The sequence below is a fragment of the Ochotona princeps genome, chromosome 13, assembly GCF_030435755.1.
Source record: "Ochotona princeps isolate mOchPri1 chromosome 13, mOchPri1.hap1, whole genome shotgun sequence".
Lineage (NCBI taxonomy): Eukaryota > Metazoa > Chordata > Mammalia > Lagomorpha > Ochotonidae > Ochotona > Ochotona princeps.
In genome coordinates, this window is record NC_080844.1 from 36,948,516 (window position 1) to 38,064,892 (window position 1,116,377).

General features: G+C 45.9%; 2 protein-coding genes, 3 long non-coding RNA genes, 1 other non-coding gene and 1 pseudogene across 17 annotated transcripts; 5 read left to right on the forward strand and 2 right to left on the reverse strand.

The window, feature by feature from the left end:
• Positions 1-44,042: 44,042 nt before the first annotated feature.
• LOC131481779 (uncharacterized) lies at positions 44,043-46,056 on the forward strand. Its single transcript, XR_009246551.1, has 2 exons — positions 44,043-44,115; positions 45,918-46,056. It is a non-coding gene; the product is annotated as an uncharacterized LOC131481779 (long non-coding RNA).
• Positions 46,057-89,780: 43,724 nt separating this feature from the next.
• LOC118758931 (U6 spliceosomal RNA) lies at positions 89,781-89,887 on the forward strand. Its single transcript, XR_004995880.2, has one exon. It is a non-coding gene; the product is annotated as a U6 spliceosomal RNA (small nuclear RNA).
• Positions 89,888-220,285: 130,398 nt separating this feature from the next.
• Positions 220,286-886,146, reverse strand: KCNMA1 (potassium calcium-activated channel subfamily M alpha 1). 9 transcript variants are annotated; one of them, XM_058671049.1, is made up of 30 exons: positions 885,490-886,146; positions 690,744-690,905; positions 548,848-548,909; positions 488,485-488,578; positions 487,572-487,683; positions 449,176-449,251; positions 441,885-441,960; positions 439,978-440,148; positions 438,439-438,530; positions 421,529-421,639; positions 417,984-418,089; positions 416,265-416,347; positions 412,128-412,197; positions 405,629-405,784; positions 376,450-376,559; positions 366,584-366,652; positions 357,549-357,635; positions 349,044-349,120; positions 311,373-311,466; positions 295,890-296,013; positions 291,637-291,861; positions 288,285-288,477; positions 259,273-259,386; positions 258,392-258,472; positions 254,029-254,159; positions 237,716-237,910; positions 235,483-235,601; positions 231,728-231,952; positions 229,425-229,453; positions 220,286-222,625 (listed from the first exon to the last, which is right to left on the reverse strand). In XM_058671049.1, exons 1-30 carry the CDS (start codon positions 885,865-885,867, stop codon positions 222,474-222,476), a joined length of 3,774 nt encoding a protein of 1,257 aa, XP_058527032.1. In that variant the 5' UTR covers positions 885,868-886,146; the 3' UTR covers positions 220,286-222,473. The 9 variants fall into 9 exon arrangements, with proteins under 9 accessions (XP_058527032.1, XP_058527031.1, XP_058527027.1 ...); XM_058671048.1 differs by lacking the exon at positions 258,392-258,472 and having other exon boundaries at positions 220,287-222,625; XM_058671044.1 differs by lacking the exons at positions 229,425-229,453; positions 258,392-258,472 and adding an exon at positions 339,289-339,462 and having other exon boundaries at positions 220,287-222,625.
• LOC131481624 (uncharacterized) lies at positions 867,906-868,972 on the forward strand. The gene is made up of 2 exons (XR_009246457.1): positions 867,906-868,124; positions 868,688-868,972. It is a non-coding gene; the product is annotated as an uncharacterized LOC131481624 (long non-coding RNA).
• A 45,731-nt stretch (positions 886,147-931,877) lies between the features above and the next one.
• On the forward strand, positions 931,878-932,271 carry LOC101533403 (small ribosomal subunit protein eS12-like; annotated as a pseudogene).
• A 56,511-nt stretch (positions 932,272-988,782) lies between these two features.
• On the forward strand, positions 988,783-989,917 carry LOC131481707 (uncharacterized). Its single transcript, XR_009246528.1, has 2 exons — positions 988,783-989,109; positions 989,682-989,917. It is a non-coding gene; the product is annotated as an uncharacterized LOC131481707 (long non-coding RNA).
• Positions 989,918-990,824: 907 nt separating this feature from the next.
• DLG5 (discs large MAGUK scaffold protein 5) lies at positions 990,825-1,092,724 on the reverse strand. Of its 4 annotated transcripts, none has more exons than XM_058671678.1 (32): positions 1,092,129-1,092,716; positions 1,047,599-1,047,667; positions 1,038,152-1,038,314; positions 1,036,224-1,036,367; positions 1,035,456-1,035,639; positions 1,025,994-1,026,253; positions 1,024,391-1,024,703; positions 1,020,089-1,020,273; positions 1,018,621-1,018,746; positions 1,016,871-1,017,003; positions 1,016,357-1,016,484; positions 1,015,632-1,015,807; positions 1,015,353-1,015,456; positions 1,013,076-1,013,168; positions 1,010,877-1,011,461; positions 1,010,142-1,010,265; positions 1,009,521-1,009,665; positions 1,007,885-1,007,997; positions 1,007,642-1,007,731; positions 1,007,285-1,007,435; positions 1,003,880-1,004,042; positions 1,003,632-1,003,765; positions 1,002,916-1,003,062; positions 1,001,688-1,001,871; positions 1,001,095-1,001,243; positions 1,000,433-1,000,603; positions 999,969-1,000,165; positions 994,632-994,775; positions 994,361-994,488; positions 993,376-993,485; positions 992,704-992,813; positions 990,825-991,536 (listed from the first exon to the last, which is right to left on the reverse strand). In XM_058671678.1, exons 1-32 carry the CDS (start codon positions 1,092,430-1,092,432, stop codon positions 991,433-991,435), a joined length of 5,331 nt encoding a protein of 1,776 aa, XP_058527661.1. In that variant the 5' UTR covers positions 1,092,433-1,092,716; the 3' UTR covers positions 990,825-991,432. The 4 variants fall into 4 exon arrangements, with proteins under 4 accessions (XP_058527661.1, XP_004583573.2, XP_058527660.1 ...); XM_004583516.2 differs by having other exon boundaries at positions 1,010,436-1,011,461; XM_058671677.1 differs by lacking the exon at positions 1,092,129-1,092,716 and adding an exon at positions 1,049,015-1,049,035 and having other exon boundaries at positions 1,010,436-1,011,461.
• Positions 1,092,725-1,116,377: the final 23,653 nt, after the last annotated feature.

The following is a 1,116,377-nucleotide window of genomic DNA, read 5'->3' on the forward strand; positions in this document are numbered from 1 at the left end:
CAATCAAACTTGTTAAATGCACATTGGCAAGGTCAAAAGCAGAGGAACAGGACTGCACTCCAGGTATTCTGACATGCGATGCAGCTCTAAGAGCCGTCCTACCCCCTGTGCTGAATGCTGTTCTTTTTTTTTTTTTTTTTTTTTAAAGATTTATTTTATTTTTATTACAAAGTCAGATATACTGAGAGGAGGAGAGACAGAGAGGATGTGGAGCTGCCGGGATTAGAACCAGCAGCCATATGGGATCAAGGTGAGGACCTTAGCCACTAGGCCACACTGCCGAGCCCTGAATGCTGTTCTTATTCCTGCTTTCTTACTTTTTTCTCCATTAAAAAAAATATTTTCCATGTGATTTTATAGGTATAAGCACTCCCCCCTTTACAGCCCTTCCTCCCTCCTCATTCTCCCTACCCCCACCTACTTTCGCCTATATTATTACATAGTATACTCCTTCAAGTCGCAAGACCAACATTCTCTTTAAGTGTAACATGATACTGTAGATATAGGCAGTGGTCGAAAATATTGTGAAGACCTTAATTTCTTACTTTCAAGTTCAATTAAGTATGTGGTTATGCATTTGTGTGTGTCTATGGGTGTCGATGTGGTTCAGTATTGGAAAATGTTTGTTGAGAGTTTCTGTCATGAACTGTACAAATTCTTATACGCCTACATTCTTAAAAATAATTTAAAGACAAATAATCGCTAAATGGCTTAGGGATAAATATGACATGAGATTCATTCAACAGTAAACAAATCAGAAAAAATGCCAAGGGAAACTTATGATATTTAAAAACAGAGGAAAAATTTTCAGTTAATACCTTCATAGAGTTTTACCCAACATTGTATCCTCAGCTTTACAAGGTACTATCAAAAGCAAAAGTGAGAGAACAAGAAAACTTGATGACCAAAGTATTATTACTAAAACTAAATATTTTGTAGAACTGATTGAAGGACTGAAAGAAAAAAATCAAATCACATGATGGAAAATATTTAAAAACATGAAATATTTTTAAAGAGATGAAGAAAGTAAAATGTTCAATATGATAAATCAAAATTTGTTGTGCATTTAAGAACATTAAATAATTAAAATGCAGATGCTAAAAGTCAGATCAAATAATCATAGCTCTATAAGATGGAAATGTTATCCTTTATAATGGATGCTCAGTGATAGTAATGAAATGTTTTCAATGTTTTGATGTAAATGGCTTTCAATTTGGAATTCTATATTTTTCAAAGTGTGAGATAAAAGATTTTTTAAAAATATTTTTATGATTTTTATTGGAAAAGCAGATATATGGAGAGGAGCTATATAAAGAAAGATCTTCCATCTGTTGCTTCACTCCTCAAATGGCCACAATGGCCAGAGCTGAGCCGATCCAAGGCCAGGAGCCTAGAGCCTCTTCTGGTTCTCTCATGTGGGTGCAGGGTCCTAAGGCTTTGAACTTTCCTCAACTTTCCCAAGCCACAAGCAGGGAGCTGGATGGAAAGTGAAGCAGTTGGGACACGACCTGGCAACCATATGATATCCAGTGCATGCAAAGCGAGGATTTAGCCACTAAGCCATTATGCTGGGTCCTAGATAAAAGATTTTTGAGGCTGGTACTCTGGTGCAGCAGGTAAAGCTGCCAACCATAGCACTGTCTTCCCATGTGGATGTGGGTTCGTGTCCCAGCTATTCCACTTCTGATTCAGCTCCCTGTTGATGCACCTAGGAAAGCAATGGAGGATGGCCAAAGTCTTTGGGATCTTTATCCCCACATGGGAGGCCAGGAAGCTCCAGGGTTTGGCCCATCTCTGGCCATTGTGGCCATTTGTGTGAGCCAATGGTTGGAAGACTTTTGTTTTCTCCTCCTCTCAAGTAAAATACTTCTTTTGGTTTTTTTTTTATAGACTTTCATGTAAACACAAATATTTTCTGTGTTGATTCAGCTTTTTTATTTCTCAGTAACATAAAGCTGTTTTTATTTAGATACCTTTCATCTGGCTGTAAATTACATTTTACTGCCTCCCTTGCAGCTAGACCATATCCTGGCCAATGATTTGTAAATGCATTATAAACCAGATTGGAGGAGGGATTTTTAAAGGGGAGTGAAGGAGTTGGAGCAGGATGGCAGCTGTGTAAGTCTGGCAATTATGCTCCCATAAAGATCGGCTTGAACAACTGCTCATGCACCAAATCACCTTCCACTAGAGCAAAGTAATCCCAAAGAGGCCACAGTACCTTTAAGAAAACTGTAACTATAAGAAAACAGTTACCAAAGTCACCCTTCCCACAACTGCAAGTGGCACAGTATACTGCCAGATGCTTTACCTCCAGCCTGGGAGAGGGAGAAATGATTAAGTTCAGGACCTTACACTTGAACCCAAATTCAAGGACTGTATTGGTTTAAAAAAAAAAAAAGCACTGGATGGAACCTAGGATGCTTTCCTGTGTGTCACCCTTAACCCCACATTGATGTGTCATGTAACACTGAGACTACATGATGCCTGGTGACCATGAGACCTACGTAGTACCCAGCATAGTGCCAGCCTCTGTACACAAGGGCTGCTTTTTCACCCTTCCCTCGATCTCTATCAGACCAAGAACCACATGACTACAACTTGAGACTAAGTACCCTGATAAAGCCAAACACTTAAGTGACTTCAATTCACATAGGGTGGTATTGGCATACATTCACACATGCCTTTAAACAAACACTGATGCGAGACCTTGGTATCCACACTCAGAATAGGGAACGAGACCTCTCTGTCATTTACATGAACAAAATCAACTCAAAACAGGTTAAAGACCTAAATGTAGGGTTTGAAACTATGAAACTATTAAAAAAAAACATAGGGGAAAAGCTTCAGGATCTTGTAATGGGCAAGGATGGCTTGGATAAGACCCTAGAAGTACAGGGAACAAAAGGAAAAAAATAGACAAGTAGGTTTTTAATCCAATTAAAGAGCTTCTGTGAATAGTGAAGGAAATAGTCAATAGAATGAAGAGATAATAATATGCGAGAAAATATTCTTAAGCTATTGATTTTACAAGAAGATAAAGAGTAGAGTGCAAAAGTAAATCAAATAATTCAATAGCAAACAATTCAACATGATTGTAATCAATGATTATTTTAAATAGGTATATAAAGTACTCCATGATCCCACTCCAATATGCAGTTCAAAAATGTATATCCTGTAGATGTTTAGAACAAAGGGGGGAAGGAAGAGATTGGGAAAACTGATTAAAGATTATTTATCAAGTACTACCCTTAAAATAGAAGGAGTTCTGATGCTCTGTTGCACAGTAGGACAACTTAGGAAACAGAAACCTATTCGATTTTCAAGAAATTAAAAATGTTGAGTGCTTTCATCATAAATGATAAATGAAAAAATGTATCCTGGTTGGATTTAAACATGGTATTTCAGAATTATACATGATTTTTATGTATATATTTTGTGTCACTTAAAATTTTGATTAACTTCAGGAAGGGCATTTTCTTATTATAGTCCTTTTAATTTCCAGGAGTAGAGACACAGTAGTGAGACAGACACTCTCATTGGTCCATGGTTACCTGGAGGATGAAAGCAGAGAATGATGGAAAGAAACAGATGGGAGACCACTGAGTTTATGAAGTCTACTATCAGGACTCTGCTCCTGCAAGTTATTCTTCATGACAAAAAATATAAATATACTAGCATTCATTTTTAACTTATCTTATAGGCAATTAAGCCCAATCCAAACTGATCAAGAAAGCTATTTGAGGCTGTATGTTAATTTATTATTTGTTTGTATTCAACTGGCCATATAGCCATAGTCTGGACAATGCTTTGAGGTTGAATATTATGAAGGGATTTTCAAGAGAGTTGATTTAACTTAAGGAATTCACAAAGCAAAATCACAAAGCTATCTGTGTAACATGCTAACAGTGGTTAAAAATCATACTTTGAGAGTAAGATGAAGCAACTATAAACTTTATTTTTATATATTTTCTTCTTTCATGAACAAGGGTTACAACATCAAAATCATTTCAGCAATAATAAGGGTCTTTAGAGGGGAAGGCATTCTCCAGAAATCATTTCTATTTTCTTCTTCCAAATTGTTGTTCAAACTAGGACAATGACTAAGAAAAGAAATTTCTTCTGAATTTACTTAAAACTTGGTCTGTCTTTATGATTTACCTAATATTTAATGGGCCCCTTATATTCATCTTTGCGTTTTTTCTTTCTATACATCCCAAAGGTTCTTTCAATTTCTTCAAGGACACCTATTAAAGCATCTTGGAAATATTTTAATATTACTGGTGACTATTCTATTTGTCTAATATTTCTCATTAGAGTGTGCCACATTCATTGCACCAACATTCTTTCACTCCTGTATTCTTAGAATTTAGTCTGGCTTTGGGCACATCATAAGCACTCAGAATAAATGAATGCAAGGAAGTTTCATCTAAATCCAGAAACCTGTTCTCGTTTGCCATTTCGTTAAGAGAGACCATGTACAAAGGAGATAAACAATGAAAGAAGACATGATTATTGAAGAGGAAAGGAGAAAACTGAACACATTTAATAGAGGTCCCTTCTCCTAAGCAGTTAACCAGCAGCAAACATACCCTGGGAGCATGTCCGATGTTATTTCAGGGCCTGGTTTTACAGATTACCTTGCGGTCTCAGGTCACAAGGTGAGAGCTGCCAGCAGTTCTGGTATTAAGCCACTACTCCCACTTCCAGTCCCCCTTTCAGTGAGGTGTCTCACAGTGGACTAGCCTAGGGTCACTGTGCCAAACTCCAGTTGCCCTGTCCCTGTCTTCCTGCCAAACAGATTCAGACTTGAAGCAAGTAGTTTCACAAGCCTGGGAGCAACAGATATTTATCAAGACAAGTTATGTCATGGTCATGTTCACAAAGCATCACGTCAACTTGGCATCGAGGCAAACGGGCGTTGTCTCCTCCGTGAACAGTCAGAACTGCTGAGCGCACAATTCCGGGAACAGAGACATGGGGCTCAAAGCATAGCTAGGTCTGGCCAACTTGACCATGGGGAAGCCCCCAACTTTCCTTCTCTTCACAGCGTGGTGCCTTTGTGGGTGGCACTGGCTACATGGAACACAGATGCTGTGATGTGTACTAAGGGATCTTGTCCTTGGCTTGGGCTTTGCTAGTTGTTGGCTCCGTGACCTTGAATATGCTGTTTCCTATCTCTAGAGTCTTGATTGTCTCACGGAATCGTTTTCAAAATTACAGAAAGGCAATGGGTGTGAGGTTCTGACGCGAAATCTTAAAATGTGAAGTTCTTGTTCATTCTTGGAGATGCCTCCAGGCTGTTCCGTATATTGGTTTCAACTTTTAAGTTAAAAATTGTTAATGAGAAATACTGCCAAGTAAGAAAATGCCACTCATGTGAGTATACACTATTAAAGCAAATGTTGGCAACAGTTAACAACCTTCTTTATTAATCCACAAGCTTTAACATTACTGAGAATATCATCACCACCATCTGAAATATGAGTGTATACTCCTCAGTTATTCAGTAAACATCTACCAAGTACTTAACTACAAGGTCGTTGGTTATCCCTGATGAGTGATGCAGCAAATAAGAGAATCCATATTTAGCATTAGAGTGTCAGAGCGACTCATGGCTATTTAGAACACAGTTTGTATGAGTCACATCTAGAATCACAGAATATCAATCCTAGATACCTAGAGGATACTTCATTCATTTGTTGCCTAGTGCAGAGATCCTACTCATCACACAGGAGGACCAAGGCCAGAATTCTGTTTCAACTAAATGTAACTGCTAAAGGGGTCACTACTGTGGTGAAGTGAGAGCATGCAATGCCAGCGTCTCACATGAGTCCTGGCTGCTCCACTTCCGATCCTGCTCACTGCTCAGGTGCTGGGAAGGCTGAGGATGGCCCACAAGCTTGGAGTCTCACTGTACTTGTAGTTACATTCCCACACTGTGTAATTTTCTGCTTGTCTTGTAGACGTTCACAACTTTATATTTACTAATTTTAGTTTTCACATGGTTGTTTAAGCTCCCGCTTTTAATACCACATGTCACCTTTAATACAGTCCAACCCTCTCCAGGGGCCTGGTGAGAATGGGTGCACAATCAAGGCACAGTTTATAGCCCACACATTGTCTGAGAGATCATCTATGATTCACTTTCATTTACCTCCCACAGTTCTCTATGATAGCAGTGGTTAACAGCTTAAAGATTCTTATCTGTAACATTCATCAAGATTCTAAATATTTTTTCTCTCTAGGAGTCCATTAAAAATGTGGAAAAGTTAGGTGCATTTTTTTCAAAATCACCATTATAAAAAGAGTATGCCTTACTTTTTTTTTCAAATTAAAAGAACCAACCTTTTAATTCCATTTTCCACAAAATTTTAAAAGTCAACAAATACTGTTACATTCATCTTATTTTTTAAAAAAGTTATTTTCCATTATAAGCTTTTGTAGGTATAGGGATTCCCCTCTACTTCCCTCTCCCTCCCCATTTCCTCCTATATTTTGTAATAACATAATCCTTCAGCTGCAATTGTGGTTGCAACATTCTGTTATTTACATGCATACATGTGTAGGTATGTATAGGCAATGGTAGGAAACAGTATCTTGTTGTCAAGGTATGTTTAACAGTTTCATTGTGTGGGGGGAGAAAATCCTTCTTTTACATGGGCATATCGATGCATACTGCAATGTTTCTTTAGTTCCTAGTACTATCAGCTCCATTAAACCACTCATCAATCATCCATTTTATTGTTGAAAAATTAAACATAAGGACATACTGTGGCTCCAGTATCCAAAATGAAAACTGTTACCAGTGTTACAGGGGATGGACTCTGCTCTACTGTAAGCTTAGGATCCCCTTGGCAACCAGAGCAAAACATAAAATGAGTGCTGTCCAGATAGCCAGGTAGGCAATACAGAGTTGGGGTGCGCAGGCTAGGGTGCTATGTCCCAGGTCTGCTACTCCTTGGGTTGGGTAGAGGCACTGCTCTGCAGAGTGGCCATCTCTACTGCATGTGGCAAGGAGGAACCCAGGAAAGGGTGGTGGTCTCACTTCTCCTCAACACAGATAGCAACCAAGCCCTGTTTCCTTGGTCAGATGCAGGAGCAGGCTGGCTTGCGCAGGTGGCAGGTCCCTGTCCATGCCCTTTGTCAGTGCTCTTTTATGCCAAAGGAGCCTGTTACACAGCTTTTAACTCCAGGAGCTGCTCACATCTTTCCTGGCATGTCATTTCCTGTCCACAGACTCTTGGTACATGCAGAGGCTATGATGGAACTTGAAGCCAGACCCCTGACATGGAAGGAGCTGTTGGTATTTTGTTTCTATCTCTGGGAATCCCTTGTTTTCAAAGGTCTGATGCCCTGGGGTGTGAACAGGGAGGAGCAAACTGACCATTACTGGTGACATGACGCTTCTATAGTACTGCTACCTGGGAGAGGGCCTTTTAGAGACCCACTCATATTCCCATGGTCTCTCCATTTGCTTTTTTACCCTCAAGTAGACTGTTGAAGAAACTGTTCCATATTCGCCATTGCCCATTATGATTGTCTAAGCTTCTCATTTTCAGGTATGAACACTTCTGTTTCACATAATCTTGTGATAACTTTTAGTGATCTCCCATCCCAGCCTGAAACACTGGGAGTGTGCCCAACCACTGTTTTCTTCCTCATTTTACCCATGTGTTGCCACTCATCCTTCATCTGCCATGGCTTGACTGGCAGCCCTCCATCTGCTACTCAGGTGTGGTCATGTGCTGGCATTGGCATCATAGGCATTGGCTTGATACCCTGGGCCATGATGCTGGCCTCCAGTCGATGAAGAAAATCTGTGTCCCAAGAACCTTCTGGAATAGTCCTTTAGTTTCCTCAGGGATCATCCCAAGAGTTTTGCAGATACCAAAACTCTTGGATGTACTCAAGTTCCTTAAAAGAATGTCATAGTGGTACATAATCTCCCTTGTAATTTAAATTGTCTCTAGAGAACATGTGTTACCCAGCTCTGTGTAAATGCCATGTAGATAGTCATTATTATTCCCGAAGAAATGTGATATAAGAAAAAAATGTCTCCACATGTTTAGTACTGACAGTATTTTCTCAGATATTTTTGACCCAGGGTTGAGCGAATCCACAGAATCCAAGCACTCAGGTAAGGAGGGCTGATTGCACTTAAAACAACAAGTTTATACGAACAATTTGACCACTCCTTTTTGAAACTAATACCTTTTTTGTCAAAGTAATTTCATAACCATCATTTCAATTGGCCTTAAAACAAAATCCCATGAGAAGGCAATTATAGTTCCTACTCCCATTTTATATACAGGCATAGATGCAAAACGTTCTTATATCATATGTTTGGGGTTTAGAAGGAAATTGGGGGCATGGCTGGGCATGTAAAACTGCACAACCAGGGCACCTGCGTCTGCATTTGCCTGCCCAAAGCCCCCAGGACAGCTGAGCCACCACCAGGGCCCTGCTGTGACTGGATGGGTGCTGTCCCACAAGAGCCAGACAATACAGCCTTCGAGTACCTTATTATGGTACTTAAAGGCTTCTTTTTAAAAAGATATTGATTTATTTTTATTGCAAAGACAGATATACAGAGAGATCTTCTGTCTGCTGGCTCACTCCCCAAGTGGCCACAACACCCAGAGCTAAGCTGATCCGAAGCCAGGAACCAGGAGCTTCTTCCAGGTCTCCCACGCGGGTACAGGGTCCCAAGGTTTTGGGCCGTCCTCCACTACTTTCCCAGGTCACAAGCAGGGAGCTGGATGGAAAGTGGAACATTCAGGACACAAACCAGCACCTATGGGATCCTGACACAAGCAAGGCAAGGATTTAACTACTAGGCTACTGCATTAGGTCCTGTGGGCTTCTTGAGAAGGGATAAATCCTCAGAAAATGAGAGAATTACTAATTGGTTAACAGGAGGGTCACACACATACATATACATGCCAGTAACACAAAAAGTTGGGATAGCATTGTGATGGCCAGAGCCAATCTTTAATCCTATTGGAAATTGAAGGGAATGAATTGTTGAGTGACACGGTTTAACCCAAGAAACCTTCTTGCAATCTTGTTATAGCTCAGAGACTAAAGGATGAAAAAAATCATTCACTCTGGATCAACACAGGCCAGCAAAGAAACCATACTGCCACCTACCCAAGTTAGTAGGAACAATTTGGATGGGCCAGAAGCATAATTTCTTCATCAACATATTTGTCCAAATTATGCTAATGAGCATGGTGAATTTCAGACCTGGGCCTGTACAGAGCTCACAAGGCTGTGGAAGTGCAGCTCTGAGACCTGCTACATGTTTGCCACTAATGCTGTATGAAAAGTGTAAGAAATCTTAAAAAAAGAAAAAGCCAAAGGACGCACAAACAAAACCTTCTATGCCGCAAAGCTCTGTTGTGTTGGGAAACTCATATGCCGCATAATTCCACTTTTGAATGCAAAAGGATGAATTCATGTGTGTAGAGGGCCCACGTGCAGCCACCCACATCTCCAGGCAGCATGCTTCCAAAGGGCAAAGACAGCCCTGTGCCACGCTCTTCTGTTTGTTTAATTTCCCTGTGATGCATCATTCTCAAAGGAGACTGCTCAAGTTTTCCCTCCCACGTTATTTTCAAACCTGGTTACCACAGCATGCCTTACTAAATGACAAGACAGCTCAGTCCAACTCTTGATATGTGGAGAGAAAACCTGAACTGACAGTTGAAGGAGGCAGGCAGAGGAGGATGCTGCCCAATCCTCCCTCATCCAAAATGTCATCCGTCACCCCCTTGCCCAGGCTGCGCGGGCAATCCTGATGAAGAAATGAGCAGACACTTGAAAGTTTCTGACAGGTGTCATGGGTGCAGCCCTCGAGTGGCCACGAGGGATGGAGTTTGACATGACAGCGGCAGAGCCATCGAGGCTGGCTCCAGGACATGTAGAGTTTGGTGTGTGTCAGTTTCAATCCTTGTCATGTCCTAACTCCAGAATGATGTCTGCAAATGGACAGAGCCAGCAAGAAGTGTTCAGAAGACTTGAAACATCCATTTCTGCCCCAAGCAATGTTTCCAACCCAGCCAACGTGGACCAGTTCCAGCAGAGCAGGGTCAGGGGGTGTGTTGGGCAGGGCAAGCTGTTTGATTACTCTTTACTCTGCACACTATGCTCCGAGTTAAGGCTTTCAGCTGCCAGTTCTTTCCCAACTTCCTGTATGGAGTACATGTGCTGCCAGCTTTTTCTCTGACCAATAACTTCTGATAATTCTTATTCTTTCACTATAATGATCTCAACTGCAGATCCTCCAGGATCTAAATATTTGGCAAATCTGCCCTTGCTGACCTGGTGGGAGAGTGATTTATCACAGTAGAGGAGAGTTAACTTCTTGGGAATGCTGTGCACAGAGTTTCATAAATATCACTCTGTTGCATTATTTTGAAATATTACTTCTTTTAACATGTCTGCCAAAGTCAAATATTTCTGCTAAATAAAAAAATCTATGGGCAGGGCACTCACCCAGTCAGAGTAACAGGTGGAAAACCAAGCACACCTATGGGGGAGAGCCCAGCTTGATGAGCTAACTGGCACTGAAACATGAGGGATGACAGCAGATGTGTCTACAATCTATAATTCAGCTGTTCAGCCTACTACCTGTGGGTGGGATGGGGAAAGGATGTTTCTATTCAATGGTTCTTACTTCAGTACATTGGCTCTTAGTTAACTCTTTTCAAGTAACATAAGGACTCATTAAGTGCATCCATTTATTTAAAAAAGATTAAACAAAATATTATTTGATAAAAAGTTAAGTCAGAGGTACGTTTAGGCACTTGGGCAAGTTACCATAGAATTGTCCTCAGAACACTGGGCAGGGTGATGTTTTAGCTCGTGTTGAGCTCCCAATGCCAAATGTCATGGGTCAATGCCCACGTGGAATCAGAATTCGGGCAGCACAGTGACCCAAAGTAGAGCCCAAAAATTGAGAATGGCACAGGTCCACAATTTTTTTTTCTTATAAGTTGCCCTGTGGAATTCTTAGATGAGTGTACACCACAAGTGTTGTGACATTCTTAGCTCCTGCCACTTCCTGCTCTGGTTTTGTGCTTAGGCACAAAGGATGACCCCGAGCAGCTCTGTAAGTCTGTCCAGTGACTGTGCTCGAAGGACATGATGGTGTCATCATGTGTCAGGACCCGTCACTCCAGAACCTCATGTTTTTTTTTTGCAATTCCAGCACACATTTTGATAGCACTGCCTTATTTATTTATTTATTATTTTTAATTCATTAATTACATTGTATTATGTGACACAGTTTCATAGGTACTTGGATTCTCCCCACCCCTCCCCAAACCCTCCCACCATGGTGGATTCCTCCACCTTGTGATAGCACTGCCTTCTAAATATGTCTTTTTGCCCAGCACTCTCTTCCAGGAACTAACCTGTGTCTACATTGATGCTGTTCCCTCAAATGTGAGTGCTCCTGGGCTTGTTCCCCACGCTCTGCCCACTGCAGTGTTCTCCATTTGGCTCCTGGCCAGTCCATTCTTTCTGGGGCTCTGTCTGGAAATCTCCGCATGACCTTGAATTCTCTTCTCGCTTTGTTCCCCACCATCAACCACACATGTAGCCTTATTCTTAACAAAAACCTCTCATATCTGTCCTTCTACTTTTCCAATACACCAAGGCTTGCAGAAGAATATACAACCAGAGAATAAAAATCAAAGGCAATTTGTAAAATCACACAGCTCTTAGGTAATTCATAACAAAACAAGATATGCTTCTAGAGTGATCTATATGTCCACAGAGGAATGCACAGACACATAGGATGATCTTGCAAATGTGTCATTATGCTATTTTAGATTAACAGAATCATTAAATGTTGTTTTATTTTAATAGGAAAAATAAAGCAAAAAATACAAACTTCCAACTTAAGAAGATGACAGATGCCTTAAGATATTTTTAAATCACATGTCACTAGTGATTGAATTCACACACATACAGGTATGGAGGGAGCCCTTGCACCTGACTGAAGAGGGCCCTACCCCACATCTCTTCACTTCATCAAGAGTTACAGCCTTTGCTGCCTACTATCTCCAGCTGCAGAGTCAATCCTAAGTCCAATGCATTGCTCATTACCAGTTAAATCTCTGGAACTTCCTTTCTGCATGTTTTGCTTTGGCTCCTCCTTCTGAGATAGATCTGATCTTGGAGTCCTGTTTTCAAGAAAGAATTGCAAGGGCCCGGTGGCGTGGCCTAGTGGCTAAAGTCCTCGCCTTGAACCCCCCCGGGATCCCATATGGGCGCCGGTTCTAATCCCGGCAGCTCCACTTCCCATCCAGCTCCCTGCTTGTGGCCTGGGAAGGCAGTCGAGGACGGCCCAAAGCTTTGGGACCCTGCATCCATGTGGGAGACCTGGAAGAGGTTCCTGGTTTCCGGCATCGGATCGGCGTGCATTGGCCCGTTGTGGCTCACTTGGGGAGTGAAACATCGGAGGGAAGATCTTCCTCTCTGTCTCTCCTCCTCTCTGTATATCTGACTTTGTAATAAAAATAAATCTTTAAAAAAAAAAAGAACTGCAAGGAGGTGGAGCAAAATGGTGGCAGAGATCTACACTATAGAGACTGTCTACGGACACCAATTTCAACAGCTAGCCACAAACTAAACTGTCCAGACAGAGCCAAGGAAGTTGGTGGAGAGATCTTGATTCCTGATTTGAGAATAAGAAAGGAAACATTGAAGTAAGCAGAGAGGAACAAGTTGACCACATTAAATTTTTCTTGGCTCCAAGTAGCACCGTGTGCAGAGAAACACCTCAGCTCCTGCACAGGGAAGGGGCTTTAGAGTTGAAACCAATGAGAGATCCACTCTGGTGAAACCTAGAGCCAGACAGAACCCCACAGAGCTACTGCCCACAAACTGGTGTGTGTGATCAGTGTCAATGTGGATGGCCAAGAGACTGCTTCAATAAACCCTCCCCAACTTATGGAAGACACTAATTAGACTACAGCAAAAGTGAGAGGGCAATGAGGAACCAAAGTGAACACAGGAACTTCGTACTAATCTCTTAAAACCCAAGAATGAAAATTGCTCATGGTCAGTGCCTGTAGACAGGGCACTAGTCTCAAGTGGAAGTTCCAACGTCCCAGTGAACTGTTCTTTTATTGGTGGAGGGTTACGGATCCCTCAGGCTGCAGATCCTCTCAGCAGTCTATCAGCCCATAGCAGTGTTATCCATGGCACTATGAACATGCTGTGCTGACCTTGGCTGATGAGGAATGCTTGGTAAGATCCGCTGTTGCTCATTTAGGATGGATAATTTTGTTTCCACCCTCACACCAACCAACATGGAGTGGATAATTTTCTACTTGTGGAGGAAGAGGTAAGTGGGCAATATGAATGACATGGAAAACTAGGACTGGCACAATGGGAACCCACACACCTCCATTGGATTTGGGCAGAGCAAATCCATGAATTTTCAGGTCATATCTTCACAACCCCAGCCAACAAAGTCAAATGACTCATGCTCACACAACATCCAAAGTCAACTCTTCCATCTACAGCTAAGACCCAACTAGTACTGCAGAGACTGCAGGGACTGAGAGAAGCACCTTTTGCCTCTGCTGCTGACACCATTTGTTCTACAATGGGAGGTGATGCAGGGAGTTAAACTACAACACTCAGCTGGAATTAAAGCCACAATAGCCTCCCACATCACAAATTCCTAAGTAATCCAAGAAAGCCACTTAGTAGAGATGATGGACAGAAGCAATTCAGAAAATGTACAAATATTACGGGGACATAAGAAGTATGTAAAGCAAGGCTATACCATGCCCCCCATGCAGTTCAATATACTTTAGAGGGCTTACAATGAAAGGAAATGTGATGAAATGTCTGTTAAAGAATTCAAAAGGATTATAATGACGCTCAAAGAGAGGACAGAATACCGAAAGTTGTATGACACTAGGAAAACCACACATGATATGTATGAGAAATTCAGAAAAGAGCTAGACATCTTCAAAGAACAATGCTGGAAATGAAGAACTCAGTCCGTCAAATAAAAAAACATAATTGGAATGTTCAAGAGCAAACTAGATCCAGCAGAAGACAGAGGATCTGAACTAAAGACAGATCTTTTGAAATTCCATAGTCAGACCAAAAACAAGGAAACATTTTTTTAAAAGTGGAAACATCCTTCATGAATCTAAGACCTTTATGGTGTCATTACATGAACAATATTCAAAACCTGGGGAATTCATGAAGGACATGCAAGGACTAAAAGCATTAAAAAACCCCGTTCATGTAATAAAAGTGGCAAATATCTCCAATCTGGAGAATAATACAAACATTCAAAGGTAGGAGTCTGATTAGATTCTAAAAGGAAATGATCAGAAAAGATTTTCACTGCAATACAGACAACCAGATTCTCAACACAAAGAAGTCAACACAAAGAAAATTCTACAACTTTAAGGCACAAGTTCCTAATCACCTTTAAGGGAGCCCCATTAGATCAACAGCAAGTTTTCAAGAAGAAATGTTATAGGCCTTTCATAAATGGAAGGATATTTCAAGCTTTCAAAGAAAAAAATTAATATTTTAGTGACCAATGCTGTGCTTCATAAACTAAGAAATAAATACCTCCCAAGACAAGGGAACCCATCATCATGAGACTGGCTTTACAAAGGATGCTTAAGAGAACTGAGAAACATAACTACTTAAGAGACATAACTACTACCATGAAAACAAGTTGACATACAAAACATGGTAAAACAGCAAAAGCGTAAAGAAATGTAAAAAAAATCAAACTCTAGGCAAACAAGGGAAAAAAGATTAATAGTAAGAGTAAGGAAAGCACAAAGAATATTCAAAACAAATACCAGATTTCTTTAAAAATGTGTCCTTTATCAATTTTAAATTTAAAATGTCACTTTAATTTTTAAATCATTCTTTATCAATAGTAAGCTTGAATGTAAATATACCAATTTTATTTGTGATGATGTTTACATAGTTGGTCATGGTGGGAAGGGTCAAGGATGAAGAGAAAGTGAGTGAGACCATCTTTTCTAATTTTTCTTTGTCTTCTTCCTGTGTCTGGGAGTAGGAAGAGAAGAGGGTAAGCTGCACCTACCTCCCAACCACCTCAGTACCTGGGGATAGGGAACAGCTACCCAGTGACATCCCAGGGCCCCTGATGAGGAGTATGCTCCCAGGGGTTCTGCTCAAAGGGTTTTGATAATTTTGAAATGCTGCTGATCTTGCCGATTCAAGTATGAATAAATTCTTCCAAGGTCCATTGGCTGACATAATCCACCTTAGAGTCTTCATTCACCCATATAATTGTAATACTTGGCTTGGGAAGTTAACCAATTTGTTTTGTCTTTTCTGCTATGGTACCAGATGTCCTCTGCAGACTCCAAACGGACTGCCATCTCCTCCACGTGCATCTGGTATGCCATCCACTGCCCTGTCTAAGCCTCTGAGGAGACCTAGTTTTGACACATGTATTCTACAGTCAGGCCACAGATACTGCAACACTTCCCATGGTTGGAGTTTTAAGTCCAGTGGTTCAGTTGGGGGATCTCCAAATAAACCTCTTCTGAAGTGATCTCAGACCTGATTTTTGTGTGTGCTTGCCAGTACCAGATCTGACTCTATACATCACCCACATAAGCCTATGCATACACTGGTAGGTGCAATTGCTGGGTCAGTTCTGTCTCCATCCCTGTCTCTTACATAAACCAATGGATGCTGAGGCCCAGCCCAACCCTGCCCCCCACACACTCTACCCTCATGTCCACCAGCAGGAATATTAGCACCCAATAACCCCCACCAGGCCCGTCCCCAACTCTGGTTCCCGTTGTCAGTATGTGCAGTAAATTGGCCCAGTCTGTCATACATCCCATTCAGCTCTTGTACAATGTTGTGTGCCTTTGACATACAATATCAATGGACATTGAAGACTAGATCAACCCAACCAACTCCACTATTCAGCACATACTCGTGCTGGTGGTTACCACTGCCTGTGTAGCCAGGCCTACCCCCAGCCCTGGATTTCATACTCACAATTGGCAATTGCAGCCCATCAGAGAGGCGCCCAGAGTTTCCCTACTGGGCCCACTCCCAGTCCTGGTCTTGCATTCTCCAGGTGGTACTGCAATCTAGCCTAACAGGATCTACCACCAGTCCTAGCACTTGCCAGCTGATGCCATGGCAAAGTTTATCCAATCTACACTTACTCTGGCTCTTGCATGCACCAATGGGTACAGCTGGTTAGCCCAGCCTGGATTTCCCCTAACCCTGCTCACATGCAGGCTAACAGATATTATATCCAAGTCCAGCCTGGTTTGCCCCTGGTCCCAGCACACATGTTCACCAGTGGTAGCAGTGGCCTGGGAGGGGAGCACCCCACAGCCCTCCTAATAAGTTTGCTGCACCCCCATCTCATGTGTGCTGGTGGGTGCTGGTGGGTGCTGTGACCTAGTGTGGCATGTGGCATGGCCTACCTCACTTTGGCATTTGCTGGAGGGTGTTGTAGCCTGGCCTGGCCTGGCCTGGCCTGTCCCCTGTTCCAGCTCATGCTGGTGGGTTCTGACTTCTAGCGCAGCCAAGCCAACTCCTAGTCCTAGCCCTAATTTAAACTGGCTGGTGTTGCACTCTGACCCAGTCTATCCTCCACCATGTCCTGGTTCTCAGATCTGTCAGTGGGTGTTATGAACTGGTCCAGCCTGGCCTGCCCCCAGGCCTGGTTCACATGTATATTGGCAGGTACTTTAACCTGGCCTGGTCTGGACTGCTCCAAGTCTTGGTTCTTGCACTCACCTGTTGGGACTGCATGCTGAAAAAGGAGTCCCCCAAGCTTCTCTATCAGGTCTCCTCCCAGTGGCAGATCTCATGCACACCAATGGATCCTTGGCCCAGACTGACTTAGTCTACTTCTTGTGCTGGCAGGAACAGTGGGCCTTGCCCAACTGGCCTACACCCATGCCAGTTCTTACTATTGGATGCTACAGTTCATCCATAGCTCTCACGTCATTTTGAGACATAGCCCAATCTGTCATAAACCCTCCCTGGCTCTCACAAGCATCAGCAGGTGTTGGAGTCTAGCCCAGTCTGGCACAACCCAGACCCAGTCCAAACCCATGCTAGAGATACTGCCGTCATGTCCAGCCCAGATTGCTGACCCAGTTTTGGCTATTGCACTCACCAGTGGGAACCACAACCCAGCTGGGCATCTCCTTAGCTTTCCAATCAGGCCTGTTCCCAGCCACGGATTTTTGTGCATGTCAGTGGTTGTGCTGACCCAGTTTTGCATAGCTTATCCCCCCTCTTGGCTTTTGCCATCAGATGCTGTAGCCTGGCCTGACCTGGCCCATCCCTAGTTCTAACTCTCACTGGTGGGTGATGCACACCAGCCCTGCCAGTCAGCTCCCATCCCTAGCTCATGCAAACTTATAGATGTGATAGCCTATTCTGGCATGACCTACATTGTAGCCTGGCTCCTCCACATGCCAGTGGGCTCATGTTGGTCCAACCTTACCCCATCCACTCCCTCCAGAACCAACCCACACACATTTGCAACAGGTGGAGCTACCTTGGCCAGCCTGACCAATATCCAGGCCTGAATCACATGCTCACCAGCAGGAGCTACAGTCTACCAGGAAAGTTTCCCAAGTTCCTTCACCAGGCTCACCCCCGGACCCAGAACTCACATGTACTAGCAGGTCTAGGTCCCCATCATACACAGTCTACCCCTTTCATCCCAGTCTTTGTATGAGCTAATGGAAGTTGCGGCCTGACCCACCCAATACCCCATTCTTGGGTGCACCTTTGGGTACTGCAGCCTGGACCAGCCTGGTTGTTCCCAATCTCAGTACCTATGAGTGTTGCAAGATTCCATGGTCATGCTTAGTTCAGCCTGTCACTGTCTCCAGCTTTTAAGTAAACCAGTGGAAATTGCAGTTCCACAGGGATGAGCCCACATATCTTCCACAGAATCAGCCTCAGACTTGGTTTTCTCAAGTTTCATGGCCCAGCCCAACATTACCTGCCCTTTGTTATGACTCTCACTGGTGGGTACTGTGACCTAGCCCTACCAGGTAGGCCCCCAGTCCTAGCTTTAGTGTGAGTTGGTAAGTGGTGGTCGGTGGTGACCCATGTTAACTAGTGCAACTCAGGTCTCCCACATGGGCTGGTGCATCTGTTTGACCCAAAAAGGTCTTCCAGCTCCCCTCATCTAAACTGCTTGATTTCAGCCCCCTTTGCTTACTTGCAAGTACAGTGGCCTCATCAATGGAAGTCTCTCAGAAGTCACTCCTCATCTGCAACACTCTCCCTCAGTGGTCCTCCCTCCCACACATCCCCTTGCTCCTTCCCCTGACCAATCTACAGTCCCTAAACCCAGGAGTGCTTCCGTTCCCCAGCCCAGCCCTCTAAAGCCCAATCTTCCAGTGGCCTAGAGCTCCATCCACCCAACCAGCATCACAAGTTCCTGACACAAGTGCTGGCCTGGGACCCTACTCCTCCATATACCTATGCCCAGACCCAATCAAAGTTCCCCAAACCCAGTCCACCAGCACACCAGGCCAGCATGCTAGCCTAGGTTTCTTCCCTCCATTCCCCTCACCAGGGACTAAGGAATTGGGGAAATCTCCACTCTTGCTTCCCCTGCCTGGGTGTGAGCCCCCAGGTCCCTGCACACCCTCACTGACTCCATCCCCCAGGCAACTCACAAGCCTGCACCACCAGATACCCAGGGGACCGCCACCCTTCATGCACATGAAAAGACAGCAGGACCTGAGAATTTTCTCTTAACACCTGGAAATAACAAGAGTGTCTCATGGTTCTTATTGAAAATTGTAGTAGAAGTTTTAACCAGAGAATTTATGAAAGAGAAATAAAAGACACACAAAACAGCAAACCAAATTTATCTCTTTATAGAGATGACATGAGTCAATATGTATGAAAATTTAGACTCTGTCAAGACTATTAGAACTGAAGAGCAGATTTAAAAAACATCAAAACACAAAAATCAGTAGGATCTTATACACTGATAATGAACTCACTGAGAAAGAAATCATAAGAGCAATTCCATTCACAAGAACTACAGAAGAAAACAACCTTGGATTTACACAACCAAGGGTATGAGTCACCTCTACAGCGATAACTACCAAATACTGATACAAGTGACTTTAAAAGACACAAAAATAGGAACACATCTCCTGTTCATGGATTGCAAAGATTCAAATGATTAAAATGTACCTACCATTCAAAGAAACCTATGGATTCAATGGGCTCTATATGAAGATACCAGTGGCATTCTTTATAGAACTATAGAAAACAATCACAAAAGACCTGTGGAATCACAGAAGCCTTCAAATAGACAAAACTGTCTCGAGCAAGGAGGACAAAGCCACTGGCCTCACAGTCCCTGATTTCAAGACACATCGCAAAGCTCCTGTAAGAGAAACAGCACAATCCTGGCATAAAATCATCAGATGTGTCAGTGAGACAGAACAGATTCCACCTGTTTCCTAGCAAAGGTGTCAGACACACATTTTGGGAAAAAGTGCATGCATAGTGCTGGGAAAACTGGTTATCTGTATGCTGTAAACTTCAGACTCTAATACCTCATCCTGTACAAAAGTCAACTCAGAATAGATCAAAGACCAAATGCAATATGTGAGATTATGAAACATTTAAGAAGAAAACACAAGGGAGACACTTCAAAACATCAGCATAGGAGGTGCTTTTGGGAGGGGGTGGATAAAATCCCTAATACAGAAAGAAAACCTCAGGAAATGTACCAAGATTAACAAGCAACTTCAACCTAGAAGCCACTGCTGAAATTAGAGAAAATAAGTGTTCAACTAACACACGATTAACATTGAGAATTAATTGCTTAAATCTGATCTGCAACAACAAAATCCATTTAAGAAATGGGAATATTTGAATAGACAGCTCTTAAAAGAAATGTAAAAAAACAACACATACATGAATCAATATTCAATATGATTGGTCATCAAGGAAATGCAAGTCAATTAATGATGAATCATCTCACTCCAGTTACAATGACTAATACCAAGAAGTTAAAAAAAAAAAAAACAGTGGATGATAGATATGTTGCTCTGGCAATAAGGCAACTTCGGGAATAACAAATTAAACACAATCATTATTGAGAAAAGTATGAAAGTTTCTCACAACACAAAGACATACTTTCCATATGGCCCAGATATTCCACGTCTGATTAGATAGCCAAGAAGAACAGTAATCAGCATGTACAAGTGCTATTTACATCTCCTGTTCACTGACGTCCTATTCACAATGTCCACGATATCGACCTGCATGTTGAGAAACAAGTAAATCAAGAAAGAAGTGGCCTCAGTGCTCAATGGACTACTAGTCAACCATAGAAAAAGAATCCTTGCCATTTGCAGCCAAATGGACAACTGAACATCACTTTATTATGTGAAATAAGCCAGACACTGCAGGCTGTCACATGTAAATGTTTAAAAACATCAATCTGAACTCAGAATAATTATCACTGGAGGCTGAGAAGGGTGGAGGGATATTGGGGTACGAGGGGTGGGGGATTAGTGACGTTACAACAGGTCTCAAGATACAGCTAGAGATGCACTCGATTAGCTTTAGTGTCCCACAGCTGACTGCAGCACCTGCAGCTCGCAACTGTGTATAGTATAATATGGAAATATAGTATAATATGAATACATAAAAGAAACAGGAATGCTAATTACTTGATTTAGTCACGTATTGCATATGTATGCTAAGGAATTGCACTGTATATCATAAAAGTATTCATATAGCATTCTTTAATTTAGAGTTTTAGAAGTAGGTGTTTTTGGTCCGGCACAGTAGTCCAGCAGCTAGTCCTTTCTTTGCAAGTACTGCGATCCCACGTGTGTGCCGGTTCTAATCCCAGTGGCCCAGTTCCCTTCCAGCTCCCTGCTTGTTGTGGCCTGGGAAAGCAGTCAAGGACAGCTCAAAGCCTTGGGACTCTGCACCCACGTTGGGAGACCTGGAGGACGTTCTTGGCTCCTGACTTTAGATCAGCTCAGCTCCGGCCGTTGTGGCCACTTGGGGGAATGAATCATAGGACAGATCTTCCTCTCTGTCTCTTCTACCAATAGGACTAATAAGAACTATAATTTTAAATCCAATCACTTTGAATGCGTCTTTAATGTATCTCGTCTACTGTAATAACAACTTGACTTGTGCTTACATTTTGAACTTATGTTTTCCCATTACAGTTAGAGAATGTTATTACTACTGAATTACAATTACACAGTAATCCCCAGCAGTTACAAGGTAACTATGCATTGTAATCTTGAGCATAATAAAGTGTATTTTTAAGAGAGTTTGACTTGAATTCAATATTACATGCTACAGAATTTGCTAATCTCACTTCTGATACATGTTTGATTTTGCCTCTTTGTATTTCAATTCTTATGAGTCATTTTAAATGTTTAATAGCTAGAATACAGGATTACATTTTGTTTTCATTCTCCTCTTCCAGTATTTTTGTCAATTATTAAAATTTTCAATCACCCAGGTCGAGAGACTTTTATGGTGAATATCCATGGATTTTGCATTTAATTCCAATCTGAACCTGTATTTTTTATAGGATGAGTTACTTGATTTGAAAATATTGGTATGTTTGCTTTTAATGATGATACTCTGTGGCACACAGCTTTGTGTCGCTTAATAGGTGCTCTTTTACTTTTGTGATTCCCATGAAATTAGACCCTGTATTATTCTCCCTAAGCATATTCCCCTATTGATAACCATGTTCTATACATCTTACCATGTCTTTTTAAAAGAAATTATTGTAGTTTCTGTGATGGTCAACTTTAGGTGTTAACACAGTCTGCTATCCCACAGTGCTAATTAGCTAACCTAGGTGTTGCCATGAAGGTATCGAGTAGATAAGATAAACATGTACAGTCTGTTGACTTTATCTTAAGATTATTCCACTTGAGCACATATCTCAGAGCATGCCCCACATCCGGGACTTGGGGTGGGCGGGAAACCAGGTGGGGCTTCTCCCTCAATATCCCCTTTTACCTCAGATACATGATGGAAACAATATGGACATAATAGCATTGCCCACCTCCCTATCCCCCTGAACCTTTTTTTTTTTTTTTTTTTCTTCTCTTTCTTGATTTTCCTTCAACTATAGTTAACTATGTAAAGATTGTCAACAACAATACAATAAAATGGTATATAAAAAAAAAAAAAAAAAAGATTATCCTTGATAATCGGGATATCTCTGACTCCATCTGTTGAAAGCTCTTAAACAGCAAGAAATTGAAGGTTTTGGCGGCAAAGAAGAAATTATACCTATGGATTACAGTGGCAGCACCTGTCCAAGAGTTTTCTCTGTCCTGAGGATTGTGAACTTCTCTACTTGGTCCGAAAAACACATAAACCAATTCTCTGCAAGGATTCAACTCATGCATCCAACCACTGGTTCTGATGCTCTCGTGGAAACCTGACTATTGCTGTTCTAAGAGAGGTGGCAAATTACTCAGTTTATTTCTTCCCTTTCATCTTCCTTGTATGCTGGCTCTATTCAAGGATGTATTCTTAAGTGTGTGTGTGTGTGTGTGTGTGTGTGTACACTGAGGAAGAAAACTTCATGTATTGTCTCCATCAAAAGCCATGGTAACATCTAACTGCCATCATCCCAAGGTGGTGGGGTCTTGAAGACACATTTGAGTCATGGTCCTTATAGAAGGATTCATATAGATCCTGGGAGAGGGTTTACTTTCAGAGTGGGTTCCTACAAAGTACCAAGCCTCCTTTATTCCCCTCCCTTTTCTGCTCCAGCCTGTTTTTTTTTTTTTTGCATTTTTGTCATGCTAAAGATGCAGCATGAAGCTCTTTACAGATATGCCTGCCTAATTTGTACAATTACCTCAAAAACATGACGTTTTTAGAAAAACAGGGCTAAAATGGGACACTTAAAATGTCATTGTGACTAACAGAGTAACACTGTACTAACAAAAATATTTGTAGAATCTAGGAAATGAAATCTTTAATGAATAAAGGAACCAACAATGAGTATAGCATTTAAAAACTAGACATAGTTTGATGGGGGAATATATAAACGAGGACCTCTGTTGACTTTTGGAAATAGAATCTAACTGCCCAATGATGGGAGGAAGGGATCATGTGCACGGGGCCCTTCAGAGATAACAGATGCACAACATGAGTCAAAAAGGAAGGCTATGGAGTCACTAAGCATTAGAGAAAGTCCTTTCTTCCCCTATGGCTTGCTAAATTCACCTGCTATTTCTTAGTGGCTTTAAATTTTAGCATACTTAAAAATATCATGCATGAATCACTATTCCAGGATCTCGCTACGAATCTCAGATCAAATATTCCATTAACAGATGTACAATGCATAGACAGTACTGGAATTTTAGCTTTCGTCTCCAACTGTTAGGAAAGAAGCAACAAGCATACATGTCTGCCCGCATCTTTTCCCCTTCATTGCTTAGTGCTTGCATTTACAATTGAAGTATGCATTTTCATGCACTACTGTCACCAGTAATCAATTTTATGTTTATTCCTAATTTTATGTCTCAATCTTTACTGTGGATTTAGTGCTTAGAATTAGTACTGGAGGAGTTAGAATGTGTAATAGCAAGTTAGCAAAGGCTCCTATGGGATAAAGAACCCAGTGTTTGTATAAAACCTGACATCAACTGGTTAGACAGAAAGCATTACCCTAAGAAAACGAAAAGGCTGATAATTAGGGAACATAATGTCTCCCATACCCATAAGTAACCAAAGGAGAATCCAGGCTCTGGCATCCTACCAGAACACACTATAAGAAGCATGTCTCATGTACTTAGCAACTGATCAGGTAGGCATAACCTGCCTTAAATGTTCAGATCAGTGACATTTGTCAACTGTCACATCTCTCAAGTGGTTAACATAGTAATGTTTTTAATTGGTCAAGAACCATGACTGTTACTAAGAGACACAGAGGACAACAAAGTAGACCCCTGACAAACAAAAATCAATTGATACACACTCCCTAAATAAGCTCACTATCCTCAACTTTGATGAATTCGTCACTTGGGAACCCCCACACTGCCCCCGGCAAGCAAGAATCTGTGTTTCAACATAAAATCTACTTTTACTTGCTTTGCCCATCACAGACAACAGCAATGTCAGACTAAAGGTACTTGTCTTTGGCTCCTTTTGAGAAGTCTGTATTCTTGTTTTCTTCTCACTATGTCTATCACAGACTGGGTATGTTCCCATCCAACTCATATAATAGTAATTGAAGGTGAGGTCACAGTGAAGTAATGACACAATCAGAATACTGTGATGTACTAAGCAGGCAGTCATCTACAAGACAGAAGACAAATCTGCAAAACACCTGTTGTTGGACTTCACAAGCCCAGAACTAAGAGAAACCAAATTAAAGGACACCATCTGTGGTATTTTGTCCTAACAACATGAGCTGAGAAAGACAGTACCTCTCCTTACAGGACTAAGAATCTATAAACATGAGGAACGTTGCCTGCATGCTTGAATACAAGTACTCCTAAGTCAACTACAAAGACCCTGGTGTTGGCCAAATGACCCTGGTGTTGGCAATGCAAAGCACTCTCAATTCACTCCTAGAGATTTAAAGTAGCATATGCAAAGACATACTACCTTCAAAAGGACTAATTAACCTCCCCATTTCCAAGAGAAATAATAGTACCTCACAAGCTAGTGGACATGTTTAAGTTCTGAAACAAAGAAAAAAGTCCACAACTGCCACATCATAATTCTATACCCAGCTGAAAATACCCTTTAAAAATGAACATAAAAATTCCATTTCCAGACACACTGAAAGAAAAAGTATACAAAATAAATACGAATGCTCACTCCTGGGGTGGAAGCTTGGCACAGTGGTTTAAGGCTCCATTTGAAATTCTGACATCCCATATCCCAGTGTCTGGTTCCAGTCCCATTTTCTTTGCTATTCAACCAGTTTCCTACTAGTGTGCATACCTGGAGGCAGCAGGTGATGGCTTAAGCACTCAAGGCATGTCCCTGGGACAGACTTCCAGATGGAGATTCCAGGCTCATTGCCTCAGCCTGCCGCAGCTCTTGAGTGTTGCAGGCATTTGGGGAATGAACCAGTAAATAAAAGATGTCAAGCTACCTTTTGAAGTTAAATGAAAATAAATACACAAATTTTAAGTGGTCTGGCAGAAGCAAAAGTATCCCAAAAGGAAGCAATTGAGTATAGTTAGGAAAAAAAGAACACAATGAGATGATAAACAGATGGATAGCCTTAAGGTTCTATTGACTTACAGTATATTCATCAGTTCATTAACGAACAGCAAGATTTTGTGTGGCATTTTGTTCACATTTTCTTTTTTTAAAAAAATATTTTTTTTGTTGGAAAGTCAGACTTACACAGAGAAGGACAGACAGAAAGATCTTCCATGCACTGGTTCACTCCCCAAGTGGCCACAATGACCAGAGCTGAGCTGATCTGAAGCCGGGATCCAGGAGCTTCCTCTGGGTTTCCCATGTGACAGCAGAGTCCCAAGGCCTTGGGCTGCTTGACTGCTTTCCCAGGCTGGAATGGAAGTTGAGCAGCCAGGACACAAACTGGCACCCATGTGGGATCCCAGCACAAGCAAAGGGAGGAGCTTAGACACTAGGCTACTGTGCTGGGCCCATAAGTTTTCTTTTAAATGTGAAAATGTTGAAAAAAAAAAACACTAAGAAAATTGGCATAATATTAGGGTAAAAGTGAAGCATTACTATAAATAATCTCCTGATGATACACAAATGCTTTATTTCTGGAAACTTAGATGATCTATGAACAAAACATTATTTAAAAATATGTAATCCCATAATTGGCTAAAGAGAAATAAATGAATTCTTAAGAAAAATGGAAACATTTAGCATCTCTTAATAATTTACCAAACAAGAGCACAATCCAGGTTCAAGGAATTTCAAGGCCTCCCTTGCTTCGCAGCCTTTGCTTTAGGCATACTCAGTTTGCTGCTTTTGGGACCCACGAGGTCTACTACCCACACAGTCCCATGCAACCTTCCTAGGCGCGAAGAGAAATTAGAGCTCAGAAGTAGCTGCTCCCCTCGATGAGGCACCCACTGGTCAGTCCTTCCAGTGGACTTAGAATGTTTACCTCCACTTCTGACACGCTAGGGCACCACATGAATTACAGTTCATTTTAAATTCCTCATCCTTGGCACAGCTGACACTTTGGGTGAGATGATTTTGTTGTTGTACAGGTGCACCTTGTACGGCATGCGCTGTCAAGCAGCATCCTTGACCGCTGGCCATGCGATGCCAGGATCAGCTCCTCTCTTGCACTTCTGACAACTAGAGACATCTGCAAATATTGCCAAATGTCCTGAGTGGAGAAGGGGGAGATTCTCAACTTTTGGTATATTCTCTTCAAGTGGCTTAATGAATAATAAATGGCTTCTAAAAGCTCCCACACAGTGTGCAATAAGGAATTCAATTACATGTGATCCACAAGGCAAAGAAGCAATCACAATGGAGATTACACAATATTTAAATGGAATTATTAGAAAATAAAGGCAGCCAAAGCTGGTGCAATGGAGCCTAAGCTCTTTGTTGAAGAAAACACACTGAAGTTGATGCTTGCATTAAACAGAAGGATAATTTGTCATGTGCACCAGGGTTAAGACATGACCAAGTGATTCATAAACCCTGTCACACAAATGTGACCATAAAGTTAAATGAAACAAAATTATGATCTACCTATCATTCTAGAATTCTACCAAAGCTATCACTCTAGAATCCTGCCAAGGCCATTGTGATAACTGCTGATTTGAGGACAAGAACAAGGGGAGTTTGGAGTATTCAGGGCTGGGTCCAGGACTACTTCCATTATTCTAACTTGCCAACAGCCAGTGTGGGAATTCAGCTAGGATGGTGATAGCCAGAGGGATCCAAATCTTCTCTACAAAGCTGAAGAGGCCCACTCTATGGGAACAAATAGGTAATGCCCATGTTCAATGAATATAACTTCTAAGACAAGAAAATGAGAAGGTCAGTGGCTCCACTACTCATACCCAAGACTGTGACCCTCACTGATGCAAGAATATAGCAGGCTGGTTCCACACATATCCACAGCAGACAGAGAACTTGCAAGCTATTCTGAGAACCCTGGCTTACCCACTGACTGTGTAAGGACTACCCTTAGTCCTGATACAGGGCTAAAAAGGAGCCTGCAGGCACTCATACCCATGGCAAACTGAAAATACCCTGGGTTGTAAACGCTTTGTGTTTAGGATATATAGATACTTTGGCTTAATCAGAGGGTGTGATTAAAATATGAGTACATGTGAATACTTTGAGTATCTATAAAATGATTTAGTAAACAAAAATATTAACACAATTAAGAGAAATAGAAATTAAAATCATTATATCAATACATATGCACTGGGATGGTTATTGTTAAAAAAGACAGCCTCAAGCATTGGTAAAAATATGAGGAAAGTTCAATACTGTGCAATGATGAAAGAATAGTGCAGAGGCCTTGTAAAACTGGCCATTTCTTTCAAAATGTACAGTTTTCTGTATGACCCAGTATTACTTTAAAACATCTTTAATTTTATGTGTCAAGAATAATCTCAACACAAAAACACAACAAAGACACTATGGGAACAGAAAGCTGTAGACTGGTCTCTTCGTTTAAATTACGACAATTCTAAACAAAGACAAAGGAGATTAGAGATATTTTAAAAACATAATCTACATAAATAAGTTGGGTATATACAACGAATGCAAATTTGGATGCACATTCAAAACACCAATTCAGTTAGGGAAAGGGAAATGCATTAGTACAATGGGAACTGGCAACAATGTAACAGTCAACAATAAACTCTGCAAACCTCCTCACAAGTTCAGGAGCAAGACGTAGCTTATAGATTACAGTCAACACTATCCTCATTAGCCATGTAGGAATATTTGTGCCGAACTTAGTAACAGGTTAATAGAAAGAGAAGTTTGGGAAGGTGGGGCCTGCATGGTGGCATAACAGGCTAATCCTCAACCTGCAGTACTGGCATCTCACACAGGCACCAGTTCAAGTCCTGACTGATCCAATTCCAATCCAGCTCCTAGCTTATGACCTGGGAAGGTAGTGGATGATAGCCACAGCCCTTGGGACCCTGCACCCATATTGGACCTGGAAGAAGCTGCGGGCTCCTGGCTTTGGATCGGCACAGCTCTGGCCATTGTGGCCATTTGGAGAGCAAATCAATGGATGGAAGACTTTTCTGTCTCTCCATCTCCCTCTGTATAATCTGCCTTTCAAATAAAAATTATGAATCTTAAAGACAAATGTGGGAATTCAAGGAAAAGTGTGCTATATGCTGATGACAATGATTGTTTTATAGTTGTTTTAAAGATCATAAAACCATTAATAAAGAAATAGTGCAAGATACATGCTTGACATTAAGCAAGCAACTATATTACTAACTACCAGAAATAAACAGATGTGAAAAATTGAAGCGCCATATCTAAACAGTGTGAAAAAACCGTCAAATTCTGGGAAATGAGGCTAAGTTCTAAACAAGCTCTCACACTGGAAAGTACAATGAAATGCTTAGAGAACAATTTTAAAGGAGTGAAATAAGGTAGTCATGTGTTGAAGGATATATTGTAAAATGTTGGTTTTCTTCAAATTTATAAATTTTATAGTCTGTATATGCAGGACCCAGTTGCATGTTACACAGAGCAAACTCACTGTATAATGTCACTCCCACTGAATAACTATAAATATGCATGAAGAGGAATGGGAATGACAAATACCTGAGTGAATACAGCAGTGCGATTTTTCTATTGAATTTTTAAAACTGTGTTTGTCCATTGAAGTAAAATTAAAACCTTCCCAAGTGATTTTCTATGTGTATTGCTATAATATCTGAAACTACTCCAACCCTAACAGGAAAAGGTACATATTTTACCTTCCACATGACATGGTAAAATATTGGATCTCAGGTAGATTCTTTTCTGAAAACACAGTCAAAATGTTTATTCTTAGGTTTTAGCTCTTTCACTAATAATTTTTCTTTTTAAATTTTTTCCTTTCTATTTTATTTTTAATTTTAATCTACAATTCCCTAGGCTCTGGGGTTTCCCTTTCCCTCTTCCCCAACTGACTTTCCCTATATTATTGCAATAGCATAAGTCCTGCATAAGTAGTCATAACTGCATCACTTTGCTATTTATGTGTATCCTGACATTGCAGATACGGACAATGACAGACAGTCCAACATCCTATTTCCAACATAAAGCCAACAGTTTCATTGGGATCCCATCTTTGATTTGGAAGTAGAGATGCAAACTGCATTGTAGCTTCACATCTGGACATAATAGTTACACAGTTACTAAACATTCCCTTAAATGAAAAGCCATCAAACAAAATCAACAACAGGAATACATTTTTTAAAAAAAATTACAGCACCATGCCATGAAGTTAAATAAGACGCTACTAATAACCGAAGTGTTAATGAAGAAAAAGGAAACAGAAAACCTTCTTGGAGGAAATGATACTATTGTGTGATCTATGAGCCAGCGAAGGATTTAATAAGAGAAAAGAAGAAAAGGTAGATTCTTTAAGGATTTTTTTCTGTAACCCATGGAAAAACCAAGAATGGGGAATCAAGATGGCAGAATAGGGTAAGCACACGTTTAATTGGACGGATTAAAATTTAATTAGGATGGGGCCCGGCGGCGTGGCCTAGCAGCTAAAGTCCTTGCCTTGAAAGCCCCGGGATCCCATATGGGCGCCGGTTCTAATCCCGGCAGCTCCACTTCCCATCCAGCTCCCTGTTTGTGGCCTGGAAAAGCAGTGGAGGATGGCCCAATGCCTTGGGACCCTGCACCCATGTGGGAGACCTGGAAGAGGTTCCTGGTTCCCGGCTTCGGATTGGCGCGCACCTGCCATTGTGGCTCACTTGGGGAGTGAATCATCGGACGGAAGATCTTCCTCTCTGTCTCTCCTCCTCTGTGTATATCTGGCTGTAACAAAATAAATAAATCTTTAAAAAAAACTAATTAGGATGAAGCAGAGAGGACACATTTCAGGAAATAGGAAAGGACAGAACAACAGCAGAGGGGTACCTGGAGACTGACAGACACGGGAAAGCAGCGGACACAATGGTGTGGTGTTGCAGTGGCTGATACTCTAGCGGCATTCAGCTAACGGCAATCTGAACTCCACCAGCAGCCAGAATTCCACCAGCAATCAGGTGTGAAGGGACTTTCACTGAGAGCTTGGGAGGTGAACCCAAAGAACTGTCTATCCCGGTGGTCTGTTTGATTTGACCAGGAGCAGAGACAGAGCAGCAGATCCCAGACGGGCAGTGCGAGAACAGGGTGGATTTCACAGCCCAGTCAGCCCCCTAGAGCTGAACTGGCCACCATTTTGCGTAAGGAGGCAAAGGCAAGCGGAAGGACTGAGCATACGCTGAGCTGGGAGTGAACTCATTTCTGACTCAGTGAACTGCAGCAAGACAGGTCTGGGTAGCCCTCAGATCTGATGGCCATCAGATCAAGAACTCAAGTAGTGGTATGTCAGGCACCATTTTATACACCGTGGCAATAGCTTTAGGACTGCAGGGGACAACAGTGAACTGCGCATGTACCGAGCTTGTGAGAACTCATTGAGTTCCATGGATTGCACTGGTCCTGCCGGAAAATAATACTGACTGTGGCATCATATGGGTCCGTGTGGCACCCAGACCTAAAGTCCAACATGTTGTGACAAGATCAGCATCACCAACAACCTAACTATATAGACACCTGGCATCTCTAATCCTGGGACCTGCTCCAACCGGAAGTGGGAAAAAGGTTGCAGAGACAACAGTGCAGCCTCAACATGGTATCATAGGAGGTGGAGAGTGGTGAGCCAGGAGCGGGGGCTATGGAGACCATGGTGAGAACCTAACATAAGAACCCAGATCTGGAACTCGCTGGAGGTTGTGGCACAAGTGACTGCCAGCAAAAAGTTGTGTGTAGCAACTGCAACAAGTAAAACCTCATTGTAGACCTAGGGTGACACAGCTTAGAAACCTGCCCCAAGGAGAAGACTCTGCTAACCAGAAGTACAATGACCAATAGCAAAAGAAGAGACAAAGGCACAATGAATATTACCGAAAACTCCCCTGCAAAGGAGCAAAACCCTATGCCAACCTCAGAGTTAACTGAGGAAGACATCGAGAAAATGGGGCACACAGAATTCACAAAACTCATAAAGCTTCTGATCAAAAATGAGAAGCACATACAAGAGTTCAAAGAATTTAAGGAAGCAATAAAGCAAATCAAGGCTGATATATCAGAAATTAAGAACATAGTAGAGCAAATTAAAAGTACAGTGGAGAGTCTCCAAAATAGAATGAAGCAAGCAGAAGAAAGAATCTCAAAATTGGAAGATGCTTCCCCCTGATGAGAGGAAATAAACAAAAAGCTGGAAGCAGAGCTGGATCAGGCCAAAAAAAAGTATTCAAGAATTGAAAGACACTATTAAGAGGCCAAATATAAGAGTTATGGGAGTCCCAGAAGGTGCAGAAAGAGAAGCTGGTTTTACAAATGTCTTTAATGAAATAATAAAGGAAAATTTCCCTAATCTAGAGGAAGAATTGAGAAACAAGATCCAGGAGGGGGCACAGAACTCCCAACAGGCTTGATTAAAAGTGATCTTCACCAAGACACATGATCATCAAGCTCTCTTCAATTGAACATAAGGAAAAGATCCTTAAATGTGCACATGAAAAAAATCAGTTGACATATAAAGGAATGCCAATTAAACTCACAGGAGATCTCTCACAGGAAATTCTACAGGCAAGAAGAGAATGGAGTGACATATTCCACATTCTAAAAGAAAAAAATTGTCAGCCTAGGATAACATATCCAGCAAAGCTTTCTTTTGTCTTTGAAAATGAAATAAAATTCTTCCACAGTAAAGAAGTTAAAAGAATTTGCCTCTTCCAAACCTGCCCTACAAATGATACTTCAAGATGTTCTCTTGACAGAGAAGAGGAATAGCACCAAACAAAACCAAAGGGAAACAGGAACAACATCCCAGTAAAATGACAACAGAAGACTAAACCAATGAACAGCCCATTCCTAAAATGACAGCAGCAAAGTACCATCCATACATATTAACCCTGAATGTAAATGGCTTAAGCTCAATCAAACATCATAGATAAGTAGACTGGATTAAAAACCAAAACCCATCTGGTTATTGTCTTGAAGAGACACTCCAACAAAAATCACTCCAACAAAAAAAGACTGTATCACATGAGTCTTGTTGTTTTCTGTTAGTTTCATCTCTTCAAAACACTTTCTTCTGATTAAATCATTCAACAACTCGTAGATCATACAGTAGCATAATTTTCTGCAAGAAGGTTCTTGATTTTCATTTCTTCAGCTACATGTTAGTCATTTAGTAGCATGTTATTTAACTTCATGGTGTTAATGTTGATTTTGTTTTGTGGCTTTTCATTTAAGGGGAGGTATAGTAGCTGTGTAATGGAGACTGTCATATCTAGTAACATGTCATTTAACTTCATGGCATTGTAAATTTCTATTTTCTTTCTATTGTTGATGTTGTATTATGACTTTTCATTTAAGGGGATGTACAGTAGCTGTGAAATGGAGACTAACATCCAAACGTGAGGATACAATGTAGTATGCATTTCTACTTCCAGACTAAGATGGACTTATAATGGAACTGTTCACTGTATCTTGAAAATAGGATGCTGGACTCTTTGCCATTGTCCATGCCCACGATGATGGACATGTGACTGTGTATGAAGAACTATATGTTAGCAACGATATAGCGGAACTAGGTGGGGAGAGGGAATTGCGGAGTAGATAAGGGAAATGCCAGGAGCCTATTGAACTGTATCATCATCATCATCATCATAAAATGTAAAAAAAAAAAAGAAAAAGAAAAACCAAGAACAACAACAACAGAATGATAGAGATGGTGTTTTCAAAAAACCATGGTAGATAAAATCAAATATAAAAAACAAAATCCACCATGGGGGGAGGATTAGGGGAGGGGTGGGGGGGAATCCCAGTACCTATAAAACTGTGTCACATAATACAATGTAATTAATAAATAAAATTTTAAAAAAGAAAATACAAAATGCCCAACTAACCCAAAAGATATTAAAAAGCGAATATAATCAAAGACAATAAAGTGACAGAATACACATCAACTTCACAAAATGTTAACAGTTTAAACATACAAATTAAAAGATAATTAGAACTGATAGAAACCTGCCATAAGTGTAAGAAGCTGTAGTGGCCAATCTTAGGTCACCCTGATCAAGAAAGCTGGAAAAGCATGATCAAGAAAGCTGGAAAAGCATCATTTTGGGTAGATCAGGATCCAGGAGCACATTTCCAAGAAACATCAGCATGAGACTCTGTGTGAATGAGGTGGTAGCACCCCATTTCACTATGAGAGGGCCCCAGCCTTGGTTACAAGTCTCCTTAAAATGAAAAGGTGGGTCACGGGTTTGCTTATTCTCTCCAGGGAGAATGTCCTGCTAGCTTCTTAATTGTGCATATCCAACTGCAAGAGTGCAGCTTTCCATTGTGGTAAGCCTGCGGACATCTGTTATAGTCCTTGTGAGTTAATACCACATCAGAACCAAAAGGACAGAAAAGGAAAACCAAATTTGTTGTGTTGGGAATACATACAGCATTCCTCAGTAATCAGTAGAACTAATAGAAAGCTAGTAACAACCTAGCCAGCCTCAATAACATTATTGACTGACCCAATTTAATTGACACAGAACATTTGAAACACCAGTAGTATTTACATTGTTTTCAGGGGTACATGGAACATTCAGTAAGACAAACTTCAGTTGATGTCACTAAACAAACCTTATTACAGAAATAATACAACATGTCTTCAAGTCATAATGGAATCACACTAGAAGTGATTAAGAGAACAACATTAGGGAATAACTGGTTATTTGGAAACTTCAGTAATATTATTGCTAAACCTATAGCCAGAATTATCAAAATAAAAAGAGGAGAAAAAATCTAATCTAGGAAGGAATGAGACAAATTACTAACATTTGCAAAGAAAGGCTATCTCTTAAGATTTCACAGACATTCAAGTGCTAAGAATAGTCTACATACAAATTCACACCTAGGAAATTCTACAACTTAAATGAAATGTGTTAATTCCTCAAGACACAGCAAATACCAAAATTCTCAAGTAAAAAATGGTAACACGAACAGCACTTTATCTTTTAAAATAGTCTGTCTTAAAGCCCTTAAAGGAGGAACAGAAATAGTGAAAAGATAAAGTATATCCTGATAATTTTACTAATGAATTCTCCTAACAGATAATTTAGAAGTAATACAAGTCATAGTAAATCTCTAGAGCACAGGTATAGGGGCCAGCTTTGTTGAGAAGCAGATTAAATTGTCATTTGGAACATTGGCATTCCATATGAGTGTTGGTTCATGTCCCATTTGGTTCACTTTGGATCCAGCTCCTCACTGATGCACCTCAGAAAGCCAGTGAAGACATCCCAAACACTTGGACCACTGCCACACATCATTTTAATAAGATCAGAAGACTCAAAATGTGTGTCAATAATAGATAAATAACTTGTAGCAAAATGCTTTCATCGAAACCAGTGAGACTAAACAAGCTATTAATAGATTTTAACAATGTGATTGAATCTCTGTGAGCAAATCAAGCCAGGCAAAAAGAGGTACAAGTCTGTACTTATTTCACTTATATGAAGTTCACAAACAGGAGACTTGTGTGGCAGTGGTCACTCTACTGGCCACCTTGGGAGGGGCAGGATCTGTGTGATGCTGGGGTTCTATGACTGAGTCACAGTTTTTCTCTAGTCCACGTGTGTAGTACTCTGCATGCATTTACGTTCCAGCATCGGCTTTTACTTAAGCTTCCTATACATAAAGAAAAGAAAAAAAAGATCCGTTCAATGTGACAAGGCCTACCTCATACAATCCTTTCGGAATGACTAATGGGAACGCTTAGAATCAATTTTGGCTTCCAGTAATGGACTTCAAACGAATACAGATAGATTAATTCAATAGCTAGGTAAACAGATGAATGGACGTCAAATGAGTACAATGGAATCATATGCCTAAAAGTTTGCTTTACTGTACCTACAACACTACTGTACCTACAACACTACTGTACCTACAACACTACTGTACCTACAAACATCATGGCAAAGGCACATTGTTGAAGAAAAATAAAACCATGCATGTGCTTCAAATTTTTTGCACCAAGATAAACTTCACCCTTTGATTCTATTGTTGCACACATGCTTTGAAGTATGTCAATTTTGCAACCATACCTTCACAATGAGAGGAACACAGGTGGTTTGAGGACTACTAGGTCTACAGGTAGAAGAAACAAACACAGGGAGGGAGGAGGGAGAATGAAAGTAAACACACACACAGTTGCTGAGCAAAAAACGGAACACATCAAGAGTTTCATAGGGCAACTAACCTAGCATACTGGAAGGATCACAGCTTTCAGAGGCTGATCTTAAGTTCAAATACTATATGATCCTGAGTATATTATTTGAAGTATCTAGGTCATAAACCTCATCAACATGGAAGGTTACTAAAACCACCCTCAGTTGTATGGATACATGCATGCACATATAGATACAGATATATAATGCCACATTCTGACTTTCATAATGACGATAGATTAACATGACTCTTATCAGTGCCATCTCACAACTTGGCCTAAAATAGGCACTATCAAGGGGCATGCTTCTCCTAAGAACACATTTTAGAAAATAAAATTTGTCCAGTTTATCTTTCAAAGTAGCCACAGAGAGGTGCACAGCATATGTGTCTTGCTTTACAGAAAAACAAAGTAACAAATAAATGGATTTCAAAGTGAGCACCTAAGGAGACGCACTGCAACTCAGTGAATTGTTAGAACCATGTAGGACAGGGAGAGCTGAGACAGTAGCACGGAAAGAGGCATGGTGTCTGCCCGCTGCTGTGACCTCAGCCACAGAGTTGGGGGAGTCCCCACTGCAGGGGAAATGGAAAACCAGAGATTCCATTTGCATAAACATCTTACACGGGCAATCCTAGCTACAGAAAGCCTCCACATTTATTACCAACATCCAAGAAAGGGGTGACACTTGGAATATTCTTGGTAGCTTGTTTCTGAAGAGGAGTTCATTATTGTCACACCCCAACTCCCATGGAGTTACTGCGTGCTGGCAACTTGATAGAGGAGTCCCTTTTGGAATCCATACTACCCTAGGAGACAGGGTGTCTACATTCATGTCCTTGATGCCCCCACGGACATTCCAACATGCTAGTAAAAATGATGCAAGCTGCATAAATCCAACCAGATTCCCCAGAGTGATGGTGACTCAAGCACTCCAGTGTATACAAGCCACTGTGATTTACAAGGATTGGGTGTGTAGGATTGTGTGAAGGTCTGTCCCCCCACCAAGGAAGGGACAACTGCCCCCCTCACCCACCCTAGGGCATTGCTCATGACTATAATAATCCATGTAAACAGGAATCTCAACCAAGAATCTCACAGCCCTGGCCTGCACAGCAGCAGGGCTCAGGACTGCATGATACACCTGGTCTCCTGGGGTCACTTGCACTTGATTCTAAATTTCCAGGCAGCATCTGGGGTTTAAATGCCAAATGGTATCAGATCTGAACAAATGTACTGAATTGCAAGAGCACCTAGACATTGCTTCTAATACTGTGGGTTAAAGCCTAAGTAGGTAGAATCTTCAAAATATGATTGGAACTAAAGGCAATGTAGCCTACTAAGCTGACACCTGAAGACCCATTTTTAGCAAAGAACTTTCCCTATAAAACTCAGCATTCAAAGCAACTGAGACAACTCATGCTCCAGATGTGCAAACATCACTGTACACAGAAGTGGACAAAACCGAGGCCAGATGATGCTTCCACAAGAAAACAACAGGACTCTAAAGAAAAGAAGGGTGACAAAAATTCCTGGTAAAAAAACTCAAAAAAATAAACTTTAAACATGCTCATAGAATCAGTATAGACAATAATCAGAAAATGCACTATGAATGAGAAATCCAACGGAGAGAAAATACCTTGGAGAGCCATAGAATCCAAAAGAGCCATGACCAAAAAGTGTTCCCCGTGACACAATATAGTCAAACTATTAAAAACACAGTGCAAATAGAATTTTAAAGTATGCAAGAGCAAATACTAAATTACATTTAAGGAGACTCCATGAAACTAACTTTTTTTTTTCCACTAGAAATCTCTCAGACCAGGAAGAGAATACACCAATATAGCTCAAGTTCTTAAAGGGGAAAAAATTACTGCTAAGAATTCTGTATCCAAACAAAGCTATCCTTTGTAAATGAAGGAAAAAATAAGGCTTGTGGAGGGGAGGGTAATCCCACAGCCTATGGAACTGAATCATAAAATGATAAATTTAAAAATATATACATAGACACAAAAGCTTCATAAAATACTGCCACATCAAAATAAGCAGCACATTAAATCATTTGCTATTATCTAGTAAGGTTTTTCCTTTGTATATATACAATGATGGTTCAATATCCACAACTGTAAAACTTCAACAAAAACAAATAGGATGATCATCCCAATAGAAAAATAATATGGTGAAATTCAACATCCATCTATTATTCATATCCTAATCAATTCAGATACACAAGAATTCTACTGATCAAGGGCTGTACTCCACAAACAGCTAAAATCACAATAAATGGGAAAAACAAGAAAGCAAGTCCTCCAAGATCTAAAGCTAGACAAGGGAATCTGCTTTCATAACTTTTATTCATTACTGCATTGGCAGTGTTAGGCAAAGGCATTAGGACTCAGAAAAAAAAACCACAAAGAGATCCACATGCTCTTTTGCTCAATGGAGCACTATTTCCAACAGGTAAACTATTGAACAAGCAGCTATTCATGGACAAGCAGATAAGAAAAAGTGGTTTATTTGTATACACACAATGGGGTGTTATGCAACTCCAAGAAATAATGAAATACATTTCCAGCAATATGAATGGAATTGGGGATCATTTTGTGAGACAAGCCAGATAGAGACATAGACTGCATGTTCTATCTCATATATTGAGACTAAAAAGAAAAAAAAAAGTTGATCTGAACTCAGGAGAGTGATTATTAGAGACCGGGAAGGGTAGAGGAAGGAAAGTAGCAGGAGGTTAGGTAAAGAGTACAAAGCAATTAGACAGGACTAATAGGTTCCAGTGTTCCACGCCACAGGAGGGCAACTGTACTTCATAATACTGTATGACAATGGGTGAGAGGGTCATTGAATTATTTGTTTATGATCCTTGCCCATATTCCTGCTGACTAGGGTCTTTCTGCTGAATTCTCTCTGGTGCAACATTAAACCTGTGATGTTAATGTAAATGAAAAGTGTTTTTTCAAACGCATACACACATGTATGTACCTGTGCACGCACACACACACACACACACACACACACACACACACAGAAAAGTCGGGAGGTGGCAAGGGAAAGAGAAAAAGAATTCCACTATGTTCCTAGAATCATTTTTACAGGAAAAAAATAAGCTAAAATTTCTCAAAATAAATAAAACTGAGCAGGCAAAACAGGCAGGCTCTGAATGTGATGGGCGGAGAGGCAGGTCACCTGACTTTATCAGGTTATTCCCTGTACCTGTGTTGAAATACTGCAGTGTGTTCCATGAAGACATACAAATGCAATGTATTACACAAAAATTAAGGACTAACACTAACACAGAGCCCAGTGACCCTTAGCCTCCTGTACTCCGGTCAGCTCATGGTGCTGCACACTGTCTGTAATTGTGTTTCCCTAATAAAATAACTGCTCTTCAGAGAATTCCCTCTGGAAACCTACTGTGCACTTGACCCTGGGGACATGCCAGTGAAGCAGACCAATGTGGCTCACAACCACTCAGGGAAGAGATAGGGAACAAAGACCATGCACTGTGACAGAGCATAGAGGAGACTCTCGATGTAGTCAGGGCATAGGCTGTAGTCCAGATGGGTCAGGAGAGCCTTCCAGGAAAGGGATCAGTCAGACAATGTCCTGTCAGAAGCTCTGCTGATTCTCCTTGCCCAGAGTATTCTCTTTAATCAGCCCCTGCAGTCTTTTCACGTGGCCAGTTGCTTTCTCATCTTGGGAGTGGACTTTCTATATTTCCCAGTTTCCCTACAACGCATCAACACATTCACGCATCTTGCTCCCCAACACTGATGTCAGAAAACCTGGGATGCTGGAGACCTAGAGGGCCCTAGTAAGAGCAATCAGGACATGGCATTTGAGTCACTTGACTGGCCTGTAAGCAGGTTGCGGGAGACTCATCTCAATTTTACAGTTTGATCTCTTAGTGTCTAGCCAATTTGATGAAACAAGCAAGGTACTTGGAAAAACAGGAAAACGAAATTAAGTGTATTTTGGTGCCAAAATAGTTAAAATCAACACATAGTGCTTTCTTTTTTCTCAAAATATACATGTTCCACAAACTTCTTACAGATCCTCTATATGCCACACGTGGAGCTCACACTCCAGGTCATAAGGAGGCTCCTGACTGCCTTTCTCTTCTTACAGTGGCTCCCCTGACTCGGTGATTTCTGCCTCAAAGAATGCTCAGGGACTGGGGCGGGAGCCACCTAAGTATCTTAGAAGCAACCCTCTCAACTTTTACTCCTCTACCCGCTACATCCTTAGCTCTGTACGTTGTTCACAGAGAGGGATCCCACTTTCTTGCTTCCATCTTCCTTTCTCAACTCCCACCTACCATTAAAAAACAGGGTCCTAGACCCAATGAGGCCATGACTCCTCTAGCCAGTGCTGACAGCTGACAGAGAGAGCTCTTGTATTATGAAGATCCTCCAGTCCTTGCTGTACCATTGTTTTTTGCATTCTGAGAGTCTGGTATTTGTGATGAATGACTAGTTTTATTCCATAGGGACATAGAACATAGGAAACGAATTATCACCCCAACTTTTGAGTGTGGATCTAGGCAGTGGAGGTAGTAAAAACTCCATTGCTGATTCCAGGGCAGAAACAGGCTTCTCAACACAGTATCACTGTTCTCATATTATAAAATGATAGAGTACAACATAGTTAAATACATCACCGATTTGCCAATAATGGGCACTGGTGTATAAGTCTAACTGGCGGTACAGCCGCCTGGGGTATTGATTTTACTGTCTAATGGTTGAGAGAGATGTTATCTTGATTAATTACAAGTCAAAAACAAATGCATCTTCTATTAGATCTCTTGTGGCATTCACCTAAAAAAAAAGATACTATACTACATGTGTCTCGAAAATGTTAGAAACCTAAAAGGACAGGGTGAAGTGGGAGCAAACCACCCCTTCCATCACCTGTCCAGAGTTAAGATACCATCTGAATACGGGGCAAGCTGATGTGAACTTATTGACAAAGGAGGAGGTTTCCATTTTTTTCCCTTCCTCTCAACTGCAGCCTTAAATTCAGAAATTAGGGAAAGAACCACTGAGTATAAAGCTTTCCCTTGAGTTCAGCTTTTCTGTTTTTGGCTGGGTATAAAGGTCTGTTCATCACACCTTTCCAAAACCTGCAAGAAGGGGTTAGCTGTGAGATTTCCTTGGAGAGAAATAGCACACTGGTACAGTACTAAATAATACTAATCTTGAAAGCAAATGATAAGTGTTAATATTTGGAGTCTGTAAGAATCTCAAATTTAATAGGAAAAATCCACAAAATAATCTGATTTTTTAAAAAGGGCAAAAGGACTGCATAGATAGTTTACCAAGAATGACATGCAACCAGCCAACAGGTATTTGAAAAAAAAAATCTCAGCATTACTAACTGGTAGGAAAGTATAATGAAAGCTACAAGGAAACTATTACCTCAAGAAAAAACTAACAAATGCTGGCGAGTATATGGGGAAAAAAATGGAAACAAACAGCCAATGCTGCCCATCAGTGAGACTGTAAACTCAAATACCACTCTGGAAAACAGTTGAGTTTCTTCAAAAATCAAAAATACAGCTACCACATAATCTAGCCATCTCATTACTAATTTTAGATAACTAAAGGGAATGAAATGAGTATGTTGAAGAGACATCTGAACCCCCTGTTTATTCAAATACAATTCACAATAACCAAGGCAGAGTGTCAATCTAAATGCTCACGGATGTGTGAATAAACAAATTGCAATACACACTCACACACACATAATGGCATAGCATTTATCTGGAAAAAGGAGGGAATTACAAGGCACAGAAAGACAAGTATTGTGGGATCTCCCTCATTTGAGGAATCCTCACAAGGTGATTGCAAAGACTTTCAGAGCATAACACTGGATACAAGTGGATGGGGAAGATGGGACAAAGGAGTGAGGAGAGGCGGATCAATGGATAAATCACAGCTAGACAGAAGACATGCATCGGGTACTTACTGGAGTACGACTATGGCCAATAACATCACATTGCATAATCCACACAGCTAAGAACATATTTTGAGTGTTCTCACAACAAACAGAGGATATGTATTAAAGGTGATTATGTGTTAATTACACATACTTTATCATCATACATTTGCATTAGTCAACTATACATTGTTGTAATGAAATAACTGGGACAAGCTAAACTTGCCAAGAAAAGAGGCTTACGAGCTCACATTTCACAGATTCCATGCCCAGTATTGGACAGGACAGATTTTCCCTCTGATTAGGACATCACAGAAGATTATAATAGCTCGTGGGGAGGAAGGGATCGCAAAATAAAGTGGGAAACAGAGAGGGATTTAGTAGACTCAGGCTGATAAAATAGCACATGTTTGTGATGAGTCACTCCAGGAAACCACCACTGCCTTCCAGTGGCAGTAACCCAGTGACAAAAAGACCTCCCAGGTAGTCCCCATCCTCTAAAGCTCCCATCAGCTCCCATATCACCACACTGGGGGCCAAGTCCTCAACACCTGGAACTTTAGAAGTCACTAAAGCCAAATCCAAACCCCCACGCCATGTACGTATTCTCAAAACCTTACATGCTACCTCTTAGTTGGAATAATTGCATGAATACACTTCAAAATTATGTACATATATGTAATAAAATTTGTTATATGTCCTATAGCCTCGTGTGTGTGTATTATTAAGATATTTACTGAAGTTAGGAAATGTAATTATAGGCATTAAAAAAACTTCGACTTGTCCATAATGATGGGCAAAGGGCTTTGGGCATCTATGAGCTACTTAAAAAAAATAAGGTATCATTCCCATTTGTGTTACAATTGCTGGGCGATTTCTGCCTTCATCAGAGCTAATCTTGAACCATCTTCTGCCATGCCATGCTTATTTGAGAGTTTAACTGACACATTTGGAGAACTATTTGCTAAGTTCACTCTCTTCTCTGAACAGGTATTTTTCCAGCTAGGAGAAAACTTCACCTGCAGAGCTCAGTTAGAAGAGCCAGTGGGTGAAGGTCACCTTGCTGAGGACCCCAGGAGGCAGCCCACGTCCACAGCTTGACTCAGAGCCTATTTTTCTTGTCCAAGGGTCTATTTTTCTCTCCAAGAGTCAGGATGCTGTGTTTTCCCTAAATGCTTCCCCAATCTTCTTGCTGTTCCTCAATGTCCACATTAGCTAGAGCCTGTCAGACCAGATCTTGACTGGAAGGGTACTTTACCCAGTGACAGGACATTTTCCAAATTCCCACTTTGGACTAGGTTCTGTGGTATGTGCAGACTTTATCTCCTGTCCTGGGACTCACGGTTTAGGCCAAAATCTCTAAAGAAGTCCCCGTCTTCCTCTTTTCTGGACATTTTGAGCAAAAAGCACAGAAAGTGAACCGACAGCTGGACTAAGGGGAAAGAATGGCTGAGGAGAGCTGCCCTAAGCATCACACTGTTTTTAGGCAGGCAGAGATTTAAAGAAACCAACTTTTAAAGCTTCATGTTTAAATTTATGTGGGTTTTTCCAAATAGTTTAAACCAGGAGAAAAAAAATACATGAAGTGTAAAATGTCCACAGGTTAACTATTCAATTATCTCTTTCCTCCTAGTGGCAAACAGGTTATAGAGTGGAAAATTCTTGTGAGCTACTGAAATCATTCACTGAAATGAACGTGGAAGGAGGGCACACTCTACCCACAAAACTAAACCATGCAACAGATGCATACCCAGATGCACACTTCACAGCCCTAGCAACCACATCTGAAGTCTATTCAGTTATGCGTCATTGACTAGAGCACCAATGGCTTTCTCTCCAGTCTTTGGAAGGCTTGTGTGCCATAGGTAATACTAAGTGCTCTCAGTTTCTCACACGTTCAAAGTCTTGAACATGTTCAATCACAACACAACTCTTCCATAGGGCTCACTCCAATGAAGCTGTTCATTTCACAGAAGAGGCAATCGGGCCCAAGAATGTCCCTAACATCAGAAAGGTTTATGCTGATTTGATCAAACAGATTTGTACAGAGAAAAACTGATAAATATATGACTACCAGCACTTTTTATAAATGTAAATACAGTTGTCTGCTTCTATTCATAGGGGGGGTGGGGTGGGGAGGAAATTGGCTCCACAACCTTTTGTTGTTATCAAAATACATGAACCTTCTAATGTTTTCTCCAAAATGTCATTTGTATTCACATGCTACCTATACACATCCTTCAGGTTATACCTTAAATCCTCTAGATAACTTCTAATACCTAATAAAACACACATGCTGTTAGTAGCAGTACTACATTAGGTTGTGCACATTCAGTAAAGGCACTTACTTTTTAAAATATTTCGGATCCCTGATTGGAGGACTCTTGGATACAGCTCTTGAGCACAGGGAAGACTAAATGGAAGCTGGAGTCCAATAGAGAGCACGAAGAAGGCCCGACATAAACCAGAGAAATCAAGGATGAGCCAGAATTTACAAAGCTGGCTCACACTCACCAGGACGATCTGGAAGCCATGCTGGTCTCTTACAAACAGCTATCCTGTTGGTCTTACTGACTCCTGGTCCAAGTGTTGAGAAAGCTGAAGCGGAACATGCAGCGGGATCTGGAGACGCCAGAGGGTGGCTCCATGCCAATCAGATGAGCCAGCGGGTGACTGGGCATGACGTTCAACCACAGACCTCCTGAGAGTAGAGGCATTTGGCTACACTTTCTCTTCCCGCAGCTCTTCTAAGGTGTTTCCTGAAAAAGGAATGGTGGGAAATGCAGTTTTAGTCTTAATAGTAGATGCAATACAAACCCAGCACGGTCTACCCCTGGTCCACTTGGCGCCGTCAAATATACATTTGAGTCATAAACAAAGATGGTGGCACATTCATGTGATGGGCTCTGACATACCAATATTGCCCTAGGAACCTGACAATCTAAAAGACCTTCTAGTTACAGTTGAACCCAATGGCTTTCCTAATCTGCGGCTTGTATTCCACTCTAGGTCTCATTGCTACCATCTGCAGCTGCCATACAGAGTCCTTCCTTGTCCTTTGTCTTCAAATATTTTTTTTACAAATCTATTCCTACAAAACCTTGTCAGGGAGGCCAGATGAGGCAGCTACATTCATCACTACAGGTTTGCTTTTTGGAGCATTTTGAGTCTGGCCCAAGTTCCAAGTTAGGAGTGTCAATATGAGCCTCCTGCTTGCAAATGAGTATCAAGGCACAGGTGAGGCTGTTTTTCTGAGGTACCCTTATCATTAAACAGAAAAGTACTTTTGCCAACTCACTTTGGACAGCATAGAAAAAAGCAACAAAGCAACTCTTTTGGCCAATAATAAACCACGTGATGTTTCTGAAGGGGAGTCAGTTCTTTTAGTTACACTTGGCATCATTCCTTTACATGTGCATGCATGCCCTTTCCCTCAGCCAGCCTACATTCTCCAAAGACCATCACAACACGTGCCTCTTTCTTACGTCCAACATACACAGGTGCACCCTTTTCAAAGCAATGCCTGTGGGAATAGGGGTCGTGAAGCTTTACCAATTTACTAGATTTGTAAGCCAGATAAATCTTGAACCCAAGAACTAGTGGGCACCGTTCAGTCACAAAGGGACTTCTGGATAAAGCCACTAGGGAGCCAGAGAGCACCCCACTTTACTCCGATGTCCCCAGCAGCCATAGTACAAATCATTCCAGGCATCTCCCCATCCGCCTTTATCAAACACCTGAGTCCAACACTCGGGGGCCGTTCAGAACAGCGTGGCTAATTCAGTCAGCCTGGCTTTCTCTGTCTTGCTCTGACAGGCCGGGCCCCTGCTCATCCCTGAAAACCAGCATCAGGCAATGACAGAGAGTTTGATAACATAAGATGCTTAGGTTTTTTGGCTCAAGTGAGATGTTCAGAGCTAATAGCCCTGAGCGCCGAGTTTTAGCTGCGATCTGCACCTTGAGATATCCGTTATGTCTGGCTCAGGAAAAAGGGAAAAGAATGAGAGCTTATTTCTAGAAAGGTTTCCGATGAGCAGCATTTGTCATTGAAGGGGAAGATGGGTATAATTAGCTTGTCAGTCTAGTTTGGGCTGAGCGAGCTGTCTTTGCTAAGAAAGATGGACTAACTGCCAGAGCCACTGACAGGCAGTCGATAGCGTAGCAATTAATGTCATAAATAATTCCAGAACCAATTACATCAAAATGGACTCAGAGCTTTAAAAAGGTACAGAATTCTCTTATTCTTCCTGCTAACAGCAAGAAATAGCTTTCATTTTTCTCTGTAATTACTTTTCATTGTATATAGCAATACAGCTGAGCTTTTCTGTCCATATTTAAGCCTTGTCTTTCTCCAAGCCTCTTCCCCCATTGCCAGCCTCCCTCCTTCACCCACAGGACAAGGCTGTTAAAGTCCATCTTCCCAGCCAGAGCAGTGGGGTAAATGTATAATCTTTTCACTTGGCTGTTGCAGCAGAACTCCAGCTACACCTAAATGATGAAGAGCCAAGTTTTCGAAAATGTCATGGACAATGACAGCAGAGTGGCCCAAACAATGGCATTTGGAAATGAAGACATTTGTGAAATAAATGGATTTATCTTATTATTTTAAAGGTTGCCGTGACTTTGCTTACACTGAATTTATTGATTTTTATCCCCTCTCTTTTTCTTCCTCCCTCCCTCCCTCCTGGAGAATGGTCATCGGTACAGACGCCAGGCCAAGCTATTCCCCGTGCACTGTGAACACAACTCAATACCACCCATCTGTGCTAACGGGCATTTTTGGGTTTTTTAGAAGGTGGATCACTCTCTTTAACACAGTGTTTTGCTTAAAAGCTCTTCTCTTAAGCTGTCTCAACTCCTCAGCTGGCTCCCTGTGTTACACCACATACGCAGGTAACAGTAAGGCTATTAAATCCGTAATGGCTACGGCAAACCAGATACCACAGTAATTTTTCTTTTTTTCCTTTTTTTTTTTTTCACCCTCCAGCCCCTTCAGTTGCCTCTGTGGCTGCTTTAGAAAAAGGAAGGCATTGTGGGAAAGTAAATTACTATTGCATTCATTCACAGCTTTGTTCTGGGCCTGACAAACATTCCCAACTTTTCAACCATGGTGGCATTTATTCCAGGGGGACCAGGGAAAATGGCTCATGAAGCGCCCACCGTTTGGAAGCCACAAACAGCTGCTGAGTGTGCTGTGGCTTTGAGCTCCTGCCGCTGATGGCACTCCCTTTAGCAGTAGGTGTCATTGCAGTGAGTGGTAATTACAGTGGAAGATTTGAGGGGACACGGGATAATTAGGCCAGCCCGCGCAGGCATAAACACTGACATTTACCATACTAAAAACTGGCGATGTCGGCATTTTCCTCCTTGCTGGGACGGTAACAACAGCCGCCTCACCAAACAGAGGCAGGTTTTCAAGGAACAAAGCCTTGGGAAGGGTTTATTTGGGTGCCTGGTACCCCAACAGGTAGTCCTGAATGTGCTCTGCTGACCAGGCTGAAGGTCAGGTTGAAGTTAACGTGGCTTGCACACCAGGCAATTGCACTTCTTCCACTGGGAGCCTGTACAATGCCACATGCCAGGTATGAATGGTGGAAAGAGGTGGTAGACTGCAGCGCATGATACTATACAGAGAGCACCTCTCACCTGGGCAGGACGCACGGTTGAGTTCAAAAGATTGAGTTTCTCAAGATCACCTGCACTTGGCTGATCCCAAGGGCTAGGGCATCCGGTTTAGTTCCTGCTTCTCTGGCAAGTGGCAGTCACACAATTGGACGGCTAGTAAACCTAACTTCCCTCTCCCCTTCTCCAAGGGTTGAGGCTTTGGTGATGTTCTCCTGCCCTCTATCCAAAATAGAGATGGAACCACTGTTTGTCCAAACATTCAATATCATCCAGGCAAGGCAGTGCTTGCAAAGGATATGAGTATTCTAAGTGTAACACCGCAGAACCACAAGGATGTGGATTTGAATCGCAGCCTGCTTTCCGAGGAAGAGCCCCTTGACACTCAGATCCCACTTTTCCCTTTTATAAAACGAAAACAATGAAAGTACTCACCACACAGGGTGGTTGTGAACTCAAATATATGTTTCTAAAGCATTGAACATGCAGCAGTCATGTTACAAATGGTTCTTTGTTCTTGGCCGAAGCTCCTTTGCCCCAGAGAACCACACTGGTTGCCTTCCTCTGACGAAGAAAGCTCTAGTGTCTGGGTTTCTACCACTCCAGAAGACAAGATGGAGAAATGCGTCTCCTCTCGGAGGGCATGCTCCTGAGAGCTGTTTGCGGTGGATAGTAAGGTGGGCGGGATCTGCTCTTACCTTTGCTCTCCCATCAGCTGCTGCAGACACAGGTGAGCACTATCTTCAAGCCGCCTGAGTATAAAGGCACAACTTTCAAGCAGGCCAGCCTCCGTGGCTTATCCAAAATGGTTTATTCCTCTACGGTGAGGTTCAAGGCCTGCCTTCCTTGTCGTGGGTGGTTGGGAATGGGCTCCTGGAGACTTGTGACCTGGAGGAGAAAGGCAGTACGGACCTGTGGAAAGAGCAAGAGGCTTTTGAGCCAGGTGACGCTGACCTAACTTTATGACCATGGGCAAATTACTTCAACTCAATGAACGTGAGTTTTCCTAACACAAATGAGACAAAACAACTCGCCTCCAGCTAGGTGCTGCTGAGGGTGGAGTAACTGATACCTGAGGCAGAACACCAGCACAAGATGTACTGAATCCTTCCCTTCGCTTAGGCACTTTCTCTTCCACGACATAGCTGGCCTTTCCTACAGGGAGTTGGTGAAGATCTGACGTGGAATGCGGTACATTTGTGATTCATGCTACTTGGAGGAGCATGCTGGATGTGGCTTCTCCCATCCTTGGGACGCCAGGATTTAAGTTCCTTGTCCTAACAAAGGCAGCCAAGCAACCCCCACTGGGTGGTGCCAGCAAGCTGACCAGGAAATGGGTCCTACTCCAGCAACCATACTTCTCAAATGAAAAAATAAGCCAAGTAATTTTTTCCAACTATTCCTAGATGCGAGAGTCAGTTTGGTAGCCACTTGAACCACTTAGTTGTGCTGTCAACACGTGGGTACTTCAATAAGCTGAATTGTTGACTTGGTAGAGGGTTTGAAACTGGCGATTATATGGTTAAAAAAAGAACTATGTCATAAAAATTAAAGGAAAAAATAAAGTAAGAAGGGAGGGTGGGGCAGGAATGATCAGTATGTGCCTAAATCTGTATGTGTGAAATTTGTTCACCTTGTACAAATAAAACATTTAAAAATAAATTAGGGGCTGGCATGGTAACTTAAAGGTTAATCTTCAGCTAGCATCCTATATGGGCTCCGGTTCACGTTCCAGCTGCTCTGCTTCCCATTCAGCTCCCTGCTTGTGGCCTGGCAAAGCAGTAGAAGATGACTCAAGACCTTGGGACCCTGCATCCAAGGAGACCTGGAGGAAGCTCCTGGCTTCAGGTTGGCTCAGCTCCACCTGTTGCGGCCACTTGGGGAATTAATTAGGGGATGGGAGATCTTTCTCTGTCTTTCCTTCTCTCTGTAAATCTGCTTCTCCAATAAAAATAAATCTCTAATATAAATAAATAAATCTTTTAAATAAATACATAAATGAAAATTTCCAGTTGAAAAAAATTTCAGTGGCATGGACTGAAAAGTTAAGCTCATCTGGTAGCAAAAAAATTTTGAAATCTGTATATACCTGCAAGAAATTTCAAAAAGTTCATGAAAAACCCAGACCGAAAGGAAAACGCGGATTTAAAAGTTTGTTATCAAACAAGTCTTCTTCTAATTCTAATTTTTCATGATCAGCTAACATTGGAACTTCTATTCATTTTCCGACTCTAAAGTCCATGTTGAAAAGACCATATCGTAGGCTCAAAGCACTCTCTAACTTGCAGTGTTGGGTTTCCTTGCTCCTTAGTTAAATGACAGCCTACATCTGACTCAATTTTGGTTCACTGAAAACATTTAGGGCCTATACTGGACCTTTCTCCTAGGACCCTCGCAATCAGATGGGTGGATTCTCATGCCAACCTCTGTCCATCTGAGGTACCTTCTGGACATAGGATTAGGAAGTAGCCTTAGTGGAGATCCTAGCTGTGGAATTGCTTCAGAAAGGTGAGTGAAAAACTTCAACCTCAGGAATCAAAATACTAGCAGATACTGGGAGAGTTACTAAACCTTTCAAACTGTTTTATTTTTCTCTCTGACTCAGAGAGTCCTCCAAGCTCCCTCCCCTCCCCAAGCCAACAATCCCTCTCTCATCCCAGCTTTCTAGTTCCTTCCCGTCTTCACTGGCCTATTTCCAGAGGGGAGTGTGCCAATCGATCTCTTGGTGTGCTACGAACTCACTTTTCTCATTTGATCATAAACCCTGAAGGGTAGGAACTTTCACTGATTTTTGTTAGTATATTCTTGTGGAAATTAACCAGTAATCACTTATTGAAAAGATCTGTGAATTTGATATAACTTCTGCTCTTTGAAATTTCTAGTGTAAAAAGAGCCTCTTTTATCTAACAGGGAGAAAAATCGAGTTCTAAAACAAAACAAACTCAAATCTCCTCCAAAATTTCTTCAATTAAGTTTAATTCTCAAACCACCCAGTGCTATGCTGATTGTAAAATAAAACCTACCTTTTGGGCGGCCACAAGCTCAGGTCTTAAAACGGCTTTGTTGATTGACTAGAAAGAAGAGACAGGAAAGGGAAGAGATTAATGCGCAATTTCCTTTTGGTCGTCTTGAAATCCATTTCCCTACCCTGCATCTCATGCATTCAGAATGGTGAAGACTAATGCAAAAATTGTTGTATCTCCTTGAATGTGGACTCCTTCACCAACTTCACATCATCTGTCAATCTGATAAGCATGCCTGCCTTGTCACGTCTCAAATTTCTGTAGAAGACAAATAATACCAATAGAGATCTACTAAAAGAGAACACTTTTATGTATACTTAATATTAAATACAAAGGTATGATTACTATATACACATATTTTCTATAAATATTAACTAGATAAATATCCACTTCTGTGTGGTTATGTTTTTCATAGTAATTTTCACCTTCTCACCATTATCATCCATTCATAGTTTCCTAATTGTTTTGTCTTCTGGCTTTCTGAATAGACACCCCAGAGCAATCCCTAAGTTTATTAGAAAATGAAAACACCATTAGGAGTAGCACCCAAAGCTAAAACAAGGATGACCTGTGGCCATGGCTCTCAAGGACGTGTGTGTGACAGAAAGGAGACAGTTCCATTTTTGCTTATTTTGGTAAACAATGTAGGGTTGATTGTCTGGGCTTTCAATTAGTTTTTCCACCAACATGTTACATGATTTCCCAACACAGCAGCTCTCAGATTTCAGCCTCAGCGAAACATTTTCATGGACCAAGAACACATCTCAAAATCAAAGGTAGACATTTTCTACTTCCTTATGCTTAAGAAACTGTGTCCGGTTTTGAAGAGTGAGTGTTTAGTTGGAAATTGTATGAGAAGGAGTACAGACGGAGGACAGAAGGTTCAGTCCTTGTTATGAGCAGACACTTTAGATTCCTATGTGGTCACATCAGCCCCTAATCCGGCAGCATCTGAACCCAGTCAGACAGGCCAAACAAACAGACCTGGACTGGGTTCTGTCCCTAGTAGCTAAAAGAGATCTAATATAGCATTCAATGGTTTTCTTTTCTGTTAATGTATCCTTCCCACTTCTTTTCTCTCACTCTGCTCAAAATATCTCACTCTTTAATATCTACATATAATCCACTTAATAGCTTATAACACTAATTTTTGCATATGCACAACTGGCTTTTATCAACAAATTCAATTTGCCCAACATGTGATCGTACACTTCTTCATGCTTGCTTCCATCTGGCACACTTACTTGCACACAATAGGTGCTCAGCATTCTGAAAGGATAAACTAATAGACTGACAGAAACATCCACATGCCAGGGGATTAATCAAGCTTTCACTGGCTCATTCATTCATCAACTAGTTATTAAATATTTATTTCTATGTGGTCATATGATAATGACATTGGGATGACAATAAGTGTGTTCTTCAGAACCGTCCTAGATTTCTGGCATGGTGCCTGGTGGAAGGAGGGAACGAGGGGAGGGAGACCTCGGAAGGGCCAGTTCTTGGGATCATTTCATGTTCAAATGCAGCATACAGCTCAGCCTGTTGGAGAAAATACAGATGAGAATTCTCTGTGTTTAATATCTGTCATTAAAATGACAGCAATAAAGCCTAAAACCCAAAGAGGGAAAATCAGCTGGGTCCTTATAGATTGTCGCAGCCAAGAGCAATAAAAACTAAATCAATCACAGATCATGGCAATAGATAATTTAGCTAGTACTGGAAATTAAATGAAAGGACATTTCCAGCACTCAGCCCCCAACGTGGGAGAATGAACATGCCCTCGGAATTCAGATGGGCTCATTGAACAGACAGGGGTGAAGACAGGGGAAGGAGGAAAAATTATTTAAATGAGATCTAAATTGCTTTGTTTCCTTATTCTTTGGAAGGTTGCCTTTGTTATTTCATGGCCGTATGTTACCGTCAACATTTCTGACGCACCACGGATTTCTCAGCATGTCTACCCTGCACAGGGGGAGAAATGGTGGTTTTCCTGTGAGTGCACTTGGTAGCTTTGGCAGTAGGAGCACTCAGACCATCTCACTATTAGGACCGGTTTTAGAGAAGAAAGTTTTGGATTGAGGCAGTGTGGGAAAGAGTCAAATGGCACCTGCAAGAGCTGGGAGACTTGGGTTCCAAGCTTGTCTCTATCACCATCAGTCATGGGTCAGCCAATCCACTGTCAGCATCCTCAAGGGCAAAGGGAAAAGACTAGGTTCAGTGACATCTCAGAGCCTGGCCTAGTGCTAAGACTAGAAGAGGGAACAGAGAGCCAGCACTACAACATTGACCCTGAGGAGTTTGGCTTCTAGAATGTAGGCACCCCTAATTTCCCTCAGCAACCTATATGTCTAGAATTGATGGGTGAATTAATAGCCAGTGGGCAGTCATCCATTCTTTGTGGATGGGATCAAGTTCACTGTCACACCCTTACTGAAGAAGAATCGTTCTTCATTCTAAACCAACTCTTCCTCCTTTCTGCCACTGTCCAGGACATCTCTGGATCCATGTCCAGCATTTGCTTTTATTGGAAAGAATTGTCCTATGGCCAGTTGAACCTTGACCAATACGGAGTATTCCTTGAACACATTAACACACAGAATAGAGGGGGCATGCCACGTTCAGGAGAAGGGACTGGGGTTCTGGGGGTATTGAAACTACTGGCACAAGACACTACAGGCAGTGAGTTAAGGAACCAAATACCTACTCCCTCCTACTAGCATGAGAGTTGAAGCAGACCTGGTCACTTAAATGAAGGCAAATGAATCTGGATACAGATGTGTTACAAGGAGAGAAGTCCAGCCAGTGCTGAACTGTACCATCAACAAGAATGGGAAATAATATATTGGTGGCACGACCCACAAGACTCCTTGGAGAAGGTGACTGAATCAAATCACTGAATTTTAAGGCTATTTTGAGTCTAAATTTAAGGCTAATTCATTTAAGGCTAAATTTGAGGCCATTTAAAAGGCATAAATACATGTCTCTGAGAGTGAATGACAGTAATGTCACAGCTTTTTAGGAGAACTGTAGTGAAGGAACACAGTGCAGGAATACAAAACAGGAAGTCCAGCCCTCAGACACAGCTTACTTCTAGCTGCGGAGTTATGTGTGTGGCAACCAACACGCTTGCTGCTCCTGCAGGCTCACTCTTTCCTATGGATGTGATCAGTACTTTTATATTCAGAGATCAAGTGCTTTCCCACACCTGTTCTCAGCAATTGTCTTCACCACCCGTTTACAGAACTCATGCCAAAAGCAAACATTCAATGAATGCACCTGCCGATGCTGGTCTCAACTGACTCTGAACAACCTCAAGAGGTCACTTACTCCTCTCATGTTCATGAGACTTCAACCTACCTGCCCGGAGTAGCTGTAATTCAAGCTTTTACATCTTAAGTCTGAAGCTATGACCTGAACACACTTTACCATGATCCTGCATGTCCTCTAGTTATGACAAGAACTAGCTCTTTAGAAAGTAAGGATCCACTTTTTGTGTTGAACATGGTTTTCATTTTTATACCAGCAGTGCCATTGAGGCAACTGGGCTGTACATTTATAGGGACCAAGCTCATGTTTGTCCCTTCTTTGTCACCTGCCTCCTCTGACATGCTCAGCACGGGACTCCAGCATGATGGGTCCCTTCAAGCCCACCCCTACCCCCTCCCCTTTATTCCTTGGAGACTAACTAATGGCTCGGGCCATTTTCCTTCAGAGTTGTCCGTTGTCTGCATTCTTCTCTCTGCTGAGTACAGAAGGCAAAGAGAAGCCATGAGAGTCCCTGCATGTACACACAGCCTCCATGCAGCTGGGCTGCAAAGCCAGTTTATTATCTTAAGAAGAGGATCTGGTTCAGCCTGAGTTTACATCTCATCTGCCTCCCATTCATTCCGTGGGCTCCAGGGCTCAGCTTCCACTGCATAAACGCAGCTGGTGTGTGTACAATGCCAGCAGTAGGGAGGGGGCTCACATGTGTTGAACACATCTCCTGCATCTTGGGTCTCTGAAGGTCACTCACTAAAGTAATATATGGTGCTAGTGTTGGTGGCTGAAGGTCAAGTCATCTTGCTTTTCATAATGCATAAACCTGAAACTCACTCAGACACCAATCATATGACCTAAACCTTGGAACAAATATTTTACTAAGTAAATCAGTGAGCATGCTGGCATTTCTATTAACCTTCAATGCACTGCTGACAGAAAATGAATAATGATAAATAATAACTCAAGCCTGTAAATCATGCTTAGCATCAGAAGCAAAAAAAAAAATCACTTGTGTGTGCTACCATCTGTTAGGAGAGCAGCAGGGACTTGTGGGGAGTTGGGGGAAGGAAGGCAGACTGCTATTGGCTGGGGGAAGCACCTTTTGGATTCAATGAACTGACCAAGAAAGGATAAGCCACGTCTGAACAGGATTGATAGCGTGAGGAAAATCCTTTTCCTCCTGTCTCCTACTTGACAGACATTAGTTTCTGACTTTCATCTACCTCCTTGGGGGTTTCCTCTTTCCCCTTCGTTATGCCATATTAAATCTGTTTCCACTCTATCTGTTGGGCATCTGGGTCCTTTGAAAGAGAGTTCGCTAAGAAAACTGTCATAGGGTTACTCCTCTCCTCCCTGTAACCTCCCACTCAGAGAACCTGGTTCTTATTGCCCCTGAAGACAGGAGTAGGAGCTGGACCTCTGACTTGATTTGTTCCCCCTGCTGATACACAGCTCCACAGAGTGAGGGCCCAGACAGAACTATGTACTGTGACTCCAAGCAATCTCTCCAACACAAGTGACTCCCAGGTCTGTGAGGTGCAAGAGGCCGTGAGGTCCCCACTGACAGGTTCCCCTGGGAGAAAACCCAGTGTGTCCTGGTGGTAATAGTGGGGTTACTGCACGTTGATGCTCAACACAGAGAAGGAGCATCTATTCCTGAGGCTTGTCCCAGACATTTGCTATCCTCTCACCGTCCTCCTCATCTAATGAGACCAACATTGACCAAGTTGACAGTGGCCTTCAGGTGAATTCTGCCCAAGAAACAGAAAAATTCACAATCTAGAGTTAAGTCTCTAGAAATAAAAGTCTAACCATGTGATTTATTTACTTTTATTATTTTCTCTGATTCTGTAAGCCACCCAAATATCAAGACACCTCTAGCCCCCAAGTCACTGAGAAATCTACTTGAGATCACACTGAACTGCTTTTCTTTCCAAGTGACCAGAGGAACCTTTCCAGGTCCAAGGGGAAACCAAAGATGGCCATGGGCCATCTATCTCAGACCTGTTTCTTTCTGAGAAATGAGAGCAGCCATCCCTACAAGGATGCTGCGTCCAGGGATTGGACAGAATACTGTTGATTGTAATGTGTACTTCTTGCGAGCTTTGACCATGTAGGCTACACTGTAAGTTAAATGGTTCATATCCTTGTGCATTATATAACCAAAAAGAGAATTCACTCCTTTTATTGTTTACGGTATGAGTCTTTGGTGAATGCCAGTGGTTTAAAGCCACTGTGCACCCTGAGATGAGACACCTGCTAAGTGATGACAAACAGGATAGTAGAAATGGACAACAAGTTCTAGCTGTTCAGAGAAATGGGGCTTTTGCTTTCCCTTTATGTACATTGGGACTCATGTCTCCAGTGTCCTCATCAAAGAATTGTCAATAAAATGAGTCCAAGAGTACTGGACTTACAACAGGAAATCATCCATAAGGACAAGCTGTGTTCTGCTGTGTGTTCTGGATACACTATGTGTCCCTGTGGGCCTCAGTTTCCCTCCCCATAAAGTTTCTCAACATTGTAAATTCATGTGATAGGCTTCTTCCTAATTAGCTTCCCCCTTCATCTCTCCTGAATTCTTTACCTTTCCCACGTTTTTAATTAGAGGAAAATAGATGAAAGGGGAAAAAATGAAAGGAAAAGCAGAAAATTAGCATTTTCCCAGCTGCACATTTCAGTATTAATATTGCAATTTGAAGTAATGAAATTCACAAAATGCAAAAGGTTTAAGGTTTGCTTGGTGGGGTGAACTCAGTCGTATGGTATATGGCTTGAATTTCAAGGTGAGGTTCATTATGCAGAGTGCACAATGTGGGCAAGCTAGCAATGCTGTAAAGCCTTCACTTTGCATTTCTTGGCTTTAATGTTGCATTACTGTAGGTTTTTGGGTTTTAATATGCTGTATAAATACAGAATACATATTTGTAGGTATGGGCACTGTGAAAGCGAAGATTGTTCTGTTTTAAATCTTGGGCCCAACTCCGTTTGCCTTCTTGGACTGACTTTGTTAGAAAGCAGGTGGGAGAATGTAGGGCCTAGGAACAGCCCTCACTGATGCCCACATCTGTTATGAAAGACAGTGTCTGGCTCTTGGCCTTTACTGCAGTGTGCAGAGGATTTAGTCATGGAGACTGACAGCTCCTGGGAGGCCAGGCATCAGGATAAAGCAAAGACTTCACTTGGCTCATTCCTGGCAGCTACCCAGCCAGTCCTGCTCACTCTCAGCAACACCTCCACTGATCGTCAGAGTCAGCAAGCTTTCTTGTTTTCTCCGATTGATGATGTTGTTCACACTGAGCAGTGGGTGGAACTCTCTGACCAACACAATGGATAGGAGTGGCTGCATGACGTATCTTTAGCAAAGACAGCTAATGCAAATGGTCAGAAAATTGTCAGATATTCTGATGGGGGGGGGTGATGTTGGGTACTCGCTGCCAAGGAATTCACAGCCTTGCAGGCAGTCTGACCAGTTTCCCTCCATTGCCAGAGGCACCAAAGGACTCAGTTTTTCATCATCGTCAGCCTCAGCCCTTGCAAGTGTCTGAGCAGAGGGCCTTGACCTTTGGTCCTTGCACATTGACTGGCCTTCCAAAGTCTTTCCACTGGGCATCAGCTGAGGATGGAGGGCTAACGGGCTTAATGCTGTACAGAGATAAAAGTTGGAGGGGCAACTTTGGGCAAACTGATAAAAACCAACATCATGGATGCAGAGAGAAGATGCTCTATACACCAGGATCTTATCTGTGAGTGTGTATGCATGGCTCAGCACCCTGCACCTGATACCATTCTCAACTGTGCCGGGCTGCTCCAGTGAGAGGTTCTTTGTACCTCAGAATCACCAACGCTCAGGGCTGGGAGAGGATCTGAGGGCAACACCTCTCTCAGTTCTTTCCTCCACCACTAAGCTGCCACTATCTTTGAGACATGCCTCTCTGCTAAGGTCATGGCAATTTCTCCCTCTTGAGAAACACAGGAAATACCCATCTGATATTGGTTTCATTTAATTCTGTTTACTTTAGTATGGCTCAAAAACACACCTACACAGCCATCCTGTTTTCCCTTGGAACTCAGTATTTGATATGTTACGTGAGATAATTCAATACTGGGTGATCAAGAATTTGAATTCAGTGATTTTTCCCCATAGAATGCTAGTGTGATTATTCTGAGTGCATGGAAGGTAAGTTAGGCTAAATCTACAATGGTGTCATAGGTTAGGTCTATTAAATGCACTTTTGACTTAACAATATTTTCAATGTATAGATGGTAACCAGGACAGAAGCCTCTTATAAGTCAAGGAGAAATTGTATTCAAGCATCTCCTATCTCCTCTCCTTTTAGGAAGAGCCATCATGCCATCATCAATGCGAGCCTATGCTTTGTGTAAGGCCAGACCTCGTGGCAGCTTTGCTATCATTTAGGAATGCCTAAGATGATGGTGTCTGTCCTCAGGAGCTCACAGTCCACAAAGGAAGGCAGAGCACACATAAGCACTACACGTTTGCTGGGTTGAGAACTGTGACAAAGGAGCATGGATGCTCACACGCATGCGCACTCACATGCACTCACACACACACACACACACACAGAGATCAGGGGGAAATTCCCTCTTCCTTAGGGAGCAGAAACCTTCACCTGAAGTGCATGGAATATTTACGGAATTCAGAAATGTTTAGTGCTTATTGGCATTGCTTCTGCGATTCAAGAGATTTCCCCAAATCAAGAAAAATACGGTTGTTTCTACTGGATTTTCGACTCCTGACACATTGGATGTGTCATCAAAAGGGCCGGGCAGCAGGATTGAGATCAGTTCCAGAGCTGTTAACAATACCCACAACATCCATTCAACCCCAAGTTCTCCATCTAGAAAGAAGCAGATTCCTAGGTAAGTCTGTCCATCTGACTCTTTGCTTTCTTTACTTTGTGCCTTAGGAGAAAGTGGCTAGTTTGTCCATCTTTAGTCAGACTAGGAGGTAGACAGAGCCCAGGAGGTCAGGGACATTGGTAGGTCATTGTGTAGGATTGTACAATGACACTGGTGGCCCCAGAATTGGATGTAAAAGCCTGAGATGATCCTCTTCTGCAGAAATCTTCATGAAACTAAACATGAACAACAAAGCAGCTAGAGTTAGTCCAGAACATCCACAAAAGACTGGTAGTGTTATCGGGTCTGCTGTGGTGCCATGCCATGCTTTGAAGAGCTCACACAACAACCTGCTTCCTGATACCTTTCTGTAAGATTATCTTAAAGTCCAGCAATCCACCACTTTTATTATTTCCATGGGTTGGGGCATGGTATGCTATAGTTCTATGGTAAGTTGTTAATACTTTACCTAGTATGGACAACAAGTCTCAAGGTTAACTGCAATGGAACTTGGTAAGATTACTCCAAACTACTTCCAACCTTAGGTCACACAGCAGGATGCATCTTAGGGTATGGGGGCAGCCAGAAGATACCAAGTCTCTGGTGGGGTGAAGGAAGATTTCATCAAGGGGGCACACATGTGGCTATAGAAGCCAACGTGATCAACTTCCCTCATACCCCAAGACCGACTTGGAGACGTTCATTAAAGCACCCTGAGATGCATGTTTGTGTGGGATGTGTGCTAATACGGAGTAAATTACACTCTCAGTGCTGGTATAAAGAGGAGTTAGCTGATACATTAGCATCCTGATCTGACATGGCTGTCAGAAAAATTATCTGTGACCCAGAAGGGGCCACACTAAAGGTGATTTATCCTTTCTGGGCTTAGCCTGAGCTTTCCCCTGAGAAGGCCATGCCAATTAAGCAAAAAATAAGGCAAATAGCATGTGTTGTGGTGGCTGGCGTTGACTGCTCCTCCAGAGAGACCTACAAATTAATTTTCTCATCGTAGCCGAGTTCTGCAACCGATTCCAAAATGGAAACCTCAGCAGTTTATCTCCTTAATCTCTTATTCCCTTTTTCATCCACTTTTTTCCCTAAACAAAATTAAATCATTTAACAACGATTTTAATAAGCACTAAAATGTGTAATGAACCTGATCATGAAGAACTCATATTATTTTCTTTATCTACTCTGCATTTAATTTATTTTGTGTATTTCCATGGCATGCCTCTTTCCCGAGTCTGTTTCCAACTTTAGGATATTAAGTACATGTATACCTTAGCTCCACTGAAACATGGTGAAAATGATTTGAAAGTCTGGTGGTCACCTGTGCAGACCACAGTGAACAGGTTTCAAATTCCACGCCCAGGACACTGTGTACCCATAGAGGGATTTGGTGTCACTCTTCCAAGCCTTAAGGCAATTGGCTCTCTTCTAGGGTTCAAAAAGACATGAAGGTCTCAACTCCGAATCAGATGGCTAAATAGGAAATGTGACCCAATTAGCTGGACTGGACTCAGCCTATTGGACATGCAGTGAAAAGACCCAGACCAGGATATAGCTGAAGCCAAAGTTCAGGCTTCTAAGAGTTCTGCGACATGAGCAAGCACTATTTGCCCATTCTCTCTAAGATCTCGTAAGCATTCAGTGTAGCAGTTGGAATGTCGCTTGGGATTTCTGTATCCCAAACAGGCATGCCTATGTTCAATCCCAGGCTCTGTTTCCATTTCCACCTTCCAGCTGACATGCGCCATGAAACGCAACAGGTGATAGCTCGGGTAATTGGGTCTCTGCCATTTGCCCCCAATACATCAATGGAGTTCCCAGCTCCAGGTGTTGTGAGCATGTGAGGAAGAGACCAGTGGATGAAGCAGATGGGAGAGCATGTCCTCTCTTTCTCTCTGGCTTCCAAATAAATGGGGGAAAGGATTCTCATAACTATTCTATGACACACGTGTGTGTGTATACACATAGAGGTCATAGAGTAGTTAAGAGAATAGAAGTGCACACACACACACACATACATACATATATATATATATATATATATATATATATATATATATATAGAGAGAGAGAGAGAGAGAGAGAGAGAGAGAGAGAAAGAGAGAGAGAGAGAGAAAGAGGAATTTAATATTCTAAAAATCCTCCAGTGGTCCCCATAGCATGACAGAACTAGTAGAATGGGCAATTAGCAGAGAAAACCTTAAAGAGCACTACTCTTAAGTAACCCCGTGTCCTCAGCCTGAGGAATCAAACAGGAAGGATGCTAAAGAAGAAACATAAAAGCTGTATCATCACTTTTTCAACTATGCATGAGCTCTGTTGCAGTACAAAAGAAAATACCAGTGATTTTTCAGCTCAGTCCCCTGATTTTAAATAAAAGAGAAGGAAGGAAATAGTAACAGAAAGAAGAGAGGGAGGTGATTAGCTTCCTTAATTCGATTATCAGGACTTCAGTTTTGAGAAAAACAAATGCTTTTATGAAAGGACAGCAGTAAGATGACTTTATTGGAGTATCCTTGAGGGCTGGCTCCAAGTGAGGTTCATAGAGAGCACTTAGCACTAAGACAATTTTCCTAGGGCCTCTGTAAGAAGACATGGAAAGGCATGAGTGCTGGCAGATTTGACACACATACAGGCAATTCTGAGCATATGTGTCTGTATGTATGAACTGGGGACAACCCTTGGCATGTACTGGGATAAGCAAAAATGCCCCCTCTCTCTTCACAATCCCCCGTGACGGCCCTGTGCTGACTGCACAGAGTCTGGAGGCCCTCAAGGGGACTCTTGGTTGGGACAATCCCCAGCTCAGAGCTGTGCCCTGCCCTTATGGACTCCAGTTTCCTCCTTTGAGGAGCTGGCATGGCAACAGTAGCATCTATGGCACACGGGCTCTTTAATGGTTACACAGTGTCCACCCACAGGCCAAGCTCATGGACGCTGGCAAGTCTGAGTGCCAGGGTGGTTTGGGGGGATGGAGAAATTTCTGGGCCTCCAAGTCTGTCCCTCTTACTCAAGCCCCTCGTTTTCCGACACTTTCCTCTTCCCCTACAAACTCCTGATGTCCCCAGCTCTGTGCTAACAAGGGGTTTTCTGGAGCAGGGATTGATTAAAGCGTAGTGGCATACCCTCATTTTGCATCACGGTGAGTGTGACTAATGGCCACAGAATCGGTGCCACAGATAAATAATTGGCCCTTCAGCCATCCTCCATGTCTTCAGAGACGCACAAGCGTGATCTATCATAGCTGCAGACATCTCAATGAGCATCATCTCTAGATCATAATAGATCATGTTACATTTGTATATGCTCAGGAACATAATTTACTATTAAGCGGGACCAAGATCAGCATCAAAGAAATTATCCTTCCGCAGAGGCAGACTTCTCCATGGCATTATATGCACACTGCGGTTTTTAAAATATTAATTATATTGTAAACTAAAGGTTTACTTTATGTATCATAAATCTGGGTGTCTCTTCTTTCTGTGTGCCCAATAAATATACTTCTCATCAACTTTTAATTATGCTGTTTGCATTACTCTGTCCCGAGGATGAGAGTGAGTGCTAAATCATGGCCTCCTAATGTGGATTACAGCATAAGTTTAGTTAATTAAACCATATATTTTATTACTTCCTGCACCTCCATCTTGTAAAACCATGCGTTATTTTGTTGCTGTTGGGGGGGGGCATTCAATAACATTACAAGAGTATTTTTATTGTTGCTATTATTATCTATGCTACAGATGGAGATCTTTGTGGAGAAATTAAATTGTTATATCTCTGAAGTTTCGCAGGCTCTGGGATCTGAGCACATGCCCTCTTCCTAAAGGCAGAAGGGGGGGATGCTCTCAGAGGTCCCAGCAGAGGTCAATCCAGAGCTGGCAACCCCAGCAAGGGGATCAACCCCAAGTCCTCAAGTTAAGCAAAAAATTCATCCACAGGACTTCTGGCTTCCTTTCCTTTGCATGCTTGGGCAAGTGACCTCACCTCTTCCTTTTTTTTAGGTGGAAGAAGTCTAGCTGCAAATTTCAAAGCAGTTGCTCACTGGTTCTAGAAAGGAAGTCAGAGCCGAAGGCAGCTCCAGAAGGGGGATGAAGCTGTGGAAAGCTCTAAGGCCTGCTGGGCAGCACTGCAGGTCTGCCCCCTGCCTCGAAGTTTTCATGGTGCTAACAAGTACTAGCTTAGGAGTCCAGAGAAATGGGGTCAGACTCTCCTCTGTCACTTACAGGCCAAATGACGAAGGGACAGTTACCCGATGATGCCAGCTTCAGTTTCCTCATCTCAAAATAAGGCACACAGCCACTTCCATCATGATACCAAGAAGATCCAAGGGCTCCACACAGAGCTGACACACCATCACAGGCTCAGAACCATATGAACTTTTGCAGCTGCTGTTGCTGCTCTTAACGACAGTCACAGAGTTGGGGGGTCTGAAATATGTACTGCGAGGTCTATCTGTGGCTAGCCACCAGGCCCTTGAATCCAGGCCACAGGAACTCACAGCTGAAACTCCTTGTGTTTCTTCTTGAACTGGGCACCACTGAGCTGTGTTGCCCCCAGTAGGGTGCAACTGCTCCAACAGTTGATTTCAGAGCCTTGCACTGTCCAGGCAGGGCACAGGGGGAAGGGGGTCCGGTGACAGCCTTGAGGCATGCTGGGATTCCTTTCAGTGCCCACACCTTTGTAAACAACTCCCAAGGAATGTGCTGGCTTTATCAGCTTCTTCCTTCTCCTTCTCTTCTTTTCCACCAAAAAATAAATAAAGAGCAGAGGCAAGATCTGTTTTGTTTCAACTCTCAAAGCCTTTGAAGGCACAGCTATTTGAGAACAATAAAAAAAGAAAAAGAAAAACCAAAACATTTTGTTCTCTTAAGGGCCACTCAGGTGGGGAAGCCTTCCTTTGTCCCTCCACAGGGAAGGGAGGCACCCCGCCGCCCACCCCACCCCGTTCTGGTTTATAGTTGGCTCAGGCCTTTCTGCACACTCCTAGGAAAGTCCCCCCACATTGTGCTGCCCTCCAGGGTAGTGTCCACAGCAGTGCTCACCAAAAACAGAGGCAATGTGCCACAGCAGCGTGGCCAGGGATGGCCCTTGCCTCCTGCCCCCTGCTCTGCTGGAACGTAGGTGGGGACCAGGGAAAGGATACCTACCCCACCACACGCGGTCGCCCAGAGGGAGACTTCGTGACTGTAATGGATCCCATATGCCAGAGGCTGAGTTCTGATGTTTTCCAGTCCCTGAGCACCTAAGCTTTGATTCTCTGTTTTATTGGGGCTGGAGGGAGGGACAGAATCCATGTGCCTGGGCCTCAGCTCAACCTGATAGCTTAGCGTTGACTGAAGCTTTAAACACCGAGGCTCATTTTTCCCCAGCATGCTAGAGTGTGGTCTTACCTCCCCCTCCCCCCTCTGGCCCTCAGTTCCCTCTCCTTAAGACTTTTATCTACCAGTTTGAAAAGTTACAAAGAGGTTTATGTTCTTACCATGAAAATGACACACACCCCCAAACCTTGGGAGAGGCTGACAACATTCCATAACTTATCTCCCTGAGGGTGGAGAGAATCCGGGATGAAGGAGGTTGGGAGTGGGAGGAATGTCCAAGGGCCAACTTTGCAAGGCCAGTGGAGGAATTAGCAGTGTGAAAGTCTAAATGAAAGGTTTCCTGCAGCACAAATATAGACTCCTCCCTCGTCTGCTGCTTTTTTGAAGCTAGAAAAGCAAAGGAATTTTTTATCAAGATCTAGCTCACTGACAAATGAGAGAAAACTTCAATTGCGCTCCAAAAATGTGTAAGTACTAGGGCCGAGTAAGGGCTCCCCTGGTTTGACTTTTACAATCTTGAATCAAACTCCTGGTCCTTCAGGAGTGTATGGCATTTCAGAGATCAATGGCGGCAGGCCTAGAACTTTCGAGAACATGCAAGCTTGAACCTTCATAGACTGAAAAAGCACCCCTAATCTGTTGTGGAAGGAGCTGGAGGGAGCACAGGCACGGAGCAGATTCTGTTTGATCTAAGGAGCTCTGTGTCTCTGGCAGGACAGGGGGGCTTCGCAACCAAGCAGAAGCCAAACTGAATACCAGATGGAAAGGAAGTCCAAGTGTCACCCTGGGATGTGGATGATCTGGTTTAGTCATTAAGAAGGCCACAGTGCACAGAAAGCTTCAATGTGAGCCACGAAGAATTTACTAGTTTTGTCTCTCAACCCCTACTGTGGGAGACCCCCTGAACTCTTATTTTCCTTCCCAAGGCTGTCCTGGGTTTTCTTCTTTAACATTACCCCTGATTTATGGTATGTCCACATTTCCCTGGATAGTACCATCTTTTGAGTTATACATCATCAGAGTGACTCATTCTGATGATGTATGGCCCCAATACATCATCAAAGCTCCTTGCTCTGCCGTTGCACTAATGATATGTTAGTGTAATACATCACCAGGCTGAGCTGCAGCTGTGATGGATGGAGCCGAGGGTGATGGGAGTCCATGGAGAGGAGGCTGAGGAGCAGGTTACGGGAAGGCACGGGAGGGAAATTTGTCAATCCCAAGTCGACCTCCCTTCTGCAATGCCCATGCTGAATTAGCTGTGTAGCTTGACTCTTCGGGGAAAAACAGAAGCACATGTTGGTTCCCAAAGCAGCATAAACTCAGGGTCCTGGCGGGCACACTGGAAGTCACAGAGACTGCCATAGTGAAGAGACAGGAGGACTCAGCCGGGGTGAGATAGGGCAAGGAGAGGCAAACAGGATGTCTTAGTCAAAAGGAGTTCGTGGGCCTAAGGGACGTGGTGCTCCCAGAGAAGGCCACAATCAGACACCTGCTACTCACACTCACAACCCTCAGCTCCCCAGCAGCACGTAGGCAGACATGCTCAGGGAGGGCTCAGCTGCTTGTCCCTCAGACCCCTTTACTACTGCCCAGCGCTTCTAGCAGCTATGAACATTCACTGCAAAGGCATCTTAAGACGTATCTGTTGAAACACAGATCCAAGTGTGACACTAAGTCCATACCTACATGAATGAATAGCCAGGACTTGGTGTTCTTAGCTATAGATAGAGACTATAACCCCATTTACACAGAGCTGTCTGGACTACCATGGGAATGAGCAGCTACAAAGCAAGAGACCAACATCTATGTTAGCCGTTGCTGCCACAGCCACCAGAACTGCATCAATGACCACTGCTATTGCTCTTACTCTTGATTGCTGCTCTATCACAGGTCAGCCAGAGGCAAGGCTTGGCAGGGGAGTGGATGGGAGGTAAGCAAAGGCAGAGGAGCCACAGTTGTGGTTTTTTCCTTTCCTTAGAAGGATATTAATCTTGCCGTTAGAATTCCATCCTCATGACTTCATAGGAACCCAATTCCCTCAGAAAGATTCCATCTTCTAAAGACCATCACATGGTGAGCTCAGACTTCAAGAAGTTGGTGAAGCTACAGGTATTTAGCACGTTATGATTCTTGTGCCATATCTAAGAATTCATTGTCCAATTCAAGATCATGAAGATGTAGCCCTGCATTTTATTGAAGAATATGAGGGTCTTAGCTCTAGGTCTTTTGGATGTTACACTTTCTGAGGTATCCTATGCATGCGCTGTTAAGACAGGGGTTCCTTTGGCAGGCAGATCATGGTTGTCCTAACACCACATGTTGAAAACAACTATTTTTTTTCACATAGAAGAATTGGGCATTCTGATTTAAAAAAAATTAAACTGGTCATAGATGAACTAGAGATAAAATTTTAAGGCTCACACATATGGTCCTATTGGAAATTAAATCAAATCTTCAGAGGCTTAAAGGACATTGGAACCAGAGGAGAGACTATAAGGAAAACCCCAAAATGCATGTGTCAGGGCTGTCACGGGGGTGCTGCAATGGGGTTTTCAGGAAGGCGGGGCGGTGGGTCCACAGCTGCGGCAGCACATCGTGGATTCCACTGAGAGCACGTCAGCCTCCAGCAACAGCCAAGATAAATCCTCCACAGAACAAAAGTGGCAACGTTCACCCCTCAGGTGAAGTACAATAGACTGTGAATTCATAACTGATGCCCATCAAGTATGAAAGGAATTAGGAAATATGCAACTGGCAAAAGATTTAGACATACACAGAATTGATTTAGATCAACAAGAATTAAAGATATGGGCACTATCATATGTAGAATAGAGAATTACGGTGTGAACTGTTTAAATAATTGAAAACAAAGTTCCAAATGAAGGAACTAGAGACTATCAAATATGATCACACAGAAGCAAAGACTAAAAGTAATCTGGAGATGAAACGTTCAGCTATTGAAATGAAAAACATCAATGAATTGATTAAAAAGCAGATTCAACATAGCAGATAAAAGAATTAGGGAACTTGGAATTAGATCTGAGGAAATTATGCAGAATGCAGAGCAGAAAAACAAGATGAGAAGAATAAAAGGGATATTGAAACATGAACAAAATAACAAGGCTTAGAATTCAAAGTATGAGAAGCCCAGGAAGAGAGATCAGGAAAAAAAAAATGAATTGATTGAGAATTTTCCAAACCATGTTTAAAAATTCATCAATTTAGGAGTATGTACAAGCTTCTAAATAGTGGAATCTCACACAAAAACAAGTACAAATAATAACAAAATTCTATCATATTGAAGACCAAAGATCTTAAAAGCAGAGAGAAATGTGATATTAAAATCATGACACAAGGGATGGCCCGTCCAGGACCTGCTGGGAAGCCCACAGCCTGTGGAAGAGGGCTGGGTTCGTGTCACTGCTCCTGATCACAGCCAGCCAGCTCGTGCACAGCCAGGGAGGAGTGGGCAACAATGCCAGCAGCCGGTCCCTCTCAGCCATCCAGGAGACTTACTCTGGGTTGCTGGCTGCATCTTTGGCCCAGTTAGCCCCACCATTGTGGATAGGTGGAGAATAAATGGGCATGTAGGAACACTCCGTGCATCTGTCCTTCTCTTTTTCTTCTCTTTTTCTTAAGATTTATTTATTTTTATTACAAAGTCAGATATACAGAGTGGAGGAGAGACAGAGAGGAAGAGTTTCCATCCAATGATTCACTTCCCAAGTGACCGCAATGGCTGGTGCTGTGCCGATCCGAAGCCAGGAACCAGGAACCTCTTCCAGGTCTCCCACACATGTGCAGGATCCCAAAGCATTGGGCCGTCCTCGACAGCTTTCCCAGGCCACAAGCAGGGAGCTGGATGGGAAGTGGAGCTGCCGGGACTAGAACCGGCAACCATGTGGGATCCCGGCGCGTTCAAGGCGAGGACTTTAGCCACTAGGCCACAGTGCCGGGCCCCTTTTCTGTCTTTTTAACACTCAAATAAATGAATAAATAAGTGGTGATAGTGAAATGAAGAAAACAGCAACAACTGAAGCCAAGCAAGGATCATGAAAAGATATATATAATTCTGAGTTTTACACTCGCCAAAGATCATATTTACCTAGAATGGAACTCCTACAGAATACACATCAGGAAAGACTCACCTGAAGAACTTCTAAAACTTCTCGGACAAATGCATGTGCAAACATATTTGTACATAAACTAGTAAATGTGAATATTATAATTCTTAAAAGGCAGCACAAATATTCATTGTCTAACTACACAATTTATTATAATAATACGAATGGCAAATTTGAACCAAGGTTCAAAAGTAGGACTGAAATCAAACGGTGGGAAATAATAATACATGAATTTTAAGAGGAATAAACAAGGTAAAATTGTCTAAATTCCATCTGTTAATGGGAAAGTAGATTAAGATATTAATTAGGGTTAAGTCAAGTAAGAATGATTGCTATAATAATTACATTAAAAGCATGAAAAACAAAGTTGGAATAAAAGGATAATTAACACAAGAAAGAAAACCAAAAAAGCATAGAAAAGCGAAACAAATACAAAGCACAATTTAAGATATTGAAGGAATTCTAGATATTATAAAAATCCCAGTAATTATGAGTGGGTTGCACATGGCAACTCAAGAGACAGGGAAATCAGATTTTGCTAAAAACAGCAAAATCTAACTCCATACTATTTAAAAGAAATGAATATGAAATATCAATAAAACATCAAGAACCAGAAAACTTAAAGGGAAATAGGTTTTCAAAAAGAATTATTGTTTTTATTTGGAAGACAGAGTTACACAGAAGGATAGAAAAAGAGAGAAATAGAGAAATCTTTAATCCGTTGGTTGTGGTTCAGTCAAGCCAAAGACAGGACCTAAGAACTTAGTCATGGTCTGCCGAGCAGATGCATGGGTCCCAGGTCTCTGGCCCACTGTTTTCTTAGGTGCATTAGAAAGGAACTGGATAGGAAGTGGAGCAGCAAGTATTCAAACTGGGATGCATACAGGATGTGGCACTGCAGGCAGCAGCTTAACACGATATGCCTCAACACCAGCCCCAAGTATTATGAAAGTTATTTCCAATTTAGAAAAATATTGATAGTTGCTAAAAATAGCTAATAGGTTTATAGAAACTGATTATAATACTTTTTCACTTTAATATATGTTATATTTTTCAACAATAAAAATTTCAAGAGATACTTGAAATAAGACAATAATAGGCAAAAAGAAAAACCAGGGGGTGGGGGATCCAGCGGGGCTTGGGTATCCAGGCCTGGGTCCTGGGGCCCGCCTGCAAGGGCGGTGTCGGGTTCGAGCCCTGGGGGCAGGGAATCTGGTGGGGCTCAGGTCACCTGGCCCTGGTTTTTTGACCTGCCTGCGAGTGTAAAAGATGGAGCAGTGGACACACACTCTGATGCACAAGGAGGATGTGGCAGCCCATTTGGTCTGAAGTAGAGGAAAAAGAACAGAGCGAATTGGACAACTACTCCAGCAAACAAGGACAGCAAAAATCTGGGTAAATGGAGACTTGAGGTCGACTATGTCAGCCAATGGATATTGGGAGGGTTGCCTCACCCTTGGATTGGCAAAATCGCTAGCATTTCAGAACTATCCAAACCACTTGGTCAGAACCCTCAGAACATGTACTACCCCAGGCTGATATTTGGGTGGTGGTTCCCCATCCCTGGGTACTGGGACATTTGGGAGGATGGGTATGGCTTCCCCCTTTATGTTTCCCCTTCCCCCAGAGACAAGAAGAAATAGAGATTTTGGAAACAATTTCACCCACTTTTCCCTAATCCTCAATCCTTCCCACCCTGGTCAACCATGTAATTGTCATCAAAAGTAAAAATTAAAAAGAAAAAAAACGTTTTTGAGTAAAATAGTGATAAGAACAAAGGGACAAAGAGCTTCTGCATAATTTTCAAGTATCATTTATGGGAGGCTGGTGTGGCAGTGTGGCAGACCAGTGTTCCTCCTGATGTGCCAGCATCCCATTTGGGCACTGGTTTCTGTGCCAGTTACTCCACTTCTGACCCAGCTGTCTGCTTGTAACTTGGAAGGTTAGCCCAAGTCCTTGGGGCCCCAGCAGCCATGTGAGAAACCTGAAAGTAACTCTGGGTTCCTGGCCACTGTGACCATTTGGGGAGTGAACCAACAGATAGAAGATTGCTATCCCTCCTCTTTCTGTAACTGCTTTTTCAATAAAAACAAATAAATTGAATTTTTAAAAAGTACCATTTGTTAGTAAAATGTAACAAAAATAATGATTTGATACATAAGAACCAAAATGGAGACTACAAAGGTAAATAAGCAAGTCCATTTTCACAGTAAAAGTTTAAATGCATTCTTTATAAATACTGATGTAAACAGCAAACACAAAATCCTGGCAAAAATAAGGAAAAGATGAAATTATTCTTAGCAACCTGTTTTAATGGACATAGGTACAAGTCTACATTCACCAATTAGAAAATCTTCATTCTAAGCTCTGAGAACTACATATTACAAAAAGGAACTATATATTAGCATATGAAAACATAATTTTTAAGTATGATACTATACATATAATGCAACTGTTACAGAAATCAATCACAGCAAGCCAACAATTTTGTATTTCTGGACATTTAAAATACACGTGTCTTGGAGCCATGCTGTGGTGCGAGGATTAAAGCCCCGGCTTCTGAACTAGCATTTCAAATCAGAGCAACCTGTTCAACTTTCAGCTGCTCAGCGATCCACTCCCTGCTAACATGCCTGGGAAAGCAGAGGATGAGCCCTTGGTGCTTGGCCCTCTGTGCCTATGTGAGAGACTCTGGCTTGCTGGCATCACCTTGCCCTGCCTTCTCAGGGGTGAGGCAGGAGGAGGAAGATGTGTCTGTCTCTCCTTTTCTCTGTCACCTTGCCTTCCAAACAAATAGAAATAAAATGTTCATATATGTATATGTGTATATACATATATACTTAAATTTAGTGCACGGGGCAAAGAAGAATTTCTAGGAATTTAAGAGCAGTTAGACCTTAATGTCATCTCAAAACTTGTGGAGTGGAGCAACAGCAGAACTTCAAAGAAACCATTGAGCTGGAATTGCTTCTTTTAGTGGAGAAGAGAGCTAGAGAACTGGTGATAGAAGCATTCTGGTGAAGACTGAGAACCTTAGAGTTGGAAGGATGTGCTTTCTAGAAGAGGGTGAAAGAAGCAGTGACTTCAGCACTCAGGTCTTTGAAATTTGCCTCAACTGCAGACAGCCTGTTCACCTGAGGGCCTGAAATTCCTGGGCAACCTGTGTCCAGGGAATGAGTGAGGCCTAAAGGTCTGATGCATAATAGCTCCCCGCTAATGTGCCTGGGGAGGCAGCGGATGATGGTCCAAGTACTTATGGCACTGAATAAGTAAAATATTTATCTTTTAACGATTAGAACAATAAGCTCAAAGATGGTATGTGATAGAAGAGTAAAGAATAAATAAGTGAAAACACATGGAAAAAAGATGTAATCGATCAGAAAAACCAAACGCATTAAGAAGTAATGAAATAATTAAATTTTTGATGCGAAGAATGGAAAGGAGTCATGACTGTAGAGAACAGCATGGGATAATGATAGTTAGACTAAATGAACAGGCATGTGACAGTTTGAGAAATTAAATTCTTTAAAAACATAATGTATCAAAATTGACTCAAACAACAGATAAAAGTTCTTTAACCATTAAACTGACAGTCAAAAAACAAGAGTATTTTCTTCCCATAAAAGGTTTATTTCAACATACAAGCTTGACAATAGAAAATATGTCAATAAAAAAAAGGTACAATGTAAGGAAGCAAATTTATAGGCAATCTGCAAAACTCCTGTGCAAAATATTTTAGCTTGAATCCAGTAGTAAAGATATCACAATAAACATGTGTTTTTGAAGAATGAAGCATAAAATGGTTTGAAATCTAATTATTTATAAATGTAATGCAAACCAGTAAAGATGATCGAGTAATTATTAAAAAAATAGTTGAGTATCTCAACCATTATAGAAAGATCATTTCATAATATTCAGTAACAGCTAACCAAAAACGAAATAAGTGCTTAACTAAATGCACAAAGAATCATTTGAAAAATAGAAATGTCTTTCTTTAACTCCATAGAAAATAATCACCACTGCCACCCACTTCAAAATTATAACACATACCACATACCAGAGTCAATCTAGGATTTCTACTTAAAAAGCTGTCCTAGCATTATCATTGTAATTAAATAGTGTGATGCAGATTAGAGCTGGTACAATAGGAAATGATGCAAAGTAAAAGTCTAAGAAAGGACAGGAGGCTATATTCACAGGCGTGGGCATGTCATGGACCACATTGCAAATGCAGAATAATCTAAAGCTAACCTATTAAAGTTATGATAGTTTTCAAAGGTGGCTAGACATAAAAACAATATACAAAAGTGGAGTATCTCTCCTTACATCAATAATAAATATGTGAAAGATGTGATTTAAGGATATCATTTGTAATAACTACAAAAAATAAATGTCTAGCAACAAATGTAACAAAATAACTGCTATTCCTCGATGGATGTTAAAACTATGTATTAAAAGACTTCCATAAATGACTATTTCTTGTTAACCAATTTAAAGGGTCAAAACTCTAAAATTATGCTTCATTGTAAAATTGACTTATTGTTACGATGCAATTCCAATAAAAATTCCAATGTGGCTTTTTTTTAGGGATCTTGATAAATTGATTCTAAAATATTAACAGAGAATAAATGCCTCTAACTATATAAGAGACTCTTAAAGAGGATGAATAGGATTGATGACATTACATACAAGGTACCACAATCATGCAATTGCCAAATAATTAAGGTAATATCATTGTTACATGCAGAAAATGTTCATTTGAAACAAAATAATATCCAGTCAGAATCCCATGTACATGGAATCACTTGACATATGCCAGAGAAAGCATGCTAAATCACCGGACAGTCTAGTGAAGAAATGACACAGGAACAGGCAGATTTGCTTATGCCTGAACAGATACATAAATGAGTAAATTAATTAATTAAATTACATATCCACTTTGTACCACTCATTGAGTCAATTCCAGATAAATGACATACTGAAACATTAAACAATTGCAATCTGAATTGTGAAAAAGTGAGTAAAATGAACCAGATAATGATTCATTGAACAAACTCAAAAATTGCTATTCAAGAGAAAAAAATCCAACGATATTGAGATAAACAGTTTTGTTCTTCCAACGACACTATAAATGAAATGAAAAATAAGCCATTTGTTGTGAAAGGTATTTGTGTTACATTTCAATATTTAGCAAGTGAAACTACAATGAACTTCTCCACACCAAAAAAAAAAAAAAAAAAAAAAAGAAAAAAGAAAGAAAGGAGAGTGCGAGTGAGAGGGAGAGAGAAAGCATGACAAATTGAGAGTGTACAAATCCACACACACGTAAACACACACCACAAACGCACATGCATACAGAAAACTGTTAGAATGGACAAAATCAACACACCACAATCAGTTGCACTTCTGCACACAACATCGAGCAATGTGAAAACCAATTGAGGGAAACATTTCTACTTGGGTATCAACAGAAACAAACTTAACCAAAGAAGCAAATGGCTTATACATTGAAGTACAAAATCTTGCTGCAAAAAATTAAAGGAGACACAAACAAAATAGAATTATCCTGGGTTCATGGATTGGAAGGAAAATATTTTAAGGTATAAATATTACCCAATGTTATCTACAGATTGAATGCAATTCCATTGAAAATCCCAATGGCTTATTCCGAACAAGTTTAAAGATGTATACATATGGAGCCAGAAGTGTGGCATAGTGGGTAAAGCTATTGCTTGTGATACCAACATCCCAAATGGGATCCAGTTTCTATCCCAGCTGCTCAACTTCTGAACCAGTTTCATGTTAAAGACTTGGGGAAAGTATTGGAAAAGGGTCTAAGAATTTGGGTCCCTGTCACTCTCATAGAGTCCTGGCTGAAACCCCCCAGTCCTTGTTTCAGCCTAGTCCAGCCTTGATTGTTGTGACCAACTAGAGGAGAAAGCATCTCTGATGCTTCCTTCCAACTAGAGAAGGATGATCTCTGCCTCACTTTCTCTCATACTGAGTTTTAAAATAAATAAATTTTTTAAAAATATATATCATTAAACCTATGTGGAATGTCAAGGGACTGTGAATGGCTGAAGTAATCTTAAAAGAACCAAGTTGGAAATGTTCACACGTCCTAGCTTCAAAACATATTACAAAGCTACAGTAATCAAAACAGTATGACTCTGGAATAAAGACAAACCTATAGGCTGGTGTAAAACAACCTAGAAAGAAATCCTCACCTAAATCCTCATGTGTTTTTCCACAAGCTTGCCAACACCATTAAAGGGGGGAAAGGTCTCTTCATAAATGAAGAACTGAATATCCACAGGAGAATGAATTCAAAATGGATCAGAGAAAGATCTAAGTTTAGGTGTAAGTCCAGAAACAATACCAGTCCCAGAAGAACACATACGACAGCTGCCTCCTGACACTGGCTTTGTCAACGTCTTTGATGGTGACATCTGCATTGTAGGCACAGGTGAGCATTTGGCATAATGGTGTATGCACTACTTAAGATGGCTGCATTCCACGTCATGGTGCATGTGTTTGAGTCCCACTCTCTTCCTGCTCTAATGTGCACCCTGGGAGGCAGCACAGATGGGTAAAGACTGGGGACCCTGCCACATGAGAGGGAGACATGGACTGTGTGCTCAGCTCACGGCTAAGCCTACCTCAGCTCCAGTGGGTGTATGCATTTGGGAAGTGAAGTGTGTGTTTTTTCATATAAATAAGAGTAAAATAAGGTAGAGGAGTGAAAAAGAGAGGAGAAAGAAGAGGAGCAGGCACTTATTCTTGGAGTACCTGAGTGCTCTTCCCGGCTCTGACCCCTGACTCCAGCTTGGTGCCAGAGCGTATGATGAGGCAGCAGCAATGGAACAGGTGACGGACTCATTCCAGCTATGTGGGAGACCTGGATGGAGTGAGTTCTTGCCTCTTGCTTTGGCCACCCTGGCTGTTATAGGCATTTGAGCAGTGAAACAGCAGATATACTATCTCTGTCTGTATCTCTCTATATCACAAATACATTATTCGTACATGCACACATACATACTCACATGTTTAAAATGCACATACAATAAATGTGAAAATAAATTGAATGATCTAAAATTTGAAACTTCCTTCACATGAAAGGAAGGACTTGCAGAATAAAAAGATCACCTCAGGAATGAGACATTAATGTATCATACATTGAAGCAGGAGTTAATATCTAGAACATATTTTTAAAAATAAAACTGCAATTCAACAGCTGTGGCAACAAGCAACAGGACAACAACAACAACAGCAAATGGGCAAGGGAGAGGCTTAGGTCTTCGCCTTGCATGCTAAAATTAACACATAGGCACACAGGTAGGCATGCATACACATATATTCTCATAGATGAATTGTATAATAGAGACTAGCATCCCAGGAACTGCAGATACACTGTAGCATGTATCCCTATTCCTGAATAAAAGGAGACCTCCCAAGGAAATTCTTAAATATACCTTGACAAAAGGATACTAGATTTTCTACCATTGCCTATACTTATAATGCCATAATATACTTAAATAGCAGGATATTGGACTTGAGACTGTTGCTGAAGGATTACACTATTGTAATAATATGGGAATAAAACTGCGTTGGAGGATGAGACTGGGAAGGAAAGAAGGAGAGGAGAAAGGGAGAATCCCTATACCTAAAACACTGTATCATGGAAAAGAATATAAATCAAAAAAGAAAATGGAAAAAAAGCTATACTGAGATAATAATCTCACAGACATTTGGACAGGTATTATAAAAAAACGACAAGCCTGTCCAGAAATTGGAGACATTGTGTGCTACTGGCAGGAATGTAAAATGGTTGAGGCAACCTAGTGTTCATCTGTGGATGAGTGACTCAATAAAGTAAGCTATATATATACGATCGTATTTTGTTCAAGGACTTGAAAAGGAATTTCACAGACAAGTTATCAGAAGGGCAAATAAAAACATGGGGAAGTGATTAAATTAGTAAGCAGGGAATTGTAGTTAGTACTGCAGTGAGATGTGGTTTCGCTTCCACTAGGTTGCAACAATTAAGCTTGACAACACTACGTGATGATGGGGCTGCGGCATGCTGGGAACTTGCACACAACCACCTTCACGAGGTGTGGGCTTCTCTGCAGATACATTTCTCAGGGACTCTGACCATAAGAGCAATTAGAATCACCCCAAGTCAACTTGTCAGCACTATTCTGGCAGCCTGAAATCATGACAGCCTGTAAAAGAAACACTCTCTCAGGCAGCAGGAGCAATTCCTCGAACAGGAGCTCCACCCTGAGACTCCAGGACAACCGCATCTAGGATGGTACTCAAGGAGTTCATGTAACACAGAATTAAAAAATGAGTTCACTTTAGCACTTCAGCATAATTTTTTCATAATATTCATATCCATGAATAAGTTGACAATCCCACATATGATAGATTTGGGATATTTCTCCGACAAACGAAACCTACATTTTCATTCCACGTTTCCAGGCAATACCTTTCTACCTGTGAGGTCATTTGGGAAAGTCTGTGTGTCTGTGGCAAGAGGTGAAGGTGTTGAGAGGAGACCAAAGGATCAGTAAGACCCTGCACCAAGACAAAGGGTGCCCTGCTTTGACAGCATGCCCTGGAAGCTCCCTTCAGCCTTGGAAGGGAGTCTGGAACGTGTTCAGGAAGCCAGTCCAAAGTACACGCCTTTCAAGGTAGAGACCCAGCTAAGGTACAGACACATTTGCTGTGTTTGCATACAGGTAGTGCTTTTCAATACTTCTAGTAGAGAACACATCCACATAACCTCTCTGGAAAAAAATGGCAATTATTCTATTACATATGAAATGCAAACATTCATTTTGGCCCAGTATTTCTACTTTTGATATCCATGCCAGAGAATCACTTGTCTATCTGTCACAGAAGATATCTGTAACGCAATTCATTCTAGCATTACTCGAAACAACCTAAAATGGGAAACAAATAGTTATCCACTGATGATTACAGATAAAGTGTAGACTGTTCCCGTCAGGGAATATGAACAGATACAGAATCCACACAGTCTCACACACGTAATGATGAGGGACAGAATGTCACTGAAGAACACAAACAGTACAGCTCAATTTCTACAAAACGGCAGGACAGCAAAATCAGTGTCTTGAAAACACTTTTGTGGATGTGTATACGGGAACTAGATTTGTAAGCAAATTCAGAAATTGCTGGAAATGTTCTAGTTTTTAAATTGGTCATGGATATTTATTTTACCATCAAATCTCACAATTTATTGTCATCTATTCTCTTACTGTTTCAAATAGCATTTTTTTTCCTTTTTAAACAAAAAGTAAAATCAACTGTGAGGACTCTTGTTAGCTATGAATCCTTCGCATATCTCCGTGCAGGGCATTTGTTCCTGTGGTGCTTTGCAGAACTAGTGTCTTTGGAAGGCTTTCAGTGCCTGGTTTGGGAGTAAGCTGAGCTTTATTAATGTGGTTTCCCAAGAGCGCAGAGGAGGATGTGTGGCTCTCTGCATTTGATGGACCTCAACAACAATGCCACCCAGGAGAGGGATTCTATTTAACCTCTGCCTCTTCAAAATGGGAGATAATATGCGAGTATTAAAAACAGTAACTCAACCCGGATTGTCCTCCTTTGTTTTTTGTGTGTTTTGTCCTTCCTTCCTTTTTTCTCCCCCCTCTTTTTTTTCTTGTAAAAAAGTTAGTTTGCTTGTTTGTTTTGTTTTGTTTTGAAAAGGCAGATTTACAGACAGAAGGAGGGACAGAAAGACTTTCCATGGTTCACTTTCCAGATGGCCTCAATGACTAGAGCTGAGCTGATCCAAAGCCAGGAGCTTCTTCCAGGTCCCCTACGTAGGTGCATGAACCAAGGCTTTGAGCCATCCTCTCCCGCTTCCCCAGGCCACAAGCAAGGAGCTGGATGGGAAATAGAACGGCCAGGACATGAACCAATACCCATAAGGGATTCTGGCCCTGGGAGGAGGAGGAGGAATAGTCAGTTGCACCTTGGAACCTGCTCCGACTCCTTTGTTTTACATCCTTGGTGGAAACATGATTTTTTCAGAGGAGCAGAAGTTTCCTCTGAAACAAAAAGTACTTGTCATGGCCATCTGCCCAAATGCAATCCATTATTTCCTTGCCACAGCTTATCTCTTCTCTCAAAGCCTAAACTGTGAATGAGAAATTATGTGCAAATTGCCCACCATGCCTTCTTGGTGAGCAGTGCTGGTGTTGGAAGACCTGGGATGTCAACTTCATGCTGGATAAGGAGCTGTTGTGGCTCTTTGATCAACAATGTGTAACTTAAGAAACGAGTTGTTCCCTATCATATTTCCCCTCTTCCCCCTCACCCACCAAAAGACAGGAAAAAGGCCTCCAAGGGAATGGGGCAATCATGTTCCCCTCTTGGCCGAACAAACTCTGAAATTTGGCTCTTGGCTGTGTAACCAGATGCTAACTCGTTCCCAATTCAAGTCAACAAATATCTATTGAAATTTATTGAGTGTTGGTTACAATTCTTGGACTGCATAGCTGAAGATTTTTAAAAAAAGGAAGATGATGATGAATTGGAAATTACCCCTTATCCTTAAGGATGCTAAGTGAGAGACAACGTTGAAAAGCAAAGAGGCTTGGGCCTCTACCTCAACTCTGCTGTTAACTGGCTGGGTGGGCCCAGGCAAGTCACTTTACATTTTCTTTTTCATCAATGCAAGAATTGAGGCCAGTTAGTTTAGAAATTTCTTTTCAATTTTAAGAAAGATGTTTATGGGATTCTGGATGAGCAGATGAGACTCATCATTTTATGGCAATAAACCATAAAAGACATTGAACATTCCACGTCCTTCATTTTACCAAGTTTGAAACAGGTCAGAAAAATGATAGGGCTTTCTCAACGTCACACAGCTTCTAAATGAGAATGCGCAGAGTGTCGTGTGGGTTTTTGGAAACAATGAAGTCTCTATTTAAGATGGAATATGACTATGGGTTCTACATGAAGGCCAGTGGATAAAGGGAACTAGAAAGGAAAACTGACTCTCAGGGGTGGTGGTGAATGTATGGCCCAAGGATTGAACAAGGTCCATGAAATTATCAGAGCTAGCTCTGCTGAGGCAACCCAGACAGGTCTCAAAATTCAATAGATCTATAACAGGCTCATTTTAAGTTAATCATTTTGTGAGGCCCATAAATGATGTTGAAAATATCTGAATTGCTCTCGGCAGAAAAAAAAATTTCACATCCTTGTTGTGTGAATGTTTCCCAAGAATGCAAAGCTGAAGGGCACTTGCCTTTCATAAGATGAAGAACCAAAAGAAATTTTTAGGAGGAAGTGGGTATATATTAAGTATTTACTCTCTCACTACCTTAGTCTTTTTGCCTTCCCTCCTCTTTAGCCTTTGTGGTTCAGAAACGCATTCTGTCATTGGCTTTTGCTCCTTCTGGTAGTGTCTTCTTCTGATAGTAACCTTAGACAACATAAGGTTTTATGTCTCGTAAATTCAGTTTACAGGGCAAAGTGGATCAGGCAAACTCATCTCAGGATGTTCACAGAGCAAGTCTGAAATAAGAGCTGGTGGTGCTACCTTCAAGATTTGTACACATAGAACAGTCATATAGAAAAGTTATCAAAGACTGGGCTTGAGGACCTGTCTGAACTGATAGCAGGATCAGATCCTAAGACATTTTTCAAGGATTTTACAACAGGCCAGGAATCTCCATAGGTATGTGAAGTTGCATCAGTTAGCCACTGCTGTGTAACAATCCCCAAATCAATGGCTTAAAACAATAATCTGTTAATAACACCTATCCATGGGCTAGCTGAGTGTTCCTGATCCAGACCTTGTCTGGCTCATCTCAGTTGTGTATTTTCATGAATCTGAGGGCTGGAGGGGTAACAGGGAGGGTGATGGGAAGGCCTGCTTGGTAAGAGGCTTAGCTGGGCTTGGTTGATTGTGGCAGCTCAGGACTCTCTCAATCTCTTCTTAAAGTCAGCAGGCCAGCCCAGGCAGAGTTTCTAAAGGGATCAAGCAGAAACACATATCTTGCAGCCTACAGTTGGAAGTGCTGCACTAAGGACCCTCCCCATGCAGCATGCCAGTCCAAGTTACAAGGCTGAGCCCAAATTCAAGAGGCTTGGAACGTAGATTCCTCTTCCTTAATAGCAAGAACTGTAAAAAGACATGATGAAAATATGGATAGAAAGAAAAGTGAAGAGTTTGAGCTATTTATGGAATCTACCACAAGATCCTAAAAGAGCAATGTTTTAAAATCAACAGATCACTTTGATAGTCAAGTTTAAAAAAAAATAGCCGGGGCCAGTGTTGTGGTACAGAGGGTTAAGCCATCAATTGTGATGCAGGTATCCCTAACTGGAGCACTGGTTTGAGTCTCAACTGCTCTGCCTCTGATCTAGCTTCCTATTAATGCTACTGGGACAGCAGTAGAAACATGGTCCAAAGGCTTTAGCCCCTGTCACCTGAATGAGAGACCCTGATGCTATTCCTATCTTCTGCCTTTGGCTTCATCCAGACCAGTCTGTTGTGGCCATTTGAAAAGTGAGCCAATACATGAGAGATTCATTCACTCTCTTCTCTATCTCTAAATAAATAAATAAATAAATAAATATCTCTAACAAAAGAACACAAACTTTCCGAAGATATATCTCTGATATTAAAAATGGTATATTTATGTGACGGGCGTTTCTTAATCCTTTGAAGTTTATCCATTGCCTCAAAGTTGGCAGCCTAAGGGTGGCGCTGGGTTCTCATATACAGATACAGACAACTGCCCGCTGGGTGGCTAAGATACCTTCAGAGTGGGAGATGTGGTGATCTGTTGAGAACAGAGACTTCTCCATCATGGGGTTAAAAGTATTGAGACCAAAATGTCTAAGATTCAGGGCCAAAGAACGTACAGAAGGAAGAACTCTGTGTGGGTGGGGATTCTAGAATGAACCATACTTAAATCCTTTCTTGGCAGTATTTTCATTGAATACAATACTTTATGATTTCTAACTTTATTGCTTCATTAGCATAGTGACAGAAAGTCATATTTCACTTTTCAAAATAAGATTATTTGTCTCTCCTTAATGACCTACCGCTTCAGGGAGAGGACATAACAATGAGGCAGCTGAGCCTGCAGAAATACGGCTGGAAATTGGTTCTTAAGAAACGGGATTTGTGTAGTTAGAGGTCACCCCCTCCCTCCTATACCAGTCCACCACCCTCCAATCCCAGTTAGCACAGGACAAGGTAGTAGCAGGTCCAGTGACCTTCCAGCCAAAGACCATGCTCTGCAACCAGCAAAGGAAGCTTGACATAGTCTGATGAACTTCTAAGGACACCTGGGGAATAGTTTTCCATAAATGCACATTAATTAGTATCTTTTTAATGAACTTCTCTGCTAAATCAGGCATGCAAAACAATTTCTGTTTGATTCTTCCTTTTTTTTTGTTTGGTTAATTAAGTCAAAACACAAGCAGTGTTTGTGAAGAGGTTTTTTTTTTTTTTTTAAGAAACAGGGAACCTCAATAGACTGGCTTTGAGAAGCAAAGTAAGGATGGGTAAGTGACAATATATATTCATTCACCACCTGGCTGGCTCAGGGACTGCCTCATCTACCACACAGAATGCAATGTGGAAAAGTTGCCTTCATGTGTTTATCAAGCTTGAAATCCACACTCCAAGTCTGTGTTCTTTCCTGGCTCCTGAATGCCAAGGAGGGTTGAACAAGGGCAACTATTTCTTCTGTTTTTACTTCCAGCTAGTAGCACACTAGACAGCACACAGTGGGTGCACCTCACGATTCTCAATCAAAAATTCAATTCCTTCCATAGTACCCCAAAACCATCCCTTCCTCCCAACTTAAAACACTAATGAACCTATATCTTTAACAAGCATCACTTTCCTTAGTTTTTTGTTGTATTCTCAGGATTCTCTGGGAGAAGAATAGGAACTTAAAAACGATGGCAATGTAGCAGTGTAATTCCATGTCAAAACCTGTAAGATGAAACTGATTCCAAACAGATTCAAAATTAAAAATTTGAAGCCTGTTTTCTCACAGAGACCCATACAATGAAAATATTTTAAGACTTTTCTTCCTTTGCGCTCAGTTCTTATCAGGAAATTGTATCGTGTTCTGTTTTACATAGAAGTTAAGCTTATTATTAATGATAGGATTATTAATTGATAGTCACTGTGAACTATAATACTGTCTAGCCCTTGGGTTTTACAATTAATTATCAACACTTTTTGTTTTTATGTTAATTAAGCACTTATGCAGCACTTTACATATTTGATGTGTCTTATAACCATTAATTACAGAATTAGTGCACAAACATAAATTATACATGTTCGAACAAAATAATCAGCTTTAAATTACGAAGAAAGAGCTGTTAAGCCTGCAGTTTTTCTCTTTGGGGAGAAAATTCTGCCAAGACATAATGGGAGGTTAAAAAATGTTTTCCTTTTGTGAATGGCAGGACTGCTAAATGTCAACTAATATCTTACAAGAAGGACTTGTGTGGATACTAAAAAGAAAAAGAAAATGGCTCTAGCTTAACTTAAAAAACACTGCTGTTTCAAGGAACATGTGTTTTCAAAAGCTCAGTGATTCCAAAGTATGCCCAGCTCCCCACTTCATGCAGCTGGGACACTAGAGTGGCCATGGGTTTGCATCTGTACTTCTGAATGTAGAATCTGGGACAGGAACATACAAATATCTGAAAGGATTAAATGCATAGTGCCTTCAGAAGGGAAACTGGATGCAGAATGCAATTTATGCTGGTAAGGGTTTTGAATATAAACCACAGAGAAATGGGGCTACTACAGCTGAGCTGAGAAGCAGGCAGCCCTCTGTATTTCAGGGATTATTTCCAGGTTCCTGACCCCAAATCCCTGTGAATACCAAAATCTGTGGATGCTCAAGTCCCTCATATACATCCTAGGCATCCCTCTTAAATATTCTAGAATGCTTACAACACCCGATATAACTGGCATGTAAGCCAATGTTAGGTATCATTGGTAGGGGTCCAAGTTTTTCCCCAAATGCTTTCAGCCTGGGCACAGAATTGGGTGAATCATGGGCACAGAACTATCAGCTCCACAGGACTGACTTGACACCTGGAGCCAAGGCTGCTTGCTCTGTGGCCTGCCTTTGGCCAGATGACAGTAATCCTTTTACCACCTATCCTTCCTAAGCAAAAAAAAAAAAAAAAAAAAAAAAAAAACATTGTAAGAGGCCAAGAATGGTCTCTGTAGCAAGATGGCATGGGTTCAGTGACCTGAACGGCTGCAAAAATTCCTATCTGTCCAACTGCCAGTTACCTCATTCATGAATTGGTAACCATCCTTGCAGGTACTCTGTGAAAGTCATGTGGAGATGAAATGAGTTCCTTCTTTTGAAGCACTATAAGTAGTAGGTAGAATATAGTAAACTCTCAATTGATCACAATTTATTTGCTACCATTGGTTATCAAACCAGGAGAGGATTTGGAAGTAATTGCACCAGTGATCACTGTCATTAGCGATTTCTCAAGGAAGGGGAAGCTCTTGTGCTAGCGGGCATTAGGTCAGATTATGAACTGATCTTCTGGTTGTTGGTTTGATTCTCAAGAAGATGGAAGGTGGAAACCAGGAAGAGAAAAGTGATGAGAACTGAATGTTGCTAAGTCACTGGGGACATTTAGATTGTTGTATGCTATCTCTGGAAATCGGAATAAAATACAGTTGCCTTAGGACCCAGGCATATGTTCTAGAAGACCTGTGCACATGGAATCATAGAAGCCAATGTTTGAGGCAAAGCACCCAATATGTTCTTGTTGAATGGAAGAATGAGTCTGTGAGTGATAAATCTGAGTGAAAAAGAACTTGCCCCTGGCACCACTGGAAGAGAAAGTTCTGCCGCTGGAGGTGAGCAGATAAGGAGCCTAAGAGAGAACAGGCACTTTGATTTGGACTCTAAAGTTACGAAGACCTGGAATAAAATTTGTTCCCTTCTACTTAAAAACTATGTGAATTTGGGGGTTTTACCTGACACTTCTTTACATACAAAATCTTTATATATGTAGAGTTGTGTCCCTCTGACAGGACAGTTTGGAAGATTAAATGACAATGCATGCACTGGATGAGCCAACCGATCATAATTTTAAGAGCAGTAAAAACAATTACCATTAGAATGAAGAAATACAAACATTGCTGAGTCTTGGGAGTGAATGGATTTTAGATTTCCTTTTCAATTTTAGTTCCTATGCTATTTGATGTAACTCTACATTCTTTTCAAAGAACTTCTGAGAGTCATCTGTGTTGGTGTGTTCAAAAGGGAAAGTCTTTCTGGTAATGGCAAGGAATGCTGTCCCTACTCAGGGTAAAGGATGATGACAACAGGTGTGCCTGAGGGGAGGTTACATCTGATGTTTTGTTTTATTGGCAGTGTACTAACTACCAACCTAACCAGCCACAGACCTAGATGGGATACAAACAAGGGAACCGAGAGTGGATTCCCACCAATTAGAAGCTTATCTGGCAAACTCTGGCTCACTCAGAGTATGGACATCCTCTATGTTTTCTCTACTGCTAGAACATGTTCACTCAGATCCATCTTCGTTTTGCCTTGTTCTCTCTCTTCTCCACATTGCTAGGCTCTGAGCTGAAGTTTCCAGCACTGGGACAAGTTCCCTCACAAAGATAATCCCATCTGTTCTGAGTAGTCCTAGGGTAAAGAGCACAGACCTAGTATGCCAGTACAGCCAACTGATGCAAAGAACATTCCCAGAGCCACATCTGGGCTGCCAGGTTGTGTAACTCCAGGAAATGTTCTTGACACTGTGGTTTATGTGAAGCAGCATCTCTAGCCAGCAAGGATGTCTCTAAAGTTACTACATGTCCTGTCACCAGTGGAGGCTGGGACATCAGTACTTAATAGTCACCATGGTCATGATGATTAGAAGGAATGTTGGCTCTCTTCAGGCCAGCACTGTTTTGGATGCTAACAAATTTTTAGGCAGAGCTCTCTCCCTCTTTCTGGGAACTTGGATTTTCCCTAAGGAAAGGATTTCATTAATACAAGTCTTATTATCATTGAATGCCATCATGTTAACTCAGAGAATGCATTTCATATGGAGCAAAATGGTAGTTTCCTAGCCTGGCCAAACATGCAAAGAGCTCACACTGAAGCTCATTTGGAGAGAGAAATATTAACCAAAACTCCTACCCACAGAAAGATAATTTCTCTCTTTTTAAGATTTTTTAATTTATTGAAGGTCAGGGTAACTGAGAAAGGACAGAGTCAAAAAGATCTTCCATCCACTGGTTTACCTCTGAAATGGCTGCAAATTTCAGAGTTGATCCAATCAAAGTCATGAACCAGGAGCTTCTTTAGGAACTCCCCCCACCACCACCACCAAGGACGGTAGGGGTGTAAATACTTGGGCTATCTTCTACTGTGTTCCCAGACCATTAGCAGAGAACTGGATTGGAAGTGGAGTATCCAGAATATAAACTGGTACTCACAGGCAAATGCAATGCTTCATGGGGCAGCTCTACTCACTACACCACAATGTCCACGCTAGCAATTCACCTCTCTATTTTAAAATCATACCCTTTAATACCTAAATTGATGAAACTTGACCGAGTACAGTCGGATACTCCATAATGTTCCATCTGAAGCTGAGGTGGTAGGTAAAAGGACAGAAGACAGACAAGATGGACCTGCTCACTTTGGCATGCCTTAGCCTGTGGAAGCAGACTCGGGAGTGGAGCCCCAGTATGCAAGCAGAGAATTACTTCCAACACAGTAGACTGTGCACTGGGGACACTTTGAATGTTTCAGTAAACTATGGATTCCTCTCTCCAGAAAAAAGACATATAAGTATGTATGCATTTGCATATATGTGTGTGCTGATGCATGCATGTATGTGTGTACCTGTTTCTTTGCAATTAAATATCTTACATACACGTGTCTACATACATGCAAGCTCTGGTACACTCAGAATCCTGTTCCTTGACTTGGGAGCCCAGGTTTCCATATAAATAACCTATATGTAAGTATCTTTTACTGCCAGGACTTTTTTTGAGGGGGTGAAGATTTTTGCATTTGTAGCTTATCTAGAAGTTCCCCAAGTGTTAGCAGCTTCATTTCTCTTTTCTAATGCCATGCCAAACATGGGGTAAGTATTTAATCACTTCAAGTCAAATGACTAAGCACTGAAAGGCTCTTTCCCAAGTTAGACCCACAACAAGCATTTTCCCAAACACTCCAAGCCTAAAGAATCTTCATGATTTGATATGCTTTTCTGCCCTCATAAAAGGGAGAGTCAACTGGCTACACAAGAACTTTCAGCAACTCTGCTTGATGGAGGACAGACATTTCTTTCTCTTGAAAGAAACTTGGCTCAAATGAGAGTTTTGAAGCCAGGGAGAAACTGTCCCAAAGGAACAAATGGACCAACACAAAATATCCAGATGTAGTGACTTCAAAGGAAACAAATGCCAGGAATGCTAAGGGGGCATGGAGAGCCACCTTGTGAAGGTCTTCAAGGGAGGTCCCCCACTGAGTTCCCTGCAGTGCCCTGGTCACATGGGCTGGACTCAGGAAATGTGTCTGTCTCATTGTTCTTGGCCAACCATCCCATTAGTTCTCAGCCAAAACTAATTGAGGCACAAAGAATGTGTTCCGCAAGTGCGAATGTTACAACTGGCCCCTTTATGAGCCTTCCTGGAAGCCTGATGGTGTTCCAGGACCATGGCAGCAACACACACACTGGGACAAGTCTTTGACATCGACCTGGAAGCCCTTGCAGGTCATGGCGCAATCTCAAGAAAGTGGGAAATTTATGGAAACAGTTGGGAGTAGTTCAGAGAAGACAGGGCAGAATCCTGCAGCAGGCCATATCCTTTATGTGGAAGGACATGCGCAGTCTCATTGATTTGGCATGAAATAAGAGAAAAGATGCCTACTGATGGGTTTAACTGGACACAAATAGGTCTCTTGTGGTGGGGAGAATTCCATTTCCCAGCAGCCCAGATCTGCACTTTTGGGTCTGAGCTGGATGGGACTTAGCTGCTTGAGACTGAGCTGCTGATTCATCCATCTGCATTTCTGCCAACACTGGCTCTCAATCAATCCCTTGTATGGCATATTGGTGAGCATTTAACATCAGAGCATCAGGAAGATCATGATTTTGTGGTTCATATTAATTAGGAGGCCTTGAGCAAAGAATGGATTTTAGCAATATGGTTTATTCCTCATTTGAGAATTTAACTGTCACTGACTAAACATTGGTTTTGAACACAAATGGATGAAATTTACTTCTTTCCCTTTAGGCACATACAAATCTGGACAGGGTGTACAGACACAGACCCACGTGATTGCAATGGCAGAACATGATGACAGGCCCAGAAATGACCATGACATAGAGGGAAGGGAGCATGTTTCAATTACAAAAAAAAAGTCCAGAAGGCTTCGAGCTGGAGGAAGTTTTTGAAGGAAAATTCAAGAACAAAATCATGGAAGAAAATGGATCACATATGTTCCCCTCAACTTTCAGAAAATCTTTGAATGAACATACATGTGATTATATAGTTACAGGACTATATGTATATATATATATATGTGTGTGTGTGTGTATATATATGTGTGTGTATATATATATACACATATATACACATACATAAACACACACATATAGTTTTCCTATATAGAATCACTGACACATATACATTATGTATTTATATATACATATATATATATAGAGAGAGAGAGACCTTATATATTTCTAAGACCCTTATATACGTCTAAAACCCTGATCTTTGACAACTATTCAATGTAATGACAAATACTGCCAGTCCACTTGTCTGATTCAACTCAACAGTCTTACATTGGCCATTCATCAGGAGACTGTGGCCTAACAATCACTGCCTTGACCTCAGGGAGGAAAGATATGGAACTAAGAGTTAACACTGAGGCCAGTATTTCAGTTGAAAAACTTCCACTGTTTTAGATGAAATTAACATTTCAGTGACTCATGGTATGGTGTTTTGCAGTGGTGGACCTGAGTTTGAATCCTGATTCTTCTGATGCTACACGGACAATCTGCACAGGCAACTTTGAATCTGAATGTCCTCAAGTAGGAAATGGCAGTGGCTATAGTCACAGCACAGGGTTGCTGTGAGGAGCAACAGCATCATAGCCTATAAAAGCCAAGTTACTATCCGTCCCTCATGCAGGTTAGCACACCTTCCCCATGCCTGATTTATGGTAGTATTAGGACTGGGGGCAAGCACTACCTTAAACTGCCATCACTCATGCAATTTATAGTGCTGTTCTCTTCTTACCCCAGCTTCCATTTCTGGAGTACACAGCAAACTTCATGAACTTGTGGTGGTGTCAAAGACTCCTGAGATTTTCAGTCCACCACTTTGGGTGGGCATTTAGCCCAGCAACTAGGACACCTGTGACCAATATCACAGATCTGGGGTTTGAGTTCCAGCTTCTCTCTCAGTTTCAGTTGCCTGCCAATGTATATTCTGGAAGGTCGGAGGGGGTCCTTGCTACCCATGTGGGAAGCCTAGGTTTGGTTCTGAGCTCTCATCTTTGGCCTGGCGTGGTCCTAGCAATTTAGTGGGCCACCCTGGCCCCATATGTGTCTGCTTCTTAAGCAATAAAAAATCAAATATTATAAGTAATTCAGTAATAAATGCTTGTGTGGAATCAGTAGTAACTAGTTTCTCAGCCCATTCCTCACACTCCTCTACCTTTTTTCACACCATAGTCTCTCCTGGTTAGCCTCTTGAAATGGTTCCCACTTAGTAATACATTTTTAAATCATCCCTAATAAGTGGAATTTGGACTAGATAGCCAGGGACAACCAACAATTATGAGTTATACAGGCTTAGAGTGAGTTGTGGGGAAAACCAGGTGTTTACACTACTGGGAGTGTCTGTTCTCAAAGGGTAGATGCCAGGGCCTAGCACAATAGCCTAGCAGCTAAAGTCCTCGCCTTGAATGAACCAGGATCCCATATGGGTGCCAGTCCTAATCCTGGCAGCCCCGCTTCCCATCCAGCTCCCTGCGGATGGGAGCTTCTTTGTAGCCTGGGAAAGCAGCCAAAGATGACCCAAAGCCTTGGGACCCTGCACCTGAGTGGGAAGAAGTTCCAGGCTCCTGGCTTTGGATTGGCGCAGCTCTGGTCATTGTGATCACTTGGGGAGTGAATCCTTGGATGAAAGATCTTCCTTTCTGTCTCTCCTCCTCTCTGTATATCTGACTTTGCAATAAGAAGAAAAAAGAGTAGATGCCAGGTGACTGTCAATATCCTGTCAGCAAATCTGTGATGGTAAACCATGCTATCAAGGAATGGGGAGCCACTGAGATGACCTGGTAGGAGACATTCTTGATCCTTGATGTTAAAGACTGTGGTCACCTTTTGGTCAAGCATGTGGAATCTGCTGTGCTAAGAATGTCAGAACCTCTATGATGCTTTATATAGCCTAGAACCACTTAATCAACTGGAGTCAGGAATGTGATACCAAAAAATGAGCCCAGTTTTTGCTTGTTTGTTTTGTTTTCCAATCACAGCTTTCCAGTAATGCACACCTTGGGAGGAAACAGGAGATGGCTCAAGTGAAGTCTCTTGTACCCATGTGGGAGATCCAGAAAGAGTTTTGTCCCTGGCTTCCATCTGGCCCAGCCCTGGCTATTGCAGGCATTTGAGGAGTTAACTAGTTAGCTGGTAGACAGATCTCTCTCTCTCTCTCTCTCTCTCTCTCTCTCTCTCTCTCTCTCTCCTCCTCCTCCTCCTCCTCCTCCTCCTCCTCCTTCCCTCCACCTTTTCAAATAAAAACATCTTAAAATCGTTTTAAAATCAGATGAATTAGAAGATGATCACATTATGCTGATTATGTTCATATTGTACAGAAAAAGAGTTGAGTCACATACTGTAAAGCTTTAAGTTTCCTGCAATAGGCAGACTGTACAGATTCACGGAACTCGACAGGTCCAACTACTCGGCGCGTACATGTTTGGCATTTCCACCAGGTGGTTCTGATTCCAACAATGTTTTGTTACTTACAATCAATGTGGGTACTTAGGAGCCACTGCCAGCATGAAAAGGTAGCCATGTGCTCACTTCAGCAGCACATACACTAAAATTGGAACAATACAGAGTAGATTAGCATGGCCCCTGCGCAAGGATGACACGCAAATTCATGAAGCATTCCATATTTTTCCACTAATCCAGGCCATTATTTCTTACATGGCTTGACACACTAAGTTTTACTGTCCAAAATGCAGTACTGAAGATGTATATATTTATAATTGCATGTTTTTAAAGCTATTTTCTAAGCACATAAAAGAGATACTAACAGCATCAAATTGGCATGTTTATTTTCAACTATGAAATTAAATTTTGTGGAAAATAACAAAAAAAAAAGAAAGAAAAGGTAGCCATGGGGCCCGGCGGCGTGGCCTAGCGGCTAAAGTCCTCGCCTTGAACGCCCCGGGATCCCATATGGGCACATGTTCTAATCCCCGCAGCTCCACTTCCCATCCAGCTCCCTGCTTGTGGCCTGGGAAAGCAGTTGAGGAAGGCCCAATGCATTGGGACACTGCACCCGCGTGGGAGACCTGGAGGAGGTTCCAGGTTCCCGGCTTCGGATCGGCACAGCATCGGCCCGTTGCGGCTCACTTGGGGAGTGAATCATCGGACGGAAGATCCTCCTCTCTGTCTCTCCTCCTCTGTGTATATCTGGCTGTAATAAAATGAAGAAATCTTTAAAAAAAAGAAAAGAAAAGAAAAGAAAAGAAAAGAAAAGAAAAGAAAAGAAAAGAAAAGAAAAGGTAGCCATGAATGAGGCTCTTATTTACACAATGAGGCTGTGTCTAGAGCTGAGGTGAGGCTAAGAGGCAGTTGAGGTCATGGTGAAGGTGGAGCCAGGATTCTGGAAGAGGTGAGAAGTGTAGGGTATACTTCATGTTTGGTGCGGGTGACAGCAGGTACCCAAGGTTAAAGCAAGAGAAAGCATCAGGGCCTTGGAGAGTAGACACAGTAAAGAAACAAAGGAGGGATAAGAACATACATAGACAAGAGCAAGGCAAGAATGGCCACTTCCAAAGATGGCTGGGGCCCTTGAAGGACCCTCCGGGGTGCTTACCTTGGATGTCGGAAGGAAGGAAAGCAAGATATCAGATGCCAAGCCAGACATGGATAAGACCAGCATTGGTGCTTGTTTACAAAGTTCTCCAAGCAACCTCAAATCCTGGTGTCCAGCCCTTACTGTCACTTCACTCTGATCATGGGACATTAAACACCAGCCACCCGTCACAACGGGGCAAGGACCAGAGCCGTACATCAGACAGGGTGTCCTGCCCATTTTGTATATTAATCCTGACAGGAAAATCTTTAGCATTATATGTCAATGTAAACTCATTAGCTACTTGTCATGACTGTAATATAATCTGCCCTGACCGTAAAGACTCGACAGCCCGGTGTTAATCAAATCTACGCAGAAAACAACACATTTCTGTTTAGGCTCAATAACTGTTTCTCTTGAACATCAGAGGCTGAAGTTGGATCGACATAAAACTAGGCACTCCTTCGCACACCCTTGAACGTACCCGCCTCCTTACTGGAGAACAGTGCCAGTCCCCAGTAAGGACAATGTTGAAGGTCCCTTCCGTGTCCGGCCAATCACACACTTCCCATGTAATGGAAGTCCGTCCATCTCCTGTTCTCATCAGCAAGAAGTTTCCAGGTAATAAAGCAGAATGTATGCAGCAGGATTGAACATTTTCTCCCAGGATGAGTAATTACTGGGTTTTAATCATGCTCATTAGTTAGCCATTAGAGTCGCGTCCGGCCCTTCACCGCTCCAGCTCAGACAAGAGAATGATTGTGGTCTGGAGCTGCACCCGACCCGGTGAAATACTCCACCATCTGTTCCAAGTTGTAAGCCCTCGTGTAAGGCACCTTGCTTTATGAACACAAGAGTTTTGGATTTCCCAGCACCAAATCTGCTTCTTTTTCTAGGCTGTCACAGGACTGAGCCTACTCACTGAAATCGGCTGTACGCCAGCACTGACTTCTCAGCCATGCTGTCTCCATTTGTGCAAAACACACGCATTTTCATTTGCATAGCCTGATGCATGAAGAAGTTAGTTTTAAAAAAGTATGAATTTGAAACAAATGAGTGCAATAGAAATTACTGTAAACTTTTTCTTTTCTTTCAAGTGGTTGCTTGAAAGAAAAGAAATAAAGCAACATGGGTCTGACTAGTGCAGAGTGAATGTTTAAGATGTAGGAAAGGCTTTTTGTTTGTTTTAAATATTTATTTTTATTGGAAAGGCAGATACAAAGAGAGGAGAGACAGAGAGGAAGATCCTCTGTCTGCTGGTTCACTCCCCAAGTTGCCGCAACAGCATAGCTGAGCTGAGCTGAAGTCAGGAGCCAGGGCATTCTTTTGGGTCTCCCACGCAGGAGCAGGGTCCAATCGTTTTGGGCCATCCTCAACTGCTCTCCCAGGCCACAAGCAGGGGGCTGGGTGGGAAGTGGAGCACCCAGGATACGAACCGGTGCCCATATGGGATCCCAGCACATACAAGTCAAAGACTTTAGCCACCAGGCTATTGTGCCAGGTCCAAGATGTAGGTTTTGTGGACTTACTATAGCATGTGCATGGTGCTAGCTGAGAGTCATGAAATCAAAAGTAATTTATTTCCAGTGTGTAACTTTTTCTCTATGTGCCTGTGTTTAGTACCACAAACCATTCTGCCTGTGGTAATCTATTACCCAACCTTAGCCTTTTTACTTCTATTCTGCTCATTTATAATTTTACCTGTAGGTTAAAACAGATTTGAAAAAAAAATCAAGATTTTCCCTTTTTAGTTGTAGTAGCTAGAAGATCTCCTTTTTTCCATTCTCGTCTCCTCCTCAGACCCTGATTTTGGTTTATTTTGATTTCACTGTTGTTTTCCTACTATTTCTCTTGCTCTCACTTAGGTAATCTCCTCTATTATCCAATGTGGCAACAATGGAGTGATTTGGTAAGTTCCTGACCTGTAGTTCAAGCTTTCTCCTTACCGTGTGGAGGTCTCAGAAGGTAGTAAAAAAAGAGCACCCAAATACTCTAGCATCATCACCATGTGCTGTTCTGGGGATGCATTTATGTATTTCCATAAGTAGATAGGTGGGATGAGCTACTGGCAATTATGGGAAGAACCAAATAGCAAACTAATAACAAACTAGGGGATGCAGACAGTCAACCTGAATGGAAAGAAGTCAACAGGATCAGAATCACATACAAGTCAAGGGAGCACAGGGAAAGCCAAGACACAGTCACTGCCATGAATGAAATGCAACCCTCAAATCCACACATTGAAGCTGGAACCTTCAATGTGATTTATTTGGGGAGAAGTCTTTTAGAATCAAGTGAAGTTACAAAGAGTAGGTGGAGTCCTTATGTCAGAAGAGGAAGATTCTCTCTTCATCTCTCTCTCTCAAACACACACACACACACACACACACACACACACACGTGAAAAGACATTTGAGGACAAAGTAAAAGGTGGTTGTCTAGCAGCCGGTCCTGTATACAAACTAAAATTGAAATGTCAATGAGCTAATCATAGGTTGTGGTTAGGACTTGCTTTTTTTTTTTTTTTTAACATACTGGTTACTCAAAACCATGTCAATTCCATAATATTGCAAATTGCTGTTGATGTTATATTGGGACTCTTAATTGACTGTGATGATATTCTACCAGCTCTAACTTCAGACCAGAAATGGTCTCCCCAAGAAACTGTTCAACCCATCTGGACAATAAGTAGCTGGACTCTATGCTTGGTATATGTTTGCAAGGAAAGAATCTTGATTGAATTTGAACTGTAATACTGCATCAAGGTGGAGGAATCCACCAGGGGGGAGGGGAGGGTGAGGGGTGGGGGGATTCCCAAAGCCTATGAAACTGTCATATAATGCAAAATAATTAAAATATATATATATATAAAATTTAAAAAAAATTTAAAAAAGGTGGTTGTCTACCCAGGAAGAAAACCCTTCACAGAAGCCAACCAGGCTAGTACAGTCAACTTGGACTTACAGCTTCCAGAACTGTAAGGAAATCAGTTTCTGTCATTTAAGTTAAATCTAGACATTTAGTTATGGTGGCCCAAGCAAACTGATAGATTTTTGCCACAGTTTCAAAATAAAATGTTATTCAAGCAACAGCCGGGCATCTCTCTGTGGCTTGTACAGTTAGAGGTCATGTAACTCCTAGAAGGAGGTAGGTAGGCAGTGCCAACAGCTGGAAGAGCTGCTGATAGACTCAAGCAGCAAGCAGAACATGACAGCGTAGATCCATTCACTGACTTAAAGTGAACTCAACTAGGACAGCCTGGAAGTTTACTAAGTGTCCTCTGTAAATACATGCTGCTCAGTCCCCATCTGACAATTCCCCAGAAAATCATGTCAGTGTTAGACTAGAAAATTAGATTACCAAGAGTGGTAGGTTATGAAGGAAATGCAATAACGAGTTATAAATCAACATTTAAGTTCTATCCTTCAAGGAAGTACCAATTATGAAGAACATTAAACATGATTTACTCAAACATGAATGCTGTTGGCTAACTGTGGGCCCCATCTGATTTCAGCATGTCTTAGTGAGGCCTTCCCTGCTAATAGAGAGGTAGGCTAGAAGAGAAAAGAATACATCTTCCACTGCAGCCAACCCACTATACCCGTATATTAACCAGTAGACTTACCCTGCCCCCAAACCACCTCCCTACCTTTCCCCTCACTCGCATTTCTGGGCTTTGGTAAGAAAAGCAGAGGACATAGTTCCTTCATATGCATGTGTCTCAGCAGCACCCCAAGCTATCACCAGTGCGTTCAAGTGGGTTGGATCCTTTGCATTTCCCACAGCTGCCTCCAGGAAACCAGCCCGTGACGCCTCCTTTTCACATCCCTATTTGATCTTACTGTTTATCATAGGGTCAGGAGAGTCCAGGAAAGGAACCAACTCAGAACTTCTACTCTGTGCTAGCTGGGATTACATGTTTTATAACCCACTATCCCATTTAATTTTCTCTTAAACCCAATGATCTGACTTTAGGCCCATTTAAGAGAAGAGGAAACTGAACATGAAACATTACATAAATTGCCTATTGCCAAAGTTTAATATTAGTCAACCTAGAATTTGAACTTAGTCCTCTGTGGGCCCAAGATGAATGTTCTGTTTTTCAGAACAGCAACATTCCAGAAAACACATGCCAGGGAACAAATACTGCAGGAGAGGCCACAGGGATACTCTCTTCCCTGTGGCCATGATTGCTGTGAATAACACAGAGTCACCTACCGGGGCAAGAAAGTGCCCTGACTGATTTGTCTCCATCGAATTTCTGATATGTTGACAGGATGGTGCAAATGGTACAAATTTTTGTTTTGTTTTATTTTGCTTTGCTTTCAAAAGATTCTTTTTTTTTTATTGCAAGGCAGACTGATGTACAGAAGGAGAGACAGAAAGAACGATCAGTCTGCTGATTCACTCCCCAAGTGGCTGCATCAGCCAGAGCTGAACTGATCCAAAGCCAGGAGGCAGGAACTTCCTAGGATCTGCCATGCAGGTGCAAGGTCCCAAGGCTTTGGGTCATCCTCTACCGCCTTCACAGGTCACCACCAGGGTGCTAGATGGGAAGTGGAGCAGCTGGGACATGAACAGGCACCTATATGGGATCTGGGGAGTGCAAGGTGAGGATTTAGCCACTAGGCTATCATACCAGGCCCTGTTTTGTTTTAAAGATTGTGTTATAGATAACTTCCTGGAACACATTGAATTGGCGATTAGGAAGAAGGACAAACTAACGATTCTTTAAGCAGGAAAAGAGATAGTCTGGTCCCACATCACTAGAATTTTTACTCTACGCCTTGACTTGGAAACCCCAAGAGGTCTGAGACAGAGAAGCAAGAGGCATGGTGGTTCCTGAGGCCTGGAGGATGGGAGTTCATTAGAGATGTTCTAAAGATGACTGATAAGCCCTTGAGTCTGACTGTAACAAGTTGTCCTGGTTGAATTGGCATGCCCCCCTATTGTTTCAGGGTTCTCTATCAAATGGGAAATCGTAGCATGAGCACTGTTACAAGGATGAATTGACTGATGGATGCACAAACCAGAACACGATGAGCTCTCCATCATTACTAACTTTTATCATGCTAGCTATTCTGGTGGTCTCTGGATTAAAGCCACCTTTCAAATTTTGAACCTTAAAACCAAGCCATCTTGGATTCACATCCCACACTTGACTCTGTGACCCTGGGTACATGATTGAAGTACTGTCAATCTTCATCATCTGTAAAATGGGGGCAATCATGATACATGTTCAAGGAGTGGTCCTGAGAATTAAATAAGAGGACTTACTGAATTTGGTTAAATGAGGTAAAAGTATAAGGGATGGCTATCTCACAAGAAGTACTCAAAACTTGACTTTTGTGTGGCATTAGGCACAAGGTGTAATCACATTATAGAGGAGACAAGAGGGGCAGGATTCAGGGCCAGAATGCTGTATTTTAAGATGCCCCATTCTTTCTCTAATCCTATTCCATAGTATTTAGTACTCCACACATTGCTTCTTATTTTCTCAAATCATCATGCGCTTGGACTTGGAAATTTATGACTGTTAAATCAGTGAATACACGATTAATGGGGCAGCTATTTTATCTGTCTAGTAAGCTGTCTCCAGCTCTGAATCCTTGGCAAAGCTGGATTTGCTGGGTTTCGAGTAGTTTCCTAATTCTATGGCCCTTTAAAACCTTTGTCAGTTGTGTGGCAGACACACAACTGCAGTGAGGAGCATGTTTGTCCTTCCAGCCTGCCAAGTTCCCTCTGTGTCTGCTTGGGGAATCTCACATGTGCCTAGAGATAGAGATTCCATTGTTATAGCCAGAGTGAGGTGGGAGGAATTTTCTGTGGTTAAAATGAGGAAACCTTCCAGTGCCTGATGGTGCACTGTTACAGCAACATTCCTGTCCTTCCATGGGTCCTGCCTTAACCTCTTTAAAGTCACTTTCCTGAGACTGGGGTCACCATTTGCTAAAGTGTCAAAGCTGTCATGGCAGCTTAAAAGTGGTAAGAAGCCATCAATTGAAAGACATCCTCAAGTCCAAAAATGAACCCATCCCAAAAACAGTGACTTTGGTATTTTCCATAATTTTGCCTTTTTATTAGAAAAGCAGTAATTCCATAAGAATAGTAAACACCCTTGCTTGCTAGTACGTTTATGTCCACAGTACTTTTTTCTGTGCCAGATCCAGAAGATACCTGTAGAGTGGCTGGAATTCATCTTGCAAAAGTAAAGGACTTACATGTTAAGTACTATTCTAGCCACTTCCAATAAGCAATGCTTCTGTGCTTCAGTTACTTCATCTATAGAATGAACACTCCTAACAGGAATATTACCTACTGTTAAATGTTAGGAGTTCAGTAACTTTGCTGAGGCCATAAATGATGAAGCCAAGATTTTGATCCCAGGAAATCAGGTGCTTGAGCCCAGGGTCTCAGTGAACAAGACTATAGAGCCATTAACATGAGGAAGTAGAGCCTGGGCCAACTGCCTTCTTGGTGTGCATGTCCCCCAACTGCCACGCAAGGTTGTCAGAAGACATAGCATTAAGGTGACTCTGCAGTAGATTAATAGAGAATGTACACAAACACAATGCAAGCTTGAGGTGGGGGGGAAGAAATCACTGTTATCCCCTTTCCACAGCAGTGCCTACTGTGGATTGAATGACTCAAGAACTCCTTTCCTGCCAACCATGTTTTACCGGCCCCATTGCAGATCCAAGTCACATGACCTTGAAACAATGCTGGGAGCTCTATGAAGATAGAAAAATGTTCTAACCCAGACAGCCCGTAGCCCAGCCCAGCCCTAGACAACATAAGGTGCTTCAAACCCATTTATTAAGCGGATGAAGACCATGCTATGGGTAATGCTTTTCAAAAAAAAAGAAAGAGAAGAATGAAAGATCATTGAGTATAACTGTTTAGGGCTTGGGGAGAAAAAGCCAATGACATGCTTTTTCTTTTTGGGGGACTCAAGTTTTGAATTAAACCCCAGAACTCAGATTCCAGAACAGATGACAACAATAATTATCTTTACAATGTGTGTTCCATAGTGTGACTTTTCCTTGGAATTTCTCAGTAAATAATTTTGAAAATGCCAGTTGGGAGGGAATTTTTCCCTCCCTAATAAAACACTGCAGACCACTTTAATTATCCCTGGAAGTGGGACATTTGCTCTTCCCTCCTCCAGTCTCTCGCTGAACTCTGCCTGCCCCATGAGACACTCTGGGAAAGAACAGGATGTGTCTTCTTCATTCTTTTTCTCTAATAAAGTTTGTCATCTACCAAAAACAAAGATGCTGGCCACTTCTCTGCATTATGAATGTCCAAGTCTCCTCTGCCAGCTTGGAACCTTTGGGGCATCGGTGAAGCATGGAACCCTGCTGCCTGTCCTCCCATGAGGTCTACCACACACAGCATGTGTGCAAACAGGCACACATGACAAAAATGCGTGCTGGTGCACACATGCACATAAGACCACACATGCACACAGCAGTCTGCCTTGGGCTTCTGCTGCCCTGAGCTAAGCAGCTTAACTGACAGGGAGGGCTGCTGACTTCTTTGTCTCTAGTAGGGACTCTCAGGTCGTTTTGTTACTCTCTGCGGGCAATAGGAGGTTGGTCAAAGTTGTCTTCTCAGTTCTTGGGGGAGCCTCACGCGTTACAGGACACAAAGGATGGCTCTGCATTCTTGCTGCCACACAGACAGTAGCCCTCATAAGCTCTACAAAGTCAGTCCTCCTTGCTTATTCCGTTCACTGCTGTATCCCAGAATTCAATGATTTTTCCTAATACATAGCTGGCATTCCATAAATGCCCTTGTGAGAGAAAGAATAAATGGGGTTGTTAGCTTTCAGACAAATGCATCATCTTTCCTTGCATCTACGGCTGAGACTATCTCCCCTTCTGTCTCTTCTCAAGCCAAAAGTCCCATCCACATTGCCTGGACCAGCACTTTGTCACCTACTCTTTAGTTTTTTTGTTTTTTTTTTTAAGATTTATTATTATTGGAAAGCCGGATATACAGAGAGGAGGAGAGACAGAGGAAGATCTTCCATCCGATGTTTCACTCCCCAAGTGAGCCACAACGGGCTGGGGCGCCGATCCGATGCTGGGAACCAGGAACCTCTTCCGGGTCTCCCACGTGGGTGCAGGGTCCCAAAGCCCTGGGCCGTCCTCAACTGCTTTCCCAGGCCACAAGCAGGGAGCTGGATGGGAAGTGGAGCTGCCGGGATTAGAACCGGCGCCCATATGGGATCCTGGGACGTTCAAGGTGAGGACTTGAGCCGCCAGGCCATGCCGCCGGGCCCCTCTTTAGTGTTTTAACATAGTCCCCAATCTGTCCTGAGCCGTCATAGCATTTTAGGCATTCTGCTTTCTTTAAAGAATGAGACACACTGCAGTGAATTTACTTGGTTATCTATTGCTGCATTTTCTTCAAGTAGTAAAAAGATAAAGATTTATCTATTTTTCCCCCTAAAACTACTAAGAGACATAAAACAATGGTACTACTGGTCACTGCAACACAACAGTTAAAATGCTGCCTATGGTACTAGATTGCTGTGGTTGAACTCCAAGCTCTTTTATTCGCTAACCACGAAGACCTGGTCAATTTATGTAACTTCTACATCTTCATTTCCCTTTCCAGTAAGATGCCAATGATAACCATGTCTGCCCCATTGCAGCAGTGAGAGATTTAATGAATATACCTGTGAAGTGTTTAGAACTCTGCTTTACGTGAATGAAACATTTAATCAATATTAATTTTTATTTTTATAATGGTGCTTATGGTTGGCATTTGTTTTTAATGTCTTTCTTTCAAATTTGCTTAGTTTGGGGGTTGTGCCATATATTCAAGCAGTCTTTTATCAATAACCATCCATGAATTTTCCCCCAGGATTCACTCTACCCTACATCTCAGCTCTCTAGAATGTTCTCCCAAAGCCCGTTAGCCATATCCCACCCCTAGGAGCAGAAGACGTGTATCAGATTTGGCCAATTAGTACTGCAAACTACCTGGACACTATGTGTGGGTCAGAAATGGGTACATGGCCTCTGCAGAGTCTGGAAATTAGCATAAAGCTTTGGCAGGTATTCCTGGTGCAAAGGAAGATACTCTTCCTCCCACAACCACATTGAAAAAGATTTGAGTCCTGGTTCCTATGGTCTCTCCTCAAAGAGGGTGTAGCACATTTGAGAAGGGCATCCATAGGATGGTCTGCAATGGCATTGTGGGAGCACCTGATCAGCCTACACCGGGAACCAGCAACACATCTGAACTCCTCCTTTTAGGGGCCTTGTGCCGGTGAGGATGGAGCCTCACTCATAGCCTAATCTTCAGGCTTACAATGGCCATATGCATTCGGCTCATACATCTCTAATGTGGGCAGGGCTGAGCAGGGATTAGGTATCCGTGGGATGGCCTGAAACTGGGAGCTAGGACATCTATAGACTTGGTGGTTGGTTTTAGCATTCAGTGGGGTTTTCAATTCATATTCACAAGGACCGCTTCATGTTTTTCCTCCTTAGCTGGTCTGGGCTATCTCACATCAGGCTGACAGCTTTATCCTGAGCTAACATCCCCACCCCCAACAAACACAGCCTGGCAAAAGCTGTATCCTTTGAATGACAAAGCCTGGGAAGTCACATGATGGCAGTTCTACTTGACTTCATTCATTTGAGCTCAATATGAGAGAGAGAGAGCAGCAATGTTCCAGAAGAGCATGTAGCACTGGAAATAGGAAATATCTGAAATACAAGAGATGTGGAAATCTTTGGAAGATTCAACAAGACATAAGTTACCTTTGATAAAGTTAATCTTGGTTATATTTTCTACTTTTTATTCCAGAAAGAATATTAAATACTCAAATGTTGATAAACCTTTTTTGAATAATGTATTGATAACTGACAGCCTACCTCAATCAAATCATAAGTTTTACCTTTTATTTGCCTTACGTTATATTCAAGAGAAAATATCATTTTAGGGCCATACACGGAATGGCATCATATTCTGGGTAGGTAGGTTCAACAAATTCATCTTACCAATCAGGCAAGCTTAATTCAATGATCACTCAGCACACAGCACCGAGATGTAGTTGAATGAACTGTAATTTCTCAACCCATGCAATTTCTCCACAAGCCCAAACAGGAGTGGCACATGTATTTAACTTTGAGTTACCTTACCCAGTTTAAAGATGAACAGAGCTTCATCTCTACACAGCAAATGATCAGCATGGAAACTTACCAGGCTATATTAAGTTTTAGAAATTCTAAGTAAAATGGCTGCATGTTTATATCATTTAATGAATGTTGCAATCAAAGAAAATGAAAAACTTGTTGTGTTTTTCCCCAATTCTAAGACTTTTCAAAGTCCTTCATGTGTCACTTTTCAACAAAGACTGTAAGACAGTTGTTGACGTGGGGCTAACATTTTCTTCTAACATCCTCTTACTCAATTCTAATGTTCCAAGGAACATAATTTGAGAAATAGCGACATTCCAAAGACAGATCTTAGAGAAATCTTGTACTTTTTTCCATATTTGCCTTTTTTTCAAGTTTTGTTTTGTTTTTATTATTTTCTCCAGCCTATTAAGTTGAATTTCATAGTTTTCTTATAAACCCACTACAAATGGTATCCATATGAGACTGACCTCCTCTGATTCACTCGGGGGAGTCACTCATGCCTCCTGGGTGGGATAATGTTTTTCATCTGTAGAATGTGACACTCTGGTGTGTGGTCATATTGACAGGGTACTGAGGAAGATAAGTGCCTGCCACCACGAGAAGAATCTTTCTCCAATGCAGAAAGGCTGTAATTCCTTTTGACAGCCTTGTGGGTGCTGTGTCTGGTATGTATTTCCCAGCTCCAGAAACTGGATCCAACCCTGTGGAAAAGTACTGCCTTTTAAGGGAAATCCCTTGGGCCAAAAAAAAAAAAAAGGCGGGGGGAGAGATAACTTTTTTTTATAACATTTTTTGTGTGTTTTTTTTTGGGGGGGGGGGGGGCTATCACTCTCTTGTTTTGTTCCTTGCAATGTAACTTGCTATGAGGCTGGCTATTTGATTCTTTTTTCTAAGCAGAGAAGAGGCTACAGCAGCTCCAGGATCTCTAGCTTCCTCCCCCCATCCCCACAACACTGCCTTTGCGAAACTTGTACCCCAGAAGCTCATTTGCCAAAGAGCTCCTCCATGGTTGCACATGGCATTTGGTAACCGTTCTTTAGAATCTTTACTGCCTGCCAGCACTCAATAAATGACAAAGAGCAGACCCATGCTAAATGGAGTATCTGCCTGGAGAGTTGCAATTCTTTTGTTGTGGGTTTCTGATGCACGGAGGAGCACAAACAGCACAAAGAACTCTTACCAATCAGAGGGCTGAAAAAAAAAATTTTTTTTCAAGAGAAAACTGCTCAAAAATACAGAGGCCATTAGAGGGCAAACAAGAAAATAAGATTCTTATTTTGATACTGAGGCCAATGGCAAGAAGAAAGGACATAGGGGAACATAATGGACACAGAGAAGGTTGATGTTTAGAATCCAGAATTGTTCAAAGTACCTTCTAATTAAAGTACCGTCTGTAAGACGTCAGTGTTATTAACTGAAAAAGGAGAGAGACGTGTAGTCAAAGGGAATAAGGAAACTCATGGCTCAAAATGTTTTAGAATGAGACTTCTCTAAACTTTTTGTTTTATGAATCTAAAAAATTGATGCAGTTTGCCACATCTTAACCAAGGAGCAGATTTTAGAACTTAGCAATCTAAGTAATGATTACTAAATTATTGAAGAATGTTTTTTAAAATATGTAGTATAAGGTTACAGCTGTCAATCAGAAGAGTGTAATAGAAAAAGAATGATCAGACATCTTGGCAAAGCAGTCAGGTGAGAGTCCCCAGAATGTACACACAGTTGCTCTTGGCTTTCAGACAACAGGAAGAGTGCCACCATGGTGCCAGGCAGTATGGCAGACACCTTACATGACTTAAATCACTCTCATTGTCACAGCACCCCCTGGCAAGTACCACTGTTTCTTTCATTCAACAATGCAAAAAGTTAAGAAACAAAAATAGGGTACTTCTTGCCCAGAGTTACTGAGCCAGCAAGTGAAAGATGCAGAAATAAACTCAAGTTATTTGACTTTAAAATTTTTTTTAACCAACTATACCCAATGGATGACATAAATACAAAGAAAAAAGTGACTGCATCATGGGTTTCATGTAAGAAAACGGAATGGCCAAACCCATAGAGTGGTTTTGCAGCATATTTCCCCTGAAGTTTCCAAATGAAAGACTTTTGTGCCACCTGCTGTGACAGTCTTGCTCCTTTTTCTAAATCACATTAGCATCTTTCATTGGCATCGTTTACATTAAGCATGTAATGAAATGTATAATAATAGGGATAGGGTCACATAGGATGGCTTCTTCATGACATTGAAAGTGTATATGTTAGAAAAGGTCAAAGATTAAAGATAGTAGCCAGAACCTCCACCTCAGGAAACTGCAAAGAAAAGAGCAAGTTATATCCTAAGTAATCTGAAGGAAGTACTACAAATATGAGCCAAAATCAACGAAGCCATAGATAAGAAATCATCAGATAAGAAAACAAAATAAGCTGATTCTTTTGAAAAACCGACAAAACTGATAGTCTTCCACCCAGGTCTAACGTAAAATAAGGATTCATGACCAAATTACTAATATCAGAAATGAAAGAAGCATCATCTATCAATCTTATGGACATTAAAAGGATAACAAAAGAATAATACAAACGACTTTATGCTAAATATTTGGTGACTTAGATGAAATGGGTTAATTTTTAAAAATGAGGCAAATCTATAAAAGCTCAATGAGAAGAGATAACACAAACAGGCCTTTAAGTATTAAAGAACTTGAATAAAAAAATAAATAACCTTCAAGAACAAAAAGAACAATTAAATAAATAACAAATAAATAACCTTCAAGAACAAAAAGAACAATTAAATAAATAACCTTAAATAAACAACAAATAAATAACCTTCAAGAACAAAAAGAACAATTAAATAAATAACCGTAAATAAATAACAAATAAATAACCTTCAAGAACAAAAAGCACCTGGCCCAAATGGTATTATTGTTGAATTATATTGAATATCTCAGGATGAAATTGTGCTTAGCTCCAAAATCTTGTCCAGAAAATAAAACAGAGAGAAGACTCCTTATCACATTGTATGAGGCCCACCTTATTCCTATATCAAAACCACATACTACAAGAACAGAAAACCATAGATCAGTATGTCCCCGAACACAGAGGTCAAAATGATGAACAAAATATTAGTGAACTGAATCCAACAACACATAAAGGGAGTTATATGTCATGACAAAACGAGATTCATTCCAGGTATTCCAAGAATGGTTCCACATCTGCAAATCAAGAGATGCCACACATCACATCTAAAGACTGAAGAATAAAAGAAGAAGTCACTTGCTCATTATCAATAAATGCTTGGGAGGAAAATAAACAAAAAAGCTATTCAGATAGCGAAAAACGTTTTTAATTTTTAATTGCTAGACAGGAACAAACTTCGTGTATTTCATATATGCAGTTTTAAGAGCATGATACTTACTGATCTTCTCTCCCTCCTTCACTCCCTCCTTGTTTTTCTTTAACTTTTACAATTGCATACTTCCAATATTTTTATAATTACAAGATTAACCCTCCACTGAATACAAAAGTCAATAAGTGGTAAAAAAAAAATCACTGTTACTCAAGACTCAGGACTATGAAAATGTTCAAATCTCACAAATAAGTACTTTTTCTTCTTTAGAAACATGTTAAATATTCATGTAGTTTGGGGCATATTTTATAATTATTTTGTTTGGTTTAATTCTCTTGTGGTCTGAGAGGAGAAATTGGATCATTTTTATTCAATTAAAATTTGCTTTCTATTGCCTACAAAAATGATCTATTATAGTGAATATTCTGTGTGAACTTCAGCCTGTAGTTGTGATATAAATTATAAATATCAACTAAATTCACTGGATGAGTGTGGTGTTTTTCTCAATTGTGTCCTTATATAATTAACTGCTAGATCTATCAATTACTATTGGGATTATATTTAAATTTCCAACTTGAACAGTAAATTTCTTATTTATCCTTACAAGTCTTTCAGTTTTTCCCTTACATATTTGATGTCCTATTGTTGGGTACGTATATATTAAGGATTGTTGTGTTTTTGGATGACTGATCCCTTTATCAGAAGTAATACCTCCTTTTGCTCTTGATAATTTTCCTTGGCCTTCTATTTTGTCTGAAATGGTTATCCTAGCTTCCTGTTGGATAGTGTTAACATGGTGTATTTTCCTTCATCCTTTCACTATCTGAGTCTTCATTTATCTAAACTTGATTTCTTGTAGACAATAAGTATAGTTGTCTTTAACACATTTTGATCGTCTCCTTTAATTGGTACATTCAGACCATTCAAACTTAGAGCAATTACTAATGTAATTGGCTTATATTATATCTTTGTAAACATTTTTTATCCATTGGCGTTCTTATTCTGTACTCTTTTTTAAGATTTATTTACTTTATTTGAAAGTGTTATGGAAAGCAAAAGGGAGAGAGAGAGATATTCCATCAGCTGGTTCACTCCCCAAATAGCCCCAATGGTCCCAGCTGGGCCTGACCAAAGCTGGGAGCCAGGTGGTTCTTCCTAGTCTCCAATTGGGTTTAGAGGCCCAAGGCCATGGCCCTTCCTTGGCTATTTCCTCAAGCCATTAGCAGATTGCTGGATGAAAAGGGAGGAAGCCAAGACAAGAGCCAGTGCCCATATGGGATGCTACATGTGGAAGATTAGCCTGGTAAGCCAACACTCTCACAGTAGCCCCATGCTCTCCCTTCTTTAATCAAACAATCTATATAGTCCATTTTCTCTCTTAGAATACCAAGTTTACTTCTTTCAAATTTTATTTACAGTGTACATTCACAACAAATCTAAGTACACTTTCAAAGAACTCTGTCTCAGGTCACAGGTTGCTTATGAACACTAAAAAAGTTTTGTCACTGTCTCCCTCTTCGACTTTTACAACATTGCTATTCATTTCACTTATGCTTAAGTAATAATCACTCAATCCATCATTTTTTCTATCATCTTGAATAAACTTCTGTGAATTAGTCTACCAAAAATGAACTGTTCTCAATTTCCATCTGAGAAATTCTTCATTTCTCTTTCAGTTTTGAAAGATAACTTTTTTTTAAGGATAAAGGCTTTTAGATTGGTGGAATTTGGTTTTTTTTTTAGCAATAAATACTGTACTGTATAATTTTTCCTGCCTTGCTTCTGAAGAAAAATACCATGTATTGGTTCTTTCCTCACTTCTGTCCAGCCTATTAGCTTCAAATTTCCATCCTGGAGTTTTCTTCTATATCCAACCTACTTGGATTTTGCACATATGAAATGAACTTACTGCAATGACAAATGAGATGCTATTACCCAAAGGGGAAATAGATGCAAGGCAGACGATAATCAGAGAACTCGGCTGTAGTTGTCTTAGGAACCAGAGGGCAGATTCATAGGTAGATGTTAGAACACAATGGACTTCCATGGAGGCAACTGGAAACCAACTCAGAGGAGCACAGGTGGACAGGAGTAGGCAGGTAGGTTTGAAGCATGGAGGTGGACAGCCATTCCAGCAAGGCAGGCTCAGCACCAATGCTCTGGGAGCCAGATGGCATCCAGTGGACTTGGCCTTTAGTGTGGCTTCTTATCTGTGCCACTCACCACAGCAATCACTAGGAACTTGCTAAGTAAATTTTAAAAAATTCATTCCAAGGGTGTCGCAGCCACATTTCAGATGCTCAATAATCACCTCAATAACCAGCTACGACCATTCTATGAAACAGAATATTTTTTCGCTTCCAAAAGTTCTATTTAGTTTGTACTGCATTAAACTGCTACTTCAGTTATCTCATTTATTTTTTCCCCAAGAAATGTATCTATTCAAATATCACACTGCTGTTTCACTGGCCAATTTAAAAATAATGAGAAAAAGAGAAGAGAATTATCCTGCTAATCATAGGTCTGATAGAGAATTTTCAATGAGAGCCTTAAGCTCAGACTTGAAATTCAATTAAAAATGTTGATTATCTATACATTGCTCTACCTATCCCCCTGTGTAGTCTCCTTATCTCTTCTTTAAACATGTCTTGTCAAATTGGAGAGTACGTAGTGATTGTTAGAAGCTGGTCAGGTTGATTTACAAATATTAATGAAATATCTACCAGGAAGAGAACATCATGCTGCTTAATTCTTGCATTTGGACTCCATGGCCTCACATTGAAGTTATGGAGACCCCCTGCTAGGATTTAGCAAAGAGTTCGCCAGTTTCTCTCTCAGCCACCCACCGGGAACCCTTGCTGGTCCTAACAGCATCACTGGAAATTTGAAGTTTCAGGATTGCATCTTCTATCGTCATCAAAAAATATTTACAACTGCCACATCCCCAAATTGCAATGGTTATATCTTGAGTTAAGGGAAGCATGGTGCTTCACAGAAGATGTCCTTCAGATTTTATAAAGGTAGCAGAGATGAATTTGGAGTATGCTTGGGCATCAGTCAACAGAGAAACATAGGAGGGGATAGCCACTAAGATCTACTGAGATTTTGCTACGGTCAAACTATGTCAAAGACAAGACCAGGACATTTCATGTGTATGTAACAAGAATCCTATGTGTCCCTGCCCCTAGTGATGAGAGAGCAGGGGCTTTGTGAAGTCAAGTACCTTCTCAGACATTTCAAATGCTGTCACTAAGTGGCAGAGGTGAGACAAAGCTCAGCATAGTGTGATGCCAATCTGAATTCTTTCCCACCTCGGAATGCTGCAGAATTTGCTGAACAGATAAAGGTCCCTGGCCCTTTGGTTTGGACCACCTCCTCTGCTTCATCAGGATCTGTACAGACACTGGTGAAGAAGCCCAGAGACCCTGAACAGCATTCCAAACTTTGCTGAAGATCCTGGCCCCTCCTTGTATGCATCACAGTATAGAAATATTCTTATGTCAGCATATGTTACTGAGAATCTATCATGCAGTAGGTGTTGGAGATACAGAGAAAGATTTAAAAAAACCTTGTCTTTGCTATTTGAATAGTTCACAACATCCGGGAAGAGGTAAATTTTAGTAAACTGTTACAGTACAGTATGGTATGGGTGATGAGAGAAAAAAACAGGACCATGCTTTTATGTCATTCCTAGAGATGGGCTGGTGGGAGAACCAGCCATGTAAGCAATGAGGGTGTTCATCATGGAGAAATTAAAAACAGTAACAGAACTAATGAAAAGCTAGACTCTTATTATCCATGTGGCAACAATTCTAAACAATGGCAATGACAAAATTCTCATTCCCAAAGCTATGTCCCAATCTAAGTTCTAAAGAATGGCTGGGGTGACTGTTGAGTCAGAACAATACACATGAAAGCAGGAAATTACACATTTGTATTGCTTGTCCCTCTTTGTTCTATATGGATATTAATTCAGAGAAACCCCAGGTAATGATCAACTCCCCTCCTCCCATACCTCCTGTTAAAACAGAGATGACAGAACTAAAGTTGATTTAAGTCATGTGATCACTTATTCATGTTTAGAATCAAAAACAGGGAAGAGTATCAATCAGAAGTTGAAATAATTTTGTTACAGGTAAGCAGAGATTTTAACTGATACACAGCACATTCTACAGACTTGAATAACACCTTTGGAATTGACATTATTTTCCTTTTAAAATTGGGACTGTTATTGCAACTAGTGAACACATTAGGAAAATAACACATTGTTATGATGTGATTTCAACTGAAAATCATTTAACCCAATGATAAAGATACTCTCTGGATACTGAAGACCCAGGAACTAATAACACTGACACATGGCTGGGTGACCTTTTTCTTTTGTTGTTGATCTTAATGGCCATTTAGATGTTTATGACATCATTCGTGTGCCATAGCCAAAGTCATCAACATAAAACTTAACCACAATAAGTTCATTAAATTTACCATCCTTCCTGCAGTTGCTTTGCCAGGGTAGACCAAATGATTGGTCCATTGGTCCATTGGTCCATTGGTCAGTGAGCCATTAACTGGATGCTTCCCATCCCTGAAAAATGCCAGCCCTGGAACCCATGCTACAGTAGCACCTGAGGCTTTCAAAGCGCTTAGCGTGTTGCGAACAGAAAGTGCGTCCTTTGTTATGGGTGTATAGTGTCTATTGTCTCTGTATATAAAACATACTTTGTGAATCAAACTGAAAATCTTTCAATGCATGTGTGCTCTCAATATCATCACGTTGTATAATTATGTGAACTATGCTACATTATCTATGTAAATGTATGTACTTGGGAGAGCAGACAGGAACCAGGTAAAAAAGGCCAGGGACTTAGAAGAGTTAGAACTGGTAGAGCTGTGAATAGGTTTATGTACTAGAAAGCATATTGATAAAAAGGATGGCACAATAGGAAGCTGCTGCAATAAAGCAATGTCACTTTATTACTTTTAAAACCAAAAATGGGCATGGCGCATTAGCCTAGTGGCTAAACTCCTCATCTTGCACGTGCCAGGATCCCATCTGAGCACCAGTTCTAGTCCCGGTGGCTCCACTTCCCATCCACCTTGCTGCTTGTGGCCTAGGAAAGTAGTGAATGGCCCAAAGCTTTGGGACCCTGCACCCACGTGGGAGACCCGGAAGCAGCTCCTGATTCCTGGCTTTGGGTCGGCTCTGCTTTGGCCATTGTGGCCATTTGGAAAGTGAATCGGCTGACAGAAGATCTTTCTATCACTCTTCCTCTTTGTATATCTGACTTTCCAATAAAAATAAAATCTAAAATAAATAAATAAAACCATAAACTGTTACTATGTCATTACGATAACTCCAGGCTAACAAAAAGAGTGTAACGAGTTTTCTAAATTCTTCTAGATTCCCTAATAGTTAAATGTTAACACAATTATAGAAAACTATTACTGTTACCTAATGACTAGATAGTATAGGCTTTATGGAATTTCACCAATAGTCTCACCAATGCTCCTTTTGAAGTCTAAGCCATGACACTGCATGTAGTGATTATGCATTCAGGCGATCCCTCCTCTAATCTGAGGTGCTTTTCAGTCTGTGTGTGTGGTTTAGTTTGGTTTGGTTTGGTTTTGTATGACCTCAGCCCTTTTTAAGTGCATGAGGTATTTGTTTTGTAAATAGACCCTGAAGTCGAGTTGATCTGTTTCACCATGATTAAATTTTGGCCTAAATTTTGGATGACGATACTGAAAAATGAACCTGTGTCCTCAATGGCTATATCAAGAGGCACATGGTGATTTGTGGCATTCGTGATGATGTTAACATAATTTGGTGAAGGGGATATATAGATGGAAGATTATTGTGGTGTTTTCCCCATTTGCAATTAAGGAATATTTTATAGAGAGATATTTGAGAACACATATACTATTTCTCATCATATTCTACCCAGTAATTTCAGCATCACTGATGATTCTTATCTGACATAATCATTAGCGTGATGTTTTTCAAATGGTGACTTTCTAAACCCTACATTCCTTCTATAGGCATGAGTTGAAGTAATGTTGAAAGGAAAAGCTGTCTCATTCCCTTGGTCTGTCCATCAGTCATTTGTGTCAGCGTGGAGACATGGTTTCTTACTTTAACTTCTGGGTTATAGTTGATTGCTAGTATTATTTATTTGGTTCTTCAAAATATTCATGATGGCATTCATTGAAGGCCCTAAATGATAATTTCTATGACTGTTTAACATGCCTATCTTGCCAAAATGTTTTTTAGATTTTTGTTGAACTGAAAATCTAATTCCCCTGCTTTCCTTCTTACACTTTATTTGTTAGAATATTTATGTGGTCTGATGCAGTGATTCAATTGGCTAATTCAGCTGTAAGCGCCAGAATCTCATATGGAAGCTAGCTCACGTCTTAGCTGCTCCACTTTCCATCCAGTTCCTTGCTTCTGGCCTAGGAAAGCAGTGGAGGACGGCCCAAAGCCTTGGAACCCTACACCCTTGTAGGAGACCTGGAAGAAGCGCTGGCTCCCAGCTTCAGATCAGCTCAACTCCAGCCATTGCAGCCATCTGGGGAGTGAGTCAATGGATGGAAGAACTTTCTGTCTCTCCTTCTCTCTGTAAACCTGCTTTTCCAATAAAAATTATTTAAATATATATACATAGATTTATGGAGTGATTCATTGGATGTAAGATCTTCCTCTTTGTCTCTCCTCCTCTATATATATGTATCTGACTCTGCAATAAAAATAAATAAATCTTTTTAAAAATTTTATCAGTTTTGCTGATTTTCTTTGTGATATATACAAGATCAACTTAGTAAAAGCTGCATGACTGTTTTAGAAGAAAGTGCATCCTTTGCTACATTATCTATGAAAATGTATGTGCCTGGTGAATGGTCTTCTCTATTTTTACAAGCTCTTCTGCTTTTTAGGAAAGCTTCTTGTTTTCTTCTGTGGTTACCTTTCTACCTGAACATGTCAATGCACTAAATTGCTAGTTCTGTTATTCAGTCTTTGAGCCATCCCATTTTTCAGTTTTTATGAGTGTTCTTAGCATTCATTTCTGACCTCTGAAAAACTGGATTTTATTTTATTTTCTTCTTTTCTTCTTGCTTTTTATTTCTTTTGTTAGTTGTATTTTACTTACTTTATCACAACAGGTACTGCATAGGAGAAAGGGCTTCAAAAATCTATAGAGAAGTATGTATTATCTTTCAATTCCACTTTGTATGAACTTTTTGAGGCTTCTTCCATCACTTCTCGTCATCCTACCTTTGTAAGAAGTTTTGAACCACAGTGATTCTCTAGATTTATTGTTAGTCTTTATCATCAGTCTTTATATATTGCCCCAATCTCCCACTGGTATAAGGAAGAATCTCCTTGAGCAAAATTTTTGAAAACTGATAGTAGCTATACAGTTTACTAAGAATGTTGGCATGTTTAAAATTATCTTTCTGAGGAGTTTACATTGAAGTACAGCTTGACTGAATATAAAATACTTAGTATACTGTTTCTTTTAAAAATGAAATACCATGTTTGCATTGCTTCATTGGAGAAGTCGGCCCAGTCAATATTTGACTGTTGTAGTTAATATTTCCATGTTAGCCCCTAGAATTTTTTTTTATTCTTGACATCTAATTGTTTAACAAGATATATCTCAGTGTAGATCATCCAATATTAGTTTCCCATGAACCTGGTGGGCCTAGATTCTTTCAATACATAGATATAAGTGCTCTTTGGTTTCTGGAACTTGTGGTTTTAAATATCAAATATGTTATTTTACTTTCCTTGGTAAATGCCTCCAATTATATATATGCTCCTCCTTCTTTGTCTACTTCCCATAACCTCTTTTATCTGTCTTCTCCATTTTTTGCTACTTTCTATCTTTATTTAAAACTCCTCATTAACTCTTTGATTGAATCAATTTTACCTTGAGTTCTTATAATTTTGACAATCTGTTTTATTTTCCCCTTTTCTTATCCTTATTTTATCAGTTTTCTTTTTACTTTATTTCTGTTTTTGTATTTTATGTTTCTGACTCAGGATAATGCTTTTAAATATATCCAATTGATTCATGGTTACATCAAACTTTCTTCGTAGCACTGTCTTAAATTGTTTTTTCTGCCTGAAGAAAATGGTGTGTGAGAGAACACTCATGAACTGGAAGTGTGATAACTCTTTTTATTATTAATATTATTAGTATTATTATGTTGACTTTTTCATTGCCTTTCATTCATTTTTTTAAACATTGCTTATTTTTATAATATTTCCAATTCAATACTGCCCTCTTCTGCCAATAAAGCAAAGTCCAATTTCCTTAACATTGTGTGTGTATGTGTGCGTGTGCGCACGTGTGTGTGTGTGTGTGTGTGTGAGAGAGAGAGAGAGAGAGAGAGAGAGAGAGAGAGAGAGAGAGAGAAAGAGACAGACAGAGAGAGAGAGAGAGAGAGAGAGAGAGGGTGGAAGAGATGTTTCCTGTCCTCTTTTTCTTCTTTAGTTGTTGGTTTGTTTTCTTGGAAGATCCTACAAACTTTTTTACTTCTTTTTTATTTCCCCTTTACCTCTAAGTTGTCAAAGGGCTGTTTTCCCTTCCTGTTGGCCTTTAGATCATCTGGATCCTTGTCAAGCTAAGTCTTTCAAAGGTTTCCATTTCAAATCACATGTATGTTTACGAACGATACTTGTCATCAGCAATCAGATGCATCAATAGACATCTCTAGAATGCTCACACCTCAGGTAGTCTGACACTTAGTGATTCTGTCTTCTAGTTATGTTGAAAGTGTGACTTTTGTTTGGTTTTATTTTTTAACCAGGTTGTCTACTGTTTGTACAAGATATTTGCAGTTTGTAGCCCTGTTGGCTGCTATTATTTTAGTGACACAGAACTGACATTGTGTAGTGCAGCACTCTACAATTCTATCATCAAAATTATAAAAATCTAAGTAACACACTCCAAGACAGGCAAAATATCTATACCATGATTTTATATATATGTGTATACACACACACACACACACACACACACACACATATTTTTTTTTTAGAACTTAAGTAATTTGGGTTTAGAATGAAGATCCCTCAAAAATCTAGGCAGTATATGTCACAAACCCACAGGTAGCATCATATTGAATAGTTGGTGTTTTTCCACTAGGATCCAGAAACAGCTAAAGATACCCACTTTACCACTGATATTCAATACAGTTCTGAAAGTTTTATCAAGAAACAGTAAGCAAATAGTAATAATGAACTGATAAAAATTTTAAGTAAATAAATAAATAAATGGGACTCAAAATGAAAAAAGAGTAAGTCAAGTTCTCCCTATTTACAGGTGACATGGAACCAACAGACTTCACTTAAAGACTCGTAAGAGAATTTGGTAAAGTTGCAGGATAAAATTGAGACACAAAAATCAATATACACATACAATACCATGCATACACAGGCAACTCCATGGCAAAGAAAGAACTTGTAAGATCAGTCTAATTTATAATAGTTACAAGAAAATCAAATATCTTGAACTAAATCAACGATGTGAAAGATTTCTACAATGTAAACTACAAAACATCAAAGAAAGAATTAGAAGACACAAAAAGTAGAAAATTCTTCCATGTTGGAGGATTGGAAGAATTAATATCATCAAAATGATGCTACCTGTGGGTTTGTGACATATACTGCCTAGATGTTCATATTTTTAAATTTTTGTTAGGAACTTCCATACATTGTTTTCCAAATTGGTGGTATCAATTTATAATCTAGCCACAACTCCTCTTCAAATTATATTACTACAGCTGTCTGCCATTCATTCAACAGTTCAATTCACTGCATGTGCACTGCCAGCCCTACCACCAAGTCCACCTGCTAACTCTGTCTCAGGACAGCTGTAGAAAAACAGGATCACATCAATAGGTATCACATCAATAGGTACCGTACCAATCCTCAGTGCTCTTAAACCCCACACTGCCAAGTCCCTTTCCCCTTTTTGCTTAGCCCACTTCTCAACTTTTAACAGATGAGGGAGTGTTTCACATCTCCAGTATAACTGAGATCATGGAAACATGAAGCTATTATATTTTCTTCCCTCTTTCCTTCAGACTTATTTTCACTCATCCTCATCTTCTCATATACACATTTCAGACAGCTGTACTTTGTAGTCCCAAAAAGAAATAGTAAGATCCTAGACAACCCAAAATAACCTCAGTTCAATTATAGGAGAATTTTTGTAAGATGGGATACAGGTATTGTCATATTTCAAAAGCACTAATTGATTTTAATGGGAAGTCAGGTTGTGGACCATTGTTCTAATCACAAATATCTTAACAGAATTTCTTCCAATCAACCTGAATGCAAGAATTACTGGGGATGACTGCTACATAATCAGAATCTCTGGCCCCTGGTGAAAACCTTAATTCAGAAGATCTGGAGTGGAACATGGTAACGTAGGAAGACATTTTAAGTTTATGGAAAATGGAATTACAACATGTTCATTTTGGTGAAAAAAATCTTGCAATCCATGCATAGTTTTTTCATAGAATACAAATTTTATGAACTTTATAAAGAGCCCTCATATGCATAGATTTCAACCTTTCTTCATAAAAACCCCCTTACCTTTTAATTCAGTTTGCTAAGAACTTTTTGAAGTGCTCTCATAGCCAACAAGTACCTATGGGTAGTTCTTTTTTCTTCAATCCCCATCCAGGCCTTCTTTTATACTCCCAATATTTTCATTCTCTATCAGTTTCTCTTTACATCTCTAATATCTTTGCATATTTCTCAATCTTTAATCCTCCCCCGCTATACATCTTCCTAAAGTTACCACAGTGTCTATCTTTTTCTTTTGATCTACTCTTGACATTCAAGTTCATGAACACAGGATAATCTGAATTTTATCCAAACTGCTTTTCTAATCCAGAATTATCAACACTTACTCCAAAACTTTTTCTGTTCTATTTTTTCTGATTTTTCTCCCCTGTATTAGTTAACTTTACCACATTCTGAAATGATACATCTTCCTTAAAGTTCCTCCTCCCCATCTATTTAACCTTTCACTGCCTCTTTCATTAAGTCAGCTTCTTTTCCCTTCTCCTTAACATGTTTTGCACAAGATCCTACTTTTTGCTTTTCCTCCTAAGACACATTCTTTCAGTGTGTCCTCATCCATTCTTGCAGCTTCAACTATCGCCATATCCTGACTAACCTCAGGATGTTCTGAGCTCTACATCTCACATTCTGCAAGTCACCCGTTGACACACAAAGAAGGGTACTTCCAATTCATCATGCCCCCCAAATAAACCCAGTATTTCTCTATCCACAAAATCTGGCATCCCTGGTCACCTTACTGTGCTTTGCATTGCCCAATGAATTCTCAGAATAATTCCTGGTGCTACTGCTACTTATCTGAATTTATTGGAGCCCACATATTGTGAAATCTCTCCACATTCCCCATTCACTTTAGTCCTGAATAATTTGTCTCCACTGGTTTTCCAGTTCCACTTTCTGAGCTCTATCAAATCTCATGTGTTTCTCACCTCAATGATCCATGACCTCCCTTTCCTTTGGATCATCGTCCGCACTTGGCTCTTTGAGTTTGTTTGCATGGTGATACTCTTGGCTATCTCTTAGACTGCTTTTCTCCCTTGGCTGTATTGCCTTCATCCTGTGCAAATTCTTCTCAAGGTCCTACACTCCCCCAAGACCAACTTTCTTGGAACAGATGCCATGGCAGCCCTCCAGCCATACCTGCCCTATCCCCGAGAACAGTTGCCTGGTAGATTCTATTTATAAAATATTTTTGTCCTTCAGTCTATTCCCTGACCAACACCAATCCAAGATTTCACTCTTTTTGCCTAAAACTGCTATAATAGTCCCTCCCTGCCCTTTCCTTGTCTCTGTGCAGTCATCTGATTGCATTGTTCCCCCTGTTAAATGTCATTAACCACACTTTATTGCCAACAATCCAATAAATCTGCATTCTCTGTCTTGCAATACGTATCTCTTCATTTGATCTAAATGTACCTTTCTAGTCTTTTCTCCAAAGCTTTGTTTCTCTATTCCTTACCCCTCTCATTTCACCTATCTTGTGCGTTTCTCTCTCACACTCACACATGCACATACACCCTGACTATACTTCTGAAATGCCTTTACGGTTCTTACTTACCTAGAAATCTTTGGACACACACTCTCTAATTCCTGGTTTTGTCAACTTTCTCTAATCTCTTTTGCCCGTATTGTGCTCCATACCCAACCAGCTGTCTTCTCGGTTACACCACAAGGTTTTCAAATGTAAAGCACCTCTTTTTTCCCATAGCTGATTCTGTACCCACAAACAGAAAGTACCCCCTTTCCAGTGAGTTTGTGGGAAACTGCTGTATTCAAGCAGTCTGCGAAGTACAGCCAGAAGGCCTAATCAGGACAGTGTCTATGGTGTTAAAGAAAGCTTTTCTTGGGATGTAATCCCTCCTATCCATTTACATGTTGCTTGTGACATTTCTTCATGCTACAATGGTAAGGATGAATTGTTGCAACACAAGATAAGACCCACAAACCTCAAAATATTTATATAATATTTCTAGCCTGTTTCCAACAAAATTGTGATGACCTCTGCTTTCAACCATTGAAGTGTCTGTAGCAAATGCTAACTGTAATTTTATAGGAGGGTGCTTCAGACTGTTTGTGAAAATGGGGATTAAAAGATAGGTTTATTTTTGTGCAAAAAAGTTGAAATCCATACATAATTTTAAAACAATATGTACTTTCCATGAACATTTCAGTGACGTCTCATATGCAGAAACTTCAAAGTTTTTACATAGAAATAGTTGTCTCAATTCCATCTTCGTAGTATAACCCTTGGTCATCACCTTGTCAGATTTGTCTTAGTACAAAAGACATGCTGGGACTCATGGTTTTCAAATGAAGAACAGTAAGCAAGAAAAACAAGCAAGCAAAAACCTGATGCCTGTGCAAGATTCACTCCAACTGCTCAACCGCTCATTTCCTTCCTCAGCACTATGCTTTTGCCATGACACTCCTGACTTTTTTTTTCTTTTTTTTGGTGAGCCATTGGATCATTTGGGAGGAAAAGGCTATGGAATCATAGTCTCAGAAGGTTTAAACAAGGTAAAAATATTTCTCCTGGGAAACCTATTACACTTGATCTTAGCAAAAGGCCAAGAAATGATCCAAGGAAACCTATTAACAAATTTCAGATTTATGATATCTCCCAGGCCAGATGTATGGGTCTGAGATCATCAGCCTGTACCATTAGGAAGAACAGATTTCCATTCACATTCAGTGAATACCCAGCATCCTTACACGTTGCTTTGGCAGGGTGTTAATGGGATTACTCATGCTTCATTTGAGAAAATTTGGCTCAGAATATGTATCTGCCTTGTACCTGGATTCCCACATCTTACACAGCCCAGATCCCTTGCACAGATGTTAAAAATGTGTGTACCTTTGTTGTGGTCCTTAATTTTGTTAATCACCCTAGGTAAAGATTAGCTGCTCTTGTCCATTTAATTCAGCTTCAAACAAAGCAACAAGGTCACTTTTTTTTTCTCTCCCCTCTCTTTCTCGCTCACTCTCTTTGCCAGCAAGCAGGATTGAGTTGTCATGTAGCTCTAATAGGCAGCGCAGGGAATCATTAGTCCACCTCAACGCCCTGACTGATGGGCACTTCACTTCAATCATCTGCCTGAGCAGTGGTGGCCCAGTACTATTGACACTGTGTCAGTTGCGAGAGAAGATGCCTTAATCGGCCCCGACACCCTCTGCATTGATTTGACAAGTTGCTGTAATGACCTTCTTGTTTTTCTGAAGGATTACTGTTTACTCGGGAGGGGCTGCTGACTAAATGTACTGCATTGTCATGGAAACGCTGCCTCTCCACAAGGCCTGGGTGGAGGGTGACATGGATAGTAGGAGACTGAATATTTCAATGAACTGGTCTCTCCCGAAAGGACTAATTCCAGCCCATGAATCAGACCTACTCTGAAGAGCCAACCAGAAAGAGATCAGCCTTGTCAGGACCTCTGTAAAAGGCAGTTTGCTACAAAACTCATTATCTGCCCAAAACTCAGGGTTAGGTTTTCCTTGTAGGAAGAAAGTGCTGTTCGCTGTGACCACCTTCTGTGTGCACCTGGAACTTATTGCTGTTTATACAGTATTGAAAAATGTTGCTTCTTCCTATACAGACACACCTTACCATTGGAAGAAGGGATAAGAATGAAAGGAAAAAGCAAAATAATTTGAGCCCCCACCATGAAGCTGGCGCTGTATCAGGCATCATTGCCTAATTATACCCACCTAATACTAGATGCTCTTTGGATGTTAGACATCATCACAATCCTATTTCATGGAAACTAAAATACACAATATTCTCATCCTAAGGACTTAGCAACTGGGTACATCTTTTCAACCAATTTCAGTTCGTATTTGTTGTCAGCCAGGTGGCAGTTGTGACATGTCTGGGAGAAAGCCTTTCACTGGCATCTTCTAGTAAGGACAGAACATAAAGGTATGTCGAGATTCAGTATTACAGATGTGACTCGAATGGGTTACTTTTTGAATGCTGAAAATATCATATATTTGTACATTTCATTTTTTTCTTTCTCAAAAAACCAGAATCATGAGGATGCTGGCATGATTTCAGAGCTCAGGAATTTTCTTTGTCTTCTTCATGGGCTCAAGATAGCTGCCAAGGCTGAAGATAATCACATTCTATGTACAGATAAAAACAGAAACAAAGGCAAAACAGTATGGCTCTAAGGTGCAGCAAACCTCTTTTAAAGGATTTTTCGGCTTGGTTCTTAACACTTTGTACTTACACCCCACTAGCCACGACTACCTTCAAGGAAAGGCAGACTTTAAAAACTAAGTATATTGCTACTATAGCTACATGTACTACTCAGAGTTCTTTGGAGATAGAACTCAGAAGATGAATGGATGGATGGGTGGATGCATAGATAGACAGAGACAAAGGGGGATTTAGTAGAAGAACTGGCCCAGATGATTATGGCAACTAAGTCCCAAGACAGGTCATTTGCAAGTTGTAGTCTTGACAATGCCAGCAGGTTGGCATGGTTCAAGTTCAAAGGTCACAGAGCCAGGGAAGCTGAGAGGATAACTTTCATTCAAGGTTAAAAGACCGAGTACAAGCAAGAGGTTCGCTAGTGGAATTGCTGCAGTCCAAAGGCCAATAAATGATGTCCTGAGGAGGAGCTAAGAATGCCCCAGATTTCAGAATGAGAGATCCATTTGCTTTCTTCATAGATGACTGTTATTTGCTTGAGGTCTAATAGGTGTGCACAAAATGCTTGCTTGCTTTTCTACAACAATTGAATGGAGATCAACTTGTCTTATTTTATTACCTATTCTAAAACTTGTGGGCCATCCAAGTGTATTTACTCCTGGATTCTGGTTGACTTAGGACATCCCTCAGGAAAATCTGGACAACTTCAGCTGAAACATACTGGACACTTATGGGAAATTTTTTTAAAAGTTAAAAAGATATTTATTTATTTTCATTGTAAAGACATATGTACAGAGAGGAGACAGAAAGATCTATCTGTTGGCTGACTACCCAGATGGCCACAACAGCCAGAACTGAGCTGATCCAATGCCAGGAGCCAGGCAGGAGCCTCTTCTGGGTCTCCCACATGGGTATACGATCCCAAGCACATGGGCTATCCTCCACTACTTTCTCAGGCCACAAGCAGGGATCTGGATGGGAATGGAGCAGCCAGGCCACAAACTGGTGTCCATACAAGACGTTGGCACCTAGAGTTGGAAGATTAGCCAGTTAAGCCATTGTGTCAGTCCCAAGGGAAAATTTTTTGTTGGAGCCTGGATGCACAAATAAGAAATGAGATGATCTCTCAAGGAGGATAGTTCAGAAACCATCATCTGAGTGCCTTATTCCAGCTATGCCTACAGCTGTACAAAGGTATTCTAAAACAATTGTTTGAAAATTGGAACTTAGAAATGATTTTGTTACAAAAATGTGAAATTCACCAGTTTTTAAAATAATACCCATTTGCCATTAACCTTCTGGAGAATCTTGGCATATTCCATTATTCACTTCAAACTAGGTTACACAAAACAACAGTAACAAAGAAATGCATTGGTTGACCTAGCCAGAAAGACTATACCGTTTTCAATAAAAATGATCCTACTACTCTTAGCTGAAATGCTATTGCTAAGAAAAGCCAGAGCACAGATAACTGAAAACAAAGCTATTATCCAGGAATGTTTGAAGGACAAAAATGAAATGGCTTTTGAAGAATGGTTCAACATGATAGTTGATAACATGGAGAAAAGGAATAGCTTCTGTTCACATCATACAAGTGTACATCATGCATGTATGCATGCATGCATAAGACTCTATTACATATTTTTTCAAGTCTACACAAATAGATACTGAAGTAGCTTTGGTTTTAGACAAATTAAAATTTTCTCAAAGGCCCGTATTGTCATTTTTCTCAACCACTAAATTAAAGAAAGTGCTATCACAATCACATAAAGGTCAATGGATTTCTTCCTTTTCTTTTTCTTCTTTTTTTTTCTAGAATCTGATAGCCAAGTGAAAATTCCCACAGCTCTGTCCTACAAAGAACTCCAGAAACATAAAAGCTGAGGTAACTATCTTAAAGCCACTTGTATAGATTGCTTCTCTTAATGAGTTTAAAAATGCAACAGCTGGGCATGTTAGGAGCAAACTCAATTGGGCCATCCTTGCTTAATTTTTTGACCAATAACATCATGTGTGTATACATAATTTCATGGAAGAATGCATGCTAATAAAGCTTTCTACAATAGTGTGTAGGAAGCAAAACACAAACACAGGCAGATATGCCAGGCACAACTAGACCTTATGAGACTCAGTGCAATGAATTCCAAAATGACAGTCCCTAAGAGTGATGCACTTTAAAAGTGCTAATAGATGGTACACTGTCTGTTATTTCCAAGTATCATTACCATTGAGTTAAATTAAAAGATGAGCAAAGTTAGATGTATCTGTCACTTTAAATTGAAGCATGCTTCAATGCGCTGCTTGAGTAGAATAGAAGAACAGCTATGTACCATCATGTGTTGGTGATGTATTAAGCCAAGTTGAATGGGACAGTCAGCTGAAGCAGGAGCTAATGATGGCCAAATGAGCAGTCAACAAGCTGAGGTCTAGACATATCTCAGGTTTTGAGAGACAGAACAGGAACATGGCAGTCCCATAAACATTGGAGAGTAAAAATAAATTTCACTGGGTCTTGGTACCCCAAATCTCCACAGAAGAGCCCCTTTTTGTTCTAGCAGTGCTTGCCAGAGTCAGGGGCATCAGGTTCTTCTGTGTGCATCCATGCTCAGGCCCACTCTACTGTGTCAGTCCAGATTCATAGATACTTTAAGGTATCCAGGGAAGCACACCTCTGGACAGAAGGAAAGTCCATCTGTAGCTCACGTTTGAAACTTAAGATATTATATTCTCTTTTTATTCTCCATGGTTTCAATGTGATTGGACACTTGGAATTGGACTGCCATTGTGATGGTGTTGTAAAGTAGAGCTTTTAGGAGGTGCCTAGGTCATTAAGAGGGGTTAATGCATTAAGAGGGGAAAGCTGATTATTACAATGTGAGTTCCCCACCATGTTTTACTCCTGTTTTCTTGCTCCTCCTGCCCTCCCTCTTGGGCTATGGCCTGAAGCAGCCTGAGACCATTACTGGAAGCTAGACAGACACCACTGCCATGATTTAGGGACGTCCCAGCCTCCAAAACCAGGAACAAAAATAAACCTCATTTCCTGGTAAATTACCCATCTCACATACTTTTGCAACAACAGAAAATGGACTTAGATAACATTCAGCAATGTTTGTGTGTTTTTGTTTCTTTCTTGATGACAATTCTGTGTCATGACACCATTCCAGAACAGGATGCTAGTTTCTTTACACAGCAGGTAGTAACTCCAGGCCCCTGATGCACCTATCACCAAGTTTGCTGATCCATACAAATCCAGTCCACTACATCTGCAACAGAATTTTAAGCTCTGATCCTGGAAGCAAGGAATTCTACACTGGCTCCCTGGAAAGTCCCTTCAATTCAGTTCTCTCCTCCTCTTTCTTTCTTTGTCACGGGAGCTTACTCCATCCCTCTCTTTTTCCTCATTACTTTTACATCTTCACATTGACCACCCATTTAGGTATTCACTGTTACATTCTACCCTAAAACACGTTGTCCATTTGTGAATTGAGATAATAAAACAGTTCTGGAGAGGACATGTATTTCTGTCTATGTGAACTCCCAGACACACATCACATGGATTGAAATGAAATGGCTACTACATATCAAATCAGTTATGAGTAAGGGCATTCCTGGATGCAGCTATACATGCATGTTTGTTACATTCTAGTGCACAAGGGAACAGTGATCTCCATGGTGGCCAGGCCATCCATTGAGAAATGCTGACAGAACCCACCTCTGGCTATGAATAAAATCCAGACACAGGCTACAAATAGCAACTAGATCATCTAAAGTTCCTCCCTAAAACTATATTCATGAGCATTATGGTAGTGATAAATTACTTATCCTCTGCACACATGGTAATAAGTGACTCAGTAGCTTAGCAAAGAATGCCAGCGATGGAATCTCTTGGGTAGACAATGGAATTCTCCATTTCTCTCAAAACTTCCTGCAACCTAATCACTGCTGGAACCGTCACAAAGAGCTGGCTTTCACAACAAAGTCACAACAGTAATTTGCACTGCTTATCAAACTCATACCACAACAGAAACATGAGAGAAGTCTTGCTTACAGAAGATTCTCCAGGAGAACATGGGGGAGGGACACATAAATGAGAAATCCCATTGTTTTTGGACACTTTAAGCCCTGTGCCACGACTGCAGAAGAGCTCTGTCATGGGGTCTGCAGCATGCCCTTCTCTCACTCATTCCATGCATCATGATCAATCTCCCAGAATTATCTCCATTCACTAAAGGGCCATCTGCCTGTAGCTTCCAAGGCAGGAAACATCTTGTCTCGCCCCTTCATCTCGAGAATTCTCAGTCTGATTCCAAGTCTCACTCTCCGTTCCTTTCACTTAGAACAGTATCTCTGAATGCAGTAGTCCTCAAGATGTGGTTCCTGACCAGCAACACAGACATGAGGGCCTGTTAGAAATGCTGCTTAGACAGCTTCTGGGGCAGGTGCTCGACACAGTAGATAATTCACCACTTGGAACATCTGCATTCCAAGGCAAAATGACTGGGCTTGAGTCCAGGTTCTTCTCCTGATTCCAGCATCCCTTCAGTTTATGCCCCAGGAGGTAGCAGGTGACAGTTCAACTGATTGAGACTCTGCCACCCATATGGGACACGTGAACTGCCACACCCTGCTGCTGTGGACATTCAGAGAGGGAACCAGTAGTTAGGAGTTATATATATATAAAATTTAAAAGTGAGAAAGAGAGAGAGAGCAACCTTCTGTCTGCTGGTTCAAATGGCAAAAGTTGAAATGGCTGAAGCCAGGAGGCAGGAATTTCTTCTGGGCCTCACACATGGGTGACAGGAGGCCATGGACTTGAGCCATCTTCTGTTGCTTTCTCAGGAGCATTAGCAGGAAGTTAGTTCAGAAGTGGAGCAGCTGAAACTTGAACCTTCATCCATATGCAATGCTGGGCCAGTAGCTTAACCCTCTGTGCCGCAATGCACAGAGCCCCTCACTTTCCTAATTCAAATACTTGTGCCCATGTCTGTCTTGTCACTTTCAGAGCATGGAGACAACATAATATTATTTGTCATTCTGATGGGTCAGAATGTTTTAAGTCTGATTAACTGACACACAGTAGGTCCTCAACAAATAGTATTACATGAATAAATCATTCCAACCTGAAGGAAAGGCAGAATGTTATGGTGGTCAAATGCCCAGACTGCAGAGCTGCACTGCCTGGGATTAACTCCTGACTTCTGTGTTACTGTTCCTCTAACCCATGTTACTTGGACTCTGGGGTCCAGTGGCAGGACTGTGGTATGGGAATCAGTATGCTAATACCGCAAAAGCATTCTGGACAATGCACAGATCGTAGCACCCCATATTAGCAGACTAGAAAAGGACTTTATGTCTCATATAAAAGTCAGAAGAATCTCATTGGATTTTCCAAGAACACTTGGAATCTGAAACTGAACTGAATATATGAATATTCTCTGATTTTGTTTCTTGGCACTTTTCAACACAGTGTCTAAAGTGGAGCTTCTTTTGGTGATGTTGTCTTCCACCCAATTAACAGTGTTTATAAATTCGAAGCAGAGTTGATGAGAACAGGGATACGCTGAACAGCCTCGTACTCTCCCCTTCTCACTTCCCCTTCTCCAACCTCTCTTCTTTTCTCTCTCTCCTCCCATCTCCCATTTCGTTTGATCCCTCTTTACTGTTATATTTCTATTCATGCTTCTCTCTGCCCACCAGGATCCTCATTCCTACATTAATGGTTTTCTCCTTTCCCTTACTCTTTCTCCTGTAAATGCTTCTGGAGATGTTACAATTGGTTTCTGCCAAAACTTGTAAATGCCACAGTAAGTCTGAGATATGTAAGAGTTGTAAATCACACTCAAGCACCCACGGGGTGTAGCCCAAGAGAACACGCTGGGAAAATGTCAGGAAAAAGGAAAATTAATGCAAATGAAGCCTTCAAAGTTATCTTATGCTCCAAACCTAAAACTAAGTTTCTATGTTCTGTTGTTGGTTAAGGCAACCTGTTACACAGTTATCCAAAAAGCAATTGCAAGTGAGGCTACCTTTTGTGTTCCTGGCATCCTAGTTTAGCCTGTGAAATACCCATCTCACAGGGTAGAAAAATGTAGACAGGGTGCAATTAGCTATTAGTTCTACCTGCACCTGTTTCAACTACCCAATCAGTGTGGAGGGGCCTCTGAGGAAGACAACTTCCTTTGGAGGTGAGACCCTCCCTGTGCCACAGTCAGCCCCTGCCATATGCTTGAGAACTGATACTGATCTTTGCTAGGATGTTGGCCAGCATGACTTTGGAGATTCCTTCATAGGGGAGATGTTTTGTGACTTCTTGACTCCAAACTCCTGTTGGAAGACCTGGAATTCTGCGATGCTTTAGCTCGGTACCCTCTCCACATTCCACCCAACCCCAGTCACTTAAGGTCTTTCTTAATGGTCAGCATATTTTCAGCCTCCTAGCCCACACACATGCCTCTTTTGGGTGTCACCTAAGTCCTGGACTCCTTCTAAAGGAAAAAGAAATAGGCAAATACTTCCCTGTGAAGTGGCCAAGAACACAGGAGCATATCCACATGGACAGGTGCAGATGGAGAAGACTGAGGTGGGGAAGGTGCTGACAGGGTCTGTCCCTTAGTGTCCCTCTGTGTCTCCACAGAGCATACCTGCACTGCTCCCTAGGGTGTATTTGCCTTCTTCCTTAAAAGCCAGAGCAAATTTATGCCCCCATTCTCCTTCCAACCAAACCTGTAACTCCTCGCCTGGGGAGGCAGAGAAAAAGGGCATTATCTGCTCCCACCTCTGGCTCCCCTTCATTTCATTGAGCTCACGCTTTCCCTCTTTATGTCACTGAAAATGTTATTTATCGATCCTGCTGACAGCGGCAGTAAATAGAGCCCGGGCTGTTTTACATCGCTGATGAGAAGGCAGGCTCCATAACTCATCAGGCCCAATCTGACTCCACATCAGTCCTCTTCCTCTTTTTCTCCTCTGTATCTCATTACAGAAGCAGGAATTAATACCCACCGACATAAGAGAAATGAGCTCAGCTGCTCATGGGGCTGCTGTGGGCAGACAAGCATCCTCGGTGGTTCCTGAAGAAACCTTGACGGAGGGGTCAGCCTGGTTGCTGAATGTCTGCACACACTCATCAAGGCCCATCAGTGTGCTGAGACAGAAATAGATCGGAGGTCATTATGCTCTCAAGCTGGAGCTGAGAATTTGGGGGTTGTCCTGGAGAAAGAGAGGCCCCTTCACCCCTATTTTTGATCTGAGTTGTGCAGCTGTGAGCCATGGGTACCCTGAACTACAGGATAAACATAAACATAGCATAGAGTCCCCCAATTCCTGTTCTGTTAAGACTTAAGAGGGAAATGTACATTCAAACAATCATGAATCCAGTTTAGGGAGAATGTAAATGGTCATGACTTTCAATGGGAAATTTCAGAGAAAGGTCATTCACTCTGTGATGAACCTCTTGCATTACTCTTCCCTTGGCAGTGGCATTGCTTACCCTATTCCAGCTTTGGGGTCTTCTCAAATAAAATACTCAGCAAGTGGCTACCCACACATTCCATTCTTTAGAAAATACCATCCCATGTAGTGTCTTCACCATGAGGAGCCCAACCCAGACAACCAACGTGGTATCTATGCTCAGTGGAATGCATGCTGGAGATTGTGGGCTATCTTGAGCTGACTAACCTCTGACCTTCTGCTGTGGGGCTTCAGGTTTGTCACTCCATTTCCCTGGAAAGTCTGACTCCATCTCTGGTAGTAAAGAATGGTAGCTATCAAGAAAGGAATTGCACTTGTCCATATTCTTCTAAATGGGATTCTTTCTACACTATTGAGACACAGAATTAGCACTGGCTTCTGATGGCAGGTACAACAGCAGTAGCAGCAGCAAAGGTACACAGACTGCACGATATATATGTCCCCACTGGGTAAAACACGAGTGTTGACTGGTTGAATTAGGGCCAGTTGCTGGAAGTACAAACGAGGAACCAAGGAAAAAAAAAAGGACCTTGATCAGTAGAAGTTAATGTCTCACGAAGTTAGCTCGATTTTCACAATAGGCAACAAATAGAAAGCAATAGCCAGGTGGATTGTGTGTTCAGTCCTTATAATGAAACACAAATCAGAGAAAACTGTTGTGCAGGTCAGGCAAACACCAGGAACTTGTGAAGATAATCTGCAATTATCTCCTTTAAGCCCGGTAACAAAGTCACAGTTTCTCTTCATTTTGTAATAAATAAAATGAAGAAATTACCTTCATGCAGTCCTTAGCGTGTTTGAACTCTGGTTTGTTTGACTTCAAGCTCTTGGCTGGGAGGTTATCCACGTGGAGGAGGGGTGAGGGTGGATTGGCTCAGCTTTCTCTACCTGTAATCCATTGACACGTCAGAAATCTCACACCCTTAGTTTCTTCAGTAGCTTCAGATCTCAGTTTTGGGATTTCAGTAACACCTGAGAAAAGGCAAAATAGATGTCAGCTTCGAATTTCCATAAGGTAGCCAGTGTTGGGATCTATTCTAAAAGGAATGGACCTGGATATAGCCTAACGTAAGTCCTCTTTTAACCCCTCAGGTGGTCATGTCTTTTATTTAAAAAAATAATAACTAGAAAGAAAAATTCTAGAACTCATTCGGTGTGGTTTGAAATGAATTCTGAGGATGTATAATTGGTATTTGAGGCTACTTCAAAAAAGCTGTTAGAAAGTTAAACTGGAAGAAGTTTCCTTAAGGTTCAAAGTAATTCCAAAAGTCATGTACTGTCTTCCTGCAATGTGTATTCTCCATGAAGAAAACCCTTCACATAGCCTCTGTCCAAAAATGTTACCCAAAACAAATATTTGCACATCTATATAAGTGTTTATCAGGATTATTATTATTAGGTACCTTGAATTTTAGGGTGAATTTTGGAATGCAAAAAGCCCCAGTTCTTACTCTTTCCATTTTTAAAGTTGGTACTGCTTGCTTCTCAGCTAACTTTGCTAAAAAGCATTTCTAATTCCTCACATTGAACAGTAGCTTGCAAATGAAGTTTAATACAGAATGTTTTGTACCAAGAAAACGAATGCCCATTCCCCCCGCCATGAATGCCAAAATCATCACAGACTCAAGGCTCATGAATAATGTATATCATCCAATTAAGTGCAAATGCTCAGTTCTTGCAACTGGTATGTGATACCAGTTATGGCCTTAGAATGGGCACTGAAGCTATGGGTTGGAGGAAGGGGCTGGGGAAGGTTGTGTGGTTTTGTGTGTGTGTGTGTGTGTGTGTGTGTGTACGTGTGTACGTGTCTGACAGCTAAGTCCCCACAACCTGTAGCATGCTCATTACATCCTGGGAGTTAAACTCCCATGCTTGACTGTATAGAGAAATGTAAGAATATTTTCAACTGTAAATAGAACATCTCAAATTTCTGAATATCTGAACCTACTCCTTGATAGCCTAGGAGTTCTTGCCAGTCACTCTGTTCCCTGCTTGCCAAACGGTTAAGTCTAATTGACTGACAGACACATCCAACCACTACCAAGGCTAGATTGCTTGAGAAGGACAGTCTTTGGGGAGGCGTGTCATTCCAAGGAAGCTACAGCAGTGCTCTGGGTAGCTCATGTCATCTTTTGACTCCTGATCAAGGTGTCCTGCTTTACCAAGAGACACAGGCAAGCCTTTGGAACCTGCTGCATTGGCTGTGTTCCTGGTCTGTTACCAAAACCACAGAGCCAGGCACACCTGCCACTGAGTCACTGCTGTAGCATACCCAGGAACAGGGGCTGGTTCCCATATCTGATCTCTGAGTTTTCTCATCGGAAACAGAAGATGTTAAAGACCACTCGCTATGCCCAGGGTTGATACATAGCCAAAAGCAGTTTTTCTTATATACATAGTGATGGCCATGCAAATGTTTGCAATTACCTTTTCTTACTCCAATTCTACAGACACCCTCACTTCCAGCTTCCATGATTGGACATGACAAACCCCCCAGGGTTTGAGCTGGTCTGAGCCTGATTAATATTGTTCATAAAAATATGCATCCATCAGAATTTCCATTTGTACCATTTAGTTGGGCCAAATAACAGGGCGAGCCAGTGGTTTTGCAGAATTATACCATCTGATATGATAATGAATGCTGGAGACAGAATTTTTTTTTTTTCAGTCTGAAATCTCTTCTTATAACTCAGGGCTGATGAGTGCTACCCTACATTTCTCGATGGATCCAATTTAACACCAGACGAAGCAGTGACTCAGACTAACTTAAGTATCTCAAGACGAGTTTCACCTTTTCCTCAGAGGCCGTATCAGTTCAATTGCATAAGTGCAAATTTATTGAAAGCAGTTTGGTGCTTAGCTTTTCTCTATTGGCAGTAATGGAGTTTAAATTTATAGCAGGCTGATGAATTTCAGATAAGCGAACCATTACCTTACAACAACATTAAGGAAAAATATATAACTCCAATTGCTGAGCCTCGAATGTGCATTGTTTGAAGGAGGAGAGATGGATGAGGTAGGCTGACATTTGCAAATGCAATTGCTTTCCATCCTCACTGGACTAGTCCAGGAGTTTGAAAGTGTGGCACATTCCAGATAGGTTCGAGATCGGTGTGCATTACAAGTGCATTACAGCAAAATAGCAGGTGTGGGATATGATCTAAAGCAGAGGGGTTGTTTCTTTGTCTTCAGTGATATAATTGGAGGTATCTTTTGACAACACACTAAGGCTCTAACAGGGTATAGAGGTCATTCATTTGGTACTTGTAAGGCACCTCTCTAGTGGGTTCCTTTCCTTTGATGGCAAAGTTTGTCTCCTCAAAGGGTGGGATTCTAGATTGTAGCAATGGGAGTGAACACAGGACCACTATGCCAGGCCACAGAGAGTTCTGGAGAGACCTGGATCTGAGAGATCCATGCTCCGAGGGCTCTGCAATACAGAAATGAAAAAGGAGGAATAAAAGTGTTTCAGAGATCTGGTCGTGCTTTCAGAGGATCAGGCCAAAACAAGTTAAGGCTTCAAGTTAAAAACAATAAAATGCAGTATTATTGTGTTGTAAGAAAGTCACATTTTTGATAAAACAAGCCTTGGGGATAGTATCTCTACCCCCAAGAAACCACATTTCTGACTACGGCAAACATTTTGCCTCCCAGTTCTGTCTTCCTAGCAATTTCTGTGAAAGATCTCACCTGCAGATGTAGTTACACTCTAAAGGTAAGGCCTCCCATGGATTTCTGTGTCAGATATTCTTTCTGCTTTTTCCATTTCTACACCATTCCCCTAAAGGACATTGCCATGTAGATGTGAACTTTCTAAATTATAAATGAATAATAAGCCAGACAGGGGCTGGATATGCTAATCAACTTGATTTAATCACTGTGTGTGTGTGTGTGTGAGTGTGGATTTGTAGAGAGATCAAAACATTACACTCTACTTCCAAATGTAGAAAATTGCTATTTGTCAATTAGAAATAAAGCTTAGAAAAAGACTAAGGAATTTTTCTTTTTAAAAAGTTGTTGTTGGCTCTGGTGTTTCATTTTTCTGGTGCTCACGTCACCTGAATAAGGTCTCTGTGACCCCAAGACTCCGAGGAGGGAGACTCAAAGCTGTGAAGTTTCAGAGCACATGGTGTCAGCCTTCTCGCCCCTGTCAAGGAAGAGAGCAGCTCCCCTTCCCCCACGCTTCCAAGGGAACTGCACTTGGGGTGGTTTCTCTGTGGTCCTCTCAGTGCAGAGGCTGAGGTGATGACGTCATGGAAGTCATGGAAGTGGCCCTGTCATTTCAGACACCAGAACTGCTGGTGCTTCTCTGGACAGAAGGATGGGATGCTCCAAAAATCCCAGAAGTCCACGCTCACTGCCATGTATCAGCACGTCTGTGTACCTACGAGTCCAGTTCTGGAACCCAACAATTACCATTCTGTGAGTATCAGGAGAGAAATCTTGGCTTTCTGTGAACGGGAACAAAGGGTTGTGCTGAATGAGATACTTGCCTATTCCTGTACACACAGCAAAGGGGAAAGCAAACCAGCTCACTTTGGAGGCTCATTTATTTGGAAAAGAACCAGCCAAAATCTGAGTGAAACAAAACAGGTCAACAGCTTGATGTTCCACCGGAAGTTTTCTTGACCAACAGATGCTTCTGTCTGTGGCCCAGGCTTGGCATGGCTGATGCCATCACCCCAGGCTGCGGCAAGCAAACAAACTCTACGTATGCAACAGCATCGTGAAAGAGATCAGCAGGGCTCAGAGTAGGAAGCAGCCTTGCAAAGGTGAATGGCCAAACTGTGCCACCCCAGGGACATTAGCTGCAATTAGAATCGGTAGCCTTCAGGGCACCATCAAAAGCCATACATTTATTTGCTTTCTGATGTAAAAAGCCATACATTTATTTGCTTTTTGATGTAAAAAGAATTGGACACAAACTCATAAATATCCACACATCTATGACATTCAATTTTTTGATTTTTCATGGATCAACACAATTTTAAAGGTGATAGAAAACGGGGCATTATTTAGCTTAATTCTTAATTTGCTTATGGATGACTAAGCTGAGGCCTGCACAGATAACTACAACATATTGTCCTATGTATCAATTCTAGTTCCATCTCTTTTCTTTGATGACTTGTCTCACAGAAATCAACTTCATGGAGCTTCTGAATTAGGAAGGGTCTGTTTTAATTTTTCTCAAATCTCATAAAATATCATTAGAGTGCTTCTTAATTTTTTCTGAAAAGCAGGAAATCGTAAGATTGATAAATAGTTTAATGTAGATCTGATGGCTTGATTAATTAATCACCAAGCTGAGGAACCACTACAATTCATATGTCAATTCAGACTATTTTCGGGAAATGATTTGAATCAATTGCTAATGAAATTGAGAAATTTAGGAGCCGCTTTCTGACTCCCAAATGACAGGGCTCATATTTAACTCAAGAGACGTGACAGTTAATGACAACATAAAAGTGCCATGAATTATTTTCCAGATCATGGGAAAATTACAGCATCTCTCATTGAAACAGCTCTCAGCTCATCAGCATGAAAATAAACAGCCTTAATCACATGCTAAGACATCTATGATGCTGGTTAAAGCCTAAGTTCTTTTTGAAATAAACAAAGACCATAATCCTTGGGAATGATTGTAATATTTCATAACCTCATCCTTAACACAAGATGATAGATGAACTCAGTGTGTCTGAGATTACGGCTGAAATTCTGTGGAAAAAAAAAATGTTGTAGATCACTGTTCTTCCCCCTAATTACTTTAAACCCTTCAAATAGGTAGTTTGATTTTTCTTCACTACTTTAACTCATTGGATGAGTTTTCTAGCCCTTTTCATACTTAAAACGACTTGCTTTATATATATGCCTCCATAACTTTTTCAACTCAACCAGAGTTTTAAATTAACTCAATGTTATATACAGGTACAACAAGACAGTTATTGTGCTAATGAAATATCAATGGAAAGAGCGCTGATCAATATTTAATCCAATTAAAGTGTATACAAGGCAATATTACTATGTAATTAACACACAACATAAACAGCCTAAGTAATCCCTGTGTGCTCAAATTTTTATTAATATATTTGTTAAGAATTTTTAGATCATGCTGTTTTATGGGCTTACTTGAGAGATATAAAATTAAAATGTTTGTCAAGTTGCTACTCGAGCAAGTGCTAAATGTGATGCTTCATTATCTTAACAGTCCTTAAGGCTCCCGTGCAGTTTTAACAGTCTTACTAAGGATGAAAGATGACTCTTCCACAAACAAGAATCTACATGCAAAACCTATCTGGAATGATCCTGGATTTTTTATTTTATTTTTTTTTTTACATTCTCATGTCACTTTACATGGATGATCTACGATGGGGTTGATACATGGAAGAAAATTTGAAATACGTTTCATATTTTTAAGAACATTCTTTAGAGGGTTACACTGCCTGGAGAAAAAATATATTATACCATAAATATCAGTGGGTCCCTTGAAAATATGTCCTATGGGGTTTTCATGCCACAATTTTACAAATTCCTGTGAAATTACAACTTGTGGTGTGAACTTGGTTGAGAGCTCTTATCTTAAGCAAGGACCAGAATGCATTGTGATGATTTTCAGAGCCCCAGAGACACAAAGCGATGAGATGGACAAATATCTACTAGAAGGTCCAAAAAAGGCAGTTGTTCATAGTAAATAGCATGGCTGTGCCCTGCCAATGGCTGTGCTGAGTCAAGGAAGGTGAAGTATGAGCTCCAAGCCACAAACTCAAACTCTTGTTTTCATGTTATGATTTATACAGTTGGTGCAGTCTCACCGTTCCCCATGTTAGTCAAGCACATTGAGCTCCTGATGCAGATTACTTAAAGCTGTCTATTCCGTGAAATGTGTTTAAGAACTCAGCTATCCCTATAGCTGCTGGACACTCCGAATCACTGGGAGATTCTTTTCATCCAAATCAATATAAAGTTGGGATTTGCACAATCAGTGATTTTCCTCCAAGACTTGCATTACTTCCCTCTCTTCTATTGCTTTCCTGTGGAATGAATATATATAGTTACTGGAACTATTGGCCACCATTCTTACTTAGCATGTATATCTTTCCTAAGTGGTGGGATGGCATTTCTATGTTTTTATCTCTGTGAATGAGGCGGGGAGGGATAACTCATACCTTGTGAGTTCCCATTTCGCTGGTGAGTGATGATAACAACAGCTTCAGTCATCATATTTCACAGACACAACATATTTTTCCCCCTCTCCCTTGAGAAGAGCTGCCAATGCTTATGATGACAGTTGTGGAAGATGAGCTATAAAAGGTGTGGGAGAAAGATGTTCCAAATAGAAGTAAACTTTTAGATGCTTCTGTGTGACTGTGTTGGTAATGAGGCCATTACCAACATGTGTGGCAAGCTAACGATGACCCATACTGATTGTCCACCTCTCTCTCACCCACCCATCTTTATAACTAGGCATTGTGTAGGCTCAAGCAGCTGCTAAGACAACTAAGGCAAAGACTTCAGATTTCTTTGCCCTCCAGTTCTGTGCCTGAATTCAACATGATGACCAGGATGGACTTTTCAGTGTGGCCTTCCTGGAGTCTGCATGGATCATGTGCCTATGCGGCAGGGACAGAAGAAGGAAGTTGGCTAGTGCTACCACAAAATCCCCTTTCCCTTCCTGTCCCCTCCTGTAAACCGTGAAATGAGAACATGAGAACTGTACTACTATCATAATAAAACTATGTATAAAGGTGCTTTGCCAGTCAAGGATAAGCCGATGTTAACCAAAGGAAAAGGAAATAAGATAATGGGAACTTCCATAGGGGGCAAAGAACTCCCCTTAACCAGTTAGATAAGTTTTCTTGCAGAGAGGCTTTTGATTTCCATGAAACAGAGTTATTCCAATGGTTCTATTTCTTCCTTTGGGTGTTTTCCTGTGAAAGATACAGTTCTTTATTTGCTCGATCATTACTGAGCATTTCTTTTGGTTGCCAGCTCAACAGTGGTATTTTATGTACAAAGAAGAATTTTAAATGTACAATTGTGTAAGTTCCTAGAGCAACAGCAATCAAGACTATCACAGTGCGTCACCCCAATAGTTCCCACATGCTCCTTCACAGCATAAGCCACCGCTGAAGAGTTTGCTATCATTAGACATTTGCATGTTTTGGAGCTTTATTTCCTTAAATAACACAACATATAGTCTTTCACATAAGGCTTCTTTTAGTTAGAATGATTCTTTTTTAAAAAAAAAGATTTATTTTTATTGGAAAGTCAGATATACAGAGAGGAGGGGAGACAGAGAGAAAGATCTTCCATCTGCTGATTCACTCCCCAAGTAGCGACAATGGCCACAGCTGAGCTGATCCAAAGCCAGGAGCCAGGAGCCTCTTCTGGGTCTCCCATGTGGATACAGGGTCCCAAGACTTTGGACCATGCTCTACTGCTTTCCCAGGCCACACACAAGCAAAGAGCTGAATGGGAAACAGGACCGCCAGAACATGAGCAGGCGCCCATATGGGATCCTGGCACATGCAAGGCGAGGACTTTAGCCACGAGGCTACTGCGCCAGTTCCAGTTAGAATGATGTTTTTAAAATTTATCATGTTGCTGACTATTCCGACCAATGTGCTTTCACACTGCTGAATAGTCATTCTTGAACTGTTATACTAAAATATATTTATCCAGGAGTTAGTCAGTAAAGCTTTCGTGTTTTCCAGTTTTAACTGGTACAACTGAGGGAGATACAAACATTTTATACCATCTTTTGACTAAAACACCTTTTCTTCTGTTACAGAAATACTCAGATGTGAAGATGCTGGATTCAATGATAAAAATCTGTTAGTTTAATTATCAAATGTTTAGTGTTTTTAAGTGATTTTACAACTTTGTGTTCATACCAGCAGTGATTGAGGGACCCAGTTTTTTCATACCCTTACTAACATTTAAGATTGTTTAGCCTTTTGTTTTAGCCACTCTCCTGGATATATACAGCATTTATTCTGGTTTTAGTTTCCATTTCCATTTTGTAGAGATGTTTAGCAGCTTTTTTCTGTTATTATCTAAGTTTCGGTTGAGTAACTGTTCAAAGCTTCATTGTAAAAACAACAAGATGTGTATGACCAATATAGGATATGCTTAGCCAATTTTCCTGCACCATTTAAATTGTTTTTAATTTTTCCAAAACACATTATTTCTCAATTTTGATGAGGTCTACTTCAGCTCTTTTTCCCCCTTAAAATACAGTTTTTGTTGTCTTACAAAAACGTTTTGTTTTACCTCAACAAGTTTTGTTTTACCTCCCTGTTGTCTTTTTCTAGCAATTGTATGGTTTTGGTAACAAGTTTTTGGAAGAAGAGATACAAGTCATGAATGAAAAGTAATAATGAATAATAAATAAATGACTGATAAGTTCAAAGAACTGAAGCAAGACATGCACCTTTCAATTGCCAGGGATGATTGAATAACACTAAGGCACAAAAATAATGACCAATGCCTTACTGACACACTCTACAGCTCAAGGTATTGGAAAGAGAAATTTACAACACTTAATACGATGTTTAGCAAGAAGGAAAAGTTATTTATCGTTCTCTCCTCTGCTTTTGTGGTCTTACATGCAACAATTAGAAAATAGGCATTCACACCTCACTGGACAGAACTCTCAAGGAGAAAACAGGGAAAAGTGTCCTAGCCTCTCTCCTCTGGACTGAGACGACTCAAGGCAGAAATTCTACATTGTTCTCAGACCTGTCCAGAAGAACCATGACCCATTTGCCCACAGAGGTGAGCAGCTTGATAATTCCCACTTTCTTGGGCTTCCTTCCACATCCTTTATTACTTTCCTATCAGGGTTTTCTGGACTCACCTCCCAAAAAACTATTCTCACATGTTTTGGCTCACAACCTGCTTCATGAATTCAGGTAACATAGTGTTGTCACCAACACTAATAGATAAAATGAAGAATATAGTAATATTTTGAAGGTGCTGAAGAAGATAATCATATTATAAAATTCCATACCCACACTTATTATCATGTAAAGATGTCTTTGGATTCAGAAAGTCTAGCAATTTTAGAGTATATCTGAAAATAACTACTTATTAGAAGATGAAATACAGCAGGACAGAAAAATGAATCCAGAGGGTAGCAGGAGTATGTGTGAAGAAACAACAGAGAAGTGAGAATCTTTGCTGTTAGGTCTAGGTAAGTATTTATTACGAAAATAAAAGAATTTTCACAATAATAGGAGCTAAAATTCCAGGCAACTGCCACATGGGTATTGGTGGAAGCTAGGGGCAAAACTGAGAAAAATGAAAGTGTGCTATGATTTTTGCATTGCTCTGGAGGTTATACAGTTACTAATTAACCAAGTCCAGACTTAAAAAGAAAGTCAAAATTAGAACTAATTACAGAATTACCTCACATAGGAATTGTGTAGTTAATGAAGTTTGCTATAACAGCTCTTGAAAACACACATAGTATTTTCTGGACACAACTCTTTTTTCCAGTGTAATGACTTTTCTCAGCTAAAAATAAGTAAAGTAAGGGAGTAAACACACGCTCAGTTTTAAGCAATGATGTATTTGCAAATTTATCGGACACACTTTGTAATCAGAGCACATTTGAACTGCAGGTTACAGTTTAAAGAACCAAAACACCATGTTTCCAAATATGCACCCAGGTGAAAGGAACCACTGCTGTTCTTACCTGTTAAGTACTTGGGCTTGTTCTGTGTGTTGATGTTTCTTCTCCTGGCTCTGGCTCCTGATTCCAGCTGATGCAAATGTACTCCGTGGAAGGCAGCAGGTGACGGCTCCCTGACATCCCTGTAGGATACCTAGATTGAGTTCTCATTGGCTTAGCTGGAGCTGTGGACGGCATACTCATATGCACGTGGTGGAGATGGCATTCCATTGGAGCCTGCAGAGGACAGCTGGTAGCACAGCAGAGGAAAGAGGGCAGAACAAATTGGTCAATTTCCCAAGCCAAGTGTTGACTGGAAATATCTGGGCAAATGGAGACTCTAAGATGAACTATATCAGCCAATGGAACTTGTAAGGATTTCCTCATCCTTGGATAGTTGAGATCAACAGCATTTCAGAACTACTGAAACCACTTGAGCAGAACCTTCAGAGCATGCTCCACATCGGGGATCCAGGGATGTCATCGGGTGGCTGTTCCACTTCGCATCCAACTCCCTGCTTGTGGCCTGGGAAAGCAATAGGAGGATGCCCAAAGCCGTGGGGTCCTGTACCTGCATGGAAAATTCAGAACAAGCTCCCGATTCCGAGCTTCACATTGGCTCAGATCTGGCCATACATGGGGAATGAACCAGCAGATGGAAGATCTTTGTCTCTGTAAATCTGCCTTTCCAATAAAAATAATTAAATCTTAAAAAAAGAAAACCTGGGGGAGGGATTAGGAATACTTTGCTGTTAATTTCCCTGGACTACATATGAACAAGTATGGTGTTATTTAAAAAAGTGATTTAGAGTTTTAAAAAATAGATGCCATATACCATCAGCTCTCAGACTACAATGAAACCAACTGGAAATCAACAACAGAAAGTTATCTGGAAAATACTTAGAGATTAAATGACACATTTCAGAAATAGCCAGACTAAAACAAAAGCTTCAGAATAAATTTTAAAATAGTTTTGAACTAAGTGAAAGTACAAATTGCTAAAATTTGAGCACAAAAACTAATGCAATCAGGGACATTTACAGGATTAAATACATACATTACGTGGCCAATGTGATGGCGCAGTGGATTTAGCTGCTGCCTGTGACACTGGCATCCCACATGAGCTCTGGTTCAGTCCCTGCTTCCAATCCACTTCCGATCCAGCTCCCTACTATTGCATCTGGGAAATCCCAAGTAGAAGATTGCCCAGGTGCTTTGGTCACTCATGTGTGTGATGATGGGTAAGTTTTAAGCCCCTGTATTTGGCTTGGCAGTCACATCTGTTGTGGCCTTTGGGGGAATGAACCAGCATTTGGAAGATTTATATTCTCTCTCTCCTCTCTGTCTCAGTCTGTATCTCTCTCTCCTCCCTCCCTCCCTCCCTCTCTGCAATTTTGCCTTTTAATTACATAAATACATAACAATAAGTATATTAAAAAGAAATGAGAATGCAAACAAGCATATGAAAAAATGCTCAAGTTCCTTGGCAAGAAGGGAAATCCAAATGAAGACAACAATGAGGTACCACCTAACTCCAGTAAGGATGGCACACATACATAATACCACCAACACTTGCTGGCGAGGCTGTGGGGAAAAGGGAACCCTTCTCCACTGCTGGTGGGACTGCAGACTTGTACAGCCTCTATGGGAATCAGTTTGGCGAATACTCAACAACAGAAAATCAACATACCATATGATCCAGCAATAGCACTCCTAGGAATATATCCAAAAGATCTCCTACACAAGAAACCAACATGCACGCCTATGTTCATAGCAGCACTATCTACAATCGCAAAAACCTGGAAGCAGTCAAAATGCCCATCAATAGAAGACTGGATAAGAAAGCTATGGTTCATCTACTCTATGGAATACTATTCAGCCATTAAAAAAAACGAAATGCAGTTCTTTGTGGACAAATGGGCCTGACTGGAATCCATCATGCTAAGAGAAATGAACCAATCCCAAAAGGTTAAATACCACATGTTCGCCTTAATCTGAGATGAAAAGATGACAACTTGAAAGATAGTACCTGTATATTGTAATATTAGTGCAATCTCTAACAACCTGTATCCAATGCAATAAGATAATGTGATATAATCTATAAACCAACAATTAATGTCAGAATATTTAAGATCTACATCAAAAAACTGTAAAACCTATTATACCCTCAATACGCTATGTTAACCGGTAATGGGGAGGGAGTGCAGGGAAATCTTTCAAGACTATAAAAAGAGTGAGAGAAAAAAAGGTACAATATAGCCTATCAAGGTCAAATCTGGTAATTCATAGACAACAGACTCAAAGCGGCACTAAACAACAATAAAACTACTATACCAATGCATGAGGGGGGAATCGGGTGTGATCCTGACAACCTCTTAATAGGAGGTCATGTGCGTGGAGCACTCGAGAGTGGAGCAGGTGGTAAGGAGGAAGCTTGGATCCCAACCACGAAGACTCCCAGGTCTTCAACACAAACTACTAATACGAGCAACAAGGACTATACCCCAACTGCCAAGGAGGCCACAGGGAATTGGATGCCCTCAGAGGCTGAGTACTCTGAGGTCACCCACCCCCAACCGGAGCTTCCGCAGGGGATGGAAGAAGTCCAAACACTACCGCGCAGAAACCAACCTCATCGGAAAGACAACCAGAAGCCCTGAGCGGTCAGCAGACACAGAAGAACAATTAATGTCCTTCGGGACCAGGGAGGAGAGCTTTCTCTGGTCCGAGCCTGGCTCCACCTCTGGACCCCTGCCCTCCCTCGCAGTGACCATCGGGATCGCTTCGAAAACCCCTCACAGCAAACAATCATACAAACTAAAAAAAAACCAAAAACCCTAAAATAAATAGACAAACAACAGAAAGTAGAGCTTGAAATCTGACAGGAAAGAGCTGGCATGGATTGGCTCATGCCTTGCTGGGTGGGACACAAAGATTAGTCACTCCTCACCATGGTGTTGAGGATTTTCCTGTACACCCCACCCACCAAAAAAAAAATGTTCTGCACATTAAATGTCGACAAATATCTTGTTAGAGTTACAAGCCAGTCTAGATTATCCCAAAATCTGCCAAGATCAACAAAATTATAATTCAACACAACAAATGGCTAAATACTAAAATGAAATAGACATGAGACAGCTGAATGGTACCCTATAGCCTTTTCAAGGTATATAGCAGCCGGTCCGGTCCTGTATATAAACTAAAATTGAGATGTCAATGAGCTAATCATAGGTTGTGGTTAGGACTTGTTTTTTGTTATTTTGTTCTTTGATTTTTTTTTTTTTTTTTTTTTTTAACATACTGGTTACTCAAAACCATGTCAATTCCATAATATTGCAAATTGCTGTTGATGTTATATTGGGACTCTTAATTGACTGTGATGATATTATACCAGCTCTGACTTCAGACCAGAAATGGTCTCCCCAAGAAACTGTTCAACCCATCTGGACAATAAGTAGCTGGACTCCATGCTTAATATATGTTTGCAAGGAAAGAATCTTGATTGAATTTGAACTGTAATACTGCATCAAGGTGGAGGAATCCACCAGGGGGGAGGGGAGGGGAAGGGGGAGGGGGATTCCCAAAGCCTATGAAACTGTCACATAATGCTAAATGTTAATTAAAAAAAAAAAAAAGAAATGAGAATGGAGTCATTTCTACTCTTGTCAACGGCATTAAAGATAACAATGAAAAATTTCATTTTCACAAGTCTGCTAACTTAAACAAAATAGACCAATACCTTGAACATTTCTGATAATATAAACTATGATAACTCACTCAACAAGAATAGCATCATAATTGCTCCTCAGGATAGCACCATAACTATCAAAGGAATTTATTTCATAAGTTACAACCTTTCAAAAATAAAATGACCAGCTCCAATGGCTTTCCTGGTGAGTTCTACAAATCATTTAAGGAAAAATGATTCCAATTCTCTACAATATCTTTAAGAAAATGGGAGAACAGGGAATATCTTTGAATTAATTTTATAAACTCTGCATAACTAATACAGAAACATATAAAACATTGTAAGAAAAAAAACTATGGGCCAATATACATAAATTTCATAAACACAGATAAAAACTTATTTACTGAAATACTCACCAACTGACTCCATAAATAATAAAATTACCACAACACTACATTTACTTCCAAGGAGTTCAGTGTAATTCATGGTCAATATACTACATAGAAAAAATAAAGTATTTATGTCAATTGATGCAGAAGATGTAGAAATATATTTGATCAAATGTAACATTCACTTATGATTTCAAAAAAAGCTAAAATAAAAGAACCTTTCTTAATCTAGTAAAAATAATATTACAGAACCTCCACAGCAAGACTATAAGAAACTAATTGTTTTTTCCCTTTGTAGAAATAATCTCTTCTCTTCTTACATCTATGTTACATGATGATGGAAAGCCTAAATACTGAAATAAGGAAAAACAAAAAACAAACAACAAACAACAAACAAGCAAACAAAACCATGGACTGGAAAAGAAAATAATTAAGCTGTCTTCATTCACAGACATGGAGAACAGTAGAGTCCACAAAAAGCAAAGAACAGTCAAGAAAAACAAAATGCTTCCTGGAGCTGATTGGTGAGTATAGCGAGGTCACAGGGAACCAGGCCAATGAGCAAAAACCATTGACTTTCCTGCCTATCTGCAAATGAACAACCACGATTTAAAACATCTAAAATGTCTTTTCTTTTAAAGATTTATTTTATTCTTATTGGAAAGTCAGATATACAGATAGAAGGAGAGAGAGAGAGAAAGATCCGATGATTTATTCCCCAAGTGACCACAATGGCTAGTGCTATGCCGATCCTGAGCCAGGATCCAGGAACTTCTTCCGGGTCTTCCATGTGGGTACAGGGTCCCAAGGCTTTGGGCCGTCCTCAACTGCTTTCCCAGGCCACAAGCAGGGTGCTGGATGGAAAGTGGAGCTGCCAGGATTAGAACCAGCACCCATATGGGATCCCGGGGCGTTCAAGGCGAGGACTTTAGCTGCTAGGCCACGTGGCCGGGCCCTAAAATGTCTTAAAATAACATCAAACATACATTTTAATAACACACTGAGGATGTATTTTCAGAACACTATATGAACGCATAGATGAATGAGAGTTCAGAAGATTCAAATAAAGAGAAGACATTCCATGTTTGTGCATCAGAAGACTCGTGCCAGTTCTTCCCAACTTAATACACAGAGGACAGTCAATTCCAGTCAAAACCCCAGAAAACAACTTTCATTATTTTGCAACTGATTCTAACATGTAGATGGAAAACCACAAGATATAAAATAGCCATATAATACAGAAAATCTGGAAAGAGAGAGTTGAAGAGCTCATGTCACCCAGTTTCCAGGCAAGCTGTACGTTGGACAGACATGCTTTCACTTCACTGGAGTCCAAAGTCATAAGTGGGGATGCTGGACTCAGTGATAAAAATGTTAAGCTTGGGGCCATCGTCATAGCATAGTGTGTTTAGAGACCACTGGTGATGCTGGCATCCCATATGGAAGAGCCATTTCATGTCCTTGCCACTTCATTACCAAACAACTTCCTCCTGATGTGCCTGAGAAGGCACCAGAAAGTGGTACAAATATTTGGGCACCGAAAACTATGTGTGACCCAGATGGAGTAACAGACTCCTGGCTTTACCTTGACACTGGCCTGTCTTCTGCAAACCTTTGGCAATTGAATAAACAGAGGGAAGACCTTGCTGTCTATCGCTCTGTCTTCTATGTTTGCCTTCCAAATAAATAAATAGATGGGCTTGTGGGGATGGGGAGGAGTATGTTTTCCTTTTGTAGACATTACCAAGAGTTTTTTTTTTTTTAACATGATTTTATAAGTTTGTGTTCATAACAAAAATGGAGAGAGGTCCACATTCTTACCAACACTTAAGATTATTGGTGTTTCCAATTTAATTATTCTATTGCACACATACTATTTATTATTATTATTTATTATTTTTAATTCATTAATTACATTGTATTATGTGACACAGTTTCATAGGTACTTGGGTTCTCCCCACCCCTCCCCAAACCCTCCCACCATGGTGGATTCCTCCACCTTGTTGCATGAACACAGCTCAAGTTCAGTTGAGATTCCCCCATTGCAAGCTAATACCAAACATAGAGTCCAGCATCTTATTGTCCAGTCAAATTCAACGGCTTCTTAGGTATACCCTCTCTGGTCTGAAGACAGAGCCAGCAGAGTATCATCCCAGTCAATTGAAAGCTCCAACATACCATCAGCAAAAATTTACATCATTATGGAATTAATTGACATAGTAATGAGTAACCAATATGTTAAAAGTAAATGCGAGTTCCTAGCCACCTTCTGTGACTACCTCACTTACATTTCAATTTTAGTTTATACACAACATATAACATTCATAACATAACATGTTATACATAACATCATATCATCTTAAATTAAGGCAAACATGTGGTATTTAACCTTTTGGGATTGGCTCAATGCTCAAGTTCCCTGACAATAAGGGAAATCCAAATTAAAACATCAATGAGGTACCACCTAACGCCAGTAAGACTGGCCCACATGAATAAAAGCACCAACAACACTTGTTGGCGAGGTTGCGGGGAAAAGGGAACCCTACTCCACTGCTGGTGGGGCTGCAGGCTGGTACAGCCTCTCTGGAAATCAGTATGGAGAATATTCAAACAACTCAAATTCAACATACCGTATGATCCAGCAATAGCACTCCTAGGAATATATCCAGAACAATTGTTTTATGAGAAACCAACATGCACTCCTATGTTCATAGCAGCACAATCAGTAATTGCAAAAACATGGAAGCAACCAAAATGCCCATCAACAGAGGATTGGATAAGAAAGCTATGGTTCATCTACTCCATGGAATACTACTCAGCTATTAAAAAAAACAAAATGCAGTTCTTTGTGGCCAAATGGGCCAAACTGGAAAGCACACATACTATTTTATGTACATTTTAATTTCCATTCCATTTTGAACAGATGTTTGGCATTTTTTATGTTCTTATAATCAAAGCTTTACATAGTATTTGATCTAATTTTCAAATCTTTTTGCCCTTTTAAAAAAATCATTTATATTTCATATTTTACTATAAACGTTGTTTGTTCCAATCAGAAGACATTCGTCAGATATGATTGTAATTTCCCCCCACGGTGTGATTTGTGTTTTAAGTTTCAGGACACTCAATTTCTTGGTTTTGATTAAGTTGACTTCATATTTTTTTTCATTTTTAAAGTCTATAAAACCCATATTTATTCCTTTGTGGTTGAGTAAATATAATACACTACCAAACTGTATATATAATCTCTTCCTTCTTTCAGAGTTCCTCCTCTCATTTCCTTGTGGTCAAATACTCACAGCAAGGAATATTCAAGAACATTCCAAACCCATAATCATGTGTATTGTTATTCAGTTAAACAGAACCATTGGCTCCCCCAATTTTTTGTCTGTACATCTCCATGAAATCTTGGACAACAGGCTCTATGTTGGGGCACCATTGGTGCTCTGTTACATGTATGCTTGCTCAGAGAAGCAGGCAGAAACCTGGAGCTTTCCCTAACATTAGAGATCAGAGAGGGAAAATAACTCTAAATCAAGTGTCCCTGAGTTTCTTCAGGCACAACTCCCTAAAGAAGGAAAGGGAAGTTCATTCTCTAAAAATATTTTTCTAAAATAACATGCATTGCACATTCTAGTCTTAGTCAATTTAACCTTTTCTGTATAGCTGTTGAGATAACCTACTGATTGTACAAGCTAAATCAACACCAGGGACATATCTCAGCAAATGCCCCCAAACTGCCTCCCTTTTCATTATTGAAAACTGTGAGATGAAAGTCTTTAATAACTCACGGCACAAGAGGACCATTACTGTCAGCATATACCACTCAGCCATATATTATAGCTTTTTACTTCTCCACACAAAATTGCTTTGAAATTTACATTTGCTATAAAGGACTCAAGTCCATCACTATTAATTTTCTTCTACAAATTATGTTTAATTATTACCTCTTTCCACCTAGGAAGAAACCCCTCTTGTACTCCTGTCTTCACAGAACTCTTAGGAAGAGATTCCTCGGCATGAATGTTTGATGGCGATGTGATACCCCATACTTGCCCTTCCTCGTCAAGCTCACACAGCCTACTTAGAGATATGGAAATGAATGGTTTGCTTGGCTCCACAGTTCTGCATACATATGAAATCCAGTCTCCTTAAGCAAAGGGGGAAAAGGCTACAATTTCCAGCTTTCGTCTATGGACAATTAAGCTAGAAACATTCCATTTTAAGATTCAGAGCAGCTCTGAAAATCTACCCATGATTGATTGCCTAACAGCTCATACACTATATCAACTAAAGAAATGTCGTGGAGATTCAGCTATCTTTTTGATGCCTCAAGAATCATCTTTATTTTCTTTTTCATTTTTGGAGCCCCAGAAAAAAAAAAACACTTACTTTAAACAAGATAGAGAAATTCCAAAATCACATATATTTTTATGCTTCCTGATCACATGGTATAATACAAAAATAATGATTTTTGGAGTCAGACACATCGAAGATGAAACCATAACTCTTCCAAAAATGCATGCAGTTTCAGGCAAATCACTTATTTCTGAGCCTTAGCTCTCTCAGCTTTAAACAGCAAACTATTGTAAGTTTAACTAAGAGTGGCAGGTATTATATTTGGGAGCCCCATGGAATTCAAATGTGAATTGTCTTCCCCTTCCAGATTCAATGAGACAATGTTTGTGTCTATAATCTTTTGTTTGCAGCTGATCAAAACTCATCTCAAACTAGATTAAGCAGAAAGGGACTTCATTAACTCCCAGATAAGTCTAGATAAGTCTTTGGCCTTAGCTATACTTAGCTCGAATTTCTAAAGCAGTCTTGTCACACCGTTTTCCTCTGCATAGTCAGCTCCAAATTGTTCTGAAGTATTGCTCAAATTCCTTGCAAAATTGTCAACCAATGTATGTTGTACATCAGTACATTCAGCACATATTTTTGATACATAGTTGAGAGTACCAACCTACTAAATTTACACCCATTCCCATATTAGAAGACATCCTTGGGGCAGCCATCAGCCTAACAGTTAAGATGGTGGTTAACACACCTGCAACCTATGTTGAGGAGCCTGGGTGACTCCAGATTCCTGCTTTGGCAGCATCTGCTTACTTTGTGTTGCAGAGCAAACATTTTCCTGGTTCATTCCCTTCTCCAATGTTTAGAAATCTCTTCCTCCAGGAAAATGGAGGTGGGGGATATAGAATACACAGACTTTCAAAAGATGAGGAGGAAGTGAAAGACATAGAAGGACGGTTAAGTCTGTGAACTGTTCAGTATATGGAAAATGGATGAGTCACCTATTGAAAACTATCCCCTTTCCTTGCAACAGAAAGCAAACAAGAAAGCAAGTTGAAATAAGACTGGAGAAATGTGCATGGGCAACATGATATACAGGCCAGGAAGTGTGTAGTTTTACCTGTGTTTGTGATTGTTGAATCACATAATTGCTAACATCGTCATCATTTCCCATCTCTTCTGCATTGACAGATTAACAAATAGTAACCCCTAATCTCAATTTTAATACTTTGCTTACTTCTGCACACACAGAAAGATAAATTAATATTTTTATTTTCTCTATGGTGAGTTAATTCTTAATGTTCTTGGCTTTAGTTTATCCACTAAGATTCCTGGCTTTTGTTTTTGCACGTATTTTAAGAACTCACATGATAAATGATATTAATTCTACAGCCTGATGGTTGCAATCATCTTCATTTTGTTGCTGTTTTCTAGTTTTTGCTTTGTTATTAGATATGTAGAATTTTGTGTTTGTGTTAAATTCATGAATATTTTATTTGCTGATGTTTCCTTTGCCTTTTTTTTAAAAAAAGAAATCTTTACTAACTTAAAAGTATTCAGTCATCAATTCATTTTATTGGACATTTTTTGTAATTTGAATTTCTCTACTGGCATCTTATAATATTTGGTCTTGTCTTTGCAACACAGCATCTGTTAATGATCTAAATATACTTTTTCTGCCATTAAAAACTGTTGTATCACTCCAGAGCCATTTGTTCATTGATCTTTCCCACACTTTCTCTACAAGTTCTTGATGCCTCTTTTATCATTTTCTTTCAAATACCATAGTTGGTTGCAGAGCCAATCATAGTTGGCTATTTTAATTGTCTATATTTATCCCTGGGATTATACTAATTTAATTATTGGAGTTTGAGTATCCAGATGCAGGAACCCCATCTCTCTGGGAGTTATTCCTCTAGTGACACTTTACAATAGCAGGAGAGTTCCTTCCTAATAGCACACTGCTATTTCAGACAATTCATAAAGCATACACATTATGTGCTCTGTTGATTCATTCTTCCAGAGCTGTAGTTTGAAACATGAAAATCCTAACACTTGCATTTGAAGTCAGCTGTCATCACTGAGCACTTGAGGATATCATTTAGTTTCTCCAGTCCCATTTATAAAGTGGTGTGGTCCTTGTACCACTTACTGAGCTACCATGAGGATAAGCACAGATATCACAAAGCTTTCATGGACAAGGAAAGCGGAGCCTAGGTTCTATTAAGTGTCCAGAGCTGTATGTAGCTTTGTCATTAGTGGTCATGACTGGGCCATGCTTCTATCAGTCCTGCCCTCAAGCTCACTTTCATTGCTGTCCACACCTCACCTGGCCTCTTCAACCCACAACCCCACAATTTTCATGATCAAGCTTTGTAATTAATACAAATGTAAAGACTTCCACATGGAATGAGTGTTGCAATTTAATCCTGCCATAAAGGGATGAGCCTTCAAGAGAAGCAAAAACCAGGATTAAATACTAACCCTCCTCAGCAGCCAAAGAGTTCACATTTGGGAATCCTGAGTTTCCTTTGAGAGCACAGTTTGGTTCCCTGTGTGTTCATTCTCTGTAAAGAGTGCAAGAGAAGCAAAGAAATAGGAGTGCCATAGGGCCAGCCAAATAACCAACAGAACAAAGCAAAAAGGAGGAGAGGAAGGGAGCCTTTCTAAAATTCAGCAGTCCCCATTACTGGAGAGGGGATTTCAGTGTGGAGCTCCACCCCCTTTTCTGCAACAAGATCTCTTTTTCTTCAGCCTTTTGCCTAGGTCCAGCCAAATAGGAATAGCAGGACCCAGGGAAGCCTCCAGGAAGCTACAGCTGCCCTCCCCTCCTCTGAGGCTGCCTCAAGTTGTCACACACCCCAGCAAACCCGAACAAGTTAATTTGTAATCTTAGGGGGAAAATGATGGCCGCGCTGTGTCTGTCACTGCGCACCCTCACTGCCAGTTTAAACAGCTGATCAGTTAGCGCCTCTGGAATCGATCCGCATCAGTTCCACCTGCATGCACCCACCAGGAACCACTTTATTGTAAATCAATCATTCTGAAAACATCTCACAAAGGGGCCAGGCTCCACTAACAAGCCGTCCCTTCCCGCTGCCTCTTGGCAGCACCCGGCAAATGAGGAGTGCAACCAACACTTATTCAAAAATTATCTCTTCAGGTTCTTCAGAGCCTGGGCAAGATGTGGAGATGCAGGGAAGAATTGGGGCTTCCTAATGCAGGAGCATGCATTGTGTTTCTGCCTTTACAGAAAGAGAGCCAGGATTTGACTGTCCTCACTTTCAAAATAAAAATTGGCAGAAGATTTAAATAGACACTTCACAGCAGGCACATCCAAAAGACACACGGAGGTTGACAAGCACATGAAAATGTGTGCTACCATGCTGATCATTGTAAGAATGCAACTTAACACCCTAAGTGCTCATACCAGAATAAAGAAAATTAAAATGGCTGAAAATGTTCTGCTTCAATGAGAATGTAGAACAAGCCAAATTCTCAGACCTTGCTGGTGAGAGTGCAAAATGAAGCAATTGTTAAAAAAAAATCTAGTGATTTCACATAAACATGTTTAGCTTATACTGGCACATCTACTTTTAAGCATGGATGCAAGAAAATGAAAATATACATGTCCACATATAATTTCTGCATTAATGTTCATAGTAGCTTTATTCACAAATAACAAAATCTGGAAGCAACCCAAGTGCTCATCAGCAGGTAACGTATAGGCAAATTGTGGTATATCCATACCGAGGGATTGCACTCAGCAATGAAAAGTAATGAATTCCTGACACATATTTGAAATAATATAGCTAGTGAATACAGCTTACATGGACAGGTACTAACATATGATTCCATTTGCAGTCATGAATTACATAAAGAGAGTTTGCCAACAACATACCACACCTATCATAAGGTAAAAGTATCAATGACTGCTGATACCATCTGGGCGTATATAAGTACACGCTATGATGCTCAAATGACAAAAATGCAAAATGATATATTTCTCAGAATGTATCCCCATTGTTAAATAACAAATGACTATACAGGACACAAGCAAAACTATTGCACAATGGAGAGACAGAATGGTGGCAGCCTTTCTGGAAGGTGGGAGGATTGACTGAAATGGGACATGATGGAATTTTCTGGAGTAATGGCTGCATTATATATTTAGATACAGTGTGAACATGGATATATGGATGTGTCAAAAATCAGTATGGCCTAATTAAGAGTTCTCCACATTTCTGTATGCAAATTTTATACCAAAAATTAAAAAGGGAGACTTACAAGCCTTTACTAAATTTAATTAATGACTTGTGTTTGGGATAGAATATACTGAAGTTCAAAACATACTTTAAAATGTGTTTAAAAATAATAGGTTGGCATCAAAAGAGGAGTGGATAAAGAAACCATGGTACATCTACTATGGAATACTACTCAGCCATGAAAAAGAATGAAATTCTACCATCTGCAACCGAATGGTTGCAACTAGAGACCATGATCTTCAGTGAAACAAGTCAATTCCCAAAGAAAACATACCATATGTTCTTTCTTACAAGGCACCCTTTCTGCAAATACAAGATAAAAATACATGGATAAACACACATGTACTTATATATAGTCATCTAGGGGAACTGAATAATGGACTATCATATTGAGACGTGAAGATACAAGGCAGTATACATTCCTACTTCCAAATCAAAAATGGATTCCAAATGAAGCTATTAAATATATCTTGAAAACAGGATGCTGGGCTCTGCCATTCTCCATACCTACAATGTCACAATATACTTAAACAGCAGAATGGTGGGCTTACAACTGTTTTTGAAGAACTATATTATTGTAATAAATTAGGGGAAATCCATGGAAGAGAAGAGAAGGGGAAATCCAAGAGCCTTTAAAATGGTATCATAAAATTAATTAATTAATTAATAAAGAAAGAAACTGATAATTTAGTAAAATGAAAAGAAAGAGAAAAAGATCCGTTGGGGTGGGTTTGGATCAGCAGGCCAATCCTCTACCTGCAAGTGCTGGCATCCCATACAGGTACCAGTTTATTTCCTGCTGCTCCACTTCTGATCCAGCTCCCTGCTTATGGCCTGGGAAAGCAGCAGAGGATGGCCCAAAGTCTTGAGATCCTGCATCCATGTGGGAGACCCAGAAGAAGCTCCTGGCTCCTGGTTTCAGACAGCTCAGCTCCAGTGGTTGCAGCCATTTGGGGAGTGACTCAGTGGGTGGAAGATTTGTCTCTCTCTGTCTCTCCTTCTCTCTGTAAACCTGCTTTTCCAATAAAAAATAAATAACTTTTTAAAATGATCGTTTGATAACTGGATAATTGAGCAAGTACATGGAGGGATGTGGCACAAAGCAAATAAGATGGAAGGATGTGGCATAAAGCCAGCAGATTGTGATGAGTTTAAGAGCTAGAATACGGCTGTTGAATATAAAAACCCTTTTCACTGTTCTGTATTATAGGAATCCTGATGGTACAATGTTGAAGGTGACAACCTTCCATAATGCCGGGAGATGGGTGGTGTGCCTTCCCTAAGCAACATTAGCAGCACACAGAGGCTTTGTGCTCTGTGAAACTCCCCTTTCAGACTCTGCATCAACCTTCCTCATCTGCCGAGCAGAGAAAGATGACTTTATTTTGAATATCCAGAAGACAAACCTGGCAGTACTAGGAACACACTTTTCTGTGAAGAGACACACAGAGAATTTTTAAAATGTCTTCTAAGAGCCTTCTAGAAAACATACTCAACTCCCTTCAAGGAGATAGGACAAAGGCATTTTGTCTTGAGATATTTCTTGCTTCCCTTCATGGTTTCTATTTGAATCTCAGCATGAGGGCAGGAAAGATGCAGAAAGCTGTGCTCCCATTCTGGGTAATGGGGAGCTCTGTCGTTTTCCTTTGGTTAGAGAGCAGTGATAGCAATGGTTTGGCAGAATGTGGTCCAGACAGTCCCATGCAGGAGTCGCTCAGGTCATTTGCTGACAGATGATTGCATTGTCAACACTGCATGGTTAAGGGTAATTGTGTGATTATCTCTCCCTGGTAAACCTTGCATCAGAAGGCAAAACTCCGGGAATAGTTTGAACAGTGGGGAGAAGTGAAATTGGACTGTGAGAGAGCAGCTGAGTGCCTGTAGCCCATCAAGTTCAGTAGGGGTTTGAAGGAAGCACAGATGGGAGAACCAGCTAAAAGCCACTTGGGAGGCAGTTATGGAAATGAAACATCACAAGGTAATTGTTCCAACACTTAACGTGGTTAGGAGAAACTGTGGATTTATTGAGACTTGGCAAAGAAGAAGAAACAGGAATGAAGGAAGCAATAGGTATTTGGAAACTACGGAGAGTAGTGTGGGAGTGAAACACAAGATGGCTAAGTCCAGATTTGCTGGGGCTCAAGTCTCAGCTGACCACTCGGTGACCCTGGGCAAATTGCCCCAAATCTTAAGACCTCTGTTTCACCTTATTGGCCAAACAATTAAATAAATACAGCACTCACATAGCTCTTGTAAGAACTGATTCAGTGAGACAAAAAAAGTGTGTAAACTAATTCTAGGCAAATGATCATCAGCATCATGTAAACATTTGTTATGACTTTAGGCCAAATGCCCTTCCTCTGGGCCTCGGATGGTCTGGAGTTACAGGAATCCATTGTTAGACTCCAAACTGTAATGCACTGTGACTTGGTTACTCTCTGCCCTCCATCCAGGTTGAGATTTCATGTTCAAGCACACACCAGAGCTCATCATAGACAGTAGGATAAATGCAAAAATGTGAACAAAGCTACTGCTAAGCTGAGTAAAACCTCAGAGAAAGCAGGACATTTCCCTGCACTTCTGAGTAGTGTTCTAACATCTCTAGAGTTTTGTTTCTTCTTAGAATGGAGATAACAATGCCAATTTTGCAGTGTTACTATGAGGATAAGAATAACACATGTAATGTGCCTGTTAGCATAGTTAGCACAAGTAGCTTCTCAATAAACAACACAGGCTATCCTGGATAAGAACATATATGTGTATACAACACACACATATACATGATAGGTCTTCAAACATTCCATGGAAAAAATAAAATTAGCCTTTAGTTCCATCTCCCATAATGTTTTCAGATAGCATTATAGAGTTTGGCATAACACAACTATCATGTATAGATGTTTCACTAATGAGTATATCTTCAAAATCTATATACAACTGAATGAGAACTACAGGTAAATACTGAGATATAAGATACTCCTTTATAACCTAAGTAACTTAGAAAGCAAGAAGTCAACAATTGATAATTTCACCTACGGTTTATCTCTGATTCTACTTATAACTACATATATTATAGAAATAAAACTTTGAGGCCACCTTTCTTAATGGCACATACTGTAAAATTTCAATTCCTATGTGCAATGTTCAATGATCAGAGTAGGGAAATTGCCAATAAGTATCATCTCAGATCTTTATCATTTATTTCTTATTCCAAAGAAGGAAAACCATCTCTTAATATCTATTATTCAAAACCACCAAGAAAAATAATACATAATAATAAATCCACATAGCATGGATGAACAAATTGAGAACTTGGGAAATATACAACTTGACACATTCTTCCATTCTATCATGTTCTCAGCACAGCACTAATGTTATGGGGCACAAAGAGGACTAAAACATAACAGTGCAGAGGAGATAGAATCCTAGAAAATGTTGGAACTGCAGTTAGAGGATAAGAATAAGAAAGCAGAAAACATGAGCTCCAGAAGAGGTTGGAGAAACGAGGCATCCCCAGCAACACTGGGTTCCTCAGGTGCTCAGAGTTGGGTTTGGCCACAGAAGCAGAGGTTATATGAATTTTTAAAGTCAACATCATCTTCAATTAAAGAGATAATAGAGAACATAAAAGTGGATGGAGTTGACAGGAGGTTGGGCAGAAATATAGAAAAAAATAGGTGATTTATCAGTGTTATATGGCATCGTAGATGAAAAAGAAACATCAGGGAATATTTTAGAGGTGTAATTATTGAAAAAATGAAGAAGTAAAAGACACAAATAGCTCTAATTTTTGACTTAAGCAATTTTGCAAAAGGCAAGAGGTATATGATTTGAAGAGAAACCAGAGCAATGCTGTGGTTTTCAAAACAACTGTTTGTGGGTGTCACTAGTAATGTAATGACATTATCCTTAATTAAAATTGACATTCCAGGACTGCTCATTAGCAGGGTCCTGATAAAGAATGGGTCCTGATTGTTCAGAATTAGCAAAGTCTTAATGGTATCCAGAGCATTCTGGAAAGCTTAACTAAACACACAGACTTCCTGTGCATGAATATGATTTAAGTCTAAAGACAAAAAAACAATTCTCTGTGAGTTGGATCTCATGCTAAGTCTTTATATAACTAGAGGCAAAAACAAAACACCAATATTATTGGTCCCATTTAATGAATGTTAGAAATTATAATTTTGTTGGTTTTATGGCTTTAGTTACTTTTCAAATCCTTTTGCATTCTAGGTTTAGTTATTTTAAAAGCAGAGTGACAGAGAGAGGTGGAGGAACAGAGAGAGAAAAATCCTCCAGTGAACCAAGGTTCACTCCTCAAGAGGCTGCAATGGCCCAGGCTAGGCCTAGGCTGGGCCAGGGCAGGCTGGGCAGGGTGAAGCCAAGAGCTGGAGCTCCACCAGAGTCCCCACGAGCATGCCATGGGCCATCACTTGCCGTCTCCAAGACATATTAGCAGCAAACTTGATCATAAATGGAGCAGCCAGGACTCAAACCGACACTCCCATAATGGATGTGCGGGTATTACAAATTGTGGTTTAACTGGCTGTATCACTTGGCTGGCTCCAAAAATTGTTTGGGTAGCCAAGTGAGAGCTATATACATCAACATTTCCTTCCTAGCTTCATGTTTCTATGTTTACAGGGAATTTTATTCAGCATATACAACACCTATTGTGTCTGGTACCTATCTTATGTCCTTTCCAAATAGTAACCCACTTCATTTTCCTGAAAATCTTTCCTATTTTACAGATGAAAAGACTGAAGCAAAGAGAGGTTTAATGACTGGGCCAAGGTCACAAGCCTGAGAATCAGCAGCTGGAGATGCTAACTCCGGCAGCGTGGCTTCTGAGGCTCTGCTCTGTATAACATCAATAACATTAATAACGCAAGTTAACATGGGGGAAGATCAGTGAATTATTCTCCTCTGGAAAGAATACTTCACAAAATACTGTCCTATGCCGTTCAATCCTTGAGAAGAACCCAGAGATTTTGTCCAATTTGGTTTGCTTGTTTTTTATCCAGGAAGAAGTCTATGCCTTAAGAAGGTGAGAATTACCCCCACTTGTTAGTTTAGGATTTTACTTTGTTATTTCAACTGTGTTTGCTCTTCCTGGCCAGTGGAGAAACAAAACCAGTGGATGTGAGGGCACAGTAGAAGGAACTATGAACTTTCACCCGGACTCAAATAAGCTCAAATAATATTTAAAGCAGCTAGCAGTCTAAAAGAACCAAAATGCCCAGGGCACCTGTATCCTTTCCAACATGTCATGAGAGGTCCTTAATACAGAAATGACATTGGCAAACATGGGCCACTTGGTGGACCCTAAATATCCACCCTTACAAAATCCCTTCTGGGCCCAATGTGGTAGCCTAGTGGCTAAAGTCCTTACCTTGAACACACCAGGATCCATATGGGTACTCGTTTTAATCCCAGCGATCCTGGTTCCCATGCAGCTCCTTGCTTGTGGCCTGGGAAAGCAGTCAAGGACAGCTCAAAGCCTTGGGACCCTGCACCCACATGGGTGATCCAGAAGAAGCTCCAGGTTCCTAGTTTTGGAACAGCTCAGCTGTGGCCATTGTGGCCACTTGGGGAGTGAATCAGCGGACAGAACATCTTCCTCTCTGTCTCTCCTTTCTTGTATATCTGCCTTTCCAAGAAAAAAAAAATTTTAAAAAAATGCTTCATTTCTCATCTTTCCCCTTTCTCGTGAATGATTCCACTGAAGCCAGCATGGATATTGTCTGTCTCTTAGACTTTCTGTCTTCATCAAGCTGGCTCACTTGTTTTGTTTCTGTGACCTCACAATACCAAGTGTGGACCTCTGGTACATTACTTACCACACTATAGTATGATTAACTTTATCTCTGTCTTAGTAACTGGATACTGTAGTTGCAGGGACTATGTCCTCATTGTTCTGTACCTATGGTTAAGGGTTGAACTGTGTCCCTGAAAAGTCATATGTTAAAGTTATGATCCCAGGTTCCTTAGAATGTGGCTATACTTGAAGATAAATTCTTCAGCTAAGTTACTACACAAATAAAGCCATCATAAGAAAAAGAAAGGGCCGGGCACCGGGGAGCATCAGGGTAAGCCACTGCTTATGATGTCTGTAGTGTTGAACTGGAATGTTCATCCTTGCTTCTGTTCCAGCTTCCTGCTGATATGCTCGGGAAGCTCCCCATGATTACTCAAGAACTTCAGTCCTTGCTACCATCGGAGCCCTGGGTGGAGTTCCTGGCTTACGACTTCAGTCTAGCGCAGCCCTGCCTGTTGCACACATTTGGGGCATAAACCAGTAGATTAGAACAAAAACAGTTGCCTCTCCTTTTCTCCTTAACCCTATGCTCTTTGAATAAAGAAATGAATAAGTATTTTTAGTTATTTTTTTGAAAGTGTAAAATTTGCACATACCTTTCCAGGCTGGTGCTCCACCGAGTGCCCACATCACTTCTACACAGGCATGTGCTTTACACCCTGCCCCATCTTTCACCAAGGAAGTGCCAAAGTTACACATAGAGGCATATCTGTATTTCAACTTTATTTAGAACTGTTCTAAAATGAAACTGACTATTCCAAGGCCACAGAAAAAAAATTGGCAGAAAGACGGCATTTAGAAAAACAGTTACCTGGAATGGATGTCTGGGGGATTGGTTAAGATTCCATTTGGGTTGCCTGCGAACCATATCAAAATATCTAGGTTTGAGTTCGGGCTCCATACCTGACCCAGCTTCCTGCAGGTGTGAAGTCTGGAAGAATTACATAATATCCTTCTACCTATGAGGGAGTCCTAGATTGAGTCCCTGACTCCTGACTTCAGCTAAGCCAACAACACTTGTTGCAAAGAAGGAAATAACAGAAGGGAAATCTCTTTTTCTCTCTCCCCCCACACCCCTATCCTCTTTTACTCTCTTACTTCCTCTTCTTCAAATAAATAAATAAATAAATACACAGCCCTATACCCCTATACTTAGGGATACTTCAACCCAGTCATAACCAGTTAATTTCTGCAATCTACCCTTCAATTTCCCTTGCAGTTCTGAGAAGTACCTTGCATTGGCTTTCGCATGATAAACCACATCACCACATGCTCACACTTTGGGAGAAGAGGCTAACAGATTTGAGTACACTGGGATTAATCAAAACAAATAATGAAACATGTGTGTGCGCACATATGTGCATGTGTGTGCACATGCATTTAACTGTATAATTCCCATAGGCCCTCAATTTTATTCATATGTTGATTATACTCAGATATGCACTAAAACCTGCACGTTAGGCAGCAACTGTATATAAGAGCAGGGGAACTACACAGTAATCCTGTATGAAGAGAATATATATTGACAAATCTAGCATTCTAGGTGTCTGGCTGGTCACTAACGTGAGAAAGACCAATTGGCTTGGACTGGCCTTGGGGGAGGCAAAGAAGGACGTGAGGTACAAGGTGCTGGTGGGAGACAGCATCATGCTTTAGGATTCTTACAGGCACCAGTGGGTCCGTGCTCTGGTGCCCTTTCTCAGACTTCAAATGCACTCTGAAGTCTTACCATGCAAACAATGGAGGCCCAATGGGCATTTGTTGAATGGATGAATGAATCAAAAGAGGTGATTTAGTTTGGAACACACTTCAGGGTTGATCACAGAAAAGGGAGGTAGGTTCACAGACCAGCTCACAGAAGAGAAAGCAATTCAATCACCAACACTAACAGATAATAAACCCCATCTAAAACACGGCAATTTTATGAGACACTTAGCTGCAACAACTTTGCTTTGCTTTGCTTGGTTTTTCCTTTCCCTTTCCACCCCCTGTTGACTATTTGTAAGTACCACAGCATGGCATCCCAGCTTTTTATGTTTTTCTTGTATTTCCTCATCACGCTGTGGGCTATGGGAACCCTAAGTTGACTGTTAACTCGTTTCTTTTCTTCCTATACAGTTGAATAATTTATACTGGTCTAAAGGCTGAGAAATTTGGCATGTACCAATACACACACACACACACACACACACACACACACACAATGAATGGGATCTTTATTTGATTGAAACTGGGAAATAGAGTTGGGGAAAGGTTTAAAGTATTGAAAGAAAGGAACAGAATTCTGTCCTGACTCCCTGGTGATTGACCTTGAGATTACTGTGTCCCTGCAAACAAGCAAAGGTATTCAGACCAGGGGATTAGCGAGTGGGTTAGTTAACACAGGAAAATGGCTTCACAATTTTCCCTGCAGGGGGTGGCAGAAAGGAAAAGGAGAGGGAATTAGTTGGGAGGGAAAAGAACCACGAGGACAGATGACTGATGATTATTTTAGAAGCAAAAAGAGAGGACAAAGTCAGATTCACAGTGGAATGTGTTTCTAGGATGACTAAGGGTAGGATGGGACTTTGATCTATATTTAGTCCCCAAAGCTCAGAGCTGCAAGGCAATGTTTGTTGATGCTGGAGAGAGTCAGCCTGGACATCAGAGCAAGGGCAAGAGAGGACACCGGTGGGAGAGAATTACAGAAGAGGAATGAGGCATCCAGGGAGGGGTGCAGCAGGGGAAGAGGACTGCTCCCTTCCCCTCCTTTGTGAATACACAGACAAGTCCATCAAACCCGTGCAGGCTGCAGTGATGAGAAAGATACATAATATGATAAAGCTTGGTAGCAGGCATGTGTGATTGAACAGACCAATGAAGAGATAACGTTTGAAAGCTTTACTGCTCAGAAAGCTGTTAGCAAGCTGGTGTCCCCTTCATCATGTTTAATTTTACTTTTACTACCCTTCATTTGCTTTGACGGGTTGATGTTGCCATGGTGCGGTTGGAATTCTCATAAAAGTGCTGTTACCCTTTCAAGACGGCCATTTTTTTCTAGGGTTTATACCACATTTTATAGTTATGTCAGAAGGTTTACTTGGTTTATGAATTCTCCAAGCTCTAAGACTGCTCTCAGAAAACTCTGGTTGGCTTCGGTTCTTGTTGTTTAATTTGTGATCTTGCAACAACACTCATGACACCGGGGGATATCTCGACATAATTAAAAATGCTTCTTTGAATTCATGCAAGAAAACAAAGACATGGATCCCACTTCCCCTAGGTTAGAAGACCCTGAATATTTGGGTCTGTTTATATGTTTCTGAAAATTGCATGGTATGTAGAAGATGGTATTAAATAAAATAACTATGACCAACTAAAAAATCTAATGATTAATATGTGGCTATTTATTTTAATGACTCTTTTTATTCTCTCCAACAATTCAAGGCTAGATGAACTGTGTAAGAAGAAAACACTTAAAAAAATCCCTATTGAGCATGTCCAGGCTACAGATTGTAGATAAACATCGAAGTGGGTCTTCTACTTCATCAACTATTATAATCTGCTCACTCAGTAAAGACATGCAGTAATCACACTATCTACAAGAATTTTAAGAAACCAGAGCAACTCAAAGTACTGTATATCACTATATTTGACAGTTAACCTAAATTCAGACATTCAACTGAGAATATAATTGCCCGATAATGTGTTGAGAACTGTTAGATCATATAACTGCAGTAGACTGGGATCTGTTTTTGCGTTAAAAATTGAGGTGAGGCACTGAAAATTTTTAAAAATATACTTTTGAATTTATTCTGAGAAATACATATTTCATCCAAGGCTCCATAGCACTTAGAAAAATCTGCAGTGTGGAAGTCATTTTGTATTCATTTCTAACTATGCTTTAAAAATTTGCCACAAACTGAAGTTGTTCTATACAAATGTGTCATCCTGCAATTTTGGAGCTCAGACGCCCCAAATGAGTCTTCACTGGGCTAACATCAAGTGTCTGCTGGACTACAGAAGTCTGGAAATTTAGCTGAGAATCTATTAACCTGCCTTTTCCAGTCCTATATAGTTGCTTGCATCCGTTGCCTCTTGCGGTCCTTTATCTCATATTCAAAGCCAGTACTATCAGATATCCCTAACCATTTTTTCAATCTTCTCTCTCTTGCTCGCTCTAGCATTCTTTTTTTTTTTTCACTTTTAAGGATCTCTGTGCTTACCTTTGACCCACTCAGATCATGAAAGTCTCACAACTGGGGGGCTGATGCCTGGTGTAGTAAAAGGAGCCCCTTCCTGCCATGCTGGCATCACATATGGCCAATGGTTTGAGTCCTGGCTGCACCACCTCAAATCTGGCTCTCTACTAATGCTTCTGGGAGAGCAGTCGAATATGTCCTTGCTGTTTGGGCACCACAGCCATTTGTTTGGATTCTTGCCATCCATGTGGAAGACCCTAAAGCCCCCAGCTTTCACCTGGGTCAGCACTGGCTATTGCAGCTAAGTGGTGGAGTGAACCAACAGATGGGATATCTCTCTCTCCCCCCTCCTCCTCCTACCTTCCCTCCATCCCTCCCTCTTTCTTTCTCCTCGTGTTTATATGTATGTTATGTGTATGCCCCTTTTTGTAACTGTGACTTTCAAAATAAATCTTTTAAAACAAGAAAATCTCCCAGTTTCCAGGTCTCCTAATAAGCAACTTCAATGCCATCTATAAATTTAATTCATCTTAACATTATAAAATAACATATTTACAGCTTTGTAGTATTAGGACATGGATATGTTTTGAGGTCATTATTCTGTATTTGCCACCACCCATTGGATATAGCAAACATGATGGAGGAACACTTAGAACATCATGGAGGACACTGTCCTATAAATGACAATCAGGCTAAACAGAGACATCACAATTCCACCCTAGAGGTTAGGATACTTTAATGTTGCACAGTGGACTGAATTTCTCTGACTTTGGTTTCCTCATTGGCCAACTGGGTATAACAACATTTTATCAACAGCAACCAAAAGTTTTAAGAGCTATAGACTATTTAGATTCATATTCATACATTGGTTATTTCACCTCTCTCCAACTATTTTGCATTTTAGCTGCTTTGAATGTTGCTATTAAAATTAACATTGCAATATGCATCCCTACATGTCTCTGGCTATTTTCCTCCAATAATTTCCCATTTATTGTTATAATAGGTTCAAATACGTGAATATCTTTAGCATCTTCATACTTTCTGAAATGGCAGCAATTGAAATATGAGCATATGTCTTAGAAGAAGCCTAAGATGAGCACATTAGTCTGTTCATGCTCAGTTCTTCTCAGTTCCTGAGGCCAGAAATAAAATGTTCAATGATACACATTTTTATACATCATAGCCAGTCAGTGCAAAGGAAATACATTTTATGGTATTCAGCCAAAAGATTTTGCAAAGAGCCCTGCTGGAGTTATTATGTAGGAAAACAGTCTAAAGTGATCAGGTTCAGCATGGCTCACCAAGTTCCCAATGATATTCTCAAGAGAGTAATTCTTATGACAAACAACTGCTCCTTTGATATTGACGTTAGAATCAAAACTCTGGATGAGACATAGTTTACTTGTACTGCCCTGATGTTAATTTATGCCAGCAATGTGCATTCAATGCCTTTTTTCAAACAATATTTACTGAGAGTCATACATAAGTCAACTATTCAGCATATGACGGGCTAGACACCTGTGATTCTCAGTAAAGCAAAGACCCCTGCCCTTTGGAGGCGTGCATTCCAGAACTGATGTGTCTACAATTAAACATTACTGTTCAATAAATACATTCTTAGAATAAAGCAAATGCAGTTAAACTAAACATTTTTGTGGTCTAACCTGATTCATACACAAGGTTCGAGAACCTGAATGTACCATGCATACCTAAATGATCTCTCAGAAACATCCACTGTCTCCAGATTTCTTTTGAACTGAAAATAGTGTCAGAGGTGGTGACCCACTCAACCTCAGCTCTCACAGGAAAATGTTCCTCTTCTATCACATGTGATTCTGGGCCTGGCAGTCTTAAGAGTTTTTTTTTTTTCCCCCTTGGCTGGGAGGTAAGATGATAATCCAAGTAAAGCTAATCAGGGCTTTTTCTCCCATGAAGAGAAATATTGGCTTATTCATAGGGGACATATGGACATAAAAGATACGGCTTGCTTGGTGCTCTGCTTCAACGTAAAGGAGCCCCAGAGACACACCCACCACTGGTGACCCCAAAGAAGCCTTACCTCTTTATCTTTCAGAAACTGAGTTACTTTGCCCTTCCTACTAATCTATGAACCCTGTTATTCTTCTAATGAAACTCCTTTTTCCTCTTCATCATTCTGAGCTTGAGCTACTCACACTTAATCCCTGTTGTTTAGAACATCATATCTCAACAGACACAGGAGACAATTAGCTGGTCATATCACCCAAAGAGATGTGTCAGACTTTCCATAGTATTTCTTTCAATAGGCCCCAGTAAAACCATACAATAGCAAATCTATAGGGATCTTAGTCATCATCAAGTGCAAACTTGTTTTACAGGCAAAGAAATTGAGGTCCAAAGAAAATTAGGAAGCGGCTTGCCAAGGTTGTAACAGGAAATCCTTGCTAGATTCAGAACATTTTTATATACTTCAATAATATCTGTATTAATTAGCAACTAAATTATAACACTTACTGATATAAATTCTGGAAGAAATAACATAATTAGGTAATTTTAGCTACCTTATAAATGAAAATATTTAATTTTTAGTAATTATTATGTTGATTCATGTGTGTACAGGAGTACATACCTTTACCTGATAGCTGTCATTTCTAGATTGATAATTTTGCTGTAAAAATTGGGAAGGGGATTAGTTGATCTGATTAATCTAATCAACATTATCCTCTGATTACCATTTGGGGTAATCAAGTCTTTCAAGTGTTAGGGTTCCTTTTGTTCTTCTGATGAGAAAACTTAATGATCCATACCCATTCATATCTGCACCTCCCTTCTGTAACTTTCTCCTCTCAAGTAGAGATAATTTACTACCTACAGTCAAGAGAACACGGTAAAGTAATGGGATGGCCGTTCTATGATTGGGTTCCATGAGATCAAGTAGACTGTCTGTTGGCCTGGATGAAGCCAATTGCCATGTTGGAAAGGCCACATGACAAAGAACTGAGGGTAACCTTCAGCTAAGAGCAGTGAGGCCCCGAGGCTCTCAGTTCAACTCCCCTCAAGGGCCTGGACTCAGACAAGAACCACTAAGTCAATCAAGCTATCTGGATGGCAGTTTTATGAACCCCTTACATTCCTGGCCCAGCTAACCATGCCCAGATTCCTACCCAAAGGAATCAGTACATAATATCCATGATTTAAGTTACTTAGTTCTGCAGTAAGTAGTTCATTGTTAACATTATCCTTGATGAAGTTCAATGTTTTTCCTCTTTGGGTATCTAAAGCTTTACTATTGTGGTTTCATAAGAAGGTAAGTAGATACATAGGTTTTCAACATATCCAAGTGAAAGGGGCCTGTGAAAAGTAGCACAGGAAATGCATTATGTCCTAAAGGGTTTGAAGGTCATGAAATTGGAAATTGGGATATGAAAGCTTTCCATTGCTCACATGTAGTGTTCACTATGCCTTAGTAGAAAGTTCTGCAAGAATCAAGTAGCACTAGCAGCAAAGAATATATATTTTTTTGGAGATATAGTCTTACAGGTGTCCCTTAATTGCACATTCTTATTTTGTTTCAGCCAACTGGCAGTTACAGGCCATTTTAACTACATGTGAAGTGGAAAAAGAGCATTTAGTTTGAGCTTCTTGTTTCAAGTTGCTTTCTTAATTGCCTTTTCATTCAAGTTGAAGACTTATGGTGGCAGCCATGGCAGCCACAGCCCAGTTGAAAAACAATTCATTGTATCAGTAACTGGGGCTCAGAACAGAGTAACTTAATAAGACCAAGTTGTGTACTTCTTGACTCTCCATGATGGATTATGCTCATAGTCCATTATTTGAACGAGGGTATCTGACTTATGGCAAATCTATCTGAAACAGCATGGTAGAACTGTATTTTATCTTTAAGAAATGTATTCTTATAAAAGTAAGATATTTACTTCTGTTACAAGAAAGAATGTAAGCAGAAAAATTTCTCTCTAATGTTTGTTGAATCATTTGAGAATGATGAGGGGAAATGGGACGATCCATCAACCACCCACCCTGAAAAAAGTCAGCTGTATTTTTATTTCAGGAAGAAAGGCTGAGTTGAAGGTGCTCTATGGTATTGCATGAAATACTTTTCCTCCTTTTGTAAATCATGCATATCACCCAGGAATGCACAAGGGTAGCATATCTATTCTCTATTACTTAATTTTGCACAAGCATGCGATCAATTTTTTCTATCTTTGCTTCCTCTTTAAGGCTTGTGGAAAGGATTAAAATTTACAGTCTTTAAGGATGGCTATCCTCACTTGGAATCATGAAGTGTAAGAAGACACCACTGAGACTCTCAGGCCCAACCCTTTCATTTTACAAGTAAGAGAACCAAGGCTCTTGCAAAAGTGTCATGAGAGACAGATGCTTTTAACGACACCTGCAATCCCAAATCAGAAGAGCCCAGGCTGAGTAAACCAGGTACACAAACAAGTTCTAACTTTCTCTTACTTCTCTTACTGGACTAAATCAAGACCAAATAGCAGACCAAAATTCACAGGACACAGTGGACAAACCCCAACCTCCCAGCCTTTCCAACTCTCTCCCTAGCCCTGGGACCTTAGAAAAGCACAGAATCTCCGAATTTCCACATTAATAAATGTGGAGAAAAATAAGAAAGTATTTCTTGAGTATGGTTTAGCTAACATGAAGTCTGCAGGCAAAGCTGCAAGGCCAGGGTCTGACTTTCACCCCACACTCGCTCATGAAGTGTTTGTAATCCCAGTGGCTAGTTCTCACTAATATTCTACTTTTCTGGTTTTGCTGATATTTGCCACAAGCAAACCATTTCCTCTGTATGAGCCTCAGTTTGGGATGCCAACAGTAAGACTCTCTTGATCTTGGGTCTCACTCTTCTTCTGCCCTTGCCTTAGAAGCCAACTCCTTGCTTCTAATGGCCCCTTCCATCACCACCATCCCTGGTGCCTCCCTACTGTCACAATGCAAGGACCTTAGAGCAAAGCTCTACATGCACTCTGTTTTTCCCAAGTACTTACCACAGTGTCATTGACTAGTAGATTCCTATGTTAAATCAACCCTTTCCTACTGAATTTATGCCATTGCTAGGCAAGCCTGACAGGTTCATAAAAACGTAGAAGATCCTGGTTACATAATAGTCGAGGATAATACGTGAAAAATCTATCCAGAGAGCTCATGATTAGTATGCAGGGGACAGGGGACAGCGAGCAATCGCCCAGAGACAGGAGAGGGCAGCCGTGGGGCCTTAGGAAGGCTGGTAGGAGGAACACAACAGAAGACTGGGGCATCAGTGGAAGAATTGGGGTTGAAGCGAGAGATCAATTTCATGGGCAGGAAGTCCACAAGAGGAGATTAGGATATGTCTAGCCATGGAGAGAGATTCATAAACATCTGCCAGTTATTTTTAGTCACTTCTCCCTGAGGCAAAAACCAGAACGGGGAGCTAAGCTGATTTGTAAAAAGCATCTGGCGGCCTTCAGCACAAGTAGGCCCAGCGTACTCTGGAGAGTGGGCCTTGCACAATTTTTCTCTCCTTTTCTCCTTTGTTGCTGTCCGCCACTCAGCTTCACTGACAGGCAACACTGCTTTGGAGAAAATAAAAAAGCAGCGGTCCGCTCAGTCAAAGACACTGTCCCTCTGTTGTCAGAACTTCAGATTTTAAACCAGCTATTAGAACTGAGTGACAACAGTACTTCAGTACATGGCTGCCCTCTCCTGCCCCTGCCACCTTCACGGAAGCCTTTTACTGATGGTCTCTTTATTTCTAGTCATCATGAGTGAGCAGGGCGCACCAACAGCTCCTAGGCGTCCTCCTTGACTATCTCCAACACCAGAGCCAGGGGAGTACACGCAGTGCAACTTGGAAAAACCAAGGGTGGAAACGACATTCTTCTCCCTGGCCTGGAACACATGGACCTGCTTCCAGAACACGGCGCTTTGTAGTGGCCGCCAACCCCAAGGCAACTAGAAAGCACAACTATGGGATTCTGGGACTGGGGAGAGTCCCTCACACACACCATCCCCGGAACCTGGCGGTCACCGTTCTCTTTGTGAGCTTCATTCTCCCTTTTGGATCTCCCTGAATCCTCTCTCACTGGAGGTGGGTAGCTTCTGGTTCCTGGTTACTTTGTGCCGGGTCAATGTGCTGCTGTGACTCCTCCTAATTCTGCACTGCCCCCAGATCTTGGCCATCATGAGTTTTGATTGGGCCTATCCCGAAGGGTGAAATTCATGTTCTTCTCTGAATTTGTAGGACTCGGTCAACATGAGCTGAAAGATTTTGTTTCCCAGATGATGGGGAAATGGCGGGGTTAACTCTATCCAAACAAACCATTTGTAGGAGAAAGGCAGTCACACAAAGTATCTTGGTGTCTTCCCTTAGCTTTGTGTATCTTGATCTACTTAAGCGGAAATTTCAAAATCAGAGTGGAAAACTGTATATATATCTACATGCACACATGGCATATGGGGGCATGCCCATGCTTCCAAACCATCTTGCGGCCATGTGTTTGGGGGTGGGGAGAAGAAGATGGCCAATAGTGTGAGGAGGGATGACCTAGCAGATGGTGGCAGGTGCACTGCCTCCTGTAAGTGCTCAAGTGCTCCATCAGCAGATGCTGGTGTCCATGCTGGCCTAAGCAAAGCCACCATCCTCAAGTAGGGGGTGGAATCTCTAGCTTCTGTTTTCTAGGGGTGCTGCTCTACCATGGATGAGCCTCTGTGTCAGGCCTGCTCTGTCCTAGGCTGATTTTACTAGAGCGCTCTTTCCCCCGGAATGGTAGTGCCTGTGGAGAGGGGGGAGGTTGCTCTGGGAAGACGGAGGGAAACCATGACATACAATAAAAGGATGAGTTCCCTGGGGAAATCTGCACAGGTTTGGCACTGGCTCTGCCATCAGTCTTGTCCTCACTGGGGGATGTGTACTGCCTGTTTCCAGCCTCCTGGAAAGGGATAATATATGATTTGGATATTGCTCTGCTATTGACATGCTGGCATTTCTGCTTTAACAATTTTTAAAGAAACAAGTAGGAGTTTACAGTGTGAGGTACTTAATTATCCTGGAAGACAGCTGAGGGTGGCGGCATGAATTCAATATTATATTTTCTCCTGGTCTTATTGGAGACTTTTAACTGTACCTCCAAGCATCAAGTATAAGAGTGAGCATCCTCTCTCTGCTCAAAAAAAATAGCTGCTGATGATATGGATTTTCAAGATACAGGGTTAGGAATTTCTAACTTCTTAAAAACTCTGCTCTCCCCTCTCCTCCTGCAGATTTAAGAACAGTTTTATTTCTTCACCCCCTTCCCAGTGACTCAGAGTCTGGGGCAACAGTTTGACCCATAGTTACCCCCAGGTATATGCAACGTTTAGTCTTGAAAAAAGTAGATTCACCTCTGATTTATCCATCTGCATTTTTAGACAGGCATCTCAGGCAAAGTGGGTAATTTGGTTTTTAATCCCTCCTGGGAAGATGTTTTGATCATCACCTCTGAGAATATATCCTTTCTCTGAGACTGTATCACTTCAGATCACATCATTTCCAGTATGGGGGATGGGTGGGCAATGCTCAAGCCAAACAATTCTAAATGGAGGTGGAACAGGAGAGCTTGGAATGAGACAGAAAGATTTGCTTGTTTGTAGCATTTTAAGTCATCTGTTTAATTTGCCTCTTGCTTATTTATGAAATTCAGATTCTTACTTTTGCACTCTAATGACTACTTTTGTGAGATGGAAATACACTCTCTCACACACACATACACACACACACACACATACACCCTATTTGCTCTCATTACAGGCATACACACACACCCACACACACACACCCACACACACACACACACACCCTGTTTGCTCTCATTACAGGCATACACACACACACAAACACCCTGTTTGGTCTTGTTACTGGCACACACACACATACACACATACACTCTGTTTGCTCTCATTATAGGCATACACACACACACACACCCCCTATTTGTCCTCGTTACAGGCACACACACACACACACACACACACGTTATTTGCTCTCATTACAGACATATACCCCCACACACACACACACTCCCTGTTTGCTCTCGTTACAGGTGCACACACACATATACCTTATTTGCTCTCATTACAGGAGTATACACAAACACAAACACACACACACACCCTGTTTGCTCTCATCACTGGTGCACACACACATACACCATATTTGATCTCATTACAAGCATAATCCCCCCCAAACACCTTTTTTGCCCTCATTATAGGCACACATGCAGACCTTATAAGAAGATCCACAAAAGACAGATGACATGCAGTAACTCTGCCCTGTGACCCACTGTGCACGTGGTAGGACTGTTTGGTGGTACTCAGTAGGAGGTGCTTTACATCTGTATTAACTTTTTTTATATATTTTCATGTTGCTTCACAGGCAGAGGTAGACTCAGGGATGGACAGAACAATATATGTATGATTCTTTTATGCCCCAAAGACCTAGAATCCTCTTTGCCAATGATGCGTTGTGACAGTGGCTGTTGCACAGAGTCAGCTTCTTAATCACGAGAAAGCCCAACTAGCCTCCACGGTGCATTCTGTTGCTGTAGCAGAAAATACAGAAGTTAGGACTGATCCACTTGTTCCTCACTTATAAAACTTTCATGTACATTGGGCTTATCTGGACTAGACTCATCAAAAGTCAAGAAGCAATTGTCTTCAAATTTGGAGATAGGACCTGAACAGCCGACCGAGGATAAATGAAGTTATTACAGTGAGTCTTAATCTAATCCAACTGATCTTACACGAAGGAGAGATGAGGACACAGATACACAAAGAAAAACCTACTAAAGAGACAGTGCTTGGAAGCAACAATCCTTAAATTACCTTAATCTCAGACTTCCCTTCGCATCCCAAGAAGTTGAGAAAATGAGTTCCCAATGTTCCAGCTACCCAGTCTGTGTTGTTATATAAGTCCTATCAAACACACACACACATGCGCGCATAGCATGCCACTTTTTGTAACCTTTACAGTAACATTTTGTAATTATTGCTTTTCATATTCTGTCATGAAATTTCAAACATTGAGAAAATTGGGAAAAATCACATGATGACCAGTCATCTACCATTTTTTAAGAATTAACTTAAGGGGCCCGGCAGCGTGGCCTAGCGGCTAAAATCCTCGCCTTGAACGTCCCGGGATCCCATATGGGCGCCGGTTCTCATCCCGGCAGCTCCACTTCCCATCCAGCTCCCTGCTTGTGGCCTGGGAAAGCAGTAGAGGACGGCCCAATGCTTTGGGACCCTGCACCCGCGTGGGAGACCTGGAAGAGGTTCCAGGTTCCCGGCATCGGATCGGCGCTCACCAGCCCGTTGCAGCTCACTTGGGGGAGTGAATCATCGGACGGAAGATCTTCCTCTCTGTCTCTCCTCCTCTCTGTATATCTGACTTTGTAATAAAATAAATAAATCTTTAAAAAAAAAGAATTAACTTAATGTGGAGGCTCATGCACCAGCAGAGTAGGTAAAGCGGCTATCTGCTATGCTGGCATCTCATGTGGGCATTCAATTCATGTCTTAACTACTTCACTTCTGATCCAGATCTCTGCTAACGGCAAGTGGAAAAGCAGCATAAGATAGCCTAAGTGCATCAGCCCTTACACCTGGCTCCTGGCTCCTGGCTGTAACCTGGCCCAGCACTGGTCATTGTGTCCACACAGGGAGTGAAGCAGTGAGAGGGACACCTCTGTATGTTATGTGTTCTCTGTGTGTGTTTGTCTCTTCCTCTCTCGCAGTAGCTCTGATGTCTCCCTCCACCCCAACCCCCAAAAAAGCCAGAAAAAAGATTTAACAAATCTTAAAATTTTAATAATTTTTGCTATAATGTTTTCTAAAGGAATAAAAAATTATAGGTATGCTTTAAATTGTTCTGGGAATCTAGGTTTTTTTCATTTCCTTTCTGAAGATTACACTACCAGAAAATTTAGTCTATCTGTCCCAAATACATATTAAAAATTTTAAAATACATATGAATATGTGATATAATGTAATTCATCCAATTGATTTACATGCTGCAAACTTTTATCAGTGGCATCCTACTGAAGAGATAATACAGTTACTTTTGTTTAAAGATCTATTTTATTTTTATTGAAAAGTCAGATTTACAGAATGAAGGACAGAGAGAAAGATCTTCCATGTGATGATTTACTCCCCAAGAGGCTGCAACGCCCATAGCTGAACCCAGGAGCCAGGAGCTTCTTCGGGTCACCCACACAGGTGCAGGGTCCCAAGTCATCCTCTACTGCTATCCCAGGCCACAAGCAGGGAGTTGGAAAGGAAATGGAGCAGCTGGGACATGAACTACGGCCCACATGGGATCCCGGCCATGCAAGGCAAAGACATTAACCACTAGGCTGCTGCCATCAGGCCCTACTTTGTTTTCATTGAGTTCTAGTGTTTACAATTTATATTGTCACATTTCACCTGCTTTATTCTGTGTTATAGGAATACACCAAGTTTGTTTTTGCTTATGGAGTTAAAGTATACCTTTAATTTGTTGCTATTATAATTATACTTAACTATTTTTGCACGTCTCCATGTGCTTATATGTGACTGTGTGTATGTTTACAAGCAACATAGCTAAAAATACCTTTGCAAGTTATTGAACTAATTTATCTAAAGCTAGCGATGTTTATGCTTTATTATTTAGTTTGTTTTTCCAAAACCTCATTTTTTGTTTCTAACTGATCATTGTGAAACACTTCATTTTAAAATTTATCTTTTCCTGATGAATAGAAAGATCATCTTTTTATATGTACTGTGCATTCTACTTATCTATCTGTAAATTGTTTTTCCTTGTGCATTTAATTAATTTTGTTTTTGTGAGGAGTGACTCAAACAGCTCCTAAGATTGATGAGACCTCAGGCTTCAGCTTCCTTAAGTTTAACTTACAGTTTCCCTTAGGCTCTTAGCATTGCAGTTTTGGGTTCAGGCTCTTTAGGTTTTGTTCTCCAACAGCTCTATCCACCACTCCCTTGCGGCCCTGTATCTCTGACCCTGCCTACTTGCTGTAACTACCAATCCTTGCAACCCTGCCTTCCCAGTACCTGCCCCTATGCTGTAAAAGCACACTCCCTCTTCCCCCCCTCCCAGGTCTCTGGTCTCTGGCTCCAGGCCGGCCCCCTGCTCTCTTGGCTCTGGTTCCTATCTCTCTCTCTCTCAGCTCTTGCCTCTGTCAATTTTTGGCTCTCCCCACTTTTGCCCCTGCTTCTCCACACAGCCTCTACCTCTGTGTAAATAAAGGCTCTCTGTCCTCTGCTGTCCCCTCTCTCAGGTTTAGGCTCTGGGCTATCAGCCCTCGGCTCTTCCACTGGCCTCCCTCGAAGCCCTCTCCTGGACTACGGCAGGAAATCTCTCCCTTTCCTCTTCCTTCCCACGACCGTCTTCCTAGGCCATGCATGTCTCTTAATTCTCTGTGGCCACCTATTCCACTGGAATGAAGCCTTTTCCTGTTGCCGCCTCTCCCACTGAAACAAAAACACCCTGTGTGACTTGCCACGTCTGGTGCTTGAGTTTGTGGCTTTATTTCTTTTTTTTTCTGTGTATATTCTTTTTTTACATTTATTATTATTATTATTATCATTTTATGATACAATTCCATAGGCTCCTGGCATTTCCCTAATCCCCTCCCCAAATTCCCCCCCACCTAGTTCCTCTATATCATTACTATAGTTCTTCATACACAGTCATATGTCCATCATTGCGGGCATGGACAATGGCAGAGAGTCCAGCATCTTATTGTCAAGATATAGTGAACAGTTTCATTGCAAGTCCATCTTTGTCTAGAAGCAGAAACGCATACTACATTGTATCCTCATGTCTGGATGTTAATCTCCATTTCACAGCTACTGTACATCCCCTTAAATGAAAAATCGTAATACAAAATCAACAATAGAAAGAAAATTAAAGTTTACAATGCCATGAAGTTAAATGACATGTTACTAGATATAACAGTCTACATTACACAACTACTATACCTTCCCTTAAATGAAAAGCCACAAAACAAAATCAACATCAGGGAGAAAAAAGAAATTAACAACACCATGAAGTTAAATAACATGCTATTAAATGACTAACATGTAGCTGAAGAAATGAAAATCAAGAACCTTCTTGCAGAAAATGATGCTACTGTATGATCTATGAGTCACTGAATGATTTAATCAGAAAGTGTTTTGAAGAAATGAAACTAACAGAAAACAACAAAACCCATGTGATACAGTTTCCACTGATTTTTGTTGAAGTGTGTCTCTTCAAGACAAAAAAAAGATGTTGTTTTGATTTTAATCCAGTCTACTAATCTATGTTTGATTGAGTTTAAGCCATTTACATTCAGAGTTTAATATGTATGGATGGTACTTTGGTCCTGTCATTTTAGGAATGGGTTGTTCATTGGTTTAGTCTTCTGGTGTCATTTCGCTGGGATGTGCTTCACATTTGCCTTTCATTTTGGTAGGTGCTATTCCTTTTCTCTGTCAAGAGAACATCTTGAAGTATCATTTGTAGGGCAGGTTTGGAAGAGGCAAATTCTTTTAACTTTTCTTTACTGTGGAAGAATTTTAGTTCATTTTCAAAGACAAAAGAAAGCTTTGCTGGATATGTTATCCTAGGCCGACAATTTTTTTCTTTTAGAATGTGGAATATGTCACTCCATTCTCTTCTGGCCTGTAGAGTTTCCTGTGAGAGATCTCCTGTGAGTTTAATTGGCATTCCTTTATATGTCAATTGATTTTTTTCACGTGCACATAACACCTTTTCTCTCAACTTTAGTAAAGTACAATTAATAAAGGCAATTGTAGACAAATAGGATTATATCAAGCTAAGAAGCTTCTGCACAGCAGAGAAAATACTAATCAAACTGAAGAGGCAACTGACAAAGTTGGGGAAAATATTTTCAAAGTACACATCTGATAAAGAGTAAATATATCTTGATATATAAGATGCTTGAGAAACTCAACAACAATAAAACAAGCAATCCAAGGTAAGAAATGGGCAAAGAAAATGAGCAGGTATTTTTCAAAGGATGAAATTCAAATGAGCAACAGACACATGAGAAGATGGTCAGGATCCCTACCACCAGGGAAATGCAAATAAAACCACAACAAGATCCTCACCCCAAAAGAACGGTTATCATCCAAAAATAAAAATGAGAAGTAATGCTGGTGAGGATGTATACATGTGTGTATTTGGGGCGAGTACCGTAACATACCATTGGTGAACATGAAATTAGTTCAACCATTCCGAAAGACAATATGGAGATTCTTTAGAAATCTGAAAATAGATTATCATAGGATCTAGTCATCCCAATTCATGGAAATTTATCCACAGGAAATGAAATTTATACATGAAGGAGTTATCTGTACCCCATGTTGATAGCAGGTCAACTCAACAGTAGCAATTACATGAAATCAACACAGATGTTCACCAACTGATGTGACCAGACAGCGATGCTGAAGGATATATACACAACAGAATAATACTCAGCCATAAAAATGAATGAAATCCTATCCTCACAACAAAATGGATGCAACTAGACATCACATCTTAAGTGAAAAAATGGAAGCCCACAAAAGACAAATACCATGTTTTCCCTGATTTATGGTAACTGATATACGGAGCACAATAATAGATATGTGAGATTGATAACTGTTTATAGGCATAATGTATAGTCCTGAGCAACAAGAAGGTTCTCTTCACTTACTAGTTGATGGAGTCTTTATTTACTGGATGATTATGTAAACAAATTTCAATTATGAGGTAAGCTGAAACTATATCATTGCAAAAATTTAAAGAAAAATAACAAAGGTAGGAGGGGAGAAGGAGGTAGAGCAGGAAGTATCACTACGTTTTTAAAACTACACATATATTAAATATATACAATTTGTTTCCTTTGTGTGGATAAGAAAGTTTTAAAAATTGTTTTAAATTCAAGTAAATTCAAGATATACATTAGTATGTTTTTATATATGCATATACTGTGGTATAATGATCACAGTATAGGCATCAATATATCCGTCATTTTATATGTTGATATTTTATATGGGATTGTTAAGCAAAAGCTTTCAAAAGAAAAGAAATGCTTCCATGAATAACAAGGTTAAACTTGGAGAACATATTGGTGAATGAAGTATGTCAGACACAGAAAGACAAATGCCACACAAACTCACATGTGGAATCAGCAAGTGAGCTCACAACAACAAGGAATAGATGGGAGGGCATCATGCTCCAGGAGATGGGGAAAACAGAAAGTACCCATACTTGTGTTGTAAGAAGAGTAAGTTCTGGAGACCTACGCTAGAGCATGCTGACTCTCCTAAATAATGGGTCTTCTATACATCAACTTGCTGTGACTGTGCTTAATCTTTTTCTCATTGATGTGTGGAGTACCTTGCATATCTGTAAGAGTGGAGAACCTGCCATTTTACTTATGGGGAGTTGATGAAACGGAACATTTTCATGTAGCCAAATGGATGGATCAACCTTTTACTATTATTATTACTATAATTATTAACACAATTTTTTTGCTTCCTGTGCCTTACTTAAGATAGCCTTCTTGAACCACAAACCCACAAAAATATTCTCCTACATCTTTAACTACAAGTTAAGTTTTGATTTGCATATCTTTAAGTATTCTGAAAAAATTGCCACCCATGTGAAACGTCAAGATGGAGTTCCTGGATCTGGTCATTGCAGCCATTTGGGGAGTGACTGAGTGGACAGAAGACTGGTCTTCATCTGTCTCCCTTTCTCTATGCCACTCAGTCCCTCAAATGCAGAAAGTCCTTCTCTCCACATCCACTGTGGACTTTTTCATGTCCTGAAAATGTTGGAGAGGTTTCAAGAGCCATGAAATTGAGCTCAGTCATCTGCCTGGGAAATGAGCTTTGATGTATCAGCTGGCTCTGCAATTTTCTATCTATAGTAATACACTCAGCTGCCATGGTCAAAAGGGTTTTGCCATTGGGACTAAGGATCTTGAGGTTAGCCAGGATTAACTGGGCATGCGTGCTGCAGTCAGCTGGGGCCTTACAAAGGAGAGGCAGAAGGAGACAGCACCGCCCCAGATGCTACGGTGACAAAAGCAAGAGGTTGCAATGTGAAGCATAGGCCAGAGCCAAGTGATGCATATGATCTCTAGAAATGGAAGAAAACTGGGCCACTAGAAATCATTTATCTGTCACCAACATGACTTTAGCCAAGAGAGATGGATAAGGATCCCTGAGCTCCAGCACTGGGGGTCATGAACTTCATGGCAATGTTTTACCTTAGCAGTACACTTCTAATGCAGGCACCATAGCACTTCAAATAAAAGTTCAACAGTTGTGTCCAAAAATCCTGGCCCCAAATATCCTTAGATGCTGGGTTACTTTTATAATTAGGTTAGTGACATATTTATGCTTTTAACTAGAGGACAGATGAAATGTATATGAGTCCTCCTACGTTTTGAGTCCTATTCCCCTATAATGGTACTGATCATATTCTGCATTAATTGCCCATTACTTTTTATTTTATATATATATATATATATATAATATATATATAGCCTTGTGATTTACTTATTTATTTTTTCGCTAAATTACTTAAATAACTTAGGGGACTAAATCTGATCATTTGCATATTTTAATTTTTTAATTATAAAAAAGAGATAACATAATCTACCTTTCCAAATTTGTGTATTAAATTAATAAAAATTGGCTAGCTTTGTAGTCATAATCTGATGTAGCCAACATCAAAAAAACTACAGTTACTAAAATAGTGAAAATTGGTGACATTTAGATTCATGGTAAAGTCAATTTGTAAAAATATTCATTGAGCATTCATTTGCTCTGCCCTTGTAGAGTTTATAGGTAAGTATCCTTACAGTTGCCATGGCTAAGTGCTGGACTGGTCAGATTCAAGCCAGTCAGGTGAGGTGTCACCCTAATTCTAGGAGATAGAGTGTGCTGAGGCAAGGTAGTAAGCTTAGAAATGTCAGTTTCCCTTCCTGGTGAAAGTAAGTACTCACAGCACATAAGACATATTTCGGAGTTCTACTGATGGATAAATCATGGAAGATGCACACTCAAAAGGTTAGTATTGGCATCTTGTACAACATAACTTCATACGCAGCACAACTATTGATCACGCCGTGGTGATGTGCTAGAAGTGCTCATGTGGATCATTTTCAGGAGGCACAACGTAGGTGCTCCTAAGAGCACAGGTGTTGTACCAAGAAGAGACTTCCTTTAAACACACCCTGTGGTTTCCAGCCCAGTCCAGAAGTCATAACAACACTGTGCCTAACGAATATTTGTTGACTAGATTTGTTTGGCTAAGTAATACTCTTCCATTTTCTCAGATAAATTTGTCATCAATAGACTCCTAAGTGCCTCAATAATGCTGAAGAATGAAAGTATGTATTTTACTTGTTCAGTTCACCCCCCAAAGAAAAAAAACCTAAGATAAATGTCTGGTGTTATACAAGGGATCCTTAAAAAGTTCATGCAAAATGTGTATTAGGAAAAAAAGCTCTGCATGAGTTTCCAAAAATTGCACCAACGTAAGCTTTATCTAATTCCATTTTTCTCAATGTTTCTGAAAGACTCTTATATTAAGACCTTATTCTTTTGTCCAGCTAACAGATGACAATGTATCTAAAATAAAGGGAACCTTGCAGGTATAAGTGTTGGGCAAAGCAGTTAAGAGTTGTTTGGGAACCTTCTTGTATCAGAATTCTTAAGTTCAAGCTCCAGGTCCACTCAATTTCATATTTCTATTAACATGCTCTGGGAAGCAGCCAGTGATGGCTCAAGCAGCTGGTTCCCCACCACCATGAGAGACATTGGTTTCCTGGCTTGCAGCTTCAGCCCAACCCATTCCTAACAATTCTGGGCATGTGGAGAGAAAATCAACAGATAAGAACGCCTTATCTCTTCTCTTCCTTTTCTTTTAAAATAAGTTAGTAAAAAAAAATGTTGAATAGACCCTCTAGTTTAAAAATGTGTATGGAAAAATCAGTGGCTGGCCAATATTTATTCTAGACAGAGGATAAGATGAATGCACTCAGATTGGAAACAACTCAGAACAATGAAGGAATCAGTGACATGGCCTTGTGGTTTCTTTCACAATTATGTAGACCCCAAATTTGGTTTTACATATAATATGTAAGCATATGCCACTGAAAAAGAAATACTACATGATGTGTCTGTTACATACTTTTCATTTAATAGTAATTTTAAACTTGCAAGAATATTCCAAAAATAGTACAAAGTACTTTTAAATGGGCAGAGAGAAGTCATACTGACTCCAGCTACAGATACCGAAACAAAACAAACCCCTCCCCCCACAAAAAAAGAAGGTCCATGTTCTCAGGGGATTGAAATTTTTGGTGGAGAAGAGACAGAACAGAATAGAGCCTCCGTTGATCAGTGAGTGGGGAGAGAGGAAAGACATCCACCCTGCCAGTAAACCCTGTATACATGATCTGCATCTTACTGCAAAGCACCACCTCCCCGGGGAAGGTGAGAGGGGCATATTGCAGCTTACGCCACTATCAGATTTGACTGAGGGAGAATTTTAATGGTCCTCACTAGTGAGGAGTCTAACCTGGGGAACTAACAGGGAGCTGAGCACCTACTTTGCCCATGAAGCAAGGTAACATTTCTTCTCTCCTCTCCCCTCACCAAGCTGCCAGAATCAATTTGCTGAGGTGAAGCTACACTGGATCTCTACCTTGAGTGTGAAGCTCACGCTGGGAATGGGGCAATTTCCAAGATAGAAGATTCCCTGCACCTATGAATTTGAGTATTCTGCACACAAGCCATGGAGCTGAGACAGACACGGCTTGTGTCTTGGTTGCTGTATATCCATGCTGTCTGACAGGAAACAGAACTCCCTGTGTGCTGGGGACAGATCCCATGAAAGACTAGGGGACACATCATGAAGTGGGTCAGTGTTTTAAATGGTGCACATGCCTGGGTAAGAATGGTGCATTGGCTTAAGATGAACTCATTTTAAGTTAGGAATCAGCTGGGTCATGTGGGCACACAATGACATGGAAAACCTGAATAGACCAATTACCAAGATGAAAATTGAATCAGTGACAGAGTAATAAAAATCCTCCCAAGAGAGATAAACACATAACCAATGTTTTCACTGCAGACTTTTACAGAACTCTTCTGAATTCTTTTTACATTCTCAAAATAATTAGAGGCAATCCATCCAAACTCATTCTACATGTTCAACATTACCTTAATTCCAAAACCATGTAAGGCTGCAGTAAAAGAGGTAGAGAAGAGTAAGGTCTTTTATCCACTGGTTCACTCCCCAGTGTTCACAACAAATAGAGCTAACCAGGCCAAGAGCAGGAGCCGGGAATTGCCATGAGGTCATTCCCACGGGTGGCAGAATCCCAACATTCTTGGGCTGTTAAATGTTGCCTCTCAGGTGTATTGCCAGGAAGCTGAATTGGAAGTCAGAGTAGCCTTAACTAACCTCAAATCAGATAGTCTCTATAGGATGCCTGTGTGGTCACTCAGAGTCAATTTTGTTAAGTTTGTTTCCCTAGGAATTTTTCCATTTAATCTACATTTTAAAATTCATTTGGTTAGCAATATAATTTCTTAAATTTATCTGGTTTTGGGGTTTGTCTATTTTGCTATTTTATCAAGCAAAAACTCAGAATTCTGATGTCTAAATTATATCTATTTTTCTGTTATCAACAGTGTCTATGTTTTTATCTTTGATAGTTCCTTTCTTGTAAATTATTTTTGCTTACTTGGTTCTCATGTTTCTAGTTTTCTGTTTGAGTTTGGAATTTATCATTCCCATCAAGAGTTTTTATAACAGAATGCTTGTTTTGCTATCTCCTACCTAATTTATTCACACTTTTGCCTTTTGTTGATATTTCATTAACATAGTTATCTTTATCTTTTTTGATGCTTTATCTACATGTTCTTCTATGCATCTATCAGCTTGTCCAAAGACATCAGAAGGTAGGAAACACAGGAAAGATTCTTCCACACATGTTTCAGAGAACAGGGTCTGCACATGCCATGATTTCTGACTCCTGACCTCAGGAAACCATACCTCATACATTTCTTTTACTTGACACCACAAGGTTTCACAGGCTTTGCTACAACAGCCCTGGGAGACAAACACCCGAATCAGAGATGATTGTAATGCTGCTACTTTATGGAACTTACCAGTGCTTTTTGCTGTAGGAGAGTGTGTGTGTGTGTGTGTGTGTGTGTGTATGCTCCCCAAAACTTTGGAAAGGTGTAACCTCTACCAGCAAGGTGAGCCAAACTGTTCCAAACATAGTCACACATAGTTTTAACGCAATGAATGAGCCAAATAAAAATCTCAAGTCAAATTTGTTGCTTTACTTTCCACTTTATCTCTGCTTTTGTTTGTTGTACTATTTAGTTTTCCTGTGTCTGCATCCAAGCAGCTTTGCACTGCCAAAGAGAAACATGAAGGTGGGTTGACCAGCTTCACCTTCAATTCCTTATCACATGGAGGGTGGGACATTCACGCTGAGCCACTCTCCTTCCAGGCTTCTGGGAAGTTTTCTCCCTCTCTCCAAAATGACAATGCCACAAATTCTTCTCTCCTTGAACACCTTCTTATCGGAATGCTTTCATCTGGAATAATAGAATTTCTAACCCAAATGTCTTTCTTGATCATAATTTTGATTTTTTATTAACAGTAACTATGCATATTTATAGATTATAGTGAGACATTTCAATACATGCATATGATAGATACTGATCAAAACAGGATAATCAACATTTCCTCCTGATGTGACTTTATGATTAGAATCTTGACATTTTGTTTTCTCACATAATAGGTTGTTGTAAACTACAGTCACAAGGATCTCATTCTTTTGATATAATACTAATCTTGTATCCATTATCCAAACTCCCACTACCCACATTACCCTTCCTGATCTCTAATAACCACAACACTGTGTTCACGTTGAGGATTTCTAGCTTCCACATTGAAAGAAGAATACATTTGTCTTTCCGTGTCTGGTTTATTTCACTCAACATAATATCTGCCAGTTCCATCCATGTGACTGCAAGCAACAGGATTTCATTTCCTTTATCCATTGATCTCATGATGGATAGCTTGGTGGAGTCTGTCTCTCGGCTATGATGAACACTGCTAGAATCAACATGATCAATCAGGTGTCTCTTTGATCTAATGATTTTATGTCTTTTGGAAATAAACCCAGTAGCGAGCTTGCTGGATCATATGGTGGTTCTGTTTGTAGCTTTCTGTGTAATCTCATATTTGTTTTCCATAGTGATTCTAATCTACGTTCCCATCCACAGGGTACAACAATTTCTTTCTTTATGTCCTCATCAGCATTTGTTATGCTCTGTCTTGGGTAATAGTCATCCTGACAGGAACAAGGCGGTATCTCATTGTCATTTTGATCTTCACTTTCCCTGATGATACTGAGCATTTGTTTCATGTGTTTGTTGGACATTTGTGTTTATTTCTTTTCATACCTATCTTTTGTCCATCTCTGAATCGGATGGTTGTCTTGTGGGCCTCTCTCGATGCTGGCTTTCTCAGTTACTGTCCCATCATTTTGATTAAGAAATTTATTTTATTTTTGATGATCTTTATATGGATGAGAAGGATGTGTGCCCACATGGACCACTGATTAGGATGGGAAGGATCAAGGAATGGGGGAATGTGCATGAGAAAATTGCTTCCATTTTTTTCTTTCCCTTCCTGTATCTGGGTGGAAGAGGGAGAGGAGAGGGATGCTCCCAGCAGCCTAATCACATCAGGGCCCGGGAAAAGGGCATGGCCACTCAAGGTCATCCCAGGGTCCCTAATGTGGAGCATGTCCCAAGTTTACTGCTTAACTGGTTTTGATAGTTCTGAGATATCATTGACTTTGTTGCTCGAAGATTGAGGAAATCCTTCTAAGGTCCATTGGCTGACAATCTGTCTTAGAATCTCCACACACCTGGATACTTGCTGTCAAAGCTTGGCTGGGTGAATTGTCCAATTTGTTCTGCCCTCCATCCTCTGCCATGGTGCTAGATGTCCTCTGCAAGTTTCAAGAGCTGTCCTGTCCCCTATGCGCATCTGGGCAAGCCATCCACGCCCAGGCTTCAGCAACTAAGAAGGCCCATTCTGATATAAATACTCCACGGTCAAGCAACAGATCCTATGATTTTCCCCATACATGGAGTTTTGACTCCAGAGATCCAATAGCAGTGGGGGGAAGGAGGTGGTTCCCAAAGAAACCTCGCCTGAGGTGAGCTGACTCCTGTGTGTGCTAGGCAGTATACTAGCCACTTCTTTACTTGAAATGTTCCCCTAGTCAGTATTCTGAAAAAGCATTTCTTCCTTTGCTTTTTTCACTGTCTCCAAGGCTGAGGTGAGTATGGGGCATCTCAGTCCTCTTGGATCATTCAGCAAATGGCTCTTGTTTAAAAGAAACTATTTCATCTCAGTCACTGCTTGTTCCGCTTATTTCTTTCATTCTGATCACTACAATCTATAATCATTCTGTGCTTTGCTTTTTTTTTTTTTTTTTTTTTTTTTTTTACAATTTTTTTCTTATTACTCTCAACCAGAACACAAACTCCGTGAGGGAGATCGAGTAGCTTTTGGATCCGGAACTATGGCTGGCATGTATTAGAAACAAAATAAGCATGTGTTGAATGAAGGAATTAATCAGGGTCAAGATCTAACGTGTGTGCTTGAAACTCAAAGAGATCCAGTACGGAGTTGTTGCCAGGAAGGCTCCCAACAGGATTCAACAAGCGTTTTCTATAAAGGGCGATTTAATAGAGACTTGCAGTCTCATTCATGTCTACTCAACTCTGCATGAAAGCAGATACAGATTGGGAACATGATCATCGATGCTGGAGCTCCAGTCATGATGAACAGAGTCTTGGTGGGAACTAAAATCCTGGACTCATAGTACCACTGGTATATGTTCTACAAGGCCCTTGCTTGCTGTACTGTGATGCATGACATGAGATGTGTGCACATGGGCATGTTTCCACCTTGATACTACTGACAGGCAGAGTGTACACTGTAGTCTCATTTCTCTGTTCAAGTCCTAATCCACTATGCATGTGGCATGTGACCATGGACAGTTCATGATCCTCTGTTTCTCTGTTTCTTGATTCCTGAAGTAGGCATAATAGCAGTAATTGTGTCATGAGTAAGTGAGGATTAATCAAGACCATTTGCCTGGAACACTTAGAGCTGGGCATATGGTGAGTACCAGATCTGTTCACTGGATGTTGACTAGGACTGGCTAATCCTATGCATAGATGACTTCCTTTACTCAGAAGCTCAGTACTTTTGTAAGATACTAGTCATATATCTACATTTTATTTATGTATTTTAAAGGCAGAGGGAGTGTGGGCAATCCCCTGTATGGCTCAGAGCTTCCCTGCCTATGGCCTAAGGTACAACTCCCAGGCCTACACATGGAGTGTGACCTCCGACATGGCTATAAGGTCAAAAGGAATACATGTGGAACATGACCTCTGATATAACCAGAAGATCAAGGGAAATAGATGTGTCATATGGCCAATTATAGTGTCCTTGGTGAGCAGGAGGTCTGCCAAAAGAGGCCCTTCTACCCTCTGCTTTCTTATCCTTTAAAAGCTGTACCTGTGCACAATAAAGCAGACATTCCTCACCAGCTTGTCTCCAGTGTTTCTTGAAGCAGAAGCACATCAACTGCCTCACCCTAGGTGACCTTGGGGCCTGCTGGCAGGCCTAAACAGAGAGAAGGCAGGAAAGGGAGGGGGAGGGAGGAAGAGAATGAGAGAGAGAGAGAGAGAGAGAGAGAGAGAGAGAGAGAGAGAGAGAGAGAGAGAAATACAGTGGGCTCAGTGTAGTAGCCTAATAACTAAAGTCCTTGCTTTGCACACATCAGCATCCCATATGGGTGCTGGTTCTAATCCCAACAGCCCCGTCTCACTTCCCATCAGCTCCTTGTTTGTAGCCTGGGAAAGCAGTCAAGGATGGCCCAAGGTCTTGGCACCCTAACCCCCGTGGGAGATTCGGAAAAAGCTCCAGGCTTCTGGCTTTGGATCGGCTCAGCCCTGGCTGTGGCGGCTACTTGGGGAGAGAATCAGTGGACAGAAGATCTTCCTCTCTGTCTCTCCTCCTCTCTGTATATCTGATTTTTCCAATAAAATAAATAAATTGTAAGAGAGAAATACAGCATAGCCATTAGCTGGCTCACTTCCCAACTAATATAATACTTAAGACTGGGCCAGGCCAAATTCAATCTTCATCTTCCCATGTAACTAACAGGGACCAAAACCCTTGAATCTTCTTCTCCTGCTGATTCCCAGGATGTGCTTCAGTGGGAATCTGGAATTGCAGTGGAGCTGGGACTGAACCCCATGCACTGTGAGACGAGATGTGGGTGCCCCAAGGAAAGACTTAACTGCCTACCCCTATTTTCAGACATGGAACCTGGGACACCAGTGCAGGATTCCTATGATCACACAACTAATACATGAAAGTACTAAGGCTAGAAAAAATGCATTTATAGATTCCAAAACTCTGAAAATACTAAGCACTTCTCTGTTCCATGCAATATCCATTCACATTGAAGGTAGTCAGTACAGATTCACTTCCCCAGGGGTTCTGGAAACACAATCACAAATTCTTGGACATCCTGTCATCAAGACAATCTCCTTTCTCTTACAACTGGGTATATGTGAGGCAATGTCTACACACGGGCTACAGTGAAACAAACACATGATGATTTCCAACATTGGGCCAAAAAGGGTCACTCAATTTCTGCCTCGTAAATAGAACCCTCAATTCACATGCAAAAAGTCCAGTGATGCTGACAGTCAGCATATTATGCCAAAGCTCAAGCTGCTTGGAGAGATTATGCATGGTCCTTGTGTCAATCATGGAGTAACTCTCAGCTGTCTAACTTCCCCCAGTGGAGGCCCCAGACATCGCAGAGTAGACAAACCAACATCCTCATTCTGATGCACGGCTTCGTGGAACAAAGAAACAATGAGCGTAATGAAATAACTCATGTTTTTATACTTCCAAGATTTGGGTTATTTTGTTAGCACATGGATAAATAAAACAGCTTACTCCCCACTTTTGATAAACTACAATAACAGTTATCAACACGTGCCTTCCTTCATTTCTCAGCAGCCTCACTTTCTTGCTCAGGTTTTAAGTCAATCAACACGACCAAGAGCTGGGATGTGAACTCAGAAATTGCTGCTGTTCCCAACACCCAATTGTACGATTTTCAGCAAGATTAAAGCATTTTTAAAATAAGTTCCCTCCACTAACATAATGAACAGAGCCTCCTTAGAAGGATTAGCATGGGAACAAAACAATAGCAAAGATGCATAATTTCTGATCTCAGACAAGAGATCTGAGGAATAAGAAACATTACTCTTTCTTGAGTCTAGTTCTATTTGTTCAAAGCCGCATATTTGCCCAAGCATTCATTAGTTAGAACGGTAGTTATCAGAAGAACATAGGAACACTTCTTGGCATTCACTGGGGGGCTCCCAAAGTGTGTGTGTGTGTGAGAGAGAGAGAAAGAGAGAGAGAGAGAGACAGAGAGAGAGAGACAGAGAGAGAGAGAAAGAAAAAGCCTGAACATGCACATGTGCACATAATTTAATAGCAGACCAGCCTGGTGATTTTGAAACAACTCAAGTGTCTGACATGAAAGTGAGTGACAGTACTTGGAACGAGGACCATGAAATGCAAGTATATTGCAAATCACTCAGCCATGCTGTCGAGGGAATCATAGTCACCATATATATCTTCTTAAATGCAGTTTCCCAGCAAACCTTTCATAAAATTCATGGCTGTGGCTGACCTTGGTTATGTGCCTGCCTCCTCTACTTCCCATTTCACCCTCAAGTACAGCCCAAGCTTGCAAAACACTTGGGGGAAATAGTATTGATTGGCTTCCTTCTGGACAGCCATTCCAGCCTCTTCAACCTTTCCCTGCACTAGAGTCTAGAGAAACAATACTTGCCATCTCAGCTTCCCATTTATGTAGGCAAGCCCAGGGTTTCATGAAGAACAACAGACGTCTTCTGTGAAACAGTTGTTTTTACTGAGATGCAGTTACCTAGTGCTGGCCCAGACTGTCCCCCTTACTCTTCATACAGCCTCGAATATATGATGGGTGGAGCTGCGGCAGCTATCTTGTGACAGTAAGGGAAATTCACCTTTCATTCCATGCAAAAAATTTCTCTAGTTGTGTGAGCCATAACAGTTACATTTTACTGCACATGTAGAAAATCCTAACTTATATAGTTAGAAATCATGTGTGCCCATGGAAAATAAACCTTTCTTCTACATGAGCAGGTGGTTTTTGTCTGTCTGACCCTCGTGAGAATGACTGAAACAAAAATATGAGGATAGAAAGTCAAATTAGTGCCCATGCACATCCCTCTCGCTGAAGATGAGTGAGCTAACTTCATGGACTCTCCTGCCCCACACTTCTCCCGGGTGCTTTCCCCCTCTGCTGCTTCAACACATGACATTCTCCTGCCTACACCACTGCCAGGGACACCTCCAAGTCAACTTTTACAATGTGATAGAATCTACTGCTCTCCTTGAAAAGAAGAAAAGTCCCATTTGTGACATATGTGTTTAGCACAGTGGTTAAATTGATGCACAGAATACTGAGATAGCTTTGTTAAAGTCCTAGTTCTCCGGCTTATAATTTAGCTTCTTCTAATGCAGACACTGAGAGGTGGCATATGGTGGCTCAAGTGCTTGTGTCCTACCCATTTATACCCCAGATAAAATTCCTGGCTTCTAACTTCATCCTGGTTCAATTCTGACTGTGGTAAGCATTTGGAGCATGAAACAGTCAATGGAAAACCTCTCTTCATCGTTCATGAACATTTGGTATTCAGAGGCCATAACTGCCTCTTTCCAATCTCTTCTCTACTTCTCAGTCCATGTTTCAGAAATGTGTTCTTGGATACCAGCCTGTGCCTTGACATCTGGGTATGAACTGTAAAGGTGAAGTCACTATGAGACACTCTCCTCATGGGACTAAGGTTGTTTATAATCAAGCAGAGTATAAGATTAGGGACAATAAAATGGAGTCAAACAGTTCAGGCAATCTTGTGTGCCTCCATCCAGGTGTTTGTGAATCACGGTCCTCAACTCTACTTCTCCCACTGAATTCCTGAGGCCCAGGGAACTAATCTCATTACAGAACATGGCCCACACTCTTTGGAATAAACATCAATTATTTACCTAATCCTGTTCTATCTTATCTTCCCCCAAAGGATCCTATTGCTCCTCTAGCTTCTATTTACTTTTCCCAAGATGAACTTTGTCTTGCACTGATTTTCATCTGGACCCACTATTGAGCTCATAATTTTCTTCTAACTTGAAGTATGGTTCTTCACAGGCAAAACCAAACATAGTGATTCATGGAATAATAGACCAGCGAGGAAAGCCTATCAGGCGAATTTTAGAAAAACAAAAACTAAACGTGAAGACCATATGGCAAGTATCAACTGAAATCAAGGGAAGACAAGATTTGTATTGTGGTGTAAGCCAGGGCAGGGTTCACAGTGGCCACTATATGAAAGGAGCCTATAACACACAAAGCTCCTGGTTAAGCACCTCATTATGCAAGCCCTTATTTCTCACCATAGCTCAATGCAGGGATTACAATTCTCATTTCCAGAGCAAAAAGTGAAACTATAGTCATTAAGAAACTAATGCCACAAAGTCAGAATCTGAATTCAGATCCAAGTGAGATCAAAGCTTCTTACCATTTGCCAGACCAATGATGCACACGACACACTGTGCACGGTAACTGTTTACTGTATGGAGGAAGGAATGAATGGAGCAGTGATGTAAGAATGGAAAGTTTATGTCTCTTGCAATGTGAATTATACATCCTGGAGGAGGGGTGATGTACAAGCGGAAAAAGAGATTTTGCAGCTACTGAGTTACTGATATTTATTGAGAGCTTACTCCGTGTTGGGCTATGTGCTAAGTGCTTTAACAATTCAAGACAATCCTCTGGAAACCAACAGAAATAAACTGAGCCCTAGACACTCTAGCTGGCTGTGTAAGGAGCCCTCAGGATGGTGAATTATCTTCTAGCCTCCACAGCCCAACTACAGAAGACAGACCTGTAATGTGCTTCACACCATGGGCAGGGCTATCAGGGGGGTTAATTTACCTACTCCCTACTTACTTTCTACAACCATGAGCAATCCATCATGAGTCAGATTTCTTTGGCCCTGGGGATTCTGAAGTGATGGATAGACTCTGGCTATAGCAGGACCCTACCACCGCCCCCATCCTACCACCACCACTACCTGCCTGCTTCTCACAAACTCCCAATAATAGACTCCATATAGTGTGAGCAATTTACAGGATAATGAATTTGTTTTATTCTGGTTCAGTCTGGGCACTGCAGCCCCTGCTTGCCTTTCTGTTGTTTTATTTACTCCTCAGTCGTTCTCATTTTTGTAGCCATTCCTTTCAGCTCTCCTCTCCTGAAAGGTCATTCTAAGGACAGGATGCTGCAATGGCCAAGATGAGTTGTGAACAAACGCAAGCCAGGTGTGTGTTGGCGAGTCTCTCTTCTTTGGGGCTCCCTAAAATCTGGCCCATAAAGAGAAGTATCACACGTTCAAGATTTAGAGCCCAAATTCCGATTTTGAGGTTAGTGTCATTCAGATGAATGCGCCTGAGCTGGGCACAACAGAGCAGTTACTGGGCACGATAAGGTGATTCAGTGCCGTACCCCAGTGAGCTATAACTCACCAAGGGTGGGGGGAGACATTTTTGTAACCACTAAAATGTGTAAGGCCAGCTTCAGCCCTATATATTGCCGTTTTCCACAATGGCTATTTCCTGGATAATCTATCTCCTTCACCATGGGGTGCTAGGGGCATTGAGAATTAGTTAGTTTGCTATACTGGTCTTGTTAACACTGTGGCAGGACATTAATACAGGATAATAGTAAACACAGTGGGTGTTAAATATTTGGAGTGGTAGGGCAATAGCTTTGAATCTCAACCTACTCCAATTGATTACAGGAGGCACCAATGGTGGCACCAGGGAAGATAGACTCCCCAGACTTCAGAAAAACATTCCAGTGCTAAACACTTCATTTGTGTGTGAATACAGTTGAGATGAACTCCTACTTATTTCTGGCAGTTGCTCCTTACTATCATACGCTTCAAGTCATGGTAGTCACTGGGCAGTGCATCATAATAGGTTTCAACAACCCCAAAGATTTCTTGATTGACATGAAAGTGGTTCTCCCTCTCCCACCACTGATGGACACCATGTCAGGTAAGAAGGGATTGGCAGGCTTCCAACTTCCCCTTAAAAATCTTAAATCAGGGCCTGGTGCCGTGGCCTAGCAGCTAAAGTCCTCACCTTGAACGCCCCGGGATCCCATATGGGCGCATGTTCTAATCCCGGCAGCTCCACTTCCCATCCAGCTCCCTGCTTGTGGCCTGGGAAAGCAGTCGAGGACGGCCCAATGCATTGGGACACTGCACCCACATGGGAGACCTGGAGGAGGTTCCTGGTTCCCACCTTCGGATTGGAGCGCACTGGCCAGTTGCGGCTCACTTGGGGAGTGAATCATCAGATGGAAGATCTTCCTCTCTGTCTCTCCTCCTCTCTGTATATCTGGCTGTAATAAAATGAATAAATCTTTAAAAAAAAATCTTAAATCAACAAGGACATGGTTTCAATACAGTCCCTACATATTGGGGGTTGAGACAAAATGGACTGTGGATGATTTGGGAAGTAGGATACTTCAGAGATGGTATGACAACTTTTCAATTGAGTTCCTTAGTTCAGATAACTTGAAAATTGATTTCCAAAATTTCCATAGTATTTTCTAAACCATTCTTTGTTGGATATAAATGGAAATAAAAATTTTTACAGTGAAATCACATAGTATTTAAAGTTAAAACCTTTTGGTTTTGACTTTTCAGAAGACAGGTGGTAAAATATTGAACCATGTATTCCAAACATTCATTGGAAGAGGGGACAAAAGTTGTGTTTCATGCACTTCATCAGTTTTATCAAATGGGTAGACTTAGAAAGGGTTGCTCAATGGGCGTCCACTGTGTTCTAGAATTCCGTATGGAGAAACCCAAGGCTATCCAGAAGTCACAGGACTGTTAACCTATATCCTTACTACTTGCTTTACGTCACTTCTCTGGTTTAGGCAGATGGTCTTTAAATCATGCTTGTTAAACGAAACTTCGTCCCAAATAAGAATAACAAGAGCAAGGTTTTTGGATAAAGAAAAGAGAATAGTTAAAACTGCTGACAGATGAGGGGGCAGCAGATTTTCATCCCAAGAATTGCTGTCCTCCTGAATAAGATTGTTTTGTACCTTTCAGAGGGGCTATAAGGAAGGGGGTAGCTTGAACCCCAACTCTCTGGTGTAGGACCAAGACTAAGGCTTTTATATTCCTCCTGTATTCCATATTCTGGTTGTCTATAGAGAAAGTTGAGTAAGAACCAAGGTGGTTGGCACCTTAGGACATGGGCTATTGGTGAACAGCAGCCAGCAGTCTAGCCCTATATTGTCAATAAGGTACTCTGCATGTGCCGCCTACACTGTCGCCACCTATCTAGGCCTAAACGCAGGCCGACCTGGCATTCCCCTTAACAGAATCCCCTGCGACAATACTGCCCACCCAGGCATTATCTTTTAGTGAAGCGAATGAATTCTTAATCAGGTGATTAGAACATGAGAAGCTGTACCACTCATTCAGTTCAGGAAGTCTGGCTAGGGGGATCGGCTAGAAGATTGGGATCTGAAGGCATCTATTATCTACCCTCAAGATGTTGTTTGGGAAGAAGTTTGTTCACTGAATGTTAGAAGCTTTGGAAGCAAAAAAATTCCATAGCTCTTATTTTCTCTTTTGCTCCCTGATGAACATCTGGGGAACAAAGAAGACTTGCTTTTCCCTGACTTTACGATAGATGAAGAAACAGGAGGTAGGAAGTATGACAGCAGGAGGAGGACTCTTCCACCTCAGAAAGGACAATCAACAAGCTTTTGCCATACCTGATTAATGTGTGTGTGTGTTTACAGCTTTTAATTTTGCTGCCGTCAAGCTCTCCAGCTAAGCAAACCAAACAAGAATGCAGAGTAACCTGCTGTGAGTACCAATCCCAGAAACACTAGAGGAAAAGTTCTTGAAGGAGCTCACTTTCTATTGAAAGCATAAGGTGTAACACACCTACCAAATAGTGAATCCATAGCTCTAAAGCACGCGGACACAGCATTCAGTGCTGTACACATACAAAAAGCAGATCACTACTATCTCTAGGAAAGGAGGAAATAAAGTGTCAGTGAGGGCTTACCTGAACAGTTGATACTTAAGCTGAGCCTGAGAAATTCACGATTTTTTCAGATGGAACACATAGTTGCTTGGACAACAAAGCATCATTCTCAAAAGCTATTCGCCCAGGGCAGGGACATTATGTGATCTGGCAACAGGAGTGTCCCAGCAAGGCAGCTTAGCTCCTAGGGCACAGATGCTGATTTAGTGTCTATTTGGTGGTGGTGGAGGGGTGCTCTTTGCTTTAAGCATTGGACTAATAATAAACTAATAATAATAACAATAATTAATAATAATCCTCCTGATGATGTGGAAAGGGTATTGATGTGTAGCCTTTCTTCTCCCATTATTATTTCTCCTATGAATGAGATGTTAATAAAAGTAATTACTATATATCTACACATATTTCTAAGCCTCTAATGGTTTAAGATTTATTTATTTGGAGGTCTGGCATCATAGCCCAGCAGCTGATGTCCTCACCGTGCATGTACTGGGATCCCATATGGGTGCCAGTTCTAATCCCGGATGCCCTGCTTTCCATCCAGCTCCCTGCGTGTGGCCTGGGAAAACAGTCAAGGAAGGATCAAAGCCTTGGGAGCCTGCCCCCGTATGGGAGACCCAGAAGAAGCTCCTGGCTCCTGGATTAGGATTAGCTCAGCTTCAGCCTTTGTGGCCACTTACAGAGTGAATCATCAGATAGAAGATCTTCCTCTCTATCTCTTTTCCTCTATATCTGATTTTTCAATTTAAAAAAGTAAGCAATTTTTTAAAAGTTTTAGAATATTTATTTATTTTTATTGGAAAGTCAGATATACAGAAAGGAGGACAGACAGAGAGGAAGATCTTGTGTTCGTTGGTTCATTCTCCAAGAGGTCGCAACAGCTGGAGCTGTGCTGATCTGAAGCCAGGAGCCCTGATCCTCCCCAGGGTTTCCCCTACAGGTGCAGGGTCTCAGGGCATGGACCATCCTCAACTGCTTTTCCAGGCCACAAGCAGGGAGTTGCATAGGAAGCAGGGCTGCTGGGAGTAGAACTTGTACCCATATGGGATCCCAGCGTATGCATGGCAAGAACTTTAGCTGCTAGGCTATCACACTGGGCCCTCTATTATTTTCTTACTTTTATTTTAAATCAAATATTCCTAGAAGCTTAACCTATGCCAGAGTACTAAATCTTCATTGTAAGCCTAAAAATAATTTTATTCCACATTATATGTGTGGTTGGGGGGTTCAAAATATTAACTGATATTTTCCTGCAATTTCTTCCTATCAATTGACCTTTCCTCCTATGAATTCCATTCACAGAGTAGATAACAGAAAGTAAGAGAAAAAGGTTTTGATTTTATGAAGCCGAGACTTTTCATTTTGGAAAATAAACAACCTGAGGAAATTTGAAAAGAAAACGATCTGTATTTTATGATACCAAAACCCTGGCAAACAGATATGCCTGGAATAGCAAAATCACTTTGGTGTGTCCAGAACGATGGATGTTTCCCTATCTCACAGAGCTGCTCATATTATAGCAATATTTAAGAGTAGTACGACTCAAGAGTGGCACAAGAATGAGGGAGGCCTTAAAATGCTTCTTTTTAAAATATATATTATATATAAGAAATATATATATTATATATAAGAAATATAGAAAATATATATAATTAGAAATTCAAATTTACAGAGAGAATGATAGACAGAAAGATATTCCGTCCTCTGATTCACTCTGCAAGTGGATATCATGGCCAGAACTGATCTAATCTGAAGCCAGGAGCCAGGAGCTCATTCCAGGTCTCTCACACAGGTGCAGGGTCCCAAGGCTTTGGGCCGTCCTCTACTGCTTTCCCAGGCCACAAGCAGGAAGCTGAATGGGAAGTAGAGCAGCTGGGACACAAATCAGCGCCCATAAGGGATCCCGGTGCATGCACTAGAGGCTACCATGCTAGGCCCCTTAAAAATCTTCTTAAAAGCCCTCTAAAGCCAGGGAACAGCAGACTGACTCTTACACACTCAAGGACAGCATGAGCGTGGCTAACTAGAGAGGGCTGGCTAAGGAGAGCTTGGGTTTAGCATCTAGGAACAGCTGAGAAGCAACCTGCACTGATCAACAACACTAGACCAGATGGGAATGGAAATTTTGGCCAAAATAACTGTATGAATCCTGACTAATCCAGGGTCAGAAATCCTCAACTCAAATTGGAGAAGAATACGAATCCCTGCAAACAAAATAATAGCTTAGGAAACAAAGAAGGGAAACCCTGAGCAGATCAAGACAGTATGTTTTTCCACTAGCATAATGGAAGCGGTCATTGTTGCAGGAAAATAAGGGAAGATGTATCTCTTATATTACTATCTTTGCTTTCAAAGAACTGCCTTTGCAGAAACCAGTACAACTGCATTGAGGAGAGGCAGTTTTCTCTATGTGAGAAAATGCTGAACAGCCAAGTGACGGTACAGCTTCTGTTAGAAGCTCAGATCTACCTTGCTTCAGAATCATTTCACTGGCTACTGCTTCCCTTGGGTTACAAACTCCAATGTTCTGGAATTAAGACAAAAATGGCCAACTAGGTCAGGCTTTTTGAATCTGGCCAAGAGATCACCCATATTCCCAGCTGCTATTTGTTCATGGTACTGAGAAAGGCGACACTCTAAGTGGAGGATCTGATGCTGGGATCCCTCAGCAAAACTCCTACCTCATCTACTCTTCCAAGATGCTAGTCACCGAGTCACCCCAGGTGTTGTGACACAGGAAAGGGAGGGATATCGGTGGATACAAAGTGAAGCTGAGACCACCAAAAAATAAGTTGAAAGAACTCCTACTTCATGGTCACATTTGTCATTGTCATGTATAAGAAATCTTCACTGAAAGGGGTAAAGGAAAAGATTGAGGTTTGCTACACCCATCTAATGAAAGATCTACATGCCATGAGCTTATATTAATGCTCTTGAAAGCATGACCCCCAGGACAATATCCACAATATCTCCTGGAAGCCTGCTGAGCAAATTCATATGCAGACATTGTATGCTCCAACCCACATCTAATCAAAGTCTTTTGACATGAAGCCCAGGAAAATGTGTCTTAACAAGTTCCTCAACCACCTATGATTCACCTTAAACTTTGACAGACGTCACTACAGATACATGAAAAAACAATTAGCTAGAGATGAGAACGGGCATGGATAAGTGTGGATCCAGGTAAAGCTAGAAATCATCAAATGTAAAGGAGCTCATCATCACATCTATGGGATTCTGACGTGCGCCTTGGGTAGTGAGAAGAAAATGTTGACACAAGATTAGCTGGTCACATGAGCAGAAGACCAAGAACATGAAACTGGGGCGTCCAACAGCCAACCACTGAGAGAATATTGTTGATTTGATTAAAACCCATTAGCCGCACACAGGTAGACTGGGAATGACCTCAGGGTGGAGTGGATTCATGAAGAGCATTATCTGAAGTAAAGAGACTTAAGGATGCAACAATAACTAGGTGTCAGTTTCCAGGAACACATCACAGGAGGAGTGGAGGTCAAGACAGTCACATAGGAGGGTTGTAGTACAAGTAGATTCCCAAGAGGAATGATGACTAAAACCAATGATTCTTACCACACGGGAGTCAATGTTATGTGATATCACAAAGAAACCTGGTTCACCCCAATATGAGAACACATTACTTAGAGAACTAAAAAAATAATCCATTCCTGCAGTCTCTCTGTTGGCAGTATTCTGCCATGTCCCACCTCAGGTTCTCTTCTCTTCTACTCCTAAGACGAGTAAACATGCAATCCAGTCCACCGAAAAGAGAGTATTAGGACATGCACACACTTCATTCACCCATGATTTGTTTTTCTCTGCCTATCTAGACACATCACTTGACTTCCGTGTGTTCCATTAGGGCCACTGTCATTAGCACGGCCATCTGGAGGGTACTCCAAGAGCAGTGGACCCACAGAAGTGGGGAGAGAGACTGACACAGAAAACCAGCACCTGAACAAGCTGCTGTTGCACCTTACTATAGTTCACCAAGCAGCACATCTGGTAAGACACAGCGCTCTTCCTCCTAGAAACAGCTCAGCATCTGTAACTAGAAACTTCTAATTTCGTTTTTTTTAAGGGATAAAAGCTTGTTGTTTCTCTGGTTAGAAACTTCCACTTCCTCTTTAGCTCTGTCTCTGTTTTTGAGAGTGGTATCCAAGTTTCAACTAAGGGTTTTAGATGAGCTATGTTGTTTTTTTTCTGGGAGGAGCCATTGAGAGTGGTCCCGTCGATTTTTTTTTTTTACTAATCCCATGTCTTTTTTTTTTTTATTACAAAGTCAGATATACAGAGAAGAGGAGAGACAGAGAGAGGAAGATCTTTCGTTCAATGATTCACTCCCCAAGTGAGCCGCAATGGGCCGGTGCTGCACCAATCCGAAGCTGGGAACCAGGAACCTCTTCCAGGTTCTGTCCTCGACTGTTTTCCCAGGCCACAAGCAGGGAGCTGGATGGGAAGTGGAGCTGCCGGGATTAGAACGTGCGCCCATATGGGATCCCAGCACATTCAAGGCGAGGACTTTAGCTGCTAGGCTATTGCGCTGGGCCCTATTACTCCCATGTCAATGTGTCATTATCCTTGATAGTTTCCCTCTTCTGGTTTGAGAGTGCAGATGCAATGCCTCAGAAAACTAAATAGACAGAACTCAAGGTGACGTAGAATGTGATGGGCTATTATTTTCCTCCAAATACACAGCACTCTATGCCAGCAATGTAACAACCTTTACATACATCTTTAGTGTAACAACCAATGTTAACTCACTTAATCCTGATTACCATGACTGTAGGTACCACAATTATCATCTCCATATGTTAAAACAGAAAGCTGAGGAATATTGGTGAAATAGAGGCTATATGGTCAACAGAGCAAGATTCAAACCCAGGCAGTGAGGCCATGAGGAGGGATGTGGTCAGCCGCCACCACTGTATGGGACCTAAACAACTATATTCTAGTTATAGAATTGCCCACAGGAAGGACTAGGTGTATTCCCTCCTGAGGAGGAGCCCCAAAGCCAAGGATAGAGTAAAAGCCATGTCTAAAGGAGTGCCCAGCAAACACGGGACCTATGTGATAAGTTTTGGGAGGAATGGGTAGGAGATTTTGTTGGTAGCTGGGCACAGAGTTTCTGGGAGACACTGTTTGGGGTGAAGGTGGGAATGGGGAAAAGTCAGATGGCACCAGGGTGACAGTTACCAGGCTGAAAACTCTGTTTCCACTCAGAACCAAGGAAATGAGTCCAGCAGAACACTTACACCTCCTCGTTCCTTTCCCCATCCTACTTCCGATTGGGAATTGCATTCTGATACAATTGATCAAAAAGGCAGATTACCCTCTGAAGATATTTTAATTCTCTTGAAAATATGGTGAAACAAAGATTTGTCCAGTAGTTGTTCCAAACACCAGTTAAGTGCTGGTGTTGTGCAGGTGCCACAGCTCTTACTAACCTCCTTTCTCTTCATTTAAAAAAATAAACATCTTTTAAAGCTTCTGAATAAATAACCAACCAGAAAGTGCAGGTGTAGAGGAACTAATTGTCCAACAGTTCTAATGTAAACTTAAATTTTAAATCCTTACTTGTAGTAAAAAAAAAAAAAATAGGTTCCTCATCATTACCAAAGTTACCTCTGAGCTGCAAAAATTATCTCCACATTTTTCCATCTTGGCTGCCACAATCAAGTCACACACACACACATACACATACACACAAAGCAAACCAAACAAAAAAACATGAGCGTACTATTCTCTTACATCTGTAATGGAAACCTTCGCAGCAGACAGTGAGTGTTCAGGTGTCAAACACATGCATTTCTGCTCGTTTGTAATATGAATACAAAAGGAAATAAGAGTTTAAGCCTCAAAAGGCCTGTTGAGAAACCCAAGCAGAAGTGTAGGCAACTGCAATGTGATGGCAAATGTGGATTACAGCCACATATGCTCTACCAAAACCAAGAGAGGAAACCTAGGCACTGGTGTGCCAGAGTGAGCAGACACAACAAACTACCAAAAAAAAACTGTGTAGACTTGAAGAGTGTGACAGTACTTAGCTTGAGATATCGACACAGAGACAAGAGGGGAAATAACTTCTAGATAAACAAAAAATGCAGATGCCAAGTTTAAAGGAACCTGCTACAAACTTTTACCCAAGCTGTCTCCACACTTCCTTCGCATTATCCTATCCTGCTGCGGTTCGAGTGTGTTTCCAAAGGTCATGTGTTGAAATGAAACCCTCCGTGAAACAATGTTGAGAGGTAGGGCCTTCTGGATGCAATAATGCCAGTTATAAAAGGGCTTCAGGCCACAAGCCCAAAATGTGGTGATCTCTCATGTGCTCTCACGAGGTAATAACAGGGCCAAAATGTCCTCAGAAGATATGGTGCCTCCATCTCAGACACCCCATCTTTCAGAACCAAGAGTCCCATACATGTGTAACAGTGATAGGCTGCTTATGCCCAATTACACTGCTAGAGCAGCAGGAACGTGATTAACATGATCCATATAACTCCCTCTAGCAAACATTGCTGTCTATACTTTGGGGCCATAGATCCAACACAGGGTAGAGAATACGGATCCTCAGGCTTTTTCCTGGGATGATGGTGAATGGAGTGTTACACAACTGCTCAGCTACAGGTCTGCAGTCACTACTGAGCAGGGGCTTCAGATATAGAGGCTTGGGATGCGTGGGAAAGCGGTCCTGAAGCTCCTAGGGGCAAACATGACATGCCTTTGGCTCAAGTCACTTGACATTTCTGCCCTTTGCTATTGGCTATTATAAAATTGCATTTACTCTCATGAGGCTGTGAAAAGTTTTAGGTTGAGAGTATTTTTTCCTTTGTATTGCTACCCAGAAGTAATCCCTAGAATTACTGGGAAACAAACATTGAAAGTAAAAGTTCTTAAACACACACACACACACACACACACACACACACACACACACCTGTCTCATGAAAATTTGTTTGAAAGGCAGAAAGAAGGAGAGAGATGGAGAGAGAGAAATAGAGAGAGAGAATGTGTATCACTGAGTCCTCAAAGGGCCTCAATGGCTGCAGCTGAGCCAGGTCAAAGCCAAGAGCCTGGAACTCCCATGCAGATCCCATGCAGGTCTCGCAGCAGCTGCCCAAGCACCTGGGCTGCCATGCACTGCTTTCCCAGGAAGCTGGGGCAGGATCAGAGTAGCTTACTTTTCAACCAGTGCTCTGTTCCAGGATGTGGCCGTCCTTATCACACCACTGGCTCTGGGAAAATTTTTTCTTTAAGTGATTGGAGAGTAGAAATATTTAAAAGATTTACTTACGTTTATTTGCAAGGCAAATTTTACAGAGACAAGGAGAGACAGAGAGACAAGGAGAGAGAGATTGAGAGAGAGAGAGAGAGAGAGAGAGAGATCGAAATCTTCTATCAGATGGTTCACTCCCCCAAATGGCTACACTGCGCTGATCCACAGCTGGGAATCAGGAGCTTCTTCCAGGTTTCACACATGGGTGCAAGTGTAAAGGACTTAGCCATCCTCTGCTGCGTTGCCAGGCCACAAGCAGAGCTGGAGTAGAAATGGAGCACCTGGGACATGAACCAGCATCCCTATAGGATGCTGGCACTGGCAGAAGTAGGATCAGCTTGCTATGCCACTGCACCGGCCCCAGGGTAGTAGCAATTCTAAGCTTATGGACTAAGAAACAAAGTTTGGACCATTGTGGAGGTACTTCCATAACCATGAACTGAACCTTCATCTCTAGTGCCACAGTATAAAGAGGCATGGGTTTTGATGGGTGATTAAGTCATGAAGGCTCTGTCTTCTTACAGAGTTCACACCCTTATAAGGGACTGACAGTAAAAGGCAACCTCTTCTCTTCCACTGGAGGACCCAGGGCTCCTCCCCCTCTGGAAAATGCAATAACACACATCCTGGAAACGGACAGCAGTCCTCACCAGACAACTGTCATGCCTCATGCTGGGCTCCCCAGGCTCCAGACCAGCAGCCACATGTCTTGTGCTAGACTTCCCAGCATCCAGACCAGGAGCCACGCCCTTGTATCCTTCAGAGATAACTCGGTCCCAGGTACTTTGATGCAGCCACATAAAAACACCATTTAATTTATAATTGTTTTTGCTGTAAAAAGACCATCTGTTTGAATCTGGCCTTCAAGTCCTACAAAAAATTAACCCTGCTTACACTGAACATTCTTTTTTTTTTTTTTTCAAAAATGCTTTTCAGAAGTTTACTTCTTCAAGAATCAGCAAGTGTTGCGGCTCAGTGGTGTCAGCTGCTGCCTGAGATGACTGCATTTTGTGTGAGAGCTGGATTCCAGTCTTGGCTATTCCACACTTCTGGTCCAGGTTCCTTCCAAGGCAGTCAAGGATGCTTCAAGCCTTTGGAATGCCCGCTCCCATGTGGGAAACCCTGATGAAGTTCAAATCTTTTGATTTCAGCTTGGCCCATCCTTGGCTATCTGGGGAGTGAACCAGTGACTGAAGTCAGTATCTCTCTCTCCACATACACACACCAACACCTGCACCTCTGCCATTGCTATGACTTCCAAATGCAAAACCAAAATGAATAAATCTGAAAAAAAAATAATTAGCACACACATTTCCTTCCCTGGAGCATCTTACAACCCCCTCTAGGCAGGCTGTGTTTCTACTCTGGTGCCTTAACTTGTTTTAAATCGTGAAACTTTAGACAAAGGATGCCACAAAGATATTAAAATAAAATTTCCTGTAACATGTGGACAATAGAGCATCATAATAAATAACAAATGTATTTGCAACCCTTGTGCCATTTTCAGACACTTCCTGTCTGCCACATGGGCGCCCACTACCTAGGAATTGGTACATGAAATTGATTTGTATATCAGAATGATTTTATATCATCTATGATAATATATACACTGAGATAACACTGTTACATGTTTAAAGCTTTTTATAAGATATATAAATTCTTCTAAAATCTTTACCTTCTCTATTTTTGTTTCTGTTCACCTTATATTCTTGCTGAAAGAGTCAAAGTTCATTAACTTTTACTGCCCTGTTGAAATGCATTTAACGAATATACCATAATATGTCTATTTTCCAGTTGATGGACATCAAGTTTGTTCCCAGTTTTAGACAAACATAGAGACATGCTTTTAAAATGTTCTGCCTACTCCCTTGCGTATATGTGCAATTCCTCTGTAGTCATCAAAGAGGAGCAGCAGTGCTTGGGTAGAAGTTTTGGACATCTTTAAATAGATGAGTGATTAGTGTATTACTGACCCACCCCCAAGCAAATACGCCATTTGTTTTCCCAGCTATATAGAAAAGTACTAGTTTTTCTGACTCAAACTTGTTATCATCAACTTAAGATTTTCAGTAGAACACTTCAAGCATAAAATATGACAGTATTATAATGAGACCCACACATTCGTTGTCTTATTACTTCATCTGTATTTAGATTTTCTTCTTCTATCCTGGTTCACTTTTAGCAAACATCAGGAGCAGATTTTTTTTGTCATTAAATAAGTACATGTTTTATTATGTTAGATATTTAAGGAGTATTTTAAAAAGCAACTACCATTCCAGCAGTACATCTGAAAAATTTTTAATAGCAAATATCCAATAGTAACATTATCATAAACATTTTTAGTTTGTTTAAACTGGTAGCAAATTAAATCCACATAAAGCATCTTACTGATATGATTCTTATTTCTGTTTTCAGCTAGAGAGCCTCTATCTTCTCCCCCACCTTCTTTCCTTCCCATTGCTTGTTAAATAAATTAGTTCCTGTGTCCTGTAGAAATTTCCACAGACTGAATTTTGCTGATTGCACCTCTATGATGTAATGTGATATGCTCCTGTAAATTGCTAGTTAAGTCTACAGACTACAGGGCTGAAAATGTTTTTCCATCATGCTGTTCATTTCTCTGACTCCTTGTGATTTTTGCAATTGGTGTTCAGACCTAATGTGGTGCTGCCAAATGCAACATTCTGAATTCTCTCATTTTTAAGTAGCAGGGATACTTGTGCAAAGACAATTTTCCCCTTCTTTTGCTATTGGTTTTGTTCATGTAATAAAGTCCATATGATAAAGATTAGACAAAGATGTCTTCTTTTGATTTATTGACCAGTTCCTGAAAAACAAATCATTTGGTTTTCAACCATTCTTCATTGACTTCATAAATTATTTTTTGTACTTTTACATTCATCATCATAAAATACTTCTAAAACCAATAGGAATTAAAATATATTCCATGAGTTTAAGTCTATTTCAGTTTGTGTTCTGCCTGATGCTGGGATTTCTCAACGCTGGCTCATAGACCTTCCTTATGTTGGATCCTAAGTCCCTTTGGGAGTATTCATATCTCTTTTGATGTTTACTACAGTGAGACAGCCAGACCCAGATCCCATACCCTTCAATTCCCCAAGAAGGCCTAATTCCTTTCTATGGGAAACAGCAGTGGGAGTCTAAAATAGAGGCATGGAGGGCTTCTCATTAGATGTCTTCATCGTTGGGACTGGCACTGGGATTCAACAGGCTAATCCCCCACCCCCAAGCACCAGAATCCCATATGGGCTCCAGTTTGTGTCTTGCTTGCTCCACTGTTCATCCAGCTCCCTGCCTGTGGCCTAGGAAAGCAGTGGAGGATGGTCTAGAACCTTGGGACTCTGCACCCACACGGAAGACCCAGAAGGAGCTCCAGGCATTGGATTGGCTCAGCTCTGGTCATTACAGTTTGGAGAGTGAACCAGCGGATGGAAGACCTTTCTTTCTGTCTCTTCTACTGTGTAAATATGACCAATAAGAAATAAATCTTTAAAATCTTTTAATTTTTGCTCATTGGAAAAGACATAATGGTATCTCATTGTGGTCTTAATTTGTATCACTTAAATAATTATGTAGGTTGAATGTCTGTAAGAATGTTCTGACCATTTAGCTTTCTGCCACTGATTTCTACCTGCTATTAATTTTCTTCCATGAGATTATTCTTCCCTATTGATTTGGAGGGTTCTTTGTATTCTATGTACTAGTCCTGTTTTTTTCCTTTGCCATATTGGATTCAAAAAACTTTTCCCATTCTTGGACCTATCTGTTTTACTATAGCAACACTTTCAATGAAGAGATTTTCAAATCTTGATGCAATTAAATGTAGTGTGTGTGTATGTGTATGTTTGCACACATGTGCATGTGTGTGCCTTGTGTCTTCTTCTGTCTTGCAAAAGAATTTCCCTGAGAAGACAATAACCAAGATGATGGTGTAAGGAGCTATAAGTATAATTGGTCAAAATCATAAAGAACATCCTTTAAAAAAAACAAACACCCATTTAAAGTCTTAAGGGCATATGACAAATCTGTCTCTCCCTTCTTCATCTTTCCCTGCTCAACATAATAGACGCAGCATGATGATTAGGTTTGGTCAGTAAGATGGAGCCCTGTCTCCATCCAGTTTTCAGCCAAGATATACTGCATCTTCTTAGGAGTGGCAAGACCATCAGCATTTGCTTTTAGCTCTTTGTTGCAGGGGCTAAGGTACAGAAGACTATGACCAAGTGACCACAGTTTCCCTTCCTCTATCCAGCACCTGCTTGTCAAGGCTCTAGTTCAGCAGCAGGGGCCCTGCTCATCCTCGCTGAGCATGCCAGTAAGATGTGGTTTCTAAATCAGAAATGTCAGACAAGAGATGTATGCTGCTGTCCGCATGCAAAGCTCTAAAGCAATGCCTACAGATACTCCACAGGAGCAAAAGGAACACTGAAGCAGAGAACTCCACAGAAACCCAAGGAGTCAAAACTGTCTTCAATGACAGGCCCTAGCATAACTGGATATAACTTCGAAACAATTTAAATTCCAAGGTATTATCAAAATAGCTGTTGGGTTTGATACCAAGAAAGGTGAGAAGCTGAAGAGAAAACACATTAAAAATGAGATCACCAAAGAGTCCTTTCAAATCTGCTGTAATGTGTTGGTTTAGCTCCACATCCTAGGTTGTATCCTCTGAGGAGCAACATCAGAAAATACACATTACAGGAAAAACACTGTACTGGACTAGACCAGGTGAAGAGTAGGCAAATCATCATGCAAACAATAACAGACATGCCAAGAGACCATAATAATTACAGCTAATATTGTAAAATCATATGAATATATATATATATATATATGTTTTCCTTTTTCTCTTGGCTTATTTTAACACTTACAATGATATAAAAGAACAATGACAATGGGAAGAAAATCAGTATCCACAGTCACTACATTTCTCAAGTGTCCAGCGTGCAACAAAAATTATGAAGCATTCAATCATATACAAGGTAAGAAGATAACAAGAGAAGAAAAGAGGGCTAAGATGAGTTAGCAATCAAAAATATAAAAGAAGCCATTTCAAATAGGTTCAAATCCCTACGGGAAATGAAGAAAGAAACAATAGTAATGCCATAGCAGAAAGTATCAAACACTTCTTCTTAAAAAGATGAAGCCAAACAAAATTAAAATGATAAGAACTCAGGAGTAGATGTAAATTGTCAGCATTAACAGAAAATTAGAGGATAAAAAAAATCATGTAACAAAAAAAGGAAGATAACAAAAAATGAACAGATAAAGAACACATGGAGCACGCTAGGACAAGACATAAGAGAAGAAAATGGGGCAGATAAATTTAAAGAAGCAATGGTAACCAGCAGATGCAAGATCTCCTGCTGCAACTCTTTCAAAAAGAGTCAATCTTTAAAAAAAAAGAAATTAATGGCTGAAATATTTCAAATTTCATTAAAATCATTCCTCTACAGATCCAGAATGTCAAATTTACTCCAAGTATGATAAACAAAAAGATTCACTCCTAAATGCATCGTGATAAAAACGTCAAAAAGCAAAGAGAAGACTTTTAAAGCAGCAAGGAAAAAACAATGTTTCACACACCAATGTCCATTATTAAGATTAACAGCCAACTACTCATCTGAAAGAAATGGGTATAAGGAGACAGTGGGATAATGTACTGCAAGTGCTTTAAAAGTAACAACAATTGTACATCCAACAAGCCTATCTCCCACAAATGAAGAAAAAATAAAGGCATTACCATCTAAACAAAACTCAGTATGTGTTGCTATCCAGCATAGCTTACACAATATTCTAAAGTAATATCTTCAGGCTGATGGCAAATTTGGGCATCAAAATCCAAATTAAAAATGCAATACTAGTAACTATGTACTTGTGTAATTAAAATAATTACAAACCCATATTTTATTCTTTTTGAGGTGATTATATAAATTAATATGCATATAATTGTATTTTTGAGTATGCAAAGGAATAATAAAAGCACAAAACAGTCAAACAATGGTATATTAGAATAAAGAAATGGCAACAAATAGAATCAACACAAAGGAACCATCCATGATTAAATATCAAGGTTATTACTGAAATATTCTTATATCTGGGTTCCAGTCCCATCTCCCCATCCTGGTGCAGCTTCCTCGTGATGCACAGACTTGGAACAGCAGTCCTGGCCCAGGCACCAGGGTTCCTTCCAGGCAAACAGGAGAGCTAGACTGAGCATCTCTCCCCTGGCTTCGGGCTGGCCCTGTCCTGGTGTTGTGGGATTAGGAGAGTGACCTGACCAGGTGGATGAAAGCTTTCAATCTCTCCTGCTTTCCAACAACATTTTTAAATGATAAATTCTACTATTACAATTTTCCTTAACTGTCTACTTGTTCTCCATCTATCTTTCTGCTAAGAAACCTTCAAATTAGTAATAATAACAGTAGTTGTAACAATGTTTTGTGGACTTTTCATGACATATGAATATACTTGTAACACATATAATGACCCAGAAACAAAGATAACGGTACTAATGCATCAGGGGTATTTATATCTCACATTGGAATTAAGTCAGAAGTAGATTATAACAAGAAATATTATAAGCCCAAGAACAACCACAAATGCTATACAAAATCTTAAATAACTGAAGTACTCTAATAGAACATATTCAATTAATGCCAAGGAAAGCAGTCATGGAAACAGCAAAAAGAAATGACCTGAGATATGTATACACAGAAATTTCAAAACCTCCTGAAATAATATGGAATTCAAAGAAAATAAACATTTACATGAACTTACTGACGACTCCTCATCAATAAAATAGGATACATTTGGATATGAAAATGTTCTTTCAAATTTCTTTCATACTACAAATTTTCTGTGAAGTGCTTGAACGGGCCTCACAAAAGTTCACTCAAAAATTCAAGGACCTAAATCTAAGAACTAAAATTATAAACACTCTTAAAAGCAAACACAAGAGCAAATCTTGACTTTGAAGTAGGCCAAGTTTTCTTACAAATGACATCAAAGGCATAAGCACAATGTTAACTATAACAGTCTTGAAAATCTTAGATAAAATTTTATCAACACAGTATTGAAGACTACAGAGTAAAAAGGAGATATAACATGGGTGAAAATTTGTAAATCATGTATTTCCTAAAGAATCAATATACTCAAGTGACCCACAAAAAAAATCAACGATAAATTTTAATTGAAATTATCAAAGAATATGAATTTATATTTCTCCAAAGAAGGAAAGCAAATGGCCAGGAAACATGAAAAGCTGTTCTATATCATTAATCATCATCAACGGTAAAAAACTCCATGGGTGAGGCTGTTCCATACGCACTAGGTTGCCTATAATTAGAAAACAGCAGAAGCATTTGCTAGTGAGAAAGTGGAGAGCGATACAGTGTTTCCTGGAACTTAAAACACCGGACAGCCGGGTTTGGAAACCAGAGCGGCAGCTCCTCAAGAGTTCAATCCCAAGGTTACTGTTGGACCTAGCCGCTCCATGCCTAAGTATTTCAGAGAAATGAAGGTATTGGCCCCCAAAAATACTTGGAAACGAAATGTTCAGAGGCATTACTCACAGTGTGCGCATGGTGGAACAATCAGCTTCGCTGCCTCGACGGCTCATTCTCTAGAGACAGAGATGAGCTTCTCTCAAGGAGGAAGTGCTGAGGAAAGAGTGATCTCTGGGCCCAAACTACGCCCGTTCCCTCTCCACAAGCCAGCGAGGAGAGGTTTCAAATGGAAGAGGTAGCGGCCCGTGGTAGCGGCCCGTGGTAGCGGCCCGTGGTAGCGGCCCGTGGAGGCTAATCAAGAGGCAGCTGTTCAGACTGTGTTCTGATGAGGGTCCACTCCCCTGGAGGCTTATTGCTAATGAAGCCCAGCTGGATGTGAGGGCCGCCTTTCCAAGTCGTCCTTAAGCAAGCTCTTGGAATTGCCATGCAAACACCACTCTTCAGGAGAGTAACTCCTAGCACCAGCAGACAGCTATGTCAGCCAGAGTAAGACAGAGGGAGGGAAGATGCCATGCCTATGAGGAACAGACCTCAGAAAGTCGGGACGACCAAACCGGGTGAGTGGTTCAGTAAAACGTGGTACATGACGAAAAACACTGTCCAGCGAGAAAAAGAAGTGACGTGATCATCTTTGCTGCAGTGTGTATGGGCGAACCTGCCACGATGTTACAGCACGGTATTAACACCGGTGTTAAGTCCATCTGATGAGACTGGTGAAAATAATTATAAATCAAGCATCCAAAAAAAATTATTATGCCAAGTTTCTAGAGAACTCATCCAATTCAAGAATTAAAATGTCAACTCAAACTTCAGTTTGGTTCTTCCTTCCTAAATTGACATACTTCTTTCTTGTTTTTCTTCCCTCAGGTTCACATCACCCTCTCCCTCCTCTCTGTTCCTTCTTCCTCCCAGTCAGCTGGCCTCCCTGCCTGCTTTCCTTTCTCCCCTCTCCTCTCCTCCTCTCCTCTCTCTTTTCTTCTCTCCTCATCACCATCTCCCTTCCTTTGTGTTTGTCTCCACTGTGCAAGTTGATAGAATACTGTCAATGAGAAATGGTTCTATTCAAACATAGGCTGTTAACTCCCTCATTGGTTCACTAGCAGTCTGACAATTCTATTAATTGTTTTATGTCTATTCATCTTCTCTCTACTTTTTTGATAGATTAATTTATTTGAAAAGCAGAGCTTTCAACGGAGAAATCTTCCATATATAGGTTCTTTCTCCTAAATAACCCCAACAGGCAGGGCTCGGCCATTCAGAAATCTGGAACTCAATCTTGGTCTCCCAGATGGGCGGCAGGAGTCCAAACTTGGACTTCCCAAGAGCATTAGCAGGAAGCTCAATTGGAAATGGATTAGCTGAGATTGCAATACAGGATGACTGCTTTTCAGGTAGTGACTTAACCATCTATAGCACAATGCAGGCCCCTTTCTTGTTACTTAAACCAGTTTTGACATTTTTTAAATTAAAATTTGGCTGCATTTAAGTTTATAAATATATTTATATGGTAGTATATATAATTTTATATCACAGTTTATACTAATTACATAGTAGTACACAATATACATTTAAAGCATAACATAACTATAGTATTACATAACGCTTAGCAATTGGACAAAGATTCAAAACAAAGTTTGACAAAACACTGTGTAGCAAAACTAATAAACACATGCATTTCTCTTGTTAGAATTTTTTCTTTATATTTACCTCCAACAATGGAGGGAACAAGCAGTATTTTTCTCTCAGTATTTTAATCTTAGGTATATCTCTAGCTATTATTCATTTATGTACTGATATTGATAACTTGTCCCATGATTATTTTAAAGAATATTTAACTTTTTGAATAAACAGTCCTTGATCTTAGAACATGTTTCAACTATTCCTTCAGTTTTGCAATGTTTTTGTTTATTTCCTTTTCTTATGTTCTCTAATGTTCATCCTGTTGAGTTTTTCTTTCTTTTTGATTTTTAAGAGAAATGCTGAAGCCATCAACTAAAAACATTCTTCTTTTCTAACCTAAGAATGTAAGGGGTTTGGTGCAATGCCTCAGTGGCTAAATCCTTGCCTTGCATGCCCAGGATCCCATATGGGCACCAGTTCATGTCCCAGCTGCTCCACTTACCACCCAGCTCTCTGCTTGTAGCCTGGGAAAGTAGTGGAGGAGAACCCAAAGCCTTGGAACTTTGTACCTGCATGGGACATCTGGAAGAAGCTCCAGGCTCCTGGCTTCGGATCACCTTAGTTCCGGCTGCCTTTGCAACCACTTGTGAAGTGAACCAGTAGAGAGAAGATCTTTCTCTCCTCTCGTTACATCTGCCTTTCTAACAAAAATAAATAAATCTTTCCAAAAAAATGTAGGGGGCCTGGAGCAGTAGCCTAGTGACTAAAGTCCTCACCTTGCATGTGCCAGGATTGCATATGGGTGCCAGTTCCTGTCCTGGCTGTTCCAGTTCCCATCCAGCTCCCTGTCTGTAGCCTGGAAACCTTGGGACCCTGCCCCCATTTGGGTGCATGTGTGTGTGTTGGGGACACTTTTGGAAGGTAATTGGGTCATGGGGGCACCACCCTCATGAAAGGGTTAATGCTGCCTCAGTAACAGTGTACTGTTATAAAGCAAAGCCACCCCATGCACTTGACCCCTTCTGCAGGCAGCCAGCTCTCCTTCTCTGCTATACTGTGACACAGCCAGGAGCCTTCTTGCCAGAACATCAGTAACAAGTTGTATGCATCCTGCAGCCACTAGAATCCTAAATGAAATAAATCCCTTCACTCTACTTGGCAAATGTTTTAAAATTTGTTTTAGAGGGATGGAGGGTAAGAACAGAAGCAGGCAAACAGCCGTCTGCTGGTTCACTCCCCAAATGCCTACAACAGCTGGGATTGCTCATGGACTGAACAAGGAGTTGGACACTCAATTCAGGTGTTGAGATATCACTGCTGCCTCCCAGCATCTGTACCAATATATAGGAAACTATAGCCAAAAGCCAGAGCTGGGAATCAAACTCAGGTACTTACAAAGTGGAATGTGGATGTCTTAAATGGGTATCCATTTCTCCACGTCACTCCAACTTTCTACTTTGTCATAGTGACACAAAACAGACTAAGAGAGCAGTTCTGGTTACTTGGAATTCTCCTAGCTCTTTATATTATCCGTCTCTAATTCTAGTTACCCACATGGGTATGGAGAGAGAAAGAATTGAAACCAGGAGCCCAGAACTCAGTCTGGGTCTCTCACTTGAATGGTAGGGATCCAACTACTTGAACCTTAACCTGCCACCACTCAAGTAAGCAAGAGCAGGAAACTGGAATCTGCAACCCGGGCATTCACACACACAAGGTGGACATCCCAAGAGGCATCTAATCACTAAGTCAGACATTGACTCCAAATTGCTTTTGTTGTTGCTGTTGTTTTAAAGATTTATTTATGTTTATTGAAAAGGCAGATATATATAGAGAGAGAGGGAGAGAGAGAGAAAGATCTGTCCACTGGTTCACTACCCAAGTGACTGTAAATGGACTCTGGAACTGAGCCAATCCAAAGCCAGGAAACTAAGAGCTTCTTCCAGGTCTGCCACACAGGTGCAGGGTCCCGAGGCTTTGGGCTGTTCTCAACTGCTTTCCCAAACCACAAGCAGGGTGCTGGATGGGAAGTGAGGCTGCTGGAACACAAACCATTACCATTTGGGAACCCAATGTGTGCAAGGTGAAGTTTTAGTCACTAGGCTAGTGTGCTGGGCCTTCCAAATTGTTTTTATATGAAATATTTCATTTTTTATATTTTTAAATTTCATTTAGGAAGGTTATTGAGTTTTATAGCTCATATTTTCTTAATACTAAATCAATCTACTTAATTCCCTTATAATTTGTGTAGTCATTGCCCTTGAATTCTCAGACATAATCATAATTTGCTAATAATAGAAACTAAAATTTAATTCCAGTTTTAAACACCTCTCACTTTTCGGGCCCGGCGGCGTGGCCTAGCAGCTAAAGTCCTCGCCTTGAACGCCCTGGGATCCCATATGGGCACAGGTTCTAATCCCGGCAGCTCCACTTCCCATCCAGCTCCCTGCTTGTGGCCTGGGAAAGCAGTCGAGGACGGCCCAAAGCTTTGGGATCCTGCACCCATGTGGGAGACCTGGAAGAGGTTCCTGGTCCCGGCATCGGATCGGCGCGTACCGGCCCGTTGCGGCTCATTTGGGGAGTGAAACATCGGATGGAAGATCTTTCTCTCTGTCTCTCCTCCTCTCTGTATATCCGGCTTTCCAATAATAATAATTCTAAAAAAAAATCCTCTCACTTTTGTATTATTTAGTAAAATAAGCTAGACATAATAAAGTCACATATTAAGCTTTCTTTCTTGAATTCCTTGAATGGGAAGACTTCTAGAGTTCCCTCACTGTGTGTAAGACTGGGTTTTAAAAAAATTCAACGTATAATCTGAAGAAAACAACCTCTGATACATATTTCATCATATGTTTTCACCAAGAATAACTGGTGTATCTTACCAAATATCATTTATCATATGTAGAAATGACAAGACTTGTGCCTCCATTCAGTTAGTATAGATAATTATAATGCAGTAAATCCTAACATTGAAGCATGCTTTTATAATCGAGTTAGAGCTATTCTGATGTTTATTGTGTCATTTTACACTTATATAACATCATAAGTGAAATCAGCTTGTAAGGGACTTTTTGGCTATCGTTATCAGATTTTGTGAGCCATGCTTTGAATAGTTCATACAGTCATAGAATGTATCAGTTCTTTTAATATGCTTGAGAACAGCGTTAAAAATATCTCCCCTCTAGATTTTCAGTAGAATTCTCCTACAAAAATATGTTAGTCTGCAAGGTTTTTATTGGAGGTGATTATGCCTTAATTTTCCCCCATTATAACAGATTAATTTTGGTTTATTTCCATTCTAGCCTTAGTTTACATTTTCCTAAGGCTTTTATTTCAACAAAACTTTCAAATATACTACAGCAAAAGTAGAAACACTTAAAACTTACATTTGTATTTATTGCTATTTGTCTTTCATGTTATAACTATTTCTTCTGTAATATGTTTCTTGACCTCCTAGATTTGATATTTTATAAGTATTAATTCTGTAACTTTTCTAATTCAAAGTCTGCTTTATCATTTATTTTTTTTCTAAAGTTGATTTCATTTACTTTCTAACACCTTGTACTGCATGCTGAATTCATTTACTCCACTATTTCTTGATTTTATCCTTGTGACTAAATACATGGATTTTCCTCTGTGCTGTATTTCAACAGTATCCCATAGAGGCTAATACATCATATTTTTTATTGTCATGTTTCTACATACTCTCCAATTTTGCTTTTTTTTTTTTTACTTTAAAACTGACTAGTAAACTTCTAGTTAGAAGGATTATTTTTTTCCGATGCTATTGGGTACTAATTTTCTTGCATTCAATAATTGCATAATTCCTGTCTTTGAAGTGTATCCATATTTTGTGGAATAATATATGATACATATTTAGGATGTTTTGTGGACAGTTTGAAAAGTGAGTACATTGTTTTCAATATATATATATACATACACATATATAGGCACATGTACATATCTGTATATATATATGCACCTTAACAAAAACAATTGTGATTTGTCCTTTATACACATAAATATTTTTAAAGATGAAGAACGAACTGTTAACTGTGACTGTCAGGAGAGAAGGATAGTGCCTAAAGAAAGGAACAAAGGAAGTAATGTCTACTTTATTGAATGTGTATATTTAAAATTTGTGTCGCTAGTATGCATCACCTGTTATCATTAGCAAACCTTACTGCATAGGTGGTAATGGAGAAGGTCATACAGACCAGAGCATGGCTGAGACGCAGCCCGCTGCCCTGAGGAGTACAGCTAGGGCGGGGAAGCTAGGGCAGGCTAGCCTGCAGGAGTACAGAAGTGCAGTGCTGTGCTGGGGATGCAGTTACAGGAAGGAAGGTTCCCTGTGAAATGAAACCCATGCTTGGGACTCCGCAGCTGTGACTCACTGGCATGCAGAGAATGTGCCACTGCGTCTTGTGCGTCCAGGCTTCTCCAGGCGGGCCACGTGGGCCAAGGCAGCTGGGACGCACAGCAGAGCTCTAGGACATTTGTGCAGTCAGAACTGGGTTCCACAAGCCACTTACTCCAGTGTAGGCTTTGGCTCTTATTTAATTTTTTCCTAACGGGAAGTTTTTCTAGTGTTTCTCTTGATGGTAAGAACAACTAGGTATGTATGGTCTATACAAACCTAAACAAGCAGAAAAACATAAATGAAAAGAAAAAGCGCCTTCTACACTCTGGGGGTTTTCCCTCCCTTCCTGCTCTATCGTGAAACTCACTCTTCATGGCTTGACCTTGTCCTTCTAAATCCTAACAAAGCTGTGAATGCACTTAACTATTAAACAGAAGTAGATCCTTCTACACACTTTATTTTACAAACCCTGCATATAATGCAGATCAGGAATCAGCAAACATGTTCTTGTACAATGAAGGATTGTAAATATTTGAGGTTTTACAGATCACAATCTCTTCTGCAATTACTCAACTCTGCCATCAGTGGTACATAAATGAATGCACATAGCAGCATCTCAATACAACTTGATTTACAAAATAGATGGCGTGCTTCACTTAGTTCTTGAGACAGTCTGTCAGCCTCTGATATACTCAACATTTATCTCATCCTTCTACCTGGCTGCCTAGTATTCTGTTATGAATGAATGAATCAATTTCACTGTATCATAGATAGATACTAAACTCATCTTCATTAAGGAGTTTTAAAATATTTTCATGATTCTTAAAACACATAAACATTGTACATATTTATGGTGCGCTATGTGATGTTTTGATACATTCCTTTGTGTCATATAATTAGAGTAAGCATAGCTATTTCTGCAAACATTTGATTTTTATGGTGAAAACGTCCAAAACCCTTTCTTCTTTATTTTCAGAGAAATATACAGAAAATGATCGCTATTCAAAGTCACTCTTCTTTGCCATAGAACACCAGAAATTCTTACTCGGTCTAACTCTGTACCTATGAAATGACCTTCTGCTGCGCCACTCCCCACCTACTTCCTCCAGCCTCTAATAACTGCCATTATTCTCCTAACTTCTATGAGCTCCAAGCTCTTTAAACCAAGCAGTTCTTAAGCAGCTGCATCATCTCTGTCCTTTCTACTGTGAACAAGCCAACCACTTCCTATGGAGCACTGAAATCATGTACCTTGTTCCATTGAGTCCTTGAACCTTCACCAGTTGAGTTTACTTATTAGTAAACCAGTTGAGTTTATTTATTAGTTTGCTTATTAGAATGGCATGCAATTTAATTAGGTGGTATATTAACCAAAGAAATAGTTATAAGAAAGAGATAATGGATTCTAGACAAATAGACTTGATTATTTTTGGTAAGACTCAATCTGTGAGGGGCTAGCACTGTGACACAGCAAGTTAAGTTGCTGCCTACAACACTAGCCTCCCATATCACAGGGCCAGCCTGAGAACTGAATGCCGCAATTCCCATCCAGCTCCCTGAAAATGCACCTGGGAAAGCAGAGAAAGATGGGCCAAATGTACGGGCCCTGGCACCAACGTGGGAGACCAAGATGATGTTTCAGGCTCCTGGTTTTCATCTGGCCCAGTCCTGGCCATTGCAACCACTTAGGAGCTAACTAGCAGAGAGAAGACATGTCTTTCCTTCTCTCTCAAAATCTGTCACTCTACCTTTCAAATATAAGTAAATGAATTCCCAACAAAACAAAAAGGAAAGTCTGTGAGGTTAAGCATAAGGTTGAGATTAAACCAATGGATCAAAAAATCTAGGCATGCATGTAGGCAATGGGATGTTGGCATCACATAGCACTATCCTGATTTCTCCAGGAGTTCTGGAAGCTAACCTGAATGGGAAACAGCCCATTTCCTCATCTTGCATAGTCACCTTCTCTGGGTGTCCTGGCCTATAGTTTCAGAGTCTCTGACTATGAAAGAGTCGTAAGCCTGAGGCTATGTCTCTCTACAAAGGCCCAGTTCAGCAACATTTAAAATCAAAGGGCATTTTCAAATGTTTGTGGAAAATAAGTTTGTTCTGATCCAAAAATATTTGAAGTGCATGCACACAATGGATCTTGAAAACATTCATGGACAATGTGTGTTTTGGAAAACCTACGTCATGGATTTCAACACTCCTTCATTTTGTACCAAAATGAACTTAAATTTTCATCCATTTTTTCCATGAATTTTTCAAAGTCTCCTTCTAGAACAAAGTCCCTATTTACATTTTGAGTCATTCCCGCTTTTATTTCTTAGCATCCTGTCTTTTCTGTTTGCTCTGGATTTTTTTTCTCTCAGGCAGAATCTATTTTATCTGACAGTGCATGATGATTATAATTGATTCCAGTGAATTATCTACTTTGAGGGGTTTGTTGTTGTTGTTATTTTTGGTTGTTGGGGTTTTTTTTGTTTTTTTGTTTTGCTCCAGAGATGTTTTTGGTACAAATTCACATACATTGTTTTCTCAACAAATAGGAAAACATGCCATGCCTTCATTGTGTGGGTTTTGTGGAGCCTGCTCCTTTGTAATTCACTGTCTTATCTCTTTTATTTGCCTTCTCTGTCACTGTCAATCTTTCTATAATACTTCATCCTTTATGCAGACTCCTTCCTTGGAGTTGGACTTGGCAGTCAGGTTTGCCTAACTAATGGGGACCATATGCTCTGCGATTACATTCCTCAACAACATTCAGATATGTTAGCAAATATTGGAGAAGGCGAGTTGAGAGACTGGGGCGTGAGGGACTGTCAGGAATTGGCACACTCTGACAGGTATATCTGTATTTTTCTTCCCCAGGGAAGGAGACCCGGTACTGGCTGTTATTGGCTTCAATAGGAAGGAGATTTGTTTTGAAAGTATCAATCAATTGGTGTATTATTCTTCAAACAGCTAAGTGTCCCTTGTATGAGTTCCCAGGGGCACATGGCCGGGACCTTCCAGCTCAGCTTTTAATGCATGACCACTATCTATTCATTTGCTGGCCGCCTCTGTCCCCTGGAAGAGGCCTGGAACCATTACCTCACTTAGTGCGGTAGTCACAGCTCCCAGTAGAAGAGCAAGATGGTAGATAGGTGGCTAATAAGCAAATGAGGCAATCTCTTGAAGACATGAAGCACCAGTGTGCTGTGGGCATTGCATATATAACCTGGACAGGTGCTCTGTGGTCTCCAGCTCCTTCACTTCCTCAAGCGTAACTCAACCTTCACCTGAGAGTCCATGCTCCTGAAAGGAGTTCAATCTCAAAAAGGTTCTGAGAAGAGTTAAACAATGCCATGAAACTGTAGCACCATTTTGTAGATCTTTTTGACTCTGAGACCACGTTTCATCTGCTGCCTGTTGGCAGGTGAGCGTGAGGACCAATGAGGCACATCTTTAGCAGTTTTTCTTGGGTTGTGATAAGCAGATACAGGGGGATGAACATCACTTCCCTATGCAGATGGCAAGATAACTAGCTTGAGAGCAGATGGCTAAAGAGTGAACCCATCCTGGCTTTTCAAAATTCTGTGTCAAATGCCTCCCCTTTCTTCAGAGGTCTGCTTGCTGGAGCCTTCTGTGCAGGGTCATGTGTTCCTCTGACCATGTCCTGTAGATACTACAAACAATGCCAGCAGTTCCTCCTGTCTGCACCTGCCTGTTTCAGCCTTGGGGAGCACCCCAGGCTGGTCTCCTTGGAGATGCAGGGGTCTGTTGGCCTTCACCACTGGTGGAGAGGGAGAATACTGGGGTGCAGTCAGGGTTGGGAGCAGAGAGGAAGAAAGGGACATAGAGAGAGAGGAAGTCGGAAAAGGAGAGGGAAAGAGACTGAGACTGGAGACAGGAGTAGGGGAAAGCAAGAAGAGAAGATGTAAAGGGAAGGGAGAGAGGGAGACAGGACAGAGGAACAAAGTGCAGGAAGGAGAGAGAGGGAGGGAGAGGGAAGACTAGAAATATCCTGATGCAAACAGAAGGGCTTTTTCAATGCCCCTCCCTTTCACAACTCCCCAACCTCCCACCTCCCACCCCCTGCCCCATATATATGATTGCTATAAAGACAGGAAAAAAACAAAACACTCCTGGTTTTAGAACACAAATACATAAATTTTTAATCTGTGAAAAATACAAAATGAAACCATGTACAAGTTATGTACAAACCCTTTTTACAAGACAAGGGAGTTATCACTGGTTGTTACAGATGACCGAGTTGGGCTGAGCATGTCAGAGCACCAGCAGTGTTCTCTTTAAATTCTTGTTACATCATCATCACCATCATCGTCCTAATGCCAACAATCAAAAGTTTGAAAGACAGATGAATAAGCCACGCTCTTTTTCCTTAATGAACATGTAGGCTGATCTCTGCCTGTGTGTAATTTTTTTTTCTTTGTCCCTTGAAGAAATTGTGAATGCAGATTTGGAGTTCAGTGGTTTCTTTGTTAATGTCTGGGTGGTGGGAGGTTGGCCAGAAGCTTTAGGCAGTATGTGATTGTACCGTTTGGGAAATGGAAGCTTTCTAATTAGAATTTTAAAGCTGATCTTGGTTCATGTTGGAAATGTTGTCGCTCTGGTCAAACACGTTTTAGAAGGAAGGGAAGGAGTGTGAGGTGGCCTTCGGGTACCTTGCTATGGCTGGGGATTAATGCAGTGAGGAAGGCAAGCTCTGTCCACATCCTTAGCAGGGCTCTTTTTTGGCTACTTGTCCCCTCGCACTGACCATGAATGCATTGGGCGGGGAGCTCTGGGCCACTCTACCAGGCATGTGTTGGTGCAAGTGTGAACATGTTTGCATTGAAGATTCCCAATGGTAGGGTTGGTGCTGCTTGCCAAGGCAGGTACACTGGAGAGCTTTCATGTCCTTTACATCCCCATTCTGCTGAATGGCTAGATAAAGGTGGGGAAGACACAGAGAAGTCTTCAAGAAGATGAAAGGATAAGAAACAGAAATGTACGATTCTACAGCGAAACAAGGTTCGTCTTCACTTGGCCCAGGCATCTCTCCTCACACTGCCTGCCCAGAAAGCCCATCAAAGAAAGGAGAGTGTAACTGCTGTTTTAAGATCATGGAAACCAAAATCACCAGTACATGTGCTGTGTAGGGGTAGCATGAGGAAAGATGTGCTGACATAAACTAAAGATGAAGGATGAAGCCATGTCATGATCCTCATCTTCAGAATAAATCAAGGAAAAGTGCCAATGACCTAGATTCACCTATGTGACATCCATTCCCCCGTGACACTGAAGGTAACCCAGAGGGCCCAACTGCCTGCCAGTCTGGCTGGGTTCATAATGAGTTCTCTGGATAAAGACCAAGAAGCAAAACCCCTGCCCTTCAAAAATCTGTTTCCTTCCAAGTCACCAACTCCCAAATCCTCCATCTCCAGTCTCACAGATGACTCTTGCTTTTCTTCCGTACAGTTCTCCTCTCTTATTTCCCACTTTCCTGATTCTACTTGGCAGGTGGGCCTTCTTGTTCTAGAAGTCTTACAGGGCAATCAGCACATAGCAACCACTCAATGGATATCCATTGGTTGCTACTACTTAAGGTCACCCATGCAACCAAGTACGAGGTGATCCCACCCTCAACCTGGAATATTGTCCAAGAGCATATCCAACTCCACAAGCCCCACGTTCCTACCAAACCAATCTTCTATAACTACAGTATTTCTCACCACTTTTAATTGTTGTCATATTCAGAGTTGGTTCTATGTCACTTATGTTCTTTCTATACTGGCTTTTCAGTTGCGCAATAAGCTTATTTGATCGCAAAACTTGTATCATCTTCATTCTTCTCCACTTTCATTCCCTTTATAAATATTGACTGAATGTTGGCTAGCTACTAAGAAATAGCTACGTTATCATCTGGCAGGTGGTCTTAAAGTTGGGGACCTGTATTTGGCAGTTCCAGGCTATAGGTTAGTCCACAAATTTGTTGACAGCCTACCTCAAGCTTTTATTATAAAGATCCAGAAAGTAGTACAGTTAGCACGCTTTTAAAAAAAAATCTGAATATCTATTCCTTCCCTTAAATTTACATTGTCACACTGGACAATCTATAATTCAGTTGAGGAGTGAAACCCTGCATCTACAGGGAGCTCTGCATCCCTGCCTGGAACAGGGAGCAAAGTACATGAGGAAACGGGTTGCTGTGCATGGTGAGCTGTTAGTTCAGGGTGTGCACCTGTTGGACTTCACACTTTCGAGGACATATTTGGCATCATTTGGTTCACTCTTACGAGGACTTCCATCCATATTCACATACAGGCATTGTTGTTCATCTCTCTGTGCTTAAAGCTTGTAGCAGCTGCCTATGGCTTTGCAAATCAACTCTCAAGCTCTGGAGACTACCTAGTCAGAGACGAAGAGCAAGAGAGAGAGCCTATTCATGGAAACACTCCCTAAACACCTGTACGGGCAAAGTTGGCACCACAAATGCTGCCCAGATCTCCCAATTACTTGAGCAGGAACCCAATTATTTGAGCCACTATTACTGTCTATTAGGGTCTGCATTAGTAGAAAACTGGCATTTAGCTTGGGTTTTTTAGGTGGACTCTCAGGCTTACTTTCCTAAGTAAAAAATACAGCAGAAGAGGAAGGTCTGGCATGGAACTGTCATTCCTCCAGTTCAAATATGAAGGTTGGGACAACATGGAGCTTCCAACCATGGTATGGCTAAAGAGGACTGCTCTGCTCTGCTCTTTTCTTTCTTTTCCTTTTACATTCTTTTATTTTCTTTCTTTTTTTTAAGAAAGCCTATCACAGGAATGGAACATTAGTCTCTGCATTTTCTTGAAAAATAAAATTAAAAGCACTCTATGAACTGCCTTATTTTTATGAAAACAGAAATTACTAATAACTGGTATTGCATGGCCAACAACCATTCAGAAGAGACTCCTCTGAAGCATCCAATATGGTCTCATGAGTATACTTTGACTGAACACCAAACATTGAGCCTAACTGCTCAGAACAAATCCAAAGGGCTTCATTACTTCCTAGAGTGACAACGGGATATGAATGCTACATCGTCTATGCTGGAAGGAGGAAAGCTGCCATTTGGAAACATGAGGCAGCTACGAGAGGGCAGAAAAGCAATTTATCAGGAAGGCTGTAAGTGAATCCTAAGTTCCTCTTGCTTGGTAGAAAAAGGTGAGTCAAGCGCTGATGAACGAAGACTCACTCAAGGGCCATAGTGGTTTGTGATGTTGCTGTCATTTCATAGGCAGCAACAGGGATGTGATAGGATCTAGGGCAGAATCTATACTGAAACATGATCTGTTTAGACTCCCAGAAGTCAAGGTGACTCACATGCTAGCTGCTCGGGTTGGATTTCTCTCTCTTCCTTCATACATTAGGCCTTCATTTTGCCCATCTTTCTCTTCTTTTCCTTTCCCTCCTCTTTTCTGCCATTCCTCTTCCTCCCATCCCTTTCCCTTCTTTTTCCTACTCTTTTTTATTTTCCCTTCCTCCTTCATTATCCTTTCTCCATCCTTCTTTCCTTCCTTCTCTTCCTCTTCTCTTTCCTTAGTTTTTTTCCTTCATCACTGCACCTATCAGATTTTCCTTGACAATGAAAAATGATAAGTTAAAATTACATTTATGAATGTAAGTAGCAAAGAGACCATTAACATATGAATGAATGGAGACCGTCAAATAAATAGAGTGATGTGAGAATTGAGATTGGGTACTTCCCAAATCCGACATCCATATGGGGAAACAAAACAAGACAAAACAGGAGAAAGTTTGACATCTTGCGACTCAAATTACAGGGGTGAGATATAAGAGATCAGCTCAACATAGACCTTAAGCCAAGGAAAAGGACAGGCAGGAATGATACTAAGAAAACTGATAGAAACAGAAAAGTCTGATCAGTGTGATTTGGGTATACTGGTTTAGAAAAATCCTTATTTTGAATCTAAGGAGACTCAAAAGTGAAAACACTAGAGTAAACATAAGTACTCCATGTCCAGACCAATTATAAGCTACTTTGAGGTCAGGCATATTGCTTGGGTAATGCAGCAAGAATGACTATGATTTTAATCCTGCACAAAATGTGCTGCAAGAGCTTGGCCAAGGAGAGGCAGTCACCCAGGTTTTCAACCTTAACTTTAGATCACATCTTTCCAGATCTAAAAGCCATTTTTGATGAGTCACTTCAGTTATGAATTAGCCCACTGAGAGCTTGGGCGTGTACAGAGCATCCTCAATGCTGACACTGCGTAGGGTAGAGATGGCTCTTGAACTTCCATATTAAACCAGAAGTGCAGAACTTGAGCCCTGTCCTATACTCAACATTAAAATATGAAACTATCTCCACATTTCCAGATTTGCTCCCCCTTTTCTAACTCTCATCTAATAGTTGCAACTCTCTAAAGACTTTGTTAAAGTTATTTCCAAAAAGTGTCATAAGATGTCACAACCCTTGGAAGACATGAACTTCAGTGTTTTACAAGAAATGCTACTCTCACGCACTTTTAAGGTTTTTATATTGTATAGAGATTATATTCTCAATATAAATTACTTTGACAAAAATAAAACTGCTATCAATGAGAAAGGTGATGGTGGTAGTGACACTCTTTCTGCTTTGTCAACAGTGTAATAGTAAGTCTTTGATTCCCAAAGCACCCAAGAGTCATTAGGTGGGAATAGGGATTTTCCAGAGCTCTAAATGGGCAGGAGAGATCAGAACCTTGATCAGATCAGGGACATGTACTAAAGAAGATCCTCATTGGTCCAACGTGGACCTGAGAGAATATGTCACAGCAGAGCTGGAAGGGGACCTGGAGTCCAAAGACTGAACACATAAAGACAGATGAAGGAGCTCTCACATTCCTCGCAAGGACCCTTCAGAAGTCCATGTAAACCTTCCTTCCATCACACTCTGAATGTCACCAAGCACCAATTTTTGTCAAAGACACCATCAATCAATCATTTTATTTACCTTCTAAAAAAATTACCCAATCTTATTGTCTGGTCTAGAACAATTTTGGGAAAACAGGATGAATGTTGTTCTACCTCAGTAGAAAATGGTTTTCTGCCAATTTGGGTTGTTGGCATGCATTTAGTGATAAAGGAATTGTTTTGCTGTGGGAAAGCATCTGAACTGCCATGATCTTTTAAAAAATGTTAAGTTCAAGTCTCTGGCTATAAATGGATGTGAGATGTGAGGATGGAGTTTGCACTACCACTTTTGGACTGCCTCACTTTGGAGATAAGGGGGGGAGAAAAAGGTGGGGGGCATGGCACACTGCACTGTGTTCCTCTAACAGATGATCCTTTAGGTGGCCACATTCACTGGCAGGAAGAGACAAAATAGTTGTGGCAAATTTAAAGGTAGTTATGAGGAAAAGAAAGTGCAGAAGGAGCCCAACCTGGTTCATGAATGAAAAAGAGCGTGGATTGAGGTGAATGTACTAAGGTGACCCCAGTGCAAATTCAGTTGGTATAGGAAGGCTCAACTTTCAGGAGAGTTATCAAAATCCTAGCAGGGAATTCTCACCACAAGCACGTTTGACTTTTGTTGGAAACCAAGAGATGTTTATAAGCCTGAATATAGATCATTGATGTCATTTTTGTCTGCTGAGTAGACTAGTGGTTAATTATAAGTAGTTTTTAAACAATCCAATCAGACGTACATTAAATTCACAGTACTTTTATAGAACTACGTCTACAAAATGTGACGACAGAGAAACCACAGTCTGACAAGTCACTGCAGGACAATGCCTACGAGGTGGAAGCACAGCTACATCGGCTCTGCAGGGAGTGGACAGCAGTGGAAGCTCATTTTGACTAGACTGGTAATTGGAGTACTTGGTGGACATGTTTTTCATGGTGGTCTCATTACTTTGATCTGATCTGATTTGCACTACCTTCACTAGGACCACAGAAGGTCATGGCCTAAAGAGTCAATGGAGTAGATACCCATGGGGCTTGGTGGGTAGTTTGGTTACTTTGGTTCCTTAAATGTCCACAGTTTACATTTTTAAGAAAATTCAAATCACGATCACATTCATGCTTCTCCAGAGACCCTGATGATCATAGCAAAGATTGATCATTTGCTAAGTCATTTGGAACAAAACAGTTATTGGGCGGCTGTATACTGAGCATGCAAGTGAGGGCAGAGTTCTGAGACATCAAAATCGCCTCTGATGGCTAGAGTGATCTTTCAGCCACAATTCAAAGTGGCTGATACATTGGATTTCATTGCTGGTAATTTTCAAAGGCCTGTTCTAACAGTCTGTATGAAGTGCATTTGTTGCTTTCCTTTTCGTTATATATATTTTTAATTGCTGTAGCAACTTTGTGTATTTTGTTCCAGCAATGAAATAAAATCTGCAAATTAAAATCTGGGCTAAAGTTGTCTCCTTGATTATGGCCATTTTCTGGCTTTTAACAAACAAACAAAACATAGTAAGAAGAATGAATGCATTCTCATATCCTATTATTAAAGAAAACCATTCATTGGCGATTACAAATTTTCAGGCTGTAATCTCTGACAGTTGGGGAGAAAGTCCACCTGACACTCAAACGCTGAAATTACTTGCTTGTGTAATTTGGAAATACGAAATGAGAAGTATCACAGCGTGCAGGAGTCCCCAACACGAGAACTACATCATGTGTACATCAGGTCATCAACTTCCTCATCCCAGGTGTATCCACATCCTTCCTAGCATCATTAGTTGCCCAGCTGAGCCTCACCTGGTAGTTACAGAACAGCAGCAAAAAAGCTTCTGAGTTTGTGAACAAAGGGATGCCAACTGCTGAATGAAAACTAAAACTACAAAAAACATGACTTTGAACTGTGAAAACAAATATGTTTTCCATTTATTAAGAACTGGTGTCAATATTGATCAAAATACACACCCATCCAGGAAAGAAGCAGGTGTTCTCCTGCCCTCTTTGTTTTGTTGTTATCGTTTCTTTTTTTTTTTAATTTACTAAAATACATTATGCATTGCTGGCCATTTAAAAATTATTTTAATAATCCATTTCACTTAATTTACAATTAGCTCTGGTAACGTGACCATCACCCTCCTCAACAAAAAAAGAGAGAAAGAAGAGAAATATGCCTTAAGGAGTCTGGCCACTTGCTGCATTGTGAGTGTGCATTGTGTTGATATAGGGCAGATATCTGACAATGAAAAAAAAAGAAAAATATATCTTCTTTCTAATAAGTAAAAATAATTTAAAGTACGAGAGGCTATACATGACTATTTTAGTATGTTCATTTGTAAATGAAATCATTTTCTTTTCCAAAGTACATGGAAGCAATATTCAAGGCCGACAATGAGAAAGGTCTACTTTATTTTCTTGCAATTCTTGCTTATCCTAACGTTTCCACCAGTGATTCAGGATGTAAGAGGAAGAAAAGTCATGTCACCATTTATGAAGTTTGTCAGGCTTTAAAAAAAATAGTTCTGGTCTCCTGGGAATCAACATTCATCTTCAACTTCTCTGATTGGTGGAATCAAGCTGCTTGTGGATTTATATTGGTTGATCTGGTTAGCCATGTGGGTACTCATGGGCTTGATTTGAATGTTTCTGGGATAGGCATTGTCCGGCTCATCTGTAAACCATTTCTTTTCTGCTAAAGGGCAACATGGACAGAGAACAAGAAGGAGAAATTAGAAGCTCAGTTAGTCCTAGGATAAAGCTTTTAGACAGTTCAATGAAAAATGCACAAAGGTTACTGAGAGAAGCTGACAGTGAGTACTTGCTAAGAGAGACAGTACAGTGTAGGGAGGACCCAGAACCTGAAACATACCTCTGCTTTCTCACAGTGTGCCTTTGGGGCTTGCAGTTACCATGAGTGAACTTCAGAGGAGAGGAAGGATGGGAAGATGAGCTCTGGCAGGGTTCTCTGGAGTCAATTCAGTGGCCTGAAAAGCTGGTGGGGAGGAGATGCTGCCTGTAGCAGATACTGGGTACAGAGAACTCAACTCTCCTTAGAGCCACCAGGATTAAAGTTATATCTCAACTATGACCTCTCCTCTGATTCTTTTGTGGTCTGTTTGGAGATCTTAAAGCAAAACCATGGCATTTGCTAGCTAATGAGAGTGAAAATCAAAATAGTAAACCATGTTTTCAAGAGAACTTTGAGATATTTAATTACTTCAAGAAAGAGAACCCTGGGTTGGTATCAAGTTATGAAGAGTTTCAAGTAGCACTATCTTAACAGACTACAACAATCCAAGCTGTTGACAAGGGAGCTTAATGAAGACTTGGCATTTCATTGCCACCCTAAAAACAGAGAAAAGGGTAAGAGACAACACTGAATCAGGGTATTCAGGGGCTGAGATGAGAAGGTAATGAACTGAGCATCCTCTTAGCAGGGTAGTTTAGACAGCTCAGCTCCCATCCTGCCTTTTCTGTAACTGATGTCTTCTGAGGAAATTGGCCATGTGCATAGACAGGAAGGGACTGGGCAAACTGGACATTCTAACTTAGGAACCATATGCCCCATTTTAGTGACTCAGGGGGAAGAAATGAGAAATGGTATTGAGACAGTGGCCTCTCCAGCACAATTCATGAAAACCCTGTCTCTGGACTTAGATGGACCTGCTCTTGTAAACTGCTCACCTGGCTTAGTGTGTGTGTGTGTGTGTGTGTGTGTGTGTGTGTGTGTGTGTCCACTGCTGTGAGGCTATACAAATTAAGTATCTATGATCAGCTCCTCTACATTGCATGCATGTCTCCTTGGTCTATCATTTCACTGTTTCAAATATCCTGTGGTCTCAAGGTGAACAAGGGCTGCCACTGAAACTGAGCTGTGCCTGGGTGAAACCCTTTGTTCAGCAGCTCATCTTACCCCTTGGGAAGCTTGCTACTTCTGGTATCGTTCCCCCTGCCCCCTTCCTGCTCTGGCTCTCTCACCTATTATAATTAAGTTCACTTTGATTTGAACAGATTGGACGATAGGAATTCATAATGCTACATCCTCACAGTGAAGCTAACTGATTAAGTGCTTTAAATTATTCCCCCTGACAGAATGATAAAGTTACAATCTGTTCTGAGATGATCTACAGCTCGCCAGACTCCTACAGCTTCTTTCTACATTCATTTATCTTTTTGTCAAGCATGGGTTTCTTTTTTTTCCTAAGCTTCAATTCCATAGATCTTTTAAAGTCATCAGCACATCTGAATTATTAATGAGACTTTGGGAGCAAGGCTCCTGATGGGTTGGGTAAAAAAGGTTGTATAGAAATCCAGGACTGTGTACACATCAAAATAATTTCAGCTCCATTTAAAAAACCATTTAGTTCAAGTGTGACATAGATGAACCATTATGCATTTGTGGAAACCAATTTTTTGTGATCTACGATTAAACTAACCTTTCAGAGAGGAGTAAAGTGTGATGGTTATCATGTTTTAAAAGCATTGCCAGGCCTCTGAAACAATTTCAAACTATGACTTTCTCCAGAGGCTCATAGCGGAGGTGATTTTCAGAGTCAAGGCCTGTGTTTGTGTTCTGTTCCCCTGTGCTGCCCATGGTTTTGGCACCTGCTGCTACGTGGACTGATTTTTGCAAAGGGATTTAGTGTTAGGTTGGACCTGCCAGGTTGGAAGAGGGAACTCTGCTGATGGAAACAAGGAGGTCATTTGGGCATAAGACCTAAGACAGCGGCAATTGGCTGAAATTTTTACAACTGCTGCAGAGAATAATTGTCCAGAATTTAGTCTTCACAGTTCAAAGTTGGCCCTGTGACCTTTCATGGCAGAGAGAATATCAATTTCCTTCTGCTGTCTGTGAGAAAGAGCACTGCTTCCCCATCGAAGCTTCTCTCTTTCTTTTCTAAGTTATTTTCCATTTAAAAAAATCTAAGCAGCACAGCCCTTGTGTTTTGGCTGTGCAGCCTCAACTCAAGGAGGGCGTACAGTGAAAGCACCTTGCAGTTCAGGGTTGAGGTTTTCATGATGTTTGAGAAATGACTGTTTTGTATGGTGCTTCCTATGGCACCCATGGTGTTGAGGACTTGGCTAGGCAGGATGTTGAGAAAAAAATGGTAATGAATGCTATGTGCATTTTGCTAAAATGTCTAGTAGCAAAAGTTTTTTATGAAGACTTCTCCCAGACAGCCAGCCTTCAGAGGAACATGGCTTGTCATGATCATCAGTCATTTGGCTTTCACAGAATGCTTCAAGTAGAGCAACAGCATTTTGGCCCATTATACCTTGCCTTCTAAAAGATAAACTGTGCCAATGGGTGGCTTAGAGAATTGATCATGAGAAGATGACTCAGGGAGAAAATTTCAATGACTGCTGAAATGGTAGGGGACCATTCCAATTCCCTGAGTTTACTTTCATCCCCTGACTCATCCCACACGCCAGGGGTTGGAGGGAGCTAGATTTGCATCACTAAGCTGAAAAGAACAATTGATCTGGGGGAGTGCCCACCTGTAAATGAGCTTCTTGATGGTGAGACACACAATGTCATGGCTCTGAGCACAATGTGTGCCCTGCCAGGGGGTAATGGTACTAGGGAAGAACTGACATTTCCCACTGTGTGGCAAGGGAACTAGTAAGTATAGTATCTGGAATATCCCTGCAGAGCAATATTTGGAAAACAACTGCTATCACCATTGGCGGATGCCATCTCTCCAGATGAACCTTCTCAGGAGCTGTCCACCTTACACACACAATGAGGGATGCAGGCCAAGGAGACAGCATGGGGCGGTGGGGAGGGGGGTGGAGACAACATCAGCTAGATCTGGCTCTCTTACATACTAGTTGCAAGACTCTGAGCCAGCTATCCAATTCTCTTAGCTTCATTGTTCATCTGTTGATCAGGGATAATAATATGACCATGCTGATAGTATTGTTCAGATCAATGGAAATGGTGCTCCTGAGGATCACATTCATAGTAAACAGATGTAGGTTGGAAAGGCTATTGGGAATATGAACTCTAGCAGGCATTATGGTACAGTGGGTAATGGCATAGATTTTAGCATCTCTCAGGTTCTGCATCTTTCCAACGGAGGTTATGAGGATCCAATGGGTGAATCATGCATGCAAAATAAGAGAAAGGTTTGGCCCATGGTAATTGCTGGGGTGTCAACTGCTAGTACTAGTATGGATGGTCTCTATACTAACAGGGTGACCGTAAATGGTGTCCTTCAGCAGAGGAGCTACAGTAGCAAGTGTCGGTGTTTGGGCAGGGCTGCTGGTTTAAGGAATGTAGCTTGTGATGGCAGAGATGATGGAAGAGGATGAGGTTGGTGTTTTTTATTTGCAAGGTAAAAGAGAAGAAGGGGAAGCCCATGTCTGGGGACTTCCAGGAGGTTCCTAACCTCCTTCGGGCTACCATGTCAATCAAATCGCGACTTTCGCTCACTAAGCACCTACTCTACCAGGAGCCACCTGTACCTGCCATTGCTAGTGATAGCTCTGAGGGTGCAAGGTTCAGAGCAAGGCCCAGTAACTCCTCCTTTTGCTACATGGCTGCTGGTCAGATCCCAGAAGAGCTGCCTCTAGCCAGGAAGGGCCTCAGACCCAGTATGGACCAGCTGTCCTGGAGGCCACAGGCACTAGGAAGACACTGGAGTTCCAATGCTGGCTCCATAGGTTGTCAGTGCTGGAGGACTTAGCTTTTTCACTACTCCCTAGAGAAGAGAACAGCACAGGGATAGAGGGATCCAGCCAAGGCATCAAGGATAATTGGCCCTCTGCTCACTGTACTCACAAGTTGAAGATCAACAAGAAAAGGCTTGACAGGAAAAGATGCCATTTGAAGAGAGATAGCAGTTGAGAACCATGAGGTCAACAGGAATCCCCAGCCTTGGCTGGCAATGGTTTGTAGTTTCTCAGTTCCATTTCTTTCATAGGCAACCTGATACCTTTCCACTGCCCAGAAACACTTAAGGTCCATCACCCACCACACCCACACTCCCTGCTTCCTCTTCTCTCTGTGGACCAACTACAGGCATGAAAATTATTTACCAGAGCCAGCACAGCTTCTGTTTATGAGAACAATCTCCATTCTTTGTCGTTGTCCACCATGATCCTATTTGTCTCTAATGCTGCTGCTGGCTGGGCAGAGCAAACTGCCCCTTGCCTGCCCTGCTCCATGGGCATGGTCCAGCCAACACTCTTCAGAAGGGGTCAGCTTCTTCTCTCAGGTAACAGGGGATAATCCTGCTCTCCTGCCATGGCTGCAATGAGTATGTCATCTCCTCGCGGCAGGCAGCCAGTACCCATAGCTACCTCTTTATCATATTATGACAAAGCAGGCGTGCGCTGAAAGAAGCTGATGGAGAAATCGATTTTTACCCTGTCTTGACTTTTACAGGCCCCCAAGTTCCTGCACTTTCAAGTTTCTCCTTCAAGCAGCCTGTTGCCATAGGAACCTGGCTGCTTGATTTAATTGTCTCTATTGGGATGCACACGCCTTCCGGCTTTTCCCATGCTGAAGAACAGCCTGTCAAAAAGGTTCTTCTGGTCATCTGGGATCCTGATGATGCAGCCAAGGGGCACAGTCAGTCTCTTCACTCTGTGCACAGAGCTTACGGGGCTGCTTTCTTGGAAGCTGTGTGCCTGGATCAGTAAGGTGCCCCCAGCACGACAGCACAGTGAACCAGCCGGAGGCACTCATTGTATTTGTTGTCTGAGGTAAGCCAGGAGGACAACACTTACAGAATGATTGAATGTATATAATGCTGTTTAAAGGCTAATTTATTTCAAACATATACTAAGCATCTGTTGTGGGCCAGGTCTTTAGACATAATCTTTAATATTCAGAATAAAATTCATCTAGTCTCTTGATTGTGGTAGAAATTTAAATACATGAGGACATGTGAAAAAGTTCACGGTAAAATAAGATTAGATGGCAACATGTATCTTCCACAAACTTTTAAGAGATCTCTTAAATATAGAAGGGGTCCAGCTGTCTCTTAATGCATTTGAGCTGACCTTGAGAAGGATCCTGGGTATGGCTATAAGGGGCTTAGGGATTGCACGATGAGTGCTGGGGTTAAGAGAGCTCCATCCTGCCTCATCATCTACCAACTTCACATTCAGCTTGGTGTGAGTGGCCCCACAGGCTGTTTTGCATACAGAATGGGGCAGGTGAGTCCTTGGTTGTAGTTCTTTCAAAATGCATTTTCTTCCTTTTCAAATAACTTATTCATCTTCTATCCCAACCCATTTATTTCCCTTTTCCTGTTGGGGAGGAAGTAGGAGAGAGAAAAAGCTAGCAAACTTGTAAACCTCCTTCCCAAGTGAACATATAGATATTCTCCTGAAAGAAGAAGGGGAAGTTTGGGGTCAACTGGCAAACAATGGCAGAGATTGCACTCTATGAAGGAGAGTGTTATGAGGAGCTTCAGCTAAGGAAATAGAAGAATGAGATCTTTTCCATTATCAAATAAATCATGACTCAAATACTGTCAAGTCTCAATTATCCATCTCTGGGGTTTATGTCCCCTAAGTCCAGGAAACCCCTCCCAAGTTTCATCTCATGTCATAGTCTGTTCTCATTCTATCCCCATCACAATATCATCTCATCACAGGGCTGCTAACAAAAGGAATATGAAACACATTTTCAATTTACTTCTCTCTCTGCCAAATCTTGAATGGCAGGTGGCAGGAGAGCTGTGGGTATGGTAGAAAACTCAGCTGCCAGCTGAGTGTGGACACTGGAGTCCATCTATACAGCTGAACAGTTTTGCCTTTGGGGCACACTGCTCAAACATCCAAGAGACCAGTTCCTTTAACATCAACATCCCTCCCGAGATATAGGATAGGAGGATACAGCATTCATTGAGGAGCAAGTTTGTCAAATAGAATAGCTACCAATATTTTCCAGGAAAGAGTATTGACTGGCATCGTCCCTTAATTTGATAGGGTCTTGGCGAGAGCCACACAGAGATGCGAACAGACTGATGGTAGGAGCTGGGGCGGGCTGTGGCAATGGGGTAGGGCAGTGAGGGAAGCTGGGTTTCTCAATGGGAAAATGCTTTTGGACTTGGAGCAAGGAACCAAGGTGGGCAGGGAGGCCACGTGCAGATTTAAAGGCAAGCCAAATGGAGAGAAGTCCCCCCCCCCAAGTTGCCCAACCCCAAACCCAAGAACACCAAAACAAACTCTAAGGAATCTAGCAAGAGCAGCAGCACAGCCTCATGGCGCTGAGCAATATAGAGAATGGAGGAAGGAAGAGAAGAAGGAAGGGAAGAGGAGAGGGAAAGGAGAGGGGAAAATAAAAATCAAAGCCAAACAAAATAAATAAAACCACAAACAGAACAATATAAATAAAAATAAACAAACCAATAACAGAATAAAATTTGTAACTCCTTTTTTTTTTTAATTTCACAAAAGTTTTCACAAGGACAACGTTATAGAAGAAAACCCCCAGCAGTGGCTAGGTCATGCAGAACCATTGATTGTCATACCTTGGCCCATCCTATTCATCCTTGTTGCACTTTAGAGAGAGAAGTAAGCTATGTGAGTTTTACAACGCTTTTAAACTGTCATACTTCCTGTTGAGCACTTTAACTGGCACATTCTTATAAATGTTCTGGGGGCGCAACTTTATGACCTCCTATGCAAAGAACGCATAAAGAGCTTTTCATGATCCCAAACTAGGGGAAATGTGTAGAGTTTTATATATATACATATATGTATATATATATTTGTATATATATATATTTATATATATAAAGAGTTATACATCATACATAAATCAATATATATAGGGGCAAAAATGATTAGAAAAAAATTCTTTCACTCCTAGGACTTTGTAATATGTAGGTATACAATTATTCCCCACCCAGCTACTGCTTTCACTACTGCACTGCCCCTGTCTCGGTTGCAAGAAGGTGGAAGTTGTGACCGAGCGTCCCTGTTTTGTCAGTAAAAGTGCTTGTCAATTCACACAGCAAGCAAATCTCCCAAGCTGTCATGCTCCAGGGGGTAGGGTTCTAAAAGCTAAACCCAAAACATTCACCATAAAAGCACCTTTTTTTTTTGAGACGGTACAGCTGTGACACGGCCTCCACCCTTTCACCCTCTCCTGGCCTCAATGGAATTCTGTAAGGTAGACATTGGGAATCTACCTCTCCCAGTCCAGGGCCAACCCGTCCACCCAAGAATTTGGTCATGGTGGAGACGGCCAATTTTTGATAGCTGCTGCACTGTCTTAAAGCATGCTCTGCCTGCAAGAAACGTCTCATTACTCTATATGTTGACAAAGCGCCTCTTCTACCTTTGCTCTTACGCTCCCCAACTGCTAAGGAAAAAAAAGCAAGAAAGAAAACAAAAGCAGAACTTTCCTAAAAGGTGTTTGGCTAACACTTGCATTTCTCTCATCCCTCGGCACGCAATGATGAGGGGGAAGTTCTCCACCAAGGTCACTCACCTAAGTGAATTGGCTGTGTGTGAAAAAACAGAGGCCAAGGAATGCTCTCGTCCTAGCCTTCTGCTCGGACACGGCCAGCACCAGGCAGATGCGCCCACCCGTACAGTCGTAGCTGGCTTTTGTCTTGGCCGAGGCCACTGACACCGGGTCTGCCTATACCCTGGTTCATTTAGCAAGTGGGATCCTAGAAACACAGAATTTGCTACTGGGCTTCTCTTCTCTTTCCAGCACCGCCCCAGCCCTCAGCTCCTGCCTGCACTTGTTACTCAAACAAAGGGGAGTAAAAAGTTCCCCTGAGACTGCATGGAAAAATACTTGCTCTTTCTGGAGCATTATTTATTCTGTACATAAGGTAAGTAATTCACCTTTTAAAGGATGTAAAAGTCCCAGGAAGGCAGTTTTTAATGACTTACATCTGATATTTATGATACATATGGCTTTTCATCCCAAATGTCAAAAGTGAAAGAAAAAAATAGCTATTCTGATGGCAGCATAAGGAGGCAGAATAACAATTTAATATACAATCAAATCTCTTTTCACTTAATCTAAATGCCTAGAATCTGATAGAGCCATGAGTGGAATACTATTCTTCCCTCCATAGTAAATGGTAGAAATGTTCATAGAATTCCCAAAGGACTCTGGGACACAGGCTTTGGTGAGTAACTGGAAAAAAATAGCAACAACAACAAAACAAAAACCTCAGATGTTCCCTTGCAAGAAGTAGGTGCTTAAGTAATCATCTATATAAACCGTGGAAGCTTCTGAAATGCTTTACAATGCTTCAGCCCAGAGAGTGGAAACAGTTGATAGCTTTCACTGCTTTTTGATAGCTTGTTTCAAATAAATGTGCACTAAATCCTGTGTGTATGTGTATAAAAAAGAAAACAATTACAAAAAAAAAAAAAAAGCCAAAACCCAAAGCACCCTGATAGTCCTGATTTTCCATTCCATGAGATAAACTAGCTTTGCCTGACCCACACGGATGGCAAGGGCTCCCTTCTCATCTGTAAACTCCTTCCTGCAGTGAGCTGCTGACTGACGTGTGGCGCGTGCTGTGGGGATCTCCTCCCCCTCTCCCAGAATCATAAATAACTTTTGGTCCGTCTACTTATCTGCCATTGTGCTCAAGGGTTTTATGGTGGTGAAATAAAAATGACAATCACATGCACACTATCATACATATGCAAATATGTGTAAAAAAGGGGAGGGACTACAGGGAAAAAAAAACAGGGAAAAGTGACTTTGTTGGGGACACCAACTGGGAAAATGAGCGGCAGATACAGTTTCACACATGGTGGCGGTGGATACACATATCAAAGCCGCTCTTCCTGCACGTACTTCTGTTTGTCCCGGGACTCCCTGGACTTGGGTCGGTTCTGTCGGTTTGCTGTGGATGGGATGGAGTGAACAGAGGAGCTCTTCTTGCTGGAGGACTGCGACGAGTGGGAGGAATGGGACAGGCTGGCCCGGGACTGGCCGGCGTTGTGGTCAAACTGCATTAAGCAGAAGATCAGGTCCGTCGGCACGAGCTCAAACTCGTAGGGGGGGTTGGTGATGACATACCTAGACAGGGAAAGCAAAGACAGGTGTCACACAGCTTGATGGTAGCCCAGTGGAGAACTTGCCGCTCCCTGAACCAGGTGGCTCAGATCATTTGCAGGATCTGGAAGATGCACTGCTAGCTGCTCCCATGCCTTAGCATCCTCTTCCAAGTTAAATGAAGCCTCACCCTGTTGAAGGAGGCCAGCCATGCGCCTAGGCAAAGACACTGGGAATGGAAGAAACAAACCATGCTTCCAGTGGTCTGCATGCACTTTTTCATACAAGATCAAGCTCATTTTTAATCCCCAGCATCCCAAATGCAGTAGGTTTCATGGATTACACTGTAATTTGATTCTTGAATTTTCTCGCCATCCTAGACACATACCCAGAGTCTCCTCAGACAATCTTTAATCTCTTCCTTTGAAGCAACTTTGCTGGGAGTTTCACTTCATGGGAAAATACAAGCAACCCTGTTTGTCAGCTCTGGCTTTATGGCTCTTTCCGATGACATCAGGCATTCTCTGGTCCACACAGAGGGGTTTACAATGACCTGTTCCTTCTACAACAGCCTCGAGACCAGACATATCCACTTCCCTGGGACACACTTCACAAAACATATTAAAGTACAGCATACATATCAAGAAATGCACCTAGGTGTACAGATCAGTGAGGTGTTTTTTGATCATCTGATCACCTTCTTGACCAATATCCAAATGAAGAATACAGCATTCCTGGCACTTCTGCAGTCCTCACTGTTCTCTCCATTTCTTATCCTTCATGTGTGAAGGACAAGTATATTGTTGTTTACATGCTATAGCTCATTTTGGAACTTTATGCCAAACAACGTGACATCCACACAATTTTTGTCCTCTCTTCATATATTAATTACCACAAACAGGAGATCATATTTTCCTCTGGGGTCTGGCTTATTTCCCTTAGCATAATGTTCTTGTTACATTCACTTTTTGTTGCAATGCCACATACCATTCTTTTTATAGCTAATATTCCATGAAGTATGTGCCAATTTTCTTTATTCATTCATTAGTTGCTGTACAATTAGGTTGACTCCATATCCTAGCTATTGTGAACTGAGTTGCTCTAGACATGGAAGCACAGGTGATGCTTTCATATGCTGCTTTCATTTCCTTTGGATAAACTCTCAGGGGTGGAATAGCTGGGTCATATGATAGATCTTAATTTTCCGAGGAATCTCAATACTATCTTCCATAATGGTTGTACCAGTTTACATTCCCTCCAACAGTGAATTAGGATACCTTGATCTCCACATCTTCACCACAAACTGTTATTTTTTGATTTCTGGATGACAGCCCTTCTAACTGGGCTGAGGTAATAGCTTTCATTTCCCTGTTGGTTTGTGATCTCAAGTGTCCTTTCACGTGTCTCTTGATTATTTCTGCTTCCGTCTTTGAACATTGTCTGTTCATATCCTAACTGGGTTGTTGGCTTTGATGCTATAGATTTTTTTTTAGTTTCTTATATATTTTGGGTATGAATCCTGTATCAAATGCATAGTGTGTATATATTTTGTCCCATTCTGTTGGTTGTCTCCTAGCCAGAGCCATTGGACAAGAAAAAGAAATCAAAGGGCTACAGGGAAGTGAGGACATCAGATTGTTCCATTGTGCAAATAGCATGCTCCTTTATACAGGGGAGCTGAAATACTCCGCCAAGAGATGAACAGAACTCATAAGCGTTTGGCAAAGTTGCAGATACAATGCCAACACAACAAAATCAACACAAACAATGCTCTGAGAAAGAACTCATAAGAACAGTCTCATTCACAATAGCTACAAAAAAATTCAAATAACTTGAGATAAACTTAATCAAGGATGTAAATGACCTTTATGATGAAAACAACAAAGCAGCAATAAAAAAATGGAAGACACCAAAAAGATGGAAACCCCCTTCTATGTTCATGGATTGGAAGAACTGGTATTATCACTAAGTCCATACTACCTACTCCAAGCAATTTACAGAGTCAATATGATTCCACTCGAAATACCCATGGCATTCTTCTCAGACCTATAAGAAATGATCTTAAAATTCATATGGATACACAATGACCCTGAGTAGCTCCCCATGTTAAACACCAAAAACAAAGCCAGAGGCTTCATAATACCAGATTTTAAGACATTTTACAGGACTATTATCATCAAAACAGTCTGATACTAGCACAAAAATAGGCATCAGGACCAATGGAACATAATAGAAATTAATCCATGTATTAACAACCAACAAACAAGCTAAACATCATGCCCTGAAGGAAGCAGTATGTTCAACAACTGGTGCTGGAAAAAAAAAAACAGATCTCCACATACAGAAATTTGGGACAAGGCTATTAAATTATACCCTACACAAAAATCAACTCATAATGGACCAAGGATGTGAACCTGAGACCCAACACCCTCTAGTTATAGTAAAGGAAAGCACTAGGGAAGAAAAGCTTCAAGGTACTGACGTAGGTAAACGTTTCTTGGATAAGACCCCAGAAGCATCTGCACAGACAAGGAGACACTCAACAAGGTGGAAAATGCAAAGTCTTAAGCAGCAACACCTGAAACCTGGATCAGCCTCTCTGAGGGCGAGATGTAGCAATTCTTACTTCAACAAGACCTGCAGGGCATTCTCAGGAACCCTCAGCTGTGAGAACACTCTGATAAGCACCAGGTGGTCTCAGCTCTGTCTACCCTCTTCAATGCCTGGGCATCCTGCAGAATCACTTATTCTTTTTAAACGCGCATGCATAGTCATGTTCAAGGATTTAAGACACTGTTTGCTCCAAAACAAACTTAGATTTTAATTCCATTTTCCCTGAATCTCCTGATGTACCCTTTTTTGAACATTTTTTTATTGTTGTTACCAGCCTGTTAATTCAGGGTAAACACAGTATTTTTAAAAAGCTCCCCGGGTGATTCAAATATGCAAACAGATCTGGGAAATACTCTTCTCTATAGCATTATTTCCTGGGGTATATTATGCAAACTCATTGATTTCAGTAATTCTAGGATGTACTTTTAATTTCAGCCTGCTATGAATTTACTTTAATGCATATTAGAAAAAAATATATAGCCAGCATGCCTAAACTGTTATTTTTCTGCTTAGGGTGATAATATACAATTTTCTTAAGAATAAATATATAAAAGTAAAAATGTGAGCCAATTAAACTATACAAGGTAAAAATATAGGATTCTAACAAACAAAAAAAAATTTATCTTTAGCACCAACAACAGGAAACAGCTCGGCATTAGATATCATAAAGGTTACCCCGGTTGCTGGATTTTGGAAGAGATGCCTCTGTGCAAACTTTTGTACCTGAAAGAGGGAACTATTTGGCAGAAGTTGAATTCTTCCCACCATGTCCTTACCTCTCTGGTTTTGGTAAGTAAAGGGAAATATCTCCCATACTCTTGGAAGCTCAGTGTCAGCTCTAAAGCAGATCTAAATTACGAGTCTACATCGTCGTTGCTTTTGTAGTCAGGGACAGGAAAAGGTCGTTGTGTCTCTGCGCTTAGGTGGGCCCTGACACTCACCTCTTCGTACACTGGCTGGGGGTGCTGAGGTGGGCATCTCTCAGCCGGTAGATTCCAAAACAAAGCATATTGTATGTTTTCAGAGCTTTGCAAAACAGATCACCATAACAACCGCCATCCTAGGAGACAACGAGAAAGAACAGAGAGAAACACCATTTTCATTTACCTGAAGGTCGAGGTCCAAGGGCATGAGTGCGTTGGTGTCTCCTGGGCTGCAGAGTCTGTGGCTACCGAACCCAACGTGGTTAACAGCCTAGATACACTACAAGGGGGACTTCAGGCTTCATTAAAGGATGCTGTTTTCCTCTGGGGGGTCTCACCCGTTTTCTGCCAGCAGGATGAGAGGGCTCCAAGGAGATTATGCCTCTCCTTTACTGAGTGTAAGAAGTCTCAGATGTTTGCTTTAGAGTAGGGAGGGAGACCAGCTGCGCGATGTGGTGATTAAGCTTTACCTGGCTCAGCTGTAGCCTCCATGCCTAGGCTGTCAAAATGGCCTGAGTGATAATGAAAACCACTCTGAGGACAAACCCCTCCACTAGGTTCTAGGGTGACAGATGCCTTCAGGTAGGGACTGTGTGAAAAGCACAATTTGCAGACCTCTGAGATGGCAAGAGTAGAAGAGCATGTGTTTCCCTAGAAGCTGGTGGGGGGAAGAGGCTCGGCAGGTGGGATGGCTGGGATTCACAGTTATAATCAACTCACAACCAGCTTTCCAGGGTCTGCAAGTGGATTTGGAAAGTGGAAGAAGATGCCTTTCCTTGGAAACACGAGACTCATGCAGCCAGGTGGCTCCAGGAGAGCATTAGTATAACGGAGACCCTGCAGAATGACTGCACTGGACAGAAAGGGAATACACTGACTCTTCCTATCATGGGAATTTTCAAATGGGTTTCATATTAGAAAAACCACGGGTGACTGGTGGGTGCAGCAGCGAAGTCAACATTTGGTACACTAGAATTGCATCCCAGAGTGCTTGGCTCTGAGTCTCAGCTCCACTACCAATCCAGCTTCCTGCCAATGTGTATCCTAGGAGGCATCACATGATCGTCTAAATAAGGGGATTGAATTTCTGGCTCCTAGCTTCACTGGCCTGGCTCAGGCCATTGCAAAGACAACCAACAGATAGGAACTCTGTCTCTATTCTCGCTCTCTCTCTCTCTCTCTCTTGCTCTCTCGCTCTATTTCTCCCTATCTCTTTCTGCCTCTCCCTATCTGCCTCTGACATTTGCTTTAAATTTACTATTATTTGAAGTATTTGAAGTATTTGAAGCTTGTACCATGATAAAAATGTGCTAATAAATGATAGATACAAAGAGCCACTAGCTCTGGAAAGTCCTGTCCAGTCTAACAGTGTTCCTGGCCCATAACCAAACCAAGGGAGGGGGCAGCTCAGCCTCAGTGTTTCAGAAAAATGGAGAAAGACCTGTTCCTTGCCTATATTTCCACTTTCTGGGTAGTTCTGTCAGTGAAGCAACCTAGCCTTAGGTCCTAAGAGTCGTACCACTCCTCTCCCTTGAAAGAACCTCTGGGGTTCAAGCTGGGAACAGGGATCAGAGCTGTAGACTTTGACCATGGTACCTGACCTCCAGCTAGTATATGGATCCCAAAGAGAGGTGTTGGTCAATTTTTTCATTGAGGTCTGTGGGAGGGTGATTACAGCCTGTCTCAGAAATGACCAGATCCAGGCTTTGAATTAGAGGCCTTAGCAGAGCCATGTGAGCCACGGCATCTTGAATGTAAATGATGTCTTTGCAAAACCACCAGCACCTGGGTCACACCCAGAGACAAAAATCTCAAATCCTGAGAGGTAGGGCGGTGCATTCACAATGCTAGCGTCTATAGTGGGGTTAGGGAGGGAAGGACTTGGCTGGGAGCTTCGCTAAAGCCCTTTGGAAATGAATCCCACCTGGACAGCCTGTTGGTACCACCTGCTGCCTGCCTTTTCACAGCAGAAGACACCCCAGGCGAAATTAAATCCCACAGGTCTGAAGCCAGGGTGGCCGGTGCAAATTCCTCTAGGAGCAAGTCTCAGGCTCTCTGGCCTCCAACTGCCTTGGAGTAATGTCATCGATGGAAACGATTTTCCACACAAAAAGCACAGAGTGTGACACACAGTAAACCACCAATGCTGCCTCTTGTGGTTATTAATAGTCGGAAGGAGAAAAAGTTCACGTGCCTCAAGCCTCCCCCAAAGGAAGAATCTCAGGAGGCCTCACCAGAGCCGTGAACTCACCCCCAAGTCCGCGAAGGGCCCATCCAGCAGAGCTAACTGGGCCACGCGGCAGCGGTCCCTGTTGGCCAGTGTCTGGGGGGTGCTGTAGCCCCCTCGAAGTGCGTTCTCCTCGGCGATCAGAGCCTCCAGCTCCGGCGTGGCCCCTCCGGTCACCAGGGTCCGTATCAGGGTAAGGATATTGTCATTGAAGTATGTCTGCCGAGAGACAGAAACGGGCAAAAAACCATCCTTTAAGCGAGCATGCTCAAGTCACGACAGCCGACATGCAAATTATAACTTCTCTTGGTCTCTGCTGTTCAAAGCTCTGGCCTGTCTCTTCAAATGATTTCATGTGAGAAAGAAAAAGACAGCAGCCTGCAATTATTTCATTCTTTACTATCCTGCCTGGCTCTACCACCAGAGTCTGACTTTTAAAAAACCAATCCAGGAGATGTGCATTAAAGAGCTGCCGTGTGAGTAATTGGTGTTTACCAGCATCGATCTTAGCAGGCATGCAAATATTGCCTTGCTTCTGGAAGTCTACCTGTCTATGGTGGGACGTTGGACTCGTGCGACATACTCGGTCTGTTCCACTGCTGCTCCCGAGGCCCTGTCACCTGTGAGCCACAAAGCCCTGTGTCCCCGGCCATGGCAAAGTCTGACTGTGTCTACCCAGCAGCCGGCAGTGTCACTAACGGCACCTGCATTGCTGAGAGTCTAACCCAACAGTCTCTATGCACTAGAGGTGCCGGATCTGTTTGATGATGATGTAAGTATCCAGCTGCGCGACTCTGGTTTGTGCTTCTCGAAAGAACCTCGGTGCGGAGGCCAGGGCAGCTCAGGGCAAAGGTTTCCCTCCAAATGCAAAGTGCGTGTTTGCCTCACATCTGAACCCTAGCAGATATGGCAAAAACAAAACAATAGGAATCTTCAAAAAATCTTAATAGGGCATCAAATAAAAGAACTTAAAACAATATTTGTCATCCAGCCTAATTTGAGAAAAAGCTTGGTTACGAGTGTACATTCCATTTTTCTGTGTACGGGGAGACCAACCAGACTAAACGAACCAAGAGAAATTCTGCCTGTGGTTTTTTAAGGATGGATGTGTCTTCGGGGGCAGGTTAGGGAAAACAGATGCATTTGGACTTGAGTAGCTCCTTAAATGGTTTACCTGGGAAAGTGTAGTGGAGAGTAAATCAGGTAAGAACGGACTCTTCATTTTCCCTCTGCCATCACTAGCGCAGTGCCTTGGAGGAGTCTGCCTGATCCTTCAAGGTCTCAATTTTCTCATCCATTCAATAACCACAATCATTAAGATCAGCTTTATATGCGAAGAATCCCACAAGGATTCCAAGTTAGGATGATAGTTGCTTACAGAGCTAGATTCATTTTTCTCATGAAAATACTCAAGGGGGAGCTCAAAGGGCTATAAACTCCCAACTACGGTGGGAGCTAACCAGCTAGGAACATTCCTCAGAGCCCACCAAACCCAAGGGCAACTCAGAAGTCACAGGTGCCCCAGGCCAAGAGGCAGAGTCAGCACAGCTGAAGAAGGAAGGGTGGCGGGAACCAGGAAGGGATCCACATGCAGGCTGTGGCTTCCCAGTGGACTTCACGTTAGCAGCCGTGTGGCCATGTCAACGTATTTACTGTCTCATGGCCTCAGTTTCTCCTTCTGTGAAATGTGATAACGGAGCCACTCTGGGGAATGGAAATGGGCTTGGCACACATGAAGTACAGAGACTCCTGGTCTGATGTTAGAGATGTGGTGAGAACAGTCCACCTCTTTCCCAGCTTTCCACTGACTTTTCCTGTTTCCACTTCCGTTTCCTGTTTTCATTTTTCACTGGAAGGAGAATGGGGGAGGGGGAGGATAGACAAAGGCCAGTTTGTTTCACCCTGGCATCTGTACCTCTCAAGCTGTCTACATCATGAGGCACCATTTGGACTCAGGAACCACACAGTGCAGGACTCCAGACACGGCATCCTGGGATACGACAGCAGCGGGGGTGCTCTTGGGGGCAGGCTAGTTTAGTACACATACTCAGATACTTCTGAAAATCATCAGGGTAAGGCCCCTTACCTAAAGTCAGATAGGGCACTCCTCAGCCCAGTGAATCATGAATCACGTTGGATAAGTGACAGTGGGCCTTTGTGCCAAGATGGCCACTCTACATCAAGATGAGACTGAATTTCAACAGCACAGAAGGGAGCAGCAGATCACTCAGGGCCTTGTAGAGGGAGAATAGAGTTGTGCATGCTTGACTACAGCAAGAGGCAAAAAGTAAATGACAGGGTCCTCCAGAACAGAACCGCAGTGTCCAAAGACTGGAGGTTTTCCCTTAACAGCAGAAATAATACAAGGAAAGCTGCTCCTGGGATACCTACTGGGCAGGATGCTCTAAACAGAACCAGAAAGACAGAAAAGGTGCTTAAATTGAAAAGAAAGGAGTATAACCATCTCCATTCCCAGAGGCTGTGATCTTGTGTATAGAAAATCCTCCAGAATCCATCAAAAGATCGTGATAGACAATAAACTTGTCCAGCAACGTTGTAGGACACAAGGCAACCATACAAAAATCTGTTGTTATTTTCTATGTACTTGCAATGAACAATACTTGTATGAAAACAAAACTAAGAATAAACTTACACTTAAAATAGCCAACAAAAGAATAGAATACTTTGGAGACAACCTATCCAAGATTTGCATATGGAAAACTATAAAATATTCCTGAAACGTTAAAAGACCCAAATAAACAGAGACAGCCCATGCTTATGGGTCAAAAGATAATATTATAGAGAGGGCAATATATTCTCCAAAATATACAAATTAAATGAAATCCCTATCAAAATTCCAAAGGCCATTTTTGTTATTATTGTGCTAAAATGGAAAACCGATTCTAAAATTCACACGGAATTGCAAAACATCCAAAAGAAAAAAGCAAACTTGAAAGAAAAATAGACTTGGAGAATTCTTACTAATTTAAAAATGTACTACAAAGCTATAGTAATCCATACAGTAAGGTACTGGCATAGGATAAACATACAGACCATGGAACCGATCGGAATAGCACATCCGTAAGTGGATGCCTACAGCTACAGGCAACAGATTATCAATCACAGTGCCAAATGCACTCAGTGAAGAAGTGCAGTCTTTCAAACGTTTGCTGTTGCAACAACTGGGTATCTACCTGCAGAGGAATAAAGCTGGACCTATACTTAATCCAAACATGCAAAGCATCAACTCAAATGCATAAAAGACCCTCACATAAAAGCTGACCTATGAAATGTTTACAAGAAAACATAGAGATAAATCTTCATGAATTTTGATTTGACTCTAATTTTTATAAATATGATACCAAAAGCATAAGCTACAAAAGAAAAGCTTAGATCAACTAGAATTGACCCCCCCAAAATGTAACTGTGCTTTAAAGGCACTATCCAGAAACGGAAAAAAAATCTATGGAATGAGAGAAAAGCTTTTAAAACATGTATCTGACAAGGTCTCCACTTCAGCGTTAAAACCCTTTAGATGAGAGTATTTGGCATAGCAGTTAAGATGCCACTTGGGAAACCTGCATCCCACATTGGAGTTCCTTGGTTGCAGTGCTGTCTCAGCTTCTGATCCCAGCTTCCTGCTAATGTGTACCATGCAGGCACAGCAGGTGCTTTGGTCCCTGCTAGCCACACGGAAGACTCAGACTGAGTTCCTGGATCCTGGCTGATGTCCAGATGCTGTGTTGTGGGCATCTGGGGAGAGAGCCAGTGGATGGAAGATGACTCTCTACACCTTTGGTCCACCTCCCTGTCTCTCTCTCTATCAAATAAAACAAAAATGAATTTTTTAAAATGTGAAGGCAATAAAAACTTCCCTTAATGAAAACAAACACCCAGTAGTTTCAAAAATGGGCGCAAGAAATGAAAGAATCTCAACTGAATTTGAACTGTGGTAATGCAACAAGGTGGAGGAATCCACCATTGGGGGAGGGCTTGGGGAGGGGTGGGGGGAATCCCAGTGCCTATAAAACTGTGTCACATAATGCAATGTAATCAATTAAAAAAATGGGCGCAAGATTTGAACAAACTGTTTTTTTAAAGAGAGATACATATGGTCAACAAATACAGGTGAAGAAGCACCATTTTTCTCTACTATGACGGTTGTAACTAAAAAATGTAGATTATAAGAACAGGTGAAGATGTGGAGGAAGTGGAACCCTCCTGCATCTCTGGTGAAAATGAAAAGTGGTGTTACCACATCTGAGAGTTCCGCAAATGATGACATACTGAGTGGCCACATGACCCAGTGATTTGGCTGAACGTAAACACAACTTCCCCAAAACTGAAACACATATCCACACAAAAACCTATACACAGATGTATCTAGTTGCATTACTCCTAATATACAAATGGTTCCAATGGCATTGGGTGAAAGGCTGTATGAACAAAATGAATAGAATGAATATCATGTAGCCCTAAAAAGAAATGAAGTACTTACACCTGTTATAACAACAACAACAACAACAGCTTGAAAACATTATACTACGTGTGATTTTGTTTATATGAATTGCCTGGAACAGACAAATCTATACACAGAAGTTACAAATTAATGGTTGCTTTGGACAAGAAATGGTTGTGGGGTGGGTAGAGTAGTAGAGGAAGGGAAGATATGGTTTTTTGAGGTCATTAAAACATTCTAAAATCAACTGTATTGATGCATGTACATACTTGGTAATATACAAGAAACTATTGTATGGTACACTTTAAATGTGCAAATTGCAGGTAGGTTAATAATAGTGCAATAAAACCATCTTTAAAAAACTAAATAGTTGCAAGGTAACTAAATTTATAATGGCCACATTTTTATCTATTAAGAAGCAGTTGGTTGCAGAAAATACACACATACACACACACACACACACACAAACACACAGAGGAACAAGTAAAACTAGGAAGCTCTACATGGTTCCTGGTTTCAGTCTGGACAAGTAAATCAAAGATCTCTCTTTCACTCTCGCTCTCCCTGTCCCCTATGTTACTTTTCCTTCCTTTTAAATAAATAACTTCTTTAAAAAAAATTACATGGGCCCAGTGTGATAGTGTAGCGGTTTAAGTCCTTGCCTTGAATGCACCGGGATCCCATATGGGCGCAGGTTCTCATCCCGGCAGCTCCACTTCCCGTCCAGCTCCCTGCTCATGGCCTGGGAAAGCAGTGGGGGACAGCCCAAAATTTGGGACCCTTTACCCGTGTGGGAGACCCAGAAGAAGCTCCTAGCTTTGGATGAGCTCAGTGCTGGCTGTTGCAGCCACTTGGGGAGTGAACCATCAGAAGGAAGATCTGCCTCTCCGTCTCTCCTCCTCTCTGTATATCTGCCTTTCCAATAAAAATTAATACATAATTTTTTTAAAAATCACACTTAGATCATGTAGTTTCAAAAATGGCTGGTATCACTTTACTAAAGTTAAAAATAGAATGGAAATGACTATTAGAAAACAAGTATGTAAAATATATCAAGAGTTCATAGAGACATAATTATTAAAGAATAAGATAAAAAGCCTAGTGTAAGATGACAGCTTTGATGTGATCCAACTAGCATGAGTGAGCTGAATGATTTTGTAAAATGACAAAAAAATTCTGAGTTGTTTAAAAATCTAAATCTAACTCTGATATTTTAACAAGACACAAAAGAAAACAAAGTACGTGTGTAGTTCAAGGGATAATTTAAATGTATATGTAAGTATAAATGTTTACAAAAAGCAGAGATTGCACAACCAACATTTTTAAGCTAAATTCAGTGTTTAGGCAAGGCAAAAATAAAGAGCTCACCACTTGGACATTTTTTTCAAAGTATCCTAAATTATACTAGGTTTTTTTTTTCTTACAGAGAGGAAGATCTTCCGTCCGATGATTAACTCCCCAAGTGAGCCGCAATGGGCCGGTGCTGCGCCGATCCGAAGCCGGGAACCAGGAACCTCTTCCGGGTCTCCCACGCGGGTGCAGGGTCCCAAAGCTTTGGGCCGTCCTCAACTGCTTTCCCAGGCCACAAGCAGGGAGCTGGATGGGAAGTAGAGCTGCCGGGATGAGAACCGGCGCCCATATGGGATCCCGGTGTGTTCAAGGCGAGGACTTTTAGCTGCTAGGCCACGTCGCTGGGCCCAAATTATACTAGGTTTATGATTAAAATAAAATTAGAAAATAGATGATTTAAATTTTTTTCAAAATGTGAGGTGCTTATTTTTTTCAAAATGTTTTTTTCAAAATATTATTTTTCAAAATATAAGTGCCACCAGCTGAGGTCAAAGCTACAGAGACAAATTCGGAGCCTCAAGTATTGTAACTATTAAATATAAAAGAAGGCTAAGCATCAGAAAAATCATCTCCTGTTACTCAGTTTCCCCTAGGAAACATAAAAGCATAAAATAAGAAAGCATCAATTAATAAAAGAGTTGAACTGATAAACTTGGCAAAGAACTCAAAAGGAAATTCCAAGACTATGACAAGTACGAGGAAACTCCAAAAGCATGTGGAAATTCAATTAAAACATGTTTTTATGTTGGTGCAGAAAAAATAAAATCCATACATAGTTTCTTCACATTGCATATTTTCTAAGAATGTTTTGAAAACTCCTCATATGTGACAGATAAAATTAAAAGAAGAACATAGTGCCAGGTATGGGAGAGGCTTCATTTGACGATTCTAGATGCTCTTGAAACCAGTCACTGTATATAAAAAGGAATAGATAGTTTTAAGCATAAACCAAACTCAGACTCACCTGCCAAGAGATAGACAAGATTATTAGGGTGAAAAAAATTCATATTATTTAACAAGCGAATTGGACACTCATTAGAGGGTGATTTTTTTTCTAGCTAAATTTTTAAGTTTAACATTTGTCTAATTAGAGGATCATATTGAAATTTGAAAAAAAAAAATCTTGAATTTGCCCTAGAAAGACCCTTAGAACTTGTTTTGCTCAACATTATTACAAATGTTAAAGATTTCTTACACTGTTGAAATATTCAAAGTGAAATCCATCAACCAGAAGGGATGTACATGAACTATGTAGTAATTCAGGAGCTGGCAGATTGGGCCCGAGTCAAATCCAGCCCCATCACCTGTTTTGTGTTTTAAATACAATGTAATTGGGACCCAGCTACGTCCATGTGTTGATGTATTGTCTATGGCTGCCCTGGTGGTATACCAGCAAAGCTGAGTAACATCAACTGAAACTGTGAGACACGCAAAATCCTGTAAGACTTACCACACAGCTGGTCACAGTAAAGAGTCCCTGAATCATTACTAATCTGATGAAAAAAAAAATCACCCACCCCAGTGGGAAATGGATGTGATGGGTGTTTGTTCAAGTGTTTGGGGGAAAACTGGGTATCTGGATAAAACAAACATTTTTCAACAGGGTAAGGATTGAATAAACAATTTTGCAGTCATATGAGTTGTACTGTGGAGAGACTGACAATCCTATGCTTTCAGAGGACAATGGCATGGTGACAGTTATCCACCAGTAAAACATCTTTTTAAAAGGAAAGCCCAACAACCATGATTCAAAACTTCTGCTAAAATTCCAAACTTATACTGATAGACCCATTAATGCTAATGTGACAATAACTGTAAATGCCCCACAAAAATTTAGTGGGTAGTTAACACTTGGTGGTAGAATCCTGATTTTTATTTTTCTTATAATTTTGAATATATATATATTCATACACACACGCACACACGCATGCACACACATACACACACATACATAAAGACAACTTTCATGCAAACTTCTTTTTTTTTTAATTTAATTTATTTGAGAGATAGACACAGCTCCCATTCACTGGTTCACTCCCCAAATGCTTGCCATGACTGGAGCTGGTCTGGGCTGAAGAGAATAGGCTAAAACTCAAAACAGGTCTCCCATGCACGAACCATCATTGCTACTTCTGGTGCTTGCCCAAAAAGGAAGCAGAGGTCTGAAGCCAGAGCCAGTGTTGAACCTAAGTGTTCTGATACCCCTGGATGCAGGAGTCTTGAATAGTGTCTTCACTACTAGGCTAAAATGCCTGTCTGTTCCATATATTTTCTACTATGAAAATGTGTTGAGTTTAAATCATTAAAGCAGTAAATGCTATTAAATACATAAACACCAAAAAGTAGGCACAAATAACATTACAAAAATGAAGCTGAAATTTTCATCTCGGGATGGATGACAGTTCTCTCATTCAGCAAGTACTTCTTTTTTGGCATATAAAATAATTCAAACAAGAAATATGCATTTCCATGATGATATACAAATTGGAAATGCACAATTAAAGAGCCTCTTAGGGGAAAATGGCAGCCAAGCCCACCAGAGCACCTGAGATGGTATCTGTACACTGGCCTGGAGTTTGCACCTGCAGACTCTGACATGGAGTAAGAGGCTTAAAAATCTGACTTGTTAAAAAAAAGTACTTATTTTACCTCAAGATAGCAAGATGCTAGTTGTTCACAGATTTCTATTCAGCACTATCTACTGCAGCATTTATGATTCTAAAGCTTTAAAAGCAAAATGCTCAAAATAGACTGAGATTTAAAATAGATTCTGGTTCATCGTGGGACTCAAGCCTCATTAGGGCCTACAAAAAGTGTAAATCATGACACCTAAGAAAATGGCGAGGAATCAAGAAACAATAATAAATAGTGCCCTATTTACCTGTATATCTGAAAGAAAGCACACCAGCATATTAGCCGTGTTTATCTTTGGTGGTAGGAGTATGGGTCATTTAAATAGTCTGTCTATTGTTTCTGCGGTTTTAAATTCTCCACAAGGAGCATGAGTAACTAATGAAAACAATGGAGGCTTTTGAAGAACAGCCCGTGAGTAAATTCTCCACAGAAGCAAGTCAGATAGAAGGCCAGCCTGAATTTGACTGCTTTATCAGATCTTCATGACTTGACTCCACCATGTTCCCCCTTCTGTACTGGAATCAGGCACAAGGAGAAGGCAAGACCTTTGTATCAATCTGCCAGTGACACTGAGCACCTGCTAATCTGTGTGCCTGTCAAACAGGATACCCTTTTCAAAACTGCCTCTCAACATGAAAATCAGGACTCTTGAAGGTGTCTGCATAAATCTGGGGCCACTGACACTCGTATACTCTGAGCTGACCCTGCACCCCTGAAAGCTCTCCTTGGTTTTTCCACAGAGGCACCTGGAAGCACTGCTGTGAAAGTGGAATCTGTAATTCCAGAGAGCAGGCAGCAGACCATCACTGCCCCCATGTAGATGCTTTGACATTCGAGGCAGCCAGGCACTCTGAGCACAGTACGCTAAGGGCTCCAGGCATGGGATCAGGGTCTCTCTGTGATGTGAACAATTTTAGGACAAAGACAGTATCTCCCCTGCCCAAGGCATAGAGGGCGTTATCACGGAGCACACAAGTCTGTCTATGAGGATAGGGTGTACGGACCTCTGCCTAGACTCAGCAGTCTGCCCTGAAGCCCACTCCAGGACTTTCTGCCTAGGAGGCAGCTGTTTCCACACCATGGGGCCGACTACTCACCAGGATTTCAGATGTCAGCCACCAGATGGTTCCTAGAGGGGACAGGAGAGCTATAACAAACCCTTCTGAAAACTCTCCTGACCCCGAGGCACAGTTGTTTCCTGGGTTAACAGGAATGCTAGAATGGAAGAGGCAGTTAGTTCTTCAGGGAGCACTGTACCGTGCAGGTGTGATCCTGTTTCCCAGGCATCTATGTTGCCAGTTCTTCCCTGTATTTTATCATTACCCACATTCATGCCACCTGTGCTTGGAGCCTCCTAAGGCAGCCGCCAAACCTGGCAAGATGAATGCCTTGGGGATGAGACCTTCTCAGTTCCTGTACCTGTGCCATGTGGACATCAGAGGGAAAGAGAGATGAGTTCGGGTTTTGTGCAGTGCCTGAAACCAGGGCACCTAGGCAGCATCCACAGAATAAGAATTTCGCTGCCCACTGCCTAGGTGAGGACAGCACAGCTTGAAGGGCAAGTCTTTCTCCTAATTAGGACAACATGATGTCCTGCATATGGACAGAAATCAGGGTTCAGCCCAGCACCCATGGTTTTTAATTCCTCCTTTATCATTCAATTGCTATGACAATGGGAGGGTTGCCCACATGTTCTGTGCCTTGTCTATATCACATGTATTAGAAAACAAAAGAATGGCTTAGGAACTGGCCTTAAAGGAGATTATCTGCATAATTTGCACTCCACATTGATATTGAAATAGATGGTAGCCGATTGAAAGAACAATTAACTGGCAATGCAATCAGTTCAGAAAATTCTTTTCCTGGCACTTCTGTGTTCCCATCTCTAACATCAAAGGGCTGGACCACATCATACCAGAACCCAAAGGCCTCAGAAGTTGAGGAGCCCTGGAGAGAGACACCCAGGAAACCAGGAAAGGCCTGGGACAGACCACCATGGGGTGCTACGATCAGAAACCTGGGCCAGCAGCGCCATCTAGCCTGCTGCCACCACCCCTGTGCCTGCATCTGCACCACGCTCCAGCATCCTCCTCTTTTTATTTTTTTTCACTGTATAATTACCGGAGCTTATGTTTCACAGTTAATGCTGTCAAGCCTTTTAAACTAATTGGTCTTTTATAGAAAATTTAACTGAAAATTAACACATTTTTTAATAACATTGCCTTAACTTTAATGGCACTCTGCCTTTCGTTTATAATTGCTCTAAAATTGTCATTTTCCATGTCATAGCTGCCATTTTTTATATTTGCTAGTTTTCATGGTGTAGATTTTTATTTTTAGTGTTTTCCTTCCGTGAGGGATGAGAACTACTGGATTTTTTTTTTCTCCATGTCTCTGGCCTGCCTAGCCTGATGGGACAGCGACGCAGGTTCTCAAGTCCAACAGAACATAGAGGGTCACTTAAAAAGTTCACGGAAAATGCCCATCAGGAACTAAACAGGTCTGGGTATCAAGGTTTGCTGCACCAAAGTGCACTTGTGTTTTAATGCAACTTTTTCATAAAGTTTTCAAACTATCCTCTGCAGTTTGTCACTGAAACACTGTTTTCACTCATCTGCCTCAGGATGACCCTCTGGCTGGCTGTCCTCTGTGGACAATTAAAAGAAAGAAAGAAAGAAAGAAAGAAAGAAAGAAAGAAAGAAAGAAAGAAAGCAAGAAAGAAAGAAAGAAAGACAGAAAGACAGAAAGACAGAAAGAAAGAAAGAAAGAAAGGAAGGAAGGAAGGAAGAAAGAGGCTCTTTTCCAAAAATGTTTTTTTTTTTCTTAAACTTTGGTTAACTTGCAATGCTTGCCCAAAAGCACGTGCAAGTTTCACAAAGTCCATCTCAACTGAGGATGGAGCTCATGCAAGGCTGGGAAGAGTCAGGGAGAGGTTGTGAAGTGGGGGAAGTGGGGGCTCCTGAATGCAAGCAATAGGACCAGAGGGTAGGCCTTTGCTGACATCACTGAAGTCACACGAACCAAGGGAGAGCTCAGGGGTACCCATGACACCACTACAGGGTCTGGGCCCCTGATGAAAGTATGGTGAAATCGTGATAGTAATTCAAGGGGACTCACTTTCCAGCCTTACTAACTTCAGTTATTTCTAGCAGGCAGAGGTCGGCTCTCTGATGTAAGAGGTAAGAACACAGGAACATTTCTCAGAGATAGCCCAGATTCATCCACTCACATAGAGCCCAAATCTAATCACTCTAAGGTACACATGTGTAGAGAGAAGAGAGATCAATGCATATATCTTTCATAATATGCATTTAATAATTTTCAAAGACCCCCTTCACATAAGTCATGTCTCTTTTTTTTGTGAATACATGTGATCTTAAGAAATATCTGCCTGTTCTGTGAAATGTTTTCATACACCATGGCTTATTACCAATTACCTTGAAGTTGTACATGATTGTTAATATCATTCCCATTTAACATTTAGATTCAACTGAATCCCAGACAGGGGAAAAGATAAGCAAAGGCTGCTAGTGAACCATGACCCAAAGATGTGAAGTCCTAATTTAAAGGCCCTGGATATGCAAACCCCTGCCATGTGCATTTTGTTACAGTGGGAAACCAAAGACATCATTGGCACCATAGGCTCACACTGAAGTGCCCCTCTGGTCCTAGGGGCTGGGCAATGGGTAGAGGTGTCTCAGGGGAGAGTGTGCTGTGCTCCTCTGGTCCTAGGGGCTGGGCAGTGCGTAGAGGTGTCTCAGGGGAGAGTGTGCTGTGCCCCTCTGGTCCTAGGGGCTGGGCAGTGCATAGAGATGTCTCAGGGGAGAGTGTGTTGTGACCCTAGTACTTCTCAGGTGTATCATGCACTACTAACAAACTGGGTCTCTGCTTCTCCCTTTTCTTTCCCTTTCTCTTCATACTGTAAGGGTATATTTTTTCTTTATACGTTTAGATTAGGTGACCTTGCAAACCTTAAAGTTTATGTCTTATTTTATAAGGAAAAAACAAAATAGACAAGGTGACTTGCATGCACTAGAATTCATCAACACAACAGGATGCCCTTTCTTCTCCCCAGAAGGAAGTGTTCCATCCTTGCTCCTTCCAAACTGCTGGTTCAGTGTGGCAGATCTCTGGGAAAGGCCGAAGGCACAAGGGAAACAGACTCCAGGTGCACAAATAAGCCACATCACAGGACAAGTGAAGGTCACTGCATGCCAACAGCCTGGCTATTGAGTCTATGTCTTAGCTTCTCTAAGATGTAATTAGAAATTGGGCTTGGGGTTAGTACAAAAGGGTGGTTGAAAGAGAAAGAACTGTTAACGTGCATATGCTAGCGTCAGTCCTAATAGCATACTACCTTCTGTGTGTGTGTGTGTGTGTGTGTGTGTGTATGCGCACACATGCAGCAGACTGGTACCATCCTAAAAATACATTTCTAAGTTGTGATCTTCTAAGAGAAACTGACTCAGAATCATCATTATTCCCTCTCCTCACAGGCTGCTTCTGCTGATTCGCAGAAGAAAGCCACAAGGCCCTGTCTGTAACATCCCCGCCTGTTTCTGGAATACCTGTGATGAATCAAAACATTACTCTTTTCACAAGTGAAGTCATAAGCAGCAGGAGTTGAGTTATGAGGGACAGTGTTCAGGGAATGTTCAGACACATGATTCAACGGCACTTCTGGGAGGAGAGCTAGCAAAAGATTGGCAGCATCTACAGAGATTTGCGAGCGGATCTTGTGGTGTTACCTATGAGATGATGCCTAAGATGAAAATGTAGATGGAGGCTTACCTCCGGCTCCTGCTGTGAGGAGGTACCTCATTTCCACACTTAATATTCCTGCCAACTCTCTTAGTTCTTTCTGGTGACTGCCTTGAGACTTGATGAATCTACTGTTTCATCCCTGAGAGTTAGGGTGAAATGCAGACATCACAGGTAAGCTATGATGGGGAGGAGGTGTGGACTTTCTCAATTAACAGACTCAACTCAAGATCCCACTAGAGAACTTGGTCAGCCTAGACAAGGGAAACACAGTCTGAAATAGTCTGATAGATATGTTGATCCATGATCTGAAAGCCACTATCAATAGGTGAGTAGAATGTATCTTGCTTCAATACTTAGACGAGGCTTACTCATGTAGTTGTCTGCAAGATCAGATAATGTAGCTAGATTGCCTTATGCAGCTCTGGGCCCTCCACAGAAGATCATGCTGATGACAGATACAACGAGGGCTTACTAGGTTCCAGAATCTCCTTTCGCCATAGGCAAGAATGTGAAAGAAATGTGTTCTCAGACTACCACATCCATACATACCCTAGCCATTTTCTTCCAAACATTTTGGTTGACATCTCAAGAAAAGATGAATATCCTCTTAAAAAATGTTGAACTAATTCACTCTGATTTCTTACTTGTGTTTCTGAGAACTGACTCCCCAGTGATGCTATGGATTGATGAATGTGCAACTCAAATCCAGATGTGCCCTACCTCCACTTCATGCCGCCCTCCCCATGGAACCTTTTGGTTATGTAGAGGTGAAGCTCTCCAATGCTTAAACCAGTTGTAATCCCTGGACCAGAGCTGGCTTCATAGGGGGAGGGGGTGTTCCATACAGCTGGTTGTCCAGGGGCTTTGCTCACAGGGTCACAGCCTGGTTTAACACTCTGCTATCATCTTTTAGAAATTCTTAATAATTTATGAAAAAAGTAGGCTTATGTAGCTGGTCCTGCTTGGCACAAACATACCAAGTCGAATTTTTAATAACTTTAACAAAAACACTTCATAGTTAATAAAAAAGAAAATATGATTAACCTGTTGTAAAACAGGTAAATCATCTTTTCATGAGAACAGGTTTCTGGTTCTCTCTACTTAAGATCATGATTAAAATAAAATTTCCAAAGACATGCATTTGAAACTAGATTTGGAGAGAATAAGACCTATGATAGGAAATCTGGAAATCCAATGAGAACATCCCATCACTTCCATCATTCCTTCTTGCCTGGCTGGGGAGTTGGCCCGAACTGATTCCAAAACAACTAGCCAGTGCAAAAGTTAACCTAGGCTCTTGGCCATCAGCAGGGTCACAGACCCCCGAAAGCCAGGAGTGCCCTTCTCTGAGGGTCACTTTATCCTCTTGTTGACTTAGTTGGCTGTGGGATGGTTCTAGGCTCCATCAACCTCAACTTCTGAAAGTTGTTGCATAATTATCTTGTAAAACCTACAATTGTGGTTTTTGACTAAGATATGCTTGAGTTTGACCATATTCAGGAATATAGAATAATCTAAATTAGCTTTAAAAAGCTTTACTTTTTTCCTCTCCACAAACAGAGGTCCTTCTGGGATTAGCTTTAATGCACAGATGAAAATAATGCGTAATTAATATACCAGTTGTTTAACACTTTCAAGAGCAAAAAATTGCTAAGAGATAAATGTGTATAAAAACTCCAAATTACACTTATGGTTTTAATATGCTCAATAAAGTGCATGCTCTCTCTCTTTCATTATTATTTTTTATTCTAAAAACATCAGTTTTTATCTAGCCGATGTGGGCACTTTTATGAATTGTTAATTTGACAACTCCAAAATAAAGAAGTTTTGCTATGCAGTAAATCAAGACACTCGATGGGAAGACTTCATAATACCCAGGGTATGACCCATTCCAAATGTTACCTTTGTCTTTGGCCATGAAAGATGGCTCCATTAAGCTGTGATCTGCTTTTTTAATTGTTATTTGCTTCAAAACAAGCAAATGGATGCCTTGATTGCTTGGCACACATCAAACCATACAAGAAACCAAAACAGTTTTGGGGCCCTCGGCCAGCCCAGTCTTCTCTCTTTCCCTTCACTTCATCCATCTTGGCAGAACAGAAAAGCCTAGGCCTCACGCTCCCACCTGGCCCTCACCCAACTGCTTCTGTCTCAATGATTTCTTGGAAACATTGCTCCAACCTGCTGCTCATGCTCTATTACTTCCTGATTCCTATCAGTTCTATAGACAAACACCACTCACATCCATCCACCCCTCCAGCTCCAGCTGGTTCACTTAGTCCATGCTACAGCAGCCACATAACCCAGATGTCCTGCTGTCACCTTGCCGCTCTGAGCCACACCACACACAGCAGTCAAAGCAATCCCCTTAAAACAAGAACCTGATCAGAAACCTTCCAACTCAATGTTTCAATGCCTCCTCATTGCTCCTAAGAAAAAGACCACAGAAACGGCTTTTGAGGTCCCTTGGGTTCCATCCTGCCTGACTAGCCCAGATTCATTCACATTAGCATCCAGTCCCTAAGTTTCGTTGCCCAATTGAGAGCTCCACATTCCTCTCACCATGAAGCCTTTGCATTGCTTCACCTTCTCCTCCAATATTCTTCCCCACCAAAAATCTCCCCTCTTTATGACTCCAGCATAAAATATTCAAGGCTATTTCAAGAAATTTGTGAAAGCATGGAATTAAAATTCAGTTTAATTTCATTTTTGAAGCTTGTGCATAGCTTTTTCATAAATACATTTTTCTGCTAATTTTTCAGGAACTTCTGCAACTATTTTGCATGAAAATAAATTCATCTTTTAATTACATTTTCCATAAACCTTTCCAACTGTGTTTGAGTATTATTTCCATGGGGATTCTTTCTCTGATCCACCAAGACTAGATCAAATGCTCACCCAAGTGGACTCAACTCTTTCTGGCCATCCTTGCACTTGGAAGTGTTTACAATCAAAGGCTGACTTGTGTGAGACTCTGGCTAATGTAAATATCCCTTCCTAAATTGCGATCTTTAAGAACTTTCATCTTCCATGGAAGCTCAATCTCCAGTCCAAGGTTTCTAACATTGGAATGGCTCCTTGGCCACATCCTGCACCCACTGAGTAGGGAGAAGGGAGCGGAGTGACTCACCGCACTCATGAGCGAGTCCAGGACGCTGACGGCAAAGGCTGTCCCACAGGCAAAGGGCTGTGTGAGGTACAGTTCTGTGTCAGGGTCGTCATCATCGTCTTGGTCCAAAAACTGAACATTAGTGTCATTCACTAGAAAAAGCATGAGAGGGAGAATGAGCTCTCAAGATGAACACCTGGGCAGCAAAGTTGGTGAGACCAGGCTACTGGTTTGTAAAGAGTGAAGTCACTGCAAAGGAAATAAGCATGGGGCAGGAGAAGCTGTAGATGGGTCTTTGGGGTAGAGGCAGTGGGGCTCAATGTACTGCTCCTGTGTGGACTGTTTTAGCTCCTGAGACCTGGAGAGCAATGAGTTTGATTGGGCTCACTCCATGGCAGCTGCCAGAGGACTGGTGGGCAGCACTGGCCAGTCCCCAGGCAGAGGTTGAGAATCACAGCCAAAAAAATACCCTGGGGCATTTTTTTGGTAGCCAAGTCTTTTGAGAGGTGGATATATTTCAGTGATGAGTAGTAGCCATGCACGGGTATGAGTTTAGCCACAGAGAAAAGCAAGCCACTAATCGAGAGTCAACAGCAATGAACCAGAGGCAGAGCAAAGGCAAATGGCAAGCGGACCCACGCTGCCCATCCTGGGGATTGGTCTGGGTAGTACCAGCCATCCCAGGCCATGAATCCAGGCCCTATTGACTACACCGCCATTCCCAGGTGGGATGGGTCTCCAGCTGTCTCCTGCTGCTTGCTGCAATGACTTGCTCTAAATTCTGAGCTGCCAGGCTGCACCCACGTTCTCCCTTTCCCCTTCTGAGCAGCTCAGCGGCTCATGAGCTCCCTGCTCAAGCACACGAAGCATCGGATGCTGCACTTCATTTCCGTCTGAGGATTCCTCCAGGATGTCTCCCGCACCATGTGCAGATTGATTAGTTGTGTCACTCAGACGTCTTTAACTTATTAAAAATTAAATGACAAATTAATTTCCCTTCCCATCTTGGCTTCTGAAATGATCAGTTTTGCAGAGCAAGTAATAGGGGGGATGGTGGGGAGGTGGGGAGGGGTGAGGGCTCCTATGATTCCTGAGATAATGATAGCACTTTCAGGAAGAGAACAGATGACACTCACCCCTCTGATTCCTTTCAAAATGCATCAGCAACTAATTCTCCTTCCTGGAGTTATTGTTTTAATTTTCCAAAGTAACTTTCTTGATAACTTCTCTTTTTTAAAAACTTTTGTTTGTTTATTGCATGGGGCAGAATAGATGATAATGGCATAAAAGGCTAGGCAAGGAATTATTTTTAACTGATACCATCTTGTTTCCCCAGAGAAATATTCTAATGGTGGGAGAAAAAACATTCTTTGCTCTACGTTTCCAGAGTCTGGGTACCCACTGTCTAACCAGCCTATGAACTGCACGTAGGCAGATGGGATGAAAGCTGAAATTCTACCATCTAACAAAGCAACTTCCAGCCTGGGCTCAGCCACCAACTTCCTCAGGCAAAACATTTCATCATTCACAGTATCTTAGCTTTTCTCTGCAGAATGGGAAAATCAGAGCAGCTCTCACAAGGGAGGCTGTTAGCAGGTGCTTGATGAGCTTGGTCCAGCTCCTAGACCAAATTGTGCACCATGTACATAGTAGCAGCTATTGCAATCGCCCTGCTGATACTAAAAAGCCATACACTCACCCCATGAGGAACATACCTAACTGTCCTCTAAGTCTCGTAGAAACTCGACTTGTTGCCTCATGTATCCTTCAACTGGTAGCTTTTCCTCAGCTCCCTTGACCTACCTAAGTCTGCCTCCATGTATATTTTGAGATTGTTTGAAGGTCTCACCTTATATAGTGAACCGTAATCTAACTTGATGTATAAACTGTAACTTGTTGTTGTAACAGGGAACTGACTCCCAGCCAATCACAAGCAGCCAACTATCCAAGCCAGGTTCAAATAAGACAGACACAAACTGCAACCAATTGGGCTCCTTGTATATTACACTTCTAGTTTTGTATGTTACTCTGGCCATCAATAATATAATGTCCCACATGGTAGGCGGGTCATGCTGAACTGGTTTTTTTTTTTTTTTTGTACTGACTGTTACTTGATGCTAGAATCACAAAATATCTGTTTTATTTTTGTCATTTTGTCTTCCAACAATCCACAGGCATGTTGTGACGCAGAAAATGCCAACTGGAGACCACATGTACAAGAGTGTGGCTTTAGTTACTTTTAAGTGCAACTACAGGTGTGCACATCAATTTTCCAGGAGGAGCTCTCTGTTATCGCTTTGTAAGACAGGGAAGGCTTGGTCTTACACATGGAGGTGAAGTGGCTCCAAGTAGGGAGGAAGGGCCACAGATTTTTCAGGAGATTGCACTTAGGGTCATTGGGCTAAGAACTGCAAGACACTAGCCAGAGTTCACAGAGAATCCCATTGTTCTGGGGTACTCATTCCCAGAAGGGGAATCATCAAAGGTAAGCAAAAGTCTATTTTGCAGGATAGTAAACTGTGGATGCCAAGAGGCAATTAAAACATCACCCAAACTCATTTGGTCAAATATGGTTGGGGGATAGATTAAATGCTTTTACACAATTCTTTCTAGTGAAGCTTTTAGGAGCTTTCACCAGGCTCACATCAATTGGGAGTCTCCAAGTAGAAAAGGAAACTGGAAATGCCAAACAATTTAAAAATGTTTTCAGGCTTAGCATCATCTGCATCTTTTGGAATGCATTTTTACGGGCCTAGGGTTATGTAACACTTCTTTAAAACATGTAGGTAAATGGGAAATATTTGTGGAGCATGAGGGAAATCAAGATGTCAGATGCCAATGGTATGACTACCAGAGAAATAGGTCTTAAGGCATGGGGTTAGAGTGCTGGGTGTACACAGAAGGTTCTCTGAATGCAGGAAGATATCTGGTGGGTGGCAAAGGCCTTGGGAGAGTCCATTATACTAACCAAGTACCCAAACATCATGTCAAGCACAGAGCACCCTGTCTTTTCTCTGCTTTTCCACTAATCCTAAATCAAACCATCCTAGATAGTGTGTAACCATCCTAGCAGCAGTGTGTGAACTCTACACAGAAAACAATCACAGCAGTCAGCAATTCCAAGTGCTGCTACTGTAGGTTTCTAATATGGATGTAGGTTTGGATGAATTTTCCAACCAAGTCATCTAGGGTTCTTCCATCCCTGTAGCTTTAGGAAAAATGTTCCAAAAACCTAGCTTGTAGCCAGTTATGCCAAAGAAGGAAAAACACACCTCCATTACAACCGAAAACAGAAAATAATGTGACCCTCCTCCAAGAGAGCTGGTCGTGATCAATAGCTACATTCACCATATTGCATTGCTGTTGCTGAAGGGTAGACAAGGTACTTCTATCTTCCAGACACTTCCCAGGCAAGATGATGGGAGTAAAAGCCTAGTTTTACTTAAAACATATGCGAGGGCCAAGAAAGTAGAATGCTCATTTCATTGGTGAGCCACTGGAAGCAGGAGTTCCTTGCTCCTCTAACTCCTGCCCAGCTAAGCCTCTACCTAGATCAAGCACCAGTTCTGAGACCCTGCCACAGAGAGCCCTTAATGGAGTTATTCCCCAAGTCATGGAGAACTGCAGGTGGGCCTGACAAATGCAGTCATGAGCAGAAGCCTTCATCTTCTAGATGAGTCCACTGAGACATGCCAAGAGTGGGCTCTGGATCAGGGAAGAGGGCTCGGACTACAGGATGCACCTCTAAGCCTGCCAGGCTCATCTTCAAAGCTGGTTTTAGTAAGAAAGAGCCCCTTAAGGCCCACTGACTGCTTTTATGGCTTCAGAAACAGAGCTGCTGAGAAAGGACCTAGTAGGAGGAAAAAGGCAAATAAAGTCAGAATAAAGGAAAATAAACAGCTGGAGGGAAGACGCAGTCTTAGATTTCTTATCTTAAAAATTTTATATTTCTCCTTTGACTTCCTTTGAGAGCTGTGAAGACACGTCAGTCAAACTGACATGTGTTGGAAGAGGAATACGAGGGAGAAGGCAGGAGAGCAGGGTAAACATAGAAAAGAAAAAAAAAATGCTTGGGCCATAGAAAATGAATTAGTGCAAAGATGCTTTGGAAACAACTGCCAGGTCAGATGGGTGTGATCAAAGGTTTACTGATGCTGTGTGGGGAAAAAAAATCATTAAGAAAGGCCAGAACAAGACAGTCGATTCCAACCAGAGCCACAAATAAAACACATTCAAAGCAGTGCCATGGGGTAGCCTTTCTGTTACAGCTGGTGAGAAAAAAACCAACAACACAAAAAAACAAAAAAACAAGCTGATGAGAGTTGGAAACACTGAGAACAGAACAAAAGGAGATGCCGATGTGGAGGAAAACAGTGCTTCTTACCCAGTTCAGTTATCATTAGAATGTGCGTCCCACTGTTTTTTTCCTGATTGACTGATACCAAAGGCAACTTGCCCGGTTTAGCTAATAGGATACAGCATTTAAGGGTTGGGGAAAGGGAGTGGAGGAAAGTACAGAAAAAGAAAGAAGTGAGGGAGTAGCAAAGGAAACATTCTCAAGTAAAGGGACCCCAGGGTCACAGATTGTTGGCATTCACCTTAGGGTGAGTGGGTTGGCGGGTAGAGCCAATCAAGCAGCTTTGCAAACTCACAAACAATAGTAGCAAATGTCATGGCCAGGTTAGAAGTTAGGGATTCCATCAGTCACTGATTGTGACCCTCAAAATTTCCTCATTTTTTGGACCACAGAGGCCATGCACTGCAAATGGCCTTTGAGAGGATGGACTAGGATGGACCAAATGCAGTTATCATCTAGTAGCTCAATGCTTCTATTCAGTTCTCAAAACACGTTTGGCTTAGACCTAAGGTCTGTGTATTAATTGAGGGCTCAGCACATCATATCTATTCAGACACAATGCTTACAAGAGGTATTGGCAGTCAATATCACCAAAAGGCTTCATGGACCAAGTCTTTCCTCCTGTCTTCCCCCTCCCTGAATTCACATTCCATCTCAAGGCCATTATCTCATGCTTCTTTGAGAACAGTGACCAGCATGAAGGAAACTGTCTATTCAACTCAGAGGGAAAATAGATCAGTATTCCTGTAGATAATCTGCCATATCTCTGCCCAGACCTTTCACCAACCTTCCCTAAAACAAACCCACAAAGCTGAGAGCTAAGAAACAAGGCTGACCTTCTCAAATCCTGAATGGCTGGCAGAGACTGAAAACAGAAAAATCCCCGCGGAGCTGAGCTTCACGCCTACCTAGTTCTGTGATGATGGGGATGTTGACCCCGGTGGTGATGGATGGCTGGCGTAACATCCCGTGCACTGGGCTGTTATCTGGAGAGGATCTGTCCATTCCTGGAGGTGTGAATCCTAGTGGGAAGGAAAGAAAATAGGAATAAAAATCAGAGAAGCAGAAAATCTGGAAGCACTGAGAGAATGGCACGTGTCTCCATGCCCACAAGCGTAACTAAAAGGTCAAAGATGATCACTCCAGGAACAAGCGCTGATGAGCCGCCTTCTTAAAAGAACACAGTAGGAAACCATTGTAAACCATTCCAGCTCACTTTGACAGCTGCCTGAAAAGTCCAGACAACACCAAAGGTTCATCTTGTTTTCAGATTTCATTTCTCCCTTCCTTTCACTTATACTCCTTCCACTTGTGTGCGGCCGGGAAGTCAGATATGAGTGCATGACCTATGAATGCTCTGGGCTGCAAAAAGTGAATACAGTGGTATAAGCATTAGGCTCATTGCCCCACTCTTCCCAGGCCAGGGAGACTATGGGAATGCAGGTTACCACGGGCATAAGGGCTAGACAGTAGTCCTGGCCAGCTGCCTAGGTCTATGAAATATTCTGCATGAAGGAAAAATAAAGGTTTGTTGCTCTAAGCCACTGAAATGTATTTGGTTGGTTGTTATTACTAGCATATAACCAAACGTATCCTGAATGATATCGTAAACAAATCAGTTACTGACATTTTGGAAGTGGGTGATTTAGGTTTGAGTTTAGACAAGAGTTCTTATAGCCAATGGGATGTGAGTGGAAATGTGTTTAAGAATTTTCAGAAAGTATTTAACTGTTCCTCAAAAGGAACACAGGAGGTGATTCTCACCTAATCTACTGGACATTATATTATGTGTCTGCATTACTTGGGACTGTATAGCCATCTTGCCATTTGTAGTGACACCAAACTAACTTAATACTATTGGCTGAACTGGATGACGGAAAGAACTTCCCCTGGGTTCCTTGGAGAACCATGCTGGAGCGCTCCTACCCCAGGATGTATTACTCTGTGATGCATTACACACACACACACACACACACACACACACACACACACACACACACACATGATAATGTGCATGCATGCATGCATATTAACAGGTAGATATTTGTTGTCTTCTCTAACTGCAGCTAAAATGTCACCTGCTTACAATTGACCCCTTGGACTTCTCAGTGTGCCCATCACAGAGGTTTTAAAGGGACTAAAGGAATTGGGAAGCATCCTGGCAATGTTATGAATTGGCAGTTTTGGTTTCTTTGGGTCTCAAGTCCAAGTTCTGAGATCACAATCAAGATGCGTTTGGACCAACAATGTCATGTATGTGTGATCAAGCTGTGTGATGGTCCCTATAATGCTGTGCATACAAGCACAGGGAAGCAAGACCTGTATTTGCTGCCCACATTCATTTGATGAAATTAATTTTTCCAAGAGAAGCCTATGCAAAAATGATACCATTAGTTCTAGGGAAGCTACAAGGCCAAATGTGCTCCTCATCTGAGAGGACAGGCAGGTTTTTGCATTTACTGGTTTCTCTTCTTTGCCCTACTGGGTTGCTCTGTGAATTTACCAATGAATTATAGACTGGCAGGTAAAAAGCCACTTGCTAAGTTTCCAAGGACAAAACTCCAAATACATTTTTTGACCAGATTCTTGACTCACTCCCCAGGAATATGACAAGATTGGGCTGAGGCTAGCATTTGGGTGATGTGTGAATCAGGAATGAAATGACAGGTGCTCAATAATTACCTGTTGTTTTGGAGGCATATACTGCATGAAATGTCGGCAACTTATACAAGGGTTTTCTTATTTTCTTCTCTCCAGTGTATAAATTTTCAGATTAAGTGCCACACACTCAAAAAGAAATCAAGTTTTACTGATGATCTATTCCCTCATTGTGCTCAATTTTATCCTCTATGTTAATGTACTATGGAACACACAGAGTCATTTCATATGACACTGAAGTGTCCATCTTCCTAAACTTAGGGGCATATGTTTTTCAGCCAACTGCGAAACCAAGAACAGGCATTTTCAATGGTAGCTGATTTCCTGCAGAATAGTGTGTGGGGGAGAGAACTAAACTGTTTTCATCAGAAGTTTCATTCAAAAGCATGAAAAACCACAAGTGACAGCTGTGCAGATTCAGTGGATGTGACGTTTTTGAGTTTCTTCAACATGACAAGTAAACACCTTAAATCGGTAATGCTATATGCATAATACATGGCCTGTATTTTGACATCCATCATCAAATGCTGACTTGAGAAAATATGGGTTTGTACGTCAAGGAATAGCACCCATAAAGCAGGGAGAAATGCAGGTCACACGGTATTAGGAAAACTGTATTTCATTACAGAATCTGCAACAAGCCAACACATCCTTTTATTTTATCTTATTTAAAGATTCCATTTTCAGCAGTGAAAAGACTCAATTCCTTTGCATGAAACCTTCATTTAGAAATGACATGCTTGTTTCATAGGCCGCTTTCATTTTGCTTTCATATTCCATTTTCCCCTTCAGTCACCAAGCCTGGTTCCATTAGCATCTGCAACTGACAAACTAGTGTGAATCTCTCCCCAGAGAAGGTCTGTCTCTCCCCTGTGCTGGACCCCAAAACCATAGTGCTTTTGTTCACCAGAAAAACACAGCCATGAAAATACCTCTTTTTATTCTACTGCTAGATGCACATCTGTAAAATACAAATTCAACCACAACAAAATAGATTTCTCTTTTCTTCCTACTATAGGGTTATGTTAAAGATGAGTAGAATTCATTGGCTTTGCTTCTTTCTTAGGGCTTATAAAATATGGGGATATTACAGTCTGAAATGATAAGACTGGTTTTGATTCCCTAAACCACATTGAAAGGAAGAAATATTCAGGGACTGTCCATCCAAAGGAATGTAGCAAATCAGCCTTGGGATGCCAATGTGGTAGCTTCTATCCAACTCACCAGAGCTGCAGATGAGAAATAGGCAGTTCACAAAGTGTATCCAGGTAGCTGACTGCCTTGCCACCCTCCCCATGATAGATGGAAGCCCTGGATATGTCTCTAGTTGCATGTTGAGTCTCTCTACATCAAACAATGATTCACTTTTGCATGTGAATGTTTTGGCACATGGAATAAAGATGCTTCAGGAATATCCAGCTCAAGAATAGTGAAGCTGGGATATATTCCTTTTATTTTTGAAATGAACACTCTGGAATCCTTCTTAGAAGCAACTCAATTTGCCAAAAAGATGTGACAGATAAAATCAGCATCAAAAAAGATGGGACAAGATGTTCTCACCCAGGAAGTGATGCTTTAGACATGTGCTCAAGGTTCTCTTTTGAACACAGACATGGGAAGCAACGATGTACTAAAAGGAACCAACTGATCTCCTTTTCAACCCAATCCTGCTCCCCCTTCCAGTGCTCAGCCACAGATGGGCTGGGTGTATGTGACCCATTTGATTCACCAGGCATCAGGGTTACATGTCTTGACCAACAGTGTCTCATATCAGGTATTCTTATTGCATGTGACTTATGAGAACTTTGGGACTAAGACTTGGTTTTCTGTTCCTTTGAACTTCCCAGATCCTCAATAAAATGCATAACATGTAAATCCAAGATGCAGTGAAACAGTAAAGATTTTACAGTCAGATATCTTGGGTTCAAAGTCTGACTCGCTTACTTACTAGCCATATATTCATTGTCATTGCACAGACTTTTTCTAAGCCTCCATTTATTCATCCACAAACAAGAAGTTCCCTTCACATAGGACAATCTGAAAGTTAATAAAATAACGCATTCAAAATAGTTAATGCAATGCCTGCTATGAAGCAAATACTCAGAAATAATGGCCACCAATGTTCATATTTTAGCAGTGACACAATATATTTATTTTGTGGATGAGTACATACCATCCATTGCCACTCCTTTTCCAATGGCAAAACAAAATAAAGTAGTATTTGATGGATTTTTCTAGAAAAAAAATTTCATATACAGAAAATTCTGGAAACTGATGTGCAAGCCATGGGCACTGAGGATATATTATGGTAGCAATAATCAGGCTAGCGTTGTGATAAAAAATGCAGCCTCAAATATCTAAAGAAGAAGAAGTCTGGATATTAGACTGCCTGCAGTTTTTTGGGGCAGTTGATGAAAAACTGGTAGCTGATCTTCAGGAAACAAAAGTTCTTTATAACTCAAAGCAACTCTTAACTCTCTCTGGAGCCTTCCGGTTTTCCAGACCTAATCTCCCATTTTGCTTAATTATTCAGGGGCCCCAATGCTCAACTTTTGTTTCTTGGGCTCCTGAAATCATTCCCCACACCCTCACATTTTTCCCAGCTTTTGTGTTCTTGACTAAAGGCTCCTGAGTTCAACTGGACAAAGCAGAATCTGCTGCTGTTTTCATTTCAGTCATTTCAGGGATGGGAATGGACAGCTCTGGGTCTCGGAGAGGTTCCTAGAGGGTTAAGGGATCTATCATGAAATCTTCAGACACTAGTATTTCATTTAGGATGGCTTAAAATTAAATACAAAAATCAACACAAGTACTAGGCCTGTTTTGAAGAAGTGCAAGCAGAGAAAGCACAGGAATCATAAGAGGTTTGCCAATGCTTCGTTTCTAATTAGTTGCTGTGGATATTTGCTGTACACTTATTCATACCATGCATATTCAGCATTCAAGAGGCACCATGTGGTTACAGTAAAGAAAAGCTGTAGCTCAGATGAGATCTGCTGGAGGGGAAAGTGGGAAGAGGGTTCCAGGATGATGCAGAAGTAGTGCTTTCAAAACAGACGGGTGGCTCAGTATCCCAGTCCTTGTGAATTCAAAGCAAAGAACTTCTCAAAACCTTCCCAAGTAGAGGCTACTATTTTACAGATGAGAAGAGGGAGGTACAGAAAAGTTGAAGAACTTGTCCAAAGGTGCAGATCTCAGACAGGGCAGACTGCAAACTGAAACACAACAAAGCGGCTACAGAGTCCCCTATGCCAGCATGCCTCACTGCCTTCACATTGAACCACACTCCTCAGAGCAGCCCAATGAGTTTAAGACCTGTGCATACTTCCATTTTGGAGGAGAGGAAAATAAGGTTGAAGGCAATGGGGTCATTTGTTCAAGTACACTGAGTTGGCAGGTAACAGGTCTATGACAAGTTCACAGATGAACATGAATCCTGCTGCATCCCCAGCAGGTGGGATGCTTCCTCCTTCTTGGGTACCAGAAGGGTAGGCAAGTTTGAGACTCAAGCCAGTCTTCCCTTTTTATTGTTTTCACTTTTAAACAATAGCAGATAACAACTGGGACTCATTGAAGTTATACTTAACTTGCTTTGGTACGGCAGCATGTAGAATTCAGTACGTATAATAAATGCTTTATTACGGTACTTATCCATGGGGGAAACACAAAGCACTTTCTAAATCTTCGCTAGTTAAATCCCCAAGCCTTTTCAGGAGAAGAGGGAGATGGAGATTCTTATCAATCACTTCCCCTAGAAGAGCTGCAGAAATGAATGTGAGTGCTTCAGTTACCCCCACAGGTTTAACATAAAGGAATCAGTTCAAATGGTGGGCCAAATTATCTTTTATTGTGTGCGCATAAATGATGGTTAGAAATCCATATGCTACGTTAAACTCGGGAAATAAATTAGGCCCAGTCATCCTGGTTTGCTGAGACAGGTATTCAATGGGAAGTTGTAAAAGGGAAAGATCACCATTCAAAATGATCTATAAAGACGTGTTAAAATCAAGAGAAACATCTCATATTACATCATCTATGAAATGAATTAAATTTCTTGTTAATGCCAGGGGGAAAAATTCCAGAGCCAAATGTCAGCTGATGTGAAGATCAATAAAAATATTTTGATAAGTAAATGCAAACAATGCTATTTAGTACATGATTGGCAACTGCTGAAACATAAATTATCCAAATTTCCCATTGCTGCTTATGGGAAAATTATGCAGATTAGAACTTGATTAGGCTTATATCATGAGACTCAATTTGGACTTTTAATCTATTAAGCTCCAATAAATGAGGCATCTGAATAGCTCCCCTGAGCAACCACAGTAATAGCCAAAACACTCATTTTTGCAGTTTATATTTCAACAAATTCTTCAGCAGCTGAAGTCAAGAAAATTCCATGTACTGCAGAAAAATTGCTAACTTATAAACGCAAAAATCCATGCACACAGTGTTGACTTGGGACATGACTATTTGGAAAAAAAAAAAAAGAAAAAACTACAAGAAAATCCTATCCAAATGAGGTGGGGCCGGGGGGGGGGGAACCCCTCAGTTTAACCCTGTAATATTTTTTCATGGTAGTTTCCTGTGGCTTCTTACCAAGTTAGAGTCCAGAGTCAGGCTGGCCAGACAGCTGATCACAGCTACTCCATAAAAAAATCACTTGTTAACCTGATTGGACATTTTTCCTGGCAATTCCCAGAGAAAACATCAAGCACCAATTTGCCCCATTTGGAGCCCCGGGTGGCTTAGACCCCAGCAAGGTGCTGGACGTCAGTGTTGAAGAGGAAAGAACAGGAGCATGATGCGCAGTTTCTCTATGTGACTACCTGCTCTGCGTCACAGAACCTCTTGCTCGCTGCTAAGGAAGCCTGGCAGTAGAGCAACAGGAGTTGATTACTGTCCTGTGGACAGAGACAACCACATAAACAGATAATTTCTTTGCAACCGAAATCACGGCATTAGGTCTTATTCATGTCTTTAGAGCATTTTAAAAATTCTTGTATCTTTCACACATAGATGATTGGTAAAGAAATCTTGTAATCAATCAACCACCACAGCTCAAAGAAGAAAAGTTCCTGGATCCAAGGACAGAGTACCAGTTAGTGGCAGAGCCAGACAGTATATACGTACTGTCACCTGCTCCCTTCTAACTCCTTTTCCATATGAGAAGTCCATTCTATGGTGTTTGATCGTAGTGGTAGCAATGGTGTCCTCCCCCTGGACATAGGATGTAATGCCAGGAAGTCTTACTTCCTTTGGCCAGTCAGATCATATCCTACCACCCGGTGTTCCTTAAGCAGGGATCAACCGACGTTCTTCTCAGGATCTTTAGTCACCAGGCCAGAAGGTTCAAAGTGTGGAGTTGTAGGTGGCCACTTAGGCCACTACTTGTGCAGATAAAAACAGTGCGAATTAGTTAAGAGGCAAAGAGAGTAAAGTAAGGCTCTTGCATCCTTGAAGCTCCTGAATTCAAATGTGCCAAAAACTAGTGATATCTCTGCTACGTGATCCTCTCACTGTGTAAGCCTTTTCAGTTAGGTTTCTATTACCTACATCAAAATGTTCCCACTGCAATGAACCTCTCTTAGAGTGGAGAGATGGTACATGCATGTCTGATACCCCACTGACACTCATTCCTGCATTCCAGGTTTTCTGTTCAGTTCCAGTAATCAGGGACAAGATCTGTATTACTAATCCTGCCACCATTGCTTTCCATTTACAATAAGTAACACTGGCATTTTTAGCAATGCATTTTTCTAAAGACTGCATTTAATTAGCGCCTTGGGGAATGGACTCCACCCATGACGATAAATGTGGCCTCCATTTGAGAGTTTGTATTTTGGGTCTGACCCAAACCAAAGCAAATTAATCCAACAAAACAAACCAATGTTCTCTACAGTTATTTGCCTGTTACCATTTCAAACTTTACATTCATCACTTAGATAAGTTTCAAAAATATAAGGGGTCTTCAAAAAACTTGTTAAAACGGGTGTTCTGAAAAAAGAACTAGCCATATATTAAAAACAAACACTTCCTTATATTTTAATTCCACCAACCTTTTGAAGTCCCCACATGTTTGTGAGGTTCTTCTCACCAAGCAATTCTTTCCCTTAAAATTAGTCCAAAGAGCCATCTGCCAGAGGGAGTGGTTTATGGAAGGAAGAGACAAAGGAGGAAAGAAAAGAAGAAAGGAACACATAAAGCTAGTCATCACTCAAACAGAACTAAGCCTGCAGATTTGGAAAGAAACCTGATATTCATTTGGTCTCATTGCTTTCCTTTGCCCAAGAGCTTAGAGTGTCATAGCACATTTTCCACAACTTTTCAATGTTTTTTTACCCCCTTGTAATTCATCTAATGACTTCAAAATAAAACATACTTACTTTGTCACTACAAATCAACTGACTGAACATTTCTGCTTACTCTTTGGCTTAAGCAATTTCACTCCTAAAAACACATATGCACAGGAAGGCATTTAAACACCTGCATCCTGCATCCTAGGGTTTAGGACTCCATGCCATGGTTCGGTTGCTGGCTTCAGCTTCCTGCTAATGTAGACCCTGTGAGGAGGGGCTAAGAGCAGGAGGAGCTGGTTTCCTGTCACTCTTGAGAGTGGTCTGGGCTGATTTCCCGGCTCCTGGGCTTGGGCCTTTATGGACATTTATGAATGGAACCAGTGGCTAAGAGGTCTCTCTCTCTCTTAAATAAAAGTTTGTGGAAAATGAATTGGTTAAGTTTATTGAAAATGTGTGTTGCCATAATTTCTTTATACTAAATATTTGGCTATAATGTTCTCCGTTCATAGCTGCTAAGGAATAATGCTGAGTTGAAAACATGAACATTCATGTTGGGAAAGAGACTATGTTACATACACACTTATAAAATAATTTAGAAATACACTGGATGACACAGAACAATTATCATGACAAAATATTGGTGAAAAAACACAGATCACATGTTACCACGTACAATTCATCATATTTGATGGCAAAGTGTTTATGGAAATAAGATGAATACATCCACTTTCTGATAATTAGGTGGTAACATCATAGCATACGCATATTTTCCTCTTTGGCTTATAGAAGGGTATCTCAAACATATAATGGAAAATAGAGTTAAAAGATGAGTATCTTTTGGCTCAAAAGTTTCTGAAATCTGTGCATAGTTATTGATTAACGTTTCCCAGAAACTTTTTAAAGTATCCTCAAGTGAGTTGCTAAAATGAGCATGTTTTTTTTTTTTTTTTTTTTTGGTACAGTAAGGGGAAAAAAGCAGAATCATGCATTTATAAAAGAGCATAACCTGGCATCTGAAACTTGTATGATTTCTGGGTGGGAGCAGCTGACAGGCATGGCAGATCCTTGGCTTGCTCAGGGACAAAGACCTGGCAGGTCTGGCAGCTGGGCAGACTGAAGTTCTGAGCTGGAACTGACCCACCCAAAGTTACAGACTCAATGGACACCACAAGAAATAGGGCCCAAGAGAGTTTTTAGGCTTTCCAGTTCTCCATTCTTTCTACATCTCAGAACTTTATAACAGCTACCCCTCTCAAGAGCACAGGCCATGAAAGGTGCACCACGGAGCACACGTGGCCTGTTGAGAGCCCATGTAAAGCCACAAGGCCCTGCACACAGAAGGCAGGAGCAGAAGGCAGGCACCTGCTGCTCCTCATCTCTGCCAAGTGTTACCCTCTTCAGAAATCCTGCTTCTTCTTTTCCAGCCCAGGCCCTGCCTCCCCTTTCTTCACCTTCTTGGGAAGCCTGTCTTCACTAACTTCTCTCCCCGCATTTATACATGTCTATTTTCTAAAGATGTCTTCCTCTGGGCTTTTCCATCCCTTTTATTCATGACTTTACAAGTTACGGGTGACTTTTAATCATGGATTAATTGCTATGTGCCCATGTTCCAACATTCTGAAGCAACTTTAATTTCCTCCTCTTTGATCTTTGTACATTTATAGGAATCTTCATTTCAATGTGGGAGAAACTTTGCAACCTTTTCTTCATTACCATTTATTCTCAATCCCTCTTCTAAGATCCTCCCTCTTTGCTGTCATCACAAGAGGACAAAGCTGGTTTTTCCTCTCACAAGGGACATCCTCTTTCATGCCAGATCATGTTGCCAGTAAACCAGAGACCTCTCATGCTGGGGGGAATGCAGACATATACAGTACAAGACAGTGATATGGCACGGACACTTAGAAAACCCACACAAACTCACTCCTGCTGCCAAGATTATATACCATTTTGTTTCATTACATCCATTTTTTTCTCTCCTCCTTTTGGTGAGCATCAATCAAAGAAATGTAAAGAGCTCATTAAAGTGATAGATTGACTGAGAATGTAACCACCTTTTCATTATAAACAGTTTCTCTATGTTCTCAGTGCTTTGTTTTTCAGCATTTGTCAGGGAGTTCGAATGCCCTTTTGCATTTAAAACACCAAATGCCAAATGGGCCCCACTTGTTTGGTTTAGCATGAACCAATGTCCAATGGAGCAAGAACCAGAGCTACAAAATCACAAGCAAGCTAAAACTGCCGTATCTTAAGAACACAGAAAATTAAGTAGCTGTAAAAGATGGATTTGCCAAGTGATCCAAGCCATTGCCATGTAATTCAGGAAAAGCAGAATCCCATCCCTGGCAACTTGCAGCCAGCTGTCTTTGAATGGTTCAGGAGACTGTGTGCCTGGCCTAAGACAGCAGCCCAGGTTCCAAACATTCACAAGTCCTTTACAAGAAAGCATTTTAAGTTTCCTTCTTTTAAGTGGTAAGAGGTTTCCTATATAAATGCTTACGCTAATGAAGAATCTATAACTTGGATCCTGCTTGCATAACTGGGATCGAGTATCACAAGATGAGTCATTGTCAAGCACACACGTGTGCGTGCATACAAACATACACAAGTCTTCTCTGGAGGAGGGTTTCACTGGTCCCAGCATGATCACTGCCCTCAGAACACAACCTGAACTCATCTATACCTTGGTTAAGAACTTGAATTTTGCAGCCAGACTGTATCAGTTGCAGCCTGCCTTTCAGTTTCTAGTTTTGTGACCAGGACAATTTCTTTAAATTCCTTGTTAAATGTTCCTCATCTGTATAATAGGCACAATAATATGTCATGAAAAAATAATTGGGTTAATAATAATGCAGGAAAACTTCTTTATTACAGTAACTAGCACAGTTTGGGCACTCACAAATACTGACTTCTTATTATATATCAATAACAGGGTAGTAGAACTTACAGAGAACACGGGAGAGAGGAGTGTCAACCCCTAACTCCGAGAACCCATGTTAGACACTCAGTGTCTTACCCATACCTGGTTTTCCCAACCCTACACTGAGGTGAAAATAATGCCCCCCAATTCCTTGTGATGATGACACATCGGATAAAACATGACAATCGTGATAATTCTGGTTTCGCTACTCACTCTTCAGGAGTAACTGCAGAGCCATCATTGAGTTGTGGTTTGGCAGTAGCGGAAATATATATAATGTCCTATCACTGGGTCTTTGTCAAGAAAGCATGGATCTAGGCCTGCTACAGCCACAGACTGGACAACCTGTATTGTGACAATCATGTAGCTTGCACATGGTAATGCCAGGCTCCATCCTGCCCGCAGAAGCCCTGTATCTACTCTGCCTGCTGACAGGAGGCTGCCATGGGCTGCTCTCTGGTCCTGTTTCCTCATCTGTAAGATGGACTTGGCTTGAAGGGCCTACTAGTTCTGAAGTTTGTGAATCCAACTGTTCCCAGAGAAGCTCAGACAGAATCACATGCAAGGGGAACTGAGGGTCAGCTTTCCAATGCCTTCCCTGGCTCCAGCACACATTCTGTCTTCTATTCCATGTTGCACCTCGGCCCAAAGAGCAACCTTCAGTATCTAAACCACTAAGAAAGACAGACATCCTTCCCACCCCCCAAAGTTGTTCCTGTGGCCAAAGAGGCCATAAATGACCATTTATTAAACAAACAGTATGGGCTCCAGGAAGAGAAAACCACCACGACGAGGCCCCAGAGGCCCACAGGCAGCAGCCATGTCGGGGCTCTCATCATCCTGGTACTGTATTACCAGTAGTTCCATTTTCTGGGAGTTATCTTCATAATCAAGATGCTATCCCAGCCATTGTGGGCTGGAGAACTATTTTTAATTTTAATTTAAGGAGCAATTAAATGAAAACAGTGGATACACTGGATAATAAAGTAAGTGATTAGCAGCATGCAAATGACAAAGGCTTAATGATGATATGGTTCTAGTCTCCAAAGGGCTGGCAGAGAGAAAGCCCTTTCTACATGTGGTTGTTCAGTTAATGTGTCTCTACCCACAATTACAACATCGCTGACACCATTAACCAGTGAAACAACACCACTTGGAGAAATCCTCATTGTCTCATTAAAACAGAAAGGGTCAGGTAATTTCCCAGCGTTGTATGTCGGATTTTGTTGTTGGTAATTAGCAAACATTACCCAGCACTGACTCCCCGCTGGGAGCTGGGGAAACTTAGTGAAATATTAAAGGGAAACTCCGTATATTTCACCAGGAAATTGAAAAGAGATGCACTAATAGTTACCCTGTCACTCCCTTGCACACAGTCAAAGGACAAAGCAACTTGGAAACCTCCTAATTGAGGGAGATATATTCAGACTGCATGGGAAGTCACTGTCCAAATCAGGGCCCCGAGTCACCACTGCATGCTGCATAAATAGGACCTGCGTCCCTGAGTATAAAAGACCATTGGAGGGGCGAGAAAATCACAAAATTTGCTTTTTTTGCTCTTACTTATGTGTTTTTTATTTTATTTTTAAACTTAATCTCTCTGAAATGGAGGTAAAGGGCCTATAAAAAGTTTTCTGTTTGAAAACACTTTATGACTTAAATAAGCACCAAGATTGTTTATTCAAAAAATTTTATATCTAGAACTGTTAAAACCGGGAGAGTGAGGAACTGCTTCCTGAGGTCCTGCTTCCTTCTCCTACCCCACCCCTTTTCTTAAGAGAAACTCTTAAGATGACTGACTTGAGGCCCCACCCATCATGCCAGCCATTGGCCTAATGCACTGTCAGGCAGCTGAATGCTATCTTATTCTTTAAATGGAACTTTTGGAACATAAAATACATTCCAATAAATGGGAAGAAAAAAATTATGAATTCATTAAACCACTTTGGTATCATGTGCTATATATAATATTTATATTCGAACGACTGTAAAATATGCTTTAATATCTTTAGGCAACTCTAAGGACTTAAATATTTATAAAATGGCTAAAGATAAAGGATGGCCCTCTTATTCCTACATACAGATGATGTAAGGCGTGCAATCAAAGACAATAACACTCTGTGCCCGTTTGTCATCTTACAGCAGGCGATCAGCCTGCATCCCTCGTGTGCCATCTACGTAAGAGTTGTTGCCGACACTGGCAACTCCGGAGGAGTTGGTGCCTTAAAAACTACCTAGAGTGCTATCCTTCACAGAAAACAGGCCTTTCTGAAAATGGAGACAAAACAATAAATTCGCAGGCAAAACGGCTCCAAGAGGGGCTTCAGGAGACTGCTGTATTTATCTAAGACATTTGGGAATGAAAGGCATTTTGATTTAATATTTCATAAGATGGAGACAATCCCATCCTTGCCTGGTATATAATGAATACACATCAAAAAGTATGTTCTTAAGTTATCAAAATCTTAAATGCAAATAAATAAATAAGTAAATAGAAGGAGACACACCTGCCTAACTGGAAAGGTTTCCTGTGGAAATGCAAAACAGCCCCCACTCAACCCCGATTTAAAAAAAAAAAAAGCCACTGTGAATTCATAATCACCCAGGGGCCTATGAAAAGCAGGTTTATAGATGAAGTGTGAAACCTCAGTCCTGATGTTCTCATTATTTACTTCCCTTGCACGGCCTGACTGATTTTCACAATTCTTCCATTTGCTATGCTGACTGTAGCTGCACAGAACCACTTGCGCCTAGCTGCTCTGACCTCTCATGTGGACACGCCTCTGCTCAATGCACCCTGTGCTCCCTGGCTCCCACTGGAAGTTTAAAAATCCAGATTGGACATTCTTAGGCTGGCCACTTCCATCTTATCCTCCTGGGTCCTCTGAACTTACAAGTCCTCATCTCTCGGAGGCCACCAACTCTATGGAGATTTTAATTTTTGTGAATCAGCAACTCTGATAACTAGGATCAAATTGTTTCACTGGATTAGCAAAGAATCAAGACTAGTGTGTCCTAGCTTTTCTGCATTTTGGAATCTCTGATGCTCGTATCCTGGCCCGAGGCTCAATTTTGTATTGCCATGGAGTGCAGCATGAGCATCTTGGGGAATTTTAAATGTTTCCCAGGTAATGACAATGTGCAGTCAAGGTCATTTCCATTCAGAAACAAACCCATCACTAGAATCTAGTGATCACTGGTGAGGACATCATAAACATAATGAGGAAAATATTTTATAAATGACATTGTGGAAACTCCAAGATTCACATGCAAAAGAATGAAACTGTTTCCTTGTCTTATACCAAATAAAGATCAATTCACAGTGAATTAAAACCTCCAATATGAGACTATAATCCATAAAACTCCTAGAAGAAGACAGGAAAATAGCTCCTTAGCATTGGCCTTGGCAATGATTTTTTTGGGCGTGAATCCAAAGCCACGGATAGCACAAACAAAAATAAACAAGCAAGACTGTATCAAACTTACAAGCTCTGACTAGCGAAGGAAACATAAACACAATTAAAAGGAACTTATGAAAACTTATGATGAAGTGGGAGAAAATATTTTCTAAATGCTGTAAGATACTCATATTTATTCTTACTTATTCTTACTCACATAAGAAACTCGTACAACCTAAAAGCAAAAATGAAAATAAAAATTAAAAAGACCCAAGTGAAAAATGGGCCAGGAGTCTGAAGATACATTTTTCTAAAGACATACAAGTGTCCCAGTACACGACAAGGTGTTCACCTTCACCAACCACCAGAGAAAGCAAATCAAAGCTATTTTGAGATATCAACTCACCCCATTAGAATTGCTATTACCAAAAGCAGCAGAGGCAACACAAGGTTGACGAGGGTGTGAAGGGAAAATCACTGCATACCGTTGGCAGAAATGTAAATTTGTTCAGCCACTATGAAAACAGTATGGTAGTTCCAACAAAAACTTAAAACTAACACTACCATATGATTCAGCACTCTGATTTATGAATAAATATCCAAAGGAACTGAAAACTATATTGTGAACATATATCTATTCGCCCAGGTTCACAGTAGCATTATTCACAATAGCCAAGATACAGAAATGTCCTTGAAAAAGCAGAAATGATCTATGCATCTTTGATGTGTGAATAAAAAACTTATTATTCATCCTTAAGAAAAGAATGCCACTTGCAATAATACAGGTTAACTCGAGAACACTCTGATAAGTGAAATAAGCCAGTGGCAGAAACATAACTATTACACGATCTCAGGTTCATGGGGAATCTAAAAATAAGTCAAATTCACAGAAGCAAAGAGTACAAAGTGGTTGGCAAAGCTTTCAGTGAATTATGGAGATATTGATGTAATGAGCAGCACAATGACTAATCAACAATATCATATCTTGTACTTGAAATTTGCTGAAGGATTGGATTTCAAGTGTCCTTCTCACAAACACACAATGCAGTAGCTAAGTGAGATGATGACTGTGTTCATGAACTTGAGTGGGCTGATCATTCCCTAATTTCAAATCATCATGTTGTATTTCTTAAATACACATAATTTTATTTGACAGTTAAATTTTAAAATGGATGGTGATATGGCTAAAACTGTTGGGCTAGTTAAACTTCTTGAATTTGCATGTGAATATCACGTGTCAATACTGGGGATATTTTATTGTGTATTTACAGGAATCTGAGACCCTTCTCTACCTTCAGAACTATTATACTGTAGGTGTCTTGCTTGGGGGTCAGAGTTACACAAAAAGGAATAAACAGAAATAAAGGAAAGAAAGTAGGTCATACACTCTATCTCATTTCTTCCTCAACACTTCCAGAGGGCCAGCTAAACCTACCTTTCCTATGTTGCTCACTCCTCAAGGGTATCCTCATTTCCATTCTTATTCATTTTCTCTACATATTTACAGACAAGACAAGTCAACAATAGCCTTATCTGCTAGTTATGAATGGGCAACCCTACCTTGCTATTTGGTATTTTAGGGACCCGGATGGAAGAAAATGGCAACACCACGCAATATGACAACAGAGACAGCTAAAGTTGCATGGTCTCTAGCTACGTCACTCTCTGTACGTATTCACTCAGGGCTGCCATGAATAGCTGTGAAGGGTAGGCACTGCATAACAGCTAATCTAAGCTGGCACCACTCATGCCACTGATATAGTATATTTGCATATTTATTACAGCAGTTTTCATAGATGGCAGACAAGTGTTTAGTTTGAATCTAATAAATACATTATGACAGCTTCTGTTCAGGAGATGGAAATCATGCCTGGAAAAAACAGTAGCTTTTTCTGACTCATCTGAAGATATTGCAGACAATAGAAAGTCCTGTGCTTCAAAAACTTGATGCAACAGGTACAATTCATATTCTTAGCAAGAACATTGAAGATCAGAGAGCTAAACACTTTGTTCAGCCTAGTAGGCGGAGAAGCTCAGTTCATAGCCAGGCTGCCTGTCCCACAACCCATGTGTGCTACATATAAATACGACTGCCAATATGAACAGTCATTTGTTTACCTCTTCATGTTTATTATTAACACTGGTGTGGTTTCTCTCACCTCTCTGTATTCACACACTGATTCCTCTGGGTCTTTGAAGCCCCACTTAACAGATGGAGAATTGAAGGCACAATCTTCCTCCACAATCAGGTGACACAGGATTTTAGCCCAAATCCTTTACCCTACTCTGTTATGTAATCACTTTGACAGCCACATTTGCAATTCACCATCAAGAACTAGAGCAAAAACTCCACCCTCTGAGTAGCTCCTGCTGAGATGCCAGGTGGCCAGAGGAGTCCTCAGATTCCCTAATGGTCTCTAAGGCTGCAAGAGTGAAATGTCCTTAGTTAAAATTGGGAGACCTCAGTCATGCCACCCTTACCAGGCATGGGTTGGTTCTCTACACCAGGGTATCTAATGAATTCATTTAGGTTGAGGACTGAGGGCTATTGGTAAAGGTTGAAGGACTGGAACGATTTACACTAGAGACAACTTGGCCTTCTGGCCAAGACTCCTGCAGACAAGTTGATGTTCTCGATTTTTGTAATCCTTGCCTGGCACCCAGTGCCCAGGTGTCAAATGAATAAACGGTGATTGAAACCTGGTAGGAAAGTGTATATATTTAATAAAGAGATGGAACTGATTTTATCTCATCTGCAGTCCCCTAAGACAACAGGCTACAGACAACAGACTGCAGGATTAAATCATTTTTTCACTCCCTCTACATACTTTTCTCAAGTGTCCACTAGGTACAAGGTGCTATACTAAGCATTTACATACTTTTCTGCTCTTTTGTGGGGATGGGGAAAATCAGTACCCACTTCAGGGTATGTTAAGTCAACAGGAATCTCATCTACAACCCACTGCCTTTGATAAGACAAGCTGTTTTAAGTCCCTTGGTTGCTTTACCAGGTGACAACATAGAAGGTAACCCTTGGTGGGATACAACTGGCCTTCCCTGCTTACATTTCTTGTTTTACTTGGCTTCAGCCCCTTTTATATGTCCAGCTGCTCCTTGGATGACAATAATAATAATACCTCTTTTCAAATTCAAGTCTAATTATTCTGGGTATTCCTTAACAATGTGGCCCAGAGCATTCTCAGCCTTTTCGTATCACCTCATATGGTAACATCCATATCACACTTAACACATCCAATAGAAAATCTTCACTATATCTAACAACATGTTCAATGTCAACCAAGCCGCTGTTTGGGAACTGAGGATTATTTTCTTCTAGAACATGTCATGAAATATAACTGAAACATATAAGAGCCATTTATATCCTTAAACATTCTATAAATGCAGAATTAAAGTCACTTGTAAATCAGATGAGCTATATACGGGGCCATTTTTATGAAAATAAATAAAGGCTTTAGAAAATTACATGGCTTTTTGGCTATAAACACATGAGTAATGGCTAAATAAATAAGTAAATAAACAAACAGTGGACAGTTGGCTAGGCTCATTTGGAGGCATGCATGCTGTCTTAATGCATGTGGCTTAGATCTGGGTGTCAGAAAATTAGAAATGGTTCAGATTAGATTTGCACAGTGTTGTGGAATATCATCAACCTTGTATCACTAAATATATGAACTCAAATTATATCATACAGATTGTCTCATGTGTCTCTGGAACTTTTGCCAATAGATCCCACAGTTTCCTTGACACATAGAGAACAGAAAGAACAGGACCCTAACCTCAGGCACAGGAAAGGAACTGCATACTGACCTGGCCTTATCCAGAATTTCATCAGAGGCCTCCTCAGGTCCATGGGATTATAAGACTTCCTGTACCTATCTCTGATTACACATCTGGACTTTCCTCCCATGAGGTAATTTTCCAATCCATTTTCTCAGCCTAACAGATGGCCTGAAATCCTTGCTTTGGGGACTACAGTGGTCTGTTCATCCTCATCTATTGACTTCTGAGGGAACTTCCACCTGGAGACTGAAATGAGTACACAAAACCTGGAAATATTTTGAAGTCTCTTGACACAAGAAAGCGATAGCTCTGTCTCAAATGTCCCATATTCTTCCTGACAGCACTGAAGTCCAATCTGTAGGTACGGGGCCAGCGGGGGAGGGAGGTGGCCTGGGAGGAGAGGGAGCTCAAACAAGGATATGATTGAGCAAAAGCTAAAGCGGAGTACTTCAAATTTCACCCATTTCTCCACTAGCTTGTCCAGCTATTGTAGAAAGCAAAGCTCAGGCCAAGGGAATACTATTCTCTCATTCTGGGAACAGATAAGGCCAGTCACTCAAATAATAGAATTTTATGGAGACCAGAACCATTGGAAAAACAAACAAACAAAAAAATGTTGGTAGCAGGGATCACTTGTGGAGTAAGGCTGGGATCCACTGAGTGCTTAAATGTTTGTCCCTGGCAATACATTTAAGCCTTTGAAAGCAGACATGTAAAGTTAACTTTAGGCTCACTCATCAGAATAACACTTGATTTTGGGGGGTGGTTTTGTTTCAGGAGGCACATTGAGGTAGCGAGGAATGTATAGGCTTTAGAAACAGACCATGTGGGGATCAACATAGGTGCTGTTAACTGGCTCTTAGGGTTGAATTTCCCCCCAGCCTCTATCTTTTCATCAGTAAAATGGAAATAGTAACCACTGCCCCAGCAGGTTGTCGGAGATTCAATGAGACAGCATATACGAATGTGCCTGATACACAGCTCACCTGAAAAACAAACACATTTCTAGAGGGACATTGGCAAATCACCTACCCTTTGAAGAATGAACTAGCACTTGAGAGCCTGATGCCAAGGTCATGAGGCCAGCTCAATGCCACCAACTCACATCTATTTTGTGTCCCTGCAGCTAAGACTTTTTATTCACTACAGGTATCCCACACAGGGCGCTGCCTGGTGGGGAAGTGCTACTGCTCTCCATGCAGTAGGAAGGAAGAGACAATTCTGTTCTTTTTCAGTTTTTCTTCCTCTTTCCCCAACCCCAAGGAAGACACTCAGATTCAGGAGGCACAGAACCACCCTGAGGTTCAGAAAGTGCTTTGGGTTTCTGCAACATCTTGCCACTGCTGCCACTGCAGTGTCGGCTTTCTCTGGGAATCTATTAGCAGAACAGTAAGTGGCATTCTTAAGAGGATCTTTCGTGTGATGAAATATGCTGTGTAGGAAAAATTCTCCTAAGTTCAAGTCATTTAGGAAACAGCTGCAATTGTGCTTTGCTGAATTACATCTGCACCCCTGTGCTGAGATTCGTCTTGCAACGTCCACAGAAGAAATGTGACAGGGCAAGCCTCTTTCTGTCCTGGAGACCCGATCAGAGCCCTAAGCCAGACTTACTTTATTGTTTAGTAAGCTCTTTTAATGAAATGTACTACTCTTATTATAGAGGACTCAAAATAAGATCTAAATCACAAACCAATAAAAGAAAATTATTGGACTGGGTATCTAAAGTTACTACCTAGAGGCTACTCGAGTGTGGTATTTATAAATCTCTAAACAGTTAAGTATAATTGTCTTTCTGGTTTTTGGGATGGAAGCCAACAGCAGTTTCAGTTACAATCGAAGAAAAATATTTTAGCGCTGAGCTTTGTTCATTTGGTAGGTATAAAGAGAAATGGCTTCTCCCCCACCACCATTTCAGAACGGAGAGAGAATATTGTGGTAATGAAATGTTATATGGGAGCAGCTGACAAAATGCTTCTCTGATTTCAGGGAGGGAGAATGTGTGTGTGTGAGGATATGTGCTTGGGTGTGTTTGCAAGAGGCAGCGAGCAGATGGGGGTCGGGTGGGGGAGGGAGTGAGGAGGGAGAGGAGGAAGGGAGACGGAAGGGAGTGATGGGCAGGTGGGGGAGGGCAGCAATGGGCATTGAGGACGGGGTGGTCTGCGACACAAATGGGAAAGCCAGATGTGCAGCCATGCACCCCAACACCGGCTGCTCCTCATCCTGACACGAAGACAGTACCATTCCAGAAGGATGTGAGTGCTTCCAGTGAAAGACCCGTGACCCTAATCCTGTCAAACGCCATCACTCTCCCTCTGGAGCAAGAGTGAGGATCCTATAACACACAGACCCCCTAAATGCAATAAAAAACCAAGACAGTACGAGAAATGTTCTGTTCTAATGAACCCCAGAACTCATCTCACTTGAACCTCCCCCCAACCACAAAGACCACATCAGTAACTTCCTCTGGGCAGATGAACTTGGAGTGAGAGGGTCCTCACCGTATTTACAGGCAGTTTCTTCCAGAAATGTCTTCCTTATGTTGGTCCAAAAGACCGAACTCTTTCATCATTACCCATTGGCTCTCTGGCTTTTGTCCAGAGGAGCAGAAGATACAACAGCCCTTTATGCCCGCTTGCCTTCCCCTCTTGGCATGGGCCCATGGCGCATGTCTCCTTGAGCACAGCTTTGGTCTGTCAGTGTTTCCCCTCAAAGTGAAAAGCTCTTGACACACTCTATCTCATACCTAACCAGAATCAGAAATCCCTGCTCAAATCGAACTACACTTCTACCAGTAAGATGTATCCAGCTCATCAGGATCTTCTGACCTGGTGTTTCATCATCCAAAGGTTTAGACAGTCTATCCCAGGCTGTCTTACACAAAGAATGCAAGAAGTCATACTTTCTTCTCTGGAAGAGTAAGACCTCTAAGACCTTCCCCCAATTAATGCTATCCTTGGTCCCTAGTTGGGTTTCCTAACCTCTGGAAAGGCAGATCAAGCTGAGCACCCACTGCTATGTGTTCTTTCATTTGGTGCGAGAGGGGCTCCAATTCAAGGAGTGCTAGAGGCATGTGCATGCATGCACAGCCCTACAGTGTTTATTAAGTTGGTGGCTATGAAAGCACATCAGATACAGAGAAATCAGCTCACAGGAGATAAGGGAAACCAGTCCTGGGTAGGTATCCCTGCTCTTTCCTTCTATGGGATGTCAGGGTACAGACTCAGTTTGTGGCTCCCCAGCTTCTAGCTACAGCTGCCTTTGCTCTCTTTTTTCCTTGAACTCTGACCTTCAACTCTCTTTCCTCCCTCTCTCCCTGTGTTCTTCTTCACTTTTTGAGTAAGAACAATGGCTATCTCTCCTACTGGGACACAGTCCTGGGTTAGGGACCCCATTTCCACCTACCTACTCTTGACACCCATGTGGATTTTCCACAATGCCTACAACATCAACCAGGACTAAGCTCAACCCTGGGAAATGGCTTCCTCCCCAGCCTGGCTCGCCATTACTCGAGACTCTTCTAGTGAATGGCTTCACTGTCCCCCATCGCCAGGAGGAAGCTCAAATTCATGTATTCTATTTCACATCGACAGCGTCTTCTGCTGGAGCCTCTCATTCTTTTGTTCGGGGTTTTTTTTTTAAGATTTATTTATTTTTTATTGTAAAGTCAGATATACAGAGAGGAGGAGAAACAGAGAGGAAGATCTTCTGTCTGATGATTCACTCCCCAAGTGGCCGCAACGGCCGGTGCTGTGCCGATCTGAAGCCAACTTCCTCCGGGTCTCCCATGTGGGTGCAGGGTCCCAAGGCTTTGGGCCGTCCTCGACTGCTTTCCCAGGCACAAGCAGGGAGCTGGATGGGAAGCGGAGCCGCCTGGATCAGAACTGGCACCAATACAGGATCCCAGTGTGTTCAAGACAATGACTTTAGCCACAAGGCAAGGACTTTAGCCACTAACTTGAGGTTAGTGCTGGGCTTCTGTCTTTTTTTAGGGGAATCACAGTTCCTATTAGGGATCCCTGCTTCACAAGGCTGCCACATCAACATCCCTAAAGCTCACTTCCAAGCCCATGACTGTCTTGCTCTGAAAACTATAGCTCCACAATGCCTGTAACATTATTTACAGTCTTCTTGCTGCTCTACAGCACAGCATTTCAGGTCACAGCTCTGCTACTTTTCAAAAGCTGAGCTCATGAAGTAGGACTGACCACATCACCATTAATATGAAGGTACATTAGACAGCTTGCATATGGGTCCAGCATTGTGGCACAGTGAGGTAAGCCACTGCCTGTGATGTCGATTGCCCGACCGGAGGCTAGCAAATGCACATGGGAAGGCAGCATAGGATGGCCCCAGTGCTTGGGCCCCTATTATCCAGACTTCTGGCTTATACCTGGTCTAGTGCTGGTTCTGATGGGCATTTGGGCAGTGAGCCAGAAGTTAGAGAACCTTTCCCTCACTCTTCACTGTTCTACCAAATAAATAAGTAAATACTCAAAAAATGATTGTAGAAGAGGCTGGGATTGTGGAGTAGTCAGTAAAGCTGATGCCTGTGGCACTGGCATCCAAAATGGGTGTTGGTTTGTGTCTTGGCTGCTCCATTTCCTGCTAACATGCTTGGGACAGTAGCAGAAGACTGGCTAAGTTACTAGGCTGCTGCACTCTAGTGGGAAATCTGAAGGAAGCTCCTGGCTCCTGGTGGCCAGACCCAGCCCTACCTGTTGTGGCTATCTGGGCAGTAAACCAGTGAACGGAAGATCTCTGTCTCTTCCTTACTATGAAGCTTTCAAATAAGTATTTTTCCCAAAAATGTTTTAAAAGCTTCTAGAAAAAAATGGAGTTACAAGACAAATCCTCTTGATACAAAAATAAAAATCTGAAACAGATTGCTTTTTGTTCATGGTATGCATTGTTAATGAACTTTCTGCACCCTGCCGCCACCCTTCACTTCCTATCTTGAGACAGGTAACACTAACAAGACTGACAGATACTGCCAGTTAGGAGAAAACATTCAGAACCTGTACCTTCCACTGCACCCCTCACCATCCCTCCTCTACTCCATTTAAGACTTTTCAAGGTTTGGAAACACTTATGGTGATCTTAAAAATATTTTTTTTTGAAAGGAAGAAGGCATATCACTGAGCTGAGACAACAGAATTGTCTTAAAGAAGCAAAATGGTTTACAGGCCACGACCTCCAGTTCCTGAAAGTGGAAGAACCAGGTTCAAATCACTACTTTACTTCTCTGATCTTTGGTGTGCTTATCTTTACAACCAAAATAGTGACTAGCTGAGCTGGTACAGCAACTTTGAAGGCCACCCAGGGCAGCTCTTCTATACCCTGGTCTTACCTGGAATGTCCCAGGGTAGTATAACATGCCGCTGGATGCCCAGGCTGTGCCCCAGGCCCTCGAGATAATGACTGCTGAGCTGCAACCAAGCATGGGTATTTTTTAGCATCTCAAAGCAACTCAATATTCAGTCAAGATGAAAACCAATGATCTAAGAAACATATTTTCTTGGTTGGCAAGTGCCTATTATATCATCTTAGTGAATGTTCATGAACACTGACATTATTTCACGGTAGTGGTTGGGGGTGTTCAGATGGTCTTGGCTTTCAGCTGGGAGTTTTCATGTGGAGCATGGAGGCAGTTCCTGGGGACCACCAAGCTCTTCTCTGGCCCCAAGCCCCTGTATTCTTTTTTCTACTCATACTGCCTACCCTGTGCTTTTCCCTAGCTTAATCCACACTCTGTGCTCTTTGACTGCACAGGGATTTATTTCTTGTTTTGCTTCTTAACCCTACCTCCATAAGCCCAACTCTTGAGACCCAGTGGTTACTCATTTTATTGTTCTCTTAAGAGCACCCTAGACTCCTTTCCTCCATGAATTCTCATCCCATACTTAAGCCCACTTCTACTGTTGATCTTCTTGCCAAACACATGAAGAAAAAACCCAAGTCTGCTGACAAACTTCATGACATCTTCTCAGATCCAATCTCAGGTGCTGCCCATGGACAAAGGAAAAACCAGGATTGAATCCCTTACCTTTGTCCCCAAGCCTGGTTCTCCTTCTCCATCCTCTGCTCAGTCAATTGCTTCAATGTCTGCTCAGTCATCAAGCTTAAAACCTTCTCGACTCTTCATCCTAGATGGTCTTTGATCTCTATTTTTCATACTTCAGATCATCTCAATTTCTGCCTTACTTTTCCTGCTTACAGCATAAAGGTTGGACTGTCAGCCAAGACACCACTGTAGTAAAATGGGGGAAATCTGTCGAGGGGGTGGGAGTTTGGGGGGAATCCCAGCCTATATGAAATTGTACACATAATTCAAAATTCAAAATAAAAATATATTTTTAAAAAATATCATCCTTTCTAGTCTACAGTGGGTCTCTGTCTCATCTACCTTTAATCCTGCTCATGTTTTTGCCTGCTCTCTTTTTTCTAAAGATGGACTCAATCCCCCCTGTTCCTACAAATACTTCATGACTCCTTGAAATTCAAACTCTTAGCAATGCAACAAGTCTAGGCTCTAGGCCTGTGTTGTAGCCACTAGCCACCTGTGCCCATACAAATCCATTACAATTAACTGAAAGTGAACATGCAGTTCCACAGTCACGTGGACCACATCTCAGGTGCTCAAGAGCCACTGCACTAGTCCACCTCATTCACTGATGTCACCTCTTCTTAGAAGCCTTCTCCATTACTTGAAACATGAGAAGCTTTCTGCATTCCCCTGCTTTGAGCAATGGACATCTCATTGTCTTGCCATTGTCTATGCAGGAAGGGAAACTTTCTTCCACTCACTTGTGTTCCTCAAGGATACCTATGGCCTGCATCCAGTCCTCTTGGAGTCCTGAGTTTTTATAGCACCTGTTCTATGATGATGCCCATTTATTTCTCTTTATTTCCCTTAGGCTATTGTCCTTGATAGGTTAAGCAGCAAGAAGCTATACAATCCTCATGTTGTGTCTTGATATGAAAATAGAAGGGGAGACCCTGTCATGTATGCCCTCTTTCTAGAAGCTGACTCTCTGAGGGAGTCTCTGAGAACAGACCCGCCTTCTGCCCTCCGTCTGTTCACTCTCCTTTCCAAGATCACACTCAATTCTTGTCTTTGAGAACCATAGGGAAACAGTCTGGCGAAAGCCACTGTTGTACCAGCTGATTTAAATGGAAATGTTTTCCCCAGATAAATGCGTGCTAAATAATACACCAGCTCTCCAGCCAAAGGGAAGTGACAGCCACTCTGTAAATAAAGGCTCTTAGTTGCTGGTAAAGAATTGTAAAGTGGTTCAGAGCTGATGTTTGCTGACCAGCAAGAAGCGGCTTCACCTGCTTTATATAATTGTCACTATAGTTTCGCCTGCTGTATATTAAAACTGCATCTCATAGACCCAAATGTCACATCTGATAGACCATTCTGCATAGAATATGCCACCGTTTTCTGTAATTGTTTTTGACAACAAGCCGTCACATACATCTCCAATGTTTTCAGAAAGTGACTGGGCCAGAATCCCTAGGCTGGGTCAGTTCTGACACCATGTGAGCTGAAAAAGTGACATTAGCAGGGGACTTGAAAAGGGAAGAAAGAGAGAGAGAGAGAGAGAGATCCTAATAGTCAGTGGTAAAGACCCAGGCACAACTTCCTTGGAAGGCCCAACCCCTTCTCTATGTGATGATAAACGTTTCATGTCCAGTTATCTCATATTAGAAAAAAATTTCTCGGAGCTCACAGGGACATTGTGGCCCAGGAACATATCTGCTCTGAGTCCACACTTCTATACTGCTGGGGAGAGAGTAACAGAGTTCACTACTAGGAGAAAAAGAACAAAGTTGTATAAAAACCATAGCATTCACAGTAATGAAAATTGGGGGTGGCAGTGGCGATAAATTTAAGTAGCCAACAATCAGGAGAAGTTTAAGTTTGTTCCCCAAAACAAAGAGATAATTTTAAAATCCGTATTGCTCCCCATCCTTCTGGTCCACCTGGAGGTTGGGGCATGCCAAATGCCCAGATGAAGGGTCACAAGCATATCTGAGGCCAGGGAGAACTTGGGATGGTTGGAAGGGCAATGGCAGTGGGGTTGCCTCATTCATTGGTCCCATGGAATAGGCAAGCCCAAGGAGTAGTGTGTGGGGCCAGTAGGCAGAGATGAGCACTGGGGAGGAAGGGACCTCTCCGTGTGGGTGTCCGCTGCGGGATCACTATTATTGACAGGTCAGACAGTCATGAACAACAAGTACGTGGAGAGCATTGAGAGGAAGCCAACAAATGGAAACATGGGCCTACATGGAGAGCAGATGGGATTTATGGCTGCTGAGAAGTTCTGCTGATCAGAAACCCATCGGAGGCACTACTAGGCAGAGAGCTCCCTCCCCTGCCTTCCCTTGCTCTGTGTGTGTCTGTGTGTGTGTGTGAGAGAGAGAGAGAGAGAGAGAGAAAGAGAGAGAGAGAATCCATTCAGGTCTCTAGAGCAAACACTATAACCAAATGGCTTAGAGACAACACAAGTGTTTTCTCCATGGTTTGGGGAGCTGGGAAGTACAGTGCACAGGTGCCAGCTGGCTCAGGGTCTGGTGAGGGTTTGCTTACTGATCCCCCTGATGACCCTTCATCCCCATCAGCCAACATGAAGGGTCTCCTTGGGGCCTCTTGTACAAATTCACATTCATGAAAGCTCCACCCATGATCATGAACATATCGCTTCCCAAAGACCTCATCTGTTCATATCCTCCCTTGGGGGTTAGGATTTAATGTGCAAATTTGGGGAAAGACACAACAAATTTCCCATGACAGCAGTATGCAGAGCTCCCTTCATTGATAGCTCCTGCCAAAACTTATTGCTGTGCTAAAAGGAATTTATGCCGGCTTTTGCACACTGGGGAAGGGAAGACCATTTGCCCCATTGACCAATGCATAGAATCTGGGAGGCTGGATAGGGGTTCCAACAGCTGGCAGGAGGACTTGTTGCTGAGTGTATAAGGAATCAATGGGTACCCGAATGTCTGGGCTGGGCCATGAGATTCTGCTTTACGAACAAGCTCCTGCAGGTAATGTACAGCATGGGGTGAGCTGTTGGGACAGGGAGGTGGGGACAAACAGTGAGAGGCAAGGACTCAAACAGAGGCACCAAGTGTCATCTGGAGGCTCATTGTGGTTAACTCTGTGCATCCCATCTCTGTGTGACCTGGGCTGGCTGCATCGGAGGAAGGCTCTGGCTCCTAAGGGGCAGGTGGAAGGATGAGCTCAAACCCTCTCTTGGGACCTAGATTTGATGCTCTGTCTTGCAGACTCATCTGAGCAAAGGGATGCCATGATTTAGACTTGGGGGTAAGAGGATAATAGTGGAGTAAAGAAGTAAATATTAGACTTCCGGCTCTGTCAATGTTATCAGAAGGACATGGACTATTTCACAAGCACCACCACGTAGGAAGTTCTCCAGGAAGATCTCACTCCTGCCTCAGTCCCCAGTGCATAGCCATAGGTTCTCAGGTCCGAGGACTGCTTTGAGCTAATAGTCCGCTCAACATACAGTAGAGGTACAGCTGCCTCCAATGTCCACTTTCTAATTCACATCATAGCCAGTCTTTCACACTAGTCCAGACCGATAAAAGGCAGAAAACCAGAAGGGAAGGAGACTATGGAAAATGTTATTCCCAGCTTTGCTGCAAGGTTGAGCACACAGTAGAAGGAGGTTGATAGAGGATAATGGAGCACACAGGTCCAAGTTTCATGATTGAGCTTCCAGAAAGCTCTGCATGAGCAGCATGGTTGTCAGACATCTGCTCTGCTCTCAAGAAGGTATTGCTTCCTATTGCAGTAGCAGCTGTTCTTGTGGCTATGCTCCTTAAACCTTCTATTCAAGGATGATGGGATTCAGGCTCCAGAGGGCATCACTGCTGCCCACCCAGCAGGCCGTGTGTAGCAACCATTCCACAGCTCCTAGCAAGCTTACATGAGGGTGTCACTCAGGGGGAAATGTGTTGCAGCCCACTCTGCCAGATCCCCATTCCCGAGGCTGTCTGTTACAGTATGGTATCTCTGCTGTGCAGCCTCTCCAACACTTGCAGATGACATCTTTACTTACAACCACCTGCCTACAATCCCAGTATAAATGACAGGGGAGATTGAGGGCAGAGCAGAAAACAGATGTGTGTCATTTAAGGTTGCTGTGCCTCCTTTGGGAAAATGCACGGGCTGACAAGTGTCTGCTTGCTAAATGACTGTGGGTGTCTCTAGTCCCCACCCATCAGACACCACAGTCTCTTGTTTAGCAGAGTCCCACACGGAGCCCTAAAAATGGCAACCTTTAACACTCTGTCCCAGCACAGTGGCAAAAAATACATGGGTGGTCTTTTAAAAATACATTAAAAATGTGTGGTATGGAAAAAAATTACACACGGTTTCAGGTTTGTTTGTTTTTTTCTTTTTTCCTTTTCTGGCACCAAAATAGCCTTCTCTTTCTATAAACTGTTTCCAGACCCCTTCTTTACAGGAAGAAAACACTAGACTCACGTAGTATCTTTTTGGTGCTCTGATATTTGGCCGATGATCCTGGCCGCAAAGCCACGCATTGGGAATACAGATGGGGTGACCATTTAGAGGCTTGTTTATTCTGGGGCAAGGCAACCTAGCATGTGTGGGGACAACCAATGTCAGGTCTGTGTCCTGGGATGGAAAGTGGAGGCAGCAGATGTCCCTTTGAAAGCAGGCATAGCAACCATGGGTTTTACTGCCAGGCAGGCTCATGCGAGCCTCTTTGAATTACCAAGTGAAGGATATTCCTCTTGCCAGTCCCTGTCCCCCACAGGCACAGCAAAGAAGTATTCCAGGCTGTCCTTACCTTGGGAATTCGCCTGCAAGACCCCGATGCTGTCATCAAACTGCATAGATTTGATGTTGAGTGACGCCAAGATGCATTCCTTGTCCTGCAGCGAAGTATCATCAATATTATTCTGATTGGCTGACAGGATAACGCACATGTCACAGAGGTTGATGTTGACAGCCCTTAAATCAGCCCGACTTAATGGCGTACCCTTTGGCATAGAGGAAAGAAAAAGGAAAGAGAGAGAAAAAGAAGCCAGAAGTGAGAGTGAGGAGGAGAGGGGGAAAAAAAAAAGAAGAAAAACAAATTAAAGATTGAACCGGAGCTTTGGGAAATTATTTAACAAGTATCTTTTTATGCCTTGACATTAAGCTGGCCTAACTACATTCCAGGGAATAGGAGCTGTGTGCTAATCGAAAGGGCAGTTAGTGCTGATGGCAGCGTTTCAGCAATGCTCTCAATACTCAAGCAAGCTGTTACTAACAAATGCAGGACAGGAACCCTGCCAGGGTTCTACATCTTCTTCCTACCTGGAAATTGTCTTGCTTAAGTAATTGTCCTTTGGCAACCTCTGGCTTTCAGAATGTGACAAGAGGATGGGGATGCAATACCTGTTTATTTGATACCGGGTCACTTCTGACTTGGGCTCCATCTGGAATTTCCAAGGCGGCCAAGGGGAAATGGCCAGTAAGCATCGAGAAAAGGGTGGAAGTGGGTGGAAAGCTCTGCTCGGTTCCGAGGCTCAGGGAGGGAGAGGAATTAATGGGTATCCCCCAAAGGGGTTAAGCTTCAGGTTATACAATGTTACTGCATATTTACAGTAAGAAAAAAATGAAATAATCTAATTATTCCACAATAAAGGAATGACTAAATATGCTAAGGTATTCAAAAGTTTGAGGGAAATGATTTTAAAAGGTAAGTGTACTTTGTGCAAAAGGAACGTTGTGATATATGCATCAGAGAGATCTTTTAAAAGTTCATGAACATGCGCATCCTGGAAAACTCAAGAGAGGGTTTTTTTTTTCAATTATATTAAAAATAAACTTACCTCTCAGTCCTGTATTTCTACAAACTTTCTGAAATACCCTCTAACTACCAGACATGTCTGCAGTGGCAAAGCAATACCAGAGAAAAACACAGAACTAGCTCTTCCCGAGATGCCAAGGATTCAAAGAACAAGTGAAAAATAAAAGTCTGAAGAAGATTTGAAAAGTATTGTCTCATTCATATGGGAAAAATCCTCACAGAATAAAATCATCCATTTCCAGATACGCATATAAATTTTGGAGAGAGGGAAGAGGAAAACACACTAAACTATTGAGAGTAATTACCTCTGGGGAGGGAAATACAGATTGAGGAAGTGAGGAAGTTCCCTTTTGACTTTACATACTTCTGTATTGTTTGAATATTTTATAACAAGAATTGATTTGTATATTACCAGTGTCATTAAAAATAAATAAGCCAGTAAACAGATTTTTTTAATGCCAAAACAAAAGATAATGGGAAAAAAAAAACAGATCATAGCAGGAGTGGCAAACAATCCAGGGATGTAACCACAGCTGGACTTTAACAGTGGTGGAAGAACAGGGCCTTGACCTTCATGCATGCTGTGTCCTCAGGGAAGGGTCATAGAAAGACGAATCAGGCCGCCCCATGTCAGAGCTCCTCTGTGGCCACACAGCATCATATTGGAGTTTCCACGTGGCCACCAGTTCCGCTAGTAATCCAGCCTAACTCCAGCTTCTGTTCCACTTGTCTAGAGACCTTGTGTCACCATCAACTCCCTGACAATGTGGCCAACTGCCACATCTACCTCTTGATCACTTCCTTTCTCCCCCTTCCTAGGGGAGGAACTTGGAGAAGAAAGCATGTGCTGGAAGATATGGAAGCCACTGACTTTTCTGACGAGTGGCCATGATGATTCTATTCTCAAGCTCTAAACTATTGAAATAAAGTACAAGCCTGGAAGGAAAGGAGACCTGGGTTCCAGGCAATGTCTTTCAAGAGAGGCGGAAATCTCTTGGGATCTCCTGGTACAAAATCAGTCTGACCGACTTCCTGAATCACTCTGCTGCTGTGTAAGCTTCAACCGCCTACATCCATATTCTTTTAATTTTCACCCTGTAGCGACTCTAGCAGTGATTGTGATATAGGATGCTCCCTGTGCAATCATAGACACATGATTTCAAACCATAAGAAATAGAGATGACAGGCACAGAAGCCTATGGAGTTTCCCTGGGCCAGCCCTATCTATGGGACACTGTTTAAACAATGATATATGTGAAAGCATGGATGAGGGCCTATTTCGTGCAAATCTGTTGTGCTTGAGTATGCTGGATTTTAGAGGGCTTGGAAAGGACCTGAACATGAGTCGCCAGTCATTCATAGGGAGAGAGGTAAATGGCTGTACATGAGAGTAGGCAGAAGGAAACACAAATCCACCTGTATGACATGCACACATAAGTACGGAACATGACACTTCCATGCTTACATACAGATATACACACAAACATCCAAGGAAAATAATAAGACTTTTACAAAGGAACTTCTATTGGGGAGCGAACCACGTGGAGGAATGTGTAGAAAAACAATCCAATCTATCAGTTATATGAAATGAGCCAAGTATATTTCTATGTTTTATAGATATAAACTTTGGGGGAGAATGTTTTAGGACAAGTGATAACTGTATTATTTATCAAACACTGAAGTGCATAAGGCTCTACAACTTTTTTAATTTGTGGAAGATACATTTATTAATTAGGAATTCATTAGTTGTCTTGCATCCTACAAACTCACATTAAATTGTAGAGCCCAAACTGTTTCAAATTGGGGTTCTTGTGTTTCGCAACCAGGTGCATGTAACACACACACACACACACACACACACCAAGAGTGAGGTAAACACTGTTATGTTACTGAATGAATGGTGGTAGGGCTCAGTCTACAGTAGGGATCAGCTGTAGACAAAATGAGAATTCTATCATTTACACTTATACAGTCAAAAACATAATGTGATACAGATCAAAGACTTTCTATGCTTTCTTAAAATTAGTAAAATGCTGTCAATGGGTCTAGAGCAAATTCTTCCCATAACTATCACAACATCACACTGCTCTGACTTGAGAGAGAGACTATACATTTTACATATGTTAAATTTCACCCTTGACAAGGGACTGAACTTGATAGTCAATGGATTTTAATGGGGTCTCCTAGGATTTGAGTTATCCAGACAGAGTTGATGGGAAGACTGGTCCTCAAGTGCCTCTCCAAGTGAAGATGCAGAGGCATGATCAAAGTTACAATAATATTTGCTGGAAACTTTTTGTTGTGAACGAAAGGAAGATGATCAATGATGTGACATTGGACTTACAGGCAATATGGACACTTTGGGGAAGTTATGAAGTGTCTCCCATTCCCGCTTGAGGTACTCAATGGAGCCCACAAACACAATGTGCTTGAGCTCATGGTAATGGAAGTTGCTGGCACGGAGTGGCATCACCAGGTTCCGCAGACCAATCAGGGCTGAGCTGACGTCACCGAAGATGCAGACCACCACATGGCCGCTCAGGACGGTCATGGCGGCTTCGCTGCGTGTCTGCAGAAGGAAGACATATATGAGCCTGGGGAGAACACTCCAGAGGGTTTTGAAAGGAGAAAAAAGAATCGGATTGAGTAAACATAACTGAGTGTTTAGTATATGTTATTATTTTATCAGTTCATATACACTCACATACAAGTTTATTGTACTGATAGAAAAAAAGTATAAACATACCCACAGTGACATCCACTATCTTCTTTGATAAAGACTTGAGAAAGTTATACCATATATAAATGTGAGTCAATCTTGCACAATGATTTTGGGGAGAGGGGATAAAATGGAACATGAATATTTATGCTATTTAAGAAGAGGAATTTGAGTTTTCATGAATTTATTGCTAAAATGAGATGCCTACTTAAGTTCTCCTGCTGAGAGGATAATAGAGTCAGATTTCAATGTGTTGAGTCAGATAATAGAGTCAGATTTCAACTAGTGTTGAGTTCTGGACTTAACAATGAGCTGTCACAGAACATCTGTAGATAGAACATGACATCTAAAACCAGGGGCTGAAACCCTACAGCCTATGGGCTACAACGGTGTACTTAAATTAAAAATGATTTTTACACCTCTAAATGACTAGAAAAAGATCAAAAGAATATTTCAAAAATTATCTGAAAAGTCTTTGACATTCAAACTCCAGTAAAGTTTTATTGGGACACAGCCAAGCTTGTGTATTTAGGTGTTAACCATGATCACTTTCAGGTGACAACAGCAAACTTGATTAGTTGTGTCTGAGATCTTATGGATACTAAACCTAAATTATGCATTATATGATATCATACAGGAAAGAGATGCTGACCTGGTCTAACATTGTATGCCTGGGGGGACCCACCTTATAAGTCACTTAGAGAAAAAGCATCCCTCCCACACACATCCCATGATTCTAAACAAAGATCAGTAAGAGCAATAGACCTACTCCAGGACTGTGTTTATAAATTATACGAAAGAAATTTCACAACCATCCTCTTCAGAGAAGCAGCCCAGGTAATGTGAATGGCTAGCTGCTATGACTGGTCCTTTTATTCACCACACAATTGGAGTGGAAAACACAAGGAGGCCAGCTGTGAGGCTGTCCCTGCCTCTCCTTCTGGTCCAGTGCCTCCCGCCGTACCTGTCTTCCTCTCTTTCCACCCACAGCATGGCTGCATGAACCCTTGGGGCTTACAACGCTTTGGGGAAGGCATATTAATGTCCACTGCACATATCAAACTTGGCTTGATTTAATTCCTAGAATTGACCAGTGTATTGATTGTTTAAATGCCAATTTTGCAATTCACTACAATGTCAGGGTTATTACAGTAACCCCCAAGGAGAACAGGAAGCTAGTGCTCATTCCCTGATCGTTAGAATAAAACAAGGCTGTCACCATTATTGGTTTCCTTCTGTAACAGCACAGGGAAACCTGAGACACAGGCTAAGAGAAATGTCTGATAAACTGTGACCAAAGAGGACTCTCTGGGGAACTCATACTATCTATCACAGCTTCGTAGAGAAGACGTAGAGTTTGTTATCTGGGCCGCATGGAACTGTGAATGCCTGGGTACTGCCAGCAGAGAGTTAGCCAGTCTGTCATGTTCTGCATTGGGCCTCCTAATTATTTTTAATTGTCAGCCACCTGGGAGGCTTTCTCCCTTCAAAAAGCTGGAGAACTCTATAAACTCGGATCCTGGTGGGAGCTGAAGTCCAGAATAGGGAGACAGAAACCTCACCAGTTAGCAGAGTGAGCAGGAAACATGCTTAGAACAGGGACTCGAAGCACCCCTCCTCAGACCAGCCATATCAGCATCAGCTCAGAACCTTGTAAGGATATAGCATCCTGCACCTTAGCCCTGCAGAGCCTGATTCTGCCAGGCTGAAGACCCACTAAGGAAACCAACCCACATGCTTCTTCATGCATCCTCCAAGGAATTGGGCCCTCACAGCCATAAGTAAAATCTGTTTGTGTCTGATGGGAGTCCTTTCCTTCCAGATCAGAACAGCACTCCGTGCCTCATATGCTATTTCACAGCCATATCTCACATCTTCTCTCCAATTAGTCCTCTCTTCAAGACTGGGACCACCTCTGACATACTCTAATCTCCCAAAGCAGTTACTCCTGTGCCCAGTGGGAACATATGAACTCCAAGCATCCTCACATGGGCCTTCCTATCACTCTCATCTCTACGTCACCATCACCTGAGAGAGGGCTTCTTGGATCACATTGGTTCAAGTGCATCTTCCAATCTCTTCCTGGTATTACACCCTGCTCTACTTTCTTCATTGCACTTTGTAAATTCAAAGTGACCACTTATTACCCAAAATGCTTTGGACTAGAAGTATTCTGATTTCAGTTTATTTTTTCTGTATTTCATAATTGCATACACACATATATGCATATAATTAGATATCTTAGGGATGGGACTCAAGTTGAAACATGAAATTCACGTATGTTGCATATCTACCTATACACACAGTCTGAAAGTAATTTCATCTGATAGTTCTAGTGCACCTGCATTTTGGCTGGCTCCTTAACATCGGTGTCAGAAGAGGAATTTTCTACCTCTGGTATCATGTGATATTAGCACTTGAACTGTTTGATTTTGTAGCATCTCAGACACTGGATTTTAGGATTAGGGACAGTCTGTGTGTTTTTGAAATGTTATCACAGTTTGGCTACTTGAAGGCCTTCTCTGTGCCCCATGAGAGTGTAGCTCTATGGAAGCAGAAAGCAGAGGCTGTGCTTCCAACAAGAGTACCACCTAGCTGCTCATGAGTATTTTGTTAGATGATGTTAATTAAATTCTTCTTTCCCAACAAAAAGTTGTTGCTCACATGTCAGCATGTACTTCTCAGGAATATTAAAGCAAATCATTACAAGTTGGGGGTGTCAGATTGGGCACCCCATTTATGATCTCCCACAGCTTCGGACACCTAAGTAAAAGTGCAGTGTGTAGAACACACTACTCACCCAGCAGCTTTGTGGTTAGCACCCTGGTTCCTCTGGCTATGTTGGACAGTGAGAATTGAGAATTCTGACTTTCTGTGACTTTGTCTGCAACTATGACACCTCCAAGACAGCATCCAGCATGAGGCCTTTATGGCTTTAATGCCTGCTTGTAATTAAGTTGAGAAAATACACACTTAGATTTGAAAAAGAAAAAGGAAAATCTATTGGTTTAGGGTACAAAGCCATTCTTAGGATCAGGTATTGCCCCTGGTTAGAAAGGACAGCCCTGACATCAGAAATGATCAAATTCCCTGGCTGGTAAAGAAATGAGCCCACAGCAAGCTAAGGTTTAGCAACACTAAGGAGAAAAAAGAAACATTCCTTTTGACCTTCCTTGATTATTAATCCATTTTCATGAATTAGCAAAACAATCCACTCTAGCAAAGCCACTGTTGGCATTAAAACCTAAAGTTGTAAGTAAGACAAATGCAGAGAGTAGAATGCAATGTTATCATTGCTCCCCAGTGCTGCAGTGGAGATACTCAAGAGAGAACCCCAAAACAGGATCCTGTTCTCCCAGGGTTCACCATCATTGTCAGCATGTGTACTTGCCTGTCCACATCATGTGCTGAAAGAAGGATCACTAACCTTACAGGCAACACTCGGATTTCCTCATGGCGTTTAATCATGATGAGAATAATAACACTCAGCTTTACCGGGCATATGTTATATAGGAATCCTATGAACTAGAAATATTCTTATCTCGTCTTACAAATAAGAGAACTGATGTGCAAAGAGTTAAGCAACACACCGAAGGCCACGCCTTTCTGTGACACGGATGAGCTTTGCTACCAGAGCCACGTCACAGAAATTCCCATGATGCCTTCTACACAGACTGTGGCCACTTACTATGTTATGAATCAGTAAATATTCATAGGTTGAAAATTCTTCTCTTAGCTCATATTTTGAATATAGTTCTATGTTTCAATGTCTGTTTGGGCCAGGGACTAGATCAGCCTAACAATCCAGTTAAGAAACCCTCATTCCTAGCACACACAGCTGAGGAAGAAGTGGTTGACCTCAGTTCCACATCACTCACCAGGATGACTTTTTCTATCTCTTTGGGTGCACACCAATGAAACATCCCTGTAGAGTCATATTTCTTCACGTTGGAGTCCATGTTGTCAATCTGATCATTGCCAGGAATTAACAAAGGGTCATGTCTGGGAAGGAAAGGACAGGAAACTCTAAGTGGAAAATGTGATAAATTATAAATGCAAAGTGTCCCCTGAGTTCCATCACAGAAGAGGTGAAAGCGGCAAAAGAAGTGGCTGTCATTTTTCTTCCTTTTGTTATTTGCCTAAAAATCCTATCTCTGGAAAGACAACAGTCCTAACCCATCACCACCCATCTGGAAGTAAAGGTAACCTTTGCCAGGCAGTAATCTTTCTTCTGCTCCTCTTTTCCTAAATGGTCTTCAGACACATCGTTTGGTGGACTAGTCTAGCTTTCGATGGGGCTGTCTCACTCCTGGACTCCTGCTTTACCAGCTATCCAATTTCTCCAGGACACACAAACGCTCATGCACACAAACATACTCACCACAGGACTGCTATTGGCAATGGCAATGAAGAGGAAACAATGGGAACAGAGCCTCATACTGACTGACTGGCACAGGGATGGAAAGCCAATTACTCACTATTTCGGACTACAACTTCTGATGCGATGCTCTTTGCCGTAAAAGCTTTCACAGGCTGCTCTTTAAATATTTTAGCAATTTGCTCAATCAGATTTTGCTCTCCCCAGCTGAAGCCCTTTAATGATTCAGCAGCATGCCACTTCAGAGCACACCGACTACCAAATGCCTACATCTTGGATACAGGATTTCAATACTGAACAACACCCTCCATTCCTGCCTTGACAACTGTATTTCCACTAACCATTCAGGGATGCATCCTCCCTGACCCCAGGCTCCCCACATCCTCCTCCCAACTACAGTATTTCTGAGACAAGAACTCAGCACACATGCATATTAACAAACTTGTTTCAATTTCACAGGGCTATATTCACTCTCACTGGAACACACCTCCCCAGCAGAGTTGGCAGAACCTCACCTACAACCTTAAGAGTGATAATAGCAGGGCCAGTGCTATGGCTCAACAAGCTAATCCTCCATCCTGTGGTGTCAGAATCCCTAGGCACCAGTTCATATTCCTGCTGCTCCATTTCCCATTCAGCTCTTTTCTTAGGGCCTACAGTGGAGGATAAACCAACTTGTTTGGACCCAGAACCCATGTGGGAGACCTAGAAGAGGCTCCCAACTTCAGATCAGCTCAGCTCTTGCCTCTGTGGCCTTTTGAGGAGTGAACCAGTGAATGGAAGACCTTCTCACTCTATTTCTCCTTCTCTCTGTAAATCCAACTTCCAAATAAAATAAATACATCTTTGAAAAAAAAGATAATAGAAGCACATGGGTTACACGAGTTTATAGCATCAGAAAGAATCATGTGCAATTCTTGGGTCTCACTCTCTGTCCATGATGGTGTCTGAGAGTGATACAGTGTGGGAGGAAGTCATGGTCAGTTTCTACACTGACCAAATAGGATAAAGGCACTGACGTGCATACCTAACTATGGAACTTTCTTCTCTGCATATTTGTTCACCTATGGCAAGAAGTATAAATAGGTGGAATAGGCATTTGGTCTGTGAGTTAAAAATCCTGTGTCCAGGATGAATGACTCGGTTAAAAACCTGTTCCTGGCTCCTGGCTCCAGATTCCTGTAACGCAGGCCTTAGATGATGACCCAGATGATTGGGCTCCTTCCATTCCCTTGGAGAATCTGGACTGTGTTCCCAGCTCCCACTTCCAGTCCTGATTGTTGCAGGTATTTGGGGGAGTCAACCAGTGAATAGAAGTGTGACCTCACCCCAACCCTCAAGTCAATAATTTTTTTTTAATTAGAGAAACAATCTAAACAGATTCAAATGTCAAAAATCTATCAGGAAGTGATTTACCTTCTATATGACCCATTTCAAAGCATCAAAAGGTGATCTTCACCCACTACGCAGTAGTTTTCTCTCTGAAATCTTTCATACTTGTCATTTTTGTCCAGGACACAGAGACTGAAACAGCATGTCTCTGATCAGAATTTAAACATTTATTTATTTATTGAAGGTTTATTTACTATATGAAGGTCAAAGTTACAAAGCATGAGACAGAGATCTTCCATTCACTGGTTCACTTCCTACAGCCACAACGGCTGGGGCTGGATCAGGTCAAAGTCAAGAGTCAGGACTTCTTCCAGGTCTCCCACGTGGATGTAGGGGCTCAAAAATCTGGGACATCTGCTGCTGCTTTTTCCAGGCTCTAAATGAAGGGTTCAATCAGAAGTGAAGTAGCAGGGACTTAACCAGTGCTCTGTGGGATGCCCACACTGCAGATGACAGCTTTACCTACTTTGCTTCAGCACTGGCCCCACGCGTTCAGCTATTAGTTGTCTACCATGTCCTTCTTCAAACTATGCCACCCTTTTCACAAGATGGAAAGAGTCTCATTTCACTTAGTTATTCTGGAGAATTTTTAGGTGACACTAAATGCCAGTTGGCTGCCACATGAGACATACTGTAAAGTTATCCTCAGCACACTCGCTAGATGACTATAGGAACTGTCATACCTAATTTGAGAAGGAAAACACTCACCAACTCAGAGCTGGCATCTCAGTAGCTGGGTGGTTGGGAGGTCTTGAGGTGTTAAAAAACACCTGACCACCTTTCAAATACTGAAGTGGGCCAAAAAAGCTCAAATAAAAAGACAATGGCTGAAAACTGGTCATCTACCAGGTGAGTGAAATATTTGAGCTTTGAGTTTTCTTTTTGTAATTTTTTTTAATCCTTGAAAACTCTCTAATAGAAACCTCAAGATGGATTCAACTGGGCATTCAGCATGAACCACTGTGGACAGACTAGAAATGATGTATGAGTTCAGATAGGCGGGAAAATGCATATTTCAAAAACAAATAACATTATAAAAATTGGAGAACTCTCGCAAAATGAAATGACTTCTTTCCCAAGGTAAAGGCTTTCTGGAAGAGCTGGAGCCCTATAGTGATTTTACCATCAGTGCTGAATGAGCCTGGAAGATCTTTGAAGTAGTGTATTGTTGAGCAGAGATGCGGCTGGAAGGATGCTGGAACCTTCAAAATGGTATCAAAAACCAGCTCTATCCTACATCCACTGGCTTCCACTATCTGGGAAGAAGTTTGGGATGTGATTCATTTCAGAAACATGGAGTCCATGATTACTTCAGGACAGACTGCACAAGTTTCTTTATCATCTGTGTTCCTCCTGTAGTAATGACAATCGCCTTGGGTTTGGCTTGTGCTTCAGAGAGATCTCTAGCAGAGACGGAGACAGAAGAGCCAATTATCCACGCAATCTGCTCCCATTACATTCAGGCATTTAGAGTTTGTATTACTAGAAGAAAAAATCCAAGCATTTATCTTTGAGCATTCCAACCAAGATTGCTAGGATATGGGGAGACCGAGACCCAGAGAGATGAGGTGGCTTGTTGGGCACACAAAGAAGGATCAACGGGAACCACTCTCAACGAGATATGCCAACATTTTCAGTTTACATGATCACAAGCAGAACTACTTTCAACGAGTCTCAGAAAACCCAACTAGAATCACTTAGCTGGAACCAAGGGCCATAACTTGGATGTGGCCATTTGTATCAAAATAACTTTGTATAGTTCTTCAATGCACAAAGTAATTCGCAGTTGCCCTAAAATGCATCATTATTAATTCAAAGTTCATCTTTTTCATAAGGTATGCCTTAATTTAGAGCAACAGAAACAATGATGTATATCAGCCATATCAATATTTACATGTTGAAGTCCTCAGAACAGGACCTGATTTTGTGATACGATCTTTCAAGGGGTAATTAAGTTAAAATGAGGTGGACTGGTAAAAGTTGGAGATTTTACACAGATATAGACAGAAAGAAGGCCATGTTAAAGAACCTGGGAGGAGATGGAGACCCACAAATCAAGGAGTGAGAACTAGAACAGATCCATCCCTAATAACCCCCAGAAAGAACCAGCCATGTTGAGACCTTGATTTTGGACTTCTGGCCTCTAGAACTGCGTGAAAATAAATTACTATTATTTAAGATACAGGATACGTAGTTCTTTGTTGCAGCATTCTCAGCAAATCAATATTTAAAAAAAAAGAAAAGAAAAAAAAAACAAAAGAAAAAGAAACCAGGACACAGCATATCAGTATCAGAGAGCCCTAAGAGGATGCTTTTGAACTTCTGGAACCTTCTAAACCCCACTTGAGGGATGAATGGAAACATAGCAGAAACACATAGTAGCTTCCTCAATGATCCTGGGCCAGCATCCTCTGAAGCACCATCCACAGTTAGATTTGTTCTACAGAAGTGGTGATTTCTCTCTGGTCTTTTAATTTACATCTATACTTGAGGTTCAATACCAATGACAGTCCAACCTTAAAATGAAGGGCAATTCTTTTAGCAGGAGTAAGAGAATTAACCTTCAAAGGGGACATGTGGAAGTTCCTGTAACTGAGTACAGGAAATCAGCCATTCCTAGGTAACAATCTAATATGGAGGTTAAGCAGACTGGTTTCAGAACCAACATGCCCATCTTTAAGCTTTGCCTTACCCGCTACTGATTAGGTTGTGTCTTTGTGTCTCGCTTTAGGTTTTTCCTCTGTAAAATATTCATCATCATCACTGCTCCATGGATTAAATTTGAAGATGTCATGATTAAAGACATGTCATACCCAAAATATAAATTCTGCCACAGAGCAGGACCTTAGAAGTGTTAACCAAAATTAACACTCTTGTGAGCTAACTCATGACCTACTCATATGGTAGCTCTGGCGGTTATGAAAGGATACAGGAAAGGCAGTAAAGTCTACTAATCAATAGCTAGAATGATTGTTACAACCACCACCACTACTGTTGCTGCTGCTACTACAGTGGATAGGCAAAATGATCTGATTCCTGATAAGGGCTTTTGACCTATGTTTTATGACTTATTCATCACAATCACTCACAATCACTGTATACAGTGTGTAAAATCTCTATTATGATCAACTCATGGGTACAGATAAGAATGGAAGAAGTCCAGATTCTTCTTCACAGGATCTAATTTCATTGGAACAACAGCCAGGAGCCCTGAGCGGTCCTCAGAAACAGAAGAACAGTAAACTTCCTTCAGGACTCGGGGGAAAAAAAAGCTTTCTCTGGTCCTTACTTAGTTCCAGCTTTGGCTCCCCACCCTCTCTTGCAATGACCATCAGGGTCACTCCAAAGCCCCAAAAATTAAATCAGATAGACTGACAGAGACCAATAAGGAAAGCTTAGAACAGACAGGAAAAAGTCAGCTTGGACTACCATATACCTTACTAGGTAGGACACAAAGATCAGTTACTCCTCACTAAGGTATTGAAGATTTCTCTGCACACCCCTCCTAAACCTGTTCTCCTCCTCAATTGTTAACATACGACTTGTTAGAGTTACACGCCTGTTTGGACTATCTAAAATTTGCGAAGGTCAGTAAAAATTGCGCTTGAATACTATAAGCTGCTAAACATAAAAATGAAAATAGACACAAGACAGCTGGATAATACAATACAACCATTTTAAGGTTTATAGCAGCCGGTTGTGTACAAACTATAATTCAGATGTCAATGAAGTAGTTACAGGATGTGGTTAAGAACCTGCATTTTCTAACATTGGTCACTTAATACCATATCAATTAACTTCATGATATTGTAAATTTCCATGTTTCTTCCTGTTGTTGAAGTTGTGTAGTAGCTTTTCATTGGAGGGGATGATATTCTGCCAGCTCTACTTTCAAGGATGGTCTCCCAATGAAACTGTTGAATTTATCTGGACAATAGGATGCTGGACTCTCTGCATTGTCCATGCCCACAATGAAGGAATCATTATTGGTTATGAACTGTACTACTATAACAATATGGAGGAATTCAACATGGAGGGAGGGCTTGGGGAAGGAATGGTGGAATCCCAGAGCCTATGAAACTATGTCATAAAATGAAATAATGATAATAAAAAGAACGCAATGGAGAGGTATTCTGGTGAGGTAGCCCTGCTAGTAAAAGGACAGCAATGCTTTGAATGGAAAGCTCTGAAAACCAGTGCTTCTTGGGCCACGACCCACACTGCTGCCTTGTTCCTTCTCCATGCCATGGCACTCTAAGCTGCGAGGAGAGAGAACCCAGCATCACAGGCACTCGTGAAATGCACAACTGGCATGAATCATTAGTAGAAGATCTCCCATGAGCCCTTGTCACAATAGGATGCTATGGAGAGGCTCAGTAATCAGTTAAGGCTGGGAGCTGTTGTCTGAAGACTCAGTCTAGGGACACCTGCCTTTAGAACAGAGAGTAAATTTGTCACAGCTATGCTCTTTGCACCTCAGCTTACACCTCCAACATCCACATCTAGAAATTAAGCATGCCTGACTTCAAATAAAGAATCAAAGATCTCTGTTTGGGGGTTTGCAGAGCCAAGACTGCCACTTGCCATCAATTAATCTCAGGAAGTGAACTAAATGCCCTGCTACAGCAGAAGCACACAAAGCTTGCCTTGAAAACAACAGCCTAAAGCTAAACCACAAATCCCCTTCCCAGCAAACCTGCTGCTGTATTACACTTTAAAGAACACATTTCCCCTTGTGGCACAACACAGAAAATCTCAGTATGTTCTGTGGCACTGGGTTCAGCACTGGACTTCAGAAATGCACATTGAAATGCAAGTAACCATCCAACCCCAGTTATGAAAGTGTATGAGAAGTGCACACTTTTTCAGCTTTTTCAGGAACTATGTCTCATTCTGTGCTAAGGTTTTGTTTGTCACTGTGAGTACACACCTTGCTTAAGGCCAATCCCGGGAAAGTGTAGGTTTGGTAAGAATATAGATGAATTTCCCAGCCCTCGACAAGCCTTCCATCCAGATGGCATGCCAACTTAATTGGGTGGCCATCATCTCAGGATAGCTGAGCATTTCTTAGACTTCACTGATAGGATAAAATATTCCTCAGAATGCCATCTTTATCAACCAGCACCAAGTCTGTAACTGCACCTACACAAAGGTGAGAAAACCCTTCAGAGAGAACAATTAGCATGTCTTTTTCATCCATTCCAATGATGGTGAACATCAAGTTTAAGGACTACATAAGGCTTGCAAGATCATTTGGTTTGGCCCTGTCAAGGCAATCAGATGGGACTCAAAATTCAATAAATCCACAGAACACTAGTTTTAAGTTAATAATTTTGTAAGATCAATAAATGATCTGAATATGGTGAGCTTCTAGTTTTCTCCTCCTTGGATTTCCCGAACCCAGTGGAAGACACTCCATAAACAAGCAAACTAATGAAAAAGGCTATCATTTCTGGTCTCCAATCTTCACAGAGTCAATAGAAACTCACCAGACCTTTTATAGACACCAGAATATGTGCCCGGTGACAACCCATTCATTTTGATGTCTTGCAAACACGTGTTTTAGGCTCTTGCACTGGTTTTCACTAATGGAGTATTTGCACAAATTAGAACATAGTTATTAAAACAGCACAGGAATTGTAAGAGAGACATTACAATTTGTCTCTAACCAGGAAAGGCTGCCTGAAGTTTGCAAGTAGTTAATTGCTGGAACTCATCATTAGGAAAGACTCAGGGGTGATGCTGACAGTGCTCAAGACAGATGGTTTTAACGAAGCAGCTATTTAGTGTGCTGGTGCTAAGTCTGAACACTTATGAGGGGGGATGAAGGTGTACCTATATCTTTCATGTTTCTCTCTTAAAAGTTGTTGTTCTCAAAGTTTGCAGTGCCCACCTCCAGCTGCATCAGGATCACAGGAAACTTGATAAAAAAATGCCAGTTCTGATCTATTGAATCATATATGGCACAGTATGGCTCAGCAAGTTAGGTTTTAACAAAGCCCTCTGGGGACAGCCTCAGACACAGGCTGTGGTTAGTGAGCCACCTCTATACTTTGCTGTCCAAAAGGAGCCCCTGTGTGGCAAAGTTGTCACTGTCAGCAGCACTCAGACTGGAAGATCATGTGTGCACTCAATAAGTGTGGGCTAGATTGAAGCAAGTCAGGTACCCTGGGTGTAAAACACGAGTAGGAACCTCACTTATATCACTTGCCTCACCCTAGTCCTCGGTTTACTATTCAAACAAATGATTCACCCTAGTCCTTGCTTTACTATTCAAACAAAGGACTATAAGAGTGATGACAAAGGTATTTCCAAGTTGCCTATCCCAAGTCTCTGGAACCTGTTGGGTTGTGTCAGCTCTCAGAGAGAATTCTTAGCCTGGGTGCAATGAGAATCACTCTCCTGCCAAATTCCATGAGCCAATCAGCAAATAAACATACATGAGAACATGAAATGTGAGCACTACGCACTGTAAAGTGCAAAACTAATACTCACAAGGCACCATTCAACCCTCTTTCTCCCACCTCTTCTTCCATGCTGGAAAAATCAAACTGACACCTACGAGTGTCAGGTCGTACAGGTGGGTCACACACAGGAAACTAAACTGGGTCTCAAGAGGGCCTCCTTCAAAGGTCTCACATTTGAGTGTTCACCACTAAATCCAACTGGCTGTCTTTGATTTCCAGGTGAATCAGAACCTGCTGTTTCCCAACCATCCTGACTTCTGGGTTCCGGCTCCTGCCTCAACTCATCCTTCAACACTTGCTTCTACCCTTCTAACATTGCCCACTGCGACACAGCTGCCCACTACTCTGCCCCCATCTCCCACCTGATGACCAGTTCTGGAGTCACCTTGGCAAAACGAAGGTCCTTTCCTGCTCCTCTGTATCTGCTGTTTGCATGTTTGTTTCTTGCTGCAGTCTAAACTGTCACCTCTGGTTAGGCAGCCACCAGCCTCTGAGGAAGAAGGAAATGACTGTCTTTGTGTTTTGGGGGACAGGCCTGAAGAACTGACATGTTCTTCAGTCCAGGAGGTGACTGTACAAGAGGCTCACAAAACAAGAGGACAGGATAATGACCCTCTGCTGATTATGAACTTGTCCAAGGAGCTGTGTCAAGTCCACCCCAGCCTTGGAATCATGACACCCACTATTTCTTTCTTCTTCACTCCTATGAGGGCCTGTCAAATGCTATTAGTCTGTGCATTACAAGGTGAATTTACTTAGCTAAGCTGTCTTGCCTTCCTTTTTCATTCTGCCCACGAAAGAAATTGTGAAGGTGACATTCTGTCCTCAACTCTGACTTGGCTCAGGCCATTTTGCCATGTTCTATACTAGGACCTGTCACACTGGCAGACTCTGATGCGGGAAATCCTATACAAAAAGACTCCAAGAAAGGGATGCATCATAAGCAGATGAGTTTATTTCACTTAATGACCCAATGATGCCTAAGAGGATAATTTGCTTTGGTCCAATCACATCTCCCTTCCCTTCAGAAAACTAATGTCTAATACTTCCTAGGAGTCAGGACATGAAGCTCTCTTCCTCGTGTTCTATTTTCTCTATTTGAGCTGGTATCAATTATCCTTGCTAGGCCAGTGAAGGGGTCCCTGTTTGCATAAATTACGTGCCTGACACATCCTACATAAATCCTCATGTCTGTGCTACTCCACCTTATTGCAAGTCTCAGGTCCGGTGGCAGAATGGCTGAGTGTCCTTCTGGAGAAACTGCCTCTCTCACGCCTGGTACCCTGCTTCATAGCAGTCCCTGAACCACTTCAGCACACGAGGAAGCTTAGCAAAGGCTGGGGTTGAGTGGTCCTTCTCTTCGACCCTTCTCTGTTAACAGCATTCAGAAAGCCTAATAAAGCTTCTGCACCCTTCCTTATTCTGAAACAAGGATCCTCCCTAACCACAAGCTAGGGCACCACCTCCTCTGATGCCTGCAAATGGTCCCCACTGTCTATGACATGACTGGGCATAACAATGCACTCACATTTTCAACATCAATGATACCAGGCCAAAGATCTTTTCCCTGTTTCTTCTGTCTTCCTAATTGGGTAAGACATAATGAGATTGACCAGACTCAACATCCCTGTGCCTCAGCTTTCCCATCTGTGAAATGGGATAAGACTGGGAGCTAGCTAGCTGTGAGTTTACAGGCATGTGACACTCTTAGAACGACACCTGGGAACCGGTAAACAGCGCACAAGAGTAGGTCACACTACCTCTCAGCAGAGAAATCTCATCATACAGGGCCAGGTTAAAGGAGATCCCCTATTCCAGGCTCAGCCCCCAAACCAGAGGTAAAGAGCTCTTTCTGTTCTTATAACCCATGCTAAAGTAGAGTATCCTAGCCATTCTTACTCTACTGTCTATATAGACAGTATGCATAGAGCTTTGGTTTCATAAACACCCCAATGTATCAACATTTGTGTATAACCTATAGATATTCTCCTATATATTGTATTTCACCTGTAAGTTACCTGTAATGAGTAAAAACTACAATGTAAATACTATGGAAATAGTCTGCCATAGTGCTGGATTTAGGGGAAATGATGAGAAAACAAGTTTGCATGTTTGGTAGAGATACATTTTTTTGCCAGATACTTTTGATCTACAGTTTGGTTGATTACAGGTGGGAATCCACACATATGGACAGACAATTGTACATCCTTGTCTGTCCCCCATACTAAATCACAAGCATTGTAAAGATAGAGATCTTATCTAAGCCATCTTACTTAAGATCTCTCAAAGGTCTTCCACTAAACCTTGAACACAGTCAGCTCTCACTAAACATTGATGGAGTGGTCATTAGTCAAAAAAAAAAAAAAAAAAAAAAAGACAGCGGTGGCAGCCGAAGGGCACAATATCAGGGGTTCCATGTGAAGATAAAACATGAGAGTTCAGGCAAGAAATCTTTACTACTGCGGGCCTGCGGCGTGGCCTAGCAGTTAAAGTCCTCGCCTTAAACACACCGGGATCCCATATAGGCGCCGGTTCTAATCCCAGCAGCTCCACTTCCCATCCAGCTCCCTGCTTGTGGCCTGGGAAAGCAGTCGGGGACGGCCCAAAGCCTTGGGACCCTGCACCCATTTGGAAGACCTGGAGGATGTTCCTGGCTCCTGGCTACGGATCGGCACAGCACCAGCCATTGCACTCACTTAGGGAGTGAATCATTGGATGGAAGATCTTCCTCTCTATCTCTCTTCCTCTCTATATATCTGACTTTGCAATAAAAATAAATAAATCTTTTTTAAAAAGAGAAATCTTTACTACCTGCCCAGAGGAAACATATTCTCATGTAGAAAGCCTTTGTGAAGACAGTTTCTTGAAGGTGGCCATGAAATGAAATGAATATAATCACTGATCTGAAAGCAGGTGCATCAATGTTAGCTAAGAATACAGAGTGATGGCCAGCTCTGTGGCACAGCGGGTTGGAGACACCTGCATCAGAGTGCCGATTCAAGTTCTGGCTCCTTTGCTTCTAACCCAGCTCTATACTCATGATTCTGGAAAGCCACTGCAAACTGTCATCCACATGGGCTACTCAGATGAAGGTTCTGGTATCAGCTATTGAAGACACTTGTGAGAGTGAATTAGCAGCTACCACATCTCCATTTCTTTCTTTGCCTCTCTCCTCTCTCTCTGCCTCTGTCACTCTGCCTTTCAAATAAGTAAATAAATCTTTCATTTAAAATCAGTCTCCTGCTGTGCTTTCTTTTTACTAGAGAGCTTTCATTTCCAGGGCTTTGCAGCTGAAACAGGATGTGCTTATCCTGATGAAGCACAACTCACTCAACAGGGAGAACCAGGCAACAGGCTTGCATGAGTTCATTTTCATCCTGGTGAAATGCCTGCGGCAGGTTATTTCAAAAAGAAAACTGGGTGTGTCGTGGCTCATGGTTCTGAAGATACAAGTCCTGTTACCCAGTGACCTTCTTGCTAGGGTGAGACAGAGGCAGGAGCTCTGAGGGTGATCATGCCACAAGACAGTGAGTGTGGGGGTATCTTCTGAGCTTTCCTCGTATAAAACCACCAGAATTCAATCGTGGAGGCTCCACTCCCAATGACTTTAATCCATCTCACTTCCCAAAGGCCTCACCTCTAAGCAACATCATGGTTGGGTGTAGCTTCCCACCTCTAAACAGGCATTCAATAATTCAAGGCACCCAGTCTGGAGTGGGGGTACCCAAACTCTACCCAAGCCATTATAAGGTTCTTGACGGCTTTAGTGAAAATCCAGGAGGACTCCCCAAATCATTTCAGGTGAAGATAACACCAAGACAGATGGAGAAAAGCCCATGGGAAGCTCCATGGCTCTACCCGCCCAGCCGAGTGTCCAGCAAGAAGGCCATCTGTCACAGGAAGCATGCCCCCGGCTTGGCACACAGACACTCACCTTGGCTCAGTCGGCCGGCAAGGGCTGTATTCTGTCAGGCTGACTATGAAACATGCTACCTCAGGATCCAGACACAATAAATGAGGCTCTACACCTGATGATCACACCGAGAGCTAAGCAACACTTAAACAACAGGGCCAGCCCAGAACCAGAGCGAAGGGGAGACAGGGACCATTAGCGGAGGGTCCCCCTGGCATTTTCTGCTGGGAGATGATGTGGAAGAAACCCTCACACAGGACCCTGCTTTTATCTGCAGAAGACACAGCGGTAAATTAGAGCCCATCCTAGCCCAGGCCAGGCTCCATAGTTTCTCTTAAAGCTATCGCTATCACCGTCCACAGGCCACTAAAACCTGCCTGCATTCAGAATGATTGATTCTGCTCAAACAGCAAGCCACAAACCCGTGGTGAAAAACCCTCTTCAAATAAGTCATTAGCTTCCTTTATGGATTTTTCGGGTTATAAGGAATAGGGCCTGGGAGTCCTATCTTCCACAGAACAGAGAGGCATAGAGGGGGTATTGGAGGAGGTAGGGGAATAGAAAAAGTCACAGGAGCTGGTGAGCCCTTTTGCTCCCTGCCAATCAACAGCAGGATCTAGCTAAAACAGGCCCCAGCCGCCACCTGGCCAAGGCAGGATCCTCCAACACTAGCTCAAGAGTCTTGGGTGGGGCCCCTCATTCATAAATTGGAAAGGAAAAGGGAGATGGGGTCCAGCAAGGCTCCATCAGAGGAGGCAGTGTGCCCAGGACACAGGAAGCCAAGGTGAAGGAGGAGCACCCTGACTTCGTGACTTGTCCCGAAATGGTCCACACCAGGAGAGCTGTGATGGAGACCACAGTGGGCTGGCCAGGTGGGCCAACCCAACAATAGCCACCAGGACTGTGGTGGAAGCCCAAAGGTACCAGCCCACAAAGCCAGAGTTCTGGAGTTTGGCAAGTGCCGACTCAGTATCTGACCCATGTTTTAGCAATTCTGATGCACCACGGAGCAGACAGCTCCAGCCCGGGATGACTGGCTCCCTCAGCCCCTCTCTGACTAGCAATGAAAGCAAGATCCACTTTGAAAATTCTTCCCCATCATGCAAACTGACATAGGCATGCTTTTCAAAAACCCACAGCCAATCTGTTGATCATTACTTATTTACAAAGGCCTTCGGGCAGAAAGTCCTTGTAAAAACCATACTTGATACGGTATACACTAGCTTTTTCTGCTTGTGGACAAAAAAAAAAAATCCCCCAAGGCTACCTCAAACCATCACTTTCTATTGCACATAAAATGTAGCATGTAACACTAAAGTAGTTAATATATATGGTATAATATATCTATAGGAAAAGGCATTTGTGTAGAAGTATGTTAGCCTGAATTTGGTAATTTGATGTTTTGCTGAAGGCTACGACTTTAAAAAGCCTCCACCTCATACAGCAGACCTGTCATCCTGGTACCCAAGAGCCAACAGAATAAAGAAGTACCCTTAAGCAGCAAAACTTTGACACAGCTTTGAAGCATATGAAAACAGTATAACTCCTTAGAATTATTATTACTCGAGATCAAAGAAATGAGCCATACTTTACATAGCAAACAGGGACAGGGAATTTGGCTCCAAAGGGCTCAGATTTTTCAGACTTCTCTTTATTTATTTATTTGCTTCTCTAAATTTAGGCTAAGGAAAGTGCCCAGGCCTCTCTCTCTCTCTCTCTACTTTAAATGGAGAACACTATTAGCATTAGATAAGGCGATTACCTAAAGGTGAGTCAATAGGAAATGAATGCTAGCATGACAACTGGCGTCATAAAAATGAGAAGCTTGGCAGTTGGTGCGTTTTATTCTTCCTCATAAACTGTAAACAAGCATGTAAATCAGTGGCATCCAGGCAAGGCTGAGCGCAGGGGAAGGCAGAGAACTTCTAAGCAAACATTAAACAGGAATGGATGGTTAATGGCCAAGCAGAGAGGGTTGGGTGAGTCTCACACTGAACCCCCCATCCACTGGCATGTGAAGGAGGGACTGTCCTTGCCTAGGTCCTGGAAAGCCAGACATGCACGCAGGTGCATATGCAATAGAAAAGGAGGAAACAGAAATCAGCCCTGTTTTCTTTCAGCTGTCAAACAGAAGGGGGTGGCCAATGGCGACTGAGAGAGGGAGTCCCAGCAAGATGGCAGGGATCCTCCAGGGAGGGTAGCCTCAGAACCAGCCCTGTCTCACCAAGGCGTGAGTTAGGTTGTCAGAGGAAAAAACACCGGGATGGGTGGGAGATGAAACAGGGAGGTAAGGTGGAGGAGCTCAGTCAAAGGAGTTTGTAGAGAGGACTCCGTTGAAATTTGATATTTCTCAGAGGAAGAGGTGGGGGTAAAGCAGGGACCAAGAAAGGAATTGAAGGAAGGAAGAGAGGGAGGGTGGGAGCAAGGGAGGAAGGAAGGAAGTCAGAGAGGGTAGGCAGGGGAGAGGATGGTGGGGGCAGGGGAGGACGGAAGAAAGAAACCCAGGGAAAGAAGAAAAGAAGAGAAGGACAAGGGGAAGAAAGAGACAGAAGGCAATGAGGAAGAAAGAAGTGAGGGAACACATTGTATTCCATAATTAATATTGCTTTTAGCCTGAGCAGAACAGGATTACTTCTGAACTTTGCTTTGGCAAGTCCACAGATTATTAGACATTTTTTTTATGGGTCAAAATCAATTAACAGAAATTTGATTTCAATGGACAGGATAAAAGGAAGGTAATCTTCAGGTTCATTTTTGATTGTGATGATACATCTCACATATGGCCTTAAGTACAGAAAACAGTCCTCGGAGGGGCTCCGGCAGAAAGAGACTTGCCGCAGGCAATCCTAGCTCGCGGGCTGCTCGGATTGGCTGTCGCCGTCATTAGTGCCACTGCTGTTTAGGAACTACACACAGACAGGACATGGTGACAGCTAAGACTTTAAAGCCTATGTATTTTTCAAACAGCTTTTCAAACTGTTTTTCATGACAGAATTTTTTCAGCTCTATCATTAACTGCTGACAAGCTGACAGAGTAAGTACTGCAGCCTTTAAGAAGCCATCTGAAGCATCGCACTCCCCTCCCCCCACACCCTTTTAGCCCACACTTGCTGGGTGAGGGAGGCTCTAGGCCAGGGCAGGGTGGAGAGGGGCCTGAGCAGAGAAGGATCTAGAGAGAGAGAGGAAGGGGCACAGCGGCCCCTGTCCTTACCTCATCAGCTTCGGGGAGGAGTTGGGCGAGTTCCGCATGCCTCCATTCCGTTGCTTTTTTTTGGGTGACAGTGTTGACGGCTGCTCATCTTCAACTGGAAATACAGGTAGCTCATAAGATTAGGAACAGCGTGAGGGCAGATGGGTGAGATACAGGCAAGATATCAAAGGACACACACTCAGGGCTCAGTCACACGCTAGGAAATCATGGCTGCCTTTTAGACCCAATGGCCAAGACCAAATGAGTGAGTTAGTCAAGAAGGCCAGTTTAGGGTGGTGTGGGGGAGATGTCCCTTTCCACACCAGCCTTTGAACATGCACTTCAAACAGACTACAACAGTTTGTCAACACCCTGCCGATAAGGGAGAAAGAGAAATTGTGATCTATATATTGTGATATATATAGATATATATAAATATACATATAGTGAGCAAGCTACTGAGATTCTGCAAATTAATGTCATTTTGGTTACTTGCTTTGGCTGGCTCACTGAATGAGTTTTCTTGTAACCAAAATGAGAACTAGAGCTGTCCAGGACACAGCAGCGTCATCACTGGTGTCCTGTTGCTTTTCCAAATGAAGCAGCTTAACAGGTTCCTGATCCCTTGCACACCCGAGAAAGAGCCTTGAAGACAGGCAAGGATTCAGCGTCTTCACAGCCAATGTTTCCATCAGTCTGGACCGGGAACACTGGTGCACGCTAGTGCCAGAATCCTTGGCCCAACTCTGCTCTCATCCCTTAAAGTGCCAAAAGGGAGGGTACATGCGGCTGTGCAAATGGGATCCTTACTGAATTCCTGAAGACAGTAGGACTGGGGCTGGCAAGGCTGGTGAGCCGGGCTGGAGAGAAGCCACAGAGTAGAGGAAGAGATTGCCATTGAATGCTATCTCTAGTAACGTAGTGGAGGGCAGCATAGGAGATCGGAAACCAAAGGCTGTTTTCCAAATATCTAAACCACACAGATGGCTAAGCAAGGCGAAGCCCACTCATTGGCAGCACAGCACTCTCTACCACTCTTGCCTGGAGACACCCACTAAAAAGCTTTATGGATGTAGTAGCCTGCATCATGCTTCTTTTTAGGATCGCTGTTCAATAATTAGCAGATGCACACCCAGCCCATCACCTGAGGGCATCAGCAGCAAGCTTCTAGTGCTCCTCTCCCCACCCCCTGAAAGTCAGGCTAATGCTGTAATGTCAAGAAGGAAAAATAAGCTCTTCATATTCCTAGAGTTGACTGCAACACAGACTAGGAGGTAGCACCCCTGAAACTCAGAATGCACGACAGTTACCTTGAAACTAAGAGAAATGTTAGCAGTAACCACGGTGAAAGAAGCCTGAAATATGTTAATAGTGCGTGCATCTTAGAGAGAGGAGAAAATATCGTCTCAGCTATATGACGTTATCCGGGAAGACCTATACCACAGCATGCATTACGTGATCCTTCCCTGAAAACCCCAAATAAATTTAGTAGGTTATGGTACATGGCTCCAAATGGATTACAACAATCCACTGACCAGCCAAACCCTTTTTTTGTGCTCTCATATTCTACCCTCTGTGCGGGGTTGTCCCAGTCCTGGCTAACACCAACGCAAAGGAGCAAGGGAAGGGTGTGAGGTGAGAATGATACTGAAAGGAATGAGGCATGAAAGCACCTGCCAATGCTCACAGCCCACTCACCCACCACATGCTCCCTCTGCTGCCCCTTCCCCAGGCTGCGGCCGTATCAGTCACTTAGTGCTCCAGGCAGGGCCTGCGTGGCTGGGAGGATATCGCATCTTATCAGAAATGAGTATCCACAGCAAATCACACAGAGACTAAACAGCACTTAAAAGATTAAAGGAAATAAATACAAGCTACATAAATGGTATCGAAAAAAATCACTTGGAGTTGATATGCATCTCTCGGCAAGCATGCAGGCACTCCGAGCTTGACCTGAATCCATCTTCCTTTCACGGGATAGGGATCTGCGCATTCAAGGCAATTATGGGATAGAAATTGTGTGTGTGGTATGTGTGCGTAAGTATATTTTTATATGTTTCCCATCATGGATGGAATAGAAACCCCTGCAATGACTACCCCATAATACAAGGTCACTTTTCCACTTGCAACTGTTGTAATCCAGGATGACCTAGATTAGCTGCGGAGCAAGCTGGGCAGAATGAAGTCTTTGTGTGTGTGTTACTGTGTACACAGGTTGACCGAGTGGGGATAATGCTGCTCTTCTTTCACATGTCTTCTAAAGGTTATACTGCAATATCCAAAAAGGTCTTTTTATTTAACCTGGTCTATGCAAGCCACCATATTATCAGTGGTTATGCCCAATGACACAATGAGTGTATTATACAAGTCAACACCTGAACAGAAGTCACCTTTACTGAAATACCTGCTGGAAGGTTTGGGCTTATTTTCCCTTCTCTGTCCTGGATCTACACTCATTACTCTTTGTTGGTTAAGGATCTGATAGCTCCACACATGGTCACTGGCTATTACCATTCCTGATCTTCAGATGGAAGACTGGCATGTTAATACATGTTAGCCGGCTCCAGGGACAGCTTATTTTAGTGGCAAAGTTCTGCCTCCTTCTATGCAAGGAAACTCTGTTTTCACTGCAACTCAGAAAGATCATCCATCATAATCATATTGCATTTAAACTGGGATTTGTTCTCTTAAATGAAGCTTGTGTTCAAAGGATTCCTCCTGCACTTGAGGCTTGCAAACATAGATCTGTTCCCTGAAGAGGTGTGTGAGGGGGTGCGGGGTTGGGGAGATGTCTCCAGCATAAACACATGAACATTATGTAACAGAGACCATTACATATGGCTGAGGTCCCACAAGAGAAGCAGCGATAATTTCTTCCTCCTAAGTAGGATATAAACCATATTTAATTATTAGCCTTTATATGGATCCCATCCATTTCTGCCTACTTAAAGAAAGCAGATCTAGGAAAAACTTTCAAATTATAAAATATAATTTTCAACTCATGGCTTCTGTGACTCCACGAAGGAAATAAAAAGAGAATTAAAAGGGTGATTTCAATTTACCTACATTCCTGCAAGATGAATGAGTTTAAGTAATGGGCCCCTACCTCATGACAATGCTTACTGACAGGCTCATATTTAAGCTACTCTTCTGCTAATTGCCACACACCTCTATCTCTAGTGTTTTCATTTGCCTTCGTGCTGTGGAAGCCACATGGAGATACGATCCTTTAAAGAAACCTGACTTACCAGCTTCTTTAAAACACAAACAAGCTCAGGAATCTATCGCGGAATTTTTATAGGAGCTGAACTCCTTCTAGTCTCCAAGTACTCGTAAAATTCAAGGGCTTGTTTTTGCACATCCCTAAGTATAACACTTAATGTGCTGTTGTAACTTCCCAGCGCTCCCTTGTCTAATAGGCACTGAATCTAACAGTTTTACAGTTTGGGAAGACTCAGCACTAGCAAAATGTCAGGCAAGTCTAATGAGGCTTCAGATCCCCTGGTTTGCGCTGGAGTTTAATTTAAAGTTACAATGATGTTTTAACATGTTTGCTTATACTTGACTAAAGAGGATTCATTATTTCAATGACATAACCTCCAGACAATGTTCTGGGAATTGATTTAAGATGTGGTGGTAATTCCAACAGCCTTAATGCAGAGTTGAACATCTGTAACAACATTTTAGTCCACTTTTCATCAGCATTCTGTTTTCCAGCACGAGGCTTGGCAATGTCTTCCAGAAACACTGGCCAGAAGTCTGGGCTTACTTCAAAATGGTCATATATTTTACTAGATTTTGGTAAAGAAATATCTTCTTTTATCCGCCTAGCCAGGTTGCAAATACCGTGTCAGGGTTCACTAATGCCTCTTTATGGGTCCTTGAAGTGAAATGGAGCAGCAACTGCAATTCTGAGCGTTCCTGAAGAACCCAGTACCTACACATTACGGACCAAATGGTTAGTTAGCTACAGCCAAGATCAGTCTCTTGTTTCCCTGTTTCCCCAGTGAGATGGATGGTGGGTTGGGGAGGGAAGGATGATTCTCTTTAAGATGTAAAGGTGAATGTGTTGGCTGGAGTTAAAAAATAGTCCAGAGCAAATAAACTCTGAAACATACTGAAAGTCAAACAACCCGTAAATGTGACTCCGCCAGCTATCTCTCCTACGTTATTCATCACCACATCTGGAGAAGCCCACATCTGTACACACTTAGCAGGTCATTAGTAATGTCACATCCACACTGGAATCACTCGGAGTAAGAATCATGCAAAGTGGTTTGAACACAAAGGCTTCCAGCGAAGAGGACTTCTTTCTAGAGTCTCCAGCAAGCTGCTAGTTTGGGGGTGGGGTCATTTTTAATGTTTATTAATTATTGGTTAGGCTTTTCCTTTTTGGTGTCTCCCTGCCCAGCAAGCTAAAGGCATGCTGAAATCCACAGTGGGACATTCTTTTTCAAGTGGGCTCAGCATGTTAAAGGAGAGCATTGAAGGATGCAGTTACTAAAACTTGGGGTGGATCCCCAAGTACTCCTTCACCTGGCTCGAGCACAAGCCGAGAATTGGGAGTCGTGTTCTTGAACTCAAATGGGTCTTTGGAATAGCGTGATCTAGCTCCATACTTGACTGCCAAACAATAAGAAGAAAAGAAAATGGAAATTAATCCCCAGTGAAATAGCATGACAGAAAAGTTCCAAAGTAATCTCAACATGAAATGGAACCCATACTCTGGATGGAAAGAGAGGCCTGTTTCTCACATCTAAAGTGAGCTCTCTCTGATCCTGGTGATTTTGCAAAACTCCTTTTGCTATTTAATTGTCATAATGTCAATGGGGATCGTATCTGTGGAAATCCAGAAGATAACTTTGGGCAATAACACTTGCCATATGCAACACCCCTCGCCCCAGCAACATACGTGGACACAGCAGAGTCAGCCCCATTAGCTCCATGGCCTGCTGGAAGGAATCCTCCTGAATAATAGGTACATTTACATCAGTTTAATCTCAGTGTTAAGCTATGGCTTTCCATCTCAAAACACAGGCATGGCCAGTTTCCTTGTCTGTGACATCACTTTAACACCTTGGGCATGCTACTCTCGTGAAAGGGAGTAGAGCAGCATCTCCTCGAGTCACAGTGACACCAATGTAAAGTTTGTATCCTTTCAGGCTACAAATCTGGCAGCATTAAAATCAAAGGGAGAAGAGTGGGGAGGAAATTGCTAGAATAGAGACCTAATGGTATACTTCCTATTTTCGATGGGTTTACTAAACACTTCCTCAAGAAAAATTGTGGACATCACAGTAACACATTTGCTTTACAATATGAGTGTTCACCATGCACAAAAGGCCCACGCTAACCCCACCATCCTCTCCTATGATTGTCTAAGACTGCCACCAGGAAGTCTAGATTAGCTAACTCTCTCATGGTCAATGTAGCACCACTACAGCCATATTGGATTGGGGCACAGGATGGCAGCACACCTTACAGAGATTGTTTGCTATCCTATCATCTGAGATTAGCATGACCCTGGCTGCCTGTTACACAAACTAGACCAAGGAGAGGGTGTGATGGTCTCCTTAAGCAATGAAAATCAAAACATCAATCACAAAATAACGAACAAGTAATCCATGCTGTGCAGCTGGTACTATTACTACTCTTATATATGGAGATGAGTCCCATAGAAAACAATGTCATATGCCCTTCAGTGAGCATGAGCTAAGTCCATCTCTGATAAGAAAAAACGAATTTGAGGCCAAAGTTCTATACCTAAAGAGCCATGAGCAGCTCAGTCTCAGAGCACAGGGGAATTCAAATGGGTGATTTCCATGGGATGAGCTTCTAGTCTAACAAGCTTGGGATAATAAATGGGTAAGTTCTTTGGGTGCAAAAAAATTTTTTTGACATCCATGAAATTCTTTTTCCATAACACATTTTTCATAGGCTTTTTCAAGAGCTTTAAAATTTTTGCACCAAAACAGACATCAATTCATTTCATTTTCCATAAACACCTCTTTGATTAGCAGTGAGAAAAAGAGAGGGGGTAGAGGGAGGGGAAAGAGAAACAGAGAGAGAGAGAGAGAGAGATGTTCCCATTCACTTATCAACTCCCCCAATGACCCAATGGTGAGGATTGGGCCAATGGTCTCCCATACAGTTGTAAGTGGCACAACTATCTGAGCTATATTATGGCTAGGATATGCATTAGCAGAAAGTTAGAATTGAAAGTGGGGCATTTTAACTGATGTAACTCTGAGGTAGGATGCAGCATCTTAATTAGTAGGCCAAATGTCTTCATCTCTAAGAACATATTGAAGTATCACCATGTACATCCCTAAGTCTGATGACCACATTGTAGCAGTCTTGATAACATCAACCTATGAAGCAATTTCTTCAAAACTGAGACTAAAATATTCACGTAAAGATAATGAAAAGATAAAGGTTGCCACCCCTTCAAAGCAACCTCAACCATCATAGCCTCAAGTGTATCATCAAATTCTCTAAAACTGAACAATGACATTACCATAATACCTTATCCAGTAGGGTGATTTCACAACTTCCAGCCAAAAGCTAAGAAATCTATTTCTTTGGAAACCCCAAGGGATGTAGGTTTAAAATGATAAACTGTCATTTTCTAAAATGCAATTGAAAAAAAAGTGTCAGCAAGTGAACCGGCCTGAGTTAACACAGGCACAAGGAGCACCTGCCCCACAATGGGCTGACAAGGCATGAGTTTGAGAACTTGTTATGTTTCATTTCTGGCTTTTGTGGAGTTAATAGGAGAATGGGAAAGGAGACTTTAAGGAACAATAAGTTAAGCAGAACTTAATTACAGGGTTCATTTCTGGCTCTATTCACTGCTTGGAAAATCTGAAGTGTACAAGTTTGAGTCCATCAACACAGAGTGATGAAAGAATTCACCTCCTACATAGATATATGAACAGCAATGTGACCTGAAGTGTAATGTACTTAATAACTAAGTACCTCTAGAGCTAATGGACCCTCTAGAAAGGAGTTGCATAGAGGATACAAACCACAGAACCCAGCAGCCTCATCCCCAACCACAAGCACAATGTCCCACTCTTGAACTTGGCAGAGGTCCCTTGTAACCAGAATGTGAGCTCTGGGATCTCCACTAAAACCCTACCCTGCTGCCATCACTCCTCCAACACCTGCCCTGCTCTGCCGTCAGCAGCAGATTCCTTCTGGAGACCTGGTTGCCTTTGGCCTTTTCTTCCTTTTCTCTTGGAATAGACTCTAATGTCTCAGGGACAAAGCAAAGTTTCAAGGGAAGAGATCGAGGTCCTAGCTTCTTACAGATGAGTCACAGAGGCAAACAGTGGAATTCTAAGAAGAAACACGCCGTTGACAATGAGAGAGACAAAAATATCCCTGAATTATTGCTAAGGAGTTTGGGCATGGAGACGGTTGTAGGAGACAGAAGATGCAGCCCCATTTCAACTTCTCCTTCTCTTCTTCCTCCCCATGTCAATCAGATGGTGAAAGTTTTGAAGCCAATAGGGACACCTTTATTGCTTTTTGTGGTCCTAGCATGTGTAGCCCATGTTCATGGGCGGCAATTTTTAGGGTAAGGATAAACCCTGCCTGGATCCTATCACCAAGAGCCACCCTACCTTCCTCCAAAATCCTGTAGCCTATCTCATGGGGTGACGACCCATGAGCTAAGACCAGGTTGCTCATTTTCAATTAGTTCAGGGACAGAGACCTAAGAACAACATTATTTTGTAGCACATCCAAATGATATCAAATTCAAACTTCAGTAACTATCAACAAAACATTATCGCACCCCAGCCCCAGCCATGACAGCGGTTTGTTTATCACATGCTCAAGGCTGCTTTCACTCTATGGAGCTGAATGGCTGTGATGGAGGCCATACGGCTTGAAGAGTCTAAGATATCAACAAAACTGACCCTGCCCAGAAAAGCTCTGCAGTATTTGAATCCATCCACAGTTTCCTGGCTTTCTAAAAAGATGATGATCTTTCCAGCCTGCCAATGCAGCCAGACTAGAACAGAGAAGCACAGGGAAGCCACATGAAGTGTCATGGATTTGGGGAAGTCAGAAGGGAGAGAGACGACCATGGTTTGGGAACTCTCATCCTTAGCCTGCAACCTGCTGGGAGCCCTGCTGGTGTGCTTGCATTTGAAGACATGAGTCAAGTGAGCTGCACATCTCCCAACTGGAGCCTAAGTCTATCCAGTCCTCTGAGAATCCAGGCGCCACCCCACCTCCTGTGAGCAACTCCTCGGAGCTGTCAGTGTGGGCTGCCAATCCACCCTGCGAGAGGCCAGGACAAGACAACAGATTAACCATTAGACTAGATATGTTGAAAATATACAGCTTCAACCTTTCCCCAGCTAGCTCAGAGCGATATATAGATGATTATTTCAACCGTCAGCTGCCGCATAGATTTAAACCCCTGCACAATAACTCCTGGATTCATCTGCCCCTTGTCAAACTCGTACAGCTTTAGTCGGAGGATACATGGTGTGGCAGTTTCACTGTGAATCCAGAATGATCCAGACGTGTGCTGCCTCTTTGTTAACAGCAAGCCAAACTGATGAGTTTGTAATGCATTTCTTATCAAAGGTAGTTTCAGAAAAGAAAATGTGCCCCATCAGTTTGGCTAGAAATCCACATACACTAGATTATGGGCTTAATCAGAACATCTCTGTTATTTTCTTGGGGAAAGAGATAATTCCACATCCATCCCATTAAAATCATTTTATGTCAATGAATTATGTATTTATGAATTTATAATTATATTTGATTTTTCCCCTCCTGCAGTATACTTAATAAAACCATCAGCTGGAGCCTACAAAGCAGTGTGCTTAATGGATACAAGCATGCTAATATATTTTTTTTAAGTTAATGCTGATCTCTTTGAGCTCCGTGTCTAAAATGGTCACGGTGAATGGAAGAATTATAATTTTCCACCCATACATTTAACAAAGGCAGAATGGACTGTAATGGAATTGATGAAGCCTGTAGAGGAATTCATTTCCTTGTAAGCCTTATTATCAAAGAGATTTGGATTCGCCATTGGCCAGATCAGGCCCCCTTCATAAGTATCAAAGCAAAGGCATATAAAACAGCACCGTACCTGGAACCCTGAAAGAGCTGCTTCCAACAGGGCACTGCACCTGCCAGTGGCCTCTTGTCCTTATTATTCTCATACCCCTGCATTCAGAATCTAAATACCAGCTTGAAAAATCGCAATATCTCCTTCCTGTTTTGGAAATCAGGACATTTTGCTCAATCTGAATTTTATTGTAAAAAAAATTTAATTTATGAAACTAATCATTTATCTTGATTCCTGAGGATTTGGGTACACTTAACATTTGGTGCTTGCCGTGCCTCACCCGAGTCCCAGCCCCACCCTCTTGGAACCCTTGAGTCTTCCAGGTCCCGCTTCTGCTACCTTAGAGAGCTGGACAAAGCAAATGTAAAGCAGGAACTGTTTTTGTTTGATCATTTCATGCTGTTTACATGAGATTGTTACGGAAGGGCCTTGCAGCAAACACTTCCTCACGGATTTACAAATTGTCAGACATCCAAAGGAGTGGAGAAAAGATCATGCTGCCTCAGGAATCTGAGATTTGCCACCTGCCCAGGGTGAGAAAAAGAGAAGGGAGTCGGCAGCGTCAGGTGTCTCACGGACATTACTTCACACCCTTCGTCACGTGCTCCTGCTGCACGCCGGGGGCTGTTTTACATTTTCACTCGGGGCAAAAGTTTCTGTTTTCTTCTGTTGGGCCACAGGTATGACCTTCTTTCTCTCACTCCTTTCCCCTTCACCTGCAACACTTCAAACACACATGACCGGCAGAAGCTGTCAGTCACGTTTGCCTTTCCAATTGCTCCTGGCTATGTGCGTGTTGTAAACGAATGCTTGCCCGTCATGTTGCTATTCGAAGGCTAGCCTGGACTCTAATTGTAATGCACGTGAGATTGTTTTCTAAGCCTTAGAGGTGATGCCGATAAGGACTGTTATGACTATTAACAGTGTTATGATTATCGGCTCATCCATAAAGACCATCCCTCCACGAAGCCAGGTGCATCGAGAGCCCCCGAAGTCTAATGTGTATTCCAGATGGTTGCTCTGATACCTTCTCTGAAGCTCAGATAAAGGGAAAACGCAATTTTTTTTTTAGCACAACCCAGGTGCCCGATGAAGAATGTTCTGCCAGAACACTACAGAAATACAGTATGATCTTAACCTTGGGAGAAAGGCCCAGTCTAGATTGTGATTTTACACTAAACACAGCATTTAGTAAACTTCATAAGGACAGAGTCACCTTCTAAAGATCTTCTTGAACTATAAAATCGTTATCTGTGTTCTCCTATAATTTATCATCTGGTACATTCTGTGCCGTACAGGAAAGTGCTAGCATGGGGTGGGCTTGTTTCTGGTCAGCACAGGTAGAGGGCCCGGTGGCATGAAGTGGCAGGGCCGGGCCCTGGCCATCTGGCTTCACCCTCAAGACTGCACAGGATGCAAATGCAGAAGCAGGTCCAGGGCTACAAGCTTCTCACCCAGATCATTCAAACCACCAGGGCTTCTCCTGGGATGACAAGGGTGGCAGGAGAGGATTCTCTGAGCGACTGGAATCAGTCTGTCTGTCCAAATCCCAGCTCTGATCTCAGACAAGCGATTTATCACCTGCATGTCATACAGTCTACTGCTGCCCTGTTGGACCTGGGAGGGCACCCAATCTGGAGACACTGGGGGATAAAATGAGGGAGCCAGTGGCTGCAGGTGGACACGTTGAGGACCGAACACCAGCCCTGGTATGCTCTGCTTGGCATCCACCTGTTGCTTCACAGGATTACACACACAGGATCATCTTCAGTGGCAGAGATTATCCCTAAAGCCTTTGAACCTCTAACTTCTATTAAGAAATCCTGAAAACAGTTTTAAGGCATGGGCTATATACAATTGTCAACACAGATGAAGTCCCTAGGCAGTTAACAGTCAAGTTCACAGGTCTTGCAACCTTCCTGCTGGGTTCCAAACTGAGTATCTGGCAATGAATCCAACCTGATTTTACTTGTCTACAACATGGGTGTGACTGCAGCAGCTATCCAGTGGCGCTCTTGGGAGAATGGATTGAAATCATGGAAAGCACTCTGAGTTTCTGGTAGGTTGGTATCAAACGACATCCATCATTATTATCTTGGCTTTGGCAAGTCAGAGCTCTCTGCTCCTGGGCCCTCCTCCTCAGTGCCAGTCTGTTGCTGCCCAGCTCAACCGGACTCACTCTCCAGCCTGCCTGGGAAATGAACCTAGTACCCAACCACTGGAAAGAGCTGGAGCCTGTCCCCTCTCACAGTCCTCTCTCTCCATCCTCTGCACTCCCTCTCACATTTCATACAGCCCCCAATTAACCACTCAGGTCAAATAGCTAGGCATTGCCAAGTGCCATAAAAAAAAAAAGGCCAGAAACACATGGACCTCCTTGGCAAGGGGGAGGGCCACTCCCCCTAGGGGCAGGAACAGAGCTGTTCCTCCAGCTCACAGGGAACACGAGCCAACTGGGATGGCATTTCTGTGGGAGACCTGAAGACTGAAGGTTACACTTGGGGGACAGTGAGAGGCAGGCGTGATGGGAGAGCAAGGCAGTGAAGCCTTCACTGGGCCTTCTCATCAAGCCATCTCTTTCCTACGTGCTTAACCTACCTCTCCAGAACAGACTGAGCTGCCTCCTCCTGGAAGCCTTCCAGGGACTGCTTCAAGGACCCCTCCTTGATTTACAAAATTCCTCATACCCTGGCATTCACTTATTTTTACTTTTCACAGCCCCTGGTCAGGTTCTCAGTAAGCTGCCCCCCAGTGGCCAAAATGCAACATTGCAGAGGGAAGACCTCAGCTGCTAGGGTCAGGAGCCTAAGTTGGGCCTAGCATGGATCCCTTGTGCGATGCTGATGAGACGCTTGCCCTCCTGTGGGATTCAGCATTAAGTAGAAGACCTTTCTGGACTCCATGCTATTTCCTGTTCCTCAAGAGGTATCATAGGTACCAGCTAGGGACTAAGGGGTCTCCTAACTACAGAGCCATAAATAATTTCTCAGAATCTTCTACCAGATTCAACTCAAAGCAGGAGAGCAAGGTTCCTGGGCCAGAAGCATGGCTCTGCTCAGTGGCTGTGTAGCCAGCTTTCAGTGGCCTGAACGTGGGGTGCTTTCCGGAGCACCAGCATTCAACCCCACCCCAGACCCACCCCACCAGAAGCCTGGAGGCACTGCTTCTGTTTTCTTCTTGACTTCTCTTTGCTGGCTTCAGAGAGGCACAGCAAGAGAGAACTATGACTCTAACTGGAGAACCGAGTCAGCTGCACTTACAACATAGACTATAATTCACAAGTTCTACAAAGACACAGTACCAGACACACCACATGGTCACGGTGAGGGAGGGCTAAGATACCTTAGACAACAAGCAAGCTGGGAAAGAAGGGTCTTCGGGACAAGAAGAACAGGAAGGACAGGAAGTCAGCCTCATCAGCCTAATTCACAGTACACGGGGGACACCCCGATCGTGATGCCTATGCCACATGGACTCAGGGTGAGGAGGGACAGCTTAGACCAAGGCCAGGAGGCTGCAAAACAGTGAACAAGAGAACTGCCAGGAAGTCAGGTTGGCTGGATGGGAAAATATCCTTGAGAAGGCAGTTGGGGCTGGATGGGACAAAGCTTTACTTCCACTGCGAAGGAATTTGGGCCACAGAGGGTAACATTATTACTCCTCTGCAAATATTATTAAATGTAATAATATAATTATTACATTTGCAGATACGCAAATGTGAAGAAGATAGCGGCTGCCTATACATCTAGGAAGAGTCCTTGTAAATGGGCTAGCTTGCTCTACTGTCCTGCTGGCTCCTTAAAAGTTATGAAGGTCCACAATGAAGATACTTGTGCATGGAGCACCCAGCCACTAGACAAGGAAGTGAATTAACGCCCTGGAAAGTGGTCTCCCAACTTCTCACGGCCCAGCCAGGAAACCCTAACCTTGACTCCAGACTGGCCATCTCTTATTTTTAAGTACTCAGGCAAGTTTTGTCTCCTTTCCACAGAGAACTGGAAGGAAAGACATCAGAGTTGGACTTGCATGAACAGTGACTCAACCTCCATTTTCAAAGCACATTTTCCATGAAGACCCAGTTTTAATGAGGAGATACTGGGGAGATGCCTCTCCAGGCCTCCACTCCTGGGGTCTCTTCCTTACCTGTCATCTTGCACAAGCTCACAATCAAAGTCACACACCGGAGTCCACATCCATTCCTTCACTAGACCCTTCATGGGCAACCCCAAGCCCAGTAGGCCTCCAAAAAGCTAAACTCAAATGAAAAGCTTTTCTTGGTCCCCCCATTGGATCCTCAACAGTAACAGTTTCAAGTGATTCAATGACAAAAATGATGAAGTGTGTACATTTGAAGTTCCTTATGGTCTGATGAGTAGCATTTAACAATAGAGGCAGGAAAAGCATTTGATAATATTCAACACCTCTTCATGATCAAACAAAAACCTCCGCAAATTATACAAGGAACACATCTCAAACGATAAAGTCTATAATGACAAACCAACAGCCATATCCGACTGAATGAGGAAAAACTGAAAAGAAAATACAGCAGTGGCTTTAAGAACACAGTAAATAGTAGTGCAGATGTATACCTTGTATGCCTCCTTTTCTCCCCCCGTTTCGATGACATTAAATTTAAGGAACTGATCAGCTAATTGGGGGTGCAACATGAATGACAGCCAACCTGTTCTTGCTGGTCAGAAATTAGTTCTGGCCCACGGGGAGAAGCACTACTGCTCGGTTAACTTGGATTCCGTGGTAATTCTTAAGGAAAGAGCATTGTGTTAAAATTATTCACAGACAAGACACTCACCCACTCTATCGGCCACTTTTATAACAAAGTCTCTCATTTTCCTAGTGTAAAGTAAGGCCTAAATAGTGTTAGGGATGAACAGGAACTTGCTGTAGCTTGACCAGGCAGAGGGAACTCCAGACCTGATGGTGAGAAGCTGGTATCATTGAAGAGATCTTGTAAAGACCTACTAATATTTACAACTAGGACGATCTGAGCTATCATAACAAGCCATCTCCATGCAGTGTTAGCAACTGAGAAGTACTATTTTAGGAGAAGTAGGAGGGGGTCTTTACAAACTACTGGCAAATTGTGTATTATGGAAAAAACAAAAACAAAAACACGGAAATGTTGCCCCCAAATAAACTTATAATTCCTTTTTTTAATATGAACTGTTGACACTATTCTCATATGTATATAGAGTCAAATGACAGCATAAAAGCACCGGGTTTAGATGCTTCAGGACGTGAAGGAGGGCATGTGGGTTCAGGGACAGAATCAGGAAACCATCCAAGAGGAATGTCTCATTTACAGAGACGCAGCGCCACCTGCTGGCTGTCCTGCATTTGGGTCCCTCAGTTCTTTGTGGCCATCTATCTTGCCATCTAGGAATAAATACACAGCAGTATTTCTCAGCTGCTGTACATAAGAATTTTATTACCAGTGGGCAGATTTCTAACACGCTGGTTGCAGTTTAATAATCCTCTATTACCTGAAGTATGGTTATACAGAAACCCAGAATGTTAATTGTTGACAAACCAATCCTAACGTGTAAAAGCACTGTAAGCCACCCAGTAAATAACCAAATAAATCAAAAGAGAAAGCTCTTTTTGTTCTAACATTATCTTATTAAACACTACGACCGGATCACTTACATGAAAATAATGTTCACACAGTTCGATGTACTGAGAGATGAGGAGAAAGACATTAAAATCTGAAACGTTACCTTCATTTGCAATTCAGAGGAAAACATTTTGCAAAGAATATGTTCCCTTTTAAAAAAAAATGCACCTAAACCAAGATGTCATTTAGGAAATTTTCTCATCTAACAAGACCTGAGTTATAAATAACTGAGATTACATCTATAAAATGTTGTATATTTTTTAATGGCAACCGAGAAGCCACAAGCCCGTAAGTCATGGCTACCGTGAGCAGCGAAACACCACCTGTCATTTTTCAGAAAAAGATCACACCGACATGATAGCAAAGGAACACAATAAAAAGAAGAAGCAGGGATGTGATAGGTGACTCTGATTATATCTGCAAAGGAAACTGTGAAATAAATTAACACCCAAGTACCCACGAAAGGCTCAGCAGAGCTTCACGGCGAGCGAGTGCTACACACCAGGGAGGGCTGGTGGTGGTGTATGAGCAGAAATAAAGTGCAGGCTGTGAAATCCAGTGGCGATAACTAATGATCGCTCAGCTTACAATGGTGATTTGATCTCTACTAGAAAAAATAATAATAAAAATACAAGAGGACTCCAATGGAGAGACCTATGCAATCAGGACTGTATTTTCTACTTGGAACAAACAAAGTCCAAATGGGATCAAAGGGCACCGGTAAATGGAAAAATGACAGTTCCTACATGGTGCTGATTCCCTGAGTTGATTTCAGCAAAACTTCCATGCTGATAACATCCCAGGGTGTCCACAGAAGCGAGAGCCTTCTTGGATTGTTCTGGGAAAGAGGTCAGCATCGTGGTCCATTCAGCTGATGGGAAGTCCACTCTAATTTCAAAGTTATTGAGATTTAATCTCCAACAGTAACAGCCAAAAGGGCCCAGGCAGCAGTGTTCCATTAAACACACACACACTTTGTTATTTCCAAGGGAGATGAGCTCTTCCATCTTACTAAACCTCAGGAAAGAAGAGATTCCAATGTCCAGATGTTTCCAAGTGTCCAGTGTTTGATTAGGAGAGACCTGGATTCAGGCAAAGGATACCTCCAGTCTCAACTGGCACCCATGGGTGATGGAGAACCAGGGTGACCAGGAGCAATATCAAACACAAGTCAAGGTGGCGGTGAGGTCTGGTGGCATTCAGGGTGCCCATATTTGAGTGAGTCTGTGTGTGTGTGGTAATGAGCAGGTTGCCAGTCTGCTCAGATCAGACTCCTGATGTAGCAGAGCAGCAGCCTATCAAGAGAGCAGGCTTGGGCCTGGGTCCTCCTGAAAGGTGTAAGCCCTGCCTCAGAGCAGTAGCAATAAACTCAAGTCCATGAGGATTCTCAGGTGCATGACAAGAGCTTGAGGAAGATGGAAGTATCATGGCCCCAAGAGGCAAGGTGAGGTCACCGGGAGAGAGTTTGTCTTGATCACTCAACATACATCCCTACAGACCCACACAGGGACACACAATGACATGAGAAAGGGTCCAGCCCCAGGTCCAGGCACTGTGTGCCTATGGGCAGGAGCAGAGGAGATGGCACCTTTGGAAGAAGCAATGGTCAGTTCTAGCTGCATTCATTCAACAAATGCTCAGGTATCAAAGGGATCCGCTGCTAAGCAACCAAGATGCAATAAGGGGGCAAGAAGGAAGAGAGCCAGCCCTGAGACCATCTTTTCCCTCCAGACTGGTCTAATAAGCTCCAGGGGTGTATTTCTGACAAAGCTGACATGTCATTCAGCAGGTGAATGTTGAATTCCCACTGCGTACCTTGGCTCCTGTGCTTGCAGTGTGCGGAGAATTCAAGGGCCAATGGCACTTTTTTGTTGTTATTGCTGTTATTGTTGTTCACATTTAAAAAAAACTCAACATTTAAACCTCTGTGGCTGGAATTTATGTGAAGTGTCACAGGCTCACAAAAGAGAAACTGATTCATTTCGATCTGAGGTCATGAACGGGCCAGTCAAGACAATTTCACAGAAGTGGCAATTATTGAGCTTCCAGGGAGTGGTTGGCAATTTTTTTTTCCTAAAAGGTCAGACAGTGAATACTTTGGGAGTCACGAACTACATGCTTTCTGTTGCAGCTACTTAGACTGGCTGTTGGGGCTCAAGTGGATGATGTGCGAATAAAGGAGTAGAAGTGCGCTAATAATACTTTACTTGCAAACTGGCTATGGGCCACCTTTGCCCTTTGGTCCATAGTTGGCTGGTCCCCACTTTAAAGGAAAGGGAACCTCTAATTGAAACAAGCAAGGAGGGAGAGAACCCAGCACAGGAAAAAAAAGTTTCAGAAATAGACTAAGAAACCATTTTTGAGGATAACTATGTGGAGAAAGAACATAGAAAAACTGAAGCCAAACTGTGAAAGGCTTTTAACACCATGTGAACAAGAGAAGGTGTACGACTGAAAACAGGGAACTATCAATGTATTTTCCTTCTTTAAGATGGGATGATATAGTATGATCAATGCTATGCTTTCAAAGAATCAATGGAGGTAGGTTGGTGGCAAGGGAGATTAACCAAAGCACAATGGTGACTGTGCGACACAGCCTGAAATGTAGTGTGGAGAGATCTGGCCATCAGTAGGATGGATGAGTATGTAGGACAGTGGGATACTGTAGAATGGTGTATCACTACTCATGCAACCAAACCATAGAACTACACTCACATCAGGATTGTTCAAAGAAAGGAGCGGCAGCACCTGAGTGGAGGACTTGAGCCCAGTACCAACCTTGCTCCTGGTACTAATCATACCAACGAAAAAATCAGCAGGAAGTAGAGTCCGTGGACTCATGAGGAATTTAAGGAAGGCGATGTTGGGGAGTCCCAGTATTAATCATACCTCAAAGATGGTTGAGGATAAGATCATCATCAAGCAAAAACACGATGCCAGCACTTACAAGGCATGCTGCCTCTGCCTCCCATGTGTTCCCTTCCAGCCTGCTCCCCACTTTTCCCTGCAGCACCCAAGAAACCATTAGGCTTCCTGTCTCCAGGAACATCTGAGGGATGGACAAGTCACAGATGCAAGTCTCTCAGAAGAATGTGTGATGACACCCCAAAGCACAATTTTCCAGAGACCCTAGTCCCCTAGAAGACCCTACCAAGGATTTGGAGAGAAAAGCTAAGAAATTGAGGCACCTTCAAAAAGTTCAAGGGAAAGACACACAATGACAAAGTTAACACCTGGCTACAACGTTTTTCTGCACCCATATAAAATTATCTTTCAAGTTCATTTTCCATGATTTTATTGAAGTCCCTTCATTTAAAAATAAATCCACCAAATATGTACTGTAGCAGCTAAAAAGGTCCTTTTGCCTGGAGAACGGTGTCCCCACTTGGTGACAAAGCCTTCTAAAAGTTAGTGTCCTGGAAATGTGACGGTAACAAAACAAGGTAGAGCAAAACATGGTCAGGAAGGCAACTTGGAGTTGAGTCCCATTTGGAGAGGAACCACAAGGGAGCTGGGCTTAGACATCTTCGGTGGCTAACAACGTTCTGACTATGCATGACGCTCAAGTCCATGCTGTCAGGACCATCATAGGCCCCTGGGAAGGAAACAAATGTCTGTACACTCTTGAAGAAAATCCAAGGATACCTTTAAGAGAACTGAGAAAATACACACGTGCAAGAACCTGGTGGGGTGCCCACCTGCGTCCCCCTCATCTCCAGCTCCAAGCCTGAAAGCTGATAATAGCCCTGATACATGAGGGGATGCCTACCTTAGAAAGAGTTCAGTATTTTCCTCCCAGGACCTAGTAAGCTTTGCTAAGTAGATGTTGCCATCTTGGAGAGTTATGCCAGCAAGGATTGACACAAGGGCTTCTGGGTTTTGTTTGCATCAGGGAAATCAGAGTCTGAGTTGAAAGGAAACTCGGAAGCAGGACTTCCGGTTCTTTTCTTCTATATGCAAATTTTGCAATACTTTCTGGATAGGCAACATTGACCTCCAGGGACTATTAGCTACCCCTTTACATTTTCATTGGATTATTTCTATGAACACTATGACTAAAAATTAACTAAAATATTTCAGTTCTAATTTTATAGTTTGTTTCACTAAGCTGTTTGAGTCTGAATCACTACCCTTGCTCCCCTCTACCCCCACCCGGAGTTGATGTGTCCTTTAAAAGACTAACTTGACAAGACTCAATAATTTGGGGGAAAAAGATGCACTAGTGACAGTTAAAACATTTTATCGTTATTATTGCCATCCATATTATGTAAGATGGCAGTTCTCTGATGTAGCCATCTATCCACTCCGTGATCCTGGTCAAGTTTATTCCTTCTTCTGTTATTTCATGTGTTAATAAAGGATGATGAGGATAACGATAAAAGGTAGTACTAACGAACCCACTGCACTCAACATTGGACAGAACTTCTTATGCAATCACATGGTTAATCCTCGACACTATTCCATATAATAATCCTATTATCATCTCCATTTTTATAAAGAAGGAAAAATTAGGAATAGAGAAGTTCTGGAACTCACCAAGAGAATACTGTCTATTCTCAGGTTACTGGGTGAAATGAGATGAGGCCAATGCCTTGAGACATATGCAAGACCATGCCCAGGTAAAATATTAGTCTTTTTATAACAATCATCACTGGCTGGGGAGCCACTAGAACATATAAAATTATGGTCCCCGCCTCAGGATAGACTTCCAACATCTCCAGAAAACACACGCATATTTCTTTCTCTGCTCTGAGGTTCCCTGGAATTTCAGTCGTTAACTGCCAATGAGCTCAGTTGGCTCACAGTACAGTGAAGGGAATGGCTAGGGAATTCCCTGGCATGGAGGAAAGGCAGGCGGCATCTCCCTACCTGATTGCCACCTTCATCTTAACAGAAGGAATCAGGGATGCAATGAGGCTGCCAGCAAATTTCACTTTCACATCCCAAGACTTCAGACCCTGAGACCTGACCCCCTTCCTCACTGTCTGCAATCCTAGCACGCTTCCTGATTTCATTTGCACCTCCTGTCTCTCTTCTCTGCAGGTCATGGCTCCCTCTTTTTCAGTAACACCTGCGCAGGGTTTTGGCTTTGTAGCATCCCTGCTGGACTTGTTCTCTCAGTTGGAAGTGTCTCAGGCCATATGTGGACATGGACTAAGCCGTACAGAAGAAATGGCCAGCTCAACCTTGACAAAAAGCAGAGGGTGACTCAGTCATTCAAAGGCATGAGAATGCTTGGCACAGCTGGGGAGCGCAGAGAGCACTTGGCCTCTTGTCTCAAGAAGAATAAACAGGATGAGGACAACTAATTAAAAAAAAAACCAGCTAGGCGGTACTAAGGGTCTGTAAACTTCAATGTGATAAGAAGTGCCCCCTGGGTACTGCTGACACTCAGTGTGGGGGCACCTCTGTCTCTCCTGGTCTGACATGTGGGTGGGATTTTGCCTGTGCGATTTTCATACATTGTTTAACCATACGTTGTCTCTAGATCTTCTTTCCCAATATTTCTCTTTCCCAAAGAGGGTCAACTGTACCCACCAGCTGACAATTTTCAAGTTCACATCACCAGGTCCTGCTCCCTGGGCAGTTGTCACAGCCCTACAACAAAGCTGTTGGGCTGTTTCTTTGCTCAGACACCTTCTACCAGGAAAAAGAAAAAAAATGATTTTTTAATTACATTTCCCATATGAGGTGCCCTCATAGAATAAGATCAACATCCAAAGGGTCCCACGACACCTTTCAAGGGACTCCTTTTCCTGGATTCCCAGCTGCCTGCACAAGCCTCAAGTGACCAAGGAGCCAGCCATTCTGCAGGAAGCCGTGACTCGAATTGCATTAGTGGATTTCTCACATTTTCTCCTGTAGGAGATTCAGGGACCTGTGGATATCAGCCAATCCCGAACAACAGCCTGGATCCTGGCGATAGCCAGATTTGAAATGCAGCCTGACCATTTCCTGTGTGACCTTGGGCAAGGCAACCAACACCTAGGACTGTTGTTTCATACGGAAATGGTGCCTTCACAGACACCTTCCTTTACAACAGCCCAGGTAGTGATGGTGACTGTCTCATAAGAAGGGTTAAACAACATTTGCAAATCATGCAGACTAGTGTCTGCAATGCCACAGGCACGTGCATCCTTGCTGTGTTGGCAGAATTTCTTACCTAGATAAAGAGACTACATTAAGTTGCACTTACATGAATTCCAGCCACTGGGTTACCTCCTAGTACTACCAAGAACATATGCTTCAGTTCTTAGGCAGTGAATCCCCGTGCCTGCTTCATAATTACAGATCTGCTAGGTTGGCCAGTATCTGCTCAGACAAAACAGAAGCATCACTCTAGTCTCAACAAACTAAAGCAATTTTCCAGCCACTGTGTCTGCCTCCCGCTCTTTCTCTCCTCGCCAAGAAGCACTATCTGTAATGTCCATTCAGAAAATGGTTCCCAGTGGGCTGCTCTGTGCCCACGGCTTCTAAGCTAATTAGGAGTCAGGGATCCCAAACGCTACCATCTTGACAACCAGCATGCTGGCAAATGTCCTCAATTTGTTGGGCCAGATGACAAGCATCCTCGTCTGATGAAGGAAGTACCTGATGGAAGCGACGGGGACGACATGGGAAAGGAAAATCCCAAGACGTGACACAGAGCAGAGGAGTCACAGTTCACTTACCTGCATGGGACTGGAAGGCAGGAAGTGGGGGAGCCTGCACCGCCACCCCACGGGGCCCTCTTGAGTTCCCTATGCCAGATCGGTCTGATTTCAGCCCATGCTCAGTCACAACACATTAGCCACAGCCATGCAACAGCAATCAACTCAGAAGGCTCTTCTGAATATGGGCTGGGGAAGTCCCCGGCTCCAGGAGCTGCAGCTCCCACAGATGTTTCGAAATGCCTTTTCCCAGAGGTCCATTTAGGGAGAAATTAAATGCAACTTTGACTTCATTAACGTTTTAAATGATAATGAATACAATGTAGATTCATAGGAAGCATTTACATTGTGTTGTAAAATTGATAAAAATTTAATAACTCTTTGTTAATAAGTTATGTCTCCCCAGACCCATAAAGCCGAAGGCACTGCCAACTCCAGACTGGGTCTAATCCAGGCCCTGGTGCAGGTGGAGGAGGGAGCCAGAGATGGACTTGACATTTGCTCCAAGCCTGCTCTAATTCAAACCTCTGCTTGTTCATCAGGACTTTATTTCATACAGTAAAGGTCAGGATTTGGGCTTAAGGCACAGCCTTGACAAGACAGCTCAAGTGGAAGGCGGGCTGGCCCTGGCATCTGTCACCTGAGATAGTGGAGTACGAAGGGAGATGGGGGACTAACTGGCCACATCTGTCCTGCGCCACAGAAGGAAGAGGAGAGATCTTCTGCCTGGTGGGAGGAGCTGTCAGGGGGAGTATTCTGACCACCGGCCACTGTCCCGAAATAAAAATGTAAACATAATTTCCATGTCACCTTGCATAAGAACCTCTGCTCAGCCTTCGTGTGGCATGCCAAGGTCTTCTGCGGTTTTTCCTCAAAGAGCCAAGTTGCTTACTTTAGCGTTATGACCCTGGAAAGAGGTGTCTCAGGGATGTGACACACACAAACCAGCCATCCCTTCACTACCACCAGCTTGCTGACTTGTCTACTTCTTTCCCAATCCTGTTTTAAACCATCTCTTTAGGAATATCAACTGCTTTTTGTCTGCTGTCCCTTCTCTCCTGCACCTGTCTGTAGTGCCTCTTCACAGCAGGTTTGCCACGAGGGCTTCTCTGATGCTTTCTTGAGGTGGAGCAGTAAGGGGAGGGCACAGAAAGGCTGCCAAAAGTGAGCCAAGTACTTCCCTGACACTAAACCGGAAAAAGTTTTTAAAAAAGGAAAAGAAAAAAGTAGCTATTCTGAAGAGACCTGGTTTCAGTGCAACTCTTCAGAGATGTACAATTGAAGGGGTTCTTTTGAAAGGAAATGTTGCCCCAGCATGAACTGTGTCTGATGATGCTGACTTAAGGAGCTAACCACTGTATCCAAAATGACCATGGCCCACACATAGGAAGGTGCATTTCCAGTCAGCTGCTGACTCAGTGTGGCTACCATGGCATCAGTGAGAGGTACTGGCTTCTGCCACTAACAAAAGCACCCTGTAGGGGCCCTTGCAGTCACAGAGACAAAGGGAATGGTTACCTGGTGAACCAGGGCCATCTGTCTATTTTCACTCTCTGTAGTCAAGTATAAATGGCCAAATCAAGATCTATGGGCCATGGTTAGCTCAGAGCAGAAGCCAAAAACTCTTGGTGATTTTGGTGCAAATATATGTGGTGAGTACTGGAGTGGAAGACAGCGAAGGTAGACCACACCATGAGTACGTGCGTGAGAAAATGGGAGGAAGCGGCTGATATGGTGGCATAACAGGCTAATCCTTAGTCTGTAGAGCTAGCATCCCATATGGGCACCAGTTTGTGCCCTGGCTGCTCCATTTCTCATCCAGCCCCCTGCTAATGGTCTGGTTTTGCAAGCAGTAGAGCATGGCCTAATGCCTTGGGATATCCTGCACCTTCATGGGAGACCCAGAAGAACCTGCTGGCCCCTTGGCTTCAGATCAGTTCAGCTCCAGCTGTTGCGGCCATTTGGGAAGTGATTCAGCAGATGGAAGATATTCTCTTTCTCTGTCTCTTTTTCTGTCTGTAAATCTGCCTTTCAAATAAAACTAAATAAATCTTTAAAAACAAAATGGGAAGAAATGTGGGGAAGAGGCATGAGAAAGGCCAGTGGGAACAACAGGTGCAGAGTTAGGTTAGGAAGACCAGATGCACAGGAAGGCAACCATAGTTAACAAAGCCTACTTTAACAGAATTAGAATATTTGTTTCCCACAAAGCAATGGTACATGTTTGAGGAGATGGAGATACTAATGACCCTGACTTACTGTTACACAGTTTACATATGTATGAAATGTGACATTATGCCCTATAAATCTGTACATTATTCTGTATACACTTTAAGCTGCACACACACATACACACACAAACTCTCCTTAAATTGACTGAGTTATGTTTCTCTGTCATCAGTGGTAGTGAGGGGAAGAGGAGGCCATTGGTATGAGGGTTCAGAGGTCAATAAAATCTAGGATGGGGGAGCTTTGAGAGTGGCACCCCAAAATAAATAAAAGGAATGAGGTCATTATAGGCTAATGTTTTGCAAATACAGCAGATTAAATGAAATCTCCCTTTCTCAGGCATTACAGACAGTCCACATAGGGTGTGTCCTATTATAGACCCTTAGCTAAAGCTGTATTCACCCCTGCCCTCGTATCTGATTTTATGGACTTTAAAATGCCATTAGTTCACTGGAGTCCTTTAGTTCTATCGACAATGTTAATTCTCTGCCTGGACAAACCAAAGGCGGCTCGGGATAAGCTGATTTTTGTTTATTATCTGACAAGGCTCCAGATTACTTTAAACCGATTTTGGAATGTCTCCCTTCAACTTAATCGCATTGGACTTCTCCCCTCAGCCTAACCATTAGAGTGGGATGCCTCCTTCTATTATATTTATGCCCAAAATAAAAGTCATGCACAATTTAAAATTTGCTACAGTTGCTTGCAAGAGGGTACATGTAATCGTGCAGGTTTAAACTATTAGTAAATTGAAAGGTTGGTGTGAGTGATCACACATGTACTGCAGCTCAAACTGGCTCCAAGTACAAGTCTAAAGATCTGTTTCTCCTCTACCACATGATTAATTTGTTCATGCCAGGGTTACTGACAGTTTGCGACCAGAATCATGGCAGGCAGGTCTCAGCAGGTTTGAATCAATAGAGTCCTAGGCTGTCACTGAATCATAATTTTAATTGTCCTCTTTTATTACACGCAGCCATCAGATATCAGGCAAGACTAAAAGAACAAGATTAACCTTCTAAAGAGAGAGGCCCAAGTTACATGGAAAGGAAATGTAGCTGATTAGAATATACATCTATACCTGTGTGTGTGCTGCTATGCTTTTCTTTTTAACATTTGAAAGTATTAGAACAGGGCTGTTTGAAAAAGCCAGATGCATGCCACCGTGGTGTCTTTTGGGAGAGTTGGCATTCTTGCCCAGGGCTGACTGAAGTGGAAACAAAATTGAAATGATCAGAAAATGACGCTATGTGCACTAATTCTAGCCTACCACATTGAACAACTCAGTCTTGCCAAGTGTGAAATGGTCTAAAGATGCCGCTTGGGATGCCTGCATGCCATACTGGAACGGCTGGGTTCAAGTCATAGTTCTGCTATTAATTCCACCTTCCTATTAATGAGCACCCTGGGAGGCAGTGGCAGTGGCCCAAGTATTTGTGTCTCTGCCACCCACATGGGAGAACTGGACTGAGTCCCTGACTCCTGGCTTTAGCCTGGACCAACCCTGGTTGGTGCAAATCTTTGTGAACTGAATTAGTTCATGGAAAACCTCTCTTTCATAAAGGGGAAAACACACACACACACCACAGGGCTGGTTTTGTGGCACAGCAGACTAAGCAACTGGACATTTGCATCCCACACTGCAGTACAGATTCAAATCTCAGCTATTCTGGCTCCTATTCCAGCTTCATACAAAAGTGCCTGGGAGGACAGTGAATGATGGCTCAAATCCTTGGGTCCCTGCCGTCCAAGTGGGAGATCCTGATTCAGTTGCTAGCTCCTGGCTTTGGGCTGGCCCAGTCCAGGTTGTTGTGGCCGTATGGGGAGTAAACAAGTATGTGGAAGATGGGTCTCTCTCTGTCATAAATCTTTGGAGGAAAAAATAAGTTCTTCTTGGTTTATCTCTCTCTCTTAGTTTTGAGACACATATATTATTTATCTTCCGAATTCCAAAGACCTTCTCTGAAGCTCTTTACTGCCAACCCAGGCTGGTCTTCTATCTCCTCCTAAAACCAACAGAAGGAGATAGCTATGGCAATAACACTGGCCTTAATAGGTCCACATCAAAGGTCCTGTCCCCAAAAGGGAGGTCCACCCAGCAGGGAGCAGCGGCAGGGTGTGCTTCAAAACGGCAGGTGTTTCAAATTGTGTGAACATTTGTAATATATGACTGCTCCTTTGGGAGCCAGCAACTTCTCTTCCCACTTCAGAAAACACATTAATAGGACTTTGTATTTCAATTGAACATCCCTTGAAAACGGAAATCTCTCACCCTTATAAATTAAAAAAAAAAAAAGGCCAAAGAGGGGGATGAATGGCAAGGGAGAGACGAATTAGGCCATCTCTGGAGCACACTGGCTCAACTGGGAAACTGCGCCCAAAGCAAGCCCCATAATGTTATAATGACCTTTAATGAGTGTCTTGGGAAACAATACAGCCCCAGCATCAAAGACAAAGGGCAAAACCCATCATGGCTCTGCTGACACTAATTCAAGATGATTTTCAGAACAACTAAAGAATGTAAGAGAAGTAATCTGATCCGCCCATCTGACCTCACTTTGATTCAAGGACCCCTCTCCTGCCACTCCTAATTGTCAAACCCTCTACATTTCACATCTGCTCATATTTAATGAAAAGCCCACTCTCACCACCGTGCTTTGAGTCAACTCGCTCTGTCAAGTGGGCGCCATCCCACCCCCCAGCAATGGACACCCAGGGATGGCTATGGGAGACTTGCCAGGGGAATTCTGCATGGAGACAGCAGGCATGCTTTGATGGGGAGAAGGGCTTGTGTGGGCACAGGAAGGGGCTCCTGAACGGGCTTTTCTAACTTATTGTTGATGGTCAAAGGTGAGTAGTCTCACACAAGGATGGCTGAAACCTGCTTTCATTTGCCAGAGTGACGACGGCGGGAAGATGGATGAAATAGAGACGGCAAGTTGCCCCCTGAGCTGTCAATACCAGTTAAGGCTTCAGCATACAGCCTAAAGCTCCATGGTGGGGACTGATGCTGAGGGGCACGCAGGACAACAATGCCAGGCAGACAAGGTTTCCAAGAGGACAGGACAGTCCCACCCCAAGTGCTTCTCCTCCTTGCCTTCATCAGTGCTTGGATGAAATTCCAGAGCTGAGAAATCCCTCCAATTATGGTTTCCCTCAGATAACACAGAAATTATACACACTGGGCATCATGGGCTCCCCCAGCTTGGCACACAGATTTTTGCTGCGATTAGTTGGGACAGCCAACATCAAGACATGACCACAGGGTCCCAGTTCAGAGCCAGATTGGCTCCTTCCTTGTTCTGAAAGACTCTCCAGCCAGCATGTTACAGCCTTGTCCTTCCAGACAAGAAACTGTGCCCTGGGCTGATGGGCAGCTCCACTGGTTGGAGTGACATTCACCAGTGCCAAGATGAAGCCAGACTGCGCCCCCACAGCTCACTTCCCTGTACCTTGGTGTCAACCCTAGCTGTTGTCTTTGCACCTAGGGTCCCTTCAGGATAGAGATGAGAAGAGCTCAAGAATTCTACCCAGCCCAGCCTTGCCAGCTGCCAGTTGTATGGCCTCAAGAAGTATTTTAACATCTCATGTGAGCAAATAAGTACACTGACCTGTACTATAGACAAAGAAAATGGTGCATGACTTGCCTTATTAGTTGTCAATTGGAATCATGACTGCTACAAGATGGGGATGTAATTTTATATCTCTCTCTACATATATTTATAGTTTGAACAGCAAACGATATCAATGGCACAATCCTTTGGATTAGTCACCTTTCTAAAGAGTAGCACTAGAACCCATCAGCCTGTGTCAGTGAGAAGGCTCCAGAAGGCTTCCAGGACAAAACCCATTACTGGAGGAATGAACCTCAGGTCAGCGAGACACAGTTCCACATGTCCCTCTGCACCTGAATTTTACAAAAGCAAGTTAATACTAGAGCTTCCTTATCATCTATGAGCCTTTTCCTTCCTCCCTTCAATGCAAGCCAGCTTAAAGCCATTTCCAAGACAGTACCACTTACATGACTACCTATCTCTTCTTGAACACAGGATCAAATTTTTTTTTCTTTTTAGTTTGAAGGGACTGCCATATCATAGCCCAGCCTGCAACTGGGAGAAGCACAAGGAGTTAACCAAGTTGGAGGGAAGGCCTTCCTTCACACATACACAGGGACACAGGCAGCAGGGCTACATTGTACCAGGTAAAAGAGCACATTAGGAAGGGAACACCAGCCTGATCAACTCACGGAATCACAGGGCACAAGACAAGACACGGATGACGGCACAGACAGCACAGACACAGCACTGTGTGTGTCGGGGCGAAACTTACAGGCATGGAAACTGGTGGAGCAATCACTAACAGAGACAGAAGAAAGTGGGAAGGCTCTCCCAGGGGTGTCCACGTCACCACGCACACGGCCTGACATGCACGAGCAGTCACGCTCAGAACGTCCGCAATCAAAACAACATGCCCGTCTCATTCTCTTGTAGATGGACATCTTGGCTATAACCGTGAGGTTGGATGGGAGGAGAGGAAGAGCGGCAGTTAATGGCAAGGCAGCGGGAAGGGAGCCGAACTGGTTTAACACAGGTCTTAGTTCACATTAACAGTCTTGACCCAGGGAAAAAAAAGCAGAGTGATTGTCGGTAACAGTTTGCTTGTACATCAAAACAGCTGTTGCACGGTATTATTTTCCCCTTGGTAAAGTGGTGGCCACTGGAAAAGCGCATGGCTGAAAACAGTTGGGTTCTTGCATGAAAAGAAGAGCAAATTACAGACAGCAAAGAGGGAAAAAAATCATAACCAACATTTCCCCCTGGCACAATTAACACAGGAGGACAAAATAGACACACTGCCAATCAAGTTCATGAGTCGCTTCTTTGATACAATAAGTGGATTTTTATACTTCTATTTTATATATATTTTCTAAATAAGTGGATTTTTATACTTATATTTTATATATATTTTCTAAATGTAATCTGGAGGTTTTCTAATTTCCATCCATTTCTGAGCATCAGGCAGTGCCTGGGACATGCTTTCATCAAATTAGATGTGAAACAATTACATGTTAATATAGAATCTGAGGATGGCTTTGCTGAACTTCCCCGGAGTGAGTCCGGATGATAGCTGGGGGAATTTAAATTCACTCTTGACAGAACAAATCTCCGAATCTGTCCATATAAGAAACGCAGCTACTCAAGGCTAGCGCTGCATAACTGATATTAAAGGCAGTTCACAAATAAGAAATCACCAAAAGCATATGAAATGTTGGTCTATGGGAATGCATTTAGCTATTCATGGGTAAACCCAAGGGAATCACATCCTTGTATCTGCCTTCCTCTCCCACCCACCAGAAATTCAGAAAGCAATCAGGCTGAGGGTTAATCATTCTGTTGTTCCATTGTATAGAAACTAGTGGTCAACACAGGTGAAAAAAAAAAAAAACCTACAAAACTGCAAAATAAGAATTAAAAGGGGCTTCATGTGAAATATCTCATTGAAATGTGCACACAGCATTGCTGGGCCTTCACAAGTCACTGGATGACTCCTTAGTTGCCTGCATTGCTCTTTCTCTTGACCATTGAGGCCAATTGATATTTCAGTACAAGATCAGCTCTTTGTGCCTCATTTTGATGCTACAACAGGCAAACATGTTTGCTTATCACTTGGCATGAACCACCCGCTTCGCTCACAGCATGGGAGAGAAATCCACGCTTCTTCCGAGCACCACAGCCCGAGAGTGAAGCCAACCCAGACAGCGGTGATTCCTCTGCACCTAACACCATCCAGTCGGAAAGTCATTTCCCTCCTTCTTTCTCTTCTTTGTGCAGAAGGTTTGCATTCTTATTTTAAAATATGGGCTGTGGTTTTGTCCTCTTTGAATGTACAGTTCACCAGAAAGAAGGGTGTAAATCTCTCAGGTGGGTCAAGTCCTGTTCTAAGACCTTTATGACTTGCCATACAGTATATCTGTCAAGCAAGGATAACATGATGATTGTGAAGAACGGGCACTGGGGGAGATGAATGAGAGCTCTCCTCAGCACAATCCCACTCCTGGAAAGCTGGCTCCCATTCCCAGTGACATGCTCTGTCAGCACCCTAGCTCATCAGCTCTCTGTGTCATCGCACACTCTTGCGACTGTTGAGTGTGGAGTATGTCATCCCTTAGAGCTTAGCCTTACCGAAGAGACAGAGACACAGAGAGGTTGATCCATTACAGCATTCGAGTCAGAGGGATTTAGAAGGTAGGCTGTGAATGCCAAGATAGCCCAAAGGAACAGCAGCAGTTGAAGTCAGAAAAACCAGAAATAAAGGTCTTCAACTGAAGACAGAAAAATAAACTTATTCCAAATGCAGGCGGATCTGCAGAGCCACTTAGAGGACATTCTCTGGTTTTCTCTTCCTTATTTCTATTACTGAAAATCTTGGCTTGTTATTTACACAGAGATGGGAAATGAGGAGAATCTTTCATTTTACTGTAGATACACTGTTTTGGAAAAAAAATTTTAATCAAATACTGCAGCAGAAGAGAAGCCCATCAAACTCTGAAACACTATGCTTCTCATTAGCCACAGTCCCTGCTTCTCATTGCTGTGCTGCCATTTTGGGTTCGTAGACAATAATAGAATCTGACACATTTATGTGGAAAGAAAGTTCTCATGTACACATCCATGTCATCTTTAATGATGGGAGGGAGGGACAAAAAAGGATAGAGTAAGTTTTGAAACTATTTTGTCAGAGAGAAGCCCGGTGATAACGGGCCATGGAAGCCTCCTCCTTGATAAGAGCTCAAGAGGAAATCCAACATCAGATCAGCGGCTCTCAGGGGCTGTTTGGGACCTGTTATGGCTGGCTGTTGTGGAGACCATGCATCGTTCTAAAGTTTCATATTGCTAGCATGCAGGAACAGGCTGAAACTGGTCATCGAAGCAGCAAAAAAAAAAAATTGCTACAAGATTAAGTGTTAATTATAAGCAGTCGCATTCCAAAGCAGCATATGCATGAAGAAGAAAACATGCTGCTACTCGTCACTCTTTCTCATTTTGACACTCACGCCAAATGCAAAGTGGAAATTTCAAAAGACAAACACACTTCACCACCACAAACAAAAATTAAAAAAACAAAAAAGACACACACAAAACAAAAAACCAAATAATCAGAAGTAGGCACACAAAGACCCAGGAGAAGCTCAGAGACAAGACAGAAGCAGTTAAAAGTGATGCAGTCCCACCTGGTGACAAACCTTCACCAACCACAAGGACGAGACCCTGGACCACCAGCCGGAAGGGAGACACCTTGTCTCTACTTGCAGAATAAAACGTTTTCTTTGACCTCTTGGTGGGTGTCTTCACTTCTACCTTTCTAGGGTCCACTTTCTTAAAAGATAAGGTCAACTGTGATCTCTCACTTGCCAGGGTGATCCGTTCGTCCTGAAGGATGTGGGTACCCACCAGAGATCTACTCTGGACCATTGCATACATCATGAAGAGTCTCTTCCACTAAAAACTGACTAGGTTCCAGTAGAATTGGACACTCTGGGGCTAAATTTACATGCCCAAGTTGAAAACTAAAGTCGCAGTAAAACTGAGCCATGGATCTAACTTGGAAATCATCACCCCTCATTCTCCCTCAACTTTCTCTTCTTTCTTTCTCTGGGTTCCTAATCCTTCGTTTAGAAAGCAAACTTGATTTTAAGAGTTCCAATTAAAACTCCCAAGGTTAGATTCTAAGGAGCAACTTGGAAAGTTCCACTACTGGGTTAAAACAGAGGTGAGTTTCTTATCTGCTCCATAGACACACAAGACACCCTCTCTTCTTCCCTGTCTGCCAATTTTCTTTCAGTCACCCATTGCTTCCCATCAAGAATGAGTTTTAGCGGGTAGTTCAATAGTGACATACAGCTCTACGAGGACATCTAGTGGACCAGGGTGGAAGAGCGGCTCATTAGCAGGATCTGAACTTAAGAGCCTTGCTCTGAAGGGGCCGGGAGCAGGACCCTGCTCCAAGAACTGAGATGGATGCAGCATCATTTCAATTCAGTGGCTTCTCATGACCCACAGCAATGCGGGTAAAAGAGCTAGGGAGGGAGTCCTATCAGACCACTTGAAAGCACATTGGTTCTGCAGCGCAAGCCAGTGGAGAAGCCAATGTCAGCAGCAGCTGCCAGGTCTCCTCGAGGCCCTGCAGCAGCTTCCTGAGATGGGGAGCAGCCCAGAGTGTGTCTCTGGCAGGAGAGAGTGTTCTAGCTGCTTATCATCCTGTTTCAGGGCTCTGGGAGCTTTCTGTTCAAGTGAGGGTCCCTATAGGCCAACTCGGGGAAATCCGAACTCTTAGCCCCCAGGGATTGAAGGTGCTCTTTGGCCCACAGCAGGAGGTTCTTGTTCTTGAACCAGAGCAGGAGACTTAAACATGTTACATGGTGGCCAGGAACCAGAGCCCGGGTCTCACTTCCTTCTACTCTAGCAACTTCGCACTGGAGAGAAAGCTTTGATGTGCTTTTTTTTCAACACGATGAAGTAGAAATTCATCCAACAGCTCCAGGACGACTTCCCAATATTACGTACAGGAACTAAATCAAAGACTTCCCCCAAAGGATATCATGAAAGCTCTTGATTTACTCCTGAGTGTTTAGAGCACAGAGATCTCCCAGATGTGCCCCTGGGCCACTTTTCCTCGGGTTTTGTGATTGGGAGAAAGAAAATGCTAGGAAGACATGGCTCCGTTAATTCTCTGTTCTTGAGTCAAACTGACAATCGGCTGTCAAACTCAGATTCTCTGCTGCAGAGCACTTCCCAGCCAAGCCTGGAATGCAAGGGCGAGTTGGAATTCATTCTGTCCTCAGCCACCATCTGCCTCCTGCATCACAAACCAAATGGTCAGCCAATTTTCAATTGTTGATGTCTTAATTTGCAGGGTGGACTGGAGGGGCAGGCAAAGCAATACTGACTGAAGAGAACCAGACAGAATATTCCAACTGCTTGGAGTGCAGCTAATATTTTCAGTTTCACATGGAGCAAACTCCATGGAGGACTAGTGTGGAAGAAATGTAAAACATGCCATTCAATGAATAGACATGTTTTTAGATTACAAACTCACTTTCCAAGTAAGTGCAATAAAGGAGGGAGTATCCCCAAGACTAAACCCAGGAGCTGCTTCTCATGGACTAGGAAGCAGCTAAAATTAAAACACCCATGGAAGAAAAACTCCTCTGATATTTAAGATTGAAACATTTGTGTGCTGTGGCACTGGGAACCAGGAAACACTCTTTCGAGTCCTGCAAACAGGAAAGGAGAAAACATTTGGCACATTTGCAGGTCGGTGTCATGTTTTTCCATCTGACCCAAAGAATGTTGGATGTAGTAGGCAGCCATGCAGGTGTGTGGAATGGCTCATGCCCCCAAGGCATCCTCAGAGGTGTTCTACAGATGAAGGGGGTTGCAGAGTCAACTTCTCAGAGAAGTCCACATTGACTTGAAGAAGACCACTGTTCTGTTTTTATGCTGAAGACATCTACATCCTGTAAATACCGCAGAATGGCCCAGATCAGATGATCAGCTTGTCTCTTGTGCTGCAATGGAGTGGGAGAAGACCAAGGGCTGGAACATCTTATCCAAATCCAGAGCTGTTGGACTTCACAGGTCTGCAGGTCAGGGGTGGGGGGAGTCTATCTTTTAACGTGCATGAGGAAACCCCTAGTGCTCATCACTGGTTCCACTGAGAGCTACACTGCTCTAAGTCACCCAAGAAAACACTGGCTTTAAAAACTCCTCAACTGCCACAAGCTGGTGAGGTGAGATGGGCTCCTACTCCCTGAATGAACACCAGAGGCCCAGAGACTTACAAGGACTTACTTCTCTATAGCTCATGAATGAAATGGGACACCCTGCAGTTATCTTCCCAGATGGCTGACTAACGCTTCTCTAGGAAATGGGTATCTTTTTACTGGATATGAACTAGAAGGGAAACTTTATTTTTTTAAAGCAAAGTAACATCATGGACTGTAGGAAATAATTCGTACTATGGACTTACTTTTCCCCAAATAAGGCAGTTGGCATATAACTTCAACCACAGGTAGCCAGTTCATTCTATTTAGCAAGAGTTTTTGTGGCTACAGAGGCACATATGCCATAATAAGCACATCACTCTCTCTATGGACTATCGTAAAATGTATACATAAAATTGTGCAATTTTACATATAAAATACAGATATATGTCATATATATAATCACAGCACAGGAACATATATGTAGCATGTGTTTTCCTTCAGGAAAGGAATTCAAGCTCAACAGCAGAGGAGACAAAGTCGAATTAGCCAAAGGCAAGCGTGATGATGACCCCCAATGGATGAGGCGTCAATAACTAGGGTGGTAATTACCTCAACCTAATCAGTGTCCCTTAAAAGTCCTGAGACAAGGCCTTCAAGAGAAACACACTGTTGTCAAAGTCTTATTTTCTAATAGAAAAAATAAGACATTGCCTGAAGCTGGCCAGAGGCTGGGGGTAAGGTGGATGGTAGGAGGAGGCGAGGTGCGGGGACAGGGGGACAGGGAGTAGGCTTTCTGCATACTCCCCAGCTCCAGGCTACTCTGTGGACCATGTTGTAGGGAATGAGGGAGTTGGGCATGATGTCATTGTTACATGCAACATAAATATCAAAAGTCAGAAAGAAACTATACAGAAAAGAACAGAAGTATCTCTTCTAGGGAGAGACAAGGGAAACTAGACTCAGGGCTGCTAGGAACCCATTTTACTCACAATAGATCACTACCAGTGTGCAGTTAAAATAGAGTAGGGGCCGCATTCCAAGGCAGCAAAGAGGGAGAAAAAAATAAATCAAAGATACATCAATGATTAGAAGTTAAAGAAAACTCCTTCAAATGCATCAATTTAGAAATGACTTGCCCACTAGGAGTCCACCACTTGGCAAACTTTTAGAGGCTGGGGGGAAAATATAAAGCATTAGACCAGGCTTTGTTAAACAGAAAAAGACAATGGGGTCCACAGTGAACTTCGAAAGCTTGCTCCTTAGCCAGACAGTTGAATTGCATCGCCTTCCTTTTGGGAGAGCTATGAAGAAATGGAAAGAAATGCAAACGTTAAACTGTTTCACCCGGGCTTTCCATGAATGACATGTCCGCACTCCATGTTTCTCCAGATCATACAACACAACACATTGAAGTTGACTGAATGAAAATGAATGAGGAGGTAAGGGCAGGGTAGTAGTAAGGGGAAGAGCTGGGATAGGGGAGGAGGATCAGAAAGCTGTGGATAAAGGCCAGGGGCTACATCAGCTCTGCCTTCGAGGAGGCAACTCATGAAGACCTGCGATAACAACTTTGGACCAATGACTGTGTGGATCAGCTGCTCTCAGGCAGAGCACCAGGAAGCATAAGTTCAATGGCAAGGAAACCCTATTGACAACTGTAATAGGGTCTCATCAAAGTTTCTTGACTATTAAAACCCATCTTCTTCAACTTCCTCACTGGCTTGGGCTGCACAGGGAGGTTTATGTTCAATACTTCATTTTACTCTAAGTATCTCTGCTTTTCACACACACACGTATTCAACATGCCCTTGGTGACATGGCCTCAAAATTCAGAAATATTGTATTTGGACAATTATGATTTTTATCAAATATGAACCTCACAGTCAAGGGTCTGTGTGAGCCGCAGAGCACAAGGTAGTGGGAAGATGTCAGGAGGAGTTGAGAACCCCTTTCACAGCATGAAAGGGGATCAACACATTTCACTAACTCAACCAACTTCAAGGGGAGTTTAGAACACAAAATGTTTTTCACCAATCAGGTGTTCTTTTTCCCTTTAGGATGAAGCCAAAAGTCAGGCCAACTCCTTTTTTCTAGGACTTTAAAATGTGCCTGCTGTGTTTTTCTGTGTTGTCCCGTGAAAAACATCCAGCATCAGGATCACTCCTCATCCTTTCACTTCTATCCTCAACTCCCCAGATCTGTTCTCCATCCAGTGGTGACCACCTTAACTGTCAGCCACTGAGAGAGTGTCCTCAGTAGGAAGCGGTAGCTTCCCTGCAGACTCCTCCCATCCCTGGCAAGTCCTCTCTTCTTTCTTATTGTGTCTGAGTTTATCTATTTGCTCACAGGATGATGGTTTGGGTCCATTCACTGGAGTGAAGGACTCAAAAGCACAGGACTTCTTCTAGTTCACTGTTCCATTGCTGGCACCCAAGAATAGCAGGTTGCACAAAGAAGACACTAAAAGCATAGCTGCATGATTACTCAATTTGCAAATCATAGCCTTGCAACTTCACTGATACCACCATGGGAGGCACTGCCCTGGAAAACCGTTCAGGAACATTCTCCTGCATTCCCCCAATGTCCTCACTGCAAAAGAACTCATCCTCTTGTATTACTTCTCTCACCTTCAAATGTCATACTCCTTCTGACTGAAAAAGTCCTGGAGATGCCCAGGCAGCTGGACTGCTCTGACTTTCACAAGCAGGGAAGGGCAGGGAGGGTTTGCTGGTGAGAAGGAGCCTTTTGAATCACAGAGTCTATAAGGACTGGCTAGGTAGTAAATCTTGCTCCATGCCTTGCACTCCGTCAGCTGTTCTGGGCAGTTGTCAGAATCAAGGCATTTGATGCTGAGATATCAGCAAGCGTTCATCTGGGTGATGTGGCAGAGTTTGGGGAAGTGGATATTGTGTTTTAAGTCACAGAAGAAGAGGAGAGAAAATGGTGGGGACTAAGCTGCCCTAAACTTGGGAACCAGCTTGCAAAAATATCCAAAGAAAATTCTCTGGGCCTCTTGGATGTCCCATGAGAATACCGTTCTCACACTCCAGCAGAATGATACTATAACTCGCTAGTTTTCTGGGCACCCTGTTTATGAGTGCAGTGAACAGGGCATGGCTTTAGTTGGCATCTCCCACAATGGTGCTCTTTGGTTTCTGCTTGTGACAACGTATTTTATGGAGCAATCTTTTGTAACTGTGCTCTTACTCATCAGACCCAAGATCACCCATTCTGCCCTTCTCTCCTGCAAGAAAGATGAAGCTATTTCAAGGAAAGCCTCAAGAGAGGCCTTTAGGGAAGCCTGGAGCCCTGTGTGTCAATTTTGTGTCTATCCACAATTTCATCCTCTCCCCACACTTACAAGTTCAGCTTTCTCTTTTTGCAAAATGGGATGAATAATAGCACTCGGCAATTACATATAGTTGACAGGAACACAGCAATGATCATGACATGGTTTTAAAACAGAAAATAAACAGCTTCTTTTTCCTTCTCCAGGGTTGAGACCACTTCTGTTGTGCACTGCAGCACAGCAGTTGCAGCAGCATAGTCTTCCCTGGACAAAGCCCATTTTAAGTCATGGTAGTAATAAGGCTCACAACTCAACACGTCTTTCTCAAGAGAGCCCCTGGACAAGTTGACGTAGAGGGAACTTCAGATAAGCCGGAAGCTCCTCAGCGCCCTCAAGTCGGCTCCACAGAGCAATGGTGCTTGAGGTTGGCATTTAGGGTGATGGCAATTAGAGCCCATGGATCATGGCAAAGTTCTCTTCTTTGGGAAAGACCAAGGATATCATAATGGAAAACTCTGGCTTTTGGCACTAAAACCTGCAGGAATCTCAAATGGAAAGTGAGTCAACTCTGATGTCGCAAACTGAGTCTTGAAGCTCAGTTTCTCTTATAATCCCAGTATTGTCTTCCTGGAACTTGGCAGTTCTTATCCATGGGAAATCACTTTGCTCAATCATTCCCTCTTCTATGGGCTTGGCTTTCTATCTTTTTAGGCTCTGAACTTGACTGCGCGAGGCTGGACATAGTTATCTATCCTGACCTATATACCTTGATCTATCTCTTCAGAGTCAACAAGTGGGGATTCCGTGTTGCTTCACTCCCGGGAACCAGCAGTGTTGATTTTCATCCTCTGCTTTCACAAAGTGGGGACAGAATTTATTTCCTATGTCTTTAAACTGCTGAGTGAAACATAAACATAGTCAAGAAAACTCTTGATGTTTAGTGTTTCTCTGATGGGAAAAGGAGAAAGAAAACGAGTTTGGGGAATGAGAGAAGAGTGGGAGGAAAGGGGAGGAAGAAATACTACTTACGCCGTTTGCAGCCGCATTTTTTTATTCTTTTGGGATCTGTGATGTCATCATGACAGGCCTTGCAGTAAAAAAATGCCCTGGGGAAAGAGAATGGAAAAACTGACACGTTTCATAATCCATCCAAACGAAATGAGTACCACATTTCCTCCTCAGTGGTGCCAAATTAATGAAACATGCCAGCACTAATTTCCTTTAATCTTTTGAAAAGTTTAGACATTTGCAGACGGAAATGTTTGTTGCAAGACCATTTATTTCAAACACAGGATTCTGTGATTTGAGTTAGTGCTTCTTTTCATAAACTTCCATTTGAAAAGGCATGTGGAGAAAGGTTGCGGCCGGGACACACGGTGTCTGCTCGCTTGCCTTTCAAGTTGGACAGCAGCCTTCGGGGCTGCTCAGGAGAACGAGTGGGCAGTCGGCTCAGGGCCCTCAGTGGGGAAGTTACAGACAACTCAACTGTAGGAAATCCCACCGTCTGGTCAAATCTATACTAAAGGGGTCACACGGCGGACATTCTTCCGGCAAATAAAAATATTAACCTTGTCACTTTGAAAGCACCTTTTCCTTTTCTCATCAGCCAAAGGGAGACAGTATTGAGGAGGGAGGTGGAGAAGCACCACCAAAGGTGGCGATTCAAGCAGTTGGTTCTTCTGTTAGACACCCTCTGTGATTTCATAGCCCATTTTCATTCCAATTTGGCTAGCCCAGCTCCCACACTCTCCAACCCTGAGATCATGGAACATCTGAAGTCTTTCTTTATGCTGGGGAGCAAAGCTCACTGACCAACAGAATGGGGTTAAGCAGAGGTTACAGCAGGGATGGGTGGAGGCAGGTCTAGACGAAGCAATCAATAGGACAGTCCTCTAATCTGACCCAAACACCAATGTGCAATTAGAAAATGCACTGATTCTGTTGAAAATGACATCATGTTGAGAAGCATAGCAGGGGAGGACCGTGCCCTTTCCAAACAGCTGGTTTCCAACTTACCCTGGTTCAATTTAGAATTTTTCAGCTTGATGTTGGTGTGAAAGCAGACCTGAGCGAACCACCCTACCTTTTACTTGTTGTATGATATTTGATGCATTATGTGAGATGATCACCATTTTACTATCAAAGAGGCTTTATGTTACCTGAATCTGTTCAACTGTAGGGGACTGCAAGCTTTCTGAGCATGTTCAATTGGGCTATGCTAAGCCATGATGTTCACTTTGTTGGAATTTCAGCCCATGGTGTTTTCAAGCTAAGATGGGTTTACTGGAACATAGGCAGTTCCGTTTTAAGTCAAGGGACCAATCTTAATTTGTAAGGTGATAAACTCATTGGAATAAACCTTACAACTTCCAGATCTGGGAGCTAACAAGGTCTTTCACTTAGCTTCTTCCCTGCCCCGATATGAAATTGAATGTCAGAGACAAACATGGTCCTTCAGGGTTTAAAGAAATTAACACAAATCTTGACATTTTATTTCCCAAGTTCCTTCTGTTTCTCATGCTTTTTGCATTTATGTATGACACGAATGGAAAACCAGTATTAAGACTTTCACTTCTGTAATAGGACAGGAAAGTTTGCAGTTAAACTCTCTGAGACTTGTGTCATCATTTCTAAGTTCAAGTGCCTTCATAATCCAACCAAAGTCATCCCATTCTACAGCTTGGCCAGTCCCAGGACTTGTAAATGCACATGCAATGCTTTTTCTTTACTACCTTCTAAAAAGAAAGGTATACCTTCATATACCTTCATATACCTTCATATACCTTCTATATGAAAGGCAGAGGGAGAAAGAGAAAATGCCATCTTTTCATCTGCTGGATTACTCCCCAAACACTCACAATGACCAGAGCTGTGCAAAGAGGCTCCAAGAACTTCATCAGGGCCTCCCATGTGGGTGGAGGGGCCAAGTACTTGGGCTGTCTTCTGCTGCCCTCCCAGGTGCATCAGCAAGGAGTTGGATTGGAAGTGGAGTAGCTGGGACACGAACGGGTGCCCACATAGGATGCTGGTGTCACAGGTGGCAGTTTAACTCATTATGCCACGACACAGGCCCCTCAATACTGCTTCTACTCTAGTAATCCTTCCTCTAGTGCTTCAAGTGTCACCTACGATTATTTCTTGGGAAAAGAACAGGTAGCTATTTGTCCTAGGAGCTAAGCATGGTTTCAGTGGATGGTGATCTGCCCTGAAATGGGAAAGACAGGAAAAGAGAAAGCAAGCACCCTGGTTGGGACAGATGACCTTGCTTCCAGTGCTTTTCTTTCCCATTTAATGCTTCTACACATAATAGCAAGAGAGACCACAAAGACAGCTCCTACCAGAGAGCACAGAGACCAAGTGCTATTCTAAGTGCTTTATAAGTACAAATAGGAAACTGAACCAAGGAGAGATCAAGTGACGTGCCTAAAGCAGCACAGCTAAGAGTGGTTGAGCTAAGATTCAAATCTACACTGTTGCACCAGAATCCAAGGTCTTACATGTTTCTGTACTGAAGAGGTGAAAGTGATGACATGACGTGGGCACACAAGGACTGCCAAAAGGGTAAGAGTAAGTCCTTCATGAGTTAGAGCTGAATTGCTTTTCAAATTTACTTTTTATTTTTTTAATTGACAAAAACTGTATGGGGTGGCGGGGAGAGTCATTTGATGCGACCTTTAAGACACTGCGTAGAGAGTCTTCTATTGCATGCTGGGTTTGAGTCTCAGCTCTGGTCCCAATTCCATTTTCCTGCTACTGAGAGACAGCAGGGGCCGTCCCAAGTACTAGGTCCCTGTCAATACACGGGGAGACCTAGACTGAGATCCTAGCACCTGGTCCAGGCCCAGCTGTTACAGGTCTTTTGAGATGCAAGCTAGCAGATAAGGAGCTTTGTTTGTTCCTTTCTCTTTTTTGCTACTTTTCAAATAATACTTTAAAAAATATGAAGATGTATCTGCATGTGTATAATATGGCATGATGTTTTGAAATTTGCATACACAATGGAATAGCTAAATTAGTTTAATTGACATTTACAATACCTTATATACTTACACTTGGGGAGATATGTACACTTAAATTTTCTCTCATAGCAATGTTCAAGTATATAATAGTGTTATTAGCTATCGCTTCCATTATGTGCTATGGACCTCTTGAACTTGCTGCTTTTGCCTAACTTAAATCTTCTTTTTTAAAAAAGATTTATTTTTATTGGAAAGATAGATTTACAGAGAGAAGGAAAGACAGAGAGAAAGATCTTCCTTCTCCTGGTTCATTCCCTAAGTGGCCTCAACGGCTGGAGCTGAGTGAATCCGAAGCCTGGAGCCAGAAGCTTTTTCAAGGTCTCCTACGTGGGTGTAATTCACATACACACATGTGACTCTGGTTGCCAGGAGGGCCTTTTCACATCCTCACTGCACACTCATGTGACTGTGGAGGGGAGGCTGGGGGGTGGGTTTCTCACATGTGACTGGATGGCAGGGGGTCTTCTCCATCCTCACTTCACACACGTGACAGTGGGTGTTCTGGGACTTTTCATAGCCCAGGGACTGCTGCTTTCTTCTGATGCCTCCTGGCCACTCTCCAGCACAACTCCCTCCACCTTCCTCTCCACTTTCTGGTTCAACCTGTTCTCTCCACAACAATCTGCCGGTTAAGGATTTTTGTCTCCAGCATCATCAAGAAGACCAGCTCTGTGCCTGCAAGGCCGGCCTTCAGGTTGTCCTTGTCTTACGATTCCTGTGTGCTTGGCCAATGCAGGAACACAGCCAGAGAACAATAGACGGTGGGAAGAGACGAGTTCACATTTGTTCCTTGACTCCCTCCCTGACAGGTCATGAAATGACAGAAGCAACACAACACCTGTCCACTCACAGGCAGCTTGTGCAAAGTTCCCTTCCTTCATAACTCCTCTCTTCAGCTTCTCCACATTCCTGCACATCCGGGCTGAGAATGACTGCCTTCTGCTGCTAGGGCCGGGGTGCCCGATCATCCCATGTTCATTTTCCTTACCTTACTGCCCACACTCCTACAGAGAGCCTCTTCACAAAACTTTCCTTTCCCAATTGAATCTTGTCACCTGTTTCTAGCCTGGACCTTCATTAACACAGCACCCAAATTTACATTCCTAACCTTGACCTTTCCCTAGAAACAAACGTTTGGATCCCACTGCCTTTATGACATTTCTAAGGGTATATTTAGGACTTCTCTCCTGCACACCAGAGCCCAAACAGAATCCTTCACTACTCACTACCACCCTACCCCACCAGAACTTGGCTTCTGCTGTTTTTCCCCATTCCAGTAATATGAAGCCATTATCCACCAAATTCTTAAGGTCCAAAACTTTACCCTTAACTCATCTTTTGGTCTCATTTCTTCTATCTAGTCATCATATATAATATGTGATATACACAGAAATTCTGAATGAGATCAATTTCCTTCCACCAGGCATGTCAAGATGATGCTTCATCTCTCTCCTAAACTATGCAACAGTCTGTTAACTGTCTCTCCTCTTCCATCACAGTCCAGTCTCCATGATCCTACAATGAAACCACCTGACTCCCAAATTAAAACCATCAATAACTTCCATTTTATAACAAATCCAAACTGTTTCCACAATGCCACAGGAACCAATCTCTGCCTTTTTCTCCACTCTCATCTCTGGTCACACATCAACTCCCCTTCTCTATTCTCCTGGTCACACATTCTTTTGTGAGTTTCCTGAAAAGAATTTCTGACCCCTGCGTGGGGTTTCTGCCCCTCATCAATCTCTCTGCTTACAGCAGCCTTCACCTACATGCTCCTTCTGAATCAGTGATTCAGTGGCATTACTTCTTTTACCATAAAATTTTAAAACTCTGTGATTCTCTTTTCGCCATTTCACAACACCTGTGATCAGGAGCTTCTCACCACGGTTCACCAGTGCTTGTCGGGCACCTAGTAGGGAGCGTGCTAAAGAGTGAGTTGCAGACATTGGAATGAATGAATGAATGAATATGATGATGCTGTCCAGTAAGCTGTATCTGCTGATATTTCAGAGGAAACAAGCACTAAATATTTTCATATGAAAGCCTATGACTTCTCACATTAGAAACTAAATTAAAAAAAAATGTGACTCAAAAGAACTCCAACTGCAAGCTAAACTGAGTTAACAGCAACCTAGCATTTCTTGACTTCTTCGGTATAGACTACATTCCAAGGTTACTCAGAAAAGGAAATTATTGGGACTAGCCCTGCGGTGCAGGGAGCTAGGCTGCTACCTGCAACACTGGCATCTTTATAGAGCACTGGCTCGAGGCTCTGCTCTGTTGCTGACCAAGATCCCTAATAATGTCCCTGCTAATGTGCAGCTCCAGTCCTAAGGCCCCTGCTGCCCATGTGGGAGACCCAAATGAAGCTCTAAGGCCCTGCTCTGATCTGGGACGGGCCTGGCCATTGCAGTCATTTGAGGAGTGAACCGTCCCACCTTTCTGCTCTGTTTCCATCACTCTACATTTCAAATGAGTAAACGTTAAAAAAAACAAAAACCAATGAAAGGGAAACTAATTCTTGGTAAGGTGTAGAGAGCAAGTTTCCAAATGTCCATCCCAAAGTGCCTTTTTCAAGACTGGCTTTGGATGGTTCCAGTTCTCTAAAGTGCCACATCTCAAGGGTTTTTATGACCTCCGATTCATTAACTTCCTTTGTTGCTTTTGCAGCAGAGGACACAAACTCAATACCAGATCATCATAATCTACTTTTCCATTTTTACAAAACTTATTTAGTTTCATTCAAATCTCCAATTTCTGTGGTTTTCTGCAGTCTTCATCTATTTGAAATCCCTTAACTGACAGCATTTGCTCTGACACATCACACACCATGGAAAATTACAGGCTGGGGTTGGAGCTGATTGTGTCAGCATGTATTTGTGAATACCATAAAGCACAGAAATGAGACATATTGCACTCCCTAAAGTAGGAGGTAATTTGTTTTTTGGACTGCTTGGTATTTGTGACATTCATTAGTGAGAGATGCAATAGGAAATAGAATTACACAAATGGGAGCTTCATGTTATATTTGCTATCTGGGAGGCACACATGATGTATGGGGCTGCTGTGCTCCCCGGCCTCCTATACTTGCCATTGAGATGCTGCTTTGAGCTTATGTAGCTCACAGTTGAGCGGAGTACACAACCTTGATTTCCAAAAGACATTCTCAGGATATTCTCAAAGAAGAGTGAGGCCTTTCCAGGCACTGGGTAGGAAGTGTTCCTTTCCTGCCAGCAAATATGGCACCTTTCCCCCAGTTTGCAAAGATAAACTTAGCTCAGTTTTGGTTTTTGTTCTTTATCCTCCACTCCATATTTTAATTTTCCTGAAAGCTTTTGTATCCAGCAGGCTGGTTTATTTACTTCACTGGGAGAGGGAAGAAAAAGCCTAAGTATCCATGATCAAGCATCTTCATTCTATGAAAGTCAAGCTCATTCTCTAGAAAACAAGGAAGACCCTGGAAACAGACTTCCTGGATTCAGATTCTGGGTTTGGGCAAGTCAGTCAACTAGTCTGTGCCTCGGATTCTCTCTCTTCCATAACGTGGAACTTAGCCATGGTACTTCTTGCCTAGGAAGTCAAGGAGATGACATGAGCTCATAAATGCAGAGAACCTAACACCTGGACTAGTGCTAGGCATAGTCAGCCTTCCAGACGACAGCATGAGAAGGACCGTAGTTCTACTGGAGCTTTACCACTTACCTACATGCTACATGATCACAAAGAATTGGGTTACTTCTGGTTTGCGGATGAGAAGACCAAAGCCCTGAATATTGAGCAAGGTTATTTTGAGGAATACTAACAAGGGCTGTAACACACCTATCACAAGCCTATCTCCAAGGATATACAGCAAATGAAGATGACAGGCTCACATAAAACATCATTCACAACTCACAATTCAGTTAAAATGTTTCACACACAGCTCTAACAAGGATCCAAATTGTTCTGCCATGAGCTCTAGGATTTCCTAGGCTGCTTAAATAGGCCTAAGGATATTACTAAAAATGGCATGAAACACTGGGAGCAAATGAGAGCCTGGAGTGTTCCTACAGGAACGTCACAGTTGAAGTTGTCACCTATCAGGCCCATAGAAATATCATCAAGAGGATATTTCACCTGAAGTGACTCCAAACCTTTTGAAATTCCATGTGGCATTTACACTAGAAAATTGATTGCCCTTAAGTAAATTTGCCCAGATAATATTAAGTAAAGGCTGCCAGACAAAGAACCAGATCTTGTTCTGGGTCATCAGAAATCAAAAAGGGAGGGGATGGGCCAGGCAGATATTTTGCTTGCCAGTTAAGAAACCAACTAGGATACCCATGGCCCATATCTGAGTACCCAGGCTTAAGTCCTGGCTCCACTCTGAACTCCAAATTCTTTCTAATGTAGATGCTAGGAAACAGTGTCGATGACTCATGTGCTCAGATTCCTGCCCATGTCAGAGATGTGAATTCAGTTCCCAGGTCCCAGCTTCTGTCTGGTCCAGCTTTGACAGCTGTTGGCATTTGGGGTTTAGAACAACCGACTGAAGTTTTCTCTACCTCCCTCTTTTTCTCTGTCCATCTTTATCTATCTCTAATAATTTTTTTTTAAATTAAGAATAAGCATGGGGCCCAGCACAATAGCGTAGTGGTTAAAGTCCTCGCCTTGAACGCCCCAGGATCCCATATGGGTGCCGGTTCTAATCCCGGTAGCCCCGCTTCCCATCCAGCTCCCTGCTTGTGACCTGGGATAGCAGTTGAGGAGGGCCCTAAACTTTGGGACCCTACACCCGCATAGGAGACCTGGAAGAAGCTCCTGGCTCCTGGCTTTGGATTGGCTCAGCTCCAGCCATTGTGGCCACTTGGGGAGTAAATCAGCAGACTAAAGATCTTCCTCTCTGTCTCTCTTCCTTTCTATATATCTGACTTTCCAATAAAAATAAATAAACCTTTATAAAGAAAAAAGAATAAGCATAACCTCAAGCAGTCAATCAACTTACGCCTCTAGGCCTCAATGTTCCCTTTGTACAGTGTAGGGGCAGGTAACAAGGTGCCCCAGTTCTAACATCGTATTATTCCAACTCACAGTGTGGAACTCAGTATTGAGTGGCAGTCCACAGAAGCACTGAATGACACAATCACTGCTCAAACTACGCATCATGATGCCATGTATTCATGAATGTTTTAGATGTACACCAAATCATACCTGCAAGCCAACTTTAGTTAATGCACCTCCATTTGTGACCCTCATCTTCAAGTTCATCCTCTAAGGTTATTTACAAAGAAAAATATTTGGTGGTGAGAAATAAAAAAACAATCTCCAAATGTAGACCTCAAAAAGACCTTTTCAAGACTGAAACTGGATGGTTTCAATTCTTTTTCTAAAACATGGCATCTGAAAGCTTCTATTACCTAGAACGCATCAGTGCATTCAGGGTCATAGCTCTGTGCATGAGGAAGCACACCCACTTCAGTATGTCACGATGTCCACGGCTGGGTCAGAAAGGCAGATGAAAACAGACTCTTACCTTTTGACTTCTTTGGCATCACTTGCGATGAAAAATCCTAAAGTGCCTTCTTGGATCTTAAGATGATTTCCAGGGTTAATTAATATACTGCTCAACAAACAAAAATAAACACAGAAGACACATATGTGAGGTCATGTCCTGAATAAAACCTGGAAGGCTCCAGCCCATTGCTATTTCTATAGGGGGCCCACTAGTCTGCCAGCTTCCCCTGAAGTTTTTGTCTCTAGCCTGCTGGACGTTAGCCTCCACATCTCATTAAATTATGCTATCAGTAAGTTCTACTGCTTTATTTCCCAGGTCAGCTCACTCCCAGTTGAGATAAGGAATCTAAGTTTTAGGGTCTAGGTTTCTACAAAGGGCCAGTATAGGGTACCATCAAGGGCACCTGACTTGGAGCAAATCCCCTATGTATCCTTTCTGAAAGTGCTTTGGATGGTGAATGAGGATGCATTATTGGTCTAGTAAAGCTCTTGCTACATCAATTTTCCATTAGAAGACAGAGTGCTAGTGGAACCCCTATATATAGCCAGAAGCATACATGTATACACATCACATATTAGCATGAGAAATGGTACACGACACCTATAACCACTTTAGAAGCAAACCAAACATCTTGATACCATTGATATAGGGACACAGAAGTACAGACTGCATACAGTCTATGCATGAAGAACTGGATATACTTAAATAGCAACAAAGAATGTATATATTTGGATATATGTAATGATTCCAATGTGCTACCGATCAAACTGTATGGCGTATTTGAATAAGATGCATGTCTAGCATGCCCTAACTGGGGAAAACAGTAGTTTGAAAACAAATGCAATTCACTCATAAAATGAATGAATGAATAAATAAATAAATAAATATTGCCCTGTAGGGAAGTATGGACCTAAATATACACTGTCCTGTTTCAAAACAGTATAAATAGATTAGCTGACCAAGTTCTGTTTGGACTGACAGAAGGCAGAAATGTATCCTAATCTAATAAGTGAGTGGAACAAACATGTTTCATCTTCTGCAGATCAAAAATAGAACACACGTATGCCCTACTCCGAGGCTGGGATGAGGCTCTGGATGGAACAAGCCCTGAAATTGGGGACTCCGGTTCAAGCAGCAGACAACAAAAGCATTCTTTGATTTGAAATTTGGGTTTAAGATAGTAAATATTTGCAATCAGTCTAGAACGAGGCTTCAGCTGTCCAAAACAATAAAAATGGAAGAAGGCCACTAACACATAACCTGTTGCTCCCAGTTGTGCTGCTTTGGGAAAGTGGTATGGACAATCTAGCAGTATGGCTAGAGCAAAACAGGAGTGGGATCCAGGTGAGCCATGGTTCTGTTGAGAGAGCTCAGGCCACACCATTACTGCAACATAATACCCTGTGATCACATGAATATCCACTATTACCTGTGACAAGACCTGACAGAAGGAAACAGCCTGTATCTTCACTGTAACATTAAATAATCACAACAGTCTATGAGGATTTGACTGTTCCAACTCTGAGCCACATTCAGCAGTGAAATTCCATCCAGAATGCACCAAGACCACACCTCACACTTGTGCCTCCTAATTACCCATCACAGCTTTTTCATGAGGGCATTGCAAGCCCTCCGGCCTCATACCCTCATATGGAAAAGGGCATTCATGGATCCTTCTTCAGGCCCAGCTAAAGATGGCAGTTTAGGAAGGTAGAACTCTGGGTTTTGCACATGTCCAAATTTCCTTTCTCTCCTCTACTATCATAAATTGCTTCCAAATTCTGGCACTGCCACTTACTAGCCCTCTGAGTGCAGGTGAGCTACAAAACCTCTGAAAACTCAAATCCGTCCCCTACATCTCAGGGATAATGACAGTATCCATTCTTCAGAGAACTAAGTCATATCATGGGCAGACAGATCACTGCATATTGGTCATTATTAGCTTCATTATTTTAATTTATTGTTTCTTTATTTCCCTTTCAATGAGCCAAATGGCAATTTTCTTTAGGTCACAACATGGAATAGAATACATGGTTTCTTGTCAAAAACTCTGCCTGTTCCTAACTTGAAATTTCAGATTTATACCTTCCAAGATGAATGATCCAGATCATCCATCACATATTCCATGTACTTCTGGAGCCTACAGGAATTAGCCTCTAAAGTTGGAAAGGTCTCGGGTTTGATATGTACTTATCCCAGAATGCAAAAGCTTCTAAGCATGTGTGTGGGGGGGGAGGAGGAAAGTAACAACTTCAACAGCAGAAATCCAAGAGAAAAAATTTGATATATTTGACCCATATCATCTTTAGCGACATGCATGCATTTTAAAACAAGCCCCATGTAGAATCCTGTTTCCCTTTTCTGATCATGTACCTCATTAATCATATCAACTGATCAAATCCAGTACCAATGATAGGTTTCTTGTCATTTTTTCTGTTGGTTGTCTATCATGAACATGGCTTACTCTACAGTAAAAATCGAGGATTGGCATTTAGGAGAATGGCAGCTGAGGTCATCTTTCATAATGCTTGGACTTCCTTCACTAGGGCAGAGGGCAAAGAATGTGAGTGCTGATGTAGGGCACAGTTGTGTTCAAATCGCAAGCTGGCCATTGGAAGTGGCTCAACATTTAGGCACAGAATCGGGCCACTTCAATCTGCATCCTGGCTATGGGCAACGTGCATGCAGCTGAGCCTTGCTCTCCTCATCTGTCAAATGAGGCAAATAATCACTCTCTTACAGTGTGCCCAAGACACTGAGTGACTGCTGTGAAGTCTTTACTAGATGGTCGCTGTTGATGGTGAGCAGGTGGTTACAAAACTAAATGGAAGGTAAATCCAATAGCACCACAGCTCGTTCATTTTGTCCTCCCTGCTGACTCGCTGCCCAGAAGGCACCATCCTACTACTGGAAAAATCTTTTCCCCAAGAGCAGTACTGGTGTATTTTATTCCCATACCCCATCTGAAGATTGGCTCAGTTAGGCCACACAGAGGGGCACCCCTTGCTCCTTTACTGTCATGGCTGACACCCCCACTGGCCTCACTGATTCCAAAATATCCTCTTTACACCCCGGAGATACAGGTGAGAGGGTCTAACTCATTTCTACGAGAAGTGGAAGGGGAGCATTGGTATTGGGACAAAGGTAGGAATGCGAACTATGGGCTCAACCCCTGAGAATGTCCAACAAAAGAAAGCCTGCTATATAAAGATGCACACAGTTTTGGATTTGGCCCACAGGAATAAGGATTGAGGAAGTAATACACGCTCTTGATCCTACCAGAGGACAGCACAGAACACTCCCTAATGATGGTGCAGAGTTTGTAAGACATTTTGAGGAGACAGATTCATTTGTGACCATTCAGACATTAACTCTTCTATTCACATTCCCAAAGTTTACAATGTTAATCCTCCTCCTCCTGAAAACATGAAAAAGATAAGCATTCTAGATAGAAAGAACTTCATTTTGCTTTTTCCTACAAAATTCAACTACCTGTAGAACTTGTTAAAGCCCTCTGAATGAGAATACATAAAATATCCCCAAGGATCTTTGATCTCTGTGGGGGACCATCCTATGTCAAGTCTGTTTTCTTTCTGTGATTGCTAAAAGTCTGCCTTGCTTTGTGCTACTTGATTTAGAGTGAGTACAACTTTGTCTAATTCACTAGCTTATCAGAGATAAGTCAAAATGTGTCATGTGAAAAATCAAGAGAGTCTCTAAGAAAAAAGCCCATATATCCATTAGCAGAATTCCAATGAGGACATCTTTTTGGCTGGGGTAGACTTTCCTCATTTATGGAACATATGAATTATCTTTTTTCTTCTGTGACCTTGCTGATTTCAATGGAACACATTCAGTGACAGCCGAAAGTATCAGAGTAGAATGGTCTTTTTCCCTTTCTCTTTTTCTCTCATACTACTTCTGCATTTCTTTGTCAATTCACTGACTATACTGGGCGATAGCAACGCATTTTCAGGAAAGAACCTGTAATTGAGTAGGGAGGTGAAAAACATGATTGTGTTCTATTTATTTTAGGGTTTTTCAAACTGGCAATCTTAAAGTCCTGTATGCAATAAGCTCTCCTCAACTATTTATTGAATGAATAAAGGACATAAATCATTGGTCTTGGTTCCAACGTTTTCTTTTTCTCCCTCAAGTAAAGGGAAAGGTAGTCGGTGCTCTTCTTGCAAAAATCAAACTGTAATTCTCATCAGTCATGCTGATCAAAGTAATGACCACATCCCTTCTAGCAGGTTGACCTGCAAGTTAACGATCTCCCAGGGGCACTACACAGAAACATGCAAACGTATGAGCAACAAGTCACTTAGGGAGTTGGAATAATGAATTTTAATACTGAAAGCATAACTCCCTTGGAACTGAAAGATGGACTGTAAAACATGAAACACATCTACATGGAACTGGCTGGCAGGGCTCAGTTCCAAAACAACGAGTTTTGATCATGTCCCTCTATGAGAGGCAAGGCATGTATGGGGTAGCTCCTGCTGTACTGTGGTCAGGTTGGAGGACTGAGGCTTGGTGGGGAGGAAAAAATGATGCTTTCCCTTTCTGTATCACTTGTGCATAACAACTGGGGAACATTGAGTGACCTTCCTTCAACATTGCAAATTTCACCTGTTAGCTATTTGGAGAGATTACCAATGATTGGTAGTTTGATTGAAACATGCTGTTAGAAAGGAAACATCATCCACGATGGTATATATGATAAACAGTATATGAATTGCTCCAATCTCTCTTCCAGTTTTGGTAGGTGTCATGTACCATTGCCCAGACTGTTAAAGAAATAGCATGACTCATATAAGGATATAATTTCTTCCTGGTAACATGGTAATTATATTTGTTTCCAACAAGCTAATGGGACTTCATTAACTAGAATGGCAATTAAGAACCGTCTAGGACTACAGATGAACCATGCCACTGGGAAGAGGCCTCTTCAATCATGCCCATTTGCAGACATTTGCTATCAGCAGGGATTTTGAATCAACTGTGTCCCCTCTTGGGGATTATAAACACCCTGCAGTTTGTGGGCTGTGTGGGAACACCCCAAATTCTAAACCTTATTATCTGCCTTGAACTTTTCTCTTTTTTCTAGGCTTTAAGGCAGGTACTGCTGGAGTCCTGCACATCTGGACACACACACTTTCAGTTGAGGGTATTGGGAGGAGAACCAGTTGTGCATTACATGCTTTCAGATGCATAAGCCCAGATATCTTACAAAGAGACAGCATGAGAAAGGTTGCTCCCAGTTGGTCTGACTCAAATGACCACCCTCACTGTGGCCCGGCAATGACTTGCTTAGCCTCATTCCATCTCATCAACTGTAGAGATGGCATTATAAAATATATCTTGTACATATGAAAAACATGAGCCACTTGGCAATTGGGAAGACAGAATTGATCTCAGAAGGTAAAAGTTGGATATTTGGTGCTGGGAGCAACCCATGTCACTCTCTGGTACACTTTACGACACATCATGCCTACATCACAACATGCCTTCAACCACAAGGTAGAGGGACTCAAAGGGTAACAAGCCACCAGCAGAGGTGCAACCACTGTGGACCTTTGAAGATGCAAAGTGTTGCAGTAACTTCTTGCAGTTGGATCATTTCAATAATGCCAAACTGACAGGAAGCCACCTCTTTTATACACATCTACTCGAAGAATCACAGAAGATCTGACTTTGGAAAGAGTTCCAGACAAACACACACACACACACACACACACACACACAGCTATAAATACAAACATGTGACAGTGATTACACTCACAGGGGGTAAAAAAGCAACTTTTAAAGAACAAGCAAGCATCTCAATAGTATGTTTTCAACAACACTGTCTTAGAGAACATATTTCTGAAAATACTATGCTGGAAATACTAACCCAAAAAGTTAAAATTTAAAAAGCCACTGATGATGGTTTAGTCATGCTTCGTGCAACACAGAACAGCAGCAACACAGGGGAGTGTCACGTGATGAAAGCTGAGCTACTTTATGTGAAGAAATATGCTCAAACACACTAGAGAAGTCATGCGTTTGTCCCCAACACGCAGGACTCATTCAGCAAACCAAGTGTGTTCACCTGGCAATTTAGCAGCAATGCTTTCAAGCCTGCACTCAGAACTGCCCAAGAAATAAAATACTCCAAGTGGCATCAGAAAATTTAAGTGACAAAAAAAAAAAAAAACAAGAAACCACAGAAGTGTAAGGGCTTAGTCTGTTTTGTAGCTAAAAGGATGTGAACTCTGTTTAACACAGGCAGGAAGACATCAGTGGGAAAGTGGGTATGGGATGCAGACATAATGGCACCAGCATTGAGGGTGACACCAAGACATCAGGACAGTACAGCAACAGACACAGAGGGCTGCAGAGATGCATCCTCCTTTTGAGCTTGGATAGTGTTGGTTCCCAACAAGGGTAACAAAACAAAAACCAGAGATGTGCCTTTCCCCTTCCCTCTTTTTGAGATTTCCTGCAAAGAAGTTAGTGCGTCATCCTAGAAATCCACAAATCAAACAAGAACAGCAGTAGACTATGTTCAAGTTTTATATACTCTAATTGGAGGGAAGTGTATATATATACAAAAACATATATATACATATATACACATGTATATTATATATATATATATATATATATATACACTACACAAGGGGGTGAGATTATATATAGGTAGATATATAATCTCTCTCTTCTTGAGTTCTTGGCAAATGGTTAGTCCTGTGGTTAGGAGTCAAGATAGAGGATGGTGGCAGGAAGGAAAGTTAACGGCGAATGCATACCGCTTTCGGCTTCTGCAAAACGACAAGAAAAGAATTGAAAATCAAACAACTTGGTAATAAATTGGCTGACACCACAAGGAGAGAAGGACTAAAAACCTTTGTTTCAAATTGCTGCACGGAGTCACATGAAAACAAGGTTTTCGGCAAAGCATGAAAACAATACCGTGGGGGCAACCCAGCAGCAGAGGAGGTGGTTAAACACAGGTCAAAGGCAAGAGGGTCCCTCAGGGGAAGGTGATAGGCAAAGGGATAAGACGTTTTTCAATGAAGGAAGCTACTAAAACCATTGTCTCAGAAAGGATCGCATAATCGGTATAATCGCGGTATCATTCACATGATTCTTCTGTAAGGGAATCTCCGTTTTCTAATGGGCACGACCTGCATTCTCTCAAATATACCTTTTTCCAAGTGAATCAGTGCTTTCTTCCACACTGAGACCAAGCCACCTGGGAGGACAAAAGCTGGAAACGGCACACAGCAAGCCCAAAACCAACCAAAAAACCAAACAAGTTCTTTTGGCCCTGTTTTGGAAAAAAAAAAAATTCTCCACGCTCCCTATATTGGCTTTGTTGAAAACATCTCAGAGTTGGGACTCAATTAGAGGGTTCAGCATTTTAAAAAGGAAGGGTGCGTTTGTGTTCAAGGAGAGCTCTGAGTTCATTTTCTCAGAAGGGTGACAGCAGCTTGACATTGAGGTATGAACCGTCACTCTCCTGAAACCGGAGTTCAGTTTAAGGTGCCGTCTCCTGCCTGGAAATGATTCCAGAATGGTTGAAAAACATGAGTTAGCATCAGCAACATCTCCCTTGTGACACTTATTGAAGAAATGCACAAAAGTGGTCAAGAACACTGAGCTACAGAAAGATTTACTGATGTGGCAACACAAAGATTATCATTTGCAAAAAAAAAAAAAAATCAGGATACACCATTTCCCTACATAGCTGCAAGTGAGAATTGGCACAAACGTAGGCAGAGTCATCCCAGAACATTCCACCTTATCCGTGGAATAGCAAATAGCCAGGACTCACTCACTGTTAGCATCTTGCAAATAATATTATTCACTTTGCCAACACAGAAAAAGAAAAATGGATATTTGTGTATATATTTGTTCACGGCCATGGTCACATTCTCTTTGGGGCCACCAAATCTACCATTTGCTTTTCCTTTTGGTGGATTTGGATTTTCAGAGTAGCTGATAAACATGTGATCAGATTGGCTGGGTGAGCAATCTGATCGGGTAGTTAAGGTAACATTGGATTGACTTGTTTCCAATCCAGTGTTGTTGTGGTCGGTTAGAGACACAGGCTGTATATTTGGAAGTCTCGTTTGATTGAGTCATTCATCCAGATCATGAAAAAGCCTCAAACAATGATAGCAGGAACTTTAGCATCTTGCCATGCCCTGTACTCAGTTACTAAAGCATGTGCAGGAGGCTGTCTGCCCTCAGCACCTGCAACACCTGTGGGAAACAAATAATCCACCATAGCAGAAATAAACCAGGGACATCATTTCAGAGAGCAAAAGCCCAAGCCTCTCTCAAGTAGCTCCTTTCCTTCCAAAACTACCGATAAAGACTGGGGAGCAAAAATCATGCTTTTTTTTTTTTTTAAGATAACACATACAGGACCTTCTCAACATTCCCCCTTACCATGATGCCTCCTTCTTCCAGAGGTGAACTCCTATATTGACTGGGCTGTTATCTGTTTCCGCCAGACCCAGTCTTCTATCAGTGTGATTTGCACATAATTAAGTGCAAAATAAATAAATAAAGCGAGCTCCTGCCTCTGAGCCCTACTCTCCTGGCTCATTTGCGTGCAGTTGATTCTCTGCCACCTGCATTTCAGCTACACAGGGAGAAGCACATATGGCACACATTAGGCAGCATGCAATTTGGCTATCAGAAGTGGTGTCTCCCATCATGACTCTGTCTCGGACTCTGGAAAGAAGGCCAGGGTCCACCTGCTTTTTGTTCACCACAGTAATAATGGCTTTCAGTATGAGGACTGTCCCTGTTTTACACTTAGAAGGTGGCCCATCCCTCTCTTCCTGGGACATCTTTTAAGTAGCCCAAGGACCTTGAGCCGTCAGGTCAGGCTAGGACAGAAGCTATACTGTCGGGCAGAACATGCCTTCTAGGGTGAGACAGATGTTCGGCATCCTGTTTCAAGCCAATCAAGAGTGTGCCAGAAAGAAGAACACTGAACGTTCTCACTCTCACACTTACACACAGGAGCTGGACACTGGGTGGCACAAACTCACCGGCTCTCTCGGTTGGCAGACTTGTACTCAATGGCTATCATAAGGAGCTTGAGCTTCACAAAACACAGCCTGCAACAAGAGAGTAAGGTCACCCAGTCAGTGTTTCCAGACGAGCAGAGTCACATCACAAACCCTCTCCCGCTCTCTCAGTGTCTTAATGTTGTCATTCTCCAAGGGGAGCCTCATTCCATGGGGGCTGTGCCAAAGGGAGGGTCTGGACAACCCCTCACCAGCTGCCCCATTACACCTGAACTCACATGTGATTAGGCGCTAGATGTTGAAAGTACAAATTGTATTCAGACTTGGATGTCTAGACACAGACCCTGCCCTCCTTCCGAGCAGGGATCTGTGCCTGGGGACCTACACTGGGCCAGAATCATTAGTTACTTGCTCAGGCAGTAAAATGTTGGCTACAGCAGGAGGGAAGGAGTTGGAGTGGCTGGACCTGCTATTTGGATTCCATTTTGGTCTTTTGCACAAATGGCTCATACTGTTGTTGCGAGCAGACCCCTGTGTGTGTGTGGAATGATGGTAATAATACTTAGTCCACATAAGTGCCTGGCGCATGACTATGGCTTCGTCATTTCTGGTTCCAGCCAAGCTGTCTCACCTCACCTGCCCAGTGCTCCTGACCAAGGATCACACTGGTCTCAGAGGCTAGCTTCTGCTGCCTTCAAGCCCTCCTCAGAGCCTGCTCTCCCTAAATGCCTTCCCCACTCCTCCCAGCCTGTCCTCCTGGGTCATATCATATCTACTCCTCCAGTTCAGCTCCTGTCTGACACTGTGACCTCAAAACTAACCAGCACCTTGCCTCTCACTACATACTTGAACTCTTAGTTGGTTTTCCAGTGGCTGTGCTTGCTTCCTATTGCTTCATGCAACAGTACCTTTTCTCCTCCATTGCAGCAACATCTTTGAGTTATGATGGGGTTTAGATTCTACCAAAATCACAGGAAGTACGCTTAAATATTTATGTCTAAGGATTTTCAGGGTTGAGTTATTTATACAGAGTCAGAAAATTGAAAACAGCCTAAATGCCCAACACTAAGGCTATGGTTAAATAAAGTACAATGTAATATGGGGTTAGATAATATTCAAGATGTTGTTTCCAAGAACACTTGAAGATATTAGACCGACACATAATTTTATATAAAGACATAAACATATAATTTTAGTTAGATGAAAACAGATTTATATACTCACCAAGTTAAATGTTCACATAAACAAAAAAGAATTACATACGTTATATACTACAGCTTTATCTAATGGGCACGATCACATGTGCCTTAAGGATTTTTTCAATAACAAGTGTTGGTTAATTCATAGATTAAAAACTGAGCTGAAGTCACTTAGTTCCAGCATTGTAAATGGGATGAGGTACTGGGCCAAGGGGTAGGGTCTTTTTGATAATGCTGTTTAATCTCCAGATTGTTCCTAAGATATCAACACCCCAGTTGTTTAGACATCTATTGAGGTCTCCATTTTATAGATGATGTTACTAAGCGAGCAAGCCTATTTAACTTGCTTATGGTGTTTCTAGCTAATATCTAGCAGATTACACATCTTCTTCCCCAGTCAAGACTATTTCGTATTGGGAGAGATAGGCAATAAGCAAACATAAAAGTGGGAAAAACAGGCCTCTACCATGCAGAAACAAAGTGAGCCACAAGGCAAAGAGTGACTGGGAAGATGTATTTCTCTACAATGGTCCATGAGGACCATTTAGAAGATGCAGAAAGCACCAGGACAAGATGAGCAGCAGCAGGCAGTGAGAAGATGGGAGGCAGGAGTTCTTGAGGGAGTGGGTATAGCAAGTGTAAATCTCCTGAGATGGGAAAGAGTTCCACAATGCCAGCAAAGCTGGCACTGAGTGAGCGAAGTTGAGAATAGCAGTGAGTCAGAGAGTGCAGTAGGAGAAGCAAGATCATGAGTGCTCTGCTTGCCACAGCCAGGAGCCTGCAGTTTATTCCACGCAGAATGGAAGGCTTTACTTGGGTTAAAATACAGAAATAACACAATCAGACACATTGGATATGGAGATGTGCCACTTGCCAGGAAGGTGCTCCTGCAGGTCTCACCTTCTCCCAGGGGAAGGGGACTAAATGTCTAGGAACAAGAAAGAAGTAAGAAAGCCTTTATAACAGCCTAAATCCATACAAATGGTGTAGGTCAGCAGGCATTTGATTCTTGGTTCCTAAAATGAAATAGCCCAATATGTCCAATGCAGGAAGTTGTCGCTGGTTACAAAAATAATTACAGGGGAATAGAAATTATTCCTTTTTTTTAAGAAAAAAAAAGCCACTTGTCACAAAAAGGTCTTAAACCAGCAATCTGCAATAAAACTGTTGTAATAACAAGTTAGATTGCTTTCCTGATAATTATTAAGTAGAAGCCTACCACATTTGACAATGACATTATACAAAGCTTTTATTTTTTTAAGATTTTACTGCCAGCATCATCTGTTAACTACAATAGTTTCAACCCAGATGTTCCTGAACAAAGGCTCTTAAGAATTAGAGTCCAACTGTTTCTACCTACCCACAGGGAAATAAATTGTTCTTGCCATTAAATCAGCCCCCTTGCCTGAAAAGATTACTTGCGGGTGTGAATTAAGCATGGAAACCTGTCATAGAGTTTGCACCTTCTAATGTGTTTAGGAAGAGTGGGCAAAGGCAAGGTGGCTGCTGCTGAAGATGACTTGCCCCACGAGCAAGTGGCTAAAGAGCAGCAGCCCAGGCTCTCTCCAGCCCTCAGAGGGCTCCAGGGAAAGCCAGACTGATTGGCCTCATCAGAGCAGAGTGAACACTGTGCGTTTGGGAATCCGGGTCTCTAGGATCAAGGAGCTAGAAGGGAAGATACTCACATTTGGGAAATGAGATTTAAACGGATGGGCTCTCAAGGTGGAAACATTTATTTAAAACGGGAAACCTCAGGACTTGCAAGACTTGGCACCGTGAAAATGGCAGTGATTTAAATTGTTCATGGAGATCTTGTTAAGATTTCATTTCCCAATGGCTGTGATAAGGGTGGAGTGGGAGGGCTTGAGGACATTCCCATCAAACAGACACACACTTTCCACCAGTACATGAGACACCTGAGTTCAAAACTCATTACTGCACCCCTTGATGTGGACAAATGTGCAAACAAATGTATTTTTAGACATCCCTGCTATTATTGTGAATCACAAACATGAAATGCTTGTTGTGCCTGCACAGTGTTGAGTCACAGTGCTGGCAATCACCCCAATTCCAAATGTCATCCCTCCTTGACCTCCTAGAGGGCTCAACATACCCTCCACTGCCTCTGTAGCCCGCCAGTAAGAATTTCAGCTGATCTGTAGTTGGTGAATTCATTCACTAAGGGAAAGGCTTACAGGTTACCAAAAGCAGAAATACTCATTAATATTGTACTCACATCTCTGTTCATACATGTTTAGTCAGAATTACAATACTCCACAAATAAGTACATGAATAGTGAATTCTAGCAGGGAAAATTTTATTTTTCAAGACAAGATTTGAGCCTCTCTGTAAATTCTCTTGAAAGGCTACTTTCTGCAACACTGCTAGAACAATCTGCCACCGAGCCAATTGCTCTGGGGGGCTTTTTTTCTGCTCAGATTCAGATCTCTTTTTCTTAAAAAAAAAAAAAAGATTTCATGTAACTCATGCCAAACCAGCTATGGTTCACTGGGCAAGATTAACTTACATAGATCTTTCAGAAGAAGCCTTTGAAGGAAACTTAGACCATGGGACATCAGCGAGATTGTCTGAGTTTTAGGGGCACTGACACGATAAGAAGTTTGAAAGGACACAGGAGTCCCAGCACTCATGTTGTCTTAAACCAGCATGGAGGATTCTGGACTTGCACCTGGACTGTGGACAGAGTGCCTGCCCTTCAGCACAGATGAAGACAGGGTTGGCGTTCCCCAGGCACTAAATACTCCCCCACCATATCTGAATTTTAACTGCTTCATCAACTGCAGAGGGACAGAGACACACCATATTTTAAATACATTTTTTTGTCCTAATCCACTCTGAGCCGTAAAACTTGATGCAATTAAGCTTTTATATTTTGCAAGTGATGAATTGACTGACTAATGGGCTCGCTGTGAGGTTCAGAACCGGGAACAGAGCGTTCTTGTGGCAGTTCGGCCACTGAACCTGTGGTTTCTGCCAGCCCCTCCTTGCTGACTCCCACCCTCCCTTTCCTAGAGCCTGGGTGCAGGGAAGCGCATTCTCATTTCCAGGAGTTCTCACAATAAAAGCACCACCCCTGTTGCCTCCCAAAGTATCTCATGTGAAAATAACTCTGATGTGTGTATTCTCCTGTCAAAAGGGGAAACCAATTTGCTTTGATTGGAGAAAAAGAAAAAACCTCTCAAAGAGACCACAGTGTTGAGAGTTCTGGGTGATTCTGTGTGGACCCCAGGCTCCTGAATCCCCACAGCTGACAATACTTTCTTCCCTTTTTAACCTCCCATCTGAATCCAGTCTCCTCACTAAGACACTGCAGATGTCACCTCTTCCAGGAAGTCTCCCTGCTCATTCACAGGTACAGAGCTGTCCCTGTAACTCGCAGCACCCTGTGCTCCAATTGTGTGCAACCACCACTGACTTAGCAGTGGGTACTATGTCTCCCAGGGAATGAGTTTTACTTCCTTAACCACACTGCAAACTTGGAAAGCCACTGCCTGAGGAAAACAGTCTTCCATTTGGCATTGAAACTATTTGTAGGAGTGGGAATTGTGGCACAGCAGGGAAGCTGAAGTTTGAGATGCCCACCTTCCACATGAGAGAGCCTGAGATCAAGTCCTGGCTTCTCCACTTCCAACAGAGCATCCAGTGAACGCACTTGGAAGGCAGTGGAAGATGGCTTAAGTATCTGGGATCCTTCCGATGGTGTTCTGGCCTTGGCTTGGTCTGGCAAGCCCCAGTTCTTGTGGGGGATTGGAGAGTGAACCACTGTATGAAATCTTTCCCTCTCACTGTCACTCTGCCTTTCAAATCAATAAATCTTAAAAATATTTAGATTCATGTTTACTATTCTGTCCATGTACATAAAACTGATCCAATCTATTTCCTCTCAAACAGTACCAACGTTGCCATAGGGTATAAATATTCCAAGTTTATCAAACAGCTGGTCAATTGATGATTGACCAACTGAAAATTTACTGAAGAGGAAGAACCAAACAGAACTTGGAAATGATACAATGTCCTTCTTTCTAGGTGTTTCTGTTATATGGGTTGAGAGGGAGAGTGGTGGCAACAAAGGTAGAAGGGAGAAAGCTTTGTTAATTTGTTCTGATACAAAGAAGGTAGCTCCTTAATTCAGAGGTGGGGCAATGGAGGGAAAGGACCAAGTCCAAGGTTAGGCAGATGGTAATATTTTGACCCCAAATCACATAGACTGCAAGTGGACAATCTGGGGAATAGACCCAAGCTATACGTCCGCACCTCACAATGCAAACATCCCACTGCATCCCACTGTGGGCCTTTTGCTTCCTGCGAGCTTGGTGCTGGCCACCTGCTGCTTCCCTGAGGAATGGTGGGGAGTTGTCTGCCAGTGTAGAGAACACAGGGATGGCACTGTCTTTTCCTTTGGGCCCCAAAACTCTTTTGTCTTTGTTGTTCTGTCCCACAAGACCCAGGGGCCAAAGGCAGCTGTCCAAAGCTGCTGGTTCTCAAACAGAGCATCCCACAGGAGGCCAGGGATGGTGCAGAATACACTGACCATGATCTCCAACAAACCTAGGAGATGCACTGCCCTTGTTTGCCCTGAACTTCTCAGCAGCTGGTGCCTACCTGCCATCACCAACAGAGGTTGCTTTTCTAATTCCTCACACAAAGCCCCCGGTCCCCGCCATGTCTTTTCCCTGTATGGATAAGGATTAGCCAGGGATCTGCCTGGCATGGCAAAGAACAGACTTACTTTCTCTGTGCCTGGAGACTGCAGAATCCCCACATGAAGGAATGATGAGACAATTCCCCCACAAAGGCCCCCATCTACACACTGGCTTCGTGAGGGGATCCCATCCGTGATTTGACAATGATTCAGGTTAATATTGGGAAGAAGCATTCCAATGACTGACCCCCAAAGTGAGATTGAGTGGTAATATATTCCAGCATGTGCAGTGAAAGGCTGGGTAAGGGAGAGGTCCCCAGCCCTCAGGCCTTGCCCCCAAACATTAACATCTGGAGATACAGCCTAGAAACCAATGCAGTTAACAAGCTCCTGATGATGCCCTTAACTAGGCGGCCTTCAGCCAGCCCCCACTCCAAACCATTCTCCATCATACAAGGCCACATGATGAAAGCCTGGCTGGGAGACTTGTGCAGGTGGCTTTGGAAGGACCCCTATGTCCTCTGGGTCCCCATGTCTGTGTTTCTAAAATGGGGATACTGATACAGATATCTGGGGACTGTTGAGGATAAACGAGAAAATACAGATGTAATATTAGATGCAATTTTGCATTTTTGTTTGCACGCACAGTGTAACCAAAAGGCAGAGATACAAAATAGAGAAGTAGTCTCATGCTGGATCACAAGGATTGTCTCTTGGCTGCAAATTTTTTAGAAGCTAGGAAGGGTAGGGCTCCTGAGCTTCCTGCTTCTCTTCTACTTACTTCCTGTTCTCTTGGGAGATGACCTTGAATTTCACCCATGCATGCTGTACTCTTACCTTTTCATAGAATGACTCCTTGCTTTGGGGAGGACTCTCAGCTCTCCTGTGTGGAGACCCTACCCTACAAGGAGACATTCGCCCAGGGAAAGAGCACATTTATTTCCCTCTGTGCTTTAAGACATTATGGTTGCATATTGTTTTGGTGCAGCACATAATTACAGAAACTGCTCTGAAAATCTGTATATTTTATCTGTACTTTATTATGCCCAGAATATTCCTCAATTCTTTTTTCCTCTCTATGAACCAGCATAAAATATATTTTGGCGTCCTTTATGTCATCTTAAAATGGAATAACCAATTCGTACTGTAATGGAAATACTTATGCGCCAGCCCGGTGATATACAACACTACACTCCAATTACGGCTGTGCTTTAATTAACCTGAATTGAAGAGTGTTATCATTAAGCTGCTGGTAACTTTGAGTTATGGCTTTTCTTTAATTTAAAGTAGAAAACACAGATAATTAAGCCCCCAGATAATCAAATGCTTGAGGAGAGCTTCAATGTTTTGGGATGTTCCTAAATCTCATTAAATGTCCTTTCTTTATTGATTATTTCTACCTCAGCTGTATCATTGTATTAAACGAATAATAGCACAGAATCTAACACATGCTCACTCACACCAGAACTTGGGCTGTCTTTTTTTTTTTACAACTCCAAAAGCTTTACTGAACTAACACTAAATTTTCTGATAAATCAGGTCTGAAGGCCTTTCTCCTCCTTGGGACATGTTCTAAATACATAAACTGATCAAGTAAAATTGTCAAAACAGTCCCTCATGCCTGAAGGCAACGAAGTTTCACACTGCCACTGGCCAATGTTGGCAACCTTGCAGGTCCATGGGCCAGGCCTGGGCTGCAGATTCAAATCTGGCCCAATTTAAGATAGCAGGAAGTGGAAGAATGGTTCTGACCCCTTGGCTATGTTAAACCGGAGCCAATGGGCACCTTGCAGAAAGGCAGGGTTTGTGTGGCCACATCATAGCTTTCAAGGGGCCCAGGGGTCTAGCTTGTATGTGAAATACATTTATTTTGAAATATTAGTAGCTAGATTTTAAGAAATCAAACACTATAGGTCAGCCCTGTAAGTATTCTCAGTCACAGCCTCTGCTGGCAACAGTCCTACCCTTCTGGGCAGTCTTGAAATGAACTGACTTGGATCCCAGCCACAGAATAAGACAGAAAACAGGAAGAGCCAGAGGATTTTGGAAGGCATAGTCATATTAGATAGAACTGTAGGACAGCCCAGGGAAATTCAATAGCTGAGGACTGGATTTGGGGGTGGCAGGAGTTCACCACCCTCTGCTGATGCCTGGGACACCCCCTATGCTGGCACTGGACTCAGACCTACTCCCATATCAGACACAGGAGACCTCAACTGCATGTTTCACAGAGCCAGCTTCTGTTTTAATCTCTGATTTCTCTAGGCCTTTCTGCCCTAGCCAGGCCAGCTGCCAAAAGGGAGAAATCTTACAGGACAGCCTCAATGTTCCAAGACCCAAGGCTTTGCACGGTTAACTTCTTTCCCTGGCAGGAGAAATCGTTTTCAAAGAAGGAACGTATGGGAGTGACAATAGGGCATCCATTTTCAGAAAATAACTCCTTCCGAATCAATTACCTATTCACTTTTCCAGTCTATTTAGCATTTAAACTTATGCTTAGAGAAAGGGTGAGAAATTTTAGTAAACAGCCTAACCATTTTGGCTTGCTGAGGTTCTGGGCCCAGGGACTGGCAGAGTGCACCTGCTGTGTTCACTGATAAGATCTCTAGGTAAACACAAAGGGACAAAGCCCTTGGTTCCCTCCTTCCCTGCCACCTACAGAACAGAAGATAGTGAAACAGGAGAGCCAGAGCCCTAAGGAGCAGCCTCTGCTTTATTTAAAGGGCACAATTACTTCTCACCACCTTTAGACCTTACTTTCCAGAAGGTGGATTTTGTCTGTAAGCAAGCAGGGAGCAGGGGGAATGGCTTTTCTTCCTCAAACAGGTTCTCAGATTTCTCCATCTCTTCCTTTCTTTCCAGTTTTTATCAGTGAGACAGCATTTATCAAATCTTTTGTTAAGGTGTCAATGGACTGGGCTTTATGTTTCACCATTTTCAGGAAGCTTACATTTTAGTAGAAGGAAGAAACCCATCATCTGGGACGCTAAGCCGGGAATCAGACACTGCCATGGTCAAGCTGGCAGGCATGACACCCGGAGCTCCTGAGATCATCTTCATCAGGGATCACCTGTTCTTCTGGAAGGGGCCACAGCAGGTGTGGCTGCCCCTTGCTCCCATCCAACCTGTCGAGCCAGTTAGGAGATGCTAATCCCTGTTACTATGACACCATGGCAATTGCCCACCTGGGATGAGATTGCCAAGGACGTTTTTTAGGTCTTTTCTGTTTGTATCCACAGGTCCTCAGAAAAATGTGAGAACAGTTCATTTCAGTAGCTTACTGATGTTTCTATGATGTGAATTGAGTGGAAGACATTTAAATTAAAAAGATTTGGTTTTGGGGCCAGCACAGTGGCCTTAGCAAGCTAACCTACTGACTGCAGTGCCAGCAACCCATATGGGCACTGGTTCATGTCCCAGAGGCTCCACTTCCAATCCAGCTCCCTGCTTATTGTCTGGGACAGCTTCAGAGGATGGCCCAACAAAGGAGAAATCTTACAGTACAGCCTGTTGGGCCCCTGCAGCTATGAGAGACACCCATAAAAAGCCCCTTACTCCCAGCTTCAGGCCAGCTCAGCTCTGGCTATTGCAGCCCTCTGAGGAGCAAACCAGCAGATGGAAGATGTCTCTCTCTCGTTCTCTCTCCCTCTCTCTCTAATTCCGGCTTTCAAGTAAATGAACAAATAAATCTTAAAAATATATAGATTTGATGCTGCAGGAATTTTTGTTCCCCTGTTAGAGACATGAACTCATGCCATTCTCCATACAGGTGTCCACATCACAGGAGCATAACTGAAGACACACAGTCATGTTATTACAAACAAGGGTCCACATCCAAGATTCTCAGGCCTGGAGGGAAAAGACTAACACCTTGTCTTCGTGCCCCCAGCAGAGCGTGAAACACACAGAATGCCTTTGGTAATTTCCAGGTACCCCAACTGTGTTGGGAAGAAGGGGGTAGTTTTCTTGCAAGGGGTACCTTCAGTACCCCTGGGAAGTAAGGAGTCTAGTTAACAGTCACTTACTCACAAACAGTAGGGAAGGACAGACCCACGAAGGCACTGGAAAGATATTCTGTGTACATTTCATTTGAGACTCCTTCCAAGTAGTATTTCTGCCATGTATCTTCCTCGATCTAAGAGAAGAAAGCAAGAGAAGGGTTTAAAATACACCAGAATACAATTAATTTTTTTTAAAAAAAAATGACATGCTCAGGCAAGCAAATGAAGGAGCTCATCAGATGACAGTGTCTTCAGCACCTAGGAATACAACTACAGCACTCCTTCTCCCAAGAGAGCTTGCCATGACACTCAATTCAGAGACTGGAAGCCCAGTCTCTCTTAAGGACTCTCGGAGCTTAGGGATATCACAGGTCCCTCATAGGAAGGCAGGTGTATTTCCTCCAGGCTGTAGTCGTTTAGACTTCACATTAAGTGGAAAAGCAAGCAAGCCAAGGAGGGGAGAAAGCCACCCAGTCATCAGGAAGTGGCTCCACAGAATCCCTTTTTGATGATCTTAAATTAAAAGTCATCTTGCCTGTGGTCCATCAGTCAGTCAACCAGTACCAGAAATGCTACCCCTGGATTCAAAACAGACATGAAAATCGAGAGAAAAGGCACAACACCAATCTACAAGGGATCTTCAAAGAGTTTAAGGAAAATCAATGTTATCATTAATTCCACAAACCTTTGAAGCATACTTCCAATGAAGCTCTCTGCTAATGGCCTGGGAAAAGTAGTAGAAGATTGTCCAAGTATTTGGGTCCGTGCCACCCACATAACATACCTGGATGAAACTCTCCCTGTGGCTTCAGCCTAGCCTACCACTGGCCTATGTGACATCCTAGAGTGAACCAGCAGACAGATGACCTCTCTCTCTACATCTCTTCCTTCCTCTCTGTAACTCTGATTTTCAAATAAACAAATAAATCTCTCTTTTTTTTTAACAATTTAACTTCAATGTGTCTAGCAAAGCATAAATGTTTTAATTTCCCTAAATCTCAATATTTTCAAATAAAAGCTATTCTGGACTTATAAGCAAAGATCACTGATTCTAAGTAGTTTGAAGAAAGTCTAGCCTACATTATTAAAATTTTTGAAATATAGCATACTTGGGGAACAATATTACCTTCATTTGTTTTATAAATGAACAGGATACCATTCATTTATATGAGATATTGCTAATTATAAATCTTACACTATAGGTTTAGTAGGAAAATATTTGTAGTATTCCAGAAATGGAAGAATTCTATTTTTTATCAGAAACGTTTACTTTATAAAGTACTTGTATGTTCTAACTTACACATTACCGTTGACTTTCAAAAATAATAAAAACAGGAAATAGATTTATTTGCTTTTATTTATTAGAAAAACAGAGAGAAGGAAACAGACACAGAGAGATCCTCCATCTTCTGATTCACTCCACAAAAACCCTTACCAGGCAGAGCTGGGTCAGGCTAAAGCTGGGAGCCTAGCACCCATCCACACGTCCCACGTCAGTGGCAGGAACTCAAGTGCTTGAGCCACACTCTGCTGCTTCCCAGGGTGTGCACTGGCAGGAAGCTCAAACCAGGAGCAGAGCTGACACTTGTACTCAGGCACTTGAATGTGGGGTACCAGGTATTCTAAACTCCATCTTAACCACCCTACCAAATGCCCATCCTTGAACCTTCATCTTTATGACTGATTATTTGTGTTAGTCCTCAATTACTAGATATTAATATGAGTTATGACCAGCATGTTCATGTCTCTGAGTTTTAGTGCAGTTCTTTTTTGCACCAAAGTGTATTCGAGGCTAGTCACTAAACATTTAAATATACAGGAACAGATTAGTCAGATTTCTTCATTTTTTAATTCAGAGAAAATTGTCTCCCTGGTCCATTCATTCAGTAAATTTTTTTACTTAGTCTATATTGTATCTTAGGAACTGTCCTAGTTGGTAATTAAGTCTTATTTTAAACTGGCATTCATTTTCCCATATTTTTCTCTTGGCTAAAAAAAAGCATCAGATCTCTCCAACTAAGACATCCCACAGATAAAGCTGACTTTTATGGATTTTTTTTCCACATCTCTTTTCCTGCAAGTTTTCTTTTGTAGCTAACCAGAAATGCTTGGGAACTAAGACAGCCAAGTTAACATGAAAAATGTATAGAACATCCTGTAAGGCAAAATGCCTCTTCCATCTCCATATGTAGATTCTCAGATGCTATCGACACACTGTGTATAGTAGCACTGAATCAACTGTATAAATACTGAGTGGTTTAAATTCATTGTCATTACTCTTTCAAATTTCTCTATCTTCAGTACTGTTGCCAGGTGGATAGTCAACATGTCTGAGGTTTCTGATAAAGGCATCACACACATACAAAGGATAGAATAAATAAGTTACAATAACTCTTTTTCAAAAAGACATAAGCAATTGGTGGGAATGTAAATCAAGACAGCTGTTGATGGTTCCTTAAAAAGTTAAAAATTGAGTTACTATATTATCAGCAATTCTGCTCCTGGAATACAAACAAAAGAATCAGAAACAAGGACCTGAAGAACCACATGTCTATTCATGCTTACAGCAGCAGCAGCATTCATAACAGTCGAAGTGTTCACACACAGAAGAAAGGCTGAGAAAAGTGTGGTATATACAAGCAAGGGAATGTTAGTTCAGCCTTAAAAAGGAAGAATATTCTGACACCCACTACAGCATAGCTAAACCCTGATGACATTATGCCACGTGAAATAACTAAATCACAATGTGACAATACTTTTAGTACTCCTTTTGTGTGAAGTTGCTAGAGAAGTCAAATTCCAAAAATAGGAGAAAACGGTGGCTAGCAAGGGTTGAGGAGGAAAATGGGTAGTCACCATTTAATGGCTGTAAGATGTCACTTCTTGTGACTAAAACAATTTTGGAGAGAAAGGGCAGTGCAGGTCACATAGCCATGTGCGTGACCCTACTACCACAGAGCTGTACACTGAAAAACAGTTAAGATGGGTTACGTGTTATGTATTTTGCTACAAAATTTACTTCAAGCAGTTTTTTTTTTTATTTTCTTTCTCAGCAATACATTGGTCATTCAGTAGCGTGCTATTTAAATTCATGTTGTTGTAAATTTTCTATTTTTCTTCCTGTTGTTGATTTTGTATGGCTTTTCATTTAAGGAGATGTGTAGTAACTGTGTAGTAGAGACTATCATATCTAGTTGTAAAGATAAAATTCATTTCCACATCCAGATCCAAGATGAACTCCCAATGAAACTGTTAAATCAATCTTGACAATAGAATGCTTGATTGTCTGCTATTGCCTATATCTACAATATCAGGATACACTTAAACAGCAGAATGATGGACTTACGACTGCTTATTAAGAACTATAATATTGTAATAAGATAGGGGAAATCAGTGTGGGGGAGGGGAGAGAAATCCCAGAGCCCACAGAACTGGATCCTAAAACAATAAAATAAAATAATTTTTAAAAAGAAAATACAAGAGCAGAAGAATCAGCCATTATGATGAAGACTGAGAAGCTCTAATCCTTAGGGCAAGGGTGACAGGCTGTACCAGAGCAAGAACTGAAGAGTAAGCCAGTCTCATCAGAGTACCAGGAGCTAAAGCCAACGCCAGGACATTGAAGTGCACCACATACTCAGGCTGCAGAACTTGCGCCTTCATACCCATGCAAGGGCTTCCATTTTTACCTGCTACCAAGGTTTCTGAGCCTCCAGTGTAACATCACTGACTTACTTTGAAAAGGCACAAATAGAAGTACACATTCCTCCAACACTTTGTGAAGGGACTCTTAGAAAAGCAAACATCAGCATACAATATGCCACATTTTAAAATTTTACAATTAATCTTGGGGAAAAAAAGTCACAATGAAGAAAGCATGCTAGGGCTATTTGTTGTCAGAGTTCCCTTCCACAGATGGCAAAAGCAAGGCTCACAAAGGTTTAGTAACATATTGAAGGTTACCAAGCCAACAGGTGTTACAAGCAGGATTCTGAGTTCATGTTCTTAACCCCCACCTCACTCATTCTCGCTACAGGTGACAGGATAGATGTCTAGGGGGAGTTGCAGTACTAGGATTTGGGGGAAAGGGAAGATTTATTATGCAAAATACCTGGTAATATCAGAACAGAGGCTCCCTAACAGAGCTCAGGCCCTGGAGCCCTAGACTGCGAGGAAGGGGAGTAGTATTCAGCTCTGGTTCTGTTCTCTGCTGCCAGGGTAATTCATGCCATCTCTCCAACCACATCAGTCTTGTTTCAGTGATATAAGTGGAACCATCGCAACCTACAACATCTTCCCCAAAATAGAACACACTGTTCCCCACATTTGTGTTGTCAACATATTTTTAACTACAACGTGAAGACACACTTCCCGGCATTAACAACAACAACAACAAAAAAAATGAAGGAATGGGACCAAAATGACTTAGGGAAAGATGCCAAAATTCATTTGCCAGCCAGCTATTCAGCCATCAGTCAAAAGCAAAGAGTTTCCTGAGGCAGCAATTTATCCTCTGGCTGTCGTGTCAAACCCCGGCTGCTCCAGGGCAGCACCTAGTGAAGATGAACAGGTATGTGCTCTGGGTCCGTATTAATCAAACGTTCACTGCACTGTCTGTGAGGAAAGGGAATTGAACCATTGGGCTACTTTGTCTACACCTCTAAGCCTCTTATTTACCTACTGTTCATCATCTCATTTCTCAGCCAGTCTGGTTTAACCTCCCAAGCAAATGGTATCCAGTATTCCACAGACAGCCCCACTATCAGATGTGCCTTCCAGCTGGAAAGCACAGCTGTGTCCCCAAGGCAAGTCACACTCACCTCTTTAGTCCCCCCACCTCCCTGTTCTGTGTATGTCACTAATGGTGGGTCAGTAACGACGGCTTTTATTTTTTATGCCTTGCCTGATTGGAGTGAAACTGTGTTTCTCTGATGCTAACAGCCCAGTGAATGGGATGGAAACTCAACGGTTTTGGCCGGAGTACGTTACAGCCACTGTGATTTCTGTTCCCCGTAAAGAGTCTGAATAACTCTGTCGATTACAGCCAAATGATTCCGCAAAAGCCCATCCCCACCTCAAGAGTCATGTAAATAATTCTGATGATTTTCATACACCAATCCTCATTTAATTGAAAACAAGTACCCTGTTTTAATCCAAATGCACGTTGTATTATGCACATCAAAAACAAAGAGCTAAGAGGAAATTATAAAAACCAATGACCATTATGTTAATAGCTGCAATAAGAAGAGATGAGTCGTAACAGACACAAACTAACATTGCCCAAATAGTAGAGAGTCAGTTTGTTATTTATTTACTGCATACGCTATTTTTTTTAAAAAGTCTATTTGAATTCTCAGTGAATATTTTCCTCCTAAGGGCCCACATTTTTAACTCACAGACATGCTTAATAAGAAATAACTAGCTATATCTGAACAAATATTTATGCCAATAAATTATATAACACATCGCTGCTGTCCTTTCTAACATAACAGCCTACAACTGAGAGCAGTGCCATGAACTGACCGGCATCTCTTAGATCCCATAAAAAGATATTTATTTTGACAAAAAGAGACAGCACCCACAGAATGTGTCAAGCCCTTGACTACAGTAATAAACAAGGAATCAGAATTAATGAGATCTAATCTGATGAGCGTGTGGGCTGCTTACTACAATGAGGTGGGTCATTTGTTGACAACGTGTTCTGCTTCTGGGAAAAAGCTGACTGAAGGTAGCATCTTCTTACTTTTTGAGGAAAACAATGATAGTAAGCACCCCGTCCCCAGATGTCAGCAAGGCTTGATCATCGGATTTTCTAGATTTTCTTCTCTAGTTCTATGTTCCAGTGTCTACAGACTGACCCAGTTTTCATCAAAGTGCATGAAGTTATTTCCTTCTTTATTACTCTCTGAACCTAAAGGATTTGCAGTATAGTTACAACTCCTAAACACAACTTACAGAATTAGAAAGCACAAAATTATTGAATCTTGCTGGCTGAGGTCCAAATGGGTGCCAGCCTGGGGACTGCCTCCCTGTACAGCTTTCTGGACTGAACTGAACTGGTGATCAAGTGCAAACTGAAGCTAAGAAGCAGAGGAATATGGCAATGCACCTTTTCAGAACATATTTCTTCTCTGCGCCAACTTGTCTACCTTTCTTGGACGCGGACTCAGGTCGGCTGCCTTTTCTGAGGGCAGTGTTGGATTTCGGGAATCCCATAACAATTTGGCATTCCACAAGTATAGCCTATTTCAGATCACATTTTCCAGAATGTGCAAATAGGATAAAAAGATCACAGATTGTTCCAAAGGCTTCAGGACAATGTCAATTAAAACAAATTATTTGGGATTTGATGGAATGCCAGATAACTGGTTGCTTTAGCACTGAATGTATAAATAAATAAACAACTTTGAAGATTCATTTCAGGGTGGACTTGAGCCAAATACTCCCAGACAAGTGGGCTGCAGACTATCAAATGAAATTTCTTCCATCAGGCATTACAGAGAAAAAAAAAAAATCAGTCACATGGGTGTTTAAAGAGAGATTAACAGACCATATTACATTCAAATCTATGAAATACAAGGCATCTTTCCTACTCTACCGCCCTGACCCATACTATTTCTGGAGATACATAGTGTCAGAGAGCTCTGAAGGCCAAGAAAAGGTTAGTGGAAAGACTAAATGAGAACTTATGAAAAGAATAGTGATAAGGGGATTTTAAACTGCTCATGGAAAACAGAACCAAAAAGTAAGTTTATTTCGAAGGCACACAATTTTGAAATTCATTCAAAATTTTTATAACATATTTTCCATGAACTTTTTGAGGAGACATTACACTTGTAAATTATTTAAGAGTCTTAACTATTTAGAAGAAAATTGGTACTTTTTCCAACATAAAGAAGTTTTTCTAGCTTCTCATTTCCCTCTACAAGGCAGAAAATTTGAGATATGTCACAAATTTTTTTTTTAAGACTGGTCTGTTCCCTACCTCAGACAAAGTTTCTTGGGGATCTCCCCAATTGAAATGCCAGACTCAGAACCCTAACACAGAAGACAGAACAAGTCAATCAACCACCTCAGCTATATGTTGGCAGCGAAATACTGGGCAAACGAAGACTCTATGATGGACTATGTCAATCAGTGGATTCTTCAACGACCTCATCCTGCTTGGAGTGGCGAGATGGGCAGCGATTCATAACTGGTGAACTATCAAAACCACTTGAGCAAGAATCTCGGAGCATGCCCCACATTCGGAGTCTGGGGTGGGTAGGAAACTGGGTGGGGCTTCTCCCTCAATATTCCCCTTTACCTCAGATACATCAAGGAAACAATATGGAAATAATAGTCTTACCCACTTTCAAAAAAAAAAAAAAAGATTGGTCTGTTCCCTGTCCAAACAGAAATCTAATTCTGCAGCCCTGTAGTAAAGAACATCTTCACTTATGCTTCCAAGAACAAGGTTCTTAAAATACTACTGAAGATAATTCTAGTGTGGGTACAGGGAGTAGGAAGTCAATGTTCTAGGACCAATGCCTGTCAGCCCTCCATCGGGTCAGCTCGGCTTAGCTCAGCCTGCAGGGTTTTCCAGGCAGCCTTTTCACCCTATCTGACATAAGGGACCTGGGTTTTGCTCTGCTCTCTGATAGTCATTCTTCTGTACAGTCATACTGAGGCAAAACCTAGTAAGAAAAAATAAAACAATAACAAAGGAAATGAAAGACATGCAAAGTACAAGTTCAAATATTTCACCATTAGCATAAATGAATCGATCAGATTGCTATAAATGTTTCTAAGCACTCACTCTCGTTGTCTGCTCTCAACTCCTGGCAGATGGGTACCAAACAGCTCCCAGCATCCATTCTCGGGCTGTGGGCTCTATTTGGCTCACAACCCTTCCTTCCCACCAATAACCATAAGTTGCAGAAAGTTAGACTCATTCTCAACTAACATGTCACAAAGAAATCATGAGAGAATTCCCTATCAACTGTCACCTGGAACAAAGAGGATGAAAATGTAGGTTATTCACAAGGCATAATTTTTTTATCTTAATTTCCAGTGCCTGGTTTTGCACCAAAATAAAATTATTTTTAGTCCATCTGTTTCATTCCCTGTATGAACTCTCCTAATATTATCAATAGTTCAACAGTATTTTTCGGATGAATGAAACAAATTTGGGAACTACTGGATTTTATAAAGTAAAATTGGGCTTTGTATTTGGTTTCTTTCATTTTATGCTGCTATTTTTTTTAGTGCAATGTCCTTAGAGTACTTAATATGCTAATGTGCCCTGTAAATCTGCAAAGGAATGTGCTAAGTCGGTCACAGAATCCTTAATTGCACAGGGCAACTCATGGAGATGGGAAATACCTCTCTCAGGTTCCCCACCCTGGTATCTTTGTTCCCCTTGGGCATTCTGTCAGAAACATCTCTTTCCATGGTTATTTTCAGTTGTCAAAATCTAGCCCTTCATGTAAATTGCAGATTCAATGCCAACTCATTTCCGAGGCCCTTCCTCTTTCTTCTACCCACTGGAAGAGCTCCTCCCACTGCTATAGGGGAGCTACAATGTCTACACTTGCACTTCAGGGAGGTCACAAGCAGCCAATCAATAGTCAGGATGAAATGCTCAGGACAGTCTCTGGCACACACTAAGTGCTCGGAATGTGGCAGCTACCTGGAGCTCCCATCAGAGCAGCTGATGCTCCTGCCACCTGAGCTATTCCATTATGAGACTATAACTTCCTGAAGGGAAGAGCTACCTCAATCACCTTTGTCTCTTCTAGGACAAACTGCCCTGTATCTTGTGAAGAAGAGGAGCCCAGTTAACGCTAGTTGAATTGACTTACACAAGACAAAACCAGACACACATACACAAATAAGCAAGCACTACTTGTCCAGTCATCTAATGGTAAGTATGCATGCACAGCTTCACAGCACTTGGTGCTGAAGCAGGAAATAAACTAATTTCTGCTTGTGGATGCTAAGACTTCACTCTCCGGATGTGACAGGCAGTACATATAATTGGGTCATTTTTATACTTCCAAGAAAACTTATGAGCAATATTTTCTGGGAAGTTTTTTTTTTTCATTCATGGGAACATCTTGCGCCACTTAGCAAGTGGGCTTATGATTTTCAAAATTCTACATCCCGTAACTTGGAGGGCCCTGGTCTCTTATCACAGGGAATGAGGTTTTGCAGTTCTTCATATCAGCAAGTAGTCCTACTTTTAGTCTTGCAAAAAAGACATTCTTCTCCAGAATTCATGATCATGTTGCGCTTTCCACATGCCCAAACTCCCTTAGACAGTCTCCTTGCCTTTGCTTCTTAGATTCCAACACCAGGTCAAACAATACATCAGCAGGAAAGAGAGTGAGCCTAGCCAAAGCTACATTTGGCAACCTCTTGACTTCTAAAACTGAGGCATTAATCTTTTTTGTTTTAAACTGGAAGATGAACGGAAAAGAACATCTGGATCAATCTGGGGCTTATGTGTTTGCTTGTGAAGACATAGAGGCTAATTTGTGCTTTTGAAGAATTTTCAATATTATAGACAACGTAGTGAGAATTCTACCGCATTCATTGCTGTTAACAAGCAAAAATGTCTCAACAGTGGATGCATCCTAGGGCTTAATAAAACTCCAGAGTTCCCCAAACTTTGATGTGCATCATACATAACCCAGGGGGCTTGGTAAAATGCAGTTTCTGATGTGGTATTCTTGGGATGGGGTCTACGATTCTGCATTTTGAACCAGCTCCCAACCACCACTCGATGCTTCCCATACACAGGCCATACCTTGAACAGCAAGGAGCTCTTCTCCCTGACCACAAAGAACAGGAAGCACACTGTCTCTTACCAGAGATCATCAGAATCCCAGGGACCTAAAGGATTTGAGCTATTGATGAAGAAGTGTTTTTGACATTTAGCATTGCAAAATATTGGAACCCCTTACAGACCAAGCTTGTAGATGAAGCACAAGATGGGTATCCAAGCGTTTGGGTTGCTGTGCTAAAGACTTTAATCTCTCCATTGATCCAGTGACCCCAGTAATAGCCCAGTCTCCATTTGAATACGGGTTGTGTAGACAGAAACGATGACATGACTCTACTTACTTCGATTAAGAATAAAGTTTCAGAAAATAGCCCTGATTTGCATTCCTAATTCCTATTCAACTTTCCATTTTGCGGCCACAGTGTTGAGTGTGAGGACAGAAACGCTTGCCAATGCAGGCCTGTTTTCGTGACAGCAGCTTCTGGATACTTACGTTTCCTATCGCTGTACAATATGGCCTAATAAAGTCGAGCCAAAGAAACTAGATTTCATTTCAGAGCAAAGGGTTCAGTCATAAACTTTTGCTTCCTGGCTGAACAGAGCCATTTCAGCCTCGAGCATAAATTCTGCTGGTTTTAGGTATCAGAGTGATTGGGGAGCCAAATGGGTTACTTGTGAGCCAGGTATCAGTGGCTTCACTGTGTATTCATTGTTACCAGGACAATCTCTTGCCAGTTTGAGAATACTTTTACAGGAAGTTAGAGATGACTTCAGACATTCCCCTCTGTGGCTTCCTGGAGTGGATTTTAGGCCTCATCAAAAAGACATTTGGTTCAGAGATTACTAACCGACAGCCTATAAATTGGTGAGGTATTTAGCTGGGTTTATTTCCTTATTAGGAAAAAAACGTGATCTGGAGCAGCAGAGCACAGAATCCACTAACCACACAATCGCTTTGGATTCTAACACAAGCTTCTTCCTGTGCCCTTAGGTCAATGTGTCTGACATCTCTAAGCTTTGCTCCCCTAACCTGTAAAATCAGGGCAAGGATAGCTCCTACTCCCAGAAAAGCAGCTGATGGAATGAAATGCATACAATGTGCTTGGCAGAGATCAAGCAGTTAACATCTGTGGGCTCCTTGCTATGAGCCAGGTGCTTCTGTGATTTCATGACGCTAAGAGCTGCAAGTACACTGAATTCATTCTACAAATGGTAGATCTCTCTCTCTCTCTCTCTCTCTCTCTCTCTCTCTCTCTCTCTCTGACTGAAATGATGGTGATGATGCAGATACCTCTACTCTTCAAAGAAACACAAACCATTTAGACATCAGACCTGGAACTTTTTTTTTTGTAGCTGAAGCTACAAAAGTCTGGAACATCACTGATTATCAAATGTTTTTCTGGATCGGAACACAACTTAGCAGCTATAATCTGTCCCCAGAAGGTTGTGGTATTCTCTGGAGGTCTGCTCTACCCACCATGGATTTTCCCAGAAGATTGTGGTATTGTCTGGAGATCTGCTCTATCCACCATGGATTCCTAATGGTAATAAGTAAACTCTGAATAGATATAATGATAAGAAACTGGGTAACTGGAGAATTTGGTGGTTTCACAAAATAGGGTCAAGTCATGATTGGACAGCCCCATTCATGCTGATGTAGGATGTGGCTGGGAAAGCAGTCAGACAGCCCAGGTCCTTCAGCCTCTGTATCCATCAGGCAGATCTGAAAGGATCTCCTGGCTTCAGTCTGGCCTCACTCTGAAAGTTGTGGCCATTTGGGAAGTGAGCCAACGGACAGAAGATCTCTCTCTTTGTCCCTCCCTCTTTCTTTGTCTCTCCTCCCCTCCCCTTCTCTAACTCTGACCTTCAAACAAATTAAAATGTGTGTGTGTGTGTGTGTGTGTGTGTGTCTGTGTGTGTGATATAAGTGCTGATGCAGGATGGCTGAGGTTAGTCCTCTGAAAGGAACCCTGAATCAGCAAGACCCTGATGGCCAGAATGCATCAGCTGCTGCTGAGTCTTGGACTGGATGCTTGCCCACAACCCTCAATTTGTGTTTCTTATGCTTTATTCTTATCTCTCAGCTTTGCTCCTTTTGAGCACACAATTAAAAGTTTGTGGAAAATGGAATGAAAAGATTCCTATTTGAAGTGCAAAAATTTCAAAATACATGTATAGGAGGGTTCTTTAACAGGATCCCGGAAACTATTAACTATGAAAAAGTATGCATAGATTTCAAAAAGGTTTTGCATCAAAATAAACTTACATTTTAATTCCATTTTTCCATAAAGTATTAGGTATCCTCATAGTTCCAACTTCACCTTCTAAACTGATTTTCAAGTTGATATCTGTATTATTGTGGGTCTACAGGATGGACATGCTAATGAGCTGATACTTGCTCAAATTACTTTAAAAGTACTTGTAGTAATAGGCACTGTATATATTAGTTAAGTTGCCATGCCTGATGCCTGCATCTCATATTGAAGTGCCCTGGTTCTCGTACTGACTCCTCCAATTCAGCTTCCAGCTAATCTGCACCATGAGAGGCAAGAGGTTAGGGCTCAAGAGTACTTGTTATCTGGACATGTCTCTTGGGAAAAGGGGATTCATCCTTTAACCTCCCCCCACTCCCCAATCCCACCCACATGTAGCTTCCCAAAATATTCCATCTAATCCCAAGCATTTTTAGGAAGCAAAAACCATCAGGCTGGCCTTCTCCCTGCAGACAGTTTAAGATGAGAAGAGACAGTGGGACTTGTGATGATCCTGTTTGGGCCGGGGGGGGGGGGCTATCTCTATCCCCTGGCTCACTTAGGTCATGAGCAAGTTCAAGTTTCATTGCAGATTTTAATCTACTGGGCAGGACCCTGGAAGCTGCTACCTTCTCTGAGCTTTCCATAGACACCTCATTCCAGCTATCCTCCCTCAGTTACCACCACTGTGGGCTATCCCTGGGCACAGGTGTATTTTGTTGGGTGGGTTTTCAGAGAAGAGTTAGCATATTTCCACCCATAGCACAGGCCTGGGGAAAAGCCAGTAGATATGCCTAGATCTCTAGTATCCTTGCAGATAAAATCATCTAACCCTTGCGTGGTGAGTGAAAGACAGGCTGATGGGGTTGGAGAAATCACTGTCATGCAGGCTGGTGACAACATTCCTGTGGCTGCCCTAGAAAAGGTATTCTGCTCAGCAAATAAATGGCAAAAATTCCGGACACCTCTCCTCCTGCAAGTCATTTACAAAAGTTCTAGGCATGACAGGCAAGGATTCCTTTCTTCCACCCTAGAGGAAGGCTTGATACCAGGGTCACACCTCTATCTTCTGCTGTGATCTGAGTCTCATTACAAAGAGAAACCTTATTAGTACCTATTACCCACTCCTAAGAAAATGAAGCATTTATGGACCATGGGTTAGGTGCTTCCATACACTGCGTGACCTTTCCAACAGTCCTTTAAACTCTCCCATTTTGTGTAGCAGGTGAAGATGAAGCTCAGAGAGAGCCTGAGCGATTCATCAAAGGTCTTAACAGCAAATCGTGTCCTAAATCAGTCTCTCCTTCTATCCTACCCTGTTCTCCTTACTACTGAAAAACCACACAACTCCCCTTACACTTCAAAAATGAGGGCAAGCAGGACTAAGGCAGCGAGCTTCTGTAACACAGTGTTCCATGAATGCATGTAGATAAGGGAATGCCACTGGAGAGCTTTGTGTGACTAACCCTAATCCCTACCAGACTAGACTAGCTAATCCCAATTCTGAAAGCAGCACCAAATATTCCTCTTCTCTACTCATTACAGACTAGGAAAAAAAAAAAAGAAATCTCACCACTGAAGGAAACGGACTTCTCATTTCCAAACTCAAACTAAAACAGAAATAAGAAATGACATCCATTTTTTCACAAACTAGGAAAGGGGCTGATGAGTTGAAAGCATTGTCCTAAAAAGCAATGGCATAAATATAGAGGCTGGGAATAAACACAGACACCTGTGGCCAACAAGAGCTTTTGCATCCCTGGATCTGTGGGTGCAGCGACACCGGCTGATCTCTTGATGGGCAGGAAATCTGCTGATGACAGACAGGGAAAGAGATGGAGTGTCACCTCTCACTTGTAAATGTCAATTAGCTCCATCCACTTCCCATTCTACATCTTATCTTCTAGTGCACAAAGACTTCAGCTACCAGGATGGGACACATATTTTTCTGAACATGAAACTCTAATCAATGGGATGGCATCCTTCTTGTTACTGTGAAATACATGTGGCAGTTAATAATTAAAAACTACAAAAATTACACCCAGTTGAAAGGTTTTATTGCATGCTATTTTTCCAAGATGGCAGTTGGTACCTAAATTGATCTCAGAGCCATTTTACAGATGTCCCAAAGTTTCTCTAAATCAGCCAAATGAGTCTGATGTTGGAACAGCTACCTAACACTCTTCTACCAGGAGATGCGCTGGTTGCCACTTTAATGTAGCTGGCTGAATTCTAACAGGGTGGACTACCTCAAATCTGTCTACCAAAAAAGCAACTACTGGAATATGTTGGAAAGATACAATGCTGATAGCACAACATTCTTGACCATGAAAGACAAACATAAAACACAGATTCTAAAGAAATAGCTGGGTTTTTGGTTCAGATAAGACATAGCTGGGCCCGGTGCAGAAGCCTAGCAGCTAGGGTTCTTGCCTTGCACATACCAGGATCCTATATGGGTACCAGTTCTAATCCCAGCAGCCCTGCTTCCCATATAGTTCCCTGCTTGTGGCCTGGGAAAGCAGTTGAGGACAGCCCAAAGCCTTGGGATCCTGCACCCATGTGGGAGACCTGGAAGAGGCTCTGGGCTCCTGGCTTCGGATTGGCTCAGCTCCAGCCATTGCAGCTGCTTGGGGAGTGAACCATCAGATGCAAGATCTTCCTCTCTGTCTCCTTCTCTCTGTATATCTGATTTTCCAATAAAAATTAAATTAAACTAAAAAGACACAGCAAGCACAGAATGCCCTGTCTTTCCAATTGAATTGAATCACGCGACTTGAAAACAATGCATGGAGGAGCTATTGCAAGACATTGAGAAGTAACCAGTAGCAGGTGAATTAAGGAAGAGACAAGAATCGGAAGCAGCACCAATCAGCGGCATTTCCTCCCAAGGCAGTTCAAAAGCTGCATGTGATCAGCAGAACATGGACGGAAGCTGCAGTCATTCTCATGCTGACTTAGAAAACAGGAAATGGGCTTCCTAAGACTCAGAGAAACAGGAGAAATCTTTGATTTCCTGCCTCCCTCTCACCTCCCTCCACGTGTTCCTTTGTCCCTCCTTTCTTTCACCCTTCCTTCTCTCTCTCTCCCAAGATGTGATATACAATAATAAAATTAAAACGTTCAATTCATCAAAAAACCTATGACAGTCCAAATGTATTCATACTTAACAACAGGATTTCAAAACACACACAAAAAAGCCTGAGAGATAAAGTAAAAGGCTTGACAGTGACAATAAGAAGTAACAGTTAGTGCATAGCTACACAGCAAACTACTCAACGGAAATTGAACAACAGTGTAGAAGGACTGAACACCACTAACCAACTAGGTCTGATGGAAATTTATAGAATGCTCTACGTAGCAGCAGCAGCTGAACCCCCATGCTACTTAAGCTCGGATTAGAGATGACACGCTGGGCTATAAAATGCAACTTAGGAAATTAAAAAGAATTGAAACCACACAAAGTAGGCTCTTTAATCATAATGTAAACAGAGTACAAATCAGTAATCAAAAGATAAAAGGAATATCTCCAAATATTTAGAAACCAAGCAACGTACTTCTAAGTAGTTTATGGTCTCGAGCAAAATAAGAGGATATTTCTAACTGAATAAAAATACAAGTCCAACTTACCAAATTTGTGAAGTGCAGCTAAAGGAATCCTTGGAAAGACATTTTAACATTAAATAACTGTACGACTGATTAACTCAAATGAATAGCCTTAGCTACCTCTTCTCAAGAAGTTATATAAAAAAAGAGTGAAATAAATCCAAAGAAAGTAAAAAGAAAACAAAAGAAAATAACAAAACTGAAGCAAATCGGCAACAATCATATCTAGCAAGAGTGACACATAAACAAAGGAAGGACACAAATCATAAAATCAGAAATGAAAGAGGAGTTATGTTTATATCCTGTAGACACCGAAAATTCAATCATGCACTACAGTGAATGACTCTGTGTACATAAATGGAATGGCTCACATAAATGCACCCAATTTCACAGAAACCTTGAATTGCTACAACTCAGGATTAAATAAATAACCTGAACAGTCCTTCAAATATTTAAAAATCCAAATTCATGCTTAAAAACTTTTAGCAAAAGAAATCCAGGACCAGCTGATTTCCCTGGTGAGTTTACCCAAACATTTAAAAAAAAATCACATCAATTCTATACATAATCTCTTGCAGATAATAAGAGGAATTGGATAATGTTTTCAATGCATCTATTGATGCCTTTCTTGTTCTACTACTGGCATAAGACAAAGACATTATAAAAAATATATATACAGAATATTTCCCCCAAAACATAAACACATACAAAAAAATCTTCACTAACATATTAGTGTATTGAATATACCAATATTTCATTCAAAAATCACACTATAAACAAGTGGGGTTTAATTCCAAGAACATACAGTGGTTGATTCTCTATTCTGCTGTCAACAAAGCTACCAGCCCAAGCAAGACAAACATCATCTATACATTGATGAATAAGGACTTGGCAAAATTCAACATTCATTGATATTAAAAAAAAAAAAACCTCACCAAACTACAAATAAAAAAGAACTTCTTCCATTTCAAAACAAAGGAATATATAACAAGTTTGCAACTAACATGACACTTAATGGTGAAATGTTGAATGTTTTCCCCCTTATGACTGGGAATCCAACACATATATTCTCCTACTCAACATTTTGCAAAATTATCTAGAGAACTAGCCAATGCAATATAGTGGTAAAATAGAAAAATAATATGTATTCCTACATACCACCCATGAACAAGGAGAAATTAATGTTTATGACATCATTTATAGGAGTTCAGAAACATGTGATACTTAACCATACATCAAACCGAAAAAAACACACAGAATCACTGTAAGGAAAATTTCTGAACACTGATCAATGAAGTTAATGATGACCTCAATAAATGGGGAGAGTTCCACCACAGATCATGAGATTCAGCACAGAAAAGATGTCAGTGGCATTACAGCACAACGCATTAAGCAGCCAGTTCAAGTCTCAGTATTTGCTTCTAATCCTACTTTCAGGTCATGTGTCTCGGAGGAAAGTGATGATGGCTCAAGCACCTAAGTCCCTAAAACCCATGCATAGCAAATTAATGGAGTTCCACGTTTCTGAGTTCAGCCTGGCCTGGCAGTGGCTATTGTGGGCATTTGGAGCATGAATAAGACAGGGGATCATTCTCACACTCACACTTCCCCCTTTCTGCCTTTCTACATAGGTTGGTTAGTTGGTAGGTAGGTAGATAGATAGATAGATAGATAGATAGATAGATAGATAGAAGTGTATTTTTAAAAATCAGCAGGAATTCATAGACAATGTGTCTCTAAAATTTATATGGAAAGACCAAGACATTAAAATAGATAATTTTGAAAAGAACATAATTGGAGGAATCATATTACCTGATTATAATTTTAAACCACAAAGCATTATTTCCAGACCTTGAAACCTAATGAATTTGGACTGATTGGATCTCGGAAATGCCTGAGGCTATGGCAGCTCCGTTCTTTTCATTTTCTCTCTTTTGGCATGAGAGTGTCGGTCTCTGTTATCCTATGATGGTCCCACTATTACACTGGAGAAGTAGAATGTGTGTTTTCTAGTTTCACAGAACTCTGGACACACAGTGTCACCTGTGGACATTTAGATGACATTTGAGACACTTGATGTTCTTCAGATGAGATCTTGGATTTAAACTGACCCTGTAAGGTTCAGACTTCTGTTGATTTGTGGATGGGGTGAATGTATTTTGCACCTGGGATGGGTGTGGATCTTTGAGGATTGAAAGACAGAATATGGCAGAACAAACAGAAACCCCAATGATATCCACACCTTAACCCCTGGAACCTATGAGTATCATATCATCTGACAAAGAACAATAGATAGATGAGATTAAGTTGATGGCCTTCGAGATGGATTCTCCTGGCTTGTCCAAGTGGGCCCTAAACATAACTCCAAGAGGAAGGCAGAATGGACTAAAGAAGAGGACATAGATGTGACAGCAGTATCAAATGTTACATCACTGGAGTGATGTGATGAAGAAGTTGGGAGACAACACATGCAGCCTGCAAAGCTAGAAAATGCAGGGAGAAATCTCCTCCTACAGAGCTGGCTTGTTAACACGTGGGCTTTAGGGCAGCAAGACTCCCTTTCAGAAGCCGAGGCTCCACAAGAGCAGGAGGAGGAGAACAAATGCACGTGGCTTTAAGCATCTGCATTTGCATCTGCAGCCAAAGGACACCAAGACAGGGCTGGGTCACGCAGTCACTGCACACTTAACACTCTGAGAGAAGAAATTTCAAATTCAAAAACTTACAAACTAACTAGGAACAATAATAACATGCAAAGTTGAGGACTAGCAAAGTATTCACAAAGTCCATATCCAACAACCCATCCAGAATACATCAGGGAGTTGTAAACTCAACAGTAAAACAACCCAACTGAAAAACCAGTCAGCTGCTTCACCAAAAATGATACACAGGTGCTCAGTACCAGCAACCATTAGGGAAACACAGGTGGAAACCACAGCAATACCATGACACACCTACTAGAATGGTTCAGATAAAAACACTGGCAACATTAAGTGCTGACAAGAATGGAGAACAACTCCCACTTTGTTGACAGGAATGATAAACGGTTTAGTCATTCTGGCTAACACTGTGGAAATTCTTTTTTAAGTTTAAATGCAAACTCAACATATACTCCTGGCTGTTTGACCCAGAAAAATGAAAACTTCCACCTACATGAATTTCTACACAATTATTTAAAACTGAAAGCAAGCTAAATGCTGTCCAATGCATGAATGCCTAAACAAATGATGGCACATCCATAAAACACAATACCATTCCGTAATAAATAAGAACAAGAGTATTAATGCATGCAAGGATCTGGATGGATCACAGAGAATTATACTGAAAAAAAAAAGCTGATGTCAAAAAGTTATATTCTACATGATTTCATTCACCAGACATACTAAAAACAAAACAAAACAAAACAAAAGCTATAGTGATGGAAAGCAGATACATGGTTGCCTGGGACCAGCTGGGGTGGGGGCCAAGGGGGTGGAGCACTCACTCTGACTGCAAAGTGGGAGGGTAAAGGAATTTAGGTAACATTGAAACTATTCTGTATGCTGATTTTTGATGGTGAATGCATGACTCAACATGTAAGTGCTAAAAACCATACAGCTATACACAAAACTAATTTTACTATATGTTTATTTATAAGGTAACATTAAAGATATGCATAATGATAACCATGTCTGACTCTTAGTGAGGCCATAAATCTTTAGTATTTATTATCTTTATTATTGTATTTTGAGAAAGAATCACAGAGGGGAAGAGATAGAGAAATCATGCATACACTAATTCACTCCCCAAAAGGCCACTGCAGGGCAAGGCTGAAAACAGGAGCTAGGCATTTCATGAGGGTCTTCTAAGTGGGTGACAAATGCCCGGCCACTTGGGCCATCTTATGCTTCTTTCCTCATGTGATGAGCAGGAAGCTGTATCAGAAATGGAGCAGCTGGAAAATCAACTCTTTGTACCACTACACTTGCCCCAGGACCACAGAACATGGCCCAAAGAAATGCAACTACCTAAATGCAACTCCATCTCTTTACTAACATTGAGGATTAATCAGTTCAAAGTCCCATCGCTGTGTCTACATCATCTAAGTTATTGGCTAATTCTGATATGATCCTTAGGAGGTTTAAAGTTACCCATATTTTCCTCCTTTGGAATATCCCTTTCTTCTTGTCAACACTGTTTAACCTACTGGATTTCACTCTGCTGGATATTCCTCCATGCCCGAAGTCCACCACACCAAACACTGACTCATTGACTTCATCCTTCAGAATGTTGAGACTAAGCTGTTTAGTTGTCTTATGTCTCACTCAGCAAAAACATCATCAATTCCCTTCCCTGCTTAGCTACAGCACCTGATTTGAGCAGCCAATCCCCCATGCTATAAGGCATTATGGTCTAAGCAAGACAGAGATGTCTGGGACCACTTCAAACAGAGGCATTGCCCAGAGAACAGGAAAGAATATGTATTTTCCTTTTGGGGCGAAAAATCTTAATTTTTATATCACATAGTTTGGCACGCTGGCAGAAAACCCAGGATACTAGCTTCATAAATCTTGCAAAGAGGTTTCTATTCTTGGAGGCTATTGATCTGCAAATAAAACCAACCAGCGTTTATATATGTGAAACAATTTTCTAGAGGAAGCAGTGTCTACAGTGGAGAAAAACCGTGAGCTAAGAACACAATCACCTAGTAGAGTTACGGCCCTAGCTCAGCTGTTTCCCCCACCTGTTGTGAAATCTGAAGTCATTTTCCTGTTTTACCTTTCAAAAAGCTAGGGAAATGCCATTCCTTCCTAGCTTTCCTTCCTAGCCTACAGCCAAAGAAGAGTTGGAAACGTTAGCTCCTTTGCCTCTGGCACACTGTCCATACAAGTCTCAAGAAAATGCTTGTGTATCTGATCCAATAAAAGTGACTGAAATGAAAATGTAAGCAAAAAAAAAAAAGTCATACAATCTTAGGATACTATCAGGATTCTAAAGTTGTGCAAAACTCTTTGCTATATGCAATCAGTAGCTGTTCCTTGGTTGGCATCACCAAAGTCTATAAATAGTCCCATCAACATTCTAAACTTCTTGTTCTGGACACTGACCACTTACTATTGGTTGGCAGCTGTGATAAGCAGAAGACTTAAGAAGTGAATCTAGGGCCCAGCGCAGTAGCCTAGTGGCTAAAGTCCTCACCTTGCATGTGCCTGAATCCCATATGGGTGCTGGTTAATTCCCCAGCTGCTCCACTTCCCATCCAGCTCCCTCCTTGTGGCCTGGAAAAGCAGTCAAGGATGGCCCAAAGCCTTGGGATCCTACACCCACGTGGGAGACCTGGAGGAAGCTCCTGGCTCTTGGCTTTGGATTAGCTCAGCTCTGCCCATTGCAGCCACTTGGGGCGTGAACCAGTTGACAGAGGAAGACCTTTCTGTCTCTTCTTCTCTCTGTAAATCTGACTTTCCAATAAAAATAAATATTAAAAAAACAAAGCAATCTGAAATTTCATTCCTTGTGGCTTATACAGCAATTTGAGATTTCTCCTTGAATATGCAAAAGTAGAGGACGGTGCTTCCAAAGCACAAGTTAAAAAGTTGAAGAGGGAGAAGCCTAGGGGGACTCTGCCCAGGGCGCCCAGGGAGGTGTGTGCTCTCAGAAATCGCTCAGCTTGATGGGACCAAAGTCTCCATCAAAATGACAGCCCTTGTTTCACATGGGCTGTAATACTGTCACTTGGTAAGAACCAAGGGGAAGCAAAGCTCCTGCACGGCTTGTCACATATCCAGTTCTGCCTGCTTGTATTCCTTTTGCAGCTCTATTCTTCCCAAGTATCAGCTCTGTACTTATGTAATCTCTCTCTATGTAGCCTGTCTCTTTGTACAGCCCCTGCCAAAAGCCAAATGAAAGAATCCATATGTGACTACAATTATAAAACCAAAAGGAAAATATTAGACGAAAATATAACATTTGGGGGTTTCTAAGTTTGTTTTACCTTTAATGCTAGGCAGACAGTTTACACAAATCATTTTGCTGCAAAGTAAAGAATAATGAGTTAAATGTGTTCCCTGTCACCATCAATCATGTACGTTTGTCTTTGATGGACCAAACATGAAATGACTTTCTAATCACATTACGGGAAGGGAAGGAGAAGAGGGAAAGAGGTGGAGAGGGAGCCCCAACTTCTTTTTATTTTATTCAGAAGTTCCATTGACATTTTCTGGCAATCTTCTTGACACACTGCCTGGGCATCTCTTGGCTAATAATGTTTGCCTTGAGAATTTGTAAAGGTCTAAGAACTCTTTAATTCAATGTTCTAGAAATTATCAGGGTCATAGGGGAACTGAATCCCTGTTAATAGCTTATGGGTTGCTTCTCCCACTCATTGAAAAAGTTTTCACTAAAGTTGCTGTACTTTCAGGAGGGCCTTAGTGGTCTTGGGCAGAATGAATATTGCAAGGAAAGTCAGGTTCTTATGTGAAAGTCTGTGATCTCAAGAGACTCAAGTAGGAAGGAAAGATATCCAATGACTTTAACCCAAATGGGATGCTGAGGGTTAACAAACTCATTGCAATTCATGGGTGCTTGTTTGGATTTATGAATTTAAACAACACACTGAGTGGATTCCCTGAAAGTTGAAATGGTTTTTAACCAAATTTACCAAGTCTCTGTAAAATCCTTGCCAGGATTATAAAGCTTTACATTCAAAGTCTCTACACAGATTCAAAGCTTTAATTTGGCAAAGGAGCCGTGTACAGTAGCAAAAGAAAATTTCAGTACCCCAAACAAACTAAATTGTAACACACTGCTGCTCCTGGTCCACTCCCACATACTTGTCTATATCAGAAACCAGCCCATCTTAGTTGAAGTCAATCAGTTCTTCTACTCAACAAATATCTATTGAACATCTATGATGAGTCAAATGCTGTTGTACATATTGAGGATTCAACAAATAGCCCTTCATTGCTTACATGACTCTGGGAAATTAAGGCAATGAATAATAAACAATGACACAGGAGGAAAAGAAACCTAGAAGAGTCAATAGATGTGAGACTATCTGGGCTGTGCAAGGGGATAAATTGTTAAAAAAAAATATGGTACTTTCTTCCATATGGAAATTTTATACTCATTCAGTACATCAAGGAGAATGTTTGCATCCTTGCTAGAGAGTTGAAATGGGACATCTACTCTCTGTAGTGATTCCCAGAAGCACCAACAAACTTGATGAGCTTTGCACTTTCCACGGAAGCTACAGAACCATAAAGCAACTCTCCAGGAGAGGTATACCAAAATCACAGATTAGAGAGCTCAACATTGTGAACGTGTCCATTCTGCCCAAGAGAATCCAGAAACAGACTCCAACAACCTAGGATACTGATAAGGTACTGTTTCTTAATCTAGGTCACATTTAATGTGAGAACATTGGTCTTACGAATATTTAACAACATATATATTTTCTCACGCTTCCTTTTTCTGTTTTAATATTATATTTCCACTGAAAGTCTATTTTTATGGGTGGGCATTTAGCCTAGTGGTTAAGATACTTGCTTAGGCACACAACATACTGCATTGGAGCGTTGGGGTTTGACACCAGGCTTCAAATCCTCACTCCAAGTTCCTACTAACACAGACCCTGAGAGCCAGCAGTGATGGCTCAAGCAGTTGGGTTCTGCCATCCACATATGAGATTCATACCATGTTCTTGGTTCCTGACTTCAGGCCCAGGCCAGGCTATTTCAAGCCTTCTTCTTTCCCTCCTTCTCTCTTAAACAAGTAAGTTTGCATTTAAGGCTTTTAAAATTTCCTTCAAAAGTACAACTCTAGCAATTATAAAAGAAGTTCTCAATAAAAAACAAACAAAAATGGTTAAAGACTTCATAGTAGGGAACCTAGCAACTATTTACGAACATCCCAGTCGAAAGAAGCACCAAGTACAAAGCCCTAGAAAAGCTGAAGAGAGTGTGGTGAATATGAAGAACAAGGCAGCACTTGGGACAGGAAGCCAGCAAGGTCACAGGAACCCAGATTTATTCTGAGGGCATTGTAAGCACATTATTTATCATTCACTTATTCATTCATGAGTCAGAGACATGAGGTGGACAGACATAAGCCTCCCATTGCAGGTTTGTTACTTAAAAACCTGCATTGGCTAGGGCCAGGTCTGGGCCAACGTTGGGAGCCAGGAACTAAATTCAAGTCTCCCACATGTATCTGGTAGGAAGTTAATTAGTGGAGCCACCACAGTAGTCGCCTATGGTTTGTACTGGCAGGAAGCTAGTGTTGGGAAATGGAGGCAGGAAGTGAACCCAGGCACTCCAATGTGGGGTGTCAGCATCACAGCCAAGGTCTTAATCATTAGGATGAATATCAGCCTCTGTGAGGATTTTATTCTGGTGTGATATGCTATCACAGGGGGACTTGATTCCTGCTGAGCTTCACTGAGGAAAGATCAGATGGACAGGAAAAGGGTGAAGGATAACATGCCAGGTGGGAGGCTGTGATTTGGACCCAGTTACCAGGGGTGGAGATGGTAAAATGTACTCAGATTTGGGGTTTATTTGGAAAGCTGAATCAAGATTTTCAGAACTGATGAGGAGGCAAAAGGACTTAGTTTGAGCAACAGAAAACCAATGCCACACCGGAATAACAAAGCTATGGACAAAGAACAGGAATTCAATTCTGATTCTGTTAGGTTTGAGTTGAGATCGGACCTGCAAAGGGAAAAGAAGAGCACAAGTAAAACAGATTATGGATTCAGGGACAAAGTTCTGGATAAAGAAATATATTTGAAGTCATCTTTGTATCTGAAAGCTGTAAGAAGAATTACAATCTCCAAGGAAGCAAATACAACTGGGTTTTTTTGGGGGGGAGGGCGTTGCTTTCTACTGGTAAAAAATAGAGCCCAATGTTAGGACATCATGTATAGTGACATTACTCGCACTTCTTGGGGAGCCTATCTCATTGCTTCCCCAGCGATGCCCACGCTGGCCTATCACCTCTTTGATGTTGTGACCTTTGCCCTTGCAGAGCTGCCTAGAGACAGGGGTGACAAGACCCACAGGGTGGGGCTGTGCACATATACACTCATACATTCCAGCTGCAGCCTAAGGATGCTGGTGTGATTAGCATGTGACCTAGAAAACAGCAGGCGTCCAGGGATTCGCTATTCAATCAAGAGCTCCCAAACAATGAACTATAAAAAGTTAAAAGTTTTGCTAAGATAATACACCACCTGAGGTCTCCTCCTATCATGAGTCCTATATTCTGGGACCAATCTTCCTGGTTTTGAACGCTTGACAATGTTAACTCCAAGCTGCATAACCACAGGATGCCCTTGTTCAGGACGCTGAACTTTTCTGAATATCCTGTGTCTGCCACTATAAAGTGAGGACCACAGCAGGGCCAAGTATGGGCACAATCACAGCGAGAACTCAGTGAGGTGAGGCACACAAAGCGTCAGCAGAGGCTCAATACATGGTTAAGACTTCAGGTTTTTTGAGCTACTGTGCAAGGCTTTTGTTTATATTTCTAGCTCCCAAGCTAGGTTTCGTATACTCGCATGTGTACACACACACATACATGTTAATGTAGTCTTTTTAGGGGCACTGAAATGATTCCTTTGGCTATGATTAGTGCAAGGACTATATTATTGCTGAAAACTTCTTTCAACGAGCAAATGATTTACATGTCCAGTCATGGCCATTCCAGCCAAGTTACAACCTGAGTAACATGGACTTAATTTCTCTAGTGCTTCTTCATTCAGAAACAGGACATGTGATGGAGACGGCGACATCGTGATTCACATTAAATAATATTTCACCCATGAATTCAAAAACGTGTGAAATCGAGGACAAAATATAAATTCAACCCCTATTTTCTTCATTCTCATAACTTATTCACTCAACAAACAAACAAAGAGTATATATCAGGTTTATGGTTGTATGCATGCAGGGTGTAAGTGTGTGTTTGCAAAATGGTAAATTAACAGAGTTTAAATAGTTGGTAATTTGAAGAACTACTTCAAGTACTAAATTCAAAGTCTCAACGTAGAATAATCAAGAATTTTAACATGTTATCATCTTTTTAAACATATACATGCACACAGATACAATTTATCAAGTTGAAGAACAGCTAATCTTAGAATAATAGCACAGTTCATAAGACGGCAGGTGCAGCTATGGCTTGCAACCTTACAAGCTGAAAAGAAAGTTTAGTATACATGGTAAGACTCAAAAACAACAAAAGAATCAATGGCTCTGAAATTGCATCATGTGAGGGAGCCAAGCAGAGAGGAAAGGTGGCCTCTTATTCAGGGAGGATACACTGGCAGCTTGGCTAAATAAGCACATTGTGTTGGTCTTCACAGAAGGCATCGGAGATCTCCACTGCCGCCTGCCAGGCCAGTGGCAGGAGATTAGAGTGGCAATGAGCAGACTGTCCTAGGCCCTGCTGATAATGTCGATGTAGATAAGTCACAGGTACCGGGACATTAACGTGCATTCCTTAAAGGAACTCGAGGGTGAAAACAAAAGACACACAACAGCAGCTACTAATGACTCCTAGGTTATCAATCTCAGCCCCTTTCCTGAACATATCGGACATGGGATTAGTATGATTTGTCAAATGCTACCACAGTAGAAACTGCAAATGCCATGCTTTGAAGATCAACTGGAGACCATTAAGAAAAAATTCTAAACATTAGTTAGTATGCTTCAGGAATGTTATTACTATTGAAGATGTGGGCCAGGAAATTGGCATTGTGGCACAATAGGTTAAGCATCCCATATCAGACTGGTGGTTCAAGTCGCAGCTGCTCCTCCACTGATTCAGCTTCCGGTTAATTCATCTGGAAAGGTTCTTTCTGTTGAGCACCATATCCTCACTCTCACTTTTGCCTCTGCGGTTTCACATCTAATAAAAAGCCTACTGGCTGTCTCTATGCTTCTGCCTGAAGGAGACCTTCCCTCTTAAACAACCCTGCTTCCCTCCGTCGTCTTTGTACAGGAGCAGAAGCAAGACACACACAGTACTTGCCCAGGGCCAAGGGAAAGATGAGCCCACACTTTGGCTTCCAGAAATGCTAAGTGTTCCCAATAGATCAGGGGCTACCAAAGCTTCCCTTCTTCTCCCACCAACCTCATGAGCCCCATTCCTGTTGCAAGTGCTGGAAAATTCTCTGCCAGAGGATGGGGGGGTCAATGGGTGGGGATGTGGGGAGTGAGCGATTTCAGTAAAGAACTACCCATATGTAAATATCCCTCTGTACCTGCCTCCCCCAAACAAAAATAAGTGAGGTCTTTGTGACACGGGAACAGGAGATAAAGCACAGAACATACCAAGGACATTGCTCACTGTGACCTAAAAGAGGACGTGAAATGTGGAGAGTGAGAGTGATACAGAAGAGGGACAAACAAATAAGGCTATCCCTCTGGTTAAAAAAAAAAAAAATCTACTTACATATCACCAATCTTAGCAAATTCCAACCCAAACTACCCCCATATCAAAAGGCCAATTTAGAGAGTGACTTCCAAACACAGGGGAATTGGCCTGGGACAGAATTCATATGGGAACCTTACCCCAGGAGGGAAATGTGTTTTCGGTTACATCAGGGCCTAGCCCAGACTTTCCCACAGCTCTTCCTAAATAGGAACTTGGCAATGAGATCAGCAGAGCTGGAGGGGACGTCCTTGGCTTGAGAGGTGAGGCCCTTCAGGGTCCTGAGGAAAGTTGGGCAGAAGTTCTCCCCACTGGTAATAACACTGAAGAATCAACCTCACATCCCTTTTATTAATTTCCTTGACAGGCAGCTCTAGTTACCACGCAGGCACCACAAAATCAAAACACAAGCATGTCAAGTGGCCCCATCTGTGGTGGGGCCTGCCAAGGCTCATGTCACATCAACACGAGGAAGCAGCTCCCAACTCCCCAGACTGCATGCTTGGTTCTGTAAGCAATCCCCCTAGAGGCAGAAAACCACCAGAGCTCCGCTGAAGGACCAGAGGAGCTTTGGTGACAGCCCTCTCTCCTGTGTCTAGGTTTCTTGTGCTAAACGTGAGAGCCTGGGGAGACTCAAGCCCACGTCTGGCTTTGGGGCTTGTCTCTAAACTTAGCCACACAGACCTCCCTCCTGCTTCCCTTTAGCCTACATAGAGTTTCAGCCATGCAGGAAACATGGCAGCTTAGATTAGGAAGATGACTAAGGCAATGCAATAACCTTCTTGGGGAGGCTGAGTCTGAGTTCACAGATCTACTGAGCTGAAGTGTCTGGGCGCAGAATGAGCAACGCAGCAAGTCTTTAAACCAAGGAATCTTACTAAAATCACTGCAGGAGCTCCAAAACAACTTGTTCTTCTTGTAGAACAATGCTGACCATCTATTGGCTAAATGATGTTACTTAGATGGGTACAAAGGGTAAGGACTCCCACACTAAGTAACAGCTCATTATGTCAAGGGTGAGCATTAACACATCTCAGCCTTGTACTTCCCACCCACTCTTCTCTGGCAGCCAGGATCCTTTTCTCAATTCCATAAAACAGCTTGTTAGTGATGGATGAAGCACCCATGGCAGCCATGGCAGCCAGAGGCCTCTCTTCTTAGATCTCAGAGCCTCTGGGCGACTTGGTAGGATTGCCCATCTCCAACCTCAACCATTATTCAGTCAGCTGGTTATACCACAGGAAGGAGGATGCAAACTCAAATTTCAGGGGCTGACTCTATCCATCAGATCCAAATCAGAAACGCTCAAACTAGACACATCCATGGCGCTTTGTTGGCCACTTTGGCTGCCTAACCTACAAAACATCCAAGGGTAATGACTAGAGTCACTGTTAGCTCACGCTTCAGAAGGCTCCTTTGCAAGAGTCTGGAGCATTAATTCAAAGTTCTGGAAACACATTGCTGGCCTGGACCTGTGAGGATGGAGCTGGCTCTTTGTCTCCTCGCCTAAGTTATTCCAGTAGGTAGCGGCCACTTTGGGGGACTTGGGAGTGGCTGCCCTGCCAGCTCTAGGAGGTACTGGCTGGGAAGGAGATGAAGCCATCCAGGCTGACTGTCTCCCAGTGTGAAGGCCTCAGTTCACTGTTTCACTCTCCATTCAAATAACCATGGCATGTCAGCTCTGCTGGCCTCCTTGATTGTACAGAAATAAATAAATGAATTATGTTGTTGGGGTTTGGGCTTCGGCACAAACACATGGTTTGCATTTATCCACACAGTGAGAGGTCTACCAGCCACTTGATATAAAAGAGCAAAATGATAATTCTTTTCTTTAGGCACTCTGGTGCCATATGGAATGTATATAAATCATATTTTTGTTTTAACAGCGGAGGCTTTGTTGATAGATAAACATGTGGTTTATCTAAAAAAAAAGAGAGAGAGGACTGTGCTTTGAACAATCATTTAATGGCTGTGGATGTGCCAAATAAAAATAAAAACATAATTTTGAAAGGAGCTGGCCTTGTGCCCAAATCTGTAACAAGGAATTTCTCCTGAACCAAAGTGGTTAAGGCCCATCGATCTGTTTTGAGTTTAAGCCGTGCTCTCTACTCAACCCCACGACACATGGAATCCCAGGCTAATGCACTCTAATAAGACAAGACGTTACCTTTATGAACGACCTCATGGAGAAGAGATTGGCGAGCATCGTGGAGAGGCCTTGGGCCAGGCAGCTCTGGGCTATGAAACCCAACTTGAGTTCTGCAAGGCAGATTGCGTCATCACCCTCTTTCCAATTCCAGCTTGGGATGTTTAGCAGATGGGCCTGGGGAAACAAAACCAGGTATGAGACCTTGCTTTGTCCAACGTTCAATTGTTTACAATCTCTTCTGGGAAACAATGCACTGCCCAATTATTTGGGGTCATGCAGATTCGTCTCTGTTTTGCTTTGCTTTTTGCCTGGGTCTGGCACGTGGTGGTTTGTTCTATTTACAGCTTTGCCAGACTTCAGTCTCTTTGGAACACTGTTCTTGTCCCCACCAGGAGTCCAAGTCCTCTCCTCTGGCTGGTTATGGAGCCAGAGAGAGCCCACAGGGGATTTCCTGCGGTGACAGATCCATCACAGCGGTGATGAGGATATCTAACTAGGTTGGTCGTACTTTGGCTCCTGCAGTGGGCTGTGTCAGATGCCTGGGCATTTTTCTTTTTCTTTCATTCTTTTTAAGCTGTCTTCCTAGTATTTCAGATCAGTGACCCCTAAACTAGAGCAGGCAACAAAGTCAGAGATGGCACATATACATATTGCAGGCCCCACGACCAAGTCTGTGACTCGGGGGGACTGGGGTGCAACTGGGGATGTGCCTGGTGTGTTTGAGGGGATGCTGCTTCTGACGCACTATGAGAAGCACTGTGCTAAATCACTGGGCAAATCCCAGTGTTGGCCTTTCACTGTGTGCTGCAAGGTGACAATGAGATCAGATCCCAAGACAAGGACCTAGACAGCTGTGGTCATCCAGTTGTTTTTAAGTAGCCTAAAGTGGACAGTGGTAGATAATAAGAGTGGGCTTCAAACAGTGGGAGGAAAATGGAGTTAGAATATAAGTTTATGGCCCTGGTACAGTAGCCTAGAAGCTAAAGTCCTCGCCTTGCACATGCTGGGATCCCATATGGGCACCGGTTCTAATTCCGGCAGCTCTGCTTCCCTTCCAGCTGCCTGCTTATAGCCTGGGAAAGCAGTCAAGGACAGCCCAAAGGCTTGGGACCCTACACCCACATGACAGACCCGCAAGAAGCTCCTGGCTCTTGGCTTTGGATTAGCTCAGCTCTGACTATTGTGGCCGCTTGGGGAGTGAATCAGTGGATGGAAGATCTTCCTCTCTGTCTCTCCACCTCTCTGTATATCAGACTTTCCAATAAAAATAGAAAATTTTTTTAAAACAATAAAACAAGTTTATTTTGGTGCAAAAATTTTTCTTTCAATCCAGGCATCATTTGTTCATAAAACATGTTTGTCATGAACGTTTTGAAGATCCTCCCCCTATATTGGATAAAAGAAGCAAATTACAGAAAATTCTCCAGAGTTGGAGAAATCAGAGGAAAAAAATACAGAAAAGATTTACAAGGCCTAGTGTCAAGTATAGCATTTGGGTTTAAAAAAATCAGTTACAGAATTTCAAAATGATATGACCTCACTTGGTTGCAGACATAACAGACAATGAAAACAACAACAACACATAGAATAAGGAAGGTTTAAAAGTGTGAGTAACAAAAACCTCACTGAAGGAGCTAGCCATTTGACACACTGCAGAAAAAGGGCTTTGCTTGCTAGAAAAATCATGCACAGATCCAGGCACTTGAGCACTTCATCCTGTTGTGAAATAGATAGATGGATGCCAGAGTACTTGATTCAGTTTCAACAGACAGACTTGAAGGAGCAAAATGATCCATTGCATTACTCTCAGAGCAAAGTGACAAAGACAAGAAGAGGTGAGGATTCAGGAAAAGATCTCTGAACACTGGTTAAGACAGCCAGCCACACCTGGCCCGGCAAAGCAGCATATCCGCTTGGGGCCAGGACAGCTGTATCTGAGTGCTTGAGATCTGATTGGTCCTGGTTTGTTCAAGCAGAAAGAATCAGGGCAGGCTGGTAAATATCACATGAAAACAGGTTTCTAGGTTTGTTTCATAAAGGTGGTTTCCAAGGACACAATTTGTCTGATACAAGAAGACTACCACCAAAAACACAAGGTCTTCATCCCTAAAACTAAATTGTCATCCAAGTGAACTCTGCTGTGCATGGGAGTCTTTCTGAGCCCCTGCAGGTGTCAAAAGTTCATGACCCTCAAATTAGTTCTGCCCATGTATCAGCAGACAACAGGAGCACCCTTTCTTTGAAGACAATATGTGACAGGTTGTGCCAGGATAATGGAAGAGGCTGTGTGCAGAGAGTAAGGTCAAGGCCTCATGCTCTGCTGACAGAAACACCACTCTGATGACATTGCTTTTTGCAAAAATCTGCTTCTCTCGATCATGCTGAGTCATATGCTAGCACTGATTCCTCCCAGGGGAGATGGCTCTGTCCTCCCTGATGTAAACATGGTTGAAGCAGCCCCGAGCCTAGGCCACAGCAGAATGGAACCTGTGCAAGACTCAGCGTCAGAGAACCCAGCTCCCTGCCACCCTGGGCTCTGCTTTGCACCCACTTCTCTTCCTATGCACACCTGCTTACGAAGCCGCCTTCTCCCTTCACTTCCTTAGCACTGTAGATACCACTTCAGCTTAAGTAGACAAATATCCACTTGCAGTTAGATCCTCTAAGGAAAAATGGAGAGAAATCAGCTCTGAGAAATAAACAACTAAATCACTGTATGTGAAAGAAACTTTGGGTGGTCTAAGCCCCAGAGACATATTACACAGCTTTCATACATTCTTCACACACACACATGCAAAACTTCTCCAAGGAAACCTCTCCTATACCCTAAGTACTATCCAGGATACAACACTCAAGTTTCCAGGCCTTGGGTTCCTCATGTTGTCACCCGGTTTGAATTCTTTAGACATACTTTACATGTTACTACATAAGAATGTTAAGTTGGTTTCATGACCCATGCTTCGCAGCTTCCCTTTGGGCCCTCGGATTTTCTCCAGTCATGGGCCAAGGACTAAAGGTGATATACCAGAGAATGAGAGGGAGGTCTGTGTTCATGAAGCAAAGAGCACCTAGGAACTCAAAGTCATTGTATTTAACAACTTTGTCCTCTTCCATGCGAGGAAACTGGAGTCTGGTAGGGGATGCCAGGCTTATCAAACACATAGGAGATAGGGGGAAAATTTGGAGATGTTAAGGAACAGGTGCGACTGCTACTGCACCAGCCTCATCTCATGGAGAAGAAATAGAAAACCACAAGAGATGCATTCCAGCCCTAATTCCAGCTATCTGGACATACAATTCAATTTACGAAAGTCACAATGAAGAACAACAAACAAAACAAAACAAAGCCATGAGAAAGAAAGCACTGTAATAATATGATTATTCAATGGCAAGGGCCTCCAGCAGGGAAGCTCAAAGCAACTAGCATCCACATTGGGCAACTGGCAGATAGCTTCCAAGTCAAAAACAAAAGGCTCTCTTTCTGGAGTCAACCGGGAAAATCTTTTGTGAAAGTTATCAATAGGCAAACCATTGTGCATGATATTTTTCCAAGACACCATGAACCCACTCTTGGAGAGCTTCTGGCCATGTTTCTCAGATCAGCAGCTCTGTCCCACCTTTCTTTTGCATTCAGAGATGGTTAGACTAAATGTACTTCTCTCCATGGCAGATTTGTTGATATTGTATAGATCTCTTTGGAGAGCAACAGCCCTTCTCCATGAGGCCTACTCTTAGAAAACACAGCTTGCTCCAGTGGGCTGTGGTTCCACTGAGAGCGGATGGTGGCTGCGAGTGTGCCTCTTAGCTTACTGGCATCGAATGAGCAAAGTTTGTACCCAGCAGAGTTGTGTTCTCTCCACGACAGAGCTCAGCATCCCTGGTCTGCAGTTACACCAGGATGCTAAAATGCACAGATGGTCCAATGAGGACTAAATGAGATAATGGATGTCAAAGCTCTTTGAAAATCATAAAATGCGACACAAATGTCTGTGATTATGATGATGACAAATGCAGGGCCAGTTTTACAGGGAGAGAAAGTAGGCAGTTTCCCTACATCCCTCTGTGCTCCAGGACGTCACCATCACTAGCTCACAGAGGGTTGAAATGGTTTCTAATTCAGGGCCGGTGTCCAATGACAGGAGGAAATGTCCCTTGGAACATGTTCATTATATTGTCAATTTGCATGCATATCTCAGGTTTTCCCAAAAGCGAGTTTTAATGAGTAGAAATTTCTGGGCATTTAAGACCGGTATAGAGAGAGTGCCAAGATATCAAGAGCTAAAATATTCAAGGGGAGAAGAAAGAAAACATGTTAAAAGGTTAGGGAGAAGCTTGTTGAGAAACAGAGCAAAACTGTGGAGGAAAATGCATAATGTCCAAATGGAACTCCATGAGGAATGAGCTCGTGGTCATGACCAGGCTTTCTGTCCTTCACTGGAATAGTAGAGAAATGCGCTTCAGTCAGTCACTCCACCTCTGGTCTTTCCTAATCTTACAAGGATCTGCTAGTGATTTTTGCCTAACCCTGAAAGCCAAATTTGTAGATAATCCTCAGCAAGAAGTGTTTTAAGCAAATAGTTCATGGGTCAGCAGATGACCTCATCATTGTTCTGCATGACTGCAATCCAGAGATTTGTAGAAGACATCCGGTTCACTATGATCAGTTGACCAGGTACCATCTGCATCTTGGATCTGTTGAGTTACTTTGAGTTTGACAAGAATCATGTAACAGAAATTCTCTTTAATTTTTTGAAGATGCTACATCAACCATCATTGAAAGGAGACAAAAAAAAACTGAGAAAGAACTGACATCTCTTTCTAAACATACAACACTAATTGAGCCTATTCAATCTAAATTCAGCCAAAAATCTAAACAAGAGCTTAAAGTACTCCCACACTCAAGGAAATCTCAAATAATAAATGAAAGAAGGAACACTCCCAGCAGCAGGAGCTGTCACCCGTCACAACCTGGTTAACACAATTCACCTCCACCTACGGGGGCTGTTGTCTAGGTGGATGGCTCTTCAGCATCCTTGAGTTCTCAGCAACAAACAGGAGGACTTGATCACCAGGCCCACTGGCTGAAGAGCAACACGTGCAGAAGAGCCACCTGCCGAGGGCTGGGCGATACTTGGCAGTGGGCAGCAGTTCCAAGTGGTGGGCCAGTTACTGACAGCCGGCTCCACTCAACAATAGCCTCTGTCGGGCCTCTGCAATGGGTTAGCCATTGCCAGCAATTAAGGGATAATGGCATGGTGCTGGTACATTTGGCAGAGCGGGGATTTCCCTGGGTCACCGGATGGCCTATTTCGCAGGGAATATGGCTGGTAAGAAGGGGCACACTCTCACTCATCACCCAGCAGGGAGTTATTCTGCACAGACAGGACACCTGGCTCCAGGTGTGCAGCAGCCTCCAGCCTCAAAGCTTCATTAAGGAAGAAAACTGGTGCCGTGTCAAACCCTGAGCAAGGTGCCACCTTTCCTCCCCCAAAGCTGCCTTCTAGGGAGTTTACTGACTGGCTGAGTGCAAGAGCATCAGTGCCTTTGAATAAGACTGGAGTCAGGTTTACTGAAGGGCAATCACAGGGAAACAATGCAGACACTGGCCTTTGCTTTCCTCCCAATCAATGCTGTATTGTAAGCTAAATATTCCTTTGTATTGAATCTTTGGAAAATCAACTTTTTTCCCCTGAAATCACCTCTGCAAATTCTCATTCTGAATGTAAGAATGCTCCCTCGATTCTGGTTTCAGATAGAAATGTCCTGTCACCCACCTGGTACAATCTGTACACCTTAATTCCTACACTGCCAAGAGTACAAAACCAGACTCCTGTCCCTGCATCTACTGACATCCTCTTAGAGTGAGACAGAATGCTAACTGCACGGTAGGGATTCAATATAGAATGCAGCAGTGCAGCACCTAAGAAAGGAAGCAGTAAAATGGAAGCATGGATAAAATCTAAAAATACATCAAAATTGCCAAAGCTGAGAGTTCTGTGAATGCTTCCTGAAGGAATTAATCAATGTATGAAGAGTTTCCTCCCAGTGGCCAGCTGCAACCAAGGAGTTGGGACTGGAGAAATGCATCAGGGGGATTGATTCTCAATTTATTTAAGAGATGAATGGATGAAGGCAGAGAGAGAAAAAGCGAACGCACTTATCTGAGTTCATTCCCCAAATGCCTCTATAGACCCAGGCTGAATTTGGGAGCTAAGAATTCAGCCCATGCAGGAGATACAGACCCAACCACTTGAGCTCCCAGCTGCACATTAGAAAGAAGCTGAAATTTGGAACCACAGCAGAGACCAGAACCCAGGTATGCACTCCAATGTAGGACAAGGGTGTCTTACTCAGTGTCTTAACTGTTAGACATCCACCTCTGCTAGGGAGATTTTTAAACTTCTTCGCTCAGGCCCTTGAGTTGCACTGGTGTCTGTGTGAGTGCCTGCAGTGCAGTGGCTGCCTGGGAAGGTGAGAGACTGGAACGATAGCCTAGACTAGATCCTCACTGGCTTACCTTATTGTGATACTGCAGCATCTGCGTGATGATCCTTATCTTCGGATGGTAGTTCTTTATGGAGATGACTCTGAAAAAGAAGGAACCAAAGCTGAAGCAGGGCTGGCCTTACCCACAGAGTCTGAGATAAAAATGAATCTGATTATCTCCAAATGGGGCTTCTGTAGGGCGAGCAGCCAGTGACACCTACAGGAGCTACATGCACTGGACCAACTTCACCTGGATTTCCACCCCTCATGTCTCGGCAGTGTGAGCAGAAAACAATAGCGGCATAACAATAACCCTCCTTCTGCATCATTGGCACCCCATTTGGGCACCACTTTGAGTGCCAGCAGCTCCACTTCTGGTCTAGCTCCCTGTTTATGGCCTGGGAAAGCGGCAGAGGATGGCTTAGTTCTTTGGGCCCCTGAACACTTATGTGGGAGAACTGGAAGAAGCTCTAGGCTCCCAGCTTTGGATTGACTAAGTTCTAGCCACTGCGGCCATGTGGCGAGTGAACCAGCAGATGAAAGATCTCTTTCTCTCACTCTTTTCTCTGTAAATCTGCCTTTCAAAACAAATATTTTTTTTAAATCACAAACAATCATTGTCTAATTCTTGAGCTAAAACTATGGAGTAGCCATTGGAAGTGCTGGTGTGTGTGTGTGTGTGTGTGTGTGTGTGTGTGTGTGTGTGTGTGTTAGAGAATCCTCAGATGGGGATTCTCTGACAGGGGTCATGTGCTTACTACACATGTGGAAATAGAAAGCAAGCACAGAGCATGAGGTCCCGGACTTGCGTCACCTCATATCCTGAGGGCCACCCAAAGGCAACATGCTCTGGGTTGTGACCCCTAGTTAATAACACTTATGTGACAAATCAGCCAGGCATCATGACAAGCGGTCCTGATTGTCCCATACCCTTGGCCACTCACAGAAATGATTGCTAAGCAGGGCTCTTAGGATAAGATCAAAGACTCAGCCTTTCATAGCTAACAAAATCTAAAGAATAACTCCAAGGTGGCTTAGAGACGATTGCAAAGGCCCTAAGTGTGATGGGGTGGTGGGGACCTGGGGTGGGGGGCGGTCACAAGCTGGTGGAGAAACCTTCTTCACTGCCTTCAGCCCCTACCCAGCAGGAACCCACTTCACCAGCTCCTATCATCCAGCCCTCACTTGTTCTCAGCAGTGTCAGTCACTGTACTGGATGTGTGTTGGGGGTGGGGGAGCAGGAGAGGAGAGGGATGGAAACACCTGGGCTCCAGTCCCAGCAACTGCACGAACAGACTGAGTGACCTTCAGGAAATCCCTGAGCTCTCAGTTCCTGCTTCCTCATCTGGTCACTGGAGGCACTGGTACCTGCTTTATTTACTTCACAGGCTTGGTATGAGCAGCAAATGGAAGACCAGATGTGAGAATGCTTTGAAATCATTAAAAAGCTCTCTCCACGTGTAAGTTATGGTTTTTGTCATTACCGACTCTGTCAGAGGTGACATTGTACATTTCCTTTTGTGACAAGGAAGGCTAAGGAATGGAATTCCACAGAAAGGTCCACCTCCTAAGCCTCATTAGAAATTCAAGTGCAGTCAGTTCCTAAGACCACCCCCCGAAAACTTCCCGCCTGGCCATGCTCCCTGCCTCACCCCTTCTTATACAAAGATAGGAGAGAGAAGGCAGCCAAGGAGCAGTGTGAGCTGAGAAGTTGCAGCTTGGGAATTCAGGAAATGGATCACACTCCAGCTTTCCCACCCCTACACAAATCCACCCCGGGCTTTTGCACTTGATGGATTTCATTTTCTTTTTGAAGAAGTGTTGGGCTGGGCCATGCTTATAACTCAAGGATTCAGAGCCTCAGTCAGCCCTGGCCATGCAGTTGCCAGCACTAGGCAGTTCTTGGTACTCCCTCATTTCAAATGGATCTCTGACATTTTAACTTCAGAAGGGGCAGAATGGCAGAAGGAGGAAAGAGGATTATACAAATAAGGGGAAGACAGGACCCATTCTTAACCCTGAACTTGCCATTTCCCCTGCCTACTGACCCTTAGTTCTGATGTTCCTTAATGAATGGCTTGATTACATTTCAGATGCTCCGTGTCCCTAGTAATTCCTATGCCTTTGTATCCTGCCAATCACCCTGGTACCTAAATGTCTTCATAGTGACTTCATCAGAGTTGAAGTGTACATATAGTATTATGATGGAGAAAGATGGCCATTTCCAAATTGTTATTCATTTCTGTCATTTACATTTAGATAGTTTCTTAAAAACCCTTCATTTTCGTTACTTCAAATAACAGGAAAATCAGTCAAAAGGTGGAATTCCTATTTATTAATAAAAAAAAAAAACCAGTGGCACACCCACACACGAAGCTGGTATGGTCACTTTCCAGGTGTGTCTATTGGGGGTAGAACCAGGTGTGAAGCCAGGCCCCATTCCACCCTCTCTGCAGCCTGGCAAGGAGTCAACATGACAGCTTCCATGAAGCAACTGTACCAGCAGCGTGTTGCCAGCTCCAAGTGAAAGAGAAGATTGAACCAGATGTTCCCTGCCAGACACAAGGGCCAGATGCTGTGGGGAGAATGCAAGCATCCAAAGTGGACAGGAGGATTCCCCCACCTTACCAAAGGGAAAGCTCCTCTCCCTTGGGGTCACTGATGAAAAACAAAGACAAAGGCCCTGACCGCAGCAAAACTCCCAGCTCCAGAGAATCAAGCTATACAGAGAGGGGAGTTTTTGCCTAGACCAAAGTATGTGCTGGGTACAACCAGGTGAGCCTTCCTGGGAGTATGCTGAGAGTGATATTTCTCTATCTTGTTCCAAACCAGCGTTCTGCAATTATGCTAAAGAAGAGACCAAGTGCATAGAGCCGTTAACTATCTGGAGGAAAATGCCCCAATGTTTGAAATGTCGTTTCATAGTCCCAGGAGGTGAATAGGGATGTGTGGAAAGAACCATCACCCAAAAACTTTGCTCCTAAATGTGGAAAGGATACTAGACAAGAGACGGGATCTTGGATGAGCAGAAAAGGCACCAGGCAGCAAACCCCTCCCCACCCCTGAAAATGCTTTGCCAAGATGGAGAGGACTTGCAGTCCCATATGTTTGTGATACACTCTATAGTAAATTATGTCAGAGATTCATTTTAGTTTTAAAAGCACAAAGGCTTTCAGGGAAGAACAACAGTATGGGGAAACTGATAGAAATATGTGAATTAGTCAATAACTGGCTCTTCTGGGTGTGACCAATCAAAGCGCTGTAGACACACTCAGAAAGTGCTCACAAGGGTTTCCCAGTCTTGAAGTTAACATCATGGGCCACGTAATTCTCTCTTCAGGAACATTCTCTACCATAGTGTCTTTAGGAGGCCAATGCCTTATCCATTAGGCGACTGGGGTTTCTATCATAGCGTCTTTAAAAACTAGTGGTCTCTGGGGCCCGGGGGCGTGGCCTAGCAGCTAAAGTCCTCGCCTTGAACACGCCGGGATCCCATATGAGCGCCAGTTCTAATCCTGGCAGCCCCACTTCCCATCCAGCTCCCTGCTTGTGGCCTGGGAAAGCAGTCGAGGACAGCCCAAAGCCTTGGGACCCTGCACCCGCGTGGGAGACCCGGAAGAAGTTCCTGGTTCCCGGCTTAGGATTGGCATATCACCAGCTGTGGCGGCTCACTTGGGGAGTGAATCATCGGACGGAAGATCTTCCCCTCTGTCTCTCCTCCTCTCTGTATATCTGGCTTTGTAACAAAAAATAAATAAATCTTTAAAAAAAAAACTAGTGGTCTCTGCCCAACCTGATGCCAGCAAGACCATCCCATGGTTATGCCTATTACAATGTTAGAAAACACCCCCAGGGGAGCAGAATCACCCTCAAGTAAGATATCTCAGGTCCACTGCTAATAGGGAACATGCCACCTTAATTCAGGCCTGCATCTATCGATTTAAATCAATCTCTCTCAAAAAAAAGTCACAAACCAAGAGCAGGTGTGAGCAGGCCTCCTTAAGATGGTGACCTATGTTCCACTGCCCTTCCTAGACCAGGACAGCCACAACTCGCCCTCTGCCCCAGGCAGAGGGGACTTCTGGGAGAAAAGAAAGTCTAAAAGACACAGCCCCCTTCAGAGCATCCTGAGTGGCTGCCATGAGCCTTCCCCAGCCCACAGGTGTACCTCATGATGTTAGAGGCGTCTTCTGCATCCGGGTCCGCACAGTACTTGTTGGCCAGGATCAGACATGCATCTGCTGACTCTATCTAAGACACCAAAAGGAAAAAAATATCACAGAACACAAACATATAAACAGCCACGCTCCACTGCAGTCTTTCTTTACTGACAGTTCTCAGGGAACCTGGTCGTTTGCAAGAAAGCAGAAAACAATCCTGAGAGATTATAGTTGTTGTTGAAAGTGTAGGTTGTGAGTTCTTGTTATGGTATAAACATTTCATTTTGTTTCTGTCAGAGGGTACAGCATGTACCTTGCTAATTATACTTTTCATCTGGCACAAATGCTTACACGTAGGATTTCCAGCTTTCTTTAAGTAACAAATAATTAAAGCTCCAATCCCCTCCCCACCTCCTTCCTCAACCATCTGCACCATCTTCATTTTGACAGTTAGGGAATAGAGTTTGCTGGCTAAACCCTCCTTGCTGGTGAGCCAACTAACTAAACAGTGAAGAGTTGAAAAACGTAGCCTGCAACGCACTACCTCTAACCTTTCACGTTGCCAGCATCTGTGGACTATGAAGAGATCAGCGTCCTAATCATTCAAGTGGTGTTCAAACATTCAAACAGCGGCAAATTAATGTGTATAAAAGGGGGTTTTAAGAGACAAACCCGAAGTACAACTTACTGACTTATCTAAGCATGAGCCAAAAGGGTTTATTCCTTAGAGGCAACTGCGGGCTGCAAGTGCTAATAATTGTTTGCATTTCAGTTTGGTCCATGCTTTCTCTATGTCATCCCTGGATGTCACATTATTTGTCACTTGGGTCACGTCTGGATAAGAAGAACCAGACTATGCAAGTGTTACCATTCTCATTCTGGGTCAGGTCTACAATCTATCCTGCTTGGAATGCTGGACCTAAGAATATTGCTGCATGTGGTGGGAAGGTAGAGTTGCTTCCATGACTTGGCAGAGATCACCTCTAGATTTCTTGAACAATGAAATGAATTTACTCAAATCCTTTTGGATTTTTCAGGATTGCCAACATGAATTTAGTGATGTCCACAGCCAGCACTTAGACTTCAGGGAATTCACAATATCAGTATTCACCCACTGGCATGCAAATACTGAGCATGCTCACAAAGTGAGAAAGCAGCAGAGAATATCTGCCTTTCCTTTCTAAGTTTTAAATGTGCTTAGGAGGACAGTATAACTTAGCAAGTTCTGGAAAGAAAGATGAACTCATTACCCAGTAATGTCAGACACCTGCATGTTTACTTTTGCATCTTGAGACCTTTTTGGAAGGCAAAAAGCTCAAGTCTCATTTTATGGCTTAGTAAAATTTGATTTTAAATTTTATCCTAATGTTCAGATGTAAAAAAAAAAATAGGTGTCGGATCCACATTGAGCTTAACTTCATTGTTCAAGAAGGGAACAACTTGGTTATCATGTTCTATGTGAGATTACTGAACATGTACAATTGATCCACTCCTTCAGTTGCAGCTGATATTGAGGGAAACAAGTTCTTTTTAGTCTAGTATATGCCAGTAGAACAAGGTCCTGGGACCACTGGAAGGGTAACAACAAGGCTAGGATCTGATATCAATTTAGGAGTTTAGGAGATGATGATCAGACATCCCAGGGGTCATGCTTCACCACCAGAGTCAGACTCCAGGACCCCATTCCCTAGAAGAAATAAACATAGACGTCACCCCTTCCTGCTTACCTTGACTCTTGCAAGATCATGTGGATTGAGGACCGAACCCTGATAAAATTCCACCTGAGTAAAATGTCTTTTGAACAGAGCTTCAAGCTCCAGGTTAGGGGAAATGCTGCAGAGGGAAAGAAGGAACATCCGTTAGCACAACGGGAGTCGAGGTTTCCCGCCTGCATTTACCCTTTCTCACTTCCACACTGAGACCTGTGGTGAGGCTTTTACCTCCAAAGCATCCCACTTCCTTGCCGTAAGTAGAAGGCTCACATTCAAGAAAGCTAGAACTTCAGCCCAACATAAAACCAAAGCCAGGACCAAGGTGAAGGTCAGGTCACAGCTTATGGGAGGCAACGTCTTCATTTTACAAGTGAGGAAGCCGGAGCTCTGATATCTGCCATGGTTCATTTTGAGGATCCACTCAACTGCACCACAAGGTGAGGTGCCCAGATTAAACAGGATCTCTGGTTGTGTTTGCATGAGATGGGTACTGAGTTAGCAAACTCAGAGAAGCACGTAGCCCTTCTCGATGTGGATGGTCCTTAGCTTATCTTGTAAGGACCTGAAGAGAACACAAGTCAGAAGGTGTAGGACTTGGCCCCTTTGGTTCCTTACTCACTTGCGTGAGCTGGGATATTTCCCTTCATCTCCTCTTGCCGTTTGGCTTGGAGTTACACCTTTGAATCCCCTGGTTCTTAGACCTCTCCATACAAACTGAACTGTACCCCCAGATTTTTGAGGTCTCCAGCTTAAGAACAACAGACAGTGTGACTGATCAGCCTCCACAATCAATGCACTAGCTCCTCCTAATCCATCTCTCCGGATAAATGGGTAGACAGCTGCAGGCATGTTTCAGTGTCCATGGCAGAATAGCTCCAGGACTCACCATGGACCAAAGTCTGAGGATACTCAAGCTCCTTATATAAAGGAAGCTGTTGTAGGCAATGGCATAGTATTCACATATAACCTATATGCACTCTTCATTACACTTTTGATCACCTGTAGATTGCTTAGAATTCCTGATACAACATAAATGCTATATTATTGTACCTTATTGCCTGAACAATAATAACAAGAAAAACAAATTCTACAATGCAGATGCCCTCTTTTTCTTGGATATTTTTGGTGCATGGTTGGCTGAATTCAGGGATGAAGAACCGGCAGATACAGATGGCCAGCTCTCTCCTATTGACTTTTGCAGCAGAACGCTGACTAATACAATCCAGGGCTGGATTGTATTTCCCCAGCAGAGCCATTCTGCCCTTTGGGACTGCTGCCCAGCTGAATGAACTTCTCACCCACCAAGTCCTGGACCCAAAATGGCACCTCTGGGAATCACAGAGGAGTTAGTTTACTCTTAACACTGATATTGTTCATACATGTACATGGTCTTCATTATCATTCCTAGGGCTGGCTGGTCTGTGCAGGCACTTTTTCCACAGGAAAATAAGTATTCAACCACCAACTGACCCATTTTCTCTTTGATTAACTCTGCAGTCAGAAAACAACTACTCCGTATTAGGTGCTGTGCTCAGTAGTACAAGGTAATCTGTCAACAAGCATGATAAACCAACACTTGTTTACCATTTACTGTTAGTAACAGCAATACTTGTTCATGTTTTTTATACTTCCTATGTGGCAGACAACATTCTAAGCACTCACTACTAAGTCATTCCAAGTCATATGACTAACTCAGAGCTTCAAGAGGTTCATGAACGGAGCCATCCACTACAAATCTGCTGAGGGCACAAAAGTGAATCCTAGAAAGGGGAGCATTAGCTTATTCCAACATAAGCAGGAGGTGAGAGAAAGAGTGGCCCTTGTGACTCTGACTGGTCTTCCAGAGCAAGCCAAGTCTCATCTCTGAGAAACCTGCCCTGACAACACAACAGCTCTAGTCCCTCTATGACAGACACCCTTTATGGTTCTCCCAGTTGGTGACACAGACATTAGCGTTTGCTGGATAATATTAGATCTATGTCCTCTCACTGTTATATGCATGCTCATCTTAAAATGCACAATCAATGTGAGGAAAGAAACTATATACCAGACCTCTCCTGAGCATCTGGAAATGCTCAGCTGAGAACTGGTCTCGTTTCGAGGGCAGTCAGTAGCTAGGGACTGAATTAGAACTCACTTCTGTCCAACTATGGCTTAATCTGCCTTTTCAGAGTTTGGAAAAATTTGGTGCAGAGAAGAAACACAGTAGTGCTTCATCCAACATGGTGTCAAGTCAGAAGTCTGGCATTCTGCACACACATGTGAGGGAAGGGTGCACAGATCATGAGCTTTGCAGAGAAGTCACTCTCAGCGAGCTCTTGGAGCAGGACTGAGTGCAGGTGGTCACCACCCTATCATGTCAACACCAATATGGGGGCTTCTGCACTGTGATGCTAAGACTAGCCCTACATTCACTCCCTCTCCACAAAACATGCAAGATGATTGTTGTGGGCAAAGGGGTTGATTAGTGCTCATTAGGCTGAGCAGGAACAGGAACTGGGCTTGTGGCTAAAAACACCTAGACTAATTGGACTGATCTGTATCCAATATCCTGCTACATGAGGATATGGAGGGAAGAGTATATAAGGAGAGGTGAAGGAGCAATAAAGCGAGACTTCACAGAGACTTCTACTATCACTGGTCTCCTGTTGGTGCTTCATCCCCACACCCTCTCCCTGTCATTACTGGCTCTGCTGGTGGGAGCAGATCATGATGATGATGATGATGATGATAACAGCCTCTTGTCGACAGGGTAGAGCTGCTCAATTCTCTTTCTGTTGCAAACTACCTTTTACCTAAAAGGGACATTGGACAACGCTTTACACTTCCACAACATTGGGTGGAGAGGAGCTCTTTTGCTTTCTTCATTTCTAAAAAGCATGCTTGAGGAGACCTACCTCCAAGTTCACTGTACAACATGTATCAAACGTTTAACAACATGGCTGATTCTGTTCAGTGCGCCTTACATGGATTATTTGCTTAACTTGCTTAACCTCCATTAGCTGGTTGAGAGAGGACTGAAACAGGGGACCACGAGTCCACAACATAGACTTTTTTACTCCATCTGTGAATTCAATGACACTGACCCAGGGTCCTACCAGCAGGCTCCTAGGAACAGCAGTTGTTAACATCATTACTTTCTACCCTGATTCCTCTTATATTCTGTTGTCTGGTTTAATCATTACTACTCCCACCCTTCTGAGGTAGCCATATCATACAGCCACTTATCCCATAGCAGACACTGCAAACACACGTGAGTTACATAGGCTTTGATTTATGAGGGGACGGCAATGATGAATAGGACCCATAAGGAATTCTGCCAGCATGTCCTCCAGAGAGCTGCTCAGATGTGGCTGCAGAACTGTCTATGCAGAGCTAAGTTCTTTTCGCTTTGCTGAATTTGTAGTGGCTTCCCTTTCCACTGGTTCCAGAACATCTTCTACAGGGAGGCCCACAGGGGTCATGGCTGATTCAACTCCGCCCTGACTCCTTGCTATCTCCATGTCCCCTAGTCCTAAAGATGCTCAGGGAGTCCCCCCGACCCAGAAGCTGTTTCTTACTTGTGAAGAAACACAATCTCCACATTGACGTCATCTCGGTCTTTGTGTAGAAAGTCCTTCAGGAAGTTGGAAACGCTCTCCAGTGTGATGTGTCCACAGACCACAATGTGCCTGAATAAGAGAGGCGAGTTAGCTGAGACCAGCAGCAATTCAGGACCCCACCACCCACCCCCCAGCAAGGCAGAGGGGGCAAGGCAACTGCAGGGCAAGCATTCATCTCCACCCTCCTCCTCGGTAAAGCCGGCTCCCATCCCCGGAGGTCTGCGAGGCAAAGCGGCACTGCCAGCAGGTGCTCAGAGACTCCAGGCGAAAGAGGCATATGGCTGCTCACCTGATGCTGCACAAAATCCTATTAAGAGCCCAACCATTTGGCCAAACGGTTTTATGCATTTAACAATAAGTGACATTATGCTTGCGCTTAAATGCTGCACTGTCAAGTCCCTTGCAGATTCATATCTCTCCCTTTCTGCCCACAAAGCGTCCTCCCGGGAGATTTACCGGATGAGTCTTGGTTTATGACATAGGGCTTATCAGGTAATGAGATAACAAATCTTGCTGAAACGATGATTTTGTGTGTAAGAAAGCGGACTTTTATCAGGGTGGCTAATGTGTGGCTCGACACATTATAGGCTCTGCTGGTCATAAGCAGTAAAAAGGAAATTTTGCATTTTTCCACCATAACTCCTCTGACAATGGAGCACTTTACAGTAAGTGAGCATTACTCAAGGCTAAATGGGGAGAGGATGCACATGGAATCAGAGATCATGCTGCCAGTGGGGTGTCCCTGGAGGGCTGCTGCCAAAGGGTGCCTGACATTCCTGCCAGGGTCAAAGGAAATCAGTCTCAAGATGGGGAGAAGCAAGGAAAGGATAAGCCTGGAATTGATTGCTTCATCCTACGCTCGTGATTCTGGAAATAGTATCTGGCCCCACGAAACAAGCTCTCCATCCAGAACCATCTAAAGCAGCAGCCTCTCCAACATCTTCGGACACCTGGACCAATCTAACTTTTTGCACTTGGCTACCCTGTCTTAACTTTATTTACTATGCAATGCCCAACTCGGAATAAGACATTCTGGTGTAAGAGTTTAGCCCTAGAATGAAAGCTGGAGACTGACTGTGGACATAGCACTGTTGACTTCCAGTGAGGAGATGTGTGTATAACAAGGGGCTTAGTGTCTGACCCTGGGTCCCTCTGGCTGACAGTGACAGAGCAAAGATCGCTGTCTGTGCTCTGAGACTCAGGCAGGTGGTACAAACACAGAACAGTAATTTCCTGGGTTAAATGTGGAGCATCCAGGCCCTCTGCACTTCCTAATTGCCTTGTGCACATTCCAGGAAGGCTGAGCGCTCATTGGTTGGAGGCAGCTCATAATGAGAGCCAGCGATGATGGCTTCTGCAATGTTCCATTAGATGCCATTACAAGAGCCTGCCCTTTCGTTGTAATTTGGTGCTTGACTAAGTATGTGAGAATAATGCAGTAAACTCATTGGTGAAAGGATAATGATGCAGAACAAAGAGTAAATCAATAGTATGCACAAGGCAGTTAATAATATCACTGTTATGGACTGTTATTGTTACGGTGGTGCGCTGAGCCATCAGGCGAGCAGAGGCCGTCTACGGGAGGAGGGTGTCAGTGGATCCTCAGAAAAGAGCTGGGATCCCTTGGTTCTTCCATCCACTGCTGCCTCGTGCCTGGAGCCTCTTTCATTGCCCCATTCATGACTATAGGGCTGTGAAATACATGACATGTCAGAACCCATGGTATAGAATGAACATTTACACTAATTTATATAAATATGTGTGTGTGTGTGTAAGTGTGCAGTGTGCTACTTGATATCTTACAATGTCTCCCCTGGCTCATGTGCTTTCATATGAACAATATGAGCTGCAGTGGTGGGCTTGTAGTACAGCAGTTAAGAAGTCATATCCGAGTGCCAGAGTTTGAGTCCCAGTGTGGCACCCAATTCTAGGTTTTTGCTAGTGTGTCCCTGGGAGGTAGGGGGTGATGACATGAGTAATAGGCCCTTGCCAGCCAGAGGGGTCAGACCTAGATGAAGTTCCTAGCTCCTGGCTTTGACCTGGCCTCATTTAGGTTACATGCGCATTGGAGAGTGAAGCAGTGGATGAGATATACTCCACTCTGCCTTTAAAGAAACTAAGTAAAAAACAAACAACAAACAGGCTGAAAGTACACAGACATGTTCTGGACAAGGTGTCTGATGCTGAACTTCCCAGGTGTGCTCAAGCTGACCAGGGCACAGGATTTCCCCACCCAACTTGGCCACCCCACAAATGACAATGCAGCTGCTTGATGCCCTTCTATTGTTTTCTGGTCACAGAGCTCCAAGTTTAAGAACAAGGCCAACACAAATCCAGGGCATGGGCATCCACCCCTGCAGGATGGATGTAGTTGAGTCTCTTGCTGTCATCTGAGTGTGAAACTCATTCAGTGAGGATGTTTTGCTCTGCTATCCCAACTATGCAGCATCCTGGTCAAATTTCTTATCTATATTTAATGCAAAAGGAAGCTGAGAGGTTAAAACCACCCAGCCAACCTCTTGCACAGGGCATTGTAAAGTTCAAAGCTCTGTAACAGCAAAAGGCTGGCCATTATTCAAAGCTGGACTCCGGTCCATGATAGGTCAGGGGAAATGCCTGACCATCCATCCTTCTGATCTCGTATGCAGAGAACGGAAAGCAGATCTGGCAGCATCCTCTCTCTTGCTCCCCTGAAATCATTCATCCCTGGAAAAGACTTGAGTGAAGTGGAAGGGGAGGAGACGAACCCCTCCCCACCGCCACCCTGTCCTGGAATCAAAGCACAGCTGGCTGATTTATTCAACCTTAGAGAAAGTCAGGGTTTTCTTAGTTGAGAATGTGCTGGGTCCACATAAAGTATCTTCCAAAGCAATCAATATTATCCCTTAAGCCTTTAATTAGCTTTCACTTCTCTTAAGAAATAGACAAATGCTGGCAGGAGAGAGAAGAAAAAGAAGGAATGGCTTTTCCATTTGGTGCTGGTTGTCTGACACCATTCTAGACAATTGAACATTCATATATTTTAACTATAATGTGATTTCTGGAGTAGAGAATAGTCTTTATCAAAAAAGAAGGGAAAAAGCTTGAACATAATTGGAAATTTTGCTCTGAAAACGTGAGATTGATTGAAAGCAGATTGCCTTTTTGCCCAAGGAGAGTTATTAGGAACATTATCATGGCAACCTTGGAGAACCCATAATGAATGTTCCAATCTGCCCTCTATCTGATTTGAAGATTTATGGCCTCCCCCTTTTCATGCCAATAAGCATCCCTTCCTTTGTGTTTAGCCTACAGTGAAAGTTAGCAAGGGGGCCACGTTCCAATACATGTGGAATTGCTGCAAGGGAGGGGCTACCCCACTAAGCCACACCAGCATTAGATCTGCTTCTATCAGCTGGGATCTGAGGAAGTGCCTGTCAGGGGCGTTGCAAGAGCATGCGGGGTGGATGGTGGATCTGGAAAATTATTTTCCAGAAACATTTCCAGGATTTTCATAAAGTCCAGGGGGAGGCAGTCACGTAGGGAGGAATATTGTTGTGGGGGTAAAGAGAAGCACAATTCACAGCATCCTCAATTACGAAGAATACGATGAAAAATATTTGAAGATTGAGAGCAGGGGGTACCCTCCTGGGAAGAAATGGTGAGTGTTCACAGGGTGTGATTTGAAGAAGGCCCAAAAGATCCCATCCAAAATGACCTCTGTTGGGTTTCCTGGCAATGATAAATCTAACATGTGAGGCTGACACCTGACAGAGCACACCATTGAAAGAGTCTTAGACTGGGAAAGGTCAGGTGTAGCATCACTCCCCTCTAGCTACAAAGGCAACTGCACACAAGTCTCAAAAAAGGCTGAGTGATGGGCAGAAATCCCAGTTCCCACTGTCAGAAACTCTAAACTCCACTTCCAACATTAGCCACACTATTCGCCAAGTCAAGGGGCTATCAGTTAATGCAGATGTCCATTTTAGATACTGCTTGCCACATGTAGCTTGGAAGTGTCACATCAGCTTAGGTATCCACAGGATAGCAAAGGTCTCAGTGTTTCCTTTAGAACAGGGAATATTTAGGGAAGTTAGGCCACAAAGGCAGCCAAATTTGTCCCCATGGCTCTCAATCTCAACCTTTTTAGAAGACTGATCATCTTCATGACTAATTCCTACAGGGCCTGTCCCTATGGGTAACCCACCTATACCAACAACAATTTCTGATCTGACAGACCTTATGGTTTCTAAAGCTTTGTTTAACTCTGTGAACACTTCTTGGTCAAAGGTAACATCAGCTGACCATAAACAAGTGTGAAATGATTTAGGAAATGTCTTGAATGCCAAATTAACAGCAGAAGACATTTCCTGGAAAGTAGTTACTCATTCCAGCATAGTGCCTGGTGCTGGGTAAAGGCTCCATGGACCCAGGCTGGGTGGAATAGGGGTGGGTATCACTGTTGGAATGTGGAACAGGCAGACCCATGTAGTTAGGAGTAATTTCATGAGGATATGAATACTACCTAACTACAATAGACTCTACCAAGGGTCTCCAGGAAATTGCCAACTGCTTATTTTATGGGTTTATCTTCACCCAACATATGTGTATCAGTGTGCTTCTCTTCCCATCTCCCCTCTCCCTCTGCAGAATGAAGTCCTATACGATCTATTCAATCATTCTACTCACATCTTGGCACATGATAGAGGTACCTGAATACCCATGGTGAATGGGGAACTTCAGTTTCATAGCTCATCTCCATGGGTGCTTTTTTGCATGGATTTATGGAAGGGGGCATGGGAAGACTAAAGGGCCAGCCACCAGACAGTTTTCCTTTGCAGGTCTCTAGACCATAGAGGGTGGGTCTCATGAGGACAAGCGTCTATACACAGTGCTGTTAAAAAACTCAAATAGTAGTTCTTGGAACAAAGAGCCTTCTAAAATGGGAACCACAACATGGGGATCACGCTAAGGCCCTTGTGATCCTCATGGGTGCTTGAGCATCACAAGGGCCCTTGACTAGTGTTTGCCCCAGTGCTCAGTGTGATTGGTGGTGAAACTAGGTTCAGAATTCAGTGCCAGCCCAAAGGCAGAACGGCTCTGTCTGTCTGAAGCGCTAGCCAAAGACACAGGTGTCTGCAAGGACCCTGGGCTAGGGACAGGGGTACAGTGGGGAGGAAGGGACAGTCCTGTGTGACCCAGGGTCAGTAACCATCACATGGGAAGACCACCTGTCAAATGCTGACAACTCTTCATTCAGAGCTGGAGTTGTGTACCCCCACCCAGACTCACACCATCACCCTATCTCGTCTAGACATGTGCTAGAGCTTCCTAATTGATTTCCCTGTTTACTTTCCTGGTGTCCCCAACCCCACTACCCTGACCAAAAAATAAATAATAACTGACAAGCAAGGACTGAAGTAAATCTGACCACAATCAGGTTCCACAGGGACAGCGAGGGTTGAGATCTTTCTTTAGCAGAGCCTCGCTCTCAGAAGACAATGTAAAATGCACAGCTCTGGCCTGTTTATTTTTAAAGATACTATATCCCTTTTTACTGGAACAAGTATAAAGAACTTAAAAAACCCATAGCTATCCTGTCACAATAAATCATACGGAGTAAATTGAAAATCCTATACAGCTTTCCCTGAATACATTGTGCTCACTTTGTCAAAGAGGTAGATGAAACGTGGCATATATTGATCTAGATGTCGCTGTAAAACTATAATATTTATATCAAATACATATGCTAGACTCTCTTCTGTCTTTCTGCTGAGCCTTCTAATCATCCTTTCCTTGTCCCAGGGGCCCCGCCCCATGCCTCCTACCACTGATAGTCTCTGACGTGACGGGAAAGGATTTTAAGAAGTACTTGCCAAGGAGGGGTAAGCAGCATTTTCTTCTAAAGAAAGTGGATTGGTTGTGGGTCTACCAACCAAAAATACAAGGTGATCAGTACTGGAAATTCAGATGTTCTCTCCTAGGTTGAACTTGACCCACTCAGGATCTGCATCACCACTTCTTCATGCCAGCTGGGGTTCCTATCCCATCTCCCCTGGTGCTGCAATTTGCACCACTTGGTCTTCACATGCTCTCCCTGATTTGGGTCATGTCCTCCAAGGTAGTAGTCTCCAGAATTTCCCATGAGATTCATTATCCCACTGCTGAAAAGGAAGGAATCTAATCCAACTGTTATCTTCCCACTTCCTCCTCCGCTGAGAGCCGATCTCCAAAGGCCTGACTCCTGTGGTAGAAAGATCAGGGCTGGGAAAGAGTAACTCCAGGCAGTGTTGGCCTCAACCTGCCACTCTGTCCCAGAATGCAGTTCAGGGTTCCTGAAATGTGGGCTTTCTACAACTCTTGTTGATCAAGGCCTTACTTGGCAAGGTAGTCATTGCGTGGGCACTCTATGTCACAGCAGGTGTAGAACCTACTGCACGTAAGCCTATTAGACCACTGGGTTATTCAGTCAACCCAAATCTTCTACCATGATTTATGTTTGCGAATGAGCTGTGTATGTAAAGAGAAACACAAAATCAAAGCCATTTAGGTTGTGTAACTCACAACCCCAAACCCCAACTACACCTTTTTCTGGTTAAGACAATAGAAAACAAGGAAAGCCAACCAGGAGGTTCAAGAGCAAGACAATTGCCTACTCAGGGTCCCATCTAGTTCTTTGTTAATCAGAAAAGAAGGAAATGCATTCTCCCTCCTAGTGAGGGAGAGAATAAAGTAATTATCATATCCAGCTGTCAACAGAGCTGTTCCAGGGGAGGTAGGCTGCTCCGCTGTTCCCCTGCATGGGGCAGAAGGCAGAGCAGACAGATCTCAACAGTGCAGCAAAGTCACCTCTGTACAACAGAACCCCCAGGGCAGAAGACAGACTGCTGGCAGCCTCAGCAGAAAACACTTGCATGTCCTAAGCAAACCAGAACTTCCTGCAGGAAGATGATACCTCTAAACACATGCAGACAATCAGGAGCTAAGCCATCCCCAAGGGACTGGGGTTTGCCTCTCTACCAGACCATTCATAATTACACCTCCATAGTTAGACCATGCACCCGGTCATAATTAGACCATGGGAGAAGAGTGGTCACACACCTTTTGTGGCTTGCAGCCTACAGGGTGCTCCAGTTCAAACCTCAAGAATAAATTCTGGGAACCTCAGCATAGAGAACATCAGTGTTTTAGTCTGTCCAACAGCATCCTTCCCTTCTGTCAATGTTACCTGATTTTCAATTTAGGAAATATGTCTTACCCATTTATATAGGTCTTGGGACCTTAAACCAAGGTCCCTGGTTTAAGTGAAGTTAATCAGTGGTTTCCACTATCGAATGTAGTGACACTGGGGTTACAGCGGGAGAACCCTGTGATGACTGTCCTGGGATTCCAGCTTCCTGGATCTCAGAGCTGAACCTTGGGTTCTTTCTGTCTTTTCTATAGTCTTGTCCTTTGGCTTTCCTTTGGAGTCTGCAAGGTACTCAAACTATCCTCCTATCTGCCCCATAAAACACACACACACACACACACACACACACACACACACATGCAGAGAGCGAGAGAGACAGAGAGAGAGAAAATCTTTTTATGATTAAAGTCAGCAAAAGCCCAGGATCCTGACTGATAGATTCCTCTCCCTTTGCTGTTAGTCTCTCGCTTCATCGTCATAATGAACATAGGGGTAAGTGTAACTTTGGTTCCTTTCCTTCCTTTCTCCCTTCTTAAGTCAGCAACTCCATAATTGCCCTGGTTCTTCCTCGAGACTCTTTCCATCACCCTTATCCCTCTTGATTTCATTCTTGGCATTGGCACTCAGTGGTCTCTTAAAATAAGTCCATCTTTTCTTGATCCAGCTTTTTCCATTCCCGACAGCTCCCTGCATTTGCAGAAATAGTGGGGCACTGCATGGCACTATTTCTCCACTTGACTAGCCTTTCTCCACTTGATAGTGCCACTTCTGAACAAGGAGGAACTGAGATAGCCCTAAGGGCAACAAAGGCCAGCTTCCCTCCTTGGGCATGAAGGTAGAGTAGATGTGGGTTGAGTCTAACTAAAGAAATAGCTGTTAATGTTAATTTTACCATGCAGAAGATTTGGGTTTGTAAAACGAGTCCCATTCCTAACCAGCATTCCTGGAAAGTGATATATCATAGCCCTAGAGCCTATGCTGTCCAGGTCACGATCTGGTTGACATACCCTCCCCTCCTTGCTCTCCAGTCACACTTACTGGTGTTGCCCCAATTAGCATAAGCCATGATCCATTCACTGTAAGCAGAGTCAACACATGTATAGAAGACCCTGATTTATGATGTTTCAACTTTACGAGGGCATGAATGTGTGCCCACACAAGTGCTCTGTTTTCCACCATCAGTAGTCCATGAGCTACAGGAAACATTCAACACATGATTACAAAAGAGGTTTTGTTTTAGACGATGTTGCCCATCTATAGGCTAATTTGGGGTGCTGAGCACATCTAAGGTTGACTAAGCGAAACTATGAAGTTCAATGGGCTAGGCATACTAAGAGTATTTAACCTACAACATATTCAGTTTTCAAGGGGTATACTGGGACATAGACATAGACCATCTGTATCTACATCAGCCTTAGCTAACTTCCAGCACCTGTTATACACATGATCCTGACAGAAGCCACAGGCTTGAAGGTTTGCTACTGAGGCATGATGTGGAAAAGAGAAGACCTCAGGGTAGCTCTCCCACCTCCCAAACTCTGCACCTCTACTTCCCTAGGTCTTTCATTAGATTCATAGATCTTCAGGTGCACAACACGATGTGCTGTCTATTATATTTTCCCTCAACTATGCTAATGGTGCGTTCAGAAAAGTGAATCACCACATGCTCTGCTGTGTCTCCTACCTTTGTAATTATTTCAGATCCTCATGAATCCATTGAACATCATTCCTGCCCAAAGAACATTTCACTGCAACACTGTTGAGTTGGCTCTGTCTCCCTGGATGTCTCTAATTGGTCAATATCTCCAGGAAGCTCCATGACAGAAAGAATCGTATTTTTCTGCTCATGCTTTTTAACTATAATACTCTCTACAGTACCTGGCACATGAAAAGCATTCCGAAAACTGTTTGTGGGACAAAAATGTTAAATCAAGATTTTTCCTAAGTCTATTCTCAATACCAGCTGGCATTTGCCGTTGGGGTCAGTGGTGAAGGTCATGAACCCTCTCTATGAGATAGGCATGCATTTAGCTCCAAACTGCCTCCATGTCCCCTCATTCAAAATGGACAAGGAGGGTGGGGCAACATGGCTTTTACTGACCATTAGTTCCCACCCCGGGACCAGTCCTCGAGGTCTTAAGGGTAGAAACAGGTCACTGTGATGCCACACCAGTACCAGGGGAAGGCTTTTTAATTCTGACAGCAATAGAATCAGATTTCCATGATTTTCATACTGCATTGGTCTTTACACTATTTTAATAAAAACAGACACCAGACTTGGCCAGTCAAAAAGTTTCCTGGTTTATTTTCAGAGTATGATGACAGCAGCATTGGGATGAACCCCAAATCTTTGAGGAACTGCTTTGCACAGCTCTGGAAAGACTTCCATCAGAATGAGTGACAGGGCAGGAAAACAAGAAACACAGAGACTTGCATCTCAGGGAACTGCATTTGTTCCTTGGATTCTGAATCCAACCAAGGAATCACCCAATCAAGTGTGAGCCTGAGCAGAAAGGATCTTTGAGAATGATGATTAGACAAGTCATGTGCAAAATTATGTTTTAATAAAGGAAAGAATACTTGAGAGCAAAAAATCTAGGCTTGGATAAGACTGTTTTTAAGGTACACAGTTCATCTCCCACCTACATTTCTATTCTTGTTTTCAGAACAATAGCTGGAACATTTTGGTAATACGTGGAAGGGGGAGACAGCAGGAACGTGGGGGGAGGCATGCCTTCACTCCATCAGTATTATCAGGAAATTGATTTAATATGCATCCAAGTCTCTTTAAATAGTGCTTCAAGTTCGAAAGAGACTGAAGATGTGGCTTGGAAGAATCCAAAGCAGATGCCAAGAGAGAAGTGCCCAAATGCACACCCACCAAGACCTCACTCGTTGGAAAAGAATATCTGGCACGTTGTATTATGTGACATGGTATCTAATGACTGAGTGTTTTGGTATCTGCCTCTCTGTACCGAATTTAAGAAGTAGTCAAGGGGTCATTTTCCCATATTAGGGCAATCTCATTTTTTTTTCCTTTTCCCAAAAAGTTGAATGCTAATCAAAGCAGAATGCCTAATCAGTCCAAGATGGTCTGTCAACTTGAATTATCTATTTGTCTTCCTATTTACTGGATCTGTCTGTCTACAGTTCTTCGTATCTTTGTGAAGATCAGTTATTGGGGCCCGTGTTTCCTTCTGACTAGAATCGCTACCAGATGATCCTTCCTGGTGATATGTTGATGATTTGCTAATTTATGGCTTTTAAAATCTAGGAATCTGAAGACATTGCTGGGGAGTCACATGGGGCATGCAGCAAGAAGCCTGAACGGCTTACACGACAAGGGATGGGGTCTGTGTAAAATGGAAAGCTCCGGTCACATTTCAACTGCACCAATGCCTTGACAGAGAAATTGATGGCAAGAGCAGTCTTCCCCTTCAGTCCATGAAGAAATGAGAATTAGTATTGTCTGAGATACAAATAAACAGGAAATAGAAGGAGGCCCATGCATCAGACCAAGCCAACTTCACAAGAACTTGACTGGACAATAAGATGCTGGACTCTATGTTTGGTATATGCTTGCAATGGGGGATTCTCAACTGAACTTGAACTATGGTTATGCAATAAGGTGGAGGAATCCACCATGGTGGGAGGGTTTGGGGAGGGGTGGGGAGAATCCAAGCACCTATGAAACTGTGTCACATAATAAAATGTAATTAATGAATTAATAAAAAAAAAGAATGAACCCCAGATCCTACTCTCTAGTGCTAGAGCCAGGTCTCCTCAAGAAGGAGCAGAGATGAAAATGGTATTACATGAGGACTCTCACCTCTGGCAAAGGGGAGCGGTCTAAAAAGTTCTGAATTTAAATTTCCTGATCCCTTTGGTGGTCTCACAGTGTAAGACGAGCTCAAGAGAGCCATGACATAATTGTTTGTTTGGTTTGTGTGAAGTGCAGAAATCCATTCTTTCTCAAGGCCTGCCCCATAGCAAGCACCCAAGAGACACACATGGAGCGAATGAGGGTGAGCCATGTGTATGGAGGTGGGGGGGGAGGGTGCAGTTCACTGAGTCTTTGTAAAGATACAGTCCATGTTCTGGCACAGCAGAGCCCCACTCCAAGCTCAATCCTTAAGAAGTGAGTCTAGAACTAGGGCGGGCAAAAGCGGAATGCAGTGTGAGAAACTGGAATGGATTTCACGTTGGGGCAAGACAGCCGAGCCAGAGAAAATGAGACATGGTCCCAGAAAGGAAACAAGGACCTGAATGCAATGAACAGTCTACTTATGATAAAAGATGCAGCTTGAAAAAGAATCAACAGGAAAGAATTAGGGAAGACAGGTGGGAGGCCTTTTAAAGAGTCAGAGTCCTGAGCCCAGGTAAATCAGAGTGTGAAGGAGAAACGCAGTTGTCCCTCAGTTCCATGGGGAAACTGATGCCAACACACACACACATACACCCCTGAGGGCGCTCAAGTTTCTCCCATAAAATGGCATCAGTGCTTGCAAATAACCTACATATGGTTTCCAACACACTTCAGATCATCTCAAGATTACTTACAATACCTGATGATGTAAATGCCATGGAAACCGTTTTTAAATCACATATTCAATACAGATAAAACTTTAAAAACTTATTTTTAGGCATACTTGGTTGAATCAAAAGATGCAGAAGAAGGATGATGTTTTTACTTTAATGGAGGGAGAAATAAAGACTTCGGGAGGCAAGAGGGACGGCATCGGCTGAATCTTAAACCTCCGGCCTTCAGCTCCACGGGTGATGCAAACCGGATTCATTGAACAAGCTGCATGTCACTTCCTCTAAAGCGGTACCTCCTTGGTCAGCTTGATCCACCATAACTAATCGCTGATTTTCTCTATCTATAGAGAATCCTGGTCCTTGGAGTTTGATTTTGGCAGAGCATATTAAAATGTACTGCTCTTGTTCACTGTACCCTTGTTCCATGCCAGCACATCCCCTTGGGACTATCAACTGCAGGAGGACAGGCTCCAGGAGGCCCTGCTTCTCCTCTGAGTCCCCGAGAGAATGTGAAGATGGATAACAGCAACAGAAAGGAAGGGAGGGAACTAACTCTGCCCAGCTGGTTTTAGTTCTTGAAATTTTGTTCCAAATTAGGGAATACTCAACCATTTGTTCTCAACTAGTGAGTACTCATTAATATCTCAACATTTGCATTATGGAACACACTGAGACCCTCTTTTCATTTTTAAGTGAAAAAGCGTAACAAGACCTCAAAAGTCCTACTTGAGGCCATATCTGAGGTTGAAGGCAAGCTGCCCTGACTCCCTGCAGAAGGACACGGCCTTTGAAGGTTAGTATTCTGAGTCAAAGCTATGACCAACCCTACACAGGGCACCTTCCTAGTAGCTCCACTGACAGTGGAACTGTACTGTAGCCAAAAGCCAGAATGAATGGAAACAGGCAGGTATGTGTACAAGAGCAGATGATGTGCTTCTTAAGACGTTCTGCAGGCAGGAAACACCCCAGAGGGAAGGAATTCACTTAGTGGAAATTCCTTCCCTATGAGGGGAGCGCGAGCACTGAGCAATCCCCAGGGTCTGTAAGTGTTGTTACCATTGTGGAGGGCAATTTTGCTGGGACTGAGACAGCATTGACCCACACTCTCATTCTGCAACAATGGGGCTGTCCCTCTGTCTGCTTCAGAAGCCACAGCATTTAGGCTTCCAGACAGCTCTTGATGAACTGGAGCAAGAGATGCATGAGTCTGTGCTAAGAGGTACCCAAACCAGAGTTGGGATTCCACTTCTTCTTCCTGGGGACCTTTTCTCCAAGTTCAGCATGCCCACCTTCCTCTCCTGACCCCCGTGGTCTGCTCTTGGTCTTTGATTACCAAGTATTTGACCATCAAGAACCAGCAAGATAATCCCAAACATCCTCGTGTCTCTGTCCCAAACACCTGGCCTGGGCCTACCTCTGATTAAGGGCCACTAAGCCCCATTATGGGAAAGGCAAGGTCTAAATGGATCCCCTGGGCAGCTGCCTCTAAAGCAGGGTTACCACAGATGGACTTCTCACTGTAGCCTATTATTTTCAATGGCCCTTGGCCATGTGACCTCAGACCAAGACCTTGTCAGTTCTTATAAACTAACCAGGAGCAGAATGAGTCACACCCAGAGAGAAAACCTCTAGGGAAGCCGCAAGGGACCGTGGCAGGAAGGACAGCAAGTTGGGGATCCCAAAGGCCATGGGAGCCTCACCACCCCCAGGCTGCCCCTCCCTTTCATGCACAGAAGGAGGAGGTGGCATGGCCCCAGCAGGCAGGCTGGGTTACAGGATAGCTACCCTTCTGAGAAAGATTCAAGGTCTAAGGCCAAAGGCAAGTCATCCCTCACGCCTCCAACTCAACAAGACTGCTTGTTTCTACCATTCCCTGAACCCTTGGCTACTGGCACTCAAAATCCCATTCTTAGGATCCCACGTACATCTTCACAAGATAAAGTAGATAATAGGCAACATGGACCCATGCTCACAGTCAGGTCTGAGTGTCTCGTGGGAGGTGGTGCAAACGTTGGTGTGAGCCACCCTTGGCTCTTGGTACCCTACTGAGAGTGAAGGTGTCTGGTGGATATCACAGGAAGTGTTTACATTGTGCCAGACACAAGGATTGAAACAAGAATGACGTGCCAATGAAATCTTCTGATTTCTTATCTCTTGTATTTGAGTGTGGCGCACACAAAAGCCTCAGCATCTCTGCCTACGCTTTTGACTTTGGATCATCTTGGAATTTCAAAGTTTTGTGTCTCGATGGCTTTCGATCAAAAATTACCTTGAGATCTGTGACAAACTAATGTATTGTTAGACAATTATTTCTGAATACAATATACACACAGTAAATGAATCCCTTAACTGTGCTACATGTTTTAATCACTTTCTGGATATTCATTTGATTCTGTCTGGGGAGAAGGGTCTACAAATGTGTGTCCGTGGGTGCTGCACACATATCTATGCATACACAAACACTCAGAGTACAGTGTGCTATTTTAAGAGTTTGAACTCTATCTTTCAACAAAGTTTAGCTGCTTTCCTTTTGCAAATGCATTTAATTTTATCTGGAAACTTTTTGACGTTAGAAATAGAACAACTGTAGTTTCTCATTATGTTTGCTGCCAGAATCCATGCTTGGTTGCTCAACTAAAGACCTTATATTGCTAATTACTACCACATGCCCATATCCCAAGCGCAAGAAAACTTATTGATTCTGACAGCCCATTCTCTCAACACTGAATTCCAAATGAAAACTCAAATTTTGGCCAAACATAACATTTCATCAATCTTGTTCTACTGACTGGGAAAACAACATCAAACAAAGGGTGCTAATGGCCCTTTATTACCGTTCCTTTCCCAAGCTTATATTTTCTGATGAAAGATCTAAGTGACCAAAGGACTGCTTTAAACTACTTAGTAATTAGCTTTTGAACTAGGGCACGATGTGTAAAGTAAAGTGAACAGTCCCGGTGTTGATGACAGGGTGGACTCTTTGTCCCCAGGGTTGAGGGACATTGGAGATCGAATAAGAACATGAAAAGCAAAGTACATTTTCATAAAGGAAGACAAATAAAGGAGTTAGAGAGAGAGAGAGACTAAAAGCAATGATAAAAGATTATAGAACCAGAACAAAACTGCAGGAAGTCTGTGATCTGAAGTCATCAGCAGGTGGGGGGTTGGATGTGAAATGCCAAAGCTAAAAGTTGACCAGATCAGACCAGGGGTAGGTGAATGAGCAAGGGTGGGACTGGCAGCCTCATCTGGGCCACCCATCAACAAAAGCTGCCAAACACAGTCCACCCACCATTAAGCAGCAAAACTATCCCAGACCAAAAACACAAAACAAAACAAAAATTAACCTGGAATGAGAGTCAAGAAATATTTTCAGTCTTGGTTTTAGGGTAATTGATTCCACTGACTTCTTCAGGGACAGCGATAAGGAAATTCTGGCCGAGACTGTGGCATGGGGAGGCCGTAACGGGAGCCTTGGGCCCTGAGGATGCCTTTTGCTTTACAGAGACCTGTCCACACCTCAAAAGCAAAACAAATGGAGAAGCTATTTGCCTCTTGGCATGGGATAAATGACCAAGGGGGAAATCTCTGGACTTATTTGGCCTTTTGGATCCAACAATTGCCCAGAAATCAGAACAGCTTGGTTCTAACCTCATCCAGGAAGATAATAGAGAAAGGAGGGGTCAGTTAGAGGCAATATGAAGGGATATGCTGCATCCACTGACAAGATGCCAGCTGGCCTCTTCTCACCCACGGTCCTCTGTGCCTTCGAGCAGAAATGGGTATCTTGTGGGTAGTTAAAGAAAATGAGCCCTTTTCCCACCTACTCATTTTCTGAATGGAGGACTGGCCACCTGAGCTCATGCTACATTGGAATCACTGAGCAGAGAGGCGGGGCCACACACGCCAGCACAGCCAACTGTCAAGAACGGAGGCAGCAGTGACATAAGGAGAAACAATGCTACCAGTTGAATTTTACTTTGAAGTGAAAAAAAAAATCAAGAGGTTATTTGAAAATGAGTGAGAAGACAAGAAAAGGCCCCACAGCTTTATGCTTGGCACTTCCGCGATTGGTGAGCGTTGATGGAAATTTTCTGTATGTGCAATGGGATGGTGGGATGGAAGATACTTGGGGCCTGAGCTGTGAAATAAAATTATGTCCCTTTCATGCTGCTTAATTTGTATTTCAAAAACACAACAAACAAACCCAAGACCCCTAAGAAAGTCTTGGAAAAGTAGAGCAAATAGAAGGCAGAACAAAACCACCTGCGTCCAGTGTTTCTCTTGAGACAGTGCTATGGGGTGGGGGGAGACTTCTTGTCCACGTTGGATAGAGCCATTTGTGGAAAGCTGCCACCCATCGAGTGAGCTCAGTGAAAAGCAAAGGCATGCACCATTTGTATGGGACACCAAAGAGAAGGCGGGTCAGAAATACCAGGGAAGGCCATGATCTTCTCTAGCCACAGCAACTCTTGTCCCAGAAGAAATCTCCAGTGAGTAAATAACTCCCTTGGAGGATGTGATCCCTGCCTGCCAGCTGATTCCCTGGTGGACCTCGCCTTCCCAAGGACTCTGCAGCTAGAGCTGTGTCCCACATGCCTGCTGCACAAGACCTGCCACAGGATGGCGCCACCTTCACTGAAGGGATGAGCACTGAAATTGCATAGCCAGTGGGTATGAAGAACGCCTAAGATCGGTTCACATGTCAGGGGACAGGACAGAACCTAGAGGCTCAGCAGCACACCTTTCTGAGATAAACCCATTACATTTCTTGGAAATTGTGAATGGGGACAAGGCCTAGGGAGTCAGTCCCAGGACGGCAACTTTCCTGAGGGTAACCTCTGACGTATACCCTATGCAAGCTCCCGGGGTTTTTCCCTCTGAGAAGTGGGCTGGGGCAAGGGCAGGATTCAAGGTCACCGCCCAGGGGCTCTGGCAAAGTCACTCAGCACAGCTGACTTACTTTCTGCCTCCATGTTTGTTAAAAGTCCCGCCGAATTTATTCCGATTCAGGATGAGAGCAGCAATTTCAGGTACGTAGCGGGCAAACATTGCCTACATGCACGAGACAAAGAAACAAGAGCCAAAAAAAAAAAAAAAAAACCAGCATGCAGAGGGAATCTCCCACGGGCGAGGTGGCAAAACCTCTCAGCATACTTACTTTCTTCCACTAACCGCACTATAGGAGCCCCCGTATTTCTTGCGGTTTCCTATGAGCTCTATGATTTCAGGGACGTAGCTGGCAAACATGGCCTGAGGAAGAGATAGGAGACAGAAGAGAGGATGAACAGACCAGACCCAAGAGGGCCGGGGTGCTTCCAGGAGGGGGACACTAAGGTGTGAAAACACACAGGGGTTAGACTGCGGAAAGAACCCCCAACAGGGCACGCTCCTGGAACTGTAAGCCTTAGCCGATGTAGACAACTAACAAAAAAAAAAAAAAAAAATACACACACAATCGAGAAAAATGCAAGGAGACAGGGATGGCCATGTGGATGTTTAGCTCTCCTTTCAGAAGGCGGATAAGCAAACAGGGTGTGTGTCAGTGAAATTAAACACGCACTTACACACACACACACATGCCCACACATGCATATACATTTTCGCAAAAAGACTTTTCTAGTTAAAATTCCAAGGAGCATTCATGTCTCCTGTTGGGAGGGGGAGGGCATTAAAACCAATGAACACCAAAAGATGACTAACACACAAGCAATTTTTTTAATTAAAAAAAATCACTAAAACTTGAGGAGATCACATGAGAGGAATAGAGAGCGGGGGGGGGGGGGGAACCACAAATGTGCCATGTTTTGTCCAACAAACATCTTCCTTGTGGCTGGAAGAGTGGGGAAGCCTCGTCTAGGGTCTGCAGGGACGCTCGCAGGGATGTACATGTGCCGGGCACATTCATACGCATTTTCCAAATGCTCGTGTCCCGTGTAAACACACAAGGGCGGCAGACATGCTCCTAAATGTGCATGCAGTGTACATACGTGCGAGCTGTGTGGGAAGTCGCACGTGTGCCTCGCACACAGCTGAAACCTACGCTCCAAGGGAGCTTGCCTGACACGCCCTCGGCCCACATCACGGACCCGCGGCTCACTGCCACGGAGCAGCAAAGCCAGAAGTGAACAACAAACGGACTTGCAAAAGGATGAGAGATGACCTCCCACCCCGTGCTGCTCAAGAAGCGAGCGGGCTTCTTCCAGAACCACACGCTGGCTGCTCGGCGCTGAGGCACCTCTGTCCGCTGCAGGGGGAGCTGGGCACCAGCCACAGTGTTTGTTGGAGGTGGGAGAGGAACGTGAAAGGGCAGGACAGGGGGAGCTCTTGAAACCGCAAACCCTCTACACAGTATGGACGGCGCCTCCCGCAAGGGCTAAGCGACTGCCACTGTCCTCGTGGGACGTCACAAGTTGATCCCTTTGACTAAGGGACTTATTGCCACATCCCTTTCCTAAGACGGTGAGGTTTGCTCCCAGCTCAATGACTGTCCCGGAAACAGACCACAGGCCTCGGTCCTCCCGATTCCAGGCATGCTTCAAAAAGTGGGCAGGAAGGTCACCCTGGCCAGTCTGTTGGCTCAACTGGACCACCAGTTTCCAACACAGAGAATAGTATACAAACATAACCTGCTACGCAAACAGATGACAGAGAAATGTTCACTGCCACAAGAACCAACGTGGTAATAAAATGATTTTACCAGTCCCCCGAGGATGAAGAAGACCATGAAGAGGCGCCCAAGCGTGGTTTTTGCGTATACGTCCCCGTAACCCACGGTGGACATGGTGACCATGAGGAGATAGACGCACTCCCAGTACGTGAGAGCCTGATTGTTCTGGAAATTCTCCCATGGATCTCCTGAATTTTCCACCTAAAGCAACGGGGAGGGAGAGGAGAAGAGAGAAAAATGGTCACATCTCTGCCCCCTCCTGTGGCCCTGATGCCCTGCACCGAGCTCTGGCAGCCAGAACCACCTGCATGTGGGCGAGGTGCTGGAGGAGCAGCCCCTGCAAAGGCCTGCCTGGCTTTGGGGAGCTGAGAAGAGAGGCCCAAGGACTTGGGGTGATCCCTCCCCTGCGACTCTTCTCACAGCTGAAATCCAGGCCGCTGCCTCTGCTCAGCTGCCCACAGCCTTCTTCAAGCACAGTGTGGCCCGCTCTCCCCTGACTTCTCTCTGCAGGCCCAGGAGCCTCCTGTAAGGGGTGCCTCATGACTCAGCAGCTCCCTGCTGCGCCCTGGCCTGCAGGTCTCTCCAGGCAGTCTGCACACAGCATTCCATCACCAGATCCAGCTCCCTTTCCTGGGCAACAAGGCAACAGCTGTGACCCTGGAGGTCACAGGAATTTTATCAGGAGACCAGAGTGGGTGCTCCTGACAATGCTGCTGGCCAATGACCTGCAAATATACCCTCTGTGGGCTCCCCCATCCCGGTCTCAGCCCTGCGGGTGTGTGAGGGGACACCAGCAGGTGGCCACGCTTCTTTGAACGGGCAGGCATGGCCGGATTTGGAGAACATGGGCTCAGGTACCCGGTTTGCTGTCCTCTCATCCCACCAGGTTGTGGAACAAACAGAAGCACTCTACTCCCAGGAGAAAGGGAGTGATGTGGCCATCTCCAGCTGCCTTGATGCTGGAAGTTAATGCTTGCAATCCCCAACATGGCCCACAGGGAGCACCCAAGTCTCCAGCCCTGCTTCTGCGGAGCATTCCCAGCTCTCCTCCTCCATCCCCCCTACCTCCCCCAGGCTGGAGCCGGCCCCCAGCACACACCCATTTCCCAGGCATTCCTCAAGACAGTGGCCTCCTCCACATCTGTGGTTTAGGCACTTGGTGCTTGGTGACAACAAGAATGAAGGCGCGAAGGAGTGATTCCAACCAAGCATTCCAACAGCACCAAGATGTGGGAGGGGGACCCCCAGATCTGGTGACTGCAAGTGAGCCCCTGGCTCCCTTCCCAGGCCTGTCTTCTTCTGGATGGTGGATGACATCATGCATCCTCCCGTCCTGTGTGCAGCCTCTGGCTGGGGGAGGAATGGCCCCCTCAAAGTCTCAAAATTGCATAGTCCTGCATAGTCTATCTTCCCACGAAACTTTCCAACAATCGCTGGGCTCCACCAGCCTTAGGGAGGTGGGAAGACCCTGACTTGCTAAGGTGAAGCTTCGGCAAAGTTGCTAATAGCAAACAGCACTGAGGTACTAGACTGGTGCCATCAGGCAAAAGGCAAAATTAATTGTAACTTTCCACTACGGGGGGTGGGGGAGTGGGGAGTGAAGGGTAGAGAGAAACTGAGGAATATGAAGTTGTTTACTAAGACCTGTGGGTGCAACTTACAACCTCCTCCCCAGCGCTTTCCTGGGTGTTTGCTGAGGAAGTACTGCCATCTTGTGGTGCTTTGGGTTATTGCACAGAGAAAGAAAATGCCACCACAGCTGAATACAGATTCCTTCTGGGATCATGCCCTGCCACTTGGAACTAGCCTAAAGTGAAAGGACAGAAAATCAGGCTGCCACAGTGTTGCTTCCACTTTTCCCTACTAACACTGGGTTCAAGTTTCTCTCCAGTGAGAGATCTTTCCGGGGTTTGTTCCGGGCAAGCCGGGCTACTTACCAAGTGGATGAAGCCGGCCGCAGTTAGCCAGGTGCTGATGAAGATGGACAGCAGATTCACCAGCTTGATGGAATTACTGTGCAGGGACAACAAGTGAAATGGTCAGGTCAGCAAGGGCAGGCCCGGTGCGGCTGCCTGGGGAGAAGCAGGCCACCCCCAAAGGCCAAGTGTCATTGAGGAAAGGGACTTGGCCAGGCCTGAGGACCAGGATGGAGTCTGCAGGAAGATTGCGCCAGGACTGCTGGACAAAGTCAACCTTAGCCTTTTGCTAGAGTTGATGTCAGTGTTAACTTCTTATTTTGAGAAGTCTTTAAAACCCACAGAAAAATGGAGAGAATGGTAATAACGAACCCCTGTGTGCCCTCTACCCAAATTTATCGATTATTAAAATACTGTCATATTGCCTAACCTTCATTTTTGCTTTCTTTTTGTTCTTAAAAAGTTTCTTTGACCAGCCTGCTTACAAATAAATTGTAGACGCAGTGGCATGACTCTTAAACACACTTCAGCACTCAAGGCATAAGAAGAAGAGCCGTGTGGGACCTCTGTGATGGCGCAGAAAGTGAATCCTCCATCCTGGGACACCGGCATCCCGCATGGGCACCGGTTCAAGCCCCCGCTGTTGCACTTCCCATCCGGTTCCCTGTTTGTGGCCTGGGAAAGCAGCGAAGGATGGCTCAAGTCCCTGGGACCCTGCACCCATGGAAGAAACCAGGAAAAGGCTCCTGGCTCCTGGCTTCAGACAGATTCAGCTCTGGCTGTTGTGGGAGTGAGGCAGAGGTAATGAAAGACCTTCTCTGTCTCACCTTCTCTCTTTGTAGCATCTGCCTTCCAAATAGGTAAATTAATCTCAAAACAAAACAAAACAAAACAGAATGTGTGTGATATATTCACGATACCACTGTCACAACCAAGAATGGGTGTGTGTGGACAATTAACCTCAGCCGCCGTCCCCATCCAATGGCTGCAGCTGCCCCCAGAGGATGTGCAATGGCGCTTCCTCTCACTTTCCCACCAGCTCCTGGAACCAGTCAAAGTTCACGCACTGCTTTGGCTGTCAGGATGCCTTCACGCAGAAGCAGGGACACATTCTCTGTATGGGGACAAATAGTCTCTATGCTTGGCTTTTCAGGTCATTCATTGTTTGCTGCAACTCAGCCTCCATGGAAAAAATGAAGCCCTGAATCCCTACAAAGAGGAACGGCTGTGGCTGTGTTCCAATAAAACTTTATTGGCAGAACAATGCTGGACTGGCCCACGGAGCATGGTGCGTCAGTCCCTTTACAAAGTAATAGCACACACTTTCTTGGGGCTTGTTTTCAATGACATTCAATTGTGAGTCTCCAAGACCACCTGGCCTGTTATCCAACAACCTCACACCTAACACCTGGAATACCCCCTGATGCTCCTCGCATAGAATAAGTGGCCCACACTGACCAGTGACATCTGTGAATGCAGGGCCTTGTCTGCCTTCGTTCCAGGAGCACACATTCCCCGCCGCCTCGTGGGGCCTCTGTGAACGTGCTCCGAGGGGACTGGTCTTTCTCCGAGCTATTCCTACTGTGCCTCAAGCTGTCTGCTCCTGCTGGGATACAGCTCCTCAGCTGCTGGGGACAGCGGCTCTCTGACTCTCCAAAGGCTTCCTGTTCACCAAGACGCGCTGTCCAAACTCCACCCCCACGGTCAGTTTCCTGTGAAGCCCTGGACTTCCTACCACTGGGCATCCACACCAACTCCTGAAACCATCAGCCCAGCCAAACCTGTCTGCAGAGCTCAGTGGAGGCAGCCACTCAACTCCACAGCGGTCCTGTTTATCTAAGTACTTGCCATACCTCCATGCCTGTTCAGACCCTACCCCTTCCTTCAAGCCTTTACGCCCACCTGCAATACTTAAGGGGAAGTCCCCTGGTTCTGACCTGCAGCCATCTTCATGGTAAGTCATCCTTCAATCTTCATTCTGTTTCGCTCCCCACTTTCCTTGCTGCGCCTGGCAGAAGGGTCTCTGTCTTCTATCTCTGTCTCCCAGTGGTGACCCAGGACAGCCTCCAGCCTCAGCTTGCCACTGTTGGTCAAGTCATCTCTATTATCCTCTCCCATCTCTCTCAGGGAAGCAATGATTGACATGGCATGAGTTGGGACAGATCTTCCATCCACTGGTTCACTCCCCCAGAGACGAGCCAATCCAAAGCCAGGAGCCAGGAGCCAGGAGTTTCTTTCAGCTCTCCCACACAGGCACAGGGTCAGTAGAGGATGGCCCGAGTCTAACAGTTTTAAATCACAGTGTTTGAAGGAACATCTGTGCTGCTCACCACACGTACACCATCTCATGTGTGCTTCCTCATTTAGTCCTCATAACGACTGCAGGAGCTCATGCCCTGTTAACCCAGCCCAGTCATTTCCCCCAGGAAGCAGCAGAGCTGCAACGTGAGCCAGGCAGTCTGGCCACAGAATGTATACTCTGGACCATGACAAGACTGTACCCTGGGCACAGACTGGGACTATGAGAAGGTCGACTTGGACTGCCAAAGGCAAGCCAAACCTCACCCCACTCCACAAATAGGAGATGAAAAGGACAGAAGGCACTGTCCAGGGGCCAGAACTGTGGCGAAACAGGTTAGGCCTCTACCTACAGTGCTGGTATCCCATATGGGCACCTGGTCCATGCTCTGCTGCCTTCCCAGGCCATCAGCAGGGAGCTGGATGGGAAGTGGAGCAGCCAGGATATGAACTGGCACCCATATGAGATATCAGCACTTCCAGGTAAAGGATTAGCCTGTTGAGTCACTGTGCCTGCCCAAGCATGCTCTTTAGGGATGTGACTGCAACACCAGCACCTCCTACTCTCGACATGTTTCTCAGTGGAAAACCAAAAGAGGGGAGCTTCATCCCCTGCCTCCACCTTGCAAGTCCTCTGACATGTTTCACACACTGGAGAGGAAGAAACAGATGAAGAAGAGAGAGCCAGGGGCAAAGGGAACAATCCTGAGGAAGCATGCCTTCTCCATTAGCTCAGGTTGATTCTTACAGTCCTAGGTCCTTGGAGGCTTGAACGAGGCAGAGCACCACCAACTGAGACATAAAACCTATTGGCGGCTCTAAGCCTCTCGGTGCCTTGGAAAAAAAATGACCTAAATGTGGTGATTATTAAAGTCTAAATGCCTGTCACCGTGATATTAATGGTACTTAAGGGAGTGCTCGCCGTGTGTGGAGCATTTAATCACTGTTACTTAAGGAGTTGGCGTTCAGTCCTGAAATCTGATTATTTTTATGACATCAACATTATCACAGATCCCTAGTGTTAGGAATTTGCTTCCCAAATTAAACTCCATGGTCCAAGCAATCAGCTGAAAGCTACCGACAAGAGATGCAAGATTAACCCCTGTGGGCCTCTGCATCCTCTGAGATACAGGGCATTCAGGGTTGAGGGGGTTCCCCCCGTGGAGGGATGGGGTATAGGAACAGAGCTGCACATTGTGGGGGGCAAAGGAGCCCATGGGACTTGGGGCACAGACTCTGGGCCAAGCATGAAGCTGCCATTGGACAGCATATTCACAACCATTCACATGCTAGCTCCCTCCTTGCTGTGCTCTGCTTCTTCCAGCTCTGGGTAGAAGCAGGCTGCTGAAAACCTGAAAAATGAAGCAGCAACTTCACATCATGACCTCCCATCGCAGCTACAAGGCCTCCGTCCCTACCTAATGCCAACGTTTGCCAGGGATACACTGTCAGAAAGGGTCAGACAAGATCTCCCTAAAGATGATCGTGTGACTCCACCTTCCCTAGAAACCAGCAGAGAGGGCTCCCAGGAGAGCTGCTCCAGGTCCCAATCCTATCGCAAGGTCTGGACTTCCTTCTCTCTGCAGCAGACCTCCAGGGTCTGTGCTCAGAAGCAAAGAGCTGAGGTGGCCGGGTACCAGGAGAGAGAGGAGGTCCACAGTCATCCTAAGGCTTCCAGAGTCCCTGTCATTCAGCGAAGCACTCATCCGGTATCCTGGCCTTTGCCTACCTGCCTAACAGTCCTCATTTCCCTCCGCGGAGCCCCACCAGCCAGAAGCACAGAACCAATTCTCAGATCTCCTCCAGACTGGGTCCTCCTACCTTTGCACTTTCTTCAACCTTGGCTGGAAGTCAGCCTCCCCTTCTCCTGGGCCCCTCCCCCTGGGATGGCACCCAGCTTTCTGAAAGGCTTACCTAAGATACTCACGCTGCTCCTTGTGAATACCTCAGCTGCCTCACAGCTCATGCTGCTGCAGACTGAATCACTCCATCCCAGGCTTCTCAACCCTGGGCACCTGTCTCAGCACTCAGGCCGACCCCATTCCCCTACATCGCCTCTTGGGACCTTGCTGGCAGCAGTATAGTACCTGCACGCCCACCTTGAGGCTGGCCTTGTTAGATTAACTCAGTTCCCTGTCTGTGACCCCAAGTGGTGGGAACTCAGAAAAATCTAAGTTCCAGGATTATAATGAAAATATCCCCCGACCATGCAAGTTTAATCAGGTGTACAATGTGATGCTGGGGAAATGTGGTTTGGGGCCCAGATGGCAAATACCCTACCAGGCTTCCTCCCATGAGGCTGCCCAAACCAGGCTTCCCCTTTCCGCATTAAGACAATGAGCCAGCACTGATGGTGTGGTTAGAAGGTACTGTGCTGGCTAGGGATGCCAGAGCTGCTTTCTGCATCCACAGGAGAGAAGGGACTTTCCTCTAAAGAATGGGGATCAGGTTGGTATCCTAGGTCACAGAGATCCAGCTATCCTGTCACTGTCTGAACTACACGCCCAAAAGGAATGTGAAGAGACCAGGATAGATAGATAGATAGATAGATAGATAGATAGATAGATAGATAGATAAGGGCCTAGGCGCTGGTTACTCACCAATCCTACCATTAAAAATACAGTGCAGAAGTGGGCATTTAGCCTAGAAATTAAGATAGTCATTAAGAAAACTATATCCACGGCCTGGCACAACAGCCTAGTGGCTAAATCCTTGCCTTGCATGCACCAGGATCACACATGGGCACTGGTTCGTGTCCCAGCTGATCTTCCCATCCAGTTCCCTGTTTGTGACCTGGGAAAGCAGTGGAGGATGACTCAGTGCCTTGGGACACTGCACCCACATGAGACACCTAGAAGAAGTTCCTGGCTTCAGCTTGGCTTAGCTCTTGCTGTTGCAGCCACTTGGTGATTGAACCAGCAGATAGAAGTTCTTCTCTCTGTATCTCCTTCTCTCCATAAATCTGACTTTCCAATAAAAATAAATAAATCTTAAAAAAAAGAATAATTCATCCAGGGACTAGTGCTGTGATGTCACGTGTCAAGCCATCATCTGCAGCACCAGCATCCCACCTGTGGGCCAGTTTGCATCCCAGCTGTTCCATTTCTCATCCATCTTTCTGCTTACGGTCTAAAAAAGCCGTGGAGAATGGCCCAAGTGCTTAGGATCCTGCACCCATACTGCAGCCATTTAGATGGACGATCTCTCTCTCTCTTTCAAATAAATAAAAATAAAACATACATATATTTTTTAAAATCCTGCATCCCAAACCTCCAGCTCCTGACTCCAGCTTCCTGCTAACGCAGTGCCTAGGAGGGTCTCTGCTCAGCTATCTGGTTTCCCGCTAGCCATGTGGAGATGTGTGCCGCATTCGCAGCTTCAGCCCCGGCCCTGCTCCAGCATGGATGGGCATTTGGGAAGTGAGCAGTGGATAAGTATGCCATCTCTCTCTCCCTCTCAAATAAATATATATATATAGGTAATTATGATACAGGTAAACACTGGAGATGCTAGCCTGGTCAATCACTTCAATGTCAAGAGGAATGTAAGTCTACTACAGAGAATAGCCGTGCAAAGGCAGAAATCAAAATTGTTGCTCAGAGGAAAATTGGGGGAATAACTTCATTACTACATGAGAACATGTTAGAGTCCGTGGGAAAATGGATTACAAGATGTTTCTTTTGCTGCCATTGTTGAAATCCACGTGTATTCTTAAACACTGCAAAGAGCTGTCCTATATGAAGGGCACTCCTCATTGATAAATAGATCAATAAATAAATTACCTCCAGGATAACAAAAAGGATGCTCCTTTTCTGGCTAATTCAGCTAACAAAGAGAATCTTCCATAGATGATTATCTGGGGGGAGGGGGCAGGTGGGAAACCAGTACAGAAAATCACCCACCACACAACACTCACACCTCAGGAGAAGGGCCAATTATTTGAACTGGGAGGCCTGCCAGGTTCAGGAGCCGGGAGTTTAGCCTCCATTATTTGGGGAGGGTAGAAAGGTTGGCGGGTGGGGGACCCTGCTAAACCCAGGCCTTTAAGCTGCAGGTATGTTCATTATAAACCACCAAATATAGAGAGTGCCCTGTTTCTAATCATTCAGCCAACACGTTAAGGGCGCCCAAAGAGGAAACGGAACATGAAGAAGTGAGTCTCTTCAAGTGTAATTTCCTAGAAGAGAAATTTACGAGCTCTACTTATCCCCCATTAGAGGCCGTCTAACCTCTTTTATGAGTTTATTCATCAAGACGGTCCTGGTTTCCGGCCAGCTCTGTGGCCCAGCAGGTCATCAGGAGGGAGTCCTGGGAGATTTCCCTCCTGGCCCAGTCATGTTTTCCAGATCATAATGCAGTTAACTGAAGTGGCCAGGCTTGCCAGGAGGTCCTTGGGTGTTCCCCCACCCCACCCCCCCGCCCCGAAACAGGCATTCAGAGAGCAAGCCCCAGGGACCCTCTGGATCTGAACTGAACTAGAATATACTGGGAAAGGAAATGGTTTTCGGATTGCTGTAAGAGGTTTGTGACTGCTTTCAAAGAGCACCGCTTCTTGTGCCTTTACGACCGCATTCAATTTATTCTTCAGTTATGTAATAACGGGACCATTGAGCACCTGACAGAAAGGACTTCCCAGGCCATGAGCAAATGCATGGCCCATCCACTGTGTGCCTTGCTTCCCTGACACCAAGGCTCATTTCTGACCAAGCCCACTAGGGTAACTGAGAGATCAGCCACACACACACACACACACACCCTAACTGTCTCTATCCCCCCCAAATGCACAGCTGTTCCTCTCTTTTGCTGGTGATTTCCCACCCTGCAGAGAACAGTAGCAAAACCACCTTCTGGGTTCCCTCTCCATTTTGGAGGACAAAGGGGTGGGGCACACCACTGCTGCTGTGCCCGAGACAACTCCAGCTGCCAACACACCTGGTATTTGCCACTTGGGACCTGAGGGCAGTGGTGGGGTGGGGGGATGGGGACAATGCAGATATGAGAAGCAACATCTTACCTTGTTTTCAGAATATTCAGAAACTGCAAAATTTCTGAAAACTGTATCAGTCTGAGAGCTCTTAGAAACCTCAAACCTGCAGAGAGAAGGGAAAGCAGAAGCATTATTTTCAGCACATGGTCTTCATCTTCGCAGTCGGCCACCTGACACACCACCTGCCTGGGTGTGCAAGGGCAGGAGGTGCTTGCGGGGGACAGAAGAGCCAGTACCTGGAACGCACTGCCGCACTGTGATGGAGGGCTGGCTTCCGCTCAGTGGTTGAACTGACTTCCGCAGGCAGGGTGGTGCTTGGGGAATCATGCTAAGGAGGGGCCCTGGAGAGGGGCCAGAGGGACCCCTCACCGGCCCATCTCTGGCGGGATTTTGTCTCTCCAAAATACTGGGAACTATGATGGCACAGGGTAGCCTATGCTAAAAGCAGATTAAGAATAAATCAGGTATAATCTCCTACATGTTGGGAGACACCTCAGTGGCAACAAGATGGATTTGTGAAGGTTCATGAAAGACACCCATTGTAAGATCGGAGGGGAGAACAATGGGGAGTGGAGGGGAGACCCCAGTGTCTATTAAACTGTGTCATAAAAAAAGAACAAATCAGACGACCTTACATCTTTCTGTATTTTTTTCTATTTACCTTGTGGTCTGATGAGGACCATGCTTTACAGCAGTTTCCTACGAAGCTCTGTGTTTTGCTTCCAATTGATACATAAGAAAAAACTTTAAAACACAGATCAACCCACTACAGCTTTAGGATTCAAAATATGTAATTCCACACTGACAGCATGAGGCATAACTCCTCTTGAATGAGACAGCAGTGTTTCTCGGTAGAAGTGAGAGAGGGTGAAAACATAACCAAAAACTTTAAAAAGAATGCAAATTGTTTTTGTCCTTAATAACCAGGAGCAAATGACGTTTCTGTCAAGGTCAAATTCATGACATAAAAACACTGAGTCATGGATTGGTGTCTCACGCAGAATCATTTAGAAGGTACAGAGTATGACAGCACAGAGACACGATGAATAAACATTACACCCGCTCCCAGGAGGATTTTCTTTGGAATATTTTTGGAAAGCATCTTCCCCTGATGCAGCTTGTGCCAAAGCGGCGCTAAGCAGCAGGTGGAACTGAGTTATCACACAGCCTCGTGCCATTGGGGGAAGACTTTATTCTGCCACAGGCGAGACACTAAAAGGAGACCTGACACCATGCGGTGGAAGCCACAGACATCTACCAGAGAACCCAGAAATCCTCCATGTGGCCTACAGGGGGCACTGTGTAGTTAGCAAGGAGCAGAAATCTGATTGTAAAATTAAAGGAGAAGGAAAAGCTATGACTTCGAAGATGTATCTCTCACCTGAAAAGGAGTTCCCTCATGAAGACTTTCTGCAGAAAAAAAAAATTCACCCTCTATGCAAAATAGTGTTCATGCAACTTTTTTTAAACCTGAAATTTCCAAGATCAGAAGGGATGCCGGCAAAATGGAAAAGGCTCAGGGAGACTGACAGAACCACAAGCAAACCAACAGAAGATCTGGCCCTGCTGACAACTTCATGGAGGGAAGAAACCGAGAAGTCATCTCAGGGAGCAGAGGATATGGGGAGAGGGGAGAGAGAAACAATGACACAGAGTGGAGATCAGAGAGACCTGGGCAGTGAAGTGCATACCATGTGTGCCCCAGGGAAGCTGGCTCCTTGGTCCGCAGCAGCAGCCCAGACACCAGAGAAAGGCCTTCCTGGGTCTGAACAAGGGCTGCTGATGGAAGGCTCTGAGGAATGCAACACTGTATACCTCTCACTTATTCTAATTCAAGGCTTCCAATCAATGACACAGTCTAAATAAAGCATCAGCATGAGGACAGGGAGGGAGAGTAGTTACCATTCATGTAATGAAGGCAATTTTTTTATCATAACCAACACTGAACAGCCACCGGGCAATACTCTGCAGAGAATCTGACTCAAGGCCAGTGTGTCCAGCTTTTTGTTGGTTCACAAGTGGAGGCAGCCAAGACAAAGTCTCCTTAATATCTAAGACTCAAAAAACACCTGTTTGCTGGGCCCAGCGGCGTGGCCTAATAGCTAAAGTCCTCACCTTCAACGCCCCGGGATCCCATATGGGCGCCAGTTCTAATCCCGGCAGCTCCACTTCCCATCCAGCTCCCTGCTTGTGGCCTGGGAAGGCAGTCGAGGACGGCCCAGTGCTTTGGGTTCCTGCACCCGTGTGGGAGACCTGGAAGAGGTTCCTGGTTCCCAGCATTGGATCAGTGCGCACCAGCCGTTGCGGCTCACTTGGGGAGTGAATCATCAGACGGAAGATCTTCCTCTCTGTCTCTCCTCCTCTCTGTATATCTGACTTTGTAATGAAAAAAAAAGAAATACCTGTTTGCTCAGCTTGTTGTACAAAACAGTTTCCAAAGAGGCTTGCCTGCCTTACTAAATCAGAATATGGGGCAAAGAGCTGGAATGCCCATTTTTCTTCTTTTTTTTAAGATTCATTTTTATTGGACAGTCAGATATACAGAGAGGAGGAAAGACAGAGAGGAATATCTTCCATCCATTGATTCACTCCCCAAGCAGCTGCAATGGCTAGAACTGGGCCTATCTGAAGCCAGGAGTCTGGAGCCTCTTCCGGGTCTCCCACGCGGGTGCAGGGTCTCAAACATTTGGGTCATCCTGGACTGCTTTCCCAGGCCACAAGCAGAGAGCTAGATGGGAAGCAGGGCCACTGAGATTAGAACCAGCACCCATATGGGATCCCAGCACTTGACAGGTGAGGACTTGAGCCACTAGGCTATTGTGCTAGGCCTGTGGAATGCCTATTTTTCTTAACCGAATTCCAGCGTTGGTCCTGCAACCAAAGCCAGACTGCTGATCCCACACAGCATCCCTGACAGATGTGGCTGTGTGATAAAATGTTAGGTATAGAACCTTGAAGCAGGTTAACAAGTGAACTGCTGCATAATCCAGTATTTAGCAATCCCACCACTGAGTCTATAAGCCAGAACCCATGAAGTATCTACACTTCAATGTTTATTGCAGGACTATTCACAACAGTAATGATATGGACTCAACCTGAAATGTCCACAAACATTCAGATGAATGGAAGGAGAAAATGCAGTGCACACACAGAATAAGAATCAGCCATCAAAGGAAAAACAAAACAAAAAAATAAACTTTCTCATCTGAGAAAAATAGGAGTAACTGGAGGTCTTTATGTTAAGTGAAATAAACTGGCCACAGATGGACAACTGCCACATACTCTGACTCCCACGGGGAATCTAAGCTGTGCCTCACAGATCTAGGCGTGGACAGTGGTTACCAGGGGCTAGCGGAACTGGTGGAGATGTTCGTCAAAAGACACTCACAGCTTCAGTTAGGAGCTCAAGTTGAAGAAGAGTAACTAAACACAATATATTGTATTCTTGAAAATCTCCCCTCAAAATTAAAGTGATGCAAATTAAACAAAAATATAGTAAACATCACACTTATTCTATCTAACTAGCAATATATTTAAGGTTTTCTGGGTGGAGAAGACTCTACCATGAAACAGTCTTCCACGTTGATGGTGGAATTATAAACTGAAAAGCACTTTCCAGAAAGTAATTCATGCTATGAATTGAAGTGATCTCATTTCTCATGGGATTGTAGCCTAACAGAATATGGAGACACGCTACAGGAACAAGGAGCTCATTACAAAATCATTCATTCACCAGAATAATAGAAAGCAACTTAGTTTCTAAAACTAGATCTTCTTGTGTATCCACCACCTTCTTTATAAATCATGCATGTGCAAACAAAACATAGCAATGAAAAAACTCATCCCATGATGCTACATTAAAGAAGTAGGACATCAAAATTATAGTAATGGTTACTAGGAGCTACAGAAAAAGGGGAGTGGGGGATGGCTTAGTGGATATGGAGTTTACGGTATGCAAGATGGAAACATTCCAGAGATGTGTTTGAGCACAAAACCAACATCCTTGCCACTACACTTAAACATAGTTGAGATGATAGATTTTATGTAATGGGCTCTTCACCTAAATCTTTCCTTTAAATAACTAAGTGGAAATAGAAGAAAAAGGAAGAGGTATAACAACAAAATCATGTTCCTTTAACTAAACTATAGGTACATGGAAACCAAAAAGTAGAAGAGAGGTGTAAAGTAATGACAGGTTATATTATTGAGGGAGAATTTACAAATTTCTTTCATTTTCTGCAATTTTCAAAGTTTTCAGTTTTTAATGTTTATATTTAAGTTCCTACTTTACTTGTTATTACTTCTTGCTGTTGTTACAGAGTCAGCATTCAGGGTTTTGCCTCTAAGCTCTGAGCTTGTGGCCATGGTTCGGCCACTAAAGGACACTGGCCCAACTTGGAAAGGACCCCTGGGGCAGTGCTGTCCCTCCAGAGGTCAAATTTGGTATCCAGGGCTTGAACCACCTGGCTAGGGTTATGCTGAGAGCAAGCGCCAAGGAGTTTCAGCAACAACCAGCTGGGCAGCTGAGGAGCATTAGGGCCCCTTTCGCAAAGGGATATGGGATGGGGTGTAACCCCAGCAGGGGTAAACAGATCAGTGGTCCATCAGTCCCAGTCCAGGGTTCCAACTGCCCCCGCAGAGAAACCTCAGGAGATCCATGCACCATACGGAAGACAGCAAACATATCTCTAGCCATGGCGCAAAGACCACCAGGATTTTCCGATTGGCTGCTTTCCTTTCCTGGTCATTCCTTAATCTCTAAATCCAAAAAGCTAAAAGATTCCCACAGACCTCAGCCACTTTTAAGCCATGCGTCAGCACCTCTCCCCACCCCTGACTGCGCCTCCCCCCCGACCCCGCCTGCCACACAAATCCTGAAGAGCCATTAGTTTAGGGTCTCTGACAAAACCATCACCGGCCATCCTTACATTAGGGAGCAGGGGAGAATCCAAGTGAAGACCTAGGTAGGCATCAACAACATGGGGGGTCTTGCTCGGGGGTGGTTGTGATCTGCTGCTCTCACCAGTCCCACCTCCTGTCCCCTGCTTGGGCATTGCCTTGCCGCCTGGTCCTGAGCCCCAGTACAGAGTGAGCCTATGCCTACCCGTCCTAGCTGAGCAGAAGAGGACTGGTTTCCTTGCTCTGAAATGCTCCCCTAGGCTTCTGTGTCCTATGAACAGCTCCTGCCCTTCTGACTTTGGCCATTTGTTCCCATGTCAGTTTCTTCAGGTTGTTGTGCTCCCCATCTCACCCCAGGCTTGCCTCCTGTTCTGGCAGATATTGTTTACAAGCTGGGACAATCAGCCATGCATGCATTCCTCAATCTTCTCATTCATCTCATGCCCATGCACCAAGTTCTCTTTCTGTACCAGTCATCCACTCTTCTAGTCCCTGAAGGAACAGGGGGAAAGTTCCTAATTCAAGGCTCTTCCTTTGGAACAGAGACACCAGGAAGCAGAGAAAGAATTTTGCAAGAGGAAACAAACCAGTCCTATTGGCTTTACCTCTTAAATACAAGAGTGTTTCGCAAAGTTGGCATAAAATGAAATTAAAAGATGTTGGTATTCAGGGTTAAAAATCTTGAAAACCCATGCATACCAGAGATCTTCAAAACATACATAGTATAAAATGCATAGTATAAAAATATGCATGGCTTTTAAAACTTTGTATGCCATAAAGTATCTTTTTAATCCCATTCACCATGAACGTTTTTAAATCCCCTGATGGATGTGACATCACTTGCACTTGCCCTTTGTAATGACAGAATCATGGTCAAGAGGCCCCAGTCCTTTCAGCTTGCTTCATGTAGCATCCCCTGCCCATGCAGTATCGCCAGCTTTTTACAAAAAGCAGCCAGCACTGTCTTTTCAAACACTGACCAGATCACATCACTTCCATGTAAAAGCCACCATGAGGTTTCCTTTTGTCTAAAAATACATCTTTCTCTGGAGGGCTTTCCAGGGCCTGGACTCCGTTCACTATGACTGCCCCCATGCTCACATCCTTCACACTGGGTCTCTACTCTGAGAATACACTGCAGTTAATCCTCCCTTCTGGCTCTGCCCTCTGGAATGTTCTTGCAAGGCTGGCCTTACCTGCCTGGAGTCCCCACAATTCCACCACACAGCTTGCTTTTCATGGGACAGACGGCTACCTTAGGATCACCATGTTGGCTTGCTGGGCAGTTGGTTTCCTGCCTGTTCCCCAGCAGCATGTCTGCTCAACTGAACACATGCCCCTCTGGCCTGTTCACCATGGAGTCCAACATCTCTCAGGATGGTGAGGACTAGCACGGAGTAGAAACCAAGCGAATGTACTTAGGAGAAATCCTTTCTGAGGAAGGGTGTTGGATACATAGAGAAGCCCTTGGTTTTACTCAATCACGCAGCCTTTTCTCTAGGCTCTCATCTTATTAATCCAATCATTCATGTTTTCTTCTCTGGCTGCTTCTATACTGGCGCTCCCTGAGGCTGGATTGGACAGAGTGGGAGGGACTGCCGCCACTTCACCATCCCACTGCAGCCTCATACACACAGGGGCAGAAATATTTAGAGTCCTAACATTTCAGCCCAAAGAAATCTTACCCACCTGTGGCTCCTGAAAACGATAGGCTAGCACCCCCATGGCTTGTTAACTGAAGTTCTTCAGTGCATAATTATATAATGCAGAAAGGTATTTAAGCTGTCACTGTGAGCATCAGGACCCTATTAGCTATTTCAAAGGGACTGCACTTCATTTTAAGAAAGCTCCTGATACTGCTAAACTTTCTGAAAATAAAAGTTATCCTTTCTTAAGACTGGGGTTTTTTAGCTGTGGAAGTGTAAATTTAAGCCATCGTTTTGAAACTCTTATGTATTATGGATGCCCAAATAAAACCAAATCCCTACTGGAAAGTAACAGAGAAAAAAATTCATCAGGAGGACTTTTTCTATGATCTCTGCTAGGTAAGAAGAATGAAACACCATCTAACACAAGTGGGACCAAGCTCCCAAGATCAGGGGTGAGGGCTGGAGGAAGTAAACAGCAACTTTTCATTGGTGCAATGAAAAAAAAAAAACTATCTGTAGTTCCAAAAGCCTTTCTGGAAAGTGCCAGGTCACTGGAAATCATTACTACTCGGTAAGGGCAAAGTCGGTAGTCCCCGTCCCTTGCCAATCTTTTCTTAATCTTCCTGAAAGTCTTCTTTAATAGCATTCAGTGGCATGCAGGACCTCCAGGGCCAGCTGCATTCATGTCACAAAGGAGCACAAGATGTGTGCACCTGCAAGGTGAGTGGGTATGCAAAGCCAGAAGCAATGGAGCTGGTTAGTGTCCCCCTGCTCCCCCCAGACACTTCACTAAACCCAGACTACAGGGAGGAGCCTCTTGCCCAGGCAGCCTCTGGGAACACAGGCTACTTGGAAGGGAAAAAGAGCTATGGGTGGCAGACACCTTACCCCAAGAGGCACAAACCCTGCAACCAGAAACCACGGACTGCCAGAAGTTCTCCGGTTCCTCCTTCTCGGTGGCAGCAGGCCCAGACTTCACACGGTAGCCCTTATGGAACAAGTCGCCCAGGGACTTCTTGCGGCGCCTGGTGGGTGCATAAGCCTCGGCATGGGTATTGTTGGGTGGGTGGTGGTACACCAGAATCTTACTGGGGATCATGGTAGAAGCAGGGAGACAGGCTTGGCTTTAGGTGCCTTTCAGTCCACTTCTGACACAAGCACAGGTCCTCCCATCCAGCATCCTATGGCTCCCCAGCATCCAGCTCCTGGAGGAGCCAAATGGCACTCTCTCCTCCTCCCTCACCCAGCAGCCCCACTTGTAAGAGCCCCACACATGCTCTGGACAGCAGACACACACAGGCACTTTAGAAAGGAGGTTGAGAAGTGGGGCGGGGGGGAGAGGTCCTGTGATCCATTATGTCCTACAAGCTTATCCATCAGCTTCATTCTGGAAATTACCACATAAGCTCCTTTGGACATGTTGTAGGGGGTAGAAAGAGAAAAATGCCATAATTCCACAAATCAGAACAGAACAGAAGAGGGTATGAGAGTGGCTGCAGTCTGGGGCTCATTGACTCATTCCTTTCACTGGTCAAAAGCTTTGGGACCCTGCACCCACACAGGAGACCTGGAAGAAGCTCCTGGCTCCTGGCTCCTAGCTCCAGATCGGCTCAGTTCCAGCCACTGGGACTACTTGGGGAGTAAACCAGCGGATGGAAGATGTTTCTGTCTCTCCTTCTCTCTGTAAATCTGACTTTCCAATAAAAATAAATCAATTTTTTTAAAAAAGGAAAGAAAATTGCATTTCTGAGAGTTCGGGAATGGCTCACTTTCAAGTGCCAACTTGATGGACTGAGGGATACCTAGAGAGCTGGGAAGGTATCACTCTCAGTTGCATCTATGAGGGTGTTTCCACAGGAAATAGTCTGAACTGAAGGGGGAAGACCCTCCCCCCTCTATGAAATTGACTAGGGGCCCTGAGAAAACCAACACCACACAAAAAGGAGGATTCCTCTGGGCCTTGCTCTCTCAGCCTGGACTCTCTCATCCACCTGCCCTTGGACCTCAGAACTCCAGAGCTCACACCAGTGTCTCCCCAGGCTCTTGGGCCTTTGGCTTGAGACAGTATTATACCATCAGGTTCCCTCTTTCAAGGTTCTAAGACCTGGACTGACACACCTGACCATCAGCCCAGGGTCCCCAGCCTGCTAATGCCCTGTCATGGGACCGCTAAACCTCTATAACACCAAGTAAGCAAACTTCCCTGACAAATTCCTTCTCATCTACCTCTCAGCCTGTATAGTTGCCTATCTATCATCTATCCTCCATCCCCTACTGGTTCTGTCTTTGGAGAATTTTAATAAAGATGTTATGACAATGCATTACTTTAATAAGTGTTCTTTTTTTAAAAAAATATTTATTTATTTTTATTGCAAAGTCAGATACATAGAGAGGAGGAGAGACAGAGAGGAAGATCTGTCTGATGATTCACTCCCCAAGTGGCCACAATGGCTGGTACTGCACCGATCCGAAGCCAAGAGCCAGGAGCTCTTCTGGGTTTCCCACCCGGGTACAGGGTCCCAAGGATTTGGACCCTCCTCTACTGCTTTCCCAGGCCACAAGCAGGGAGCTGGATGGAAAGAGGGGCTGCCGGGATTAGAATTGGTGCCCATATGGGATGCCAGCGCATTCAAGGTAAGGACTTTAGCCGCTAGGCCACGGCACCAGGCCCAATAGATGTTCTAAAGTACCTTTCACAGACTGTGCCCCATAAACACCCATTCTGGTCTCCACCAAGGCCCTCTTTCTCATGCCAAATGGACTAGTGCCTAATAAAACCCCCATGTCTGTGAGAGTCATTTATCTCTAGTTAGACAGGTGTTGATGATGGGAAGGGAAAAACTATGAAACCAACTGGGCACGGGGAGGGGACAGGCACAGGGGAAGGACCAGGAAGGGGCAGAAATTATGCAAACTGAGCTAACATTCAATTTCACCTGCTGGCAAGAGAGTCATCCAACATCTGCGATTTGAAACAAGGAACACAAATGTCAAGGTGTCCTCTGTGTCCAACTGAGATTTGCTTCAGGTCCCCTTGTAGATTTCAAAACTCATGAATGCTCAACTCCCTCATACAAAACAGGGCAGTATTAGCATAAAGCCTATTTAACCCTCCCTTACACTTTAAAGAGTCCCTGGATAATTTATAACACATAATGCAATATAAACATTATGCAATCCATTGTTATATTGTCTTTTTTCAGGAACTGATGGCAAGAAAAAAATTGCTTCCCAAATATTTCACAAGATGATTTCAAGATTTTATTCATTTATTTGAAAGGCAAAGTAAGAGAGAAATGAACAGACAGACACAGGTGCCCTGGTTCACTCGCAAAGTGGCCACAAAGGCTGGGCTGGGTCAGGCTCAAGCCAGGAACCTAGAACTCCATCTAGGACTCCTTGGGTGAAGGGCTCCAACCAGCTGAGCCATATCCCACTGCCTTCCCCAGTGTATTTGCAGGGAGTTGGATCAGAAGTGGAGCAGCCAAGAGTCAAACTGGCACCGCTATGGGATGCTGGAGTGACATGCAGTGACTTCACATGCTGTTCCACCACACTGGCCCCATCTTTTTTCAAATATTTTCAGTCTGTTGTAAGTTGAATCCACAATGTAAGGTACAACTGTATAGTTGGTACTACTTACTAGCTCTGAATCCAGGTCATCTCACCACACTCATTTTCTTATTCAAATTGGGAACCAGAAGCCTGTGGTGTTGGCAGGCTTCAGGTTATGCGGGGGTGGGCAGCGGTGCTAGGCACTGGCCTCTGATTGGATCACTCAGGAGAATCCCTCAGAATCTCCAGTTAATCTGCTTCCCCACCGTACTCCCCCCACCTTGCGTTCCCTTTGAGAACTGACCATCTGGGAGGCGTGCAGTATTGCGGGCAGCCATTCCTCTCTCCTATCTGCCTCTCAACACCAGTCTTGAATGTCACACACCTATTGGTGCCTCTGGCTCCCTCCCAGGCCCAGAGGCACTGTCTGTCCTACACAGTGTGTGTGATGCAGCAGACAGATGAATCTGTGTCCCATCTCCTCTCTTCTTTCCTGAGGCCCCAAGAGGAGGGCCAGGATAATCCTATATAATCTCACTTCCCAGGGTGAGCCCCGTCTGGGCAGCTCTCTCCCAGGCCCCAAGCCCCTCCTTCTGCCTGACATTTGGACCTACAAAGGCCAGATGGCAGTCCCTGGTCACTCAAGTAACCTCAGGCTTAATTTTTTCAGATTTAAACCCCTAGAAATTACAGGGGAAACATGAATCAGTTTACATGGTTAAAGAAAAAACACACAACAAAAGCCAATTTTAGGGGAAAATCAATACAATACTTCACCTTCTACAAAGCAGAGGGGATGGATGTTACCAGACACCTGTCAGCATCAGGACGAGTGACAGCATCAGTGACAGAAATTTAAGGAGGCCCTCCTTTTTAAAGTTGACCCTGTCTTTGCAAAGTAGCCCTGAGCTCCGTGCTTCCTTATGACACATACCCTAGGCCTCTCTCCATGGGTTTCCAGCCATGAGTCTATCACCAAGCTCATCTCTGAAACTGGCTCTGCATCCTCTCTCACCTGGGGCAAGAGAGACACACAGTGTTATGAGACCTGCAAACTGAGAAAAATCCTACAGGCTTTATAAGCTAATTCAGAGATCAGCTTTATTCTGAAATTCAATTCCAGCAGCATTTCTGCACCAGCAGCTCTGAATGCAAGCTTCAGAGCCCCGTGAATTATATCTTCAATTACAGGTTACCAAGAACATAGATGCTCTTTGCAAGCAGGCACTCTTGATTGAGCTCTCTATAAAGACAGAATACATGGCACTGCATCCTCGTTCTAGAAAAAAAAAATCTTGGGCAGGGCTGCAGTTATCATGGGAGTTAGCTATGCTTAAGTTTGATGCCCAAAATTAGTTTAATGTAAACTTGAAAATGAAGTGTGATCTTTGGGGGTGGGGGAGGGAGATGTTAATTTACTACCAGGCCCACTGCAGCCTTGTTTAGTTTTAATGTTCCAAACTAATAACAGGATTAACGTGTGTGATCTAAATCAGGGGTTGGCAAATGTTTTCCATGAATGGCCAGATAATACATATTCCAGGCTTGGTGAGGCACACAGTCTCAATTGTAACTACTCATCTTGGCAATTGCAGTCCCGGGAAGCAGCCATAGATAGAACACTAAATAAATGAGCCCGCTGAATTCTAATAGACCTTTATTTCCAAAACCAGGCAGTGGCCAGATTTAGCCTACAGGCTAAATATATAGGTCAAACCCTGACCTAGTGAACATTTTAGAGGGAACAAGGAACAATTAATTAGCCAACAAGCACTTCTACCTTTTCCAAGATAGATGTGTATAATTTGGCAACATGTTAGTTCCTGCTTTCATTTTTCCTGCTTAATTTAGATTTGTTCTCCATATCTGCAGATTCAACTGACTTACATGTCAATTAACAATATCTGGAAAAAAGTTACATCTTTTCTGCATATATTCAAGTTTTTCTTGTTAGTATGCCCTAAAAAAAACCCACATTGTGGTAACAGTTTGCATTATATTAGGTTTTATGTAAGTAAAACAAAGATGATTTAAAGAATGCAGGAGAACGCAATTAGGTTACAGGAGCAATTACTACACCATTTTCTATAAGGGATTTGAACATCAGTGGATGACTGAGGGGTCCTGGAGCCAATCACCTGCCAAGCCTGAGGGACAGCCATCGTCATTTCTATTGTGTGTGGACTCCTTAAAGTCCTACTTCTTCACTTATACCCTGCAGTGTTTCCCACGTAACTTTGCTTTGCTTTTCCCCATAACTTTACTTTGCTTTAGGATAACTTTCCTTTGGCTGCGTGTGATTCACAGGCCTGGTTTTGACATTCAAGGACTTGGAGATGCGAAAAAGGAAGCATTGCCACACCCAGCTTGGTGTGCACTCTGTTTCCAATCAGTCTCACATAAAGCTATGTTTAAGGCAGAAGGTAATTTACTCCATTCCAAAGCAAGGTGGCAAGTCCCACTCTGTAATTCAAAGTCTTTACTTCATGTGCTTGGCTTGGCATCTTTTCCTAAACATAAAAAAAAATCTATATAACATCTGTTTCTTTATTGGGGTCATATTCCCAATATCCAGAAAAAAGGAGCATTCAATAAGCCTAGGAGTCTTCAAAGAACTCGCAGAAAACGTATAGCATGAAAAAAAAAATCTATGCATGCATTTCCAAAACATTTTTCACCAAAATAAAGTTATCATTAATTCCATCAGATCGTGAGCCTGATTTTTGCTGGCTTGTTTGTTTTGAAAGCATGAGAGAGAAAGCAGAATATGGACAGCTCCCATTTGTCAGGCCATGCCCCCAAATGCCTGCAGGAGCCAGGGCTGGGCTAAGCTACATTCTGGACCCCAAAAGTACTTCAGCATCTCCCACATTGATGGTAGGGAAATCATGTACCTGAGCCATGCCCCAGTGCAGGAAGCTGGAATTGGACTTTTGTTTTTCTTGCCACTATTCCCCCCTGTAAGATAGTATGACAACTAGATTCAAACCCAGGCACTCCAATGCGGAGATAGGTGTCCCAGCCAACATCTTAATCCCTGTGCCAACACCCACACCTCCCCGCGCCTTTGGAAGCATTTTCCTGTGTGTGGAAGGAACGAGAAAATAACTGTGCTCGGTCTTTCTTTCAAAAAAAAAAAAACTGTAGAAAAATGGAATTAAAAGCTAGGTTTATTTTTATGTAACTGCACTTCCCTCATAAACCCTTTACTATGCTAAAGTTTTAGCTGGTTTTCTCCCTTCCTCCCTTCCGCGCCACACCCCACCCCCAGTAACAACTGTCCTGTCTGGTTCAAAGTCACAGGTGGAACAAGCTCACCTGCATCCCCATCCACACTCGGGTCCCCAAGGGCAAGGAAAGCCCTCACTGTATATTTGAATGCCACGCTCCACTGACATACTGGTTCTGGCAGCCTCATCCATCTCTGCACATCAAGACAGTGACGGGAAACATAGCCTGAAAGCTCCCTTTTCTCCCTGTATCAGGGTAGGAAGCCAAACCATCCACTCAAGGATCACGTGGACACACAGGAAACAACCAGGCTGTGTCCACTGTATGCCACCACACTGCAGGACAAGGCACACTGGAGCAGCATGAACCAGCTCACCCACAGCAATCTCATTAATAAGAAAAAGCCCAGCAATCTGGTCTCAGATTCTGACAGTGCCAAAAATAATCTTTTAACTCCATTTTACTCTAAACTTCTTAAAGTACCCTCAATAGAAAGAACCAGGTGATGGCTTGGAATTGGTTGAAATTATTCCAACACACTGGAGTAAGTCCAGAGTATTCCAAGTGATTTCAAGAATATTCCAAACACACTTGGATAAATGAAGGTCACCCTTCGTGGTCAGATTTCTTATAGGAAAGAATAGAAAGCAGAGCAGAGAAGGGAGGGAGAGAGGGGAAGGAGAAAAGGAGAGGAGGAGGAGGTGGAGGGGAGTATGAAGAAAAGGGAAGGGAAGGGAAGGAAGTATTAATTGGGAAGGTTGTTGTCACTAATCCTTAATATCTCTTTCAGATCAAATTTCTGTACTTACATGGCTCTCAACTTTTAGAAGTCACAAAGAAATGTTACTTTATATAGAGCTAGAGCGGAAAAAATAAATAATCACTCTCACAAATCAGCAGTTTGTGTAGCTACTTTGCAACTCTCAACAAGTGCACTGACTCGCTCCTGGGAACTTCCTTCTGCCAGTCAGCCTAGGCCCTCACAGCTGGACCAGATGCCTTTGCACACTGGCCATGGGGCTCATTAAGATGCCTAATTTCTGAATGAACCCACTCACACCAGGAAGACATCTCAGTGGGATCACCTTGTGGAAGGATTTCTTTTCATAAATGTTAATTGTGACCCACTAATGAAGAAAGATGTTAGTCTGGGCAGAGAAATCACTGACTCAGCTAATCCTGCAGGTCGCTCCAGCCCACGCCTTGTTGGGAGTGGTGTTTTTATGTCCTACAGGGAAGTATAGTAACTAAATACCGCAGTTTCTGCCTTAGAAGTCATCCCATGTCTGCAACAGACTTCTGCTTTAAAAGGGTGCAAATGTCTATCCTAAGAGAATTAGTGGAGCACTGGGGCCAATTAAGGGCAGAGACTGGAAAGACTAATGCATTTGTCTGATGTTCAAGAACTATTCTTTTCAGTGCTGTGGCGTCACAGCATGCAGCATAGTGAATGAGTGCTCAGTAGGCATGCCAATTAAATGAAAATCATGGTTCTACCATGCACACAGTACAGGCTGGTGCACCTTCCGGAACTTCTGGCAAATTCTGTTTAGTGTTTGTTACTATGGTTGTTCTTGTAAGATGGATGTCTCCTTGTTTGGGCTCCTCAAAGGGAATATCTGAGACAAGGATTTGATTATGGATATTTGGAGGTGCCCTCAGGAAATAACAGGCAGGGGGAGGGAAAAAGAGGAGGGCTTGGAAAGCAGCTGTGAAGACTGTGTGATCTAGAGCCAAGTGGGCGAGGGGGGTAGTGTCCACATGCCTGTGCACAGGTGTGCAGAGCAGAGCTCCCACTGAGTGCAGGTGGGGTGGGAGCTAGGGATTCTCCCATCACCTCCAGCAGTCACTGGATGAGGGGAGTACCAACTACAGCATCTACAACCTGTAGGCAGAATCCACCAGCAGGGTTGAGTGAGAAAGCACTTGGGTAAAGCAATGTTGAAGGTGGTGATTTGAAACAGCACCTGGTATGGCAGGGTGGATGGGGCACCTCCCAGGCCTGCCTCATCACAGCTCCCTCTACAATTGTTCTGAGACTGTCTGGGAAGCAGAGCAAGGAAGTACTTGCACTGATTCCCTTCTGCTCTGGACGTCTGCTCACTGAGGGTTGCTGTTTCTTAGGAAAGGATGCAGGAGGTGGGAGCAGGGGGTGGTGGGTGAATGGTGCGGGGCATGTCTCAAGGAGGACACTGTTCCCCAGGCATCTGAGCTCAGGTACCTGACAACACCTGACAAAGATGGTGAGGCTCCCGACAAAGCTCCCTTTCCAAATAATTAATACCCGCCAACCTTCATTGCAATCCAGCATTGCATACAGTACATTTTTGGGAAGGAAAATCTGACATGGCAAATTTTACCCAGCAAAAGTTGCCCGTGTAATATCCAAATTCCACCCTACCTAACCCCCACCGACTGAAATTCTGCTGACAAGTCGATTCCTTCAACCCCATCCAAATCTCTTGAGTTCGATTGCTTTCTTCATAAACTTAAACTCACCCTGAGGATCCCCTTACTTTTCACCTCTGAGGTATTCTATCTGTTATATTTAACTTGCAATTTAGAATTGATTTTTCCAAGGCAGACGCTTGGCCCAGCAGTTGAGATGCTGTTTGGTAGACTCCTGGATGGCATCAGAGGGCCTGTGGGTTCAAGCCTGATCTTTGCTCCCAATTCCTGTTAATGTGCTCTCTGGGAGACAGCAGATGATGGCAGAAGGACTTGGGTCCCTCGGGTGACTCAGAATGAGCTATCAGATCTTGGCTTTAGCTGGGATCAGTGACAAGCTAGAAGGTATACATGCAAAGAGCGAACTAGTATGCTTGCTGATCCATCTGTCTTTCTGCTGTTGAAATAAATTAAAATAAAATTGAAATTGTTCTTTCTGGGACCCATAGGAGCAGCTCATAAACTCCAAATTTGGTGCTCTTTGCAGTCTACCTGAACTTGGCCGGCACTACATTGTCTTTTATAGACAACATTAACTAATGCGCTGAAGTCTCCAGCTGCAATCCAGCGTCATTTGTGAAATGGGCAAATGATTCTAGTTCTCAGGCTGCTATCAAGATGGGATGAAATACAGCATGGAGCATGAGGTACTGTGCAGCTACAAGCTGAGCTGACAACCAGTGAAGGGGCCTATCAGCCCCTACCCAACCAGCACCTTCTTATCAATTTAGAAAACAATCATGTGACAGCACAAGGAAAGAAGAAAGGGTAAGGTGCCTGAATACATCAGGTCACTTGGTGAACTACAGAACTGTACAGGCAGCTGTAGGACCACCTACACAGAAGTCAGTAGATTCATGTATAGTCAATGCCCATTGATGCCTGCGGACAGAGATACAAATATAAATACACAGAAGCACTTCATTCTGAAGTGTTTATTGGGCGTGTGCTGTGCTAGGGTAACCAGGGCAGGGAAAGGCTGGAGTGGAGTTGTCATTCAAAGCAGTGTTACAGGGCACATCGGGGATTAGGAGGTGGTGGGGGGAGGCGGGGAGGACAGCTGGGTTTTAGTTTAAGATCATGGAACTCCATTAGTACACCAAGAGTATACAGAGTGAACAGAATGATTAAGATGACAAGAAGTTGACTATTTGAAAAGTCCCCAGTAACAACCAGAGAAAGGCATGGGAGTAAAAACCTCAGAGCATTCTTTCCAACCTGCTAGGATTGTCAAACTGTGTGGCTTCATAAGAGTAAACACTTACAGTGGATGAGAGATTTCTAATAATTTATAAGTGATTTGTTTTCCTTGTCCCTCCTGCATGCTGCCCATGAGGTGGCTGTGGTTGTTTCCATTCTGCAGATGCGGCACCCGAGGCATAGGCAGGGAGGTTAAACAGGCTGTCCATGTTCACCCAGCCATCAGGTGAAGGGGTGCAGCTAGAAAGCTGGGCTCCAGAGGCCCTCTCCCGACCCCTACTCTGCCTTCCCAGGGGTGTGCTCAGGCTGGACTCGGGCCACTCCTCCAATGCCTGCCGGATTCCTTCCTTCATGGACCATCTCCCCAGCTTTGTGGAGATGCTTTAGCTAGCTTTATGATGCAAACTGAAACACTTTGATGACTTGGCCTTTTTTTTTTTTGTGGGCTTGGAGGAAAAGACACAAGATGAATACTAAATCCTTTCAAAGACATCACTGGATCAGGGTTTAGCCTGGCAGCTAAGATGCCTGCATACCACCCTGAAGAACCTGGGTTCAATTCTTGGCTCTAGAATTTGATACAGTAGCTTCCTAACTTACAGTCCCTGAGAAGCAGTAGCAGGGGATGGCTTGAGCACTGGAAACCTTGCTTTGCACTCAGAAGACCAGCAGATGGTAGCTCTCTCTTTGTGTGTCTGTCACTCTGTCATCTCATTAAAAAATAGATATAGATATAGATATAGACTGTATAGTACTTAACCAATTCTATGTCAGAATAGAAGCACTACAGGATGCTTTCACACCTGATCAAGTGCAAATAATCAAATAACTAAAAAATGAGAGTAAAGGATGAAGGAGAAAAAGTGAATGTGGGACTCGATTGTTTTTCCTAATTTTTTTCCTATAATCACAGTATTCTTAGGAAATAAAAGTCAGCAAAGTCTCACAATTACTTTTTCTCCATTTTTTTCTTAATGATCAAGTAAATTCAACATTTTATTACCTTAAGGCAAACACAGGAAAAAATTGTTCTACATAAATTTCTGTTTGTCTCTCTAACTTATACTCTTGTACATTTATCTAATACATGGAAAGATTTCTGAAACCATCTTCATCAGATTGGATCAAATTTTATGTTATTTTTGTTTGAGCCATTCTCCTTTGCTTTCTGTGTACCTCTATTTGTTTAATATGTAGGTATGTATGTGTTCATTTATTTTAAACGAAGAGTTAACAGCAGGACAAGGGAAAATACAGAGAATGGGGTAGAGGAGTTGGAAGAGAGAGAGAGAGAGAAGTCTTCCATCCACTAGTTCATATTCCAGATCTATAACGAGCCAGAAGTGAGAGATTTCATTGGGGTTTACATTGGGGTGCAGGAGCCCAAGTACTTGGGTTTGTTGCTTTCCCAAGCACAGCAGCAGGGAGCTGGATTGGAAGTGGACCAGCCAGGACTCAAGGGATGCCGATTTTATAGGCAAAGACTTAAACCAATGCAGCAATCCCCCATTTTATTTAAATGACAGTTATTTGTTTGAAAATCGAATAAAAGCATGATTTCGAAAATATGCAATGAAGATGTATAGACTTTTTTTTTACCCAACCCTAACATGCAAAATCTTCCCCATGTATACAAAAGTAAGACTTCTTTAACTTGGAGAGCCTGGAAGGATTTTTATGACTTTTGCTATACAATGTACCCACTCAAACATGGAGTCCCTAGTCCAGTCTTCAGCCAGGGCCAAGGTCTGGGAGCAGTAGTGTTACCAGCTCCACCACCTTCCATAGGAACCCTGTGCTGGCTCCTCCTCCAACACTGAGCTTGACCTCTGGTCACCTTCATCACCAAATGTCCCCATGAGTCAGTATCCAGTGGGGTCAAGGGCAGACAGGGACTGAGCCAAGAGAATTAAGAATCAGACCCAGAGAAGCATTCAGTCCCACCAGAGCAGAATAGACAGGCTCCATTCGGCAAAGCAACCCGATTTCTAACAGGGTCAGAGAAAATCATCAGGAATAACAGGAAAGATGGAAATGGAAAAGGAAACACACTTAGGGAAAAGGAAGTCTGAGTCAATTTATCATCCTTACGAATCCTCTTCTAGAACAAAGGGCTGCATGCAATGAGGGCAAAATGAAACAGGAAGAGCAAAAAGGAAAATAATAACCCTGGTCCTTTGTTTAGGACTAGAAGATATAATACTTCCTTTGATCTTCCTAATAGCTCCCTTAGGTAGCAAAAGCAAGGGCTCACTGTCTTATTATATGGAGACGACATCCAGAGACAATGCACCTTGCTGCTCACATTCAGACAGACTAGGGGGGTAGAGGCAGCCCGAACCTCAGGCAGGTCTGCAGACTCTGAGCTTTTCTGTTTTGATCACAGGCTGGGGGGGTCTCCTCAGCACTCCCACTATCTCAGGGAAGTGACAGTCACATGAATCTGACATTCTTCACAAACCTGAGCTTGACCACAACTCCTTCCCTCTCCACCAGCTCCTAACTAGTGTCAAAGCCAAGCTGACTTGAGCAACTTAATGGGAATTCCACCTGCACCAACAAGTTGTCCTGCACAGCCCCGTTATTTCCCAAGGGAGATTCAGTTTTCTTCTCGGGTTTAAGGCAAGAGTCAGGGTGGAAATAGTTGCCCAGATTCTATTTCAAGGGAAGAAGGGGTTCCAGGTGAAACTCTGGGGGAGGACAGGAGGGAGGACTGTGTACTGTGCAGTAAATGTGTAAGTGTGACAAGTAAGCCTCAAAAACTCTCCATACTCACACTCTGCAGTAAGGGTGGTAATGACCTTGACCAACAGCACACCCTCTCCTCCAAACAGCACAGGTGCAGACTACAAACTTTATGCATTCAAAATAACAACACTTTATAAGCTTTGTGCTGTGTGCATTTCCTCCACTCTTTTTCAAAGCACCTGGCTGGGGACATAGATTACACTGTGGACTGGAGGACGTATGACACAGCTGTACAAGGCCATGACGTTACCAGCAATTTTAGAGCTGCCATAAACTGTGCAAGGTCTGAGAGAGTTCTAATGCACTTTGGACTTTTTTCCCCCCAAACCCTCAAAATAGCATTCTAGGCCAGCTATTAAAATGTCATTTCTTTTTTTTTTTTAATTTTAGGGGAATAATACTCCATTAAAATCATCAAGCCCTCCTTTCTTTCCATCCTCGATCACTGCCTTTTTCTCACTCATCTTAAATTATTGACATCTGATTCTAGATAGATTTACCTTCAGCCTTATTATAAGAAAGATAGGCTTCGTGTTGGCCTTCAAATGAGACGCTTTCCAGAGCTGCACCATTCCTGCACCAGGGCTTGCCTAAGAGGATGCAGAAATGACCCTAGAACAAAAGTCTTGTCCTTTCCCAAAACCAAGTATTTTGTCCCTGCATCATTGCCCTTATTTTTCTCACTCCAACTTGAGTTACATCTGTTTCTTGCTTTCTCTCCAACGTTTAGGCCTTTGTTCATTTGCAAATGTTGTTTCTCAGTTCTCCCTGCCCACTCTCCCCTTCACTAGCCAGCAGTCTTTGACTTCAGACCCCAGGAATCAAACCCAGCACCACCACCTCTTGATGGAAAGACTTGCTGAAAGCCTCATGTTGGCTCTTCTCTGCCTGTTTCCCCAGCACCACAATGACCCACGTGGAACACTGCCAGCTTTACTTCCTTCCTCCTCACTCAATGAGGTCAGTAGCCTCATCCCTACTCTTTAGTTGATTCGCTCACATGTTAATTCACCAAACACTAACAGAATCTTTCTTTTGGTAATTTCTCTAAGACTGATAACTGGGACATAGTAAGTCCACAATAAACATCTGTGGCATGAAGCTAAATGATCCAAACCAAGGAAATGGGTGGGTGGACAGGTGGATGAATTCCATCTACTGTGCACCTGGGTCAAGGAGAAGAACGCAATGGGACAACACGGAACCTTTCTCTGCTTCTCTACTCTATCCCCATTGCTTCCCTTAATGCCAATCTCCCCCTTGGCCTATCTGCCCCACAGTAAACCTGTCCCAGCTACTGTCAGCAGCCCCTACAGAGCCACCAGCTACTTTCTTCTGCATACACTCTTAATATCCAAACAGCTTTGCTGAATAGCTCCTGAAAGCAGCAGGGAAATCCCTCCTCCCCCATAACCTTTATTCTCTTTTCTGGAGCACCCTTGTTCCTCTAATCCACTGGGCCAAAGCTTGCCCATGCTTAAGGCTTAACTCAAGTCCATATCCCCTTGCAAGTCCCAGCAGCCATAGACACATCCACTTACCATCAGTTTATGCCACCTAATACATACAGCCCCTAACTAGATCATCACCCTCTCCATCTGAACACATTGGAATACCTAAACTGGTGGTCAACAAGGGCCTGCCACAGCCGTCACAGTACAGTGGGGATGGGGCTGAATGAAAGACTCCTACTTTTAGCCTCGGCCATGCTAGCTTTGAGCCAACCACAAGGCTCAAAAATCATCCTTGTCTATGTCTGTCAAAGTAGGGATAACATCAACACCCACCTCACAAAGCTGCCCAAACACAAGTGTGTGCAAAACACCTGTGCAGAGATGCCCAGCTGTGGAAATGAGGAGAGCCTGAGAGACACACTGAAGGAAAGGTAAGGGTTTCTGATAGGCTTTGACTGCTGTTAGCCATAGAGGCTGCTTCTCTCCCACATGATATTCCCTTGGCACAAGCTTCCTTTCAAATTAAGAATCAGACAGACTTGAGCGGGAGACTCAACAGCCCATAATTTAGGTTTGCTTTCAGTCTCCCCATGAAATACACACAGCAAGTTGACACCCTGCTCTTGATTTATGAGCTCATTTTTGGCCTCGCAGTCCTACCAAATATTTTCACCCAAACATAGGCTGGGTCTGTACCACACATTGATGGAAACGTTGTCCACCAGCTCCATGGTTCTTGTCTATGTGTTGGCCTTCAAGGACAAAGGTGAAGTAAGGAGATAAATAACATCTGTTTTATAAATACCTGTGTTCACTCATTCAAGACAAGGTAAGCAGGACAAGCAGGATATTCCCATTTGAACCCAATAGTACACAACTCGCTGTACTAGCTATTGCACTGTGCCAACCAACCAAATATTTGACCTGAGTAAAGTCAGGCACAAAGAATCCTTCATTCAATGACTACCCCCCACTAAGTTGAGCTAGTGTGAATATACATACACTCAACACACATGAATATACTCAATATACATGCAGTCAACACACATGGGTAATAAGCAAAGTATGCCTAAAGCAGAATGTGCATGTGTTACATGGATTTAAGCATGTGTCTTCTCATGTTTATTCTTTGGGGCTTATTAAACTGTTTATTCATCAAAGATTTAAACTTTCAGTGGAGATACTATAACATTAGGCTACTCTCAGCTACAACCGTGCCTGTCCTTTCACAGCACACCATACATATCAAGAACATGGCAATGATCAATACGCCACATTTGTTGACTTAATCAGGCATTCATACCAGATTATATCACAAAACCTTGTTGTTTCTTCCCTCTGGTTTTTCTTCCTGACCTCAGGATACAGTGATTCTCCTTAAATTGTTACGACTTTGGACCTAGTTAAAGGCAACCAAAACTGTCACTCTGGGTGACCTTGTTCCAAAAATTTTTTCATGTGAAAACAACTGCTACTCTATGAACAACAAAACTGACTGCGGCTAAGGGAATTATTCTCCCATGAAGCCAATTCTGTGGACCAAACCATGCAAAAAAAGCAAACAAAATCTCTCAGACAATTAAGTTCCTGTTTAAGGCCATTTGCTTTGGATTTCCCAAAAAGATTCTGGATGGTTGCAAAAAATTGTTGGTGATGAAGAAACTACCAACTGGAACTCAACAGATGACTAAATACACATAATGGTTACCAAGAAATTAAATGCCTTGGAGTAAATTTAACCAATGACATTAAAGATTTCCACAAGGAAAATGTAGAAATGTTTTATACATTAAAGAAAGAAGCAGAAGACAGAAAAAGGGGGAAAAGTTTCACATTTGGGGGATTTCAAAGAATTAATGTTATCAAAATGTCTATACTATTCAAAGCAATTCACAGATTCAATGAGATCCAAATTAATTACTGAGGACATTCTTCTCAGATTTAGAAAAAAATCATGCTAAAATTCATATGGGAATACAAGAAACTCCAAACAGTTAAAGCAATTTTAAGTATCAAAAGCAAGCTCAAAAGCATCACAGCACTAGAGTTCAAGACATACTACTGGGCAGCAATAATTAGAACAGCCTGGTACTGACACAAAACAAGCCATGTGGACCAATGGAACAGAATACAAACACAGAAATTAATCCATACAGCTACAACCAACCCCTGGAGAAAGAACAGTCTCTTCAACAAACAGTGCTGATAAAATCGGATCCACTCATGCAGAAACAGGAAACACGACTCCTACCTTACACTTAATACAAACACAAACAAAGCGGACCAAGGGGGCTGATGCCATGGCTCAGCAGGCTAATCCGCCACATTCTAGCACCAGTATCCAGTGTGGGTGCCAGTTCATGTCCCAGCTGCTTCACTTCCCATCCAGCTCCATGCTTATGGCCTGGGAAAGCAGAGGAGGATGGCCCAAAGCCCTGGGATCCTGTACTGGTGTCGAAGACCAGGAGGCTCATGGCTCCTGGCTTTGGATCAGCTCAACTCCAACCATTTTTGTCATTTTGGGAGTGGATCAGTGGATAGAAGATCTTTCTCTCTTTGTCCCTTTATCTCTCTGTAAATCTGCCTTTCCAACAACAACCAAAAAACTAAATCTTTAAAAAGTGGATCAAGGATCTAGATCTAAGGCCCGATACCATCAAATTATAAGAGCAAAATATCAAGGACACTCTGCAAGTCATTGGCATAGGCAAAAACTTCTTGTAAAACATTTAAGAAGCACAGGCAATAAAATAAAAAATAGACAAAGAAGCTTCTGCACTGCAAAGGCAACCATCAATAAAGTGAAGAGACAGCCAACAGAATGGGATAAAATATCTGCTATGTAACATAAAAAAATTAATATCCAGGATCTATAAAAAGCTCAAGAAACTCAGCAAAAACAACAATAACATATACAGTTAAGAAATGGACAAAGAGCATAGGTATTTTTCAAAGGATGAAATTCAAATGGTCAAAAGGAACACAAAAAGATGATCAGGATCATTAGTCATCAGGGAAATGCAAACAAAAAGTCACAGTTAGAACTGCTACCATCTAAAAAAAAAAAAAACATAAATTCTGGCAAGGATGTGAAGAACATGGTTCCCTATTCCACTGTTGGTGAGCACGTAAACTTGTACGACCAGTAATGGAAAACAGTATTGAGATTCCTCAGAAATTTGAAAATAGAGCTACTGCATGACCTTGCCATCCCACTTCTGAGAACTTATCCAAACAAAATGAAATCAGTGAAATCATTGACTCATTCATTCTTGGAGGAAACCTGAGCATATTCTTGCTAGATTCGTGTTCTGATGCCCCTCTAGCTTGTCACTTTATAATCCCTATGTCCCGATAACTAGCTCCCATTTGGCTTTCTGATTCACGTGTCTCTGGGCACAGAGGGCAGCTCCTCTGAACTGGCAGCATGGTGTGTCTTGTCCCGAATGACACAGGAACCCTGCCTCGGGCAAGGCAGTCCACACCAGTCCACTTCAAAGACTGCAGCTGACAGGAAGCAGGGAGAACACCTTGGGATTTCAGCCAAGGTCTTTTCAAGGTCTTGGGTGTCAAGGGTGCCCAGACTGGACACAAACTAACAGAGTTAGATGACACTGATTTCATAAATTGTCCCATTAGAACTAAGAATCAAGAAGATTTTCTTTCTACCTCTTATTTTTATATTGCTTTTTTAAGACCCATGAGGAACTTGTTTTTAAAATGTATTTTTATTGGAAAGGAATATTTTTTACAGACAGAAGAAGGGACAAAGAGAAAGATCTTCCATCCACTAGTTCACTCCCCAAATGGTTGTAATGACTCAGACTGAACCGATCCCAAGCCAGAAGCCAGGTGCTTCTTCCAGGTATCCCCTGTGGGCAAAGGGTCCCAAGATTTTAGGCCACCCTCTGCTGCTTTCCCAGGTCACAAACAGGAATCTGGATGGTAAGTGAAGCAGCCAGGACTTGAACTGCTGCCCATATGGGATCCCTGCATTTGCAGTGGGAGGATTAGCCAATCAAACCATTGTGACAGGCCTGAGTACTTATTTTAAAAACAAACACATAAGTCGTAAATCAAACCCCTATTACACACACACACACACGCTAGATCCTGCTAGGGTGACGCGGGATCCTGGAAGCCAGGGGAACTTCACTGTTCTTGCCCTTTCTGAACATAGCTGTCTTCCTTAGCTATGGAGATGACATGCAAGTGTTTTTGACAAAATATTTGCACACACGGGTCATTTGTTTTTCTTGCCCTGTAAGCTGCTGTTTCTACAACGGTCCTTGTGGGGTTCCAGGGGACCTACTTGAACAATCTCAGAAGCTTCCAGACTTCCCTGGAATACCAGGACAACCATTTGAACATGTTTGCTCCTAACAAAGCCTAGAGATTCCTTAAAAAAATTGGAATCCCGGAGGTCCTGTTTCCCCTTGGGTCATAGCTTTCACCCTCTTTTCTTTTTTCCTCCTAAGCTCTGTTTTTTTCTACTTTGCTGAAATGAACATCAGCCACAGGGACAAAGAGAATGACAGAAATGCTACAGTAAAAAACAAAAGAAAAACTGTCATTTTCTGCTTAGGTTCAATAAAAGCATCTATTTAGAATCTGTGCTCTCATTTGTTTAAGTTGGCAGCTTGACATGCAAAAAGTAAAGTTATAAAACTCTTGAATATTTCTCTCTAATTTTTCCCGAAGAGAGAAGGAGAATATCCCACTGAGTTCAAACCGTATCAACAACGGAAGATGGTTCTTAGTGACAACAGGTGATGGCTTTACCCTGGGGTGAGCCTGGACTCACACCTCTTGACCTGCCCTGGAATCCCATTTAGGTCAATTTTATGGGTATTTGGTTTTAGCTAATTCTTAACCTGAGCATATTTGCCTTTTTCAGTCACCCCCACATATCCCAAGGACTTTTGGAGGAATTATTTTTGTCTTTTCCTGGCTAAAAAGTAACGGCTTTTTTCAGCCATGATTGACTGTCCAGGTTCCAAGCAGACTGACTGCTGAGGGCAATAATGACTGTGTGGTCCATTCCCATTTGCTCTCACTAGATGGCAGATCCGCACAGCAAATCTTTTCAGAATGGTGGCTAGGCTAACCCAGTGAGCTCAAGGGGGCACTGTGAGAAGAGGCCCACATCCAGGGCAGGTCAGCTCCTGTAAGAGCCTGTGACCTCTGCCTTTCCTGTAGATCACCTTGTGTTCTCAACAGAGCTTTCCTCTCCCAGACTAGATACACTGGCACTAGTGGAGAAGGGAGACGATGAAAAACAGGAAACAAACAAAAGGGAAGAAGCTGCCTCTGATAGCAACCTTTCGCTCCAGACACCAGAACATCTGAAAAACGATTTCTTCTTTTCTTAATATTCATTTCTTTATTTGAATGGCAGAGTGACAGAGAGATAGAGACCTTCCACCTTTTTGTTTACTCCGCAGGGCTGGTCCAGGTTGAAGGCAGAAGCCAGGAACACATGAACAATCATGTACTGCCTTCCCAGACAGGCTGGCAGAGAGCAGGATCAGAGGTGACACAGTGTGGACCCAAGTCAGTACTCTGACATGCGATACTGTTGTCACCGGTGGCTGGTGAATCCAAAATGCCACAATGTTATCTCTGGAAAACGATTTCTGAAACAGTTTGCAAATTCAAGTTTACAATGGTTTAAGCACGCCCAAATTTTCGTAACTACTATAGCAAGAATTTTTGTTTGTGTGTTTATCTGAGGTAAACAGCTTGGTGTTATCTGTGATTGTAAATTCTAGGCTTGGCAAAAGTTCCTGGGCAGAGAACAGTGTCAGAATAGAAAACTGAAAATGACCATTCCTCAGAAGAATCCAATGCAAGTTACTACAGCTACAAATTATTCATCTGCAAGAGGATAAGGAGGAAAAAAGAAAAGAAGAAGGGGCAGAAGGGAAAATTCATTATGGATGATGAGAAGGTGTCAACATGGCAAGAATTTGCCAATTAGACCAGTTCCAGAGGGGATTCACCCTCCTGCTGCCCTCCATCTGGCACACTCCACACACACATTATCCTCTTGGTCTCATAAGCATTTGAGTTTGCAACCTAGAGTGTATAGATTCATGTTGCCCACAGTAGGAAAAGCTGCCTCAATCACAGTTAAAACTGCAGGCCTAGCACGGCAACTAACACAATATCATTAAACTCAGTTCAAGTTTGTTGAGTGAATGAATATAGGGAGATGATGACAATAGTGGACTGTGGCAATCATGAGATGAGAGCACCTCATAGGAAATGAAGCCCAAGGATGCCATCCCTTTCAGAGTCATCTGCTTCACCCTAGTCCCATCCCATTTATGACACAGGCATACGCTGTCAATGTGTGCCCTCTCATTGACAGGCATCTTCTAGCATGCTGGCTGTACTGAACAACGAGTAACCAGAGTCATCAAGAGCTCAGGCTCCAAGCTTACAAAGACCTGAGCTCATTCTCTTGCTGCCTCGCTTGCTGAAGTTACATAGCTCACATCAAGAGCTTAGTCCATACACTGCCACACAACACATGGCAGTTCTAATAATTCTAGAAAAAAAAGTTTTATTTCATTACTATTACATTTTCAATAGTTTCAGAAGAAAATTTGTCGCCAGTTTATCAAAAAAGGCTAGTAGCTATTATATTCAAAATGCTGTCAGACATTTATAGGAACACAGATGAACAGAAAATACAGCTGCTAATCTACAACAAGGCTCAGCAAACTTTCTGCAAACAGCGACAGAGTAAGACATTGTTTAGGCTTGATATGACCTGTGATATCTGTCTCATTGCCTTAGGCAACATGTGGATGCTGCTGTGGTGTAACACAATTTTACTTACAGAACCAGGCAGTATGCTTGATTGACCAACTCCTGATCCAGTTGATAGGTCAGGGCACATCCATGTTAATTACAAAAATATAACATCAGATGACCACCCACAATCAGAAAAGCAGCACAAATAATGTTTTTGGTTTTCATTGGAAAATCAGATATACAGAGAGAAGGAGAGACAGAGAGGAAGATTTTCCATCTGCTAATTCACTCCCCAATTAGCTTCAACAGCCAGAACAGAGCTGATCCAAAGACAGGAGTCAGGAGCTTCCTCCAGGTCTCCCGCATGTATGCTGCGTCCCAAGCCTTTGGGCTGTGCTTGACTGCTTCCCCAGGCCACAAGCAGGGAGCTGGATGGGAAGTGGGGCCACCAGAACATGAACTGGTGCCCATGGGGGATCCTGGAGCATACAAAGCAAGGACCTTAGCCACTAGGTTACCATGCAAGCCCGAATAATGGTTTTAGATGAGGCAATATTGGTACTGTTGAGTTCATGTAAGGAGAGGATGGGTGAGCACCTGCTAGCCTAGGAGCTGCTAGAGTCAAAAAGATAGATTACACCTGCTTTCAAGAAAGGAATGATTGGTAAAGGGGCTGTGTGCAATAAAAAAGCAAGGCAATCAGGGGTGGTAAAGAAGACTGGGTGAGAACCTAGAGGATAATGACTGCGAGACTGAGTTTTCACAAGTTGAAATTGGCTGTGCTCCCAATCTGGCCCTGGATTGGTTCTTGCAATCCACCCAAAAACAACAGGTCAATGGCACCGTTTGCGAGTGGGATTGTTAAATTCCTACCTGACCTTCAAGAGAGAAATCGAATTCAGTGATTGTGATTAGGGGCAACGCGGCACCAGAATGGGGTTTGGTGTTTGAGTTCTCCAAAGGTGAGAAACAGAAAAACAGAGAGAGAACTGTCCTCACTCATGCAAGCAGGCTTGGGTTCCTGCCTGACATCTCAAGCGCCCCTGGTGATGGCAGAAGGTCAAGGTCACTGTAGCCTGTGAAGTCACCTGGAGGGTTAGTGGAAACAGATTTCCCAGCCCCACCTGCCGCGGAGTCGGAGACTACTTTTGGAATCCGGGCTTGGAGCTGGGCTTGAGAACGTTCATCTCCAACAAGCTCCCAGGAGTTGTCCTACGTTCAGATCGCACCCTGAGTGCCACTGCAAAGGAAAACTCGTTTTTAGCTCTCTGAAATTCGCTTTGGGCTGGCCTGGCCAACTTGCCTCCATCTGCTCTTCTAATTCCTGTAAAGTTGTTCTTTCTATACAAACTCATCTGATGAAATTTTCAGCAACTTCATGAAGGCACAAACTATGTGATCCTTTCTTGAGGTCACTGATAAGAATTGCTGATTTGCATACAGGTGTCCAATTGAATAAGCGCAAGAATATCTCTGAGCTGCTTCCCAACGTTGATTCTCTCTCTACCTATCTGCTAACCAGGTCGATTCAGCATGGCTACAATCTTATGGAAAAGAATCAAGACATCTGTTTTTTTAATTTTTACTGGAAATTCAGATACACAGAGAGGAGAGACAGAGAGAAAGATCTTCTGTCCGTTGATTCACTCCAAGCAGCTGCAATGGCTGGTGCTGTGCCAATACGAAGCCAGGAGCCAGGAACCTCTTCCAGGTCTCCCACATGGATGCAGGGTCCAAAGGTTTTGGGCCATCCTTGACTGCTTTCCCAGGCCACAAGCAGGGGGCTGGATGGGAAGCGGAGCTGCCGAGATTAGAACCAGTGCCCATATGGGATCCCGGGGCATACGCAACATGAGGATTTAAGCCGCTGGGCTACTGTACCAGGCTCAAGGCATCTATTTTTTTTTTAAGATAATCCAAAGGTAAATATTTGCCCAGCCCTAGAAATTTAGGTTGCTGGAGGATGCAGCTCCAGTAACAGATGAAGTACAGCTATCTGCAAAGGCTTTGGCATCCATGAAAACCCACTGCTGAACTCATTCCTCACATACATTCATTTTAGGATGCTATTTCCAACTTGGCAGTGTAACAGAACTAGGCAAGCCATTGAGGATTTAGACCCTGCTGCCTACAGAGGGCATCTTATTTAAAGTGTGTCTTTGACAAAGCAATAGCCAGGGAACACAACTGGAAATTACTTAGAGATGTATAATTTCTCCAGAAGTTTTCGCAGCTATGGCAGCCATGGGAACCACGAGCAGCCCCCCGAAATACGTCCAAATGTAGCAGTGGCTTTGCCAGGACTGCTTTCCTTCAAGCCCAGTCATGGCAGCAGGGCTTAATCACGACCTCATTTCTCTTGCCACACCACAGTCATCAGGTTCCAATGCTACTGCCAAGATGCAGACTGCCATGGAGTCCCTCCCCCCCATACCCCCTTTCAAAGAAAACAATGTTGAGTCAGACAAGAGAGTCCCATGTTCTCAGCTTCACAGATGGCACGGTAGGTTTAGAGAGACAAAGAGGTTTTTCTGGGGCTCTTTACAAGGCCACTGATCCTGCTTATGACCCAATCACCTCCCAAATGCCCAATCTCCCCAAAACCACATGACAGGGATGCTCCAACTGCAACCCAGCATCTCCAAAATGATTCCATTTCAAGACGGACTAACCATTAGAACGTGGATGACTCCTGGTTATTTGGCTACTTAGGTCAGGCCAAAAAGAGCGGGTAGGGGCATGAGTCATTCGGAGGCTGGTAAGCTATAGAAATTCAATGAATTCAACATCATATATATATGTATATATATATATATATATATATATATATATATATATATATATATGATTAGGTTACTTTTCTTCTTAACTTTCTTTCTCACCTAGGCACATCAATGACATTCTACAAAGGAGCCTGCTTTTTGTCAAAGGAGAAGAACAAGGAAGAAGCTGCATTTAGTATTTGATCTGCTTGGACAAGATAACATGTAAATATCTGTTGGTAATTTGAGAGTCAGCACAGTACCACGTTAAGTGGAGCTTGCAGGGTGGATGACTGAGTTCAAAGCCTGGCCCTGTCACTCCCTCACCATGTGCTATGTGCAAAATATTTAAATTTCTCCAAATCTCAAAGTCCCCATTTATAAAATGGACCTAAAATTGATACTTATTTCATAGCATTACTTGGACCACAGATAATTATATGTGATATACAACGGTACTTCAAAACATTGATGAGAAATGGAATTAAAAGTTCACTTTGGTGCAAAAAAATTCTGAAATCATATACACACAGGATCTTAAAAAAGTTCACAAAAGATTATTGTGTAAGACCTATGTATAGATCTCAAAACAATTGTATCAAACTAAAGTACATATACTGTTCAATTCCATTTCCCACAGACTTCCTGAGATTCCCTCATACATACATGTACACATACAAACATACTTGAGAACACATGTGTGTGATGTGAACATATCCAATTGTAATCTGGTTACAGAAGCACTTCTTCCTTTGGATTGGTCTCTAAAGACAGTACAAAGGGGGGAAAGTCAAACTTTCCTGAATTTTGTCTTATGATTTTAAATTAAGCCACAGCCCATAGAAAGACCTTGTTCAGACTTTGGACTTCACAGAACCTCTGGAGCCGCCCAAAGCCCCTTCCTTCCAGACTTTGGGCACTGAGATAAAACTTTCTAGAAGAACGGGGAAAGAGAAATGGCCATAGTAGTTGGGTCCAGTCAAGTTCTCAGATACCAAATAGCTTATGGAAGTTCAAAGTGAACCCACGTTACCCCAGTCAACCACAAACTGTCCATTTCAGAATGAGCCAATGACCTCCCTTCCCTCATCTGCTTAACTGCACAGTAACCCAGCACATTCCATGACTATCCTGTAGGGGGACCCAGAGACCTGCCTTTCCTTTCAGAGCTCACTAGGCCATTTCAAGTAGCAAAGTAGTCCTGGGGTCAAACAAGCAGGGCCCAGGTACCTCTTCTGTGGGCTTTGTTTTTGTGTGTGTGTGTGTGTGTGTGTGTGTGTTTGTGTGTGTGTAACCAAAGAAAGACTCATGTATATTTAACCCGATAATCTAATTTAATTTAATTTGGGTAGGGTGCTGGGAGTAGCAGGGTTCCTTTTTAACAGTGTTCCCATGATTGCTCTAGCATTTGTTCATGAAAGCTATCTACTTCTTTCAGATACAGATTTTACCCTTTCAGGAAAAATTACTTCAAGAACAACTGCTAAGTCTCTCTGAATGTGAGATTGTTCTGGGCAAGCAACCAGCAAGAAGTCACGGTGCTTACTGTCACCGCCTGCATTTTTGAGCCGTGTGGTCCAATGGAGGGTTCCACGATGGAGGAATGTTTTACATCTGTGCTGCAGCCCTGGAGAGCTGGAGAGAACTTGAAATGGGGCTAGTGTGACTGAGACACTGAGCTTTACTTAATTTTGATTCACTTATTTTTACATAGACAAATGTTGCTTGTAGCTACCCTTCCCATACTGGATGGGACAATCCAGACCAGAGAGCTTTGTCACCTATGATGTGATTCTCAGACCAGCAGCATTAGCTGTACCCAGGAGCTTGTAGAATGCAGAGAGCTCCTGATCCAGAAACTGCTTTCTACTAAGAGCAGCTTGTTAGGTGCCTCCTTTGTACACTGAAGCTTAGAAAGTATACTTCTAGAAGGAATTAACTCAAAACCCATAGTTGGCAGACATGGTCACAAGTGATTCTCATCCCTATAGCACCTGACATGAAACTGGAGAGGATCAGACAATGTTCAGCCTGGGTCAGCCCCTGCCAGCCCAGAACGTGTGCTGTCATAGGCTGGAGGTGGGGACTGAACATGGAGGATTTTACAAGTTCTCTGTAGAATTCTGACAGCTGAGTTTAAGAATCAATCCGGTACATCTTAGCACAAAGCCTCCCCAAGCCAAGTGAGCATCGAAGTTGCCAGGAGTACCAGCTACAACACAGCCAGCGGGATCCAACTCACACTGTTTCTGATCTGTGTATCCAGGCTGAGCCCTAAGAATCCTCAGGGCTAAGAAGCTTTGGGGAATGCTGAAGCTGCTGATCCGGGAAGCCACACTTTGAGATCATCCGGCATAGGAATTTTAAAAGCATGATAGCCCAGTGGCTAAAGCCTTGCCTCACATACGCTGGGATCCCATATGAGCACCGGTTCGTGTCCCTGTTGCTCTACTTCCTATCCAGCTCCCTGGCTGTGGCCTGAGAAAGCAGCAGAGGATGGCCCAAAACCTTGGGACCCTGTACCCATGTGGGAGACCCGGAAGAAGCTCCTGGCTCCTTGCTTTGGATTGGATCAGCTTCGGCTGTTGTGGCTAACTGGAGAGTGAACCAGCAAGGGAAGATCTTTCTCTCCATCTCTTTTTGTCTCTGTATATTTGCCTTTTCAAAAAGATTAAAATATTTTAAAAACTAAAAACATGGGCTCCATAATAGAACCAATCTGAGATGCTTCCTGGAGTCAGCTCTTACGACAAAGGAAGCTATTTAATCCTCAGACTTCAGCTTCCTGCATGGTGACATCAGGCTAGGGGACTCACTGAGCAACCATAACCCCAAGGGTTCATGGTTGTGGAAGTTCATGGAAAGTGGAATCAAAAGACAAGTTCATTTGTTGCAAAAAACTCCCCCACTGAAATTCATGCATAGTTTTTTTCGTAAGTATTGTCCATTAACTTCACAAAGATCTTGATGAATTCAAAGAAGGCATATGAGATACATAGCACAGTGTCTGCTCTGAACGGGTAATCAGTAATTGTTACTTGCTATCACTGTAAGGAAACTTATTCATTCATTCAACAAACAGGAACCACATGCCAGGCGTAGCTCCAGGTACTGGGCACACAGCCACAACACAAGGCAGTCCCTGCCTCCTCGGCATCATGGAACTGGTGCTCCAAGCTGATGGCACGGAGCAGGTGGTGAACAATGCAATGCTTCTAACCATACCCAAAGCAACAGCAAAGGCAGAGGTCAGATAGGAATTCCTTCCACCTGGGGGAACAGGAAGCCTCCAGACACAGGGAGGGGGCAGCTATAACTGCGCACTTAATGAAGGGAAGCATTACAACCTGCAGAGGGCACCAAAGCTTCCTCAAGGCCAGGCTCAAGGAGGAAGCAGCTGGGCAGATGTGAATGAGCAGCTGGTGAAACAGGGGCAAGCCTCACAGGCAAAGGAAGCAGGGATTCAGGGCTGTGTGTCTGGGGCTACAAGAGGGGGAGGATAGCCCCCTGCTCTCAGGTAAAACCATGCTCTATCTGGCGCGTTTGTTTACAGCTCAAAGCAATGGACTTTGTTGATTTTGGGAACTCAAACGAGCCCACAGCCTTCACTCTTACTTATTCTGGACAAACACAGAGGCTGATCCACATGGGGTCCAGTGAACAGAACCTTTTTGACCACTTCAGAAGGTGCGGGTCTTCAAGCAATGGGCTGAGATTTTAGCTACGACCCAACAAGGGGTGGGTGGGGTACTGTTCTAATTTCACACATCACACTCCTTGAGAAGTGGTGGCTCCATGATGATTTGTTTGCCTCATTGGCACTCAAGTTCTAGTTCTTCTGTGAATCCCATGGAAAACAAATAGCACTAGGTTTTCTTTAAAAACCTAGGGTTTCTAGGCAGGGGCTATGCAGACCTAATCTGTCCTCTTAGTTGCCGCAGCCACACAGAAGAGTACTTGAACCTCAGGACAGTGGACAACAGGCAAGGCTATCTAGTGATCTAGTGATTCGTCCTTTCCTAGAAAAAGAACAATCATCAGTACATGTGAGTGAGGGGTGGAGGAAGGTCTGGGGCGCCCAGGAACATCTCCCCAAGATCTCCTTCCAGAGCAGGACAACAGGAACAATGAAGGAAGAGCCCTCAAGGCCCACTGTACTGTTTCACCTCCAAAAGTCTACATGGAGCCAACGGCAAAGCGTCACAGGGCACAGACTCCAGTTCTAACTCTACCTGGACACAAGAAAACAGGCAAGCGATTTAGCAGCTCTGAGCTTCAGCTTCCCCTTAGGAAAAACTGAAAATGACACTAACAGTAATGTGCCTTCTGGGAGGCAGAACAAGGGCTGTTTTGCACCTGCCTGTTTCCACCCTCTCCAGCCGCAGCTAAGCCTGGCCTAAATTTGCACAAGTCTTGCCACATTGTCCCACCCATGTGAGCTCTGCTCAACTACCACCACCTTTATAGCCTGTGATTCTGGACTTAATTATGTAGTGGGTAGTGTCACCTGCTGTCACTGCATGCGTGTTCATTTTGGTTCTAAACTACATTGAAACCTTGATCTCAACAAAAACTGTATTTTGTCATTTGGTTACTGCCTTAAAAAGCACATGTCTTTAAAGACCTGTACTTGTTGTTTTTTTTTTAATCAACCAGTTATCACCTTTTTGACAAAAAGCACCTGCTCAAGCATAGATTTATTAGATGAGACCTTGAATCCATTCAATTGCCCTTTAACTGGGTACAAAGTCATTTTTTTCTATTTTCCAGAAGTTTTCTAGTTTCTGACAGAGTTTGATGAAGGTGTTAAGGTGTAAGGCAAAGACTGCCTAGTTGGCAGTATTCCAATGACTATGTCCCCACCACCATTATGTTCTAATTCCATCAGAGAAAAGCAGACAATCTTGAAAGTCACAGTAAAACCAAGAAGGGTGGCCATGCATACATCTGACTACATGGGAATACTCAATAGCAATGACTTAAATGATATCTGCTTTGTGGCTGCCTGTCACTTACAATGCTGGCATCCCACAGCAGGGTGCTGGTCTGAATCCCAGCTGCTCCATTTCTGATCCAGCTTCCTATTAATGTGCCTGGGAAGACAGCAGAAGATGGCCCAAGTATTTGGGCTCCTGCCATTTCAATGGGAGATGGAGTTCCAGGGTTCTGGCTTCAGCCTAGCCTGGAAGTGGTTATTGCAGGCATTTGGGGAGTAAACCAGGCAATGAAAGATGGATCAATTGATTGATCTATCTAGCTACCTACCAATCTATTTCTATCCATCCTTTTTTTCTCTGTTGCTCTGCCTTTCAAATCCATCAGTCATTAAAAATGAGTTAGACAACTTGGCCAAGGATGGCATGATGACTGTTTCATTCCTCCCTTATTCTAACCACACAAGATGACCATCAACAAAAACACAGGGACAAAAGGAATGCAGCCCACTGATCTGCTTTGGGGAACTAGTTTCCCAAAGAACAAGACAGAGATGAGCTGGTTTCCCCCAAAGCATGTTATTCATGTCTCAAAATAAGACGCATGTCTCATGGCAAGGTACAGTTATTTTAGTAAGGCAGGATGAGGATCTTGTAAGGGAAACAAAAATGAATACATGAGTGTGTGGGAACAGGAAGTAAAATAAGCAGTGACTTGCCATCTGCCTGCCGGCATAGATGTCCTCACATCCCACCGCCTGACTGTTGGTTCCATTTTTGGTTTGTTTTCTCCCCCAGTGTTTTAAGAGATGACAGATAGGTTAGGAAGACAAGAGAGGGATAAATGAGCTTCCATTCACTAAGCTTGTACTATGCATGTGGTGCTTTCTTCCTAGGACTTCGGTGAATTCCCACTATGACCTATAACATAGGTGCTGTTAACCCTATTGTACAGGCAAGAACACTGAGTCAGAGACGGAACAAAATGACCTTACTCAAAACTAGCAATCGTCCAGGTCAGGGTGTGAATGGAGTTTGACTCTCACGCACTCCACTCTCACAGTGTAGCAGGTTGGATCTCCAAGCAGCAGAGGTACCTTGAGACTCATGAGATACCACACTTCAGCTCTAGGTGTCTACAAAGTGTTCGTGGTTGGAAAGGGCAAGGAAAAAGAAGACATGAGGATGCACAGTCTTAAATAACAGCACGTCCCCACCTTATTGCTTCAAGTGAGTAAGAAAAGCAATGCCAGCACAATGTGGCAAAAGTGGCTCAACCATTTCCATCCCAGTCATCACAATCCAGAATCCTCCATGTTACATAAGGACAGAGGCAGAGGAGCAGAACAAGAGAGGGTTGAGAAAGTCAGGATGACCTGCGGCAAAGCCGCTCTTCTACCCCTTCAGGGGTTGTGTGACCCTGGGTGAGAGTGCACCTCTGTGTAAAATGTTAGAGCCTTCATCGAGGAACTGGGGGAACCAGAGTCCCACCTCACGGCTTTGCTCTGAGGAATAAATGAGCTGCTTCAGGAACTGCCCAGGACAGAGGAGAACCTGACTACTCACTAGAGTCATTCAGGTGATTTGGAACATTTGGGGGAACACAGGATGAAAAGATGTTTATTCTGGTGCAACACATATTTTCCACAAGCATTTTGAAGACCGCTCCCCTCTTCACATGAAATTTTGTGCCTAGGTAAAATACTTCATTTTAGTTTTTTTCCCCCCAGCACAGACATTTGGCCTGGCAGTTGGAACACACGTTGAGAGGCCCACATCCCATCTCAAAGTGCCCATTTTTGACTCCCAGCTCTGCTTTCTGGTTCCTGCCTATGTGGACCCCGGGACACAGCACCGATACTTCAAAACTCATTCAGTCAGCTGAGTAGCCTTGATGGAGAGCCCAGCTGCCAGTACTGGAAGGGCACAGTTCTAACCATAGTAGGCATCTGGACAGTGAATCAGTAGATGGGAACGCTCTCTGTCCTTCCATCTATCTTTCTCTTTTTTGTTAAGATTTATTTTATTTTTATTACAAAGTCAGATATACTGAGAGGAGGAGAGAGAGGAAGTGGAGCTGCCGGGATTAGAACCAGCGGCCATATGGGATCAAGGCGAGGACCTTAGCCACTAGGCCACGCTGCCGAGCCCATCTCTATCTTTCTCTTGAAAAATAAATAGATGAGTGAACCAATGAATGAATAAATCTAGTTTGTCATTCATACCCTCATTCATTATTAAATGCAATAAGATGATGAATGCAAATATATATTGCACAACCAACCATAAATTTTAGGTGCATTTCAAAAGTTCTTAGGAAATGCAACGAAAAGATAATGCCAAATTTCTCCTGAGCTTCCAGAAGGTCACTCCTCTTAACCCTCACTTTGCCAGACAAACCTTCAGAGGCACCTGAACCAGCCACCCTGAGAGTTGGCCTGTGTCCGTGGACTCCCCTAACCAGTTCTGCTTCTAAGTTTCTGAATGAACAGTAACAGAACCATGAACACAGAGGTCCTGGTGGTGGCAGGGATAGCCACTGGCCTTCAACTATGACCGCTCTGCATTACCCAAAGCACTAACTGTGCCAACTTTTCAGGGCTGATGTTCGCAAGAACTGTGCCACCATCTACTGTGAACATTCTGCAACGGTTGCTCATGTTATCACATCATACTTTCTGAACACAGCGACAACTCAGGCCCCTGTGCCACCTGAGACTGTGTTTCAGTCATGGCTCAGGCACCAGTAAAGAAAATAGAATCCAAGAGAACATGACTTACCGAGCCAACTTCTGTTTAAGTACACAGACACAAACACTGGGGGGACTGTGAAGAAATCTACAACAGAGTTCACTTCCAACCAGAACCACAGCTTATCATTGGCTGCAATAAACTGCAAGAAAGAAGAAACAAAAGTAATTTAAAAAAATGAGAACCAGTGCCAACATTTAACTGCCACTGTCTCACCCAAGGACAAAGTTTGAGTTTCCATTAGGATATAGAGGGAAATGTTTTATGCTTCCCATATCACGTACTCCTTTTTCTTTTCTTTCCTTCCTTCTTTCTTTCCTTTTTTCTTGATACCTGGCCTCTTTAAGTTAGCTTGGAGTAAGCTCAGTTGTTACATTTTTCTATGGTTTTCTATAGCCTCATATGAAGCTTATGATCTCACAGTTATTACAATGTAATCTCCCATTCATTAGAATCTATAATATAAATACTCTTGACTGTAAAGCAAGTATGCATCCATGCATACAAACACATATATATGCAGATCAGTGTAATCACATTTTATAAACAGAATGCAGCATAAATCCCCCAATTCTGCCACTTTCCCTGATTAACCCTCGCGATTGATTTCTTAGCTAAATGATCACTGCTTTTGCTCGAACTTTGTTTATTAGGGGAACAATCTGTCCATATTTTACAACTGGGGAGAAATTGTTGAGCAGTGGAGACATCATCCTGATTTTCACCCCTTTCTCCTCATTGAAACATAATTCACCATGTATTCCAGAAAGCACTTCTCTAAGGAAAAGACTCTCCCAAAGTGAAATTTAGAATGCAGGTTTCTTGTTGCTTCTGGAAACCCTGGACTGCACCTTGCATAAGAGAGTAGAGACTGACAGAGGGAGATCTGAGTCCACGTTTCACACGCCCTCTTCTGACAGTGAGCAGAGCTGCTCCAACTTACCCGCAAGCCAAAGTAGAGGAGGAAGAACACGTTGAAAGCCATGTCGATCTGTAATGTGAAATCTTTGTAGAAATTCTGGCAGGATTCTATTGGGCTATTAGATGGGAAGAAAAAAAAAAAGTGGTGAGAGAGAAGCATCATCACATCTTTCGCTGCTGAGAGATGGTGGTTCGCAGGTAGGAGATGGAATGAATGTTCATAAAATAAAACATCTGGTCTTTTCCCCCCCCTGGTATAATCAAGCAAGCATCATCAAGGGGTGTTTCCATTCAACCATTCAGTATTTTCTTCTTTTATTTTCTATTTTGTAGTTACACTTAAGATTGTTGTTCTCTTCATTCAACAGGTGAACTAAGACTCTAAAGAGGATCATGCAGTTCTTGAAGGAAGAACAAGCAGGAGGGACAACCCAATCCTTTGACTTTGTATTAACCCTTAAAGAACTGACTTCTTTCACACAGCATTTATTAAAGCTAAAAGACCTTTACTTCCTTCAACACATCAAAGTAGAGCCCATTTCCAATTAAACACAGTGGCTGTGCTTTAGAGCTTTTTAAAAGACAGTGGTTGGGTAATAAATTAAGAACCCAGGAGCATCTCAGGAAGGGTGTAAGGAGAGGATCCTGGGTGGTATTCTGGGTAGACTAAGCCTAGACTTCCCTGTGGCACCCTGATCTGGGAAAAGAAACATTGCCTAACTGGGTAACTTGAAGATCATAAAACCAAAACTTTGAAGCAGTACTCTAAGGGTTAATTCTGTTGTTGTTTACAGCATGCAGGTGAACTGGCTTTGTGTAAGTGTCAAGCAGCCACTATAGACCCCAGCACACTCTAATTTGTTCCAGAGTAGGCAGTTCCAAAAGGTACTACTATACAAACTGGTACCCGGCTTTGATGCACTTTTCTTGCATGATAGTGATAGGTGTGTGAAAAGCTCCAAAATTTGGACTGGGTGGGAAGCAGGAAAGCCTGCCAAGCATCTCAAAGCTGTGAACAAAAAGTCATAGAGCACTCTCATTGCTCACGGTAACACCCATGCCAGGAATAGCAAGGTGAGGCAAGGGAAAGGAGATGGAGTTTAGGAGAAAGCAAAATACTTTCCCCAAATGGGAAGCCACATGGACTTCCTCCCTCCAGGGTGGAGGAGAGCAAAATGAATTCCCGGGTATTACCAGTTTGGAAATGGCTGTCTGTAAGAGCAGTCAGTATAGTTGTACCTCTGTAAGAACAATGCTTGGCTGCTCAACAGGCAGGGAGGGGTCTGTGCAGTGCCAGAAGGGGAATGGCCCATTTAGATGCCTGCTAAATCCAACTATGGAAATCTCCGCTCATGTTACATGCACTGGACTTATCCATTTTTTCATCTCTATCACAAGTCAAACATGCCCTTTGTTATCTCCCAAAACACAAATATGTAGTAAAACGTCCAAACAAGCATTAAGAATAGCCTACATTTGCATTTACAAACTAAGCAGACTGAACAAAAATAGCACTGATACAACTCTTCTATAGGAGAAATGACAGCTGCCAGTTTTTTGGTTTTTTGTTTTTTTTTTTTTAACTAAGGTACGCAAGGGGGAGGAAAGACAATACAGAATTGAGTTAGTCCAATGTGGAACTGAGGCAGGAGCAAAAGAAGCTAAACATTACATCCTATCACAGCTCCCTGTTGGAGCTCCATGCTTCAAGTTCACATGTGATACTGCCACAATTCTCAGTCCATGTGGAACTTTGCTTCAAGAAAGAGACTTATAGGTGCACTGGTAGCAGAGCTCCTAACCACCTGCAGTGAACAGATACATGAACTGGGTTGACCAGAAATCTTCTATAGATTCTAACGGTTGACCAGACAAAGAACATCTGTGTTGTGCTACAGGGCCTCTGTCACAATGTGCTATGCATGTGTGTGTGCACGTAAATGCTGTACTTGCTTTTTTACTTATTCCAGTAGGGACTTAGATTAATGAACACAAGTTAAGCCAGTAAGAGAAACTCTGGTTTCCAAATCTTGAAAATCCACCACCACTTCACCAAGGACAACACCTTACTGATATCCTCACAATGGCAGCTACTGGTAGAAATTTTTTTTTTTTGAGGGGCAAGGAGGGCATCTGATGAGTTCTCTAGCTCTTATTAGTTCCGTGGTCTCTGCTGAGATTCATCTAACTGGAAAAATACTTGCAAGGCTATGATAGAGAATGAAATATTTGGGGAGAGAGGTGGGAAGACTCAATACTGAGGATATTTTGGCTCAACATCAATGGAAATAGATATTTTAAAAAGCATAAGGGATTGGACTGCAGCAATTTCTTTCCATTGGCTATTGCCTTCCTGGTCATGTTGGGTTTCTCTCCTAGACGGCCCATCATAAAGGCATCAACTAGGGGACCTGAAGCTAGAGGACCTGTGTTGTAAAACATAGTTCAATTTCACCCTTGATTTACAGAAAACAGTGTTAAGATGATCATGAGCCCTTCCTATGGTCCTCCTTTTGAAAAATTCAGGTATGACTGAATTGTTCTATCATTATTGATGGAATCCTAGACTTTCAGGGAGAAAAAGTATGATGTTGTTGAAACAAGTTGTTGTTCCTCTGGCTGAAATCAGATTGTTACAGAAGATGACTGATAATATGGACAGGTTCAGGGGGTAGGAAACTCACAATAAAGAGCAAGGCCCTGGGACCCAGATAGGACCCGGTAGGATTAGGAAATGTTTTTATATTTCTTTATATGCCTGTTTTACTTGCCACAAGAGCCTCGAGGAAAATGTTCTGCCTGGTTTTGTGAAGTGGCAGCAGAACTGTTTATTAGAATCCCCTCTGAGATAAGTCCTCCAAGTGCCTATAGTTCATGGATTCAGACAATCAGAGACCACCGAGCAGAGATTCCAAAGCCCTATTATCTCATTACCCAAATGGAAACAAACCATGGAGAAGTTCAGCGATCTTTTCAAAGGAAAGAATATAAAGCCACAACCAAAGGGCTGGCCATATCAATCAGGATTTATTTTCCTCCTCAGGGGACTTGATCTTAATGATGAATGCTCACTTGAGGACAGGGAAACACACATCTCTTCCTTTTTGTGCAAAGGACTGTTTCATGGTCTGGGCACACAGGAGTTTCAAGAGCTAGCAAAGGAATCATGTTTTCATTGAAACTACAAATGAAACTGCCTTTGGGTCTTACACTGTACTGTAAATGGTCATTCCAATGAAGCAGACCAGCTCAGAGAAAGCTTTGTGTGGACCTATGTTGATAATGGGGGAAAGACATGATTTTAGGAATCTGATGGAGGATACTGTTTCTGACTCTAGTCTTGAAAGCGGACTTAACCTAAACTGTTCATGTTTAATGAATAACTTAACTGTCAGGCTGATATAATGTGCATTCTCAGGCTCCCACGCTCCATGAATCAAGTGTGAAACTAAAATCTTAGGTAACTTTTGTATCCTGACCCAGAATCTATGATGGAGGCACCTTTGAAAGAACCTCAACACAGGGCTGCTATCTATAAGGTTCTTCAGTGTAGGAGAGAGGTTGAAATACAAATCCTATTTCCTCTTGAACAACAAGCAAGGCTATCCTTGGAGTTAGATGTTCTCTATAAGTGAAGATGAAACTCATCCAGCATGGGAAACATCTTCTTTAGCAAGAAAGGTCTTTAAGCAGGAGGATCCCACTGCCCTTCCTGGAGACTGCCTTGCAAGCTTGTCTTTCCAAAGCACATGGCTGGCAAGGGTTACCCAGAGTTTTGTTCAAAGTGCAGTGGGCATAGGACAGAATCTCATTGAACAGACTCCAGACTTCTCCATTGCTTATGGCAGGGAAGTGTCACCCCTCCTTCTCACTTCTTGGTGCGTCCTGAAGTCTGTTTCCCCAGCTCTCTAAGGCTGGCTCCCAACCATGGGATGCTGTTATTTCATGGACAAATAGTTCTCAAATTTTGGCTTGTGGTTAGACAATTTGCACAACTTTGCTGGGCAACCAATTGCAGTTTCTGCATTATAGGTCTGGAGAAAGGATCCAAGAATTTGCATTTCTAATGGTGTCCTGGACAATACCAACGGAGGCTGTCATCCAGAGAACCCACTTTGAGAACCACTACTCCTGAAAAACTCTTGCAGCTACATGCTAATTACAGGTGTCACTGCTCAGACCTGCACAGAGATGATTAAGCATCTGAGCCTGCCCCCAGATAACCAGCTGCATACCACTTAACTACTTGCTGAGATCAAGGGGTGGAACAGATACTTTCAGTTTCTGATGGGAACAAGGGGGTAAAAATTAAAAGGATACAGCGAGATAATTACAACACCATCAGGCAAGCTTCGCCAGTGGCTGCTGCAATTAACAATCAGGGAGTCCATGCTGAGCACATTTTTTAGTTGAAGATTAAAAAGAAAAATGATGAAGTAGAGATGGGGAGGTAGCTTCAGAGACCATGGTTTATAAGGGATAAAAAAAATGTTAAGCGGCTTAGGAACAAAACAACAACAGCAGACATTTGAGATGATTTAAGAGGGAAGGGACTGGCTGAGAAACAAAATAGCACTTGTGAAAATAATTTCCAGCATTCAAATTCTCCTCACTCTCATGGCTAGTCCCTTATTAAATTGAACAAGGCCCTTTCAATTCTCACAAGGATTATGGACCACCAGAATCGGGGCCCATGGTACCACACACATGAGTCAATTCAATATGCTTCAAGATCCTAGATTATTCTCCTTGCCTTGCCTCTGCAATGTTGCCAGATTAATTTAATTAAAAGATGTCATTCATCGAGTATTATGACTCCCTCCTGTCTGCTACATCAGCTGTAAGTCAGGCTGTGAAGAACTTTCAGATCCTGGCCTCCCTTACATCTCCCACTTCATTGGCTACTGTGCTTCAACCCAACCCCTTTGCAGTATACCATGAGCTGGCACCCTCATAGTGTCATGCACATGCCTCACACAGCCCCAGTTCTAGATCTGGACTTTCACAGTGGCCCTCTTCAAATGTTCTCCAATCTGCAATCAAACCTTAGACAGTCTTGAAGGCAAATTCAAAGGCTTAATTCAGCAAATAATTCATGTCTTCATTGATCTCTTCTTTCTATGGATTCCTATGGTATTGGAAGCAAGGACTTCTCAATGGACTCACAGTGTGGATTCCTATTGGATACCAGATAATAGTAGGAGGTAACTGCATACAGTTTCAACATGCTGACACATATTGAGCCTTACAGTGCTGGGGGGGAGGGAAATGGAGATATTTTGCTTTAATCTCCATTTGGTAGACAGAAAAGTGGACAGTCTGATGTCTACTGAATAAAGAGCATGGAACTAAATGGTAAATTTTGGAGAGACAATAATCTGGCTATCATACCTCCTCTCTCCAGATGAACTGTGGTCTCATTGGAGAGGAACACGCAGTGCAAAGCATGAAACCTTCCAGCTACAGAGTCTTGCAGGGAACTTTTACAAAGACAACGGGTCTTGCCAAGTATACAGGAGGTCAAACTGCCCTAGGAAAGAAACTGGGTGTGTGTTGGGTAATCTGAGAATATTCACAGGAGGTTGACCTGTCCAACATACTCCTAACCACTCTGTAAAGACTGTTATATGGGATGAGAAGCCTGCTAAGTCCTTCTTGGCATTTCATGATGCTGAAATCTGTGAAGAATGACCCCCTGCTGAGAGAAAGTTCTGCTTTATTAGAGGATCAACTCCTATCCAGCTGCTTAAAGATGGATGGCTTGCAAAGGTTCCTATTTTCCCCCTCAACCTCTTACTATGAAAAAAAAGGTGTATACATAGTGAAGGCTGCTATTCAGGTACTTTGGACCCTTCAGAATCGGTGGCAGATCCCTGATAATTGTGTACCCCATTCCTATCCTACCAAAATAAAAACAGGCAACACCCTTAGGCATGGATTCTAGAGAACCTATCTATAGCCATATGGGGGAATATGTCCATGACGGGAAATCTTACTGGTAGCATCTAGAGATATTGGGTCAATTAAGTGCCTCCATTTTTCTGTCTACAAAATAGGAGGAGTAGCATCTAGTGATGAGATTCATTTTAAACAGAAGGCAAGACTTGGCAATAAATGCCAATTCGGAAAGCAATGATTTTATACATGTAATTTTAAGTATCAGAAAAATAACTTGCAAGATAATACCAATAATGGATTTTGTATAAAATATATGATACAAATTAATCATTGAGAAGGCAACAATCTTCATATAGAGTATATATTTTGTCTTCTAAACTGGCCAGGTCCTGACTAGACCCAAGCCAAGAGCCTCGTACCCCTTTGCTTTTCTCAGTACCCTTATTTCTTGACCTGGTCAGAGCTGTGTGCTTAAGAGTTTATCTTTCCAACACTGGTTCTTTTGGTGTTTATACTAAATTTTACTAAGCAGAATCAAATATTTTCTATTGACTAGCATTATAACTTTATCCCAGAACATCTTGGAGTATTTATCTCCTAAGATATTTTCTTGACAGGTGGGATTGTGTTCAATAATTCATCACTATTAATGATCATAAAATTAAACATACAGTCCCTTGTTTAACCTAAAAACGCCTTTCTTAGATATGGCCAGTAATGGGAATAGGAAACACTTTTTGTTTCTCTGCCACCCTGACCTTTCATGATCCCAAGCCAGTTGGTTTGATGGCTTTGTTGGGAAGTGCTGGAAAATGGGTCTATTGATCTTTCTGATGGCAGCAGGCTTCTTTTTATGCTTCTCCAAATTAAGGACATGTGAGCCAATAACTACACACACTGGCACTGTCAGAATCACACTGACGTGAACTGGAGCCTGCAGGAGGTGATGTATTAACTCACTGAGCTCTGTAACCCCATCTTTCTTACAATCTGGAGTTCTGAGTAAAATACGGAATCCTGAACCAAGAATCACAGCAGATTTACAAGCATTTGTATGGTCCAGGGCAGCTACCTGAACAATTAGTCCAAAGAATGAAGCAGTCTTCTAAGAGACAAAGCAAACGACATAGACTGCTGATGCAGAGAGCAGAACGTATCAGTTCCTTACACACTGGATTTTTCAGTGAAACATGCTGGTAATTTGTTTTCATGAAACCCAAACGGCAAGATCCCTGCCACTTTCTCGGGGAGTGCTCCCTGATTATTCTCTAAGGAAAATTCCACATTTACTACAGGTGGACCTCGAAAGCATTTAGTAGGTAGGTTTGGAGCTTGACGGATGATTTAAATTCCAGCCATACCACTTATTAGCGGCATGATATTGGGCAAATAATTTGACTTTTTAAGTCTTGGTTTTCTCATCTGATAACTGGAGATAAGAACACAGATTTCAAAGTTGTAAGGAAAAAACTGGATGACTAAGCACTCACAAGGTAACAGCTATCTTTATAACTAAGGAATAATAGTCATGATAACTGTTGATGAAAAAGTCCAAAAATCACATTTAAATGAAAGAAAATCATTAGACTCAATTATTGCTGTACTTTATTTCATGTCTATTCTACTCTACCTTTATCAGGTGTTGTAAAGCAAATGTCCAAAAAGATGGAGATTTTTGGAGATTTCATGAATATGTATGGTGATTCTAACAAAGTATTAATTTTGAATAATACTAGGGAAGAAACTTAGGGAAATGACATTTCCACAATGTCAGCTGCATATTTTCATCAAATACTAAATAATTAACCACATTTTCTTGAGAGAGAAAGCCGTGAGTCATTTTAATGAATGGCCACTGGAGGCTGCATACTCTTTTCCAAAGTGTTTAGCAGAGAGAGTTTCCTTTTCTGGAGGAGAGACAGAGGGAGGTATCAGTCAAGTGTCTTCTAAGATCTCCAATTATTTTTATAACAGTATTATTTCTTCACTACTAGACTCCTGGAACAATGTGCAAGGCAACCTCTCTGCTAAGGTTTGCTTTCTCCAGTTTGTCTACAGACTACAATTCTTTCAATCACAGCTGTTCCCAGAGTAGAATTAGTGTTCCTATTTGCCACCAACTTTCATGTAATAAATCAGAGTTTGGCTATTACATAAAACAAAGTCTTGCGAAACAGGTGCTGCCTGAGTTAGTTTTCACTAAACTGTGAAATCACAAGACACCAATTCTTACTCATTTCCCTACCTCTGCTGATACCAGCCAGTTCTCCTTTACTCAACTCTTACTTATCCAGTAGAGAACAGGCAGGGGAAGCAGATGGCTCAAACCATAGTAAATGCACCCACACACAATGCTGTGCCTGTAACGGGAGACAGATGTAAGTTCTTCAAGGGCAGGATCAAGGAATAGGTATGCTGTGATACCTGGGACTTAACACACACAGGCATGTCGACTCACATTTCCATAGCCCTGCAGCACAAACACAAGCTTCCTGCACCACTCCCACCCACACCCTGGGGGCCATCCCAGGGACTAGGACAGCCTGGTGGAAATCACTAGAGACAGGGAAAGAAGTGAGGAAGGGAGGAAGTCTTAGAACTGAATGGGGATCTGGAAACCCAGACACAAAGTCTGGCATGCGGAAACTGGGTCCCTTGACTCCTAAAGATTTACTCTTCCCACATCTGCAGAAACTTAGACCTGGAATAGCAAACCAGAGGACTAATTCAACTGCTACCCTCAGCTCTGGTAGCTTTTTTCCCTGAATATTACGTGTTGCTACATACATTAAGAGGCTGATAATCCATAATCCCCTCTAGCCGAAAATAGCAGTTAGCTCCTATAAGGCGGGAAGCCATGGTCCCATGTTGTCGTTTTTTTCTTTTTTCGATTTTACTTTTATTCAAAAGGCTGATCAGACTTACAGAGAGAAGGACAGAAAGAAAGAAAGATCTCCTATCCACTGGTTCACTCCACAAATGGCTACAACAGCCAGAGTTGAGCCAATCCTAAGCCAGGAGGAGCCAGGAGCTTCTTCTAGGTTGCCCACTAGGGTGCAGGCTCCCAATGCTTTGGGCCATTCTCTGCTGCTTTCCCAGGCCAATTAGCAGGAAGCTGGATGGAAAATGGAGCAGCCAGGATACAAACTGGTGCTCGTGTGGGATCCCAGTGCTTGCAAGGTGAGGCTTTAACCATGGCGCCATTGCACTGGGTCCTGGTGTCATCATGTATGAAGAAGAGAATATCCTTGAGGAGGCATCTTGGAGCCTGAGGCATTTCAGCATTGAAGTTTCAAAACTAAGCCACCCTTGTAAACACACACAGCATATCAAAGGCTTATCAACAACTGGCCAATTGGAGAAAAGTTGAGCATGCCGTTTCCAATTCCCACTGCTGAACAGACTCTCATATCATGGTGGGTGGGACTCCTTTGGGCTGTTATCGGGTGCACCCTTCAAGATCCTTGTCTAATCTTTCTTTTCCAGTTGTTTGTTTTACAGTCTCTGGGTCACTTTAGCGTTTTCTCATGAACCCTAAGTTCCTTTCCCTTGTCTACCTTGTCACACTTCTGTCACACAAGGACAGCTGATCATGGTGAGGCCTCCTTGCTTGGAGCCTCCTTCAGTGTAGGAAAGCTAATACTACCAATGTCCTAGCCAGGCCCAACCTTTTCTGGGACCTAGACCAGAAATCCAACTAGATGGCTGGGAAGGAAGATTCTTGAGAAAGCTTCCTTTTCTGCTTTCACTATACTGAACCAGAGTTGTAAGGGAACTTCAACAATTCCAACCTTGATGCCTCCTAGCCACACTTGCTCTGAGGCAGAGTGACACATCATCCTGTCTGAGTCTACACTAACAACAGCACCAATGTTGTAAACTGGTAGTACTGATGTGAGGGAGCCTGTGAGCATCTGAGAAAACCAATAATGATGTAAAGGAAAACAATTGCTCCGTGCTTTGGCTAAATCACTTTGAAGAAGACAAAACAACGCACAAAGCACACATATTCACCATGAGAATATTAAAAGTTACACAGGAACTGTATACATGACGTTGTATTTTTGGCATCTTGAGGCTGATCGTTGTAGTGGTGGTGTTCGTTACCAAGATTTTTTCTTTTGAGAAAACAGTGAAAAAAGAAATCTCATAAGTTTTTTCTGACCTTTGGCATGGAAAACAATTGTACCTTTCTTGCAAGATGAAATCAAATAGCTGTGTTTCAGCCCTGTCCTGAGCTGGCTGTTGGGGTGTGAATGCTTTGTAAGTATTCCTATTTTGGAGTTAGGTTGGGAGCTCAGGAACCTCATGGCCAGCAGCGAGAGCCTGAGATGTTACTGATTAGAAGTCAGGCGACTGCTGAGTACTGAGCAGGAGTCATCCCTTAGGAATGTCAGAAAGCAACCTGGCCAGTGGAGACCATGACCACCATGGAAAATCAGAGGTGACAGCTACCTTCAGGAACACATTGTCCTCATTAATGGAGAAGGCGGGAAGGATCTGTCAAAATCAAACCCTAGGATGACACAACCCTGTCTTCAAATAAGCATCCTAATGACTTTCCTTTTCAACTACTTCTTCGCCCCTGGAACATTTACTCCATTTGCGTATTCTTTTCTTTTTTCCTTCTCGCTTCTGGTTAACACTGGCAACCATTTACTTATCACAATTAATGTCCTGCCAAGGCCTCAGGAACAAGAGCAATGTTCTGCCATACTGACGTGCCCCCACTTGACTTTCAGGTCCTGATTTGGAAAGGAATATGGTGAGCCACATGCTCGTTGGAGAGCCGTTTCTCTTTCCTCGCTTACTCCTGCAGCTCCGCTATTGGATTTCATTGCTGTGTCCGACAGCCTCCAGACACGCTCTCCCACACTGTACATGTACCTCTGGGGCCCCAGGAGCCAATTTTGCAGGGTTTTCTCCTTTGTCTCCGTGAAAGGATCGCTTCTCCTGACTCGCTTCAGAACTCTTTCAGTGCAGCAGCAAGCTGTGTGTTTTGTCCAAGAAAGAGGAAATGGGCTTCTTTTTGAAGAACCTCACAAAGGAGAATCACATGTCTCCTTTATCAAGCCCTGAGATGAAAGCCGACATGAATTGAGAGCTTTCCGATGTGTCGGTCAGAATCACCTGCTCGCACAGGTCAGCAGGATGTAGAATTCCTTCCATGTTCTTTTCAGAAATGGAAATGTCCCCAAACAAAGGACCTTTTTGCTGGTTACCAAAAAATGGATTATGTATGAAATCTGAAGTAAACCCTGCTCAATAGAGTGAACAGGATATGTTTAGGCGAACAGGGGAATAAAGGAGTGTGGGAATATCTTCAGTCTCCTAAGCCCGCAAGATAGAATGAAATCATGATTTACGGGAGAAAAATACAAAATAAGAACCTTCAATTTTGCCATATTGGGACATCTTGTGTAATTTTAGTCTAAGGGACCCTGATGAGATGGTACCAGGAAGAAAGCTCTAGAAACTTCAGGATTCTTATAGCAAGATAATGCTGTCTACCTTTCATTTTTTCTCAATTTACAACCAAGGAATAGCTCAAAAGTAAAGGATCTATTTTTTTGAAATTAAAAAAAACACTGTGAAAAAATAGATATTGAAAATCATTTTATGAAAATCCATCCTTAGAATACAAGGGAGAAAGAAGTACATGTTAAGAAAGAAGTTTAAGGGGCTGGCATGTGGGCTCAATTTGCTAATCCTCCACTTCCAAGTGCCAGATGCCTTATGGGCACTGAGTCATGTCCTGCCTGCTCCCCCCTGCTTGTGGCCTGGGAAAGCAGTGGAGGATGGCCCAAAGCCTTGGGAGCCTGCACCCGCAGGGGAGACCCAGAAGAGGCTGATGGCTACAAATAGGCTCCGCTCTGGCCATGTGGCCATTTGTGAGGGAACCAGTGAATGAAAGATCTTTCATTCTGTCTCCTCCTCTCTGTAAATCTGCCTTCCCAACAATACATACATAAATCTTTAAACGAGAAGTTTTTAAAAGCTCTCAGACAGCCCTAAGTCAAAATATTATCTTTCAACAACAGAAAATGATCACATTAATCAATAAAGCAGAATACAGTGCCAACAAGCTTCAATAACTATGATATTCTCCTTTGGTATCACTGTTGCACGTTTTTGAAAGTTGAATTCCTAAATATAATAAACTTTAAGGAAGACAGATGATTGTACTTGCCATGGCATTTAGCTTAACAAGTATTTTTTTAAATTAATGTCCTTATGCTTTTACTAAATGAAGGAAAAAAAAAATACTAGGCAACATTGTTCAGAAGGATGTGCAAGGGAGTGTGAGAGTGGTCACCTTGGGCACATCCAAGAGCTGGGAATTTATAGGGCTGATCCTCAGAGTTACCACTGGGAAGCTGATCTTCACTTCTAAATGCCTTTTTTTTCAGCACACATCTTTTTAGGAGATTCATTTTTCTCCCTCCCAATATTTAGTCTTGAATTTTCACAGAACAGAGTGGCCTTGGTGGCACCACAGCAAAATGAGAGTCCACCATGACATCCAAGGGGGAGTCCTCAACCGCAGCGCTTCGGTGTGTCCAAGTGCTCCCCGCTTCACCTCCATGCATGCGTCCAGTGCTCACCGCATTCAGGTCGCCAGGGAAAGCGTGTCGGCATGCATGGGCAGTGCAGGGAAAGAGCTGGTGAATCTGGAGCTGACAATCGAAAGGGTGAGGTTGCACCATGCAATGAACACCACGGCTTGGCCTCGGCTGCCATGCAGAAAAGACCTACATCAAAGAGTCTGGTGTGCGGCTCCTGGGTAAGAGTCGATATGAGAGAGGTGAGTTACTTCAGCAATGAAAGATACGGGCAGAAGAATGTTCAAACCACCATAAACAGTACACTATACAGAGTGCTGGCGTTCCACGCGAGAAGAGGCAGCTTGGGGGACAAGGAGGTGAGGGACAGGGAGATGAGGGGAGGACAAAACTAGTTGTTCCTCTGATGAGAGCATTTCCCTGGCCACCCTTACCTAGGCATGTATTTTTTATCACATCCCCTGCATGAACAAATAACCTCATGAGGAGTTTAACAACAACCATCATTGTTAAGATAGTTTGAATATTAGCATGAGTTAGGTATCGGTGACTTTTAAAATGCACACCATGGTTTCCTGCAGTTATAGTTCGTTACAGAGGCAAAGCTGAGGCTGGTCAGAATAATAACAGACAGTTAAGTGCCCATAACCTTAACATTGGTCACAAAGCTCAGGACAACCTGCAAAGTGTAACGTGGCACTAAATGGTCATGAGCAGCCATGAACCATCAGGTGAAGCAAGGCTAGGTAACTCTATGCAGTGACACTCCTCAGAAGTCATCCATGGCCCTGAATTTAAACTCACTCCCAGGGGGACCCATCTTGTTGTTCATCTCAGCATGCATGACAGGTCAAACGGCAAGTTCACCCTCTGTAGGTTGACCCATAAAAGAACCTTACTTACAGGTGAAATTCCTGTAGGTATTGTTTAATCACATTCCACCAATCAGAAAAAAAAACACGTGTAAAGTTAAAGAAATCAAGACACTCCTGGGTCAGCAGATACCCAATGAAGTTCCCCTCTACCATCAAGGCTGCCTGGAGCTCCAAAGGCAGCTTCTAAACTGGCTCCTTGACAGAATGTCTGTTTTCATTTTCTTGCCTGTTTGTCTTTCATGAGCTCTGAACACAACTGGTGTATTCCAATTCTAAATTGCAGTTCCTCCCACCTGGCTCTGATTGTAAACAGTACGGGAAAAGCAAGCCTCATATTTTCAAGTTATTCCTTTTCACATTTTCTCTGCTCTGTGCTTGATGACAGCCTGGATAGGCACCCTAGGCCCAGAGCAGGTGAGGTCTGTCTCTGCCCTCCCTTCCAAGGGAGAACTGAATGCCTTCCGAACGTGATCCCTATCACACAGAGTGCAGACGAATGAGGTTGAAATGAAATGTGGCATTCCTCTCAGTGACATCTTTCTCATTCCTCAACATGTAGCAGTTCCTGCTTGATCCACTTTTTCCCTTCTGCAGATCAACAATTTAAAGGCTTAAATTGAATGGCCTTTTCAAAAGGGTGCCATGTTTGACTGAAAATGCAATCTGTATATTCACTGAACAAGTATCTCTGGTGACAGTTATCCTACTGGTTGTGGAGGCCATAAATTCAGCAAAACTTGGTGGGTGCTCCTGAGTAACTTTCTGCACAGCACTGCCCAAATTTCCATTTCTCATCACATATTTGCTAGAGTGATTTGCTGGAAAATTCTACTGACTTTAAGCAAGCTATGAACTCAGTCTGCATGTCAGTTTCCTCGTCCATATAATACAAAACAATACCTACTCCCCACAGTGGGGGGCAGAGACAAATGAGTTTGTCAGTGTGAACAGCGATATTAGTGGCCAGCATGTGGTAAACGCTACCGGTCAATGGCAGCTGCCTTTACACACAAACGCAGGTAAGAGGCGCTTGTGGAAGCAGAGAACAGTCTCTGCTTGAGGTTCGAGGTAAGAGCTTGAATGGTGAGTACAAACTGATCAGGGATTGGAGGCCCGAAAAGGTTCTGAGGCAGAATAAGCATGTACATACAGGGGGACATGGTGTGTTTGGGGGAACCTAGGGACACTGCCACAAGATGAAAGCCTAGAGAGGCTGAAATAGCATGTAGGATCAACAAAAATGAGGAGATACAGGAGATGGGGAGTGGAGGGACAAGGAGGCACCTGTGTCTAGTCTGCTATCTCATAGGAGACTCAGAGTTGATGAAGTTTAATGCTGAAAACCAAACAGAGGCTTAAATGCAGGAGAATGTTACCATTATCTGTATTTTATAGCAAGTTAATTCCTGGAACAATAGAGAGAAAGAACTAGAAGCACGAAAATGTGGAGGTAATGAGGTTGTTTTGTCAAATTAAATCCTAAATAAAAAATGTCACCCATGGCGGATACTAAGATGAAAATGGTTGCAGCACAAGTAAAGAAATCCTGACATCCTGTAGAGTGCCACCTCCCCAGGGGTGCATGCTACCAGGAGTTCTTTAGGGGAGAAGATACAGGATCACAGGATCACAGGGTGCTGTCTCTTCGCATTTGTCCCACCACCACATCAGTTACAGCTGCCTGTGGCACAAAGAAACCACAGAACAAACCCCTCTGATGTTTATAGAACCCTCCCTGTTCACATGCTGTATTCTCTGCTGTTTGGAGGGTTGCTACAAATAATAGCTAGATCTACATGACATAGACATAATTCTGGACACTGAATGGGACACATGTTCACACTGGATACACACCAGCAGGAAGAGCCAACACATGCGCTCACACAGCCATCCAGAATTACGGTGAGTAAATATTCTCTGAACCTGTGGTTCAGCCCGTAAGAACCTGGTTAGCAAGATCACACAACCACTTGATGGAATTGCCTTTCAAATTTCCACCCACCGTGTGCACAGTTAGGCTTCAACAAGCACAAATGATTTGGCTTTTGCTTCACAAAATTCCTTCCTGCAAGGACTTACACATTCTTGGCTCCCAGAATGTGATGACCTGACAGAGTGAATTCTAGAGGGTGACACTTCTGCCAAGTAAGATTAAAGACAGCAAGAAGGGAGATGTCCTTCCCTGATAAGATATTCTATTTGGAAAGTGACCAAGTTTGTTTGAGGCTTACTTAGCTCAACACCCTAGACTGTGTTTGCTGGGAACTCAGTATCCTGTCTCTGTATTGTGATGATCATGGGGTTGTGCATGTTCAGTGGATTTCCATATCCCCTGACCACTGTGGTGGGAGGTTCCCGTGAAGCCAAGACCAGAGTACAAATGCTGGCATGGGAGACATGAATCTTTCATAAGCCAGCTTGTGGGTAAGAAAAAAAAACACGATGCTATGAATATCAGAACTGAGATTCCCTAAAGCAATGGCCACTTAACCACTTAGCAGCCACTCAAGGAAAGCAGCCATGTGGGACAGTGCCAGGGGCAGGTGTGGGAGCATGGCTCTGACAAAGGAGCGGTAGAACAGAGTGTAACTAAAGCTGCAAAGCCAAGGCCTGATCCAGGCAGCTGCCCACCTGCCGAGAACAGAGGACAGGATAGAAGACTGCCTTGCTCTAAGAGTGTGAATTATTCTAGTCACTGATAATGTCCTTGTTCTTTGTCAAATGCAGAAAAGAAGGAGAACCAAGCAGCAGTTTTCTCCTTACCATTGTCTTGTACAGCAAACATGCACGCACGCACACACACACACACACAGATGAAACATCATAAAGGGAACCGTATAACAACACCAAAGCTTGGTTATCTTCCCCATGTCAACCACCTGGCACCTTTGGAGCCAAAAATAACGAGGAAATTAGAAGGTCTTAAGGCTCCCATTCTTCTCCCTGAGTGTCTTTCCAGGCAACTCAGTCCATGCCAAAGGTGCCTCACTTGACCCAGAAGATATGCTAAGCAATTGTGAGAGCTAATTCATGTAGGAATTAGTGCGGGATGGGACATGATCATGACAAAGTGAGAAGGACTTTGCAGTACACAGTGAGCTGCTAACTGCTGGAACAGAACAGACCCATGTTCAAGAATACTTTTATTGCACTGGGGAGCAGGGAGTGAGGAAGGGCCAAAAAGACCAAACAAACAGACAATTTAAAAAACCCACAAACATCTGTATTTAAAAGTAATCAGCTGAATACTAATAGTTTTACAGTTGATTTTGAACCTCAATCTATGTCATTTTTTTTTTGGTTTTTTTTTTTTAAGATTTATTCATTTTATTACAGCCAAATATACACAGAGGAGGAGAGACAGAGAGGAAGATCTTCCATCCGATAATTCACTCCCCAAGTGAGCCGCAACGGGCTGGTATGCGCCAATCCGAAGCCGGGAACCTGGAACCTCTTCCGGGTCTCCCACGCGGGTGCAGTGTCCCAAAGCATTGGGCCGTCCTTGACTGCTTTCCCAGGCCACAAGCAGGGAGCTGGATGGGAAGTGGAGCTGCCGGGATTAGAACCGGCGCCCATATGGGATCCTGGGGCTCTCAAGGTGAGGACTTTAGCCGCTAGGCCACGGCACTGGGCCCAATCTATGTCATTTTAAAACGAGTACCATTCTAGCTTAAATCCAGCTTCTCACAGTACATTTCTCTGTGCTGATTTCTGCATTGCTGACTGCAGAGGGGATAACAAAAACCTACATAGGATAAAATGTCTCAGAACTACGCAAAAAAAAGGTGCTGCAAAACATGGCAAAAGTCAACAGAAGGTCTGTGTGGAGTTACTAGCGTTGTACCAATGTCAAGGATCCTTGTCCTGACAACACCCTGTAGCTGTATAACATACAGCATTACCACCGGAGGCAGCAGAGGAAGATACACATAGAAACTGTTCTGGTTCAGGAACTTCTTGCAAAGCTTAAACTATTCCACAATAAAGTCATAAATGAAAAATCAGATATTTAACTATTGTGTTTCACTGAAGCCAGAACAGTGTCAGGTAAGTGATCTATCTGTGGTCTTAAAAAAAGAATCTCCAAGCCAATTTCTTTGAAAAGTATTTATGTGGCACTTGGCATAGGGGTAATACTGTATTTGATTAAAAAAAAAAGCAAAGAACTATAAAAAACCACAAAGATACAAATCAATGTTAACCACTCTCTTCCCTTTCTCAAAGGAGGATTGATTGAAGTAAAGCACAGCAAGCAAAAAAAAAAAAAAAAAAAAAAAAAAGACTGCCAATAACTATAGATCATTAACATCAGAGAGCTCCTAGAATGAATCCAGAGATCTCTCTGCGGGTAAGTGAATGTCAGGTTACACGAGGCTTAGCACAGTGTCACAACAAGGACCCATGATGCATTACTTCAAATAAACTCATCCTGGACTGAGCTTGCATTTTTCAGTATCTTGCCTTCCCTTCCCACAGCTCATGGGTTGCTATATATTAAGGAGCCAATAACTGACACCTGCTTAATTAAGGTACAAAGTTACACTAAGAATCACTCAGTGCAGAGCAGGCAGGTGGGAGGGAACTGGTGGTGTAGTGCCGCAGGGTAAGCCATTGCTCACAATGCTGAATTCCATATCAGAGTGCTGGTTCCAGTCCAAGCTGTTCTGCTTCAGTAGAGCTCCCTGCTAATGTCCCTTGGAAAACAGCAGAGGGTGATGCAAATGTCTGAGTCCCTGAACCCATGTGGAGACCTGGATGGCATTCCTGATTTCTGGTATCAGCCTAGCCCATTACTAGCTGTTGAGATGATTTAGAGAGTGAACCAGTAGATGGAAGATCTCTCTCTCTCTCTCTCTTTCTGCCCTTCAAATTATCTAATTTTTAGAACAACTTAGACTTTAAGCAACAACCAGAAAGGCTTCTAAAATGAATATCTAACCACAACATTTTAAATAGGCTTCAGGTTAAAAGGAGAGATGTGATGGAGTATAAAGATCTTCACAGCACTTCCCAGTCACCCATGGATGGCCATCCTCTCACCTGTGAAGTTTGCTTATCCTAGCAGTACTGTGGGGCATTAAGCCAACCTCGAGAGAAAGCACACCGGCTCGGTTCTTAGAAAGCAAAGTACTTCATACAAAAGAAATCCACCGTTTTTACCTTTCTGAGATGCTTCCACTAGGGACAAAACGAAAAAGGAGAAAGAAGAAAAGAATAAAATTTCCTGGAGTTGAAGCCTCAGCTATCCTGACATAGCTATTCCCTGCAGGTGGCTGGGCTCCTATGGGTCTACAACTTCCACCCTTGTCTTCTTAAAGAATAAACAGCTAGAACAGCTTGGCCAAGGACAAATGAATCTTGCCAATGCAGTTCTTGGAGAACTGGGAAGCTCCTATTTTTGGATGAAGGGGCCTATCCGAGTTATTTATCGCACAATTTCTTTAGGAACTTCTTAGCCGGTAGAAGACAGAACACTCCCAGGAAGATTTGGTGTGTGCAAGAGTGAACGCCAGCTAAGAATGCAAATGTCCCTGCACTCAGGCCCTCATCTGTTACACTCTCGTTATTTCTGTACTAGAACAGTCAGCTTTGTAGTCCTCTCCTCCAGAAAGGCTTCTAGGCTTCTCCCTTTCTTCCTGGCCCTCGGACTACAGCACTCATCACTCATTCAATTGGTTGTGTAGCACTGGCTTGTGTGAACTCCTTGAGGACTACAAGGTGTCTGCAGAGCTGGCCTTCCATAAATGTTTAAGAAAGAGGAAAGAAATTAAAGGATGGAAGAAAGATATGGAAGAATCTAGGTGAAAAAGTTGATGATAAACCAACAGTATGAAGATGAGAAGCCATCTTCCAACATTGCTCTCCATGGCCCTGGGATGTAAAATCATGAGACAGTGACATTAGCTATATATTATTACAAGCCCTAGAGGATATGATGTTTTCACAGGACTGATTTCAGGACACCTTTCTTGTCCCACGAGAGTTCCAGGCTGGCTCACTTAAATACAAGGGAAAGCACAGGAATGATCCAAGACTAGCAAGATTCACCATTCAGCAAAGCCACAGGACCTCATCGCATGAAAGGCCAACCTCACAAAATCATCAGAGGAGGTTTTGACACCCATAGTAGGAAGGTATTTTCCAAGGTGTTTTATTGCCCTGGGTCACTAAATATCACAAAACTGAATACTGCTGGATATGTAAGCTAGTGGATATATAGTTTTCTCTTTTTTGTGAGGGTATCTAAGTAGGGAATGTATGAAAATAATACACAGAGCTCACTGGAATCCCAGCGCATTCTTTTCTGCTTCCTTCAAATAATAGATTTGGGGCTCTCTAGCTCGAGAAGTTTACCTGAAACATGACACAGGGTGAACTAATCAGCACGAGCTAAAACTTCTGCACACCAGAAGTCGGGAAATAAGTTCTACACTCCTGATGACCCTTGTCGACCAGAATGTAACCCACAGAATCAAATGTTCCATTAACACGGAAAGACACTAATAAAAATGTCCATGTAGAAAACACAGAAAAGTTTGGATGGTGACTCTAACCCCAATAGTCTTTTACTAAAAAGAATAACCTTACTGAATAAGGACCAGTATTCTCTCATTCTTCAAATGCAGCTGAATACAGCATATTCTAACTTTCAAAATGTATAGCAATTCTAATGGATTCGAATACAGCCGAAGGTGCTTCCTATCATAGTTTTATTCCTTGATGCACATTTGGTGACGGTTCTATCAGGGAGACCACCTAAACCAAACATTTAACTCATTTAACAATGGCTTTCTTTCCCTTTAATTTGTTCTCTAAGTTCAATATAAATTCTGATGGGCAGTACCTCCTAAATTTTACTGTCTCTGGATATTAAGTGGATTTAAACAATCAGGAGTCTTTTCTAAAATGACAAAAAAGAAACTTTCAAGTTGCCATTAGTGTCAGAAATACCATGCTCTGTGGAGGCAATTTGGAATGACTATTTGGAATGATGTGTGAGACATTATCAGAGAGGTGAAGATGCAAGATCATTGACTATGAGCAGTGACAAAGTTGTATGAATCAATACATTGCCTTTGTATAAAAGAAACCATGGCTAACATGATATCCCAGGGTGAGCAGAACAAAACAGTCATTTCCCAGGACCATTTGCAGACAAGTCAGCTTCATCATGGGAAGGGAGAACATTAGATTGTGTTTACACACAATCACATTAATACAAAATAACTTTTCCTTGGTTAACACAAATCTATTAGTGCCAAGGCATCTAAATTAGTAAACATCATCACTGCTTGAAAGTGGAAAAAATACTTTCATTGTGTCCTAACTCATAGTTAACTCAATAAAAGAGTACTTAAAATTATCAACTGACACTGATTTCATTGTTTTTCCACTCAGTGGAGCTGTTTTAGAATTCACTGAGTGGAACTGTGAAGCTTAAGTGAGTTAAAATACAGCAAGCACTTCCACAGCCAAGGACACCTGGTGAGGGCTCATTAACCATTAGCTGCTGCTGATTTTAACGGTAAACCATAACCAAGTCTCCAGCTGCTCTTGCGCAGGTCTAACTGCAGAGTCGACTCCTTCTGCCTTGACCCTTTGCCCACTATACTCCAAACCAAACTCACCTCCTTTCTATTTCTCCAAATCCCCCAGTTTTTAGTCATTGCCACTGGAACTCAAGCTCCATGATAGCAGAAATCTACTTATCTTGTTGTTTCATCAAAGTCTAGATTAGTGCCTGGCACACAGGAAAAATCCGTAACTGGAGGAATGGAGAGATGGTGGAAAAGAAGGAGAGAAAGGGAAGGAAACATGGCCAAAGCCCTCACTCAACCTCATTAAGTCTACAATCACTACTAGCTCCCTAGATGTTCCCTGTGTGGAACCACACTTGCTGCTACTACGAGGCTGCCTGTATCTGAGTTCCTACATCCATATGGTTCACATGAAAGGATTTTAAGCTCTCATTCTGTAACCCATGGAGTCCACTGACCATTTATTAAACTGTAGTATATACACCTGGAAATATATTTGACCTCTATATTGGATCCACACTTAACTACAGAGTTCCAACCTCGTTTCAAGGCCAGACTCTTTCCCAATTGCTCTTCTATGCTATGTGTAGAAGACACTGACAACCTGTCCCATGTGAATCCAAAATTCTGGTTATTATCTCTATATACTAGAATGCTGCCTATCCCCTAACTAAATTGTACTGCCACACTAAGAGTGTGCTTAAGATATCAGAATAGAACACACCACGTAATTTAAGAGTTAAGTCGTAGCTCTTACATTTGGGCTTCAGTTACTAACCACATCACCTTCAGTTTCTTCAATGGATTAGACAAAAATCACAAGAATGCAACTGCATGGAGTAAGTTTGTACAGCGCTTATCATGGTGTTTTACATAAAGTAGGTTCTCAACAAAGGCCGAAACTATTTGTAAACCTAGAGAGGGCAAATTCAAACTAAGGGCGGAATCCTCTAATGACAGCCATCTTCACCAAGGGTCCAGCCTAATGAACAGTGATAAATGCCTGTACAATGAATGGCTACTTCCAGGTGAGTGATCATGTAGTAGTTCTATCCTCTCTTTTTATTAATGTTATTTATTTATCTGCTAGGCACATACACGTACACGCACGCAGAGAGAAAAAAGAGAGTATACGTGCTAGCTCACATGCCCACCCACTGGTTCACTTCCTAAGTGCACATGGCTGAGGCAAAGCCAGGAGCAGGGAACACAGTACCGATGACAGGAATGCTAGAGCCATCACCGCTTAGCAGGAAGTGGAATCAGAGCAGACTGGGCGTTGAAACCAGTCATTCAGGCACTGCACACAAAGGAGTCTAACTCAATGTTTTAACTGTTAGACTTGCACCTCCTCTCCCTTCGTTTCTGCTGTCTGCTCATGTTGTTCAGGGCTTTCTACACTGAGAGGGTGTATTTTGTAGGATCCCTTTTCTTGAGCCTGTGATGGCCAGAACTGCATGCATTTCCCACAGATACTTAACCGGGGAAATGCACTGGGAAGGTGTGATGCTGGTTTCTGCTCTTGCCTCCACGTCAGTGCATTCCCCTTTAATCTTTGAAATGACATTTCTGTTGAGAACAAACCAAGAATGGCTGGCTCTGAGCTGAGATTCAGGAAGGCAGATTATAACTGCTCAGGGAGCTCACTTGTTTTATGTAAACTGTCCAGTACTTTCTTGCTCTCCATTATCTTCCACAGCCCTGTATCAGCACATCTGCCGCTTGACACATTCCTAGTTTCTGATGAGCAAAGTGGAGAGTGACTGCCATAGTGTTGCAAACCTGCTGATAAGCATAGGCTTAAGCTGCTGGATTTCTCAAGACAAGATATTTGGGAGTCAAAATTCCAGTCTGATTTCCCTCTCTTAGTTGCAATGTCTCAGGACTTAATTGCTCGAATTTCTAGCATGAGTATATTACCCTACGCTGGGTGCCACCTTTCAGAGTTGTGGGTTGACTTCCCCAGACATTAAACCTGCAGGCAGGAATCAGAATCCCAGGATTGCAGAGCAAATACATGAAGCACAATTGTGGAGAGACAAGGAAACCAAAGGACAGATGAATCTGGAGGAAGGTCTCTGGGCTGCCAATGCCTGCATCAGGAGCTATCATACAGAGAAAACATAATAGAAAAGACTGAATTAAAATGCATTTTCCCCGTTGGTGTTACTGCAGCTATGCAGTCATTCATTTTTAATGTATAAGCAAAAGCTCATCAAGTACAAAGATGCCTCAATGTGACCCTCAGTAGCAGCCAGACCTACTCTTATTTTTTAATATTTATTTCATTTTTATTGGAAAGGCAGATATACAGAGAGGACGAGAGAACAGGAAGATCTTCCATCTGTTGATTCACCCCCAAGCAGCTGCAACAGCCGGAGCTAAGCCGATCAAAAGCCAGGAGTCAGGAGCCTCTTCCAGGTCTCCCACATGGGTGCAGGGTCCCAAGGCTTTGGGGTGTCCTCAACTGCTTTTCCAAGTCGCAAGCAGAGAGCTGGATGGGAAGTGGGGCTGCCAGGATTAGAGCCTCTACCCATATGGGACCCTGGTGTGTGCAAGGCGAGGACTTCAGCTGCTAGGCTACCACACAGGGCCCCAGACTTATTTTTAATAGCAAAGTTAAGCAGGAACACTAGCAATTACATGAACTTTTACAGCAATACTCATCCTATCAATGGCATTAAGATCCCCAAGAAGATGCTAGACAACCACGGGGCTCAGTGGTTATACAGCTTCGAAAAAAGTCAGTGGGTAATTTTCTCTAAGTATATATGTGCCTAATGGTACCTACCAATTCTGTCTCGATGGAAGTGTGCAAATGTAGCAGGCCCACTCTCCCAGCTGTGTGCTCCTCTCCCGCCCCCACAAAGTCCTCTCCCTACTTCTTCCCTTTCCCTGCTGCAGCTCTGAGGTAGGTTTGCTCCAGTTACGAAATATTCTTCATTGTAGACTCAGCACCTGATGAATTTGTCACCCTCTTCCATTTCAGCTCTGGGAGTTGAGCAAGAGACCTCTTATTCTCCAGGAAACCATACCTCTGGGACATCTTCATGAGAAATAAAAGATCACCAGTGACCACAGCAGGTTCCTAAAGTTTTATAAAAATCCTTGGGAGTTGGTATATTGGCCCAACTGGCTAATCTTCCACATTTAAGTGCCGCAACCCATATGGGTGCTGATTAATATCCCAGCTGTTCCACTTCCCATTTAGTTCCCTGCTTATGACCTAGGAAAGCAGTAGAGGATGGTCCAAAGCCTTGGGACCTTGTATTTACGTGGGGAACCCGGAAGAGGCTCCTGGCTTCAGATCAGCCCCCATGTGGGAACAGGGTTCCAAGGCTTTGGGTCATCCTCCACTGATTAAAAGGTTACGATTTCATCATTGAGCTGTCACCCTCATCTGTTTTTAAACCAACCAATTTGCAAAGGAAATTTGAAAGAAAAACACTAATGGTTACAATGCTCATTTCTGTACCAATGACTGAAGTTCTCACCTGTTAATTTTTTGATCTCACAAATTATGTTTGACTCAAATGTGATAGGCTATTGGCTCTAATGCCCTTATATCAGATAACAATCTCAAAAGGGATTTTTTTTAGGGAGTCGACTCAGTATAAAGGGAAGAAAAAGTGAAACAGCAGAATGATGTTGGAAAGGACTAAAGTTCGAATAAAAATTTCAAATTGACTTAGCAGTGCTTCTGTGTTCTACCTTAAAATACACTGTGTTGGGATGGACATTGTAGGGCAGTTGGTTAAGCCACTACTCGTTATGCCTATATTCTGTATTGGAGTGCTTGCACGAATTCCAGCTCCTCACTTTCCAGCTCCCTGATAACACATCTGGAAGGCAGCAGGTCATGGCACAAGCACTTGAATCCCTGCATACCATGTGGGAGGCTCAGAAGGAGTTCCTGGCTACAGCTCGTATTTAGGGAGTGAACCAGTGGATAAGAGATCTCCCTCTCTCCACTTCTGTTCATCTGTCTTTTAAATAAGTAATTCGTCTTTCAAAAATATGCTCTAACAGGCCCAGAGCAATAACCTAGAGGTTAAATCCCTGCCTTACACAAACAATATCCCATATGGAATCCCAGCTGAGCTGTTTCTCATCCAGCTCCCTGCTCATGGCCTGGGAAGCAGTCAAGCATGGCCCAAAGCCTTGGAAACCTGCACCCACTTGGGAGACCTGGAAGTTGTTCCTGGCTCCTGGCTTCGGATCGGCTGAATTCCAGTCATTGTAGCCACTTGTGGTGTGAATCAGCAGATGAAAGATCTTTATCTCTCTGTCTCTCCTCTCTGCAAATCTGCCTTTCCAATAAAGATAAGTAAAAGCTTTAAAAATGCTCTATTAAAACAATAAATTTATACACTGTACTGTTTTAAATGGCTAAATGTCAGGTTTGTTAAATTCTCTCTTGTTTTTCCTTCCATTTTGATCTTCACCTTGATCTTGATCTTTCTTCTCCCTTAATTTCTTGGTCTTTTCTCACTGGCTCTCTCCCCTGTCCTTTTCTCATTGAGGTGCATGGTGAAGGAATCAGGAACATTCTCAATGGCAAGGCACTGCAAAGGAGAGTGAATATCCTTTGACTCGGCCAGCCTCAATTGTTAGAACTTTACTAGAGGGGAGAAAAGAAAATGACAGGAACCTCCTAGACAAGATGATTCGCTGCCCTTATCCTTAGAGTTCTGTCACAACCACAGCACTGCTTTTCTGGTTAGCTCATAAGCCTTCTTCCCTGTTTTCATTCCTTTTCTTGCTTGTGGGGCAACTGCCTACATATGCACAACTCCAGATTTTATTTTAAGTAATTTGTAGTTGACTCTCGCTTATTTGTGCAATTGGTATAATTAAATCTAATTATATAATTGGTGAAAGACTGAGTAATTACATAATTAGAATGTGCAATAATAGCCATTGAAATCTTATTGTTATGATGTGCAATGATACAATTATGATGTGTGACAATGTAATGTTCACAGGGTACCCTGCGAAGCGCCAAGAAGACTGCTGTGGTCCTGCCTCTTGGAATGCAGCTATGGTTAGAGACCTGGAAGGCGGCCTTCAGCCTCTAGCCTAGGGCCCTTTTTCTCCTTACATTCCTGACCCATACTGATGCTATGCATCAGTGGAGGTTGAAAGCAGGTACTTATGAGGACTGACACTCCTGCTCATCCAAGAATCATTCCTTAAATAAACAACAGGGTCACAACAGACGGACATCAGTGTCTGACGCGGACACACATGCATGTCTGTTTTAAATCTGAAATCCTAATCTAGGCAGAAAAAACAGGATGGGAAAATGCCACACACAATTACCCATTGGTCTAACCACAATTCCCGGGATGTAGCTGTCTTTCTCATGTCAGTCTCATGCAGTCTCCATCTTTGCCTCACTAATGCCCGCTTCTCAGATCCTTGTCCATGCCACCACTCGCCCACACCAGCCGCAGCAACCAGGTTACAACATGAAGGACCTTGAAAGCATCACACCAAGAAGTTGCAGAAATCCACATCGTGCAAGATTCCATTAATGTCAATTATCCAGAATAGGCAAATCTACAAACAAAAAGTAGATCTGTGGTTGCCTAGGGCTGGGAAGATTGGAGGAGGTGACAGTGTAGGCATGACTGGTAATGGACCCAGATTTTCTGCTGGAGGTATTGAAAATGTTCTAGATTGTTGTGATGATTACACAACTCAGAATATACTACAAACCATCAAACCACTTACGATGCGTTCATGTTACACTACATTGGAAGAAGAAAAGGATGCAGAAGAAAGGGGAAGTGGGGTGGGGAGCAGCAACTAGAGCATCTGTGGAGTTGGCATAGTTTAAGCTAAGCTTAACTTAACTCACTAAGCTTTCAAGATTCAGACTTATAACCAGGATGCTGGTGATTTGCCTAGGTAGACAAGGGAAGGGGACTGAGTAAGTAGGAGATGAAGATGAACATGCAGTATCAAATTCAAAACACTTTACCACCCTATAAAGTAGTCACACTGACTGAACCGTGTGCTGTGAAAACAAAAGTATCCTACCAAGAGGGCCAGTGGCACACAGGGGTCTGTGTGCTCAACAGCCTCCCTGGGCCTCTACTGGGTTCTCTGTAGGACTGCTGAAGACAGCAGGGCCTGAGACATATATGCTGTCATTCTCTGAGCAAGGCCGGGTGAAACGTTTTCTTTGTTTACTTGTTTTTGAAATGCCAGGAGACTGAACTGGAAACTCCTAGCAAGGATGAGAAATAGGAAGGAAGTCAGGATTACCTGGTATATACAAAGGCTCCATCCTGATGGTTGTTTCAGGAGTATGTCTCTTCTAGATAAAAGACATAGGAGGTAGTGGCAGGATCGCTTACTTTCATTCTGGTGGGTTTTATTTTTTAAATATATTTATTTATTTGAAAGGCGGAGCAACGCAAGGAGACAGAGAAAGGTCTTCCATCTCTTACTTAACTCCCCAAATGGATGTGAAAGCCAGGGTTGGTCCAGACCAAAACAAGGACTCATGAAATCTGCCATAGATTCCCACTTGGCAGGGGCCTAAATATGTGTGACATCTCCCACTGCTCTCCAAGTAGCATTAGCAGGGAGTTAAATCAGAAATGGAGCAGCTTGGACTCCAAAAGGTGCTTCTAATACAGGATGCTGATGTTGCAAACAGCATCTTAACACTGGACTCCTTCAGGATGGGTTTGGAACAGTTTGTAAAATATAAGGATTCCCCCAAGATCTTGAATCTGTTCTTATCACTGTTATTACACAGCCCACTTTCTGCTAAAACATCTGGCCAGGACATAAATGACACCCAAACTCAAGAGGTCCCTATCTTTCATAGAGATGAGAGATCCTGGGGTCCTGAGCAGTCTCCAGCAGTCACAGACTAGCCACCAGCAACTGGATTCTACAAACAGTGGCTCTGGGGGAATGTAGGGAAACCATCATTGGCTCACCCCCACCCCCGACCTCAATAGAGAATGAAGAAGTGGAGGTTTCTAAATCAGGATGAGCCAAGGGGTTCACCGAGGGAGAAGATAAATAAACCAAGACTCCAATTAATTTTAAACTGAAAAGAAAGTGCTCAGAAGTAGTGCTCCAGCCAAGTCTGCAGGGGTCTATAACACCTTAATTATTCACAATGCAAATTGCTTTTCCTGCCTGCCAGATAATGCCTGTGTGTCTTCTGTCCTGCTTGCCCTTCTCCCCACCTTCCTTCTTTCTCCTGCCCTGGGTCTATATTCCTAGAGATCCAAAAGGAAATTTCTGGAAATGGCCTTCCCACTGTGTGTGTGTGTGTGTGTGTGTGTGTATACATATATATATGTATACATATGTATAACCATGTAAACGGTGTGGGAGGGCCCTTGTTTTGAGACTGTAGGTCAAGCTATGATGATGCCAGTATCCCACAGGGCCCCTACTTCTGATCCAGCTCCTTTCTAATGTGCCCTAGAAAGCAATGGAAGATGGTTCAAGTACTTGATCTTCTGCCACCCTTGTGGGAGATCCAGATAACGCTCCTGACTTCAGCCTATCCCAGCCCAGTACATAGCAGCCCCCGTCTCTCTTCTTTGCAAATAAATAAATAAATCCTTTTAAATTTTTAATGAATTTTTCCAAGATTCTCATTAGCTCATTGGATACTCCTAAGGACAATTAATCCCCAGGTGGTCTTAAAGAACTTTAGGAACTTTCCAAAATCACGTGCAAAATTAAGGTGATTGGGTTGCTTCCTGACTCCCACATGGCCAGAGGTCCAAAGCTTCATTCACTCTTGAAGGGTATCTAGAAAAAGAACATCATTCATTGAAGAACTCGTCCACACCTTTCTTAGCCCTGCAACACAAGAACACTTTTCAGGCACAGACTGAACTTCAGAGCCAGACAGACCCAAGTTCAAATCCCAGCTCTGTCACTTTATCAGATGCACGAAGGTAGACAGATGTCTGAATTTCTCTGAGCTTGTTTCATGATCTGTAAAATGAAAACCATAATGACTACTTTGTTGCAGTATTATTACGGAAACAATACAAGAAAGCACACAGCACATGTGTACAGAAGCAAGGAAATGAAAACACTTCAGACGAGGAAAAAGGAAGATGTGAACTTGGCTGCACACTCGTGTGTGTAGGAAGTATATCTGCCTTGATGGAAGATGTGTTTCACCACGCTACAGGGACAATCATGTTGGAACACTGGGAAATTCACAAGAATAGGATAGGAAGAGCTGCATATTGGGTTACAATCCTTTTTATGAATCTTATGGTGAAATGTCCAATTTGAATGAAAATAAGCCGCCAATGCTCTACTCTCCTCCACTATAAATAATGCAGAAGTCCCAACATTTCAATCAGGTAAAACATAAAGCAGCAGCATGTCTCCAAAGATGCGGAATGGACCCATGACAACCTGTAGAGCTGGCTGCCAGGGGTCCTGACATACCACCCAACTCTTCCCAATCCAGTAGCAGCCTGAGTTTAGATCCTGTATCTGCTGGGATTTTCCAAAGCCACTGTGCTGCTTTAAGGAATATCTTGATTAGTTAGCGCCTGTTTTCTTGGCCAGATTCCAAAGAGAAGAGGACAGGAAAAGACTAGGGACCAGAGAAACTCATTCTCTGTACTTCTGCATCACAACACATGATTGCTCTCACCATCAGACAAAACCAAAAAAAAAAAAAAAAAAAAAAACCTTCAGCTTATAGTGGAGGCCAGAGGATTGGAATGTAGTTCTCTATGTTTCAGATGCAACGTTATGAATAAAAGGCAGGATGTGCTTCTACAAGTTGTAACTGCACTGAGATCATTGTTTATTGTTAGCTACAAATAATTATCTGGGAGCCCAGGAGAGCAGCTGGAGTTTTCTGCCTTAGACTATGTTATCACACAAAAATACTAGCTTTCAGATGCCATTGACCCAGGCACTGACTCATCTGGCTTTTTGGCTATTGAGGTGACCACTGCCCATCTTCATTGCAGCTTTAAGTTCATCATCATCTACCTCACTCAGCAGCAAGAGTTGATATTGGACCCCAAAAGAAGTTGATAAAGGAAAGACTCATTGGATGTCTTGAGTCATTAAAAAATGAGAATCCTATCACAAAAAAATAAGCGTGTGGCAGTCTTCCTAGTTTGCAACATCCACCTGCCATCAGAGAAGTTCCAGAAGAAAGGGGTCCTGGAGCACATTTTGTGTCTCACCTCACACCGAGAAGGGTTCAGGCTGCATGCTTGCTATTTGCCTTGGCTGTCTGTCTGAAGAGGAATGCCAGCCAAGGAAGTCCAGGAATCAGTGAGTTGGTGAATCACAACCTCTCTCTGTCTCTGTCATGTGGTCACATTTGCTGCTTATTTGGGACTGACAGTTCCATGAACTCACAGATACCTGAGGTTCTGCAGCTCTCATTAGCTCTAGATGTGCCTGCTCCTACATGTCAGTCAGTTATTCCAGTTCCCACTCTGACCTCCTAAGGGGTGCTCTAGGTCCATGGCTCCTGGCCTCAACGGGGAGAGGAACCACTGACTGATCTGTTCCTAAGAGGCTTTTCAGCTCCAAGCAGCTGACTTCCTGAGGGAATACACTTCAAGGATGGAGCTGAATGCCTGAATTCACACATTTCCTCTTGGCAAGCCCCTGGACCTCCACTATGGCATCAAACCACAGCATGTGTCCCAGAGTTCCTGGGATTTGGATCTTGGTGATGTCGCTCACAACCTGATGCAGGAAAAGTAAAAATGATGTCTGTATCCACCCCACATACTTGCTGTAAGACTTGTATGAATTAAGAAAGATCAGAATGTGGGCTAGAACTACCAGAACATTATAAGCCTTCCACCTGCTTTCATTGCTGTTGCTCTTGACACAAATTGAGTATCCCTTCCCTAAAATGCTTTGAGACCAGAAGTATCTCTGATTTATTTTTTGAGTTTGTGAATATATGCATACCCATGTTTTGAAATTAATTTTTCATATATATGTATATATCTTATATAAATGGACTAAAAGCAATTTTGTAAAAAATATTTTTAATAATTTTAAAATCTTGAGCACAAAATTTTTCACTTGTGGCACCAAGTCCACCTTCAAAAACTTCCGAAATTCAGGGCATTTTAGATTCTGGATTTTCAGATTAGAAATGTTCAACCTGTATTATCACTTGCCAGATTCCACATAAGATCAGACATTCCTTAAAACTTATTCCCATTTGTAGTCCCAACAGCAAACACAAACCATGATGTATATCCAATAAATAATGGATGAATGAAAGAAGAAAACTCACTGAGAAGTGCAGGAATATCTTCACTCACTTTAACTGCCTCACTCACTTCACTCACTTCACAACTGCCTTGCAGAGTCCTCTCTTGTAGTGTCCTGAGTGACAGGAGATCATCATTATGCCAGTTCGCCAGGCAGATAGCAACTGAGCAACTTTAGGATGGCCAAAGTCAAGCAAAATGGACTAGGACTGGGGAGAATCAAGATGGCAGAATAGGGTAAGGACACATTTAAACAGATGGAGAAACATTAGCCAATATGAAGCATAAAGGGCACATCCAGGAAACAGGAGAGGACAGAACAGCAGAGGGTCACCTGGAGACTGACAGACACAGGAAAGCAGCGGACACAATGTATTGCAGTGACCAATACCCCAGCAGCATTCAGCGAGTAGTGATCTGAATTGCAGCAGCAGCCAGAATTACACCAGCAACCATGTGGGAAGGGTGTTCACCGGGAGCTCAGGAAGTGAACCCAGACAAAGAACTGCCTGTCCTGCTGGTCTGTTTGATTTGACCAGGAGCAGTGAGAGAGCAGCAGATCCCAGATGAGCAGTGTGGAAACAGCAGGGATTTCACAGCCCAATCTGCCCCCTTTTGCTGAATCAGGTACCATTTTGTTGAAGGAGGCAAAGACTATGGGACAGGACTGTATGTGCCCTGAGCTAGGAATAAACTCATTCCTGTTATTGACTCTGTTTTGTGGTTTTCATTTAAGGGGATATATAGTATCTGTGTAATGGAGAATATCATATCTAGTAGCATGTTAATTTAACTTCATGGCATTGTAAATTTCTATTTTTCTTCCTGTTGTAGATTTTGTATTGTGGTTTTTCCTTTAGGGGGATGTATAGTGACTGTGTAATGGAGGCTATCACATCTAGATGTGCGGATACAATGCAGTATGCATCTCTACTTCCAGACCAAAGACGCACTCCCAATGAAACTGTTTACTATATCTTGACAATATGATGCTGGATATCTGCCATTTTCTGTGCCTGCAATGATGGACATATGACTGTGTATGAAGAACTATACCATAGTAATAATATAATAATATAGGGGTATTCAGTGATGGGAAGGGGGTTGGGGAGGGAGTAAGGGAAATCGCAGGGCCTGTAGAACTGTAACCTAAAATGGTAATGATGATAATAATAATAAAAAGAAGTAAAACTGAATTTTTTTTTAAAATGGACTAGGATTAGAGTTACTGAGATGGGTAATCTTGACATACATATCTCCTCCTCAGGTCATCTATTCATCCAAAACTGCAACAATTGGAAAGACAGGATATCATCCAGCAGAACAAGGAAGGAAGGTGGAAGAGAAGACCCGTTGTTTCCTACCTGCCCCAGGAGAATCCCAACAGATGGGGAAAACAAGCAAACCCTCAACAGGCCCTGCCTCTGAACTCAAAACAAAACCAATTCCGTTGTCCCCGGAAATTCTGCACGCTGTGTTAGTGGACTCCATGTTTCTCCCTAGTCTAGGCTCAGGAAATGCAGCGGAACCATTCTGGCCTAATCCAGAACCCACAAGCAGGAAGCACATGACTCTCCTGCAACCCCCCCATGGGGAGCTTTGTGTGGCCTTCTTCCTGTGGTCTCAAAAGGAAGCAAGTACACGCACCTGGCAGATACCAAGGGGCCACAGAGACCACACACCTCAATCAAGCAGAAGACTACCCCTCTTTGAACCTGGAATTGCCAAGGTTATGTCTACAGTTCAGATGGTATCCTGGGTCCCTCTCGTGGGACAGTTACCTCACCTAGCCCCTAACAAAGCAACCCCATGATGCCACCAATGAGGGTCCTGCAGCTCTACAGTTGGCTGCCTGCTAGTGCCCTGGGGCCTATGTTCCAAGGAGGAAGACTGTCATTACACAAGTCCTCTCTGTGCAGCTGGAAAAGGCAAACTCTAACAGTCCCTGGTGATTTTCAATGTTCTATTTAATCACTTTTGAGATGCCACATGATATTAAAGGATGGAAGGCTATTTTTATGATTTTTCAAGAAGGGTCATGGACTAATAACAGGTTGAGAACATTGCCTGAAGCGCCTTTCCCCTTCGTTACATGCACAACCCCAGTTCTATTTATAACCTCACTCCTGACAGTTAAACATGTAAACAACTCAATAATCCAGAACCAAGAGATTCATACAGCCCTATGGCCTACCTTTTCATTCTCTTGGATCTGGAATATTCTGGGTCTTACTAGTTCATTTATAGCCACTGCTGAAAAAAAAAAAAAGCAGATCAAATGCACGTTCCAGGAACAAAAGAGAGACATTCTGCTTGGCCCCTGTTAGCTTCAGATCCCAGGATGAGACAGCAAGGCGAAGCCCCCCCCCCCCCGCCCCCCACAGTCACAGACATTCGTCAGAGTGATTTGGTGAAGTTCAGCACTGGAAAGCAATTTCTTACTCGGAAAATCATTTATCATGGACAGTCTGTCGAAAACAATCTCATTTCAAACCCTTCCCAAGGAGAAAAGAGCTGACAACTGGCACTAAGTAATCTACAGCGTGGCTACGGGGAGTCATTTATCCTTCCCTCGCCCAGCCCAGGACTGGCTGTTTTCAGGAGAGAAGAGGAATGAGTCAGAACTGATGTTGGCAGCTCAGGTAGAAGCAGAGGGGGTCTTCTGGATGGCAACACACTCCTGAGAGTGTGACGTGGGGTTCTGCATCTTCTCCATGTTTCTAACCGCCAATGTCTGGAAAAGCAATTGCAGAATGCTTGACAGAGGTACATGACTCTCATTACAAAATAGGCTCCTTTTATATTTTTCATTCATCTTAAAAACATAAATATTCCTTTTTGGGGAGTAATTAAGGAAAGGTGTATTACCTTTTTATATAAGCTCACTTCCCCTCTGCCTGGCATACTGTTTCCGTTGCTATGCCATAGCGTGGAGTTCTCGGCATATCAGATTAATTATTCTGTGCATGCCATTGCCACTGATGTCAACACTCTGGAAGCAGTGATAAAATCAAGCACTTTGGGGTCCACGGAGATAAGCAGGAGAGAAAACACTTTCTATCACATCTTTGTTTGTTGTTTTAATAATTAAGTGCAGACAGGGAAAAACAATTGATCATTTGCCTAGACATTGGGAGTTAAAATTAAAACAGAAACATCTTGGTAGAGGGGTGGTTCCCACCAGCTCTCCAAAATACTTCTTTTGCAGCTATTTCTACTTCAGTATCATGGAAATCTCAATTAAAAAATAAATCACCAAGTTTGGAACACATGATGTATCAAAATGAGAGTGTCCTCAAATGACATTTATTTCACTGTCAATATCAGGGGCCTGAAATCTTGACTTTGAAATATAATTTTTTTTTCTAAAGCCAAGTGTAGGGATTAAAGTTAGAGGTCTAGATTTAAATCATATCCCTGCTACTTCCTTGCTATCACTCTAAGCAAGACACTTGAGCCTCTCTGTGTCTTGGTTTCTTGTCATCTATAAACAGGTATAACATGGGCATGGGCCTTAGAGGGTGCTTATGAAGATTAAATGCGGTGATATAGAGGACTTTGAGCAAAGTGCCTACCATAAAGTTGGTGTTTGATTAAACATTTGTTCTGTGTGCTCAACAGGGTGCCCAAAAGATTACTGGAGGGGTAGCAAGATGGAAAAACGGGACTTTCAGAAGAGCACTCACCACATGTGAGCAAGTAAGACTTCCACAAAGATGAATCCAGGGATCAACAGAGCCTGCAGGCAAGCCAGTCCAGGCCACCAAAGCACCTCGATAATAGTTTTCTTCCTTTACCTTCTTCCCTTGCCACACACAAAGCTGAGTCTCTGCTAACTAAGTGTTAATAAATTTAGAAAGAATATCAATTGAGATGCATGCAAAAGTGTCAGGCTGCCCAGGAGTCTTCTTGATATTAACAGGGTCTCAACACTCTTACTGCCTGACTTAATTCTCTCATTACTCAAACACAACCAGGAATAAGCTATTCCAACCTGGAGCCACTACAGTTCATTCTTTGGGCACCTCCTAAAGCTCTCATCACCATGGGGCCACCCTGAAAAAAGAGGGGTTTCCAGCACTCACTGCAAAGGGACCTACTGTGCATGGGATCCAAAAATGGTCAATTTACCATGAAAACTGCGTATCTGGGACTCATTAGTGAGTATAATGAAAAGATGTAGCTAAACATGTACATAGGAAAGAATGCTTGCATTACAAGTAATAGAGATAGTGCTGTGCTTCCAAAGTTAACAAGGTAGTCTGTGGCTATGGGAACGCCACATTCTAGAGTAAGAAGCCCACACTATGAAGGTCAAGGAGCATTGGTTACTTCAAGCCCATTCTGCAACTTGGGTTGGATATAAAGCAAATGGGGTGGGTGTCCACCTGTGGATCTCAAGATCAGTGGTGGGCCCAGTTTATCTTCCCAACTCATCATGCAAATCACCCTATCTGCATCCACTCACCTGGAGAAAAAATATCTTAGTTCAATATTAATTTATCATATTTTGGCAAAGAAAACTGCAAGGAAAACATTCTCCAATAAGATCCAATACCAAATGCTGCAGTAAAAGGGGTTCCAAAGCCTATTTACTGTTTAAAACACATCTCAGCCCTCTCAATTGTATCCATCTTGGTGGAGCGACAGCCTTTATTCAGTCAACTATGCATAGGCAGGTGCTAGAACAGACTCCTCCCTTCACTCTGGTACCAACGTGGGTGATATCATAGCAACTGTCCGGATGCAGAAACCAGGACTCATGAAGGTTGCAATTTACCCAAAATTACACCCCCAGGAAAGGTGGACTTGGATTTGAATCCCAACTTAGTCTGAGTCCAAAGCCATGCTCTACCCACTTTGTTACTCTGTCCTATCCTCCAAGTTGTCAGCTGAGATGAATCCCAAGGTGGGACTCAAATGATAGCTGTGAGCTACTCTCTTCCAGAAGTCAAGAGCAAATAGTAGTGGCTACATGGAGAACACACAAAAAGTAAACAATTAGAACCAGAAAACTAGAAGTGTTACTAAGGGTGTGGGTAAACAGCTACCCTCATACATTTTTGGAGAGAATGTGAAAATGGTGCAGTCATTATGGAGGATAATACGTTGATGCCACCAAAAGGGAAACAGAATTTTCAGATGACCCTGCAATATAATTCCAATACATGCAAAAATTTAAAAAAGAAACCGAAACAAATGCTGTGCATATATGTTCAGAAGAATGCTATTCACAAGAGCCAAATGGTTGGAATACTCCAAAATCCACTAACTAGTGAATAGACAAACAAAATCTGGCATAGAAATATAGTGTGGTATAGTACTACTCAGCCATATGAGGGAATAAAGTACATTATAATGTGGCTGAATAAAATACATTATAATGTGGCTGAGTCATGGATATGTTGTGTTAAGGGAAAGTAAGCAGACACTAGGAGTGGGATACATTGGATTCCGTTTATATGGAACAATCAGAGGAGATCAGTCAGTCAAAGCAGAATGCAGAAAGCAGCAAGGACAGAGGAATGGGTCAAGTGTTTCTTTTCAAGATGATGAAAACCTACCATACACAGGTAGAGGTGATGGTTACACAATACATGTACAATCCACACCACTGAGCTGTACACTTCACAATGGTTAAAAGCTATTTTTATATATTGTGAATTTTGTTGCAATTAAAAAAAACAACAAAGTGAAGTATATGAGAAGATATTCTGCATGTTCTCTGTTGCACAATATCCTTTGTGGAATAAAAAAAAGAACCATGTAAGTCTGTCTAGCCTAGAATTACACAGCAAGAATTTGGCCGGCACCATCAGAGTTAGAAATCAACCCTCTGTCAATTAATTTAATGGAGCTGGCACCCCAGCTCCCAGAGGGGCACTGGAGGAAAAGGAGAGCGATATTGAGGGAAGTAAATCTTCTTCAAGCATAACTGAGAGCTTCCCAACTCCTACTTCTCTGGCTAAAGGCTCAGATGCCTGGGAAATGGTCCACTTCCCCCACCCCTGGGGGAAAACAGCCCCATCCTGGCACACAGAGGCGCCCGCGAGAACCCAGTGTTGTGGAATACACTTACTCCACTTTCCCCTTCAGGGAGAGTCCATCTGATTTGCTTCCATTTGAGATGACTAATTGAGATAACCTCAATGAAAAATCTGATTATGCCTTTAATTTCCAGAACTTATTCATTAGCAGGAGCCAAACTGTCTCCAGAGAAGGATCCCGGGTAACTTGGATTTTAACACACCTGGGCTGACAGGTTATTTAATTGGGCTTTCATGGGGTCCAGGAAGGGAGAAACCATGGTTAGTGCAACCTTTTTTTTGCCAACAAAAAGTCCTAAAATGACATTTTCTCCTTTACCATTTATGCATGTGACTGAAAGAAAATTATACCTAACAAGAATGTTTAAGAAATAAAGTTCTTGGGGCTGGCGTTAAAACTTTGCACCATGGATAGCCTACATCAGAGTGCCACTCTGAGTTGTGGCTGCTGGGCTCCCAGAACATTAGCTCTCCCTGCTAATGAGCCTGGAAGAGCAGCAGAGGACAGCCCAAGTACTTGGCCCCTTGCTATCTATGCGGGCTGTCCATTTGGTTCAGGTTCCTGGCTTCAACCTGGACCCGCTGTGGCCAGTGTAGTCATTTGGGAACAGAAACACAAGATCTGGATTCATTTATCTATGTATCTACCACTCTGTCAAATAAATGAATGTTTTTAAAATTAGAAATGTAAGTTTTTAAAATTAGAAATTCTTGCAATGATTGTTTCATACTTGTTCCACCTTGTTTCCACTGAAGGAACTGAACATTGATGTGAGAAAGTCCTAAGTCTGGAACTCATCATTTCTCTCCAGCCTATCTTTCTGAAGTGGATGGCTTCTACATCGCTTGGCCTGCATGAGCTCACACACAGAAATATGTGCGAATGCATGTGCATGTGGAAGACGAACAGCTTTCATTGTTCAAAGGTATGATGAAATTCATGATCTTAACACTGGGCAGCCCAACTCTCCCAAGAGCTTGTGGTGTTGGTTTTGCTGCTAATTTCCCTAACATTTCAATGGTTACAACAGAAACTCTGGTTCTCTAGAAGGAAAATGCCAGCACTGAAGTCTATTAACTAGGATTCAGTCTGATTCCTCCCTGTCTTCAGCTGAGCAGTCATTTTATCCATACTTTCAGATGTGCTCCAGCTGCCTGAATCACTCCGAACCTGAGACTCACGATGCAGTCTCCCACTCTCCTTGCCTTTATCTTGCATGCACTCTTTTTCACACTACGGAAAGACTATTATACAGCTATTTCATTGAGTTATAATTCATATATTATACAATTCACCCATTTTCAAGCATACAACACCAGGGTTTTGAGTATATTTACAGAGCAGATCAATCACTTAGAGAATATTTTCATCAGAAGCCATGTATCCTTTAGCTATCAATCTTACCACTGTGTCAGTCCTAAAAAACCACTTATCTACTATTTCAACACAATTACCTATTCTTGATATTTCACATAGTCATAATAGTATGTAATTTTTTGTGGCAGGCTTCTAACAGTATTTTAAAGGCCCATCAATGCTGTGGCAAATATTAGTGATTCACTCTATGGTTTAATCATATTCCTTGCCATGGGCCTGTATCACTTTGTCAATCCAATCACATGCTGGCATGCATTTCATTTGTTTCCACTTTTTGGCTATTGTGAATATTGCTGCTCTGAATACTCAGGTGCAGTTCTGGTTGACATGTTTCCAACTCTCTTGGGTAAATACTTGAGAGGGAAATGTTTGTCATACAGTATCTCTGCATTTAATATTCTGAGGAATAATGGGCTGCTTCTCAAAGCTGGCCTTGCATTTTACATTCCCATCTGCAAGGCATAACAATTGGAATTTATCCCCTTCCTCACCAACCCTTGTTATGATTGGAGCTTTGATTACAGTCTTCCAAGTGAGCATCAAGTGGTATCTTACTGTTATTTTGATTTCGTTTCCCCCAATGACTAATCTGTTGTGTATCTTTTCATGTGCTTGTTGGTCATTTGTATATTTTGTTTGAAAAAGATCAAAAAGTTCAATCCATTTTTATAAGTATGTTTTAAAAAATGGGTTTTAGGAGTTTGCATGTACTTTAGTTACAAATTCCTTATGAGATACAAGTATGTATATCTATGAACTTCAATTTTTTATGGCCAAACTTCTCTTTTATCTATTGTCAAAGAATATACTGAAGTAAGTTCATATGTAATATACTAACATTTTATCCTAGTCTGAGTTCCTTTCCCATTTTCTTTATGAAATACAAAAGCTTTTCATTTTGATGAAGTCCAACTTATCTGCTTTTTTGCTTGCTCTTTGGACAACACATTTAAGAATTCATCACCAAATGCAATATCACAAACATTTGTTGCTATGTTTTTCACTGAAAGATAAGCAACTTAGCTCTTGTGTTTAGATGTTTGATCTGTTTTAGGATTGTATGTGCTGTGAGGTAAGAGTTCAATTTTATTCTTACAAATATGGCTATCCAGCTATCTTTAGCACTGATTTTTGAAAACACTGTTCTTTCTTCATTGAATGCTTTTCACATACCCATCAAAAATTTATCAGTTACAGACATGTGCATTTATTTCTGGACTCCGATTTTCATGCCATTAATGTATATGTCCAGAATGACTTTTGAATGTATATGTATATGTAATGTATTGAATGTAATGTAAACGTCCAGAATAACACCTTGCAGTAGGATTAATCTGGGAGGGATCCGGGCCTTGGGGTTGGGGGTGGCTTGCAGCTCTCCGCAGTGTGGCGGCTGTGGGGGGTGCCCCAGTCGGGTCAGATCAATGCTGGGGTCTCAGGCCAAAGCCACTGCTGAAAGGCAGTGACTGAGTCTTTGTCTTTGGATGGCCAGTGCACCAAATGATGCCAGGCTCTGCCTGCTGGCCGCCCAGCAACGAGCTCTGGGGTTTTTAGGATATGATATTGCTGCTTAGGGATACCCATGAACAAGATCAGTTTTAGTGTAGGTGAGAGATGAATTCTGGGTGATTCCTAGTAACAGGGTCGTGAAACTTTCAAGCAAGCGTGGGGACCAAGACCTGATGGTTTGGAGGGGAGTGTCCATAAGATCTATTTGGGCCAGACTGATTCACCAGCCAAATTAGGAATCCTGAGATGGACTGTTAGCATAGAGCATCACTGACTGCCACACACCAGTCCACACCAAAGCTATGGATGGGGGCCTGTCTGGCAGGGCTAGGTACCATTACTTGACTGGATGGTGAAATAGTGGACTGCTCACATTTGGCAGGGTCAAGACACTAACCAGCACATGAGAGAACTTGGTCTGGAGGTAAACTCTGTGGGGGAAGTGGGCCCAACCCTCTGGAAATACAAGTACTGCAGGTTAGCTCACGAGTTGGGGTGACAAAGGGCTAGGCTAGGAGTGACCATGGCACCAGCCATCACTTAAGGGTAAAGGAACCGATGACAATCTGGGCAGGTCAAGGCAGCACCACCCGAAGGTGCATCCTAAAATAGGATGTGGGGTGGGCCGAGCTGCAACTGGAAGGGGGCAGACTGGGCAGAGCCAAGCAAACTTCAACTCACGAAAAAGAAAAGAAATCAGGATGGAGCACATGTCATTCTGATCCAGGCTCTTACCGAAACTGGTCTTCATGAGGCAGGGATACTAGGCCACAGCATCAAAGGCAAAGGCTGAGACAGGTGAGGGGCTAAGCCAACTGGGTCAGAGCACCCACTGGCATGTGCACAATCTAGGGCTGGGAATAGACTCAATTGGGAAGCTGTGAGGGTACATCCTTGCAGAGTTGGGATTCCCACGGGAGGGTGCAGGGGCTGGAGTGGGGGCTGTGTTCTGGTCTGGATAAGGCTGCAATCTCCCTAGGCACAAATGTGGACTGGGGCTGGGCGCACCAAGCTGGGTTAGATGTCAGCACCATCTGGTGCTCTGGAGAACCTGGGTAGATGTAGGACGGACTAGGCTGGGTCTCTGCTCCTACTGAGCCATGTATGAGCAGTGTCTAGCTATGGACAAACCTTGGCTGGGGTGCAACAGTCAACACCAAGAATTGGAATGGGTTTAAGGCCAGCAATGAGGGCTGGCCCATGGAACCACCAGTACGCACAAGACCTGGCATAGGGAGAGGTTCTGAAGGAGGAGCTTGGGAAACTCCTCTGTCAGAACACAGCCCCTACAGGTGAGCGCAAGAACCACGTTATGGAGCAACCCAGACCAGGCCAGAGGAAAATACCCATCATCATACATATGGCATAGGTGGGGGACAGACCAGGCTGAACCCGTTCACATCAACCACTGGCAATTCCGAGCACCAGAATAGAGTGTGGGTCAGGCCAGCTTCAGCCGCAACACATACCAGTGCACCTTAAGGAATGCCAAGGTGAGGTGAGCCATACCAAATGTGGTTGCAGCGTCCAAATAGCACATGTGAGAACTGGGGGGAGGGGTAGGAGGCAAAGCCAGCAGGGGAATGTGGGCTCCCCTATTGGACAACCACTCCCACTGGAGAGCATGAGTTGGGATGGGGCCAGACCAGACCAGGCAGGGCTACAACACCTGTGGGCCTCATGTAAGCTAGATTGGGGAAGGGCCAGATTGGGTTGACTGTTCTGACTGGTGCAAGCAAAAATTAGAGTGGGTAAGGGTTGGTTGGGCTTTGCCACATCATCAGATGGCAGAAGCTAGCACTGGGAGCTAATTCTGTTAAGTTAAATGCCAGAACCACCTGGAGAGTGCATAATCCGTAAGTTGGGGTGGCCTAGTAGGGAAATAGTGGGCACCTCCCTCGGGGGTAACCACTCCCACTGGAAAGCACGAAAACCAGGACAGGGGCAGGGGTGGCTAGACAGAAAGGCACCTGCCAGTATGTGTGTGGGCTGGATAGTAAGTTGGTTAGGTTGAACTAGGCTTCAATGCCTATTGACAAGTACAAGAGCTAAATAGGATGTGGGACAGACTGAACAAGCCTGCAGTATACACTGGCAAGCATGGGGACCAGGGTAGGGAGCAGGCCTGGTGGAGGTTATGGGGAGTTGCCCCAACTAGACTGCAGCTCCCACTGGTTTGCGTGAAGACCAAGTATGAAGTGGGTATGATTGAGCTGGACTACAACACCCATTGGTTCAAGTGGAAAACAGGGCTGGAAACAGAACTGACCCAGCAATTGCAACGACCAGCATGTGCATAAGCTGATTGGGGTGACAGACTGTGCCAGACCCTGTACTGGCAAACTCACACAAGAATCAGGTTTGGGATCATCTCAAATGAAGTTTCTTTAGAGATCCCTCCAATTGAACTGCTGATCTCAGAACCCCAACTATGAAGAGACTATGTCAGCCAGTGGATTCTGAACAGGTTTCATCGCGATTGGAACAGCGAGATTGGCAGCAATTCAGACCTGTTGAACTATCAAAACTGCTTGAGCAGGACCCTCGGAGCATGCCTTTCGGAGCATGCCTCTCCGAGCATGCCTCACCTCGAGGACCTCAGATGAGTGGGAGGCTGGGTGGGGCTTTGCCCTTTGTTTCTCCCCTGACCCCAGATACAGGGTGAAAAAAATGGTATTAGTGTGGAAACAATGGTCTTACCCACTTTCCTGTAGCCCTTGACCTTTTGTACCCTAATCAACTAAGTAAGGTTATTTCAAAAAGTAAATAAATTTAAAAAAACAAAAGAAGAAAAACAAAAATCACCTTATTAATCTCTACACAGTAACAATTCAAACCCCACACAATCCCTCTCTCTCTAAGAATTCTTAACTTGGGGCCACAGTCTCCCAAGGAAAGACTGGATAGGATGAAGAGAGATCTTGATAGTACTTAGGGAACCCATGAACCTGGTTGAGAAAAATTACAAGCTTACTTTTATTCATCTCTAATTCAAATTTTAACATTTATGCTTGTGACAAACATAGGCAATAACCAGAATAGTACATGCGACTTTGCTAGCCAGAGAAATCCTATTTACAAATAATTGAAAAGTATCATCTATGTAAATCTTGCTCTGCTGCTAGATCTTGATAAAAATGTCCTAATCAAGAAGTGAGCATACTGTGTCATTAATTTGTTTTCATACACCATTAACCATAATCAGCATAACTGGTTTTCTTGTAATCTCACGCTTTTGTTCAACATTTACAAATCATATGCTGAGGTAGGGGTCACAGACTTCACCAATGGCCAACGGAGCCCTAAACACAGCAAAACTTGAGAGCCTTGCTTTTTCTATCAGCTGCTTGGTTTTCTTCCCTTCACGTATCACCTGCTGAAATGCTGTTTATTCATTTTTGACTTGTTTATTAATTTGCTTTTCTCTGATACTAAAACATAGGGGCCCAAGGCTTAAAATAGTGCCTGACACACAATAATCATTTAATAAATAATCATCCAATTAACAACTGAATTATCTGTGATTTTCTAAATCAGAGTTAAATCACCAACATAATGAAAATAAAGACTACTGATACTGAACTGAACTGTGATCCTTGCTGAACACGAATTTAGTCTCATACCTTCCTCAATGCCGTTCGATTTTAAACTAGCAGCTGTGACCTATGAAGTGCTCTATGTGCTGTACCTCAAAACTGTTTTCAGAGCCAAGAAGCAGCAATGTTTCTCACCCAAATCTACAGCTGAGGAAGTTAAGAATCAGAGGGGTTAACTCCGAACTCAAGGTCTCAAAGGGCGCAGGTAACAGAATTGGTGTTTATAACCAACGTGCCTGCCTGCAACTGATCGGATTTTTAACAAAAAAAAAAAAAAAAAAAAAAAAGAATTTCCAAGAAAAAGAGTAAGAATTTTCTTCTTGTTCAGTTAAAAAAAAAAAAATAAAGATCCGGTTGAGCAAGGTGCCCCAGGACGCAGAGTTCAGTAGAGATTTCCAATAAAATGTCCTTTCCACTGCTCTGTTTGTGAGCGAAGTCAGAAAATCTACTTAGCAAAAAATACAACAGAGTGGAATGCTAACAGGTTGCAAGTACAATTCATACATGAACCAAAGTGCACTCTTTTCGCAGGGTCTAGCTTACTTCTCTAAGTATTACAGTTCAGCCTCATTCAGGGCATTAAGCACTTCACTGCTGAGATGCAGGTTAATCTACACAATTATAAACTGTCCCTGGCTGCAGATTGTCTCATTTGTCAGGTTACACAAGGCACCAACACCTGATGACACATCAGATCTGCTTTGCATCCCCAACTCAAGATCTCCATGCTTTCTGGCTTTGACCTCATCAAGTCTTGCAGAAGGGAAGCTAAATCGGAGCGAGGAGACAGATATTGTCCTTATTTGAGTTACTGAGGACATCTGACCATCCACTGGTCCACAAAGAATAAGGCCTAGGAAAAGTCTTGGTTACCAAGAAGGAACAGCAAATGGGGATAAACCTGTGGTCCATTACACTCAGGGCAGCTCACTCACATGAGGAGTAAGCACCTGGACTGGTCCCTTCCTGACTCATGTGTTCAGTTTAGCATTACCAGCAGCTAAACAGCTGTTGTTCCACCTGGGAGTGCACAGAGGCCAAGAGAATGGCTATATCATGTTGTTTTCAATGGTGATATATATGAAATTCACAGAACCTGGCAGCAGTCAAGTTCATGATGCAGTAATTCCCTCCCATCTACTATTCAGGTCAGAGGACCCTCCCAGTCTCCCCACAAGATAGCACTGGTTGTTTCATACATATGTTAACTTACGTCTTGCCCTTACCCTCAGCTTCTGAAGGCAACCTCTAAGCTCCCGGAATGGCATCCCCATAAAAATGTCTTTGTGCCAGCCAGACAGTACCCATGCAGTTTTGGGTGGAGCTGATGACAGCAGTGTGCTGGAAAGCTTCAGAAAGGTGGTTTTGAGTCACATGCTATCCATCATTGTCAACCCGAGGTCATTCAGATGGACTCAATCAAGTCCCAGTAATCTCTGAACTCTGAGGCCCACGTGAGCTTCTCTGATGGGCAATATTCCTGGCTTACAGTTGTACACATCAATGAAAAAGCAGTACTGTCTACATTTGGAGCCTTCTTGGACTGTGCCTCTTATATCTCAACTTCAGCTGATGTCAGTCTAGCTTCTTTCCCAGTAATATACTGCAATTGTGAGTAAGATAGCCTTTCCAGGGTTTGTGTTCCTCCCAGTGAATTACTGAAGATAAGAGAGGCTCTGGGAATGACCTCCCCAACACTTGCAGTTGGAGTCATAAGTGAGGGCAGTCTTAGGGAACACTCACTCCATTCTCTTCTGCAGAATCCTAGTTCTGCTCATGCCTTGAGATCCAACACTGCATCCCTATATTTCTGCAGCCCAGAAAGCACATGCTCTTCTATACTAAAAGCTGGTGTTTTTCAAACTACTTTTCAACAAATCTCACAGTAAGAAACACATGGTTCCACCACACACCATTATCCACATAGGTTTATCACAGCATATAAGAACATGTCACAAAGTCCACTGAAACATGGCATGCAAGATATTTTTGAGGCACAATGTTTTGAAATCCATATCTGATGGGCAGTTATTTCATCATATACATTTTCCACAAAAATAAGTGTATCTTTTATTTCTGTTTCCACAAACGTTTTGAGAACCCCTGGCATATGGATCTGTGTAAATGACTGAAAGTAAAGCTCGTGTCAATCATGCTGACTCTCTAGCCACACTCTGGTCTCAGGTTATTCAGTCTCATTTTTTTTGGAAGGCTTGCTGTGACCCACTCCACTGCCTTCCCAAACCATTAGCACATGGAGATTCACAGATTTAAGGAGCACCAGCCTTCTCTACTACCTCAATACTGGGTCACCTTTCAACTTTGTGATATATCCTGTTTCATTTCTGAGCTGCATTCACAGCTCACCTGACAAAAAGCTTCAAAGCAGACCTCAGGAGGACCTTAGCAATAGGTTCTCCTCCTGTACAGGATGCACTCAGCCTGAGCACTATACTGACAACTTCTCCAAGCCACATCTTTCTTTTCCCAGCATTATCATAAAGTCATCCCCAATCACTGTTTCCAACCCCGGTTGGAAGATGGCAGAGCTTGGAAATGTCATGGAGCTTGTGCAGGGACTCCCAGCTACAAAGCACCACAGGAGAAGGCAGCCAGGAAGGCTGCTTCCAATCCCTGCTGTTAGCCACAAGGCCTCCTTCTCATGCACTGTCACCTCAGTCTGGAGGCTCCCAGCAGCTCTTCAAAGAAGAAGTTGCTGAGAACAAACACGAACATGCAGCTCTGGCTTGGACAGCTCAGGGAGAAGGCAGCTGGCAAACGTGGCCTGTCAACCAGCACTCCTGTCAAGCAGGGCTCAGTGACCTTCTGCCCACCGCAGCACTCCTGGGCCCGTCTGTTTTGGTTTCCCTCATTCATCTCAGGAGAGGTTCCTTCTTCCAGAACACCAGTCACCCCTTGCCTGCTCCCTTACTGCCTGGCTTTCCCACACCAATTAAACTGTCACAGCTGGCTGCCTTGAAGACAGGTGAGGGCAGAAGAATCCGAAGGAAGCAGGGTACTCAGGGGAGATGGAGCCTCTGCCGAATGCTCTTCTGTTTTCCATCAGATTGGTTGCAGACTGGAGAGTCCACAGACATCCCCAGAGGCTCTCCATGTCTGCATCTCCTTCCCCGGTGATAAGTAAGTGGTATAGCCTCAGGGAGAAGCACCAGCTGTTTGTGTCAGGGTGAGTATCCCTTGGGTGCCTAGGTCCTGGTGCAACAGCATGGAGCTGGAATGGAAAGATCAGCTGGAGACTGTTTGCATCCCAGGATCCCAGCCAAAAGGGGATGTTTCCTGCCCCAGTCAGGTGGTAGACTTCAGTGCATCAAGCAAATATGAAGGAAGAGCTCATAGGCTCTTCCCAACAGCTGCATGTGGCCTTACAAGCTCCCTTCAGTGGCTGCCTGGGTTTGCAAAGAGAGTTGGGAAGCCATGGGCCTTCCTTCTCTTATTTCATGAACCTGGCTTCTTCATAGGCAAGATCCGAATGCACAGGGATGGCTCAGGGTAGGGATTGCTTGCTCAGAGAGAGAAAAGAGAACATACAGTGATTTGCACTTGGACCTGTTTTGCATTCCAGAAACAGGAAGACGCTTCCCAATCTCTCTTTGGCCTGTGCATATGTAATGGGCCTTTTCTTGGCCATATGGTATTCACAGAGAAGAAACAGGAGGCAAAGAGCACACAAACTAACGTCATGGAGCAGGAATTCCCCAGGTGAGGTTCCCTGGATCAACTTCAAGGACTCTGACAAGCAAAGTTTCTTTGGTTCTCTGTCAATTCCCAACAGGGTACTTGACCCAAACCCAGCCCATTTGCCATCCCACTGGCTTCTCTGAAGCTTACTTGCTGGTGCTTCCCACTCTTAGCCCCACTGCCTCTGAGTGTCTGAGTATGTAAGCACATATGTACATACATCCCGGACAAGCAGTCAGCAGCAGCTCCTGGTCTCCTCCCCACCTTGTCTCTGACAACATATTGTGCTCAAAGGCACTGCCAAGCTGCACAGCTGCCTGGTGCATATCTTAATTATTAACACTGCTCTTCGCAGCCCTTACCTTATTATTCCTGTTCATGCTATTATGAAGAGGACAAAAACCCTCCATGCACTCCTTGTCCACTTCCTTCTGCTGCTAGAGAAGAGCACGTGCCAGGTAGTCAAGTAACTGCATCCAGGTCCTTTCCACTCTTCTCTACATACTGTCCCTGCATTTCCCACCGAGGCAAGCAAGAACAAGTATATCTCACTCTGGGTGATAGGTTCATTTTCTGGCACAGGATGAAGACAGCAGACCATGGGAACACCAGTGCTAAAAAACAGTGCCCCTGGGGCATGAGATTCTTGTTAAGCCAGACAAATATCTGGTAGTGGATTCCAGCCTTGGAGATCCAGGACCCTTAACCAGTGTTTCTTCCCAAAAGGTGCCAAGAGGGTTTCCAGAAAGGAGACCAGACTAGGGAAGCAGCACTCTTGAACTGAGTTGCCACAAGGCGGCCACCACGTTCCTGTCTCTGAACACAGCCAAGCAGTAGACTTGAAGCTTAAGCAGCCTCAAGACATGAGCTGCCAAGTTCCTGTGTAAAAAAATGAAAGGTCAACAATAGAACCATAACCCAGACTCGAGATCATGATAGAGGAGAAAAACCCAGACCAGCCTCCAATTCTATTTTAGAAAGACCATGACAAAGAGGTTATCAGTAAATGTTAAACACAATAATTGGCAAATTGTGAACTTGAAAGTTGATGAAAATTACCACCAGGATTTATTTAAGTTGACCGTGCTTTATAAACACACATACTAGGAGTCAGACCCCATTTCACATCACGTACCCATTTTAGTTAGGTCAGGAGATAGTCTCCAATGGTTATCAACACTTACACATTTCATATAATCAACTCTGTTTTGGTCAAGTTCATGCACTGGCAGAATGGACAGATTTGGGCCTGTCTTTGTAGAAAGAATCTGACAACATAAGGAAGGGTATGTTCACTTCCATTTATGTCCTGGAAAATACACCGGGGTGTCTTAGCAACCATGTTTAAAAAGCTCTTGCCGTTCTTAACCAAACAGAGTGTATGTTTATGAGGTTCTAACAACGTTATTTTCAGAGATGACGTCGAGTCAGTGATATGTAGCTTTGGGCCTTACAGTAACGTTGGGGTGATTTACTGCTGTGACATAGAGTATTTGCCTAGAGAAAAGTGGAAATGTAATCCAGCCATGTTGAAGAACGTGTCTGGTAGGAAACAACCTCGAGTACCCTGAGACTAAGAGCTCCCCACCTGGCAGAGAACAGGGTCCCTTTTTGGGAGTTGGCTGGTGGGAGGTGAGGGTGGTAAGTAAAAATGAAGAACATTTCCTGGCACTCAGAGCACAGCTAATCCAAGACCATGGAAATAGACAGTTCAGAGCAGAGGTTAAAAACAGGCAGCCAGAGTCTGTCCTGCAAAGGTGTTTTGCTTGGCTGCAGGGTACTTGAAAAGTTTTGGATGTGTGACCAGTATTTTAATACTGGAGATTCAACATAAAAGCCCCTTTGAAATACTGATGAATCAATATAAAAGCCCCTTTGTCTTTCTCCTCTGAAGATCCAGCCACTAGAATCTATATTTCTTCCAGAGAATGGTTGCATGCAGCGGACAAGCCACCTAAGGGGAAGCCCAGGGGCCAGATCACCACACCTGTATCTTGTCCACCTGCTCCCTTTTCTGGCCACTGCCTCCCCTGCCTCTTGGAGCTTGCTGGCCACTACTGAAGACAATGTCAGCTGACTCTGTGGTGCTTTCAGTGAGCACAACTCTTCACCTAGTCAGTCTCATTATCAGATATAAGTTTGGAACAAGCATGCATATTTCCAAAACCCAACAGAAAAGTAAGTCACTGAGGTCTTCTAAAAGTTTTGTTATATTTACAAGTGTCATTTGTCTTGAGTGCTGGAAGTTGCTGGGGTTCAATATGTCCTGAACAAGTCAAAAGACAGAGCTTGAAATGAGATGTCTATTTTTATGTTCTCATCTGAAACAATTAGGCAGCATGAGTAAGGGTGTGATGGAGGGCATCTGTCTCAGAGCATGTTTCCTTTTTTACAATTTTTTCATTTAGGTATTAAGTAGAGAGATAGACAAAGCTCCTACCTTCTTCACTCTGCACATGCCTGTCATAGTTGGGACTGGGTTGGGCCAAACCCAGGATCCTGGAACTCAATCCAGGTCTCCCACATGGGTAACAGGGACCCAACCACTTGGGACATCATCTGCTGCCTCCCAAGGTACACACAAACAGGAAGCTGGAAGTGGAAGGAAAGTATAAACTTGAACCCAGCTACTCTGAAATGGAATGCAAGCCCTCACAACCAGAAATATAAGCCACTGGGCCAAATGCCTGCCAGAGCATACATTCTTATAGCGAAGATTTCCTAAAGGATGGGGCCAATGATAAATGGAGAAATGAGAGAACTTATTCACCAGTCCTCAAAGGACCAGGGCCTGCCAGCACCGTGGCCTAGCAGCTAAAGTCCTCGCCTTGAAAACCCCGGGATCGGGCCCGGCGGCGTGGTCTAGCGGCTAAAGTCCTCGCCTTGAAAGTCCCGGGATCCCATATGGGCGCCGGTTCTAATCCCGGCACCTCCACTTCCCATCCAGCTCCCTGCTTGTGGCCTGGGAAAGCAGTCGAGGACAGCCCAATGCTTTGGGACACTGCACCCGCATGGGAGACCCGGAAGAGGTTCCAGGTTCCCGGCATCGGATCGGCGCGCACCAGCCCGTTGCGGCTCACTTGGGGAGTGAATCATCGGACGGAAGGTCTTCCTCTCTGTCTCTCCTCCTCTGTGTATATCTGGCTGTAATAAAATGAATAAATCTTTAAAAAAAAAAAAAAAAAAGAAAACCCCGGGATCCCATATGGGCGCCGGTTCTAGTCCTGGCAGCTCCACTTCTTATCCAGCTCCCTGCTTGTGGCCTGGGAAAGCAGTTGAGGACGGCCCAATGCAATGGGACACTGCACCCGCGTGGGAGACCTGGAAGAGGTTCCTGGTCCCGGCATCGGATTGGCGCGTACTGGCCCATTGCGGCTCACTTGGGGAGTGAATCATCGGATGGAAGATCTTCCTCTCTGTCTCTCCTCCTCTGTGTATATCCGGCTTTGCAATAATAATAAAATCTTGAAAAAAAAAAAAAAGGACCAGGGCCTGTAACAACCACACACACACACACACAAAGTTTTCATATCAATTTCCTTAAAATCAGAAGAAAAAAATATAATGATAACAATGAACAACAGTAATCGATTTAGCCTATATTACATCTGTCTTTATTCCAACACAGCTGGGATATATAACCCTTAGCTTATAGAAGAAGGGGTCCCTGAAGGCAAAAGTACCTGGAGCCCAGGAAGTATACAACATGATGCTAAGAGCAAGCACTGCACTCCAGATAGGCACTCTGGGTCCACTCACTGCCTATTTGTCCACAACACAGCCTTATTTTGCTACCAACTTTCTTCCCCGTCACATGCTTGCAATGCTGTGCATGTGGCAAACTCACGAATAAGTCCCCCATAAATCACATCATACCTCATACCCTGACCTCAGATTTGGAACCAAGCAGTTGCCTTCCAGTCACTTCCAGAAATTTCTAAATGGAAATTTCCAGATGTTTTAATCATGTGCAACTGAATAACGGTGTTACCATCACTGCAAACAGTTTGCTTCTTTGATGCTGGTATGTTACGCTTGAAATAAGTTCAAGCCACAATGGCAATACCCCTTTGCAGACTCCCAGAGTTCAGTACAGAGCACACTGAGATTTCTGTCTCCCCACCTCAATAAACCTTGTCCAGAGCCAAACCACTCCACGGGATCCAGCTTTCCCTTCAACTTCTCAACATCCAGCACTGACTAGTGGCAATGCTCCTAGATGGAACCATTCATGTTGCTCCCAGTGATCTCTCATTTGTCATGTTTTGTTCCCTGTTTTCTACACTTATAGCCAAACTTCCTGAACTGAGTAAATATATATAAAATCTAAATATCTTAATGGGAGAGGTGTAGCCTTAAACATTAGTCCAAGTCCCCCAATAGGTAACAAAATGACTTGCACACAGTTGGTACTCAACTATTACCCAACAGTTTTAAAGCCATAAGCCATGGATACCCAGCTCTCCTATTCATTTGTTATTGTGAGTATCCTAATGGTCAATCCCTCATGCTCTGCTTCCCTAGTCTAAGTACATATGCAGCCTGCTTTTTCCCCTACACACACATTCTCTCTCTCTCTCTCTCTCTCTCTCTCTATCTCTCTCTCTCTCTCTCTCTCTCTCTCCCCGCCTCCTTTCCTTCTCTCTATCTCCCCCTCCTTCCAACTCTTCTGAAGAGTGACATAAACATCAAGAAGTCCCAAGGCTGTTCCTGCTACAAATGATTCTATTTTTAAACTACAAATCACCAGGGTCTTCCCACAGTTATAATTTGTCAGGCTTTCACAACAGATAGGGGTAAAAGACAAGAAAAAGGTCCAATCTCCTATAGTCTATAACCTGTACTCTGAAGCTGGTATGGCTGTCATTATGCTTAAGCGCCACTCCAGCCAAGTTCAGTTGAGCTGTGTTTGGATTAAACTGTTCTGAGACATAGCATTTCCCTTCAGCTGGCTCCTACCACCATCTCTCCACAGTGTCTAATGCACATCTGTCTGCGACTTTAGGAAGAGAACCAGCACTGTGCAACGAGGAGAAAAACCAGACATCAATGCGCCATAGACTTGAGCTAATTGCAGAGGACACAAAAGACTTCTAAGCCAGAAGGAGAATCCATTTTCTTCATCTACTTTGGAACAGACATTCCTTAAAAAACAAACAACAAAGACAGAGAGCCAAGTATCAGATCTTCCAAAGTATTCTTCTTGAATTCTGCAGAGTGAAGAGATTGGAAGAAATAATTCATTCTAATTTTGGAAGGTAGAACAGACATGAATTTATAGACACAGCTATCAGATAGTGTTTTCACAGGGAGAACAAATGAACAATTGGGCAAAATGTCCCCCAAAGTTATGCAAAGCACATTCCAAACAGAAAATGTCACTGTGCTCACCATTGTGAACTTCCCACAACAAAGTCAAACTCTTAACACCACCACCAGAGTGGAGAAAAGGAGAGAGAGCAACAGGGCAGAAAATCAAGGAATTCAAGGTCTCTGGCCAATTGGAGGAAGTAATCTAATCCCCACAGCCACCTGACGGGGTTTGAACTTTTTCACCTAGAATTATCTTTGTTCTTTCCCATGGATCTAAAACTGCCCAGGATGAAGACCAGAAAGTCTGAAACTGGCATAGAAAATCAATATATTTTTTCGCAATTCAATGAGTAGATGATCATATAGTTGTTCTTTTTTTGACTTATATAAACAATACAAGAGATCAAGTTAGAAAGAGCCTAGACTAAGAGGGAAGAGCTCTGGCTTCTAGCTGTGGCTCTGACCCGACCTAGCTGTACAGCCATGAGCAGGTTGCTCCTCAGGAGTGGGCGAAGAAGCACAGGCAACAGTGGCACCAAACGGATTCCGGGGCTTCTTCAAGCTCTAACACTGTCTTTTCAAGCGGCCTTTTGGAGCAAAACTGGAAAATCTAGCTCAGTCCTCCTTCCCACTACTATTTTTTCCTGATTTCTTTCCTAAAGAATTGCTCAAGATCAGCAGTTCCTTCTAAATGCTATTACCAGTGATGCTTAGGTACCAACTGCACAAGGAAGTGAGAAAGACAAGAATGTGTCTTCAATGCAAAAAGCTGAAGGAGGAAAAGCACTCACACTCGGAGATAAAGGAAGTCAACCTGGCAACCAATGAACAGATTCGGCCCCCCAAAATCTACCCAAAATGATACAGATGTATGGGGGTACTTCCAAAGTCTATAGAAAATGGATGTAACAGGTAAGTTTATTTTGCTACAGAAAAATTTTAAATCCATGGATGTGTTAGGTCTTCAAAAGGTTTGTGTGGAAAATGTACATTCTGAGAACACCGCATACATTTTCAAACTTCTTACACCAAAATAAGCTTATGTTTGAATTCCATCTTCCACGAACTTTTTGAAGTGCCCTTGGAGATATCAACTGGCTCCATTCCTTGTAAACACTCTTCCCCTGTCTTCTCTATCAGGTCTACATCTAATTATTGAAGAAAAATGACAATTTAGAAAAACTAGATGAGGTTCACAGGTTGAGTTAGGCTGACTCCCATGTCAGAGAACAGAGTACTGCCATGAAAGGTTAACCTCTGAAAGGGGACAAGGACTTCCCAGTGGGAGTTGTTTACACCCTCTTTGCCCAGAGGGCGGCTCCTCTTCCCCCACCTCTAAGTGGGCTCAGCTCCTCTACCATCTGACATTCCATTCTCTAAACAGCTGCTGGCTGTCCTGTTGTGTTCCCTTCACAGATGTGCAGGGCTGTTCTGAACATCCTGCCCTTGAACTTTCCCTACCCATAATTTTCCAAACCAAAGCCTGGCAATAAAAATGTCAGAGAAGGATGCAGAAAAGTGGGGGAGGGGGTGTTATTTAGGAAGGGAGAAAAAGGAAAAGAGCAGGGAAGATGCTTTGCACACATAGTGATTCATGTTGACTTCTGAATGCAGGTTAAATGCATGCCTTGAGTTCTCAAAACGGGCATGAGGGCAAGGAACTGCAGTACGTTAGTCTTAAAACAGTATGTCAGTCTTAAAACTTTCTGGGTCGAGTACAAGGGCTCAATTGTCTAATCTTTCACCTCCAAGCACTGGGATTCTATATGGGTGTCAGTTTGTGTCCCAGCTGCTCCACTTCCCTTCCAGTTCCCTGCTTGTGACCTGGGAAAGCAGTGGAAGATGGCTCAAAGACCAGGGACTCTGCACAGCATGAAAACCTAGAAGAAGTTCCTGGCTCCTGGCTGCAGATCAGCTCAGCTCCAGTTGTTGTAGCCACTTGGGGAGTGAAACAGCAGATGAAGTTTTTTTTTTTTTTCTGTTTCTCCATAAAATTTGCCTTTCCAATAAAAATGAGCAAATCTTAAAAAAACAAACCACTAACTTTCTAGGCACAGAAATATTGTACAGCATCATTAAGAATTATAAACAAATGAACTAAATTCTGTAATTTTCTATGGCATAAAAGGATTTACCTGAGAGGGAAATGGAGTATCTCAAGTTTAGTGTGCCAAGTGACAGACACAGAAAACCAGGAAAAGAGCGGGGAGATCACAGAGCCTTTCAACTCTGAAGGATCTATTTGAGAAAATTAAAATTTAAAAAATTTTTTTCTTTGTTCTTTGCTAACTTGACACAATCACATCCCAAAATCCTGCTAATCCATTGAAATAAAGGGAATTACAGAAAGTAAATATACAAAACAGTGAGTCAAGATCCACACTACAGACAGTGGGCAGCACCTGACAGAGGGCAGAGTCTTAGGGGGAAAGCCAGTGATAGGTCCCTCTAGTCAGGGTCACCTGAAGAGACTTGGATCCCAGGGTAGGAAATGAGAACACAGAAGGAAAGGAAATCCAGCACAGATGAGCTGGCAGGATGAGTTCAAGCCAACTTCCATTCTTGTAACATGTCACTAAATCCCTGGAGTTGCTTCCACAATCTGGAAGTTCACTTCTTGACACCTAGGCCGAGGCAGGAGAACCAGAATGTGGGCAGAATGCGGTGAGTGAAATGGTTGGGCAACTGTAACCAGTTCTGCTTAAGCTCTGGGTGTCTCTATTACAACAGCAGTACTTTTTTTTTTTTTTTAAATTTTCAGAGACTATGAAAACAATCTGGTTAACCTCTATGGCAACCTTGAAGATAGTTTTCCTTAACCAAACACCTAATCATAAAGCAATTTTACCCTCTGGGAAGCATTCAAGATGTTTCAAATGAATGAAGGATGACTACAAAGAGAATGAATGAAAACAAAAGCAAAATCACAAAAGATTGGAGACAGGCTTTGTTCTAACTGTAATTCTACTATTACCCAGCAATCAAGCCCTTGGATTAGATGCTCTACAAAATTAGTACTGCCATTCCCTCCTCCTGCCTAAGGGCCACACTCCCACAACAACAGTGCTGACTCCGGAAGCTGAGAGCAAAGACTGGCAAAATCAGCAGGTGCCCCACCACGTGCCAGCCAGTTTGGAACAGATACGGTCATTAAGGAAAACCTCAACAATGTATAACCTTTCAAGTCGACTCTGCTAACAGCGGGCAGCTTGCCTTTCAGAGACAGATGCCTGCTTGGAAGCTGCCAGTGCGCAGGACTTGACCTTCATTTTCAGCATAGGTGGCATTAAATATTCAAAACCCACATAGTGGTAGCATAAGAAGGAAAAGCATTTAACCATGAGTTAGGGAATACGTATCTCCACACGTGTGAGTCATCCCTTCCCAGAATGCTCCTGGAAAAGGAAAAAAACCCGCAAACACCCTGGGCTCTGAGCCCACTCTCTTCCAACTTTTTCTAGGCATTCTGGAAGCAATGCAGACTCCTGCTGCATTATGCAATCTATGCTCCCCACCCTCCTCACTCTGTCACCATGAGGTCTTTTTTATTTTCCTTATCTACTAGATAAGAATTACTGTTTTCATGTCAAAAGAAGGAAGCCGACATGAATGGAACACTGATGATGACATTAGCATCCTAGGGCATCTGTGAACACTTTAGGCTTGGTTGTACAGTTTTTTTTTAAGTCTCTACAATGTAGGAATCAGAGTGTGTGGGTGAAAGAGTTGGTACAGGCATCAGAAGATGTCAGAATTAGAAGCTGGAGTACTGTGGAGCACACATTGAGCCAAGAAGCCTTTTAAGAAGAAAAAGTGTTCTTCTGGATGATATCCAATACGCTATGGCTAATTGGAGGAGATCGGGGCATCGGGTGGTGGGTGTTAGTTATTTTAAAAAGATGATAGAGTTCTAGTTCATACGATATTACGATATTATTACGCGCAGCTAATTCCCACAACCTGGTTCTTTACCGTGAGCTGAAACACACCAGACGCAACGAGGTATCTTTTGGAGGTTTTATTCCAACGGAGCAGGAATGGATAGAGGGGAACGGGAGAGCAAAGAAAAGCAAGAGAGAAGAGAGAGAAGAGAGGGGTAAGAACGGGGTAAGAGGGGGAGGGATAAGAGCCGGGAAAAGAGAGGTAAGAGAGCGGGCCGCACCTGGGGGAGCCTTTTGTCGGCCAGGTATAGGGGGTGGGGATTGGGAGGGATTGAGGGCAGGCCCCCAGGGGATTGGCGGCTGCAGGTGAATGCCTAGGGATGATTGGCAAGTGGGCGGAGTTGGGGAGGGGGCTGGAAGATTGGGAGGTGGGATTCAGGTGGAAAGCCAGGTTACATCCGATTGGTGGATAGCTAGGCCGGCGCGAACTTCATGAGCTGTGAGGAAGAAGGAAGGGCGTCGGGTCCAGGGAAGGATATTGGAATAACTCCTTACAGTGGGGGGACGTGTGACAGGCTTACTGCTTCATTGCTAAGCACTGACATTTATGTCTATCAAAGATGTGGGAGACCAACTCCCTCTGCTTACACATTTCTGGAGTGTTGGCTGTTGGGTGAGAAAGCACAATTTTAACACAGTCTAATGTAATTCTCTTTAGATTTCCATTCCAAGAGCCCCAAGGACAATCTGTCTCATCTACAGAGTGATCACTGAGGCTACACAAATGATCCTTTCATAACCATCACTCCAGAAAAATGAAAACCCCTAAGAAGGGCTTCTTGAATCGACAAGAACCACTCAGGAATCTGTCTCGGTCTAAGAATGGAAAACAACAGAAATACAGGGGAAGGTGTCTTCGGAAAAGACTATCTACCACCTCTTGATATTAAAATCATTTTTGAAAGGTTCAAATACTCAGAAAAAAAAAAAGGCTGTTCTTTGAATTGCCTTGTCCCCAGGCTGATGGATGGAAGCAAAAAAAAAAAAAAAAAAAAAAGCCCCAGACTGCTTGTCTACTGGCACAGCTAAGGCTGTCCTGTCCCAAGACTGAGCTGGCCAAGCAGCTCATCAGCATTGCTTGTCACCAGAGCCTGCTTTGTGTCTTCAGTGGCTTTCCTTGTCCTTTCCAAAGGGCTGTGGGCAGAGGGCCTTGAATTTCACTGGGATATCCCTTACTAGTTGGAGGAAGCAGCTCTGATTCAAATTCACTAAGTCATTACACGTAGACAGGGTCTGCCCAGTTCAGTTCACTCCTTATATATTTATTTGAAAGGTGTCAATGCTAAGAAAAACTCCTCAGTAAAATCCTGGGGACTTTTGCCAGGGTGATGATTCAACAGAACTTCTAAGAGAAGTTAAAGCTGTATTGCCAAGATAGCCAACCACACCACAACTATGTAAAGCTATTAATGGATCTGAATAAAAAAGAGGGCCTTAACAATTTACATTCTTACATAAACATTTTAGTAACATTTTAAAGAGACTTTACATTCTTTTTTTCTTTCCATTTGGGCATCTTCTTGACTATCATTTGCACAATAGATTTCCTTTCATTATTTTTCCCCTGGAAATCTGTAGAATTTATACAAAGGTGACTTTAGAGCTTCTACTCTAACTCTTTCATTTCCTGAGAGTGGGCATGTTTGCTGGCTTTCCCAGGAAGATGCAATGCTCCTTCATGATAACTCTGTTGAATGGGCCCCCTGACAGTATTACAGGATGCTATTTCAGGGCCCGGTGGCAGAGGAAAAAATGGAAAGGGTTACACCAACAGCCATAAGATCTTCTTAAACACAGTGGGTTTTGCTATGCCAAACTATGCAGCTGGGTGACCGCCCCAAGGACAGTGGGGACAGTCTTATTTCAAAGAATAGGACTCAAGGTCTATCCTCAGTCTAGACTCTCTGCAAATTCATTCCACACATCAGAATCACAGAGGACTCTCAACACTGGCTTCCCCAAGGCTAACGCAGAATGAGAATGAAACCCAAAGGACACCAAGAAGGAGGTATACTGTCCCTTCCATCTTCTCCCGTGCAGGTGAAAGCACCAGGATCTATGGCACAAAGGACTGCCTCACAACAGATACATGTAATCCCATCCAGGAAGAGCAGTTTATTTATGAGTAGTACAGAGGAACAAAAAGGGAGAATAAGGTAGGGAAGATGTGTCCAAAGTATCTGTCCTTCTAACCGATCTCTCTGCTCACCTTCATACAGGAGTTTGTATCTCAGACACATAGACAAACATACATGCCTGAGCCTCCACCCTGAGCCCCAACGTGGGAGTTTACAAGGAGCATAACCCACAACATGTGAGGACCCCTCTGAAGAGAGATGGGGAAACAAGAGCAAGGGCCTTGGAGTGTCTCTCACTGAACTCAAAGATGGAACAGAATCATCTAGAGTAAATATTGAAAGGCAGCTTACCTTTGAGGACACACAAATTGGGGTCTTCCATACTTAAAGAAGCTCTTTGACCAGGGATTTCAGTCAGAGGGAGTGTGAGAAATCTCATTTCCTAAAGATGTTTAGAGACCCTCCATCCAAAATGGGCAAGGGCTGTCCAGCCTGGCACTAGGCTAAAGGACCTCTGTTCACTCAGTCTTGGCTGGCTCCCAGGGATATGTGACGAGAGGCCTTTTCTTTATTTTCCTGGCTTGACATTTTGGCTTATGCATCCAAATGCAGAATACCCTTTGGCTGTTGACCAGATGGCTCTGAGAAATGCAGACTTGAGGCATCCATGAAATTGCCAACAGCCAAGCCACCAAAGAGAAAGCTCAGAATTCAGACACACAAGGGTCTGAACCAACAGGGATGACAGGAGAGTTCCTAGGATTAAAGTCTAGAATCTACCTGGAGCAGAGATAGAACTGTACAAGCTAAAAACGTTCTCACAGTGGGCAATGAGCTTAAGCCACTTTCCTTAACCAGAGTTGCCATATTCAAGTCATAAGAGAAAAAGTAAGTCAGATGCTAGCTCCAAACATTTCCCCAAAGCCACTGACTTTAAGACTGAAACAGAGAAGGTACCAGCAGGAACCAGGACATGCCTGTATGCCTCCTTGAAGCCTTGCTGTGCCCTTTTCTTGGTGCGACCTCTTGCAAGGTATTTAGTGTCTGTCACTCAAGTTCACCCTAGATCACACTCAGCTGGCACCCCAGGGATCTGTGGTTCATGTCTATTCTACAGATGTTGATGCACACATGGGCCTGCACTTCTGGGAGTCACCACAAATGCCATCATCCCACATCCATACATTTCATCAGTCAAGAAGCAGTGTTGTGTGATGCGTCCATTGACTCTTCAGGTGGGGGGTAAGAGGCAGCACCAGGCCTGCTAACCTGTACCCTACTTAGACCAAAACAAAGGAAACCCAAAGGAAGCAAGAATGGTACAGCCATAGCAAGAAGGGCTCAGTTCCCCATTCACTGAACAATGTCACTTGCCTGCAGATTGTGGATTCCCACCATAGCGCTATGAACTCCTTGACACCATCAGTGGAAATGCTACATCAGGAAATACTAAAATAACACCCATCAAGAAGACTTGAGTTTAGATGTCCTCCCTCCCATACCAGCAGGACACGGGCAGCCCTACTTTTGAGGAGCTCTCTTTTCCATTCAGAAAGCCAGCATGGAACAGCCTTGCCTCACACACTCAGGAGGCTGTCATCAAGGTTGGTGTCAAGGTCAACAAACCGGTTGTCTGATTTCAGGGCTCATGATCATTTTAACAAAGGACAAAATATTTGAATACTCACTTGGATGAATCTATGAAGTATATTACAAGTGCACCAATGCTGAGAGCAAAGACTAAGACAACCTGTAAAAGAAGAGAAAAATGTCATCACTGAAGGGTTGAACACAGGGATGTTTGGCATTCACAAGCAGCAGCTCTCAAACCCCATTCCACATGCTTCCTGGGGCTAGTTGGGAAATCTCACACCCGTGCTGCCCCCACCAAGTCTTCTTTTTTTTTTTTAAAAAAAAAAAAAACACCTTTATTTACTTTAAAATCATAAGACTTCTTGTACAATAAAGCATAAGCATGTTTCATCTACAAAGTCAGAATATCTTCCTCATGGAACACTCAGGAAGAAAGGAAAAACACACACATTGCAAAGTAGTCACAGATTATCTCTAAAATAGTTAAGACTTTCGGCCAGAAAAATTAATCTTTTGAAAACAAAAGTATAACAATAACAAAAAGCCATATTTTACACCTGGTACTAACAGTAAACATTCATAGTACAAAATTATCTTTAAAATCAAATTCCTATATATTGAAAGTATTAATATCATCAAAATACCCATCGTACTTAAAGCAATTTACAAGCTTATTGCAATCTCAAAATACCAAAGACATTTTTTTTCTCATATCTAGAACATTTTTTTAAACTATTTTTCGGATTGACATCATTTCATAACAGCCACATCAATCACAGCATGAATAACAACAGCAACAACGTCAACAACAAATTGTCTTCTCAATGTTGACTCCTTACCTGGCAAGGGCAGTAGCCCTACTCTTGCCAATGGGGTTCAGGGCAGACCCTACTAGCTTAAGGCATGGGGTTTTTATACCACCCTAATAGCTAAAAGTCTAGTTTCTTTTCTATAACTGAAATCAATACACTTGAGTGGAAACTGTCACTGCCGCCCAGCAGTAGCAACACTAAAACAACGCGGCAAACTCTTGAGGGTCACGGAAAAGCTGGCAACCGGACCTCTCACTGCCCAAAGCAGCTGTGTTTAAAACCTTCTCTCCGCTGTGCCTGTACCCATTGGTCTAAGCTTTCCTACCCACTTTTTCCGCCACCCTCCCTCCCGTTTTCCGCCACCCTTCTTCCCACATTTCTTCACGTACTCTGCTTCACTCCCCAGTGTTTTCTTCCCGTTCACTTTTCTATGCTGGCGCAGGCCAAAAGTTCCCCCGTACATTGTTCTGTCTCTCTCTGCCACTTGCCGGCACAGGCCGAAAAATTTCCCCATACGGGCCACCACTTGTAGCCACTGTCCAGCAGCAGCAACATTAAAACGACGCGGCAAACTCTTGAGGGTCAGGGAAAAGCCGGCAACCGGACCTCTCACTGCGTTTAAAACCTTCTCTACGCTGCGCCTGTACCCATTAGTCTAAGCTTTCCTACCCGCTTCTTCCGCCACCCTTCCTCCCATTTTCCGCCCCCCTTCTTCCCACATTTCTTCCCGTACTCTCTGCTTCATTCCCCAGTCTGTCTCCTCGAAGTCCCCTGTCTGCCTCCGCGTCGCCCCCCCAGTCTTTCTTCTTCGTAGTGGTCTGTTCCGTCCGTCCGTCCGTCTGTCCCGTCCTCTGTCTTCGTTCGTCCGTCTGTCTGGCTACTTTTACATAGTTCTGCACCAATCACTTCTCCCCGTGGGTCCACTGGGCGCTATCTGATACGCCAGCAATCGCGGCGGGGGGGGGGGGGAGGAGGGATTAGCCTATCTCTGCGACTTCCTGTTTGCGGGACAAATCCCGCCTCCTGGCCCTCGGCCAGCCGCCATCTTGTGACCACCTAACATACACGTGGGGTTGGCCACTCCCCACAGGGAACGGAGAAGTTAGCAATTAGGTAGGATACCATGTCTCATATTATATGTCACCTTAGGATCCCAAAAGACTCAGATGCAAGTTAACCACTTTTATTAAGGTACAACTTATATACCATAAACTTCATCTGATTCATGCAATGAATCAACATCTTTTCATAAATTTGCCCAGTTTTGCAACTATCACTCTAATCCAGTTCCAGAACATGTTTTTGTCATCTCCTCAAGATCCCTCATGCAATTAATTCCCATTCCCTACCCCAAATCAGCACCTATTTCCTTTCTCTGCACAAGAAATATTAGTTTGGAAAGCAGCAGTGTGCTGTCATGAAAACTCCCCTGTGTTTGTATACATAGAAACAAATATAGATGTGATATAGAGATATATGGCTATTATACTTCTCATGCATTCAGGAAGCTACTTCAGTTGCAGGATGCCAAATTGGATAACACATGAGGCAAGTTCTGTGACAAGTCACATTCCCCTTCACACTCTTCACTCAGAATTAACTGCCCCTGATATAAAACAGAGCACTGGCACCTACATCAGTGGATACCTGTCACTCTGAAGTCCATCCGACAAATGTGTAGTACGTGAGGCCCATCCTGACCAGCAGGTCCTCAACATTCTAATTTATTTCACCTCTGATGGAGCAGATGCGTGAAAAGACATTATGGTCAAAAACAAACAGAAAAAGAACCTAATGGCCAATGACTAAGTAAATGTGAGAAAAAGATTAAAAAAAAAAAAAAACAAACACCATCAGTATATAACAATGCCTTATCAGTGCTCACAAATGGCTTTTTGATGTGCCAATGCCCAAAGAAGACCTAGCCAGAAGGCACTGCAAGTGCTGCTCTCCTCAGAGCATCCACAGACCCACATTGTGGTACTGGCTGTGGACTATCCATGTAAAGATTCAACATGAATAAGCTGCCCCCCTCTCTTTCTGACTCATTTTTGCCAAAGTGATCGACAGAAAATAAAATCCGTATGAGATACTCATTAAAACATTGCAAAACTGTTACGGAGCTGCTGAGGAGAAACAGTAGGTGACAGAAGACAGAAAATGACCATCAAATCAACTGGGCATATAGCGACTTGACAGCAACTATTAAAATATTATGAAAGGAAGTTTTTAAAAATAATCTACCCCTGAGGATGACTTTATTTTTCTAGTTTGTCTTAAAAACTAAAACCTGGTCCTGGTACATGCCAGGAAACCCTGCGGCCTGTCGGTAATTACCCTCTAACCAATACTAATCCCTCTCAGCTGGCTCACCCCCATCTAGCTTCACATCCACGCATTCATACATTCCTTGCAAAGGTTTACACAAAAACACAGAAACAACCCGAGCAGGTCTCTGATTTTTTCCTGTATTTTCTGAAGGAGGCAGCATAACAAATAGGTTAAGATTAATTTTCAAGTCATGCTGCTATTTCTGAAACAGAAGCAGTTGGATCCTGGTCCTGACCTCGTTCTCAAAGCTGCAAAGAGAAGGGGTGTGGCCAGCGCTGAAGGGAAGGGCCTCTTTTCATTCATAAACAGCTGATTCAAAACTAATCCCTGTCAATGGGGCTCCCTGAGTGTCTGAAGGCTGAGCTTCTGTCCCAGCTGGCTAGACAGGCTGCCATTAAACACTACAGCTGTGAGGGAGGAAAGAGGCCTCACAAACAGCAGCTACCTCCTACTATAAGGAGATTAAAATGAGCTCTCCTGCCATGGCCATGACCTCCTCGCATGAGGTTGGCCAGCCACAGTGACCATCATGAATGCAGCCCCACTATGTGTACTTGACATGCACGATGGGGAGTAGTGGTTTCTTGAAGTAACTCCGCTAAAGACAAGAGGAGGAAAGGGGTCCTGCCGTCATCTAAGAGGAGACTCAAACTTCAGCATCTGTCAAAGACAGAAGACTCTCAGGAGACACTGAAGGGTCCCCATGCCCAAGTGAAACGCTCCGTTTCCTATGAAGGGCAGGGCATTGCTTACACTTGCCAACTGCCTCTCAGTCAGTTCAGGCTTGACTACAGTCATCCTGGATCCAGGTTGAAAACACAGCAGCTCTTTGGACTTAGCCATGAAGACAAAACACAACAGAGGTGTGTCCTCAACAGAGCCATAGCAGATCCACCCAGAAGGACTGGCTGATTTATTTTCCTTCTCTAACAAATCCCTAATGCTCTGATAACTGTACTCAAAATAGGAAAAAGCATTAGTCTGAGAACACAATAGGACTAGATTTCAAACTAAATAGTAATGCTTATAATGCCTCTATTACAGGACATTCCTAAACAGTCATCCAAAGATTTTTTTAACATATGATATGCATATATCTTTATGCATATATCTTTATGCATATATCTTTGGAGTCACAAAGATACCATTTGAAATAGTGCTTACACAGTTTGAGCCTATGCTATTAAGCATAGGTATCAACAAAATACAATAAGTTATTGATTGGTGAATCTTTAGCAAAAAAAGAGAAGTTTGGAAGGTGCAGCAACAAAAGGGGCTCTTATCGCAGTGTCCTCAGCATCCTCAAAATGTCCTGCCTATTCGCATGCAACAGCCTCTCAGTAGGGAGCATGGCCTCTGGGGTCCTTGGCTGTTTGCTGTAGTCCTGATGGCAAGGGAGACTGAAGTCCAAAGGATTTGGTAGGAGGAGGCCAAGAAAAGAACAAGACCTGAGACAGTGAAAGACACTTGCCTTCCAGCCACTGGCTTTTGACAATGACCACGCCCTTGACAAAGCACTGCCCCCTTGACACCATGGTGGAAAGCAGTCAGGTGCACAAGACAACTGCAGAACTGCCTCTCAGAATGCTACTGTTGGCCTTCTTCCTTGAAGCCCATCCAGCTTTCTCTACCAGTCTGAGCTTACCAAATCACCTTGGCTACCTGGCAGGATGCTTTCAATCTTACTGAAAACACTCATATGCTGTGTGGTGATGCTGAGTGCTGGTGGTTTGTGCAGAGTGCCAGATTCCTAAAAACAAAAGCAATTTGATAAATGTCATCGGAACAATGGCCCTCATGCATCATCTATTTTCAAAACTCCAAGATCAAACACGACATGTGTTTTTATACAGAAGAATGCCAAGAAACACACATACACAGTGTTCTAAAGTCTGTTCCTAACACTTGACTTGAGGAGTCTGGTGACAGGCAGAGAATAGAGGGGGAAGTTTCCCTGCTGTCTTCCTAAGTGGACACTGTGATGGGACTACAAAGACCTTCCAAATGTCTGAGGACGTTCATAAACATGGAACACAGTAAGGCCATGCCCCTCAGGTTCAGAAGGAAAAGGGAAGCCTCCGGGACGTGAGAGAATCAAGAAGCTGTGCTTTTTAGACAAACTGCCTGTTCTAGAACTTAGGCTCCATTGCTGGTTTTGACACATGAGGCTCCAGGAGTTATCGGAGATGTGTTTGGAAGCATGGACCATTAAGGGGGCTACCGCCAACATCCAATCACCCAGAGGACTTCCCTTAAAAGCCAAAAGACTCTCATCGCATTCTAAGAGCCAGAGGATGGTAAGCAGGAGTCAGGGACTGGACAGTGGATGGGAGAAGCTGGGCTTCTCTATTCTTAACATGCTTCAACAGTGAATCTGATGCCTGGCCAAGAATGGGAGTCCCTGAATTAAAGCCATTAGCGGAAACCACTTAGCTCCAGTCAGAGATTAATTTACAAATGTCACCTTCCCCATCAGCCCATTAGGACATAGATATGCAGCCTGTAGGCCTGGAGAGTCCTGCTAGAGGCACTCTGCATAGTGAAGAGGATGGATTCATTCTCTTCTGAGCAGGTTGTACACATTCTCCTCAGCTCCCTGCAGAGCAAATGACCCTAACTGATGAGTCTACACATCTGACATAGAGTCTGGCTTCTGGCAGTTAGAAAGAAGCCTTTCTCAAAAAATGAACAATTTTCTTTATATGATCCCAGATACCTGGGTGTTTTTTTTTTTTTACAAGATGCGTAACTTATACACAATAAAATCTACCTTATAAAAAGACAGATATGAAGACTCCCAAGGCAAAACAACCTGAGACAGAACATCATTCTAGAATCTAAGTTACCAAAAGTGTGGCCTGATGAATTGAAGACCATCAGCAAACATTATTGAACTTCTATCACACAGCCTCAGAGACAAGGAATTGCAAAGCTGAAACAGCTAAGTCAAGTCTTCCCTTGACTCTCAGTGAGATGGAATCTGGAGGCTGAAATGACTCAAAAACTCCATCAGGGCTGAAGGACTGCTGTACCTACTAACTGGCACGTGTGGGGTCTCCAAGGCAGGACTGGGCATGGAAGGAACACCACCTTCAACTGCAATATCACAAGTTGGAAAGGAATGCAAGTAGAGCAACTGAGAAGTTAGAAAGAGGACCCAAGTCCTGACCTCTTCTCCCTCCCTGAGGGTGTACCTGGCTTTTCTAGGGAGAAACAGACAACAGGCATATTGTGTGAGTGATATGTGGTGGGAAATACAGCAGACGCTAATAAGAAGTTAGTGTGTCACTTCATTTTTCTGGGACTCAGTTTTCCAATCTGAAATGGCATGGTAGAGACAGATTACTATGTGGTTGGTAATTACTGATATGCAATCATTTTGGAGTTAAAATCTTGAAAAAGTGGTGCTCTTTTAGCTGATTATATACCACTCACACCTCATTAAGATTCAAAATGATAACAAAAATACCTGTCACTACATCTGTATCCAAGAGTCTTGCTTTGTAAAATCACCACAGCAAACTCCACCGGCACTTGGATTCACTGTTTCAAACAGTACAGGCTCCCACAGAACAAACACACAACAGCACAGACCTTGGAGAAGACGACTCAGGGCCGAGATCCCATCTTTTCCCCTCCTGCCTCTCAGAGTCTTTGAAAAGCTCTCGTGCTTTTGTCCTCACAACCGAATCTCAGTGTTTCCTAATCCAAAAAAAAAAAAAAGGAAATCTTTTCTCCCCGAGTGTGATAAGTCTAGAAATATGTTTTCTCATTAATAGTTCTTAAAAGATACAATGATGCTACCATAAAAGGTAATTTTGTCATAAATAAACATTCTTGTGAGGTACCAGAGCCAGAATTTTAACAGTGTCACTCAAATATCCCAAGGTCTCCCAAGTTTCCACACTAATAATCTGGAACATCACACTTATAGAAACAGACATAAAATTGCTACAAACCGATTCCCTGTAAACTGAGACTCACAAACAATGGTGTCAGTCAAGATGTTTTCAGGATGAAAGAAAGGAAAAAGAATGGGATTTGGAATCACAGAGTTAAAAGAAAATGCATGCAACTTTCAGAGCAGAACAAGACTGTGGTATATCCGCTTGCTAGAAGTCTAGTAAAAAATGCCCATGATTTTTAAGGCATTCAAGTCTGTACTTCAGGAAATATGATTCTACAACGCCACACTCAGAGCAAAATGGACTGGACTTGTACAGCATTCATGTGCATTGGAGAGGCCCGTCCTGAAATTACTTCAATAAATTCCACAGCTGTTTGTATGAAAAAAAATGATTCCCTAATCAATCTACAGACCTTGGAAATTTACCCTCCCCCTCCTCTCTGCCTTGGTCTTCCATTCCTCCCTGCTTTAGGCTCCTGTCACACCGAGTTCTCAGTTCTTCGCACTTGCCATTTGCCTCCTCCCAGACACAGATCTGTGCACAAGCACCTCCCACCTCCCAGAAGTCTGACCCCCCTTCTTGTAGGTGGTTTGTCAGCTCACTATCACTTCTCTGCCCACATTGGGCAAGAAGGGCCCCCCAGCAGTGCTGCCAGGTCTTTGTTGCAGCTGACACAGCGCATATCCCTTTACAATCATATCAGCAACTGCTCCCCATCTGATGGACTGAAAAGTCTATGAAGGTCCCAGTGATGACTCACTTTCAACCATCACTTGATTCCAAAAAACTAGGAAAGTGGTTGTTCAATAAACAAATATTTGGAGAAAGGGTTGGTGAAATGAGTTCACAGAATGAATAGTAAAGAAAACAAAAGAGGTAAAAGAATATGGAGTATTATTACTGCATGCAGTACACTTAAAAGCAGAGAGAGAGAGAGAGAGAAATAAGATGTGGTTCCAGGTGACAGCAGCACCTGGGTACACCTGGTAAAGTAGGGTGAGAGTTGAGATCACCCACGGGGAGATCAAACATCCAAGAGGCACACGCAGGGTTGGACACACAGATTAGATGCTGATGGCTGGAGCTGATGGGGAAAGCAAAGAGAGTGGAAAAGCCTAGACATAGCATCAGGCATGGCCAGCAGAAGGAGGACTCGGATGGATGGTGGGAGGCCCAGGAGAGGAGACTCCTGATGTAGCAAGTTTTGCCTGGAGGAGTAGAGAATTCAGAGCTGGAGCTGGACTAGGACTCCAGGCAACAAAAGAAAAACGTGTGTGTCACGAAGAGGTGAAAGCCAGAATAACGCACATGTCAGTGTACATATAACATTGTAAACAGGCGCACACACGTGCTGCAAGGGACACACACACAGACCTATCCCGTGTTCTCACAGATGCTGGTGCCTGTCCATATTTACTGTTCAACCACATCCCTGGCCATGTCTATTTTCAGATCAGATCCTTTCAAAATTGACTATCACTAAGAACAGCTGGACTGCTCATTGTGTCATTTACAAAGGATATATCTATTAGAAGTCAAGGATCTTCTGGAAAGTACACAAAACCAAGCACAAAAAAGTGCTCAGTTTAGGGGCCAGAGGGAAGAATGTATCTGACACAGATAGATACGCAGTGTCTGAATCACTGAGTATTCATGTCCCCCAAAGCACACTCTGGGACACAAGCTACAAGCTAATTATGTAATTTCACCTATGTGCAGGGCTCATGTTGACTCAACTCTAGACCCAGAGTTACCTGGATTTCTGCAGGTGAGGATTTCTCAAAATTTGCAAGGACGCTCTCTTATAAAATCCTGGATTTTGTTGGCATCTCATTTTGCCCAAATAAAAATACAGAAAAGTTAAGTTGTGTTCTTGCGAAGCCTCAAATTCTTTTTTTTTTTAAAGATTTTTTATTATTATTGGAAAGCCGGATATACAGAGAGGAGGAGAGACAGAGAGGAAGATCTTCCATCCGATGTTTCACTCCCCAAGTGAGCCGCAACGGGCCGGTATGCGCCAATCCAATGCTGGGAACCAGGAACCTCTTCCAGGTCTCCCACGCAGGTGCAGGGTCCTAATGCATTGGGCCGTCCTCAACTGCTTTCCCAGGCCACAAGCAGGGAGCTGGATGGGAAGTGGAGCAGCAGCCGGGATTAGAACCGGCGCCCATATGGGATCCCGGGGCTTTCAAGGCGAGGACTTTAGCTGCTAGGCCACGCCGCCGGGCCCAAGCCTCAAATTCTTACAAACAAAAAACTGAAATGAGGGAAAGCCCGATAATGGTAAGTCAGAAAATTTTCCCTAAAACATATGACTTTGGTATGGCACTGGGCATAGGAGTTGTAACGCCACTTGGCATGCCAAGTACCGATTCAGAGTGTCTGGGTTGCACTTGTGGCTGATGCAGACCTTGGGATGCGTCCACTATCCACATCCAGAGACCAGCACTGAGTCCTCAGCTCCCGGCTTCCGTTTGAAACCCACTAAGGCATTTTGTAAGGGACAGACCACGTAGGAGACCTCTCAGTGTCTCTGTGTGTGTCTCCCCCTTTCAAATAAATAAGAAAAAAAAAACTGCATCCTTACTAAGAGTTGAGGCTTAGTGACACTGACATCTTACATCATTTCATTATGAAACTTAAAAGGTTACTTTTTGCATAATTTTACCAACGACACTAAAACTGATGCACTGGCAACAAGAGAAAATCTTCCATCTGAGGTCTAGAGTTTGAAAGGCCTTTCCTGTCTAATTATTGAAAAATCTGGGGGAAAATGTTCTATCTGCTAGTGGAGGCCCAAGTTCTCAGCTATGAGCCTTTTATTTTATTTATTTTTTTTTTTTTTGGAGAAATTGTCTGCCTGAAGTAGATGTGGATTTGGCCAACTTGATTTTTAATTTAATTAGGTTTATAAGATGGGACATCTATAACACTGTCAGGTCACCAGTTGCCACTCACTGTCACCAAAAGCTAAGATGACGGCTATCTTTGCCCTGCTTCTCAAATCTTGCCAGCTCTTGTATTAAAGGAAAGTTGGAATTGAGCCAGCTCTCAAAGAGATACTTGCACATCCAGGTTTAGAGCATCACTTGTCTCCACAGTCCATGGTGGAGCAAAGTAAGCAAGAACAAGTGAACATGCACACGTACAGAATGCATTCACCCCTAACCAGGGAAGGAAACTGTAACACAAGCAATAACACTGATGGTCACTGAAACAGGCCAATATGAAAGGACAAGTATCCACCTCAATGAGGTATCTAGAGTAGTCAAGGCTACAGAGACAGAAACTAGAATGGTGGTTAGAAGGCCAGGAAGACAAACTGGGCAGTTCTACTGTATAATGGGATCTGAAGCGCCTGTGATAGGTGACGGGTCTGGGAGAAGGATGGTAGTGATGTCGGTGCCACAGAGTGAATGTACTGAATGCCACTGACCTGTACACTTACAAATGACCAACATGGTAAATCATGTGTTATATATATTAATTTAGTTTTTTTAATTTTAGATTTTTCAAAAGTGAAAGAAAAATTGAAACATTGCCAATGGATCCAAAAGTAGTAGATTTTCATTTAGAAACTCACCGTAAATCACTCATGGGAATATTACCTACAAAAGTGATTCCAAAACTTCATTAGAAGAAGAAATTACATGGTGGAGTGTGTTTCCCATGAACTTTTTGAAGAAGTATCTTCCTATCTTTGCTTTCAAACAAGTAACTCCTGCCCCTCCAGATGTTTGCTCTTATCCATTAGTAAGCTAATATAGCTTACCAATATTTTTTCCCTCATTCTTCAGAATCTATTCCTGTTTAGCCACAAGGACTCTAGCTGAATCTCCACTCTCTCCTTCCACTTCCCTCCTAACCTATGACTGATGCGTGAAGGTGGGTTGAGAATTTCTTAGGGATCAGGGACTGAGACCAAAACCAGAATTATTTTGCCTTGTGTTAACTGTGGACCAAAGTCTCTGCTATGGCTGGAAATTTAACAAGAGTGTGCTCTTGCTCATAAAACCACTTTACAAACCCATGGTGACTTCCTCTAGAAGATAATGGGACAAACACAGTGCACTTCATCTCCAAGTCTAAATCTCAAGGTCAATCCACAGTAATTTGGTCACAGGCCCTCAAGTGAGTCAGTTGGACATGAGAGTATCTAAAAGTACCCTTTTCTGCTGTAATAATTTTGTTTCTAAAGGTCTTGCTTTCAAAAAGGATTATCAGTGTGCCCTGGAAAGCAATGTCGCCAGAGCCCATCAATGTCAAGGAAGTTGGCCAAAGATGATAGACAAGTCTTCAAAACACAAGTGACACGCAAACTGGCTACGCCTCAACACTGACCTGCTCCACCCCGGATTTGGCTATGCCTACAGGCACATCCTTGGCACCACAAGTCCCCTTCTCTGGGGGGGTCCGACAGCTGCCTGTAGCAAGGAAGGTATCCTTGGCAACAGTGATCAGGGCCAAGAATGAAACCAGCAGGCCTCTTATGTTAAGGTTTCCAGTGAGCGGAAACCCAGGTCTCCAAAGAGAAGCTCCTGACCTGTCCAATTCTGACATTTCTCCCACCTTTGAAGTGACGGGTTGGTATTAACTATTGAATTCTCACAGATAAGCTACCCTTCCTGAAAGAAACAGAAAGCTTCATGACAGCATCACACCTGCTCACAAATCTTTCACTCTCAGGTCAGAAAAATCAGAAGCCAAGGTCAGTAGCCTAAGTCTCAATATATACAATTGTGAATAAATGGACCCATGGTGGGCCCCCCACTAAGCAGCAAGTTGCTACTCATCCACAAGAGATACTCATCCACCACGCCAGCTGCCACCATTCCTCAAATCCCCTGGTCACCCAGTAAGGCTGGCATGACAACAACACCCCCTGGAGTAACTGGAGCGCTGGCTTACTGGTGACAGGCATGAAACCCACAAGCTCCACTGTCACGGGGCACATGTTTGGCATCTGGGGGACTGGGATATAAGCAGAGGATGTACATTGTCTGTGAATCACAGCTTCATACTTAGTCTGGAATCAAAAGAGGAGAAAAGGAGACCCTTTGTGGAATGTCACATGTCCTTTCAAGGTCATTTAACTTGAGCAAGTGTGTGTGTGTGTGTGTGTGTGTCTGAGAGAGAGTTCAGATCTGCTTTGGACATCAGCAGCTCCAAGCAGCATGCCAAGGGCACAGTTAGGGCATCAGCAAGGCAGGGGGCAGAGAACACATTGTTACTTACTATATTCAACAGCTTTGACACAGTTGTCAGGGAGAACTAAGACTGAGCTGGATTACCTTAAGCTTACTGCATGATTTTCCAATGTTTCCCATTTTTACGTGGAAGTGCTGTAGGTGGGGGAGAGCTGGCATCTTTTCAGGGCTTAGGGGTCCTAAATACCATAATGCAGCCAGCAGAGTCTCAGCCTGATCATAGAATTCTACTTCTCCATACCCCGCTGAAAGACTACTAGTGGGCAGGAATTTGGTTAGCAGCTAAGCAGTTGGCTGGGATACCTATACCCCATATCAGAGTATGTGGGCATGGGTGCCCACACTGCTTCCCATTTCAGCTTCCTGTTCCTATGTACTCTGGGAAGGTTTAAGTAGTAAGGTTGCTGCCACTCCCATGGGAGATGGGGAAGAGTTCTCAGCTCCTGGCTTGGGTCTGGCCTAGCTCTGGCTGTTGGGGGCATTTGGAGAATAAGCCAGCTGATAGAAGATCTTCCTCTGCCTCTCTGCCCCTCCAACAATAAAATAACAGATTCATTTATTTAAGAGGGAGAAAGAGAGAGACATACACAGAAAGAGAGAGATTGCTTTTCCATCTGCTGGTTCATTCCCAAGTTGGCTGCAACAGCCAGGACTATACCCAGACCAAAGTGAGGAGCCAGAAACTCCACCTAAAATGCTCTCATGGATGACCCAAATAGTTGGACTGCTTCCCACTGCTTTTCCCAGGCATATTAGCAGCGAGCTAGTTGAAAATAGGACAGCTGGGACTCAAGTCAGTGCTAACACAGATACTAGCAATGCAAACTTTGGTTTAACGTGCTGTGTCCCAACGCTGCAAACCCCATCCCTCACCACCAAATAAATCAACAAAAATTGCGAAGGATTATCAGATGCAAGAACTCACTGATATGATCACCTACTCTACACTCACTCATTTCTTCACACTCATTTCTTCTTTCATTCATAGCTCAAAGGTGCTGTGTCCACTCTAGGTTCAGGGTTAAGCTCACAGAGACAGACAGCTGAAGAATATCCCTGGATCTATGGAACTTCTTCAAATGTAAACGTAAGAACATTCTAAATTGTTGAGTTTTCTGATATTTACTGTTTCTGAAAGGGAGAAAAGGCTCATTGTCATGAAGTTATTATTCAAAAATCATTCTCACAGTCTAGTTCAGCAATCTGGTTGATTCCAGGAAGCATGTTGATATATCGTTTCCATAGAAATGAAGTTCATAAATTTAGATGTAATGTCATTAGAGCGGGTGTTGCAGTATACTGCGGAAAGTCACTACTTGAGCTGCCTGCATCCCATGCTGAAGTGCCTGGGATTGGATCCTGCCTCTGCTTCCATTCCCGCTTCCTTCGAATGCGCTGGGAGGCAGCAGGTAATGGATCATGTGTTTGGTTTCCTGCCAGTGGAACTCCTGACATTTGGTTTTAGCCTGGTCCAACTTCAACTATCGTGGCTATTTTGAGAGTAAATCAGCAGATGGAAGATGTCTGTCTCCTTTACTCTCTATTTCTTTCACTCTGACTTTTAAGGAAATTATTTTAACTAAGATATGTTGTCACTTTTACTACTAAAATGATTTAAATGCTCCCTTCAAATATATGGGGCTGGATTTCTGAAGAGAGACAGCCATCCGTCAGCCTCTATACAGGATTGATTCTAGCAACCTTTGCCTGCTCCTCCCAGCACCAAATCTAAAAATGCTCAGGTCCCCTCTATAAAATGGCAGTTTTTGCAGATAAGTTACTCCCATCCTCTCCATGCTAAAATTATCTCTAGGTTGCTATGTAATATCTAATATAATATAAATGCAAATGCCAATGAGAAAGTTGTAACACTGCAGTGACTGGGGAATAACAAGGGGAAAAAACTACATATTTGACACAGATGCAACTATTGACTGAAATATTTTCAAACTACAACTGACTGAAATTGCAGATACAGAATTGCAAACCACATAGAGCTAACTGGACTTAAACCCAGGACTACAAGATCTGTAACTATGTGGCTTAAGACTTTTCAAAGAAAGTTACTAGAAGGTACCTCAAACAGAACACGGGAACTCATCCATCTGGATTCCTTCATTGTTGAAAAGAAATGTGCTAAAGGACAATGGTGTCCCCATGGCTTCCACACCCTGGTAGCCATATGGCTTCTCCAAGGTTCCCTGTGCTGAGTGACTCTTGTAAGAACCTGGCCTGTTGAACACATTCTCCCCAGTACAATCTACATATGTCACTATGCTTGAGTTTGCTTTAAATGATGTTTCATAGGGTGCTTGGGTTGTCTGCATGCCTCAAAGTCTTGATTGTTTCTTTCCCTTATGGTCTCTTCTGTTGAATTGAACAACCTTTAGCCTCCCCTGATTACCGCTAATCTGCACTCTCTTTCACTCCTCTAATTAATTCAAAGCACCCGTATGACCACTGTAGTCACACTCGTTCTTCCTATACACTTGTTTGTGTTCTCCTTGAGGGCAGAAAGTGTATTGCTAATTCATTCACTCATTCAGCAAATACTTCATGAGTGACTAACATCTCCCAAGCTCAGTGCCAAACCCAGATAAACAGCAGACAAAGAGGTATGCCCTGTGCCCCTACAAGCCTCACATTCTGGAGGGGGGCCATGATCCCAGGGACAGTAAAACACACAAATAGAGAACAAGTGGTAGATGAGAGGAGCCAAGAGCTCTGAAGACCCTGAAGGGTCTGGATGGGAGCTCCGCCAAGCAGGAAAGAGTGAGATGGAGACCACTAGAGGCAGATGAACCCTGCTCCCTCTGCAGCATTACAGCATGTCCAAAGCTCCTGAATCACCCTCCATGGGTATTATTTGAGTGAATGGAGGGGTTGAGATGGGTCTATGAACTCAGCATGGCAGGGTGAGGTGCAGACCATGCATGGAGGAAGTTAAGAAGCATCAGCTGAACTCAACTGCATGAGAGTCAAGTGTCCTCATTTCTGGAAAAGGCATTTCCACCCTGCATGTGGAGAAGCTAAGACATGGTTAGTTTAAATGTCTACAAGAAGCAGAGCTGGGCCTCAATTCCTTTTCATCCATGGCATCAAAGCTCCTTCCTGAACTCGGGGGGTTGGAGAAGGAGGCTGCCAGCGTATCCCACACCCTCTCCATTATACTTCTCAGGCGAGTCTGGGGGCATCATCAGCAAGCAGAGTTCCTTAGCAAACCAGCATCAAAGCTGAGACATTTTCTGGGACGACTGTGGAGGGCAGAGACTCCTTCAGACCACATGGGATCCCCAAGGGTTTGCACTGCCCCATCTTATTCCCAAACCACCATCAACCCTCTCTCCATCCCCAAGCGGTGTGAACATTCACTGGGTTATTGTCTACATTACCAGCATCTTGTCCAACACCATATTAGAAAGCTCTTCTATCGAATTCCAATCTGACTGTGAGAATCATAAAAGCAACAGAACCACTACATGGTGCTGAGCTTCCTGTCCCTAGGGAGACTCAAGCCAACACAGAAACTGGCCAAAAACACCAGGGAAGGAATTTCGTATTCCATTAGAGTGTTGTTCCCTTCTGACAGTGTCTCAACAAGCCAAGATAGCAGCTTGTTGCCAGTATGCTGTGCCAGACCTGTATACCAATGGTGACTCGAATTCTAGTCTGCTAGGGTCCTGGAATGACTAACAGGAATTCCTCTTTTCCCCACTCTGAAGTGTTCTGTATGGATGTGTAAGAACACAACCATCCAATGTAAGCTGCATTGGGCTGCCAAAAAGGCTAACACACCCCAACACACTGGCTGTTGTACTCAGGGAGAAATAATGTAGAATGTGCTGAGCTCATATAGGCACTTGGGGAGAATTACCAATTCTCTGCTTAATAATGAGGAATTTGACACAGAAGCAGGTGAATGATGACATCTGAAATTCCCATATTTCTTACACACACACACACACACACACGCATACATATACAGAGAGAGAGGAAGAGAGGTGGAGGGAGGGAGACTCATACCTAGTACAGGAAATTGTGAGAAGTTGGTGTTCTATCATGATAGTATTGTTCCTTTGATGAATGAGTGTTGCTCTTTGGAAGGCATTGTCTGGCCTGGGACATGGTTAATAAATTGTTGGACATGATGAGAACTGATCTCTTCTTGTGGAGTCCTGGGAGGAAAACAGGGAACCTCTAGATTGAACCCCAGCAACTATGATTAGCTGAGGGGAGTGGCCTCTTCAGGCTCTAAGAACCTAAACAATTTCAAAGTCACCTCTGGGAAGAAGGAGCCCTGATCCTCTAACCCCACACTGACCTCTCTCACGTGGAGTGGGGGTCTGTGTCACATGTTGTCCGTGCCTAAAGTCACAGGGTGGCAGCGGTGGGTGTGAGCTGCTCACAGCTCCTGTCACTGAGGAAAACATTAGCCTGAGCGGGAAGCGGGAGGGGCTGGCTCCATCTGGGTGGAGAGGGAGTCCCCCCCAACCCCGGGTGACTGCATGATTCATTGAATGCGATGATTCACTGAACACAAGCCCACTAACAATGGCAAAAAAGCAACTCCCAGGAGACACTGCACCAGTGCAGAGCAAGGCAACCCAAGCTCCTCACTGCAGAAGCTTCTAGCAGTTCTCGGCCTGGGGAAAGAGAATGACCCAAGATACAGAAGTTGCTTTCTGAATACACAGAGGCAGTGCTTCCCTGACCCTACCTGGATGGCTCAGGCAGCACTTGTTCATTGTGGCTTAGGAGCAGGCTCTCATCGCTGTGTCATTAGGGCTCCTGGGAAACCTCTTATCTAGAAAAGATCTCTTGAAATCTCATCATTAGAGATGATTTCCTTTGAGCTTCATACCAACTCTCTTTCTTGGGTTTCTTCTTTTACTTACTTACATGTGTATTAATATAAAGAGGAGAGATTTAATGGGGCTCATAGGTAACAACTTTGAGAGTACAGTGATATTTTCATTCCTTCCTTTCTAGTCTTCCTTCCTCATGCTTCTTCTTTCTTAATTTTTGCAATAATATAAATTTTAAATTACTTTATACTAGAAGGCATAATGAATATGGGTGAAATTGACATGTTTGGACTATTGTTTATAGTCCTTGCCCAAATTCCTGCTGAAAAGTGGTTTTTCTACTTTATTGCTTGAACTCCTGTTTAAAAAGCACAAAGAACAGCAAACAAATCCACTTATATTTGTGAACAATTCAAAACAGTGATGCTGAAACTGCAGTGCATCAAATATCTACCCAGGCACTGACTCCAAAGATCTGATGAAGCCCATAAATCTGTATTTCCAACCAGCAACCTCCCTCCCCCTGCAAATCTGACACATTTTCAAGAAGGAGCATTTTAACGCCTCAGATCCTCTTGGGGAATGAGAATATGAGGATTTAAAAACCCAGCTGGCCAGGCTTAACCCTCAGCCTCTCTGTATGCTCATGAAGTGTTAGAAAAATAAAACTCCCAGCCACTTTTAATGCACAGCCAGGGCTGAGGAACACTGAGCCCCAGAATTTGAAGATGGTCATCATCTAACAGCAACTACAAACAAAGGATCTTAGCAGAAACAAGGCAGGGTGAAGGCGAACTTACAATCACAGGCCCGGGTTGCCCAAAAACCAGGTCTCTGAGCTGGCCATTTGGGAAACTCTCTGATCTCCAGTTTCCACGTGAGTGACCTTGGAGGAGTGGTCTGCAGTACACTCAGTCACCGAGGTACCCCACCTTCCCCCACACACATACTCACCCTCCTTGCAACAAGGTTGAACAAGCTTGTCCTCACTAGGTACAAAGGATTGGCTGAGCCAGAGCCCAGCAATGATGGGATTACTTGCTGTTGCTTAGGTTTGGGGGGTTGAGTTTCAGGGCCCCTTCTGCAGGCACAGCCCTCTCCTTGCCTGCTTGTAGGTACCGATGGGATCAGGTACAGGGTTTGGACCCCACTATCAGGAAGTAATGCAGGTCTCAGTCCATGCCAAGAACTAAGCAAGCGTAAAGGCAGGAGTGCAATGTGAGTAAGAGACTCCTCCACCAAACCCAACAGGAGTCCAGTGTGACAAGTGAGTTCCCCCAGTCCTTTCTGTGGATTGCACCTATGAACTATGAGCGAGCATGTACGTACTCACGGGTACACATGAAGCTGGTCTGGCCCCTCTGTCCCACAGTTTCATTTCCTTCACTGGATCATCATTACCTGAAATCACTCACATATTCCCATCTTGACTTCTTTAATGTTTGTCCAATCTCAAGGTTAAGAGGAATGCCATAAGGACAGACACCTGGTCTGGTTTCTCCTTGGTTCATCCCCAGCTTCCAGATCAGGGGCTGCAGCACAGCTCCGTGACTGTTACAGACAACTGTTGAATGAATCAATGAATGAATGCCTTCCTTGATTATAACACATCCCCATCCACTCTTATCTAACGTTTCTGATTGCTTTAATTCTTTCACCTCAAGAGCACACCCTCCCATATGACCTTGCATACCTAGGTGACTATTTTTCTGTATAGGTCTTATTTCTCCTTGGTGTTAGGTTCTGAATGTCATGTTCCCATTAGATCCCCTCAATGCCAGCATAGGCTGTATCCTTGATGAATGAACGGAATGACAAAGCATAGATCTTCAATTCATTTTCTTGGTCATGCATAGTGGACTATTTCTATAAATAATAATTTTTAAAATAAAGTAACATATTTATGTCTGTGCACTGCTTCTCAAGCTGATTAAGTGATGCTATTGTTTTTCAAAAATTTTCCAATCCAAGAGTAAAACTGTAAAGAATAATGCTAAATGTTAGGTCATTAAATTGGTTTTCTTTAATTACATGGCAGTGTTTCAAAAAGAACCTTTTGAGTCATCTTTAAAATCCCATGCCAGGGCTCTAGCACTACACTGAAAATGACACTTTTCTTAATCAACACACTTCTGCTGCAAGTGACTAGTGCCAAGATGGCAATCCCTGGGCAAAGAGCTGCCGTTTCACCCGAACCTCACCCCAACAACAAGAGTGGGAAGTGCTGCAAGCACCAGACGGGAGAAAGGCCCCTTTGTCAGAAGTTACTGGAACACACACTAGACAATAGCAGAAGCACTGGTTTACCTACCATGTCCCTAATTCCATGATCCAACAGCTCTTCATTTTTGTAAATATCTTCTATGAAAGAGCCCCAGGTAAGTCCTCAAAATTAAGCTTTGGGCATAACATACATTCACATTCATTTTCTCTCTCCCAAACCTCCCCCTACCCCCTGTGATCCATTTCCCTTATGCCTCTCTTTGATTCTTCTTTTGTGGCGGTTTTTTTTAAAAGAACAAACAAACAAAATTTCAGTAGGTTGGTCTCAGAAAATATACAAATTCAATTTCTATTCGAAAGCTGAGTTAGCGTGGCCTAGCAGCTAAAGTCCTCGCCTTGAAAGCCCCGGGATCCCATATGGGCGCCGGTACTAATCCCAGCAGCTCCACTTCCCATCCAGCTCCCTGCTTGTGGCCTGGGAAAGCAGTTGAGGACGGCCCAATGCAATGGGACACTGCACCCGCGTGGGAGACCTGGAAGAGGTTCCAGGTTCCCGGCATCGGATTGGCGCGCACCAGCCCGTTGCAGCTCACTTGGGGAGTGAAACATCGGATGGAAGATCTTCCTCTCTGTCTCTCCTCCTCTCTGTATATCTGACTTTGTAATAAAAATAAAATCTTAAAAGAAAAAGCTGAGTTCATGAGCAATTATGCATACAGATCAAATATTCAAAGTGAAAAACAAAAATCCAGGAAAGCCCACATTACATTTTGAAGGATTTGGCACCTTACATGAAGAGTCTGTTATGATCAGCTATTCTACTTGCAAGATAAATTGAATTCACACTAGTGCAACACATCTATTCCTAGAGAAATACAGATAAAAAACATTTTATGGCAACCTGAAAAGGTTTGTGGAATGGATATAAAAAAGGATCAATACTGTAAGATTTTAATGTCAAATCAAGACAACAAAAAATACGGCTCAAAGCAAGGCCTCGATTTCCAATAAAAGCAAAAAGAAGAGTTAATCAGCTGAGCAGAGCCAAGCAATCATTCAGACAGGAGGAGGAGAGAAGGTTCTGGCTGAAATGTGGTGAGGCTGTAAGGAAATCATGGGCAAAATTTGGATAGTGGGAAATAGTCCACTTATTCCTTCATTTCCCCCACACACACATTTATTGATCTCAAACTATCTGTTACACACCACCTCCAATGTGAGGGCAATACAGAGAATTAATGACCAAAATCTTACGCAGCTGATATTCAAGTTGGAAAGAACTCCTTTAAGAGGTCCTTTATGACAGCCAATATTGTGGCAAAGTGAACTAAGCCACCATCTTCTACATGAGCATCAGTTCAAGCCCTGGCTCCTCCACTTCTGATCCAGTTCCCTGCTAATGCACCTAGGAAGGAGGCAGCAGATAATGCAAGTACCTGCACCCCTGCTATCCATACGGGAGACAAGCACAGAGTTCTTGGATCATGGCTTCAGCCAGATCTATCCTGGTGGTTGCTGAAACAGAAAGAAGGTTTCTCTGTTTCTCTATATCTCTCCATAACTTTGCATTTCAAATAAAAATAACAGAGGAAAAAAACCTTTATAAAAAATACATGCATAGTATGATGCTTATATAGAAATACAGAAAGGAGGGATTCTTTTTTTTCCTGCCTTCCTTCTCAGTCTTGAAGGCTCGAATTTCAAACTTCCTCTTAACTTTGTATCATGACAATTACAAACAAGGTGCTTCCTCCATCTTTTTCCCTCCCTGCATTATTACTGACCATAAAGATGCAGTTAATGATCAGAACAAATCATAAAAGATTTCTCCCAGCATCTTCAAGGGTGACCATGCTGATCATAGCTCATAGGTACAGCCTGCCTTGAACCACTCACTATTTATAGACTAAATACCCAGGCAGAATGCCCATCATCCACAGTGAGACACAAGCTTCCACAGCACCTAAGACACTAAGCAAATACCTCCATTTTCTTCTTCTTTTTCTAAATTGAATTTTTGATGATGTTTACATAGTTGATTAGGGTGGGAAGGGTCGAGGGTTAGGGGAATGTGGGTGAGACCACTGCTTACACTTTTTCTTTTCTTTTTTTCTTCTTCCTGTATCTGGGGAAAGGGTGGAGATAAAGAGAGAAGCCGCACCCAGTCTCCCAACTGCCGCAGTATCCGGGGATGGGGAATGGCCACTCAATGTCATCCCAGGATCCCTGGCATGGAACATGCTCTGAGGGTTCTACTCAAGTTGTTTCAATAGTTCAATAGTTCTGAAATGTTGATTATCTCGCTGTTTCAAAAATGAGGAAATCCTTCCAAAGTGCATTGACTGACATAGTCCATCTTAGAGTCTCCATTTGCCCGGATATTTGCTGCCAACACTTGGCTGGGGTAGTTGACCAACTTGTTTTGTCCTCTTTCCTGCTATGCTATCAGATATCCTCTGCAGGCTCCAATGGACCACCACATCCTCCATTTGTATCTGGGTTTGCTGTCCACTGCTCTGCCCAAGCCACTGCAGACTCTCAGCTCTGACAAACATATTCCACAGTCAGACCACAGATCCTATGATTCTCCCCATGGTTGGGGTTCTGAGTCCTGTGGTTCAGTTAGGGGGCATACCCAAAGACCTTGTTTGAAGTAATTCCAGCCCTGACTCATGTGTGCTTACCAGTTATGGGTCTAGCTCTATCCATCTCCCACATCAGCCTACACACAAACTAGTAGTTGTAATTGCTGGGTCAGTTCTGTCTCCAGCCCCATCTCTTACATAAACCAATGGATGCTGTGGCCCAGCCCAACCCTCCCCACTGCATACTTGGCCCTCACATTCACCAGTGGGAATTGCAGACCAGTTGAAGCAAAATCCACTGACCACCACTAGGCTTGTCCCAAGCCCTAGTTCTTGTGCTTGCAATTTGTTCAACATACTGGTCCAGTCTGTCCCACATCCCATTCAGCTCTCATACCCGTGAATGGGTGTTGAAACCTAGCTCAACCCAACCAACCCCCCACTCCAGTCCACATTCATGCCAGCAAGTTCCATCACCTGTCTAGCCAGGCCCACCCCCAGTGGGAGTTGCAACCCATAAGAGAGATGCCCACAGTTTTCCTACTGGACCTACTCCCAGTCCTAGATCTCGCAATCTCCAGGTGGTTCTGCAGTCTAGCTCAACAGGATTTGCCCCCAGTCCCAGCATTTGCCAGCTGATGCTGCAGCAAAACCCAACAAGTCTACAACTACTCTGGCTTATGCAATGCAGCAGTGGATACAATCAGTTAGCTCAGACTGATTCTCCCCTGACCAAGCTCACAGGTATTGTAGTCCTGCCCAGCCTGGTATTCCCCCATCCCAGTTCTGCCCACCAATGGGTGCAGTGGCCCAGCAAGGGAGCTCTCCATAGTCCCCCTACCAGGCTTGCACCACCTCACCTTAGCATCTGCTGGCAGATGCTGTAGTCTTGCCCAGTCTAGCCTGCCCCTAGTTGTAGAAATGCCCATCTTTCCCAAGTCCCTAAGGTGATGAAAAGGCCCCCTTTCCGGTCTTCTTAATGAAGCATTTAATCAGGATCCCTCCCAGCTTTGTCAATTAAGGAACCTGTACAATAACTGAGCTAATCATTGAAATGACACTGTTGAGAAACAAAGCCATTTTCTTTGTTTAAAAAAATGTTTTTGCTGTCCTATCCATTTATCTGTTTCCTTGGCAGTGCTCTGAATTAATTTATTGCCCAATAAAGCACAGGCACTAGCAGATTTGCTGAGCCATGCCTAGTGGAAGGGCCACTATTTCATCTGGACAAAGGATACATATGAGCCCAAAGCACTGGCACTGGCCAACTGGACACCATAAAGCCTGAATGGCTAAGTCTACTTCCACTTGCTGTCCCACAGACACAGAAGAGAGGCTATCTGCAGTCTTTGGAAGAACAGACATGATGAATAACTATCGACTGTTGAAAGAAGTTGGAGTTAGGTTCAGCCCATTAGCCAAAAGCCATGGGGATTCCTTGCTGTGGGAAGCATAAACCTTGAGACAGAAGCCAGCTGGTGGTGAATTCTGATAAGGGGAGAAGCTGAGAACGAAAGGGGAAACCAGAGAGCTGGGGACGTTATGGTACAGTGGGTTAAGCAGCCCCTTGGAACATCCACATCTTATATCAGAAAATCAATTAGAGTCCTAGCTATTCTGTTTCCAATGCAGCTTCCTGCAAATGCACATAGGAAGGCAGCAGATGACAGTCCAAGTACTTGGGTCCCCACCACCCAAGTGAGAGATCCAGATGGAGTTCCAGGTTCCTGGCTTCAGTCTGGCCTGGGGTGGCCCTGGTTGCTGTGCAGATTTGGGGAGGGAATCAGCAGAGCAAAATTCAATCTCAATCAATCACTCTCCTTCTCTATATAATATCTTTCAAATAAATAGAGAAATCTTTAAAAAATGATTAAGATGGGGTAGAGTTGGTTTAGCACAGAGACTGCCATTCAAGAGAGTGCCTCCCACTGCAATATCACAGCCTTGGCAGTTCACACCTGGTGGTTAATGCTAAGATCCTGTTCATGCTGATGCTCCATTGTAAAAGCTCAGCAATGACTCTCTCAGGGGTGCTATGCCTTCTTCTCTGGGAGGTTCTTCCCTGGCCCATTACTGCCCCAACCCCACGGAAGGCAGGCCCTTTCTCTCTGGATGGCATTGATCTGAGTGCCTGTGCAGCAGCAAGCACACCGAGATTGGAGCAAATGAGCTGCAGAAGTCCCTTCTTTACTTACGAGCTTGGCTGGAGGATCAAAAAAGAATGAACCCAGGGATGTAGGTTCTCTCGGTCCAGTTCCCCCTCTAACAGGGAAGGACAAACTCACAACCAAGAGGAATAAACAGCATCCCTGAATGTAATTCACCAACACTCTGCCCCACCATGGCCTCCAGGGACATGGGCCTTCCAAACAAAGGGACATTCCTCATGGGACTAACTCTCTAGACTTCCAGCCTTAATCATTTACTCATGTAACCAGCCCCACTGCTCACCTCTGCAACTGTACCAGTGCAGGTCTCAGCCACACAGTCTTCCTCCATGTTACTGCACAGTGCTCCTAACTGGTCTTCCTGTTCCTGCACTGGAACCAAGTAACAAATGGGAGCTGGGGGCACTTAGTTTCAAAGCTGCCTGTAGAGTCCACGGTGATCCCTAGGCTTTTGGGCTGGTGAGACCTCTCGGTTTCTGAGAGCTCAAGGGTTAAGAGGAGATCAGAGATATTTTCCCTCCATCAGTTTCAGATTTCTGTCTTTCCACTCAGCAACGCCAAAGGCTGTATATTCAGCTCACCTCTGACCATGCCCGCTTCTATTCATAAATGAGCACAGCTCAGTGAATGTCTGAAGTCTATGATGTGGATACCATGTAGATAATCAATGTACTGCACGGTAGGCCTTTGTGAGGGTTTAAGTAACTGAGCATGTGTCCACTCAATGCCATCTTAGCATCTACTCTGACCCTGGCCACCTGCTCACTGCTATAGAAGACAAATCAGACACACAAGATATGATTCTCTGCTTTAAGGATTGTGTATGTCTCATGGGGAGACAACGTGAAATCCCCCCAAAAAATGCACACAAAACCCTAACAGAGTGTGTATGGCCAAATGGAAAGATCAGTAGAAGAGATAAGCCGGATTTTTGCAATTGAGGAGCAGCTCAGCAGCGTGGCTAGAGTGACTGGGGAAAGAATTCATCAAAAGAAAGTCGAATGATAAATGTGTGAAGCATAAATACAACCCAGCACAGTGTCCCCAATGGCTACAAATACTTAGTGTGCCAGACGGAGCCATGGCTGCTGCGCTTCATCCCTGCGTTTGTCTGGAACAGAACAAAGAACACTCACAGTCCAGTCTCAAACCAGCAGGACAGACAATGTTGATGACAGGAGAGATCGAAACTATTTTCTCTGCTAACAGCAACTCAGAAGTTCAAGTCAGATATGAATGAGGGTGTCTTATAAAGGTCATAAAAATGGAATCAAAAGATACACTGATTTGAATGCAAAAAACAACAGATGTGCAGGCAAACAAGAATGCGTGAAAAGGTGTATTATGAAAAGCGATGTCTGTGTTTTGGGCACACCAAAATAAACTCAGCTTCCAGTTCCATTTTTTTCCATGAATTTTTTCAAGTAATCTCATAGTATTAGGTGTGGAAAAGGTAAGAGTGCCATGACTGAATTTGTTAAAGCATATCACCCCAGTCTGGGGACGGAGGAGGGCAAGATTAAACTAATAAAGTCATCAAAACATCACAACTAAAAGAATGAATCATGTAGCCTCTTGACTTCATCCATTTTCTAGCTGGTTTTGTGAAGCTAATGGAGTAGGCTCACAATGCATTACATAGCAGACCTCCTATAGATGTTCTGAGAAAATGCTTCTTTCTCATAAAATGAAAGCACACCTGAAGACGTCCTCATGACTAATCACAGCAGTCAGTCCTAGATGAACGGGTCTCAAAGGTGCTCCCACACCCTTTATTTATGCATTTATTTTTAAAAGGGTTGGCAAGTCCCGTCCTCACCCACAGCCCGGGGCACAGAGCCCAGGAATCCTATTAAACTTTGACAAGGTTAGTTCAGAATTTTTAGCAAGTTTTCTAAGATAAAATGAATTCCACTACATTTAGGATAATTATTCCATCAACTCTTTATTTCCACATTTTCGCAGAAAGGGAAGAAATGTTTGCAACTTTTTATGAAAGATTTTTCAAGGGTAAATAGACAAATCTCAGCTCAGCCATTGAGAATGTTTTATCCCACGATGGGGTTCCCACCTGCTGCCATGGAGATTAACGATGGAAAGCGAAAGATATGGAAGACAAACTCACCCACGGCACTGAAAGAAAAACTGGAGGGCTGAGCAAATTAATAAGAATGCATTGTAGTTAAGTGGTACTGTCGGTGAGAGAATCTCAATTCACTTTACAGACAATACTCATTATTCTGACTCAGAAAAGGAAACATATACAAACACAAGGGTTTCACAAAATACCAGGGAGGCTCTTAAAAGTAAAACTCAAGTCCTACTCAGCAAGTCTTTGGTCTAACAGGTGCCCCCTAACCCCTACCCTCACTGCATTGAGCTCCATCCACTGTGCAACCCCAGACCTTGTTCTTTCAATCTACCTGCAAGAGCTTGGAGAATCTCTATATTCTTCTTCCCATACAGACAACTACCTGCCAGACAGGACTTGAAGTCCTTTATCGTTAAATTTCAAGGCAGGCTCACCCATGTGCTAGAAACAGCACAGAGCATCAGGGCAGGGCCCAATCTGTGCTGCCAGGCCCCAGAAAACACATGTCTGGGTTATCTGATCTTTCTGTAGGGACATCATTTTACAATCCTGTAAACCATAGATAAGTGATAGCTTTAGACTCTGCAGACATGCAAATTCGGCTGCAAAAGGCAGCCTCTCCCCTGACTTCTCTCCCCTGGCTGGAAAAACAAACAAAAATTTTGCCTCCATTTGCACTTTGATCTTTATGTCCCTGAACTTCACATGTATATATATTTTTCAACTGGTCGCAACATCTATGCTGTATAAAATAAATGCATGGATTAATGAGAATAAAATCTTTAAGGCATATTCATTCTGATATCTGAAAGTCATGAGTTGACCCTTTTGTGGGAATTACATACCAATTTTACCTCAGAAACACTCTACCCTGGAGTTAGAAATACAGATGTTGGAACTCAGATGACAAGAACTGAGGGAGAAAAAAACAGGTGGAAAACACCCCCTTGCTTGCACAATGGAACAGCAAAGCTCTAGACACACAGCAAGGAGATTCTCATTTAGGGAATAAACCCATGAATTAGAAAATATCCATAATTTTATTCTTTATTGTTGCCACCTCCCTCTTATTAACTCACCATAGTAACTGAGTTCAAGACCTCAGTCAAATCCATGGCAGCATGCCATCCAAAGGGCAGCCAGAAGCACTTGCAAAGCCTTGCATGAGTTCAGAATAAGGCACTCCTTCAGTTCTGGATGGATACAGCCCCATTCTATGGCCCATGTCTCGGCAAGTAGGGTGCAGGCTGCATTGGAATCCTCTCTCATGTTTTCAGCTGGGAACTCTTTCTCTGCGTTCAACCTATACAACTGGGTAGGAGGAACTCTTAGCACCCAAAACCATAACGGATGTAGAGCTACAGAATGACTGTTCAACAGGAAGGCAGGAGAGCCACCCAGAGGTCTGCACCCAGGATGGTTCGATCTAGACACCTGAGATCTAAGGAAACTGAGGAGCACACATTTGCTGCAGGCATACCTGGGAACTGGTGTCTAACCCAGGACCTGGTGCATTTGTAAAGGAATCAAAAAGTACCTGTAGAGCAGCATTTGGCCAAGTGGTTAATGCCACTGAGGGCAAATGCATCCCAGGTCCCAGTTTGCAGACCCTGGTAGCAGCAGGTACTGGCTCATAAAGTTCAGTTCCTGCCACACCTGTGGGACACTCAGATTGAGTTTCTGGCTCCCTGCTTCAGCACAGCCCTGCCCTGGCTGCTGCACACATATGGGACATGAACTAGTAGACATGGAGCATAGAGAGTTCCTATCTATCTGCTTCATTTTCTATCACTGAAATAAACAAGGAAATGAAAATATTAAAAGTATCTCAGCAGCAAAAAAGAGGAATGATTGATTGAGTTAATGATACCTGCCAAGATATACACAAACCACAAACTGATGTTACTAAGCCAAAAAGCCAGACATAAATGATCACAACTTGTGTCGTTCAAGGTATTAAACGTCCTAACCAGGCGGATCTATTAGAAACAGAAAACAGATTAGTGGCAGCCTAGGGCTAAGGTATAGGTGGTGGTGGTTTTCAAGGGGTCTCCCATGGATACCACAAATCATGAGTCTGGATCTTGAGTTATTGGTGATGAAAACAGCAGATGGAGGGCCAGTATTGTGGCATAGCATGCTAAGCCACCAATTATGAGCCTAGCATCTGCTATGGTTCCATTCCCAGCTGGAAACCAGGATCCAGGAGCGTCCTTCAGATCTCCCACTTTGGTTCAGGGGCCCACAGATTGGACTGTCCTCCACTGCTATCTCAGGTGTTAGCAGGGAGCTGGATTGGAAGTGGAGCCTCTGGGACAAAGATCAGTGCCCAAACCAGTGCCAATATGGGATGCTGGAGCTGCAGGGGGAGGCTTAAACTGCTGGAACACAACTTCAAACTCAACCCTTAATTCTTTACCCAAATGGATGATGGAAGAATCAAGTCTGAAAGCAGACTCCAGCCCATCAGGGCCCTGGCCAAATGGCATCCAGCCTCTGGCTCCCTCAGCTGCTGGAGCCACAGCCTCACAGGACTGCCCTCAATGTTGCTGTGGTCAGTGTCCTCTGAGCTCCATCGATCCTGGCAAATGCTCTTCTGCCATGGGACACATGCTCTGCTTCCTCGTCCTCCTCCCGCCAGCACCTTTAACCAACAGCTCATCTGGTCCTCCAAACCCTAAGCCAAGTATTATTCTCACCATCTTTGCTGATCTCCAGTCCCTGGATGTCATGGAAACGCATCTCCCAGCCCTGTGCATCTTGCTTCCCTAAGGCTAAATTCGCTGACTATAGAGCTCCTGCCTTGGTGAAGGCGGAGAAAGCAGATGGAGGTGGAAGGGGTCTGTCTGGACAGGCTTCTTCCTCCATGGAGTAATCAATCCTGCCTCCACTCTGTCCTAGGGGTCTTACATCTCCCACCTCACAGCCTCTTGCTCCCCAAGGAGCACCTGCATGGCCCCAGAAGCCAAACACCTGCCTACTTCTGGGGATTGAACACCACTTCCTTCCAAGTCAAATGAGGGAGGGCCCAAGTTCCTTTAGGGTAAGAAGTTGTAATGGAAAACACAGGCTTCCAAGCTTAACAGGCCTTGTTTAAGCGTTAGTCCTAAGGCAGGCATTCAACTGAGTGGTTAAGGCACCCACATCTGGGTCCCTGGGTCTGACTCCCAGGCTGGATCCTGACTCCAGTTTGTACCAGTGCAGACCATGAAGGGTAGTGGTGATACCTCAAGTAACTGGAATCCTGCTGTCCATGTGGGGTTCTGGATGGAGTCCCAGTTCCTGGCTTCAGTCCTAGCCCATGCCCTACTAATGCAAGCACCTGGGAGTGAACTAATAGATGGTACTCACTTGCTTTGTGCACTAATCTCTCTATCTCAAATAATAGCAAATCTATTCATAATAATTAAATGCAAACCCTTTAGTGAGTGACTGGTGGTCCCATCAACTAACCGATAATAACATATGAATTGAATTAAGGCAGATAATGTGTGCAATGGCATCAGGAAATGCCCACTTTGTTCTACCCCTTTTCTCAGTACTAACAATACCAATAAAAGCCTAATGTTTCATCTTCTGTCAATTGCAGTGCTGTCAAGACAGACTACAGAGCCACCTGCTCTCTGGTTCATGGAGGCATAAGGTTTTTACTCCCAGAGCAGCCAGTTCCCTGTCACCCAGCTGCCCTGCTGCCAGGAAAACACTCCCATGGCCCCACAGCTCACCACCACATCAATGCTTGCCAGGCATGACCATTTGACAGCAACAGCCCCACGGCCTGTCAGATTTCTGATCAAGTCCAGTGCATGCCAGGGATCCTTCTGCATAGTTGTCACACTAGCATCCTCATCGCTCAAATGCAAAGGCTAGGGCTGCGAGAATTCCAGCAAGATGGGAAAGAACTAGAATCCTTGGCACTGAGGGAGGCTGGCAGGATGCAGGATGCTGGTGAATGCACCTTGCATAACAATGCAAGGCATTTGCCCAATGAACCCATGTATAAACCCAAACTGAGATACAAGCAGGAAGAAACAGGGCTTGACACAAGCGAGGAGGTGAAGGGAAGACTCTCAAAAAGAGGTACCTAGGTTGGTAGTTGAAGAGTAAGCAGTACAGCCTGGGTGATAGAAGTGTGTTGTGTGGGGAGGAAGTGGAGGAAGAAGAGGAGAAAGAGAAGAGCCTTGCAAACCCAGGCAGTGATGTGGGCAGAGATAGAGTTTGTGTTGGTGGAATGTCACGTACAAGAACGAAGAAGTATGAAATGCTGGCTAAAGCCAACATAACCACTACCCAGACATGCAGGGCAGAATAAAAGGCAGGGTTGGGGAAGAGAGTGAGGATTCCAGATGGTTTAGGAATGGCAACTGGTTGCAGGCACAAACAGTAGCAAGGGAATACATCCGAAATTTTGCACTGGAAACACCTCACAATAAGCAATTAGGATCAGTCACTGAAATAAACCCTTCCAGGCCCCAGGGAGAGTAGAGTAAAATGCAGTCACTTGGAAGTTGCACACTGAGAACTTCTGGTTTTTTTTTTTCTTGAAAAGAGGCAAGTTGTGAAAAAAATTACATTAAAATATTAGAATTACAGCAGAAACAATTCAGACTTATCACTGGCTGCTTTGTAATCCTCTTTCAGAGGACACTCTGTTAAGCTGGGAACACTGAAATTAAATACCAGTGGTAGTCCTGTGTCAATGTACATAATTGCCTTTTAAAGATTGACCAATTAGCGTTATAATAGCGAGTGATAAACATCCATTTATTTCTCAAAATATAAGAGACCGGAGCCAGCATTAACAAACTACTTGTTCCTGTTTTCTTATGAAATGATCTTAAGTGGTCTCATCTATTACGAGTTTCTACAAGCATTAACAATGTGTAAAATGAGCTAATTGTTTTCCTGAAGGTTTCATAAAAATCTACCAATTTAAGTAACACCCTGTTGGTCTAGAAATTCACCCTGAAAACTCACAAAAGAAAAAAGTGAATGCATTCAGAGGCCCTGGGCATGGCACACTTTAATAGAAAGTAAAATTGTCCTACAAAGCTCACGCTTGCTGGTGGGCTCAGTCAAGTTAGAAGACAGCCCCTCCTTTAGAGTCCACAGTCACCTCTCATCTATGTATGAATACTGATGTATATCCAAGCTAAGTGCATTCCAAATGCAAAGGTTTCATCAAGCCAAGCTTTGAGTAGTTATGATGTACACTGGGGATTGGAGACTGCACAGATGTGCAATAGGCAGTGACTGGGATGAACCAAGCGCCAACATGGACAACAGAAGGCCACACAGGGATCTCCACTGTGCAGAGTGCAGGTTGGTGTTTGTTTTTGCTTTTTAAAAAGACAAAAAACAGGAAAACATGTTTCTCAGGTTGGTGTTGTAGTACAGCAAGTTAAGCTGCTGCCTGTGATACCAGCATCACATATGAATGTTAGTTTGAGTCCTGGCTACATGCCCACCTCTGATCCAGCTCCATGTTAATGTGCTCAGAAGGGCAGTGGAAGACAGTCCAAGTCCTGGTGATATCTATACCACAAGGTTTCATCTGGGAAATCTATTGTAGTCCTGGAGTCGTAAGTAGAAAAAAAAAACCTGCTTTATGAAGAAAACTTTCAAAAATTCCCCTCTTCTAAAATTGCACAGAGTGGCTCGGCACAGTCGCCTAGTGGCTAAGGTCCTTGCCTTGAAAGCCCCGGGATCCCATATGGGCGCCGGTTCTGATCCCGGCAGCTCCACTTCCCATCCAGCTCCCTGCTTGTGGCCTGGGAAAGCAGTCAAGGACAGCCCAAAGCCTTGGGACCCTGCACCCGTGTGGAAGACCTGGAGGAAGTTCCTGGCTCCTGGCTTCGGATTGGTACAACTCCGGCTGCTGCAGTCACTTGGGGGGGGTAGATCATCGGACAGAGGATCTTCCTCTCTGTCCTCCTCTCTGTATGTCTGACTTTGCAATGAAAATAAATACATCTTTAAAATATATATACATAAAATAAAATAAATAAAAAGAATTATTATTCATGAAATTTGCAGACCTATGAGTTTCCTTAGCTAGCAGCAACACTAATGGCTTATAAGTAAAATGTTTTACATTTGATTGGGGATGACAAGGATGCATGCATGTATGTATGTATGTGTATTTGGGAGTGGGTACTAAACCAAAAACCCTTACTTCAGGGCACAACTGCTTAAGTTACCACTTGCAATGCCAGTTTCTCATATTGGGAATGTCAATTTGAGTCTCGGTTGCTCTACTTGTGATCCAGCTCCATGCTAATGTATCTGGGAAAGCAGAAGAAGATGGCCTGAGTGCTTGGGTCCCTGCTGCCTACATGAGTGACTTGCATGAAGTTCCAGGGTTCTGGCTTTGACCTGACCCAGCCTGGCACCATAGGCACCTGAGGAGTGAACCAGTAGATTGACAGAATATCTCTCTCTGAGTGATTGTTTCTCACTCTCCAGCACTCTGCCTTCTGAAAAAATAAATAAATCTGTTTTTTAAAATAATGAAACTAAGACCCTGTCTCTCCTGAGGTCAGACTTCCAAGTAGATGGTTCACACCTTCATCTCTATCTCTTAAATGCTTTTGACCCATGTACTGTGTGAGTCCAACAGCACCCGTGTCCTTTAAGACACCTTAAGTAGAAAGTGTCCTGTTATGGATGAGAGTAGGCGTGCAATCACATCTCATGCTGAGCTATGGCCTTCATCCAATACAAATGCCACCTTCACTTAGGACAGGCATCATTCCGTGTTAAGCCACAGGAGAAGCCAGGACAACATCCTGAATCTGTCCGCTCAGCAAATCTGAGCTCATTCAATCACAAGTCAGTTCATTCACACTCTGGGTTTTGCCAGCCCTGATCAGATGAATGGAAATGCAAAGACGAACAAGTGCATGACATCTTCTCAGTGCACCCACACCCTCCCCAGCATATTCAGACCACGCTTGCCTCCTCTTACTCGCAGACCCACATCCTGCACAGATAATTCTGAAGCAGCACAGGCCCAGTCCAACTCCCAAAGCATCTTTACAGGAACAGAGCCTGCATCAGGAAAGTGCCAATGATACACCTGCACTGAGAGAGGTAGGTGTCCAATCAATGTCAGTTCTTCCTCTCCTGTCACACTGGCTCTAGCAATGTCAGATGACGTTTCCGCATTTAGAAATTTCATTAGTGACAGGTAAAGTTGATTTGGGATCCCAAGTTTGACTACAGATCATTCATCTAGATCACTGGGAGTTACTGAGTTGACACATTGAAAAAAAAAAGCCAAAACTCTAGGTACTGTCTGTCTGGGCATCTAAGAAAATGTGTTTCCAAATCATGGGCATTTATTTGCCAGATGAAGCTGGCGTGAGAGTTGACAAGGGGAGAAGGCTTCCTGGCAGGGGTCATGGAATGTTGAGCTGGACACATACAGGGCTGAAAGCACCTCAAGTGCTCTTTCCCACACATCAACTCAAAGGGCTGACAAGTCCCTGTGTCACTCACCCGGCAGGCGGCAGGCTCTCAGGGCAAAGGCAGTCACCATGGCCTTATCTTGAGTTCTGCTATTAACAAACTTGTCATCACTACGCCAGCTTGTTAGTCACTGGAGCAACATGACGGAAAGAGCCAACATCAGAGAGAAAGAAACAAGTTGACCCACATAGGCTGGTTGAGGGAATTAAGTGGCAGTAAACTCTGATATCACTCCTAGTCCCTGAACAAACAGCCTGCAGAACACACATGCCAGTAAACTACAAGCATGTCTTCCACAAATGAGCACAACCAAAATATGCTCATCAGTAAAACTCTACCCAAATCTATGACATCTTTCTCCAGTGACTTGCAGTTCTGGCCCTAAAGCTTAATTAGCATTGCCATGAAAAGCACAGGAGGCCAGCTTACTAGAAATTTCTGGTAACGAAGTGCCCAAGAGCCAACAGCCGGTGCAGGCAGCCAGCCTTCTGCTTTATGAATGGAATAAGGTCCAAGGTATAACCTAGCTCTGGCATGTCATTGGCTGTATCACTTCACACACTTCAGCTTTTTGTCACTGTAAAGCAAGACATCAGGCAGATCAGCAGGTGTTGATGGGGATGTGACATGTACTCATGGAGGTAGCCAAACATCTCAAAATCAACATATAATGACAGGCTGGTGGTGCAAGTAGTTGTTAGCTGCCACAGTGCGTGAACTTAGTTTTGTCTAACAGTACTAGGGAGGAAGTATTATTGCTATTTCTCCCAATTTACAAATGAGGAAACCCAGGCTCAGAAAGGTCAATAGCTTGCCCGGGGTGGTCGAGCCAGCCCGATGCTGAGGTAGGACTTGAGACAAGGTGGTCTTGGCTACTCACTTCTTGATAAGCCAATGCTTCTCATTAATGTCTAATAGTTACAGTCAGTGGACAGATGACCAACCTGCAGAGATCTGAGCTTGAAAACAGTAGGCTACCCTTGCCTGCTGTTGCCACAAGCTTCCAAGGAAGCTTCACAATGCAACCCCAAGTTCATGTCTGAAAGTGAGCAGTGAGCTGGCTATCCCAGAAGAATGTGTGCTCAGTGTCTGCTGACCACATGGCATGCTTGGTTCCACCTCACTGAGCCTTCAACACTGTGACACCCTGGGGCTTCGAGAAGGACCAGAACAGCTGCTGGCTCCCCTGCTGTGAAGGGTCAAGCCCTGCTGCTGTGGCAGGGACAATCCCAGGGCCTGAAGGAGCCTCTTGACAGGTTTATCTTCTACAGCTCTTTGGGAAGTCTCCTGGTGGCTGTCAGATCAGGATCACCAAGCCCTCCTTCCAATTACCTCCCTGGCAGGTGAACCACACTGTGCAGTTACTTCTCCACCTGGAATCCAGCTGCCCTGGCCCCCAAGGCAGACAGTCCATTGTCCCACAGAACTTCTCTGATATGTTAGCACATCTCCAGCTAAGGATAAGCAGGCATGTGGAGTGCCCACCAGCCTCCTGTCCAGCACACAACCCTCAGCTGCACTTAGGTCAGCAGGAAGTTACCGAAGGTCTTATGGATGTCAGTGAGGCAGAAACGGAAGTTTCAGAGAAGCAGAGCACTTCCACCTGCTGGTTTACACTCAAATGGCTACTTAGAAGGGCTGGGCCAGGCTGAGGTCAAGAGCTGGAAGCTTCTTCTGCATCTCTCACCCTGGTGGCAGGGACCCAAGCACCTGAGCCATCTTCCAGGCCATTAGCTGGAAGCTAGATCAGAAATGGAGCAACTAGGACTTGAACCAGCATCCAAACGGGATGCCAGTATCACATGTGCTGGCTCCCTACTGTGGGAACACTTCTTTCTTTCACATAAGGTTATTTATGCTTGAATCAATACTTATTATTTCAACACTACATTAATTTAGTAGCTAGGACTACAGTTTGGAAATAATATAGGGGGCTGTTAACAGAACATGCAATAAACATTATACAAAAAAAGTCTTCATGATGAGATATGTTGATCCAAAGCCACCTTTTCAGTTTTGGGCAAATAGGTAACTTCAATGGACTGTTTATTTTCAATGAGAGTTCAAACTCAAAAAAATAGATACAAGGCTCATAAGAGAACTAGTCTGAAAATGGTTGGGAAAAAAACCCACCAATTGTGACGGGAAACAACCCACGCCTGCCAGGAGTCGGGGTGGAGCAAGAGTTTAATGAGGGTGAGAAGGATTCTGGGTCCTGATTATGAGCATCAGGTGGTTTGAGCATGCACCTGCTCAAACCCAAAGTCTTATCTACCAAGAAAAAAAAAAACAATATTCACTTTACAATCTGATCCTCTGAAACAGAAAATTATCTGGAGGCCTCTAAGCAGGTTATTTTTTCCATTTTCTTCCTACATTGTCTCATGTTTGAACACTATTGATTATGCAATGAATTTTAAATGTATGGAGTTACAGGAGGGACAAAATTACGTCTTAAAGGGAATCAGGGAGGATGTAATGGAATTGGCAATGCTTACAGAAAGAGGCCTACAACCTCCCAGGAGATGACATCCAAAGATCCGGGGTCTTCCCAACCCTCTTGCCTCAGGAGGTGACTCCCATGAAGGTCCCAGAGTGACACCCAGTAGTGTCTTCATGCCCTTTCACCCCATTAGGAGCCTATTTTAGCACCCAGATGTACAATTAAGGAGCTATTTTCCTTCTATGCTCAAAACAGGGCAAACTTGTCCTTCAGCACTGGATGGCAAGGTCACAACGAATGCTGATGAAATCCCCATCTTTTAGGAAATTCCACTTTGAACAGCCCTGGAAACACAATGACTCTGCTTTTGAGGGGGTGGGGGAACACACAGGACTTAACCAGTGCTTCTCAAAGACAGGCAGGGTCTGTGTCATCAGCTTCACTCAGCTGTGAATCGTTAGGCAACAAGGTGCGCTGCATTTGAAAGTGGCAGTGTATTTCTCCTTAGCCTCTCACAAGGTTGGCCGGGAGGGACTGGGCCATGAAATGTGGAGATTCAGAAGGGTTTGTGCATCAGGCATCCAGCATGGTTCACAAGGTGCCCTTCGCCTACCATCACATTAGCAAGGCAGGCAAAACCCTGGGGATGTTAACATGCTAACTCACGTGGGGCATTTCTCTCCTTAAAATCTAGCAACAACTCCAGGGGCTGCTACCTTTCCTTCTGCAAATCAATTGAACTCATTTCCAAAAAGGCCTTAATTACAGGCCGGTGTCATTGCTACATTAGTGGTTCGAATCAAAGTCCCTGGGTTCTAGCCTGTTGAGAATTCCTATAAGAAACGTCACTTAGAGAACTTTGATACAGCCTCAGCCACCCTAACTTTTAAAGGAGAAAAATTGTGGCAGCTCCAAACTGAACCCTTGCATAGAACTCCAGGAACCAGGCAGCAGAAGCCCCTTCTCAGGGAAAAGAAAGAGAAAAGAAAAACAAAAAAGGAAAACACACACTTGACAAATGACTCAGAAATCAGGTTAGACAGCTTACATTTACAAACAAAACCAAAAACCTTTAAAGGAAAATGCATGGAAAGCCAACAATCACTCCTTTAGCAAGGAAGGAAGAGGGAGGTGGGGAAGGAGGGAGGAGATGGGGAAGTAATGAGTCTCGTTATGTCCTTAATATTGTATATATAAAATATATGACATGCACTCCCTTTCTATAATTTCTTGTTAAGTATTAAAAAAAATAGAGCGACATGCCACAACAAGAGGGACACGTGTTCACAAATGGTGCAGCAGAAGGAACTCCACAAACTGTGGATGCTAGGATGTGCTGCAGGAAGCACCTGCGACTGGGGGCTCTCAAGCCATTCCCAGGATTGAGCACGCCAAGTGTGTGTTATGAGCTACTGCTTTCCTTGGGGCCTCCATGTCCTCACTTCATGTTCCCATCAAGGTGTTCTTAACACCATCTGCCAGAAAAGCCAAGATGCAGGTCTGTGACATGAATTCTCCAGGCTCGTCAGGGATACAGAGCAGTAGGATTGGGGCATTCTGTTCCCGCTGCTCTCTTGCCTTTGCACACTGATGCAAAGCATAAATCCAGGGCTCTGGGAAAGGATCCCAAATGTTACAAGTTTTAGAAGCGAACAAACGGATGGAAGTTCAAAACTGTCTTCAAAGAAAATTCTCGGGGCCCGGCAGCGTGGCCTAGCGGCTAAAGTCCTTGCCTTGAATGCGCCAAGATCCCACATGGTCGCTGGTACTAATCCTGGTAGCCCTGCTTCCCATCCAGCTCCCTGCTTGTGGCCTGGGAGGGCAGTCGAGGATAGCCCAAAGCTTTGGGCCCCTGCACCCACGTGGGAGACCCGGAAGAGGTTCCTGGTTCCCAGCTTCTGATTGGTGCAGTACCGGCCGTTGCACTCACCTGAGGAATGAATCATCAGACGGAAGATCTTCCTCTCTGTACATTTGACTTTGTAATAAAAATAAAATAAATCTTTTTTTAAAAAAGAAAGTTCTCAGGTTGCATTGCCCTACGCGTATTAAAGGTGTCAGCGGGCTCAGATGAAAGGGCTCATGGAGGAATGTTATTCCCAGGAGTCAGAATCCTTTTCCCGCTTCTGACCTAGGGAGGCAGAGAGAAGACACAACAGGCTGGGAGCCTGCCAGAGGCACAGAAAGTGACAGTTAAGCTCTGGGAGCTGGGTGGGACAAGACCCATAACTGGAACCCACCCCCAGGGGCTCATGGGTAGGACTGGTATGTTCCACTCGCTCTGCCCTTCAAGGAGATTTGCTGAGGCCCTTTCAAAGTAGAGGGCAGCTGGGGCTGAAGCCAGGCACAACCCCACCAAAGCTCACAGAGGATTCTCTCCTTGCCTTTCTAGAAGATGGGGGCCAGCCAATACCAGCTTTGCTTCCTTGGCAATCCTCTCCAACAGGCTCACACCTTGGTGGAGCCAAGAGGAGCAAAGGGAGACATTCGGGCCAATGAGATAGCTCAGTTTGCTAATTCTCTGCCTGCAAGCACCAGTCTCTTTTATGGGTGCCAGTTCCTATCCTGGCTGCTCTACTTCCCAACCAGTTCCCTGCTTATGGCCTGGGAAAGCCGTGGAAGATGGGCCAAAACCTTGGACTCCTGCACCCGCATAATAGACCCAGAAGATACTCCTGGCCTCTGATCAGCTCAGTTCCAAACCACTGTAGCCATCTGGGGAGTGAATCAGCACATGGAAGATCTTTGTCTCTCTTTCTGTCTGTGTATCTGTCTTTCCAATAAAAATAAAATTAAAAATCTTGAAAATGTAATTACCTATGTGCCAGCCAGCCCTGTCACTCAGGGACCCTGGAGCAGGAGGACTCCTGCACATTAGTAGGAGCCTTGCACTCTTACACAACCCACTGCAGCTCTGGGAGCTGAACGTACTGGGACAGAATCTGCAGCCCGGCCCCTTGGACTCCAGACACCTACACCTTTCCAAACTTGACTGCATTTCTTGCCTCTTTCTCTGCCACACTGCTGGTCGCTTTCTCATTTCCATCAAGTGACAAATGTCAGCCACCAAGCAATGCTGCAGGAAAGAAGGAAATGAAAATGCAGTGCCCCCTCATGTAGTCTTCCCCAAGATGCTACTAATCTTAGCGTATATGTTGTTTGCTCCCAGGATTGCAAAACTGTTAGGACACCTCAGTCATGTTCCATACACCGTTTTTCTCTAAGGAATGAAGCATTGAATCTCCTCATACACAATAGCTGTGTCACAGCACCTGGTCCCAGCAAGTACCTCAGCCATCCCCGGCAAATGTGGTACCTCTTTCAAATCTAGTCCTCTCAGGTCAGCCGTGCCGCTACAGTACTCAAACCACAGCCTTTGCACTGTCTAGCTCCCGGGACTTGAAGGGGAAAAAAAAATCAATGTCAGCAATTTTCAGTGAAACAGAACTATGTGTGACACTGGGACCCTGGCATCACCTCCTTAATGAATATCCTTTAGAACAAGCACAGCTGTCCTGGTTGCAACATGAGGGCCAGGTTTGCAGTAGTTTGCCCAATGATAGTAGGGGTGTGAATTGTAATCTTTGATTTAACTCCCAAAGAGTGAGCCCCTCTCTGGAGGGTGGGCGTTTCCACCACAGAAATAGGACAAGAAATAGGGCTACCAGTGAGTGACACTGCTGAGCCTGGCATTGAGTTAGATCTGAATGCTCGTCTCCAAGTTATTGCCCACGTAGGCATCTCAGAAGACAGAGTGGCAACAACTCTCAAAATTGAGATGTCTGTAACCTGGGGGCCAACACTGCCACCACAGGAGTTCACTCCTAGAAATACTGGTGCATGCGTGCAGAGCCAAATGTAAAAAAGCATGTGCAGCAACACTGTCAGTCCCAGCCAAGGATGAGGAGCCACATTAAGGTGTATCACGAAGAGGCTGATTACATATACTATTCTGATGCAGCAATGCAATGTAAAACTGTGTGGCTGCTAACTAGGGCAGATGGGTGGGTCCTGAGTTGAACAGAGCCCTAGGAAGCACAGCTTCACAGAGCAAGCACCCAGCCTGGTGGATAACATGATCACATCCCACATCAAAGCACCTGGGTGTGAGTCCCACCTCATGATCCCGACTTCAACTTTGCTATCGCAGATTCATTGAAGCAATGGTGATGGCTAAAGTAACTGAGTCTCTGCCACAAGGGAGCCCCAAACTGTGTTCCCAGTTTCCAGGTTTGGCACGGCCCGGTCTCAGCTATGGCAGATATTTCTCCATCTCCAGTGGTGTATGTATGTACCAAATAAATAAACAGCAAGAAATACAGCAGCATGAAAATATGCTATCAGCTTTTTCAAGTGAGAAGGTTCTACATAGACACATTAGGATATGCATGGATTCCCACTAAAAGGCCGCACCAGAAATGTGAATGAGCAGTTTCCACCTTTAGGAAGCTGAAACGGAGGATCAGAAATCAGAGCTGCAGATCCATTTCCATGTACAGGCTTTTTAAGTAGTTTTTTTCTCTTTCACAAGTACTTGTTATCTCTTTCATTTCTTAAGAAATAATTATTTAAAGGAGCAATTTCAGGGCTCCTGGAGCTCTACGGAGTAAGAAAGGAATTACTGATTGGAAGCTGTGGGAAAGAGAGTTAATTAAAATTCAGGAGAGGCTGCGGTTTTGCACAGATTCTTATACCAGGCTCCCATAGACCAGACCAAACCAGAATAGATCATTCATTCCAGCTGTCACACTCTAACATTGAACTTCAGCACAGCTTTAACCAACAAGAAGCCAAGAAGTTCACAGCAGCCAGAAAGTCCCCTTGGCTTTAAGCCTGTGCGGAAGGTAACTCAGAGAACACCAAGCCAGCTATGTCTCCTGGTTCTTCTTCCCCAAGCCTTTGTGCCTACAGCCTAGTCCTCAGCTCAGCTCCTCCCAGCACCTGTCTGCGTCACTGGAGGGGCACTGCTCTGAGTCAAGCTTTACACGTAGTGTGTTCAAATGATGTCCTCTGACACAGAAGAATGGAATGCGCCCACACCTTGCGCCCTGGGACTACATTACCATCATGGCAAAGGGGCTTTGCTGGCATGATTTTGCTAAAGGAGACCAGGCTGGGTTATCAGGATGGACCCCCTATCATCACAGCAAGGCCTGACGGGAGGGAGGCAGGGAAAGAAGAAACTCTGACAGCAGCAGCAGAGGTCAGTGCTAGGAGCAAGGGGCCAAGAACAAGAAGCTCAAGCAGCCTCCAAATCAAGACAAGGCAGGTCTCTCCAAGAAGCCCCAGGCCCTTGATATTAACACAGTGTGAGACTCATGCAGGGGGGCTTTTGACATCAAACCCCATAAGACAGGGTTGTGTTGTTTAAAGCCACAACACAACAGGACACTTAGACAAAAGTAGGCCTCTGCAATCAGTCCAGTCCATGTGTCAGAAGTGGGACCATCAGCCAGCCCCACCCCTCCTGGCAGCTGCCCGAGCCTCCTGCTGCAGACAGGTAGGTTTTCCATACCATGTCAGTAAACAACGAAGTCTCATCAGTGATGGACCAATCCTGTAGTTGGTCTGACAAGAGACTCCTGGACAGAGCTGGCATTTCTGCCCACCGAAGTTAGCTCCAGCATCCGCATGGCTTCACAGCTGTTCTCTTAACAGAATAACACCTATTCCCAAGCAGATGTCAGTCCCACCTGATAAGCAGTGGAGTGCCCATGAGAAGGAAACAGATGAGAAGTTCCTTGCCAACCTGCTTGATTAACAAGGGAGGTTGAATGAAAGAAGAATGTTTAGGGGGTTGATGTGGCGAGGGACAAAGCTTTTCTGTGGCTTGGGGAAGCCTTGCTTTGAACCACTCACCTGGCTGCACTCAAGACAGCCAATAGGATATAGACTTGCCTCATTGCTCCAGAAGTCAAGACCATAAAAGCAGCCCTTTTGGAGGGACTGACACCTAGTCCCTGCTTTGTAAGGGGTGAAATCCATCATCAGAGCCTCCCTGTGGCTTCTGGAGCACCTACAAAACCAGGCATAGTCCCATTGTCTCTGGACCCAAGAACAGAGCCAAGGCAGAAGCTTTTGTCCCATCCAGCATATGTGCCCTGGGAGCCCAATTGTTGTCTCTATCCATGTTTCATCTACAGGGTATCGTTGGAAAAACTCTTAGGTATCTTAAACACCAAAAAGCTAAAGATACATGGACCAGTACTAATGGTGTACCAAGATACTGGCACCTTGTATCTGAGCCCCAGTTTGAGTCCTGGCTGCTCTGCTTCCCATCCAGCTCCCTGGTAATGTGCCTAGAAGAGCAGCAGAATAAGACAAATACTTGAGTCCCCTGCTTCCCACACTAGACCCAGATGGAACTCCTAGCTCCTGGTTTCAAGCTGCACAGTCCCAGTCCCATGGCCACCTGGGGAAGTAATTAGCCAGTGGAAGATGGATCTCTCTCTTGGTCACTCTACCTTTGAAATACATAAATGTATACTGTAGAATGAGCTAAAGATACTAATAGTCACAACCTCCACTGAGATTTTACAGCTCTTTCCTTCTGCTGCTTGGAAAATACACTCCCTTATCATCATCTCTCACTCGATAGACAACTTCATCCTGGCTTCATGGTTTCTGTGTACAGTGCTTGATGCGGCTTGGGTGATTTATAACCCGCTGAATCATTGTCTCATTAATTCGAATGAGATTAGTATGGGAATCTGCTCTGTAACTCACAGGTGCTACACATGTCTGGTGGCAGGGCTAGTAAATGCAAGATACAAACACAATGCAGCTGTGTCCTTGGATAGGTGGCTCAAGGGACACAGCCGCTACCTAGGAGAGGAAAGGGTATCAGAAAATAACATGCACTTCCTCCTTCCACCAGGTGTGGCCACCCTGGCAGTACACAGCCTCTTCATTCCTGAAGGCAGGTACATCTCATTCCCTGGCTAATGCCATTTGCCTGGCTTCCTAGAGGGAAGCCCATACAAAGAGCTGGTCTTCTCTTTGCCACATAGGTAGGTAGGTCAATGGATGGATGGATACAGATTACTAGAACACTTCCATCTGGACTACATGCTGAATCACAGAAACTCAAGGAAAGGAACAAACAAGAAAGTTCAAAACCACGCCTACATTTCCCCTGGCTGCTTTACTGCAGCTACTGATCACTCTCATTTGAAGAAACCACACTTCCACCACAAATTCAATGCCACAGGTGCTGGTTAATACTCTTCCCCCACCTCCCCAACACCCCAAGTAGCATTCCTGAGCTCCTGGAGCAGGTCCCAGAAAAGCTGCTGTTCTAACATCTCCATGAGCAACTCCCAAATCCTCACTCAGGAGGTCCAGGTCTGCATTTCCCATCTAGCCCATGCCTGAGCCTTGGCGTGACCCTCTGGCCACCCTCCAGCAAGCCTCCCAATATGATTTCACCTTTTGGATCCAGATGGATACTTGGTAAGAAGTCAGTGGGGTTGTCAAGCATTGGAAACAAGTGCTCTGTGGTTTTTGTACTTTCCGTTCCCCAGGTTGTTTTGGGATGCAGCTCCCGAGACAAGGAGGAATAATAAAGGGAAAGCCATGCGAGAAGGAGCAGGTGCAGGATGCTGAAGCTGCTGGGTCCGACTCAGGCCACCCCCCTGTTCCCATTTCCATGGTGACTATGGCAGCATATTGGAACTGGCAGGAGTGCAGCCTTTTTTGCTGAGGGTCCTCAGCGAACCCAAGTGGTCTCTGCATCAAACCCATTCGCTAAAGTGAATCTTCCAGAAGCTATGCTAGAATCAAGAGGAAAACACCAAGGTGTTGGGGGTCAGGAGGAGGGCCCTATTCTCAGCTCGGTGCTTGCTGTGTCATCACCCAAACATGGCAGCTTGTCTCTCAGACTTGGTGTCAAGCCCTGGAAACAGAAGCAGCAATCCCCTGGGTTCAACAGGCCTTGGTGAGTGACATCCAGTTGGAATTCACTCCCACTCATTCTCTGAGCCAAGTATCCTTGGGTGGAGAACAACAGAAGCACGTGCAGAGAACACTCCCTGCTTTGGGGGATGTGGGGCTGTGATTAAGGCAAAGTTACCTCCCTGGGCTCTGGGGGAAGTAAGGAGCCTGAGAAAGCAGAGCTCTTAAGGCATTTGCTTGGCTAACTCCGGAAATCAATCTTTAGACCTCAGTCCCGTCACTGCTCAAAGCTGGACTGAGATTTGGGAGACGTTATTTAATCCACGGGGGCCACATCTGTAAAATCCAGACAAATGTTTGCACCTGTTTCATAGGTAAAAACACTTATTCAAAATAATGACATGAGCTAATTTACATAAACTCAATATTATGTTAGATCAGTTCTAAGAGTCATATTGAAGCACACAATACTTATGAAACCGAGACATATTTTAACACATTTACTGAAGCCTCTTCCGACCTTAATCCTCCGGATTAAATCCATGGTGCACCTGATTAACAGACAGGTTTTGTCTACTTTTAAGATATATCTGGTTATTTCAGCAGCAGAGGCAGAGAGAGAAAGACAGCCTCCACTGTTTCAGTCTTCAAATGGCCACAATGGCCAGGGCTAGGTCAGGTCAAAGCTAGGAGACAGGAACTTCATCCTGATCTCCCACATGGGTGGCAGGGACCCAAGCTCTTGTGTCACCTTTTACTGCTTTCCAATGCATATTATCAGTGAACGAGACAGATCAGAAGTGGAGTGCTCAGCCTTGAACCAGTGCTCCAGTGTGGGACCTAACCCTGCAAGTAGCAGCTGTGGAGTGCTGCTCTCCTAACAACTGCATTTTCCAATCAGGGAACTAGGATGTTTAAAATACTGTTGCATGCCTGGTAGAAAATGTTAACTCCTTTCTTTTTTTACAGGGAAGCCTCCACTAACACTCCTGGAGGAATAGAGGCCATGCAAGCCTGCATCCCCTTCTCTCCCCAGCCCTGCATGGGTGCTGTCCACCCTCAGCTTGAAAATCCCGTGGAAGGACCAGACAGTGTACCTAGCTTAGTGGGATCCCCTGAGGCCAGCACTCTGGAGGGTCTGGGTCATCAGAGAAAGTGGGGCCAAGCCATGAGGGGAGGTGAGGAGAGAGAAAACCATGCACCTGCTGGTTTACTTCCAAAATGGAACAATGGCCAGAGCCGGGCCAGGCAAAAGCTGGAAGCCAGGAGCTCCCTCCAAGTTTCCCATATGGGTGCAGAGGCCCAAGGACTTCAGCCATGCTGCGCTGCCTTCCCAGGCCAGCAGAGACCAGGATTGGTAGTGGAGCAGCTGAGACATGAAGCAGCACCCATATGCAATGCCAGCACTTTGCAAATGGAAGCTTAGCCTACTATGACACAGAGCTGACTCCTCTCCTTTTTAAAAATATTTATTTTATTTTATTTTACAGAGAGTTATAGAGAAGAACAGTCAGAGAGGGCTGGGAACATTTCTTATCTTTCCCCAGATGGAAGCATTCCGGCTCCAGCCTGTCCTATCTTCACCTGGCATCAGATTTCTCCTCTACTTCCACAGTTAACACCAAACTAGCCAGTTTCTTGAATTCCAGGTGAGTTTAAGACTTCACAAATACATTTTTAAAAGATAGCCTTCATCCCAGGCAGTACCTTTTTGTTGTAAAATGCATGCAAGACTTCAAAGGCAATTCCAAGCTGCAAAATTAAGGACTCTCTCTTGCCCCTATCCCCTCTGGTGATCCAAGGAAGCTCAGATACCTGGAAATTGACCTATGTTAAGTTCTGTAGAAATCTCTTGACTTACAAATGATCTGATTCTTGAAATAAGCCATGCTGAGACTGCAAGATAACTTCACGCTGGCTGGATTCCCTAAGAAACAAGCCAACGGCACCGACAGTCATCAGAAACCAATCTCCCCCAGCGATTCAGGCAAATCTGCTTCTAGGAAAACTGGATCTGCATTGGATGGGTGACTTTTGCCCCTTCGTTTTCCCCATATCATCTATGCCATTTGCTCTTCTTCATGGCACATCCGTTTTCCCCCCTCCTTCCACCTTCAGAGATAGAGTCCAGCAAAACACACATTCGTCTTAGCCACCCCAAAGAAGCCACCAGTGTTGGAGAAATACAGGTAGGCAGCTTCAGCTGTACTTGAGTTGATCGCCTAAAGGGGTGTGTGTGCACTTACCCCAGTATCCAGGTTAGCAAAATATCTCATTAGGCACTAAATGGTTCATTCTCTGAGAAACTGTCAATCCAGGGGGAAAGCTACACTGGGCATCTGAAAAGCTTTTGAATCTCAGTCCTGGGAGCATCAAACAGCAGATTCATGCTTTCAACTCAATCCATCAGAATGCAGAGTCTCAGGGCATACACAAAGCACCGTGGGAAATCGAGACCAATGAGGACTAGGCAGAGGCACCCCTTGTCCTGCTCACTAAGCCCCAATTAGCAGCAGGGTCATTGGCCCCTGGTGGTGAATAGCTACCACCTGCCAAGGATGCCCTGGGGTGCTGGACATTGGCTGGGTACTTGGCAAGCAGGTTCTATCCCACCTCACTTCTTTCTCAGGGTATGAGGAGGCACTCCACTCTCAGGTACACATAGATTCAGCCCTGCTTCCTGTAACTTTCAAGCCTCTATTCACCAGAAGGCAGAGTAGCTAGCAACCATGGGTCTATCCACAGGGAATGGGTGCCCCTCTGAATTCCAGCAGCTCTTGGCTGAGAATTGTTCTCTCTACGTGCATTCCTACAATTGCTTCCTGTCTATACAGCTCCCAAGAAAAACTTAACCAATGCTGTTTTGTTACCACTCCTGGGTTCAAATCCCCTTTCTACCACTTGTTAGCTGTGTAATCTTGGGCAAGTTAATCAAACCTATCTGGCCTATGCTCTCCAACATGGAAATAATACCACTCCGCTATGGACATTAAGCAAGCCTATTTATCATGGAATTTAGAGGCGTGTCCAGAACTAATTGTCCCTTCTCTCCTTGTGGACACTGTCACTGGCAGAGTAGCCTCTCAGATCCATGTCAGCTTCTTTCCAAAGGTGTGTATTGTTAGAAACTGCCTGCATCCCCAGGCACCCACCAGAATAATGCCCTCCTTTCTGGTTAGCAACCAGGTAGCAAACTCTGCCCCCCTCAAGTTACCATGGTAACCATCATGCATCTCGGAACCAGAGTTGTGTAGTGGACTAAAGCCACTCCCTGCAATGCCAGCATCCTATATCACAGTACTGGTTCCCATCCCAATGCAGCTGCTTGCTGATGAACCTGAGAAAGCAGTAGGTGATGGCCCGTATACTTGGGCCCCTGCTTCCCATGTGGGAGATCTAGATGAGTTCATGGCACAGTACCTGGCCATTTCAGCTATCTGGGATGTGAACCAGTTGGTAGAAGACATCTATTTTTCTCCTCCCCTTTCTTCATCCTTCCCTCCCTCTGCCTTTCAAATAAATACATCTAAAATACAAAGTATACACTGTCCAAGTCCCTCCTGGGCAGGTATCATTCTTTTCTGATCCCTTCACTGTACCTGCTTGATGATCACCATTTCCTAATGTACAGTGCAGCCTATAATTGTATCCCTGAAATTTAAGGCCGTTCTAAGATTCCTACTAGACTCTGCTCACCCACTTCCCCATCTATGACCACCATTCTAGAGAAGTACATCAGTGATGGCAGTCAAAGCCTCACATCCTCACTGGACCTCCATGACTTCCCCCACAGCCCCTCCTCCTTATGCCTTAAGAGTAGTTTGCAGCCCAGCAGCATTAGTGTACCCTGGGACAGTTAGAAATGCATGTTCCCAGGCCTCAGACTCAGAGTTTGAGTCCAGGGTATCTTGTTCCAGGGCATGTCTAACCAACTTCCACAGCAGCAAAGTGGACGATTTGACTCATTACCAGCCTCCACTATCTGTTGCTTAAAACATCAGCTTTTCACATTAAAGAAGCCAGTCTTCCTGCTCAGATACCAGTATACATCCAAGAAGACATCTTCCTGGCTGGACCTCTGATGGCATACACCAGTGGACCACATGAAGGTATCAGTGGGCTACAGGACCATAGTGTGTTCCTTGAATCACAGCTCAACAATCCAGTTTTCCCTATACATGGAGCTGGAAGTATAGGAAGGGGAAATAAAGAATGAAGACCAGCCTAGCATTGTGGCACAACAGGTTAAGCTGCCACTTGGAATGCTGGCATCCCCTACTAGAGTGCTGTGTCCAGTCACACCCTCTCCACTTCTGATCCAGCTTCTAACTAATGCACCTGGGAAAGAGTAGAAAATGCCCAAGTGCTTGGGTCCCTGCAGCCCACATGCAAGACCAGGATGGAGCTGTGACCATCTGGGAAGTGAATCAGTAGATGAAAGATCTGTCTCTCTGTATTTCCCATTATTGGGCCTTTCAAATAAATATGTGCTTTTAAAAATACAACGTGAGGACCCCGGTGGCTTGCACACACCGGGATTCCATGGGGTCATTGGTTCATGTCCCAGCTGCCACAGGTCCATTGAGCTTCCTGTTAGTGGCCTGGGAAACAGCAGAGAATGGCCCAAAGCTGTGGGACTCTGCACCTACTTGAGAGACCTGGAGGAAGCTCCTGGCTCCTGGCTTTGGACCAGCTCAGCTCTGGCCATTGTGGCCACTTGAGGAGTGAACCAGCAGACAGAAGATCTTTCTCTCTGTCTTTCCTTCTCTCTGTGAATCTGACTTTCCAATATAAATAAATAAATCTTTAAAATAAATAAATAGATTTATAAATATAAGAAAGAATACAAGTTGCAATCTTGAGATGATAAGCTTCTTCCTCAACTAGGGAGAGCTTTGAGAAATGACTGAATTCCATCAAGAAACTGGGAAAAAATACTATTATTTTGCTCTCTTGAGGACAGGCCACATCTCTTAGAGACTATAAGGCATCTGGGGTGGTCCCATGATCTACTATGAACTCCCTCTACTGTCCTCTGCAAGGCAGTAGGTATCCCCAGCAACAGGGGCTCCACCCCTCCTCCCTCAACACTTGTGTCCTGCCTCCACAGAGCAAGGAACTCGAAGACAGCCAATGGCAGGGGTAGCCTCTTCCTGCTTTTTCTGCAGAGATGACCTCCAGGCAGGGCTAACTGGTGCTATGAAGGTAAGATGACCTGGCTTGGAAAATCTGAGGATAAATGGGCCAGGAAGTATTTGTTTTTGTCTTCTGTTCATCCAGAAATGGATCACTGGTGGAGAGGTACCTGACTTTAGCCAGCCACAGCTCCTGTGTGGCTCTGAGAAACAAGTCAACATTTTGTCACAGTGGAGAACTGACATCGACTGCCTAAAATGCTATTTGTTCCTCTGGCTCTAAATTGTGTGCTAGGGTAGATCCCAGAAAGACCAGTTTAGGTTGTTCCCCTTGTAATTTGTTCATATCCATCAAGCTGTCCCATAAGGTAACTTTTGCATATGGGGAATACAGATGATTGTTCGGATAATAAGAATCCTTCTTTGGATTCATTCAGTGGGTATCCATGGATGAGAAGGGTGCAAAGGAGTGTCTTTGTGAGCTCCCAAAGAAGAGACGGAGGGTTTTTTCTCCAAACACAAGGTGGAGGTTGGCGAGAAATGAGCAGAAGTTCAAGGCAAGAACTCAAGGGGTGATGCAAAGTCCTTGTAAGGGTGGGGCTGTCAAAGGACATAGATTCCTGTCTGTCAAGGGATCCCCTGGCTCTGGGTGCAGCCCAGTGAACTGCAAGGCATTATATTAAGCACCTCATACCTTGGGCCCAGCGGCGTGGCCTAGCGGCTAAAGTCCTCGCCTTGAAAGCCCCGGGATCCCATATGGGCACCGGTTCTAATCCCAGCAGCTTCACTTCCCATCCAGCTCCCTGCTTGTGGCCTGGGAAAGCAGTTGAGGGCGGCCCAATGCATTGGGACCCTGCACCCACATGGGAGACCCGGAAGAGGTTCCAGGTTCCCGGCATTGGATCAGCGCGCATTGGCCCGTTGCGGCTCACTTGGGGAGTGAATCATCGGACGGAAGATCTTCCTGTCTGTCTCTCCTCCTCTGTGTATATCTGGCTGTAATAAAATGAATAAATCTTTTAAAAAAAAAAGCCCACATACCAATGGACACATGAGCAGCCAAAAAAGAAATGGGCCTGTGGTTGGACATTTTATTTTCTTTCTTTTTTTAATTGGAAAGTCACATTTACTGAGAGAAAAAAAGACAGAGAGAAAGATCTTTCATCTGTTGGTTCTCTCCCCAAGTGGCTACAATGGCCAGAGCTGACCCGATCCAAAGTTAGGAGCCAGGAGCTTCTTCTAGGTCTCCCATGCAGCTACAGGAGTCCAAGGCTTTGGGTCATTTCCCAGGCCAGAAGCAGCAAGCTGGAAGGGAAATAGAGCAGCCATGATATAAACCGGTGCCTAATGGGCTCCCAGCACATGCAAGGTGAGGACTTAAGCCACTAGACTATTGTGCCAGGCCCAGCTACGCACTTTCTTATATCCAATAGCCCTGTACAGTCCTGAGCAGCAGGAAACCACCCCAAATGTGAATACAGCTGAAAAGGTGGAGTCAGATATCAGTTGATGAGAACATTAAAAAATAAAGATGACACAGTGTGAGTAAACCCAAGTCTGTGACCTGAGCTACTGCAGATGCATGAACCACATGTTCTCACCCCTGCCCAGGTCCTTGTGCTCACAATTTTGTTTTCAAGCAGCTAACTTGGAGTTACGCATTTGCATTTGGTGAAGATGATGTGCTGAATATCCAACTGCCTGCTTCCTGGGTAGACACTGACCTCCAGATTCTGACTCCAGTTTCCAGCCAGTGCAGAACCCAGAAGGCAATGGCAGTGGCCCAAATCATTGATTCCTGCCACCCACACATAGGAGACTTTGAGTGCCTGGTTGCCGGCTTCAACCTAGCCCACTCTCTCATTGTAGGCAATGCTAAACTAGCAAAAAGAAGCACAAGTGTTTCCTCGTCCACTCCATCTCAAACAAATATACATTTTTTTCTTTTTTTATTATTTATTATTTTTAATTCATTAATTAAATTGTATTATGTGACACAGTTTCATAGGTACTTGGGTTCTCCCCACCCCTTCCCAAACCTTCCCACCATGGTGGATTCCTCCACCTTGTTGCATAACCACAGCTCAAGTTCAGTTGAGATTCCCCCATTGCAAGCGTATACCAAACATAGAGTCCAGCATCTTATTGTCCAGTCAAGTTCAACGGCTTCTTAGGTATACCCTTTCTGGTCTGAAGACAGAGCCAGCAGAGTATCACCCCAGTCAATTGAAAGCTCCAACATACCATCAGCAAAAATTTACATCATTATGGAATTAATTGACATAGTAATGAGTAACCAATATGTTAAAAGTAAATGCGAGTTCTTAGCCACCTTCTGTGACCACCTCACTTACATTTCAATTTTAGTTTATACACAACATATAACATATTTTAAAGTAACTTCCCCCTAATTGTCTTTGCACCACTTAAGATCCAACTACAAGCTCTTATGTTGGCTCTTAAGTATCTCTCTGCCTCTCATATCTGCCTGTGCTAATAATCTGTTCAGTCCTAGCTCCTGGGAATGAACCACCAGGGAAGAGAACTCCTGGAAGAGCATGTCTTCTCCATGCCCGGCTGAGGGCTGTGTCTACAGCAGACACTCATGAAGCTCCAGATTAACAGAAGGTAGAAACCATGAGTCTGAGAAGAGTGTCCAAAAAGCACTCTAAAGTTCTTTGGAAGGTGAGCTGGGGCAGGGCAGTATTATCTGGCTCCTTGGCCCAGGAGAAGCCCAGCGCTTGACAGCCCCAGAGATTAGTAGAATCATTTGTACCCAGAAACAGCATTGGGAGGAATGGTGTTGTCTTGCTCCTCTAATGGCTCAGAGCTAATCATAAGCAGACAGCCTCTGTATGTAGTTGACCTGAAGCCAAGACCAAGTGTAGTTTCCATAGAAACTATGTAAAGCATCTTCTCAAAAACAAATGCAACCATCACTGCTCAAAAGGACCTGCTTTGGGGACCGGTGTTGTGGTATAGTGAGTAAAGTGCTGGCATCCCATATGGTGCCCATTCATGTCCCAACTACTGTATTTCTGATCCAGCTCCCTGTAATGTACCTGGGATAGCAGCTGACGATGGCCCAAGTGCTTAGATCTCTGCCACCATGTGGGAGACTTGGATGGAGCTCCTGGCTCCTTAGAGAGTGAACCAACAGATGGAAGATTTTTTTTTCTCTGAGTGTGTAATTCCGGCTTTCAAATAAATAAATAAATCCTCTGCAGCTCCATTCTCCCGAAGATGTAAAAGCACCCAATGCACCTGATACTTCCAGGTACCTGTTTGAGGTTACAAAGAAGAAGGTGCAAAGGAGAGGGCTAGTATTGTAGTCTAGCAAGCTGAGTCTTTACCAGTGACACCAGCATCCTTTCTATATACAGGGTCACATGCTGACTAGATCCATTGTCAATTCAGCTCCCTACTAATGCTCCTGAGAAAGCATAACAAGATGGCCCAAGTACTTGGTCCTCTGCACCTATAGGAGAAACCTGAAAGAAACTCCAGGCTCCTGGCTTTAGCCTGGTCATTGTGGCCATATAGACAACATATCAGCAGATAGAAGAATCTCTGTCTCTCTTGCTTTTTTTGTAACTCTTTCAAATAAATAAAAAAATTTCAAATATTGTCCAAGGGAGACTAAAGACTTCATTAAGACTGAAGTAAAAGCAGACAGTACAGTGGGACGGTCTCTTTGAACTACCCCTGCATGACCTTTTGGACACCTGCCCAAATCCCAGCAGGACACCTCTCCAGTTGCAGTGTAAGACACTTGGCTAAGCTATGACGAAGCAGGTATATCCACTATCATTTCACTAGTGCAGAGACTGGGACAAGACAGACTGATTAATATTCCCAAGGTCACCCAGCAAACTTGTCAGAGTTGGGAGCAGGTGTCTTGACTCATAGTTTTCACTTTCTTCCTACTACACCAGGATGACTTCAACAGAGCGATTGTCCTAATCATCTTAGGAACTATAATTCTCTTTTTGAGTTCCAAGTTCTTTTGCTATTTTATCTCTGTCATAAGCACCCTTTGAGGCTGAGAGCTTTGGTCTTAATTTATAGAGGAAGAAGTTCAAAAAGTTAACAACCACAAAATGACTCAAGATCACAAGCCAAAGAGCAGAGCTGGGTTCCATCCATTTCTGTCTGGCCCCACGATGTGCCTTTGAGGTCTCCTGGAGTTTTCAGTGTGGAGCTGTCTACCAAGAGCTGAGGGTAAACCCCTCAAAGTCATTTAGTTCACAAGAAGGTAGAGCCCCAAGACCAGAATAAAACCAAGATGGCAAAACAGCAAGCCACTATTTTTACAGCTACAAAGAAGTCTGTGGCTAAATGGAATTAGAGGAGTTTATTTTGCCACAAAAATCTTTTGAAATTGTGTATAGAAGGGGTCTCCAAAATGTTCTTGGGAGATATGAATTATTTTTTAAAACCTATGCATAGGGCCCGGCAGCGTGGCCTAGCAGCTAAAGTCCTCGCCTTGAAAGCCCCGGGATCCCATATGGGCACCGGTTCTAATCCCAGCAGCTTCACTTCCCATCCAGCTCCCTGCTTGTGGCCTGGGAAAGCAGTTGAGGGCGGCCTGATGCTTTGGGGCCCTGCACCCAGGTGGGAGACCCGGAAGAGGTTCCAGGTTCCCGGCATTGGATCGGCGCGCATTGGCCCGTTGCGGCTCACTTGGGGAGTGAATCATCGGACGGAGAATCTTCCTCTCTGTCTCTCCTCCTCTGTGTATATCTGGCTGTAATAAAATGAATAAATCTTTAAAAAAAAACCTATGCATAGATTTCCAAAAAATTTTTTTCAGGGACAGCAGGTTAGGCCTTATCTATGATGCTGGCATCACATACTGGAGTGTTAATGGGTCCCAGCTAGTCCACTTCTGATACAACTCCCTGCTAATGTGCCTGGAAAAGCATTGAAAGATTAATCACATGTGAGAGACCAGGTAGCGTTCTTGGCTTCTAGTTCATCTGACCCAGGTTCAAGCTATTGTGGTCTTTTGGGGCGTAAATCAACAGCTTTCTCTCTGAAACTCTGCCTTTTCAATAAACAAGTGAATACCTTAAAATCCATTTTTGCACTAAAATAAATTCATCTTTTAATTCTACACTTTTCATGCATTTATTAAGGTCCCCCAAGTGTCCAGCAGAATTACAGCAAGGGCCCATAGGTTTCCATCTCCTGCAAGGCCTCTTGTCACTCTCCTTCTCAAAATCCTTCAGAAGGGTAGGGTCTTGCTCCCCAAGTCAGATACTGCAGCTCTGCAAATTCTGGCCTGAGGAGTCCTGGACACTCTGTAAGCAAAATTAATAGCCTGCAAACTCTAAAATGGACGATTACCATCTATAAAGCCATCCAGATTTTCACTATAAATTTGCTTTGTTTATGAACAGAAATATTTTCTTTTGCTACACATCCAGGCAACAAAGTTCATCTAAAGTTGGAAACATCTCTGGCTGGGTTGCCTGGCAATCCCTTCATTCCCAGAGTTCTGTAGTCAATGGAATCCTGCCAAGAATGTCCTGGAAGTCCAAAGGGCCCTTCCCTTTCAGCCAACAGGTCCTGAGACCGGCAGAACGGAAGGCTTCCATGCCTTGAGCAGTAGCCAAAAGTTAGCCCTTAGCTCCTGTCCTGGGATCACATGACTGATAGAAAGCGGGAGACAGACTTTCAACATTTAATTTGAAAAAAAAAAAAAAAACTATGCAGAACAGACGGGGCAGAAGGTTAGGAGTTCAAAAAGGAGAGGGCACAAATTATGAGGTGAATACCAGGCAGGCAACCTGGACCTACAGGAGTGATGTCCATGAAGCAGGATGGAGAGGGAGCTTGGAGGGAGGTAGGGGAGGGATGGATAGAGGACATCCCAAGTAAGGAGGGTTGCCTGGGTGGAACTCGACTATCTGCCGCTATTAAGTCACATGATGACTGGCACACACAGGGCAGGAAAAATTCAAGATCAGATGACCAATGTCAGACGTGCAAAAGGGATTTTCTCCCACAGGCTTTTTTTCCTCAGGATTTTCATGATAAGGATTTTCTTCTTAAGATAATGAGGCCGCTGAAGAGTTTTAAAGGGAGAATAAACACGATGAGAAAACCATTTAAGAAAGGGCGGGCCAGCCACTGTTGGAAGGATGATGGTGTGCTCACCAGAAGTCGTGGTGGCCTGAACAAGCCGAGAATGGAAGGGTTGCTGGTTGGATCTAGGAGAGAGAGCTGACTAGGGCTGGCAGCCTCAGCTTCTGCAGAAAGAGATGGGCACTTCACAGGTGCACAGCAGATCCTGACGCTCAGCTAACGGAGCACGTGTGAAATGCAGTGAATTTAGTCTCATGAGCCAAGGTCATAGTTGGAAGATATTCAGTCACCAACACCGAGGCTGTGTCAAACGACCACTTGGACAAGGCAACACAACACAACACATGCAGTCCATTTGGTTTTCAGGCCCAATGGAAGTCCCAGCTTGCCAAAGGACAGCTCAGTTTATCCTGGGCTCTGCCACCACTCTAGGCTTGACGTTCACCCTTTACAGCATCAGCAAGGGTACACAACCCTCTGAGTTCAGGATTTCTCTCAGCAAGGCTGTCACCATTCATCCCAAGCCCACCTTCAGAAGTTTCTCCCTCTTGTAAGCTCCCAGGCCAATTGTATCAGCCCACTCACACAGCAACCTTAATTATATTCACTTTACAGCCAGAATGTATACTCCCTTTACTGATGTCTAATAATTGCATGTGCCTTAATCAAGTAGACTTCAAGCCACCAGGAGACAGGTACTGTCAACCCAGTCATGTGGTGCCACTTGCTGACAGGAAATGCAATAGCTTCATTTAAGAGATGTGAAACAGTAGAAAGATATGGGTTTTAGAATAAAGAGAGCCTCCTAATAGGACTACTGTGATACCTCATAGTCAGGGAGGAGCCACGTAGGGGAACAGGCTATGCAGAGAGGTCCCAAGTCCTGACCAAGGCAGCCGCTGCTCCCCAAGCAGTCCAGAGCTGGCAACTTCACAGAGCATTTGATCTGAATATCTGTCTCACCTAGCTATTCATTCTCAAATACTCCTCCCCTCACCAACGTGTTCATCCCACAAACCAGATGCACCGACTTTCATATTGAGAATGGCAGCATGAAAAGCCCAACCTTTGTTAGGTCTCCCCCACCAGGAAGGGAAACCCTTGCTCCTTCACTCTCAAATATTAACTTGGCTTATAGAAATGCATTCCCATTTTGTAATGCCTGTTGCAATTCCAGGTAATTCCTCTAAGTGCACTATTAAATCCCAGCAGCTGTTCCAGATAACAGCTAAGAAGATGGATCCGGCTGCTGCTTTGTCAGAACCCAGGAAACACAGCAAGCCAGCTGGCAGATTCCCACTGCCAGGATGGGGCTGACACAGCAGCCCCGGAGGTCACTTTAAGTGGGAGTCTGTCCACCATTATGCATGCCTTCACCCGCCTTGAGTCCACTCTCATGTCTAACACTGGGCCATATTACCCTAAGACACTCAGCCAAAGTTCTCCTAAAAGCCTTATGAGAAAGAACTCTGCATAAATACCGAGCACCTACTCACGGTGCAGGCTCCAAGTGTTACACAGAATCCTCAGGCCACACTGCTACAAGGCAGTAAAGACAGCATTTGAACCACAGTCCAGTCAGCTACAAAGTACCAAGTGTTCCTCATTCTACACTGAACCCCACTTCTCTGAAAGCCACTTTATCTTCCTGATCAAAAGGAATCTGGCCATCTCAACAGTATTTTCTCCAGCTGTGCCAAGTGAATACATAAATACCATTTCTGTCACCCAAACTGTACTTCCTCTATGGGCCCATCATCAGCATCTTTGCACCTGCTACTCTCCTTAGGAAGGATTTTTCCATGATGCGATGACATCTGCAGCCAGCAACAGGGATCAGAGACACACATGCACACACAAATCCACAAACAGCTACCTCAGAGCCTCCTACCCCATATAGCACTTTACAGATGGTTCTGTAATCCAGGTGCTACACGGTTGGCCAGCACCTCCCTGATGGGAGAAAACATGCATGCATAAGCAATGTCCACTTAAAACCAAATGCTGTAGAAGCTAAGCTAGGCAAGGTTGCTCGTAAACACCATGACTGCCACTTTATTCACTTGCACCTAGTTAGCCTGCTCAGGTGCCTACAACTTTCCTCTGCCTCCGAAGCCCCAACACTAAGTGTGAGTTCTGGGTGGGGCTGTATGTTGGAGGGAGACCCCACCTATACTAATTGTGCCTAGCAAGGTTCCTCAAGACTGATAACATTCTCCAGGTCAAAAGATGCTTCCTCCCCAAGGCCTTCCCATCCCTTCAAGTGACTCAGCAAGCAGGCACAGGGTGCTAGGGTGCTACTGGGGTAGAGGAGGACACTCTTCTAATTCTAGGTTCAAGGAACAGCCTCAGTCATGGAGAAAGTCATCGACAAGAAGCATAGCACAAAGAAGGCCAAGCTTCCACACCTGATGTGATAGCCTTGGGGGGGTCACTGTGGTGGATCCCTCACCCCTCTGCCCCTCTTATTCCTCTATGATCTGTGGGCTGAGTGGCAGCTAATAGTATGCAATGGCTCCAGTCATCCAACTATACTTTCTTCTTCTTACCCCGCCTTCTGGACAGAGCACATAAGGCATGAGGCTCATGGGTGTGGAGCTGAGTCATATTCATAGGTGCGGCTGGCTTTGAGCTGGGTCTTTCTGGGTAGAGGAGTAGGTGTCGAGGCACAAAGGTCATGGGACTGATGACTTCAACAGGATGCCTAACCTGGCTGCAGCAGTCTTTCATCTCCCATCCTGACCCCACCCAGCAGGGAAGACATCAATCCTTGAGTTCTTGACCCAAAAGGGACTCTAGGCCAACGCAGGCACACCCCACATGTCAGGAACCCTTTGAGGCACAGTACCTCTCACAACCACCTTACTGACCATGACCCGTCCAAAGCTGCTTGGCCCACAAGTGCAGAGGGCAGGACTTGAACACACATGACTGCATCAAAGCCCAATGCTCACTTCATAGAATCTCAGCAGCCCTGGCCCACGGACGGATCTGCTTTGGAGACGACAGGAGGAATTTGGCCTTGCTACAAGGAAGATGGTTTTAAGATCAAGCATTGTTAGGTAGTGGAACAAATGATTGTAGGAGCTTATGAAATTGCCTTTTCCAGAGTGTTATATAAACAAGAGGGATCAGGACAGGCACGGAGGCAGAGGGATTGATGGGGTGACCTAGAATGGCCCTGCCCAAGCCCTGACCTCGGTATTCCCATGTGGACAGGAAAGCTTCTTTATCTGTAAATCCCTAATATAACTTTCTAGACAACTTGGAGGACTTAATGTCTGAAAGCAGAAGACACTGCCTGCCTTTCCTTTTTCCAAACTCAACTCCCCACTTTGAGATTTTCTCCTGGCAGATCTAACAAACACAACCTTCTCAGCCACAGCTGCTTTGGTTCTGACAACTCAAGACCAAAGTCTGCCCAAGGCTGATGTAAAAAGATTTGCAGGGCCTGTTAGGAGTCTCTGGTTTAAAGGAGCAAAAGGGTTCACCATAATGCCAACCCAAGTCCCACTTTGCTGAGTCACTAGCCCAGGCTTCCTCTCCCAGCAGATAACAGTGGCTGGTCCCAGCAACTCCATCCAGGCCCAGCAGCAGAACCAATGCAGCCCGGGGGAGCCTCCACCAGCACAGGGAGCAGCTTGCCTGTGCTGGGGGCTGGTTGCCATGGCAACAAGGGCTCCTTCCTCTCTGCTCCACTCCAGGGAAAGACAAGGACACCCCAGAGGAGAAGATGGCAACTAGAGGAAGCAGTGACAGTAGGCTCCTTTCTTTCAAAGTCCACGCAGCAGCTACCCCATGGTGGTTCCAGCCCTCAGTGACTAGTCACACTCCAGCTCTGGGCCCCCATGTGCTCATCTGTGAAAAGATGTGGTTGAACCAGAGACATTTCAGTGAAGCCACTCTAGCAGAAGGGTCTCAGGGGCCAATGACTTGTCTAGTCAGGTTGGTCACCAGGGGGTGGCTTTGTGTGGTCTTGCAGCTTTTGATGTCAAAGACAGAAACAGGCATGGCCTTCTGCCACACCGCAGGGTCTCTGCCTTCCTCAGGGACCAGAGTCTTTTTGACTTCCCATATCATACCTTCATGGAGGTCATGTCAGAAGACCCACTACACATGTTCTTGCTTTCCACAGCCACACCTGGCAAGTAAGCCAGAAGGTAGCATGGTACCCACTCTGCTGCTGCACCTGCCACTTGCTTCCCATCTCACTGACATCCTTGGGCTCAGCCTGCAATCCAGATGCGTTCAGCCCATTAAGGGCCTCCTACTATGACTACAGTGGAGAAGAGACTCAAGGGAGGTACATGTGCAAAGAGTGCTAGGGGTGGATAGGGGAGGGGAGTGGGAAGCAAAGGGAAAGCCAAGAGCAAACACAGGGCTGTGGGCCCCAAAATCCCCTAGAGCATGGGGAAGTGGGTACAATTCTGATTGACTGGGCAACGGTGGACAGAGGGGTGTAGCATGAGAGAAAGGTAGAGAGGAGGAAGGAAAATGCAGAGGCTGCCAGGAACCTCTGTGACAGGAGTGCTCCAGGGCCAGCCTTGGGGAGAGAGGGGAAATCTGGAGGTATAAGCCCTGGGACTGTTGCTGGCATTTATGCAGGTGACAGGGACTGGCCCTTCCTGAGGGCCTGGTTCGTGGCCTATCTCTCCTCGAGCTCACTGGGGTGCACATCTGTTTCTTTGGGAGACAAAAACAACAACAACAAAAAAAAAAAAAACCCAGCAACTCAGAAGCACAAGGAGGATTTCAAACATTCAAGAAAAAAAAAACAAAATAAAAGACTGGGTGAATTTTCCGCAAAGGTTTAGAAGCTCTTCTGGACAGCAGCACCATGCCGTCAGCAGGCTACTCCCTTCCTGCAGTTTATAATCCTGCTAGGAAGACAGACAAGCAGTCATGAAAAAAATGACCCTCTTGATTCTAAAATTGACATGGGGCCACCCTCAGAACCACCCTCAAAGCCCAGCTTTAAGACAGGTGCAGCTTGGAATGGGACACAGGAGGTGGCTTCTCACAGTTGTGAGCCTTCAGGACTATCCAGTCAAACAGACCCAAGGCACTCCTACCTCCCTCAAGTGACCCCATGTGGGTCTGCAATGGCTCACCCCCGGCTGGGAAAGGGTTAAACAGAATTCCTGGTACTTAAGTCAGAGGCTTCCAGAAACTAACACAGAGCTGGTCTAAACAGAAGAAATCTGATTAGCTCCCAACACAGGCAGCCTCATTTATGAATCTTGTACACTGGTCTGGAAGATAAATGGCCGGTGGAGGAAATGAATCAGCAGCCAAGCAGTAATTAGGACTCCTGGTACCTGTAAGAGGAATCCTTCTCTTCCCCTAAAGCTGTCTGCCACGGGGTCTGGGGTCCAGGAGGGGAGAGACCAGACCTCCACAGCTCTGCCTGTCATTGTCTTCCACTGCCTGTCTACTCATGGTGTGGATTTTAAACTTCTATGATTCTGTTTTCATTTCTCTGGAAGGGCAAGTGAAAGATCACTCATTCACTGGTTTACACCCCAAATGACCACAACAATAGGACGGGGCCAGGTCACAGTCAGGAGCTTCTTCTGGGTCTCTGGGATGAAGTACTTGGGGCATCAGGCACTGCTTTCCCATTACTGAGCCACAACATCAGCCTCTTCAACAGTTTTTAACAGTTTACATGGGGATGTAAAGTTCTCTGCCACTGGACTAAGACTCTAGGGCTAAATACTTCATGTGAGAACATCAGGGAGGGTGGACTGGAGATCAGGTTCTAGGGCAAACAGTTGCTGGGACTCAGAGACCCTAGGAGAGCCAATCTGTGTCTCTTCTACTAGGGAATCTCTGGGTACCGGGACTGGCTTTACTCACTTTCTATCACCATGGCACATGGGAACTTATCGCACATGGGAAGATATGAGTAGAGCCAATGAGCAATCCAGATGTGCTCATCAACCGGGGGAGTGAATGAACAGGCAGCCTGCAGCTGTTATAGAAGCCTGCTGCCCATGAATTTTTTACATCTCTATGTTTTAGCTATGCTTTGAAGTGCAGTCACAAGGTTTGGGAGTTGAAAAGGAATTTGCACATAACTTAATCCGATGCTTTTTAAATTACAGGCCACAACTCATTAGTGTGTTATTAAATTGATTTATACCGAGTCTTGACCATTATTTTATAAATGAAACTGAGACGAAATGAAATGGAACTGGGTGGAATGCAGAACAGAGCAGAACATTGTGGAATGGATCCTAGCAAAGAGCACCCCTGCACAGGTAAGGTAAGGCAGACGTGTACGTGTGGGAAGTGGGTAGGCATGCACAGGGCACAGGATGCTTTCACAAAGCCCAAGTCAGACCCAGATCCACCGTGGAATCCACTGCTTTAGCTGCCCTCCCGAGTCACAGCTGAAATGAGTGATTTCCCACTTTTTGGGGGCCCCTCTTGTAACAGGAAGTGAATCTCATCCATAAGATACCCACTCTGCTTGCTGTGGTAAATAGGATCAGTCAGAGACACTATAGAAAGAAACAGAGCCCAGCACGGTAGCCTAGCAGCTAAAGATCCCATATAGGTGCCAGTTCTAATCCCAGCAGTCCCGCTTCCCATCCAGCTCCCTGTTTGCGGCCTAGGAAAGCAGCCGAGGACGGCCCAAAGCCTTGGGGCCCTGCACCCATATGGGAGATCCAGGAGAGGCTCCAGGCTCCTGGCTTCAGATTGGCACAGCTCTGGCCGTTGCAGCCACTTGGGGAGTGAATCAATGGACAGAAGATCTTCTGTCTGTCCTCCTTTCTGTATATCTAACAAAAAATAAATAAATCTTAAGAAAAAATTTTAAAAGCTCAACTTTAAAAAAAAGTTTCCTAGATTGAAACAAATTATCCTAAGGAAAATACAAGACTATTTGAAAATGTTCAAGGAAAATGGAATTAAAAGATAAGTGTTGGAGGCTGGCATTATGCTGCTTGCATTGGCCACATCCTATATGAGCATCAGTTTGGTTCCTGGCATTTCTGATCCAGCTCCCTTTTAATGCACCTGTGAAAGTAGCATAAGATGATCCAAGCGCTTGGGCCCCTGCTCCCACATGAGAGACCTGAATGGAGTTCTTGGCTCTTACGCCTGGCCCAGCCCCACCTTCTGTAGACAACTGGACAGCAAATCACAGGATGGAAGATCTCTTTCTCTCATTCTCTCTCTCTCTCTCTCTCTCTCTCTCTGTCTCTCTCTCTCTGCCTTTTAAATAAATAATTGAAAAACAACAAATCTATTTTGTTGGAAAATATTCTGAAAGCTGTGCATGAGGGTCTCTTACAAATTCATAGAAAATGTAAATTATGGAAAAATTCACATTTCAAAATAACTTGGACTGAAATAAATGTGTCTTTCAACTCCATTTTCCATTTAAGTTTTTGCAGAACCCTCAGTTTCATGAAGCAATATTGACCTTTACAATGTACAAGGGCTAGTGTGGCATTTTATTCATATTTTATGATATTAGATGATAACTCATCAAGTAGATTTCACAAGCACCCACACATCATAACCCACAATGATATTGGACAGTGTCTAATTTTCTGAAAACGGCAGGGATGTGGATACTAGAAGAGTTACACATAGAGCTTATTTTTGTCATCATGTACTATGTTTGGTGCAAGATAATGACAGCATGAGCAGGACTCCAGCTGTTTGAGGGCTCACAAAGAAATGATGACAGTTTCCCACCTGCCTCTTACCAACCACTTGAGTGAACTCACAGAAAACACAGGGCATATTCATGGCTACAAGACACATGACTCTTGGTTTTCTCACTGATAACACACTGGTGTGTCTCCTCTTCAAGTTTGAAAGCAAAAGCAATTCAAAAACTGAGTCAGCAGCCAAGTTTTAAGGGTGGTCCCCAGGCTCCCCAACCCAACCTGGAAGAATCTCTTTGGAGAAACAGCCCCATCAAATAAAGTAGAATCAATTTACTGGAGGCATAATCCAACTTGCCTAATTGTCCTGGCTGGATGACACCACAGCTGTTCACAGTGACATGGCTCATTAAATGATGAAGTCTTCATCAGACTGTCCTTCACTGCATTGTAATTCTTGAATCCCCCACTATAAAGAACAACCTTTGTGAGTCCAGCAGGCCATCTATTGCCAATGGGAGCATCGAAGGCTTTATTTTTACGTGATACTCTATTAACCAGACAATACAAACGGCAACAGTTAAAAGGCATGACATTGTCCCTGATGGAGAACCTATCACCAGAACATGACACAAGACTGTAGATTCCCTGTGAGAGTGACCAAGTTCCTTCATATTTATCCGACTGGAATTTGGTGGATGTTGGATAAATAACTGTGGGATAGAGAGGAAAACATCACCGGGGTACAATGCCTCACAGTTTCCCTAGAGCAACGCTTAGAAGCCTGGCAGCACCCTGGTTTGCAATGAACATGTGGTGTCTCATATTGTGCCTCCTTCCTTTCTGGTTTGTTAATTTTCCACTTGACTAGATCAAATTGCCCAAGTCTGCATGAAAGCAGGTGGGACTCTTAAAAAATCCCCTCAAGCCAATGAAAGGTTCAGCGACACCAATTTTGCTATCTTCAAGCTCAGATGGCCCACTGGGTGGCACAGAACCTCTGCCAATCTCAGCTTTCCTAACGGATCCCATGGATAAAAGAAGCTGTCAGAGACTGGGCTGCTGAGGAGTGGCAATGACCTTGGACTTTGTCTCAGGTGTGAGAAGTCGGCCATCTGTTTTACAAAGAGTGGAAGGAAAGACTATCAGCTTTCAGGGTTTTAGACCAACTGAAACAAGCTTGCAGGAGCATTGTCTGGAGGGCTGACAGCCCCTCCCCATGACGCCATCTCTCCCTCAACCCCTTTTGGGTTCAGGAATTTGCATCTCTGACATGCACCAACCACCAGAGGATGCTGCTTCTCCAGATACCCTACTTTGAGAAGCTCTGGTTTAGAAGGTCAGAAGGCAAGGTTCTGGGGCCAGCATTGTAGCACAGCAAACAAAACTTCCGCCTGAAACACCAGCATCCCATACAGGAGCTGGTTCATGACTGTCTGCTTCACTTCCAATCCAGTTCTTTGATAACAGCCTAGGACCAGCAGCAGACAATGGTCCAAATGTTTGGACCCCTGAGCCCACATGGGAGAGCTGGGGAATTTCCTGGCTTCATCGAGGTCCAGCCCCTGCCACTGCAACCATCTGAAGAGTGAACCAGTGTATAGAAGACCTCTGTCCCTCTCTGTGTGCAAAGCAGCAGCAGCAGCATGTCTCCGGAGCTGGATGCCTCAACTGCAACCCTAAGTCCATCCATCAACTCCATCAGTCCAAGTCGTTTCCATTCCCAATGTCCCATGGCACCAGCCATCTTTCTGTCAAACCACCTTTCTCAGGAGTGTTGTGAAATGTCAGAGGAGAGCAACCACTGCTTAGGCCAGAGTTCAGCTGGCTTGATTAACCACACAAGGAAGAAAGGTATCAAATAGGGTCTAGCAGAGAAACTACTAGTCAGGGATGCCACATATCCAATTCTAGCTCTAGCTGTGCCACCACTCACCTGCTGCTTGATCCAGGACAACTTGGCTCACCTCCCAAGGTTCACATCTTAAGAAGTAAAACGAGAATGCTGAGTTTTACATAATGGGTTGAGGGTGCTTTTGAGTTCGAAATTTCCAAAGCCCCTTGCTCTCAAACCTACTATACAACATCTCCTACCAGTACAGGCTCCCCACTTACCCTTTATCACCTGAGACTTCCCAAGTCAGCTCCAGCAGAACAAATTAAAGACCACCTTGTAAACACAGCCTAGCTCCTTTGCACCTGTACCCCCACCTGACTCTATTAATTTAGTCTACAGAGTCCATTTCCACAGCAGCAGCTTAACCTGGGATGTTTCTTGCTGAAATATTACCACATCCAACCCAAGATGTTTTTTTCTACTTAACACTTACTAGTCAGCTCTTCTTCATTGCTATCTTTTTGTCATTGCATCCTGGACTGGAAGACAAGCAGAATTCATCGTTCTGTTTAGAGGAAACAATGTTGGTCTCATAGGGAGTGCTTGTCCCAATGAGTATTGAAGAATGACTAGGAAAGAGTCCACATTCTCAGCAGCAGACAGGGTTCTGAAATATATTTTTACATTCAGGCTGGGATGGCAGTGGGTCCTCAGGAGGAGGAAGGAAACCCAAAGATGCAAAGCCCATTCTTCCCATTATATTTCCATCAGTCCCGCTGCAGCCTGCTGCACCAGCTTCCTGACAGCGAATGACAGGGAAAGCACTCTCGTTGGCACAGGGCTGCTGTCTATTTTTATCAGATGCTGGCGAAATCTCCCCATCAGGGAAGACAAATTTGAGGTGATATTAATAACCCTCTGAATGCAGCGATCAGCTCTGGCTGGCACTCCTGATGATCCCATCAGCAGGGAGCCATTCTCCAGGAGTTCACAGCACTGCAGAATGCAACCTGAAGGCTGCCAACTTCTTGCCTGGCTTCCTGGGCAACCTTAAGCCACACCTCTGACCTGGGCTTGACCAGGTGAGACAGAAAGTGACGGAAGAAGGGCACTGGCACAAAAGTCATTGGGAGATGTCACCCTTCTTGTTTTGTGGCCAAAAAAATACCCAGTGTCTTATTCCAATCATCTTACATCACCACCATAGGCTTGGTGATGGAAGAGCTATTTTTAGGTGAGAAATCCCAACTTAGAAAGGTTATCATTAGAGGATACTTAATGCTTTGCATGTAACTGTGTTTAGCATTGTGCCTGCATTTTCACCTTTAAGTTTCCACAAGCCTATCAAGCACTATCACCCTACTTGATGGAATTGGAAATTGAGGCTTAACTGAGACACGTGGCTCAAAGTTACACACAGGATGCAGTACTGATGGCAGAACCTATGCCTGTTGGATCCTTCAGACTGTCACAGGCTGCTCCTTTTGCAGGGCAAACACCAGCAAGGACTGGCTCTTCCATTGGCCCACCTGCCCCTCTATTGTATGAACACAGTCCACCTGCCACACTACCTTCTCATATATGGTGATCACTTCTTCCATCACTTTAAGTAAAACACGTGAGAGGAACAAATAAGCAGGAAGACGGTTGTCTTGGCTGACAGTGGGAAGTCCATGGTCCCAGCTGGGGCAGACCCATTGTTCTAGTATCTGGCATTGGCAAAGCATGTATGTAAGAAATACGACAAGGTGAGCCAGAGAACAAAGACAGAGGGAGCACCCGCTCTTCCTCTCCTCCTTATAAAGCCACCATGAGACGATCATGGGCTTCATTCTCAAAACTCAACCCAATCCAGTCAGTTCCCAAAGACCCAACCTTCAGACATCATCAATGGATCATCATCAGCCATTAGGGTGAATCCATCAATGACTCCCTCAGCCTGTGGGATGCAAACCATGTGTGAGCTTGGCCAACAAAATCCTGCCCAACCCGTAGGATGCTTAACAAAGCACCTTGCAGACCTGGGCACATCTCGCTGGAGGCTGCAGTCCAGTTCCTGGCATAGGACCTGGCACTGACAGGTGCTCTTTAAGCATTTAATAAATAAGTGAATGAATGGGCCCCCATCCCTACTCACATCCTAGAAGGTACTGTGAAAGTACATCCCACTGCTGTACTTTTGTGAGAGGTCATAAAAGGCTCAAGGAAAAAATGAGTTGAAGCTATTTAAGATAGTAAGAAGCAAGGGAGGGGAGACACTGCTCCCATAAAAATCTAGTATATGCAGTGGAGGAGCAGCAAGGTGCACATCCGCCCACCTGAGCAGGAATGTTTGTAGTACACACTCCCTGCACTAACACAGCAGGTACCCCACCAAGTCTGCAAGTCCTTTACAGATACTAACACATTCAACCTCAAAAGCAGCCACTTTACAGACAGAAAAAGCAAGGCAGAGAGCAACAACCTTTCTTGAGGTCCCACAGTCCTGAGTAACAGAGTTAGGATTCTAACAGAGGCCACCAAGCAGCCGAGCTCATGCCCTCAGTTTCTCTGCCCACAGCCTCCCGGACCTATCCTTTGAGGGCGATATCAGGTACCCCCCAATAAGCAGGACAGGCCAGAATCCATGCAGAGACCAAAAGGAAGCTCTCCCAGGCCAGACAGTACTCTCTGAATCTGCCACACCAGGTCTCAAACTAGGGCTGAGAGGAGAGAGCCCTGGAAAAGCAGTAGCTGCAGTTAAATTTGAAGTAATTAACATGTTGATCCATCATCATCCAAGTGTTCCCCAGAGAATTCAAGTGTCATTACACTATACCTCTAATTGAGGAATGATGTTCCTGGCTCTTGCCAGCAAAGACTGAGGGGAAATGGGTTGGCAGTGGAGGGAGCTGAGTTGCTTACTGGACCAGGCAGAGAGTTGGTGCTAGTACTGGCCCCACCCAGGATAGCAGACTATGGAAATGTGGGTTATGAGGGTCAGCTTTCAGAGCCCCCCCAAGATTTGAAGCAAAGTGCCTAAGCATTTAAAATGAAAGTTATAGTCAGAGGGAGGGTGCCAGGGCACCATGGGAGCTTGGGACCCATGTTGGTCCTGCTGCGCCCCTGACCAGCTCTGATTGCTGTGATAAGAAGCAACTTCAGTTGCAATTTACTGTGGAGTGGGGATAAAATGAGCAGGTGGCTGGGCTTCCCCCTAGAGCATATTCTGGCTAGGAGCTGAGTGCAAGACATTTCCTTGGGAGATGACCCAGGGAGACTATGAGGGGTTGAGAAGTAGAAAACCAGGGATGCTCTCTTGGGGATGGGTTCTTCCAGCTGTTGATGACTGGGGCCCAGGAACATCAGGGGATCTGCAACAAGTAGTGTGGACTGTGTAGGGGTTGTCTCACTGAGGATGAGAAGGTGTGGTCATCCGTCCCAATAGATCACCTATCACGGGTCACCATGGGGAAGTGAGTGCCTGGCACTTTCAGTCTCATGAAGACAGAGAGCTCTCTTGTGTAGGAGACACAAAAAGCCCTCTCTGTGTGCTGCAGGACACTTCAGGTGCCTTCTGGGAATGGCCATGGGATTATGGGTGGGGCACTCATAAACTCCTGCCTACAGGCAGGGAAAAGACTTGGTAGCCTGCTGACTAGAGAACACCCACATAAGATGCTATTTGCTGTCATGGTGGTGACGGTCACTGTTATTGTCCTTGGGAAGCTCTCCAAGGACAGTGAAAGCAGCAGCTGATGCTATGCTCCCTCATCTAGCATCTCCTCTCCACCTGCCCACAGTGCTGCCTGCAATGCCTGGAGCAGCATCCTGCTGGGGACAGACCTCCCTCCCCAGCTCCCCAGTGTGTGCAGAAGGTCAATGCAGAGCTGCCACTCAGAGGACAGGAGAGCTGGGGGCACGAGCTCTGTCAGGTACTGCCCTCCTCAAGGCCCAGTGTAGGGGCTTAGGGCCCTGGAAGTCACAGCCGGTCCTTGAATGCTAAAGTGGCGATGGCGTGTGATGAGAGCACGTTGCGCTTGTCACTTAAGGGTATTTATACACCATCTGTCTTCCTGGCACTGTGCAAGACATGAGGGGAGTAGAGACAGAAAGCACATACAGACAGGACAAGGGGAAACAGAGCAGAGAGGAGGTTGGAAGTGCATGCAGCAGTACCCACATGCTTTCCGTGTGACTAAGGCTGCCCTTGCACACGCCCAGTTGCATCTTTCCACAGGATTCTCCTTTACCACCTCTGATACAATACACCTCTATGCCCTCGTTATTTATGCCCGGAAGTACCAGGAACTTCATAGAAAACTAAGTCTCATCCACCTTGGGAGGTTTCTCCAAGATTGAAGAGGACACAGCCCCACAGTGAGGAGGGATGGAGCCGAGTGCAGACTCAACAGCCCCTCCACACCTCACCCCAGCCAGAAACCTCCGGGACTCAACAGTACCAAAGTCCTTACGCCCTTGCTGAGCACTCTCACTGGCAATCTGACAGTGGCAACCCTGTGGTCCTAGAACCCCCAAAGCATGCCACTTGATCTGATCTCAAGTTCCCAAGTGCAAGCAGTTTCCTTCCCAGTATGGTGAGAATTTGTCAGTTTCCAGGGATTGGCAGGACATCATAAATGCAGCAATCCCCTCTTAAAGTGTAGGGGGATATGTCCAAAGACACCAGTGAGTCCCTCAAAGTATGCAAAGCACAAAATCCTATTCTTATACGTGTTACATTTCTTCCTATCATTCATACCTATGATAAAAACTTCATTTGTAGATCAGGCACAGTAACAGATGAGCAATAATAATTCACCATAACATAGAACAAGCATAATAAAAAGTTATTTAAAACTTATGTATAGTTGGTTTCTGGAATTTTCTATGTAGTGTTTTCAGATGGTTAACAGTGAGCAATTGAAGCTGTGAGAAGTTAAGTTGCAGCAAAGGTGGGAGGTGGGGAGACCACTGCACAACACAGGTTTATTACTGAAATTTGATGCCTCTCTTGGGCGTCATTGTGGGAGCAGGGATGTGGGTTTCCTTATTGTCAGCTGTCTCTCTAGGTGTGGTAGGTAGAGGGACCAGTGCAACAGCACTACCAGTGAAGGACCCAGCCATGCACACTCACTTGGTGCTCATATGGTGCCAGGCACTGGATTTTTTTTTATGCCTATGGATAAAAAGGAGCATGAAACAGTGAAGCACGAATGGACGAAGGTGTGAGTGCAGGCAAGTGAAGGCAGATTCCAAGGCCACACACCCACTTCCCCTTCATCCCAGGTTTGAAGGTTCCCCCATCTTCTATTCCCCAACTGCTTCTGCACTGGCTCCTCCAGGCTGCTGCTCATACCTGTGTGTCGATGGTGCCACCTGCCAAGAGTTAAAGCCTCCTCAGCATGGACAAGCAGAAAGTACACTTGGAGTCTTGTTTCTTCAGCAGGCTTAGATGTCAAGGTTGGATGAGGAAGGAAGAGTTGTGCTAAGCCTCAAATGGGCTGGCCTACTCCATTCACATCCTCCCCAGCTGCTGGGCCTCAACAAGTTGTTGAGCACAAGAGAAAAACACTGAAAGGCAACCACTCATCCATTCACCTGCAAACACAGCTCAGGCAATGCAGGCTGTGTGTGCATCCAGAGCAGTTCTGAGCTCCGCGGCATACATATAGGACACACCAAACAGCTCTGGACCTCAGAGAATGTGTAAGCTAAGAGGGGAAAGAACACTCGCCTCTGCCTTAGTCAGTGCTTGAGCCCACGTGTGCTGCCTGTCAGCTTCCCCTGAGGGACTCGCATCACGAACAGGACACTTCTTGAAGCCCCTCGCTCCTGCTCACCACCTCCTCCCAGCACTACTAGAACTGATGCTCGCAGACACAAGTGTTACGGAGCAACACGGCCCATGGAAGATTTCACAGGTACAGTGGGGAAGGGTGTTTACTCACACACCTCTTGGTAAATGGCTCTCAGAGATTTGGAACCCACCCTAGCTTCCTTCAAACCAAGACATGCCCAAGCATTTTCTTCCCTAACCTTGCCCATATAGCCCCTCCAGGTACAAACATGTTCTTAAAAGTCCAGAGTCCCCTGCTTTTATTCCCAGAGCCTCTTGACTCTCGCCTTCCACAAAAGCAGGCTTTACCCTTTGTGGAAATCAACACAGATAAACCCCCACACACACACTCTTTTGTCTGGGAAACTGGTCTCTTTTGAGGTTAAGTTTGGTCAAATGGCTTTCCCAAGGCACATGGTGTGAGTACCATTTAGACATAGCCCCTTCGTCAGAGCTATGCATCTGCCTCCTGCCAGGACTACCTGAGACACAGGGGCAGTGCAGAACCAAATCACATGAGCCATCATTTGTTACCTGCCAGGATGTGCATCAGCAAAAAGCTGGAATTGAGAGCAGAGTTGGGACTGGAACCCATGCACTGATACAAAATGTGGATGTACCAAGAGGCAGCTTAATTGCTGGACCAAGCATCTGCCCCACTACGTAAAGCTTTTTTCTTCTTCTTTTTTTTTTTTTTTTACATTTTAATTCATCCAAAAGAGAAAGAAAAAAAGTGAGAAAGAGGGAAAAAAAGAGAATGAGAGTGACAGAGAGAGAGAGGACATGCGAGCACTTTAATTCACTTCCAAGGGCTGGGAATGAACTTAGGCCAGCACCAGAAACTGAGAGAACTCAGTCAAATCCCCCAAGTGAATGGCAAGGAACTAGTTACATGCGCCATCACTGTTGCCTCCTGGGGTCTAAATTATCAGGAAGCTGGAGTTGGGAGCCAGTCAGCATTAGGAATGGAATCCTTGCATTCCAGTGTGGGACAAAGGTATTTTAACCACTGGGCCAAATGTCCTACCCTTCATGGTAGAACTCTGCAGGAGGAGGATTACACTGGCACCAAAAACAAAACAACACAAAATATGTTCTGGCACTTGCCACAGAAAGGTGGATGTCGCACAGTGATGACACAGTAAATAATGGAGATGATAAGGACATAAGATGCCTAAACCTTCAACAGGCTTCTCTGCAACCAAGCAAGGAAGAAGACAGCGGCTAAGACTCTAACATGAATATGGCTTTGGGTGTTGAGACCTCAGACAAATGGAAAGGAACAGGAAAGAACCTCCACAACATTCAGCAGTCTGATACCCTAGGTTCAACTCTTCTCGCCATACGAGGTGACAAAGGCCTGGGCAGGGCCACCCTCACCAGGCTTCATCCCACCCAATTCCCCAGTCAGAGATATGTTTCCTATTCTGGACCATGCCTCACTACTCTCTCCTTTTCTCCTTTGATTTTCATCTATTCATTCAATTTTATATGAAAGGCAGAGAGACAAAGAAAGACATCTTTTATCTGCTGGTTCACTCCCCAGGTGTTCACGATAGGCTGATGCCAGGAGCCTGGAATTCAGTCCAAGGCTCCCAGGTAGGTGGCAAGGACCTGAGTACTGCAGCCATCTTCTGCGGCCTTGCATGATGCACACCAGTAGGAAATTGGAATAGGAATTAGAGCCAAGACATGAACCCTAGCACCGAAACAAAGAATGTGGAAATTTCACATAGGATCTGAAACCACTGGCCAAACACAAAGCCCCTTCTCTTCATACTTGCCAACCCCAGAACATGTGAAGATAGCAGAGAAATTACTTGACCCACACAAGGACACTATGAAAAGTTCATGGACAATGTAACTAAAACATAAATTTATATCAGCACCAAACATTATGAAATCCATGTACACATTTTTTTTCATAAGCACTTCGTACCACCTCTTTGAAGACCTCTCACCTGCAAGGATATTGAAATACTCTATCATATGACATAACAAAAAACCTGGATCCTGTTGAAAACCCTATACCACGGGGCAGTACTGTGGCTCAACAGTCTGATCCTCCATCTGCAAGTACCAACTTCCCATATGGATACTGGTTTGTGTCCTGGTTGCTGTACTTTCAATCCAGCTCCCTGCTTACGGCCTGGGAAGACAGCAATGTATGATTCAAGTCCTTCAGCCCCCATATCAATGTGGGATACCCAAAAGAGGCTCCTGGCTTCTAGCTTTGGATCAGCTCAGCTCCAGCTGTTGTGGCCAATGGGGAATGAGCTAGTGGATGAAAGAGCTTTCTATCTCTCCTGTTCCCTGTAAATATGCCATTCAACTAAAAACAGGTCTTTAAATATTAAAAAATAAAAACTTTTATCTAATATGAAAGAAATGAACCCCAAAGTACCTTTACAACACACCAAGGCCAGACTTCACAGCTTACCCTATACAGACCCACAGGAACTCACTTCACTGTTGGCCTCCAGGACACAAGGCTGTGTGTCTGCCCAAGTCCTCCCTTAAGCATTCTGCTCATGTGCAGCTGCAGATCTTATCCTGAGCAGTTCAGCTCCCTGTTTCATGTCCCACATCAAAACTGGTTTGTGCCCATTCTTTGAAGATCTTTCAAAGAAAATTTGAGATTCATGCCACTAATGGCTTCCTATTTTGCCCTCTTTGGACAAGATATTTGTGTCTAATCAAGCAACTTCTGGGGGTGATGCACCTGTCGTGTAAAGATGTGCATTACTCATGCTGCGATTCTTCAGTATGCAAAAGATCATGACAGCCAGTGGGTCCTTCCTGTAGGATCTTTCCCTGCGCACCCCCCCGCCACATATTATTTAAATGCCATGGGCACAGAATAAACTTTCCAGCCCCAACTCCAAAAACAACACCTAAACATCCATCCTCACCTAAGAGAGCTTCGCTCTGGCCAGAGGAGAAAAGATCACGCACAAAAAACTGCAGAATGACTTCATTTTCCTAAAGGGGAAAATAATTCCCCTCCAGACAGAGCCTGGCTCCCAGCTGTCTTGAGGATATTGTCAGTGAAAACAGACACAGGCTACAGTGTGTTATTAATCAATTAATTCTCAGCTAGCTTTGTCCCAAGTCATCTAGCAAACAGAACAAGTGATTTGCAAGCTCTGCATTCAAATTAATATTTTTAAATGGCATGAGCGTGTAATTAGTACATTTGAAGAACACATCCACACCAGATTAGGCAGTGGTACAGTGATATTGGGTTTTTTCCCATGTCCATATGTCTCTATTTTTAATTCATTTCTAGAGAGAAGACATCAGCCCTAAGTTATCGCTTTGTTTTTTTTTTTTCTTCTTCTTTCTGCTTATTTTCTTCAAAATAAGCATCTCCTTTCTGCTCAAGTAAATCATTACTGCAGCTTGAAAGGTTCCCTAGAAAGTTCTAGTTGCACTCAGTTTTTAGGAGGAAAAAATAAACCACAGTTGTCAAGATCTAGAAGCTTCCTCCACAAAAAAGTCTACTTCAGGATGATACCAACTACATTCATCAGCACTGGCGGTGTTACACTGCATGCAGTAACACATGAACCCTAAAAGCACGAAGACATAACATCTCATCATTTCTCGTGCACACAAAGTCACTTTAGGTCTGGTTGCTCTCCAAGGTAGCTTCTTTAGAAAGGCTGCCTCAGTGATCCCAGGCTGATCTTACCATCTTAACACATAGAGCTCTACAACATCCACGAGAGGGCAACAGAAGGCACAGTAAAGCAGTTTCACTCCATAAGCTCAGCAGATCCTAGGACTCCCAACAGTATCTGACAGTAGGGCAAAGTGGCTAAGCTGACACATCAAAGGTACAATTGGTCCCCTTGTCTGAAAACAAAGATAAGCAAAAATGATAAATGGAACTCCCCCAGAAAGATGTCTCTGGGCATGGAAGAGTGGTAGCACAGTGGGGCTCAAATTCCAAGCAGCCAAGTCCTTCCCAGTAATAAGCCGTTGTATTTTCATTCCAGACAGCTGGGAAAATCAACTGGTAGACAGAGAGGTACCCAGAAGGGACAGGAGTTAGCTTTGGATCTGTGGGTTTTCTTCTGTCTCCATACCAACTGTGGTCAGTCTCACCTCTTTACAAGAACATTCATTTTTATGATCTACTCAGGTGTGGGATAAGTGATGCCAATGTATCACATATGTGACAGAGCCTGGAAGAGCTGAGAGGTCTTAAACTCTCCCGCATTAGAATTCAAGAATCATGTCACCCTTGTAGGACATCCATCTCATCACTGAGGGAGGGCTTGGGGCAAGTGAATTCCAGGTTAGGGTTCTTCTAGAGTTTGAAGAAGCCCCAAAGCAGTAGAGCCAGCCATAGCCTGGTTATCATGGACGAGGCAAGTCCAGAAGCACTTTCTGGAGAGAACATCTTGGGAATTTCCAAATGGTCCTGTGTTAGGTATCGAATTCCTAAATTTGCTGATCTACCTTGTGTAAGATAAGAGGGTAAGACTCTATGTTTGGTATATGCTTGCAATGGAGGAATCTCAACTGAATTTGAACTGTGGTTATGCAACAAGGTGTAGGAATCCACCATGGTGGGAGGGTTTGGGGGGGGGGAGAATCCAAGCACCTATGAAACTGTGTCACATAATACAATGTAATTAATGAATTAAAAATAATAAATAATTAAAAAAAAAAAGATAAGAGGGTAACAAGTGTCATTTTTTCCAAGGATTACAGGATGGAATAGGCACTGGAGCAGAAGGTGTGTTTCCTCCTCCTCAGAACACGATCATCAACTGCTGCAGCCTCCAGGAGTGGACAGGGAACAGAGAGAACAGGACCACAGAAATCATGCCCACTTTCCAGAAGTCACCCATGCCACCTACAGTAGTGGCATGATCACTTCAGAATCTGGTAAATATGGCTTCCTCCTTGGCTCAGCTATTTCCTCACTGAGAAAATCTTTAAACTCTCCCTTCCTACTTTCTTTATCTACACAATGGGACAACCAACATTATCAATGGGTGTTTACCCTGGTGAGAATTAAATTAAGTAATGCAATCAAAGTAAACAGTATCGGAACATTTTCAATATCCAGGAGGTCTTAGCTTCCTCACCTACAATGATGCTTCTCTTGCCCACTTCACCTAGCCATACTGAGATAATAAGACCACTGTAAGAGGATAAAAAAAGAAAAACCAAATTGCTGCATATAAGTTTTCTTTTCTACTTTCTGGAAACCCAGGTCCGAGCAGAAGCAAGTGTTGAAATAGTAGGAATCCCATTAAAACAGGCAAGTATCCAAGTTGTTTGGGCTGGGGCTGCAAATTTAGAACGAGTGCATGAAAAGAACTAGTGAACAATTAGTATGGCACTGGTGTGTGTATGTGTGAGACACACAGAAAGAGAGAGAAGGAGGAGGAAGCAAAGGAAGAAAAGACAGTGGGGGTGGAAAGGAAGAAGGAAGAGAATAAAGGAGAAAGGAGCAGGAGGATGATGGGGAGTGGAAAGGGAAGAAGAGGCCAGGGAGACACTGACTTTGAATTGACTAGGAACCTTCCCTTCATTACCATGCTGACTGAAACTGTCAACACTGCCGGCTGGCCAGACCACTGAGGGGGAAAGATGATAGGAAAACAGAAGGCAACTCGGGCTGCAGGCACCCCATTGTTGCAGAGCAGTAAATGGATTCACCCTTTCGCTAAATGTCAGGTTAATATTTCTCTTGGCAGCAGCTGTGTCTCTCCCCTCCTTCCATGCCACAGTGAGCCCGCCCTTCAGCAGCCTCCCAGTCGCAGTGCTGGGAATCCAGCAGAGCAGGTGTGGCTCGCAAACACCAAGCATGACCAGTTCAACTGCAAGGAGGAAGCAGCCTTTGGCAGCGGGAGCAGGGTGGAGGGGCCCTTAACAGGCCCATTGCTCTGGCTTTGGGAACCAAGGAGCTCAGGGTTGAAGCTTGGGCAGTTGCACAAACCAAGGTGTAACCCTAACAGAAGCTTTCCTTGGCTCTGGTCACAGAGAATAGTCAAGCATGGAGGGAGGATGACCTGGAAATCCAGTTACCAGCTGACTCCAAATACAGGCCCCTGGGAGCCCATCTCCGTCCCTTCCACCAGTGAGTCCCTTTCTACCCTTACCCTCAGGACCCACCTCTCTCCGTCTCTTGTCTGCACTAACACTGACATTGCTTTTGCTGGGTGTTTGCAGTACTTGCCTGCTCTGCCTCAACAGGTCTCCTTGCCTCCAATGTCAGCTAGTGTCGGCTCAGACAGATAATCTGCCCAGATCACTCCCTAACTCAGACTCTTCCAGGCTCCCAGTGCCTCAGAGTACCAAGTCAAACTCTCAGCAAGCCACTGATGGTTGAGTTAGATCCCATTCCTCTGAACACACCTGGTTCTTTAGGTCTCACCTTGTCCAGCTATAATTGCTAAGATGGTAGGGGTCTGACTTAGGGTCTTCCTCTCTAATCCTGAGGGCAGGGACTACAGCTCTCATCTCTGCATGCCTGGGGCCTGGAACACACAGAACTAGCTCACAAATTGACTAAAAAGTCATTCATTCATCAAATCTCGGTATACATTGCTCTCTAGTCTAAAACCTCAACTTTATTCACTCCAATAACCTCTCAGTAGCCCACCATGGTCTGAACTGTCCCCTCCAACCTAGTTGTCCTCATTCCTGTTCTAATCACTCCTTGCAGTTTCGTTCAAGTTCCTCCCTTCCCCATGCTCCTTGAAACTTGTCTTTTCCAAGCATCTCTTGTTCCTGACCAATTACATTCTACATGAGGAGATTGATAATGAGGACTTTACAATACGTACTTAACACCTGTGACCCTATCCTGTAACTATAGTTAACAAGACTGCTATAAGTTTTAAATGAACATACAATATAGAGACAACAACAGCACAGAGTTAGGCACTTGGTGAGTGCTCATCATATGTTTCTGTAAAGATGATGATGATGATGATGGAGGTGGCAGGGGCAGTGGTGCTACTGGTAGTAGTGATGTCTTGGTTTATTTTTTATCTTAGAGCAGAAGAACCACTGCTCAATTAACAAACTTCCAGGTCCATAACCCAATGTGTGACCTCTTCTGATGGATGCTTTGCTGATAATATTGATAATATGTTCATGTTCTTAATGTAAATGAAGAGCACTGTGTTTGAGGTCACACTCTAACCCTCCACTCCGCTTTCAAACTCCAGGCTTCAGTTCTCTCAGTCCTAAATGAACAAGCTCTCTAGGATGATCCAAGGCCACATCTTGGGAAAGCATTACCATTCTGTGATTACTACTGAGGTTTATCCATGCCATAGCCTGTCTATCCAGACAGGTAATCACTGTCCAGCATGCTGGGCACACAAATGTAAGCTCACCACGGAGGAAATGGAAAAAACTGGGATTTTTGTCAGCCAACAAGTAGAACACCGGTCCTCACCATAATAGGCAAAGGCTTTGTTTGTCTTAAAGGTTACTCCAGGCAGCATCCCAACTCATATTCACCCTCCCAGCACCAGCTTAGCAACAGATGCTGCGGCAAAATGTTCCAGACGGGAGCTGCTTGTTAACTCTGCTGCATGACAATCCCATCTTTGCCTCTGGCCTCACAGGGATGTTATGGCTAAATAGGCAACTTCACCTGCCATCCTTAGCTTTGACAGTGCCAGCAAGCTCTTGTCTGGAGCATCTCGGATGCTAAGCAGAAACAGGTACTGAGCATTAAATTCTATCAGGTATCACCTACAATGTTCCCACGGTAAGAAGCCAGACTTCACTGTAAGGTAGGTTTGTCTCCAACATAGCCAAGTACAGTCTAGGGACCCAAGGCAAATAAGCCTGGCTTGTCTATAATGTGCGTGATCTCAAATCATCTCTCAGTTTCCTTTGTTATAAAGTTGGGACTCTAGTTTCATCACAACACTGGGAGACAGTCACCAAGCCATATGACATTCATGAGGCACACAGAGACAGGTGCTCAGAAGAGGTTAGCCTTACCCCGACTCTCCCAGGGACCCTGCGGGAGTGCACACAGCATGACCTGGAAATTCAGAGTAGGGACTCTGTTCTACTATTTGTGATTCAACTCAGACAATGTACTCAGTCTCCATATCTCATTGTTGTCACCTATACAACTGATAATCCATATCCAAGCCCCTAGTACTGTTGTGGGCATGGAATATTATACACAAAGCACTCAGGACAGTGCCTGGCCTATAGCAAGCACTCAATTAATATGTACTATCAACCCATGTCATTGTCAGCCAATATTGTTGACCAATGGGTAAATTCTTATGATTTCCTTTGGTTTGGGACATCAACCCCAACCACACTGATAGGTCAGAATCTCAGGTAGGCAGCTGATACTGTAGGTCCTGGCAAGGTCACAGAAAGCCAAAGGGAGCCAGTTACTCCAGCAGATTGCCCTTCAAAAATATTTAAAGTATCATGCACTCTGACAGCAGCAGGTATGAATTCAAACAATGCTGTGGCTTCCTACAAAGATCTGACAATGTTCTGGAGACATACACTGTGATGAAGACACAGAGCTACCAAAATTGAAATTAAAATGTGTGTCTAAACATTCCCGCCCCCATCTGTGATCCTGTAAAAGCCAAGCAAATACAGGCTGACAGATCATGACACTTTTTCTCCCTTTGTGACCAGATAAAGACAAAAAGCTGTAGAACAAAGTACAATGAGGCAATGAGGCCTGGAATGTTTTCAAAGAGCAAAAGAGATTTTTTTTTCTTTTTGGTTATCATGTTCAAAGAAGTACATTATTGAGAATAAATGTTTTAGCTTAGGGATTTGATTCCCCTACCTGTAGGGCTCCTGATTATAAGCTCATACATTAAGAAAAAAAATACTCATAACACAAACCAATCACTGGCTTCTCCCAAACATACAGTTGGTTGCAACCTGAACAGTTAATGTGATGGTGTGAGGAGGTGAAGTTTTTGAAAGATGATTAGGCCACAATAAGCAACCCTCATAAACGGGTGACTGCTCTTGAAAATTAACCCTAGTAAGCTCTTTTGTTCCTTACACTGTGTGAGGGCATGGCAAGAAGACTAGTGTCCATGAACCACAGGTCTTTGCCAGAGACTCTTCAGGTGCCTTGATCTTGGAACTCCCAGTCTCCAAAACTGTGAAAGATCAGTGACTACTTTTGAAGCCATCTTGTCGATGGCCTTTTTGTTAGGACACCTCGAATGGACTAACACTGCTACCTTTATTGGTTTGGAAAATAAGAAGCTGAACACATGAGATCTCTTATTGTGAAATGAGCAGTCTCTTAATCCCTAACTGACTGCAAAAGAGATAGCAGGGAATACTTAGCTAGAATGAGACTAGAATTTCAATTCAAATTCACTCACTAGCCAAGACGCAATGCTGATTAAGTGCCTTGGTTTATCCATCTATAAAATTTATCATAAAAATAGTACTGAACGCATGAGTTAACTTTAAACATTATAAAAAAGATAGCACACTTAAATAACTTATAAAGTGCTGGCTCCAAAGTAAGAACTCAGACAAGATAAATATTACTGTTAATATTATATTTTCTTATTGTTACTCAGGCTTAACAAAGAGTTCTTCTTCCTTCCCTCTCTTGGTTGGCATGGATGCCCTTCTGTGTCTCTGTTCCTAACAAACTGTGCACAGATCAGGGAAGAGCAAGTGAAAGGCTACTTACCTGCCAACTGAACTCAACAGAAGGAAGTACTCAGAAAAGTCCTTAAAAGGGAGTCAAGCAAGAACTAACATAAAATGTGCAATGGTCCTGAAAGCTGTGCAAAGTCACAGATCCTCAGTATCACAACTGAGCCATTCCTCACCCTCAACCTAGCCAGGCTGGGGCCATCCCCATTACTTCTCCATCATCTGTCAGCCTCCAGAGGCACACAGCAGGCTCAGGGGACAAAAACAAGCTGTACAGATCACCAATGCCAAGACCTTGATTGCTTTGCTCTTTGGAAGACTGTTCAATGTTGGCTCAATGTTCCAAACCCATGACCCAGAACTCTTGGAGTCAGAATGGAAGACAAACAACGATAATGACCTCACTTTATCCTGACCTCCCAATACTTCACTAAATAGTGCAATACACTTTGGTGCCTTCCATCTGCTACACTTCCTTCCAATGTAGGCATGTAGAAAGGAGAGCAGAGGCCCAAACTTGGATGTGGTTTGCTAAGAGACACTTAGCTAACACTGAACATCAAATTCAGGCCAGTGGAGTGTGGCTCGCCCAGTATCCACATTCAGTGCGAAAAGTAGTGAGGCAGAATTTCATGGAGCTATCATTTCACCACATATGACCCAACAGGTGAGGACCCAGTTTTATCATTCATAAAATGGAAACATTAGCTTCCACTCAGAATGGTGGGGAGTGAACATTAATGTGAAGGAGGCATCAAGCCTACAGTTTGGCACAGAAAGAGGACTAAATAGGACAGCTTAGTCATTACTGTCATGGTTAGGTCTGTCCTGTTTGCTTCCCACTGAACATCATCGTGTGGAACCTAAAGGAGGCAGTGGCACACACAGCTTCAACCAAGTCCCAGCACCCTGCCGCCCCCCTCACCCCGTGCACCTGCCAACCACACACAGCTGAACTTCAGAGAGCTCAGCCAGCATATGCTGCCTTTCTGGCAGCTTCAAAACCCCATCCTGGCTGGGCTCTCTCCTTCTATCCCAGATTCCACCAGGCTGAGCTCCATGAATATGTTAATAATAAACAACGACCTGAACATCCTGATGCTTAATTTACACAATAGTGCTTTATGAGGCATGGCAATAAAACATACCCATTTCCATAAACAATCACTCTAGTCTCAAATAGAAGAGGAAAAGGAGGAAGGGAAATATAATTCTTGATAGTCACATACCATCGAAATAATTTTATTTAATAAACAAGGAGAGGACCAAGAAATAGATAACTTATCCCCCCCGCCTTACCCTAAGAAACACTGCAGTGCCTCAAAGAAGCAAATTTTGGACTCATCTGCTTGGTTGCCTTATAAAGATGCAACTTCTTTTCACTAAAATGACAATCAAGAGGGGCATATGATTAAATAATGCTCTACAGAGATGTGTTATCTACTGCGATAAATACAGTGATCATCTATTGATACTCAATAGAGATACTTCTAGAAAATACAACAAGGAATAAGACAAATCCCTTGCCATCGAGCAAGGCAAAGCCCAGTCTGTGAGACAGACTTCAGAGCCATGCCAGGTCAGCTTGGTAGGCTGAGGCCTTGACAGAAAGGCCGGAACAAAGGAGATGCACCTCCCTTGAATTTGAGGCTCAAAGCTGAAACCCACAGGTACATAGAAATTGATCAGGGCAGGAGAGAAGGAAGGTAAGAGGTCCTGAGTAAAGAAAAGATTTGGCCTAAACCCCACCTGTTAAAGAATTTGGGCATCATGGCACAGATCCTTGGTGATATCCAGAAATGCAGCAGCTCCTGTCACCCATCCAATATTACTCTGCCTGGTCAAGAGCAGAGGCAACTCAGGTGCTGGCTTCTTCTGCCAGCAGTTCTAGGTGAGCCGAACTGCCTAGTGGGTCATTGGCGATGTGGTGGTATCCCCTGCAGGCTCAGCTCAGAAACTCTCTATCTCCACCTGCTGCTATTTGCCTCACTGGCCTTTACTGGCCTCACTGCTGAGTGGGAGAACAGTCAGCTCTGCCATTGGCTTCCCTTCCAAGGCCTGGACAGAGCAAGCAAAGTTTGGGGCTGAGCACAACTATAGGATGACAGCAAGAAAACTAGAGGAAGAGAGATGAGGTGCTAAAAGAAAGGGAGAAGCAGAGAAGCACACAGATCTCAGAAGAAAATTGCTTAACCAGCCTCATCTCAACTTCCAACATTCAGATTATGCAGAGATACATTGGACTCACTTAGTAACAAGCTTGTATGTTCATCTAGCTAAAGGCAACTTGTCTAGTCTCAAAAGTGAAACAAAACCCATGACCTTTTCTCTTTAGGCAGAGGAGCTCCTAACAGAGAGAACATATGCTCATCAGGTGTACTAAAACAAACACCTGCTTCATTCCACTTCCTACCTGGAGTTCCAGGACGGCGTCTTCTGGTCAGGAAGGGTGTCTCCATTCTGCTGGCCAATTCAGAAAGGGGAAACAGCAAGAGCATTGCAGGTGTGGGCCCAATTGACTTGGACTTCCCTGGACAGAGAACCTTGTGGGCTTCTCTCTTTATGGACTAAGTGGGTAAGACACATGTGTACAGAGAGTGGCCCAATCAATAACTCACAGGCCTCTCAAATGACATTACCACGAACCAAGCACAAGTTATAGGTCAAAAGTAAATTTTTGCACTTGAATTCAGACTATCTCATTGAAATGAGATAGCAGCATTTTTCGGCTGCAATTCATAGCAGACTCATAATAACTACAGCATATTAGACATTGTTCCATTTCTACAATAATATACTTTGAGAAATGCTGACTGCATAAATAAAAAAAAGAAAAAGTCTGTTTTGGCTTCTGGTTCTGCAGGTTCACAGCCCATGACCAAATGGTTACAGCGACTGGGCCTCTGACAAGGACATTCATGCTTGTGGAGTCCTGAGGTGCCATAGAGCATCACATGACAAGAGGGTGTATTCATCTGCGTCTCTCCCAATCAAGCCACCAGAATTTGATCATGAGGGTTCCAAACTAATGACCTTACCCAATCCCTCACCTCCCAAAGACCTTGTCTTCTAGTGTCATAACCACATTAAGGCTCCACCCTCATAGTAACATTAACAGAAGACTTCAGGAACCAAACCTTTAACACATGATCCTTTGTGGGACACCAAGGAGATGCCCTTTAACATGTAAAGTTCAAAGGGCATGATTTTTTTTTATCTTATTCATTCACTGCTCAGTCCCTATCACCTATTTCTGCCCCAATGCAAGAATTCAGTAAACATTTTAGGAGACTTTGAATTAAAAAATCTTTTAAAATTATTCCATCTCAATAGAAATCAGTGCAAATATCTGTGTTCCATGTATCAAGGATCTTTCCATGGTAAACTGAACATAAAAAGTGAGATATATTTGAAGACTGTTATTCTAAAAAGTGTAATGATTTTTTTCTGCAAAATCTTTCCTTTTTATTCATTAATTCATTTGAAAAGCAGAAAGACAAACTAACAGAGCTCTCATCTGCTTGTTCACCTCCCAAAGGCCCATAACAGTCAAGGCTGTAGTAGGTAGAAGCCAGAATCATGGAACTCAATCCAGATCTCCCAAGAGCGTGACAAGGACCCAACACTTGAGATGCCACCTGCTTCCTCTCAGAGTGTGTATTAGCAGAAAGTTGGAACTCTTAGAAGCAATCGCACAACAGATACTCTGATATGGGATACAGGTATTCCACAGAGCACTTTAATCACTACATCACATGCCTACATTTCTTGCACGATGGTTTAAAAAAATACATTTTTAAATTTAGCTTCATTAAACCATTTGAGCTTTATTCCATCATCACCACCACCATCATGCACAATTACAGAAAACATGTTTACTGATGAGCACAATGAATTTTGTCGACAGGTGTTTGAAGACAGAAAATTCTGAGCTGCCTGGCCTCACACTCCCTAAGTAATGCAATGATTAAGCCTTACTTACACATGCATTCTATGTTGAATGAGAGACTAAACCAGTGATATCCCATGGAAATTTCTTACACAGACAATCTAGATTTTCTATTAGCCACATTAAAAGTAATAGGAAACAGAGCCCGGCAGTGTGGCCTAGAGGCTAAAGTCCTCGCCTCGAAAGCACCAGGATCCCAAATGGGCGCCGGTTCTAATCCCGGCAGCTTCACTTCCCATCCAGCTCCCTGCTTGTGGCCTGGGAAAACAGTCGAGCATGGCCCAAAGCCTTGGGACCCTGCATCCGCATGGGAGACATGGAAGAGTTTCCTGGCTCCTGGCTCCAGATAGGCACAGCATCGGCCATTGCGGTCACTTGGGGCGTGAATCAGACAGAAGATCTTCCTCTCTGTCTCTCCTCCTCCTCTCTGTATATCTCTAATTTGGCAATTAAAATAAATAAATCTTTTTTAAAAAGTAATAGGAAACAAGTGAAGATAATTTTAATATTTATATAACATATTCAAAACATGCTCATTTCAAGCACATGATCTCATTAAGCACGCACCTGGCTATTAAAAAAATCGCTGATGAGCTATGCACTTCTGTAGTGAGTTTTAAAATATGCATATTATACAATCCATTTCAATTCAGACTGACCTATTTCAAGTATCCTGTGTGGCTAGTAGATATACAATAGACCATACCTGAGGGCTAAGGGTTAGACCAAATGGTGATTCAGTGGGCAGAAGACTTCAGGGAAAGCATCCAAAGGAAAACCCCTTGTTTCCTCTGCTTTATCCTTCCTGCCTTCCTCATGTTCTCTTCCGCCTTAGCCAAACCCCAGTGGAAGCAAGGGTGCATAGGTGTCTTGAGAAAAAAACAAACAGATCCCCTCATCCCAACCCAGGAGAAATCTCCATGCTACTACACCTTTTCTCGTAATTCTCTCAGGCAGTCAGGAAAGGTAGAATCCTATCACCACACTAATGAGAGATCTAGCTCCTGGCCCACAGCGCTGTAATAAGGTTCTTGAGATCTTAAAAGAGAAACGTTCAGGCAGTCCTCTGTGTACACCTCAGATTTATTGGAGAGAATTTTAAAAGGGAAGATGCCACAAGTGTACACTTTCAGACTCTTACTTGGTCCAGACTGAGGCCTGTGGTTTACAGTGCCTCTTGTAGGCTTATGGGTGACGCTAACACGGGTCTGGGATTGAAAACTGTTGGATGGGGCTATGGAAACTGCAGGGTACAGGAGAAGAAAGAAGGCTGACTGACCAGAGAGGCCACTTAGCCTGGTAGAGGACATTATACTTCATGTACATTTTCTCACTGGATCCACATCATCACATCATCGCCCCATTTTACAGCCAAGGAAAAGAAGACTCAGAGGTTACACTGGTTTCCGAGGTTCACAAAATTACCAATTGACAGAGTAAGAAATTCCAGCTACGTCAGGCCTGGCTCCAAGATCCAGTCAAACTGTATGCCTTCATACTCTTCATCAATCCTTCCCTCTGTGTCTACTATCCCACTGTAGTTCAAGCTAGGCAGGAGAATGCACATAACTGGCCTGGAAGGATGCAGGATGGACCATGTATGGATGGACAACATCTTCTGGGAGGTTGTAAAAGTAATGGAAAGATTAAGCACCAAAGCCAGCACCGGAGGGCACCAACACTGGTCACTAAGTAACAGTAACATAGATGTGAATGGATGCTTCGGAGGGAAATACCCATTAATTAGCTTCTGCAGGGGAGCCTGCCCAACATCATCACAGATAAGATAGAGAAAAAGCCCCAGAATAGAAGGCAACGGATAACAGTGTACAAAGTAAAGATATATTCTCTTTCTTAGATTTCTTACCCTGTATAATTTCCAAGTAGTGAAAAATTAATTCCATATTTTAACTAAAAAAAAGGAGGCAAAGAAAGAAAATCAGGCAATGCTGGAAGAGAGATGAGTCTTGCCTGACAGTATTTAAATTAAATGTCTGTGAGCAGGGCACATAATTTTCAGTGAAAGTAGAAGCTATTAAAAAGCTGATGCACAAGATTAAAATTTAGAATGCTATTTTAATAATATGGAATTCTACTCGATTTCAAATGGCTGTCATTTTTAAGAACCACCAATTTCAGAACACTTGACTGATGGCATTGGGAACTGAGAGATGAGGCCTGAACTTGGCAGGTCTTAGGCAGTTGACATAACACAGTAGAGAGGAATACCCATCTTCAGGGAACTGAGCAGGCTGATGAGGCAATTGTGATACTCAATTTTCCCATCAGTCAAATGGGATTCATACTTATGCAAATAAGTGGGACAGAAGGTGAGCAAACCATTGCCCAAAGCAAAAGAAAATGAAGGTCCACAATGCATCATGCACCTGCTGTACGTATCTGTGCTGGGTCAGTGGGGCATAGGCCATATCCTTCTGGAAACTTCCCTTTACCTCCCACTTTTTATTTAGAGAGTCGGTCAATAAAAGGTTACTTTTTCCTGCTAGTTAGAGGTGACCTCCAGATGTTCTGGAATTCAAAGGCAAGTTATTTGTCACCTTCCCTGGACCTTTCACCCTAGAAACCTGGCATTCTGTTTTGTGTGTCTAGCATTGTGCCTGGTATATAGAGTTGCTTCTCAATTTTAAAAAAATGTGCATTTTTCTCATTGAAGTTGTTGCTTGCGCTTAAGCTGTTTTACTTTACTTGGGACAATAAATAAATACTTTACAAACAGTTTGCTGTGAAAGATTACGGAGATTCAGATGGCTGCAGAGGAAACGTAGAAAAAAATATTTCAGCTTGATCTTAAAAAAATCAATATAACTTCAGCATTTAATATCTTTATTGTGGTCATCTTTTTTTTCCCCCAGAAGCAAACCACTATAAACAAGACTTTTCATTTGTCACTACTGAAGTCTAAATTTTAAATGGATTCTCAGTCCATTAGCTCATTCAACTCCAGCCACTGTCTCATCTTCAATAGCTTTTCCACAACTACCACTCATCAGGAAGCTCCAACAGCTTTCCTTGTCAAAACCTGGACTTCAGTGTTTCTACCTATCTAATGAGGAGGTCATGAAAAGGACAAGCACACAAACCTTTTCTATGTCTTTTCCATTGCTGTCTGGAACCAACTTTTTTTAAAAGCACTTCTTCTATTTGTTTGCCCCTAGTTGTGACTTCTATCATTCTGGATTTGGTACATCTATTGGCCATGTTGTTGCATTTTTTTTTCGAAAAACCAATGCAGAACAGACAAAACAAATAGCCAACAGCACCCCTGACATCAATGTGAGCTTCAATCACCGCCCAACATTTGTTCATCACAGAACACAGGTTGTCTAAGGTTAAGATCCATGCCACAGAAATTTAGCAGTTTTTACCTTGAATGTACTCAGTAGTTCCCCTGATTTTTCTAAATGCAACTTCATTATTCTGCAAATCAGCAAGACTCACTTCAAACACATGACCCTGAGGCCATCACATGCAATTGCAGCTCCTTGAATCCTCATGAGGAGTGTTTTCCCAGTATTTATTAAATTGAATAGAGCAGGTGTTTTTACAGCATACTCATCTTCGTAGAAAATGGACCAACCATTTTTATCTTGGATCCCTTTTTTTATCCCCTTTCATAAGGTACTTGTTCATGATGACTGCCCTGTTGGAACTGAGTCAGCCAAAAGGTTTCAGTGGTCATCTTTAAAATATTTCCTGCTCTCGGGCCCAGCGGCGTGGCCTAGCAGCTAAAGTCCTCGCCTTGAACACCCCGGGATCCCATATGGGCGCCGGTTCTAATCCCGGCAGCTCCACTTCCCATCCAGCTCCCTGCTTGTGGCCTGGGAAAGCAGTCGAGGACGGCCCAATGCATTGGGACACTGCACCCACGTGGGAGACCCGGAAGAGGTTCCAGGTTTCCGGCATCGGATTGGCGCGCACTGGCCGTTGCGGCTCACTTGGGGAGTGAATCATCGGACGGAAGATCTTCCTCCCTGTCTCTCCTCCTCTGTGTATATTTGACTTTGTAATAAAAATAAATCTTTAAAAAAAAATATTTCCTGCTCTTCACAGCCTGGGGACAGGACAGGAATCCACCATTCTTTGAAGTGAGGCTATGCCATGTGACCTCCCCCAGCCAATGAAATGTCAACAGAAAGGGCAGACCCATCAGGAGCTGTGCACAGATCTCCATGTTCTTCATTGCCTCAGCTGTGAGGCACTTCTGTGAAGGAAGGCTCTGGGAGCAGGAGGAGACAGGCTGTTCAGAAGCCTCTGTTTCACTGTGACCTGTGCATTACATGAGGCACGGGGAAGGAATACATCCATCTGTGGTGATTTGGGGGGTTGTTTGTGGAGCTTGTCCTAACTGAGGCAATTACATCATTAAGTGCTCCAGAAAAACAAGTGTAAAAAGAAGGAGTCAGTGAGCTAGAAACAACAACAACAACAAAAAGTTTCATTTCTCTTGGATCACATACTTTGCAATCTTCCTTCCAAAAATGCCCTCCATTAGGATACTCTGAAAAGATCATGCAGCTTCCAGAAGCCCCTGAGCCAGGAACTCCACATGCCTGACTTTTGTGTCTCCATTTTCCAACCACAGCTATGAAGAAATGTCTACAGAAGCGATGCTAAATATACTCATGCTAGATCCTCAGCTCAATAACCCATTAGAATCAGAGCCCACAGGGCATACACCTGTTTCTGCTCTGTGAAGTCTTTCTCAGCTCTGCACTGCATCTCCTCCCCTTTAGCCAGAATCCCTAAGGGCCCCTCAGCCCTTGCTCCTGCTGCACCCCCTGCTTAGACTGCCTCCCTTTCTCACATCTGTGGACAGGAATCCACCATCCACAAAAGACATTTATGGATGTCTTTTCTGCAAAGCCCACTTCAATTGCCCCTTCTCCTAGAAACACCACCAAGGATCCCAGCCCACTCTGTAACCCCTCCACCAACCTGGGAGGAGTCTTTATCTCATTCACTGGACAAGCTGGTTTTTTGAAGGAGGAGTGAAACCTGAAGCTCGATGGCCTCACTTGTGAGTTGACATGCCTCTCTGGTCTGATCATTCAGCTGCCGCGAATCATCAGTTGAGCTGATCTATCTAAAATACCTATCTTAGTGCCTTGCACTTAACAGCTGCTCAGCAAACAGACTATTCCCAGCTTCCCTTCTCCAGTGGTGGTAGGGGCAACTTTTTCCCTCCCCAAAGAAAACTCCCCCAATGTGTCTAATACAGGTATTCTCCGAGGGCACAAAGTGGTCTTTGGGAGCAGGGTAAACAAGTTTTACTTCATTTGAGAGTACTTCACAAAGTTTATGGAAAACTGAATTAAAAGGTAAATTTATTTTGTTGCAAAAAGTGAGATTCATGCATAGATGTTTCATAGTATGTATTTTGCATGGACTTTTTGAATATCCTTTATATATGCACAGATGATACATGCAGTATATAAACAGACACGAGGGACCAGCTTTCCAGAGCAGCAGATTAAGCCGGCACCTATGACATCAGCATCCCATGTAGCAGTGCTTGTCTACTCTGTTTCCAAACTGGCATCCTGCTAATGTACCCAGAAGGCAGCAGATGATGGCCTAGGCACTTGGTGCCCTGTCACCCATGGAGAAAATCTGACTTCAGCCTGGCACAGCCCTGGATATTGAGGTCATGTGGGAAGTAAGCTGGTGGATGGAAGTCTCACTCTTTTTGTTCCTCTTTGTCACTCTACCTTGTCATTAAATAAACAAATCCTAAAAGAAAATAAACAAGGATAATCTGTAATATTAAATGATACTGGGAAGGGCTGAGCTGGAAAATGCGGATTGAAGGGCTTCACAGATGTCCAGCAGGGAAAGAGGATGAAGAATCATGCTTCCAGGCTGCCTTCATCTATACATAGAGCAGGCAGACTCTTGTGCTCATCCCGGCAGAGCCTCTGATCGCCTGGCTCTTACATTTCCACTTTCAGATCTCTTCCAAATCAATACCATATTTTAGAAAACTATGTCCAATCTATATTCCTTCCTCTGCCACCCCCTCCTTCGCGGTCACCTTTCCTGGATGCGAGCCGTGTTGCTGGCTGCTAGGAAAACAGGCACTGCAGAGCTGAGAGCTTCTGTCTAGGTTTTTCAGACATGAGAGACATGGCTGCATGTATATCTATCTCCAGCAATGCCAGGGTGGGTTGTGGCTAAGCACCTTGCCTCTCCAAGGCCACCTTGCCCCCAGACCAATTCAGACCAGTGCTCAAGTCCATGGACATGCTTGCAACTTCCAAGAGAATTTTATGTCCCCCTCTTCAATCCCTGAGTCATGGGTGGGTTTTGGGTTAGGGCTAGAATGCAGCAGACTATAGTTTGGCCACCCAAAGACTATTTCCATCTAGTCTACCTTTCCTAGATACTAGAAAGTCAAACACTTATCTTCCAGCCTGCCTTCCACTATGGCTGACCATGCCACTATTCTGCAAGGAGAGAAGCCTGGTGAGAGGACCTGAGGCTGCCCTTTCCCCTTTCCTCCCACCTTCAAACAGACCCAAAATCTGCAGCTGCCCAGCCATCTCACAACCATGAGAAAAAAAGCAACAGATGCTTGATACCCTGGGTATGGCAACTGGATAATAATGCAGTAGTTGCACTAGCACCAGCAACTACCTACATCCAGACTTCTCATTGTGGGAGAAGTCTTTCTCTTTTTGTCATTTGCAGCCCCAAAGCATGCAAACTAAGACAGAAATAGGAATGAAAGGCACAGCACCCATCCACCTGCTGTTCCTAGAGTCCCTTCACAAACACATCTCTATTCACAGAGAGAATGTCTCACATTTCTCCTTGTCAAGGACTAAGTGAGACTGCCAAGCGTTCCACCCAGTGCCTGGGCCACACTCTGTTCTTGAGACTAACAAGCTGTGTGACAATTTCCTACTTTGCAGGTCTGTATCCTTGGTGAAGTCATCTCATTTCACAACTCACTATTTTCTAAGAGTTCTCTTATTCCTTGTGTCTCACACTTATTCCTTTTCCATTTCCTTGTGTCTCCATCTCTCTTCAAATGCCTCTGTCTCTGCCTGGCTCCTTCCCCCTCCTCTCCCTTGCCTTCATTTTCACAATAAGCATGCTCCAACAAATGTCTCAAGATTCTATCCCCTCAGGCACAGAAAAAGGTTCCCAGATAGAGCAGGCCTGGGTTTCTTTGGAAACAAGGGCTCTTAATGTAGCTGTTAGGTTGGGCTGATTCAGAGTACAGAGGACTAAGTGGAACCCATCAACCTTGGAACTCAAACCTCAGCGACATCCTAGCAGCCTCTGAGAGGATTAGGGCTTCTTAGGTTTGTTTCATGTCCCAGAAGACCCAGCAAGGAGTGCTCCAAGACTGTCATACTTAGCTTCTGAATTTCAAATTGGACCAAAATGCCAGAACTTTGCAGAACATTCTATGCCTTCTATACAGTACCTCCCCCAAGCAAGTTGACATTACTTCTGGCAATTACTTAGGGACAGGAAATGTGGTAACTGTAAAAATCAAGCAGCAAGGAACCCCAAGGAAAAGACTGTGGATATGTTCATGTGTTGAATTTTTAGAAGAAAGGCTGGTGGGACATGAGCCCTTCCCAGGTGTAGGGAAAGCCTTTCCCAGACTCTCATTACAGTTCTTGGACAGGAATCCCTGTATTCCAAAGTGATTGATAGGAAGACTTTCTGACAGTCACACAGGAATCCCTTGCCTCAGTGACTGGGTTTATCAGCTGAGCCTCAGTGCCCTGGGCAGAGTATCAGGTCCCAGCACCAATCCCATTCCTGCTTCCCTCCCTGGATGCTCGCAGGATTTCTTATAAAACTTGGATTTTCATATGGTTAAGGTCAACCCTATCATCCTACAGTCAGAATCAGCCTCTTAAGAAGCTATTATCCCAGGCCCGGCGACGTGGCCTAGCGGCTAAAGTCCTCTCTTGAAAGCCCCGGGATCCCATATGGGCGCCGGTTCTAATCCCCGCAGCTCCACTTCCCATCCAGCTCCCTGCTTGTGGCCTGGGAAAGCAGTCGAGCACAGCCCAAAGCTTTGGGACCCTGCACCCACGTGGGAGAACCAGAAGAGGTTCCTGGCCCCGGCATCGGATTGGCGAGTACCGGCCCGTTGCGGCTCACTTGGGGAGTGAATCATTGGATGGAAGATCTTCCTCTCTGTCTCTCCTCTCTGTATATCCAGCTTTCCAATAACAATAAAATCTTTAAAAAAAAAAAAAAAAAAGAAGCTATTATCCCAATGGAAAGCAGAACCTTGGCTCCTATTGGCAGCCCTCTATGGACAGACTCCATGCTTGACCTCTACAGACCCCCATACCACCTCCAGCTTCACTTGAGACAGGCCACTCCCAATACTAGCCAATCGTGACTCCCAGTCACTGTGCATGGCCCCCATGCACATGTGCATGCCCCTTGACCCAACAACACTAAATGATGCACCATGCTTCTCATGACACAAGTGACCTCAGGGAATAGTGATAGGTCCACAGTCACACAGAAACCAAATGGCAAACACATGTTTGAACTTGAGGTTCTAGCCCTTTCCTAAAAACAATAGCAAAATAATTTTAATAATTATAAAACCCAAGATGAAGCATTTACTCTACACCAGACATTGTCACAAATGCTTTCCATGTATTCATTCATTTAATCTCACAACAACCAACATTATTGCCCCCATTTTACAGATGTTAAGAGGCCTAGTAGAATTTAGTAACTTGCCCAAAGCTTTAGTGATACAAGACTCTAACAGTGTGAATTGAGGGCTCTGCTCTGCACAGCAGTGAAGACTCCTGCACCATCCTGCCTGTGAGTCTCAGGGTTCCTCTACAAACCCCAGAGGTGATCATCCCAAGAACAACCAGATGAAGCCCACTCTAGGTTCAGAACACCCAGGCTGTCAAGGACAACTATTGGCTACAACAACATTTCCTCCTTGGTCATACAGGGTGTAAAGGTTCTTCTATCAGAAGCCATGGCTGTGTGTGCACTACAGAGGTGATAGGAGGTAAATTCATTTCCATCCTGCCAAAGAAAGCTCAGTAAGAGTATAATCAGAAGTCAATATGTGCATCTGTGATTGGGCCTGTGACAGGAGCGGCATATAATTGAAAAAGTTTTCCATCCCCCAAGAAGCAGAGCAAAGTCCATAGGTAGGAAGTATCACTCATATGGCCAGCAGACACTAGTTTTTAATGAAATTGTGGAAATACGGCTGAAGGACTATGGGAAGGACACAGGTTTGAGGTACAGGGTCTCAGCAGGCCTCATGGAGCTTCAGCCTTGAGAAAAAAATCTTCTCTCCCTGCCTAGAGTGTCTACTTTCCTCAGGGACACCTCCTCTGGCTTTGATGGTGAGGCCTCCTGGGCCAAAGGGCTGGTGTGGCTGTACCTTCCTGTAATGTGGCTCTCATGTGAGCAATCAGAGAACAAGTTTCCAGTTACCAAAGGGCTCTTAGTGGCCCAGCTAGGGGACAAGGCCCTTTCCTTCCCCAACCACTCCTCAATGGCCCCTACTGACTTTTATGAAACACTTCAAGCAGGATTTAAACATGCTAACTCACGTAATCTGAGAAACAAGCCTATGTAATAGGGAACTGCCTCTGTCCTGATTTTGTGGACAAGGAATGTAAGAGACAGCAAAATTTACTTATCTGAAATATCACAAGCAGGAAAATGGTAGCTTAGCTCAAGCAACCTGGCTCTGTCTGAGTCCCTCAGCCTAACCACATACTACACAGCATCAGTGAGTCCACCCAACCCAGGCCTGAAAAGTTGGGAGAAGGGGTTAGAGAAGTGAGGATACAGCAGACAAAACCAGACAGCACATTATATTTGAGGGAGAGGTAAATCTCATGGAAACATAGTAAGACATTTTAGAAAGGGAAAGACTTTGTGTTAAGAACCTGAGAAAATTGGTTAGGAGCCAGATTATGCAAGGCTGAAACTCCTTTATTAAGATGTTCTCAATTGCTTACAAAAGAAAGGATGTGGGTGGCAGTCCATGCAGGAGACAACAGACCCATGAAGACAAGAAGAGGCTCAGCCCTGCCCGCACTCATTCAGGTCTTATTGAAATGGAAGGGCCACTATCTTGCATTGTGTCATGAGATCATCACCATTCCACATGAAGATTCCATGCCGTTAGGGCAGGTGATTGGGCCTCTTATGTTTCCAGGTCCTGCCTAACTCTGGGTATCGGGAAAGAAAGAAGGGCAACTGGAATATTCAGTGATCCTTCCTGCCTCCATCCCCAAGTCCCAAAGGGGCCCTTATAGAGATGTGAAGGCTCCAGGCTTAAGCAGCAGCCCCCAGTCAGACTGAGTAAAAAGTCATCTATAGCAGGAGGTTAACAGGTTTTTCCAAATGAATGGTCCTTAATTTAACAAGAGGTGAAGGGACCTGGTGAAGGAGGTGAAGTGCAACTCAGATTAATCCATCTCTCAAGGACCTTTGGTACCAAAAACAAGAAAAGATGAATTCATTTGTGAGCCACAGCAATTCAATAGCAGGAGAAATAATTATCCTGAAGCATATTTGGCCTCAGAATCCATCTTTATTTAACTGTGTTTATTTTGGGCTGCTCATCCTGCTTGCTTTCCTTGGAAACCCACAGACTGAGAAGCACACATATATTTGGTAAAAATCTAAACATTTGCTTATTTCATGTTTTTTTAAGTGAATTTGTGCAGACTGCTGGTTTTCCCTCTTCCTCGGTCCTCCGTACATATGGTAAGGCCTCCTGTAATCCTCTTTTATTAGCCTCAGAGTACTTGTCTCAGTCTTGAAGTATCCTAGTTACTGATTTATGAGCTCTTGGATGAGCTGGCTCTTCCACTGAAATGTAAGGTGGATAAAAGTGAGGACCTCGCCTTCTCCATCGGCAATACCTTGGCATCAGACCAACAACACAACCAAATGAACATAAGGATCCTAACGAACACATAACACTCTCTGTATTTTTATTTTTTAGAGCAACTTCTGTTTATTACTGATTATTGCCAATTTGCAAATGAGGGACACCTAATAATTTAGGAATTTGCTCAAGTATACATAGATCATAAATAAGACATCCAGGATTTGAAACCAAATAATCTGCCTCCAGAATGCATCTTTGACATAAGCATTTAAAAATTATTGAAGAATGAATCATGAATAAATGTCTGCCTTAAATGTTCTGCCTTCCTTTCCACCCAGCTCTTCTTGAGTCCACTCTGTATCAAGTGTGGTCCAACACTCTCATTACACATCACTCCACTGAACCCTGCCACCTTCCCTGCTCTCTTTGGGCCCTGTCCTTGGTCCTGTACTTAGAACTACACTCACTGTCCAGCTCTAGCTTTGCCAGGTGGCACCACCGTGACCTGAAACCACAGACTTGGGACCCTCAAAAGAAATCTCAAACCAGATTCAGGAGGAAGTGTTGCTGATTTAATGGATCCAAAAGACTCTTGTCTTTCCCTCTCTCTATCTAGAACCTGAATCCCAGAGATCATTAGGAGTTTCAACTTGCATTCACCCTTTAGCTGAAAGGACAAAGGCAAAACAAATAGCCTACAGTAACACATGCTAGATGCTCAAATGGAAGAGAGGCAAGGAAAAAAGTGTTTTACTTGCTCAATTGGTTCTAAGATTGGAGAAGAACAAAAGTGGGTTATTAAGTTAGTATAATGACCATACAACATAGGGCTTCAACCCCTAATCAACACTCTTCTCTCAGCATTCCTCTTTCTCCCATGGTTCAGTGACTATGACACATCTAAGTGTGTTTCTACTTGACCACATTGGGCCCAGCCATCTGTCCATATTTTGAGCAATGACTGACACACCAAAGATTGTCTGGAAAAATGAACAACGGTTCTCATTGCCCTGTCTACAGTTGCATCAGAATCATTCCCCTCTCCAACATCCAGCTGGCACTTGACTCCATCTCCTTAAACCACACAAATCTTGGACACATGCATGTGTGGACTGACTTTGAAGACATACTCCTTGTTCCAACAAAGAAGCTCTCCACGACTTTACACCAAGGCAGGCAAAACAGCGATGTTATGGGTATAGTGCTTTAATCGAAAAAATTACTATTCCTCCATGAAGAAGCTTGAAATTAAAACTACTGCAGCCAACACTCTTCCTGAGTTGCAGGGTATCACAGAGCTGAGCAATTTAAAACCCAATCATGCAAAGCCAAGTGTGCTTTCATGTCCACGAAACATAGATATTCCAAGAGCCCAGCACATCCAAATCAATAATCCCTTAATCACCCACCTCAGTTCTTCTCTTTGAGTCAGAAAGCCAATTTAATAGGGAAACCAACCCTCCTTCTCTCCTGTTCAGACGTCTGGTATCTGATACCTCGGATCATTGATTTTGTTCTTGTCCTCCAAGCCAAAGGACAGCCCAATTGTTAGCTAGGGGTTATCTGGAGAATTCAGATTAGGAACACATTTAAATGTCCTCTCATTGCCCCGTAACTCAGACACTCTTCCTTCCAAACAATTGGAAGGCATGCTTTCCTATTTGTCTTACAGAGAAATGTCACTTTGGGTCACTCTGACTGAGGCATCTGGCATATGACATGTTACTAAGACTGGATCTTCAGAAGACAGTTATGATTTTTTTGTTCAGCAACCAAATACACCCACTGACGTTATGTCTGAGGCCGTCCTACATCTGGTGACAACACCAGTGTGGCTGGATCCCAAGCTAGGGTGGACTGCAGCAGAGGCTTTCAAATGCTCACACCTGAGGTTGCAACACAAGAGGAAGTGCAAGTGCTTGGAATTCGGGCTGGACTGATAAACCTCCCAAGGGTCTTCTGAACAGAAGGGCTACATGGAGCAGGCAGCCCACTACAGTAAGGTTACACAGAGGCTTGGCCACTGACATCCTAATTTTGCCTAAAAAACCATGACAGAACTAGAGTCAAAGTCTGTTTAGAAACAGACTCTACACTAGGTAAGAGCCGACTCAGATTCCAAATTCTATTCCTCCAGAAATCTTGGATGAGCCTCTTCCCCTGGATTGCTGTCATTACAGACCTTCCTTGAATCTGGTAAAGTTGGGGGATGGTGGGGAGAGGGTTGGGGGAACTGGGCAGGAAGGGAGTGTCTATTCCCTTCTCTTCAGCTGTTCAGCTACTCCCTAAATCCCCAGAGTGGGGCAACACCGAGTCACGGTGATGACTTAACAATCCTACCTGATGAACAAGAGGAATTGCTGAGATGATGCCTGGGCCACCACAGTGATTGCTCATTGGTGACTCAAGGGCTGACTCAACATCCGGGGGAGGGTTGTGGAGGTGGGGGGACAGCACTCCAGTGGGCTGGGCTCCACCCTTCCTTTCCCTTCAGCTTCCACTTTCATTTGTGCTAAATGCTGAGGTCTAGCCAAGAAGCCATCAGAGCCAAGATTTTCAAGAACCAAAGGAAAGACTCTGAAAACCACTGGGACCATGCTTCCAGAAGCCTTGATCCAAAAGGCTGAAAAAAAGTGAAGAAGTAGCACTGTTTATTGCTGTGATATGTTTAGAATATCATTAATATTTTAAGAAATTAATCAGTGATAGTTATGAGGAAACACTCATCTTTTTTTTTACCAGTCAACTCAGAGACGAATAAAAGTCAAAGAGCAGAAACAACATGACCCATAACATGGGTGGGAAATGCCAGAAGCGAAGTGAGACTCCCAGGACATTTTGAGGGAGATTATCTTTGGGTTTTGAGATTCTGATCTCTGAGAATCTGGACAGATTTTCTCTGCCAGATTCAAGTCAGCCACAGATGGCCTGGAATGCAGTAACCCTGATATTCACCAGAGGCTCTGAGCACTGCCAGATTAGCCCACTCCAGGCAAGCAGGTCAGCCCTTCTCTGAATTGGAGTACATCACTCAGATCTCAGATCTCAGGGGGCAGCTCGAGTCCTCGCCTCACCTTGGTAAGCCAGAGAAGTAATTCTACCCTCTGTTTTCTCTTCTGAAGACAGAAGAATTCATAACTCTTGTCTGAGTAAGTGAATCCAACTCTGCAAACTGAAGAAATGAATCAACCTTAAAAGTTGGTCTGGAGGGTCCCCAAGAGATTTGCAGATTTCTTGGCAATATTCATACAGCCATGCTCCCGTCTTTGGATCCTCTACCAAGGAGTAGTCTGCAGATGTTCACCAACAACACAACGGCAAAGGCCAACATGCTATTATCTAAAGCAAGTCTGTTCTTCCACTCATGTCTCATGCATGCTTTTGTGGAAATGAAGCGGTAGCCTGAACTGTCCACAATGAGATTTGCTCATCACAGTGATCCATACTCAGAAATACTATATTTCAGATTGGATTGGGGTACTTAGAACCAAGAAACTGAACTTGAAAGTTCATTCCAATTTAAACAACACATGGCTAGTAGCCACTATATCGAATATTAACCTAAGTTGAAATTCAGGGTCTTTGAGCTCTGTGTGTGTTTGTATGTGTGCATATGTAATTAACTCAAAAAAAATAAACATTTTCTGTCATTGGAACCGTTCTGTGGTTAGAGTTACAGGGATGGGGAATCTTTATCTGACAAGGGCCATTCAGATATTTATAATATCATTCACATGCCATACAAAGTTATCAACTTAAAAAATCAGTCTGCTGTAAATTTATTGAATTGAATCCTGCCTGGATTGCCTTGGCAGAGTCAGATCAAATGATTTTGCAAGCATTGTATAGCCCATGGGCCAGACATTCCTGCTCTCTGGCAGGAAGATGCATAAGAAAATGTGTCAAAGTTCTAGGCTCTTGTTCCCCTAAGATTTCTTCAAACGACATATCCTTCCCATCTCCTTGGTTGGTACCATGGAAATTCAACTTGGAAGAACACATGAAGACAGAGAAGCAACCAAAGGCATGGCAGATTCAGCAGCAAAACAGAGATGCAACCTTGTGAACTGGTCAGTAATTCAGAATGTGGCAGCTCTACTAGTTCGGGTTAGAAGCTGAACAGCAAATGGGAAACATAATTCTCTGCGTCCATGGTGAACAAACCCTCAAATACAAAGTTAGAGCTGGGTAATTGTTTGTGATCCAAACCGTTGTATTTTTCATGAAGCTTTAAGCAGATTAATTGGAATATCCCATCCTGGCTCACTCCCCAGTTCTGGTGATGATCACCTGGAAAGGAGACCCTGGGAGTTAGGCACCTTTCCCTGAGAACCACAGGACAGCAGCAGGAACCCACCACTGAGGAGATGTAAGGATGCAGGGGGACAATGATGGCAGCAAGCACTCCAGCAAGCCATAAAGCTCCATCCAGATGAACTGCATCATTAAGTAATCCCATCAATATAATGATTATTAATAATGGCTAACATTTATCAAGTGCCTGCAATAGGCCAATCTATACATGCACTGTTTCTAAGCCTCACTGCAACCCTACCAGATATTATCTATAGGCCCTTGCCAATAGAGCTTACTAGAAATACTCCACGTGTTTTTCATATATGGCTATCTATGGAGAAAGATACTATAGCTTCAAAATGAGTTTAAAAGAATTAAGTTGTGGGCCCAGCGGCGTGGCCTAGCAGCTAAAGTCCTCGCCTTGAACACCCCGGGATCCAAAATGGGCCCCGGTTCTAATCCCGGCTGCTGCTCCACTTCCCATCCAGCTCCCTGCTTGTGGCCTGGGAAAACAGTCGAGGACGGCCCAATGCATTGGTAACTTGCACCCGTGTGGGAGACCTGGAAGAGGTTCCAGGTTCCCGGCATCGGATTGGCGCATCGGCCCATTGTGGCTCACTTGGGGAGTGAATCATCGGATGGAAGATCTTCCTCTCTGTCTCTCCTCCTCTGTGTATATTTGATTTTGTAATAAAAATAAATCTTAAAAAATAATAATTAAGTTGTTTAACTCTCATGACAACTCTCTGTTGTGGATATTGTATTGTGTCTATGCTTTACAGATGAAACAATAAAGGCCAAAAAAGTACTTCCTCCCAAATAAGCAGGAAGGTCACATGGTAAGATGAAATACCAGAAAACAATCATTGACATGAACCTGACTGAGGTCTAGAATTTGGGAGAGCTGGGATATAAAACAGTCAAACCAGAATTTTGATTCAGGCAGTCTGGATACAGTGTATTTTCTGTACACATAGAAATTCCTTCATATCCTTATTCATTTCTCTCACTCTATCTCAAATGTTTATGGAAAAATTGACAGTGTAAGATACAGAGCTCTTCCATGCTGTGCACTCCTTAAATGTCCTTAGCAGTCGGCAGCCCAGAACTGCAACTGGATATACATGTGGATGGCAGGGACACAAGTACTTCAGCGATCACCTGTTGCATGGGCAGGATGCTGGGTCAGAAGTAATGCATCCAGGACTTGAACCTGGTACTTCAATGCTGGATGCTGGCACCCCAAACAGAGGCTCCACTCACTGCCCCACAACGTGCACTCCTATTGAAGCTTCTCCTGGACTTAAAACCCAGGCCTGCCTTTCCACCTTTACAAATTCAGCATTTTTTTGACCCACCATGCCAGTTAATAACTTCAGGTATTTCTTCTTTTCATCAGCTTTTTTTCATGGGACACCTTAGAAAACCTCCTGTTCTACCATTCCATGACTGGAAGTAAGTTAAGGTACCTCAGCACAAAAGAAGGGACAGGTCGAGAAGAACTTTGAAAAAATGCTGAATCAGATCTTTTGCCCTCTGAAGAAATTAATTCTGGAAAAGGCTTAGGTTGTCAATTGCTATAATGTTTCTAGATAATCTGGCATGGAACTCTACCATCACTCCCATGGCATCCTTGAATGTCCACAAAATTCGTTATATGTAACTAGAAAATGGTGTCATGGACAAAGTCAAAGCTGTATTTCCAGAGGACAAAATGGGACTAGACTGCACAGAGAAAAAAAGCTATTTCAAGGCTGAGCTGCCCAAGCAAGGGCCCAGAGCTTGAGATGCCACTCATTGAGCATTTAGAACTACATGCCAGAAATACAAGCCAAATACACAAACATAATAGGCAAAAAATAGAACAGACAATTGTAGATGCTGAAGTAGACACATGTAGAATGACTTCTAGGCAATAACTGGGTCCTTTCTTCCATTAGCTCCCCACAGTTCATCTGGGGATTCATGTGGCTCCAATCAAATTTACTTCATTAACAATCCCGATGCAGTGGCAACTTGCTTGGTTATATTATATACATGTGATCCAAACCAGTCCAATGACACCAGCTCTTCTGCTGAGAATGCTGTGGCCATGACATTATTTCCTTCCTGTTGGGCATAACAATAGAAGCATAACAATTTCAAGAGCTTTATTGGTCATCTAAGAGGAGCCAGACTTTGATGAGAATGCTAAAGCAAAAGCCAAAACAGAGAGTTGCAAGAATTTCAAGTCCTTGGTGATACTTTTAGGCCAATAGATCAAGCTACACCTTAAATGAGTGAGTCCTGATTCTGTGCTTTTCAAAGAGAATAAGACAATAGCGCTCCTTTCTTATGTAAGCCTGACTGTGTCTCAGTCTCCATTCTTCAAACTGAAAGCATCTAAACTAATACAAATACAGATCCCTTTGACCACCCATTAGGCAAAATGAGAAGGCAGTGTGGAGCGTGTTACAAGAACTCATGCCTGAGTTAAAGAACAGACTCCCTCAACAGCATACTCACATGGGAAACTCCTACTCACTCAGCAAGATTCACATCAATTGTTCCTTGCTATTTCCTAGACTACATTCAGGGAAAATTAAGCACTCCCTCTGTTTTATTCCTTTAGATACATATCACTTACTCTTTGATGTAAATATACACATAAAACAACTATATTCAGCTTTAAGACTGGAGAATATTTAATCTTTCTATGTACTAAGAACGAAATACATATGTTCTGGATGCTGCAGGATGCATGGCCTTGGACAAGTCACAATTCTCTCTGATTCTTGTTTCCTTTCCTGTGAAATAAGGCTAATCATCTAATATGATTGGGAAGGACATGATTTCACTTGTGTAAAGCAATCAGCTGCCTGGAAGATGCAGAAATTTCACTAAAATTTGCTAATTAACAGCATAATTAAAATGAAATAATTTTTAATGTTTGCAATAGCCATCAACCCAATGTTGATGACAAAAATCAAATACTAAGTCTACTGGCTAGAAGTGGTTTCTTAACTCTATCGTTAGGGAACAGGCTGGGCATAGAGCTTATCTTGGCCTTCTGTCAGATTGGTAAGTCAGGCTCTGGATGCCCTGTCAGCCTAGGAGCAAGATGGCAGGAGGATGGGACCTAGAACTGCAGAATGCTACAAGACACTAAACAAGAGAATGTCAATTCACAGGAACAGCTGGCCCCTCACATCCAGCTGACCAAACCAGGACACAGTGGCTCCCTATTATCTCTGATTTCCTAGTATCCTTTGCCCTGTATATTAACCATATTTGACACTACCCTTTGCTCTCAATCCCTCAAGTTCAAGAAAGGCCAGGGCCCTACATCTATCATTCAGCTCCAGCAGTGGGATTCACCTGGGCTTTCCCTGTAAGACCACCAGGATCTATCTTCCCAGAGTCGTGGGCTCAGCCAGTCTACCCCAAACAACACGGTTCCGGTGAGTGTCAGTTCTGGTTTTTTTGCTGGAAGAAGCAATCTTTGAAAGCTAAGGATAAGTGAATACGGTAGACACTATAATCTCTTACGAGACTCCACCAGGAAGAAGCTTGTCCAAGTGTGAGAAGTCAGATGGGACAATAAACAGTTCCTGGTGAAGTTATCTTTGTAAAATATAAAATCTTGCTTCTCCCCATTGCTCACCCTTTCAAGAGCAACAGACAGGATCAACATATCAATCCCTATCTTGTTAGAGTGGTTGCCCTGACAAAAGCAAGGAGATAGCCTAAACCAACTCCCATGTCTTAGTTACGGTCAGGGAGCTGGTGCCTGAAATTTCAGCTTATCAGGATTGAAGGAGGAAGCCACCAGACACACCTTTATGTTTTCCATTCTGTCCTGAGCAAAGTGCCAGACATTGTTGCCCAAAGCGAATGAGTTCCCCCTTTCCTTACCCTCTGTCCCTCCCTTCCTGAGAAAATGCATAAAAGATACCATGTCTACCATTTCCTTGGACCTTTCCTTCCTTGAAGCTTTCTCCCATTGCTATGGCAGATCTCTATCTTTCACTGTTAAATCTCCTCTGGTCTTTTCCTCCCTTGGGGCCCTCTCCTGTCACTACAGCAGGAGCCCTCTTTTTCTCTTAAATACGTCTTGCTTTACACACTAAAATTGTCCATATGAACATTCTTCTTTCATGTGAGACAAGAAATGAGGTTGCTGCTGTCCTTTGCATCAAATTCCCTGTAACACAAGTATTAAACCTACAGAAGAAAGCAAAGGTGAGAGACAAAAAGAGAGATGAACTACTGAGAGCAGGAGACACACAGGTCACTGAAGAGCCTGCCAGCATCTAAGTCTGAAGAGAAGCCTAACCCTGGCCCAACAGATTCCCTTTTTATTCTTTTCTTTAAACACTGTGATTGCATGCAGATGTTCACAGAAGCTTCCTCCCAGCCAACAGATCACGGCTCTGCACTCCAACACACAGACTTGGGGACAGTCACTATGGTGGCAAAGGATGTCAAACCCAAAACACAGGGTGAGAGAATTTCTCTGCCTGCTTCTGCTTGGATAGAGGCCATTGAGGGACACATGATGAAACTAACTTTGATTTCAAAAATCTTGTCTGTGTATTCCACTCAGCACTTTTTAATCTTCTCTGTCCCTGCAGACTCATTAGCTGAATAAAGTACCATTTTTTTAAGCAAACATCTTCCTGGTTTATCTTATTAGCACTTTCTGCTTTATTGGGGTATGTGATTTATTTTAAAAACTTAAGTTTCCCATGAGATGCAATAATTTAAAGGAAAACTGCATCCTTCCTAAACTTCAATTTCCTATATACAAACCCAATGTTTTATACATTCCAGAAGCATTCACTGCTATGAAGATAGCTCTCAGTGTTACTGCTGGATTCAGATCTCTTCATTATTTAACACGAGGAGGATGAGTCACAAACATAATCCAGGGAAATGTAGAAAGAACAACCAAGGGATTCAAATGTCAGCTTAAGAAAGAAAGAGTCGCTTAAAAATGAAAAGGAAGATGAAGCACTATGGGCGGGTTCTTGGGCTACCAAGTCACACAATCAGACTCACAGCACCTCGTAGGTCATCTGATCCAGGACAGAGAATAAGGTTTTCACTCCCGTGCCCTTTCCCAAATCAAAGTGTAAGCACAAGCACAAAATAAAAGGTAAAAGATACAAATGCACCAGCTCTTTCGGGGGTAGAGATTACAGGTGAGCAGAGAGGGACAGTTAAGAACTACAGAGCCAGTCCTCCCCTCATGATGCTTTCCAACATCCCAGAGCTGAGCAGTTCTTGTTTAAACTGAATATATCTCTTCCTTTTTCATTCCCATGCCCCAGGGACCAGCCCTCCCCTCCCATTGAGCATGTTCCCCAAACCACCCAGGAGGCTGCCAAGCACACGACTGGTGTTTCGGCCTATACAGTCAAGACACTCTTCTTCAGAATGAATCCATACACAACCTTCTGGGTTACTTCTGCCAGGATCATAAGGGAGTGATAAAAACACCAAAAACAGGGATGCTTTCACAGAATAAGGAGACATGTTCTAAATCATACAAACTATTCTTAAGCTGTTCCTACCAACTACATGTAAATTTGGGTGCAGTTCTTCTTTGCCTTCTGATCTTGCCTCATTCACCCTTATCCCCAACTCTCTGCTTTGATTTAGAGCCCTATCCATGTCAAACCTCTTTCTTGTATTCAATGAGTAGAGCATCCTCACTTAATTCTGAAAGTAAGTGCCACGTGAGTGCATATACCTACCCCATTTCCCCATGGTCTCACACCTGCACACAACAGAGGCCAGGTGAGGCACTCCCTAGGGCAGCACAAAGGTCACTCATGCATGCCCATGAGGAGGACTTGCCTGCTTTTCCCCACCGTGCTCAATGAGAACCCTGCAAACCCTGATGCATCTAAGGGACGAAGAGGATGCCTCACTGCCCAGCAGGTATTTACAGCCAGCAATTCTGCTGTTACCCTCCCCTTTTCATCCTATCAGCCCAAGTCCACTGGGCATCACAGCATGCAGATACTGTTGCCTGTGTACCTGCTGAGTGACAGCACTGGATGGTGGAGAGGCACAGCAAAGTTTGCCCCCAAGGAGGGAGAAATGAGGATGCCAGTGTCTGAGCAAGCTCGGTGGTGACAGAGCCACTACAGCTGCTGCATGTGTTCAACCTGGTGTCGGTTCTCTGAATGTAGCATCTGTCAAGGCTCAGCGAGGATGACAGATGTCTCTCTGCTCCAGGAACAAACAACACAGCCCTGTGGGGGTGGCAAAAACAGTTGCAGCCAAACCAGAGTGGAGAGGTGCGGTTCTCTGGGAATAATCAGAAAACAGAGGCGTAGGAGTATTGCGGTCCACGCACCTGCTCCCCTGAAAAGCATGGTCTCATTACGAAAGCATTCAGGGTGGCTCCAACTGCAGGAATGATGAGTATGCGTGTGCCACCGTGGCCTCATTCATTACCAGGTGAGACGTTCACTCCAAAAAGACTTGGGACAAGTCCAGGAAAGCCCTTTCCCCCACACACTGTGAACCCACATAGATTCTTTCCACAGGAACATCAGTTTTGAGGACAAGATTGTTGAGCCAACAGATGGAGCTTCACCTTAAGTCAGCACTTACCTTCTGCTTTTTTCTATGAGATCAGCCAATCAAATTTTTGTTCACTTCTATCTCTCCAGCACCTACCTCACACAGTGCCCAGCACACAGCAGGTGTCTGGTGGATATGTGTTGAATGAACAAATGAATGTCAAGGCAGACAATAAAATATTGTTGAAAGCAAAGACATAAGAATGAAACAAAAAGAGGGGCTGGGCATTGTGATACAATAAATTAAGTCACTGCTTGAGATGTCAGCATTCCATCATGGAGCATCTGGCTCAAGTCACAGCTGCTCTTCTTCCCTTCCAGCTTCCTGCTAATGAGTCCGGGAAGAAGTAGATGATGGCCCAAGTACTCAAGCCCCTGCTACCTACATGGGAGACCCAGATGGAGTCCCAGGCCATGGCCTGGCCTTTACAAGCATTTGGGGAGTGAGCCAGCTGATGGAAAATCCGTGTGTTTTTTCCTTTCTGTCACTCTGCCCTTCAAATAACTAAATAATCTTTTTTAAGCAATGAAGCAAACAAAATTACAAGGAGATTAATTAATAACATTCACTGCAATGACAGGGACAATAATGTGATCTAGACATACAAGAGTGTAAGCTCACTCTGTAGATGATATTTTGTCAGTCATATTTCAAATATGTGTTAGAGCTGACAATGCACATAAACAGAGATTATCCCAGGTTCAGAGAAGTGCACGGTTTTGTCCCAGAGAGAAGGAAGAAAAATATAGGACACAAAGCTCCAGTATGACGCCATAGTTGTTCTAGAACGAAGGTCTTGAGCAGTAATTTTGCAGCAGCCTGGGGAAGGCTTCCTAGAGGAGTTAACATTGGGAAGGCAAGAGAGATGCAGGGGGTGAGCTGGAAAGCGCTGGCAGTGCAGGTCACTGACTCTCACCAGCAATGCTGGCTCTAGAAGGGAAGAGTCCAGGGGACTTTGTGTGAGCAGGTTAAGACAGGATGACCACTGACCCATGCAGTCCATCTTCTGGGTTGAGAGCTGTCCCCCTGGCTGACCCTGGGCTTTAAAAGGGCATACAGACACAAGCAGAACCAGGTAGGGAGCAGTGTACCCAGGCACTGCCTCTACTGGAGCTGGTGATGTGGGTGCAGAAAAGGTCATTACTGACCCAGTACAGAACACTGTGGCCTGGTGCTCCAATGCCTTGGAGCTGAGCCCATGTGTAGCTCAGCCAGGTCCAGGGTGCTCCTCAGCAGGAAGCTTGCTGTGGGGTTTAGCTGTTAGGACCTTGGCTGCCTCTCCCACCTTCACTTCTTCCTCTAAAGACCATTCTGCCCCATTATCTCATTGGTGACTTCCAGCAGAGCCCTGTGAGGAGGGTGTGTTCCTAGGTCACAGGTGGAGGAAGGGGAGAAGATGACCGACTGGCCAGCAGAGACCCTCTCAATCCAGAGCCCCCTTCACTGTACTCCCTCATCTCACTGCACAGGGACAAGGACTTAGTGCTAGGAGGGCATTGTCATCTCCTCCCCTCTGGTACACAGAAAGCTAGGAAAGGTCAAAACATAGCACAGAAAGAGTCAGAGGATTTACTGTCAAATTCATGTTGACAACTTGGGGCACTTTATCTAGCCACTCTGAGCTTCAGTTGTGCCCTCTGTGCAGTGGTACATTCCTGGGAAGGGCATAGGAGCCTGTAGGAGGTAGGTGCAGTGGCTAGACACAGAAGATTCTCTGAAAGTGCCTTGTCTGCCATCTCGCCCAGCTCAGATCTGGCCACCTGGCCCTCAGGATACAATTGCTGCTCCTGGCCACCCAGGAGTTTTCACTGCCAGCGTTCACTCGTTGTGGTGAGAGGGGCCCCTCCTATGGACAACAGGTTTAGAAAGACAGAGTCCCATGGGCGTTGAGACATCTCGCCATAGACCACTTGCTAAAATGAAGAGAGGACTCACTGTGAAAAGGGACAGTCCCTCTGCTCTCTAGGGCAAAGCAATCTACAAGCCCAGTTGAAGCAGCAAGGGCAGCACCCATTCCCCCAACCCTGGCAAGCAAAAGGGGAGACACAGGGCTGGTCTAGCTCGAAGCATCTCCCACAGTGCATGGACACCCAGGAGCACTAGGACCATTAGACCAAGAGGCAAACCTGTGCTGTCACGTGGCAAGATTCTCAACATTCTTTCTCCAAAGCTTACACGGTGAACTTCCTCAGCACAGAGAATAGCAGCTGATCCCACGACTCACTGTCCGTCTTTCCCAGTAAGCAGAGGAATTAAATCATCCAGCTGGAGTTCCAACAGCCTACTCCAGAAATTCTCTGATGCAAGACAGGATGGCCCCCTGTCATGGGAATGCCTCTGGCTTTAGATGGGAAGAACCTCATTGCTCCCTGGAGGCTGCCACATCTATCAGCTGCTCCCCTGCTCTACCGCAGCAGCCACAGTCAGCAAGCATCAGACACTCACCACTCATTGATTGATGGCTTCTCTGGCACTTGTGCCAGTCCTCAGAAGGAACACACAGGCTCTCCCAATCCAAATGCCATTTTCACCCTTGGTAGCCTCCTAGTAAATTCAACATCAACTGGTCCTGTAAATGGAATTGCTACAGTGCTTCCTGGCTTAATACTCTTAATGGATTTCCACGGGACCAGTGATGAATTGTAGAATACTTTCTTCACCCTACAAGACTCAATGTCCTCACCTTGTCTCCAGTCTCCCTACACTCAGTACAGCCTCTGGCTTTCTTGCCTTCCCTTGACCACACCCAACTCTCTAATCTCAGAACTAGACATGCATGCTTTTCCTTTTGCATGCTTTTCCTTTCTGGTCTCAACTCAGATACTGCTCCCCAAGCAGAACTCTCTTGACCACTCCTTAAACTAAGCTAGCCTCACCTCTTTATCTCTTACAGTTTCCCGCTCTTTTAAAAACAGACTCTGCTTGGGCCCGGCGAGATAGCTTAGTGACTAAAGTCTTCGCTTTGCATGCATTGGGATCCCAAATGGGCACTGGTTCTTGTCCGGGTTGCTCTACTTCACAACCAGTTCTCTGCTTGTGGCCTGGGAAAGTAGTCAAGGACAGCCCAAAGCCTTGGGACCTTGCACCCATGTGGAAGACCTGGAAGAAGCTCCTGTCTCCTGGCTTCGGATCAGCTCAGCTCTGGGCTGTTGTAGCCACTTGGGGAGTGAACCAGCAGATGCACGATCTGTCTGTCTCTCCTTCTCTCTGTAGATACAATTTTCCAACAAATATAAATACAACTTTAAAAAACAGACTCTGCTGCATGCATGACTGTACATGTTTGGTGTCTGTCATCCTGACCACACAAGCTAGAGGAAGCCAGAACAATACCTCATTTCACCCACCAGTTTGCACAAGGCTGATGCCTAGCAGATTCTCAACGATCTTTGCTGGTTAAATGAAAAAATTTGATTCTCTAACGGGAGACTCATAATTAAAATACCAATTTTTATAATTTCCACGAGCCACAAGTTAAGAAACCACTGTCTTTGGAGTATTGTTACATGAATTCATTTATGTTTTCAGGTTGAATCAAATCTGCAGAAGCTGCTGGTGAGATGCCCATATCCTCTCTGGAATGCCTAGGTTTCAGTCCCAAATCCACTCTCCATCCCAGCTCCCAGCTGACACCCAACTCAGTAGGCAGCAAGTCATGGCTCCAGCAGTTGGCTCTGTGCATTCCACAGCAGCAGTTGGCTCAGCTATTCCACAACAGATACCTGGATTGAGTTTCAGGCTTCTGCTTTCAGCCTGGCCCAAACACAGCCATTGTGGGTATCTGGGCAGTGAACTAGTGAATGTGAGCTCTCACTCTCTGTCTCCATCTCCTCCTTATCTCAAAAAATTAAAGAATAATCAATTCATATTTTAAAACATAAATCAAATCCTGACTCCAAGAAGCTAGCAAACTTTCTAAGTCATGGGGTGTGTATGTAACAACACCAGAACTGGAACCTCTGGCTCCTACTTCTCGGTTTTCTACCAAATGACACCCATGACTGAGTGCAGACATCCAGGTTTGGGTACAGAGCAACGCTTGGCCATGTTGGTTCCCAGTGTGCCTCCCCTCCCCCACTGCAGCAGTGAGGGCTACCCAGGCAATGAGGTGGAACTGGCCTGTTTACCTGCCTCTGATTAAACAGCCTACTTGACAGCAGTTGCTGAAATAACCTGGGCTAAAAATAAATAGGAGCAGGGCTGGAAGCTGAGCCTGCTTTCAAAGCTCACTTCTTTTCCAGTGGAGCCACAACAAATTCAATCTGCTCAGGGGAGGAAAAGGGGAACAAGGGGAAAGGGCTTTCAGGTTCCGTGGCAGTTTAATGAAGGATTAATTGAGGTTTTATGCAGCAAGGAGGGCACTGTCATGGAGTAATTGCCAAGAAAATTGAGGTGCAGGAGCCACCTGCATAGAAGAAAGCGCACAGGTGATGACCTGGAGCACACCTGCAGGCAGTGACAAATGGGGCTAAGTGACAGAGATATTATCACCTCCCGCCCATCTGTCATAAGGCAGGCAGTGGTGATTTAGGGACATTCTCCATTCCCAAACCTTGAGCCACTCAGGTACCATACCTAATAACCTTATAGCCACAAGGCCTCAACCCATCAGTTTAGGACCTCAAACATGGTAGCTGTTGGCTGAAGCAGGAGGCTCCTAGGCAGTGGCAGGGGCAGCCTCCTTCAGCAAGAGCTGGGGGAGAGGTAATTTTGAATAGGCAACAACACAGCTTCCTGAAGATCAGCCAGTGGACGAAGACACACCTTCTGTCCCTTCATACACCTATGAGTTCCCACTTCATGGCCATTTTGGGGTTTTGTTTCCTCTCTTTTCCAGTCCTTGGTCTTCCACATGCCTCCTTCCTTCCTTTTACGCTGCTACCTGTGCCCTGGAACATGGACGTGTAGCCAGCTTCCCAGGTGAGTCCTATAATGTCCCTCCTCTGTGCTCCATGATGGCTCAGCCCTAAACCTTGCCTCACACAGGGATCCTTCTCACTTTAGTACCCTAGAAAGAAACTGTTTCCTCTTAGTGCTTGCACTGATGAGCTCTGAGGTTTACCCTCCCAAGATCTTTGTTATAATACCTGTAAAATGGGGGGAATCCTTTCTGGGGTCCTACAAAAATGCACAGAATCTAGAGAGAATCCTATACGCTGAAGAAAAGAATAAAACTCAGAATTTCCTGAAATGAATAATCCAGTACATCCTCCTTATTGGGATCAAATTAGTTCCAACCAAGCGATCAGCATACTATGGCAGTCATTGTGTATGTTCAAAATCATTGTTTTGTTGCTAGAGCCAGCATTGTTGTTAGCCATCACATAAAGTGTGCAAAGAGACTGACATGCTGGTGGCTGATGATGACGGCACATACAATGGCAGCAGTGATGACTGTTGGTGACAGTGGCAGTGCTGTGGGTGGTGGCAGCACTGAAGAGAGTGATGCTGGTGATGACAGGCTGATGGTGGTGGCACCAAGAGTTATGATGATCCTACAGCTGTGCCCTGCAGTGCACATCCTTACCAACACAGGTGGGCCCTCTCTCCTCTCAGAATCAGAAGCACCTATTCACTGGAGTCCGAAGTCCTTGGTGCTGAGTTGGAGGGCCTGCAGTGGGTGCTCAGAAAGGCAGTCTGCCGCAGTGTTTGCTTGACTTCAGGCAAGTGATTTAAGCCCTCTCTGCCTCAGCTATCTCATCCATAAAATGTCTATAATGGTTATGACCCGGATAATGTTGTGTAGATTAAACGAGCTAAGCCATGGCAATTAAGGATGCCAGCTGCAATGCCCAAATGCTCCATCACAGTGCTTGAGTTCAATCTCAGTTTTCTGCTAATGCAGACCTTGCAAAGAATCTGTGATGATGGATGTAGTTGTGGGTCCCTGCCACCTGTACAGGAGATGCACGTTGAGTTCCTAGCTAAAGGCTTCATGCATAGCCCAGCCCCCGTCATTGTGGGTATATGAGGAATAAACCAGTAGATGTGCCCCACTCTCCTTCCCCCCCTTGATAGTTCATTCTTTCTCTCTAATAAAGAAAATACAGGAGGCTACAAAGTACTCAGTGGTACCAATGAAACTCAGATCAGCACCACCACTCACTGGTACATGCAGTTTGGACAGGCTGGCTATTAGGCTGTAAAAAAGAAACACCTACAGATCCCCAAGGAACCACGATTACAGCTTTGCACTGAGGACTTAACTTCAATAGGTGTGACAAAGGAGTTATTCTTCTTCCCGGGCATCTAATAACTTTGGAACATTGATGAATGTCTTTACTTCTTCTATCAATGGCTACTAACAGGTCAGTTCCTAGTTGGTTGGGTTTGCTTCTACTTCCCAAGGTGTTCCCAGGGACCCTCACTGTATGCCACCCACCATGCCAATAAGACATGGGTCCTGCCCTTGAGCAACTTACGTTCCCAGGATAGACGAAAGATGTGAACAACAAAACAGAACGTGAGAGTGGAATACTGTACTAGAAGGGTCATCACCCTGGGCAGGAGGGGTCATGGGCAGGGTCACAGGCAGTCTCACTGGGAAGCAGTTTCCCCTAGAGACTAAAGGGCAACTCATCCCAGCAAGATGGGTGAGAAGAGAGACCCCAGGCTGCAGCCCAGGCCAAGCATGCATAACTATGGGCTTGGGATGACCTTTGCCAGGGAAAGAGCTTTCCTTTAGTTTGTGGAGGGACAACACACATAAATGATATCCTGGAGGAACAATGGGATCATTGCAGGCACCTCAGCAGAGCAGCCAAGTGTGCTGAGACTGGGTTTCCTAAGATTTCCCTCCTGGAGACTTCTCTACGTGTGTCTAGCAGCAATGGCACCCGCCCCACCAGGAGCTGCTCACAAAAGCAGAATCCAAGGACCCACTGGCAGACGGCTTGAGTCAGAAACTGCATGCTTTTAGAATTTCATTTCTTAAAATAATTATATGGTAAAATTAACTTTTCATTTCTGGTGTACTCCTCTATGAATTTTAATACATGTATAGATTTGGGTAGGCATCACCCGCAGTCAGCATGCAGAACTGTTCCATCACGCTAGAAAGCCATCTTGCATGCCACTGTTCTAGCCCCCTGGCCTCTGAAAACCAACTGATAGATTCTGCCACTACAATCTCATCAATCCAAAAAAGCGACATAAATGGAATCACAGAATATGACACCTCTGACACTGGCTTCTTGAGTTAGCATGTGTCTTTGCTCTCCAACCAAGTTCTTGCATGTCAGTGGTTCATCCTTTTTGTTCCTGTGGAGTATTCACTACATGGATGCCCCTCAGCTGGCTTAACCATTCATTCACCAAAGAACATCTGGGGTGCTTCTTCTTTGGGATGATTATTAACTGAGACTGGCTAGAGCTATGTGTTAAGGTTTCTGTGTAAACATAAGTTTACCTAGATACTCAGGTAAATATCTAGAAATGGAATTCCTGATCACATAAGTAGTGGATGCTTACAAGAAAACCTCTACTACAAACCACAGGAGGCCACTGGTTTAGATAAAACTGCAGAACTAGGCCTTTCACACTGTAGGCTAAAAATCAAAATGGGGCCCAGCACAGTAGCCTAGCGGCTAAAGTCCTTGCCTGGCACACTGGGATCCCATATGGGCAGCAGTTCTAACCCTGGCAGTTCTGCTTCCCATCGAGCTCCCTGCTTATGGCCTGGGTAGGCAATCAAGGACAGCCTAAAGCCTTGGGACCCTGCACCCATGTGGGAGACTGGAAGCAGCTCCTGGCTCCTGGCTTCAGATATGCTCAGCACTGGCCATTGCGGCCACTTGGGGAGTGAACCAGTGAAAGGAATGTCTTCTTCTCTGTCTCTCTTTCTCTCTGTATATCTGACTTTCCAATAAAAATAAATAAACCTTTAAAAAAATCAAAATGGAGTCACTCATGCTAAATTTGCCCACCACTACTCTGAAAAAAACATGTTGATTTGACCTTCTAGAAAAGTGATGAGTTAGATGACAGTTAAATTCCTCAAACAGGCCAGTTTCAACTGATCTGGTAATGAAGTTTCCTCTATCTTAACACTTGTAGCTGAAGTAATCTGATGGTAACCAGTTATTTTTCCAGTCCTCTTTCCTTTCTCTCTGTTCTTGCCTTATAAGAAAAATAACTCTGAAATGACCAATCCATGCTTCCCCGGTCCCCTTTTTGGTTTCTGCTTTCATCATTTCTTCTCTGTATACAAAATCAACTTTTTTTTTCTGCTTGACTCATCAGAACACTTATTCTAATTTATGGGATGAAGTGTCGCATGATTCTAGAATAAAAAATAAAGCCAATTAAGATCCTTAAACTAAATTGCTATAATTTTGTCCTTTGATACTATTTTCTGGAATAGCTATGCCATTTTGCATTTCCATCAGCAACATATGGGAGTTCCAGTTGGTCTTCATCCTCACCACTATCTAGCATTGTTGGTCTTCATTCTATCCATTGGAATAGTGTCATCTCACCTTGGGTTCAGGTGGCATTTCCCTGATGGCTAAGGACCCTGATGATCTTCCCTGTACCTATTTGTCATCCACATATCTTCTTGGATGATATGTCTGTGGAAGCCACTTGATTGTTTCCCAATTAAGTTTTCTTCCTGCTGCTGAATTCTAAGTTTTTGACATACTGTGGCTCTACAAAGCCCTTTAAGATACATGTAGTTTTCAAGTGTTTTCTCCTTGCATGTAGTCTTTACATTCTCATAACAGTCACTGTAGAATAATAACTTGTCATTGAGATAAGGTACAACTAATCCATTTTGCTTTTATCAATCATCTTTTTTGTGTCATGTCTAAGAACTCTTAACCTCAGGTGCCAAAATACTTCCATTAAATAAGTTTTGTAGCTTTACATTTATATCTGTGATTTATTTTGAGTAAACTTTTGTAGAATGTATCAAGTTTAAATGGAGGCTTTCTTATGATTTTTTGCCTACTTTTCAGATGTCCATTTGTGTCCATATTATTTATGATAAAGACTGTCTTCCATTGAATCATCCATGTATCTCAAAAAGCAATTCGTCAACATGTTGTGGCTCTATTTCTGGATGCTCTATTCTGTTCCATCGGTTACATGTCTGTCCCTTTGTCAGTTCCACATTGTCTAGATTACATAGCTTGATTTCTTTAAATGTACTATACCTTTCCAAAATTGTTTTACTCTAGCTATTTTGCACACATTTTCGAACCTGTCTTACTTATATTATAAAATGCTCTGCTTAGATTTGAATTGTAATTGTGCTAAATTTATTTTAAAAATTCTGAGGTGTCCTACATTCATTTGCAAGGGCATGAGGATGGAGAGGGGACAAAAAAAAGGAAGATAATCGATTGACAGCTCCAATCGATTGACTGGCAAAACCAACAAATAACTGTTTCACTCTTCTGCAGGTATGTTGAAATAAATTCTACCATGGCCTGCCAGCTTACCTTAATTATCTAGGAAGCTTGTGCATAAATAACACCAACCAATTCAGACGAAACAAACACTTCTCATTACAGATTACTCTCCTATACCAGTACTTTCTCTATTCGATGTAATCCTGTTCCTGTGAGCTTTGGGCAAAACAGGTTCCACAGAAACAAGTCATGCTTTCTTTTCCTAAATATTTGTTATAAAATATCCTTAGCTCTGAGTCTAGTGGACATTTTCCCAGTTGCCATCTAACTTCATTGCTGGTAACTGTGGAAACTAGTCTCAGGATATTTTCTGGGTAAGACTTATAATGACTCAGCCAATCCTTTGATTGTAGAGATTCCTCAGTCTCAAGTGTATTGGCTTAACAAAACCTAGAGACATTTAAGAACTACTACTATCTTTACGGTAGTGTGTTTTCAGTTAATAAACATGGTATATCTTGCCATTAACTAGGTCTTCAGAATCTGCATCTTAACAAGACCCCCAGATAACTTCTCAGTATGTTAGATTTTGGGAAATTTTGCTTTAGAGTAGAAATGAGAATGAGGTCGTCTGATGAGATTTAGAAAATATAGATGCTGAAGCCCCACTGAGACCAACTGAATGAGAATCTGAAAGTAGGCTTCAGCACTGGAATTCTGTGCAAGTTTTCCAGGTGACTGTAGCAGGAAGCCAGGTGTGAACCTCTAGACCTAGATGAGAACCTAGGAGAATCTGAGTTCATGCAGCTCTGGTCCTATGCTCCTTAAATTAATCTGATGAAGGCCATCAATTCATTGCATATCAAGTCTAGTGGCACTTTTGAACCCCCAGAAGATAGGAGTTGTTTCTCTGCCAATTGTCAAGGAGAAGTTTGATTGACAAATTCACCCTGTGATGATCTAACCTGAGGACTGCTTTTTCCTGCCCAAGCCGAGGTACTGGAACAACACTGCACAAGTCCATCTTCTGACTGCCTCCTCTCTTTTCTGAAAGTGTGTCTGGACATTACGTGGTCAGCAGGAGACAGAGAAAGAGAACAAGTATGCACACAAAGGAATGTTCAGAATCTGATCCACAAGATCTAGGAGCTGAAACAATTGATGTACAGGAAGCAAGCACCTTTTACTTCCTTGTCCACTTTCTTCATCTACTGAATCATGGAAGCAACTCCATGCTTAAGTAAAAACCTTCTCCTAATCTCTAAGAGCAACTGAAGTTCTCCTGTGACTCCCTGGAAAAGTTAAGGTCATTCTGACCTACAGCAGAGTAAGACATGAGGTGCTGGACCCCAAAGGATGAACCAATAGAACAGGCTGCATCTTATTTTTTATGGATTTGGGAGAAAGAGAGACTGACGCAGATAAAATACATATAAAACTTCATGCTTTTGCTTTGGATGCGTACCAGCTCCTCAGGCTAAAAATAGACTCAACTGCATCAATAATATTTCTCTTTAAAGCCGCAGGACCTTTGGGGGGGGAACATTCAGAGAGTAAAGCAAAAACAACCAAAGCTGCTCTCAAGGCCTCTAGGTCGGCCAGGCTGGAATATCTGTGCTTTAAACACTTGCATACCTATTTACTAACAAACTCCCTTTGAGTGTGATGAGAACACATCCTTTCCTGCAGGGCTGCCAAGTTCATTATCAGCACTGCTGTTACTGCCTATGTGAGATGGACACATCTCTGCATCCTTGTTCTTTGAGGCTAAATATTCCAGGACCTTCAGAATTGTAAAATCCCAACAACATAAATGCCTGAACTGCAGGGTGGGAAGGGAAGTGGCATACTGAAATAAAGCCAGGGAAGTGCTGTGGTTTCCTCTTGATCTTTTATAGCAAGGTGGAAGTGATGTATCTCAAGCCAAAGGATTACACATGGAACACATGGGAGATGAGGGAAATTAGATGCACCAGCACCAATAGTGGGGCCCATGGGGGAAACAAAGGTGGCCTTTGGGATCTAATCCCAGCCTTGCCATGACTACCTCTGTAACTTTGACCTTGATGACATAAAAAACAGACTCACCGAGCTCTCTATATCACAAGGTAGTTCAGAGAAATACTGAAGATATACATAGTTGTGTCTGACACAACATGGGTCTCAGGTAACATGAGTGACTCCTACAACCCCAGCTGCCCAGTCCAGTGCTCTTGTCAGTCCCAGCATACAATGATCCCGAGCCACTCCACTGAGTACATCTGGATAAGGATCACATGACCTGCCTTCCTCTCAAGTTCAGCACTGCCAAGGCCTCTTGAAAGAGGCAAAACAAAAGAGATTTTGGATTTGTGCTGTTTACTGAACCTGCACCTGACACCTCATCTACCTCTTCTTTATCTTCCCTTCTCTGGTTCTGGGTTTGTGGTTTCTGCTCAGGTGAGTTCTGCTCAATCTTCCATGACCCCTGGCCATGACTGCACTTGGCTTTGCTCCAGAGGCAACTTACTCCTTCAGCTCTCACAGAAGTGCTCCACCCCATCCTCCCTCTGCCATCTGCCCTTGTGATCCCAATGCAGGGCCTTCTCTGACTATAGATGAAAGCCCTAAATGCCCCCTCCACAAGTCAGGGAGGTCTGTTTCATGTTCTATAGACTGATATTAATATTTTATCTAGTTGAGAACTTTTTTAAAAATGAAAAATTCTGGGCCTGGCGTAGTAGCCTAATGGCTAAAGTCCTTGCCTTGCATGCACTGGGATCCCATATAGGCACCAGTTCTAATCCCAGTGGCCCTGCTTCTCATCCAGCTCCCTGCTTGTGGCCTGGGAAAGCAGTCAAGGACAGCCCACGTTTTGGGACCCTGCACCCATATGGGATACCCAGAAGAGGCTCTGGGAACCCAGCTTCACATCAGCGCAGCTCCAGTTGTTGTAGCCACTTGGGGAATGAATCAGTGGACAGAAGATCCTTCTCTCTGTCTCTCCTCCTTTCTGTATGTCTGACTTTCCAATAAAAACAAAATAAATCTTAAATTAAAATTTTAAAATGAAAATTCCAGAGATTTCACAAAACTGCAGTCTTGAAATTACAAACTGAATGAGTAGCCACATGGGCCAGAGCTCTAAGCAAGTTGCTCCCTTCAGCTGGGAAGACTTTTGCTTCACTGGTTCAGAGTTCCATCTGTCCCCTCACTTCATGGCCTAGTCAGCATCTGACTTTCCTCCGACAAGACAGGGACTTGCAGTTGCTAAGCTGCGCATTCTTGATGCTTCACCATCCACTCCAGGCACCTGTTCTGATCTTTACTCCAGGATCCTCACAACTCTCCTGGCTTCTCGGTTCTGCTGGCAACAGTTCTGCTGACTATGCCCCCCATCCCGCCTACTACCCCTTCCTCGTTCTTTAGTTTGTCCAATCCAGAAAGTCTTTCTGACCATCCACACCACAAAGAGCTCTCTCTTGTCCCCAACATCTTCAACAAATAGTTACCTTAGTCACTATCACACCTGTAAGCAGGTCATGTCTCCCAGCTACACTGTGAACTTCTGGAGCAGTTCCTCAGGTGCTTGCAGAGGTCAGCAGAGAAGAATCTGAACCAAGATTAGCTGCTTGGCCAAGGGTTACCACCCATATCACCACGCAGGGAAAGGTTACATTGTCTCCTAAATTTCAAATCTTCTCATCTCCACTCCACTCTCCTACCAAATGCACCCATGGTCTATATCCCTCATCCTGAGAACTGTTCCCAAAGGACTACAGCTTGTTTTCTGCTTTGCTGATGAGTGTCCCCATCACTAGTGTTCCTTCACTCAGGGTCCAACACAGAACCTGACGCATCTTACTTTTTTTTTTAATTCCTGACATCGCTAAGTAAGTTACCAAGGCAAGCATACTCTTCTGCAACTTTCCACAGGCATAACCACAGAGCTTTGAAATCCAAGTTTCACACCCTTCTCTTGGTCCTTTAGCCTCCCCCTGACTGTCTCTGGGCTCCTGCAACACTTTGCTCTTGCCTGTCAAGGTCACACTGCCAAACACTCATTCAGTGCAGCCCCTATGTGATTCCTTCCTAGATGTGACACTCCTCTGGGTCTAGGACTATGGGACCTCCTTCCACGGACCTGCTCAGTTCCAAATCATAGACGAGCACAGCCCAATTGGTAGAAGGCAGGGTTATTGTGATACTTATGCCCACCTTAACCTACCCTTGCCAAATAGGGGGAAGAGTCGAAAACAGGATGGAGGAGCAGAGGTCCTGTTAACACAGCTCAGGCAGACAGGTTTGGTTTTCTGAGCAGGAACAACACAACTGAATATAACACATTTCTCAGTGTCATATTTGCAGCAATGTTTATCAGTCCACTCAATAAATATTTAATTATCCAGGGGAAATAATCCTCTTTTTACTTGCTATTAGCTGTTAACTTAAGGATTCATGTTCCCTGCAGTTATCTCTGGAACAATGCCTAAAGAAATACAAATGATTTTTGTGCAGTAGGAACATACACAAAGGTTATGATTTTATTGTTTGTCAATAGCCAGTTTTGTATTCAACCTAGCAGTCTCATCCCAACATTCTTGCTCTCACACCTATTTAACTTCACTCTGTCATTTTGTTAGGTCATTTACTGAGCTAACCAATCAGAGTCTGTGCTACAGACTCTGTACTTCAGACTCTGACAGTATGGAAAGTTCTTTCACTCCCTCTTTTGGATTCAGCTTAGATGGGATACTACAAGCCCTAGGAAACTGAGCTTTGAAGACAGAACTTTGATAATAATTTCCTTGTAGTGCTTAGCACCTTACAGAGTTATGGTCAAAAATAACAACAGTAACAGCTAATACTCATCCAGTGCTAGGCATCAAGTACCATTCTATTTAATTCACACAAAACAAGACAGATGCTGTAGTCACCAGCCCTATTTACAGGTGAGGTTAAGAAAGTTGAACCATAGAGTTTTTGAAACAGTGGATACTCTATTTGTTGCTCTATTTGTTCATTTTTTCACTGTCTACTTTACTACACAACATATCACAAAAAACAAAGATGGTTCCCACCTACCCTGTGGGGTGATCTAACTTGCCTGTTAGCTTTCAGCTGTTGGGCCCAGAAGACCTTTTCGAAGACATGCCATTTTGAGCTGGACCCTGAAGGTTCAGGCAGAACTATTTGAAAATAAGCCAAACAATTCAACTGGAGAACTCATGGCCTGCAGGAGAAGTGAGAAGAAGAGGAGAGACGGCCATGTAGACTGTCCAGTGGGCAGCTGAAAAGGCCAGGGGAGGAGAGAGAATCATTGGTTTTGGTGACTTTGAAAAGTTCAGGGAAAATTGAATTAAACGGTAAGTTTACCTTAGTGCAAAAACAAAATTGGAAATATGTGCATAGTGTTTTCATAATAAACACTTTTCACATCATTCTGAAGTCCCCTCAGATGTCAACAGCAGCTGAAGAGTATGAATTTCCTTGCCCTGATGCTCCCTCTACCAGCCCCCAGACCGTGAATATTTCATGTGGGGATAAAAAGCCTTCACCAGGTGTTCTGCACTGTCAGACAGCAGAACTGCAAGTCACTATGGCAGGCTGGAAGCCTCCATCTAGTCTTTCCTTCTGAATATGTGGCTCTGAGCTAATCTAAGGCAGTCTGAGCTCACTCTGTAAGCAGCTGTCACAGGGTTTTATATCAAAAGATTCCCAAGGCCCAAATATTTAATAGCCTAAACACTCCCTCCATCCCTCAGTTTGGTAATTCTATACACACCCACATGCAAACATACACACAGAGCTGTTAGATATTCATTTATGACCAGTTCATTTTTTATAAATGTGCCAGGGTCATTTACAGCCCACGACGTACTGCTCTCTAAACATTTACATGTTTCTCCCTCTTCACACATCTTTGGCCACTTGATGAAGTGGTGGTCACAAGGCAGGAGGGCAGGAAGGCTCTGAGTCCAAAGCCTGCTTCATTTTTCCCCAAATCTGCCTTTCCCTGGCTCTTCAGTACCAGCCTTCCCCTGAGTTTACACAGGCAGGGGTCTACCCTACACCTCTTCATGTTCATGGGATAGAAAGAATACAGGTTCCATAAGGATAGACATAAGGTTGTCTCTCCAATGGAGAAGAGTTGCTGGTTTCCCCCATTTCTCCTAGGGCCCAGTGGGGACCAGCATATCCCAACACCTGACTCCCAGCGAGGAGGCTCCCAGCAGTGCCCATGAAGAAAATAAAGTCACTCACACACACAACTTCCTGAACTCTGGCCCTGAGACTCTCACTGTAAGCATCAGTTAGCATGCCAACAACACCCCCGCCCTTTGAGAATGTACAGGCTCTGCACTGGTGGGACTCACCCAACACAGTAGCAAACAGTCACAGCCAGTGTGAACTTGTCCAGAACAGAAAGAGGCAACGTGGGGTATGACACCACAGGCCAAAGAGAGCTAGAGTCAAAGTTGGATCTGGGGTAGCAGAAGAGGAACTGCTCATTGACTGCAGCTGCATGGCTCCTGCTGGCTCTGCCTCCAATGTCAAAGGCAATTCTGAACACAGGACAGCACATTGCCTTCAGGGAAGGAGTCAAGTCTGTGTCCTGGTGTCTTCCTTAACCAGCTGTGTGACCCCTGAGAGTACTCAACATCATAGAGCGCTGTTTACCACTTCAGCAAAACAGGGAAGTCGAGGGGACTCATCAGGTGGTCAGAGACCTGGAACTCACCCAGGGTTATGATGCAATGCCCCCTGGAGCCCTTCATAGTGGTATACAGCTACTGGAGTCCATCCACTACACAGCAGGGCTGCTACAGACAGCCACAGAAATAATCCTGTGAAGGATGCAGCAGTCCCTTTTGGGGACAGACTTGGTACCCAGCTGGCAGAGGACAACTTCTGCAGGCCTGGTTCTGATGCTCAGCTTATCCACTAGGCTAGGACAGGCCAGGGCAAGGGACCAAAGGTCTTCCCCACACCATCTTGAGGTCCTGGCCACCTTAGCCAAGGCCACGTGAGATCTGCATTATGGCTGCACAGTCCTGATCCTTCCCTCGCATCCACAGGCACTGGCCCACAGACATGCCTTCATACACAGCCCTCCTCACCTCTGACTCCAAAAACCCTACCTGCAACACACGTGGACAGCATTGGCTGACTCTATCAACACCTGCTACGTCTAGAGTTTATCCTTAGACCTTCTGTAGCCCTTGCTCCTCTGGCTCCAAGTTGTTCTCATATGGCTAAGAGGCAAGGACAAGCCAAATGGCATATGGTAGTGCAGGGACCACCCAGAAATCAGTCATCTTCCCATGGTGTGGTTACTGCACCAGCCCAGCTCTATCGCTGCCCCATGCAGCTGGGAGCATCCAGCCAGGATGGGGAGATGACAAAGCAACAGCTCACACACAGAGGGAACCCTTGCACTTATCCTATGCCTCCCGGGAGTTCCTGAGAGCCCGGAACAGCTCAGATAAAAATAAATGACAGAGGACAACACCTCGGGTAGCATTTGAAAAATCAACTGGGAAGAGGAGAAAGCTCCTACCAGTATCAGAATAGCCAAAAACATTTTTTCAATAGAAATGGTTAATTTCAAAATGATTATATCAACTGCCACCTAAGTTTTTTTGTTTTTTAAACTTCATTTGAAAAGTTATGAGATGCTTTTCTAATGAAGAGTTGAAACACTTAGATTTAAAATGCTGTGGAGCTCTTTGTGGCAGGAGGGGAAGGAAGACAGGGCCGATCCCACACAGAGGCGAAGGTCAGAACTCATGGCCACTGTCCAGGGCAGCTGGCAGCAGGGGAGTGTGCAGGATCTAAGCAGGTATGTCCACTCCACCTTTCAGAACAACCTCTTCTTGCACTCAGAACTCCTGCAGAGTCTAAGCAGAAAGCAGCTAACTCCTGACTCCCGCCCCTTCACCAAAGCAGCCAGCTCTTGTCACTTTACCCTGAATCCCAGGCCTTGAAGAGGGTCAAATTACCTCCCCAGAAGACACCCCTGGCTGCAGATCCCACAGAGCACAGAGGCTATGGAGGTGGGGTAGCTTAGCAAATAGGTAACCCTAAGCAGGTCACTCAACCACTCTGAGCCCAGGCTCCTGCTTCTGCCTAGCTCCTGGCGGGGGCAGAGGGCAAGAGGTATGGAAGTGAGTGCCAGGTGCTGTACTGGCTTCTTACCAAGTCCTCAACGTATGGGGGATGTTTTTCACTTTCTCTAAACGAGCATATGCCCTCACCAGCACCAAGAATAGAAAATGAGCTTCCAGTTCCAGGGATACAAAGACGGCGGGGGGTGAGGGGGAGCTTTATTTCTTGTGCTGAGTTCAAAGCAATCTCCCTGGGGTTTAAACGACTTTCAACTCTGAGAATATAAGCCATGGTTCTGAACAAATTCTTCGTACTCACCCAGCAGAAGCAGCCCTGCTCACCACAGCTCCGGGGCACCATGGGGCCAACAGTACATGGAAGCATATGTGGGCTCACGACTCAAGGTGTGAGCATCTCAGAGGCCTGGTGAAGCAGTAAGAGTTCTGTTTCTCCATCTGTGCCTCTATCAGCCCACCTCCACCTCACTGAGATTGCCTTAGCCAGGAAAAAATATTTTAAAAACCTAAGACATTTGCTCTTGTCTTAACAGGGAGAGAAAGGAGAACTGGTCACAGCTAAGGAACTAACTCTGCCAAAGTTGTTGGCTTCCACCTTCAGTACCATGGATGGTGGGGCTTTCTGGCCAGAAGCATTGGAAGAAAAACGTGTGTTTCGGTTTGTGTCTGGGTGGAGTTTGCAGTCACTGCTGACCTGCCATAGTCAAAGTCTGTGTCACAGACACTAGCCCTCAGCTTCATGTTGGAAATGGAGACCTTCGATTCAGCTGTTATGGCTATCCCACTCAGTGTAAGACAGAGCACCTCAGCAGGTGTGAAACTGCGTGTACACATCGAAAGCACTCTCACCAACACTGGTACCCAGCCCCTGGAAGGAAGGATATCATTTCAAGAAAGAACGATAGGTTGTTGCTGGGTTACTGGTAATTGACAGCTTTGGGCCCCATCTGCTATGGACAGTCAAAGCCTCCTCCTATGGACCCAACATGCACATTCATTGCCACTGTTTATCTGCAGACTTCAGGATGCTACGCTCCAACACTCTTGGTAACTGTCTGCTTCCTGTTCAGGTCTCGGTTTATGAGCTCAATGCCTGTTTCACTTGGTTTGAGGGAAAATTATAAGGCTTTCCCCTAACACTGTAGAAAACAACATCTTTGCTAAACTCAGTACTAAATCAGCAAAAGACTCAGTCAACCGAGTCAGAAGCTCTTGGCACAATTGGTTATCAGGATTTCTAATTCTTACCTTCCCCCATCAAGGACCGCTGTCCAACAGGTATTCAGAATATTCTTCTAGTATTAAGTAAAACAAAGAACATAACATATTATAGAGGAAAAAATTTTGTAAAACACCAATCAATTTTTAGATTAGAGCATTAAACTTTCTTCCACCCACTAAGCAATGAGAACTTACTTGAATTTTTTTTTCATGGGCAATTAAAAGATAGTAATAGGCAAAATGAATAAAGGGAAAAGTAGGGAGAGAAAATATTTAGATAGAAAGTGAAAAAAAAGAAATGGAAGTAAATGAATAAAATACTAAAAGAGAAGAATAGCACATAGGTTGATAGAAAAGAGAAAAAAACAATGCAATGAAAAATAAAGAGAAATTTTAATGAAGGAGCTCTAATTTGGGGAGCTTACCAGTAAAATATTCCAAAGCAATACCACAGATTTATAATTACAGGAGTAAACATTTGTAACTCTTGGTAATTACTTCCTCAATAAGATAAAACATTATCAAGTGCACCTAGTTCACAGGCCAGCCTTTGCCCCCTCTGCCCCATCAGGCCATGCTATGCTGCCTGTCAATTCTGACTGACTGTGTCCAGGAGAGTCTGTACTTCCATCAGGACTCTACCTTGGACCAGGGAAGGTGGAGCCACACGACTACTCAGAGAAAGCCAGGGCTTAGCAAGTGTAGATGGAGCCTGATGAGATGGCACTTCACAAAGGGTGATTTACAATTACAAACATAACTTAAAGGCAACATTGCTCCCACCACTGGCAGCTCACACATCTCCAATCCCTTGTATGCATTCCTTTAGGCTTACAGCACTGGCTGTCTCCTGGACAGCCATTTCCCCCTCTGCTTCCTTTAGAGGATCCTAATTTTTATGCAGGGACATGGGTAATTCATCCAAAGAGCTGTGGTCCCTAGGCAGACCTCACCTAGAGCCAGCCATGATGAACTCAGTCCTTTGCCAGCCTCAGTCCTTAGGACCAAGCCAGAGGCTTAGTTCTGGCCCCTGTGGTAAATGCAGAGATGAGCTTGGAATCCCCAGGAATATGGCCCAGACTCCTAAGACATGCTCCTGGAGAAATAGTGCTTTTCTGCTGAACATTTTACTTTTGCTTTCTTATGAATGTGGCCAAATATGCATAACAAATTTTTTAAAAATGAATTATTTTTGATTATAGCATCCCTCTATAGCTACAAAGGATTCATTTCAGGAATCTCAACAGATAGCAATATCAAGGGAGGCTCAAGTACTTTAAAAAAAATACAGTATTTGTATCCAGCCTATACACATATTCCCATATAATTTTAAAATGTTATTAACTTGAGAGGCAGAGAGAGAAAGTGAGAGAGAAAGAGACAAGAAATTATCTGCTGGATTTCTCCCCCAAATCCCTGCAACAGGTGGAATGGGGTCAGGCTGCAGCTGGGAGTCAGGAACATAATCCAGATCTCCCATGTGGGTGGCAGGACCTCAACCACCTTCAGCCTCCCAATGAAGCTGGAATCCAGAACACACCTGGGGCATGAATTCACATCCTACAGCATGGGATGTGAGCACCCCAAACTATGATACAACCACTGTGCTAAAGAACTGTTCGTCTTCCAGGTACTTTAATCTACAGAGTACTTATAATACCAGATACAGTGTAAATGTCACACAAGCAGTTGTTCTACTTTATTATTTGGGAAGTAAGGACAAGAGAAAAAAGTCCATATGTGGTCAGTACAGATACAACTTTTTAAAGTTTTGTTTCATAGTTGGTTGAGTCCATGGATGAATGTGGATATGATAGGTGTAGCATGGTGCTGTCAAGGTCATTTCCACCACTATGTAACCATCACTCCATCCAAGTTGAAGGTATTTGTTTAAGTAAAAAGAAAGGCATCCTAATAGCCTAACTGACTTAGCATCATCAATGAAAAAAGACTATCCTTTCAAGTCATCATCATGGTTCATCTACAGACCTCACATTCTAAATTCCCTGCTTCCCTGGCTGGCTCTTCTAGATGCCCCACAGCCACTGGGATTAAACTGTGCTGGTCTAGGCCTTTCATGTCCACCACGCACAGGCAGCCAGCCTCCAGAAGCCCAGGTGAGAACCTCACGTACTTAGGAGAGGCCAGTGCGTCAGCTCCCTGGAGCAGCGTGTGATTCACCGCAGGCCCCCTAGACGCTGTATGACATGAATGCCTCTAGATCGTCACCTGCAGCTCCCCAGAGGCCACTGTCATTGTGCTGATGGACAACACGATGTCTGGGGCTTCATGGAGAGCTTTTCCTGATGAAGTCAATCAAAGCACTTCTGCTGCCCCTGTGGAGGTCTCCATCTCCAAACTGATGATCTCAGTGATGGCAACGGAAACAGCACCCACAGAGCCACAGGGGCCCTCCTCGGTGCAGCCAATAATAAACAAACACATGGCTATGTGGAAAGAGGTAAGCGTGTGTGCAGGCTTGAGACAAGCAGTGGTTGCCATGGAAACCAGCCAGCCTCACTCCAGATTCTTGCCTGGCATCTCCATCGCCTGGTGCTAATGAAGCCTGGTGGAGGGGCATTGCCCCGTCCCTATAGAAACCTTCCAATGGGTCCATTAAGATAAAGTAGGTGAAAGAGGGCATGATTATGTACTTCTTCCATCGACCATCTGTTCTTGGTACTACCCAAAAGAGAAGAAAATAAAACTTCTTTTGCCACAAGGAGAAACGGCTGGAGAGCATTGCGGTATGGCAACAAGGTGGGGGAGGGTGCTTTCAGAAAAGGAAGCAAACTAGCGACCCCATCATCCCCTCACCACAGGAAAGGCAACACTGGACAAATGGCGATGGTTTCCAGGTTTACCTTCCGACGAACCTGTCTTTGAACTGAGCCCCAGGGCCAAGTCCCTGGTTTCATCTCCTGGTGCCATGCATCTGCTGTCTTCCCTCTTTACACACTGTCAGAGGAGCAGCACAGGGCAGCAGAGCCTGGCCCATCGAGTCACCAGGACCCTGCCTTGAACCTCAGCTCAGATGCCAACAGATGTATGGAAACTCTGTGCCATGGTTTCTTATAGACCAGCACATGGTGATGAGGACAAAGCAATGTCTACCCCATGTCTTCTGCACAGTTACATTCAATGTGCTTAGACACTGACTTCCATTAAATGTCAAGACCGTCTTTCATTCTGCTTTGATCAGCAGCGGTTACCCAGCAGGGAGCCTGCTACTTCCAGATATTCAATAATATCAGTTGAATAAAGAGATGATAAAGAGCCTTCCTTCCCATATATTTCCCTCCCACCACTCTTTTAATTCAAATTTCATTGTCATAGCAATCTGGCTCAGGATTATTTCAGTCCAGTACAAGACAATGGGGATTATAAAATTAAAATACTTATTTCCTATTCTCAAGGAATCTGTAGTTTTCTACATTTGACTAGCAAACAACTTACATAATACTTGGTCTGTGCCAGCTACTGTTTTAAGTACTTCACAAACATTAGGTCATTTAGTCAGCTTCATAATCCTATGGAGTGAGTACCACATTGTCCTCTATTACTGGCCTGAGGTCACACAGTGCATGCTCAGGTAAAAGTCAGGCCAAGCCAGACTGGTTCTTAATCTCTCAGCTGTGTTGTCTTTAAGGTGGATGTGGGTATGTGAGTAAGTGAAGAAGGCTGGCAGATGACAGAAGACTTGGCCCTGTATCTTGAAGATGAACTCACAAGGTGCACAAAGGAAAACAGAGCAGGGGTTGGTGGGAAAGCGAGTGTGTGCTGGCGATGGACAGTCCTGTTCATCAGCCCCCACCATCCACATAAGGGGCCTGGGCTTTGATCCAAAGGAATCCACCAAAGGCCTCTGAAACATGCCAGAACTTCAGCAAAGCTGGCCCTGGGAAGAATTCCTCTGGCAATGGCATGCAAGAGGAACTGAAGAGAGGAGCTAGGACAAAGGAATGGAGTGACACAGGAACTGTGACGGTGGAGGAAGAGTTTACAATGGAGGACAGCGGATGGAGGAGCACAGAGGGAAAGTAAATCCACAGGACCTAGCCGCTTCCAGGATGGACAACACCTCTCAGTTCTCCGCCAAATCATGCCAATCAGAAACAAGTTCCAGGGAGTGCTCACAGGGCACCTTGCTGGCCACCCAGGGTACCACATGGGCTCCCTGGGTACTGCTTTCCAGGGAAGGAAAGACTCTGAACCACATGCAGCTAGTTATGGAAGCCAACACTGCAAATTCAGTCCTGACAAGGAATCCTGGCCACCTCAAGCATGAAAGATGACTAGTATTTCAGACTGCAATCCTGTTGGTTAAACTGCCTCATAAATCACCATCCCTCAATCTAAACCCAGCCTGGGTCTTCTGGGTGATGGGATTTTCTCCTCCGACTGCTGTTCTGTAGAAGGCAGGAAGCAGATATTAAAGAATGGATGACAAGAGGGAGAGTGAGTTATGGTCCAAGAACATGATTCACCAGCCTTCTTCCAAGCTGTCCCAATTGCCAGCAATCCTCTATCCAGTCTTGGCTTCACATAAATTCTCAGAGAAGGTCTTACATGACATCACAATGAGATCAATGCCATGGTACAGGCACAATAGGTAGACTCGTAACTCCAGCAAATGTTGAAGACTTCCTTTCAATTTATCTTCCTACTTGAAGTCTCAGGATCCCATTGTCATCTTGCTCGAGAGGAAAAGTGGTTCACCCAGCTGCTAAGGCTCCCAGGATGAGGCAGAGGCCTCTGCTCAATCCAAGTCAGGGCAGAAATGCCTTCCAGGATGAGGCAAAAGGTATCATTTATCTCTCTTTGTAAGCACAACCAGTGAGATGTGAGTATGAGGAGCTGAAGAACATGAAGGAGGAAAACAGGAGGACAAACGAGGAGGGGCTGCAATAGGAGAGGATAACACATCAACCCTGCCACCGAAAACTTCCTATGGTAGTGGAGGGCAGCAATTTGCAGACATTGAGACTGGAGCCCCACGAGCAGCCTGGGGTGAGCCGTGCAGTGGGAGGCTCTGCTCAACGCTTGCTGCTTACATGCTAACAGAATCCTGGGAGTGCGCATAACAAACGGGAAAATTGTGCTTGCATTTCTGTTTGTCGGTAGCAGCACTGTGGCTCTGAAATCCACCCCCTCTGCCTCTCCAGACACTAAAGAAAGTCTCCAGATGGAAAAATCTGGAGTCATCCTGCAGTACAAAAGAGAAGAGAAAAAGGTGTCTCACACAGGAAGCTGACAACTCTGCTGTTCCTCTAAGGATCCTGGGCAGCTGAGGTATCAAACGTCAGACAGACAGAATCAGTACTCACGCTTTCTAGTCCACACGCTTACCTAGGATAACCATATGCATGACCCGAGCCAAGCCCCACTGTAATCACGGTAACTTCAGGGAACAGGGAATTATGGTATCCATACACTGGTACTGCCAGCCTCAAAGCCTTCACTCATGGCAGATATTTTTTTTCTTTTTTTAAATTTATCTATTATTTTTAATTCATTAATTACATTGTATTATGTGACACAGTTTCATAGGTACTTGGAAGCAGATATTGTTAATCAATCACACAGTCCTCTCTACGGGAGAGTTTCGATGGGCTTTGAGAGGCTGAGTCTTGAAACTTCTGCAGGAAGGGCACTCTGTACAGCCATTGTGCATTGACCAGAATGTACCTGGAGAGGAAACGTGTTCCTTGTACCTGGATTGGGTATCCCCCAGCTCCCATACACACTAAAAATATGCCATTGTGCACACCCACTTGCAATCTCAGGAGGAACCTCTCTAAGCCCCACCTGTTTTCTCTCTGGCCTTCTTTCTCGGCCTCAGTAGCCAAGGCTGTGACATAAAAACTGACAGGAGAGCTCTTCACCAGCACCCTGCTAAAGCTGAGGACATCGCCTTGTGCGTGTTTTGGGCCTCATTCCCCCATCTCAGAAAAGCACCCCTCTCTGGCCCAATGCCCCCTGCACCCTTAGGATCTAAAGGATCCTATGGAGGTAGAGTTTTCCATTCCTTTTCAATTCTTTGAGATCATGGCATAGAAGGTTAGCCTGGGGGAGAAGTTCAAAAACATTTCATTCATACCCTCAGCCCTTTTTAAAAATTATTAAAGAGCCCAAAATTAGAAATTCAGATTTCCTCCAGATTCCTGAGAACAAACAGCTCTCTTGTGACTGGATTAATATGTCTGTTTAATGTACACAAAATTATCTTTCAGGAAAGCAGAATGGTTTTTTTTGTATCACGTATGGCTAAAGTATTGAGATGCAAAGTCTGATCAGATCCGCAGTGGAAATAATTGGCACCTCAGTCTAGTGCTGAAGGAAAGGTAAGTGAAAGGAGCTCAGTGTGGGGAGGAAGAACTGCGTGCTCACAGGGCTGGCAAGGGTGTCCCACCCCCACTGCCTCTACAAGGTTTGCTGAGAAAGGCCACAGGGAATCCCCAACAGGCAACTCCCTCAAGGCCAGGGTGCTATGGAAACCAGCTTTCTCACACAGACTCTGGGGAAGATACCCAGTGCTGCTTGCAAACAGGGCCTGGGGGCAGAGGAACAGTGTGGTGCTGTAACTCGGCATCCAGGCAAGTGCTGAGCTCTTCCTTTCTCCCAAGGAAGGGGACAGCCTTGGCTTAAATCATGTTAATGAAATTGGAAGCACTGAAAATAGGCCACGGAGGATCTGCGACAGTCATTTTCAAAGTTCATCTTGGAAGCAAATCTCCAAGGAAGCCTCATTCGGGCAATTCATGCAATGTCAGATCTACTGGGTGTGTCCCGTGTTCAGCAGCAATGGCATTTGCTGCCAATGTATGGATACCCCCTGGCAGCTCCTGACAACCCAAACTCCACTACTTTCTGTTCCTGCAAAAATGGCTTTTGCAGAGCTGCCATGGTCACAGGTGGTGCCAGCATCCATCCCAGCACCAGTTTTGAGTTCCGGATGCTCCATTTTCAATCCATCTCCCTACTAAGCAGGTGCATGGTGAAAACAGTAGAATATGGCCCGAAACTGGGTTGTGCCACCCATGTAGGACTCTTACATGGAGTTCCTGGCTCCTAGATTTAGCCTGGCCCAGCCCAGACCATGGTGATCATTTAAGGAGCGAACCAGTAGATCAAAGATATTTTATCTCCTCCCTCCATCTATCTATCTATCTATCTATCTATCTATCTATCTATCTATCTATCTATCTTTGCCTTTCAAATAAATGACTTTTTAAAAAAAGATTTAAAATCACCATAGTAATGTTTCCATAGTCCTCAGCCCCGACCCTGGGTGCCTCCGCTGGTCATTGTTTTAAATAAACGTGCCTCTTCTTATGAAAAGTTCACAGGTAGAAAGACATGGAGTTACTTCTGATTCGGGGAGCACAGCAGGCTCCCGGGAGCACGGGGACTTCACCAAAGCCAGGCAAACAGCAAAGGACAGAGGCTACATGCCACACAGGGCTTTCTCCCTCAGTGGCTGCTTAATGAGAAATGGACCCTTCAAATGCATTCCAGCACTGGAGCACCATACTTAACGGAAGTCAGTCCTCTCAGAGGTTTCTGCTGCTAGGATATGGCTTAAGGAGCGAACTCCAAGGCTGAGCAGGTGGACAAGAAGTCAATTCCCCCTATAAGACTGGCCCCTTTGAGTGGCCACCAGTGCTACTGTCATCATCTCCTCTTCCCAAGGGATCTGTCCTCCCTACCAGCTCCATGGTCACAACCTACCTGGATGTTCTATCAAGGACTTCCCTTCTCCTTCACACACAGTGATTCCCACAGAAAGGAGAAAGCAAAAACAGAGAATCAGAAGTGTTGTGTCAGGGCCATGCAACCCCCAGAAAGAGTTCTAGATTTTATTCCAAATGGAGCATGCACCTAGGAAGGACAATGGAGTGGCAGCTCTTTGCTTTATCCTGTCACTGTCTCTCCAATTGCAATAGCAGCTCAAAAACATGACAATGCTTCTTCCTCATTTTGCAGCTGTATCTGTGCCCAGCACAGTGCCCAGGGCACTGAGGGTTGGAGGTAAACCCTGCTGACAGACAGACAGGAAAAGGGAGTAGGGACATAGGGATGGAGTGGGTTGCAAGGGAACCGGCTACTAACAAGCTGCTGCTTTGCATGGAGACATGGACTCCTTAAAGAGGGAATTGGCTTGCTCAAGGTCACCTGGAAAGGTCATAGCAGTACTCGGATTAAAACCAGGCCATCTGTTGACCATGGTTGCCCAGATGAAAGTAAATGATTCTCATCTCCACTCTGGGCCTAAGGCCCAGAGAGCAACACATAGCATGAGCCTGGGGGAATAAATGGTTTTCTCACTTTCAGATAACCTAAGTTTTCTTCCTGGAGAGACACAGATACACAGGGTGGCCGAGAACCCAACCTTCCCATCTCATGGCTCAGAGGGAGCCAGTTAAGCCCCTGGCAGCTGCCCCTGGAACCACACAGCTGCCTATGGGCTTCAGCAGTCCCTACAGACCGCTGTTTCCTTTCTCAGGAAGTTATGCTACATCCCTGGGTCCCAAGCCCAGGCAAGGGGCTCTGTGGGTCTCCAGCTGAAAGAATCAGCCCCAGTCTCTGACCATTCAGGCCCCACTCTGGAAACAAGCAGAGCAGTCTGAATGCCTCCCTGGTGGGCTTCCAAACTCCACCTCCTTCCTGGGCAAGTCAGGACTCTGATGCTAACCAACCCGGCAGGCTTGGGGGCAGCCAGCAGTCTCTGGCCTCGGAAGTGCTGCATTTTTGTAATGTGGCCTTTTGAGCCAGCCTGTATTTAAACCAAGACAAGACTAAAGAGACAGCACTGGGGAAGGGGTGTCGCTCTCTGCTTTACAATGAGCTGTCTGTCCCCTGCTCTCCCTAGGACAGTTGTTTCTCCCCTGCAGTCACAAAGGGAGAGAGAGGGAATTGAAAAGAGAAATAAGGAATTGGCATTGTGGTACAGCAAGTTGAGCCACCATTTATAACACCTGCATCCCATATCTGAACACTGGTTCAAGTCCTTGCAGCTCTCTGACTCGGTGCACCTGGGAAAGCAGTAGCTTGGGTCCCTGCCACCCATGGGAGAGACTCAGATGGTGTTCCAGGCTCCTGGCTTCAGCCTGGCCCAGTCTCATTTGTTGTAGCCATTTGGGGAGTGAACTATGAAAATGAGAAAAACCCAACCTCTATGCTGAAACTGATTGAGAATTTCAAAAGGTGATGGTTTCTCCATCTTTTTAGATTTAATCTTCTAGATCCTGGATCCACCTACTTTGTAGATGAGCCCACCTGTAGCAAAGCAGACAAGCCCTGAGGTTGGCTTGTCCAGGGAGGAGGCACAAACAGGGCAGGTCTGTGTGCTCACAAGCCAATGTCCTGGGGTGTAGGTTCCCCTGTTTCCTCCTGCTGCCTGGGTCGTCTGTGTCAGCCCAAGGCCAATTTTTGTGAACTAAAATTAACTGAATGAGTAAAAAGATAGCCCCAGTGCCTAAGAGCCTGGTGTGCATTTAATTGCATTTTCGAGTGCCCTAATTCCTTAAGAAAGAGAAACAACTGTCATGTCCTAGTTCCTTCACCCAAGAAACAAGAGAGAACATTTATCATCATAAAGTTTTGAGGGCAAATGGTAGTTTCCTATTGTTGCTGTACTCCTGAAGCAGCTGCTTTCCTGGGGGTGGGGGAAACCTCTTTCAGGATCCAGCCTCTAAAAATGGAGCTTTTGAGGGAACCAACTTGGGATGTTTGGGGCCCACAGTCACAGGTCAGTTGGCCTGCTCTTAAAAATAGTCTCTGCCACTGAGCAGGGAAGCATTGGCATACATGTGGTCCCACTGGTGACCATCATCATTCTCATCTCTATTTTGGAGTCAAGGAGACTAAATAACCTTCCTTGCAGCTGAAATGAATGCTCCAAAGAAGTGTCTCAAGCCATCAGGATAACCTTCTAATACACAGGGACTGTGAGACCATCAGCATCTTCTGAAAGCCTTATATGGGGGAGCTGGGTATTCAAACTCCCATCCCAAGGCAGTGAGCCTCAAATGCAGACTGCCCATGCCCCTCAGAGCCTCTAGGGGGCACCAGCTTTCACTGGGAAGGGAAGGATGGGAGAAAAGCAGCAGGGAGGGAGGGAGAGAGATGGTAGTTAGGCTGACCAAAGTCATAGGAACGATTGCTCAGGCTCCTGAGATGCAACAGCAGGATGACATAGGATGTGAGACTGGATTAGAAGAGTTTCCAAGCCTCTTCAAAGGACTGGGGATGGGTCATGGGCTCTGGTTTATCGCCAAACTCTACTTCGAAAAACTTTGTCTGCCCAAAGCATGCTAGTAAATGCAAGTGTGACATCTTTGCTCTCAACATGTTTGGAGAATTTTCCGGCAGAACTGACATGTGTCCAGTGGCTTAGACAGGATCTAACCACTAGCAGATGTCCAGGGAATGTACGTTTGAAAGGAGGAAGGGAGGGAGGAGGGAATACTAGTCAGAGGAAATGCCTGTGTATGCAGTGGATCAGTGTCTGTATCACCCAGTGACAGGAGGCATGGTCCCATGTCCTCCCATGGTTCTGGGGGTGCTATACATCAAAAAAGATGCTAAACACACAGCCCCCCCCCCCTTGACACTGGGGCTGTGGAGCCCTATGAAGCCAGCCTGTCTCTGTCCCGTCAGACTCAGGTCTCATCCAGGGACCAGACAAGGAGACCACAGTGAGAATGCACTTGACCCTCTTTCCATAAGACTCATCTGTCTTTCTGCCAAGACATTTCCTGTGACACACAGGCCTAAGATGCACAGCTCCAGGGAGAGCCCAACCCACCCTCCCTTCGGCCAGCTCACGGAGGCTATATGAAGTGAGAATTTCCTGGCAGACTTGACAATGGTGAGTCAGGCTGGCATGATCCAGCAGCAGAAAGGACAGAGCCTGGCTGAGTCTGAAATAAGTATGTATATGGAGCAGACATTGTTCACTGGCTGGACCCAACCCAGAGCCCACGTGGGACACCCAGAGCCTTACACACGGCCATGTCTGGACTGTTCAGTACTTGGAGACTGGTTCTATCTCTGCTCCTGAGAGGGAGGCTTTATTTCCCACCCTCGGCCCTTGTGCATCTCCTTACCAGCCCCTTTTCTCCAGCATATAGCAGCTGTCTCACACAGACAATCCTAACAGAACAGTAACAGTATAAAAGGCATGATGCTCAATGCTCAACTGGCACTGACCCATTAAATCTTTACCACATTAAGAGAAAGTGACTATATGCCCATTTACAGAGGAGGAAGAAGAAACTAAGGTGCCAAAAAGATGAAGCAACATAGCAGGGGAGAAGCCCTAGGATGGGGTGCAGCATGAATGCCACAGTCTGGCCTTGGGGGCTGGGCTTCCCATTGCCCAGTTGTACCACACCCGGCAGCTGCTCTTGTCCACAGGGTGACAGAAGCTCCTTCCCAAAGGTGAACATACCCTGGAGAAAATAAAAGCAGGGGCTGAAGTTTAGGAGGTTGTTAAACACTCCATCTTTCCTCCAATGAAAGGCTGATGAAGATGGGAAGGGAGTGAGAGCTCCAGGGTCAGTCTGGCAAAGGGGCAGGGGCCCTACCTCCCAGGCCCAACAGAGAGAACAGAGGTGAGGGCAAACTGCAGAGGCAAGCAACCTGGGCTGCTCATGCTCCATTCCCTTCAAGAAGCATCCAGGAATTGTGTGCTACACTAGGCAACACCAATAAACGGATGTGGCTTAGACAGGAAGAAAGAGATAACAGGTGGATAGACAGAAACGGGAGGACAAAACAAGACCCAACACTACCCAGCACTCCAAGAGGTATGATAGTAGTAGTGTACAGACTGGTCACCAGCCACCAAAGGACCAGAGATGAACAGTCAGCAAGAAGTGGGCTGTTTTCTGACAGCAGGCTCTTCCTCTTCCCAGAGCTACCCGAGGGTTGGTTGCTGAAACTCTCCTTCATTTTCACAGCAGCCCTGGGGAACTTCAGAGGAGCCAATGCACCAGCTAGTAAAATTCACAGCTGCTCTTTGCAGAACACGCAAAGCACCAGGCTCATGAAACACACAGCCTACAGGGTAGCGGCCAAGATGGACATGAACCAGGAATCCTCCACCTGCTGTGCACTAGACCCTAAGCTAGCTCCCTGGTGGAGTGTGGCATATAGAAGATGCATGTGGGTGGGTAGAGATTTGGACAAGTACCTTGCACCAGAGTTCTCCAACCTTGGGAAGCAGAATGGCACAGGTTAAGCCCCGTTGGGCACCTGCTGGGAGATGTGGCAGTCCACTGGTTGTAGCCTCTGTCTCCCCATCTCTGGCACATTATTTAGTTGAACTTACAAAAGTAAATGGAGGTGTGTTACTAGAGGAAGGGCACAGATGTCAACATTTATTACTACCTTCTGGCACAGGCAATGTGTGCACCTGCATCCCTCTGAGTACAGCCACTTAGAGATACTGACCATCCCAGAGGAGGTGACAAGCTTTTTTTTTCTTCTTTTAAGCTAGGGCCAGATGGTAATTATTTCAGTCTGGTGGGAGTTTGGATCCTGTAGATACTACTCAATTCCGTCTTTGTAGTGTGGTATAGACAACGCATAAATGAGTGAGCAAAGCTGTGTTCCAATAAGGCTTCATTTATGGACACTGAAATTTGAATTTCACAGGATTTTCAGATGTCACAAAATAGCCTTTTTATTTTTAGTTTTTGAAAAGCCTTTGAGAGATGTGAAAAACAGCCTTAGCTTACATGCCAAGCAGAAGGAGTAGTGAGGCAAATTGGCTCTTGGGCCTTAAGGAATTGATGGCTAGAAGAAAGGATGCCCACTGGTGTTTGTCAGGGAAATTGCTGAGCCAAAAGGAAGACCTCTGCTTCTACACTGCAGCGGTCCACAAGCACTTCCATCCCGCCACACAGTGACAGCCTCAAGCAGGGGATGCTAAATGACGTCTGTCCACATTCCCAAGGAACCAATTTTATCCTGGAACATCTCCTGGGCCTAGCATTCTGGGGAACCTAATTAAAGCAACTAGGATAAAGTCTAACCAATCGTCAGCAACAGCACCACCAAAGGCGAGCCTGCCTTTCTCTGCACCTCTCCAATGATGAGCAGGCAGATCACTCGCTGTCATCAAAGCCTGCCCAATTCAGTAACTCCTCCAACTCATGTTCTCCCACCTGGGTTACCCATAGCAAATCTAGTGCATTGTTGTAATACACAGAGAGCAACATCTTTGGCTTTCTGACGGATGTGTAAAATGTGAACTTCTGTATCCAGGTACCAAATAAAATGCAGAGCCATTATGAAGTCTTGGAAGAGAATTAGCACATGGTTACTCCGAACAGAAACACTCTAATGGGTGTTAAATCAACTCCAATACAACCTTCACTCACTCCCAATAGTACAGCAAGCAGGACACACCTACTCAAGTCAGCGGTGTCTTTACTACAAAGACAGTCCTGTGAAATCTGTGGTCTTTCTGCTACATGAAGCACTGATATCAGACTTCCAGGCAGAGTTGTCTCAAGTACACACAAAGGAGGGGAAAGGAGAGCAAGATGGAAACGTGGGCTGTGTGTGAATTTACCACCGGGCTCCACTGGGGAAAGCAGCAGAGGGTGCAGGTGAGAAATGCCACCAGCATGCTGAGCCACCAAATGGGAGACAGGAACACAGCAAGCATTGCATATCTGAGGAGATGTGTGCCCACCTGCGGGCACCCCCATTGGGTTCAGCCCATCCAAACTCCTGTGCAAGCAGCGCAGCAGTGAGCACACGCCTGCTTACCTCTATTAAACCAACAGGGTCCTATTTATTTGAAAGGTATTTTTGAAGCATATTTTCTTCTGGGCCCTAAGAGATAAGAGTCAAATGGCCCCGGCTAGGCATATAATGCCAATGTAAAATGCCACACGTATGACATATTTAGTCAGATGATCACAGAAACTGGTGTTTTATTTCTCCTTAGGCTGATAAATCATCCCTCAGACATTACAGTAAGTAGCAAATATTTTCAGTTCATGGAGTTGGATGGGGACGTGTCCTGGAGCAATATTCAAAATCCAGCAGCATAGGACCATGGGAAAGCAAACAAATAGTGGGATCTTAAGGGCTTTCTACTTGCCGAAGGACATGGTTGCTGTAGGGTCAAGACCGAACTATAAAGAGAAGCACAAAACACTGACTCTCAGGGGTGGGGGGGGCAGGAGTGTGGGGAGGGAAGTTAGGAGTAAAACCCAGGCCATGTAGACATGACTCAGACCCTGAAGTGAGCCTGTCCTTGGTCCCAGAACAGCTTTCCCAGGGAGGTGGCATTCTAAGGTAAGAGGATGTCTGCTAGGAACCAGTTGCTGACAGTGATGTTGTAGGTGTGTGGGTGCACCTGTGTCCACTACTTTGCCTTCAGGAATGAGTCCTCTGGCACCGTTACTCATGGTATATGACCTTGTGTCTGTCTTTTAGCTGTTCAATTGTATTGTTTAGGGAGGAATGACAAGAAAAAGGACTATAACTTTAGTACTTTTTTTTCAATTTTTTAAATCTGCAGTTGGTTGAATGCATGCATGTGAAATCAATCAATATGGAGAGATGATTATATTTTTATAATTACAGAATAATCTATTTTTGCAATTAAACCTAAAAGGTAGAGGTGGAGCAGGCATTGTGATATAACAGATGAAGCTGCTTGCTTGGGAAACCCACATCCCATATTGCACTGCCTGGAAGGGAGTCCCACCTCTGCCTTCAGGTCCAGCTTCCTACCAATGGGCTTGGAAGGCAGAGGATAACGGCTCAAGTATTTGGACCCTCGCCACCCATGTGGGAGACTGGATGGAGTTCCAGGCTCTTAGCTTCAGCCTGGTTCTAACCCCAGCTGCTAGGGGCAATTAAATACTGGGCCAGCAGATCTTAAAATGGATCTCTCTCCTCCTGCCTCTGTAACTTGCTCACCCTGCATTTTAGATAGATAGATAGATAGATAGATAGATAGATAGATAGATAGATAGATAGATAGAAAGGATAGATAAATGATAGGCAGATAGAGATCAATCAATAAATCATTCAGAAAAAGCAATGGCAACAGTCACCCTTGATAGTCCAGTGTGTACTTGATTATAGAATCCTTCAGCAAGGTTCTGCAAGAGAAAGTTCTGTCCAGGCTTGCTATTTTTTGTTCAACTAACTAAACCTGAGTACCAGGGTAAGAGGCAAGGCAAAACAAAAAGACTATTCTGAGCTCGAGAGCTGTGTCATGGTCAGGGATTTTTTTTTTCAGACTGAAGTTGAAGCTCTAGGCATTGGCTATAAAAAGCACAGATGAACAGCGATGATCACTTGTCATTTTCTAGATTGAGCTTTACAACTTTGTATGCAGCATTATTAGTAGAATTGCTCCACACCCTGCATCCCTGCTGCTCATTGCTTCATATCCAGTGCCTGAAACAGGGGCCAGCACAGGTGGGAAACAGCACCTGCTGAATGAATGTCCAAGAAATCTTCCCCAGCTAGACCTGACCCACATGTCTCAGCTTCAAGATTCTCCCCTGTGACCATTAGCAAGGGAGAAAGGGGCCCAGGAGTGGAGGCTGAGCTCCTCAGCATGTGTTTCAAGGGAAATAAACATTAACAGAGTAAACCTTGCCTGCCTTGATCTCCCCATTGGAGGAATCAACATTTAGATGGCTCCCGACAAACACAGCTTCGGGTTCTTGTTGGGCAGAGTCACAAGTTCTGCACAAAATCTGCTCTTTGTTCAGAGGACGGCCCAACCTTCTCCTGAGGAAGTGTAGGTCCCATCTGAACTCTGAGATACTTGCTGCTTGTCTGGACAGCCCAACTATGCTCTGAGAAGTCCAAGAACAACTCTCTCCAAGGAGACCCTCAGAGAGCAGCTGGTACCTTGGCAGCCCAGGCACAGGAGGCATGAACCAATTGCACTTATGTATGCAAAATGCTCAGAGAGTCAGGCCAAGCAGGTTCAGGATCTAATTGGCTTTGAGATGTCCATGCCAGGGTGAGAGCCGGCAGGGGCTTAAAAAAGAGCAGGCATTGCCTTCAACTGGGAGGTAATGACATGAAGAGCAGGAGCCTGAGAGTCGGGAGGCTCATGGTGCTAGTCTGGCTCTAACACTCTAAGCTGCACAGATTTTAGCAAGTCCGGGATCTTTCTACGCCTCTCCCTTGGACCTCCACTTGTCCGCCAACATCCCCTGTCCAGTTGTGGGTGAGGGGGTTATAAAAAACACGAGGCCTTTTACTCAAACTCAGCCCGCATCTTCTACCTGGCTTCAAAGAACCTACAAGCTGTCTGCGGCCCACCTTCCCTGCTCTCGCTTTTTCTGGCCGCCTGTTGATGTACAGCCCTGGGTCTCCACGGGCAGCGCTCCACTCACTCTCACAGGGCTTCTCTGCCCCTGAGGTTCACTCTCTCTAGAACGATTTCTTATCCTCTATTCTTCAGGATCCTAAGTCGCAACTCAAAGGTCAACCCAAATGCTTCATCTTACTAGGTGTCATCACAGCAGCTGGTTCACCAAGCAGTGCTGCTTCTCAATTCAAAGCCCAAGAATGGCATCATTTTTGTTTCTTCTCTATCATCAAGCATCCACTCAACCATTTTCATTCAAACCTTTTCTCCCTATGAGGCACATGAAGCTCTTGCCCTCCTCCTTCCCCTCCCCACTCCACACATGGCTGGTAGTCCACAACATTTATGCTCCATACATTGCTTCAATAGCCTACATGCATGGTGCAGTAGAATCCATATCAATCCTAGTTTTCTGCAGGGAGGTAGGGGGTGGAGGAAGCACTCAGCCTGGAGTTGGTGCTCAATAACTCCTAGCTGAAGCAGACGGAGATAATTAGAGCTGTCTGTGATGGCCAGGTGGAGGGAGCCACTGTCACATGCAATCAGCCCAACTGTCTGCTGTTCGTCACTCACCGTCACCACCGTACATACAGAATGCAGAAGTTCCCTGGAGCCCCACGTGAGAGCCAGACCCAGAATTCCACCTCCTACAGTTCCACTGCAAAGCCCATGCATCAGTGAGAGTCTTTCACAAAGGGCCTAAGGCACAGTCTTCCCGGGGCCCCACGGCCTCAATCACGCTCCACCCAACGCTGTATGCAGCCTCCCGCCCAGGAACACTTCTAACCCAGAGCAGACTCATGACTTCAGTATTTCCAGGTCTTCCACAACTTTCTGCTGCATGTTTGCTTGACTTCCCCTTTGTATCAAGCTAGTCCAGGTGTATATTACACACACATGTGCACCTATTTGTGCCACAGCCTCCCAACAAACTTTCTCTGCCCACGATGCTGGCCCACTCCCGGCAAATCCCTCCAAAAACCACTGGCTTAGGAGTCCACAGACAACATCATGACCACACAGCAGCACTTACTGCTCATGCCCCACCCCTCAACAGTCAGTGGCCTGGAGAACACGACATGGCATTGAGAGAGAACACAGTCCAGCCAGCCACGCCTCCTGGGGTTAGGAGGACATGGGTACTCACCAGGACTCTGCCGGTCAGCGTCTGGGCGGATATCATCACCCCCGCCCAGTCCTTCACAGAGGTCATCCAACCAACCTCCGCAGCCACCGCCTCCTCTTTTTCGTCCACCGGCTTGAGTGTGCCGTCTGCCTGGCTTGAGCCATTGTTAATCTTCTGGGCCTCCTAGAAATAGAAAGAATAGAAAGAGTTGAGACCCAGGTACCAGGTGGATTTCAATGCCACACTCTTCCCATAAAGAATCAAGACCCAACCCAAAGGGGTCTCTGGCTGAGGTTGGAATTGGCTTAGGGATACTCAGGCAGCAGAGAAGAGATGAAGCTTGGTTTTGACTGTGTTTTAAGTTCTTCAAAAAGGAATCTTGGGCCAGTGTTAGCTGTAACACTGGATTCCATCATGGAGTGTCTGTCTGGGTCTGAGTCCTGACAACTCCACTTCTCATCTAGCTCCCTGCTAATGCACCACGGAAGGCAGCAAAAGGGGCCCTCTGCACCCATGTGGGAGACCTGGATGGAGTTCCAAGGCTCCTGGTTTTAGCCTTGTCCAGACCCAAGCCATTACAGCCATTTGGGGGGGGGGGGCGTGAACAAAAGGATGAACAATTTCCTTCTCTATAACTCTTCATTTCAAATAAATAAATAAATCCTTTACAAACAGGAAATCTTTCCTCTACTTCTTCAGTGACAGTAAAAGGATATTACTCTCTTCCTATATTAAAGAAAAAAGACTCAAATTCAGGAGGGAAAAAAATCTTTGTCGGGGTGTTTTTGTGTCTCAGAATGATTAGGAAAGAGGTTGGTTTGGTACCGCATGATTTCTGCCTGCCCAGCATTCATACCATCTTCAACATTACTTTCTTTAAACAAATCTCCATCTCCCCATCTCAGTGTGTGCCATTCAACAAGCCCCACACGGGCTCCAGTCATCAGTACCCTGTATCCAAATCCACTCCCCTGCCACTACAGCAAAGTGACAGGGCCGGGGTGGTCCCATGGTTCTGTGACAACACAGCCTGGCAGACCTACTGGAAAGAGAGGCAAACACAATCAATCCCTGAAAATGAAGCCACCTCAGAGGAAAAAAGTGATGGAATCCTGGTGGCATCATCTGAACACCTGGATCCAGCTGCACCTGCAGTCCACATCAGAACTCTCCAGTTTCAGGAAACAACAAATTCGTCTTTCACAGCTGAAATGTACTTCTTGAGCAAACAAAGTAGATGACAACCAAGCCCCACTCTGAGACCTTAAACTGTTAGGTTCTGCACACAGCATGGCTTAGGTCTACAATACTCTTCTCCCTCAGGGGTTCCCACAAGCAAACCCTGCCCAAATAGCAACCCCTTAATGAAGTCTCCCCTCATAAAGTCATAACCCTTTCATTCCCACACTTCTGTGCTGTTTTCCCCATGGCACTTACCCCAACACACTCTGTAACCCACTTTGACTTGTGTCATTATCACTCAAGTACCCCAAGTAGCCAACAACATATTGGCACAAAGGTAGCTCAGAAAACAGGAACAAATGATTCAAAAGGATCCATGGGCAATAGTCTTTCGTTGGCTCCAGAGTCAGTGCTTAGGGTGGCCAGATAAAGGGTAGGACATTCAATGACCTTTGAAAACCACATGTGCCACTATTCACCTATCCCATATGACACAGGACACACTTACTCTTAACACTCAGCATTTGCATGAAGGTGGAATCTCACTGAACCCTTCTTTCAAATACCTACTGGGATGACTACTGCAGATGAAGATGGACAAAGAGATGCCAGCCGAGCATGTTTGTTACTTGAAATGCTAGAATTCACACCCAAACCCAATCCTCTCTGGGAATGCTTACGCCTAGGAGTGAAGAGGAGAAAGCACAGGCAGATGGACAACCTTGGTTGGCAGTGGATGTGGGAGGCAGGGAAGGCAAGGGGGAGTGAGGGAGGCAGGTGCCTGGGGCACCATGGATGAGTCATCCTCCAAGGGACCTGGCCAGGCAGACAGGAAGCTGTTCCTGAGGCCTGCCCGTCTCCCTCTGGCTGCTCTGTCCCCAGGGAGCCAAGGATGAGAAGTGGCATCTGCAGAAGTGGATGCTGGTGTTTCACATCCAAGTGTGTTGTGGTCCAGTGGAGCAGAAATGAAGAGGAGGCCCTGGAGGGGAAGCTACAGGATAGGCTTAGGGCCATCTGATGTGTGTGGGACTCACTTCCCAAGTCTCTCATCTCAATGCTCTCTTAGCATTTGCCCTGTCGTTGCAACTCAGCCATTTGAGACACTCAACAGGTGGGCACCCAGGGAGAGGCAGAGGCCCTAATGCTGCAGTAGCCAGAGTAACTGAAGGCATGGATTCAGAGGGAAAAATCAAGCCCTGTGGCCACTGCAGGAACCCGGAACCCCTGAAGTGTGTGACAATTCTGCTGCCTTATGGGATGGCGCAGCACTCAGGAACTTCTGGTCTGTGTCCCACCCAAAGAGTCCCCAGTCCAGCTTCTAACACTGCAGAGCAGTGTCTCCCAACACTCAACAGGTGCCAGAGGCTCACGGTGCTAGGTCTCACCCCTGACCCTGTGTTTCCACCAAGGTCCCCAGTAATGCGGATGCTGCTGGCCTGGCACTTTAAGAACCACAGCTCAGGGATGGCATGATGGCTTAATCCTCTACCTCTAAGCACCAGCATCCCATATGGGCGCCAGTTCATGTCCTGGCAGCTCCACTTCCCATCCAGCTCCCTGTTTGTGGCCTGGGAAAGCAGTTGAGGATGCACCAAAGCCTTGGGACCCTGAACTCACACAGGAGACCCAAAAGTAGCTCCTGGCTTCTGGCTTCAGATCAGCTTGGCTCCAGTCATTGTAGCCATTTAGGAAGTGAACCAGCAGAGGGAGATCTCTGTCTCTCCTTCTCTCTGTAAAATCTGCCTTTCAAATGAAAATAAATAAATCTTTACAAAAAAAAAAAAGAGAGCTACAGCTCCTTCCCTATACCCTGATGCAGCACAAGGTGCTCTGTCCTACCCTTGTCATCCATCCTGGGAAAGCATTGCCTGCTTCTACCAGAAATATACAGGGAGAAAGGGACTGGGAAGAGCCTGGGGCAGGGCAAGATCCTCCCAGCAAGGGCTTTGGTGTTTCCTTTTGGGAATGTCCGATAGACATTCTTGGCTGAACTGGTCCCGTGACCAGCACCTGAGAGCCTGGATAGCTCTGACTCCACAGCCACCTGGCAGCATGGGAGGGCTGGGCAGTAGAGAGTGCCCTGCAGCCACAGCAGTGCTAAATGCATCAATAATTTACAGCAGACAATGCTATTTTGCCAGCCTTTTTACCTATTGTTTTCCAAGGCATTCATTATTTTAATTACTTTATGATAAGCAAGGAAAAACACAGACTACAAGGAGATAATGCCCTTGTTATTATTTGCTTACACTAGATACTGTGAGCTTAATTACCAGTGTGGGAAGCAGGACTCAGGGAGTGGCTGGGGACAGCAAACCTGAGCTGCACAGAATGATGGTCACAGCCAAACTGGCCAGGGGACTGACCTCACCCTGCCCAGAGCATACCCCTCGGGGGGGCAGGTGTTACAGGAGAGGAGCCGAGAGGGCCAGAGCAGCAAGTGACCTTGCTGGGAACAAGGCAAGGATAATCATGTCCTTAGTCCTGGTTAAATGGTGGTAGGGGCAGAACCCATTATCACAGTGATGGCTACCATTTATCAAGCCAGAACTGGGTGCCAGCAACACAGAATGACATGTAGCTTGCGTATTATCTCCCTTGGGCCTTGTGCTAGAGCCCACAGGCATGTGGCACTGTGCCCATTTCACAGACAAGGTCTCAAATGGCACGCCTCTCTCAGGGGAAGGCACAGAACCTGCCCTGGGCTCAGACCCATACTGCTACTTCCAGGCTAGCCACCATGGGCACATAACGCATGAGCCTCCTCATGGGAAATGCAGACAGGCCTGTCCATCACCACATTCCAGGGTTAAAGAGTGTGAATGAGTGGTTGAGACTATCCTAGATGCAGAGTCATGCTGGAGCCCTTCATCTCCCAGCCTACAGGCCCCGTGGCTCCCTGAGAAGGGGCTGAGCATGGCTAGGGAGGCTCAGCCTTCAGCCCTGTCCTCCAACTCCAGCAGCCTATGTAAAACTACAAAGAATCGCAGTGCCCAGAGGCTGGGTAGCTTCCGAGCACACAGCAGGTGCAACAGCTGAGGGAGGGAGGGGCTGTGGTCACCTCCCATTCCCCTCCTAACAGGCACTCTTATCACCTAGCCCAGCCAGGTCAACCAGCCAGCATGCAGATTCCTGTCACCTTTGCTCTGGTTGCCTCCTCAACCAGGTGATTGCTTGGGACCGAGCTCAAGAGCCTTGATCACTCTGAGTAGCTTCTTCTGCAGCCCAGCCTCCAGCCAGGGTCTTCTGGTGGTAACACTTATGTGCATGCCCCTCTCACTCTCTCTCTCTCTCAGCTTTGTCCTTATTCTTGCCTTATTGCTGAGCACTTCCCTAAGCCCGCCTACCTGGTCACAGATGCATCCTGTCCTGTGCTGGTCCAGGCGGTGGATTTGGCCCTTATGTCCTGGAAGCCTCAGGAGGCACAGAACATGCCTCCATTTTGCTTGGGGTGCCCCCTTCAACAATGCAAGAGCTCAAGTCCACAATCAGCATGTGGCATATCTTGACAGATAGCAGTAAAGGGGGAAGGTTAAAAGAGAGGGGAGGAGAAAGGAGGAAGAGGCAGCCACAGTAAAGGGAGTGCCGATTCTTGGTGGGCATAATCTCTAGAATCGATAACACTACCAATAAAGAGAAGTGATCATGCTAGCGATGTTTGGTAATGCTCACAGCAGCTGTGTGATGTGGGTCCCAATTCCCACCGAACAGATGAGGGCTAAGTAGTTGGCCCAGGAATACAGTATCAGCAGTGACACCAAGCTAGTGCCAGAAAGGGTAGCACCTGCCTAGCCTTCTGCAGAGGCCAACATGAGCACAAAGGGGCCAATGCGAGCTGCAGAAGCACCAGCTGCTGCTAAGGGCCTGGGACAAGCCGGTACCAACCAGAAGCCTCCAAAGCCTCCATCCAGCTCACCCCACTTTGAAACGCAGTATGTACTACAACAGCCCTTCTTTGAGATCCCTGTGCCTGGAGAGGGTAGATGAATCCAGGGCAGAGGAGTATAGTTCCTTTTTCTGAAAACAAACAAAAACAAAAACAAAAACAAAAACACAGCCCAGTGTCGCCAACCATCCTTCAAAGGAGCACAGCACTGAACCAGAAGTGGGTGTGGCTATGCCCACAGGCAGGGTGTCCTCCGGCCAAGAAATGTGTTCTTCTTGCAGGTGCAGAGGCTGCCTCGCCCTGCATGCCTGCCACTGAGCCCTGAGTCCTGATGGTGCTGCAGGCAGTCAGTCCTGGCGGAGTCCACAGGGCCTGGGGCTTCTGGGGTGGGAGAATGGAGGCCTAATAGGGAATAGAACAGGTACCACCTACCCTCTTCCCTCTAGGGCCAGAGTAGGGACCCTGGAAATACCCATATCCTTTCAAAGTTTTGTGCTGGAATCTCTGCCCAGGGCCTTGGCACCCAGGATAGTAAAAGGCCAAGAAATGCTGTCTGTCCTCTGCTGGGCCTCTTGGACCCTGCCTATTCCATTCCACATCAAAAGTCACTTCCCCTGAGCCTTTGCCAGGACCTTGACCACATGCCCTGATACCTCCCATGCTTATTCCTGCCCTGCTCCTCTGCCAGAGCCACCCACAGCTGGGCATAGAGCAGGACGGCCCCTCCCCTCCTGTCAGAGACTGGGGCCAGTGATGGACTCAACCGGAAGGGAGGAAGCCCACACTGGGGCCCCAGGTAAGCCACAGGTAGGCAACTCATCCCTCTGAGCAGAGGCCCCATCTTAGTGGATGGTAGGAAGGTGGCTCGTCCTCTGGTTTGTGGCTCCCTGGAGCCCAGCCTGCTGATGTGCCCAAGAGGGCCACTAATGGAGGACAGAAGTCCTGACCCCTGTGAAATCAAATCATCTGTATGTGGAACAGTCTCTGCTACCCTGCATGTGGGAGAGAGCCAAAACTGTAGGCCCTTTGAGCGCTACTTGATGATTATGCTGATTAAGGCCAGGTACTGAAAAGCCTGGCTTTTAATACATGTTGGAGCCCTGAGGCTCCTGGGGTCCTCATGCAGACCCCCTCTCCTGGTCCCTGTGCCTCAGGTCTGCCCCAGCCACTCCACATCCCAGGGCAAAGAGGAAATCCATGCCCAACCTTCTCCCTCCCTCCCAGGCAGCTGGCCCTGGTGGGCAACCTCCCAGGTATCAGTAATCCTGCATATTAGGGGATTAGGTAGATTGCAGACAACAGCTCAAGCAAATAAAGCACAATGTGGTCACCACCAGCTGGCAGTGTCATAGTCAGGGAGTTCTGTGAATGGAAGAGGAAGAGGAGGCATCACTCCAAGGCTTGGGTAGGGAATGAGGGCAGCAGAGGGCACCACTCCCGCCTGCAGCTAGAATGAGAGGGCACAGAATCCATTTCTGTCCTTGGGACATTCTGCTATCCAGCTTTTCTCTAGCTGACCAGGCTTCCTATGCACCTGCTGCCCAGGAGGGTACCATTTCCTTCTATGCCCTGGGGAAATCATACATCACCAGGGGGGCTGAGATATATCTACCAGATTAATTCATCCAGTAGCAACTGGGACACACTGTCCATAGATTCAGGTCCTGGGTACTTCAGAGTTGTGGGAAAAGCCATCTGTGCCAGCCCTAAGAGGCTTCATCACCAGGCATTGGAGGCTCTGGTTGTGGCTCTCCCCAGGCACTGGCCCTCTAGAAGCAGCCCTGTGTCACCTGGGAGCAGCTGTCTAGGGTTGGAAGTCTTCGTGGCAGATGAAGGTCAGATGACCTCTAGCAAGTCCTGATCACCTCTATATGTTGGCTTTCCTCGTCTCGAAATCGAAAGGGCTGTGGCCATGCTCCCCAAGGTTGTCTCTAGCTCTGAGGCGGCCTGATCTTGAGGCCTGGATGATCAATCTCTCCCGTGAGATGCATGTATCTCAGCTGTGTGGTGCTATGACAGTCAGTCGGGCAACCTTTCCCTTGCCTGGGAGAAGAAGGAGGGGGTCCTTTCTGGTTCTTTTTAGAGCTGCATTTTAAGCTGTGTTCTGGACTGCTGAGGACCAAGGGGACCAGTCAGCCCTCAGGAAAGCCTGGACTGCCTCTTATCACCATGGGCCATCATCTCCACCAGGCAGCTTTACATCAACTTACTCAGTTTCCCCAATAAACCTGCAAGTTAGGAATGTTATGAAGCTCAAGGAGGCTGAGTAAATTTCCAAGATAATACATCTTGCTAGTGGCAAAATTGAAATTTAAATGCAATCTACTATAAATGTAAAGGCTACATTTTCTTTCTATTTCATGCTGCCGCCTCAGGATAGGGACAAGGTAGAAAGACAGAAAGACAGACAGACAGGAAGGAAGGAGGGAAGGAGGGAAGGAGGGAAGGAAGGGAGGGAGGGAGGGAGGGAGGGAAGGAAGGAAGGGAGGGAGGGAGGAAGGGAGGGAGGGAGGGAGGAAGGGAGGGAGGGAGGGAGGGAGGGAGGGAGGGAAGGAGGGAAGGGAGGGAGGGAGGGAAGGAAGGAAGGGAGGGAGGGGGGAGGGAGGGAGGGAAGGAAGGAAGGAAGGGAGGGGGGAGGGAGGGAGGGAAGGAAGGAAGGAAGGGAGGGAGGAAGGGAGGGAGGGAGGGGGGAGGGAGGGAGGGAAGGAAGGGAGGGAGGGAAGGGAGGGAGGGAGGGAAGGAAGGAAGGGAGGGAGGGGGGAGGGAGGGAGGGAAGGAAGGGAGGGAGGGAGGGAGGAAGGGAGGGAGGAAGGGAGGAGGAAGGGAGGGAGGGAGGGAGGGAAGGAGGGAAGGAGGGAAGGGAGGGAGGGAAGGAGGGAAGGGAGGGAGAGAAGGAGGGAAGGGAGGGAGGGAGGGAAGGAAGGGAGGGAGGGAGGGAGGGAGGGAGGGAAGGAAGGGAGGGAGGAAGGAGGGAAGGGAGGGAGAGAGGAGGGAAGGGAGAGAGGGAGGGAGGGAGGGAAGGAAGGGAGGGAGGGAAGGAGGGAAGGGAGGGAGGGAAGGGAGGGAAGGAGGGAAGGGAGGGAGGGAAGGAGGGAAGGGAGGGAGAGAGGGAGGGAGGGAGGGAAGGAAGGGAGGGAGGAAGGAGGGAAGGGAGGGAGAGAGGAGGGAAGGGAGAGAGGGAGGGAGGGAAGGAGGGAAGGAGGGAAGGGAGGGAAGGGAGGGAAGGGAGGGAAGGGAGGGAGGAAGGAGGGAAGGGAGGGAGGGAGGGAAGGGAGGGAGGAAGGAGGGAAGGGAGGGAGGGAGGGAAAGAAGGAGGGAAAGGAGGAAGGGAGCAAGAGAGAAAGAGAGAGAGAGATGGGCTCTCCTTATCTGAATCTGGTTGTCACCATCACTGAAATGATTCTCTTACAGCCCACAGCTTATAAATCATAGAAATATGCAGTACCAGCACCTGTATTTGGTCATCTTCAGCCTAGTGTAGACACAGACACAGAGTTGGAGAAACGGGCTAGGGGAAAAGGAGCCAATCCAGAAACAGAGTGACCCTTCAGACACTAGATACAGCAAATCAAGCCCCAGTTTCAAGGCCAATGCATATACCTGGGCCACTTCACCACGTCTGTGACAGAAGGCTCTGCTTCTCCTACAATAAGCTCCAATAAATGATAACACAAGTGACAGTCCAGAGTTCATGACTCGGGCTGCAGAGATTCCCAATTACATTAGCAATGACTTCTCAGCCAGGGTGATCCCTGTCAGGGCCCACGACTCAGCCTGGGGACCTGCAGAGGCACAGAGACCAACCTGACAGTCTGCAGACGGACCGCTCCGTCCTGGGAGAATCATCCAGGTAGGAAAACAGTGGCAGGGTCCCAGGCAGAACGCAGGAGTCTCACCAGGTATGTCTGAGCAGGGCTAGGAGTTCAGACAGATTAACCACAGAGATAGTTTCCTCAATATCTGGAGTTTATTTCAGTGAATTCTGTCAATAACATGAGAGTACTTCAAAGAGTCTATGGAAAATGGAATCTACAAATAAACATTTTGAAACCTTTGCATACATAGGATCTTCAAAAAAATCATGAAATTGCATATTTTGTTTTGAAAATGGAATGGATTTCAAGGATGATTTTTTTCCTGCACCAAAATAGTAAACATGCAAATTTTTGGAACTACCTGTATTGCAAGCTAGGCACTGCTGTCCCATTTTCACCATGAACTGAGCCCACTCAATTCCAGTCAGTCTGTGGTTAACATAATGGCCTTATGAAGCCACTGGGAAATCAAATCCCACTAAGATCCTGTGAGTTCAGAACAAGCCCCCTCTCACTGTGGAAAGAACTTAGCATTTCATGGAAGACAGGATAGCAGAGCTTCCTGTTTCAAGGACAGTATGCAAACCTTAAAAAAAAAAAACTATATTGCTTTAAAAACTGAAAGGAGGTATGGAGATATCTGCTTTCCCTCTTCCACAATTCCTAGACTTTCTTCCTAACCTGGATGGCAACAGTTCCTGCAAATCAGGGTGGTGAGCAAAACGGTTGTTCAGCTGTCAGCAAGGCAATTACTCAACAGCACAGCAGCAGCAGCCTCAAGAGCATCCATGGAGTATCCTTGGGAACTTGGAGAGATCCAGGCCTTCGTTGGGAAGGAGAGGGGCCTGTGTAAGGCATGCCTGGTCCCAGGCTCAACAGGCCATCTGGGCCAAAGGACTAAGCAAAGGCCCAGCATGTCCCTGTGCAGTTCTCCAGAAGACATGATGTGGTTAGGCATGTACAAATTCCATGCTCTGCACCTGTCATTTCCAACCACTTTCTGGAAATCTATAGGCATACATTGTGGAAGACTAATTCCTGACTGCCAAATAAAATGTATAAAGCCACAAAACACCAAAACAAAAATGAATCTGGTCCAGAGAGCCGAACAAGTCAGAACTGCGAGGAACACATATAATCTGATTTCCTCTTTTCAAGCTATTTACTTATTTGAAAGGCAGAGACAGATCTCCCATCTACCAGTTCATTTCCCAAATACCACCCCCACCCAACAGTCATGGCAGGGCCAGGTTAAATGCCAGGAGTCAGGAATACAATCTAAAACTCCCTAATGGATCACAAGGAAACAGCAACTGAGCCATCATTGCTGCCTACTAAGGTGAGCATAAGCCGAGCCACAACTGGAAATGGAGCAGGGATTGAGGGAGGCAATTGGATATGAGATGTAGGGGTCCCAAGTGGCATCTACTGAGCCAGTGACTGCCCCTGTTTGCCACTCTTTAGAATGGTGAGCCCACCAATACAGTACAGGCTCCTTTTCAAAAAAGCATAAGAAAGCAATGTACAGCCCCCCTTCCCCCGCGTTTCCCCCTCTACATGGATGTGCAGACAGCGAGAAGCAGTGTGGAAAGCATTTGCATTGCGGTCTGAAAGGCCTTGGAATCTGAATCCAGGTTTCTCCTCGGCCATGCAGCCTTCAAGTCACTTCCCCTCCTCCTAGCCTCAGCTTCCACATTTCAAAACAAGCTGTAAAAATGCTTTCCTCACGTAGAATCTATAGTGAGAACCAACTGTGATAATAAATGCAAAAAACCATGCTCAATAAGCAGACATTATTATAACTAAGTCAGTCCCAGGCAATGCCCTTCCTGACCTTAGGCAACAGATTACCCCCTTGGATGTCAGAATCTGGATTTTGCAAACAGCAAATCTGATCTCTATTCATGTCATCAGAATGGAAGCACAACTTGTTTCCGATCAAGAGGGACAGGGATATGAGTAACTGAGTCCTTCACGGTCTTAAAAGCACTGCTGAAAGAAGCCTTCGTGGTATGGCCCACTTTATTTTATGACTCAAGTTTTAATCTCATTAGGACAACGATGTGAATGGGGACAGGGAACAAGTGAAAATAATCCAACGCCAAGAGACTGTGAGGCATTTGAGGAATTAGTCTATTTAGTCTGATTTCCCATCTTCTCCCTCCCAGCTCCCAGGCCCCAAAGAAGACTTGCTGAGAGAGACAGAGACAGTCAAAGGATCAAGAGGGAAGGAAACACAGGAAGGGAGCTTGGCATCACTGTGTAGGCTGAGAGGAGGCTCTGAGCCGGCTGCAGGTTCTCTGTCCTGTGGACCCTATGTGGGTCACTGTATAGCACTGCTCCATGATGAGGTTTGGAAATGACAAGCCACAGCATAATGTGACACACTTGTGCCCATGGAAGACAAGCAACACTCCTCTCCCGGGAAGGGCTGTCCTTTTCTTTGACATTCTGTCGTCATTCCTTTGTTGGGCATTAACATGCCCTTTGAATGAAATGACAATGACGAGAGAGCTGGCATTTGATGGTCTCTTTTCTGTGTCCTTGCTTGTCAAAATAGGGAGCTGGCAGCTCTGTGATGTTGTTGCTTAAAGTTTAATTAACTACCTGATAAAAAGTCTAGAAACTGCTCACCTAAGTCCAAACACTTCATTCTGCAGATGTGAAAATGCACTCATTGTGGCCAGGCTGCCTTGCATGAAGCCCAGGGTATGGCTGTCATAGTAGTCAGAATGAGGAAAGGCAGGTATTTGGGGGCCTGGGGCATGGTCCCTCATAGCTCCAATGGTCAGCTGGAAAGCATGAGAAAAGGGAATGTGTCAGTTTTCAGAGCTCAAGTCCAAAGAAAAATAATGTCCCGAGCTCCTGGCAGATGACTGTCCTACCTACTGCAGGAAATGCACAGAACTGAAACAAAGTCCCTGCAAATACTGCAGTGGTGGCCATGGCCCAAGGCACCACTTGGGGGCCAAATGGGGAGACAGAAGTAACCAGAGATAGCTGGTCAATTACTTGTGATTAAATACTCCCCCTCCAAGGCAACAGACAGAAGCAACATGGAGTCAAAAGCTAAGAAATTCAGGGTTGGCATCATGGCACAGTGAGCTAAATAGCCATCTAGATTTTTCTCTCTGTATCCCTTTCTCTGTAACTGCATTGTAAATAATCAATCTGGAAGGGAACAAAGCTATCTCAAGACAAGGCCTCCCCATATCTTGGCTTGCTGTACTTTCCCTTGCAGCACTGGCCACCACTGTCCACACACAGGCCTGTGCTCACTCTCCTGCCATCACTGTCAGGGTTGAAGCTACAGGAAGCCAGGCTCTTTGCCAGATGTGTCTTTCCTGTGTCCTTCGAGGCCATAACAGAGCCTGGCACTCAGCAGGCACTCCACGGTAGTGTCCAGAGGATGATGGAACAAAGCCTAGTTTTTGTTCTGCTTTGTTTTCACTCTTTGTTCATCTTTTTCTGGAACCACAAATCCTGCCAAGCCCAGACTATCCAAAGCTCAGAGCACAAACTTCCCAAGGCCTCCTCTTCAAGATCTCTGCCTCAGGCCTGCTACTGCCCTCCTTGCTCCTCACCAACCTGCTTGCCAGCAGACATCTCAGATGTGACTCAATCTTCCCAACATCCATGCCCCAGTGATGGCTGTGCCCATCCTGGGATGCCCTCTCCACTGCCCCACTCCATCTGCTCCACCACAGTTAAACCTCTGGGATCCAGAGAGGTCCACTTCCAGGAGTCCTCCCTCTCCACCTCTAATGGCCAAGACTGGACACAAGCTGGAAGCCTTAGTTGTCTTTCTATCCATGAATGCTATACTGTCCTATTGACCTGGAAACAGCTCATAGGCCATTTTTAAAAGAGATTTACTTATGTGAAAGCAAAGTCAAAGAGAATGAGGGTGGAGGAGAGAGACAGAGAGAGATATAGACTTTCCACTTGCTGGTTTACTCCCCAAATAGCCACAACAGCCACATCTAGGCGAGGTCAAAGTCATCTTGGTCTCACACATGGGTAGCAGGGGTCCAAATCTCTGGGCCATCATTTGTTACCTTCCCAGCAGCAATAGCAAGAACATGGGATTGAAAGTGGACCACTTGGGGCCTGATGTGATATCCTAGTGGCTAAATCCTCACCTTTCATGCACTAGGATCCTACACAGGTGCCAGTTTGTGTCCCGACTGCTCTACTTCCCATCTAGCTCCCTGCTGTGGCCTGGGGAAGCAGTCAAGGATTGCCCAAAGTGTTGGGGACCTGCAGCCACATGGAAGACCTGGAAGAAAACTCCTGGCTTCCAATTGGCTCAGTTTTGGCCATTGTGGCCACTTGGGGAATAAACCAGCAGGTGAAAGATCTTTCTCTGTGTCTCTCCTTCTCTCTGTAAATCTGCCCTTTAAATTCAATCCTTTTAAAAAAGTGGAGCATCCAGCTGACGATGTGGCTCAACAGTCAACAGGCTAATTTGACATCCTGCACCACTGACATCCCATAAGGCAATGGTTTGAGTCCTAATTGCTCCATTTCCTGTCCAGCTTTCTGCTTATGGCCTGGGAAAGCAGCAGAGGATGGTTCAAGTTGTTGGGCCTCTATACCCACTGGAAAACCCAGCAGAAGGTTTTAGCACCTGGCTCTGGATTGCCTCAACTCTTGCCACTGCAGCCATTTGAGGAGTGAACCAGCAGATGGAAGATCTTTCTCTCTCTCTGTCTCTCCTCCACTCTGTAAATCTGCCTTTAAAAAAAGAAATAAAGGGAAAAAAAGAAAAGGAATTTAAAAGAAAAGGAAAGAAAGTAGAACATTCAAGACTTAAACTAACATCCTGATATGAGATGCAAGTAGTGGCTTAATCTATACTTTTCTATACCTCCAAGTCCTTGATACACAGTGAAATGGCTAACAGAAGTGTACTGAGTGGGTACGTGGGGACCCTGGTTCCTCTGGGGGCTACCTTCCTGTAAAACTAGGCCATTTTCCATGGCTCAAATCTTCCACAGGGCACAGGCTCCTAATCACTGTCCTGGTCAGCTACATTTTCAAATAAAAACCGGCTCCCAAACAAGATCAGATGTCATAAGGCTTTGAGAGAGGCCCACATCTCCCCAGGAATGTCAGTCAAAAAGAGATGAATGTTCTTGTTTATACAAGGAGTGGTCCCCATCCAGGAAAATTCGCACCATGATTTAGGACCTAATCCAGTATGTGCCTATAGACCTCAGCAACTGGGCATTCTACTGTCTCATTCACTAGACTTGCACAGGGTATGGCTTCAGGTTAGAAGGGACAGCGGAATGAGCCCCTTAGACAGACTTTCCCAAGGTGAAACACGACCCTCTGGAGGGGAAGCAAGGCCTGGCCAGACGATCAGACCTGGAGAGACAGGAAGCTGGCCAGGGCAGCAGGCCCACGGGACTGGTCTGGATCCCCAGCTCCAAGCCCTGCAGGTTGCAACTTTGAGGGCTCGCCAGAGCACCTCTGCTCCCTGCATTCTGCTCCATCTTCTGGAAGCTTAGCCTCTGGCATTCCCACAAGGTCCCCTCTATGTCTAGATTTTTAGCACAGCAACCAAGAACAGGAGTCTTGTCCTGGCTGCTCATGTCAAACCAAACAGCTCAGCAACTAGGTGACATGAGAGGACTTGTGTTTCCACACAGTTTGCATGACTCCTCCTTTCCTAACAGCTCCCTGATGAGAATCAGGGAGGGCCGGTGCCCTGGCGCTGCTAAACCTCAGCCCTGGACTTGGCACCTGACATCCCCCAATCCATCTTCTCACTGTGGCCTGGGACCCCCTCCAAGGCCTGGACATCAGGAGAGTCTCACCAGCTGTGAGAACCTCCTTGTTCGAGGAAGGTTTTTCCAAAATGATATCAGGTTTCCTCTTAGCCCAGCTCGTCAGCGGGAGCCTCTTTTGCCTAACATGGTTGAGGAATGTCTTAGAAACTGGTGTGATTCAGTCTGGCTTCAGCTGAGGCTTTCCACCCAGACACCAAGAGTCTGGAAGCATCAGTACGTTACACCCAGGGCACCCATGCCCACTCCCCATCTCTTGACCTCCTTGGTCAGCAGGCCACACTTGACAAAGCCCCATGATGACGTCAGATCCAGAAAATGAGTCGACGGCAACCTAGAAGTGCTGTCCCTGCAGGTGTCTGCATAGGGTATTGTCTTCCATTCTTTCACATAATCCTCTGAACTGGGGCTGTACTTGCAAGATACCCTGGATAAATCATGCAAAAGTGGATCAGCAACTGAAATTCAGAAAGACACGCATCTTTCTCTTAGAACAGGCCCCAGTCTGCCAGGCTCCTGCCATGGAACTGTTTCCCCACATTCCTGGTGGGACTGATCACCTTCCGTGTGTACTAACTGCAACCAGAGAGGCACTCAGGCAGTTGCTAGAAAATTGTCTCTGTCACCTCAATGTCAAGCTTGCTCATGAATGAGTCCTTGATTGTTGTTGGTCCTGTTTCATTCCTGCCTGAGGACCCCATAATCTGGACAAAAAGGAATGTGGTCTCTCTCTGTAACTGTTGAGCTGACTGCTGGGTGAGGCTTTACCAGGTGGGCTGTGGGATCAAGGTAATTTACCACAAGAGGGGTTATCTTACTAATAACAGAAGTGTCCTAACTTTCATGCTGACAACAGTGAGGACCTGACAGCCTTGTGACAGCCACCTCTGCCCCAGGGAGTGGTCATCCCCCAAGCCATGGTCATCCCCCAGGCCACATCCTGCAACGCCTGTGTCTTCCTGACATCTGGGGCCTGGTACTGATAGATACAGGGACTTTGCTGTGCGTGGGCAGCTCCAGATGCAAAGTCAGGCTGTGGCCTGAAAATAACCTCCTGTTACTCTCCCTTTCTCTAGCTGGATTTTGTTGTTATTTGCCTAGAAGCTAGGCAGAGCCATAGTTGCTTCACTGAACAGAGGAATTTCCTAGCCTTGGGGGTATCAGGCAGAAGGGAAGCACGGGGGAGCTCCCTGGAGCAGCACCAGTAGAGAAGCCACCCGATGCGGGTAGCCATGCAGGGTTGATTCTAGGACCCCTGGCAGAAGCACAAATCCACAGGTGTGCAAGTCCCATATACAGAGTGGTGCTGAATCTGCCTTTGTTCATGATCATGCCTACATCATTTACCACACCCAGCACAAGGTGATTGCGATGGAAGTAGTGATAACAATATTGTTTCAAGAATCACAGGGAAAAAAGTCAGTGCATGTTCAGAATACACACCTTCTAGAATTTTTTTTTGTTTGTTTCAACGTTAGTTGAAACCATAGCTGTAGAATCTTTTTTTTTTAAAGATTTATTCAGTCTATTACAAAATCAGATATACAGAGAGGAGGAGAGACAGAGAGGAGGATCTTCCGTCCGATGATTCACTCCCCAAGTGAGCCGCAACGGGCCGATGCGTGTCAATCCGAAGCCGGGAACCTGGAACCTCTTCCAGGTCTCCCACGCGGGTGCAGTGTCCCAATGCATTGGGCTGTCCTCAACTGCTTTCCCAGGCCACAAGCAGGGAGCTGGATGGGAGGTGGAGCTGCCGGGATTAGAACCGGCGCCCATATAGGATCCCGGGGCGTTCAAGGCGAGGACTTTAGCCGCTAGGCCACGCCGCCGGGCCCCATAGCTGTAGAATCTTACAGGCAGGGACTGCTGCATGTATTCTCTTTCCTGACAGTGCCATGGATGTTCTCATCAGCATTCATTAGTTTGTATCTGTGTGTTTTATGTGCTTCTCTATGTATCTGTTTCACTTCACTCTCTCTAAAAAGATTCTGATGTCTTCATCAGCCAAATTTACCTTTAAAGGATTTGCCATCAGCTTCAGCATTTACCCAGTATCTTTTGACATAAGACAAGGGCTCAGAGTGCTGGTGACCCTGTATCCCAGCCTGGGACAGCAGGAACAAGAACCAGAAAATGTATGGAAACATCATTAGTCCCAGGACACAGCGAGGGGCCAGAAGGAGGAAAGTGGAAAGGTCAAAGGTAAGAGAAGTGGGTTCAAGGGGCTGCCTTGTTGGCACCAGAGCTGACAGCTATGCCTATAAGCAAGGCCACAGGAAGTGGATGAGTGGATTGTACCTGCATGGGAGGTCATAAACATGAGGCAGCCAGGGTCCCAGCCATCAGAGAAAGAACAGCCTGAGGTCTCAGTCACAGGAAACAACCTGGAGTTGGGGCTCAATTTCCAAACTAAGTGAGGAACTGCCAGGACCACCTCTTCACCCTCCTGACCAGACTCCTAACTAACCTAGTCCTGCCCTGCCCTGCCCGCACCACACCCTGCCCCAAGCCCACTGTTTGACTCAGATTGGGATAATTATTGTCCCTTTCTTGCCACACCCTATACCTTCCTCAAAGTGTAGTTGAAAAGCCACTTCCACCAGGAAGCTTCCTGAGAGCTGCTTGTTGGACTTGACTTCTTGCTGGTGCTGCTGACCCACACTTGCTCTGTACCCTCATGGCAGTGTCTCTGATTCCTCCAGTGATCAGCCCTCACTACGCTTAAGTCCTGTGGAGACACTAGTCATTCCCCCAGCTGAAGGATCTTAGGTCAGGAGCCAGAGCTAGCATAAATTTTTACTTATTTCTTTTCATTAATGAGAAACCACCAGCCCCCATGTGCTGGTTCACTGCCTAAATGCCCACCTACAACAGCCTGGATTCAGCTGAGGCCCAAGTTAGGAGTCATTCCAGGCTTCCTGTACAAGAAGCAGAAATCCAACTACTGGAGCCATCACAGGTATTGCCTTCTAAAGTCTCCATTATCGGAAAGCTGGGGTCGAGCGTAGGAGACAGGTATGGAATCCAAGTACTTCAATGTAGGATGCAGGCATCTTAACCATAGGTCAAACACCTACCACAGAACCCAGCACTTAGTAATCTGTATATTACATAGCTTTTAAGCACTGGGCCTAATGGACATATCGTAGGTGTGCAATAAGCAATAAGCATTCATCAATAAATCAAGGTCTAAGAGCACAGGCCTAGCAACTAGGAAACAGGGTTCTTAGGTTGTCAAGGAAGCCTAAAGATCGAGCAGGAGGCAGGTACCTTGGGGAACCCTTACATCTTGAACTCATCCACTTATCTCCTCTGGTTGACCACTAAGCTTGATAATTATTGGCACCAGGTCCTCCACTACCTCCCTATGAAATCGGGGACACATCACAAAGTTTGGGTCCATCACAGCCTCCCCGGACTTGAACTCTCCAGTGACTTGCACTGTTCTCAGGGTTCCAGGTGTGACCGCAGAAGATGCCCCAGTACTTCCGGTCTCACCTGGGTTTTCAATCACACATGGAGTCATCTGCCTTTTACGTGCTCCTGCTGCACTGGACTTCCATGCCTCTTTCCTGCCTAAGAGATTTGCACGTGCCATTTCCTTGGTCCATGACAACTTTCTTCATCCAGAATATTCCAGACTCTTTCCTCATCCTCAATATCTTCTCTAGAAAGCCTCCACTTTCACCACCACCAGTCCACAAAGCCTGCCAGCCCTACGGGCCTTGCACCTGCATTCACTCAATGCCTCTGTGCATCTCCACACGGGGAGCAGCACAGTGTTTCTGTAAGCAGAGGCTCTGTCCAACCACCCAACTCTGTTGTTGGGAAGCAATAATTGCCATGGACACAACTTGAAAAAGTGAGCATGGTTGTCCTCTAATATAACTTTATTCATGGGCAGTAAAATTTGAATTTTGTATCATTTTCACCTTTCAAGAACTATGTCACGTTTAAAATTTCTTTCAACTATCTTGAAATATAAAACCAATTTTAAGTCATACGCCTTGGGCAAACAGAAGGGTAAAAACTGGCCCTTGGATGCAGTTGGCAGTCTCTTGTACTGGACTGTTTGTTTCCTGGGTAACTGTGTCTTATTCACTGACGTAGCACCTTACATAGCACCTGGTTCCCACAAAGCAATTCTTAAACATCTGCTGATGGCTTTGGTGTGTGGAGCAGAATAGTGTCTCTCCAGTGTATTCTGCAGAACATCCATGCACTGAGATGCTCCACACAGAAAGGATGGTCCCCTTACTAACATCACTTGGAAATGCCATGGTTCCCCTTCATGGAAGCTCTCAATATCAAGTGCAAGAAGCGTATCAAAAAACAGAGCCATTCTCCACTCAAGGAACGTATCTGACCTGATCAATGTGATGCCTACTCAAACTCACCTGACCATGGAACTTTCTACTTTAACCCAAAACGTCTACCAGTATCCAGGGGCAACCCAAATGGAAAGGGCCACAGTGAGAATGAAAGAAGAGAACAGGGGATCATTTTCAAACCTCAGTAACTGGGAATCTTATCCAATGGTTAGTCCCTGCCCAGAGCTTCTGGTTCAACAGGTGGGGCTGAGATCTATGATTTCACATTCCTCCTAAGTTCCAAGCTATCACTGGTGCTTGGGGTCTTGGCACCCCTTTTTGAGAAACACTGGTCTGGAAAAAAGGATTTAAGTCCTCCACCTGGGGTTCCAAGAATCTGATCCCATGGAGAACTCTGACTTGTTCAGACCCTCAAACCAACAGAGCCTTCCAGCATCAGGTGCCCACAACCCTCAGTCTGCAGTGTGTCCCCCGAAAAGATACATTTCTGTCTAAATCCCCAGGACCTATGAATGAGAGCTTATTTGGAAACATGCACTTGTAAGATGAGATCATCCTGGAGGAGGACGAGTCCTAATCCAAAGTAACTGCTTTATAAGAGGAGGATACAGACACAGGAAGAAGAAGGCCATGTAACAACATAGACAAGAGTGATGCAGTGGCTCCTAAGGGGCAAAGAGGGCTCCTGGCCACCACTGGAAGCACACTAGAGGCATAGCTGTCCATTTCTGACTTCTGTGCTGCAGGTCTGTGAGGCGATGCATGTTTCTTGCTTAAAGCTGTGCAGTCTGTGGCACTTTGCCACAGTGGCTCCCAGAGACCTAGTCTGGGGACAGACAGTACTCTGGTCAAGCCATCTTCTTGGTGGGTGTCCACAGAAGCTGTAAGCGAGCCACAGGCCTCAGTCCTCAGAGACTGTTGTTGCTGCTGCTGGCTGGAAGGTGTTGGAGCTGGGGGTCTCCCTATGGAAATTATATTATCTAATTACATGTGAGGTTTTGTTGGCTCTGTGCCTTGGGGCTGCTTTTGGCAGAAAGCATGTGATTAGTTTTCAGTCTAAAAAGAAAAAACCCAATGAATAAATCGAGGCAAATTGGCTCTTCCCCCATCCTGGGCCCCACGGGTTCTATTTCTCATTGGGGGGCACCTGCAAAGGGTTTCTCAGGGACAAGGAAATGGTTTCCTCTCCTCGGGGTCTGAGCTATAAATGCCTTCTCTAATCAACAGGGCAACAGCCAAACAGTAGACATTTTCACAGTCTGAGTACCCTGGTTTTAGCCATAAATTACAGTCCTCTCCTTTTGGAAAATAAGGGGTATAATTTTTTATTTCCAGAGGAGACTCGGGCAGATATGTAGCCGATACCTTGGCAAAGAGCCAAGGAGAGAATGCAGATATAGCTTGCTGTTGCTGATGGAGAGCACGGGTGGGAGCAAGGGGAACCCAGTGGGTGGGGCCTCTGTATTGTCACACTAAGAGGCTGCAGAATACAAACTCAAAACCAACCAAACACATTCTCTATTTACCAAGGATAGAGACCTACTAAGCGCTGGCTGCTCACACACAGTCTGCCTGAACTTAAAAACCTCCACATGTCCCATGCTGTCTTTTTGCTGCACTATATGCTGACCCTTTGGGGATACCACCCAAAAAAAGCCCTGGAAAAATGAGAGAAGGTTCTGTGTAAGATGGCTGCAGCAGAAACCCCTAGAACTTGAACACTGCTTCCTTCATCCTTCCCAGCACCAGTGTTAGTCTTTGGCCAGTGCAGTGGAGGCCCAGGACATCTACATTGCAACCTCTAACCTGGGAGCTGAGAATCCAGCTCCTGGGGAAAGGGTGCATTGTTACAGAAGACCCGCTTTAGAGTTGGACAGATGTGGGTGCACAGGCAAGCCTCATTTTGTTTGTTTGGCTGGCTGGATTTGTCTTTAAATTTGATTTCTTATGCAAATGGAGACAGGTTTGTAAACCTTTTGATGCCTCAGTTTTATGAGCTATAAGACAGGAATAATGACAAATGCTTGGCAGTGGCCTTGTAGAAATCCTGAAAGATGCTGGATGTGTCTGGTACATAACAACTTACTTACAAAGCATGATGTGCCAAGTCAGAACATAAGGAATGTACATCCACTATTCCCTTTCCATCCCCACAGCCATGTGAGCTTCTCCTCCATTCTGCAGATGAGGGCTCAGAGGCTTGGGAAACCAATGCACCTGCCCATGGTCACACAGTAAGTGGTAGAGTTGAATTCAGGAAGAAGAGCTCTGGATCTGTGTGTTCTCACCACTGGGATCTACTGCATCCCTATAAGTCATATCTGGGAATGGAGACTGACATTCATTCATTCATCGATTTATTCAACAATTCATCAATATATCTCTCAGAAACAGATCACTCACAATTGGTTTTGCGATTATGAAACAACCTCTCCTTCCAGGCATTGGAAGTCTGCCAGGATCAATAAGTGCCCACACTAAATAAGGTCAGAGTAAGATCCTGGAGAGGAAGACTATGTTGTGGAGGACCTGTTAAATGGCAGAGAGTGTGTGGAACAGGCACATTTAATGAGGGAGGTGGTACCTCTGCAAATTGTGAAAGATGAGCACGATTTTAACAGATGCAGCCAGCATGGCTCAGTCAAAATCAGGACCTCCTTGTTCTTTTTTCTCATAGCAATGCACTCATTTCCTTCATCAGGCTTGCAAGAGTTTTCAGTGCACAGTTGAATGCACATTTATTTAATGTTGGTTTCTGTCTTGAGACCATACCCACCGGAGACAGGCAGCATGCTGTTTGCACTGCTGTCTGCCCAAGACCTGGCACACAAGAAGGAACGAAGGAAGGAAGGAAGGAAGGAAGGAAGGAAGGAAGGAAGGAAGGAAGGAAGGAAGGAAGGAAGGAAGGAAGGAACTTAGTTAGTTAGTTAAGTTAGTTAGTTAGTTAAGAGTGGCAGGGCTGATGGTTGCTTCCTGAAGGACTGCAAGTTCTATTTAAATGCGCTATCCAAATCTTACTCCAAACCCTCAGTAACCCTCACTTGAGATTTCTCCTTTGTGCCAGGTTTTCCATATTGACTCCAATTTCCCACAGGATTCCTACAGCACTCAGACTTCAGTTTCTGAGCGCAAGTATCTGTCCAAGCAAACCCATCTCCTCACATGGCCAGCAACCTTGCCTTCTGCCCATGTGCCCTCTATGCCTGGGTAACACCTGGACATAGTCAGCCCTGAGTGCAAGTGTGCATTTTGTCATGCTGTGAGCTAGGATGCCCCACCTGTTGGCCGTCCTCAATAATCCCATGGGTCAACTGCCAGTTAGCCTACACACACCCCAGAAGCATCAGTCCTGAGGCACCCATGATGCAGCCTTGGGAGCTGCCCTGCCAGCTTTGTCCAGGCACAAGCGTTCTCCTGCTGGGAACAGAGCCTTGATCCTCAGTTCCCTGGTGCTCAGTGGGATGACTAAGAATCCTAATGATGAGGATTATTTTTTGAGGACCTCCCTGCAAAAGCAAGCAGGTGTTTAAAGATGCATGGGTCTCTGCTGGGTCTTGCATCCTGCTTGCAACCCGCTGGGCTCCAGACTGAAACAACACAGCACTGCCAACAGGAACCTGAGGTTTTTCACAGGGCTGTATATCCAGACAGGCCTGGGGTCCTGAGGCTGAGCAAGGATATGCCAAGAAAAGGACAGGGCAGGTTCTGAACCTCTCTCTGAAGACTTCTGCACAATGCAGGCATGGGCTCGGGGCCATCAGGAAGTATGTCTCCATAGTAGATCTAGGGTGGGGGGGCTTCCAAATCCTCCCTCTCTCCTGTAAGAGGACACTGTCCTCTTTTTGCTCAGAACCTGGAAAGGAACACATCTTTAAAGGAAACAGTGCAGATCAAAGGTGGTCTGGTACAACAGCACAGGCTTTGGGGCAATATTGTAGCACAGCCTGTGATGCTGGCACCCCACACAGGCACTGGTTTTTGTCCCGGCAGCTCCATTTCCAATCTAGCTCCCGTCTAATGATCTGCATTAAAGTAGTAGAAGATGGCTCAAGTATCTGGGTCCCTGATTTTCACATGGGAGACTCCACTGGGGCTCCTGGCTTTGGCTTGACCCAGAATGAGTGGTTGCACCTATTTAGAGAGTGAACCAGCAGCTGAAAGATCTCTCTCTCCCTCTCTCTCTCTCTCTGTGACTGTTCCAAAAATAAATACATGAATTTTAACAATAACAAACAACAGCGACTCCAGAATCAGCCCCACCTGGGTCTGGCTCAGTCCTCTTCATATATTCATTCCCCCATCTGCAAAAACTGGGTGTAGTGATACCCACTTCACTTGATTACAGGATTATAGTTAGGACATACTTGGAGGACTCTATACAGTGTCTGCAACATGTTGATGGACTGGGAAATAGTACTCATTGAAGTAGTTTTATGATGAGAAGACCATTCAATGGAGTAATGCTCAAGACCCACTCTAAGTCCTGTTTTGCTAATGCTCTCTTTAGGACACTCAAATATAGTTAGTGTGAGTTATTTGTATACAACCAACATGTCCAAACATATTTCCAGAAGTCCATGGGAAAAGGGAATGTAAAAATCAGTTTGTTTTTGGCTGCAAATCTTTAAATCCATGCAGAGATGTTTTTTTCACTAATACATATTTTCCACAAACTTTCTGAAGACTTTTAGTGCCTAAGAAGATTGGATGCCCAGCAATAGGTGAGGGCATAAAATATATGTGAGATAGGCGGGCAAGTAAACAAGCAGGTAAACAGAGAGACACACATACGCAATGTAATACTATTCAACTACAAAAAGAAGGAAATTTTGCCATCTGCAGCAACGTGGGTGCAAGTGGACATCATATTGGTGAAATAAGCCAGACACAGAAAGAGGAATGCCACATGCTCTCCCTCCCATATGAGACCTAAACAAGATGATCTCCTATGAACCAAAAGTAGAGGAGTGGTTACCGGAAGCAGGGGAGGAAATGGATCTGCAGGAATAGGAGAAGCTGTGTCAACAGGTGCAAAGAGAGGGGGTCAGCTCTGCGGTCCCACTACACAGTAGGAAGACTGGCTGAGAGCCCTGTACTGAATACTTCAAAGTAGCTAGAAGAGAGAATTTAGAAGTTCTTACAAAAGATGGATATGCTAGTTACTTTCATTTGGTTATTGCACAACATATACCTCTAATGAAGCATCATACTGGATCCCACAAATAAGTACAATAATGATGTGCTGATAACATCAACTTTAAAAAAAAAAGCTTGGAGTTGGTGCTATGGTACAGCAAGTTAAGCCACGGCCTACAATGCCAGCATCTAAATGGGAATGTCGGTTCTAATCCTGGCTTCTCTATTTCCGATCCAGCTCCCTGTTAACATGCCTGGGATGGGTGCAAATCATGACTCCAGTACTTGAGTTCCTACCACCCAAATGGGAAACCCAGAAGGAATTCCTGGCTCCTGGCTGGACCAGATCTGATTGTTGTGGCCATTTGGGAAATGAACCAGGGATAAAGATATCTCTCTCTCTCTCTCTCTTTCTCGCTCTCTCTCTCTCAGCCTTCCATATAAATAAATCTTTTTTATAAAAATATGCTTTTGATCCTGCCCCATATATACCTAATACACAGGTAATTGCAAGATGGGATTCATGAAACAATACTAATCTTATTACAAGGGATGTGCTTTGATTACTTCTATTTTTATTTTTTAACATCGGTTGCAACTTGCTAAATTGATTTCCTAATCCACTTATGCCTGTGGCCGCAGCTTGGAAAAATCTGCTTAGTTCTAGTATCCAGCACATGTGACATCTAAGCACAGCACCCAGCAATTCTTCCCCAAAGCAGTCCCTGGTGCTATCCCAGCGGGGACTGTCACTCAGACCCTTCCTCATCCCTGAGCCCAATGCCTGGCTCAGGGACAGAGACAATGAAATTAAGGACTCAATTCAAGCCAGCACTCGTGAGAGGCACAGGGTGCCAAGCATGCTGAAGGATCTGGCAGAACTGAATTCAAATCTCACTCCATTGGTTACCAACTTATGTGTCCTAGAGAAGGTTCTTATTTTTTCTATAGGGAGAGAGAAGGAGAGAGGGATGGAGGGAAGGAGGAGAGAGAGAGAACATGAGAGAGCCACAGTCCCCTACTGGTCTGCTTTCTAAATGCCTACAATAGCCAGGATTGAGTCAGATACAAGCCAAGAACTGGAAACAACCTAATTTTTCCACATGGAGGAAATCAATTCCTTGAGTGATCAGGGCTGCTTCCCAGGGTCTGCTTTAGTAGGAAGCCAGAGGAACATTTAATTCTTCATTGCAGGACTTTTTAAGCATTAAGCACCCCAATGGGCTTCTTAAGCATTGGGCTAAAAACCTAGCCCTCAAACAGGTTCTTAGCTTCCCCAGGCTCAGTGTGGCACCCACACCAAAGGTGGCTATGGGGTTGGCTGAGAGGTACAGAGTACTTGGTACAGTATCCTGATGCATAATACTAAGTGGGTACTCTTGGGTAGCTGTGGGAAGTCTTCTTGCTCCCTCTTAAGCCCAACCACAGACCTCACAAAGGGCAGGGCTCATACCTTTCTCTCCTTTTTCTGTGTTTACAAATTCTGCAGCCTTCAGAAGAAACAGCACCATGCAGCATCTCAACAAATACTAGCACCAAGGCAGCAAGGGCCCAGACTGTGCCCAGTAAGCCATCCAACACTGCGCCTCCTCCTGAATAGCTGCAAGCACAGGGAGCAACAGGCTTGCTGCATGCATTTCACTCAGTCCCATCTGGTTGCTCAGGATCTGGGATAGGGTTCTCCCAGGTCCACACAGGAAGATGGAATCGGGAAATGCTGCTGTGGCTTCTCCATGGGCTCTCCTAAGTCACCATGAGCAACGGAGGCACTGATGGCCTCTGTTCACACTGCAACTCGGGGTACAGAGTGAGTAGTGGAGGGAACTTTCCTGGACTTCACTGTTCTTGAGACACTTCAGTGAGAAAACATGGCTCCCTAGGCTAGAGAAGGAAGGGTCTGTCCCAAAGTTGTCCATAGGCAGTCATTTCTAGGGATTGCTCATTCAAGTTGCCAGGGCCTGCTTCTGATACAATTATACCAGCCCTGCTAGGGTCTCTGTGGGGCAGGCTCTGACAGGGCTTCCATTACCCACTGTGCTTTGGGTACTAGAGAAAAACGTGTTTGGGCAAGGGATGGCAGACAGCAGTGTCAGGGAGGCGTGAAAGGCTAGAATACCTTGAACATCCATAAAAACCATCTGTGATTTTTAAAACTTCATAAAGATGATGAATTTCTGAGAGCCCCAAAGTCTTCTTGGAAGCTCAGCCCCATCTGCGGGAACTGCTCCTGGCAGGCACTCGGTTTTGGAATCCAAGTTTCTCAGGCAACAGAGCAAAGTGAGCTCTCCCAGCCTGGCCTTCGAGGGTGGAAAGAGGACCAAGGCGAGGGAGACTTCGTGCTCCTCTCACCTCGCCGCCAGCCCCAGAGCTGCCAGAAAGGCCAGGCTGTGCATGTCAAGCACACAGATATATTTGTGTAGAGACACAGAGCTCTTAACACCAGAAATGTGCGAGCAGCTGCGAGGAGGAGGAGAAGGAAAGAGGATCTCGCCTCTCCTGCCTTCTGTGGAACAACATCGTTCGGGGGTCCACAGATGTTCAAGATGGGGAATGGGTCCCCAGACCAGCCATGCTTTCTCATGTGCTAGAACTTGGAGGAGAACTGGGTTTTAGGGTGTGAAAGGTGCATGGATCCTCACCTCACACTTGATATTGGGGGTGGGGATACAACTTGGTTGTAGCAGTTGCTCCCTGCCTGCTGTGGGAAGCTCAGTTGTAACCCCAGGCTCTCTACACTGGATGGCAGTAGTACCCCAACCCCCACCCCACCCCCACCATTGTCAAATGTCCCCTAGACAGCAAAATCTCCAGCAGCTGAGAATGGTTCATGTGGCCTCACAAGTCCCAAACAGATTACCAGGACATCAGAATTCAGCAAATTGCTTCCTAACCCAAGCATTTGTAGTGCAATTCCTAGGGAATCCCTGCACAGGACAACCCCCCTTTGGTGAGTCCCCTCACAAGCACAGTAAAGGCCCTGAAAAGATCTCCAGTAAGCACAAATTGTTTGAAGAACTCTGCTCAGCCTAGCATTTGCAAACTCTCTCAAACCAACTCCTTTATTCCTGCCATCTATTTCGGTCTTTCATAGCTGATGTTCCAAAGAACATATTGTAGCACATCTTTTATGATAGATACATCATGAAAGGGAACCCACTCCCCAGAATAACTGAAGCAATACACAAGCCATGGCTTCTAAATCCCCACCATGACAGAGCCATGAAGTCCCAATTCCCAGTTTACCTTCTTGTCTTATGCAAACAGCATGACAAGACACAAGATGTCATCCTCTCACCAACTTGTCCAATCTGATTCCGCTATCACCACCCAGAACCCCAGTCTCAGCACAAAACCTAATGAGAATATTCCCCAAAAGAACAGAGTCAACCTCTTTCAGTAGAGATGGCCAAGGAGGGCCCCACGATGGTACAGTGGAGGCAGGATGCAGGGAGGTGCGATCCACACCACATAGCGTCCATATACAGCTCCACTACCACCCTGAGTGCAATTCTCATGAGAATCCCAGCACTTGCATCATCTCAGCATCTACACCGTGCACTTCTGTGTTATGACAGCCACAGAGCAGACTTCCATCAAGGTAAGCAGAAGGAATAAGCTGGCAGCCAATAAAGGCCAAGGTCTCACCCATCCATAAGCCTGCGTGATAACTCACAGGTCATCAACAGCACAAGGAAGCTTTCCTGTTTGTTCCTCTGGCCTCCTTGTCATTTTCTTGGGGTATCTTCTACCCTGGCCTTATCATACTGCAAAGAACTCTTTTCTTCCCCAGGGCGGCAGGTCTCCCTATCCCTGACACATCCTCTGTCCTTCTCTATACCTGCACCAGTTCCAGGAGCCAAGAGGTCCATTTCTGGCCCAGATTGGTGTGGCGGACACTCCCCCTCCCTGTGGGACACAGCATATCCAGGCACCAGATTCCCGTGGCTTGAGGCCAGACAACATATACTGACTGATCATTCTTGCACTTGATGGCCTCAGGTGCCAAAACTGAGGCCACGCAACGGCTCCCATTCTCAGATTGCAAAACTCATAAACTAATACTGACAGGGAAACTGGAGGGTGTGACATTCTTTCATTTTGCATGGGGATTGACACCTCATCAGACCTCAGGCCCTCTGCTATTCCTGAGATCCTCTTTCAGCCCTGGAGAGCAAAACAGGGTCCCACAGGGGGTGGCTGCTCCAAGCTCTGGGTGACTTCCCAAGCAGAGGGACATAAAGACACAGGAATGATGAAGAGCTTGGGCCAGAGGACAGGACTCTGCTGGCTCCCGCCAGGCTGAAGAGCACATTGAGGGGAAACCAGCTGCCTGAGGGCTCAGACCCAGCACAGCTGCAGCCACAGGGTGACTCGACAGCTGCAACACGGGTGCCACAGTCACTACAAGATCCTTGCAGCACCCCCGCCCTCACCCCGAGAGTCAAGGCTGCAGAGACTGGAGATGCACACAGCCAGCCTCTCACACTGGCAGGAGTCCAAGCTCAGCCAGCCACATCTTTTCTTTCTCCTTGTTTCCCATCCCCACCCCCAGCACCTTTCAGGCTTGGGGAGCAAAGGAATGCCTTCAGGAGAGGCCAAGGTTCTTCCCTGCTGGTGGGAGATGGATGACCTCATACAAAACACACACCATCACCTGTGCTCTTTCACCCTATCAGTCACCTTTGACTGGCATTTACCCTGCGCATTGTATAGGTGGTGCAACCCAAGACAGAGTTCACCTATTGCTCATGTGTTCCTAGAAGGTGGCTGGCAATGCCACCACTGGTGTGCTGCCTGAACCTGGAGAACCTGTAGATTCTAAACAAATGTCAACATTTCTTTCAGCATCCAGATTCAACATCCTCAGGTAGGTTGCTTAATGTCAAAGAAATCAAGCACATTGGAGATTATGAGAAAACAACACTGGCCAATTGATTGCACTAGGTCTACAGAGGCCAGGGTGTTCGAGTTAAGTAGACCTTGTGGTCTGCAGGTTACAGATGAAGACAATGGAGCCCAGAGAGGAGAAAGCATCCGATCTTTCAGGTAGCGCAGGGATGGGGCTCAGAATCCTGACTCCACGGACAGATCATGAGAGCTAGATTTATCTCAGACCACCAATGGCATTCACCCAATAGCCCTGAAGAAATGGAGACCAGAGGCCAGCGCTGCATCATGATGGGTTAAGCCACCACCTGTGATATCAGCAACGGGAATACCAGGTTGATTTCCAGCTGCTCTGCTTCCAGTTGGGACCCCCTGAGAAAGAAACAAAAGATGGACAAGGTACTTGGGCTCCTGTCAGCCCCATGGGAGACTTGGATGCTGTTCCATGATGCTCGACTTCAGCCTGGCCCAGTTCTAGGTGCTGCAACCATTTATAGAAGAGTGAACCAACAAACAGAAGATCACTTCATACTCTTTCTCCTTATCTTTAAAGATTTATTTTCATTTGAAAGGCAGATTTACAGATAGAAGAAGAGACAGAAAGATCTATCTGCTGGTTCATTCTGTAAGTAACTACAACGGCCAGAACTGAGCTGATCCAAAGCCAGGATCCATGCGTACAGGGTCCCAATGCTTTGGGCCATCCTTGACTGCTTGCCCAGGCCACGTGCAGGGAGGTGGATGGGAAGTGGAGCAGCCAGGACACAAACCAGTGCCCACATGGGATTCCAGCATGTGCAAGGTGACGATTTAGCCTCTGGGCCACCACGCCAGGCCAGGTCCTCTCCTTATCCTCGAAATCAATAAAACTCAAAAGAAGGAGAAGAGTTGGAGACCATGTATCAGTTGAGGTCCAGCAGGCACAGAGCACGTTTGGTGTGTGAAACACTGACTGGAGCCACCATGTGTGCCTGAGACCTGCCTGCAGGGCACGGCTTGCACAGAAAATCCAGCCAGGAGACCACAGCCCACCTGGCCTGTCTGGGCCCTGCCTCTCAGCCACCCCCAACCCCATCTTCCATTTACCAGGCATCCCTGCTGTAGCAGAGCTAACAAAACCTACCAAAGAAAGCTCAAGGTTTACCAGAATGAACTTGGAGCTGAATGCTGCCATCCAGAAGGTTCTTCACTCTCCAAGAACAGGCTTGGAGTCTGAGTTTCCTCCCCCAATCCACCCCAACGCATTTATCAACAGATTATTAATAACCCAGCAGTTTCTCGAGTTCTGAAGAAAACTGGGAACAAGGGGAAAGAACAGAGGCCTTCTGTTTGGACTATCCTAAAATTCATGAAGTTCAGTAAAAATCACACTTGAATTCTAGAAGCTACTAAATATAAAAATGAAAACAGACACAAGACAGCTGAATAGTACCCTATAACCATTTTTAGGTTTATAGCAGCCGGTTGTATATACACGAAAATTGAGATGTCAAGGAAGTAGTTACAACATGTGGTTGAGAACTTATATTTTCTAACATATTGGTCACTCAATGCCATGTTAATTAGCTTCATGATGTTGTTAATTTCCATGTTTCTTCCTGTTGTTGAAGTTGTATAGTGGTATCTCATTGGAGGAGATGACATCCTGCCATCTCTACTTTCAGACCAAGGATGGTCTCCCAATGAAACTGTTGAATTTATCTGGACAATAAGATGCTGGACTCTCTGCATGGTCCATGCCCACAATGAAGGAATCATGACTGGTTATGATCTGTACTACTGTAACAATATGGAGGACTTCAATATGGGGGGGAAGGGTTTGGGGGAATCCCAGAGCCTATGAAACTGCGTCATCAAATGAAATTTAAAAAAAAAAAAAAAGGAGCAGTGGCCTTATCATCACCTGGCATCTACAGCCCTACTTCTACGAGTTCCTAGAAGTCTTTTTTTTTTTAAAGATTTATTTTTTATTACAAAGTCAGATATACAGATAGGAGGAGAGACAGAGAGGAAGATCTTCCGTCCGATGATTCACTCCCCAAGTGAGCGCAACAGCCGGTGCTATGCCCCGATCTGAAGCCAGGAACCAGGAACTTCTTCTGGGTCTCCCACACGGGTGCAGGGTCTCAAAGCTTTGGGCCATCCTGGACTGTTTTCCCAGGCCACAAGCAGGGAGCTGGATGGGAAGTGGAACTGCCGGGATTAGAACCGGTGTCCATATGGGATCCCGGTGCGTTCAAGTTGAGGACTTTTAGCCGCTAGGCCACGGCACTGGGCCCCTTAGAAGTCTTCTTTCAACTACCAACAACTTTCTAAGTGCCTAATGCAGTAGGTCCTTCTCGTATCTTATCAAACAAGCTCTTGAGTTGACAAGAATGTCCAGGACAGTCATCTAGCACCCGGGCAAGCATTGCACCAGAGAGCCATGTGTCACAAAACAAGCTCTCAGCACCCCGGGGATACAAGGAATGGATAGGCTGGGGGCTCAGAAGGGTTGAGTCATTTGTCTTAGGTAACACAGCCATAGATGGCAGAGGCAGGATTGGTTTTCAGGCAGTGGGCCACAGATCCCTCATTCCTCCTCCTTGCTATGTTTTACTATGAAAAATACCAAGTATGCAACATGGCTGAAGGCTGTATGTCTCCACCTGATCCCACCATGAGCACAGCTTTTAGGGACACTGCCTCATCACAGAGCTACCTGAGGGGTGTCTCCTTCAGCCCCATTGAGAAGCAGTCTGTAAAATGCTTACTTTGTTCAGCTTCAAAGGTGCTGCCATTGCTGAATTGGAAACTATATGGCATCTTCCAGAAAGTGCTCATGGCTAGAGGAGGTTTGGGGGCTGGCTGCTGAGTGGCCAGCCTTGTAGCCACTCAGCAAAGCACATATCCCAAGCAGCACCTCCAAACACCTGCCCAGCTTCTGCACTGGCTCCCAGTGTCCAGTGGCCAGCAGATGGGGTGAGTCACAAGAAGGTGGGACTGCACCTACCCACAGATATCTGCAGCTTGCCAAATGGCATTTCCTTAGCCCCCTCAGCTCTTCAGGGCTCCATGTGCATGGAACCTCAGGTCCCATCACCAGGGCCAAGAGTGAGGTGGGTGGGTTGGAAAGAAAGTCACCCAATCAGGGACTCTGCTTCCCTATGAGGACATCTATCCCATACAACATGCATGGTTCCCAAGGTCCTGCCAACCCTAACTCCACCTGTTTCATGAAAAAAATGGCTCAACCACAATAAGCAGCTCTCTCAAGCTCCATGCGAAATGACACTGCAGGGAGCACACATGTGCAAAGAAGGACCCTGAGGCTGGAAACAAAGGGTCCAGGCTCTCCACCAATTCTTTTATGTGATATCAAGAAACCCTCCCACCCTCTCTGGGCCACAGCACAAATGGCAGCACAGCCAAGGACAGCAGCAAGTAGATCATGGCTTATCCCCCACACCTAAGGCAATGAACAGTGCTAGGCATTGGGGAAGGAGGCGCACCAAGGAGTTGGGCAGAAGGGCTAGCACTGTGACATATATAGTGGGTTAAATAGTGATCTGCAGTGACAGCATCCCATATGAGTGCCAGTTCATGTCCTGGCTGTTCTACTTTAGATCCAGCCTTGGGCTCCTGCACTCTTACAGGAGATGGAGAAAAAGATCCTGGCTCCTGGCTTTGATCTGGGCCAGCCCTAGGCATTGCAGCCTCTTGGGGAGTGAACCAGCGGATGGCTCTCTCTATATATAACTCTACATTCCAAATAAAATCAATAAACAAAGAGTTGGAAAGACTATGGAGCTCTCTCATGCAGGCACTCAGCACCTCTAGAAGGAACTTGTCCTTTTATCCATATATTACATGAGGGGAAATTGAGGCATAGAGAGCGTGCACATAGACATAAAGTCGCACAATCAGTAAGAGGCAGAGCAGGATAAAAATTCAGGTGGCAGATTCTGTAACAACATTGTCTCCTAGAAGCCCAAGAGTCCTTCCTGCCCTCCAGGCAGACCCAGGAATATCCATATGGAGAGTCAAATGCTGAAAAATGACTTCAATTCTTTGAAATGTGAGTGGGACTGAGACCGCCAAGGAAAACTTGATGAAATGCCCAAAAAAAGCATTCACACAGAATGGCTCCAGAAGTCCAAACAGGGAGAGAAGGAAAAAAAATTAACAACATGAACAGTGTAAGGTTGGAGGAATAGCCCGGTGGATGGAGCATAACTGGCTTTTTCAGGATGAGCTAGATTTGAATAAGGGGCAAGAGATTATTCCAGGAAGAATCAAAAACTCTCCTGAGCAGCCCCCATGTCTGGAAACAGAAGATAGCTTAGGAGAACAGGTATAGATTTGAGGAGGTAGCTTCTCGGCGACCAGGAGCCAAGGAGGGAATCTGAGTGTGCGCAGAGGACTGCCGCAAATGTGAGTTGGCTGGTGACATGCTGGGTCCGCTGAAGGTGGCAAGGGGATAGCCTCCTGCATCCTCACTGGTGTTGGCCAAGCAGCCTTGTGTCTTGACTTGGAATGTGAGAAGTTAAGGTCACGAGTTGCATCACAGACTGAGCAGGGACACCTGAAGCCTTTTTTGCTGAACCTCTTCCTGGGCCACTCAGTGCCATCAGAGAAACAAGCAGCAAGGATCTAAGGCTTCAGGTTCACATCCCCGGAAGAGAATTTTCTAGTACTATTTTCATCTGTTGATGGAAATGCACCAGAAAGAATGGAAGTAAAATCCACATGTTCTCCCCTCTATTAAACAGGCAGTGACCCTGCCAAGTCAGGGGCCATATGACCCACTGGCCAGGTGGCCCCTCAGAACCCTGGGCAGGTTGATCCGCTTAATTATCTGAAGGCTTAAATAGAAGCGTTAGATAATAGGCTGAGATCATGTTGGTCTTGCCAACCAAGATGGGGCCCCCTGCTGGCAGGATTGGGAAGCAGGTTCCACTCACTAGGTTTGAGCTGCTGCTTTTCACTGGAGCCAGGGCAGCCTTCGGGACTCCACACCCACCCTGCTCTGCAGGGGGCTGCCTCTTCCTGGGTGATCAGGCAGTGCCATGTTTGGAGTGGCTCACAGTTTTTAGAGTAGGGTGGGTTTAAGGAACAAAATTACCCAAGTGATGGGAAACGTCTCATTGGCTACAGGGCCAAGCCCAACTACAGTGGCCCAAGGCCTTTCCTACCTTACCACCCTCTGCACCTACCTTCAGCCTTCCTTCCACCCTTGTCCATCCAGCCTTCACAGTCGCTGCAGAGAGTGGACTCTCAAACCCAGAACCAGGAGGTGAGCTCAGCAAACACTAACAGGGCCCACAGGAGGTAGCCTGGTGCCCACAGCTCCTCCCTTCTTCCCTGTGCCTCAGCATCACAAGCTGTCACTGCTGCAGCCCTGCTCTCACCTGCCCAAATGGGCTCTTTCTGCTCCACACCCATGCCCTCTCTTACCCCAGCTTCCAGAGTGTTCCCATACCTCTCTACCCCCAGCAGGGGCCCTTAGTTAGATCCTATGAGCTTGGCATGGCTCCTAGACCTGCTACCTTAATAACTCTAAGACCTAGAACAAGTATCTTCATTGTCCAACAACTGCAGCAGGCGCAGTAACAGTGCTAAACTCTTGGGGATGCTTATCCAGGTTGTCATCAAGGAGTAGGCATTAAGCACAGCAGCCAGTGCCTAGGATACTCACATTAAAGTTTCTGGTTCAAGGGCCCGGTGCCATGGCCTAGCGGCAAAAAGTCCTTGCCTTGAATGCACCGGGATCCCATATGGGCGCCGATTCTAATCCCGGCAGCTCCACTTCCCATCCAGCTCCCTGCTTGTGGCCTGGGAAAACAGTCAAGGACAGCCCAAAGCTTTGGGACCCTGCACCCGTGTGGGAGACCCGGAAGAAGTTCCTGGTTCCTGGCTTCAGATCGGGGCAGCACCGGTCGTTGCAGCTCACTTGGGGAGTGAATCATCGGACAGATGATCTTCCTCTCTGTCTCTCCTCCTCTCTGTATATCTGACTTTAACAAAAAATAAATAAATCTTTTAAAAAAAAGTTTATGGTTCAAGTTTTGGCTACTCTACTTCCAATCCAGCGTCCTGCCAATGCACACTTTAGGAAGCAGCATCAGTTGACAGCTCAAGTACTTGGGTCCCTGCCATCCGTGTGGGAGACTCAGAGATCCCAGTTGCTCACTTTGGCCTGGTCCAATCCATGTAGTTTAGGGTATTAAAGAAGAGAACCAGCAGATAGAGGATTTCTCTTTCTGTCTCTCCTACTCTTCCTCCCTCCCTGATAGAATAAACCAGCAAATGGGTCTATTTATTCTTTTTCTCTCCCTCTCCCTCTCCTTCCCTCCCTACTTCTCCCTTTCAAATAAAATGGAAATAAGACTTTTTAAAAGGTTTCACCAAGAGGCTGAACTCAGCATATTCACCGAATGGCTGGGTTCTTAGCTCAGCCCTCCACCCTCTACACTCCGGAGAAACAGCTTGGTGTCCACACAAGTCAGCATCTGAACCTCCTGACCTTGTCCAGTATGAATCTAAATGTGTTTCCCCAAGCTGTGTACCAGCTGCTGTTTACCCTGTATCTTTTTGGCCCCCTTCTCCCATCTGGGTTCAGGGATCTCACTTCTGCACAGGTGGCCAGGTGTGGGGAGAGCCCTCCTGCCTCGTATATGTTTGCTTTGCAGCTCATGTGTTTGCCTGGTGACTCAAAACCATGGTGATGGCTCAGGAATGAGATTATATGAGCAATCAGGAAAGAGAAAAAGCCTTGGAGGCCACCAGACTTCCACTGAGGGGCTAGACTGCCTTATGCAGGTGGAAGAGGTGCAGGGAGGGGCTATCCCATACCCACAATTCCCAAGGGAAGTTTTCCATAATGCTCCTGCAAGTCAAGATTGGGTTTCTCTATGATTCAAAGTGCCTGTGTTCAGGTACTGTATCTATCCCAGTCACCCAGCTCCTTCAGACCCTTCATGAAGCTCGCTCCCTAGACACCATCAGAGCCACTGATAGGTCAAGACTATGGCTTAGGACATCTTTCCAGGGGACTTGCTGGTCTTCATGGAAACAACAGAAGACAGGGTGAGAGGATGACAGCCCCTCATGGTAACCTGGCCAGGAGTTGGTTCTCAGGGAGATGAGAGGCAGTGGCTTTCGACTCAGAGGTAAGGCGAAAGCTTAGCTGTGGTGCTTCCTGGGTCAGTGAATGCTGGCAGTCCCTGTTTTTTCATCTGAGAAGTGGAACTCAAAAAGTCAGAAACTACACAACAGAACCTCAGTTAATAGGGCCAGGGCTGCCAGCACAGATAAGGACCAGGAAGACTCATTCAGACTCCTGTTCTAGGGAAAGGCTGGGTCCTGGGGCACACCCCATGTTGTACCACAATACCTTCTCTAGACTGAGCAATAGGGAAGAAAGGGGGAGGGAAAACAAAGAGACCTCTTCTCTTCTGCAGAGGCTGCAGGCAGTCACATGAAGCTTGGTATAGGTGGCCCAGCAGCTAGATCCTTAAATAGCAACAAATTACTTTGATTGGAATTAACAATGAAACAACACCTGTTAGCTCCCCGCCTCCCTGGATTTTCCATGCAGTAATTAAGGTCACTGTGCTATCAACAGAACTGCAAGAAGCTACAGAGCCATGTGATCCACCTCGCTGGCCTCTCACATCCAGAGGCACAGGCTGAGCACAGGAGGGTTCTGGGCCTGGGGTGGTGATCGACCACGTTGGGGGTTACCCCCGGAGCTTCCCCCACATTCACAAAGCCTAGAAAATGGCTTCCTGCCCCAGGGAATTCTGGAGAGCAACCACCCCTCTGGTGGTATCAGTTCCTCCTATCCACGTGTTTCCTGACAAAGGAGGCTGGGAAAAGCCCTACTTGAAGGACAGAGGGGATCCCCTACTTGAGCACTGAAGAGTGATGTCATCACCATGATGCGCTATCCGCACGCTGGGGCAGGACCTGGAAAATGAAACAGGCCCACCTGGAAGATGGGTTTCCACAGCAACCTCACTGAGGTCACCCTGAGCATCTGTTGAGATGCTGAAGGCCTGCCCAGGAACTAGGCCAGACTTCTGGAACCTCAATAGCCAGGTCAAATCTGCAGTGCTCAGAGAGAGAGTGGCTCAGGTTCACAGCAGCTCAGGGAAGCTACTCAGCTGTCAGGCAAGCCAGCTCCGTTAAAAGCCAGTGTGCAGAGCAGGTGTGAACCCCAGGGGATACAAGCTAGGCTGGGATCTTCTACAGCCTGCCTGCCCTCTCTTATCCTGTCACACATACATACACACACTGCAAGCACATATTTGGAAAGTGGGGAAAAAAATGATCTCACCATTGTCTAAATAACCTGTGGCCAACTTATAGATGAGAAAAATCTCACTAAAGGGCCAACATCAGCAGGGTCCATAAGACACATTTCTAATTAACCCTACCTTCCAACACTGCTACCAACTCTGCCCACAGAACAATTGCAGTTTTACCCAAACAGGACTCAGGTCTGAGATGGGGAGGAGCAGGCAGGTGGAGAAACCCCAACCCTACCCAAGGTAGAAGTGGGTGCAGCCAGCAGCCAGTGAACTGATAATGGAATGACAGGTTACACAGTCACACAGCAGATGGCAGGGGAAGCACTTATTGTCACCACAGCCATCAGTCAAGGCCAAAGGAAGTGAGCCATATACAGACTGTGAAGCCACTGTCTCGTCTCTTTGTCCAATCCTCAAATACCATAGTGACACCAAATCCGGGGCCTCTAAGGACACATTTCACACCCTAGGACCCCAGCTATGATCCTCAGTGGCTGAAGGTAGCCTGGGCCAGAGAGGAAAAGAACACAGGAGATGGGGAATGAGTGGGGACCGGTTGTAAGAGCAAGACCCTTAGCAACCAGGCTGGGGCCAGAGGCTGGGGAGCAGGTTAGCTTCCATGTAGTACTTTAGCTATACCAACAAGAAGCAGAAGGGAGTTTTTGGCCACGGTGGAACCTCATGTTCCTGTGTTAAGCTGTTCCTACCCCGCAGAGGTTGGCTTAGTCCCCACTCTTCAGGAAAGACTTGTGGAGTCCAACTCTGGGTACCAGTCTTGTCCACTCCTTTAAGATTTGATCCAAGCCACACAGAGTGGCTCCCCTCAGTGGCACTTTGCACCTGTTGACTGTGTGGCCTAGTGGTTTGTGCAGGAGGGGATCAACTCGGCCAGGCACATTCACTCCAGAGCTCCAACCTGGGTAGACTGCAGCTCCGGGAAGTCGGCATCAGCCCTGGACTCGTGCCTCTGGTCCCTCCTGCTTCTTCCTCCCTTTATCAAGTATAAATCCTGAAGCAACAACACCAGGCCAAACTCAGTAGCTGTTTTCCAGCAGTATAGCCTGTACCATGCCTATCCCTCAGCATCAGGACACAGTTAATTTCTTGCTTGGAATACCTATATCCCATACTGGAGTGCTCGCTACAGTCTAGGCTGCTCTACTTCTGATCTAGCTCCATACTAAGGTATCTGGGAAGGCACAGATATGAACTCCAGTACCTGGATTCCTGCTAACCACATGGAAGGCCTGGATGGAGTTCTAGACTCCTGCATTTAGCTGTTGAAGGCATCTGGGGAGTAAGCCAGCCTCCCCTCTGTGTGTCTGTGTGTCTTTCAAATAAGTGACATTTTTAAATGATATCAACAGGAACATGCATTTCCCTTCCCTAGAAAAAAGACAAATGACACTACAAGGAATCAACTTCTTTGGAGATAGGTTTTTGCACTTAGGTTGAACAGAATTAGTAGGAAACTTTTACTTTGCATCATATATTTTATAAATTATTCAAACAATTATCATAGATTCTACTTATTTAAAAAAAATCAATATAAAGGTCTACCTATGGGCCCGGTGTGGAAGCCAAGTGGCTAAAGACCTCACCTTGCATGCATCGGGATCCCATACAGGTGCCAGTTTGTATCCCAGCTACTCCACTTCCTTTCCAATTCCCTGCTTGTGACCTGGGAAGGCAGTAGAAGATGGCCCAGAACCCTGGGACCCTGCAACCACATGGGAGACCCAGAGGACGTCCTGGCTTCAGATCAGCTCAGTTCCAGCAATTGTGGCCACTTGGGAAATGAACCAACAAATGAAAGATCTTTCTCTCTGTCCCTTCTTCTCTCTGTAAATCTGACTTTCCAATAAAAATAAGTCTTTAAAAAAATAGAAATTCTTAAAAGTTCTAGATATATTATGATGTAAACATGTTTTCAGAATAGCTCTTTCATCTACACTAATACACCCAAGTGTGATGGTGGCACAGCAGAATGAAGACACCAAGGCTTTCTCTTTGTTTTTATATATTGCCCAAGTTTTCTACCATAGACACATGATTTTATTGTCACACACACAAAAAAACCCTTTTGGGCATTAGACACATCTCCAGTAAGAGGATGCATCACCTCTCCTAAGGACCTTAGAGCATCTTTCACCTCAGACTTACCCACAGAATCCACAGAATGGAAGCAATCCCATCACAACAGACCCAAACCCTCCCTGATTTGGCCCAGATCCAGCGAGCTACACCCTTCCACCTGGGAGCCCTGAAGGAAGCCCAAATCAGTGGCACTCCAGAATCAAACAGGAGCAAGGAAATCCTCGTCTGCTTTTACCCAGAGCAACACCCTGGCTGGAGAACATGGGCAAATGCCGAGGGCCCTGGTGCCTCGGAAGGCAATCTGTTCACCCATGCAGGGTCACAGCTGCCATCGGCAATGCACCGGAGAGATCCCAAAGATAACGTGCATCTGGCCCTAGTCCTTCAAACGGGCCTGCTGTCCAGGTGGTGAGGTGGGAAGGCACAGAACCAACTCATATCCCAGCAGAGAGTCCAAACCACAGAGCTCTGCATAGAGTAATCTGGATCCAGCACGGAGAAGACCACTTCCTGCCTGAGGCACAGGGATAGCTGCAGGCTGCTTGTATTTCCAAACTTCTGTGCCTGGATGCTTTTCCCAGGGCATATATAGAACAGCTACACACCCATAAGAAACCACAAATTATGGAAAGTCACAAGATATACATGAAATATCTAAGCAAGGCCTATAGAAGAGTTTTCCCATGGAAACTCATCACTCCTTGTCTCTTTCTCCTAGTCCCTAGCTTTCCTAACAGCAGTGAATACAAGAGCATGAAACCTGCATTTACTCACTGACCTTGTCTGTCTTGGACGTAAGCTGGCATTCCAACATGGCCAAATACTTCGTCAAAAAACAAAAATCTGCAAGATCATGTCCTTGTCCCTACCCAATGTGGTCATTGGAGCAGGGGAGGTTATAAGACTCTGAGCTTCTCCCAGCCTGCTCCCACCCTCTTTGCAGCCCAGCTCCTCTCCTGCACCCTCTGGTACACTTGCAGTAAGGTGGGTCCTGTCTTGGGGCCAGGCCCCAGGCATACAGGAGACACTGGATGAGGGCAGGATGATCTATCCCAGAGGGGTCCTCACAGGAGGTAGGCAGAGGACAAGGAAGGACAGCACAACTGAACATCATGCCAGAATTCTCCTCCAGAGAGTCAGAGGGTGAGTCTGGAAAAGTGTATTAGAAGGCTTAATGCAACTGGGTGTGAAAGCCATTGAGTTGGTGATAAGGAGGCAAAGTGATGGCTTATTTATAATCGACAAGCCTATATCAGGCCACTGGGCTAATTATCCATTTTAGAAAAGCACACAGAAAAGTCCTCTCACATAAGGGGGAGGGGACTGCTCAAGAAACTCCATCAGGATGGCAGAGCCCAAGGGGATGACATTGCCCCAAGAGCTACTGGCACTGCATCAACAATCATTGGGCATCCAAAGATTCAAACTTCAACCCATAAGAAAGAGAAAAGTCTTTCAAAAGATTGCCAATAGCTTATCATGAAGCCTACAGTCTGTTTTAAGACCTTGCCTCAGAATTCTCCTGACCCTGCAAGTGCATTTTAACATGCCATCCCAGCCCCTGACATAAACCCCTCTCACTTCTGGTTGCTCTGGATGGTGCTCTAGGTGAGGAAACACAGAAAGATTCCAGGTTTCTCCCATCTGTAGTGGGAACCTTTCCTTGTGTGTTCTCCACCCAACCCAGGGCCCACACTTTGATTAGGTCTGTGGCTCTCTTTGGTAGATTTTGGCCGTTTTAGTTCCTGGTGCCTCAGCCTTTCTGAGCCTAAGTGTGGTTGCCCCTAAGTCACTTGACGACTCCGTCCTCATTCATAAGGTCCTACCTGTTGAAAATCAAAGAGGTTGTTAGCCGTCACTATATGTGGACGCCTTCTGTTCCTGTGACACCATTACCCCTCTGGGAATCACTGCCTTTCTCTTCAATTAGGAGACCATGCTCCACTTGCAGTGGTTCAGGCCTCGCAGCCTTTTCAACTTCTGCAAACTGCTGCCTGCATGCATCTGGAGAAGCAGTAGATCCGGCAGCAGGCCAGGCTTCCCAGGGCTGTGCTTCCCTCTCATCTGCTCTCCATGATCAGGATGGACTGCACTGCGCCCACACTCCTGAGCTTCCTACCACGAGGGCACCCAAAGGCATCGGCCAATCTGCAGGGTGGTGAACTCCCATGGGCACCTCACAATCATCTGCCTTAACTCCCTCCCTCTCACTAGCACACTAGTCTTCATTCTTTACCCTTGCAGCTTTCCAGAAAAATACACCAGCTTCAACCCCTTCTAGTTACTCATGTGTTTTTTTTTTTTTTTCTGGAATACTTGCCCTCCCCCACCACATTGTAAAGGTGAGAAAGTTGAGAAAGCAGACTGAGTAATTAGCTTGAAGTCACAAAGCTCATAAAATGTGAAGCCAGGAAAGCAAACTGAAGATTCCTAGAATTAAGCCTCTCACAGCCACATCTCGCCCACTGTGGTCACAGCACTAACCCAGCCACAAGGAGAAGCAGAGATGTCCCCAGACCACCCTGAGCTTTCCAGAAAGTCCTGCATTCCCAGTGCTCATCAGCAAGCTGAACCACATTCCTTCCCCCAGCTTATCCCATACCACAAAACAGGAGTGAGTGCACCCGTCCCACAGCCAAGGCCAAGAGGTAGCATCAGGCAGGGCTGAACGCTCTGAGAGGACCTTGGGGAGGACCTAAGCCAGACCCTGTGCTTCCTATCTCTCCCCAAGAATCACCTTCTAGAATACGTCCATCAACCTGCTATGCAGAGGCTCCAGGCTGGGTAAGAAGGCAAGCCGCAGAGCAGCTGACCCTTGGGTCAGAGCAGAGAGCACTAGAATGCAATTCCCTCCTCTCCACCTCCAACACAGATGCGTGGGGTGGAAACTGGGTCAGAGCTGGTCAGCCCATTCATTTAATCCACTCTCCCCTTCTCCATTCAGCTTTTGGTATTCAGAGCTCTCAGCCCAAGGAAGCACTATTTCCTCTGCAAAACAAACAGAATATTAGGCCTGGGTCTCTGTGATTCAGAGGCTTTTGTGTGGCTGATGGACTGCACAGAAGCAATCTACCTTTCTCCTGGCATCTCTGAGACACAGCAAAAACTCAGCTGAAGCTTTAAGAGGCAGAAAGCCAGATTCTGGCCACCACCTGCTGGGCACCCCATGGAGCACAGGCCATCTGAGCAAGGCATTTGGTTACACTAACTCATCCACTGAAGAAGAAACTGCAGTAGGCCTAACAGTGACAGAAAAGTCACACACTGTAAGGCAGGCACCCTCATTTGACTGTACGCACCAAGGCCTGGTTTTCCTGTCCCCTGTACCCAGGGCCTTTGCACTGATGGCTGTCCCCATGTGACATATCTTCTTGTGTCCTCAAGTCTCAGCTTGACTATGCCCTCCTGCAAGAGGCTTTCTCCTGTACTCCCCCTTCTTGACTCTAGAGGATTATCTATAGCAATAGGTCTATTATTGCATACAATACAGAATAATAACCCACTCTGTAGGATTCTTCTCTGGACACTTAAGGTTTAGAAACTCTCTTGCTCATGGATTTGTTCCCTTGTGGCTTTTCTGACTTCATCAGAGCAGCATCTATCTTGGGTAACACCATATTCCCAGAAGTTGGCAAAACAGCTGGCACATGGGGGCACAAAGTGAATGCTTGGGGAAGGAAGGAGACCTGAGGTAGGGGAAGTGGTCTGGCGCCCACTCTGCCTGCCTGGAACACTGAGTGGGACCATCTCGATTCCTGGCATGGCGGCTGGGGGCTGCGGGCTGCGGGAGCATGCTGGGAGCAGCAGGGAAAGCTGTTGGTAGAGCGGATGCACAGTGGCTCTGGGAAACTGACAGTAGAGATGAGTCCCTCCTAACAGACATACACAGCCAGAGCAGGTGACAAACAACAGCACAGACCCACAGTGGGGGCACTCTCATTGCAGCCACATGGCTGTGTCCTCAAATGTTCCACATGTAACAAGACGATTAGATTACTGACTAGGCTGAACTAGCTGCTGGCACAGACCAGTGTAAGAAAGATACCAACACTAGCAGGTGCACACAATGTGCCCCTACTTTCTGGAAAAATCAAGGATTCCCTGAAGCTCACCCATAGGCCAGACAACCACCACTCCTGGTCCCTACCTCTAAGGACTACACTTCCCAGGATCCCTTGCTTGCTGCCTTCTGGTTAGTCTGGCCAATAGGCATGTAGGCAGAAGCTGGGAGGTTGGGGAAGTGAGGGAGGGGGAGGAACCTGAGTACTCCCCCATCTCTGAGTGAGGATCTGGGAAGTTCCTGTGTCCACCAGGTGCTGCTGGGTCCTGGACCCTGGTTAATGCACCCTGAGGATCCAGCCTGGCATAGTGACTGCCCATAAGGCCAGCGGCACAGTACAGGTAGGGACTGTACTTCAGATGGCCCCGCACAGGCAGACACCTGTGTAGGTGGCACTAGGTGTGTCTGAGGCACCAGGAAGGAGGCTGTGGGTGTTATAGGGCTGGGGCATAGTGTAGGACACAGTCTCAGGTCCATGACATAGCTGGGCGACAAGGCACCACTGCTCTATGTGCTGCCCCCCACAACTCCCCACCACCAGGAATCTTGAAACAACCCCCTCACTCCCCACTCAGAAAGGCCTTCTGCAGCAGGGCCCAGCTGGGCCTTTTGGCAGAGCACAGCTCATTAACACCTTTGCCGGAAATGGGACTGGTTGTGATGGAACTCAAAGCATGGTGCTGGCTCCTTGTCCTGGGCTGGCATCAAAAGGGCTCCTTGGGGTGGAGAGGGTGTGACACAACCCCTGCCTGGAGCAAGTGGCCTTGGCCCTGTTGTTCCTGCCCCTGGTATTTCTGAAGGTTGAACTTCATCAGTGAAAATCATAGCAGAAGCTTTCCTCTCCTGGAGGGTGCCTGGGTCAAACCACTCTCCCAGCTTCTCTACAGGTTACCATCTTGCAAAACAAGGACTTGAAGGGATAATCCTTCAGCCCCTCATGGCCTGGGAAGATGTCCCTTTCCCCATGACCTGTCCCCCAAGAGGAAGGAGGTAAAGGACGCAGAACTTCTAATGACTTCATCACTTTGTGCTGCCCAAGGCCCAAGCCCGACCCACCTCTTATCTGCTGGGCCTCAGTGCTTCCTTCATACCTGCTAACACCAAGGACACAGCACCAAAGAGGGCAGGCTCTGACTGCAAGGGCAAGGGAGCACAGGCAAGCCCAGGGGAAGCAGTGTGCTTGGCAGTGCTGTCCCAATGAGCAGACAGGAGCCACTCCGTGAGCTAAGTAATTCACAACACACACGCTAAAAATACAAACTAGGTTAGCACTCAGGCTAGTTTATTGCTCCAAGAGGGAGTTAATTCAGGCACTCAAGTCTCCATGGAATGAGGACTGGGAGCCTTACAGAAATTGGCTGGTATGAGGTGATGAAAGACTAAACAAGATGAGACCAGAGTAAACAGGATGGGAGGCTCTTGGGGAGCGTGCAGGCCTTGGGGATGGGGCCCCTGGGAGCAGAAACGATCAGGAATGACAACCTGTAGCAGGAGGCACAGTGGATGCAGGACAAAGGGTGATTCCCTGCTAGGCAGGGACTCAGAGTTTGGACTCCTGTCTTCCCAAACCCTTTGCTGCTCCATTGAGGTCCCTAGAGTGGTGGCATCAGGGTCACCAGGACCTGTGTTGGAAAACCAGACCAGCAGGCTCCACTCCAGACCTGGCCTTCAAAGTCTGAGAGACACTGGGTCCACTGTAGAAGCCCTGGGTCCTGGTCCAGCCATTGCTCCCATGTGCTGTATAGTCTGGGGAGAAATCTTGACCTCTCTGAGTGCCAGTTTTATTATCTGAGTCAGAGGGCCAATGAGCTTTGTTTTCTCTCTCTTTCTCTCTCTTTCTCTCTCTCTCTCTCTCTCTCTCTCTCTCTCTCTCTCTCTCTCTCTCTCTCTAAGTTCTGGAATGTTCCAGTGAGATCTGGAACCCTCTGGGTTTTTCCAAACCATTCGTTCCACCTCCTCCTAGACTGCTTTCTGTTGGTTTCTTGAAGTCATCAGCACACAGAGGCAGGGGGCAGTGACCCTGGAAGGGCAATTGTGTCCATCAGGATCCAAATGTCTCTCAAGCAAATGGGGAGGCAGTGAATCTGAGTCACCCTAAGGGTGTACCTCAGCCAGAAGTGCAAGACTTGGGGCTACCCTTTGGCTGTGAGCAACTCCAGTATCCTCCATTGAACCCTTCTTTGGGAAACAAGCTTCTAAGGCTCAGAGAGAGTGAGTGAACGCACCAGAGTCATGCAGCCAGGAAGGCACAAGGCCGGGGTGAGAAGCCAGGCTCTCTGCATTCCGGAGCCAACTTTCTTCTGTATCTCAGAGCACCCACGTCCTTGACAGCCAATCCAGACTGCAGTGAGGACAGCAGGGGGAAAGTCATTGTGAAGGAGGCCCGGGCTGCACAGAAATGAGACACTAAATCTGCCAGAGGAGGAAATGACATCACGGTGCCTAGACAAAGTCTCTTAATTGGGTGCTTATCCTGTTTCATGGAATTCATGGCTTCCTCCGTTAGCTCCTAGGGCAGACACAGCCTGTCACCTATCTTCTGCACAGAATGTGGTCATGTGTCATGCTCCCGGAGATGGGAACGAAAGGGCACAGCACAGATTCTAAGCCAAAGACAGATGAGAGACACACACACCCCCAGAAGGAAACATGCATGCCGGTCATAGCTCAGATGGGAAGCTCAGGAGAGGCCAGACCTGGGTCTTCACAGCCTCCACCCAGGGTCCAATCACAGTCTCTGATGACAGCAGCAGGACCCTAATCCACAACTGGTCTCCAAGAGTGCTGGGAATGAGTTGCTTGGCCTGCCCTGGGCTTCAGGAGGGGCCTGAAGGCAGGAGGTTTAACTGAGTGCCAAACTGCTAGCTTCAAGCCCAGGGGTACCAGTCTACAGCTGCCAGGGTATCCTAATTCACCCTGGAAAGGCCTCCTCCATGGTCCCTTCTCCTGGCTCCAGGATGGCACCCCTGACCTGCCTTGGGAGTTGTTCGGTCTTTCCCCGGTCTTATAAGCTTATCACACAGATACCTAGGCTTTTAGAGCTGGAAAAGCTCTAGTTCACCTCTGCAGGCTGCTCCTTGCCAGCTATGCCCTCCTTAAGGATGCCACTTAAAACACAAGCCCCAGCTTTCTCATCTGGGAAATGGGGATAATACAGACAGCTCAGAAGGGTTTCAGGACACATTCAATGACATTCACAAAGCACCATTTGGAAAAGAGCCAACATGCAATGAGTGTTCATTTCCTCTCCAAACAGGAGACAACACAGCTGCCCAGCAGTGGGTCCTTCCGTGCAACCTTCCCTTTCTTCAGGAACCACTCCCTGCTATATTCTCAGTTCCATCTCTTAGTCCAAGGTTATTTCACTACATAACCACATTGTAGACTAGGAGTCTGGAACCCTGTGGGGCTGGGTGGTCCATATCCTTCCTCAGTCTATGCAGATACTCATGGAACTCAGGGAAGGAAAGCACAGATTCAAACTGTGAACAGGATCATCCCAAGAAAGCACACCTAGCAGAGCTAGCACAGGCTTCTGCTGACGCAGGCAAAGAGGTTATGTGGTCCAAGGATGACCTGCCCATCCTTGGCAAAGATCCCACCGCCTCTCTGCCCCTGGCTGCCCTCATTCCTCACCCTTCACACTGCTAGCACTCATATCCTCTCCCACCTTCACCCAGATTCCCCAGCTAGACAGTAGGTTGCCATGGGGCCAAGGGAGCAAATGGTGCCACTAGGACGCCTTCTGAACCACACTGAGCCATAAAACACCAGGTCGGTGTAGTCTGCAGGCTAACAGGATATCTATGCAAGCCACTCAGCTCTCTAAACCTGCTTCTTCAGCTCCAAAGGGAGACTGATACAGCCACTAGCCACCTCACAGGGGGCAGGACATTCCAAGGAGCTCCCATACTCAGGTTCCCTGGTTTAACACACCCACACGCTGAGGGTCTACTGACTGACACATTCTGTCTGCTACATCTGGGAATATAAGAGTGCAAAAGCCAGATGGTACCCTAGCCTTCATGGAAGACAAAACTCTAGTGAGAGAGCAAGGCCAATGCCACAGACAAAGATCTATTACAAATTAAGTGCTAAGCTGTGACAAACTCCAAGAAAGGCATTTGCCGTATTTTATGCTCAACCATTGGAGGCTTCAATGATTATAGAAAAATGAACGCAGAAGACAGGCTGGATCCAGCTCTTAACAATGTGTGGGGTGAGGGAGGAGAAAGGTGAAAAAGGGGGAAGATGAGAAACAGATGATTCTTAGATGCAAAAGGGTTTCTGCCAACAACAATATCTTTCTACTACAGAGTACCTGCCTGTTAGGTCGGTGAGGATGCCTACAAAGGAAGCAAGGTAATATCTTTTATTTGGAAAAACTGTATACAATAATGAGCCAAGGTAACAGAATAAAACTTCCAAGAAAATGATAGCCAGAGCAAGTATTTAGCCCAGTAGTTAAGATGCTCATGGCCCATGTCAGACTGACTGGCTTCAATTCCAAGTTCCGGCCCCTGATTCTACCTGCCAACTAATGTAGACCCTGGGAGGCAACACGTGATGGATGAAGTAATTGTCACCTATATGGGAGACTGGGGTACATTTCCAAGTGCCAGGTTTGGCCCCAGTCCAACCCCTGCCTTTGCAGGCATTTGAGGAGTGAACCAGTAGGTGAGATCTATCTCAAATAAATAAATAAATCTTACAAAAAGAATGAAGAGAAAAGGATAGGAGAGAGATGAGGGGAAGAAGAGAGAGGGGAGAGCAAAAAGAGAAAAAGAGAGAAGAGGAAAGATAGCCAGGTAAACACTCATCCCAAAGAACACGGAGCCTGCACTTGCATCTCAGGGTGACCTCTAAGCTAGACAGTGAAGAGCACCGTGCCACAAAGCTTTGTCATTTCTATGTGACATGTGCCATCAGCTTCCGTGGCTCGTGGCCTCCTAGTCATCGGCTGAAAAAACAACTCTCACATTGCAGCTGCTCTGACTCACTGACTATGTCAGATTTCATCTTAATTCGGAGCTGCATCGCCACACTGCTGGCAGGATGGGCTTCGTGCTAAATAAGTACATTTTAATCAACCTCTGTCGACTGCAGTTTTGCATGATGGAAAGCCCATCTTGCAAGTAGTCATCTGCAATCACAGTGCCTGCAAACACTTCTGCAGACGCAGTGCTGGGTGATCAGAAGATGACAAGGGACTCCAGGGCACCAGTGGGGAAGAACCCATGGAGTTAACCTGACTTAGGTTGCAGCCACAGACTCCAGCAGCAGAACTTCTGTCTAGTCACAGTATCAGAGGGGCAAGCTGGAAGCTGCTGGAGCCTGCAGAGGCCACCCTCTACTCCAACACCTTCATCTGCTCAAAAGGGAAGTCACTTCAAGGTGTTTGTGGCTTCTCACTGTCCACTATTGCTGCCACTACACTCCAGGCCACATTCCCAAGTTTCCAGAGCTGGGAGAGGACAGAAGTTAGTGATCAGGAAGAATAAGCAGAGGCAGTTTGGAGCATTCAGAAAGGCTGCTCTCAGGGGCTAGGGAAGCACAGGAAGTCAAGGAACAAACTCTCCTGCACTCATGGGGACCTCAAATGTTGACGTCATTGCTATCTCCCTGCTGGGGGCACACAGCCTCCATGAGATGTGCTCCTGGCTCATGGAGTGGGGCAAAGGAGACAGGGACCGTCACATCTGTGAACTATGAATCAAGAGGCTAAGCTGCCTTCTGCAATGCCAGTATCCCACATCAGTTGCCGGTTCAAGTCCCGGCTGTTCTACTTCCCATCCAGCTCCCTGCTAATGTGCTTGGGAAAAGCAGCAGAGGATGACTTAAGTGCTTGGGTCCCTGCAACTCACATTGGAGAAGCCAGGTGGAGTTCCATGCTCCTGCCCCAGAATTGGCCATTGCAGACTTTGAGAAGTGAACCATCAGATGGAAGATCTCTCTATATTTCTCTTTCTCTAGCTGTCACTCTACTTTTCAAATCAATTGTTGTTGTTTTTTAAAAAGCCTTTATCCTATTACCAGATCTCATTCTGGTAAATACATTCGGAATTAATATTAAGTTTACATACTGGGTACTTATCATTTGCATAGCACAATCATGTTCCTTTTTTTTTAAGGGGATTCATTTATTTAATTCATGTGAACATTTTGTGTTTAAAAACATTTTTAAAAGATTTATTTATTTTACATGGAAAAATCAGAGTTACAGAAAGAGAGAGACAGAGATGAATCTTCCATCCACTGGTTCATTCTCCAAATGGTTACAACAGCTAGAGCTGGGCAAGTTTGAAGCCAAGAACTTCTGGTCTCTCACATAGGCACAGGGGCCTAAGGACTTGTGCCATCCTCCTCTGCCTTCCCAGGCCATAAACAGGGAGCTAAATCGGGAAGCAAAGCAGCTGGGACACAAATTGGAGCCCATTTGGGATGCCAGCACCAACAGATGGAGGCTTAGCTTGTTATACCACCATGCCAGCTCCTCATGTAAACATTTTAAACAGACTACAATTTCTATAGCCTTGCCTCACCACTTTTTTCTTCTTCATATTATCAGAACCAGGTGATGCTGGCATCAGACTGCCTGTAACCCTGTAGCTGAGTGACTAAAGACAGGTTATTCAGCTTCCTGTGCCAATGATGGGCTGGTCTAAGGACCTCCCTGTCCACTCACCACCTTTCCCCCAACCCCCCCCCAAAAAAAAACACTTCACACTAAAGTTCTAACTCTTAGGATCTCAAAACAGGATGACCCTTGAGGTCAGGGTCATTAAAGATGTGAGGATGTTAAACCAAGGTCACCAGGGTGGGCTCTAATCCAATTATGACTGGTAACCTTGAAAGAAGAGAGGAAAAATACAAGTATGCACCAGGTGAAGATGTGGGAAGAAGGGGGCCATCCACAAGCCATGGAGAGCAGCAAGAGCAGATCCTTTTCCCTGGGCCTCAGCAGGAGCCTCAGTCTTGGGCTTCACCCTCCACAACTAAGAGAAAGCAATGTCTGATGTGTGAGCTCCCGCTCTGGGGTGGTGCCATGCACCCTACACATACTAGCCCAGGGCCTCATCTTCCTCACTGGGAACACAGGATTGATGAAAGCCCTTGCCTTGTGGCACTGGGAAGGCACCCAGTTCCCGGCACTTGGCGAGTGTCCCTTGCACTGCGTTATTATAAACCAAGAAGGAGCTTACCATGGCCTGGTCTTGCTCCACTGGTGTATCAGACTCCTCCATGGCTCACAACCACCACAGGAGGAAGAAATCCTGGAGGCAAGCCTCACACTCCTTGATATGCCCCCACTCCACAGCCATTCATCCCAACAGATCTGAACTCCAGACTTGCACAGACTTCTTTTGGCTCTGCCCACTCACCTGGCTCATCACTGTAGAACCTGCTTGCTAACCTCATCTTCTCTTCACCCAATACCTTCAGGTAAGTTGCCGAAAGGGAGGACATCTGACAAAATCGTTCCCATTAGACACAAGGTGGAAGCGGCACAGTCCTGGGCAGCTCCTTTGACCACCCCTCACTCCCACAATACAGCAGGTTCGTGGCATATTGAGAATAAAGCCTCAGCAAGTTCATCTGAATGGAAGCTACCAACTTAGAACAAACCTACTGGAGGATGTGAGGAAGAAGTGCCCAGCTGCCCAACACATTGGGCAGGCCCATGAAGGAAAGGGCAGATACCTTTAGGGACTAGTTAGATCTGCAGAGGCATCACCTGTGAAACCAGAGGCTTGGTCAAACCACAAGAACCACTGCAAGAGTCCCAGCAACTGTGGCTTCCAAACCTGCGTGGCAGTGGGAATGACAAAGTAACTTGGAAACCCAAAGTTGTTCCAACTTCTGCAGGGGATTTCATGAGTTTCCCCACTGGAAGGCTGGGGGCAAAGACAGCAATTCACAATGGGTTCCCCCCCCCCCCCCCCCCGCAAAGCAAAAGCAGAGTCCCAGTAGCCAGGCACTTGCCAATAGCTCCTGGGCTCTCTTCACCTGCAGCAAGGAGCAGGCTATCCAGGGATACACAATGTCTTTTCTCTATTGTAATTAGCTAATAGCAGATGAAGATCTAAAGATGCTGCCAAGAATTTCTGTTAGTCCTGTCATGATGAGCAAGGAACAAGGCTCAGATGTACTTGTTCCTTTGGCTCCTTCTCTCCAGGCCTCCCCACCGACTGCCAGCTGGAACAATCCAGAGAAAATAAGCAGGAAGAAGTCTCTGCTCCCTGGGCCAATTCTGGGAAGGGTCTTAGAACTGGAAATGCACATTGGCTCAACTGGCTAATCCTTCACCTCCATGCATCAACATCCCATATGGCTGTTGGTTCATGTTCCAACTGCTCCACTTCCCTGTTTATGGCCTGGGAAAGCACTGGAGGGTAACCCAAAGTTTTGGGACCCTAAACCCATGTGGGAGACCTGGAAGAAGTGCCTGGCTCCTGGTTTTAGATCAGCTCAGCTCCAGCAGTTGCTGCTCTTGGGGGAGTGAACCAGCAAATGGGAGATCTTTTCTTTCAGTATCTCCTTTTCTCTGTAAATATGCCATTTCAATGACAATACATCAATCTTAGAAAAAAAGAAGTGGAAATGCACTCAGCCATCCCACAAATGACAAGTGACTACCTGTACCCGTATGAGGGCAAAGATGAACCTAGTCCCGTGGGTTGCTAACAGTCTAATGAGGGGGCATCCCAAAATCAGGTCCCTGAGGTTTTTCACGAGGTGCCACAGAGGGAAGCCTGGGAAGAGTGCCCTTCACTCAGAGGAAGGTTCATATCCTCCAGAAACCTAAGCCATGAGCTGTGCATCTGATTCTGAGCACCCGAAGCTGCACAGGCACCCTTGTCCCAAGCAAGGTCCTTGGGCAACAGCCTCTGTGGTACCACCCAACCCAGCTCTCATGCAAAGTGCACTTTGGCGAAGGAGCAGAAGAAAATCTAATTGCAGAAGAATCTTATTTTCCATCTGTGAAAAGGAGCAGGCTATCCTGTGAAAGAGCCACTCAAGTGTACTTCTGACCATGCGAACAAGGACTCTAATCACCCCTGCCACCCTTCATGGGCCTCTCTGAGTCCCAGAGACTTGCATTTCCCTGGGAGAGCCACCAAAGCCATGTCCCAGGAGCCTGACATCTGTGTGGTCCTGAAAGCTGGAGTCTCCCATTTCCTTCCTGGAGATGAAGTTAGCTGAGCCTCAGCCACTAAAGAGTAAGGGAGGAAACCACAGCATGAGTCAGTGAGGGGCAGGAGGGTCTGTGGTCCAGGGAGATGTCCTGCAGTGTCCAGGAATAGATACATACTACACACAAATCCCACCTACAAGCATGCACATTGCATACACACATACACATACACCATGCATGCCGCATATACGCTACACACATGCCACCTACACAGCCTGCATACTGCACACCATTAGACATACACACTTCATACACATACACCATGCACACCACACATATACCACTACACAGCATGCGTACTACATACATACACACATCACGCACCCCATACACATGCCACCTATACAACATGCATACTACACATACACATATCATTCACACTGCACACATCCCTCATGTACATATCATGCACACCACATACTTACACACACTATGTATCCCACATATATAGTACATGTATACACACACCATGCACAGCACACATATACCTACATATACACGTGTACTCTACATGCATATACATATCACATACCTACACTCCTCATATCACACACATACGCATCATATACACACACTACACACACAGGCACACACATGCACACTGCTTGCTTTCTGCTTTCAATATACAACAGAGAACTTGCAAAGGAAGCAGAGGAAAATGAGCATTTGGACCAAGAGCTTAGGGCTACTACTTCTGCTATGACGCCCCCTCAACAACCTGCTCTCCCACTGTGTGGGAATAGATTTCTTTTTATTCTGTTGCTGTTTGGCCCTCACAGAGAAATATCCTTGCAGTCCACAGAGAGTACTGGCCCTTCCGTTCATTCCCATGCCCCTTCCCATCTCACCCCTACAACAGAACAGGATCAAGGAGAATGCAGGAGCCAGAAACAGGAGGAGTCTGGCTGCCGGGCTGGACCAGGGTTCCAGACATGTTTCACCCATGCAGTGTGATGCGGACAGTGAGCCTTCTGGGATCCAGGGACACACACAGCCTTACAAGCCTACTTAGCCTACCTAGTCGGGGCTCAGCAGCAGGTGGCAAAAAGCACCTGACTCTGGACTCAGGCTGTGCAAGGTAAAGAGAGACCCCAGATGCTTGTTCCCACAAGGGCATCCTGGCTTCTCTCTCTCCCTGCTGTGGTCTGACCCAGCAGGTCACTCTTGATACTGCCCCTCCATGGATCTAATCCCCCCTCCCACCACTCAGTCCCCTCTTCCCTCCTAACCTACCCTAGAATGCACTGGTTTTTTTTTTTAGACAAAGCCTGATTTTCTCAAGGGGCCCCCAACAAGACCAGCTGACTTACATTGGCCACATTTCAGCTCCACCCAGAACCACAGCTCTCCTGGGAGGCAAGCACTGGAGGAGCTGCTAGATGCAAACAGCACATTCACACCCCACAAGCGACAGGTGGGAAGGCTCTGCAGTCATGTGCCAAGAGGTGCTGGCACAAGATGAGCCAGGGACCCTCCGTCTGGGCCAGCAAAGGCTGAGAGCAGCTGCAGCTCTGGCTTCCAGGCACAGAGGAGCTGCCTGGTGCTCAGACACATTCTGTCCATCCCTTAGGGAAAACTTGTAAGGAGCAGGTGAAAGAGAAATAAGAAAATTTCAAGAACTTGATTGTTAGAGCAGAAGACAGGCTGCCTGGTACCACTGGTCTAGAAGAGAGGGTCAGTGGCCCCTCAGTGTCCACTGGAGCAGCAGGTCCACCCAGCAGCAGGCTGGGTAGCTGGGACCTTTTCCACTTCTTCTGACCTTGACAGCCTCTGATCCAACAGGATGAACACAAAGTCACAGGAAACCTCCTGGTCAATCTGCAGGATTCACCTCTGGGCCTAAAAATAAAATTTCCAGAGTCCTGATCCAAATTAGATCCTTAATAACATACAGCCCTGGCCATAACATAGGGCCAGGTAACAATTATTTTAATCAGCCCTGCTGTTCAGAAGGACAGTCAGCCTCCACCGCTTTCTTAACTCACCTGCTTCTCACCTGCCACTCAGGGCCAGTTCTAACAGCGGTCACCAGGACAAGAGAAGTCCCTCGCCCTGTCATACCCCACCCCCACCCGGTCCCTGTCCAGTGTTCTGAGATATTCATCTATTTTGCTCTAGGTCTCACATTCTCTGCTGATCCTTTACCAAGACTTCCAAAGGAACATAGAACTGAAAACTGAAATGTGGTGGGAACACACAGGAAAAAAAAAAAGTGCTACTAGCCACGGGATCCTATGAGAGGGAGTGCTGAATTCTGCACCCCCTACTGCCAAGAGACCACAGGATGGGACTGTGTGGGGGGCAGGGTCTTCAGGAGAGGTCATGAAGTTAAATGAGGTTGGGGAGTAAAACATCGGATGGAAGATCTTCCTCTCTGTCTCTCCTCCTCTGTGTACATCCGGCTTTCCAATAATAATAAAATCTTAAAAAAAAAAAGTTAAATGAGGTCAGTGAGGTGGGTCCTAATCTATTGGGACTGGTGTCTCATATGAGAGGAAATGAGAACATTACAGGGAAGTTCATGGAAAGACACAGAGAGAAGATGGCCTCACAGCAAGCAATCCCTCCCCCGCCCCCATGCCTCCTCCAAGACCTGCAGCCTCCAAGTTCTGAGAAATTAGTCCACAGCTGAAGCCACAGTGGGTGGTGCCTCATTATGGCAGCCCTGGCAAGCTCATATGGAGCAGGGTTTTGCATGAACTCTATTGTTTTGATGTTTATTATTTAAAGATTTATTTCTTTTTTGTCAGAATTACACAGAGAATGAGAAACACAGAGAGACCTTTCATCTGCTGGTTCACTCCCCAATTGGCTGCAACAGACAGGGATAGACCAGGCTAAGGCCAGGAGTTTGGAACTCCATCTAGATCTCCCACAGGGATGGGAGTATTTAAGTTATCCTCCACTGCCTTCCCAGGCACATTAGCAAGGAGCTGGATTGGAACTGGAGCTTCTGAGACCAGAACTGGGGCTCATATGAGGTACAGGCATTGCACCACAACCTAGTGCACCACAGTGCTGACCGATACTTACTTTCACCTTCTTAAAAGGTGGAGCGATAGAAAGAGAGGGAGGGGAGGGGAGGAGAGAGATCTCCCATCTGCTGGTTCACTAACTAAGTGCCCACAAAGCAGGGCTGTGCCAGTCTAAAGCCAGGAGCCTGGAATTCCATATGGGTCCCCCAGTACTTAACCCATCTTAGGAGACACTGGAAGATGGCTTAACAGGGTGCTAGACAGCAAGCAGAGCTGGAGTATCCCATGAAACATACTGGCATGCTCAAGTGTGGTCACCACCAAAGGTGGATGAGATGGAAAGATGGACACCTGTTGGCTTCCAGGACCGATGTCCAAGTCCATGAGAATCACTAGGAGGCAGTTTCCCCAACAAGGCAGGTGAGTCCAGGCCGAATTCCAGAGTCCTCTCAGTACCTCCCTACATACCTATACAGGCCTACAGACACTCTAGGACTGAGGTTTACATTAGGGGAAGTTATGAAGATGCTGTAGTAGGGCCTGTTGCAAAGAACCAGTGCAGGGTGTCAATGAACTTAAGATCCCTGTGTATACTTTGTGACACTTGACATGGTGCTTCCACCTACCTTGCACTCAAGGATTATCATCCCCATTTCACAGAATAAACCGAGGCAAGAGGAAGTCAGGCAAGACGGTGAAGTAGGGGAGAGGGAAAAAAAAACAAACAAAAACAAAACAAAACAAAAAACATGGCTTGGGCTCTTCCCTGACCTTGAGCAAAGCTATTTAGTATCTTGTGACCAAATTATTTGCAAAGGAAATCACATTGATAGGACTACAAGAGTGAAAACGTGATGAGAGGGCTTGAACTCAGACTGCACCAACTTACATTTCGCAGAGGCATATGACCTCAAAACTGGAAGGGCCCTTGGCAATCACGTCAGATTCCCTTGGAAGCTGGGTTCAGAGAGTCTCGAAGGGTCTCATAAGGAAGCTCCAGGCAGGTTAGGTTCCATCCGCAGACCACCTGCCTGGATATTTTTGTTTGAATACCTTCCCCTTCAAAGATGTACAAATCTCAAAAATAAAGTTCTTCTGGAATCCCTGCATAAACTTGAGAGATGTATCTGTCCCCATCCCACCTCCCAGACTTACACCCTAGCTCAAGGCACCAGCAGCTGGCCCCCCACAATGACTTTGAGAAGGAGAGCAAATGAGGTCCAGTGCTCCTCTCCCAGGATAAGGCTGCTGGGAGCAGCTTGGAGGGCTGGAATTAGAAATTCTAATTATTAGAATTCACAGAATGCACCAAAGGACAATTTATAATTAGCACCAGTCAAAAGGCCATCCCCAAAAGGGAGGCATTCAAAATCGAAAAACAAAGATGGCCTCAGAAAAGGATTAGGAACCTGGGCTGTTCACCCTTCTGCTTGTCTCCACGGCCCCAGATCCAGTCTACCTTCCAGCATCCTGATCCCAGCTCCCTTCTGGCGCTGCCCTCTCTCTTACTGTTTCACCTTGCACCAACTCAGCACAGAGGTCCGTGCCTCCCACACATTCTCCTGTGTAGCTCTTTTGTCTTCCTGTGGAAGTTCTTTTACATGCACAGAACCTGTTGTTCAAGACCTGTGCAGCTTTGGCCCTGGGTCAAAAGCTTGAGCTGGTCTACGCTTTTGGTTTCTGTTCTCCTGGGCTACAAATAAGGACTGAATGCCTAGCTTCTTGGTGTGCAAGAAAACATCTCCAGTAAATGGATAATGTCATTAGCTACTGCTCAAGTCTGTGTGCATAGCAGACTTCCCAGCCAGAGCCCTGTTCTTGTCATGGTACTACAGGGTACACAAGCAGTGGGTATTGGGCAAAGCTAGCACACAAGGGAGGAGGGCACACCTCCCTATCCATACTTGAGTAACTGAATGAATCTCCTGTGGACTTGCATGTCACCGATATTTTCTACAGCACATTTTACTTAATCGGCATAGTGCTTGAAATAACAAAGAAAAGCTGCTGAAGACACAGAAATGACTAAGACATACCTCTAAGAACTTGCAGTGAAGCAAACATGAGAGGCTAAAAGAAGGTTTTTTCAACTGAAAAAAAAAAAACACCAACAACCTGTCCCTGCAGGATGCCTCATTTCCAGAAAATACTGCCTTCTGTGTGGCTTGCCTCCTGTAGCTCACGGTCCTCCCTGAATCACCATCACCTGTGCCATGAGGCTGACACCAACCTTGTGGAGTCTGGTGGCGTTGCCATGGTAACACATGGTAAATACAGCAACCAGCCCCTTGGGAAACAGCTGTCATATAAACTCATATAAACCCTTATCTCCCCCAGAGACCCAACGGGATTCGATGGCTCAGAGGAAGAATTATCTGTGGTTTTCCATACTCACTAGTCTTACTCAAGTTCTTTAGACACACATCCCTAGAGTTCAAATACAATTTGCCAACCCACCATATGTCTATGCTTACCCAAAGAGCCTTCTGAATGTGGCTTATACCATGGTGACATGCATATGCCTGGAGAGGAAAAAAAGTTTTACTCCAATAGCAAAGGAGCTCCACTGGCTTGGGAGCAGCTGCTTGAAGCATGATGTTCTCCAGGTTTCTGAGCCTATATCTTGCGCTCTTGGGAAAGAGTGTTCTGATGGGCTGAGACTGTTGGGAGCAAGGTTTGGGAGAGTGGCAGCTGTCATGTGGAGGAGACAGATGACATCCCCACTGATCCTTCCTGTGGGTCTTTAGATCCAACAGTCGCTCAAGAGGGAGCTAAGGATATGGATTATGAATGCTAAGTTCTTGGAACCAGCAAAGTCAAAGAGGTACCACAAGCAAGAAGCTGCTCTCTGTAGGCAATGAGCCAGTCCTTAAGTCTGTGAAATGAGGCAGGTGGTTTTCCTGGTGTTATCCTTACTCTGAAAACAGTGCCCTACCAACTTGGATGCCTTAGGTAGGCAGGGTCTGCAGACCCTGAGCACTGCCACCCAAAATCCCTCTTGCAAAAATATTTTGCAGGTATCTGGCAGCCCCTTTTCTTTAATTCTGCAGCCTTAGCAACATTATTTTTACTTTTCCTTTACCACTTCTTGGGACAATATGTTCTCCAAGTTTATTGTGTCTTTTCAGTCCAAGATTGAGTCTGCTTCAGCATTCAGAAGGACCTCTCACCAGGCAAGCCAGGATTCAGTGAAGGGTTTGTCCTTGGTTGCCCGACTCAGAATTTTATAAAATTATCTTGCCTGTGTTAACTGCCAACAGAGATGGGCTGCAGTCAAGCCCTGAACTACTTATGGGAAAGACATGCTAAGCAAATGGACACACCGATCCTCAGAAACGAAGGGAACACACTGTGCCCAAACCCATTCATATTATCTGTGCCCCCCAGGAAAAGTGCAAACAGTCCAAGTGAGTCGTGAGGAGGGGTGTAATCCTGGACCAACTTGCCTTTAGAGCTAGTGACCCACAGATGGCCCAAGACTGAGGTGGCTTACAACTGGTCTAGCAACTAGGTGGAAACTAAGAACAATGAACCTAGGGTCCTACTACAAGCCAGGGATACTTATTGTACCTAACAGTACCACAAAGCAGTGCATTTTGAGCACCTCATATATATACCTTTCTGCTATGGTAGATGGCTTCCTCCTAAAAATAAGCCTTCTCCCCACACCATTTGCACCTCTAAGTCCTTTCTCCCTCAGGGCTAAAAGTCCATTTTTTTTTAAGATTTATTTTTATTTTTATTGGAAAGTCAGATATACAGAAAGGAGAAGAGGCAGAGAGGAAGATCTTTCATTCATTGATTTACTCCCGAAGCAGCCACAAGGGCCAGAGCTGCACCGATCCGAAGCCACCAATCTGAAGCCAGGAGCCAGGAGCCTCTTCCAGGTCTCCCACGTGGGTGCTGGATCCCAAGGCTCTGGGCCATTCTCAACTGCTTTCCCAGGCCACAAGCAGGGAGTTGGATGGGAAGCAAGGCCTCCAGGATTAGAGCGTGCACGGCAAGGATTTCGGCCTCTAGGCTACCACACTGGGCTCTAGAAGTCCATTTTCTTTGAAAGCACTTAAAGTTCATTAAGTGAACAAGTGAGATAATTTATGTAACTCTGCAGAAATATATTCAGCACAGTGCTATTTATACTAGCCAAAAACAAGGACAAGCTAAAGAGCAAATGCAAGGAAAACAGGTGAGTATCGATTTAGCAATAGTCACTTAGGAACAGGTATATGAGATAAAAGTGGTGCTTAGGATATTCACATCCCATCCTGGATGTATGAGTTTAAGTCTTGGCTATGCTTCCAATCCCAACCTCCTGCTACTGCATACCTTTAGAGGCAGAAGATAACAGCTCAAAAATTTGAGTCCTTGCCAGCAACATAAGAAACTGAGTCCCAAGCTTGGGTTCTGGGTCCCTGGCTGCAGCTTTGTCAAGCAACAGCTGTTGTGGGCATTTGGGGAGTGAACCAGAAGATGGAAGATCTTTCTCTCTCATCCCCACTCTCTTCCTTTTGCAAATAAAATAATCTTTAAAGAGTTAGTCAATTTAAAACATGTTTACAGAGTCCCGATGCCACTTGGAAACACCAATGGTACTCATAGGACATTCAGGGGAGAAGCTGAACCTCACAGTACACAGATTCTGGGATTTTGGCATAATAAAGAAAAGCAACCAGTAACACCACTGGCAGAATCTAAAGAAGAGGAAGAACAGTGCTGAATGTTCCCACTGTGATTATGGGAGATGTGACTCCTACTTCCTTGAACTCTCCTGAGTAAATAGTATGCGACCTGCCCATAGGACTTCCATCAGCAGTGAGGGGATGAGGGGATTAAGAAATAGAAATGTTTGCAGATACTAGTCATTTTTGTTGGGATTCCAAAAGAGACAGAAACAGATCATTTCTCTCCTTTTCCAAAAAGAAGCTGATAAAAACAAGAGACAAAGGCACATGCCAGGGAGGCAAATGTCAGCCTATTGGTGATGAGGCCATCTCCGCGCTAAGCAAGGAGAAGCAATGGGGTAACATGCACAGTTCAGCTATGGTGGGAGGGTGCAGGGGGGTCACAGCCACAGTCCTTGTCCAAGGCCAGCCCAGGCTCTAGCTTTCCTCCCTCCTAATGCCTTCTGGCCTCCTGGCCAAAAGATATTACAGAGCAGGTTTTCCTTTCTTGGGAACTACAAGATGTCCATCTTAGGTCTTTTCCCACCTAAATCCTTACTATGTCTCTGTGAGGTCGGCCCATTTGAGAGCTGTAAAGACTGAGACTCAGAAAGCTCAAGCCAAGCACCCCATTGTCTGCAACCTTGCCCCTGCACCCCAGCCAGTCATTCCTCCCATGCATCTCTTCAGCTGTAAGAAGCTGCCACCTGTGCCATTTCCTCTTGTCTTCCAGGCTCAAACAAGTCACTGAACCTTTCACATGCACCTATTTCTTCCACTTCTTTAGGCAGATGAGGGAGTTCTTGCCTTACAATGAATTGAGTTCCTCCAGAGGCAAGCACAGAGAATTCTTCAGGACTTAGCACGTTGGGTCTCAGAAAATACGGGCTCATTGATGAACAGATTGGATAGGTTAAAGAGGACAATGGTTTCACGTCCTTGTCTGGGCCAAGACAGAGAAGCTGGATTGGCTTCCTGTGAGACCTGCTCTCCCACCATCTAAAATACCATGTGTTCCCCCTTATCATGGAGCTGCCAGGCAGTGAATAGCAGGCTCTGACACATCCAAATGTGTCCTTGATCGTCCCTCAGACTAAGACTGGCCCGGCCACCTCCCACCTGGACCTGGAATCCAGCAGCAGTTACGGGCCTGCAGCTGGACCTGCACAGTGGCCCAGGACTCCAGCAGGCATATTCCCAGTCATGAAGCCATCTCCCAGCTGAGCCAAAGGCAGGCAGTCAGGGGCTTGCTCCAGTTCCCTCTCCCAAAGCGGTAGTTCAGTACCCGCAAGCCCTATAGGACTAAGTTTCCCCCATGCTTGTGAACATTTGCGGACTGGGCTATGCCTCCTCCCCCTCCCACCTCCCACCCACTCCCACACTGAGTTCTTAGGAATCCACAGAATCAAAGCAAGGCAAAAAAAACACAGCCCACCCAGGACCCTACCCAGAGCAATCCTAATTTTCACGTACCTTTTCCCTTGCTGTGTAATAAACACAAATGCACACGCGTGCACACACACACACACAAATACTATATGCATGGTACTTTTCCAAAGAACACACACTTCCCTGAAAGACAGCAACCCATTACTTACACCCCCACATCCAGATGAAGAAGGAACCCACCAACCATGAATGAATGAATGAATGAATGAACGAACGAACGAACAAACAAGTAAATGTGTTCATAGACTTATCCGTTGATAACTCCCAGGGCTATGGGTAGCAGCCTACACACCACCATCCTCCTCCAAAATCATACTTTTACCAACCCAAGGTGATGCCCATCCAATTGTGGTATTTTAGAAATACAGTAATAATGACATTAACAAGTTGTTAGAAACTGCTGGTGCCAAGGAACAATGCATTTAATGTATATCTCACACACTTGTCTTATAAGCAAGGGGATATTGTTATTATTCCCATTAGAACATAAAGATCAACAGGCATCCAGAATGGAGCACACTGGAATAGGCATCTGATGGGATAATGTGATATGAACTATAAAAGTATTGTTGATCTTAGAACTGTCTTTTGCCCTTTTTAAAATATATCTATGTATGTATGTGTGTATTTATACTATTTGGAAGTCAGAGCTATAGACAGGGAGAAGCAGAGAGAGGGGAATCTTTCAACCACTGATTCATTCCCCCAAATGGTTGTAACAGCAACACTGAACAGACCAAAACCAGGAGCCCGGAATTCCATCTGAGTCTCCCATAGGAGACTGCAGCCTTCCCAGGTGCATGAGCAGGGGGCTGGAATATAAGCAGAGCAGCCAAGACTCAAACTAGGAAGCTGGTATCATAGGCAGCTAAACCTACTGTGCCAACAATGCTGGCCCTAAGAACTGCCTTCCTTAACCACATCCTGGGAAAAGCCCAGAACTCCAAAATATGGAAAGCTAGTGATGAAAAATGAACCAGAGGATTCTCCAGGACTTGGGACCAGATCCCTGGCACAAGGCAATGACCCCAAGTTGCCTTTTGCTAAAGTGCCAGGCAGGCAACTGCCATCCTTCAATTTTATTTAATCAAAGCAAAGAATTCATAAGAATCTGCAAGTATCCATTCATCAGACACATTAAATATTTGATGACCCTAAGGTTTAATATTTTATGTCTCATTGAGTGGAAGGAATGACTCCCAAGGAGGCCACCATGGCCCCTGGGTTGGAACCACAGCTAGCTCAGGAAGCCAGAGATGCGATGCACCATGGTCAGTGTGCCATGTCCCCCAGCCCAAGAGCCCAGTGACTCTTTTCTAAGTTCTGAAAGAAAATTTATATAGAGGGCAGAGAGGCTGAGACAGCAGCAGACTGAAGCCATCACGGGATTGGGAAGAATTACAAGTGACCCCAAAATATCTAAGCCCCAGGAAGGGGAGGCAGCACCCCTCCTCCCCAGTCATCTGATCACACAGCGAAAACAAACCTTCCGGAAAGACACAGGACATGCACAAGGGCAAGGTCATCCTGCCCATCTTTCTGAGCCAATTGACAGCCAACTGGAACCACTGGGGCTCCTCGTGGGCCCTCACAGCATTGCCACTGCTCTCACAGCAACCAAGATCTTCCTTGCAGATAGCTTGGCCCCTCCAGAGCCTGGGGAATCTGCACAGAAAAGGGATTCGGGCCCAAGAGTCCTTCAGAGCCCCAAGCTGCTTGTCTGGAAGCTAGAGCTCTGATTTCCAATCCTCTTATCATCTTCAGGATGGGATGCCAGCAGGTTTCATCTCCTGCACCCCAAAATGCTCAAATGCCATGCAGCAGGCTCCCAATCCCTAAAATGACCCCTATCTATTCCCATATCTCCAAGCCCCTCACCCTCATCCTCTCAACTTTTTTCTCTCCCTGCTCAACAACACAAGGAACTTAACCAGCTCAAGAACAGGTGCTCAGCCAGCATCCACATGGTCAACTTGCCCCAGGGTTTAAAGCCCAGGGGAGGAGACTCCTGAGCACCCCAGCAGCCAGCTGAGGTAGCTGTTGTCATTTCTTTGTCACAGGCTGTTTCCCTACTAGCACATCCGAAATCTCCTGGCTCCAGCCCTTCTGCCCTCAGCCCTTCCACACTTCCAGGGAAATAGAACCTGACCATTTCCTCTCCTGCCCCCATTCAGCACCAGCGTAACAAGCAATGTGATGGCAAAAGCAGCACTCATTTCATCCACATGTGGTAGTCAAGGCAGAGCCACGTCCAGAGCCAGTCCAGACAGAGGCAGTTGAGGCAGGGCCAGAGTCGAGGGAGAGCCACATACAACTCCCTCCTGTTTGCTAAGACACGGGGTACGGGGGCCAATTCCCAACCCCTGCCCAGACCTCGCCGTCCTGTGTCTGTCTGCAGGTGCCTTGTTGGGCCCTTGGGACTCCCAAAGGAAGGCAGTCCCTTTCCAGCAGCCTGTGTTGGCCAGCTGCAGGCCTCCCTGGCGATGAGTGTGTGGCCATTGGATGCCATTATGGAAAGAGTGGGGGTGAGTGTGTGGGAAAAAGGGAAGCAGTCTGCCCATTGTACACAGGCAAGGATCTGGAGAAACTATGGGCACAGCTTATTTCTGCAATGGGACAAATAAGCTGGCAAAACTGGCACTAAAGTGCTGTAGGGGGTGGAAGCAACGGATTTGACATCCTGACACCATCACCCTTGCAATGATCAACAAGACGAAAGGACACCTTGGACTGTTCCCATCACCCTGTGCTTAGCCAGGAAACTAGACATAGTTTTTCACAATTTGTGGGTGCTATTTTAATAAGACATCAGCGGCAGACCACAGGGGAACTGAGTGGAGGCAAGACTCTGGTCTGGGAGGATGGCGTGGGAGGGGAGAAGAGCTGCACAGAGGTTCTTTGTGGGTTTGCCTGCAGGTCCTGCAGTGGGAACCAGTCTCTCTTTTTGTCTCACTCTGGTTTATTATTTGGACAGAGGAAGATATTTTCCAGAGAGGAAAAACTAAGAGCTGTTTCACGAAGTACTTAAAATTTTCTCATATTTTATTGGTATTTTTATTTGAAAGAGAGAGGAGGCCTTCCAGACACTTGTTTACTCTCCAAATGCCCGTACACCTGCAGCTGGGCCAACCCAAAGCCAGGATTCCAGAACTCAGTCCAGACCTAGCCAATGGGTGATAGAGACCCAACAATTCAATGCATCAGCTATTGCCTCCCAGAATGCACATCTTGCAATGTCCTTTCTAGGAAACTGGACTCAGAAACAGAGCAAAGGCATTAGCCCAGGCACTCTGATAAGACATGTGGGCATCATAACCACTGGCATTTCAGAAAGTCCAAAGCCCTGGAGCTGGCAAGTTACACCATCACCTGTGTTGCTGGCAATCTAAAATAAGCAAGTCCTAGTTACTCCATTTTTCAATCCATCTCCCTGTTGGTGTGCCTGAGAAAGCAGCACCAGACGGCCAACAGATAATGCCATTGGCTTGGAAATGGCAGATGGGTTCCAAGCTTTTGCCTCCAGCCTGGCGCAGCACCTGGTCATTTGAGCACTGAACCAGCAGATGAAAGGTATCTCCTTCCTCTCTCTCTGGAACTCTGCCTTTCAAATCAATACATTTTTAAAGTCCACAGTTCTTCAGGCAGTTCATCTTCCCTGATTCTGTTAGATTGGTGTTGTTACCCACAGTTTACAAAAGACAATTCGCTCAAGTTCACAGAACTAGTCAGTGAAGGAAGCAGGAAACTGAATGTCCCTGCGCACACTTCTGAGTACAAAGGCATCCAACAAATAGTGGAAAATAGGATTAATGAAAAAGTTTACTTTGGTGCAGAAACACTTGAAATCCATGCATCCAAGGAGTCTTCAAAAAGCTCATGTACTGTGCAAGATTGTGAAAAAATTATGTACGGATCTTCAAAAAAATTTTTGCACCAAAATCAATATATTTGGATTTTAAATATTTGGCACGAAAATAAATACTTGAAATTTTACAGAAACTTTTTAAATGAACCTTGCAGAAAGTACCACTACTAATCACAATCCAATGAACACTTCAAAAAACGAAGTGAGAAGTGAGTGTTGAACCTGGCAGCTAAGACATCAGTGGACGCTCACAGCTCACATCAGGGCAGTTGAGTTTGACTGCTATGTTCAGCTCTGGCCTTCAGCTTCCTGCTGAGACCCTGAGAGGCAGAGGTAGTGGCTCAAGTGATCACCACCAACTGATGAATTTCCCAGCTGTTAGCTTTATACCTACCCATTGTGAGAGATGAAATTAGTAGATAGGCACTCTCATCTATCTGTATCCAAAATAAAATAATACTAACTAGTCAATAAAGAAAAACATTAACGGAGGCTACATTTTTAATACATTTTTATTTTGAATTTTGAATTATGTGGTACAATTTTGTACAGGCTGGGATTCCCCCCCAAACTCCCACCCCCTGTCAGATTTTTCTCATTTTGTTACAATAGTATAGTCCTTCATAAGGAATCATAATTCTATCAGTCTCTTATTTAAGTGTACCCTGACATTGTTGGTACAGACAATGTCAGACAGTCCAGCATCCCATTGTCTACACGTGTCCAACAGTTTCATTGGGAATCCATCTTCCATCTGGATGCAGTGACGCATGTTCCATTATACCTCTCTGTGTGCTCTGCGCTGGGCTATACAACTTGACATCAATCTTCTAACTTGGTACACTGCTCACATCCAACTCGGTCACCCATGCAGCAGAATTACCTAGAACAGCTAACTCTGCCTCTGGTTTTAGGCCCCTCCAAGGTCAGCTGGGGAAATAGGCTACACAGAAATGTCAGTCCCACACTCACAGAGGGACACGGTACCCGCAACCTGACAAGCTCATGCCCCTTTTCCACATTCCCACTGCACCTTCCTTCTCTGATAATTAAATCTAACAGGACAGGCTACATTTGCACTTGCTAAATCCATCAATCTTATTCTATCAGCAAGCCCAGAATCGGGAAAACTGGGCAACTCAAAGCAAAACTGAAGTTTTCCCAAGAGGAAGGGCCTTAACAATGACTCAGAGTAGGACTCCATGAACCCAGCAAAGGCTGATGATTCACCTCACCAGGGTTCCGCAGGAAAACATCTAGCGCCTGACCTGGGGCCTCAACTCTGCGTCCCAGCTCCAGCTCACATGTATCACCCGACCTTAGCCACGGGACTCAGTCCTGTCACCTCCAGGTTTCTGCTGGGTTTCACAGGCCCAGCACTCCCAGAATTTTGCTGGAGACAGCGGTCTGGTGTGGCAGGTGTCCCATGCATTACAGGGCAGCGAGCAGCACGGCTGGCCTCTGCTCACAGGACACGGGGAACAGCCCACTCAGCTATGCCCAAGGTCTTGCACCTGCTTGGAACTGCTATGTTAAAGGACCTTGTGTCCTGACATCCAGGGTCTCTGCCAACTTTAAGAATCAACACTTTCTTGGCTTTACACTGGGATTTATAGAAGATTCCTCTTTGATATCCAGCTCCCATAATAAATCCAACACAGAATGAAGCCCTCAGGTCAGATTGTCTATAAACCTTTAAAAAGCACCGTTTCCTCACCTGCTCCCCAACCTTGCTCCAGCATTCCACAGTCAGCCTTATCTGGCTTCCAGCAGGTGGCTCCAGCTCTTTGACGGCCTTACATGCAGCAATGACTTGATAATGCCACAAGATGAAATTCTTATCACCCTGATTAAAGGCAATGATTTACTGGAACTTCCCAAACACATTTCTCATTAGTTTTCTATTAATACAAGGATCTTTAAAAACTTCATAGATAGTAGAAGTTAAAGATAACTATCAATAAGAAAAAACTGGAAACTACAAATTGGTTTTTTGCAATACGTATTTCCATTAAAATCTTGAAAACTTCTCTTCCACTTGAATTTCCATTTTCTGCATCAAACTAATGTTTTCTGTCATTTCTGTTTTCCCATAAATTTCTGAAGTCACTGCACTTCAACAGTGATACCATCATATGTAGGGCACTGCCATAAATTATAGGGCTAGGACCCATACTTTGGACCCATTATGTCATTTGACCCTCATAGCAGTCCCAGAAGGTACATACTGTGCTACATCTTATTTAGCAATTGGAAAAAGAGGTCCAGAAAGGCTAAACAACTCATTTAAGGTCATGGAGCTTTCCACCTGTATCCATCTGTATCTCTCCCTTCCTTCCATCCTGAGTTTCCCTGCTGGAGAAAAAGCACTCCCTGGATCTCCTCTCCAAGGCCCACGTCCTCACACAAACCCAGCAGGCTATGTCATCCCATCAGCACAGTGAGGATGCATTTTTTGCCTGGAACCATACAGAATGTCAGTCCTTATGGTGCTGCCACATACAACAGCACTTCAAACAGTTGACAGAAAACACAACTAAAAGTTGTAAGTTTATTTTGGTGAAGAAAAAAATTCTGAAACCTTATACATGTGAAATCTATGCTTAAGGACCCCAAGAAGTTCCATGGAAAACAAGTACGATGGAAAAAACGGTGTATGAACTGCAAGACTTTTGTACACCCAGACTCGTCTTCTTGCTTTGCTCCTTTTTCATAAACTTTGTGAAATGCCCTCACAGAGATGCTCTGTAACTTACGATGCAATGAACCCTCCACAGACACAATGTAAATGGAAGCATCTTTGGTCAAAAAGGCATTTACTGCACCTAGTCTACCAAACATCACAGCTTAACCAGATCAACCTTAAACAACAGATACATCATTTACACCCACTTACACTTTACATAGAGGCTATGTGAAATGTTGAATAAACTCAAAACGTTGAATAGCTCATGTAATGGAATACTAAATTGGGAGCATCAACAGAATGCTCATATGAGATGTCCCAAAATATCCACTGCCCCTGAAGGACACTGAAGGCACTGAGCTGTCAGTCAAACACTGGAGGATGGAGGTGCCACCACAACAGGGCCATCAGCTTGCGACTGAGAGCAGGAAGGGACAGGACCACACTGCTGACTGCTAGCCCAAGAACAATTCCAAGCTGTGAATTCAAAGCATGGATTCTCCTGACATTTTTGCTTTTACAACACTATAAAGTCAGAAAGTCCCAAGTCAAACCCTCTGGAGTTGAGAACCATCTGTGCTTACAAATACTAGCTGATGCATGTTTCCTGGCCTAGTTTTTATCTTGAACTTTTCTCTTAACTCCAGAGCCAGGTCCACAGCAGGCACATACTCAGCAAACACTTTTCACCCAGGGCCAGTGTTGTGGCATAGTGCATAACGCCACCACCTCTGATGCTGGCATGCCTTATGATAGCCTGATCATGTCCTGGCTGCTTCACTTCTGGATCCAATTCCCTTCAAATGCACCTGAGAAAAGTAACTAGGCCCCTGCCACTCACGTGGAGGCTGGATGAAGCTCCTGGTTTCTGGTTTCAGCTTGGCCCAGCCCTGGCCATTGCAGCCATGTGGGGAGTGAGCCAGTGGATAGAAGATCTCTTTCTTTCTCTCTCTGTAACTTGACTTTCAAATAAACAAAATGATCTGCATGAAAACAAAAGTGCTTGCTATGTAAACAACAAAATACTCTCTATTTTAAAGATGGGGACACTTAGCCCTCCTCTTCTTTTGAGGCAAGTCATCTTCTAAGGAAAAACCAGCTCTGTCACACGTGGTGTTTTTCCTACCTCCAGAATTCCCCAGAGCACCATCTCACTCTGTTCTGAACTCTTACTGAGATCTCATATTCCCTGAGGCATTATTAGTTGAATGGAGGATTGACCAGAGTAGAGCGTGACCAGGCTTTGCCTGGTGGCCTGAAGGACTGGCCCTGGAGACCACCGACAAGTCCTGGAGGCTCAGCCTGGAAAATCACATGTCCATGCCCTCAGTTACTAGGTCACCTTGAGTGGGGCTGCCACACTGTTCCGTGGCCCAGTTTCCCGCCTTGGACAGTGCGTTGAGCGAGAGGCCTCCCACAGTGTGCTATTATTACCTGGCACAGAGAGGAATGAGGCCACCTCTACAAGGAGGCCACCCCACCCTCTACGATTCTTCAAAATTCAGCTCCTCAGGGCAGGACACCAGGCAAGGAAGGTAGGACATGCAGCTCTGGTTTGCCAAGGACCAGAGGGCTGAAGAGGCCATCATGGGGTGACCCTGCAGTCACTGCTCAGGGACACCACCAAGGACAGGAGGGACCACAGAACAAAGAACGTGGATGGTGGCCCTCACCTTGAAGAGGAAGGGAAGGGATTTAGAAATCACACACCACCACCCCCAACACACCATACCAGGGAGTCTAATTTTAGTAGCCATTCGCCCCAGCAAAGCACTTTGCAAGCAGTTATTTTGAGAAATGCTATTAGCCACTGGGTTATTTTTAATACCCCCTATGTGACAAGCATCTGTGACATAAACAGCAGCTGAAAGGCAATAAACCCATGGCCCTGGGTGTGCCCAGTGGGCCAGCAGCCAGCCCCTGGGTGGCGGGGACATCCCAGACCCCACTGAGATGAGAACCTTGTGTGTCTTTCCCATGGCACAACTGTAAGGGGCCCTGGCCATCTCTGTTCAAACCTCTGCTCACTGCCCTCCTTTATCTCTCTTCTTTAGGTCCAACTTGACCCACTCACCAGGAACAAACCCTCTGCATCTCCCAAGGTGAGCTCCACACTCCAAAAATCCCATAAAAAAAGAGCACAGTGCCTGCCCTGGTTCTCCACTACACAGTAGGACGTCCATAAGCAACAGTGACATGCTGTCTATTTTGAACAGTTCGAAGAGAGGATTTCCAAGGCTCTCTCCCCACCAAGAAATGATTCATGTGCAAGGTGACACACAGGTTAATTGTCCTCATTTGCTGCACATATCCATGTACCAAGACACCACGTCATACCCCATTGTTACCTCCACAGAATAAATTGAGAGCTGGGTCATCTTATCAGCATCCTCCATCTAATGCTCATAACCTGTGGCCTATACATGGATATTTCTTATTGAAGCTGTTACCTTTCCTGAACGCTCCAGATAGCCCAGGCAGCATGCCAAGCCCTCTAAAAAGTTTACAGGGCCTGGCAACGTGGCACAGTGGATGAAGCTGCCATTTGTGATACTGTATCCCCTACTGGAATGTGTCTAGTTGCTCCACTCCTGATCCATTGCCCCGCTGTAGTCCCTGGAAAAGCAGCAGACAATGACCCAAGTACTTGGGGCCTTGCCACATATGTGGCAGAGACCTGGACAGAGTTCCAGACTCTGAGAGCAGTATGAATGTCTGAAGAGTGAACCAAAACCAGAATGCAATACTTAACTCTGTCACTTTACCTTTCAAATAAATAAATAAACCCTTAAAAATTAAAGCAAAATCAAAGAAGAATGAAGAAGGCCCAAGGAACTCTCCTAACGGTCCAAGCGGAACCGACATTATCCTGATGTTGAAGATGAAGGACCTGGGATTTAAGGAAGGCTTCCCTGTAGCTAAGTCTCTAACCAATGCCACGGAGCAATGGTGAAAGGGGATAGACCCCAGCTCTGCCTCTGGGAACCTCAGACAAGTCCAGAACAAACAATGCCTTGCTTTTTCTGGCACACAGCAGACATTACCCAGCAGTCCTCTCTTGCCGTGACTGGGGAGGTATGAGACCAGGGTTTCAAGTGAAGATCCCACCTACACCACGCGTGATACCAAGGTACTCGGCAGCTATAACCTGATACTCACAAAACTCAGTCAACTTTACAAAGCAATTAAACTCAGAGAAATAAAATCATTTACCAAATGTCAAAGCCGGCCAGCAAGGATTTGAACGAGAATTTGGCCAAGTTTGTTAACCTGAGTCCTCCCATGGGGTTGTAGCAAATCTGTCTTCATATTCCTCACAGCCACTGGCTCTGGAGCAGGCCTTTCCATGGACTCAGTAACAATCACAGACTTGCCAGGTTTTGAAACACAGGGCCCTGACTGCAGGTCAGGAGTCCCTGTCCCATTTAGGGCACCCCTGTCTCATTCCCTCCTCCTCATCCTCATCCTCATCCCAGAGGAGGCTCCATGCTTCGAAAGCAGAAGCAAGGCAGCTGAATGCTTGGTGCAGTGATGCCAAGGGTCACGCCTGGTATGGGGATGGCCACAAGCTGCCCGTAGGGACCCAAGGCCCAAAGGTCAGGAATTTTGTCCTGGCTGGCCGTAGGCAGGCACTGTGGTGTGCTAGAGGACAAGTACAGAACTGTAAGGCATCCAGTGTGAGCTGGAGGCAGAAGGGCAGGGAGCAGGCAGCCCTGCCTGAGCAGCACGTGGTCAAGAATGAATGTGTGTGGTTCAATTTTAGGCACCCAGCAGATTTGTGAAGCTCATCACTCTCCTAGAGTTGCCTGCAGAAAGCCAGAAGTTTAACACCATGCCTGTCCATCAACACAGGTGCATGGGGAGAGAGTGCATGCCCAGCCCACAGCTGGGAGCCTGGGGGATGCAGGGCTGGGAGTTTCCAGGCCCTAGTGGCTTGTGGTCTGAGACAGAGACAGAAGATTAGTATCTGTGGAAACATGGAGGAGACCACCAAGAAAACCCTGATATGGGGTGACTACATTTCTCTGTGGACACGTTTCTTATGAACCTGCTATGCATGAGCTGGCAGCCTCTGTGCCTAGCCTGATGTCTGGTGAAGCTGAGCCAACTTCTTCAACCTCGTCTCCATTTTCTCCCTTACACAATGACAGCGAGGCTGATGAACCATTCCATACCACCTACAGAAGGATCCTGCCCTGCACAAATGCCCACTTCCCCTGCAGGCACCTAGACAAGACAGGGTCAGGCTTTTGTCCCCTGGGGAGCTCACAAGGATTCTCAGAGGAAGAGAATCAAACATCCAAGAACACCTATCCTAGGCCAATAAACACACCCCTGGTAGGTGAGTAGGAATGCTGTTGTCTCAGGCCCAAAGAGACTGATCAAGCTGCACAGACCAGACCATGAGCACCCAACAGTGCAGTTGCAGCCTTCATCACCCAGCCCCGATTTAAGCTTAGGGCCGGGGCCAGGAGGAGTGCAGAGCAAACTCCCAAAGTAGACTATGCGTAGCCAGATCGGCACCAGGGGAGCAAATGGACGGCATCCACTAGGGCAGGTCATGAGCAGATAGGCACTGCAGTTTTCTGCAGCCCAGAGTGGTTTGCAGCATCCAGGTGGGGGAGTCCTTGACATATGCAAAGCCCTCAGGTCAGAGACAGGGTTCCTGATACCTGTGGAAGGATAGGTGGGAGCTGGGAAGCTGGATGTGTGAATCTGGCAGGATCCTTCTTTTCACAAAGCATAGGGAACCCCAGTCCCAGAGGCAGGGGAGCTGGAGCTTAGGCAGGGTGTGGGCGAAATGGGCTCCTCCTGCTGGTGGGGACCTGGAGGCTGTTCCAGACCTCACCCTGACCTTCAGCTTCATCTCCTCATGGTGTTCTGTTTATGCCTGTACATGTACGCTGTTTTATCAGGATACCAGTCCGCTTCAATTCAGGACCCATTCTAAATGACCCCATCTGAGCTCACTCATTTTGCAAACAGCCCATTTCCATAATGGCATGTTCACAGGTGCAGAGGGCCAGGGCCTTGTTAACCTCATGGAGGGTGGTAGGGAGGCAGGGAGGACACAATGCCACACAGAGCATTTGGGCTTCCCCAAAGTCCACTTTGATGGTAGTGAAGAGGCAAGTGGAGATTCTTAACATGATCCCTGTATGGGGTCAAAGCACTGAACAACCAGATCTCTTCTTAGTTCTGAGGCAACGACCCCAGCCCAGGCTGTGTGCCCTCACATTTGCATGGCTGCGGGCACAGACCCCTAGCCTGGTATCCTGGCTTTGCTGTCTCCCTCTACTCCTTCCAGCATCATGCTGTCAGACCCATAATCTTACCACCAGACCCCACTTCCATCACACCACCAGCCCATTCCACAGTCCCCAGTGGCTGTTCACTGCCCAGAGGACAGAAGGTGGCCTCCTGCACCTTGGAGGACTGGCACTGACATGAATATGGGAGTGCACTGGCACCAAGGCTGTCTGAGTTCACCTGCCAAAGTCCCTGGTGAACATCAGTCCGATCAAGACCAGATCCCACTCTGCAAGTGCAGAAGGTCCAGCCTCGAAAGAAGCAGGGCCTTGGAGGACTCTCACCCACCTCCTACCCAGAGCCCCTGAATCACCCATCTGGCCCTGCCACTCCTAAGTACCATCCTAGACTCCAGACCACTCCTGCTATACCCCACTCCTGCCACCAAGACCCCATCTACCTGTCACCCTGCTAATCACAAGCTTTCCCTCGCCCTTCAAGATGGAAGAGAGTTTCATGCAAGTTATAACAAGAACATTTCAGAAGGAGCAACCTTCAGGAGAGAAAAGGGCAGGCTGAGCTCCCTGTCAGGCCCCTGGGCGCTTCCTTGCTTTCACAACAGCGTTGGGAGGAAGCCCATTTAAGAGACTGAGCCACTGGAATGACATAGGTCAAGGAAGTTTTCCAAGATGTCAAGTTAACAGGAGCTCAAGGCCACCCTGCCCCATGCTGCACACCTGCTCCCCTCTCCTGCTGTCCAGTGTTCTCAGAACCATGCATCCTTCAAACTACTCTGTATTTCCAACCACTGTGTCCTTCTGCAAGCTTTCCGCTTTCCTTCCTCACCCTTCACCTCATCCCAACTTCCCTCTACATGCATTTGTTCTCCTCACAGATACCATCAGGTGGGATCAAGCGACACCTCGATGGCCTCAGATGGTCATTGCTGGTCTTCAGGTATCCTCCCCTTGCCTTTTGTCCTAGCTCTCACTGGGAAAATCCTTGTGCATGGTTTAATGCATTCTGCAAAGCCTCCAATGTTTTATTATCAACTGTCATTTATGAATAATCAAAGTCTAAGAGATACTCTCTTTTTAGCCTTGGTCCACCACATTTATGTCCAAAGCTTTATCAGGGACCCTCGCAGAAACAAGTGTCCATCAACTAAACACCTAGGTAGGATGCAGTCACTCTAAAAGCCAGGCAACATATCAAGTCAGTGTCCCTCTGAGGCAGGGGGAGTAAGCTCATACACTGAGTCCACTCCTGACATACAGTCTTTACCTGCTGACAATAACTCACTGCCCAGGACGGGGTATACTCCTGCATCCCAGGAACCCCATCTGAAACTCAAGTTCTCAGCTAGGATCAGGTGCTGTACAGAGAGAGGTAGGAGAGGGCCGCTGTGAGAGAGCTGGGTTTCACTTGACTTCCACCACCAGGGGGAACATAACAGGATCATAGAATCTGAAGCTGCCATAGTCCCCTCTTCAGTGCAGTCTCAAATCCATAGGCTCTGATCTTCTGTGAAGACTTCACTGCTGAGATAGTGAGCAAGGGAGAGGATGGACGATGCAACCAGTACATGAGTGAAAGAGAAGTTAGGAGCAAATAGAAAGTCAGTCCCAGATCCCCCCATGTGTGAGCATGGGCTGTGGGGGCGGGGGGAGACCCTGCAATCAACTTCTACGTTTTTGAGAACAGTGACTTCATCAGCAGAGCGTGCAGTGCCTCACTGCCCAAACTCCTGTCAACATCACCCAGTGAATACACCAAGTCTGGAAAACCTGTACCAGCTCAGGCAACTGGAAACAGGCACCATCCATGTCACAGAAACCCAAAGGAATCTCCAGCAAACAAGGACAGTGATTGAGAGCGGGAGAAGGCCCTGGACAGCCCTGATCTCTGAATGGCCTGAATGGCTGTGAAACAAGGAGGGGCAGGAGTGGCCCCTGGACTTACCAGAGTTGCCTACCCTGGCAGGTGAGGGGTGAAAGGGGAGCTCCATGTGGGACAGAGGAGCTGCATGTCAGCAGCAGCAGCAGCTCTGGGAAGCCCCAGGAATCATGTAGTAGGGACAGGCTGGGGGCAAGGGCTTCGTCATGACATGGCAGATGGCAGCTCCAGGAAGGAGGACAAGTTCAAGCACAGTTTGTACCTGGCACAGCAGCCAGGTCAACAGCAAGCCAGATGCAAACAGTTGGCACATAAGCACAGCGGCTTTACCAAATGCAGAGAAGAAAGATCATGGGGATTAAGTTCCCTTCTGGAACTACTCATGATCTAGGCTCACTTGCCTGGCCTCCCAGGTTGCTGGATCATGCAAGGTTTCACTTAATTAACTAGTACTGCCATGTCAGAGCCAAGAGATGGATTCCATCAGCCTTGCAGTGGACAGCCGCGAGCAACAGGGGAATGGGTCCTCCCTGTTTATATACACAGACTGAGAACCCTTGGGCTGAGAAATGCCACAGCGTCACACCAGACCCATCGACACATTCTTAAGCATAAAAGGCAGAGCCCACAGCACTCACAGATTTCACAAAGAAGGATAGGTTTGAAAGGTATTCTGTGGCCATGGCCAAGGGCATAGGCTCTGCTGTGAAAGTAGCTGGACTTGGATCCCAAGGAGTAAGGCTGAACAAGCTCAAGCCCCACACCACGTGTTTGCCTCGCATACCAGCTTCTCTGGATGGTTCTGTGGATTCTAGAAGGCTGCACTTAGAGAAGGGTCTGCACAGGGTCAAGATTCAAGACAGCGCTTCGGGAACGACTCTCACGAGAACTGAAGTTTGAAGAAACCCTCCATTCTGCACCAACAGACCACATGAAGGGAGCTTGCCTTGGAAGCAAGGTGTGCCCTTAGACAGCAAGTCGTGACAAAACAGACGCAGAAATACTGTGAGGTCTGAGACGGTACATTCTGCAATCATGGCAGAATGAACTGAGGTGACAAAATGACAGAAACACAAGCAAACACTCTAACATCACATACACACCCAGAGCTGAAGGTTACAAGCCTCCCCGACTGCTAGAAAAGTCCATGACTATCTATTCCTTATTTTACGGTAAAACACACAAGCAGAAGATGTTGATATACTTTGGAAAGGAAGAAATATCTGATTCATCCTCTGCAAAACTCGATAGGAGAGGCCAAGCTGTTGGGTTAGAACCAAGCACGATTTTCAGAATAAATTGATCCAGGAGGCTACACAGATGGTCACTGTTTTACATTTATGAACAGCACAACAATCCTAACAATTCAATAATGGGAAGTATCCACCATGATAAAGCTCTGGCATGCAATAAACCCTGTGGTACACTTGGTTTAAGTAATTATTACACCTGGGATTTCAATGTAAAATGAAAAGGAAAGCTAAGATATTTTTTTAAGGAGAAGCCAAAAATATCTTTAAAAGAAAAACGTAATACCAAATATGGGGCCCAGTGAGGAGGGCACTTGGCACAGCAGCTTTGGATCCTGCGTTGGATGGCCATATCCCGTGTTGCAGTGGCTGATTCAAATCTTACCTACTCCACTTCCAATTAGGCTCCCTGCTGATGTGCATCCCAGGAGACAGCAATGATGGTTCAAGCGCTTAGATCCCTGACATCCACGTGGGAGACTCACATTGTATTTCTCTGTCAATCTTTCAAATAAATAATAAATTTTTACAACACACACATACACACACATAATGAGAACTGGGGGGAATAACATGATTGACAGGAACATGGGAGCAGTAGGTAGGTTTATCATTGCTCTTTCATCAAGAGTGGTAAGAACTGTGGCACCCACAGGTCACTAAGGTCACCAGGCAAGTGGAAGACCCCTATCTTCCTGTTTTCCTGTTTCTCAGGGACAGAGCCTGGGACAGGAAGACAAGATAAGGGGCTCACACCCTCAGCTCTACCCTGGATGCAATCACAGTCAGAACCACCAAGTAGGTGGTCCTAGCCCTCCACATATTTCCAATGCAGGTTTAAGGTGAACAACCAATGGTTTGATGGAACCCAGAGTCTCCAGAGTGCCAATGCCAGCTCCTGCCCTTGCCAGGTGACTGCATACAAGTCACTTAACCATTCTGAGCATCAGAGTCAGCACTCAAACTGTGGTGAACATTAGCACCACTCACTCAAGCAGGGCTGGGAGAGTGGGATGGGAGCCTGCTGACATAGCACCCAGAGCTGACTCCCAGGTCTTCGAGTGTGGGTCGGGGACCACCCTATCCTGCCTGCCAGCTCAGGGAGTCCTCTCCATGCCCACTCCCCTGTGCCTGCACCCAGTGACAAGCATCTGCTGCCTCCCCTACCCCTATCAATACTGGGCTTTCGCCACCCCAGGGCTGGTTCCCCATTAGTTGTGTGACACACTGCTCTGCAGCTGGAACAGCTGAGTGACCTCCAGAGTCTGACACCTCAGAGCATCCTCTCTCATCCACAATGCCCTGCAGCCCAGCACCAAGCTCCATTTCTCCTCTCCTGGCCCTGGTTTCTGCCAAGGAGAGAAAGCCAGCACACTGGCCTGTCTCACTGCTACCCACAGCAGGAAATGAGCATGACAGGTAGCGGGCTCAGACAAGCAGACAGTATCACATGTGTTCCAGTTACACCAAAGTGCCCTGTGGTGTAGGAGACAACTACTCTACTCAAATCCAAACTATAGATGTAGCATGGATTTCATGGTGGATGAGTGTGCATCACCGTGACTTCACCATGTACTTGGGCATTCTGAAGTTCCCAGTACCCAGAGAGATGACCCAGGGCAATCTCTTCATCTGACAGGCAAGACCCACTCAGCATAGGCAGGCCATGGGGCAGCCCCCAGGTCACAGAGCAGAAAAACCTAACAGCAAAGATGACATCCCACCCCTGCGGACTCTAAAAAAAACACAAAGTCAGCTTGCCCAGGAACGAAAACAACCAAGGTGCCTAGAACATCAAAAAAAGAGAGCAATTCTTTCTGATGTTCTCAGGGATGATTGTTAATCTGACGCTGGAAATACATTTCCTTCGTGGCAGTTTTCTCACATGGAGAACATACCTTTTGCATCACTTGCTTTAAAGTCAAGAGCACACAGAAAGAGGCAAGAGGGTGGCCAGCACTCTCAAGCCATCTGCTTCTGAATCTTCTCTCAGCTACTTGCTCCTCCTGAGGTGCCCCTCCCCCATCTGCCCAAATGCTCCCAGGGTTCAGAGCTCCCTCCTCCAAGAAAGCCCTTTCCCTGGGCACCTCCTCTTACCCGGCCCTTGTCTGCCTGGATCTTCAGGTGGACTCTTGGAACTCAAGAGTGGCCACAGACCACATTACCTGAGCTTGGAATTCTTACCTGGGGTTCATCTGGAAGGACAGTGCCAGACCACACACATCTGGTCAAACAGCAAAAGGAGGATTTAGATTCATCTGCTAACAAACCTTGGATGTGTCCCTTTCTGAGCTGAAATCTCACCTCTGCCTGCAGACCCTGCACAAGCCACTTTCTTGAGCATCAGTTCTTCCATGTGGAAAATGGCCATGATCTCGCCTTCCTCTTGAGCTGCTGCCAGTGTTAAACATGAGCACCTGTATACAAGCTCCAGCTGATTCTGAATTGACAGTCACTATCACGAAGAGGAGCCTGATACTGCTGGTGATGGTGCTAAAGATCGTTAGCACAGAACCCCCTTTCCAAGTTGGTCTGGCTCATTCAAGACCACTCGGTAAGTCTATCCAAGCTCAGAACCCTGTTGGCAAGAATGCTGCAGATATACAAACACCAAATCCTGCAGGCCAGAGGAGATGGAGATATCAGACCTCTTGACTTAAACATGGAATAATGATGGAGCTGGTGTTGTGGCACAGCCATTTAAACTATTGCCTGCAATGCTAGCATCTGATATGAAGGTCAATTTGAGTCCTGGCTGCTCCACTTCTCATCAGCTCCTGGCTACTGCCCCTAGAAAAGCAGCAGCAGTTCTCGGGCCCCTGCCACCCATGTGGGAGACTGGGGAAAAGCTCCTGGCTCCTGGCTTCACCCTGGCACAGCCCTGGTCATTGTGGCCATTTGGGGAAGGAACCAGTGGATGGAAGACCACTCTCTTTCCCTCTCCCTCTCTCTGTAACTCTGCCTTTCAAACAAACAAAAATAAACATGTGACAATGAAATCTATCTCCCAAACTGTAACAAATCAACACAGAGGGTTTCTCCTTCTTCCAAAGCTCAGAAAGTCTTCCTACTCCCTGGGACCAGCAGCAGTATGCAAGATTCTTTTCGCTTCTTACATTCTAGAAACTGCTCTACATGGGGAGACGTTATCCGTAGGACATCCTATGAGGCCAGGGCATCAACTCCAGGCTCCTAAATGGCTCCAGAAAAGCCTGATGGTTTCATTCACATTGAAGCAATCGTTAAACCCACAGTGCTTTCACAAATTTTAAAGAATTTCTTGTAGATTCTGGCCTAATCCACTGGTCCAGCCCAGCAGCTGCTGAGCACCCAGGCATGGGATGTGCCCAGGGCACAGCAGGTGCAGAGAGCTGGAATCTAGGTAGGAGTCTGGTGGTGAATCAGGCAAGTCCTCTACCCTCCTTCATGCAAACCAACAGCCAACAGAGCTGCCATGGGTGCTGTCAGAGGGCTCTGTGACATATTCAGTACCATCAACAGTGCCAGGCCTGACATCATCACAACCCCTTTTGTCCTGAGCATATTTTTTTTTTTCATTTAACAACTCATAGCTAAAGGAAGGGGCAGCAGCACCTGTGGTTTCTCCAAGGTTCGGCTACACTGACAGGTGTACAGGAAGTGGGGAACAGTGGGGAAAGGGCCCAGGGGCTAGGATCCAGCACTTCTGGTATTCTCCATACAGTAGTGCAATGGAGCAGCACCATCACCTGCACTGTCCTTGGCTGTCCCTGTTGTCATCTTCCTGCCTGAGAAGAACGGGTCTCTTCCACTGGTGCTGAGAGCTCACATTTCACTAGTGATATCATTTATGTCACGCACTTTCAACCGTCCTATCATGTTCCCAACATTCACTTCTCTCCTCTGGAGAGAGGCAGAGTATGGTGGTGCTTACCCCATTAAACTTTGGATGTAATTTTTTTTATTAATTGAAAGTTATAGTTATACAGAGAGAGGGATACACAAACGCACAGAGAGAAAGAGATTTGCCATCCACTGCTTCAGTCCCCAAATGTCTGCAACAATTAGGACAAGGAGCCAAGTGTTTCATTCATATCTCCCTTGTGGGGTACAGGGATCCAAGCACTTGGGTCATCTTTTGCTGCTTTCTCAGGCTCCTTAACAAACAGCTTGATCAGAAGGGAGCAGACAGTTCTGGAACCAGTGCCCAGGATCACAGGTGATGACTTAACCTGCTATGCCACAATGCAGGCCACTGGATATGATCTCTGTACAGAGGGATTTGAACTCAGCTCCACCCTTACTCCAAGTCTGACCTGGCATCACCATTGACACCTGCTGGGGAACAGCCAAGGGAATGGGGAGGCAGTGATGGGAAACTAGTAACAGAGCTTTGCAAACTTATAAATCACAGTGCCTAAAGACTGAGAAGAGAACACAGATACTTCCTTCCTCCTCAGGGAGTCTGAATTAGAACTTGAAGCAAGACATCTACAGGCAGGAAGTGGCTTTCAAAAAAAAGGCATGTTTCATTCTCTCCATGATCAATGAAATTGAATATTAAAGACTAATAATTCTCAACAAAAAAAGACTAATAATTCTCAAGCTTCTCAAGAATTGGTTCCCCAAGAAAAGCAAGCCATGATTATATGGCAGCTTCTCGCAATCCCCATGAGGCCCCAGGCTGTGCATCTCCAAAGCTGAGAAGTGCAGATTCTGGAGCCCAGGCTCCCCTGAGATTGCAAGACCATCTGTTCATTCATGCAGTCCTTTCATTGATTCGCAGTCCCAGGTTAGCTGCTGGCAGCTGAGTCAGCAGCTCTCAAGGAACTCAACGTTTTCCAACCTACTCATGAGTCACTAACCTGCTGCCCCTCGCTTCATGCCTAGAGATGCATGAGTGTGCTTAAATCAAATGGCACCAGCAGGAACCAGCGCAATGAAAGCAAGGAAGAGAATGGAGCAAGCTGCAAAACAAGGTGGACCAACGTGAGCCACCTTGCCTGCTGGGTTGTTGATGCACCAGATATGACTGATAGTTTATCTGTCAGGGTCAAGACACTCCACCCTGGTGACATGGACCCTTTGCAAGGTTTGAGGAGGTTAAAGTGGTATTCAGCAAACTCTGACAGAGGTTACAGAAGGCGAGTGCCTTCACAGAGAAACTGGGGCATGTGGTGGGGACAGAGCAGAGGGAGGCTAGGGAATACTGGTTCATAAGAGGAGGATCACAGCTGGCTTGGGGCATCAAAAACAGAAGCTGCTTAAAATAGCCAGCTGGCGCCACAGCCATGAAAAATGAGTAGGATTTAGGGACACAAAAACAAGGAGGCAGAAAGAATAGGGTGAACTTCCACACAAAGAAGGGAGTCAGAATATGGGCTAGAGCTTCTGAAAAACAGGAAAGGGAGGGCAGTGGACTGGCATTGTAGCGCAACAGGTTAAGGCTTTAAGGCCTATTTTCTCATGTCAGAACCGCAGTTTGTGTTTCAGCCGCTTTACTTCTGATTTAGGTTCCTGCTAATGTGCTTGAATCCCTGACACCCACACAAGAGATACAGCTGCACAGATGGAATGCCTGTTTCCTGGCTTCAGCCCTCCCTGGCTGTTGCAGCCATTTGGGGAGTAAACCAAATGGTAGAAGACTCTTTCTCTTTCTTTCTCTTTCTCTCTCTTTCTCTTTTTCTTTCTCTCTCTCTCTCATCCCCTCCCTCCCTACTTATCTCCCTTCCTTCTTTTCTTCATCTCTCTCTCTTTGCTTCTCTCCCTCAATCTGTCATTCTGTCTTTCAAATAAGCGCATTTCTTTTAAAAATAAGAAAGGGGGAGAAGATAAGAAAGAACCATGGGAATCTCAGACACCAAGAAATTTTAAACTTTCCAGTTTCTTCTAGGTAATGAGGAGCCACGGAACAGTATCTGATAAGGAAAGTGAAATCAGCTAACTTGTAGCAGGCTTCACATGGCAGTATAATGTATGTGTAATCACAGATGGCGTCATGAGACCAACAGGAAAACTACTGCAATAGTCAGGGCCGGCAGCAACAGGAGCCTAAACTGGACAAGAGAGGCCAGGAAGCAGCAGCGCAGGGAGTATATGCACAGACAGGTAGAAGCACAGCCTCCAAGATTTGTAAGATGAGAGAGGAAGTTGGTTCCTGAACATCATGCTGCCCAAGAGAGACCAACTCAACATTTCCTCATTGGGAATCACAGCACATGGCTCTCCATTAATCTCTGGGGAACTGTCTTAGCTCATGGAAAATAGCTATTATGGAAAACCATGCATCCATTTCAATATTGCTCTGCACCAAAATAAATGCATCCTTTAGTTCCATTTTTCACATGAATCTGCTCATGATCATAACCACTTCATGATCTATTTGTATTTCCATAATGCCATGTTATAGCCCTCAAATCTACACACTAAAATTTATTATAAAGAAAACAAATACAAGGCCAATGTCTTCATGGGACAGCATAGGAAAAAATATTCTTGCCACTTAGTTTAGCTCCTCACTGAATAGAATGCCTGTGGGGAAGCAGGTGCTATCTTCCCATTCCTTAAAAAGGCATAAGGAGTCTCCTGCACAAAAGCTGCATGGATACGGCCTTCTAGACTTCTCCCTAGAAATGCACTCTGAGAGCCACATCGGGAGGCTCAACCAGATGCCCACCCTGCACTGATCAGAATCTGCAGGCTGGAAACCAAGCACCAAGATCGCAGGATTTCCAAACTGGCAAGGCTTTCCTGCAGGAGAGCTCTCTGCACTCTGCCCAGCCTGAATGCCTATCAGCCCTCTCCAGCTCACTGCCCGAGGTGGAGCACACACTGGCCATCATCCCCACTGGAAGAGTCCAAGGGATCAGGTTGCCTCCTTCTCTGCACCCTCCTCCAGGCTCACCCTAGGGAAAAGGCAGGAAAGCTCATAGGAACCAATGTTCTTTCTCATACACTGCTGCTAGGGCTTCCTGTAACCTGCAGGACCTTTCTGGGAAATCACTTGGCCATGTGTACTGGGAATCTTCAAGACAAGAACATTCTTTGACTCAGCAAATTTTGCCTCCAGGAGTCCGGCCCAAGGAGGTGGTCTACAACGCGAATAAAACGAACCAACGCAACTAGATCATGACTCCAGCACTGCCTAAAACAAAAGTACATGGGATCAGCCTGGCACTCCATATGAGCGTCAATCTGAATTTCATATGCTCTGCTTCCAATCCAGCTTCCTGATACAGGGACTCAATCATAACCCCCAATTCACGCTGTCATTATCCATTCACCACCTGTGAATGGCCACCTACTCTGCTTCAACTTGTGAGCTTTGCCGCTATGAACATGAATGTGCAAATGTTGGGGGAGCCTGTGTTCCACCTCCTGTGTATGTGTACCCACATGGTAACACTGGATCACATGATCACTATATGTTTAGTGTCTTCAGGAACGAGCAACTGTACTCCCCAGATGGATAACACCAGAAAGTACAGGGTTCCAATTTCTCCACATCTTCAGCAGCACCGGTTGTTTCTAACTTTTCAGGTCCTAATGACTATGCATTTTTACACATCCATGTATTTTTGGAGTTTTCTGTAGGAAGTGCGTGGTATGTTAATAATGAGAAAAACAAAAATATTCGTGTTTTGTTTTAAAACTCTGCCAAGAATGGCTCATTGAGCACTATGCTGCTTGCCTTCCAGTGTTGCTGTGTTAATTCCAGTCCTCCTCTCTCAGCAGGACACAGCATGAACCCACAGCTACAGCCAGAGGGTGCCACCACACCCTCTCTCACCCCACCTCAAACTCCAGGAGGGAGACCATGTTAGAAAGGACAGAGAAGAGGGGCTGGCATTGTGGCATCGTGGCTTAAGTCACCTCCTATGAGGCCAGCATCCCATATGAGTGCAGGTTCAAGTCCAAGCTGTTCCACTTCCATTTCAGTTCCTTGTTAATATGCCAAGAAACGCAATGGAGGGTGGCACAAGTGCTTTGGTCCTAGCACCCACATGGGAGACACAGATGGTGTTTCAGGGCCCTGAATTTAGCCTTGCTCAACTCCAGCTGTTGCAGCCATTTGAGGAGTAAACCAGAAGATGGAAGGCCTCTCTCTGCTTCTCCTGTAATTCTACTTTGCAAAGATATATTTTTAGTTTAAAAGGGGGAATGTTTTTCAGGTGGTCTAACTCTATAATTCTAACAGGATATATGTCAACAGTTTAGGAGAGCATGTTTAGGAGGGGTGTGCAGAGAAATCTTCCATACCCCAGAGAGGAGTAACTAATCTTTGTGTCCCACCCAGTGAGTCACAAGTGCATCCACGCTGACCGTTTCCTGTCTGTTTCCAAGCTTTCCTTGTTGTTCTCTGTCTACCCACTCCAGTCTGGTTTGTTTTTTGTTTGTTTGCTTTGAGGGGTTTCCAGAGCGCTCCCAATGGTCACAACGAGAGGGGGTAGGGACCCAAAGTTGGAAGCAGGCAAGGACCAGAGAAAGCTCCTCTCCCTAGTCCTGAAGGAAGTCCACTGTTCCTCTGTTTCTGCGGACCACTCAGGGTTCCTGGTTGTTGCTCCGATGACCTTGGATCCTGCAAGGCAGGACTTGAGCTTCTTCCATCCCATGTGGTAGATCCAAATGGGGGTGGTTGACCTCAGAGTTCCTGGTCTCCGAAGGCACTCCATTTCCTCATGGTCTCCCTGGCAGCAGGGATGCAGTCCTTGGTGCTCCTTGGTACTGATAGTCCTTGGTGAGTATCTGGGAGTCTTCAGGGTTGGGATAAAAGCCTCCTCCTGTCTGCCTGCTCCACTCTGGGGTCTCCCCTGCTCTTTGCATATGACCTACCGTTAAGATGTTATTAGGATTACTCCTGATTCCCTCATATGCCTTTGTAGTTTTACTATTGTCTAATGCTAATTCGAATCTGTTGTCTATGAGTTACCAGTTATGATCCTGATAGGTTATATTTCCCGTCTGCCTCACACCTTCTAGGGTGATGTAAGATTTCTCTGCTCTCCCTCCCCTTTTCCAAGTATCATGGGGCCTACAAGTACATTAGGTTTAATTTTCTTTTTTTTTTTTTTTTGTTCTTGCTCTAGTGTTTATGTTTACTATTCCTGGGAATCACCAGAAATTCATCTCTGACCTACACAAAGGCTGGCCTTATTCAAGAGTGTCCCTAAGCAGCTTTTTCTGATCGTAAAAACTTTGCAGCTCGCCGCAGGGCGGCCAGCAGGCAGAGCCTGGCACCCAGGTTCAGCGAGGTCATGCTTCAATGCTGTAAACTGCTAAATACTAGAATTGGAATAGGCATGAGACAGCTGAATAGCAATCTAGGTCATTTTAGAGTGTATAGAACACGGTTGAATATAAACCAAAATTGAAATGTCTATGAAGAAGTCACAGGTTGCGGTTGAAAACCTGCATTTTCCTATTAACATACTGGTTAATCAGTACCATGTCAATTAATGCCATAATGTTGTAAATGGTTGGAAATATTATGTTGGGGCTTTTAATTGATTGGGATGATACTCTGCTGGCTCTACCTTCAGACCAGAGATGGTCTCACCAAGAAACCATTGAACTTACCAGGACAATAAGATGCTGGACTTTATGCTTGGTAAATATATCCAATGAAAGAATCTCAACTGAATTTGAACTATGGAAATGCAACAAGGTGGAGCAATCCACCGTGGGGGGAGGGTTTGGGGAGGGGTGGGGAGAATCCCAGTGCATAAAAAAATGTATCACATAATGCAATGTAATTAATTTTTTTTAAAGGAATTTTTTTTAAAAAAAATATATGTTTAAAAAAAATAAAAGGGGGAATGGAGGGGAACAGTGAAATCCCAGTTCCACTCATGCCAGCTGCAGAAGCAACAATGTTAACTTCTTGCACTCCATTCTTTCAACTGCTACTTGGGAGTGAAAGTATCAACCCCTGTGGTTATTGTGCCTTGTACCCTGCCTTACATATGAGGAAGAGTCTGATAAACACTGTTCCTGTTTCAGGAATTGTCCATAGCTTCTGCCACAGGAAAGAATATATCCCACCAATCAGGATCTACCCCAGGGAGCAAGGCTGAGAGGGAGGGTTGAAAACTCTTCAATGTGGGGTCCAGTGCGGTAGCCTAGTGGCTAAAGTCCTCGCCTTGCACAAGTCAGGATCCCATATGTGCACTAGTTCACGGCACAGTGGTCCCGCTTCCCACCCAGCTCCCTACCTGTGGCCTGGGAACGCAGTCGAGGACAATCCAAAGCCTTAGGACCCAGCACCCACATGAGACACCCAGAAGAAGTTCCTGGGTCCTGGCTCCAGATCGACTCAGTTCTAGCCAGCCATTGCAACTACTTCGGGAATAAATCAGCAGATAGAAGAGCTTTCTCTGTCTCTCCTCCTCTCTGTATATCTGGTTTTCTAATAAAAATAATAAAGACGGAACAAAGCAACTCTTCAGTGTGGAGATCCAAACTCAACCACTTGTACCTTCATGAAAAGCAGCACTGGTCAAACACTGTACCTTCCTTTGCTTACCAGGAAAAATTTCATGGTCAAAAGTGTCTGGGTAACACAAAGATTCATATTTTTACAAAGTCCAAAAGAATAGCAGCTAACACATAAAGGTTTGCTATAAAATTAAAAAAAAAAAAAAAAATGTTCCCTAAGCAAACTGGCCACAGAACCCTTTTGGGGAGGGGGCCAAGGCCTGCTACCCTCTTAGGTAGTTGACTTTGAGGAAATCTGATCTATTTTACATTCCACCTGAAGCTAAGAAATACTGCTCCTCTGGGATACAGTGTCGGGTTTTCAAACAAGCACCCGGGAGTATAGCAAGGGGGTCTCAAAATTTAGCAAGCTTGGGATTCCCTGGAGGTCTTATCAAAGCAGAGCCCTGGAACCTCCCCAGATGCAGCTTCTGACTTAGGAACTCTGGGGTGGGGACATGTTAACCTGAATTTCTAGCAAATTCTTGAGCAATGCTGCTGATCCAGAAAGCCCACCTGGGAAAACAGCCATGTTGACTATAATTAGTTGAACACGAGACCACAGACGCAAGTCTATTTTGGAACTCGAAATATCCATTGTCTTTCTAGGGCCAGTTCAAGGAAGCATTTATTTCATCGCAGTTAGAGACGTGGACTTTGGAGTCATAAAAGGGCATGTTTGCCAGCCGCAGCTAAACTGAGTGTGAACGCATTAACACTTGCCAGCCTGCTTCCTCCATGGCCAAGGACAGGCGGATAAGGAGGGTAACACCCAGCTCACAGAATTCCTGCAAAGTTTGAATCAGGCATGCAGAACAGCTGGGAGTGTGCCCGGCACCTAGTAAGTGCTCAGTAAACACAGGCAACAGCTTTCTCCCAATGGGATTGTGTAACTACCTTATCTGGTAAACAGTCCATCCCCCAGATGCTACAGGAGACACCTCCTAAGGTCGGGGAACTAAAGAGCTATCACAAGTCACCCGTCCTGCCCACTCCCACTTTGTGCAGCCACCAAAGACAGCTGGTGTTTTAGCTGCCCCACAAACACCTGTTAGCGCGGAGCCAATCCCAGCAGAGCACTTGCAGGCTACCCATCATGCTGGCTCTCTCAAAACAAAGGGGCTGTTACAGGCTAAGCTGTGTCCTCTACCAGGGAAAACATGGTCATCAACAAGCTAAGGAAGAAGGTCTTGGAAGAAACCAAGCCTGACAACACCTGGATCTTGGTTCCCAAGCTTCCAGACCTAAGAGGCAGCAAACAGCTATTGGTCTGTTCAGAACACTGGGTTGACGTAGCCCTGATAAGCTCACGGTGTTCACTCTAGGCTTACAACCCAGCACAGGTCCTTGCCAGACAGAAAGAGAATGGTTGTCCAAGACATTAGGCTTGGGAAAACAGAGCATGGAGGTCCTCACCCTGAGGCCCGGTGGCAATACTGAGCTACTTGTTAGCTGGAAGATGTCTGTGGTGCTCTTTGAACTTCCATTCCTTCTTCTCCCTCGTGGTGTCACAATTAGGATGGAGACAATGTAGCCAGCTGGAGCCTTAGAATCCACACTGACTTTCTAGACCAGCACAACAGCCTGCTGTGGCACTTATCCATGCCCGTCCTCACTTCTTGGCCTCACTGCTACAAGAGCATATTTAAAAATAAAGAAATAAGTATTAGGGTTGGCATTGTGGGGTAACAGATAAAGCCTCTCTCTGTATCACATTCCATCTAGTGGCAAGTTCAAATCCCAGCTGTTCTACTTCCTAGTCAGCTCCTTGCTAACAGCCTGGAAGAGCAGCAAAGAATGTAACAAGCACTTGGGCCCTGGAAGTCTCCTGGTTCCTGGCTTCAGAACACACCTTGGAGGGGTGTTCAGGGATGGCTCAGGAAATGAGTTTAGCAATCCCTGTACTGAATTCAGGAGGCCAGAAGACCAGGGAGATCACTCCAACATAACGTTCCTTTGACTTCATTCTCAGGAAAGAATGCGGCAGGTGCTGCTGTTCTCCCACAGTCAGGCAAGAGGACACCCTCTTATGAGTGGCTTGCATGTAGGATGCTGGCCTAGCAAGCAGGGCACCCCCCCTTCTAACTGTGACACTGCTTTTCCCACAGCTTGTGACCCTACCAATGGGTAAGCCTATGATTCACACATGGTCTGCGGAGAGTCCCCAAGCCTATCTTTAGGACTTCTGCAGACTACGAATTCATGTGCCTGCTTGGCATTAGGATCTGGGGCCTCTCTGCTGGCATCAGTAGCAGGCAAAGTGCAGCTTCCCCCACCACTACCTGCCCTGCCACGACAGCCTGCAGACTCCCAAGGGTGCCCTGATCTATTCCCCCGGAGCTAGCCAGGCCTCTGCAGAAGCTGCAGGCCAAAAGCAGACCCTGGCAAGTTCCAGCAAAGGAGGCAAAGGGCAAACAAACAGACTTCTGGGCCTAACACATCCCCCAGCCCAGGCTGGGGCATCACACCCCTCACCCGGGTAGAATACACCATGTCAGCCTTCTCAGGTACTATGAGGTCGGTCTCCTCCTGGCAGCACACAGACAAGGTGCAGATTGCCTGTGGGATGCCTGCTCCCCACATCCCCACCAGGCTTTCCATCTACAGCAAAGGACCACGTGTGAATTCCACAGGCCACAGAATGGAGGTAAGGGCATCCAGCTCATCAGGTACTTAACCAGAAAACTAACATGTCCCTCTTCTTCCTTTCTTCTATTTGACGATTTATTATTATGTAAAGGGTATCAGAGACAGAGATCTCCCATCCGACGATTCAATCCCCAAGTGGCTACAAAGGCTGGGGCTGGGCTGCCAGTCCACTGCTCAGAGCCAGGAGCTTCTTCCAGTTCTCCCATGTGGATGCATTGGCTCAAGGACTTAAGCAGAGAACGGGGATCAGAAGTGGAGCAGCCAGGACTAGAACCAGTGCCCATATGGGATGTCAGTACTACAGGTGGAGGTTTAATATACTACACAATGGCGCCTCCCTGCTTCCTTTCAGTGAAGGCTTGCTAAGTACCTGACTTGCTGAATGGGACTGAGATAGAAAGAAAGCAAGAGAAGAGCAAAAAAAAAAAAAAAAAATACTCTGTCCCTGCACCTACACTTTACTTTTGCAACTATGAGCTCTCTGTGCCCGGACTGCGGGATTCCAAACAACCTCTGACCTTCTGACCAAACCTGTCTTTAGGACACGATGACCACCATCAGGAGCTCTGGCCTGTGTCATGCCATGGCACAGCTTAGTACCCTGCCCACCCCAGCTCCTGTCTTCCTGCCACACACCAAGACCCAGCTTTCCTGAAGCAAATGAGAACACAGAGCGTGGGTGCACAGCTGCCAGCTTCTGGCTGGGAGTGCCCCAGATGAGCTTAAAGGCTCAAGAGCTGTCCCCGCAAACCTGCAGCAACACAATCCTACACGTGTCTCTCCTGTATTCATTCAAACACAGAGCTTGCATGCCCTGGGGAGCCAGGCTGTGATGGCAAGCGAGGGGGATTGAGCAGGAGGAAGGGGCTGCAACTGCTCCGCCTCAACTGCCCCCAAGAAAGGCATGGGCCCATACACCCACTTCCTCACTCTTCTGTTCTCCAGAAAAATTATTAACCCAGATTTTTAACCCCAACCCCTTACTTTGTAAATGCAGGCAACTAGGACACGACTAACATCTTTCACTTTGAAACGGTGCAGGCCAAGTCAAACAAGCTCACAGGCAGCCCACCTGCTCCCTCTGAAAAGCAGACTGGCTCCTGGGGACACAATCCAAGGTCTGCAGCCTTCTCTGCTTCCCGAGCTGCCTCCCAAACACACAAGTCCAGCTCGAGGGCAAGGACCCGCCCAGGAACTGGGAAGGGCAGGAACCAGGAATTGTCAGGAATCACCCAGCATCCACAGCGCCATTGCCACCTCCTTGCAGCTTTCCCCTAGGCCTGCAGCGTCTCTCCGCTTCCTTCTCTTCTAGCACCTTCCCAGCAGGACTTATCAGTGCCTCTCTCCCTGACTGGCAAGGGCTCCTCAGGGCAGGGGCTGGGCATCTCTTTCCCCTGTGCACTCCCCATGCCAGGGTGCATCTTGGGATCCAGAGCAGCTCCTTGTGGAGCCCAGCACCTTCCCAGACAGCAAAGGTTCTGTAAGAACCAGACAACGATGTAAGCCAAGTCCCTGGAGAGGGTTTCAGGGGGTTCCAGTCTTTTATTTTCAAGGCTGCCAGGTAGCTAAGAAGCCCCCATTAAGGAAAGTCCACGCCGCTGCCCCCAGCAGGGGCCACTCTCCTCCCAGGCTCCCTGGTCCCAGCCACCTGCGTGCATGCGCTATTTCTTCTGCCCATGGTGCCCTTCCCTGACATCTGCTCAGAGCTCACCTGACCACAGCATTCTCACGGCCCCTAGAAAGCCCAGTGGCTCCTGTCCTCTTGTCTCTGCTTTCTTTGTCTCACTCACCCTGGACATGGTCTCTGTCCACCACCAGAGCATAAATGCATCAGCTGCAGGGTCGCTCTGCCTTGTGCTCTGCCATACTTCCAGGGACTGTGACAGTGCTCATCATAGAACAAGTCAACTGTGTGGGTGAGCATAAGGAGAAAATGTAATACATCCAGATAGCCCTCCAGGCAGCAAAGGTTCTGGGCCTCTGTGTGCAAATAAGTCTGGGAACCCTGGCTTCCTCCTCCACCCCTTCCACTCAGCAGCCAGGACACCTGCAGAACTTTCCACTGCTTGCGCCTCATCACATTTCTGTGCTCAGGTGCTGCAAAGCAGGTCACAAAGCCTCGCTGTGTAAGTGCAAGAGCCTCGCCTGTGTAAGTCCGTGGGAGACATATGGGGGTGAATGTACCTCGCTCCAAGCCTGTGCAGGTGAAGTAAAAGGTGCATGGTGCCACTTACGCAAGTATGTTGGGGGCCACTACAGGTGTGTGAGCAAATGGGCACAGGGCAGGTGTGTGTGGGATGAGAAGGGTTATCGGGAGAGTTAGAGTGTGTGTGTCCTTAGGGACCCTCCTGGCTACCTACACAAGCCCCATTTCACTCACATCACTAACCCCATTGGCCCGCCACAGATTCAAATCCTTATCATTCAAGTTGGATTACGGTTAGTTATCAAGCATTTCTGCAATGTTTCTCCCTCTCCCACTGGGACATAAAATCCACAAGGAGGTGGGGGTAGTGATCAGGTCTCAGCAAGTATCAACATCCCAGTTCCTCAAACATACCAACCTACAACCTTCCCAGTCCACCTGTCCTTTATGTTAGGGGCTCCCAAGGCATCCTCCAGGCCTCCCTGACACTCTCACATGAAGCCATCCCTTCTGCCTTGTGACTGGTTCAGGATCTAAGGGCTGAGGATCCAGCCTGAACTTCCGTAAATGCCCTCTGTGTGCCTGATTCAAGTGTGTGACTTGGAGCACAGGGAGCTCTGTGGTCAGCTGAAGCAGGGACAGGGAGGGAGTGGGGGAAATGAAGAAGATGGAGCTGCCTCTTGGCCATCCAGAGCCACAGATCTGTGGTCCACAGCCCCCTGCCCGGACAAAACAGTGCGAAGTGTGGGAAGCCACACACACACTCGGTTAGTATGCACTCAGGGGAGAACAGGTCCCGTTGCTAAGCAGCCGCTATACACACACGGTTACTATTAGAAAGTTAATCATGGAAAATGCTGAGGTCTCTTTCCCTGGCCCTGAATCTCTCGGCTCCACGCTTACAATTTCATCTTCCATATAATGTTACCGGACAGTGCCACCGGTCCTGTCCACTAGCCTTGTCCCCAGCCTTCGTGACCTTTCCATTCCCTTCCAGTCACACGCCACGTCAGCCTGCAGAGCTGTTAGGCGTGCTAGCTGCACCTGTGCTGGCCCAAGCCAGCATGCTGACATTTTCCATGCTACTGCCATAGCAGCCAATAAAGTGCTCAGGGGATGATGGAGACAACTGCTTTAGGAAGGGGACAACTGAGCCGGTCCCCCTACCCTGACACCTGACACTACCCACACGCCATCTCAGAGGAGCCCAGTAGCTCCGTTGTCAACTGGCAAAGCAGGGCCTAATCCCCATGACAAGACATCCTAAGTGATCACCAGCAAAGCAGTGCTGTCTGAGGCAGACCTCAAAGAAGGCTCAGTATCTACTTGTCAGTCTCCCAGCAAACGTGGAATTGATTTTTTTTTTCATGGACACTGGCTCCCCTTCCATCAGCCTGGATAATCAGGGGAGACTGTAAAAGACTATTAATATCACGATCAAGGTCGCTCAGCTGGCTCCTGCTGTCTTTCCAACTCAAAGCCTGAGCTATTACAGCCTTTATTCATCATAACAAGAACAATAAATAACACAAGTGATGGTAAAGCAAAGGAAATCTGCAATTATCTTAACAGTGGAAGCCTTCTCTGGCAAAACAGAATGGAAAACATTTTTTTCAAAGATTTGAGCAGGACTTTCCTGGCAATAAAATGTATTTTGCGTGGTGACAGTGACGTTCAGAAAAGATGCTTCTTTGAGACTATCTGGGATTGGTTTCGGTTGAGAACCCCTCCCCAGACCCACTAGCTATGTGACTTTGGGTGGGTCCCTGCATCTAGGCAGCCTTCTGCACTGTATGGAGGAAGAGGACTGGGCAACAGGGTACCCCAAGAGGCCCGAACCCTGCACCCAGCTGACTCCCCAGATCTGAGCTGCCCAGGGAGCAGCTGTCAGTAATGAGAGCCATCTCAAACAGGAAGCTGGGATCTCTATGCCCCACATGCCTGCCCAAGAGTACACCAGGTCCTCTACTCATCATCAGCTGCCCATACTCAGCAGGTATCCTAAGGAAGCTACCAGTCACGCCTTGTCCCATCCCCTGGGATTCAGGTTCACCCTCAGTTGTACTCTCACCCTTTCCTGTAGCCTTAGCTGGAAGATAGGGGCACCACCACAGCCACCATTAAGAGGCAGGCTGGCTGGAGTCTGGGAGACTCCACCAAGTCCAGCCTCGGGAAAGTAATGACCGAGAGCTTGGGCTGAATCTTGATGGATAAAACCCCGAGTTGGGTGGGCACCATGTCCACATCCCGTTCCCCCACCCCATGACCCCAGCTTTAGAAAGACAAGAAAATCTCAAATAGGCACTGGGCATCTGCTAGGTCCCAGGGTCTGCGAGCAGTGGTGTTAAGCAAAGATACACCAGGTGAGAAGGGACCAGCTTAAGGAAGGCATGGGAACAATGATTCCAGCCAATGAGAGGAGCACATACTAAGGCCTTAAGGTATGCCAGAGCATGGTGGGCTTCCTGTGGACAGAGTGTAAGAGACAACAGCATCCAGGACTGGCTGGCACTTTTGTGTCACCCTCACCCAAAAGCCATCTCTAAGAAGCCACAGGCTTCACCACCTTCAACTGGAGGGACCTTGTCTGAGCATAAATTCATAGCCTTCCACGTCCATATCCTGACTCCCATCTGGTATCCTCAGCTGCCATTTCTGTGTCTAATTCCTGGTGGCATCAACAAACAAGCTCAGAGGTATGTGTATGTTAAGGCAGGAAGCTCAGACTTCGACACCAGTTCTGCCATTAACTTGAGGTGAGTGACTTCACCACTTCTTTCTTAGTTTCCTCATCTGTAGCAAGCAGCTGAGTATGGTTTGAGCAGGTTCCCGAGCAGGTGCTGGAGGCTTGGTGCCCAGTATGGCAGACAACGGAACCCTGAAGAGGTAGCGCCAAATTGGAGATACATCATGGGGTGCACACACCCAAAAGGACTCATGTGCTTCTCAGAACACAGAGGATCTCCAAAAGAGTGGGTTATTACCCACAGTGCCAACCAGGCCCCTCCCTCTATGAATTGTTCCAGCTTCCGGTCTCTCTGCATGCATGATCTCTCCCTGACTCCCACGAGCTCCTGTAGTTGCGCCACCACCCAGCTGTGCCAGAAACAGAGGCTCCTCACCAGAGTCCAGCAGAAGCCAGCACCTGCTCTTGATATCAAGGACCGCACACAGCATGCAGCTCTCCTGCCTGCAAGTCACCAGCCTCAGGTATTCTGGGAGAGCTATGGAACACAGACTAACACAGGTGTGAACCCCGAACCACAGGGGGTCACCGAAGAGGGCCAGCTGGGAGACTCTCAGCTCAGCCACCACCACCATGCTTGTGACTAGACCCCAGTCCTCCTCCCCCAATCCCTAGGGAGTGATGCCAGGTATCTAAGGCAGGACACAGCCTATTTGCCCTCCACAGTCCCCATGCCTGGAGCCTTCCTGCTGGCGGTGAGGTGGTGGCAGGACCAGGGGTGGGAGAGTGTCTCACTGTGAAGCATCCATTCCAAGTCCTTGGTCAGTACAGTGACTTCTGCCCCCATCCCAGAGGACACCGGCTTCCCCCACAGACCCACAAGCCATTCCAACTGACGACCTGGGAGCCACCTCCGGCACCAGACAGCCGAGCCAGCGGAGCCTGAAATGTGACATCCCCCGGATGGTGACACTCCTTTCTGGTGGAATTTTTGCAAAGACACCGCCAAATGTTTTGCCTTTTCAGATCCTTTCTTCTCCTCCTCCTCCTCCTCCTAAACCCCCCACCACTGGCAGCCCTCAAGGCTCCAGTAGCATGAATAACTGTCAGGAAGTGCGTGGAAAGCTGCTAATTCACAGGCACACGTCAGCAAGGCAACAGCCCCTCACCCACACACAGGGCCCAGCTGGCGCTTCCTTCAGGGGTAGGGCTGGAGGGGCTGGCAATGCAGCCGGGGAAGACAATGCAGCTTCATCCTTGAAGTGTGGCTTGCTAGCTCACACCCTGCCCAGCTGTCAAGCAGCAGGGTGACCAAGGGTTCAAATCAACCCACTGTATCACAATGGGAATATAGAGAGCTCTGATGTCCCCTAATTAACTCCAAAGCTCCCACCACAGGCAGTCTCACAGACCAGTAGCTTCCACTATCAAAGCATAACACAGCTCCTCCTCCCACTTCTCACACCTCCAATAAAAAGCCTGGATGCCAGCAAGGAACAGGTTATTCTAAATGGCACTGCAAAACGTCCCCTCCTCCAGGAAGTCCTCCTGAATCCTCTAAGCCACTCAGAAGTAGGGCTGGTCTTCCCTTCTTTCTGTTCTTTCATGTTCTTCCCCATCCCTCTCTCTCATGTAGAAAGATCACCCTAAGCTGGCACACACTTGATCTTCCCTCCCAGACAGGCACAGCCTTGAGAAGTTTTGTCTTATTCAACCTTGGGTCAGGTCCCCATGACACCCGCACTGCAGCAAAAGGCACACACAGTACCTGCCAGAGTGCACGCTGCATAAAACAGGTGCCTAAGGAATGGTTATGGATGGTTAAGATGAATCACTTTGGAGCTCACTCATGCAAAGGAACAGTACAAGAAACAGAAAAAGAAAAGAACAAGCAGCCATAGTATTAAAGAGGACTCTGCCCCCTAGTCAGTGCCATTGGTAAATATGGTTCTTCATATGTTGGCTTGGCTTAAAATAGAGACATAAAATGGAAAAGAACTATAGCAAGTACAAGCCAGGTAACCCCCACATGAGAGATTCCCGAAACCTGGCAATGTGTAGGCAAAGCTAATGTCAGAGAGGAGCTGCTGGAGGTGAGAACCATGGAAAGAACACGCAGGTGCTTCTGTGTCTCCAGCTCCACGTCTATTTCAAGAAAACTGGAAGCAGCCCTGTTTCTCAATTAGGGTGCTCATTGCTTAGGTATTTGGTTTTGAACAAGCATAGACTTTCTGGTATGCGCATTCTCATGACAGATGCTCGATTTTAAAAGTTTAACAACGACAACAAAAAAGATTAAATGACACTGCCCCTGTGGGAACACATCTTCAATGTATAACCAATGTGAACATGACAAAACGTGTCATGTGGCAAACTTGGCTCTATCAAAAGCTCAGCCGTTACCAAGTGGGACAGGAGAAGAGCAAGGGACAATGCCAGGGACACTGCTGCGGCTGTCAGTCTGTGGACTGTTCTACTAAGGGCAGCATCTAATGGCACATAGACTGGGCCTAGATGCCCAAGGGCTACCTCCCCTCGCACAGTCTGCCATGATAAGCCCCTCAGACATCACAGGCTTTGCTATGAGTCTTGCAGACTGTGTAGCTGAGAAGAGGAGGACAAGGTGTCAGTACCTACCCTCACCTATATACACTGAGGCTGTGAGAATCTCTCTCCCCTGTGGGGGTTACTTGGCTTGTGTCTGGTGTAGTCTAGCTTCCTCCTTTTTGTGTATCTGTATTTCTCCACTTTAAGCAAAAACAACATATGAAGACCCATATCCTGTGATCATAATGGGTAACTTGCATGGGTATGTACTCTGACCTCCCTCAGTATCAGCACCATTGCCCTATTCCCTGACCCACATAGTATCTGACCATTCAAGTCACACTTCTAAAGCAAGTTTGCTTTCAGGAAGGCCAGATGGTCTACTAGTTCCCTTTAGACAATCTTGTGTAGAGAACAGCTGCTGTGACCTAACTTGGAAGCTGACTTAACATAGGTCAGAATACGATGTAATGAGCATTTTCTGGGCTTTTTGAAGCTTTCGTTGCTGCCACCTGACATGGAGTAGTGGGTGCCTGTAACTGCATTAAATCCTTGGAATCAGATGATGAAGATGCACAAAATGAATAGAGTTCTCCCAACAGGGAACCCTACCCAGCTCCAGCCCTTATTTTCGTGGAAACATCTTGATGCTTCCTTCATTTCACTTTTGTTCAGCATGCAGGATTACAGGTTCAATGATGGATCAATGAATTGGCAGAACGAGAACCACAGGCCCTTCAAACAGCTGACAGAAGCTCTGCTAGTTTTCCCTGCCCGGCTTCTAGAATAGCTCTATAGGCTGTGTGAAAGGAGCCAGAACACCACCCTACCTGCCCACTGACCCACTCCACGGGAACCTAGATTCCTCGGTGGACCTGGGGACTTTGGACAAGTTGCCAGCATGCTTGGGGTTCAGGGTCTTTGTGTATATAATTAAGGAGTTGATATAAATTGCTTCTCACTTCCCCTCCAAGTTCTACTATTCCATATCAGTCAAAGTTGCCTTTCACTATTCCCAGATACCAGAGACAGCCAGACATCATCCCCTCCTTTGAGGTAGTACTATCCCGTTTTGCTCAGGTCTCCACTCCTCCATGCCAGCTGGTGGATCCTGTCAAGTTCCACAGCAAACTTTCCTTTCCACTTGCCACTGATGTTGAGGTAAAAGGCCTGTTTCTGGCCAATGAGACAAAGTTTGGAGAGGGTAGGAAGGAGAAGCTTGGAGGAACTCCCAAGGTTCCTCTCTCTGGAAAACTCTCATCAGAAGAGCCACGCCCATCTTGTCTCTGGCCATTACCGCATCCAGGCATCATTTCTAGGACTGTTGTAACCATCATGCTGCAGCCAGGCATGGATGAGCCTGTCACCAAGGACCCCAGAGTGGAGAAGCAGCAGCCTCCAGGACCTGGACCCTGAACCACGGGCCCATGCCCTCTACTCTGCCCACTCACGCTCTACTGAGGGGAGACACACTTCCATGCTGTTGGAGCCCTTTTGTGCCAGCATTTCCCATTATCAGTCCAACAGCATCCTCACTGAAGTAGTCAACCACAGTTAGAATGCAATGAAAGTGTTCTGCAGCATGCTTTATGCCACCATCCTCCGCTGCAGCTTCCTTATATTCCTGGGAAAATATCTGCTGCATGGACATTGGCCTTTCAAATAAATCCTTCAAGTTTTCTTTTCGCCCTAAGCCAGAGGCAGCTAGACAGCTGTTCTTCTCAAATGCCTGCTTTCTAGACCCATAGGAGTGCCCCAGGACATTCTAACAAGACCTACCAGCTGCTCATCATTCTCCATGAGGGACACAAGCTCAGCCAAGAACCCAGGGGAGCAGGAGACTGGAGGCCAGAGCACCACAGCGAGGTCCAGGCTTGGATTAGCAGCGCTGGGCTTCCAAAGTGTTACCTCGTTGGCTCTGCCTTTGCACAAACCCCTGATTTCTCAACTCGTTCACCCACTCAGCTCAGACTCCAGCACCATTTCAGGGAGACCCAAGCCCCTTCCCCCATCAAGCCCCTCTCACTAACCATCACAACAAGTGGCTGGACATTAAGCAGTGCTATCATGCTCAATTTAAAAAAATCTCCCATCTTACATCTGAACCTCTTTGAGGGATGAGCAGCATTTACAGATATAGCAAACAGCATGAGAGGGAAGGCAGGCTTGGCACATCTCTATAAGCTTGAGCTTGTCATGTCCCTTTAAGATAAGGCCCTCTGCTCCATTCCATTCTAGGCCACAGCTTGGGTTGCAAGCCCGAGGTCTTCTTACCGCTTCATGCAGTATTTACACGGCCCTGGCACACTCCCAAACTTACACTGTGAACCATCACCAGGGCAAGCTCCCACAGGACAAGCTGGTTTGGGGCTCCCTCTTCTTCTGCTTAGAGGGCCTTCCTGCTCCCCAAGGCCAGTCTCCGCTGCCTTCTCCTAGGGATCCCCATATTCAGCCCCAGCCAGAACCCACATGGGCTCTTTTGTAATACGAAGGAGACATGTTCCATGCTGGGCATGGATGCAAAGGATGGGGTAGGGAAGAAGGCAGTCCTGAACAACAGAGCCAGAGCCTAAGGCAAGGTCACCTCTGCCACAGTATGCCTAAAAGCACCAGAAGCCCCAGTTGGGTCCTACCAGTCGGCCACGTCTCCAAGTCTGTCTGCCTGTGTTTCTCCTCCTCTCCTGCAAGTCATGCTGTATGTTAGGGTCTTGTTGCGTTTGTTGTAGGAAAACCTATAGACCATTTCCACTGATGCCGGAAGAGAAGCAAGGCTCCTGGGGACTAAGATGGAGGCACAAGGAAGGCAGAGCAGGGACGTGGAGTACAGCTGAAGGGAATGCATGGCCAGCTGGCTCCACTGCCAAGGACTCGTCCAGATTCTGCAGCACACCCACAGCACTCCACTGCAACTAAAAGGCCTCCAGGACTCAGTCCCACAGAGACTCTCCTCTCTAAGCATCTTGTGATGTGTAAAGATAGACTGGAGACAATCACTCTGAACTCAAATTCCAGACCTACAACTTGTGAGTCACATGAAGTTGAGTATGGTGTCTTATCACTCAATGTCTCTGTCTTCTCATCAGAAAACAAGGACCAGGAATAGTGCCCACTGCTTTGGGTGGCCAAGTGGGAAAGCAAACAATGGCCAGAACAAAGTGTCCGTGCCTTGGCACTCACAATAAACACAGCAGGTGAGAAGGGGTGGGGCTGTGACCCTGAGGAGTCAGACATTTCCTCAATGAGTTAAACACAGGATGGCCACATGAGCCAGCAATCCCATGACTAGCTGTATACCTAGAAGAATTCAAGGTAGTGTGCAAACAGAAGCTGGGACACCGTGTTCGAAGAAGCATTACCACAACATCCAGAGGCAGAAGAAGGAGCCCTGAGGGTGGCCTGTGGGTGAATGGACAAACAGAATGTGGTGTGTTCTGAGGCTGGAGAACCAATGAGCCCAGGCATGAGGTCACAGACTACACCACAGGGGACCTTGAGAAGGATGTGATCAGTGGCAGAAGCCACACACAGACACACACAGTTCCACTTTTATGAAATCTCCAGTGTGGACCAAGCCACAGCCACAATACACACAGCAGCGCTTCCTGGGGCTGCAGGGAGGAGAGAATGAGAGTGCCTATCCACACGGTGTCCACTAGGGATGACGAAAAGGTTCTGGAATGAGGTGGTAATGATGTCAGTATAGCATTATCATTGCCATGGTCCATCTTAGGGTGCACTGGCTTTAAGACCATGAAAAAATAAAAGATTCAGAAAGGAACACAGCACACAAATCCTTCTCCCCTGAAACCTCTTACAAGGGTCCTTCCCAAAGTTCACACAAAAGGAACATGGCACAGTAGCCTAGCAGTTAAAGTCCTCGCCTATCATGTGCCGGGATCCCATATGGGTGCCACTTTGTGTCCCGGCAGCTCCACTTCCCATCCAGCTCCCTGCTTGTGACCTGGGAAAGCAGTTAAGGATTCCCCAAAGCCTTGTGACCCTGTACCCATATGGGTGACCCAGAAGAAACTCCTGGCTCCTAGCTTTGGATCAGCGCAGCTCCAGCCATTGCAGCCAGCAGACGGAAGATCTGTCTCTCCTCTCTGTATATCTGCCTTTCTAACAAAAATAAATCAATTTTTAAAAAATAAAAATGTAATTAGAAGATACCTCAGTGTGAATGAGAAAATGTTCAGAAATCCATGCATAGTTTTGTCAGATTATATGCATTCCATGAGCTTTCTGAAGACTCCTTGTATCCATGGATTTTGAAAATCATTTGCAAATATTAATTACAGTATCATCTCTACTTCTGAATAAAAAATGGACTCTTAATAAAACTGTTAAATACATATTAACATTAAAATGCTGGATTTTATACCATTCCCGATACCTATAATGTCAGGATACACTTAAGCAGAAGAATGAGGGACTTGCGACCGTTGCTGAGAGACTTAACTATTGTTATAATGGGAGGGGAAAGGGGGCGGCATTGGGGAGGGTGAAAGAGGAAACCCATGAGGCTAAGGAACTGTGTCATGTAAAATAAAAAATTTTTTCAAAAAAAAAATCTAAAAATAAATATTTGTACCAACATGAACATATTTAAATTTCAGCGTCCCCAAACATTCTGAAGCCCCTTTTTTGTCTGACAGGGTCTAGGAGACATGGAGGGACCAGGCATGGCTGTTAGCCGTGAACTGGGCATCGGTCCTATGCTGCTGCTGGTTCCTCCCATCTCCCTCTCCCCCCACCACCATACTACCTAGTCTCCACTCTGCCAGCCTCTTGCCCCCAACCCCAGTGAGGGGCATGCCTTGAGCCATTTCCTCCACTGGGAGTGTATTCCCCGTCCTCCAGCATATGTCCAGCTCTACCTGATCAGTTCCTCTCACCCTTCAAGACCCAGTTCAGCCTCTGCCCGCCCCCAGGCTGGCCTGGCTAATCTCCACCCCAGGCTCCCACCCCAGTCCTGATCTTCCCTTTATTCTTGCACCCTTTTTTTTCTATAGGCTGGACAGAGCTCCCTACTCAGCTCTCAGCTGCTTTCCCAGCAGAGCTATTTCTAACCCACCCTGTCCCCCCTGCTCTCCTGGAACTTAGAGCTGAATAACTATATAAATGAATAAACAAGTTCAAATTGCAGACTATTCTATTATCTAGAAATTACAGGAAGGGAAATAAAATTAGTAAAGAGAATTCCATTTCTAGACATCCTAACACTACACATGGCCTAGCACCAGGGATCCTGTGCTGGGGGAGGTTCTGAATCCAGCTGCGAGCATGTGGCCTGATCTCGGGTCCAACCTGGACTCCCTCCATCAAAGGAACCGGGTCTAGACTCTTCTCATGTCTTACCCGAACCTCCCATCTTCCAGAAGAAACCCAGGCCCCATGAGGTCAGCAGCATGCCTAGGTCATGGACACTATGGGAGTCTGGGCAGAAATCAGTGATTTTAACATTCATTGGCCTTTGCTTCCCACAGCATAGGCATGATTGGCTCGCTGATCTTCCCACCAACACAAGAAGACCAGAGACACATGATGCCCCTGGAACTGGACTTACACCCTGAATGCAGGTGGGTGCTATTCAAAGAACTCATTTCAAAAAACAGACAGTAGGTTTGAGAAAGACAGAGCCCCAGGAAAGACATGTCAGTCTACACTAGCTACTCCAGCACCTGTATTCCTTTGAGGAAGTCTACATATCTCTGGGACCTTTTAATTTTTTCCACTTGAAAAACAATTTTGTGAAGAATCATCTAACAGCAACTGGTGTTGTGACACTGAGGGGTAAGCCATTGCCTGCAAAGCTGGCATCTCATATCAGAGGGTCAGTTTGAGTCCATGCTGCTCTGTTTCTAATCCAGCTTCCTGCTAACATACCTGGGAAGGCCACAGAAGATGGATCAAGTGCTTGGGCCCCTGCCACCCATGAGGGCGACCCAAGATAGAGTTTCCTTACTCTTGGCTTCAGCCTAGCCCAAATATGGCTGTTGTGGCCATTTGGTGAGTGCAACAAGAGAAGGCATCTTTATCTTGCTATTCTTTCTCTCTCTCTACACTAATCCGTCATCCTGTCCACTCTGCCTTTCAAATACATACACCTTTTTTATAAAACCACCTAGCATGAAATGTCATCACTAAGATTTCTAGGGCTTTAACACTGCAAGGACTCACACCTGCCCCAGAAGGAGCTAGAAAATCAGTCATCTTGTCCCCAACCACTTAGTGAGACTCACTCATTCACAGTGCTGACATGAGGGCCCTTTATTCTCCTTAAGCATCTCAAACCACTGTTCTCCACATTCCAGGTTCTGTGGGGAGCGGCTGACCCCACGTGTATGTTAGGCGGTCACAAGATGGCGGCTGGCCGAGGGCCAGGAGGCGGGATTTGTCCCGCCAGTAGGCAAACAGGAAGTCGCAGAGATAGGCTAATGATTGCTGGCCTATCCTATAGCACCCAGTGGACCCATGGGGAGAAGTGACTGTTGGAGAACTATATATAAGCAGCCCGTTTTCGGCAATAAACTCTTTTGGTTCGCCTTCCCTCCTTTCGTTCGGCTTTTTCCTTTGCCTCCCTTTTTTCGTTCGCCCTCTCCTTTTCGTTTGCCTTCTTTTGGTTTGGCTTTTCGCTCGTCCGTTTGTGTGTGTGTTCGTTTGATGTGTGTGTGCCGGTTGCGGTGGCAGTTCGTGTTTTTTCCAGGCCCTTGAGGTTCCTCGTCATTTTAGTGTCACTGCAGGGCGGCGACAAGGTTCCAGGAGTGGACATGCAAGACACTGCTTCTGCCTCTACCAGGTCATATATGTGAGATCCCCAGTAGAGTACCAGTTTGGTGCCACCCAAGACTCTGTCGTTCCATTCCACCTTCCTCGTTTCGGTCACATCAGCACACCCTGCACTAAAGGTCACTGAATACTGTCTTTGACATCAACTTGAACTTGTTCTACTTTTTCCAACTTGGCATGGACCTGAGTGACACTGTCTGTGAGGTCACCAGCTGAGCTGTTCTGCCTTTGCTCTGCTCTAAGCACATTTAAGATTTCTCTTTATTTTCATTTGAAAGGCAGAGTTACAGAGAGAAGAAGAGAAAGAGATTCTATCTGCTGGTTCACTCCCCAAATGGTCTCAAATATTGAGGACAGAGCTGGGCTGGTCTGAAGCCAAGAGCTGCTTCTGAGTCAACTACCTAGGTGCAGATTCTTTAAGACTTGAGTCATCTGCTGCTTTCTCAGGCCATAAGGCTGGAGCTGGAAGCGGAGCAGCCAGGACATGTACCGTCGTCTATATGGGATGTCAGAGCCACAGGCAGAGGCTTTAGCATTTGACACCATAAAGTCAGCCACTCCGAGCACCTTTTTAAACACATCTGTAGCATATCGGTATGCCCTGCCTGGAAAGCACCAACGTAGAAGGCCTACAACACACAAAGGGGACTGACTTTGCCTTCCCCAGCAGACCTCTTAGGTCAAAGCTGTTTTTCTGTCATTTTGCAGAAGGTAAACTGAGATTCAATGAGTACAGCATTAAGGGGATGCAGCCAAACCACACAGTCAGCTGGGCTTCAAACTCAGGTGTGCCAGATTCCAAATCCCAAGTCTTTGCCACTCTTGTAAACATCCGGCTCATCCACGGGCTACAAGGAGGAGCAAAAGCCAAGAGGCTACAAATAATGCCTATGACCTTTGTCACGTATTCTATTTAATCCTGTCCTGACAATATGACAGCAAGGTTTTCCATGGTAATGTACAATAAGAGCAAATCACCCAAGCACAAGCAAAACTGACAGCCAGCAAGGCTGAGAGGGACAGCAATGCATTCAGTGAATCCAGACCAGGTTAGCTCTGCAGCCAGTCGCTGCTCACACACACTAGCAAGGTCAAGGTTTATTCTCCATCTGGGCAACACCAGATTCAGGCTGTCCTGGGCCAAAGGCTGCGCCACTGGCCTTGCCAGCCCTCCTAAAATGCACAGCTTAGTCACAAGGGACGCTGGCTGTGCATGTGCGTGACTCAGCACACTTTCATCCAGCCCCTCTGGGAAAAACAATGGCAAAAGCACGCAGGAGCACCAGTGTCATTCCCAAGCACGAGAGGCCCAGGTCTTCACACACAAAGCCAGTGCAAATTAAAAACAAAAACAAAAACAAACAAACAAGGCTACCACCCCAGACTGGAAAATGCAACCACCGCAGAGGACAGTACTCAAGGTCATCTGTTCTGATCCCCTCATAGGACAGCAAAGGAAACCCAGAGCTAGCAAAGACACAGCAAGAGATTGGCCCAAGGGCACATGGCTGGGTCAGAGCAGGGCTTTCTCAGGCCAGAGCTTTGGTCCAGGAATAGTACAGTTCCCGCAGAGTCAGCAGCCACAGGTACAGGACTTCTCTCCGTCCACGTGGCACTGATGAAATTGTCAATTACAGAGCCATCCCCTAAATTCAGGAATCAATAAAGTCTAAGTGGAAAGCCCAGTTACCCACATGAAGCCAACAACAATAACAAAGAAAAATGAAGAGGAAAACTGCTTGGCTCATTATCCCTGCAAAAGCGTTCTCCAGCAGCAAGTCAATATGCATCAGAAACAATCTCCTCCAGCAAGCAGCCATGAGGGAGGAACACACTACCCAATCCTGGTTGCCACAGAGGAGCTCCCCTTGCATTTTAGCATGGAGAGAAACCCCCACGCGTCATGCAGTCTGCCAACTCCCAGGATCCTCCAAGCAGGCTTGTGCAAATATGGCACTCAACATCAAGGTGAGATGCCCCTAGGATGTTTGCAAAGGGTACAGATGCCTCTCTAAAGGGCAACAGTTTCTCTGGGCCACCTGACTGGATCAGGAGGGCAAGAAGCTGGCAATGGCTAAGGGACTGAATGGTCCTTGAAAAGAAAAATGTCTAGCATGAAGGGCATAGGAACTGGGATCAGTCTTGTACATCTTCCCCCATGCTCTCACTCGTGTAAGCCTCATTCATGTCTTCTACCTAATCCCATCCTGACAGCTCTATGCCAGGATTATTCATGACAATCTGAAATGATAGCCATCTCAAAGAACACCTCCCTCCAAATTTACCCACCAAAGAACATTCAGTGGTCAAGAGGAAACAGAAATATTAAAGCATTCTGTGAGCTGAACCTTCCTGATGCAGGTTTAGCATTCCTTAGGTGTGCCTCTATGGTGGTGGCGGTAAGGCAGGTATACTTTGTTCAGCAGGTTTTTCCAATACACCAGACTTAAAGCAGCATATGACTTTCTCAAGGTAAACCAGATGATCAAGAGCAGAGCCAAAGCCAGAGCCCACATGGAGAAATCCATACACACTCAAACCCTTCCCTGAAAACTGTGAGACCCTTGCTTTCCAGCTCAGGTCACTCCAGTGATTCCAAAAGATGTCCCTAGATACTGTCACCCATGTCAGAGTATGTTCTCTTGGCAACTGGAAATCACTCTCCTTCTTGGCTCTTCTGCCACTTGTAATCAATTAATTGTGTAACTGATGGGGTAGGCTTTCTCCCTTGCAAGAATAGGGGCTCAACTAGCACATTTAGGACACAGGCAGTACTTAAAAACACTGCAGCATGAATAGGTATGCTTCTGATGGACAAACACTTGTGCACTGAACAAACAAGAGCTGACCTCCCATGCCATGATAGGTTCTAGATTCCCTTCACCCTGAGAACACCCTCAGCGTTTTTAATGTGCCCATCACGTATCAACAAGGCCATGTCACACATAGAGGTGGTGAGTGGGGAGGAGAGAGGGGATGAAGACCAGCAAGTTCAACAAGATCAGACACAGCCCTGAGTCTACTGGGAAGACAAGTCAACAGGCAGAAGAGGCTGCATGACACAGGGAAAGGCACCTGGGAAACTGGCACTTCCAATCCATTTTCCCATCCCATTCACTGAGCATGTGGCTTTGAACAAATCATGTGAAAAGACACACCAAACAAAAGACATCCCATAAGAGGGAACCAGCAAAGGAGACAGAAGGAATCCTGAAGTGCATGGCCTCCTCAACAACAGGGGCCAGTCTTTTTTCCTAAATCTGCCCATGTGCCAGGCTCTGTCCCCAACCCCTTTCCACCATCACCCAACAACATTCACTCTGTCCAAGGCAGAGGTCATTCCTCCAACCACTGATCTTCAAAGATAATTTCAACGGAACCAGCATTTAGCTTAGTGGGACTTGGATTCAATTCCAGCTTTTTTCACAAGTCTAGCTTCCTGCTAATGCACACCCAAAGAGACAGCAGGAGATGGTTTAAGTAGTTGGGTCCCTGAAATGTACATGGTCGATCTGGATTTAGTTCCTACCTCAGTCACTGTGGGCAACAGAGGAGTGAACAAGCAGATAGAGGAGGGAGGAGAACTCATGCTTCCTCATGCACTCTCACTCTCCTCCTCAAAGTAAAAAACATCAAACAAGAAACACATCTGGTGAGCTCCAGCATCCATCAGTGCTTCCCAAACCCTGACAAAGGAGCACTAACTGTCCCCCGCCCAGATTTTATTTGCAGGGAAGTTATTTCCCCTTTGCTCACTGGTACTAACTCAGGGCAGAAATAACAGCAGGATAACCTAGGGGAGGCTGTGAACATGTGACTGTTCCCTCCCACGACCGACCTGCCTCTCTGGGAGCTATAAATCTAAATCTTTAAAGCACGTCAATTTTTCTTTGCTCAATAATTACAGACTGTCCCATCTGCCTGCTCTACTGAGCAGGACTGACCACTGGACCCACAGCCCCTGCTAAGGGTACACTTGAGCAGGACTTTCGTATAGCTCTAAGCTAGGCTTCCCCATCGAGGAATTACCAGGCCCCTCCCTAGCCTCTCCTAGGACAGGCAAACACCCAGCCCCCAATTTCATCTGCAAAACTAAAGGTAATAACATGAATAAAACTTATAACTCCAAGATGATTGTTGTCTTATGGATAAGAGTCAAACAGTATAAATAGCCTACATCAGGGAAAGGCTAAGGAATGATGCTCCAGCCATACCAGACAGGATGCAATCATCAGAAATATGACAAAGTGAATGTCTGTTCTCATTACTGAGGTAGAAAAAAGGCCTTCAAAATTGGAGAAAGGGTACAATCACAGCCAACAAAGCTGCAATAACTTCAAACTCTGCACAAAGTAAACAGGCCAACAGGAAATGACTCAAAAGGTGGCCCACTGATGTCTCCAGGTAGAAATTAGAGACAAGGTCCTTCCTCCCTCCCCACAATATATTTATAACAGCAAAACATAAGCATGACCTTTGAAAAACATCTCGTTTCTCCTGGGATAACATAACATTTTCAAACAGGCCAGGGATCTTAGCAGTAAAATCATCAAGACTAGACCTATCAATTCACAAAGGCCTGTGACCTTGGAAAATCGAAAGACTGTCTTTTAATTTCTCACCTATAATCTATACTTACAACCTATACCTCCCAATACAGGCCCACAGCCTGTATTGATAGCCTTCCACCTACAACCCACACTTACCTACAACTACAACACACAACCTACATCTATCTACAGTTCATAGACTACAACCTATAACTACAACCTAGACCTAAACCCACAGCATATAGCTATGATCAGCATCTATATCTACATTCCACAGGATTACAAAGAGCACCCAATTGCCAATTCTTACATCAAGATGTGACATGAAGGTGAAGCACAAAATTATTGTCATTTATTTAGATCTATACACAGACACAAGTTCACATATACAAGTACACGCATGTACACATACACACTTCAACAGCCATACCAAGTCCATCTTGATTTCCAAAGAGTGAGTTAATGTTTGAAACATTTCCTACCAGGGCCCAAAAGTCAGAATGTACAAAGTGTGATCCCTTGTTTTCGAGCCAGTGTTTCTCAGAGCCTATTTTTGTTTTGTTTTCTGATTTTCTGAAAACATCTTTTTTTAAAATTCTTTAGCCAATAATGTTTAGTTCAAGAAATGTATCACCCTCCTTTTGAAAACTGTATATGGACGAAGGATGAATTCAGTTTGAAAGCAAAAAAGCAAAGACAAAGAAAAGGCAATCAGACCCTGGCAGGTATCTTCTGTGTGTGGAGCTGGTTTGGCAACTACTCATGTCTACAGATAGACACAGTTCAGATTTTTCCTTCAGACAAGAACACAGCAGCTGGCATCTCAGGCAGGAGGAAAGTTAGCATCCTTATTGAAATCAGAGTGAGGGGTTTTCCACAGCAGGTGTGCCCAGTCACAGCATTTCTTCCCCACTACTGTTTGGAATGCGAGGAGGATGCTGCCACTCAGACTCACAGGCTCTCTAGACAGGCCACCCAACAAGATGCCACCTGCAAAATCAACATCATTCTCCACCTCCCTCCCTTCCCACTGGTGAGAACAGAGCAGAAGGAACTAAAGCGAAGCCAAGGCTGGGTGTCTCTCTCTCTCTCTCTCTCTTTCTCTCTCTCTCTCTCTCACTCACACACACACATACACACAGCTGCTCCCCCTTTCCCAGCTCTGCCCAGAGGAAAAGTTCTTTGCCCACTTCCAAAGCTGGACTGCAATCCACTGGTAAGTGTAAATGCACTTCATCATCCTACTGGACTTTGATGTCCCCATGGGCCAGCGCAAGAGGGTATGTTCATCAATTAGGATGGGCTAGAGGCAAAGCAAAGGGTGTCAGCGCCATGAACTCATCCCCTCCCTGATCTCCCCACCCCATGCAAAAATCTTGGGGACAGCAGCAGGCACTGTCAGTGCCACTCCCATTTTAGGGATGAGAATGCCAAGACCCGGGGAGCTAAGCAACTGGTTCAGCATCCTATGGCCTGCAGAAGCTAGGATGGGATCCTTACACTCTGATAGTGGGTCCTTCAGCTACAGGCCAGAGGCCCACTTCCCAGGTGGTCATCTGCAATTCTCACCCCTGATATGGAAGTCACATTGTTGTTGGCTTCCTTCCCAGCAGAGCCAAGCCTGAACCTTCCTCCCAATAGCCATCTTGACAACACATTCAGTGGAACCCAGGGAGGATGCGGGATTTGACGTAGTTGGTGATGAGGAAAAACAACACAAAGCAAACTGCACAGTGCAGGAGGTCCTGAAGGCATTCCCTTGTGCTTTACTCACTGCCAAGAAATGTGCTAGACCCAGTACAGTGTGCAGCAAAATGCTTGACTCCAGTCCACTTTCTGTGTGGGGCCAGTCCCTAGCTGATGGGTTTTCCTGAGACATCTCCACCCATGGCCAAAATCTCCAAGGGAACACACAGAACCCCAGAGTTGACCTGTGTCACCTAACTCAGCGCTCCCAAGGGCTCCTGATCTATGGAGCCAAATTCCCTCACTCCTAATTACCTTCCCCCTGCACTGTAATTGCAGTTATTAGGAAATGCCTTTTTTCTGGTCCACGCTCTGCCAACCCCACTAGATGCCAACTCAAGAACACACATTTCTGTACCTGCTCAACAGACCTAGTCAAGTCAGCAGGACCCAAGTCTTGTAAAAAACAGTGCATACCCATCAGCTCCTCTGGACTCACTCTCCCCAAACCATGCACAAATGCCAGAACAGGGCCTGAGAAGCAAGGTATTCAAGACAAATGAGCTTACTTAGAAAGTAGCCTCCATACCAAGTCCCATCTATTAATAACAGCCATCTCCTGTTACTGCAAATACATAAAAATCCCTCAGAATTCTCTTCCTGCTGCTTAAGAGTTTCAAGATTGGCTTCAGAATGCCTGAAATCTCTATTTCCTTCTCTTTTTCACTCTCATCCAGCTTTAAGAGAAGTAATTTAAAAGTAAGGGCCTAGCACTGAGAAATGAAGAACAATCTGTTAGTAAGAATTTAACAGTTACTAAGGAGCCATTAGAATCTCGGTGGCAATGCTGGCCCTACTGTCACCCAAATCATCACAATGGGCCATTCTGATCATAAAACACAGCCGCTGCTCTCCATCAGCCACATGCATGCTTTATGGCTCTCTCTCATCCTGAAATGTTGGAGGGAAATGCAAGAACAGAATGGGATTCTGGGCCTGTTACAGTGATGCATGAGCAGGCTGCTGGTGGAGTGTAGCCCATGGTGAGCCCTTATACACACTAACCCACACTCACATACTTTTGCACTCTACATGTATACTTTATCATGTATACTCTACATATCTACATACACATCATCACATTCTATACTCACTGTACATATATACACCTCATACACACATACTCTACACACACACACTAACATTCTACACTCATTCTACACTCACATACTCTACACACAGCCATATTCAACTTCTCTACCATATACTCACATTCACTGCACACAAACACAGGCTACACTCAAATATTGTATACATACGTACTTTCTATACTCACACACTCCACACACATACATATCTACTCATGCATCCACATACTATACCCTCACACACCCTGAAGTTACATGGCTCATATACTCCACACAAACAACTACAATCATGCACTCTAACACTCCATACACACTCTATATGCAAGCTACATTCTATACCATACACACACCCATACACACTCATACACCCCCACAGCCACTAGCCAAAAGGAAAATCCACCACATCCCTGGTGGGCCAAGGAGCCACATCAAGCTCTGTGCCCACAGAAGCAGCCCCGTGTCCCCTTCACTTGGGTCTTTTCATCTCTAGAGCCTTCCTTGGGTTTCACCCATTCCTGAGCCTTCAGATTTGAATTAGAATCCCAGCTCTACTGCTTACTAGTTGGGACTGGGAAAGTCACTTGGTCTCTCTGAACCTCAGTTCCTTGAGAGGAACTTCCTAGAGGAAGCCAGCATGAAGCTAGTCCTCACACCTAGCATCCGAGTGCCTCCCCAAATGTTTCCCACCCTGGGCCATTTCCCATGAGTCGCTGAGATGTCCCCACAAGCTAAAATCTCAAAGGTGAAATCCTCACCCCACAGAGAGCCTCTAGGACACCAAGCAAGTTCCTCAAAAGGCATCTGATCTGATTAGCCTCTGCCCGCAAGGGGTTGGTTGTCAGCATACAGCTCAGGTGGATGCTGCATGGGCAGTGGCAAGCACAAGGCCAGCAAGGAGGTCCTGTGCTGCACAAGTCACTACCTAGGTTGGGCAGCTCTGCTGGCGCTTCCCTCCACCTGAGCATGACCTATCATCTTCCCACTGCTATTGGTGCTCCTGCATCCAGTGGTGGAGCTACACAGATTCCAGGACAAGCTGGTTGGTCCGGGGGGTGGGGAGGAGTGTCTTGGGAAGAGGCTGGGGCCTCTGAGACACAGACAGTCCATCTGCTGGCTCATCCATCCTGAGCAGAAAGCCTCTATGTCCCTGAGGAGCTCTTTCTCACACCGTGTCAGGTGCTTAGTTGGCCACCCTGTATCAATGGGATGAACACTTAGTCGTGCTTCCTGACCTCCTGAATGCCCAAAAAGACCTGAGATTCTCACTTTACAGGTTAGAAAACACACAGCTGGGAGAAACAAGTGGCCTAGGTCACCTCAATAGACAGAATTGCAGTCTGCAGGCCAGAACTGTCTCCAGAGGCTGCAGCTGGAAAGGCATTCTCTAAGATGGAGCTGGCTCTGGCAGGGCCACTGCTCCCCATCCTCCTCCCTCCAGGCACTGGGCAGCCGTGGGTGGACAGCCCTAGGTCCGTGGACCCGAGGCACAGGGACCACTCCCTCTCAGAGTAGCTGCACCATCCACCAAATGAAAAGCAGAGTGTAGATAGATCAAAGCCCTGCTTCCTGATTCGCCCTTTGCATCACCGGGGAGCAGAGCAAACAGAGCGGCCATACCAAATGATGCATCTTAAAAAAGCCAGCTGAGTGGGCCACAGACTCCCACATGGCCTCTCCCACCCATCACTCCAGGAAAGCAGCAGGGAGCAGCCGCTTCTTTTCTCCCTCACCCCAAGGAGATCAATATGCTGTGCAAAAGCAACTCCATCCAAAGCCTGGCTTGTACACGTACCTCTATCTGGAGCCACCCTCCCTCACGGTGTCCCCACAACTCACAAATGACTTCTCCTCAAAATCATCATCATTAGAGGCAGGCATTTAGCACAGACAGCCCTTTAGGACACCCACATCCCTGTGTTAGAGTGTCTGGGTTCAAGCCCTGGCTAGCTCCCGATCCCAGCTTCCTGCTAAATGTGCCTTCTGGGAGACAGCAGGTGATGGCTCAGGTAGTTGAGTCCCTGCCACCCATATGAAGGTCCAGAGTGAGTTGTTGGCTCCTGGTTTAAACATGGCCCAGTTCCAGCCACTGCAGCACTGAGAGAATGAGAGATCACTGTCTTTCTGTCTCTCTGCCTTTCAAACAAATATATAATTTTTTTCCAAAACAAATCATCATCACCAGCTTCTCAGCTCTGGATTGCCTCCCATCAAGCTGTGCTTAGTCAAATGCACCAGAGCATTTATATCCTTGCGCAGTCCATGGAAGCTTTGGGTTAAGAGCCAAAACTGACTCCCAGGGGAGAAGGCATGGGTGGGATGTTTTAAAAGCTCAATTTGCTGTTCCTTTAAAGGTTACCAACTATTAAGCATATCTCATGTGCTGAGCACTTGGATTCATCCCAGTAAAGTCGCAATAGAACATTTTGCAAGTAAACAGGTGAAAAGATACTGCCCTGAGTCCAGAGGCACAATGTATCAAGATACAAGGCTGATTCACCTAAGAGCCCCTCCTTTGGGAAAAACTAGCATGGCTCAGGTCCAAATTTCTTCTGAATAATTTTCAAAACATCCAGCTTCTTCATAATGTACTTACAGATTTAAAAAAAAGGCTTCATGGATCTCTGAACAAAACCATAATACTAAGCGCAGTGCCAGCAGTAAAAAGAGCAGCACTAGTAAGTGGAATGAATGTATTATCATTTTAAAGACTGAAAGACATACTGGAATCTTGACACACAGTATTTCAGTAAAAACAGTGTATTACTTAAACATTTCCAGAAAAATTAACAGTCTAACATGTATACTGAGATTTTAAGAGTAACCACTGAAAGAATTGCTTGTGAACAAGGAAGAAGGAAGAGAATCTGGGATTATCTATTCCAAGTAGGACAATAAGAGGAGAAAGAAGAGGAAAGACAAGAGTAAATATAAACGCAAAATAAAATAGTATGGAAAACTCCAATATAATACCAATGATTACAATAAACATAAATGGATTAAACCTACCTGTTAGAAGATAAGGACTATCATATCGGATATTTTTAAATTAACAAAATTAAATTATTTGATACACATCTCAAAATCTTATTAGAGAGCTGACAAGAAAGAAAAATTATACTATGAAAATACTAAGCAAAAAGAAAAATTGTATGACTTGTAATCTTTGGAAACTAATTTTGCATCTACAGTGCAAGGTAGAACTGAAATCCGTATTTGCAGATGACAGAGGAACACAGAATTGAAAAGGCAAAAAAAGAAACCACACTTGGGTTTCTCTTAGACTCAACCATAAAACTCCACTATTCTAAGCATCAATACCAGGGAGAAACATTTGGCAGATGCAAAGTACATGTTCCATAACCAAGTCCTAGAGTTTAAATAAGCAAAGTAGAGACTGAGTCATGAACCACTAAAGAAATAAGGAAGGACAGTTCAGTGCTTCCCAATCTTAAAGGACACTGACACGTGAGACAAGGTCATTGGTCTGGAATCCAGCCCAGAATAATTCACACCATATGTCTAAGGGGTGAGGCTCACCATCAAGATTTTTTAAAGGTCCAACAGAACCTAATGTGCAGCCAGTGATTACAGCAAATTTTCCACACACCAACTTGAGGGCAACTTTTCACTGTGGACTATCCCTCTGTTATAACCCACATGTTTGTCCCCTTCTCACCACATACCCACTCCAAATGATGAAATCCCAACTTTTATGAAAAATATTAGTTTCCTGGTGAAAGAGGCCAAAGAGAACTGCCCTGTCTCCTCTGGGTAAGGACACACCTGCAAGGTGCCATCCATTAAGCAGGAAGCAGGTCCTCACCAGACACCCCCAGTGTCTTCACCTTGAACCCCAATCTTCAACATTGTGAAAAACAAATGACTGGTGTTTTTAAGACACCCAAGTGAGGCTATTTTTTGCTACAGCAGCCCAAATGGGCCAAGGCACCTCCTACCTACAACTCAAAAAAGAAGTCATTAGAATACGGGGAGCTGTGTGACCCATTCCTCCACATGGTGAGAATGCACACATGGGAACATCTGATAGAGTCCTTGTGCTAACACCTCCTCCCTGCTTCTTACTGAGAATACATGAATCACAGACTCTTAGGAGAAACTTAAAAATGGATCCCAGAGTTGGCTGACTGCTGAAAGCTTTGTAAAAATACTGAAAAATACTGTGTGTGCAAGGGGAACCTGAGTCCACCTGGCTGGGTTGAGCCTAAGAGGGTATTTCCAAAAAGATACTCAGGGATACTTTCTTGGAGAAACACAGCAAAGTTAAGCCAGCCCACAATAATTTTCTATCCTGAGGCATAATTAGGCAAAACAAACAAACAACTAAGGAGGAAAGAGAACAGCAATCAAACAAGGTGTGGGCACACCCCATGTTACTAACCTCAAAAGTAGGGAGTGGGGTGAGTGTTAAGGAATAGGACTTGTCATGACCTCACACCACCATACACATGCATTCATGACACACGCATGCACACATACATACATATAGTCCCCAAGTTAGCCATAGCTCAGTTGAACATTTTTTCCCTCTTTATAATCAGGCAAAAATTAATTTACATTAAGTAGAAACCATACTTTCAATTTTCACCGGGTTTTTTCCCCAGGAGGCTGGTGACATGTGGTCTGCTATTCACATAAGCATAGTCACACATTCTAGGCCATGCAGTGGAAAAGCCATCAATTCTACAGGGTTCTGTGCTGCCGGAAATTCCTGGATTCAGAGAACCAATGAATTGCACAGCTATTAAACTCTTTATTATAAAACAGAGTTTGCAGTGGATAATTTGATCAGCTGTAGGATAATGTAAGTGTCTGCGCACATTAAAAGTAGGAGAGGCTGGAGCAGATGTTTAGCTTAATAGCCATGTTCCACCTCTGAGTGCCCAGGTTCAAGACGAGGCTCCAGATTCTAGCTTCAGCTTCCTGCTAATGCAGGATCCAAAGAGGTAGTGATGATGGCTCAAGCAGTCGCGTTTCTGCTCACATGAACGACTGGATTGTGTTGCTGGCTCCCAGCTTCCGTGTGGCTCTGCTATAGCCAGTGTGGGCACCTGGGCACCTGGGGCGTGAAGTAGCAAATAGCAATGCTTGCTCTTTCTCTCTCTGTTTCCCTGCCTTTCAAAGAAAAACGTAAGAATCAGGAAAAAGAAAAAAAAAACACCTAGATGAATCTAAGCTTCAACATTTCCTAAGTAAGATATGTTAAAGGGCATTAGACTTAGGACATTTTTCAACTTACAATGAGTTTCTCAGTATATAGTCCCAGACTGCATGCAACTACACACAACCACAGAGAAATTGTGCAGTGATTTCTGCCTAATTCTCACAATGGTCAACCTGAGGTGGTAAGATAATCAGCAAATTTTTGAAACTTCTTATCTCAATATTACTAGTGATTAAATTATTCATAGTGAACATTTTTTAAACAATTATCAAAGTTTAATCTTTTTAAAATTCACCTGAGACACAGAGAGAAAGAGACACAGGCCTCCTGGCTACTATTTCACTGCCCCAAATACCTGTAAGAGCTAGGACAGGAGCAGGCCAAAGTCAGAAGCTAGGAATTCAATCCAGGCACCCAAATTCTTTAGCCATCCTTCCCACCCACAAGGCCCGAATATGCAGGAAGGTAGAATCAGTCCGAGCTGGGTATAGAACTAAGGCACCCCAATGCAGGGCAAAAAAGCATCTTAAGTGTAAGACTAAAAACCTACTCCCCCACCACAATTTCTAAGAAAAAGCTCCTATTTGCTAAGATAGTCACAGCTAAGTTTGAGGACCCCTGTGCCTCATGGGAACCTCCACACAATACTCCAGAAATGCTGCTGGTCCCTGTGGTATGGAAGCACCACCACCCACCATGACATCCCCTCCCACTGTGTGACACACCCATTTCCTATCTGCTGCTACCCACCTGCTGCTAATGACACCTCCCTGGTATTAAGTCATCCTAACTCTGCCATGAGCACATGTTCCCATATGCTCCTGTAAATCCTCAGACCAAACCACTGACATCATGGAACTTCCTTCCAGGTCTATCATTTGTTGCTGAGGTCCCTCAGCTGCAAGTGACAGATACACACATTCTGGCTCAATCCGGAGCCTGCAATGGCTGCCAAAACACTCTGCTAGGAAGGCATGCACTGTAGTGACCCTAACACCACCTTTCTTTACCCCCAAACAATGACACCAGCTTGGCTCTGGGAACACAGCAAACAAGCATAATCCCCTCCCCTCCATGCCACAGTGCCTACCAAGACAGGGAAACAAGAATCAGGTGACCCCCACCCCAGCCCAACCTTCTTCCTCAAGGGATCCCACAACAGGTGCAAAAGGGATTGTATTTGTTCTGGCTTGTGATGAAGTCAACAAACGATAATGAAAACAAAATCGTGATGTTTTCAATATGTGCCCATCTATTTGCCAATTTCTAAGCTCCATGCTGAGGGAGCTCCTAAAAGCTGGGTTCCCTGGGAAACTTTCCTAAGGGGGTTCCATAATGCAGACAACTTGCTGCTCTCCAGATTAACGGATGGGTGCAATGGTGTGGATACAGTAATTTATAACTGGCACATAAGTGCATTACATCCCTTTTTCAATTTATCTTCCTAATGATATCTTTTCATAGACTCATTTAAATGAGCTTCTACTCCCATAATCACACCCTGAATGGCAGAGGGGGTAGGGCATGGATGGAGGATAAAAACACTCAGGAGATTTCTCCATTAAGTGTGATTCCTCCTCATACAATCTCTGAGAGCACTCCAGCCTATGTGGGAGACACCAGGCTGGGGTGGGGGCCCCCTTTGGTTCAGAAGTCTCCCCAACAGCTGATTTTTCACTCCAGGCTGCACCAGCCAGTGCAGCCAGCACTGTACACCACCTGGCATCTCCCATGCCAGGCCACAAGGCAGCAGGCATGGTGCCCCCTGGCCTTTCCTTAGAACACAGGCTTCCCAGCAGAGTCTTATTCCAGGAACCCCTTTTCCTGGGACACAATCTGCTGGCTGCCTCGCTGTTGTTGCACAGAGAGGTCAGGACATACACCTGTGTTGGCCGTGGGGCCATGGAGCCAGGCCTGGAAAATGTGGCCTTGTGCCTGGGAGAGTTTGTAGGAACAGAGACCCGATATAGCTCAGCCAGAGTCAGCCTGCTGCCCCTGCTACCTTGTCCCTAAGTTCCCTGCTGAGTCCTGGCTGTCACCTTTGGGGTGTTCAAGAACCCCCAGGGGCCCAGGGCGTACCCACAAGGGTTCTCCACCCCCCACCACAAGCACCGTCTGAACTCGCTCATGCCAGGCCTGGCTGTTCCTGGGAGGGGAGCAGAGACGCCCAATCATATGGCCCAGAACGAACCTTCACAGGGAGCCAGGCAAAAGCTAGACATTAAAATTGTATTTCGCACCCCTGCTCCTTTAGAGGGAAGTCTACAAAGGGCTGACTTGGATGACACAGTGTCTGAACAAAGCAAGAGCCACCAACAGCACCTCTACCCACCCCTCCTTGCCATGGCCCTGGCTCTGCCTCCAGCAAATACCCAGCTCACACTGTGCTAGCCTGCACCCGCATCCTCAGCCAGCCCTACACCACCCTGCCAGGACTCGGGACATAACCACAGCTCAGGACAGACACAGGACACAGGCACACGAGAGGCAGCCAGCTCTTGGACACAATACAAGGTGGATCATGTAAACAATCCCTCTCTCTGCCCCCGACCCACCCACTCAAAGCCTCGAAAACTCTACTAAAACCCAGGACTGGAACAGGGGAAGCAAGCTGCAGAAACACACAGCATTAGCTACCTGGAATTCCAAGCCACTGCTGCCTGGCTCTTCTGGTGAAGGTAATCCCCCGGGATGCTCAGGTGTGCACCCCTTTCCCAGATGCTGCCTTGTGGAGGGGGACGGACAGGGCAACTCTCAGCCTCCAGGCACAACAGGCTGAACTCATATACCTTCTCATCTAAGCTGAAGCTTTATTACTGGCTAGTCCCCTACCAGGGACACACACAGACAACTCCAAAGACAGCACAGTAGCAGCCAAGGTTTTCTCTCTCTTTATAATGCTCCTACTGTGTGTCAAGGGCTTTGAGCACCAACTCTCACTGGAGCCTCCAGCAACAGTGAGCCTGATCTCACCTCTTCCTGGTGCAGGCCAGAGCCGAGACTCAGAGTGGGTGTAGGAGCTTGCCTTAGGGCCATGCCACGCCACACCACGCAGCATTTCCAAAACACAAATCTGGTCCCCCCCAGCCATGATCTTTCTACCACACTGAATGCTGCTTCTAAAGAATGCCCAGAATGTCACCTGGGAACCCAGCCCAGCCTGGAAAATCCATCAGAGCAGAAGAAGCAAAACCCCTCTCTCAAAGTCAAAGGCGCTCATGGCAAAGACATAGGGCCAAGGGCGGCTAGTGGTTGAAGGGGAAGTGGGGTCTCAGATTTCCCTAAGAAACTTTCCTTAGCAAAAAAGAACCAGGGGTCGGGGGGGAATGCTGGATCTCTTAAAAATTAGCACCCCCTGGGATCCAGACTTCCACCCCAACCTGCTGCCAGCTCCTTTGTGTCCCTACAGGCCTGCAATCCTGACCATGAATGATTCAGCAGTCACACAGGCTCTGCTGAATGAACAGAACCAGTCAATTACAGTTCACCCTACCCACTAAATGTTAAATACTACACCCCAGTTTGAACAGCTCGGGCCTTTCATTTTTCTTAAAGGAGTTACGGAGCCAATGAACCAAATGCCTGAGCCCTGACTGTAACCCAGCCTATTCAAGACGCCACCTATCCCTATCCAGTCCAACCTTGTGTAGCTGCTGCAGATAAACTGCATGTGAGGAATGAGTGTGGCAAGAGGGAAACATGCCAATGTCTCCATGCACAGGAAGTCTTTTGCAGAGCATGCACATGATTCCAGAAGCTGCCAGATCCTTCTTTGAGTATCTCTGAAAGGGTTTTAAAGCACAGACAAAGGGGAGGGTGGGGGGGAAACATAGAATTGCCTTTTTCATGGATTATCTGGCTTCCTAAGCAGTGTCTATAATCAACAAGAACTAAAGAAACTGGCTGACCCAAGACACTACCTTCTAGAACACAGGTCAGCAAACCCACCAACCTGCAGACCCAGTCCAGTCCCACGCCTGATATGGTCAATAAGGCTTTATCCGAACACAGCCATAGTCCTGTTGCATGTATTGTCCATCCCTGCTTTTGTGCTGCAAAGGGAAGGGTGTGCAGCTGCAATAACCTGGCCTAAAAGCCTCAAACCCAACCTGGCCTTCTGCAGAGAAAGAAAGTTACCTAACTTGATTTAGAAACTTTTTCAGATATGGTTTTGTAAACAGAAAAAAGAATAATAAAAGTGACCCTGGGTGTCTCTCCCAACCCTCCAAGAAGCCAAGGCAGATTAGAGGTGCCTGCTGTGATGCCCTTTAGGCCATTTAGGCCACCCAGGGCCTCAGGTGACAGCCAGTGTATCCACAGAGGGGCAACCTGTGCATCACTTCAGGAACCAGATTGATCATGCAGCTCATGCAACACCTGTGCCCCCACCTGGAATCCCAGCACAAGCAATTCACACCTCAGGAATGCAAGGGGCCATGTGCTCCACCTCAGAAGGCAGAAGGAAGCCCTGCACACAGCTACCCTTGGGCTCTCTTTTCACCTCTGCTGCCCACTCCTTCTGCACACACAGCAGTCCTTCATTGGCTCTGGGCCCATCATCTTCTGCCAAATGAATTAGCACAGCCTCCTACATCCAACTCACAGAGTTCAGTCATTCTACAAGTAACGCCCAAGCACTGACCTTGGGCCAGACACTGCTTAAAGTGCCTGAGATCTGGTGGCTAACAAGACAGGCAAATTCTCTGTCCCAGGGAGCTCACATTTGACAGTTGAAATGGAATCTACTATGCAACCTGTGTGACCCCTTTGAAAAAACCACAAAGTGCCACACTTGGGTTAGGAAGGCTGATGCCCTTTGGGTCAGGCAGGGATGAAGCTCAAACCCAGGCAGAAGGCCCAGGAACAAACTGCTGGTAATAGGCACTGAGGAGGAATGGCCCATGTGTGTTAACACCCCTACCCATGGAGCTAGGCCCTCTGAATGCACTCAGTGAGCAAGCAAAGCTGAGGCCGGAGGTAGTGTGGTTGTGAGATGCTACAACTCATGAAGCTAGGCTGCTGATACCAGAGTCCTGCCTCTAGAAGAAACTGTGAGCATCCCAGTCATGCTCTCCCCTCCTAGTGGCTGGGGTTTGGGGACTAAGGCCACATCTCTCAGGCCTGAAAGCGCTCTCTTCCAATTTCAGTCTTCTCCAAAAAGGACCTTTTCCACCCAGGAGACAGGCCTGAAGCTCCTTGCAAGGGTGGCCCTCTTTCCTTCCTCTCTGGACCTCATTCCATTCTCAAAGGGCAGATATCTCACAGAGGCCAGGAATCCTGGCCTGTGGAGGCAGACCAAGAAAATTAAAACATCAACCTTGAGGAGGCTGACATCAGAACTGTGAGCTCAGACAGCTCTGCCCCCAAGAGGCAGTTTTGTATGACTCTATCATTCCTAGATGATTCCCCTGTTGCTGGCCCCAGGATTTGAGCAAAGTTATCATCAAAGGTTCCATGCAGACCCCAACACAACACACTGAATCAACAAAGCCTTGACCATCAACCTCATGGATGTTGCTGTTGCCTTGTCTTGGTGGTGCTGTGTATAAGCAGAAAGCTCCCCCAGCGAAAGGTGAAGAGGGAAGGAATCAGAGCCTTCAATCACCTTTGGCTCACATGGGGCTTCTTCCTCCACTGCAGGTGCTGGAGGGCGGGAGAGATGGTAGACACCAGACAATTATAGCTCCCCTGCTGGAGGCAGGGATGTTGAGAGGACAAGGAGGGCAAAGTATGGAAGAAAGGCTGTATCGGGACCCCTACACTCTCCCAAACCAGACAAGGATGCTTGTGTCTGGTCTGCTACCACCACCACCAGGTAGAGCAAAGGAAAGGAGAAGGAGGCAGAGACCGCAGGTGTCTCTTGGCGAAGTCCTGGTGCACCTTGGCAACAGGCTGAAGGGTGGGAAAAGCCAGCAGCTAGGTGCTTCCACAACCAAGTCAGATCCTTCCTGCCCATACACCCCCAGTGTCAACCATGGAGACCTCCCTGTGTGTCTGGTGCTAGGTGCATCCAAAGTCATCATGCTTACTTCTGCTACTTGTTAAAAGCAGCAGGAAATCCGCCCCCACCCCAGGTTGGGGGAGTGTCACTGGTCACTGATGCTCCCTCAGGCTTTCACTGTTTCTCCTCCCCTACTTTGCCTTTTGTCTCTGGGATCAGCCTCCTCCATCTGGGATCAGCCTCCTCCAGTGGCTTTCCCAGGGCTGTCAAGTGTTTCTGTCTTAGTTGTGTGACCTCACTGAGACCCAGGGAACAAAAGAACTGGAAGGCACCTCTGAAAACATCCCCCAGCTATCATCCCCACCCAGGGCATGCCCCTCTTCACTCCTCCCCACCCCCAGGGATGGGGGCTGGGCCAGCTGTCTTTCAACCTCTAAGCACAAATCCCGAAGGTTCTGTTGCTCAGGTGAGAGGTGAATATAGGCGTGTTGTTTGTGAAGGAAGCAGTTTAAGTATGGGCCTGGGGCATTCAGAGGAGGTAGTCCAGGTGCACCCCTCATCTTCTGTGGGCCACCAACCCGACCCCCTGGGAATCCAACAGTGACTCAGGCCTTGCCCTCTCCTGAGCTTTACTACCCAGATGTCAGACCTCAACCAAGACCCTGGTGTCCAGAGTATACAAACCTACCAAGGGATGAACTCATGGAGCGGGGTACTGCTCCAAAGGTGAGTGGAGAATACTTCCTTTCTATTACACAGAACATATGTAGCATGAGTGACAGGCCACACCTGCACAGGTGTACTAAGCAAACACTGTGCTCCTAGTGGGTGGCTATGGATTTTGTTCCTGTGTGGAGAGCAGGGGTGAAGGAACAGCTCATTCACCTTTGCTCTTCTAACTTCCTTTCAAGAGGCTTTGCGTATCCAAAGTAAAATTTGACCACCAGTCATGATTCCTTCATTGCGGGCATGGACCATGCAGAAAGTCCAGCATCTTATTTTCCAGATAAATTCAACAGTTTCCTTGGGAGACCATCCCTGGTCTGCAAATAGAGCTGGCAGAATATCATCCCATACAATGAAAAGCCACAACATAACATCAACAACAATTTACAACATTATGGAGTTAATTGACACAGTCTAAGAGCAAGTGAAGAAACTGAGACCCACAGAAAGAGATGAGCACAGAATGGATTCCAAGGCCCTGAGGCCCATGACCAATGCCATTCCTTGTCACACCATGACCACCCAGCTAAAACTATACCCTTCTCAAGGCCAGGGTCTGTTTCAGGTTTGGCTTGTTCCAGCCCAGCCTGAAAGTTGTACACTGGTGATATGCATCCTTAACAAAATGTTAGAAATGAGCCCAAGCCAGGAACTAGCAGCAGTATGTCAACTGCAGTCTTGACTTATCACAGGAGCTGCCTGCCACCCAGGCATGATGTATGTGGACAGTAAGGGAGAAGCACAGTCCTATCTCGCAGCCATTTAATGGCCACACCATTCCAGAAATTGCTTAGAGAACCATTGTGTCCCTGGAAATCATAGCTGCACTCAGGAAATGGCTCTGGGAAATGGGTCTATACTCAGGCATGCTGGCACAGCCCAGCCCTACTAAGAGGGAACACAGCAATGGTGGGTGGGGAGCAATGAAATCAAATGACAGCAACTCTTGTTTGGCCCTCGCTGAGCACACTGCTTGGACCAGTCTGCCATGTCCAGGCATTTCTGAAACCTGTGGGGGTGGGGATAAGGCTTGGATACAGAAGCCTGGGAGACCAGAGTATAGGCAAGAGATAGAAAGAGCACTGTATGTGAAGCACATGGAGGATAAGGGTTTACAAAAAGATGTGGGAGGTGTCAGGTGCAGATGACCCAGCCTGTACGTAGGGAAAAGGCAATGCAGGGCTGTGCTTCGAACCCACAAACCCTAGAGGTCATCTGAGCTCCATTCCTCAGTTCTGTGGCCCTAATAAAATTACTTCACTCTTTGCTTCTGTCTCCCCTTTTAAAAATGGGAACCACTGGGCCCGGCACCGTGGCCTAGCAGTTAAAGTCCTTGCCTTGAATGTGCCACAATCCCATAGGGGTGCCAGTTCTAATCCCGGCAGCTCCACTTCCTGTCCAGCTCTCTGCTTGTGGCCTGGGAAAGCAGTCGAGGACAGCCCAAAGCCTTGGGACCCTGCATCCATGTTGGAGACTTAGAGGAAGTTCCTGGCTCCTGGCTTCAGATCGGCGCAGCACTGGCCGTTGCAGTCACTTGGGTAGTAAATCATCGGATGGAAGATCTTCCTCTCTGTCTCCTCCTCTCTGTATATCCAACTTTCCAATAAAAATAAATAAATCTTTTTTAAAAATTAAAAAATGAAAATGGGAACCACAACTTTCTGCACCCACTGTGGAGGTCCATGGGAGACTATAGGGTTAACACAGGGCAAGTACCTAGCCTGCTGCCCAGCACTTGAAAGACACCATCTAGCACTCAAGTAGCCATAAGAGGCATTTGTCTAACAAATAAGAGGCAACTGACCCACATGCATGTCACTTCTTGTGGTTGCCCATTTCAAACACTGATGCTCCGGCATTGAAAACTAATATCCAGAACACCCTTCCTGCCACCTTGGCCAGGGTGTTCATGACCATCCCAAGCCTGAGGACCACCCGCGGCCTGCAGTCCTGATGTCTGCAGCCCATGGCCTCATCTAACAAAGCAGAGAGGTAAGAAAATCCCAACAGCGGACATACTAACATTTCAAACAACGAAGCCAGTTTTCCTCATTACTGAGTGAAATCAAAACAATCTCAATCTTCTGAAACTCCATGAACCTTTATCCTGCATTTTGTACAAAGGCAGCCAGCAGCCCACTGATACCCTACATGTTCTTGAGTCTCCCCTTCTGCACCCCGGCCTGGATCACCCTCCTGGGAAAGGAGGGAAAGGGCCACTTGGAAAAGCAGAGAGGCTGGGGGGCACAGCAGTGGTGGCATAGTCCCATGCATTCATCATCACTCGGCCCAACAAATGTGCCAGGTTCCTGCTGGGCAGTTACCAGGCAACCCCACAGGCCCTGAACCAAACTGTTCGTCCACAATTCACAGCTTGCTAGGGCCTGAGTGCCTCCGGGGGGCCAGGAGAGCTGCTGAGTCACTGGGAGGACAGCCCACTTGCTGTGATGCCAGGAAAGCAGCTCTCATCTAGGGGCTGCTCCCAGGTAATGTGGCATCAGGGACCGGAGTGTCACACAGACCCCATCTTAGGGCTCAATCACAGCAGGCTATTCCCAGCAGCATGAAGGCTTGAGGCCAAGAGCTTAGCTCAAGGTGACCCAAGGACACAGGAGGCCCCACCTAAGTGTCACTGCTGCCTCCTGCTGTTGCCCTCTCCCACTGCCTGCTAGATGAGCCCAGAGTCCAGAGCTTGCCACACCTGGAGGGGTACACTAAATGAAACGGACTGTGTCCCCTATTCCTGAATATTGCAATTCAAGTAGGGCCTGAGTTCATCTTTATTTTTAGGCTCCAACAGGTGATTCTGTAGCAGTGAGTGGAAGCCACCAGTTAGGCAGATAGGCACAGATAATAGAAGAAGCTCACAGGGGGTCCTTGGCAGGGCACGGCAAGCTCTTCAAAGCAGGGCAAACAAATTCCTTGGTGCCAGGCCAAGGCCAGATTTTCCATAGCCTAGGGGCAGCTCTGCTGCTTCTCTCACCATGAGAAAACCCAAGCTATGCCCACAGGAAAGACAAGAGAAAGAACCCAGGGGTTCCTAAAGGCAGAGGCCTGACAACAAGGTGGAAATATCTCTCTGACACAGTGAGGAAGACTCTTCTGCAACTTAGAGATGAGGAAAACCAAGGAAGAATTGGACAGAAGCATTCACCGACTCTGGCTAAGGAGCCTGCAGGCAGCTCAAGACTCCTACGTCCCCATGGATAAGTCTGGCTTTCAAGGGCCTGGCTCAAGGTCAAGCATGACTGTGCATCCTCTTGAGTCAGACAGTTCCCAGAGGTCTTAGGGAAGGTGGGAAGCGAGCAAGGTGGGGGTACGATCACTGGGGGTATGGGTTGGGAGGATGAAGGCTCCCCCCCAACTCTTCCCACAGAAGAGAGTCCCCTGTGCACACCACTGTCTCTTTGCTGAGACACGAACACACACAAAGGTGTATCCCTAGAAAAGTGTACTAGACAAAGCATTCCCTGATCCAGTCCAGATCTAAAGAAAAAGAGGACATTTACACTAGGGAGGAGACCTGTTGGTTGGCCAACACGTGACCAGCCAATTTCAGAGAAGGAATTAGCAGGCCTCTTTCTCCCAGTCCAGAGTAACCACATGACAGTCACAAGGGTCTTGTGAAGCTTTGAGGGGCTTTATTTGAGCCCAAATAAAGCTCAATGAATCAAGAGTCACTTCTGGCTATTTTAAGAAGTGAGCATCCAAGAGTGAAGACTCCATGAGGCAGGAAACAAAGCCAGAAAGGGTAATTTTGGAGAAATTATCTGAAAATTGGCATCGAGCTATAGCAAACCTATCCTCTAGCAGGAAAAAAAAATGTAATCTACTAAAATGACCCACCAGTATCACCAACTTTTTCAAACTTGTCTATCTTACTAGAGGAGCCAATTTAGCAAAACAAAAATCCTACAGCTCCTTGTAGCTGTAATCAGTGCCTTCAAGTGTTCCAATATCCCAGCCCCATGCTGGGGTTAGAATGATGCATGAATTGGGGCACAAACATCATTTTCCATTTGGCACAGAGAAGAGGGCATAATATACTTCGGAGGTGAAACTAAACAGATGAGAAAGGAATGGTACAGAGACCCAAACACAACTCTCCCTCACCCATGGCACATGCACAAGCCTCCTGAGAGTGGTGTCTAGAGACAAAGTTGGCCCAAGTAAGGCTGGGGATCTTGGTTCTGCTTGGCAGAAGGAAGGGACAGTGGGTCCTGCCCTGAAATCCACCGGGCAACCAGCAGCAAACCATGAAAGCCTTGGTCATCTCTGCCCGACAATCAGTTGAGCCCAGAATGGTGACTCTGGAAAGCAGCAGACCCATGTGTTCCTTTCAGAAAGGACTGGACTGGAATCTCCAACTTGATGCCACACAGCCAGAGATTTTGGGTGCTTGGCATCAGCTGGTGGTTCTAAGCCCCCATCTGTTGCTTGCCATCGCCAAGTCAAACAAGGCCTCTGAGTCCACTTCTTCATCTTTAAAATGGAACCATGGCTCTCAAAAGTGTCAAGAACTCCTCCCTGTGGAGGTGTTGACAATGCAGACAGTGGTAGCAAGGACAGGGCCTCCACTCTTAACAAGTCTCACGGCCATGATCACACTGTGTCAAATGGAATCCAGGACCCTAGTTGGATGGACCAGATCCACCCGGATCAGACCAAGAACATGACCCCTAAACAAGGGCCTCATTTCCAGCTTTATCCAACACCCAACAGTCATGCCATGGTGATGTACCCCTGTGAGCCAAGAACACTCAAAAAAGTGGGTGATTATTCAACAAAATGGTGAATATCCCACCTAGGGTGCCTATACCCTATACCAAGTGTCTAGGCCACAGTCCTTTGGAGAATGAACCAGCAGATGGAAGGTTTCTGCCTGTTACATAAACATTTTTAAGCTACCCAAAAAATGTCAACTTAGGGCCATGAGCACACTCATCTAAAGGCCTTCTGCCATTGTTCCTCAAGAAATCATCTTCTAGGGCCCGGCGCAGTGGCCTAGTGGCTAAAGTCCTCGCCTTGAATGCTCCAGAATCCCATATGGGCGTTGGTTCTGATCCCGGCAGCTCCACTTCCCATCCAGCTCTCTGCTTGTGGCCTGGGAAAGCAGTCGAAGACAGTACAAAGTCTTGGGACCCAGTACCCGCATGGGAGACCTGGAGCAAGTTTCTGGTTCCCAGCTTCTGATCAGCACAGCACCGGCCATTGCAGTCACTTGGGGAGTGAATCATCGGACGGAAGATCTTCCTCTCTGTCTCTCCTCTCTATATATCTGACTTTGTGATAAAAATAAATAAATCTTTAAAAAAAAGAAAAGAAACCATCTTCTATCAATAGCCATGTCCTGAGAGTCATCCCACAATGAGGCACACCTGTGAGCCAAAACCATCCTGAAGCTCCAGCCCATCACTCACAGGCACAATCAGGCCCCAGTTCCTCAGACCAATCTCCTATAACCCCTATCAAGCTGACACTGCAAGTCACAAGGCAATAGAACATGCATAACATTTGATGGTCCTCTAGCTGCAATAACCAATCAGTCTGAAACTAAGATAATGCCAGCTATTAATTCTGGCAAAAGAGCAGGGGATAAATGTGCCAGCCATTGCACGCAGAGCAGCACAACAAGCAGGTTTCCGAACGGTAGGAAGAGTAATGCAAGATTCACTCCAGAGTGACTTGCAGGAAACCAGAGCCCTGGCTTCATTATTGCAATCTTGAAAGCTGTCAATCTCTGACAAAAGACAATTTAATCTTACCCTAAAGCTTTCAGGAGCATGGAGAATCAAGGCTTACAATTAGTTGTCCAATGTTGGGTTCCTGCGCTATGGGCATCCCTAGCTGGGACAGTGTGTCCTGGGCATGAAGGATGTGTGGACAAACACAAATTCCCAGACAGCCTGAGGGGACAGAAGCAGGTCTCTAGTCCCAACCCAGCAGTGCTGATGAGAGCAGTGTACAGCTCAGCACTTTGTGGGTTCATGGGGGACTCTTGGCAATGGTGGATCTCATTAACTCATCTTTTCCAGGGACTTTTGGAAGTGAACAAGGGATGCAGATGAACAGTAACAACGTGCTACTCAGACAGGTCTAAGTGATTTTGCATCCATTTCACCAGGTTTTCAAAAATCCATAAGCTGTCTTGGCAATTGTGAGAGTCTCAGATTCACAGGGAAGGTATTGTAGACTAGCATCTTAAGCTCATATTGATTAAACCATCCCCATTCTGCTTCTAGCTCAGCTCTCTGCCAATACACCAAGTAAGGCAATGGATGACAGCCCACATTCTTGAGTCCCTGCTATGCACATGGAGGACCCACATAGTGTTCCAGGCTCCTGGCTTCAGCCTGGCCCAACACCAGGCACTGTGAACATCTGAGCAGTGAACCAACATATGGAAGATTTCTGTTTCTCCTCTCTCTCGAGCTCTGCATTTCTAATCAATAAATACATGCTTTTAAAAAAGGAATTTCAGATCCCTAAAAAATGAGTTTCTCCTAGCCACTCTCTAAAAAGGTTACAATGCAGGACTTGAATTGTAGAAAGACAACACTGGTCAAATGAAGTGTTGATGCGTGATCACTCCAGGAAATGCTATGTAACACCAATAGTCATTACAGACAAATTGCTTTATTTCACCTTGAGCTGAACTATTAGGAAAGCCTGAGCCAGCTTTCTATCTCATGAGATGGTCTGAACAAACCTGAAGGGGAGATTCTTATCTCCCTTGAATGATTAAGGAAAAAACGCAAAAAGTAGGTGAACTCTCACTTCTCAGGATTCCAGGAGACTCCAGGAAAGTTTGTAACTCTAATCTGAAAAATAATAGGAGCACAGATGGCCGGACATGCCTCACAAGTCAGGTGACGTGCCAGCAGTGCCTTCCTTCAGGGTGAGGACATCCAAGGGCAGGGACATGCTAAGCACCCCATGCAATCAAGCTGTGAGTGGTCATCTATCTGGTCATCTATCGCAGCAGACCCAGATCCACAGGATCACAATGGTGTTGGGGGTTGGGGCAAGAGAAGGGAAGCTTCTGGGGGTCAGTGGCTAAGCCCCCGGACATATGCTTCCCCAGCTTAAATCCAGCTCTGGGATGTCAGGCAGAGGCCTGGGAAACTCAAGCAGGCAGAAATGGATAAGCCTGGAACTGGTAAGCCACTGCCTATAATGCTGACATTCTATATGGCCACTGGTTCAAATTCTGATTAATCTACTTCTGATCCAGCTCCCTGCTAACGTGCCAGGGGAAGGCAGCAGAACATGACCCAAGTGCTTAGGTCCTGCACACACATGGGAGACCTGGATGAAGCTCCTAGCTCCAGTTTGGCCGAGCCTTGGTCATCGTGACGTTTTGAGGAATGAACCAAAGAGTGGATGATTTTTCTTTCTCTCCCTGTATCTCTGTTTCTGCAATTCTGCCTTTAAAATACATAAATCTTTGAAGAAATAAATGGATGGGATGGTTAACTCATATGTCTAATCTCCACAGCTGGGAATACTGTTGCATCTCAACAGAGGCCTGGATACCAACCCTGGAATTGCAAATCAGATCTCTCCCCCTCCTGACTGAAGATGACAGAAGACCCAAAATAAAACCAAGCAGCAGCCACTCAGGGCTAAGCATTAAGCCCATCTCCACACAGAACCTTGGTCCAGTGACCAGTGATCAAACCTCTCCACACAACGCTCATTTCCAAGGAAGATTTTCTTTCCTTAGAATGGGCATGGCCTATGTTCCGTTAGCCACTGATAGAACGTCCTCAAAGCACAAAAACATACATTTAGGTGTAACTGGTTTTGATCTGGGGCTTGACTGTGAATGACAGGTTAGTTTTGCTTATGGATTCAGCCCTGGAAGGCTAGTAACCCTCGGTGCCTTCGATCAGCTCAGCCTGGGAAACACTTGGTAGGTACTTGGTATTCAGACCTCTCCCAACCAGGGCCCTAAGAAGTGATGTGTATTGTCAAGATATAGTAAATAGTTTCATTGTAAGTCCATCTTTGTCTGAAAGTAGAAATGCATGCCACACTATATCCTCACATCTGAATGTTAGTCTCCATTTCACAGCTACCATACATCCCCTTAAATGAAAAGTCATGATTCAAAGTCAACAATAGAAAGAAAAATAGAAATTTACAATGCCATGAAGTTAAATGACATGTTACTAGATATGACAGTCTCCATTACACAACTGCTGTACATTCCCTTAAATGAAAAGTCATGATACAAAATCAACAATGAAAAGAAAAATAGAAATTTACAATAGGATTCTGGACTCTCTGCCATTGTCCATGCCCGCAATGATAGACATATGACTGAGTATGAAGAACTTTATGTTAGTAATGATATAGCGGAACTGGGGGGGAGGGAGCTGGGGAGGGAGCTGGGGAGGGGATAAGGGAATATGAAACTGTATTATAAAATAATAACAATAATAAAAAATGTATTTAAAAAAAAGAAGTGATGTGTAATGGCACATTCTTTGAGGCAACCCATGACTATAGAATAAATGCCCAGAGCAAAGTTTGGGACATGTGTGTAAGTGTAGCCCTACGCAGGCTAAAATACCGAAATACCTTTTATCTGTTAGTAAGCAGCTACTGTCCCAAACCCATAAACCTGCTACCATACCTCAAGGCCCCTCCACGATCCAGTAATTCAAGAGCTGTTATCTGACACAGGGGTAAATGCTGCTTCACAGCTATATCAAGAACCAGGCTATGTGACTGGAAAACATTCTGTTCCTGTTTTAGGGAGGTTGGTTTTATATTTTTTCCTCATTTGCTTGTTTGGGGGAAAACGGGGAAAGAGAGATCTCCCATCTGCTGGTTCACTCCCCAAATGCTCACAACCGCTGAGGTTAGACCAGGCTGAAGCCAGGAGCCAGGAACCAAAGCCAGATCTCCCACAGAGGTGGCAGTGACTCAACTGCCTGAACCATCACTGATGCCACCTAGATGTACCTTAGCAGGAAGCTAGAACTGGAAGTGGAGCTGAGACTCAAATGCAGGCACACAGGTATGAGAAGCATCCATTCCAAGCACTGTCTTACCTGCTGCACAAGATGCCTGCCCCAGTATAAGGCATTTTGAACTCTGTCCCCATATATTCAGTTGGTGACACCACAGCTGGACCCAATGTGCACCTGCTGCCCATTTTTATCAAGCATCTGTTGAGTCCAGGCCACAAACCATTCTCCCCTGGGTATACAAAGACCTCCTGCTCTGTTCTCTTTGTCAGCTTCACTCACACTAGGACAGAAAGTCCAGGAGGAAGAAGTATAGCTTTCTACCCTTTAAGTCTGTGTTCATTTAATTTTTACTCACTTATTCTTTTTTTTTTTTTTTAAAGATTTTATTATTATTGGAAAGCTGGATATACAGAGAGGAGGAGAGACAGAGAGGAAGATCTTCCATCCGATGTTTCACTCCCCAAGTGAGCCGCAACGGGCCGGTGCGCGCCGATCCGAAGCCGGGAACCAGGAACCTCCTCCAGGTCTCCCACGCGGGTGCAGTGTCCCAATGCATTGGGCCGTCCTCGACTGCTTTCCCAGGCCACAAGCAGGGAGCTGGATGGGAAGTGGAGCTGCCGGGATTAGAACCGGCGCCCATATGGGATCCCGGGGCGTTCAAGGCGAGGACTTTAGCCGCTAGGCCACGCCGCCGGGCCCACTCACTTATTCTTAAGGGGGGAAAAAAAAGAACCATCTCCTGGAACTAAAACTCTGGTTGTCTAATGCACCAAATTTTTCAGCAGGATCTGGCCTAACTTAGAGGCAGCTGCCGTTCCCATCATTCCAGACCCAATAGAATCTCATCACATTGGCTCTCCAGCATCCTCAACCACTGGGGCACTCCATGCTTTCAAACCTGCAGGCCATGACCTCCTGGTGGACCACAGAATCAATGGCTTACAACTAGTATTTTTCAACTGAAATGGAAATAACAATGGTATAGAAAATAATATGGGGCAATAGTCACTCCTCTCCCCAATCCAGAGATGGTACATTTCCAAATATTCCATGCATGCCTGAAACTGCAGAAATACCAAACTGCCCAGGTTTGACTCTTTATTTCTGATACCTACAAATCTATGAAAGTTTAACTCCTACATTAGGCAAAGCAAGCAACTAACAATGATTTTTTTTAAATAATAAGATAGAATGACTAGAACAATGTACTGCAATAAAAGTTATTTAAAGTTTATGAACTATTAATTTCTGGAATTTCCCATTTAATATTTTTGGACCACAGTTCACCATGAGTAACTGAAACTGGAAAAGCAAAACTGGGAGGTGGGGAGAGAGGCTATAATACTGCAAATAGGAAAGGCTGTGTGAACTTCTCATTATATACATGGACAAGGGTATCAGGCTGAAAAAGATGTATCTGATTGTGGGTCTCAAGAAAAGCTAAAGTTCAAAAGTCTCTGATAAGGGCTGGCCTTGTGGCACAAGGGGTTAAGTTTCGGCATCCCACATCTGAGCCACAATTCCAGTCCCGGCTCCTCTGCTTCCAATTCAACTCCCTGTTAATGTGGTGGGAAGGCAGCAAAGGGTGACCTCAGTGTTTGGGCCCCTGCCACTCCCATGGGATACCTGAGTAGATTTCCTAACTATATCAGTTGTTGCAGCCATTTAAGAGGCAAACCAGCAGGTGGAAGATCTCTCTGTGTCATTTTGTCTTTCAAATAAATAGATGGTTTTAAAAAAATAGGAACACCCCTGATCTAGCTAATGGTACCCTATCACCAACAAGGAAAGTGAAGTTCAATATAGCAGCCTAACCAAGGCAGGACCACTCAGATTCTGAAGAAACCCCCCAGAGGTGATATAGAGTCCATTCAAACCGCAGCCTAGCTGTACATAATGGCACTGGGTTTCCTGCAGGCTCTTCAGCACCCCAAGAACTGTACCCCAGTGGTCCTGAGTATCAACACAAGCGTGCTCCCACAGAGTAAACCTGAGGATCTGCCCTCCCAGGGCCAGGAGGCCCTGAGAAGAGATGCTCATGGAATCCCTCCCATCCACACAGCCAGGACACAGCAGCAGGTTCTGGCTCAGCCTCCAACTTACATTCCCCAGACTCTGAAGTCACTGAAGTCCTTAGCAAAACAGGCAGCCGTGAGCCTGGGGGAAGAGTTTTCTAAACCAGAAACAATAAGTGCTTCCTTTAAAGAGGCTGCCTCTCTTTGGCCAGATTTCTTGTCCTTACAGAACCCTCTGATGCCCCCATGATAACTGGAAAACTAGGGAGATCCTGGGAGCTCTGTGGGAAACTGGCACAAGCAAGGAGCTTGCCCCTCTCTACACCCCCTGGTCATGAACTGAAACCTTTTACTTGCCAGTTAGAAATAGCATCAATTCTGAAACTATATAGAAATACAATGAATTTTTTCCAGTAGAACCTATTTAGGTGAAAATAATAACCTTTACTAACAACTAGCTGTGCTTGGGGCTTTGCACATATTCTCACATATAGGCAATAAAGTCAAGGATATAAGCAAATGTATTAATATCACAGATGCACAGAGCTGTGTCACTTCTGCAATGCCTATTCAATGCCACAGCTTCATGGTATTATTAGATGTCACTGTCAGCCAGATTAAGTAGGTGCTAATACTAGTCCACCATACAGGTAATAAAAGAGAGGTGAGAAAGGCTCCATGACTTGTCCAGCAGCACAGGGTTAATCAGCTGTGGGAGGGCCAGAATGTGAGCCCAGGCAGTCCAGGCTGTGGACCCCACCCTTATAACCATTCCCACTAAGCTTCCTGCCATTAGACCATGTCTGGGTGCCAACACAGGCACTTGAGAAAGTGGTAGTACTTGTGTCAACTCCACCCAGAGGTTGTGCCCGTAAGCCATGGGGCAGGTCAGCAAATACTCAACAGTGGGTCAGGCAGGGCCATGACCTGTGAGTGGACATAGAGGGCCTCAGATGGAGACAAGTGGCTATGCAGGACAACAGTTCTTTAGCAACTGCCTGGTGGGGGTGCAGAGGCTTACAGTTACGGGATCAGGTGATGGGAACAGTACACACAGAGCAGAGAGAGCTGCAGCTCTTAGTTGTATCTGTTTTGCATGTTCAAGTGGGACATGGAACAGGCTAGAGCATGTGGGATTCAACATCCTCATTTTACTGAAGAGGATTTGGGGACTACTATGGATAGAGGGAGGCATGTTTAAGGTCACTTAGCCAGTGAGGGAGGTCGCAAGTGACAGATCCAAGACCAACATTCAATGACTCTGGGTGCCCAGATTCATGCTCTGAGGAAGATCCATGCAAGGTGTTCTGTCTTTTCTCATCCACACCGACACTGGTCAATAAACATATATTGACGTGCATGCCCAGGGCCCAACTCACAGCTGGTGCATGCCACATCCCACCAACCCCCAGGGGCCTAAGACAGAGGCCAAATCAGTTGTCCAAATTTCTACCAGGGACCCTGCCACCCTCGTGGGAATTCAGATTTTCTAAATTTGGGGCCAGTGATTTTCACATGCACTGGAGGCGGCATCTAAACCCAGAACAGCCGAATCAATCTCTTACACGAACATCTACTTACTTCCTCAGAAGCTGTTGTCAGAAACCATGAAAACTGACATACGTAAAACACTTTATACCTTAATAATATTGAACCACAAGAGACAGAAGCCCTCAAACAAACAAGCGGTTCACCATAATATCTTCAAAGCTAACTCTAGGGGCAGGAGTTTGGCCTAGCAGTTGAGCTGCCCATGTCCCACATTATAGTTATCTGGATAAAATACCTGACTCCGACTCTATTCCAGCTTCCTATCGGCACAGCCCCTGGGAGGAAGCAGTGATGGCTCAAGTCATGGGCCTCCTACTTTCCACATGAGAGACCTAGATTGAGATCCTCACTCCTGGCTTCTGCCCGACCCAGTCCAGGCTGCCATGGGCATCTGGAGAGTGAAGAAGCTTAGAGCAGCGTTCCATCTCTCTCACTCAGATGAATAAAAATAGTTAACTACAGAAGCAAAGAACTTTGCAAATGTTTTAACGGTAAAGAGTCCTCTACCCTTATTCTTGCTTGCCAGTAATATTCTTTAGGCTCTGCATCCTTGAGTTAGAGCCACAGTCTGACCTTGAGCTTCTGGTAACAGATCATCTGGGGTACTGCCACCTTTGTGAAAGGCACAGCTAAATGCTCACTCTTTCGTCTTGGCCCTCCAAGGAGTTGTTATGCACATCTGCTCTGTACTCTGCACATTCAGTGCTGCTGGGGGTTCCACAGTGTCCTCCTTAACGACATCTTTACAGCTCAGGAAAAGCAGTGACGCTCCTGGCTGATGTTTACACGCAACTCTCCATCCAAATGCCTTATCGTCCCTTGCCCAGAACAGACGGAAAAAAAATAATCACTCTTATGCCCTGAAATTTTCCATTCTTGATCTCAGCCCAAAGGTGACTTTTTTTATTTTTAAACTGTAGCCAAAAAAAATGTTTGACTATTTTTGATTCATGCCCAGGCTAAAGAAACACACTTTGTACTTGCTACAGCAAGGTATGATTTTTTTTAACACATAGGTAGCCAAAAGAGCTGAGCTTCAAAACCTGAATTTTCTTTTTTTTTCTCTTTTTATTTTTTCAACATATATTTTTATTGCATTTCCTTTTTTTAAAACTAATTACATCGCATTATGTGATACATTTTTTTATGCACTGGGATTCCCCCCACCCCTCCCAAAACCCTCCCCCCACGGTGGATTGCTCCACCTTGTTGCATTTCCATAGTTCAAATTCAGTTGACATTCTTTCATTGGAGGTATTTACCAAGCATAAAGTCCAGCATCTTATTGTCCTGGTAAGTTCAATGGTTTCTTGAAAACCCGAATTTTCTAACTTGTGTTCATTGGGTAGCCACTGCCATGGCAAAGCTGAAAATCCAAGGCAGGATGACACAGAGCTGGGAATGTCCTCCACGTATACCAGCCCCAACTCCTCAGGCATTTGGTCTAGCAGCTTAGTTGATTTTGGGGATGGCCAAATTGCATGCTGGAATATCTGGGTTTGAGTCCTGGTTCTGCTTCTATTTTCCCACTCACACACATCCTGCGAGGCAGCAGGTGATGGCTCAAGTGCTTGGGTCCCTTCCCACCAACACGGGAGCTCTGGATTGAGTGTGCGGCTCTTGGCTTTGGGCAGTCCCAACACTGGTGTTGTGGGTGCTGGGGCAGTGAACCAGCAGATATGAGCATATTCTGTGTGTGTGTGTGTGTGTGTGTGTGTGTGTGTGTGTGTGTGTGTGTCTGCCTCCCAAATAAACACTTAAAAAATAAATCCACATAGATTCTGAAATAAATTCAAGCAGAGTGATTTGTCCTGAAAGTTTTCTTCCTTTCCGAGTGGTGAGAAAACCACCTTTGAAAGACATCCATCCTCTGAGAGCGAGCGCTACTACAGGGGGAGTGAGAAAGGCCTGTCTGCCACCCGTCCCCAGACCTGGTTCTCTTCCCATGCAGCTTCTTGAGCTCAGGCCCCAGCACTCCCACTCTGTTCCTTAGCCCCTCACTCCATCCAGCTATCTTCTGTCTTCATGAATACCTAGCTCAGACAAAGTTGGACTATAAATCACCTTCATCCCAGCAGCACTAGTCGCCTCATGTTCCTGTCTGACCCTTCACACATCTTCTAGATTTCAGCCACAAAATTTGCCTCTTGCCCTCTTATTCCCCTTTAGCACAACCTGCACACTGCAGGCCCAGGAGCAGAGTCCACATCATGCTACTCCATCCTTCCAGGACCCTATGTGGCAGACCCATCGCAAGACGTGGATCCCTGCCACTCACAAACCATGTCCCTGAGAGCAAGCTACTGACTGCTCCAGAAGCAGGAGTTCACCACCTGTGTCCTGCCTGCACCCTGGGGGGCTGCTATAGGAGGCAACAGGAACCACGAATGGACATTAACCCACTCTGGAATCCAAGGTCAGTATGAATGCATGCAGCTATTCTTAGGCACTTGATCCAGTGCTATGCTCCTTGGAGTTAAGGTCCAAGAAAAACTGGGAATAAAAGAGAGGGAATTAGATAGAAAAACAAGGAACTGAAAAAGAAGAACAGAGACCAGGACCTGCAGGGCTCCAGCCAAGGGAGAGTTCTCGGCAACAGAGCAATAGACAGAAGCTTGCTGGAAGAGGAAGACTTTCTCTAGGGAGTGGTCCTCATGCTGCTTTCATATGCTGAGAAGGGCTCATGTGGGGCAAAGTCTCAGTTTTCCCAGTCTCACTTTTGAGAGCCAGCAGGCTTATAATAGGTGAATGCCTAAGTGAACGAAGGAATGGACTAAATTCGAAGAAACAACGGACTCAGATTTCTGGGAAAGAGGAGGGAGTCCTGGATCAGAACAAGGCCAATAGGAAGGCAAGTTGGAGGCCTACTTAGACCAGTCTCAGCAGAGCAGGGAATCATGGAAGACCCGAGAGAGCAGAATTTGGAAAGGCATGCCGGGGTCAGAGGGCAGGGGTTCCAGCAGTGGAGGGAGTTCAGGAGTGAGTGACATCATGAAGTCATTATTCAGGGAGATTAATCTGGCAGCTGCACACAGGACAGCCTGGAGGAGGGGGTGCAGTAATGCTGGCAGCGTGATCGAGAGGCAGGTGCACTCGCTGGGGCAGACGGGGAGAAGGCTGTGAACCTACTGCCTCCCCAAGCCAATTAGACAATAGGAGGCCCAAGTCCATACTTACATTCTTACCCAAGCAGGGCTCCAATGAGAGACACCTCAGTGGTTGACCACCTGGAATGAGACCTTAATGTGCTCCCAGGTCTCCTGCTCTGAATGGTAACGTGCCCCCCTCACCCCCATGTCCCCTGTCCCCTCCCCCAACCCCAGACTGATCTACTCCTTGCTCAGATGACAGCTCTGTAAGTTTCTCCCACAAAGGGGACAGCAACAGAGCTTTCACTTCTGAGCACGTGTTCCCCACATGCTACCCCTGTGGCCAGGTCAGAAGGTGATAAGCTAACAGGACAGTTAGCATGCTGATAAAATAAAGAAGACAGAGAATAAAGTGTGAGAGATAGAGCAGGTGAGTTTAACCAGCAATTAAAATGAAAAAGCTGATGGAGAAGCACACAGGGAGGAGAAGACCAGTCAGGGCAGAGTCCAGTGTGGTCAGCCTCGGTGCCAAGGCAGATGGTGACCTCAGGCCACCTGGCTCAGGGTGTGTCACTCTGCCCTCTCTGCACTGTAATAGCAGTTAAAGCTCCTGCCCGAGAGGGCAGGAGTAAGACTCAAGTGAGCTGGTCTGGCACGCCTGCAGCACCTGGCACAGGCTGAGGGGTTATGACCTGGTGGCTACGACAGGTACTGTGCCAGAAGTTATCTCCTGTAGCATCACTGTCTCCTACATGTGCGGGAGCAAGCCCCCAGCACCTGTGGCACAGCAGGTTTAGAAATGCGAGCCCCTCAAACCGCAGCCCCACCCACTTCACCCTGCTGCAATTCCCACGTGAATGTACAACCACAACCCTAACTCCTCCTCCCAAGGCATACCCAGAGCACAGGCATTGCCTCAATCCATCACAGCTCTCCAGACACTCAAAGGTAACGGGCTGTCCCTCCATGGTTCACCTTAGCCCTAGTATCTGTCTTCATGTTTCTCTCTTCCCTCGTTTCCTGTCTGTTCACCTGCTACATACATAAGACAAGGCCATAGTATTCTCTAGATGGACCAGCAAAAATAGGCAGCAAGAATTTTTGCTGAAGAACATAACTCCCATGATCTGTGCAGGCCTGTTCTGATTAAATCCCATAGACAGAACTCTACAGCCACCGTGGCAAAGATGCCCTCCACTCCTCCCCCCGAGAGTCCTGACCCAGGATGGGCAGACAGGGAGAGATGGGGAGAATTGGCTTCAGATTCCAACCCTTTTTCCCCCACAACAGCCCCCAGGGGTCTTGCTCTGGACAGCCACCTGCAAAAGTCCTACAACACAAGCTCTTCTCACCACGCATGAAGGCTGTGGGAAGCATTTGAAAATAAAGCATCCGATTACCACTGGCATTTCTGGAGCGTCCTGCTGCTGGCTGCAGCTGTCCCCGAGCAGGCCAGTGACATCATCTATAGGCTTGGCCATGTGGAGTTTCTAGGCTGGGTTGGGCAGAGACAGCCCCTGCAGGCTGAACCCTTCATCAGGGAGAGCGGAAGTGGCCAGTTCCGCCCTGAGGTAGGCACTGTGCAGGGACTGGTAGTTCCTCTCCTGGGTAGGATTCCATCATGGCACCAGGGGAGAGTCAGGCACTCCCGCAGGACAATCCCATCTAACCACTTCTAAAAACTCACTTTGTACTGGCCTGGGTCCAAGCAAGTCCAAATTGACAGCTACTCCCCAAACTCTAACTGCATGCACTTCAGAGCAGGGAAATAAAAAAACAAGTCTTTTGTTTCTCTGCTACAAATGCAGAAAAGAAATCGCGGAAATAAAAGGAGAATGGGGAAAAAAATCAAGGGAAAGGCAAAAAAGAAAACCAAGCAAAATGTAAAAAAAAAAAAGTCAGAGACCAGAGAGAAAGAGGGAAAGGGTAGCAGCTGAGTCTGACCAGTGACTGCCTTTGCAAAGACATGCCTTCTGCTACCCCTCCCCTTCCTCCTCCTCTCTGCTCAAGGAGCTTGGGCCCCTGGGGTAGCCCTGACAGGCCCCGTCCTCTAGAGGATCTGACCAAGGGAGAGAGCCCAGGATGCCTGCAGAGCCATGTAACACACTGGACTCTAAGCCCTAGAGTCCTAGCTCAACACAATGTTCAGATTTCCCAAGGGTTGGGATTAGATTCATGAGGATTTGCAGGCTGTGCTGGACGAAGATGAGTATCTGTCACCCTGCTAACCACACTCAGGCCCCTCTTACAGGCAGAAGAACACTATCATCCATCACCATGCCAGTATAACCACTCTTGCTGCCCAGGATTGACCCTCTGCCCTGCTGCACCAAGGTTCCCAGTGTCTTGCAGAGAAACAGGAGTAACTCTTGAGCTACACTAGTCCCTGGAGGCACCATGGGCAGTACAAACACATCCCTGTACATCCTTTGCAAAGTTCATGTAATTAAGTCAGATACTGTAGGACCCTCCTGAAGAGAGATACTTGTGGGGGAAGTCATTTCATTATCAGTTCCAAGGGAAACAAGGAGCAAAGAGCCTCTCACAACCATCTCACTGACCATCCTCCCCAGAGCAAATCTGTAGCATCTGATTACACACAGAGAGACTGAGAATCCAAGAGGCTAACCTGTGGTGTACCCCAAGGTTGTCCAGCCACTCAGTGAAACAGGTATGAACCAAGTCTCTGTCTCCAAAATCTGTACTCGTTTCGATATATTTCATGGCATTTAATCCTAAAACTGTGTATATCATATCTTGCAAAACATATTGTCACTGGGGCCCCGCCTGATAGCCTAGTGGCTAAAGTCCTCACCTTGCATGCACCAGGATCCCATAAGGGTGCTGGTTCATATCCTGGCGGCCCAGCTTCCCATCCAGCACCTTGCTTGTGGCCTGGCAAAGCAGTCGAGGACAGTCCAAAGCCTTGGGACCCGGCACCCACATGGGAGAGCCAGAAGAAGCTCCTGGCTTTGGATCAGCTAAGCACCAGCCATTGTGGCCACTTGGGGAGTGAACCAGTGGACAGAGATCTTTCTCTGTCTCTTTTCCTCTCTGTAAAATTGGATCTTCCAATAAAAAATTATATATATATAAACTATATAAAGACTATATACAATATATAGCATATATAATTTTATATAAATAGAGAGAGTCTTTGACATCTTTATTCAAAATGACTTAGTAGTTCATTAATAGATAATTTGTGGGTCCAGTGCGGTGGTCTAGTCGCTAAGGTCCTCACCTGGCACACACCAGGATCCCATATGGGTGAAAGCTCTAATCCTAGTGGCCCCATTTCCCATCCAGCTCCCTGCTTGTGGACTGGGAAAGCAGTCGAAGATTTCCCAAAGCCTCGGGACCTGCACCTGCATGGGAGACCCGCAGGAGGCTTTGGATTCTTGGCTTCGGGCTCCTGGCTTTGGATTGGTGCAGCTCCGGCCACTGCGGCCTCTTGGGAAATGAATCTTCCTCTCTTTCTCTCCTCTTCTCTGTATATCTGACTTTCTAACAAAAATAAATCTTTTTTAAAAAATAGATAATTTGTTTGGGGAAGGTGGTAAGCAGCCACTTAGGACACTTACCCCACAGCAGAGGACCTGGATGTGATTCCTAGCTCAGCTCCTAATTCCAGCTTCCTGGAATGGAGTGGGGGTGGGAGGGAGGTGGAGAAGGTAACGGCTCAAGCACCTGGGTCCCTGCCATCCATGTGGAAGACATGAGTTGACATCTGGGCCCCTGGCTCAGCCCTTGCTAATGTGGCTATCTGGAGAGTAAAGCCTGCTGATTCATCAACAGCACATGCCTCCCAGTGTACCTACAGGCCCACATCCCTCCCCCTAAAGCAGGGAGACTGGCAATACTTTCAGGGAATGGACAAGGTATGCCTGGCACCACAGAGCACTGTAACTTACCCACAGTGGCATCTGCCTCTGAACCTAAGCCATATGAGTCAAGTCTATGAGTGGTCTCACTTAGGTACAGAGCCGGGGTGGCCCCAAGAATTATCAGGCTACAAAGTTCTACTCTCAAAGCTTAGGGGATTTGTGAATTGGGACCAAAAGTCATGTGGACTCAAACAAATGAGTCATCTCTCTAAGTGTCTCAAGCTTCAATCCCCCTGCCCCAGACACCTGTGAACCAGGTCTCAAAATCCAAATTCAGTGCTTAGATGGAACAGAGAAGGGAGAGGGAAAAGTCCTGGCATAGACAAGGGACAGGCAGAGCCTGGCCAAGCATGGTAAGTATGGGCATGAAGCCCAGGATAGGCTCTCAGCAGAGACTCAGGGAAAAGGATGGGGAGGGAAGGGCAGCAACCAGGACAGATGTTTTGAAGCTCAGCTCTGGGAGGGAGAGATGTATACGACACAAAACCTTGGCCTTCTCCTTCGCCTGAGAAAGCTGGACCACATCAGCAGTTTGCAAGCAACAGGTCAAAGACCAATGGTAATCCTCTGACTGGGCTATATTTTTAATTTATTAGATTAGAACAGACTACTTCTCTACCCCAACTACACAGGAGTAGAAACTCCTGGGCTGGGGCCCCGTGCTACAACACCCTATATACCTCTTCATCAGGCTGGTCATAGATATCCCGCACAATAGACTGGTATTAACGTTACTATTAATAATAGTGAAAGAACAGACTAACAAACTGTACCTTGCATGACAAGAAAAGTCGTTGTCTCATGAATTTTTTGCTTCTGTGGAAAACCTTCAGTTAAAAGAAGAAAAAACTGTATCTGTACTGAACACGTACAGACTTGCTGCCTCTTGCCATCATATCCTAAACAACGCATGTGAACAAACTCACATAGCAGGTACATTGCTATCAGGGATGATATGGAATCTAAAGAGGTTTCAGGGTACATGGCAGAACTGTGTAAGTTACGGGCAAATCCTACAGCATTTTATTTGAAGGACTTGAGCATCAGTGAATCCTGGTGTCCAAGAAGGTCCTGGAACCAGTCCTCTGTAGGTGCCAAGGGACAATTATACATGCATGTGTAATACACAGTCACATACCACAAAGTGGGCTTTGTACAAAGGGCCAAGTGTAAAACCTTTGGATACTTGCTGTGGGTAAGAGTACCGGGATGGGTCTTGGCTTACTTCACCTAAGCGAGGGGCAGCGAGAACAGTTTTGGTGCGTGTCTAGAGACTCAAGACCCATCCCCCCCTTGGTCTCAGCATATACCTTGAGACACCTGCAGACCCGTGCAATTAGCAAGTGTTCCAAGTATTTCCCTCCCCTTCAACCTCTTCTGGTAATTTGGGTACTTTCCAGTGACTTGGTTACCTCCTACCCCTGCCTACCCCAGCCCTTACCCATCTTGTGGTAATCTTGTGATAGTCTTGTAATTAACAACTCCAGGATGCGGGTGAGTTACATATGTTGTAGCTGACTACTCAGTGCCACCTGGCAAAGTACAAGGCCGTTGTACTGATTAGCTAGGCTTATAATATGTAATAGATACTTATATCCAACAGAAATACTGTTACTACCTTGAGACTTATTTCTCCTGGTCCCACCTTATATATGCTTGTGTTTGCTAATAAATGAACAAGTTCATTGTAACTGTCTCTGGTACTTCTCTACTGAGAATGTCGTTGCCATACCACGTTACCTGGGTGGGTGCTCTACGCCCGAGATCTTCCCCACAATTTATTGCAGTGGATGCCTGCCTCTGACTCTTCCCAGCACAATCACATAATAAAATGCTTTTTTGAGTACTGGGTAAACCAGGTGCTCCTGTTAAAGTCCCAGACAAGATCTCCTGCCCTTTGTTTTCAGGCTGCGCTCAGCGATTGCCACCAGACTTCTAGTTTCCTTTCTGCTACTCACGTCCCATGGCCACTAGGATACACACCTGGTCTCTGAGCCGCTTGCTCTGCTTTATGAAAGGCAAGTCTGACCATCACAGAAAGCTGAGATATACTTGCTCACGCTGCACTGATAAAAATGACTACACCTGGCTCACAGAGTGGGCACAAGGATCCTGCGCAGTCACATTCAGAATGGTGGCTCCTGCCACTTCTAAGACAAGATGATGATGATTCTCCCTACCTTTTCACACTTTGGAAGAAAATCCCATGCTGGTGACACCTTGTGCCTCTGCAGTCAGGGCTCATGGCCACTTCCAGCAACCCCGAGACCCTGCAGGCATTGTACCTGGGGGCCAGAGTTACCCCTATATCCTACCTCATGCCAGTCCTTGAAAGGCTCAACTTGTCCCCTCCATAAATGATGACCAGGATGCCTTGTTTGTTGCCCAGCTTCCTGGGAGACGGGCAGTGGCATAGCAAAGGGATTACTTGGGGGTAAATATTTCTCTAAACCTCATTCTTGCCACCTCAGTGTGCAGTGTAAAGGGGCAAGCTCCCCAGCAGCCCCACCTTTAGAACCCAAGAGATCCTGGGACAGTGCAGCACAAAATACCCCATTATGTAACTCCCCAGCATTAGGCTCTGGTGGTAGTAAGGCCCCTCCAGGCTGTTCTGTCATGGCAGCATGCATGGTTGTCTTCCCAACTACCAGCTGGGCAGGGTAAAGCCAAGACTCACCCAGAGAGCTTCAGAAGGTGCCAGGGTCCCTGCCGCACTCCAGTGCTGCTTCGCTCCAAACGGCACTTGCTCTGCTACCTGTCTGGGTGATCCAGTGCAATGTGCAGCCTGACAACCTGGTTTTCCGTCTCACTGGTGCGCCTTCACCTCTCCCAGTCCCAGGGCCCCACGCACCCAGAGAATAGCATTCTCCGGCTATATATACTACGGACCTAGAATATCCCAGGTGAGGCTCCTACTGCTGGATAGGGGAGAGAAGTGGTGCTCAAGGCCCATGTGTTAGCCTCACTCATTTCAGCTGTGGCTTGGGAGGGCTGCTGTCTCTGCCTTCTTCACACATGCCTAGGGAGCTGGGTAACTGTCCAATGCGGACCCTGTAGGCCAGGAGCACAACTTGCCACTTGCTGGTTCCCCCTAACCACACTGGGAAGAGCAGGGTCCTGGACTCACACTCTTAAACTCTTGAGTCCACATTCACACCAGCCTTCTGGCTGAAAGCATGTCTAAGGCCAAGCTGTCCCCACTCTCTTACAGGCCTTGCCTCCTCCAGATATCGACTCTGACGTTCTCACTCTGAGCTAACAATGAAAGCAAATGCGCTGTACTCCCATGACAGCCCCCCAAGTCTCTTGTCCCCTCCCCTGCCCTTGATCACTTCTTGCTGTATCACAGCATACAAACTCTGCACCAAGCACATGTTTCCTAAACACCCACCACATACAGTTCTGAGTACTGATCTGGGGCACAATGACAGAGACGTAGGCAGCCACCTGCCCCATAGAGGAGTGACACCAACAGCTACAAAGAGAAGAGTGCAGAGCGAGGAGGCACAACTCCCCCACCCACAATCTTTAAGCTGGGGAAAAGGCAGAGGGGTCAGGGGCTGCAGGCTGGGATCTACCCGGAGATGCTGGTCACCTGCCAAGGTCACACCAGAAGAGGTGTGAGAACAACCATGAGCTGCCCAACGCAGCAGCCACCTGCTGAATACTGGTGCTGCACTCACAGCTCTGCAGGGCATCCTCATCACTCACGGTGCTCACCACCCTGGGGGCTTCATCTTACTAAGGAAGGAAGAGGCCCACATACCAGGCAGGAAGCAGCAGAGGCAAAATGGAAACCCAGGTTAGGGAACCCGCATGCTTACCACTCACCGGGTGCTGTCGCCTCATTAAGGACTGGAGGGTCCCAGACACCACCCTCCTCTGCTGTGAGCCCAGGCATACCTGAGCAGGCTGTGACCGCAGCTGAACCCACCATTACACATAATGATAGATCACAGCTAGTGGTTTCATGAGATTCCATATGTCAGAATATTTGTAGATACACAATACATTAGTGGCATTCTAGCTACATGACCCATTTCTTCCTTCAATATCCTTATTAGGAGAAAGGGAGATATTAGGAGATACGGAGACCTGCGATTTGTTGATAAGAACTGAAAGTCAGAGAGACTAAGTAACTTTCCCAGAGTCCCACAGCTGGCTGGTGACAAAACCCCGACTCACACCTGGACAATCCACTTCCACATCACACTCTTGACCCCCCATCCAGCTTCTATGGGCTTCTCCTAGATAAGCAAAGAGCATGCAGTTTGGGGCCAGCATTGTGGTGCAGTGGATAAATCTGCCTTCTGCTATGCCAGCCCGGTTCAAGTCCCAGCTGTTTCACTTGTGATCCAGCTCCCTGCTAATGGCCTGGGAATGTAACAAAGGTTGGCCCAGTGCCTAGGCCCGAGCCATCCAAAGGGGAGGACCAGAAGAAACTATTGGACATTATGGCCTTCTGGGGAGTGAACCAACAGATGGCACATCTTGTCTTTCTCTCTCAGTAACTCTTTCAAATAAATAAGTCATTTAAAAAATAAACACAAAAAATTCACAGTCACAGTCTTCAGGTGCTATCTGGGCCCACACCAAACCCAGCCCAGCGGCTAAAGCCTTTGTAGGTATCTCAAAAACTTCCCCCAAGTGATCAGATGGTGCCTTCAATCCTATTCATAGAGTTCCACTGGGGCACCTTGCTATAATTACAGCAAAGCCCTTCTGGGTGGGATCAGGGGCCAGTGGCCTGGGATGGGACTTCACCTCCAGCACAAAGCTCAAGTGATGTGTGAGAAAACATCTGTGAGGCTGCAGCTCAGCCTCCTGGTGGGTCTGTGTCTATGCCTTGGGGACTATGTGGCTCCAAAGGACCTCCCACATCCCTCTAGAGCCCTCACCCAAATCTGGCCAATGGGGTCTCCTGGCACCCCGAGGAGTACCAACCACAGGATAAGTGATCTCATTCACAAGGGTTTGGTGACCAGGATTCTGCTCACAGCTCAGATGGCCCCAGGAACAGAGGGACTTCGCCTGCTCTGGATGTCAGGATCACCACCATGTTAGGTCCATCCCTAAACTTGCTTCCTGTGCAAAACTACGGAGCAGATCTCATTTATGGGAGTGGCCTCGAGTTAAGTCCTGTGGCAAGCGCCAAGGCCAAAAACTCCAGGGAAGCATGCAAAAGAAACCTGCCACCCACTCACGAGGGCAGACTCTGCTTGGCAGCCAGCTGTCAACTTCTCAGACTGCTAACCCTCACGGGGAGACCAGGAGAAGAGGAGAGAGCTCACTTCCCTTCTCACTACCCAGCCCTGGCAGATCGGGGCTCTAACTCACTCAGGATGCAGATTGCACCTCTTGAGGGCTTTCGGGACTTCCCAACTCATGCATTCCGCTGCTCCCACCATTACCCCTCCACCACTTCCTATTCCAGGCCCATAGCAGTTCGGAGGTCTGCAAATTCATTTTCCATCTATTTGGGAATAAATCCGTACCTGACCTCTGACTGCACTGAGATGTGAGCCCCACAGGGACAGAGCTGAGACTGAGGCTTCCAACCCTGAGCACCAAGCACCTGACCCAAGCATGGTGATCAGGAATATCATTTCCATTCCACAGGTCTCCCTTCCTCTATGCTGAGCACCCAGCTGCCAAGGTCCCTGAGTCTCTGGGCATCTCCCCTTTTTTTCCTACTCAAGCCACTAAACCAGAGTAGTAGAAGAGAAAGGAAAGTACTTAGGAAGTCCTCTGGGGGTGGAGGGTGAGGGTGGGTGATGCCCAGCTAGGGAATGGGGAGATCAGACGAGAGAAGAAGGCAAGTATAGCCTTCTTCATGAGGACAGACACCAGCATCTAGGTAACACTCAAATATAGACTCAACCCAGGCAGGACAAAGATTGGGTAGGCCTACTGCCTTCCTCCTAGCCCCATAGAATATCCTTCCTACCATAGCCTGTGCCATCTGGGAATAGTGCAAGAGGGTCTGGTTGCTGGAGGACACACTCTCTGACTGCAGACACACATGCACCCCGAGAGAGACAGAGAGAAAACATGAAAGAACATCTGTGTTTCAGGAGGGAGGGTTGGGAGGGAGCCGGGACGGAGCCAACACCACCAGCGGCCATCACTCTCTGATCTCCTGACAAGAAAGCCTGCACCATCTAAAACCTCAGTTGAAAAATTCAGCAAATCAGGACATATGCCCGGAGGACACAGCTCTGAGCTTGCATTTCTCTCGCTTTCCCAGGGGTGAGAAGATTGGCAATTTCTTCAGCAAGATCAAATGAAACACAGAGCGAGCAAAAGCAGAGTCCATCCCCATGGACACCAGCACCACTGCTGACAAGGAGACCAGAATACAATCTCCAGAGACAGTGGGTTTGGGGCTCAAACCCTGGCCCCCAGGTTTACTGGTTGACCGGCCTTTGCAAAGTCACATTCTTATACTTCAGTTTCCTCCTCTGCAAAACCAGAAATAAAGGTGCTTCTTTCAGGGTTATACTGGGGACAAACACATTAGTATTCGTGCATTAAGGGCCAGCAGTATTAACACCACCTTCCAGCTCTGTTTAGGGACTTGAGGACTTGCTCCCTCACCAGGAAGCAGGGCCTCCTTCCCAAAGGCCCTAATAGCTCCCTTCTGGAATCTTTGCAACAAGCAAACAGTAATGCCCTCTCTTGACCAGCTGCCCCCATCAGGATACCCCAAGGGCAGCTCACAGAGCCATGACCAATACATCCATTGGCTGGGATGGTGGAGGTCTTGGAAGAAGCCTGGTATATGGGTCCAGATCAGCTTTCAACAGGCATGTGACTGCTTACTTAGGACACAGCCTCAGAGCTCACAGCAGCTAGCAGTGAGGGAGATCCACTTCCTCCTGCAGTCCACCTGCCACAGTGCAGGGCAAAGTAGACTGTGGTAAGGTGAAACAATCAGGTGCCTCCCTCACCTCCTACTTTTGTCAGCAGCACCATGAGCCTCCAGTTTGTTTCTGGCTTCGGGAATCTCACAGGGTACAGGACAGCCCTGACCCACAGCACCACTGAGCCAAGCTTACAAGCTGGACTGCTCTTGCTGACCTCTGATGGCTCACAGTACAGTCCCTGGGGTTCTCCCTGCTTCCTCTCTGGCCCTGACATTTGCACTTCCAGGCTGGGCTTCCTCCAGGTCAGCCCCACCCTGGCCTGACCACAGTGGCTCTCACTGTGAGCAGCTGGAGCGCTTCAGAATGAGGTCAGTGTCTCACCGGCCTGGTTTCACAGAAAGATGGATGGGGGCACAAATGGACACTGGAATCCCTGTCCTGGCAGGCAAGTCTGTGACAGAGCTGGAGTGGGTATCGTTTCCCACATGGGGACACCCGTTCAGAAGGCAGCTGGGGGTGGGGTGGGGTGGGGGGTGTGTGTGTGTGTCTGTGTTGTAACAGCAGCAGCAGAGTCTCATTCCAAGGAAAGATGACTGCAAGCCTACAGTTTGGACTTGGGAGCCACTCCACTCACTCTCATTTTTGAGCATCTGAAATCTTGAGAAACATGGCAATGACAACTTCGCAACCAAGAACAGCCCGTTCTGGAAACACAACAGGTTCCTTCCCATCAGATGTGCTGCTGACCTCTGCCTACCAGCCAAGGGGGATCCAGTTACTCCTGGGGCTGGGGTAACCTCCTTGGCCCATGACAAGCACATGAAGGGATATGGCTGTTGACTGCTGCTGTTGGCTCTGAGACGCTCTCAGGGAGCCCATCCTTGTCACCACCTTCCAGGTGCAGCCTCAGAGCTGGCTCAGCAGGGAGGTCAGGGCACCCAACCCCCCCCCCCATCTAAGAGCGCTGGTCTCGAACCTAATCTTGACCACACCAGCCACACTTTCTAGGCAGAAAACAAGGCAAAATTCTATTTAAACCAAAAAGGAGTGTCCTGTGTCTGAACAGGGCAGTCTCTCCCACACATGACCCCAAGGCAAAGGGGCTGTGTTCTCATGCTTTTTCATGCTGTGTTAAGGCTCTAGACAGACTGCTTGGTACAGTGAGTAGGACTTGGGGTTTCTGCCCATCAGCACCCCAGGGTCAGACAGAGAAAGCACTGGGCTGTTGAGTGAAGCCAACTGCCCGGGTTTGGCCTTGGTTCTCACCCCACAAAGGGCTCCATCTCAGCAACGAGCACCAACAGGGAACACCCAGAAAAGACTTGTGGTTCTAGCCACAGAATGCATACTTATCAGTTGCCCCATAAATGTCTTCAGAAAAGGTAGTGTTCTCAGGAATCCAGGGTGTGAGCTACTCAGTCCCTTTTTCTGTTTCTAATATGAACAACAGGGAGCACGGGATGGCCCAGTCTGACCCATCCTTCAGACCCTGAGTAGCCTCAGAAAGAACCCAGCCTCCCAGGGCCCTGAAGGCTGTCTAGGGCACAGCCTTCCAGTGCCATTTACACACCTGCCCAAGAGGACACCAGGAAGCCAAAGGTGGAAGCCAAAGGTGGAACTCAGAGGCAGGCACTGGGGCCTGGCACTTGGTATGTCTGCATTCCTTAGCAAAGTACCTTGGATCACTACCAGAACTCAGATCCCATTCCTGAGTCTAAGTTTCTGCCAAAACACTTCTTGAGGAGGCAGTGGTGATGCTCAAATAGCTAGGTTTCTGCCACCTGTAAGGGAGATGCAAATTGAATTCCTGACTCCTAGCTTTACAGCCCTAGCCATTGCAGGTATTTGGAGAGTGAACCAGCAGATAGAAGAGCTATCTCTCCCTCTCTTTCTCTCTCCATATATATCTCCATCAGATAAAGAAATACATTTTCCTAGGAAATAGAAGGCATTTATCCCAGCTGTTAAAACACAGGTATCCTACATCACAGTGTCTGAGTTTGATCCTAGGCTCTGGCTTCAGCTCCTACTAACAGACCCTGAGAAGCAGCAGTGATGGCTGAAATAATTTGATTCCTGCCACCCACATGGGAGACCTAGATGAGTTCCCAGCTCTTAACTTTGGTCCAGCCCAGTTCAAGCTGTTGCAGCTATCTAGAGAGTGAACAAGCAGATGGGCGAGGTTTCTCTTCTCTCTCTCTCTCTCTCTCTCTCTCTCTTTCTACACCTCAAAGAAATAACTTTAAAAATAGCAGTCAGGAGCAGGCAGGTGCTTAAATAAAACTAACAGTCAAGATACCAGATCCCACACTGAAATGTCTGATTTTCATATCTGGCTCAACCCCCCACTTCAACTTCCTGCTAATTGAGACTGTGGGGCAGAGCAGTTACAGTTCAAATACTAGTTCCTGTGACTCCCTGGACACCCAGATTATGCTCTTGGCTCCAGGCTCTGGCTCCAGCTCCAGCCCAGCCCAGGCCATTGCTGGTATTCAGGGAATGAACCAGCAGGTGAGAACTAGCTATCGATCATCTATTTATCTGTCTATCTCTGTTTCTCTACCTCTCAAAAAAATATTTTTTAACAAGCCAGACTCACCTTGCACACTGTACATCACAACATCCCAATCAAATAGCATGTCAATGAATAAATTTCTCTATGAAATAAAGGGTGCCTATTTCCAGCCAGCGCTTTCCTGTACTCTCCATGTCAGGACTCAATGGGAGACAAGTTGTCCTAGCAGAAGCTACGTTCAAGTCCTGTGCTCAGTCGTAACACAGGAGCTTGCAGTCCCAGAACCAGCCCCACCCATGCTCTTGATTCTGGGATGGTGGAGGTAGAATTGCTATAGCTCCTGGATACAGGCGGTCACAAGTCAAATCACCTCTCCCTGTGCTCTGTGTGAAATGAGGTCTGGATTTTGCAGGAGTCCCTCTCCTGTCTGCAGCCAGGATAGCCAAGACCAGAAGGTCATGAATGGCTTCTCTTCCATTTCATAAATAGAGATGCAGCAGTAAATTCAATGACTTGGGCCCTCATTAATAGATAGGAAAAGTTACTGTTTGTTTAAAAAAAAAGACTAATCATAAGGGTACAGTGTTGTTAGCATGGGTTAAGCTGCCATGCTCCACTCCCAATCCAGCTCCCTGTTAATGTGCCTAGGAAAGCAGAAAAAGAAAGCTCAGGGACTTAGGCCCCTGCAATCCACATGAGAAACCCAGATGGAGTCCCAGGTTCCTCTCTTCAGCCTGGCCCAGCCCTGGCAATTGTAGCCATTTGGAGAGTGAAGCAGGAGGTGGAAGGATTTCCCTCTCTGAACTCTGCCTTTCAAATGAACAAATCAATAAAAAAAGACAAAAAAAAACCCTAATAATCTGATCTTTTCAATTTGATAAGAAGTGGCAAAATAACACACCTTAGACTGATAAAAACCTAATAGAAATGGAGCAAAATCCACAGACAAGCAGACAGAAAGTCCTGGAATTCTTCCCCATAAAAAGCAGACAGCAGCAGGTGGACGTGGTTTTTATCTCAGCCTCAGAGGTAGTATTTGCCAGAGTGTGTCTCTTGCATATGTTCAGGCGGCCGTAAAGGTCCAAGGAAGTACACAGCATTCCCCGTGGCAGCCCTCACTACTGACTCCTGGCACAGCCCGGGTTTATCTCTTTTTATTGTTGAACTCCAGTCCCTTCGTGCTACAGCCTACTCCCTTTCCAGAGCCCCAGGCTCACAACTCTGGCCAGTGCTCTCACTCTGCAGCTCTTTTCTGCTGCTCAACCAAGTTGCGTGCCCTGTTGTCAACCATCTTGCACCCCAGTTCTACACAAAGCAGTTGGGACTTCTCTTTTTTTTTTTTTTCTGAAATACAACCAACCAGCTTTTGCCCCATGAGACTTGAGTGCCCGATCCCTGCTGGGTGACCCAAGTTGCACCATCACACTCTAATGGAGGCACAGGCCCAGATTTCAGGCTGGGTAAACAGGTAGTACAACCTCCCCTGAGTGCATGGGCACTCATCTCTGTGTATTTTTAAATGGAAAGCAAAACTCATTATTCATGCTAAGCCCTCCTCTACATTCTCAAGTATCCAAATAAACTCTTCTCCACCAGCATGCACTTCTATGGCTTTGCATTACCGGGACAAGCCATGAGGGAGGAAAAGAGAGCCTTCTGCCATAAGCATAGTGAGAGCAAAGGGAAGAGAGCTGGAGGGAGCCAGGGAAGTGGCCTGGTGAGTGGCTCTCCAGGCAGGAATGGACTCTGAATACCAGGGCACCTTTGGAAGGATGGAGAGGAGGCTCAGGTATGCCCTCCAGGAACGATTCTATGCTTTGCAAAGCTTGCTGTATCCACCCAGGCTCTTCCATGTTTTATATCAATCAGCGAGCACCTCCCAGATACAGGGCCCCATGTGGGAGATCATGGTACCCACAAAGCACCTCACACTCAGGTCTGCCTGTCTGGACAAACAAGGGGAATAACGCCACAGAACACTCTGCCTGCACTAGGGGTAATTCCAACTGCAGCCATAATCCTCACTCCAGCAGCTTGTTTAACACCAAACAAAGGGACCTGGACTCCACCTCTAAGATTCTAATCCCAGGAGCCTGCAGTTGGAACCCCTGAATGTTTAACAAACACCCACAGGGATTAAGTCAAAGTAACATCAAACACTACTGAGTGGCCAATGACATAGCCGCTGATGCTGGGCAAGGTCAAAGAACTCCAGCAAGGTCATGAAGAGGAAGCACCTGCAAGAGCCAACAGGAAGCAGAGTGCTACATCTGTAGGGGACAATAGGCAGCAGGCTGCACTGCAGGAATGGGTGATCAAGACAGCCAGGAAGGGCAAAAGCAAAGCAAAGGAGCTGATGAATGATGGACAGCAAGGCAGCATCAGACAGGTCCAGTTCTACACTCTGGGCTGGTCTGCAATCATCAGGAAGACTGAAGTGCTAGGAAGATACTTGAACATCCTGTTCTTAGACTCACAGCAGATCCAGGAACTCCACAAGATTAACAGCACTGCGCTCTCTCTATGTATTGAAATCTGGGGTACCAAGTGACCAAGCAGCAGGAAGAAAGCTGGGGACTCCAGAACAGCCTGATGGCTGCACTCATCATTCACAAATTTACTGTAGTTAAACTGATCAACAGAAGCATATATTTACTGAGTCCCAACCATGAGTGAAGAACAGGAGGATACAAAGATAAACAAACTGCCATTCCTGCCCTCCCTCTCCCAGAGGAGGCCCCTATCAGGTACAGGGGAGCCAGGGAATTGACACGAGGCTCTACAAACCAGCCAGTCTCTGTAATAAGGACTCACTTCTCCACTGCAGCACAATAACACACATGGGCATAGCTTTATATATAAAAACAAGTGGGAGGGCAAATTTAACTTGCACTAAACTTTTCTGACACTGAACTAGTGAGTAAAATCAATGACTACTTGCAAGACAGCTATGGTACAAGTAAAAAGCCTTTGGAAGACCCAGTTCAATGGCTTAATTGGGTAATCCTTCCCCACTTCAAGCGCCAAGATCCCAAATGGACTCCGGTTTGTGTTCTGGCTGCTCCACTTCCCATCCAACTCCCTGCTTGTAGACTGGGAAAGCACTCAATGACAAACCAAAGCCTTGGGACCCTGCACCCACGTGGGAGACCTAGAAGAAGCTCCTGGCTCCTGGCTTCAGATTGCCTCAGCTCCAACCATTATGGCCAACTGGAGAGTGAACCAATGGATGGAAGTCCTTTCTCTCTGTCTCATCTTCTGTCTGTAAATATGCCTTTCCAATAAATATAAGTAAATCCTTTTAAAAAATGACTTTGGAGCCCAGAGAAAAGATAGAATCAGGGAGTCTGACCAGGGATGGTTGGGAGGTGGCACTAGAGCAGGGCAAGTCACCTGCTGAGTCTTTATTAAAATGGCAGGGCTGGGTCAGAGCGCACCGCAGGCCCTCTGGCTCCAACACCCTATGCTTTGGAGGACCCACTGCCTTCTCCACCAGCACCTTCTGCCTCCTCAGACAAGACAGCCTCCCGCAGGCTTCCTGATACCTCATCTCACCTCTAACATGGACTGACAAGCACTGCTTAAATTAACTTTCCTAAAGGATCCTGGAGGTTGAATCCCACACAGGTTAAACATGGCTACCATTTTGCCTTTAGTCTAAATAACTTCATTATTTACCCTCCTCCAAGCTTTCTCCCTCCTTCTAAAACTTCACCCTCCTGCAAGAGATTCACCCGCTTCACTGCCAGATGCAGTAGGGTGATTCAAAAGTTCTCCTTGACCAAGCACTGGCGTCAAGAAGACCATGGAGCAAGGAGGAAGGCATGGGTGGCCACACACCTCATCTGCCCCTGCTGAGCTGGTGCCAGACGAGAAAACAGAAATAGAGCCACAGAGCCCAACAGCAACACCTCACACGGTGCCAGGAAGCAGTGAGCGAGGCCCAAGCAAATAAACACATTAAGACAGGCTGTGCAACACAAGACACATCCAAGCCTTGGAGTGACTTCATCCCAGCAGGCCAAGGTCAACTCCAGTCAAAGGCTGAGTCAGCCTCCTCTTCTGGGGGGCTCAAACTCCCCTGGCCAAGACTGTTCATGGCACTGAATGGGCTGGAGAAGAATACAAGTTCAGTCCAATGTCAACAGAACAAAGGAGGTAAAAGGCACAGCAGATTTCATGTGCCAGCAGTGAGTCAGCTGTGCATAGTCAAACCCCACACGAACACCGATCTATGAACATCCTAACCCACCTGAGCCTGCCACCCTCCTCCACGAAGCCCTCCGGCTCTGACTGACTAGCAGCAACATTTTTCTCCTTTGAATTGCCAGAGTTGTGCTGGTCAAAGCAGACTCACCGAACCAGCAGGATCAAAAGGCCCTGGGCAGCTGTTGGAAATCCAAATCCTCAGGCCGTACGCCACAGCAAGCAAATGAGAAACTCTGAGGGTAGGACCCAGCTCTCTGTGCTTTAACCAAGCCCTCCAGGGGAGTCAGAAGCAGACTGTAGGAAGCACAGATCTAGAGTCTGGATTTGGACCTCCAAGTAGTCCTTCGCAAGCCTTCTCTGTGTTCCTGGTTCTGCAGGGCAGACAGGTTCATCACAGAGCCTGGCTCTCAAGTGCCCATCCACCTTCCACTATGCCCAGCACAGGACTCAGTACACATGCATGCTTTGCCAACACCTGTGAGCCCTCATTCCAGCATTGGGCATCAAGTCACAGAACAGGCGCACGCAGGGGCAGAGCGGGGGATGCTGTGGAGCACAGCCAGGGACTGACGATGTTCCTCTCACTTCAAGTCAGCTTCTGCTAACACAGGGGAGTCCACTGCTCCAGTAAATAAGGACTGGATGTGTGTACCAGCCAGCCATGTATGTAAGGAAACCAGACAGACAGGAACCCACGCAAGGGAGACCCAACGAACAGCAAATAAACCACCACGTATAAACCTAAGAAACTGCAGACAAACCCAACTGGAGGCATATTCTATGAAAATAGCTCAACAGTGCTCCCCCAGGAGTCAAAGTCACGAAAGATGAGTCACAGATCAGAAGAGCTTCAGGCAGCCAGGGTAGACAGATGCGATGTGGGATCCTGGATTGGATCCTGGAGAAGCAAAAGGGGATGGTGGGGCGGGGAGAGTAGTTTTATGCCAATGTGAAATTCCTGGGTCCCAGCACCGGTCTATGCTATGGTTGTTATATAAGACATGAGCTGGGGTGGCAGGCAAGCTGCATGCATCAAAAGAGGGCTGCCTCTCTAGAAGGTGGTGCGAAAGCAAGGCCTGGAGGTGGCAGAGAAGTTTCTGAGGGTCCCTGCAGATGAGAAGCGGCCAAAGTTCCCCCAAGATTTCCACCTACCACTGCCAAGTCTGCCCAGACTAAATCCAACTGCTCCTTACACCACCCCTGGGTGCCCCCACAGTCTTCTCATTTGTAGGAATTCAGCCAGACCCCTTGCATGGGCCTGGCAGACTTGCATCTCCAAGAGAAGGCAGTCAGGGCAGGGTGTACATGAAGGAAGCAGGGCCCAACAAGAACCAAGGTGAAAGGATACCTCCTGTCTTCTTCTGGAATTGTCCTGCCCTGGTCTTTCCTCTCTGGCAAATCTCGTTTAGTCTTTATTCCTTTCTTTCATACCCTATAAACAATGTTTTCAGCCTCTGAGCCTTCACTGTGCAAATCTGCCCAGAACCTGGGACTAAGACAGAAGTCAGGCTGCAGCTTCAACGAATGACCAAGAAATGACATGCTACCCAAACCTGCCCATAGCCAGCCTTTCAGAAAGAACAGGGCACCGTAACCTCACAGCAGAGCCATCTGTACCCCAAAGCCCATGATATGAGATCCTGAGCTCCAGAAACCCCAAGCACGAGGCTCTCCTCCAGGGTCCAGCACTTCTAAAAGTTGGGTTAGTTCATCCCCTCCAGCTTTCCCCAGTCCTGATCAGCAATGCATCAAGTGAAATTGTGCATGGAAATTATTGCTTGGAAGCCTGACTTGGGGTAGAAAGGGAAGCATAGACACACTCTGAGCTCCCACATCAGGTGAATCACCAGGCCTGTAGATTGCAACCATCGTCCTTAATATAATAATATCTGAAATTGCAAAATGATTTTCTATTCACAAAGCAAACACACACACATTATCTGGTTTGATTCACATGAGAATCTGGTAAGAATGATCAGAAGAACTTTTTTAGTATTTACTTATTCAGTTACTTGATAGATAGAGGAGAAACAGAGAGAGAGATCTTCCACCTTATCCTCAATGACCAGGGCTGATCCAGGCTACAACTGGGAGCCAAGAACTCTATCTAGGTTTTCAACTTTGAAAATACTGTGGCCCAAGTACTTGAGCCACTTTGCATTGCTTTCTCAAGTCTAGTTAGCAGGAAGCTAGATCAGAAATGGAGCAGCCTGGACCCAAACAGCTGCTCCAATAAAGGATGCTGGTGTTGTAAACAGTGCCTTAACTTGCTGTGCCACACACAGGGGTCAGGATGTCATCTCTTTGGCACAGAGAATGGCTGTTCCATGAGGAGTGACTGCGCTAAAGTCTGAGCACAGTTCCTGCTGTGTAGTACTGTCTTCGCCACCACCAGGACCATGCAGCCATATATAAATCTGTACGGGTATTGATCAGGTGGGTCCAAGGCATTCACACTGTACGGAAGCCTGGGTGCGCCCCCCCTGGACTGGAAGCATCTGGTGTGGCTAGGCCCACCTGCTAAGTCCTCACCTAGGAGGAAAGGTGACAGCATCCCACATTTGTCTCCCTGCAGCTCGAAATAGAACAGATGAGATATCGCAGCTGATGTTATCACGGCATCAGATGCCTTAAAATAATTAGATGGAGGTAAAAGGGATTGTGAGGGAGAATAGCCCCCATGTCAAAGCTAGAGTTCCTTGCCAAAGCAAGCAGGGAGGATGGCCCCAGTGACAGTGTGAAGGACCGTCATCCTCAGGGCTGACAGGGTTACAGCAGCTTTATCCTCCACTGGCTGTGTTGGTGTAGCCCTCCCAGCAGAAGCAACACGTCACCCATGGCCACGCGGCAGCTACATGCAGAGGGCAAGAGTCAGCCTCCCCTCTTGCCAGCCACCCAGCAGCAAGATGGCTTTCCCCTGACTCCTGTCTCCACTCACTAGCCACCCCCATCCCCCTACCTACCCTGCATACTCCCAGCAGGTGACCACACTGTGCCAATCACACAGCATCCACACCAGATTGCCCAGTCTCTGTGGCTCTAACAGGGACTAAAAGAACTCCTCATAACTCGTACAGAGACGTGACGGCACACGATCGTACATGAAGAGGTGTACTGAAAACTTGTAAGTGCCACACAGTGGATGCCAAGACACAGCTGCATATCCTGTGCCTAGGGACAGGACTGAGGACCAGGGCACAGCCTGGACTGCTCCTAGGCAGCCTCCTGCCATCAAGCCAACCATGAGATTGAGTCTTGGCCAGTGGAGAACAAAGCATCCCAACCCATAAACATCCCCCACCAACAACAATAACAACAACCCTCCTCTCTTTCCCTTGCTTCCAGTTGAGTATCCAATCATGCAGGTCTCTGGGGACCCAAACAGGACAAAGCTGTTGTCAGCAGAAATCTGCCTCCTTGAGTAAATGCTGGAAGGGCTCCGTGCCAGGAATATACCACCACCACTACAATCATTATCATCATTGTCACCATCATCATCATTACAGAGGCAGAAAGTACCCTTTCAGCATTATGAGCTACTGCAGTTGGAAGCCATGTGCTGCCTCTAAGCCCTAAGCCCACAAGAGACCCCTGGAGAAGTTGTTCAACAAACTCCACAAGTTTTCATAACACACCGCCAGGTTTACTCATACTTCCTCAAAACAGTAATTGGATGAAAATGAGAACTTGCGAAGATGTCCCCAGGCAGGCTGCCTTGGGGTCCAGCAGGCCTGTCCTGTGTGTGCACTAGCCTGTCTGAATGGCCCTGTACACCTGTCCCAACCTACACAGATCTATGGCCATTGTGGAGACACAGCTCTTCTCCTTTAGAACAATTGGAACATTCTAACATCAGACAGCACAAATCACACAAGTATATTGGACTATGAAACAGCTGAAAAGGTGACTTCACAGTCCGCCAAATTCTGCTCAGAACATCTTGGGGGCAAGGCGGGGAGCAGGGGAGGGCAGGCACACACCAACTGAGATTTGATCAGCACTTCCAAACCCACAAGACAGTGAAGAAGCCACCTCCCCCGCCCTACCCTCACGCTGCAGGAACACAGCTCAATATTTGCCAAGGTGTGAATCGGTTGCCGTGCGCTATCCAGGCGCTGTGCTTATTTTAAGCATATGGAAAATTAGCCCTAACGCAAACACCGCAACAACAGCTGCGTGTTCGTCCTCTGGGCTTTTCCTGACGTCACAGCCATCCAACACAAGTTCCAAATGGGAGCAAACAATACTGTTCTCTGTAGCACACGACAAATGGACGCACAGCCTCCACCCTCATCCGGTAGGACAGAGCTGGCCCTTTATGTAAGCGGGATTGCCCCTCTTCCCAGAGTTGCTGCTTAGCAACGGTGGGGGGAGGTGGCGGGGACAGAGGGCGGGGAGCAACTTGAGGCGTCAGAGATTCAGTAACTCCAATCTACCTGGAAAAAGCTCCAAGTGCCTGCAGAGAATCTCATAGTACCTGTCAAAACGGCTATTCAATTCATGTGCCTTTTTACTTAGAAATCCCTTTCAGCAATCCATGCAACAAAAGCACCAGGATGGAAGGCACCAGTACTGGGGATGTTTATTTCAGCACCACACTAGTGTGGAAAGAGTGGGAAAGTCCATCCAAAGAGGACAGTTAGAAGCATAATTGTGTGGAGACACCAAGGATATGTATAAGGACTTAATCATAAGTAAATCTGCAGCCCTAATTGGATGTCCAGGATGTATTCTTACACAAGAAAATTAGACTGGATCTGGTGCTGTGGCGCAGTGCACTAAGCTACCACTCATGAGGCAGGCATCCCATACCAGAGCACCTGTGAGGAATGTCAGCTCTTCTGCTTCCCACCCAACTCCCTGTTAATGCATCTGGGAAAGCAGCAGAGGGCGGCCCCTGCCACCCAAGTGGAGACAGATGGAACTCTGGGGACCTGGCTTCAGCCTGGACCAGCCAAGGAGATACAGCCTTTGGGGTGTGAACCAGCAGATGAGAAATTTCTCTCTCCTCTCTGTCTCTTTCCCCCTCTATATTTTCCAAATAAATAAAGCCTTTTCTAAAAAATACAGCAAGTTATAGAAGGAAGTTCTACAGTTGAATCCCATTTTCATTAAACAACCAAAAAGTCTAATACAAGGTCCGCAAGACCCTACCCAATCTGCCCTCCTCCAATTCCTCCCTCTCCCCTAAATACTTCACTTCCTAGCTTTCTTGCCTTCTCACTTTGATAGGTCCTGCCTCAGGACCTTTGCACCTACCCTCAGCCTCAATGTTCTATCCCGAGAGAGCTGTACAGCTTATTTCCCTTTGGAGCTCTGCAGAAACTTCACAGTCTCCATGAATTCCATCCAGATTCTTCATTAGATACTACAAATGAGATGGAGGCATAGGGGCTTTTTTCTGCTTGATTTTTCACCAAAGCATTCCCTGTTGGCTGCCACATTAGCAACATCACCATGCTCTTTTGTAACTCTCTGCATACATCACAGATTAAATGCCCCGCTAATACTCACAGAGTGAATGGAAAACCTATTTTGGACAACTGTTTAAGAAAAATGCATTTGAGAGGCAGAAAGACATCTCTCATTTGCTGGTTTATTCCTCAAAAATGCCTGCAACAGCTGAGACTGGGCTAGGCAAAACCAGGAATACAATCGACATCTGCCACTTAGGTGGCAGGGATCCAATCACTGGAGTCATCACCACTGCCTCCCAGGCTCTGCAAGTGCAGGAAGCTAGAGTCAGGAGCCGGAGCCAGGAGCCGGAGGGAAGGTCAGGCACACGGGGGTGGGACACGGGTGTCTTATCCACTAAGCCAAATGGTGTCCTTGTTTGTGCATCTGGACATGAGCCTGGGGAAGCAAGTGGAAGGATCCGTGGGAAGCTCTTAGCGCTGGTGGGTGAGGCTGCAGGAGCGGAGCGTGTGGCAGCAGAGTCATCAGCGATAAATAAGGAAACTGCTTTTGTCTGGATTATGATCCCACCAGTTGTAGCGAATGTTTGCTATTTTTATAACTTCTGAGGAGGCTTTAAATAAAATTTTTGAAAAGCAAACATGTAAATCAGACTTAGGAGGAAGCAGTGTGGAGGGCAGGTGAGGCAAAATGAAGAGAACAAATGCCAATGACCCCCATTGCCTGTTGGGCCTTCGCCTCCCTCCACAGGTCCCAGACAAGCTGCCCTTGGAGAAACACCACCCCCACCGCCTAGCATCACATGTAGCAGGTGCACTGGGGGAGGGGCAGTCACACTGTCATGAAAGCAAGCATGGAGTACTTGCTAACCACAAGATAAAGGGCTCAGGACTACCCTTCTGCCAGTTCAGCTGCCAGGAGAAATACAATACAAAGAACTAGTACAAATCACTGGAGACTGCAAGGTCTGAAGAAAGACAGAAAACAGCACAAAGGAAGGAGAAAGCTCCCAACGGGAGCAGGTCCCTGCCCTGCCTCCATCCGCTGAACTACCTCAGCTGTGGTTCAGTTAGCCTCTCCAAGCCACAGGTTCCTCTCTAAAAAATCAGAAGAAAGCTACCTACCTAGCCCACAGACCGGGCGGAGGGGAAGGTGTTCTATCCCACTGTGGCCAGAACCCATGCCACACACGCCGGCTTCCCCAGACCGCAGGTCCCAAGTAGCTCCTGCTAGTCTATTAGAAAGCCTTGGATTTCTATATTTGACCTTTGGGCACCTGGCTGAACTCTGTAGCTACTAATAATTCATAGATTCCGAGTCTACAATTTCCTCTCAGGTGATCAGATCACCGGTGAATAAAGACAATTCGGTCTCTTCCTTTCCAGTGCGGATGTCTCTTGTCTTACTGTACTGGGCTTGGACCTACAGAACAATATCCAACCAGAAAGCTGCCATTCTTATTCTTAACCCAAAAACAATGCATCTCCCAACTGGCCTATTAAGAATGAGGTTTGTGATAAATGTTTGTAGCTGTCAGTCATCAGATTAACAGAGTTCTCATGGGAGTCAGTATGGTGGCATTGTAGGTTACGCGGTATCACATGAGGGTGCCAGTACACAGCCCAGTTGCTTATGACCTGGGAAAGCAGTGGGAGATGATCCAAATCCTTGGGCCCCTGCACTCACACAGGAAACCCAGAGGAAGCTCCTGGTTCCTGGTTTGGGCCTGGCCCAGCACTAGCCATCAGGGCCATCTGGATAATGAACCAATGGATGGAGTCAATTAATCTCTCACTCTACCTTTACATTAAATAAAATAATAAATAAATCTTAAAACAAAAATTAAACTTCCACCTGTGCCCACTCTGTCATGTTCTACCAGAAAGTTCCTATGTGATTCTGCTGGATGTTTTCTCAGCAATTAGAGAGAACATCACATCATCACATGCTTTTTTTCTCCACTAATAGGTTTTTAAAGAGGATTACAGAGCACGGGGATGCCCTTAACCACGTGCTGATTCTTAAGGTCAGGAGGAAGGAGCTTGGTGACCGTGGACATAATGTCACTCTTACTTCAGCTGCCTCAGCCCTGCAAGACTGCCTGCCTGCAGTGCACATCACCTGCTCTCTCTGGATGAACTCCCTTCACCTTCCTGCCTGAACACTCACTGGTCTTTAAAATGCCACAGGCTTCCACCTGTTTGAAGCGCATGTGCAGTGCTGACAAGGTTCACTGCCAGCCCAACTGCAAGCTACGAAAAACCCTGGGCAGGTACCATGGAGAGCAAGTTCATCCTACTGTCATCTAAAACAGCTCATGATTTTCATGTAAATATTTCACCATCCACTTGCAACATCCTAGGGTTTGCGGGAAGCCAATCCAGAGTGGAGTGGGACAGCTCGGGGGCAGTTAGCTCCTCACCTACAGGGGTGTTTGCACAAAGATGGGAATGCTGTTCTCGTGGCCTGCCTCCCAGGGTGTTTGTGAACCAGCAGCAGTGTCTCCCCTTCCATAAAATTAGGGTCTTGAGAGCCACCACGTGGCAGAGGAGGAAGAGCATGCCCTCACTCCTGGAGTTCTCATAGCCATCTCTGAGAGGCTAGGCTGCCTGGAGAAGTGACTGCAGAACACACACACACATACACACACACCTTGTTTCAAGACAGAGTCGGGGTGGCGGAGGGGTGGAGGCTGGGGGTGTGTCAGGAACCAGGATCTCTGCTTCAGTCCTGTGCCTGCCACACTGCAGGCAACATGCTACCTCCCGAGCTACACACCATGAACTGCTTGTCAGGCGCCTAACCCAACAACAGCCACAGAATGGCACTTGCTGATGTACCCAAGGGCCACTGAGGAGACTTCATCCTGACCCTTCGTCCACAAGACAGTGTGGCTCTATGGATTTTACGGCCAACCCCTTTCATCTTCTCACAATCCACTCAGATGAGAGGCAGGAGTGTGATAGACAAGTCACAGGTGAGGGGCTTACAGGTGAGGATTCTGCCCACGGTCCCAGGTAGGGCCAACACACTCACATCCCAGGATACTGGCCACCTCTATTTTCTCACCCAAACTGAAGCCTTATGGCCAAAAAAGAATGGATACCCGGGAAACTTCCAAGAAGGAGCAGAGTTATGAATGTACCTGGCTTCAAGTCCAAATTCGTGACATTGCTTAGAGTGGGAAAGTTATCCTGTAAAACTCAAGCAAAGTGGATAAGGACACCTTCAGCGCATGACTTGGCCTCCAGCTGGCACCACGTGACCTGCAGACCCTTGGGGCCTGCATTTGCTCTCCCTCCCTATGCTGGGCACCGCCAGGCTCTATGGCTGGCGTCCCACCAGCGTCAGGATGCAGCAGCTTCTGCACTTGGTTCCAAGTCGGGAGTCAGCGGTCTCGCCCCGACGGTCTGTTTATTGTCACAGATCATTGCCATGGTGCCTCCACTCCCCACAAGCCCTGGTAAGCATAAGGCTACTTTATTTGTCAGTGACTCAACCAGAAAACACGTGGGCCTTGAGGCAAGTCTCTTGGCCCTCAAGGACGTGACCAAGCTGCTCAAGGGATGTAGAGAACTATTTAGACCAAGAGCCAAGGCAGGTGGCACAGACTGTGCTCAAGATCAGGTCGGGGCAATGCTGACTGCTGAGCAAGGAATGCAGCGGGAAGCCCAGTTGACACAGAGATCTGTGCCAGCTAACAAAACCACCTTGCTTCTCACTGAAACCATCTTCTATAAAGGATGTGGACAAACAGACAACGTTTTGTTCATTTTATCCCACAAGCCACGGGAAGGGTCTTCTGACTCAATTTCACCATGTGAGTCACACAAAATCACCAGGGTTTGACCGTCAAATGTGATCACACACACCCCGGGCCCCCACCATGTCCCAGCACTGCAGCATAGTTTTGGGGAGAGCAAGAAGCCTGGGACACCAACTCTTCAGGTTCTGATAACTCTCATCTCTGCAGAAGACAGACATGCTCAGAGAAAAGGCAGGGGATCATGAGGGTGGCACGCTGTGGAGCAAGGTGAGACCACTCCTCCTACAACCTCCTTTGTACGACATGTTCAGGAAAGGTAAACCCATCTAGATAGAGAGCAGCTGAGTGCTGCCACTGCTAGGAGAGCAGCGAGTGGCATACAACCACTGAAGAACATGGGCTTTCCAACAAGGGGGTGGAATGCTCTGGAAACAGGAGAAAAAAATAATGATTACAATATTTTTTGTACCTTCAAAAAACAACTGGAAAAGAGTAAACTTAACATGCGGAAGTGATAATTCAATAAATCTGTCATTTAAAAGACTTGTTTGTTGGAATTTCAGAGCAACTGAGAAAGGGAAAGACACAGACAGATCTTCTATGCACTAGCTCATCCCTGCAAATGGTTGCAAAAGTCACAGCTGAGCCAGGCTGAAGCCAAGAATGCAGAACTCCATCTGGGTATCCAGCATGGGTAGCAGGGACGCAGGCACTTGGGCCACCTCCTGCTGCACGCTCAGGTGCATTGGCAGGCAGCTGAGTCAGAAGTGGAGCAGCTGGAAGCTGAACTAGTGTTCTGACAATGGGATGTTAATGTCTGAAGCCACAGCTGCAGCCACTGTGCCACAGGGAGGCCCTGATACATTGTTCTTTTAAAATTTGACGATAGAAAAAACAGAACATGAGGGTATCATGTTGGGCAGTGCTTCTTGCCACACACCTGACCATGGGCCACCCATGCTGGAACCTCTCATCCTCAGGGGTTCTTACGGTCCCACAGTATCCCACACTTCAGTATCTATCCAGCCCTGGCAATCCAGCAGGCTAAGGAACATTCTCAGAACATCTCCTCGGAATACCCCTGGGGATATCCATTCATCGTGCAGGAGAGCTGGCTGTTTTCCTAGCTGCCACGATCACCCCAAACCCAGGGCTAGGGACAGATGTATAAGCCAGGATGGGGAAGAAAAGCTGGAGTCGGGAGGTAGGGCCACTGCACACTCAGTGGTTGACATCATCATGTTTGGCTCCTCCAAGCTGTGTCAAAGGAAAAGTACCATTCAGGGCTGCCGGCACACAGACTTCAGAGGAAAACAAATCAGGCATAAGAACCGTGCAAAGCGCCGTCAGCAAAGCTGAGCAAAAAATAGGATTCCCACATCCCCTGTTGCCCTGGGGGCCCCTCTTACTGCTAAAAATAAGGCAACAGGCAATGCTGTTCGTAATGCCAGGATTCTCAGGATCCCCTGCCGAGCCGGGCTGTTGCTCCGGGCTGCCTGCCGTCTGCCTGGTTCCTCTCCTCCACCACCTCTGCCGCCGGGTTCTGCAGCATATGGAGAAGGCAAGGAGCCCAAGACAGGAGACACCGGCGTGGGTCGTGAGGCAAGGATATGACTCCTTCTGATGATCTACTGCGAAGATGTGCTCGGGCCTCGGGGATCCAATCTTGGGGACAAGCACACGTGTCTTTACCTCTGATGCCATCTTTCAGGTGGGGAAATTGAGGTTCAGAGACGTCACACAACTCAAAAGTGACTGAGCTCCAAGTCAGGTCTATCCATTTCCCAACACCAGCTGCTTCCATCTCTGCCCTTCTCGGAGGCCCCATCGAGGCTGGGGGTGGGCTATCAGGTGCTAGAACAAGCTTGGAGACTTTTTCTGCATTGAACTCCCCTACACAAGTTATCTGGGCTCCCAGCCAGCCTCTTCTGACTGCTGGGACAGTCCCAGGGGAGTTCAGAGAGTATAAGCTCACACTCCAACACGGCTAACAACAAGCACAGGGTAAGGTACAATTTCCTCCTGTTTAAGGAAAGCTCCTGCATGTTCCAGGCCAGGCCCCAAAGTCCCCTGGGCTGCCTAGTCAACGGCAGTGCAGTGGGTACTTCCTAAGTGCCATGGCCATGAGCATGGGCATTACACATCAGTCATTGCACAAACACAAACACTGCACCAGAAGGGCCTCTGGGCAGATCTGCTGCAGGTCATGCAGCTGCAAATCCAAGAGCTAGGGTTTCATCCTCACTCCTCAATGGGTCATGCCACCTCTCAACACCTGAAAGCAAGAAAGTAAAGAAAACCTGCCACCCCAGGAGAGGTGCCCACACTCCTGTCATCTTTCCAGCCCTACTGATGCTGCCTGTGGCCAGGCAGTCCCGGCAGGTTCTGTTGCAATTCATCCTCTCACAAGCCGTAGCCTCCCTGAGGGTGACAGGTAATGCTGCTGAAAGGACAGGCTGGCTCTCAGTCTGGAATTCCCCAGGATGCCCCAAATCCCTCACCCACTATCCTGGAAAGTAACGATAGGAGAGCTACTGCCAGGACCTCCTCCCAGAAAGCTCCCACTCACAAACTTAAAATTCGAACCAACACATCATCTGCAATCCCACTACCAGGTATGCATCCAAAGGAAATGAAGTCTCAATCTAGAAGAGATGCCCCACCCCCAATGCGGAAGGCAGCACGATCAGCAGCCAACACGATATAGAAACAGCCTGAGTGTTCATCCACTAGGTTCAGCCTTTAAGAAGGCAATGCTAGGGGAAGGGGTTCAGCTTAGCGGGTAAGACACTGATGACAATGCCCACACCTGACATGACAGTGCCTGGGTTCACTTTGGGCTCCAGCTCCTGGTTCCAGCTTCCCGCTGCTGTGTATCCTCTAATGTGGTGGTGATGGCCTGAGCAGTTGGGTTCCTGCCCTCCTTGGGGGAGACCCACACTGAGCTCTCAACCCCTACCAATGAACAGCAGCTCTCACTGGCTCACTCTCTCTACCTCACTCCCTTGGACTCTTTTTGCATGTCTAATAATTTTTTTAATTTATTTTAAAAAGTATGAAATCCTGTCATTTATGACAACATGTTTGAATCTGGGGGACATTTTAATAACGGAAGTAAGTCAGACACAGAAAGCATGTTACTCATATGTGCAATCTAAAACACCTGAACTCATAGAAACAAGAAGTAGAATACAGTTATGCACTGTGGAGATGCACAGGGGGTCAGGATGATGCTGATCAAAGATAAAATCAGTTACAAACATGGGGACCATTGTGAATCTCAACATGTTAGGTGCCAACTATGAAGAAAGCGGACTGTAAATGTTGTACCACATAAATGACAAGCATGGGAGCTGTTACATACACTCCATGGCTTTAGCTAGCCAGTCCACAAAACATGTGAAATTTCAAACTGTCACTAGATTAGGGTTAATATGCACCAGTTTCTGACCATTAAGATAATTTTCAGTAAAAGTAAAAATTTAAAAAAAACAAGGGTGTGGCATGCTGTGTGCCAAGTCTTTCCCTCAACTGCAACGATCCCCTGGAGGCAAGAACCCCATCTCCCCACGTGACAGAGCCACCAGAGCACTCAATGGACACAGGCTGGCATCACGCCCACCCTTGAGTGACTTCATGCCTTCATCTGGACAAGGTGGCAGGCCCTGAAATTTGGCTGACACAGTGTTTTAAGAGAAAGAGCCTGAAGATCTTTGAGTAATCCAATTTGCTTTTAAGAAAACACACACACACACACACATACACACACACACACACAGGTGATTGGCACCCTCAGGCCTCAGTCAGTAACAAGAGGAAGTCAAGGCTCAAGTTTCAAAAGCAAAGAGCAAGATAAAGCCCTGAATAGACTCCAAAGCTTCTGGCCCTGTCTGAAGGTCAGCCCTGTCCACAGCAGAGGCCCTCAGGTGACCTGGGAGGAGCCCAGATGAGGAAAGCAGAAATGAGAATTCAAGGTACCACCAACTCGAAACTACCCAAAGGTCCCCAGGCTCCCACCCTGGACCTGTTGCTTCTCTGCGTAGGACTCACAGCCCGCCCTGTAGCCACCTGTCCCTCCTCATCGGAAAAGCCCTCCCTGGTCACATCTGTGATCCTGCCACACTCTTCAGAGGTCTTGATTGTGCCACACCGCAAGAATGATCTCATTGATTTTGTTGATGTTTCATTTTCATCACCAACCCCCCAAAAAACACTCAATTGAATGCAGTCATTTTATTGCCCTTTTTCTAAGGCTTTCAACCTGACATTTGGGGTACAGAATAACTTTCCAACACAACCCCCACAGGGCGCTAGGCACAGAGACAATAGGTCCCTAGAAACCACCAAACCACTGGATCAAGTCTCACCTGGCTAAGCATATGAGCTAAAGTTGTTCCTGGAATGGACTAACCAATTTACTCCAGTATGTCTGCACTGTTATCTGAATTGAGTACATAAAGTCTTTGACCTCCAGTCTTGTACATAATGAGGTCTTCATAACTGTGAATTCTTGTGATTGCTTCCAAAATTCTCTATTGATCACCAAGGCCAGTGTTAACTCAGATGCCTAGAGATGGACACCTCTCCTAGTTTAGAAGTGGACCCAACCCCACGTCCCTGAAGTGGAAAGTCACTGACAGCTTTACCAAAGACCTCAGGTGAGTGTACATGACAGGTATCCATGGGGTAGCATGCTGGGTGCTCAGATAAGTACAAGTAGGCAGGGGTAGTAACACTGCGACAATAAGTGATTAGACACTCACAGAGGAGTGTATAATCACTCCTGGAAAGCAAGATCACGATCAAGGTCTACAAGACAAAAAAAAGCATATATTTGCCTAGTGACGTGAGTGAAGGACTGTGACAATAAAAACTAAATGGCTTCAACAGAGAGCAAGATGGGAATCCTAGTGATTTTCTTGTTTCTCCCATGGGCCTACCCAGACCCAAACACATCCCCTTCAAGAACATATGGAAGACACAGGAGTCCAAAGCCCAGCATCAATACATACTTTCCGCTATGGCTGTTGTATGAATTTGGGTGCCCTCCTTACAGCTGTATGTTAAACACCTGGTCCCCAAAGCCCTAGCTTTAATGGTACTAACATTAGGGTGGAAACCTAATCTAAGTACAGCATCTAGAGGTGGGGCCTTTGGGAAACAATCAGCCTGGATTAGGTCACTGGGGCAGAGTGACTACAACTAAATCCTGCAGCTTTGTAAGAACAGAGACACGTGCATACCCTGGCCCTGGACATGTGATGTCCTGAGCCACCTGCCACCCCAAACAGCCATCACTAGATGCCAAACCAGTGGAGCAAAGGGATCTTGGATTGTGAATCTCCAAAATATCCTTCCTTCATAAGCAGCTGCCATTGTAGTTATAACAATCAAAAGTAGATGATGATACTCCCACGCACCCCCTCAAAGAAAGTACCCCTTTCAAACTCGTGGCCAGAAATCCAGCACATTATAGGTTGCAAACAACATAGTGGCTCAGCTATCCAAGAAACACCATCATCAGCTTCCCTCCCTTCTTTCAAAATAATTCCTTTCCTCTCCCCCTCTTTTCCTCCCAAGACAAACAGAAGAGTGATAATTATTCTTCAGAACACAGACAGGGAAGGGGCAGGTGGGAGGCCTGAAATCCAGAGAAAGCAAAATGTAAAGGATGCACACAGAGATGGAAATGCATGATTATTCATTTTTCTTGTCCATTCGGGAAAGGTTCGTCAAGCTCTGTTTCCTGGGAATTCCTTGAGGCACTCATGTGCACCTCATCACTCTGCCTGGATGGAGAAGGAAAGGCAAGCAATTTGCCTTGAGGAACTGGCAGCTTATAAGTGAATGCATACGTAAAAAGTTGTCACCCAGTGCCCAAAGGATCCATGGCACCCTTGTGTCTTTTAGCACTCAACTGGGAAGCAGCAAGTCAGATCCTTCTCCTCCTTCCAGGCAGGGTTCAGAGGCAGGGCACCTTCTTCTACTCCCTGCCAGGAAACAACCTCCTCACCCCACCTTGGCACATCCTTGACACAGCTCCTGGATCCAAACAAACAATAAAAGTGCAGAGTCCTCTCTAAGAAAGTCAGGGTCAGCTTATTTCTTTACCTACACCTCACTGAGCACAGGCCTGTGACAGCTGTTTAGCCATTGCTGATTACAGGGATAAACTGCAAATGGAAAGAGTTCAGGGCCAACACTGTGAGTTAACCTGCCACCTGTACCACCAGTATCCCATACGAGCTCTCGTTCGAGTCCCAGATTCTCCATTTCTGATCCAGAGCCCTGCTGATGCACCTGGGAAAGCAGCAAAAGATGGTCCAAGTGCTTGGGCCCTGTCATCCATGCAAGAGATTTTGATGGAATTCTGGGCAACAGGCCCAACCCTGGTCATGCTAGCCATTTAGGAAATGAATCAACAGGTGGAAGATTCATTCTCTCTTTCTCTCTTTCTCTCTCTCTCTCTCTCTCTCTCTCTCTCTCTCTCTCTCTCTCTCTCTCTGTCTGTCTTTTAAATAAGCAAATAAATCATTGTTAAAAACTGACTGGACCTAGGGCACAAAGGAATTGTGCACGTTTCTGGATGTCTTGGCCTGTCATCCACCTCTGGGACACCAGTGCAACCCCCAGGAGATTTCTTAGCCTCTCTGAGTCTCAGCCCCTGGGCAGCTGTGATCCTTCAGGGCTGCTGTGAGATACTACCATCTCCAGAGCCAAATCATCAGCTCAGAACACAGCCCAGCCCAAGCCCTTGATGAACAGCAGTCTCTGCCCCAATCTCCAACTGGCAGAGAGTTCAAACTTTCCAGGAGCCCATAAGCTCAGATTGACCAGAAATGACCAGCAGTCCACTTTCATGCCTCTCTGCAATGCACTTAGCCTCCAGAAAAGAACTCAAAGCTTGTGTGGCCCAAAAGCAGGGCTCCTGTCTAAGACTAGACCCTCAGAGGAGGCGATGAGTACAACCAGAAGCCCACCGAGACATACAGGCCAGCTGAGGGGGTACTGAGCCTACAAGCTCACACTGAGGGCATGGCTGGCACTGTACCACCAACGTGTGCATGAGGGGTTGATGGGCAGCAAGCAGGCACCACCATGCCCCCCTGTGCTGCACTATTATCCCCCAACGCACAGCAAAAGCTATCATAGCTCTGCTCTCCAACAGGATGTTTTCATTTGAGCTCCAAGGGTCCCTCCATCCAATTTGCTGCAATTTGGTTCGTGTAATAAGGAACTTGGCTCCTCTTGCGACAGCTGGTGGCTGGCCCAACAAGCATCGGCACATTGAGGAATGAAGCAAGAAGGTAGGATGAGGAGAGGAGGAAAAAAGAACACGTTTGTCCTTTCAATCTGACACAGGTGAGGACTATGCTGGCAGAAGCTGTTATCCAACACAGACTCCAGCAGTGCTGACAAAACACCCTTTCTTCTGGGCAAGTCGGGCATGAAACACTTCAAGAGCACAGTGCCAAGCCATTGGTCTACAACACAGGGTAAGAGGGGCAGGAACTCTTCAGCTCCACCCCCTAGGTCACCACACCCTGCCACCACCCATTCCAGAGTGGCTGTCTTGGTTGATTGGCCTAAAAGGCTCAACTTAAGCTTCCAAAAGAAGCCACAGAGCACCTATGAGACAAGCACCCAAAATACGAACTGAACCCATGTGGACTTAGGCAACTCATTAGCAAGAGGGTACCAAAGACCCATCTGTTGATTCACTCCAGTGTCTGCCAAGAACCTATCTTGTGTTGTGTCATGTGCTCAGCATTGGGAAAACAGAGAAGGAACAGCCATGTTTGTCCTGCCCACAGCCCAGTGAACCCATCCTGAAAGACCCACACAGGAGCTTACACCTAGCCTGACAGCCAAGGGTGAGGCCATACAGAATCCCTAGGGGATTCTAACCTGCATTCCTCCAACACCACCTCCTCCCACACAGCACCTCGTGTAAGGTGGACTCACAGGTAAGCTTGGGCTAAATGTCATGGACATGTTTCCTAAGCAGCTCTCAGAGGCCAGGGAGACTCTCCTCGGAGACTTTCCTCTGTGGTCTTCATTCTACAGCCAGGAGTTGGGGGAGAACAGACCATTTGCCTAATACCACACAGAGCGTGGATGTGAGCAATAAGAGGTTACTTAACCCTTGGCTTGCCACAAGTACAAGTGGAGAAAGGCACACCCTGTCTCCATCCTTCCCCCCAGCACTCACTCAACACCGGACTCCCACAATGACTGATGATCTCAAAATCCTCTTCACAGGCCCAGCATAAGAACCTAGTGGCTAAACCCTCAGCTTGCATGTGTCAGGATCCCATATAGGTGCCAGTTTGTGTTCCAGCTGCTACACTTCCCGACCAGCTCCCTGCTTAGGGCCTGGGAAAGCAGCAGAGGATTGTCCAAAGCCTTGGGACCCTGCACTCATAGGGAAACCCAGAAGAAGCTCCTGGCTCCTGGCTCCGGAATGGCTCAGCTCCAGCCATTGCGGCCACTTGGGGAGTGAACTAGCGAATGAAATTATCTTTTTCTCTGTGTCTCCTTCTCTGTTTTCTGCCCTTCCAATACAAATAAATAAATCTTTTTTAAAAATCCTCTTCACAGCCTAGCCCAGGATTATAACAGTATGTCAACAAGCAAAATAATTAAGTAAGTCAAAATAAACTTGAGATCAGAGAAGGCAGTAGGCAGAAAAGAAAGGTGACTGGAAGTCTTCCGGGAGGGGTTTCGAGCTCCTGATAAAGGACAAAGTCAGGACAAACAACAGGTGCTTTGCAAACCTTACAACAGGTGTCCAACCTGCATGTCTCAATGAATCAGAGTAGCCCAGATCCCACATAGGGGACAGTATAGACTAAGGAAGAAGCCCCCCACCATACCAGGCAGAAAGACTGAGGCCAGAGATGGTTGTGTCCTTGTCCTGAGGAGCTGGAAGCACCCCGGCCTATCCACCAGCCCCTTCCAGGCCCTCCCTACCCTCCCTCCAGGCTCCCAAGCCTTCCCACAGATGCTCAACCTCGGGTGCCCTTGGCACTTTCCAATCCAGCCATGGACTCCATCTGCGCGAGGCCATGGAGGAATGGGTGACACAGGATATGTGGCCTATGAGAAAAATCCAAACTGCACGTAAAGCACAGCCATGAGGGATCCTCCGCATTGCCGCTCCCATCCCCACTTCACCGTTGGGCAAACTGAGGCCCCCACAAATTAAACTGTTGGAATGCGAGTTCTTCTTTCCTCTTTCTCCATCTCCTCCTGGCAAGGGAAGGACCACCATTCTCTTTTGCTCTCAATTCTGCCCCAGTGGTTTGTGTCCCGAGGAAAAACAATTGCCTCATTGTTGGCCCTTCTTGAGACAAACCTCTGGTCCTGGGTGCCATGCTGCCTCCAGCTTCCTCTTCCCATCTCAGTGGTGTCCTGGAGCAGAGGGGCCCAGAATAATAGTGGCCTCACTCGGCAGGTGGTATTTATTGAGCACTTACCAGGTGCTAAGCGCCCCTTTAGCCCTCACAAAAACTCAGCATGGAGAGTATCTTTAGCATTCACAGTTTACAATGCAAGGAAGAGCTTGGCAAAGTTAAGTCAATTGGCCAAGCCACAGAGCTAATTGGTGTAAAGTGGGGCTAGGATTCAAATCCACTTTTATCTAAGTCCAAGCTAGGCTAGGGAGTTCACAACATTGAATTTAAGAGATGAAAGTTAACATTTGAAGTAAGCATGGCCACGCTGCATTTGGGGTTAGGAGGGAACAGTGTATTAACTTTAAGGCCATGCTGCCAAGACTCAGATTCTCTGTGACTGCCCTTTGAGAATCACCTTACAAGCCACTCAGGCCACCAAAGTGGATACTCCATCATGACACCTTGGGGGCACCAGAGATACCCTACCCACCTTACCTAGAAGCCCCCTCCTCTTCTAAAACCAGATGGCGAGATGTCAGCTCAGACAACACTCAGAGACTGCACTGACACTCATTCTACCTGTTCTAAGGCGGAGAATCTCATCCTTTCAAGTGAGGATGGAAGCATTCACTCTCTCAGACCTGCATTTATTTCAAAGTACTTTGTGATGCTGGACACCTGCTCTGGGTTGCTAAGGAAACAGCGATGAGCACCAGAAGGTAACTGTCCTCAAGGCACTCTCAGCCTGGGGAAATTTCAGGCAACCCTGGTCATCCCTGGACACGAATAATGGGAAATAGACAGTCCCTGACACCAGAGATGCCGCATCCCAGCAAGAGAAATGGGCCTGGGACTCAATTTGGCTAAAGCATGGTGGAAGGTTATGATGGCAGAGTGATCAATCACCTAAGATGCTAAGGTTCATGTTAGCAAAATAAAGTGTAGCCTCCCAGGGATCACCAAATTAAAACAGCAATTATACTCAGCACTTGGTGGGTCATAGGTGCACTTTATCCTCCCAATAGCCCCATGTAGTCACTACAACTATTATTAGTCTCACTTTCCAGGTTTCATGACTGAGGCATGGAGAAGTGAAGCAGCTACCAAAGGCCCAAAAGTCATCAAGCAGCAGAACTCTGAACAAAGGTCCAGGAGAATGGGCCTAGCTGCCATGCTCAGGACATGCACACTGAACAAATCAAATGAGAGATGATGCTCCCTTAGATATTCAGGTTCTGGCCCACTGGATTTTAGAAAAGCAGCCTTCCTGCTCACAGTGTATCCCAGCTTCTCAGCAGTGCACTCAAACTGCTTAACATGAACTTGGAACTGGATAGAATGGGCTACAGTGAGGTAGCATTTCCAAGACTAAGGCACTTCCTATGGGAACGAGACAAAGAGTGTGAGAACCTCTGCCTGCATCTAACTTCTGCCTCTAATGCTCCAAGCAGCCACTCAAGGTGACAATCAAAGCAGAGAACTCCAAATGGCAGAAGACACATTTGAATCCTAAGGCCACTGGATTCCATGCATCACCCCTTCCCACAGTGGAGAATGAGAGGTGACAACCACCCTGAAACAGTCAGGGTACACCCTTTTATGGAACATGGTCAGAGGAGGCAGTGAAGACCCTGAGTTCCTTTGTTTCTGAAGATGTTTAAGAAGGATGATGCCCGCCTCCCATACCTGAGTGTCTGGGTTTGAGCACCGCCTTTAGCTCCAGACTCCAGCTTCTTGCTGACACAGATTCTGTTCTGGGAGGCAGCAACAAAGGCTGGAGTGGTTGGACCCCTGCCATCTACATGGGAGACCCAAACTGAGTTTCCAGCTCCTGGCGGCTGCCTGGCTTGACTCCAGTGGTTAAGGACATAAATGTAAGCAAGCTAGTAGATGGGAGGATGCTAGATTCGCACAAACAGATCAATAAAAATGAAACAGAGTAGCTTACCAGCTGAAGGCAGGGATAAGGGAAAGGGGGTACTGAGGGAACCCTGGAGCAGCCCCTTGGGCAAGTGACAGCTACAAGAGCCTCTGCTCTCGCTCACCCGTAAAATGTGCATAATAATGACACCATCTTGATGAGATGAAAGATGTACACAGCTCAGCAGTGCAGTTCGCAGAAAGCCAGGCAACCCCCAAGTCTGTTATTGAGTCATGATGACAATCACTGATGACAAAGTCACCCTGGAGCAGCAGCATTCCTCCACCTGGGGGCCACTGCTGTGGTCTGAGTGTCCTCCAAATCTACTCTGAGCTCTTCCCGAGTGCAGTGACATTTCTCATGATCCCCTGCAGTTGTGATCTGGGCCAGTGGATGGCGTGGGCAGAAGTGATGCAAATGACATCCAGAAACACCCACACTCAAGATTATCCCCACCGGGATCCTCACTTCTCATTCCTTGCCTGCCAGACAAGAAGCAAGAACAGTCAGGGCCCCCTACAAGATCCCATTTCCAGAGAGAAGGACTGAGGGCCCTTGGATAACTCCACAAAGCAGGTCCTCACACACCCCAACACACACACACACACACACACACACACACACACACAATACCATATGTGAGCAACATGTCAACCTCTGCTAAGTCACTGGCACATGGAGGTCCCTTGTTACAGCAGCTGGCCACACCTCACAGGTCCCTCTTGGCTTTCATTGGCCGCTGCATGCACCCATGTCCACCATATGGTTCAACAGAGTGATCAGCAGCTACAACTGGCTCATTGTGGTGATGGGAAAGAGCCAGGAGCAACCTAGTGAAGAAGATTTCCCTTTCAAGAGCAGCACTACCTGTGCTTTGTAGGGACCCTTCTAGCTTCTCCAGGAAACAGTGGGGTGCGTCGGGAAGGGGGTGGTCTTGGAAGCAAGCATATCAGAGTTCATATCTATCTGTGATTTACCCAGTTAAAGTGACTAAAATTCTATAAGCTCCAATGAAACATGCAAACCAGGACATGCTTCCTGTTGTAGGGGATCACACTGCTATCTTAAAATTGACCAATGTGTGGGCAGGTATTTATTCCATGCACTACCAACACTGGCTTTTTTTTTTTCCTTTCTAGACATCCATTTGCCAGCACATCTGTGAATAACTGAGACCTAGTTACATGTGAGGGGAAACGGAAGACAAGGAAAGAGCTCTAGCAGAATGAGGGCCCAGAGGTACAAAGTCATCCAGTTTAATGAAAGGAAGGAGATCTCATGCACTGAGGGTGGAGAGCTTGGGAAAGAGCTCCAGGGGAAGCAAGAGAAAGCCAAAGAGCAGAAACTGGACCCCACTGGGGACAGGTATTTGGCCACTAATTGCCGTAAAACAAAATCAGCCCAAACACAACAGCTTCAAACAATCAGTATATTTTACTTATGATTTTTAAGTTGGATATTCATGGGAGGATTGGCTGATTAGTCCATCTCTGATCTGTATCAGCAGAGGTTGGAGGAACTAATTCCAATGTGGTCTCCAATGCATGTGTGTGTGTATGTGTGTGTGTGTGTGTGTGTGCGTGCGTGGGAGCACGTAGCATCTCATTCTATGGCATGCACTTCTATCACAGCATGGTGGTATTTCATATGGTGGCTGGGGCTTCCCCAAGAGCCAATGTCCCAAGAGATCACGAGAGAAGCTGTAGGAGCTCCCTAATGTTGCATCAAGTGCCCCTTCACGGACGCAAGCAAACCTCAGAGTCAGCCCTGTTTCAAAGCAGACTATCCAAGGGTGTGAACACCTGGAACTAGGCACCTTTGAGGACCCACCTGCAGGACCAGCTACTAACAATGAGTAAATTAACTACCTCTCACTGACTACCTGCCAGGGCCATCTCCACAGCTCTGTCCATCTGGAGCTGTGGCAAAGGAGGCCTGCATAGACAGCAAGGATGCAGGAGCCAGCGTGGTGGCTCAACTAGCCAATCCTCTGTCTGTCAGTGCCAGCATCCCACACAGGCACCAGTTCATGTCTAAGCTGCTCCACTACTCATACAACTCCCTGCTTGTGGTCTGAAAAAGCAGTAGAGGGTGGCCCAAAACCTTGGGACCCTGCACCCATGTGGGAAACCCAGAAGAAGCTCCTGGCTCCTGGCTTCTGATCAGTTCAGCTCTGGCCATCATGGCTGTTTGGAGAGTGGACTGGTAAATGAAAGATCTTTCTGTCTCTCCTTTTCTCTGTAAATCTGCCTTCTCAATAAAGATAGATAGATGATAAATAGATAGATAGATAGATAGATAGATAGATAGATAGATAGATAGATAGATAAAATCTTAAAAAAAAAAAAGCAGGGATGCAGTATCAGATGGGGGATCCCCACTCAGGACAGCGAAGGGAGAGAGAAAGCTGCCAGGGGCAGGACCAGGAGGCTGCTCAGGGTACAGGCACCCCCGAGAAACATGAGCTAATCCCTGAAAGATGGAGGGGTAGAGGCTTGGGAGGCAAGTGTAGGCCACCTGTGAGGCCACCTCTCAGCCCTCTACCATGCCTGGACCACCTGTGACCAGACCAAAGGGATGCTCCCCACAACTGGGAGCTCTGTGCAGACACAGACAGCAGCTCCTCTGCTGCCACTAGGCTGTGCCCCAAGCCCAGGAGCCTGCCTGATGCACTGTGCTTGGAAGAGGCAGTAAACCCTTGGCTTGTTTCTCTGGTTGAACCTCCTCACCTTGCACCAGCAGCAAAAAAGCCAGTTACACAAGCACCCTTGCCCCAGTTTGCCAGCCTCCCTGGATGGGTCTGGTCACCAGAACTGCACAAGGCAAGCCTGGGCTCCCACTGCCATTTTTCCACACAGGCACAGGATGCTCTACTGACAAACACCTAAGGACAGCAGAGGCCGTGGGAGGGAGTCAAAAAAAACCACAGTTGGCAACAGAGGAGCTTTTCTAAATCGTCGGAGTCTAGTCAGTCCTTGTCCATGAGCTGTGGGGACACACAGGGGCTGGTACCTGAGCATGCACCCTTTGCAAAGACTCACATGTACACCAAGTGTGGGGGCCAAGACACCACCTAGATCACAGCAGGGGTACTCAGTGGTCAGAAGGCATGGAAACATCATGCTATGGAGGCTGGGCAGCAAGGTGGCCAAGCAGGGGATACTGTCCCACCCCCATGTCACCAGTGAACCCTCTCCAGCCACCCCTTCTCAGACCACTTTCTATCTCCACTACCTTCTCTGAATACAAATTTGTGATTTTTCTTTTACATGTTTTGTCAGTAAGAATTATGGGCCTTGGGCCCTGCGCCGTGGCCTAGCGGCTAAAGTCCTTGCCTTGAACATGCCCGGGATCCCAAATGGGCGCCAGTTCGAATCCCAGCTGCTCCACTTCCCATCCAGCTCCCTGCTTGTGGCTTGGGAAAGCAGTCGAGGATGGCACAAAGCCTTGGGACCCTGAAACCGTGTGGGAGACCTAAGGAAGTTCCTGGCTCCTGCCTTCAGATCGGAGCAGCACCGGCCATTGTGCTCACTTGGGGAGTGAATCATCGGACGGAAGATCTTCCTCTCTTTCTCTCCTCCTCTCTGTATATCTGACTTTGCAATAAAAATAAAGAAATCTTTAAACAAAAAAATTATGGGCCTTGCACTGTTTCTAAGCTTCCTATGTATTTTCCACCAATCCAGCTAGACACCTGGATGAGACCCAAGTTTGGATGCTCAGACTGTGCACTGCACAACTCCAGAGGGCATCACACGTAACCACAATGTGAAAGGTCCCGCAGGAACCACAGTGTGGCTGCTGGCATCGTCTGAGAGGAAATGATGTCTTCCATGACCCCATACCCTGGGGGAAGAATAGCCATGCTAATAAAGATTTTCTGACACACCAATGGGTGTCCTGCTTCCCAACAGCCCAATGCACAGGGCTCAGCAGGCACAAGACCACAGTGGTCTGAGAAAGAGATCCATAACGAGATCCACTCATGCATTTCCAGGCCAAGCAAATGGACGTAGCCAAGGAATCGATTTCAAAGGCAAAGGAAGATTCATAACCACTGAGTGAACTACCACTGCTTCCCCTCCAGGAGCAGATTAAATTCTCCATGCCACCAACGTCCACATGCACTTAATTTTAGCAGTGCAGGGAATCTGGGTATATTTATCCCTCTTTCATATAATCAGCATTATTTTACTAACACAGTTTCAGAATTTGAGAAAGGAGCAGAAAGCATGTGGGGATAATAAAGTGTCAGTTCACACCAGAATGCATAGATCCCAGGTTTAATGACAAGCCTGAGGGGGCTGATGTAACAGCCTATAGGTGATACGGCTGCCTACAACAATGGCTACCAAATGAGCACTGCTTCCAGTCCCGGCTGCTCCACTTCCAATCCAGGTCCCTGCTAATGTGCTAATGGTCCAAAGGCTTGTGTTCCAACCACTCCCAGGGGAGACCCAGATGAAGCCTATCAAATAAATAAATAAACCTCTAAAAAAAATAAAGAGCTGGCAACCCAAAACAGGAAGAAAAGTGAGAATGCCCTTTGCTTTGATTTTCAATCTGGAAAATGGGATTTGCAAAATTGCCTCGATGAGACACGGTCACTCCAAACTTCAAACAAGCCTGCATGTACAGAAACCCCTCAATCAAACTTAATTTTCGCTTTCCTCAGTCAGTAACAACACTGTGCACAGCCTTCCTAGGGCAAAAACACCCAGAAAGTCTGAGGCTCTCTGAAAGGTCTGAGAGGGAAAAGAAAAAACAGGCTTTGAGACAAGGTTTCAGACACTGTGTCCATGTGCACAACAGGTGACAGATGGGCACAACAGGGCCCGCAGGTCCTGTTTAAAATGAATTCTGTCTGAGGTCAGGAAGCCAAGAGAAGCCCGAGTGATCAGGCACCGCTGAGGCAGGGCAGAAAGAACAGTGCTGTCTGGCTTGCTCATTTGCGTTTGCACCATTAAAATGGTTTGGAAGTCCAAGCCCTGCCTGGAGTTTAAATAGCATCATCCCTAGAGATAGCTGTTTCGGTTTCATTGCAGTCTGTGTTCATAGAGAGTACAAATAGAAACCTTGGTGATTTTATTAGTTTCCATGCAACTCAGGAGAAATTTGCATGATCACATTTCAACTCCAGACTTAAAGAAAGAACCAATGAAAATTATTATGCCTTCACTGCCTGTCATACCAAAAGGAAAAGGTTCGCAGAGTTTCTCAATTCCCTGTCATAGCTGGCTCGTGGCTGTAAATCAAGCACTTGGCATTGCAGCTGCAATTACTATTGTCTACATTTTTAGTTGATTTTAGAAGAAATATGAGGAGGCTGTCAGTTACCCCATGATTTAGACTAGAGCAGTCTACGTTGTGGCTCAGGAGATTAAACCACTGCTTGAAATGCTGGTATCTCATCTGACAATGTCAGTTCAGTCCCAGCTGCTCCACTTCTGATCTAGCTCCCTGCTAGTATGCCTGGGAAGGCAGTGGTGGAAGATCCAAGAACTTGGATCCTTGCCAAGCACATGGGAGTCTTGGATGGAATTCTGGGCTCCTGGTTTTGGCCTAGCCCAATGTCAGCCATTGTGGCCATTTGGAAAGTGAACCAGCAGATGTCAGATCTCTCTGTGTCTGTCTGTCTGTCTATCTCTCTGAAACTCTGCCTTTAAAGTAAATGGATCCTCTTCAGAAAAAGAGCTAAGCTACACTGCAGAGACTTTAAATGCAGAAGCATGTTTTGGTCTAGGCTGCTTCCAGTCCTAGGCATCCTCCAATTCACCTAATAACATTCCAAACGCCACCAGTGCTCTGTGAGCCTGTGGGGTGTTGGCATCATGGATCTGTATCAGCTAAAAACAGTAGTGACCAAATGGATGCCGTGTGACACATGAAAACAATTCCAGAAAGTTCTGATGCACCAGCTGCTTACAGTTTGTGGGGTACTGAATCTGAGCATCATCCCTTCTGTCACTTGCTCCTTTGCCCAAGAAGCTGGGGTCATCTTACGCCTGCTTTCCACAGTGAGAAGGCTCCATGGTATGAGGCCAAGGCAACTGTGCTGGCTCGGGATTGCCTTTCAGAGTGAGTTACAAAAAAAAAAAAAAATCCAGAGCTGAAACAATGGCTCACTTGGCTTATCCTCCACCTGCAAGTGCCAGCATTCCATATGAAAGCTGGTTGGAATCCTGGTAGTTCTGCTTCCAATCCAGCTCCCTACTAATTGGCCTGGGAATGTAGCAGAGAAGTGTCCAAGGCCTTGGGCCCCTGCACCTATGTGGGAGATGAGAAACACACTCCTGGCTCCTGGCAGACCAGACTGGTTCTAGGCATTGCAGCTACTTGGGGAGTGAACCAACAGAAGGAAGATTTCTCTTTCTGTCTCTACTTCTCTGTCACTCTGCCTTTTTCAAAGAAAAATAAATCTTAAACACAAAAGAATAGAATAAGTGGGGCACCAGAAGTCAAGGCCAGCCAAGTGCTTCTCCAAGGCTGCCATCATCAGAGAAGGAATGGACACTGCCCCCTACCAACACCAGAGTGCCATGGTACAGCATCAGGGAAGTTTTATCTTGGGGCCCATGTTGCAGCACAGTGCGTTAAGACGACACCTGCAAGACTGGCATCCTACGTCAGAGCACCAGTGGGAGTCTTGGCTGCTCCACTTTCAATACAGCTCCCTACTAGTGCACCTGGGAAGGCAGCAGAAGATGGCCCAACTGTGTGGGTACCTGCCACTCATGAGGGAACGAGGGAGGAGCTCCAGGCTCCTGGCTTCATTCTGGCCCAGTCCCAGTCATGACCACCATTTGAGGAATAACCAACAGCTGGAAGGTCTCTTTCTCTCTATTTCTATCATTCTACCTTATTCGAATCGGTAAAATCTTTTCAAATTACTGGGGTAAAAAGGGAGGAGTGAGGCATACAGAGAGGGTAAGGGAGGAGGAGGAAAGTATGCTTGTCTTAGAACTGTACCTATGAATTACACTATACTCTCTATTTTAATAAAATTTTTTTAAAAAGAAAAAATGATCTTTCCTAGTGGTAAACTACACACAACATAAACATGTACCCCCTTCCGCATGTCTGGCAGTAAGCTGCACTGTGCTGAATGCCCCGCAGCATGGCCCTATACCCCCATGTGACAAGTGCCCCCAGAAACCATCATTCCACTTTTACGTCTACCAGATCCACCACTCTGGGTGCCTTGGGCAGGTGAAATCTGTCTTTCTGTGTCCATCCTAAGGTCCCCCTGTTCTTTCATGTGGCTGCCATGTCAGTTCTCTCCCTTCTTTTTAAAATGTTTTTAAAGGTAGCTTTATAGACAGACACACAGAGAGAGTTCGTCCATTCACTGGTTCACTGGTTCATTTGCCAAATGACAGCAATGGCTGGAACTGAGCTGAACTGATATGAAGCTAGGAACCAGAAACTTGAGGACTTGAGCCACCCTCCACTGCTTTCCTAGGCCACAGGCAGGGAGCTGGCTAAGCAAAGAGCAGCCAGGACTAGAACAAGCATCCATATGGGATACCGACACTGCAAGGTGAAGATCAGCCTGCTGAGCCACTGTGTAAGGTCTTCTCTCTCCTTTTCAAAGCTGAAAGGAACCTCAGTACTTGCCCTTATAGCACTTTATTTTATCCATTTACCTATCGATGGACACTTGGGCTGCTTCCACTTTTGCCCATTGTGAATACGCTGCCATGAACTAGGGTATAAAATGATACCTGAATCCCTGCTTTTAATTATTTTTTAAAAATACCCAAAGTGGAATTGCTGGGTCATTTAATTTTTAATTTTATTTGAAAGACACTATTTTTCACAATGTCTACACTCCTTTTGCATTCCCAAGAACACTATACAAAAGGCTCGAATTTCCCCACATCCTCATCACCACTGTGACTCTGTTCTGGGGGCTTTTTAATAGCAGCCAGTGAGGTGTCCTTTCATTTTTATTAATGCCTCTGCATGGCCTACATTTTCCTCAATGAACACATAGTACACTTAGGATTCAGGACAAAAATGTAAAACAGTGAAGTTGAAAAATAAACCTTCCAGAGAAAATAGGCTCCGAATGAACTGCACAAATGGATTTCTTTTTTAAGACATGGGCAAATTACTGCGCTCTCTCGTGGGCTGAGCCGGAGACACGGTTCCTAAATTCCGTGAGAATCCAGCAGCCCCATCAGCTGTGGCTGCCACGGTCTACAGAAGGAACGGCCGTCATTCAAGGGCAGCTCGCACAATCCCTCTAACCTCTGCGAGGAAAGTGCTCCCAGAAGCACAAAGGAGAAGAAGAACAACGCAGAGCCATTGGCAGCTCATGTTGGTCATCAAAGTCCCCAGAACTTGGATAAGCCCTCTCATCTTCTCCCCAAACTTGAGATCTCTTCCCTTGGAGTTCTCCATGTGAATGCCACTGGAGGCCACATGTCCTGTTGCAAAGCCGCAACGAGTCCTTCCAGCAAAGCCACATGAAGAGAAAGCAAGACAAAGAAAGCTATTTCCCCAGACAAGTAGCACTCTCACCAGTCCAACATCAAGCACATGAAGATTCCCTGCAAAGTCATGGCCCCCCTGCCATCTAAGCCGCAGGGCCACAGGGGGCCCTATGCTACCAGCTAATTAAACAGATTTAAAAAGCTAACATGTTCCAAGGGAAGTTGGTCTGCCCACTGGTCTTTATTGAATGCTTTCCTCCTTGGAAGTGAGGTCATTTGACATGATTTATTCATTAAAACAAAAGTAAGGGACTGAACACACAATCCATTCATTTATCTGTTTATCCAACATCTAACACCAAGAAGGGAAAATCTCTATTCCTTAGTGTGAACCTTTCCCTCCGCCTCCACTCCCCCTCAGCTCCTCCTCCTGTATGCTTTCTTTCTCTCCTGGGTTCATTCTGTTCAGCAAGCAAGGGGAAATCACAGCAAGGGGTCGCAGCCAAGATGATAGGACACGAGATGCGCATGTGAGCAAGGAGCAACCTTTCAACCAGAGTAACAACTGCAAGCTGACTATCCCTCAACCATCTGAAACTCAAAAACACCTGAGACCTGAACTGTTCCAAATCCTGAGTTTTCTAGCACTGTCATGAAGCCACAAGTGGAGAATTCCACGTGGGACAAGTCATGGTCAGAACTCAGGTGCACCAGAAATGTCACACAAAATGAAATCCAGGCAGTGTGTATGGAGGTGTACAGGAAACATAGATGAATTTCAGGTTTGGTCTTGAGTCCCAATGCCAAGATACCTTGTTATATAAAAACAAATATTGCAAAACCAAAAAAAAAAATCAAAGTAAGAACCCCCAAATATTCCAGAGAAGGGACATTTGGCCTTCATACTCCAATGATGCCAAAGGGGGCACCTGTCTGTTTTCTCTCCTTTAAGTTCAAAGGAACTGACACCAGGAAAGCAGGGTCCAAATCTATCCACTCAGCAAAGGATCAACATCCTGCATCTGGATTCTTGGTATGATGGCAAAATGACATCTGCTCTTGGCCAAGCCAAAGCTAAACCCAGGGAACACATGTCATTGATAAGGAGGACACATGTCATTGATAAGGAGGCAACCTCATGGCCTAGGGACAGCCAAGACCTCCATCCACAGCTCCCAACAACATAACACAGATCTTGGCAAGGAGTCAATGACCAAAACTTCTCACAAAGGGGCAGGAGGGAAATCTCGCAGTCTTGGAGGGAGGAAACCATTGGGGAGCCATCAGAGAAGAAGGAAAGGTTCTGCATGGGAGTGCCACAAGCTGAGGTCCTTCTACATCTCAGCAGTGTAGAAGCTGAAGCTATGTAGGGGCTGAACCTCCCAGCCTGGGATGGAGTGAGAATCAGAAACCTGTCATCCACCAAGACTTGCTCTGGGTGTCCAGGAGACAGACTAGAGCAAAAAAGAGGCTGGTGCAGGGAGAAAGATCATTCAAAGTTCATTCTTAGGTGGGTTAGTCTCTGCACCCTAGTCCCCCCGCAACAATGCAGTAGATGGCTTTAGGACTGAGGAGGAAGTAGCACTGGGGAATCTCAAAACACCCTACCTGTATGACTAGACTTATGACTTCACATGTGTCTATGAAGTCTTTACATCAAGCCCATATGCATGGGCCACTAACCTGCAAACTTCAAATCCCCAACCTCCCTGGTACTCATGTCCTAACCAGTTCATCCCAATCCCTAACAAAAGGACAAAAGAGCAACAACCAGGCAGGACATGGGACAACAAGATAAATCATCATCTTAAACATTCAACTGAAGCCCATGTATTGGAATCCCAGCAGCTGCTGCTAACTGGCCTTCTCATGGTGTGCAAAGATGCAGTGGCATTGTGACTGAACTGTCTGGTGTAGTCAGTAGTGACCTTGAGAAGAGCAACACTAGAAACACTGCCTTGTAAACTCCTGCAAGAGACACTGTGTCCCAGACAGTGGCAGCCAACAGATGAAAAGCAGCGATACTTCCAATCACAAATCTCCAAGTCAACTTTTCTGAAAAAAATAAATAATTAAATAACCCTTCTCCCCCAAATAAAAGAAACTCCAATAAAGGGAAGGCCCGTTTGAACAACTTCTTGCCCAGATGGAACTACTTCTCCAAAAGTGAACACCACCAAGGTTCCACAAGAGCCCTGGAGAGTGAGAAGAGACGGGCAGAAGGAAAGGAGGAAGGAATATGAGTGCACCTGCCTAATTCGCTTTAGAATGCTCCAAGTCCATCACAAAACCTGGTTGCGGGGGAGTCGGGGATGGGGTGGCGGCCAGCAGACCAGCATAAAGAATAGATAGTAAGCAAGATATTTAAATAATTCTGCTCAGGCCACGTGGAACAGCATCAGTTACACAGGTAATGAGATCTTACAGGGGGATGATTCCAGCACTTGGCTCGACGACGTTAAGGATATGTTAAGGATATCCATTCTGGCCCAGAAGGTGCCAATTACAGTCCAAACTGGCAACTAAGCATAATGTCTCAAAGACAATCACCCAACAATGCCAGAACTAATGCCAACTGCACCCTGAAAAAGCCATTCTTTTGCGACTACCCTCCCTGCCTCCCACCACCACCTGATTCATCCACCTCATGGAACAACTGTCAATCATGAACGAAATCCTTGCCATCCCATGGTCAGGAGACTCAGGGTGGCACGAATAATTAAATTCCAGAAATGACTCAAACACCATTTTGCCACCATAGTTTCTTTATAGCCTTGAACAAATTACCCAAAAATAGCAGCAAAATGGAGTTGCACCCACCACCTTCCCAGCCAGCCCCAGCTAACCAGAGAGAGCTACCCCAACACACAGACACACACACACACAGTGACTATTTCTATGACTGTCTGCAGGCAACTCAGACTAGATGTGTCCACGCCCATGATAAAGTGACTACTGTCCCCTTTGCATCTGGTCAAGCCAAGGACCTGAGCACCCAGCATTCAGTGTGCCATGCAAACAAAAACAATAACCAGAAAAACTCAGCAGAACTCTGTGTGGGGGTTGGGGGTGAGAGGAGTCCAGTTCTTCTCTCCGGCTGTTCCAGAGGTTCTTGGATAAGGTTTATTCCAGATTCTCCCCTCTGACAAAGCGAACAACACAAAAAGCAGCACCTCTCCCTGGTCTGGCGGCCGAAGGAGCAACCTGCACTTGGCATCTGCAGGATTTCTTGGGAGATGAAAAGGATGGATGCAGCACAGCAGTGTCCGATGTCTCCTCCCCACAACCCACACGAACACTCACTCAACAGCCAGGGGCCAGGCCCAGTCCTTTGAAGCTGAACTCTGCATTTGGGAGGGAGGGCCCACCCAACCAGGTCCCTGTGGAAAACAGGGCTCACAGTTCTGCGGGATGCTGACCTCAAACCCTCCGGCGGGAGTGGTCACCAGCCGGCTTCCCGAAGCCTCACTACCATGCAGCCCTGGCTCTACCACCAGCCTTTTAATTTTGTAAGAAGGTGGTTTGGCTGAGCTGCCACCCTGGGCTCTGGGAAGCCGCACCCCTTGCAGTGTGACCAGCTGGCGCGAGCGACAGCCCACACATGATGGGCAGTATGCAGACCACACCCTGTAAACTCTGGAACGCCACCCTGGCTGTCCCAACCCAAGTTCAAATCAACAGCGCTTTTGTGGAGTTCCCTGGGCACAGACACCTTAAGCGATCCACTTTAGCACGAAGCATCTGGGCCACATGGCAACTCTCTGGCACCCACACCCTTCCTCTTCTCCTTGCCTTTTCTCCACGGAAGAGCAGGGAATTTCCATGGTTTCGCAGGCCTGTCGGCAGGGTTGGGATGCTGGAGGCTGAGGAGGGATCAGATCCTTGCTCTCAGAGTGTACTCAGCTCAGCGAGCAACGACAAAGTGCCAGACCCCCAGACCCCTCCAGGGGCCTCCTGAATCAGAATGTGTTTTGTAATTGCTCCTTGGGGGACCCCTGTGCCTGTTCTGGTTTTGAGGAGCCCTAGGACTAGCAAGAAGAACTTGGATATCCCAAACAACTGTCCCAAATGCTAAGACATCCAGCCTCGGTATGGCCAGGGCCCGGATGCCAGGCATGCCAGAAGCATTCTGAAAAAAAAAGAGAGATGCTCCCAGTGCGCAGGGGAAGGTGATGGAGCTCCAGGGCCTTTACAGGAGGCCCAGGCTTGTCCCAGCAGCACCGCACATACTCAGCACTTTCGCCAGCACCGTGAAGGTGCCCCTCCAGGGGCTCCACAGCTCTGAAGTCCCGCGAAGCTGGTGTCGGCTGCTGCGATTCACAGTCTAGCACGGCCACTGCCGGGGTGAGCCAGGGCACTCCCTCACGGCTTCAGAACCAGCCTTCCGTGCCGCGGCAGGGAGAGAAGGTGAGGGAGAAAGCCCCCAAAGCAAACACTGACTTCTCATTTCAGGGGAGACGACAGCAGGAAGGCAAAGAGAAGGCTGACTTGGCCTTGACTTTGGAATCCTTTCTCCCTCAGGCCAAAAGGTGAGCAGCCTCCCTCTTGACTCAGGGCTGCTTGATGCTGTCCTCTGGGCACCTGAAAGCAGGTCCCGCCCTGAGCCTGCAAGAGGAGGCACAGGGTCCTCCTTGGAAACACCATTCCTTGGAGTTCCTGAGAGGTGTCCTCCCCTACCGCACCCCACCTCTACCATGAGATTGTACTTTACTGCCCTCCCCAACATGGAGGCAAAAAAGCTGAGGCACAAAGCAGTGAAGTCCTTGTCCGAGATCACAGACCGATTGCTGACCTGACCCCCTAGGCTTCGGTTAACCGGTATCTCCTCTACCAGCAGGACTCCTCGGTGACCCTCCAAGGGGAGGAGCTCAGCTGTGCCAGGACTGCTGATATCTGTTCCCAAGGAAACCTCAAGGGCAAGTGCCCCACAGAACACACTTTCAGGAATGCTGGCCGACTGGTGGTCAAGGAAAAGCTGGTCTGGGTGCAGACCACTGCAGCCAAGGCATTGAAACATCACTTAGAGGACAGGTGGGTGAGCTGCAGGCTTAGGATGCCAGCAATGGCATTCTGTTGCTCCTAAGGTCAAGATGCTGCACAGCCCCCTCCCCACCCACCTAATGCTGCAGGGCTTCTTTTTGCCAGTCTTACAGCCCTGGGATGCCCCCATTCCTCACCCAAGTTGTCACTGCTTGTCCACTGATATCCAGGCTCTCAAACATCAGCCCTCTTGCCACATCTTCATCCACAGGAAATCCTCCTGGCTGCCTACCCCAAACCTCTGGCCTTCCAGCAGGCAAGAGTCCTGAGTTCAAGTCACAGTCTAACCTCACTGGCAGTTCGACCCATGACAGTGACCTCCAAGCTCCTTCTGGCTCAAACATCCCACTTGTTATCATCTGTAACCCTCACAGGCCAGAAATCCAGCACACAGGAAAGTTCTCGTGTCCAAGAGGCTGCTCAGCCTGAGTTTTGAAGCCTTCACTGCCACGCCCTGTAGGAGCGCTGTACTAGATGTACCAATGTGCCCTTTGTAAAGATGAGAACAACAAGGCCAGACACCACTGCCACCCAAAGATGCCCTGCTCCTGGCACGAGATGCCTGCTCATGCCCTGCTCAGGGCACAAGATGGACAATCTGAACCCGGGTATGTCTGATCACAGGGTCTTGTCCTAAAGAGTCCATCTCTAAGAATGCACAAGCTCGCCAGACAAAAGGCCAAGTCAGGCGCAGCTTCCCTCTGGGACCCAGGACGCAGAACCTGGGACCCCAGAGAGTCTCCGTGGCCTTCCCAAGGGATCCAACCAAGGGTAAGTATCCAAAGGTCATCCGGTGCCACTGAGCCCTGCTTGGCATATTGAGACAAGAAGATGCAGCAGGGCCAACCTGGAATGAAGAGCCCCGAGGACCTGAGGCAGCACTCCGGGCAGACCCTGGATGACCACCAAGCCATCACAGGATCTGATGGAGGAAACGTGCTGTTTCCTCAGACACCTCAGTAAGTCACAATTCACAGAGCACCACACGCTGGAAAGTCACACACAGCTTAGACAAAGCACAGAGGCGGGTCCGTGTAAGCCCCAGGCAGGCCCCTCGGCCACTCTCAGCCCCATCAGCAGGTTGGCCTGAGTCTCTGCAGACATCTAAAGAGCACCGGTGGCCGGGCAGCAGGAGAAGGGGACAAAGGCACCCAAGCATTCTCACACCACGTTCCGGAAAGAACTGCTGCAGAATGGCAAAACCACATTCCACCCACGGCCCCAGTGCTTTAACTCCTCCCACTCTCCTCCAAGGGCTCACAGGGCAAGAGGGGCAGCCAGAAGTCCCAGAAGCCAACCCGTGCATGTTATACAGACACCGTCTTCAAAGTCATGACCTTACTCAGGCACACCTTGTGCCGGAACAGCTCTCTGCTCGCCACTGTCTTGCATCCCACTTGGACCTCCACACATCACCACTGAATGAGGAGGGATCCCTAATGAAACGCAACGGGATTGAGGGTGGGAGGACGGGGGCAGGACAGGACACAAGCAACAATAAGGACAGCAGAGAACAAAGTACTGGCAGTGATGGTGTCCATGTCACCAGCAGGAAAATGCAGGCAAGTTTTCTTTTAGATGTTTCAAAACAGTGCACACAGCTCTCTGTTCACAAGGCTAAGAGCATTCGCAGTACTACTAAGAAAAAGTGCCACGATGCCCGTCCAAGGTCTGGGGGACCTCTATCCACAGGAAGCTGCAGTCCCAGACACAAAATTTCTCCTGCTTCAGGCACTTTCCTCCTTCAGATTTCTCTCCCGGCAAACAGAAGACCTGCTTTCCTCCAGACTCCAGCTCCCAGTTGCCCCACCACCCCCTATCCCCTTCTTCGGGGCCAAATGAAGATGAAGGTAAGAGGGTCTGAGGGCTGGGAGAAGGTGGTGGTAAGCCACGAGATCTTCTCAGGAGAGCTGGCACTAAGATAGTTCTGATTAAAACTTTAAGCCAAAAGCATTCTTCTAGGTGGATAATACTTGGAAAGCAAAAAAAAAAAACAAAAAAAAAAACACAAAGAACAGGGTTGACAGGATTGCAACAAGAATGCAGGTCCCCCGGGGAAGAAGCAAAAGCTTATAAATGGCCTGACTTGCCATTATTGGGTACAATGAGGTGGCTACCGTACAGAGTTGAACTGTACCAAGAGATTCAGAGCATACTTCTAAATGGACTGTGATATCAGAAATATTCTGATGTCATTCTACATGAGCCTCGCATCTCTCCAATCATCCCCTGCCCCAAACCCATTCCTCAGAGCAACTCCCTGTGAGGTCCACACAGGCAGTCTTGCTCGGAGACAGCTTCTTCTAATGATCACGGCTAAGCAGCCTCTTTGCACAGCCTAACAAAAAGCTATGCTGCTTGATGGCCACTAAGGACAGACCTTCTCCATGAAGCGGGTGGTTTCTCACCACAGTGAGATGACTCCTCGCGGTGCAACAATAAAATCCTGCCATCACAGAAACACCACAACTTACTTTGACTCAATGGAAAAAAAAAAAGTTTGCATGCCCCAAATTAGCCACTTTCTGAAAAGAAAAAAATAAATAGGCTTTTTAACTTTTCAACAAGTTCACCAAAATCGCTCCAACTAGAGAATATTTTAGACAGCTGCAATTATGAGCTATCCTTCTCCTAAGGACACACACTGCTGTGAGTGGAAAGAAAGGAAGGAGGGAAGAGAGAGAGAGAGAAGGGGAGAGGGAGAGAGAAAAAAAAGGGAGGAGAGGAGAAGAAGAGAAAAGAAAAAAGAAAAAAGAAAAAGGAAGAAAGAGTGAATATGCCAGGACTGAGGGCTGTGTGGAGGAGGTGGAGGAGATGGGTGTGTGAAGGAGAATGAGCTCTGAGTCAGGGCTGTGGGAGGCAGGCTGAGATGGCAAGGGGACTGGGGTCTTGAGGCTGGGAGTCAGGACTCCATTGAACATGAAGGCATCACTGTGCCGTGCGATGCTGAAAAGGGAGCTACAAAGAAAGCTGTCCCCCCTTCAACCCCTGGGGGCTTCACAGAGCAGGAAGAGATTCTTGGTTTGCCTTCTCCCTTATTCCACTACCGCACACCAGTATTTTCCAAAACACAAACGTGCTACCACCAAACAGCCGAGCACCACCACCCAACACCATGGATAATTAATGACCCAGAGAGAGGGGGAGCCCAGGTGACTGAGAGCTCAGGATCATCCCTTGGTTTTTCTGCCGGGCTTGCACCCCTAGCCCCTGGCATTCCAGTTTCTCTCCTCAGCAACCAGCAGAAGCTGCTACAAGTTGCTGCGCACCCAGTGCAAGTTGGAGGGGTCCCCAGGTGAACTTTACTGGGAAAGGTGTGAGCATGGACTTCTCCGTGGGGGGGCTGTGCTGTAAGGTCTCCTGGGAAGGGAATCTCCCAAAAGGCAGGCAGACAGTTCCTTTACCCTCGTGTTTCCAGGTCTTTCTCACTCCGCAGTTTTCTGTTCCTGCTGCCCCTGCAGCCCACCTCACTCCCATCCCCCTCCACTAGCCGCGGATGGAAAGCAGGAGAGGGCATCCCTAGGGAGTCAGCTCTGGCCAGGCTGTCCGCCTAGCAAACCTACACATCCAAGATGCAGCGAGCCCTGGTGCGGGTGGGCGCCCACGCCAGGAATAGCTCCAGCCAACAGCCAACCACCTCCCGTTCGCTCCAAGGAGAGGTGCCGTGGCCTCGGCAGCCTCCTGGGCAGCTGGGACACTGCTGGTGGTATTTCCGAGGACCCCTACCTAAGTGGGTGGCCTCGAGGACAAGAGTACTCAGGTACTCGGGCTTCGGAGGAACTTGGGGTGGGGGTAAGAGCTCGGCCAGAATATTTAAGGGACAACGCTAAAGGTGCCACCAGATTTGCCACCTTGCCACATTCCTGAAGTGGCGGCCCCAGGGGTTACCTCCAGTACTGGGATGGATCGCCTCAACTTTCTCTCGCCCCCTGAGCGCCCCCCACCCCCGCTTTCTCCAGTCACCTCCTTCCCCCCATGGGAGTTCCTGGCGTAAAACACTCTCCCTTGCCCACCGAAAGATTTTCCTTCTTTCTGACCCCACAAACTCAGGTCCCCAACAGGTTCCTGAAGTGGAAGGCTAATGGGCTCCCCCACATCCCCACCCCAGGCCCACCCACCAGGAGCCCCAGCGGAGCCGTGCAGAACGCGCACCCAGAGTCCCTGCGACCACCCTGTGCCACAACACCCGGGCGGCGCGAGACCCCTGCCCGGGGCTGGTCCGCAGCCGCCTCCAAGCCGAAAACAAACACGGGGACGGGGACGAGGACGGGGACAGGGACAGGGACGGGTGTCCGCGTACCGGGGCGCACCGGTCGGGGGCAACTCTGCAGCCCCAGCTGCGCGCCGCCTGCTGCCCTGACCCGAGGGCACAGGGCGCGCGGCAGCAGCGGGGATGGCGGGAGCCGGGCGCTGCGCGGAGCAGGGGCCGAGCGACCCGGACGCGGGGCAGTGGCGCGCGTTACCTTCGCCTTGCCCCCGCAGTGGCAGCAGACGGTCCACAGGTACTTGAGCGTCCGCCAGAGCAAGATGATGAAAAGGCCCCCGAAGAAAGTCACCATGGAGGAGGCCAGGAAAGCCCACCACATGCGCTGGCCCCGGCTGTCGCACGGCACCTCCATGGTCACCGGGATGATGAGCGCATCCATCTTGGGCTCGTGGACCGAGGACGAAGAGGAAGAGGAGGAGGAGGAGGAAGAAGAGGAGGAGGAAGAGGAGGAGGACGCGTCTAGGCTGAGATGGCTCGCGTGGATATTGCTGCTCATTCTAAGACCGCTGCCTCCGCCGCCGCCGCCGCCGCCGCCACCGCTGCTGCCGCCGCCGCCGCCGCCACCATTTGCCATAGCTAGCAACGGGCGGCCGGCGCAGGGGCTCGGGGGAGCTCCACCCGCCGCCAGCGCCACCCCGAGCACCCGTCAACAGCCATGTTGCTGCCGCTGCCGCCGCTACCGTGGGGCGCGGGGAGGGGGCGGGGAGGCGCCGGCTCGGGGCGCTGTGCGCGACCTGGCGGGGCGCGCCGCGATATATACGGACAGCCGCCGCCCTCCCCCGGCCACCCGCCCGGGAGCGGCAGGGGGAGGGGGAGGGGGCGCGCGGGCGGCTCCCCCTCCCCGGCCCGAGTCCCCCTCGAGTCCCCCTCACCCGGGGCTGCGCCGGCCCCCGAGCGCGCAGAGCCCAGGGGGCGCCGCGGGCCGCCCGCGCCCGGGGTCTGCGCCGCCCCCGGGCCCGCCCCGACTCCGCGCGCTGGCCCGGGTGCCCTAGGCGACGCTGCGCCGTGCGCCACGCGTGTGCGCTGCGCTACGCCCCGGCCGGGGACCCCCTTCCGGTGCGCCTCCCGCGACGCTTGCCAGCCGTTTAGGGCTTTTTAGGTGACAACTGGTGAATAATGGTTCATAAGCCCCCTCGGCCCGGGGGGCCTTCAGAACCAGCCCGCCTCCCCCGGTTGCGCTTGGCTCGCGCTCGCCGCCCCTGGGAGCGCTGGGCCGCGGCAGGTTCACCCAGCCGCCCACCGGCCCCTACTTCTAGGACCCCCGAGGCACGTCGCCACGCCGCCGAGCCTCCTGGGCCTCCTCTCTCTCTTCTCCCTTGTCTCCTCCGGCTCTTCCACGTCCCCGTCCTCTCCGCCTGAGCCTCTTCTGCGCGCGCCCTGCGCTCCCCGCAGCCGCCAGCAGCAGCAGCAGCTGCTGCGGCAACTGGAGCGGGCGCGGGTTCAGGCCGCCTGAGGCGGGAGGGGAGGAGGCTTGCCGCACCGACTCCCGTGTTCCCAGGCTGGGCAGCAGGCAAGCATATCCCCCAGCGGCGGCCCGCCAAGCGCCGGTGACCCCAGGCCTCGGGGTAGAGCGACCCTAGCCCAGGCTCATAGCCGGTGCCTCTCTCCAAGGTGCTGCGCCCCCAGGCGAGCGCTGTGGGGTAGCTGGGAAAAACAGCGGGGGTTCCCGAAGCTGACCAGTTTTCCTGGTAGACCCCTGGCAGGGGGAGGAGGGGTCAGCTGTTAACTCGGTGCCACAGACCTAGGGACTCCGAGAGGGGAGACAACCATTGCCGCGGGAAACACCTTCAATTCCCATTCGTGCGGCTCCAGGAAGCCCCTACTCCCCCTCGAACAGCTGAAGGGCAGTACTGTCCGGGAGACCAGCAGGTGATCTGTGGCCTGTGACAGCAGCAAGTGGTTTATTTTTCCCCTTTTTCACCAGAGACTGCTTTCAGAGGGTGGATTGGGATGATCCTGGAGACTTGGCTCTGGGAGTGGTGTGGGGTCCGAGGGGCTACGGGGTTCACTCAAGGGCCGTCCCTTTATCCAGTGTCAAACTCCATCTAACCACCGTGTAAGGAGGGCAGCAGGGCGACGCCCACTCTATCCTCGTTCAGGTTCACGTGTCCCCGGAGTGATGGAGGAGGAGGCTGGGCTCTTCCAGGGATCCCCTGCTCCCCACCCCTGGGGACGCCCACTTGGGACACTTGTAGACTTGTCCCTCCCTTGAATGCCATCCTTCCTCTGCCAGCAGCTGGATCTCAGGTGTCTCCAGGGCCCAATCAAATGAAGACAATCACACTCTTCCCTCTTGCCCAGTGACTTCCTCCCCAAAGTTTCCAGCTCATTAGTCTCAGCCCAATTGGAATTCTCAGGTTCCTTTCAGCTTTCTTTCAGTAAAGACCCAAGTTAGCACCCTTCTAGGCTGGGTCAGCCTGTGTCAACTCCAGCACCCCTCCCCAAGGGAGGCCTGGCCGGGGCTAGAGGCTGCAGGGACTGGGGCTGACTCAGAGCTTGGGATCCCCATCCACGCCCACGAAACAGAGCCTGAAGCCACGGAGGGAGTGAGGAGAGAGGGAAGGAACGGAGAGTTCTAGAGCCAGTTGTAAACAGGAGCGGCTCTGGAAAGTGAAGTCACCCCAGACTGCCTCTGTGACTTCAGCTGTGAGCATGTACTTGACTTCTTTGTATGACAACCACCTTGATGATCCCACACACGAGGGACCTGTGTCCTTCAGCACTACCACTGGGGACAGGCAGGAAGGTGGTTGTGGCTCTTGCCTTCTAAATGGCTGCCCTACATTGCATTCATGCCTCAATGTGTATATCAGGGACAAGAAAGGGCCCAAGATTCCAGATTTCAAAATAAAATACTCGTAATGGTTTAAAAAATAAATAAAGCAGCAAAGAATAGGACTGGCTTCTCAGTGAGATGTGCCGTCTCCAGAGTTGGTTTCTTAACCCACAAAACCAAACTTGGGCAGAGTACTCACTCCCCTTCTGGGGCCTTCTGAGGTATCCCTCCCAGCCTCGATTCCCCTGAAATGCCAGATTGGGAGAGGGAATCGGGGAAGCGGCCACTGGCTGCTGTGACTTCTCAGCATCTTTGAAGCATCTCTCTCTCTCTCTCTCTCTCTCATCCCCTACCCACCTGCCTTTGCTGCTTGAATCTTTGAGCAATTCCGGTGTCATCTAGAACCCCGCCTTACTTGGAATTCTTCAGAGATCCTCCCAATCTACTAGCTCCCAGTCCGTACCTTTCCTGCCTGGCCTGATGGGCAGCTGTAAGACAAGAGAGTGCCACCACCTGCCGGAAGTAGCCATAGCCAGGGCCTGGCCCAGCTCTGCCCAGCCACTTGCATGTCATCTACAAACTTCTGTGCATCTGAGCATTCTGTACGCAGACATGCACACCTATCCTACAGGGGATCTTTAAAGATGCTTCACCCACTGGGTTTCCCTGTTTGCAAAAATAGAATAAAAACGTGCACTCTCCTGCCTAACTCCTGTGGTTACAGGTAAGAACCAAAGAGAAACCACAGGTCTTGTCATTATTCTAACCCCCCCCCCAAATGCAGTAATCAGATCGGGACCAGCTCTTGCAGCCCCCAAAGCCAGTCATGGCCATGTACACACTGTACCCTGCAGGAAAGGAAGGAAGGATTGCAGCTCCCTGGCCCTGTTCTGTTCTGTACCCACAAGAACTGAGGCAGAGAGACTTCCTACTCTCTGCTCTGGCCCCTGTACTGCAGCCCCAGGGACTCCCCAGGATAGCCTGGCTATGGCCAGACTGCACAGCGTAGCAGAGCTCCTGCAGCCCAAGCCAGCTCCCTGACCCCTGTCATCATGCCTGTTCATGGTCCTGAATGCCCTGAGAGCTGTGGGAGTGAGATGAGAATAGGGCAGCACTTGTGGAAAGGCCCAGTGTGTCACTCACCTGATGTAGGTGTGTGGCTGGCTGGCTGGCTGGCACCTCAGTGGGCTGTACACTGACCTGAAGCCTCGGTGGTAGCAGAAGTGTCATCCCCTATTCTGGAACTACTACAGGGCACTTGCCTCTAACTCTCATAGAGGAGGGCAGCCTCTCAGCCAGGGGCACCTGTGTCTGTGTCAAATTCCAAGCAATTCAGAGATAAACAGTCGCTTCTTAAGTCTTCTTATCTGGGCCATCCCTAGGGACTTCTTAAAAAGAAGTAAGCACAAGAGCATGAACATACAAACTTTAGGGAAAAAATAAAAGGCAGAGAAACTAAAAGCCCACAAGAATAAGCAAGGTTGTTTACCAAAATGCTTGCCAAGCATCTCAATTTGTGAACCTTGGATTTCATTTTTCTGCCTGCCTGGACCCAAAACCCAATACTCTTCCTGTAACACTTGTCAGTTTTGCACTGGAGAAGCCAAGGGGTGACTCCCCAAGTAATCTAGCGCCCTCTGGTGGCTCTCCCCAGCACACAACATCACTTTCTGAGCCTTCTAAAAACGGAATTTTGGTAAAGTCTAAAATGTGAGATATGGACATTCTAAGAGGAAAGGATGCTGCAAAAAAGAAACTACAGTTGGGGGAAGAGGAAGAATTGGTGGGTGGATATGGGAAAGACTGAGGAGACTGGAACTGGGAAGGGGTTGGTGAAAGGATACAATGTGAATGGGATTTAGTTCCAGAGGATTGTACAACAGGTGGCCACAGTTCCTAACATTGTTTTAGACCAAAACACTGCTGAGACAAAAGCCATTGACAAGGTTCCTATTGTTCCCAATGCTGGTTGTCGTAAATTCTTAGCTCTAACCTGTACAGGTGTCAGGATTCCCCCTACCCCACGCCTCTTCTTACTTCCTGCAGTTTTTGTGGTCTCTGCACTGTAAGAAAGGGCAAGAGCTACTCATCCACTTTGCGGAAGAAACTGAGGCTTCAATCTATTGAATTACTGATGCTAACAGAGAGCCTGTGATATGTTACAGGGGAAGGGCCACAGGGCTCAGCCCTGAAAACCTTACCCAAGGGATTTGAGTATAAGGCGAGTAGGATGGAGAAGAGCCACTCAGGGAACAAAAATGGAGGCTTGATTTTTTTTCTACAAGTAGCTAACATGCTTACTTCTGATGATAAGAATTCCAGAGCCCGGCGCCATGGCCTAGTGGCTAAAGTCCTTGCCTTGAACATGCCCGGGATCCCATATGGGTGCCGGTTCGAATCCCGGCAGCTCCCCTTCCCATCCAGCTCCCTGCTTGTGGCCTGGGAAAGCAGTCGAGGATGGCATGAAGCGTTAGGATCCTGCAACCGTGTGGGAGACCTAAGGAAATTCCTGGCTCCTGCCTTCAGATCGGAGCAGCACCGGCCATTGTGCTCACTTGGGGAGTGAATCATCGGACAGAAGGTCTTCCTCTCTGTCTCTCCTCCTCTCTGTGTATCGGATTTTGTAATGAAAATAAAATAAATCTTTTTAAAAAAAAAAAAAAGAATTCCAGCTTGCTGGAATTAGGTAGAAATGTAAAGGTTTCCTAGGAGCCCGCATTGTAGTGTAGTAAACCAAGCCTCAGTCTGCAGTGCTAGCATCCCACATGCACACAGGCTCTAGTCCTGGCAGCCCTACTTCTGATCCAACTACCTGCTAATGGCCCGGGAACAGTCCAGACCAGTCCAGTTCAGACCATTGCAGCCATTCAGGGAGTGAACCAGCAGATACAAGATCTTGCTGTGTCTTCCTCTCTGTAACTTTGCTTTTGAAGTCAACATAAAATAAGTCTTTTCTTAACATTTCCTAAAAGAATTTAAAGTCACCAAGAATTTCATTGCCAATATCTAACCTACAGCTTAAACCATAGTTTTAAACATTGCTTTCACACTTTTTCCCTAGGCATATGATTTTTAAAAATTAGGGTTAGACGACACATCTAATGTTTATACTATTTCTCTTAACATTAAAATTGTAAGCATTTTGCCATGTCATTAAACATCTTGGAAAACACTATTTTTAAAAATTGGAAACTACTCCAGTAGATGGCATACTGCCAACATTTAGGTTATTCCAAAATCTAATATATTTTAAAGTAAGAGCCAAACTTGTGTGCAAAAAAAATTTGTTGGTTCTGAAAGATGTACACAAGATTCCCACTGATGTTCTTATATCCCAGCCCTAGCACCTGTTGTCTAGGCCACAAGGATGGGGAATGCCTGACCCATAGGCCATATAAAGACTCTCAAAGTCACGTGCTCTGGCCCTGCTGGGACAACCACAGGCGAGACACGAAACTCAGACAATCTACAGCAGGTTAATTTTCAAGTTGATCATCTTGTGTTGCCCACAGAGAAGGCTATAAATTTTCACATGGCCCCTGACAGGAAGAGGTTTCCCTCTCCTCACAGGCAGAAAGAGCAGGGAATGTGGGAGGCTGCCTGGGGGCCACCTGCCAGCCATGCCTACACCACGGGCCACAGACCAGCCAGTTCTGAATAAAGAATGCATGAACCAAGACATGATACCTACAGAACAATTCTGTTTTCTACCACTATAAAACTGGTGTGCGTGGGGCCAGCACCGTGATGTATTAAATTAAGCCTCCACCTGAAGTACACTTCCCATATGGGCGCCGGTTTGAGTTCTGGCTGCTCCACTTCCCATCCAACTCCATGACAATGTGCTTGGGAAAGAGAACAAAGATGGCCCTAAGTGCCTGGGCCCCTGCACCCCTAGAGGAGAGCTGGAAGAAGCTCTAGGTTGCTGACTTGCAACTGGCTCAGCTCTGGACATTGTGGTATTGGGGATTGAACCAGCAGATGGAAGATACCTTTCTCTGTCTCTCCATTTCTCTGTGTAAATCTGCCTTTCCAATAAAAATAAGTATTTTTAAATAATTTTTAAATAATTTCAAATAAATACTTATTTTTTTATTGGAAAAGCAAATCTATAGAGAGGAGATACAGAGAAGGAAAGATCTTCCATCTGCTGGTTCAATCCCCAAATAGCCACAATGGCCAGAGCCAAGCCAATCCGAAGCCAGGAGCCAGGCGCTTTTTCCAGGTCTCCCACATGGGTGCAGGGTCCCAAGGATTTGGCCTGTCCTCCACTGCTTTCCCAGGCCACAAGCAGGGAACTACAAACTAGCACCCATATGGGATCCTGGTGCATGCAAGGTGAGGACTTTAACCACTAGGCTACCACACCAGCCCCCCAAATAAATAAATCTTTAGAGAAACTGGTGTCTTCAGAGCGAAGTGTTGCGGTCCCACCTTGTTCTCTCCCATCATTGTCCCACGAGGCTACCATACAATAATGTACAGGAGCACACATTCTCCCCAACACAGAGTCCAGACTGGGTCAGAGCAGACCATGCCTTGGCTGGAATCCACCTTTTGCAGGATCCCAGAATTACAAGGGCACCAAGTGCTACCTCCGCTTCAGTGCACGGTCAATGTTACTCCACCAAGTACACTGGTGTGGGTCTCACTGTGGGAGAACAGGCAGGGCAAAACTTGGCCCCACCACTTGCGCTTGCAGGGAGAAAGAAGGAAGAAAAGGAGCCATCCGTGCTTAGTGCTAACCGACCTGGACTTCAGTCTTCCAGGGGGCTCCCGACTTAGTCTTTGCAAGAGTTCTGATCCAAGATCCCTGCAGGCCAGGATTCCCCAGCTCATCCCTAGTCCCCCAAGGTAATCTCCTGACCACATACTAATAGGAAGCATGTGGTGAGCCTGGTGGCTTTAGCTGTCCCTCTGCCTGGCGCACTCTCTCAACTCTCCTCATCCCTGTGAACTCTGTGATGTCAGCAAGGCAGGCAGCCCCGAGGGCTTCATTCACTCCCCATCTCCCACCTGCTCTCCTGGTGTCTGCTTTTCTCACAGCGTGACCCCGTCAGCTCTCACTGTCACTTGGCCTCCCCTGACATTGTACCCAGCTGTGCTCTTCCACGATTACCGTAATGCAAATCCGGCCCGGCGCACTGGCATCTGCGTGCAAGAGGACAGGTCAGGACGAGCCCCCCACACTTCAGTAGCAGGTTGCTGTCGGGCGTTCTCGATGAAGGAATCGCACTGGGGACATGGTGTGAGGACAGGAAGGGGGAGGTTAGGCCTCCACTTGGAACAGGACCTGTGCTCGGCTGTACCCCATGGGCAGGAGGAGGCTGTCCCAGCGGCTGTCCTGCTCGACCCAGAATGAGAGCTGACAGTGGCAGAGACTTGGCCTTTCTGGACAGCCCATACCAGTCAGCAGTGAACCATGTTTTGCTGAACAGCCCCTGCTGTCTGGAGCCACGTCCGCTGAGGGCCAATCCACTCTGTTCTCCTCAAGAACGCCTAACATGAGCATATCAGAGTATGAACTAGAGACACTTCCAGAAAGGCCCCTTGCCTTCAGCGTGGTGCGGCTAGCACTGGGCAGAGGCAAACCCTGCCTGGCATGTGACAGAGCCCTTTCTTTGGAACAAGCCCACAGAAGAACCAGGGCAAGTGCTCAAATGTATCTCCTGCAAGGCGCTGTGCTAAACATCCTTTCAGTTTATCTACAAACCACATTTTGTTTTCCACAACTCCTAACAAAATTGAAAACCATAAGCCCACTAGGGTAACCACAATCTATCCCTCCCCCAGGAAACTCACTACGGGATGCATAGTCATGGACTTTAAGCCTTTGATTTGGCTCTCCGATCAAGATCTGTCTTAGTGACATGAATTCAAGACAAATTGTTACTACGCATAATCAGCTTCCATTTCAGAAGCCAAAGCCTATTTGGTTTAAAGTACAATGGCTCAGGTGGGAATTTTATACTCCCAGTCCTTTATCATTATTAGTACAAAGAATCAGAAGTTCCAGTCCGGGAGCCTATTAACATGTCTTTCCATTACATTCAGCGGGTCACCATCTGGTGGCCCACCGAAATGAGATTCAACTGAGCCAGGAGACCATCAGAAGCAATCCAGAGACTAAGCAGAATTTATCCACTCATCCCACGGCCTGGAGGACCCACCCACCACAATAAAGACTGGTGAAACCAGCACTACCTGGGCTCCAAGAGGTAGGCAGCCAGGGTGGTGAAGTCACAGCCACCCAGAGAAGTGGTCAAAGGCCACAGAAGGTGGACACTTGACGGTGTCCCCAACTCTGACCTGCAAATACTTGACATTTGACTTCTGACAACTCCCTTTCTCTACATTTATTTCAGAAGGAAATTACTGTATCGCTACCTCGATGCAAAACCAGCATCACTAGAAATACATGGTACATAGGGGATGGGCATGTAGCCTGTGTGTCAGGATGCCATTTAGGCATCCTGGGACTGATAACCAATCATGGCTTCTGATTCCAGCTTCCTGTTAATGCAGCCTCCTGGAGGTGGCAACAACAGCTAAGTTCTTGTCACTCATGTGGGTGGCGTGGGTCGAGCCAGATGCTGGCTTTACCCCGCCTGGTCCTAACAACTGTGGGACTCGGGGATGTGAGCTATCACATGAGAACATTGGCTGTCCCCTGTGTGTGTGTGTGTTTCAATTTTTTAAAAAGTTAAAAATGAAAAGCACAAAAATAAACATAATGAAAACAATGTTCCTAAATCAGTACCTAGTGCTATCCAGCAGAAGGCCCCTTTTTCTTAAAGATTTACATATTGAGGCCCAGCGCAACAGCGTAGCGGCTAAAGTCCTCATCTTGAACATGCCCAGGATCCCATATGGGTGCCAGTTTTAATCCCAGCAGCCCCACTTCCCATCCAGCTCCCTGCTCATGGCCTGGGAAAGCAGTCGAGGATGGCCCAAAGCCTTGGGACCCTGAACCCACATGGGAGACCCGGAAGAAACTCCTGGCTCCTGGCTTTGGATCAGCTCAGCTCTAGCCATTGCGGTCACTTGGGGAGTGAATCATCGGATGGAAGACCTGCCTCTCTGTCTCTCCTCCTCTCTGTATATCCGCCTTTCTAATAATAATAAATAAATCTTTAAAAATTTATATACTGACTTGAAAGGCAGCATTAGAGAGGAAGAGGATGAAAGAGACAGAGAAGGACCTTCCCTCATTCATCCATCCCCCAAATGCCCGTAAGGCCCAGGACTAGGCCAGGCCAAAGCCAAGAGCCTGGAATCTCAGCAGGTCTCTCGTTTGGGCTGCAGGGGCCCAGGTGCCTGAGCCATCCTCTGCTGCTCTCCAAGGTGTATTCGCAGGAGGCTGGATTGGAGGTAGCGCAGCTCGGCCCTGAAACCGCACTGATACGGAATGAAGGCATCCCAGGCAGCAGTTTAGCCCACTGCACCACAATGCTGGTACCAGATTAAGTTAAGCTCTCAAAACTGAGATGTGACCCATCCCTCAGGAAAGGAAAAAATTGCTCCCTCAGAAAGAAACAAAACATGCTCCCTTAGTCTTTTTGTGCAACTGTATACTTTCCACCTGTTTTGATTCTTAGGTAATTGTATAATCACTTAACTCTCACTCTACAGGTGTGAAAATTGAGACTAAAAGGAAGTTGGATAAGTGTCTCACCAAAGGCACACAACAGGCCAGTGTTTATTCCAAAGCCTTAGTACAAGGTCAGTTTACAGCATCCTCGGTGGCCACCCAGCCCTCTGTGCCCCCTCCTTGAACACCACCATTCTAGAAACGGAGGCATTTTACAGATATTTTGGTCTTCTTAGAAGGAGGAAGCTACACTGTGGAAATGTTTAGTCCCCTTCCCAAAGCTGAAGTCAGAATTCTTGTCCAGTACCTCTTTGTGCCTGTTTAAATTCTCTCAAATGCCCCCTATCTAGCACGTGAGTGATGGGTGGTGAAGTTTTACCACACCCTCCATCTGCTCCCAGTGGGCCTGGGAGATCCTTTCTTATTGACCTTTCTTTAAAATGCTAATCTGGATCCCACAGGCCTCTGGGACCCCTATGCTCCAATGCGGAGCCCCACTGCTGTGTGAGCTTCCACTGTGAGCCAGCACAGAGAGCCTCAGAAGTCCCCAGCTGGTGAGGCGCACTCAGGGAGGGTGGCCACTCCACAGCATCTGGAGCCAGGAAAGCCCCGTTAAGCCAGGAAATGCCTCCACAGGGGACTTTAAACTAAGCAGGTGCATCTGGCATCTGAGCTCCTTGCCTCCTGCTGGGAGCCAGCACAGCTTGCGGCCATGCAAGAACCTTTTCCAGGACCCGGGAGATTGGTTGGGGTGAGGGTGCAGGTGTTGTACGGTGCCTTTGGAAAGAAGGGGGGCATTGGCATGGGAAGAAGGTGCTAGAACTGTGGAGACAAATTCAAAAAGTGTGAGGCATAGGGAAGGAAGAGAGAAAGAGCGGAAGGAGCGGGAAGCACGGAAGTGCAAAGCGAAAGGAGAGAAACAGACCCCCAGGAGACAAGGAGGAGAAAGTGGCCGGTGGCGCTTTCCAGGGTGCCAGGGCCCCGACAAATGCACATGGCTTACACCTGTAAGAGGAAGGGTTTCCAAGGCTCCCAGGACGAGAAATCAGACACACATCAGATTGAGAAAAGGTACAGATTCCTGGTGACAAGTTCTTGAACCACCCACACACAGGGCTGTCCCCACTTCTTGCAGGAACACACACCTATGCTGAGTGTGCCTGAAGAACCCCTCCAGCATGGACATCCCAGTCCTCGGGGAGCCTAAGCGGGCACACAGGAAATCCCCTTCATTAGCATCAAGAGTAGGACCCAGCATATTAGGACCGTCACAGAAACTGGATGTAGAAATTGCTATCGCCCAGGTGGGAGAGGTTGCAAAACACCAGCTGAGGGTCTCTCTAATCCCATTAGTGGTGTGCTATGTGGCATGTGTCTCAGGAATTCTACCCAACCCAGTCTGCTTGCCAAGGGAGGGACAGAGGCTGGGCTTCTCAGTGTCACATGGCCTGGGCCACTTGTTTGAGGCTTAGTACCTTGGTTCTAAAAAGGGGGAAAACTACTATTTGAAAACAGATTTGGTAAAAACGCATTGAGCATCCACTGCATGCCACTTGCTTTGTGCAATCGGCACCATCTGTAACCATGGTCTCATCTCCACCTTCTTCCCCACCACCGCCTGAAGGAGCCCTGGAGGAGCTACCACGTGGGATGAAAAGATCAGGCATCTTAACCCAGTCAAAATGCTGGCTCAGCCCCTATGTGGCTGTGTGGCCCTGCCATTCAGCAGTGTTGGGCTCCTGTTTCAGATCTGCCTCTCTGGCTAGCTCTGGGGTTGGGGGTTAAGTTTCTCAGCTGCTCAAATGTCAATGGCCTCATCTACAGCTGAGGCAGACAGAAAGTGCTGTGAACTCAAGAGGCTGTGGTGAGACTCAAGTGAAAGCAGCCAGGAGGGTATCTGGCCCATGACAGGAGCTGGCCTGTCCCTGTGTGTTGCTGCCACTAACACAGGTTAAAGGGTGGTTATCGCCGCCTGTCCCATGGCCTCTGAGTCTCCACCCCCTGTGGGTGGAGCATGAGGTCCCCCTCACACCCTTAGCTGCACAGCCATGTATCTGTCTTTCTCAGCCACCTGGACTCCAGAAGGATGCTGCTCTCATGCACTCACCTTTGTCTGCTGCCCAATAATATTGCCTCTCCTTCCTGTGATAAAGGGGCTGTTCCATTCCCTTTTCTCTTGTTTCAAAAACGTTCATGTCTCTTGGCACAAGGTTATCTACCTGTCTGGTCCTAAGAATTATATACCTGGGCCCCGGCGGCGTGGTCTAGCGGCTAAAGTCCTTGCCTTGAAAGCCCCGGGATCCCATGTGGGCGCCGGTTCTAATCCCGGCAGCTCCACTTCCCGTCCAGCTCCCTGCTTGTGGCCTGGGAAGGCAGTTGAGGACGGCCCAATGCTTTGGGACACTGCACCCGCGTGGGAAACCCGGAAGAGGTTCCTGGTTCCCGGCATCGGATCGGCGCGCACCGGCCCGTTGCGGCTCACTTGGGGAGTGAATCATCGGATGGAAGATCTTCCTCTCTGTCTCTCCTCTGTGTATATCTGGCTGTAATGAAATGAATAAATCTTTAAAAAAAAAAAAAAAAAAAAAAAAAAAGAATTATATACCTGAATAGCAATGAAAACCTCACAGACTTACAAGCAATCATAAAAATAAAGTTTTCAGGGAATGTAATAGAGAAATGAGGTCCTCTTCCAATAAGAGCATAGACATTTTGTGCCTTTTCTAAGTTGTTCATGCACATGAACTTATATCAATCAAGAACATAAAAAGCAAGATAAATATCCTAACTCAAAATGGAAAATATTTCAAAACATAAAGCCTCATAAAATATGAACTTACAGTCCTAAATTGCAAAACACACACACACACACACACACACACACACACATCACACCAAAAGCAAAGGTTAACAGAAACACAAAAGATCTTGAGGCAAACGAAAAATACAATAGCATAAAACAAGGTGCTAAGGATTATTAAAGACACAGAAGGAATGTAAAATTTAAAAATGACAGAATAAAAAGCAAAAAGATAGGCAAGAAAGTTGGTAGAGTTGATGGAAAAAATAAGGTATATTTATTTATTTGAAAGTCAGAGTTATAGAGTTACAAGGAGAGATAGAGAGAAAGAGAGAGAAATTTTTACCTTGTGGTTCAGACTAGGGCAGACAGAAGCTGAAGCAAAGAGCCAGAGCTTTCTTTCAAGTCTGCCATGTGGGTGACAGGGGCCCCAAACACCTGGGTCATCATCTGTTACCTTCCCATACTATTAATACAGAGCTAGGAACTAATGGGTATTTTTAATATGGCCACCTACATTTTAAAACTCAGTGAGTTGAATACAGTGGATTAAGTTCAGCTGGACTAGAAGATTTCAGAAATTAAAAATAGAGCTGAGAAACATACTCAGAATATAATACATAGAAGTTGAATGATAGGAACACAGCATTAACATGATACAGAAAATATAAGCATGTACCTAATCAAATTCCAGTCAGAGACCAGAGAAGATAGGGGAAATAATGTTCAAAATAATAATGATTGAGCACTAATGAAAAGCGATCCGAAGTTCACTGTGCACAAGTTCTAAGCAGAATAAATAAAAACCCACTTTTGGACGTCTTGTGCAGAAACCATAATTCACCAAAGTCAGAGTTCAAATTTCAAAAGCAGAGTGAGGCTTTTCAACATGACAGATAAAGCTGCCACCTGCAATGCTGGCAATGCAAGTTTATGTCCAAGATGCTCCACTTCCCTGATAATGGCCTGAGAAAAGTCGCACAAAATGGCCCTGGAGTTTGGGCCCTAGGTCCCACCCAGGAAGACCCAGGTGAAGCTCCTGGCTCCTGATTTGGGGAGTGAACCAGCAGACAGAACAATCTCTCTGTCTCTTCCTCTCTCTCGCTCGCTCTCTCTCTCCCTCCCTGTATAAATAAATAAATATATATATATGTATATATATATATATATATACAGCAAAAAGAAACAGAAGCTATTTGCAGAAGAATGACAATTAGCCAGTTTACTCATAGCAACAACTGAAACATGAAAGGATGGAACAATATCAAACCATGAAGTCAAGCTACTGGTCAACCCAGAATTCATGTTGAATGACACTTTATAAAGCTAAAGGTAAATGTCTGTAGGAGAGCTGAGAGAACCTGTCCCCATGAGACTAAGCATGCCCTGAAAGAATATCTAAAGGATAAATTGCAACAGGAAAGAAACCAAACCCAGAAGGCATAATGATGAAAAAGCATTGACGGACAAAAGTACCGTGTGCCATGGGGGTGAGGTTAAATCAACACTGATTTCTAAGACAACCGGTGCCTAAACAAGATGAAAGTAAAATAATAGCAATGACATGTGAGGGAGGGACTGCTATAGCAGGTGAAAGCCTACGGAGGTTCATGGTTATCTAAAAGAAAATAGATAAAAATAGATTTTTCATTATGAAAAAATATTAAAAATTTAGGAAGTAAAATTTTATACCGAAACAGCATAAATTAAGCCTGTCACATGCACATCAACAAGGAAGGACAAGTTAAAGAAAAGAGGAGGCAGAGAAAACAGCATGCAGTGGGAGAAACAAAAATAGCAAAAGAAAATGATAGAATATATCCAAACAGGCCTAAAGTTACAGTAAATGGGAGTGGATTTGATTTATCAATTGAGAGACATGCCTGACTAGATTTCAACCATCTAGCAATGTACTGTTTCCCAGAGACTTAGCTACAATTTAAGAAGCTAGAAAAGTCGAAAGTACAAGATGTTTCAACTTCAGATCAAAAGCAAGCAGGTAAGTGTTTTGATAGGGACTTTAGGAATCAATGGAACTGACCTAAGGTCAGTGGTCAGTAGAGAACGGGCAGTCACTGACGACAGAGTGTACACAGCAGGTGAACATGTCCACAGGCCTCCTTTGCTCAAATTTAGCTGTATTCCCCTTCATTGCAATATGTGTTGTTTTCTGGTGTGTATTTCTGATTATCTAGGTGCCAGACACCATAGTCACTAATCTATACCTAATCTCCCTCAGTAACCAGGGAAGTTCATTCCAGGATTCCTCACCCACACCAAAACCCACAGATGCTAAAGCCTCCTGTAGAAGATGCCTATAACCTAAGCATGCCCGCAATGATGGACATATGACTGTGTATGAAGAACTATATGTTAGTAATGTTATAGAGGAACTAGGTGGGGGGGATTAGGGAGGGATAAGGGAAATGCCAGGAGCTTATGGAACTGTATCATAAAATGATAATAATAATAATAAAATGCTAAAAAAAACCACCCCAGTGGGCAAGGTTTGGATGGCACGCCCATTCTTCAGCTCCTCGCTGAATTCAGAATGATGTGTCATTGCATAAGCTTGGAGCAAGTGTCTGGCCAGCACGGAGCATGCCGTCTCCCAACCAAATACCCAACCACAAACTCATGATCAATGTGAAAATCAATCATGATTATAACAGATCATGGGTAGGGAAAGGCTCATTCTCCAGAAGCAGATGGAAAAAAAATGAATCCTCAAGATTGCACTATATTGTCTTCATCCTCCAAACGAGACCGAAGCACTTGTCCAAAGTTCCAACCTCCACACATGGCAGGGCTGATGGGAAACCAAGCCCTTTTTCCCTTAAAAGCTACACTTCTCCAAGCAAGTGACACAGAACTTCACTTAGAGCAAATGATACAAAAGGAGTTACAGGGTATAGAAGTAACTGGCCATTTTTCTTCAAAGTCATTAAAAGCTTTGGGACTAGGAACATGACAGCCAAAGAGCCTATAGCAAATGGACCCTCCCTGAAGCTGTCCACAGACAAGTGTGAACTTGGCATCAGAATCGACCCTCCCGTTTAGAATCCCTTTGCACACTGATCATTATTTGTGCTGTGCAGCCCCAAACCATCTGTAATTGTTTCCTAGCTAGTGCCTTCCTGTCTTCTCCCAACACCCAGCTGAGCCACCAGTAGGTGTTCAGATGGTTGTTTCTGCATCATTTGGTTAAGGCAATTACTCTTAACGGTTTTTAAGTCGTGGGCCCATTTTAAGAAACAGATGAAGCCTAGACGTTCCCATTCTCACAGGGAGGAAATCAATGCCTGTTTGTACATAAGTACAGAGCTTTCTGGGATTTTACAGACTTCCTGAAGTGCAGCCACAAGTCCCTGGAAACTGAGAACTGCTTCACTGAGAGTACAACAGAACTTAGGACCTTCCCTGCTCCCTGACAAGAGATAGCATTAGCATGCAATTTAATCAACTTGAAAAGTTTGGGGGCCAACTCATGTGTAACCATCTTAAGTGGCCACAAGGCACCCACACTCTAGAGAGGATTTATCCCATAGTCTGCTGTCTCCTACTTGTTCTCATTTGGTTCTGATTAACACTAGTTGAGAGCCTGCTGTGTGCCAGGTAGTCCAGCAGGCCCTGGAGGTGAGTATGCAGTAAAGCAACACCCTGACCTGGATCCCTGAGAGCTCAAGACAGGCACTTCTAGAAGCAATGTCCTTATCCCAATAAAGAGTAATGCAAAGGACCGGCAGGAGGAGAGAGAAGGCAAGACGAATGTTTCCAGAAGAGAAAGTCTCCAAGGAAGGACCATCTTGGCTTACTGACAAAAATCTGAGTGGAGAAGTACCCCAGTCCTAAGAATAGGAGCAGAGGCAGACTCTGCTGAGGGACATGCAGGTAGTTCTCACTAGAGCAGCAGTCATCAACCAGTACAATTTTCTCACCCTACTCCTAAGGCCCCAGCAGGGATATCTGGAAGCACCTAAAGCTCTTTTTGCTTCGTCATGTCTCCAGAATTAGAGAAGTGAGAAGATGTTGCTGCTGAAATACAGCTGGCATGAACTAAGACTGCTGCTCAACAGCCCTTGATGCACAAAACAACCCTAAACACTGAAGAATTTTGTGGTACAACATGTAAATAGGGTGATAAAAGCATGTGTGAGAGAGTTGAGTGGGTGCTTACAGTAGGAGTCCTGCTGCTGCTGCTGCTGCTGCTACCAGGCCCTGCCTTCCCTACAACAATGGACTGAGCCTCCATCGCACCCACAAGAGTGGCACAGGTCTGTCTCCTGCATCAACTCATGGACACTCCTGTGTCCATGGTACTCATTGAGCAGGGCTCTGCTGCCCCTGGCCCCAAATGAAGATGACCTGGAGATCACACTGGGGATGGTTTTGCATGCCTGTTCTTGGAGCAACATGTGACATGCGTTGCATGTGGGACTTGATGTGACTTTTTAGCCCACCAGAATGGTATGGTCCATTAGGCAGTCATTGAAATACTGATCACAGGCTTTGAGGTACAAACCCTTTGACTCAATGGCCTTACTGCTGAGAATTAATTCTGCACCCTCTCCAGCAACATACAAGAGGAAGCAAACCCTTTTAAATCTTCGTTATTTTCTTCTGCTAGCTATCCCATACCTGCAGATATTATGTTTAGCCACCATTTTTTCTTTTTAAGATCACTTAAAATTATATTTATGTACACAGTGCAATCCATAAGTACAATCACAATAGGGTAGAACCATCACTACTATCTACCTTCCAAGATGTCTTCAACATTCCAGACTAAAACTCTCAGCTTATTAGCAATGATTCCCCAGCCCCCTATACCCTTTTTTATTTGTTCTGGCTCTTGACCAAACAGAGTGGTTTGAAGGAAACAAAACCTGCTGCTAAGCCCAAAAACGCTCCCACTCACTCTGAATCATACACTTATTTCTTAATAGCAGAACAAAGGCTTTCACTGTATTATGAGAGACTGGGCTTGTTATAGGAAAACTTCTCCTGGAAATCAAAATTGTCAAGGTTCACATGAACTAGAAAATGACTCGTTCCTATTGGTGGCTTTCTGTAGGAGTCAGTCGAGACTGCTAGAAAGGGCCATGTTGTTTATAGCTTATGAGTAGATAGCCTGAGAGAGCAATAGGTTATGCCAAAGGATATGTTTTATCTCCTCTCTCCACTGAGGATAAGGTACAGTTGTCAGATGGGGGAAAGTGAATTTCTTCCGGTATTCCTAGCCATGCAGTTCTGTGGGCACTCCCCTATCACCAGCACTCTCCTTAGACTGCCCAGCCTTGTGGAGATTCATCTTCCCACCCTTCAACTCTCCGAAGGATCACAAGCCAGGGGTATTGGAGAAGTAGGGAGAACGAGTTAAGAGAGAGGGTCAAGTAGTGACAGTAGAAGAGATACCAAGTGTATGTCAAGTGCTCAAGAGAATTCAAGCATGAATGATGGTGATGAGGATGATGGTGAGGATGATGATATTTAGGACAGATTCCTTAAGAATCAGCTCACCTTTGGGTGCTGGGATTGTGAGCCCCAGGGGAGGAGGATCAGGCAATGCTTGGGACCCCTGGCCCGGGTACTTGGACTAGCCTGCAAGAACATGTACTACTTAATGAAAAGGTGGAGCAGTGGACACACCTGCCCAGTTATAAAAGGTGAATAGGGCAGCACATTTCGTGCTGTAGCAAAAGAAGGAAAACAGAACAAACTGGACAACTACCCCAGCCAAATGATGACAATGAAAAATCTCAGTGAATGGAGCCAATGAACATTGGGAGGGTGACATGATCCTTGGATCGGTGAAACTGGCAGCATTTCAGAACTATCCAAACCACCTGGACAGAACCCTTGGAATATGTACACATTGAGACTCTGGGTATAAAGTGATTGTTCCTCATCCCCGGGAACTGAGACGTGTGGAAAGTCATGAGAGGTTTCCTCCTTTGTCTTGTCCTTTACCCCAGGAACAACAAGAAGAAATAACAACTTTGGAAGCAATGAGTTCACTCAATTTTCCCTAAACCTTGATCTTTCCCACTCTGATCAACCATGTAATCATTATTTTTTTAAAAATCAGCATACCTTCTAATTACTGGAGATGCTAAATTCTTTATATTAACATAAAACTACCCCAAGATCCCACCCATGGGTCATAATTCCGTGATTCAGACCACCCCAAATCTAACCATTCTCCCAGATACACTAACATGTCAATGGGTTGAATAGTACAATGGTTCCTCTCAGTGTTTCCCCCTCTCTGATCTGAACATCCTGTCACTCTTCAAACATCCTTCATAAAACTAGGTTGCTAGAATCTCATGAAGCATTTTGACAAGACTGGGACAAGGGGAGCAAGGAGAGAGTAGCTGCTAACCCCTAAAAGTGAGATGAGGTGTGGTGAGAGGCACACTAACATGGATGCACCAAGAGATTGAGGCAACAGGATGAGAAATGAGTGACTCCTTGCTTCAAAGCTCAGAGATGGTTCTTCAAGTCTTGGTCCAGTGTGATGACCTTTAAGAACCACTACTATTAGGCCACTGGCTGGATTAGCTCTGGGCCAAGGGCAGTCACAGCTTGATCAGGTCCCATGATCGAATGCCCAGGAGCTCTGCTATGTAATGATTGTTTCTGAAGTTCACTTCCATGTGAGTCCACTTCTACAGGGTATCACAAAGGCTTCCTGACATGCTGTCAAAGTTACCATCTCTTTGTGGACAAGGAGAGTTGACCTGTGATTGAAGACCTTGAACTAAGGGTTGTTCCACCCTTAAGCATAAGAGCTCACTTTCATTTTCCTCTAATAACCCAGCACCAGGGCAGAATAAAGTGGTGGGATAGTAGAACAGGGAGGGGGCACTAAGAGTGACCTTACCTTTTCTCCTGGAAATCCCCATGGGCCCAGAGACTATAAGAATGTAGTGGTCTCCTCACCAAGGTCCAGCAAATGAAAACAGTGAACAGTGATGATCCTATTAACCTAGTTAATAGAGTAGCCGATCTCTAGTGTTGACCTCAATTAGACTACGTACCTATTACACACAAGGACATTTTGAAGTCCTATATTATGTTTTTCAGAGCTAATTATCCAACTATACATTCACTGCTGCAACTCCACAGTTTAACTTCCTAAACATTCATCCATTACTTCACACCAAGAAAATCTCCTCTATCCATTAACCTTCCTCCTCATATCACTTGATTTCTAAAAACCTCCCCAGAGCAAATTAACATCAACACTCCCATCTCTATCAAGCGCATCAGCAATGTCAAGAATGAGGCTTCATAGTGTTTTGATTCCAAACAAAGATTCAAGAAACAGAATTTGTGCCTGCTAGTGCCCACTCCTAATGCTGCCACCACACACAGTGAGTACAGAATGGACATCATTGAATCCGTAATTGTCCCAGCTGGTTAGACTCAGGGACTCTTAGCCAGTTTCAACATGCCTGGCTATTTCGGCACACTGGGACAAATCCAGCACAGCACAGCCCTAGAGACCTACCATAAAGATTGACCTTCACAGGGAATAGATGTGAGGCTCAGGCTTAAACTGTTCTTGCTTTGGTCCTAGCCAGAGGAGATATATGGTGGCACATAGCCACTCCCACCTCCACCTTGGCTGTGGTTGTGGGCTTGTCTCAGCAAAGTCTATCTTCATTAATACTCTGCAATTTCCCTCCCCAGCTTTCTTCTGTTTTCCTTTTCAGATGGTGGTGATTGCCTGAAGTGACCCTTATGAGTCAATTCCACCTACTTTTGGTCAAACTCCATTCCTGGCTTGGTCCTCTTCCAAGACAAATGCAGAAGCCACAGGAGGCTGGAGAGTTGCCTTGGTGGACAGTTGCCCAACAGAACTCCAATTAATTTCTCAGGTTGCCATCAGGACCTCCAACATGGGACTAGAGATCAGCTTCCAAGCCCAACAGGCAACCTGGCTGGTCTTCTGGGTGGACATTAAGGACATTGGGGCCTCTTCACCTGTGACTTCGATATGAGGACCTGTGCCTGACTTTAACATTCACGGATGCAATAGGGACAAAACATTGCAGTCCATATATTTCCTAAATTCAAGAGCTGGATGAAACAGAAAGCCAAAGAGGCAGTAAGAACAATGAGGACATCAAAGTGGAAAGGAGGCAGCCTGTTGAAACCAGGAGAACTTCTTTCCAAGCATAGCTCCAGCCCCGCTCTCACACTTAGACCCTCAACTCTGCCCACCTCTCCTCTCCAAATGTACACTTCCCTCCTAGTTCCTGTGATGGCTCTAGAATTTTTATATAAGTAGTTGACCATCTAGTTGGAACAGGGGCTAAGGAACTTGTTTTGAAGCCACATCTGCACACTAAGCAATCTTTTGGTTTTGACTACATGTTTTCCTGGAATAGCTAAGGAGAATTACCAGGTTATCCTCACTGCCCTGCACAATTTCTGTTTCATTAATCCTGCCCATTCAGCCAAGTCATTCTCTGCACCTCTACTGCCGATGCTCATGTCCATGTACCTCGCTCTGATCATCTCCCTTTGCCCACACTATGCACAGACCTTCCCAGGCACCTAGTGCCACTGAGACCCCAATGAATCTTGTCCACTCACATGGCAGGTGTGGGACCTGCATAGATCCCAGGCCCAGTTTAATAAGCCATGGAGCTAAGCAGAACTTCACAGTTTACAAAGCACTTTCACATTCAGTATCTCTTTCACAGCATCTTTCTGCATCAGTCAGGAGAGGAAAGGGTGCTTGTCCCATTTTAGAGTTAAGAAGAGAAACGATCATCGCAACAGGAACACCAATTTCAGACAAGCAGGCCCCAAATTGAAACCTCAGCTCCATTATTTGTTGCTTTGTGTGAGATGGGACAGACCTGAGATTTTGTTTCCCCACCTGTAAAATGTAATTGTCATTACTTACCTTCTAGACTTTCTGGCAGACTTCAAGACGATATATTTAAAGCATGGAGCACAGCAGATGGAACAGTAGCAATGTAGATGATGATTTTCTCCTAAACAAGACATCAGTAGTGGTCTTGACGTTTGTCTCTGTTTTCTACAGTGAATCATGACCAGCATGATTTGATTTGAGACTTGATTTGAGTCCTTTTGAGTCTTCCTAAAATTTCAGTGATCTATGCTTCTACACATTGGTCCTGCAGACCCCTGTAAGGAGGCTAGCACTCAGGGCAGATGCTGCACATGCTTAGCCAAAGCCTCATTCCCCTTGTTCCCCATGTTCTCCACACTCGATCTCACTCACCACGTCCTCTGGGCCAGGTAATTGTGTCCAGCAGCCACCAGCTCCTGTATAATTGTCCCCAAATTGCTCCGAGCGGCCTTTCCAGGCAGGGCCTCTTCACAATTAGTCCTTGCCTCAAGATGTTTAAAAACAGTGATTATTCAGGGGAGTTACTCGTCAGCAAGAAGATGTGGCTGTGATAGAACATAATAGAGGCCGCGTGTTAATTACAATCTGTAAGATGCTATTGCACCATTTATTCACCCCATACCTCATTACACATCCCAGCCCCAGCTCCCTGCCGCTTCTGCTGCGTTGCTAAGAAAAAGGCATCTCAAATAAGGACCATTTAAAGTCTGCATGGGTGCATCCGTATGCAGGTGGTCAGCAAATATCTTAATGAGTCTAATTTTGCCTTGGCTGCAAAGGACTGTATGTATACCCACGAACACTCATGCATGTGTGCGCGCACATACACAAACACACATACACACACACAAGCAGGCACCCTTAGAACATCTTGTGGAAAGCACCCAAAAGCTTTCTGATTACATTTCCTTTGCTTTACCTTCTTTCGATTTTCAATATTTGTTTGTTTGTTTGTTTGTTTGTTTTAAAAAGAGAGAAACAGACAGCAAGCAAGTGATCCAGCTCCCTTCCACTGATTCATTTCCTAAATGCTCTCAGTGGTCCGGAGTGAACTGAGGCCACGGCCAGGAACCAGAAGCTCAATCATTTGAGACATCACCTGCTGTCTCCCAGGGTCTGCTGTATTCACAAGAAACTATTCAGTCAGGAATCAGAACAGGATGTCATACACTACCACCTGGGACACTTGTGCCTTAACCAGCCTCCTAGCACCTGAAGATGGTCATGAACTCTGCATGAGTCTGCAGTCTCAGTGGGAAAGACGAACTTGTGCCCACAAGGAGCTCAAGAAATGACAGAGGAGGCCAGGTCTTATGACACAGCAGGATAAGCTAGGGTTTGCTATGCCAATATCCCACATTGGAGTGCCGGTTTGACTCCCAGCTGCTCCACACCACCTGTAGCTACCTGTTAATGTGTCTAGGAAGGCAACAGAAGATGGCCCAAGTGTCTAAGACCCTGCCACCCATGTGGGAGTACAGCGTGGAGTTCCTGGCTCTTCATTTCAAACAAGTAGAAAATCTCTCTCCCTCCCTGTCTCTGTCTCGCTCTCTCTTTCTGTGTGTGTGTGTGAGAGAGAGAGAGAGAGAGAGAGATGAGACAGAGGAATAAAGAAGTCAGCAGAAGAAAATCTATCCCTCTGTGGTATGCTCCTGACATCCTGTGGAAAGGAAGACCGGGGCACAAGAAGAAAACCCAGGCCCTACCAGAAACACAGGTGGCCAAGCCTAGAGGGCTGGGGCAGACCCCGCAGTGACAGGGCAGGAACCAAGAGGAAGGACTTTCCTGAGAAGGAAAGGAAAGGGGTGAGGTGGGAGTGCGGATAAAGAGAGGACTAATGGGAAAGAGAGAGAGAGAAACAGCATAGAAGGGGAGGAGGGAAAAGGGCAGAGCCCTAGGGAAGCTCAGCCACTGCATGACCCTTGGCAGAGCCTAGGCTTGGCATTCGGCTTCATGTCCACTTTCTACTCCCTCCTCTTGTTTGCCGTACATCGTGCCCCCTGCGCATGGTGTCCCTCGTGTGTCTCTGCCAGGGTTGCCCAGGTCTTCAGAGGCCCCGGGGTCCCAGCAGACTGTTGTGAAGGGCCCCTCATATAAGCATACTACAGAACTCTCTGCCACCCCCCCCCCGCCCACGGGGGTCCTTGGACCTTAGGAAGACCCAGAGCTAGCCCTGGGAATAGCTTTTCCCTTCCCTGCCCTGATGCAGGGCTGCCCGCTCACAGATGTCCCTCTCAACAGGCAAACTAGAGCAGCAATCCCATGTGGCAGCCCTCAGTGGCACAACTCAATTTCACTATCAGAATGGAAAATCTTCAGAGGTTATTATTTTCCAAAGGACAGGCCACCTCCCACCCCCATCTCCAGTTAGTAGTTTCTGAAAACGCAATCCAATATCCTGCTGAATATCACTTGGAAACCAAATCTGGTGTCCCCTGCCTCTTCCCTAATCCCCATAAACCTCCTGCCTTTGCTTCAGGCTAAGACAGCACGGCACCGTGTGGCAAGATCATAAAGTGACTTGGCTCAGGAGGTGGTTTGGAAGGACAGAGGCAGCTCCTTCAGAATGGGCAAAAGGGACTGCACCTGAGGCCACTGCTCTCAGGGACTGGGGTCCCCTGTAGATGGTAAGAGATGTATACATGAGAACACTGCCAGAAAACAGGAACAACCTTGGCCGAGAGTGGCATTGGTGTTGCAGCATCCTTCCTGCCAGTTTGAGAGGTACAGGAGTGGCAGTCCAAAAAACCAGACTATTGGGAGCCACTCCCTTCAAGTCCACCTGAGGACCAGGGCATCTTTAACCCTCTGCCTGCAGGCTGGGACAGCTCCAACTCCTTACGCTAAAGAATACAAACAGCTGGTTAGCACAAGGAACACCCCTTGTATGTGTCTCACCCAGGTGATGTGTGCACGAGTATCTGCATGCATGCACACTCCCTCCCGATCTCCTTTCCTCTCCTTCTCAGAGAAATTGAGATCCTTACAGACCCAGCCAACTCCACTATGTTCCTGTGAAGCACAGGCTTATGAAGACCGTGGATACAGCCTTCAGACAGGACCAATCTTCGGAAACACTTGAGCAAGCAGCTGCCTCTGACCTTCACGCAGTGCCCCCTCTGTGGTCCCTGGTGCTGCTGACTCAGAAGTTACCCTTTTTACACAGAGCCTGGGCTTAATCCTGCTCATCTCTCCTTACCAGCAGCCACACTGCTGCTCACCCATCCCTCCTACCTCTCTGCCTTTCCCACAGCCATGCCAGGGCACCTCTGCCAATTCATCCTTCAGGTGGAACCAGGAAAAAAAATTGCCATTTCATTATCCCAATGGAAGATTTGCACAGAGGACATGAAGGATGTCCCCAACTCCCAAGCTACTGTCACTGCTCAACTGAGTAGCCTCAACCGCCTCTCTGTAGCACCTGTGATGTGAGAATGAAGACATACTTGTGGGTGGTGTGTGTGTGTGTGTGACCGGGCTATGTAGGTCATCAGTCCAGCTGTGTTTCACTGGAGGCGCTAGGACAGCCTGTGACTGGGCTATTCCACTGGACACACACAGGGTGTACTGCTCTCCACGTGATGGGCAGCCCATTAGGTTGGAGGGAAAAGGTGAGGGTTAAAGGACACATATCTTTCCTGGAACGGCTTCCATTCCTGTTGGGGGAAGGGGGTGGGGGGAAGGAAGGGGACGGGGAAGGGGTGAGGGGTAGGTCCTGGAGGCCACAGGGTTCCCTGGCCAGGAAGGAGATGGGCCACTATTGGAGGGTGGGATCAGGGAGCATCAGAAGGGTTCTCTCCATCTCCTTCCACTCACAGCCAGCAGATGGCCAGAACCCCTTTCTAATGGTCTCGAGGAAGGCACCGCCAAAATCGCCATTACACGTTGTCCTGAACGTGCAAGCCAATGCAATTAGGGAGAGAAATGAGCAGTAAGTGTATTAGAAAGGAAGAAGCCAATGTAATGTGATTGGGAGATGATGTGATTATGTATCACCATCAACTAAAAAAAACTTTAAAACCAAAAAGAAAATTGAGTTGGATGGCTTCCTCTTAGAAAAATAACTTCCAGTTAAGACAATATGCTGGAAAAAAAGATGTCATGTATGATAAGCAAGAAAAAAAACTATAAAATGTCCAAAAGTAAATGTACAAGATCGCAATAGAAAAAAGCTTTAAACTACCACTGAGGAATTTGAATAACATCTGAATGCATTCAAAGATGTACATTCTGGAATACAAAATTTTAATGTTATAGAAATTTCAGCTATTCTCATTCAAAGCAAGCCCAGTTGAAGTTTCAACATAATGTCTTTTTTTTAGCACTTATTTTTCACTTACTTGAAAGGCACAAAGAGAGACAGAAAAAGTGAGAGAGAGAGAGAGAGAGAGAGAGAGATAGAGAGAGATCTACCATCTCCTGGTTCACTCCCCCAAAAGCCTCTAACAGCCAGAGCTAGGCTGAAGCCAGGCATCTGGAACTCAGGCTCAGTCTCCCCGTAGGTGGTAAGGACTCTGTCACTGAGCCATCACCAGCTGCCTCCCTGGGAGCAGAGGAACAGGAAGCCACTCAAAAGTGGAGCTGAAATTCAAACTCACTTACTCTGATACAACAGGCAGGCATCCCGAGAGGCATGTCCACTACCACCCCAAACACATGACCCAACAGCATGTCTTTATTCTAATGTTTATCTGGGAAAAGAAATCCAGGAGAATGGCAGATACATGAAGATGGACACAATGACTTCACCAAATATTTACATATACTTACCCTGCATCTATGCTAACTAAAATAGTTTGTTCCAGAACCTTGGCAGGCAAAAACATTCAGAAAATAGGAGTGAGTCTAGACCAAACCCAAGTGCATGTTGGAATTTGGTACACAGTAATGGTGTAATCCAAATCAGTGTTTTAAAACAGAAGACAAACAGAATGGAAGCAGCTTTTAACCACTGAGGCTCAGCTTCATATACAAAACTAAACTCTGCATGGAGCAAAGCTGTACATGCAAAAGGTGAAACTCTAAAGTTCTAGAAGGATATGTTGATAACTTTCCTTTGTTTTTTTTCAGTTCCTTTTTTTTTTTTGATGACTTTTCTCCAAGAATATAAGGCCCAGAACTCATTAAAAACATGGATCATGTAAAAAAAATTCAGTCTATAAATTTAAAAGTAATGGCTTAGAAAAGGTCAAAACTACTAAACATGATTAGCATGCCTATCACATATTTTGTTCATGTCACCTAAGTGCTATTTTTAAAAAGAAATAGGACCTAAAATGCCAATGGTTCCAACCCAGAGGATTCAATGAGCAGCACAGGGCAGCTTGCCTTCTCCTCAGCTGCCCCAGGCCAGGCTGACAGAGGCTCTACCAACCCTAAGCACTGTGGAGGAGAGTGGATGGCAAGTTCCAATGGGCATGACTGGATAGTGGTGATATCCTCTTTGCTTGGAGGTCACTGGCAAGAATCCAGTGACTGGTCACAGCTACCCCACCCCCCAGAGGGCTGGGAAATGCAATCTCCCCGTGGCAGCCTCCTTCCTGGGACACCCGTACAGGACAGAGCGCTCATTTCTGGAGGACAGTCAGCCATCTTGGACACACTGTGGTTTATGTCATACTGAGAAAAGTCTACAGGGTCGACATTATAGTACAGTTGATAAACCCGCTGCCTGCAATGTTGGCATCCCCTGTGGGCACCAGTTTGTGTCCCAGCTGTTGCACTTCTAATCTGGGTTCCCACTAATGGACTGGGACGAACAGCAGAAACTGGCCCAAGTACTTGGGCCCCTGCCTCCCATGTGGGAGACCTGTAAAAAGCTCCTGGCTTCAGCCTCAAAGATTCTCTCTTTTTCCCTCTCTTCCTTCTGTCCTCCCTCCCTATCTGTAACTCTGGATTTCAAATAAATAAATAATAAATATTTTTAAAATGCATCTCTTCATAAAATTGAGTTTCTATGGACTAGTGCTATGGTTCAATGAGTTAAGCTGCCACTTGCAAAGCTGCCATCCATATTAGAGTCTTAGCTACTCTGCTTCTGATCCAGCTCCCTGCTGAGGCAGAGGGGAAGGCAGCGGGTGATGGCCCAGGGCTTGTGCCTGGGCCCCTGACATCCACATGGGAGACCAATATGGAGTTCCTGGCTCCTGGCTTTGGCCTGGCTCAGCCCCAGCCTTACTGTGGGCATCTAGGGATGGAAGTGTTCTCTCTCTCTCTCTTTCTCTCTCTCTCTCTCTCGTGTGTATGTGTGTCCCTCTCTATGTGTCACTTTGCTCTCAAGTTAAAAAAAACTGTTAAGAAAAACATTTTTTGAACAGTGAGCTTCTAAAAAAATCCAAGATATTATCTATATTGATGTGAATGAGACAGACAACTGCAAAGGACGATGGGAGAGATAAATCTGGAAGGTTTTTTCCCGGGAGGTATTTTATTCTGATTCTGATATCTTGCAAAAATATCTCCACATCCTCATTCCAACTTCAAGCAATGTAACTCACACATGGCAAAAAGAAAAAAAAGGAAAGGAAAGGAAAGGAAAGGAAAGGAAAAGAAAGGAAAGAAAGGAAAGGAGGGAGGGAGGAAGGGAGGAAGGGGAGAGGGAGAGGAGGGATAAGGGAATAATAATTTTTATAACTAGGCTCTTGCACTTTAACAGTAACCCGCAGTGACAACATCAGGTAAGAAGGTTTTGGCTTGTATAATTCATTTCTTCAAAAATCCGGACACATGCTTACTATAGGACACTTAAACATGTTGGTGGATATGTCTGCAACACTTGAGTTTCACCCCCAATACATAGGCACAGGAAACAGGCAACCCTCTGTATCAGTGAGTTCCAAGTGCTCAGACTCAACCAAATGCTAACTGAAAACATTTTTAATTGCATCTGTATTGGTCATGTACAGACATCTTTTTATCACCATTGTCCCCCATGCAATACCATATGATAATTGTCCACATGGTGTTTGCATAATATTCGTTATTGTAAGTAATACAGACATGATTTAAGCTACGCAGGAGAATGTCTATCGCATCTATACAAACACTGTCCCATTTGATACAGGGGACTTCAACATCTGCAGATCTGGGTATCCACAGGGAGTCCCAGAACCAATCCTTAGGGGACAACAGGTTTTTTCTGAGATCCGAAGACAGCATTGCGGGGATTCCTGGGTTTCTCCTCAGGCCCTCTAGTGGACAAAGCAGGTTATCACCCAATAGCTCCAGCTGCTGTGGCAGATGGGGAAGCCAACACATTCACTGCTGTGTCCTGGGGCCAGAGTTTAACAGAGTCACTTCTCCACTCCAGCTCTCCATCACAGCCTCGCCTACCTGCTCCCTGTCCCAGCCTTGGGTGCCACTGGGTCCTGTGAGGCTGTCAGGGAAGCTCAGGACTCTGTCCAACTTGGGTTTGAGTCCTGGCTCCAGCTTCCTGCCAATGCAGGTCCTGGGAGGCTGCAGTGATGGTTCAAGCACTTGAGCCCCTGCCGCCTATGTGGGAGACCCGGATGGAGTTTCCAGCTCCTGGTACCAGTCCTGATCTACCCCAGCAACTGTGCACATGAGCCAGCAGATGGGAGCTCTGTCTTGATCTTCCACATAAATAAATCTTTCAATGTCATAAAAACTTGACAATCTTTGTCAAGAGGCCTTTTCGTTGTACCTAATTGATCAGAAGTCTTCAGTACATCAGACCTTACTATCATTGCTCCTTTTTTTTCCCACTCTGCCCGTGAAAGTATTTCAGAACATGAAGGTGAACTGACTCTTCCCCACCTCTGGCAATCCAATTCGGGCTGCTAATTAGCAGGTGTTTTGGGAGCTCAGAAGGGGAGAGGCAAGGACTTCACTCAGGACTCCTGCTAGGAGAGGCATCCTGCAGAGCTCCGCCACCTGGTGCCACCAAAAGAACCTTGCTTCTGAAGTGCACAGTAGCCGCCAGCCTGCTCCTCTGGCTCCCTTACTTGTTAGGTATACAGATTGGCTTAGCTGAGTCACTTTGGCTTGCTGCATCTCAGTTTTCCCATTCCTGTAAAAACAGAGAAGGTTGCACTGGAAAGGACCTATGAAAGAACTTTCCAGAGTTCATGGGAAATACAATTAAAAGCTAAGTGGAATTGGAATCAGTCTTGAAACACATGCAGATGGAGGATCTTCAAGCAGTTTGTGAAAATCCATATTGTGGAAAAATGCCTGGATTTCAAAAACTATTTGCCCCAAATGAACTTATCTATGAGTTCAAGAGTACCTTTTGCTGTTCCCTGGTAGGGTTTAGATTCTGGCTGAGCTTCTTCTAGGTGTGTGACTCTGGACAATTTACCCTTCTGTGATGAAGTTCTCACCTGTGTAAAGTGCAGGTGATGATGACCCCACCTGTTATGGTTGTAATGAGAAAAAAACGCATGGATATTAGAACAGTGACATGCACGCTATCAATACCACCTCTTCAGTGTTGTGTGGTGAGAATTCTTAACTGGTCTTTGTGACTAACATTCCTGATTTAAAACTTGGATTCCCATTACAGTCATGGTCTCAAATGCAAGTTTCTAAACTTTATTCATTCATCCTAGAGCCTGTAAGTCTCACGTGGGCAGGCAATGTTGAGCTGTTTTATTCATTGCTGCCTCCTGAAGCCTAGCATAGTGCTGGTATAAAATAGATTCTCAGTAAACACTCAAGAGGACAGACGAAGGGATGAATCCAGCAAAGATTTATTGAAAGCCTACTGCCTGCCAGGCACTGAGAATTCAAAGGCTAAAATTGCCCTTTGAAAGAGACTTAAGTGAACTGGCAACTCATTTATTAAATAGTGAAATTAATTATTCTATGAAATATAAGCCGCAAGGACAGTAGTTCTCATGCTGATTGTACCCACAGCTTCCTTGGGGGACCAAACCCAACTCAAAGACTAGCGTGCATGCACCCTTGGCCAGCACTATGTTTATAGTTACTTTGTTGGTAGTGGGAATTGGCTATTGGCTATTGGCTACTACCATAGTCCCCAACCTCTCTCCACTGTTTGGTTTTCCAGTTTCCATTGCCCACCACCCACCACAGTCCAAAAATCTTAAATGGAAAATTCCAGAAACAAACAATTGATACGTTTTAGGTGATGTGCCATTCTAAGTGAGTATCTGCTCTGCCCTGCTCAGGTCATGCATCAGCTCTTTGTGTAGCATTCCTACGCTGTATATACCACCCTCCCCATAGCCACTTAGTAGCCATCTAGTTTACCAGATTGACTGTCACAATATCACAATAAATGTGTTCAAGTGACCTTATGTACTAGCCTAATGCCATGCCACAAGGCCTACATCATTCACCTCTTCACCTCTCTTCACATGAACATTATACCAACTTGCATTTTCACAAGAGGCCTGAGTACAATACAAAAAGATATTGCATTGCATCTTGAGACCATGTTCACAGAACGTTATTACTGTATATTGTTTTAACTGCTCTGTTTTATTGCAAATTATCATTCATCTTAGAACAGTATGTGGCTCCCAAATCCAAGCAATGTTGAATCCCCAAAGTCATAAACTACTAGTACTGAGCAAAGAGAGGCTCAACCAATGGTGGTAGCTAGGGGATGGGCCCAAGGTGGGGGAGTGTGCCCTATAGGGTGGTTTTTGGGTGGGTCTGTATTGGGTCCTGCTGTTCTCTCTCTGCTTCCTGACTCCCCATGTAATCCTTCCTACACACACACACACACACACACACACACACGTTCCATCATCCACCAGCCTCACCAGGCAGCTAAACAATGGATCCTTGAGCCAAACAAACCTTTCCTTCGTAGATAGCTTTCCCTAGGCGTTTCACTGTAGTAAGGAAACACTGACTAATACAGTCTATTTTGTGCCCAAGCTTGTACATTATAAGTACATATACACAAGAAAAACCACAGACTATATTGAGCTCAGTACGCCCCAAATCACTGGGGCACCCTGGGATACAGCCTCGCTTACAAGGCAGAACTACTCTTTTTCTGGTTTGTTTTGTTTTTCACTATTTCATCCCAAATGAACTAGCTGCACAATACCATGTGGCCTCCCTGCCCTCACCTTTTAAAGTCTATTTTGGCCTGAGCTTTTTACATCAATTGAGACAGACTGTACTGTCTTCCCTCTCCCAGCGCGCAATGTAATTTTCTCACAGGAAATGGTAACAAACCTAATCCCTTGAGACACAGCAGCAGGAAGTGGTAGCCAGTTATGCTTCCCTCCCTTGACCCTCCCCGTTACACAATGTTTTCTCATCTGTGCCCTGGTATGGAAATCCAGCATGGCCTTGGGAAAGGAGACCCTTGGGGGTCAACTCCCAGGCCTGCAACAGGAAACGTAAATAAAACCCACAAGGAGGGACCACTTTCCAAACCCTCAGCAACAAGACAAAGATGGGGAGTATTGGGAAGGAAATGGAGAGACTGGAACCCTCATATGCTGAATAATCCAACAGTCCCACGAAAAGTTGAACCCGGTTGCCATATGACTCAGCAATGCCACCTGCAGGTGTTCAACTGTTAGAGATTGAATAGGGCCCAGCTTTCAGAACCATGCAGGTCTTGAAATCCTTAGTGTTAAGGGCTGATGATGGATTAAGTATTAAGACTTGAGCTGACTCTGCAATCTGCTGGAAGAGTCTAGTGGGAAGGCTCTAGGTCACCAAGATCACGTTCTCAGAAAGCAGTTCACACAGGACGGTTTCTTAGAGGAGCCATTGGTCTTGTTTCTACTTCCTGCTCACCAAAGTCCTGTTCCACCAAACCTGCTGCTTCACACTCAGCCCCTATCAGGTGCTGGATTAATGGGATCACACAATCCTGAGCTATAAACTGAAATAAACCTTTCCCTTCCCAAGAAGCTCCTCTGCAGTAATGAAAGGAGAAACGAACATTTATTTCCACTCAGAAATGTGTACATAAATGTTCACAGCGGCATTGCTCGTAATAGCCAAAGGATAGATAGAACTAATCCAAACGCCAAACAACCGACGAACGGATGAATGAGACAAGGAACAACCACACAATGGGACCTTATTTTTCCACCTTACAAAGGTTCTGATCCACAAATGCATGGACCTTGAAACTCTCATGCTCAGTGAAAAAAGCCAGACACAAAGGGCCACATATTATATGATTCCATTTCTATGAAACGCCCAGAACAAGCCAATCCACAGAGACAGAAAAGAGATTAGCAGTGGCTGGGAGGAAAGCCATCTCCAGAACGCAACTGATGGAAACACGGTCATCTTATTAAGTCCTTATCACTCCCTGGAAAAAAATAGAATTTCATTTGAAACTCACCAGGGACTGCCTGTAAAGGATTCCTTGTAGCAATTCTTCCGGTGTTGAGTGCAGAATCACCTACTAATTTACCTTTTATTCATCTGGCCTAGTTTGTGATGTAGAGAACTTATTTCCAGCCAGGTGTTACTGTGTTCCAGCCTCGGTATGGTGCTTTAGCCTGGACGTCCCCCTCTCAACCTGCCTGCCCACCTAGCATCCTGCCAAAGGATGAACAAAACCCAGGTGAAACTTGCCTCACTGACTGGCTCCCTTTCAGTGAAAAAAAAAAAATGACTTCCCTGCCCAGGCCCTTTTGTTTGCAATGTGCCCCATAAGCAAACCGGAAAGAGCTGGAAAGGTGGAGGCGATCTGGGCTGAACATGACTGCATTATACCTCGGCATGGATGTGACTGGGTCTGGGGTATGCCAGACTAGGCTAGGCTCCAGGACTTGCTGGTGCTCATGAGAGCCAGAGTGGGTTGGAGCCAGAGTGGGCTGGTGGTCCTTGGCCTAGCCTGACTTGGTCCACCTCGTCTCCTGTTAGCAATAGCACCCTTGCCCAACCAGCCATACCCATTCATACTCTTACTGTTGGCTGCTGTAGCCCAGACATGCCTAGTACACTTTCTCTGATATAGAAGACCCTTGAGGCTGTATTAGCCCCCAGCATCTCATTGTAGGACATGCATGTAAACACACACATACACACACACACACACTCATGGGGCCCTGCCCAGTGAGTCCAAAAGGCCCCCTCCCTGCACCTGTTGCCTGAGGAGACATCTTGCCTGCCACTGCCTATCCTGGACAACAATGCCTTTTCAGGGATGTCCCTCATCCTCCTGCTGCCAGGTACATCCAGGACTCTCCCCACCCCAGACCTGCTTTTTGCCCATCAGCATACAGCAGGTCCTGCCTCCCAAGCAGCGGTGTCCTCAGCTGCCCTCACTCCCCCTTCCTGGGTTTTCATCCTGGTTTAGCTGCCCATCAATGCATTCCAAAGGAAGTGTGACCCCCCTAGGCGAAGGAAGAGACAGTTTCCAGACCCTGCAGGCAAGTCCCTGCTTTGATGACTCCAGGCTCTGACATTTATCCTGCACCTGCCTCCCACCTCCACCCCAGCAGGGCCCCTTCCCTTACCCAGGAGAAGTCAGTTTAGGTCGCTCCCCTGCATCTCTAGAGCCCCTGCAGTTACAGTTCCTGTACGCCAGGAAGCTCTGAGCACAACCCAGTCTGTAGGGACAGCAGGCTCTGGGAGAGCAGGCCTGAGGGTAGGCTGTGAGCATGTGGGACTTCCCCTTGGTGCTAGCATACCTCAACGTGGTTGGATTTTGGTTTTCATCCTGGAGTCATTTTTTAGTGATCTGAACCAAAAGGGTATAGCTTATCCCTTTCCAGAATTACAAGCCAAAAGCAGACTACAGTCCCAGCTTGGAAGTTCTAGCATGAATCACATGCCCTATAATCCTAACTACAGGGTCAGAGCCGCCAGCTAGTGTTTAAGAACCAATCCCAGCCTGAGAGCATTGTCTTTAAAGCGGACCAGCACTGTGGCATAGTAGGGTAACGCTGCCACTTGCAATGCTGGCATCCCATATGGGTGCCAGTTCACATCCTGGGCATTCTAGTTCCCATCCAGTATCCTTGTTAGCTCAGTTCAGCTTAGCTCTTTTTGGATCAGCTCTTTTCAGATCAGCTCTTCGCAGTTTGCCAACATAAATGAAAACGCCAAACACAGTGAGTCACACAGGAGGCTTTATTCTGACAGGGATGAGGGCATGCAGATGGGGGTGGAGGCAGGGAGAGCAAGGCATATGTGGAGCCCATTTTTTGCCTCGGTGAAGGGTTCCCCAGAGAGAGAGCATGGAAATTATCAGTCCCAAGACTTAGGAACAGCAGAACAGAGGGAAAATGGTGCAGGTTTTCAGAGCATCCTTGGAAATGCCAAACGAAAGTCTTTTACAAACACAGGAAGTTAATTTATGGTTTAAAAAAAGCAGTAGAAACAGGGGTAGTCTTTGGTCTTAAAGGTGGAAGTAAATTATGACAGGGGACTGGAGGACTTTCTGGGGTGACAGTCAGATTCTGCATGTGGATTTGTGGGTTGCATTGTGCAATTGTCCATTATTGTCCGAGGTAAGTTGGTTTCAGGTCCCTTTACAGATACAGAAATCCAAGGATGCTCAAGTCCCCAAATAAAAGACTTGGGTTTACACAAACTATGCAGAGCATCCCCCTGCTTTACATCATCCCTAGATGACTTATAATACATGATGCAGCATAGATGCTGTATGAATACCTGCTACACTGCAAATGTTATGGGAGTGACGACAAGGCGGAAGGCCCATTCATGCTCAGGACAGATGCAGGCTTTTTCCTGAATATTTTATTTTACTTGAAAGGCAGAGTTACAGACAGAAGGAGACACAGGGAGGAAAAGAAGTCTCCCATCCACTAGTTCCCTGCCGTATGGCTACAATGACTGGAGTTGAGTCAATTCCATGTCAGGGGGTTTTCCCATGTCTTCCATGTGGATGCAGGGACCCAAGGAATTGAGCCATGCCCCTCTGCTTTCCCGGCCATAAGCAGGGAGTTGAATCAGAATTTGAGCTGTCAGGACACAAAATGGTGCCCACATGGGATGTCAGTACCTCTAGCAGAGGTTTAGCTTACTATGCCACATTGCTGGCCCTTTCCTGAATATTTTTTATCTGCCTACTGGCCAGCTCAGTAAATGTGAAAACTGTGTGTTCACAGGAACTGGCCTTTGGGGTTTTACCTCAAAGGAAAAAGAAAAGGAAAAAAACAAGCAAACATTAAGCTCTGGGGTAGTGCCGCCAAAGAGAACATTCTGTGGCTCTAGACACGCCCTATGACTATGCTGGGCAGTACAGCGGCCACTGGCCATGTCTTCCATTCCATATCTTCTCATGGGCCACCCAACCCCATGGGCAAGACTGTGGCAGATTTTGCATTTGATGCCAAGGCTGACTTGGAGACAGAGGGACTCACCCCCAGTCCCACAAGGCATGGAGGTTGGGTCCATCGGCTTAGAGGGGGATGGGGGAGGGAGTGCCTAATTTTTGGACACCATTTCACAGTTCACTGTCTGCACGTACTAAGTACTACGTGGGCTGCCTGTGCAAAACAAGACCTTGGAGTTACCAAGACAACCAAGGCAAGCAGAGTTACCCTTTTCTTCTCTGCCCAGACCTAGGGAGCCGGAAGCTGCAGGCCATGCTCTCAGGATAGGACATGACAGTCGCTTGGATATTCCCATTCAAGACATCTCTTTCCCAGCCTAGACACCTGGATCCCCAGATGCTCCTCCCTATGTTCAAAGAAAGGAAAAACAACAACACTTTAAGAAGCCCAAGCTGTTTCCCCCAAAGCCAGTATCCGGTCAGACACTTCACTGCCCTACTTCTTCATAGGCAAGCTTTCCTATTGCTTCGCTTTGAATAAAGATTCTGTTACACTTGCACTTGGTTCCTGGCTTTATATTTCTTTATGAAGCCAAAGAAAGAACCCACTGAGCTTCACCAATACCAGGTATCAAGATGACCACGGGCAGAAATCTCAGAATCATCCAGGGCCAAGGCATAAGCTTGCTACCCCCTCATACCCGAGAGAGAGGAGAAAGCCTCGGAGAGCAGAATGAACTGACAGCTGTACCCACCGCCTGGCTGAGGGAGGCCCAAGGGACAACTTCAGGTCAAGGACAATCAGGCTCTGATCCATTTCTTTATTCACTTTTTTATTTTTTATCTGAGGGACAGACAGACAGAGAGGCAAAGACAAAGAGCTCCCATCTGCTGGTTCACGCCCCAAATGCCCACCACCACTGGGGCTGAACTTGGGCCAAAGCCAAGAGCATGGATTTCAATCTAGGTTTCCCACAGGAGTAGCAGGAGCCCAACTAGAGCAGTCGCCACTCCCTCCCAGTCGGCCTTTGCCGGCAGCTGTAGTCTGGGGTCAGTACAAGGCATCAAAGCCAGGCCCTTGTAGCAAATTGGGGAGTCAACCCCTAGGAGAAATGGCTACCCCCTCCTGTCTATTTCTATCCTATAAACTGTAACATGGACAGAATCTCTGACTTCATTTTCACTTCCTTCAGCTGTCTTCCTCCCTCCTTCCACCCTTCCTTTCTTCCCCTCCACCCAAACAGAAGTAGACAAGTAGACAATAGGTAAGGGAAAGGGGTACAAAGTTTATACTCAGAGTGAGGGGGGTTGGGGGGAACAGCATGACAGCCCAGTTGGTCAATCCTTCGTGTCCTGACTAATTCACTTCCCTTCCAGCTCCCTGCTTGTGGCCTGGGAAAGCAGTCGGAGAATGACCCAGAGCCTTGGGACCCTGCACCTGCGTGGGAAACCCCAAAGAAGCTACTGGTTTTTGGCTTTGGATAGGCTCAGCTCCAGCCACTGTCTCTCCTCTCTGGAAATCTGCCTTTTCAATAAAATTAGCGTCTTAAAAAAAAAAAGTTCACACTCTAGAATTAGACTTGCATCATTTGAATTCTGAGTTACCTGGCAGAGGGCTTTGTAACATGGCAAATCTGTCAGTTTACCAACTTGTCAAATACGAATCGTAAACATACCTGCTTTTCCAGGATGTCATGAGAACCAAATAAAGAAATCCACACCAAGTCCTCCCTCGGTTACTATGACTTCTGAGGCAGTATCATAAATTACACAGCTAGGACTGGTGTGGAAGCCAGGGGCCCACTCAGAAGGCCTGAGAAGGGCCAGGGCCTGATGGAATGGATCTGTAACCAAGAGTACACCCGGGAGGGTGGGGCTGTCAACATGCCCTGCAACCCACGGCATCCATCTCTCAAGGTTGCACCGAGAGGGGAGTTGGGCAGCAACACGTTAATGGAGGGACCAGGGCTTTGTGAAGAAGGGCAATTCCTATCCCAGCAGCATTTCTGGAGGGAAGACAGAAAGACTAAAACTCAGGGTTGGTGTTGTGGAGCAGCATGGTAAGTCACGGCCTGCAATACCAGCATTTCTATAAGGATGCTGGTTCCAGTCCCAGCTGCTCCACTTCCTATCCAGCTCCCTGCTAGTGTACCTGGGAAAGCAACAGACGTTGCCCCAAGTGCCTGGGTTTCCGCCACCCTAGTAGGCAGAAACACTGCCTTGTTCCTAAAGATGTGGTGTCGCATACAAATTAGGAACCGAGTTCATTTCATATTAAGAATAAATGTGCATTCACACATTTTATCCTCAGTGCCCATATCAAGAAACACCCAACCTGAGTTTACCAACTTGAGCCCAAGAATTGCCTGTAAACTGGACAGAAAGAGAGAAATCAGAAAACAGTACCTCAGTGGGAGAGAGCCATCCAAGACGGGGCTTTGGGGTTAAAGGCCCAAAGGACAGCAATTCCTGCAAGTGAGGTCCGAGGTGGAAAGAGAGCTCTCACCCGCCTTGTCACTTCTTTTAACAAAGGACGGGGTACTGCTCCGTTAGACGAGCGAGTGGAGTGGGGTCACCGCATGCTTCCGGCTCCCTCCCGGAAGTAACGGGTGCATCCTGGGAAGGTGGGCGTGCCAAGTAGACACTTAAAGAGATAGGGTTGCGTGTGCAGGAAAACGGGAGTTCCAGTCTGCCTAAACTGTAACAAAACTGCTTAGCTATACCATATTCTAATCAGAAAGGTTATTGTTGGGCTCGACGCGATAGCTCAGCGACTAAAATCCTCGCCTTGAACGTGCCGGGATCCCATATGAACGCCGGTTCTAATCCCGGTGGCCCTGCCTCCCATCCAGCTCCCTACTTGTGACCTGGGAAAGCAGTTGAGGACGGCACAAAGCCTTGGGACCCTGCATCCACATGGGAGACCCGGAAGAAACTCCTGACTCCTGTCTTCAGATTAGTTCAGCTCCAGCCATTGCAGCTGCTTGGGGAGTGAATGACCATACAGAAGATCTTCCTCTCTGTTTCTCCTCCTTTCTGTATATCTACCTTTCCAATAAAAAAATAAATAGATCTTTAAAAAAATTTTTTTTTCTGCAAAAAAAAGGTCATTGTTAAGGTTACAGCTGGCTAGCTGTCCCTGTTGGTTCATTTGGCTTGGTTGCAGACGGAGAGCTTGCCCCTGTCGCAACATCCTTCAGTTGGCTGAGCAGCATGGTCAGTGCCAGAGGGGCGGACTCTTGGGGAGAACCCCACAGTGCTAAGCAGTGAGCCTGCGTGGGGCTGCAGGGCGGCAGGTACAGCAATGTTTGGGATGCAGGGCTAACTGAGCCAAGGTGAGAGGCATTTTAGAGCCCCAGCCCAGGGCTCCAGAAGGCACAGTACTTCACATCCAAGCCCAGAAATAATAATTTGTTCCTGTTTGAGCTGGTAAAGATAAAGCTTTGCAAGTTTCCCTGAGGCCGTGTGTTGACGAGGATAGCAGCCCCTGTGATGGAGTGGCTAGGCCCCCCTACTCAGTGCCTGCCACATCACAGCCTCATCTACATCCACAGACGCCCTGGGAAACAGGCGCCAGAGGCCACCCGGCTTGAGAAGGGCGTGGAGAGGTGAGGGGAAGAGTGCTCCCCAGGGCTGTGCAACTGTGGAGCTTCCCTCTGCAAAAGCTCCTCTGCTGAGCCTGGGGACTGCTGAATACACTTTCTGGTGCACTCAACCATGCATGGAACTCTTTAATCCTCGAAGATTAGCTTTCCCCACAAAGGTGAAAGTAAAACTCTTTCTGATTAACTTGACAAACCCCTGATCACTCCCAAATGAATACTTGGGCCCCAGCCTTGATGTAGATCAACTCAACCAAGCCACTGGATGAGCCTACAGAAATCCTAGGCTAACTTGAACTTCACTGTTCACTTGATACCGAAGTAGAGGGCAGTGGAGCTTGAAGTCAGGTCTCCGTTCTATAGCAGCTGTGTGTCCTGCAGCGGTCACCTCACCTCCTTACAATCTCTCCTCCCTGTCAATCAGATAAGTCCCCGACACCCTGCATGCCTGGTGCTTCAGACCGCGCTAATCAACACTATCACTGATGGCTCCCATGCCCTGTGCCGCACCCCTGGCTTGCCTCATCTGACTTGATCTTCACAACCGCCCTGGAAGACAGGTGCTAATTATGCCCTGCATTTACAAACTAGGAAGCAAAAGTTGAAGGGAACCAATGATTTGTCCAGGGTTAGAAAACTAGCAGGTGTCATGCGCATGTTCATCGAAAGCCCAGTTTTGGAACCACTGACATCAGCTATAACACTGGTTGACACTGTCTGCGACACCCGGCAAGCAGAGGGCCCGGAGCTTATTTGACCAGAGAACTCTGCAAAAGGTTAAGGACCTGACCACAAGAACCTGACCCAGTGCCGGAGTCCAAGCATCTGACCTCGCTGGGAAGGCTGGATTTCTGTCGCATCCCGTGCTCTTGGTATTGGGCTTACTGCCTAAAGATATGTGAGAATCATCTGCTACAGCTGCACACACTATTCCACCTGCTGGTGCCCATCTCAGGAAATGCACTGCTCAGACTCATCAACCAGCTGTCAGCAGCCCTCCGCGCTGGGCATGTGTCTGATGAACACTTACACAGCTGTCTGCTGATACACTGCCCCACCCCCACCCCGGAGGCGGGATCCTGTCCCTGCGAACGTGTGGCTAGCCGGATCAGAATCCACCTCTCCAGGCCTCATGGTAGAACGCTGCCATGGTCCCCAGTTGGCTCTGGCAGCAGCCAGGAACAAGCAAGTTGGGGACATACCTGGGGTGCCATCAGGAGGAGGTTGTTAAGGACAGTGAAAGAGCTCCTTTGCCACAGCCTTAGCGTGCTCAGCCTGTGTACCTATGCAGTGAGAGGCTCATTCCTAAATGCCTGACAGATGTTAACACTTTTAATTGTCCAGACTTGTAATGACTAGGCTAGGTTTACTGGAAAGAGCCTGGGTTTATATATTATATTATATTGTATCAAGATATATTATATCAAAATATATTATGTCAGAATATATTATGTCAAAATATATTATGTCAAACTATATTGCATTAAAATACATTATCAAGTCACATACTGTTTGAATTTGTAATGCAATTGCATGATGAAAACACACACACACACACACACACACACACACAAAGATAAAGACATGTAAGTCTGTCCACATCCGGAGTAGCCTGCCCTGCAGGGGTACCTGGGTGAGAATCAAAATGGTCCCCTTTCTTCTGGCTGTAGCTAAGTCAATTCACTACTCCGGGAGGCCAGACTTGTCCTGAAGCATACCCTGGAGGGATCCTGTCCCTAGAACAGAGAAAGAACACCACAGACTGGGCAATGCTTAAAGACAATATGTTATCACGCTCAAGGTTCTGTCCACTTGGCACCTGAAGGTCTGCCTGCAGGCCACAGCGCCTCCGAGGGCATCAAGTGAGGAGCCACAGCCAGTGGGCATCTCTAGTTGTTCTCCTCTTTTGACATTGCATGACCTCATGTAACCCTAGTACCCCCCACCCCAAAGCCGTTGACATAGGATGCTAACATGGGATGCTAAGGTTGGTGAGGACGCTGAGACTATTAACCGTGGGCTAAGCTGTTGTGTCCCAGGCTCACATCTTCTCGTGGTCTCAGTCTTTGTCCTATGCTCCTGGTACTCCCTATGCTTTTTCTGCTATTTAACTATTATCGTTAAGTTGGTTCACCAAGTATTTCTTAGAGAAAACAGGATCCTAAAAAAGGCAGAATGTGGACTTGCCAAGAAGATGAACTTTGCATTGAATTCAGGCCCAGCCCTCTCCTGGCTGTGACTTTCCAGGAAGTTAACAAACCTCTCAGAACTTCTGTGCACACATCCGTAAAATGAGAATACAAGCAGGACCGGTGCAGTGGTGCAACAGGCTAATCACCCCATGAAGCACCAACATTCCACATGGGCTCTGGGTCTGTGTCCTAGCTGCTCCACTTCTCATCCAGCTTCCTGCTTGGGACCTGGAAAAGCAGCAGAGGCGCCTCTGCACCAACCTGTGTCCCAGCTTCCAATCGGCTCAGCTCCTGCTGTTGTAGCCATTTGGGGAGTGAACCAGCAGATGGAAGATCTCTCTGTCTCTTCTTCTCTCTGTAAATCTGCCTTTACAATAAAAAATATAAATTTTTTTTAATGGGAATACAAGCACCCCTCTCATAGAGATGTTGTAAGAAGAGCATGAGTTACTGATAACAAATAGCCCTTCAGTTATGTTACAAACTAACTTAGAAGCTGCTAAATGTTAGCTTCTACATGCCGGAGGCATATTCCTTAGAAATAGAGTTAAGATCTAATAGTTTATTAAAGTTTAAGACTGCCTGTCTGCCTAAAGATTGTTTTTCTCCTATTGAAAATGAAGACAAAAACAAAGGTCAGAGAAGAGTTGAAACCCTATCAATACCAATAGGATTTTCCTTGCAGTGCAGTCCAAGTTTGGTGGGAAATTGAAAGAGAAGCAATCTATCTCACCTTCTGATGCACTCCCTCTTGTGGCCACAGTCACCTCGCAGACCCTACACAGTGCCCTGCCCACACTTAGGAAAATATTAGGTACAGCAGGAAGTTCGTGGAGACCAGGAAGCAGCACCTGTCCGATAGATGGGGCTTCTGAGTCTCCAAAGGGTTTTTCCAACCTAGCGGCCCCAGCCCCAGTCCCACCTCCACCACTGGTGGGAGCTGTTGTTACTGTTCTCCTGCAAGGGTCTGGAGGCAGAAAAAGGGCGGAGCCACTCTCAGAAGGGGACTGTTAGCCTGAAGCGGGTTGAGGTGGATGTAACAAATCCTGACACACTCTGCAGCCTTTCAAGGAGTTTCATGCTCTTATTAAGTTCCTCACCAACCCATTGAACAATGAAGCAGATGATGATATAAAACCGAGATGCAGCAGATTAGCACTCCCAAGAACTGAGTTGAGGCAAGAACCTAGATTTATCGCCTCATGTTCCCTATATGCTGTTGGAGTTCTCTTTTGAGATCCTGACCAGTCATGAAAGCATCACAGCGTACCACAAAATACCTTCAGACTAGAGTGTGCTCCAGGATCTTGAAACAAACATTTCATTAAGTTGTGTTTATCCTCAGACATATAAAAACTTTGCAAAGGGTATTCAGGCAAAATCGACCTAATACACTTCTAGAACTAAACATTTGTATCAGCTGGTCCTCCTTCCACAAATCTCCCTTCAGATTGCTCTATCTCAGGGCCAATGCGATGCCTCAACTGGCTAACCCCCGACCTCTAAACACCAGCATCCCATACGGGCACCAGTTTGTGACCCAGCGGCCCCACTTCCCATCCAGCTCCCTGCTTGTGGCCTGGGAAAGCAGTAGAGGACGGCCCAAAGCATTGGGACCCTGCAGCTGCCTGAGAAACCTGGAAGAAGCTCCTGGCGCCTGGCTTTGGATTGGCTCAGCTCCAGCCATTGCAGCCATTTGGGGAGTAAACCAGTGTATTGAAGATCTTTCTGTCTCTCCTTCTCTCTGTTAATCTGCCTTTCCAATGAAAATAAATAAACATTAGGGGAAATTGCCCAGTCTCCTACCATATAAAAAAGAGAGCCAGCCTCCACGAATTCCTTTTCAGAGTATGGTGCATTGCTCCTGGGTGTCAAACAAGGAAGCATTTAAAGTCCTGTTGTCATGAGAACAGCCTCAATCAAGGCACCATAAAGCAACACCTCCATTGCTACCAGATGGCTTTCTATTTTTCCATTCCAAAATGTATTTCAGGGGAATCATGCCATGAGAAACGGGGTGTTTGGGACTCTAGCATGTTTCAACTCAGATATACTGTAGCACAGTATATGTGACAATTATTTACATTTCCATACCCCAGTCACTGTCAAAGATTGCGTCACTCCTGCAGGAATACTCCCTGAATAAAGCAATCAGAACAGAAACACCTGTGCGGGATTGTGACAGCAGCTCACATCAGCTGGTGACAACTTCATGACACTTTACCTTTCCTAGGACCAAAACCCTAAAATACTCAGTGATCGCATATGCCTATATGGAGAAAAGTGTTGCGAAACACTTAGGATTTCTGCATTTTGCGTGTATATAATTAATAACCCAATTTTAGAATGTAAGCTCGATTTGGTGCTAATATAGCAAATTGAGTTTCTTTGACCAACCCTTCGATTATGGACAGGTTAACTAAAATAGAAAATAAGCTATCTTGACAAGGAATGGGTTAAGCCACAAGTCTGGAACCTCATCTGGGCCTCCCATGTGAGGCCAGGGACCCAAGCACTTCAGCTGTTTTCACAGCTGCAGAAACAGGGACCGGATCAGAAGTGCAACAGATGACACTCAACGCAGCCATTTACAGAACAAACCAGCAGATGGAAGATACCTCTGTGTGTATGTGTGTCTTTCGCTCTTTCTGGAAAAAAGAAAGAGAAAAAGAAAGAAAAAGAAAGAAAGAGATGCACATGTGCATATAAATGCACCTGCCTTTATTTCAAATAAACAGTATTTAAAAAAAAACATTTATTTTTTATTTTTATTAGAAAGTCAGATATACAGAGAGGAGGAGAGACAGATGGAAAATCTTCCATCCACTGATTCACTCCCCAAGTGAGCCACAATGGCCAGAGCTGCGCTGATCCAAAGCCAGGGGCCTAGAGCATCATCTGGGTCTCCCACACGGGTGCAGGGTCCCAAGGCTTTAGGCCGTCCTCAACTGCTTTCCCAGGCCACAAGCAGAGAGCTGGATGGGAAGCGGGGCTACCGGGATTAGAACCGGCGCCCATATGAGATCCCAGCATGAGAACTTTAGCTGCGAGGCTATCACACCAGGCCCATAATCTTTCTTACAAAGAAAGTTACACCTTTTCCACCTCCTCACTAACATTTGCTACTGTCTTCATTATAACAGTAGTGACGTGATATCTCTTTCTTTTTTTCTTAAAGATTTACTTCTTTTTATTGGAAAGTCAGATTTACAGAGTAAAGGAGAGACAGATCTTCCATCCGCTGGTTCCTTCCCCAAATGGCTGCAGCAGCAGGAGCTGAGCTGATCCAAAGCCAGAAGATTCTTCCAGGTCTCCCATGTGAGCGCAGAGTTCTGAGGCTTTGGGCTGTCCTTGACTGCTTTCCCAGACCACAAGCAGAGAGCTGGATGGGAAGTGGGGCTGCTGGGACATGAACCGGTGCCCATATGGGTTCCCAGTGTTTGCAAGGGGAGGTTTAGCCATTTCAACCAACATGCTGGACCCTTTTCCAAATCTAAGCTTACCATATATCAGTATATAAAATTTTAAAATTAGCAATGTTAGCAAAGAACTAGAAACCACATAAAAGACCTGGCAAATAGGCATGAAAAAGCAGAGGCAAATAGGAATTCTAGAACTGAAATTATACGATAACTAAAAATAAATATTTGGTAGACAAGTCATATGCGTAAGTTCTTCAGAACATTTCATGGAAATGCTATGCATGAATTTTATTAGAGAGAAACTATGGATAGATTTAATTTTTTGCACCAAAAAATCTTGTCTTTTAATTCCATTTTTCTATGTCTGAAATCCTCTCCTACATAAGCAGAAAGTTAGCTAAGTGAAAAACTGATTAGAAAGAATACCTAGAATGAAGCACATAGAGGAAAAAGACAGGAAAACATGTAAAGAAAGTGAGAGGAGTGTTAAAGAGTAAGACATGGAGAACATTTCATGTAGTTCTTACTGTATCTCACAAAGCTGAGGGAGGCAAAAGCAGTAATCAAACTTACAATGAACTAGAACTCCCAAACTGATGAAAGACAGCAAATCGTGGAGTTAGGAATTCTTACAAATCCCAGCAGAACTATATTGAGGGATTGTTATTTCCAAGTGAGTACTAGCAGAATATTGTAGTATAGGTAACTTATAAACCAGGAGATGACATTAAGGTGTGATATCATTATAGGGTAAGAAATACACAGTCATCGCCTCTTCCTGGTCCTGACAGAGCTTCTAAATCCCCTGACCTAACAACGCACCTGTTGAAGGGTCCCTAGAGAGCCCTGAGATGAACGGGCTGTATGCCTTAGACAACACACCTTGATTAGAAGGTTGGAACTTTCTACCTCCCCCCAACCCCAACCTCTGAGGAGTAGGGAGGGGCTAAATGTTGAGTGACAAATTAATCATGCTCAAGTGATGAGACTTTCACAAAATGTCATAAGCCAGCTCTGTTCTTCCTGCAGCCGAGCCACGTGGAGGCAAGGCCCCAGTGCGTCTAAGATCTGGCTTCACTTGTAACCCACCGCCATGGCCCAGGAAGGCATTGCTGTTGGCACTCGAATGGGCGTGAACACTGCTTTATGGGAGGTGCCGAAGGCCACTCTCATCCATGATGGCCTCTTGTGTGGCATCGTTGGAGCCACCAAAGCCTGAGACAAGCAGCAGGCCTACCTGTGTGTACTTGTGCCCAACTGTGACGAGCCCATGTTGCCAGGTTGGTGGAGCCCTGTGTGCTGAACACCAGATCAACCTCATTAAGGCTGACAATAAGGAACTTGTGGAATGGGTAGGCCTCTGTAAAACTGACCGAGAGGGGAACCCCCATAAACTGATCGGCTGAAGTTGTGTAGTTGTGAAGGACTATGGCAAAGAGTCTCAAGCCAGAAATGTCATTAAGGAATACTCCAAATGCAAGAAATGAACAAATAAAAAATTTGTATCAGAAAAAAATATCATAAGCCACAAACCACAGGATTTGGAAACTTTCTTGGCCAGTGAGTGTATCCACCTGCTGGGAGTGAGGCAGGCCTCAGCTCTACAACCACAGAAATACCCTTCTGGGCCTTGCCCCAAGTACATCTTCCTCTGGAAGCTCATTCATCTCCGTGATAGCATCCTTTTGAATAGTGGGTACGATGCTTCCCTGTGCTCCATGAGTCCTCTGGGAAGTGCTGAGGCTGAGGAAGGGCTGCTGAGACTTCAGACAGAGAATGCTTTGGCTTTGCATTTGAAGGTCCTGCAGCTTTGTGGGACCCTGCACAGACACCTGGTTGACATGCAAGAAGCCAGGCCATCCATCTTAGGAGCTGAGAGCAAGCCCAAGCTAACAGAAAGTGTCAATGAATTGTAATATGCAATATGTAAGACCAGCAATATGTAATATATGTTCAATCCATAGCAAAATAAGAATGGAGGAAAAGGGGAACTAGAACAGGCAGAAAAAGCAAAACAGTAAAATGGCAGATTTAAACCCAAAGACATAAACAATCATATTAGCTAATGAACAGGATCTCATTATTGACATGTATGTAAGCAATTAACATCATAATGCCATCATTAATATACAACACAATATTAAGAAGTTCCTGGAAGGGATGGGCCTTCATGCAATAAGACGCCACTTGGTGGGAAGGCACTATGATGCAATGCGTTAAGCCATTTTGGAGCACACACATCCCATCATCAGAGTGCCAGTCCAAGTCCTGGCTCCTCCACTTCCAATCCAGCATTTGTCTATAACAGCAACAAATAACCAAAAATATCAGACACCTAGGAATTAATACAACTGATATAAGACCTTGTAGAAAACAATGAATGCTACTGAGAAATACTGAATATGTAATCAAAGCTATTAGTACATGGATGGAAAGACTGATGCTTTAAAGATATCATTCTTCCCAAAATGATGTGTAAATTTGATCAATTTCCAGTAGGGAACCTTACAGGAGTTGTCCTCTGAGAAGTGGACCTGCCCACCACAAAGGCTATGTAATGACAGCCATGCATACAAGTTTGGTGGATTTCCAATAATAGGGAGAGTAACTGACCAATGGGCTCTGAGATTCATCACCAAGTTTGTGCTAGGATCACACCATGTGGGCTGCTACAAGCCAATGCCTGAGTGGATTTAGGATTCCAGGACTAAAGCTAACTTGTTCTTGGGACACCACAGGACCCTTCTGATGGCTAACTCTGGTTCTAGGAATCCTCCTAACAGCCTTATCAAAATTTTGACTGCAAGTAACCTAGGACACTTCCAGCCTGTCGTCTCTTCTCTTAGAGTCAGACTTGCATCATTAGCCAGCTCCCCTGACACTTGCTGTCTCTCACATAGGCATCTTCCTGAATAAAATCTGATTATCAAAACTTACTACTATCTTAATGTCTGCCACTTGGTGCCAGCACAATAGCAAGGATACTTAACAAGAAGCTGGGGGAATAAGCTCTCTTTATTACCAAGATCTATTACAAAAGCTCAGTAATTAAGATGGTGTTATTTTGACACAGTAAGGGACAAAAAGACTATTTAGCTATGCAAATGAATGGACACACACACCACTGAACAAATGTGGCTCTACAAACGAATGAAAAGGGAACAATATTTTTTAAATATATAAAGCTATACTATTTGAATCTGTACAGCAGAAAGAATGCAACACTTCACATAGAAATGAATTCCGGGAGGGTATTGTTTGGCATGGTGAGAGTCCCTAGGTTCGAGTCCTGGTTCCATCCCCACTTCGAGTTTCCTACCAGGGCAGTAGGTAGTTGGGTCTCTACCACCCATATAGGAGACCTGGATGAAGTTGTAGATCTTAGCTTTGGCGTGGTACAACCTCAACCTTTGTGGGCGTTTGGAAGAGTGAACCCACAGATGGGAGTGCCCTTTCAGTTTCTCTCACTCTCTGCTTTGCCATTCAAATTTAGAAAATAGGAAAATTAAATCCAGGTATCTTGTAGACTCAAGTGTAAAGGAAAGCATGAGACTTCTAGCAGGTGGGGTTCTGTCCTCATGGCTGCAGTACACAGTGAATTTCTGTATCAGGACATAGAAAGCACTAACGAGAAGGAAAATATGACCATTCACATTCTACTAGAGTAAGAACTTCTAGCTTGCCAAAAACCACCACTTAAGGCAGGCACGAGTTATAGCAGCATCCTGTATCAGAGGGTTTGAGTTGTATATCCATCTTAGTGTTTCATTCCGGCTTCCTAATGCAGACCCTGTGAACAGGAAGGGATGGCTCAAGCCACTGGGTTCCAGCCACCTACAAGGGTTTGAGTTTCTACCTGCTGTCTTCGCATGACCCAGGCCTGGCTGTTGCTGGCATTGGGTGTGTGAAGGAATGCTGGAATCAGCAGATGGAAGCTCTCTGTATCAACCAGTATATATCTGTAATTCATCTACTGCTCTATCCATATCTGTTGGCCTTTCAAAGGTTAGATAGACCATTTAAAGATTGGGAGAAGTTATTTGCAATGCATATAACTAATAATGGACTCATACCCAAATATCAAAAGAGCTCCTATAACACAACAAGAAATGATAGGAAAAGTTTCCAATAGGAAAATGTCTCAAGTCTACAGCGATTCACAGTCCTATTCATGATCAGAGAAAAGCAAATTACAACTACAGTGAGAGCTTACCAAAGACCTTCCAGAATGTACCCAAAGCTCCCAGACACTGAGTGACATACAAGGACTATACGAAGCTGTTGTTCTTTGGCTGATGAATCCCAGGATGGGGGGCTATGGGCTCTGCTGTTATGGGTAGGAACATAATCCTGGAACAGTCATCTTGAGAATTGTTAACACCGTTTAATATACCTGAAGAGAGACACGATCTAGAGTTCAGTCATTCTACTTCTACCTGAAAGCAAAATGTACATTGATAGCAATGTGATTCATTACAGAACCAAACTGGGAATAATCTACACATCCGAGATCAAGCCAGATTTTCATCTCAACAGAATATTTAAGCAACTTATTTTATAAAGAAAAGAAATTCGGGGTGGGTGTTTGGGCTGAGCAGTTAGAACATTGCTTGGGACACCAATACTCCATGTTAAATGGTCTGGGTTCAAGTTGCAGCTCCACTCCAGCTGGTTTCCTGCCAATGCACACTGTACAAGGCAGTAGGTGCTGGTCCAAGTAGTTGGGTTCCTGCTGTCCACAGAGGAGACCTGATTCCTAGCAGTGAGCTGACCCAGCCCCAGGAGTTGCAAGCATTTGAGTCGTGAACCACAGAGCTTGGGACCCCAATCTCTCTCCCTCCTTCATTCAAATAAAAACTTTAAAAGAAAATAGATTCTCGTCAGACCCTGGCTGTGCAGGTGCAGTTTCCAGGGCTTCTGCTGGACCAATCTCAGGGAATACACAGCATCTGTATCAACCTTCAGGGAGCCCCGATGCACAAAGCCACTAGGACTCACCCTCATGGTGTTGCCCGATCCTCCTCACTTTCCAAAGGACCCATGTCTAAACACTGTGGGTAGATTAAGTTTCTGGCCTCCTCTGCCTCTCAGCAATGCCGTGTTCAATTTCAACACACACACAAAAAAAGCCTTCAGAGACATTTAAACTGTATCCAAAACAGCATTGATTAACAGCAAAATGGATCCATAGATGGCGATGATTGCATACAATGGACAACCCTATTGCAGTGAGAATATACAGCAGTGATCCACAGACAGATAGGCATGTATTTCTCAAACATGGTGTTGAAACACACACACAACATAGGAACATTCCATTCACAAAAATTCAAAACTAAACAAAAGTAACTCTGGTTTAGGGCTCAATTTTAGGGGAGAAAGTGTGCTTACCGTAAAAGTCAGGACAGAATATCCTCTGGGATTGAGAGGAGGGTGTGAGTGGGAAGGACCGTGAGGTCGAGTTTTCAGGGTACCAACAAAGAAAGAGAAGTACATGTGTTTGCTTTTCAAATATTTTGGACCTGTGAGAGTTTGCTTGCTGCATTGTTCTCAACATATGCCATATTTCAGAATAAATTAACTTGACTTGGCTAATTGGCTTGGCAATGAGCAGTGGCTTTGTCACCTAGAATATTTTATGGACAGATTCCGTGGTTTAAACGAAAAGATATTTAAAACTTGTTTTTAGACAAAGTATTTCATCAAAAAAATTATGCTGATAGAGGTAAGTTGGAAGATGGGTTTGGATTTTTCCCAGCTCTTCTTCTGCCTAGCAGTTTGGAGAAGAACCTCTTATAAAGGACTAAGAAGAAAGTTAATAATCATTTGTTAGATCTCGGTACACTTGATAGTCTTTTTGATAGACTTCCCAGAAATCACGAACATGAATTATTCCAATGACTGGGCTGTGACTCCTTTGCAAGTCAATGGTTTCTAATTATTTTCCTTCAGCAAACTAAAGGAGAATTTAAATCATTAATGGATAGAATATTTCAAATGCTTTTGATGGCTTGTCATTGTGTATTTAGCATGCAATTCATAAACCATCCAAAGAATTATGACAGTATTAAACATGCTCCACTTCTATTGGCTCATTTATTTCTCAGTGCTCACTTCTATACAAACAATAAATATGAAGAGAGATGAGCTGGATCCTGTCACGTCTTAGCAATATGTAATATTCAACCATGGGTGGATGAATCAGTTAGCTGGAAACAGCTTCTCTTCTTATTAAAGACGGCATATCTCATTAAAAATTTTTATATTGATTATTTACAAACTTTTTAAAAGCATTCATGTTGTGTGCTGATCATGTATATGCATGTATATGCATTCAGATTGCCAATATAGCTCAATCACTTTTTTTTTTTTAGCCTAACAACTTCAACAGGTAAATAGTTTCTTCTCTTGATAAGAAAAGTTAGAGACAGCCAGCCCACACAGGTGGGGTAGCTTCTTGCCATCCTCAGAGACTGGAACTCTACTGGGCCCTGCCCCACCACGTGACTGCATATCTGCTAAATCACTTATGTACATGGATTTTGAATAAAAGATTGATTTACGTATTTGAAAGGCAGAATTACAGAGAGGGAGGGAGAAGCAGAGAGAGAGAGAGATGGGGGTGGGGAGAGCTTTCATTTACTCCCCACAGAGCCTCCTTGGCCCTCAGGGGCTGGGCTGGGCTGAAGCCGTGGGCCTGGAGTGTAAGCACAAGAGCCATCTTCTGCCTGCCCTGTCCCAGGGGGCCGAACCGTCAAAAGCGGAGCAGCCTGGACTTAAACCAGCAGTCTTATGGGATGCTGATGTTATAGGCAGTGACTTAAGTGACTGAGCCATAACGCTGACCCCCACACGTGGGTATTATTTGTATAGGTAAATCTACTCATCAATGTATTAATGGTTTATTGCCAGAGAAGGAATTTCAAATTACTTTCGCTTCATTTTCTGTACTTTGTTATGTTGAATTTTTGAAAATAGTTTTTTTTTTCATTTAAGGGGATTTATATAGAATTGTGTAATGGAGACTATCATATCCAGATGTTAGGATACAATTCAGTATACATCTCTACTTCCAGACGAAAATGGACTCCCAATGAAATTGTTAACTATATCTTGACAATAGGATGTTGGACTCTCTGTCATTGTCCATGCCCTCAATGATGGACATATGATTGTATATGAAGAACTATACTACAGTAATGATATAGGGGAACTCAGTGAGGGGAGAGGGAATTGGGGAGGGTATAAGGGAAATTCCATGATCTATGGAAATGTATCATAACATGATAACAATAAAAAGAAGTAAAATTTTAAAAAAATAGTTGTCCATTCATTTATTTTAGAGGTTGAATAACAGAGAGATAAAGAGAGGAATGTCTTCCTTTCAGTGGTCCAAATGGCTGCAGCAACCAAGACTAGGACAGACTGAAGCCAGGAGCCCGAAACCATGTGAATCTCCCACCTGGCTGGCAGGGACCCAAGTGCATGGGCCGTCATCCACTGCTCCCTGATTCATCAGCAGGGACCTGGATTCGAAGCAGAGTAGCCAGGATTCAGGCCAACACCCCAATACGAAAAGTGCGTGTCCTGCAATCAACTACACCAGCAAAGAGTGGGCAGTGAATACTGGGCAAATGGAGACTCTAAGCTGGTCTGCGTCAGCCAGTGGAGTCTGGAGAGATTGCATTGTGATTGGAGTGACAAGATCAGCAGCAATACGGAACTGTTGAACTATCAAAACCACTTGAGCAGGACCTTCGGAGCATGCCCCACTTCAGGCCTTCAGGCCCCCTGGGATGGTTGGGAGGCTGGGTGTGGCTTCTCCCCTTATCTCTCCCCTTCCCCCAAATACAGGAAGGAAAAAACAGAATGTGAAAACAATGGTCTCATACACTTTCCTCTAGTCCTTGACCCTTTGCACCGTAATCAAATATGTAAAAATGATCAAAAATGAAATTTATACAATTAAAAAAAAGTGGGTGTCCTGGGCAGTGTTTAACATGCTGCAGCCACACCACTCACCTCTTCAATTTTTCTTTTTATAATAAACACATTCATTCAACAATAGCGTTGCAGATATTCTCATAAGTTACAAAGAGGTAAACTGAGAAGAAGACAAAAAAAGAGAGAGACTTCAGAGCCAACAGATCTAGTTTAAAACAAAGGGGCTTAGCCTTGTTAAAATCACTTCTATAAAACCCTGCAATAGACACACAGCCAGGCCAAGCCAACATCCCCAGACTGCTCACTGTACACCCCAAACGCCTTCTCCTCCGGGGGTGCCTCCTACCTCCCCCAACTTAGGGACTCAGGCCCACAGAGAATGCGTCACCTGCCTGCCCATGACCACTGTGGCCCAGGACTGCACTCCTAAATCTAGCTGAGCCTCCAAGGCCCTTGACCTTGGAGGACAGAAGCAAGAAGGCAGGCCCAGCTTGGCCCCATGACCTGAGCACCAGGAACCTGCACCTTCGCTTCCTCCTCCCAGAGAGGCTGGTGGGATCCCCAAGTGAGGCAGGCAAGCAACCTGGCCCAGCTAGCTCAGCGCTCTATACCATAGCAGGGCACACTGTCCTGTGTCACGGGTCATTCTGCAGCTGTTGGCTGGCTATGGACCAGAGATGAGGCTGTACCAACTCCATCAGAAACCAAAAGGTCCCCACAGGGGGCTGGGCCTGCCCAAGCAGTGCCACTCAGTGGAGTAAAGAGAGGAATGACAGCCCAGCCCACCTTGCTGGGCACCTCCACGGACTCCCCAGCCTACTCAGACACGAATCAGCAGAAGCGACCCTTGACTCGATACCAGCGCCACCAGGCAGCTCACACAGGGACGTGCTTGCCACAGCAGGGCCAAGCACCTCTCGCACCTCTCTGCATGGGCTCCCTTGTGCACAGGCACAACCCCCGCCCCCAGCAAGGGCATAACTCGGGTGTGTTCGCGTGGGTTAGACTACTCCTGTACTTGATGGTTCCTATCTGATTCTGAGTCCTTCCATGCAGAACACGGTCTTGCTCAGGAATGCCCAGATGTCCAGCCCAGGGTGGCCCAGGTCTGAACTGTGCAGGAGCCCCAGGCAGCAGGGAGGCCCACACTCTCCGCTATCATCGGGCTGGGCTTCCCTGGTCTCCCTCCTGGCTTCTTGCCACACAGGCGATGCCAGTCCCTGGCACTTGGAGCTGCAGCTGAGCTGCCAAGCCCCTCACAGTCACGGCAGAGCCTGGCCTGGCCTGGCCTGCAGATTGGCGCCACCGCGTGGTGGAGAGTGGGATTGGTGTGCTCCGTTCATCCCGCTCCTGCCCAGAACTGCACCTGAGCAGGTGAAGCTTCCCAGGGCACTTGCTGGGCTCCCTGCCCTGGGTGCAGGAGGACAACAACTTCAGGCAAAATGCCCACCACACAGAATCATCAGCTCTGCTTCCAGCCGTTCCTCAAGTCGGTTTGCCCCCTTCCCTTTCTAAACAACCTGGTGATCCAAGATTTGGCTCCTGGAACCAATCAAATCCCTGTGGAAACCCACAAGTCTTGAAAGATGAAGTAGAAGGAGAGACAAAGAGAGGCCACGAAAGGGCAGAGAGAACCAAAGACCCGAGGCTGGAGGGGGGTGTTTCCTGGCCTCTCAACGGCCAGCTTGGCCTTGGCCTTGAGCTCTGTTCCCAGACAGGAAAGCACCGCGGCAGGTGCCTGTGGGTGTCTCCCTTGCACATGCTACTGAACTTCCCAGCCGCTCTGAGATCCATGCACCCTGTCAGGAACCGCAGAGACAGAGACGTCTTCGCCAAACTGCTCCAGCCCCACGGGAGCTACTTGGACCACCCACACAGATGCGCTTCATTTCGCTGCCAAGAGGAAGAAAGCAAAGAACATAGGATGGGATCCTCTATAGAAAGGAAAAGCAGGACCTTGGGAGGTCGCACGGCTCGCCCCGCGCCACCTGCTGGTCAACATGGGTCTCCCAGCCTGGGTCCTAACCCTAGCCACAGCTCAGGCAAGAGGGGCTGTGGATTAAGTTCCTTGGTCAGCCGTTTGTGACTCACCCATTCTAAACGGCTGGCCTGGAAGCGGACCCCTGTTGGCTCATTAGGCCAAATCCTTTCCACCCGGGTCATGTGGGTTCCTTAATTCTAAATGACAGAAATGGATTCCAGAAAGAAAAATTCTGATGTGCTTAGAGAATGAGAAGCTCCAAGAATTGAAGAAAAAGCCCAAGACTTGGGTCCCTGGAAAGAAGGACAGATTATGCGGATCCTAGGAGCACTCTCTGGAATGACTGCTGTGGTTGAATGTAACAGCCAGGGCGGGGCCAGGCAAAAGCCAGGAGCCAAGAACTTCATGTGGGTTAGTCCCAAGAGAATGGCAGTAGTTGAACTACTGAAACCATCAGCTGTTGCTTCCCAGGGTGTGCATTAACAGGAAACTAGCAGGGAACCCAGGCCCTTGGACAAGGGATACAGTTGCAGCAAGTGGTATCTCTAGCCAGGGTGCCAAACACCTGCTCCCAGAAAGTTGCCTTTTTAACAAGCCCCCAGGCAGTGCAAGTGTTGCCAGCCCCACCTAGCACCACATCCTGAGAACCCCCATGCTTACAGAGAGCCTAGCTTAGGTTGGGCTTAGCCCGGAGCACAGGGCACACAACTGCCCCGCCACGCCTGTACTCGGTGGAATTTCTGAGACAAAAGCATTGAGACACCAGGGGAAAAGAGTACCAGGCAGGACAGAGCACGTGGGTATGTGATGCCCCTCCCTCCCCTCCAAGGACAGCGTCCCCAGCACACGGCCGCCCAACCTGGGCTTGGGATCCCCCGGCAATAGCAGGTTCATCATCTCACCACAGCCATCTGCTGAGAAATAGCTTTTTTTTTTTTTGTCAAGATATAGCAAACAGTTTCATTTTAAGTCCATCTTTGTCTGGAAGTAGAAATGCATACAACACTACATCCTCACATCTGGATGTTAGTCTCCATTTCACAGCTACTGTACATCTCCTTAAATGAAAAGTCATGACTCAAAGTCAACAATAGAAAGAAGAAATTTACAATTGCTGAAGTTAAATGACATGTTACTAATATGACAGTCTCCAATACACAGCTACTATACATCCCCTTAAATGAAGAGCCCCAAAACAAAATCAACATCTGGGAGAAAAAAGAAATGAACAACATCAAGAAGTTAAATAACATGCTACTAAATGACTAATGTGTAGCTGAAGAAATGAAAATCAAGAACCTTCTTGAAGAAAATTATGCCACTGCATGATCTACGAGCCAATTAAACTCACAGGAGATCTCTCACAAGAAACTCTACAGGCAAGAGAGAATGGAGTGACATATTCCAGATTCTAAAAGAAAAAAATTGTCGGCTTAGGATAACATACCCAGCAAAACTTTCTTTTGTCTTTGAAAATGAAATAAAATTCTTCTACAGTAAAGAAAAGCTAAAAGAATTTGCCTATTCCAAACCTGCCCTACAAATGATACTTCAAAAAGTTCTCTTGACAGAAAACAGGAATAGCACCTACCAAAACCAAAGGCAAATGGGAAGAAGATCCCAGTAAAATGACAACAGAAGACTAAACCAATGAACAACCCATTCCTAAAATGACAGGACCAAAGTAACACCCATGTATATTAAACTCTGAATGTAAATGGCTTAAACTAAATCAAACATCATAGATTAGTACACTGGATTAAAAAACAAAACCCATCTGCTTATTGTCTGGAGGAGACACACTTCAACAAAGATCAGCGGAAACTATGCCACGTGGGTTTTGTTGTCTTCTGTTGTTTTCATCTCTTCAAAACACTTCCTTCTGAGAAATAGCTTTTGTTATTAGAAAACTCTGATCCCTGTGACATCCCTTTATCCCAGGTTACAAGCTCAGGGACTAGCCCTGTTTTCTGGAATAGCTGTTTGACTCCATGGGGAGGCTACTCAGGCTGGGCTGGGCTGGGCAGACGGAGTACCTGCAGGTCCTGCTGCTGAGTGCCTAAGTTACAGGCAGACAACATGCCAGTTCATTCAAGGGACTTCAATGTCCAGTGATTTCGGCTTGGGGAGTCCTGGGACAAATGTCCCATGGATGCAGAGGAATGGATAGCCATCAAAGGAGACTCAGCTCCACAAATGAGCTCTTTCCAGTGTGCCGCAGTGCAGCGATCACCTCCCTCATTCTAGCAAACATGCTACTGCTAATGCACCCCGAAGCAACCCTTGACGTCACATCCCACTATTGGCTTCTTACGCTTTGCAGGGCACCCAGTCTTGTGCTGTACAGCATCAGGGTGCACAGGCCTCACTTCGGCCTCTCAGAAGCCCAGGCTGGCCCTAATGCCACTTCCCTGCATCCCAGCATAGGCATTCAAAGGCCCATTCTTGCTCCCTCAAACCCAGAGTCTGACTAGGAACTTGGAGACACTCTGCCCCCGCCACACCTGCTCTGGGGGAGAGCTCCTCAGCTGAGCAGCCTGCCCAGCACAGCGAGGGCTTCCCCAGCTGTAGCAGACGGGGCTCCCCTGGCACTCCTGACCCGTCAGCTCTGAGCCCCGAGTGGGCAGAAGTGCTAGGGCATCACAGAATCCTGAGCTGGACAGAGCCTCAGTCCACGTCATCTCAGAGAAGACCGTGACCCCAAGAAAGGAAGGGATGGCTCATGACCCCACGGCTGAGAAGGAACATCAGGATCCTGAACCGGGTTTCCTCCTGCCGTAGAACCCTGTGCTCTGGCCACGATGCTGTCCAGAAGCAGCTCCTGACGAGGCAAAAGATGCAAAGGGAAGAGGGGAACACTCTGCTCTAGAACGAGCCCGCTCTGGAGACGCTCATGTACTCTAGAACGAGCCCGCTCTGGCGACACTCATGGAGAAGAGCTAGAATATGTGCTCTACCCATGCATTAATACACATGTGCTACCTGAGCAATGTAACAGGAGAGAAACTCCTTTTGTTGCCCATAGAGGAAGAGCCCAAGAGGCATTCTTCCATGTGGCTGCGCAACAGAGACTAGGGCAGACTGTAGCTCCGTGCCAAGCTCAGAAAGCTTTTGTCTTCACACTTATATGCAAGCGTGTGAGCTAATTTGGGGGGGGGGGGGAGCCAGATGCATGAAAGTGGCCGGCTGCTCAGCTGCCCCCCACTCCCCTGAGCTCATGGCTGAAGAGAACAGAGGCCTGTTTACTCAGCCCAGCTGTGGACCTGAGTTCTGCAGGGGAGAAAGAGTGAGGACCACAGCTCTGCAGAGCCCCGTCTGCACTGAGGCATGCAGAAGAGGCAGAAGGCAGTGCACGTGTGGCTGCAGCACGCTCAGGACAGGAGCCTCCAGGGGTGACAACAGTGAGAGCCAGCACCTGTGTAACCACTCCCCGCCAGCCAGATGTGCAGCCAAGCACTGTGCAGACAGCAAGCTCTCCCAGTGAGCCCGGAGGAATGCTCTGATGGCCCCATGTTATCGTTTTTCAAGATATATTTCAATTATCTGAGTCACAGGGACAGGTGGGAGGGAAAAATTGAAGAGAGAGAAAGAGACAGAGAGATAGTCCAGCTACTGGTCCGCTCCCCAACTGGCCAAAATACCCAAGGATAGGCCAGGTCAAAGCCAAGAGACTGGAAATCTATTCGAGTTTCCCGTTTCACTGACAGAAAGCCGTATAGGAAAAGGAGCTGCCAGGACTCTACCTGGTGCTCATAGGGGATGCGAGCATCACAGATTAACCTGCCACACCGCAACACCAGCCCCAACTATCTCTTTTATAAGAGTCAATCGTGGGACTGGCACGATGGCACAACTGGCTAACCCTCTGCCTGCAGTGTCAGCATCCCTGGTGGGCTCCAGTTCAGGTTCTAGCTTTCTTCGGATGTTCTACCCCCAACCCCACACCCCACACCCCCAAATAACAACAGTGCCGGGCCAGGCCAGGCTGAAGCCAGGAACTCCAGTCACGTCTCCTGAAGAGGCAGCAAGGACCCAAGTACTTGACCCGATGTCTCCCTCGTGTATTAGCAGGAAGCTGGATTGGAAGCCCAGGTGGGACTTGATGTGTGTTCTGCGTGTTCTGAGCACAGTGCCACGCAAGCTGCCCTTAGAGCGCCGCAGTTTCAGGTTTCTAAAGGGCTGTACAGTGGCGACACCTGGTGGTGCGTTAAGGCCATTGACATTCTCCCCGACGGTTTTGTAATTAATTACTCCTATGATGCAATGAAGAGTTGCACTGGATCCTGAACTCATGGAGTGACTACCTCTGTGTCCAAAATGGCCCTCAAGGATAATGTATTCCTCTCATCAACACTCCCCAGCTTGGTGCTAGGCTAGTCATTCAGCAGACACGGGTGGAGATGTGACTTCTGTCCGTAGCTTCAGTGCACGCTGGAGCCACAATACAAGGAGGCGAGTGTACCTTCGGAACAAGGAGATGGATCAGCTGCACACAGCTAAGAGGGGAAATGGAATCAGGCAGATGGTCCCAGGGAGAGGCCGCGCCCACCCTTCACCCCATGTGGAGGGCAGACTGCAAGGAGGTAGCTGGGGGGAAAGGAGAGACTAGGAAGAAGAAATGCTGCGTAATCCAGACAGGAGACAAAGGTAAACTAAGGCAAAGAGAGAAGATGAATTTAAGGGGGGAAAAGTAGTGGAATTCGGGATGCCTCCTATGTGGGGCCCCTTGGGCTTCTGTTACCTTTTTTATAACCCGTCAGACCTGGCTGTGATGGGGGCTGCAGCCTCGTGGGCTTTAGAGCAGGTCTTGGCATCTGCAAGTCAGACCAGAGGGTCAGAGACTGCCCCCAGGGCTGTCTGCTCTGGACCACGTGGTATGCATTTCCTGAGACACATCCTCACGGTTTGTGATCACGGTCCCTGTCACTTCAGCCTCGTGGCTATGGGGAGGGTGACAAGCCTGCTTCTGGCACTTCCCAGCATTCACCTTGAGCCAGATGCTATTCTAAACACACATTCGCTCATCTAATCCTCACACCATGCTTAGGACACAGGAAGTGTACCTGTTTGCTGATCTTCTGCAAATAAACCAAAACAAAAGGAAGTGATGCAACCAATGGCTGAGTACAGCAGGGATGTGGACTCTGCACAGTCCTCTATCATGCCTGCCTAAGCTCCCACATGCCTGTGTGTTCAACAAGCCCAGCATCTCCTTGCTGAGCCCTGTGTGTCGGAGAATGATGCTGCTTCTTCCAGGTGCTCGGCAACACCTGAGAGACAAGGCTCAGCCTTATGCTGCTATTGCGGGGTGCTGCCACAAGGTGTCGCTATTGCAATTCAATCTGCAAGGCTGGTGCCCGAGAAGGGGGTCTTGCTGGCCGGGTTAGGTGCCTGTCCAAACCACCCTGAGCTCCCATGCTGGGGCTCTGGTCCTCACCCAAGGGCCTATATCCTGCTCCTCAAAAGACGCTGCAGAAGGGGACACTGACTCCAAAAGGTCAGCTAGCTCCACGGTGAGGGCCACCTGCCCAGGCCTCCCTTGCTTTCTGGTGCATTTTTTCCAGACTGTTTGGGGCTCCTCTCTCCCTGAGAGATCTGTCTGCTGGTTCACTCCCCCGAGACGGTTCCCAAAAGCCAGGACTGGGGGCCCGGCGGCGTGGCCTAGCGGCTAAGGTCCTCGCCTTGAACGCCCCGGGATCCCATATGGGCGCCGGTTCTAATCCCGGCAGCTCCACTTCCCATCCAGTTCCCTGCTTGTGGCCTGGGAAAGCAGTTGAGGACGGCCCAATGCATTGGGACCCTGCACCCGTGTGGGAGACCTGGAAGAGGTTCCAGGTTCCCGGCTTCGGATCGGCGCGCACCGGCCGTTGCAGCTCACTTGGGGAGTGAAACATCGGACGGAAGATCTTCCTCTTTGTCTCTCCTCCTTTCTGTATATCTGGCTTTGTAATAAAATAAATCTTAAAAAAAAAAAAAAAAGCCAGGACTGGGCCAGGCTGAAGTCAGAAACCTAGAACTCCACCCTAGTCTCCCACATGGGTGGCAGGGACCCGTGTACCTTGGCCAGCCTTTGCTGCCTTCCTAGACACGTGAACAAGGAGCTGGAATGCAAGCAGAGTAGCCAGGACTTGAATTGAGTATCCTACAGACGATGCTTGTGGCACCAGCGGCCACTTAACCCACAGCACCACAAATGCTGGCCCTTTTATTTTTTCAGCTTTAAAGCAATTCTTAAGCTTGACTACATATTGGAATCCGCTGAGAATTTTTTTTTTCTTAAATGAAGATATCCACCTCTATCACTATGGAATATTAAACACATCTTGGAATGGGAGCCAAAAAGAAATGAGAGTGAGCAACAGGAGAAAAACGGCTTGCACCTGCCCGTTCAACCAAACGCGGAAGAAACGCAAATAAAAACACCGTGTTTTGCTGCAGTTAGAGCTTCCCCAAACGTGCAGAGAGTTCCTGCTGACAGCAGCCCCGAGTGGACTGGCTAAAATGGCCAAGCAGCAGCTTCAGCCAAGCTTCCAGTGACCACCAGGACAGCGTTGATGTGTTCACACCCTCTGCCCGAGCCATTCCACCTGGAGACACACTCACAAGTGTGGGCAAACATTCAAAGATGCCAGCCACGCTATACACGATGAAGAAAATTGAAATTGATGCAGTAATCCAACGATGAGGCAGAGGCTGAGGCAATTTACCTTGGATGTGACAAAATCAATTAGCACTTTTTCATAGGGTGTGAGCAAAAATGGTGACAATGTCATCTTTGAAACCAGAAGGATGTGAAACAGTAATACATTAGAATTGTTATATTTCAACACATAGACCCAAAAAAATGTGTATTAGCAAAGGCCACCACGTTAGCTAGATTCACCTCTGACTGGTAGATTCAGCTATGGGCTTCCTCCTTTCTATTTTTTCTATTACAGTTTTCCAAAAACCTATCCAACCAGCCCGTATACATTTTATAAATAGGGAAATCACTGTCTCCTTAACAGGGGGAAAAAATCTTTCTTTTGAATGTCTTTGTGAATGGTTTCAATGCCCCTAAGTGCAGACAAGATCATTCAAACTACATTCTTACTGAAAACAGTTCAAAACGTTTGAACAGAATAGAAGGGGGGGGGAAGCCACCTTGAAAGTATCTCATTGTTCAGAAGAGAATAAGGAATGACCTGGCCAGGGCCCTTGAGGTCAGTGGGCCCCTTGAGGCTTTGAGTGGGTTCAGAAGGCTGTGAGACAAACATGCTGGAGTCTAGGACCCTCCAAACAGGGGACACAATCCATGACCTGCTTTGAGCCATGACCCCAAAAGGCTGCACACTGGAAATAAGGGGAACCAGAAATAATTCAGCCCTTATGTGAAAATTGAACTCTGTGTGATCTGAACCTGGAATACCCCCACCCCAGATTTGTGGGCCTTCTGATCATCCAGCCCAAACTCTAGGGAAAAAAATCCACTTTCAGATGAAGATGAGAGGCATCATTCAAACTACATTATATCTAAGACATACTGAATGTCTTAGATCATTTCCCCCAGTGCCATGCCCAATACACAGTTAGAGCTAACCAGGCGCACTCGAAGATAAGGGTCTATGAATGAGACTAAGCAGAAACAACAGAAAAAAAAGACCCAGAAGGACTTCAAATAATGGAATTGTCAGCAGAGGCTATAAAATAGATGGATTTACTACGAGGAAGGAGATAAAGGCCCATCTACACCAATGGCACGGATGCGGCACCAGCTACTCTGGCAGCTATAAAAAGTGATGTACATGTAGGGAGGCCAAATGGAGTATTTAGAACCTAAAAATACAATAATAATCAGGTTTAATAGTGGTTTGGCTCTCTGTAGCACAGCACCACCCTTCCTCTTCATTTTTGAAGTGTGCATTTTGGATTTTTTCTTTCAACGTCTGTTTAAAAGATGTATTTATTTTTTCTTGGAACACAAACTTACAGCGAAGGAGAACACTGGTTCACTCCCCAGATGGCTGCAATGGCCAGAGCTGACCTGATCTAAAACCAGGAGCCAGGAGTCCCATCTCCCCTGTGGGCACAGGGGCCCAAGGACTCGAGCCATCCTGCACTGCTTCCCCAGGTCACAGGGTGGGAGCTGGATCCGAAGCAGAGCCGCTGGGACTTGAACTGATACCCATATGGGATGCCAGAGCTGAAGGTGCAGGCTTAACCTACTACTACACCACGGTGCCAGCCCCTTCTCTCAGCGGCATGGCCTTCTGGATTTTTCTGTTTCTGACAGCAGTATCCTCACTCGTGTCTTTCTAGCCTTACAAGTGTGTACTCTGGCCTGATGACTGAAGAGGGCCTCCTTGGCTTGGGTTTCCAGCAACTTCTTGATGAGCTGTGATGTGGTCTTCTTGCCATTCGTGCTGAGCTCAGCAAATCTGTGAACTGATATTTCTCCTGAATTTTTTACAGTTGTCCTTTCAAAGATCCCCTTTGCCCCATTCTCTCTCTGCTCTCTGTTAGGGGCCCTGACTGCACGTGTTGGACAGTGTTTGATGTTGTCTAAGGCTCCCTAGTCTTCTTAATTGAGCTAGTTTAACTATTTCTCTCCTTGTGTCTCAGCTTGGATACAAACTTAGCAACCTGTTCCAGTTCAGGAATCTTTTCTTGTGGTCATCTGCTCTGCTCAGGAGTCCGTTGACTCAGTTTCTCATTTCAGCTCTGTAATTTCTCTTTGATTCTCTTGTTGAGGGTCAGAGATTCACTTGGTATTCCCAACCTTTTATTCGTTTCACTCATCTTTTCCAGTTGCAACACTTATTTTACAACTGATTCCAACATCTGGGTCACCCATAGATCTGCTTCTAGGCTTTTTTCCCCTCCCTCCTGACTAAGCATCCCACTGCTCTGCCCTTGTATTCTTTTATCTGAAAGAGAGGAGGGGAAAGGGGGAAAGAAATAGGGAGAGAGAACAAACTTGGGCCTATCTTCTGGTTCTCTCCCCAAATGCCTGCAGCAACCATGGCCAGAGAGCCAGGAGCTGGGACCACAGCACAGGTGTCCCACGTGAGAGGCATGAGCCATCACCTGCTGCCTTCCAGGGTCTGCATTGGCAGCAAGCTGGAGTCGGGAGCTGGGACTCAAAGCCTGGGACTACAGTGTGATCTTACAATCAGCTTAACCTGCCTCTTCACTGCTGGGCCAAATGTCTGCCCCATTTCTTTCTGGGTTTTGGCTTATCTTCCGCATTTAATTAGGTGCCCATTTAGAAAAGATTGTGCATGTGTATGCTGCTCTGAGAGAACTCTTCCTAAAGCTATCTTCCTTGTCCCTGTTGTGGCTGCTGCTACCGTCAACTTCATGCAGACTGAGTCAGAAAGAACAGATGGGCGTGTGCTCCCAGGGAAATCTCTGTGCTCCTTGATGTCCTTGGCCTTCCCCAAGACAACAGGGCCACGCAGCTGGTGACAACCCATGCGTGAGAATGGCACATGGATGTTGCTTGCATATTTCAGGCCAGCTCACGTGGAACTTGCCTGGAGCTCACCAGCTTATGGTTGCATTCTGTCCGTGGTGGGCCTGCTCTCCTGCCCACCTGGCCCAGGGAGAAAGCAGCATTGTGCTGCATTTGGTTGGCAGACTTTCTTTCCACACTGGAATTCAGTTCATCCTTAGCTCTCCAATGGGCCGTAGTAATGATGATACTGTAGCTCGGTGCAGCCCCCCCCCACACACACACACGTCTTGACAGTGAGTGCTTCGGGCATTTGCAGCTTTCCATATCCTAACTAGAGGTTGACGTTGAAATGCCTTTTCAAAAATGTTTATACTTTGAAGCCACAGAGAGAAAAGATGAAGAGAACATTTGTGATATCTGTTCAGATTCTCCCTCTCATTTTCATATCCAGGACTCACATTTAACGTTATTTCAAATGGGGTGAAAACTCCACCATTTCATGTCAGCTTGCTATCTGCCCCTGCTGGGAAAACTCTGGAAAGCAAACAAAGCAACATGCTTGCTGCAAGAAAAACACATGGGGGCTGGCATGCGACACACGGGCTAAGCCAGGGCTTGGGAATCGACATCCGACATCAGAGCACCTGCCCCAGTCCCAGCTGCTCTATGTCTGTCCAGTTCCCTGCCAAAGCACTTGGGAAAGCTGCAGTGGATGGCCCAAGTGCTTGAATCCCTGCCTCTCACAGGGGAGACCCAGACCTATTTTTTGTGGCCATTTGGGGAAGTAAACCAGTAGCTCTTGAATGAAAATATTTCTTGCTGTGGCCTATGATGCTGGCACCCCACAGTGCAGCACAGGTTCAAGTCCAAGCCACTCTGCTTCTAGTCCAGCTAACGCATCTAGGGAGACAGCAGAGGACAACCTGCTGCTTGATCCCCTGCCTCCAACATGGGAGACCTAGATGCAGTTCCTGACTTCATTTTCAACCAGCCCAGCCTGCGTTCTCTCTCTCTCTCTCTCTCTCTCTATCACTAGACTAAGCTAAGCTGAGGAAAGAGAGTTGCCTTTAAAAAGGAAAAAGAGATTCCAGAAAAAAGAATTCTAGTCCACAAAGAGGCCAAAAACCTTCCGGGCCACAAAGCCAATTAAAACTCCTAAATGCTCCAAGCGACCAAGTCCTTGTAAGCCTTGAGAAAAGCCCTTGGGTGCCTTAGGAAGCAAGGTTCTGCCTGCAGTGACCTGGTGTTCTCAGCTCCTCAGGTGCAATTGGGTAAGTGCTGAGTCAGAGGCGGGCGGCTGTGCGGGCTCATTCCCGGTGGGGTCACTCCACTGACCTAACCGCAAATGCTAATGAACATCGCCATTGAGCCAGAAGTCACCAAGATGAAGAGGATGGTCCAAGTCTTTGGGCCCCTGGCACCCGTCTGTGAAACCCTTGGCTCCTGGCTCTGACCTGGCCCAATCCAGGCTGTGGGAACCATCTGGGGAGTGAACCAGTGGATGGAAGATCTCTCTTCCAGCCCTTCCCTACTCTCCCCCTCCCACCCAACTTTCAAATAAAACCATACACCTTTTTTTAAAAATACTTATTTTACTTGGAAGAGTTATATAGCAGTGAATGGGAGGTGGTGTTGGGGAGGAGAGGAAGAGAGATGTTTCATCTGCTAACTCATTCCCCAAATGGCTACAATGGCTAGAGTTGGGCTGATCCAAAGCTGGGAGCCAGGAGCTTCCTCTGGATCTCCCACATGGGGGCAGGGTCCCAAGGTCTTTTTTTTTTTTTTTTTTTTTTTTAAGTTACAGTAATCAAGACTAAGTACTGTAGACCAGTGGTTTCCTTGAGCACAAGCCCGTGGCTGAACTCCATTTGTGCTACAGAGTTTGGTGGTGAGATGTCAGGCAGGGTTGCATACTCCACAGAGCTGGCCCACGGTAAGTACTCGGGGAATGCTATCTACTGCTCACACCCCCCAAGCACCCAGCCCTCCGAGGAGCACCCAGCCAGGAGGAGCCCTCCAGTGCTTGCGTGCCTCCCATGACTTGCACAAGGAAGGGAGTTTCCATATGAAAAGTCCAGCCACGTTTCCTCTTCAATCACACCTGCCAGAGCCTCCCTGGCAGACAGCAGGGCAGGGCGTCTGCATTCAGGCTGCCTCCCAGCTCTAGGACTGGGGGTTGGGGGTCAGGGATGATGGAAGTGAGTAAGTCCTTCTCCAAGCGACAGAGCACCTGGTCAACCCTATGAGGCAGGCGTCCAACTCAGGGAAGTGGCTGATCTGGAATCCAGGGTCCAGGCTGCAGACCTCGCTGGGGTCTCAGCGCAGAGACACGTCTGGGGCATTTACTTCAGAGCAGCGACAGCGGAGGCAAGATGACAGCATAGGGTGCAGATAGAGCAGCGATAGCAGGTCTCTGTTTGCTCCCATGATGTGTAGGTTCCTTGCTGAGGCTGTTAAAAGTCGCATTCCTTTATCTAGCACTGTGCTATAATGAAGTCAAGCCACTATATGCAGTACCAGCATCATACACAGGCACCGGTTCAAGTCTTGGCTGCTCCGCTTCCAATCCAGCTCCTTGCTAATGCACCTGGGAAAAGCAATGGAGAATGGCCCAAGTGTCTGGGCCCTTGCACCCATGGGAGGGGATTCAGATGAATGCGCCTAGTTCCTGACTTGGACCCGGCTCGGCCTTGGCCACTGCAGCCATTTGGGGAGTGAACCAGTGGATGGAAAATCTGCTTCTCTCTCTCTCTCTCTCTCTCTCTCTCTCTAACTCTGCCTGGGTCTTGGCTTCATCCTGGTGCAGTCCCAGCTACTGTGGGCATTTGAGGAGTGAACTAACTGGCAATCTCTCTCTTTTTGTCTCTCTGTATCATGTTTTCTTTCTCCTCCAGCACTCTTTCAAATAAATCATTTTTAAAACTTACTATCGGGCTTGGCAGCGTGGCCTAGTGGCTAAGGTCCTCGCCTTGATCCCATATGGCTGCTGGTTCTAATCCCGGCAGCTCCACTTCCTCTCTGTCTTTCCTCCTCTCAGTATATCTGACTTTGTAATAAAAATAAAAAAATAAATCTTTAAAAAAAAAAAAAAAAAAAAAAAAAAACTTACTATCATAGTTGTTGTTCAGCTCTCAGCAATCTACAACCTAGTTGCAGATGTACATGAATGTATTAATTACCATATGAGAGTTAAAGTAGCAAATCATGGCCTTCTGCACTCAGCACAAAAATCATGTTACCAGAATCACCTTATTAAATATCCTGAAAAGCAGACAGATGTATAATGAAACACACAGATAAAATTTCATCAGAGTTGGTTCTGAGAACCAAACTACAGCCTCCACGAGACTGGGTGCCAAAACGTGACACATACTGATGAAGACATGAACGCCTGTGGAAGCAGACTGAGAGACGAGGCATTTCCATGGATTAGAACACTTGGCTCCCTTCAAAATACCGTGACTGCCATCAAAATCTCAGCAAAATATTTTGCAGATGTAGACAAGACGATTCTGAAATTTGTATGGAGAGGCAAAAGAGCCAGACACGTGAAAACAGCTTTGAAAATGAGGAGTAGTGGGAGGAAGCATTTCACTGTTTCAAACCTTGTTATTATCTGGCTAGAGAGCTCAGGATTGCAGGATGCTGGTGGAGGGGGACACACAGAATCAAGGAAACTCGATTTGTCAACAACATCCACACCATGGTCAGCAAGGCCAATTGGACTTTGAATTAATTGATTTTTATCATAAAGGTAGATTTAAAGAGAGGAGAGACAGAAAGAATCTTCCACCTGCTGGTTCACTCCCCAAGTGGCCACAACAGTCAGAGCTAAGCTAACCCAAACCTGGGAAGAACCAGGAACTCTCCCTGGGTCTCTCACATGGTTGCAGGGTCCCAAGGCTTTGGGTCTCCTCTACTGCTTTCCCAGGCCACAAGCAGGGGGCTAGATGAGAAGTGTAGCAGCTGGGACACAAACCAGTACCCATATGGAATCCTACTGCTTACAAGGCAAGGATTTAGTCAATGAGCCATCACACCAGGCCCCAACTGGACTTTTTAAAAGGAACAAAAGGGACCCAATGCAGGAAGGGTGACCTTTTCACTAAACTGCCTCAACAGGAAGACATGCACAGGCTGGCAAATGAATTTGGACCTAAGCCTATAGGTCCAAGCCTATAAACATGAACTTGAAACAGGTCATACCTCTAAATATAAAACTCCTAGGAGAAAATCCTCAGGACCTAGAACTCAATGAAGAGGTCTTAGACATGATACTAACTCATAAAGACAAATGAGAAAAGTGTCGATTTCATCAAAATATAAAAATATATCCATATTTAAAATTTTAATTTTATTAAATGTTTAAAAGACCCTGCTACAAAGACAAATAGATAAGCTACACAATGGGAGGAAAGAATTTCAAATCACAAGAATATGGCTGGTTACAGGGGAGCGCCAAGCTATCAAAGGCAGAAGACTGAGGGCATTGAGACAGGCGAGGCAGAGTCCAAGAGATGAGACAGGTGCACAGAGCTCTAGAAGTCAGCATGGAGGTCCACTTGACTCTTCTGTCAAATATTAGTGTGCATAGGCATGGAAGAAATCTCAGTGCAGCTGGGCAAGAACTACCAAGGGGAGCATTCCTGAGCCATAGGCAAGGGAGAAGGATCAGCCATTTGGTGCAACAGGTAGGGCTCTCCTTGGGATACCCTCTACCCATGCACAGCTGGGTTCCAATGGCAACTCTCTTCCTGATCCACTTCACCACTCATGGGTACCCAGGGAGGCAGCAGAGGATGACCCATGTACTTGGGCTCCCGCCATCTACGCAGAACACTCCGAGTCCTGACCCAAGCCTGGCCTCACACCAGCCGCTGAAGGCATCTGGGGAGTGACTCAGCAGGTGCAGGATCTCTGGCTCTCTCTGCCTTTCACAGAATAGCAACATAGACATCAATGTCTAGGGGTCTCCAAGTAGAATGATTCTCAGAATTCACACAGATCTGGGGATCACTTTAATTCCTACAAGCCAAAGGGAGAAACTTTGCTAAGCAGCGGAGGACTTAATACAAACTCCACACGGGTCATATCTTTGTAGTATGGTTAAAATATCCACGTAGGGCCGACATGGTAGCATGGCAAGTTACTCCTCTGCCTGGGGTGCTGACATTCCATATGAGTGCTGGTTAATGTTCTAGATGCTCCACTTCAACCCAACTCCTTCCTAATGGCCCGTGAAAGCAGTAGAGGGTGGCCCAAGTCCTTAGACCCTGCACCCATGTAGGAGGCCCTAAGATGCTCCTGGCTCCTGACTGGCCTACACAGCTCTAGCTGTTGTGGCTCTTTAGGGAGTGAACCAGCAAATGAAAGCTCTGTGTCACTCCCTCTTTCTGCAGCTCTGACTTTCAAACTTAAAAATCTTTTTAAAAAAATGAATGCTTGCATCTCATTTAAAAAGATAATATGCACCAGCCTTAACAAGCTTAAAAAACAAGCTCCGGGATCCAGCTCGATAGCCTCTAGTGATTAAAGTCCTCACCTTGAATGCACCAGGATCCCATATGGGAGCTGGTTCTAATCCTGGCTGCTCCACTTCCCTTCCAGCTTCCTGTTTGTGACCTGGGAAACCAGATCCCAAAAGCTTTGGGACTCTGCACTGGGCCCGTGTAGGAGACCCAGATGATGCTCCAGACTCCCAGCCTCGGATCAGTGTGGCCCCTTAGGGAGTGAATCATTGGATGGAAGATCTTCCTCTCTGTCTTCCTCTCTGTATATCTGACTTTGCAATAAAAATAAATAAATCTTTTAAAAAAAAAAATAAGCTCCAAAGGTTTGAGACGAACCACGGATATCTTAATTTTCTGCCACAGAGACATGGTGAATGAGAGAACAAGATACAGAGCTCACCTGTGGGCTTTTTCACTTTCCAAATGTCCACAACATCCAGAGCTGGGACAGGCTGAAGCCAGGAGTCAGAAGCTCCATCCAGGATTCCCATGTGGGTTGCAGTGATACAGTAATTGGGCCAACATCTGCTACCTCGTGGGTGTACCAATAGGAAACTAGTTCAGAAGCAAGGAATAGCCAGCCCTTGGACCAGGCACTCCGATATGGGATGCAGGCATTCAACCCTGCAGCTTCATCTGCTGTGCCACAACCACCAGGAGCCATCTTCCAGGGACCTTAGTGCTCAAGTCTGGCAGGATGCAAATGAAAGAATATAATGATGGGTCCATGCAATGCCTTGCCATGCTAGCACTGGGATCCCATATGGGCATGGGATTGTGTCCCAGCTGCTACATTTCCCATCCAGTTTCCTGCTTGGGAAAGCAGTGGAGGATGGGCCAAGGCCTTGGGACCCTGCACTCATGTGGCAGACCTAGAAGAAGCTCCTGGTCTCAGATCAGCTCAGCTCCGGTCAGTGAGGGCACTTGGGGAATGCATTGAAGATCTTTCTGTCTGTCTCTCTGTACATCCGCCTTGCCAATAAAAATAAACAAATCTTTTTTAATTTATTTATTTTTATTGCCAAGTCGATATACAGAGAGGAGGAGAGACAGACAGGAAGATCTTCCGTCCAATGATTCACTCCCCAAGTGACTGAATGGCCGGTTTTGAGCCAATCCTAAACCAGGAGCCTGGAGCCTCTTCCAGGTCTCCCATGCAGGTGCAGGGTCCCAAGGTTTTGGACTGCACTCGACTGCTTTCCCAGGCCACAAGCTGGGAGCTAGATGGAAAGCAGGGCTGCCAGGATTAGAACTGGTACCTATATGAGATTCCAGCGCGTGCAAGGCGAGAACTTTAGCCACTAGGCCACTGTACCGGGCCCAAATAAATAAATCTTAAAAAAAAAATCAATGCAAGGGTACTTTAGTATGTTAATGGAAAAGTGTAAGTAAAAGATAAACTTGTTTTGTCCAAAAAAAAAAACCCATATTTTAGAATCTATGCATAGGCTTCCCAGTATTTACATTTTGACAAACTTTTGGAAGACCCATCGTACTGTCAGTTTTCTCAGAATTTACCCCTAGAAACTGACAATATGATCAGAAAACTCATTCATCACAGTCAATGGTGTTAGGATGCTGTAACACTCATGAATCAATTAATGTAATTCATCACTAGAATAAAGAATACAAACTATAAAATCATCCCAATAGATGCAGAAAAACATTTGTTAAGATTCAACATCTGCTCATAATTTAAGAAAAAAAAAAAACTCAACCAATTAGGTACCGAAGAAGCATGCCTCACAATCACAAAGACTCTATACGACATACTCACAGCGGAAGAAAGTATTTCCCTTTATCTCTAGAATAAGAATATCACTTCCAGCACTCTTATTCAATATAGTACTGGAAGTAGCGGCAAAAACCTCTAGAGAAAAGAAAGAACAGGCATCAAGATGGAAAAAAAATCAAAATAGCCATGTTCGCAGACGACGTTATATTGTTGAAGGAAAACTCTAAACACTTCCCCAACGTTGAGGCCATTAGAAATGACTAACCAATTCAGGAGAGTCACAGAGTACTGCGAAGAGTAACATTTTTATAGACCAATGTTAACTTTGTAGAGGGGGAATTTAAGAAAGAAGTTCAATTCACAACAGGTACAAAAAAAAAAACCCCTGCAAATATTTAGGAATAAATGTAGCCAAAGAAGCAAAAAATCTAATGAAAGTATCAAATGCTAATGTGAGGACACACAAAAAAGTGCCAAGATATTTCTTGAATTAACATTGTTAGAATGCCTATACTACCTAAAGCAACCTACTGAGGTAAGCCAAATATATCAATATATCAAATATATCAATGTCAGGCTCTGCAGGGTTAGTGAAAATAATCTTAAAATTTATATGCAACCACAAAGACATCAAGTTGCAAGCTTAACAAAATCTGACTTACACTACAAAAGCTACAGCAATTAAAATAGCATACTGCTGGCACCAAAAAATGACATATATATCAATAAAGCAGAATATAGAGCCCAGAAATTAATCCACTCAGTTTGTGCAGCAAACGCCTTGAACACCCCGGGATCCCATATGAGCGCTGGTTCTAATCCCGGCAGCTCCACTTCCCATCCAGCTCCCTGCTTGTGGCCTGGGAAGGCAGTCGAGGACGGCCCAATGCATTGGGACACTGCACCCGCGTGGGAGACCTGGAGGAGGTTCCTGGTTCTCTGCTTCGGATCGGCGCGTACCAGCCGTTGCGGCTCACTTGGGGAGTGAAACATCGGACGGAAGATCTTCCTCTCTGTCTCTCCTCCTCTCTGCATATCTGACTGTAATAAAGTGAATAAATCTTTAAAAAAAATGTTAAGCACAGGCACTAATGGGGCATAAACACGTGATAAACTTTATTCAGAGGATGAGAAACAGAAGTTAACCCTGTAACACAAAGGAAAAGGGAGGTTGACACATGGAGTCCTAAGGAAAAGAAGTTGCTACCTTTTTCTGAGCTGCCAGCAGAATGTGAGGAGGGAGGGACAGGGAGATGTTTAGGGAGGGAGGGAGGGGAGATATTGAGGGACAGAGCAGCCCAAAGGTCCAAGCTACGCCCAATCAGCCAAAAGACCAAAAGGTGAAAAGGCAGAAGGCCTCTTTGCTCCGGCTTTTACAGGTAGAGCTTGAGAAGGGAGTGACCAATCATAGTGCAGCTCCACCCCTCTCCCAAGTCCCAGGTAATGATGGGTATGCATGGGTGGGTGAAAAATATTACTCAGGCAGGGGAAGTATGGCTTCCAGATTCGTGATCCTAAAACTTTAGGCCTAGATCATATCATTACCAAATGATCCAGCAATCTCACTACTCAGCATACATCAAACAAATATGGATTTATTGAATTAAGGAGATGCCTGTTCCACCATGTTTGTAGCAGCTCTGTTCACAATGGGCAAAACATGGAATCAACCAAGGTGTCCATCAGGAGATTAATAAAGAAAATGTGGTGGGGGAGCCAGTGTGGTACAACAGACTAAACCGCCACCTGCAGCCCCAGTATCCCATATGGCCACCAGTTTGAGTCTTGGATGCTCCACTTCCGATCCAGCTCCCTGCTTACATCCTGGGAAAACAGAAGCAGATATCTCAAGTCTTTGGGTCCCTGCACCCATGTGGGAGTCTCAGAAAAAAATAAGAAATCCTTGCCTAAAAATGAAAATGTGATACATACACACACACACACACACACACACATATATATATATTATATATAATGAAGTACTATTCAGTCATTTAAAAAAATAAAATCCATGTCATTGGTTCAAAATGGACATAACTGGAGACTCAAGCTGAACACAGAATATTGATTACTGGAGGTTGTGACAAGAGATAGGGATAGAAATTTAGATTTTAAAGATTTATTTATTATTTATTGCCACGTCAGATAAACAGAGAGGAGGAGAGACAGGAAGATGTTCTGTCCAATGATTCACTCCCCAAGTGGCTGACTGCAACGGCCAGTTTTGAGCCAATCTGAAACCAGGAGCCTGGAGCCTCCTCCAGGTCTCCCATGCAGGTGCAGGGTCCCAAGGTTGTGGGCTGTCCTCGACTGCTTTCCCAGGCCACAAGCTGGGAGCTGGATAGGAAGTGGAGCTGCCGGGATTAGAACCGGCGCCCATATGGGATCCTGGGCATGTTCAAGGCTTGGACTTTAGCTGCTAGGCCATCACCCCAAGCCCAGAAGTTTAAATTTTAAAAAGAATTAAGGTAAGCCAGTAAGCTGGACATGGCTTGTTAATTATGACAAATGTATCTTACTCATGTAAAGCTATAATAGGGAAGCTGAGTGTGGGTATATGAGAACTCTTTGTACTGCATCACCATATTTTTATTTCTCAAATTTAAAATGTTCTGGAATAGAAAGACTTGTAGAAAGAAAAACCACAAAGAGATTCAGAGAGAGGCTACCTGGGTTTTAGTCCCAAGACAAATTTTGTGAGGGAGCCATGCTCCTCATCTGTAAAAGGCAGTTACACAGTCCGGTGACCTCAACTGGAAGTTCTGGAACAACCGTTAAGGTCAGTTGGTAGCCCTGCCCACATTGCCAGGGAAACCAGGCCCAATATCCTTCCAGCAGAGTGAGAACCACAGGGGAGAAAGCTCCAAGAAAGTCCTCGGTACTGTTGGCTCTTCTCAAGTTGGGAAGAGCTGGGAGACAGGGAGCAAGAGAAACAGGGAAGCCCCTCAAAGGCTGAGGGAATCGGGCGCTAGCAGGAGGCTCACCCACGTGGGAGCATCTGAACTGTTGTCTGGCCTGGGAGGAGCCAGGAGCGAAGAGAGAGACTCAGCTAGCGGGTCTCGCCACAAAGCTGTCCACACGCTGGAGGAAGTGAGCAGTTACCTTCATACTGCCTTACACTGGCTGTAAATATACCACGAGACAAAAGGTCCAGAGCTTGTTAGCACAAATTACTAGAGGGAAAGCACAGGGAGTGAAGCGGCAGCCAAAGGGTATGATCGCCAAGAGTGATGCTCCAGTGGCCGCAGAAAACTGCCTAGACACAAGTTCAGAGCAGCCAGGCTGGCCAGCAGAGGAGGGAAGGCAGTGGTTTGTGCGGGTGGGTGGGTGGGTAAGAAACGGGGTTCTGCTTGCTGGAAGGAAGCCCAGGGTCCAGTGTTTTTAAGAGATAGAGATTTTCTTTATATGACTCTTGAACAAAGCAATAGGCCATAAAGAGAACTTTTGCCCAGAAATGATGGTGAGGGCTGCCAAAATTAGGAAATCAATGAAAAAAGTAATGCTTAAAAGGAAGAACAGAGGTGACCTGAGGCCAACCCCGTTGAACTTCAGGACCACACACTCAACAGGGGCTGTCCCATGATGTCTTCCTTTCTTTCTCTGTCTGTGTGGGAACCAGATCCATAGATTCAAACCTTCAAACCTCTCTTGCCATCACTGAGTTCACAAACTCAATTCACAGGCACAGACAGGAGGAACTGGAACACCAAATCAAAAGCAGTTAATGCCTCTTCTTAGAAGGACTTGCATGTGCAAAATGTCCACAGGGGAGATATTCTGATGTCTTTCTACCCCACAAATTGCTGGGGAAGCCAAGGGGTGGGTAGGGTGGCCCCCCCAGGGTGGGGGTGGGGGGTTGCGACTCAGCACCCTATCCCAACCCCCATTAACTGCCATTGATGAGATTGGGGGCCGCTCTCCCCTAAGCTAGCACTCTTGAGTATATTCTCTGGCCTGTGAGGATGCCGCAGGTAAAACACTAAGCCCCAGAATCATTTCTTCAATCTCCCGCAGCATTTTGTAGTTGTTTCAGGGTACCCATGCTCCTCATAGTCCCTCTGCAGTTATTTGTATTGCCACGCACAAAGCTTTCTGAGGCTCTGCATGGTGGGGTTCCTGAGTCTTACATAAACACACTTTCATCGTCTACCAGGGGTTGGGATTGCAAAGAATACAAAAGGCAAAGAAACCATGGATGAGTTCTGAGCAAGCTTCCAGTCCTCTTACAATAAGACAGGTATAGGAGGGAGAACCCAGTCACTGCACATCAGACTCACACAACTGTGAGTTAGAGATGAACAGGAGCAAGAGGTGCAGGGTGGGCTGGTGGGCAACTGTCAGCTGTGGTTGAGGTTCATAACCTTCAGAGGCCATCTTTAGGAAAATTATAACGTTACATATATGAAATAAGGCCTAAGGCTTGGGTGTGGAAAATTCGAGAATGGCCTGGGGCCTTTGTACATAGCTGCCACAAGGTGTCAGAAAACTGGGATTCAACCCAGGTGAAGCTTTGACAGGGAAAGCAGGATTTGGCCTTTCACCTAGAGGGTGATTGTGGCAAGATAACCAAAAGAAACCCAGAGAAATACAAATGAGTCCAGTTAGACACCTGCCGCAGGATGGACAGAAAGGGGCAGGGGGATGGGGATTGCAGGGGGGCGGTGCTCGGCAGGCAATCACCTGGAGTCAGATAGGAGAGGCCTTAGGCGCAAGCCAGGGTGTCCACGTCACATTTCACTGGGTACTGGCACCACAGACCTTTTTCAATGTCGTTCAGTGACCAGAACCACTAAAGCAACAGCCAAAGCAGTTTTAGGGAGATCGGTCTTGTCTCATTGGACAAGGCAACGAAAGCGAGATGGTGTAAGAAAGTTCAGGTTGGGATGAGAAAAGGCATGAAATGAACGTTAGCCATCAACAAAACCCAGGCCATAGCTTATGCCAAGGAAAAGGACAAATGATGAGTAGGATGGCTGGCTCTGTCCACTTAGGGACTAGGAACAGTAGGTGGAGTCCCAGGTGATGGCAATGCATGTGGAGTTAACTGCCGTACAGCTGTAACCTTTGGGGGTAAGGAGGAGGGGAAAATGGGAGGAGCTCACTTGCAGATATTTCGTATTTGTGTAAAAGTGATGTGGGCCTTGACATTGTTATGCTACTATACCTGGAAACTGAGCACTTAAAGGAAGATTTGCTTAACACCCAGAATTGTCCCCTTTATTCATCTGTTCAACATGCATCTGTTGATAACCTCTGCAGCACCCACTGCTGTTTTAGTGTCAAAAGGGGATGTAGCCATGAAGTGGGTCCTCCCCTAAAACTTCAGGAGGGAAGAAATAAAAGACAAAACCAGTAGAGAGAGGCAGGAAAGGGTCTCTCAGAAAGGGTCTCCCAGGTTAGCCAGTGGGGGTGAGGGTGAAGAAGGGGAGAGGGTCCTGTTAGCCACTGTTTCATTCCTGAATGTTCTGTTCGTTTTTGCGGGTATCCTTCACTTGTCACTGGCTCCACACATGTCCCTCCCCCAGGGTAAGAAGATTATAAAAAAAAAATGCCATTTCTGTTGCCTGCCTGAAAATCCTTGAGGAAAACGAACCCTAACCAGAGGGTCCTTGAGGAACTGAAAGGGACATATGAGGATAGTTGGGGTGAGGGGAGTCCTGAACACAAGCAAAAGGGAAGGCGTCCCAAAGCTGCTTATTACAAGATGGTGTGATGCTGAAATAACCCTTCTCAGCCCAGGAGGCCATGACCTCCAAGTGGAGGAAGCTGCCCTTTCAGTAATGATGTGGCTTCCACAGGTAGTGAGTGCTTGATTGTTGTCAAGCTGCGTGCTCCATCTACTTTGGCAAGCATGTGGGAGCAAGGGACAGACCCAAAGGAGAGCTAAAGGGGGCAGCAAGCACCAAGATAAGTCTAGCAAAACAGCTTGTCCTGCTTGTCTACGGACGAGCTGGAGAAAACAAGTGTGGCAGTAACAGAGGTGACCTCGTAAATGGGTGGTTGTTTTTGGTAACTTGTGTCACTAAAGTGCTTTATTTTCCTTGTTTCACACTGTCCTTTCACGAATTTTTGTATGGATGACATACCTTTTAAAGGACCACTGGACATTGTTCTTGGCTAAGCCAGAATCAATCAGCTTACCAAGAGTGAAAAGTGATCTTGGAAAATCCATAGAACTTGATTTTTCCTCCTAAAAAACTGATGTCAGGCAAAGGGGGGTGTCCCCACAAATGAAAAAAAAAATTTTGAAAAACTCACTGTGCACCTTCCAAACATCCCTGAGAGATGGTTGTAACCCCATAGATGCCAAACCTAAGCTATCATTACTTTCTGTATCTTCTTGGCTGTCATTTGTGCCTTTAGGAGTTTTTTTTTTCCCCTAACATCAAGTCAAGTGAAGACAGGAAGGATCAGAATGAAGGAAGAAGTAGCAAGCAAACTAATTTTGCTACTGATTCCCACTTGGCCACCAAGACACAATGATATTAACACTGATTGGAGTAAGGATTTGTCATTTCCCTACCCTGTCACAGCCTATATTAATGGACATATGTTGGTGACCCACTGGGCAGGATCAGGTGGCTACTTGCTTATCAGTGGAACAGGCCTCACAGGGCCATTGCTGAATAAGGTATCTAGGTGTGACAGTAAGAGGCCACATCCCAACAGGGGCACTTCCCGTAACTGCCTTTGCCTGTCCCTCCCCTGTACCTAACACTTTCAAGGTATTTAAATTTCTTGTTCTGACTCCTGTAAACATGTGCCAGTGAAGCCCCCTGCTATAACTCGTCAATTCTTTGACATGTGGAGGGCGTTCTCTTGATTCCAAGTAGGTGAAAATGCGGATGGGAGGCAGGACCATTATCATTGTTTTTTTTTAGTTGATGATAAAATATCTCAACAAACTGAAACATTTTGAGAATGAGTGCCCTCCATACCTTCCCACATAGCTCTAGGAAATGCTCCCATCTCAGTCTTCTCATTGAGAAAAGTCCAAGTTAACAATGTTAGCCCAAGGCTTCCCTTTGTGGTGCCAGAAGACCAAAAAAAAAAAAAAAAGATACATATATATATGCATAGGGCAGTGTCAGCAGACAGTTTCTCAAAGCGTAATTTTTGGCTGTACAGCTGAGGTGGCAAGAAGGCTAAGGGACCTTCCTCTCAGCCAGGAGCCACGACACCAGGGAGCAGAAACCCCTGCACCTTCAATGCCCATCTTCAATGGACACGCATGGTGGGGCAGGGCACACTTGGGCAGCTTGCCTTTGAAGACCCACACTAGGACCAGAGTCAAAAAGCCTTTAGCCTTGCTGGGGCGGGGGGGGGGGGGGGGCAGAAGTAAAACACTCCTCACACAGACAGATAAAACTGGGCTCTCTGAAGGGCAATATTCTTTGAAGGTTAGGCCAACTAGAACGTTCACACAGGACAAAAATGGAAGCTTTATCTATCTTCACCTGGGTCTTGAGTAGGGAAATCTTGGGAGTTCCAATACAGAAGATGCTCCCGTATTTGTGGAGCTTCAAAAAAAATGGGCCTCTAACCTATATTATTCCTAGGAGATGTGGCTCTAAGCAAGCGACAAAAAGAACTTCTCCAGATGTGCTCACAAGCTAGGCTTCACGGGAATTCCCTCCCCTCTCCCCTCCCCAACTCCTACCAAAGAAAACTCTAGTAAACTAGAGAGAGGAGCTCATCACGCAGCGGGCAACCCACTTCAACAGTCCATGCTGCCTTCCACACACTCTCCAGTGACAAAGTACGCCTTCCTTTGGATATTAACCACTCCTGTCCCATGCAGGAGGAGACATCATAGAATGCTAACTCTTCTCCCATATCCTTTTCTCCCTTGAGGGTAACCTCCTGGTTTTGTTTTACATTTAAAACCACACTATAACCTCTACCCTGTCGCCTGTCCCACCACCCCTGGTGGAGAGCAGGTTTGTAAATTAAGTTTTTGTACTTGAGGTCTGGAACCTCAAGTTTGAAGGCCATGAGAAGGCCAATGCCCTGATAGGCAGGGGAGTCCGGCTTCCCACAGAATCTAAGTCCTACAGAGCAGCTCCTCTTGACCTGCTCTTTGAACTTCACTGTTTTCTTCTTTCTTGCAACCAATGTGGGCCTCAGCCTCGCTTCTCTGAAGATACCTCAATCACATGCACTCGAGGGGAAGTACGTGACAGAGTTGGTTTCCTGGATTGGTTCTTGAGTGAGTCACCATCATATGATGATGCTTGACTTCTGAAATGGGATTGAAGAAAGGGTTGTAGGGTTGGGTAGGGGTGGGAAGGAGGTGATGATATCAGGGTTATTTTTCCTCCGCTCCTGAGGTTGGCAGAGGGAAGCTACACACGTGGGGACGCTACACAAGTGGTACCTAATACCAATCAGCGTGAGGCTCTCATAAAGCACAGGGAAGTGGGAAACTCCAGAGGCGGTGTGTGCATGAATGAAGCCAAAAAGAGTGGGTGGCAACACAGTCACGGCATACCCGAGGGATACTCAAGTATTTTGCTGGGAATTCTCGACTGGATGAACATGTTATGCACTCCTCGACAGAGACTAATGTCACTGAGACTGTGTGTGCTACTGGCACATGGTTCTCTCTCCACGCTTCGGCAACAAGGGTTTTGCTGCCCAGCCTCTCCACCAGAGTGAGCCCCATGTCTGAGTCAACACCCTTTGCACTCAGGAGCACCCAGAAACAGAAGCGTGCATGTGGGCAGACGGCACTCCATCAGAACTTCAAACGGTTGTTGCATGAGCTGGGGAAGCCAACAGGGTCTGTGGAAAGGCCATGAAGCCATAGTGTGTCACCTGGCTCAGTAGAACCCAAAGATCCCTGGCTCTGTAAATTCAAGGCATGTGGTAGTGGGGTGGGGGGAAGGAGAGAGGGAGAGCCAAGAGCTGTGGCACCTCACAGGGTGGGCAGGGTGGGGTAGGGGTAGCCCTGGAATGGGCTCACATATCCCTATACCATAATCTACCCTACCTTCTCCCCACCCTTCTGAGCTACAAAATACCCCTGTCATCATACATGGCCACTTTGCCCTCCAAACCACCCTGTCATGGTATCTGGTTGGTTGCATTCACGGTTTTTGCTATGACTGAGCTAATGGCATCACATGCTCAGAAAGGCATGAAGGCTGGTGCTGAAATGCAGGCAGGCAGGGCCTGCTTGAGTATGTCTGGATGTCTTCCTGCTACAAAACGCTGATGGACAAAGGTGGTGGTCCCTACTGGTGTTCTGCCATGGCCTCCCCTTGCTGTGGGTATCTCACTACCACTGGAGCAGGCACACTATCCCAAGTCCTTGATTTTTTACTCTTGGACTCAGCCCCTCTCAGCCAAACAGAAAAATATATACATATACATATACATATACATATACATATACATATACATATACATATACATATAACAGTGCCTGTTGATACAAAGGGAAGAGAGAACACAGCACTTTTCAAATTCTGGAATGGACAAACTTGAACTCTAAGCTGGCACAATAGCTTCTGGAAAAAAAATCACAATTCTCTCTTCAATCATCTGCTGTCCAGCTTTGTCCCTCCCGTGGCCTACAGCCTTGCAATCTTTAGACCCTTAGTTTCCTTCGCAGATCCACACTCTCCCTGGAGGTTGGGGTTCCATCCCCACACTTCACCCAGCCCCACCACCTTGCTGGCTGCCTCCACACTAACCTACCCAGGTGGGACATCACACTATTCCTGCCTGTCCCCTTCATGGCTCAGAAAGTGCCAGCTCCCACATATTGAGTGGCCCAAGCAGACTAAAGTGGTTTTCTGTCATCTCCTGGGGTACATTTCTATTTTCAAGCCAAGGAGTCTGTTAAGTTGCTAACAGACCACCTCTCACAAAGCAGCAAAGCACTTACACCACATGTCTCAAAGAGGTGGGCTGAGGCAGGGGAGGAGCAAGGACTTCAAAAGGTTTGTGGAAAAGTGCAATTAGGACAGATATTAGAAACGTAGCATTTATCTACATAAGCTGCCCCAGGTTTAAGAAACACAAGTGAAGACACCTGTCATCTAGTCCACCCCTTCAGAAGTGTGGGTCCTGGGGGGCGGGGGCTGGGGGTTAACAATGTGAATGCGATGTGGGGAGGATTTTTTGGTGTTTTCTTCTTTACAATATTAACTGAAGGAAAATGGGAGCCCTTAAAATGTTTTAAGACAAGGAAACAGAAGGAAGTCAGAAGGAGCCAAATGGCAACTGTAAGGTGGATGCCTAATTTCCTGTGGAAACTCTTGCAAAACCTCCCTTTGTTTGATGAGAGGGATGAGCAGGAGCACTGTTATGGTGGAGGACCCTGTGGGCTAGCTGTGGACGTGGCCCTAGCCCATGGCTATCCTGGGGCATGTGGCTTCTCCATGGTCGTGGCTTCTCCATGGTCGTGGCTTCCACGGGCGCACGGCTTCACCCCGCCCCTCAAATGCTACTGTAGCTTTGACTAACACTCTCAAAACTGTCTCCTAACAAGCAGATGTAAATCTTCCTTTAGTCCTCCAGAAAATCCACAAGCAATACGCCTCCCCCCCACAAGCACCCCAAAAAGCTGTTTTGCCAGGACACCTTTGGTCTTGACTGCTCCTAACTACTCCGACACTGGCATCTCCTGTAACAGTTCTTCAAGGAAATGCTTCAGGACCTGGATGCTGCTTGTTTAATCATTCCTCTTGGGGTGGGGAGGGGGCGAGAACTCTGCTTCCCTCCACCAACCCCAAGGGGGGGCAGGGGGAGAACTAATTTTTGTGCCCAAATCTGCTCCACTTGAATTTTTCAATGCCAGGTGCTTAGGGCAGACCACTGAGCTGCTGAAAATGTTGGCTAACGTGTCTGCTGTAAATTTTGTTGGTCCACTCGAACTAAGAGCAGAAATGGAATCAAAGTTTTTGTCCTCCACAAGTGGATAGGCCCGGTCTTTCTGCTCTGTGCTTCATCTTCAACATAATCCCTTCTTAAAATGAGTTATCCATTTGTAAAATGTTGCTTTTTGTTGTTGTTATTGTTGCTTGGGCTAAAATCTCAATGACGTCACCATTCTCCCACCCTACCTTCACCATAAATTTGATGCTTGTTCTGGCTTCTGTGTCACAGTATTCTTCTGGCTCTGACAGGGGATTTTAGCAAGCTTGTGTCTCAGGTCACTCAACTGTCAGGAAAGCCCTCTTCCCTTGCCCATCAATAGAGCATCCCTACCCACCAAGTCATTTCTTAGGTCATCCACACGTCCTGAGCAGCAATCCAACTCTTTGCTCTCCTAACCCTGGGAGCCTATATTCTAGACCACAGCCAAGACTCACTAGCACGGGCCACACACACCCTTCCCCCGACTCCTTTTCTGCATTTGCACGTGACCATGTGAGCCGATCTTAAACTGCAGCCATAGCTGACACCTGCCTACAAGCCAGGAGGGCACAGCTCTGTGCCCGGAATTGGACCTCGGTATTCCAGGGAGAAGCCCTGCCCAAGGCAAGCCAGGCGCCCAGAAAATGGAGGCATATTGAAACAACATTTTGTTGTATCAACTTCAGACACAATAGGAAAAACAAATTTTTTTTTAAGGCATGTGATGGATATCTGATGGCATTTGACAGGGGCATTTGATACATAGGAAAGCTCTTTGCTCAGTTAGGTGGCTCCACACCCCACCCCCAACCTCCCCACCTACATCTCTTGCTGGAGACCTCATCCTGCAGCCACACCTTCAGGCTACAGCAGTGGGAAAACCCTTCATTCAGCTCCAGCATCAGCCAGCTTGGCCCTTGTGTCCTTGGCCCTTACCTGATCTAATCAGGACAACAGAGGGTAGGGAAAGAAACAGCTGAAACACACAGTGGTCTGTGCTTGTAGGGAAGGACCGGAGGACAAGGCCCATGCTGGCCTGGCAGCAGGGGCTATGCAAATGGGCACTGCTGGACGGGAGAGGCCAGTGGGCCAAGCTCTCCTGGGTGCCGAGCCCACCAATATGCATTGGCAGGTGGTGCCAAGCCCACCATCTCCCACTTCCATCCCCCTGTACCGCGCACCTATAGGACGGGGACCATGTTTTATCTAACTTTGCTCACCTGTGCTGGTGTGTGGCACCCAAAAGGGCATGTGGGGACAGTGGGATTGAAACCCAAGGTGGGTTTTGGGTATCAATTGGGTTTGAGCCAAATCTCAGACTTTAGAAGTCGGTGGATTTAGGTGACAGGTCACTAACCAGTCTGCCAGATCCACTACTAAACCCAAACATCCCAGGGAACCAGACTGGGAGGACAAAGTGGGGAATCAGGGCTTCTTCCTGTTGTCACCCTGCAGAGCCAGCCTCTCACTGGCTTTCCACTGTTCTCTTGGCTGGCAGTCATGGGCCAGAGGGCCTGCTTGAAATCTCACTTCAGCATCCACATAACCCCGTCAGGTGTGCGGAAATATGGTAGGGGGACAGGCACAAAGCCACCAAGAACAAATTTAAAAACCAAGGGATTCAGGGACACATGTGCCTGCTTGATTTGATTGTGGCCTTCTAGAAAAATGTGCCAGAACCTTAGAGCTGTGTCTTGGACTGCCTCTCTTGGGGGTGGGGAGGTGTTTGCATTAGGGATGGGCTCTGATTCCCACAGTTGTAAACAAGTAATGTTTAGGAGTTTAACCCATATGCATTCACTGCTTTTTTTTCCCTTTAAAGGTCAAAACCCATTCTCTTGGGCAGGGAAAAACTCCAAGCTGTCAAAAGCCAAACTCTGTTTAGAGGTCACGGTTACAGACCTGCTTATAAGTCATGAAAGGCTCAACCACTCTAGAATAAGAGCAAAAGGTATGGGCCTACAAAGCTTCCCTAAAAGGGGGAACATGCGAGGTGTTTTTAAAGGAGTTACTATTTTTGGACATTAGCAATGCTATGCCTTTGAATAGGAAGAAAGTGGGATTTCTCTCCAGCAAATTCTTTGTTTTGAATGCTTGGGTGTTGGGAAATTGTAAGAAGAAAATGAAGGGAAAAAGGAGGATGAGGAGGAGGCAGGCAGCTGGGGATTAAGATGCTGGCATGGACCAGCCCAGATGTTGGCAGTCTTGCTGGCAGCCTCGGCTTCTGACTGGGTACCAGCCATGGCCCATCTATTGGGAATGAGACCCCCAAATGTGACCCTGCTGGCGCCATTCAAAATAATGGCTTCCATAGCCACCATCCTATATTGGGTCCCATCCTTCCCCCAGTACGCCCAGTATCTGTAAGAACCAAACGGCTCTGTCTTCAGCGCTAACTCAGACGTCCTTTCTGTTGTAAAGCTACATTTCACTTTTTGTAGGAAATTTCTCCAACAGGGTTTGTCAGTGGATGATGTTGAAGGTTCACCTGTGCCACAGTCCCCTCTCCCCAACCCCTCCCCCTGGCAGTGACTAAGTCTTGTTCATCTTTGTATTCCTAGCTCTGCCACCCCACTCTGTGCATGGGACCCCAGTAGGGGTTCACAGAATGATCCGTGAAAAGACCACAGAAAGCTGAACTGCCCAGTGAATCCACAGGTTGCCCTGCACACGGCAGTTGCCACCCCTTGGGGAGTGTCCACGCCCAAGACTGCACCACCTCGCCAGAGCCCATGCCACTCACTCAATAGCGCTCAAGAGCACTATGAGGGTGGGGTCTCTTGGTCTCCCTTCCTCCTGCTCCCACTGTACCGTAGAACATTCCCCAAGCTCCCCTCCCCTCGCCCATCCCCTCCCCACCATGTCTCCCACTCCATGATGTCTCCTTGCTCAGGATGGGAGAGTGTGAGGGCCCGCGAAACTATCAACATAGGGTCTGGATCCCAGCAGGAAGAGGGACCACAGGCACACGAGTATGCAACTGCTTGGTCTCCTATGCTCCTCCACTCCATACTGAGTAGTCCAAACTAAAGAGCCAATTGAAGATGCTCCTCCTGCAGCTCAACAAGAAAAAAAAAATGCAACGAGTCAGCCAAGTGCTTCTCCCTCTCCCGGCTCTAGGCACCAAAATGACCCATCCTCCCACTCCCAAGAGCACCAGGTAGCATTCAAAACATCCATCATCCTGAGCACTGGAGAGAATGGCAATGTGCTCCCTCCCACCTGCCCAACCTGGGCAGCCTCAGTCAAGACAAAGGGCACAGAGGGACACGTCCAACCCCCCGGCCCCCGGCTCCGCCGACATCCCCTGGCTGGTGAGGCACCATGCAGCGCTGGCAGCTTGGGGGCAGAAACAAGGCAGACCCAAAACGCGGCCACACCTCTTCATCACCCAGCCACAGCTACCAGGGCATGTTCAGTCTTTCAGAAGCCTGAGTCCAAATTCTTCTTCAACTTGGGACAAAATTCTCCACCATTTCTGTTTTTTCAAGAGGGGAAAGCTTTGAGAATGCAGATATTCCCTTCCGGTAACCACGGAGTGACGTGTTATATTCACAAGTGTTAACTTGATGAGGATGACCACTGAGTGAGCAAACACTGCGGGCTGCTTATTTTTGGAAAGAGTTCCCAGAACATGAGTGTGTTAGCATGTCAGGTAGAGAATTGTTTATTGTTCTACAGAGAGCCACCAACTGCCTGACTACCCCCGCCCCACCCCCAGCCCTGCCTCAGCACAATGCCGACACAGAAATCCTTGGTGGCGGAAAATTGGGGCACCCTCCCCAGGCTCCGGTAGCTGAGTTCCGGCTCTCTACCTCATGGGGCTGGACAGCCTCAAAGCAGCTTGGTAAAGTCGCATTAGCATGCCCTGCCCCTCTTTCCATCTGTGAATGCAACATAAAATTCCCACAGGGAAAGAAAGTGGGACTACTCCTCAAGAGATGCTGCCCATTTTCACACATTTCTGTGAGAAAATCGTTCCTGGGAGGTAGTTCAAGGATTTGATGTCTGAATGCCACGTGCTCATAATCCTGAAACAAAGCCGAGACTCCGCAGCAAAGTCACAGAAAAGTCACAGAAAATCCCTGTGCATTTTCCAGGCCCTGCCCATCCTCCTGCACTGCAGGTGCCTGTGGAGAGGAGAGGTCCCCTAGGGAGCTTACTACCACTGCACCTTTCTGCTGGAGACCTGGCCCTGTGGCCACACCCTCAGCCTACAGCAGTAGGAACACTTTTGATTTGGCCTGAGTGTCAGCCAGCTTAGCCCTTGTGTCCTTAGCCCTTACCTGACTTAATCAGGACAACAGGGGATGGGGGAAGAAATAAGTGAAACATGCATTAGTTCACATTTGTGGAAGGAGGGAGAGAGGGAGGGAGGGAGTGGAGAGGGAAGGAGAGAAGGACTAACCTTGGCCCAGAAGCTGGGGTGGGAGGTGGGGGCGGAGGGAGGGAGGGCACACAAACACAGATGGGCTCCATGGTTAAAATAGGCCAGTGAGACAAGCTCTCCTGAGGTGCTGAGACCACCAGCATGCATAGGCAGGTGGTGTGGCTGCCCACCGTCTCCCCTGGCTCATCACTCCCTGACTCCCTGTCTTATTCAACTATGTTCAGCTGCTCTTGTGTATGGCACCCAAAGGAGCCAGTGGATGGGGCTGGGACCCAAAGTGGGTTGCTGGTATCCGCTGGAACTGGACCAAATCCCGGGCTTTAGGGGAAGATGGCAGATTTAGGTGACAGGTCACTAACCAGTCTGCCAGATCCACTACTAAACCCAAACATCCCAGGGAACCAGACTGGGAGGACAAAGTGGGGAATCGGGGCCTCTTCCTGTTGTCACCCTGCAGAGCCAGCCTCTCACTGGCTTTCCACTCTTCTCTTGGCTGGCAGTCACGGGCCAGAAGCCCTGCTTGAAATCCACTGTTTGTGGGCAGTCTCTCTGCGCTCTCACTTCAGAGGCCCCATGTTCCCCAAGAGAAGTTGCCTCCCTCTGACCAGAGGGAGACTGGCATCCACATAATCCCATCAGGTGTGCGGGAGGGTACCACAGTATGAGAGCGCAAAGGAACAAAATTCAAAACAAGGGCATGCTGGTGAGTTTCTGCCGTTTTTCTTGGTGCATGTTGTCTTCACAGCTAATCTTATCCTCAGTAGTCTGCTGTTCCCCTCCTTCCTTGGCTCATCCCAGCTTCCCAGCATTGGGCTTGGGTGAAATCACTCCCAAAAGCCTCCATTGCATCGGCCCAGGGCCTTGTTGGCCCCACAGGCCCAGTCTCCCATGCAATTCCTGGTCCCTTAGCAAGGTGTTCTGTGACAGATATCTCCACTTTCAGGAGGATCAACCATCCTTAAGTTTCCTCCGTATTTCTGAATCACATCTGTCTTTTTTTCAGAATCAGAATCATATCTTTTTTTGCTGGAAAGGACAAGGGAAGGGGGTGGAGAGAGGCTGGGCTCTGTATCTTATAGCTTTGAATCCCAGCTTTGCCACTTTCTAAAGGTGTGCGATCAAGGAACCAAGTGCTGTTTGGAGACTCTTCATTTATTGAATGAGGATAAACAGCAGTGACTTTTCCAGATCACTCCAGGGATCCCAAATAAGCCCCATAAAATGCCTGGCAGGTGGCAGACCACTCCCCCAGTCCTCAGTCTGCCCCAGTCCTCAGGAGAACACCTTCCTTGCCAGCAAGTGAGCTGGTGCTCCTGAAACTGGGGGTAGGGGTTCGGGTGTCTTCTTCAGAGATTGCTCTGGCTGTTGGGTTCAGTGTGCCTAAAACAGTCCCCTCCAGACTTTCTGGAACCCTCTCCCTCCTCCACAACATACACAGAGTGTATATTGTGTGTCATAACTAAGAATCAAAAATGCCCAGAGGACCAGGAAGAGTTTCTTTCCTCTCTGCAGGAGCTTGTGATGTGGTTCCATAGCCCCATAATGTCCATGTTGTCACCATTGAATGAATTTGTCTCCTTTTCTCTGTCTTGCTTATAACTAAGGCCCAATTTCTACACTGATGGAGAAGTCAGAGGGAGGGTGACACAAGGTATTGTTAAATAGTCTCAACTGTGAAAGTAATTAGAAATTCTGAGACTCTTTAAATTTAAATGATTCTATGGGAAAGTTCCAGCAGATCTGAGTCTGTTAACCATCCCAAAGATAAGGGGTGAAGTGTTCTTAGGAAGGAACGGGGTAGAGGGGTGGGGAGATGGGGAATATGCTCCAAGGGCGAAGACCGTGCTTGAAGCCCTGGGCAGTCACAGTGATAGTGGGGTACGAGTTCAGCACAGAACACGCAAGGTTGGCAAAGGAAGTTGATGGCAGAAGACACTCTACGGATGCATGCCAAGAACGCCAAGTGGGTTTAACATGTGGACTGTAGATGTAAAAAACTAAATGACTGAAAATTCCATCAGATAGCAATCTTTCCTTGAAAACAAAAAACTATCAGAGGCATAGATACATTTTAATCACCACTCCTTTTACAATGCTTCTGTTTGTAACTGAGAGCAAGCGAGCAAGCTCCCCTCCTCTGGCTTCACTCTCCAGTCGAGCCAGGGCTAGGTCAGGCCAAAGGCAGGAACCAGGAACTCAAACCTGCTGTCCTACATGGGTGGCAAGAGGCTGCTTACTGGAGCTATCCCTACTGCCTCCCAGGGTCTGCATTATAGCAAGGAAGCTGGAGCTGCGAGCCATAGCCAAGGGTGGAATGCAGACAGTGCTGGGATGCAGCTGTCTCAGCTGGCCCCAGTGTCTTAACTGGGATGCCCAACACCTACACCCTCTGAGGTTTGGGGTTTTTTTTTTTTTTTGCTCTGTGAACCTTCTTTATCAACAAAAGCCCCCTCCCCTTTTTGTTACTATATGAAAGAGGATCAATAAAAAGTTAAAAAAAATTTAATGCTTAAATGTCTATTTTAAATACTTATTTGAGAGATCCCGCTACCTACTTGTTCAGTCCCACAAGTGCTCGTAGTAGGAAAGGAGCTCAACCTGGAAGCTGGGAACTCGATCCAACCTCTGGCATGGGTGGCAGGAACTCAGCTCCTCAGTGCATCACTGCTGTCTGGCCCCCCGTGTCTCCAGGAAATCAACATCAGCAAGAATGCTGGAATTAGAAGTCAGTCCTGGGAATCGAACCTAGGAACTCTACTGTGGAAGGCAGGTATCTCAACTGGTGGCTGAACTAGACCAGATTTCTTCCCTACCACCGCTTCCATCAAAACTTCAAACTGTGACCCATTCTCTGGGCATCTATTTTAGAGAAGCATTTGTACCTTGCCCCATTTTCATGACTTTTTTATCACACAGACGTCCACCCGAGGTAGTGGAATAATCAGATGACAACATGTCCAACAAATGGGAATACTAGGGAGCAAAGACAAAGCAAGATCTGTCTGAACTGCAGGCACAGTGGCCTCTCCTGACAACTACAGGAACCTGGGAGGTAGCCCGTGCCAGCCCAAGAAGTTGGATAGAAAACGGACTTTTGTTACTACAGGGGGAGGGGTAGAAATGGTAGTAGAAAAACCCACTGCCAAAAAACACACGCACACACACACACACACACACACACACACACAGGCACACATGGCTGAACCAGAGCAACAGAAAAATCCACTCATATTCCCAATGTGAGCTGGTGCTAAGTAATGGCAGCCCCCCACTAAAGGGAAAGCAAGAGCCTGGTGAGACCCCTTCTCTACAGCTCAAATTTCCCAAGGCTGCTGAAAGCTGAAGCTGCAGGTTGCCAGAAGGCACCCCCAGCCCCACCCCTGGGGCGGGGTTGGGTGGCTGGGATCCCTCTCACAGCAGAAGTTAACGGCCACCAGCTGTAAGGGGACTGTGACTGCTACTACCCTCAGGTGGCGGCTGTCACTCAAGAAACAAAAGCCAACCCATCTCTGGACTCATCGAGTCAATGCTCCCCACTCCCAGGCTGATGGAGGTCTGCCATTTTTGGACATAAACACTATTTCCCACAATGTCTTCTAAAATGACATCCAGGGACCGATGCTGTGGTGGAGCAGGTAAAACCTGTCACTGTCTGTGGCACTGGTATCCCAAAGGGGCGCTGCTGGTTCAGGTCCCAGCTGCTTGGCTTGCTATCCAGCTCCCTGCTACTGTACCTGCAAAATCAGTGGAGGGTGGCCCAAGGGCTTGGGCCATGGCCCCCTATGTGGGAGGCTCAGATGAAGCTCTGGCTTCAAGCTGGCCCAACTCTGACCATTGCAGTCATTTGGGGCAGAAAGATGGATGGTGTGTGCGTGTGTGTGTGTGTGTGTGTGTGTGTGTCTCTCTCTGTAACACTACCTTTCAAATCAAGAAAATACATAAATCTTTCTTAAAAATATATTCAACACCAAATTTAAAAAATTATAGGACATGGAGGAAATGAGCTATTGTGAAAAGGTAAGACAATTGGATCAAGAGATGATGCTGATCTTGGAACTATCAGCCAAGGACTTTAAATTACATTTTGATTTATGATGTCAAATGATCGTGTTGGAAAGGTCCAGAGCATGTGTGAGCAGAATGGGAATTTCAGAAAGCAGAGTTAGGGAAAGTAGGAAAAGTGAAACAGAAATGCTACAGTAAGCATGACATCAGAGACAATGACCTCCCCTGGCAGACTCCTCAGGAAAGTACAGAACTGAGTGAGAACCCGCTGGGCCACGGAACCTGAAAAACCAGGTCAATAGAAGCGACCTAAATGGAAACAAAGAGAAACGGTGCAAATAAATAATAAAACCCAGAAATAAACATCCAAAAGCTGGTGGGATGTTAAAGTCCTAATATAATTGGAATTTCAAAAGGCAAAAAGAAAATACAAGAAACATATGAAGGGCTAATGGCCCAAGTTTTTGGAAAAATTAAAAGCCACAAACTGTATACCCAAGAAACTCAGACAACTAAAACAATAGTACTGGAGGGAGGGAAGGCGTGGTGGTTCAGTGGGCTGAGTTGCCCCTGGGGACACCAGCATTCCAGATGCTTCCAATTCAGCTTTCTGCTAATACACCCGGCAGGCAGGCAGGCAGGCAGGCAGCACATTTCGGCCCATGAACCTGGTGTGCGTCGCCACCCAGGTGGGAGACTCAGATGGAGCTCCTAACTTCAGGACTTTGGTTTCACCCAGCTTTAGCTGAAAATGCTTTTCCTATCGCTTCTCACTCTTTTGGCTAAGATCAAATGAGAATGGTTTTCCTTGATCTACATAAACCCCCCTTCACCCCCGCCACTTTGCCTTTGAAAGAAATCTTAAATAAGGTATCAGAAGGGAAATAAGTCATTTCAGAATTGTATCACAATAAAAACATTTTTTAACAAGCTCAATACAGAGTTGCTGTATGATCAGCAGTTTTATTCTTAGACATATAATAAAAAATAATTGAAAACATGAATTCTAATAGATACATGTAGAAGAATGTTCACAATAACCCCATTCACAATAGCAAAAGGCAATTAAAAAAACCTTTAATGTAAGCCAGGGGACAAAGGGCCAATCAGTGGTGTATATGTATCCACTAAATATTACTCGGCATAAAACAAGATAAAGAGTATAACAGAGGCCATAATGTGGATGAACCTCCAAAAAATGATACTATCTGAAAGGATCTTGACACAAAGTACTGCATTTATGAGAGCTCCCCAGAACAGACTGGTCAGCAGAGGCACAAAGCGGGTTCCCAGAGGCTAAGGGGCTACCTGCGAAGAGTGCAATGGGCAGGGACAGCTTGGGGTCGGGCAGGATGGAGTGGGGTGGCGAAAATGTCCTTGAAAATTAGAGATAATTGTACACACACTGTGAATGCACAGAAATGCCCTTCTAACTCTAGAATGGTTAATTTTTGTTCTGTGAATTCAACTGAAAAAGAAAAGACATGGGAAATCATAGACAAAAATTCTAAATCTTGATTCTCTGCTTTCAAATACCTATGTTTAAGTGCGGAAGCTGCTGAGAATGGATCACTTTGAAAGGCTCAGCGATGTCACTAATTGGCTTAATGAAGATAGCAGCTGGCTTTAAAACGAACTACCCACTCCACATCAAAACCTAACAGTAAAGTTACTTGTCTGTTTTAAAGAAGGCACGGAGTGTTCAAATCCTCCTGGCAGCAGGAGGCAAAGGTAGAAACCTGGATCTCACAGGTTACTAAAGAAAAGGAAGGAGAGTCCACGTTTCCCTACGCCAATGGTCAAGGCTCACCTCCTGGCCCTGTTGCGGACGTGGAGCCACATGGGCAGCCACTGCCAGCCTGGCTCAGTCCCCCAGCTGCCCACTCAAGCCTGCAGTCCCACCCCTGACCTCCACTCCAACTTCTGATTCCCTCTCTTTGGAGGTAGCGCCAAAAGCCCACCGAGGCTGTGTTCTGTCTTAATGCAGTGAGTTCACATAAATTGAGTTTTATACGTTGAAAAAGGAGACAGAGACTTGGTCTGGCCTCAAGGAAGGAGCTCACAAGTGTGTGTGTGTGTGTGTGTGTGTGTGTGTGTGTGTGTGTGAGAGACGGGGTGGGGGGAGGGAAGGCAGATGGTAGGCCTTCACCAGGTCACGGTGAAGGCTCAAGACAATGGCGGCATTGGGGGTGTGGGGATGTCCTTCTGCTTTCGTTGGATGTTTAATTCATCTTTGTCTTGTCTGAGCCCAGTGAGCACATATGCTAATGTCTCTGTGACTTAAAAGTCCGATTTAAAAACAAAGCAAACATCCACCACACAATAATTAGGACTCATTTCACTCTGTTATGAATCCCGAGGAATGTTCTTGCCTGAAACTGTGTATGGGACGGGGTGGGGTCGAGGGGCGAGCAGGGCTGCTGATTTCCTCCTCATCAGGAGAATTCTAGACTACCCCAGAGCATGCAAACCACAATCAGGCACCCTGCCGGCCCACGAGAGGAGTGGCGGCTCTGCCTGCTGACACTGGGGTAGAGGTAGGGTGGCAGCTCAGGGGAGGGCAGGCCTTGCTCCAAGCCCCAGGCAAGGGGGCAGCGTTGCTGACTGATCCTAAGCTTCCTGCCCCTGGCTTCCCCCAGACTTCAGTTCAACCTCTGACTCTTGAGCCCCACTTCAGCCAGACCCGGTCTAAGGACACAGAAATGTCCCTGTTGAAATTTGACTCAGGCTTGTTCTGCTCTAGGAATTTCACGCACACAAAATACGATCACAGCCCTCCCTAGACTCCACTGCTGTGACTGCTCTCTATGGAGAGCCCCCACCCCTGGGCCTTCTCTCCAGGCCCAAGAAAAACATTCAGGTCCTGTCTTTACAGATGGGCACACTAGGACCCAAGACTCTCTGGGGGTGTGGGTATTCTGGCCAGGTCAGCAAGGCACAGGCGGCACTTGCAGCAGACTCCCCAGCATCGGGAGGGGAATTCCACTCCAGGAGCAGCCTGTAACGGGTCCTCCAAGAGAGCAAATGCATGGGCTGACTGAAACTCTCTCCCTCCACCACTGCCCTCACCCTATCCCTGACAGGTACACACAGATCATCCCACAGGCAAAGGCCAGGGCAAAGCCACCACCACCAGTCTCTGAGTCCCTTGAGAGGTGGTCTCAGATCCTAATGACCCCTTTGGCTTGCTGCTGCTTTTGCTTTCTCGTAGCTTCGCATCACTGACCCAGCTCGGACCTCAGAAGGCGTCCCGGACCAAGTTCCCTGGCTCCTGCTGCCTGTGGGGCTGGCTGGTCTTCACGGCCTCCATCCTTCTCCCAGGAGCCCTAGAAGGAGGACTGGAAACCTTCCTCAGGCAGTTCCTGCCCCAGGGAGAACACGGGTGTGGGGACATGGGAATGGTGACAGGCCACAGGCCTAGAGAGCAAGGCAACTGCACCTAAAAACCCCTTCAGGGTCTGCCAGGATGAGGCGGGGGTGAGGAGAGCGATGCCAGAGATCCGTGGCTCCCGAGGTTCACACCCGCGGCCTCCACAACCGGTAGTTCTGTGGGTCACACCATAGCTAGAACGCAGGTGCCCTGCACAGAACACCTGATAGAGCATCCCGGAGAATGAGTCTCCTCTCCTCTAGTGTAGTTCTGCCTCTCTCCAGATGTTGGCGAGCCTGGGATGTGTCAGGAGTCAGGAGACAGACTTTGTGGGGAAGGCAAACTGGGGACATTTGAAGGCCCAGACCCTGCATCCCCGAGAGCCTATGACCTGTTTTTGAGTTTAGGTGGTTGGTATGTTTTAACGTGATTTTAATTCTTAAACCAGCACTGTCTTGTGCATTCCAGATTGGTTACACACAGATGGTGCCTCAGACTTATTTCTTAATTGGGGGTTTACAAAAAAAAGATAAAAACGAAGCCCTTGGTGTTCCTGGTAAAAGAGGGGGAAAGACAACAAGGTGTGTTGCTGCTGCCTCCACACAGGGAGGCTCCGTGATGTGGCACACTGCTGGCCTCGAGCCTTGAGGCCACGCTCTGCCCACAAGAAGGATGGTGCTCTTGGTGGTTCAGATTCCCGAGGTCTCCCCACCTCACGGCGCAACCCCCACCCCAATCCAGTCTGCGTATATGCAGTTGCCTTCATCCGGTGGGCCAGGGTCCCTGTTCCCTCGGAATAGCCAAACAGTGGGGAAAGGGCTTTTCTGGAGACCCCTTCCCTACACACAGGTGCTGACTGCTGACTTGGGCTTCTCTCCAACTCCTCCTCCACCCCACCCTGCCAGCACACAGAAGCAGCAGAATGCTTGAAAACCGCAGCTCTTTTGGGCAAAGTTTGGGGAAGCCCCTTGCCACCAGGTAGCATTCCTACACATGCACTTCCAGTAGCTTGCTTCTGCTTTCTTTACCGAGTTGTTGGGTTGGCCAATGACCCCTGAGGAAGAGGTTTAGGGAGCCTATCTTTCAAAGCCAATGGCACCCACTTTGCACATGGGAGTGGCATGAGTAGAAGGCGGGGCACAGGAGCAGAGAGGGCCTCATCCTTGGCACATTGCTCCAAGCCCAGGCCTCCTGTGAGATGACATATGATGTATTCGTGTCATTGTCCTAACGGGAGAGACGCCTCCCTCTGTGTGCAGGAGGCCTACTGGGCCATAGCTTGTTAGGACGTTGAATCCTAGGGTAGCCTGTGCCTACATCCCTATGGCAAACGCTGATCCTGCATCCTGGTTAGGGGGTGGCACTTGAGGTTTGTAGAAGCAGGCAGGGCAGCTGCCAGCTCAGCCTCATTCAAGGCCACAGCCTTCTGACACCGGGGGGGGGGGGGAAGGGGGTGGAGGGGAAGAGCAAGCAGAGGCTCTGCTGAGTCCCTGGGAGTCCAGCATGTTAGTCTGCCCCTCCCACAGCACTAACAGACATGTTAAAAGAGCAACTTCTAACAGCCCAGAACAGGCTATGGAAATTATCCCACTGGTATGCACATGGCATGGATTGGGGGCAGACCAGGCTGAACCTGTTCACATCACCCGCTGGTGAGTCCGAGCACCAGAACAGAGTGTGGGTTGAGCCAGGTTCGGTTGCGACACATACTAGTACACAGTAAGAAATGCCAAGGTGAGATGAGCCGTACCAGATGTGGTTGCAGCGCCCAAACAGCACATGTGATAATCAGGGGGAGGAGGCAAAGCTGACAGGGGAATGTGGGCTCCCCTGCTGGACAACTACTTCCATTGGAAAGCGTGAGTTGGGATGGGGGCAGATCAGAATAGGCAGGGCTGTTACACCTGTGGGCCTCATGTGGGCTAGATAAGGGAAGGGCCACGGTGGGCTGACTGTTCCGACTGGTGCAAGCAAAAACTAGAGTGGGTGAGGGTTGGTTGGGCTAGCTGCAGTACTAGCTGGCAGAGGCTGGCACTTGGAGCTAATTCTGTCAAGTCAAATGCCAGAACTACCTGGAGAGTGCATAATCTGGGAGTGATTGTGGCCTAGAAGGGAAATAGTGGGCACCTCCTTCGGGGCTACCACTCTCATTGGACAGCACGAACACCAGGACAGGGGCAGGGGTGGCTGTACAGAGGGCACCTGCCAGTAGGTGTGTGGGCTGGATAGTAGGTTGGTTGGGTTGAGCTGGGCTTCAATGCCCATCGACACGTGTGAGAGCTAAACAGGATGTGGGACAGACTTGACAAGCCTGCAGTGCATACTGGCAAGCATGGGAACCAGGGTAGGGGGCAGAACTGGTGGGTTGTTATGGGGAGTCACCCCAACCAGGCTTCAGCTCCAACCGGTTTGCGTGAGGACCAAGTATGAAGTGGGCAGGATCGAACTGGACTACGACACCCGTTGGTTCATGAGGAAGACAGGGCTGGAAACAGAACAAACCCAGCAATCCCAATGACCAGCATGAGCATAAGCTGATTGGTGTGATGGATGGTGTCGGACTCTGTACTAGCAAACTTGCACAAGAATCAGGCCTGGGGTCAACTCAGATGAAGTTTCTTTGGAGATCCCTCCAACGGAACTGCTGATCTTAGAACCCCAACCATGAAGAGACTGTCAGCCAGTGGATTCTGAATAGGATTCATTGCGATTGGAACTGAGAGATTGGCAGCAATCCAGAACTGATGAACTATCAAAACTGTATGAGCAGGACCCTCAGAGCGTGCCTCCCGTTGGGGATCTGGGATGGGTGGGAGGTTGGGTGGGGCTTTTCCCTTTGTTTTTTTCCCTGACCCCAGATACAGGGTAAAATGATATTGATGTGGAAACAATGGTATTACCCACTTTCACCCTGTAGCCCTTGACACTTTGTTCCCTAATCAACTAAGTAAGATTATTAAAAAAATAATAAAGATGTGAGGAAGAGAGAGAGAAAAAAAAGGAAAAAAAAAAAAGAGCAACTTCTGCCACTGCTGAGTTGTATGATGTTCCTTTGTATGGCAAGTTTCTTAACTTCTCTGTGCTTCAGTTGTCCCATCTGTAAAAAGGCATACTAGCAGCTACTAAAACTGGGTTGGATCAAAGGAACAATAAGCAAACAGGAAGTACCTGTTTGCATCTGTATTATGGCTTTCTCTGGACTCGGGGACGGAGGGGAGGGCCCGCACCGTTCCCCATTGTCTGTGCCAGTGCCAACCATCCAACCAGTTGAGAAACCAGTGGGGTACCTAGACGCCAGAGGGGCCGGCTTCCCAAGGATCTCACTCCTGCCACCACACCTGCTTTGTCTTGGATCTAGATGCTGAGAGCTGGAAGGGTCAGAGTGGAGGTGGGGGAGAGGGGCGGAACGGACACTAGGAGGCCGCCATTCCCCTACCCCACCCTTATCCCAGATCAAATGTGGCTAACCAAGCTGCTTGGCTTTGAGGCAGAAGCCCCTCAAGGGCTCCAAGACCTTAGGCGAGCATTTTCTCTGCATTCCCTTATTCCCAATGAGAAAGGCTAGGCTAGGACTGGCCAGAATCCAGTTTGGGCATTTTTGGATCTTGGGGAATCAAAGGCGTCTGGTTGAGCCAAGGATCTTTGTAATCCACAGAAACTACACTTGCAGGAGAGGCCCCGCCCCCAACCACAATGGCTGGGGGGGTGGCAACAGCCACAAGCATCTGAACTGAATGAGGTCAGTTCTGCACATTGGCAGGAGTGGTGGTGGTGGTGGTGATGTGTGTGGTGGTTCAGGGGGTGGGAAGAAGTGCCTTGATCTCAGAACTCAAGAAGCAGAACATTAGTATTTAAGGCACCCTCCTTCCACTCCGACTCCTTTTTAATGCAAATTGCCAGGAAAACCATCTTAGAGAAAAGCAAGTTTTGTTTTTGTTTTTTTTTTAAGTGGGAAGAGAGCAAACATGGGTGGGAGAGCAGGTTCTCACAAATCAGGCTATAGGATTCACTCACCCTACCCAAAAGGGGCCCCCTGGGACCCCAGAAGCTTGTAGGGGTGGGGTGATGTTCAGATCTGAGAGTGACGCATGGGAGAACCCATGTAGTAGGTGCTTGCCACTTGGATGTGTCCACTGCCCAGCAATAAAGGCCTCAAGAGAGTAGCACTCAGGTTAGCAGGGCAGAGGTAATAACCACTGTTTGGTACAAAATGGTGCCACGTGCAAAGGGCCATGTCCTCCCTGACACCCCCTTCTCACGTGACACCCATTCTCATGTGATAGCCTCCAGTGGCGCTGGGCCACCTCCAGGCAGCTTGACAGCTCAGGTGGCAGCACGGGCCCATTCCTGCCGTAACAGAGACTCTTTGAAGTGTTAGTGCGATTTCCAGATGTTCCCAACAGCCTGGCTAAGAATTACTCGAAAGTGTCCTGCACAGCTTGGCTACCCCTTCCTTGATTGAAGGAAGCTCACAGACCACCCCACTCCCCAACACAGCCCACCCTGCAGGCATTGCACATTACCCACAGCCAGAGCCTTCCCCCTCAACTGATCAGGACACACACCTGCCTGAACCTCCTGGTTTGTCCCCTCATGAGACCAGCCTGGACAGGCAGTCCTTGTGTGTCTCACCATAGAATAGCATGTAGCTTTTTCTGTGTTTCAGAACGTTGCCAGTATTGTCTAGAATAAGCTTGTGATAATGAGCGGCTGCCTGATATTCCACGTTCAGACATGGGGCCAGGCAGGCTTCCTTCCTTGTCAGCCCTGTCAGAAAAAAAAAATCTCTACCTCTTGCAGCCCCTGTAGGGCATCCACTGACTGTTCCTAAGCACAAACCAATCCCCAGAGCAGAGATAATGCAGGATCTTGTCCCCCCCCCCCACTGGAAGGGGTGCACGCCAGGCAGGGCTGGATGAATCCTATCCTTCTTGTACCACATTCTCCTTTTGTGTATTGCTTCTAGAACAAGAGTTGGTAACGGTTGTGGGCTAAGGAGTCGATTAGCGCTGGTTGGATTGGGCAGGAACAGGACCTGGGCTTGTGGCTAAAAACACCTAGACTAATTGGACTCATCTCTACCCAATTTCCTAGCTAAATTAGGACTTGGGGGGAACAGTATATAAGGAGATGTGACGGGGCAATAAAGCGAGACTTCACAGAGACTTCTACCATCACTGGTCTCCTGTCGGTGCTTCATCCCCAAACCCTCTCCCTGTCGTTACTGGCTCTTCTGGCTGGAGCAGGTAACACCCCCCCCAACACACACACACACACACACACACCCCTCCCAGTCTCTTCCCTCACATGCTGGTCCAAATTACTGTCCTTCCTGACACGCACATTTCATTTTCCTGCCTCTCAGTTAGCAGCCTGTTAGCACCCAACACTTTTTGCCTCTGCTCTTAACATCTGTATTCATATCACTCCAGGAGTGACTGCACCCCAGGATCACTCCCGGCCCACCCCCACCCCTTCTCAAATCTTGTATCACGTGAAAAGGCAAGAATGAGGACAAGAGAACACTGCGTGTTCCAGGTGAGGAAGAGGAGAGAATAAAATAAACGACTTGGCATGGCCCACTATCAGCCTAATGCAGCAGGAGACACAGGGACAATAACAAAGCATTCTCCCTCTGCGGTATCAGGTGAAACGAGATGGACACGGAGATCCTCTCAAGATGCACATGTTCACATCTCCATCTACTTTAGAAGCAAAACGAGAGAGAAACCATTCTCGGGAATGTCGATGGGATCCTCATCCAAGGTCTTCTAAGCCACGAGGGTCCTGTGCATCACACACATAAATTCTGGGGTCTCGCAGGGATGCCGTTAAGCCAGGGCTCCCATCCATCCTGCACATGCCATGGAGGAGCCAGGCCTTCTCACCCCTGGTCCCCAGTGGGTCATCTAAGACCTATACCTGGGGTGGGAGGTGGAGGTGCACAAACAGGAACTTTCTTCTCTGTGGAACCTGATCACAGCCCCATGGACACAACTGCATACCACAGCCCCTTTACAGTCCTCTCCTCATCTCACGCTGTGCACCCCGCTGCCCACCGCCCTGCTTCCTGCAGAGTGGAGACTGCACCCTCCTCTGCAGTACAGGTATTTGAGTTCTGAGTGGTAGGTTCATGTTTTTTGAGCTGCATAGAAATTAAGAAAGCGAGTGAGACCCCCATCCAGTGGTCCCCTCCCCCAACATTTGGAAACAGCCCCCTACCTCGGGCCAAAGCCAGGAGCCAGGAACCTAACCCAGGGTTCGCCAGTTGCAGGAACCCAATTACTTGAGCTGTCATGGCTGCCCTCCTCCCTCAAGTCTTGAGCAGGAAGCTGGAGTCCGGGAGTCAGCTGCTCAGATACTGAACCCAGCTGCTAGTTATGGATGCATGGGGTCAAGCCCGTAGGCCAGACATGCTCCATTAATGGCAAATTCCTGACCTTCTGTCAGGCATAGAGGGTTTTCCATGGTGGATCCAGGATAAGCAAATCAGATCCAGTGAACATGATTGAAGTGTGAATGTCTGTCTGCCAGGCGCCTTCACGCAAGCCTAAACTTTTCCCTCCCTCACCTCTGTTGGAGGAATGCTGGAGGTAGCAATCCCAGCGCACGTTTCCTGTGTTACGCCAGCCTATGGATGGGTGCACCCCTTCCCTTGCCAAGGGGCCCTTACTTGCAGTCAGTATGGGAGCCTGCCTCCTGGCATTCAAGCACACGCCCACCGACCCGTCCTGCGATGGTGGCTTTGATGGTGCTCACTTGAAACCAATACTCTAGGCGCACCTGTGAAAAGCTCAGCGCTCGGTCCAAGGGCACGGAAGGGGAGCACTCTGGCTTCCAGGTAGACCCGTGGGGGTGTGGTTAGTCAGGACAGATCAAATGGAGAGGCGATCTGGGGCTGGTTCTCCCAAAGAGCAGGGGCCACTTCCGATCTCCCCACCTTTGATGTGGGATGTTAACATGTGACTATGCCTGCCCCCTCCTCTATCCCCCAACTTGCTGGCCCCGGGCTTCCAGGCCTTGAGCTGGCCTGTGGGACTTGCACTGAGCTGTGAAGCCAGCATCTCGGGTTATCCAGCCTGCTGAAGTCTGTCACAGGACCTCTTGGCTACTGCTGGCACATGGGCAAACCCCCTCCTCCGTCCTTCCTATCAACTGGTAAACTTACTTGGGTGTCTCAGCTCTAGAGAGAATGATAATACCCGTACTGTTCGGAAAAAGAACTGGTGGTTTTTAGACAACCAGGGGTCAGGGCAGAGGTGTCACCACACACAGAGATGGCCTCAAGCGTAGCTTCCAGACCCATCTCATCTGCTTAGACCAGACCAGGGAACCCATGTCGAGTTCAAGATTCCTTATGGTGTGAGGAAAATACCATTGTTTTTAGGGCACTGGTTTTTAAGAACCACAGGAACTATTTAGAACCTATGTGAACATAAGCATTTAATACATTTCAAACACAAAAATGTAACCCAAGTCACCAAACCTCAAGGAAAATGTAAACTTTGTAAAAAGAGTAAGTTAAATATATACTCTTTGATGGTTAGCAGAAAATTTTAATAATAAGCAGCTGTTTGTTAAAGCTGTCATCACTTGCAACCAGATATAATTTTCAAATTTAAAACAAAATTTATTGGCAAGGTAGAAAGATAGGTAGAACACGTTTCAGATACTGATTTACTCCCCAGATACCTTGAAGCCAGAAATCCAAACCCTGTCTCCCACATAGGTAGCAGGAACTAAAATCACTGGAGCAGTCCCTGCCACCTCCCAGGGTCCCCATGAGCAGGAGCTGGGCGTGGGAAACATGTGGGCATCTTGGCTAGCACCCTAACTGGCACTGGTTTAAATTCATCATCCTGCGATTCCATGTAGAACCCACGCCAGCACACACTGTTGCCGAATCCAGGCAGCTTCCTCCTCCTGTCACTTCCATCTTGAGTCCTAAGGTTTTGTGCCACCCACTGAGGGCCAGCCTACCCGGCAGGTGAGCTCCAGGGCTTAGGCCATTCCCACTTTGGCCCTCTGTCCATCTCTAACCTAAATGGGCAGTGAAAGCAGCTCCAATGGTTGGCTAGCTCTGCACGGGCAGCTTCCACGAGAACCCACAAGGAGCACCTCCAAGATGAGCGTGGGTTTCCTTGTTAATCACATGTTGGGCTGAAAGACTCAGGCAACCCATAGGATGTCCTTATCCATTAATGCACGCTAGACATTCCAGGGAGGTTAAAATCAGTCCACAAAAACAAGAAACCCAAATGAAATGCCTGCTTCTAGGGACCGCTTACATTGTTGGGAAATTCAGTGTGGGATGTTTTCCTTTAGGGGGTAGGGATAGCAAGGCAACATGGCTCAAGAGTCCCCAGTAATTGCATTAAATGCTGCAAGTGGAGTGTGCAGGTGTGATTGAAGCTCCGATGCGCTGACAGTACAGGCAGTGATCAGAGCAAGGATTCAGAGTTGACCCCCACTAAAAAGAGACTCAGCCCGCTGCAGCGTGGTGCCCCCCGATCCTCGCTCTGCTCACACAGCCCCTCGTGACTGTCCCTAGACAAGTGTCTGAGGGTGTGGCAGGATGAACCTCCTGGCTTTCTGACCCCACGTCTGGGTTTTGGACTTACTCAGCCTGGCACACACAACCCTGTGAGCCCATGCCTGAGAACAAATGTGTACATCGTGTTTTTCTTATGCTGCCTTCTGATACAGCCACAGCCTAGAAGGGAATTCTGCTAAAAGGGAGGGGAGGGGGGCGTGGAAACAGCAGAGATTGTTAAGCTGCCGCAGCTGCCCCACTTCTGACCCAGCTCCCTGTTAATGGCCTGGGAAAGCAGTGAAGGATGGCTCAAGTGTTTGGGCCACTGCTCTGGACTTTTTTGGACCCACTGTGCTTGAAACATCGGCAGACACCCGAGGGTTAAAACGGCGGCACAGGTGCGAGACAGCCTGAGACAGATCTACAACCGAAAGGATTCGAAATGACGCGGGGCGGGGAAGATGACGACGGTCAGCCTGTGTCATCCTCAGAGAAGGTGCTGGGTCCGTGGAACAAGTGCTGGAATGACAGCAAAACCGGAAGCCTCACCCACAGGTAGGCATGGGATGGGGTAATTCCCACACCAAACCAGGCTGCCCCTGGGAAACCTGGAGAGCACCAAACAGGGTCGGGGCACAGAAGGTCAAGGCTGGGGCATGATCACGGAGCTCAGAGAGCCGCCATGGCCCCATGGCTGTAAGCGTGTGGGCCCCAAGTCCACTTCCCTCAACAGCCAAAGCCCATGTTCTGTGTCCCTCCCCCCACAAAACATGCGAGGCCAAGGTGGCAGGGCTGTGTTGGAACCTAAGCCAACAGGAAGGGCTGAGGGAGGCGCTACACCAGGTCTGCGCCTGTTGGCTGCCCTGCCACTGCAGCAGCACAAGGCTGTGACCCAACAGCCTAGCTTTGAGCTCCTGCCCTCAGTCAGAGGAGCAGAAGGGGTCCCCGTTGACCCGAGGCCTTTTGAGGGGCAGTCCTGCAAGGCTGAATGATATTACAAGGTGAAGCTGTGAGATGCCACCACTGTGGTCCCCATGTCAGCCACGGCCCCCACTGAAGACATTAGGGTACCCTCACCTTACCATGTTCACGTCCCACGACTGTTCACAGATAACCCCTAATTGCAGGTCCGCAGAGGAAGCCTCAAGCACAGACTGCGTGTCTCCGACCGGCTGCCACACTGGACAGATGGCACAGGAGGCTGACAGAGGCCAAGTGGCAGCGCGCCTCCAGATTATCAGGACAGAGGGAAAGAACCTCCTACGGAAGTGCACGGAACTCAAGAACCCGGGACAGCTGGGGGAGGCGGGCACAAACCAAGGAGAGGCAGGTGTCTTTAAACAGGAACATTTACAGAAATTGACCTTTATTTGTACTAAAGTCTGTTTAACTTTTGATACAAAGTAACATTTTAGTACAGACCCTCCCAGTCTGTCCGGTCAGTACCTGTCAGGACAGGGGTACAGTACCATTGGGGCCGCCTGGGCCTGCTACTCAGAAAAACGGCCCTATCCCACGGTGAGGCACGGGCCTCAGGTTTTGCTCAGTTGCCTGTACCTGCGAAACAAGGGTCGGCATTGAGGGCTGAACTCTTGTCTCTGTTTTGAACAATGGTGCAAGAAAATATATCCCTTTAGAAACAAACAAACAAAAGTCAGTAATGGGAAAACTACAATCTAGCATCTTAGAATTACAAAGAATAAAATGAAATCAAGGATTTCTTGGTAGTAAAATGAAATGCTTGGAGCAGTATTAAAATAGAGGTCCCACCCCAATGACATAGGGAGCAGGGTACAGTACCTATGAGCAATGGGACGCACGGCATTAGCAGGAATGGCGTCCCACCTGCAGCCAGACACATCTAGCGTCCCAAGTGCAAAGGAACAAAAACATAGAAACAAAGGAACAAACCCCCAGACAGCCTCCAGAGCAACGTTCTTAGACGTGAGTGCTGCAACCAGAATTGACAACGACGACAAACAAAGATCCTGTTTTTTTCTGGTAGGGTTTGGATGGTGACGACACTGACCATTAGGCTTCCCCGAAAGCTCTCCACCCAAAGTCTGCTCTGCAACACAAGTGGTTTTCACATCAGCAAAATGGGCTGCACCTGCCACACGCCACGTGGGTCCAAAATTGCCTGCAAACACTGCACCTGGGAGGAGGCTGCCGATGGACACCCTCCTGCCCCGGCTAAGCTCCGGCGGGCCAGACGGACGCTGTGAGAACAAAACGTGTGTGGAGGAGGACACAGGAGGCAGGACAAAGGGGCCAGAGCTGCGTCTGTGCGATGGGTGAGGCCGCAACTGCAGCCCACCAGGGTGGCATGCCCACACTGTCATGGCTGGCGGGTAAGGCCCTCGAAGGCACTGGTGGGGTGTGAGGCCCCAGCGGCAGCAGCCCGAGCACCCACAGTCCTGGTGCCCTTCCAGGAGAGGCGCCAGCCATGGGGTAGGGAGTCCATCAAGGCTCTGGTCCCTCAGACAGGAGCTACTCACAAGGACCCAGGGTCATTTCGTCCAAGACAGGAATAAAACCAACACCAAAGCAGCGAGGTGGGGCTGGCGGGGGCAAGGACTGGGCCCCAAAAATAGGGAGCTGTTCAAGTAAACATGAGCAACCCAATACTTAGAAAAGGCTTGTAAACTTGGGATCTGAGAGGGCCTGTGTGCAGCACCTGGGGCTGGCTGTGGCGCGTGGAAGGCAGGATGGGGGAGGCCCGCTACTGAAGCCTGCTGTGTGCTCCCTGCCACGGCAGGTCTTCACACAACATGCCAACCTATGCCGGACAGTCCCACACAGCCATTGCCCTCCTGTTCAGAGGAGGTGCCTCCGCAGTCCCGGCTCTGCTTTCCATCTTGGTGCTGGCCAGGCCAGTCTAGAGTGGGCAGGCGGGGATCCACAGGACTTTGTTCTGCTCTTGATGGACCATGGCCAAGATCTGACTGCAGACGCTCGACAAGGCTCCTCCCTGGACGACCCCTGCAAAAAGAGCCCCCAGGACACACATGACCCTCCCTCAGCTCCTGGGGGCTCTCAGTCTAAGGCGAGGTAAGACCTATCCTCCCCCCAATGGCCCTGGGCCTCAGGCCACCTGGTACTCCCACTCGATCCTCGCCTGACTCCTGCAGCAGTGGGAAGTTGGGAAAGGAAGAGAGGAGAACCAGGCTGTCCCCAGGGAGCTGGTCACTCACATCAGAACAGCCCAGCCCCATGGCAGCAACTCTAGGCTGGGCTTACCTGACTTAGGGTTATACTAAGAGGGAGAGAATGTGCATGTGTGTAAGAGACAGGGAGGGAGGGAGAGAGTACATGTGCGAGAGAGACAGTGATTTCAGAAAGCAGGCCCAGAGGAGTGTCACCAGCAAGACAGGGCCTACAGCCACACACCCAGTGTGGCCTGAGCATAAACCTCCCATGCAGTGGTAGCAAGGTACACCTGAAAGCAACACCAGAGATCAGAAACTGGGAAGGACAGTGCCATTTCACACGTTGTATGGCTCGAGTGTGGGCCAATAAATGGGACTAATCTGTGTGATTTCTAAAATTTCACTCCTCTAGAAATGCTAGGGTATTTGGCTTTGGGCATCTACATGTGAGTACAAAACACAGACACACACCCCACCCAGCCCCCACCCCCACAGTGGGCCTTAGATACCAAAAGAGGTGCTGGACCAGATGCTGATACCCACCACCAGGTGAGTACACCCGTCCCCATCACTCTGACTGCAGCGCCAACCCCTGCCAATGATGGACTTTGCTGCGTGAAATGTGGAATGACAGCAGGTAAACCGAGCCAAACCTCTCGGCAGAATTGAGGGAAACGAGCAGGTTTTCCTCACCAAAGCCCATGGCTGAACTGGCCTGCCCTGCGGCATGCTGGGCATGGCTCTGGCCACCACCATTACTGCTGTAAGCTGCCCAGGACACTGAAGCCTCTATATGAGGTGCTACTGCTGCACACACACAGAAAGGTGGGTACAGATGTGACTGGGCCCACGGCTGAACCCCATGGCAAGCCTGATACCATGGCCCGTCTGTACCTGTCCCCTGTCATGATGTGCGCACACCAGAACACAGGAGCTGACTTTGGGAGGTCCCTGCTGCCCACCCCTGCAGCCCCCTGTCCACAGGGCCCATGACACCCACCTGTGAAGTACTTGCCATACTCCTGCTCAATCTTCTGAGCTGTCTCAAACTGTTCTTTGGAGTGCCTCTGAGTTACCTTGTCCCTCAGGTAAATGGGGTCTCTCTGTTCCCTGTGGGGACAAACCAGGAGCCAGGCTGAACCACGCTCCTCTTGGGCCTGTCCCCTCCTTGCTACCTGTGCCCAGGGCAGCAGGGGCCTGGGCCAAGGCAGGGTGGGATGTTGCTGGGACAGCTACAGCACTCCACCCCTGCCTCTGACCTCATCCCTACCCTAGACAGCTCAGCATCTGTCATGGGTGTGGGGTGGGGTTCCCTGAAGTTCTGGGCAGAGGCAAGGAAGGCTACCCAGCTCATGTGCAAAAAGAACAGACGCCAGAAGCCTGGCAACACAGACGGCAAGACAGGCCTTGCCCAGCACTGAGCAAGAGCCTCAGAGCAGAGGCTCATCCACATCCCAGAGCCAGTTCACGGCTAAGCAGGACAGTTCCCAAGCCTCCCAGCTCCTCAGGGCCCCTGAGTAGGACAGGAATGGGGCACGGGGGGGTGGGGGGGCGGGCGGCAGGGAGCGTGGCTAGAGGTGAAAGGCCATCTCCTACACATGCTGTCAGTTTCCAGCCTGGGGAGCCCTCCGCTCACGGGGACCCAACCCAGCCAGCAGAGCCAGGCACCCACTTGATGTGTTTGGCGCTCTTGTAGTGGATGAAGATGACGATGGGGTAGATGTGCATGTGGTGCAGGCGCTCGATGGCGTGGGGGGCAATGTCCAGGAGACAGTGGCGGTTCTGGCGGAAGGGAAGGAAGATACCCACTGAGTCCTGCAGGGCAGGCATGAGGGGCCAGACCCTCCCAGGTGGTCCACCCTCACCACACCCAGCTCCAGCCAGATCTCTCTTCCTCCACCAATGGCCCAGCTGGCAGACAGGGTGGGCAAAGACAATTTTTTATCAAAGCCACACCTGATCTGTGGGGAACCTGACCCAGGGGGCACCTCAATGCCCTTCCCACCCTACCTACACACACACACTTGCACACACAAGCTCATACACATGTGTTGGCTGTGGTGAGGCTGGGGCTGGGTATGCAGGCCCAGCAGCACGTGCCGAGCCGAGCACTTGGGGGGCTTGGGATGAGGTGCAGCAGTGTGCCCCTCAGTGTGACCTGGAATGCTTTTCCTTCTGGGGATCCCCTGAGCTTCCAGCGGAGCTGAGCCAGAGATCCTGTGGCCTGCCTGATTCCCCAGAGGGGCTCCCTGGAGCAGCTTCCTGCAGGCTCAGTCCACCACTCACAGCCATGGGAGGAGATACCAGCCGGATGTGGCAAGGGAGCAGTGAGGAAGACAGAGCCTGACGAGGCCCACAAAACCCACGGCCACCCCATCTTGAACATGCCAGGGTGCTGATACAGGTCAATGGCCCCTGGCCCTTGCAGGGGCAAGGTGCCATGGAGCTGGGCACCCATGTTCAACTCAGAGTTCAAAGCTGCCATCAGAACCCCTCTGAGGGAAGCAGGGGGCAACTCGGACACCCTCACCAAGGACCCCACTTGCTGGTCAGCAAAGCAGAGACTAGGCAGCCACAAGGGCGAGCCCAGGGCAGCACAGCTCAGGTTGCTGTGGATGCCCCAACAGGTGCTAACCCCCAAGTCAAGCAGCAGGTACCTTTTCGGTGATCTCCTTTATTGAGGCCACTGTGGTCACATCGAAGTGCCCGCTCCTCCGTTTGTAGTCGACAAACAGGCAGTCCTTGACGCCACGCTCAATGGCCTGCTGCGAGGCCTTCATCACCTCTGTGGACACACAGAGGACGCTGTGGTGGTGGTCCGCAACCACACCCACTGGGGCTCTGACTGGCTCACGGCCAGTGAGGGGCTGTGGCACGGACGTGAGCCACACAGAGTGCAGGGGGTACGGGTGGGTAGGGGGACCTTACCAAGGGGACACCTGCAGAACTTGCCGGGCGCCTCATTCACCAGCATCTCCCTCACCACATCCAGCAAAGGCCCCAGGATGAGGACAGGCCGCAGGGAGGTGCAGTCCAGCTTCTGCACGCGCTGATAGGCCAAGCTCACCGAGTCTGTGCGGGCAGTGGACACAGAGGCTGTGTCACAGGCACAGCGTGCAGCAGCCGGTTCCCTGACTGAACTCCCTCCCCACCAAACAGCTCCATCCCTTCAGTGTGCAGATCCAGAGCCTGCCCAGCTGTCCTGGGCCTTCCCCGGGTGCCACACACATCCAGCACGCCCAAGAGCACAGACATGGAACCCACATGGGGAATCTGTGAGGCAGCTGACCTCAACCAGCCATCTGGGCCATTCTGCTTGCATGCCTTCCACCTAAGTCAACCACCTCCCAACACCACACTCGGCTCTCCAAACAGGTGGCCTCCCCCAACAGGTGAGTGTGGAACTGCAACCACCCTTGCTTAGAGGATATGAGTTCAGGCCCTCATGTGCTCACTGTCCCCCTACCCTGCCTGTGGGGAGAAAGTGGGTGGGGTGGGTTGCTGGTGGTTAGACACATGGGGATAGCCCTAGGGGATAGAGCCCCAAGAGGGAAGGCAGTTGGCTTCTCTCAGAAGAGAGCTGCCCAGTCTGGAACTCCTCCCTCCAGCAGCTCTGACTCGTCCATGGCAGAGCACAAAGACTCCTGGCAGGCCCAGGCCACGGTTCAGGAAGCCTTGGGCCAAGCAGCCATACCACAGCCCACTTAATGCGTGCAACAGACCTCCCCAGCCACCAGATGACAAAGCCCTCACAGGAAGCCAGCTAAAAGCAGTGAATGCCTTCTTGGGCCCCTAGTTGTTCCACACTGTGCAGGCAGCAGCTCAAGGAGGGGGATCAAAGACAGTCCCTGCTCTCAGAAAGTTCATACTGGTCCAGGGCTCACAGGACAGCCCAACAGTCCCAGGCAGGAGTGAAGCAAATATGAGAGGACCATGGATAGGCCAGCAAGGCCCAGAGGAGGGCAGGGTGAGGTGCTTAGCAGGAGGCAGGGCACACCAGTGATGGGGCCCGTGCACACGTGCTGCAGGTGACAGGACATCAAGGAAGGTGAGTGAAGGGACACTAAGAAAGGTGAGAGAAATGGTGGATCTGGAAGGACCTGACCCCATCTAGAGAGAGGCCAGAAGAGCAAGGGCTGGCAACACCACACAGCAGGGCAGCTCTGTAAAGAGCAGCCCAGCAGGCAGGATGTGGAGCTGAATGCAGAACTCGGCCTCTCCCCAGGGATGGGGCCCTATCTCGGGGGTTAACCTGAAAACTGACAATCCAAGTGCTGAGTACACACAGCCTTGTACACAGCACTCCCTGGAGACCACTTCCCACACTGGAAAGCACTGAAGTGTGGCTTTAAAGGAGGGAGTGGGCTCAGGGTTGGTACAGTCACCGCCATGGCGACTCATATGTATTCTCTTTCAAAATGAGAATCCTGGGACTTCTGAGGTGGTATAGCACACTAATACTCCACCTGTGGCCCCGGTATCCCACATGGATGCCAGTTGGTAGGCTGACTGCTCTACTTCCCATCCAGCTCCCTGCTTGTGGCCTGAGGAGGCAGTAGAGGACGGCCCAAAGCCTTGGGACCCTGCACCCATGTGGGAGACCTAGAAGAAGCTGCTGTCTCCTGGCTTCAGATCAGCCTAGTTCTGGCTATTGTGGCCATTGGGGGGTGAACCAGTGGATGAAAGATTTCTCTCTCTGTTATATATAAATCAAGGGTGGACAACATCTAGCCCACGGGCTAGATAAGTCCTATAATAACATTTCAAATGAAATAAAAATTAATTTGAAAAATGAGAATCCTGGTGACAGAGCCAGTGTCCTCCTGAGTACACCGTCCCACCAGCCTCTGTGGAGGCAACCACTTATTGTAAGAGACAGAGATCTCCCATTCCTTCATCTGCCCCCTGCAAATGGCCCTAACAGCCACCGCTGGGCAGGGCTGAAGCCAGGAGCCAGGCACTCTAGCCTGATCTCCCACGTGGGTGACAGGGACACAAGCCCTTGGGTCATCCTCTGCTGCCTTCCCAGGTACCTTAGCAGAGAGCAGGACTGGAACATGAATAATCAGGACTCAAATCTATTCGGAGATGGGATTGCTAGTGTTGCAAGTGGCAGCTTAATCTGCCCAATGCCAGGATCCAGACTATTTTTTTTTTGCATAACAATAAGCTTATCCTTTGTTTCCATTATCCACAAACCTTTTCAATCACGGGTGGGCAACATCAGTCTAGGCCTGAGAAGTCATTTGCTCGGTGGTTTGCAAGGCAACTGCAAGCAAGACCTGAAACTCAGTAACTCTAGAGCAGGCTAATTTGTAAGTTGGCAGTTCTGTGCTGTCTGTGAATGATGTTATAAAATATCTACATGATCCTTAACAGAGGAAAGGTTCTTCCCACAACCTGTTTTGAAGTATCCCTTTTGTGGCTGACACAGGCAAGGCCGGTTAGGCTGCAGCCTGTAGTGCTGGCATCCCATATGGGCTCTGGCTGGGGTCTCGGCTGCTCAACTTGCAATCCAGTTCCCCGTTAATGTGCCTGGGAAAGCAGAAGAGGATGGTCCAAGTCTTTGGGATCCTGAACCTTCCAGGAGAAGCCTAGAAGAAGCTCCCAGCTCCTGATCAGCCTAGCTCTGGCTTGTTGCGGTCATTTAGGGAGTGAATCAATACACAGACCATCTTCTCTCTCCTCTCTATCTCTCTGTAAATTTGTGATGGGATGAAGGAGGTCCCTTCAAGATTCCCTGCAGGCAGGGTCTGGGGTGGGGGAGAGGTTAAAGGTTACATGAGATCAGAGTGCAGGACACTAATCTCCCAGGTTGGTGGCCAACAGGGGCCTCCCCCTCTCCACCATGTGAGCAAGCAGCAGGAAGGCGGCCATCTACAAGAGGACGAGTGCCCTGGCCTGACTGCAAGGACCCCGACATGAGGCGTCTTGTCTGTGAAACTGCCACTGTGACGAGAGAGAGAGAGAGAGAAAGCCCTGAACTTGAAGGCACCTGCTTTGTAGCCCTCTGGGATGAGACCAAAGCAGCCAGGACCCAGGGGCCACCGTTCCCTGAGAGAGGGAAGGGCAGAGCATGACACCATGGTTCCCGCCTAGAGCCACCTGCCATGTCTTCAAGCTGCTAAAGGCCTGAGAAAGCCACCTGACACAGATTGCTAAAGAGAAACAAATGGGGAGCCAAGGCTCCTTAGGAGCAGGGGCCCCAGGAAACACTGCTGCTTCTCAGTTGGGACAGGAGGGTTTCCCTGATCACCAGGGTGAACTGCAGGATGTCCAAAGGCCACAGCCTCCCCACCCCAAGCTCAGCTGCACCTCTGCCCGGAGAACCTGGCACAGCTCTCTCTGGAGCCCGCCAAGTGCCTGTACATGCACAGTTTCTGACACCTAAATCACCAAGTACCTGGCAGCCTGAGAGGCAGGAAAAGGAAGGCAAGGACAACAGTGGAGACTGAGTGACAATCACCAGCTCAGGCCCCGCACAATACATGAATTACAAGAAAGCAGATGACAAGGGGATTGAAAGTCTATTATAAAAGAATCGAATGGAAATTCTAAAATTTGGAAGAAAAAAAAATTGCAACTTCCAGAAAAGAACACATCAGGTACAGTCCCATAGGGGAATGATGAGTAGAGGAAAGACAGTAGGAAACACGAGGCTGGGTGGAGGTGGAGAGGAAAAAAACAAAGCAGGAAGTGGGGCAGACACAAGGCACCACGTGTGGAGGACGAAAGAGCCCTCCTGCACCGGGAGTGACCTCACAGACCTGCTCGCTTCCCAGCCCCCAGAAGCTGCACGTGGTGAAATCTGGAGAGGAGAGCCTGGTCCTGGGTTGTTGGGGTGAGGGGAGCCCCAAAGTGAATTGCTCATTCTTCTGTGGGGCTGCTGTGAGACACACGTGAAGAAGGGCCCGTGAGAACGGAGCCTGGGGAGGAGCAGCGGAGGGGTGTCCTTGGCAGCTAGAGGAAGCCAAACCCAGCTCTGACCTTACACAAGGAACCAAGACTGCATCAGGAAGCGAGGGAGGGAGTTGTGGGCGGGGTAGAGGGAGAGGTGGACACAAGAGAAGGGGCAACAGGTAAGGGCACAGCTGTGAGGCAGGCCAAGGCTGTCCTGCGTTCCAACCCACTCGGATGCAGGCTCAGAACTTGGATGCAGCATGAGCCGAGTGGCTCCGCAGAGGCCAGGTGCCTGAGGATTATCAGAAGTGAGGATTCAGGTCAGAGAGAAGCCAAAGACACACACCCAGAGGTCCGCTGAGACTCCCATGAGAACAAGCAGCTAAAACTCAACAGATAAGGGAGAGATGGGATGCCACTGGATTAATCTCGAATAAGAATACAGAGACAGCTAGGACAGTAAGATGGCAAAGTGTGTTTCATTTATGCAGTGCATTAAAATGAAAAATAGGCAATGCATGCTCAGCAAACATGCACTGTCCTGTCTTCTGCAAATGCATGTGCACTCAGCTGTCCCCGTCGGACTTGGATAAAAACATTAAAAAAGCAGATGGCCACAGACTTGCTTTAAAACCCCACATGGTGCTTAGGAGAGATTTTGCATATATAAACCACACGAGAGTTTCAAGTGGACAGACAGAAGGTACCCAGGCTGTGAGTGAACCAGTATGGCAGGGGAACCACTGCGTGACGCAGACCTCTCAGGGAGACAGGCAGCAGCGCAGAGGTGGCCCCAGCGGCTCTCGATCCTCTGCCAAACTGGGGTGAGCCACAAGGCAAAGCACAACGGAGGAGAGGGGGAGGCTGGCTGTCCACTCCTCGGCTCAGTGCCCTGGCCCTGGGAGGATCTCCTGACAAGGTGTCAGTGGACACGGGAGAAGGGCAGCAGGGCAGGGGCCTGCAGAGATGGGGGACCCATGGCCACCAGTAGACTACAAAACCAAACAAGGCGGAGTGCACTGAACAGAAGGGGCTCCCACCCGCCAATGCCTCCATCTCCTTCCTGCCTTCCTAGTGGGAGCCAAGTCCCTGAAGCCGGCAGCACAAACCCCACCCCAGCCATGCAAGGTGTCAAGTGAGATGTAAAGCAGAAAGAGCCACGTCCCTGCCCTGCCCCATCCTCCCTGCTGCCTGACTTACAAATGCGTTGGCTGGGGCTGCCGGACAGCCAGCGTCTGGGAGGACACCTTAGAGACGGAAGCCACGTTCCGTGGATGGGAGACTCAGCCAGCACCACCAGGCAGCCCCGGACAGTGGCCCCCAGACCTGCGTCTGGCGCGAGTCCCTGCTGAGATGCCCACTCACCTTCTAGCAGTGGGATGGAGTCGCTAGAGAAAGTGTCCAGGGCCAGCAGGTCTTTGCCATCTTTGGACCCGCTGCGCTTGTGCTTGTGCTTGCGGCGGAAGAAGGACCGGCGAGCAGCCGCTGACAGGGTCTTGGCGGTGCTGCCGTCATCTCTGACCTCTGACACACTGAGCCTCCTGGAGAACTCTTGGTCCATCCTGCAGTCAGAGAGTCAGCCTGTGGGCTCCCCACTTGCCTCTGCAGGTCTCGGGGCTCCCCACCATACACCCCCAGACCCCGGGTACAGCTGATGGCCACAGAGCAGGGAGACGGACAAACACCAGGGCTGCGGGCAAGCCTGGGGCCAACACCAGACACTGGGATGGTGGTTTCACTTTCTGCCACAGAAAGGCGTGAGGCCCTGAAAACAGCCCAGGCCCCAGAGGCCACAGAACACGTGGGGCTGGGAGAGCGGGAACCCATACACGTATTTGCTAGGGATCTGCCCACGCTGCATCTTCTGGGCACTCTCGTCCAGCTGCCAGGCCATCCAGGACCCAAAGATGCCCTGGGGCAGGGTGTCGTCCACGTAGAGGATGTCATCCTTCTTAAAACTCAGCTCATGCTCCACTTCCGCCTGCCGGTCATACAGAGCCCTGCAGTGAGGGACAGAGGGCACCCACTGAGGAGGCTGCCAGACACCTAGGCAGCCAGGCCTCTGAGGCCACTGCCCCGCTTCTGACATCCATCCCCAACTGCCACTCCTAGCTCTGGGGGTGCTTTCCCATGGTGGGCACCCTGTGCTGTGAACAAGGGACAGACACCCAAGATGGGTGAGAGGAAGAAGTGGGCCTTTCCTGGAAGAAGGGGGCCTCCCTGCCCGATGGCAAAGCTTCCTACAGACTGGCACCTGCCTGGGACAGTAGCATGTCATCCTCCCACTAGAGCGACAGGAAGCTGGGCTTCTTTATTGTTCTTAGTCTCTGTTCTCAGATCTCCAGGAGCATCAGGACATCTCTGAACCCCAAATATCCCTGCAGAGCAACCTGGGAACTGGAGGGCCACCTCCTGCCATCACAGCCCCAGCCTAGGGACAAGCCTGGTCCTGGCCCTGGCCCCATGTCCTTGAGATCCCAGCTGCCTGTACCTGATGTAGAAGCTGTCGCCGGGCAGGCCCCTGACCTTGGCGAAGTCCTCAGGGCGGAACTGCACCTTGAGGCAGACGCCATCCTTGGGTTTCAGCATTTCCACGTACACTTCCTCCACCGTCTTGGTCCGCATGTCCACACCGCCATACTGCCCAGGGACGGGGGCATGGAGTCAGATGGTAGGTGCACCAGAGTGGGGTGGGGGGCGGGGACAGCTGAGGCACCCATTATGGCACCAAGGCCAATAGTCAACATCCCCTGAACTCTGCAAGGCAGCTGAGTTTTTCTGGTCTCCCAGATGTCCCAGTGCCAGCCATGCCTCCTGGCTGCTGGGGCCCCTTGCCGAGGGCCTGTGCTGCCCTTGCTGACTTTTCCCAGGCTGCAGTCCAGCAGTGAAACGGGCTATTCAAAATGTGGCCCCCTCCTTGGGCTCGATCTCCCACCCCAAGACAGGAGGGCCACTCAGAAGGCTCCAGTACAGCCGCTAAAGAGAAGTCACCTTGTCCAGACTAGTGCAGTCCCCTAGGGCCGCCACTCAAGGCAGCAGCCTGAGTGGAGAGGGTCTTGGGCAAGAGGCCTGGTAGAAACTCACCTCGAGGATGAGGTCCCCTGGCACGAGCCCATCGGGACCCTTGGCGGGACTGTCATCCTCCACCTCGGCCACAAACACGCCGTGCAGGTTCCCACCACACAGGTGCAACCCCAGATCCAGCTGCGATGTTTTGATGAAAACCACACGGGGCTCCAGGGGCTTCTTGGTGGTGTCCCCCACGATCCTTTCAGGAAGGAAAGCGCAGCTCTGAGCTGTGCACAGGGAGGGAGGAGGCCGTGGGCAGGCCAAGGACCATTTCCAGCTTGTGTCTTGCGGGGCTTGGAACCACAGGCAGGTGAGTGGGAGGAATCTCATAGAAAAATTAGGTTCTACCATCTTAGGGAGCGGGCAGGATGCCAAAGGCCAGAGGTGGAAGCATGGCCTCAGGTCCCAAGGCCAGTGAGGGACAGAGCCCACACCCCTGCAGTTGCCAACCTGTCACCTGAGGAAGTGACTCCCCTGCTTGGTTTCCTCAGCACTTCCCAGGTAAAAGCCAGTGCCGGCCACACCATCCAGAGCACGGCAGCCTGCCCAGCCCCTGCGCGCCAGCTCCTTGCCATCCAGCACTGCTAACTTAGCACGGGAAACAGGCAGGAGGCAGAGGGTGTGAAGAAAGCAGGGCAGCGATGAGGGGCTGAGGCGGGAGAACTCAGTTAAAAGCCTGCTGGGGATCGTAGCTCTGGCACACTAAGCCCCAGTGAGATTGCAGACCCAGATTCAGTGTCATGCCAGCTTTGTGCTATGTGACGGACAAGTGGCTGCCTACAGGACTGGGTGACTACGTCCCACCCGGTCCCTTCCGGCCAGGGCCAGGCTGAAGGACCCACACCTGCTCCTATCACTCACACAGCAGCTGCTGCCTCTGCCTATAGTCTCTTACCCCTGCTCTACCCAAACCCAACCCTGCACAGCTCCTGCTCTGCTCGAACGCCTGAACCCAGCCGTCACCCAAACCACCACAAGGTCAGAGCTTCTCCTGACAGTGCCCCTCGCCACAAGACAGCTGAGGCTGCCAGAGCCTGGTAAACCACCTTCTCAGGGGCAACCCTACTGCCAACAGCCAGAGCCCCAAGGCCTGGCTGGGTGAATCCTGCAGCACTGTGTCACAGAGGGAGGGTGAAGAGTGAGTCTGCGAGAAAATGAGAAAAGGAGGGAGGGAGGAGAGGTAGGATGGAAGAAGGCAGGATAGTGGCAGCCAGGAGAAGGCCCACAATGCACATGTGCTGACCTGGAGCTGGGGGTGCTCTGTTTGGCCGGGGGCGTGCCTGGACCCTCGTCCTGCTCCATCAGTGGATCGATGGCAGGGGGATGCTCTGGGGTAGTGGCCCCGCTGCTCTGGAGAGTGCAGTGGGCACCAACAGGGTCCAGGTGAGAGCTGAAGACAAAAACAGCAGTGAGGAGCAGCTTATGGCCATGTCCTGTCCAGTAGCTGTGTAAAGGACCAAACCACACAGCCCTGTGCAGATGCAAGTCACTGTTAGTGAGCGGCCCACAGCATCTGCCTGGCATCTTCCTGCCTGGCCTCAGCTCGGGGTCCTCCCCCATGGTGTCCAGCCTGGAGCACGTGTGAATCCACAGCACTCTTTCCCCTGTGAATCTCATCTCCCTAGCAAATGAGGAATAACCACAGCCTTTCCCCACATTTGTCTTCCACGTGACTCACAGCACAGGGGCAGCTACAGGCAGGGCTCCAGCATGCGGTCCACACAGGCAGCCAGCCACGCCAGGGAACAACCTGTCAGTTCCTAGCTACACAGGTCATGAGGAGGCTCCAGCCACGTACCTGCACCCCCACTTCAAGAAAATACAGTTTCGCTCTATGTCCCTTTCCCCCACAAACCCAGGACTGCTCAACACTCCCTGGCCTGCAGCCGGTACTCCAAGTCTCCCCTCAAGATGAGCAGATACACCTGCTGCAGTCGTGCCTCTGCACGAAGTGCTCACCTGGACCGGGAGTGGCTGCTGAGCTGGTGCATGTGTGGGTTGTATTGGGCCAGGATGGTGATGGTGTCGCATTGCTGCCCGATGATGAGGCGTGCCTGCTGCTCCGTGGCACTCCGCAGGTTTATGCCATTGAACTGAGGAGACGTGGGCGGGGAGCACACTCAGCGATGTGGATTTCCAAAGGAGGAGACAACGGGCCCCTCCTCTTTCCAAAGCCAGCCTTTCCAAAAGGCAGCACCGCTGCTTACCTCAAGCAACTGGTCCCCGTACTCAAGGCCAGCCTGGTGTGCGATGCTCCCCACAGTCACCTTGGACACGTAGATGCCGCCCTTGTCTCCACTCACGATGGAGATGCCCAGTGGCTCCGAGCCCTTCTGCACCTTCACATGGCGTGGCTCTTCCACGTAAGGTCTTAGAAAGGAAGCAAAGGGTTTTTTTTGGAGGGGGGCAAACGGGGAGAGGGCTCAGAACTAAAATGAAGGTTCAGGGAGATCCAGAGGTCAGGCATGCATTCAGGCTATGCAGAGATGGTGGCCCCAGAGCAATGGGACAATGACCCGATGGACCTGCCCATGAAATAGTGGACACACATGCTTCCACAACCTCATGCAATACCAACATGCCACATACCACAGATACCACCAATGCTGGGAAAGACACATAGATCTTCCTCCCGGGAGGGGCTGCCTCCTGAGACTCAAGTTACTACCTCTTAAAGAGACTGCTCCTGGGGTGATGAGCACCCTGGCGGTTACCAGCCGCACGGGGCAAATACGCTCATGATGCATACTAGGGTTGCTATAACCCCAAGCCTTGGTGGAAGAGGCAGTGAGCAAGGGAGTGACCATGCACTCGCAGCCCCTGGGAGCCCCACCCCCTACTCCCCAGAACAGGACAGAGGGGCCGGGGGCAAGGGCTGGGCCAACCTCAGACTCCTCAGGGAGGAGGACCTGGGCCAGGCGGCCACGGGCAACCTCAGCAGGGATCTGTGGTGGTAGACACATCTGGATGGTGCGAGCGGTTAGAGGAAAGAGAAGCGGAACACTCAGAGAAGACAACCACCGAAGGACACGGCCGACAGGAAGGCAGGACAAGATAACACAGACTGTGCCAGCGAGACGGGTGCTTCCCAGGCCTTCTTTCTCCTGGGTGTTGAGCCCCTGAGCTTTTCCTCTCCGGACAAAGTCACAGCCAAAGGCAAAGCCCACATGGTGAGGGACCGGCAGCACCCATCGGGAGGCATCCCCACACTTTGGCCGCTGCCACCCAGGGCCCTGAGGTAAGCAGGCCTCAGCGTGCGTCCCTGTGACCCAAGGTCCAACCCACCCGGAATCAGAGTAACATTCTTACCTGCTCCCTGCTTTCCCACCTCCTCCCTTTGTGTCCCTCCACCCAGATGCACCTGCTGCACAGTTCTGGCCCCTACTCTCTAGCCCAGCCTGCACCCACCATTCCCTCCCATGTTAGTGGACCAGGTGGTAAATGGTGAGAACCTTCTAGTAGTTATCCCAGTATCTCTTCCTACCCCAGCCCAGGCTGGCAGAGCAAAGGCCCAGGGTAGGAACAAGTCACCCCAGCTCCATCCTTGAGCTCACCACACAACTGAGAGCAGAGTCAGTTTGTAGCATGGGACTCCTCCAGGCCTCACTGAATGCCCTTTTCACTGTCCCACTTCCGCACAACCCATTTAATCGGGCGGGAGCCAGGCACCAGGCTGTAGGCAAGCTACGAAGCTGCTACATAGTGAAATCAACCAGGTTCATCTACCCACAGTGCACAAGGCAAGGCAGAGGGGCCTGATTCCATGGGCAGTGATTCGTGTGCACAGGTGTGTGTGTGCACGTGCGCATACATGTGTAGGTGAGAACCACACCTTAACAGCATGCCTCCAGGTGTGGCCACCTGAGGCCACTGTGCCCTCATCATCTTTCTGTGGCCTGCACACAGGTTTTCTTGCAACAATAAAACTGCTTCATGTAAGAGATTTGTAAAGTCTGCCTCTAACATTCCAAGTAGCTCCACATGTTAAGAGCTGTACATAAAACATGTACATAAAGTACAAATAGCATATTCATAAACATACATTTGTGATTACATGTATAATTATGCACAATTATACATATATACCTACATACCTATAATCTCAAAATTACCAATAGTAAGGATGGTGCTGTGGCACAGTGGGTAAAGCTATTGCCTGTGGTGACGCTTACAGTCCTCGCTGCTCCACTTCTGACCACGCTCCCTGAAAATGCTCCTGGAAACCTGGGAAAGTAGCAGCAGGGCCAAGCACTTGGGCCCCTGCACACATATGGGAGACCCAGAAGCAACTCCTGGCAGTGGCTATCACAACCATTTGGGAAGTGAACCAATAAATGGAAGATCTCCCTGTCTCTCCTCTCTGTGTACTCTGCCTTTCAAATAAAACTTTAAAAACAATGTATGTATTAACAGCAACTTTCTGGTTGGCAAGGCTGACTGCTAATGATGTTTTTCCTACACCTACTTCTTTGCCATCCCCAGTTCTCTACAGTGAGCACACAATGGGAAACTTCAGAATGGAGAAGCAAGAACCTCCTGTTCTCAGGCGGAACCACTGTGGGTAGGGAGTCTGACCAGGCTACAGGATGTACGGTGGGCGCATGCCCCAGGCCCTCCCTGAGCACTGTGCAGGAGCTGATGGGAGGCCTGCCGGAGTGCCCATGGCCTGCCCCCACACAAGGCACTACTGCCCTGAAGGGAAGGCCCTTGCTATCCCACTGACCCGAGTCAGGGCTGGGTAAAGCTGCCTGCCCATGTTCCTGTGCACACAGGCTGGCAGGTGCTCCCGGTTCTCCTGCAGCGAGTTGGAACCTGGGAGGCTCTCACCACTGAGCAGGCATTGCAGGCCCGTGGCTTAGGTGCCCTACTGCCTCCCCTGGGGGCCCCTCCACTTTCAGCTACCTTTGCTGTCTGACGATTACCAGCCTGAAGACAGAAGGGAGATTTTCCCCAGGGCCAGCCCACCCCACAGATGACCCTTGAGGCTCACACCCACAGAAGCCTCATCTTTTGGAATTCAAGTTGGCGAGAGAAGCAACTGCTGGGGATCCATGACGCAGACAGGACCTTGGAGACACATCATCCACATTTGGTTTCAGTTTGGACCTTCACAGAAGTCTATCGTGCATAACACAGACAAAATTTTGTAAGTTCCACTCAGAGCAGCGACAGCAGGGCAGAAGGTTCATGCCGGGTAGGTTTGGGGGACAGTGCTGGACTCCACAGAGGCAGGGACTCTGGACTGACACCAAGGCTGAATCGTGAACCTAAGTGGTTGAAAGCTGGCAGATCAACGACCAAGCTGGGAACCTGGGTTCACATGCTGTTTCCATGCATGCTCTATTTCACACCAGAGGGGACAGGGGAAGGCCCAAGAGGCACAGCTTCATGCCGAGGCCCAAAGCAAAGGGTCAAAATGAGCCTGGCTTTGCCTGAGGACAGAACGGTGCCTAATCCCACAACCATAGGCAGGCCACTCCCACACAGTGTTAAAACAGGGCTACAGACAGCAACGCTCCTGGGATATCCACCAGACTTCCAGTGAAGACACGGAGATGAAGGCCCAGAGGGAGGGACTGTTGCCTTGGCCACAGCCACCCAGCCACGCTCACCTGTCCTTCCTGCGCTCCCCAAGGGATGCAGGGTTGACAGCGATTCTGGGCAGTGTAGAGGCTGAGGTCTGGGATTGGCTGCAGGAGGACAAGGTGTCGACGCTCAGTGGGGACTGTGGAGGGGTGCTGCACTCAGAGTGCGACAGCGAGCCTGCGGGCGAAGGGGTGCGGTCATGGTGTGGGCTCAGCCCAGACCAAGCAGGCTACAGCAAGCCAGATGCTCCCCCCTTCCACCTCCCTGGCCTCCACAAACACTGACCAGGAAAGCCCCCTGCCCTCGGACGGTGCCCAGGGACCTCGCAGTGGGGTGAGAACCTGTGGCAGCAGTGGCGGGCCAACAGCGGAGGGAGCCCTCACCTCTGTCGGAGCCTACGACGGACCGGGGGTATCTTGGTGTGGATGGAATTTTGATGCGCTCTGCCTTGAACTGTAGGTTACTGGAAGACCCTGTAGTTCCATCAGGAGGCAAGACTTCAGGCATTATTTCCATCACATCCCTCCCTCGCCCCCACAAGGTGGTCAGGAGGACCATGTGAGAGGCGGGGAGGCAGAGGCATACATGTGGGTAGCAGGCGCCCACCCCGGCATAGTCTGAGTTACCAAGGCGGGCACTAGAAGGCAGCGAGTTAGACCCATGGGAGGATCTCATCTCCGAGTAGTCACTACAGGCCCTGTGGCTTAGGTCCAGGCTGAGGCGCCCCTGGTGCTGAACGCTGTGGGAGAACCAGAGAGGGAATGGGCTGGAACCCCCGCCAAGCAGACAGAAACGAGGCCCAGGAGCCGCCCGCATCCGTCAGCTTGCATCAACAAACTCATCCCGGATGCTTCATAGAAGGGACCTCCAAGGAAGAAAGGTCCTGGCGTCACAGCAGCTTCAGTCACAGGGCCAGGATGGCAGGAAGGGATGGCTGTGGGCAGACCCAGGAGTGACTGGAGAAGGGCAGGGCGGGCACAGAGCCTGGTCTCGTCCACATCAGGCTGGCCCGCATCAGCCCTCAACAAGCCACCACTAAGACACTGGCATCCCATATCAGAGTACTGAATTCTAGTCCTGACTCTACTCCTGAGGCCCACTTACTGGAAAGCAGCAGGTGGGGGTTCGAGTCTCTGTCACCTACAGGAGACCTCGATTACATTCTCAACCCTTGGCTTCAGCCTGTCCCAGCCCGTTGTTGCAGTATCTGATGAGAGAACCCAAGATGGGAGATGCTAGTCCCTCTCTCTGCCTCCAAGCTCAGGATAAAACTGCTACTCCTTTACCCTGACTGCCGGTCCTACAGGGTGTGTGACCTATTCCTCCAGACTCACTGCCCTTGGCCAAGCTGCCCCCACACCAGGCCCTCCATAACCCCTCGAGCAGACTCACACTCTCCTCTGGCAATGGCCTGGCTCGCCAACCTGCTTGAACCTTGAACACTGGGTTCAAGACCCCTCGGCACCACCTGCATTGATCCTCTTTGCTACTTTTGTTTCCCACTTCTCCCATGCTTGAACATAAAACCCCATTTGGACAGAAAGATTTCCTTTTAGTTTAGAGTCCATGGTACACACTACAGATGCTAAAAAAAAAATCTGTGCAAGGAATAAGCACAGTGACTTTGAACTAGTCTGTTCACTGCTAACACAGAAACCATGATAGTACACTTAGCTCAGGGGGCCACTTAGTCAGTAAGAGGGAGATGACACGGGCCTGAACAGGGTGCCTGGGAAACCAACACTCAGCAGCAGGCAGTCCTGAGCACTGCTACCTTCCTTTGCACACCAGCTTAGGTCTGAGTATCCCTGCGGCCCACTAAGCACATGGGGTTGGTCCCCGAAGTCCTGGGCTAATGGTACCAAAAAGGTGGAAACCTCAATTAATGACATCTGAAGATGGGGCCTTCCAGAAGTAGTGATGGTAGATGAGGTTGTGACATGTACCCACGTGATGGAATCCCAGGGACTTTATAAGGGCAGTCACGGAAGTACCACTCCCTGTGGCCCATCTGAGAGTCAAGCAACCTCACCGGCTCCTAAGTGCACCAGACATTTTTCACTAGGGGAAGCACCCCTGCCCAAGACAAGCATCCTCTGGAACTACCCGCTGGTGAATTCACAGCACCCTGCAGGTTCCTGTTCCCTGGGGATCCCAACATTGCACCCCCTCCCAGAGAGATGAGGATGCCTCTCTGCCTGAGGAACCCCTCAGTACAGCATGGGTGACATCCTGTACATCCTCGTGGCCTTAGGTGCCTACCTGGGATGCAAGCCCTGGGGTCCAACGTCGTGGGGCACAGGCGGGGAGCTGCAGGGGCCGACCCTATGGCTTCGCACAGTGTAGATGGGATTACGCAGGATGGAGCTCACGGTGGTGCTGGGGGTCATGCTCCGGGGAACGGTGCCTGGAAATGGGTTGGGTGAGTGGGTTGCTCTGGACTTGGCATCTGCCCAAAGTGCCTTGGCAGGCTGGTAGTTAAGATATGGTCTCCCGAGTCCTTGTCTCCAAAGACCGTGTACCCGAGATACAGGGCAACCAACTTGCTCCCTGTATCTCAGGTACATGGTCTTTGGAGACAAGGACTCGGGAGACCATGTCTTAACTACCAGCCTGCCAAGGCACTCTGGCCAGATGCCTTCCCCATCTGCAGAAAAGGAGTAACCCCTGCCCCCATCATGCCTCCTACTTCCCAGGCTGCTAAGGGGAGACAGCACTTGGACAAGCTAAGGAAAGACAGAGATGTAAGACCACCACCCCAAATGGGACTTAGGGGCCTCAGCCACGTGACAGCTCCCAGGATGTCCAGTGCCCCTCTTCCCCAGGAAGGCCAGCCCCCAGGTCCACGCCAAGCCTCCTCCCTGCCGCTGGCCACTGGCTCACCGACAGACGGCCTGTTGGGGTACAGCGGGGGGTTGCTGTGCCGACTGGAATGTGCTGGGGAGTAAGGGGACCAGTCCTGGAGCTCCGGGGACAGTTCTCCACTGGCTGGCACGCCCTTCTGTTCCTGTAGACCCATGAGAGAGTTCCCTCCCTGGCATCCTACTCCCACCACAGGGCACCTTCCCACCATTCCCCCCTGGTATCCACCTGCTGTCTGGATCCCTCCCTCGGGTAAACTGCCAACTGCAAGGGCAAAGGAGCTTGACCAAGCGGGAGGAAGGGGCTGAGCTCTACCTCCAAGAACGCAGCAGGAATCACCACCGGGGCTAGCTTGGGCCGACAGCTGGGCGCAGACTTAGGCCGGCGGCGCTTCTGGCCCAGCTCGTCCGCCTTTTGGGCAGTGAGGTCCTCATCACAGGATTTCTTCGCTGGCAGGTAGGAGGACTCCCCGTCTCCTTCAGGGTAGTAGCTGGAGGCGATGCGGACCCGGGCCTTGCGTGGGGGTGAGGCGTGCATGGGTTCCCCAGGGTCGAGGTCGGGGGGTGGGGCACTCGGGGGGCTGGTGGACGGGGAGCTGCCCACCAGGGTGGCCTCTGACTCGGAACTGGTTTCCAGCCTATGCTGGAACTTGATGGAGTCGCTCCTCCTAGGGGGCTTGGGGGGTGTTAGGGGCCCCGCCCTCTTGGAGGGCTGGGGGGAGTGAGCAGGTCCAGGGCCCGGCAGCAGGAGGTCTACCTTGGGGGGTGTCTGGGGCCGTTTGAAAGTGTTGGGGTCAAAGATGGATTTGCGCTGCTTTGGTTTCTTGTACACGGAGAGCTTTTCGGGCCCAGTCGTTGAGCTGAGCATGGCCTTGGGCCAGGTTCCCCCGCTGTTGGAGCCCTCGGGGTCTGACTTCTCCAGAGGGGCGTCTGCCAGAGCTGCCCCACAGGAGCCCAGCTCAGTCTCAAAGGGCAGCAGGGGCCGCCGAGCACGCGCATCTGTCAGCCCATAGCTCCGTTCCCCGGAGGTGTCGGAGCGAAAGGAACTCAGGCTACGTTCGGAAGCACTGGGACAGGCCTGGGGCGAGACCTGGAAGGGTCCCCCTGGGAACGGCTTGTGCAAGAAGGAGCTGCTGCCTCCAACAGGGCTGGATTCCTTCCTGTCTTCGGGCTGGTCAGTGTAGAAGATGTCCGTCTGCGTGGAGTTATTGTGCTGCATTAGGCTCCGCTTGCCAGTGGCTGGGAAATCTGGGCCATGGGCACGAAAACTCAACATCTTCTCAGAGTCCTTGATGTTTTCAAAGATGTTCTGGCCACTCCAAGAGGAGCTCTGTGGGAACACCTGAGCAGGGATGCAGAGGAGTGAGAGCGGGAAGGTGAGACAGCGGGCAGACCTGGGGTTCCCTTCAGGTTCGGGGCACACCCACAAAAGAGACAGATGGAAGCAGGTATATGTGAACACACATGCACACACCAGAGCTCCTTACGAAATACATATATAAAGAAAATGGAACTTATATATACTTATTCTGGTTCCAAAAGAATTTGGAAACCCATGCATATAGCTGGTCTACACAAAATCATGAAAACACATATTATGAAAAAAATGGTACAGATATCCAATAATTTCAGATCAAAAGAAACATTTTTAAGTTCCATTTTCCCTCTGACTGCTTTTGAAATCCTCAGGGGCACCTGTCCCTAAGAGTGACGGTCCTGCACAGCCCTGGCCACTCTGAGCCGTGAGAGCAGGGACTGCACCGTTCCTGACTCAGAGTTCTCCCTGGACTCGCCAGCACAAGGCCCCACACAACCACTGCACATTATTCAGTTTGTTAGGGTACACCTGCACCATGGGATGCTCAACCGGGGCTAAAACGCAGAAACCCATGAAGGCAGAAAAAGACAACAAAGAACCCTATACGCTTCACCCCAGAGAAGCCAGTGCAGGGAGACCAGGTGACGCCAGCTACATACATCCCAGGAGACACTCCCTGTGCCCCCCTGCTGCCATGGATGCCGTGAGAGCATCAGCGGTTGCTGGGGGTGTGGGAGCAGGATGAGCGGGTAAGGCAGCCATGTGAGGAGGGAAACACTAGATGGAAGCTCTCTATAACTCTTGCTTTCAAATGAAAATAAAATAAACCTTAAAAAAAAAAAACCCTACTAATTAAAGGGATGAGTTTGTCTCTTTTTACTTTCTGTGACTGATCTTTTCTACTACAGAGAAAAGTTGCTACAAAAATCTAATTAAGGGCCTGGTGCAGTAGCTTCGCAGCGAAAGTCCTCGCCTTGCATGTGTTGGGATTCCATATGGGCACCGGTTCTAATCCCGGTGGCCCCACTTCCCATCCAGCTCCCTGTTTGTGGCCTGGGAAAGCAGTCGAGAACGGCTCAATGCCTTGGGATTGGTGCAGTTCCGGGCGCTGCAGCCATTTGGGGAGTGAATGAGCAGACAAAAGATCTTCCTCTCTGTCTCTCCTCCTCTCTGTAAATCTGACTTTCCAATAAAAAAGTAAATAAATAAATAAATAAGTGAAAGTAAAGTAAACAAATAAATCTTTTTTTTAAATCTAATAAAAGCCCATAAACCCTCATCTGGACAGAACATTGTTTTACCAGTCTCATTCTCTGCCAACATTGCAGAACACTGCAAAGTTATCAATGCCACGAACTTTCACCCCTGACTTTAAAAAGTACTTCCCCCAAGCAAGGCCACCTTCCCACAGCACCTCAGCGCCACCCGCTGCTGCATAGAGGAAAAAAACGTTTCCCAACAGCCTCAATGGGGTCTGCGTAACCATGGACAAGTGTTCATGCACACACTGTACTCCATACACCACAGACCGCTTTCCAAGGACCTTGGGGGCACTGGCAAGCAGCTGGGGAACATGGAGCATCTGCCTTTTCCCAGGACCCCCGGCAGGGGTAGCAGAGCCCAAAGCAGGACCCGTACCTTCAGGAGGGAGAGCGTCACCGAGTCCTGGCAGTTACGCAGCAGAGACTCACATTCATTCAGAGACTTGTTGTCCAGTGCGATACCGTTGATCTATGGACAGACGGACAGCCGGTCAGGCCCACTGGCAGGTGCTGGGCCAGGAACGTGGCTCACAGCAAGCCGGTGCTGGGCAGCTTGGCTCCCCTGAGGTGCTTGACTCAGGACAGTCTAGGTTAGGGGGCTCCTGGGCAGGCAAAACATAAGCCCTCAACATCATTCTTAGCAGAACAGTCCATCCAGGGGTCGGGCGGACACGTGGCCTTGCTGTTCCCTCTGACTGCCCCTATGCGACACTGGCCCACGTCTCAGCCTCCCAGCCCTACCAGGCACGTGTGGAATGAAAGTGAGGCAAACAGGCCTCTGAGAGCAGGAAGGAGGCTGAACAAAGGACCCCGAGTGGCACGTGCCAAGGGTTATGGCGCTGCTCACCGAGAACCCTACACCCTTCATGCACTCTCTGGTCACCCCTCAGCAGATGGGGGAGCCTGGTGCCGGAACTACCCTCGGGCAGTCCCTTGGATCTAAAATGTGCAACGTCTGCAGGTAACCTACAGACATTCGCCATCAATCTTAAATCACGCAGTGCTGTCTCAATGTGACAGCCAACAGGAAGTATATGCGGCATAAACAGAAGGAGAAGAAAACATCTGCCAAGAATTAGATATGTGTGCAGTCTGTAGCGAGGGGAGGGCTCAGATCCAGGATGTGGAGTCTGTGGGTACAGAAGGCCGGCCATGCCACAGGTGAATGGCCCACACAGGGATGTGTCCACCCCACGGACTACTACTCCACACTAAGATGGAACCGACTGTTGGCAACTCCCGGGAATGCCCTGCATAGGAAGGACCCATGGAAAAAAAAAACAGTCCCAAAGGGTCATATATATGACATTCTCAAAAATGATAAAGGATGCTGAAGGTCTCAGCTGTTGGGGGTAATGAACAGTGGGGAACTGGGAATGGCTACTTTCAAAGGTGGCACCGGAGAGACCTTGGTGGTGTGACAGCACAGTTGGGCTATGGTGGTGATTACACAGCACATCAGGGGATAAGATCACAGAGTATCACACACACACACACCCCCACCCAACCAGCTGCTGGCTTGAGTATTTTATATATAACATAACCATAAGAAGAAACCAGGTAAAACCTACACAAAACTCCTTTGAAATAATTGGCTAAGTCAAAAGTTTTCTCTTAAAAAGTACCACAAAGTGATTATCTTAGGAGCTGGCGTGATGGCTCAACTGGCTAATCCTCCCCTTGCAAGGGCCAGCATCCCATATGGGCACTAGTTCGTGTCCCAGCTGCTCCATTTCCAATCCAGCTCCCTGCTGATGGCCTGGGAAAGCAGCTGAAGATGGTCGAAAGCCTTAGGACCCTGCATCCATGTGGGAGACCTGGAGGAGGCTCCTGGTTCCAGATCAGCTCAACTGTGGTCATTATGCCATTTTGAGAGTAAACCAGCAAATAGAAGACTTTTCTCTCTGTAAATCTGCCTTTCCAATATAAATTTTTTTAAAAATAAAGTGACTTAGAATAATGGATTCTGTTTTTCTCTTAACTTTTCCATGCTTAGCAATTTGCCATGAGGGTAGCTGTTGGGCTCATTGGCTAGGATGCCACTTTGCAATTCCTGCATCCTGTGTCAGAACGCCTTGGATCCATCCCCCCTCCTGCTAGTTGCAGACCTGGGGAGGGGAAACAGCAAGTGACAGCTAACTGCTCCCAGATTCTGGCGCGGACCAGCTCAACCCAGGCTTCTGCAGGCACTCAGGGAATGAACCAATGATGGGAGCTCTCTGCCATTTACGTGAAGCGATTTCAAAAAACAACAACAAAAAAGAAAATTCCTGAAAAAATGGAATCAGAAAAGAAGCTCAGTTTGGTGCAAACATTCTGAAATCCATGCACAGTTTCTTTATAACATTTTCCATGAATTTTTTGAAGACCACTCCTACCCCCATACATTCTTATGTAGAGAAATACATAGAAAACATTCATGGAAGGTTGTTTAAAGGAGACAGTCACATAAGTGAGTCAGTTCCCTTCTAGATTTTTTTCTGTATTTCCTAATTTTCTACAGTTAAGCAGAAATTTACTGATAAAAGAAAATCAGTTTTACACCTTCGCATGATGCAGCATTCAAGCACCAGGTGAGCTAACAGCTCATTGACACTCTCCCTTCAACCCTGCCCAGTGCCATCCGACAACCCCAACTCCGGCTGGGACTCACCGCAACAATCCTGTCTCCCACGGCCAGGGACCCTTCTCGGGCAGCGGGGCTCCCAGGCACCACGGCAGCTGCGTACACGCCACTCTCCAGGCTGATGCCACTGTCTGCAACCACAGGAGATCACTACCCAACCCGCAGCCTGGTCGCCCACTTTGGAGGTCAGCACCCTTCCCAGGCCAGTGAGACCCACGCCCCGGGGAGGCCCTCCTTCCAGCAGAGCACATGCCTCTGGGTACCATGTGTGCCCAACACCCCCGCCATGCCCAAGGGCCCACTCACCCTTCTGTCCACCGAGGCTGATGTGCAGTGGTGTCACCACCTTCCCACCCAGCGACTTCCTGCGTCGCACTACCATGTTGATGGCACCCTCCCCATTGAGCAGAGCCTTGATGGCCTGCTTCTTGTCCTTGTTGATGAGGTCTACGTCGTTGATCCTCAGCAGCCAGTCGTTGACCCTGAGGAGCAGCGTGGCCAGCTCCGTGACCACATGGGCCTTGCCAGCACCCTCAACCCTGGCCTCCCAATGCCAAGAAGCAGGTGGCTCATGCACACACTGAGGAGTGGCTAAACATGCAGGTGCTAGAGCTAGATAGCCTGTGGCTCAAGTACTGACTCCGCCACTAAGTCTCAATATCCTCATCTGCCAAACAGGGCAGCAGTCACACCTAACTCACAAGCCTGCAACCTGAATCAAAACTAACTTCTAAGAAAGTGCTCATCTCACGCCAGCACTGAGTAGTCACACTGAGCCAGTGTAAGCCACTATGGTATCCTTACTGTCTCACGTACCGAGCAGACAACGCACACCCATGTTGTTATAAGCACCACCTGAGCCCTTTCCCATCCAGAGAGGCCAAGCATGGTGCTTGCCAGTCAGGGAGCAGTAAGCCGCACACAGCCAAGAGGCAGGCAGCTCCCCCAGCCAAGTCCCGGGTGCCAGGAAGCATCCTTCTCATCGCTGCCATGGGCTGCAGGGCCCCAGCCTAGATCCCCACAAATCCTACCTCAGACGGCCATCAGCAATGCTTCCTTTGTCCACCTTCGTGACAAATATGCCACAGTCCCCAGGGAAGCAGGGCTCGTTCACGCCTTCCGCCATATCAAATCCAAGTGCCTTCAAGTCAAAATCCTCCTGTCAAAGTGGTAATGGCACCCATTATATAGCAGAGACAAGAAACAGCTAGGCCCTGGACCCTCACCCAGCTCTGATGGGGCCACCTGCTCCCCAAGATGGAAACCTGTGACCAGCTGCCACCTTCCAGCCCCCTCTTTCCCTTCCAGAGCCATTCCCAGCACTAGGCTGCCTCCTCTGCCCTCTATACCAGGACAGGTCTGCTGTAGCCCAGTAGAGACAGCCGCAGGGAACATTGGGTCAGGATACACCTGGGAGGAGGAGCCACACCTCCAAACTGGCAGCTGCAACCCAGTGGGCGCAAGGGAGGACCCTCCTCTCCCCCACGTCCATCCTGAGTCTCCACTCAAAGGGTGGGGGGAGACAAGCTGCAAGAGATAGCTTACCGTCTCCCTCTCAAACTCGACAACTTCCGTTTCCCATTCCATGGAGTCCGTGTCGATGGCGGAGTCGTGGGAGCTGTGGGCCATCAGCTGGCGGAATCGGGCCTCCTTTTCCAACTGGGATTCCATCTGTTCTCTGTGAACAGACAGAGCTGTGCTGAGAGCCCCTGGCAAGCTGGAACATCCCATCACATCCCAGCTCCGAAGTGGAGTGGATCACGCACAAAACCCAACATTCCTCCATCCCCACTGTCCTCCAAACCAGCCCTCCATGAAGTCAGGAGGAACAGGTGGGGGAAAGCGGATTCATGATGGTTTTCAAAGAAATCCTGCCCAAATGAATCTAGGGGTCTAACGCAAATCACACCCAAACACCAGGAGGAATATGTGCAGCTATGGACAAGACGATCTCAAAATTCAAACAGAGGGGCTGGTGAAGTAGCCCAACAGGCTAATCCTTTGCCAGCATCCCACATAAAGCCAATTTGTGTCCCAGCTGCTCCACTTCCCATCTTGCTCCCTGCTGTGGCCAGGAAAAGCAACAGAAAATGGCCCAAAGCCTTGGGACTCTGCACCTGTGTGAGAGACCCAGAGGAGGCTCCTGGCTTCAGACAGGTCCAGCTCCAGCCATTTGGAGAGTGAACTGGCAGATGGAAAGATCTCTCTCTTTCTATAAAACTGCCTTTCAAATAAAAAATAAGTGCTTTTAAAAAGTCATACAGAAAGGAGTCAGAATAGCGAAATTTCAGAATTCTGAAATTGAAGAATTAAGCAGGAAGGGCCAATGCTATAGCAGAGCAAGTTAAGCCACATCCTACAATGCTGGTATCCCATGCAGGTTCATGTCCTGGCTGCTTCACTTCCAATCCAGCTCCCCACTAACATGTCTTGGAAAATCAACAGAAGACAGCCCAAGTGTCTGGGCTCTTGCACCCATGTGGGAGACCCAGAAAGAGTTCCTAGCTCCTGGCTTCAGAAAGGCCCTACTCTGGTGATGCCAACCAACCAGCCAGCCAGCCAGCCAGCCACACACACACACACACACACACACACACACACAGGCTGCTCACACTCCCGCCATCTCTGCCTGACACCACCAGCTTGGGGAACATCACAGCAGACTAAGCCACTGCTGCCCCTTTTTGAGCCCAGGTCAGTCCCCAAGCAGCAGCTCCTGGGCTCAGCCACCTGCTAGCTTAAAACTCTAGTCTCCACATTCTCAATGCACTGCTAGGGCCACCAGGTGTTGAAATGACACCCGGAGTCGGGGGGCGGGGGGAATTGTGGGGGGCATGTGCTGTAACTGAGAGGAGGTTGTCTGATATCCCCAAACAGCAGGTACCCCGAGACAGATGGCCAACCAGCAGTGACAACTTCCTTTACGGACTTGTCTCCCGGATGGGCCTGCCCTTGGTCTGTCTCCTCCTTATACTGTATGAGTCCCACAGGGACTGGGACTTGGGTCTGCCTGCATTACTTTCCTCCCCCCACCCCAACAGCCTGAACCACACACAGTGGGCGCTCAATAAATCCTGACTGAATGAGTGAAGCTCCAAGGAGGAGATGAGTGAATGGATGCTATCCATCTGTCCTGAAATCTCTCCTCAGAGATGGCTGCCCTGTCTCACCACCTCACCTGCTGCTTTGTGTGTTCCCAACACTCGAAGTGGAAAAGGCATTTGTACCCATTCTACAGATTCATGGGGATGAGGCAGGGGACCCGAGGCCCGGGCTCACACCTGCCCCTACCTACTTGAGCTCCTGAAGCTCCCGGCTAACATCGTTCCTCTGTTTCCGGGTGTCATCCAGGCTCCGCAAGGCCTCAGCCAGCTCACTCACTGCTCGGTCCCTCTCTCGCCGCAGGTTGTCACACAGTGTCCTGGTGGAAGGGCGGAGGACAAGGTTACCCGGGGGTCACCCCCCACTCTCAAAACATCCACCAGCACCTGCCTCCCCACTCCAGAGGCACTGGAGTGTTTGGGGGCCAGGAGATGAGACCACCCAGTTAATCCCCATCACCAGGCTACACATGCCAGATTACAGTTTCCAGCGCTGGTCCAGCTCCAACCCCAACCCTAACCCTAACCTCAACATGCAAGCAGGTGCTCCATCCCAGCACCCACATGACTCCGATCTACCTACATACAGGCTTTCCTGCAGGTGGGCTGGGGACCTTCCAAGGACGGACTTAGTCCTAAGCATCTCTAGGAGTGGAAGTCTAGCTGGGCTCTGCAAAATATGGACACCCCCACCCCCAACCATCCCAGCTGCCCAAAGAGGAGGTGAAGACGTATGACCTCAGAGCAGGGAACCTGTGCTCAATGTTCACTCCAGAAATGGGGGTGCCCAGAGAGCTGGACCCCAGCTCTCACAGCCCTGATCCTGTTCCCACCTCAGCCAAAGCTCTGCACAGGACTGTACCCTGGAGACACCTGCAGAAGAGGTGGGAGCAGATGGGGAGCACCCAGGGGCCTAGGTACCCAGCCACTTGGCCTCTGCAGGGACAGCACACTCCTTCCCCGTCCCTGCCCCAGACAGCCAGAGGGATCTTTGAGAATCACCTCCACAAGCAAGTGGCTACTGCCTCCCCCAGTACCAGGACCATGGGTTCTGTCCATCCTGCCCCAGCCCACGATCATGTTCACCCCTTGGCTTCCCTTTTGAGGAGCTCCTCACCTGCCCTCAAGACTGGCATTAATTCTTCTCCTCATGACTGGCCCCAGCCTTGCTAGCACCCCTGCCCCAGCACACCACATGGGCTCCATCTGCCGCACCCTGCCCTCTCTGCACCTGCAAACACACCCACATCCATCAGGCCCTGGCTGAGGGCCTGGTCCTGTGTGCATCTCTGTCCTCCACTGCCTGGACCATGAAGATTGCTTCCAAGCCTCCCCTACTTCCCAGGTGTCCTTTTCAGAGGCCTTGGGTGCTGGACCATTGTCGGTGCCTTGTGAACAGGTGCTAAGATGTTCAGCTCTCATCAGTGGCATAAGAGCCTGGGTCATGTCAGCTCACCAGGGTTCCCAGGACACTTGGACACGCAGGGTGACACAAGCTGGGGGTAGACCCCATGGCTGAGAGGCAAGGCCAGGGTATCAGCTCAGGGTAACAGAGAGGAATCCAGTGCCTTGCACCTCACCTGACCCGAAGCACAGGATTCAGACCCTCCCAATAGACCCTGGCACACCCTAGGGAGATACCAGCCCATGCCAGCCCTGTACCGGATGCTGTCCCGTTCAGCCACGATCTTGTCACGCTCCTGGAAGGCCCAGTCCCGCCGGCACTTGGCCACGTCCGCCTCCTGGAGGGCTTCCTTCAGCTCCTGGCACAGAGCCTTGCACTGCTTTCGAAGGATCTCCACCTCCTTGTTGGCTCTCCCAGCGTCCATCGTCACAGTGTCTTTGATCTGATGGAGGCAACAGGCAGGCAGGAGCAATAGGTTACTGAGCCTTCTGGGTCAGAAGCACCTATCAGCTAGGGCAGGGGTGGGATGGTCCCTGCACCTGGTATCTCTCCCCGGCTCTGGCTCCTGCACAGCCAAGGTCAGGCGGCGAGTGGTTCCAGACCTCACCCCACCTTCTACCTGGCTTATTCTGTATAGCTAGCCCACAACACCAGCACAGTAATGAACTCTCACAATAACACAGGGCCATCAAGGGCACACATGCTGCTCAAAACCACTACCTGCCCTCGGGCACACCTTAGTTAAAGGAGACAGCACTGTGTAGTCAGCTGGAGCCCTGGTATCCTGGTATCCAGACATTTCTCTGTGGCTCAGGCCTCCCGAACATTCCCCATTGGATCCTCAGGCCTTTCTGCTGCTGCTCCACTCCTCTTAGAAACCACAGGGAAGCAACGGCCTCAGCCATGGTCAAGGCCATGGAGCTGTCTCCCATGAAGGATGCGGCTCCAGCTCCTGAGCTTTCTGGGTGAGCACAAGAACATGGGGTGCCCCACAGTGGAAGGACACAGGGAGCCAGGGGCTCAGGATGTACATACAGCACAATGTCTATGTCTGGGATCACAGGGGTCCCCACCCAGCCACTTACATTGAGCCACTTCTCAGTGGAGTCCAAGGAGCTAGAGATGCAAGCCCATGGGCCCCCCAAGTGGGCCTCACGGCAACCCACTTTACTCAGACCTCCCACTTGCCAAGACCCCGTCAAGTTGCCCCCATTTCCACTTTGCTCCTGCTCCTTTTGTTACACTGTCATTGAAAGCATCAAAGAGCACTCTGCATTACTGCCTTCAAGAACCCAGTAACACATCTGTCAGCCAGTCATGCACATCTCACTGTGCCCCCAGACCCAGGGCGCACAGTGCTAGGCTTGGGCTGAGCGTTAACACTCTGACTTCCTTGGCGGTTGGCCCACCTTGCCCCAGGTCATTACTGCCACAGTCACTGCTGGTCTCCACCACCAATGCATCTCAATGGCTTCCTTGTGAAGGACATGAGAAGTGAGCGGTTTGAGTGACGGGGCAGGGGTGGAGGCCCAGTGACCATGGTGACATGGACTGTGGGCATGTAGGGCATGCAGCATCCTTGCATACCACACTGCCTCCACATCAGACCTTCCTTACTTGGCAAAAGCAGCACTGGCCTCCCTCTCTTCAGGGGGGTGTGTGTGTATGTGTGTGTGGTGCCTAGGGCCACAGGCCTCTCTGCAGCCATGTGTGTGTAGGGGGTTTGTTTGTGTGTCTGGTTGGGAGTCTGTGCCTAGGGCCACAGGCCTGGGAAAAGACAGGCTGGCTTCAGGAGACTCCTGCTTCACCCTGCCCTGCCAAAGATGACCAGAAGGACATGCCTAGGGGGTGTGACCCACACCGAGGGTCCTGCCCCCACCCCTAGGGTTCAAGCCAACGGTGCTCCCTGAGGAGACAGCTCTCAGGTGGGTCGCCCATCTCCAGAGGCAGCACCTGCCTTGACAGCCACTCTTGCGTGCTCCAGAAGCACCCCTCCCACAAGGGCTCTCCCTAGGGCCCGTGTAGCCCAGCTCCTCCAGCAGGGCCTACCATGGGATGGACAATCGCTTGCTTGTGGGGGCAGCAGAAAGGCAGGGACAGGGGCACCTGTGGTACCTGGCTGGCTGGGTGGGGAGTGGGGCCTGGAGGTGGGGGCAGAGTTGGCTCTCCTCGGAGACAGGCCTTGGTCAGCAGGGCTTGTCCAGGAAGCAAGTTAGAACACAGGAGAACCTCATCAAGCAGCCATGCGGCCAATAGCTGCCCAGCAGCCCCACCCCCTATTGGCCAGGCACCAGTGACCTGAGAAAATCTATCCTCATTGGACAGGGTCAGATGGTGGCTGGCCAAAGTCATTCCATGCACAGGAACCTAATCCCTGGGAGGCAGCTGCTGGAGGGCTGCGGTCCATCCCAGGGCACCCATGCTTCAGACCCAGAGTGGCACAGCCCACCTGTGGCCTGTGGGGTGGGGGCGTGGGCCTCTGACTGCTGTAGGGGCAGGGTGGGGTTTCTCCTCTGTGGCCTGCTGACTGGGAACAGTGCCTGGAAAAGATTGCTGCCTCAGCTGACAGGCAGACTTGACACCCAGCCAGCACCCCCTGCAAAGGCTGGGCATAGGCTTCCAGCTGAAGGACACACCTGAGTACTGACAGGGCCAGGTCAGGCCCTGGGTTTGGGGAAGGGGAATATACTCCCCTTGCATGCTCCACACTTTCACCAAGAACCTCCTTGGTAAGGCTCCAAACCCTGCAAATCCTTCTAGACTGGGGAGGCCAACACTCCAGGACTGGCTGCCTTGGTTATAGCCTCGGCATTCTCAGTGTCTCCTCTGTGGCCTCATGTGCCTGAGCTGAGACAGACATCATGCTCCAAGGCTTGAACTCAGACGCCAGGGTGAGAAGCTGAGTGGGTGGGCTTTCCAGGTTGATGATGGAGCCCTAACGTGTGCACTCATGGTCACTGCCCATGAGGAGCTGGGCCTTCTCCATGGTGATACACAGCACCTGTGCCCGGCTACATCTGTACGAGCCTCGGGAGTGTGACACTGCACCATATGGTCGTTCTCACCCACAAAGCCAGATTCCCAGTGAGTGCCCTAGCCCTCTTGACACAGACAGGTGCCACAGTGACCTTGGCAGGCCACTTGGCCTCATATACACACCATGTGAATGTATTCTTGATGGTCTGTCGCTCTGTTGGCAAGCCACGCTGAAAGGCACCTGCTGTTTCTCATTCCCTCTGTGTAAAAGAGGAAATGGAGGCCCCAGGAGGGCACGTGAGGAGGAAGGCTCCATCACCAAGCATAGGCCTGTGAGACCCTTGCATGCTGGTGCCCTGGACATAAAGCAGAGTCACCATGTGTGAGGTAGAAAGATGGCCTGGGTGACCCCCAGGGCCTGCTGGCACTCATGCAATGTACCCCACTCATGCAACGGGCCTGAACCTCAACAACAGGCTTTCTAGCTCTCAGAGGCCACGTGATAAACCCGTTTGCAAACACCACATGTAAGAGCAGAGGGGAGCACTGCTGTGACAGGGAAGCACTCACGTCCAACACATTCACTCCATTTGCAATCAGATCTAGAAGTGCTCATCAGTAATGGACTCTTCACCATTGGACCTGGAGTCAGGAACCCCATAAAGAGGTGGAGGCAGCCACACAAGGAGGATGCAGGGAGCCCAGATGACAGCAGCTGGGCAGCTGAGCTGGGAGGCCGGACACCGACGCTGCTAACACCACAGCTCCCCAACCCCTGAGGTACACTGCCAGAGCCAGACTTTAGAACCGGGCCCTTGGGCTCAGTCTGCGGCAACTCTTCCAACAGTAGCCCAAAACACCCACTAAAGAGCTGGTGGGGGCCCGGCGGCGTGACCTAGTGGCTAAAGTCCTTGCCTTGAACGCGCCAGCATCCCATATGGACGCCGGTTCTAATCCCGGCAACTCCACTTCCCATCCAGCTCCCTGCTTCTGGCCTGGGAAAGCAGTCGAGGATGGCCCAATGCATTGGGACCCTGCACCTGCGTGGGAGACCCGGAAGAGGTTCCTGGTTCCCGGCATCGGATCGGAGCGCACCGGCCCATTGCGGCTCACTTGGGGAGTGAATCATCGGATGGAAGATCTTCCTCTCTGTCTCTCCTCCTCTCTGTATATCTGACTTTGTAATAAAAATAAATCTCTGAAGAAAAAAAAAAAAAGCTGGTTAGCAGATGCATGTGGCTACTCGCAGAAGTTCCCCCCTACACACACAGGCCTACGATCTGAGGAACTTGGCCCCGAGATGTTCCTTGAGACGTTGTTGCTTTCTGGCACAAGCCTCTCTTATCCATGGATTAAGATGGATTAAGGTGCGAGAGTGTCTGTGTGTGCCATCTGACCACAGGCTGGGGTTTCCTACCTCGCATGCCCTGCAGCCCAGACCAGAGCTAGACATTGAGGGGATGCCTGGGTAGTGACCGGACAACCCAACCAGCACTGAATTTTAAAGGTCTAAAATGAGGGGCCCTCCTTTCTAACCCAGGAGGCAGCTCCCAATGGGCCCCGGGCACTGCTTGCCCGCTTACCTGCCGTAGCGCCTCCATCTCCTCGCTGGCTGCCTTCTTCTCAGATGTGCTGCTCTTGAGCTTGGACTCGGCCAGCTCCACCTCAGTCTGCAACTTGTCCAGCTCAGAGATGACCTGGTCGCGCTCGCTCATGATGAGCTTGTATTCGCTGTACACGGCATCACGTTCCTCCTTGTACTTCTCTGACTCCTTGGCCGTCTTCACCTGTGTGGTCCGCAGCTCCGTCAGCTCTGACTGCAGCAGCTCCATCTCCCACTGCAGGTCCTTGTTCTGGGCTGTGGCCTTGTTCAGCTCGTGGTGGATGGCCTCGAACCTGGAGAGAAAGGCAGCTGAGATGTGGCTGGAGCAGGAAGCTGCCTGGCTGCCCCATGGCCTACTGGCTGCCAGCCCTGCTGTGCCGGACAGCCAAGCGTGAAGTTTCGATGAGGTCACTCCCGTAGCCCTGAGATGGAACAGTCACGGAGCCCAGCACCCTGGACCTGGAGTCTGTCTCGGTCACGAACAATTGAAGCTGAACTGAGGATAGCACGCCTTTTCTTTTGCTGGAAATGTCAGCTAGTTTCTGCCACAGTCAAGCATCATTATTTTTCTTTTTTGTAATAAAAATAATAAATAATAATAACAAAAAGGCAGCATGAGAACCATATCCAACACAAACACGGCCTTTAGAGTCCTTTGGTGTGACCACCTCATTTTACAGGCATGAATGGTACAGCCTTGAGACTCGGGCAATGGTCCAAGGTCACGAGGTTGGCTCAAGAGCACAGGTTGGCCCTCCCAGGACAGGAGGCACCTCCCCTACAAGCAAGCTGCAAAGGAGGGCCTGCTCCCTACAGCGGAAGACCGCAAGTCCAGCAGAGAATTCCACTCGGAAAACAAAATGAAGGGTACCCTGACAACCCATGTGGGGAAACTGCATCCCGGCCTCGTCCCAGAGAGTCTGAAACAGAGACACCTGTGCGGGTCCAGCCCAGAAACACCCAGATCCACGGGCTACCTGGGAGGGTCATTTTTCCTGGAAGCCTGTAAGAGCGCCAAGAGCCACTGCAGCACAGGACACATCTGAAGCAGCACTGTGGGGGGCACGGGAGCGGCCGTGGCTGTTGGGGGAGGTTCCTTAATAAAAAGGTGTCTGGCACAGTACTCGGGATGCTCATATTCCATGTCAGAATGCATGGGTTTAAGTCCTGGCTCCACTCCCGATGCCAGCTCCCTTCAAGTGTACACCCTGGGAAGTTGGTTAAACTTCTGCCTGTGGTGCCAGTTCAGGTAGCTGGGTTTCTGCCACCCCATGGGAGACGTGGCTTGCATTCCTGGTTCCTGGCTTCTGTCTGACGGGACCCTGGCTGTCACAGGCATTATGAAAATGGACCAGAAGATGGGCCCTTGCTCTTTTCCAGATAAATTAAATGAAATGATTTTTAAAAAGCAATGTCCAATGGCTGGAGATGATTTCCCTCCTGACAGTGGCTCTCACAGACAACCTCAAACCCACCGAGCAGCAGTTCCGGGACAGAGGCTGCCTCGTTGCCTGCCACTCTGCCAGTGAGGTGTTGAATCGGCTCGACCCCAGCTGCCTCCCAGTGCCGGGCCTGGCTCCTACCTCCTCAAGGAGAGGGCGCACTGGTGCTGCAGCTGGATGGCTGTGTCCCTCTGTTGGGTCAGCATCTCCGTCTGCTTCAGCAGGCGCTGGTTCTCCTCCCCCAGCTGTTCCAGGCGGCTCAGGTCCGAGTTGTGCATGGCGACCTTCTCACTGTACCTCTTGCGCAGGGCGTCGTAGTCTTTCTTGACCACCTCCAGCTTATCCATGGCCGTGTCGTACAGCTTGTTGAGGATCTCCGAGGACCCGTTGTGCTTAAGCACCTGCGGGCCAGACAGTCGGGTTTACTCAGGGCAGAGCTATGGGTGGGCCAGACCTCCCCACTCTCACTTCCTGTCTGAAGGTAGGGCTACAGTGCAAGGCTGCAGGAGAGGCCTCAGAAGGTGACCTCAACATCTTGATGCAAATGTAGAGTAGTGCCAAGAGACCCCATGGAGGCCAGAGCTGTGGCACAGTTAGTTAAGCCCCTGCCTGTGGTGCCAATATCCCACACTGGTGTCAGTCCTTGTCCTAGCTACTCCACTTCTCATACAGCTCTCTGCTTACGCATGTGTGAAAGCAGCAGAAAACAACCCAAATGCTTGGGGCCCTACATCCATGTGAGAGACTCAAAAGAAGCTCCTGGCTCCTGGTTTCAAACTGGCCCAGCATTGGCTGTTGCAGCCATTTGGGGGTGGGTAGGTAGGTGGGTGGAATGTGTGTGTGTGTGTGTGTAGAGGCCCTGGGGCAAGGGTCACTGCCACATGTATTCTAGGATCAGAGAGGGCAAGTGGGAACCTAGGGCAGCCAGTGCTCACAGGGAAGATCATGTCCCCGGTGAGACTGTTGCCCTCTGCACTATACCCACCACAGCGAGGGAGGTGAGTGGGAGGGGAGAGGGGAAGAAAGCCTGCTGACTGCTGCCAAGCCCCCAGGGTACCCAAGCCCTGGCATGACTCACTCCACCTCTGTGGGTTTCAGTTTCCTTATTCCCCAAATGGCAGGACAGAACCGGAAAGGCCTGCTCAGCACTGCCAGCTCACAGTCCTCAAGTCACCTGCCTCCATGGCCCGGGGCTCTGGGTTATCAGATCTCCCGCAGGCAGAGAACCAGAACTGTGAGGACAGAATATTCCCTTTGGAGGGGAGCAGCATGGGAGAAAGAACCAGTCACAGCGGCCAGGAACGCCAGCTCTGCACCACAGGGCTTCAGGCTCAGACCAGAAGCCTTCTCAACAACCAGTCCCCTCCAGACTCATCCTTGCTCCTTTTTCTTCCTTTTCTTCTAATACAACCCCCCCCCCTTTTTTTTTCAAAGGAAATCAAAACACAAAACTCATTTTCAAATGGAGCACACAGGTTCCTCCTGTCCTTAAAATCTTACAGAACAGGAATGCGTACTGACAAAGTCAGAAGGCCACTGCCCCGAACACCATGCTGACATGTAAAACCTTCCAAAAAGCAAAACCAAAAAACAGGGAGTGGGGGGACACCTCCCAAACATGCAGAAGAGCATAGCAACAGCAGTACCCGAAATTTATGCACCCACAGCTCAGTCTGAGAGGAGTGACAGGATCATCAGCCCTGAAGGCCTCAGCCTTTTTATCTGCTTCCCTTTGTCCACAGCTGGCAAAATTCGTGTCATTCCAGATTCCATTAGCAAGATGTAACCTCATGGCGTCTTACCTAAGAACCCCATCCCCCAATTTCTCGTGGCCCCTTCCCCAACTCCTACCTACCTACCAATCACCTATGATTATCTCATTCACCAATCCCTGGGGCCCACTGTAGCCCCTCCCAACCAATTCCCCAAGCCCCCCACACCTTCCAGGCCCACCTGGGATGTATAAATGAGCCTTCACGTGCCCTTTCTCCTTTTTACCTGGCTCCCCACCCTGTCCTCCTCCATCTTGCCCCTTCCCCTGCCCTAGCAGCACCCCTATCCTGCCACCATGGTTGGAGACGTTTCCGCTCAGGATCTCTCTCCCTCCGCCACCTCTCCCAAACCTACCCTGTTGGAATAAAGGACCTCCTAAGCACCTCGCTGCATCTGGCATTTTGGCTTGTGGTAAATTCATTGTGAAAAGAGCACTTGGTTATGGAAATTAGCCATGTGTAAGAACTTAATTGCAAGTAAAAACTAACATTATGTGCACCTAAAAACTAACACAGCCTCCCCTCTCACCATCCATGTCTCTAAGTGTTGTCCGAGCAGCTAAGCACTACAGGTGTGGCTCAAGCCCCCAGTGCAATTTGGGTGGGGGCCCCTGTCCTACAAAGTCAGCCACTCACCTGAGGCTGCTGCGGCTGTCTGTATGCAAGGCTGTGTATGCCCAGATGTGTCTGAGAACCAGGTTGCCCACTCCAGGAGCTTCTGCTTAACTTAATGCTACTTTCCAAGCTTCTCATCTCTGCATGCATTTACTGGAGAGGCAGGAGACAGACCAAGAGCTCCTAGCCATGGTTCACTCCTCCAACACCCACAAAACCAGGATTGGGCAAAGGCAGAAACCCAGCAAGCCAGTCTTCCCCCAGTGGGTAGTGGGAACCCATCACAGTACCACCTCCAGGGGGCCACATCAGCAGCAGGAAGCTGGACTGGAAGCAGAGCTGGGCCTGAAAGAGGCTCCGAGCTGGGGGGCAGGTGAAGGCACGAGCATCTCATCCCAGGCGGGCCACACTGTCCATCCAAGTGGCTTCCTACTCAGGTTGACGCAGGGTGAGCTTTGCACCATGACTGTGTGCCCCTAGCTCTGCCGTCTGACCTGGGATGCACACACGTCTGCCCTGGTTTGCCAGCATACCTAGCACTGCCATGACCTGGCTGTACCTGTCTCATCTCCCCCACAAGTAAGCTGCCCATCTCTGTCCCTAGTGGAGCAGCCATCTGGGGACATGGGTTCACCACCCCAGCTGGACAATATCACACTACCTTCCCTGATGGCCATACCAGTTTGTACACTCCCAGTAGGACTTCTCAGCGTGACATCTACAGCCAACTTGGTCCCCCCTCTGCTGCAAAATACACAACCCTTCCCCTCCACAATCTTGAAGCAGACAGTTCGAGTTCACGCACCTGTGCAAGACTAGTGTCCAGAAGCCTTCACCTTGCAAAACCAAAGCTCTAAAGCCATCAGACAACTCCCAGCCCAACGGTTTTCATTCCACGCCCTGTCTTCACATGCCCTAAAGGCAGGTGAGATCCCCTCTGGCTCCACGCCCACCTGCTTTACAGCTGGACAAAGCCACTGCAGCCATCAGCGCACAAGGGGGCAGTGCTGGGAAGACCAGACAGAAGTGCTCCCCTGGGTCTCATTCCTCCAAGCTTCGCTTCGCCGATAGATATTTGGGGGAGGCCTTGAGATGACACAAATACCTACTTCTGGACAGGGCTGTGGAAGAACCCACCTTATAAATGTGGTCTATCCTGTCTTCATGGGGAATAAATGCACCACGATGCCCCAGTCCTGAAGAGCTTACACCTGGCCGTGCAGGAAAGCCAGGGAGCCAGGATGAACCCCAACTTCCTGGAGAGGAGGTCTGGTCAGGGGAAGCAGCAGGGCAGACCCAGGAACCCCTTCTGATGCTCCATCTGGTTGTCATGAGGCTTAGAGAGGGCAGCTCCTGGCCTGCACAGCTCCCACAGGCATGTCCTAGCCCCTTTCACACAGGAGGTTACCTCCCTGCAGCCTGGGGACTCATTCCAATATGCAAAGGGGCTGCCAGGCCGCAGCACTGCCCCACACAGTGCTCTCTGAGCAGGGATCAGGGTCCTGCCCAGGCTGGGTGCTCAACAGCCTCTGGGAGGAGCTGGGGAGGCCTGGCACAAGGTGACCTCCAGGATATCCAAGCAGATTCTACAGATGAGCCCGCCACTGCCTCCTGTTCTCGGTGGACAGCTCTGGCCACATCATACACACAGTCACAGCCAAAGATTTTACCTCCTAGCTGGACTAACAGAAGAAAAATAGTATCTGGGGTATCAGGAAGAAGAAAGCTGAATTCCAAAAGGGAAAAAACAAACAACAACAAAACCAATGTGTATCTTAAGGACTGGAGAGAGGACAAGAAAGAGGAAAGGAAAGACTCAGGGGGACCTCAAAGTATCTCAAATGAACCAGCAGACCTGCTGGAAAAGAAGGCATGCTTTGTGTTGGTCCCAGCAATTTTACCTCCAAGGAAAGAACATAAAAATATATGCACGGGAGAACGGCATTGTGGCACAGTGCATTAAGCTGCCTGCAAGCACTGGCATCCCACGTGGGTGCTGGCTCCAGTCCTAGTTACTCTACTTTTGATCCATCTCCCTGCTGATACATCTGGAAACGCAGCAGAGGGTGGCTCAAGTGCTTGGGCCCCTGTGCCCACATGGGAGCTCTGGATTAAAAGTTTAAGGCTCAGGCCTGGACAATGTGGCCATTGGCAAAGTGAACCAGCAGATGGAAGATGGGACTTGGTCCTCCAGATAAATAAATCTTTTTCTGAAAATGTTCAAAGGAGCATAAAAACACACTTATGTCAACTGGCTAGCCTCTGGCTAGAGCGGGAGGGTGGGGTTTTTTTGGGGGGGGATGACTTCCTTACTGAAGATTTTTTTTTTCTTTTCTCCACCAAAGAACATGCATTGTTTCAGTAAAGAAGTGGGCAGCAGGGGGAGGGGGATGCAAAAATACCCTCTACTTTGCTTCCCAATCTCCCAGGCATTCCTACTATGGCCCAAAGAACCTATGATGGAGCAGCCTGACCCCCAGAGGGTGAGGGAAATGCCAAGCTATGTCCCCGAGCCCCAAACACACACGGAACACAGCACCTGTCTGCTCCTCAAGTGGGAGAGGAGCCAAGACCCAGGCCAGTGGAGCCCCCTCCCACCCAGGGCTCCTCATTTCCTCGGAGATCAATCACAACGAGGGCTGGGAGCCCATAAATCCCTTGAGCAAACACCCAAGTCAAACAGAACCACTCAACCCGCAAGGGCCTCTTCAAGTTTACAAGGTGTGGGAGGAACCAGGCAACAAAACCTGCCTTGTCCAGCAAGAGCGACCTTTGCCCTCAGGCCGGTGGGGGGCGGAGCCAGCCCCTGACCATGTGCAGGTCCTGAGAGTGCCACTGCCTGTGGGTTCCATAGCAGGTGTCTGTCACAGACTCAGGGAAGGTGAGAGAGGAGCAGGGGACCTGCCTGCCAGCACACACATACCCAGGCCTCCCCTCTGGGGTAGGGGAGGGGAGGCTGGTCACCGAGGGGCCAATTGCACCCCAACCAGGATGCCTCACCCACCTCACCCACCAAAGGGCCACACGGAAGAACGGGAACGAGAAGGGGTGATAGGACTTCCCCCAGTGTTTGTGGGAGGAACAGGAAGGGAAGGGGCTGACGGGGAGGGTGTGGGTGACAGTGCAGCCCACGATAGCTGAACAGAGGGGCCCCGAGAGCAGCTTCCATAGGACAAGGCAGACTACAGCCTGTCACCTCTTTAGTGGTTTCATAGGTTTAGAGCCCCCACAGGTGCCACCCACTGCCACTATGTAATGCCAGAGTACTGCTGTCACCTGACACAGACATTTGCACCCGTCGGCATCACTGTGGCCAACTGCCTTCTCCTCCTGAGCCCACGACAGCCACAGGTGTGCCATCACTCCCTCTGAGTTTCCTTGTGTGGACACTTGATGCCCTTAGAGTCACAGGAGGGGTGCTCTTGGACCCACCACTTCCACCAGGGAGGTTAAGGTGACCCTTAAAGCAGCGGCAGGCACTGGTAGTTCACTCCCTTCTAGCTGAGTGACAGTCCATAGCGTGGACTTTGCACCCATCACTCAGCCCACGGGTCTTTCTGTAAGTCCATTTCCAATGTGCCTGGATATGAGCTGAACTGCCAGGTCACCTGGTAAGCATGTGTAACTCTATGCAGAACTGCAGGGCTGCTCTTCACAATGGCCACATCATCTCACGTTCCTGTTAGTATCGATTCCAATGTCCCCACAGCCCTGTGAAGGCAGGTGTGGTAGGGTTGGAACAGTAACAGCAGCAAGAGCAGTTGGCCAAGTGTTTTGCACCCAGCAATCATTCAGCATCCCTCAAAGACATGAGAGACAGCCCCACTTGCTGACATCCTGGAGTGCCCAAGACACCTCTTGGGCACTGAGACAGAGCCACAGACATCTCCAAAACCACAGGCCCCTCAACGAAAAGGCAAATCCAAAGTAACACTGGGACAAAAGGTGAACTGAGCCAAATTCAGAGCAAGATGAACCAACAGGGTCAGCAGGATATGCAGATGGCACACAGCAGGTGCAGAGGAAGATGGGGTGGACAATGGCCCCATCCACAGGCAGCCCATGTGCACCTCTGCTCCTCAACAGCCAGCTCCTTCCTTGCTGGCCACACATGCTGCATTCTTCTAAAGTAATTTCTTTTTTAGGTAGAAAAAAAAAAAAAGAAGTAGAAAGCCAACAGTCTTAGAACGCATTTGCACTAGGAGGTGTCACTGACATGCAGATGGAAGGGTGCCTGCAGAGGAACTCAGCAGAGGTGATGGGTCGCTCAGTGGGGCTCAACTCAGCTCGGCTTGGCTCGGCTCTCTGGCCTGGCTTTGGTCTCTGGTCATCCTCACCACAAACCTCCAAGGGCTTTTGTCCCCATCCCCAGCACCGGGGACATTAAAGGAATGGCAAAGGAGGGTGGGGAGCTATGCTCCTCTACAATTCTGCAGCAGATGGAGGGGGCAGAGCCTCCCCCGACTCCTGCCCTGCTTAACGGCTCTCTATGCCCAGCCAGATGTCTGCTGTCATGGCTGGCACTTCCCTTCCTTTCAGCAACTTCTCCCTTCACCAACATTCAGGCAAGGCCTACAAATAATATACCAATCCTGTGCCTCAAGTTGCTAGGCCTCATCTCACATAACCAATTCTCTCAGAAGACACACTGAAAAAGACTTCCCTCGGCTGCAGGACTTGTGAAGCAGTGGGGTAAGCCACAGACTGGGACACTGGCACCTCACATTAGAGCAACAGCTGGAGTCCTGGCTGCTCCACTTCCCATCCAGCTCCCGGCTGATGCACCTAGGTAAGCAGCAGAGGATGGCCCAGGCGCTTGGGCCCCTGCCTCCACATGGGAGTTCCAGCTTCCTGGCTCTGGCCTGACACAGTCCAGGCCTGACTGCTGGGTCCATTTAGGAAATGAACCAGCAGATAAACTACTTCTCTTACCCACCCCTACTCCTGCCTAACACTCTGTCTTCCAAATAAAAATAACTCATAAAAGCAAAAAAGATTTTCAGAGCTCCAAAGCACATACATCTAGAGGTTTCCCAAGCCAACTGTCAGTAACTATCAGAGAAGGAAAACGAAGAAAGCAAGCTTTTCAACAGAATACAGTTTATAATGAGAAAATGCTGAAAACAGCCCAAGATTGGGTCAACAGACAGGCTAAATCAATTATGTATTTCTAGGTAACTCAATATTTCACAGCGGTTGAAAGCAATTTAGCAGAATTTATACTAAACTAAAAAGATGCACACGATATATGAAGTCAAATAGCAATGTTGGCAACAAGATGTACTGTAGGATTCCATTCCTTTCCTCTGTCTACTGCACAGACCCGGGAGCAATGACACCCAGCAGCTAAAAAACACCCTGCATTCTGATCTTTCTTCTCAAAACAAGGCTCCAAGGGACCGAAGCAGTGGCACAGCAAGCTAATCCTTTGCTAGGACAGCGTCCTATATGGGCACCAGTTCGAGTCCTGGCTGCTCCACTTTCAATCCAGAGCTCTGTTTATGGCCTGGAAAAGTATCAGAGAATGATGGCCCACATCCTTGGGCCCCTGCACCCACTTGGGAGACTTGGAAGAAACTCCTGGCTCCCAGCTCTGTCCACTGTGACCATTTGGGGAGTGAACCAGCAGAAGGAAGACCTCTCTATGTCTCTCCTTTTCTCTGTAAAATCTGCTTTGAAAATAAAAATAATTTAAAAAAAAAAAAGGCTCCGAGAAAAGAAGCACAGATTCCTAGGGGAATGTCAATCTCTCCCAGCAGGGCAGAGCAGTTACTAAATGAGTAGAACTTCACTTTGTGCCAGGGAACGGAAGTACTCAAAGAACAGGGAAGATGTATCAAAATGACAGCACCGTGCAAAAGGGTCAGAAGCCACAGGGTGTGACATGCCACATCACGGCACCAAAGCGAGCTTCACCCGCAATGGCCAAGCCATGCCACTGCTTTCCTGATATTCTGCCCCAGGTGTCCAAATCCAACCCAACTGCAGGGATCAAGCCAGCAGCCCTCAGAATCGTCGAAGGCCAAGGGAAGAATGAGAGGTGACTGAAGAAATGTGACAACCAATGCAGCTAAATCTGGGGTGATGCTTAGCAGGCTGACCATGCACACATGCATGTCACAGGAAAGACTCATCTCACACACAGCCATATTCTGTAAAAGAGTAATCAGGGCCTGGTGTGGTAGCCTAGTGGGTAAAGTCCTCACCTTGCATGCCCAGGATCCCATATGGGCACCAGTTCATATCCTAGCAGCCCCATTTCCCATCCAGCTCCCTGCTTGTGGCCTGGGAAAGCAGTGGAGGACGGCCCAAAAGCCTTGGGATCCTGCAACTGTGTGGGAGACCTGGAAGAAACTCCTGGCTCCTGGCTTTGGACTGGCTCAGCTCTGGCCGTTGAGGCCCCTTGGTAAGTTAATCAACGGATGGAAGATCTTCCTCTGTGTCTCTCCGACTTTCCAAATTAAAAAAAAGTGAAACTGTTTCACACTTAGAGTGCTTTTCAAATGCAAAGAAAGCCCCGCTAATTTACAGGTTGTTAGGTTCCAGCCAGAGCATCTTCCGGCCTTGAATTCCCAACAACCAGTAGGGACAGAACCCACAGCCGCTCCTCCTGTATCTGTAAATGGCCTGAACAGACCCTGAGCTGCGCATGGGGAAGAATCCACTCAGCGTCACACAGACAAGCTGGTATTTGGTCCGCTTGCCACTCACCATGCACTGTGTCCACATGAACCAAAGAGCAAAGAAACTAACTGAGAACACAAGACAGCAGCAGGAGCAAAAGGCCACGCTCCCATCAAAACAATCAAAAAACATCTCAGCAGTGAGAGCCACTCCAATCTCTCCATCTTGCATCTTCACGTTTCTTCCATCTATAATTTCACACTATTCAAACCCAGGAAACAGGAAGATGCCCCCACCAAACAGAGTCAAATCCCTCTGTCGCCTGCCCCGCCCCCAAACACAGCAGGCCACATGGAGTCTCTACCCTGGCAGCTCCTGCAGCGTTGGCACAGAGATGTGACGGCATGTGACCACCTGATGAACAAAGCATCAGACAGCGGCTCCCAGATATGCCCGCACACTCCATGAAGCCAACGTCCCAGGGACACCTGCTACATTACAGGGTGAGCTGCATGAAAGAGGCAAGCAGGTGTTTGGGTGAAGAGATGGGTGCATGACTGGCTATGGTCTGACCCCGGCAGCCCGTCCCTACCTGCTGCTGCTGGGCACGGAGGTCGCCGATCTCCTTCTGGTCCTCCTCGTGGAGCCGCTTCATGTCCTCCCAGGACTGCCGCAGCAGGTTCCGCTCCCGCAACAGCTGTCCATTCTCCCGTCTCAGCATGTCCACGTCGTCCTTCAGCTGGGTTTGGTCGCTCAGGAGCCTGCTGTGGAGTGTGCTGAACGCCCCCAACACATATACACAATGAACCCCAGACAGCCTCCAATATCCCTACCCAGCCCAGCCTGGCACTCAAAGGGGGTCAAGACCCACCAACAGCCAAACTACCAGGACCTAGGCCATTTCTTCAAATTCTGGCACTGCAAAGAGCATGGATCCCCCAAGGAAAGGACAGTCCCTCCGGTAGAGAGAGAAAACCCTCAAGCACTGGGCCCAGCAAACATAAACACACGGGCAGCCAAGCTCTCCTGTGGTCCCACACACACCTGCCCCACAGGAAACAGCTGCACAGACCCTGATGCCCCGCCATGTGCCTGCCCTCCCCACCATACAGTTCTCAGACACCTTCCTATCTGCCAGGCTTTGTAAGCTGGCAGCAGGAAGATATGACAGGTGAGGAACCTGATTTTTACAGTTAGAAAAACTGAGGCACAAATCGTCTTGTGGAAGGCAGACCGCTTGCTTGCCATGGGACAAAGGCAGGACTGGAATCAGAGGCCCCAGCTCCAGGCTGGACACAAGGACCAGACAGACAGCCGCTGCACAGGTGCCAGGAGGCCCTGCCCAGCGGGCGACACTCACTGGTAGAAGTCAGTCTCCTTGGCCACCTCCTCACACCTCTTCAAGGCGTTTGTGTGCTGGTTCTGTAGGCTCTGCAGGTCCGACATGGCCCGCACACACTGGATCTTCAGCCTCTCGTAGTCGGGATTCAGCCTGTGGTAGGCCCTGGCCCAGACAGCAGACAGCCCCCATGAACTTGGGCCCAGGATTCCTGCTGACTGGGGAGCCATGCTCTGCAACGCCCCAGTGTAGCAGGTCCCCAACAGCAGTCTCATCCACACCATGAGCACGTGGTTGCCTGGCCTCACCCTAGTCAGTAGAACCCGAGCCACCAGGAATGAGGGAGACTGGCTGCTTGACTCCCTGCGTGGGTCTGCAGGGCTGAGAAGCAGAGAAGATGGTCCCTAGAAGCACCCATTAGTCTGTGCCATAGGCCAGGGTCCCCTCGCACCTTGCCCCCCCCAACCCAGAAATCGGTGGTGTTGTTTCTCCTCTCTCCCAAGCACTGATTTTTCAATCCTGGGCACACACTCAAGTATCAAAACACACACCCACACACACAGCTACATGCCCCCGAATGTGGAGGGCACTGGCAATGGGCAGTCCCTGGATGCCAGTAAGGGTCCTTCATCAGGCCCAACCTGAGACCTCCTGAATCAGCAGCACCAGCCCCTAGGCAGCTGGTACAGGCACCAGAGCCCTTCTCTGGAGTGGGCAGGGGGTGAAGGGCAGGGTGGTGAACGCTTTAGCTCTGCCAACCACACAGCCTCACAGTGGCCCCTCACCTGGGCTTTTGTGGTATGAAAGCAGCCGCAGGCAAAAATGACAAATGAGCATGGTTGTGTTGCAACAGAGTTTTCTTTATCGACAGACAGCAGGCCACATCTGGTATACAAGGCTACAGTGTGCCAGCTCCTGTGTCTTCCTTTCCTTGCCCTAATTTTGTGCCATCTGACTAAGGGGCATATCCCATAAAGACAATCTCAGAGATGAGGCACAGCCCCCGGGGCATCCCAGAGGCCCACACCCTGGAGGCTCTAGGTCTTCTCTGCCCCACCTCACGGAGCACCCTGCCCTGGCATCGACCTCTAGATCTCTTCAGAGGAAGCACAAAGATGTGGGGTGCCAAACACACACAGGGCAGGGAACAGCACAGGTATTTACAAACCACACAGAGCTCCTCTCCACCCCAAGGCTGCTGGAGGTCCTCGGGGAGACAACGGCCAGCAGGCATGCACATGTGGACACACACACGTACACACCCCTACACACTCTGGGAGAAAGCTGCCGGGAGACCCCTTTTCTCCGCTCCCCCTACACACAGGAGATGGCACCTGCACGCAGACTTGATGACAGGAGGCAGCAGGGAGGAGCAAAGAATGAAGACAATCTTCCCCCATCATAAGGAAGAGGTCCAGTGAGGGGCAGTAGCAAGCCTGAAGCCAACCCACCAATCAGGGAGTGAGACCAGAGCAGGGCCTGGGTCTGTCTAGCAGCTGCTGGGACCACCTCCCACATGGCTATCTGCCAGGCAAGCAAATATGGCCTGGAAGACAGGCCACAGGCTCCTCTGTAACAGACACATACAAGGGTGTTCCTCTCACTCAAGTACTAGACTTTCAAGAGCTTCGCCCGCATATGGTGGGAACTGGCATGCATGTGAACACACACGCGCACATACACTCCCCTGTCTATCCCCACGTGGTGAGACTCAGGCCACAGGCTCCAAGTTTGATTTGGAGGAAACAAAACAAACTCGTGTCCCAACCTCCATGTCCCAGCCTGCAGATACTGCCTCTAGGACACAGCTTTGGAGACAAGTTAGTCCACGGGCACAGCCCAGCCCTGCAACCCGGGCCCCCAAGAGCTCAGGGTAAGTGCCTGGGATGCTGGCAGCAGATCAGTAACCCTAGGCCATGGGCCGAGCAGGGCAGTCAGCACATCCCTACCTTTTGTCGAAGGTTGTCCCATGAGTGGCGAAGGCCAGGCGCTTGCGTAGCTCGTTCCTCTCTCGGGTCATTAACCGCAGCTGAATGGACAGGTTCTCCACCTTCTCGTTCACTTGCCGGTCAGTGAGCAGGGGTGGTGGGGACGGCGCCTTCCCAGTGGTGCCTGCAGGAGGGCAGGAACAGTGTCATCTTGTATCCATGCTGCATTCACAAGGAGCTCTTGGCTCCTGCCCACAGCTCACTGCTCCCGACAAGGCCCCAGAGGTGGAGCCTCCTCATGCCCTCCCTGGCAAGGAGCTGTCTTGATGTGGAAGGCTCTGAAAAGACTGGGTAACCCTCTCCTCCTCCACTATCACCCCGCCACTTCCTCCTTCACCACCACCACCGCCTCCACCACCAGGCAAAGTCACTTCTGCGAGCTATAGCTCAGGGCCAGTTCTATCTCAAGGTCATCTGTGGTACAGGAGCTTCTCCAACTCTGACCACGTGGGGCTTCCCTTGAACACGCCCACTACCACCTGCCAATTGAGTCCAGGAGGAAACTTTCCACATAGGACCACCCGCCTCAAGGCAGCATGGGCTGACTCACGAGCACTCAGAAAGGAGGGGCCTTGGCATTTGCGGTCATGACCCACAGCACACCTATATGACCGCGACAGACACGGATGTCCCAGGCATTAATTTAGTCTGCACAATAACCCTGCAGGTGGATGCTGATGCCATCATCACCGTTTTACAGGTGGGAAGTGGAGGTTAGGTAACTGGACCGTCCACGATGAGCTAGAACTCTGGCAGAGTCCAGGCAGCCAGGAGGGCCGTACAGCATGCATTCTGTGCCCACTGCCGCCAAAAGTGCCTGCGTGGGCAGCACTGCCTGCAGGCCTGGCCTGCATGGCCATTTCTGAAATGTTCTGCGTGTTATGCTACCCAATCCCCCCAAGCAGGTACTATTGTCATCCTCACCATGAATATGAGGCAACAAAATCTCACACAGGTGTGGGCACTCAGCCTAAGGGCTGCAAAGCCTGCATCCCACATCAGAGGACCGGGATTCAAGTCCCCAGCTCTGGTGTCCCTCCTGATAGACAACCTGGGAGTGACCAGATGATGGTTCAAGTCTCAGGTCTCTGCCTTAGGTGACCTGGAGTGAGTTCCTGGCTCCTGGCTCCTGACTCTAGTCTGGCCCAGCAGTATCCACTGTGGGCACTGGAGCAGTGAACCAGCAGTGTGAGAAATTTCTCTTCCTTGGTTTCAATCTCTATCTCTCTGCTTCCCAAATAAATAAAAATAAATATTTTAAAAAACTCATCAAGGTTAAATAGTGTGTCCAAGCCAGTGAAGAATGGCACCAGGATTTGAACCTTCAACCGTCCCACAGCTTGAGGCTTTCATGGCAAGGATCCAGGCTTTGCTCTTAGGACCTCTGTATGTTCCTAACAGGAATTGAGGACTCCAACAGACCTCAGTTTCAAAGCACTATAGCTATCTAATCCCATCTACCAGATTTAAAAATTAAAACCAACAGCCAACATTGTAGCAGGGCACAAAAAGTCATCATCTGCAAAGCTGGCATCGCATTTGGACACTGGCTCATGTCCCAGCTGCTCCACTTCAGATCCAGTTCTCTGCTTACAGCCTGGGAGGGCAGCAGAGAATGGCTTAAGCCCTTGGGCCCCGGCACCCCCATAAGAGACCTAGAAGAAGCTTCTGGCTCCCGGCGTGGGAGCAGCTCAGCTCCAGCCATTATGGTCATTTGGGAGGCGAATCAGCAGACTGTTTCTCCTTCTCTCTGTAATTCTGCTTTTCAAATAAGAATAAATTGGCCCAATTTATTCAAATAAGAATAAATTGTGCGGCTAAAGTCCTTGCCTTGCACACGCCAGGATATATGGGTGCCATTTCATGTCCCAGCTGTTCCACTTCCCTTCCAGCTCCCTGATTGTGGCCTGGGAGAGCAGTAGGAGACAGTCCAAAGCCTTGGGATCTTGCACCCGCACAGGAGACCCAGGAGAGGTTCCTGGCTCCTGGCTTCAGATAGGCGCAGTCCTGGCCACTGCAGCTACTTGGGGAGTGAACCAGTGGATGGAAGATCTTGTTCCTCTCTGTCTCTCCTTTCTGTAAATCTGACTTTGCAATAAAAATAAATAAATCTTTAAAAAAGAACAACAAGAAGAAATCTTTCCAAAAAAAATAGAAACCCAATGCATAATCATAAAATGTTTTTAAAGAAAAACTAACTTTCCTTCCCCAATAGAAAACACAAAAACAAGGCGAAAAGGGTGGATGTTTGGCATTCTGTTTAAAATCTGCCACGTTCCTGACCTGGCTGGAGCATGTCCAAATACTCCCGCCACATGACCTGATGGAGCCGTGGAAACCTCCATTTTGCATCCTGCAAGGATAGGAATGGAGCAGGCAGTAGACACCCCAGTGCCACTGTGGGAACAGCTGTAACCTCATGGTCCAAGAGCCACAATCAGGGAGGTGTCAAATGCCAGGGTCAGGGCCAGAAAGCAGGCATGAGCTGTGGAACAGTGCCTTTGGGACCTCAGGAATTCTCATCTCTGTTTTGCAAGTGAGGCGAAAGGACTAAGCATCTCCAGCTTTTGGAGAAGCCGGCAAGGGAAGGGCAGAAGTAGGAGTCATCAGATCAGCTAATCCTAAGGGACAGGGCATCTCAGTGTCCAGCCGTGAGGCGCTAGGAGCAGCTGGCCATGCCAACCGTGACACCCACAACAAACAGAGCCTGACAAGTGTTGAACACGGCCTAGGTGCTGTGTTCCATACCAAACACACCTCACCTTTGTCTCCCTCATTCCCGTGGCTCCTGGCAGGTGTGTGCAGGCACTGGCCCAAGAAAGACATCAAAGATGAGCACACAGCTAAGAGAAACCTCACTGTGAACTGAGCAACAACTGTGCAACATGACCTCCCAATTGGCCCCAAAGGACTGAGCACACAGAAACTTGCCCAAGGGCAGTCTCTTGGTATTGGAGGAAAACATTGGGGAGGCAAAGGGCCAGGGAGGGCCCAGACTGCAGTGGGGGTGGACCTCAAGTCCAACCCCAAGATATACTGTGCCAGGAGGTTCCCCAGCTTCCTGGGCCCATCCACCCACAGAGACAGCCTTCATCTTTTTGCTCACGTTTGGAGACTGAGAGGTCCTGATAATGTGGTCTTACTGGCCAACAGGTTGCCATGGAAGCAGTCTGACTCGTGCATGGAAGGGAGCCCGCAGCTGCCCAGCAGATTCTTCACAGAACTTGGGTAAAATCTGTGCTTGCATGCACCCTCTCTGGCCCTAGTTTTACCCCCATAGGGCTACAAGGGGCCAACATGACCTCTCCTGAAGTCTCCAAAGACACCTGCCAAGGCCCCTGACCCCCCCACACACCTACAGTGACGGCTGGATCAAAACAGCAACACCACCAAGTGCTGGCAAGGATGCAGCTAGACTTGCCAAACCGGACCCTCGGACACTGCCCGCAGGCACAGAGGGTGACATAGTTGCATTAGCTGCCAGGAAAGCAACCTCTTCCCTGGCTAGACAAGGCCACCCAGCAAGCCCATGTCTGAGAGCTGACCAAGAGAAAGGAAAAAACACATGCACTCCAAAGAACAGTACATGGCTTGAGGAGAGAATGAGTCTATGTCCCCCCACACAGGCAGTGCGATTCAACACCCAACAGAAATCAGTTGCTGTCACGAACCTCCGATGCACATAGACACAGGTTCACTCCAGGGTCTAAGTTGTATAGGATTAGCCATTCCACAAAACACAAACCCACGAGGAGAGGAGGGAAAGGATGTCTACAAAGGCATACACTAGGGAACTTTCCAGGGGGAAGGTACCTCTCTCTATCTTGAGTATGGTCATAAAAACTAGCTGAGGCAGACACTCTGGGGCATGAAATTTAAACCTGTAACTCTTAATACAATTTTTAAGTTAAAAAACATTTCTGCAGACCTGGAGCGATAGACTAATGGCTAAATCCTCGCCTTGCATCCTCCAGGACCTCATGTGGGACTGGTTCCTGTCCCAGCTACTCCACTTCCCATCCAGCTTCCTGCTTATGGCCTGAGAAAGCAGTAGAGAATGGCCCAAAGCCTTAGGACCCTGCACCCCTGTGGGAGACCCAGAAGAAGCTCCTGGCTCCTGGCTTTGGATCAGCTCAGCTCCAGTCATTGTGGCCACTTGGAGAGTGAACCAGCGGATGGAAGATCTTTCCATCTGTTTCCTTTTCTCTGTAAATCTGACTTTCCAATAAAATAATACAAATCTTTTCTTCAAAAAAATTTTTTTGCAGGGTTGCTGGCACTGTGGCTAAGCCTTCACGTGAGGCACCAGGATCCCATATGAACGCTGGTTCATGCCCCAGCTGCTCCATTTTCAATCCAGCTCCCTGTTTACGACCTGGGAAAGCAGTAAAGGATGGCTCAAGTCCTTGGGCCCCTGCACCCACAAGATCCAGAGGAGGTTCTTGGCTTCAGACTGGCTTAGCTCTGGCCACTACAGCCATTTGGGGAGCTAACGAGCAAGTGGAAGATCTCTCTCTGTTTCTCTTGCCTGTGTTTCATCTCTACCAAAGATGAAAACGAAGTCAAAGAAGAAGATGAAGACAAAGAAGAAGAAGAATTAGAGAGAGAAGGAGAGGAGGAGAGAAAGAAAAAAAAAGGAAGAAGAAAGAAAATATTTTTGCACACAGTGGCCTGACCTGAAGCCATGTCCCTGGGACTGCAGTGACAAGTGGAGGACCACCACCTCCCACCCCTGCAATACAGAAAGAACCAAAGGTACTAACTGGACCTCAGATGCCTCTCCCTCTGCTCTGACAGCCTTGGCCTGTGCAATCCACCTCCCCCAACCTCTCGCCTTCCTCTGCCCAAGCCCAGAGCGCACTGGAGAAAAGAGGAAATCTTCCCCTTCCCTTCAGTATGCCAAATACGGCACAGAAGGGCAGAGGACTTAGTACCACAATGGCCCCAAACAGGGACGCCGGAGGGTGCCAGGCCTGCATAGGCCCTAGATGGCAGATGGAGGGTGGCTGCCAGCTGGACCTGAATTTTGAGTGAGTATCCATGCAGACGGGAGAGAGCAGGCCATGAGATCAGAGCCACCCTTGCTCTGGCACCAACACCTGGCTCAGCCCCCACCACACACTGCTGTGGCCTGGCCCACAGCCCTGCAGCTAGGGTCACCTTGGACTGAACCCAGTGTCATCCTCACACTCAAGCTGGCCCCAGGGGCAGCCTCCTTCATCTTATCTTCAGCTGGGTCAGTGGCAACCTTGCCTCAGAGCCCCGGGCCTGTGCTCCCAGAAGTCAAGGAGGAAACTGGCAGTGGCCAAAAGTGGCCTGGCTACATAGAGACACCCGGGGACCTTCCTGGCCGCCTCCAGACCTGACTGTTGGGAGTGGGAGACAAAGCAGTGGCAGGACACTGGCCTCTGTCACTGTCCACTGGGGTATCCAGCCAGCCTCACCCACAACCCGGGCCAGTCAAAAGTCTCCCAGCCTCAGCCCTGGACCTGCGACATCAGCAATGCACAGAGTCAGGTGCCTCCCTGACCTCCAGAACCACAAACCCCGAGGGTGCTTCCCAGCACTGCATGTCCTAACCCCTCCTGGTAAGTCTGACACCCATCTATTCAGCTCTGGTCTGGACCGGCCTAACACTGTACTTGCTGCCCAGGGCAGCTCCTCCTCTGGATTGTGTCACTGGTTGTCTAGCAGCTGCTGTACTTCAGGCTAAACTCCTTTCCCAGATGGGGATGTGGCGAGGACAAGAGATGGGCATCCTCTCCGTCAGGCGGCCAGGACAGCTCAGCTCCCCCCACCTCCTTGTACTCAGAATGCAGACCTCTCTTCCTCGCCCCCCAGCACAGCAGCTGGGGCTTTGCCCTGCCCTTGAAGTCCCTAGCCAGACAGAGGAATGCTCCCAGTCCATGATTCACCATATGACAAAGGACAAGCAGCAGAGGCTGACTGCTTCTGGTCAGCTCCAATGTGGGAACAACATTTCCAGTGAGGCGTGGCTCACGCGCCACCTTCTCCAGGGAGCCTTTCCTACTTTCCCTATCAGAACTAACCACTCCCTCCTCTGTTTTGCTGGCAGCATGCACACAGAACTCAGGGTGATAAGAGGGCAAGGGGTCCCCACAGGGCTGACGAACTGGGAGAAAATGGGCTTTTTAAAAAGCTGGAGATAGAGAACACTTGAGGTCCCCATATTCCCCAGGTGAGGTTCCCAGACACTGACTATCAGAGAAAACACACCCCAGGACTCCCTCCTGATCACTGAACATCACATGACATTCTGTCCCCTATAGTGTTTTTTTAGATTTATTTATTTTTATTGGTAGATCAGATTTACAGAAAGAAGGAAAGACAAAGATCTTCCATCTGCTTGTTCACTCCTGAAACGGCCAAAATGGCCAGAGCTGAGCCAATTCGAAGCCAGGAGCATGGAGCTTCTTCCACGCCTCCCATATGTGTGTGCAAGGTCCCAAAGCTTTGAGCTATCCTCTACTGCTTTCCCAGGCCACAAGCAGGGAGCTGAATGGGAAATGGAGCTGCGCGGATTAGAACCAGCACCCAAATGGGATCCCAGCACTTCCAAGCGAAGGATTTAGCTATTGAGTCATTGCACCAGGTCCTATAGGTTTCTTTTTAAAATATTTACTTCAGAGACCAAAAGACTGGAAGAGACAAGGTGAGAAAGACCATCCATCTGCTGCTGGTCTCCCCATATAGCCCCATGCTACAAACTCCATCCGGGTCTCCCACATGGGTGCAGGGACCCAAATACTCGGGCTATCTTCCACTGCTTCCCCGGCTACACCAACAGGGAGCTGGCTCAGCGACACAGCAGCAGGGACTGGGACTGGTGCTTTACTATGGGATGCCAGATTTGTGGGGAGGAAGGAGGATGTAACCTTTACCACATTACCACACAGAACTCTGGTTTCTTTTCAGGCAGACACAAGTGGCAAAGCCAAGAGCAGAAGCGCCCTCACTCCCCTTTTCCTAAGATTTCACAAAAACCATGCAAGGTGGCCACTCTTTCTGTCAGGGCAGGAGTGTGCTGATGAAGGGCTCTGCCTCTCATCAGGAACTCTCTGGTGGGTGCTGGGGTCCCACAGCCATCCTCCTGGTCATGCCTCTCTCTCTCACAGACGTCCAAATTTCCTCAAACCTGGAGGTTATTAACCCATGATGCTGGGCCCTCCCTCAGAGTTCCTGATATGGCCAGGTATAGCGTGAAGGAGCACCAACATGGTATAGTGGGTCAAGTTGCTGCATGCAACGAAGACATCCCACAGAGGTGCAAGTCTGAGTCCCAGCTGCTCCATTTCCCATCAAGCTCCCTGCTAACACACCTGGAAAAGCAGTGGAGGATGGCCCAAGTGCTTGGGCCCCTGCACCTACGTGGAGACCTAGAAGAAGCTCCAGGCTCCTAGCTTCAGCCTGGCCCAGCTCTGGCCATTGTGGCCATTTTGGGAGTGAACTCCTTCGCTTTATAAATCTGCCTAATAAAAAAATCTTTAGATATAAATAAATAAAATCCCAATGGAGTGATGCACCTTGCAGTGTAGGGGACAGGAAGAATGCAGAGTGGATGTATTGTGCTGCACGATGGGGTGCCTTCTGAACCACCTCTTGAGCTCTGGACTGGGCTCACATGAGGTAACAGGGCCACCACATCACACAGCAGTACAACTTCATGGGACCACATCACAGCCTCACACTCAGCCTACTGCTGACCAAAAGGTGCTCTGGCTCAACAAGGATGTGACACAAAGTTGCCAAGGAGCCTTGGACAGTGGGCCCAGCAATGTCCCCACTGAGCCCAAGGCAGTCATGGGGGTGGGGGGGCGGGAGAGTATCAAGGGTCAAACTGTGCAGTCCCCAGCAGGCGTTGAGGTCCCAACCCAGCCATGTCAAAGTGAAAACAACACTGAATGGACTTGGCGTCCCAGACCTACACAGGCATTCAAATCGACAAGGACTTCGTTGAGAGACAACAGATCTGTGTGAATGATGAAGGGTAGGGACTCAGGAGAAGGGAGGTCTTGGGTTATGGGGGGTCGGAGGGGCATTCCCCAAGCCTGCTTCTCTTGCTCCCTCTGCTTCCAGTCCATTGGGTGACCATTCTTGTGCACGCAATCCTCCAATGCCAGCCTCCCCTAGGTGCCACCACTAATGGGACACCTTATCTCGGGTGGTGCCAATGATGGCCAGTGCCCACCAGAAGCAGGGAGAGGGGCCTGGAATAGACCCTCTCTCATGGCCCCCAGAGAGCACAGTCCTGCCAACAACTAAGACCTCTGGCTCCAGAGCTGAGAGCAACAGTCAGCCATGCAGGCCTCCCTGTTTGGGACACGGCATGCTGGCAGCCTGAGAATACTAACACACACCCTCTGGCCCAGCAGATACCTGCTTTCCTCCTGATTATGCATGGGATGGTCTTCCCAGGGGCCCTGAGATTCACAAGTGTGGACCGCTTCTGCCTTACTCACTGCTGCTCCCACATCTCATAGGAAGCACACAGTAGGTGGGCTGACCCATGAGCAGTCTGCCCTGGCAAGTGCTAGATCCCCAGGTGTGTGACTTCCCCTCTGGGAATGCCAATGTCCTTCCCCAGCTGCAGATCAGCCCTCTGAGCCCTTCCAGCTCACCCACTCCAGGTGTCACAGCTGCAGGTGAGGGGCCCAGCATGGTCACAGGGCAACATCCGAAGCCACACAGCAGAGATGCTGGACACAAAAGTGGGACAGCGACTTTCCTTTTGGCAAACTGAGTGCAGCGCAGCCAAGACTGGCTACTCCTATCCCCAGCACATCAAGCTACCCAGTTACCTGCTCCTGTCCTGGAGGACAGTCCCAGAAGAGCCAGCTGCCCTGACCATGAATGCACTACCCTAGCCCCTGTGCCGCACTGGGGGTGCCCATGTCCTGACAAAGGCAAATGGCCAAACACATACCTCCAAGTACCCATTTCCCTGCCAGCGCCAGATTATGCTATAGATGTGCTATGAGTGTACCCAAGGGTGTATGTGTGTGGAGGGGGACACCTGGTCCCTAGTGAGGCCTAGAGGGAAACAGTCAGGTGGGTACCCCCTAGGGAGTGATGTGGTCCTTGTGTGCCTGCAGGTGGCTCATAGAGAAAGGATGAACTCACCCTCTCCAGTCTCCTGTCTCCCTGGCACCCACTGCCTTGTGGGGACCCACCCAAAGGGGCCTTAGCAAAGATTGAACAAATGGGGACTCAATCTGAGACTTTGAGCTCCCCAAAGCAAACACCTTTTATTAAGAGCTATCCAGCCTTGGTGGGAGGCAGGGGTGTCCTTCAGCAAACATAAGTGTCAGAGGAGATGGTCCTGTGATGCCCACGCCATGACCACTTTCCCACCTATTCCCAGGGAGCCCAGGCAACTGTGGTACTCACCCACACTGCTGAGGGAGCTGCTGCTCTCCGAGTCTGATGGCATGATGGACAGGACACTGTAAGTAGAGCCTGGGGAATGGAAGGGGAGACCATTTGTGACTGAGTCCAAGGGGGTCACTCATCCGTGGCCCAGGCCACGGTCAAACTAGCTAATCTCTGCAAGCCAGGGCTCAGATTCTGACCTCCGCCAGCCCTCCCACTTCGCCTTACCCACGCTCTCCAACTCAGGACACTGGTCGAGGGGTGTGGAGGCCTGCTGGGACACGTCAGGCAGGGCTCGGCAAGAGGGCAGCTTGTCCCAGGGCACACTGTGGTGTGGGGATTTCCTACAGATCTTTACCAACAGGATTCTGCCCCCCACGCCGAGGGTGGCAGAACACAAATTAAACATCAACTCAAACTTCCTGCTCTCCTCCCGACTGTTCCATACTTACATTCTAATTGCATCCAAGCTCAGGCCCTGAACAACTTATCAGGGTCTGCCCTTAATAAAAATCATCTGGGGGAGGGGGTGGCGCTGTGGCATAGCAAGCTAATACACCTCCTCTAGTTCCAACCCCCCATATGGGCCCCAGTTCAAGTGCCAGCTGCTCCACTTCCAATCCAGCTCCCTGCTGATGGTCTGGGAAACCACTAGAGAACAGTCCAACTGCCTGAGCCACTGCCACTCATGTGGGAAATCGAGACGGAGTTCCAGGCTTCAGCCTGGCCTAGCCCTAGCTGTTGCGGCCATTTGGGGAGTGAACCAAATCTCTCTCTTTCTCTCCCCTTTCTGTAAACCTTTAAAAAAAAGAGCAATAACATTACAAGCAATTAAAGTCACTACAGCCAGAGAAGTGAGCAGCACATATTCCCCAACCTACCCCATCCCACATCCCAGTCATCTGTCAACACAGCTTTGAACATACAATCATCACAGATAAATTCAAATATTTTCAAACCTGGGGGTTAACTGTCTGGCTTCAAGAAAAGCCTCTGTAGGGGATGTGTAGTTTCTGAATCTAGCTTTGCCTACATACCAGCAATCAGGCATGCTGAGCAAGTTGCTACAGTTTCCCAAACCTAGACTTCCGGGTGGAAGGCAAGGACCGCAGGGGTGGGAAGGTACACCCAGCAAAAAGACGGACGGAGGGGAGCAGACGCAAGAGGAAGGGGACACTGGTAGCCACGAGGCAAGGCTAGTGGCCAAGAACAGTGGCATTTCCTGAGAACTTCTGAGAAACATGAGACAAGAACAGACAGGAGGGCAGCCAGGGGACTGTGCGGGCATCCTGCCTTACAGCAGGATTGTTGGAAGAGACAATGTGTCCCCCGTGGTCCTCGGCAGCAGAGCTCAGCAGGAAGATGCTGGGGAAAGCCATGGCTCTGAACAGGCCAGGACAGCAAGGAACTGGCATGTGGAGGCCCACTGCTCACCTGACACTGCGGTCACAGGTAACACACACAAAGCACCTGGAGGAGACGGAACTGCAACACCCCATTCCACCCTAGGCTTCTGTGGTCCTCCTAAAGAGATGACAACCCAACCCACACTGCTTTGCTGTGTGTTCACTCCATGAAGCAGTGAGCCATCACGGATGGTTCAAATCTCCCCCTACCATAGCGCAGGCCCGAAGGGGGTTCAGTCAAAGGCAATCAAGGGCTAAGCCACTGACAGGAAGACGGAGAACCCAGCATGCTGTCTTCAGGAATTTCTGAACTCTGCTGTCTGTTTAAAATTGTAATTTCCTTCTCCACGGGGGCAAGGCAGGCTAGCCAGCTGGTAAGCTGGTGGGCTGTTTTCAAAGGATGCCTACTCAGAAAAGCAGGCATACATAAACTCTCCCACTTGCGGCTCCTGAACTTTCAATGAGCCGACTCCATTCGGCTTGCGACACTGGCAGCCCGCACTGCTGCCTGGGGACTAGCCTCCTTCTCAGAGCTGACATCTCACAGCACACTGCCCCTCCTTTGCAACCGTCTCCTCCCCCGTGGCAAGTTTCCACCAGTAATTAAACTTGGCAGGCACCCTTCTCTCTCTTCCCACCCACCCGTCTCCCTCCGCGGTTGGGTGAGTCCACGGGCCAGCTGACACACATTCTGTTCCTCATCCCTGTCTCCAAGGTCCTGACAGGGGGCTCTGCAGCCTGACATCTCCATCTGCAGTTCAGGGCACTCACCCACCAACCCTAACCCAAGTGGCTGGCAGGGTCCCTAAGCACTGATATGGGGACAGCAAGGAAAATTGGACAGGATTCAGCTTATACAATGTTCCCAGAGCCTTGGACGTCATTAAGGGGACAAAAGAGCCCACAGATGACACTGTCGTGGGCAGGCTTTGTCTCTCTGTGGTTATTGTCGTCCTCAGGGCCCATGTGGTTGGGGCTGTTGGGAAATGGCAAACAGAGAGTCCTCCCTCCCCACAGTCGAACCGTGTCCTCCCACAGTCAGCAGCCTCTGCCGGCCTGCCAGGGAATCCTGACTATGGAGGGCTGCATGCTCCGCATGGCTCCCCAGACACAGGACAGCAGGCACCAACCACAGCCTCCTGCGGTTGCCCACAGAGACCCTGCGAGGAGGCTGTCCAGCACCAGTGGCACGACGGGGAAAGAATTCAGCAAGACAAGCTGGAGAGCAGGCTTAGATGGACAGTTGCACCAGTGGGGCCTTTCTTATTGTCCGAGCAATTCCCAGGTCCCCCCATCCCCACCCCGCGACAACATACACAGGACAGGCTCTGATGCAGCTGATAAGAGGGGGGCCTGGGACTGCAAGGAGGACAAGCCCCCAGGGGCACGTGGCTTCCAGACCCTGGGAGGTCGAGGGGGAGAGGGGGGACACAGCAGGTGGGATGCAGATGGTGGCAGCATGGAGGGGAGGGGCAGAAGCCTGGGCAGGTGGCCCTCAGGGCCTGCCCAGCCCCTGCCCACTCTGTTTACTCTGACTCAGCGGCACTGGGTCACCAAGACCACTTCAAAAGAGTTTCCAGTAAAAGCACTCAAGCGATAAGAGAATGCCCCACCCCTCCCAGACCTCTCCCAAAGGCCCACGGGGCCCAGGAGATGGAACTGCAACCCCTAACACGCCCCTCATTCACTGGGAGGGAGGAGACACAGTGACTCACATGCAGCAGCTGAACCAGCACACACAGGTCTCCTTGTTCCCCGGAGGGGCTTGGGTAGCTGGTATAAGACTGGGGTCACTGGGAACAGCACCCCTACCCCCATCACCTGCTAATGAGGAGGCAGAGGGAAAGCTGCTGTCCCCTGGGGTCTTCAGGGTCCCCCAAAAAAGAGCAGGAGGAGGGCCCAGCACAATAGCCTAGTGGTTAAGGTCCTCACCTTGCACACTCCGGGATCCCATATTGGTGCAGATTCTAATCCTAGCAGCCCCACTTCCCATCCAGCTCCCTGCTTGTGGCCTAGAAAAGCAGTCAAGGACAGCCCAAGGCCTTGGGACCCTGCACCCCCATGGGAGACCCTGAAGAGTTCCTGGCTCCTGGCTTCAGATTGGCTCAGCTCCAGCTGTCGTGGCCACTTGGGGCGTGAACCATCGGACAGAGGATCTTCCTCTCTGTCTCTCCTCCTCTCTGTATATCTGCCTTTCCAATAAAAATAAATCTTAAAAAAAAAAAAAAAAGAGCAGCTCACACCTGAGACAGCACAGCTGACGCACGGGATGACCAACAGCACACACGAGCTCTAGGACTCACAAATGCCCCTGAGCCCCACATGGCCCCAGGGACCACATCCAGGAGAATGAGGTCCAGCAGTCCGGGGCAGCTCACCTGTTGGAGGACTGGGGAAGGCTCACCCCTCCCACAGGGCTACTTGGCAGGGCACCAGCATGCCTCAGCTCAACTCCCAGTCTGCCCCCAATGAGCTGTGTGGCCTCAGGGAAGTGGCTCAGCCTCTCTAGGCCTCCTGGAGTGGTTCCCAGGACTAACTGAAGAGACAAGAGGAGGGTCCAGGACAGCCCTGGGCATGGTCAGAGCTACAAGTAGTCACTGCAGCTTTCAGGGACCAACTGGTCCCAGGAAGGGCCCTTCCCAGTGTTGTCCTCAATGCTGATCTAAGCTAAAACTCTGTGCTAGAATGACAAGGTCACACACTCCAGGGTGGACACACTGCGACAATCCCAGCAAACATTAAGTGAGCACTGCCGGGACTGTGCTAAGCACTTGGCAAGTGTGGCCTCAGCTGATACCCAAAACAACCCTGAGCCTGTCAGGAGGCCCATTCTATGGAGGGAGAAACTAAGGATTAAAAAACTGAAGAAACTGGCTCCAAGTTGTGCGGGAGTTCCTAAGGGGGTCAGCCAGGCCCACCCAGTCCAGCACACAGTTCTGATGCTGGTTCCCCAGGCAGCAAAGCAGCTGGGGAAGACTAGGTGGCGGGAGGGGCTGAAGCTGGCTTCCTGCAAACTTCCGAACGGGAGCAGCTTGAGGTACACAGGAAGGCAGAACTTCCCCAGGTGAGTGAGGAGCCTCAGAACAGGGTGGGCATGGCAGTGGGTTTGGTCCTCACTGTCCTCTCTACCCACCCCCGAGAGGACCCTCAAAGGACACTGTTGAGTGGGATACGGGCACAGAGTGGGAGGGTCATGGCAGGTGGCAGGCACTTGTGCTAGGTGCACCTGCAGGTCCCAGAGTGAGCCCACCCCAAGGACTAGTCATTTCCAGATGCAGCGTGCAGAGCCCAGGGCCCTCTCCGCTTTGAGGACCTGCCAGAAGGCCAGTGGGTAAGGAGCCTGTACTCCTCAGCAGGCATGAGGCCCTCTTACTGGACCATGTCCTGCTTCCTACCGTTTCAACTCCAGACCATGGCTGTGCATGCTGAGACCCACGCTTGGAGGCAGATGAGGCCCAGTGCCTCAGGGAGCCCTGGGCTGCAGCAGCAGCCAGAAAGGGCTGTCCAGCAAATGTGAGTCTGTGCGTCCCACAGATCTACCTCAGCACAGGAAACCTGGTCCCACTCACTCCCCCAGCAGGCAGGGGACTGGGACACGGCCCCTGCCGTCTTTGGGTCCTTGGGCACACAGCGTAGCCCCAGGCTTCAGCTGAACCCTGGCTGTCCCCCGCTGGGATGACATTTAGGAATCAGCATCATCAACTTGAGCTACCACAAGGACGGAAGTGATAATGCTCCTGCTTCAGGTGCCCTTAGGACTACCCTCTCATCCAGCAGGTGAACAAGGTGGGCCAGCAGGTACTAGGCATGTAGTGGACCAGAGGGACAAACCCGCCCTGTGCAGCTCATTCAAACATGTCCAGGGAAGAGATACACAGAAATCACATCAGGCAGTAAATGCAATGGAGAAAAACACACCAGGGTGGAACAGAACTGTAGAGACTGGGGCACAGCAGCTAGGGGAGGTCTCTCTTGGAAACTCAAACTGCAGCAGAGACCTGAAGTAAGACTGTTCCACGCAGTGGACTGGCACATGCAAAGTGACGTGCAGGAGGCAGCAGAAGAAGCCACGGGGGCAGCAGAAGACGCCATGGGGGCAGCAGAGCTGGCTCAGGTAGGACCTATGGACCACAGAGAGAATGGCAGGCTTTACTCTATGTGAGATGGGAGACTTCAGTATAGCTGAGAGGAAGAGATGCCCAACGTCTCCATGGGTGGAGAGGCATGGAAGCAGGGAAGCCAATCAGACAGCTGAGGCAACAAAACAGCCAAGTGGGGGTGGTAGTCTGCACCAGGGTGACAACAGTGACCCTTGGTGAAAAGTGCCTGGATTTCAGGACCTTCGCTTTTAAGAGCTATTCATTTATTTGAAAGGCAGCATTAGAGAGAAGAAAGGAAGAAGAGAGAACAAGAAGTCAATGTTCCATCCACTGGTCCACTTCCTAAATGGTAGCCAATAGCCAAGGTTGGTCTAGGCTGATGCCAGGAGCCAGGAACTCCATCCAGCTGCCCCACATTACTGGCAGGGCCCAGTGACTCAGGCCATCCTCCGCTACCTTCCCAGGTACATTAGCGGGGAGCTGGAGCAGAAGCAGAGCAGCTGGAAATAGAACCAGTAACTCAATAGGAGATGCTGGCATTGTAAATTGGCTGCATTACTTGCCATGGGACCCTTGCGGGATGCTTTTAAGACTGAGTGAAAAGGGCTTGCTAATTAAGCCACCACAGACCTGGGACAAACGAACTGTCCAGGAGGACACAGAAGGATGCAGGCAGTGCCTGGCTGGAACAGGGATGCCTGCAGGCAGGAGTTGCAGGAAGGGGTGGGAAATGCCGGTAGAGATGTACAATGAACATGCACAGCTCTTGGGCTCAGAGATACAATTTGGAAACTATCAGTATGTGCTCAGCACTCGAAGCTACCAGGTTTGATGGGACCACCCGAGGAGCATGCATGGAGATAGCACAGAGTGGAGAGGCTGGGTATTCAGGGCTGAAGGGAGGAGGGGGCATCGACCGAGAAGTCAGGAGGAGCAAGTGGTGACGGGAGAACCAACCATCCCATCGGACACATTGAGCAGGTAGGCAGGGCTTGAGACAGCCCTGAGAAGCCTGGGCTGCTTAACAGTGAGGAAAGACCAGACCCACGACCCTTCTCACTTGGGGCCACACAATATCTGAGTTTCATCCACTCCCGGATCCCTCAGGTGTCAGGAAGACTGACATGGAAATAAGAGTCCGTGCCAATCAGGGAGTGTCTTAAATGTATTCTAGACACTTCACATGTCATAACCTATGCTTTTCTAGGTCATACTACCACACTCTCACCAGGAACGCTGGTAACATTTAAGGAATACTTGTCCCAAGAAAGGCATTATTTATATGAGTGATTTTGTGTAATTGTAACAACTCTGAGACACTGATTCCTTTTCTAGACAGTGAAATGCAGGCTCAGGGGCCACATTAACTCACCCAAAGCCACCAGGCTGGTAGGAGGTGGGTCCCAATCCACACACACCTCTTACTTACCAATCCTAAACTATTTCCTTTCCCACAAGATCAGAAAAACCAAAAAGTACCAGTTGCTTGTCCAGTGGCCAGCACAGAATGTGAACAACTGTCATTTGCCCAATGACACTGCCCAGTCCTCACTCAGGTGATAAGAAACACCTGGGAGCTACACCTGATGGGTCAGTAATTCTGACAAGCAGGTGCACTCGCCTAAGGGCCAGCATTCAGCACGGTAGCGGCCAAGGTCATTCTTTGCCAACAGCAGGAAGGAAGAAAAGCAAACATTAAAGAAAAGGGTCCCAGCTCTGTCCTCTCTTGCTCTTCCAATCAAAGGGTGAACCTCCTAACAGGCGAGACCACTGCCGGCAACGCTGGCAACCCACATGGATACCAGCTGAAGTCTTAGTTGCTCTACTTCTGATCCAGCTGCCTGCTAATGTTCCTGGGAAAGAAAAAGATGACCTAAATACCTGGATCCCTGCCTCTCATATGAGAGAACTGACTAGAGAGACCATCTGAGAAGTGAACCAAATGAAAGATCTCTATCTCTTGCTGTCCCTTTCAAATAGATAAATCTTAAAAAAAAAAAAAAAAAAAAAAAAACTAGAAAAGTCATGGTCTTTATGAAGTGGGGTTCCAAGAGCCTACTGGTGGCTATCAATCCAACCACTTACTTATACTGAATGCAAAGGTGTCTCTGGCCCCCAAATGCCACACTATCCTGCAAATGGCCAACTGCTCTATTCCATTCATCTCAAGTCCAGGAAAGCAAAGGGCTCAGCCAGGGGAAGCGACAGCTCTGGGAACAGCCCCAACTTCAAGGCATGAACTGGATGGGCACACCAGGCTGGACAGGCCCAGGGCAAGGCGTCCACAGAGGCTGGCGAGGCCAACTGCAAAGGCTTTGTTCTCATCAGCTAGCAGGGGACAGGTAGCTGCCACTACCCTCCCCCTGCCCACCAAGGCGGTTCACAGGAGTCTCTGGAAGCAGTAACCAGAGCTTGGTAGCTGTGGGGAACCCTTTAACCACCATCTATCTATGAACATGAACCTACCAAGACCTCAACAGCAGGACTGGGAGACCAAGGACTCCGTTCGGAGTCAGCAATTGCGGGGAGCTGGGTCCTCCCTGGTTTGCTGCTGTGTACACACGCCATCAACATCAGTCTCTTCAACCTCACATACGACCTCGATAGGCTGTGGGGGCTGAGAAGGTAAAGTACTTCATGTCGAAGGGGGTTTCAGAAGATGAGCAAGCCACTGGTGGGTGCCGTGTCCCCAGCCTGCACCGCAGGCCCCCTCAGCCCATTCCTCAACTCCCTGGCCAGTCTGTCCTATCTTTCTCCTCTTCACCTTTCTTGCACAACCTCCTCCTCCTCTCTGCCACTTTTATTCAAAACACAAAACAATGACATGCTCACACACAAATGGAAAAGGAAGCACAAGCCACATTGCACCTCTCTCCACCGTGGTGGGTCAACCTGGGACCCTTGGGGTGCTCCAGACCCTGCCAAGCACCACACAAAAGCCCCCGTTGACCTTGGCTATCACAGTCCCTCGGCCTTGGGACTCAGGAGTGCCTGGAGTTTAGGGCCAGCACTGAAACCTCAGGGGGAAGCCACCGCTGAGCCACAGGTTCACATCTGGTGCCCTCGGGGAACCCAACAGCTCAGCTGTGCCTTCCCAGCGTGTGCGTGGCCAGGCTGTGAACAGGAAAGACGTGAGGGAAAGAGGGAGAACACAAGAGGAAAGAGAACACATGAGGTGTTCCTGCCAGCACCTCCCCGCAACACCCCACCCTGAGCTACAGGTCCTGGGGTATGCAGTGGGGCAGTGGCGCCATGGGCGAGGGAGGCTGTGCAGATGGGGCTGCAGTTTTGGTCAGGGTGTCTGGAAACGGACTAATAGGCTGGGGAAGCGGAAGGATGGGGTGGCCGAGACTTAGCAGGTGGGAGTATGGAAGAAAGCCCCCATGCTGTCCAGCTGCTAGAGCGAGTGAGACAGTCCCAGGGTAGCAGAGGCAGCATAGATCACCCCTGAATCTGGGCACCAGGAACAGAAAGCCCAGAGGTACTAGATGGTACCATGCAGCCCTCAGGTAAAGGGAAAACAGGGGAGGGGGAGGGCAGATCCAGGGCTCCCTAAGCAGCAGTTTTGCGGGAATCCTGGGAAATCTCATCCACACACCCACCACAGGGAAAAGGAGAAGTTTTATAAGAAACAGGGATAATTTGAGGGTCATGGCAGAACAAGAGGGCCAAGCACCCTGAAGGGTTCCAGGGTGTGATGAGGTGCGAGGGTAGCTGTGCTGGGGAGGAACTCAGGAGGTAGAGACCCAGGGAGGCCACAGCAATGCTGCCCAAAGCTGGTGCAAGTAGCAAACTGGGACAGGGAGGAGCCACCCCACCTGCCTCAAGCACCATGCTAAAGGCATGGCAGGCCCAACACCGCTCACTAGGGAGCAGGCAGGACGGACTAGTGAAGACTGCCTAGGGCAAGCCAGGAGGGCATGCAGCTGGGGCTTACACGACCAGGACACCTGCAGAAATACCAACTCCTGGCACGTGGTGTGAAGCAGCCTCATTTCTGTCAATGAACTACTGACTGGAATTAATACTAACATCCCATCTGTTTCCCCAACACTCTGGGAATAACTGGCACTTAAAGAGTCCTCAGGGGAGAATTAAATACACACACACACACACACACACACACACACACACACACACACACACACACACAAATGGTCTCTTTCCATAGACTGATTCTCTTAAGGAGGCTTCAAGAAACAAGAAGTGTAAGTGTATGGCTGGGAGGAGTCTGAAGGGCAGGCCCAACGCACAGGATCTCCCTGGCAACCCAAGAGGAGCCCTCACAGCTCCCTGACACAGGCATGAACAGGGCAACACCCTTTGTCCCAGGAGGGGGCACCCGTGCTAACAGCTTTGGGTATGGATTTGGAAATGGTGGCTATCCGCAGGCAGGTTGCAAAGAGTCCATTCCCAAACCACAGGGATCTCATTTGACGTTTTACACGCTCAGCTGTGGAGACCTAGGTCGGGAGAGCCTGCCATACCAGCACCTTCCAGCAGGGAGCACTCTCTATGCCAGCACTTCTGAAATTCCACCAAACACAAGGGTCTGCACAGAGCTCACAGGAAATAACCAAGATGCATTAGTATCAACAGGCTGCTTGCTAAAAGGAGCTTGGCTTTGAATTCCATTTTTCCACAGGGGATGTGTCTCCATCACCCCTCTCCCTAAACCCCAAAGCAAAGCTCCATCAGGTCGCAGCTTCACACCCTGCATCCAGAGGGACCAATGAGCTTGTGCTGACTTCAGCTTGAGTGTATGGGTCAGCTGCCAACACTCAGGACCCAGGCCCCTGCCACTCTCCTAACAGGCAAACAGAAGAGCTCTCCCCCCACTCACAGTTAAACGCTTTGTCCTTCAGATGTCCAAATCAACCACAGAAAACAAAGAGAGGGGGCCAGAGCAGCATCTCAAATGCACATAATAAAATAAGTCATCTTTCACACACTCACAGCCCTCAGATAATCTGAGTAACAAGAGGAGGCATTTCAGTATAGTATGCAAGGAGAAAAAATAATATCCACAATCACAGAGGCACCAAAGAAACCAAGGGGGCCCAGCATGGTAGGCTAGCAGCTAAAGTCCTTGCCTTGAACGCACCGGGATCCCATATGGGTGCAGTTCTAATCCCAGCGGCCCCGTTTCCCATCCAGCTCCCAGCCTGTGGCCTGGAAAAACAATCAAGGACGGCCCAAGGCCTTGACACCCTGCACCCGTGTGGAAGACCCCACAGAGGCTCCTGGCTTCAGATCAGCTCATTTCTGCCTGTTGAGGCCGCTTAGGAGTGAATCGACAGACAGAAGATCTTTCTCTCTCCTCCTCTCTGTATATCTGACTTTCCAATAAAAAGAAACAAGTCTTTGAATTAAAAAAAGCCAAGGCACATGGCCCCCAAAAATGCCAGCATTTGGCACATTGGACCATCTGCAGTAGCCTTGACAGTGAACACAGCCTGTCTCCACACCACTCTCCAGCCTGTACAATGCCCCTACAGCAGCTAGGCCCTGTGCAAGGCATGAAACACCAGGAGCTGGAGTCAGGCTTGCTAATGAGACATCAGTCTCTCAAAGCTTAGGAGGCCCTTTACCTCAGATGTTCTGAAGGGGATCTGTGTCGAAGGCAGAACACCAGGAAGTAAAGGATTAAAGGGCATACCCTACAAGGAAGACAAGAGTGCCAGCAGCACCTCCAGGTAACACAGCAGCGCCCCAGCGAGCCCACAGACACCCTTTGCCAGCTACTGGAGCCAGCAGGTCAGAATCAGCCACGCCTTTCTTTAAAAATGTCACACTTCAGAACCTCTGCCCACTCCCAAGTCAGCACCTGCAGCAACAATTTTTATTTCCATTATGTGGGAGGCAAAGAGGAGACTAAGACCTCCCCACACATTGGTTCACTCCCCAAATGCCTCCAAAGCTCAGGGCTGGGTCATGCCCAAGTCAGGAGCCAGGCAAGGATCCAAATACTGGGGTCATCTCTCACTGCCTCCCAGGGTGCCCATTAGCAGGCAGCTGGAATCAGGAGTGGAGAGGGAACTCAAATCCAGGCCCCTGGCTGGGGGACACACCAGGTCCAATGGTCACCAGAGGACTTTGAGATGCCGCTCAGTGATTATGATGATGGGATAGTTCCAGAACAGTGCCAGGGCCTGGGTGGGCACCTCAGTCTCCCTCCCTGTCCCAGCCCCCCAGGCCATGTGCAGGGTTCCACATCATCCAGAACCATGGGGGAAATGGTAAAGCTGTCATTACAAGCTCAACTGCACTCCCCCCAAAACTCAAATATTTAAGTCCTATTCCCAGGCAGTTCCCACACTCAGAGACAGGGGATGTTACAATAAGGCCATTGGGGTGGATGCTAAGCCCATCTGCCTAGTGTCCATGTCCAAGGAGGGAGCTGTGCACACGTGGTCATGGAGACAGAGGGTGAGAAGATGCAGAGAAGAGGACACCATGTGCCAGCCAGGGAGTGAGGAGGCCTCAGAAGAAACATGCCCAGCCCTTGACCTTGAACTACCACTTGCAGAGCTGCAGACAAGCAACAGGCCTGCTTGTTAGGTCTTCTGATCTGTGGTACCCCAATTTGACCACCCTGGCACAGACACATGGCAGTGACTACTCCCCCAGTGTTTATCCACTGTCAACCCCTGACTTTGAATGTACCATGCCCTGGGAAGGGAGGTATTGCTATTTGCTCCATTTTATAGACAAGAACCCTGAGGCTCTCCAAACTCAAGGAAGCAGCCCAAGCCCGAAGACAGACCATAGGCACCCACCTCACCAATCGAGTCCTTAATAACTGCTGAACTTGTGTGTTCCAACCTCCACTGACACCTGCCTGGGTGAGCACGCAGGCCCGAGGACTCCCTTCCCAGGCCTAGGCACCAGTACATACCTAAAGAGAAGCCCTGCATTACTCACATGTATAGTTCTAGAATCTTTTCTTTTCTTTTTTGGCCATTTAAAAAATTAATGTGATATTGCTTTGGCAGTCAGGAAAAAACACATCAAGGAGAAAATAATATGGTTAGAACAGTCTGTGAATCTTCAACCCGTGTACAAAAAAAATAATAATAAGGACCAAAAGAAACGTATCTGGAAAGACTAGCACACGCGCACACACACACACACACACACACGTACACTGGTCCTGCCAGCATCCTATCAGCAGAGATGGATGAGGAACTCTCAGCAAGTAGGAGCAAAGTCACTGTAGCTGGGAGCCCAGTCAGGCCACCTCCAGAAAATGGCTATTTTTAAAGGCACTTTCCATTTCATGAGAAATGAAATGGATGAGACCACTGAGGGACGAGACCTTGAGGGACAGACAAATAGGCTCTGAAGCAACAGGCGGACAGAGAGACAGGCTGAGACTAAAGGGGCTGCCCATAGCCAGACAGGCAATTTCCATCTGAAAAATTCACATTTCATGGCAGCAGGGTTCTGACATCCAGCGGTCATCAACACGCATACAATCCGATAAAGAGCCAATTTTCTCGCATCCTCCGGCCAGCTGGGTCCCTCAGAGCTCCTGGTCCGGGCCAGACTTTGTGCAAACACACGTTGTCCTGGGGGCAAACATTCCGCATCTACACTTGTTGTTCCCTTGTGCTTTCTGTCTGCAGCACCTGCATCCCAGGTGGGAGGGGCTGGTGGTGAGGGTTGCTGGGAGTAGGGCTGACTGCAGAAACAGACCAGGGGGGCCACTGTCCCCTCAGGCAGCCACACAGTGACCTTGGCCAGCCAGGGCCAAGTGGGAGGAAAAGAGCCCCATCTATGTGAACATGGCCTCCTCCCATGGAAAGGGCAGTTCCGTGGCCACTGACAGGGTGCAGAGTCCAAAAACACAGCTTCAGGGAATGACACTAATCCCTCTGGAACCACTTTCCAGGGCCAGCTCCTTTTCTGTTCACTGCAGCCTCCTCCCTTCGTCTCCAAAGGCAAACAGGAACTTGCTCAGGTCCACTCTCAGTCTGTTACCACCCCCAATGCAGAATCTCAAGGTGTGGGGAACCCATTCACCAATACAGGAGAGGGAGCCTCAAAACTGCTCAGAATGGAATTACAAGATAGGGCTGGGTGGTATAGTGGGTAATGTCACCACTGGGAGGCTGGCACCCCATAGTCACCGGTTCCAGTCCCCCGCTTCCAGTCCCCGCTGCTCCACTTCCCATCCTGCTCCCTGTTAATCTGCATATGCAGGGTTAGGGGGAGTGCACTGTAAGAACAATGGGCTGAACCCCTAGAGACAACACTAAAACATCCCCCAAGGTTTCCGTTCTCACCTGCCCTGGAAAGGGATCCGGGCCCCATGGGCAATTCTCTAGACCTTGGCCAAGCACAAGAAACAAGGGAGCCTCCTGACACTAAGTCCCCCAGAAAATACTAGAAAAGGTGGGCATTTGGCTCAGCAGGTAAGCCAGCATCCCACACTGAAGTGCTGGGGTCCAAGTGCCAAGTTTCTGGCTTCCTGCTCACATGCAGCTGGTGGCTCAGGTACTTGTATCCCTACCACCCACGTGAGAGACTCAGATTGAGTTCCAGAATCCCAGCTCTAGCCAGTCTGAGCCCTGGTTGTTACGGGAATCAGAGGGGTGAATCAGCAGAAGACAGATCTCTCTCTGTCTCTGTCTCTCTGATCTTCAAATAAATTCTTAAGTTTTTAAAATTGAAACTAAAGGGAAGACAGCTCCTATAGCTCTGTGGCCCCCATCGAGAATAAAAACGATTCTTTCCTGGGCCTCTCGGCTCCAGGCTGGCTGCCCAGACCTGGCCACCTCACCCATGCTGACAGTACGCTCCGTCCATGAGTTTACCACAAAGGCCACTTGTTTCCCATGAGTGCCCATGACAGTGGCTGAACCAGTCAGCCCAGTCAGAGCCTGAAGTCCAGGGTGGATGGGCGGTGACAAGGCTCGCTGTGACCTCAGTGGACAATGAGCATGGTGGTGTTGTGTTACCAAGCTGCAGGAGGTCACTCCCAGGCTGGACCAGCTGCTAAGCTCCAGAAGGGATTAGGCAGGGAACAGGACCTCTGACCCCATCCACAGAGGATGGTACCTGCTGGCACTAGGCGCAGGAGAATTTTAAGGTGGCCTGCAATGGGAGGCTGGAATTTGCCCCAGTCATCTGGCAGGTGGTCTGTAAGCCCAGAGGGTGAGAATGAGAAGGAGATACCCAGAAGCAGATGGGGACAAAATTCGAGAGCTAACATCTAACAGATCTACCAATGAGACTGGTGAGCCACTCTCAACTTGGGGTGCTATGCTCCACACCCCCAGTAGTGGTGACCCCCATAGGACAGGGAGACTCCACCACCTTCCTGTCACTCCCTCTACTGGCCCCACCGGCAATACCTTTTACAGCCCCACCAACCCAGCTGCCTCCCAGTTCACCTGGGCTGCCATTAGCCCCAACTCTGCCACCTTCCTCCACAGGCAAGGGGTAGGATGGGGTACCTCTGGGCACCGGTTTCCCTGGCAGCCTGCAGAGCGGTGAGTGGGTGACCAACTTCTCAATTAAGTGTCTAGGCAGAGGCTCCAACATAGCCATGCTGAGCCACCCTCGCAGAGTGCTTCCTCTGCACCCCTGAGTCCCCATGCCTCCCCAGATCAGCTTCCTAGCTGCAGAACAAAGAAAGCCCTCCAGGCAGCTGCTCCTCTAAGACCCCTACAGTTAGGCACCCTCACAGGACTTCCCCTTCTATCTCCGTCCTCCAGACAGGTCATAGGACTGCATGCCAATGCCCAGGCTGTTCCCATCCCGCTTCCCACCTCCAGCATTCCCAGCACCCAATATCCCAGCCATCCCCGCAGGCTGAGTCAAAGCCAGCCCCTCTGAGGACCTTTCCCAGACCCCGCCTGCAGCCAGTCTGCTCAGCCATCACCCCATCGAGAAGCATGTGGTCTTCCACAGCTTCAACCAGCATCTACCAGGATGCCACAAGGGGGACAAGGAGCTCCTCCTGAGGCTTCCCAGGCACAAGGCCCTGGCTGACCTCCACACCCCATGGCAGGTTGGTAGGCAATGGTGCGTGGCATACAGCAGAGTACAACCCACATAGTAGGTGGCCTCCAAGCCTCTGCCATGCGTGAGCAACTGTCACTCGGCCAAGCCACTTCTAGCCAGGCAAGCTCACCTTTCTGCCTCACACTCAGTGGAAACAGCTCAGCTCACGTCATTCCCAAGACTTGCAGTTTCTGAGTTGGCACCACCTGTCGCTCAGGCAGGACCCACTGACTGCGCTTTTGTGTGTATGTGCCAGGGGTTCCTCCAAGGGCCACTGGCAACAAGCTGCTCTCTACATGGCTCCAGAGCATGGCCACACTTGACCCAGGAGCCATCCTGGCCCTGTAGCTGGCCAGCTGACCAAGACTCCCAGAATGAGGCCACAGCGAGACCTTGGTCCCTCCTGCAGCCGGCCATGTGACATGAGCCCACAGTGAGCCCCAGGCCCTGTCCACACCTGTGGGGTCCATGACTCACAGCCCTAGGAAGACTGACACATGTCCCAGCACAGATGAGGCTGTAGGAAACTAGGATGCCACAGCAGATGGAATCACAACCAATCACGGCTCTGATGGTAGCAGCATTATCTGACACATGCCTTTGGTCCCTCTCCACCTTGTGCCTCATAAGTGGCTTGTTGGCACCGGCACATGGCCATGAACCAAGCCAACTTGTAAGGAAAATGACAAGCATCCTGGCTCCTCAGAGAACAAGAACACGCCTGTGAGGAGGTAAACATGGAGGACACGGCTCCCTCTGGCTTGGGAGCACCTGCTACACACAGGAGCAAGACACAGTTCAAGCAGAAATGAGAAAGGCGGCAGGGACCCCAAAGTCCAGGCAGCTAATCACCCTCATCTGACGGATTCAGAGCTGAGGCTGCAGCCAGCCAGGTGTTTGCTGGCATGCCCTGAACATCATACCTGTGCTCTGCATTGCCACTGTTAATAAGCCACAGAAGACTACATCTGGCACAGCTGTTAAGATGCCACAGGGACCCGCAAGTCCAAGCCCCACTCACAATTCCCACCTCCTGCTAATCCAGATCTGAGAGGCTTCAGGGATTGGGGACCCTGCCACCCATAGGCAAGACCCAGACTGAGTTCCCAGCCCTGGCTGTTGAGGACATTTGGAGACCAAACCTGTGGATAGAAAAATCTTTCTCCATCTCTCTCTGCCTCCCAAATATTAATTTTTTAATCTTAATAAAAATAAGATAAAAATGTCTCACTCTTTTAAAATTAATTTTCAAACATAAAAATAAAGACAGTTGATGTCAAGGTGCAATATGTTTGGCTGCTGCCTGCAACAGTGGGATCCCATATGGACACCACGTCCTGGCTGCTCTACTTCTGCTCCAGATCCCTGCTAATGCGCTTGGGAAAGCAGTGGAGGATGGGCCAAGAGCCTGGATCCCTGCACCCATGCTGGAGACCCAAATGCAGCTCTGATCTCCTAGATCAAACTCTATCTCTCCCTCTCTTCGTAACTCTGCCTTTCAATCAAATACATTAAAAGGAATAAAGCAGTCAGGCATTGAATAAATGAATGACCTAGGCTGGCAGCCACACACCCAAGGGCAAACACTGCTTGAGGTGGAGCCCTGGCTTCTTGCCTTGTGCCAAGACTGAACACAGTGGGTGTTGGATGGCTGGGGGAAGGAACAAGGGCCTCAGTGTGTGTGGCCAGGCCAATGTGCTACATGGTGCAGACCCAGGATGCCGGCTGGTCCCAGCTAAAAAGCTCTGACGCGCCTGCCTGAGACCACCTGGCTGCCGCTCTGTGAACGGGTTTCTTCTATTCTCAACTGGAGGACAAACCTCAACGTGCCTGCCTGCCAGGGTAGTGCAGAGCAAGAATGAAGGAAATGTGGATGTGAAAATACAACACATAGTTCATAGGACTGTCTGGAGCCCCCTAGCCTCGCCACTGCCTCACCTCCCTTACCCACTGGTTCATACATTCCTCCATGATCTACTGGTTAATCCTCTGTCCACAAGCACCAGCATCCCATATAGGCACCAGTTCATAACAATGTAAGATGGTCCAATGCCTTGGAATCCTGCATCCGTGTGAGGGACCTGGAGGAAGCTCCTGGTTCCTGGCTTCTTTTAGCTCAGTTCCGGCTGTTGCAGACATTTGGAGAGTGAACCAGTGAATGGCAGATCTTTCTGTTTCTCCTTCTCTTTGTAAATCTGCCTTTCAAAAAAAAAAACTAAATTAAATTAAATTAAATTTTAAAAAGCCTAGAGATGATCATCCCATGCAGAGGAAGCTGCTGCAGACACCCTCCAGCTCCCTAACTTCCCCAGGATGGGGAGGCAACAGCACCTGCAGACCCACCACCCCTGGGTGCAAGCCTTGTCCTCCCCCATCACCAGCCCCATGTGGCCAGCTTGGGTCCTTCCCGCAGCCAAGTGGAGGTCTTTGCTCCTCAGGCCCTTCCTAAACCCAGGCCCCATCCAAAGCCCCCACACAGGTTTGCCCATGTCCACTATGCCCAATGCCTGGGGCAGCCCCTGGCTTCCACGGTGCCTCTCTCTACCCCTGCCCACTCAGGACACAAGTCCCCACTTCCTCCAGGAAGTCCTCCTCTGAGCCCAGCAGCTCTCTTCCCCCATAGACACAGGACCCTTGCTGACCCTGCTCACACCCATTGGTGCCTGCCTAGCCCAGAGGCGTCCTGCACCAGCCTCGGCTTGTTCTTGGGTGCCAGCCTTGCTGAGCCATTCAGTCCTTTCAAAACTCTGGCTCAAACTTTTCTTGGTAGAATGCTATGAGATGTGGGAATGGGTTCAAGGGAGGAAAGGGATGAGCTGGTCACATAGTTAGATTTAAAACTACTCTGACGGGACCAGTGGCATAGCAAGCAAAGCCACCACCTAGGATACTGGCATCCTGTATGGGTGCCAGTTCAACTCCCAGCTGCTCCATTTCTAACCCAGCTCCCTGCTAATATGTCTACGAAAGCAGTAGAAGATGGCCCAAGTACTTGGACCCGTGCCACCCACTTGAGAAACCCAGAAGAAGCTCCAGGTTCCTGAGTTCAGACTGGCTTAACCAATGCAGCAATTCGGAAAGTGAACCAGTTGATGGAAGATCTCTGCCTCTCTCTCTCTTCCAGTAAAAAAAATAAAGATGAAAAGACTTAAAAAAAAAAAAAAAAAAAAAAAACAACACCCGACTGGGACCTGTGACATAGTGATCAAAGCTACCACCTGTGACACTGTGACACTGTAATCCCATGGGGTGCCGGTTCTAGTCCCGGCTGCTCTACTTTCAATCCACCTCCCTGCTCACTGCCTGTGAAAGCAGTGGAGGGCAGCCCAAAACCCTGGGACCCTGCACCCACATGGGAGACCCGGATGAAGTTCCTGGCTTCTGGCTTTGGCCTGACCCAACACTAGTTGCTGCAGCCATCTGGGCAGTAAGCCAGCTGATACAAGATCTCTGTCCTTATCACTCTAATTTTTAAAATAAATAAATAATTTTTAAAAAGAAAGAAAAGGGCCCAGCACTATAGCATAGTGGTTAAATCCTCGCCTTGAATGCCCGGGATCCCATATAAGCTCCGGTTCTAATCCTAGCAGTCCCGTTTCCCATCCAGCTCCCTGCTTGTGGCCTGGGAAAGCAGTCAAGGACGGCCCAAAGCTTTGGGACCCTGCACCCATCTGGGAGACCCGGAAGAAGCTCCTGGCTCCTGGCTTCGGATTGGCTCAGCTCCAGCTGTTGTGGCCACTTCGGGAGTGAATCATCGGATGGAAGATCTTCCTCTCTGTCTCTCCTCCTCTCTGTATATCTGGCTTTCTAATAAAAATAAAGACATCTTAAAAAAAAAAAAGAAAGAAAGAAAAAACCACCATCCTGTCCAAGTCCCAACGAGCTCACTCCAAGGCCCCACACTGCTTCTCAGGCCAGCCTGCCTGCGTTTCTCCTGCTTCTCCTCCCCAGGCGGCTGCCCTCTTTCCTGGCAGGTGGAGGTGTCGTCAGAGGCTGTCCAGAGCTAAGGAGGTCAGCGACCCCCCACACACACACCAACAGGAGAGCAGAGGACCAGGTCTGTTCTAAGTTGCTCCCGACTTTTCTGTCAAATGACCTATATAACACTCCTGGCATTGAGGCCTGGGAACTTAAAAGAATTTAGCAAGACTGTCCAAAATGTCTGGCCTTGGAGCTGTCAGATTTCACAAATGGGAGGGATTCAGAACACAACAGCACGTTTCAACTCGGGGATACTGCAGAAGTCTCCCAAGGGCTATGACCAGAGTATGCACACGAGAGAGGGACCTTATCCATCTATGTCACAGCAGTGGCTTCTGACAGACATGCCAACCACCAACGACCAAACTTAGGCCCCATACATGCTTTAAAAGATTCATTTATTTAGTTAGCTATTTTGAAAGAATTACAAAGGAGGGGGGATGGGTGAGAAAGACAGACAGGGAAGAGAGAGATCTTCCATTCATTGGTTCATTCCCCAAATGGCTGTAACAGCCAGCACTGAGCCAGTACAAAGCCAGGAGCCAGGAGCTTCTTCCTGGTATCCCATGTGGATGAAGGGACCCAAACACTTGGGCCATCCTCACCTGTTTCCCAGAAGTGCAGAAGCTGGGACTCAAACAAGCGCCCTCTGAGAAGCCTACAACACAGGCAGCGATCTTACCCACCGTGCCACAGCACCAGCCTCACCGCATATTTTAAAAACCTTAACCTAACCACCAAAGACAAACGCTCACCGAGTCATAACTGGCAACACTCTGTAACAGGGATGCCTGGGGCACTGCGGAAGATGTGAACAAGCCACGGTACAGGAAGGTCTCACTGCATCAGCATTCCTTTCCCCGCAAGAGAGTGATACATTCACACTTCAGGGCCAGGGACAAAGGCTTCCTTGTGGCCACACCTTGTGGACTCGCAGGGAGAGTGGGAAAGCAAAGCAGCCGTGCACCTGCTGCTAACCAGCAAGCCCAGGTAAGAACAGCACACACAGCATCAACTCTTCTGCAAACCTGAACGTTAGCAAAGCAAACTGGCAGAGGAAAAAAAAAAATACAGCATTTAAAGAGGAAGTCTGAAGGAAAAAAAAAAATCCCACAGCTGGGATAAATCTTTAAAAATCATTATCACTAATAAACAATGTTTTTTAATTAAAAAAACTTAATTTTTTTAATTTTTAAAATAAAATAAATAGTTTTTTAAAAATCACTATCATTATTTCCTTGTACGTTTAAAAACAGGGCAGCTGGGTCCAGCATTGTAATGAAGGAGGTTAAGCCACCACCAACCATGCCAGCATCCTGAATGTCCCACTTATAGTCCAGCTCCCTGCTAAAGGGTTTGGTAAAACAACAGAAGATGGTGCAGTCCCCAGGCCCCTGAGCCCAGGTGGAAACTACAGACTCTGAGGACCCTGAGTTTGACTTGACCCAGGCCCAGCCACGGTAGCCTTTTTGAGGAGTATATCAGCAGATTGAAGAAATCTTTCTTTCTCTCTAACTCTGCCTTTCAAATAAATAAATACAGTTTTGAAAAATAAGCAATTAAATTTTTTTTAAAACCAGGTAGTTAATCCTGGGTAAACTGCCATTTGCTATGTAGCCCAAAGAGAAATTTTTTCTAAAAGAGTTTTTTCTGTTAATAAATTGATATTTAGGAAACATATATCATGAAATATGTTTCAAAAAGGAAATCTAAGGGGACTGGAGTCCTGAAATAGCAGGGTTAGCCTCTGCCTATGTCCCCATGATCCCACATAAGTGCCTGTGGGAATTCCAGCTGCTCCACTTCCCATCCAGCTCCCTGCTTATGGCCTGGGAAAGCAGCCAAGGATGGCCCAAAGCCTTGAGACACTGTACCTGTGTGGGAGACCTGGAAGAAGCTCCTGGTTCCGGCTTTGAACCAACCACTTCCAACTGTTATAAGCATTTGGGGAGTGAACCAGTGGATGGAAGCGCTCTCTCTCGCTCGCTCGCTCTCTCTCTCTCTCTCTCTCTCTCTCTCGGCTCTCCTCTTTATAAAACTCTGCATTTCAAATAAATATAAAATAAATCTTCAAAACAAAAATCTGTGGTATCATATTCTAACGATAGAATGAAACAGAAAAGGTACATGAAGGCCTGCCACGCAGTAGCCTAGTGGTTAAGATCCTCACCTTGCATGTTCTAGGATCCCACATGGGGTGATGGTTCACGTCCTGGCAGCCCTGTTTCCCATCCAGCTCCCTGCTTGTGGCCTGGGAAAGCAGTCAAGGACGGCCCAAAGCCTTGGGACCCTGCACCTGCATGGGAGAGCTAAAAGAGGCTCCTAGCTTCAGATCAGCTCAGCTCCACCCATTGGAGAGTGAATCATCAGATGGGAGATCTTCCTCTCTGTCTCCCCTCCTATCTGCCTTTCCAATAAAAACAAATAAATCTTTAAAAAAAAAAAAAGTACATGATTTCCAAAGTATATGTTTATGTCAAGATAAGAGACGTGGAGAACAAGTTTGAAAATACTATGTCAGAATATTCTGGACCAGTTGAGCTGACAGCTCTCCTGTCAGGGCCCCTATTGTGTCCGCCCTACTCTGTGGGCCTCCCAGAAACCCTCACAAGTCCCACATAGGCCCATGCAGGGTCTGGGAACATGGGGTCACCCAGGATGACTCACGACTCGCAAAACTGCCCAGGAAGCCGTGGCCTCCGACAAGCCCCTTCCTCCCGGGAGCCAGAGTGGCACCCTCCTCAGCGCTAGGGACACACAGCTCACCCGGCACTTGGACTGAGCGGACCCTGCAGGGGCCCCAGTGCATACTGCTTCTACATCTCCACCTTCCCCAACACGAGCAAGTGCACTTGCTGCCTTTCTCCTTCAGATTTCAAACCTTCTAGGTGGACAGCAGGCTGGTGGGTGACAAGGGGAGGGACACAGGGCCAGAGCCACCTCTGGGGATGATCTGAGCAGCCTGGGCTCCAGGGCCCCCCCGCAGCATAGGGAGGGGACAGAGGGGCGATCCCACACAGAACCTCCACGCCCAGGGCCTGCCTATTGAAGCCAGAAATCGCCAGTTTCCTCCTGACAGTGGTTATCTTTTAACTGACCCCCGAGGGACGACACCACCTGGCACCGGCTCGGAAGCAGCTAGCTCCTGAGGCCACAAGTCACGAGGCTGGGCTCCAGATCTGTCCCTTCAAGCCCAAGCTTGCTCCTGCTCCTGAGGAAGTGGTCCCTGCCCCTTAAGGCCTGGCTCCCAACAAGCCTGTGCAAGTCTAGGAGGGCCAGTGGGGAGGTGAGGCAAGAGAGCAAGTGTTAACGCAGTGGGAGGGGAAGGGGGAGATAGAGGTGAGTGGTGCCAGACACAAAGACCGCAGGAGGAAGGGCTCTGGCTCAAGGCCATTCCTGCCAGGACCTTTCCGCTCCCCAGATGAGGCAAGATGTGGGCAGCTGCAGTACAGCTGGTTGTAGCAGGCAGGGGAGACAGCAGGCAGTGTCCTTGCATGCACGCTGATGACCTCCTGCTCAGACTGGAGTCGGGCTGTCCCTGGACTCTCCCAGACTAGTGGAAAGGTAGCTACACGCCGGTTCCAGCTACCATCTCTGCATGACGGCCATTGTGCCGTGTCCTGCCACACACCTCATTTCCTCACCATCGGACTCCTGCTCCACTAGTGTCCAGTCCTAGGGGCTCCCTCGGGGGGTGGCCGGGGCTCAAGGCAGTCTCCCCCTCCAAACCCTCTGCACTAATCACCACAGCAGCCCACCAGAACAGATGGGCAGGAAATCTCATGGGGTACCGTGATGGGCAAGATGCTGTCCCTGGCCTTGGCTCAGGTCTCCAGCCCCACCATCCTATGCTCCAAAGTGTCCCTCACGGGATTCCACCTGCCCTCCAAGTCACCTTCAAAACACACAAGCTATCCAAGCACAATAGCAAATGGGACACAAGCCTATCAGGTGCACCCAACACAGCCTTCTGCAGCTCCCACTAGTCAGCATGGGAAAGTTACCCAGTCCCACTCCAGCACTCAAAGGAAAGGGACAGGTGCTTACTGCATGCACCCGATTGCACACCCAGCTCCCTGCACTTCCACTTCCCTCCAACTTCCACTCAGCACTCGAAGCCCAGTTCATGGGTTACCCCCTCAAAGGGGCTGGTCCTCAGCCCATGCTCCCTTCCTTGGATGTGTTTCCCAGCCCTAAAAGTCCAGCTCACTTCTGCGAGCTCCTCATGTGGCAAGTTCACAATGATACCACTACAGCTCGGCACGGCCCCGTGAGTAAGTGAAAGGCGGCAGATAGAGCAGGTGCCACCTTCCCCAGTACAACTGGCCAATGGCCACCCGCAGCCCCCAGAGCTTACGCCGGCAGAGATCCTCCTCAGCTGACCACACCTGAGCGACCCATCTGGCCTCACAACCCTAGTGCAAGCAAGCAGCATGGCCACAGGGCAAAGGCATGGCCTCCAGCACTGAGGCAGACACATGGCAATGCAGCACCAGGGTCACCCGGAGTCGTGCTGGCTGAGAGGCGTTTCCAGGCCACCCCGCACCTGTACTCCCAAGTGCAGGATGTGACAATCAAGGGGCAGAGACCTGAATAAATGCCAGGGTCTGGATAAGCCCAAGGTCAACAGTCCCTCACTCCAACTGTGCATCAGGGGAACTGATTTACTGCCCTCAGGGAGCCTACCCATACCTTTCCACAATGGTGAGCTCTCCAAGAGTTCACATCATGCCACACATTCTCAACACCACACTTCAATCAGACGCTTCAGGCAGGCATTGGGCCTCGCAGTTAAGACACCTAAGGTTCCACTTCAGAGTGCCAGGCGACCAGCGCAGCACGCTAAGCTGCCACTTTGGATGCCAGCATCCCCTATCAGAGTACCTGGCTCAAGTCCCAGCTTGTCCACTTCCCATCCAGCTTCCTATTTATGCATGCTGGGAGACAGAAGTTGAAAATTCCAAAGTGACTGGGTCCCTGCCACCCATGTACCAGGCTCCTGACTTCAGATGGCCCAACCCTTGTTGGAGGCATTCGCGGAATAAACTAATGTGTAGAAGATTTCTTTCTCTTTCTCTTACTCTCATTTTGTTGCACTGCCTTTCAAGAAGATGAAAATAAAGATATAAACACTTTTTAAAAAATTAAAGCAAACACTGACTCAACAGGCTAATCCCCCACTTTCAGCACTGACATCCCATATGAATGCCAGTTCTAGTCTCAGCTGTTCCACTTCCAATCCAGCTCCCTGCTTATGGCTTGGAAAGGAACAGAGAATGGTCCAAGTCCTTAGACACCTGCACCCAACGTGGGAAATCTGGAGAAATAATTCTGGCTCCTGATTATTGCAGCCATTGTGGGAGTGATCCAACAGATGGAAGATATTTCTTTCCTTTTTATTTTTTAAGGAATTATTAATTTTTTATTGGAAAAATAGATTTACAAAGAGGAGAGACAAGAAAAGATCTTCCATCTGCTGGTTCACTCCCTAACTGACCTCAATAGCGTCCATCTGAAGTCAGGAGCCAGGAACTTCTGGGTCTCCCACACAGGTGCAGAGTCACAAGGATTTGGGCTATCCTTGATTGCTTTCCCAGGCCACAAGCAGGGAACTGGATGGGAAATGGAACAGTTGGGAGACAAACTGGCACCCATAGGGATCCCAGAGCAAGCAAAGTGAGGCTTTAGCCACTAGGCCGTCACACCAGCCCAGAAGATCTTTCTGTCCTTCCTTCTTTCTGTAAATCTGTCTTTCAAATTAAAACAAAAATAAATAAATAAAAGAAACATCTCAACTTGAGTTCTAGCTCTGGCTCCTGATTCCAGCTTCCAACTGAGGCCCTGGGGGTGGAGGTGACAGTTCTGGCAAGTGTCTTCTCACCACTACATGTGCAGACCTAGATTGAAGATCCCAGCTCCAGGCTTCAACCAAGCCCAGCCCCACCCCCAGTGTGCAGGCATTTCAACACTGAACTGACAGACAGAAACTCCCTGTCCAGCCATCTGCCCTGCAATAAAAAATTTACCAATGCCAGTTCACCTGTTGCTCCTGCAATCACCTAGATCATCAAGATCATCTGAGTCCCGGGTGTATCACCTGTCTTGTGCACTGCCCCATCCCTGCCTCCCCTCCAAGACTTGAGCAGCCTGTGACACTGCAGATAACTCTACTGAAGCTCCCCCAAGACACACAATCTGCCCGCGGCTGCCAGCTCGGCCCAGACACGGATGCCACAGGGCCAGGAGCTGAGGGACAGACAAGATCCTTCCCTCAAAGGCAGCAGTGTCCGTCTCCCTCTGCTTCCTCACGTGTGTTTCCTTTCTTTTTCATTTTCCTTCCTGCACTCATGGCCAACCCTCCTCTTGTGTTTGTCTTTTCCTTTCTGTTTTCGCAAAGCGGGGTGCCTTCCACCACAGCTGCCTGGACCACACCTGCCAGAGAGCAGTGAGGAAAGCCATCAGTCACAGGATGCACAAGTGGAGTAAAATGGAAACAACTGCTCATTAACGAAAAGTCTCCACCATGACGCCTCACCGCCTCGAGTCGCCAGGGTCGGCTGGAGAGCACACATCATGTGCCAGCCTGAAAAAATGTCTCCCGGGCCAACTGATCCGGCTGGCCAGGACTCCCCACAGGAGGATTTTAGAGACTGGCAGCAGTCCTTCCCACCATACCCCTCTCTTGTCTGTGGCACTGCAGAGACTCGTCATGTGACCTGAAGGCACCTAAAGTCATGAACCCAGTGGGCCTCAGCAAGGGCACACTGCTCTCAAAGCTGCTAAACATTTACTCCAAGTCTCTGTGCTTGCTTCAGTGCAGACCAGGAACTAAGAGTCTGCAAAGCAGACCAGGGCTGTAGATCACACCCTGAGTGTGAGAAACAGCTGACCTGGCCCACCCAGGCCCCAGGCAATAAAGACCACAGCCAGTGAGAACCCCACACCCGCCCATCATGTGTCAGGCCCTGCCCAGAACACCTCCAATAAGCACCTCCTTCAATCTTCACAAGACAAAGCCTTGTCATTGCACTGAGGAAATCAAGACACACAAGGAAAATGACTTGCCCCAGGGTCACCATCAATGGCAGATCCAGGGCCCAGCGCAATGGCTCAGTAGCTAAGTCCTCCCCTTGAAAGCGCCAGGATCCCATACGGGTGCTGGTTCATGTTCCAGCAACTCCACTTCCCATCCAGCTCCCTACTTAGGGTCTGGGAAAGCAGTAAAGATGGCCCAAGTTCTTGGGACCCTTCATGCACATAGGAGACCTGGAAGAAGTTCCTGGCTCCTAGCTTCAGACTAGCTCAGCTCTGGCCACTGCAGCTGTTTGGGGAATTGTTAGATTTTAAAAAAAAAGTGGGGCGGGGGCTGGTGCCGGCCTAGCAGCTAAAGTACTTGCTTTGAACGCGCCAGGATCCCATATGGGTGCTGGTTCTAATCCACGCAGTTCCATTTCCCATTCAGCTCCCTGTTTGTGGCCTGGGAAAGCAGTGGAGGACGGCCCAAAGCCTTGGGACCCTGCACCCATCTGGGAGCCCAGGAGGAGGTTCCTGGCTCCTGGCTTCAGATCGGCACAGCACCAGCTACTGCGGTCAATGGGGAGTGAATCAGTGGACAGAGGATCTTCCTCTCTGTCTCTCCTCCTCTCTGTATATCTGACTTTGCAATTAGAAATAAATAAGTCTTTTTTTAAAAATGCACCAAATAGGCCCCACGCCATGGCCTAGCGGCTAAAGTCCTCGCCTTGCACGCACCGGGATCCCATATGGGTTCCAGTTCTAATCCCGGCAGCTCCACTTCCCATCCTGCTTCCTGCTTCTGGCCTGGGAAAGCAGTTGAGGACAGCCCAAAGTCTTAGAACCCTGCAACCACGTGGGAGACCCAGGAGAGATTCCTGGTTCCCGGCTCCGGATCGGCACAGCACCGGCCGTTGCAGCTCACTTGGGGAGTGAATCATCAGACGGAGGATCTTCCTCTCTGTCTCTCCTCCTCTCTGTATATCTGACCTTGTAATGAAAATAAATAAATCTTTAAAAAAAAAATGCACCAAAACAATAGGACTGCCAAGACCAGAATTATGGTAAAACCAGAGTTTATTGAAATCTCCTCCCAGGCGAGGTTCATCGGTCTGCAAAGTAGTAGCCACTAAAGCAGCGCAGGACTGAGGCTCGCCTAGCTTAAACAGTGGTGATGATGAAACTTGAGGTAAAGGTATGTGTTGTCTTCTGATTGGTCAGCTCCACTTAACTGAGTCTGGGGTGGCCATTCTTGGCGGGTACTTTTGGCGCCACCTAGGGGTTTTCTGCCTGCCCCCTGGCCCTCCTGGCTAACAGGAATGAACCAGTAGATGGAAGATCTTCATCTCCCCCTTCTCTCTGTAAATCTGATCTGCCTAATAAAAATACATGAATCTTTAAAAAAAAAAAAAAAAAAAAAAAACAGCAGATCCAAGATTTGAACTCAGGACCTTCACTCCAGTCCCCTAAACTGATTCCCAAGTCACCTGGCCTGCCACACACCTGGGTCTTTATGTCTAGGTCAGGACTGCTGAAAGGCTGCTAGTAAAACAACACATAATGGCGACACCCAACTTGTCCATGCACCATGCCCTACATGCGTGTGGCCACTCATCACAACACACACCTGCTTGGTACAGAAGCTCCAGAAGGGAAAGCTATCACCCATCTCAGGTGAAACAAGAACACCAGGCCCAGAGAGGCCATTTGAGGTGACCATGGGGACACCCCTGGAGAGCGTGGCCATCCTCTACCCCTGGGAGGGAAGGCCTCCCCACCCCAGGGATGGCCTCTCCTACTCCCCAGAGGGCTCATACTCTATTCTCCAAACACCCCTGCTTTCAAACCTCCAAACGGATGAAGCCAGCTCTGCAATACTTCCCCCCAACACCTCACACCAAGCTCACGCACTAGAGCCCTCTAGGGGTCCTGGGAGAGCCGGCAGGTTCTGGCGCAGACTACGGTCAGAGGGCAGTGAGCCTGGCCTCACTCTTCCAGTGCCTGCTCAGTGAATGCCCACACAGAGCCAGGACACCTAGGATGGTCTTACCCCCAGCCTCCAGAAACAGCCCGCCCTTCCACCCACACACTGCCCACACCCAGCTTAGCATCCTCAAGCATTCTCTCAATCTGGGCAGCTGCACCTGCCCTGCTCTGTCTATGCTGACACCGAACTGCTCGTTCAAGCCTGGGCTTTCCAGTGGGACAACTCACTGTGCCCTCTGAAGGATCTCAGGGACTTTGACCTGTCATACAACCCACTGCAGACACCTCCCCCCAGGCCCTCTTAAGACAGATATGGCCATCGTAAAGGAGACTCTTAGGTGACCAATCCCACTCCCACCTCCCACCCCACTAGAACACACATCCCAGCTAAAAAACACAACCAGGTTGGGCAGCCAGCACATGCCTGCAGCATCTCCCAGGGACAAAGCCAGCACCTTCCTTGCCTTTTCCTGATGGACACTTTTGCAGAGTCAGGCTCAGAGCAGGGGCTGGTGAGGTGCGGAAGGGACAGTTGGTCAAGAGAAGTGGGCAGGTGGTAACTTATGAAACCTGGATCTGCATCCTCTGGGGGCTACAGAACCCCAGGCAATACAATGGCACAGGCACTGCAGCCATCCTGCCACACTATTGTGAGAAGCCTTAATGCAAGGGAGGCTGCAATAAAACAAGGTGACGTGAAAAGGCCCAAGTTCTCATAGGAAGTGAGGATGGCAGGGCATTGCCTTGTTCCTTCTCCAGGAGCCCACAGAAATGACAGGAGCCAGACACATGAGCAGAAATGCAAGATACCCCAGTATACAGGCGCTCACAGTCCCCAAACTCCGAGCTGTCACAGTTCTGTGCTTTGCTCTCTGTTTTATAGGAGAGACCCAGAACCCACTTTTGTTTCACTTTTGTTTCCTCTCTGGCCATTTTTGGGATCTAGTTCCCACTGAGCCTGGCCATGAGGGTGGGCCCTGACGCACTGTCCAGGGGCCTTTATCCTCTGATCTTTTTGAGGCTCTGTCCCTTGCGACAAGAGGCCTGGGGGCAGGGAGGGAGCATCACTTCCTGGCTGAACTCTGTCCTGAGCCTAAACAGTGAAGAGGCCTGAGATTTTGCTGTGTCACCAAATGAAGGAGACAGACGGGTCCTCCTGCCAAGGGCAGGCCCACTCTCTGACTCAGCACCAAATTTAGAGTCTGCAGTCTCGGCATGGACTTTCACAGGATGGCCACAGAGCAAGGACAGTCTTCATAGAGAAGCTGATAAGGAGGACCCCCAGAAAGCATGCTGGGATCCTCAGCAGCCAGCACCCTGAGCAGGCTGCTGAACCCTCCAGACAAGAGCACATATGAGGCTGGCAAAGTTGCACAGCGGACTAAGCCTCCACCTGCAGCACCGGCATCCAGTATGTGTTTTGGTTCTAGCTCCATTTCCAATCCAGCTCCCTGTTACAGACTGGGAAAGCAGCAGAAGATGGGCTGCTGCACTTACACGGGAGACTCAAAAGAAGCTCCTGGTTAATGGCTTTGAACAGGCCTAGCTCCAGCCACTGCAGCCATTTAGGAAGTGAACCGGTGGACGGAAGATCTGTATCTCTCTGCGGATCTGCCTTTCCAATAACAATAAATCTTAAATTCTTTTGAAGGACCACATAAGTACTAACTGCACATGGTCATAAAAGATCGCATTCGGAGGTCAGTAATAGGAGTGTGACTCCAGGATCCGGAAGCACTGACACCCTGTCGCCCTGGCAATAAAGGCTGGTGCCTGCTAAACCAGGCCCAGAGCAGGAAAAACCGGCCCCAAGCCCAGGGGAGGCCCTGTCTGTGGCTCTCCACAGGACCCCCTCCGGTTACTCTGTGTCACTGTCCTGCTGTTTCTCATTTGTAAAATCAGGGAGTTTAACCTAAGAGGTCTCTAAGATCCAGTCCAGCCCTGGTATGCAGATATGGCAAGCAAGAAATGCAAACAGGAAAAGAACAGTCTAACCAGATGATGAGAGACAAAGAAACAGAGAATATTGCTTGGAGGGAGAAGAACAGAAGTGACTAAGACTCCCAAAAGGTCACTGAGTTGTTCTTTTTTTGTTTTTAAAGAAATAAATTATTGGGTCTAGCACTGTGGCTCAACTGGCTAATCCTCCACCTTCAAGTGCCAGAATCCCACATGGGTGCTGGTTCGTGTCCCAGCTGTTCCACTTTCTATCCAACTCCCTACTTATGGTCTGGGAAAGCAGTGGATGATGGCCCAAAGCCATGAGACCCTACACCTGAGTGAGAGACTGGGAGAAGCTCCTGGCTTCAATCCTGGCCACTGTAGTTGCTTGGGGAGTCAATCAGTAGATAGATTACACTCAGTCTCTCCCTTTCTCTCTGTAACTCTTTCAAATAAATAAAATCTTTTTAAAAAATTAAAGAATTTTAAGATACATTTCTTAGATTATGAAAATAAACTGAAAGTTCTTTCCCTTTGCTTTGCCTTCTCATCACTCAATACTGGTTGGATGGGACCTGTGTTGTGACATAGCAAATTAATCTACCACTTGTGATGCTCGCATCCCATATCAGAGTGCCCGTATGAGTCCCAGAGGCTCTGCTTCCAGTCTAGCTTTCTGTTAATGGACCTGGGAAGGTAACTGATGCTGGCCCAAGGGTATATCAGGGATCCAGATGGAGTCCCTTGTTCCTGACTTTGTCCTGGCCCGGTCCTGGTTATTGCAGGCATTTGGGGAGTAATGGAAGATCTCTGTCTCTGTCACCCGGCCTTTTAAATAACTAAATAGATATTTCAAAAATAAAATAAGGGCCTAGTGCGATGGCCTAGCAGCTAAAATTCTAACCTTGCATGCACCAGGATCCCATATGGGCACTGGTTCTAATCCCGGCAGCCCCGCTTCCCATCCAGATTCCTGCCTGTGGCCTAGGAAAGCAGTCAAGGATGGCCCAAAGCCTTGGACCCTGCGCCCATGTGAGAGACCCGGGAGAGGCTCCTGGCTCCTGGCTCCAGCTGTTGCGGTCACTTGGTGAGTGAACCATCGGAAAGAGGATCTTTCTCTTTATCTCTCTTCCTCTCTGTATATCTGACTTTGCAATAAAAATAAAATAAATCTTTACAAAATAATAATAAAATAGAACGCTTGCCAGCTCTTCACCACATTTTGCTAACTGCTGGGCAATGGCCAAAAGACCACACTAGAGGGATCTGGGGGTCCAGGAGTCATGTTCATGAGCAGCATTCAGTCACATAAACTGCAGTAGACTCTGACATCCAAGTTGGACCACACCTATAAAACCCTGGAACAAACAATGCACACCCCGGCAGAAGGCGGTCACCTGCGTCAGGGTCACAGTCCACCCTTGTCCACAGCAAGGGTTGTTCTATAAGGGGGCTTGTTTACCCATCATTCACAAATGGTTCTCTTACATACTGCAAGGGTAAGGTCAACTAGCAGCAATGTCAATTTAAAAAGGCCCCAAGCCAGGCCAGGCCAAGCTTCCGAGGAAGGGGTGCTTCTCTCTCCCACACAGCGAGCAGCTGCACACAGTGGTTTCCAAACTGTGTTCTGGAGACTCCTGCGGAGGAGTCTCACTGGAGGCCCAGGTGAGGGGCGGTGCTCTGGGCCCCCACTTCCCAGCCACTGCTGCACCTTTTTTGGGTCCATCTCACACAGCTGACGTCACTCACAAGCTCATCAACAACAAGCAGTCTTCAGCTAACAGTAACAGCAGGTCACACAGAACCCTCGCCCTTTACCTGCCATTCCAGGCAACTGTCTGCTGCAGTCCTGTGAGGGAAACCGAGGCTGGACGATCTTAGGGTTGGACCCTGAAACAGCTACCTTCTGGCTATGCTCCCTGACACACCCGTACTCACAGGGAGGCCGCCGGGAACAGCCCACTCCATAGCTGGGTGGCACCGAACATTTCAAATGTTCTTCCTGAAACAAAAAGCCTGGACAAGGGATTAACGAAAGATACCAACCAAATGCAGCCAGCGAACCTTGTTAAATCTTGATTTGAACAAATCGCCTGTGAAAGGACATTTTTCAGACCAGGAAAACTGAATGTCAACTGGGGGTTTAATAACATTAAGATATTATCAGTAATATTGCTGGTTTTCCTTTTTTTAGGGTTCTATCTCTTAGAAATACTCCTTTACCATGTATAAGTGAAGGGCCAATGCCATGTGGGGTTTGTTTTTTAACTCCACAGGAGCCAGTGTTGCAGCACAGTGGGTTAAGGTGTTGCCCTTTGATGTCAGCATCCCATATGAACACCAGTTCAAGTTCCAGCTGCTCTATTTCCGATAAAGCTCCCTGTTAATGGCCTGGGAAAGCAGTGGAAGATAGCCCAAAGTGTTAGTACCTTGTACCCACGCTGGAGACCCAGAAGATGCTCCTGGTTTTGGATCAGCTCAGCTCTGGCCATTGTAGTTATTCAGGGAGTAAAACAGCGGATGCATAATTCTCTCTCCTCTCTCTACAAATCTTCTTTTCTTTTTCTTTTTTAAAGATTTATTATTATTGGAAAGCCGGATATACAGAGAGGAGGAGAGACAGAGAGGAAGATCTTCCATCCAATGTTTCACTCCCCAAGTGAGCTGCAATGGGCCGGTACGCGCCGATTCGATGCCGGGAACCAGGAACCTCTTCTGGGTCTCCCACACGGATGCAGGGTCCCAAAGCTTTGGTTCGTCCTCGACTGCTTTCCCAGGCCACAAGCAGGGAGCTGGATGGGAAGTGGAGCTGCCGGGATTAGAACCAGCGCCCATATGGGATCTGGAGTGTTCAAGGCAAAGACTTTAGCCGCTAGGCCATGCCGCCGGGCTCCAAATCTTCTTTTCAAATAAAAATGGGTAAGTCTCTTAAAAATAGAGAAAGAGAGAGCTCCATTCTGCCTCCCCGCCTCTTGCATCTTTCAACTCATATTCAGTGCTCTGAGATCAAAGAGAATCAGGCCTTTGTTTGCCTGGAGTCTGAAACCAGGAACCTTCTAAACTTTCTAGACACAATTTCCCCAAGGTTTTTTTAAACCCCAACTCCTCAGAGGTTATGGGGGTGACCTCCCTAAAATGTGCACTCCAGGAGGCAGGTGTGTGGCTAGGGGTTAAGACCCCTGCGTCAGAGCACCTGAGTGCCAGCCCCAGCTTACGTACACCCTCAGAGGCAGCAGGTGATGGTTCAAGGAACTGGGTTCCTACATGTTTCCCACATGGGAAACTTGGACTGTGTTCCCAGCTCCAGGTTCCAGCCACTACGGGGATCTGGGGAGCGGGCACAAGCTGTTTCTCTGCCCACAGCTGCTCTCCCTCAGGCAGTTCTGGCTTCAACTCCATGTGCAACCTCTGCCTGGGGTGCAGCCTGACCACATGCATAGGCTGGGGTTGGTTCTGTGCTCAGGGACAAACCAGCCCCCCAAAAGCTGTAAGGCCCCATTGCCACATAAACCACCTCCACCCTCACCACAGCCTGCGGAAGAAAACAGGCATGTGATTTAACCTGTCTTCACAGGTGGGGACCAGTGCACTTGCTAAAACCACACAGCTTTGGATGGGAGAGCCAAGACTTGGAACTCTGGCCTGCAGGCATCCCTGAGAATGCATTCTTGACACTTAGCTGCCTCCAGCTCTAGGGCCTTTCCCCTGGCTCCACATCCAAGCCACCTGGACCATCATCTGAGTCACCCACGCTCCCTGAAGTAACCTTTATTTCTGGGGCACAGACCATCTTTTCTCTGCTCCCAAGCATGGCACCTGCCAGCTGCTCAGGAAAGACAAGTCCAACGCTGAGTCTGTCCCCAGACCTATAGCAGCCAAACACCGAAGGGAGCCTGATGTTCCGGGCGTGGCCCACAACCCAGCCTCACACAAACCTAGAGAATGGCAGGAGAGACTGAACCATCTCTAAGGACAACGAGGAGGAGGACACCAGACTTCCCCCTCGTGGAGTCCCATCAGTGGGTCTCCTCTGGCTGGTATCAGAAATTAAAGTTCAAGGTCTCAATGCCAGACGAGTGGGGAAAGGCATGAAGCATCAGTGTCCACTGCCTCTCTAGTTGTGTGTGCCAAAGCTGAGCCTTCTACACCGGGTATTCCTCAGGGCACTGACGGTGCAAGCCACTGCATGAAGCAGGAGTCCTGGCCCAGGAAGCTTGGGGACCCAGGCCCTGGTGAGTTCCCCAGAGGTCAATGGCACAGGAGCTGCAATGGGTGACCACAGAGGCCATGGGGCTGGCAACACCATGGAGGGCCCCGCAAAACAGGGTTTGGAAGATGAGTTCTTGGTAAATGCTGACCTCGGCCTCTTAGAAAATTTACCATGGCCTTAGTTACCCTGGACTAGAAACTGAGAAATCAAACCAACTCCGAATGCAAGCAGGAGGAGGAAGAGGAAGTGTCTACAATGTACAAATAACTCGCATACTTCAAGGTCTTTGGGGATGAAGATATTAGCACTGGAAATGTGTGAACATCCCGTTAGCTGCCAGCGAGGAATGCTGCTGGGATTGATGGCTCCCTTCTGGCCCCAACAGAGGCATAGACGACTACCAAAATTACAGTCTGTCCTCAAATGTCTAAAGGGACAATTCTGAGACTTCCACAAAACATCTGCAGAGAGAGGAAAACAAAACACGGGCTCAGCACAATAGCTCAATTGACTAATCCGCCCCTCACAAGCGCTGGCATCCCGTAAGGGCATTGGTTCGTGTCCTGGCTGCTCCACTTCTCATCCAGCTCTCTGTGGCCTAGAAAAGCAGTAGAGGATAACCCAAAGCTCTGGGACCCTGCAACCACTTGGGAGACCCAGAAGAAGCTCCTGGCTCCTGGCTTCAGATTGGCTCAGCTCTAGCTATTGTAGCCACTTGGGGAGTGAACCAATGGACAGAGGATCTTTCTCTCTGTCTCTCCTTCTCTCTGAAAATCTGCCTTTCCAGCAAAAATAAAATGTTTTTTAAAAGGGGATTCACATGGTACATTAAATATTATATCTATTTCATCATGATTTTCTTCTTAAAATCCATTTATTGTTAGAGAGGCAGATTTACAGAGAGAGGAGATACTCCCCAACAGCCTGAGCTGAATCCAGGAGCCAGGAGCTTCCTTCAGGTCTCCTACCTGAGTGTACAGGCTCAAAGATGTGAGCTATCCTCTGCTGCTCTCCCAGGCCACAGGATGGATCAGAAGTGGAGCAGCTGGGATTTGAACCAGCACCCATAGCGGATACAGGTGCTGCAGGCAGAGGATTAGCCTGATAAGCCACTGTGCTAGCCCCTATCATTTTCCTTTTTTTTTTTTTTTAAAGATTTTTTATTTTTATTACAAAGTCAGATATACAGAGAGAGGAGGAGAGACAGAGAGGAAGATCTTCCGTCCAATGTTTCACTCCCCAAGTGAGCCGCAACGGGCCGGTGTGCACTGATCCGATGCTGGGAACCAGGAACCTCTTCCGGGTCTCCCAAGCGGGTGCAGGGTCCCAATGCATTGGGCCATCCTCGACTGCTTTCCCAGGCCACAAGCAGGGAGCTGGATGGGAAGTGGAGCTGCCAGGATTAGAACCAGCGCCCATATGGGATCCCAGGGCGTTCAAGGTGAGGACTTTAGCCGCTAGGCCACGCCGCCGGGGCCCCCCCGTGATTTTTCTTAAGATATCAAATAATTTAGGCCACTTATTGTGACATTGCAACCAAGAGTCAAACGGTAACCAAAATTCTCAAAGGATTTAGAAAGACGAACCACCCAGCATCTCCAATAGTTCCAAATGCTTCTACAGCACTCTGAAGAAACACGTCTAGAGAGCTCAATAGAGACAGAACTCAGTGAACTGGCTCCCTATCCAAGGCATGAGGGTAATGCACACCCCATTTCCTCCCAACGTGCCAGGCACCCCTCCCTTACAGACTGTGCCACAGCTCAGCTGCTCTCCGTGGCTCACACCTTCCAGGGATTACAAGGAGTCATGGGCCTGCCCCCTCCCCAGGGCCTGCAGAGCACACAGGTAGGGTGGGACAGAAAATTGAGACAAAAAGTACTTCCTGCTCAGCTTCCTATTTCAGGAAACAAAAAGCTGGGGTATCAGAAGTCATTCAATGTTAGTATTACATCAGATGAACATGCACCAGAATGATCAGAAACCTAGTCCAAGTCCACTCCTTGCTGCACCATGTCACTTGGGAAGTGCTCAAAAGGCCGAAAAGATTCCCCAGGCAACACTCCACCTCCTGGGGTGGGGGCAGCAATTGGGGTGGTATGAACTGGGAAAGCGAGGAGGCGGTGCCAAAGTCAAGCTGTGGCACTAGGGAGCAGATCCCATCCAGGGCTCCAGGCCAAAATTGACATTCTACATTTGAAAAGAGAAGAACTCCACTCCTACAGGAGGCAACCTGGGTGCTCCACCTGGCCATGGGTACCTGCCAACAGGTGACCTTGGGGATTTCAGATACCGATGTCATGCCACCTGCTGCCACACAGATACCCTGTGGGTGGTGACATCTGTGCATGCATCTGGGACTCCCTCGAGCCTTCCTCCTGCCTCGCAGCCTTCTGCTGCTATGAATTCACTGCTTAGGAATCTATGTGCATCCGTGAAGATGATCTAGACGGGGATGCCCCATGAGCTCCACACACAACCAGCTATTCATGCAGCCAACAAAAAAGCTACTGAACACCTAGCCTGGGCCCTGCTCAACTCCAGGCCTGGGGGACACATTCTGCTCCTGATGACCCACAGCCACAGGAAGCTCAAACTGACACCTACTCAGCCAGGTTCATGGGGCGCCCTAGAGCTGTCAGATTCCCAGAAGCTAGTGCCAGTCTCCTGTGGCCCCCATGACTAGGCTGCGGTGCCAGCATGCTTCTCCTTTCTTGACTGGCAAATGGCATCACGAAGCAGTCAGTGTTGGAATTGCTTTGTGGAGCAGAGAATAAGCTCAGAGGCTAACTGCCCTCTGTTCAAGGGCCAAGCTGCCAATCACAGCCCCCAACCCTCAGCACCCTTCCCTACCACAGATAGGCTGGTCTTAGCCCTCTAGCTCTGGCCATGGCCCTGGCACAGTGATCAGGCCACACGTGGACACAAGACCCCAGTCAGGTCAGTCAGAGCCCTTCTGTCAAATTGTCGTGTCCTTTCTCTCTGGTGAGGAGCTGCAAACGTAAAGTCCACAGGGGCCTGAGACCACCTTCCAGGCCCACAGGGAATGCCCATAGCACATGAGTGGTCCACTGTCCCGCAAGCTGCCACACTCTACCCATGCCAAGGTTGATGAATATTAAAAACCAACAAACATCTCTCTTTTTGCATTGGCTAGTTTACACTAATTTTGCTGTCATTGGCAACAAGGGTACCACAAACACATACACAGACACATAAAATCTGTCCTCTACTCATAAACCTCTTCCCAGGACCAGCTGTGACCCAGTGGGTTGAAAGCGCCACCTGTGATACTGCTTTACCTACCACAATGTCAGTTGGCACACCTGGTACAATAGCCTAGTGGCTAAATCCTCGCCTTACATGTGCCGGGATCCCATGTGAGCCCCGTTCATGTCCTGGCTGCCCTGCCTTCCATCCGGCTCCCTGCTTGTGGCCTGGGAAAGCAGTTGAGAACAGCCCAAAGCCTTGGGACTCTGCACCCATGTGCGAGACCCGGAGGGAGCTCCTGGCTCCTGGCTTTGGATTGGCTCAACTCTAGCTGCTGTGGCCACTTGAGGAGTGAACCAGCAGATGGAAGATCTTTCTCACTTATCTGGACAATAAGATGCTGGACTTTATGCTTGGTAGATGCTTGCAATGAAAGAATCTCAACTGAATTTGAACTGTGGTAATGCAACAAGGTGGAGGAATCCACCATGGTGGGGGGATTTGGGGAGGGGTTGGGGGGAATCCCAGTGCCTATAAAACTGAGTCACATAATGCAATGTGATCAATATAAAAAAAAATTCGTTCTGTCTCCTTATCTCTATAGGTCTGACTTTCCAATAAAAATAAATCTTAAAAAAAAAAAAAAAAGAATGCCAGCAGGAGTCCGGCTTCTCTGCCTCTAACCCAATCTCTTTCCTTGCTAATGCACCTGGGAAAGCAGTTGCAAATGGCCCAAGGGCCCGGGCTCCTGCCACTCATGTGGGACACCTAGATGGCGTTCCAGGCTCCTGACTTTGGTTTGTTCTAGCCCAAACCATCGTGGCCATTTAGGGAATGAAGTAACACATGAAAGAGCTACTTCTCTCTCTGTATCCTCCTTCTCTGCCATTCTGCCTTTCAAATAAATAAATATCTTTTTAAAAGAATCTTCTAGGGCCCGGTGCCATGGCCTAGCAGCTAAAATCCTCGCCTTGAATGCGCCAGGACCTCATATGGGCATTGGTTCTAATCCCAGCAGCTCCACTTCCCAGCCAGCTCCCTGCTTGTGGCCTGGGAAAGCAGTCAAGGACGGCCCAAGGGCTTGGGACCCTGGGTCCGCATGGGAGACCCAGAAGAGCTCCTGGCTTCTGTCTTCGGATGGGCACAGTTTCAGCCACTGAGGTCACTTGGGGAGTGAATCATCGGACGGAAGATCTTCCTCTCTGTCTTTCCTCCTCTGCATATCTGACTTTGCAATAAAAATAAATAAATCTTTAAAAAAAAAAAAAGAATCTTCTAGGGCCAACATGGTGACTCAACAAGCTAATCCTCCACCTGTAGTACCAGCAACTCATATAGGCACCAGTTCATGTCCCGGTTGTTTCACTTTAGATCCAGCTACTTGCTTATGGCCTGGGAAAGCAATGGAGGAGGGCTCAAGTACTTGGGCCCCCATGCCCCATGGGATTCCCAGTCGAGACTCAAGCCTCCTGGCTTTGGATCAGCTCAGCTCCAGCTGCTGCAGCCATTTGGGGAATGAACCAGCAGGTGGAAGATCTGCCTCTGTCTCTCCTTCTCTCTGTAAATCTTTCAAACAAAACTAAAATAAATAAGTAAATAAATAAATAAACTTTGAAAAGAGAAAGACATTTTTCAGCCTTTACTTTCAAGTTCTTCTGCCAACCCCTCTCAACTAACACAATTAAAAGAACAACCTCCAGGCCCCATCCAAAAACAAAACTACAAATAGCTGGAGCTTCTCCTGCTATCCCATCCCTAGTTGCCTACCCAGGGCCAAGTAGATGAAGAACTGGTCAGTACCTGAAGGGAGCTAGGAGAGGACAAAGGGGCCAGGTAACCTCTACTGAATAATAAATAGTTCAGGCCTGCACTGGTGCTGCTGGGAAGAGCTAGCAAGGAGATTCCTAGGAAGAACAAAACGACACCTTCCAGCTCCAACTCCCAAGCACGTGCTGGGCCTCGGTTCAAAGCAGCGCCCCATCCCTCCCTCAGCCTGACATCTTGGCCTCTGGGTCGCCTTCGGGTCCCCCATCTCCTTCCTCGGGCCCACATGGATCCCCTGCTCTGCTCACACTGATCTCACTTCCTGTGGTTGCCCTGCCTGCTGCCCACCACATGCCCTCCTCACTCTGTGATTTGGCAGCCTCTTCCACACTGGCTCCCAGGCATGAAGCCTTCCTCAGCCTCCACAGCACACACTGCTGCCCCCATTCCCTGGAGGGTAGGCAAGAGCTGGTCAGCCAATGGCCAGGTCCTGCCATTTCTGCCTACCCGGAGAGACTTGCTATACAATATGGGGACCCCTCCACCTGCAGATGCTGAGGCAGGTTCCAGGGGTGGATGGGAGTATCTGGGGAAACATGAACTGGAGAGTTTTTTCAACAGACTGCTTAAGTTTCTGGACTACTCCACTGACCGTTCTCATAATGTCTTGCTCCTAAGTGTTCCACTGCCCCCTTCCCCGACCCCAAAGCTTCAAGCCACAAACCAGAAGTACATCTAACACACCCCAAGATCTGTCTGCACCCCAGTCCCAGCTGAGCCAAGCACAGAAGCAGGTGCCTCCATCCTACCCTCCCAGGGACTGAGGTTCTACATGAGAGATCATGTAGCTCTCTACCCATCTCACAAATGAATACACTGAGGCTCACTCAAGGGGCAGCTGAGAATTCCTGAGGGAGAAAATTCAGATGCCAATAACTGAATTAAACAGAAATACAGAACTTAAAAAAAAAAAAAAGGAAAGTGTGGGCTCCGAGTGCCCAAAGTAGAATAAAACCAAGAGAGACAACATCAGACGCTGGCCACTTGCCAGAGAATAACCACTCCCTCCCAGCCATAAGCTGGGCCCTAAGAGGTCAATTCCTACCTAGAGATACAGGGATGAGAACTCCAGGGTTCCCTCATGACAGGAAATGTCCTGCCACTGTGGTGGGAAGGCCTTGTCAGGTGACAGACGAGAAATCAGAAGCCCTGGGCTTAGCCTTAAGTCTGCTACCTTCTGTCTTGTGACTCCTTATTTATCTTTTTTTTTTTTTTTTTAAGACTAATTTATGTGAAAAGCAGAGCCACAGGGAGAGGAACAGAGAGAGAAAGGGATAGTCAATCTACTGGTTCAGTCTCCAAATGGCCACATTGACTGGGGTTGGGCCAGATTTTTCAGCCAGGAGCCTGGAGCTTCTTCCCTATCTCCAATGTGGGTGGCAGAGGCGCAAGGACCTAAACCATCCTCTGCTGCTTTCCCAGGCACATTAGCAGGAAACTGGATTGGAAGTGCAGCAGCCCAAACTTGAACCAAGTCTCCAATTGGAGGCCACCACTCCAGCCAGTGCCTGAACCCACTGTGCCCAAGTGCTGGATTCCATCCTGTGACTTCTGCTTCAGGCCTATGGACAAAGTCCTGGAACCCAATACAATGAAATCAAAGACACCATTCACCACTCCGGGGTGCCACAAAATCACAGGAAAGAAAGCACAGGACAGACTTTGGCCTAGAGAGTAAAATGTTGGTTGGCACACCTGCAGCCTGTATCAGAGCCCCAGGCTTGGATCCTACCTCTGTTCCCAATTCCAGTTTTTAAATCGCACACACCCTGGGAGGCAGTAGATCATGACAATAACTCAAGTACCTGGGTCCCTGCCAGCCACATGGGAGACCCAACATTGAGTTCCTCACGTTGGCAAGCATCGGCCTGGCTCATCTCTGGCTGCTTGGGGAATGAACCAACAGACAGGTGTTCTATGTCTCTGTCTCTTTTTTTTTTAATTTATTTATTTTTATTGCAAAGTCAGATTTACAGAGTGAAGGAGAGACAGAGATCCTCCATCCACTGTTTCACTCCCCAGGTAGCTGCAACGGTCAAAGCTGAGACAATCTGAAGCAGGAGCCAGGGTGCAGGGTTCCAAGGCTTTGGGCCATTCTTCACTGCTTTCTCAGGCCACAAGCAGGGAGATGGATGGGAAGTGGAGCAGCTAGGACACAAACTGGAGCCCAGATGAGATCCCAGGCGTGCAAGGCTAGGACTTTACCCACTAGGCTACTGTACCGGGCCTGTCTCTGTCTCTTCAAGTGGTTAAATAATATAAAAATAAACAATTTCTTCACAAAAAAAAAAAAAAGAAGAAGAAGAGAGAAGGAATGCTGAACAGCCACCACAGCACCCTTCCCACTCCTGGCACCACCATCACTTCTGCCCCTGCCAGAGAAACTACATTGGATGTTCCTCTTTCGCCTCCCCAGCCCAAACCTCAGCACAGTGGGTCTGGGGACTCTAACTGCACTCAGCTCACTCAGAAGGGCTCAGGAAGTTCACCTGCCCTGCAGCACTCAGATCCCTGGCCTCCCCATAGCTGCCTTCCCACCCAGGCCCATGGGGGGGGGGGGGGGCTGCCAGCCTGTATCTGTCCCCGTCACTGCAAGCTCCCACAATGCACAAGTGCCCAAGAGGACAGCTTCCCGGACCAGAGGCTGCAGAGTGCCAAGTCCACCATGTAAGGCCCCAGGTGCAGGATGGTGTCACCTCCAATGCAGAGATAGGGTGGGGGGGGGGCAGGGACACAAAGCGGCTTCCCTTTGAGGCTGGGGTGCCAGGAGTGTCAGCTGTTCCCCTCAGGCTCCACACTGAGGCCACCCACACACCAAGTTGGGGGTGTGGATCTGCAGAAGTTACTGTGGGGTCGCAGGCTTTGGGCTTTCCCAGCTTGGGCTGCTTCCAGATGAGGCCAATGGCTCCAACTCTTCAACCACAGCAGCTCTGAGCTTGGCCTCATCGGAGGGCTGGGAAGCTGCTGCCTGCTCAGCCACCTTTTACCAAGACCCCGACACAGCACTGCAGTCATGCAGACCATGGCGCCTTCCACCCGCAGGCTCCAGGTTGCAGCCAGCCACACCAAATGCCAAAGGCCATCTGCACTTTTTTTTTCCACTCACAATGTGTTCAATCGATCAAACTTCTCAAACCTTGACAATGCCCTTCCTAAGAATCTCATGACCCTCTCGGAAACCGCACAACTCTGCAATGTGGTTAAAAAAAAAGCTGGGGCTGAAATTGCTGCCCTGGGGGTTAAGCCCCAAACTCAAATCTCCCATTTTCTTACGAGATTTGAGACTCTGCCTTCAGCCCGGTGGGGCCTCAGCTTCCTCAAAAGGTGGGACTGAATGCTCAGACCTGATTCACCAGGAAGAACTCCTAGTCTCCAATCTCATTTCTGTGCTTCCTTGGACAAACTACTGGAAACAGATCTTTGATCAACTTTCTCCTTCACAACTGGATACACAGAAGCAATTGACAAGAGGAAAAGCATGATCCTGTGAGATCCTCCCCCATCCTCATCCTTCTTAGCAACTTCCAAAGTCAGATCTCAGACCAGGACCACAAACAGAAGAGGGGGTGGAGGCCAGACAGCGATGCTCTAGGGTCAGACACATGGGCCACCAAGCAGATCTCCCCACTGCTGGACCAGCGTTCAGTCTGTGTCAGTCCTGCCAGCTATGAAATACATGGGAGAGTTGTTACTAGGTATACCTTATAAAATCATCCTCTTAATAAGAGAGGCTTTTAACAGCCACATAAATGGGTCTCAGCGGCCCTTGGCCCACAGGCAGCTAAGGGCAGTATTTCAGCCTTCCTCGCTCACTCTTTTAAAAAAACATTTATTCATGCACCTTTATTTACTTTTGTTGCATACGTTGCTTCACTCTTAAGACCAGGACATGATAGCACTTGCCATTGCCAAGCTCTGAATTATCGGTCATAATTCTAAACTCCTGGCACCCAACACTTTCTAAGCCATTTTAAACCACTGGGACCCCAGTTTTCTCTCTGGCAAGGCAGGATCAGCAGCAGTTCCCAGTGACCACAATGAGAGGAGCTGAAGCAGAATGCCAGCCACAACAGTGGGTGCCCACTAAATGCTGGTTCGTTGCTCTTTCCCTACCATCCTTTCTCCCCTACCCCCATCAAACCCCCACCACCACCACCACATTTCCCCTGTCTGGACAGGACAAGCCACACACCCCCGCCCTCAACTCCCTCACAAGCATCAGACACAATGGCCATCCCCAACACGAAGAACTCAGAAACCCCTGAAAGGGACCACCCCTAGAGGAAGGCAGCTCAACCCCAAAACCACTGCGAGGATTCTCCCATGATGCAATGCAACTTCCCAACTTTTCCAGGCCCACAGTTTCCAAAGAAACCCAGGCAGGCATTGTGCACAATCAACCCCAAGTCTGGGGTTAAGCCTAAGAGGCTGAGCTGGGACAGAGGTAAGGGGGCTGGCACAGGCAGGGACCATGATCAAGGCCATTGTTCCTGACCCAGGTTCCTTTCTTGTCGACTGCACGGCTGGACAAAAGCCGGCACAGGCTCCAAGAGTGGGACGAGGGGCCAGGGAAGAGCCTTAGAAAAGCGACTGCCCCACATCCCTGCAAGGACCTGGGAGAGGGGCTACGACCCTGCTGCCCGGCAATGGGAGGGCAAGGGTCTTCGGTAGGGCAGGGGTCCACCCATGGCTCCCTCCCCAGATAGACTAAAGGCGAGACCATCCCACCAGCGGCTGTCCCAGGTGGACCACGGTGTGGAAGGACCTAGGACGGAGGAGAGGGAGGGTAGGAGGGGACTGGCGAGATAACCCAGGGGCGCGCTGGAGGCACAAGGGGTGCCCGGGGGCGGGGACCCGATACTCACCAGCGCCCTCGGTAGGCTGGGGCGGCCCCACGACGCCGTTCAGGTAGAGAATGGGTAGCAGGTGAGGCTGGGTCTTCTCCAGCGCCGCTCGCAGGTCCTGGAAGTGGTCCCGCTCCTTGGCCAGAAGCAGCTTGAGCAGCAGCTCGGCCTTGGCGCCTCCCGCCTCCTCATCCAGCTGCCGCCGCTCGCCGGGACTGAGCGCTCCCGCGGCCTCGAGCAGCCCGAGCACGGCTTCCACCTCCGTCATGGCCTGAGCCAGGCTCTGCTGACACTGGGCGAGCAGCTCCCGGCGCTGGGGCTCCATGGTGGCGGCCGCGCCGCGCAGCGCCGCCCCGCCCCGCCCCGCCGGACGGCTGCCCGGCTCGGAGGCCGGCGGGCCCGCGCCTGGGAGGCAGTCCTAACGAGCCGGGAGCCGAGACGCAGCGGGGGCCATGAGTCGGGGCCGGGGCCGGGCCTGCGCGGGCTCGGGGGAGGAGTGGAGGGGGTGCGGCCCGGGGCGGCGGGCGGCGCGCAGAGCTCTCAGCAGCGGCCGCCTCCCGGGCCCCGGAGCGCAGCCATGTTGGCTGCCGCAGCGGCGGGACTGGAAGAGGAGGAGGAGGAGACGGAGGAGGAGAAGGAGGAGGCGGAGGTGGGGACGGCGGCCGGGGCGCGCCCCGAGGCCGGGCTCCAGCCGGGCATGCCCCCCTCCCCCTCGGCCTCCGCCTCCGCGCGCCGCCGGCGCGCCACAAAGTGGCCGCGAAGCGCGCGCTGCGCCTCCCCTGGGGCGCGGCCACAGCTCCCGGTGCGGGGGGCGGAAAGTGACGCGGAGCCCTGGCCGCTGGCCAGTCCGCGAATCCGGTCCGGCTCACCGGAGCCCCGCGACCACCGCCCGCTCCGCCAAGGCCGAGCCCGCACCGCGCGGGCCCGCCCCTCCTGTCTCTCCCCTCCCCCGGCCGTCCCTCCGGGAGACGGCGGCGAAGAGCAAGAGGATGGGGATGGGCGAGGGCCAGGGGTCCCCGCCCCCGGCCTGCCTGCGAAGCGAGGGCGCGGCGCCTGCTAGGCGGCTCGCCCGCCCCACTTCCCTCCTGATCGGGGGTCTTGGAGTTAGGCCCGGTACACAACAGCCCCCAAGTTACCGGAGATCCCTTTGCACAAAGCCTGGACAAGATGCGGGGATGGCAGGGGAGGGGGACGTAGGGGAGGGACAGGGTAGTGGGAGAAGGAGTGTGTCCTAAACTTCGACGCCTCTACAGAGTTAAGCTCTCTGTAGAATCTCTGAGGTTTCCCCAGCCCTAAACTGAGACTTACCACTAACCAGCATTTGAATGGAAGTAGCCCCCCAAATATGCAAATATGCAGTGGCTTGGAGGCTGGCAAGAAGGAGAGGCCTAGACAGTGCTCATTTAAGTGTCCCTCCTCGACTGCAGCTGGTCTCTAGGGCTGCTTTGCTGCTCCTGGTGACTACATGAGGTTCCGGGTTCAAGAGAGCCCTTCGTCCTGCATTGCAGCCCTAGGTGGGCTTCCCTTTTCTGGAGGAGCTGAGCGCAGATGTGACCCGCTCGTGGCTCTCAGTGACCCCACAGTACTCCTAGGACGGAATCCCAGGCCCACTGCAGACACATGGGGGGTGGGGGGCGGAGGCAGTGAAAGCTCACTCACCAACATGCAGGGCCTGGTGTTTTGCCTAGTGACACTGTCACTCCCAGACACTTCCCGTCTTCACCCACGAAAGCAATGTCTCCAGCTGCTTTGACTTAGTAGAATCACACTCCCTAAAGAGTGCTTTGCACACCCTTAGGATCCATCAGAATGTCCATGTGTGTTTTAGACTTCCCACTTGAGTAACTCCAAAAGATGGGAACAAGTCATTTACCCCTGGGGCTCAACAAGCTAATCCTCCACTTTCAAGGGCTGGCATCCCATATGGGTGCTGGTTCATGTCCTGGCTGCTGCACTTCCCATCCAGCTCCCTGCTGGTGGCCTGGAAAAGCAGCAGAGGATGGCCCGAAGCCTTAGGTCGTGGCACCCAAAAGAAGATCCTGGTTTCAGATCAGCTCAGCTCCAGCCATTTGGGGAGGGAACCAGTGGGTGGAAAATCTTTCTCTGTCTCCTTCTCTCTGTGAATCTGCCTTTCAAATAAACAATAAAATAAATCTTTAATAAAATCAATTATTCTTGCCCATCACTTTTCTCTTGCAGAGAAATACAGTGAAGAGGGGGATCAGGGTTACTTAGCTTTATCTAGCTGAGAGTGATAAGACAGCCAATCCAATCATGCTGAGTGTCCCAGCTCCCAAATCCAGTGTCCTGCCAACACAGACCCTGGGAAGTAGCCTGAGACTTCTTTCATCAGAGATGTGGATTGAGTTCCTAACCCTTGGCTTCGACCCTGGCCCAGCCCTGGCCATTTGGGGATTGGATTTGCAGATGGGAGCTGTATCTGCTTCTTTGCCTCTTGAATTAAATAAAGGGATTCAATGACATGTTTCAATATATCTCGGATGTTTTTTCTGGAACATTCAGGTATTCTGACAGGATGAGTGTCTATAGTTTTGATGAGATTAATTAAGGCTTCCATATCTTACCACGGTGGAAATCAACTCTTTACAGGTCTTTTATTATTGTTGTTGTTATTATTATTATTATTATTTAAAAATCAGATATACAGAGAGGAGGAGAGACAGAGAGGAAGAGCTTCCATCTGGTGATTCACTCTCCCAGGGGCCACAATGGCCGGAGCTAAGCCGATCCAAAGCCAGGAGCCTCTTCCTGGTCTCCCATGTATGTGCAGGATCCCAAGGCTTTTGGCTGTCCTTGACTGCTTTCCCAGGCCACAAGCAGGAAGCTGGAAAGGAAGCAGGGCCTCCGGCACACAAACCAGCACCCATATAGGATCTTGGCACGTATAAGACAAGGACTTTAGCCACTAAGCTACTACGCTGGGCCGTCTTTACAGGCCTTGTACTGATCTGCCCAGAGGGTCTGGGCTACTGCCACTCAGCAAGGTGAGAGGAAGCAGAGTGCTGGCCCCTGTGCAGTACAGGGGCTCTGGACAGGCTCCCAGCTCTTCCCTGCCTCTTCCCCCTCTGTCCACCACTCCCCTCACTGCAGCCAGAGTCACAATTGTCTGGAAAGTGTCTATCTCAAGGGCACACATGGAACCTCTGCTTTCAGTGGGACCTCTGCTTTCTGGGAGATGGGAGGAAGGTGGGAGTAGATAGAAGAGGAAAGATTGGAACCTAGTGGGCCTGGCGTGGTAGCCTAGTAGCTGAAGTCCCTGCCTTGAACACACCAGGATCCCTTATGGGCGCCAGCTCTAATCCCAGCAGTGGGGAGGTATGAAAAAGATGAATGTGCCCACTGGGCTGGCACCTGCTGCTACAGGTTAAGCTGCCATCTGTGTGGCACCAGATTCCAGATCATGGTACTGGCTGCTCCCCTGCCTACCTTGAGTTCTTGGCTCCTGGCTTCTACCTGACCCAGCCCTGACTGTCATGGTCATTTGGTATGTGGACCATGTGATGGAAGATCTCTCTTTTTCTCTCTCCCTCACTGTGTAACTACATCTTTCAAACACATTAAATAAATAAACAAGAGTGTCCTGTATTACCCATCACCTCTCCTGTGGCTTGAGAATTCTGTAAACTTACCCACCAATCATCCACCTGGGCTTGGGAAAAGTGGGCTCCTCCTGCTTGACAGCAGTCCCCCCATGCTCCCTACACTCTCACACATACACACATGCACACACATGCACACAGCCTACCTCTGCAAGGGCTCTTCTCTTTATCAAAAGCTGGCTCTGGCCTTGCCTGTCTTGCATCCCTCCCTCAGTTTAGAGCCACTGCCTGCCTGACACAGGAACTCTCACAGGCTTAGTGAAGACTCCCTTCTGGGTCAGTGCTTGCTGTCAACACCATTTCCTCCCCCCTATCCTGGCTGGCTCCTGGACCCCCGTTCCCACCTCCTTCAGCAGCCAGCCCACCTGGACACCACTGTCTCCCCCACTAAGCCCCGAAGCCCCGCGCTCATCCTCCCTCTGTGGCTGACTTGAAGTTCTCCACCTGAGAAACACCACGTGGCCACATGCCGAGCCTCTGTGCTTGTGTGTCCTGGATGCCTTTCTTTACCCTGAGACTGGGGATAAACATCACACCTTTGGTGGGAGTTTTTGGGAGAATTAAGTGGTAGAACCTTGTGTAAAAGGTCCTGGGCAGTGCCTGGTGTCAGGCAGTCAGGGAAGCTCCTGGATACAGGGGCTGAGCAGGTGCTGTCCCTCCACTAGGATGCTTCTTTTTGCCAGTTAGGAGTTGAGCAATATTGCAGAAACCTTGATGTGCCTCAGTTTCCTTCCATGCAGGAAGCAGATGTCCACAGCAGTGTCAGAGAAGTGCTCAACTCATGATCCATGATGGGAGCCATTTTTTTTTTTAAGACTTATTGTTTCTATTGATAGGGCAGATTTACAGAGAAGAGACAGAAAGGTCTCCCATCTGCTGGTTCACTTCCCAAATGATCACAATGGCCAGAATTGAGACTATTTGAAACTAGGAGCTTCTTCTGGGTCTCCCACATGGGTGCAGGGTCCCAAGCACTTGGGCCATCCTCCATTGCTTTCCCAGGCCACAAGCAGAGAGCTGATGGGAAGTAGAGCAGCTGGGACATGAACCAGTACCGATATAGGATGCCAGCACTTTGAGGTAGAGGATTAGTCAGATGAGCCGTGCTAGTCCCAGGAGCTGCTGTTCTGGCCTACGCCTGAGAGACTGCAACATAGAGTTTCAGGGTTTGCACAGATGGTTTGAATTTCCTGAACCAGGGGTTGTAGACTGTGGCTAAGAGACTCCCATTTGGGGCCTGGTGCCTTAGCCTAATGTCTAACGCCCTTGTCTTGCATGCTCCAGGATCCCATATGGGCATTGGTTCTAAACCCAGCAACCCCACCTCCCATTCAGCTCCTTGCTTGTGGCCTGGGAAAGCAGTCGAGGATGGCGCAAAGCCTTGGGACCCTGTACCTACATCGGAGACCCAGAAGAGGCCCCTGGCTTTGGATTGGCTTAGCTGCGGCCATTGTGGCCCCTTGGGGATTGAATCATCGGACAGAAGATCTGCCTGTTTCTCCTCTCTCTGTATATCTGCCCCTCCAATGAAAATAACTAAATCTTAAAAAAAAAAAAAAAAAAGACTCCCACTTGGCTTATACCCACACCTGTTCTCTGCTGTGTCTCTGCATTGGGCAGATGCAAAGGCACTCTACTGATTTTGGTTTTGTGTTAGTAAATGAATATATGAATGAATATGCTAAAGGTTTTTGAATTGAGGCTGTACTGCAAAATGATATCACCAGGAGCAGGCATCTGGCCTATCAGTTAAGACATTAGTTAAGACATTCACGTTCCGTATCAGCTGACTCCAGCTCCCAGTGCTAGCTACCTGACAATTCAGACCCTTGGAGGCAGCAGGTATTGGCTCCTGCAGCAGAGTCCCTGCCAGCCATGTGACAGACCTGGACTGAGTTCCCAGCTCCTGCTTCCAGCTCCAGCTGTTGTGCTCATTGGGGATGGATAGGAACTAAGAATCTCTCTCCCTCCTTCCTTTCTCCCTTCTTTCCCTCTTTCTCTCATTCTGTCTCTTCTGTCTTCCTCTCCCTCTCTCCTTCCTTCTTTGCCTCTTGAATTAAAAAATAATATGAGCTAAAACTGAGTTTGGCAGCTGCCTGCAACACCAACAAGCCGTATGGGGCCCAGTTCAGGTCTCAGCTGCTCCATTTACCCATCTCCTTGCTGATACACCTGGCAAGGTAGCGGAAGTTGGCCCAAGTGTTGTACCTTCGGCTCCTGTCTTTAGCCTGGCACAGCCATAGTCAATGCTGCCATCTGGGGGAATAAGCCGACAGATGAAAGAGCTCTGTTTGTCTCTCTCTCAGCCTCTCTGTCTCTGTAAATCTGCCTTTCAAATGAATAACATAAATCCAAAAAAAAAAAAAAAAGAGGGGGTGGGGACATTTAGCACAGTTGCCACTTGGGACACCTGGTTTCAACCTGCCCCAGCTAGCCATTTGGGGAATGAACCAGCAGATGGAAGGTTGTTCTCTGTATCCTATGTCAGAGTGCTTGGTTCTAGTCCCTAATACTCCACTTCCAACCCAGCTTCCTGCTAATATATACCCTGGGAGGTGGTGGCTGATGGCTGAGGTCCTTGGATCCATGTGGCCACCCATGGGAGACCAGGATTGAGTTTCAGGTTTCTTCCAGGTTCTATCTGGCCCAGCCCTGGAGGGAGGGGAGTGAGACGGTGCATGGAAGATCTCTGTCTCTGACAATGTGTATATGTCTGCTTTTCAAATAAAATGAAAATAAAGGAATAATTTTTAAAAAGCAATCTTCACCCCTGCTTAAAGGCATCCATGAGGAGTCTTCAGAGCCTGTGACCATGTTCCATGCCATGGCAAAGGGACTTGGCAAATTGTGACTTGGATGGTCACCTAACATAGAGAGTCCCCTGGCTTAACCAAGTGGGCCCAGTAGCATCCCATGACCTCTGACAAGCAGAGTGCTGACTCAGGCAGAAGCAGGAGAAGTGACGTGAGAGAGCCCCAGCCTGAGCTGGGTCTGACATCATCGCTGCCTCTGCAATGTAGCAGCTCAGGTGCAAGGACCGAAAAGAGAGGTTCTGACAGCTGAGGGTAGTTCACAACTGACAGCCATTAGGGAAGCAGGGACCTCTGACCTGCACCTGCAGGGAACAGGCCTGAGGAGCTGACACAGGATTCTGGATGACTTCAGTGGTAGGAGGAGACCTCAAGCAGATACCAGTGGAGTCAGCCTGAACCTCCGGCTATGCAGCACTAAGTGGGTGTACGTTTGTGGAGACTTGGTCATGGCAGCCATGGGAGACTAACACCATCCCCAGCGACAGAAGGGATAGGAGTGATGTGGACTTGTCTACCCGGCATACTCACCCTAGTGCCTGCTACTTGACCGACATTGAGACCCACCTGTTGCATAGATGTGTGGAAGCCAAGCAAGGCCATATTTTGGAGTGGTTACTTATGGTAGAATTCAGAGCTCCACCGAAGACTGGAGGGAAGACATTCAAGTACTGACTCCCAAACCCTGGGCCTGAGCTGTGGGTTGACTGAGTTAGGGCGCCTGGGAGTTCTCTGAGCCTGAATTGTGTGTCCTAATGGATGGGCAACAGGTGTTCCCTAGAGAGACAATCCTGGAGATCAGCTGGCAGTGTGCAGGGTCTTGGGCAGTCAATATGCTGCCTGCAAGAGGGGGTGTGCATTGTGTGCAGCTGTGTGTGTGAGCACACACTTCTGAGATCTGAGTGAGGGGGCTGTGAGCTTAGACCTGATGAATAGGAGGGTGGGAACACACAGATGTCCTTCTTTTCTTCTTAGATTTATTTATTTATTTGAAAGGCAGAGTTAGAGGATGGGAGAAAGAGAGAGCTTGTATCTACTGGGTCTCTCCCCCAAATGGTTACAAGGACCGGATTATTTTTATTTGAAAGGCAAGTTTACAGAGAGAAGGCCTTCCATGTGTTGGTTCCTTCCCCAAATGGTTGCAGCAACCAGATGAGCTGATGCAGAGCTGGGAGGCAGCAGCTTCTTCCAGCTCTCCCATATAGGTACAATGTTCCAAGGACTTGGGCCATCTTCTGCTGCTTTTCTAGGTCGTAGGCAGGGAGCTGGACTGGAAGTGGAGCAGTCGAGATACAAACCAGCACCCCTACGGTATCCCGACACCACAGGCTGCAAGAGTAGCTTGTTGAGCCATGGCACTGGCATCCTAGACAGCTTTTGTTCTTATTTCAGGAATGGGCCAAAGACAGATACCCTACAATTTAAAAACAGGGGCTGTAGAACTGGCCAGTCCCTAGTAGGGAATATTTGCTTAGAGTGCCAGGAACAAGACAGGGATTCTGAGATCAGAGATTCAGACACTTTGAGAATCTTCAGTTAATGCTTAGGAAGGATGAGCTAATGATTAACAGCTAAATCAACAACTATTTATTGAGTGTCTGCTGTGTACCAGGCACCAAGCCGGGCCCTAAAGCTGTCCATCTCACACTGTCAAAGGGGAGCTGTGAAGTTGCTGGGCGCTGTCCATCTCAAAATCCATGGCTCTTCTTTCCCTGGAGGCTGAAGCATCGCTTTTTCATCCTTTCAGGCACCTGTACAAACCTTCAGCAGCAATCCCCCAGGCCACCGCCCCCACTCCATTGTGGGCACATGGCAGTTAAGCTCCATGCAGAGGCACCATGAAGCTCCCACTTGAGCTCTGGCCTGCTTATCCCTTTAGTTAGGGCACCATTCTACCCCACCAAGGGGACTGTGAAATGTTCAAGTGGCCCTTGGCCCTTTTCCTTTCTGGCACATGGCCTTTGACTTGGGGTCCACAGGCCACTTTCTGACCCACTTGTGACAGGCATCTCTCTGTGTGGAGTGGCTTACATTCGTGTGAATGTGTGTTCACTTCTACACTCATGTGGTATATTTACACCTTGGCTTTGTATTCTGCAGAACTCGGAATGAAAAAGGATACACGAATTCCCATGATCCTCAGAAGGACACCCAAATCTTGCTGTCTTCTCCCAGTGCTCCAGCAATGGAACCACTCCATCCCCAAGCATTGTGTAACATCGGCTTCCCAATTCCTGTAGAGCCCACTCCTTCTCAATCTTCTTTGGCCAAACCTTTCCCGTTTTATTTATTTATTTATTTGTTTATTTTAAGATTTGTTTTTCTTGGGAAGGCAGAGTTACAGCTGTCAGTGCAGCTGTATGCAAATATGATGCAAATAGACACAGGCCCCACCCCATCCCCCCTTGGAGGTGGGGCGAATGCCACAGGGGCAGAAACACCGGGCTAGAATGCAAGGTGCTTCCCCACACCATGTAATGGAGATTCCCACTCAGGCTGCCAATCACTTTTTTTTTTTTTTTTTTAGCTTTCATTGTTAATGATCTTTACATAGTTGATTAGGGTTGGAATTGTGAATGACTATGGGAAAGTGGGTGAGACCATTGTCTCCAAATTTTCTTTTTCTTCTTCCTGTATCTTGGGGAAGGGAGTGGACAATGGGAGAAGCTGCACCCAGCCTCCCAACTGCCTCAGTACCAAGGGATGGGGAACGGTCACCTGATGTCATACCAGGGTCCCTGGTGTGGAGCATGCACAGCGGTTTCTGCTCAAGTGGTCTCGATAGTTCTGAAATGCTGTCGATCATGCCAATCCAAGGAAAAGGAAATCCTTTCAAGGCTGACTTGCTGACGCAATCCATCCCAGAGTCTCCATTCACTCAAATAATTGTGTCAACACTTGGCTGGGGTAGTTGACCAATTTGTTCTGTCCTCCTTCCTCCGCACTGGTACCAAATGTCCTCTGCACAATGGACTGCCAAATGGACTGCCATTTCCTCTATGTGCATCTGGGTATGCCATCCACTGCTCCATCTTAGCCACTTAGGAGACCCAGTTCTGACACATGCACTTCACGATCAGACCATACATCCTACCATGGTTGGAGTTCTAAGTCCACTAGTTCAGTGGGGGGATCCCCAAAGAAACGTCATCTGAGGTGATCCCAGACCTGACTCTTGTGTGTGCTTGCCAGTATGCTAAATCTGTCACCCACATCCACCTACACACAGTGGTAGTTGCAATTGCTGGGTCAGTCCTGTCTCTTACATAAACCAATAGATTCAGCGAAGCATTTTTGTGTAGATCAGCAGCAGGAGACGCAGCCTTCCAGGCCAACACTGGTCTCTGCTCACTGTTTTGCTGGGGGGAGGCAGTGCTTCTTGGAGGGAAAGCTATTCTTGGAGAGAGGGGTGCCTCTTTCAGGCAAGCCCAATTATCCTGGGAAGGTTTTATTATTTATTTATTTGTTTGTTTGTTTGTTTATTTTTGCAAAGACAGTAGCCAGCTACCACCATGCAGAGGGCTGGGAAGGCCTCTGAGCTCTGAATTTACAAAAGGACAAGGGCCACACTACGCTACGTGTAAAAATAGAACTCTGACCCACAACCTGAAAGCCAACCCACTCTCTCCTGCAGCTTGTCCAGGAAACCAGAGCACAGCCACAGGAGAGATTGGCCCCCACCACAGCTAGCACTTACCAGGAACTGCAACCAGCTCCCCTCATTTTCCCTACCTGCTCATACTCCTCTCTCCGCTCACACAGGGTGCCCTGGCTTCCGGTCAGCCCACGTATAGAAACCTCACTTTGAGTCTCTGCCAAAGGTGAGTGACTGGGCTGACTTCCTGGCGAGGGCAGGCGGGCATAAACAGCCGTGGCTTGTCCTCAGACTGGGTAGTCATCATTGGTGCCCATACCTCTAGGCTCCCAGCTGCTTTGTGACTCAGCTTTCTTATCTGAGAAATGGGATGATGGCTCTGGGTATGAATCTTTCAGATTGTGAGCGAGCCACAGGGCTCTGATCTCAATTCAGTGCCACCTAACCTGCTTCTCTTTGACTTGGAGCACACCTATGGACAGCCACATCAGGAAAGCAGCACAAAACCCAGGCAGGAAAAGCACCTGTTTACAAGTCCTCACTCCCAGGTCTCTAAGAAAACAGGTAGGGCCACAAGCAGGGATTAAGTTGTGTCTAACTCTATAGACAACACACATCCTTACAGTCGCCACTTACGGAATCCCAACTCCTTTTGCCTCTGATCCAGCTCTCTGTTAATGCAAGTGGGAAGGCAGCAGGGTGTGGTCCAAGTGCCTGGGGTCCTGCCACCCACGTGGGAGACCTGGATGGAGTTCCAGGTTCCTGCTTTTGTCCTGCCCCAACCCTCACCACTGCAAGATCTTTCTCCTGCCCTTTCTCTTTCTGTCACTCTTCCTTTCAAATAAATAAGAAAACCTTTAAAGAAAAAAAATGATTTAAAAATTTTCATGTTTTTTTTTTAAAGATTTATTTATTATTATTGGAAAGCCGGATATACAGAGAGGAGGAGAGACAGAGAGGAAGATCTTCCATCCGATGATTCACTCCCCAAGTGACCGCAACGGCCAGTGCTGTGCCAATCAGAAGCCAGGAACCAGGAACCTCTACCGGGTCTCCCATGTGGGTGCAGGGTCCCAAAGCTTTGGGCCGTCCTCCACTGCTTTCCCAGGCCACAAGCAGGGAGCTGGATGGGAAGTGAAACTGCTGGGATTAGAACTGGCACGCCGCCGGGCCCAACCATAGCTTTCTTATCCAGTCTTCTGCTTATGGGCATTTTGGTTGCTTCCATGTTTTTGCAATTACTGATTGTGCTGTTATGAACATAGGAGTGCATGTTGGTTTCAACATGAAAATTTTTAGGGCCTGGCGGAGTGGCCTAGCAGCTAAGGTCCTCGCCTTGAACGCGCCAGCATCCCATATGGGCGCCGGTTCTAATCTCGGCAGCTCCACTTCCCATCCAGCTCTCTGCTTGTGGCCTGGGAAAGCCGTTGAGGACGGCCCAATGCATTGGGACACTGCACCCACGTGGGAGACCCAGAAGAGGTTCCTGGTTCCCAGCATCGGATCGGCGCGCATCGGCCCGTTGCGGCTCACTTGGGGAGTGAATCATCAGATGGAAGGTCTTCCTCTCTGTCTCTCCTCCTCTGTGTATATCTGGCTATAATAAAATGAATAAATCTTTAAAAAAAAAAAAAGAAAGCTATGGTTTATCTACTCCATGGAATACTACTCAGCTATTAAAAAAAAACAAAATGCTGTTCTTTGTGGCCAAATGGGCCAAACTGGAAACCATAATGCTAAGGGAAATGAGCCAATCCCAAAAGGTTAGATAACACATGTTTGCCTTAATTTAAGATGATATGATGTTATGTATAACATGTTATGTTATGTATGTTATGTTATATGTTGTGTATAAACTAAAATTGAAATGTCAATGAGGTGGTCACAGAAAGTGGTTAAGAACTCGCATTTATTTTTAACATATTGGTTACTCAATACTATGTCAATTAATTCCATAACGATGTAAATTGTTGCTGATGGTATGATGGAGCTTTTAATTGATTGGGATGAAACTTCGCTGGCTCTGCCTTCAGTCCAGAGAGTGTCTCCCTAAGAAGCCGTTGAACTTGACTGGACAATAAGATGCTGGACTCTATGTTTGGTATACGCTTGCAATGGGGGAATCTCAACTGAACTTGAGCTGTGGTTATGCAACAAGGTGGAGGAACCCACCATGGTGGGAGGGTTTGGGGAGGGGTGGGAGAACCCAAGTATCTATGTAACTGTGTCATATAATACAATGTAATTAATGAAGTTAAATAATAAATAATTAAAAAAAATTATTTTGTTAATAACTAACATTTTACTACAAACTTGAGAGTCAACTTTCCAACTTAAAAAGACTGCTCAGAATCATATTTATGTTAAATCTGCAGATTTATTTATGGAAGAATGATATTTTAGATCAAGTTTTGCAAATAATGAACTATCAAATCTTGCAAATTAAAATTTAATGATTTTTTTCTGTGACGTTTTAAAAAAAAATATGATATGATGTTACGTATAACATGTTATGTTATGTATGTTATGTTATATGTTGTGTATAAACTAAAATTGAAATGTCAATGAGGTGGTCACAGAAAGTGGTTAAGAACTCGCATTTATTTTTAACATATTGGTTACTCAATACTATGTCAATTAATTCCATAACGATGTAAATTGTTGCTGATGGTATGATGGAGCTTTTAATTGATTGGGATGAAACTTTGCTGGCTCTGCCTTCAGTCCAGAGAGTGTCTCCCTAAGAAGCCGTTGAACTTGACTGGACAATAAGATGCTGGACTCTATGTTTGGTATATGCTTGCAATGAGGGAATCTCAACTGAACTTGAACTGTGGTTATGCAACAAGGTGGAGGAATTCACCATGGGGGGAGCGTTTGGGGAGGGGTGGGGAGAATCCCATTACCTATGAAGCTGTGTCACATAATACAATGTAATTAATGAATAAATTTTAAAAAATTTTTTTGTTTTATTTTTTTAAAAGAAAGTCACTGGGACCCAACGCAGTAGCCCAGTGGCTAAAAGTCCTTCCTTTACCTGAACCTGGGATCCCATATGGCTGCCGGTTCTAATCCCAGCAGCCCTGTTTCTCATCCAGATCCCAGTTTGTGGTCTGGGAAAACAGTTGAGAATGGCCCAAAGCCTTGAGACCCTGCACCTGAATGAGAGAACCCAGAAGAAGCTCCTGGCTCCAGACTCCAGATCAGCTCGGCTGCGACTGTTGCAGCCACTTGAGGAGTGAATCAACAGACAGATCTTCCTCTCTGTCTCTCCTTCTCTCTGTATATCTGACTTTCCAATAAAAACAAATAAATATTTTTTTTTTTTTTTTTTAAGTATCAAATGGTGCTGAGCCAGGTCAGAAACAAAAGCTTTACCTGGGTCTGTCACCCAAGCAGTTGGGCTATCCTTTTTTTTTTTTAAGATTTATTTTACATCTTCAGCTCTTTCCATCTTCAGAAAGCCCTCTGATGCATTAGCATCACTGATCACTGCAAGTCACAGAGAAGGTAGCATGTCTAGCTCCTGCTCAGATCGAGCAAGGTGCATGTGCTGCAGGAAAACCGGTGTGACACGGGGGGGACTGGCTGGACCGCAGCTCCAGGACCAAGGCCTGAGAAGCTGCATCTGCCTCTAGAGCCCCAGGAGAACCAGTCATGTCTGGCACTGTGGCAAAGTGGGCTAAGCGATCACCTGCAACCCCCATCATTCCATGTCAGAGTGCTGGATAGAATACAAGCTGCCCTGCTTCTGATCCAGCTCCCTGCTCAGGTGCCTGGGAAGGTAGCAGAAGATGGCCCAAGTACTTGAGTTCCTGCACCCATGTGGGAAATCTAGATGGAGTTCCTGGCTCCTAGCTATGGTCTGGCCCAGCACCAGTTGATTCAGACATTTGGGGAGTTAACCAGCAGATAGAAGATCTCTCTCACACACACTCTACTTTCTTTTCTTTTCCTTTCTTTCCTTTTATTTTTTTTTTTTTTTGTTGGAAAGGTAGATTTATAGAGCAAGAAGACAGATTGTCCATACACTGGTACACTCCCCAAACAGCCGTAATGGCCAAGGCTGAGCTGAGCTGAAGCCAGGAACCAGGAGCCTCCTCCCAGGTCTCCCACAAGGGTGCAGGGTCCCAAGGTTTTAGACTGTCCTTTACTGCTTTCCCAGGCCACAAGCAAGGAGCTGGAAGGAAGCAGAGCAGCCGGGACATGAACCAGTGCCCATACGGAATCCTGGTTCATGCCAGGTGAGGATTTAGCCATTGAGCCATTGAGCCAGGCCATTACTCTACCTTTTGAGTAAATACATATTAAACAAAAAACAAAACAGCAAATCAGGACCCTCTGAAGTCCCTTCCTGGAGTGCATCAGCGAGGCTGAAGGTGTAACTTGCAGTTTAGGTGTAACCTAGCTTCCCATGCACTCGCACATGGGCCCCGAGTAGCACTGGCCATGTGTCCCCTAGCTGGGCTGGGCAGTATGCAAGGCCAGACACAGCTCTCAGGAAGATCACAGCTGTCAGAACCCAGAGGCATCAGGGGGCAGTGCCACGCCAAGCCACATGACTGCAGTCCTGTCTGTCCATCTCTGTGTTGGCTCCCTTTGGTCACCCTGTCCCTCCTGCTGACACCGCAGGGACTTGCAGCAGTTGTCAGCTGAATGAATGAATTAGTGACTGGAGCTCATATCATACATCGAGTCAAGCAGAGTACAATAAGTGCTCACCGGTGTTGGCGGGGGGGCGGGGGTTGAGCCACAGACGCTGACACAAATGAGAAGGTGAAGGTGTGCATTCTCCCCTGGCCTCTGTCAAAACAGTGTTTCAATGTTTCCTGCCTGCCTGGGTCCCGACTCAGGAGACAGCAGAAAATGCATGTATGGGCCCGGAGCCGTGGCCTAGCGGCTAAAGTCCTCGCCTTGAACGCCCCGGGATCCCATATGGGCGCCAGTTCTAATCCCGGCAGTTTCACTTCCCATCCAGCTCCCTGCTTGTGGCCTGGGAAAGCAGTTGAGGACAGCCCAAAGCCTTGGAACCCTGCACCCGCATCGGAGACCCAGAAGAAGCTCCTGGCTTTGTATCGGCTCAGCTCCAGCTATTGTGACCACTTGGAGAGTGAACCAACAGATGGAAGAGCTTTCCCTTGGTATGTTCTAATGCACAATTCTCTCCCAAAGACCAACGGAAAGGGTGCGGCTGGGTCCTTGAGTATGTGATTTGCAGCTTTAGCAGGCAATGCCTGGACTGTGTTACGAAGCGATTGGACCTGCTGCCGGGCTTTCTTGCTGAGAGTTACTCTGGCCCCATGGCACAAGGATAGTTTCTCAAAACACCAGGTGGTAGAGTATTTCATTCCACATAAACTCAGGCCAGAGGTCACCATCCAGCCCAGTGCCGCACTGTGCAGTCTGGAGTCTTTGAGCCTGTTTGTTGTCCTTGCACTGTCTTTTAGCTGCTTGAGCTCCAGCCATCACATCTATACCCCAGCTTACAAAAATAAAAGTTCAGTGTGTGCATCAGTGGCTAAATCCTCCCCTTGCAAGCACTGGCATCCCACATGGGTGCTGCTAGTTTGTATCCTAGAAGCTCCACTTTCCATTCAGCTCCCTGCTTGTGGCCTGGGAAGCAGCAGAGGATGGCCCAAAGTCCTGGGACCCTGCACCCATGGGAGACCCGAAAGAAGCTCCTGGCTTGTGGCTTCAGACTGGCTCAGCTCTAGTTGTTACAGCCATGTGGGGAGTGAACCAACAGATGGAAGATTTTTGTCTATTCTCTGTAAATATGATGTCTTTCCAATAAAAATTAAAAAAAAAAAAAGAAAACTTCACTCTTTTTCTTTGGATATACCTTTTTCTTTTCTTTTCTTTTTTTTTTTTTTAAGATTTATTTATTTTTATTGGAGAGGAGGAGAGACAGAGGAAGATCTTCCATAGATGATTCACTCCCCAAGTGGCCGCAATGGCTCAAGCTGAGGCAATCCGAAGCCAGGAGCCAGGAGCTTCCTCTAGGTCTCCCACGTGGGTGCAGGGTCACACAGCTTTGAGACATCCTTGACTGCATTCCCAGGCCACAGGCAGGGAGCTGGATAGAACCAGCACCCCTACGGGATCCCAGTACATTCAAGGTGAGGACTTCTAGCCGCTAAGCTATCGCGCCGGTCCTATACCTTTTTCTTTTTTTTTTTTTTTAAAGATTTATTCAGTTTATTACAAAGTCAGATATACAGAGGAGGAGAGACAGAGAGGAAGACCTTCCGTCCGATGATTCACTCCCCAAGTGAGCCGCAACGGGCCGATGCGCGTCGATCCGAAGCCAGGAACCTGGAACCTCTTCCGGGTCTCCCACGCAGGTGCAGTGTCCCAATGCATTGGGCCGTCCTCAACTGCTTTCCCAGGCCACAAGCAGGGAGCTGGATGGGAAGTGGAGCTGCCGGGATAAGAACCGGCGCCCATATGGGATCCTGGGGCTTTCAAGGCGAGGACTTTAGCCGCTAGGCCACGCCGCCGGGCCCTATACCTTTTTCTTTTAAAGATTTTAAAATGTAGGGCCAGTATGGTGGAACATCATACTAATCCTCTGTCTGCAATGTTGACATCCCATATAGAGGTGTCCGGGCTGCTCCATTTCCCATCCAGCTCTCTGTTCGTGGCCTGGGAAAGCAACAGAGGATGGCCCAAGTCCTTGGGACCCTGCACCCGTGTAGGAGACCAGAAAGAAGCTCCGGGCTCGTGGTTTCAGGTCAGATCAACTCTGGTGTGCAGAATCTAAGGACTTAGATTACCGCCCCTTCCCCCGCCCCCTCTCCCCCAGCCCCAGTCCAGCAGGCATGCGCAGGCAGCCAGAATGGAGAAGGTCGCTTAGCCAGCCAGCTCCTCCCACCCTCAGCGTTCATATTTCAGTAGCACTCCCCAGGCCAACTGGAAAACTGAGACAAATGGCGGCCACTGCCTTCTGGCTCCTCCTCTGGATGCCTGCAGGCTTTCTCTGGGTCTTAGTCACTTCCTCACCTGCCTGCTTTCCTCTCTGCAGCCTTCCTCCCCGCCCACTGCTGTCTGGGAGCACAGCTGGGCTGGCCGAAGTGGCTGCCCGGATGCTGCAGCAGTACTGGGCTAGCAAGAGGCACGGTAGGAAGGTCAGGGGTGTCTACCGGCTCTGAACCACAGCCAGTCCCCCCTCAGCTGGTCTGATCTGTGCAAGGCTCAAGCACAGGAGTCCCCAACGAGTGTGCAGGGGAGCAAGGGATTCCCAGAGGATGGAGAGGAATGGGAAAGTGGAGACCAGGTAGACACTTCTAATCTCATAGCCCCCTCCCTGGGGAAGTTCCTGGTTTCCAAACCTGGAAGAGAAGCTCTGCATGCTGGAAGGTCAAGTTCAAGGTTCTGGTATGTGTAACTAGGATTGTGCTGGAATTTGATTATGTCCCTGAAACATTTCTTTTTTTAATTTATTTTATTAGAAAGCCAGATATACAGACAGGAAGATTTTCTGTCCGTTGATTCACTCCTCAAGCTGCTGCAATGTACAGAGAGCTGCGCCGATCCAAAGCCAGGAGCCAGGAGCTTCTTCTGGGTCTCCCATGTGGGTGCAGGGTCCCAAGGCTTTAAGCCATCCTTAACTGCTTTCCCAGGCCACAAGCAGGGAGCTGGATGGGAAGTGGAGCAGCCAGGATATGAGCCAGCACCCATATGAGATTCCAGGTGCTTGCAAGGTGAAGTCTTTAGCTGCTAGGCTACTGCATTGGGCCCCCTGATAAAATTTTTGTGTTGGAAAATTAGTCCCCACATTTGTATAATGATGGAATTTAGAAGTTGGGTGTTTGGGAGATGAGTAGGATTAGGTAGGGTGCTGAGGGTGCCTCTGTGCTCTCTCCCCTTTTCCCTCACTTCCCCAACAGCTCTTTCCCACCCTACGAGGACATAAGCAACTTAATGAAAAGTGGTGGGGGCGTGGTGTGATGGCTCAATGGCTACCTCCTCACCTTGTATGCACTGGGTTCCCACATGGTGCCAGTTTGTGCCCTGACTCCTCCACTTTCCGTCCAGCTCCCTGCTTGTGGCTCCTGGCTTCGGATCAGCTTAGCTCCAGCCATTGCAGCCATTGGGGAAGTGAACCAGTGGACGGAAGCTCTTTCTTTCTGTGTCACCTTTTCTCTGTAAATCTGATCTGCCTTGAGTGAGAAAGATAAAGAGAGAGAGAGAGAGAGTTTTATGGAGAGATCCGAGCCCAGCAAGCCCCATGACACGTCGAGCTGATGGACCCCTCGGACTCCAGATCCATGAGCCAGGTAAACCTCAACTCTCTACAAAGTACCAGGACTGGGGTTTCGGCTATGGCAACAGAAAGCAGATCCAAGTGGGCTGTTTCCTGGGTCAGCCTAAGGAGGTCTCACTCTGCTCTGTAGGTCACTGCGCCGGGTCCCAATTTTAATTTTTTTGCTTGTTTGACAAGCTGAGTCACAGTAAAAGAAGACAGATCTTCCACCTGCTGATTGATTCCCCAGTGGCTGCCAATGGCTAGAGCTATGAATCCAAAGCCCGCAGCCAGGAGCTTCCTCTAGGTCACCCAAGGACTTGGGCCATCCTCTGTTGCTTTCCCAGGCCATTAGCAAGGAGCTGGATCAGGAGTGCAGCAGCTTGCACTTGAGCAGGCGCTCTGACACAGGATGTTAAGGTTGCAATATGTAACTTAACGCACTGTGCCATGATAGCGGCCCCCCTGGCAAACAACCCCGTAGGACAGGAGACCGGGGTCAGACTGATGCTGGCGCTCCACGTGGTGTTCCTGGGAAGGCTGGGCTGAGATCAGAGAAAGCAGTCACTTAGGGATGCCTGAGAAACCTGGTTTCATTCCCAAGTGCCTATGTGACCCCGGGCTGCTTCCTGCACAGCACTTGCCCATCCATACCCATCAGATAGGGGCTGTTTCTAGATACAACATTTCTGTATTTAAGATTTATTTGTTCTTATTGGAAAGGCAGATCTATAGAGAGAAGGAAGAAGGAAAGACAGATAAAGATCTTTCACCCACTGATTTATACCCCAGTTGGCCGCAAAGGCTGTAGCTGAGTCAATCTGAAGCTGAGGAGCCAGGAGCTTCTTCTGAGTCTCCCATGTGGGTGCAGGGACCCAAGGACTTGGGTCATCTTCCACTGTTTTTCCAGGTCATAAGCAGGAAGCTGAAATGGAAGTGAAGCATGTAGGACATGAACCAGCACCTAGATGGGATGCCAGCGTTTGCGGCTGGAGGATTAAACTGTTGAGCCACTGCGCTGGCCCCAGAATACAATTTTTTTTTTTAAAAAAAGATTCATTTTATTTTTTATTGGAAAGGTAGATATACAGAGAGAAAAAACAGAAAGATCTCCTATCTGCTGGTTCACTCCTCATATGGCTGCAACTGCTGGACCTAGGCCATCCAAAGCCAGGAGCCAGGAGCTTCTTTTGGGTCCCCCACGGGGATGCAGCATCCCAAGGCTTTGGGCCATCCTCTGTTGGTTTCACCTGCACAGGCAGGAAGCTGGATGGGAAGTAGAGCAGCCAAAACACAAACTGGAATCCATTTGGGAGCCCAGTGGAATCAAGGCGAGGATTCAGCCACTAGGTTATTGTGTTGGGCCCAGAACACATCTTAAACATCATACACATCCAGTAAATACCTTACATTTTGGAGTAAAAAATCTGCCTGCCTGTGACTGCAGATATTCCTGCAGTCCTAAGGAACACACAGTGGGTAGTGTGTCTCCTTCTGCTGGCTCCCCCGGGAGCAGCACTGCTTTCCTTGCTCCTCTGTACACAGGACATAGTGACTGCTCGCACAGGGCCTGGGAGTTGGTGGGGAGCATTAACTGCCCGTCTTCTTAAGCTGGCATCTCCCACGTCACCCCTTTGGCCTCCCCCTTGTCGTGCTAGCACAGACTACGGGGGCTCCCTTATTTGTCCAACTCCCCTTCCCTAGCCCCGTCCACCTGGTAATGATTTCCTATGGAGTCTCCCAGGTGTCTCCATGGGGACGTTTCCAGCTCCAATCTCCATGGCAACTCTTCAGGTTGCCATGGTGACAGTTAGGCGATTATTTGGAGACCCTTAAGTAAATCACCCGTGGTGGTATATGCTAGAAGCAATTGGCTCTTGCTCTTGTGTTTGGGGCCAGGGTGGGGGCCCAGGCCCACAACTGGCAGAAGGTGGAAGCAGAGGTCAGGGCCTGCCGCCCCTGCTCTAGCTCTGTGAGGGGCCCTCTCCAGGAAAGTTGGAATGAAACCTTTTGCAAAGTGGTGGAAGGAGGAGAAGCAGTCGAGGCTTGAGCAGGCCTGGCATGGCCTGAGCTGTGGCAGGACAAACCCACCACAGAGAGGCATGGACTGACTGGCCAGCAGGGGTTTCTGTCCAGGCCTCCAAGGGTCTGATGCTTTTTTTTTTTTTTTTTTTTTTTTTTTTTTGGTACAGTGATACTGTTTTTTTTTTTTAAGATTTATTGATTTTTATTGGAAAGGCACATATACAGAGATGGCTGGAGCTGAGCCAATCTGAAGCCAGGAGCCAGGAGCTCTTCCAGTTCTCCCACGCAGGTGCAGGGTCCCAAGGCTTTGGGCTGTCCTCAACTGATTTCCCAGGCCACAAGCAGGGAGCTGGATGGGAAGCAGGGCCGCCGGATTAGAACTGGCAACCATATGGGATCCCGGGTGCATGCAAGGCGAGGACTTTAACCACTACGCCATCGTGCCAGGCCCCTGTGATACTGTTTTTAAAATATTTTATTTATTTAAAATGTAGTGACAGAGAATTTTCCACTCACAGATTCTCTCCCCAAGTGGCTGCAGTGGTCAGGCAGAAACCAGGAGCCAGGAACTTCATCTGAGTCTCCAGTGTGGGTGGCAGGGGCTCAAGCACTTGGCTATCATCTGCTGCCTTCCCAGGTGCTTTCGCAGGGAGCTGGAATGGGATGCGGTCACTGCATGTCTTGGACCAGCCCCTTCTGTGTCTCCTAATGGAACACTTTAACAGAGGTTTTGGGATTCCCACATTCATTTATTTGACCAGCATTTTCAAAGCACTGGCTATGATGATGAGCACTGGAGCTGCGGCAGACCCGGTCTCCAGGGAGCTCACCTTCTGTGGGGGGGTGGGAGGACAGCAGGCAGGTGGTGGTCTGTGTCAGGGTGTGGCGATCACTACTAAGCTGCACCACACACTGGACATTTTCCAGAGGTCAGCTGCAGGTCTCAGTACAGCCCTGAAGAGGAGGGTGAGGCTGGCACGGGACTCTCATGGGCAGCATCTGGCTCCTTCCATGTGCCCTGGCTGCACAGCTATGTGACACACAAAGGGTGCCGGCTTCTGGGTGTCTCAGAAGCAGCAGACAGATCCTGGTCCATTTCAGACTGGGAAGCAGATCCAGAAGAGATGCCTCCTGGCATCTGGTGCGGCCAGTCAGGTGCCATTTGGGATGCCTGAATCCTATCATGGAGGGCCTGGTTGGAGTCCTGGCTCTTCTGTTCTGATTCAGCTCCCTGCTAAAATGCACACCCTGGAAGGCAGATGATAATGAGGGCTCAAGTGTTAAAGCTCCTGCCACCCATGAGGGGAAGACCTGAAGAGAATTCTGGGATCTTGGTTCTAGCCTGGCCAACCTCTGGCTATCACAGGCCTTTGGGGGAGTGAAGCAGCATTCACTTTCCTTCTCTCTTTACCTTTTAAATAAAAAGCTGCAATTAAGGCCTGTTGTGATGCTTCAGTGGCTAAATCCTTGCCTTCCACGTACCAGGATATCACGTGGGCATTAGTTCCTGCCTTGGCTATTTCATTCCCTATCCAGCTTTGGGCTTGTGGCCCATGAAAGCAGTAGAGGGTGGTCCAAAGCCTTGGGAGCTCCTGCCTCCTGACCAGCTCATCTCTGGCTGCTGCAACCACTTGGGGACTGAACCAGTGGGCAGAAGAGCTTTCTTTCTGTAAATCTCCTTTCTAGAAGTCTGCCTTTCCGAATACTAGAAGAACACATGGACAAGCCTTTATAACCTGCAAGTGCAGACGGCCTCTTTATGACTCCAAATCTAAATGACATTAAATTGTTTACACATACAAATAAATACCATAAGAGAAAAGACTCATAAACTGGCAACACATATCATAAAGAGCTGATCTTAAAAAAAAAAAGTCTGCCTTTCCAATGAAAATAAATAAATCCTTAAAAACAAACAAACAAAAAAGCTGCAAACAAACTAGAGTTTGAATCTCCCACAGCCTGGTCTAGGCCCACTTGTGCCAGAGCACTGGATCTACTGCCACGCCTGACAACTCATACTCACCCAGAGTACCTCGTGTCCTTAAGGCTAAGCAAGCCACCTGTCCTGTACACCTGGAGAGCCCCTGGTGTGTGCTTCTAACCTAGACCACAGGAGACTCGGCCACATGCCCTCGACTCAGAACCTTACCAGAGTCCACTAACGCCTGTGGTACATCTTGCAAGCCTCGGGTCTTGACTCAGGGGCAGGACAGGTGGGAGGGCACGAGAGCCCTATTCCTGTAACCCCTGACTTCTCGGGCCCATGAGCATTCCTCCAGGAAGTGGGCTTACACAGCCTAAGTTCCTCTGCAGAGTGGTGAGTCTTGTGAGTGACCTATCTGCCCTCCAACAGGCCTTGGGTTTGGGGTCAGGTTCACAGGCAACAGAGGGCAATTTGGTCTAGTCCCTAGGGGGCAGTGACTGGCAGTTTTCCTGGATGGTTAGTGGCCAGCCTCGGGCTGTGTAGCCAAACTGCAGCAATCCAAGATGTGCTGTCAGGTTCCACACGCATTGCACTCCAAAAATTTAACAGGAGGAATGTAAATGAGCTTGTTTGTAACCTACTTACTGTGTTACTAGTAGACATTGTTAATCCCTCCAGTTTCTTTAAAATCTCTACTTATTTATTGTTACTTTGAGATGCCAAGAAAAACCATTTATTGGTCCCTTTTCCTAAATGCCAGTAACTGTTGTATGTGGACTAGACTGAAGTCAAGTCTCAAACTTCATCTTGGGTCTCCCATGTGGGTGTCAAGGATCCAAGTACCTGTTGCTACTATGGTGTGCATTAACAGGAAGCTGAATGGGAAGCAGCAGCTGGGACACAGGCCAGTGCTCCTATATGGGATCCAGTGTCACAGGCAGCAGCTGGACCTCTGGTGACACAGTGACAGCCCTAGAGCAAAACGCTTAGCTTGGTGGTGCCTGGGTTCCCCTCGGCCACTTGGGGGCAAACTGCTATCAGTCTTGGCGAGCCTGCAGATTCACGGAAAGGGTAGATTTAGGGTTGAGCATTACATGGCTTTGGCCAGTATGTCCTAACTGGGACCCCTGAGCTGTGTGTGGCCCCTGAGAGGGCACTGTCATCTCCCTCCAGAACACTCAGAATTTTGCAGAACCAGCACAGCTATAAGGTGTTGCTGTGACTTCACTGTCAGGGAATGAGTTAAAAATAATGGACAAGATCTCATATTGCACCAGGAAGGTGCAGCCTAGTGACACACACCGCTTCCCACCTGTCCTTCAGCTGTCGTTTCTGGCCCCAAAGGCATCCATTTGGCCAGCTTCTTAAGTAAAAGTCAAGTTCCCCTTCATGGGACATTCTGTTACATGGCAGACCTGAGCAATCCTGCCAATATCCATATCTCATCTGTCTCCCTTTAAAAACACTGTATCTCTGAACTGTCCCACTCCCTGGCCACTCATGACACAGATCCCATCTAATTGAAACGTTCTGGCCTCCAGCCACTTGTTTGCCAATGTCACTGTCACCCTCCTTCTCCCAGAGATCTACCGACAAGGCAGAGAGTGAGGCAGGTGCATGCCCTGGGAGGCTGGATCCCCAAGGTGAATTACAAAGGGCCACAGCTCCAGCCAGGCCAAGCACAGGATTTTGAGTGAACTGGTGGATGGCAGCTCTCAACCTCTCCAATTAAAATAAGCAGTAGATGAGGCTGAGCCGGCCCAAAGTCAGCTTCTGGATCTCCCACGTGGGTGCTGGGTCCCAAGGCTTTGGGTCATCCTCTACTGCTTTCCTAGGCCCTAAGCAGGGAGCTATCCAGGACATGCACCGGCACCCATATGGGATCCTGGTGCGTACAAGTTAAAGGTTTTAGTCACTGAGACATCGTGCTGGGAACAGGAACCCTGTTTCCCACATTGAGTTCCAGCTGCTCTACTTCTGATTTAGTTCCTTACTCACCCATCCGGGAAGCAGCAGATGACAACCCAAGTATGTGAGTCGCTGCCACT

What these genes read in the sequence shown, in the direction of transcription:
- KCNMA1 (XM_058671049.1), bottom strand. Translation starts at nt 885,867, where the DNA reads ATGGCAAATGGTGGCGGCGGCGGCGGCGGCAGCAGCGGTGGCGGCGGC. An exon ending in TACTTCATAGATTCATCCAA is followed by an intron (nt 488,579 to 548,847) that starts GTGAGTATTCAA and finishes CCCATCTAATAG; the next exon opens with CCCAATAGAATCCTGCCAGA. An exon ending in CTTGCAGGCGAATTCCCAAG is followed by an intron (nt 259,387 to 288,284) that starts GTAAGGACAGCC and finishes CCTTCCCACTAG; the next exon opens with GATTCACACCTCCAGGAATG.
- DLG5 (XM_004583516.2), bottom strand. Translation starts at nt 1,092,432, where the DNA reads ATGGAGCCCCAGCGCCGGGAGCTGCTCGCCCAGTGTCAGCAGAGCCTG. An exon ending in CCAGCCTACCGAGGGCGCTG is followed by an intron (nt 1,047,668 to 1,092,128) that starts GTGAGTATCGGG and finishes TCCATTCCCCAG; the next exon opens with GCTCTACTTACAGTGTCCTG. An exon ending in CCCCAGGGCTTGCATCCCAG is followed by an intron (nt 1,007,998 to 1,009,520) that starts GTAGGCACCTAA and finishes GTTCTCCCACAG; the next exon opens with CGTTCAGCACCAGGGGCGCC.